Source organism: Oryzias latipes, chromosome 4, assembly GCF_002234675.1.
Source record: "Oryzias latipes chromosome 4, ASM223467v1".
In the NCBI taxonomy this organism is placed as follows: Eukaryota; Metazoa; Chordata; class Actinopteri; order Beloniformes; family Adrianichthyidae; genus Oryzias; species Oryzias latipes.
The window spans coordinates 10,806,652-11,960,084 of NC_019862.2; the positions used below are offsets into that span (position 1 = coordinate 10,806,652).

The 1,153,433-nt window shown below is 37.9% G+C and overlaps 21 protein-coding genes, 4 long non-coding RNA genes and 4 other non-coding genes across 58 annotated transcripts; 19 read left to right on the plus strand and 10 right to left on the minus strand.

Annotated features, from left to right (window-relative positions):
• The first annotated feature begins 74,849 nt into the window (after positions 1-74,849).
• LOC101174175 (receptor-type tyrosine-protein phosphatase S) lies at positions 74,850-320,778 on the plus strand. Of its 12 annotated transcripts, XM_023954188.1 has the most exons (37): positions 74,850-75,156; positions 125,869-125,968; positions 179,799-180,020; positions 196,093-196,238; positions 199,161-199,302; positions 219,794-219,982; positions 235,431-235,541; positions 237,950-237,961; positions 244,845-245,114; positions 245,249-245,830; positions 247,023-247,159; positions 247,270-247,414; positions 255,631-255,951; positions 258,495-258,688; positions 259,472-259,498; positions 261,489-261,606; positions 266,906-267,499; positions 268,499-268,590; positions 268,676-268,917; positions 269,459-269,546; positions 270,628-270,837; positions 271,145-271,305; positions 273,938-273,949; positions 274,260-274,375; positions 282,454-282,501; positions 286,163-286,260; positions 289,360-289,483; positions 292,115-292,290; positions 294,572-294,691; positions 297,930-298,084; positions 298,808-299,093; positions 303,801-303,979; positions 304,105-304,231; positions 304,318-304,443; positions 310,823-310,977; positions 315,593-315,728; positions 316,860-320,778. In XM_023954188.1, the coding sequence occupies exons 3-37, from the start codon at positions 179,924-179,926 to the stop codon at positions 316,926-316,928; spliced, it is 5,805 nt and encodes a 1,934-aa protein (XP_023809956.1). In that variant the 5' UTR covers positions 74,850-75,156; positions 125,869-125,968; positions 179,799-179,923; the 3' UTR covers positions 316,929-320,778. The 12 variants fall into 12 exon arrangements, with proteins under 12 accessions (XP_023809956.1, XP_023809961.1, XP_023809958.1 ...); XM_023954193.1 differs by lacking the exon at positions 282,454-282,501; XM_023954190.1 differs by lacking the exon at positions 273,938-273,949.
• A 13,178-nt stretch (positions 320,779-333,956) lies between these two features.
• On the plus strand, positions 333,957-347,734 carry tbxa2r (thromboxane A2 receptor). Its single transcript, XM_020702326.2, has 3 exons — positions 333,957-334,367; positions 338,805-339,670; positions 346,529-347,734. Exons 2-3 carry the CDS (start codon positions 338,885-338,887, stop codon positions 346,799-346,801), a joined length of 1,059 nt encoding a protein of 352 aa, XP_020557985.1. The 5' UTR covers positions 333,957-334,367; positions 338,805-338,884; the 3' UTR covers positions 346,802-347,734.
• A 3,808-nt stretch (positions 347,735-351,542) lies between these two features.
• Positions 351,543-362,318, minus strand: gipc3 (GIPC PDZ domain containing family member 3). The gene is made up of 6 exons (XM_004067946.4): positions 361,966-362,318; positions 359,294-359,479; positions 358,483-358,663; positions 355,637-355,746; positions 354,421-354,502; positions 351,543-351,971 (listed from the first exon to the last, which is right to left on the minus strand). The coding sequence occupies exons 1-6, from the start codon at positions 362,257-362,259 to the stop codon at positions 351,820-351,822; spliced, it is 1,005 nt and encodes a 334-aa protein (XP_004067994.3). The 5' UTR covers positions 362,260-362,318; the 3' UTR covers positions 351,543-351,819.
• Positions 362,319-365,965: 3,647 nt separating this feature from the next.
• On the plus strand, positions 365,966-381,431 carry LOC101174904 (GRAM domain-containing protein 2B). The gene is made up of 13 exons (XM_011473956.3): positions 365,966-366,221; positions 375,797-375,973; positions 376,570-376,633; positions 376,722-376,794; positions 376,883-376,986; positions 377,082-377,180; positions 377,378-377,449; positions 377,720-377,788; positions 377,867-377,954; positions 378,108-378,197; positions 378,401-378,500; positions 378,578-378,685; positions 379,366-381,431. The coding sequence occupies exons 1-13, from the start codon at positions 366,130-366,132 to the stop codon at positions 379,382-379,384; spliced, it is 1,155 nt and encodes a 384-aa protein (XP_011472258.1). The 5' UTR covers positions 365,966-366,129; the 3' UTR covers positions 379,385-381,431.
• Positions 381,432-382,031: 600 nt separating this feature from the next.
• LOC101157526 (lens fiber membrane intrinsic protein-like) lies at positions 382,032-384,125 on the minus strand. Its single transcript, XM_004067877.4, has 5 exons — positions 383,985-384,125; positions 383,166-383,378; positions 382,885-383,025; positions 382,529-382,663; positions 382,032-382,194 (listed from the first exon to the last, which is right to left on the minus strand). Exons 2-5 carry the CDS (start codon positions 383,341-383,343, stop codon positions 382,124-382,126), a joined length of 525 nt encoding a protein of 174 aa, XP_004067925.1. The 5' UTR covers positions 383,344-383,378; positions 383,985-384,125; the 3' UTR covers positions 382,032-382,123.
• Positions 384,126-384,463: 338 nt separating this feature from the next.
• On the minus strand, positions 384,464-398,476 carry LOC101175145 (WD repeat-containing protein 47). Of its 3 annotated transcripts, XM_020702327.2 has the most exons (18): positions 398,394-398,462; positions 398,261-398,313; positions 396,777-396,908; positions 396,515-396,685; positions 396,332-396,415; positions 395,134-395,218; positions 394,651-394,959; positions 394,088-394,527; positions 393,384-393,480; positions 391,418-391,590; positions 391,078-391,335; positions 390,256-390,310; positions 389,955-390,112; positions 389,609-389,778; positions 388,844-389,014; positions 388,499-388,630; positions 387,968-388,186; positions 384,464-387,237 (listed from the first exon to the last, which is right to left on the minus strand). In XM_020702327.2, the coding sequence occupies exons 4-18, from the start codon at positions 396,670-396,672 to the stop codon at positions 387,095-387,097; spliced, it is 2,652 nt and encodes an 883-aa protein (XP_020557986.1). In that variant the 5' UTR covers positions 396,673-396,685; positions 396,777-396,908; positions 398,261-398,313; positions 398,394-398,462; the 3' UTR covers positions 384,464-387,094. The 3 variants fall into 3 exon arrangements, with proteins under 3 accessions (XP_020557986.1, XP_020557987.1, XP_023809969.1); XM_020702328.2 differs by lacking the exon at positions 398,261-398,313 and having other exon boundaries at positions 398,394-398,476; XM_023954201.1 differs by having other exon boundaries at positions 391,418-391,587; positions 398,261-398,454.
• Positions 398,477-399,468: 992 nt separating this feature from the next.
• Positions 399,469-438,874, minus strand: camsap2 (calmodulin regulated spectrin associated protein family member 2). 2 transcript variants are annotated; one of them, XM_011473958.3, is made up of 18 exons: positions 438,241-438,874; positions 435,001-435,260; positions 421,361-421,522; positions 420,432-420,512; positions 417,829-417,861; positions 416,609-416,750; positions 415,923-416,062; positions 409,348-409,438; positions 409,139-409,229; positions 409,024-409,055; positions 408,862-408,931; positions 406,579-408,703; positions 405,784-405,920; positions 405,250-405,473; positions 404,766-404,838; positions 403,109-403,224; positions 402,718-402,836; positions 399,469-402,638 (listed from the first exon to the last, which is right to left on the minus strand). In XM_011473958.3, exons 1-18 carry the CDS (start codon positions 438,377-438,379, stop codon positions 402,333-402,335), a joined length of 4,341 nt encoding a protein of 1,446 aa, XP_011472260.1. In that variant the 5' UTR covers positions 438,380-438,874; the 3' UTR covers positions 399,469-402,332. The 2 variants fall into 2 exon arrangements, with proteins under 2 accessions (XP_011472260.1, XP_011472261.1); XM_011473959.3 differs by lacking the exon at positions 417,829-417,861.
• A 416-nt stretch (positions 438,875-439,290) lies between these two features.
• Positions 439,291-444,912, plus strand: ddx59 (DEAD-box helicase 59). The gene is made up of 8 exons (XM_004067949.4): positions 439,291-439,578; positions 439,807-440,630; positions 441,216-441,398; positions 441,488-441,577; positions 441,749-442,000; positions 442,602-442,754; positions 443,353-443,481; positions 444,388-444,912. The coding sequence occupies exons 2-8, from the start codon at positions 439,821-439,823 to the stop codon at positions 444,646-444,648; spliced, it is 1,878 nt and encodes a 625-aa protein (XP_004067997.1). The 5' UTR covers positions 439,291-439,578; positions 439,807-439,820; the 3' UTR covers positions 444,649-444,912.
• A 78-nt stretch (positions 444,913-444,990) lies between these two features.
• kif14 (kinesin family member 14) lies at positions 444,991-460,595 on the plus strand. Its single transcript, XM_023954200.1, has 29 exons — positions 444,991-446,313; positions 446,419-446,673; positions 446,769-446,856; positions 447,027-447,125; positions 447,489-447,541; positions 447,649-447,679; positions 447,758-447,865; positions 447,946-448,062; positions 448,574-448,692; positions 448,923-449,095; positions 449,874-450,021; positions 450,176-450,239; positions 450,439-450,623; positions 451,476-451,578; positions 451,686-451,843; positions 451,990-452,137; positions 452,355-452,501; positions 452,693-452,825; positions 453,166-453,259; positions 453,486-453,624; positions 454,236-454,342; positions 454,729-454,829; positions 455,050-455,283; positions 455,387-455,574; positions 456,081-456,233; positions 457,807-457,929; positions 458,042-458,116; positions 458,894-459,038; positions 459,237-460,595. Exons 1-29 carry the CDS (start codon positions 445,310-445,312, stop codon positions 459,602-459,604), a joined length of 4,860 nt encoding a protein of 1,619 aa, XP_023809968.1. The 5' UTR covers positions 444,991-445,309; the 3' UTR covers positions 459,605-460,595.
• An 82-nt stretch (positions 460,596-460,677) lies between these two features.
• LOC101155181 (adhesion G-protein coupled receptor D1-like) lies at positions 460,678-549,827 on the plus strand. Of its 2 annotated transcripts, XM_023954202.1 has the most exons (23): positions 460,678-461,392; positions 461,788-461,812; positions 461,984-462,187; positions 467,004-467,192; positions 467,380-467,444; positions 468,892-469,182; positions 469,458-469,569; positions 469,719-469,865; positions 470,194-470,299; positions 470,628-470,736; positions 471,147-471,202; positions 471,316-471,436; positions 471,959-472,062; positions 473,510-473,612; positions 474,860-475,013; positions 475,283-475,416; positions 475,706-475,821; positions 477,395-477,515; positions 501,651-501,692; positions 506,474-506,527; positions 509,885-510,029; positions 526,663-526,745; positions 546,953-549,827. In XM_023954202.1, exons 1-22 carry the CDS (start codon positions 461,357-461,359, stop codon positions 526,722-526,724), a joined length of 2,496 nt encoding a protein of 831 aa, XP_023809970.1. In that variant the 5' UTR covers positions 460,678-461,356; the 3' UTR covers positions 526,725-526,745; positions 546,953-549,827. The 2 variants fall into 2 exon arrangements, with proteins under 2 accessions (XP_023809970.1, XP_023809971.1); XM_023954203.1 differs by lacking the exons at positions 501,651-501,692; positions 506,474-506,527.
• Positions 549,828-554,893: 5,066 nt separating this feature from the next.
• Positions 554,894-621,457, minus strand: nr5a2 (nuclear receptor subfamily 5 group A member 2; the record flags this gene model as incomplete). The annotated part of the gene is given in 7 exon segments (NM_001104828.1): positions 554,894-555,657; positions 579,160-579,307; positions 584,340-584,459; positions 607,435-608,138; positions 615,272-615,413; positions 617,843-617,961; positions 620,844-621,457. Coding segments are annotated over 7 exon segments (1,563 nt in total). The 3' UTR covers positions 554,894-555,409.
• A 91,899-nt stretch (positions 621,458-713,356) lies between these two features.
• Positions 713,357-715,718, plus strand: LOC111947360. Its single transcript, XR_002873177.1, has 4 exons — positions 713,357-713,664; positions 714,772-714,846; positions 715,161-715,214; positions 715,292-715,718. It is a non-coding gene; the product is annotated as an uncharacterized LOC111947360 (long non-coding RNA).
• Positions 715,719-746,021: 30,303 nt separating this feature from the next.
• Positions 746,022-769,483, plus strand: LOC101157765. The gene is made up of 3 exons (XR_177348.4): positions 746,022-746,351; positions 757,432-757,528; positions 767,503-769,483. It is a non-coding gene; the product is annotated as an uncharacterized LOC101157765 (long non-coding RNA).
• A 3,129-nt stretch (positions 769,484-772,612) lies between these two features.
• mir181b-1 (microRNA 181b-1) lies at positions 772,613-772,707 on the plus strand. Its single transcript, NR_107087.1, has one exon. It is a non-coding gene; the product is annotated as a microRNA 181b-1 (primary transcript).
• A 3,320-nt stretch (positions 772,708-776,027) lies between these two features.
• ankle1 (ankyrin repeat and LEM domain containing 1) lies at positions 776,028-790,056 on the minus strand. Of its 2 annotated transcripts, XM_004067952.4 has the most exons (9): positions 789,670-790,056; positions 788,806-788,958; positions 788,575-788,680; positions 783,990-784,113; positions 779,516-781,837; positions 779,148-779,319; positions 778,863-779,025; positions 778,643-778,775; positions 776,028-777,298 (listed from the first exon to the last, which is right to left on the minus strand). In XM_004067952.4, exons 1-9 carry the CDS (start codon positions 789,750-789,752, stop codon positions 777,132-777,134), a joined length of 3,423 nt encoding a protein of 1,140 aa, XP_004068000.2. In that variant the 5' UTR covers positions 789,753-790,056; the 3' UTR covers positions 776,028-777,131. The 2 variants fall into 2 exon arrangements, with proteins under 2 accessions (XP_004068000.2, XP_020557991.1); XM_020702332.1 differs by lacking the exons at positions 788,575-788,680; positions 788,806-788,958; positions 789,670-790,056 and adding an exon at positions 786,631-786,714.
• Positions 790,057-792,022: 1,966 nt separating this feature from the next.
• Positions 792,023-799,877, minus strand: LOC101155674 (intestinal-type alkaline phosphatase 1). The gene is made up of 11 exons (XM_011473961.3): positions 799,760-799,877; positions 799,555-799,671; positions 798,770-798,885; positions 796,574-796,748; positions 796,238-796,410; positions 795,276-795,401; positions 795,117-795,186; positions 794,438-794,572; positions 793,440-793,631; positions 793,208-793,324; positions 792,023-792,976 (listed from the first exon to the last, which is right to left on the minus strand). The coding sequence occupies exons 1-11, from the start codon at positions 799,830-799,832 to the stop codon at positions 792,720-792,722; spliced, it is 1,551 nt and encodes a 516-aa protein (XP_011472263.1). The 5' UTR covers positions 799,833-799,877; the 3' UTR covers positions 792,023-792,719.
• Positions 799,878-800,858: 981 nt separating this feature from the next.
• Positions 800,859-817,440, minus strand: LOC101155917 (alkaline phosphatase). 5 transcript variants are annotated; one of them, XM_023954207.1, is made up of 13 exons: positions 817,356-817,440; positions 811,786-811,849; positions 811,418-811,534; positions 810,783-810,911; positions 808,398-808,513; positions 807,019-807,193; positions 806,451-806,623; positions 805,138-805,272; positions 804,984-805,059; positions 804,125-804,259; positions 803,850-804,041; positions 803,520-803,636; positions 800,859-802,063 (listed from the first exon to the last, which is right to left on the minus strand). In XM_023954207.1, exons 3-13 carry the CDS (start codon positions 811,509-811,511, stop codon positions 801,789-801,791), a joined length of 1,617 nt encoding a protein of 538 aa, XP_023809975.1. In that variant the 5' UTR covers positions 811,512-811,534; positions 811,786-811,849; positions 817,356-817,440; the 3' UTR covers positions 800,859-801,788. The 5 variants fall into 5 exon arrangements, with proteins under 5 accessions (XP_023809975.1, XP_023809973.1, XP_023809974.1 ...); XM_023954205.1 differs by having other exon boundaries at positions 817,374-817,422; XM_023954206.1 differs by having other exon boundaries at positions 811,786-811,854; positions 817,374-817,421.
• A 259-nt stretch (positions 817,441-817,699) lies between these two features.
• Positions 817,700-828,002, plus strand: srek1ip1 (SREK1 interacting protein 1). Of its 3 annotated transcripts, none has more exons than XM_020702337.2 (6): positions 817,700-817,760; positions 818,331-818,405; positions 825,634-825,681; positions 826,193-826,351; positions 826,516-826,588; positions 827,279-828,002. In XM_020702337.2, exons 1-6 carry the CDS (start codon positions 817,706-817,708, stop codon positions 827,511-827,513), a joined length of 645 nt encoding a protein of 214 aa, XP_020557996.1. In that variant the 5' UTR covers positions 817,700-817,705; the 3' UTR covers positions 827,514-828,002. The 3 variants fall into 3 exon arrangements, with proteins under 3 accessions (XP_020557996.1, XP_020557998.1, XP_004067926.1); XM_020702339.2 differs by having other exon boundaries at positions 817,753-817,788; XM_004067878.4 differs by lacking the exons at positions 817,700-817,760; positions 818,331-818,405 and adding an exon at positions 825,119-825,289.
• A 77,762-nt stretch (positions 828,003-905,764) lies between these two features.
• nppc (natriuretic peptide C) lies at positions 905,765-908,543 on the plus strand. Its single transcript, NM_001104684.2, has 3 exons — positions 905,765-905,966; positions 906,814-907,107; positions 908,034-908,543. The coding sequence occupies exons 1-2, from the start codon at positions 905,874-905,876 to the stop codon at positions 907,084-907,086; spliced, it is 366 nt and encodes a 121-aa protein (NP_001098154.1). The 5' UTR covers positions 905,765-905,873; the 3' UTR covers positions 907,087-907,107; positions 908,034-908,543.
• Positions 908,544-913,042: 4,499 nt separating this feature from the next.
• Positions 913,043-919,992, plus strand: ncl (nucleolin). The gene is made up of 16 exons (XM_011473963.1): positions 913,043-913,223; positions 914,230-914,328; positions 914,409-914,511; positions 914,809-914,916; positions 915,242-915,625; positions 915,798-915,941; positions 916,118-916,201; positions 916,381-916,504; positions 916,950-917,086; positions 917,175-917,301; positions 917,437-917,573; positions 917,742-917,871; positions 918,283-918,425; positions 918,615-918,741; positions 918,890-919,161; positions 919,244-919,992. The coding sequence occupies exons 1-16, from the start codon at positions 913,206-913,208 to the stop codon at positions 919,303-919,305; spliced, it is 2,199 nt and encodes a 732-aa protein (XP_011472265.1). The 5' UTR covers positions 913,043-913,205; the 3' UTR covers positions 919,306-919,992.
• LOC111947411 lies at positions 915,016-915,153 on the plus strand. The gene has a single exon (XR_002873239.1). It is a non-coding gene; the product is annotated as a small nucleolar RNA SNORA57 (small nucleolar RNA).
• LOC111947410 lies at positions 916,246-916,302 on the plus strand. The gene has a single exon (XR_002873238.1). It is a non-coding gene; the product is annotated as a small nucleolar RNA SNORD82 (small nucleolar RNA).
• LOC111947419 lies at positions 917,914-918,048 on the plus strand. Its single transcript, XR_002873246.1, has one exon. It is a non-coding gene; the product is annotated as a small nucleolar RNA SNORA75 (small nucleolar RNA).
• Positions 919,993-929,618: 9,626 nt separating the features above from the next.
• Positions 929,619-933,036, minus strand: b3gnt7 (UDP-GlcNAc:betaGal beta-1,3-N-acetylglucosaminyltransferase 7). The gene is made up of 2 exons (XM_004067954.4): positions 932,864-933,036; positions 929,619-932,092 (listed from the first exon to the last, which is right to left on the minus strand). The coding sequence occupies exon 2, from the start codon at positions 932,089-932,091 to the stop codon at positions 930,832-930,834; it is 1,260 nt and encodes a 419-aa protein (XP_004068002.1). The 5' UTR covers position 932,092; positions 932,864-933,036; the 3' UTR covers positions 929,619-930,831.
• An 8,705-nt stretch (positions 933,037-941,741) lies between these two features.
• Positions 941,742-971,802, minus strand: armc9 (armadillo repeat containing 9). Of its 5 annotated transcripts, none has more exons than XM_011473967.2 (26): positions 971,633-971,802; positions 970,922-971,081; positions 970,657-970,782; positions 969,254-969,424; positions 968,767-968,922; positions 968,560-968,652; positions 966,099-966,123; positions 964,804-964,961; positions 964,530-964,616; positions 963,346-963,381; positions 961,106-961,140; positions 960,908-961,019; positions 960,594-960,686; positions 959,070-959,160; positions 958,526-958,649; positions 958,117-958,256; positions 957,187-957,263; positions 956,841-956,915; positions 956,637-956,727; positions 956,472-956,524; positions 954,800-954,898; positions 954,407-954,522; positions 954,061-954,215; positions 952,991-953,093; positions 949,665-949,849; positions 941,742-942,722 (listed from the first exon to the last, which is right to left on the minus strand). In XM_011473967.2, the coding sequence occupies exons 2-25, from the start codon at positions 970,994-970,996 to the stop codon at positions 949,666-949,668; spliced, it is 2,475 nt and encodes an 824-aa protein (XP_011472269.1). In that variant the 5' UTR covers positions 970,997-971,081; positions 971,633-971,802; the 3' UTR covers positions 941,742-942,722; position 949,665. The 5 variants fall into 5 exon arrangements, with proteins under 5 accessions (XP_011472269.1, XP_020558000.1, XP_020557999.1 ...); XM_020702341.1 differs by having other exon boundaries at positions 970,922-971,009; positions 971,633-971,789; XM_020702340.2 differs by having other exon boundaries at positions 970,922-971,059; positions 971,633-971,775.
• Positions 971,803-971,861: 59 nt separating this feature from the next.
• On the plus strand, positions 971,862-974,925 carry polr2h (RNA polymerase II subunit H). Of its 2 annotated transcripts, none has more exons than XM_020702344.2 (6): positions 971,862-972,012; positions 973,055-973,148; positions 973,527-973,610; positions 973,880-973,973; positions 974,076-974,159; positions 974,313-974,925. In XM_020702344.2, exons 2-6 carry the CDS (start codon positions 973,076-973,078, stop codon positions 974,428-974,430), a joined length of 453 nt encoding a protein of 150 aa, XP_020558003.1. In that variant the 5' UTR covers positions 971,862-972,012; positions 973,055-973,075; the 3' UTR covers positions 974,431-974,925. The 2 variants fall into 2 exon arrangements, with proteins under 2 accessions (XP_020558003.1, XP_004067933.1); XM_004067885.4 differs by lacking the exon at positions 971,862-972,012 and adding an exon at positions 972,160-972,350.
• Positions 974,926-976,102: 1,177 nt separating this feature from the next.
• On the plus strand, positions 976,103-988,016 carry LOC101156398 (major facilitator superfamily domain-containing protein 8). 3 transcript variants are annotated; one of them, XM_020702343.2, is made up of 12 exons: positions 976,103-976,570; positions 980,625-980,810; positions 980,947-981,009; positions 981,801-981,920; positions 982,058-982,137; positions 982,215-982,554; positions 982,776-982,849; positions 983,941-984,154; positions 984,613-984,735; positions 984,839-984,969; positions 986,396-986,505; positions 987,377-988,016. In XM_020702343.2, exons 1-11 carry the CDS (start codon positions 976,495-976,497, stop codon positions 986,471-986,473), a joined length of 1,485 nt encoding a protein of 494 aa, XP_020558002.1. In that variant the 5' UTR covers positions 976,103-976,494; the 3' UTR covers positions 986,474-986,505; positions 987,377-988,016. The 3 variants fall into 3 exon arrangements, with proteins under 3 accessions (XP_020558002.1, XP_004068003.1, XP_011472273.1); XM_004067955.4 differs by having other exon boundaries at positions 987,382-988,016; XM_011473971.3 differs by having other exon boundaries at positions 987,416-988,016.
• A 93,426-nt stretch (positions 988,017-1,081,442) lies between these two features.
• Positions 1,081,443-1,083,704, plus strand: LOC105353915. The gene is made up of 4 exons (XR_908624.3): positions 1,081,443-1,081,585; positions 1,081,658-1,081,732; positions 1,082,967-1,083,022; positions 1,083,082-1,083,704. It is a non-coding gene; the product is annotated as an uncharacterized LOC105353915 (long non-coding RNA).
• Positions 1,083,705-1,140,837: 57,133 nt separating this feature from the next.
• LOC110014935 lies at positions 1,140,838-1,150,011 on the plus strand. Its single transcript, XR_002873178.1, has 4 exons — positions 1,140,838-1,142,258; positions 1,147,879-1,147,960; positions 1,148,098-1,148,263; positions 1,148,554-1,150,011. It is a non-coding gene; the product is annotated as an uncharacterized LOC110014935 (long non-coding RNA).
• The last annotated feature ends 3,422 nt before the right edge of the window (positions 1,150,012-1,153,433 follow it).

A 1,153,433-nucleotide genomic window follows, 5' to 3' on the forward strand; every position in this document is an offset into this window, starting at 1 on the left:
CTGATCTTAAAGATGCTGGCACATTATTAAAAAAAAACAAAAAAAAAACAAAGGAATTTTTGAGTTACTATCTGAAGTCGTGTCTTTGCAGTAAAAGTGATCAGCAGGTCCTCAAAGTTGGACATAGTTCTGTAATCAAGTTATTGCAGATAGGACTGAATACAATTACCTATTCCGAAAGGAAAATCATTATTGATTTATTTTTTTTATCTTAAACTAAAACTAACAATTCATTAGTTTCTTCCCCTGTGAAGCGTCTTCTCCTCATTTTTATTAATCCAATGTAGATTAAAATCCATAGCACCCCAAACATTTTAGTCCAATGTGCCTGAAAGTAATCTTTAGACAATATTTTACACACAAGTCATTAACTCTATTCAGTGGTAAGAGAAAGGATTTGTAATTGTCATGGTGGCCTGTCAGACTCCTCCCCCTCCCAGCTCTCCTCCAGACTCACAGCTGTGTCCACTCATCTCATCCCCTCACCTGCTTCATAAGGAGACTCACCTCAAGCATTCTTTGCCGTCAACCAACAGGGTATAATGCTGGGACGCCAAGCCGACGCCCTTTCTCAGATGGCCTCCGCTCAGCAAGACCTTTTTCGACGCCTCGACGGTATGACACAGACACTATTAGAATTAACGGGTCAATTCTCTGGTCCCACAGTTCCTGCTCCCTCACCACCTTCCGGCAACATGGTCACTTCCGCTTCCACCTCCAACCCGGAAAACTATCGTCTCCAGCCTGAGCCTTTTCATGGTGAAGTAGAAAATTGTGGTGGTTTTTTACTCCAATGCCAGCTATTGTTTCAACAGGCTCCCCGATATTACCACACGGATCAAAGCAAAATAACCCTGGTTACGGAATAAAGTGCTGCAATGGGCCCAAGCCTTCCTAACGGCTAACCCAAAAACACACCTCCCGTTTGAACGCTTCATTGGTGAGTTCAGACTTGTTTTTGACCAACCCCGCAAACAGGAGGAGGCCACCAGACGCCTGTTAAATGTAAAACAGCGCAACCGGTCCGTCAGCGACCACGTAATAGACTTCCGCATCTTGGCTGTCGAAGCTGGCTGGACTGACCCCGCGCTACGAGGTATCTTCTATCAATCTCTAAATGAAGCTATAAAAGATCATTTGTGCACCCAACCCGAAGCCTTTTCTTTTGAGGATCTCGTCGCAGCTGCCTTACGCTCAGACACACGTATCAAGGAGCGCCAGCATGAACGGCCTCACACGGTGCGTAAAGCCATTCCAGCTGACTCTCCTCCGCCTTCGACGCCTGAATTTCCTCCACAGTTTGTTCCTCGCAAAACCCCTGAAGAACCGATGCAAATAGGACATTCACGCCTGTCTGCTGAGGAGAAGCTATCTCCGGCTGAACATAACTATGACGTGGGCAACCGCGAATTACTCGCCATCAAGCTGGCTCTGGAGGAGTGGCGTCATTGGCTGGAGGGGGCTACTCACCCGTTTATAGTCTGGACAGATCATAAGAATCTGGCCTATTTACGCACTGCAAAAAGACTAACTTCACGTCAAGCCCGGTGGTGTCTCTTTTTTGACCGTTTTCATTTCACTATCACTTACAGACCCGGAAGCCGCAATACTAAGCCTGATGCCCTCTCCAGGAAGTACAGCTCGGATGACGTTTCTCCTCCCTCCACCATCATCCCAGCTACATGCATCGTGGGCAACCTCACGTGGGATATCGAAACCCGTGTCAAAGAGGCCCAAGGTGAGGAAGCCTGTCCTACATCCTGTCCTGATGGCACTCTTTTTGTTCCTACATACCTCAGGTCTGACGTTATTGCCTGGGGTCACAGCTCCCTGATTGCCTGCCACAGGCAATCAGAAAAGATTTTTCTGGCCCCACATGGATAAGGATGTTCGTGACTTAATCGCAGCTTGCGCCGTCTGCGCTCGCTCTAAATCCACCAACACACCCCCCGCTGGTTTTCTCCATCCCTTGCCCACTCCTCACCGTCCCTGGTCTCATCTAGCGGTGGATTTCGTCACTGGGCTACCACCTTCACAAGGCCATACGGTAATCCTGACTGTCGTTGACAGATTCTCTAAAGCTGTGCATTTCATTCCCCTTCCTCAGCTCCCCTCCGCCACTGAGACCGCCAAGATTCTGGTGAACCAAGTCTTCCGTCACCACGGCATCCCCTCCGACATTGTCTCCGATCGGGGTCCCCAATTCATATCACAGGTATGGAGAGCGTTTTGTTCTGCGCTGGGTGCCAGTGTGAGCCTGTCCTCAGGTTATCACCCGCAGTCCAACGGTCAGGCCGAGCGTGCCAACCAAGAGCTTGAAGCCGGCCTCCGTTGTCTCGCCGCTCTGAACAAATCTGACTGGGCAGAGTACTTGATCTGGATCGAATACGCTCATAACACTCATCCCTCCTCTGCTACTGGCATCTCCCCTTTCGAAGCCTCTCTAGGCTACTCTCCTCCTCTATTCCCAGCCCAGGAGCTCGACCTTGCTGTCCCCTCAGTCCAGCATCATCTACAGCGCTGCCAGCGCGTCTGGACCCAAACCCGCGAGGCCCTCCTTCGCAATAAGGAGGCCAACTGTCGTTTCGCCAACAGACACAGGGTGGAGGGTCCCAAGTATCAAGTCGGGCAGAAGGTGTGGTTATCCTCCAAGAATGTTCCCATCCCATCCACGTCTCGGAAACTGGCTCCCCGCTTTATCGGTCCCTACATCATAGAAAGGATCATCAACCCCACCTGTGTTCGCCTCAAGTTGCCGGTGGCCCTAAAGGTACACCCATCATTTCACATCTCACAAATTAAACCTTTTTTGGACAGCCCTTTGTGCCCGCCTTCCGTCTCCCCTCCACCCAGCCGTATCATCGACGGCGCTCCTGCTTTCACGGTCTCCAAGGTTTTGGACGTTTGCCGCCGTGGCCGTGGCTTCCAGTATCTGGTGGACTGGGAAGGGTACGGGCCTGAGGAACGCACCTGGGTCTCCTGCTCTCTCATCTTCGACCCTTCCCTCATCACTGACTTTTACCGTGACCACCCGGATCGGCGTCCTGGACCGCCTGGAGGCGGTCGTTGAGGGGGGGGGTACTGTCATGGTGGCCTGTCAGACTCCTCCCCCTCCCAGCTCTGCTCCAGACTCACAGCTGTGTCCACTCATCTCATCCCCTCACCTTCTTCACAAGGAGACTCACCTCAAGCATTCTTCGCCAGTTCGTTAACACTGATGGTGCTTAACTCCGCTTTGAGCTACGTCTGGCCCCCATGCCTTGTTCCTCGCTCATCTTGTTTTGCTGTGCTTCAGGTCTTGTCTTCCACGAGTGACACCCGAGTCTTTCTACTACCCGAGCTGAAGCTGGACTCCTCTGCGCCTCCCAAGAACTCCAGCCACGCCACCGCCAAGAACTCCAGCCACGCCATCAAAAAGAACTCCAGCCACGTCAAAGCTAAGGTCCAGAGCTGCCTTCGTCTTACCTATCCTCCATCCTGCTGACGATCTGCTCCATCAAGTCCCACGACGCTCCATGCCTCCAGATCCGCTGGCTCCTACAAAATAAAACCACTTACTTACCCTTTCACTTACCTGCCTCCTCCTTCCGGGTTACAGCATCTGAGTTCGTCAGGTGATCAGAACATGACAGTAATGGTCCTATTGCCTTTAGCTCAAAATGATTCCCAACACCTTTCTTGTCCATAGCTTTAATTTTTTTCTCATTGAAGATTGTGCAGGACTTTTAAAATATGCTCCATAAGCCCAAAGTGTACAGAATAAGTCAAAAGGTCATTTGTAGCTGGGAGTAGCATGCAAAACTGCTATATGTTGTAGCTTAGTCATATGCTGTATGTAGAATCCAGAGTCAGTTGTGAGATTAATGCAAATTAGACTGAAGACTTTTCCACTGTTTTGATGGCTCCTTCAAGAAACTCCTCGCTTTTCTTTTAATTTATCATTTAAAAAAAACATCATGTGTCTACAGTGGGCAAAAACATGATAATGTAATATAACATTCTAGTCACTTAGTTTTTCCCAACATTTTTCTTTTTTATCCATTCTCTGCTGTGATATCGATGCAAATGTGGCTTCTTCGCTCTCCCACATGTCTGTCTCCGGCAATGAAACATCTACCCATTAGTATCCCAGACGTTTGACTCTGGAGGAGCTTTACTCTTTACATGCAGGCTCAGGAGCGTGATCATTTCCATTACAATCATTTGGGTGAAAATATGCGGCAGCCACAAACATGACATTAATTTTAATGTGGTGCTACAGCTCTGTTCATTTTCATTCCATGAAATATTCACAGGGAATCTCCCCTTGATTTAGGTTAACGGGGTTTAGCACAGCTGGAACATTATGAGTACGCCAACAGGGAAGATTCTACATCCTCAATACAAAGGAACAAAATGAAAACTCGGAAATTTCTTTAATTTCCTTTGTATTGCATTATTTTGCATAAAAATTAACATCATATGCAAGACATGCTTAAGAGTCTAAACTCTTTAGAACTAAAGTGATAAAAAGGAATAACTTGCCTCAGGATCTGAGAGTTTTTGCATCTCTGATTAAATGACTCCTGCATTTGCATCGTATTCAAACATGTAGTTGTAGAGTTAGATAAGCTGATTCTTCTTGTGCGTGTTGGTAAACATGTATAAATGCATGTTGATGAAAAGTGTTCTACAAATAAAGGAGTTTGATTGACCGGTTTATTGATTGATTAATTGAAAGTGATAACATCTGGGTATCCAGTTCCGCTTTAAACTGGTTCTCCTCATATCTGACTGGTAGATCTTTTTCTGTTGTATTTTCCAAGTTTAAATCCTCTTCTGCATCCCTCACTTCTGGTGTCCCACAAGGTTCAGTTTTGGGACCTTTATTGTTTATTTTATATCTGCTGCCTTTGCAGTTCTTTTAACTATATTTCTTATCATTTTTATACTGATGATATTCAGATTATGTCTTTTAAACCCCAGGATGTTTTTAAAATACAGATTTTACACAGATGTCTGGATTCAGTCAAGAGTTGGATGAATCATAATTTTCTCCAACTAAATGAAGCTAAAACTGAGGTCCTAGTCTGTGCTCCTGACAGTAGCCTCACCCAGATAGTCCAGTGGCTTGGTCCACTTGCTTCCTTTATCAAGCCCTCTGTCAGGAACCTCGGGTAACCCTCGACCCAGTTTTATCCCTTGACTCTTATGTCGGGTCACTTGTACGCTCCTGTTTTTATCATCTTAAAAAGATTGCAAAACTGAGTCCAATTGTGTCACGTTCTGAGATGCAGATGCTCATCCACGCTTTTATATCATCTCATCTTGATTATTGCGACTCCATCTTGACATGCCTGAGCAAAAAATCTTTGGAACGGCTCCAAGTTGTCCAAAACGCTGCTGCAAGGCTTTTGACTAAATCATCTAAGATTTCCCACATCACCCCGTTGTTAATCCGGCTGCACTGGCTCCCCATCCGCTACTGAGTGCATTTTAAAATCTTGGTTTTAACATACACAGCTCTTAATAACCAAGCACAGGTCTACTTAAAAGACCTTTTGCAGCCGTTCACTACCAGCAGGTCCCTGAAGTCATGTGACCAGGGTTTGCTGGTTGTTAAGAGAACCCGGTTAAAGACTAAAGGTGACGGAGCCTTTGCAGCAGTGGGTCCATCCCTCCGGAACTCCCTTCCTCTCAGCCTCACATCTGCAGACTCAGTGTTTTTATTTTAAAAAGTAGCTAAAAACCTATCTTTTTAAAATAGCTTTTTCTTAATTATTTTATATTCTGTGTTTTACCATGTTTTACTGTGAAGCACTTTGTGATTTTTATCTTTAAAGGTGCTATACAAATACATTTTTGTTTCACAATAACTTAAATTCCATTATTAGACAAAAACAATTTTAATAAATCTGATTAAATGGCTCCATTAATGCCTGATTTTTAAATGATAACATAAACTAATGTGATAAATGATAAAACTAAGCCACGCCTATGAAAACACGTCATTCTATTAATATCTCTCCACTCTACTGTGACAGCTGCCAATTCTAAAAATGCACAATTTGATATTTTGCATCTTTGTAGAAAGAGTTATTTTCCTTTTTTCGGATTACAAATCAAAAGGAATCCGTATTTTGGACAAACAAATTCTAATAAAAGAACTTTACCAGACATTTAATCTATCACAAACGGCACAGATATTTCTAATAGATAATTGAATGCTTTTTGAAGGGTCAATTTAAATAGAAAAGCAGTGATGTATTGAGAATTAATTGTCTTGCTTGTAAATTTAATACCCTTTTTAACTTTGAATGATTTATTTTATCTTGATACTTTATTTGGCCAAAATGTGCATCTCAAAGAAGTTGAAAGCATATTTTGTCATCTAATAGCATATTTATCCAAGTAATTTTTCATGTTTTTTGTAAAAATAAATAAGAAGAAATTGTTTTTTCCATCCAATTAGTATATGTATTTCATTTTTTTTTATTTTTTTTTTATTTTTATTTTTTTATTTCAGTTTTTAATAACATTAAGTACATAATAACTTATATATGCACACAAGCTCATGATATGCGTCATTTATTTTTCAAAAGATGAAGATTTACAATGACAAATGTGGATTTATTAAATCAGCAAGTCCAGATATTTGCATGCATTTGCTTAAGAGAAAATAATACTTTTAAGTTGGATGCTTCGGTTTAAAATCAGTCTAGAGCTGAGTGTCAGGTGAGAAATCAGAAAAAAAACAAATATTAAACTGCTTAATGAATAGTAATGTAGCTTTTTGGAGGTTTTTGTCTGCATGCAGAGAACTACTTGGGTTGACTTGGGAGCCCCTGCATCCAGTTGTAGAAGCTGCCACAGATTTGTGACAGCACAGGTCACAGGGGACACTCACTGTCAGATGGACGGAGGTTGACAATGGGTAAATTCTTGATGCTTTTCCTTTTTTTTAACAGCCTTGCCCTCTACAGTCACCCACGGGTAATAAGCATTGACTGATAATGTGCCAATAATGAAAAGAAATTGGTTCACTTAAAAGGGGACTTTTACACTCTGTAGCTTAATTCCTTTGATAGTCCTCCATATTTGCTACTTGGCAAAACTCACCTGAACTATGGTGCAGATAAAGTAAAGCCTTAGTCACATGCACCTGCCTGAGGGTTGTGCAGCGGGTTTTTGGGTTGTCCAGACCTGTAGAGAGTCGTAAATGCGTGCAGCTAAATCTTAAAGGGAGAGAAGGTGTGTCTTGTACTTTCCTTGTGGCTCGTGCATCCATGATGAATGCCTGTTAAAAACATATATATAAAAATTTTTTAGAATATTTGAAACTCAATTATTGGTGGGAAATTGGGGTTTGAAATTATTCTCATCCAGATCTCAGCCCCCTTGTGATTATTTCCAGGATAAAACAGATCAAGTCCTGGGTGGCTACTTAAAAGTGAGTAAACATAACTTCTTATCTACGGTATATAAAAGGCATCTCTCCACAACCTCAAACACTCCTAACTCCACTATGGTCAAGACCAAATAGCTGTCTAAGGACAAAATTGTTGACCTCAACCAGGCTGGGAAGACCTATCTGCAATAGGTAAGCAGCTGGGTGAGAAGAGATCAACTGTAAGAGCAATAATTAGGAAATGGAAGACAAACAAGACCACTGATAATCTACCTCCATTTGGGGCTCCCCCTTAAGAGCTAACCCTGTGGGGTCAAAATGATCACAAGAATGGTGAGCCAAAATCCCCAAACCACACGAGGGGACCTAGTGAATGATCTCCAGAGAGCTGGGACCAAAGTAACAAAGGCTACCAGGCTCGTAGCCTAATTCAGGCAGGAATTGTACTGATCTTGTTGGTCATAAACAACGTCCAAATCAGTCACACCAATGTCTTTGTTTGTTCTGAGCTGCTCTGAACTCGTTGCAACTATTAGGCCAGTTACCATTGTAATGTAAATAGTAAATTCGAGTGGCCGGGATAGGCTCCGGCAGCCCAGTGACCTCGGAAGGGACAAAACGGGTTTAGCAGATTGATGGATGAATGACAATAAATGATTCTGATTTTGATTCATCGTTATTTGAGGGGACTTTTGGTTTAGATACAGCTGCTCAGGTGGCTGCAGTTCAGTGATCCTGTGGTTGTTGTCAATTACATCAGTAGCCGCGGTTACATGTGCAAAATATCTTAATCGGATCAATGGTCTGATTAGAATTCAACCGTGCACATGGGCACAGAAAAACTTTTTCTGATTAGAACAAACGTTCACATGGTATCATGATTTCCTTAGCGTGGCGGACCCAAGTGCTGGAACCCAGAGAACGAGACTGGTAAGTGAGTGGTAAGAATGATTTTAATTTCTCCAAGGTTATCAGGTAGTTTGATGTGGATCCAAAGGAGACTGTGGCTCGTGGCGTCACTCGTGGCGAAGTTTTCCTGAAGCAGGAGAGTAACATTTAGTCAAGGACGAGTACAGGAACAGAGAGCTTGACAAAACCAGACTAGAGACCAGGCTCAGTCACCGTTAGGGGTAAAGATCTGGCGTTGAACTGATGGGTGAGGTCTCCTTAAGAAAAGCATGGTTGATGAGGTTGAGTGACAACAGCTGGAGATGGTTAGGAGAAGAGCAGCTGGAGGAGGGGGGGGAAACTGAACCGGGCACCATGACACATGGGTCACACTTTTGGTCGGAATAAATCATTTGGGCATGCGCAGTAGTGTTGAAAATACCGGAAGCGAATATGAGTCCCGATGTAAACAAGCCGAGCTGATACATACATATATTTAGCAGCTCCGTAATATAAGAGATTATCTAAACATGCTTTTATTGTTGTTATGGTTATCATGAGGCGCCTGTTCGCTCATTATTTGATTTTTAATCTTTGTGGTCAGTGCATTTTTGTGGCAGAACGCAGCCGGAAGAAGGGTTAGGTGAAGGCTAACATGCGCTAACAGCAACATTTAGCCTGAATGAACATAAAATCCATGAGGGAAATGCTGCAATCTGCATCTTGGCTGCACGTAAATATGTGGGAATAACATCCGCCTTTATTTTGTCGGGACACGACTGGAAACACAAATCCACATGATTGTTTGAACGGTTTCTAAGGACTGAGCGGCATTTCTGCTTTCAAAAGCTGTCACATAAAGCCGGTGTGGAGATGTGGTTCTCCTGAATTCGGCTGCTCGTTCACATAGAGCTGCGGGACGGATGGTAGACCGAAGCCTCCCACACGTGACAAAGCATCCTCCCCTCAAACACAAAACTTTAAGTCCGGTGCTCTGCTCAAAGACACGGTTCGCTCCGTCCATATTTGCTGCCTGCTGCCTCGCAGGGTCCGGACGTCAGGGGGCATGAAACGCTCCTACCTGGTGCCCTTCTCGCGAGGGGTGTCGGAAATGATAGGAAGGGAGAGGCAGGGAGCCAGCGGGGCGAGGGCGGAGCGCAGAGGCGCTCGCGCTTCGCACCGGGCTTCCGCGGAGCAGCCGGTTGGTCCTGTTTGAGCTCCAAGCCTTCTCTGGAGCGAAACATCCGTCTATGCATGACGTAAAACCAGAGCAGTAGTGACACACGATCGGAATGAACCGTTTACATGCACAACGATCGGATCAACAATTGGCATAAGCCACCTATCTCAATCGGAAAGAAATTTTGATCCAAACGAGTCTGATCGGGGCAGACTATTCCGAACAGCGTGTTTACATGACACATTTTTCTTCCAATCAGGCGTTCTTTCGTATTACTTTTGTCCATGTAAACACAGTGACTGACCAGATGAGGGGACCAGGCCGTCGACTTGGTTACAGAATGAGGCATGAGAGGTCCAGCCTGGAAGGACTGCTTGTTACTCGGGACTTGGTCTGTTAACAGGAGAAAAAAACTGGATACTAGATGTCTTTATCACGAGAAACCAGGCAAAAAGTAGAGCAAGGTAGTCTGCTTACGACCTTGGAAACTGGTTCAGCAAAATATCCTGGTGCGAAAGAAACCTTAGGTATGTAAATTATTTTGAATAATTTAAACACTAAAGGCCAATTGTATCCACTGTTGCTGCCCAGTAAAAGTATTTTCTCTGCAAACATCTGACTTCTTTACACTTGGACAATTTCAAATTTTGGCTTACAAGAATGAGAACAGGAGACGAGGCAATTATGCAAAGTATCTTTGGCAGAATGAGAATTGCATCTCCCTCAAGCCAGGGGAGACGGGTTATCTTATGGTTATGATAACATGCAATTTATCTTTCTACAGAGTCTCAGGACAAAATTGAGAGCTGCTCTGTTTAACAGAATGATAAGTCTTTTGCAATGCATGTTTGAGTGTGACACCTTGTGCTCACAAAAGTAGTAATCACAGAGACGCAGATCATCTCGAACAGAATTTTTATGAAGATAAACCTGTTTATCACTTCTCTTCAAATCCAGCATGGTTGTTCTATGAAAATAAAATCCTTTGTTTTTGTTATTTTATTCTGTTTTTTGCACAAATGAAGAAAAAAAGTTCCATTTAATTTCCGAGTGTCTGCACACCTAAAGCTGAGATTGTGGAAAGAAAAAAAAATCTCACCTTGACAAACTGTCAGCTCTTCAAGTTTTAGCCTAAATCAGTGTTTTCCTATAAATAAAGCTGTAAAGGTGAACGACTCTGCCCACCAGATGGACTGTAATGTCAGCTAAAGCTACCAACTCCCTGAACAATTCCTCAGCCCACAAGGGACAAACCTTCTCTGTCAGTGTTAGAAAATGTCCCATTCCTGCTAAAAACAGACTTCCTGATAATGTTGGCATCTGCGTCAGGACATTTGGAGGGGGGGATACTATTCTACAGAAATAGTCTGGGAAGTGGTCATATTCAGGGTGATGTGACGTGATGCATGTCGGCAGCTGATCATTTGGTAAGCGTCTGCTTCACCTTTGATAAACTTATTAGTTGTTTTTTTTAGTTGTTGTGGTGCCAAAGTCCTATGTCTGTCATTTTTGTGTGTAGATTTTAGATAAAAGAACTGGTTGAGTGAAGACCTCTTATAATTTCAGTTTCAAAAGGTACACATGATTAAAGTCCTACTTGGATCAACTTTTGATTTATTTTCAATCAAAATTTAAAAAATTGGTGTCGTTTTCTAGGACTTTGTTTCTGCAGAGTGGCAGTAATTCAGTAGAAATTTGTGTGCGTGTTCTTGGCGGGACTGTTGGCACAAAGCAACCCCGCCCCCTTTCCCTCTCCACTGTGGAGCGGAGCAGGGAGCTTGTGGCTCTCCCAGTGTATTTTCCATGTCACAAAAAAGCTATTTTTCCAACATTTTCTTTTTCGAAAACTCCTGATTCCCAATAAAAAATAAAACCTCAGAAATGTAATTTTACGCTTACGTTTCATCACATTTGTCTTCCATCATCAGAAAAATGCCACAAGAACATGCTAAAAACACAATTTTCATCGGAGTGGGTCTTTAAAGAAAAGAAAGTTTGTACTTACATTTCAGTAAGGTTCAACTAAAGAAAAAAAGAACAGCTTTTAGGTTATGAAAAAAAGGCTAAGCATCAGCCATCTTTTCTCTTTCTTTTTGAAATTCCGCTGCTTTTTCATTTCATAAATCCCACATGTCAAAGTGTCCTACCATGTAATTACTCAAAAGTGATCTTTGGCATCTGTGTCACAACACGCTGAGAAGATTTGGTGCCAGTGACCACCAGAGCGACCTTCATTGTGTAGTATTTATTTATAAAAAATGTCAAATTCTGTTCCAAATGAGGGTTAAAAAGACATAAGGAAAAGTCAAAAATGACTTTTTAATGTCGCGATCTTCTATTTACTGACTGTTAGACGCACCTGCTTGTTCTTTTGGCAAGTTAGGCAAGAGTTTAGTTTAGTTGTATTTGATGAGAAAAATAAGTTTGAGCCAGTCTGCTTATAACCTTAACGAATAGGTGCATTTTTCCAGCCACTAAAATCAAAGCCTACAATTCTACTTTTACAACGATTGTATTGTGTTTTGCTCAGAATCTCAATATTTTCTGTTTTTTTAACACATAATGCTTAAACAACCTTTATTTAGGCACAACAATAGATCATATTCCCTGTAAACCAAATAGTGAAGTGATTTTCAATTAAACGTCTCATTTAATACATTCATCTTCAAAATTAAATGCTTCAAAATCACAGGCTTTAGTGGTGATAACCATTTTGTTTGTTTTCAATCTGAAATGTGTTTTTGTATGACTTGGACATTCATTTGTTTCATTCATTTATTCATTCATTTGAATAGTAAGCTATTATCAGTGTCTCAATAAACTTAGTCACTGGATTTAATTTTAAAATTCATAGTTGTACAATGTAACTGTGTTTGCACTTAAACTCCACAAATGAATAAATCTATCATTTCAAATTTACGAAATTCTTTCTAACATTTCTTGCCTGTTTGTCATGATAATTCTCAACAGCATCCGTTAATGCCTGCTTTTCTACTGCACTTCTTGCTTCCCTCCCATCCTCTTTTTTTCTGTTCTTTCCTTTTAGTCATCCATCTGTGACTACCCACACCTCCCTCACACACTTGAAGTTTGTCCATTTGTTGCACTCTCAAAGCAAGACACACCACTTGCCAATTTTGTGTGTCTGCTTGCTTATGTCTGGTTCAGTCTGTGCTCACTCCCCTTCCAGTCTCTTTCCTAACACCTCTATAGCTTTTCTTAGGCATTTCCAAACCTCACTGTATTTAATAATACTTTTGGACACAATAAGGTGTTTCAAATATGATTTATTATGTATTTGTGTTTCAATTATTATTGGAGAATTGCAACATATACTTTTATTCATTTATTGAAGCTTCATTGGCTTTTATCTATTTTTTTTCTTTTCTACAGCTTCAAAGCAATCTATATTGGTTGTTTCTAGTTATGATTAATAAACAAAATTAAATCTAATATCAGATGACCCAAGATTAGAACCTCCAAACACACTGGAAAGGCTCAATTTTTGTCCTAACTTGTCCTGTCCAGTCTCTAAGCAGACGAAAAAACAGACGAAAACTCTTGTGTTGCACAGGTTTCTTTTTGGGGTTACGTCTTCTTTTGGAGACACAGGTGAAAACACTGTATTCTGCATGTATGTCTGCACTGGCGTCTGTAGAATAAAGGCACAAAGATGTAGAAGGAAAGGTGGAGACCTGGACCCCCCCACTGCCAATTAATTTTGAAAATCCATTTTTTGTATTCATTTTTCTTTTCTTTTAAATTCAGTAAAGTACCACTTTTGGGATGCAAGTTAGTTTTTTTTTACCCCAGCTCAACCTGAGACTTTTAGCCTCATTTTGGTTTTTGTCACTTGGATAATAAATCTTCCATATTGATTTTTTTTCTTGTTTTGCATAATTTTGTAAATTGTGTCAAGATTCAGAGACTGAATCTGTTGAGTTGAATCTGCAGACATTCTAAGCTGACTGGTCTGGACAGCCTCCTACTGAGCAACCATCACAGGAGACAGAGCTGGGATGAGGAGATGGACGGACACATTTCCACTGGGTGTTTAGAGCAGCTTTTGTCCAGTAAAAGGACAGAGAGGGAAGGTTAGTTAGGATAACTTAGAGTGAGAAGGACTGAAAGAGAAAAAGGTCAGCTTTGTTTAGGCAGGTGCAGCAGAGAAAATCTGAGGAGAATCAGGCTTCTGTTTGTATGAAGTGACAATCTGGAAAGGCCCTAAAATGTGCAAACACGTACCACACTTCAATCATTCCTCCATTCATACCTTTTTTCTTTCATAGCATATTACGTGTTATTGATCAACAAAAATGTAGGAAACAGAGAAACTGGTGTGTGGAAATTAAATATGAGCTGAGAAGAGAGAATTTAACAGAGATAGACAGAGAAAGGGAGGGATGAAGAACACAAGGGAGCCAGATGGATTGACAGATTGAGGCAACTTGCTTTTGCATGATTCACTGCCTTGTAAATCATAGTTTCCTCTCCCTTTCTTCTCCTGCATTTTTACCCCACTCTTAATCTATTTTTCTTCAGTTGGGGTCACAGGATTTGGGGATAAATCAGCCCACAAGTTCCAGTTAAGTCCAAGATACCCTACTCGTACACTTCTTTTTTTTCTGAAAGCAATTACAATCAGTGGAAAATGATGCTGCAATTTGGAGATATTGCTTTACTCTGCTGTGTCATTCCTGACTCAGATTTCTTATCATTTGTCTGATTTGGATCCACTTTTCTTTCATATTTTCTCAAGTTTTGTACTCAAAAGTACATTTAAAAATTGTTAACAGAGACTAACTTTAATGAAATTAAAACAAAAATGGCTTTGGTTATCGAGACCATTTAAGTAAACCAAACTGTATCAAAAAGAATTTGTAGTTTATTCATTCATTCATCTTCTTCCATTTTGTCCCTTTCGTGGTCGTCATATTCTGGCCACTTATGGGCGAAGGTAGGGGACACCCTGGACAGGTCGCCAGTCTGTTTGAAGTTTATGTTAGAATCAACTGTACAGTAAAAAACTTTGTTTTTTTTTTTACTTCTCTTTGGATTCCATCCAAGTGAATTGTTAGGCAGCCCCCCGTCTGGGTCTGTCTAACACCTGGATTTCATATAGATTACCTATCAAAAGCAATTACACATCATCCTACTATTCATTTAATGCGCTATCACCTAATACAGCTCTGACAAAATCAGATTTATAAAGATACATGTAATAAATTGAGGCAAATTTTTAAGCAACACCGATGTAGTGTACTATTATAAAAAAAAAGGCTGTGCACATCATTGTTTCAAATATTTAATAATAGGTCCTTAAATACAGCACATAGCACCTGCTAGAATGGGCTTTTATGAGTCCAAAATCTGTAGCTTTTATTATTTGAACTTGAATTTAACATAATATCCTGAAAAGGCAGAACAAAGCAGAACACTCAACTAATGACAAACATATGTATTCTATAAGTAAAAAGAAGACTTTCTGTGGGAAAGAACGGAGAACCACAATATATAAAACACAAAGGAATTTCATTTTCAATCTTTTTTTCTGCTTTGTTCCAAAGATTATTACAAAAAGAGATCTTAGTATTGCGACGGTCCATCTTAAAGTACACAGTACCTAAAAAAGATGTGAAGTTTGGACTATAAATAGCCCAACTTTGAGGGTCATGTACAGCAAATTAAAAATTATAATTCAACTTGGTTAATATAGCACTTTCCCTGCTGCAGAACACCTGAAAAATGCTTTACATAAATAAAAGAATAAATAAAAAAGGTGAGCTTTTGTTCTGACGTTGGGGACCACCAGCAGATGACCCTGATGACCCAGAGGGCTCTGAGAGGGTCATAAACTACCGTAAAGGCAGTTCTGTTAAAAAAGTATGGTCCAATTCCACTAAGCAATAGGTAAAGTGCTGCTCAGCCAAAACTCTCATAGAAACTTTAAAATGATTGTTTGTTTGTTGTTTGAGTCAAATATTTCCCAGAAGAGTCTTTGGTACATGAAGAATAATTGTCCGTGCCCTTCAGTGCAAATAACAGAAATGTTCATTTTATTCTGATTTTAAACCAAATATGTTGTAAATGCAAAGATTTTAGCATTCTCGTAACATTTGATGGATGCAATCAGAGTCGTATAGGTCTAACCCCAAAAGTGACACTCAAAAAGGCCCTGAATAAAAAAAAAACAATTAACAAATAGAGAACCCTGATTACTAAACTGTCTAGATTTGCAATACATTTACACGACTGTGATATCTTTACACACTTAACTGGCCTCATCTGGGGTGATGGGACTAAGCAGGGAGAAGTAATTGGTGAAAAAAACAACTTCACAACTGGATCCCCAATCTGCCAGCTTTTCCCTCATTTGGGATAGAGATAGAGACGGTACATGAAAAAAGACACAGGAAGAGCTGGAGAGGTTGGAGATGGGACATCTGGGGTCTATTTGAGATGGAGGAGGTTCCCAGCTGTCATTTTTTTCCAGCTGCTACTCTATGCTCTGGCGTGCCAAAAGCAGAACCATGGGACTGACTTTGGTGCATCTCAGGTCTGGAGCTGGACCTGCACATTTTGTGATAACTGTTGTCACTTTTTTTCTCCTTATAGTAGTTCGGGAATTTCACAGTTTACTAATCTGAGTAGCATGTGTGCCTGGATTAAGTTTAAAGACCCAACCATATCTTGTCTTGTCCAACTGTTGATTAGTTCTGAGAATATTAAAAAAAAAATACAAATTTGTAGTTAAATCACAGAGTGACTCCTTTGTAGGGCGAAGAAGTGAGCTCAGAATACATACCCTTAAAAATAAATGGAAAAAAGGCTTAATGGGATGGTTTGGGCAAATGAGTGGCACGTCAACATCAACTGAAAGATTGGGATAGTGGGAAAGCCATTACTTAGGTCACAGATGGAACCCCAGACCCACATGGAGCTGCACACTATGTCAGCTGCACTTCTCTGCAGAGCCCCCCGGGAACACATGGGCCTTTGGCAGACACAAGCTCCCTCTGATTTAAACTGCAATTAGTTTAATGGAGCAAAATCTGAATTTGCTCTTGACAAATGCAGCATAAGTTGAATGGAGAAGGGACTTCTGGTATTTTTCTGGGCATTAGTGTAACACAGTTTCTAGTGGGCTTTTTTTGTATCTGAATGTTTATAGCTTAGATTTCTTTCTGTTAAAGTATTTAAATTTATGTCATGCGGGTGAGTTTAACCCCTTCATGCCATATGTTGCTAGTTTGCAATGTACCAATGAATCCAGGACTCCACTTACCGCCAGATCACCTTGAATGTAAAAAACACAAAATCTTCTTATTTTTTGATATATAATTGGGAATACATGAATGCATGAAGGGGTTAAGACTTTGTCTGTGTTTGAGTGGTATAGGGGCTGTTTTTCTCAGCTTCAGATTGGAATTATGTCAATTTTGTAAATGGTCAGAGCTATGGTAGTTTAAAGAGCGTGTTGTCTTGTGTCGCCGGTGACAGCATAGGTGTTAAAGTCTTAAATTTCAAACTGTTTAACTAAGGTCAGCACTTCAGAGTCACATTGGTCACGATTAAAGATTTGAGTAAATTTGGCAAGTGGAACGCAGTCTGTATGGACGAAATAGATTGGCGGTGGTCTACAGTCAACCAAGAAGTAGAACACAATGTGCTAATCAAGATATCACAATAAAAACCTGCTAAACTCCATGGCCAGAAAAAGTGTACCGCTTTATAGCAAGGAATGACTGTAACTGCTATAACCTGAGAAATCTATTAACTCAATAGAAGAAAGATAATAGAATATGATCAAAAATCATGTGTAAAAATGTAATGTAAGAACTTTTGACACACAAAAGTCTAATTCATTATGCAAAGGAAAGTTAAGGTTTACCATGAGATATTATGTACATGTTGACATGTTTGTACATGAACATTTTTGGAGCCAACGGGTATGTTTATAACATTTTAGTGTGTGTGGGCAGGCCCCGCCCCTTCTTGATTTGTTTTACTTCTAAACCTGACCGTAATGACTATAAATATCCAGCAACTTATTGCTTTATGCTGCTTCATGGTTTTACCCCCCCCCCCCCCCTTCTATAATCACCCTCCCACCCCACCCCACCCCCTCTAACATCCCTCTCTCTTCTTCCCTCCTTTTTTTTCCATCCGGTCCAACAAAGAAAACTGTTACAAATAGAAGTAAGATGAATAAAGTTTACCTTAAATTACAAAAGGGGTTAATTCAAATATACACCAAATGTGTTAAAAAATTCATAACCCATATTGTAACAGTAAAATATGTCCAACACAAGAGGGTTTCAGGTCTCATCTGTCTGCTCAGCTGTTGGACAGGACAAGTTCGAAAAAAGAATAAAAAAAGGCCTACCATGAGTCAATATCTGTAAAGGTTTGGGCTTCTCTGAACATGCACATACATGACTTGATGAGCTTCATTTGCATTACAACTAAATGATTACATGTAAAAATGTGTGTCTTCACACAATCTTTCAAAATCTGATTGCTTTAAATGTAAATGTACGTTTTGCGTCACACATAAAGTGATATATAGTAGGACATGCTGTGAACTTTATTGTACAGTAGTACGAGCAGTCGTGATGGCAACCAACCTCACACAGGCCAGTTTCACGGTAACCAAAACCAAGGTTTGATTGGAAGCATGTGCATAGCTTGAACATAGAATTAAATGGAAATGGTGAGAAGAACTGGAAGCGTGAAACTATTGAAACAATCAACATAATTTCATGAATGAATGTAATCATCATTAAAGCCTGATATTCATGGGCCATACAAAACCATAAAAAGTTTGATAAAACATCACAGACAAACCCTTCAAGAAACTAAATGGATTGCATTTGATACTACGAGGTGTTTCTAAGCAGTTTTTTTAAACCATCTCGTATTGTTTTTCAAAAGTATAAAATAACTTTTATACTCTAACTTTATCATCTTTGTCTTCTGCATCTGTGTTGCTAGATTCATCAAACAATTTCATTTCTGTTAATGGACTCTTTTGAAGTGGCATGCCAAGAGTTTTTCATCATCATCTTGTCAGGAAGCAGCTGCCAGCTGCAGAGCAAACCAATTCTGCAATCTCCTGCTTTATGAAGGCCTGTAGACTCTACGTGTTTTGCATTGCTGTAGTTGTTGACGTCCTTTGACTAACTAAAACATGATTTATTTCATATAGCATTGCTGAATATATTTTACCAGGTTTCTTCTTTTTATAATTGTTTATTGGTGAAAACAAAAAAGTGATGTAGTAGCCCGAGACTTTTTGAAATTAATAAAATGCGGCATGTATTTCTGGTTATTTGCACCCACAGCATTCCCCCTGTATTTGCGGGGTTAAGGGACCAGAGACACCCGCAATTATGCAGAATTGACGAATACAAAGAACCACCCACCCCCGCGGCTGAAGAACGTCCGTCACCATTCCTTACTCATCAAAAACCCTTCTGAAACATTTCTGGTGCTTTGTAAAACATGTATTAAAGAATATTGAAATACTGCTCAACATAAAGAGTTCTTTTTTTTCAGAGCAACTGACTGTACTGTATCACAGCATACTTTATAAACTTTATAACTTTATAACACACATTAGGAGTGTCACTCTGTTGTTCTGTGCCTTAAAACCAGGAGTCCGTGCTTCCGTTCTCATCAGTTAAGTGCGAGAGGTCCTCCATCGGGTACGGCGTGTCAGTCCAGTAGCAGCGTGTTTTGAGCGGCGCTTCTATCAGAGGAGGCCGGTTTAATACATTAACCACTCATCCGGATAATAATAGTTCTCAGCGATTATCTTCCTCAGTGTATCAGGATATTTTCTGGCTACTTCGGAATCAGCAGATCCTGTTTCTCTGTGCAGGGGCAAAGACTTTGGTTATAGCGATTGAGGAACCGGTGAAACCAGCTGTTGCTCATGTTAAATGTTTTTAAGCAGCCAGCAAGGAAGTAAATAGGCCGGCATGCTCATCATCTTCGCTGCCCTCCTCAGAAAAAAGCACAAAAAAAGGTAGATCTAAAAAATGTTATGTATGATTTATATGACTTCTATGGTGTATAGAATATGTCCCAAACATGCTGACAGAATTCATAATGTTTAAAATTAAAGAAAAGGATTAAGTACAATTTTTAGTTTTGCTATGAAAATCTCTGAAACAGTGTTTTGTCTATTTTACAGATATATATATATATATATTTTTTTATCATATGAATGACTTTTATAAGTAACATAATCTGCATATATTTTATATAACTGATCTGCATTTGCCATGTTGCTTTCTAAAATAGTTATTTTTACATAATAATTTAGTAATTCATCTTTGTCATGTGCTTTATTGATACTTTATGATTCTTAATTCTGTCTGATAAAAGCTAGGAACCGGATATTGATAAATCCTGTAATAAAATGGTTATAGTATAACGGGGTGGGATTATATAAGTTCGCTTCCTTCCACTGCCTTTCAAGCAATATTTATTAATATGCCTAATTATCCTAAATTTGATTAGTTACTGTATGAATGTATAACTGATGATTGTATTGATTTTTTGTATTTCTATTTGATTGCTTGAAATAAACCATTTCAAATCAAATCAAAATCAAATTCAGTTGTTGAGCAGTCCTAAAATATTTTAGCATTGTCTTTTCATTCCTATTTCAGTTTTGCTGTATTGTGGTTTGACTATTGTTGTCATATCAACACAATACAATTCATCACTTAATTACGTTTTTCTTTTACATAACAATTGGGTTCACAGCAAGAACTAAATAGATACTAGTGGTCATAAGAAGGATGATTGTTTGAAGGCTTTAATTTTTAGTTTTGTTTCTTTCCTAATAGCACATAAGTGTAGCCTTACTTATCACAGCAAGACAAACCAGGGAAAAAAAATGTGAGCTGACAGCAGATGAGTTTAGATCTGGAGTTCATTGCAGTGGGAATACATTAAAATGAGGTCTTCACTGTTGATATAAATGTTATAGGGAAAAGATTGAAACCATATTTGTTGTAGATGATTAAATGTAGTTTGGTAATTAAACTATACAAAAATACATGTTTACTCCCCCGTAGATTTCTCATTCTCATGAGTTATTTATTCACATATATAGTCTGTAAAAGTTGATTTCTCAACTTATGAAAAAGCTTCATTAAAGATGCAGATACTTAGATTCCTTCATCATTGTGTAGTGGAGGCTTTGCTATAAGAAGATCACCAAATATACAAAGGCGGACTAACCATTAGGCAAAGGCAGACAGTCAGCTGGGCCCCTCCAACTTCCTATGGGCCCTGAGCTGAACACTTTATAAAACATGCTTAAAATAAATTTTATGTCATCATTATTATCATTATTTAACTCTGTCATGAAAAGACATGACTGAACTGGCATAAGATTGATCATGTAGTGTGTTCGGTACTCCCCCATCCGGCAGCAAAGGTAGAGGAGAAGTAGATGAGAGTAGAGGATAAAACCCCAGCGCTCCATACTTTCCCCAGCTTCAAACTTTTAGACTTTTAGATGACTTTTAGGTTGGAAAACTACAACTCTATCTGGCAACACTGGCAGAGATGAAATGATGTTTCAAAGCAATTTTTAAAAAATGTGGTCAAATGAAGCACAGTGATCTGAGGAGCTGTGAAAGGAGAAAGCAAGACATTTGTTGCTGGAAGACGGATAAAACAGGAAGAACAAGAACAGAATTTAAAAAAAAACGTTTCTATTGTCTTTAATAAAATCTGAGAAATGAAAGAAAAGACAAAAATTGTCATTTGTTACTACTAAGAAGGAGGGATTAATACATTAGTGCATTTAATAAACGTAAAGTTTTTTCCAAATAAAATAGTACAAAAAAAAATAAAATACATTTCTTTATCATTTAAATTTGATTTCAGTTTCTAAATTCTTATGAAAAGATTTGGATTCCTGACATAAATGTTGTCTAAAAGTGGACCAGTCAGGAAGGTTTTTGACGTTTTACACTACAGTTAACTATTAAAAAGCCAAACAAAAGAAGTCAGTACAACAACCGCTGAGGGCCCCATGTTGTTGTTGGCCTCTGGCCACCCCTGCCGATTGAATTACTGTATGTTTACCAAGACAACAGGTAGAAAATAAACAATATAAAGTATAACATATTGTATATTCCATTTAAAGTATGTGGAATTAAAAAACTAAACTTTTTTGTCAGCAGGCAGTTTTGGCATTTTTTGTTCCAGTTTTCTCCAACAATATTTTTCTTTTAAAATTGATTTGGATAAACCTTTGCTCTTTAATGACTGTAACCAGCAATCAGTAGCTGTGTTTCCATTGACAATGAAAATGCACAAATTGGATTTTTAACAAATAAAAAAAGAAAACGTGCATTCATCGGAAAAAAAGGTGTTTGTGCTTGAAGGAGGATTGTCACAAGAGTGACAAGAGTGGCCTGGTTTACAAAGGAGGCAGATGACTCTTAACTTCAGGTCCAGGGTTTTATTTGCTGGTCTCACACTTTGGCTGCACAGCTCACACATGCCCCCTTCACACTGAGCTCCTTCTCTTTTATGGGCTCCAGTTAATTGGCTGGCCACACCCAGGAAGGAAGCCACACTCAGACAAACATTTCAAATAATTACAACAAAAGATAGAAATGTCTTATAAATAATACAGTTAAAGTCCTGCAAATAAAGACATACATAAATAAACAACTGAAATCATTACAACAAAATGTATTAACAAAGAAATCCATATTCTTTCCACTTCCTTTGCCCAACTATTCAACAGGAAGTAAAGGCCTTGGCCTCCATTTTGTTCCTTGGGCAACAGGAAGAGAAGGTGAGAAACATTACAAAAATTAAAGAAGTCTTAAACATTTGGTGAATATGCATTATGTGTCTAAAGGTGATGAGTTATGACAGACCGGTGACAAGTAGATAAACTACTTTGTCACAAGGATGTTTTTGAGGCGTGTCGAAATTGACATATTTTGCAAAACTGCAAATTAAATGAGTCATGTGACCACAGGTCACCAGTTTTTAGATGGCAATGGCAGCGTGCTTCTTGGTAGGAACTGGCTGCATTGGGCCCTGCACAGCAGACACCACAAGAGGTCTAACAGCGTTACACAACTCATCAAAAGTTGATCGTGTCATGCAGAATTGTTTGAGCCACAGATCCTAAAAATCGATTAAAATCTGTCAAATTAAAATCAGTTAAACCACCATCCACGATTTAAAATTGCTTCATCCGTAGTCGCTCCTACTTGTAAGGGACGTCGTTGACAGAGGATGAGCACTAACAAAATCATTGTTCATATCTGTTGCCATCTTTTTGAAAGACTTATTGTGTGAGTTGGTTTGTGTTTATTCACATAATTATGATTAAATGGAAACAGTGTAATTGTGAAATCGTGTTTTTTCGACATTTCTAAAATTTCGATATCTTTTTGCGCATATGTGTGATGTAAACTCAGCTAATGACAACTCACTGCCTCTATCTATTGTAGAAACTCCCCTAAAAAATACAAACTGGCAGCTATTTATCCTCTGAAGATGTAATGCACAAACCGTTAGATAATTGGAATGGCTTTTACGACAGTGCCTGACGACCCAATTTATAATTAGTTATATTCTAATCACCAACTTTACTAAAGAGTCTGTCTTTAAATGTTAAGAGTCGGTCATCATTTTACCTGAATCTTCTTATAGTAATGCAACAAACAAACGATTACTACACACATCAACAACACCCCTGAGACTTATTCCAAAGGCTTAAAGAGCCACACTGATGAAAATTGTATTTTTGATGTTTTTACCATATTCTTGTGGCATTTTCCTAATGATGGAGGACCTACAGAAAGAAAATTCGGATTTCTGAGTATTTCTTTTTTTAAACTGCTGGGAATCAGACGCAGATAAAAAATACAGTTTGGAAAAAAATAAAAATAAAGAAATACTACTGCAGCCCTGCAGAAATGTTGTCCGAGAAAGTGACAACGTTTTTTTTTTTTTATTATTTTGGCCAAAAACATAATCATAATTAAAAGACCACTGCGACCGATTTTACAATAAATCAAAAAATGATCGGAGGGGGTCTTTAAAAAGCTGTTCAGGCTCATGAAACAATGTTTTTCCAAACACCCTGGAGAAGAAAAAATACAGTTGAGTCAAAAATGTTCAAATGATTTTAAAACAACTCACTAAAAGAGGAAAATGTTGTATCGTGTTAAACAAAACTTTGAGAAAATCAGTTAAGGAAATCAGCTCAGCTACATCTAATTAGTGCAAACAAAGATCCTGCTAGAGAAACAGAAGGTACTTTCAAAGATTTATTGTACAAAATTACTGTTCATTTATTAAACATTTAAAAACAATTAAAAAATATTTAATTTCATATATAAGATAATATTCTTCATAGATTAAAAACACTTAAATATGTTTTATATAAATATAGAATAAATTATCCACTATGGATAGACTTCTATTTGCTAGGGTCTCTTATCTGCAGTTTTTTCCATATGTTGCATTGTTTTATATATTCCACCAATGGACTGCCCTTATTTATCTGGTTCTTTTAATCTTCTAACTTTCTTTGATGTCTCTCTCCATGCTGCTCTACTGCTACTACCCTCCTTTTATCTGCTGTTCAAAAACACATTGCCTGCATCTCTAGAAGTCTTGTAGCAGTGGACCCATTTACGCCACTTCCTTCCTTTCAGGACTTCAGAAAGTGAAAAATATCCACTTTCTGTAAAATCTTAAGGTAAAGTCATATCTTATCTAGTGCAATTAAAATTACGGCATAGTTTTCAATAAGTTTAAGCTTTAAATAAAAAATTAAAAAAATACATGAAAAGAAATGCACTTCTTAATCAAGGTTAGTTGGTCTAACCTAAAACTTTATAACTTAAAAAAGGTAAGCACTTGCCTGGAAATGACAAACTTTCTGAAGAAGATTTCCATCTTAGCAGAGATTCTCATGAAATTGAGCAGAAAGGGTAACAAAAGAGGTCTACATATGATAGATTTTTGTGGTTTAAAATTACAACAAGTGGTTGTATCAAAATGAGCATGTAATACCTGGAGTACAGAGTGCTTTGGTCTAAAATAGATAACTATTCAATTATTCAGAATATATAGAACTCATAATTGTTGCAAGTATTTTGAAATGTTGGAAAAAATGTTCCCACTTCAGTTCAGTTTGAGTATTTGTTTTAGGAATGAAAAAAAAAAAAAAACGTGAGCGAATGAGACTGTTACTGGAAAGTACTTTGGGCTTTAATCAAGGTACAAAAGCATCATGTAAGTATACGACATATACCATTCGCCCATCCTTGTTTCAACTAATGACTGACAATAAACAGATTTCTTAAGCATTTTGTTTATCTCAAACACACATTGGTGGAGGCATAAGAACTACCAAAGTCTACAGGATGTCTGCAAACATCTTGAGCCACAAGGTTTTGAGCTTGAACCATTTCTTTTTTTCACATGTAGACATTCCCAAAAAAACAATTTAATCAAGTAAAATGCCATTTATTAATATTAAATAATTCACCCAAGTGGAATATTGTTATTTTGGGTGGCATTAGTTTTTATTTTGCATCTAAAATATATACTCAATGTCAATCTTTTGACTTTTAATTTGGTTTTTGCATATAAGACAGTCAATTTGTGTCTATGCTGTTCACACTAATGCATTTTTATACATGGAAGCCTAAACTGTGGATCCACCTGTGGTAATTGATCAGCACTTTTGCAACATCTGAGCCTGGGGTGACAAAGGTGGGACAAACCGTGCTGGGCATCTGTTTGTTCTTGTTGATCCTGAGGTTTGAACCAGTGACCCTGCAGTTGGAGACCTACCTCATCTGTTTAAAAAAACACTTTTATCATAGTAGAGGGCTCCACACAAGAATATCCTCTTTCAAAATAAAGTTAATTCATGAAGTTTTTCCAAAAAGAATAAATCCTACGTATGGGGTATCAAAAAAGTATCAGAGACACTGTTCATGCAGCTTAAAGGGACCTACAAATAGAGCCATTGACAAACCTGGGTTCAGAAGGTGAACACTGTGTGTTCTTGAGATTAAGCTTTCCTTTTAGACAAAGTCTTAGTGATTTTGTTCGGAATCTGCTTTAGTGTATGGATTACCTCGTCAAGAAGTTTTTGCTTTGTACTTGGTCTCTCTGTTTTTCTGTCTTTTCATACATCCTCGGCTCTGTGCTTCTGCATTTCTTGATGCCTCTTCGTTGTGTGTGTGTCTGTCCCAGACGTGCTGAAGCAGATGGCATCCTTCCATTGCCATTCTGCTGGAGGTTCTCCCTCCCCACTGTGGTCCACTGCCTCCTGCATACTCTAGGCGGAGGACAGAATCAGATTGGAGATTAAATGCAATCTGTTGGTTTCCTTAGCTAGTCCACATTTGGCATTGTGTGAATATGGTTGCAATAAATTAGAAGGAAGTTAAATTATGATGAACTGAAATGTACCATGATGGGATTATAACTGCATTTAATTGGTCTATATTGAATTGAATTTGTATTTAACTTGTTTGGTCTATCACTAGCTTCCTGTCCAGATTCTCTTAGATACAAGCGGGTGTAAATGAAATGGAATATATATCTTTAACACTTGCTGTGTTGTCTAAACCTTATTTCCATCACAGAGAGCTTGCAGCTAAATTTTCTTAGGAAAATTTGGGCTACGATTGGTGATCACTTGCTTATACATATGTCCAGGTCAACTTCTACATGTAACAAATCAGGACAATACAAACTATCAAATATTATGTACTCCATAGAAATTATGACAAAATATTTGAGACTTAAGCCTTGTTTCCACTGAGCCGCACGCTACAGTACAGTCGGGTCCGGTCTGGTTTAGAACGGTCCATGCAATTCAGGTGAGCGTTTCCACTCAAAGCTAGGGCAGGGCACATGGGAGGGTGAAGCTATCAACAACAACAATGGAGGTCAGCCAGGAGCCTCAATTTTTTTCTGCTTGGCTCTTGGTACTTCGTCTATACAAAGAATTTAATGTTGTTTGAGAGAATATTGTGGGCAGCAAATAGGAATACAGCCGGTATCTTGGAACTTATTTTTTGCTGTACTGACCTTCAGTCAACGGGTTTCAAGAGTAGCTCCGGCCTAACCGGTCCGTTCCATTCTTCTATGGATTTACAACCAATGGGGGCCCATAAATGGCATGATTCTGTCTGGCTTAAAGGGGCCATTTTGATTTGATTTGATTTTGATTTTAAATGGTTTATTTCAAGCAATCAAATAAGAATAGTACACAAAAACATTACAATCATTAGTTTTACATTCATACAATGACGAATCAATCTTGGGATAATTGGACATAAAATTAATTATTGCTTGAAAGGTAGTGGAAGGAACCGAATTTATATAATCCCACCCTTGTTCTACCATAACCATTTTATTACATGATTTATCATTATCCGGTTCATAACTTTATCAGACAGAATTAAGAATCCTTGGGTATCAATAAAGCACATGACAAAGATGAATTACTAAATTATTATGTAAAAAATAACTATTTTAGAAATGAAAATGGCAAATGAAGATCAGTTATCTAAAATATATGTAGATTATGTTAATTATAAAAATCATGTGTATGATTAAAAAAAATACTATATCAGTAAAATAAACATAACACTGTTTCAAAAATCTTCATAGCAAAAATTGATCAATTATCAAAAGTTAAAATATGTGCAAATTATGTTTCATTGGGAAAAATGAAAAAAGTGAAGTAATATCATTAAAAATTTATTAATTTAATCATCATCAATAAATGATTAAGCATTTTTTTTTTTAATTTTGTTATAATACGGTAATGTTGAGACATAAAATATCAAAGGGTCCTTATTCTGTTGAATGACCAAGGTTGGTATTTCTTCTTCTGTTGATTAACAGCCGTTCTGGTTTAACAGAGTTTACAGTTGTCTTCGCTGTTGTGTCTGCAGACATTAGATTAAGGTCCTTTTTCTTCTTCGGCTGTTATCAGCGGCGCTGAAAGTTGAGGTCAAGTTGTCTGCAGGTCAGAACTCTCTGCTGAAAATCAGGGTCACTTCAGACTTTGGAGAAAGCGATGAATCCAGGCGCCATATTTCGTGAAATTATATTTGGCTCTTTGATTTATTACTGCATGTTGGTTCAGACGTCCATGATCAAACACTCCTCAAAATCCATCATGGTGTTGACAACCAGAACCTTGGACCGGTCCGGTGGACCGAGTGGTTTGACGTAAATCCTGCACGTTTTAACCCAAGTGTTCTCAATCTGCTTACGCTTCCTGAGAAGCCTGGCATGTTTGCCGATTTCAGCATTCCTTCTGGTCAGATAGTCATTCAGATAAGCAGCAGATCCCTTCAGATTCTTCCTTTGATTCATCAGAGCTAGCTTGTGTTTTTGATTCACAAACCTGATGAGGATCGCTGGTTTATCTGTCTCCTTTCTCCTGGGGAGTGATTGGCAGGTCTCGATGGTATTTAGATCCAGGGAAATCCCTTAAGACAGGGGTCGGGAACCTATGGCTCGCGAGCCATATATGGCTCTTTTAATGATCACATGTGGCTCGCAGACAAATCTTTAATTATAGATTTTTTTTTTTTCATTAGACCAGTCCTTCTCGGGCGCGATGCGATGCCAGAGGCGCGCAGTAGTAGCAGTGCTTAGAGAGAGAAATCTGCGCCAGCGCTATCAGTTACTATTATCTATTATTTCACAGAGTTTGTACCAGCTGGAAACCTGTGAATTGACGTGCCTAAAACTGCGCGCTCCCGTCTCTGAGAAAGAGCGCGCAGATGCGGGGACGGGATGTTAGAGGAAGAAAGCAGAGGGTGGGGCTGAGGTGTTGTGGGGACCGGCAGCAGGTGAATCGCGCAGGGATTGTAAAAACGTAAAACCCGCTGCCCGTCACTCACTGCAGCGTGTGAGTGTGTGTTTGTCTCCCCGTCTACATGTGAGCAGTCTTTGTCACATCTACAGAACATTCAGACCTATGATCACGTTTAAAGTCTCAACGCCTGCATGAAGCAGAAACTCACCACGTATCAACCAGACTAGACCATCAGCAAAACTACCACGAGAAATACTCATCATTTATTAGCAACAGAATAACAATGTTATTAAAAAGAATCCACAGACTTATTGTACTTTAAAAATGTTGAAATTAAATCAAATGCACACATTCATTTGTATATTTAGTTTTAAACATATTGTCACGGACTGAGTTGGATGGCTGTTGGGCCGCGTTGAAAGTTCTGGAGTTCATTGAACGCGTCAAGCAGAGATCTGATTGGCTCTCAGTTCTGTCGCTCAGCCTGTTGTTAGGTAGTTTGGACCAATGGGGTTCAGCTATGGGCCGAATAAGGGAAATGGGAGGGCTGCAGCGGGAGCAGGGGAATATAAAGTTGGGAGAAGCGCTCTCGTGTCAGCGGGAGAGATTCAGGAGTTGCTGAATTAATTGAACGGCGTTTGTTGCGGTCTGCAGTAACCAGAATAAAGAACTTTAAAAGAGGTTAAGTCTCCGTGCCTCAGTGTGGGGAAGGGACACTACATTATTGTATGGCTCTTTCGAAATTACATTTCAAAATATGTGGCATTTATGGCTCTCTTGGCCAAAAAGGTTCCCGACCCCTGCCTTAAGACGTGAGAAATGATTCCACTTGGTGTTCCAGAGACACTCCATCGCTCCCCGTTTCAGAAGAACTGCTAGCAATGCTAGCGCTATTATCATTAGGAATACTAACTCCAGCTGCATTTAGCTTTGGCCGAGGTTTGATCGGTAATCCAGTGAGAATGTCATTATTCATCCTTGCTTGTTGTTCTACACGGTCCAATCTTTTCTCCAGAATGTCGACCAGGTTTACTCGTTGCTCGTTCTGAGCTCAGTGCATGCTAAACTCTTCCATTGACTCCATAACAGGAGTTAGCTAAGCGGTCACTTGCTCCATGAAAGGGTACAACATAGCTTGGATATTATCAAGAATCATTTTAAGGTCTTCGTAGTCATCTGTTGCTTGGTTTTTCTTAGGGGCCATGGTCAGCTTTCTTTTTTTGTGAAAATCTACTTTTAAGACACTTGAAGATAGTTGTAACTTGTTGCTTTATGCGGCTTCATGGTTTCACCCCCCCCCCCCCCCTCTCTATAATCACCCTCGTATCCCCCCCTCTTTAACATCCCTCTCTCTTCTTCCGTCCTTTCCTTTTCCGTCCGGTCCAACATAAAAGATTTTCAAATATGATTAAAATGAATAAAGTTTGGCCTCGATTACAAAACAAGTTTATTCAGACATACCTCTGGATTGTCAGAAGATTCATAACCCCCTGTTGTTAAAGTAAAATTTGTCCAACACAAGAGGCCTTCAGCTCTCATCTGTTGGACAGGAAAAGTTAAAAAAATAAATATATAAATAAACAAAGAAGATATTTGTATAGCTGCCGTAAGCCACACTGCCCGTGCCGTAACACGTAACTGGAAAAAATTATAATGGAAACGCTTAAAATACCAAGAGGAGGGGAGAATATTTTAGGCTTTATCAGTCAATATATAGTGATACAATGAAACTGTGTTTTTCTTGTGTATTTGTTATTAAATTTCGTTTAATGTCTATCATCCACATTTTCTACAGCATTCCTTCCGGATTTCCCTTTTTCTAATTTTCTTTACCCTTTAACACCAGGGGGGTATTCCAGAAAGCAGGTTATGCTAGCTCCCACGGTAAGTTTGAGGCTAAGGAAGTTGATAACCTCAGCTTTCGGTTCCAGAAATGGAGGTATGTTTCAGAGTATGTCAAGTTGCCATAGCAACTCATGCTCTGAACATAACCTGGTCTGGAGCAGGTTTAGTTGAAGGTTAGTTTCTTTTCAGAGAGATGAAGCAGCATGGTGTGTCCATTTGAAGATGATTTAGTGGATGAAGAAGCTCAGATAATACTTTTTCCACCGTGAGAGGGTGATAAGACCACATATGGATGTGTTATGATAGATGTTAAGTCAGCTTAAAACTTAAAACATGTAGTTTTCAGACAGTTATTTTACTTTCATTCAAATTAATTCAGTTAAGTAGGTGCACCGCAAGGGATTGTGGGATACCATTCCCTTTGCCTGTCAGGATGGATTTGGGTTTAAGTTTGGGTTTTAAGTTTTAAAACACGTTTGGTTTTTGACCAAATGTGTTTAGTTGTTTAGCTGTTTTACATTGTTTTTCCATGTCTTGCCGAGTTATTTTGTTCTACCATGCTTAAGTCTCTGCACCATGAGTGAGAGGGAGGGAGAGGATGATGAGTTTATATAGCACCCCTACTGCCAAAGCTTATAATGACAATGACAGAAAATTCCTAAATGAATTTATGCACGTCGTGCATATTGTTTCGTTATTTTTGTTTTTATGAAAATCAGTTTATCTGCCTGCTCAAACTTAGACATATGAGAGTTCAAGAATTATAATTAATTAAGATGGAAAAAATATTAATTGAATTGGAGCAATATGACATTTAGTTAGATAAATATGTAAATTTGAGTTGTATAAACAATTATTGAGTTTTATAAATGTAAGAATTTAAGTTGAATAAATTTACTCAATTACTTGTTACCAATAGAAGTATTTCATTTAAGTTGGCAAAATTGGATAAGTTATATATATATGTGTCACAAGGAAAATGGAAATAAGAGCAGAAACTCTTTCTTTTGCTGATGCAGCCGTGTTACTTTTTTGATGGACGTATAATCTTCATACGCCGTCATTAAAATCTCAGACTCTGTCTCACTGAAGAGTAGCACTTTCTTTTTTTTTCACCACGCGTTTCCATGGTGACTCCGGAAATAGGCGATCCATTGAGAATGTCTTTAAGTACTTGACGTGCATGTGCATTAACCCAGGTTTACCAAGTCGAGCGTAATTACGCTAACTCATATCCGGTCTTTTGGAACCGACATACCCAGAGTAAGCTAGTTCAGGCGGATTTCAGCCAGAGTTCCGGCTTAAAGTCAGTGTAGTTTAAATATGCTTCCTGGAATAACCCCCAGAGCTTTAGCTCCAGTGCTGGCATTACCTACATTTTTACACAATCAACGTAATTTCAGTGGATAAAGCGAAGAAAAGTAGCCCTGTGCTGCTATACAACACTTTACAGTAGTGAACCGCTCATGCAGTCAATGTAAATTAGCTGATTCTGCCGTGGAAAAAAGCATCTTTGCTCCATCATCCAAGTCAGTGATGTGTTGCATATGAGTGAAAAGCTGCAATGAAAATACAGATTTGATTAGGTAAACAGCCAAAGCTGGTGACTTATCTGGTGTTGCAGGGTTAATGAATAGTGTTTTATAATGTTTTCCAACTTTTTCAAGCAATGCAATTCTTAAAATGTACATATATTTATATATATTTCTAATTCTGGTCAGACATACTGTAAGTACTAATTACACATTTATCTGCTTTATGATATTAGTCCTAGGAGATATGAAGAAAAACATACATGGAACACCTTTAAACTGTGTGCACTCCACAAGGCCACAGCACACTCAATTTGCATCTTCATTTCTAAGCAAGCAGAATTTACTGGGCTAGTTTATAATTAAGTCTAGTGGTGCATGAACTTTCTACATCTGCAATCAGCACAAGTACAGCTATTTCTCCCTCTGCAGGCCACGGTTTTCTTTTGTTGAGTATGTCTCACATCAGAGCTGTTCTCAAATGTGAGAGATCTTGATGAAACCAGAATGTAATTATTGGCATGGCAGCTTTAGGACGGAAGAAGGATCTAACCGTGGTTCAGTGAACAACGCGCTGCAGTTTCAAATCGAGAACATTCGCCTCTTTTCAAGGGCAATTATTTCAACTCTGTCAGGCATCCCCCTCCTCTCCAAATGTCAACAGAGGAAAAAGAGCTATTGTAGAAGTTATAAAACACTCCTACATCTTATTAAGAAGTTTTTTGGCTATTCAGAGCCCAGCATCAACATATATGCAATCCAAAAACCACATGGGATGTTTCTTACATCATCCCTTTTATGTGTGTAAAACTGTCCTGTTCGAGGAAGAAACAAAAGTTCAAAGAATTATCCAGAGAGTTGAGCAACAAACCAGCAATACTGAAAACCACATAAGCTTTTTATCGTTTGTTTCTTCCTTTTTTTTTTTTAACAAGGTGAGGTTAGTCACTGTGTAGAAAAATGGACATAGGTATGCTGGATTGTGACATCCGTCGGGAGCTGGTCTCTTATAAGTTTAAGCAAGATTGTCAATACTTTAGAGCAATGGTTCCCAATCTCCGGTTCATGGAGAAAACTAACATGAATTTGTAACATGTATTTGTAATAATAATAAACTTTATTTGTATAGCACCTTTTCAAGTTAAAAATCACAAAGTGCTTCAGAATAAAACACAAAGTAAACACACAAAAGTAAAAACAGAATTGGAAAAAGGCAATGTTAAAAAGATATCATTTATCGGATTTTTAGAAGAAAACCCTGGGTCTATGGATGTGAGGTCTTCCAGAGGAGCCACTGCTCTGTCATCTTCAGTTTTTAGCCGGGCTCTCTTTAGAGCAAACAGCAAGCAGACCCTGGTCACATGATCTGTGAGTCTGTGAGTGTATGGCCGCACAAGGTCTTTTATATAGACTGGTGCTTGGTTGTTAAGTGTTCTCTATGTTAAAACCAGGGTTTTAAAATGCACCGGGAAATGGATAGGGAGCCAGTGCAGCTGGATTAGTAATGCAGTTATGTGTGAATACTTAGAAGTTTTGGCTAAAAGCCTTGCAGCAGTGTTCTGAAAAACCTGGAGCCGTTGGATAATTATTTTACTTAGACGTGTTAAGATGGAGTAGCAATAATCAAGGCGAGAAGAAATAAAAGCATGGATGAGCATCTCAATCTCAGAACACGACACAATTGGTCTCAGTTTGGCAATGTTTTTTAAATGATAAAAACAAGAACAAACGACCTAATGTGAGAATTGAGATAAAACTGCGTCTAGAGTAATCCCAAGGTACCTCACAGAGGGCTTAGTAAAAGAAGCAAACGGACCCAGCCCCTGGACTATCAGAGGGAGCAATTGTCAAGAGCACAGACGAGGACCTCAGTTTTAGACTCATTTAGTTGAAGGAACTTCTCATGAATCAAATTTCTGACCAAATTAAAGACACCTGCATAAAATCTGAATTTTAAAAACATCCTGAGGTTTAAAAGACATATACAGTTGAATATCATCAGCATAATAATGGTAAGAAATATCCTTAAAATAGCTTAAAATATGCTGCAAAGGCAGCAGATTTAAAATAAACAAAAGATGACCCAAAACAGACCCTTGTGGTACACCAGAAGTGAGGGATGCATAATCTTATTCTAAAAGAAGTTTTATTTGGGAAGAACACTGGATTCTCCCCACTACATTCAACTCATTCTTGAGAGATGTTGCTTGGTCACGTCGAATATACACCCACTACTTTTTTACAGCGGCTTCGCGGCATAAATCAAACAAATGAGCTTCCAGACATTTGGAACATTATCAATAAACATTCAGATCACCTGTTCAACTAAGTTTAGTCGGTCTGATCTGTTGCTGCGCAGCGTTCACCTGCTGCTCTGCATGCTTACCTCCACTTTAATCTCGTAAATTTACGAGTTTTTTCTCATAAATTTAGGACTTAAAATCTTGTAAATTTACGAGTTTTTTTCTCATAAATGTACAAGTTTTTATCTCCTAAATTTACGAGATAAAATCTCGTACATTTTTTTTCTCATAAATGTACAAGTTTTTATCTCCTAAATTTACGAGATAAAATCTCGTAAATTTAATTTTTCTTTTTTGGTGGCCCTAATTCTCCGTCGTACTATTTTGATGATGTCGAATTGCTAAAAATAATTCACAAAAAATGAGTGTTCTGATCTAACTGCACATGGTGAGAGATGGTTGGTTATTCCATTTAGGTTTGCAATAACTGTTTAAAAATCAGTCATCATATAAGCTCCATCTGTAAATCTGTCTCCCTTCTGATCATTTTGTATGCAAGGCAGTCCGGCTCAATAAATAGGCTATCTGTTCATCAGTAACAGATAATGCAAGGCTTGCCAGCATAGCTGAATTGGATTTCCTCTTGGCCACTTAACAGTCGCTCTGGTCAGAAAACAAAGAGAATAGATTTTTAACTTTTATCAAATTGCTCTTTTCTCTTCTGCTTTATGCACTTCTAACAGTGAAACAGAAGGAATTTAGCATTTCAAGCACACTCAAATTTGACAAAAGGTGGATGAGATCACTGTCCTGAGCTATAAGTTATTTTTTTCCTTCACATTCATTGTGTACAGAATGAAAGCATCTAAACAGAGGAGGAAATGTTAGAGAATGGCAGCTCCAGACAAATGCGACAAAAGTGCTGAGTAATGACTCGGTTGAATGTGTAAAACTACATTTTTCTTCAGACTTAAGGAGCATGGAAGCAGTTATTAAACCTAATGAAGGGAAATGTACTATTTATTTGGCTTGCCTCAGTTGCCATAAAAACCTCTCACAGAATAATAAAATAAGACCATGAAATCTGCATTAACTGATCTTTCGGTTCTTGTATTGAAAGATTTAGGCCACAAAACAAAACAATTCTCTGATGAGATGTTCAAGCCCAGTCATCAGCATATGTGTGAATCAAATGAACACCATTGAAATAAAAGATCCACTGTCCATAATGACTTCTGGTACTAGACTTTTCAAATCAGATGAGTCAAAAGCTCATTTGGCTCAGCAAAAATAAATAGATTTTTATAATAAAGTATGTTGAAAACCACATTCAATTCTGCAGGAAAGTCTACATGTCACTGTTGGCAACTATGTCTATTTATTACATAAGTGTCTTGTTGAAGAAAAAAAAACATTTTATGTACAATTTGTAAAATAACTATTACTTTTTAGTTCATCCCATATTGCACTTTTCCTGAAAATTTTATACATTTTTTATGTCTTTACTATCTTGTTTTCTGACAATTTTCAAGCTCAGACTGTCAGAATAACCTTTCCTCTTTTTTTGTTTCACTTTGTTTCCATAAATGTAGGTATTTATGTAGTTGAATTATTTTCAGAACTTGTTTTATTAGTTATTTTTTTTGTTTTTTCAAAAAGTCTAAAAAGCTTGCCCCATAGTTACACATACAGTACAAGCCAAAATCCAGAATTTCCAGATCCTAATTATTCCACCATGACTAACTTTTAATTAAACAAAATAAAACTAATAACATATAAACATGTATTTTTATGTTTTTATTAAGTTTTTTTAGAATTTCAATCAACACAGGACATTTTAATTTCACAATCTGGAAGTCTTTAGAGTAGCTGGGTCATGAGCTAAAAGCAATAGTAGTGAAAAATAAAGACTTAAATCATAAATTATTTAAAAAAAAAGAGGTTACACCGAAGTCGATTTTCTTTTCTCTATTATACTGGATGGCATTCTTGCCTTGACATATTGACTTTGAAGGACTGTTTTGCTTCATCTGTGTTGTTTTCAACTCTGACTGCTCTTATCAATCCTCTGTGAAAACAGTGGATGATGACAGGCTAATGTAAGCCCACTGCAAAACAAGAAGAGCTCACTAAAGAAGAGGTCCCTTTCATTTGTTAGCTTTTCTAGATTAGATTTGTTTCTTTGTCCCAGACTTTGTGACTTTAATGATTTTAACATTTTTAAACTTCTTCTGCTCAAGTGGTCGTTGAAGTTCTGTTTGTCTTTAAAAGCCTATTTCCTTTTATATGACACCATCTTACAGGAAAAAAATCTTGCAGATTTTTTGTGTTATTTTGTTAGCAAAGTTTTTTCATTGTGCCTGTTTGTCTTCCTTTCCTGGTCAGTTTTTCTTTAATTTCCACCCACTGCTTTGGCATATCTCTAAGATTTGAGTTTTTGGAAGTAGCGACTATTCCAGTGGGTGGCAAGAAAGACTGAGGGGCCTATTTAAAGAATGTGAAACAGTGTGAGCAGCAAAAGTCTTTCTTAAAGCAGTTTATCCAAACTGGATCTCAAGTACTGATATGATTTCAAAAGGAGCTACTTGTAAGACCCACATTCCACAGAACCCCACTAACAATCCCCCTGTACTCTTCAATCGCCATGAATCGATGAGGGAGGTTGGGGGCTGTCTTTTAATCTGCAGAAAACTTCTCCGAATCTCTGGAGACTGCCAACAGAGCAGGAAGTGGGTCAGGAACCTTGGGAGTTGAATGGGAGAGGGTTGAATTTGATCAGCAAGTATGAAAGCATCAACGGTGGAACAGGACACAACAACCTTATTAACCATCCCAGCATAATCAGATGGGTTCCTGTTGATCCTTCTTCACTGTTTATTGACTTATCCTGTCTGTGCAAAACAGACCACTGAACTTCACCTTGTTTTAATAACAGCCCAAACTTTTACGATTAAATGTTCAAAGTGATACAACTAATTAAAATAATCAGTCAAAAAATACACAAAAGTTTCTAGTCTTAAAGTCCCTCTCCAGTAAAACCGTTCCGTCCATTTTCCATATCACAAATAAGCTCTTTTTCAAACAGCTTTTTTTGTCTGTTCCTGATTCACAATGATATCAATAAAGAAATACTCAGAAATCCAATTTTAATCTTAATTTTCGTAATATATTCCCAATATACTTGTTTTACATGTGTAACCGGTCGCTTTCTGCGTTGTGCTGGCTAATTATTTGGCGTGACACAGTGTTAACCCCTGGAGAGAAGCCTCCCTTTATTTCTGGGAACAAACAAACAGAAAACAATACATTGTATGATCCTGCCCACTCCAGTTCGCATACAAACATAACAAAACAAAATTTAAGCTTTGACAGTGAATCCCCAAAATATCTCTCCTAAACCACCAATACCAAGAAGAAGAAGGAGGGAGGGGCTATGACTTGGAGTGTAATGCAGCAGTTTGTTAGACATCTCTCAAGTATGGTAACACTTCAACAGATTTTGTGCTATCATAAAATAAGATAAGAGTTATCCCGGTTACACATGTACAAATGGCAAAAAAAAATCCTAATCTTGATCCTAAAATATCCTCCATATTTTATGTTCTCCATCATCAGAAAAATGCCCTAAGAATATGTTTAAAACATCAAGAACGCATTTTTATCAGTGGATCCTTAACACACCACTATAAGGTATCGTGGTGGCATTATCTGATCAGCTGCTTTGCTGCAGAAAGTAGCCGTGGTTACATGGGCAAAATATCTTGATCGGATCAATGGTCGGATAAAAATTCAACCGTGCACATGAGCCCAGAGAAACTTTTTCCGATTAGAACAAATGTTTACATGGGTCACACTTTCGGTCGGAATAAATCATTTGCACATGAGCAGTAGTGTGGAAAATACCTTTAGCGTAAATGAGTCCCGTTGTACACAAACTGCTGCCGCATACATTTATGTAGCAGCTCGGTAATATACGAGACGATCTTCCAAACATGCTTTTATTAATGTAATGGATATTATGAAGCGCCTGTTCGCTTATCGTTTTATTTTTAATCTGTGTGGTCCATGCTTTTTTTGTGGAAGAATGGAGCTGGAAGAAACCAGGGTTAGGAGAGGCTAACAAGCGCTCACAACATTAGCCTTGTTTGATCATGGACACAAAATCCAGGACCATGAAACGCTGCAATCTGCATCTTGGCTGCACGTAAATGTGTGGGAATAACATCAGCCTTTATTTTGTCGGAGCACGCCTGGAAACACAATTCCACGTGATTGTTTGAATGGTTTCTAAGGACGACATTTCTGCTTTAAAAAGTTTGCACACCGCCCCAAAGCCGCTGTGTGTGCTGGCGGTCCGAGCTTTGACCAGACACACGGTTCCCTGTGTCCGGCAGCCGCTAACCCAGAGCGGCGGGTTGGCTCGCAGTCCGAATTCTCATACATAACAAAACAACGAAATGCACACGTAACAAAGCATCCTCCCCTCAAACACATATTAATAAATCCGGCTGCTCTGCTCAGAGAGGTTCACTCGGTCCACTGGCACCCGCCACATCTCCCTCGTGAGGGGTGTAAGAGAGGTGAGATGCGAAGAGCGGAGCGGTGCTTTGCACGGGGCGTCCGCAGAGCAGCTGGTCGGTCCCGTATGCGCTCCAAAGCTTTCTCTTAGCAAAACACCGTTTATGCATGACGTAAACCAGAGCAGTAGTGACACACGATCTGAATGAACCGTTTACATGCACAACGATCGGATCAACAATCTGTATAACCCACCTATCTCGATCAGAAAGAAATTTTGATCCTAACAAGTCTGATCGGGGCAGAGTATTCCGAACGGCGCGTTTACATGATGCATTTTTCTTCTGATCAGGCATTCTTTCCGATTACTTTTGCCCATGTAAACGCGGCTAGTGATTAGGGCAAGGAAGGTGAAGCAAAAAGGATGTGGAAGGGCCTTCTAAATGTGCTTTGACTCAATATTTACATGCAAAGAATAGCTGCTAAAGGCTTTGGGAGCGATAACGTAAAGCTACTGGAGTGGCTAAATCAAGACTTGAGTACACTTCTGTCCTTCCAAAAGTACAGCAGAGGCAAGAAATTTCAGCAAATACTTTTGCACTTTGTCACTTCCACGTACAATAAAGAATGCGTCAAATTTCCAAGAGATTTCTTGAGAAAACGCTTGACATAAGTTGAACAAATTATAAAGAATTCAAAAATATTGAGCAAGTTCTATTATTGAAGGAAGACATTTGAATCCCAGGTGCAAGTGCATGTAGCTAAAGCATTCAGCAGCAAATTCCTTTTTATCTTTATGACCGAAACACACATATTACGTGTTCATCAGGATTGTTTTCTGTAGCTATTTGTTAGTTTGTTTTATTTTTTTATGCAACTAATGTTTATATTTTGCAGTATAGTGTCTCAAAGCAATTTATCTCTATCATTTTATAAACATTAAATCTGTTTTTGGAGTTACTGTTGGTGACACATCAGACTACTTGCTCAACTAAAGCAAGCGTCATTTACAAAGAGAAAGAAAATCCAAGGCCATTTTAGAACAATAAATGTCAATGTAAAATATTGTCTTATTATAACAAACTATTTAACATTTAGATTAAAAAAATACTCTTATGTGTGAAACATGTCCTATTAAATAATATGAGACTTTAGTTGAGACATATGGGTTCAGTCTGTTATGGTTTGCTTTCTCACTGAAGAACAAATGACAGCAGAGAACAAGTTATAATAGTCCCCAAGGCCTGGTTGGATGGAACACTTTAATATAATATTAACACAAACAGATTATGTGTTGGGGTGGCAGTTGGCATGCAGGATGATATGAAAATTGGTTTAATATGGTTCCTGAAATATTACATTGTAAAATTTGAGGAAGTTCCAGGAACACATCAACTTCTATTTTTTTTTCCAAAGCTTGAAACTGTTGTGCGATTTCAATTGCAGCACACCTGAGACCCTGTGCAGCCTTCCATTCTTCTTTAATGCATATTGTCAGCTTTCTTAATGGAAACCAGATAAAGGCAATATCTCATTTGGTAATGACATTGTTCTTTTTCAGAGATCAGATTTTGCATAGCTCTAAGTTGTGTACTAAAAATATTTTAAATCAGAACTAAAACTTTTCACAAATAAGTGAAGGCATACACCTAAAACATGGAACGTAAATATGCAGAGATGTTTTATAGGTGCAAGATTTTGTAATTACATGTTTTCTTCATACATTCCAACATGCTTGGGGCAGCTGTTAATGCTACACGTGCTAGACTGCCATAAGTCTTTGTATGGTCAGATAGAAGTTCATTACTTCACAATTGTTTTATGCATCAAAGCAAATAAAATGAAACCGATTATAGTCATAGTTTAAATTCTCATTTGTCTGAATTAACACAAAAAGATATACATTTATAGTTAGCTATTTCAAAGGAAAACATTTGCACCTATGAGTCAACTAATGGAAAAGAAATGCATGTGAACGTACAGGCTGGGAACAGATTTTCTTTTTTTAATACTGGTAAAAATGATGTAAGTTTAGGCAAAAGTTACATGCTGTTAGTGCTTTTTTACGGAATTTGGTTTGCTTAAACGTTATCTTTTACATCACTTTAACACACTTAATTGTTTGATCTTACTTATCAGAATGAGATTTCTGCTCCCAAAATGTCTTTGTTGCAAAAAAGATTAAAATGAAAGTCTTTAAAAAAAAAACAACCTGTACATGGTCTTTCTTTGTTTATTTGTTGCTAGAAATAGCTCCATTCCAAAGGCAGGGTTGCTGGCAGAAGTCATTTTTTCTTGTTCAACTGCATTTGCTAAACAAAGCCTAAAAAAGAAGCACATCCATTTTTTTTAAAGGAACAAAATATAAGTATCTACCAAGAGTTGCCACGGGGATCTGCATTTTTTTTCCATCTCCCTGCTGTGACTGGAAGAGGAAAAGGAGGGTTTTCGGAGGGAAACAACAGCGCTGTCAGCTGCTAGTGCACTGGGCGCTGCGGGCCAAACAGAGGAGGAAGCAGCACTTAATAAAAGGATTGGATTAGAGAAGCTGATTATTCTTCAGAGTTGAGTGAATGGAAAGAAAAGATTGAATGAGCTGGAGTGAATTAGTGTGAATGTAAGCATCTATGTATCTCCAGGAGCCTCACTTTTCTTTTTTTTCTTTTTGAAAACTGCAAGCGTGGGAACATTTTTTTTTATATTTGCTTGCAATCCTAATTTCATAGGACAAAGACATATACTCTTTAATTTTTGGTGAGAAGGGGTTCATGTTTTACCTTTAAAATGTGCATTTTTACTAAAAATGGAACAAACAATAGTATGTTTCAATATACATGCCCTATGATTAATTTACCGATTCCAGGGCTGTGCTTGCATGTGTATGATGTGAGTGTGTGCTTGCGCTTGCGTGTGTAAATATGAACATGTGTATCTGTCAACTAAGAAAAACAGAGACTGAGCTTGTGGGAAAAAAAATAACCTTTTACCACCCTGTTTCTCATTCCATGTTGTACTTCAGGAGTCAAAACAGGTTATTTCATTTAGACACAGCAGCAGGAGAGAAGCTAACTGAACGGGGAGAATCTGAATGATCCCAAATATGGAGACGTGATTACCCGTGTTTTTGTAGAGCTCTTCAAAATAAATAAACCTGATCTCTCAATATCATCCGTGTTTTTCATGCTTTGTAAATTAGACAAACACAGACACCACTCCATGTAGAAATCAGGCCAAAAACATAATTGACTTTTTAAATTCTGCTTACTAATCATTCTCCTACTTGTACGCATACCTTTCTGATTTTAGTTCCAATTTGCACGATTCTGATCTTTCCTAAACCTGATAGTTTTCTTCCTACTGTGAACCCGCCGTGTTTTACTCTTGTCCCTGTAGATTTAAAACTTTTTTGTTTACTTTTACTCCTAAAAAGCTCAGCTTGGCACAGCGTACAGCGACATTTGCGATTGGTAGATAATTACTTTGTCACAGCAAATATTGGTAAATATGATGAACTGCAAATCTGTTAGTTCTAATTTTGCCACATTTGTAAGGAACATGCATGTACGGCAACGTCTTCCTATATTCTATGAACAAATCCTAAGAAATCCTGGTTCTAATAATAATTTTATAACATTATTTTTTAAAGTTTCATTTTATAGTAGGAGAGAGGGTGTGTGTACATCTGCGTGTGTGTGAGGGTGTTGGTGATGGTGGTGGGGTTTATAGCATGCCTGAGGCAAGATGCAATGTAAGCACAGCATGAATAATGAAATAATGACTGAAATATGAAAGGGCGATGCAGGCCACGCTCTCTCTTTTGGGGGTCGACAGGTGTTTGCTGGAGCAGAATCCATTTGAATGCTGTCGGAAGATAACTGCTGAGAAGGGAAAGTGCAATAATTACAAGCTGCTCATGCTGAAACAATAACGTAGCCATAGGCGGAAATCCCATGGGGTTAGAGGTTGTCATGTTGTAGTGTGTCAACAAGTGAAGATCAATTTTGCCAGTCTGAAAGCATAAGTCATAGTTGATAGGAAACAATTGTGTCATGACTTTTGCTCCCAACTAATGTCTAAGGGAGAAATTATTCATTTTTCAGTCAGATTTATTTTTAATTGGGAGAAAGGAGCTTTTTTTTAATTGCAACCAACCTTCATTTTTTGGGTTTTGAGGTCATGACTGAGAAAATGTTTCTTTATTACAGCACAGATACATGCATGGTGATTATATGTAGAACAAAAATGGCGTGAGCAGAATCATGGGAGTGTAAACGCAGCTCAGTGCTCCACTCCCCCTCCACTCTGCACTGTTTGTAATTGATGTTTTTGACAGTTAAACGACACAAATTTCCTCTGATTCTGATGTTATTTTCCTTGCAACTTGGGTCCGTTTTGTGATTGGTCAGTTTTAATTGCCAGAGAAAATGAAAACTTCTGAGTGAAGCTACTTCAGCAACACCACCATCTCCAGCTGCAACCTTTCCTCAGAAGGAGAACTCAAACATGCCAATAACACCCAAGAAGCCTGTTCAAGACTGTAAAAATAAGTTTCAACAGTGAAATGGAGCAAAGGCTTTGATGGTGTCTGCTGCAAAAAAGAACAGAGTGCATTCCCATGTGGAAAGTTGGTTCTAATTCCTCAGCCAACGTTACTAACCGTAATGAAGAGCCTCCTGCCAAACCGGCTCCTGTAGCGTCTGAATCACCTTCAGCCCGACCAACTAAAGCTGACGAACCACCTGCAGCTCTTCCCAAAGAGGATAATTCAACCAGACCAATAATAAACAATAGGACTAGTAAAGTTTGTCAAAAGACGGTCCAATCCTAAAATGAGCAAAGTATTCATCATTGAAGTTGATCCTGCCAAGAAAGAACAGAATGCAGCAACTTATGACGACAAAAAATATTGCTGAATACAGTAAAGAATCCAATGATCTGACTCATAGAAAAACTATTAAAACACCAGCTTTACCTAAGATTTACTAAGGCTTATTGAAAGTGAAAGTAATTAAGAAAAAAAACTCCAATGCTTAAAAAAGAAATACTCCTCTAATAAGTGAACATCTCAAACATCTGAGAAACTTCTCCAGCAGAAAAAAAAGATTATTTCCGATGCTCTGAAAGCTGACCTGAGCCCAGATGAGATAAGCTGTGGGAGAGCACGTGGAGGAAGCTGAAAGCTCCTTGAGTTAGCAGCGGCAATAAAACAATGACATTGGGTCTTGGTTGTCGCAATCCCGTAGCCAAGAGAAAGAACAACAAAAGAAACCCCTAAAGAAAAATAAAAAATAAAAAAAAAGAACGCCTTTAAAGAATTATGTGTAGGAGCTAGAAGTTCGACAATCTCTTGAAGAAAACCCAATAGCTGAAAGGAAAACATCATGAAAAATCAGACATCTCCGGCAAAGTCATAAAGATGGAAACATCTGTGAAAACATGGAGGAGTGTGTCAAATAAAAACAAGACATCTCTAGTCCAGCAAGAAAAAGACTCCACAATGTTTGCTTTGGTCCAAGGGATAAAAATCTGCTGGAAGAAGGAAAATAATGGTCCCATCAATGACCATCAACCGATTGTTTTTCCCTCCAGCTCCACCTATCAGAGGTCGTTACAGTGAATCACACCACGATCCTCACATGTAGTTCAGCCCTTCCTGATACAACCCTGTGCAATTACACAGACTTTGGACAAAAACCAACAGATATCATACACTGCAAAAACTGGCTCCTTAGAAATAAGGCAAAAATGCAATGGCTATTTTTTTTTTACAAGCAAAATGAAGTAAGAGAATGGGGTTTTACCAAGAATTCTTATTTTAAAAAATAAAGTCTATTCACTACGACTTCTTTCCTCAAACCAAGATTATCTTACTATTAAAAAACCTTCTGTATAAGATTATTTGAATAAGAAAATCAGAATTTTTAGTCTTGAAAAAAGTTACTTTTACTTTCTGAAGATTTTTTTTGCAGTGTAATAACAAAATACAGTACAATACTCTGCTTTAGCAGATACACAAAACCAGCTGGCAGAGGAAATACAGGAAATCTTTCAAAAAATGTCTCAACTAAACATGTCATATCATTTAAAAATGAAACCCAAAAGGACATATTCTGAAGAACCCTTCTTAGAAAAACTTGACCAACTCGATTAAAGCAAAAGAATGAGTTAAACAATAAAAAAAAATTAGAAATACACCTGCTTACTGACACTATTTCAAACCATGTGAAAATCAAGATGAGTCAGACCGCTGACAACCGCTGTCAGTGGAAAAAATAACTTCACTCAAAACTCCTTGTGCGTTTAACCATGATATATTTTACCTTCCCCCAAAACCTGAGACATTATCCCCCAGATATTCTTAGTGTGGGTAATCCGGTTTCTCACATCTTAAATTATCAGACTTATGAAAGTTATTCTGTTCCAGACTCACCTTTCCACAACCCCTCTCTGTCTCTTTCTTTCCTTTTCCATTTCCGATTTTTTTTTTTTTTATTGTATTCTAAAATAGAAAAATCTACTTCTTGAAAAACTCGTTCTTACAACTGACATTTTCTCTTTTTAACCCTAAATCCCCTCCGTCTCTGTAGTATTTTTAGGGGCTTTGGTCTCGTTAATGTGTAAAATCCTTTTTTTTTCTTTCATTTCATTTAAGAAACTTCAGACACATGCCCCACAAATAGAAACTTCTCCAGTTTTTATAATTCTATTTTGACTGTCATATAAAAATCAAGAAAGTATTGGTTCTCTCATGACTAACTTGTTAATACCTTCGTACTTTGGCGATTTTTTTCCAAAATCTCTCATCTTCTTACTTCTGACATACTTTAAACTAAAGTAAGATATTAAAGGTTTTCAATCAACTTCCACCTTCTTGAATGGATAACAAATCATTCAGATTTATCATCAGAATTTACGAAAAGACTCCATTTAATATCCTAAAATTCAATTTGCATGTGCAAATCTAAATGTCTCCAGGAAGTAATTTTTTACAGAAAAGATAATTGATTTATGTTGACAGTGATTCAATTAAATTTCTTGTAGTATTTTCTTGCCCATAAAGGTAGGATTAATTAAATTTTTCCTAGGAAGGCCCATAATTGTAAGTTAACTGTACGATGGACTTGTTCAACGACTGTTTCTTTGAATTGTCTTCATGTGATTTATTTTCTTGTTAATTTTTGGTTTCTTTGACAGACCCAATTTAATAAGAAATATTATACGTCAAAATAAATGTGCAAATTTCTCCAAGCAATTATTTCCTTTTCTTTAGTAACGTGTATGATTCTCAGAGCCAGACAGAAATTGTTTATGGGTGACAAATTAGAAAATAATTTGTAATGGTCCGCAAGCTTGACATTTGATTCATGTTTGGTTAAACTTTCATGAGCCAAAGTGCAAACAGCAGAAGACTATGCCTGTTCAGGATGAAGCATCTTTTAAAAAAATAATTACCTTTTATTTCATGCCAGCTATGATTGTACCCACTGTAAGAAGATCAGATAGAAAGTGTCACCGTAGTAAACCCAATGTCCACCAAGAAGACTTCCCATGATCTGCATCATGTAGGTCAATAGTTAAATTCTGCAAAAGGGTTTGCCACACTCACCATTTCAATTGACCTTTGTCCCTTCAGGACCCAATGGTCTATGCCAGGGGGGTCAAACTCATTTTCACTGAGGGCCACATCAGCATGGTGGTTGTCCTCGAAGGGCCAGATATAACTTATACATGTAACTAAAAGCAATGAAAAATAAATGTAACTACTCCTTAATGATAAATAACTCATTATTAATTTATTCTAACCTTTTAAAGTGACAATTACAGTTACATAGAAAGCATATGTTTGCTTGTTACTCTAGCATAAATCCTTTTGCATTTGATTCTGTCAGGTTAGGTTATATGGACAGTGTTTAAGTCCGAATACATAGACGCCCAATTCCATAATTCAAGTCCAATTCCCCCTAGAGATGAATAAATACACATCATTTTTTTATTTTTGTTTAAGAAATTAAAAACGTTTATGCTCTCGCGGGCCACATAAAATGACATGGAGGGCCACATTTGGCCCCCGGGCCTCGAGTTTGACACATGTGGTCTATGCAAATGCTCTTGGCATTTTCCTGATTTTTGCAAAACAACAAACACTTGATAAACCTTCCTGAGGAAGAATAACAAATTTAACTGGTATTATAAACAATTTTTTACATTATAAATTACTATCAAACAATCATTTTAAAAGCATGGAGCAACAAGAAATGCACTTTACTCCTATACTGTGTGATATTGTTATCCAAAATGTACCATTTAAACCAAGACCCTACTTAATTTAGCACCACCTGGAATGGAGAAAACAAAATGAAAATCTTTTATATAATTGGAAATAAAATTAGACGTGAAGGGGTTAAGGACTTACCAATTTGATCGTTGATTATATTTAAGTAAACTGTCTCGTTAAGTAATCTGTCTTGTATTTTGTAAGATTTTGTTGATTTTTTTATTTTATTAAAACAAAAGATGTAACACAATTATATTAAAATCTTCCAACTTTATAACATATTACTGGAACTGTATTCATGTTGGTGCATTCACATCTGATGCTGTTCACTTGATCTTTAAATCTCTAGTTCATCTTGATCCTACAGAAAGATGGGACTCTAAAATGTGCAAACAAATTAGGAAATGATGCACATAGACGGCTTTTTCTCTGCAAGTTAAGCCAGTCTAGTTAAATGATAAGTCAGTATTCTTAGTTTCTACTGAACATTTTAGTATCAATTTGGACATTAAGATGTTGATGAGCTTTTTATCTTGAGAGCTTCTTGCTTTTAGACAAATATAAGATCTTTAGCAAAGCTGTTTGTTGCTGTGCCCTGACTCACTCTGCCTCATTTCCCACCAATACTCACAAATTAGACATTTCTGTCCGAATTATGAAAAAAAACAACATTACAAACAATTTGATTTACTGTAAATATAGTCTAAAAACATGGATAATGTAGTAAAAGTCCACATTCATATAAATGTCTTTGTCCTGAGATGCATTAGGTAACCACAGCAACACTACACAGGACAAAAGGGTGACGGATGGATAGATGAATGTTGCTGCATAAACATCAGCTTTTCCATGCATTGCAATGAAAAACAAAAATAATGACTAGAAATATATCAATTGGTGTGATAGAATAGAATAGAAAAGAATAGAATAATTTAGACACATTTCCCAACTCATCCAAGTGGCTTCATCAGTATAATTTTCTTTAGAAATAATAGAAAAATATATTGAACTTTTTCTGATTTATTGAGATGTTCCTGTAGGATTTGCTCAAATTGCAAGAGGTATTTAATGTCCTGTTGCATCATTTATTTTTTCCACGGCATATTTTGTAATACATGGCCCATTAGAATTGGTCATGTTTATTAATATCGATTTAAAAAACTAATTCTCAATGCAGCTAATCTAAAATGTTTATTTTTCATTATATATATATATACATATATATATATATATATATATATATATATATATATATATTTACAACAGGATTTATCAATGTCACTTTCTAACATTTAGCTCTTTTGTCCATTTATTCCGCCCTTACGTAGCTTAAGAAGTGCAGCTTTTGGATAAATGACAAAGTTGAACATATATCCAGATAACATTCAGCACTTTTGTCCAAGGATATCCATCCATGCATTTGATAACCCATAATAGTGGTTTCTGTTTTCCTGGCACAAAAAATAAAATAAAAAAAATCTAAAGAGGAGAAAAAGGTCATGAATTTATATGAGTTTGAAAAGCAACAAAGCATGGGGGACTACGGCCAGTGCCAGGTTTACCAGTCTGGGGCCAACGTTCATCCAAAGCTAGTGATGTGTAAAATAGACTGCTCTGATAACCCAGCCACACTTACTGTCAGCCATTGTGTCTTCACGAGGCTCTGAAATCATAATCGAGGATAACATTGAATCATGGCTCAGAGACTCAAAGGAACCTCAGAGAAGGGGCTGCTTGTTTTGCATAATAATTTGTAGTGTAGCTATTTAAAGCACAATTTACAGCCATAATGAGCAAATACTTTATTGTTCTTGGCACTAAACCGTGTAAGATTGATATCTTCCTTGTTTTTATTTTCTTTATAAGAACATTGAGGCAATTTTTTGTAACAAAAGATTAAAACATGGAATTCAGTAGTTCCAAAAAGTAAAGAAATTGAAGATAAACAGCACGGCTGTGCACAAAAATTAAACTAGTAGATTTATCTTGAAAATTTTTAAATGTTGACTTGCAAATATGGGAAAAACTGGTGTAAATGAGGGATGACTAGTAGTAAAAATACTAAAAAATAATCTGGACATATACCAGATTTTATGTTTGGCATCTGGGATTCTTTGGATTTATCTAAATCTTTTTCATTTCCTTAATTAAAAAAGTTTGATGCCATATTCAAAACTGAGTTTAATATAAATGTCTATTACTTGATGCACCACTCCATGTCTCCAGTTTATCCAAAAAACAAAATTTTCCCCTAACATTTCTTGCTACTCAAGCAGAACAATGATACTCAGATACACACCGAGCATGTGTGGTGCATTCACGCTCTGAACGTGGGATTTTTGAACACGCTTTTTGTACTTGGAGCCCTAAAATGGACTTAAACTTGCATAGTGACGTGTGCGTGAGAGTTTTCACTTCAGGTGAATGCGGATGTGCTTGTGTTTCCATAGACTTTCCATTGGAAGTGGTCACTTGAATGCACTTTTACAGGCCCAGGGCATGTGTTGCAGGTTCAAGAACACGCTAGACATGGTTTCATTAAGACGGATTCACCAAGTGGTGTTCACACAGCAGACAACCAGTGAGCAGTAGAGAGGTTTTCTAAAATCTAAAAATTTTCTAAATTTTTTTGTTACGGAATGCAATTATTGGTTTTGAAAACAAAATAAATCAAGTTTGCATGTGTATAGTGGATTACCCTAGAGAATTAGACAAGAGCTCAAGAGCTGCTAAGCTGCCATGGAAGTTGAAAAGTCCATTTCTTCTTCGAAGTTGGACACTTTTTCACAAACTACATTTGGGTTAAACCATTAATTGCATTTCTAGCACCACATCTTTCAGATTAAATGTGATTTTCAAACCCTAACTCTCCCCAGAAAAGTATAATTTATTACTCCACTGCTGTCTATTTATGATCCGACATCATAAATCATCAAACTGTAGCAGCTGGATGCTTTTGGACATGCAGCATCACCAGTTGGTAGGTAATATTAACCTTAGCCTCATCTGTCTGATCCACTTTGCTTAAATACAATGCAATGATAATGCTGCTTAACCCAGAGTTTAGGATGAAAGGCTCCATTGCAGGCAGTAAGTATCTGGGAGAGCCGAGGCAAATCCTTCAACGTGTCAGATGTGTGTCAAAGAAAAAGATTGCATTTTTCACTTTTGAGGGTTTTCTGCTTGTATTTGTCCAAAATCTTGGTGCCACCTACTGTATCTAAAGTCAGCATGTTAGTGTGCTCCCAACAGATTTGTGTCAGTCCTACTTGTTAATTAATTAAAGGAAATGAGCATGATAAAGAAGCTAACCTTTTTTTTTTTCTCGGGAGAGCTGTCTTTAAATTTAATCAAAGTCCATGACACATATTCGACTCAACAGGCTCTCATATTTACATGGCAATATTTTTCGTTATAGAACCTTTATGTCTTATTCAGATTGTATTAATAAATTGTAAACAACTAGTGTTCTTCACACTAGTTAATCAGAGCAATTTTGACAACCAAACTTTTTTTGTTCCTTCATGAACTTAACCTCTTCCCATAGTTTTGCCTCTATCTAAATTTATCAAGCTTTGTCACACTGACAATTACCTTGTCACTTTTGCAGTCTTAAAAATAACTCGCTTTTATTTTTTTTTGCCTCACATTAACCCTTTAACATTGGACAGTCGCCCAGGACACTTAAATAGCACATGCTCTTTGACACACCGTAATTCCTCAATCTTGCACTCGATCAATGTCAAGCTGATTACGGTGTGGAAAATAGCAGCTTTTCGTATCAGCTTTGCATCGATACATAACACTTTACTAACGTAACATTGCACAACAGCGCAAAGCTGCCTTTATCTGCATAAGCACTTCACTTCTGTAAAGTGTTGCATAGGCACTAATCTGCTTGTCTCCACTTCAGAATCTGCTGGGATAACATAAATTGCAAAAACGGTTGAAGATTTACTGTAGTTTGTCACATTAATTTGTCCTAAACTTTTATTTTTCAGGATTCAAAGTCCTCTGCTCCTGATCTTTCCCAATTCCACCACAAACACGTGAACAACACAAAAATATTCTGATATTTGATCAAATTTTCTGTCCATGCTGATGCTAAGATGTTCCATCTTTGCAGACATTTATTTTCAACTCCCCCCTAACACACACACACAGTGACACACAGCAGCTGCTCATTATAAACTGTGACAAGGACTGAGAAACAGTTGTTGCTGCTGCTTTTATTTGAAGCACACATGGCTTTGTGTATTAAGACGAGTCTGTTGGATCAGAGATGGAGCAGGAGTTCACATCAGTGATTCTCCACTCATGTCAGAGATGTGGCCTTAAGGTTCAGAACAAGCTTCAGTGTGGAAGGTTTGATGGTGGTTTGCATGAAACTTGCTTATGTAAGATGAACAATGTTCTCATTTCGAGAGCATAAGGAAGTAAAATTGTAGTATTTTGTGAGTATTTTTGTAACTACAGTGAGTTATTCAGGGAGTTTCACGTCACACAAATGACAGCTGTGATTGGTTTTTCATCCAACCTTTTCTCCATTCGTCAAGTTAGCCAGGTTATCTTAGAGAGGGTATGACATCTACGGTAAAATTATTAAAATTACATTTTCATTGGTGCTTTTGAAAAAGATGGGTAGCTGAGCTTTAGCAAACATCTCCATGTCCAAAAATGAGCATGGAGGCATTAAATAGTTCTTTGTGTTTTCTAAAGAGTGGCCTAGTTTCAGATTTGATATGTGAATATAGGCGTAACTGTTTTTTTTCCACATCTCACTTTGAGCAGTGGCATAGACCACACGTGTTATAATTTATTTTTGTGTCATTTTTCACACTGTTGTCTGAATTCTAATAAAACCATGTTATGTCTTGAACCAGGTTCGTACTTTGAATGAGGTCATTGCTTTTAAAATAAAGCTAAATGAAAGACAAGAGGATCTTGTTTGTGCAAACAGATTTTCCCTTGAGAATCTGTTTATGAAAGGAAAAAAAAGTAAAGTAACAAGTAGTGAATTACTTTTTCATTTAGGTAATGAGTAAAGTAATTGAATTACAATTTTCAACCAGTAACTAAGTAAAGTAATAAATTACTTTTTAGAAGTAGTTTACCCAACACTGGTCATGAAACACAAGACATAAAAAATGTTATAGTAAAAAAATAGTTGACAAAACATTCATCCACTACAGATCCTTCTACTTGGCCTCAAACTACACAGAAGATAACTTGTTATAACTGGGCCTATGGTACAAAGCTTTGTGCCTCTGGTTACAATAAAGTTGCTTGTCACAATAAAGCTTTCTCAAGCCACGTTTTCATTCTGGGTGCCTAACCAGCCAACTGTCGCCTAGCAACCAAAATCTCTTTGCTATTGTGACATCTTGGTGTCATTTGCATTATTTATTTAGCCATCTTAATTTAATTTACATAAATCTTATTATATGTATTTCAGTCGGGTAAAACAGGGCGCTTAACTGGCTCAGGTTTCTCTGCTCGTCCCTCAGGCTTTTTCTGAGGACACATAAATGAAGCATAATGCCATGTTGCTGAGCAGTTTTTCTGTAATTTATACATTTTATAGGATATTAATCTGTGCTAAGCCACACATATTTTGATTCAAGTGTAGCATATTGAAAAAAGAATGAAATCAATTCATAAAAAGTTAAGTGGCAGAAGCAGTGTCGTATTTAGACTGAATATTACTGTGAAGAATCAGCTTTTCTCAGGTTTGCTCAGAATAATTTTTATGCCTAGTGAATATTCCAATTTCTTTAATACAGTAGATGAAATATTGTGCACACAGGTGTATATGGCCTTACAGTGTCTGTGTGCTGTTGTGCACTCATCAAATCTATACTTGTCTGAAAGACTCCCAAAACATTTGTTTTATTAAGGAAAGTTGATTAATGGTTACTGACACAAAGCCAAACATGCGGAAGCAGACAAAGTGAGACAGATGAGGCAGATAGAGGTAGTGGGTTAAGCTCAAGTCGAAAACATCCACTTCGACATTGCAGACAGTGCGTATAATGGGTCTCTAAAGACATGTTTTCACCATAGCCACTTCCCTAAAGGTGCTGCAGGAGTACAATTTGTTCAGAAGGAAATTACATTAACAAATGCAAAACACTTATTATTGATTTGAAACAACTCCCTCACAACAAGAAACTACAGTGTTTGGATCCCGTCGATCTGATAAGAACAAATTCTCCCTCACATTTTCCACTTCCCTGGATACTTTTTCACACTGAAAACTCTAACTTTGCTAATCTTACTAATACTTCTATTTTTGTTTTTAAAAGTTATTTGGGGATCAATGTTTATATATTCCAGCCTTGATAGGTCCAGATAAATAAAACTAAAAACAATTTGCCATTGGATCAAAGATCAAATCAGAATTGAACCGTGTACATGGGCCCAGAAAAACGTTATTTGATTATAACCAACGTTCACATATGCCACACTTTCGATCAGAATAAATCATCTTGACATGCGCAGAACTATCTAAAATACCGTAAACGGCCGTAGAAGAAGAAATAGCGAGTTCCATTGTAAACGAAAAAAAAGCTGCTACATAGAGCGAGATCATCTTCAAAATGTGCTTTTATTATTGTTATATTTATTATGAAGTGCCTGTTTGCTGATATTTTTATTTTTTTATGTTTCTATATTTCATATTTTAAAAATGTGTGGCCGGAACCAGGAGAAGGGTTAGGATTAAACTACCGGTAATAAGTGCCAACAACATTTATCCTTAGGTGTAGTCATGCACTTAAAATGTGTGCAGTCAATGCCACAATGTGCATGTTACCTGAATGTAAACATGTGGGAATAACATCAGCCTTTATTTTGTCTGGGCACAATTGAAAACACAAATTCATGTAATTGTTGGCGCGTTTTTTAGGACTGCGCGGCATTTCCGCCAGTTCACAAAGTGTCCCAAAGCCGTTCCTCTGCTTGGAGACACAGCTCTCCCGGGAGTCTCGGTTCTCCTGAGTCCAGTAGCTCACTCAAGCAGAGCAGCCGGACACGCTGCGGTCTGAAGCCTCATCCGGGGGGCGCATGCGCACCATAACAAAGCACCCCCCCACTGCCCACAAACACGAAGCAACGAGCCCGGCTGCTCTGCTCAGAGAAATAGTTCGCTCGCACAGAGCAGCTGCGCTCCAAAGCCTTCTTTAGCGCGCCACACCATCTATACATGACGTTGAACCAGAGCAGTAGTGACCCTTAACCCTTGTGCTAGCTTAGATGACCCCACCCTTACATAGACGTGTTATTCCTACCATGACAAAGGTGGATAAAGGTGGAAAGATTTCATGTAATCCATGGACACCAGTGAGGTTCACAAATCATTGAAGAAAAAAGGTTTAGCGCACTGTCTAGTGGGTCTAGATGACCCAACTCCCAATGTTAAAGTGCCTAGGATAGCACAGGGGTTACTCAGAATAAATAGTTTACATGCACCATGTCGAATCAGCAAGCGGCATAACCCACCTACCTTGATCAGAAGGAAATTTTGATCCGAATGAGTCTGATCCGGGCAGAGTATTCCAACGGTATGTTTACATGATACATTTTTATTCTGATCAGGCGTTTCCGTTCTGATTACTTTTGTCCATGTAACAGCAGCTAGTGACTGACTTATACTTTTTTGTAGAGGGGCTGCAGGCCAGATTATAATTAAACAAGGCAGTGGGTCCAACTTTGGACATGCAAGCCTTTCTGGAAAACTTGCTATAAGTTACTGTAAAACACAGTTTATTAATGTGTCAGTGCAATGTTGTGGAATTTAATAAAGTTTAAAGATTGTCATGTAAGACATTTGTTCAGGGCTGGTTTGTAACTGCCAGTTGATCCATGCGCAGTTTGACAATACTTTCATTCATTCATTCATTCATTCATTCATTCATTCATTCATTCATTCATTCATTCATTCATTCATTCATTCATTCGTTCATTCATTCATTCATCTTCTAAACCCCTTTTGTCCCTTTCAGGATCACGGGCCTGCCGGAGCCCATCCTGGCCACTGTTAGTTTGACAATACTAAATAACATATTAGTTGATAAAAATATATATTTGCTATGTCTTACTAAAACCATAAAGGGCTTCTAGATGCAAACAGTTGTGTTCGGGAAAAAATGCAAACACACTGTAGTTTCAGGAAGACTTTGACTTTGACCTTGTTGGCCAAATAAGCACAAGCAAAGCAAGCTATTACTAAAACATAATCAAAACATTCTCTTTCCTCTGGAAAGTCTTTAAATTATTCTACAGTCATATGTTTAACTAAGAAACACTGGTGTTTCACCACTTTTCTCTACTTTTTTATTAACTGTCTCCATTTGCCCTGTTTCACTGAGTAACCCTTGTGCTATCTAAGGCACTTTAACATTGGGAGTTGGGTCATCTAGACCCACTAGACAGTGCGTTGAACCTTTTTTCTTCATTGATTTGCGAATCTCACTTGTGTCCAAAGATTACATGAAATCTTTCCACCTTTATCCACCTTTGTCATGGTATGGATAACACGTCAATGTAAGGGTGGGGTCATCTAAGATAGCACAAGGGTTGAAATGCTATCTTTCCTGAAAAACCTCTGCACCAAGCAATTATTTATTATTTGTATTTGTCAGAACCAGATTGACGTTTATATCGATGGACTGCATTTTGATTGTTCATTCATCATTAAAAATGTTAATCATACAAAAGACAATGCACAATCTTACCTTAGCAAAAACATGACTCTCAAAGTTATTTGTAGATTTTTTTTTTCTAAACAGATTTATTTGGCTTCATTTTAATAAATAGTGGCACCTGTTTGGTATGTATTGGCACACATGACATTTGGGTGCATCTATGTTTTTCTTCTTCAGGTTAAAACCCTCTTGCATTAAGCTCAAGCAGTCAAAGGCCTTTTGCTGATCTCCTCATTAATGTAGGTATGAGTTTCTTCTACATTTCAGAAGCCCTTATCTCCCCACAGTCCGGCAGCTAATCGATTCTGCATCACTTCCACACCAACCTCAAATCCCACTGGGATACCTCACTGGGACACTCCAAGCCTCTTATGGTGGGATCAATGAGATTGACCGGAATGGTAGGAAGTTACAGCGGCTAGTGGTGCTGCAATACAACCAGAACCTGTGGGATTTAGATGTATGAGCATAACATGCAAGTGAGCAGTAAAGTGTTGGTCTCAGCCCTTTTTCAAATGTGAGTTTGAGTATTTGGTGCATTCCTACCAGCTATTAATATGTCTTAGATAACTACGTTAGATATCTAAGAAAAAATGATCCAACCTCTAGATAAAAGTTTATCGTAGGGGCAGTATTGTAGATTTTCTTTTTTTAACACCAAACATGATGTAAGGCCCTGCGATTGTCATCATTTCATAACTTTAACATAATATTAATGTTCAGTTTCTGTTTTCTTAACCTACCGTGAATAAATGAGGCTCTTCGCCAAGAGATCCCTTCGGCCTGTGGTGAAACATGCACCTTTGGAATTGTCAGTAATGACATAGCAGTTCAGGAACTTGCCTAAAGCCCTGTAATGCGACTTAATTTAGGCTTAAGACAAATTATTAAAAGCTGCATTTTCCAAAGAGCAAGAAAGCCATTTATCTAAACATGGTCAGTCATCAAACTTGTAGCCTTATTTTTCGTTAGAACGTTGTGTATAAACAGTTGGTCTTCTTCTTAAGCTGAAACCCTTCCCATCAGGATTCAGTTGGATTTCTGGCCTGGGCATAGTACAGAGACTGCTCGTGTAGCAAATTTTAGTGATGTTTTGTTGGCAACAGATGCAGGTGACGCCAATTGTTGTTTTCTAATTATTTGCCTACACTGGGAATACTACTCTTAAAGCATTATGTTTATTTTTCATCTATATGCCGATGACTGTCAAATGTATGTCTCCATACCTAAAAAATCTTACTACATGATTAAAACAATAACTGACTGTCTTGCTGACATATGATTTTGGATCTCTGCTAGCTTTCTTGGTTTTAATGAAAGCAAGACTGAGGTAATTGTGTTTTTCACTGATGGTCGAAAGGATGACAGTCTTGACCATCTCTCTCCTGCCCCACTAGAGCAGTTATAGCCACAAATTTTGGAGTGAGACTTGGTGCTGCTTTGAAACTGGACTCCCAAATAAAAAACATATCTAGGCCATGCTTTTTATTTGGCTGTGATGTTTGGCTAGTATCAAGTCTTTTCTATCTAAGTTAAATGGTGAAATTGTTACATAAGCTTTGGTGGGGTCCAGGCTTAATTATTGCAGCTACTTACATGCTGGGTTGCCTAAAACTGCAATGGCATGGCTGCAGCTGGTTCAAAATGTAGCGGCTAGAATTATACGTGGTGCTAAGAAGTTTGAGCAACCCCGATCCTGGTCTGGATGGTGGTGGAAGGTGCTCTAGAAATGAATGAATGAATGAATGAATGAATGAATACTGTGAGGATTGCACAATAAATGCTAGGAGTTGCTCTGCTAAGGGTCATTTCCCATCTGTGCTTTATTAAGGATATAATTTAGAATGCAGCTGGTATATTTCATTCACCAGAATTGTGTAAATTTACTTGTGAATTATTCAAGCCAGATGCGTACAAAAACCTTTTTTTATTAAGTTTAGGTTCACTGAAAATCCTTAAATAAATATTCTTGCCTTTATCTACCTTAATTCTTATAAACATTAAGGATGATTAATCTTAAGCATAATTATTGCCAAGTATTATTTAAAATAAAGTATCAAAAAGCCACAATGCTGAACTTTAGCTCATTCATAAAACAAGTACATAATTTTACTGATGTTAATAAAATATCCAGAGGCTTATTTTCAAGACTGCTAACTCTTTTCTATTCTTTCAGCATACTTTATGTCTGTGGTTTTAAGACCCTGAAAACTCTGTACTGCATGCCTCATACAATGTTGGCAAAAATCAGACCTCATCTGGAGCTTATTTTACCTCTAAGCTCATTCTTTCTCAGGTGATGTTGTGTAGTTTTGACAAGGTACTGTTTTTGTTGGAGGTGATGCACCTCACCAAGGTTAAGTCAGATCTTATCAAAGCCGTAGTGTGAAAAAGATACAATGTTGCAGGCAGTTTTAGCGCAGCAGTGAAGAGACTGGGCAAATACTGCATGATAATGGAGTGATGAGAGGTAGATGAACTCAGTGAAATTTGAATATTTTATGTAAACATGTGAGTGAAAATCCTATTAATTATGTATGATTTGATAAAACTTGCCAAATCATTTTTTAGCAGTGACTACTGCTTCTTCTGATAAAGATCCCAAACCAATATGCAAATAATGCATATTGGTTATATAAATGCATATTTAATGGTAATTAATTTTTTTTTTTTTCCTATTTAATAGTATTGTTTACGTGACACGTTTTGGTTCAAAATATTTTTTTTTATTTAAAGCAAGTTTATAATGTGCATGCAGTTTTATTACCTTAAGTGTTTCATTTTTGAGACTGTGACCCTCTTGGAAAACATAAGATGGCAGATTTTATTTCTTCTTTCCACATTTCTTTCCACAGAACTTCCACAGGTTTGGAAGGGTATTTTTTTTGCACAGCAATAATCTTGCCACATTGATTAAAATAGGGGAGGAATGGTTCTATTTTGTTGACTCTTGGATTCAGAACAAACCATCTGAAAACAACATGCTGTTACCATAGCTTATTCTTTGTACATATTGGGTAGAGGGGTCAACCTCTGACTTGCAGGTTCGGCTCCTGCTTTGCCAGTTGACATATTAAAGAGTCCTTAAACAAGACGTTGGACTCCGCATTTTTCATGGGGGTCTGGCTTGTCACTTTGCCACCATCGGTGCATAAGTATGTGTTTATGGGTGAATTGAATTGTAATAGAAAGGAGCTTTGGCCCAAAGAAGGTAGAACAGCGCTAAATGTGCGCCATTTATCATTATGTCGTAAAATGAAAGACTACATAACCCAGAATGAAGAGAAGGCCCCATTATTGGTCTCTATGCAACAGCCATATGGAAGTAGATCCTGTGAGTTGCTAGCAAACTGTAAGTAATGTTCAGAAGAATTCATAGCAGGTGATAAAAACAAGACTTGGGCTTCTAAGTGTTCTTTAGTGGCTGTGTTGGTATCAGAAAAAGAACAGATGGTGTTACCCAAAACAAACACCGACCAGCAATAAAGAAGAAGGCTAAAACAAGTTACTCAATCTAGAATATGATAAACATCTGCACCTCTTTCAAACAGATCTCAATCATCCCCTTTCTTTTGAACTGGGTCCTCACTTTTCAGTTGTCTGTCAATATTTGAAATTACATGCATGTTTGTAGCTTTCACTTCTTGTTCAATTTCTGCTTTGTGAAAAGTTTATCTGGATTCAGACCGTGGTGTGCATTCATTTTGCATTCTTTTTCGTTCATTCATTCATTATTTGGCTTTACTTAAAGACCCATTCCAATGAAAACCTTCTTCTTGCTGTATTTAACATGTTCTTGTGACATTTTTCTGATGATGGAGGACATTTATAAAAAGAAAATTGAGCGTAAAATTGCCTTTCTGAGTATTTCTTTATTCAAGTTGTTGTTAATCAGAAGCAAATAAAAAATGCAGTTTGGAAAAGCATTTAGTCACGAATCAAGGGCGAATTTACAATGGCAAAGTCAAAAGCAAATTTCTAATGAACTACTGCTGATATGCAGAAACTACGTCCTAGACACAGGTTGTTTTTTTGTGACTTAAAGCTGCATGATCATAAATAAAAGTCAACAGGGAACGCTTTTAAAATGGCTCAAAAAGTGATTGGAGTAGGACTTTAAGTATAGTGCACAGACCTACTTTAATAGGAACTTTACGTGACTCTTATGGTACAGAAAATAAACAAGTGTTTATGTTTGTTGGTAACCCTGTCTGATCATCTTTTAATATTTTTTGGGTGTCCTCTGTGATGACTACATACCACCTGACAGAAAGACCTAATATACTCAGTGTTGTTCTCTTTATCATCATCTCTGGTCCCTACTGGTCACAGCAGATGTTCATGTTTACTAAATGTGTTTCATTTTTTTTATTTAAAGGAGTATTGCTCTCCATTGTCACCCTTTGCTTTCCCAGTACAAGAATTATATCAATAACCTGGTTTGTATCAAAATCAAAACGTAAATTGTTGGAGTTACGTTACTTGCTTCAACAGTAAAGGAAAACAGGAAAAAGCTCTGGTGTAAAAGTGTTAAGCATTTGGCCTTCAGTGGTAGTTTAAATACAGGGACCATTTGGTACTTCGTGATTTGTGTCAAAATCAAAATAATGTAAATTGTTAGCGAATTATTTTGACTTTATTTATAATATAATTAAGAAAAAAATAGCCTTGTTGGAATGAGTTAGACTCGGATGATAAGAATCGCTTGAATTCATATTTCCTACCTCAGCTGTGGATTGGCGCGTTGCATATAGAGTTAAAAAATTAAATTGAATCATTCCCAGGGCAAAACAAAACCATTGTTTTCTGGTAGACAATGAAGTAAAGAATTTGTTTGGTATGGGTACACATCAAGAGAATAGGTGAACACACACCTGCCAAATAAGTACAATTCAAGGAAACAAACTCCATCAAGTCCTTAAATTTACATTGCTTTGGTTATGCTGGTCCTTGCCATATCCTTGTGTATTTTTTGTTCAATGGTTTCTTATTGTCAGTAGTTTGCTTAACTGTTCTTTATTTCTAGTTAGCAGTGTAGTTTGTCCCCTTTATTCATTTTGTGTTTATTTTGAGTTAATTTAATGTAATATTAAATTGCTCTTCATTTGGTTACCACAGTTTCTGTTCGTCCCACACTAAAGGTCAAACCAACACCTCCACTACACCCACCGTTATTAAAATTGGATAAAGTGCTAAATAAAGGAATGTTTTGCACTCACGCTTCACTCTATCTGGAAGGAAGTCAATGTGAAATAAATAGTAGTTGGATCTCACAGCACATACTGCATAGGGTATTGTGCAGTCTTTTCCTTGTTTATTCTAGTATGGAATCTATGGGGCATGTTCTTTTTCTTCTGAAATGCATTTCCCAGTAGCCCCTTCATTGTTGTGCTGTCAGAAAAAGCGAGGGAAAAAAAAGATCGTTGTTCCATCCTGCAGGAATAGTAGTAACCATGTCATCTTTATGGTCTTTGCTTAAGGCAGTATAAATCAAGTGTTATTTGGCATGGGTTGCCAAAGAGAAATTTGTCCAAGAGTTGTTACGAATAAGAAATAAAACACAAAACAGTAAAATAAAGTTTTTGTCACCAGGCTGTATGTACATTTATTTTTAGATTAAATATGAAATTCTTAATTTTACCATCAATGGAAAATTGGTTGGCTAACACTTTAACACTGGAGCTGTCGCAGGTGACACGGTTTTTGACATACCGTGAATCTTTGACCATAATTCAGCTGATTCTGACATGGAAAAAAACTAGCTTTTTATATCGGCTTTGCACTGCTATGCAACACTTTACAAATGTAAAGTGATGGAAATCTGCTTCTCTCTCATCAGAATTACCGGATTTACGCCGATAATGATGTTGGAGTTACATTAATTCCGTCAACAGTTACAGAGTTACGGTGGTCAAAATAATGTCAACACTGGAGCTGAAGTTCTGCTGTAAAAGGGTTAAACAACTTAAAAAGTGCAACATTTTTTAATTCTTCGCTTGTGTCAAAATCAGAATCACAATAAAGGGTTTTTATCTATTTTTCTGTTATTTAATGAGAAATCAGAATTCATTTGACTAACTATATTGCTTACTTAATGTATTCAAGGGGTGTCACTGTAAAGCCTTTGTCGTAACTGTCTTGATGAGTGGATATGGGCTGTCTGCAGGACAAAAATGGATGGGGCGTTCAGGTGGCCAGAACAAAATTTTAAGATCTCAGACAGCTCATAGTAAGAAAATGTTCATGGACATTTTCTTTTGTGTGGGCGACATGTTGTAGAGAATACTTAAACAACATTAATGCTATGTTCACATTGGTAAAACGTGGATTTCACACTGGACAAGCAGGGAGGGGATTCCAGTTCTTTTTCTACTGTTTACTAGAGCATGTCCGCCACCTACTGTTGGAAGCTTGGTTGGAAATGTCAAAGCGGTGCAAATCTGGTAAACTTTGTTCCAAGCTTATTTCTTCCATCCATCTTCTAAACCCGTTTGGTCTCTTCCAGGGTCACATGGCAGCCGGTGCTTGTCCCGGCCACTTGGACAGGTCGCCAGTCTGATGCAGGGGCACAATCACACCCCTATACACACCCACATTCACACCTAGGGACAATTTAGAGTTGCCAATTAACCTAGGATGCATGTTTTTGGACAATGGTAGGAAGCTGGAGTCCCCGGAGAAAACCCACGCATTCACGGGGAGAACATGCAAACTCCACACAGAAAAGTCCCCCATCGGTGATAATGCTCCAGGTCCCCCAGTGAGGCCCTACATTGGGGCCTTCTTGCTGTGGGCCAAGAACGCTAACCACTGTGCCACTTTGCGGCTTTTTTCTTTCACTAGAATTGCTCATTTTTCCTTCATGATCAATTTTCAAATGGTTGTCACCTCTGTGAATTGAAAAGGGACACTATCCAAACGTCACTACCAAACTGAGTCCCTGATTGGTCAAAGTCAGGCCTGGCTCAAATTTCAACGCATGTTTAATGGCTCCTCATTTTGAAACGTGGCATGAACACAAGAGTTTTGAACGCAAAAGCTCAAAGCATGCATTTACGCGCGTTTACATTTTTTTTATTAGAAGTGGTAGCGTAAACGCATGGAGGTGTGAACATAGCTTGAAGATAAGTATGAGTGAATTATGTGAAAAGCAGACATTTCGTACGATTTTTTTTTTTATTTGTGCACTTACACAAGTGCGGCTCCCTGCATGCCCATTTGTTTGCAGCCTGACTTTTAGAATTTAGGAAATTAGACAATTAGCTGAGGTTGTTTGTTGCGTGCAGTCAGTAAAGAGCCAACATGGGCACCATACTACTGACTAGAGTTTATAGTAAAGTTTTTATTCATAAAAGCATGTAGCCTACATTAACCTTACAAATACTTCATGACACACTTACCACACACACACAACAATCGTACGTTCAATTTTCATGACGTCACCTGAGCGTCTCTTGAGATGCGGCTGCTCCTCTCTATGACATGCCTCAGAACCAAACGACCCAAAAACCTGCAGCACCAATACAGGTCAACCCCTGTACAGTAGGGTGGGTGTGACTAAAGTTTTAGCTAACATTTACGATGTCCAAATAGGACTTGTGAAAAAGCAACTCTGAAATATGACAGCATCATTTAAATAACAACTGATTACAATGTCCCCACTAGTTGTCACCAACAAGGTAGCACATCTATTCTGAACATATAACAATATTTTTACCTCCCAAACTGCTGTGGTGACTAGCAGTTCACGTAACCATGCAGATATTTTTTTTTCTCTTCCTGTTCACACCCTCGCCCAACTATATGTCATGTTTGGTTCTGCTATAGTTATCACTGCAGAGAATGTGAGGGGGAGAAGGCGACAACTGAAATCGAGTGAAAAAAAAAAGGTAAGAAACAGAAAATGAGAAGACGAAACCACAGACAAGAATAAAGTCAGGAAGCATGGAGAGCTTATGAAGAGTGAAACAGTGAAACACACCAAAAAGGGAACAAAAATCCATCTGGTAGGAAGTTTATCAAGAATGAGAAAAAGTGTGAGAAATGAAAAGACGGAATGATGACAAGGGAAGAGCAGGAGAATAAGCTCTTTACCTGTCAGCGCATCAAAGCCTTGTCGTGTCATATACTCACTCGCTCCCACACATTCATCCTCTCAATGCCTCAGACTAATGAGCCAAGTGCCTCTCAGTGGCTCCTGCAATACGCCGCCACCGACACACAGCTATTATAGGTCTCCAGTACAAGGCGACAATTTATTGCACTGTACACACTGTTTCTATTTCCATTCACTGTTATCACGACGTGCAACCTTCCTTCTGTCATGCACGTTACTGCTCAGTAACTTTTTCATCAGCAAAGGAAAAATCTTTACTTTCCTGTCGGCGGAAGCTTTTTTTTTTTTAATGCAACTTTGACAAACTGAAGTTCACGCAGCAAACTAGGGCACAAAAGAATCTGCTTTTTAATTTTTTAATGTAAAAATTATTTAACCCACAATATTGAAATCCCCAAGCTTATGCACTTGACTTTGGCACAGACTTTATCACACCCCAGCTACAATGTTTGGTATCGGATGGGTTCAGAAGTAAAATTGAATCGGTTAGTTCAAAAGGGGCCCAAGTCCACAATTTTTCGAAATAAAGATATTATATGTTCTATGGTCTTCAAGGAAAAAGCTATCTGATTATGTGCAAAAAAGTCCCAAGTCCGTTGAAATGTATTGACTATGCTTAACATTAAAAATGCATTAATGCAAATTCCTGGACTTGGGCCTCTCTTGCATGGGTTTTGCTTTATCCCATAGATGGCAGCACTAGTTATCCAATACGGCAGCCCCCCTGTTTAATTCAAGAAGGGCCCAAGTCCAGAGCCTTTAGTTTGCTAGTCCTCTGAAATTATAAAAGTGAGGTGCTTCATTTTATAGCATTTGTAAGCTATGAACTGGTGCTAAATCTGGGTAAAGTATTAATCATTTGGTGTAGCCTCCCTTTAAGCTATGCAATTAAAATCATTTCCTGGAAAAACAAACCTCTTGGACTTGGGCCCCTTTTGAACTGACTGATTCAATTGTAATTTGTGGTCGCTTTATTCCTTTGGAAGTTTTAAACATAATGGGACTGTTCTCCTATTTATGAGTTTTGTAGTCAAATATCCAAGATACTGTCTGAATCTGGCAGTAAAAGTATTCCATGTGATCCTATTCTAAATGATGACTCTTAGCTAGGGCTCAACAAGTGACGGCACCAATTGCTGCTGGTAGGTCTTGACAGTCAAGACATTGTTTGCCCCATGATGACCAGTTAATGGATAACCATCCATTGACTGTTTATAGAAAGCTGGACTAAGCGACCCCTTGTGTTCCAGATAGTTAATCTACTTTAATTTCAGGTATAATATTTTTGCTGTAGCGCAGGTTATTCAAGTTATAAACTGATCAATCAAATGCCTCAATAAAAGCATCGAAAGTTCAAAGCGTTTGACAGAGCCCACTGTCAGTGAAGGAGGTGTGGCCTTCTAACATACTCACTACTGACTGGAGAGAGTGGTTGCCATGGAAATTTAGACAGACACAGACCAATCACAGCTCACTGAGGACGTCTAGTTCTTTTCATTTTCTATGGGTGATGTCTCACTCACTCAGTCCAGTTCTCTGCTGCCACCACATGATCTTAGCACGAGGAAATGGTTGGCGTATTTTCATGAAATTGTACTGTTGGAATTGTCCATTCCCCGTACAAACAGAGCTAGGTCTCTGACGTTGGATATGTGGTCAGGGGCAGTTGTCTAGCTTAAGATCAAAATTATGGGAAGGTAAACGAAGGGGCTTTTATCCCACCTAATCATTTCATTTATTTAGTTATTTTTGTTTGTTTGTTTATATATCTTTTTTTTTTCACAGTAAGTTTTTTAATAAGATTGTTTTATGTGTGTGTAACACATTGTTACTTACTTTTTTTTTGTATTTATTGTTGTTGAAGGGAGACCCCTGGGGGCTGCCGCATTAGGTGGATGGGGGGGGGGGGGGTTCTTGGGTTGCTTAAGTTATAATGTTTTAAACTGTCACTTAAATGGTTAAATAAAAAAATGTACCATAATACTAAAATTATGATACCATAATAAAAAAAAGAATTATTTAACCCATAATACAAACTTTACAAAATCTAACCAAACCTATCTCGTGGAAAGTGTCCATTTTATTGTATCTAATTACCCATACAGTTATTTTTCTGTATCAAAGTAAATTTGTAAATCTGCTGCTTTGTCTCACACACGTTTTATGAGAATTTTACTTCCTGTGTTTGTCCTCCTTCTTGCTCCGTACTCCGATGTAGACTTCTGGAGTGCTTGTTGTTATCTGTTGTCATCTAAAACTCCATTAATCCAATGATTTTACTCCTAATCCGAATTGACATACTCAAACTTTTGTATTGAATATACCTTTACATGCTTTTTTCATTCATTTTCCGTGGGTTACATCACATTAGCCTGCACCATTTACATTTACAAAAGGCTTTCTCCAATTTTATTTGGGTGAGTCTTCTCTTCGAAACTTGTGATTTTATCAGCCTGTGTTTACTGTAAACACTTCCTTAGATATGTCTTGGATTATCTGGAAATTGCAGCAATTCAGCTGTTTGTGCAGAAACTTGGTTTTGACCACAATGACTTTAGGTGCTATTATCTTATTTCTAAGAGTACTTTTATTCAAAGGATCTTCAAGGAGCTTGTTTCTTAGCAACTACAAAAGTTTAAAAACAACTAGAAAAGTTATTTTCAGCTTCAACTGTATGTTGGAACAGTTTCGCATGTTAATAGTCAATAGACATTTTTTTGGTAAAAAATGATTTTCACACTTTTTTTTCCATCTTTCAGGTTTCTCTAGTTTTATATGTAAACCCATGTGGATTGATGTATTTCATGCATTACTTAGCTGACTTGTTTGTAGAAGTGTGTGAGACATCACAGTGCATTCAAGGCCGTGACATCACAGTTATGTCTATCACAGCAGAGTAAAAGATTTAAAAAAACGGATTTATGGTGGATAATGTACAGGCATAGATGAAATGTAAGAATGATGATAGTAATCTGCGATCTTGGTAGGGGGAAAAAATGATAGGGCTGCATGGTGGTGTAATGGTTAGCACTGGCCTCACTTCAAAAAGTCATTGGTTCAAATCCCATCAGTGTGGAGTTTGCATGTTCTCCTAGTGAATGTGTGGGTTTTCTCCAGGAACTCTGGTTTCCTCCCACAGTCCAAAAACATGCTTCATAGGTTAATCAATGGTTCTAAATTGTTCTTAGGTGTGAATGTGAGTGTATGGTTAGTGAGCCTGCGGCGGACTGGCGACCTGTCCATGGTGGGCTTGCCTCTAGCCACCAGTAGCTGGGATAGGCTGCATCAGCCTCATGACCCCAAATGGTATTCAGCTGCTTCAGAAAATGGACGGATGAATGCAAGTTTTGACAAAATTGTAAATGAATAATTAAAGTTTAAACTACTGCTGTTAGTGAAAGCTTCCTCCCACAGTCCAAAAACATGTTTCATTGTTTCAGAAGTTGCTTGGCTACTCTAAAAGTGTCCCTAGGTGTGCATATGGGAATGTATGGGGGGGATGCTTGGGTGGCCCTGCGACAGACTTGTGGGTGTAGCCCACCTTCACCCAATGGTAGCTGGGACAGGCTCCAGCAACACCATAGAGCAGGTATAGAAAATGGATGGATTCAATTTTTACTACAGGTGTTTTAGCATTAGAGTAAAGGTTATTTCGAAGTAATTTTGTCTGTTAAAGAATTGATGTGTATTTCGTGAGGTTTCATGTTAAATGTGGGACCTTTAAATATTTCAAGGTACTAAGAATTACTTTAAAAATATAACTTGTGAGATTATTCTGTTCAAACACATTCTGAACTTTGAAGAAAAAATCTTACCAAGATGGTTAGAGAGCTCGCTTTTTTTTACCACACTTCTAAAATATTGAACTTCGCACATTTTTTTTACATAAAGTAAAAGGAAACTTTTTCCTCTAAGAATTACTGATTTTAATTCTAAAAAAACCGGACAAACCTTTTTTTCAACTTATATAAAGTAACTATAACTATAACTATATAGTAGTTATAGTATAACTATGTAACTATAACTATAAACACATTCAAATTTGGTAGGACAATTCATCAACACATAAAAAATGTCCAAATAATGACAGAAGTAGAACTTTATTTTAAGAATTTCATTTGAAAGGTCTTGACACAAAATTTTGTCCACAAATGAATTGACACAGCTGTGCTGATTATAATTGCAGACCAGATTTGATCATGACCAGGGAGCACGACCTGACTATGGACACGATCCAGGTACATGAAGCGATAGAACTGATGAGACCACGGAGTGATGCTGGAGAATACATACTGACAGGAGTAAGCATTGAAATAATAAGGGTCAAGTGTGCAGGCATGAAGAGCAGGAATGGATGAAACACCAACAATGTGCATTAGAAATGAATACACATACAGGGAGTCTTTTCTGCTGGATGTTTCAAAAGTAATCAAATCAAACTTAATTTGTAAAGTAGTTTTCTTACCGATGTCACACAAAGTGTTTAACATAGTAAAAACATTTTCCAATTTAAAAGCCAGAAGCAAAACAAAGAACTTCACAAATGATAAAAGACATACAATCCCCACAACCTCCTCCCACCACCACACACACACACTACATAATAAAGCATAAAATAATTAAGACGCAAAGTAGAAACAAATGTGTTTTAATGTTCTGAAGAAACTTACCCCTCAAAATTTGGTCTCATAGCAAAACAACATTTGGCACTTCTGTTTTTTTTCGAGTCTGACTGAATGTGAGTCTTTTCTAAACCAACTGTCAAGCTACGTTCACACCACAATCAACAACGTGCGTTAGAGTTCAAAACTCTTGCGTCCACGTCTCTATGCATCTTCATATGAGTGTTTTCAGACCAGTCATGGCCTCAGATTTGGAAATTATTTATGGATGCTGTCCCGTTTAATTCACGGAAGGGCCAACCGTTTGAGACGGACAAAATAAACGTAAAAATAAACATAATCAATTAAAGCTTTGGCACTTTCCAAGATTATTTTAAAAGTCTAAATGATCATTGTTATGCATCTTTGATTGTTTTTTAAATTGTATTCTAATTAAAAACTTTAACTGGCTTGCACCTGTAAAGTAAGTGCTGCCCATCGTAGATGTTTTTTTTTGTTTCAGCTCCTATTTTTGCATTATAATTTCTTAGTTATTTTAATCTTTTTTATAAACTCATCTTGCATTTTTAATTTTTAACAAAGCAACAATCATCAAAACTATAAAAAGAAATTGTTTTTTTTAAAAGATGCTGAAAAAATAAAGGTGGCATCATTAATTCAACTTATTTTTTACTTGTTTTACTAAAAAAAAACGTAATAAGCTAGACTACAAAGGGAAAAAAATCCAAAAATTGTGCTCAGCTAAAGGTAAGGTAACTTGTATGGCACTCACATGGCTGTGAGGTGTTACGTCGAGTGTGAAATGACAGTGACAACCTTCGTTTCTTTTCCTTCTAAATGTCACAGCATCAAAACTCATCAACCCTGCTACCATGTATGCTATTCCTTCTGCATTATATACAGTAGATCTTTAAATGAAGAGAGAAGATGCTGCCTGTGTGGGGCTTACTTTGATTGCCATGGTAACACAGAATCTCACCTTAAAAAGGTAATCTGCTTTCTTATTTTAGCACTGAATATAACAATGTCAATTTGTATCTATTAAATTATCCACACAAATTGTAAATGTGCTCTCCATAAATATTTCTCCCTTATTTTTTTTATTTTACTTTGCTTTTTATTTGGTTTGTCTTTGTAAATCTTTTGATGGTGACTCCTCCCCTAAAGTCCATTTTGAGATTGAACAGTTTATGTATCTTTGACTTTGCATTTGTTGTAGAAAAGTTGTTTTTATATTATGATGAGCTGTCACTGAAAGCATCATTTTAAAATGTCTGCAAAATATTTTAAGCCTAATGAAGAAAGCGCATGAACTTTTGAGAAAAAGTGGGGAATCTTAATTGCACTGCTGTAAGAAACACAGGAAATATATGAGTTATTATGTCTCCCGAAGCAACATTGGGCTTTTTTTTAACAGTTTTGAGTCAAAGCTTGTCATTTTTATTTAAATCTTTTTTTCTTACGCAGCAAAATAAAGATAATACCTGTTGCTATGAGATTGTACCTTTGGGCTCTTAGATCTACCAACACCTTCAGATTTGTCTCATATCACACCTGTAGGCAAGGGGACAGAGAGATGCTGGAGCAACAGCAGGAGCTTGTGGATGAGTGCACAGAGGAGAACTCACACTGACGATGATCTCCAAAAAACGGGGCCCACATCTTCACGCTTCATATAGGATGCTGTGAAATCATAGGGGATGTTTGCAATATCACATCAAATTTAGGGTCAACTTAAGCTTATTAGCATTTTTATTTCTGACCTTTGGTGGTTCTATGTCACATGGTATACAGTTTAAAAAGAATGTCCTTTTTTGTTCTTTGTTCCCTTTTTAAAATTTTGTTTTACTAATTTAGTGAGGATTATATATAGATATCTGTCCCAATCATAGTTTAAATCTTGAAAACAGTTCAAACAGACATTTTCTAATAAATCATGTTTAGTTCCCTAGTCTATAAATGAAAACAAACTACCTTCAACATTTTTATCTTGAGTTTCTTTTTTTCCTCAGACATTATATGGTCTCCAGTTGTATTTCTACATTTCTAAATTGACATTTTCAGTTGTTATATTTCATTGAAGTGAGACATGGCAGGGCAGGCACAACAACTTACAATTTATTAGCAAATGTTGTGTAACACGTTAACAAATGTCTTTTTATTTTCACCACAAGTATTACTTTACATCTGAACTTAAAAACAATTCTAAAATAACACAAAAATAATTTCATTTCAAATCTTGAGTTTACAAATTAAAATTTGTTATCATACAGTATGTAAATATAGATACAGGACAAAAATGTAATTTATATATTCTTTTAATTTCAATTCCGTGAAATGTGCTGGAAACATGCAGGCCCCTTTTTGGCACCAAAAACATTCCTCCTTTGGTGAATTATCCTCATCTCTAATCTGAGTCAAAGCCTGGTTCAGCGGATCATGTAGACTAAGTCACTCTCCTGAAATCGCCAATCAATGATCGGTCTTGTCTGACTTTTCTTCCAGTCAGTGGCTCTTGATTACCGGCGCTCAGTGCAAGGTGACAGAACACTGCCTCTCCTATAATTAAACCACTCATCCAGTCACTCTGATTGGCGTCCATTTCCCACATGCAGACAAACATATAAAGGAAGAAAAAGAGGAGTTGGGCAGAGGCAAGGTCAAAATGGGATGACAGTGAGTACAAAAGAAGGGCGGTGATTGGGGAAAGGGGAGTGGGTGATGAGAAAAAAGGGGGTCTAAAATAGGAGGAGCAGAGAGAGGTTGTGAGAAAATCGGAGACGGGGCGTCGTCGCTCCTAAGTGGACTGCTTCTTTTATCTTTATTAGGACAGAGGGAGCTGACATAAGGGCATGAAAGAGGCAGAAAGGCTTGGTGCACAAAGTCCAGGATGAGAGGCATTTCGTGAGCAAACAGACATCAGTCTAGCTTATTTTAAACATTTTTCTACAAAACAGCTCAGCTTATACATAGCTCAAATTGCCAGGTATTTTCAGTACAGTGGTGTATTTAGATATTTTGTTTGCCCACTTCAATTCTACAAAGACTCCTTGACTTAAGCTTCTCGTCTTCTTCGCTGCATCACAATAATTTGTGGACTGTTCAGTCCAAAACACACAGCAGAAAGGAATTCTGTCTTGCATCATGAAAATGAAGTGTGTTGCAGCTTCCTTCATCTGTTTAATAAGTTATTCTCTTTTTTTTCAGCCTCTCCATCAGAGTCACAGGGGAGCTGGAGCCTATTCCAGCTGCCATCACGCAGTAGGGGAAGGTCAACTTGGGCAGGTCGCCATTTCGGCTCAGAGCAAACCAGATGAGACAAACAAACATGGATATTTACAGACGCACTTCATCTGAAAATTACACTTAAAGACCCACTCTAATCACTAATAAAGCGTTCCCAGTGGTTTTAAAACTATGATTATGGCCTTTTTAGCCAACACACAAAACTTTTCTAGGACACAGTTTCTTCAGACCAGCAGGAATTCATTAGAAATTTGCTTTTTAAGTTGTGGGCCCAGAGCAACCCCGCCCCCCTTCCCATCCCTGATGCAGAGTGGAGCACAGCAGGGAACTTATGGCTCGCCCAGCGCATTTTCTATGACACAAACAAGATCTTTTTTTTTTTGTATTTTTTGTCTGCACCTCATTCACAACGATTTGGGGGGAAAAAACTCAGATTATGCAATTTTAGCATAATTTTGTTTATAAATGTCCTCCATCAGTAGAAAAATATCACAAGAATGTGTGAAAAACACCAAAAACACATTTTTCATTGAAGTGGGTCTTTAAAGCCAGGAAACAATAAAAATATGAAAACAAAATGACAAAACTTTACACAAAAAAGGGCTTCAAAAGAATCTTTGAAACATCAGTTCCTGTCAGTTATTTAATCTTTTATTGCTGAGGATCACCTTTATTTTTCTTAAAGCCATATTGCAAAGTAGCTATGTGTTAAGTGTAACAGTATTAAAAAGTGTCAAAGTGTTATCACGTTCACCCTAAAAACTAAGTTTCCACCTCCATTTCCTAAATAAATGCACTCATTTTATTTGTATGGCTGAAAATCTAGCAGTTTATTAAATGTTTTCCTTTGCGTTACAGATGTGTCTTCAATGGAGTAAAACACGAGGTGATATGTGTGAAAACGGAGCAGACCGAATCGCAGAGGCATGAATGTTCAAACACCTACAGTACATCAAGAACTTCAACATGCTGTTAACAAGTTCCCCCACAAAATCTCAGTGCCTCGGCTTACCCTGTGGATTTCTGGCTCAGAGCTCCTAGTGCCCCCTTTCTGACGCAAACACACATCATCAAAGGAATGTCCAATTATCTGAAGTAAAGGCAAAGACAGGCAAAGGACAATCAAATTACCAGTCCAAGGAACTGAGAGGCATTAGTTTGGCTTAAAGGTCACACACTGTCTTGTTGAACTCAGTGGGTACAGAGGGAGACTTCATCACTTCCAAGGTTAGGATTGTGATCCCTGCTGGGGCCATAAATGATAAAATTGTTGACTCTCTGTGCCGCTTTCCACTATAAAAGGTAGATGCACTTGTCTCTTTGTTCCATTGCCTTTTACTAATGATATAGTTGCAGGGGTTTTTTTGTCTTTAAAGCTCCTTATGAGTCTGTATAATACATTATTTGCTGTGACACACTGAGAAACTGGGTAAAATGAGAGTACCACATTTTCCGCACTATAAGGTGCATTTAAAGTCCACCTCCGAGCATCCTTTGATCTATTGTAAAAGCATTTTTAGTGTTCTTTTAACTATAATTATGCTATTTTCAGCCAAAATCAAAAAACTATGTTTGTTTTCTAGAACATAGTTCATGCAAAATGGCAGATGTTCATTAGAAATTTGTCTCTGAGGCCGGCCCGGTAGTAAGCCTCCCTCTATTTCCCATCCGCCCCACTAGCTTTCAGCCCCAACCTAACATTACCAGTGCAGAAAAATGGTGGGCAATATTGGAGCTATCCAGCTGTACAGTTCTGAGCCAGATGCCAGCTTGAGCGAGGAAAACAAAGATATCCATGGATCTATTCGTCTACTTTTTTTTACGTGTTGCAAACAAGGTGGGGAGTTACAGGTATTGTGAACACGCTGATAGTTCTAACATGGGTAACGTGCGGCGTGTTAAAAACAAGTTCTAGTTACTATGAACGTAGTTAAAAGCCAGTCAGACTGACTGACTGACACATTTCCCTCTAGCTCTTTTGTCTTGCTTTATTGATTTTATATTACCGTGCGCCTCATATATGACATAAGTTCAATAATAAACCATTCTTTCACAGCTGTTTTTATAATCCCGTGTGCCTTATAGTCCGAAAAATTTGGTAACTCTTAATGACTGACGGGCAACATTTCTTCTGAGAAATAAAGCCTGATTCATTCTTACATTTCCAGCACATTTGCCTGTTGAATAACAGTCATTTTAATCAAAACTCCTTAATATGCATGAACTATGCAAATATAGTTGATTTTACCTTTAAAAATTATTCTAGGCATAGTGGTTTTTAAACATTTCAGCATTAATATCATGCTTTCTTGGGGCACAAATGCTTAAATCCAAAAACATGCCCATCTGCCCCACTGTGCCCACAGAGAAATGAGTTTTAGACGTAACAGTAAAGAATGGACTATAAGTTCTGTGGTTTTACTCTGCATTCACATTCAGTTCTTGTCAAAACGCCCCCACCTCTACACAAAGTCACTCCATGCATTACTGGACAAGCAGGAATGGCCAGGCTTCAGTGGGCCACTGGGCCATACATTTAAGCTTGTCCCCGAGTAATCAGTGATGCACTGCCTGGGAGCTGAGGAAAGCAGTCCTGCCACTTTAAGCATTTGATTAAGTAAAAACCTGCAGTTGAAGCTGATTGATTAAACACCTCTGCAATATTGTTTCTCTTTTTTCCAAAGTGCGGCCCACATCTGAGTACGGATGTCGAAAAAAAAATAAAGAAAGAAAAAGAATGTGTTCAGTTTATTAGCTATAATATGCAACCAATCGATACTTTGTTTGATCTCTAATACCTAATTATTGGATTGTTTGTTTTTTAAAACAATTGATTGTTATTTCCTCATTTGTAATAGCTCCTCCTTTAACTCAGATATGAAGTAATGACGCTCCATCTTTAAAATGCACCTGCTGATCCGGGGAGGCGGTCCTAACGCAGCAACTTGGATGCAATTGGTACGTTTCTTCCAGCCTTGCCTCCCTTGTTATCCCGGGTAAACCAAGGCTGGACTACTCCCATTGTGTGGCAAGAAAATCTTTTCATAAATCACCAGGAAAAAAAAATTCCCTGGCGATTTATGATACATTTTGCTTATATTTTCCTTCCCATAAGATGCAACGCAGCAAAAAGATAAATAAATAAAATAAAATAAATAATAAACGGATCAGCCAAAACAAGGCACGTTCCCACCAAACTCTGTGAAACAGTTTGTAGTGTTCACCATACACAGCGCACCTGGCACATTTCAAACAGTATTTTGCGTCTTTTACTACAATGCAAGGGGGAACAAACTAAAAATAAAAATAAGTGATTGTTTAACGTAAAATAAAGGAGGGGAAGGAGAGAGAAAAAGCAGGAGAGGATGGAGACAGCCGTGAGTTAACGGGTGGCTAGAGAGGGAGGGCCGGACGCATGACATCATTCCCTCAGCTTCTCTGCGCGGACATAACTCTGGTTTCTCCAACTAGTGCGCACGGCGGCCGCTGCTGAGGGAGCGACTCCTCCTGCCGTAGCCAAGCGCGTCCCAGCAAGCTGCGCTCTTGGGGTGGATTTAAAAAAAAGAAAAAAAAACTGTAATTAACCCTGCAGAGGAACGTGCGCACCTCTCCCCCACTGGACCTGCCGCAGGGACGAGCGCGTTTACCGCAAAATCTGGAATTATTGCTTGCCTCGATCATGAAGATGTGAGGGGTTGTAAGCTGAAAGGGAAGACGCTGGAACTCAGGCTTACAAAAAGGTAAAAGAAACCACTTTTCAATCGCTTCCATCTCCTCCTTTGAATGCCACTTTCTTGTATTTTCTTCTCTGCGGTCTGTTTTGGATCACAGATGCTCTGGACACAGTTTAAAAGCTTAAACAAAGACAGGGATAACAGTTTCCACGCAGGGGCATCCTTTAAGAAAGCTGCTCCTCCGAGCTGCGGAGCGCAGTGGAGCCAAATCATCAGCGGGGGATCAGACCGCTGCTGCTGCTTCAATGAAAATACTAATTATAGATTTTTTTGTATTGATACTTTAATTTCTAATTTCCAATGGTCGCAGCTTTCCATTCACTTCGTTTACTACTGAGAGTTTGGTTTGGAAAGCAGCGATTCCGATGCAAAGATGCAGCACATTTGGATCAAGCCCAACCTCTGAAACCTTCCAAAATAGCTGAGGTTTGTGCAATGTCTTTGTCCGGGCTGCAAGTGTTCTCCATCAAGCCAGCAGCTCTCCACAAGGAGGTGCCTCTTTCACCAAGTCAGTGATGAGATGCTTTTCTCCAGATTCCGATCAGCATCCCTGTAGACTTGGGCGCTGCAAGCGTAGAAGACATTTTCGACAGCTCCTTCGATGTGAAAAGAGAGCGACTTCACATTCTGTTGCTTGATATTTGGACTTGGACACTAAGGGCGCCGTCGATCGACACCCAGAAGGGTTTATTGTAGCGCGGCGCGTTAACAGGCTGCGCGTGGAGAGCTCCTGGAGGTGCGCCACTTCAGCATCCCACCGCGGTGGAGGCTTTGAGGCAGTGAGAAGCACTTTTCTGCTCCGGTTCACGAAAAACTCTGCTTCATCCGGGCACATGCATTTCTTATCTTTTATTTTTCCCAAAAAATAAATAAATAAAAACGGTTTTAAGGCTTTAAAATGTGACTCAAAGTCTAAAAGTTTGCATATGTCCAACAATTCTTCTATTTTCCTTTTAAATCCACATCACTGGATGAATCAAAGATCTCTAAAATCCTCTGTAGTTCATCTATTAATTCATTTCTTACTAAAATAATAAAAAGCCTGCATTTTGCACCCAAATATTTCCTATCTTTCCTTATGATTTGCCTGGATTCCATTGACCGCACATAGCAGGTCTGCCAAGCTGGAGAAAGACAGAGGAGACACACAAATATCTGCCCGTATTGTTAAAAGAAAATAGCTTTATCCATTTTTCTCTGTACCGGTGGTAACTTAGTTATAGCTTTTTATGGCGCCTGGAAATGGCTTACAGGCTTGCACTGCTATGTAATGTAATCAAATTTATGATGTGGCTGTGTATTACAATTCCCTGTTATGCTCTGTCACATGAGAAATTTGGAGTGACTCCCTCCACCCTCGCTTTTTCCCTTCTCTGCCTCCTCCTCCTCCAACTAATATTGCACAACAGGAATCCCAGGAACATCATAGCCACACAGGTTTAACATCAACCAAAACGGAAAGAGTACACACCCCTCTCTTAAAATAGCCCGACTATCATTCATTAATTATATTTAGTCATTGGAAACGGCAGATTTACTCAGTCAAACTATCATTTGCTTCCTGCTTTCTCCATATTTTATGCACGTTTCTTAAAAGTTTAGCTTTCTAAAGCTTGACATTAAAATAAATGAAGCTGAACCGCTATGGTGGAATAAATAATGCTGTACTTGCGTTGATGTATGCAGCTTAACACATGGGGGGACGAGGAAATTGACATCCGCTCTCAGTTTGTCTTTGCAGTGTTAGTTCTTTGTGGAGCAGATCAGAACTGCAGGATTCAGGACTGCTTCTTTAACGTTTTAGTTTTAATTATAATCATGGATGCACATTCAGGGGCCGTTTATGACAATGTGGTGCCACGGTGATGACAAGGGATAATCGCTCAGTGTCTGCTGCCTCAAACAAACAGTTCTCATGGAAGGACAGCTGTTACTGGAATAATTCCTTCACAGTTAATGGGCTGAAGGTACTTTATGAAGCGTCTCTGCAGTCTGCATTTGTTCGTGCAGCCATCAAAAGCTCATCAGGACCACATAGCGTTCAGGTTCCAAGCAAGATCTAGTCAGTGACGAATGATCGTGTGAATTTATAGTGTCTTCTAAATAGCTAGGAATACAGATCTGTGTCCCCCCAACTCTTGGCTATTTGCATCTTTTATTGATGTGTGTTTTGGTCATTGACATGAGCAACTTAGTGTTTTCCTGTGTGCACTCCTAATATTGTCTTCAATAAGCCAGCCCTGCCTTTATGCATGAGACAGTTGATTGGATGGTAGCTCAAGCATCCCTTGTTTTAGTGTTGTATGAATTTTCTTCAATAATACCTGTCAAAAGCACACAAGAACCCAGCTGGGCTGCAAACACCTGCTCACACACAGACACACACACAAATACATCCCTTTATTACATTTACGAGATGAGCCATAAGTCACATTCTGCAGTCTCATTACAGGCCGCCAAGCCTAAGTGTTTAGGCCATGTCATTAATGCAGTCAAAATGGAAATGGATGCGGATGGTTGGCAGAGCTGTTTAAGGGGAACCCCAGCACAGAAACCAGAGAGGAAGAAGAAAATATTTAATCATAAGCACACTTTATGGAGAGTTTTGCCTATGTGCACTGCAGCAGTCTAATTACCAGGAGAGTGCTTGTTAGTTGTCACCTCCAGATAAACAGTAGGCTGTGATTCCCCCCCTCCTCATCCTTCTCTCTCATCTTTTCCTGCTGCCTTTGGCTGAATTTGAAATTCTAAGTAGCAAAATGCCCATTCCATCCCATCTTACACCAGCTTCTTCCTCACAAATAAAGTCATTTTAATACAACAAAGTAATATATATGTTGCAGCTGAGATAAACACAGGGAAAGGCCGCAGCACTCTATGTTGATCCAGATGAAATTTGCACTGTTTATGGGCCGCATTATTTTGTTTTACTAATCCTAAAGTCTGGTTGTGACACATGGGACAATAAAGCAAATCGTTGCTCAAATTACTTTCCAAATTTTCTGAAAGCAGTTTTTTTTTTCTTGTATCTTCTGAGCTGTGGGTTCTCATTTCAAATGGCTCTTATATAAGCTCTTTAGAATAAGTCTTGACTGTCAGAATGGGGGCAAAATGCACTATTCACTAGTTCTCCATGAGGATTTTGACCTGGATTGAGCCCACCCTGGAGCGTGACACATTAATGGCTTTGACAAGTAGATATTTCTGTGGTGTATGTCAGGAAGACAAGGATGGAGAAACTATGCCATCTTCAAATGATGCAAGACTTCTTCATTCTCAGGAAATCCAGAGACTTCATATGAAAGCCAAACATCTGGCCCCTGTTCTTCCCTTTGACCGTCTTAGCAAAACCAGTGGGCCAAAAATGGCATCCATCTTACAGTCCCTTATTTTCATCATGGAAGGTTTGATTGTGTTGATATTCTAGTAATCACAAAATACAAGTATGCTGGAGACAAAAGTGGAACCTTTTTGTGGTTTAATGTCACTGGTGTTCAGAACATAATAGCAATGAGTCCTAATTTAGGGTAAAGCAGTATGCATTCAAAGTCTCTTTACTCAAGGATAATTGCAGTGGGAGAGTGCATATCTGCACAACCTGATATTACGCCAACAAATGTTGTACTGTGGTCAAGTGTGGAGCCCAAATGAACAGACCAGCAGATGAAAAATTGGAACAATGATCTGTAATATACTCTGTTAAATCTGCATTTCAGTTAGCGTTTAGGTTTCATGACATCAAACAAGCATTAAAAGAAATAATGACAAGCATCACAACTGCATTTGGAAGTGGGAGAGGTGGATTTCTGAATACTAGTTTACTGAAAGATGTTTTAAAGTTTTTATATTGATAGATTCTCAATCAAACATCAAACATGCTTTTCAATACATTTACCCACCTGTAGATTAAGGGAGTTTAGGGTTTGGGGGACTTAGATGAACTGGACAGGGGATGGCAAAAAAAAAGAAGAAAAAAAAGAAAAGTTTATACAAAAAAGGCAAAAACTAAAAGAATAAAAAGCACCTAATCCTCAAACGTTTATATATTGCTCGCCTCTCACCACAAAACCACATTTTCTAGCCGTGTAACAAATTATTGACTTAATTGATGAAGTGATTCATATTCCTACAATCTAACCAGATCGATCTGTTTGAGGAAAAGGTTTATCAAATCGACCTACACCATTATGAAAATTGAATTAATGAAATAAATTCAAAATGAAATAGATTAATTATATCAATAATGGTAACGAACATTTGGATTGAGAGATTTATTTTACGTTGGACAACACATATAGGATGACAGCAAAAATGATCAGTCCATCATTCCAGTCCAATGTGTGGAAACACTTTGAAATTAACAAAGATACGTAACCATACAGTGTGGTAGAATGTTCTAAAAATGTTCCCCTTTGGATTAATTTGATGTGGAAAAACAACAGGGGACTGAAGTTTATAAAGCAAAAATGTGAATAAATTTACCATTAATTCTTGTATACTTGTTCGTTTTTACACATATTTAATTTACACTTGATTATCTTGCAAGAAATACAAGGAATCTGGAAAACTTCACCTGCACTGTTTATCGTTTATCTCTCAGTCTCACTGGTTGAAGTTTTGGCTAAAGATGTCCTGGATCGATTTTAGGTAATTGAATCAAATCGTTCCAAATTAACCAATATTGACTATAAATTCTATTGGCAACCACAAATTGTGATCTGATTTGAATCTTTGTTAGAATGAATTGGTACACCCTTAACATTTTCTAACTTTTTTCTTAGATTTGTGGTGTCGTTAATGCTTCTTTTTGCTACCTACTTTCTGTAAGGACTAGCTAATGTCACTTCCATTCTTTAGCTGGCTACTTAGTCTTCGTGTATTCAAACTGTTGCTAAAGCCCTCCAGGGTTTACTTGCAAGTGCTAACCTAGTCAGCAGGTTTGACATACTATTGTGGATTTTTAGAACTCAGTAAAGTCATTGAAGCGAGCATGCAGAAACAACAGATCATGTTGGGTTGAGGTTGAAGCCCAAGATTGAGAACTATTGCACTAAACCAGTACTGTTTAATATTTAAGATGTAGGATGTCACTTCTTAGCTGTATTACACCATATATTCATGCAAAAGTTACCAAATTCCAGTCATTGAGAGACAAGAATTAAAACAATTATTGGACAGTTCTTTCTCTTGACTAAAATATTAATCGCGCTCATCTAGATTTAACCCCCTAAATATTTAAAATGTAAAACATTTTTGTAAAGCTTGCTAGCATTCCAAAGGACGTAGGTTGTAAGGTTTGGAAACTTACAGAGACAAATGAATGTGGTATTAATATTATCAACAACTAAAATCCTGGAAAAGGATTTTCTAATTTCTTGAAAATGAAGTTTGATACTACAAGGCCTTCTTTGCATAAATCATAGTTGTGGTTAGGTTGTTTAATTTTAGGCAGGTTACATTATGTGCTCAGCATTTTTTTTTGAATTTTCGTTTACATTAACTTGTCAGGACCTAGTGTCAACATAATCGGACAGCACATTTTGGGTGATATTACAACAGTAGTTCATTTTGCATCCTGCGACTACATGTTTAGAGGGTTAGCTCACATATTAGCTTGAGTCTTAAGAGGTTAAGAGGATAAATAATCTTTTTTTCAATTTTGCATACATACAGCAGGTCAATTTGTTCATTTTTACCATATAAATTTACATAAGGGTTATGAGCAGGTTAAAGTCTGTCCTTCTATCTATTCTTTTGTAAGGGTCCATTTGCCCATTACAGCACCACACTGAGACAAACAACAATAAATGCTTCCGTTCTCTTCTGCAGGCAATTAAGAATCAATCAATCAACCTAGCATGCATATCAACTGTCTGAAGAAGTTGACCTACCCAGAGAAAACCCATTCCGGAAAAGAGAAAATGTACAAATTACTGAGACATTTAGTTATCCTTAAAGCCAAATCTTTATCTCTTGCCTTTTAAATAATGTACAGGTCTCAAACTGTAAACAAATTAAAAAATGAAGGAATAGTAATAAATGTAATAAACAAGTGGAAATAGACAGACAGAAATTATTTAACATTAGAACCTGACAGATCTAAACAGCTACCAAGCGGCCTGTGGGGTATTTCCAGACAGCAGGCAATTAGGAAACCTCAGACTGGATAAGACAGATGTAAATCTCCTCGGGGAGACAATTTTGCAAAGGGCTATTTGCCAATGCAGTTGCCATCAACTCCCAAAGGTTACAAGTCTTTAAGGTCATTGTAGTATATCGCTTCACCCACTCAATGCCCAGAACACTTCCAGTGGAGAACATCGGATGTTTCCCACCAAGCTGGTGGCCGAGGTGGAGGGGTTGATGAGCTCTGACAATAACAAGAAGAACAACACTGACTCACCTGTTGAGAACTGGCATACATGACAACCAAGTGATACATAATGAATGATTCATAACTGTGGTGTACCAGGCATGGCTCTCATGAGGTGTGTCGCCAGACTTGGTGGAGGTGGAATGTTGGGGTAAAGAGTAAGGGGTCTTAAAAAATAAATAAATAAATAAATAAATACATGACATCCAAGCAGAATTAAGTCACAAAAAGAGAAGTGCATCGGCTGTGGCCTTGTTCATTTCATCTGTAGGCCCTAATAAAAGCCTCACGGGCTGGCATTGATCCCTCCCAGAATAATCCATTTAGACTGTGCGTGCCTGGCCATGTGGGGCCTCTTCAATTATTTATGGAAGAATGCTGCTCAAGCTTCCGCTGGGATGCAACAACATGCACTATGAAACCTGTGAACTGCTGATTGCAAGAGAGCAGGGGAGACTCTACATTTGGAGAATGAGAAAGGACAGATGGCAGCAGAGGACTGGTTGGAGAGAAATATGAAAAAAGGGAAAAAAAAGAGATGGACGGAAAGGGTCCATTTAAACAAATACAAGGTGGGGAAAATGGAAGGTAATAAAAGAGCAGAAAAAGAGTAATGATGAAATAGTTGAGGTCAGGTGAATGAAAGGCTGTCAAGGACAATGGAGAAAGTTTGAATTTATGAAAAGTTGAAAGAAAAGTTATTGACTCTCACATAGAGAAAAAATAATAGATAAAAAAGAATTAAAATAGAAAGAACGAGAAGTGAGAGAAAAGGTGAGATTCTCTTGATAAGGGTGGCTGATGAGACCTTTTCAGAGCAAGTCATGAACATCTATTGATCATGGCAGAGTTATGGTTCCCATTGTGCCAAGTGGAGACGTGCCAGCGTGACTGCCTGCAGCCTTCAGCTGATCATTCCTTCTGCTTCACCTGCCTTTTGTGCTGCATTTAAAAAGAAATCCGAAATAAAGTGATGTTTTGTGCCACAAAAATTGAGAAAAATGCTCTGGTGTGGCATTTCTGTTATGCATGTGTGTCGTATTGACTTGAGGGGGAAGGCTTTTACAACCGTCAAAGTGCAGGATTTAGCCCAAAACATTTTTAATCACAGAACTAATACAAAGACGTACTCAACAATGCAAAGATATAAGCTAGAGTCACCAGTTAATCCCTAATGTTACGTAGGGGTTTCAAAAACCCCCTGATCATGAGTTTTTGAACAAGCTTTTATCAAATGATGTTCATACTGGACTGTGGGTACCTGATAACTAGCACATGTACTAACAGTTGGAAGAGGCTTGGTGCAGACCTCATGAATTTTGCTCCAGTCCTTTTATTTCACAGTTTTATTCCGCTATATGAACAACTTGGTTTCATGCAATTCCTTCTGGGCCCAAACTGCGATTAGGAATTTCTCCTCCATGATCAATTTTCAAACGGTTAGCACTTTCAATAATGAAAAAAAAAGTTGCTAACCATGCTTCACCACCAAATTCGAGTCCCTGATTGGTCAGAGTTCAACTGGTTTCACTTTCAACGCGCACTCAATAGTAGCATGTTTTGCATGTAGACTGACTTAAAAAATATGCATAGCTACATGTGACTGCAAGAGTCTAAAATGCGGACACCTAAAACATGCATATACAAGTCATTTACATAGACTTTTCCTTGAAAGTGGTCGCTTAAACCAGCCTTGCGCAAGGCTGGTGTGAACGTAGCATCAGGTGAATTCAATTGTATACAGTAGAAAGGAATCACAGTGTTCTCTCGCTAAACTACAGTTCAACTTTGCAAGTTTTCTTTTGTTTTTTTAGTGTAGTTTTGCATGCTTTTTTTTTCTTTTTTTAAGATCTGGAAAACAGTCAGGGTGGTAGATTTTAAGGATGAGGAACGAGCAGCCCTGAAAGTGTTACAATGTTACTGTCTGTCTGTGAAAAGTGTATAATGTGTGTAGTGAGGGTTTTTACAGCCTTAAAACATATATAATTCTACTTTGCAGATTTCACTAATAGCACCTAATTTTCAGAATGTAACTCCTGCGGTAAACAAGGAAACACTGACAATAGTCCAACCTAAAATGTCTTTATCCTTCTCAGCTCTAACCTGTTAGCTATAAAGATGTTTGCTACCGTGTCAGGATGTTGGCAGGGAATGCTCTCTGCCTTGTAGCCCTCCTGGACTGGAATCTACTCTGATCTTGGGAGCTGTGTTGATGTTTGAGAGGTCTGAAGAAATTCCCCTGGCTGCATTATATGTTGTGTGTAAAAATGTTTATTTTGTTGGCACCATCTTGAATCACAGTCCCTAGGAGTGCACAGACAGTTTGTAGGATAAGGTCTTCCCTTCCACTCGCTCATTTTACAATGTTTATGCAGGTTGTTTTATACTACAATGATCACAGTAACGGGGGGAAAAAATACTTTCTTGTGACTTTTTTGCATAGATATAAAAATTTTCAGACAGCCTGATCAGGTGGAATATCAAAATAGTGTAATATCAAAACTGAAACAATACTACACCCGCAGGTTTGTCACCAGTTAGCGGGATTTTATTTCACACACTTGTCGCGCTTTTAAGCTGCTACACGAATACATTGTTTGTTCTCCGGCTTTGATTATGGGATTCTAGTAATTGTTGTGTTTTCGCTTGATTAACAAACCGGTTTTCACCAGGGGCCAGCTCAATAACATTTAATGGCATGAAGACAGCGAAAATGTTCTAAGCCACACAATGTGTATCTGTGTTACCAAAAGGAAATGCAGGTGAGTGGGGGACTCCATTTATTTTTACACATTCAACAAAGACCTGTTTTAGTGCAGAAAAGAAAATGGGGATGTCAGGCCAATGAGCCCATACATGAGTGTGAAAGGTCCTTCTTCCTGGTGCATTCAGCTGCTTTGCATTTTGTCCATCCTCTTTGACACAGTGTAACCAAACCAAAGACAGATGCCGTAAAAACAAGCAAGCTCAAAGGATTTACTTGCTGAAGTACATATATATATATATATATATATATATATATATATATATATATATATATATATATATATGCCCCTCATAAGTAAAAGGATGAGGCCAGTGGACAAATTTCAGAACAGGATCAGGTTATAATTGCTGCTTAGGGGTTTGGGGGATTTGAGGAAATAGGTGTAGGGTGTAAGCACACTTGTGCATTAGTCAGATTATACAAATCTCCCTTCATACTTCTCAATACAAGCTTGACCCTCTGTTTCCCATATCTCCCCTTCAATTTCACAACGCTCAAGAGGAAATGCCACATGAAATGTAGATGTCCACATGCTACATGCAATACTTGTTTTTTGCAGAGTTTAGGGATTTTGCTGCAACAATTCAGTAGCTGTGTTTACATGGGCAAAGTAAACGGAAAGAACGCCTGATCAGAAGAAAAATGTGTCATGTAAACACGCCATTCAGAATAGTCTGCACCGATCAGACTCGTTCGGATCAAAATTTCTTTCCGATCGAGAGAGGTGGGTTATGCCGATTGTTTATCCGATCGTGTTGCATGTAAACGGTTCATTCTGATCGTGTGTCACTACTGCTCTGGTTTACGTCACACATAGACGGTGCGGTGCTCCAGGGAAAGCTTTGGAGCTCAAACAGGACCGACCGGCTGCTCTGCGGAGACCCGGTGCGAAGCGCCGCTCCGCTCTCTTACACCCCTCATGGGGAGGGTGCGGGGGAGGAGCGCTTTGTGCCCCGTGACGTCTGGACCCTGTGCGGTCCGGGCCGAGTGAACTGTGTCTCTGAGCAGAGCAGCCGGACTTATTAATTTGTGTTTGAGGGGAGGGGAGGATGCTTTGTTACGTGTGGATTTTGTTGTTTTATTGTGTGGGAGGCTTTGGACTGCGATCTGTCCCGCCGCTCTGGGTTAGCGGCTGCCGGACTCAGGAGAACCGTGTCTCCGAACAGAGCTCGGACTTCCAGCTCACACACACCGGCTTTGGGGCGGTGTGTGAGCTTTTCAAAGCAGAAATGCTGCTCAGTCCTTAGAAACTGTTCAAACAATCACGTGGATTTGTGTTTCCAGTCATGTCCCGACAAAATAAAGGCTGTTGTTATTCCCACATATTTATGTGCAGCCAAGATGCAGATTGCAGCGTTTCCTGCATGGATTTTGTGTTCATCAAACAAGGCTAATGTTGTTAGCCTGTTAGCCTTCTCTTAACCCTGGCTTCCTCCAGCTCCGTTCTTCCACAAACAAAACCACGGACAACACGGATTAAAATTAAAATGATGAGCGAACAGGCGGTTCATAATATTCATAACATTAATAAAAGCACGTTTGGAATATCGTCTTGTATATTATGGAGCTCCTGCATAAATGTATATGACAGCAAAGGTTTGTTCACTGTAGGACTCTTCCTTTTTTTCGGTATTTTCAACACTACTGCATATGTGCAAATGATTTATTCCGACCTAAAGTGTGACCATGTGAACGTTTGTTCTAATCGAAAAAAGGTTTTCTGTGCCCGTGCACACAGTCGGATTTCAATCCGACCATTGATCCGATCAAGATATTTTGCACATGTAAACGCGGCTAATGTCTATTACACTAATTACAAGAGGATCTAAAATCAGAGAATAGTGTCATACATTTGTTTAAGTCTAATGCTAAACACACACCGGGCATGTGAATGCCTGGTGTGTGTTTAGCATTAGACTTACAGACTTACATTATCAGACTTACACACCATACAGTGTTCACACTGTGGCTACCAGATACTAGCGTATGTACTCACAGTTAGAAGAGACTTGGAGCAAAATGTCAAAGCGGTGCAAATTTTACAAATCTTACTCCAAGCTTTTTCTGTCACAGCTCTATTCTGATGAGAAAGACTTGGTGTCCTACAAGTCCAGCCGGGCACAAACCGTAATTGTCGATGTCGCCTTCCTGACCTATTTCAGAGGTGGTACTTTGGTGTATTAAAAAGGATGCTACTCATACGTAACAACCAAATCTGAGTCCCTGATTGGTCAAAGGTCAAGTGGCTGAGGTTGCAACGAGCATTCAGTGGCCACGCATTTTGCATGCAGAGCCCAAAAATGAACTTAAGAATTTGCATGGCGACGCATGAACGTGAAATTTTTGAACACGTTTCCATAGACTTGAACGAGTGTTTCCAAGGCCGGTGTGAACGCAACATAAAACTCTTACATACTCTGTATAGGTGACCCTTTGGCCAGATGTTTAATTAACGTTAACAGCTCTATGGTTTGAGTGATGGCTGAAATTCATAGAAATTGAAGGCGTTGTCTTTCTACATAAAGAAACCCTTTTGATGGTGCCGGGTTTTTTTTTGTTTTTTGTTTTTTATCTGTGAAGGCAAAATGTTTGTGTATACTCCAGTCTTCCTTATAACGTGCAGTTTCTTTGTTATTGATTTTTGTCTCTGACTGAGAAGATAAAGAAATCCCTACAAAAGCCATAAAAATTCAATTCAATACATTTCAATGAGCAACTTGCTTTTTCTTTGCTTTCGAATGTATTTGATGTATGAATATTTTTTGAAAGCAGAGCTAGGTTTCTTGTAGGACAAAATAATTAGGTTTTTTATTTTTGTTGTTAATGTGGGGGAAAAAATCCACGTAATAAGAAGCAAGGAGACGTGAATTTCTGTATCCATGTGTCTACTTGACGTGTAATAAAGACTTCTGCCATTTTGTTTCCCAGAAGTTCACTTAAACAGGTTGCTGTTTGGGTTATCTATTGTCTGCCCTTTCTCAGCTTGCCTCTGTTGTTCAGCTTCCATCCTGAGAACCAATCCCAAACTTCTGCAAAAGAAGAGAAATAAGTTCTACTTAGGAGTTATTTATTTCTGCTGTCGCTTTGTTTGGTGAAGAGAAAGTGACAAATGCGAGTGGCTTGTTTATGAGGCCGGGCTAAGTGCTGGCAGGCTGCTTTTCTCTGAGGTAGTTGGCTCTCTGTTTAATTCATGTCCTTGAGAGGCACATCGCTTTGTGGCATAGAGTGTGGCAGGTGAGCTAATGAGAGGTGAACGTATCTGCTTCATATTCTCCATCTGCCTCCTGAACCCTTTTGCTTCTTTTCTCCTCTTTCTGTCCCCAAAACTTCAGCCTCTCCTGTCCTCAATCTCTCTTTTGACCTCTTTTACTCCCCCGCCAGTACTTTCCTTTACCCTGCCACACCTTCTTCCTTCCCACGGCAAGACCGGAAATCAGAAAGGTAAAAAGATGAACACAAAATCTCCTTGAAATTGCTCTTAGCTTGGCCGTCTTATCTGGAAGTGGGACGTGAAAATGGAGAACCATCCAAGCTGTCACTTCCTGCCAAATAAATCAGTCAGACCTTTGACTAAAGCGCGCTGCCGATTTTATAAAGCTGTCCCGTTCATCACGGTGATTCATCTTCCCTGAGAAGGAAGGTGTGTTTTCCTTCTGTGTTCACAGCGCACCGCCCCCGCACTCCCCGCTATGTCAGTTAGTTAGCGGCAGAGTCTGGGTCACTGCATCCAGTCTTCAGGAGAAAGAAAGCAGTTGAATGCATCACCAGTGGCTTTGGTACTCTGAAGCGTGACAAAGACAGCAGAATGACAGGGTGATTTGAAATGTTGACCTCTTTGCCTCCTCAGCTCAACTACACCCCATGTTTCTCCACTTCCTCCTGTATAGCTTACTAAGGTGCTGTTTTAATTGACATGACGGTGAGAAAAAGTCACCTGGTTATCTGCCTGTTCTTGTTTCATGTCATGGGTTAATTTTTTCCCTTCTGTTGCTTGTCCATCATAGCCGTGGAGGTTTTTCTGTTGTTGTTGTTCTTTTCCCCAAGGTTTTTTTTTCCTCCTCTGTTTTTTTCCGCCTGTCTCATTGAGTTCTAACTCCATCCTATCCCATTCCCAGCTGATGGCCCATGGAGCATCTCTTTTCGCTTTTCCTCCTTATCTACTGATTTACATCTCCCTGCTGTCTGCCCTCTCTCAGCTTGCCTCTGTTGTTCAGCTTCTATCCCGAGCATCAATCCCAAAGTTTTGCAGTTTGTTTCATAATTTTGAAGTGAAGATTGCATTATATCAGACCAAAATGATATACAAAAGTCTAAAAGGGTGTAATTTATTCCATAAAGGGCCAGATTTTTTAGAAAGACCTTTTAAAACAGTAATAACTGTTAACAAGTCATTGAATGTTTTTTCTTTTTTTTTTCTTGACTATCTGATGTTTCTTATTTTACTTTAGTTTAGTTTATTGTCTATTGTTAGTTTACTGTTTTTGAACAATCAAAACACAACAAAAAATACTTTGAGATGTAATTAAGTGCAGGAAGAAGCACAAAACCTAAAATACTTATTTAGGCCTACACACACACACACACATGCACACACACACACACACACACATATACATATATATATATATATATATATATATATATATATATATATATATATATATATATATATATACACAGGAAAATAAATCAGTGTTAAGTCACAAGTATTTTTGTATTAAATTTAGAAAATTTAATACGGGATACTTTGTCAGTATCAAATAAAGAAACAGTGAAAAAATTGTATTAGTTAATATTTGACCAATTAAGTGATGTAAGTGTTTTAATTTTTTCTTTGTATTTGCTTTTAACGTTATTATTTCCTCCCAACTGTGGACTTTTATTTGTATTATATATGTATTCTTTTTTTTAATTGATGCCATTCAAGGGTGTGGTGAGTACAGATAGCTGGTGTGTTTGTGTGTAAGTCTGTCCTTGTGCATGAGGGGGCTAAAGTCATTCTGCAAGCTAAATTGTTTGCTTGTTTAGTGTTTGTCTTTGTTTCCTATCTACTCTTGTAAAAAGCTGATACCAAGGACCCTCTTGAAAATGAGATGTTGCATCTCAAGGAACTTAACCTCCCGTTTGAATGTTTAAATGAATAAATAAATGAAAAAGCCCTATCAAAACTAAACAGCTATGCTGTATTTCTCTCTATGTATACCTACTCATTCATGACCTTGGTTCTAATTCCAGCTTTCAGCTGGTGATTATAATTATTTTATTTTGTACTGCTTTTTTTGCAGTTTTTCTAAATTAAAAACTACAGATACTGACCTTCATTACATCACTTTACCACTTAAAATCTTTATTATGCAACATCAACAAGTCTTTTCACAAAAAGACTTCCCCTTAAGGTCACAACCATGTTTTTCATCTTTTCTTTATTTATAGGACACATGAAAACACTTTTGACTACTTTATAAACACTACAGAAAAATGTTATGACAGATTATTATTGTGTAAAGCAGCTCCTGTATATTTGCATGTAAGTGCAAAAACCTGATGGCAACACTAATAGAATTTTAAAGGCATTATAATCCCTCAGCCATATCAGACATCTGAAAAGACAGAGATAAACCATCGGAGAGTCTTATCCTCCCGTCCTACAGCCCTGACACTGACTGACACTTCCGACTGTCCTTCCTGCCATCCGCCACTTGAGCCTGAAAATGAAAGTAATACATTTCCTCACAGATCTGGTAAGATAGCCACCTGAGACATGCCCCCACCACAACTCCATACTGTGAGTTTTCATTCCTCCAGTCTGTTCATAAGTAGGAAAATTTCATCTTTCCCCGGGAGAATATTAACATTATTTTGGTTTTTATTTGCTGCTTTTTTATTAGATGTATTAAACTCTTAATTTCTTCTGTAAGTAATTTTCACCGATACTCTGATGTGTAAATTAAAATTTATGTTTCTTTATTATGGCATAGTTGTGGTCTCCATTAATTTTCATATTAGAAAAAAATGTGAGACTGTCTCTCTGGAAATAATGTCTTGCTCCAAACAATTTAAAAAATATAGAATACAAGATGTTTTTTCCTTATTATAAGTCAAAAATCTGCCAGTGAAACTAAGAGTTTGTTTTGGTAAGATTCCTTAAAATAAGTTGTGATGTCCTGTTCTTTTAAAGGGCCTATACATCAGGCTTTTCTTAAACCTTTCAAAGGTAACTTTATCCATATGATAACATGTTAACTTTGGCACACTAGAGAAAGTTTTTTTTTTTTTAAATGTGAGTTACTTTTGCAAGCTCTTTTCCTACCCAAAAGTAAGACGACTTGATCTCTGAGGCGCCGGCATTTGCTCCGTGTGGGCGCCGCCCATTTCATGTCATCAACATAGAGTCGGCAACGGAAAAAAAACAACATCCGAACATTTACAAACATGGTTGTGCCTATTGGCAAAAGCGTTTTTGCCAATCACTGCTAGCTCTGTGGGGAAAGTGGAGGTGTGTGTTAGTCTGGGGGTGGAGCTGAGCTGGCAGCGTAGACTCTTCCTGGAAAGGACTGTTCCTCGATTTCATACATATGAATGTGAGAACCCACTCGGTTTCATGGATTGAGAGGGGTCCGACCTCAGAGTGCAGGTTTTTAGAGGACTACTGCATGAATGGATCAAAATACAACCTTGGGTTGTTGGTTTTTTGTGCGGAATGAATATTATGGCACACTTTAAAGATCAAAATTTGATTTTGCATGATATAGGTCCTTTAAGATGAAATGAAATCTCAAACATTCATACCGCCCTCAGCAACGTGGGTTCAAGCCGCCACTTTCAATGAAGGGTATATGTTTTGGGCGTCCTCGTTCAAACTCTTGTGTAGTTATGCAAGTTTTTACAACAGTTCTCAGGCTGTACGTACAAAACACATGGCCATTGAACACATTGCCAAGTCTAACGCATCAAATGCTCGTTGTGTACCTGGCTTAAAAATCTGCTTTAAACAGTCATATTTAAATTATGCATCCCAGTGTTTACATTTTGCTTTCTATACCTGCCAATCATTCCACTTTCCATCACTTTGCAAACAGCCTTACACTCCTTTAAGGCCCTTTATACAGCCTCCAGGTCAAATGCCATTCCTACTTAACATTGACAGTCACCTGTCATTTATTTTTCATGTCTCTGAGTGCTTCTCTTCTCTCTTATCTTTGTCTCTGCTTCCTCTCACCAAACGGTTCTGCCAGTCTGAGATGTGGCTTTAACCTCTGCTGCAGTTTTTTCCCAGCGCCCTTTGTTTTCATCTATTGTTCTTAAAGCGATTATGACCACCAGACAGACACATTAAATATTAAGTGGAGCTCGGGTTGCCGCTCTCACTTTTTTTCTTTTTTTTTTACTGAGGCGCATGCCTCAGACTTTGAAAGTGTCTGCTCTGCCTCCAGGCTCTGCACAGAAATTTCTGAGGAGCAGAGAAAGAAAAGCTGCTCTTTGACACAGGGTGAGCAAATATGTGTGTTTGTAGGACAGAGCTCATGCATATGCGTTTGTTGACTCTTTATGGCGCCGTACATAGAAGTGTGGCACCACAAGCGTTTTTGTCCGAGATTTTTTCCATGGGCTGCCCATTAGATTTCGCTGCAGTTCAATATTAGAACATTTATATGCGAGCCTATCCTCCTTTTCCACTGCAGGAGGAATTGGAATGATCAGTTGCTTGGAGGAACTATAAATAAGCCTCTCTGCCATTGATTTATTTCAAAAACACTAAGGAACATTAGGTTAACAAATCATTTCTCATCTGACTGCTTCATTTAAAAATTTCAATTTTCATCTCTGAGTTGAATTGAATTCAGCTTAAAGTTTTTATAATTTTTTAAGCCTTTCAAAATTTAGAGACTGTTAGCATTCAGTAATGAGGTTTACATGCCCTTGCTGTGAAGCAGAGGGTTGTTGTCTCAGCTGCCAACATTCAAAAACGAGTTGAACTCATTGGGCAGCCAGGGGTTCCGTTCGCTGCTCAAGCATGTTTTGACTGCTCTGAAATGAAATATGATTTGCCGCTTAGGGAACTTCAAATTGTCAGACTGCTACTGCCATTGTAAAGCGCAAATTAACTTAATAATGTGATGCTACAAGTTTTGTGTCTGATATTCTGGTCCTGTCAGTTTGTGTTTGAGCCACAATATAAATGAGAAACAGTTTTTCTGCAGGGTTATGCATTTTATGATTGTGTTCCCTTTGGTTTCCTGTCAACATTTTTCTTCACAGAGGGCATATAAGTACAAATTATAGTCTTTACTAGTTCAGCAATAGCAACAGAATATAAGTAAGACCTAAATATTAATTGTATATGTTACAGAAAAAAAATGGCATTTTTGTCTGATAATAAAGTCCTAAATCTATATTGAAATTACATAGGTCACAATATTTTTTAGATCAAGCTTTTCATGTCGGTAAAAATGGTAGAACTGCAGAAAGTATTTTCAAAGACCCTTTCTGATTAAAAGTGTGTTTTTGGTGTTTTTAACATGTTCTAGTCACTAGTAATTATTCTGCTATTGATTCATTTTATGCATAACAAAGTTTTGTGTGCATGTGAGTGTGTGTGGAGGGGTGGGAGAGTGGGCATTATATGAGTTTTTGTTATTTTTTATTCCTTTGTCTTGCTTTTGGTTTTTAAAATTCAAACTTTTCAAATTTTTTTGTTTTTTGTTTATATGTAGTACTTTGAGTTATTTCAGTTGGAAAAGTGCTGTACAAATACAGTTTTGATTTGATTTGATTTGTAAAGAAAATTAAGATCAAAATTGCCTTTCTGAATATTTATTCAAGACAGGCGCCGATGAAAAGTGGGGCAATTTCAGTGACTTTGAACGTGACATGATCTGCATGTCTCCAAAACTTTTATTCTACTGGGGTTTTTAACAAAACTCAACATTTAGCTTACAAAGAAAAAAGAGAGAAGATGAATAATTCTCAAGGTTAAAAAATGCAATTTTAACAAGGGACTCGTTTTTTTTTTACAAACATTGGCACTACTGTGTGGATTTTTCCTATCCATAACAGGACTGATGGGCCTGGATAAAAGCAGATTAGCTTACATAGTTTAAAAAATAAAAAAGGGTGACCAAAATAAAAACATCAATTGAAATAAATTTAATTTTTCAAAAATTACCAAAAAACAATTGAGGTATTTTTCATTTGATGGTCAAGTCATACCAAAGCTAAAGTTAAAACACCAAACAGTTCCCAAGTGTGGCTGCAGCCCCACCCGCCCCCCACCCCCCCAGGGGATGGGTCAAAAGTAGAGAACACATTTCCCACACCAAGGTGTTTGACAACTAGTACTCCTTTACTATTACTTTATCTGGGTTTTTTATGGTGCAGAGCTGTAGCCATTCAAAAACCCACCCGTTTGTTTCTTTTAGTTTTCATTTAGTGTTCAAATTTTTTTTTCTATAAGTTTTGGCTCTTTTTTTATTACATTCAGCAAAACTTGTACCCACTTTTTAATTTTGCATCTGTATAGGGAAATTTTATCATCTAGACCAGGCACGTCCAAAGTCCGTCCTGTGGGACAAATGTGCCCTGGAGGCCCCTGTCATAAAATCCCTAATATGTGACCCCCAGCACTTTCTAAAAACTGTTTGAAGGATTTATTGATTGTAAGTGGCTAAATTCTGTAATAAACCTTTGTAAACTATGGCAACACTCTCGCTGGACCCTTTTGTCAGTTAGAAAGTTTGCAGCAAGACAAGGAAAAATTAGAGACTTATTTATTTTATTTTATTTTATTTGTGAGAAATAAAGAATGTATCTGTGATTTGTAGGCTACTTTTGAAAAATAATAGATTTGGAAGTTTTTAATAAGCATTTAATAGTGAATTGAATGTAACATTTTATTTAAATCCAGATTTAATGGTCACAGAATTTCTTTTTTCCAGACAGACTTTTTTTCATTGGATTTCTGGTCTTAAATTCAGAAATTCACAGTAATTTGGGGTAAAATGTATTTAGACATATTTCTGTTCAATTTAAAGGAACAAAAAGTATTAAATAGAAATTTCATTAAGTAGGTCATTTGCATTTAAAGTTATTATCAGGGCTCAAAGAATGGAAATCTTACTCTCTGCAAAAAGTTTGAACACCACTGAAATGGACTTTTATTTCAAATTTAAGCATTGTATGCATGCTTTTACATAAAATATATATTGTAAGTCAGTTTTTGCTTCGTTATAGTGACTTTATTTTGAGATGTTCAATGTGACCAACCCTGAATGTTGAGGAAGTCTGTGGTTTTAACACTCATGAGTTGGTGTATGTTAAGACAAAAGTGAGGAGCTGTGATGTGCACTTTTGCCAGCTAACCCTCCTGTTCTTCCTTCCTTTCCAAGTCTCTGCCTAATAGCAGATAATGAAGAAGGCATCTTTGCAGAGATGACATGTGCACGTCCTCTACTGGACACACGCACACACCCCCCACACACACAGGCTTGGCTGGATGCCCTTCAGAATACTAAGGCTGACATTAATCTTTAAATGACTGTTGCCTCTTCCCCAAGACTTTCAATCCATTAGTGGCCACATCTAGAGATGGGTTGAGATTGCTGGAGAGACAGAGGCAAAGAGGATGCAGGCAACAACTGAGTGATTGTGTATGTACACATTGTGTGGATGGAGAGGGTGTGGAGGGAAGGATGATGTCAATGATAATGGAGGACGAGGACAGCAGGAGAATGAAAGATAGAACAGGGAAAGTTGAGGTAACACAAGCAACACATAGTTATCAGAAAAAAGAGCCTGTCATACATAAAAAAGTGTTAAAAAGTGCAACAAAGAGGACACATCTTCTTATAAAATCCTGTCTGTGTTTGTAACTGTACTTCTACGCAGATGAAATGCTCCAGTTCTCACATCTTTTCCTTTTTTCTTGCTCTCAAACTGAAAAAAAAGGATATAAAAGATTTGACTCCAGACTCAGAATGTTTAGGGACAAGCCTGGATTTAACCAGCCTGACTAAGGGCTGGAGTAGAATGTCAGGGAAGGGGGGTAAGTTTGGGTGTGCTGAGAGTTTGGGGTGTCATATCCCTTCAAGCCCCTAAATTACTTAGAAAACAATTTTATCATCATATCAGTTCATCTATCCATACATGTGTCTTCTCCTTTGCTCTTCCTGATTCTACCCTTTGCATTTGCCGGGCTTGGGACAGGCACAAGCAGGACACTGTTTTGTACCCTTTTGAGTCTGTCTGTTCGTCCATCCTTCCTATTTTGTAGTTTTCTTTTTTCTTTAGTTAATTCTGGATTTTTGTAGGCCATCACATTTTGGGGTGGGCAGTCATTGCATTTAGCCGGTCATTGCCCCCCTTTGTCCATTTCTAAATCTGGCCTTGTTTGGAAATCTTAACCCCTAGCTATATCAAAGTCACTGAATTACAGAAACAAGAAGGCAAGCATGAACTGTCATGCTCCTTTTGCGTCTTTTTATCACATCAAAGAATCTAAAAAAAAATCTCTCTTTTATCATGCTGTTTGTCACTTCCACCTCTCTCCACTTTAGTTCATATTTACTTCTTTCATATAATCAATCTGTATATGTCTGCTGTTTTTTCTTGTTTTATCAGGGTGTCCCTTTTCATTTGGCCCTTGTTTCCTTACATCCGTCCTCCCTCACGCCTTCTTTTTGCATCTCTCCTCCCTCTTGCCTCACAGCTTTTACACTCACTGTCCTAATATTCCATTCTGTTCCTACACCGTATTCCCTTTCTGCCCCCATCCCTCCCCTTCACTCCATACATTGAAGACTTCCTGCTTTCCCAGCTTCCTCCCTTTCTTCCTGCCCCTACCTCCCCCTTCTCTCCCCCACACATCCTGTCTTATCCCCTCATCTCCCTCCCTCTGCAGTAACAGTGAACTATAGTGACTCTGACATCATTACCCTTGTTGTGACAGGTTTCATTTGTACCCTGTGGACCTATACATCAGCCTGAGTGATAGTCCGGGGCCCGGGGCCAGCCATGCCCCGCCCACACCGGGACAGACTAACAGACAGACTGGTCCTAAATCCACTGGGTACTGCGGGATATTTTTTTTCATCACTCTTTCAGATGTGTCACCCCCAGTTCAAAACACCACCTTGCTTGAAAAAGCACCAAAGCTGAACAAAAAAAAAAAAAGGATAATTCAAGGGAGAAAAAAACTTGATTGGCATGTGATTCTTGGAAAGCGCTGTGCAGAAAACTAATGAGTCCTCAGCACTGAGAATGAAAACACAAAAGAAGTCATTAAATGTGGCATTTAGTCTTAAAGTCATACCTCTTAATGCTCAAAGAAACAATTCTGTCATGGAGGGCTTTGAAGGTTCTTTGAATAAATGACAAAGGACACTTTCTTTAACCACTTCTTGTAATTATAACATGAATCTTTATAGGCTTTTATATGGACATATATTGTTTTTAAAGACCCACTCCAACAAAAAATCATACTTTTGGTCTTTTAAACATGTTCTTGTGGAGATTTGATGATGATGGAGGTCATGTATAAGACATTTGAGCTTAAAATTGCATTTCTGAGTATTTATCTTTTTTAAGCCATGAATCAGGAGTGGACGTAAAAAAAATACTGTTTAAGAAAGCTTGTGACATAGCAACTACATTGGATGAGCCACAAGCCCTATTCTGATGCATCCACTTAGAGACGACTAGATCCATGTACAGTAAGTCCTTGTTTTCTTCATCTGAGCTGGCATCTGACTCAAAACTGCACTGCTGGAAAGCTCCAATACTGCTCACCATTTTTGTTGCACCGATAATGTTAGTTTCGGGTTGTGAGGGATTACAAGCCAGCGGGAGAGTCTGTAAACAGATAGCTATCTCTAATGTAGAGGAGAAAGGGGGCGGTGTTGCCCAGAGCCAACGGTCCTGCCCACAACTCAGAGGCAAAGTTTGAATGACTTACAGCTGCTCTACAGAAACATTTGGAGGGAAAATGGCAAAATTGTTATTAAAAGTCCATCGGGAGTGCTTTTATTATAGATCAAAACATGATCAGGGTCAGATTTTAAGCAATATGGCATAGGTATGAACAACTTTTAAAAATAAGGCCAAAAAAGCTTAAAAGTATGGTTACTTTTACACTTACTAGCTGAATTACTGAATACAACTTCTATTTCACTGAGATGTTTTATTTGTTTTAAGATAAAACTGTTTTAACTTTGCTTTGCAGGCTGCAATGACTTAACAGGATACAATCTATTTCTTTTTAAATATTAAAAAGAAAAAAATATGTCACGGTTTGATTTACTCTGACAGTTACATGAAATCTAAATTAAATTTCAACAAACTGTTAAAAAAAGAGTAATTGAACTGGCTGTGAGCTCTTCAAAACTACCAGACCTCTGTCACATCTATCTCAGTTCCCTTATAAATCCAGCCAATACATCAGCAGTACCTTCAGACCGCTCACAGCCTCATTGATCTGTGGTCATATTAATGTGCGGCTTATAAGCTCCCAGGAATCCTTTGTGGCCAGACAAAAATGAATCCACTTGAGTGTGGCTGCATTTAATGGCCGAACAATCCTACTCTTTTACAATAGATCCCCATTGCGTTCTCTAACGGAAAGTAAAAGAGCGTAAGGCTTTGGAGAGCAACCATTAGGGAAAAATCAAATGGGGACCTACTTTTGTCATTCATGTCCCTGTCAAACGCAAAATATGGGGATTTTAGAGGCAGATATTTAGTGATTCTGGATTCATTTTTTTTTGGATTGGTAAGTTTTTCTCAGTTATTAATTACTTTGTTGTGTAATATGTGGAAAACAGAATTATCATGGCTCAGGTTTTTCTATGTTAAATCGGGATTATTGTTCCAAAAAAGCCTTTTTTGATATGGAGCTTTTCCTATGTTCCTCTGAGCTCATTTACTGGGGCAATCACGTATGCACATCATCTGCTGATGAGGTTTGGTTAGTCATGGTGATGGATATTACAGTATGGTGAAACTGAAAGCTTTTGTGTGTTTGTGTGTGTGCTTGCTTGCTTGCTGCGCTGTGATGCTTGCCGTTGGCTCAGCAGGAGCATTTATAAATAAGGCCCGGCAGTATCGTTCTTTATTCAATACCCCTCTTTTCACCATGGAGGTTAGCCAAGAGCAGAGTTGAGCCGAGACATTTTTCATCTAGTATCCTCTGGAATATAACCCTCTGGTGTTGTGTGGTTGTGTGCTTTTTGTCTGCTTTTGTGTGAGCACTCGTGTAGAAAGGTGAGTGTGTACATGCATTCACATCTGGGTTTTAGCTTGTGTGAGTGCTGGAGAAAAGGACTGACCTCACGGAAGCCACATTAATCATCTGGGTTTTTCTCCCCCCTTTTTCTCATGTAGGGTGAGTTGAGGCCTGATAGATGGCTCGTCTTTTACCCTGGATTCTAAGAGAAGGCATTAACCTATCGACAAGTCACAGACCCTTCGGGGGAATCTGTGGCTCTCCCCATGCCCCATATATCTTGGGATACTCAGTGTCTCTTGTTTTTTTTATTTCACAAATGGTGGATGAGCTGCCCCCCTCATAAAACTCGACTTGGAGCAGCGTCTACACCTGAGTTCCAGAAGTTGACATTTGAGAGGGGGTCTGCAACTGCACATCCACGTGACTTTAGGAAGGACAAAGATAGAATGTAAGTGGGGGTGCTAAACATCAAAGGGCAGAAATTTCATTCAATTCAATTCAATTTTATTTGTATAGCCCAAAATCACAACAACAGTCGTCTCGATGGGCTTCGAAGTAAAACATGAACTCAAAAGGATCATGAATACAAAGAGTTCAACAGGAAAAAACTAAAATGAACTAACAAACTGACTAAACTAACTGGCATCCCTGCCCTTAGACCCCCCTTCGCGGTAAGGAAAAGAAAGAGGAGGCAGAAAGAAAAGAAAACAGTCCGTAGACTTTAAACAATCAGAGAGTAAGACAACATTTGCTAAGGAGGAAGGAAAACCAGGGAAACCAGTGATGAGAACAAAAACAAAAAAGTAAGGAAGAAACCTAAAAAGTAAAAAAAAAGAAAAGAAAAAAGAACCAATAACAGATGGTAAACTGGAATGGAAACTAAAGAAATGAAAACGAAACCCGAATAAGATGAGACATAAGTCCAAATATAAATACAAGAGACACATAAATGGTCTCCCACAAAATAAAACTGAAAAAACAAACTGAAAAAAATTACCGGTAACAGAATTTAGAAACACCATCAACAAATCCAATTATCAGATAATGATTGACCAATACCAAACGGCTTAAAAATGTTGATTTAAAAATAAAGGAACACGCAGAGGAAAAAGAAAAAAGAGTTTCAGTCAGACTTTTGATATATTATCTTGACAAAGTTGTCAGTTCATGTGAGGAAACACTAACCAATAATTTCTTTCTACAGACCACACATTCCTAATCATAAATGTATACAAGAACATAAAGCACATGGATGTAATGAGCATGTACATTTTAATGAAAGTCAGCCATGGAATTAAACAAAAAAAATTCTGATCTAAATTGTTTTGCCCCAAAGTCTATGTTCTCTGTCCATTTTAGCCAGTGCATTCAAGAGGACAAATGGATATCTACATTACAAAGTTTTTCTAATATTTTTACTCGCTTGAAGTTCATTTAATTGTCGTTAGAAGACAATCAAAACAAATCTGCACTTGAAGTACAACAAAATTCTTTGTTAAAAGGAGAGTAAGTAGTGGAGTACGTTGTGCAACTTGTTAAATCTGGTTAAGTCCCACAGCTTTATTCGACAGCCCAATCTAAATTGGAAACCATTTTTCTGATTCATTGTTCAAACTGATGGGGTTGGATAAAAACAAACAAATGCTTTTAAAATAATCACGACAAAATGACTAATTAAAAAAATAATCAATGCATTGTTTGTTGCAAAACTGCTCTTAGGAGCTTTTTCTTTTTTAGAGAGAGGGCTTTGGTAAACAAAATCAATTAAAAACTGAGAAAGAAATGTTTGCACAGCCTCCTCTTCCCTGATTCCGTTCGCCGTTAGGTCGTCTCCTTCCTCACTTCGAGTCTTTGTAACTCAGCATTGTCATTCATCTAACCTTGGTGCAGAACGGAAGCTTTCTTGGCACGTGCTTCTTGTTCTTGGCCCGCCAACACAAGGAAATAAAACTCAACTTTCACATGATGAGGCGCTTAGCAGATGTCTGAAAAAACGTCTCCAAGGTCACATATCTAAAATGTGTGTCACAACATACTCATTTTTTAAGGATCACACCTTTAAAACATTTAGTCAAAATAATATTACACATAATGATGTATTTCAGTTTAATACTTACTGTAGAATTGTGCCCTGTTTTCATTGTGAGGGCTAATCGATGGTGACAGGCGTTTATGTCAGGGGAAGACTGGCAGAAGTGATGCTGACAGTGGGTGTAGACGTGTCTTAAGAGCTTAAGGAGGGACCCGCTAAACTTCTAGGTACAAGAGAAGATTTCTACCCCTGGGATGTTTCAGCCTTGAACAAAATCGAGTCTGTCTACTGACAAGGTGGATGGACTGCTCCAAACAGAGTGGATGCAAGGTCAGAATGTGGAAAGCACACCAAGCAGTGGGGAGCTAACAAAGGGAATTGGTAACAATAAGAACAGATCAGTTGTTGACTTCTGCTGAAAATGAGTTGGGATCAAAGCGCTGCGATGCCTCAGGTGACAGAAACACACAACTAAATGATTGTCTTCAGTTCTAAATGCCTATGTTGTAAATATTCTATGTTTTTCGTATGAACGTTCAGCCTTGTCATCTCAAACTGTTTTTAAAATAAATGCAACAACTACGACTAAATTACCTGTGAAAAAGCTTATTTATTTGACCCAATCTAAATGTCATGATCTGATCCGGAAAGCAAAACATGATTTAACATAAGAACATGAGTTAAATTTTAAGTCAAGACAGCAAATTTGATTTGTCGTGTTGACCTAGGCTTTTATTGTATTGACTTAAAATATCGTGTTTAACCAAAGTACATGGTGTGTTATTCTGATATAAATTTATAAGTCATGTAAACTTCTTTTGGTTTCATTATTACTTAAATATTTTTTTTCAACTCATTTAAAAACTTAAATTGTGTTAAGCAAGGGGTTTAATCAAATTAAGTTGCAAATATTATTCAAAAGAACTAAAAGAATAAAAAAAAATACCTAAATTAGAACTACAATAGTTGGTCACCAAGATTCCTCCATCCTTTCTTCCATTTTCTTTCTGCTGCTTCCCTTTCAGGGCTGCCTGACCACTTAACCACTGTTGGGTGAAGGCAGGGCACGTTTGTAGCAGGGCCACACAATCCCACGCACCAACCTTTGGACAATTTAGAGTGATCAATTAACTTATGTTTTTGGAGTGTGGGAGGAAACCCAGGTGGAATTAACATGAACTCCACACAGAAAGGTCCTGGATGGGGTTTGAACCAAAGCATTGTAACTGAGATTCAAGCACTGACCACTGTTCCACCATGCACCCCAGTGGCGTGCGGTGAGGTTGATGGCTGGTGAGGCACTGATTCCTCTGGAGTCAAATTTACAATGAAAGAACTAAATATTTCACCATTCATCCAACGACAGCAAACAGCTTATAAAATACACACATATTTGTCCTACAGAGAATATTTCTTTTATGGACGGAGAGAACACTCTTTTTGTGTAGAAATTATTCATATCTACCGTAAACAAATTTGACCCTCAGTAACTATTTCTGGTATTTTTCCAACTATAAATTCTGGTGCTTTTATCAGTGTTAATGATTTTACTTACATTTTTTGCCACTTACTCCCATGTTATTATAAAAAAACAAACATTGACAAACATGTTTGGCCTTTCTTTTTGAGTCTGTGCGCCAATCCTTCTCCACAAAAATCTCCGATCTGTTGGAAAGTCTTCCTTATTTTTCTTTATTTTATATGAGTTTCTCCCTCTCAATGGAGAAAGACGTCGTCAGTCTGTTTCTACGACACCAGCGTAGCTACAAAGCAGCTGTTAGCTCATGTCTGCCCCCTGCTGGTGAGGCTTGCCTCACCTAAAGTCTTTTCTGCAGGCATTCAGCAGTGTTTTCAGCACACGTCTCTATTAACATTGAGCCCTGCCGTCAGACATGAGCCACAGCGCTCTAGAGCCTCATCCGGTGTTTCCGCTCTGTCTGTGATTGCGTGACACTCAAATTCGGCAATTTTAACCTCAGAAACTGTGGAAAATGTGTTGAGTTGACTGAAAATGCATTTTTAACACTGATCAGTGGAAAATAATATTTACTTAATTTACCTTTTTCTATTTTATCACGATTAGTGAGGCTGTGCCTCACTTGCCTCACCTGACCGCATGTCACTGATGCAGCCCATGGAGTCTGAACTTCATAAGGCTTCTTCTTCTTCTGAGCAAAAAGCAAACATTTTCACACTTAACGTCATTTAAATGTTGCAAATTGGAAGTGCCAAAAGAATATTGTACTTTTAATGTTTAATCAACTTAATGGAAAAATCTCATAATAGGAAGTTTTGGTTAGTTGAGACGTGTTTGATTTAAAAATTTTAATTTACACGAACAATTTGGCCAGGAGCTTGTTCAGTTGAATTACAATAATACATTAGAACAACAAAAAAGTCTAAAAGCAATTTACAGTATGGGAAATCAGGGATGGGATATTTATTTTACTCTTATTGTTACCATCACGGCTATACATTTCAATATTATTACAGATAAATATATTTAACTATAGCAGATTCATATCATGAATGCATCACAACATTTTAAACCACTGCAGAATACAGCATTAGTTTGAGCAGCATGCTCACTATAACATTTCAGTTAAGTTAGCAAGATATTCACAGATTTAAACTTCCGGGCTCAAAATCTCTTTTAACAAATGTTTAAAATTCACAGCAAGTTCCTCTATTGGTTTGTCTTAACCCTTGTGCTATCTTAGATGACCTCACCCTTACATTGACGTGTTCTCCCTACCATGACAAAGGTGGATAAAGGTGGAAAGATTTCATGTAATCCATGGACACAAGTGAAGATCACAAATCATTGAAGAAAAAGGTTCAGTGCACTGTCTAGTGGGTCTAGATGACCCAACTCCCAATGGTAAAATGCCTAGGATAGCACAAGGGTTAACTCAAACAACAACTTACATTAAAAAGAAAAACTTTTTGTTTTTTATTTTGATTGAGAAGGCAGTGAGACAGCTGAAAAATGAATGTTGATTTAAAAAAAAAAAGAGGGGACAACATGGATCTGTTTATTAAATTTGTTCATTTCTTTATGTGTTACAAATGTATCAAATCTGGACCTTTTATCAGCAGATTCTCAAAATCAAATGACTCAGCATCAGATTGGGTCCCAAAAAAACCAGATCGGGACATCCCTACTAAGATATCCCTGACTATTTTAGAGATGAACATTTCCTTGACATTTGGAACATTTGCAGGTCGTCTATAATTCAAAAAACATAACTATGATGGGGCAATTTTAATCCTGAAATCATCTACTTTTTCAGCCACACTTACATTTCATGTGAACCCTTAGCTCACCACATCTCACTTTCAGTTTTTTGAATGCATCTTTCATGACGTCAACTTTAATGCACCTTTCCATAAACTACTTCTTCGCCGCTTTCTCAAACTTTGGAGAGAAGAGAGCAGCATTGTTTGCTCTGCAGACATTTGGCATTTTGCTTGAGCAGTGTTAACCTGTGCCTGATTACCGCTGGTCTTAAATCAATCACAGCAGGGACTCTTGTTGTTCTGCTTTTGCTCAGACCATTTTTTCCACCCTTATTTTTTCTGATCATTCTGAAAGACGTGTCTGCGGTTTGCATTTTTTATTCGTGGTTTCACCAGAAGTCCCTCACAACACTGCACAATCAATCATTTCTTTGCTTGGTGGGGGTACAGACTTGCTGTTACCTGCTGTTTGGCAGGTGTACAGAACAGCATTAGGCAGCTGTTGGCACTTTTGTTGCATCCTTGTTTTCTTCTCCTATAATGGCTTCAACCTGAAGGTGCAAACCAAAAATGTGCAGCTTCCTTGTCATTTTTTTTTACCATCTATTATTTCTTCCTTTATGCATTAACAATTGTCTCTGAAACTTGAGATTCGATGACATTTTCATAGCAGCTTCCAAATATTTGTCAGCAAATGTTTGTTTTCTTTCATGTGGTGCTTTCACTTCTCAGAGTATCACTCAGATAGGAGGATGAATACTCCACAAGGCAATTTTAGAGCCATTTCAGCACTTGTGGTTCGAGTGCTTTACTGTGAATTGTTGGAGTGTTTGGCAAGCTTCTTGGCCTGGTTAAACACCTCACTCCTTCGTTGATCTCATGGTTTGTTCTGCTTTGGCATAGCAACTCAGTTGAAACGTGGCTGCCAAATACAAGGGGGGGGTCAGAAGTAGGGGTTAACAGCTGCTGTGATTAAACCTCAGTTGCTCACATCCATTTTTTTGTGAGAAACAAAGCTTCTCCTATCAGGTATGAGGAGGTAAATATGCAAAATGCTTAACAGCCTCTTGTGCAGGCATTTCCACTGTGACTCAGAATGCAAATTGGTCGGGCTCTCAAACACAACTGAATCAGCTGAATGAGAGTAGAGGGAGGACACACAAGTGCACAAAAGAGCAGACCTACACACAGCTGGCTGGCTCACTCTCAAGGTCAAAGAGTATTGGCATACGGTAAGATAAAAGCAGACCTTCACTTCAAGCCATGCACTCGTCTAAGACATCAATGTATTCAGAATCACATGAAGTGCAAAAACAGAGTTGTATGTAAGTTATGCATTTATTAATTCAACTCTTTTGTTTTATAAGAGCCCATCTTCTGTTCCTGATATTGCGACAAATTGCAGGGGAGGGCTTGAAAGCTGCTCTGCTGATTAACTCTTCTTGGATGGCTTCTTATCTGTTGGCATTTGATGTACGACATCTTTGTAAAGGCTACGGTCGAATGCAATCACGGGCCCTTTCATCGCCGGGGCCCCCTCTCACATCGCCTGCTAGTTCACGAGACAGGCCATCCTTCAGAAAATATTGACTCTTGGACAGTGAGTGTGTGTGTGTGTATGAGGAAGCCTGCTTTGGAAAGTAATTGCAAATGGCTGTGTGTATCTGCGAGTGTTGGGCCACTGTGTCTCCGTGTACTAATGGAGAAATAGGACAGAGCCACAGAGAGGGCAAGGGGTCACTTGCCTTGTAAAAAGGATAACAGAAATTCTATTTTCCACAGTACATTGCTACCAAATACACCAGCTCTGCCATCTGAGTGTTCTCCCTTACTGCTGATAGCCGGCTCTTTGAGATAAGTGAGGAACTCCTGCTTTTGCAGGTTAGAGGATCGCCTGCTGCATATTCATATCTTTATCAGTAAAATTCTTTCAGTTACTTAATTTCATATTTAAAAAAAAACTCTGATAAAGGCCTAGACTTCAAACAAGATGTTATAGGTGTATTTTATTTTCTATTCTATGTTTTTGTTTAAGGCAACCTTGGTGATATGACATCTTATTTTTACCCATCTGCTCTACATTTTCTCTACTCCAGTGTCAACAAAATAAGAATAACCAGTTGTTTGTGGATTTTTTTCTTCATCTGTGTGTAAATATCTGTTTATGTGGTTTCAACTTGTTTAAAAGCAATTATAAGTGGGGTCCTCTAGTTTAGCAAGCAAAGCACTCCCTGTGGCACAGTTACTTGCCAAAAGACAGTCTAATAATGGAGAATATAACAAAAAAAATGTTGGTCTCTTCCAACAAAATCAAAAATGTTGCTTTTAAAGAAGCTAAATGGGAGATAAATCTAACTTAAATACGTTTAGGAGCATTTCTAATTCTATTTAAGAAGCATCATATAAAACCCCAGACAGGTGAATAATAGCAAAGGAGATTTCATGGTGTGTAGTGTAAGGGGACATGCAAAAGGCTTGATGTGACAGAAACTAAGAACAGAGGAAGATGAAGATACATGATCTAAAGTGACCCCAAAAGAGGGAAAACCAAAAGAAAACTTGTGACCTTGGTTGCACTGTTAAGTCATTAAAGCACCTCAAAAGCTTCATCTGATCCAAAACACCATTGAGTTTCACAGCCACTGGGGCTGTTTTATGATTCATACCCAAGCTTTTCAAAGCCAAATGGCAATATGGGACTAAGAAGTGGACATTATTTGAAATTAAGAAGGTAATTTGCAATGTTTTAAGGACAATGATGGAATGAGATATAACGTGAGTGAGTAGCTGAAATCAGTGGAGGCGATTTGGTTGATACACCAAACAAATCGTGCATTATGTGGTACAAAATTTGCTATAGGTGTGCCTTAGGATCCCCTCTTTGAGAAAATCATGTTTGGCATGAGAAAAACTAAAAATGTCTGCCATTTTTAAAGATGGAAGCCAAACAATTGATTGTCACAAACATATTTGATTTCTTTTTTCTCCAGTCTCAACAATAGTGGCTGTTAATGCACAAAATATCCTATTTTAACTTGAGGAGTACCCACAGAATACTAAATATAATACAAATATTAAAAATATTTTGAAATGTTGTATTTCTCATGGCAAATAAGCTTTTCTGAAACGGGGTCCATCAGCTCCAATCATGCTAAATTTGTTGCTTGAACTACAAAATTCCTAATACTTTAGGAACCGGTTGCACTAATTACTATTATGTGGGGAAAAGGGTTTTGTTGAATGAACTTTGAAAGTAAAACTTTTGATGTATCAAAAAAAAGACATTTATTACCATGGCATCAAGATCCTAAGCGACGCAGTTCCACCCATCCGTGCAGCCATTGTTCCATCTTTTAGTCCTGCTTCATTATGGGCAGGGGCACAGAGGTTGCTGGAGCCTATCCCAGCTGCTTCGGAGCTAAGGCAGAGTTCAACAGTCTGTCACAGAGCGACAGACAGACAGACAACCGTCCACACAGAGAAACCCAGTTAGGATTCAAATCAAGGCCTTCTTCCTGTAAGGAGACAGTCCTAACCGCGACACCATCGTGCAGGCCCCCCCCCCCCCCCCCCCCCAGTACAATTCCTTAGTTCAGAAAGGATATTCATGTCGCAATGAGATTCTAGAGCAGGATTGTGGAGATGGTTGCCGGTTCTAGTGCGTGCTCTCAGACAGCCGCTCCGAGTTTATCTTCCCAACACAGTCACTAGCTAAAGCAGATTAATTCCCGCCTGTACTATGAACTTTCTGCTTGAATGGCTGTAATTATCGTTTCAATCTTGTCGCAAAGACACAACCCCTTTTGATGTCTTTGTTTAATCAAACATGAGAATGCTCTCACTCGCCCACAGAGTAAAAAAAATACATACTTGTCAGTCATTTTCACACATGGAGCCTACGAGTACACGGCCCAATTAGTTTCTTTTTTGTGCTTTTCATAGAAAACGAAATATGCAAAATTGTAACAAAAAAAGCAAAATGTTGATATGTTTCCCATAGTTTTTCATTTTTTATCCTATTTTCCATCCTATCAACTTATAAGGTATCCAATTTTTAACCCTAAGGCACATCCATGGTACCATTTTTTTAAAGAGCATGTAACGGATGATCAGGATGCAAGGCAAAGGCCAGGGCTCTTCAGAGCTTGACACTTTTGACCCAACACGTTTGGTTTGGCACAATTCAAAAAATATAAGTCGCCATAACAGCCTTTTATCTTTTGAAGCTGCTTAAATGCTCCCAGTGGGAAACTCTTCACAGCTTGAAAACATCTACCGGTAATCTATTCTATGATATACAGATTATATCCCACTGAGATGTGTTCAGTTAAATAAGCCGTCTGCCTTTCAGGAAACATTACTTTTTTTCCTTTGGGGTGTTTTCATTTTATTTTATTATTGCAAAAAATAACTGCTAAAAGTATAAAGTTAAAACTTCTCTAAAATGTCCATATTTTAAAAATCTTCGCTTCTAAAATGAGGATGATGATTATGTCATTCATCTTTCTCCAATAGAAGGTACAAAGAGAGCTGGACAGAAGAGCAAGGTCACACCGCAGGTGACTAAAGGAAAAGAGACATGCATTAGTTCTCCGCACAACGGAATAGAGGATCACACAGTGACTTTCCTTCACTCACATGACACAAACATGTCATGAGGGGGAAAAATATCAAGGTCTTGCCCTTTTTAACCATGTTCTTCTGCTCTGGGGTAACAGCCCGTAGGGCTGGTAGTAATGGAGTAATCCTCTTATCTGTTGCTGCCTTCCTCACCCTCGCAGATCATTTTTCTTGCACTCTAGTGTATCATTCCATTCTAAGCTGCACTGCTGACTTTCTTTTTTTTTTCAATAGACTATTGGACACAGTTTAGCTTAACACGTCTTAAAATTGAAAAATTCTGTTGGAAAAATTATTCTTTTTTTAGAAGAAACTGTTACAGTTGTCCTTTAGTTCGAAATAAGTTTTGAGTATGTCAATAAAAGGACATATTATCCCCACATTTTTTAGATGAATTACTTCATAAACATTAATCACATTAGATCAAAACAAACCCCTTTCTCCTACATGGATGCAGAGCCCCAGAAAAGCGACACGCTTTGGCATACTGCTGGCTCCTTGCTGACATGTTGGACGTGTTGTGCAGAAGGTGCCCTGCAGAGTGACAGGTGAAAAAGACTAATCTTGCTTTCCCTCTCAGGGGGGCAGAAGAATGGGATGTGAAGAGATGAATTCTAATCACACTTCTAAATACCACCATGGGGCATGAGCCACACTTAACATTAACATGCTCCTTTCTAAAGCTGTCATCCTTTTCAGTTGCCAGTGTGCAACCACTGAAAGGTCATATCAGAATGAAGAATATGTGGGTGGGGGAGGGGCTCTGATGAATTTCTAGTGAGGGGCAGGTAAGGTTAATTACATTTTATGGTAAAGTTAAATATTAGCGATCCCTTGCTTTCCTAATTTTCTTATTTTACTAATTTAGTAAACAATGTACGAGAATTATACAACTGGTGGTTGATTGTTTACTAACGCTATTTGTTCTATAGTGGCCTACAGCACTCCGGGACTGCAAGGACCAAATTGTTTTACAATTTTTGTTTCTCACAATACATTTAAGCAAAAATGTCACCCCAACCAAAAACTCACCCCAATTTACACAATCATAGTACCCTGTGAAAATGAATTTTGGGCATGGTTAATGACCCTACCCACAAAAAAAATGATGACATTGCAGCAGAAGAAACCGGCATCCAGCATAAAAATATCTGCCAAACCACATATGTGAATCAGTGGAAGCTGATTCACCCTGGCGAACCCCTGAAGGAATATCCTGAAAGTTGAACGACAATCACCAGGTCAAGTCTACCACCACAAACAAACTTTCCTTGTCTTTGGACCTCGGGAAGAGGCTGCCATCTCTTTAAGTCACCTGAAATACCTTCTACAGTGTGGTTGGCTTGCAAACATTCTATTGCTCTTATATTTCTTTTTTGCCAGAATTCTGTGAGAATTCCCTGGCTCAAGCTGAAAGATAAGATGATACATACGATATGAACATACATATTAATAATGCGGGCATGGTTAACATAAACCTCAGTTGCCAAGGAAATCCAAAAATTGACATTTGCTGATTCTTCTAAGAGCTACACAGACCACAGTTAGGCAACCCAAAAATAAAATGGTTGCTATGGGGAAAAAAAAACACGACCAAAAAGCAGCCATTTTGAAAAATGTGGATTTTTTTTAATCAATTTGTCTCATGCAGCTCTGACCAGGGTGGCTGGCTGAAGAGGAGAGTGATAAGTGGTGTAGCAGCTGCTCAACGAGTGAGGGTGGGTCAAGGTGGGACAGCAAGGGCAGGTAGCGCCTGCTGACCACACAAAGCCGGTTGCGGCTTTAATTTTTATTTTACTTGTTAGATTGACGTAGAAGGCACTTTACTAGGAGTTTTTTGCTAAATGTTTCTCCTTGGGAAGGTGTGAAATATTTAGCCAGATGACTGTGAATAAATTATGTTTTCTCACATTTGAAACATGTGTTTATGGTAATTCACTGTGATGATGGTTTTAAGGGAAAGAAGCGTAGTAGCACAAGTTTTCATTTACTTCGTGTGCATGTGTGAAAAACATCACCCAGCGGACTTGCTCCTTAGTGAATAGTAAAGGCTTTGCCAGATGCTGCACAATTTTATTCAGAAAAACACACAAACAAATTTAAACAGTCAGTAGTGCTGTGTTATTCCAATGTCCAGAACTATTTTTTAGCTTTTGTGTCATAAAAAAACTTTTGTTTATGATATTTTAATGACTAAACTCTAATTAATTAAACTCTAGTTGATGTGCTTCGAAGGGCCAAAACACAATAAAGTCTCATTCACAAATGCAAAAACACACATTCACACACACACATTCACACACTGTTGGTAGCTCCGCTGTGGAACACTGGTGCCAACCTATAACCACTAGAGGCAATGTGGAGTTCTGTGTCTTGACCAAGTATAATTCGACGCATTGGGGGTGCAGGGCAGGAAGCTAACCTGCAATCCTCCAATCAGCGGTCGGCCGTTTTACCTCAGCACCATGGCTGAGGTAAAACACATTCAGCTTTACCTTAGCTGAATGTGCTGAGGTCCTAGAGATTGAGGACCAGGTCACGGTCATTTGTCAGTAACTGGCAGTGTTGGACCCAAACTGTATTAAACTCAAAGGTTTAATGAAAACATTTAAACCTGAAAAAATCTACAGAACAAAAAAAGGTGAAACCAAAAACATGACTTGACAGTAAAAAACTGAAAACCAGACACTTAATCCTTCAATACTGGAACAGTTGGCGGCGACAGGCACTCAATCTTTGAAGGACCGTAAGTATTCAACCATTTACGCAAAAAAAATGGCACCAATTTAAAGAGCATCAACAATAGCGCTACAGCTCTGGTGTTAAAGGGTTAATGTCCTGCTTTATTTGGTGTTTTAATTTGTTTTTGTGATGTTTTTCTCTGGATGGAAAACATGAATTAATTGCATACTCATAATTGCATTTTTGAGTATGTCTTTATTCAAATCGAAAAATCAGGAGCAGACGAAAAAATGCAGTTTACAAAAGAGGCACATTTCTAATGAATTCCTGTCGCTATGCAGAAATTATGCCCTAGAAAATGATACAGGATTGTTGATTTTGGCTAAAACTGCATTATCGTAATTAAAATACCACTGGAAACACTTTTATAAAAAATCAAAAGATGATTGGAGTCTTGACATGCACTGAGAGCAATTACCGTAACTGAAATGAAGGCAGCTGTGGAAGATTATCAACCTGAATCAGGTGTGTTTGACAGGGGTTAGGGGGGCTGAAAACAGAACATGACAAAAACCAAAAAGTATTATTGAAAAATCCAAACCCAAGGGCACAAACCTCACAGCATTGCTGCAATCAGTACATCTGAATAAGAGTTTGTATGGTCTCCTCTGGGGATACTAGTTAAAAATGTAACACAATTCTAGATAAAGCTGGAATCTTTCTTTGCCAAATCGGAGTAAATGTGTTGTTTGCTGAATTTTGAAGAAAACACCCATACAAGGATAATGAAGGAAACGGTCAAGCGAAAGATAAATAAATGTGGTCTGTATTCTAAAGCTTTACTAATAAATAAATAATAAATAACTGGTGCTCACCAGTTAGTTGCATTTTTACTTTACTTTTTTTACTTCAATTGTTTTTTTTTCCCTTCAATGTCGCTTTAGGGGCTCCGTAGAAACCACAACAACTCCATTAAAAGAAACATAACAAACAGGTGTGAAAGACAGATATTGGAGAAAAAAAACAGAAATAAAAAAAAAAGAACCATAAACCTAACCTTTTAACTTAAATATTAGCAAGGTGGATGATATTAAACTAGGAAAAACTTGTTATTAAAAAGAAATTGCACTAACATCCCAGGAAGTCACCAATCAGACTGCAGGAACAAAAAATATATAAATTAGCCAGCACCAGCATCAGTGGGTTTGTCAAATTTTTACATGATAGAAAATAAATTTAGAAAAAAAACAACACAATATTACATGACTCAAGATTATGCTCACATGAAAAGATCAGGGCAGCAAAATACAAGATTTTGGTTGTAATAACCTTTAGACAGAGGAACTGATAATGCTCTATAAAATGATTACATATTAGCATGACACATACCAGCTTCTTTTGCCGCCATGCAATCTGAAAATTGTGCATTTGACTGTGTTGTTCACTGCATAACAGAGTATTCTGAAGGTGTAATCTGATTACTTGTTTAAGTTTTGGGTTCTGCGAGTAGTAGTTTTTTTTATGTTTCAAATTAAAATTGGATTTTTGCATTACTTGCTTGATTTTAGAGCAACACACAAGGAGTAATGTGTTTCTATAATGTAACTGCACATTTTCTGGCTTCATTACAATATTTTTCGTAGCTTCATCCTGAATGTGCTTGTTTTTAGAAAATCTTGTTATGCACACTTTTTTTATATGCAACTTTTAGCCAATTATGGTGAGAAATATATTTCAGAATAAACCAGTTTCTGCAAGAAGTGTGTTTTCTGTAAAGAAAGGCAAGGGAACCTTTGATGTTTTACTTAACCGTCAAGAAGCAGGCTTAAAAAAATGTTCCAGGATCAATAAACCCCAGGGGAAAAGGAGAAAATCAAAAATGCTGCTCTTTATTAACTTTTTTTTTCTGGTTATTTTCCATGCCCTCCACTCTGTCAGTTTTCAGTGTCCTGAGCTGAGATTTTAACCGTACCAGTTCCTGCTTTTATAGTATAAGATCTCTGTTCCTATGGGAGAACAGAGATGGAGATTAAAATATTGTTTCGCACCTCTTGTTCAGTCAAACACTTCTCTGTTTTTGGATTACCTGGCTAAATATTATTTAGTGGTGGATGTTCTATTGGTTTTCACATTGATTTGGAGAGATGCATTTTTGCATTTTAGACCAGGAACTTATGCCAAGTATCAAAGCTGCCGACTGTAATCAATGACATGACTACTAGACATCAGATAAACAAAGCCTTTCTCAGTCACACTTTGAACTTTTTATGCTTTAATTTATTGATTGATTTATATTTTATATTGCCACGAGGTAGTCTCTGTCTTTTATTTGCTCGAGAGATTAGCCGCTATATAATTTAAGCAAGACAGATAAGTACACTGTGCATGTTTTCTTTATTTGATGCAGGCTGACGGCCATACTTTTCTACTCTGCTTGTCAGATTTCCATGTGCTGCTCACAACCATGTGCTCTGGGCTTAGAGGAAGAACAAAAAAAAAAGCTGGAGCACCTGGGCCTTATGGTATTCAGGGGGTCAGAAAAACACAGCAAAGCAAGAGCTAATTTAAACGAGTTTTGAGGGCAATCGGCTCATCGTCTTTAAATCCCTGCAGAGGGGAAGGATTTCACTTCAGTTATTGTGGCTTCTTACTCTAAACCATAATTCACAAGTAAGTATTGTCTTTATAGGGTTACACAGATTAAATAGAGTTTTTCAATGTTTTCAAATGAAAATTTTGATTTGCATTAATTAAACATTGGTATATTTACACTAAAACTTTGGAATTGTTGGTTTCTGAAGCAATTTATAGTTGGTACTTGGTAATAAGGCTGAAATAGGCACAAAAAAAAAAGCTTTATATATAGCTGTAAGGTCTTGTTGAAAGGATTTAAGGATATGCATAGGTAAGAATCAGAGGATCCAAACATGCAGGGCTTTTGGTTCCCGCTCTAAGGTGTTTTGGAGAACATTAAGTTCCTCTACACAGAGAGGTTGTGGGAACACCATCTCCCTGCTCTCAATCCTAATTCTGCTGCCGGGCACAGTCGGATAAAGAGGCCACCGGCACTGCCTCCAGTGTTTCAAGTCTGATTAATCTTCTGATTAGGTTAATCCAGTAATGCTTGGTAGGGGAAGCCGTCCCCCTCTGGAAGAGTCTGTTGTTAAAAAGAAAAAAGTTTTTTTCTTCCCCTTCAAGCTTTCATTGAACTTTGCTATGATTTTTAGCCTAAAGTGAAAGATGTTACTCCTTATCCTATAACAGCTGATATGGCCCACAGCCTTGAAAAGCTGGTGATTTTAAAATGTTTTAAATGGGTTCCCAGGGGTCTTTTAATTAAGATTATGCAGTAGCTAAAAAACAAAACAAAAAACCTTTGTCGTTGTCTGGGACATAGTTTCTGCAGAGCGGTAGGAGTTTTTGGGGAACTGTTGGTGCAAAGTGAGCCAGCCTTCATTTGCCATCAGCCCCTCATACCCCCCACATAACATTACAGTTGTTACAGAAATGGTGAGCAATATTGGAGCTTTCCAGTCGTACAGTTTGGAAGCCGATGGCAGATCAGTTGTCCTCAAGTGGATGCATCATAATTATTACAGAAAACTAACTTAACTTTTATTACATCTTTTAGAAAAAACAGCTGCAACTTCCAACTTTTTCTGCCACAATTATCACAAAAATGCATGTGAGACTGCGGAGGGATTGTACATCAATACAGACCGTAGAGTTTCTACTTTTGAAATTTTTTTGATGCTTGTGTGCCGCGGGATTTTTGTCAAGGATAAAGTGTGCCTTGGCTCAAAAAAGGTTGAAAAACACTGCTTTAAGAGACAGTAGGTATATGGGTTTGTGATGAACTGGTGGGGACCTGTCCAGGATGTGACCTTCCACCTAAACAGCCCATATTTCCTTTTATTTTTCTTCATCCACTGCTGTTTATGATCAAAAAAATGAAGAGGGTTTTGTTTGCTTCTTTGCTGAATTATCTCCTGCTTTGATTTTTGTTTGATTTACGTTGGTGGAGCCTCAACAAAGCAAACTCCTTATTAAGGCCAAGTTCGACTGAGGCGGTGGGGATTGTGTAAAGAGACAAAAGTTAATGAAAGTCCAGCAGAACATTTTATTACATGCCACTGGAAGACACAATGTGAGCCATTTCCTGATTTATCACCGGAGTTGGCGGAATGAATAGAAGATGTTAATGAAGGTCAAATGACGAAACACTCATTCTGAGTTCATAGTAAGGTCGAGTCTATTAAATACCCCTCACACTTACAGACACACATATGCACACCCACACAATCATTTATTTAGCCCTTTGTTGCTTAATGATTTACTTCACATAGTCTCTTCTTTTCGTTAGGGTAATGTTTGTGTAGATTTTCTGCTTAATTAGCCTTTTTGGTCACTCTTAAACCCTCGTAAATAGGTTGTCTGTGCACATATGCAAAGCTCCCGGGCATTCCTCTGGTGTAATAAATTAAAAGGTGTATTCATTTTTAATAATCAGGCATTAGAGTTTGCTGGTAATCCTGTTTCTCTTGGCATGCTGCTTTTGTTTTCATGAAGACAAAAGGATTTGTTTAGTTTATTAATTGGGGATCTAAATAACTGTGAAATTTTTTTCTTTTTTTATTGTTACTGCATGTGATTTCATGCTCTTTTATTATGTTTTGTCAGAGGCCTTCAATATTAGAATGTTTCTTTTTTTTATGGAGTAAACATTCTCGTTGCTATGGAGTTTGATGCCAGTTTTTTTAAAAGCAGTTTTCAGTGAAGGAAGACTTTCAAGAAGGATCCCAAGCATCTCATAAGTGTCTGAAGATCTGCTGGTTCTTGGTTCAGGAGAGGACACATGGAGTGAGTCACTCAGCGCTGAGACACTTTGAAAAACACATAGCTGCAGGTGGAAACAGGACTTACATCCAGCTTGTGACCTCACAGTGATATGATACGGTGTCTGACATCAGGCCATCCTGCTTCCCCTCTTGGATGCGGCGCCCAGGGCAACAAGCTCCTCTTCTAAGTAGCACTGTGACACAGCTCTGGTTGAATATCACCACTTGTAACCGCACTGCTTCGAGTTACACTGGGCACCAACCTAAATGGGCTTAAATTTTTAATTTGTGCTAGAGAACAGAGATCACATCTTGGGAGGATAGCATATCTGTAATTTATTTAAGAACCCCACAGAGGGAGAGTTATTTTGGAGACCAAGAGCTGCAAGAGAAGCATCTTGGTGGCTTTTTCTTTTGCCGTTTTGAAGGGCTTGTAGGTAGACTCGGCCAGGAAGTGACCTTCTCTCTGAAGTAGAGGAGCACTTGGAAGAAGCAATCTATTTGTGTTTTAGTCTCTGGGAAAGACCTGAGAGCGTGGAAAAAAATCTTCCATCCCAATGAACAATCAAGGAGTTTTAATAATTCATTTGAAGTTTTGCTAAAAATCCTTTTATGTTTTACTGTGGTAAAGTGATTCGCCAGCTCTGTAGCTGTACAGTTTGCCTCTTGATTTACTCTTGCGTTTAGAGACACAGATCTCTGAGGAGAGCAGTACCTTCTACTCGCCAAGCAGATGATGTAGGATAAAAGCTTTGTCGCTTAAAAAACCTGGCCTGATGAAGGCTGACGAGTGTGGCAGGTGTTTAGTTCAATCAAGCAGTGCTGACAAACACGCATGCAACAATCTGCAGTCATTTATTTAAAAAATGCTATTAAAGCTGCTACTTATCCACTGTATGTGTATGCATGTGAAAGTGGGGTAAAGGGGTGGGGGCCATGAAAGCTGGTGGTGGCACGCTATCATGGAGTTCATCCTTAATGAGAGTGGATTAGCAGGGATGATCCAGGCTTTGCAAAACCCCTGGTTCACGGCTGTTGTGCGGAGTTCCTATATGTGTGTGTGAGTGTGTGTGCCACATGTGTGATCAGAAATGACATCATACCTCATTTCAAACTCAATTTAAAATTATTTCCCAGATTTATCTGCATCGGTAGACATAAAAAAAGAAAAGAAGAAAAAAACAGCCCCCATGACCATCTGCACATGCGTGTACCTATGTCTCCCTTTTTCAACATTGGGTCCTTCCTTCCTTACAAAGTGAAAGTTAGGAGCTGATTAATATTTCTCTGCAGCCATTTTCTCTGTTATGTGGGATATTTTGCCTGGAACTGAATATTGTTTGTTAATCTCTCTTTTTTATTATTATCATTTTCAGTATTGCATAAACAAAAAGCTAGTAGGGAACTTTAAAAGTAATTATTTCATATTTGGTTTGGTAAAGATTTTTTTTTCCCCCTTTAGGCACGAATTATTGGAGTGAGTTCCTGATCCGACTACAAACCGTTGAGAAAGGTTCAGGTGAACTTGTGACTGTAGAGCTACAACGGTAGTTGAAGTTTGTATGCTGGAAATTCAATGTGCAAGGGCATGTGAATGAGTAGAACTCCAATTGAAACTAGTGATGAGCTTCCCTGGAACTTTGTGTTTGAACTATGAGGCGGCTCAAAGGCCACTAGGGAAGTGCGTGCAGGGGGCTTTTTTTCCCCCTCTGGTTAAAAAAAAACCAAAAAAGTCAGAAAAGACAACCCTCTGCAAGTTCAATCTGAACAAGCCAACGCAAAAATGACATCTTAAAATAAATCTGAGCTGCTCACAAGCACAGAAATTAGTATTCTTGTCTGTCAGGGATTTTTTCTTTTACATGGAAGCTTTGGTTTCTGTAAATGTAACGATGTGCTACTTAATTTGCCTTCAAGGTCAAATTATCAAGCACAGACGACAGACATCTCTTAGTTAAATACAGTCATCTTCTTCCAACTGGTGGCTTATCAAAAGGTTTTGCAGCAATTGCATGAAGACATTACTGCGATATGTCAGCTATCAGAATGATATATGGGCCGTTATCGCAAAACAGCTAACTCGTTGTTTTTGTAAGCCTCAGACCTCACTTGTCGCAAACACACAAGCTGTGCACACCCTGCTGTGTCCGAGATTAAAATCAGACACTCGCGCAATAATTTGAGTAGCAGCAATAAACATGTGGCCAGGGAAATGATTTATGATAATTAATCCACTTCGTCCACTCTCACCCTCCACCAATTCACCAGACACACATAATACACTCTCATCACTTCCCTTCTCCCCCACCATTCAGGCTTGGGAACACATCTGTGACCACCTCGGCGCCTTTCCAACCCAATATCACCAGTGTTCCTTTCGAAGGACATTGGAGGATTTAGTTTGTCTGTCTGTCTGTCTGTCTGTCTGTCTGTCTGTCTGTCTCTCATCTCTCTCTTAAAGCCAGAGCCTTTCACAACCCAACAGATGCACTGCTTTATCATGTCCATCATTTCAGGAACTGATAATATTCAACTCTACCATAACATTATTTATGGAGACATTAATATTAATATTGACCCATACTCTGTCAGGCGAGCTTATTAACTGAGCACTGAAGTGATGAGCTGCGTTAGGATGACAACTGGCCTAAATGAAAATCAGTCTTTGAGTGTGTATGACAAATAGAAAGTAACCCACTAAACTAATCCCAGACTTATATAACATTAAAACCAACCAGAAGTTGAAAAAGGAATTTTTAATTTAAATATAACCATTAAAAAATAATAATAAACCTTGTTAAAGAGGAGATTCAAAAGATACAGAATTTTAATGCTCCTTTTCCTTTCAAAATTCGAGCTCTTATGATTATTTGTTTCATTTTTTCATTTAAAAAATGAACACAGTTACTCTTTTTCTGCACACTATTTTACTTCCGGTTTGAAGCTGGTTGGAAAACCAAAGTACCTGTGAGTGCGCTAGTTCACCAGGTCAAATCTGGGTGGCTTTTTTAACAGGCAAGTCAGGTTGTCTGTGTAAAATGACCAAACTTACTAATTGTTGTTATGACCAGAGGGGTTAATGCAATAAGACATGTAAATTATCATATATATATATATATATATATATATATATATATTTTTTTTTTTTTTTTTTTTTTTTTTTAATTATTATTAATCTCTTCCTTTTAGTTTTGACAGAAAGGGGGAAGCTATAGAATGGTTTATTGAGCATGTTCCAATAACTGCCAAGGTTGGTTGTCCTTGTTCATTTATTGATTTATCTTTTGAAAGACAAGACAAGGTATGCTGGAGTCATTTCCAGCCAAGGTAGTAACAACCAAGGAGCTTAGAAACTGACTTCAAATCAAAAAGCAAAATGGTCATGTCACCCCATACTTGGTCTAATTTTCATACTGTGTGCAGTCAATGGTATTGCCGGTTGATGATGGTACAAAATCTGGTCTTGCATTGCCATGCTAAACATTTCATGTAGGCCTCCTGGATACTCCCTGGTCTGCTGGGTAAACAACCAATGAGCTAACCTTGAATGTTTGGTTCTGCAATGCAGAACTGTGTCTGAAATATATAGAGACCCTTAAAAGCTGCTACAACTGAATCCCTTTGACTTGTATCTGTAAAAGACACTTTTTCATTCATGTTGGTGACTGGAGATAAGACTTGTTCAAAATATGTCAATGATTTTACAAAACAATTTCTAAAAACTGGAGATTGTGAGCATATTGTCTCCCCAGGGTCAGACAAAAAATATTATTAAATGAAAAGGTTATGTTGAAAACATCACTTTTTTCCTATTCTTTGTTATTATTTCAGATAGAGCCACACACCACACATATTTAAACCATATTTTTCTGTGACAGCATTTGTGAAACACTCATCCGTGATGGAATGACCTTCAAAACTTGCTTACTTTAAATCTTTGAGGTTTGTGCACACTTCTGCTTCAGCCAAACTTCAATCACAAATTTCCTTATTTTTGATTACTCTCCTATACTGAACCAAATTTGAGCTTTTACAAGGTCATTTTTTACATGCTAGGGTTATTGCACATTATGGGGGAAATTACAGCCAATGGGAACAAGGTTGTTTTTCCTTGACATGGGTCTTTTCTTCAAACTACGTTATCCTCAGGAGAAAAGCTTAGCGTGAGTCATGTATAAAGTATGGATGCTTTACAGAAAAAGTTAGAAGAGAAAAAATGTACTTTTTACCACGAAAACGCATCTGACAAGTGACACATTCTTTGGCAATGACAACTGTTTGATGGCTTGGCAATGAAAATGTATGGAGGCATGATGAGAGTGAGTTCAGGGAAATGCAAATGATGACGGTTTGGGCTCTCAGCGAACTGTAAGTGTGTGGGAAATGAAACCTGTGAAAGTAAAAAATATGTCCCTAACTCTGGTTTACAAATAGCTTTGCTGAGGTGTTTATTCATGCCTCCACATAACTGATAAGATTCTGTTTTCAGCCTTTAAGAAACTGAAATCCTGTCTGTCCTCATATCATACAGCATATGCTGTTTGCCCAACGCATCCTCTTTGCTTATACATTTTGTTTTAAAGTTTAAAGTTTTAAAGTTTACCCTTTTTTACTATTCTTTTTCACTTTTGCTCATACTATTTTGGAGATTAAAAAAAAGTGATTTCTCTCAGCAACTGGTGTTTTTCTCTCTGAGGCAGTGACCATACACAAGAACAAACAAAAAAAAATCAAATTAGATGTAGCAACTGCTGTCTCTGCAGTCGAATATTATGTGTCTCTATGTTGGCTGGAGTAGATAAAAATGCCTTTCAGTTATTATTATTACCAAAAAATGTGACATTCTTTAGAGGTTAGGAAGAAGTCCAGCTTGTGCCTGTCGCTTTTAAAAGGTTTTCAATAGTAACAGAGCAACAGTAATATCTGGAGGGTCCATTTTCCTGCTCTTGTCACTTTGTCAATACACACAACCAATGGACACGCAGAGAAAATGCATTTGGAAAGCTCACTTTAGCAAGACACAGCTACATATTGTAACCACAAAAAAATTCCCCTTCCATGGCACTTAGAGAAGATGTCATGTCGGTGAAACATTCTGGACACCATTTTTTCACCGTAGGTACAGTAATATCCTATCAAAACACTGGAAGCTATATAAAGAAACTGATTAAGCAAACTGCAATATGCACAAACACACCCTATAGCCTCATTTGTAAAATGTTCCATGGGGCATGAGCGGAGCTAGGGGGGCAGCTGCCCTACCACCAAAAAGATTTGACCCCCCCCCCCCATTTTTGAGTCAATGTTAGTGTCATTATTGATAAAAACTGAGAAATAATCAAGACAAGCTTCGTTAACCAACTCCTTGTTGGAAATGAATATTGAGATTTGTATTAAAAAAAAACATTTTACAGAATATTTGGACATTTAAAAAAATTTTGTTCCTGTTGTTGTGAAGGTTCAGTATGTGGATTTATTTGATCTCTTGTGGTTGAATTCCATAGAACTCCATGTCTTTCAACAATTTCTACTTTTTTAATTTTTTGCTACTGTTTTACACAAGTAATCGCACCTCAGCTAAAAGAACTGCGGTTTTAATATTAATACCAATCATAAAATAGTTTGTAATGCGTATTGACCTTTTCATTTGTAATGGCCTTTCACTCTGGTCTCATTTGCCACCATTCTAAAATCTTCCACCCCCTTCCTGCCCTCCACATAAATTGTTCTTGCTCTGAAAGTGTATAGAGGTAAGAAAATCAAGATGGCTTGTTTTTGTATGTGCCTTTAGTGCTACACTGCAAAAGCAGCCACCCTAGAAGTAAGTCATGAATTCTTTAAAACTAAAAAAATATTTAGATAAGCAAAAGAAATCTGCCAGTCAGATAAGAAAAATAGGTTAACCAAGAATTCTTATTTAAAACAAAGTTTTGTCATGAAGACGTGTTTTTTTAAACTGAGATTGTTTTGCTATTGAGAAACTTTCCTGATGTTTCTTGCGAAACAAAATACAACCATTTTACTTGAAACAAGGGTCTTTCTACTTTCTTAAGAACCAGTTTTGGCAGTGTACTTTGCTCTGTCTTGCTCTAACATGAGAAGTAATCTCTCAGAAAAGGTAAGGCTGTAAGATTTGTTATCACGTCAGATCACCAGAAGTACAATTCAGGATCCAATTTGAAACCGTCTCCTCTAAATAACACATCTTTAGAAGATAATACCCTTCTCTTTAGAGTAAATCAAGTTGAAAAAGGGATTTTAAATTTGGAGTCAGATTCTTCTGGCATATAATTTATTTCCTTCTTCATTTATCTTGACACCTTTCTTTTCCTGCATTTCATTTTCTTATCATATTTCTCAGCTTGACATTTCCTCTAAAGCCCACTCCCTCCTCCTACAGCCTCATTGTTTCTTCTCCCCCACAAAGTATCCCTTCATCTTCGCTTTTTCTCTGTGTTGATCTCCTTCCTCCTGTCTTCTCATCTGTCCCCCTGTGTTCGTCAGTCACTTCTTCACTGTTTTCTTGCATTTTCCGGTTAAGCTTTTTTCCACTCTTGCTCCCTTTCTCTGTCCTTTTGACTTACCTGTTCTTCTTCATCACTGCCTGCCTTACTAAAAATAAATTACCACTCCTTCTACCTCGCATTTATGCATGTATATTTTCTTCCATTTAACACATCCCACCCCACAGATGATCGCAGTTTAACAATTCTTTTCCCTTACCTCCCTCCCTGCCTCCTCCATGCTTTGCTTTCACCACCATACTCCTTATTCTGTGGTGAAAAATGATTCTCAATCTGGAGAATGCTATTGAGTGAGGATGTAGGTGGAGGGCAGTAAAGCAAAGACAAGGAAACACTAAATGCAACCATGGTAACGTTTTTTTTATTTTTATTTTAAGGAGAAAAGACCTTTTCTTTTACTGTTATTCAGAGTTTTGTCCTTTATTACCTTCTTGTGTGTTTTTGTCCTCAAGTTTTCTCCAAACATCATAGCTGCTGAATGAAGCCAATGTAAAAACCTATCTGGAAAAGCAACTACATAGGCCGGTTTTGAATCATGCATGTTTTTTATTTCCCAGTTTGCATGCACCATGAGGCTCAGCCATCTGCCCCAGCACGGTGACTAAACTCAATGCCAACATGTTGCAGGGTCATGAGAAAACAAACCAGAGCTGCTTTCCACATGAGCGGACAAAGAATAACTTGAGCCATATTTAGTAGTCTAGGAAAAAGAGAAATACCTGGCTGAATTTGGCTTAATATGCTTTCACCTTCATGTTGTTGTGAGGATGCTGAGGTGGATTTCCACAATGTGAGTTTCGGATTTTGTTTAGCTCTTGTTATTTGGCTAACCCCGCATTCCGGCTTACTGATGGCGGATTGCCCAGCTAAGGGAGTGTCTTATGCGATGGAGGAAGCGGCAGTGCAACAGCATGTGTGCAGTGAATAAACGCTGTACATTTAACAAATTCCCCATGCTCGTCTTGGCAGCAGGCGTGTGGGAGTATTGTCCTCAATCTCTCCCTGATATGTACGTATGCTTACTCGAGTAAAAAGTTATACCAGCATCCTGTTTTTATTTTTTAAATTGTCATGTAATAAAAACTTTAATAGCCCCTGCGTGGACTCTAAGGTGTTTATAAAATTGACACAAATACCAAGTACAAACTGCCTCCTGCTCTGCACTATAGCAAAAGACTGCACTGGAGCCAGCTGACACTGATTAGCCTTTGGGAACCTGTCTGACCCAAGTTACCTCACAGGTAAAATAGATTATTTAGACGTCAAAATAATAATGTCTATGGAGGTGCATACACTTCATGAGCCAGCAAGTTGAATAGAAAACAAGAATTGAGGAAAGAGTGACGTAAGGCAAAAACGTTTCTATTTCCCTGCAACATTTGTGTTTTGTGAAGAGTAAGAATTGAACAGTTTCAGAATAAAAGTAATTTTGACAATAATTTCCAAAAAGTTAACATTTTTATTACTGGACAACATTGCAGCAGCTTATGGTTAAGTTCATTTAACATACATTTACTTAGCAAATGCCATGTCTTGATGCTGCAACAATTGGCACATATGTAAAAGTCAATTAAATCTGAATCACCAACTAATTTACAATATGGTTATACATTTGCAGTCATCAGTGGGTTTAATTATAGAGAATACTTTTGGGGGTTTGGAGTGTTGGTCACAAAGTCAGACATGTGATGACATGCTTTAAGAAAAAAACACTTTGATTTATCTCTGTTTCTGATATTTTATTTACCAAATCATGAATTATACAATAAACAGCGGCTTAGCCTTTAATATTCATGGCAGATTTCATACCATGTGAGAGGAACTGTACTTTGACTTAGTATGAGTTATGTTTTCTCAATGGCATTCCATGCATTGCAATTCTGCATAGGTATGCAGAACTTATATAAGCACTCTATTGGAGGCAGACCTCTGCCTATTTCCTTCAGTTTATTTATATAGCGTCATTTCATAAAAAACATGAACCTAATGCACTATGCTGAAAAAGCAAACTGAAACTAATGAAGTTCAATAGAATTAAAATATCTGTTTTATTTTATTTGACTTTATTAGAAATGTAAACATGACTTTATACTCTTTCCCATCTGCCTTTGTGGAGGGTGAAAGGATAAAAACACAAAGACGGACATTAAAAGTAACATAAAGACAGAGTTAAAAGCAGAAAAGGATCTTAATTATCACATCAGTGACATGTGCGCTATGCAGCAGTCCTCTTGCTCTCTTGTTTGTGAATCTTGATTTCCTTCCAGCCCACTCTCCTTCCAGCCCTCTTGATTTCCTTCCAGCCCACTTTGATTTAAACAGACTGTGCCATGATTGCTTTGTTAGGATCATCCTCATTATAATTAGTGTGGAAATGGCCATTAAAACCATGTTGCCAACAAACAAGTGTTTATATGTGAGCTGTAAAAATAGATATCTAAATGAAGCCTGATGTGTTTCAGATGACATATGAACGAAGATAAAAGACATGCAGATGCCCAATAAATCACTTGATTTCGAGATGACCTTTTTTCACCTTTTTTCTTACTACTACACAAGAAAACATATTTTTAGACGTCTGCTAGTGAAAATATTATGGTGTAGCCTAAAATATAACGTTGCTTATGTATCCTTTAAATAAAGAGATGAATGCTTTCAGGCAGTGGGCATCCTTAAGTTTGTACTTTGCTAGTTTGACCCCAAACATTCACAATTAGGACGTTTCCCTCCCCGGGCAAAACCCTGAGCTCCTGAGGTCGACAGTAAGCACCTCAGATGCTGTGCAAAGATCGATTTCCAGGGCAGTGGAGAGAATGGAAGATGGCAGAGATGAGAAGTTGCAAGGAATTATAGAAAGCTTTTTTGTGAAGCTGTGCCCCAGAAACACATGAAGATGTTTGATTGATGAAGTTATGTTGTCTTGACAACATGTATTTTCTGTATTGATCTCTCAGACTTCATGTCAACAAACAGACAATGTTGAGGACTCTTGTAGATGCATTGTTGTATGACGAAAACACACAAATCACACAGCCTGTGGGGGAATAAAACATACGCACACATGAATTCGGATTGAGCTCATTAGAGATGTGAAGGAAAAAATGATCAAAAACAGAGAAAGAGAAGAAGCAAACGAGGGCTGGGTCGGAATGGATTTCCCATAGATTTATATTTCAGAGCTCTCAGGCAATTGGCAGCCAAGCATCCTCCTCACCCGAGAATCGCCGTCTTGCGACCACAAAGGGCAAAGAGGGGAGAGAGAAAGGGAAAGAAAGGGGGAGAAATTCTTCACAGAATTTGTCAAATACCACCACCTACCAAATGAGAAGGGAGTTCATTTTAAAGTCCCTTTCATTAATCTTTCTCTTTCAATTTCCCGTTTTTTTCTCCTCTCCTCTCTGCCATTTCTCTGTCTACTTTAAAGGTGCGAGTGAGTGAGCAGCAAGAAGAAGACGAAGACGACGAAGAAGCCACTGGAGCAGCTGAAGATATGAGGCTTAAGAGGTTTTGAAAACAACTCCGTGGTAAGCGGGCCGTAACAATTCCTTTCTTAATGTATTTTTGAAGAGTCTTTTTTCTTTCCTAAAGTACTCCATAAAACAGATATCCTATTTCTGGTTGCCATTTTCTATTTTCCTAATTCTCTGGTCCTTCTAAATGTATTTTCTTCACTCTGCCGTGATGCCTCAACATTTTCTATATTTCTAATATACCGAGTCTCTTTCATTTCCTTACTGGAAACAGAGGAAATGTGATTATTTTCATTTTCAGGTCAAACAAGTACAGTTGACACTTTCCTAAAGCCCCATGCATATATACACAATGCTACAATGGAAATAATTGCTGTTTATGCGAGTGTGTCCAGGCCATTATCAGATACAGACACGATTTATCATCAACCCAAATTGCACTGTCTTCTCTGGAATAACTATATTGTGGAAAAATATTAGTCTGGGCTTACATAAATCTTTGAAATCCTTGTTGTCACTTCTGCCTCTTAATGATGACCAAAGCATTACAACGACTACACCTTTATTTGCTTTCACACATTTTGGGATTTCCTGTGCTGAGACCATCCATCCACACTGACAGGCTGAGAGGGAAAACTATCAAGCTGTCACAGCAGACGGGCACCGAGGAGCTGTTCCTGCAATGCTTTCACTCAACAAACGGCATAGGGGATTTTCAGATCTGGGAGCCATCGCGTGTCACCTGAGACATGGAATGTTCCCACTTATCTAGATTTTTTAACGCTTGCCAAAATTCCCTGTTTTATACTTGGCATACATCACGTAGAGGACAATTAGTTTGAAAAAGGTTATTGCTCAAAACAGGCATGTTTTTTCCTTAAAAAGTACGGTAGCCTTTCATTAATAATTTATCTATAATCTATCTAATTCTAAGTTTAAGATTTAGTCAATTACAAAAAATATGAATAAAGACTTTCAGATACATAATTTAAAAATACCTCCAGTATCTTAAAAGTAAGATCTGCTGTGTTTAGCATTTCTTAAAGTGAAGAGTAAATAAGGTGAATTTAGACTTTATAAGCGTTTTTGGCTATTTCTTTTAACAATTTCTGCTCTATATTATAAAAATATTTTTGCAAATATTTAGTTGCCCTCAACACAAACACACAATGACAGTAAATACAGAACTTTTAAAAAAAATGTTAATTATAGTTTTTTACACCATGTGAGTTTTTTAGTTCATCTTCAAGAATTAAATGTGGATTCTCTGCAATATTTTTTAAAATTGCAGCAATCTTTCCGTTTCCTGCACCTGAACTTATGTATGTTTTCCCAAGCTGACTAATAATCAAGAAATCTCTGCTATGCAGCAAAACTATTATGTATAAGAATATTTAAAAGTCTATGTCCGCTATCAGGAAAGGGCTTACTTCTTGCTCAAATGGTAGAGATTGAGCAAAGGATGTCTCAGTTCATGGAAGAGTTTTTATGGTTGAAATTCATCTTTGGTTGGCCTAATTAAAGTCAGTCTGTTGCATGTTTCAGGCAGTCATTAGCGCTTAGTTTCCAATAAAGCTGCAGGTCTCACACCAGTCGTAAGTGTGTAAGTTCATATGCAAATGACTAGATGAATAAATAGAGGAAAAATACAAGGTTTGGTGCCTGATCCTTCCCCTGTGCTTTATTAATGTAAAATTAGATTTTATAAGATAAGAAGCGATAAGAATTGACTCAATATATTTATCATTATTTTAAACTTAACCCCATGCTGGATTTTTAATATTCCTGGATTATTAAATGTTATCAGTACATCTTCATTTTTAGGAATGTTAATATTATTCATTAAGAAGTAATGACACAGGGTCAAATTTCCTTTCTCTATATTTTTCTTAACAGCTTTTCTTGAATTCTGACATTGAACAGAGCCCAATACTTGACTCAAATAAATACACCTTGCCCCATATTCTCATTTCTGTTCATTTCTTGACTATTAATACTGATGCCAGAGCAGCAGACATGCACAAATTTAAAGTGAATAAGAGCAAATGAGTCCCAGTGTAACTGCAATCACAGATACCCTGTCGGCATGTCCATGTAGTTCTGTAATTCTTAATATCCAAGGACAGATTGTCGCATCAGCAGCTGGATCTGGCATGTTCAGGGACAGCTGCAGCGAAACCATAGTGACCTGTTCTGTTAAACTGCAGACATGGTGTAAATGCAAGACAGAAGCCCTCCAATATAGACTTGGCAGGGTGAAACAAGCTGAACAAAGTCAGCAGAGACACTTTTAGTGTCTTACTATTTAACAAAAGTTCAGGATTACAAGGGAATATTTCAAAATTCAATCTAAAAACTTGTCAGTTAAGGAGTGACCCTTGTGCTATCCTAGGCACTTTACTATTAGGAGTTGGGTCATCTAGACCCACTAGACAGTGCGCTGAACCTTTTTTCTTCACTGATTTGTGAACCTCACTGGTGTCCATGGATTACATGAAATCTTTCCACCTTTATCCACCTTTGTCATGGTAGGGAGAACAGGACAATGTAAGGGTGGGGTCATCTAAGATAGCACAAGGGGTATAGGAAGAAGCATGTTTGATCAAAAGGAAAATCTCAGGGTTGTGCCATTTTTGTTCAGTTTTTTTGGTTAATGTAATGTTCTGTCTTGCTATGGAAATTGCTCATCATCCACAGTTATCCGCTTTTAGTTAATGATCATCCTGAGTATATTTAAGAATTTAACATTAAGTCCATCATTTAGTCTTTCCTTTTTTTCCCTATGTTTCGCTGTTTTGTCAAGTTTTTTAAACATTTAACACCAGAGGTTTAGCTCCAGTGTTACTAACTCTCCAACCGTTTGTGCAATTAATGTAATTCCAGCGGATTCTGAAGCAGGCAAAAGCTGCTTTGTATAATTATGCAACAGTTTCCGTTAGTAATGTGTTGCATATTGGTGCAAAGCTGATATAAAAAGCTGCTTTTTATTCTTGTAATATTGTTTCAGCTCTCAGACACACTTGTTTGTAGCTTAACTTAAAACCTTTATATAAATGTTTGCTCTTGTTTTATATTAAATGATTGAAACACAGAGTGAAGTCTGCAGAAAGTAATACTGTATTTAAAAAAAAGTGTGGTGTCTTCATTTCTGTGTACCATTTTTAGTCACTGTGAGCAAAATCATAAAGTTTACATTTGGAGCATATGAGTTTCAGACTGTACATCTCACAGATCTGTCACAATCAGTTAAAATGCACAATTGTTTTTTCACTGCTGTTGTGAAAGCTCATCTTTGTTGAGCTGCTTCAGGACCGTTTATATACAAATCCACTATTAAGCCCGCACAGACACAGTCACCAGTGTGCTGCCAAAAGGTCAGCAGTGTTAGATTACCAGCAGGTGCAATTTGCAACTTCTATTGTGCCTCAAAATAAGCCATCCATCTCAGGAGAAAATAACCTTCTAATTGGGCAAAATGTCATTAGCATTTGTTTGACACTTGCTTGTTATAAAATACTTCAAATCTGATTGAGCTAAAGATGACCTGAAGGGGGTGCTAATGAGGCTCCTAAAAACGGCACAGTCACCAGTGGGCATTGGCTCTATATTGTGAGGGGAAGGACATTTTATTACCGGTATTTGAAGCGTTTTCGTTGGTATATATTATGTTGGTCTGAAAAATACTTTCTCTCAGCATACCGAACTTGGGGAAAGACATTTTTGCACAAAACGGACAGCATTAACTTCTTAAACAGCTCCTTGACCGTTAGTACTCTAATTAAACAAAGCTCTGCTAATCTTTATGGCTAGCACCAAGTGGGACTGTGTTCTTTCAGAGCCCTGTTTTCTATAGCATGGCACCAGTTGTCTGACTAGTGGGATACTGTGTTCTGCAAGCAGCCACCATCCTCACCACAGTGATACATGTTCTACACATTTACTACAGTAAAGCTACTATACAAGAGAGAAGACAAAAAAAACAAAAACTAAAATAGCATTATTCAATTATATATGCTCCATGTATCTGTAATAGCATTAAAGATGTAAATTGACCTTATGTTGTGAGGCAATGAATTTGATTATTGCAACATGAGTAATTTTATGGTAATTGTGAATGCAGGAGCTTTCTGCTTCTACCGCTCTGCCACAAAGAGACACTGCATGGTGCATGTAAGTTGCACTTTTATGTATCTTGCTTTGATTTATTTATTTATTTTCTTTTGCACCTTACAGTCATTTAGTTTATTTGTGTAATGTCATTTTGACATAGCTGCCAAAAATATGCGATTATCGCACTGCAAAACAAAACAAAAATTCTATTCAGTTACATGCATTCAATTCCAATACATTTTAGGAGACGTTGGTGAATTACACAACCTGGTACAGAGTTTATTAGATCTATTAAAGCAGTCATCTCTGTGTTGCCTCTAGCCATAGTCCCTAATCCAGAGAAGTCCGAGTGAATGGTACTGTGGCTTGGGCTTGCCAGACTTACTTAGGTTCTGGTTGAGAGCACAGTGCTGTGTGGGCGAATCTATTCTATCCCGGGCTGGGCACAGCATAAACATTGCCCAGGGAACACAGGCAGGCATGCAGGCAGTCAAGCGGACAAGAGTAAAACTATAGGGATGGTTGTCTTTAATTTCCTTTCTACTGACTCCCCTCAAATGTCTTTGACTTGAGAGTAAAGGAGGGAAAATGAGAAGAGACCATGGAAATTACCTGTAGTATCTTTTTTTCTCTCTCACTGAAGTTTGTACTATTATCCACCTTCTTTCTCACACAACCTCAGATACACACTTGCACGCTTTCATGGTGAATCAGTAAATTTAGTTGACAACCACTTGCTCTCCTACTGTCTTTAAGTGATCTGCATTTTCTCCCTTTCTGTGGCGCTCTAACCTCCTGACCCTGTGTGTAAACAGAGTACCACTGCTCTCCTACCCCCCCCCCCAGCTTTCACTACCAAATAAGGAAGACTGAACTTCTGAAGCCACGCTAGTGAGTTCAGTCAGCCAGCCCACTGAGGAGGCCATTAGTGAGCCAGCAACCCAGTGAAGGAGCTGGTAGAAAAACCACCTCTGGCATCACTCATCACTCCTTTCCTCCGTGACTTTACGCTCTTCTTCACAACATAGAAATGCATGTGTATTGCTTTCACAAGCACTCAAAGAGAGGGACTTGCACATGCTACAGCATACACGGTAACCTGAATGCATTAAAGCCACTCAAATACAGTAAGCTGTACACAATAACATGCACTGAATCGAGTTGGAAGACTGAAAGTGAAATGGTCGACATAGAATACGTAAAAAATCCATCAGCATACTTAGAGAACTAAATCAATTTAAAATTACACAAAAACAAACATAAAATACAAAAAAATAATGTAAACTAATGATGTACAATTTCTTAAAAATACCTTTTTTAACAACACAGTAACAACAGGTGCACAGGGACCTGTAGGTATGTATATGCAAGATAAACATGTGACCAGCTTAGCAAATTGTCATGGTAAGTTTTATAAATTTGATAAATCTTAGGGTGTATTCAGACTGGACCCATTTGGTTCGCTTAACCCTTGTGCTATCTTAGATGACCCCACCCTTACATTGACCTGTTCTCCCTACCATGACAAAGGTGGATAAAGGTGGAAAGATTTCATGTAATCCATGGACACCAGTGAAGATCACAAATCATTGAAGAAAATTGGGTTCAGCGCACTGTCTAGTGGGTCTACTTGACCCAACTCCCAATGTTAAAGTGCCTAGGATAGCACAAGGGTTACAGCATTTCATTCAAAATCTATTTAAGGGGTTGCACATTGGTGCTTTCTTACCTTAAGCTACGTTCACACTGCCCTCAGCAATGCTTGTTCAAGTGCTGACTTTCAACGAAAAGTCTATGTAATTACAAGTTTTAGGATTCGCGTTCAAAACTCTTGCATTCATGCCACAACAGTTTTTGGGCTGTACATACAAAACACGTGGCAAGTGAACGGGCGTTGACATTCTTGAATGTGCCTCACATGGCTGGTGTGAACCCAGTATAGTGAGAAGGCCAAAACATGCTTCATAGGTTAATTGGTGACTAAATTGTCCTTTGTGTAGTTGTGTCTCTGTGTGGTCCTGGGACAAACTGTCCAGGGTGCACTACACCTTCACCCTACAGTAGGGATAGGCTACGGCATTCCTGTAACCTTGCACAGGAACAAGGAAAAAAAAATTCCTTACCATGTGTTGATTTTATTCATCATCTAAAGTGCTCAAAATGATTTATTACAACATGGCTTTTACGTGAATCAGATACATTCCATATATCTGCAGCATTCCATTTCCTCTCGTTCTTCTACCATTGTCTCAACCAAAGTTGGGTTTGTCTGAGCATTAATTTAAGTTTAAAAGTAACCAAATCATAATCTGTCCCAAGCTTTTTGTAGATCCAAATTATAGAGTTAGAAAAGCCTAGTAGTGGGTAGTCTTGCCTTTACTAAAGCTTGCTGTGTGCATACACGGTGTGCTGGGAACTCACACACAACCACACACCCTATCCTGCTTTCCACTATAGTTTATCTATCATGGAGAAAGAAAATACGTTCCTTTCAGAGCAGTCACTTATCAGCAAACCCGTTGCTGATGCTGTGATGCCAGCAAATCCCTTTTAAAGTAGGGAGCATTTACCATTGAGACCCTGTCCAAGTCTTCCCTCAAACAGTGTCTTGTGAACTCTAAAACAACAGGTCCTACTTCTTACTTAAAAGGCAAATGTCTGAGTGGGTGAAACTGTGTCACAGTGACTGCGCTTGTGACAAGGGTGGCTCTCGGGGGGTTGACTGGTGCGTGCATATTGCTATTAATTGTGTTTTCAGTGGGGTGATGAAATGTCTTCCATTTGAGCACAAGCTGGCAGTAAGTGGGCTGTCGCCTCCAGGGACAGGGTGAGCGATGGCCCGCTGCTATCAGAGGTGATTGTGCCTCAACCCCTTAGGGTGACAAAAATGAACAAAAAGGAGCAGGGCGAGAGACAATGCAGAGTTCTTTTGTGGACTTAAAAGCAAATTAGGTGCACTGAGACCTGTAGGTATGTATATGCAAGATAAACATGTGACCAGCTTAGCAAATTGTCATGGTTAGTTTTATAAAATCAGCTTTTGATTTGTCAATTCTCACCCGGTGCGCTGACCTTTTTGATAAATCTTAGGGTGTATTCAGACTGGACACATTTGGTTCGCTTAACCCTTGTGCTATCTTAGAAGACCCCACCCTTACATTGACATGTTCTCCCTACCATGACAAAGGTGGATAAAGGTGGAAAGATTTCATGTAATCCATGGACACCAGTGAAGATCACAAATTATAGAAGAAAAAAGGTTCAGTGCACTGTCTAGTGGGTCTAGATGACCCAACTCCCAATGTTAAAGTGCCTAGGCTAGCACAAGGGTTAAAGTGAACCAGAGTTCATTACCCCAGATAATCTGGAACAAATTTTCAGTCTGAACACACCCAAGCGGACCGTGTTTTGGGACCAGGAACTACTCTCTGACCCATCTTTTGAGGTGTTCTTGGTTCATTTCCAATCGGACTGAGCTTCTGTTCGCTCTGAGATTCCTCAGTCTAAATACAATCCGTCCTCAGGGCGGAGTAACGGAACCAAACAGTGGTAAACACAGTCAGAATGTAAGAACAGATGAGCCGTGGACAAATGTAAGCATCGATTGTCTTTTTATCAAAGATTAAAAAAGGGTCCAACTCTTTACTTTATAGAATGTTTTAACACATGTGTCTCGTTACCCACCACACAACTGACAGACGCTACTGTGACATCATCCTAAAAGCCACCTTGTAGTTTAACAGAATTCTGTTAAAACAATGCCATAACACCAGACACAGTAACTCATTGAAATGTGATCTTATGAATGCAGGCTCATTAAAACAACTTTTAACATGATACAAATTGCTTTTTATTGTTTTCCCGACAATCTGTATATCATAAACACTTATAAACATACCTTTTTAGACGTCTTCTCCTCATTAACCACCTTCCAGTATGCCTCTTACCAAAAAAGTAAAAAGTGTTGTACCTGACGTTGATACAGGCATTTAAAATTGGTCAGCAAAATGACCAACCCCGACTAGGACTGCAAAGCGCAGGACTTCCATGCTTTGCCCCGCCCTCGTAATTACTAACCAATGAGTGAAGGGATTCTTAGTCACGTGGTTTTGTTTACTAGCTTTGGCTTAAATCAGGAAAGGCCGCTTGAGGGCAGTCTGAATACAGACCAAACACAAGGTTCAGGAGATTATCTGGACCAAATTAAGCGGACTTGGTCCGGACCAAACAGTTTCCCAGTCTGCATACACCCTTGGTGACTTGTAAAAAAAAAAGAAGTGAAGCACATTTCATGACAGCATTTCTTTAAACCTGTTGTACATTAGTGTTTCAAAAAACACACAGTACTCCTTAGCCGTGGTTAGCGTTCTTCATCCTTGAATGGGTGCTTATTGTTTGATAGCAAAAAACTTGGTAAGAATTTCCTCAACTTGAAAGCACAGCAGCTCATACAGAGAATCTGGTGGTTTCACCAAGGTTCACTGCTTGTGTAGAGCATCTTCAAGGATTCCAAGCAATTAAAAGCTTTCCCTGGACTACTTACCACATCTTCTGGTCACTGCATTTACACATCGGATATGAACACTTGGAAGAAAAACAAAATGTGGACAGGGCGAGTAAAGGAGAAGAGCGTCTGGAGTCGGGAGTCTCATTATTCTGTTATGGATTGCACATGTCAGGCAGTAAGTGCTCTTTTTATCCCTCTGAAGAACAAGTCTCGGCCACCGAGCGCATTTCCTTACCCGAGTGAAATTTACCATACTAAGGCTCTTGTCACCAAGGGAATGGTGGTGAGAGCTGCGGGGTTGCTGCTGAGATTTACCACCTTGATTAAATAAGGGACTATAATGTGAATAAAAGGCCAATAGAGAAATCTACGCAACATAAACACGTGTTTTTCTTTCTTTCTTTTCTTTTTTTTTTTGCACCGGTAAATTGATTTGAGTCCAACCAGCCTCCCACACAGACAGACTTTTTACATCTCTTTATGGCGTGCCACACATCACACAAAACAAAAAGCAGAAAGGGGGCAGTGGAGGATTGCTTGTGGCTCAGGGTGGCTGTCTGTAAAAATTCAACAGGATGATTCATTCATTTTAAATGAGCTTGATCCCATCTGTTAAAACTTGCAGAATTTGAAAAGTCATAAAAAACACATTTCTTCTTTTCAAGATGGGTATAATTGCTCTTCTTTTGGTGCCTTGAAATGGAAGTACCCTCAACAGATTGCTTAATTCTCTTTTATTTCCTCAACATCAAGCACCTTCAATGTCTGGAGGAGATCCTTATACTCAGGCATGACTGGCATTTTAGTGCTCAGAGAGTTGTAACTGAGCAAGAGTAACATGTTATGTTTTCTTTTCAAGGCCAGAGAGTTCACTTTGGACCGATGATGCATTTTTAACAAACCGTTCTCAACAAAACAAGAAGTGACCTCAGCGGGCAGTAGTTACATTTTGCTGCTGGCTAGTCCAGGAACTGACTGTGGATCTATTGACTGATGTGACTCCAGTGCATTCCCAGCCTTCTTGCCTTACACAGTGGCCAGAAACGACCACCAATGAATTTAAACTCTGCCAGCCAATCAGAAGAGCAGTTTTAGCCAAACTCTGAATTGATTGGATAGTATTCCTTAATCTAGTTTTACTTGCAAAAGATACACAGAACACTAAGACTTTTAAAAAAATTTCTTGTAACATTTTTGTTACTTGAATATAAATATATCTTTTAATATTTTAATTTACTCTAAAAGTAAATTATAAGATTTTCCAAATATTAAAGCTGCTTTTTCAAAACAAGCCGCTTTTTAGATTAAAAAAAGGAAGCTAAAAAAAGAGCCAAAAAATATATAAACGTATAAACAAGCACGCCACTAAATCAGTATAAGCAGCATAAATGAAAGTGCATAAAAACCTTTTAGACTGTTAAGACCATATCAAAAGAATAAAATATAGTGAAATAAAATCTATTCCGTGTACAGATAAAAAATACATGCACTTAAACTGATAATTTTAAATATGTATTCAAAAGTGCTTTTCTTACATATAACAGGGCAGACTTTTTATGTAAAGTGTTTTAAAAAGTTAGTGAAACCTCCAAATAAATAGATAAAAGCTTGAAGTTGTATTTCTGTGTAATTCTTTATTCAAAAAGTTATGAATCAGGGGCAGACAAAAAAATGTAGATGGAAAAAGCTTGTTAGTGTGACAAGTTACTACGGCATGTCACAAGCTTCCTGATCTGCTCCATTCTGATGTGTCCGCTAACTCTAGACAGTCAGATCCTTGTACGTCTGAGTGGGCATCTGACTTAAAACTGTACGGTCAGATAGCTTCAATATTTACACTGGTAATATTAGGGGGTGTGTGTAAGGGGCTGTAAGCGAACGGGAGAGCGTGTAAACAGATGGGTGAAGGGAAGTGGGGACGGGCTTACTCTGCGGCAATAGCCCCGCCCACAACTCAGTGGCAAATTTCAAATGAACTACTTGCCAGTCGGCAGAAATGTCCTAGAAAACAAAACAAGTTCTTTTGGGGGGGGGGGGGGGGGGGGGGGCAAAACCGGATAATTATAATTAAAAGACCATTAAAAAAGATCATAAGATTATTGCAGTGGGACTTTAATATTTCAAAAAAAAACATAAATTATATAAAAGTAAAAGCACCATTCGCTTGAATGAGTTGAAGGCTTTGATGTTAAAATTGTTGAAGATATTTTGAAGTGCACAAAAGCATGAGGAAGTGGACACAAATATGAAGGAATGGAAAAGTGCCTCCAGCAAGAAAGCACAAGAAATGCTCTTGCTATCATGCTTTTTGCATTCACTATTAGCCAGTTCACAGGTTTGCAGAACGTCAACCCCCACGCGGGTCTTCGGCTCACACTCTCCTTCGTGCCTTGCTCTCCTCTGTCTACTGTCACTCCACTCCACGTTTTATTTTATTTTTTTATGGAATATGTGCGACAGACACTCGCTTCGTGCCCCATTGTGTTTTGACTTTCGACTTTATTTTGCTTGAACGCACCGAAGTGGTGGGATTTACGACAGAAGAGAAGTCATGAGAAGCAGTTTATGAGGCGGCATTGAACGCAGCACCGGGCTCCGTGTTTTTTTTCTTTCTTCCTCCTCTCCCCCATGTTTTAGATTTAGAGGGGAGGGAGAAGGGGGTATTTGACTCCTGCCTCCCCACCCCCAGCTTGTATGAGGTGGATTTAGAAAGAAAAGATTCCCAACCTGAAACGCGGAGATGAGGATAAACGGAGAGAAAAAGTGACCACGTCGCTGCAGATGCTATTTCCTTTTCTCTTTCTCCGTGGAGATGTCGCTGAAAAGCGTCTGTTATCGATGAGGAGAGGAACACAAACCAAGTGGAGAGTAACCGGAGGATTTGAAAGTCGCTACCACCAGGTTACTCCCCGCTGCTGAGGAAAGTGGAATATACCATTTTACTTTTCCTCTTCAGTTTTTCATTTTAAAGAATTTTTTTTTAGACGGAGATGCAACGCAACGGTTTGTTTTATATTCTCTCTTTGTGTGGGAATTGACGCTTCAAAAGCAAGCGGATTTTTTTTTTTGCACTGCCCCCCAGAAACCTGTAGCCCCATATATTTTTCCCCTCTTTGGATGAAAGTAAGTTACCGCAACTTTTCTCCCTCTTAGTGCTTAGCAGCGCTTTCAGTCGCTGTTTAAAGGTGGAAAAAGTTCAGAGAAAGTGGAAAGAGTTCCTGAAATTCAGCCGCGCTGCACTTTTGTTTGCAGCATCAGTCAACTGGGGATTCCCCCCCCCCCCCTCTTCACTGTGTTGGATGGGCCTCCAAGAGTCGTGCTTATCATATTTTTTCTTTTAATTTTCCTTTACCTTTTTATGCATTTGCTACATGAAAGCCAAAACTGCAGCGGAGGATTCATTTCTTTGCATTGATGTTGCTCTTTATAGATTCATTCTGCATATTTAGGAGCTCCAAAAAGACATGAACACTTTTGATCATTGCTAAAATAAATCAAGTATTTGGTATGCATTAAATATTTTTCAAACTTGAGTCAAATGATCAGCAAATAGTATTTTGTGCTTCATTTTGTATTCAGAATATGTTGGGGGACATTTTATGGCTTTATTGCTTTGTGTTGTTTTCTCAGTGTGCAACAGATGGCTCAACAAACAACTCTTTTTAGCGTTCCCCTTGGTTTTTTTTTAGGGTAATGATCTACCTTGAGGTGAAGCTTTTTAAAACCTTGTGTAGGATAAATCAGACACTGCTCTGGGCTATGACTTTGCCTTTATTCTTTCTGAAGTCATTGGGATTTCAGCAGATCTTGATTTGAGCTGAAAACATCAGCAGTTTCTGTTCTTAAATTATCTTATATTATCCAGTAGAATCACAGATATTTAGATGTGTTGGGTGTTAGTTGTGGTATCAAACATTTATTTGTTTAAAAAAATAAAAGTAAATTTTGTCATTTTGTAAAGCTGAGCTCAGAAAGAGGAATAAGAGTGATTTCAGACTGAAATCCTTGGTTCACACCAGAGTTAGAACTTTTGCCCTAAAAGAAAGAAGTATATTCTGGTCTACCTTTAAACTATGGTTGTGGTTTGCTTGCAAGTGAACCCTGATGTGATTTACCTACAGAGTGAATGAAAATCAAATTTAAGAGCAGATACAAACTAAAAGAATGTTGGGGACATATATAAAGATTATTTTGAATTAGCAGGGAAAAAGGATGTCTTAGAGGTGAGGAACTCCAAAAACTGATGTAAAACTTGAAGTAAAGTCTAAGATAGGCACTAGACAAGTTTAGTCTAACTAGCCAGTTTTCTTTACTAGGGTTGTTTTTCTGTAGTTGTCAGAGCTAATTTCAGGCAATGCTGACGCTAACTTGGATTTTTCCAGGTGCTGACTCCAGTAGAATGGTAGCAAGGTTTTCCACCACATTTGTATTATTTTGCTCTCTCTTGGAGAACTGAAGGTTTGAATTGAAGTAAACCAATGAAAGCTAACATATCTTACTCTTTGTGTTTTATTAACCCTTTAACATTGTAATTTTAGCTCAGTGTTGATGTTTTTTTTTTACTATAGTAGCTCCACAACCGTTTATGCAGGTAACATAATTCCAGTAGATTCTAAAGCCTAGAAAAGCTGTTTTGCACTAATATGCAACACTTTACGTTAGTGAGTTATAGGCCTGGACAATAAATCGCAAATGTATCCTTTTTGCAATATCAAGTTGCGCAATATGCGTATCGCAAAAGACGGCGAAAATTGCAATAAATGCAAACCTTAAATGTGCTAAAACAATCTTATGGCAGCTTGAAGTAGTTAACGAATCAAATAAATCCATTTATGCACTTGACTAATCGGATGGACCCCTTCACATAGTTGACCAACTGGATGGACCCCTTTTGTGTTAGATTTTCGCCTCCTGTGTAGACAAGGGTCATTTGGAGTATAATTTAGGTTATATTGACTCGTATTTAAATTAAACTGTTACAGTGAAATGGAAATAATGTTTTTGGATGTTTTACTATTTGTTCATGGATCCCAAGTTATATCGTCATCACAAGATTGACCACTAATATTGCAAATCGCGAGTTTTCCTCATATCGGGCAGCCCTAGTGAAGAATCTGATGGAATTATATCAATGGTGTAAACGGTCCAAAAGTTACAGTAGTTTGAAGAGCGTTTATTACTTTGTGTCACCAGCAACATCTCCAATATCAAAGGATTAAATAGTAACTGTGCGTTCACCTAGTAGTAGACCTTGATTCTCAGCTGAACAAAAGTTCACTTGTGTGGTTCTCAAGGTTAAGGTAAGCTTTTACACCTCCCTTAGTTATTAGAAAGGTATACAAGGACACAAAGTCTTGTTTGACCAGTGCATTGTGAAAGCACCCCAATCATGTATTTTCTTTTTCTTTTTCATCAGCATGCTGACTACCTCAGATACACAGCAGTTTTTCCATCTAAAAAAAATTGTTTTACATTCTATGACTCCAGCTCATCTGTCTTGTTTTCCAGCATTCAATCAGCCTGCTACCTTACATAAATAAAGTCATTTGTCTTGCGATGAGAGTCACATGTTGATTGTCAGTAGCAAGGAGGAGTCTTGTCCTTCAGAGTAATTGGACAACACCTAAACCGCAAGGCTCTGTTCAAATGTGCTCTGGATTCTTAACGCGGTTTTAATTGAACAATTTATCACCACTGATCACTGTCAAATAACTAGCAGAGAAAGACAAAACCCAATGGAAATGTAGGGGATAATCTGGTAGACAGTCAGCAAGGCATGACCAGCCTGTCTTACCGCATCATACAGAGGGTTGTCATTATATTTAAAGTTATTTATTTATATTGTTTGCATAAACCTCAGAATTTCTGAGTAGCAATCTTGATAGTGTAGTGTTCATGTAAGTGCATGTCGCTGCGGAAGTGGGAAGGGCGTAAGTGGGATCATTACACTACCATTAGAAAACTAAAGTGTGTTGGACTAAACTTTTGATTCCTCCCTGGAGCTTCCTTCCCTTCACTTGGAGGAAAAACTGAATGAATGGTGTCTCGGATAGGATTTGGGTTTTTTTTCCCTCTGAAAGTATGAAGGTTGAAGAAGTGTCCTCCTCTGGGCTTTGAAATTAATTTCCTTTGCAATTATTACTGCCGTAGCTTTTTTTTTCCTTTTTCATTTCCCCTAACTCAAAAGTAGGGTGAATGCTCTCAGTGTTTTTTGACAGTGCCGAAGAGGAGAAATTGCATAAAAAAAGCTGCATTTTACAGAATGACTGCAAAGTTTTCTGTTTTAGTACACATTTCCCTTTATGTCTTAGACCTTTGGAAAAGTCTCTTGTATTGTTTTGTGTAGCTTCAAGCCCCTTTGGTTTTTCCACATCAACTGACATTTTGAAATTCAATGGGTTGAAGTAAAAACACTTTCATTATTCTGGTTTTTCAAAAAAAAAAAACTAAAGCTGACAGGCAGCAAAATATTTTCCACATATCGTCAACAGATTTGCCTTTTGCAAATGTTTTATATAGAATTAGAGCATAAAGCAAACACAGGATTATTATTCCTTTCCATTAGATAATGTATCTCAGCGAATATATGTTTTACCTGGATTTATTCACAGTGTTTTTGGTTCTTTATTTTATTTAAATTACTCTTATGGTCAAAAACAAAGGTTCTTTGAAAGCCCTAACAATATGAAATCAGTCAAAACGCATTTTTCTTTTGTTCAAGGCTGTTACATCAATTTTTTTGATATTTTGTCCTCTGTTTACTTAACTCCATGCCAAATTAGCGGCATTTTGGAGGCATCAAGTGCTTTGCAATTAGTCACATTGTGCGTGACGCAACAGCGGTTAATAAGAGCTGAGGTGAAGTGAAGTGAAGTGACTTTGGAAAGGGAAAGAGAATTCTCCGCTATGCAGAAGCACTGTTGCACTGGCTGTTAATTGTGTTTGTTCATTTTAATTTGCTCTTAATATCTAGTCCATGCTAGTTGTATTGTGAAATCTGAAGGTGTTTTGGTTATCTCACTTCATTGATTTTAGGTTTGATTAGTTTTCTGACCGTAAAAAATGTTAAGTTTTATTTTATTAATTATAATCATTACTTTTTTGCATTGCAACTCTAGCAGAATGTGTTGACTCATATTTAATGAGGAAAAATTTACAGTTTAAGCCTAATGCTATGTTCAAATTGGGCATGCGTCCCATGCTCAAGAACGTAGGTTCTTGAACGCACTTTTAGCAAATAGTGTTCACACTGAACTGTCAGTACCTGATACTAGTGCAAATCCACCACCTACCGTTGGTATCGCTTGTTGCGATATACGTAAGTGGTGCAAATCTATCTGTAGGCTTTTTTCTTTCAAAGTTCTCTTCCAATATGTAGGATTTGGTGTCATATGATTCCGGCTTGGCACAATTGTTAATGTCTCTTCCATGATTTATTTTTAAACAGTTGGCACGTATGTCAAGTAAAAAGGACACTACCGATACATCACTACCCAATCTGAGTCCCTGATTGGTCAAAGTTAAACTAGTTTAACTTTCAACGTGCATTTGATGTCCGCACGTTTCATCATCATAAACTTAAAAGGTTGTGTAGCGATGCATGAACGTGAGAGTCTGGAATGCGGAAGCCTGAAAGCACATATTCGTGCATTTACATAGACTTTTCACTGGTAATGGTTGCTTGACCGCTTGACGTTGCTGAGCCAGACGTGAATGGAGCTTTAGAAAGTTTTTGTTGTAGTAGCTGATTTCACCACTAAGAGCATTTGGTTAAAGTGAGTTATGTGTTGCGAGCATTTTAGATCAATCTTTGTATTTTAAATAATATTTTGTTTGATTGGTATGGCTGGCTGAGCTCACACACTGCATAACGAAACAAGGCAACATTTTACGGAGCAAGAGATTGAAGGTTAATCAAAGACACTTTTACTGCAGAGTTCCAATCTCCATCAAGCAGGATTGCTCATTGCTCCATGACTATTGATCCCCTGGTAGATGACTAAAGGTGGCTGCATAAAAGTGTGGCCTCTTGAGAGGAATGCAGTGGAGTTTGAGGAACGAGAACTCAGTAATTTACAGTGATACAAATGTCACCCCATACCAAGCAACTTATTCACAACTTAGAAGTGGGCTACTCTATTTGAAGATATTTAATTCAGATACATTGTCCACATTGTCATCTGGGACACTTTTTTCCCCCTGAATTTCTGAATTGATATTTTAGTACATTACATTTCTCACAATATTTAAGCTTTTGGGGCTTAACCTATTAAAATTTATATTTCTAACCAAAACCCGTGTAAGTGGTCATTCATTGCACACTAAAGCCATATATTTGTATTTATTTTGCACTGTCAGTACTTTTAGCTTCTATTGTTTTTTTTCCCCCAGAAAAGAATTGGCTTCACAAAAAAAGAAATACTGCATCTGTGACATTATTGTGAAATTTCCGTAGAATACTATTTACTACTGAATACTACCCTACTGAAGAACTACATAGCCCTCCCCATGCTGAAAGGGGAGCATGAGACTTTCTGCTGGCAAACGCTGCTCTCTTAGACATCCTCTGGGGTTATCTTTGCTTTAAGATGGGTAACTTGGTGAGCAAGAGAAATGGGCATGGACGATTTGCTGTATAAAATGTGTATTTACACACCGACTATCCAGAAATCTGAAAGGTCAGCGGTAAAAATGAGAAAGCAGTGAAAAAGAGTAGAGAAGACAGAGGTTGTAAGGCAGGGTCAGACAAGGTGAGGCTTTGATAAAGTGGGTGAACTCAGAGGTACTGATCCATCACAGGGCTTGTTAAAAGTTTACTTTCCACCTCGCTTAGCTGTCGGTCAGTTTAGTTGTTTGACTGTTTTTTTTTTCCTTTCATGTCTCAATTAAAGTCACTGAATCTGGCTTTTTCTGAGTAATTAGGAGAAAGTTTCTTAGTTTGCTGTCTCTCCTAAACAACTCTTGTGCTGGAGTTGCAAAATCCTTTTTACATATCTGCCATGAAGATATTTTGACAAAATCAAGAGTAATGTTTAATTCCAGGGCTAGATTTTTTATGAATTAAGTGTATACCCTGAACTGGGATCTATGCTGTGTTGAGACTAAGATTCTTGTTTGCTGCTTTATCTTTTCACCATGTAAAGAAAAAAAAAAGGAAAATTACAGTAGAGAATAATGTCTTGGATGAAGAATGGAAAAAGGGGAGAAAATATTATTTTATTGCATTTTGTCTTAAACTCTTTGTGCAAACCAATGCTGCTAATTTAAATACACTGCATACTTAGAAGAAGAAAGAAAAGCTACCACATATGAAGTATTTTTTTTTTTTTTGTTCCTGGCTTCAGTTCACTCAAATGCCTCTATGGCCTTAATCATGTCCTCTCTGGGATTGTGGAGTTAATGTGAACTGGTGTTTCATGGTGAGAAGTAATTAACAGCCAGTCTGGGACTGGCATTAAATGGGTGTGTCTGGTCCTGTCTGCCTGCGTCTCCTCCAGGCGTCTCCTGATGCTTGCTGTAGGGCAGTGCTTATGTTGAGTGTGATTGCCAGCTGGCTTCCCTCACATTGATGCCCAGTGGTTCTCTTTAAAGTGCGTCCTTCTTCTCTTTGCAAACTAAATTTGGCATGAAGGGCTGCCCTGTGCGTTGGCAGTTTGACCCCTAAGAGGTTTAAACTGCACTAAATGCACCAACAAGGTTGTAGGTGGGGGGTGTAGGCAGGCCTGAGGAGGACTCTCTTGTGTCTGAGAAGTTGAAATGGGTACAGTATGATTGACTTACTTTTAAATCTAGCTTTTTTTGTATAAGGACTATATAATTAAACAAAACCTTATTAACATTCAAGCTGCTAATCCAACTGAATGAATTGAACATTAATTAGGTAGATAGAAGAGGGTTTTAAAAGTGCTTGGGTGTTTGCATGCACTTCTGAATTTGAGCCTGTCAGTGCTTTATGATGTAAATGTCTGAGCACTTTGCTAATACTAGGGCTGAGACAGTAGTACAGAAGTAATAGCGGTAACTTGTCTTTTCTTGTCAAGAGCAGAAGTGTCTTGTTTTGGTTGATGAAGAAAAGGCTGTTTTCTTTGTGTTTCTTGCATAGTTTTTTAGTATGGCTGTCATGGGTTGGGGGAACTGCTTTTTTGAGTTATAGGTGCTCTTTGAGCAAATTTAGTTCAGTCTATCCAGTTTTCACTTCAGATTCTAATAGTGTTTCATTAAATCCATCCGGTCAGTACAAATGCCATGCAAAGGTTCAAATATTAGGTGTTAAAAAATATTAATTCTTGCACTTTGTTTACTCCATGTGTACTCCATGATATTCCTTTGTTAGACGGAATGCCTTGGACACTGAATGCCCTATCGGCTTTTTAAAAACAATGTAGCTGTAATAGAAGAGTGTGTTTTTTTTTTCTATTGGAATTATTTAATGTCTGATCAAAATAGGGTTCCTATCCCTACATAAAATTCAGAAAGCCAAGAAAACATGATTTACAAGTTCAAACCTTCCATGCATTTTTTCCCAAATAGAATTCCAGGAGTTGAACAGGACAGTTCTCGGAAATGAAGACCAGAACATCCATGAGAAAGCTGGGCTAAAGCGGGCACAGTTCAGACTCGTTAGAGCCTTCCTGGTGCTTTTTGTAAACAGATGATTTGATTTGTGTCTCTATCTCTAAATGGGCCATGTCTTCCTGAGTTGTGAGTGTTGGACCATTTCTTTTTTGTCTTTCAGGAGACTTTTTGTGTCAATAATATGTTGTTAAACCATAACAAAACCCTTTTTTCTGCTTTATCTGCATCATTATCAATATTGGCTAGTCCAGGCGTCTGGCTAAAAGGCAAACACTTAAAAAGTAATAAGATTACATGTTTTGCTTCAACCCTGAAAAGGACAGTTTGACCTTAACTTTTATACATTGTGATCAACTAACAAGGCTCTTCCATTCTTCTGACTTCTTATGACTGCAAAAAAATGTATTTTTTTTGTGTTACTTTGCTTTTTTTTCATAATGTCAAATTCTCTATAACCTGAGTGACATAATTGACAGTTTCTGAGACCAACATCATAGGGCTCTAACGATGCCGAGAGGTTAAAGATGGGCCATTTAAAAAAAGTACAGGAAAGTATTTAAGAAATGTGTTCTTTTCTTAGATCTGAATCACTAAATCAAAAGATACTAATAGAAGTTCGCTTTTTTTTCTCCTCTTGATATAGCAGGTAGGTTTCATTTAGTAATGACGACTTTTTGTGGATTAGGGAGCATTACTTTTACCCTACTTTGAATACTCCAGTCCTTAACCTTGTATAACAGTTAATACAACTCTAATAAAGTTATGCCTTTTGTTGCTTCTCGTTGATTATGTGAGAGTTTGTCAACACAAATTCAGGGATATGAACATATATCCTTCAACCCAGAGATGAGGTGCTTTACCATTGGAACAAGTTCACAGTGAGTATTTTTTCTTCCAGGAGTTGCTTAGGTAATTCATTGGTCATTGGGACCGTAATCTATTGTTTATTGTCCACCTATAGATAGCCTAGGGGTGAGATGTCTGGGCACTATTTATGTATGACCACTGCCACCCATCTGTGTCACTTCCCCCACCAGCAATCGTTCCCTTTGTCCCCCTCTCCATAATGCACAAGCTTACCCAAATTTTAAAGACATCTGGCGTAAGGGTGGCCCATCTGAGAAGTGAGGGTAAAAGGAGGGAGGAGTTAAACTTGGCTGCCCTAAGGGGTGTGTGAGATTTGGGGGGGGGGGGCAAAGCCACGCCTGTGTAAACTGTGTAAGGGGTGGGGGGTTGTCAGGGAGAAGTAGGCAGATTAATGATAGATAAAAGTGAATGGGTGGAAAAATGGGTCTCTGAAAAAAAAAGGTTTTTGGGAATAGGGAGGGTATCACTGAATTGTTATGGTAAAATCAGAATATGTGCAAATGTGGTCAGGAAGGAAGAAAATGCAAATTAAAAAAACTTGGAAAGATCAAGGCAGTAGAAGGAGAAGAAAAAGGGAGGTTTGTTCTGTTACATCACTCAGTGCTAGTTGGGGTTAAAAAGGAGTACTTACCTGCCTTACAGGCTGATTGTTCATCTCTATTCATCAGGGAGTACATGTCCTGGTTTATGAGAAATACAGCAGAAATACTATTTGGGCCACTTAGTCATTGGAAATGGGAGGCCGTGCATCTTTAAGGGTCTAAGGAGTACTTTAGGTTGTGTGTTCATGTTTTATATTTTATTGACTATACAGAAACCACCTTTAGTTGGAAGGTGGCTGTTTTTGTAGTAAACCTTTTCATTTTAGTTCAGTAGGTTGGTTCAATCACTTTTTTTTAAATTGTTATTAATGATTCTCATTCTGTAGTCATTACAAACTCAGCAACCTGGGTGCCCATTCACACAGCATGCTACCTTATCTTTCAGTTAAAGGAAACAAACCCAAGTCTAAATGCACAAATTACAGTTCATCTACTGTGTAGAAATGGCAAGGGTAGAGAAAACTGCTTTGAGTTTCCTCTCTTTTTTCACTGTGAAGCACAAGCTTGTCTGCCAACCAGGGAAAAAAAGGTTTGTCAAGCGCATCGCAGTGTAGGGAGTAAAACCACCCGGCCCCTGGGAAGATAGAAGGTGACATTTGTATGTAAATGGAGATGAACACTCTTCACTGTATTCTTGCTGTCACAAAACCAGTGGACAACTTGGCTTTGCCTGTCTTTTATTTTTTAGGAGGCAGACAGTGGCAACTCCCAGTTATTTAGCATCTTTACAGAAGACGGATAAATGGGCAGGTTCAAAGAAAAGTTATTGTAAGCAACTGCCTCCCCAAAGAAGGAAGAAAAACAGTTTCAGCTTTGAGTCACAGAAAATAAGCAAATTTGCTTTAGTTTGTATTTATGTCTTCATAACTGTGACAAAAATTCTGTTTGTGTGCTTCATTTAATAACCCAAAATTAATACTAATGTTTTTTCTTAATATATAAAGCCTCAGAACCCGAGCATTTGCAGTAACTAGCACTCCAGGTAACTCCTTAATTCTTAGTAAAGAGTGTTTGAGGTTGGGGTGCAATGATAAGACAGCAATCAGTCACAGTTGAGGAGATAAACACCATCAGAGGGTTGGGGGGTAGTTGCCCTGTCCCTCCCCTGCTGTTGTCATGGTTTTGTTTATGGATAAAATCCCACTTGGCAGAGCAGGGGTTTGGGAGATTAGATATTCTCCATCTGGTTTTGTACCATTGGAAAGATGTGCTTGGACGCAAAAATGACCTTATATTCAGAGTGGCTGGTTGTGGCTGTTGTTGCTTCCAGATAAAGCAGGACAAAGCTGCTGACTGCATCGTAAAGGGCTTCTTATTTGCTTTGTTTAGATTCGAGGAAGTTGACACGTAATCTGGTTTATGAGCAAATCTCACCAAACACAGAGCATTAACCATTTCATTTTTCAACATAGTGGGTGATTCTCTTTGTCTGTAAAGAGATTAAGAAAATGTGTTGTGACACTACCCATAAATCAGCGTTATTGGGAATTTTCCTTCTTTTTTTTTCTTTTCTAAAATTGCAAACTATCTCTTATCAGAGTAAAATGATTCAATTTGGTATTAAATAGGACTCATATCAACATATAAGTGCTATGGCAAAAGTGAATATCAAGCAAGGATATTTCAATTTCTTTGTGTTTAACTTGTTTCCAACAAGTAAGAACTAATAAACAAAGCACTTGAAAGAGTTAGAGAGGTGTGAAATATTTCTAATAGAACTTAAGAATAGCATTGGTGAACTAAAAAGAAACTCGTCAGACAGCATCTGGTACTAAAGTTGCAAAATGTTTGAATGTTTTGACCTGGTAGAGCCAGTGGCTTCATCAAAAAGGGCCATATGATCTTTGCCCAGATTAAAAAGTAATAACCTTTGGTATATTACCTCAAAATTTTAGGGTTTAGGCCGGATAGATCTGCTCCCCAACTGCTGTGATTAATTTTTTAAAGCTCAAGGGATGGGTGTAAGCTATTATAAATCCCACCCTGATGCCCACCCTTCAAAGCAGCTCCTGTGACATCTGCTATTGGACCCCAATCTGTAATCCCAGCGGAGTGGAGGTAGGGTTAAAGACATCAAAGGAAAGACAAAAGCAGGTTTGGCATTGGAATAGGTGCTGATGTTCACAGCCTCACTATGTTTGCCCTTGGGTTAGTGTAGTGGAAAACGAGGGGGACGGAAACAATGAAAGCAGAAATGACAGTGAGACTAGGACTCAGTGCACAGGAGGGGGGAGGAATAGAGGGAACAATTGCATCTGCAGGCGGGAGGGAAATGGAGACAGTAGCTCAGAAACAGGATATAGATGAGAAGCAGAGGGTTTCCCATTTTCATGGAGATAAGGGAGCACTGATGAACTTAAATCAATATCAGCACCCTGTAGGAAAATACTATTAGGGTACAAATGGAGCAGTTGAGGTTTTAGTGTTTTCACTTTTTTTTTTTTTAGCTAAACTATAGTCCAACTTTATTTTTGGCACACAGAGGTGACCCCAAATGCTATGATGGCCGTTACCCCTTTGTCCCAGTTGCTTCAGCAGAGACATGTGCCAGGGTTAAGGGGAGACTTGCCAGCAGATTTCCTCCTTTGCCAACATTCTGATTTTTCTGCTATTCTGACTTTATTTTCCGCGAGGTGTGTGTGTGTGTGTGTGTATTTATAAATCATAAGAAGTGGCACAAATACAGATACAGATAAACATGCTGCTTGGATGTGTCATGAAAACAGGAGAAAAAAGCTTTCAGCAAGACATTGATTTTTTAAGTTGTGCATTTATTATTATTATTTTTATTTTCACAAAATAGCTGTGTTTGAATGTATAATAGATTTTTTTGTGCTCAGGTTGTTGATTCTTAGAGTTTACATGAAGTCAGGAACCCGGTGCGTTATCTGTGTTTTTATTATTTGTATTTTTTTGGGGTCTTGTTTTACCACACTAACAGACAAAGGGCTGCCTGTGGCATCTACACCATGTGGAGGTAATGGTCAAACTCTTAGTCTGTGGGCTTGCCAGTAAATAATGAAGTGGGCCCCTCTATTGTAAATCAGAGCGGGATCTTGTGTGTCTGTCACCTCTGGGGGTATCGCTCGGAAGAAATGTGTTCTGAGGGCCAGCCGGGCTTTTGTGTGACCAGATGATCAGAAATCAGAGAAAGACAGAGTAGAACATGATGAATGGTGGCCTTTTCTCTGGCTTGTGTCATATGTGGTTTGAATATTAAAAGGGAATTGAGGAGATAAGATATGAGCGAATGTGTTATATTTATGTTCAGTCAAAGGCCATTTGTTATTTTTTATCTTTCTAGTATATTGTTGTTGTTTTTTTTTAATGAAAGTAGGAATACCCTGTCAGGCAGCAGGCTTTTGTCTGATTCAGGTGTATTTAATGGACATGGGATTTGAATTACATCAGTTTAATTTGACATTTAGAATAATCACAATAATGTATGTAATGGAGGAAGAAGAAAACACCAGAGACTAGTTTATTTTTTTCAGCGTCTGATGTGCACGTCGACAAATTTAGTTGGCCCCTTTTTCTACCCACTTTTATTCCTCCATAGTTAAAGTAAGCACTTTTCTGTGCTTATTATGGCCCAACATACTTTGTTTATATGGATACTAAAAAAAGGCCTGGAGGGTTTAAAGAACTAATATAAGTCTTTGAAGCTCTTACTATTCACACCCCAAATATGTCGTTTATTTCACACTAAAACTATTCTTGAATCCATTTTTTTTCTTTATGTGGAGTTTAAATCATGGTAAATGGTTTTCAGGAGAGAAAAGGTCAGAAGTGCCTGAAATCCAAGGTGACTTTATATATGTGGGCCTGTGGGCTTTACACAGTTGTGGGACATATGCACAATCAAAGAGGCCTGCAGGTGCTTGGAGGTGGTCTAAAGCCTTCACTTCCATCGATTGCTGAAGCAGCAATGTCGTACAGAGGCGTGGATTAAAAAAGGGGGTTGCTTCAAATGCAAACAACTGTAATGATCTACTAATCTATATCTATTTAGCATTAGAATTTATTGGACAAAAATGTTTAAATGAACAGGCTTTACCATGAATAGAATAACACAATTATCAACTCACACAATCAATAAAAGTTATTGTTGCAATTTTTTTTTCTTTTTTTATATTTTTTAACATTTTCATGACAGTTTATTGGCTCTTGTGATGTCAAAAAAGTGTTAAAGTACGGCTTCAATTGCTTGGAAATGCTTTTACACACAAGACTGTTTTGAGACACAACACAGTTTGCTTCATGTCCTCATAGCTTAAGTGGAAAGTGGAACTGAAGGCTTCGCCTTTACTAACAAGCTGGAATCCAGACACATTTTAAGCCTGATTAGTTGGTTTGACCTCTGTGTTTTCTGGTAAGAAAATGGGAATTTAGTGTTTAGGTTGAATTGTGACGATTGGATATTAGAATAAAATGATCTATATAATGATTACTTTGAAACTTAAAGTACCACTCCAATCATCTTTAATCTAATTTAAAAGTGTTCCCAGTAGGGTTTTTATTGCGATTATGCTTTTTTTTTAGACAAACTAAAAAATAAAAAAACTGTTGCTTTCAAGGACATAGTTTCTGCACAGCTGCTTTTTCTAATGGCGTTTTTTCGTCTGCTCCTGATTCACATTGATTTATACACAGAAATACTCAGAAATGCATTTTTAAGCTTAATTTATATTATATATGTCCTCCTTTATCAGAAAATTGCTACAAGTACATCTTAAAAACAAATTTTCATCGGAGTGGATTTTTAATATGTGCTAATGATTTAGACGTCACAGCTGTTAAATGTCTTGCACTCCAATAGGAATGGGATTTTTGTTGACTGATACCACGTTTGTGCAAGAAGGTTCTCGTGGTTTTAACCACATTTAAACACCTTCAATAATTTCTGCCAACAACTCTGCTTAATACTTTTCTTCAACAGCTGAATTTAACACTTAAGTACAAGCTTGATGACAGATGAGGGTGTCTCCTCCATTTAGCACATTGGGGATTGCATGTGTGTTTGAGCATGCTCATGCATGTTAAGCATAATCAGCTGTCTGCACGTGTCTGTATGAGTTTGCATACATCACGTAATTTGCACCAGCAACCATCTGTGCATGTCAGGTTATGTGTTGGTTAGATTTCATGTATACGATTCTGTAAGAAACCCTCCTTTGCAAGTATTACATTAAAAATGGATTTATTTTGTTATTTTTAAACCTCCATTTATTTGTAATTGTTATAAAGTCAACCACATTTTATATCAAAGGCTCTTTATCTTGTGATTCTCCTTCCAGCGCTCATGCTGCCACCTGTGTCACACACGACTGCACCCTCCCATTTGTGTTATTCAGCAGGTGACTTTGGCCTTTAATCCTCCTTGACTTTCATTTATCTGCCGACCAAACACCTCTGTAATTGACTCACAAATAGCAAACTGGAGCACACTTTGCTCTTCAAAGGCCAGACAAGTCACTTCTTAATTTATCCATTTATTTGGTCAACTTTTAGCTCCGCTGATTGACTCTAGATTGTTTCATGTTTTCGAGAGTTTACATTTTCGCCTGTTAACATCTCCACCTCTTCTCCTGTGACGAATCTCACATCGGGCTTTGGCTTTGAAAAGCAGTGTTTAGTCAGACATTGAGATCTCTCGTGATCTGAGTTGGTGCAGATCATCGTTAGCTGAAGCGATTGCACGCACTTGACCTGTTAGTGCCAGCAGCGTGGGCAGACAACACTGGGTGTTCAGACAAGAGGGGAAAAACAAAAAGGAAGAGAAAAGAAGCCTGTTTGTGTGTTTTTTTATGACCATGTTCTTTGTAAGAATTTCTTTTTTCCTAATAATCATTTTTTACTGCCTTTTCTAGGAAGAAGGAAGTAGGAGCTAGATGAGGGCAGCTTGGTTGCAAGGATTCCTCTGAGACCATTGCTGCCAACCCTGTCAAGTAGAAGACTGGGGCAGGGGGGAACAGAAGGCGTCAAAACAAGAGTTGTGGAAACGTGAGCAGGAGGGGCAAATTAGATAGTAGAAGACAGAGGGGAGACAAGGAGGAACTAATAATAGTTTTTCTGTGATTTGACATAAAGCAAAGTTTATCCTATTTTTGTGGTTTCACTTAATATCTTAATGAAGCTTTTATACAATAGCTTGTCACTGTCAACTGGAATAGAATCAGAAACACCATCCATCTTCACGTTTTTATACTTGCTTTTCCCAATTTTTTGGGTCATAGAGATGCGGGCACCAATGCAAAAACTGTTGGACAAAGGTGGGATGCACCCTGGACTGTTCACCTGTCCATCAGAAGGCCACACTGGGACAACCACACACACTCACATTCACACCCCAGGGACAACCTACTGTCACCAATTAACCTATAAAGAGGGACTATGAGGGATTATGGACTGGGAGGAATTGCAGTTCAGTTGAATTTTGTTTAAACTCTGCTCACAAGTAAACATGCCAACCCAATGCTTTACAGTTCACCCTGTTTCTGAAACGCTGTTATGCGGGATTATAGCGTTGACACAAGGTGCCAACACTTCTTTCATCTTACAGCAGCAACGACGTGTCACCTTACACTTCAAAAGAAATCAGATGGCACCTCTCAGATGTTAACTCTGGTTTCGACATTCCTCCCAGCAAATATCTGCTGTATTTTCAATCAGCATGACGTGCTGCAACCACGCTTTCACATCCTCTCTGACCTCTCTTTAAATTAGACTGAAGTTGGGAGGAGAAGCCTTATGGGTAAAGTAGTTTTAGCATTATTGGTGTTTGTTTAATTCAAAGTTTAACTTTTGTGTATCTACATTGTTAACTTTTGCATGCAGACCAGCTTAAAACTCACTTTAGGCTACAGGTTTGTCAATTAGGAGCCACAGACTCCGATAGCTCAGTTGGGTAGAGTTCAGGATTGGCACATAGGAAATCAGGGTTCCCAGGGGGTGTAGTGAGCGTCATCCAGTGTGGGCCTTTGGGAAGACACATCGTACTACAGCCCAGGTAGCCACATGGGGGCCCAATTCTGGGTCTCCCTGTGCCAGTCCCCGGCCCGCATAAAATACCTTAGCTGAGGACGATGGTGGTACAGTTTCTATCTCTTCACCCATTTAGAGATCCTAAACTTGTATTTTTGAAGTACACGCACTGTAAAGCATCTTTTTTGTGCAGCTTTATTACAGCTACAGTCACATAGCTTGTGGTATCCTCCAGAGGCTATTGTATTGTCTTGGCAGAGTGGAAAGATCCTGTCTTGACTTTTTGCGCCTATGTTTGATTTGGAGGGTATGAAATTCTTATGAGCTCCCTACCTTTGCATCTTTCACTTTCACTCAGCGTCTCACAGTTGCAAAGAAAAGCAGTCGGCAAATAAAAAAACATCCCTGGACCTTGATGGTTTAAGACAGACTGGCTTTGTTTCTTTTGCTCAAGGGCATACAACAGTAGTGGTGAAATGGCCCATCAGTCACTCATGCAAACCTGCTCAATATCAGACTGAAGGGTAAGGGCTTAGCAAAGCTAAAGGTGACGACTGTGGTGCTCAAGATGAAATTCTACCAAGGACACTTGTCTTCTGCTTATGGGAGCATATCCAACTAAATGGAGACAAGACTGTAATTTTCAAAGTTCAAAAGTGGGGCAAAAAAAGGGCAGAAGTACTACCACTTTAAAAGACTGGGAAAATATGATGCCACATGTAAGTAAGGGAAGTAAACATTGTAAAGACAACTTCTTCATACTTTTACTGAAGTTGTTGTGGAAACTTTTAGTAAAAGTTATTTTTATTTGCTTATCAAAGTTCTCTACAGACTTGGCTTGTAACGGCAGATTCCATGGAGCTTTCAGTTATAGCCTGGTGAAATCATAAGATTCAGTTTAACGTGTTGACCCCTGAATAAGAGGAGGCAGCTGAAAGGTTACAGCATCGAACTTTCCAGGAAGAACACTTAAAAAATCTACAGTTTCCTCTTCCTTCTTCTTCTTAACAGCCATTTCTGAGATGATTGTGAGTATATTTTATATATAGAAAAGTAATATGTCTACAAAGTAATAAATGTAATTATAAAAATCCTGAGGCCCCCAAAAACAAACAAAAAAGGAGGTACATGAATTAGTCCATGTAATTTAAACCAGGCACTTCTACAAAGATATTCTTGGACCAGCAAAGCTGAACGAGTCAGAAAAACAAAACACTTTCAGTGTACAAAGGCCTTTGTTGACTTCACTGCCTGCTTTTATTCCAATAAAATTCCCAAAATATAAAATAGAAACGCCACTTCTGGATTAATTAGTTTGCAGCTTGTGGTTAGTTATTCTAAGCCGCATTTCTAAAGTTTGAATTTAGCTCCAATCCTCCGGTGGTGAAACGTCTGTGGCCTGCTGCTGCATGAACAAAATACATTCAGCATAATTGCACCTTATGCACAGGCCTCTCTTCAAGGCACGGTATTGATTTTTTTCCTCTCCCTCTCTGTCTCTTTTCTGCTCCACTCTGTTTTTCTTCTCCTCCGCTTTATTTTCCCTCTTGCATTCCTTAGCCAAAGTGCTTGATCGCTTACTCTCGCTCCTCTCCTTCAGTCTCTGCCTGGCCTGGGTGGCGCTCAAGTGGAAAAATAGTAATAAGAGTGAAATTCAATTACAGCAACTAAACTGATGCTCATCCTATGGACTTGGTAAGTCTGGTTGTCAACCAGCTGGTCTCTTAGTGATATGCAGAAGTTTCTATTGCTGACATTGTTCAGGCAAAAACAAGATAGAGGTTTGGAAAAGAAGCATTACAATTTTGATTTATTACGTTCATTTGTAACAGGGCACAACAGTGGTTTTTCAATGTGGGAGGGACTCAACAGAAGGCATCCTGGTGGAAATTGGAGATTGAGAGCAGTAAAGCTGTCTGAAGTTCACATATTATGCAGTACTCTGCACATTTAAAAAGTTCACTAATATTTGTGAAACTCCACAGCATGTAATTGTTGCATAGTATTTTTCTGTAGGTCATATTTGGCATTTAGGGAATAAATTGATGCACAACGTTTTAGAGTTCTGGTAAGCCACGAAACTCTAGAAGTATAACATCAAACCAGATGCTTAAACTCTACGGATTTTGTGAAAGAAGTGGGCACAAACGCTAATACCTGCACATAAGTGTTGTCAGGTTTCCAAAACAATGCATACATGTGTTTCTAGTTTAACAAGCTCACATATTTAAAGCCTAATTTCCACCTCCTTTGTTTTTTCTGGGTGGTTAAAGACCTTTTTGCCTGGATATTTGAATGTAAAAACAGAGGCTCCATGGAGGCTCCTGCATATGTACGCATATGCATATGGCCAATTATCCCCAACCTATTACAGCAAATTATGTCCCTGCTGTCTGTATATAATGTGCCTTTTATCCATGGTACAGATCTGCTGAATGGATGCTCCAGCTCACATTTGACCTATGCTTTTCGTATCGCAGTCATGTGTTGTGACTAGGTTGTACTTCAAAAAGATCTGTTGTCTGTTTTTGTAATGGCATCTCTAGACAAGTGTGTGTCTGTAGATATATATGAATATATATATATATAATCGTTTGAACGTTTTACATTCTAAAAATAACGCGGAATAGGTAAAAACTGCAAAGTAGGAAAAGTAGATGTTTTAACAGTGTAAATAATGCCCTCACACACACACTTTATACACTTTTCACAGACAGACATTAACATGTTCACATTTGTCTAACTTGTTTAAAGACCCAGTCCAATGAAAATATCTTTTTTGGTGTTTTTAACATTTTTGTGGCATTTTTTTTGTAATGGAGGACATTTATAAAAAATTTAAAAAAAAAACTAAATTACCTTTCTGAGAATTTTTTTATTCAAATCATTGTAAATCAGGAGCAGACTTAAAAACTGGGCTATAATAAGCAGATGACAAGCTCCCTGCTCCACTCCATTCTGATGCATCCACTTGCAGACAACTAGATCCACATACATCTTTGTTTTCCGAGCTGGTATCTGGCTTAACCCTTGTGCTATCCTAGGCACTTTAACATTGGGAGTGGGGTCATCTAGACTCACTAGACAGTGCGCTGAACCTTTTTTCTTCAATGATTTGTGATCTTCACTGGTGTCCATGGATTACATGAAATCTTTCCACCTTGATCCACCTTTGTCATGGTAGGGAGAACACGTCAATGTAAGAGTGGGGTCATCTGAGATAGCACAAGGGTTAAAACATTTTGGTTGCACCGGTAATGTTAGGTTGGGATTGTGAGGGACTGTAAGGTTGCGGTAGAGTGTGAGAAACAGAAGGATGTCCACAGTCCCGTCCACCACTCTGAGTAAAAATTCAAATGAACCCATGCTGCTCTGCTGAGACTATGTCTAAGAAAACTACAGTTTTTTTTAATTTAGACTAAAAACGGCATAATCACAATAAAAAGACCACTCGGAATGCTTCTGAAATACATCAAAAGATGACCGGACTTTGAACTCTACCAAAGGGCTAACCGTCATAGAAAAATAAGTCCAGTAATATATAAACAAACTAATGATCTGCTCATGAATCATGATGTGTGTAAATTTGCAAAGCTGAACACATTCTATTGCTAATTAATTGATGGGCAAAAAAAGCATGCAAAATTGGACTGAAAAGATCTGCGAAACGGCGAGAGCACTAAAGGTAAACCGTCAGATGGCTTTGCTGATTTTTATAGCACAGATGACACATCTAAATCTTAGCACACTACAATTGTACAATTTTGGACATTGCCTTGATTTTTAAAAAATAGTCACCTGTTAACCCCATGTTAAGCTTATTACACAACGAAATGCCTGCAATTTACATGTATCAACATGCAGTACTGCTGGAATAATGGTGTACACAACACCTGATTTATAGACAAAGACAGACACACTCTAAGACCTACAGGACCCTTATGTAAATTTTCACGTTTACACACACATCAGCATGACATATGTACATTAATGGCAGTTGTGTGAGAGGCAAAAGGAGGCAGTCAGAAAGTCAATGAGGCCCCTCCAGTCCATAGGAATGCATAATGTGGGTTGGGCAAACACAGATGGGTCTTGGATTGCAGAGAGTGAACTCTTAGGCTGAGTCCTTCATCAACTTCTTTTCAATCCCCAACTGAACAGTGTTACTTAGTCCAATTTAGAAGCATACAATATACAGCAGGGGTGGTGCCTGCTATTTTAATGTCCACTGACATTAAAGATGAAGGAATGTCTAAAAATAATGTTTTTGAGAAAATATTTTTGAAATCTCTGTGGTGCATTTTAGGTAATTGATCTTGGTGAATCCATTAACTGATTTTGATCAAATAAATTTAATGCATTTTATGTACGTTTTTTTCAGCATCTTCCTTGACTTTTAAGCTACATTCACACCGACATGTGACACATGTTTTTAGATTTTAAACGTGTTTAGCCACACTGTTTACTGTGTGTAGACACACTGGACGAGCAGGAAGGGGATTCTTATTTTTGTTCTTTTTTTTACTGTTCAGCGCATATCTGCCACAGTTAGTAGAGGCTTGGTGTGAAATTTGAAAGCAGTGCAAAAATTACTAATCTTGCTCCAGGTTTTTTCTTTCACAGCTCTATTCTGATATGTAAAAGACTTGGTGTCATGTAATTCCAGCTGAGCACAACTGCAATTATTAATTTTTCCTCCGTGATTCATTTTCAAACAGTTGGGACTTCTTTGAATGAAAGGGATGTCACTACCAAATCCGAGTCCCTGTTTGGCCAAAGCTTGACCTGGTTTAACTATCAATGCTTGGTCAATGTTTGTCCAATGGTTTTGTCTTACAAATGTGCTTAGCTATGCATGGGTTTTTTATGCTGGAGCCCAAAACTTGCATTTATGTGCGTCTACATAGACTTTTCATTGAAAGTGGTCGCTTGAATCCATGTTGCTGAAGGCGTAGTAAACATAGCTTTACATTGAAGATGTTTTACCATGAAAAGACACACTCATTTTTCACTGTTCTTGTATTTCCTACTATTTCATGATGATGGCAACAGTAAAAATGATTGTCTTTTTTTTTTTTTTTTTTTTTTTAACTTGTTCTGTCCAACAGCTGAGCAAACAGATTAGAGCTGAAGGCTTTTTGTGTTGGACAGGTTTTACTATCACAAAAAGAGGTTATATAGCTTCAAGAAACTAGAGTGTAGATTTGTATAAACCCCTTTTTGTCGTATTATTTTTTATTTATTTGTTACATTTAGTGTGTGTGGGGAGGGAGAGGGGAAGAATGTGAGGGGAGGGTGGAAGAGAGTAAAAGGAAGAAAGGTGAAAAGGTGGGGGATACAAGCACTGATTTGACTAAGTTATTAATTTAAGCTGTAACAATTATACCAGATCTGCTGGAAAGACGAATGTTACATCAAAGGTGAAAATCTGACACTAAGATGAGCGAGAAAAAAATCTGTCCATCAATACACTGTAGGTAAGGAGGAGGGATGAAGCAGACAGGGAGTGTGGCAGTGTGCACGTGCACGTGGGGGTGGAGATACATGCATGCTGCCGACGTGAACCGTGTGTTCATAAAGGGAGCCAGAACCTACCCAGCCAGACCAGCCAGACCAGGAAAGGGGAGGAGAGCCCCCCAGGCCAGAAGCCCCCCCCAGCATCCGGACCCAGGCAGCCCGGGAGGGGAGGAGGAGGGGACCGCCCACCCCACCAGCCAGGCACAGAGAGGGCCCCCCTACAGGGGCCCCCCCAATGCCCAGAGGCACAAGCGAACCCAGTGTCCGGCCCCCAGGCCACAAGACAGGAGCGCTTAGCCGTACCAGGCGGCAGCCATGGGGGCCACCGGACGCCGGACACCGAGACAAAGGCCAGGGACGAAGCCAGGGCCCCCGGAACCCAAGAGCCGGCCACCACCCGACCGGCGCCCCGGATGATTGTCATTGTGACATGAGGTTCTGGGTTATATCTAAGGGCTGTGAATAACATGACTAACAGCTTTGGCTGCACAATGTGTCCACCGTTCTATGCAGAGTCCATGCAGTCATCTAATGGTTAACTTGCAGCTAAGGCTTTAGTATTTCTGTGTCCTGTTTTTATTCTTGGGGATCCACAACTCAGCGACAGTCAAGCTAGTGAAGAGACGTGTGTTTTGAGTATTTTGAATTTTGACGAGGCTCAGATGTGTGCAGAAAAGTGGGGGTTGGGAAAAATTGATTTTCGGCTGAGCAAAAACAGATGCATTGAAGTCAGCGAGCAGGCACACTCATCTACACAAAGACACGTGCATGCCAGTACATCACACTCAAAGGCACACACACTTACCTAGACTACTTATACTCTCCTGCATTCAGGAGGAAGGTTAATTGAAGGTTATAACTGCAGAACTGGAGACGAGTCTTTCAGCGCTAACACATGCGTGTGAGCGGTATGCAACTTCTTTGCTTGCCCTGACCTCCCCACTACCAATTTTCCCCCTGAACCCCTCCACCGCCCGTCTCTCAGTCCACATCCAGAGCCCAGTCAGAATGTGCAGCCATGCACATACATACAATCTCATTAATTCAACCCATCGGCTATACTGCAGTGCTAGCTCTCTGGTGCTCCTCTTCTTCCTTATGCAAACACCTTCATAAAAGGTTAATATAATCTGCCACTGCTGAGGTTAACTAGTCCACACAGCCTAAAAAACCCATGCACCCACACATTAGCATAATTAATATTTTTCCTAGTAATTTTATATTTCATGTCATGGAGCATATGTTTATTTCTCAAGAAGATGCTTGAGGTAACAGTACATTTTTGTTAATGTTGTATAATGTTTCGTTTTAAGGGAGCTCTTGGATGTAATCAAGGTTCAAAAGGCCCAAATTGTTATTGGCGTTGACCTCCGACTTCGTGCGGTACTTCATTTTTATGAAGAAAGACTCTGACTCCACGCTGACACGTGTGGGAATCGTGCTGGCATAGGTTTGAAAACATGCAAGTCATTTCTTTCAGCTTTGCTTTACTGCAGTTAAATGTTGGGGAGTTGTTGTCAGGCATTATTCAATTTGTGAAACACAGCACACACCCCATGACATTTAGAATAATGCCTTTTTACTAAGTGTTAAGGATTGGATTTATGTGATTAGGGGGCCCCGATGACTGTGTGTTGGAGATAGTTGGTATTTGTGTCCCTAATAGCAGCAGTTTTCATGTATCTTTGTCACCGAGCGTGCTCATGTTTGCATGAGTGACGCGTGCTCCGTAATGCTTTGTGTCTGTGGATTAGGACTCAGTGCATGTCCTTCCGCGGCACCCTCTTGGATCCTTTCTCCCAAACACACTCATTAAAATGTCATCCTAAGCGGGACCATCTATTCTATTTGCGGAATGCAGGAGACTGGGAGGGAGTGAGGCAGCAGCCGTATTGAGTTTCGCAAAAACAGAAATGGCTACAGGGGTTCAAGACATAATTTCCTTTCAGTGTTTGTGTGCATCCTGTTCACTGACTTTGTATTTTAAACTAAACTTTGTTTAGGAAATTTGAAAAGATTGGACACCAAGAAGCGTAACATTTAGATAAGTTAAAATAAACTGTTCTTAACTGTCAAATGTTTTTGAAATTTATTGTTATTTATATGGACTTAATGTAGGTTTAGTTTCCTTGTTGTCAAAAGTTCAAGTTAGTAAGAGACCACACATATGGTACTAATTTAGGTAATCCGTAAGCTGTTCTGATGTGTAGCCTCATGCTGATTTCACGAAACAGCCAGAGCTGCTAATAGGCAGCTCAGTTTTTTTCCTCGTGACAGTTAACTGATGGAGAAGGCGACATTAAACAAGTTGAGAAAAGTCTCCCATGCTCAGCAAAGTAATTTCCACTCCAAACCATCTGCTTATTGCATTTGCCACTCTCCATCACAGTAGAGGAAAGGACATCCATAGCAATTATTGCCATATATTACTATGAAATCAAAGGAAGCAAAAACTAGGAGCAGACAATTCATTATCTATGAAAAGTAATTGTTTCAGTTTTAATTGAAATTTTAACATAGTGACTTTCTGGTGGAAATGTGTCCGTATAATATGTCCCTTTTTACATTTTTGTTATTTTAATTTTAATGGTAAGTTTTATCTCTTAAAATATAACTAGCATGGCTTCTAAGATTGAGAAAGTGCATTTTTTTTCACCCTTGAAGGACAGAGTACACAATTTGATTAAAAAAATCTCTTTCCAGCAAATGCTTTAAATTTCCTACAGAAATGAAAGACTTTAAAATCATTTTTGAATAAATTTCAAGTACCGTAAATTATAGTCAGCTTCTAATTTCAGTATTTCTCATTATTTAACAGTTACAAATTTAAACCAAAAGTCTTATAAAGTTATCCTTGTTACATGTTGTGAATACTAAGTATAAAAAGATAAATAGCAAACTATTTTTGGAAGGAAAATAAAAGCTTACATTTGGAAAAATAAAAAAATTCTAACTAAAACTCATATGTAGTTCTTGGATAAATGCCATGTAGACTATGACGATTATTTCATGATATTGTTGATAATAATGACTACATACAGCAAACAAGTGAAATAAATGTTTTAGTAGGAGTCTGTTTGGTATTGCAAATTATTATACAGTAAAATTCTTAAGGGTTTGTAAGCCATCTGGGATTATTTTGCGTTTTTGTTGAAGGATTTGGAACATGAGAGGTTTTCCAATTGAACAGAGTTTCTAATAATCTCAGAAAGTTCTGTCCTGTAAGTTCAGCCACAGTGAATAAAGTGTTTGACCCATGAAGGACCAAAAATGGAGGGAAAAAGTGTTATTTTTGGAGTGGTCAATACAAGGTTCAGTACTAGACTGAAAAAAACACAGATAAGCCTTTAAAACAAAACTACTTAAGGGACAAGTTGTCCAAATATTCAGGAAAAAAATGGAAAAGCACAAGGTCAAGGACAAAGTAGTTACTCTTTATGAGTACATGTAAACATATGAATAAACATACGTCCAAGGAAAGAAAGTACAAAATGTAGTTTTATTCTTTTTTTTACCTTATTTATAAATATCCTCATGTTAGCTTTAGATAAAAGGGCTTTAAAAAATATCACCAAAATATAAGTTGTAGAAATCTACATTTACAAATTTAGGTACAATGTTGCTATTTAATAGACAATAAACCCTTTACAATAATTTTATTTTGACTTGTCTAGATTAAAAGACCTGTAGGTGTAGAGATAACGTGCTCAAAAGGACATTATAGATTGATTATTGAACATCAACTAAATATTTTCTTGTAAAGATCTTAGAAAGCTTCTATTACAAACCCGCAACAGATCAGAAATCCTGTAGTTTATAATATTTTTCACAATCTCAGCTCATGTTGTGTAAATATTCATGTTACTTTTTAAAGTTCACCTGAAACCCCTTAAATTCTCATTGAAAACAGATGACCAGTTTCGTCAATGAAGAAACTGGGTACTGGAAGGCATCTGCACATGATGCATGCATGGCCTTGTACTTGTTTTTGAAGGTATTCCTTTATTGCATAAGCATTGATTTGTTTGTTCATATTGCTGTTCATGTTTTTTTTTAAAAAGGTCTTTTGTTCTGTGGTTTGTACCAGTGTTTTCCTTTTACCAGCGAGGTATAGAGGAGAGTTTAAACTTCAGACAAGGCTGGGTTGTGGTGTGTCCATGCTGACCTCGCCGCTGTGTGAAGAACAGTACCCATAGTGGTGTTATTTCTTCCTGTTCCTTTTCTCATGGATGAGCGAAAGCATTGCAGACAGGGGGGTGGAGTGAAAGAGAGCTTTATATGAAGGAGTGAAAGTCGAACAGACAGGGGGTGGACTGGGAGAGGAGTAAAACAAACAAGAAAAACAGCAGGCAGATAAGTGACTGAAAGAGGAAGGATGAAGGTGCGATGGAGCTGTCTGGAAAGCAGCATGTGAAAACAAATGAAAAAGAGTATGCGATGTAGGAAATTAGATCAACAAAATCATCAGTTAATGGACCTTTCTTCGTCTTACCTTTACATTTCCATAGTAAATAACCTAAATCCAGTCATTTTTCGCCCTGTTTTTCCTATTAGGTGTTGATGAGTTGTAACCTCCTCCACATCAGATGACTAGTGTAAACCAAATGCAGGTATGAAAAAAAAAAAGTCTCTTAGGTAGATCTGTTCTTGTAAACAGATCTCAGAAAAAGACAACTATAGGGACAAAAAAGACTTAAAAAAAACCCCAAACATTAGTTGTTTATTTTTGACTTATTTAAATTTCAAAAATAGACATCTGTAATTGATTAAATGCGTGTATTTGCAGTATAATAAGCTTATGAATAGTAGTGACAGGGGAAGTTGAGTGTGTTGTGACGGAAGCCCAATGACCCCTGTATTATCTCCTGAAGATAATGAGGGACGAAAGTAAAGCTGGTTCCCATTTCCATGGCGTAGTGAGATGGCAGCCAACTGCATCACACTCACCCACACACACAACTCTGATTTTGCCTTCTCGCAAACACACATGAACACAGGCACTAACACTTAGGTGGAAAATGCTCTACATCGCTGTTGTTGCTGAGTGTTCATTCATCAGTTGACCTGGCTAAGAGCTTTCAGCTAATGCCCAGGTGACAGAGACAGCCTCAGGGGGGCTTGTTAGTGACAAACCCATCCTCTCCATACACAAATTTCACAACTACACTGATGTGTGAATGAAGATGACTGTTATTAAAATGTAAAATATAACCTTTTAGATAATATAGAACAGTAATAAAAAGGTCATTACCAGGATAAAAACAAGCTTCGCACTTTAACAGTTAATACATTTATATTTAACGGCATTGAGTAGAGGTTCTTCTCCAAAGCTACTTACAAATAAGGAACATAACAAGTACAACTGGAGTCAATAATGGACACATGTTCTGTAAAGATGTCTTGGCATCAATACAACTAGAAAACGAACTACAGGCCCTTATTGCCTACATGTAAGTATGAACCAAGTTTCTGTTCTGATCAACTGTTGTAAGTCATCCGCAACGATCTCAGAGAAGCCATTATTTGCTTCACATCGGTCTGGAAAAGGTGTAGAGGTCATTCACAAGAAGCTACAGTCCATAAATCTCCATTGTGCCTTCTTTGAAAAGCACAAAGACTAACATTAATCTTCATAGAGTGGATGTTTTTGGTAATTTACTCTACAGGCAGTGCATGTAAAAGCACACATTAACTGTAAAAACATAGAGAACATTTACTCAGATTTAAGATGTCTTTGCTGGTACTTTGACAGTTTAAGTTCAAGATGTCACAATTATAAAAATGTCCAAATTCTGTTTGTTTTTTGGAAGTGTTTTAAAGCAATGATGCATTTTAAAACATCTGGGAAAGCGTTCCCTGAGCTTGCAGCTGCAGGACTTGGGTACCTTGTAGCTATTAGATGATCATCTGAGTTCTACAGTGTGCCAAAGTTGTCTGAAGCCATCGGTCCAGAACTACACTTTGACTAAACCTGGCTCATGGATATATGGGTATTGATTTTTAGTACAGTAGCCAATCCAAAACACAGCGACTAAAAATAAAAAGATCAATAGGTTGTGCCGACCTAGTTAAAGTCTTGGCCTTAGTTAGGTTCAAATTCTGTGATACCTCAGTTGGGATGTACAGAACTGCAAGCCTTCCTCTTTTTTTTTTTCTTTCTAAATTACATCAATTTCTTCTATTAGTTTTTAGTTTTAGTTTATTTTTCCACAATATGTCGCAAATAACAGATCACCTCACAATACAATGTCGTTAGCAGGAAACTTCAGTTAGTTATAAAAGTGCAATGGAATCCAGATGAACTGGCATGCTAAGGCGCTCTGCTTGTGTACACTGTGATACAACACTAACCCATATAGGCGGAGTCACTGGAGGACACAGAGGAAGGACTGTTAACCAGATGGAGCAGGCAGGGTCTTTCTGAGCGAGCTTGAAGGCCGCTGCCCAGTTTAAGTTCCACTAAAATGATAAAATACAAACATATAGAGAAACCATCAGATTTTGCTCATTTAAATACTAAATAAACACGGTAGTCAAAAACGGTCAAACTGAGTAAGCAGGCATTGCAAACACTGCACATCCAATTTGATCAAGTTAGCTGATTGTGTAAAAATGACCTGTTGGCCTATTTTTTGTCAGACCTAAAATATGTAAAGATTCAATTACTTAAGCCAATTGTCGGATCACATCGTTTTTTTTCTTTCCTTTCTGCATTCTTTCCATCTGTACAGTAAATTTTAGCTCTCTAGTTCGCGTATTGCTTTAGCTGTGGCTTTGGATTCCAGCCGGCATGCGTTTTAAGGCCAAGAGGTTTTACAAAAAAGGAACTGTTTTTTTCTCTTCTCAATCCAATAAAGCAAGGCCACAGAAAGTGAGCCAGAAGAGAGCAAACGGATAAGTCGTACATTTCTCCTATAAGAACCTGAAACAAAGAGAAACATAAAAAGCAAGGGGGATAAAGGGCCTCCAAGTTGAATAAATGCCAGTACTTAGCGAGGTTCCAAGAAGATGAGCAGCTTGGTGGCACAACAGCCAAGCTTGCATGTCATATTTTTAAATTTGATTTTTTTTTCCTCAAGATCCTTGGTGTCCCCCAATTACAGCTCTGCACCCCGATGTTTTGATTTCGTTTTTTTTTTTTATTTATTTTTTTTATCTGATATGCTCTTAGAGGCGTGCTGTCACTTTGGTGCAAAGCTTCCATCTTGCACAGCAGAAATCTGAGAGGGTGCATGCATTTATTGCCTCTTTTGTCAACCCTGTGTGAGCTGATTTCACAGAGTTCCTGAGCTAGTTGAGGGAACACAGGGTGTGTTGAATAAGTGTAAGCACATTTATCTCCTAGTAAATACTTCACAGTTTTGCTTTGAAAGACTGAGATGACCCAGAAAGAGCAGTGCTCTATCAGTTAAGGTTCTTATTTGTGCTAAAGAGTGAAGCAGTCAAATTAGTCTTGAGATAGAGTTTAAGACAAAGCTGCGTGCGGATATTGTTACGTAGTTAAGGTCCTTCTCAAATCCCATTCAGTTAGTTGTGTGACAAGGATCCGTTTATGTTCAGCTGCTGCCATTCGAATCAGCATAAATGAAGAGTTCCTCGTTTACTCCTGAGACAGGATATTAAGGGGAAGCAGCAAGTTGTTACTCAAATCACTGCCAAAGTGCTCCTGAGCTAAATGCTGAGTACCCAACAGCTGCATGAAACACTAAGTCTGCAGTCTGAGCTCAGCCAAAGCTGTCCTGGCTCAGCCTCTCCCACACTCTTTTCTGTGTACTGTGCATTGTTCTGCAGGCCACTGGGCTGGCTCTGGTACCACAGCCTTGTCTCTGCTTGTTAAAATGCACCCGTCAGTCTCCAACCAAGCCCTATCATAAACTACACTTCCCACAACTGTAGCAAGGCTCATCCTCAGTTAATTGGACACAAGTACCCTGATTTTCTCTGGAGTTTCTGTCAGTGTTGTTGTGCTTAAAGGTGGAGAGGTTCATCTCTTTTCCCACATGTCTTATCTCTCTATATTGTAATTCTGCCTGTAAACAAGCACCCCCCTTGCCTCTACTCTCCCTTCTTCCCCAATTTAAATCACTTGATGATTGCATGTACTCTTAGGTTTGCACAAACACATTTCAATGGTTCCTTAGTTCTATGAAAACATTGTTGTTTTTTTAAGGCCAGCAAGATTGGCTCAGTTTTTTTACATTTTATTTTTTGCGCCAAAATCTCTAGGGCTGTTTCCAACCACATTTTCTTACTTCCCTCTACTTATTGGTACTTACAATGCTTTTAGACTGTTTCTCACATTTGTACACAATTTCACACACCCATTAGGAAACCCTCAACCGAACCTATTAAAGGCAACTAAGGGTTTGACACTTAAACATGTGACAGGTATAGCCCAAAATGGAACCACAAACCCTTCAGCTACGAATCAACGGCCCCACCTCCTAACCACAGCCACCCAGCTAAGACAAACAGTGGTTAAAGCTAGACAGAATTAAAACTACATTTACTTCATTTCAGTTCACCCTCTACATTTCATGCAAAAGCAATTGACAAACATATTTGCCTAAAGCAAGCTAATACCTTTTACTGAGTGACAACTTGATTCTTTTTTTTTTTTCCTTAAAGAGATCTAGCATCTCTGTGGCTTTGGTCTTATTGAAAATTGTGTCCTTCTGTTTTCTAGCTTCTTAAATGAAACCCCGGTGTAGAGCACACACAGAGCACAAAGCCCAGTTTTGATCGGGTTAAGGATGCACATGCTGTTTTCGGATGGCTTAGTCTGATTTCTTTTACAGTCTTAGTTTATATATATATATTTTTTTTTAACTTCCACTGAAGAGACATGCTTGAAGGATCGAATCTTTCCCTTCACTCCATTAACTCCAAAAAACACGGTACACAGTACAACAATGCCAAGCACAAGCAAGTGAAGAAGCAAAATAGTGAGAGAAAATAAAACAGAAAGATTTTCTTTATGCATTAGTTGAAGAGGTAAAAGCTCCAGGCCCACCTTAACACCACTTAAAATGAGGGTGGGTACTTCAGGCAGAAAAACAAACAAACACAACAGCCTTCCACCTCCCATGGCTACAGTGGTGCTGTTTTTAATACTGAAGAATACATTTACTTTTTTCTCCTTACAAGCATTTGTCAAATTCATAGATACAAATATAAAGAAGGTGTACAAACTTGAGCAGTGCAGGGTTAAATTGGGCCAGGATAGATGGTTAGCTTTGGTGTCCTGCTAGGATGGAATGTGTGGTGCAAAAAAGAAAAAGGGAGATTTAAAGAGCTTTACCAGCTGTCGGACCCCTCACCTTTGACCTCATCACACCACCCACCCTGCTCAACACCCATCATTCCCTGGGCCCATGTGAAATTCATTCTCATGTCAACGGGACACAAAGCGATGATGTACAGGGGCCTTGACAAGGACGATTGAGGTGACAAGGTCATGAGTTGGAGTGAAAGGGTCAAAGGGTGGATAGGTTCTCAAGGGATTCAAATATGACTTTTTAGACACTTAACAACAAGTTGTAAACATTTAAATTGAGGCACCAAAATGTAAAAACACACCTGTAAGTAAGAAGTCCATAGATAGATAGATAGAATTTATTCCATAGTCATGGTCCAATCAGTAAAAAGAAGTACACAGACATAGACATCCATAGAATCTGTTTCTAGGTACTTAACTGTCACTGCATCACTTTTGGCTTTAGCCCACATGCAGGCCTATAATCCAAAACAACCTTCTGTCTGCCTCACAAACAAACTCTTTTCTTTCAGCGGGTAAGACTTAAAACACTAGCTCACTGTTTGAAATGCTTGCTGGGAAGGAATACATTAATATGAATCATGCACCATTTTAACCTTTCGCTGAATCGCCCCTTTCTACTCGTACATCATCTACCAGCTACTGATTAAATGTAGATCACATGAGGTGACATGAGTGTTTTGCCAAAGGACCCTGGACCTTAGCACAATGGCCTGCCTGATGGGTATCTGTCAAAACTCAAATGTTTTTTTTTCTATAGACAAGAGAAAAGTAAATAAAACCGTCTTGCTCTGTTCTTGTTTTCGATATCAGTGTTTTTTTTGTTTTTTCCCCCTCTTAATAAGGTTTTATTAGATATGGCAGCATGAAAAATTAAATTTAAATTCCCAATCTTTTACTTACTTTTATGTATAGTTGTCTTTTTTTTTTCTTTTGAAGCTTGGTTGTATGCAACCCAAAATAAACCAGCAATTGACCTTTGGTTGGGTCAAACGTTTTGCAGCTGTCCAGTTTTTTTGTTTGTTTATTTGTTTGTTTTTTCCCCCCAATTTTTAATTATTTTTTTTTGGAAAAGACTGCAAAACCAACCCAGTGGTGTTCTGCTGGATAAGTAGATATTTGTGAGTGTGATGGATGGATCAGCTGGAAGTCAGTGTTGGCCCATCTCTCGCCACCTGTCCCTTGACCTTCCCAATGCTGTAGAAATGACTGGGTCACAGACCCGCGAAAACTTCCAGTCCTACCTGCCTTAGTCTTTTGTTATGCTCCACACTAACTGCTTTTGATCAATTTTTTGGAAGACTTTCCTTTGAGGAAAATGAGATCACAGTGATGTCCAAGGATGACACAGGCAAACTAATTTAAACTGGACAGACTTGTAATGTACGAATAATTAATAACCAGTGTGGCTCCTGATCTGCTTTAATCTCGCTGGCTTAATGACATCTTTGCAAAGATAAGAGAATTTTCATTTTAAACTCTTCTCTCTTGTAAATTAAAAGAATATGACTCATGGGAGCTGAATCAGAATACACCTTTCCTAATTTCAGTCAAGGAAAAAAGTTTTTTTTTTTAGTCTGGCTACTGAAGAGGCCTTACTTTAATACTATTAGCCTTTTGATAGGATATGGGCAAGTTTCAGAAGTAAATTACAAGGATTAACTAAATTTCTATTTTTTTTTCTAAGGAGAGGTATAAAAAAGATGTCAGCTCTTGCTGAAAAGGCCCTGTATTTTACATCAACAGAGCCAATAGAACATCTCTATTCTTTTGTGTGTTTTTATGCGTTCATTATTCAATCTACTGTGTCCCTTTGGACGAACATGTTAGTTTCTACATTTTGTGTTTTGAGCCACTTTGTTTGACAAGATAAAGGAAAGTTAAGAGTCCAAACAGCAAATGTGCTTTACTGAAAGTTCCCTGCCAAAGAAGATGAGAATATAACTTAGAATTTAAAATAGGAAAAAGAGCTCAAACAACTTAACCTACGTCAGTAGTAACCTACAAGTAGAAAAAATGTAAATGGCTTTTAGAAGACAAATTGATTAAAAGACAATTGTTGCAAACCTTCAAAAATCTGGAAAATGGGTAGTAATATAAAAAAAAATCCCATTTGAACCAATTGGGATGCATTTTTGAAATCAGTAGCATAGTTTTTGTGGGCATCCTACAGGTGCCCTATGGGGAATTGCATATCATGTGAGCACCCTGTGCGTGTACTTTTATATATAGTTACCAAAGACTAGAGTGTAGCAAACGGACACTGCATGACAGAATCACCCATACATCATAAGTGTTTGCAGCTTACATTACACTTACGAAGACTTACCACACGCACAACAATCACACGTTCTATTTTCTATTATGTCTCTTGAGATGGCCGTACAAGCCTCAAAGAATTGCAACACACACCTGCACTTCCTGTAACCCTTGTGCTATCGTAGGTACTTTAAGATTGGGAGTTGGGTCATCTAGACCCACTAGACAATGCGCTGAACCTTTTTTCTTCAATGATTTGTGATCTTCACTGGTGTCCATGGATTACATGAAATCTTTCCACCTTTATCCACCTTTGTCATGGTAGGAATAACACGTCAAAGTAAGGGTGGGGTCATCTAAGATAGCACAAGGGTTAAGATACCGCCGCACGTCTCTATGACCCTCTACATGCCCAGATAACTCAAGAACCTTGCAGCACCCGTATGGGTTAACCCCCATATGGGTGCATAATTCTAAGGCTTAACAAATTGTTTCACTTTTGGTGGCAAGACAAGCAAGATCGAAGTGCTTCAAAAGCTGATACATAATAAATAGTTTATTGCGTGTTTTTTTTTTCTAGTTCTATATTTTAAAATCTGTAAAGTCTTTTTAAGAACAAGTAGGCCAGCTGTATCTTTGATATGTAGGCGTAGAATTTCCTATATTTTATGTCTATTTATTTAAGTAAATTAAACTTCTCAAACCGTGCAACAAATGTTTCATGGTGATGCCTGCAAGTTGCACAGGAGCTTTGGAGACATTTTCTGAACACCCTGGTCTGCCAGTCTTTGCCTCCTACTTAATCACTTAGCATAATTTCATTCCCCCCATCCACATCCCATTTCTAGAATGAATATGAAGCATGCTTCCCCAGCTGTCCCTGTCGCCCTTCAAAAACTTCTCTTCCCCTCCTGTGGCAATTTTTAAAGGGCATTCAAGCCGCTGGCCAGACTGTGCAATGCTTGTCTGACTCTTTCGGCAGCTGGCCAAAAGCTGATGTCACCTTTGCACGCCCCCCTTCTTCCCCCAGCTCTCTAAACCAGCCGTCTCTTAAATTGCTGCTGCTCTACTCCTAAAACTGCGTCACACCTCCTCTTGCCTCCTTTTTTTTTCTTTTCCCAATTTTGACCCACATAGTGTCCTCAGATTAGATGCACTCTTTAGAGACTGTGTCATATTTAGTGGTGGCCTTTCTTTTCAGATTCTTTCTGTCCAAGGTGATGGCTATCACAGACAAGACCACCTGTAACCTTTGGCTTTTATCATCTCTGGCAGCCAGGGCAACAGAGCAAAGGCTAAATGACAACAACTGTGTTCATGTGCATATCAATTCTGATGCCAAATATCAGATAGCCCATCACCTCACTCTGGCAAACAAAGTGCCTGTGCTGTGAAGTCGCTTCATAAGTGGTCAGCCTTCTACCCAAGTCTCCTAACTGCCAATCTCTGCTGCTTAGCCCCATTTGTTGCTGTTGTGCACTCAACCTCAGCAGAGGTGGATTTCAGTTCAAAGCCTCACAGCATTGGGTGTTTATTGGAAAGACGGTGCTACCTCATAATGTCCAAAGTAAACCCATTTCCAGCTGATCAAGTCAGGGACTAATCCTCTGGGAAATCTGTTTGTGGCAATTTGGCTCCAAATGTATTATAACTCACTAGGTTGTTTTTTTTTAAACTAGAAAGACACTTTGGTTTAAAATACAACAAAAGCTACCTAAGTACCAATCGGACCAGCTCACTAGTGTAATGGTACATTATCTGCCCTGTCTGCCCTGAGATTGTGGATTTGAATCCACAATCGGGTCATGGCGTCTCTAAAAGTGCATCCCAATGCCTCCTTGTTTGACTCTCAGCTTCATGGTTTGGAATTAGGGATTAGGCCAGCAAAAAGTCCTGAGTGTGAGTGTGGGTGTCAGTGCAGCTCAGCATTTCTCCAGGGGTTGGGTTAAATGTAGGGAAAAACCTGTTCACACTGAGGTGTCTAATTACTAACGTTAAATGTTACATAGAAATATTTGCAAAATAGCATAAAATAAGGGTACTCTTAGACTGCCTTTTTTAGGCAGTTCTTGAGGTTGTTTTTTTTTTGGTTGGTCAGCTTTATTGGTAGTTGTAGAAACTCATCTAGATTCTAGGGTGGACTAAACAAGCAAACCATGGTTTGCCTAATAACAATGGGGCTTGATTCACATACATCCAGTTGCAATTTTGGCACGGTGTAAATACAAACTTAAAGTAAATACAAAAAGATTGAGTGACATAGATGCTATTAATTTTAAATAAGAAAAGAAATCCCAAGTCCATGTCAAATAAAGTGCACTTTATGAGAAAACAGGAATATGTTTTGAGAATTAATGTTGTGTATTGATGAGATAATAGTCAGAGAATTAGCAGGTTTCTTTCTACCTGGTCAGAGCTCATTTTTGTAAAGCCACCCCCAAAGGAGCAGCTGCTCAAACTGCATGACATTTCCACTTAACAGCGAAACCAAACCAAATGAAGGTGTGAAATTTGTCATTATTCACCACCAGCTCCAACTGAAGAGCCACCGAAATAAGGGTGTTTTTTCATCTAGATACAAAATGTGAGTGCTCACACGAGTGTGGATAAAACGGCCAAAGAACCATAGCAGTAGCAAAGTTTGAAATTCTGGCTTCCTTTGTAAACTCTATAAGAGAAGGTCTGTTAGTGCAAGGAAGGCAGCAGATGTCTGATATAAGGTGTTTCGGAGGCGTCAAGCACCATTCTTTATTTGGTTAGAAGGGGGCTGTAAACATTTGAGGGCAAAGGCTCCTGGGAAAACCACTCCATGGAGAGAGGTTGCCAAGGCAGGGCATTCTGCAATCTCCTAATGAGGTCACAGCAGTGCAGTTACCTACAATGCTAAATAGCATTTTTCGAAAAAGGAAAACTAACTGGAGGCTATATTTTTATCAGTAATTAGCGTTAAACGTCAGAAAATATAACTTAAACATTTGTTTGCAAGTACAGTTCACCATAAAGTAACTACTTTCTATTTCTAGGTATTTATTTAATGAACATAATCCCCTTTTATTTAAGTGTAGCCTCATCATTGTCACTACCTTTTCCCCCATTATGGGCTCAGCAATGTTTACCAGTGTTGTTTTAAGTACTTCATCTAAATATGTAAATTCAGTCTTGCAGTCTTTACATTGTCTATCCCTCATTTTAGATTTTCATCCCAACATTTATGCAATGATATGTGTCCTTTCTTTCACAATCCTTAGATATTTTTGCAGTGAATGGCTAGGCGTATAAGAGGGAAGCAAGGATATAAGGACACACAGGGACATTTACATAAAAGCTCTGCAATTCCATGTAAATTCATGTAATTCTCCGTCAAACATCTGCAACGCAAGCATAGTTTAGGATAAGAAAGTTCGAAAGGGGAAGGGGAGGATAGAGTGGCGGAAAAAGGAGAGGAAAGGAAGGGGAAGGCACAAAAGAGGAAAGATCTGCAAGACAATGACTTTAGAGATCGAGAGGGAATCTGAGACAAACCTTTTCTTCCACAAATATACAGTTATTTAACATAGCCTCTTCAAGAGTGTGTGCATTATTGTTTGGATTTAAGAAGCATATTTTAAGTTGCTTCTTAAGTGTATTAAAAGTTGAACACTCTTTTAGGGTGAGGGGTACACTGTTCCAGATGGTACAGCCCTTGACAAAGAGAACAGATTGTTTAAAATTGGTACATCACACAGTCACCCCTGGCTACAGACATAGTGAGTGCACAAGCTCCAGATTCCGACTTGATATATTCCCTTAATGGAGCACATCTGATAAAAAAGGGCATTGATTCATTCATTTAATTGTGCAATAAACAGAAATGTTTTCTAAGCACACGAAAAGGTTTTAGGGAATGCCTACATATGGAAAAATGGGAATGCCAAATTCTTCACTATACTAAATGTATGCAAATCCAAACAGTAAAAAATATAAATACTATATGCACTTGAGCTTTTTCAAAATATGATCTGCTTTGGTTGAAAGGTTTAATCTTAACTTTAGAAACTCGATGCATCCTATATATGCACTGAAGTTTAAGTACCTGCTTTTTTGTTGCTTGTTCTTGGGGAGGTCTTAACGATGAAAGGCAGTAAACTAGCTGAGCCATGACTCAGGGATGACACATTAAAGTTTCATCTGTGGTGAAAGACCGCAAAAAAAAAAAAGAGAGCAGCTGAATGCTAAGCACGAATAAAAGAAACCACCGTTTAGAGAGGCCAGAATTAGTTCAAATGTAAGCAGTACCTTTTCATCTGTTTGTGACTCAACTAACTTCTGTCTGACTAATTTTGGTTTTCTGAGAATTCAACACAAATTTTGCCTCTGTGCGTAAACAGGAAAGCAGGTTCTGCATAATTTTTCTGTGTGTTGTCGATTCCGATGTAGATGTCGGGAGAGCTGAGTGGAATAGGAACAACACAAAAGTGGCAAGGTATTGGCAAAGGCACTTTAGGGAGCCATATAAAAGCAACTAACAATAAATTAGCCTCTTTTATTCGTGTCTTATGGACAAGAACATAGTAACTTTGCTAATAAGCTGATATAAGGGAAGGAAATGATTGCGTCTATAACAGCTATAAACATTTTATCACCTGACTGAACTAGAAGTAGATTTTTTTCCCCTCTTATGTCTTTATTCTCCACAGTTATTTTTGAGGAATAGATTTTTGGATTAAAATTCCAAAAATACAGCTATTAAAAAAAAAAAAAAAATTGGATAATTCTCAATTGTTAAAAGTTATTCATGAAAGTCCCACTCTGATCATCTTTTGAGTTATTTTAAAAGCATTCTCAGTGGTCTTTTAGTTATGATTGTTTTTAGCCAAAATAAAAAAAACTTGTGACCTTTTTGTTGACATAGTTTCTGCAGAGCGACAGTAGTTTCTAAGTTGTGGGCGGGCCCGTTGGCGCAGACCTTTCCCCTCCTTGTTGTTGAGAGCATTCTGTTTACACACTCTTCCACTTCCCTTCAGCCCCTCACACTCCCAATTAATATCACAGAAGCAACAAAAATGGCGAGTAATATTGGAGTTGCACAGTTTGAGCCAGATGTCAGGTCCGACGAGGAACAAAGACGTACATGGATCTATTTGTCTGCAAGCGGATGCATCAGAATGGAGTGGAGCAGAGGGCTTTGGGCCTGTCCAGCGTCCTTTTATCCAGTAAATTATGCTCTTTTTCAAACAATATTTTTTCATCCTCTCCTGATTTGGATAAAGACATACTTAAAAATGCAATTTAGAGCCTAATTTTCTTAATATATGTCTTCCATCATCAGATAAATGTAACAGGAATATGTTACAAAAAAAAAAAAACAATAAAATTGGATCTTACCTAAAGCAGTATATTATTCAGTTGGAAAATACATTTATTTGATCATCAAGCTAAGTAAATATATTTACTTTTTGATGGTGTGTGAAAGGTTCTCACTTTTCATCCTATCAAACGATAATGTGTGAATCCCCCGAGTCTTTTTTTATTTAAAAGCGACAACAAAAATTTCGTTTTAACTGTGTTTGGATGGCATATCACGTTTGTTTGTTTTTTTCTCAAGTATGTGTTTCACATTGTGTCATTCTACTCTTATTTGCTCTAAAATGTTCACTTCCCCCTTCCTAAATTTACATAGCCAACTGAGTGTCGCTTGGAAGGCTTTGAAGTTTTATATCTGCTGCTCCTGTTCTCATTTCATGCTTATGCTGCAAATTCCCATCTCGCCTTCCCTTTTGTGCCTATCCCTATCTCCGTAATCAAGTGCATTAATATCAATATTGCATGGGGAACTGAGCAGAATTTAAGGCTTGACCATGTCAAAACGAGGGTCCTTGATCGCAAGTGACTGCCACCACTCAGTGGAAACTGTTCTGCTATTTTGGCTGTAATTACTGAAGCCTGGCACCAGTTTAATATCGGGAGTGATTCACAGGGGATGGAAGTTCTAGATTCAAAATATATTCATTGCCCGTGACTGGGAATAGCCCAGAGTTCAGTGAACTGACTGTCAGTTTAAGACTTTTGATTTCAACCCAAAAGAAAAATGTCAAAAGAAAAAGTTCCGTGATTTAGATTTTGTGGGCTTTTTCCTGGGAGAAGCCTACTCAGCACTCGCAGGATAGAAAACTGGAGCTACAGTTAACGACTTTGTGTCAAAATTACATCAAGATTTTATTTTTCTCACACTATGTCTTTTGTAACTTTTTCTTGTCATTTAGCGAGTTGGCATAAAAAAGCTTGAAAGTTTGAACCTTCTTCGCTCTTCCAATCTCTTTGAGCAGGTTATTGCAGAACTCCATGTAGCATTGAAATCTGTAAAACTTGATCATTAGCAGTTTCCCCCTTGATCAAAGCCTGTAATGTGGAAGCAGCTGAGGGTTTAGCAATCGATTGGCCCCTCAGCTAACATTGCCAGAATACTAAGCACTCATTTAGCATTTAGCGCTCATCCTGTGATTTTGACAGTGGAAAGCGTTTAATGCTTTCCAGCAGGTACTCCCACGGAGGCGTCATTTCTGGCGAAACACGCTGCCTTTTCCCATGTCACACTTATCTTTAAATCAAAGCAGTCTACTACTTTAAATGCATGGTTAAGACATCTGCTGCATGTAAATAAATATTCCCAACCCAACATTTTTTTTTGGTATCTACAATTTAGAACGCCACCTACTTTTTAGGATAGTATAAAACATTATTTTCTCTCAGAATGTATTATTAGGTCTAAGATACCTGTGTTATATGTTTGTTTTTGATTCATATTTAAAGATCCACTCCAATGGAAATTGTATTTTTTAAGTTTTTAACATGTTCTTGTAGCAATTTTCTCATCGTGGAGGACATATATAAAGAAAATTAAGATTAAAAATGTGTTTCTAGAGTAATTCTTTATCCAGATTGTGATCAATCAGGAGCAGACCTTGGAGTTGTTACGTAGAAACTTCAGCCGGCAGGCCTGACACTCCCTGATCCGCTCCATTTCAAAACATCCACTTGTAGATCCATGTGTGTCTTTGTTTTCATCATCTGAGCTGGAATCTGGCTCAAAACTGTGCGGTTGGATAGCTCTGACATTGCTTACCATTTATTGTTCCACCGCTAAAATGTTAGTTTGGAGTTGTGAGGGACTGTAAGCTGGCGGAAGAGCACGCAACCAAAAAGGTGATGAACGCCAGCTTACTCTGCACCAACCGTCCTGCCCATAACTTAAGGATCATAACTGATGAACTACTGCAGCGCATAGAAAAATGACAAGTTTTTTGATTTTGGCTAAAAACGTCATAATCATCATTAAAAGACCACTGAGAACAATTTTACAATAAATAAAAGTATAGTTTGAGTGGGACTTTAAGAAATTAAGGGGGTGTCTGACATTATAGCCTAGAAGCGAGGTTAAACTATCGCCTGAACATGCCCTAAGGTTATATATAGTGATGCTTTTTAACAGCAAAGCCATTGTAACGCTGCTGCCGTGTAGTTTATATAGCAACCAGAGGTGAGGATAGTTGTGCCCAAAGGGGAGAGCCATAAATCATAACCCTGGCATATTGTGAGCAAAGATATAGTAATTCCCTGCAGGGATGCAAGATTCCCCTTACCTACACCAGTGCTTACATTCAGAAGGGCTGCAGCATCATTCTTAAGTCCCCTCCATGATTTGCTGCTCCCTTCTTCTCGCTATAAATGTTTCAGTGTTTGCCTCAGTCCTTTCCAGCGACATCACCTGCTCTACAGGCTAGGGGGGAAAAAAAGCAACAAACAACAGAGGCCCACACATGTTGAACGTGTGTGTATAATACCGCGCTGAAAGATGAGCAGAGCTTCTGAATAACACCCACTCTTTGTTGGCATTGTGTTGCATGAAAAGATCCATTGTTGATCTCTCCCTTTGTGGTTTTTGTAAGTGCGCCCGTGCCGCGTGTTCTTGAATTTCGCAGTTTAAATTGCATATGTGTGCTTGAGGGTGAATGGAGTTTCTGTCATGTCTTACTTTTGGCTGAACGTGTTTGCAGTCTTATTTTCCGTGTGCCTGCTGCTGTGTTTTTGTGCCAGCTGAAAAGCACAGAACTGTTGTGAGCGATCGAGGGCGAGGCCCTGTTTTTTTTTTTTTTATCCCAGCTGTCTGAGGTGTGTGGTTGCACACTCTGTTGTTTTATGTGTCTGAAAAGGTCAAAAAAGCAAAAACAGCCAGTTGCACAATAAAATTATTCACTTTTTTTTTCTTTTTTTCCCATTGTAGCTGATCCGTGTACCCTTTATGTTGGTAAAGATTTTTGGATGGTACATCTTCCACTGCTAAATGTTCTAGACAGTTTGAAAGGGTCTCCTGTTATGAAAATGTTCAAACGGCGTGGACAGAGCTGTGGTTACATCAAAGCAGAGGAATATTGCAGTGTCTGCACAGTTTGCACTGCTGTACGCTGTTAACCACCCATTGTGCAGGTAATTAATCTCCCTTTTACAGAATCGCCCTCAATGCTTATGTAGTCTCAGCTGAGTGGTAGCATCCCTGGAGCTCAGAGGAGTTGGTTGTCTTTCAGAAGGACAGCAAAGCAGGGCAGATCCTGTCTAACCCTCTGTTCTGTGAGGCAGTTCCTATGGGAACCAATGGACTTGCGTTGTCATGTTTGGAGTTCATTCGTTGAGAATGACTGTCTGCATTAGTCTGTCCTCCATAGCTCTACATGTGTTTCTGAAGCTCACCTGCTCCCATGTCTCGCCGATGTAATTAACAAAGTGTGTTAATGAGTCTCTGTAAAGCCCCTTAAGTGTTTTCAATGTCTTTTTTGCCGTTGCGGCTATCCCAGTTTGAGAGAGGTCTGTTGTGTTGTCTGCCAAGCCTCTCTGGGGTAAATTGTGGGATTTATGGGAATCTGATTTAAACACAGAGAAAATCCCCGAATTACCATCAGGTGCCTGTGTAATTAAGAGTCAATGAGATAAGCAAATATTGACAAGATTGGGCAATTTAGATGCAAAAAATAAGGACAACCCTTTTAGAGAGCGGTGTCTAAAAAGGTCTTTTGTGTGAGGCAGTTTCCCCAACACCCTCTGACCTTATGTCGATAAAATAATAGACGGTGTAGGAAATTTTAGCTGTGGTCATAAATGTTTGAAAAATGTTTCCAAAGCTCTCTAACGAATCCTGCTTTCATTTTCTTCCAGAGTGCCAAGCTGTCCTTTGCGAAGACCCGGCGCTCTTCTGTGCAGTCGGGGCCTCGGCTCCCCGGCCAGGTCGTCTATCAGTCCCAGCCCGCCCTGCCCTGCTCCCCCACCCTGCTTTAGCGAAGATGGCTGCTAGTGGTGCAACACGACTTTCCCAGCGACTCCTGCTTCCTGTGACCACTCTGCTGCTATCACTGCTGCTGTCCTGCTCTCATGCCTTATGTAAGTACTGCCATCATCTCTGCTCACCACAGTTCCGTCATGTAGCTTACTTTGTTATTCTTTTAGGATGATTCAAAAACAAATAAAGTAAATTTTTTGATTTGTCCATGTCAGCTTTTATCCAAATAAGTTTAACCCTTTAACACGGGAGCTTTAGCTACAGTGTTAGGATTCTTTCCACTATTGTAACTCTTCACCAGTTGAGGACATGAACTTAATTCAAGTGGATCCTGAAGCAGACAAAAGCAGCCTCGTGCCCATATGAAGCCCTTTCCAGTACTGAAGTTCTTACCTAAATCAGCTGACTTTTGTCACAGAGAAGATGTTCCGTTACTAGCACAAAGTGGGGCATATCAACGCAAAGCCGATAGAAAAAGTAGCTTTCTCCGCGTCCAAATCACCTGATTAATGTTGATCACTTAACCCTCCTATTATCCTCTGGGTCAATTTGACCCCAATTCACTGTTTGTCATTCAAAAAATAATAATTGACTTTTTTTGTTTTTGGTTCATATTTCATGACTTTTCTTAATTTGATGTGGACAACTGATTAAGGATAAAATTACCATGATGACATTTCTTTTCAATGTGCTGAACACATATTGTATGAATTGGTGTTCCTCTGGGGTCAATTTGACCCCAGGCTGCTTTAGCTGTGTAAAACTTGTCTGTCTGTGTGTGTGACCTACATCCCCACACCTGCAGGTGCAGACTTGATACTTATGAGTTGATACATAACAGCAGGGTGGGGGAAACAACTATCCCCACTAAAACTTTGATACTTTTTGTGGTGTGGGGATGCGGGAAATAAGCTGACTTGTGAACTCCTGCTAAAATGAGGAAGCCAAAGTAGGCTTGTGAGTTGATCAGATCCAAGTCTTTCCAACTACACATGTCTCCAATCTAAAATTATCATATCAAGTACAATAAATGTAAATTTGTAAATAAATCTGTTTATGGGAGGAAAGGGGGGGTCAACAACATCCGTCAATAGGCTTCATTATGTGAGAGTCTTGAATGAGCACCCCAAATTAGAAACGATTTGGATGAAAGATTTTCAAGATGCACTAACTGAACGTTTGACCTGATGGTGGCACTACAGCAAAGGTCATATCATCACCAGAACCAATAGGGTTCAAACTCTTGTGGTCACTAATGTTGTCAGTAAATTTGAGAAGATTTGTATGAAAACTTTTCAAGATAAAGTAATTCTAATTTAAAGGTTTGGCCTGATGGTGGCACTAGAAAACACGTCAACTCGCTGATAGGTTTCATTACCAAGGGGTTATTTATGTATTCAAGAAATAATCAATGAGCCTGACACAAAAACTTGGTTAACGTTTTTATGTAAATCATTTTCTGGAGGCAAATATCCCTGGGGTCAAATTGACCCCAAGGGTAAAATGTGTTGGTAATATCTGAGGATAATCCAAGGGTTAAACGGTCGAAGAGTTACAGGATGTCAAAGAGCGTGTGCTGTTTTGGACATCTCTGGTGTTAACGGTTAAAGCAAACAATTTGAAAAGTATTTTCTAAATGGTCCTGCAATAGACTGGTTACTGTCCCCACCTTCACCCAGCAGGGACTGGGATAAGCTCCAGCAGCTCTGTGATCCCCAAAGGGACTGAGCAGTTTAGAAGATGGATGGATGGGTTGATGTCCTGCTTTGGCTTTGTTTGCACTGTTGTTCAGTGATGTTTGGGTGTAGGAAAGCCTTAATGTCTCACAAAAATAGAGCAAGACTGCTGAGAGAGTGGTGATTATCCACCCCTTTTACCATGTTTGTTTGTACATCTGTGTCAGTCTGTGGATCTGTATGTATGCTGTTTGCCATAAATCAAATTGGTTTGCATTGTTGGTCTGTGTTTAGGTGTTATTTGCAATCTCTGTTCTTATTGTCAGTCTTGTATGCTTTGTCTTTTCCTTCATCTCATTTTTGATGTCCGGCATGTGCTAGCGTCTCGTGACAAGGACCCCTTGATTGTTCTCATGTTCACTGGGTGAAGTGTACCTTTGATTGCCTGGGGGATTGAGTTTCTGGTAACATAATTGAAGAGTTTTTCAGCTCAGCTGGCAAAAGAATATCTGAAATTACACACAAACAGATGTCTTTGTTCTTCAGCTTTTCGCCTTTTGTCTCCCACGGACTCCAAAGCTGCAGTCATGTAAAGTCAGAGGAAAAAAACCTGGATCCGCATCCACACACCCTAGTGCACCACCAGTGGCAAGTGGCCACATAAGTGTTTCAGTTTGTTTCATTTAAAAGAAAAAAGAAAACTGAAAGAAAAAATACAAGTGTTCCTCAACAAAAAACCAAATTGTTTACCATAATATCACAAAAAAGGCTATCAGTTCATCATTTGTGGATAAAAGCAGGTATACACATAAGGACCCAGCCCTATTTTTTCATTGTTTTGTTTCCTATACTATAATTTGGATTTTATCACCAAAATGGTTTAAATTCCATCTATTTTTGCTGTTCTTTTATGATTATTCATTTTACCAAGATGCAATTGTCCGTAAAAGTGTTTATTTTTTGTCTGTTTGTTTGCTTTATTACAAATAAAAATGTCACACTGTTTGGTTGTGATTTTGCCCCCAAATTTGGAATTAAATATATAGTTAGAAAAATCCCCCATTAATAACATTTTCCCTGGATTAAAAAAAAAGGTGGCTTTAGGGCCAGAGTGAATCCTTTACTTCTATTTGATTGTTAGTCAGATTGTTGTAAATAGAAGTACGTGACTTGTCACCTAGTGGTTCCGCTGTAAGCTGACCTCACTCCAGGTCTTTACATTTCTAAACCAGCCTCAAACAGGATGGGAAAAGCCAGTTTTTGTTGGTGTAGATTGGGGCAAAAAATGCTGTAAGCTGCTAAATTGACAGTCCATTGATGGGATTCTGATTGTTCACTTTTTGGTCCTATGGCAATCACCTTAGTCTAACTGTGCATGTCCCTTCTGCAGTAATGGTCGCTCACTCTTTTATGTTCCTGCCTTTCCTTTTGTCCTTCCTGCCTTTAGAAATACACATATTGCTCTCTTTCTTCAGTCTCTTTTGGAGGCCACAGCAGTGCCTCACCATTATGTTTGAAATTATATGCACGCATTGCAAAGGTTACTTTTTTTTTTTTTTTTGGCATTTCCTTGCTCACCCTTCCATGCACAACCCCCACATGCACAGCCACACACAGCAATGCCCACTCCCACTTGGTAGACTGAATGGATGCCACAGTTTTGCAGGGAAGCTCATGCGAAAGCATGATGTCATCCTTTCCTCCCTCTATCTCTCTCTGCCTTTCATTCCTTTTATTTACACTCATAAATCACACTGAGAAGGGGACATTTTTAATCGAAAGAGAAAGAAATATGGCTCCATAAATCCTGCCTCCCCAACTATATTACTTTGCTTGTAAGCAAGTATGTTTTTGTCTGCATGTTTGCATATATTTGTATTCAGGCACACACATGTGTGTGTGTGTGAGTGTGTACAAACACTGAAAGATACTTATGTGAATTGTCACCTGAGATTTGTCATGGGCGGCTGTGGCATATTGATCGAGTTGCAGACTTGTTACATTTGTGAAGGCTGTGCTATAAAACCAGACAACAGTTTCTTGCATTCATTTTACGAGGAGTGCCAAACTTAATTTGTGTACATGTGATATGCAGACATATTGTTTGGCTTTTTTTTTCAAGAGTACCCCCACATTTTGAAGGTAATATAGGAAGTGGAAAGTCTAATGCAAACACAGCAGGCACAATTTTTCCCTTTATTGATTGAACGTATTCAAGAAATGCACAAAATGTTCAAAAGCAAAAAACCTTTAAAAGACACACTCCAATGAAAATTGTGTTTTTGGTCTCTTAAACATGTTCTTGTATCATTTTTCTCATGATGGAGGACATATATAAAAGAAATTAAAATTAAAAGTGCGTTTCTGAGCTTCTTTATTCAAATCATAATAAAAAAAATGTGGATGTACATAGAAGCTACAATTTGCAAGCCACAAGTCTCCTGCTCCGCTCCATTTTGATGCATCACTTGTAGAAAAATACACTCATGTACTTCTTTGTTTTCCTCATTTGAGCTGGCATGTGGTTTAAAACTGTACGGCTGGATTGCTCCAATATTGCTCGTCATTTTTGTTGCACTGGTATTGTCAGGCTAGGGTTGTAAGGGCCTGTAAACTAGCAGGAGCGAGTGTAAACAAAGGAATTATGGGAAACGAGCAACTCCTTGGTGCCATTAATCACACCCATAACTCAAAGATGAATTTCTGATGATTTTAAAGTTCTACTCCAATAATCTTGTGATTTATTTCAATAGAGTTTCTAGTGGTCTTTTAATTTTTAGCTAAAATTGTTTTAGCCAAAAATAAAGAATATGTCTCGTTCTATGGGTCATACTTTCTGCAGGTGTTTATTAAAACTTTGCCTCTTACTTGTGGGCAGGACTGTCCCATCATCCATCTGTTTACACTCTCTCCCGCTGGCTTACAGCCCCTCACACCCCCAACATAACATTACTGGTGGAACGAAAATGGCAAGAAATATTGGATCTATCCAGCCGTACAGTTTTGAACCAGTAGCCAGCTCAGACGAGAAAAACAAAGACGTACATGGATCTAGTCGTCTCCAAGTGGATGCATCGGAATGGAGCACAGCAGGGAGCTTGTGGCCCGCAGGTTTTTGCTCCTGTGTCACAGCTACAAGCTTTTTCAAACTGCATTTTTTTGTCTGCTCCTGATTCACAATTATTTGAAGAAAGAATAATTCAGAATTTCCATATTAAGATGATTTTTCTTCATACATGTCCTTCATGATGAGAAAAACGCTACAAATATTTTCATTGGAGTGGATATTTAAATAAATTCAAGACTTCTTCTATCAATTCTATTTTATATTTCTAACCAATTTGTTTTTGGAGAAGAAACAAACATTGCCTTCTTTCATTTTTCTATCAATCTGTTGGAAAAATCTTTTTCTTGCTCCTTATTTGCTTCTCTAAAATTTATTTTTTTCTTATTTTTTCTCTCTCTACTTTCGCAACATCTTTTAGATTTAGTTTACAAGATTTATTGCATCATAAAGGAGTTCTTAATTTATGCATTTAACAAGTCTTTAAAAATTTTGACATTTCACCTTTACTTCTTTTCTTCTCTTCTCCTCTTTTCCTCCTACTTTCTTTTGGCCTTTTAGCATTCCCATAAGCAGCAGTCTTGGCAAAGAACTCGTAACAATAATTGGCCAGAACTCGCAGCAGTGGGGTGAGGGTGTTCAATTATTTATTTTCCTTTGAATCTGCCAATTTGAAAACAAAAAAAATGAAGTCTCATAGAGGAGCCGATTCGCGCTCTTACATGTCGGCTCTTTGTTTTTCTTTGTCCTTCATTTCTGCCTCCCTCATTGCTTATCTTTTCCTGCGAAACAGTTTTTGAGCCAACCCTGTCAAGCGAATTCTGTCAAATTCGGCTGCATATGCGCCCCGCTGCTCCATGCTGGGGCCTGTGTTTTACTTCATGCTTGTCTTTCCTCACAGAGGAGAAAAACACAAGTAAATTTTTAATTTGGTTACAGGCATGGCTCTCCAAGTCAAGTTGCTTGTTTGTGCTCACTCTGAATTTTACCCTAATGTTAGAGGCGAGCGATTGAATTTCAAGTAAATAAAAGAGAATTCTTCAGTCACACCAGAAATGTTCTTGGTTCCACAGCATGCGAGTTAGAAAAGGTCCACTCGCACGCCTTTGCCAATGAGTTTTAATGAAATAATAGACGTTTCAGGTTGTCTCTGTTATTTGCTATGGTACCACTTAAAAAAAACGGATACTGACAAATCTAATCGATTACACTAGAATTGGATGTTGGAGAAAACAACATACAGTATACTTTTTCACAAAGACGAGCCAACCAGGCAATATTTTTATGCCATCGAACAATAGTCACGTATTGTATTTAAAGCCTCAGTTTTTTTGTTTTTTGTTTTTAAGCATAATAGGTAAGAAAAAAAAAACCTTCAAGCTTGCTGCCCCAGTTTTGCTTCAAATGTACATATACAATGTTTAGAAATTCTTTCTTGCATTTGGATGCATAAAGGCAATTTAGCTTGTAGATAATGAAATTGAGATTTGTTAATGGCAGCCAACCTCTGAATACCAAAAAAATCACCAAAAAATCACCACCACAATCTAAATACTTTTTAAGCCTTTGTCCCATTCCCCCATACGGGTGGTTGATCGCACATGCCTTGCAGTTCCCTTGAGGCTACCTCAAGTGATATAATGAAACGGTGAAGTGTGTAATTGTCTTTGTTGAGGTAACCGTATCAAAAAAGTATCTGTAAGCCCAATAGGAGTTACATGCACGTGTGACATACAGGTGATGCGGTTATGTGGTGCCTTTACTCCTCATTCTACTCTAAGGCGCGAGTGCTGGCTCCTTACTGACCGAATGCGCATGGACAGATGTGCATGTGATACGCAAAATGCAAGGATGCCCACTCAAACTTCACTGTCATTTTCTGATTTCACTATTTCTAATGCAACGTTCAAACGTGGCATGCGTCACGCGTTCTGGGAAATGCGTATTCTTCAGTGACGTGCAGTCAGGAGAGGCAGGTGAGGCACAGCCTCACCTGTCATTATGGGAAGAAAAGAGAAAAAATAAATTCAATTATTATATTTAATCAGTAAGTTGTGCTTTGCGGTCATTTTCCATTTAAATGTACCATTTTGGGGTGTTTTTTCTTTTCAAAATCGCTGAATTTCCGCATTTGCCGTTCAGATACTAAGTGACGTGCGATGAGGCATCAGCCCGCTGAGCCTCACCTTGGATTGCGCAATACCTATGCAGTCAGACGGTACTGCTGTCTCTCTGTATGTCGGTTCAATCACTTGTACTATATGAGCTGAGTTTAAATAATTTAGCAGATGTATATGATGCACAGTGCTTGTTTTTATAAATAACTGTATGTGAGGGACGTGTTTCTTGTGCTGAGCGCTAAACGACGGCGAAAAAGCCGCTGGGTGAGGCCAGACATTCTCGTGCCTCATGTTGCAGTTCTCGTGCCTCATGTTAGGGGGCGCCGGTGAGCCCTGAGATTATGACGCTAAAAAATACTAGAAGAAGTGATAGCAAGCGGCAAGTCATTTTCTTCAGAAGGAGCGGCGTATGGACTTTATTTACAACTAAAGGTAAGACGATAATAACGTTTGTGCTTTTTTCTATGCTGCAGTTTGTATATGAAAAAAAAAACATGTTGAAATTATATTTTAAACAAAACGTTAACTGTTGTCAATCAAATGGTGAATAAGCTACTCAGTTATTTATACTCATGGTTCATATGTTTGTAAATCTGACTGATGACGTCAGTGCCTCACCAGCCATTAACCTCACCGCACGTCACTGGTGTTCTTGAATGCTTTTAGCACATGGTGTTCATATTGGACTTTCGCTACCCAACATTAGCATATGTACCTACAGCTGGAAGAGGCTTGGTGCGAATTGTCAAAGTGTTGCAAATCCAATATATGAATGAAAGACTTGGTGTCATGGAATTCAAGATGGGCACAAACCGTAATTAATCATTCCTCATAAGTTTTCAAACGGTTGGCACTTCTGTAAATTAAAAAGTACGCTGACCATATGTCACTGCCAAGTCCGAGTTCCTGAGTGGTCAAAGTTCAACGGGTTTAACTTTCAATGGTGGGGCGTTTTGTACCTAGAGCCCAAAAACAGACTTAAAAACTTGTGTAAGAACATGTAAACACTAGTGTTTTAAACAAGGCATATATGCGCGTTTATATAGGCTTTTCGTTGGAAGGCAAGATTTGGGGGGCTTGGAAAGAATGAAAATACATACGGTGTGTCTGCATCACCCATACTTCACTATCACTAATCCGAGAATGTAGTATAAAAGTTCACTGCGACCTGTCGCTTGCAGCATGCTCATATAAAATAATGAACATAAACATTTTTGCTCAGTGGGCTCACTAAATAGATTACAACCTTGCTATTTCGTACGGGCCACTAACCTCATACAGATTTGCCCGTTTTGCGTCAGAAACATCCCATTTATAACCCATATCCACCTGTAAGAGCAGTTGTGACCAAGACTTTAGCTTGAAATTCATCAGTGTTTTGATCATAAGACCCTCCCCCTAACAAAGAACATGTAATGATTCTTTATTGGTTAAGTATTTCATCCAAACCTTTTTGCTCCAGCTTCCTTCCTGTTTTAAATGTTCTTCTTTATTGTTTAGTTTTCATTGCAGCCTTTCAACACTGGCTTGCACTCTCCCTTGATTTGTTTTGATCAGAGCGATCACAACTTGAGGAATTCGACGTGTCCTCTTCATTTAATGAGCCAACAAGCAGCAGTTGCCCAAGTGGCTCTTTTAAAAGACAAAATTGCTCTCATTTTACCTCCCTGCGCGCCCCATGGCCATTTTGATATCAGACAAACACTTGAACTTAATTTCCGTCCTCTGTCAGAGGAATCAGGCCTGTTTATTTCCTGTGGGTAGAAGAATGCTTGTTGTCGTTAGCCTTCAACGGTGGTTTCAGTGGGACCAATTTGTGTATATTACTAGCATACCACGCTTTTTAGAAAAGCAGCTTTGCCGTGACAGAAGTGTGTCTGAGCAAAGTTTTTCACCTCAAGGTACCAGCATAACACAACGTAATGCTAAATTCCAGCCTCCTGTTGCAAGTCCCTGCTGAACTGCTTAGCCTGGTCTTCACATTTGTTTGAAGTGGAGCCAGCATAGTTGGCACATTGCATCAGAAAACGCCATTTCCTTGTTTGTTTCTTTTTTCTCTCTGTGTGTTTTACTTTAGTAGCAACATGTGAAAATCTAGTTTAAAAGAGCTGTTTTTGTAAAGACAATGTATTAAAATCACATCAAGCTGTTTTCAAAGAAAATGATTCAATGAAGTCTTTTTAAAACTAATGATTTTGAAAAGTTTCCATATTTTTTAATAATTACAAATTTTGTCTTGCAACATACTCCTGAAACATATTAATAATAAAAAAACCTTATGATTAAACAGGTAAATTATCCTTTAACGACAGAATTTGTGTGGACAGTTTGGATGACAAAACTTGAACCTTAACGGAACCAAGAGGAGATTCCAATTAGTATTTTTCCTAATATTTAATTGGAAGAGCAACATTTTCATTAAGTCACAGGGAACGCGAGGCTTTCATAAGAATGGTAACTGACCCAAATGTGCCCCGTGCAATAAGTCTGCCGCTGATTTTAGACTACATTTAATATTCATTTCATTTTAGCTGAAATTGCTTCAAAGTTATGGTAAGAAACACCAACTTTAATTGTTTTTTAATGAAGTGTTCTTACTAGTTTTTAAAAGATAACACTATTTGGACTAAAAAAAAAACTCCTCTTAGTCATTTGTAAATCAGATGCCAATCAAATCTTTACATTTGAAGCAGTCTGTGTTTTGGTGGAACCAAGTCATTCATTGGGTTCTTGGAAACTCTCAACACGGACTCAACTTCTTGTCTCTCTTTTTCCCGTCTGTCCGTCTCGCCCGTTTTCTTCGCTTTTGCGTTGGCCCACTGGTCTTTGTTAAAAGTTATTCTGCGTGAAAACCTCAAGACAAGACAAAGCAAGACAGGCTTAGAGAAAAGGCTTGGTTTCCATGGTGATGGTGCTTGGCCAGGCAGCCTGTGAGAATTGGTGCTGATTGATGGGGCTTGGTTGTTTAAGCCAAGTCTGTGTGTGTGGCCTGCATGTTTGTGTGTAACCTGCCATACTGGTCTGGGTCCCCCCCCCCCCCCCCCCCACACACACACACACACACTTTGTTTGGGTTCCTCCATATGTAAACCTGGCAATTTATGTGTTTGTTAACCTGTATATCGGCGTGTTTTCATAAGGTTTTCGAAAAATTCCAATTAGCAGAAAATGTTAACCTTTTTTTGATTGATGACAATTGGAAATTGTAACAATTATGTAATAAGGAAAAAGTTTAAAAATAGGAATAACAATATAAAATCTTATTATTAAACACATTCATTACAAATATGGGAGTAAAATCATTTGGATTATTACTTACCTGCCATTAGTCGCACCAAGAATGGACCTCCTGCAGAAAAAATGGATTATTGGATGGATTATTATGGATTATTATTAAAGGATTATGACAGTTTATCATTAATAATCTTAACATTACATTGCAGATCCCTAAAGTCTAACCAAATCATGTGCCTAATTAGGTTCATTTTTCATGTCACATTTTGGACATGATGAAAAGCATAAAATATACTATAAGGATGCTACACATTTTGCCTTCAAAGAACTTAAATCATAAATCAATCCCAATTAGGATACTTAAAAAAAGAGAGAGAGAGAGAAACAGTGACAAAAATGCTATCTCCCCAAATTAAAAAAACAATTGCTTATGTGAGCTTAAGTGATGGGCTCAAGATTTTTGTTGTTGCTGATTCTGTTCATCTCTACATAAATTACTGTTTGTCATTCTTCTGTTGTATAGCTTATTAAAAATAGCAAGTTTAATCTAAGTTTAGCTTCACTTAAGAGATTTTGTTTTTTTTAAATTGGTAGCACACAGCGGTTCATAATGGTCTCATGGATCTCCTATACCAAGTATCTAGTGATAAGATGGAGAAGAAGTTATATTTTCAAGGCATTACTTTAAAAAAAAAAACGGATAAACAGATAACTCCAATGACAACCTGCAGCCGTATTCTTGCTTCTTATGCATTATGAATGATGAGAGCAAATGCTTTTTAGTTGTCGAACCTCTAATCATAGATGTTTTTTTGTCAGATGTTATTGGTGGATGTGCTGTGAAAGATACCTATTCATGGTTAGATGGATAAGTGCACTTTACCAATTCTCCTCTTTTCTCTGCAAATCACTGAATGGCTGTGCATCAATTTGTTCCCCACTTTGCTAATACAGAGGGTGATGGCTCCTATTTATGACTTGAGAAGCTTTTCTCCATCAATTACGGTATTAGTCATAAAGCCTGTCCCCTCCCTCATCTTACGGCACGGCCCCCCCATCATCAAACGACAACGGTAAAGCACTGTAAATGGAGCTGTCTCATTTTCACATGCCCGCCTCCCACTCTCCAGCACTTTATAATCAATGCGCTGCTGTATTCTGTGTTATCACGACCAGCAGAGGTAGGGCCCGGTGGCAGGAGGTGGCTGCATCAGCTAAACATGTGTCTGTGTGCACAGTGGGATTTTTGTTTCCTCCCTCCATCTCTCCGCTATCTGCCTCTGTTTGCATGGATCCCTTCCATTCCTGAGGCCCGAGTAAAGATATGACGGACGTTTTAGCAGAGGACATTTCCCCCTGCCAGGCAGATAAAAACTGGACTCGTGTGCTTATCTGGGCAGCGTTGTACCTGTCTGAGAGAAGCTTAGGGAATACACTGAGACTTTGGAAGGGACGGATGCCTACTGCTGGAAGAATGTCCTTTCAATGTCGTGTCTGCTATCGTAACCATTCGCTGAATATTTTGGTATAAGAAACCCCACTGGGAGTGGAGGCGCATACATTCTTCTAGAAAAGGAGCCACAAGTGGGGAATGAGAGCTTGGATTGTTTGGTCCTTTGGGAAACGCAGGCATACTCCAACCCAGTATGAAATACCTGGGCGGTTTGCTTAGGAATGTGGGACATTTGGCTAGTTTGACTTCTGGAGAGAAGGACCACGTGTGTCAAACATCAACATTTTAAAGGCTCTTTCATACAAGAAAAGATTTTATTCTCACAAACCTAATCCAGTGGTTTTGGTATCTAATCAATATCTAAATGTGGTTCAGGTGAAGCAGGACAAAGACTTAGTTCCTCCATTCCTTCAACTCTTAAATCCAATGCCAAAAAAAGATTTGGAACATTCCAAACTCAAATAGCTTTTCCTCTGTTCAGCTCGGTGACTACTTTTGTTATGTTCAGATGTCAGAGAAAATTTAAAAGAGCTATCTATCTTGCCAGCAGTGATCCAGAAGCTTACAGGAAAAAAGGTTAATTATGTTCATTAGAGGTCATAGACTTGACTCTGCCTTAGTAATGACTTTACAATAGACATCTATGAACCAGCGGCTGGTTAAAAGTGGTGCATTAAATCATCTTAAAAAACATATATTTGTATCATAAAAAAAAACAGTTTAAATCTCAAATCATATACAGATGGGCTGGATGTTGTTGTTTGTTTTCCATTTTCAATCAAAGAAATTCAAATATTTCACAGAACCCAATGAATTGATGCAGACTTGCAGTAAATTTGCACTGGCAGTTCACTTGGAGTGTAAAAACCAGACATCTGCACCCAACGTTAGCTGATTGGAAGCTAATTAATGCGGATGCTTGTAAAGAACATCAAACAGCCTCCAAAGGACTTTAAAAAAAAAAGGAAAAATTGACATTAGTGTTGCAGAGGAGCAGTAGAGCTTTAACTCAAGACAGCTTTGATATTTTCATAATCTATTTGTGCGGCTTTACGATGCAGAGATGTTTATGAAATCATTTTTGTTGGCAGTAGGTAAAGTGAGGACACCTGCAGCTGAATGTGTCAGAAGTTTCATTATTCTGTGATGTCATCACATCACAAACATGTTTTTTAGTAAATGGGTATTCCATTTTTTTTTAACCTTTAAAACTGGAGATGTTGCAGGCGACAACCTTATAACACACGCTCTTTGACATTCCATAACTCTTCAACTATGCAATCTGCATAAATCGGCTGATTCTGACGCAAAGGAGAGTTGCTTTTCTTATCGGCTTTGCATTGATATGCAACACGCTACCAACATAAAGTGCAAAGTCGCTTTTCTCCATGACAGAATTAGCTGATTTGCATTGATTGTTTAAACACTTCACTACTGTTAAGTGTTGCTTATCAGTGCAATCAGATTTTCTCTGCTTCAGAATCGGCTGGAATGACGTTAATTGGTTAAAGAGTTGTGCCTCGGTGACAAGTACCCGTATGAGGGTTGATCCGTACGGAGGCTGCGGGTTGTCCAAGCCCATGGAGGGTCATAGACAGGTGCTGCATCCTAAAAGGAGTGCAGGTGTGCCTTGCAGTTTCCTTCAGGCTCCTGTAGCCACCTTAAAGGATGTCATGAAAATGATCATCATGGATGTGGTCATTTAAGTTACACACTCTTATGACAAACTAATTATGCTCTCAGACGATGCCCTAATGCCACACTGTATTTGTAAGGTGTGAGCACTGGCTCTGAACTGCAGCGCGGAAATTCTGCACGCATGGAGTGGATCATGCTCTGATTGTGAAATTTCTAACAGTCTTAAACAGCACCAATGGGCCCCTTGTGCTGGGTGTGTTGGCTGGCTGCTGAGCTGGTGACACTGACAGATATTCAGTCACAGTTTAGTTCAGCATTTTGTTATTCCAGCTGTGCAGGGTTGGTTTTATTTATTTTTTTTCTCTTGACCTTCTATCGTCTCCACGGTCCTCCTTTATTCTCTTTATCGTGCTGGGGCATCAGTCTTGATTCTTTTTACTTTCTTGTCATATTAATTATTTTGTGTTTTCCCTATTTAAACCTTGCTTTAGTAATTTTGATAGGCAGCACATAGTATTCAAAAAGGTGCTTAAAGAAAGCTGGATAGACACCCAGACACCCGCATGTGTTGTACATCTGTCCTCTGCAAAGCACAAGAGAGGAGGAGAAGGCAATTGGGTGGAAATGTCAAATGGTCCATGGGAAAACTAATCAAAGAATGTCGGCCTTCAGTGGTAGCACTGCCACAGACCCGCTCTGTGTAAAACCATCTTCTGTCTTAACAGTGAGCACATTGTAAAGGAAGGTCAAATGCAGAGGAGCCTTATTGTGTATAGCTGTGTAGTTCTGGAATGGAAACTTTAAAGTGTAAAAATGCCAGAAGGGATCTCTGGATGCTGCACACAATGGAAGCCGGTTCACAGGTAAAGGTAGAGAAATATCATTCCATAACCTTTACAGTATTCTGCTGGATTTGTGAAACACTCAGCAGAGGCAACCATTTCACTTATACTACTAGCAAGTTATTTTTTGTATTTTATTTTGTTGATTTCTTCCTTTTTTTGTCTCAATCAAAAACTGAAACTTTTCATTTATGTATTTTTAATTGGATTAAACAAACTTTTTAGCGTGCCAGCTATTGGTAAATATTAAAGTAACAACCAGTTTGATGTAATGGTAAACATTTGAGAAAACAATTACTAATACTACTACAAGTAATTAATTAAACAAAGGTACTTTTTAAGCATTTTAATTTTGTTTTATACAGTAATTTGTATAAAATCCCAATGAGCACTGATAAGTAATGCAGACTGAACACCAGGCCAAAAACACTGTTTCCATCCTGCCGTGGAGCCTGAATTCACGAAGGCTGGAACAAACGGAAACCAAAAAAAAAGGGTTTAAAATAATGGATTATTAGTTCCAACAATCACTGAGGTTTCATCCGGACGCTGAGAGGGAGTGACATCTGTGTGGCGGGGCAGTGACTTCTTGACATGAAGTTTTCTCAAGTGAAAAAAAGGACATGGATTTTAATTGATTCCAGCTTGTAGAGCAAGTGGCAGTGATGGATGGGTTATGCAAACAGTGCTGAGTGACTGATCTAAGCCTTTTACTCCTGTTGGATGAAATGGAGAGGATTTTTTTTTCCAATGAAGAAGAAATTGTGAGGATCGTCTGTCACATTTTTGCCAGAATAGAAAACAGGACATTAAACAATTTTCAAACTGCTGTAGCTTTATTGATAAAACATGAGTAGACGTTCATTTTCCTATTAGCAATCTTTTCATGCCTCTTGACTCAAAATAATATAAAAAAAAGTGCTGAAGAGCATCTTTGGCACAAAAATATTTACCGGTACTTCTTTGAAGTCATCATTTCATCTATCAGCCTTGCATTAAAGATCTACTCCAAATAGAATGACAGTTCTAGTATAGATTTTTTTCTATTCATTAAAGACCCACTCAGACGAAAATAGTGTTTTTGTTTTTTTTTAACTTGTTTCTGTGGAGGGGAAACACAAATAACATTCAACAGTAAGAGCATCTGCATATCTGAAGGTCAAATAAGTGGGAACGCCTTCCTTTTAATCATATAACCGTGACACAAAGAACTCATTTGTTTACAGATATTTAGCCTTAAAAATACCTAAATATGTGATGTTTCCTTAGGTTGTGGAACTGAGAGAAGCATTAAAACATTTTTAAAGCCACCACTAAGTTTTTGTTATATTTACAAAGAAAAAAAATGGTTTCCAGCCGTGGGTTGAACTTCATACAAAATGTCTCTGCTTACTTTAGGCAAAACATTCTCCTTTTTTCTTTCTTTTGCCTTCTCCTCTTCCTGCCTCTTTTTTTTCTTGCTCTGTCTCTCTTTAAGTTATAACGATTGCAGGAACTCTCCTTCATATGTGTTTAGCAGCGCCTGGAGACCGGTGTTGGCCCATGGTCCCTTAATTATTAATTTGACGTTATGCGCTGGCCGTTTGATCATCCTCATATATCTGTATGATTCAGATTTAACGAGTTCCCCAGGAGACTCTGTTTTTTTTAAAATCTTTTCCTTCTCTTTCCATCCGGCTTGTTGTCTTAAATTGACTGCTAGGCCGGCATGGGCAAAACTTTTGATCAGCTGTTGAACCAAAAGGTCGTTTGAGTGCATCTATCTGCTTGGTTAAAAACTCTATTGTTCTTCATCGGTTTTTCGTTTTCATTCCGCTTCTCAAATTCGTAGCTTCTGCGCTGGTTTCCTTGGTCATAGTCTATTTTTTTCCTTTAGAGATATATATTTAAGCTTCTAATCATCTTCACCTTAGTCCAGCATTAACATATAGATTCACTCCACTGCAGAGCTCTGGAAGTTGGGGAGTATGGACTGCTGTGAAGTGCAAAATGAGAATGAGATTAGGACTGGTATCTTTCTCCATGCACATGCATACAATAAATGCAATTAAAGGAACTCTGTTAGCAGCCGCAACGCAACATTTGGGTTTTGACATGAACTAATAAGTTTGCATTTCTCCCCTCCTCTGTTGTTTTTGCCTCTCAGCAAAACCGGTGTTCACGAAGGTTCCCGTCGACCAGACCGGCGTGTCGGGGGGCGTCGTCTCGTTTGTCTGCCACGCAACAGGCGATCCCAAACCGAAAGTTAGTTGGAGCAAGAAGGGGAAGAAGGTGAATTCGCAGCGAATAGAGGTGAGTTGACAAAGGTTGGAGATGATGTATTCATTAAAATGAATTCCCATCAGGAAAAAGTTTCCTGTGTTCTCCGAAATACTTGCAAAATAAACTGTTGGACTATACCCATGTTAAGCTACGGTAAGTTAAACCACGAGCTGTCATCTTTAGCCTAAATAGTCGAATGATGTTATGCAGCGGAACTTTGTACAAAAAAAAACAGTTAAAGTAAAGTAAGTCTAATTTAGCGTTCGTATTGTTTCAAAAACTCCTTTAAAATCAATATATTAAGCGGTACGGAATGGAATTGTGAGCTTGATTACACGTCCTCATGCGTGTCCTCATGATCAGACACATGAAAGAGACTGACAAAAGAAATCATCTCGTCTTTACCCACTTCTTTAAATAATCCAGACTGATCGCCCACATTAAAAGTCTTCAATCAGGAGAAGTGTGAAGTCTGTAGTACTGAGCAAATATGAAACATGAATATAAAATACCTGTTATGTTCAAGTCATTATGGACAGAGTTGAACACTTCCAGCATTGTTGTTCATTCAGATTTTCTAAAAGAGTTACACAAATAATGTAGTTTGAATAAGGATAGCATTGTTTTTTTAGTGTACAAATTGAAAACTTCAAAATTTGCTTTACAGCTACATTAACAAATACCCAAAAAGCAAGATTAATGTTGTGATGAATGTGAAGTAACTATTGATTTAATATAATTTCTTCCTGCAAAAAATTGGAATCCATTGACAACTCTATTAAAAATATGTAGTTTGGCCTCTTAACCCTAAAAAAAATCATCAAATTGTGTTTATTGTTTAGTAAAACAAGCTTAAGTAACAAATATTTCTAAAGGTTTTTATTTAATTAAACAAAAATGTTCGTATCTTCTACAAAACAAAATAATCGTTTTCATATTTTTTATCTGCTGCCGATACAGAATGATTTCAAATGTATTTTTTTATAACTTTATTTGCACAAGGATTTAAAAAAGAAACTCACAGAAATACAACTTTAAGCTTAATTTTTGTAATATCTGTCCTCAATCATGAGAAAAATTCTACAAGAACATGTAAAAACACGAAAAACATAGTTTTCATCGGAGTGGGACTTGAATTATCATCAGTAAGATGCCGTAAAAAAAGAAAAGTAATTAAGCTAATTTCTTATATAGTTTGTTTGACATCCATCTGTACTGAAAATGTCTAAAATATTACAAAAAATGTGTCTTACAACAACCACAGATGGATGTTTTTGGGAGAAACCTTGTAATGGAAGAAATCAGCTTCTAGAGTCACACCGCACTCTTTTCACACCTTTGCTGTGTCTTGGGAAGACGCACCTTTCATCCTGCTTTCTGTCTATTTTGAAAGTTCAGTGAGTTTAGCTATAACCTGTGTGTCTGCAAATGCAACTGATGCTGTTATGCCATTTCCATGTACCTCTGTAAAACAGGTAATCCCCCTACCTTGGTTACAGAAACCAGGTTAACAGGATTGTAATCCAGTTACTTCACGAACTGGAAAGTAATGCCAGATCTGTTTTAACTCACAATGTTAACAAATTGGGATTGAAAACAGGCACAATCTTGTCGCCTTCGACTCTCTCATCCCTGTAACCGTGTCCTTTTTTTGCACTTGAAGTGATTTTAGCCGTAGTTCATTTTTCCCCACATGCAGCCCTGTCTGCGCAAATGTTTCTGTGTCTTATTCATGATGTTTGTTGTTCACTTCTCGGCAGGCTTCCCAGATGGCATCTCTAAAAGCCTTGATTGATGCTCAGTGTCTCTTAATTAAAAAGTTGCTTCAGTCGACGATGACGGCAGTGACGGCTCACACAGACACACACGCGCACGTGCGCTCAAACAGCAGAGGTGCAATAGAACGGAAACCGCGGGGGAGGGTGCGTCGACGTTTAAGAAAAAAAAAAAAAAATGACTCCAACCTTAACAGGAGGAGATCAGCATCCCCACTGAGGACAAAATGAAAAGACAAGTTCTATTTGTGCGTTCCTCTCTCATGCATGCTAAGTGGGGGAACAAAGCCAAGAGCGTGAAGGAACCCACTTGAACGGACTCCTCTCTTCTTCTGTTTGCCTGACATAGAAAAAAAAAAGTGTAAAGGGATTTTGAACCGCTTCTTTTCAGTGTTTTTTTAATCTTTTCTACCCTCTAGACAGCTGCTTTGATATTGATCATGATGCCATGCTCTGTGGTGTTTTTAGCCTAATTAACAACTCAGCCCTGAGATTTGCAGCAGTGGAACAGCAGGTCCGCTTGCGTCTCAAAGTCACGCCTTGCCTCGGAGATGGCGGCTGCAGGCGCCTCAGCGAGACCTTACAGGCTTCCCCAGGGAGGAGCCTATCCCAGAGTCTTCGATTTTCTGCGAGACTGACAGGCTGACCATCTTCTCTGACACATCCATCCAAATTTAGAGCAAAAGTAATAGGCCTGGGAAATGACTTAGTCTATTAAAAGCACGCGCTAGCTCAGAATTGCCATCATTTAAATTTGACTCTTTTATCTATGGCTGCAGCATATTTCTGCAGGATTTGTGGTTTGATGGTTTGATTTTCAGAGGGATCAAACAGTTCTGTTGGAATGCTGTGGTGGTTGGAGATGCCCAAGCTGTCAGTCACCCACGCAAATAAACTCACCGTTTTCCCTGATTCCAAAATGAGGGGTGTTTTTGTTTGTCCCAAGTATCATTTTTATCATATCTATGCATAGTAATCTGATCACATCTTTACACTGTTTTTTCTTAAAAACAAAGGGCTTTGCAGAGAATAAACAGCATTATTACAGATAGACGCACAAAACACGCACTGTGTGCTGAAATCAATCCTCCTTTTTTTAATGTTAAAAAAGTTACAGGACTGTGTCCAGCCAGAGATGTAAGAAAAATAACTTTTTTAACCTCTTTTTACTCCACAGACTATAGAGTTTGACGAGGGCGCCGGCGCCGTTCTCAGAATCCAACCCCTGCGGGCGCCACGTGACGAGAACATCTATGAATGTGTAGCAGAAAATAGCGAGGGAGAGATTTCCGTCAATGCCAGACTGGCCATCATTCGAGGTAAATGCTGCTTTCTGGTCACAGTTTGCTAAGAAACAAGCTTTTTTTTTTAAGTTGCACCTTCTAATAAAAGCTAAAATTATATTTAGTAAAAGTAATTTCAAAAACTAAATGAAATGTCCTTTTTTTTTCATTTGTGTGCCTCTTCTCTCCAAGCTTCTCAAAAAACAGATAAGATTATGATTAACATATAGAAGCATTTGGATATTTTAATTAGTCATTTTTCAGGTCATGACAGTAATTTGTTCAAAGGCTGGTAGATTGAGTTTTTTCTTCTCAAAAGGCTTTTATTGTTTTTTCCTCCTTTTATTCCACCAAACATCCTCGTCTGAATGGGTCAAGGCTTTTGCGCTGCCAGTTACAGACTGTGAACCGATGCTTGTGCATTGACTACACAGTAAGTTCAAAGCACTAATCAGCTGGCATTCATGGGATGGCTTCTATAGTATTAACAGGCTTTAGTGAACATGAATGAAGCCGACTGATTGGCCGTTCGCTGACAGTCCGGCGGCGGCGGCGGCAGCAGCTCGCACACGGAGACGGCCACCCAGCCGCACAGAAACAACAAATTGTTTTTCAGCTGCCTAAATTCATTCCAACGGGGAATAATCATGCAAAATGGTGTTAGAAGAGAACCAACCCTTTCACGTCTTTCACTCTGGATTCCCCTGCCTTGTTTATGTGGGCAAATTCAGTCTTTTCTCCTCTTTTCTGCTCTCCGGCTTCCGTCTGCCTTGTGTCCAGGCTGAACAAAGCTATGTTATTGCTGGCTGTCACACAACGCGCCAGCTAGGTCTCCGTGACTGTCAGACTGTCATCCACAGGGCTGAGCAACATTTCATGTGGTGAGAGCGCTGGACTGGAGATGGGAGGCCCAGCCCAACAATCTGCCTTAGCTATTGTTAGAAGCAACGTCAGGTTTCTGGTAGGGATGCGAGGCCGCAGGTGTCCAGTTCATATTCCATCATGAGCTCAGTTTAACGAGACAGAGGTGAAGATTAATTACAAACTTTTTTGAAAATCTCTAATGGAAAATGGAACTTGGATGTTTCCGTGACGCCATGAGAAACTTGCTTTAGATTTGTTTTTGTTTTGTGTCTTTCATTTTTGGCGTGCTACAAAAGTGACTGATGTAATCTGGTGCAACAAAATGAAACATCTGAGATCTCCAAGCGTGGCTTGATAAAAGAGCTGTGCAGATCTGTCAAGTATGTGCAGGTTTTGTGGTCAACAAGGCGCCGAATGATCACAATCCTGATCGTGATCACACAGGTATTATTTTAAAGTGAAAGGTTTCAAAAACAGGAAGTCGTGTTTGCTACAAGGGGAAATATTATACATGTTTATTAATGCTGTACAGTCAAAGTACCTGAGGTGTTGATATTTTACACAATGCTAAAAAAATAAAGTCTGAATTCAAATACTTTTATGTTTTAAACATTTTAAAAACTCATGGTGCACTGACATTAGAGTTCTTTCAATTCTAGTGTTTATGTGACAAATAAAAAGTATCTACTGAAAAAAGAATCGCACAGCTGCACTTGTAAAACACATTATGAATGATTTTTTATTTTATTTTTAAACCATGTTAAGGAATTATATTGTTTTATATATATATACAGTACAGATTTATTAAACATTCATTTATTTGAATGAGAAGGTGTGTCCAAACTTTTGGTCTGTACTTTCTATAAAATTTTATTTTTTAAGCCTTATTCTTCAAGTTGGTCTTTTTGCTTTACAGTGGTTTAAAGATGACATGTTTATTCCCTAACATTTGTTTAAACAGATTCCAAAACACAACAATGCAATTGTTATTAGAAGATCTGAACAATCTTCTTAAGAAATGGAAAATTCTAGTTTGAAAAGGCTTTTTAGAAATGACAAGGACAAAGAAACGACTGCTGTGCAAGCTCAGGCATGTTCAGCACCTTCACAAAGACCACAGGCTGCATCGAAACAGTCTGGATGAACAGAAGAAAGTAGTGCATGAAGAAGAAAAGGTGAAGAACAAAGGATGAATTCAGTGAAGGAAGAGGAGGAAGGGAAACCAACCAGATAAACAAACTGGAAATAGAATCAGGAAAAGTTGGTTAAAGTTGAAGGAAGACAACAGGAAGTGATGTGCATGACTGGTTTTGTAGAACAGGTGAGCAGGACAGGAGCTGAACTCGGGTTCTTGGAGCATGGCAAAGGATTATAGGATATAGGACAAGGCACAAGGGAGGCATTTTTAGTAAATAGAGGGGATGTGGTGTGGGATTTAGAGAGGCAGAAAATGGGTCGCCATGATGGGTGACTTGGCTTGAGACCCATGGCATGCGAGGAAACGCAGCTGCCCCCACTCTGGCTCGCACATATTCCTATTAACAAATGCAAACTAATTCAATAACGTTGGTTTAAACAAACATATTTGGCTCAGTCATCAAAGATGAAATGTTCAAAGCCTTCAACTTCAACATCTTCCGCTCTCAAAAAAGAAAACTATTAAGACCAAACTGTAGCTAACAATATGCATGTAAAGGCAACATAAATGTTGGTATTTATCATGAGCTGTGTCTGTTCAGACAGTGCAAAGCTATTGGTCAGTGCACCACATGCATAGCATATTTTAAACAGCAATATGACATTATATGGCCAGAGCTTGTGTACTTTGGCAGCAAGCAGGCTCTGTCGGAGGATTCAAATTAAATCAAATCACCGCACACGCTGTCGGAGGTTTGCACCCAAAAGCAAAAATAGGAAATCCACATTCCACATAACGCAAACTAGTACATGCTGCTCCACCAGCTACAGAAATATGTTCATATGGCAGAACCTAAACATTCCACATCATGCAAAAACATTTATTCAAGCAAAAATGCATGCAGTCCAACCATAAGCCACATCCCAGCAATTACTTATTTATATACATACTTGGATTTCTTTTTTTTTTCCTTCTCTTTTCTTCCTTTTGACTTTATATGTGTGTGTGTGTGTGTGTGTGCATGTGCTTATAGCAATGGCAGGCTACGTTTAGCACTGACTCTGACACCTCCTTGGCTTTTGCTTCAGTGCTGCAGCAGAATACCTAAGATGAGGGCCATCTGGTTTCACTAAGACTTTCACCTAGTCCTTTGGGAGTCCTTGGAAGGGACCGACAAGTGCGACAACAGCTCATTGCTGTTGTGCTTTTTTCCTGTCAATATCATTTCTTTTTACCTTTAGTGCTTTTTACTTATCTTTTGTGTTTTACTCGGCAAGAAAACAAGGTCAAGTTGCCTCTACGGTTCTCAAGCTCATGCTCTTGGGAGTAGTTCATAAGTAGGTATCCTCCTTTTGAGTCGTTGTTCTTCATCCTGTCTTGATCTTAAACCCTGGGATTATTTGCATCTGGATTTTTCCCATAGATGGACTGCATTTAGTCTAACATCTAATGTAATTTTTTTTTGTAAAAAAAAAAAAGCTTTGAAACTCTTGAATTTGCCCTCAAAGAGAGGACAGATAGAGCAGCTCTTTAGGCAGAAACAATCTAGTTTAAACAGAGCCACAATACCCAAAGCCAATAAACTGTCTTTTTCATGTACCCCTTCTTATTTTTCTTCATCTACACTTGCTCTTTGCCAAAAGGTCCATCCATATATGTGTAACCAATCAAAACCACCCCCTTTTCTCTCTTTCATTCATCTTCTGTTCCCCAATGTCAAATTCTCCAGCTGTACCCTAATTTTATGCCAAGTTGCATGTCTGGGTTTTATCAGCATACACATGTTTGTGTATGCATGTACACCTACACATGTGTGTTTAGATAGCTATAGATTTACATGGATTTGTTTTAGTGTTTTAATTTCCAATCCATTTAAACAGCAGGGCATAATAGAAAGTGATGTTATCCATAACAGGTCTTCGAGATTTGGAAAACATAAAGTGTTTTAAAAAGAGAATAAAACCCAAACAGTATTAAAAAAATTGTTTTATATGCTGTGGGGCATAAAAGCTTGTTAACATCACACAGATACAACACCAGTCCACTTGAAGCTACATTGCTTGAAATATGATCCAAAAAAGAAAAAGAAAAAGCCTGTTCAACTTCTAGCCCTGTTTTTAATCATTTTGTTGTTTTTTTAATTCGTGCTATTTTTTTCTCTCAGTTTCCACTGTGCGTAAAACAATTTATTTGGTTTACTTCTGCTGTTTGTTTGGCGGGGAAGTCCCAGTGCATTCACACTGTTGTTGAACCACAACAAAGTTCACTTGCAAGAGATCCAAGGAAAACTTCGGTTTTCAGGCTGACCAGGCTTATCCTATTGGCTTTCCATCATAGGACTATCACATCGGCCACACTCAAAGGACCATCTGATGTACTCTATCTAATAGAGTCCAAACATTCATTCATTCATTTATTTGCTCATCTTCTCAGCCCGTTCTGTCCCTTTGTGTGTCATCACAATCAATCAATGTTTAAATTCAGGGTGTGACTCAAATGCAGTCTGTGTTACTCTTAACACCATTTTTCCACTTTGCTGTATCTGAGCAAACTCCGTTTAAATACAGAAGAGCTGAATAAGCAGCACTAATCATTCATGCACAAGGGACACAGACCATTACTTACATATGAGGGAGCCATACATGCCTCTGTTTGATCAGGATGTCTGCAGTCTGGCCTCTTTCATGATGGAACAAGGTTTTCTGAATGATCCAATTGAATTTTTTGAACCACACTGTGAAACTATGCAGATTCAAGTGCAGCCATTGAGACGCTTTTATGTCGAGGAGGGGGGGAGTGGGCATAAAACAAGTTTTCTTCTTCTCCAATTGTTAATGGTTTGTGTTATGAGGAGTTTTACTGCTGTTTACTTAATAAAGCCCTCTTTTTTTATGATCAGTCCAATTTGATTTAAGAACGATAAAAGCTCTTGATCCTCCAGCCTATGCCGGAACAGCAGGGAGCAAACAGTCAGAGAAGATGATAAAAAAAAAGGGGGGAAAAATAGACGTTTTTGTCTTGTCTTTTTTCAAAATTTTCCTTGCACATGTTGAACAAGCATCATGAGCACAGATGTATGTTATTGCAGTCTTTTGTTTTCTTTTTCTTTTTTCTTTACTCTTGCTTAATCCTACCTTTTCATGTCTTTGCAAATAAAGTTAAAGAACAAAAGACCCTTTTATAAAATTAAATGTCTGTACTAATTTTTCTTTAACAATTTATCAGTGGTTAGTTTCTTTTCTTTCGAATCATTAGAGTGCAAATACTGTGCCGTATTGATGATGACAGGTGGAAATCCTGTTTTATTTGCTTTTTGTTTAGAGTGGGTCCCGGGCTCAGATTGGATAAAAAAATTAATAAAACCCACGCTGAAACACAATCAGATCTGTGCTTGAAAGAGTGCAAAGGGGAGGGAAGGGGCTTTTTTTTATTGCTGCTGGTTCGTTGATGACGCCATGTGCCAGAGTGTTGTCGGTGTGGAGTCTTTACGTCTGATTTGAGTGTGTGTAGGAGAAAGAGGGAGCCAGTAGTGGCCAAACCGTAATGAGACAGTGAAGAATACGCTTGGCAGTATCAGCAACAGATCCGTCTGCTCCTGTACCTGTCTGCATGCTTCCAAAATGCCCTTTGCCCTCTTTCACTTATCTCCTGCACCTACAGTATAGCAGCCGGTGATTAAAAAAAAAAGAGATGGCAGGAAATGGAAAATGGAGCCACAAAGGCTTAGTGAAAAAACACTAACATGTTCGGATTTAAGGACCCACTCTGATCATCTTCTGATCTATTGTAAAAGTGTTCCCAGTGGTATTTTAATTATGATTATGCTGTTTAGGCAAAATTGAAAAACCTGTTGTTTTCTAGGACATAGTTTCTGTAGAGCAGCAGTGATTCATTAGAAACTCGTCTCTGAGTTGTGGGTGGGACCATTGTCCTGGAGCAACCCCACCTTCCTTCCCCTCCCCGTTGCTGAGAGCTCTCTGTTTACATGCTCTCCTGCTAGCTTACACCCCCTCACAACCCCAACCTAACATAACCTGTGCATAAAAAAAGACGAGCAATATTAGAGCTACCCAACTCTATAGTTTTGAGGAAGATACCAGCTCAGACAAGGAAAGCAAAAACATCCATGGATCTATTTGTCTACAATTGGATGGATCAGAATAGAAAAGAGTAGGAAGCTTTTGCTCCTGAGCTGCAAAAATTTGAATAAAGAAATACCCAGGTATGCAATTTTGATCTTAATTTTATTTAATATATATGTCCTCCATCATTTTAAAAATGCTAAAAAAACATATTGAAAACTCAAAGAACACAATTGTCATTGGACAATTGTTTGGGAAGGTTTGGGAAAATCTCTCAAACGTTTTGAAAACCACATACTGTTTTTGACGCATCTGATTGGTCAGTTTATAATTTGAATAACTTGCGATAAAGAAAACAATATCATGAAAAAAAATAAGGTTAGCAAGAACATTTTAAAAAGATTTAGCAGAGCAATAATGGTTATTTTGACAAATATGACCGAGTAATTTCTCAATAGGAGTCTATGGGATTTTGGCTTATGGGAACCAGCATTTCCTGTTTGGAAGGCAAGGGGTGAGGGGTCACTCAGTCCAGTTCTCATATACAGTTGATGGGGAAAGCTCTAATTTTACATCCAAACATTATTCAAATTTCTTTTCTTTATGTACATTATGTACAGACTTTGTTAAATATTTAGTATTCTTTGTTTTCTTTTTGTCTTTTCTGGATGTTGTTGTTTTTAAAAAAAAAAAGAACAACAGGAGGATGGCTTTTTTGTGGTTTTTAAATTTTTTTATCATTGACTGAGCTTACCGTAAGTGGAGCCGCTTCCTGCTGAGCTCTGGCTCTTCTGCTGTTATTGGTGTGCCGCAAAGGGCAGGTACAGAACAAACAACAAATCGATAGGTGGATGCCAGCCACATTGATGGCCCTCTTGCCCCAAATCTTTTATTGGAAGCTCAATAAGTTTGGTGTGGTTTTCCCTGAAAATATCATCTTCTGCTGTCCTTCAGTGACTACATGCGCTCTTTCTACACGTGGCAGTTGTCTTCCTACACACCTTTCACCTTTTTTCCTCCCATGCACAACTTCAGACTATCATCCTTGCATTTCTGTGCTTGCACAACGTTAATCAACATTCTAGCTTTCATTTTTTTTCTCCTTTATAAAGTTTTCTCTTGAGGAAATTCACTTAAATGAGAGTTTATGGGCACTAAATCCTTTGATCCCCTGAACCTGCAATGCTGTAATCAGGTCTGATTGGTGGATGAAGAGTCGAGACGTAAGATAAGTGCCAGGGAGGAAGATAGAGGAGGAAGGGGAGGAAATGAAGGTGCTGGTGATGGAGTAGGATAAGTGGAAGGAGCTCGCTGGTAGTCCGAAGGGGGGGGGAGCTTCTGAACTTTGGCCATCAATTTCACGTGATCCCTGCTCCAGCAGAGCAACCTTGCCATCTGGCCACAGTCAATAGTAGACATTGATGGAAAGGAAAAAATAGTCGGACAAGTGGTGAAGCGAAGGGGGGTGAGGAATCCAGCTCACGAGTTTATTGGTCATCATTTTCATGATAATGTGTTTTCTTGCAACAATTCAGCTTAATGTCTTTCAAATGTTATGAGCATTAAACAGGAATAAAATATCCTATGTGTACCAAAGAATGTATAATTACTATTGTTCTTCAAAAAGTAAATACCCAAATGTTTGGGAGTATAAATCGGAGCAGCAAAAAAATGCATTATAAAGAAGAAAGAATCACACATAAGTTGCACTTCATAGAGGAAACTACAATGCTTATGAACAAATCCACCAAGTCTGGCGTAATACTATGTTCACACCAAACTTCATTTACGCTTCAAATTACTGTCCGGTGTCACTTTTTAGATGCACAACAAATTTGCATCTACTGTCTCTTTCTATGTGCGTCAAAATTCTTTATATGTAATTTACAATGCATGTAAGTCACAGATATTATTGAGAGATCAGATTTATTTACTTTTGAAGAGTTCTGCAAAAGCGACTGTAATCACGTCTCCATGTCTGGGTTCATGAAATCAGGCAGAGTTGTTTTTTACGGCAATCTTTACCTTCTACTGCAGCAGTCAGCGTCGTGATGATGGCACTTTCAGCAGTACTTCCAAGTCTCTTTGACCCAGTTTGATAACTTGCTGTTCTGCATTAGTCCGATGAAGGTAAAAATAATAACACGACTAATCATGTCTCAATGCAAATAAGACAAACATCATCAAGTTCAAGAGGAGAGCGATCAGATGCCGTGGTTATTCTTCTGCATTGCTGTCAGTAGTAAATACTCCTACACACACCTACAGTGCCTTCTAGTGGTTGTTAGTGGGAAACAAGCACCAAAGGACAACTGGTTGTTAGTGGGAAAATAACAAATAGATGAGCCAATATTAGTTTTTTATAAGTCAATTCTCAGTAAAAGTCGCACCCTAGTCAAGAATTTGAAAAAAAACAAAAAACAACTCAGGCTTATATTCCCCAAAAATACAATAGCTAGTTAGCATATTAATATATAACACTGGGAAATGTTAATAGAAAATCTTCAGAAAATTTTTCACTTTCAAGGTGAGTAAAGATAAGAAAAAAAGTATTTTAGGATTCATCAGCATTTTTATCTTTTAAGCCGTATATTTCCCAGAATTTAGCAATTTAAATGAACGGGATAGGGTCATTTTTCTCCTTCTCATCAAATGAGAGCTGTGAGAGAGATGCAGGTTCTGCAGAAAGTGAAGGAGTGATGACTTTTGGAGTGGCCCAGCTCATGCATAAAGAAGAGCGAGGGGATGTGGCCTGGACCACCAGCTTCATGCATATACATCAGCCAAAAACCCAGGTGACTGAATGGATGCAACACAGGTTGCAGTGCTGGTCTGCCAGGTTGTGTCTTAAAGGTTCCACACTTTCACTCCCCGAATAAAGGTTGGACGGAAAAGTTCACAGCACGGTTAAGAGGATTTTTCTTTTGAGAAGAAAATTCACCCTCCAGGATTTGGTTGTTGATGACAAAGGTTTCCAAGGGCTCAAATCTTTAGTAATGACAAGTAGGCAAAACGATGTTTTACCAAGACGTTTTTTCATAGATCAGGTTTTTTTAAATGGCAAATAAATGTAAAAATAACCTGAGAGCGACCTTTTTCAGGAAACCCTCCTTTTCCCAAAATGTAGGGAATCAGCAAAGTCAGGATTCAATTAATTTTTTTTGTAACTGAATTAAAAACAAAATGAGAAACATAATTGTCTCAAAGTTTTGTACATAAAGTAAATTTTACTTTTAGATTTTATGAATGATAAGAGTCTTTAGATGACTGCTAAATTTTTTACCTGCCAAGGACAAAGTAAATGTAGAGCATATCTATAACAGCATTTACAGGCTTCCCACCCAGGTCTTTTGACATTTTTCATAGTCATCCTGCACCCTTCTGCCTCCATATTCTAACAACAACCTCCTGATCTTGTCATATAGGCGAGTTATTTATCCCACTCTCCAACTGTTCTCGCTGTGCTGAAGTCTCATATCCTCTCTGACCCTCCTTGTCACATCCTCTTGTTTTTTTTTCCAGCTCTCCAAGTGACATTAGGCAATTATGAGGCACACTCATCTGACTGGTCCCCTCTCATTTCACGTCCTTGCATATTCATAATTGTTGTTCTTCCACAGAAAGGTGCCTCCAAACATGTCATTAGTGCTTCGTTTTGCACTAATGGCCTACTAAGACAGGCCCAGCTCCCAGCTCCACCCGTCACAAGACTCCCATCTGGGGATCTGCATGCACACGTATTGTTGCATTTTGTTTTGAAGACTTTGGGGTCGGTTTGGGATTGATCAGTTGTATTGGCAGCATTGCTCAATGTTAGACCTCAACCAGTTTTTCTGGCCTTGGGCTGCTGCAGTTGGTTTGACGTACCTTTGCTTGACATCCTTGGGCTGATTCTTTGTTGCTCCCAAGTTTAGTCCAAACATGGGGCTTTTAGAAATTTGACTGTTTATTGGAATAATTTTGCTTTTAGGCAAATAGCTACGGAATTCTTAAAGATCTGCATGTTTAAAACAGTCAACTCTGATAATTATTGATCAAATCCTAATATCGACTTTTAAATGCTAATTTACATTTTCAATAATATAAATTATTTTTTTTAAAATTTAGAATCAAGTGGTTTGGAGCCATGATCATAACTGCACTTATGGGTGCTTAAGGGCTGTCTGAGAGTGAAAAACATTTAAATCTGTGTGGGGCAAGCAGGTAGCCGGCACAAGCTATCAAGGTCGTAGACTGCTCAGGCATGCAGCGGGCGACAGGTCGTAGCAAACACTTATGCAACATGTGGGTAAGTGTGAAGTAAGTGAGCTTCTTCTCATCTGAATTTTTCATTATTTCAACCCCTCTTTGAGCTCCATATGTGCAGCCTGACTGTTTGAAATTAGGAAATTAGACAATCAGAGTGTAGCTTGTGTGGGCATCCTATGGGCGTCCTACAGGCACGTGCTCACCCCGTGGTCAGTAAGGGGCCAGTACTCGCACCCTACTACTGACTAGAGTGGGACCTAAGAACACCATTCGACAGCATCCCCCGTACGTCAAAGGTGCATGTAACTTACATTAGCCTTACAAATACTTCACATTACACTTACCCCACAATCGTATGTTCCATTTTCATGATGTCCCTTGAGGTGGCCGTGTGGGCCTCAAGAGAACTGTAAAGCTGCATTCACAACGCCCTTGGCAATAAGCGTTCAAGCAGCCACTTTCAATGAGAAGTCTGTAAACACGTTTCATGCTTTGGCTTTCAAAACTCTTGGGATCACACATAGCTATGCAAGTTTTTACGATCATTTTCAGGCTCTACGTATTAAACGCACAGCAATTGAACACGTGTTGCACGTTAAAATAGGTCAAAGTGTGACCAGTCGGGGACTCCGATTTGGTAATTATGTATGCATGGCGTCCATTTTAATCCACTGAACTGCCAACCATTTGAAAATTGATCATGAAGGAGAAATTCATAATTGCAGTTTGAGCCTGGTTGGAAAAAAACCTGGAGCAAGTTTCGCAAGATTTTTCACCGCTTTGACATTTCACACCAAGCCTCTTCCAACTGTAGGTGGTGGACATGCGCTAGTAACCAGTAGCAAAAGAACAATGAGAAGAATCCCCTTCCTGATTGTGCAGCGTATATGCCCATCCTGGAGCCAACGTTTAGGGCATTCTTGAACGAGCATCAGATGCCCAGTGGGTTAGTAGCTTCAGACACACCTCTCTCTTCTCTACGACCCTCCACAGACCTGCAACCCAAAAACCCATTGCACCCACAGGGGTCAACCCCTCATATGGGTTCATGTGACTGAGTTGCCCCTTTTTCCCTATATTGTTGGAAACTTTCTCTCCAAATTTTGCTTCCATGATTTTCCACTACCTTAAAATTAAGTGGAATCTTCAGTCTATCAAGGTTAATGCAGCGAACACTGCCACCCACTTTGTAGTCGACTAAAGAAGGGTTCTTAAAGGTGCCCACTTCACTTATTCTCATAGTTCCACCCTCTCACATATGCAAGCACACTCAGAGCCACCCACCACCAAATGAGACCTGACTCCTTGACGTCTCTCTACGGAGAGGTACTTCCTTTAATGGCCTTGGACTCATCTCCTATCTCCCCTGGAATTCACCTGTCTAACCCCACACACCTCAGGAGTTTGACAAGATGGAGAGAGAATGTTTGTTTACTTGAAGGTGCTTGAGTTCGATAAACTGCCTCTCCCTAAGACAGGTAAACAGAATGTTCTTCCCCCATTTTGTTTGTTTGTTTTTCCTCACTTCCTCCCTTTCTTTTGATAGGGGTGAGGCTTGCTGGAGCTGTTCTTGACAATTACACTGTTCTCTTATCTTTGCCCATGCCTATCCATGTAGCCCGGGATGTCAGGGAAACTGCTCGTCTTGCAAGTTTTTGCCTTTTAAAGGCTGGATGCCATTTTTCAGACATTTAGGGCTAAAGGTGGGAAGGAGACAGATTACTGAGATATACCTGGTTTGACGTGTCAAAAACCCTTAAAGTCAGCTAAAAACATCTGCTCTAAATATAAATACAAAGGTTACCACTTTGTACTCTGGGTGGAAAATAAGACACCCAGCACTCCACAGACATTCACATATTGGAATGCATTTAGATGTATAGGGATGGACATGAGAGAAATGAATATGTTTCAAGTTTATAACAGAATGGGTCCGTGAATGAGTGTAAAATTTTCAGGATGATTATCAAGATTATATTCTAAAGAATTTTGTTAATTAAGGTAAATGACATGAGTGGGAAATAAAAGATGAAGTGTTTGCCTTTGTTTTCTCTTTGCCTTTTTGAATTTATAGAATTAATCTCTGCTTTTATTTCTTAACAATCCCCTTTTTTTTGATAACTAATGAAAAATGACAGTGTTGTCATTTTTATGACCTTACAAGAACTGGTATCCTGATTGGAAGTACTGTGGAACCCCATATTTGCCATCACCGACTTGGTCTACATCCCATGTGTCTCATCCTTTCATATTTTTGAATCCCATCTCTATCCATACCTTTTAATTGTGGGGAAGACCCACCAGAGAAAAAGAAAAGCTGCGTTTGCCTATGGGTTCTTGATGTGGTCGGAAAAACACACCGATTTTGCCCTTCTTTGCCCTTCAGTTAATAACGGCTTGAGCTGAGTTCATATTTACTCAGCCCCCCCCCCCCGTCATTTGGTTTCTCTCTTTGTTTCTCTTGAGTTTTGTGTTTTTTTTATTTTATTTGGATGTAAATTTTGCCCACGATTGCACAAGCTTCCTAATACAGAGAATCTGGGAATAGAAGCTGTTGAGCTTCGGCCGTTTTATGAGCAATTCTGCTGAAATGGCTGTCCTGTGAGGCTGTGAGGTGGGGGGTATCTTTGTTGGAGACAGTGATTAGATTTCTCCTGTGTTGCTGCTTTATCTGTGTTTGGTCCTTTTCTCAATGTGTGTGTTTATCCATACGCTATGTATACAAACTACTGAAACCACCTTTTTGACATAGAAAAAACTGTAACATTTCGCTCAGATGTACCTTTGAAAACATGTTCTTGATATTTATTTACTGTCAATCTTGCATAGTTGATGAGAAATGAATCTCTTGTTTTTGTGTCTTTCACGGTTTCGTGATCCATTATCCAGTCGCATGAACAAAGCCAACGACCCATAAACTGCCTCTAGTTTGCAGGATTTTTTATTTATTACAAATTTCATTGATAATTAACGCGCCACCTAATCAGGCACATGTGCGTTATAGTAAACAGTCCATCATAAACAGTGCTGTAGCTCGACGCCTTTATGGAGCCGTCTCCCTGTTAATGGGCACTCCTGCTTGTGTCTGGACTGCTGGTTTGATGAGAAATCTGACGGTGGTGGAGGTGCAAAGCAAATGAAACGGTTTAGAACAGAAGCAGCTGGGCCTGCCTGCAACTTAAGGGCCTATTCTTTTCAGACTCCTTTAATGAATGTAAGACACTGTGAACTATTGTTCCACTTTCACAATGTTTATTGTACCATGTCTTTAACTTCTAGCGAAGCATATCTGTGCCTCTTTTCGTGGCTGTCGTTCCTCGTTTTCTTAGCTTTTCTCTCCCTGCGGTCTTTTCTGGTGCAGCAGTCTGCTGTAAGCCTGGTGTGCCCGCTAATCAGTTAACCTGATTAAGCTGATGATGAAATGAAGTCATTGCACTCAGTGAAAATAATAATTTGAGTATTAGGTGTTAGGTGCTTTTGCAGCAGGTTGAGTCTGTTTGGATTAAAGTCTTTTCCACTGTGGGACGGAGGCGACAGTTTGGATCTACTTTAGACTTTTTTTTCACTTAGAAATTAAAGAAAAAGTGAGGAAAAGGTTGCTTTTCAAAATCTTCTGCAATTTTGTGAATTTTTTTAAATCCAGAGTTAAGACTTGTTCAAACGAGATGAAGCCATTTTAGATGGACCATTGATTGGCTATTTTTCTACTTTCCTAAAATAATTTGTACACTTTTGCAAGAGTCCATTTTAACACTTTCAATCCTTCTTAAATCGTGATAATTGTAAGCTCATTTCCAAATTTTCTTGATTTAAAAGACAATGAAAAGTGAAAGGGCTTTAGACTGTTAATTGAATTTTTGCCACTTTATTATATGTTTGTAAAGCATGTAGACCAGGGGTCGGCACCCTTTACCACTCAAAGAGTCAATTGAATCGGTTAGTTCAAAAGGGGCCCAAGTCCACAATTTTTCAAAATAGAGATATATGTTCTATGGTCTTCAAGGGAAAAGCTATCTGATTATGTGCAAAAAAGTTCCAAGTCCGTTGTAATGTATTGACTATGCTTGACATTTAAAATGCATTAATGCAAATTCCTGGACTTGGACCTCTCTTGCATGGGTTTTGCTTTATCCCATAGATGGCAGCACTAGTTATCCAATATGGCAGCGACCCTGTTTAATTCAAGAAGGGCCCAAGTCCAGAGACTTTAGTTTGCTAGTCCTCTGAAATTAAAAAACTGAGGTGCTTCATTTTATAGCATTTGTAAGCTATGAACTGGTGCTAAATGTGGGTAAAGTATTAATCATTTGGTGTAGCCTCCCTTTGAGCTATGCAATTAAAATCATTTAATGGAAAAACAAACCTCTTGGACTTGGGCCCCTTTTGAACTAACTGATTCAATTGGATCAGTTTCCCACAGAAATGAAAGAAGAGGGAGCCGCAACACTAGGGGTGGTAGAAAAAATGTTTTTGCCGATAAATCATGATAGTTCGTTTTGAGAGACTTGTAATGATTCAAAATGCTGTCAGGATATGTTTTTAATTATTTAATTATTTATTTATTTATTTTTTTGAGTGTGATGTTGTTTCCATTGATCTTTTGTCCATTTTCCACAACCTTGAACAGACTTTCACGTCTGTCAAACACAAAGTTAAGATGAGTGAGATAAAGGAAACAAATTCACTTTGATGTAGACTCCTTTCTATTTTTTTATCTTTATATCCAGTAAACTCAATAAAGTATATAAATTTTATGGATGCCAACTATTTTTTATGAGGAAGCAGCTGTTAGTTTGTTGCGGGTCTGAAATCATAAGCATTTACCCCCATGTGCCCCCCCCCCCATCCAGCGTGTTTTACACAGACAGCGCAACATACAGTCATCATTGCAGCAAATTGTCAGGATAGTAGGGGTGCCCTAATGCAAATGTAATTAATTTTTATGCGGAAATGGGTGGTTTTAGTCTGGGAAAACTGCTGGCAAAAAATAAAAAATTGGCTCTTTTTTTGGGGGCGCTACGAGAATGCCACTGACTGTCTTTTTAGAAGATCTTTCCACCCCATAACAGACTCTGGTCGGCGTTCACAGCTGCAGACACGCCTCCTCTCCGCGTTCATGCTGCTCCCTTTTTTCTGTCCGCTTGTACCACCCAACGGTGTTTAAGGCACCACGATAATCTTAGCACATGATAGTTATTTTGCAAAACCTTAGAGAGCCGCAGCACAGGAATAAAGGGGCCGCGGGTTGCCAACCCCTGGTGAAAACAAATACAAAACTCTTGGTTGTATACATTAGAATTTCAATGTAGCCTTAATTTATCACTGTATGATGTGTTTAAACCAGTTTGACTGAAGAGTCTAAAACTAAGTCACTTTGAGTAAAATAAAGCGAGTTTAAGTCGTCCCCAAAGCACAGCTGCTTTCAAAAGGGAAAGGTTTGGCGTTATTGAAAGCAGAAATCAACGACAGGTGTGTGTCAATAGATTAACAAAAACTCTAACCTGGGCTTGATTACAGGCTACACACCTGTCACTCGTAATGATATTAAATGGCAAAGGGACATGAAAGACTGCTCCACATACAGTAAATGCCGTCAAAAAGCAGGTCATGTATAGGAGGTATGAAGCTTTCTCTTGGTGTTCGGGTTAGTAGTTTTGTAGAGCATAGGTTATGGCCATTGACTGTAAAAGACTGTATAAGATAACTGGACTTGGTAATCCCTCCAAAATCCTATAGACTTCTATTGAGAAATAAACTCAGCCATTATATTTGTTAGAATAACCACTCTTGCTTTACTGCTTGTTTTTAATATTTTGTTGCTAATCTTAATTTTTTTTCCATGAAATTTTTTTTCTTTATTGCAAGTTGTTCAAGTTATGAACTGACCAATCACGTCAAGTGTTTGAAAAGTTTATTGACAGTTTCTCCTGAGCCTGCTTTCAGTGGAAGGGGTGAGGTTGCTATAGATACGTTGGCTCAGAGCAACTCGGACCAATCGCTGTTTACTCACTATGTCTGGCTCCAGCATTGCAGCGTCCATATTACGTAAAAAATGGCAACAGAAATGACTTTGTTTGGTTGGAGGTGGAAGTAAGCCATTTTCTATGGGTGACGTCACACTCACTAGGTCTAGTTCTCTCCTACAGTCAATGGTTATGGGTCATTCCCTCTCCAGTCTTATTGCTTTCCATAATTACGAAATCATTTTTTATTTGATCAGGATTTAAAAAGCTCTTGGAGGAAGACTGGGATGATGAAGATGCCATAAAACTCACCAAAGTGAGTGAATTTGTTCCCAATGAAGCAGACAACAACATTGCTATTGACCAACAGTTCATACAAATGTATCCAATTGAGCTTATGAAGATTTATCATCAAATAAAATAAAAAAAAAAAGTGATTTCTGTGCAGTTAGGGGCGGCCCCTTTAGGGAGTACCAAGATACGATCAGTCCATGTCATTGGTTGCCTTCTCCCTTTCACAGTCAAGCTGGCTAACCCTAAAGTAACACTCTCTCTTGATGAGTGATCCTTTTATTTTTGCATGAGCGCCTTTACGGAAAGAGCCTGGGAGCTTCAGGGCGAAAGATGCTATCAGACTCTGTTCCCAGGGAAGCGAGCAGCAAGCGTACATGCCATTTATTCAGGAAAGGTTCCGGGTCAGAACAGGCTGTAATGATAGCATAATCTGTCCATAAATTCACTGTTCTCCCTCCTTTCCTGCCTTTAGTTTGTTTTATTGGTCCTCTTTTTTTTGCGTTCTTGTTTCTTTAAGCAAATTTCCTTCCGAACGTGTTTAATTACTGTACAGTTATCTCAAATTAGTGTATTTTCCTTCTGCCTTGTAGACTTTAGTCTGTTGTTTTTCCACCATAAAGGGGGTGTAATGGGAGAAACAGATAAACCTGGTGACATCAAATGTTTCATAGGAAGACAGTGCAGCTTAGACCTCCCCTTTGCAGATAAGCTGTCAGAAGTACCTGAACATCCGCAAAAGTTCTGAACTTTAGATGGAATCGTAAACATATATCATTGATAAGAACAGAGGGAGGTTATGAAAACATATTTCATAGCTCTCTGCATTAAAGTGCAGGCCATGACTTCTGTGAGCCTGAGTGCAAAAGGGATAAAGGCGATATGCCGGCATAATCATTAATTCTTGATGAAGAGAATATTGGTCAAACCCTGATACAGATATGATTTTCCTTTGGATGCTGTAGCTGAAATAGATATTTATTGTGCTTTTTGTGGTGTGATGGCAACACCATATATATATCCTCAATCCATTTATTGTGCTTTGTTCTTGCTTTTGTTGTTCTAAAGGGAGATTTGCAAATAAAGCTAAGAAACTGCCCCTGTTTTCTTTGATGTAAAGCTTGTGACATCCAAAGAGATCCCTATAAAAGTCTGCTCAGTGCCCATGAGGTCACCGGCTTGCCAAGTCAGCTCTGCTTTGCCACTGGCCAGCTTCTCGGTCAGTCAATCCACTCCCATTTGTGATGTGGCCTCAGGCTCTGGATGTTTATTACATCTCTGGGTACTTCCCCCTCAGCTCTTGTCATCTGAGAATGAATCACTACTCTGGCTCCAGTTGGTGTAGAGGTCAGGCAATTTGACCCGAGAGACTAATTGCCCAAGGACAGCAGGGAGGATAATACTGTCCAGATAATGCATGGCACTGTAATCTCTTAAAAGTGAAAAACGGTTCAGTCGTGCAAGATTGTTAGAAGCTATGAACAGAAGTAAACAAGTATTATTGGAGCCTAAACATTTTTTATTTATAAAGGGCATAATAAAAAATAATAACGCTGTCAACCCACGAAATTTCAACATCAACAGTCACCTCATGAATCATCGCAAATTCATTTCACATTTGAATCTACTTATTTATTTAACTGTAAAAACCTACTTTCCAGTTTTTCATTGTTAAAGTATGACAAAACCGTAGAAAGCCGGGTTTCTTAAATAAATATAATTTTACTCAGTGGAGTTCAGGATCTGAATATAAAACACACTAAACGCATAAAATGGTAAATTGTGGCTAAAATAAAAAGTACAGCACTCACCTGGGAGGAAAAAAAGTAGTTCCATCTTTGAATAAAAATGTGTCAAGCATGCTCAGTGTCATCTTTCAGTAGGGTTGGGCGATGTCCCCTAATTTGGCCGTTGACGATGTTTGCTGTCAACCATCGTGATGGACGATGACATCGTCGGGGGGGGGGGGTTCTTATATAACTGCTATTCGTTATTTTGCTTTTTTCATTTTATTTCCCAACTAATGGTTAATCCGCGATGATCCAGTATAAACTGAGGGAAGTGACTTTAACAGAAAAAGTAACAAGCAAAATAGAAAAGAAGTGGTCCGCTCCCGCACTTAACTAGCGAAGTGGACCGGCGGAGGGCGGATTTACAGCTTTATGTTTGATGGGAAGGGGGGGGGGGGGGGTACATGAGCGGTGTGTGTGGGAGATTTAAGACTGCGATCCGTCCCGCAGCTCTAGGGGTACGAGCTATCAAACTCAGAACCGGGTCTAAACGTGTGTCTGAGCACAGTTCGGATCGTCAGCACACACAGCGGACACAAAGCAGAAATGTCGCTCAGTCCTTAGAAAACATTCAATCAATCACCTGGATTTGTGTTTCCAGTCGTGTCCCGGCTAAATAAAGGCTGATGTTATTCACAGGATGCAGCACCATCCAAAGCTAATGTTGTTAGCCCGTGTTAGCTAATCCTGGCTACGTTCAGAAAAAGCACTGACCACACGGATTAAAATTCAAATGATGAGCGAACAGGTGTTTCATAATAACCGTAACATTATTAAAAGCACGTTTAGAAGATCATCTCGTATTTTACCGAGCTGACATGTCAATGTATATAGCTGCTCGCCGCTGTTATCGTTTTGTATTGAATTGTTACCTTCAATAAAGTTTGGAAAAAAAGCCGCTCAGCGGAAGTTGTATCCTCTTCCGGTTTTCAAACTGCGCATGTGCGAATACTGCGCGTGTGCGAATGATTTATTCCGACCGAAATTGTGACCTTAGTGAACGTTTTTATATTCTGAAAACATTTTTCTGGGCCCATCTACACGGTTGGATACTAATCCGACCATTGATCCCATCAAGATATTTTGTACATGTAACCGCGGCTTATGATGTCGACGCGCAACGTGGCGGGGGCGTGGCATCACGATGGTGGTCTCTCCATCGGGATGTCAGTCACCCATCACGATGGACGATGATCGTCCATCGGCACAACCCTATCTTTCAGTATTGAATCATATGATGAAACTTAAACATTGCAGTGAGATCCCTTGGCTTATTTGTGTTAGTGAGGGCTTTCGTACTCTTTGAGATTCTTAAACGAAAATGTTTATTGCTTCTACAGCTTATTGTTCAGAACTCGTCATCAAGTCATTTCCAGTTTTTCAATTGACATCTTTCTCAGTAAGCAACTAAAATAAGGCTGCGCACAAATTATAGGTGGTCAGCACTGTCTCCTCACAGCGAGACGGTTCAAATCCCACCTTTCTGTGTGGAGCGTGCGTGTTGTTCTTGTATACGTGGATTTTCTGTGGGCACTTCGGCATTCTCTCACAGACCAAGCACACGCTTTACAAGCTGATCGGTGACGGTAAATTGCCCCTTAAGTGTGAGAGTGTGGCCCTGTGATGGACTGGCAAACCCGTCCAGGCTGTACCTTACCTTCGCTCTAACTTAGCTGGGAAAGGCTCCAGCATCTGCAAGCGGCTGTAGAAATACACAAGTGATCTAAAATAAGAAGGAACTTACTGATAAAATACCTGCTCCTTTTTTTTTTACAAACAGCTAAATTACTCACACAGATTAAATAAAATGCTACAAGAACATTTAGTCGATATATTCTCTTACAACGTATTGATCACTGTGCACGTTTTTCTGTGTTAACTAAATTGCTGGCACCATTTTTCATATATTTTTTATTTATACAACAAACATCCAGGCGGGGTCCATGTCTTCCCAGTTGCTGAAAAAAGCTGAACACTGTTTAGATTTTAACGAATTAATGCAGCGTGCTTATAATTTATTTAACCCAAGAATGTGTTAGAGAATTTTGATGCCCAATTTACAACTTTGATTTTTTTTTTTGTTATTAAAAGAAGATGTCAAGTAAAGTCGGATGGTTAACCGTTTTTTTTCTTTCCCTTTTCTCCCCACAGAGGACCTGCTCCCGCCAGGCTTCCCAAACATCGACATGGGACCTCAACTTAAGGTGGTGGAGCGCACCCGCACAGCCACCATGCTGTGTGCTGCCAGTGGCAACCCCGACCCAGAAATCACCTGGTACAAAGACTTCCTCCCCATAGACCCTAGTGCAAGTAATGGTCGAATTAAACAGCTGCGCTCAGGTAAGGAAAACTTTTTTTTTCTCTCTCGATCTAACCTAAGCATATCATCCTAATCATAAAATATCAGTAAGAATGGTCCATAAGGCTTCTGTTGCTCTTCAGATGCCACCTTTTCTTTCTTTGTTAAGGAATTTCTTAAACAGCTGGCCTTCCTTTTTTTTTTTATAAACTCCATCTTACAGATGCTGGAATTGACGAAATGAAGTTTTATCCAAAAGAAAGACACAACAAGTCATTCGAGTGTCGAAAAATGTAGCTTAGATATCTATTGGCCCATGCTTATTATTAAAGATTATCTTTAAAATACTTTGCAGCTGTTTAAAAACAAAACAAAAAACGGTCAAACATAACCTAGAAAGGGTTTGGTGAAGTTTGCAGATGCAGGTGAACAGATGTGTGTCATAGCAGCCAACGGGTTTTAGATCCACAGTGTGCTGAAAAACTCTAAAGTGGATATGTTGTCTTGCCACCATTGATTAAAGCCCACTGAGAGACCCAGTAAAGCAAAGTCTAATTATATTGCTAATTAAGTGCAAGCCCTGGAGTGGCTCTGGGCAATAAGGATGGATATTTTAGGTCGATGATTTGTCACCATTGAAAAATCCAATGACTCCCATTTGATTTGTTCCTGCAAATGTAAATCAGGGTAGACACCACTAAATAAAGAGTCTGTTGCCATTGAGTTTCTGCCCTAGTTGTGGCCCTCAAGAGCTGCAGAGTCCAAAGAATCAATTTGTCATTTCAATTATTCCCATCTTAGGGGGTATGTGACACAGTTTACACCTTTGTAATGCGCTTAAAATTTTAAATTTATTATAAATGTGCTGGCGCCTTCAGTTTTTTGTAAACTGTTACTTCGTAAAACATCCTTGCAGATGTGTTTGATACATCTGCAGGGCTACAGTGCAGGTAAAGGAACTTTGCTAAAGGCCCACAACAACAAGATCTAAGAAAGACTCCCATTAATGTTTTTTTGTTTTGTTTATCCACCTGAGCAAATGAACTTCAAGGAATAGAGGAAGAAAAACAGGGAGTAGGTCAGGACAGACCTAATGAAAAGACAGCATCATGTTGTTTATATTGCCTTATGGCTCTAGAGGCTCTCAATACAGTGTTCCCTCGCTATATTGCGGTCAACCTTTCGTTAGCTTGCTGTTTCGTAGATTTGTTTTTATTGCAGTTCTGCATGCCGTTTTTCTCTCTCTCTCTCTTCAGTGCACCGTGTTCTGTTCCCTGATTGGCTGTTAACTCTGTCAATCAATCTCCTCCCTGCTATGTCTGGTGCAGTGTTGCCAGATTGGGTGGTTTTGTTTAGGGAAAATTACTTTGTCCTAGGTGAACTTAAAATTGGGCGGGTTTGGGGTCAGTTTAGCGTTTTTTTTGTTAGATAAACTTTTTGTGTGTGGAGTCTGGTATTTTTTTAATCACTTTTAGGCTGTAAAAACGTGACTCTATCTGGCAATGCTGGTCTGCTGTACAGAATGCGCTCAGCTTGCCAGCTTGCTGATCTTCAGTTGGGAACAGATCTTTGTCTTCATTCTATAATACTGGACTTATTTTTCTATAACAGTTGGAACCTTGAGAGAGAAAATTGAGAAATTGTTAATAGCTGTGTGCGAAAAGAGTCTAAAGGGTGTAGTGAGGGATTAGCCTTAAAACATCGGTAATTCCACTTCCTGGATTTCACCTATCGTGGGATATTTATGGAACTTATTCACCACGATGAACTAGGGAACACTGTACTGGAAACTCTGGAAAAACAGGCAAAAAACGTGTTAGATCCTAATGATGCAGTTTTACCTTCACAACAAAAACCGTTAATGTAACTGATCTACGTAATGTCAATGGAGGCAAATGGGTGAGTGTTACAGTTAAACTGCAACTATTTGTCCAACATTTGTCTGTGACTCATTCATTGTGTGAAAAGTTGTATTTGAAAGCCTGATCGAAGCTTCCTGTCTGTCTCTGGTCTGTCTCATGTGTTAATCTGTATTGTAACACTTTCAACTGTCTTTGTGTGTCCTGTTTGACTGTCAGACTCTTTTGTCTCTGAAATAAGTTCTTAATAATTTCTGAAATATATATATTTCTTCAAAATGTTTGAAACTCCGATGAGCCTCATTGCACATCTGGGAGTTTTTAAACAGGTTTAAATTGATTTTTCACCCTTAAATTGCAATAAGAACCAGTTAATAACACAGATTAAAAATAGAGCTAAATTTATTAATAATTTGGATTAAATGGATTGAAAATTAGAAAAATGAGAAAAAATATGATATTTGTAAAACCGAAAATTGAAAATAAAAATCAAATTTAAATTTTGACTAGCTCCTTCAACCCTTTTCTAAACTCAACTATGTTGTTCTTCCCTTCTTTTTACTTTACGTTTCTTGCTTTTTGGTTTTCAGATCCTTTTGGTAAGTGTCACTCAAAAACGATCAAGCCAACCCTCTCCCCCTGAAGCAAATGGCTTTTTTAAACCACTTTTCAAAATGCATGAATCCCGTCCCTTCTCTTATCCTAAACCTTTTCCTTCCTTCTCTTCCCAGTTATCTCCCTTTTTTGCCCTCAATCTCATTAATCATCTCCTATTTTCACCCACTCTTGCACAAAGTAAAAAAGGCACGTAGCGTTTTTTTCTGCTATGTTTTTGGGTTTGAAAAACTTTTAGCAGTTTTAGCCACAAAATAAAAAAGCACCTTCCGATGGAGTCAGAGTTCAGAGTGGGTTTTTTTTTGTGTGGTTTCTAAGCGAGAGGAGCCTGAATTTTCTGCTATAGTATAGTTTTTCTTTAGAGTTTTATAGTTTTGCAGAATTTTTTTTCTTTTCGCTCAAATGTATTCAAATGTTAAAAAAAGTTTAGCCCCAGTTCTCCCAATAAAAGCTTTGCTGAGATATTTTTGGACTCCCTATAAAATTGAACTCACAGCAGCTCAGAGAACTTTTTGATGCTTTTCAGGAGACAGGCTGAGCAAATTCACTTTACAGCTGCACCCTTCAGACCTACAGTCAGGTTGGGTCATCTATCTGCTTTTTTACAGATGCTGTTTTGTTCCAGCTGTGGCCTTAAGTTCAGAGTTTTCAAACAGTAAAAAAGTATATTTAAAGTGTGTTTTAATATTGTTTGTCCTAGGTAAAGCCATTTTGTGGGCTCAGGTTACAATATCATGAAACGTGCAAAAAAAAGGAGGGTAGTGTGGAAAGTTTAAAATCCAGCTTCGCAGATCGTCATCTTTTAAATATTTTTTTTAGTAATCAGATTGCTTTTTACAAGCCTCTGCTGTTTGCTGTTAGCAGGCACACACTAAAAGCCTCAGCAGGCAACCCTCAATCTGCAAGTATCCTGATTGAAAAGTAACTGAGAAAATGAGAAATAAACTGGCAAAGATGTTTTCAAGGAACTTCCTACTTTCCAGCTCATGTAAATGCATGAGCCTCCTCCTCATGGCCTTCCTTTTCTGATGCTGTGAGACAATCGTGATTCTGTCTTTCCTCTTCTAAATAAAAAAGAAAAAGCCTCTCACTCAAAGCTTTCAGCGCGATGACTTTTGTTTGGGAGACAGCTGCAGAGCAGGCAGACTCGTTCCTTATGTTCATGAGCGCGCTGTGCTGGTGGCGCAGTGATATTTGCATTCAGGTCCCCCGAGGACCTCCTTTAGAGGTATGTAGGGAGCCTGACATTTCTCCCAGAGTTCCCGTGCCTGCAGACCCCAGGCCCTCGCTGCCCTTGTCAGCCAGAACAGATTAAGCACAGACCACAGTGACAGTGAGAGGATGAGAAAAAAAAGTAGATTAATAAATACAAGACTCTAAATGTTATGATCTGGCACTACGTGGCTCCCTTTCATGCATAGATTTGCACACATGCTCACAGCGAGTTGATAATCTGCATAAACACATATTTGCTTGCGCTGTTGCTGCTCTGGAGGAAGAAGTTGGGACTTCTGCAGATGCGCTAACAATAGGCAGGTTCCCAACCCCCTCCACTCCTAAACCTGCTGCGACATCACAAGGATCCTAGGGGGGGCTGTCGCTAAGAGAAGGTCAGATAGAAGCCCTCCTGAGGGTGGTCAGACTTTTGACACTCGGCCAATCACGCAACCCAAATGTGCCCCAGATGCAGATGCGCAATATCTCTGGCCAGATTGCCTCTAGCTAGGCTATAGCCTTAAGTGATACATTTTAATATATTCAGTGTTGTTTAAGAAAGCAGATGAATGTTTTGCAGAAAAAGCAATTCCACATTTGATGATTTGAGGAGAACAGCAATATGTTAAGATGTATTAAGGTCATTGTTACCCTAATCTTATCAACCAGTGGATGACCAAAGCTTAGAAAGGGAGCTTATGGCCACAAGGTTACATGTCCCTAATACAGGTGGATTTGGCATGATAAATAAATACCAGCCCTCCCCTGCAGACTTGGCATGTCTGGCGACACTTGGCTAAGTTCAATTCTTATCATTCCACAACCCCTTATTATAAAAAAAAAAAAAAAAAAAAAAAAAATCATTATTAAAAATAAATTGCAAAGTTTGAGATACAATCACTGCAATATTTTTTTCCTACATATAAAACTGCTTTAATTTCTTTTTACTACTTTTCTTTTGAATTTTTACAATGAACTTTTTGCCCCCCCCTTCAGTGCCTCCTTCTTTTTCTGTGTCATCATCTCCCTTTTGTCGTTTCTTTTGTCTGTGACAGCCCTCCCCTGTACAAACCCACTTTATTAACCCTAACCTGATGCTAACCTAAAATTAACTTTGACCTTAACCTTTAACTGATAACCTCTTAACCCCCAACTAAACTCATCTCCCCTAAAGCAAAGTAAACCAGCTTCCTGCAGCCTCTAATTAAACTCTAACTCCCTAACAGTAACTTTTCCCAAAGCTTCCTTCCTTCCTGTGTCTTGTGATTAACCTATGATTATGTGGATTATCATTGGAAAAATTATTAAAATGCCACCCGGGTTTTGCCTGGTTTTTCAATTACTGAAAACTTTCACTGAAGCAAGCCAACTGTTCTAATCTATACATAAATTATTATAACATGTTTTTTTGTTGCAAATATCTCAATTATTTAAGTTGTTTTACCATTTTGATGTTTTTTTTAAATAATTGATAAATGATGATTTTAATTTTGTTCCACAATAAAATAAAATAATAAATAACACATATTAAATAGTATTGTTAGCTTTGGCCTCATAATCCGAATTTTGCATAAACTACATTCTAAAGTGTTGCCTAATTCAGTATTTAAAAGAAAAAGAATGAATTGCAAACCAGGCAGAACTTCACACCTAGTGACTGGATCTTGTTTGCTGGTACCACAAAATTCCACTTTTCTTTACATCTGGTCTTACAGGTTTCATCCCCTCCACCTAACTGCACAGAATGGAGCAATTGCTTCCACAAATATGCCGCAAGTGGGATTTAAAAGTGATTTAAAATGTTGTGTTCTCAACCAAATGGTTGTATAAAGCCATGCCCGTTCAGGGGCCCGATCTTCTCTCCTGTGAGCGGATGCAGAGGTGCCCTTAAACATCCGCCTACCGCTGACTCTTGTCTGTTCCGCTCCTCATTAGGTCTGTCAGTGACAATCGCAGTCAATGAGTGCGTTTGAACTGGCCCCGTCAGTTCAGCAATGTTCTCCGACGGCAGAACAGCTGTTTTTACTCTAAACAATTACTCATCTCCCAGGCTGCATTATGTCAGTAATAGTGCGTTTATATCACATGTCTATGAAGTGTCATTGTTGGGAGTAGTTAAGCCTCCTGAATCGCAGTGGATGTTACAAATCCTGCGACTCCACAGTTACACAACAATGTAACCCAAGATCCCTGACAGGGAAATAGTATCTGGATATAAATACTTCATTCGTGGAAAATGGTTTATTTATAAAAGGGCCGGACCTGTAGTGTTAAGCTCAATGAGCAGTATGTAGCCTTGACTCTGCACTGTGCCTGGAGGCAAAGGGACACAAATAGGGCACCTCTCCTGGGTTGGAGCTGACCCTCTGGCACTCCCAAAGGATGAGCAAGGGCACATGTCTGCCCTGAGTCACTGCTAGATTCAGAAAGGGAGAGACTAGGAATCAGGCGAGGAATGAAAAGCTGTGGGGGGGTACACAACTTAGAAAACTGGAAGAAAAAAACAAGATATAAAGGGGTTGCCCAAAAACACAAAAGGGAGGATCTGAAAACGGGAAAACACTTTAATGTGAATTTTAAGAGGGGGATGCTTAGCTGGCGCCCCTGCCCAAACCCAGGGCTCAGCTTCAAGGGATGCATGTTAGGCTGTAACAGTTCAGACTCCGTTTAAAAAAGCCCAATAGCCTAGAGGTGGAAAAATTCAATATTTTATAGTCCCTAATGGGACATTTGGCTTGCACTGAGGCATGTAACACAATACAGACTCACAATAAACAATGAATAGAGAAACATACATCCCATAGAGAAAGGAAACAATGGAGAGTGTGAAGGGATTCAGCAACTGGGAAGAACACTGGAACCTTAAGGTTGAGAAATCAACGGTAAATAGGTCTATGACTTTAAGAAAAAATACAACTTTCAATTTGTTCAACTTTTATTGCAACAAGACAACCTTAAGCTCTATTGTTTAGAAGAGTCAGAAAGCAGTTCGGGTGGTATTTTAATTATGATTATGCCATTTTATCTAAAAGAAATAAAAAAGGTAAATTTCTAGGACATAGTTTCTGCCGAGCGGCAGGAGTTCATTTGAAATTCACCTTTGAGTTGTGGGCGGAATTGTTGGCACGGAGTAAGCCTGCCCCCATTTCCTATCATCCATTGATTTACATGCTCTCCCGCTAGCTTACAGCCCCTCAAAACTCCAACCTAACATTACCGGTGTAACAAAAATGACGAGCGATATCGGCGCCATTCACCCATTCGTGTTTTAGCCAAATGTCAGCACAGACGATGAAAACAAAGACATGCAGGGAGCAACTTTAAGCTTTTCTCTACAGCATTTTGCCGTCTACTTCTGATTTACAGTGTTTTATAATTTAAATATACTCAGAAACACAATTTTTAATTTTCTTATATCTTCCATCATGGAAAAAATGGTACAAGACACTGTTAAAAACAGCAAAGACAGGTTAATACTTATCTGAATAAGCGGTAAGGTGTATTGGTGTCTTTGACTGTTTTACCGTTGTAGTCAAGATCCATTGGTCGTTCATGTAACTGCATGTTTCTATGTCAGTTTTGAAAACAATAACCATCATCTTCATTCTTATAGCCCCTGAAATGGTTATGAGGATCAAATGCAAAGACCTCAGCATTTCCCTTTTCCATCAAAGGATGCCAAAAGAGAAAGGGGTGAAAACATACAACCTAAATTGAAAATACCATCTTAAAAAAGAAATCCAATACATTTGTGATACCAGCAACAAGGAAAGTGACTTGTTTTGTTTTTCAATGAAAGAGTCCCTCTGTCTTTTATCTCTACAAGAGATATCCAAACAGTTTATTTTGATTAAGCTTTTTAAAGCCAAATTCCTCTTTTAACGACTACTAACACTAACCCATAGCTAAACTGATGATGTGTCTTCGTTTTTGTGTCTCCTCCAGTGAATTCTCCGATTCGAGGTAAGATTTAAGCATCACTGTAACCAACGGGCCAAAAAAACAACCTTTAAACTGACATAATAACATCTAATTCCACTCGATTGACTAACTCTGGGGGGAAAAAAAGGGCTTTTGTTCAGTTTCAGTGTCTCATCTGTGTTTTGTCTTCTCTGTACTTGTTTTGTGAGATTTATCCCATGTGTTTCACACTCTCATGTCGTCGTTGATGTCCTGTTCTTCCAAGAATGAGTGTGTTTCTGTGTTGTGTCATCCATTGTCTCGTCTGTATTATCAGGAAACTTGTGAGGGATTCAAATTTTGTCTAGCGTGTTTTCATACAAGACTGGAAGGAGGAGATTAAATGAGGGAGGGATGTTGAACGCTGTTCTTAAGGTAGCTAGCTTCTTTGATGCCTTGACATTCAAGGTTATGGACACAGGCATGGGGCTCAAGAGCAAGAAAATTACACTGCAAACGATGGTGGCTTTAAGTGTCGATAAGACCAGGCTATCTGCTCTTGCTTTTTCCTTCTTTGCTTTGATCTTCGCGATCACCAGCAGTGCACCAGCCCCTTCATGTATGTTAATTCACCTCCCTCATAGCTGGAGTTTGTTTGTCAGGAAGAAAACCTGCATAAATTAGGTTTGATTTTATTCCCTTAACTCCGGCGTACAGCAGCTTTTAACTGCAAACTTAGTGAGGACTGTTGGCGCACAGGTTCCAAATCTAAATCGTCAACCCCTTTACCACTCAGGTGGTAATTGTAGAATCTAGAAGAAAGGGTCAAAGTACAGTAGGGTCAGTTGATTTTCCATTTGACAATAAGACATAAGAAAATGTACAAACAAGGCTTTGCCGCGTACTCAATGAGAAAAAGAGACATAAAAAATGGCAAACATGTTTAACAGAGAAAAAAAATACAGAAGAGGAAGTCGGACTTTTCACAGCATTAGTTCAGAGAGGAAATCTTTGATTCAGAGAACAACCACAAATATTGCATTTCATTTTCGATGTTGATTTTAATCTCTGAAAAGAGAATTGGTGTTGTACACTAAAATGCCCAAATTCCCCCTTATACCGTTCTTTCCATCTTTGTGAGCTGCTGGAGTTAATTTACAGCACAACACACAGCTTTGTATTTCTGCCTTATGTGAATACAGCCACATGATTGGCACAACATTGGGTTTATTGATTCCCTTAAAAAAATCGCCACAGTCCTTTTTTTGTTTTTTATTTAAATTTCAAATCTTGCCTCATCTGTAAAGTGGCAACACGTTCAAATCCGACTTTTTATATAAACCCTCTCCCAACTTTTGCATTTGTCAAAACGATACTACTTCAACCAATTACATCAAAAATATAATGTGTAATGTGACTTTAGGAAATGTTACCAATAAAATGCCAGATTGACAATAAATGCCAGATCAACAATGCTATGGAGGCAATATGTGGAAGGAGAGTATCTTGTCTTTTTGTCAATGGAAAGTTAATTGGCCACTACATTACTTCCATGGACCTAAAGGTATCAAAGATGCATTCCTGTAAATTACACAGATGCACTGTTCCACCAATTCTACCTCTCTATCCATGTTTTCACTCTTCATGACAGTTTTGCTTTCCAGCTTGTTTTTATCCATCAGATCTGAAACTTGATTTCCAGGTGATCCAGTTCATTTGATTAAAAACTTTTCTTCCACAGACTGAGCAGGTAAGTGAGTCCTCATTTGACAGGATCAGCAACTGATGGAAATAATGCAGATTTTTTTTTTCTTGTTGAAGCCAATCTAGTAGCATGAGGTTCAGCTCCTCCATCTTTAACCATTTTTGGTCATTTTCCCCCTTTCTACACACTGCTAAGCCCTTTCCTTTTGTTCCTTTAGGAGAGTCTCATAACTCATTCCGTGGGGAACACTAAGCAAGTGTTATTTATGAACTTTGCATTTGCATAAATAGATAAGCACTGTTACACACCCCAAAAAAATAAATTAAAGATATTGCTTCTCCTTTACCACGTTATCATTTGCTCAGTAACAGTTATTAGGGATGTAAGGAGAAAAGAGACTGTGTAGGAGTCGGCAAGGCACACACTAGTACTTAAAGCTGTCTAATACATTCTATATGCAAGTGATTCTTTCATTTCAAGTGATTCGGTAAGAGCTGATTCCCAAACTGTTAAAGTGGCGTTCATTTCACTTCCATATAAAGCCATGGAGGTGCCAGTCTTGAGATAAGCGACAGGTGAAAAGGTAGCGTGACTCCCTGCCGGCGTCATTACTGATATCAACGCAGCGTTACAAGCCACCAGATGGGCTCTGACAACCAGGGCATCACACGTGGAGCGCCATGCTGGTGTGATCACACTATAATGACCTTGAGGTGGAAACAGCTTTGCCTAACTGACAGCTAGGATGCAGACAGAGGAGAGGGATGGAGGCAGGATGGAACGCTCAGGCTTCATTAGTATTAAGGGCATGAGCTGGCCTAAGCAGATCATGATGTATGGAAGAAAAGGCAAGGCGTCTTAGGTTTGTTTTTGGAGCAGAATGGACATAAAATGAATGCACAAATATATAAAAAAAGGGGTTTTCCCACTAAAATTACTTTTAAACAATATTAGAAATCAATCAAAATCTCACTTTCTACCTGGGCTTAGTTGAATACAAGTATTTTCTTTTTAATCATAAAACCTAGTGATTTCTTTTTCCTTTAATTTAATTATTTTTATTTTTGTAACATATAATTCCTCGGGCAGAATTGAAGAAAAATCTTGGTACTATTAAAAAATTAATAAATTATCAAGTCCCGGAATTGATTCCCCTTTAAAGTAATTTTTGTAATTTTTTAAAGGAAAAATACTGTTTTCAGTTTGGTTCTATTACAGGAAAAACTGATTTTACTACTTAAAATGGAAATGTGTTGTAACTTTTCGATTTTAATTGACCAGCAGATCATCTTTATTTTAATTTTAGAAATTTAGAAACCTGATGTTTTACGTACAAATGTCAAGATAAAAAGAAGTGATCATCTTGTAAGTCTAAATTTCGAAACTTCCAAAATGTCCTAAGATTTCTTCTTCACTTAAGTGGGTTTAATCCATGTACACGACAAGGTTATTATTTGTGTGACCATTGATACACTAAGATGCTAATTTGGATTTGTAATTGGACTGCAGAGCATTAGTGAACAGAGCTAGGATGAGCTGAAATGACAGGAGAGGAAAAATGAGGGACTAATGAGAGCTATGAACTGCAAAAGAGAGATAAAATGATGAAAAGAGCAGTGTGCCACCAGCATGCCTGAGTGGGATGCACAGGGAACAAGAGGGAGGGAAAGAAAGAGCAAGACTTGGCCAGCCACTTTGTTGATCGCCTAAACAAATCTATCAAGGCCCACTGGAGCACACTAATTGAATTACACAAATGGGTCTGGGGGGGTAGGGGTATGCACATGGTGAAGCTCCTACGAAGTCGCAACTGGGGTGGGCAGACCACAGCTTCAAGCACTTTCTGAAATTAATCATCCATGCCGGCCCCTCCTTGCTTTTCCTACAGCCCCTTTTACATCCTTCTGTGTTTTTTGTGTCGTTCTCTCCTTCAACTTATTCTTGTCTTTCTCAAATGGTTAACTTTAAACTTCTCTGCTAATCTGCTGTCAGTGAAACAGACATCCAAGCAGAAGTTGCAGAAGCAATCCTTTGAAGATGGGCACACAGTATGAAGAGCAGAAGACACACCTTTCTAAAATGAATGTTTCTGTAGGGCTAAACAAACCTGGTTTCTTTTGGGTTTCACACGTGTCAGTGGTGTAGGTGTGTATTTGCTGAACTTTGCCCAGACAGACCTCTTCATCACACCTTGGCACTGCAGCGCTCATCAGATCAGTGTGCGGCTCTGTTCGCCTCGGCAGCTGTCAAGGCTGCAAAGAGTGTTCTGGGCCCACTACCTATTATAGCCTTCCTTATCGAGTGGTTGAAGCCAGTGAACATGCTGCATATGACAGCCTGGAATGGGTAGTTTTGGGGCTGGGTAGTTATTTGGTCTGAGGTGGAGAAGAATTGATCTTCATGAAAGAAGATGTCACTGCAAAGGATTTTTGATGTTTGAATTGCAGCAAGTGCATTTTTTGACTACGGTTAATGACAATATTTTTTCTACCAAAAAAAGACTTCATATGAATCATAAACGTTACCCTTTAACCTCAGAGCTGTCGCCAGCAACAGAAAAATAACACACAGTCATAGAACTCTGTTAACACAATTACCGCAATTCCTACAAATCCTGACGCTGCACTGTTCTGCAACACTTTACGCTAGCAGCTTCGTCTAACGATGCATAGCTGCTTTTCTCAGCTTCAGAATCTGTTGGAGTTGGGTTAAATGTACAAATGGTTGAGGAGTTTTGGTAATTCAAAGAAGGGTCAAAGGGGAAGTTATTTTTTAACCCTTTGAAACCAATGCCGGTGACACCTAGATTACACACGCACTTTAACATACCGTACAAAGATCAACGTTATTGTAACTAACTCTGAATCTGCACTGATATGCAGCACATTATTAATGTAAAATGTTGCATAACTGTGTGACAACTGATTAGGGAAACACTACACTACTGTGAAGTGTTTGCAACCAATTGCAAATAGTTGAAGAGTTACAGTAGTCGCAAGAACGTCAACACTGGAGCTTAGGCTCGTTTTTTTACGATGATGAATTACTGCAGGTAAATCTAATTTCAAAAACAGGTTTGGTTTTTGATTAATTTAAAACATTCAGGGTGTGCTGACATCACATCCAAGTCATAATTGTTATTCAGCACGCCGCATCTGCAGGACCAAGCTGTGATAATAACTATTTTCATGTTTGCCACTGAACTGAAGCAAGCCAAACTTGTCTTTGTAGTTATTTCCAAAGTTGTTTGTTATAATAGTATGACATGCCATTAGGCCCCATGTAGGAATCGCTTAATAAGCACAATATGGCCTTTTTTTTTACTCTGAAAATGATTGTTTGTCACCAGGCGTGTCTTTATCAGTAAACACGCAGGGTGTGATCAGGCTGGGTGCATCCTTTTTCTAGTCTTTATGAAAGATAGTTTTCAACATTAATTATATTCTTTGTGTTTCATTTTTTTCCCCGATAAAAGGAATGAAAAAAAAAAAAAAGCCACAGGCCACGTGCGCTCCGGTGAGCTGCGAGCTGGCAGGAGAAACGGCGAGCAATTATGCAAAACGCAGGGTGCATAAACTTAAGAAAAAAGGGGCGAACAAAAGGGAAATAGTCTAGAAGAAACACATGGGAGGAGATTATTTTGTGTTCAGTATTGAATTCTGATGCTGTTTGCAGAGATACCGGACATCAGGGTAGACGCGGCTGATTCTGCGCCACAGAAGTTTTATGCGATTAAACAAAAAAAATATTTATAGTCTAAACGTGGCCTCCTGGTCATTTGAATCCATTTGACTTTTGTTGACTTTCTACTCCTGCTAATAACTACACTAGTAAGATATGATAATTATGTTTGTTTAAAAAAAATAAAAAGGTACCGTAAAAAAACTTTTGTTAAAATGATAAAGCTGAAAGAAAATGGAAGGCAGCCAACATTTAAAAACGGTGGCCCTGAATTCCAAATCAGACCAACAAACGCAAAACCCTAGTTCAGATCACAGCGACAATTTAAAAAAAAAAGGTAGGTAATATGGGGCATCACTGATAAGAAAATGACATTTTTTCAAATGCGTCTTTATTGTCAACATACTATTATGATTGGTATAGATTATATCCAGTATCGACTCAAGCCAAATAACCTTTGGTTAAAATGATGGACAAATGTCCTCATCCAATCGGCAATGTCCCATAATACTTACCTTTTCCAATTGCTTCCTGCGTTTCATTTTTTTGAATTGTGTTTTGATTTCTAAAATGTAATGTTTTTATTTTTTTAAGGGGTTTTGTTCTTTTTTAATTGTCATTGTGATTGAGTGATTTGTCAGTGTGATTTGGACTTCAGGGCCACCATATTTGCACTGTCCAATTTTATTCCCCTGTATTCTACTTTTTCTCCTTTAATTCAAACATTTTTTTACCTCCTTGCTGTGTTCTCAAAGTTGGAGGACGTGTTCCTCACAGCTCCGCTTTGAAATCTTTGTGATGGCACGAAAAAGGTTAAAAAAATGATAAGTCTACCAATGGTGAAGTCCCTGCTGCAGATGTGGAAGAAAAGTTCCTTCTGGTTCCTCAAAGGTTCCTGATCTTCTTACATGAGGAGATACTCGATATGTTTTCAATGTTCTTTGCTGACCGTCAAACAACATTGGTTCAATACAGTTTCTGGATTAATATTCAGACTGTTGAGTGTCAGATAATCTCTATCTGGCAGACTCGAAACAAACAGAATTCTGAGGAGAGAGCCAGGCTAACAAGCCGCTGGCAGATCTTTCTGGAAGTGTCCACCTGGAGTTGAACTTCACACAGTCCGCACTTTGTGGTCTCAGTCTCTGAGCACATTCCAGCCCACCTGCCACCACGCTGGCATTTGCTGTTCCAAGCACACATCAAAAAGATCCAAATCAGATGGCTGCATAAAGCCAGAGTGAAAACTGCAGCACCTGCACTCTGCTGGTAGACGTTTTCATTTGGTTCATGAGCTGTGTGCCAGGAAAAGAGCTGTCTGAGCCACGATGATGATGTGCGCTGCATAGGGAAATAACAAAAATGAAATAAGGAAAGTGTACTCTCCATTCTTTTAGCTTGTGTTTTTTTGTGTTAGAAGGTTAAATATATTTATTTAACCCATACACTGAAAAAAAAAACTTTCTGTTCTGCAATAGACACCCTGGAAGCTAGACTAATCTTTATAATTAACTAAGATCGATTTTCTCATTTGCGGCAGACCTGGAACATGCGATTTAACCAATGTTCCAGAATTGTAGCCTTGTACAACACTGTGTTCCCTCAACTTGTGGATGTGATGGAGACGGTTATAGTTTATTACAAAGCACTCAGGTCAGCTGCCGGCATATTGATGCTCCCTGTCCAAACGTTAACGAGCGATGGTGCTGTGTTTGTCGGTGTCGCCTGGGCTGCAATCTGTCTGCTGAGCCAGCCAGAGGCTCTAATGATATCATCAGGAAGTGCCGTCAACAGCACTCTTAACGAGGAATGATCCGACGCTCGGTGCTTCACCTCCCTCTTCTGTCCCCTTCCCTGCAGCTCCTGCTGCCGCTGAGCGTTCCGGCGAGACGATGCAATCTAAAAAAAAAAAGAAGAGGAAATAAAAAGCATTGGAAAAAACTGACACTTTTTAAAGTCATGAAATAATAGTGATGGAATGTATTTCCAATAATCTGTTTTGACTTTATGTTTTAAATGTAGACTGAAGGTCATCTGACAAAACTACAAGCCAGATTTACTTCTTTTTTAGATGAGAGTTTAATGGTTATGTGGTGTGTTCCAATCCATACCTACCATGAACATATGTCAGATTAACTTTGTGTATGTGTTTTCAGGTATAATCATCGATGTTATCATCTCATTTAGAAATAACGGGTACATTTTCCTCCACAGCAACCCTCCCGCCCAACAGGACTCGGTGACTAGTTGGAGGATTTTCAAATTTCCTATGACTTTCCATCACATTTGATCAAACTATCATCAATGCTTTGTTGCTACGTCTTTGTAGAATTCCTGATGTTTCTTATATTCGTTCTCATTATATAAAAGAAAAACACGCACACACCAGTAGGAAAACACATCTTCTCAAATCACAGTCAGATCATTTATACTTTCCTCCCTGTTTCCCTTGTTTTCCTTCTCTGCCACCGTTCTTACCTCTCTTCTGTCTGTCCATGTGCTCTCCTTCCCCAGGTGCCTTGCAGATCGAAAACAGCGAGGAGACAGACCAGGGGAAGTACGAGTGCGTGGCGTCTAATGTGGAAGGCGTGCGCTACTCGTCCCCTGCTAACCTATATGTGCGAGGTAGGGAGCATCCTGGTCCAAAAAAAAAGTCCAAAGTAAATAGATAGAAGTTTTATATATGTATGTATATATATATATATATACATACCTGTTCTATATATATATGCATACATACAGTATATGTATATATACATATATATTAGAACAGGTTTACATATATATATATTTTTATATATATATATACATATATGTATATAAACCTGTTCTACTTAAACTGTCTCTTTGTAGTATAATTCAACTTAAAAATAAGTGTTTTTGTTTACATTTTTTAACCCAAAATAATTTTCAACTAAATAGATCTAATGGCATTCATAGTCTTGCCTGCCCATAAATGTAATTTCTTATGCACTGAAACATCCAAATGTAAAACTATAATTGACCAACTAATGTTCTTCTCTGTTATGATGTTATGCTCCATTTTGTCTTTCAATGCCCGCCCCAACTCACTTGGAAGGAAATGTGTAGCACAACAAGCTGTATGTCTTTATCGGCTGTAAGAAACCTCGTACCTGTAAATGTGTGCTCGGTCAAATGTTTTTTTTTTCTCCCACTACGGAGTTTCAAAGCCAAAGAAGTATGGCACGGTTTTGCCTTTTTTTCTGTAATCCATTCACTTTGCAGGTAAAGGAGCACTACGGTAAGTCTTGATTTTGATTGAGTGGCTAGGTACTCATGCCTACCAATCAAAATCACACCCTTATTAGCTTTCTCCAGATTCTGGGGAGGAAAGCCAATAGAAATGGACTGTTAACACAGTCATCTTATTTGTATTTTACATATAAAAAACCACCAACAACAACAAAAAAAATAATAACAAATTGCTGTTGCATTGATTATAAGTAGTACACTTCCACTACCTCGTCCTGATGCTGCTCTGGAGCATAAATCCTCAGCCTTTCCCGGTTTCGGCTCGGGTGTTTTATCTCTAAAGGCCTCTGCAGTCAGTAGTAATTTTGGCTGGCGTGTTCCAGCAAAGTGGAGATATAAAAAACATCAGTCACAGGCGCAGAAGACTTTCATAGGAAACAAACAATGAAGACAAAAGCCCACGCTCCACCACTAATGCTAAATGACAATGAATCCCTGTTGAGGGAGCTTTATTAAATTGAAACAGATGCATTTTCAACATGTATTATTTATATTGTGCATATTAAATAAAGATGCCTTGGTATCTACTCAGTTTGTTCCCTCTGCTGTGTACCAAATAACTTTGTTCCCAATAAATAATGCACTATTCTGACATCATAAAATAGGTCAGGGAGGTGCTTTTACATATTATTGCTATTATCCTACTCTGCAAAATAGAAACAGATAAAACAAGCTGATATGTGGAGATGCATGTTCAGATTAGTGTTTTTTCATAGCAGCATCCATCCTGGAGACTTATACCCTCTCCACGGTGATTCAGTGACAAAGTCAAGTAGCTATCCACCTCATTTATGAGCCGAATGTAAGAAGTTAAAAGGTTCATGAGAAATTATGGTCAAGCCCTCTACAGTAATCATTAGAAAGCATTGGTGGAAGCGCTCTATTGACAGCACCGGGACCTCTAGCAGTTCTACTGATCAGAACACACAGCCGTACTCCGGTATCGTTTTCAACAATTCATGCAATTTTCCATGAACACACTGGCTCCATCAGCACGCTTTCAAAAGAGTACACCGGTGTCACAATTATTCAAGTAACTTCACGCTATCTGACACACTTGTTATGCTGTGATGGTGTCAACCTTTGTCTGTTTCAGTTTACTTTTGTCAATCGATTTTGATACTCAGTGTTGACTATGTTTTTGTTTACAAAGCTAAATGCACTTGAGATTAGCAGCTGTAGTGGATGTCCATTGTAAAAGTCCAAGAAATATTGGTACTATTGAAACATCTGTGTTGCTGTTTGGCTTTAAACAAATTTGACCTTTAAGAGTTTTGAACTGCAGCTGCTAATTGAATCCCAAACTGTGTCTTTCTTTTCAAACTTTCATTAGTTTTACTTTATTTTTTTCTCTTTATTTGGTTTCTTTCTCCAACAAAAGCAAATACGGCCACCACAGGAGCCTCTGCTTGTGGCCACAAGGAGCTTGTGAACCTTTGAATTATGAGTATGGTACGCATGATTTGACTCCAGTGGCGCCGCAGTACTTTTTCTCAACAGGCGACAGTGTGCCCACTGGAGTAAATCTGATTGTTTTGGTTCAAAGTTTACTTAAGGGGGAGGGCAGGCAAGTGTTCTTTTCAAGAAGGGTGTCACTGATAGGAGGGGCAAGGGAAAGGGAGAAAAAACACAAAACCAAAGGGAAATGTAGCTGCAGCTAAACACCTTGAGGTGGCTTTTTTTACTCTCTCTGTGTTTCCCCTATTTTTCTCTTCTCCTCATGTCATTGTGTTCTGCATCAACCCCTTTACATCCCTCAGAGCTTCGAGAAGGTTGGTGTGTTTTTTCTTTTTTTACTTTTTTTACCCACATTTGAAAGAAAAAAAATCAACGTGTTTGAAAATTTTTTAGCTGTTATTTGCCTAAATCTGGGAAAAGAAAAAAAAATTGATTATTATCCAAATTGCTGACTAAAAAGACTTATTTTATCTACTACCAAGGAAGAAATGATGAAAGCAAACCCGATTAGTTCGGGTGTTGTTACTTTTATGTTTGCATTGTGGGGCCTTTTCTCGTTTTGCATCCTTTTGTATTGCTTCTGCACCTAAAGGCTTTTTTTGCACGTGTTGTCATGGAAACCCGGCACATGAAAATAACAGGACCTGTTGCATGAAGGGAGAATGTAACTGCGCTTGCATGCCTTTGCAAAAATCCCTTTGGCCGCAGTGGTGTTTTCCTTTTTTGCATTCGGAGTGTCTCCTCGGTTGTTTCCTTCTCTGTCTTTGTTTTTTCAAAACCTGTTTTCCCCGAAACACCTTTTTGTTGGCTTATTTTTAATTTTTTTTATTTTATGGTTTGTGTGTGTGTTTGTGTGTGTCTTTATTACAGCGTATGTTTGTTTTCGTTTTGTTCCAGTTTCCGGTCCTGCCCTTTTTTCTGTATCCCGTGCAACACTTGTTCATGAGATTTGTGTTTCGTTTCCTTGAAACTGATACGGCTCTGCTTCTTGAATCAAACACCGAATGAAATCATACCTGTGCACACAGCCAGTGTTCCTGTCATCTCGTTCGTAACGATCCATTACGGAAAAAAAGAAAAAAATGAGACTTGATTGGACCTGATTGGCTTCCATGGTGATTTTAGGCAGCTATTAAGGGATGCCATTTACAGTGTCGTGCAGATCAATAACAATATAATGACTTTAACTTCCCATTTGCTGCTGCTTAGTGAGTGCTCAAAAACATTTTTTTTTTGCAAGCATCAGATGGATGTGATTTTTGGTTTTGTTTAATGACTTTCTGTGTTTCAATGGAGTCATTTTGCTCAAATTGTAATCAGCCATTCTAACTACAGCTTTCCCTCAAGAGTACACACACAAACACTTAGAAGGAAATGGTAGCAAAGTTAAGAAATCACACACACAAAAAAAAAAAACCTTGCTTCCTTTAGTTCTCAAGCAGTTAGAGAAATGGGCTAATCTCATCTAATGTGGCAGTTGGGCTAAAACATTTTGGAACAATTGTGAATGGTGCTAAAAAAAATTAAAAAGTAGGTAGATAATATGGTTTAATCCTGCTGTCAGCTTTTTATTAGATTTCCAACATATGCATTCAAATATCACAAAACGTACTATTATCTAGACTAGTAGATACAAAAGTGTTTAACTGGACCGCTGTCTAGACGATAGAACCATATAATCTTTTTGAGAGTCAGACTTAAAAAAGCCACTGCTTCTACCGAACACTATTTGGCAATTTTTGTTGCAATTATTTATCCATCGAGGCGCATATTGATTTTTCTCAGCTGGATATCACTGTGCTTGTTTTGCTTGTCAAGATTTAATATTGGTTACTGTTTGTCGCAAAATAAAAGCAAGGTCACCGCTTTGTGAAAATATTCAACATCAGTACTTTGTTTTAGCACTGACCTACATGACAGGTATTGGTATTGTTCTTGCCCTATTGTTTGTCCGTAAAGCAACACATTAGGAGGTTTTCTTTTAAGCAACAAAGGGGGGGTGGGGGGTGGGGGGGGTGAAAGAAAAATCAGTAATTTCACCTGCAGAGTTAGTCGATACTGGGAAAACAGTAAATGATGCTGCCTTTCAGACCAAAATAATCGTGTTGAAATTTTTCTAAGTTCTGAAAATAACAATGATGCAGAAAGACTGTGCTGTTATGGATGCATGTGCATGCTCCTACCCTCCTACAATGGGATCTGCTCGTGTTTTGAATATGCTGGCATGCTCTGCTCTGCATTTGTGTGTGATGTTGGGAAAGAAAGCTAGATTACACCTTACGTTCTCACAGGCCAAAGCAAATCCCTGCCATCTCTATTAGATGTTTGTCCTGAGGAGTCCAGATGACGATAGCCATCCTTCAGAAATTCAGCACAATCAGATGTAGACATATATTTTCTCAAAACTAAAAACTTATTTTTGGTATCATTTTTTTCAAATACAGACATCCAGAAAGAAAAAAACAAATGATTTTTTAAAGCTTTTTGTTAGTAGACACACCTGCTATGATTCCTGTCAGTTTCTTTTGGGTAATAATTTCCATTTTGATGTGCCACCCATAGTGACTGTTTAGCATTGGCGCAGCTATGGTATGTTAATACAGGCTGACCCCTGCGGCTTAAATGTAAATGCCACAGGGCTCACTCAGCAAGTGTGACTAAAGGATATCCATACTGCGCCTTTGTCCTTAAGCTGCAACAGGGTGTAATCTCAGTTTCAAGGTGACACTAAAGGCTGCACATTATTTTGGCCTCCCCCTTTTTGTTGAGGCGGGGCTTCAAAATCTGCCTCTCTGAAATGGCCGATAATGTCCACCTTCTGACCTCTGTTTTTTGGCACAAATCCTTCCCCCTGTTAGAGTTAGTGCAGTACTCTGGCATTCTCTCTCGACTGCCTCTCACCTCGTCCAGTATACGCCTTCTTGTCTTTCTCTCCACATTGGGGCTTGAAACAAGATTACCTGTTACACTAAATAAGAAGTCCTTTTTTTTCTCCTTTTCTTTGTTTTGTTCCACCCTGACTTCCAAATGGGCCGGTTGGGCTCCTGGTCTCTGTGAATGAGGAGCCCGTCCATGCAATTGGGATTCTGTGCTGTCTTTGTTTCACTGTTGGTGCATTCGAAATGTATGCTAGAACAAAACGTCTTTGTTAAACTAACCGCCTGACAGTTGATCATTCATTCAGGCCTGTGTGCAGTTCAAGTGTGGTGACTCATTTGCATGTGACATTTACATCGAGACGCACAGTTAGTGGTGTTTCCCAGAGTGTCCCTGCACTGCAAGATTTGGCATTTTCTCATTACAGTCTAGCGTCCTAAGTTATCAATTTATTTCCAGATCTAACACTGCAATGGACGACCAAAGGCATTTCCCATCAGGCCCTCGGTGTCTTTAAAGAGAGCGCCTATTTTGGTCTATGATATAAATACATAAAAATGTGGATAAGTAATTAAAAACAAAGAAGCAAGTAGGTGTTGTCCCGCTGAGTTGTGGTAGAAAGTCAATCAACGTTAGTTGCTTCACAGAGAGCGACAGTGTAGTTACTGGAGGTTAACAGAGGTGTCTTCCTTTGGGGAAACCTCATTCACTCAACCACCATAGCTCCCGGTCCATTGGCTGACCCGAGCCCCAGGAGAGAAGAACGCCCAGCCACGATTGGATGTTTCCCCTTTCAAACCACCCCGTTTGTTCTCCAAATTCTTCTGAATGGAATCAAAATGTAACAAATTGCCGCAGAAAAAAAACATCTAATAGTATTGATGCTTACCCTTTTGTGAACACAGCTGCACTCTGGTACTGTCTGTGCTGTTTGGACGTAGTTCTTTTTTGTGAATTTGTTGTTTTTTTTTAATTATTTTATCCTTTATTTTTTGTGTGTGTGTATATATACCTCTGGAGAAATGCTATTCAGGAATGGTTGGCATGCTCGGACGGGCTTGGGTGACTTTATTTATTTATTTTTTTGGTTTGTACGAGTACTCTGGTGTCTGCCCAAATGGATGGGGGCTCACCTGTATATGTCACTCATGCCATAGCCACACCCATGCATGACTTTGTAAGGAATGGGCTGCCCTTTTACCTTTGTTGTTCAGTTAGATTTTTTTTTGTATTACAATACAGATTTTTTTGTGTGCCCTAAACCATATAATTAAATTTTTTGATTTAATTTTTAATTCTAATTTTTCCTAAATCCAAGCATATTTCATCCAGAGGAACCCCATTTGTTAAAAACTTCTTCTAAATGAGGCTTTTTTTTTTCTTCAATTTTTCACAGTTTTTTTAGGAACAGTATTTTTCAGATTGCATTTTCTTGGCCCTTTTGTTTTAGAGTGCGTGAATGTGTTTATCTTTATTTTTTTTTCTTTTTCTACTACAAAGAAGCTTTCCTTTAAATGTCAGCCATGAACTTTTTGCCCTCAAGGTCAGGTCAAGTCTTGCCCAGGGTAGCAGAGTAATTGACAATACCAGGGAATCTCAGAGAGGATGCACACAGAGTAGAACGGAAGTCGACAGATCTTAAGCTCAATGTTGTCAGAAAACGACTTGATTTGAGTGTCAAGTCGACCTGTAACTGAACTTTTAGTTAAAAGTGTATTAATCATTTTATATGCTAAAAACGATCTCTATAGTTGACTTTTACCGTTTGGAAGTTGCACAAACAGTCAGGTTATTTTTATGTAGGTATGCACCAGTGCACAACAGGTGTGTATTTGCAGTTATTAGGTCATATTTTAGGACATGGCAGCTCAAACGTTAAATATATATATAACTATTTATATATATATTTAAATTTATATATATAAATAGTAAGTCTAAAGCCTTCAGAATGTGTGTAGTTGATTTCTGTGCCTTAGTTTGGTGGACAAACCTTTATGTGCCAAGCAACGATCATATGAATCCCATTTGGATTGACACGGTGTCTTTTGGAATGCTACCTATCCTAGAGGAAGCTATTCTGTCTCCCCCTCAGTATCTCCTCCATAGTCCCAACCTACTTCTTTCCCTAAATACATGCAACATCCACCCCTCCCAAAACTTCAAGGAACGTTTGCACGGCGGTGCAGTGCTTGAGGTGGGGAGGAGGGGATGTAATCCTGATTTCTTGTTTTTAAGCCCCAGTGTGTGAGACATCCAAACCCACTTTGAGCCACAATATTTTTCTTGTTTGCCTTTGTTTTCTTTTAATTTACAACCACAGTTTACTTATTCTATCCTCCACTTATATCCTGTTCCTCCTAACCCCACTTTTCCAAAACCCGAAAATCTTCCTTTGTCTTTTTCACACAGTCTGTCTGCGCGTCCATCTGTATCCCTGTGTCTTATTGCTTGAAATTGTTCCACCTGGTGTTTTGTCCTCTAGCCCTATTTGTTATGCCCTTTTTTATATGAAATCATCTCTTCCATTTAGTTTTTTCATTTATTTATTATTTTGTTATCTTTTGCATCTTATATATCTTTTTTTGGCTTGTTTTTACCTTTGCATCCCAATAAGGATTTTGACTTCATATCCCTCAACAGTATTTTTGTTTGCTCCACCGCTGGGTGGCTCATTAACAAAAGAGACGTATCACATTATTTCCAAATACACCAAGAGATAATGCTTTCTGTTGCATCACAGGATGATGGAATTAGAAAAGTGCATGATCACATTTGAACAATTGAGTCATTGTAAATCTTTGGTCCATCTCGCATGTCAAGTGCTTGTTGGGATGCCTCATGTAGAGATCTTTCAGCTGACATAACACAAACATATTCACAATCATACAAAGGATACACATAATCATTTCACATAGTTTCTCTTTATCTCATATTCAATACCTTTTCACTTTAAGTTCCATGACATTAGAAACTCCCACCCCTCCCACCTACCTTTTTTAGTCTGCCGTTATTCACGTTCTTACCCTTTCCTGTCATCTGTCTTTCTTACTGTGATCCAGCGATCCAGTTCTGTTTCTTTACTCCTATGTGATACTTAGTGTTCTAGCTACAACTGCTATATATCTTTTCTTTATTATTTTGTTTTCTGTGTATCTCTAGACATACCTTGTTCCTCAATACTTATTTTATGTTACTGGGACTGCGATGTGACAATGTGCCACCATCACATTTTGTCACATTTGCTGAAGAAAAGCAAAGTTTACACGGCACCGAAACGGGTTACCATCCCTTTACCCTCCTCCAACCTTTCCCTGCTTTATTCTTCCTCTGCCATATTTTGCAAATCTTTTTCTCTTTCTTTCTTCCTTACCTACCTTTGTTTCTTTCTATCTATATTTTTTTAAAGATATTATATCCTCTATCTTGTACTTCTACTCTCCTCTCCAATCGTCTTTTGTCTGGGCATGCTAGCGACCCTTCAGTTATATTCCTCTATGCATTTTATCTCAAGTTTATATCTGATTTTGTTATTATTTACCTCTTAATTTATCTCGACCTACTTATGCATGCTGTCTGTGAAACTGATAGCTGCATCTATTAATGGAACCGTGTCAGATCTTAATAAGGCTTTGTCCAGTGGATCTACCCCAAACCACAAAAATCTGATTAAAGTTTCTCATCTTTTACATCACTAGGAAGCATAGAGAGGTGTTCCCATGCAAATCTGTGCTAGACTGGGGTTAGAGACCTGACAGAGAGGGTCAGAAGTTCAGTAACCCTACACTTCCTGTTCTGTGGGAGAAGCCCTGAAAAGGCCTACTTCCTGTTCGGCATGAGTGCCTGAGAGGACTGGAAGTTCCGGGTTGCGCTTAATGTTTGGGTCATGTGACTGTAATGTCACATAGCCTTTAGCGTGCACCTTCATTCTTTTTTGATCAGGTTATCTTGCAGTTTTCAGAAGTCCAAAGATGAGAAACTCATAATAGATTTTTGTGTCTTTAATTGTGCTGTGATGGGTCAAATATTGGTCAATGGAACCTTGTTGCTATGAATCGTTGCTTAATTGTTAATCTATATTGTTGTTGAAGCAGTTCTCTTAGTTTAGTTCTTACTCATTATTTGTATATTTTTTATGTTTTCAAAAGTCTAGTTTTCTTTTGTTTTTCAGTTCACATTTACCATGTTGAACCTTTCGTGTTAAGTGTTTCCTTCAATAGGGTCCACTCTGATTGGTCTCTGTTGTTACCTGTCTTTTTCTCTTCTTTTTGACTCCCTTGCCCTCTTTTGTCATCTTCTTTCCTGCTTCATGCCTTCTCACAGTCCGGCGGGTGCCTCCTCGCTTCTCCATTCCACCAACGAGTCAAGAAATAATGCCAGGCGGCAGTGTGAACATAACCTGCGTGGCAGTGGGGTCGCCCATGCCCTACGTCAAGTGGATGCTGAACTCTGAGGACTTGACCCCGGAGGATGAGATGCCGGTGGGCAGGAACGTTCTTGAGCTGAGCAGTGTTCGTGAATCAGCCAACTACACCTGCGTCGCCATGAGCAGCCTTGGCATCATTGAGTCTGTTGCGCAGATCACTGTCAAATGTAAGTGACAATTGTCATCATGCAAGGAAGGCTTTTAAATTTTTTTTTTTTCATTTAACTTTTTTTTAAAAGAACTTTCCAAACTTCACACATTTTCCTACTTTATTCATTTTCTCTCTTTGCCCCTGTAACAGCTCTCCCAAAGCCTCCGGGTACTCCTGTGGTCACTGAAACCACTGCTACCAGTGTAACCATTACCTGGGACTCAGGAAACCCAGACCCAGTGTCATATTACATTATTCAGTACAAGGCCAAATCCCCAGACAGCAAGTACGAAACTGTTGATGACATCACCACCACCCGTTATAGCATTGGCGGACTTTACCCAAACACAGAGTACGAAATCCGTGTTTCTGCCATCAATACGATTGGCCAAGGTCCTCCCAGTGAGCCAGTTGAGACACGAACTGGTGAGCAAGCCCCTGCCAGCCCCCCAAGGAATGTTAATGGCCAGATTCTTCCCCAAAACACGATGATGGTGACATGGGAAGAACCAGAGGAGCCAAATGGGCAGATCAAGGGCTACAGAGTTTACTACACTATGGACGCCTCTCAGCCCATGAGCAACTGGCATATCCATAATGTCCAAGACAGCGTCATCACCACCATCCGGAGCCTCACTCCTCTTGAGACGTACACTATTAAGGTGCTGGCATTCACTTCTGTTGGTGATGGACCTTTCTCTCCACCGATTAAAGTCAAAGTAGTGCAAGGAGGTGAGGGTCTATTTGCAGTGTTCTGTACTCTAGATGTTGTTTGTTTTGTAACTTTGGCATGAAATATACTCCTTGTGTAGATAACAGACTTTTTTTTTCTAGCCTTACTCAAGTTTTTGATGTCCCAATTAGTATTAAATAATAGGGCCACCATGAAAGAAAAAATCATATAGGAGAAAAAAGTCCTAGGAGTGTGTGAAAAAAAGTCAAACATTTGTGATAATAAAGTCATGAAATTCTGAGAAAAAAAAGTCAACATTTTTTGAGTTTAAAACTGTAATATTATGAGAAAAAAGTTGTAATTTTACAAGGAAAAAGTCTTTTTTTTTTTAAGCAATGTTGGATGTATAAGCCTCCATCCACATTATGTGCTATCTAGATCCATCAATGCACCTATTTATAGTGATGCCACAAGGCTTTAGTTTATCATAGGAGTCTCTAAGCCATAATACATCTGGACCTCTGCAACTATACTGCCAATGGCATAAATGGTGCGCCCATCAAAAAATCCACTCCGTGTTGGTTTAGAATCTTCTGAAGAAGTCCAGTTTCCTGTAATTTTGGTTTGAATGTTGACTTAGTATTTCCTTATTTGTGAAATAGACGGTAAAGTAACTGCTTATAATGCCCTCTACATCTCATACTGATTCACAATTTTTTTTTCTTGTTTATATTTTTCTTGGTAGACTGCCTTTTGCCTTAAAAATTTATGACTTCCATCTTGTAAATATGGACCTTTAGTCTTAATCCTACTAGTTTATTCTCATAATATTTTGACTTTTTTCTAATAATTTTGCAACTAAGTCTTGTAAATGTGTTCATTTATTGATATTTATGGTTGCCCTAATACTCCTTCATACTTAATAGTTCAACAAATGTCAGAAAAAAATCTTGGATATTTCAAATTATAATTGGACAGATTTCAGAAATATAAGCAGTGAGAAGAGGTACAAGGGCATATCTCTGTGGGTAGAAAAATGAGTTTTCATTTTTCCGTCTTTTGGATTCTTGTATTTTTTTAAACCGTTATGTATTTATTGTTTTTCAAAATTTGAACAATTAGAACACAAAACGTCTGAACGATTTGAGCATAAAGGCCAGTTGTAGCAAAAAGATGGATTCTTTGTATTTGTATACGTGGTCCTCATAAAGCTTCAAACTGACTGAACATGTCCTGTAATATGTTCCTTAGTTCCAGGGCAGCCCTCCAAATTTCAGGTTGGTGCTGTATCTGACACCAGCATTGAACTCATCTGGGAACCCGCCCACGACAAAGAAGCTATCAGAAGATATGAACTTCGCTACAGGGAAAGTAACCACGGCAACCAGGTAGGAATTCTGGTCTAGCTTTGATTTCTTGTCACGGCAACTGTTCACAATGATCCATTGTCACTTCTGTTATCACGGCTGTATTAGTGACTTTTTTCTCCAATTAACAGATGAAGAAAACATTTGATCCCACAAAGTCATATGTTGTGGAAAGTCTCCGTCCCAATACAGAATACTACTTCTCCCTGGCAGCCATCTCTGACAAAGGAATTGGAGCCTTCACAAATGAAATTTTACAGAAGACGCTGCAAGCCAGTATGTAGCCTTTTATTCAATCTCTTACCTTTTTTCTTTTTGCTTCATTTCGGTGTGATGGCAAAAAAACTTACTCTTCAATCATTTATAAAATGTATTGTACTTGTTTTTGAGCGCTTCATGAAACTGACTTGTAATGAGTTTATGCGTTTTTTTCTCCTTCCTTCTGAGTAATGCTTGCAAATGTTTGTATATCTTCTCTATAGTTACTTCTGAAATACTATTACCTTTTTTTCCTCAAAAATAAGATTACAAAAGTCACTTTTACATGTTGTCTCAATGAATTCTTTGCTTACTTGAGGTTTTTTATTTATGTATGTATCTAAATTGTTGACTGTGGCATTTTAAATGCTGTTTTCAGCGTTTTACAAGGTGGCATTTACTTTAGAAGTGTCATTTGAGGGCTGCATTGAAAAGTACTTTCACCTGAAAGTTGTGCAATTCCTGTTTTTTAATGATCTGGCTGTGCTGCAGCAGTTTTTTTTTTTAGCTCTATCACACAAAAAAGGATGACATAGGATGACAGTTCAGCCAGTTCTGCTTTTTAGTTTTACTTTAAGATAAAAAAAAAAACAAAAGCATTTAAAATCCAAAAGTTTCAAAAGATTGTTTTTTCTTTTTCAACTGAAAATGCACTTGCTGTGTGACATTAAAAAAGTAAAAGTTTGAATTAAAGAATGCCTAGCCTTTGGCAAATCTCTTTTAGCTGGAAGAATTTTTTGCAGAACTAGACTGCAGAAGCCGCCAATGCAGTAATTAGAATGATGAAATGCAGTTTTCTTGAAGGACATGTCACATAGCTCCTATTTTGCACAAATTGCACGGATGAAAACTTTACATATGAATATAGATGTGGAAAATGTGAGAAAAGTTGTGGTCTTTACGTGAAATTTTCATAGATGTATTACGAATAGATGTAAAACTACGGAAAAAGTACAAATTAACCACGCAAAGAACACGTGTAGCAACGCAAAAGACAAATCTGGCCCACAATTGACTCAAATTCCCATGGATAAAACACTGAAAAAGACGAATGAGTTCACAATAATGTAATTTTTACATTACATGTGCGCCATATACACAATATTAAAAGTTGTACATTGGTGGTACATGCATGAAAAGTCCATTATATATATGTGGAACGGTCATGGAAAGCCCAAATGTGCGCATACATCTTTTTTTTTGTTTCTACTTTTATTTAACCAGGATAAAAAAACTAATTGAGAATAAAAATCTCTTTTGCAAGAGCGTCCTGGCCAAGACTCAGCAGCACAGCAATAACACACATTTTTTATTTATACTCGCACCCAATCAACATAAAAAAGGCAGTCTTAAATAAAGCATTTGCAGTTTGACAACTTTGTCTCACGTTCATTTAAAAGTTATTTCAAAGAGTCCAAAGAATCCAACTACTTCAATGTGAACTCTTTCTGCATCTAGCAAAAATCACGCGCAATTGCCTAAGATTTGCATAATAATTGTGTATTAACTACTTAAAATAGACACAAGCTGCTTGATTTTCAACCCAAAAATTTTGAACAGCTAAAAACCGAATTCACGTAAAGACCTGTCAGCCTAAACCCTCAACAGACATCTTCGCACATCCACGAATGATGACCGCGAGAAGCACTCTTGAGTTACGCATATCACGCATAGATCAAGAACGACCAAACTTTCATACGTGGAAAATGGGCAAAATCTAGTGACTGTGTGACACGGCCTTAAAGACATTGCACTGAAATAAAACTAGTGAAGTCTTGGCAGTATATGATGCTAATAGAATAAGAACACAAAGAAAAATACACAATTTGTATTATTTCAAGACCCCAGAAAATCTAATCGGGCTTAAACAATTTAATTTACTGTGGTTGACCCAAGCATTGATAAAATGACAGGACATGTTCATTTTTATGGCTGTGTTTATTTAGCTCACAATGACTAACAATGATGTTTTACAATGATATGCAACATATTAATGGTAAAGATGGTTACACTGTGGATTTAAAAGAGGAATGGGAATTAGGATGGTTCATAAACCAGAAAAATCAAGAGAAATGTTTTGTATAATTAGGCGTTTCTGTAACTAATATGGAGTATTTTTGGTGGTAAACCTAAGAGTAATGAAGTAGAGCCATTGCAGTGGAGGCAAACTTCTTTAACACGTTTTCTGTTTCTACCAGTGCAACTGTTGGCTATTCCCCTGCATGCTGGCATGGGGGATTCGGGAAATCCACTTCACAGTTCTTTTTGTTACGGTTAAGATACAAGGCTACACTGACTGCGCAGACTTGAAAAGGACAGTGTCACAACATGCATCTCTCACCTCCACCTATTTGGGTGTTCTTGACTAGTCGCTGCTAAACAGTTGATTGACCTTTGATCATTCTAAGCATGAAATATACTTTGTGTTTATTCATTGCCATTTGTGTCTTGGCGTCTCTCGAGTGTTTGTGCACATTGTCACCTGCCAATGTGTGTCGGTGGTCTCCTTGCCTCTGTTTTTGCATTTGCTTTTACCTCTAGACCAACAGCAGACTACACTGGAAACACTCTTCCTACTCCTTCTCTCACATCACCCTTTTCAGCTCTTCTTTCTCTTCTGGTTGTTCCCTGTGAACTGGAACAAAAACTCCCCACTGAATGGCTTGACATCACCTTTCTCACTTTAAGCCTCTTCTTTTTTTTTGCCTCTTTTGGTATTATTATTAATTTTTGGGGGGATGGATTTATTTTCAAGACATTTGAGGTTTTATTTTGCCCTGGAAGTGTATTGGTTTGGCATTTTGGGACATGCAAATTTCGTCTTTCTTTTGGGTTTCTGCATGAATCCAAGTCATAAGCAAAAAGAAAATGTACAATACAACTGCCATAGCAGCACATGTGTACAAGAACTGTCTTGTAAACTGACATTATGTTGGTATATTTTGCTTTATGACAAGAATTTTTTTTTCAGTTTCTACATTTAGAAGCCATAAGTACGCCCGTTCTCTCAGACATATTAAACTTGGAGTATTTACAACTAATTTAGTGAACATTTAATTCATAAGCTCCTTTTAAATGAAAGACAAAGGCAGACAAAGCAAACTCATTTGAAACCAAAACTTAACTTGATCTGTGGGATGCTTTGAGGTAAGTGATTCTGTGGTTTAGGAACTTAGTCTGGCAGTCCTTTGCTTCACAGATAAAAAGATATTTATACATTTTTAATTCGGTTACTCCTTTAATTATTCAGTAAATAACAAATAACTTTACAGAGTTTAGAGTGATTCAGCGGAAACAGTCCTTACATGGTATCTTCAGTGTAATATTTTGTTAAACGATTAAGACAATTGGCTCCATTTGAATGATCTGGACTGAATTAGTTTATATTGATTTGGTATCTTTGGAATAACTTAGATTGTGTCAATACTAATTAATAATTGTTGGGTTTCTTTCTGCTTAGTAGTTCTGTACCTCAAACCTGGCTCTTTATTGACTAACAGCATTGAAAACTTGCATATTGTAAGAGCTGTGCAAAAACGCAGGGAAATAATTCTGACACAGATGACACCAGTATGAAAATATTTTCCAAAAAAAAAATGTTAAATTGAAGAAAGGTTTGATATTTGTAAATGTAAATCGATAATTACACTTTCATTCCATTCAAGTCAAGAGGACTGCATTGAGAGCTTTTTTTTGCGCGCTGTAAACACCAACGTTTCCTACTGTTTTCTGGTGCAGTGTGACTGTCAGACTAAAGACTTGGACCACAAAGTGAGATCAGACAAGGTTACGTGATTTTGAAAACTGTTTTGTTGACCATTTTCTATGCTGAACACTGTTGAGAGGTTGTTACAGCTTGTACTCAGTCCGAGTAGCATTGCCAGGGGCTTCTGATGGGTACCACTGTCTTTGAAAATCACTCCCATGCTCCAGTCTGAATGAGACCAAACCAATTATTTGTATAAATAAGAGCACAGAAGGCCCGTTGTCTTGTCCGGTATTACGGCAAGTTTAACACAGGTGACAGTGGCACCCATTTAAAGGCAAAGCCTTGTGGGCTATGCTACCACTGTCAGACCAGGCTGAGACCACTTTTGTTCAACCATTCTGAGTACACAACCTGAGAGAGGAGAGGGCCCCCCAGTTGTTAGCCCATTGCAAAGCACAGTGGCTGGGAGTGGGTGTTTGGGGACTGTTGGACCACAGAGTGGCAGATAAGAATCCCATTTCATAGCGTCAGAATTAATTTCATGCTCTGCAATGAGCTATGTGCCAAGGCCTTGGATTTTCAGGCTTTGTTACAAATTTAGATTATACCTAAAACCTGCCAGTTACCAGTCTATTGCTCTCACTGAAATTAAAGTGGCAGATTCTAAATCCTCTGTGCAAAACACAAACATCTCTCTACATCTTCCTTACTTACTGTAATTGCTGTAGGTTTTCAGAGATATTGGAATGTTTTTTTTTTGAGCCACAACATGACCATTTGCCATTTTAGGGATTAATTCCTCAGAGACCCACAGAAAAGGGAAATCGTGTCATCTGAGGTCTCTGATTTAAAAAAATAAAAAGGAGAAGAAAAAAATCAAATAGCATTCATTGTGCTAAAGAAATTGTCCCTTGTTTAAACTCTGGAGTTAGATGTACCGTGAAAATATTTTTTTTTATGTCAGAAAACTGTATACATTTACTATAAAAATAGGATAATGTGACATTTTATGTGGGAATATTGATTTAATCCTTTAATACCATAGCTGTTGCTGGTGACAGGTAATCACTCGTGCTTTTTGACCTACCGTAACTCTTTGACCATTTATGCAATTAATGTAATGTCAACAGATTCAAAGGCATAGAAAAGCAGCATTGTATCGATATGCAGCGCTCTAGAAGTGGCATCAGAATCAGTTGGGTTACCTTAATTGTGTACTCCACTACTGTAAAGTGTTGCATGTCAGCGCTAAGCTGCTTTTCTCCAATTCAGAATAGGTTGAAATGTTGTTAATTTTGTCAACAATTACAAATGTATGGTTATTCACAGAACTGGAGCTAAAGCTTCGGTTTAAATAAAGTAACAATTATTAAGTAATAGGTATTTATACATATCAATTTATTGGTATAGAAGAGCCAAGATAAAGTGATCATATTTATTGTCATTTTTCAGGTCCTCAAAAATAACTTTTTCTCTTTTTCTGTTTGGCCAGCTCACACCTAGTTATAGCTTTTGAGCTATCTTCTCACATTTGTTTACTAATACCTTTTTTGTCAAATTTATGTTTCAAAATTACCCAGGTGTGGAAACAACAAAATGAATCCCAAATTATCACTCCTCTACTGCCGTGCCTTGAATGTAGTTCCTGGCCAAACATGTTCACTTGCAGTCATGGTTTATTCACAGTAAGATCTGCAAACCTGAGCATTTCCGACACGCTCCGTTTACAAAGAAAAAGCCAGCCATTACATTTCTACAATATAGTGCACTCAAAAAGTTAGTCCAGAAGTGGCTTCATTCAATGATAAGCATTTTATATGTATATTTGATCAAAGAAAAACTGCAGTGGCATCACAAGACCTAAAAGTTGAGATGTGAGAATGAATGTCGACATGACCAATTATTTGTCACATAGCGTTTATTGGAGCTTTTCAGAGAAGGTTTAAAAAGAATGCCAAGTGAAGCTCTTTTGTGATAGTGTAGTTCTCATATCCGTAATCCTTCCTGTGTCCTTCATGGGATACACAGTTTATTGAGGCTATGGCCCAGTTTGTCTTAAACCTTTATCAGGATCAGGCCCGGAGATCCCTGTGCTCTGTGATAGCCTGGGCCTTGTCACATTCATAGCCTTTTTTTCTGCGCCACAAAGATTGAGAACTGAGCAATCATTCTTGACTTGGAGAGTTTGCAAATACTATATGGGTAAAGGAAAAAAGCTGAAAAGCTCAAAATCCAGTAAGACCTTAAGTAAATAAGCCCATTGGACACAGAGAAGGGTTTGGAACTTTGGCTGAGTTTCTGTCTTATTTCTGAGAGCTGAAAACTTTCCTGGGTTTCAGGGATTCTCCAAACTCCTTTTTTTTTTTTTTTTGCTTTCATTTTTAAAGCCGTTCTTGCCAAAGTGACGTTACAGTCAGAATGTTGTCATTAAACTTTAACAAATTCTGTTATACAAGCGTTCCATCTTGTTTCCACTAGTTTTTTCTGCCCTGGCAATTTTAAAATTACATTAGATCTGACAAAATTACAAGTAAAATGGAGCAATGAAATGGGATTTATTTGTATAAATTATAAACAAGGAAGCATGTTTGTGTGCTCGGAGAAGTTCACAAGCACTGATTATCTGAAAAGTGCGCATTCTCTGGATGTCTCCCCCTCTCACAGTCTTGTGGACTCAACAGTACAGAACTAAACAGTCCTGGTTGAAGCACTGAGCCAACCCTCTCCCTCCCGGTAACATCAAAGTGAGTCCAAAATGAGCTCTCAGTTGATAAAAATTAGAGGTGTTTATAGAAAAACAGACAAAAACGATACAATGTGCTTTTCTGGAAGGGAAAGTGTTGCAACTCACTGAATACAGAGTAAGCACACTCTGTAGTCGGGTGCTGGGAGTAAGAAAGTCTTTGAAATGTTGTATTTTTGGGAGTCAGGTACGTATGATGAAGACGATACTTGTGATTTTTATTTTGTTTGTCATTTTCTACATTTATATGCAACTCAAGTTGTGTTTTTACACCATTCCTGTTGTAGCTCTTTCTTTTGAGTCTTTAAGAAATTACTTTCTTTAAGCTCATAATTTATTTCTGCAGCTTTGCTTTTTTGTTTGTTCTTTTTTCCCAGAATGAGAACACATTTCTCTTTACCATTGTTTTCCTGAGTTCTCTCCTTAATTTTCTGTGTGGAGTGTCTTTCTTTTTTCCAGATGACATGCAGTTGTTTTTTTATTCAGTGTTTTCTTGCTAAACGGAAGGCAGTGTAATAATGAACTGGATTTGCTACTGTGAAATAAAGCCATCACGTGGGGAAAAGAAGGAAATTCCATTCGGAAGGAAGCTCTTTCATACATTTGTATTGTGTCAAAGTGCAGGATCACTTGCTGCACAACGTACTCTCTTTAAAGTCCCACTCTGATCAGCTATTCTTCCAGTGGTCTTTTAATTATGATTATGAAGTTTTTAGCCCAAATCAGGACATCGTTTCTGCAGAACGACAGGACTTTATTAGAAATTTGCCTCTGAGTTGTGGGAGGGGGGCTATTGGCGTGGAGTAAGCCCATCGTCTTTTCCCATCATCCCTTTATTCAAACTCTCTCCTGCTAGGTTATAGCCTCTTATACACACAACCTAATATTACCAGTGCAAGTGAGTGCTTTCGAATGGAGTGGAGCTGGGCTTGTGGCACCTACGTCACTGCTACAGACTTTTTCCAACGCCCTTTTCCTTGATTAACGATTTGAATAAAGAAATAATCAGAAATGTAGTTTTAATCCTAATTTTCTTTATACATGTCCTCCATCATGAGCAAAATACTACATAAACATGTTAAAAACACCATTTTCATTGGAGTGGGTCTTTAAAGGCACATACAACAAGGGTCAGTGGTAACTTTGAAATATGTTGTGTTTTGTAATTGTGTCTAAAATCTTAACTTTGATCTAAAAAAAATGCATTTAAGTAATGATTGAATCAAACTCTAATCAAATGTTGTTTGCTAGTTTTAGAGGCATGACATTTGATTCTTAATGGCTCTGTTTACAGCCAAGACGCTTAGTGTTAGTGCTAATTGCTGAGGCCCTGTGTTGGAAAATTACCGCTTGAGACATGTTTACCTGGTAATTAGTTCTGAGTTGACAGAAACTAAACAGCTAGCCAAGAGCCTCAGTGGCAGTGATGCAGAAAATGGCTTTGAAGCCTTTTACAGCTAAAAGATCTGACGACACAAAGCATTCATTCATCCCGTCCCAACATAGCTCACATGAGTGGCCATCCTGATTCATAATTACATGTGCTTGTCCTGTTGTCCATTTATGCCTTTTAAGTTGACATTTACACTATTGTTTATTTTTTGACATTTTTTGGTTGAAATTTTTTTATTTGAATTGTGCTGATTGAGTTTGGAGTTTTCCTTTTTTTTCATTTTCTTTATCTCTCCCATCTTTTTTTACTTTTTTGTTGTTCACCCCTCCAACCCCCTTTCCCCTTCGCCCCGTACCCTCTCCTTCTCCACCCGCTTTCCACCTCACCAGAGCCCTCAGCTCCCCCTCAAGAAATTGAGTGCAGCAGCACCAGCTCCACCAGTCTGTTGGTAAGTTGGCGCCCCCCACCTCTGAAGAGTCAGAATGGTGACCTGACGGGGTATAAGGTGCTCTACCAAGTGGTGAGCCCGTCAGAAGGGGCCGGTGGTGACCCACAGCCCACAGAGGAGCCGATGATACCTCCCACAGAGGAGCAGGTGTTGCTGCAGCGGCTGGGAAAGTGGACTCAGTACCACATTACTGTGTCCGCCGCCACTGTGGTCGGATTGGGTCCAGAGAGCGAGCCTATCATCTGCAGGACAGATGAAGATGGTACGTCTAATTATGTTCTCCGTTAGTTAAAACTATTTGTACATTTTAAACAACTCATTCTTTTTAATAATTGCATCTATAATATAAATTGTGTTAAGTTTTTGAAGTAATTAAGAAATACTGATTAGCAAATAAGTCATGTTTGTCAACATATAGACAGTTTAAACTTGTGCTTAATGGTTTCAAATTCAAACACAATTTTATTCTATAATTGTGACCATTATATAAGGCTATATAAATCTCATAAAAATGATAAGAAACACAGTCAGTCTGGCATGTATTTTTTCCTATTAAACTATATCTTTATAGCAACAAAAAACAAGTGGAATAAGTGCTTTAGAGTGTAAAATTAAAAACCACAAAAAAGCCAAATAGGTCATCACATCTGTGACATCAACAAAGTATTGAAAATGGCGCAGATAAAATCACTGTTTTAAAAGCTCAGTAAATTGAAGCAGAGATTATGAACAATAATTAAAGTATATGATATTTAAAAAAAGTATTTAACAAAAAAAGACATTTCAATAAGTTACGTCATCTGCAAGCTTTATAAGTCCTACACACCAGGATTATTTAGTAGTAAATGGTGAATACTTATCAAGAAGAGATTTCCTACCTTTCTTGAAGGCCCAAAGCGGTTTACAATCACAGTCAGATTCACACGTTCACACACACACTCACACACTGATGACGGCTCACCTGCCGAACAATGACACCAATATATAACCACCAGGAGCAATGTGGGGGTTCAGTGTCTTGCTCAAAGACACTTCGATACAAGTGGCAGGCAAGACGGGAACCAAACATGCAATCTTCCGGTCAGAGGTCGACCGCTGTACCTCTGCACCACGGCCACCCACATGATCTGATGATGTCAGACCATTGACTGTATAAGAGATCTGGACTGAGTTACCGCTCCCCTCTTGCTTTCCACACTAGTGTAGACTTCTACCGAGAAATAAACCACTATTACTCCATCATTATAGTTGTCAGAATAACCATTCTTGTTCTGCCATCTTTTTTTTTGAAGATGTTCTTGCTAATTCTAATTTTTTTCACATTTCTTCTGTAGTAAAAGTTGTTCAAGTTATAATCTCACAAATGAGCTTTCAGTGGTAGGGGTGTGGACTTCCAACAAGCTCCCTCCTGACCGACAGGAATGGTTGCCATAGAAATGTTGACTGAAACAGACTCGGACCAATCACTGCTTACTCTCATTGTCTGGTTCCAACATTACAGTAAAAAAAAAATTAGCAACTGATTTGACATCATTTTGGAACCAGAACCAAGTTGTCTTCTGTGGGTGACGTCACACTGACTCAGTCCAGTTCTCATATAGAGTCGATATGTCAGACATATAGATTCACATATTATAGAATGACTGGGACCTGAGTCATCCTTCAACTATAGAAAATGCACTTCCAAGCCCTTTGTGTTGTATTACCATGTACTGGATTCTGTGTGCTCAGAAAGTACAGCTGTAGTTATCTGGAGCATGTGGATCAGGCCAGCTAAACAATTCAGAGAACCATGGCTTATTTTATTTTTTTAAAACCTCATCATACTCAAAATGTAAAACAGTATAACCAGTTAACTGTCTGAAAATAAATACCAACTACTGTCAAAATAAATACGTTTTTGAGTCAGTTTACTTCTACTCACTTGAAACGCGAATGTGGTACAACCACTGTGCTCCTGAGTGGAAAAACAAAGTGCTTAGTGGGGAATCAAAGTCCTTTAAAATTTCGTTCTTTTGTCAGAAAGCAACAATTCAAGTTTATACTGCTGAGTGGGATAAGTGAATTTGGATGGCAAACTGAGAAGTTAAAATGTGAGCATGTCTAAGCACACAAGTCACTGATTTATGACTGACAAAAGCTTTTTTTCCTTTTTACTACAGCATTTTAAGCTGTTTTATGGCAGTTTCGGGCACCAAAGTCAGATTCTTATTGTACTTGTTTGGTAGAACCTCAGAGGATTTCAAAACAAATATTCTAGTTTCATTTCAAATGTGACAAACAGAATCACCATTTGCTAACCAAAAGGTAAAAAGAAATATAAGCTGATGGGCCAGATAGATTTTAGGATTTGAATTTTTGGGTAAAAAAGGTCAAAAAGCATTTTGTATTTCCCAACAAGAAACAGTCCATGGCAGATTGAACAGCTTGAAAGGAAGGGCCACCTTAAAGGTGGTTATGACTGTGAAACAGTGTTTCCCAGAGTCAATAAAAAGGTTGACATGTTCTACATTCTTGTCATTGTGCTTTCTAAGGGGTTGTTGGAGTCAATAAGTCCTCAGCTTTAATTTAGAAAAAAACAAAAAAAAATTATGTTAAAATAAAGTAAAATCACATGAATTAAAAGATAAATACATATTGTGGTTTGTTATTAAGCACAATTGATTAAATATTAATACAGAAAAAATTTAATGGATTTGATAAATAAATGTTATATTTTCTTAATATTATTTATTATCCATTAATAATAATAATTCATAGTAATAAAATGAATAATTTTTGTTTTCTTCTTTTGTCCTGCGTTAGTTCCTGGGGCTCCACCAAGGCGAGTAGAGGTGGATGTCCTCAACTCCACAGCAATTAAGGTTATGTGGCGCTCTCTAACGCCCGGCAAGCAGAACGGTCAGATCCGCGGTTACCAGGTTCACTATGTTCGTGTAGAAAATGGCGAATCCCGGGGCCTGCCTCTCATCAAGGATGTCATGCTAGCTGATGCTCAGGTATGACAAATTTAAACGTTTCCTCCTTTGTTTTTTTTTATTTCCCAAACAGAAATTTCCCTGAAAACATGGCTTGCACACAAACTGTAATTATTATTCACATTGTTGTGGCTGTGCAGACATAATGTGAGAATAGAAAGCAGTGTAACTGCTTCTGCCACTCTCTTTCATTTCAAATTGCTGTAATTTTGGTGCTATCTTCACCTCAGTCTATAAAAACAAATTTCAGTCAAAGCTTTGCACTTCCCTTCTTCTCCTTGTAGCATTGGGTTTTTTTCTTTTTCTAGCAGTCATCCAGGTGGAAATCATACTGAAGACGTAATAGGTTCAACAACACCTGGTATAAAGCCCAATTTTGTATATATTAAAAGGAGAAGATTTAAACTCTTGAGAAAATGTGCATTTGGCACCATCAGTTTAAAATCTCTAATATGACAAAATAAGTGAGACATAGGAAGGTTTGTGCCAAGCAGTCAACAGACTCCTGGGAGACAAGGATGTTTCTGTTGTATCTTAGAAAGCAGTCTCATCATCAAACCCTGAAAACCTGCATCCAAACAACTCAAGACTCATTTAAGTTGCCTTTCTAAGCTTGAAGCAGCTTTTCTCCCCCTTACCTCTCTAAAACTAGTGACCTATTTCTGCTACCCACCTTCCGCTTTCAAGCCTCTAATGCCCTTGTCTGTCACGGTTCCATTTCTTCTATTTTCTTTTTTCTCAAAAAAAAACAAAACAACTCTTTTTCTTTCTCTCCTGCACCCTTATATTTGGCGGGGGGGTTAGTGGGAAACGGACGATACAGCTGAATATGTGAGTATGATGTTTCACCTGAGTGCTGTGTCCCTGAAACAGTGACTGTTGCATCAACCGAGTTGGTTTTCCAATTTGCTCAACCCCTCAGTCTTTCTCCATAGTTCTTCTTTTTTTTTATTTCTAAAGAAAAGTAGCTCAGACGCCTCTTTCAGATGTCTGGCCAGTCAAACTCTATAGAATGTGTCTGCCATGAGGGAATAGGAACAAACGTGGGTTGCTGGTTGGGTTGTATAAAAGGCTGGCTGATGCAATAATCACTAGCCACTGTGGCTTGAATGCTAATGCTACTGTTGCTCCCCGATCTGTAACGGCTACCCGAACAATCCCAGCATGCGCGAAAATTTGTTTACAATAATGAAAACGTTTATTTTAATGTGGACAAAAAAATGAAAGAAAAAAGACGTTTTAAATGGATCAAATCTACCCGATCCGTGCCGCACAGGTGCAAATGTTTTCCTCTTCTTCTGTTTCGTTAGATGACAGTTTACTCCCCAGTGTTCGATGTTACCGCTGCATACCAACATTTTATTTACTTAACTAACACAGACACGTTATTAACGGTTGTTTTGGCTGCAAAAGTTGGTGCAGTAGCCTGGGGACATCTTTTAAAATATCCTCAGTTCTCCTCGTTTCCCGTTGCCAACATGTAAAAAACAAAAAACGATTGAACAGAGAGAATGGCTCCAAGCCGTGTGGTTTTCATGATATCACACTTTGAGATTTTCATTGTCTGCAATGACAACGATATATTGTTATGCAGTCTTGCATTTTAAGCGACATTCTTTTGTTTTACAGAGCTGTAATTCAGTTGGTGGAAGCTCTCTGTTGTTTACGAAAGCATAAATTTGTGTGAACACACATCTAACCATTGCTTAACTGGTTTAGACAATCCTAAAAGTGCCAAGACTGTCAGGAAATGCTACTGGACTTGTTGCCAATTTTTTTTTTTTTATTCATAATTTACACGTTTTACAACCTTGAAACAACAAATAGTCAAAAACATGCATGAATTATTGGAGCAAATCTAAATCAAATTGCTTAAATGTTGCTACAAAGAGACAGTGATATAATATTTGCGTACGCGGTGATCAATTGGTTAGCAGTAACAGATCGGGAAGCAACAGCTATTTCTATCTGTGTCTAGTGCTTGTGATGTGGTTTTTGTGTGTTTGTATGTTAGTTTGTTTTGTTTTTTTGTGATTATTTTTTTTTTGTGATTTTTATTTTATTTTATTCAATTTTTTTTGGGGGGGGGGGTTAGGTGTTGGCATAGTGGCTTAGTGTTATAATGCAGCCAAAGTTGTACATCAAGTCTATAGTATAGCTTTTGTTGACCCTCCCCAAATTCTCTACACATCTCATTGAATTACGTTTTTTTTTTCCAAAAATAAGCCTTTATTGGCAGCCCAGGCTTTAGGCTTATGTCTGCATGAGCTACATGAATGCATGTCAAGTACAAGACAGTACTTATGGCTCATTTACCTTTATTGACTTCCTCCATCCCCCTGCCAACCACCCTGTTAAAAACCTCATTCCGCATTCTTGCAGACCTGCTTCTCTGAAAGATTCATTAGAATTGATCGGAAACCTCTCCTTAAAAACGGACTCGAGGAAACTTAATGGCTTGAGTAACAACTGCCAGCAAAAGGCCAGGATGTATTCAGTATGCATTCATCAAAGTTAAGTTGTTGATTGGGATATTGCTTAAGGAATAAGAGGACGGCTGCTTCCCATTTGAATACATAATGTCCCTCCTCCACTTTGGCAGCTCTAAGGATTTGCGTAATGGAACAGGTCCAGCATTACACAACGGGGGAAGCATTGTATTTAATGCATGCCTTGTGAAAATTAATAAAGAGGACCAAGGGACACCCGGATTAACATTCAGCACAAGCCAGTTTGAACTGCACGAAGTGGGATCAAATCATGAAAAATTCAACAGGCATTCTGACATTTTCCTGTTCCCCATCTTGCATGTCACCCACAGGAAATGGTCATTGGAGGACTTAAGCCAGACACAACGTACTCCATCACAGTAGCAGCATACACCACCAAAGGGGATGGAGCGCGGAGCAAACCCAAACTGGTGGTGACCAAAGGGGCAGGTCAGTACAGGGACAAGTATGTTGATTTAACCATGTAAAGGTTTATTCAAAGGATTCATGTTGATTCATGTTGTTTGTCGCTTGTAGCCCAAAAATCTCACTCCAAGTCTCACTTGGACATTGAAGGAATTCAGCTAATTTGAATTTTTTGCAAGAACATTGATTTAAATCTACTATACATTAGCTTTAAGGCTGGAACTGGATGATAATAATATGAAATGCACAACTACAAGAATTTATTGATGGTTAATTAGAGCTTTGCTTCAATGACAGTGAGTCAACGGTCTAGTCAGCTGCTGTATTTTCTGTGAGACACATCTAAAACTTAAGTGGATGCTGGCTTATGTCAGCGCTCCTTTTATCATTTTAGTCCTGTTCAGAAAACTATTCACAGATTTATAGAGATCAAGAGCTTCATTTACATCACGTTACTTTTTTTCGACAGATAATGATGACACGAAAGCTCGTGTTGAGTCTTTTGGATTCAGCTGCAGGAATGAAACAGTTGAATCTCCTCTCTACAAAGTCACGTCATCTTCGTTGTTCTTCATTTTGCTGTGCAACTACTTGAAAGCACCGTTTGACATTGGCATACGTGCTTACTTAGTTGCTGTGATCATGATCTAAACGGTGCCACTGCCGTTCTAAATGTCTGAGCTTTGTTCGGGAATTTGATGGCAAAGAAGAGACTGACCTTTTCACGAGAGCGTTTATGCCAGTTGGCTTTGAACAGTCAGAGAACTGCAAATACAAACCCTGGTATCCATCCCTCTTGCACTTCTTTCAATACAGCTCTACAATGTTTACTTGTGTCACTTAAAACACACAATTTAATTTTGATTCTTAGATCAGAAACACAAATTCCCACCTCCTGACAGGTGTGCTTATTATGTAACCCTTTAAGTTATTCATGTTTGTTTTCCTGTAGGACTCTGAATAATATCCCATGTACTGCTTTCCGTCATCTCTCACACAGAAAGCCTTTTCTCTTCTGTGATTACTATTGAAGTGTAAGAAAATGCTTTATGCCAGAGGCCAAGATAAATAAAGTCTTGTGGTTCACTTTTTTTTCCTTCTAACAAAAGGGGGATTTGGGCCAAGAAAATACCAATGTTCCCACTTAATGTGAAGTAGCATGGAAAATGTGAAAATCATTAAGTTACGAACAAATTTCTTTGCAAGTTCTTGTGAGAAAATGTTTAAACTTTTAAAGCTTTTTGTTATGAAAATTTCTTTCCCTTTTTTTAATATATTTACATTTCTACATAAAGAAACGCATCCAGGACAGATCAGATAGTCATACTACATGTCTTAATTTAGCATATTTTGGAAAATAATGATTAAATAAATGACAACATTTTAATGAAATTTAAATGCTAAATTCTAATGATGTGATGTAAAAATGCATTTACAACAATGTCAAAGGAAGAAATTTTAATTAACACAGCATCCTCTTTAATCTATTATTTATAGACACACTTTAAAAAAGCACAAAAGTGTTTTATTGCCCTTTTTATGGCCTTTATACACCACCACCACCACTGGTAAAACGTTTTGGGATACTCTAAAGTTTCATTATTATTGAAAAGTATTGAGAAAGTATTCAAAAAGATTTTTTTATGTACCAAACCAAAATGTACCTTAAACTTCAGATACAAAAAGGAGACACGTTTTACATTTACACAGCTAAACATAGTCGGGACATTTTCTTTACAACAGATGTTAAATTTCTTAGAAAATACCTACAGTTTCCTGTAGAACTACCTATGTGGTCTTGTAGATTTGTTTACTTTTTTCCTCTTTTTAGTTCATCTCAAACCAGTTTAATGACATTCAACTCTTGAGATTGTTCCAGCCATTCCATATTTTGACGTTTTCCATCCTGTTCTTTTATCCTCATGTAGTTCTGGCACAGCATGGATTTATCTTTTGGATAATTATCTTACATGATGAACCCCCAACTAAGTAGCTGCATACCAGAGGGATTTGGTGGCATTGCATAATGCCGTGGTAGCCATGTTGGTTCAGGGTACTCTTTTACACTATAGAAGACACTAGCCAAAGATTCAACTGAACAACCCCATATCATTACACTTCTTCCTCTATGTTTGACAGTTGATATCACACACTTAAGGGTCATCCTTTTGCTTATTCAACTGGGTACAAAGATTTTATATGATGAACCAAAGATTTTACATTTTGATTCATCAGCCCTTAACGCTTTCTTCCAGTTTTTAGTTGTTTGATGGTGGTGGGTCCTGTTCCAGGCTAGCCTTTTTTTTTTTTTTTTTGTGCCATCTTCATTTCTTTCTGCAATTTTTCCTATCAAGTCTGCAGCTTGAAGTCTTCTTCTGTTGACAGAAAAAGCTGAAGGTATTTTACAAGGACTACAGTTAGGATGTGCTTCAGTCTGTTGGCCTATGAGCCACCTACCAAGCATAAATAAAGTTTCAGAAACCTGTTATTTTATTCAGTTATGACTTTGTGTCTGCCAGACCTCTTCCTGTCAAGGTTTCACCCAGTTTCAAAGCACCTTTTGATGGTAAAGGGAACTGTACTCACTGACACCTTGACTTTCAGCACTAGTATATAAGTTCAACTGAAACACATAAGGGTTTGGTACCACAGTGCATTCCAGCGCTGCAAAATTGTTTTTGGTAACCCTAACTACTTAAAACAGTTATTTGCTGGCAGGTTGCAATTTATTTTGTACCATTTCAAGCTATTCATTAGACTTCCTCACTATATTTCTAGCTAGGAGGCTCTATAAAAAAGTTTTCAGTAATAAAGAAGGTGGACTGTTACTAGATTTATCTTTCATTCTCACACATTTTTTTCTTGTCTTTTATCTGTTTTTTAAGTCCCTATTGGCTAGCTGTAACCACAGTTAAATGTTTGAGTGATCTTTCTTTGGTTAAATTTGGCACACAAAGTTTCAGCATCTAGTTTTCCTTGTTTTTAATTTTGCACATACAGATAGGGCTTTTGTTTTTAATTTTGCACATACAGATAGGGCTTTTTTTAATCTATTGGATATATTTTATGAGTGTACATCAGTGGAAGTTACAAGAAAAAAATAAATAAATAAATGAAATCACCTTGGTCTCCGGCAGGCAAGTCTATGTCAACAGCAAGCTCTTAATACTATAGCCTGATGGGAAACGTGCCGAGAGTCAGTCAAAGACGGATTGAACTGGGGTCGACCCTGAAATAGACATATTGGGTGGGTTTACAAAAGAACAGCAGGGTTGGAAAAATGGAAGAAGAATCAAGGTGACCAGAAAATCTTTTTTTTTTTTTTTTTTTGATCATGTGAACGCACAAAGTCCCACACATATAGATCAGGCTACTCATATCCCCGTTTGGTCTCTCCTTGTGGCTGATTGCCCCCTGTCCTTTTGTCACCTTCATCATCCCTCATCCACTTGTTGTTCATCCACTCACCATGCCCTGGCTCTCCTATAATCATCCTGTGGATTCACTGGTTTTCCACTTCTACCTTTTTCCTGCTCATTTTAAAAGTGAAGCACAGAGGTGGGAATACACTCACGGAATGACTCGGTCACATTCACAGATTTTTATTTCCGTGATTAACAGTGGGAGATGATGGCAGAGTGAGCTTTTAAACCACACTGAGATGAAATCTATGAGCCAAAAGTCCTGGGAGGATTCTTCCATTCCTTTCAATACACTTAGTGAAAAAAGTGAGCAGACAAACCACCATCTCCCCTCATCTTCAGACCATTAGCAAACAGAAATTAAAAACGAAGGGATGAGGATGTGGTTGGTGGAGTGTATACTGTGGTGTGTGTGGGTTTTGCTGCATGCACACATTCACTGACACCATGACACTCTTCCATAGAGGCAGAGTCTTATTGCCTGAGACGAATGTTGGCCTCTTCAAATTACTTTAAGTCCATGCCGGGCAACAAGCCAAATTGCTCTGTGTACATCTGGAACGGCAATATAGAGGATGAAGATGGCTGCACACTCGGGTCTAGATGTGCACAAACTGCTGTTGCACATGTAAATACTGTGCACAATAGTCCCCCAAAGCTGTTGTTTCTCACATAGGATGCACACAGGCGGTCAGAGGAAGGCCGTTTTTATTTTTTTCCCCATTTTCATTTGTTTGATTCCATTCATGCTTTAAATTTGAATAAAGACAGTTTTCTGTAAACCCTGTCTTTGCAACTATCAGAGTGACACATTTAGATTATCAATAAATTAAATTCACAAAGCTAAAAGAAATAAACCTTTTATGACTTTTGCTATGCTGCTCATCCATTAACAGATCCCGAAGTTCAATCAAGAGCCCCAAATGACTAAAAACTTTTAATGGCTTTTATTTTTCCATTTCCATTTGCATAGAACAAATAATGATGATGTTACATAATGGCAAGTGTAAGAACTATTCAAAATAATGGAGTAGTGAGATTCGGGGTGCAAACATAAACACAAAGAAGACCGTCCTTAAATGCTATTGAGAGAAATAGAAAATTTTCCGCAGCCACATTCAGACACCGCCATGTATTTGTTCTGCTGCTATGGTTATTTCCGAGGAAAGAGATGCGTCAGACAGGGAGTTAAAAAATATAATCTGTTTATGATGATATGATGCTCAAAAGTAAATCAGCGACACACATCTCTCTGAAAGCTTCTGACAGTCAATTGAGAATTGAGAGCTTCTCTTTGCTGATATCTCTGTGATGAGACCTCAAAAGGCGGGTTCAGATGAAACGTGTGTCATCTTTAAGAGTGGCAAAATGGGGCCACTCTGAAGAATGGAGACTGGGCCCTACGGGTAGATCATCCATTTTGCAACAAGACCTGCCTGCAACTGAAAGATGCACTGTTTTTCCTAAACTTTAAGTGATGCTCAGTGGAGCCGAGGGACTTTGGATGGATCTAGAATGTGTTGAAATGATAACAGAATCAATTGGATCATCCATATCTCCATGCAAAAGCATCATCTCTTTGCTAGCTTATGGATTTATTAAAATCAAGCACCACATACCTTTGTTAAAATTTCATGCATGCCAGTGATGACCATGATTAAATAATCTCAAAGAATAAACTGCAGGTTTGTAGCTTGACCCATTTTGAGCCAAAGTGCCTTTTTAAAAATGCAACTACAAAACCTTCATGTTGCAAAGGAATGATGGGTTAGGAAAGATCAAAGTTATTTTGATGAAATGTATACGTCCTTTTAATGGTTATATCATTGATTTAAAAGCATTCTGCATTCTTATACATGGAAATAAATAAAAATGTTGTTTTTTTGTTTGTTTCTGTACAGTGCCTGGTCCTCCTTATCTCTCGGTGGCTCAGAACTCAAAGACATCTGCTGTTGTTCACTGGGACCCTCCAGACCTGACCAATGGCATGGATCTGCAGGGTTACAGGCTCCAGTTTGGCCGAAAGGACATCACCCCTTTGGCCACACTGGAATTTGCTCCGCAAGAACGTCGGTACTCTGTGGACAACATTCATCGGGGAGCCACGTACCTCTTCAAGATGGCAGCCAAGAGCAGAGGAGGCTTCGGGGAAGAAGCCGTGGCAGAACTTAGCGTACCTGAGAATACGCCGGGTGGATACCCTCAAATTAAAGAAGGCTCTAATGTAACATGCTGCTCTGTGCTGCTGTCCTGGTCTCCACCGGTGTTGGCAGAGAGGAATGGAGTCATTACGGAATACACTTTGGTCTATAAGGAAGCCGGCACTGGAGAAATACCACGAGAACTGCGCTTGCATCCAAGCCTGTCCAGCTATGTGCTGAACAGCCTCAAACCAAACTCTGCCTATGAGGTGAAAATGCGAGCGCACACCAGTGTAGGTCCAGGGCCCTACAGCCCACCTATCCAGTATCGGACGGTGGCCATTCACCCAGCAGGTAGGGCTTGCCTGTTTCTTTCCAATCCCAGTGGCAGGGGGTTGGAAGTAGGCTAAGAACAATCTGCAACAACACAAAAATGAAAACCGCCCCTTCCACTCTTCCAAACACCTCCACCTCCTTTTAAAAGAATGAAGATTGATGTTTAACCTGTTTGCTGTTGGACACTCACTTCACTAACCTAAAACAGGTAAAACTGTAAGTCAGTAAGTTATAGTCAGTCAATTTTGGAGGTCAGCCTAGAATTTTAAGGTAAGTGCAGTTAAGTCACTCCTGTCAGTCCTTGCAGCGCTTTTTGAAGCGCAGTCGTGCAGCTAATGCAATCCCACAGCCCCAGTTTTCAAACAAGGTAGGAGCTTAGTCACTCCAAGAGTATAGCCATTCTGGTAAAGCAGAAGTCTGATTTTTGATTTGATTTGATTTATTTATTTATTTGTTTTTGTTTATTTTGAGACATTATTCCTGTCCCCTCCAGAGGCTTCCTTTCCGTCCCGTCCCCCCCCCATCCTGCTACAGGACAGCTTGTGGCATGGTATCCCACAGATGCACTGCAGAGAACATTTGGCATGCTTTGTTCTGGGTCTGTCTTGTTGCCTGTGTGGCTGCACGTTGGCAGTGCCAAGTCAAACTTTGCACCAGTGTAAAAACAGTTGGCGGTCATTGGAAATACGTGGCTCAGTTGCTAATCATCGAGTGGTCTAAGTGAGTGGTGAAATGGTTTGGCACTGTCTACAATGGCTAGCCAAAGGGCACACCCTTGTGCTCAATGGGTTTTTCGTCCATGAGTCTTGCGTGCTATGTGTTTTAACCAATAGCATTGCCTGTCTCACAGCTAATCACAATTCATTAATGTGCTCACTCTTCAAACTAGGGGGAACGTTGCAAGACAAGAGGAATTAACTTTTTAAACCAAAGGTTCTTCCTTTTTGTTTTCCTTGATCTGGTTTTGCTAATAAAATGCGCTCTTTTTTTTTGTTTTTTTGTTTGTCTTCTTAACAGATGTTCCTAAAAACTTCACTGTGAAGTGGGCCACCAAGACCACAGTAGTGCTTGGGTGGAAGTTTTCTGAAAGGTCGCCGTATAAATGTGTGGTGAGTTAAGTGTTTCAGAAAAACAATCTCTTGAGAAGTTGAGCTGTATTTTGAATTTTAAGACTGACAAACTTCTAAATTCCAGATCGAGTATGCCCACCAGAAGAAAGATGTGGACGCCCGGGAGTTGAAGGCCTTCATTAAAGGGCTAAGGCATAACACCACTTATGAGTTTAAAGTGACTTGCCAAGAAAGCACCAATAGTGGGCCACAGCATCGTGTGACAGCCAGAACCGCTCCGCTTCTTCAAATCAAGAAGCCCACGGTTTCTGAGAGAGAGAATGTGCTCATGATGTCCTTCTCACCAGTAAACACAAAGGATGTCAAGTGAGTATTGAGACACAGTGTTCTCTTATTTATCGCGGGGGATACATTATGTAAATAACTCGTGATACGTGAAATCCAGGAAGTAGAATTACAGATGTTTTAAGGCAGGAACGCCCCTTAGTACACACTTTATACACGTAAATATTTTCCCACTTTACTGTCTTGTTTAAACTCTCAAAGATGAAATGTTTGAAGAAAAAAACTCTCCAGTGTTATAGAATGACCAGGATTAATATTTGTGTAACTCTGGCAAGCTGCATGGGAGAGATTGATTGACAATAGCAACAGCCAATCAGGACGCAGATCACAGTGCATTGTTTAAGGAAAAAAAAGCTTACAAAGTTGCGCAAAACAGAAAGACTGCAAAAGATGATCTGTAATATAACGAGGGAACCCTTTATTTGGCCTCTGCTGTTCTGTTTAAATTATATTGAAGTGTCAGAAGAAGTAGTTGTTTTGGTTAAAAGTATTTTATTTTGTGTTGCTGAGCTTCAAATCAAGCTTCTTTTTTTTGTCTAACTCCTTTGGCGCTTCATTTCAGGAACTTCTATGTGGTTGTGGTGCCAATTAGGACAAATTCAGGAACCGTTAAAAACCTGATAAACCCTGATGAGATGGACATGGAAGAGGTGAGAGCAAAATCTAGGTACACTTGTGGACATAGGGTGATCAAAATGAATACAACTCATAGATGGAGTAACAGGAAGAATTTTCAGGGAGGGATTCTGTTTGTGTTTCCCAGCTGTATTGTGAACAGCCTGTACTAGAATGTGCACATGCAGCTCAGACATCACAGCTAATGCAAATGTATCCCCAAAAGCATGCAGAAGAGAGCATTACAGTCCATATCCACTCTTCCCATAGCTTGGGGTCTGCAGCCTTGAGCTGCAGATCAGCACGGCAACCACCCCCCCCCCCCCCCTGTTAAATTTGGGATTACACACATCCTCTCTACTTAGCGGTTGCCTCTGTCTGTAGTTGGAACTAAGTGTGCGGGCTTGGATGTGTGTGTGTGTTTTGTGTTCTTTTTTTCCCATATTAGGCAGCTTTTTAAAGCCAGTTTTTTTCCCTTTGATCTCAAACAGTGCACCGAAAGGCTTCAAGCTCTTTTCACCTCCCTTAGACCCTCAAGTAAACATGTTCAACAATAACTTATAACACTTAATCCTACCACATAGCACTTTGGGGAAAGGGCTGCTGACTGTGACAGTACAACTTGTGCATTTTTACATGAAAGCAAGAGCTTCTTTTATCATGCAAAAAAGAAAAAAAAAAAGAGTAGACTAGAAATCTTAGACTGTTTATGCGGTCAACGTAAAGCAGCCGGTTGTATCGCAGACAAAACAAAGTCCCTTTTCTCTGCAACAAAACCAGCTAAATGATATAATGTAAACACTTTACCTCTGTAAAGTAGTAAAAGGCTTCTCTTTTCAGCTTCAGAATCCGCTGGAATTACCTTAATTGCATAAGCGGTTGACAAGTTACAGTTGTTAAAGGAATGTCAACACTGCAGCTAAAGCGCCGCTGTTAAAGGGTTTATTTTTGCCATTTTGTTTGATTTACAAATGCTAAACATATTTCTTTGAATCATGGGAAAATTTGTTAGATTTTCTAGATCTGTTTGTACAGTTTAAAAAAAGATACATATTGGATTGAATATACAAAACTGGATGCATTGGGAAACCAATTAAACCTCTGCATGTTGAGCAGCTTTTGCGGGTGGTCCCGAAGCACCGCTCACGCCGGCAGCTGGCTCAGCTAGACCAGAGGGATGCCTACATCACAGCGTGCTTCAAACAGCTGCCCCTCAGCTTCATAGTGGGATCTGACAATCGCCACAACAGCTGTGAGAACAAGCCCCTCGAACCTGGTCAGCAGCATGTCTTCTTCCTGCTGGCTGAACTCAATGCCACCGCAGGGGTGAGTTTTGGATCCAATCAGTCTCCCCTTGCAATCAGTAAATTTCACCATTTTTTTTTTTCCAGTTTTGATGTATTCTGCTTCAACTTTAGTCATACAAATATTTTTTTAACAAAATTGTGAACACCTAATTTTGAGTAATAATTGTGAGTTCAAAAGGTCCTAGTACAACTACTGGTTGGTATTTTTGGTTGAAAATGTCAAAGTGACTTTCATAGGACTGCCGGCGTGTTGGTTTTCCAAGCAGAACATGTAGATGTTACCAAATGTGCAATGATTGTAAACGTGTTATTTTTTCTTCTTCTAGAAAATGTTTGCAACAAGCCCCTACACTGACACGGTGATGAGCCCCGAGCTGGTGGTGGATCTGCCAGCAGAGCATGATGAAACCCAGCTATGGGTGGTGGGCCCCGTTTTGGCTGTGGTCTTTATTATCTGCATTGTCAGTGCCATCCTCCTTTATAAGAAGTGAGTTTTTGCTGTGTGCAATGTTTTAGGCAACATTCAGACTCCAGAATGTAAATGTGAGACTGTTCAGCCTCAAATGATAGAAGGCAGCTGTCAGGCTTCACTAAAACTCATATAAACTGGAATTTATATGAGTTCATTCTGCATTCCAAAAAAAAAAAGAAACTGTTTTATAGAATATGTTTCCCGTCATTTAGTGGGAAAACATCTTTTTCCCATCGTGTTTGATGATGAACAGTCATAAACTGGAACATCATTGCATGTCAGGATGCATGTCAGAACAGGGGCAAATCTTTTTATTAATTCCAGCATGGAATTCTTAAGGACCCAAGTACTTTTTTGCATGGAAGTATGACAAAGTTGGAATGTAGAGGAGAGTTCATCACGGTAGTGAGCTGGTTGGAAAAAGAAGAGATGAGATTCTGTGGGATGATTTGCAATAATAGCTTATTGAAGCATAGTGTCTAAGAGTATTTCAGTGTTGCCGAATACCATTCCTGAATCATTGGAATTGAACATTTCTCTATAGTTGGTAAATTTGTTTTAACTCTTTAACACCAGAGATACTGTCAGGGACACCTAAATAACACGCTTTTTGAACTACCATAAATCTTTGATCGTTTATGGAATTAATGTAATTCCAATGGATTCTGAATCAGAATCCATTGCGTTCATTGGTTAAACAGTCAAAGGGTTACAATAGTCCAAAGAATGTCAAGACAGGAGCTTGAAGAGTTAAGAAACCTAAAAAAAGAAGATTCTAAGGTTTTTATGCACCTCAGATGATGGAAAAAAAGTTATTTGGTCCTTAACAAGTCCTGAAATTTAGTAAATGTGCACTCTAAATTTATATTTACACTGCCCTCTGCAACGATCGTTCAAGCAACCACTTCCAATGAAAAGTCTATATAAATCCCCTTAAATGTTTTTTTTTAACTTTCATGTTAAAAACTCTCGTGTTCATGCTTCGCTACACAAGTTTCTACGATCCTTTTTGGGCTGAACATACAAAATGCATTTCAATTGAATGTACGTTGACAGTTAAACCAAGTTAACTTTTGACTAATCAGGAACCCGGATTTGGAAGTGACGTGTAAGTGTCCCTTTTAATTCACAAAAGTGAAGATTGAGCATGGAGGAGAAATTAATAACTGCAGTTTTTGCCCAGCTGTAATTATAATAATCCATTTTATTTTTTATTATAAAGCGCCTGGGTGGGTTTGAGTCTGTATTTAAAGATAGGTAACGAGTAAATGATACGGAGGTCCAGGGGGAGAGAGTTCCACAGTTGGGGTGCCAAGTGGGTGAAGGTTCTGCTCCCTATGGTGACCAGTTGGATGGGGGGGTACAGAGAGCTTCAGAGAAGAAGACTGGAGAGAGCACGAGGGAGTGTAGATATGGAAAAGATCATATAAAGAAGGTGGGGCCAGGTTATGGAGAGCTTTGAAGGTGAGAAGAATACGTTTAAATTATATTCTGAATTATGACACAATGTTAGTTATGAATCGAAAAAAGAATAAAAAGATGCCCCTCCCTGGTTGTTTAGCATGAGCCCCATGGGCTAAATGTGCATCCAAGAATGCACGTTTGGTGCATTCTTGGATGGGCGTCACATGCATGGTGTGAATGTAGCATAACTGTTATTTAAAGACTTTTACTCATTTTCTTCCACATCCTTTCTTTCAACAGTTAAGTTTCAATGAATTTCTTTTAAAATCAGCTCTCAGAGTCGACTCTGTGCGGTTGTGATCTGGATTTTGAAATAGTCCATGAGCAATCTCTGTGTTTCAACAGCACAACAAATTAAAATCATTGCACCTTGGGAATGTTGACCAACCCAATAATTTTTTTCAGAGGAAACCATACCAAGAATCAGTCAAGACAATTTGATATCTGTCATTTTGTGTCTGTCTGTTCTGTGAGGTTGTATTAACCTGATTGAATACCTGATAAGGACCAGATCTTTTTTTCATGTGCTCATGCAGAGATTCTTTAAAGAGAACTATTTGTGTTTATACACTACAGTTAGGTTAGTCAGGAAAAAAAGCAATGCATTTTCTTGAATCTTATTAACTCAGTCCTCAATCACCAGAAAGGGAATTCCCTGCAATATTATAACTTGCCAAAAATTGCACAAGTCCAGTGCTCTATTTTCAGATTATCCCTTGTTCTGTGACCTTACCTAACTGTCGTTTTAGCGTTTGGGGAGTGTAACATCTCTCCTTGGATCTGTCTCTTTTTTTCTCTCTTCTTTTTCTGTCCATCTTACATTTCCACCCCTCCCCATCCCGATGAATATTATGTCCCGGGTCTGTTTGTGGCCCTGATGTTCCCTGTCCTGCCCGTGTCTGAAAACTTGTGCGTCCACACTTAGATGTACATACACACGCTCATGTGTCGACGCCCTTAACTGCGCATTTCATTGAGAACTTACTCATTCTGACCCAGTGTTGTACATACTGATGAGCCTTTTCTGGCTTTTTGCAAGCCCAGCAGTGACCCCTGTAAATTTTAAACTGCTCTCTATTGATTTGTACTTCTTCTTGCCTCCCCTTCTCCCTTTCTCCTTGTGTGTTGTGTTTTTATCATCTTTATATATTTATTTGACTCCTGTTGCTTTCTCTGGAAACAGCAAACCAGACAGGTAAGGCACAGTGCTACTTAGACTCAGTGTCATTTACACGAGAGGACAAATTAGCCTGTCTCAAAAAAGATGAGGTTTTTTAAAGGGTGATTTAGTAAATAGGATTGTTTTGTTTTTTTTGTACTTTCTTTACAAACTCTACTTTGTTGCGTCTTTTTTAATATGCAGTATTACCAGTTTCTCACATCACAGATTAGAGAGTGTTTTTCTGTTTTGGTTTCTGTACATTCATTGCTCACCAATCAAATTCTGTCGTTTTTGTTGTGCGTCTCCCCCACTTTCCGCCTCTTTTGTTCGTGTTACCGTCCAGCCACAAAAGAAAAGAGTCGGAGCCTCGCACCAAATGCCTGCTCAACAATGCAGACATTACACCCCATCACCCTACAGACCCTGTGGAGGTGAGACGCATCAACTTCCAAACTCCAGGTAAGTCACACGCTCAAAAATGCGTTTTTCAATCTGTAATTGTGTTTAAGACAAGAATTTGCAAAAATCTCATGTGGTGTTTAATACATTATTATGTTATACAATAGCAAATTTAAAGTTGTAATTTAATGCCCTAAATTACAAAGCTATAGAAGACAAAAATAAAAACTCTCCCTCTTGATACTAGATTTTTCATTGTTATATAAAGCTAGAAAATGCAAATTAGACAGGATATTCATGTAGGGGAGTATAAAAGAGCCATAAGCTGACACACAAAGTCAAAAAGCAGCCACATTCACATTATTTTGCTGGATGTTTTTTTTGTTGCCTGCAGGCTATACTTAATTCATTTCCATATCTCTATGTATCAATTCACTATCGACAAATAACTGTATGCTTGAAACTAAGTCTTGTGTTGGCCTGAAAACCGAGTATGCTTGTTCTCCAGGGTTTACAGACATCCATGTTTCTCTTTTCTATCTCTCTGATGTTTGTCCAAACTTTATCTGATGTTAGCGACGCAACATGTTACATCATGTCCGCGTTCTGCGGGGCCTCCATGGCTCCAGCTCATCTAAGATCTTGCAGAAGCATTTCTCGCTCAGACTGTCTGTGCTCACAGGCCTTGTGCAGTTTGGCTTCAGTAGCTACACTTTGTTTTGTTTCATCAAAAAGCACATATCAGACAATTCAAGTTTTGTTTTCTTTGTTTTGTTTTTTATTCCACATTTTCATGACCAGCTACAAACCATGAATTATAAATATGTAAATATCTCACATTTTAGCATTTGGCCTAGTTGTGGAAAACAGGAATCATTTTTAAGTTTTGTTCACTTCACTACAAGAGATGCATCCAAATCTTGAGAAACTTGTCATTTTTGTTCAGATTTGTTTCCCCTCCATTGAGGCAAACTTATAGAAAAGGAGAATAAGCTCCAGAGGTGGCAAAAAACATTCTGTTCATTTTTTTTTTACTCTTACCCTGCTGTAGCCTAGCCTAGATTTCTTTCAGCTATCCATCTGTCATACACGGTCAGTCTCTGCACCATCAAAAGACTGCGTTTTCAAAATAGAGCATTTCTGTTCAGCTTCTCTGGGAGTCAAGCTGCGATCTGTCTCGAGTTTGCGTCTTTGGGAAAAACAGACTTCTTTATGTGAAAGAAGAGATGCTGTGTTGAAAGGAGGATGCTTAAACTCACGTAGACAAAGGATGTTGATCTTCTTTTAACCATTCTGTTCCCCTTTACTTTTGAGAAGAGGTATCAATGATTCTGAAGGATCTCTCTCATCTTTGAATAGTAAAAATCTTTATGATGATCCTTTAAGTCCTTTATTTTAATACTCATCAGTATACTTGGAAAAGAATACTTAAAATATGAACACTATTTTTAAACTCTGTCATTGTTGCACAGAACTGGGTGCTGTTGTTAACTTCACACCCCAAGAATTTAATTAGAACAGACATTTTAGCCCAATTTACTGGGCCGGTGAGCATTTCTGAATATCCCCATCAGCTAATAGCGAGCCATTGTTCAAATGAGCATACTCCCAGTTCAGTTATCCAAGCCCTTTTCAATCCAGCAGAGCATATGCTGCTTCGGCTATGTGAGCTCGGTGACCCGTGGTGCTGAGAAACAGGAATTACACTTTAAATGGGGTACCAATGAGCAGAGTGTGTGTATTTACACTGTGAGCACATGTGTGAATGTTTGTGCTTTAAAGCCTGTAAGTGCTGTGACAGCCTCACAATGATAGTCTGAAACTCCTTGAGGCAGAGTGTCTGGTTTTGTCATTGTCTCCTTTGAAGCCATGAGTTTAATTGGCATAGGAGTCCAAAGTAATAAAGCAATGCAGCTCAATGGATCTCCATAGTTTATCTCCAACCAAGCTATTTTTTTCCCCTCACTTTTTGTCAGTTTTATTTTAACCTTCCATCGGATCCACAGTCTATAAAATGGCAAACCATAGCAATTAGCAATCATCCCATAAATGCAAACCAGCAGCCAGTAAATACACTTTTTTTTAAAAGGACAATTCCAGCAATTAGCATCACCCTGCAACAGAAATTATAAGTAAGGAAAAGTGGAAGGAATTTGATTTTCGAATAAGAATGTGCAGTTGAGTGCAAACTTTTGACTTTTATTTATAAAATTAAAATAACCCTATGTATTTCAACACAAGCAGTGGACAAGGGGCATTGTGGGAGTTTATATTTTTAGTGATTTTGAGCATCGAGCATCAGCGTATTTAAGCTTGTTGTTTTGGTCATCTTTTAGTGTTGTGTTAGTTAAATTTTATTATCGCCATTGACTGTATATAAGAGCCGGACCGAGTCAGAGTGACGTCACCCGTAGAAATGAATTGCTTCTAGCTACAACGAAATTAAGTGAATGCATTAGACTTTTTTTGCAATACAGATTCCCCTATATTGGAACCAGAAATTGTCAGTAAGCTTTGATTTGTCCGAGACGGCTCAAGTCAGCATTTCAATGGTAATCACTCTTGCCAGTCAGGAGTGAGCTTGTTGGAAGTCCACACCCCTATCACTTGATAGCGGACTCTGGAGAATCTTTCAGATATTTTGAACGTTCGATGTGAGACCACATTCCAACAGGATCTTCCTGTTTGGATCGCGAGGGGGGGAGGGGTCATTCCATCCAGTTTTTACACAGTAAAATGGCGTGTGCTTGTATGGCGCTTGTCTACCTTCCTCGAAGGCCCAAAGGGCTTTACAGTGACAGTGACTGTATGACACAATGACTGGAGAGAAGGATCCAGTCACAGAGGCAAGGGGGGGTTAGGTGTCTTGCACAAAGACGCTTCAAAAACATGGGCGGGCAAAGAGGGAATCGAACCAGCAATATTCCTATCAGAGGTTGACTGCCGTGCCACTGCACCGCGGCCGCCTCCGATAAAATCAGACTCAGTCGGCCACAGCTAGAATGAGGACATTGCATACAGAAATAAGGTGATGGTGCTGCAACATGATGTCATGATGGTTATCATGGAGGATTTGCTTACCAAGGAATAATAGGAATCTGCTGCACCATAATTCTGAGCGTCAAGGTGCTGAAGTTCGAGGTGCAAAATGCACATTTGCCACACAGAATTATAATTTAATGTTTATCCAAGGAAAGGAAGAATAGTTTTTGGAACAAAGGCTTGAACTTTTTTCAGTTAATCCGGCTTGACAGTAAACTTGACGCATGTTGGTTTTACATGAAATTGCAGTCAATTCTAATACGTAAATGAGTGACTTGTTCTCTAGTGCATAGCTGGTGATTATTATTATCTGCTGTTACTGCGGAGAAAATACTTCATTTATTTGCATTTGGAAGTAGTTCATGTAACTTGTATAAATCTTCCTGATGCTCTTTTCCTTTACAACAACAAAACTGAGCTTTTTTCCCCCACTGTATAACCTTTAACTTTGTCTGAATGACTGTTCATTAACTAGCAAAATGACTTGCTTGGCTATGACAGAACTGTCTATACTTCCTTTTGACACTAAATGCAACAAAGGAGCCATTCAAGTTTTAAACATCTTTATTTCTTTATAGTCGGGTAACAATTTCTGCAAAAATACCTGTAGTTCAAATTGCATAAACAGTTTTCTGGTTGGTCCAAACTTTGTAGCCTGTTTAGACCCAGTCGACTGCAGTCGTTGGAAGCAAACAGTAGAAATGATTACTTTAGACATTAAGACTTTACATATACATTAACTAATATATTGTCGATGCATTCATAACACTAAACAATTGCCCAGGAAAGTTTTAATTAGTGCTTTCTTATGCATTAAGTAAAGTTGAATAATAAACATAATTGAATTGCTATTTGATGCCTAAATGCATTAAATAATACACTTGCTAATGCAAAATAATCCATCAGAGTGTCTGTTAACACATTATTTGTGAGTTAAATAATGCTTAATCATACATTAACATTAATAAATGATACAGTAATGTGAAGTGTTAGCAGTTGCCCCTCTACCTTTCAGTTATGCCTCTGCCTCAGTGAGACTTACTTACTTTTGTTAATAATTATTAATAAAGAGCTTTTGATCTTTTATTTGCTGTTCAGACGGAGTTTCTAATTATCTAATATTTTTTTTACTTTTACTGCAAGGTTTTTGTACGTGACTGACAGAGTTGGCATTTTGATTACCCGTGTTGGAGCTGTTTGTTTGACAGCTACTATGACCTCTATGTGCAAAAACAACTTAAAGCTCCAGTTAATCAAACATGCAGAGGGATCACTGTGTGGCGGGCCTGGGTACTGCAGCATATTTCCTGACAGCATGTCTTCAGTTCATATTTGATATATTAATCTATCAGTAATGTTTAATTTAATTTGAAAAACAGCATTAATGCAGTTGTGAAACTTTGTCTACCAACACATGATCTCGTGTCTACAAAAGTGGAAAAGAATGTCTCATGTTGACTGAAAAAGTCCCACCAGCCAGTTGCTGGCACCAACAATCAGCTTACATGTTTCCTCTGATTACAGCAACAACTACAACAAGCGTGCCCTCCTCCTCACGGTTCTGTGGAATCGCACACACCACTCACTTACACATAAACAGCATCAGACAAGCCTGTTCCTCCCCCCCTGCTGTGATGAATGACGTTTGCAAACAGCGGATCACAACACCACCCGCTAGGCTTAATTAGTCATTGTCACAAATCAATTAGATGGAGGGGGATGTTCAGTGTCTTCATCACTTTTGCTCTCGATTGATGCTCCTGGTCCGATATGTTTCCACCAAGACGCTGTGAAAGGTAAACTCAGATGGAGCTTACAGCTGTTTATCTTGTTAAATGACTAGAGAAAAATGTCCAGATGTATCACAGAAACTGAAGCTTTTTTTGGCTTGCGTTGGGTTTACAAAATCAATTCCTCAAATTATACTGACCTTGATTTAGGCGATGCAGTATTGAGCCATCAAATCCATAAATCTAATGTCTTTTAAAACAACTCTTTGTATTTTTTCATGGAAAACACAGTTTCTTTGTTAGTTTTCAGTGTGAGAAATAAAAGAATCGACTTTTCTTCAGTTTAACTCTTTAGAACTGAACAATACAGATTTTAAAATTGGAATTTTTTCTATATTTAATTTAAATCAAATTGAACGCAAACAACAACTTGCTTCTATCAGCTGCCTGTCCAGTTATTGTCATCCTTTTTCATTGGTCGGGGAGAACAGAGTCCTCAGCAGTGTTGTGCATGTTACTTTAAAAAAAGCTAGTCTGCAAATCCACTGTCTCTGCTACTTCCTGTTGTTGCGATCTAGCGTGGAGAAAGCATCAGCACCGCCCACTTGACTCTGTAACCAATCATTAGGTTAAGGCAGGGGTGGGCAAACTACGGCCCGCGGGCTGGATCCGGCCCGCCTCCACGTTTGGCCTGGCTCACTGAACAATATCAGTGATTTTTTTTTTTTTTAATCTGGCCACACGATCAATATGTGGCATTTTATTCCTTCTGCAGTCTGTGTCCAGATCTGAAACCCTCTAAAAATCTAGTCTTCTCTTTCTACGTCGCAGTTCATCTTTCCCGGTTTAGCTCATTCTTAGAGTGATTATGCTGCTTTTTTAAAACAGTGCACCATGTTCTGTGTCCCGATTGGCTAGAGACCTTGTCTGCACCTAATTTCTATGAAGATTTGAGAATTTAAACAAGAGAAAAGGGTGAAAATGTTTATGTCTGTCTGAGAAAAGTGTAAAACTCCTCACTGTAGGCAGTGAGGAGTTTTACTGCCATAAAACGTCGGTAATCATTCTTCGTGGATTTCACCGATCACGGGTTATTTTTAGAACGTAACTCTTGCAATAAACGAGGGAACTCTGTACTGGTGAAAAGGTAATGCAGATATCAGCTTAGCTGCAGCAGAAGACAGAGAAATTTGCTTTTTCATTATTACTGGATAAGAAACAGACGTGCAGGACACAACACAGCTGCTCAAACTGTGAGAGGTGTGAGAAGCTGCAGCCCTCAAAGTTTTTATTAGGATTATGACCGGAGAGGATCAATTATTTATTGTTTTTTAGTGGGTTTTTTTAATGTATCAGTATATTTTTTTTATCTTTGAAAATCATAGTGTTATGTGATCATTGTTTTATTTCATAAATAATGTTGTTTATTTTATTAAAAGGTTCATGAATGAATTAAACTTTATTCATACAGCACTTTACAACTCCTTGAAGGTACCAAAGGGCTTCACAAAAAAAATAGATCTAAAATGGGAACAAAAGTTTTAAACTAAAAACTCTACAATATTCTGTTTTAGAACAGAAATGTTTTCATCTACATTCCATGTATATCATTCTCACTCCACGAATCTGCTCGTGGTCCGGCCCTTCTGTCGAATTTTAGAACCCAATGTGGCCCGCAAGTTAAAATAATTGCCCACCCCTGGGTTATGGAGTCACCAATCATGACTCTTTAACCTAATGATTAGGTTAAGGAGCCATGATTGGTGACCTCATGAGTCACCATGAGGTAACGTCGTACAGAAGACACTTGTGGAGCGCTGAAAGCTGATCAGTAATCTGTGAAGTAACACACCAAGACTTATGCTAAGTAACCATACCAGTGTAGTGGCAGGGATGAAAGCTAGGGTACTCCGTTACCTAACCCATTTGTCGTTAGTGGCACAATGCCGTAATACTTAGACGGCATTACTCCCAACACTGGTCGTCAGCGTCGGCTGGCTGTGGCCTCAGAGATCCTCTTTTAAAAGATAAGATTTGAACCTATCATCACAGCCGGCAGAGCTCTGGCTCCCATCATTTCTGGCTGCACAGCTGTCAGCTAGGAATGTGGACACTTTTCAACACATTTCACTGAGTCCCTCGATGCCAAGCCACAGACAAAGAAACCTTTCAGTGTTAGTTTTCACCAGCATACATAAGCTGTTTTCCCCTTATCTGTCCTGACTGGACCTTTCTGAATGAATGCCTTGGAGGTAGCAAATCAATTTTCTTATCCCTCATCTCTTTAACTGTTGATATGCGGCTTGGCAGAAGTGGGTCCTCCGTTAGTGCAGCAGAGGCTGACACCCATTATACTAACCAGTGTGCTCCATGCGCTGGTTTCAGCTGGAGGAATTACATTTTATTTCTGAGAACAGTTAAAAAGTTCTTCAAATTCCCTACCTGTAAAAATCTGTTTACACTGAAAGTTCCCGTTGGAGTTTAAACATTCCATCGCACTTTCCTTTAATGATCCACTCCAATCATCTTTTGCTTTATTTTGAAAAGTTCCCAGTGGTCTTTTAATTACGATTATGCTGTTTTGAGCCAAAATCAAATAACTTGCATTGTTTTCTAGAACATAGTTTCTGCAGATCAGCAGTTGTTCTATAGAAAATCGACTCCAAGTTGTGGGCGGGTGGGATTGTTGGTGTGGAGTAAGGCCACCTCCATTTCCTTAAGTTGTGGGCGGGTGGGATTGTTGGTGTGGAGTAAGGCCACCTCCATTTCCTTAAGTTGTGGGCGGGTGGGACTGTTGGTGTGGAGTAAGGCCACATCCATTTCCTATCATCCCTTTGTTTACACTCTCTCCTGTTGGCTTACAGTCCCTTACAAACCCAACATAATATTCCCGGCGCAACATCATGACGAACAGGATCTGAGCTATCCAGCCAGACAGTTTTGAGCCAGATGTCAGCTCGGATGAGGCAAACAAAGACGTACAGTACAGACCTTCTCATTCATTTGAATGAGGTTCGTCCAAACTTTTGGTCTATACTGTACTTGGATCTGTTTGTCTTCAAGTGGATGCATCAGAATGGAGTGAAGCAGGGAGCTTGTGGTCCACCCAGCGTATTTTCTACATCACAAATAAGCTCTTTTTAAAACAACATTTTTTCATCTGTTCTCGCTTCACAACAATCTGAACAAAGAAATACAATTTTAAGCCTAATTTTATATATTAATGTACTCTATCACAAGAAAAATACTACAAGAACATGTTTAAAACACCATTTTACACACTTAGTGCTTTTAGTTCAAATGGTTGTTTTTGCTGCATTCCAGTATTTTAAAGCTCTTTTCTTCTATTTGTACTGTTCCTTCCAGATTCTGGTCTAAGCAGTCCTCAGAGTGAAGCTGAATTTCAATATGAAAGTTAGTCTTTGTCTTTTTAGAATTCATCCACTGGTGGTGAAACATAATGTTTATTTGTTTTAACTCACCTCAATTCACAATGCATAACTTGCACTTGTTTCATTAGATAAAAACAAAAGCAGTCACTAATTATCTCTGCTTCTTAAAGACACTCAGCTTTTTATTATTTTTATTTCTTTATTTTCAATGCCAGCCACAGTATTCAGCTGTGCTGTTTCGCCACGCATTAATCCGCCCCGCACAAATAACCTTTCCGATCACTTCTGATGAAGCTTTGAAGATGTTTTACAAGAACACAGTCTGTGTTTTTCCTGCTGCGATGCTTCAATCCGTGTTGTTCCTCACATCCTTGTTGTTGTGCCCCCCCCCCTCCTTTTTTCCTCCTCTTCCTTCACCACCAATGCTCCATTTCCATCGCGAGCCAACGGGGTCTTTTATGTGCTCAGAGATAACGAGCAGAATTAATTAAAGCGCTGCCAAACAATGCCATGACATTTGATCAGCCCTTCTTTCTGCAAAAGAATCATCCAAGAGAAAAGCTGAATTTCTACCCCCTCTCTTTTTTCTGTTTCTTTTTTTTTTTCTTCCTTTAACCAAAGACAAACCCCCCATTTAATATGGAAATATGCAACATTTTAAACCAGCCTAGCTTATCATAAAGAATCACTGTTTTTCAAGCACATCAAGTACAGCTTGGGAGTCTGGAAAAGTGTAATTAAAACTTAGTTGTTTTTTTTTTGTTTTGTTTTTTTAGAGTGTTCACTGATCATCGCGCTGTTGATTGCAATAAAAAAAATAGTCTGTGTCTGTGAGAGGAGGGGTACTTTGTGTGGGAGAGGTTAGTATGGAGGAGATGGGTGAGGGCTTTGGATTTTTTAAAGAATAACAATGATTTGTCCTTGTGTGACTTTGCTCACGTCACTGAGAAGCCTCGTTTGGAAACCCGATGTGTGCCTTCAGCTTCAAAATAAGAAATGAAAGAGAAAAAAACAGCGAGTTTGGAAAAGCAACTCAGTATTTCATGCAGATATAGGAAGTCATTTTAGGCTAATTAAGTAAAAAACATTTTTTTACGGTTTGAATCCTATAAAAATTTCCACAAGTATTATCCCAGACTACTCTGATGATGCAGTGCATCATGCATTTTTTTTTCTTTAGCTGCAAAGATAAACACTTTAATCCAGAGGGTGTGTCTAATCACGGCGGGCATTTATACTTGCAGACGGAAATGTGGGCTGAACAAAAATACTGAAATAAACTGATAGAATCTGCAAAACTTGCCATTACACATAGTGAACCACTGAGCAAAATACACAACTGGACCCACACTAACTCAACAAAAACAGGCTTTGATGTGGCAAAAACATCCTTCTTGTGGTTTCTCGTGGAAAAAGGAGAACCCCTACTTTTAATACTTTTTCCTGAAATTTTTGGGATTGGAAAATGAGAACTAAACTTTAGGTTTTTTTTCAGAAAAAAAGTGTTCGACTTAAACAGGATTTTACACATGAGAAGCACTGGAATAAAGCTGCTGGATGTTTTATTAATATGCAAAAAAAGCAAAACAAGGTTGTGTTGTGTATGATTGTTGTTAGGTCAAGTGTTAATGTGGTGTGTCCGTTCATGGACTGTCATCTCCACTCGTCTCCCATGCGCTGTGTAATCTTCATGTAATTGAAAAGCACATCGTTCTCTGAGTGTGAAGTAAATTGCCATGACTAATGAAGACCATCAGGACAGAGACTTGGGCTCCTCTTAAGTGCAACCAAAGTAATCAAAGCCAGAGTGACTCCTGTGACATTGGAGGGATCTTAAGTTATGTCATTAAAAAAAGAAAGCATACCACGTGTGATTTGGTAGATACGTACAACGGTTGTGGCTGTTTTTTTGTGCAGGGGAGTCTCAGGTTTTCTGACTTTTGACATCAACAGTGGACAGGCAAAATGGCCGCTTACTAAAAATATAAAAGTGTTAAGTATTGCCAGGGACAGAACTACAATCCATGGCTGTTCAATATTCCATTACATGGCCTCAGCATTATGCTCCTAAATGGATTAGTGACTGGAGTGCAGAGCACTACTGATAATATTATGGCAGGGGGCTGCACTGTGCTCAGAGGATAGTGGAGCAAGCTCAAAAGAAGAAATGGAATTCACATTTTTCCCCACTCGAGTGAGAGGCTTTTTTCCCCCCAGAGAATTGTTTGGGATAAATAACTTGGTGGAAGGATTTGGGAGAAATGCGAATTGGAAATGTTGAGGAGGTATCTTTGTGATGCTGAAAGGTGAGGGATGTTTATCTTGTTGCTCACTGGTTGGAAGTGAACCCACATGTGGAAGAAAGGCTTCCCTGCTCGCTTTGCACCTGCTGCTGGAATGGAGCTGCTTTCTGTCACCGGCACCACTCACTTTCCTGACCCCACCCCCCCCCCCCCCCCCCCCCCCAATCTCCCATCACACATCACTTCCCACATGCTCCCAGGTCAGCGCTCCGTTTGAAAACACCTGACAAAACCAGACCATAAGAACAAAACTCAGAGTTGATCATTCATCCAAAAAGATGGCCTGCATTGGTCATTTTATATAGGTTTAAACGAAAAGCCAAGAAAAGAAAAGAGTCTTTAACTGAAACTTATTATGGAACTGCTTAAATAGATCACATTAGATTTCACAAGATCAAATAAAGTGGCAGTCATGAATTCAACTCTAAATAATTATTGTTAATAACAAGTGTAAATGTTTTTCCCAAATGTAGAAACTGAATTTTTAACAAATTCTATTGCACTAGATTTCTCAAAAACAATTCAAGTGGCAACAAAAAGTATTTTTTAGTTTGTAAGTCAACTTTGAAAAATTATTTTTAATCAAAAGTCTATTTTTTGCACAAATTTGTAAGAAAAAGAATGTATTTTTACAAGTTTAGTGATATTTTCTTGCAATTATTTAAAAATTATTTCTGTTTGAAAAAACAAAACAAATTTAATAGAATTTAACTTTTGAATGAAGACAAAAAGTATTCTCATCAAATATTTTTTAGTAATTGAGAGATCCAGCAAAAACTCAGCTTTATTAATAAATGTGCTAAACTACTGAATCTAATGATTCTTCTAAATGTCTTTGCCATGCTCAGTAACAGTTCGTGTAACATTCACGTACCGTCAACATGTTTGTACAAATATATACGTAAAAATTAATTTTAACAAGTTTATTATTTCAAATTTTACCTTTAGTGACCCTCTAAAATAAAGAAAAAATAATGGTTTAATCAACGAAATTGAGAGAATTCAGTTTTTGAAGAAATATTCTGCTATAATTTATACATTTACCAAGCTGCATGTCTAAATGTGCTAAAAACATACATTGAGACAAACTTTGTCAAGTTTTCTGACCGTCATCGGTTTAAACCATTGATTTCTCCAGTTTTTAAGCTCTGACCTGGTTTTATCGAGTACCTGTAACTTCACCAGCCGGTACTTGTTTACCTGTGTATGATAATCAAATGCACGGCAGCTTCCAGCCACTACTGACCAACTGTCCTTGTCGTGTTTGCAAGAAACCCGCTCCAACTGTGTGCAATCTCCAAATCCTCTACACCACTTTTCAAATGACCCGTCTTTCTAATCCTATGCTGTTGTTTTTCCTCACTTTTTTCTGGCGGGCAGGTATGCTGAATCATCCTCCTATCCCTATCTCAGAGCTGGCTGAGCACACAGAACTTCTCAAAGCAAACGACAACCTCAAGCTATCCCAGGAATATGAGGTGAGTAGGTTCCCATGTTCTGCAAGATTGTTTTTCAATTAAAAAATAAATTTCTTTCTGTTTTACTCTTGCTCGTTGGCTGTTTTGCATCAGGTGTTACTTAGGAATCCACTTTGCTTATGTTTTGATATATATTAAAAGCGTTCACAGTAGTCTTTTAATTATGATTAGGCTATATTTAGCCGAAATTAAAACAACAATGTCATTTTTTGAACATAGTTTCTGCAGAGCGGCAGTACTTCTTTGGAAATTTACCTGAGTTGTGGGCGGGACCATTGGTATGGAGTAACCCCCCCCCCCCCTCCCCCTCCCCTCTGAGAGCTCGAAGCAGGAAGCTTGTGGCTTGCCCAGCGTATTTTCTGCCACAAACACAATCTTTTCAAACATCATCTTTTTCTTCATCTGATACTGATTGCCAACAATTTGAGTAGTTTATCTAATAGATAATAATTGGTTTATCTAATAGATAAACTACTGAGCTTAGTTTTCTTAACATATGTACACAATCATCAAAACACTGCCACAAGAACACCAAAAAAACCACAAAAACACAATTTTCGTCAGAGTGGGTCTTAAAGAAGTTATAAAAAAAGGTCTAATCTTGTAAAATTTCTTGAAGTTGGTTATTCCGAACATTTCAAATAAACTTCCCTTCTATTTAGCGTACAGTTCTGATAAAACCCAGTTGACAACACAAAAGTTAAAACCCTTTTGTGTCACCAAGAAATAAAACGTCAGCTTGCAGCTAAGGGGAGACTACATGATTTATAAAGAAAAGAAAGCGCAGGATCTAACTGTTTAGCTGTTTGAAAAACATTAATAAAATTGCAGGGCCCAACTAGAAATTCTTTACACACTGCAACAAACTCACAGCAAAGATTTTCCCTCCTCTACAATAGAGATTTAGCGTTTTTTTTTTTCTTTTTCTACGCAGAGCTCCACACTGCTAGGCATGCTTTATGGGCGTGACAGCCTCTGTGTGTGTGTAGTGGGGGTAACAGAGCTGTCTGAGCTTTGAGAGCACGGCGGTTATAAATGGCACCAGAGTTGATTAGAAATCAGGAGCGCTGAATCAGCTCTCGTTTGCATACAAGCAATATCCCCTGCTCGCTATCCCTAAATCACAGAGGCTGTCGTTGTGCTGCACGCCAGCCGTAGGTAGGAAGTGGGTACACCAGCATAGATTGCCGTCATCATGCCTGCTGGTAGATGTTGGCGGATAATGACTTCTCATAGCAATTCAGTATTTCTTGGGTATCTATTATTCATAAATCCACATCCAGGCTGTATACCAAATGGGCAAGCTTGTTCCATCCGAAGCAAAAGCGGGAGACAAGAGATGTGATGCCAAGGTTGAGGCTACAACTTCTAATTGCTGGCTTTGAGCGGAAGCTTAAGCCACTCACTCATCTCTCTTATTTTCCCTTCTCTCTCTCGAGTTCTCTCGGCGTCTTTCTGCCCCCTCACACCTTCCAGCCCTCCGGAAGAATAAATGACCAAATTAAATAGAGAAGTGTACTTTTAATTTTGTTATTTTCTTGATGAATGGCTGCTCGACCTCACGTCCAAGCTCGCCAAGTGTGGCTCTACGGCGTTTTTTTGCTGATTGGTTTTTAGCCAGGCAGGACATGAGAGAGCGGTGAGAAATGGAGTGCAGAGAGAGAAACAGCTAATGATGAGAAATCAGTAAGGAGAGCGAGCAAGGCATCACAGCAGGGGAAAGGGAGATGGGGGGGAGGGGGGTAATTCGATGCCTAAACAGGAGCGAAATACAACAGACTTTTACCTTTTGATACTTGGCATTTAGATTCTGTGCTATCACTGTCTGCTGTACCAGTCCGGTCCCACTGACAATGCCAGAGATATTTTAGAATTTAAAAACCTACTTCAGAGGAAATCGTGATTTTGGTGTTTTTAATATGTTTCTGTGGCATTTTTTCTAATGATAGAGGATATATACAAAGAAAATTACACTCAAAATTGCATTTCTGGTTATTTCTATGTTCAAATCTTTGTGAATCAGGAGCAGATGAAAAAATGTTGCTTAAAAGAAGATTCTATTTAACACTTAGAAAATATTCTGGACGTTTCACCATAAACTCCCTGCCCCGCTCCATTCCAAGTCACACAGTTGCAAATAGCTCCAATATTGCTCGCCTTTTTTGTTACACCGCTAGTGTTAGGTTGGGGGCTGGGAGTGGCTGTAAGCTTGCAGAAGAGTGTGTAAGCAGACAGCTCTTAGCAACGGAGAGGGGAAGGGGGCAGAGTTGCTCGGGCGCCAAGAGTCCCACCCACAACTCAGAGGCAGATTTCTAAAGAACGACTGCCGCTCTGCAGAAACTATGTCCTGAAAAGCGACTTTGATTTTCGCTAACAACTGCATAATTAAAACTAAAAGACCACTGGGAACGTTTTTACAACAGATCAGAAGATGCCTTAGCAATTTAGGAAACGTACATCAGACAGGATATGAAAAAAAAAAGAAAAGAACCATGAAGAGATCAGGATAAGGAAAATGGAGACGGAGGAAAGAGAAAATACAGGGAAGGAAGGCGGATGGAGAAGGTAGGGCTTAAAACAGAGGGAAAATCTCATTACTGATGATTACATGCAGATTGCATGTTAGATTAGGTTTCAGGCCAGAGTTAAGTCTCCAGTCTAAACTCCAAATCTAATTGAAGCCTCAATCCTCACACCAACTGAGTGCCAGATGCTGGACAAACCAATTGTAATGAAATGCTTAATGATCCTGAGAGAGGCCCAGGACTCATTTTGAATTCTTGCACGTTGAAGATGATGAATTCTGCATATTCTGAAACGCGGAGGCACATTTAAAGACCCTGCATCAAAAGAGGAGCGCTGCTTTCTTTAATCATATTGATAATCAATATTAAACAGTTAAAAACCAAAGCTGTGTTTCGGGCACTCAACACGCAGCTTTCTTAGCATGGTATATGCTTGTTCTAAAAGTGCACTAACCTTCTCAATCTCTGTCTGTTGTTGATGTTAGGCATATATTGTTATAGCCCAGCTCCTTTCACTGCTTCTCTGATTGCCTCTTTGTGTGTGCATGTCGTGCCTGCCTCTGCCTCCCATCAGTCTATTGATCCAGGCCAGCAGTTCACCTGGGAGCACTCCAACCTGGAGGTGAACAAGCCCAAAAATCGTTACGCCAACGTCATCGCCTATGACCACTCCCGCGTCATCCTGGCTCCTATTGAGGGTAAGACTCGCCCACACACTCCCCCGCCTTCACCACCTCCGATAAGATCTCATGTCACTCCAGATAACCTGGCAAACCCCCAGTGAAAGTCAGCTGAAACGAAGCTGGCTTTAGATTTCAGTGAACAAAACTAAATACAGTTAGTTACAGTCAGTCACAATCACAAGCCAAGCGATGCTCAAAGGCACATCAGCGCTTACGGAAAAGAGTCAAACCGTCATCTAATTGCAGGTTTGCAAATGTGAGAAACAGAAGACGAGATAGTTCTGGTTCATATCCCAGCTGGGACCTTTCTGTGTGGCGTTTGCATGTTCTGCTAGTTTTCTCCGGGAACTTTGGTTTTTGTCCCACAGTTAATTTGTGTCTTTAAATGGCTTTTAGGTGTGCATGTGAGTGTGTGTTCATGTGTGGCCCTGCGACAGACTGGCGACCTGTTCAGGGTGTACTCTTCACCCAACAGTTGGTTTGAGCAGCACCGTTAAGACGGACCTGGCTACAGGCAAGATGGTCCTTACCGGACCTAATAACAGACCCTAATCCAAACCCAAAAGTGTTAAGAATTTTAGTAAAACCTAAAATGGGATAAAACATATCTCTTAGTCCTGGACGTTGATTTCTGTAGCTCCATTGTCCCCAAATGAGATTCAGCAGGTTCTGAAGGAAATATTTTGTGTGTTTGAATGTTGAAGTTCTTGCATCACAGCAACAAGGCAGTTTATGCAACTCAATTATTTTGAAACAAGGACTTTTTTCGGCTCATCACTCCGTCCAACACTCATGTAACACATTTAAAGGGACCCAAGTCTTTAACCAGTGTTTGCAGTATCCGTTTGTCTCATCAGATTGGATCTTCACTCTTGTCCTCCCTCTAACTGCCAATAGACACTGAGTACTTTGAATCTCCGAGCCAGAAAACCTCTTCCTCTGCCTCTGAAATCTTAAGGGACGCTGTCAGACGTACTCAGCCTTTGCTGGTGACATTGTCCTGTCTTTGAATCACCCCAAGAGCTCTCGACTCTTCATAGTCGTGCCAAACGCTGCACTCCAACTGTATAAGCTAACTGCACAGTTTTGATTTTGACACTGCTGGAGTCGGGCCGTTTTAACACTTCGACAACATACATTAGAAAATTATCCTAGGGAAACAAACGCCTCGTCCATAAATACATAAATTAATCAAGTCTCAAATTTCTATTTTACACTGCAGTGATTTTGCTATTAGTTGCGGCAGTGGAAGAATCCATGCGGGCCACCATTCCCTGTTCATTTAGCTGTGACTAAAGCCAAAGCAAAAACGAGGCATCACTTTTAATAATGTTTTTTTTTCTCTCTTTTTGTCTTTTCTTTCTTAAGGCTCTCCTCTTTTCTTGTTCTAACCCACCAGCCTTTGTTGCACTCCTTTCCTATCTGACGGTTGTTTTCACCATGGCTTTCCCCTTAAGTGGGTCTATTTGACTGTTTGACGCTCGAGTGAAAATCAGTCACTCAAAGTGATACTCTAAAACCAGTGTGCTGTGGCCTAATCGATGTTATACCAGCATCATACCAGTGGTGTGGCATGTGTGATGTATTCATGGGATTTGCTTACAGTCCTTCTCTGATAAAAATTATGTTTTTTGAGTATTTGACATGTACGTGTCACATTTTTCTCGTGAAAGAGAACAAATGTTATAAGAAATCATTTCATTTTTGCATTTCAGAGTATTTCTCCTTTTAAGTGTCTGTCAATCCAACTGTCACAAAGACAGTCGGTTTGGAATTAATAAGCTGTTGTGATGTCACAACGGCCCAGGAGCGCATGCACATTGCACAAGCTTCCTGATCTGACCCGTCCCGTGTGCACAAGCTCAGGTGCAAAGGAAGAGAAGATCGCACATTGCTGCGTGGCCCGCACATATTTTAAATGCATCCAAGGGTGGATTTTTTGTACTATTTCACAAAGTTTAAGGCCAAAAAGCGCGCAATTAATTTTTTTTTAAACTTAATTTAATGATTTTTTTGAACCAGTTTATTGTGAAACACAAAGGTAGCTGAATTGGTGAATGTGCCTTGCACACCTTTACAGGGATTACAAAGTCACATTTCTTTGTACACACTAAAGCTGAGCAAGGGTTCCCAATCGACCGACTGTTGCTGGAATCAATGGAGCGATGGTTCATTAACTTCTTACATAATTTATTTCCATACAGGCTTTATACCCTCGTAGTATATTAAATTCAATCTGCTGCATCTTGTCTTCAAGATGACCATTTATTTAAAAATATCGTTGAAGTTATTGTTAACCCTGTAAATCAAAATAAATATAAAACAAATAAAAATATATAAAAATAAACATTTTTTAATCTATTTGATGGAATTTACATATAAGATAGAGAAAAATCATATATTTAATGAGATGTAGATAGTATCAGTAATGATGCTTCTCTTCTCTCGATTGTTTGTTTAGTCTTTACTTTTTCTTGTGTGTTTTTTTAACTGACACTTAAATACTAAAGCTTCAAATCAAAAGGTGCTAATAAGGCGTGAAGTGAAAACCCTCAGATAAATTAAACATGAGGAGGATTTTAAAAAAAAAAGAGATGTTAGTATAAGAAAACTTTATTCCTAAATCCTGTGTCTCTCTGCTTGTAGGAATCACAGGCAGTGACTACATCAACGCCAATTACATCGATGGCTACAGGAAGCAAAACGCCTACATTGCCACCCAAGGTCCATTACCTGAGACCTTTGGGGACTTTTGGCGGATGGTGTGGGAACAGAGAGCTGCCACTGTTGTCATGATGACCAAGCTGGAGGAAAAGTCACGGGTAAGTCCACTCTATCTGCTTTTTGAGGCAGCTGCTCTGTTTTTAGTCAGGCTTCTTTGTAAACCCCCTGTGACCTCAGCAGCTCCTCTAAAAAATATGTTGTTGTTTTTGAATAAACCACAAAATAAAATCACTGTTTCACAAGACCAGAGACATCAAACAGCTGCTGACAGTGGCGCAGATTTACATTGATTTGCCGGCGTTACTGTTGAACTCAGCTGGTGTGTAATCAGACTTTACTTTCTTGAGGTTGATTGCTTGCAGAGGGCTGCAGAAACATGAGGGAAATCACAAGGGAGCTTGATAAAGCAGAGTTAACTCAAAGACAGTCAGCCTGTGCACATCTGATGAGTTGGTCTCCGTCGGGATTACCTTCTCAAAACTTGACCCTGTTTTCTCTCCTTATTTGCAGTGGAAATTACGCGTAATTGCATGTTTTCCACAGCGAGGGTTGCATAGCAAGTTGTTGCTCCTCGACTGCACAATGCAGACAACTAAATTTACATTTCAAGCAACAGCGTGTTCCTGCAGATTTACAGTATCTGTGACTGGAACCTCCCACTACCATCTGGCAAAGGCAGAGGAGAGAGGAGAAATAGTGCACAGATAGACTTAGAGTCAGGTGTTCTTTACATATTTTATTGTGGAATTTTAAATCTTAAAGACCCACTCTGATGAAAATGCTGTTTTTGTGTTTTTAACATGTTCTTGTGGCATTGTTTTCTCATGATGGAGGACACATGAAGAAAATTGTTTTTCTGATTTTTTTCTTCATTCAAATCGTTGTTAATCAGAAGCATTAAAAATATGCCATTGGAACAGCTTGTAAGGGGGACTTATAAGTTACTACTGCAAGCCACAGGCTCCCTGCTCCACTCCATTCTGATGCATCCACATGTAAAAAAAATAGACCCATGTACTTCTTTCTTTTCTTGTCTGATCAGCATTTGGCTCAACACTGTACAGCCGGATAGATCCAATGTTTCTCACCATTTTTGTTGCAGTTGTAATGTGAGGTAGGGGTTGTGAGGGGCTGTAAGCTAGCAGTACAGAGAGCAAACAGATGGATGATAGGAAGAGAAGCGGGCTTACTCCGCACCACTCGTCGGGCAAATTTCTAACTACTGCCGCTCTGCAGAAACATTCCCAGAAAACGACACAGGTTTTAGGATTTTGGCTAAAAATTGCATTGTTGTAATTCAAAGACCACTGGGAACAATTTTAAAAGGGTTAGATCAAAACGCGATTTGAATGGGACAATAAAATTCAATTTACTGGTAGTGCAAAGAACCAGCTACCATGTTATCTATCTGCCTACGTCTTTAGGCTTTGCCTAAAAGTCTGAGCTCATGAAATAATTAAGAGTTGACAGATATCCAAGGACTGTTCTTTGTACCTGTGATAACAAATCACTCCAAAATCCGATAAATCATTTTCCAACGCTAAAGAAGCTGATGCTTTTCTTGCAATGGCCTCTGAATGTTCTGTGATGGTAACAGTACTCTACCAAACCAAAAGTCAAGAAGTCAACTGCGGCATTTTATCCTGTCAACTCAAACTTCTGTCAGCACCAGGCTCACTCACCCCAGGTTCTATTGTTTACCTATCTCTCGTCCTGCCATGCCCATTCCCCACCTGTCAAACGCGCTCAGGATTAGTGGGCAACAGAACTTGAGTGTCAGCTCAAGCAGGAAATGGAAGAGGGAGCAAGGCAAGCAGCACGTCTCCCTCACGCGCTGTCACGTCTCGTTAGAAGTCGGCCGGTGTACCACACCCCAAAAGTGACAGACTCCTTATTAGGTGGCATTGAGGAGCGCAAGTGTTATCAGAGATATTCCACTCAGACCCCAGAGGAAAGTCTGCTGAGGAATAAGACGAAATCGGTTTAACTTCTTCTAAAACTGAGCTTTTACCAAGCAGAGAATGTCAGGACCTGAAATAAAACCAGCTGATTGTGATTTTCCGTTTATTTGTTTTGATGCTGCATCTTAGATAAACAATCTTTTATAGGAAAACGTCTTAGTTTATGACGGTAAGCTGGAAAAGTGCACCGGCTGTGACAGCCACATCTGTTCCCCATGTGCGTTCGGGTTTCCTGGAATTGCATTATGAAGGCGCAACCAATGAAGTTTTGGTTACTTGGCCCGTCGTTTCAATCAGCATAAGCGCTCCACTGCTCCACTGTCTGAACGCTGGTGATCCTGTGATTGTATGTGACATATTGCAGCTAACACCTCTGTTTCTTCATCTGCCTGTCTTTCTCACACTTGTGCTGTCCCAGATTAAGTGTGACCAATACTGGCCCAGTCGAGGCACAGAGACCTACGGCATGACCCAAGTGACCCTGCTGGACACCATAGAGCTGGCCACTTTCTGTGTCCGCACTTTCTCTTTGCACAAGGTAAGACTTTTCTTTTTTGACCAGTCACACAAAGGTGCAGACAAATACTCTGAGTAAAGCCTTAGTCACAACTTCACAACTATGGCTGGATACTGTGGGTAAAAATTGGACATACAGGTGGGCTTCCCGAAATATCAAGATTGTCGACCACTTGATGAGCCTGTAGAGTAAAAATGTTTATGCACGCTGCATGTGACATACAGTAAGTGCGTGCTCCTTGCCTGACTGTTAGAAATGAGGAAAATAGACAATAGTTTATGTGTGCATTCCTACAGGAATCATAGACATTTACGTATCTTGTGCACGCCCTGTGGGTACCTATTCAGCCTGGCACCGTAATGACTCAGTACTCGCACCTTACTAACGACTATTGTGAAGGCAATGCGATTGCATCACCTGCACGTTTATAAGTGCATGCAATTTACATTTTGCGTATTGGATACTTAAGCATATTTTTACCATGTGCACAACAATTGTACGTTCCATTTTCATGATGGCTTTCAAGATGACTGTAACGAGCATCAGGGGAATTGCAAGACACACCTGCGCTCCCTTTAAAGCTATTTTCACACCACCCTTGACAACGCGCGTTCAAGCAGCCACTTGCAATGAACTTTGACCTATTAAGGTCACAGATCTGGTAATGAAGAATGGCTGACATGCCCTTTAATTCATTGGACTGCCAACCGTTTGAAAATTGATCAGGGCTTGAAGCTTGTGCCCGGATTGAAGATGACACTAAGTCATTCATACATTGGAATGGAGTTGTGGGGAAAAAAAAGGCCTGGAGCAAGATGTTCGAGATTTTTACCGCTTCTACATTTCACACCAAGCCTATTCCAACTACATGTGCTAGTAAACAGTAGCAAAAGGGAAAAAAATAAGAAACCCCTTCCTGCTTGTCCAGTGTGAACACAATTGGCTTAACGTGCGTCCATTCTTGAACGGGCATCACATGTTCTGTGTGGACCCAGACAACCAAAAAAACCCTCAGCACCCTTACGGATCAACTTTTGCATGTGACTAAGGTTTTACAGAACTACAAAATGTATTATGAAGACCGTCTGAATAAAAAAATAAAAAAGGTGGAAAAAATGCTGAGCAAAAATTTCATAGGCACTTAAATCAAAGGTTATCCACTAGAATAGCACAGTGTCCTTTTGTCCCTGTAATCTTTGACTTGCTCAGCTCTGTGTCTCCTCAATAGATCATCTGTTTATGCGGGTCTGTCAAATTGGAGCACTTAGGTAAAGCTAGCAGAAGAGAAACTCAATATACATAATTGGGAGATTGCTTTCATGCGTCCTTGTGTGCACAGATACCCTCACACTCATCCCTCTCAAACACTGAAACACATTGTGTGTCCACATGCAGACATGTTGAAGCATGCTTGCTTGTACATAGCTGAAATATAAGGCCACACACAGATATCACAGAGCAGAGTTCCACTCTGTACTCTCACAGAGGAAGAGCAAACAGCAGAGGGAAGGAAAACAAAAACCTTAGTGTATGCAGAATGCAAGTGAGCCCAGTCCTGCATGCAGCTCATGACGAGAAGGCTGTCAGAAGCAGAGCACCTGCTGCCGGGATTACATATTTCCTAGAATTTTATTTAACACCAGGTTGAAAACAGAGCTGACTTTTATTTTTGTACCAGCAGAAAGCTGATGACATCTGCAGGCGTGGTGCTTCAGAGATGGCTGGTTGATGTTTAGGTCCATTTGCATTCCTCTGCTTTGTGACACAGTTCCTTCTCTATGTTTCCTCCCCTCCTTGCTCATAATAGAAAGTCACTGTGGAGGTTTCACTTCGAACTGTTTCCTCTTTGCTGGATATTTATGATAATAAAAGGTTGGTGGGGCTGCATTAGATTATAGACAGTCAAAAGCGCCGTGCGTCTACAAAGCGGCGGCTGGAGCATGCAGCTGTATCAATGCATGTTTGTCACACGTAAAAGGATACTTTATATAAAGGAAAGTTCATTTTATAGGAAAAAAACAGCAGCCAGGAGTGGGTCTTATTCATGCAGTGTCTCCACTGCACAACTTTGAAAGGTCCAAAGAAGAAAGCCAAACATCTGAACTAGGTCAGCTTGTTTTTAATTACCACACTCATTTTATTCATTTATTCAGCAATGGAAAATTTCCCTGGCAGGAAAGCGGTCGCACAGCAAACACTCCCTCCTTTATGCAAGTGGAGAGCAGGATCTGAAAAAGGTTGTTTTTTTTTTCTTTCTTATCCTTCGGCTGCAGAAAAAGCACACTTTTGAAGGACTATACCTTGTATTTTCTGTGCTCCAGGTGGTGGTCCTGCTGACCTAAGGATGGTTGTCTGTCAAATGTGTTGTCTGTCTGCTTGTGGTTATTATTCATTCTGATTCTGATCGATATTTCAACAACAAATCTTTTGTAAATGGAGCACAGTGGATGTTCAAAACAAATCAGATCAAAACTGTTATATGACATAAAAACATTTTTAAAACAATCTATTAGATGAAGAATAGTAGTAAATTCATGTTTTGGGCATATAGCTCAAACTATTATTATTATTTAGGTAACAATGTGACATAAATCAGCTAAATATTAATTAATAGAAACTAAAGATGAGTCACATTTATTGACTTTATACGACAAGTGGACCAAGTGAGTGTGACGTCATTCATTAAAATTGGTTCACTTCCGGCTCTAACCAAGAATAAGTTAATGTAGATTTTTCCAATTTTTCGCAATACGGACATCCCCACCTTGGAACCAGAAGTCTTTAGTAAGCTGTGATTAGTCGGAGTGATCATTTCCATGGCAACCACTCTCGCCAATCAGGCTTGAGCTTGTTGAAAGTCCACACCCAACAAGAGGAGAATCTGTCAATCAAAGGTTTTGAATGTTCAATGTGAGACCACCTACTTTTATTGAGGCATCTGATTGGTCAGTTTATAACTTGAATCAGTTCCACTAAAGTAAAAATATCATGAAAAAAATTAGGATTAGCAAGAACATTAAAAAAAGGTATCAATATACTCAGACAAATATAATACATATTATATAATATAACAGTTTATTTCTCAATAGAAGTCTATGGGATTTTGGCTTCTTGAAGCCGCTGGGTACTTCCTGTTTGGAACGTGAAGGGGGGTCACTCAGTTCAATTCTTATGTCCAATCAACAGATAAATTACAATATAGTAAAAGCAACATGTTGTCTTCAGTAAAACCATCGTAACAACTGCATTTTTCATCCAGAACGGATCCAGTGAGAAGCGGGAGGTTCGTCAGTTCCAATTCACAGCGTGGCCTGACCACGGCGTGCCAGAGTACCCCACGCCTTTCCTGGCTTTTCTGCGCCGGGTGAAGACCTGCAACCCTCCTGACGCCGGACCCATCATCGCACACTGCAGGTCTGTGCTAGCTTCGGCTTTTTTACGTTAAATCCAATTTTAATAAAGAAATCAAAAAGAAGTTAATGCTTAAAGGGGCAGGCTTCTCCATTTGCTGGTGTCAAATCAAAAATCTTTTGTCAAAACTCAGCGGTTTACCTGGATCCTTTTCTCATTTCAGTTCCTATTATTTATTTACACACAAGAACACTGAACGGCAGACCCATCCTTCTGTACATCCAGTAATACATTACATGAAAACCTTAACAAAAAAACATCTTTTCTCCTTTTCATATTTGTCGTATCAGTTTTTCTCTATGTGGCATCCTTTTTCATGTTGTCATTCTCTCCACCCCTCTTCCTTTTTTCCCCCCGCATGCTGTCAAATGGCTCACAGTAATCCCTCCCATCTTTCCAGCTTCTCCCCTTTCACTCTTTAGCTCTTCCTCCTTATGCAGGCTGAATTTCCCAAATGGCTTATTCATATTGAAACCTTACTTTTTGTCAAGAAAAAGGGGCTTTAGGGAGTCCAAAACGCATCTGGTAACAACTCAATTGTTCATTTCCTTTCATTTTGTCAGTTCTTTTTTTGTTGCATCATTTAGAAACTAAATAGGTGAAAGTTTGCCCAACTACAGAAAACTTTAAGCAAAGCTTTTTAATGTAAAGGCGATAATTTCCAGCAAGGTTTATTAGAATAAGGTAGAAGTGGGCTTCTCATTGTTTCTTTCCCGCTTGTTGTAGTGCGGGAGTTGGCCGGACCGGCTGCTTTATAGTCATCGACGCCATGCTTGAGCGGATCAAACATGAGAAGACGGTGGATATTTATGGCCACGTGACCCTGATGCGCTCACAGAGGAACTACATGGTGCAGACAGAGGATCAGTACAGCTTCATTCACGATGCTCTGCTGGAAGCCGTGGCCTGTGGGAACACTGAGGTGGCCGCCCGCAGTCTCTACTCCTACATCCAGAAGCTGGCCCAAGTGGAGAGCGGAGAGCATGTCACTGGCATGGAGCTGGAGTTCAAGGTAAAAAAAACACACGCAGCAAATAAAGAGGGGCCATTTTATCTCTGAGTAGGAGCCCCATCTTTTAGTCCATGCTGGGCCCTAACAGGGTTTTTCAGTCCATAGCTTCAGTCTTTTATGCTTGTATCACCTTTAAAGTCTGTTCCAGAAGATTCTTTGCTGCAAATCCAATTTAATTGCAGCTTAATTATCACTTTCAGTCATAGGAAGCTGATTTGTGATCAGCTATCTCAGTACAGTGTTATTTAAAGCCAACTCAAGTGCCTATTAACCAGCTGTTTAATTATGTCAAGGAACTGTGAACATTAAAAAGGAGACTAGAGAGAACATGACAGTGAGAGGTAACTGTCGCACATTCGGATGGGGGTGTAATGGGAGTCGCAGTGAAAATGTGGAATTCAGCGGAGCTTTTTGCTCTGCCTCCTACAAATTTAATTTGGAGTCAAGTGAGGAAAGGTTTAAGGTCTCATGTGGCTGATGCAGACATAATGGTGGGACCAAATGAACAGTGCAAGCCTAAAAACTTCAGCTTTTAATGCAGACACTGCTCTCTCCGCCGTGCAACACTTCTCAATCCCAGGTAAGCAGAGTATAAATCAAAACCTCACTCATTTTCCCTGCAGCTCGTTGTCAGTTTATAAAAGCCATTCAGAAAATAGGATTGAATGTGGACTAGAAAAAAAATCTTATTTACTTTCTGGAGCTTAAATCACTTGATCACACTGTGCTTTTTGTTAACTAGAAAATGGAAATCTTGACGCCTTTTTACTGTTAAGCCCCAATACTTTTTTTTAGGAAAATCATATGCTTTGACTAAGAACATTGGTTTGAATCCCAAAGGCATGATACCAATGATTTTCACCTGTTACCAACAAAGGGTTAAATTTGGGTTATTGAGGAAACACATGTATGTTTCCATTAAGAAAATAATACCAAAGCAGGCGTAATTTTTCTAAAATATCTTTTAAAGATCAAAGACCAACAATATTTGCGTTGTTGGTGTTTTTAATATGTTCATGTTGCATTTTTCTAATGATAAGACATTAGAACATGAGAACATAAGATAAGACATAAAGAAAGTTGAGCTAAAAATTGCATTGTATTTCTAGATTCAAATTGTTGTGAATCAGGAGCAGGCGAAAAAATGTTGTTTGAAAAAGAGCGTATTTGTTACCAAAAAAAAATGGGCGGGCCACAAGCTTCCTGTTCTGCTCCAAACTGATGCTGATGCATATGAATCGGTCACTTTAAATAGGGCCCAAGTCCAAGAGGTTTGTTTTTCCAGGAAATTATTTTAATTGCATAGCTTAAAGGGAGGCTACACCAAATGATTAATACTTTACCCACATTTAGCACCAGTTCATAGCTTACAAATGCTATAAAATGAAGCACCTCCCTTTTGTAATTTCAGAGGACCAGCAAACTAAAGGCTCTGGACTTGGGCCCTTCTTGAATTAAACAGGGGCGCTGACATATTGGATAACTAGTGCTGCCATCTATGGGATAAAGCAAAACCCATGCAAGAGAGGTCCAAGTCCAGGAATTTGCATTAATGCATGTTAAATGTCAAGCATAGTCAAACTGCCTATTTATAATTCAAAGAACACTGGGAACACCTTTACAATAGATCAAAAGAGGATTGGAGTGTGTTGTTAAAGATCTCAATGAGCTTGCCTGCTCACCTCAGTGTTACAGTCACTATCTGCTGACCTTGAGCTTTGTTTACCCTCACTCTCAAATCATCTGTTATCTTCCCATCGCCATTCATCAACCCCACCCTCCTGCCAAGAGACAATAATAGTGCTGGTGTGTTATAACTTTTTTTCCCCTCTAAATAGTTGGCACACACCAGTGATGGAATCTATAGCTGCTTTTACTTGGGATAATGCTGAGCTGGGCCTCCAACTGGGATTAATAACGTCCACCCTACAGTTCGGACAGAGTTTGTGTGTCGAGATGCTGGAGAGTTTAGTAATTAATACTTTATTATGACAAATGAAGGTGGATAGAAGGGCAAGTGGAGTTTTTGACTAATGTTTAAAAGAATAGCTTCTTCTCAGGTACAGAAAAAACAAAAATCAGCGCTGTAAGGATTCGTGGGAGGCACAGGAGGTTTTAGGTTAGATGCAGAGCAGCTGAAAATTGAGTCATAACCTGGGAAATTCAAAGGAGGATGATTTCAGAAGAATGTATGGTAAAGCTGTCAGGCAATTATCTTTGTGGATGCTCTATAAGCTCCAAGAACAACCGCGTTCATGGAATGTTTTTATACACTCTCTGTTTCAAGGATTCAGCAAAATGTACAACATGAATAATGAGTGAAAAAAGTAGGGAGAATACTGCAGCGTTATTAGGATTTGTTTCTGTCTGAAAAAGTAAAGAAATCAGTTGGAATTTTTTTTATTTATGTATCCAAAACAGAACATTTTAATTGGTTCCAAATTGAAAAAAAGGACAAAGGCCCCCTAATTTTTTTCAACTAAGGCCAATTCTAAGCCTAATTAGTATAGAGTAACTCACAAAAGATGCAGAGTGAATGTTTTTAAAGCATCTGGTACATGGGGGCAAGAAAATAATTCTGTGTGACACGAACTTGAGTTGGAGTTCCTGTCCTACTAGAGTTGGCATTTGCAGCCCTCTCTGCCCCTTCCATTGTCTTCTTGCTGGGAGTGCAAAACCTTCAGTTCCAGTTTTGTGAGCTGCTTTAAAAAATTACCTTAAATATTATTTCTACATGCAAAATTATTCATCTTTATGGTGTTTAATAAACTTTCTTTTTGGGTCATAGAAAAACAGATCGCTGAACTGATCTAACTAAGAAATATGTTTGCATTCCTCTGTCTTCTTTCTAAAGATGAAGTTATGCTCGCTTCTAGCAGAAATTAATTGTTTTGTATTTCTTCCTGTCTACATTTGGACTTTGCCATTGTTGAGAATTGGTTTGTTCTTTTCAAGGTCAAACAGTACAAAAGCGCAGTGTTTGTCCACAGACTACTAAATCTTTCTCATGGTTTCTCTGTGATCCTATGAACAGTTTATTTCAAAATACTAGTTTTTCTATAAAAAAACAGATTTCAGTGTTTTTCTAGAAAAAAAAAATGTTTCTGTATTTTTAAAAATCTTTAGTGTTTTTTCTCTTGGAGGTCATCAGGCATTTGAATGTTGAAAGAACCCACGGCTTCTCTTTGTGTGGATTTTATTTAAGCTCTCAATAAGTTCATTTGAAAAGCTGGAAATTTTTCTTTCAAGGTTTTTTGGCTGTGCTTTTTCTTATTGCTTTTCTAAACATATGCAACAGGTAAAGTTAGTTTGTTCATATTCATCTTACAATTTAAATAATCTACATAAAACATTTACTCTGCTATTATGGCTCTTTGGCTAAAGAAAAATGAAATATTTTTATTAAATATATTTTTTTAATGGTCTTACTTAGTTTGCACTGATTCAATCACAACTATGTCTAAACCTGTATTATCTTATGCTGCACAACATTGTCCATTTTTTTGCTAAAATATATATATTTTTACACATTTTATTTACTTTTTCTGTTTAATCATGAACCAATAAAGTCTTGTTTATATACAGGTTAACAGCAACAGTAGGTAAACATAAAAATAATGACAGCCCCGAGCAGTTAGAACAGCTTTGTGAGAACAGCTCCAGAGTAGTGACACTTACCCTAAAAACACAAACTCTGATGCCATTAAAGGAGAAACTTTTGTCTTTCCAGGCCATTTGATTGACAGAGGACTGAATGGGTGGCTGCTGGATTTTTGTTCCTTTGATGTAGCTGGGAATGTTAACAGTGGGCTGTTGTCTGTGTGACAAAGCTCTGACAGAGGTCTCCTTCATTTTACTGTTTTACAGGCAAACAGACGCCGATAGTCTTTATTGAGCCATAGAAACCTTAAAAACCCAATCTGATCATCTTTAAAATCATTCTCAGTGGTCTTTTTTTATTAATTATCCATTTTTGGCACAAAAAAATAATAAAAAAATGTTTTTGTTTTCCAGGATATCGTTTCTGCAGAGCAGCAGAAATTAGCTTCTGATGATTAATGCGCATGAGTGTGTTGGTTATTTGGACATATTTATGTCTAAACACAAATTGCTAGAAAAAAGGTGGTAGTGACAATTTTTCCTCACTTAGTGTGTCATATTTTTCCCTTAAGTTGCAACTTGAAAACAAATAAATTCATGTTATTTATTTCATAATGGAATATTATGTATGTTCTTCATAACATACTTTAACACGTTAAGGTTTTATCATCTGACACGTTAATAATTGTTGAGATGCAGCACATTTTCTTTAACTGAAACATTTTATGAAAAAATAGAACTGGCAAGGGTGACTACAATTTATAAAAATGGCGACTGAATGTAGACCTGGTCTCATAAGTACCCCAATTTTAAGAGCTATTGGAAAAAAGATTTATGAAACAGCTTGAAGATTTTGGAGGAAAAGATAATAAACCAACAGCAACATGAATTTTGGTCTTGACAGTGTTGGATTTTTACAGAAAAATATTGCAAAAGCTGTTGAAAATGCTATCCATGTTTTTTATTTAAAGTAAACTATAGGTTGCAACAAATCACAAATTTCTCTTTCAGAAATGTGAACATTTTGGTGTACGTGCTTTAGCAAAAAAAAAAAAATGGTTGAAAAGGTGTTTACGGTTTTTTTCTTTACTCTTTTTTTTCCTTCAGCGTTTAGCCAACTCTAAGGCCCACACCTCACGCTTTATCAGTGCCAACCTGCCCTGCAACAAGTTTAAGAATCGGCTGGTCAACATTATGCCCTATGAGACCACCCGTGTATGCCTACAGCCAATCAGAGGCCTGGAAGGATCTGATTACATCAACGCCAGCTTTATTGATGGATACAGGTAGGAGAGCTGGCACGGCAGACATTGTAGATTTTGTTTCTTTTGAGTCTTTTGTGGGAATTTTTGCTCCTTGAATGAAACATCTGAAGCACAAATAGTCTAAATGGGGTTTTCTGTGCAAACAGACAGCAGAGGGCCTACATCTCCACACAGGGCCCTTTAGCAGAGACTACAGAAGACTTCTGGAGAATGCTCTGGGAAAACAACTCAACTATCGTAGTAATGTTGACCAAACTTAGAGAAATGGGTCGGGTAGGTCTCTTAAAACTCTTTTGCAATTTCTTCTTTAAACTTGTGACATCTTTTGAACCCAAATTGGATCTTTATTGTTCTTGCAGGAAAAGTGCCACCAGTACTGGCCGGCAGAGCGCTCGGCCAGGTATCAGTATTTCGTGGTGGACCCCATGGCAGAATATAATATGCCTCAGTACATTCTTCGCGAGTTCAAGGTCACAGATGCCAGGGTAAGAACCGGCGCTTTTAAAACGTTTCAAGATCTTAAAGTAAATGTAGTTCTTTGACTTTGACCTTTTATTTCTTTTGTGCAGATTGAGCTAACTCAACAAAATGAGACCGTGCTTGACAAAAAAAACAGCCATGCTCTTAGTGCCTACTTTAGACTTTTAGCAACTGTGTAATTTTATGCTTTATGCACCAATTGTGCGATTTCCATCTGCTGACTTTTCTGGAGATGTGCCACGTCAAATTCATTGAAAATGAAGAACACACGCTGACTGCTGAAGATTTCAGAGTGGCCTTTTCTTGTGGCCAGTCTAAGGCACACCTGTGCAATAATCATGCTGTTTAATCAGCATCTTGGCACACCTGCGAGGTGGGATGGATTTTCTTGGCAAAGGAGAAGTGCTCACTATCACAGATTTAGACAGATTTGTGAACAATATTTTTAGAGAACTGGTTATTTTGTGTATGTGGAAAATGTTTCACATCTTTGAGTTCATACTATAAAAAATGGGAGCAATAACAAAAGTGTTACGTTTATATTTTTGGTCAGGGTATAAAACTTTAGGTGGAAACAGAAGGTTTTTTTTGTTGACATTTTTCCCTCACTTTTACGTTCACAAACATACAGGTCTAGGGCTGGAGGGTACGTAACATAAAACACACAATGGATGACTTTTAAGGTTTTGATTGAATAAAAAGAGGAGGGGAGGTAGGGACCAAGGTTGGGCAAAAGGAATGAAATAAATAGAACAAAACACGGCCTAGCTATCATAGCTCTAAAACAGAAACAAGAAAACAAGTCTCACTGACTCACTCACTATATTGCAGTTCACCTTTTTTAGTGTCGCTAGTTCACCGATTTTATTTTTTCCCCCCACCGTGCATGTCTCTTGTACAGAGCGCGTGCAGCTTTCCTCCGGTTTAAAAAGATAAAACATTCATGCACACGTGGCAGCTGTAGCACCTGTGCGCATGTTGTCCTGAGGGCGGGCCACGGCTTCTTTCAGAGGATACTTACGACACACAGGATGAAGTGCTTTACTCGAGCAAACAGCCGACAAGAGCTTATCATCGCACTTATGGAAACAAAGCAGAGATGGAGAACATGATATGCTGGCTCAGATTGTGCACACGATTGTGCGTGTTTTGTGTTTATTTTCCAGGTCTTTCTCCTGTTTCTGTTTGCATGTAAAAAGGGTTTTTAGATTTCGTTCGATCACACGTGCTGTAAATCAGATGCATGCTGGTGTTTTAGAAACAGGAATGCATGTCTGCATGTGCAGTTGCATGCTCTTACACAGTAATAGCATAGACTCCACTCAGTAATAGCTCAGACTCCACGCCTCAGCACACAAATCCAGGGAGCCAGTCACGTATTTAATCACACAATTTGACACGGCGCGTGGGCCCCCAGGTTGTGTGTTAAATTTTCCCTTTCTTTACTTTTTTTTCCTTCTCTTTTTCTTCGGCTTGCCTGCTTTTATTGTGTTGTTGTCTTTGCCCCCTCTTTCATTTTTAATCCCCCTGCTGAGGCTAAATGCTGTTAGAGAAAAAAATAAAAATAAAATAAGGCAGCGTGGAAGGAAAACGTGTTTCCTGAATAAAAATGGGTAAAAAAAAAAAAAAAAGACTTGAGAAATAAATACTGGCGAAACGTGAAGTGCTCCTTATTAAAATCAGTGTATTTGTCAGGGACAATAATGTAAAAAGGGAAGATGTTGGTGGCAGCAGAGCAGAAACATGTTTGTAGCAGGACAACAGGCATGCAGATTCAATCCAGATTATGTATACAGCCTGCCGGCGGTGGAGGGGGATGGTTAGCTCAAGGCAAGAAATCATAATGACTAAAAAATGTAGAACAGGTAGTTTTTTACATGTCAACACTTTTGCGTTTGCATTCCTGATAATGTTGCCAGCACTGTGGTTTGGTTCCCCACAGTAAATTGGTTCACAGTTTAAATCTCACCTTCTCTGTTTGGAGTTTGTGTTCTCCCACTAATCACCTGGTTCTTTGTCCAGTTGAGGACCGATGAAAATTGTGTTTTGTTTTTTAACATGTTTTTGTAGCAATTTTTTTCCTGATAGAGGACATATGTAAAATAATTTCTGTTTAAAATTACATTTCTGAGTATTTCTTTATTCAAATCAATGTGAATCAGCAGCAGATAAAATATAGTTGTTGGAAAAAAACTTGTAGCTACAATCAGCAGGCCAGAAGCTCCCTGCTCCCCTCCATTCTGATGTATCTACTTGCATACAAATAGATCCATGTACGTCTTCCTTTTCCTCATCTGTGCTGGCATCTGGCTCCAAACTGTTCCTGGTTGTGTTAGGTTGGGGTTTTAAGGGGCTTTAGGGATGATGCGACACGGGGGGTATACTTTGGCTATGTCTGAATTCCTTCACTATTCAATTCAATTCAATTTTATTTGTATAGCCCAAAATCACAACAACAGTCGTCTCGATGGGCTTCGAAGTAAAACATGAACTCAAAAGGATCACGAATACAAAGAGTTCAATAGGAAAATACTAAAATGAACTAACAAACTGACTAAGCTATACTGGCATCCCTGCCCTTAGACCCCCCTTCGCGGTAAGGAAAAACTCCCAAAAAAAACGGATTCCGGAAAAAAACGAAGAAACCTCAGGGGTGCCCACATGAAGGAGGGATCCTCCCCCAGGACGGACAGGCGATTTACCAGAAATCTTAGAAAAAAATGAACTTATCTAAATCTACAACTACATATATAAAAGTCCAGCAGACGAGCTTCATCCAGCCGTGGTTGTGGGGACAGTCAAAGGCGCGAGTCGAGCCGGAGACAGGAACCACAGCCAGGTGTAGGAGCAGGAGCAGAGGCGAGGTACTCGGTCAGGTACAGAGCAGAGACGAGCCAGAGGCAGGATCCACAGTCAGGTGTAGGAGCGGGAGCAAAGGCGAGGTAAACGGTCAGGTACAGAGCAGAGACGAGCCAGAGATGAGCCAGAGGCAGGAACCACAGCCAGGTGTAGGAGCAGGAGCACTACTACTCACTACAGTGCATTATATAGTCTGTTCGTCATTTAGTAGGGCTGTCTGAATCTACAATTCCAACATCGAGTGCCCGAGAAATCTTTCGGAAGTCTCAGCAAAAACTCAGTGTGCTTTGATGCGCATTACATTGGGGAATATAGACCACAATAAATTGGGTTTGTACCCTTTTTGACAAAAGAATGTATTTTTGATTTTTTTAAAATAAACTATCAACCTTTTTTATCATTAGAAACAAAGTGGATTCATTAATAGTCATCATAAAATGCTCATATTGATTTGATTTTCAATTCATAAAATCTGTGACATTATATTTCCTGTTTAAGATTCTTGTTTAGAACAGAAAATATTAGAATTTAAAAATATTTCCTGTTTAAAATTAAAAAAACGTATTGAGCATTGTGTCCGAATTGCTTTTAAAATCCAGAGCACTAGACAGTCCCGCACTATATGGTTTTTTAGGAGTTAGAGATTAGGGAGGGAATTCAGACATAGCCTATGTGTCTACTGTCCCACCCACAACTCAGTGGCAAATTTCTAATGAACTCCTGCTGCTCTACAGAAACTATGTCCCTGAAACAACACAGGTTTTTTGGGATTTTGGATTAAAAAAATGGCATAATCGTAATTATAAGACCGCTGGAAACGTTTTTAAAATATATCAAAAGATAATTGGAGTGGGACTTATGTATGTATGTATATATATATATATATATATATATATATATACATATATATACAAGCCAGCTCAATGGCAAAAATAAGACCCGGGCAATAAACAGCTACGCACTGCCAGTCATCAGATACCCTGCAGGAATAATAAGATGGCCAAAGGAAGAGATACAGACCACAGATGTTAAAACACGAAAGCTCCTCACCATGCATGGAGGGTTCCATCCCAAATCCAGCACACTGAGACTGTATGCTAGCCGCAAGGAAGGAGGCCGAGGACTAGTGAGTGTAGAAGCCACTATCCAGGATGAAACATCCAAGATCCATGAATACATCAAGCTCAAGGCCCCAAATGACAGTGTGCTCAGTGAATGTCTCAGGCAATGGAGAGCAGAGGACACAGTGCTGGAGGACAGATCCTCATGGGAGGACAAATCCCTGCATGGGATGTACCACCGGACCATAACTGAAGTGGCTGATATCAAGAAGTCCTACCAATGGCTAGAAAGGGCTGGCCTACAGGACAGTACTGAAGCGCTCATCCTGGCAGCTCAGGAACAAGCCCTGAGCACCAGAGCGATAGAGGCTCAGATCTACCACACCAGACAAGACCCAAGGTGTAGGCTGTGCAAAGAGGCCCCTGAAACAATCCAGCACATAACTGCAGGATGTAAGATGCTGGAAGGTAAAGCATACATGGAGCGCCACAATCAAGTGGCTGGAATAATATACAGGAACATGTGTGCAGAATATGAACTGGAAACCCCAAGGTCAAAATGGGAAACACCTCCGAAGGTGGTAGAGAATGAGAGGGCAAAGATCCTGTGGGACTTCCAGATCCAGACTGATGGGATGGTAATGGGGAACCAACCAGACATTGTAGTGGTGGATAAAGAACAGAAGAAAGCCGTTGTGGTGGATGTGGCAGTACCAAGCGATGGAAACATCAGGAAGAAGGAACATGAGAAACTGGAGAAATACCAGGGACTCAGAGAAGAACTGGAGAAAGCCTGGAAAGTGAAGGTGACAGTGGTGCCTGTGGTAATTGGAGCACTCGGGGCAGTAACCCCCAAGCTGGAGGAGTGGCTACAACAGATACCTGGAAAGACCTCAGACCTCTCAGTCCAGAAAAGCGCAGTGCTAGGAACAGCTAAGATACTGCGCAGGACCCTCAAGCTCCCAGGTCTCTGGTAGAGGACCTGAGCTTGGAGGAGAAACCACCCGCGGAGGGTGAGAGGGGCGTTTGTTATATATATATATATATATATATATATATATATATATATATATATATATATATATATATATATATATATATATATATATATATATATATATATATATATATATATATATATATATATATATATATATGCATATATATATATATATATATATATGCATATATATATATATATATATATATATATATATATATATATATATATATATATATATATATATATATATATATATATATGCATATATATATATATATATATATATATATATATGCATATATGCATATATATATATATATATGCATATATATGCATACTTATTTTTGATTTTTGTCCTTTATGAGATGAAATGTCTGAGAATCTCTTAAATGTATGAAAAAATGTTTTTTCCTAACAGTACACTCAAATTGTCACTGCGTCAGCTCATCCCAATTTAGAGTCATCCATTTTTCAGCAGCTTGGAAAAAAAAAAAAAAAATTCAAATGAATATTCAGCTTATTGTGCCGCTGCATTGTGATCAGATGGATGGAGTGAGTGTGTGGAAGAATGACGCACCGCTCCTGAACTGAGGTCTGCTGTGTGGAGAGGGGAGAAAACAACTGGAGAAATGAACACCTGGTTGTCTTAATTACTGCAGACATCAAGCGGAGAGGCTCTGTGTGCAAAAACTGCTTGTCTCTGCTGGCTTTCTTGACAAATTCGTTCTCCCTGTGACAACTTGAAACGTACTTTCTTTTCAAGGACACAGGTATCGACTGTGCAGCCTCAGACTGAATAATGAGCTCTCTCAAAATAAAGCAGTTTACTCCTCTTGCCTCAGCGTGATTTCACCATCAACGTTAGGAAATTCATTTAGGCTTGCAAGAGAAACTACTTCCACTGTCTCAACATTAGAATAAGATTATATTACCCAGTGCGAAGTATTGAAATAACGGTTCCTGCTAGTGTTTATTGTCCCGTCCTGCGCCCTGACTCCTTAATTCTTGTTTCTCGCCCCCTCCGCTCTGCTCATCCATCAGGTAGCTTTATTGATCCTATCACAGGATTATCCTATTCAACATGGCGTCTGGGAGAAGACGCTTGTCATGCCAGATACACTATTGATTGGCTTTAACCAAGGCCTTCTTGTGACTCGCACACACGCCTAACACATTATTAGAGAAGCTGGAAACAATTTGTTTTTAGGTAGGAGAGCAGCGGACAATCAGTCTGCGATATGAGATGAGTATATCCCTGTTTGTTCAAATTTACTCCGAAAAAAAAAAAAATTGTATTTTGCAAAGGTGCGCCGTGTAGTTTCTATCAATAATGCCTCAGTTCTGTATTTTCTAGTGGTTTAGTTTCAGTCACATCAATAATTCTTCAAAAGCTTCTCTTTGATCTCCGCCTTTTTTCTGTTTCCATACATTGTTTATAAGCTCTGTCTTGTGTGTTTGTAGGACGGTCAGTCCAGGACAGTAAGGCAGTTCCAGTTTACCGACTGGCCAGAGCAAGGTGTGCCCAAATCTGGGGAGGGATTCATCGACTTCATCGGCCAGGTGCATAAAACCAAGGAGCAGTTTGGCCAGGACGGACCAATCTCTGTCCACTGCAGGTATGTTGGTTTCCCATCCTTTATTTTTTGGCAGGGAGGGGGATAAATGTAAGATGCTGAACATGTACTTGACGGGGGAGGAGCTACCTTCGCTACATTTGGATGTCTCATGTACAGTCAATGGACAGTAGACGGAGATGATGTTGATAGATCAGATTGGAGAGAGCCTCTGTAGAGCTCTGAAGAGCTCTACAGAGGCATTGGGAATTACATCTCCATGTCTGGGTTCGTGAGATCATTAAGAGACCCTTCCAGTATGGTGAGGTTCAACATCTACTGCAGGAGCTTTGATGACTTAGTCTGAGGAGGAAAAAAGTAAGAATACAATTAGAGAATATTTTTATTATTGTCTTGATACAAATAAGCAGAAAACTTCCATCTTGGTTTTTTGACTCTACTCACTGATTGCATCATCAACATGTCATGGGCCAAAGCTAAGTTCCTGATTGGTTGATGCGACACAAATTCATTGCCAAAGTTCCGGTATTTGAACTCTCAACGCGCTGCAATATCCAAAACGCACTGCTGCCAAACCACTGTAATGCGCCTGATGAACAAAACCCACCGCAGGACCTCAGGTTGTGTCTGTACATTGACGTAACCCTTGTGCTATCCGGGGCACTTTAGCATTGGGAGTGGGGTCCTCTGGACCGCACAAGGCAGCGTGCTCAGCGTAGCCTTACAAACACAGCAGGGGGAACTGGGGGCTGCAACTGATAAACACTTTCCATCTTAAGACATATAGGGCTGTAAGTGGAGGGATGAGATAAAAATCGCTTTTTAAGATAGTTATTGTTTTGCTGTGCAGCTTCTCCTCGGGTGCAGCTCTAACCACATCATCAGATATGATTCCTCCTCTCTCCGCTGCCTCTGCAGAACATTACCTCTGCATCTCCACAGGCCCTTCTCTTCCATAATTGATAAGGCTGAGAACTGGCTTGGCATTTGCAAAGAGGAGACCTATGAAATGTAACAGCCATTCTTTTGGTTTTTATGGCTGCTTCGTGATGCATTTTTATCACCTCAGATAGAGCTTCCACAGTAATGTAGATCGTTAACTTGACGTGCTGGACGAAGATAGAAACTGATATTTTGTAGTCGCTTCCACAAAGTCCTCTGATTATTCATAGCGATAGACTTTGAGGGGGATCCATTCAGAGTACGTGTGTAGCACTTTACTAAACTTTCTACTTTCTTCTGTTTTTTGTTTTAAAGACAAATAGGTCTAGAGAATCCGTAAAACAAAACAAAGAAACCAGATCACCAGTAGAACACAGATGGATTGCAAAATGGGAATTTGCAGCATAAATGACATTTAGAAGTTTACTGGCTTATCTTTATTGCCTCTGGATTGGTTGTTGCTTTGCCGTTAGCGTTTTGACTACAGAAATTAAGGGATTGGGTTATCGTCTTTCCTTCAGACTGGTGTTTCCTCTGCATAAAAGAGGCACCGAGTTTATTTGATTTCAAAGGTGATTCTTAGTTACCTTCAGCTTATTTAATTCAGAAAAGGTCTATCATTTTGCAAAAGAGAAGTTTGGACCCTTTAGTATTTTTGTTTATCTACCCCTGCCCTTGCTGCTTCTCATTGGTGGAACACGCCTGGGGTCAGGGTGATTAACAGCAGTCGGGGCAAGAATATCTGAAAAACAAGCGTCTCACCAGCCCCGTAACCCTTGTGCTGTCCTAGGCACTTTGCCATTGGGAGTTGTGTCATCTAGACCCACTAGACGGTGCGCTGAACCTTTTTTCTTCTATGATTTGTGATCTTCACTGGTGTCCATGGATTACATGAAATCTTTCCACCTTTATCCACCTTTGTAATGGTAGGAAGAACACGTCAATGTAAGGGTGGGGTCATCTAAGATAGCACAAGGGTTAAAGACTTTGGATGTGTTAGAATTCCTTCACCACTGCCTAGAAGTATCTAGTGCCCGGGATTTGAATGTAATTCAGACACATGCTCACTACTTTTTCTTCTTTTTTTTCAACGCCAAAAATGATGTCACCCAAGTAAAAAACAAGTAAATATGATCATTTTATGAAAACTATTTATGAATCTACTCTGTTCTGATAACAAAAACGTGTAAGATTTATTAATAATAATTAAAGTACATACATTTTTTAAACAACAAATTGTTCAAGCGCAATGCATAGTGGTCCATATTCACTTAGCATCTACTCGCAACAATGACACACTCGTTTTTCACGGAGATTTCTGGGAAATTTCAATGGCACTTGTTTTTGTTTTGTTTTTTTGGCGATTTGGATACCCCTAAAAAATGGCGAAAGCCCTATTTAGTGCACTAAGAAGTGAATGTTGTGGTAAGTCAGACCCAACCAGATCCAGATCTGATCCGCCTGATGATAACAAAGATAACGAAGATTTGATTAGCCAGATCAGGTTGCTGGTTATTCCATCTTTGCTTAAATTCTTTAGTGTTTCTGCAGAAAATGCTGTAAACAAGTGTGACATTGTAATACAAATGCAGTAATTTAAGAATAGATAACAATGACAAAGTCATAGCTGACAAGGTGCAATATTAGGCATTTTAGATGAAGAATTCCTGACTTTAAACTTTAAAGATCCAGTCTGATTAAAAATGGTGTTTTGGGTGTTTTTAACATAATCTTGTGGTATTTTACTGAGGTTGGAGGACATAAATTAGGTCATAGAAACCCCCCCATGGCAATGGCCTGCCCCTAAGTCAGAGGCAAATTTATAATAAACTCCTGACACTTTTTTTTGTGCGCATAAAAACGGCATAATCCTAATTAAAAGACCACTGGGAAAACTTTAAAAATAGATTAAAAGATATTTGGAGTGGGACTTTAAGAAATGCCTTTCTTTTATTTTCTTATTAGGATCATCATAAAACACTTTAATCAAGGACACGCTCCCTTCCATTTAACACTGACTCCTAATTTCTGCAGGATTTCCACTTCTGAAAAAATAAAAAAATAAACTTTTCCTTTATACTGCAGTTCTCACAAGGTCAAGTTCCCGGCAAATTTCCCTGACTACCACACAAAAATATTTCACCTCTGGAGCGAGAAGTCACATTTGCATCATATTTCTTTGGCGAAGACACCATGACATCATCAAGCTAAACATTAGTCCCCTCATGTTAAAAAGCAAAATGATGTCACCAGCCTCAAATGGCCCTGCAGGAGTTGTAATATGTGTCACGGAGGCTCCAATAAGACTGAATTATTCCACCCTTCGATGAAGCTTTTATTGGAAGGGGGGAAGGGCAGTATTACAGAAAAATGCTCAGTTATTGCAGGAGTGGACTAATGGATAAAAAGGCCCCTGGCCTGCTGACGACGGCAGAAGTCACGTGACTGCTCCACTTTTAGCCCGATTCTCTGCACCTCCTTTTTTAAATTAGTTTGGTTCTCGGAGAGGCGGCAGAATTTCTGTCAAGTGTAGCAGCTGATCAGTTTACAGGCATGTCAAAGGCAGACGTCATTTCAGAGGTACTTTTCTCTTGAACACTGATATTGATTAGGTGCCATATCTGCTGGACCAGCAGCCCCCCCACTGCTCCTGCTCTTTCTCCATCAATCCTTCTTAGGACTTTATCATCAGCGAGAGGAGAGCTTATGTCTGCCTTCTTTCTTATGCTTTTCATTTTTCTGACTTCCCCGTCTGTCATCTGCCTGGTCCCTAATCCTATCGCTCCCTTTCCCTCCCCACCCGTCCTTCCATCCATTCTTGTGGACTTCCTTTCTCCTCCCCCCTTTTACTCTGCCTCTATATCTAATAGACCCACACGCTTTTTTTGTCATTAATTGCCCGATTACATCCCATGAATAGGGACGCCAAATCCTCTCAGACGGCAGTGGCTCGGAGAGCTTTGAGATTTGAATCTAGCTGGGGGGGGGGGGGTAAAAGAAAGACGAAAAGCTTTGAGTGAGTTTAAGAGCCCATGTGACACACCACTCCCAAAAATTCAGCTCCGGTGGTCTGAGAGATGGTGCAGCACAAAGCAGGATGGGAATGGGGTCGCATTCTACACGATGGACGCTTGTGTTTCTTGTCCATCAAAATTCCACTACCTACCTTTCTTTATTTGCACTCCCCCCCCCCCCCCCCCCCCCCCATCAACAGAACGTCAGAAACATCCCTCCCTCTTCACACGCAGCACTGCAAACTGGAAGAGGCCCAAATAAATCTGTTGTCATGTCAATTAATGTTCCAATGGTGAAGTGGAAGTCGTTCCACTGCAAAGCAGCTTAGAGAGGCAGCTCTCAGGATCTGAGCTAAGACGGACCCAACTGTATATCTGGAGAGCAGCAGCCTCTCACATGGGAGGGAGGAGCTTAATCAGGCTAAGTGTTGTTTGTGTGGAAGTGTCATTTGAATTGTGTGTCCTTGAAGACTGGAATGTGGGCACACATTCCAAGGTTCCTGCATGCAAATCCCCCCCTAAACATTCCTGTTAAGGTGGAGCAGATTTTTGATTCTTTTGCTCCTCCCAGGTGATCATTGCTGCTGCTGTGCAAAGCGGCTGCTGACACAGCTCATTACCGGGCGTTCGGTGATTGCTAACGTGTATATGTGTCTTAATATGGGACTTTGTTGTTCCATTTTGCATTTGTGCTTGTTTAGTGCTGGAGTGGGAAGGACCGGAGTCTTCATCACCCTCAGCATCGTTCTGGAAAGAATGCGTTATGAAGGCGTGGTTGACATCTTCCAGACGGTGAAGATGCTCCGAACACAGAGGCCAGCTATGGTCCAAACTGAGGTTGGAAATCACTCCCACTTGTGCATATTTGTGTTTAAAACAAGTTTTTAACTTACACTTTTCTGGATTTATTTTTATTAAGGCAAAAGCATTTATGCTATTACTGGGAATGTCCAGATCAGGGTTTTTTTGGCCCTGATCATATTCCAATTCATTTGATTTTGAGGATCTGCCGAGTCCCAATCCGATAATTTTCTAACAAATTAAAACACTGAATAAACATATCTAGGTTGTCTCCCACTTTTATGTCCTTAACCTTCCTTTATCATCAAATTCTTTAAAGTAACTTGAACCATTAAGTATAAATAGTGCAACTATTAGATAGTAAAAATAGATGATGAGTCATGTGAAAAGTCTGGTAGCTGTAGCTTTACTATCTTCAAAACTATTTTTAACCCCATGTGATTCATATTTTCATTAAAAGTTCTTAAAAATTATCGATGGATTTTTTTTAAAATCATTGTTGTAGCATCAATATGATTATGAGTATTTATGACTATTGGAACCATATTTTAATTTTGGGTGTTTTTAAGAGAAAATAGTTTTTGTCTCTTTGTGATCACTTTTTCCGAGAAACTGAAATTTGTAGACGGTCCCTTGGCAGCCATTTTACCTCCATCTTTCTGTCGGCAGCACAAAGAGAGCAGTTTTCAGGACTAAGAAATAAAAAAACTGAACTTTTTTCTTTTGAAATGCCTTTTTTAGTTGCTGTTTGAGATAAAAAAATGCAAGAGACACTTTCTGTCACTTAAAAATGTTTATTAAGAGTTATTGAGCACAGAAGTCAAAATCTGTGAATATTTGACTAATTTTATGTAACTGTTTTTGTGCGCCTCCTGCTCAAACTGGTGTGTTCTGCTGTGCTTTACAGCGATAAAATGTCGTGATCTGTTCATGACATACAAACTTCTAGCAGAGTATTTATCTGTTATAATATGCTTGAACTATTTAGCGCTGAATATAATAATGAGAATTTAAAAAATTATCTGATCCCTGATCACCCTACAAGATCCGATTCCGATCTAGTCTGAAACGTCATGATCGAGCCCGACTGACGATCACGTGATCGGATTGAGACATCCCTTCTTATTTGAATTCCTTTTTCTAATTAATGTTTTTCTTCCCCCACAGGATGAGTACCAATTCTGCTACCATGCAGCTCTGGAGTACTTAGGAAGTTTTGATCACTATGCAACATAAAAAGCCATCTCTTCCCTCCCAGAATCTGTTTGACCCCCTCCAAACACACGAGTTACCTGAGCCATAAAAAGTTTCAAATTTGAAAATGGCGGCAGTAGAAGATAGACAATTATTTCCCATCAGAATTACACACCAAACAGGAGATTTTCTTTAAAAAATCAAGAAATGCCAATTGAGACGCAGGAAATAGACGACAAATGCCCATCAGCTCAAGAAACCATTTTCACCAGGGGAGGAATCGGAGGCTCAATCTGTGGGACGGGGGAATCGATCAATGACGGCTTACCTTACCTCAAGTGTTTCAATGTGGAGGACAATGTAAACATTCGTGGACAATTCTCAAAAACGTCTTTGTGGTACAACAACACCTACACACAGGTAATGACAGAGAACGACAGAAAAAAACATGAAGGGGAAGCAGATGGATGTAGCTGAGACTGGGACACTTTTAGGTGCAAAAAGGGGTTTTGAGTATTTTTATCGGCAGTTTTTTTTTTTTTTTTTTTTTTTTGTGAGTGTTGTGCACAGAAATGGCTGAACTGCTGCCTCTGTAACTCTAATGGCTTTCCCCAACAATCTGGCTATTCAAACAGGAGTCTGAACCAACGCTGAAAGAGCTGCAGTTTCACACCGTCCTTCTAAAACGACACTAAAGTCACGCGGACGTCACTGACTGCTGAGCGCTATGAGCTTTTAGAGGAGGCACCCTCGGTTCTCATCAAGAAAGCAACAACGCATATCGTAAAATCTGTTCGATTTATGAATTGTGAAACTGTATGAAAATTGTACCATAATCCAGGTAGCCACAGTGATGTTGAGAAAGCACCACAGTGCATTTACAGCGAAAAGGTTTCTCTGACGAATCACTTCCAAGTCACCGGATAATCCGTGAAAAAGCTCGCCTGTGCACAAACCCTCGGCTTGGATGTCCGAGGTGAGCGAAAACCACGATTCTTTACAATCACTCCTGTCTTTGGAGCCATGGAACCACGCGGCTACGCCCTAAACATCCACCATCAGTCTGGTTGGTGCACAAGGCTTTAGAACAAACGGAACCACCAAACAGTGACGGACGCAGGTTTTTAAAGCTTTCCTTTTGTACAGTGACCAACGCTCATTATCAAACTTTTTTGTTCAAAAAACAAATATTTTTTTCTGTCAAAACCAAATGTGCTGCTTTTTTCCCATGTATGCTGAACATGTGACTCTTGCATCCGAGGAAAATGATGAATAGAGGACGCCAGCCCTGCTAACTCTGCGCCCAGGCAGGCATGACTGAATGCGTCCACACGATCTCACCATCCACCACTAGTTTCCTCCAAAACCATCCATATTATTTAAAAGACACTCAAGACTGCTGCAATTACTGAGCTGTACATTCATATGGTTGAAGAATTGGCCCTAAAATCCAGTGTATGAGTAAAAAAGAAAACTGGTGGTTAAGCAAAATTGATGCTTTGGTGTTTGCCCTGCATTCTCCGGAGGATATTTCAGTGGGTGACACAGCCAAATCCAGCAGCCATGTCCAATCTCAATGCCATGATGTGTTAAAAAAATAACAGAAAAACCTCCAGTGCAAGTAACCTGCATATCCAGAGAGAAACGGCGAGGATAAACACTTAAGACAACGGCAGGTTAAAGCACTAATGTATTTGTACCTGACATTAAGGAGGACAAAAGAGAAAAGCTTTTTGAATCTCCAGGTTTTCTTTTTGGAGGACAGAGCTTTGGTAAAAACAACGGATTCTGTTTCCGGTGGGTGTGCACAAAAAACCAGAGCGATGGATGGACTCGTGTAATTCTTTTTTTTTTTTTTTTTTTTTTTTATTTCCAAAAAAGCCTTACTATTGTTGTAACATTACGAAAATATTAATGTTGTACTGCAATTAATTTTACATTACATAACTGAATTTTTTTTGTTTTCATTTTAGTTTAGTTTTTTAACAGAGATGTTGTATCACTTTTTTTTAAATTAGCAAGTAAAGAGAAAATGCTTATCTGTTCATATTATGTTCAAAGACATTCTATTTTTTCACTGTAGAAAAGTTAAGTATAGCATCCTTGTGTTTGTGCGCATATATATATTTACATATATACATATATGTTTATATATGTGTATATATTGGCGCACATTAACACATGCATATATATATATATATATATTTAAATGCAGAATATGAAGATATATCCAAACAGTATGAATTTAGTAATTTTCCTCATTTTTTTCCACACTTGACAATTCTTGCATTAGAGTCTGATGGATTTTTCCTTTTTTTATGTTTAAACATTTTCAACATAAGTTAAAGGCTTTATGTGTCTCCTAAAGAAAAATGAAGGGGGGGAGTGTCTTTATCACTTCGCCCGACACTCGTTTCCACTTTTCCGACCCTTACCCTCCTCCTGAGAAGCTGTGCCGATGACGAAATGCCATTTATAAGTCTTTCTGTTCTTACCATTTACTTGATTATTATTCCTCCTGGGATGACCGACAAAAATCAAAACTGACCATTTGATTTTTTTCAGACCGACTTGTGACTTGTACTGTTCCTTCTGTGAATATGTACAGACTAATGACCTCTAATGACAACCTTTCAAAATCGTTTTTCTTTTTTACTCTTATTTTCAGCCCGTTAGTTCTTATCAAACAACCATTATGACCTAGAGTATACCTGTAAATAAGCAGATTATATGTATTTGTATCATTTGACCCTTGAGATCTCACATTTTAAGTGGGGATATAAATGCACACATCAGGGTTGTGCTCAGATCCATTTAGATGCCATTTATGAAGCCTGTCTTCTCGAACCATGTTTCTATAGCCCTCTCCCCTTAGATTTTAATTACCTCTCACTTATTTCTGCCTTTAATTTACATTTTTAGCAGTAAAACTGGGAAAGGAGCCAGCTGCTGCTCTCACACCCACAGCCTCAGCGAAGGCTCAGAATTCAGCAAAAGTGATCTTCTGGGAGGTTTGTTCTCTCTTCCAACAGCCATTTGACTCATAATTCATTCTTAGCTTTGGCAGATGTTACTAAAGGATTTCAGATTCGGATTTTGTTCTATTAATTGGACTTTAAAGATTCCCGGTAACCTAAGTATTTTGGCACCCAAAGGCATTTTTCATGTTTTTATGATCAATATTCCCAAAAGTCCAGCTGCACAAAAAATGCCAAGGTGTGAACTCATCAATGTACTAGGAGCTGAAATGCAACTTGACTGAAGGCCAGAAATGTTTCTGCTTCAATGTGACATCCTGCTTTATTGTCTCCATCGTTCTTTTTTAAGCCTTGTATAAAATCATACTAGTTCTTGGTTTTTTTTTTTTTTTTTTACGTTTCGTTATGAGATCCAGAAAGATCATACACAATTCAAGAAAGGCCAAGACAACCCCGACTTGCTCTGAATTTCAGATCTGCAGTTCGTCATTTCCGAACAATTCGAATCTTTACACTAAAACAGGTTTTGGATGCAAAAAGACTGGTATCGGGGCCCATGCTCAGACCCAAACAGTGGACGCCGTTCAAAGCTTGTGCAGTGTGTGTGACTCCTTTGAGTTTGTGTAAAGTTGCTCAAATCTTTTGAAAAACAGCCACCAAATTTACAGGCTACATCTTTGAATATTGGGTCAGGGGACTGACACAAAAAACAATGACTTAATAACGGTCAAATGAACAATATAAATCAGAAAAAAAGGGGAGGGGAAAGTGAACCTAAACTCAGTTTTACCTTTGTGTGAAGGCCTAGTGCTCACTTTCAAACTGTTACTTCTAACGGAAACAATAAATGGTTTAAAGCCACTGTGTATGTAGATATGTTGACTTTGTATTAAAGAAACGTTGTCTGGAATCTATTCTGTATGTGGGTTTTCTTTTTGGATACTAGTGAATCCTAACAGCAGTGAACTAGTGAACTTCAAGCAGGATGGTTTAGCACCCTATAGCCTTGAATAATTCAGCCCAGATCCTTTCTTGCATGAAACCATGTTACTGACCTGTTGCAAAAGGATTCCGACTTGCCTTGTGGAAGCATTTTTGCAGGTTTTAAAGTTGAAAGACAAACAGGGAACAGCCTGTACCAGTTGCCGGTTCTTAGAAGAAAAAATAATAATAATACCAGCCAAGGTTTTTACAATTAGAAATGTTTTAAAAAAAATGTATCTTGAATTATGTGCATCACAATGTCAACCTCCTTCAACTCTTTGTATTAAAGGAAAGGTCTTTTACTTTTTTTTTTTGCCAAATATCTCCTAAAAATTAAGTAAATATATAAATCTCAAATTGCTGACAAGTAAATGGTTTTTTTCTGTTGCTATCAAAGTGTCCAAACTTTAGTGGAAATGGATTTCTTGGTCCCCATCTGTTAATCATGAGTTCTCTAGCTACATAACTTTAATTGCATCAGCACTTTACTTTGTACCTCACTCAACAGATTGGAATTGCATTTGAAAAGGGAGAAATCTGTGCCACAGGACAAGTGATGAAGCAAACAGATGGTGCATCCTTTTGTTGATGGAGGGCTTGATTAGCTTCCGCCTATATTTATCCACCAGCCTCTTTACAAACACATCCCGGTGTGTCCTTAAGCCTGTCTTCAGGCTGTAGAAATCCCACCCATACAGGCTTATATTGGTGTGAAGGTAAGCCTCTACCCCAACCCCACTGTTGGCATTTGGTCTCACAACTGTTTTTAAGATGGATATCTGTTAACGTTAACTTGAAATTTTTGGGTTTTGTTGCCAAACGTCTGCCTTCGATAATTGTCTTTTATTGCTTTGGAAGCAACCTGCAGTTTAAGCCTGAAGCCGTGTCAGAAAAGTAGCATATTTGTGGTGCAAGGTGGGCAAAAAAGTGTTAAGGTGACAAATGCTAAAACAAAATTTAAATCCATTATTTTTATTTATATTAATATGCTTCCAAATATGATTGATTACATTAAAAAATCTTTTATTTAGACTCAGTTCTTGGTGTGCAGAAACTCTGCTTCCCATTTAACCTGTATGTTTGACTTTTTCCATTATTATGTGATTCAATCATTGTTACTGTTTTAGTTTTAATTCTTTTTAATAGTAAACCTATTATTATTGTTTCTATGATTTAACCCTGAGTGTCCACCATCCTGAATATGTGTTCCTACTCCCTCGACTGGATGCTGCACCACCCCATGGCTCAGCCTATGACAAGTGTCTGCTAAGTTGCGAACATTTTATCGGGAACATAAGCACAAAGACACCCTATTTCAAGAAAGATGTCGCTAATTCTTTGCTCAGAGAGATCTTTCAGACCGTTCGGTTCTAATGTAGAAGCAAGCCAACAGACCGAGTGTGAGGGGAGGCGAGGAAGGGAATTAGGTCGGCGATTATGCAGTGATTCAGACAGCAGCTCATTAGGACCCAGCTAAGCAAGCAATCAACGAATCAATGTGACAGTGGACCCAAAAGCCACAGAAATTTGTAATAAATGGCAAAGCGATAAATTGGATTATCCACAGCCCCGTGGCCAAGCTCTTTCTGTTGCAAATGACAAATCAATCCAATCATGCCACAAAAAAACTCACCAAGAACAAGAAAAAAGGGACCTTGTGTTGTACCAGCTAGGGAGGTTATCCATCTCTTGTAAGGACTGGAGTTTCCTAGAGGTCATTTATGTATGGTATTCAGGGTTCTAAAATATTCATGGCACACCATTAGATGTTTATGACTGTCATTTATAAGAGGAGATTTACTGACATTTGAACTGCAGCCAGAGCCGTAGAGGTGTCAAGGGGCCCGCTGATACCCCGGGAAGGGAGCAGCTCTGCTGTGATCAGATGCAGCTGCAAATGCCAATAATTAAATTTAGATCCAACCTGAATATCTTTTTTCCACCACTTCTAGTATATTTAAAGCACTAGTGACAAATCTGCTCCAACAATTACTTTGACACCAAATAAGTGATGGAGAAGAGCTAACAGAGGAGGTTGAGAGGATTGACAGTTAATAAGCTGTTATAAAATGTTCTAACCTGCCTGGTAAAATTCTCCTTACAAGGTGTCAAATTCTGTCTCCGTTACATATGAGAAAACTTTTGAAGAGCTTTGCTGCCATCTGCAGGAAATGATGAGGTACTTCAGCCGATTTGAACAATGTATTACATTTTTCCTTCCTCAAATCAGCTCCAAATGAGACGGTGAATCTGTTAGGATGAGTCCCACCAACACCATGGTGGGGAGTCCTCCTTTGAGGAGATCCTCACGCCACTGACTGTGGAAAATAAAAGGTGGCCACGTCGTTAACATTTAAAGCATCCTGCACTGTGTTTTGTGTTCAAACACCTGTCAGGTGGAAGCGGTGATATTTCAGAACGGAGCTGTGCTGTGACCTAACTCGTGCTCATGGCCGGTTATTTCCTATAATCTGTCTTCTGTTCTGCGTGTGCAGCGAGGGCTCTACCTCTGAGTGATTGCTGCTATTAAATACCAGCAGCTCCTGTTGGAGAGGGAACACAGCCTGCACTCATTCTCCCTGCTTTACCATCTTTCTCTGCCTCTTCCTTCTCTCATCCACCATTTCTTTCTGCTTTATCCTCGTCGGCCCCTGCTGTTTCCCCCTTTTCTACATTTGATGCCTTGAGGTCCGTTTCCTTTTCTCTTTACCTTTTAATTTTTAAACCTTTATACTGTTTGTATCATATTTTATATACACATTTCTGAGACCCCTAATTAGGATGATCCAAACCTTCCTTAAAAAACCCACTGTATATAATTTGGTTCATGTTTTCTGCCTTGTAGTTTATCACTTTTTCACTAGGTGCAGGAGATGTGCTCATTTCAAATTATGAAATTTCTAAAATACTTTCAGTGGGAAAGGATTTGCAAATTTTCAGAACTTTATGGTAAGACTAACTCATTTATGGTTATTTGTGTTTCACTTTAATACTTGTATTGAAACAATGCAAAATGTATTTATTATTCATTCTTTATAATACAGTTATACCATGTTAAAATGTGTTTTTGATTTGAGACAGTGAGTAAAATAGTTGATTTTATCTCAAAATCCCATGTCAATATTTTTGCAATTAAACTAACATGGTTGTGAGCAAAAACTTCCTAAATCACCCAATGTGTCCTGATTGATACAATCTATATCAAATAATGATATTGCTCATTGTTATTGTGGATTTCATCATAGGGTTTAAAGGTTTCTTCATTCTATTACTCACCTATGGTCATGAGCTCTGGGTCATGATTCAAAGAATGAGGTCATCCATTGGCTGGGCGCTCCTGTAACCCTTGTGCTATCCTAGGCACTTTAACATTGGGAGTTGGGTCATCTAGACCCCACAAGACATTGCGCTTAACCTTTTTTCTTCAATAATTTGTGATCTTCACTGGTGTCCATGGATTACATGAAATCTTTCCACCTTTATCCACCTTTGTCATGGTAGGGAGAACACGCCAATGTAATGGTGGGGTCATAGAAAAGAAAGAAAGAGCTCGGAGTAAAGCTGCTGCTCCTCCACATCGAGAGGAGTCAGTTGAGGTGGCTCGGGCATCTGGTCTGGATGCCTCCTGGAGAGGCCCCAGGGAGCTGTTCCGGGCATGTCCCATTGGGCGGAGGCCCCGTGGGAGACTACATCTCTTGGCTGGCCTGGGAACGCCTCAGGTCCCCCCAGAGGAGCTGGAAGAAATGGCCGGGGAGAACAAAGTCTGGGCATCTTTGCTTAGGCTGCTGCCGTTGCAACCCAGTCCCGGGTGAGCGGAAGAAGATGGATGGATGGTTTAAATACATCTTATTACCAAAAACATTGAATTTTCTATCAACTCTCTGATGAAGTGAACTTTACAGGGTTAATATTTCTCATTATCTCACTTTTTTTGCCATGTTTGTGACTTGGCTAAAACAAATTTTTCTTTTGTTCAGTGTTTTAGATACACCTTCACTTAGGACAGAGGTGGGCACTGAGGGGCCGCAGTCCTGCATGTTTTCCAGCATACCCTGCTCTACCATGTTCTGATTGGCTGGACACACCTGAACCAGGTAATCAGCCATGAGTAGGGCAAGACTATCTGGAAATCATGCAGACACACCGGCCCTCGAGGCCTGGAATTGCCCACCCCTGACTTAGGACTTTGTCCTAAATTTGAACTGTATCATCTTTTTTTGTTGTTGTTGTCTGACAGGTTAGTAGCTGTTGCACCCAAGACAACATATCCCCACTTTTGTATCCTTCTCAGATTACTCTTACAAGAGGCATTTGATCCAGTTTGAAGTTTATTCGGTTTGAAGTAAGTCTGGCTCAGTGCCGCAAAGGACAGCACATTCCTCTTGTTGAAGTTTTTTTCTCACTACGTATGCCTATACAAGGACAAAGAATGTCACTAGCAGGAATTACTGTTATATAACTGTTACACTACAGTCCATTATACTACAGTCTACCAGCTTTCAGTTTATGGCAAGTGGCCTGCAGCAGAAAAGCTTCTCAAATGTGGCTCCAGTTTGAGAGAAATCCTTTTCTTTTTCTTTTTCTAAAAAGTCGTCAGGACCTTGGTCTCAAATGTCATGTGAAACACTAATTTCATCACCAGTACAGTATGGATAATGTTTCTGTAATGGGAAACAGAGCGTAAGGATGATGGTAGTTAATAAAACCCTTCAATATTATCTGTTCTGCTGCACTCTAAAGTGAGCTTTACAGTAATGATTAAGGATATACGAAACCATCTGCATGGGAACCAGTGCAGCCTCCTCGTACACATGTCCATTTGAGCACAATCATTTCACACTCCAGCAGAGTGAGAAGCTGAGAAATTGAGTTTCGGATGAAAAATGACAATAATGTGTTATAATTTCAGTTCGGCCAACACGGACGGAGTCTTAATGGAGTTGTCATCACCGGCAGTCTAATATTTGTGCGACACAAACTCACTCATCCCCTGCCTGAACAAGCAAACATGAGCTCCAACAAAATAAAAGCTGCAAACTGTTTACATATCTTTATAGATGTAGAGCAACTAGATGCTGTTTTACACTTCTTTAACTTGATTCTGGAAATTTTGAGGAGTTTGTGTAAACATGCTGTTTGTTATCCTACATGTTGTGCATTAAATATTTAATACTTCCAGAAGTGATTTTATCCTTTGAAAAGAAAACTTAACTGCTAACTGCTAACTTAGTGCTAAAAACAGATTATACAACGCAAATGCAAATACCCAAATTACATCAATGCACGATCAAGGCCAATTTTTAAAGGAACAAAAATAAAAAATAAATTGAAATAATTAAAAACATATGAATAAAGTTTTCGAAGTAACACATTTTTAAAAAATGACCAGGTTTTGTAAATGTATGTAAGGCATTTGTGATGATGAAAAGCAGCAGAGACATGAAGGGGATTAACAATAATACGCCAGCAATACTCAAACACAGTCATAACAGCTTCTGCAAACACACATTTATGGAAAGAGGGGTCTATAAGGCTACGCTAGCGTACAGAGGCAGCATATGTTGAGCTATGTGACCTATGGAATGTGACCTTAAAGATAAAGTGTAGCCAGATGTTTCCCTTAACGTTAATGTTTTAGCTATTTTCATCCAGAATCCATTCATTTTACAAAAACAATGCATTTCTGCATGCATCAAATAAAGGAAGTCTGGTTTTTAATTTGAGCTCAGCTAAAAGTGAAAATTTAAGCTATTATTTTCCATAGAAAGATACACTGACAAAAATATATAAATAAGTTCTAATATTGTTTAATATATATATCAATGAAGTAGTGTTTCTATCAATTTACCTGAAGAATTCAAATTAATTCAAGCATGACATTGTTTTTATATTCAGCATTGCACGTTCTGCCTTTTGCTTATTTGAGGCTTTATAGTTTTAAAGTCGTATATATATATATATATATATATATATATATATATATATATATATATATATATATATATATATATATATATATATATATATATACACAGTATAGACCAAAAGTTCGGACACCTTCTTATTCAAAGAGTTTTCTTGATTTCTTCTTGACTATGAAAATTGTAGAAGGCATCAAAACTATGAATTAACACATATGGAATTACATACATAACAAAAAAGTGTGAAACAACTAAAAATATGTCATATTGTAGGTTTTTCAAAGTAGCCACCTTTTGCTTTGATTACTGCTTTGCACACCTCCTGGCATTCTCTTGATGAGCTACCAGAGGTAGTCACCTGAAATGGTCTTCCAACAGTCTTGAAGGAGTTCCCAGAGATGCTTAGTACTTGTTGGCCCTTTTACTTTACCCTGCGGTCCAGCTCACCCCAAACCATCCCGATTGGGTTCAGGTCAGGTGACTGTGGAGGCCAGGTCATCTAGCGCAGCACCCCATCATTCTAGCAGTCTATTCGTAGGACTACCAGCTGTGTGTCCGCCTGACTTCTGCACAACACAACTGATGGTCCCAACCTCATTTATAAGGCATGAAATCCCACTTATTAAACCTGATAGGGCACACCTGTGAAGTGAAAAATATGTCAGGTGACTACCTCTTGAAGCTCATCAGAAGAATGCCATGAGAATGCAGAGCAGGGGGGGGGGGGGGCACATTCCACTGCTTTCAAGAGCCAGTCCCAAGTTTGGATAAATGAAGAGAGTTGTGTCAGAAAGGGCATCTGAAAAAAAAACAAATCACAAAAAGAAAATTTTTACTGGATCGGTCGTTGCTCTATATGACCTACAAGTAGCTGCTGACAATTGGACTACTGTTGGTTTGTGGGTGAAGGGAGAAAAAAGGAAAATGAGTCTAGGACTTGGAGTAGGAACTTTAAATGAAGGTACTTTAACAGCAAAAGCTAAGAGAGTTAGCCAACTTGATGAAGAGAAGAAAGGTGGAAATCCGGTGTGTGTTTGTGAAACCAGATGGAAAGAAAGGGAGCAAAGCATTTGGATTTGGAGCTGATCCAAACTGCTTCATCATAGTGTGGATGAGAAGAAGAATGGAGGAGCAGTGATCGTGAAAGAGTTTGCTATAAATATTGTGGAGGTAAATGGAGTCTCAGAAAGGGGGATGAGTCTGAAACTAAAAGTTACAAGTGTGATGGAAAATGTTTTTAGTAGTGATAGTAATGATGTGAACTGGAGGAGAAGTAGAAATTCAGGAGGATGATGGGCAAGGTGATCCAGGGTATCCCCCCAGGGGGGTGATTGGGGCAGATTTTATGTGGGCCAGTAAAACAGAAGGGAAGAGAAAGTTCTGGATGTGTTTGGTGCTCAGGACAGGAACACATCAGGACAGATGCTGGTGGGCTTGGGAAAAAGGATGAAAACACAGTAGCAGTTATTAACAAATTTTTTTTCAGAAAAGAAAGGAGCAAAAGTAACATAGAAAGAGTAGAGGGAGGAGCACCCAAGTTGAAAACCCCTTGTGCAGACATAATCTAAAAAGATATGAACTGCCCTTATGCCCTGTCTCCAACATCCCTCCCTTCTGTCCTCTTCTTTTTTTCCATCTGGTCCAACGAAAAAAGGATAAAAATGTAGTTAATATAAAAAAAAAGTTTCGCCTAAATTACATAATGGGGTTAACACAAACACATATCTAGTGTGTTAGAAGATCCAGAACCCCCTTGTTGTAACAGTAAAATATGTCTAACACAAGAGGCCTTCAGTTCCTATCTGTCTGCTCACCTGTTGGACAGGACATGTTTAAAAAAATAAATTAAATAAAAAGATATCAACTGGAAAGTTGAAGCTGGGGAGAGTGTAGCCAGCATAGGTTGGTGGTGTGTAGGATTACTCTGGTGGAAGATGAAGAGGACAAGGGCAGGACCAAGTGGTGGAAGCTGAAAAAGAATCAGTGCTGCGAGGCTTTTGGGGACTTATTGAAACAGGCTCAAGGGGAGGTTCTTTGGAGAGTGTGAGAAAGAGGCCAAAAGATGCAACCAGGCTGGAACAGGTGGAGAAAGGTGTCAGATTAAATGTGTGAGAAAAGAGTGTCAGCAAGAATGAAAGGAAAGGTGTTGAAGACTGTTGAGAGCGCCCATGTTGTTTATCTAAAAAAGTGCCTCTAAGAAAGAAACAGAGCTGGAGGAAGCAGAGATGAAAATGATGAGTGAATGAGATGGATGGTTTTGGAGATGAAGCCAGATAGAAAAAGTTTTGAATTGTGAGATAGATGGAATTCATTCTGGATTCATAGTTCGAACAATTAACGAGAACACGTAACAAAGGAAATAGAAAATATTTCAGTAAACTTAGCCAGTATTCATGCCCGTGGCACATGTCTGCTCAAAGGTTGTACAGGAATGGCACAACTGTTTTCTTCTGTGTGGTAAATGCTTTAATTGGGCTATAAAGTCCGCAAGAGTTCCCTTAGTCATTTATGTTGATTTTTTTAAAGACTAGAAAATGCATTTGATAAAAAAAATAATTAAGGTGGTTGAAAGTATGGTGCTAAAACATTTTCATTTGTCTCCCTAAGCTTTTTGTTAACAAAAGTGACCAATGATACTGAAAAAAAGCAGGTGTTTATCCTGCTGCTGCTCTAGGAGGATAAACACCTGACTGCAAAATTATAACCACAAATATTGTCTTTTCTTTGCTTATGAAATCGTCAAATCTCCTAGTATATAGGAGTATTCTACAAGTATGTAGAACTCTTGTAAGAGTATTATTTGACTTCTTTTGGCACAGTTTTTTTTATTTCACTTTTATTATAATTTTCTAAATATTCTTCAAGAATAATGCTAAACTACATGTTAACACACTAAAACTTATTAGAAATATGTGAGATTTTCTGTATTTGTGTTAACTTCCAATCTGCGAAGCTAATGTTACTAAAGTTTCTTAGACTTACTTATTTAATTTGAGATAAATATTGTAAAATGCTAAAATATTTATCTCCTATGCATATTTTATGCCAACAAATGCAATTTTGTGTACAGATGGTAAATTCAATTAAATTATTTACAGATGCATAAACAGAGACAAAAAAGAATTATTGTTGCACTTTTGTTGTCTATTTGTTATTCACATTGAAAAGACATTTGATAAAAACTACTAGTTAAGCATTAGTTGAAATTATAAAAAATTAGAAGAAATACAAAAAAGGACAAAACAAACCTGAGTAAGTGTGAAGTAATGATAAGAGCATCAATATAACTTATAATTTAAATACAATTCTGAAATGACTGGAATACTATCATGTAAGTAATTCATAAAGCTAATAGGAGTTTCAGACCAGTCTGAAGTCAAACAATACATCCAATATGAAGCCTGCAATAGCAAAACGGGAAAAGGAGGATTGTGAGGAATGAGGTCACGAGAGATCAGATTGAGATCAGACAAAACTTAATTCAAGGTAACTTTGATGAGCTTTTCTTTTTTCATTTTTCGTTCAGGTGAAATCTGACGACGCTGAAACTTTTCTGGGGCTTTAATAGATAAGTAAAATGGACACAATGTCTGTATTTATAGGCTTCACACAGGCTATGGAACATTGCAGTTAGGGTAAATGTGGGTACAGACAGGTTAGGCAGGACAATAAGTCAAAGGAAGGCGTACCCAAATTTTTGCAAAAACCCCAAAATACCAATGCTGTTTCTTAAAAGTCCACCAAAGGCAGGGTGCAAAGTGCAGCGATTTCTGCTGGTATTCCCAAGTTAGAAAAAAAATTTTTATTCCATAACTATACGTATAAAATTGATGTTTATTGCTCCATTTTCTATTTACTACATTTGTGAGGACGTTATTTACAGTAAATATAAGAATACACAAATTAAGCTGCTAGTAAAAAAGAATTTAGGACAGAAAGAAGCCAGATGAAAATGGGTCACAGTGGGGATCTCTAAATGTAAAAACATAATTTAATAGAAAATGTGTTTCTTGTAAAGCTCAAGACCCAGGAGTTGTCTTTAAACTGACCTATGTGTGTTTATTTATTTATATAGGAACGCCTTTAGCCTTTAAAAGCAGGTTGCAGCCTGACAACATTATAATCAAATTACATAAAAACAATCCAGTACACTGGTTAGGAAATCCAAAAGTAACTTTGCTAGTAGACTTTTCAGTTTTCATTCATGAAAAGATGTCTAATACACAGATTTTTAAAAGAAAACAATTATTTACATCCATTTACTTGTATCCATTGATTGTTCTTTTACTTCCACAAATCAACTGTAATAGTTTAAGCTAATTAAAATTCTCTCTGCATGGATATCTCTTCCTGTCCTTGCAACATTAGGAAGTGGTTAAACTATTATCCAATCAAATGCATCTCCATTCAGAACATCCAACGCTTTTGATGTTGAGCACAGACGGAAATGCCTAAAGATTAAGGATAAAGTAATGGGCCTCCTCTTTGCGCATGCCTTCATCCTCTAAAGCACTTTATTGTTTTCAGTGTCCCTTCGTGTAAATTTAGTGTGTTGCTAAAACTTTACATCCTCAGGGAGGTTCCATGTGTTTAGTACAGCTTGGTGCTGCACTTTGAAAACATGAAGACCACAAAGTATCCCTGTAACCCTTGTGCTATCCTAGGCACTTTAACGTTGGGAGTTGGGTCATCTAGACCCACTAGACAGTGCCCTGAACCTTTTTTCTTCAATGATTTGTGATCTTCACTGGTGTCCATGGATTACATGAAATCTTTCCACCTTTATCCTCCTTTGTCATGGTAGGGAGAACACGTCAATGTAAGGGTGGGGTCATCTAATATAGCACAAGGGTTAAATGAATAAGGAAAAGGTTTGCAAGTTATCTTAGAAACACAGTTCTTTCCATGCAAAAAACACATTCAAGTTCTAGCCAAACTAGTGTCTCTGCACTGAGTTTAAAATAGTATCCAGTAAACGAGATCCATGTGTATAACAGTGGGATGAAAAACTGTCTGGTCTTTGTCAACAAGCTTCATCTTATCCTGCAGTGAATCTTTTTTTTTCCTAAAAGGGCAAAGAATTGCCTAAGCCTAATGAAGTGTGACCAGTCAGACACACACTGTTTCATTCCTTATCGCCCCGTCTTTCATCTAACACACAAGAAGGATGCAGGAATGTCAAGGAAATTCTTTAGTGCAACAAAGGTAGTGCATGCACGTTAGACAAACTTTTAGCACCAATAATAATTCATATATAAATAAATAAGTGGACATCTGGAAAAGAAATGCAGAGAAATAATGTAAAAATATTAAGTTAAACACAGTCTTGTTATATTGTTTTTCCTCTGTATTTATTAGGTCCCGAATACAAGCGGCTGAAATGAGCTTCCTCCGCAGGGTGGCTGGGCTCCCTTAGAGATAGGGTGAGAAGCTCGGCCACCCGCGGAGAGCTCGGAGTAGAACCGCTTCTCCTCCACATCGAAAGGAGCCAGTTGAGGTAGCTCGGGCATCTAGTTCGGATGCCTCCTGGACGCCTCCCTGGAGAGGTGTTCCGGGCATGTCCCACTGGGCGGAGGCCCCGGGGAAGACCCAGGACACGCTGGAGAGACTACGTCTCTCGGCTGGCCTGGGAACGCCTCGGGGTCCCCCCAGAGGAGCTGGAGGAAGTGGCTGGGGTGAGGGAAGTCTGGGCATCTCTGCTCAGTCTGCTGCCCCCGCGACCCGGTCCCGGATAAGCGGAGGAAGATGGATGGATGGATGGATTTATTGGGCATAGATACAGAGGAAAAACAAGCTGTAAACAGCCTTTAGGCTTAATCCATTGCTTTAACATGAGTATCACATATTTGTTGTGAGTGTTAAGTCCATGAAAGCTCTTTGGCTTTTCCCTACACATACAATACTGCCTAGTTACTCCATGACATTTAATGGAACATTGTTTGTTTTTACAAAAACTGGTGATTTAGTTTTGGATTTGCAACACCGATCAATAAAAATCCAAACTAAAAGAAAATTACGAAACTCCATTAAATATTAAGTACGACAGTATGAGTACAAACTCATAAATATTTAATACCTTAATTAACCCCAGTTTAACATGGTGCAGTAATGCATTTAGCTGCATGACTCTGCAGGATGACTATGATCTATAACCTTGTGAGAAGTAATGCATTTGTTTAAAGCATTATGGTCAGAAGTAAATGGCAACAAAAACTGGATTAAAAGAATGATTAGACTAGAGGAATTTGGCAGATGATAGTAGACAGCCTCAGTTAAAAAAAGCAAAGTAGTTCAGGCTGACTTTTATAGTTGTTTTCCACCCCCTTATTCTTATTTCTGACTACAGTTCTGTGTAGACTCAGATGAGACTCAGATGAGACTCAAGTTGGATCATTTCTGTGTCACTACATGCTTTATATCCATGTCCAAATATAAAAAGTTGATGTTACAAACTCTTAAATACATGGGAAATAATGATCAGCTGCATGAAGCTGTTTATTTGTGTTGCACAAAGGGTGCTTTTTCTTTTAAACCAGATTTTGCTGTTGAATTTTAGCCCCCGATAAACACTGTCATAGCCCTGCACAGAACATGTCTGTCTGCGATTCTAGTTGCCTGGCAACTGTGCCGTCTCAACAAGACCTCCAGATGTCACTGCATCCAGCTGTTTCTCATCAATTGGTTTTAACACCATTGCTTGTTATTTTTACACTTTTCTTTGTTTACAAAAACCACAACTTTTTACACAATGTCTCCTCAGGGCTAATAAGGCCAAGCTAATAAATCACCTCTAAGGTTTTACCCTCTGTTTCACGTATGAGGGTATTGTCCTCCTTATGTAGTACTGGAGCTTTATTTTGTCATTCCTAAAACAAATATATCTTGAGTTTGTCCATTCAGATCTTATAGAAAAAGATAAACTGCATTCTTGCGGAGATCAAAGTCTGCATAGCTTTTGTTGTTGTCTCTTTTTTGGACTTACTGGATGTGATTAACACAGACCACATATGCAGAACACATGTGGTTGCTTATTGCTGACATAAACTTTGCTAAAACTGTTTCTACATAAAACTAAAGAAGAAAAAATGTTCCAATAGTCACCATATTTCAAACATCTGTTTTTGCCATCCTCTCTACGTCATGCAACTTTATTGTTCTCTGGAAACTTTATTTAGTATTTTACTGAATCATTGGGTTTATCAAGAGTACTTTGCACAACACCTTTTTCCCTTGTTTATTTTCCAGTCAGTGATACGATGAAGTGACTTCTTGGAGTCCTTCCTCCTTGCATTCTGGGAGGTGGGGGAGTTCAAGCAAAAGGAAGTCTGGCCGGAGAGAGTGATGAGTATCTGAGCTGGCGTGGCGGAGAGAGCAACGCAGAGAGATGAGGGGAAACAGTTCGGGAAAACTGCAGAAAGGCTGTTGCTGTGTCAGGCTTTAGCTTTAGATGATACTTTTCAAATGTGACACCTCCACCACCTCATCCTGTGGTGATTGTGTTTTTGAGATCATTCATCCAAAAACGGGACTTGTTTGGATGGAATAATTAGAACATCCTAAATGGCAATCATCCTGGTTATGAAAGCACTTCAGGACTGGTAAGAATTCTTATTTATACTTAAAATTATCCATAAAAATATACAAATATATATTCAAATTTTCTAATCATAGATTGTAAAAGCTGTGATATTTTCTCATATTGTTTGGTGATAAATGTTATACTGTATAAGGGGCTGTTTGTTTATTTCTTGTCATTAGTTTTTTTTTTTTTTTGTGTTGTTTTTCTTTGCTTTGGTTTCATTTTGTGTTCATCTCCTATCCCTCTTATTAGAAACATGAAGCAAAAATGAAAAGTAGAGGATTGGTTGGCTGTAATGTAATGCTCTTCAACCTTTACAGTAAACCTAGACACGATCCCTTCTTTGCTTTTATAATAAAAAGCAGGATTCCACTGCGATTAACTTGTGCCTGTTGGGAAATTTGGAAACTTTAGTTCTCATTATTAATTCGAACTTCTTGATCGACCGCATATCATCTGTCTGTGGTTTCTCATTAGTTTTTAACCCTTGTGCTATCCTACCCCTCCCTTACATTGACATGTTCTCCCTACCATGACAAAGGTGGATAAAGGTGGAAAGATTTCATGTAATCCATGGACACCAGTGAAGATCACAAATCATTGAAGAAAAAAGGTTCAGAGCACTGTCTAGTGGGTCTACATGACCCAACTCCCACTGTTAAAGTGCCTAGGATAGCACAAGGGTTAATGGGAAACCGTTCTGTTGTTTTACCAAAATGCAATGACGGATATTGATTAGATGCTTGAGCGAGTCATTGAGTAGGTATACCAACAGCCACTTATAGGTAATTGCATGTAGAAAGCACTTTGTCTTTTATCATTGCTTCCTGTGGGACCTGATAAAAATGCTGCAAGTGAAGGGAACCCATCTCTCCCTCAATTCATAGATCTTAAACACTTAAAATCTTTGTGAATCAGAAAAACATGGGGAAAAAAAGTACCATTTGAAAAAGACCGTATTTGTGCAAAATAAAATCAAATATGAATTTTTAGACATGTCTATTTTTTTAAAACCTTTGTTTTGTGTGGATATTTAACATTTCTTTGGTCAAAAATAAAGGAGAAAATTTAGGAATGTTCTGTTCAAATATATGAGAAAGCGGCAGGTGAGGCACCTGCACTCCGTGCCTCCCCTGCACCCAGCCTGTGACTGCAGGTGCCGCATGCGCTTTGCTGTTTTGGTCCTTCTATCGTCATAAAAGACGCTTTATTTTTAATTACTTCATTTGCTTATTTCTCGCTAACTGATTATATTGGTGCCAATTTGTAACCCATTAAGTGTTTTTTATCCGCCAAAAATACACGAGATGAGGCGCACACCTGCTACAAAGTAGAGATCCAAGAGAATGTGACACCATGGCAAAAGAATATTAGAATTAGTGATAACAATCAAGTGCAGCTGTCCAGTTTTTCTTTAATAATTGATACATAATTAATACAAACATATTTTCGTGCACACTAATTTGCGTGAATTTTTTTTATCACACAGAATAAAAAGGTATAACTTTAAGGTGGTGTCGACTGATTCAAACACAGAGTTTGCTTATCGCCTGCAGATATAAATCCGGGGTTCCTGTTCTTTTTCTTGTGGCATCAGTGCTTTCTGCAGCTGCTTCCAATTGCAGTTGGGATTTGGTCTGAAGCGAGAGTAAAGATGAGTCAGGAAAAATTTCAAGATAAAAAAATTAAGGATTTTCTTTTTTTTAAAACTCCTGTGGTTAATTGTGGATTGTTGCAAGCCATCCGATTCGGCGGTGACAGTGACATTATTTAGGGAGTATTGCCCAGGCTTGCCTACAGTCAGCCATGGGTGAAGATCATTCAACTATATTCACACACTTTCTCACATTTACAGTATGCTTTCATTTCGATGTCCTTTGCACCCTAAAACTGCTGTTTTTCTTGTTGCATTCTCAGTGTCACCACTTCTTTTGAGTCACATTTTACGGCTTTGTAATTAAACGTAAGGGTTTTGCATTTTAAGAAATGTTACCAAATCCCTTAGGCCAAAAAGAAAAAGTTGATTATAGTTGCATTAATAAACATTTACTATTTGAGGACTTGCATGTCTTTTAGAGACCAAAAAAACATTTATTTACTTATTTGTAATGTTGCAACTTGAGTTTTTGATATCCCTCAGAAAAAAACAAGAACTGACCTTAAATAATGATGTAGACTGTTCAACAAAAAAAGGTCAAACAGAGGATAAACTGATTTCTTGGCTGGAAACCTTAGGTATTTGTTTATAATCCCTCCTTTTTGGTTGTGAATCAAGACAGAAAGGGAATGCATCCCATGACAAAACATATATCAATGCATAGCTGCTGCCACAGCTTCATTAAATTGGCTTAGATGGATATGCAGTTGCCATAGTGCAAAATAACATGAACTGCTAAAAAATGCAATTTAAACAGCTTGTATTTTTTTGCATATACAACAAATGAGATCACTCCAAGAGTCCTCAATGGTGCTCCTGTTATTTGTGATAAGTGAAAAAACACTGCTTTCCGCCTTTTGTTAAACTGTCTGTGCAGGCCTTGTCCCTTAGTCTTGGCTTAAGTAGGAGAGGTAAACAATAAGCAATGGAAGAGTGCTTTGACGTGAGACAAATGCTTCTCTTCTGCTGTTTATGCACGACACAAATTCACTGAGCTAAAAAATGAAGAGGCTAACAAGACCGGAGGCGTTTATCCCTTTTGAGAGCACTCATTTGATGGGATAACATAGTTTTTGTGTTAACTTGTTTCTGTGTCATGAGATAAATTTCCAAAGCAGTTTTTCATCTGCTGTCATGTATTCATTCACTTCCTGTTCAACATTCATTCGTCTTGGAGAAACAAAACAGCAAAGACGAAATAACAGGAAAAACTCAGGTAACTTATACTCTTGTTTAGCTCTTTATTTGATATTTTCTCGTTTGTAAAAGTTAAAGTAATCCAAAGCTTTCATTAGACTGAGGGATTTATAACTGTAATTTAGAAGCGTAACCACATGTTTCTTAAAGATATGTCAACAGATTAATATTTCGTTTTTCAAAGGTAGTTGCTTTATTTGTAGTAGCATTCAGGAAACAGGGCAGTCTGGGGCACTCGGGAGCACTTTAAAAAAAAGCATGGGACTTGGATCATTTCCTGTTGATGACTGTCATCACGGTTGTCAGAACTGCGTTTCCTGTCAGGAAATGCCTGTGTTACATCTCATTTATGTGCTGCACGATTGTTTATAAGTGTTATATATAGTCTTGGTACAATATATTTTAACCCTTGTGCTATCCTAGGCACTTTAACATAGGGGAGTTGGGTCATCTCGACCCTCTAGACAGTGACCTGAACCATTTTTCTTCAATGATTTGTGATCTTCACTGGTGTCCATGGATTACATGAAATCTTTCCACCTTTATCCACCTTTGTCATGGTAGGGAGAACACGTCAATGCAAGGGTGGGGTCATCTAAGATAGCACAAGGGTTAATCTGCATCTTGGTCTAAAAATGTAATGCTGGAAATTATTTCCCTGTAATTGTTTGAATGCTATTTTAGTAACAGTTTTAGAAAAGACTTTAGTACTCCAAGTGAGGTTAACTTTCTATCATCTAGGCTATTTGGTATCTCCATTTAGTGAAAATTTTATTGTTGCCATGCAATAATTTTCCAGTGAAAAATGTTACCAAGACGTGTATGTGATTAAATATTGCTTTAGTAAACAAAAATGTTCCTTTCAGTAAGTAATTCTTTAAAGTTCCACTCCATTTTCTTATTTATTGTGAAAGCATTTCCAAAAGTCTTTTAATTTTTAGTTATTTTTTTATTATTTAATTATTACAATGCCGTAATTAACCGAAATCAAAGACTTGTGTTGTTTTCTAGGACAGTTTCTGCAGAGTGGCAGGAGTTTGTTAGAAATTGACCTGATTGTGGGTGGGACCATTGGTTTGATGTAAGCCTGGCCACATATCCCATCATCCCTTTGTTTTTCTGCCTTCCCGCTAGCTTACAGACTTTCACAACCCCAACCTGACAATTCTGGTTCTAGCCGTGCAGTTTGGAGCCAGATGCTAGCTCTAGGACAACGCAGACGTGTCTTTTTAGTTGTCTACAAGTGAATCCATCAGAATGGAGAAGAGCAGGAAGCTTGTGACCCATCAATTTTAACACCTACGTCACTGCTACAAGCTCCTTCCAATGATATTTTTTGTCTGCTCCTGATTCACAACAGTTTGAACAAAGACATACTCAGAAATGCAATTTTAAGCTTGATTTTCTTAGTATATGTCCTCCGTCATCAGTAAAATGCCACAAGAATATGTGAAAAACACCAAAAACACAATTTATATTGGAGTGGGTCTTTGAGATACAAAGGGTCGTTCTGTTATTCTTGTCAGTGTGTGCGAAGAAGTGATGTAGTTGTTTTTTGGTCCTGCAGGTGAACTTTACTGTTTTTTTTGTCTTTGCTGTTAGATGCACAAAGAAGACTTCCTGAACTTGTCATCACCCTCTTGTGTCTGAGAGACCCTGAAACTCCAAACCGTCTGAGCATCATGAATTACTCAAACAGCAGCGTTCCACTCTGCTACTCCAACACCAGCTCACCGTACATCCACGATCCAAATATCGGAGGAGTCCACTTCTCAGCCATTTTCAGCGCTTTGGGCCTCACCTCTAATCTAATCGCCGTCATTGTTCTCATCAAATCCTGCCAGAGGACCCAAAGCCGTTCACGCTCATTTTTCCTCATCTTCCTTGGTGGTCTTGTCGTTACAGACTTCATGGGTCTTCTAGTAACAGGCTCCGTTGTGATCTCCTTCTATGTGAACCATATTGACTGGCGTCAATCAGACCTGGGCTGCCACTTCTGTAACTTTATGGGTATTTCAATGGTTTTTTATGGACTGTGCCCTCTGCTTCTTGGAGCCACCATGGCTGTGGAGAGATTCATTGGAATCAACCTTCCATTTGCACGGTCCACCAAAACTGCCAAAGGACGGACGGTTTCCATGGTGCTGATGGTGTGGTTTTTTGCAGGCTGCATTTCTCTGCTGCCTCTGACGGGCTTCGGAAGCTATCACATTCAGACGCCCGGCTCCTGGTGCTTTCTTAACATCAGTTCAAAGACAAATGATTGGGCCTTCTCCCTACTCTTCTCTGTAGTTGGACTGACAAGCATTGCTCTGTCCTTTTTACTGAACACAGTAAGTGTGGTGACCCTGCTCAAAGTTTGCTGCGGACCGGACAGAACTCAGAGACGCCGAGACCATGAAGTGGAAATGATGCTTCAACTTATCTTGATTTTGGTCATTGCTACTGTCTGCTGGTGCCCCCTCCTGGTGAGTTCTTGTTTTGTTTTGTCTTAATGAGAGTAATACAGTATTTGTGACAAATGTTTTATTCTGATTTTCTTTCAAACTTAGTGAAGGTATTTACATGGCTCAGTCAGACCGCTAAGGATATGAATAACTTTTAGATTCACCAAATAGATTCAGCTAATGCCCCACCCCAAAGCTGAAGAATCTTTCTGATTGATTACTTTAAAATTATTGACGCACTGACCGTCTTAAACGATTTTTGTATTAGAAGTGGAAGCCACCGTTTTGTCACTGCACAAAAACACTGACAGAAGGAACAAAATTTGTAAACACAGAAAAGCTTTTTTTGTAAATTTCAGTAAATGATTTGTGAATTCTGCAAGTCTGTTTGCATAAAAGGAGTCTGCAAACCGTAGAACATTAGTATTGTAAAATATAGTAAAAACTCTCACAGCCTTTTCAGAGAAGAATGAAACACCTTCCCTTACTCAGCAAATCATCCACATCAATCTAGTATTATCTTCAGTATCCTCCTAACTCACACCAACTTATTTTTTTCTTTTTTTTAGGGATTTTTACCTGGTAAATATAAACTCTGCATCGTTTTACCAACATAATTACTGTCCTTTCTCATAATGTGTCCAAACTGTCTTCCCAGCATTTATTCTCCAAAACATCTAGCATGATCTATTCCTCTGATGGATTCATTCATGATCCTATCCATCCTGGTCACTCCCAAAAAGAACTTTGACATTTGTCTGTCCCCTGTCTCTTTTTTCCATCATTAGCTGCATTTCCACTGACTATGCAAATGCGCAAATTGGATTTGCGATAGTAAATTTGCCCATTAGAAACATGAAAATTTTGAAAAACCTTGCATTTATGAAAAAAAAAAAAGTTTTGCGCTTGGAGGAGGTGGTTTTTGAGTCCTATCTAAAATTGAAATATTTTACACAACTGCAATGGAAACACGTCACACAGCTCATCAAAAAGTTGAGTGTGTCATGCAGAATTAAAGGACCTCATCTCCTCCATAAAACCACCAACCATGATTTTCCAAAATCGCTTCACCCATAGCCGTTCTTATATAGAGGATGATGAACACTAGTCCTGTGGCAGAAATTTGAATTTATCTGCTGTAAATCAATGTACTGTTCATATCCATTGCACGTTTTTAAATGACCTATTGTGTGAGTTAATTTGTTTTTATTCGCTAATTATTATTTACGCACAGAAACTCTTTCTTGCAGCGGCTGACCTTCATTCCTCTCCATTCCAGAGTAAATTTCTACCGCTCAGATGTTCTTAAATCTGCTTTACTACAGATTAAGATGTAATTTGCAAACATCAAAGTCCACAGAGTTTGATGTTTAACATCATCTGTCAGTCTGTCCATCACCACATAAACAAGAAGGAGCTTAAAACTGATCCTTGGTGCAGTCCCACCTCCACCTTGAACTTTTAGAGAACTTTTTCTTTTTACTTTTCGATCCATGATGTTACATTTAATTTCCATGTACAACACCCGCTCTGCAAAACTGATTCTGTTAACAGTCCCTAAATCAAACTCGTCATAGAGTTCTTTATCTTTTCAGTCTGCAGCACCCAGAGACTATCTCTTAGATATTTTCTAACAGAAGTTTCATTCATAGTGCCTTACACTCCTTCATACATTATTTCTATAAGTTCTTTCCAACCTTTCTGACATACAAACCTTCCAACGTGTAGCAATACTGTTGAAAACCTGTCATCTTAATTGTCTCCTTAACTTCCCCTGAAAACCAGTGAGAGGCACCAATGTCTGTGAGTCAGTTCTGACCAACATTCACTTCAGTGATCACTGCAGGGAGGAACTGAGTCCCCGGCCTGTAAAACATCCATCCACCTATTCTTGTTTTAACACTGTAGTTTAGTCAGTGGCATGCCATTAAATATTAACTTCTGAGCATACATTAAAGCACATTTTAAGACGCATCATTTTCAGAAGTTGTACATTTTGTTTCACTGAGTTAAAGGTCATAAAAAAGGAAATAGGCAATGCCTCTGTCTTTTTGCATGAGCCATCTTACATTATACAGCGAACTTCTTTTCCCTTCTTTTCTTCATTTTTAGTGGCTTTATAACGTGAATACAGAAATATGGCTAGGGAGCTGCAGAAATGGCTGGACACTTTTATTTCTAAGAGTTTTTACAAAGAATCCTAATGATCATTTTAAAGAAAAATGTGGCTGTAACCTATACTTTTATGATTTTAACTATTTATGATTTTAATTATTTTAATAATTTTGTGTTATAGCTGTTTCATTCTTATTGTTTCTGTCTGTGTCTCCTGTAACTCCTTTTATTTTTCTTTCTCAAAAGGTCTTGCCTTTTGCCAGGCCACAGTTGAATAAAATATTGTTTTTTCTTAATTTGACTGGCCTGGATAAATAAATAAAGGTTAAATGATAAAAAAAAAAATTAAAAATTAAGAAGCAGTTAAAGATAAAGATGTTTCATAGTTTTGTCTGTCCTCTCTGAGTATTAAAATCTCTTAGATATCTTCTAACAGAATTTGAGAGCATTGCTTTTACTTTGACCTACCTCGGATGTTTCTAATCATCCGTGGTCTTGAATTGTTCAAGTCCCAATAAGGCATCAGAGACCTAAGCTCCCTTTTCCCCACATTCCTCTTTTAAGCTTCACTTCTCATTAGTGTTGCTGCTTTTCAGTTAATCTGAGTGTTCTGGTCTCACCCTACATCGCACAAATCTTTTTACGAAAAAACCCACTTTAATCCTTGAGCAAAAGTGAAACAACGCCTTTAAAGGAAATTCCCACCATTACCACTGTTATTCTTTAAACACAATGAAGCCATGTCCCTTCACAGATAGAAATCCAATACCAGTTAGCCTAATTGCTGAAATAATGCTTTAAGATAAGCCTTCCAATTACTTTAAACTTTTCATATAAAATAAAATATCAGTCATATTGTTGAACTTTACAGTTTCACCAGCGGAAAAATAAGAGGGAAAAGTGCATTTACTGTGTACAAAATAGTTTAGTAACTTTCTTAGCAAGCATCTCAACAGATTCTGTTACTCTTAAAAAATGGTATTCATTTCTGTGTTGACAAAATTTGTCTCTGTCCCCCAAAATGGCACCTTTCAGTGGTAAAAATAAGCATTACAGCACAATTCCCTGTTTCAATTTGAGCCACAAAAAAAACGAGGGGAAGATTTTTTGATGTCACAACTATCCAAATATGATGTTGTGCAAATTACTTCTAAACTTTATTACACTACGGACTACTTTTTTTTTTTAAAGTGATATCTTTAAGTATTGTCTCAGAATTGTAATTTGTTACACAAGTTTTTTTGTACTGTTTGGTCACTTTTTTTTTAAAGCTGCAGAAGTAGAAAATAGTCTAAAGTTAGTAAGGTTAAAGGAGAACTAGTGACCTTTGTGCTTAAAAAGGACTGAACAAAAATACTTCCTCATGCTTGCTTAATAAAAATAAGTATAAACTACTACATCTAACCTAACACATGACAACTCACCGTATTAGAAACAAAAAAACTAAACAAAGTCTTTGGGTTTTATGAAATTAAATAGAAAACTTTGTTCAGTCATTTAGTGTATGTCCAAAGTTACAAGCAGATAAAGGACTATTTTTTTCATAGACTAATGACTCAAGCGGTTCAAAAACACAATTTCACAAAGTTTTTTCTGGTTTCTAGTTTAAATATATTTTACACTTGATATCAGACAAAACCAACTTACTAGTAACTTTTCAGTATCATATAACAACTCGTTTTAAGACAATAAATCTTGAATATCTTGTTGAGTCATTTGGTCTTGGATACATCTTATTTTAAGTATTGTCTTTTTTACTTATAATTTATTAATAATTCTGATAATCGTATCTCAAAATCTATACTATATTTACATTACTTGTGCTAATACTTGTATAATTACACATATTTTAACTGGTCTTAAGGGAACAAGTATAAGCATGTATGTATAAAAATGTATCTACTTTAAATATATATATAAACAAATTCTCAATGCAAGCAATTTCAACATTCATTTTTGTCATTAAAGAGCAGGATTTCACTAAATAGTTTTTAAAAATCTTACCAAGAAAAATGAAACCACATTGGCAGATTTATTTTACCTATAGCAAGGAAAAACATCTCACATTCTAAATCTTTTTTAACTTACTTTGAGAGAGACATTTTTCCAGTGAGGTCCTGCTGCTTAACATTTTAGGCAGTCGATCTGTTCTAATCAATGAGTTACAGGACAAAAGTTTCATTCATAGTGCCTTACACTCCTTCACACATTATTTTTATGAGTTCTTTCCAACCTTTCCTACATACAAACCTTCCAACGTGTAGCAATACTGTAAAAAAACTTTCATCTTAATTATCTCCTTAACTTTCCCTGAAAACCAGTGAGAGGCACCAACGTCTGTGAGTCAGTTCTGACCAACATTCACTTCAGTGATCACTGCAGGGAGGAACTGAGTCCCCGGCCTGTAAAACATCCATCCACCTATTCTTGTTTTAACACTGTAGTTTAGTCAGTGGCATGCCATTAAATATTAACTTCTGAGCATACATTAAAGCACATTTTAAGACGCATCGTTTTCTGAAGTTGTACATTTTTTTTCACTTAGTTAAAGGTAATATAAAAGGAAATAGGCAATGCCTCTGTCTTTTTGCATGAGCCATCTTAAATTATACGGCTAACTTCTTTTCCCTTCTTTTCTTCATTTTTAGTGGCTTTATAATGTGAATACAGAAATATGGATCGGGAGCTACAGAAATCCTTGCCTCCTTAAACACAAGAAGATACTTGCCATAACATCCATAGCTCAATTACAGTAACTTCTGGTTTAAGTTATATTTTTCAGCTTTTTTTAAATGCATGTCCATTATTATTGTGAGTGTAACTTTAAGAAAAAAAAGGAATTTCATTTTAACTTTTTTGGCATGTGAAAAAAATTACAATTTAGTTTTTCAAAATGTTTTGCCTCTTGAGTGCAAAATGCTTCACATATAATTTTTTTTTTGTCCAGGGCACTTGATAGGCCCACACTAGATCATCTTTTAAGGGTTAGGAAGTAGTGAGCTAATTCGGACACAACCTTTGGCATAATCAAAATACATTCTGACATCAGTGTAGTACATAAAAGTTTAATCAGTGTCTTTTGAACACTGACACTTTAAGCCAATTTTCAGATTCAGCCTTAAGTAGGTCAGTGACCCTCAGTGTTCTGGCTTTTTTAAAGTGCCCTTATTCTTAATCCTTTTATTGTAAAAAAATATATACATATATCTGGAAGTAAGATTACTTGATCTCTGACACACCGGCTTTTGCTCCGTGTGGGTGTCGCCCATTTCATGACATCAAAGAGTCGATCACAAAAACAAACAACATCCGAACATTTGCAAAGATGGATGTGCATACGCTCATATAAAATGTGTTAGCCTGGGGATGGTGCTGAAAGCGCAGACCCCTCCTTGTTGGGGCTGTTCTCACTTGTCTACGTCAGCGGAACAGATCAAAATACTGCTTTGGGGTTTCTTTTTGTGAGGAATGAACATTATAATACACTCAAAAGCTCAAAATTTTGATTTAGCATGGCATGGGCCCTTTAAGCTGTATTCACAAAAGCAACAACCAATGGAAAAGGGTTAAAATTCTTCTGGGTAATCCAAAGATGACTGGGAGTCCATTGACTTTACGGCTACATTTGTAAAATTAGCAAAGAAAAATGTTTGAGTGTTTTAACTTAAAATATATTACAACTATCAAGCAGTAAAGCTGTTGACAGACCCAATGGTGCGTGTTAACATCTTCTGAATTTTACCTCATTCAGATTATGGACATTATTTAAAAGGTAATGTACATGTGAAGACATTTGTGTTAGGTCAATATAAACCTTGTTATAGAATCTAAATAAGGTCATGAGTCAAATCTGTTTTGTGCGTGTCTAAGTGTCATGGTTTACAAATCTTTTATCCTCAGGATGCAGAAAGAGACCATAAATACTTTTAAGTCTCATTCCCTTGTGACAGCTGTGTCACTCAGGTCATAGGTAGGATACCAAGTTTTATGAAGCTAGGATTGACCTACATTGTCAGATGATTTACCTTTATTGCATATTTGCATGACGGAGCCAACAGGAAGTGCTTCAGTTTTCTTTTCTAGTCTTCGTCTTAACATCATTAACAGGAAAGACACTGTCGGAATAATTGGTGCAACACTTAAATAATTTTAAAAAATCACAAACCTTGAAAAAAATATTTTATAACAAAATTGGATGTTTTACTTTTATAAAGTTTGTTTTTGAAAAAAAAGTTGCACCAAAACAAATGTTCAGATTAACTGTTGTATAAATACAAGTTTACTGAGTACAACAGAGGAACCACCAGTGTTCTTCCTGAGGAAATCACCCTAAACTATAACAAACATTTTTTAGTAATCTTAACATAGAAATCCACCAGTTTTTTCACACAAATGGGTTTTGTACACATTTGTCTGACTGAAAAACAATTGTCAGTGAGCTTGTATTTCTAAAAGACTTTTGCCTGAAGTGATCTCATAAAAGGCTAAAATAGTAAAGGATTTCATAAAAATAGTGGTACAATCTGATGCATAATCATGTTGTTGCAACTTTGTTCAAGGATATTCAACATGTGACTTTGTTTTTGCTAACTAATTTTTTCCTTTTTTGTGATTCTTCTTTCTCTTCCTAACTCCTTTGTTTTGTTCCTTCTTTTTAATCTCTTCACTTTTCCCTCTCTTGTTTTTTTAATTTTTTTTTATCTTTTTGGCTCTTTTTCTCTCTTTTTTTTCGACATCGTCTTTTCTCAATCCCTCTAACATCAGATCTTCATTGCTCAAAGTGCCCTGTCCAGGAAACCTCCTGAGGCCAGGTACCTTCTCCTCTGGATCCGCTTTGCCACCTGCAACCAGATCCTTGACCCGTGGGTTTACATCCTTTTCCGAAGGTCGGTTCTACAGAGATTACGCCCTCGCGTGGACTGGTCCAGAAACTCTATGATGAACTTATACCCATCTTTCCAAGGAACTATTCGCAGGTTCACTCAGCCTTCAGTCCAAAGCAACCTGGTCCCAGACGGAATGGTGGAGTCAAACTAGATACCCACAACTAGCAGAGCTCAAGTGATTAGTTGGATTTAGGGCAGATTCTGTATAAGTGTCTGAGTCAGGGTAATCCAAACCAATGTCATGAGACAACTGAATTTGGGGATATTTTTAATATTTAATTGTATTTACCTTTCAGTATTTAAAACAAAATATTATCAGAATAGGTTAGATTGCATCAAAGAAAAACATTTTAATCCGACAACTAGACAATCTCAGCCGTTTTTAAGAAAAACATCTAGCTTTTTTTTATATAATTGTTTATAACATGAAGTAAAATACTTCTCAATCACTGTTTTCTGAATTTCATTATAGGAAACTGGATGGCCATCACTAACATGGCAGTGAAAAAAATGGACAAATGCACTGAAAGCACGGTTTGCTGTTTCATCAAACTGCATGTTGATTTTTGTTTGTTTCATCTTTAGTTCTTTTGGGGCTTTTGCTAATTTTAGAAATAGGAATTTCTATGACAATATAATATTTTTTCTTTATTTTTAATCATAATTTTTTGTTGTTAAATTTAGGTAATTTTCATGTTCTAATAGTCAAAGAGGAATTTTGTCAAAAGATTTTTTTTCTTGCTGCTAAGGATTTATTGGTTTTTAAATTTCAAGGGTGGCCTTAATTTAAGGGTGGTGTTAAAAAAAAGAAACACAGAATTATTTTTTTTAGAAATAATGTAAAATGTTTTAAAGTTTTTTATTGTTGGTGTAAGATGAAGATCTTCTTTTTATAAAGTGACTTTTATGCTTCCTTTGTCTTTATGAGCAAACCTGGTCTTCTTCCTTACCTGACATGCCTCCCTAAACCATCCATAACTGTGGCCTTGTGTTTATGGTCTGTCTTTAGTAAACCTTACACCAAGTCAATTGAGTAACATCAATAAAAAGCATCTTGTTTTAGCCTGATGCAATGGTTGATTCATCATCATAGCTTGTTGCATTCTTTTAACCTTTTATTGCTCAAGACAGTCTCCTTGTTTTCTCATTTATTTCCAGGATTTGTGACTGCAGAAAGGGTTAGCTTGTTAGAGGCTTGTTAGAGGTTAAGACGCATCCGATTTAGTTTGTCTTGACAGCTGTCATTTACGAAATGGGTAAAAACCACTGAGATATGACTAAATAATAATTGTATCCTTTGAATAGAAAATATTCAAGATGACGACACAAATCAAAAACCAGCTTTTAACAGTTAAATAAATGACTGCTAAAACAAAAAAAAAAACAGTTTAATACTTAGATGTTCTGCTTACCTGGGGCTCTGGGGCCTCATTTATAAAACTTTGCGTAGGATTTGCGTCAGAAGTGGCGTACGGATGAAACATAGGACGTGCGTACGCACAGAAATATTCGGAGTTATAAAACCGTGCGCACGCACATCCTACGCATCTTTCCCTTTATAAATCACAACCGATTCTAAATGCAGCGCAGCTTTTGCGGCTACATGACACGCCCATAGTTGCCCATAAATAGTCCGTGAAACGCCCACAAATTAATATTCATGGCTTGCTAAATCATGGCAAACACAGAGGGGAAATCAAAAAAACGTAACTTCACTCAATGTGAAGTAGAAGTTATCGTTGGCGAGGTGGAAAAGAGGACAAAAGTGTTGTTTGGAGGGCACAGTGTGAGCATCACTAATGCCAAAAAGGCACGTGAGCGGCAAACGGTGGCAGACGCCGTAAATGCTGTAGCCTCACAACCTCGGACCGTGGTTAAATAAAAAAGAAATGAAAGAAATGATCGGACATCAAAGTCGAGGCAAAAAAACGTCTAGCGCTGCATCGGCAGAGTGTGTCCGCCACGTGGGGGGGTGGGGGTGGGGGGACCGGAGCTGACCCCTCTTGATGGGAAACTAACCGCTATTATTGGGGAATCCCTATTAAGTCCCCCTTATCGGCGTCCTCCTCCGCCTCAGTCACCTGACTGAGACGGAGGGGACGCCGACGCGCCAGGGTCAGGGTGACACAGGTAAGAGAAATAATTAAAATGAATCCAGTCAAGTCACATGTATGCAGGCTACACAATTACAGATTATTAATATAGAACAATTTTATTTTAGTTGCTGGGTGTTCCAGCGGGGCCAGTGGTTACGATGCTGCAGCTGAGCAGCCGTCTGGCCCCAGCGTCTCCACGGCACGCGGCTCTCAACCCTCAAGCAGTGGACGCGTCCTCACCGATGCAGTCCTTGAAATGCAGAGGGAAGTCAGTAGTTCAATCAGAGAGGTGGCCAAGGAGTTGGGCGAAATCAAGATCGCCCTGACTGAAATAAACTGCACGATGAGGGAATTCTTAAATAAATAATATTTTCCACACCTCTTTTTCTTTACAAGCGACGCATCACTTCCAAACGCTGGCGCACAGCAGCAGCAAATGGCTCAAATGCGTGGGGATGGGGTTCAGGGTCGGGGCCAACACAGCAATCAGCGCCAGGGGGTAGAGGCACGTTTTTAAGCTGTGCCACATTGTGTAGCACAGCACATCCCAGCACGATGTGGCACACACTGTCACTTTCACGTGTTTCTTCCATCTGCCGACGGTGTCGCCGTTTCTCATTTCACCCGTTTTGTGCGTACGTCTGGGTCAGAGCTTGCGTGAAGGACCGCACATTTTCCCGTCAAGTTTGCTTTTTATAAATCTCAACTATTGCGTAGAGAGTGGCGTACGCCTTCTTTTGTGCGTACGCAACGTTTATAAATGAGGCCCCTGGTCAAGCTGAAGGTCTTGGCTTCACAAAACCAAGAGGTTCATAGAATAGCAGAGGTTAAATTTGAATGTTCCTTGAGCCAGACGTTTTTGCCATTCAAGCAGTGCTGATAAACTCTGTTAAGATTAGAACAAAACTAAAGACAAAGAAGCAACCATAGCAGAGTTTGACTGTCTTTGGAAACTAACTGGACTGCAATTGGTGTGCAGGTAGTCCTTCATGACATATCCTGAAGACAGTAGTCAAACGTTTTCACCAGGTTCACAAAACATGTTGGGATCAAATGTGCAAACTTCGCTTGAAGGTCCCACCAAAAGGAGGAAGCTGATCCAGTGTTTCATTGCCAGACTGGAACCCAAACCGTTCCTCCCACTTCTGAAAATTGACAATTAACTGGATTCTCTTCTCCAGTATTCCAGCACAGACCTGGCTTCAGTGTCAAAGGTGTCAGCCAAGGCATTCTTACAATTCCTCTAGCCCTAAAAAAACAACTCAGGACAGACGTCATCCAATTTTCCTGCCTGATGTGTTGTAATAGCGTTCAGTGATTTGCAAATGTGAAATTAAGAAATATGAAACCTGGTTAAAAAAAAAACTTTAAAATCCAACATTTTCACTTGCCTTGTTTTCAAATTTTACACTTCAGACAAAAAGACAATTATATTTACATCGTTTTTCATTGATTAATTCTTTTCAACAATTTGATGTGAATTACATGTTTCATCTCTTGACTTGGGTTTCAAGCAACATGCATTTTTATGTTTTTGAGCTTTTAATGTGTAATAATGATGCTTCAAATTTACTGATCATTAGATGGAACAGTGGAGCTTCAATAAACTGAAACAGATAAAGGTTTTTGCATTAAACTAGTTTAATTTTGCCCTGCTCTGGAAAATGGTTACCATGGAATGAAAATTGTGTGGTTTAATTGGTTTTGTTTTTTTTGTTTATAAAATTACATCTAAACACTTTGATTTTGTTTCAGAACCACACTTTTAAAAGATGTTATGTTATTTGAAAACAGAAGGAAATGTCTATGTTGATCTTATTTTTGCCATTTTTTCTTAAATTTGCATTTCGTTACTTTAAGATCAAATACCTTTTTTGATACCTTTTTGCTGTTGTATACATATTTTTGTTTACTTCTAATTTTTATTCTAAATCTAAATCATTAACTGCTTATAGATCATAGGTAAAACGTTTTCCTCTGTAACCCTTGTGCTATCCTAGGCACTTTACCATTGGGAGTTGGGTCATCTAGACCCACTAGACAGTGCTCTGAACCTTTTTTCTTCAATGATTTGTGAACCTCACTGGTGTCCATGGATTACATGAAATCTTTCCAACTTTATCCACCTTTGTCATGGTAGGAATAACACGTCTATGTAAGGGTGGGGTCATCTAAGATAGCACAAGGGTTAAATGAAGGCTGTTCTGATTTCCTTGAACAGCTATTCTCCATTTCCCTTTATAGGACAGACTTGATATTTCTTTTAGAAAAACGGAAGGTGCATCACAAACCACTCTGTCAGTGAATCAACCACTATGTTATTTACAGTAAATCATTTCCGTCCTGTTTTCCAAGTTAGAGGAAGGGTGTTTACTGGTGCTAATCTAACTTCCTGCATTTTGCCCAGATATGCATGGCTGCATGTTTTCAACTTTCCTAGTGTCATATTTCATGTGTAAGAAGAGGCGGGCTTATTTGTAAACTATGATCTTTAATCAAACATGAAAAAAAACGATATGCTGTTGTGCATCAGAAAATGCTGAACTGAACATTTCATCATTTGTCACTAGTGAGTAGTATGTGAAACCACACGATAATAAAAATGAAGGTGAAACTGCTCCGCAGTTTTCAGTTGTTGCTTTTTTTTACATTCAGATTAACCCTTGTGCTATCCTAGGCACTTTACCATTGGGAGTTGGGTCATTTAGACCCACTAGACAGTGCTCTGAACCTTTTTTCTTCAATGATTTGTGATCTTCACTGGTATCCATGGATTACATGAAATCTTTCCACCTTTATCCACCTTTGTCATGGTAGGAAGAACACGTCAATGTAAGGGTGGGGTCATAGGATAGCACAAGGGTTAAAAGAATCCTAAGTTTGACTGACCAAAGGTAAGCTGCTTGAATGGTTTTGCTCCCTATTTCTATCATAAACAGTCCAGAGGTTAAAAGTTAAACCAAGGACTAAGAACAAAACAATAAAATCATTCTTAATGTTTCCTTTTTTTTTTCCTTTTTTTTTTACAGATGAATGTAACACAGACGAAAGCTTTTAGTTTATGGGTTAATGTCTAAAGCTTGCCATTTTTGACATCTCTGATAGCACCCCAAACATCAAACATGAACACATCCGGGAAAGCAAAATCCCCCAGAACTGAATCCAACGCTTCAGCAAAGTCGTCCGGACTCTTCTTGTCCTTGCCTGCTTCCACAATGGTGGTTGCTGCAAAGAGAAAAGAACATGTGGAAACATTTTTGTCATCTTTTAATAATATTTAGTGGAACATAGTCAAATATAGTACAGAATATGTTCTCAAATTTGCAAATTAAATGAGATTTTAAAAAAGCTGTGCAAGAATGCACTATAGAGCATTTTTTAATTACTGCAAATCAGGAAAGAAGAAGTTCTACCTTTTTTTTAAATCAATTAAAAAAGTGAAACTTTTCTTTACTAAAAATAAGCGTTATGTCTTAATTAAAATATATCAAGCTGCTATTTTTTTTATCATTTGGATGATTACAATTTAAAAGTAATTGACAAACACAATCCCTGTCCGTTAAATTTGAATTTTGTAAGTTTCAGTCAATTTGAAAAGAAAAAGTTATGTTTTAAATAGAAATATTAAATAGATTGAAATCTTTCAAACCTTATTTCTTGTAATTTTTATGTTTATTTCTCACATTTGTGCTAAAAACATCCTTTTTTGATTGGTTGGATACGATATTCTGGTTTTCTGAAACACATTTTAGGTATCTTTTATTCATATGAGTAAAATAAAATATTACAATCTAAATGTCATAATTATATATTAAATATGAACTTCACTTTTTGATTTGACTCACAAATAACATTCGAATTTTTAATGAAATCATAATTTTTTGAGAAGGTTCAAGCATCCCACTACTTTGTAAAATAATTCAATCTCAGTAGGATTTTTGAATGTATGTATGTATGTAACATTAATTGAAAAGAAAGATGAATGCAACTGCTATCTGTTAAACTTGCACCAAAAATAAATAAATTGGATCGCAGTGATCAGTTTTTTATTATTAAGAAGTCCACTGCATGGCTTGAAGAATATATGATGTGATATCAAAATATTTCAAAATGCTCTAATTTCTGCAGTAATATTAAATACATTTAGTCCCCAGGATTCCAGTCAAAATGTGCTTGCTAAACTAGATGCTCAGTATCTTGAAAAAAATATGGTTCAGCTTGGAGTTCAGGCATTTGTCATTAGCATAGCCTATTTTAGTCTGTCGTCTTTCTTTAAATGAAACCAGAATGTTGTCCTGCTTCAACAGAGCAAAAAAAGTATTAGTTAAACAGCTATATCAGATATCTTGCAAATAATTTCACGGACGGTGAATGAACCAAATGTCATTCAGAAATGTTTAGAAGGCTGTGAAGGGACAAACGCAAAGTCACTGTATAGTAAAAACCTTCTGGCATTCATTTTTCCTCTTGGGAAGATAACTATACCAAAACTCTTTTAAACTATTTTGCCCCAAAAGGATAAAAATCTTTAAAAATGTAACCCGTTTTGTTAGTATTTACACGTTGTGTTTTTTCTGCCTTAAACTTATTATAATAGAACTTCTTCTCCAGTTTGTGTATAAAAAAACACAAATGGTTGTGAGTTTATAAGCTAAATACAAAATATACTCATGCAGGGTTCAGAAGTAAAACTATTTACTTAAAGATCCACTTCGATCATTTTTGATCTATTGTAAAAGCATTCCTAGTGGTCTTTCAACTTTGATTGTGCTGTTTTTAGCCAAAATTTTAAAAAAAATCTGTGTTCAGGTCGCAGTTTCTAGAGTGGCAGGAGTTCATTAAAAATTTGCCTCTGAACAACCCCGCCCCCCTTCCCTTCTTCAATGCCGAGAGCTCTAAGCACAGAGCTTGTGGCCCACCCAGCGTATTTTTACCTGGTCCTGATTCACAGCAATTGAATCGGTCAGTTTAAAAGGGGCCCAAGTCCAAAAGGTTTGTTTTTCCAGGAAATTATTTTAATTGCATAGCTTAAAGGGAGGCTACACCAAATGGTTAAAACTTTACCCACAGTTAGCACCAGTTCATAGCTTACGAATGCTATTATATGAAGCACCTCACTTTAATTGTTTCAGAGGACCAGCAAACTAAAGTCTCTGGACTTGGGCCCTTCTTGAATTAAACAGGGGCGCTGACATATTGGATAACTAGTGCTGCCATCTATGCGATAAAGCAAATCCCATGCAAGAGAGGCCCAAGTCCAGGAATTTGCATTAATGCATGTTAAATGTCAAGCATAGTCAATACATTACAACAGACTTGGGACTTTTTCGCACATAATCAGATAGCTTTTCCCTTGAAGACCATAGAACATAAAATATCTCTATTTTGAAAAATTGTGGACTTGGGCCCCTTTTGAACTAACCGATTCAATTTGAATGAAGAAATACTTAAAACTGTAAATCTGAGCTTAATTTTCAAATATATGTCTTCCATCATCAGAAAAAAGCCACAAGAACATGTTAAAAACACCAAAAACACAGTTTTCATTGGCATAGGCCCCACGGGATTTGTTATTCTCACTTAAAATCTTTGCTTTTACTCTGTGCATTTGTGCCAGGTGACGGTAAGAGGCAAAGTCTGTTCTCTGATGAAAAAATTCTGCGGGTGGGCTTACCTAGCTCCACGTCTCTGATACCCATGTAGCTTTCCAGCAGGTCATCCACTTTTTTGGTGGCTTGCTCTTCAAACTCGTTCTGCTGCCAGAACAAAGACAGAAACACTGAGGTGGTTGTATACATAAGAGGACGGCAATCCTAGCCTTTGCCTTTGCTAATATGCGTGAAGTCCAATAATGATACAAGCTGTGTCATGTTGTTTCATACCAATACACAGCATGAATCTGTGATTACAAAGAGATACTGAAGATCTGTTAGCTGTGAAGCTGCATTTAAGTTTTATGGAGCAAAATTTTGGAACAGTCTTCATGATGATATTAGAAAAGCATCTGCTCTGTCAACATTCAGCTTCCCTCTAAAAACTATACTCTTTTTTAGCTCCATGTATGGGAACATTTTATACGTTTCTATTGTTGTTATTTCCCCTCATTTATTTGATTCTTAGCTATTCTTTGTGAATTTGCAGTTTCCATCTATCCATCTTCAGAACCCACTTTATCCCTTTATCTCTCTGTATCCTGTGGGGTTGCTGGAGCCTATCTCAGCTACCGCTGGGCAAAAGTCAGGTATACCCTGAACTGGTTGACAGTCTGCTGCAGAGCCACACACACCATAGCAATTTAGATTTATCAATTGAACCTATGAGGCAGATTTGTGGACTGTGGGAAGAAGCTGGAGAAAACCCACACATGCATGGGGAGAACATGCATGGGATTTAAACCAGGATCTTCTTTCTGTGAGGAAAAAGTGCTACCCACTACACCACAGTGCAGCGCAACATTTTAGTTTAGGCTGGAATTATAATGTGTTAATCCTAGTTTTAATGCATCCCTTTTTTGTAAAGCTCTTTGAATTACCTTGTGCTGATCTGTGCTACAATAATCCCACCATGGCTTGTGTGTATTACAGTAACTGAGTTCCATCTTTAAACACAACTGTTTTCGACTTCAATTTTGTGAAGTAATGCTGTGCACGATTTACATAAAATAAAATAAACATAAACTGCTTCCAGTAAATAATTTAGACTCAGATTTAGGTTAGATCTCTAAACTATGTGACTTCGGTCAGAAAAAGGGCCAACAGATCAAAATCAAGTAAACTGATACAATGCAAGGTCTAAAAAAACTGAAACTTGCTTCCTTGGGAAGGAAACATTCCAGTAAGCTTTGAGCAACAGGGTACGTGAGAGTATCAAATCACTCCTGAGAATCTCACCACTTCTTGAACTGTGGCAGCTCCCTTTGAGCGAAGTCGCAGCGTCTCCCTCCCGTTCGCCATCTTGCCTTCATTGGATTTTGGCGCCTTGGTCCTCATTCCAATCATATCTAAACACAAATCCAGGGCAGCTGTCAACAATTCACTTTGTGCTGTGATGGCACATTGTTTATAGTGGATCACCGTTATCCACCCTCAAGTCTAATCTCCTTTTGTTAAGTCTTTTTGCGTGTTTTCAACCATACTTTCCGGTTGAAAACTATTAACATTTCTTTCTATCATTTCCAATGGAGACCTGCTGCTAACATTCCCCTAAATTCCCCCTCTCTGCACGTCACATTCTAGAAAGAGAGCAAAGCAGAGACCATATGTCGCATTCTCCTTTCAGGGTGTATAGTTTTGTTTCATAGGTTAGTAAACCAGAAACCGCAAAAGAAAAAGCATTTTTGGCACCTGAGCTCAAAAAGGGTGAACATTACTAAGTTGTTTCAAATTGTAAAGTAATTTCCTCTATATTTATTGCTCCATTATCTGTTGCTGCTCGTTTTTAATGCAAGTATGAGTAATGTCTGCTTTAAAAAGAGGGAAACAAGAATTTAAATGTTTTAGAATTTGAGGAAAATTTCAGAAGGGTCAAAGGAATCCAACATCAAAACAGCTTTAGGAGGGAATTGGTCATTTATTGTTGAATTGTTATTTAGCTGTTTATTTACTTTTACAGGTAAGCATTCTATTTTTGGTGAAAAGAAAAGTTTGTTTTGATTATTTTCTAAACTTAATGTTTGGAAACAAACTAACTTCTTTCTGATTTGGAATCTGAAATTACTGTCAGATATTCAGTGGTAGGTAAGACACTGCAAAGTTTCTCAAAGGAATATTTTGTGATTTTTTTTTTTGCAAAAAGAAGGGCCAGGGTACTACGGTGGCCTGGAAGGGTCACAACAACTTTAGATTTCGCAACACAACACAAAATAAAACAATTTGTCACAACACAAAAAAAAGTAATTCACAACACGAAACAATTAACTTAAACCACGAAAAAATAATTCACAACACAAAACAATAGCTCACAGCACAACATAAAAACTCACATCACAACACAACACAATAGCTCACAACACAACACGATAACTCACAACACAACACGATAACTCACAACACTTTAACTCACAACACAACTCAGAACACCATAATACACAAAACAATAACTCACAACACAACACTGCAACTCAAAACGGAAGTATACCTGCAACGGAAGTTGATCTGCTTTTATTCTGAATTTTCCACTGTTGTGGTAGTATCAAGGAAAAAGTGCTGACGAGTCTTCATTACCAGCTCATATAAATGTAGACGTTGATTCATTTTTAACCCTTGTGCTATCTTAGATGACCCCACCCTTACATTGACGTGTTCTCCCTACCATGACAAAGGTGGATAAAGGTGGAAAGATTTCATGTAATCCATGGACACCAGTGAAGATCACAAATCATTGAAGAAAAGGGTTCAGAGCACTGTCTAGTGGGTCTAGATGACCCAACTCCCAATGTTAAAGTGCCTAGGATAGCACAAGGGTTACGAGATTATTGATTTTTACAGAATGGTCTTTTCTCTGAACTTGCACTTTGTTGACGGCCCCTTGGCAGCCGACTTGCTGCCATTTCCTGCACTTACAGCTCGAAAAGAACATTTTTCACTAAAAGGCAGAAAAACAATCTTTTTTCTTTTGAAATGCATTTGTAGTTCACTCTTTGTGTTTCTACAAAATGATTGAGATACTTGCTATCACATTTGAACGTTTATCAGAAGTTATTAAGGCCGCATGTCAGAATCTGTGAATATTTTTCAAACTTTACCAAACGGATATTTTTCTTATTTTCATAGCGCCAATAATGAAAAAAAGTCCCCTAATTTTATTGCTGTTCGTAGTTTCCCCTCTCTGATTATTGTCGGACAGTGAGCCTTCAAAAAGGGTCACAGAGACACAGAATTGTAGTGTGTTATTTTTTGTTGTGTTGCGAAATCTAAAGTGTTGTGACCCTTCTGGGCCACCGTACCAGAGGGAGGTCAAATACCAGGACACAGACAGAAAACCAAAAAGCATGTTTCCAGTGAGCATCCAATACGTGACTTTAAAAATACAGAATGTTTATTTTAGAATTAAACAAAAAGAACCTCATGAAAGTTTGCATTAAAACAAAAACAACACAAATCATCGACAAGACCAAGCATAAACTATTAAATCCTCAACAAAAATGTTTGGACAGAACAATAGGATCATTTGGATTAAATATTAACATGTTTTTTGAAACCGACAACAATGTGTTTGTCTTTGTCTGCATCTCTAAGCCCTTTACCGTCTTGTTCTCACCTCGGACTAAACAAGGCGTCCTATTGGAGAAGTGTCATCTGAAGAATAGTGTCCACAGAGTGTTAAAGGTTTGACGGTTTATAGTAATAACTTTTCTGTAAGTGTTTTGACTCACTTTTAGGGCTGCCTGGTTGAAAGATAAGACTTTGGACGTGGAGGGAAATGGAAATTCTAGTCAAAGAGGCTTTGTGTGTGCTGGTTGAGGATGTATTATCTATTTCAGAAGTAGGCAAATGTGTACTTCCTGTTATTTCATCACTACTTAGCAGTGTTTTGATATCCTTGTTCCAGACTGAATCCCCAAATGTTTTCGTTTTGTCATTCAGAGTGATGTAAATGGTTGCAAGTAGAGCAATTTCAGTAGTTCTAGTTGTATCTCAGAGTGCAAAAGCTGATAGGAATTGACCGCTCAGATAAACAGATGGATGCATCAAGGACATTTTCCACTGATAAGAGCAGAGTTTTCTGTTCTGCTCACCAAAAGCCTTTTTGGGTTCAACAAGGCGGAGGGTGAAGGGTATGCTTCTCGGTTGCTCTTTTAACATCTTAGCCACCTCATAGTGTCGACAGCCTACAATGCTTTGGTCATTGATGGCTTCAATGTGATCACCAACACATACTGTCTTCAGCTGGTCTATGGTGCTGCCTTCCTTTATCCTCTGGGGGACAAAAAGGGAAAGTTAGTTTCAAGACTATGGTACAAGCCAAGAAAATTTGAAGATACTTGGAATTTTCTTTCATAGTTTATCTTTCACCGAATTTTCTTTTGTAAACCATCCTTCCATTTTGTTTTCTAAAATGGACCCTTTGGGGGTCACGGGGATGCTGGAGCCTATGCCAGCCACTGATGGGCAAAGACGGGATACACTGGAATGGTTAGCCAGTCTGTCACAGGGCCCTGAATTACTACATTAACTTAAAAAATAAACTGTGTGTAAATTATCATAGTTATTTAAAATGTGTCCCAGTCGAAGTCATCCAAGCTTCCTGTTACTGTAATCAATCATTTATGAGCCTGTCTGCACAAAAGCTTTTAAATCTTTAAACAGCTTGCTTTCATCTCAAAGATTAGTCTGACTCTCTAGAGATTGGAGTTATTTTACTCTTGACTATTTTTGGAGCTCTGCAACAGACTGGCAAACTTGTACGAGGTGTACCCCGCACTCGCCCAACAGTAGCTCGGATAGGCTCCAGCAATCCTGTGATCCCCAAAGGGACTAAGCAGGTTCAGAGAATGGATACATGGAATTTTGTGATCCTTTTTATGTTCTGCATCATCTCTCCTTCACCTTAATGAAAGCATATCCAGCTCCATTGTCTGTGATGGTAAGACCCAGTGCGTCTTCTGTCTTTGTCACCTCCACTTCTTTTGTCTCCCCCCTGACATGGGCAAAGATGAAGTCCTCCAGTCCGATCTGTCCCCCCAGTAGCTTCTGCATGTCCACTTTATGGGAGTTTAGGGTACAGAAAAGGATCTGGACAGAACAGAATTGGTCCTGATTTCTACTGAAATCCACAAAATGTGTGATTTTTGACTGAAATGACTACATCAGAAAAACAATTTAAACATTTTTAAAGTATATAAAATTTTCAAAAAGACATTCTGTCAAAATCCCTCTAATTACTAAAAATAGTACTGTATTTTTTAATATTTTAGCAGCAGAATTAAATCTGCGAATGTTCACGACGAAAAGACGAATACATTACACATAATATAAAAAATATATTCACATCCTTAATGTTTCTTTTAAATGTTTCTCTTAATGTTTTATGAAAAGCACTTTGAATTATCTTTCTACGCGAAATGGCTGTTCAAATTGTCTTACTTTGCCTAAAAGGTAATGATTTTTTATATAACACTGCAACATCAATTTATTTATCATAAAACCCGGAAGCAGGATTTTACAACCCATGCAGTATAGACATTGAACAGTAGAGGGCGGTAGAGTTTGATGCTAAGAATTCAAGTGGCCCTTCTATATAAAATGAGCTCATTTAATTTTGGTGTGTATTCTAAAAGTTTTAGCCCAAAATAAATATAAAATACAACAAAACAATACTCATGATCAAACTATAATTGATTAATAATTTAAACTATATTAATATATATTTTTTTGAAATTAACTTCTTTACACTTTTTAGGTCAGTGCTTTTTCTCACATAAACAATGTTTTTATTTTATGTTGTGCAATCCAAAGAAAATAAACAGACCTGTCTATAAGAAACCTGTTATGCTGCAGTCAGTATAAAGTTCAAGTCTTGTGTGATAATAAGGTAATCAAAGATAACATATGTGACCTGTTATCGTGAAGCATTTCCTTTATAGTAAGGTTTTTGGCAAGTACAGCAGCAACAGTCTGCAGTTCAAGGTCTTCGTCATTTGATTTAACAGTAAATCGATACCTTTGCCATTGTTCAGCCTGTAGAGGTCAAGCAAACAGCTGCACTCCTCACTATCACCTCTTAACTGCTTGATAGTTCCAACTATTGGACATTAGTCTGCAAAAAGTTCAAGGCCAGGCAGTTTTACTGAATTATAGACTAACTCAGCCAACTATCTGAATCCATTTTAGTGAAAACCTATCAAATTATTGAATGTTTTGTTTGAAATCAGTTTCACTAGTTTCTCTTTTTTTTTCTTTCTGAGCTGTACGATCTTTTTCAACACTGTGAAAAACCCAAACTATGTCAGGCAGGAAAGCACAGCTTTTGTTCATGTTTCCTCATGTTGGGATGCAAATCTCCACTAGTTGCAATCCTGATGTTCTGTGATCATTCCTGTTTGTTGCAACAGGTGCTTTTCCTAGATAGAATGTCAAACATTTCAACTTTAACATCAGAAGAAGAAGAACATCAGACCAGCAGCTTCCAGTAAGAAAAACAAGACAGCCTAGTGACGCAGAGAATTTGCTGATTTACCGTGCAAAATATTAACAAGTGCTGTAACATCCTGTGTGGTTGCATAGGACTCAAGTTTATTTATTTTACATCTTGTGTAACTAAGTAACTCCAGTATAAAAAAATGTGTTGGGCATTTGCTAGACAAAATCAAAAATCCTTGTTTCCTTTGAGAAAAATCTCACTTTGTCTGTTTGTCCTGCCCGTGCAAAAACAGCAGAAAAACAAAAGGTTTCAGGATGGCCTCCAGTGCTGATAAGAACTTGATTAGTCCAGAGGTGCACAGATCAATCTATTGTACCCAAACATAATAAAGATGGCCTAATTCCCAAATTTTCTTTTGCAACTACTGCCAGCAATTCTGCACATATCCACCTATAAATGCCTTCAAAAATATTAAAAACTGCTCCAAACTTTACACAGAATTCTTTTTGATATTTTACCATACAACAGAGTCCTTGAAGGTTTGGTTCAAAGATCTAGTCTCAAGGACTCAGGATTTATAAGCTGCTGTAGTAAGATTGAACACAAGGCTGGTTGATATCTTCAAATCAAGCTACAATAAAGAAGAAAAAAAGGATGATAATATCGATTTGTGTTGACTTCTGATGCAGAATGATGCAGATGAAGTGGAAATGTTGGAAATATTTCAGGCATCATAATAGGTTAAATTACATTAGAATTTTTTTTTATTTCACAATTATTAACATTTAAAAACAATACGATTTTAATCAATGTCTTTAGTTATCTGTATTATCTTTATAGATTTTATTTGTAGGATTTGATTTAGTGTCTAATGTATGTTTACTAAAAATAAAATATTATCTCATTGATTATTTCTACTATTGACTTTTGTTTCATGAGTGCAAAGTCTGACCGGCTGCAGGAAGAACAAATGATTTAAAAGAGTGCATCATGGAAAAACAAGGCCTCGTTTGGAACATTTTCACGTGTCTAATTTTGGCAACTTCTGGACCAACAAAATTGACCTTCAGCCATATGTAAATTCTTACACATTTTCCATCAAATTGAAAACCTGTCTGTAGTCATGTGTCATTTATACCTCTGAGGGGGAGATGTTAAACACCTCTGCGATCTTGGCATACAGCTCTTTGACATTGGTAAATCCGTGGATGCGGCCTGTTGGGCTCCCATGAGCCAGCTGGGTGTGGAAGATAAGCCTGGGTCTCAGGTATTCTGCTGGTCCTGGTGGTGGTGGTGGTGAAGGAGGAGGAGGAAGAGGAGGCGCTGTAGGTTCCATACACCCCTGATTTTGGTGGTGGACATTCTGCTCCTTGGTGGTCTCTGCCCCTGTTTCCTTAGAGTCCTTGGGGCTCACAGCCTCCCCGTTCTGCATTGACTCCTGTTCAGGTTAGGTCCACCACTGGAAGCCTTGCTGGTGCACTTCTTTGACAAAAAACAGGAATAGTGTCCTTTCCCAAACCTACCAGACCATACACTGAGTTAACCAACTGCCTGGAGCTTTGGGGTGAAAAACAGATAAATTAATAATGAGTGTAGCTTGGTAATATCAGCTGCCAGGTAGAAACCCAACACCATTCAAGTCAGCGTTTGCATGTGTTAAACCTGAACCTTTAGCAACTCATGCAGAGAGAACACAAATAAAACACAGAGCCTGTATTCTTGTCTGGTCAGAAACTTTGCCCAATGTCAACAAGTAACAACACATTCCATATACAAAATCTCTCTATTTACAGTCAGGCTGTTTATTTAAATATAGAGCACATGAGCGAAATGACACTGGTCGTCCGCAGACAGCGTCCCAGTGTTGGTCGTAATACGATACCCTTGGGTAGACAGCAAACAGCCTCTACTGCCGGGACTCATTGAATGAAAGAGGTTTTTGCGACGGTAACACTGACCGTTTTAACCGTGCTCAAAGAAATGCATGATGACAGTTAAAACCGATGAACAGATGTCGTTCGATGACATCAATTTAAGTTTTTCTTATCCTAAAGAGTTTTACAAAGGGTTTTTCTAATAATCTTTTTATTTTTACAAAAATAAAAATCCTAATTTTTACAAAATTAGGATTGCGATCTTATTAATCAATTATTGACCTTTGGAGGAAAGAAATCATTAACAGTCATACTTTATGTTTTTTAAACATGTAGAGTAGTTGCAGTGTTAGATAAGCAAATTTATCTCTAAGAGTTCTGGTGCATCGCCTGTCCGTTCTAGGAGAGCATCCCTCCGTCATGTGGACACCCCTGAAATTTCTTCTTTTTTTCCGGAAACTGTTTTTTTTTTTAAAGGAGTTTTTCCTTTCAGAGAAGGAGGGTCTAAGGGCCAGTTTAGCTTAGTCTGTTTAGTTCAGTTTAGCAATTACCTATTGTATTTTATAACTGATTTCAGGTTCTTATACATTTAACGGTATGAAACCTATTGAGACAACAATTTTTGTCATATTGGGCTGTGTAAATAAAATTGAATTGAATTTAAATTGAATTAAAAAAAAGCTTAATTATTCCACTGATGGAAACCCATGAAAATAATGAGAAAAAAAAGAAAAACTTAGAAGCAGAAAACTTTTTAAACGTGTCAAAACACCAGAAATCGAGGAAATGTACATGCATGAAGCTCTGGAATGCCACGACAGAGGTTTTGCATTCCAAATGACCCTGTCATCAGAATCATTTGACTTTCACAGTGTTTCTTTCTCTTGGGGTAAAAAAAAAACTTGTGAAAGTGAGAAAAAATTTTCATGGCAGTTTTCATTCATTTTAGATGTGAAAATTCAGCTCTAAAAATTGACCATGCATTCTTAACTCCTCACAGTACCGACAACATGCCAAGAGCACCTCACACCAAACCCAAACCCACCTTTTGTTCAAAAAAAAAAAGAAGTGGTGAGTTTGGACTCACTCTATAGAATTCCAGATGCTATTAATTTATTTTTTACTTTTTGTTAACAACTCTAAATAAAAGCTACAATGTACAAAATTAGCAGTATGCACTCTAAAGTTTATGGGGTAAAATAATGTATCAACTGGAGATATTGAGTCTGTGTTGCCCTCTTTTGTCCTCCTTTCTAAGCATCATTGTGCACCTGTGATGTGCGTGACTCCAAGTGTCCACAGAACTTGATAAAAGGTTTTTTTTAAAAGCCTCAACAACTAAAAAAGAGAGTAATGCAGATGGGTAACCATAACACCCAAAGATGTATTTGGCTGAAGCACAGCTGTTATCAGACTTTCTGAATTGACCTTCACTTATCAGTTGCAAGCCGTTGTACCGCTTTTGCTCACTCATAAACATCAAAGAGAGGTAATTAACTGGTTTGTCTGCAAGTCTAAAGACCATAGTGTTGTAGATTGGCACATAAACACCTTTCAAAGGATGATTCCAACTGTGCAAGAATAAGGAGAAAGAATACAGAGGCAGCAAGTAAATGAAAGTGAGCCAAAGAATTTCTTGTGTTTGCACAAGGATGTCTTAAATAGTTTTCTCTTGCAACTTTCAGCTCATTGACTCTAAGGAGTTGAAATATTTGGCTCTCTTTTCTCTATTGTTGTCCTTTATAAATATTGACTAGATCTTTGGCCTTACTCTGTCAATATTAGCAGAGTGTGTGGTCTTGCATATAACTTAACCTTTGCATAAGTGTATTACTGCTGTGTTGGAAGTAATATTTACATGACAAGCAGTTTTACGTTTTTAATGCTGTTTTTCATGTTAAAACTTCACATTGCAAAACAGATCCTCACAATGGATAAGTTGAAATTTTCCCAAATGTATGACTAATTGACTCATATTAACTTAATAGGTGACCTGCTGTCCTTCGCTTTTGAGTGGTGACTCTTTTTTGGCCACACAATAATTCATCATCCACTGGAAGGAGTCAGCACAGAGGCGTCTGTCATTGCTCATGCTTGGGACAGAAGGCAAGAATGGATGGTGGCTTGTGCAGGCTGCATTGTGGGAGGATTGTGCGTGTGCCTTGTTGTGTGGGAACACACTGCCTTCTCTGTTCCTGGAGGCATGGCAGTGCCTGAACCACACAGAGAGGAAATATAATATAAGGAAATATAAGGCTTTTTATGCATGTACATGCTGGCTTCTCTAAATAGAGAACTTTTAAATATTAGTTAAGTCCAACTGTGACAAATTGGTAAAGTAAAATGAGATGTTTGGCCAGCTAAGCCTAAAAAAATTGAAATTGACCTCAAATTCTGTTGTATTTTTGTCACTTTTTACAGCAGTTCTTTATGTCTATCAGGCAGAACTAAAGAAAGCACTAAATGTTAGCTCTTGGTAACTTGAGAGCAAAGAAAATTTTATAATTTTTTTTAGATCAGAACATTGAATTGTTGGCAGTTTTTGCTTCCCATATTTTGTATAATCTGACTAAAGGAAGATAAGTTTTGGCTTTTTACTAAATAAAGTATTCAGTGTTTCTTTGGATAACTCATCAACGCAATACCTACTTTAATTATTTTCAGTCTCATTTCAATATGAAACGAAGACCACATGCTTCACAAGTTTCCTGTTATTGTTCATTTAAAAAACTGAAAGCACTTTCAAAATCTCATCTGTAACCATAAAATGTGATAAAAATGTGAATCTAAAACTCTATTATCTTTTCCTATTATTATTAGCAATGGTTTTAGTCATAAAAGGGCTGCTTGTACAGCTTTTGGCTGGTCAATTAGGACTTATTTTTTGTCCCAATACAAATAAATTTAGCCCCCTTTCCAGTAGAGGAAATGCAGCATGCAAAACATCAAAGAATAAGGCCACACCCAGGTTTTTTAGGCATAATAACAATATTTGTTCAATACAAAATGAAATTCATTGTGATATGGCACAATATAAATAATTGCATAACTGATGGGTGAGTTCCTCTTCACACACGAGACGCTATTTATAAGTAAAAACAAACGTTTTGAAGGAAACACTGTTAGGCCTTCAAAAATAGGTCTCAAGCTGTGGCAGACAGTGGGACAGCCCTAACACCATATATGGTAGTGGGCGGTCTCATGAAACCAACCACTATCTTCTGATTGGATAACCAACCTGACATGACCATTTTTCCTTTCGCCTGTTGTCGATTCTGATTGGATGGCCAACTTGGTCCGATTTAGGATCATTATCCTTATCAGCCGAGGATGAAGTGAGATGGGGACGCAAAGAGGCTGATGGTAAAGAATACCGTTGTAGTTTGGCGTGGAGAGTCGTTTCTGCACGAACCGGCAGGCTGAGAAGAATGCTTGAAAACAAAAGGGAGAGGTTGAAAACCTTCCTGCGCAAGATCGACGAAAAGGCCATCGTCAGAATAAAGCACTTCATGAGGGAGAGGTGAGTTGTTCGTATGCTTAGCCGAACCGCTATCTATCTGCCGGGCGAACATCATCATCAACCCAGAATATAATGTGCTAACGGTTTCTGCTTCTAGTCGGACAACATACTTGCTATCTTTATAGTGTCAGCTTGTCTTTATTACAGTTAAATATAATTCAGGGAAATGTGTTTTTATATGGGCTTATGGGTGAAGAAATACGGAAGGAAGTGCATCCTTGAGTCAATGGCGTTTGCTAGCATGCTAGCAGTTAGCTTTTGATGTCATTTAAATGGTGTGTGCTTTTTTGTCTGTTTTTTTGTTTTGTTTTTTTAGACCAATGTATCCACTTAAACTAAGCAATTTTCAAAACTATCTCCATGCATATAAAATACACATATATGCTCGATATTTACTAAATTTTTTTAAAACAAATATCTTAATTTAATAAATATCTATACATGTAATTAAAACCAGTGTGGACTAGACGTGTTTGTCGACGTCCTCCTGTGTTAAGCCTTACTATTGATCGAGCTGACAGTGATGGCGGATGAAGTGTAACCAATCTAAAAATTGGGATTTGTAATTGTACTGGTAATCTCTGATTTATTATCAGAGAGAATAATGTTGATTTAGAGATGTTGTTGTGGGCATTTTAATATTACACTTTAAAGCCCCAACTATAAATGTATTATTATTATTATTATTAATGTCCTTATGTCATCCACATCTGTCTGTTATTAATCTTGCCTGCCTACAAAGTGAATTATCCTGTCCAAACGTAGCTTTGCAGGCTTTCAGAAGCGTGTGTAAGCAACTTTCAGGCCTTTAACCACTAAATCATAAAACAGAATCCACACTTTTAGTGTCTAGTTATATAGCATCCATTGGAAAACGTACACAGCAGTCGGTGTCCTCTATTTTTAGGAATCAGAAGTTGCCCACAGGTAGAACATGGTGTTGTAAGCACATCAAGAATCTCCCTGATTGTATGCCCCTTCCAGTTAGCTTTACCTCTGATGTTTTCCTCTCCTTAGATAGCCATTTGGTGGAGCGTAAGAGCTCTGCCACTAATAAGTCAACTACTGATTATCATTAAATACAAGGCCTTCACTTACTGTGGAAGTAGCAAGCCTTTAACTTTTAAATGCGTCATCTAGTAGTCATTATCTTATGAAGTTTACTAATTAAAATACTAAAGTTAGAAGCAGTATGACCAACATTGCAGCCATCTTGCAATGAAACAGCGGTGCATTGTAGCAAGTGCAAACCAGCTCTGAATGCTGAGTATTTGCTTATGAACTTTTTTGCATGTTTTTTCCCCCCTAGAGGTTTGTATAACATGCACATAGAAAAACTCCCTGGTAAAGAGAAGGTAAAGTCAAGGAGGATCTCAGAATGTTGGGTGTGGCAGCTGGGCAGGCGTCCTGTTGGCTCCCAGAAGATGCTCTTAAGAAGGAGCATAATGCCTTCTTTGGACCATAATTTAATGTTGTCCAGAGAAAAAGAAGAGTTTGAGATTTAAGACTGCAGAATGTTTATCTTTTAATAAAGTGTTGCGAGTCAACCGGCTGTTTATGGTTGAAGCTGTGCTCCCTCTGCCAGACGCACACGCTAATGATCGTTCCAGTGCCAACAAAAAGGTTATGCTCCTTTTGACAGTTTCATTTTTTTACTCTCTAGTTCCTCTGACATTTATTTCTACAGTCTAGTTTTATTTGATATCATTTGATTTTCTACAGTTGGGATTAGAAATGACTCACTCTGATCATGAGGCTGGACAAATTGACCAGTAGAATTTGAACAACTTTTGAAAAACTGCTCTGCAATAAATGTTGTGTTTCATAACTGGATTGTTTTGTTGGTGTAATGTATTTGTCTTTCTTGTTTAATTATTATTGTTTAGTTTACATTAAGTCCCGTGATATCAAAGTTTTAGGTTAGGGGTGATATCCTCTATCTTTTAAAGTGATAACTGAAATAGGTCATATGAGAACTGTGAGTCTTATTTTTATAATTGTAATGTTTTTTTTTGCAAAAGGTTTGTATAAAATGCAATCTGTTGCTGTGGTCTTCCTAATCCTTTATTAGTTTTAGATAAACTGTTAAATGAGTTATCAGCGCATCAATTTACTGCCAACTTATCTCTTTAAACTCGAGTGCTTTATAGAAGCTTTTTTGTTCTTCTACTTGAATATAGACACAACTTTTTAAATTTTAAATTGCTTTATGATTTCCTTGCAAACTGGATTTTTTTATGAGGGTGCAAAATCTGTTTCTAGAGCAAATCATTGGACCTTTCTTCTCCTGTGCGTATGCCAGGCCTTGGGGTAGGGTGGCCTTGAAGAAAGACCTCCTCTGTCTTAATGCTAGGTTTATAGAAAAGGTCAAGGGAGATGCTGCACTTGCAAGGCCACATGACTTCCCACTGTTAAACACACACTTCCTTACACACGCTTATAAAAAAATCTCTGTTCTGCTTGAAGTTTCTGGCAGATAAAGTTCACTCGGGAATTCTTTTTGTTCTTAATCTTCGGAAAAGGATTATTTTTCTAATGATATTACTGATCTTTATGGCATAGTCAAAAATAAAAAGAAAAGCGCACACAGATAGATACTGGCTTGAACTTCTTTCTTTGCTGCTGTGCTCCACAGGCTGTTATTTTCTCTGATTGCTGGCTCCATTCCCTGCCCATAATGATTACTCTGTATAAACTCAGACATGTTTACTGTAGATGAACATGCAATTCTTTTTTTAAACTAAGACTATCCAAAACCTTTTGGTTTATAATTTGTTGTTTTTTTTTTTCATTCTGGATAGTTTTTTTTTTTAAAAGCTTTAATGCACATAAAGTTAGATGTGTTTGGTGTTAAAGTTCCTGATTAATTAAAAAAAACTTCAGTAATATTTGTATTTTGACAGTATTGAAAGTATTTTGAAAGACCAGCTGCTCCTCTTTCAAATAAATATATCTTAAGGGGATAAACAAGCCAGCGGGTCATGTGACGAGCACGGCTTGTTTGTCCTGTAGATGGTGCTCACATCCAGATCTTAAAGACCGACAGTCTAGGAACGTTAATAGTCATCTGAACATGAATGTGTGAACATGTGAACCTGGGACTCACGTTGTCAAAGCAGATGATCCAGATATAGAAGAGTGTTTTGCATAGAAGCACTTTTAGCTTAAATGTTCCAGCACTGCAGACCAGCTGACTGTTTGACGTCTGTATTGGGACTCTTGGGATCATCTGGGGAAGAAAAGTAAAAGCATTTGGGTTTTTATACCCTAAAGGACTTTCTTTCTGCTGACTGAGATGGTTTTTGGTAGATAAACTAGCCCCAGGTTCTTAAAAGTGCTGAAAAGTTTTATTTTTAAAAACGGTATTTTTAAATGATTCAATAGATCTTTGTTCATGCTGTATTAGTTACACAAATAAAAGAAGTGATCTTTCACCTCCCTATAATCATTGCATAACATAATTAGTAATAGTAATAGTGTAATGGACACTTAGGTGTAGTTGTGTTGAATAAAGTCAGTCTATGATGTCACAGTTACTCTGTTATAAGCTGTTGGCATTCAAGGAATGTTTGAACTTTTCCTGGCTAAAGGGCATCATATTGCTGGGGCATGTCCTTAATCTATAATTGGTTTTATCTCCATTTTTAGCATGGAATGTTGGTTTGAAGTTTATATTGCTTGAGGACTGATTTGAGGGGAGAAATTGGGTTTCTGTTCACATGTTAATGTCAATGACAGCCATCATTTTATGTGGCTAAGTGGTTCTATGAGGCTTTAGGCACATGAGTAGTCTTTCATATTCTAATCTAGGTCAGATTGGTTTCTAAAAAACTTGTGATGTTCATCATTTGTTTCCATCATGCGACTGTAAGACAAGAGGAGTAATTGATAACTGAAAAAAGTCACATGTCATGTTTGGACTATCTCTGGTCTGTGTGTGGTGATGTCATGGGTATGAAAATAAACTGCTAATGGCGATATGGCTCAGTTCAGTGCATTTATAAGTTTGCACTTCATTGACCTGATGCTTTTTTTCCATTGCTTTACATTTTTATGGAAGTCAAACAACCGGCCTTGCTTTCTAAAGTCACATTTCTCTTCTCCACAAAGGGCTAAGCCGGTCTTTGTCATGTTTATTGTCTCGGCTGCTTTTCTATCCATCTCCTTGTTGTCATTGAGAATGGGGCTTTGAATAAAGTGGTCAGGTTTTCTAGTTTAGAATCTAGAATAGAACTCTGTTCCCCACTGGTAACTGTTTCCATGTCAACAAACCTTAAGGCTAGACCAGAAAGGATTGGGGCTGGAAAAGGATTTTGGGCTTCAAATCAATTCAGTTCTTGTGCTTGTCAATTTTTATCTGGCCCTTTTCCTGTGGTGACATGATCTTTATGCTACTTTTTATGCTGTGGCAGCTGCAGTAAAAAAGACCTTTAGTCCCATCTGAGCTGGCGTTTGGGGCGAGGTGTGAGAGGTGCTTTTCATTTGCTACCTCATTCTTGTTGAAGAACCTTTTGAAGGAACGTGGAAAAGAGATTTTTAGTTATGGAGAAGAGTAAGGAGTTGATGAATCCACAAAGTGATGATGAGGATTTTTCTTGTTCTCTGGATCCAAAGAGGTAGGCTGAACTCATTAGCTGAGGTATTCATTTCACCCAGAACTTCTCAAATTACGTAAGTCAAAGCAAAGCTATCAAGACCAACAAGTGAAAATTGATCAAACAGGAATGCTAAATCCAAAATAAAAAAAAAGACATAAAAGAAGTACTCTCCCTAAGGCAAAATATTCTATTTTTTGTCTTATGTGTACCAATGTTTACTTTGGATTAGAAACATTTTCCCACAAACTTTTGACATTATTATTAACTCTAATAAACCAAAGATCCGGACAGATTGTATCTTCATGCATTGGGGTGACTTTAAAGCTCCTTCACTTTATATATTTTAGCCAAAAGTTTTTACCGGAACAAATCCAGATAAAGAAGTAATATCAAAGTGTTTGTTATTAAATGTGACAGAACATGACATTTAGTGAGGATCTTGTTTATCTTTTAGACACGACACAACTTGTGCTTGTGATAAATTCAATCCTTCATCTGTTATAATCGAGTAGTTCTGACTTGTTTTGAATTGTCTGATGGGAAAAGAATAAGACCGTACTTTTTTTTTTATACGTATAAAACCTTTTCATGATTTTTTTTTTTTTACGACACACACCTTGTTGGGAAAGTAGGTTAGAGTTCAAACACACCTTCACTCTTTCTTTTTTCCTTCTGATGAGAGCAAACGGGTCATTTCGAAACCGATCTGGTTTCCATTTTACCCATGGGCCTGTTTTTCTCTGATCCATGTAAAGAATATACCGGTAAATGTCTTCTTTGTGCTGAAAAACAGCACCTGCCAAAATCTTTTTGTCCCCTTTTTAATTTTTAGAAGTTTTTCATTTCAAATCTTTATTTTACAGCCTAAAAAGCGGGAAGCTTTTCCTACACACACAACACTTCCAGAGAAACCGGTTTTAAAGCGATCTGCCTCAAATTGATTAGGAACGATTGTTTCAGTATTAGTCAAAGAGTCACCTTTTCAGACATTGTGAAAGCTTGAATGGGACAGTTAGTTTCAAGATTCCTAAACAGACGTTTAAAAAATCTATTTAGAACACCCAAGAATGCAAATTATTTTGTCTTTTAATTATGGAAATATTAAAAGACAAATATAGACGAGGTCATTTGAGAGAGGTTAATGACTGCAAAGTGGTAGTAGGAGAGAGTGTAGCCAGACAGCACCGCATGGTGGTGTGTAAAATGACTCTGGAGGTCAGGAAGAAGAAGAGAGGGAAAACAGAAAAGAAGACCAAGTGGTGGAAGCTACAGAATGAAGAAACTTGTGAGGAATTTAGGCAGATGTTGAGACAGGTCCTGGGTGGTCAGGATGAGCTTCCAGATGACTGGGAAACTACAGCAGAGATTATCAGGGAAACAGGTAGGAAGGTGCTAGGTGTGTCATCTGGAAAGAGGAAAGACGGTAAAGAGACTTGGTGGTGGAATGAGGAAGTACAGGAATGCGTCCAGAGGAAGAGGTTGGCTAAAAAGAAGTGGGATGTAGAAAGGACTGAGGAATGTAGACAGGAGTACAAGGAAGCGCAGCGTAGAGTGAAGAGAGAGGTGGCAAAGGCCAAACAGAAAGCTTACGATGAGCTATATGACAGGCTAGACACAAAGGAAGGAGAGAAGGACTTGTACAGGCTAGCCAGACAGAGAGACAGAAATGGGAAGGACGTGCTACAGATAAGGGTGATTAAGGACAGAGATGGAAAGGTGCTAACAACCCAGGAGAGTGTACAGAAAAGATGGAAGGAGTATTTTGAGGAGCTGATGAACGTGGAAAATGACAGGGAAAGAAGGGAGGAAGATGTGGTTGTTGTGGAGCAGGAAGTAGCAGAGATTGGAAAGGATGAGGTTAGGAAGGCTCTGAAAAGGATGAAGAGCGGAAAGGCCGTTGGTCCTGATGACGTACCTGTGGAGGTATGGAAGTGCTTAGGAGAGACAGCAGTGGAATTTCTAACGAGGTTGTTCAATAGGATTTTAGAGAGTGAGAAGATGCCTGAGGAATGGAGGAGAAGCGTTCTGGTTCCGATCTTTAAGAACAAGGGTGACACGCAGAACTGCAGCAACTATAGAGGAATAAAGTTGATGAGCCACACAATGAAGCTGTGGGAAAGAGTAGTGGAAGCCAGGCTTAGGAAGAAGGTGGAGATTTGTGAGCAGCAGTATGGTTTCATGCCCCGTAAGAGCACCACTGATGCCATTTTTGCTTTGAGAATGTTGATGGAAAAGTACAGAGAAGGTCAGAAGGAGCTGCATTGTGTGTTCGTAGATTTAGAGAAGGCATATGACAGGGTGCCGAGGGAGGAGCTGTGGTACTGTATGAGGTCGTCTGGAGTGGCAGAGAAGTATGTCAGAGTAGTTCAGGACATGTATGAGAGAAGTATGACGGTGGTGAGATGTGCTGTAGGTCAGACAGAGGAGTTCAAGGTGGAGGTGGGACTACACCAAGGATCAGCTTTGAGTCCTTTTTTGTTTGCTATGCTGATGGACAGGCTGACAGACGAGGTAAGACAGGAATCTCCCTGGACAATGATGTTTGCGGATGACATTGTAATTTGCAGTGAGAGTAGAGAGCAGGTGGAGGAACAGCTAGAGAGGTGGAGGTTTGCTCTGGAAAGAAGAGGCATGAAGGTCAGTCGTAGTAAGACAGAATACATGTGTCTGAACGAGAGGGATCAAGGTAGAAGCGTTAGGTTACCGGGGGTTGAGGTGAAGAAGGTGCAGGAGTTTAAGTACTTGGGGTCAACAGTTCAGTGTGATGGGGAGTGTGGAAAAGAGGTGAAGAGGCGAGTGCAGGCAGGTTGGAGCGGTTGGAGGAAAGTGTCAGGAGTGTTGTGTGACAGAAGAGTGTCAGCAAGACTCAAAGGAAAGGTGTACAAGACAGTGGTGAGACCAGCTCTGCTCTATGGGTTAGAGACGGTAGCAGTGAGACAGAGACAAGAGGCTGAGATGGAGGTAGCGGAGATGACGATGTTGAGGTTCTCCTTAGGAGTGACCAGGTTAGACAGGATAAGGAACGAGTACATCAGAGGGACGGCTCATGTTGCCTGTGTTAGCGACAAAGTCAGAGAAGCCAGACTGAGATGGTTTGGACATGTTCAGAGGAGGGATAGTGGATATATTGGTAGAAGGATGTTGGAGATGGAGCTGCCTGGCAGGAGGGCAAGAGGACGGCCAAAGAGGAGATATATGGATGTCTTAACAGAGGACATGAAGTTGGCTAATGTTAGGGTAGAAGATGTCCATGATAGAGTGAGGTGGAAAAGGATGATTCGCTGTGGCGACCCCTGATGGGAAAAGCCGAAAGAGAAAGAAGAAGAATTATGGAAATATTTGAATTGTTTATAAAGCTTAGCGTTATTTATGCTGAATCCCAGCTCGAAAATGTATTTTTGTCTTGTCATGTCAAATCTCCCTTGTTTGCTTATAGAGTTTGGATTTGAATGTTGCTGGAGCAAGAACCAACAAAGTTATATCAAATTTTTAGGAGTTTAGGTCCTGATGTTTGCTGTTTTTTGCTCATGGCTTCCACTTTTTGAACTACTTAAATTGAGCAAAGCAGCAGCTACTTTCCGAGGAAGGGCTTGAATCACCTTTTCTCTGTCTATTTCATCATTTTCTTGCAAAAAGCGGTTATAACTCAACCAGTAAGACGTTAGTCAAAACAACCTCAGGCACAACAGTTTGCTGCATGACTTTTTCAGAGGTTCTCTTTCTCTTTAGCCAAGTTGTGTCATTTTTCTCTGCAGTAAATATAGTTAAGATAGTTTTGTTTTTTGTCAGAGGACAGGATCTGTTTTTTTCTGAACAGGTCGGCTCTCATGTGCTCTTTGTGTGTTTGTGTAAGGGAGGCTGGTCCTTCCATGCTTATTTGGTCATGGGGGAGGGACAGAGCTCCACGTCAGCAGCTACGGAGTGTCACACCACTCACTCCTAACAAAGTGGCTTCCTCTAAACTCTACATTTACGGTAGTCTGAAAAACAGCCGTTGCTTTCTTTCTCAGGATGTGGGACGATGCGGGACACGCTTATATCTCCATAACCGACCTGGGACCACTCATTAAGTAGAAAAATATGGTTTTATTTTTGTGAATTTTCTTTGGAATCTTTTTTTTCTTTTTTTTTTTAACTCAAGGCAGCTCAGTTTATAGTCAGCAGCTGGTTAGAGCTCTCTTTTTCAGTATATTTAAAATTAGGAAATGCCTACTGTCAGTAGGTATATAAATTTCCGCACATCAAAGCGAGTTAAAATTAGCAGGTAAGAACTTTTTGTTTTTCGTGTTTCAGCACTTGGGTGTCTGGGTTCAACTTAAAGGATAATTCCTCTTAGATTTCTTGTAATCTTCATAGATTGTGTTTCATAAATCAGTGGATTTGTTTGATTGTTTTCTTGACGGACTTGGTGTTCTCTCAGTATTTTTAAAAACTTTTTTGCTCCTTTGGTGTATTTGAAGTCGAGTTTAACTGGAATTATCTGAGCTTTTTACAGATTGTTGTCATTTTTGTGCTGTCCGTCAAGCAGCCCTCACAGATGTGTGTTTGTTAAGTGATGTCCTTGATGCAACATGTATCTATACAGATTTTTATTTGGTAAAATGCCATTTCCAGCACATTGTAAAGATAAGAGCATAGTATGTCCAATACATCTCTTTGTCATTTTCTGCTTTGATCTGAGTAGAAAGCGGTCTGTTTATTACGTTTCTCTTGCAAATGATTCAAGACCAAAGCTGTGTGAAACTTAACATTTATTAAGTTGCAAAGAACAGTTGGAAAACAGTAACAGCAAATGAAAATATCTGGTTGTTAAATTATTATCATTTATTTAAGTTTTATACAGATTTAATAAGAAATGTCTGTCGAAAACGGATAACAATTTTCATTTCTTCAGGTGGAACCTCAAGTTCTGCTTTTCTTAAAAGTCTGAAATATGATAAAACATGTTTTTTTAAATTCCATCTCTCCTTTCTCCAGTAATTATCCAGTGGAGAGCAGTGGTGGAGGGCTGCCGGCCAAAGCAAAAATAAGCAAGAGCAGCCAGAGCAATGCCAGCATCAAGAAGGTGGAGGCGAGGAAAGCCTTAAGTCTGGAGGCGGCTCAGCTGGAGATCCAGCAGCAGCACAAAGCCCTCACCAGACAAGTAGCAGTCAGGTAATTTCAAAATACGAGCGCGTTGCCGCCATGAAACACTCACCAAGTCTGCAAGTTTCATTTACACCACGAGAAACCTTCAGAGTTGAACGCTGAAGACTTGCAGCCATTCATAACATCCGTCACAAGACCCCATCTGACTCCCAGTCATTATTCAGTTGGGACGCACATGACTTCACAGCCAATGAAAGCTGACCGAATTCTCACATGATGGTCGTTTGCTCAAAAATAAGGTGACGTTTTATGCTATAAAGAAAATGCAGAACTATGTCACAAACATGGATTTCTGCTGATAAATACTCCTTGTTGCTGGAGAAATCCCCAAAAAATTTTTTTAAACTGATTAATAGAAAACAAACATGCTGAGGCCAAGCTTTAAAAGCAGGTTTTTATTTGTGCCAAGTTGAATTTAAACCGTTATAATAAAAAAAAACCTAAGTTGTTAGCTGAGTTCAGGAAAGATAGTTTGACATTTATTTGATCTGTACATCTTTAACTGGACAGTTTGTTTATATTTTATCCTAACGGCAAAACCTGATTGCACTTTTGTTTTTGTTTCAAACCACGGTAACGGTCATGCTTTTACGTTTCTGCAGGTCCCAAACATTTGATGTTGACAGCAAAAGCTTTGAAAAACCGGAGCTGCCTGGCACAAAAAGCGTAAGCCCAGCCCCACTTTAACTGCAATTCCTGACTAAATAGTAATCTAATCTATATCATTTAAAAGAAATCTTGTTGTTTTTTTCAGAGTTTCACCAAGCACAACAAGACATTCCACAAGTTGTTTCCTGACATTCCCGACAGCGAAGACTTGATTCACGGTAGGAAAATGGAAATAAGCTAGAAGTAGACTGAACAAAAATAAGTTTCTTTTTTAGGCTGAAAGTTCATTCTTTTTTTTCCTCCCAGCATACATCTGTGCGCTGCAGAGGGAAGTGCCGTACCACGGTCGGCTGTACATCACCGACACCCACGCCTGCTTCTATTCCTCTGTTCTGCTCAAGGAAACAAAGGTAGCCAGGAGCCTAGTCCTGTCCTGCTTCTGATTTCAGTTTGCCCGAAGTGGGATCTGAGTCTTGTTGTTGTGTTGGGGCTGTGGTTTCTGCAGGTGGTGGTTCCAGTTTCCTCCATCCACATAGTGAAGAAGCAGAACACGGCTTTGCTGGTCCCCAACGCCCTGTCCATTCGCACCACTGAAGGGCTCAAGGTCAGTCTGTCAGACGTCGATTAAACATTCATTAAGGCTGCTCCAGTTAGTATTGAGCTCCATGTAAAATCACTCGTCTTTTTTTTCAAAAAATCCTGAGCGTTGCTATAGTTGAAATAAAATCTGACAGTCTCTTTGTAATCTAGGAATGCCTGCAAACAAACCACTAATATTCCTGATTCCCTCTCATTGTCCAGTATCTCTTTGTGTCGCTGCGGAACAGAGAGTCGTGTTACCAACTGCTTTGCTCCGTCTGTCCTCAGGTAGAGGTGAGTGACTTGGATCAAACGCTAGCAGGCCACTCAAAAGCTAGACACACTTCACTAAGCCAACAAGTGATAGAAATGTAAAACATGGCTTCAAAGCACACAAACCCAACCGCACAGCACTAGCATTGCTGGCTGGCAGTTTTTTCTTTTCTTTTCAAATATGATAGCCCACAGCATATGTATGTGACATTTTCAGTCTGTCAGATCTTCTTTGGGTTTATATCATGTCCTATAATGAATGTTTTTTATTTTTCTTTATTTTAATGACAGGACGCCAGCACAAACAGCAGCCCGCTCTTCTCCTCAGGCGAAAACAGCTTTGAAAAGAGCAAACTTGAAGTAAGACATCTTGGTTAAAAGTCCAAGAAAATAACTGGAGTTGTAGCATATTTATCCTCTTTGCCTTTATGTCTACAGAACTCCAGCCTGTCCAGTTTGGATGACAGCTTCGACCAGATAGATAGCTCAGAAAGTCAGTCTGTACAGGAGCAGCCTCTGCAGAGAAGTAAGAATTTCAGGCAGCCATTTTCATTTGACCCCCAAAAAAAACCCCCTGAAGTGTGGGAAAAATGACTCTATATATACATATATATGAATGTCTGGACATTAATTATGAAAAGATGACTTTTTTTTTTCTTCTTCTGCTTTCTCTTTGTAGAAGCTTCACCTCACAGCAGTAGCTCAACTTTCAGCAGCCTGCACAAGCAGCAAAATGATAGCTTATCCTCAGAGGAGTCCTCCGACTCAGGTAATTCCCCCATTGGTAAACATTTATTATGATATCTCCTGTTTATATGGATTGTCTTAGTATAAATGCGTCGTCTGACGTCCTCGTTAACTCGATTGTATTTCTAGCTGTGGTAAAGTAAATCTCCAAGTGCCAGAGAAATGAGCAGCAAAGTAATGGTGGAACCTGATCCATGACATCCGAGTTTCCCGTTTGTCTTTCAGGTGGATCTTTTGTGTGGAATGCGTTTGAAAAAGCAAAGTCTCTGCTGGTTCAGAGAGAGGCCAGCACCCTCAACACCCTCCTCTTTATCTACTTGATTTTGTGAGCGACCCTCTTTTATCTCGGCGGTTTTATTCTCTTTTCTGGGATGGAAGTTAACAGAAGTGTGTGTCCTGCAGGGTTGTGCTGCTGCTGTTGTCTTCAGGCTACATCGGTCTGCGTATTTTTGCTCTGGAGGAACAGCTCACGTCGCTCGGTGCGCTGCCGGAGTTCACCTTACACAGCAGGTAGCGTTTGTTTCTGCTGTTTCAGCAATTTTTATCAAGAATGATACATTTAGTCGGATGCAGAACAACCTGTTTGTTCCAAAAGTCCTTCTAAGTCATCTGATAAAATTTGCTCTACTGCGTTAGTTTTATTTGAATCAGGATAAAATGCAAAACTGTCCTGAGTTGTTTCTTTTTTTTTTTTTTTTTGGTCTTCTTAGCAAAAGCAAACCTTCATTTTAGGCAGAGGAATATTCACAGCATCTCAAACCACAGCTCTTGACTTTTTTAGAACAAACTCGGTCGCTTGTTTGAGAAATGCACTTGAAGACAGGAAGTGTAGAGCACGGTGGTTTTCTTTGCTCCTTGCAAAACAGTTTCACCATATGAAACAGCAGACTCTTTGAATTTGTTCACTATTTGATCTTTAAATTGAACTATAGAATTTGAGAACTGTTTTATTTTTTTGACACTCAAACAACATGCGAAGATGAAACAAGATCAGAGGGTTTTCAAAAACCCTTCTTTTCCAGTTGGGCTTATGATGATGATCTTCTTTTTTTTAATTCATTTTTCTAAACTCCTAACCACTTTCAAGAAAATGGAAAATTCATGTCACGGGTGCCGCCTTCTTGTCAAGTAACTGAATATCTTGGAGTGTGGTTTGTGCCGCTCCTCACTGCTGTCCTCTGTCTCGACAGGTATCACAAAGACACGTAACACTGGATGACTGAAGGAGAGATTGGTTGACTCATGACTGGAAGATAAGTTGGGCTCCTTCTGACGGAACCTGGAGGGCTAACTGCAGTGGTTTTCCAACTCCTCTCTCTATGACCTGTGCTGTTATGTGGAAGAACTTGTGCAATTTTAGAGATGACTTGAAGGGCTATGCTTCCTCTTGGTTCAGAGAACAGATTGACACGCCACGGCTGGCGTCCACGCAGCCAAGCCAAATGTATTCTGGGCGCTGCCTGGTTGCAGCGCGTCCGTTGAACCAAAGCCAAGGGGCTCAGACTCTGCAAGCTGCCACACAAGCCAAGTTGATGGGCACTTTGCACAAACCTCTTTTTGCCCCTCTTCTTCCTGAGCATGCATATAAACAGGGCTATATCGAGCCAGCATCGGCGGCTGTAGCGCCTTTTGCTGCACCTCAACACTGGAGACGTAGTGCTAAGCGTAGCCAAAGATGCACACGGCGCATGTCTTTTGCATGAGTGCACAGAGATAACATTTCTGTCTGTACGTAACACCCCATCTCTGAGCTGCACACTCAGTCCTGTCCCAATCTCGGTTTTTTCTCTCAGATTTGCGTCCTTCACATCGGTCTTATCTCTCTAATCAGATGTGAGTTGAAATGATGACGAAGGGATTCTTCCACGCAGATCAGCCCACAGAGGGCTCGCTGCTTTTTCCAAAGGTCTTCTCCTTTCTCTCTTTCTCCAATCAGTGATCACTGCAGTATTACTTTCTTTGTCTTTGGCATGATTTAAACCTGTTTAATGATCCGAGGTTATACTCCATCCAGGCGTCACTGGATAAATGCATCATCAATGCACAAATACTTAGTACAACAGATCTTGACAAAGTGGTCTTAGAGGCATTTGAATTATTCTATTGTGTCTCAAAAGTGTAGAAATGTCCTCTTTACACACGGTTTAGCAGAATGATTCCCAAGATCCTGTTGGACTGGCCGAATGAGAACTAAACGACATTTTTAGAACCTCAAGTTGTTTTTAAGTAGCATCTATTAAATATTTCAAATGCATGTGTCTGCAGAAACGACACACTTGACTGATACTGTAAATGTGTTCTCGCTATTGTCACGTTTGAGGGGCTGGGAGCTTAAAAAAAAAAACCCCGTGCTGCGAGGTCCAAGTTTTTAAAAGCAAAAGAAATGGTCCGAAAGCGAGTTTCAATATGCAACAAACTGTTATGCATGGAAAAACATGTCATTTATTTTTGTGTGTTTGTGTTGATAAGTGGAGCTTGATGTTTGCTGGGGCTGAAATCAGAAGAAAATGTAAAAAAAGACAGTGGAATGAAAAGAACGGCTCAAAGAGAGAGCAAGCGCACTTTAAATGATGTGTTGGGTCCAAACCCCCCCCCACACCTGGTTTGGATGGGGAAGAAATGGCAAAAGTTGGCATTCTGTGAGATTTGACGGTGCTAAGATCTTTGTTTTCACTCCGGGGTGGCGTCCACATCATCCTGTATCCAGCTTGTCTAATCAAAGTCAAGTTTTATTGATTTCACATTCAGAACATCTTTTGTTTTTTCAAAATGTTTTTTTTTTTTTTTTTTCAATATGCGTGTTCGGATGAGTCAAGTCTTCCCTGACTTGAATGCACCTTTACCAACTTTCTCCGAATGCTCGCGTTTCCTTACTTCCTGGTTTTGATAACTATGAAAACTGATTTGAACCACATATCTGATCCAACCTGGTGGCAGAAGCTCCTTTGGATGGGGGCGTGTTGACGACTTTGGCCTCCATTCATCCCTAGAAAGTCTTCTGCAATGTTGACACTCCTCCCTCCCACCAGGGGGCAGCGCACACACCTACTGTCCTCGTGACTGGATGAGGGCTGCATTTAGGTGGTTTTGCACTATTCAGAGTGTAAATAATTTTGTACCGGTCGTTAATGTCCTTAATTCTATTATGGTCCTAAATATATCAAAATATATTTATTTGCATTCTATGTAATCCAAAGCAGTCTCTGTGAGATGACTTTACTCTTGTACAAAATTAAACATGTTTTGAGATAAATAATTTCCTGCTGTCTTTTGTTATTGCTCTTATGAACTTGATGTTGCAAAGAAATAAATCTTATGTAGATTTGGCAGCTTTCAAAAAATATTGTCATTTTTTGTTTGATTAGGAAAAACGGTTACAGAAACTGAAGGTATGCGCCTACATTTCTTTTTGCATTTTTAAAATTTATTATTTTTTATTTTATCTAAAGGTTCTGGAAAAACTGGCAATTTACAGGTTTGCTATATTTTATAAATAAGTGACTTGAAAACAAAGGTTCTTAAAAAGTAAAATTATAGTCATGGTACAACAGCACCATCTAGTGTCCAAATTTCAGGAGCGCAAGTAATGGTTATTTTCTTTTCACTTTATTTTTTGTCTTTTCAAAAAAAGCATACATAGTAATATATTTGGGATGGAAATGGTTGCACCGCCTTGAGCTCTATTCACTGTCTTACAAGCTAACCGGGTTTAACTTTTTTCCTAACAGCTTTTACTTTTTTATTTTTATTTTCTTAACTAAAATTTGAATATAATTAAAATTAAAATTGTATCTGGTTTCAAAAAAGAGCTTGAAGGTTTTTTAGTTGAGTTCCAAAATGACAGACAGCATCAGAGTTGCAGTGATCTCTATTTATTTCACACCAGGTGGTCAAAATCTATGTTACCTGCTGCAAAAGTACACAAGCTGCTCTGATAGTTAATCCTGTTCAGCTCTCAGGAACATTTGAAGGAGCTGGTTCTGCAGTATTCTGCCGGTAGGCACAGAGCTGGAACACACCTGAAACAGGGAAGAGACACAGAGTTCAGTTATATTTATTAATAATTAAATACACAATGAATTCTTTTTTTTAAACAGATAAATGTCTCTTAATACTTTTATAACCATAGAATATTTAATCAGCATTTCAGTTGAAGCCTCAGGGATACTAAACTCTATTTTCTTTTAAGTTTTGGACAGGATGTCATTTTTGTGCTTCAATACTGCAATATTCTACAAAAAAGCAAAGTTTGACATTTCATAAATAAAAGCAGAGTTGTTAAAACTTTAGCTGCCACCACATGTTTCAGTGTTGGCTAAACTTCTAAGCCGACTATGAATAGAAAATAAAAACCTGCAGCAAAAGCCAAGATGATGGCAACCCAGCCGATGATGAAGGACCAGGAAAAGCGCCAATCCAAGAAGCGCTTTCCAAAGAACGTGACAGTCACTCCGGTGTAAATTGCCAAAGCCAGAAGAGCAAGAAAGGCTAGAAAATGTAGAAAATAAAATACGAATTTACTTAAATGCATATGAATAATTAAATTTGTTTTAAAGAGTTGTAAAAAAACCCAACATTGCTTAAGAATTGGCAACAAAAAAGTTAACCCTTTAGATTGCAAAATTCAGTTCAACCACATTAAAGGCAAATACCCAGTAAACAGCCTCACTCATTCAATCAAAGCTGCCTTTAATTGTGTCTTTCTGTACCTGACAGGACCAGAGCGATGCCGCCTGTGCGCACTCTCCTGTTTTTTGTCCCGTTGGTGAAGGCGCTGAGGCCCAGGACCACACCAGCAAAACAGCACAGCACTGCCAGGAGCATGAAGGCCCGTGTGGCATCCCAGAAGGCTAAAAGGTCAGAACCCCCATCGTGTGGATAACACGAGGGTACAGATGAAAACAAGTTAGCAACATGAAAAAAAAAAAAAGAGCTCTGAGTACAAAGGGGTCACGCAAACCAAAGCAACTGTCCCTCCTGCAGCGCTTACCCACGGTGATGGTGTGTGCGTGGCATTTGTTGTTGATGCAGAACCTCCATAGCCCCTGGTTGGCTGAGCTGCCAGAGTATCGATACTGCATCCAGAAGTCTGTTGCTGTCGAAACAATGAGGAGGACCAGGGCAGCTACGCCACACAGGGTGCCTCCTCCTGCTAAAGTGTACAGCATGGCGGAGAAACCCAGGAAAGCACAGTTCTCCTGACCTGTGCAGAGCAAAGACAAAATATTTTTTATTAAGACTTTTTATGTTAACACTTTACAAAGTTCGTTGGCGTTTTGGGCCACCTAACTACAAAAACTAATATGACATATAACAGCATATGGGGAGGTGGCTTTGCGGGAGTAGTTGAATTTTCATTTTTGAAACTTCAACTACTCCTGCAAAGCCATCATGAGAACCCAGCTGCAGCCCGGAAACTCTGATGGGACAATAGGCTTGCCTATGAGGCAGCTCAGCACCATTGTTGGCCACTAATTCCCATCCATGCACCACAAACTAAACTCCCAAACCGAGCAAGTGAACTGTCAGCACTGTGGTTCTCTGTCATCCAGCCAGAAAACCCACGATTTCAGTTTTTTTACTCACTCAAAGCTATTTCATGTTTTCACAAACAGTTGAGCCTCAAAAGCAGATGCAAATTCAAATAACAGATGTCTAATAATAAAATATATTTTTTTCAAATGTTTTAGGGCCCAATTTTAATTTAACTAGTCTTTGTTTTTTGTCAATAAAAATGAATCAAATCCAAAAAGCGTCCTGTTTTCTGCATTATAATTGTCGCTCCACAAAAAAAGCTGCTCTTTAATACCTTAAAGAAAGTTGCGTCTTCCAGTAAATGCAGTATTCCTGCTTGCTCTTGTTTGGCTGCTCTCTATCCAGGGTGACTGGCTTAAACCGTGTGTCTATCCTTTTTAAGCCCTGCACCTCTGCCTGACATTGTCCACTGCACAATGAAGGGAATGATAGAGCGCTGCATGTGAGTTATTGTAAATCCCCCTCCTTTTGCCCTCAATTACCTCCATCCCTCCATCCCCCTGCTGCCTCCACTCTCTTGCACTTGCTCTTTCCACTTGTTTTGTGTGACCTTTTTTAATGTGGATCTTTGCTTTTTATTGTTTCTCAAATATTGTTGCTCGGTTTTAAAAACGTAGAGCAGAGCCAACAGTGAAAGTGTGCTGGATGGACGCTTGTCCTAATGAGGCTCCACGTAGCAAAAAGTGACCTCTGCACCCACAAGAATACACACTTATGTATAAATTTGAAAAAAAGAAAAAACCCAAAACTGTCTGTTTTTTAACATCTTTATTCAGATGTTTCTTCATTTCCCATTGAAAATATCCTTTTAGTCAAAACAAGTACATTTTTAAGCTATTCTCTTTATTACATTTATCATTTTTCACTCCATTTGCAATATCACTTGTGCATAAACATCATTAATAGTTCTACAAGTGGACACAAACAGTGAATATCTTTATGGGAGCCACATACAATTAAATGCATATTCTATATTAAAGTAGATCCATTCCTTTTTCACAAATGTGTCACTCTCAAACTGGGTTTCTCTGCAGGTGTTCAGTCCTTCAGTCGTGTTCTGCATTCAACTCTTTACTGTTTTGTTGGTAAAGCTGCTGTTTTTGCATGTTAAAAAACAGAAATGTGCACATGCAACATTCTCCCACATTTATAGTCTAACATTTATCTATTTCTTTCAAAAATCTAGAGAAAACTGGGGTCAAAGTGAAATAAGTTCAATTTTTCTCTTGCTCAGATTAAGTTAGAATCAGGGAGTAAAAACGTTTCTACTTTCTCCACCCTAAAACCTAAAAACAGTTGAGTAAAAAAAGTACATAATCAGGTAAAAAAGAATAAAATAAATAATCTACACATCAGATCATGATTGAAATGAAATGATCCATAACTTAAAGATTATTTTGCACATCAAACCTTGCATGGATCAGTTGAAAATGAGCTACTGATGGTGTTGTACAGAGATTATGGAGATTTTTTACGCATTTGCGTGTTGTTTCTAGCTGTGTTGCAATTTTCATGGCACCAACAGTTAATTTTAATTAAAAAAAAACACAATAAATAAAACATTAAACAAAAAGGCACACATTTGTGACTTCTGTCATTTATTTACATTTTATTTGTTGTTAACGAATAAATGCACCTACTTCCTCTTAGGTGCAACAACAGGGGCTGTACAATTGGATAAATTGCCATTTGGTTTTTTATTTGTGTATTTTTACAATATTTTGACTTGGATCCTGAGCTTTCCTTTTACTTTTAGATTAGACTTGATTATGTAAACCAGTTCATTTTATCTCGATAAACTCAGTTAATATATTCATTCCAAAGCAAACGTGTTGTGGAAAACAGGCTTCTGGACTGTTGCCTAAGTTTCTTTCTAAACCGGCCTGGAATGATCCCCTGTTTTGCAGGTCTGTACTGACCTCTGCATGACATTTGAGTTGCTCTTTTCCTGCTCATTTGATGATTGAATCCAAGTCTACACAAGCCACAGCGTGTTCAACAGTTTGGTTGAAAACAGTAACAGAAATCCTTTTTACTGTGAAAGGACTCTTTCAGATCAAAAGTAAAAGCAGCTTTAAGGAAATTTGAATTGTTCTGATGAGCACTCTAGTCAATATTTATAAATCTAAAATATAGATGCAGAGAATTCCTGCATATCTGTCTGTGGCTGTTCAAAACCCGTCAACTCTAGAAATCTTATCTTCATTTATCAAAGATGACAGAAAATGTTTATTTTAAATATTATTGAAAGCAAAGTGTCATTTTCTGTTACATCTGTTATCTTTGGCAACAATCTTGTCATTAAATATTATACTTTTTCCAAATATCACAGACAAAACCTTTTTTAAACATCTAAACACTAGAAAATTTGCACTTTTAAAAAAAAACGTTTCATCAGTTTATGTTTAATACGCTACAGACAGCTTTAGCATCAGTGTTGCATCTGTTTCCCTACTAAAAATCTGAAATTTTGTCTGAGTCGCATGCTTTTTTTTCCTTCTGTTTTCAATTTAATGTAAAGAAAAGTTCTTAAAAGCAGCTTGTTCACTCAAATTAATGTCTTTGCTCATTATAAAGACTGTTTACAAAATGTACAGATGATAAGCAATATGAGAAAATATTCAAATAAAATGTTCTTTGACTGTCAGATATCCAAAAATCTCTGTGATTGTTATAAAAAAGGCACATTATGATATGCATAACCAAAAGTGTCGTAACTACACAGAACTCAGGCTTCTAGTATAAGTGCTGCAGCGGTGCCTCTATGAGTATGTCAGGTGAAATGCTAAAACAGTTTTACATTGGCACCTAAACAAACCTTCCTTTTTTTTCATATGGCTCTCCAAAATAAGGAAATAAATTATTTTGAGACATGTGCTTGAGCAAAATTAATTATGCTTACAAATGTAGGCATTGTTTAACATTTATAATTTATTATAACACGTTTGCTGTAAAATCTTTAAGCTAAAAAAATTAAAAAATATGTAAATAACCAAAAATGCAGATTAAGTTTAGATATTTCACTTTAATCTGGGTGGAAATACCACTACCCCTCCAACCTTTTTTTTGGGCATTTCCAAAGTTGCTATTTTATATTAGAGACATTTTTGGAAGTAAAAAATATTCACTTATATCTCTAAATTCTTATAATTATTTTCTTGTATAATTAAGTTCAGCCATTTTAAGTGAATGTTCTTGAATGTCGTTTTAGTTTAAAAAAAATCTCACACTCCACCTTTAATGTCACACATTTTCACACAAACGTTTTGACTTACAATGAGCCAGATTTTCCTCCTGGAATCACATCTACTCAAACATGGCAGCAGCTGGGGTTTTCATGCTCAAATGTGCTCTGTTGCTCCACTGCTGCCTCTATCTGGACTCTCAGTGACGTGGAGCCCAGAGAACCACAGTCCGATCAGCAGACGAGGAGAGGAAGGTCTGGTTGTGTGGGTGCCACCTGCACTGGATCACCTTATCCGAATGCTCGCCGGCCACCGTCTGAGGAAGGGGCTTTGTCAGGTCGCCTGAGGAAAAAAGAAGGAAAACCGGGTTTTTATTACACGTCAGGTAAGTGAGAAATGAATTTGCTCAAAGTCAAAACTTCTTCAAATAAAGGGGCTAAAATCTGAATTTATTTAAATACAGAAAAATTCTGGAGAATGAAGAATTTGTGTTTTTAAAGTGACATAATAAGAGAGTTTGAAGCGGGGCTGGTCCTCGAGAACTAACACCCTGACTGTTTTCCAGTGTTTACTTTCATCTTGCTACTCAACAGCTCACCCAAGTGTCCCCGTGTTCTGACTGACTGAGCACACCAGATCAGCAGCAGGAAGTGCAGGAAGAGTTGGAAAACAGGCAGTTTAGTAGATCTGGAGGACCAGGGATGAGCAGTTCTGCTCTAGTGAAACCTTATATCTGAACCTACTACAAGATCAGGTTAAATCAGCTCAAAATAAAATTAGCTTCTACAAAGTTGAAGCTATTTTTAGCTCAGGCCTGCAGTGGAAGTGAGGCCAAAGTAGCCAATGTCTTTTTAGACAGACTTGTATGACAACAAAATGCCGAAATACATAAAGAAATTCAGAGAAAAGTAGTAATTTATCCAACAGAAATGAATGTAAACAACCAATTTAAAGTAAAATACAAAAAAAACTACAAGTGATTTATTAAATAATGGTCTTTCATTAAACTCAGATTTGCACAAGCTGCCTTGAAGGCTTCTCTTTTTTTCGGCGCCCATAAAACCTGAGTCACCTTGAAGGTCACTGATGATGATTTTGTTGTCGTAGGAGCCGGTGAGGAGGTGATGAGCTCCCGGTGAGAAGCGCACCGAGCGGACGTCACCGCTGTGGGGGCGGCATGTCTGGACTATGCGGCCTCCTCTGATGTCGTAGAGCATGCAGGTGCTGTCCTCCTGACCGGTGGCCAGCAGACGCCCGCTGGGGTCCACAGCCACTGAAGCCACAGCACTTCCTGTGTCGGACAGAAGGGGGGCGCAGTTTAGAACCACCTGCATCCACGCTGCACTGTCATGATCCAACTGAACCAGAGAAATGTGAATGATTTACATGAATGCATATAATACTGACAATTTTAATGCTCATAAATGATCTTTTTATGTTTAGGCTAGATAAGCACTTTTAGACAACAAACTCATTTATAGTCCCACCCATAAGATTTACACCCAATGGTAGGTTTTTATGCAGACAATGAGAGTTTTTATGATGGAAAAAGCTGAGGATCCTCATCTTTTTAACCCGATGTCCGAGGGAAGAATTCCTTCACCTGACCCGTGCAGAGTTGTACCAACCACCCGAACACAGCTGGGCACTCGAAGATCCCAGAACCGGACAGTTTTGTCCTGTGATCCAGACGCAATCATCCAGCCACCCCATGTGTACAGACTGAGAATGTGACCTGATCAAAAGAAAAAGACAAATCATGAGGGTGCACATATACTTTTGTTTCACTTGGTGGCGCAAAAACTCCATTTTTCTTTTGTTCCTAATCCTGAAACCATTCGAAAATATATCTATGAAATGCTTTCGTGAAACACCTCTTATACCAGGTGTTTGCTGAGTTAGTGCAATTAGCATCCTTGGACAAGTTTTTTTTTTTTTTTTTGGACACCTGTATGTCCACTGAGAGCATGAAGGCCCTGTCCTCTCAGGCAGTCAGTGGTGTAGATGTTACAGTCTCCAGCTCCGGCGCTGATCAAAATAGATCCTCCACTCTCCGGCCCCTCCATGAAGGCCAGGTCCCTAATGGTGCCGTCGTGCATGCTGAACTCCAGATCAGGACCTGAATTAGAAGTGTAGGATCAGGTTGCAACACCAAATGCCACAAAACTCTGCACTTCCTGCTTCTACTTTTCTTTTACTTCTTGGGCACCCGTTGAATTTTGTTTTTACAAAATGACATGTTTTGACCTCATACCTTTCAGCATTGCATTAGATATTGATATCAGCTCAGTGGCCTTGTGGTAGAGTGTCTGCCTTGAGGCTGGATGGTTGTGAGCTCAATTCCAGGCTGAGTAATGCCAAAGACTTTCAAAAGTGAAACACAATGCCTCCTTCTTTGACACTCTGTATATTTGAGTTTGATTGGGGGGGATCCTGAGCCTGGCTGTGTCTGCAGCTCACTGTTCCCAGAGGGGATGGATCAAATGTGAAGAACAAATGTCAGCTAATAGGACTTCTAATCATAAAACATTGCTAATGTGTTTTGTAGTCACGGTTATAGGACTTCCCATAGATATTACGGAAAGTGTTCCTTTTTCTTGGATTTTGGCAATAACAAAAAAATAAAAAATATTTTTGTGTCCCAGAGACAAACACTAACATTTTTTTTTTTTTTTTTTTTTTAGAAAATATATAATATTTAATTGAAACGTACCTGTTGCATTGCAGCTGTCTGCATTGAAAGGCAAGACTTTAACAAATTTATCATTGGATCCAGTGGCCAAAAGTTGTCCACAGTGGCTCCAAGTCACACAGTAAATCGAGCCTTTGTGATGTTTGTTGCGTCTGAAGCGCACCGCTGGCTGCTTTACAGCACCAGAACCACTAGAAGAAATTAAAGATAATTTTAGCTTTATTGTGATAAAACGTTAACACAAAATAAGATAAATGTTAATTCCTTTTGACTTTTGCCTGCATGTGGAGCTTGATTGTTAACCACATCCAAATATATACATTTCTTTCTTTTCTTGCATGATGGGTTTGTGGGTATCTGTGCTTACCTGGTGGTCAGTGTCTCAGGATAGGCACAAACTCTTAGAGTTTTTGAGTTGGAGCCCACAGCGTACAGGGCACCAGAGGGATGGAAGGCCACTGCTCGCACCGCCTGTGTGTCCTCCAGCTGGCTCACCTTCACAAAGTGAGTTTTGGATTTCCCCAGCTATTCAAAATCACAAAATCAGTGATTATTTTCACACAAAAGGGTGTTTGTCAGATTCATCGCTTAGAGCTGATTATGGGATAAACATAAAAGTACAAGTTTTAACTGCACTCTGATTTAGACCTGTTGACAGTCTGCTTTACCTCATGAGAGTTTCGTGTTGTAGAGCAGTCCTCTGGAAGTGAAGGATCAGACGCTCTGATAAAAACGATGTTCAGATTGATTGATTCATTAGAGAATTTCAAATGGACTAAACATTCTTACTTCAGCAAAATGCGTTTGGATTTGTCTATTTCATCCCAGTTTCATCACACTGTAAAGTCCCACTCCAATCCTCTTCTGATCTGTTGTAAAAGCGTTCCCAGTCATCTTTTAATTTTAATTTTTTTCTCATTTTCTAGGACAAAGTTTCTGCAGAGCAGCAGAAGTTTATTGCAAATATTCCCCTGATTTGTGGGCAGGAGGACCACTGGCATGGAGAAAGCCGACGACATTTCCCATCATCCCTTTGTTTACATGCTCTTCTGCTGGCTTACAGTCCCTCACACCCCCAACCTAACATTACAGGTGAAACAAAAGCACAGAGCAATTCTGGAGCTATCCAGTGTTGAGCCAGATTCTAGACGTACATGAATCTATTTGTCTGCAAGTGGATGTACCGGAATGGAGTGGAGCAAGGACCTCATGGCTGCCGATCATTTCACCTATGTGACTGCTACTAGCTTTTTCCAATAGCATTTTCCTTCTGCTCCTGATTCAAAACAATTTGAATAAATAAATATTCACAGATAGAGTTTTAATCTTAATTTTCTATAAAATCATGAGAAAAATGGGGTTAAGAACAGAATTTTCATTGGAGTGGGCCTTTAAAATCTCACAAGAAAATCTACATATTAACCCTTTTAATGACTTATTTGTCAGAGTTGTAGCCAAATTTTTTATAAAACACTTGCCAGGGGAATTACCTCTGACTGGTGGAGACTGAGGACTCATTGGGTGAAGCCGAGGTCTGCTTCTCAGAGCCTAAAAAGGCAGTGCTGCCAATTCCAAGTGTCTTCTCCTTTGGAGGTCCTTTATCATGGCTGTGGTGGGAATTAGCAATCCCAGGGATGAAAGTGTTGTTGTTCCCATTCGATCCATTTAACTCATGGCCCAGATGCATCATTACTTCATCTCCTCTGTGATCAATGCCCACATTCATTTCCTCCAATCTCTGAATGGATCTGCACAAATGACAAGATCTTTTGTTGTTACTTTTTTTTTTCCTGGCTGGGATGGTGAACGAGTGCCGCTGGACCTCCTTGCCTGCTGAGGAACGCCTCAGTGAGGTTGTGCTGGGCTCCGTCCCGCTGCCTCACCCCTCCCTCCAGCAGCATCTGCTGGTAAAGCTGTCTCTGCTGCTGCGTCTGTTCCAGATGCTGCTGCACACGAAGACGCTGCCTGTAGTACTCCTGGATGTGTTCTTCAGAGTCATGCTGCTGGAAACACACACAAAAGCATTGCATTGACCAAATTAAAAGTTGCTAAGACCTCAGTGGACTCTGCAATGTACCGTGGAAGTCCCAGGGCCATGGCCTCCATCATCCACCCTATAAAAAAGTTTTTAAGGGCCTCATCACATCAAACCTAACAAAGTTTTTATGTTTTGAGCCTGTCATTACTTTAGACACAACAATCTGACCCTCAAAGCACTTCCCTTCCATCAGTGGGAGCTGGCTTGCATAAAAATGAAGGATTATGTGACAGCACATCAAAGTGATCATGGAGGTCAGTGGGGTGTGACTTTGGATACGTCTAATGATGAAGTACTAAAACTGGTGGGGGGAGATTTTATATCTTTGACTAAACTGAAAATCTCCTTTTGCCTTTGACCAAGGTTTTAGTTGCACGCATCCAGGACTCTAAATTCAATTTTTTGGTCACTAGTTGGAGTGGCTGGTAAAACCCAAAGTCTACCAGCCAAATTAGATTAATACTAGCCAAATGTTTCTCTGGAAAAGTATTTAAGTTGAGTATTTGAGAGCAAAATGTTATTCCCTTTATTTCTAAGTTGATGATTTTTCTCTCGCAAAAACAAAATAATAATTGAAAGTGTTGTCTTATGACAGGTTTTATAACATTTCAGAAATGACTTCTGATCTCCGAATCTTTTTATGAACACGTACCTTTTTTTATTAAAGCAGAGACTTTTCATCAAAGCTCTAATGTTTGATTCTAGTCATGTTCAATTACTAACAACATTTTTTAAGAAATTAACTTTGTTTAAACCTCTAATTTTTCATTTATTTTTATTTTTATGAACAACAGAAGAGTAAAGATTAAAACTAATGATACACAATAAAATACTTAAAGTTTCTTAATGTTGTGCATAGACAAAACATGTATAGCCTCCCGAGAATCACAGAAAAATGTGTCTTATAATTTCTGTTTTAGTGTGATTTTGAAAAAATACTTTTTTTATTTTCATTTTAAGGATGTCCATTGTTGAGGACAACAGGAAAATATCTCTGTGAAAATAGATGACCCAACACCCAATGTTAAAGTGCCTAGGATAGCACAAGGGTTACAAGGGAGCGCAGGTGTGTTTTTTCCTTGAGGGTCGTGTGGCCACCTTTAGGAAGTCATGAAAATAGAACATGCAATTGTGATAAGTTTATCTGGACATATATGTCAGGATAAACTACACGCACTCAAGACATCCAGGGCACGCTGCCGTACACTGTCCCTTACGCAGCACTGTAGTCGTTAGTAGATTGTGTGCACTGGCTCCTTACTGACCATGTGAAAAATGCTACACACATATGGCAAGCAAAAAGGGTCATAACTTGCTAGGAAAGGCAGCATAAAGAACAGCGCATCGGCCATGAAAAATGCAGCTTTATATGCAAGTTATAAAAGTAGCATGAAATTTGAGAAGCGGTGTCTTATCAAGCCCCGTTTTGTTGTGTCACAAATGTGCTTCAAAAGCGCTGTTATGTTGGAATAAAAAGGCTAAGGATGTGAGTATGTTATTATATTTAAACTTTTCTTTTGAACTTAAGTATTTTTGTTTACAGTTATTTTTTAAATTTATACTTATGTAATTATTAGATAACTGCTGTTTACTTTAACTTTTAAAGTAATGCTGATTTTACTTGAGTGTAATTTTTAGCTATATGCAGTACAAAAGTGAAATCTGTGATTTGAGTTTAATATTTCTCCAAAAGCTAAACAGCTTATTATAAACAGAACAGATGTTCGTTTACACAGAGCAGTCAAGAGTTAATATTACCTCTTGTGTTTCTGTGTTACAGGCTGGCATCCCATCTTTTCCTTGATTCAGGGGGGTCCTGGGGATGCTGGATCTATCCAGCCCCTGTGGATACTGCCTGTGGAGTGAAAACATCAGATAAGTATTTAACAGGCTGTGCTGCTCAGGGCAGAGCTAACCATATTACTGATTATGTACATACAGCCTTAAAGTAACATTTAAACACTGAAGAAAAGCAATAACCTCAGGCTGCACATATTAAAATGGCAGCAAAATAAGAACATTCTGCAAAGAGAACTGATTATCAACACTTAAATATACATTTGTTGCAAATATTCTAAAAAAAAATGTTTTAACAGGAATTTATATTTTCCACAAACAAATCTTGATGATTGTTGTTAGATGAGGAAAATAAACTTTGGGACAAAATCAAATAGATTTTTATTACAATAATGTCTTCACCTGACATCATGGTTTGGTCTTGTTTTGTGAGAAACAGAGAGCTTTCTATATGAAATAAAATCGTAAAATCAAATTGAAAATTGACTTTAGGATTTCTTTTGTATCCACTGAAGCTCCTTATTGGCTAAACACACCTGATCCAGGCCATCAGCGACAGATAAAACAGGATTTCTGGAAAACACCATGTTGTATTCACATCCATTTGCCTGTCTCACTGAGTACTGACGACATCTCTAAACCCTGCTCCATTTCTAGACTCCTACCTCTCAGGTGAATCGTCCTGCTGATGAACATTGTTCTCCACCAGGCTCCGGCTGAGGGAGGACTTAATGCTGGCCTCCACGCCCCTCTTGTCTTGTGCTGCAAGACCATGCGATAGGCCATCCAGGGCAGGGTTAAGAGATCTGGACATGTAGGTGTCCGCCGAATGAGGCCGCTGACGAAAAGGTGAGGTAAGGCAGGGGGAGAGACGATTGATTAACGGAGTGAGCAGATCAGCGTGTCCAGTTTTGCTGGGCTTAACCAGACGGTCCACGTGGATGCTGAGCATCTTCTGCTCGAAAGCACAATTGAACGCTCCTGAAGAGAGGTTCTGCAGCCAAGAGAGCAAGGACAAATCCAGCTCGTCACAGCAGTTCCCACACACCAAATCCACCCCGAGCAGCACCTCACCCTCTGTGATCTCCTCACCCGTCGCTTTACTCTAGTAAAAATGTGCAGAAAAAGAGATTCTGTAAAACCTTTCATATTTTAAGACACGTTTCGTCAAACTTTCTGCAATACTTTCATTAGCAACAACTGAATGGGTCCTGGAGCATCATTTCACCTGACAGAACTCTACACAGCACTCATAAAGGAGACCTTTGATGAGCAGCTGGAAGAGGCGGTTTCCGCTTGCCCTGAAACCTGCTTCGCTCAGCTTCCTGTCGGCAGGGATAAACTCTCCAACCATAGAGCAGACCTCCTCAAAGCAATGGACACGAGCCGTGCTCGGGTTCCAGTCTTTGAACTCTGCATGGTGGGTCAGGCGTGGCAGGGTGAGGAGGAGACACAGCTTGCTGTAGTCTTCTTTGGTCGGGCAGAATTCCTCCAGGCTGTGGAGGCACCTTACTGCTTGTTGCATGGTGAGCTCCAGCTGTAGAAGACAGGAAACTCTGAAAACCACTGAGGGGGATTCAGTGTTTACATTAGAAAAATAGCACTTCTTTCACATTGCTTCAAAAAGTCCTATAGGAGTTTTTAGCAAGTCTTTTTTTTTTTTTTAAAGTAATTCTAAAATGAACTTAACATTCATCAGCTGGATACATACATTTTGCGGGTCTTCGACTGCTGTCATGGCATTATTCACACACAGAGCTTCAAGGAACTTCTGCTTCAGAACAATGTACCGAAACCTAGAAATACAAAGTTTAGTTTAACTGGTTGTATTTTCTACAATAAACAGATAAACCTTTACCAAGTTGAAAAATGCTAAGTTAGAGAACACTGGAAGTTTAAAATAGAACATCATCACATTAGTCTTTTTCATATGATTTTTTTATTGATTTTTTTTTTATCAAAAAAAATTATAAAAACCTTGTGTACCGCCCTTTAACTGTTTTTGAATGAGGTGAATAAAGTTTGAGTTAGTTTACTTTACTTTTTTTTAACTTTAAACTACGTTTTTACTTTACAGTTACTTTTTCTTGATGGGGTCAAAGAGCCACATGTGGCTCCGGAGCTCAAGATGCAGACCTCTGCTCTAGACTTGTACTTGTTACCCCGGTAAAATTAGGTCTGTAAGCAGTCGATAGATGAAACATAATAAACTAACATGTTTTGGTAAGGTGTATAGGTGGGTACGGGGGCTCTGAAGTGCAAATCACATTAACACATCAACGCAAAAACATCACAACGACAAAAAAAATTAAAAAAAACAGCATTACATTTTAGAAATGAAAACAAAACTTTAGAAATCAAAAAACAGTTCCAAAAAAAAATGAAAGAAAGTTAAACGGAAACATTTCGGACAACAAAAGCAACTTCCAGAAATTAAAATGAAATGTAATAAGAATGAAATGAAATAAGAAACCAGAAAAGGTAGGTACATTGGAACATCACTGATTGGATGATGACGTTTGTACCTTTTCAACTCAAAGTTATTTAGCATGACAATGTCTTCCAACAGACAATATTTCTTTTATGCTTCTGATCACAACCACAGCAAAAGTTTGGTGATTGCTCAATCACCTCTGTACCTAGCAAAACATCCTTCTGTTTTCCCTCTTTTTCAAAAATCAAACATCATCATCCAATCATTGATGTCCCATCCCACCTTTTCCGGTTTCTTATTTAGCTAATTTTTTTAACATTTCACTTTGATTTCTGGAAATTATTATTTCTGGAAGGGTTTTGTTGATGTGATTTGCACCTCAGGGCCACCGTAGATGGGCTCTTCTCACATTGAACATGAATAAATGCCTATGATCTTTTCCTGACTGTTACTTATTTCCACCATCATCTCCCACCTTTTCTTGTCAAACTTCTCCATTCCCTCTAAAGGCTGGATGAACTGCATCACCTCTTCCCACTGCCCATCCAGAATGAGCTGCCTGGTTTTTAAAAAAAAAAAAAAAAAAAAGACGCTTGAAGACCAATGAAAAGCTATCAACTACAACCTGTCAACACTTACGCTGTACATCCTGTCATACCTGAGAAACAGCATGTCATCAGAATAAAGCCCGTTGATGACCCCGCTCTCCTTTTCCAGGGCCAGCATGCTGATGTGCAGCTTTCTGGAGTTGAGGAAGTCGAGAATCAGCTTGATCACCTCCGCCTCCTTGATGTTAATGGCTTCTTCTGCAGTCATGGTTGGGAATTGGCTGTGAAACAATACAATGATTAGAAAGTGCATTGAAAAATGCTTCTATAATTGTAAATTTAAAAAATAATTAACTACTATAGAGCACTTACTGCAGGCTGAGCTGAAAGAACTGGAATCAATAAACTGAAATGCTTCTAGAGGAGATTTGGCCGACAGGTATCCTCAGGTTTGATGTTACTGTTCAACCCAGAATATCTGTGCTTCAAAAAGATTTACATGATCTGTTGAGAAGAAAAGGATGAAAAATAAGAAAACATTCAGAGCTTGTGATGCCAATTCATTTCTAAAAAAATTGCATGTGGCTAACGTAATGTTTTGAAACAATTTTTGAATCTGTTAAATATAATATTTATTAAACCATCAAAAACAAAATGTCAGTTGTTTTATTGTTTATTTGTTTTTCAGTTTAAGTCATTTTTCTTAACTGAACAGCCCAAATAAGCAGGCCTAATGCTTTACCAGCAGAGTTATTAAATTCTAGCTGTTGGCACAAAAAGTTCCAAAACCTGTTATTGCTACTAAGTGTTGTCAACAGTGACTTTTTACTTTCAAAATAAAATAGCTTGAAAGGTATTTTTTCTCTCTGATTAATCATGCCAAATGAATCAAAAGGTGTAAAGACAAAACTTCTTGCCGATGCAACTAACATATTTCTGCTGCTCGTCTCTCAATCAATCTCTTTTTTTGTAGAGCATCTTTACTCAGCATGCTGTAGAACATGTGGTGCTTGACGTAAAACACATATAAATAAAGTTTAAAAATAATATTTGAGATAGAAGGGTAAAAATGTACAAATGAAAAACCATCCAATAAAATACTTAAAAATCAGCAAGTCAATTAATGTAAAGGATAAGTTAAAAACATTTGTCCTTAATTTACATTTAAACATCTCCACAGATGCAGAAACTCTCAGATGTTCAGGTAAATTCTTCCACAGATGAGGACCACAGCACTATATATGCGTTCTAGTGCTAAAATTATTTATGCAACAAGGAAATTCTCTTTTAAAAAAACATAAATGTTATTGTTTAGATTAAACTTCAAGTTAAGCATCATTTTTGCAAAAATGCATGAATTGACTCTTTGTAAAAGTTGGGGGTGTTTACATGAAATACTTTGTTTATTATATCATATGAGAGTTTACAGATGGATAATCTCTGTTATTCAAGTCTTTAGTGTATTTCAAACAACTATAAATGACGGATTAGTGTGCTTTTTTGAAATGATACGAATGTGCAAAGCCTGCAACAACATAAATTATTAGGGGCAATATAGAAAGCGGTGCAGCCTCTGGTGTCGGTGGCACCACCCATGGTCCCCCACCCCCCAGTGCGTGCAGTCATAACAACATCCCGGTGTGGAAGCTCAAGCTGGTCTGCAGCCTCAGCGCTTCATCTGCGCCCTGACGCACCTTTAATTCACCATGACAGCACGTATTCCCCCCATCCACCTCCATCCATCTCCATCCAACCATCATCCATCCCCAAAGCATCTCACTGCATAGACGCGGAGAGACACCGATCCGCAACAGAACCCGAACAGAACCGCAGGCGGATGCTGCGGAGCGCCTCACCTGTGTGTGCGCCGACACGCCCGTCGCTGCGGGCTCTGAACGCAACACCGTCACTAAGAGAAGAAGAGGAGGAGGACTGGAGCGAATGAAGCGAATGAAGGTTTCCCCTCGTTATAGTGAATGCTCCCCTCACCTTAGTTCTTGGACACAGCTTGCGGTTGCCATCTGTGGTTGCCATGCGGACGTAACCCACCAATCAGCGGCCGATGACGCCCAGCGGTCTGTGGGTCAACCGGAACGAACACTTGGGGTAAAAATGCTTCATGGATACATAAAAAAAAAATAATCAAAATTTGTATAATTTTACAAGTACATTTACAAAACAATTCAGAAAAAAGGGGAAGGGGTAAAGGCTGCCACAGGCTTTTTCCAAGGGCATTTTTTCGTCTACTCCTGATTCACAATGATTTAATTAAAGAAATACTTAAAAATATTTTTTAAACTTTATTTTCTCTACATATCTCCTCCACGATCAGAAAAACGCCACACTCTAAAAATAATATTTAGGATATATTTGTAAAGATAAACGTTTTTACATTAATCTGACTTAATTATTTGCTTTGGTGATGATAAATAATTTTGTTTTATTCAATCAACTTAAAAATAACACGTAGTTATCAGACATAGTTGTTTTACTTCATTCAATAACTAAATTAAGTAAGTATGGCTTTTTTTAAATATAATTCTTTTACTGAGCCGTCAACGCGTCATGACGTCATCACGTAAGGACGTACTTGGAAAGAGCGCGCTGCGTATTAGCGACTGCAGACGCCCACTGTTATCAAGAGTTTCTATTAAGGACATTAGCATCAACTGTGAGCTATAATCATAATAGTTTTGATAAAAACGTGTTTGATAAAACATTAATTCCTTTGAATTTGTTTATTTTGAAATATAAAATATGTGATTGGGCACGCTGTCAGATTCAGCAGCGCAAGGAATTGTGGGATACCATTCCCATTGCCTGCCTGGATGGATTGGGGTTTAAGTGTGAGTTTTTGTCTATGTGTTTTGTTGTCTGGCTGCTTTTCGTTGTTTTGCCTAATTAATTTATCCTGTTACATGTAGAAGGATCCCAGCCAGGACTTAAGCCAAAGGATTCTCACTGTGAGGTAAGGGTGCTAATCACTACATCACCCAGCAGCCCCCTGATCTTCTTAAAAAAAAATCTCCATTAGGATGAGGTTTAAAAATAAACAGCTTTAAAAGTTGAGACCATGCTTGATTTTAATAAATGCAAGAACTAACAAAAGAAAAGAACATACAATGGAGAGTACATGTTCAAAACAGGAGTCATAAAGTAGCTCACATGAATGTTCTTTACATGATCCTTTGCATTGACCTTAAACAGCCAAAAGACGACCAACAAACCTCCCTTGTCCTAAATAACTTTTCCAAAACCTTTTGATGGTCACAAACTCCCCCCACCTCTAACGTATTACTGAAAACATCATGCAATGAGACTGCACACTTTGAAAATTGCATGTCGTGATAATTTGCTCCAACGACAATAAAACCTGAAGACCAGCATCTACCCGTATGCAGGCACAGGGATCAACACGCCCTTTTCTGCCTTACATCATGACTTTGATCATTTATAGAAAAACATATGAAGAAAATCACTGCACATTTGTTTTTGTCTTTCCATTTTACAAATGAAAGTAAAGTTCTATGTTTGATATTTATGCCTTACTTGATGCCTTATGATACAATCAAGTGCCATGATAACAGAGAGGATGCAGATATGAAGCAGGTTTCAAACGTGACACGTCGAAAGAACCGGGCAGCTCTAATCATGATTAACTCTCCACCTGTTTATACAAAGAAAGGAAGTCAACGCATGACTGTCTGAAACTTTTGGAAGTGGCTTTTAGGTTATATATTAGAAGCCTGAATTTAAATCTGTTTGAGTAAATGTGCAAATAAAGGTAACAAAAATACTAAGTTACACGTTCTCTAGGTCACTATTCTTTGGATTGAAGATATACGCCGCACATCGGAGCATGATTTTATGATTGTACATTGTCTTGCATTATATTGAAGTGATCAGTGGGATTTTTTTTCAAAGTATAAAAAAGAAGTTAACATTTGTTTTATTAGCGTATAAACAAACTTGGGTTCATCTTTGATTTTAGCAGAGCTCAAAGTTCCCAACAAAACACCTTTACCGTTTTTCAAATGCTCTCATTATATATTTTTTTTGCCTAAAAAAGACTTAATTTTAACATCCACAACTTCCAAAAGATTCAGAAAAATCCTTTTTTTTTTAAAGCAAACAACAAACCTGTTTGTATTACAGTATTACATTTTTAGACTCTCAGACTCACAGGTCTTGAAGCAGTGATCAGTAGGAACGTCCTGCGGTCTTCAAACAGAAACCACTTTCTAAAGAAGGGTCTTAAAAAGCTGAAATCACTTGACTGTTAAGCAGAACACACATGTACTGTGTGACTAACACTAGCTGTATGCAATTCTTGTTATTTTATTTTTTTGGCCCTTTAGATTTTTAACATTCCTCAATAAAAGTTACTGTACCACAAATAATCAAGAACAGTTTTTGTTGATCAGAGCCTTAAAGCCATTCCTCTTGTGCTCATTGAATACCTTAACATGTGCAAATGTGCAACCTTATCTATAGGTTTGCCCTCATTGATGCTTAAATGTAATATTCCATAAAATTTCTGGTCTTATATTTGGTCTTTTTCCCTAAAACAGTATTAAAACTACAGCCAATAATACCGGTACTTTTTATACTTCTGAAAAATCTTCGCCACAATAGACTAAAAAGAGTTAATTACAGCTTACGTATATGCAAAAAATATAAAATTGTTTAAAGTTGAAAAATAGTTCAACATTAAGGTAATCGAAATCAGGGACAGTTGGTTGTTGTATATTTGACACATTTTTGTTATACATGAGAAATAAGAAAATAATTAAAAAAACAATGTTGATTTGCAAATTTGTAGTATTCCTGCAGTACAATTTGAATGCAGTACTATCTAAGTCAAACTGAGTATTTTTGGTTTGCATGTTTTATCCTGTTACTTATTATAATGGTGCTTTAAAAATAATGAGAGATAATCAGTAAATAAACTTAAATCAAATGGAATCTAATGAATTTGCTTGCTACTGAACAGATTTATTAAAAAATGATTTTATTATTTTTAGATAGTTTTTGTTGTGTACTTGAACTACAAAAAAAAGAAAGAGAAATGAACTGGGATGCACCACTAATGTGCAGCTATTTAGCCTAAAAGCAGCCGCCATCAGTGTGTGAATAGGTAAATGGGACCTTGATGTATAGAGCTTTGGGTCTTCGAGGAAGGTAGAAAAGCGCAATACGAGTATACGCCATTTCCAGTTTTAAAGTGACCCCGCTATTATTTAATGAATGCACAAAAAAAGCTTCACTGCAAGAAGTAATTGCTCAATGTGGAGGGCAACACATTGGTACAGGGAGGCAGACTATGAGCACGGGGCAGGAACTTTGAGGAACAACACTTTTAAGACCCCATTTTTAAAAAAAATGTTCTTGATTAAATATGGTGATGTATTCCCATAGACATAAAGACAAAAAAAAACATCATTTCAAATACACAAAAGTGTGTGCTTTACAATCACTGCATGGCCCTTAAACACTAAACAAAATATCCATCAACAAGAAAACACAAATTCAAAATATTTGTGTACTGAATAAAGTATCCCTGCATTCATATGGTCTATCTTGCTTTTTGGCACAATAAACAAGAAGAAAATCAAGAGAATAAAACCATAATATCTTCAATTACTGCTTTTTATGACAATCTCTAAAAGCTTCAATGATCACATAATTCTATCATCCTTCAATAAATAGTGTCATACATTCCAAATGCTCATGATTTCCTTAAAAGTCTTGTGATTCGGAGATTACAGGCGGAGAATCAGGATATGAAGAAAAAAAAAACTAGCACAGAAAAGACACATTTTCGCACATCTAGCTTGCAGGTGTCTGAATCTTTATGGATATGTACAATGAGGTGCAAATTGAAAAAGATTTTTGAGGAGATGGTCATGGTTGTTGGATCAAGGTCGACTAGGAGGGTGCAGGCACTACTTTTTTCGGGGTGACTGGTCTCTTGGTTTGCCACAGGTGGTTGTGGATGGTCACGGCATCCACACTGGCTGACATGGTCTTGGCTGGTATTTGACTGAACTGCTTCTTGTCTGAGTTGTACTTGTAGAGCCCGTCTATCATCTTGCGCGTGATGCCCTTGGGCCCGATGCCCGTCAGTTTGGTCATCTCTTCTGTTTCGGGGCAGTACGTGTAGAGAGCACGGAACTGGCAACCTGCATCTCGGAACAAAACCAAGAAGTTGTTGGCCTCGGATTTGTCCATTTCCTGTTAGCAAAAAAAAAAAAGATTAGACCCTAAAGTGACTTATAATTTGATAATTTTGAAGGACTTCCTTCATACTTACCTCAAGGATCTTGTTCTTTTGCCCTTCATTGACCTTGCCTGCGAGGCAGCAGTGAGCCAGAGCATTCTGGATAATGTGCTTGTTAGATTTGGCACTCGGCTCCTTGTACAACTTTGGTCCTGAAAAAAAGCAGAATACAGAACATCGTAATAAAACTGCTGCCGTAGCAACCACAGAAAAGGACCCGCCTCTCTATTTTTACTCTTCTGATAAATCATGTATGAAGATTTAAGTGTAATCCAATTTTTTTGCCAAAGGAATGTGAGCCACCATGTCCCACAGTTTTCAATGTGGTCACATGTGCCAAAACAAATAATTGCAAGGTAGAATGGCAAAATGCAAAATGTATCTGAAACTCAGCGACTGAAAGCTTAAGAAAGGCTGCACCCACCCGTATATTCCGTATTGGATGTAACAGATGAGGTGGTAGAGGCATTTTCCCAGTCTCTTTCTCCATTCCTGCTGCTGGAGCGACTTTGGGACAGGAAGTCGTCTGCAGATTCAGGCCTGAAGCACAAACACACTTTATGCTCACATGTTCTGTGTTTGAGTCGATCTAAGTTTAGCAAAGCACACCGCAGAAAGGGCAGAGGTGCTAGTTAGTCAAGGCAGAGAATTTATTTCACATTGAAATAATAATGAATGAAATGCTTTGAAGCAAAGCTGGGTGAGTTTTGGGTTGAAAAAACATTTTATCCCATGCAGTACATCTCTATTTTCCTTTCTATACAGAAAAATGTATTTTTTTATGAATAATTTAAACTCACTCAAGTTACTAAACTTAAATGTGCATTAAAACTTAAAAAAAGGTCAGTAAGTGCAACTAAAGCCAAAAGAAGCTTCAAAGTTCAGTGAATAAGAGGATGGAAATAGGATTTTCTGGATGTTAACTTGAGGAGTTCAATGGTTTCATCTAAAATTTTTATCAAGTGAGGATTAAAAAAGATAAAAAAAAAAAAAAATTGAGTTGAAATTCATGTGTAAAAGTTATTTGACTGTTTTTGGCCAAACTTCAGGGACAATCTCATTACAGAGCGTTTCACAGCCCACATGCTTAAACTCTTTCAACTTAACAGCTACACTTGCTAAAGACACGTCTAAAATACGGCCCTGAAACAAATCCTTAAAGAAGCTTGTTTTTTTTCTTTGCTGCGGGTTTATAAAGAGTTTTGAAAATGCTGTCTGGAAAATGCTCTCTAATGAGATCTATCAGCAAGTTTACAGGGAAAAACGTGATTACCAAACGAAACGAGTGTTTGTGGTTGCAAAGTGCAGAAAGCAAAGCTTCAGATCAGTTCATTGAAAGCTGTTATGAGGCTGTTGGAATAGGTAAAGAGGATGTGTTGCCCATGCCTGGAGTGTTAACTCAACCCCTAAAAGTGCAGTGCAGGATCTGGATCAGGAGAGCGTGAAGTGCCACCAAACTAACCTCATCCTTCTCAGTTTAGGAGAGCTCAAAAAGTAGAAGAGACTGCTAGAGGCTAAACTAGAGCTTCTGATGTTAAACAGGTGAAGAAAGCAATAAAAATGGAAAATACATTAGAATTGAGTCATCCTGGCAAAGCAAAGCTTCTTAGCAGTTTTTATGATGCAAAGAATTATTATTGTTTTTTACGGCTTATTGGTATAAGAGCTGCTGAACGTTCTTTATATTACATGTGCATTATTAACTACACAAACAAGGTTCCACGATCTGTTACACTAAAAAAATCCTTAATCATTTTAAACACAAAAGCCCAATCTGAATTCTTCCCCTAACCCTACGGCTTGACCCTACTCGAGGGTTAGTTCTTAAAAAAATATATATATTTTGCTCAACTCCACCCCTCCGAATACTCCTACAATTAAAGGAGTAGGGAGACGCCGTAGGGGTAGAGGAAGAATTAGGATTCGGCCAGTGTCTCATTTTCATAGTTAAAAATAAAACACATTGTAAATAAAATACACAAACTTTCAAAAAAACACGCAAACGTTATCAAAGTGGTACAGATGAAAATATCAGATAATAAATGAGGCGGAATGTCAGAAATATCTGAAAGGTTTCCCACCTTGATGCTCTCTTGTCGGACTGAGCACTATCGCTGTCGCCCAGAGTGAGGGACGCTAGAGACAAACTGGAGACTGAACAGAGAATTTGTTATGACTTCAAACACTGGACAGTAAAATGTATCCTGGATAATTATTTAACTGCAACCCCCCTGACCAAAAAAAAAAAACCTTAGGAAACTTGATTTTTGCACTCGTTTTTCCAAAGCAAAATGGTGGGAATATACGTCAGACATCCAGATAGTTGCTATATGAAGCGGTTTTTATTCTAAATTCAAAAGGTTGATTAACATTTTTAATTTTAAGTTAAATGGCTGATATTACCGCTGTCATTTCATAATGGCACTAATGTTTTTTTATTTATTTTTTTAGTTTAGCTGAACAGTTTTATTTGAACATTAATGAAGTTCTTAGGAGGCAGAGCAGAGCAGCAGGACACAATTATGCTTGATAGAATGAATTTCTAGGAGTCGTCTCCATGGTTACCTGTGGCTGCTCGCCTAGGCGTTTTAGGGGAATCAATGCTGTCACGATGCATGGACTTGGGTCGGCTTCGCCTCTGCTTGGTTCCACCACCTGCTCGAGGTTTGATGATGGAGTCCATGTCCTCCATCAGCTTCAGCTGCTTCCGCCGAAGGTATTCCTGCTTGATGAACTCCTTCCTGGCTTTGTCTTCCTCCTTTCTGACACGCTCCTCTTCTGCTTTCAGTCTGATCAAGTTAAGGGATGGAGAGAGTGCGTAAAAACAAACTTATGCCCAGTCACTTCGTGTTTTCTGGGAAGTTGTTGCAATAAGAGAAAACTCAAACAATTTTAGAATTTCCTTTTTCCATTATCTAGAAGTGGAAGGATTTATCATTTTTATTTTATTTAGGGTGATTGAACATATATGTAGGTTATGGTTTATAAATCTGACATATATTGGGTTTTTCGGAAAGTAAGTCAACAACTTTCAGAATATTTAAAATTCAAAATCTTTAAAGCTTCTTCTAAAAAGAAATGATAGACAAATGTTCATACCGAGCTTCCTCCTTTTTCTGCTCCAACTCTGCCTCCAGCTGCATCTTCCTCTGCTGGTTCTCTTTTTCTCTTCTCATCCTTTTCTCCAGCAGTGCAGCTCTTTTCTGTGCCATGTTCTCCTCTGCCTTTCCATCCTCCTAAGGAAAAAAATACATCAATTTGAGGGAATATTGAGTGCATAGAGACTTTTATAAAACCATTTTTTGTATCAATATTTCTGTAACACTTTAAGAGCGTACATTTTTTGCATGTAATATCATATTTGTGGAAGTAAAACTATTTAAGAGACATTAAAAGACTGAGCAAGATATTTTTCTTTAGTTTTTATGAAATGTCCTTCTAAAAAAATTACCTTTTTTACAGTAGACTACTAAAATATCTCACCTTCTTTAATATTTACAAAAGTAATTTATGTAAATAATTTATAAAACATTTTTTAGCAGAGGTCAGACTTTTTGGTAGAAAAAAACTTAAACCAGAATTCGATTAAAATGAATCATTTAAACGGAGGTTCCTCTTTCTCTACAGGCTAGCTTATTCTATGGATTTTTGATTCATGTGTAAATTCATTTTCTCAGCCATCAGCTTCAACCCTCGTTTCACCAGCTGTGTCTGAATAATTCACAGAAGCCCCAGTTTTCTGACCTACATTAAAGCCTAGACAGCGGCTGACAACAATCTCAAACAACAACTTAAGGACTCCATGCTTTCTGACTCACTAAATATCTCTGTAAAAAAAATAAAAAAAACTTTTAGTGAAGCCACTTTTATTTTGAGTATCTCATCTTGAGTTACCTTGAAGAAGAAACCATGACACATCTTCTGCTCTTCATCTACACTCTCGAAACTGTCTTGCTCCGCCTCCAAAGCATCCTCCATTGTCAGAACCTCTGGGAGCTCCGTGACCGCGAGTGCGACTTCAATTAAACCGCTTTTGGCTGGGCTAGAAGGTTGTGGCTGAGAAGGGATCTCTGTGGGTGTCACCGTAAAGGTCTCTACCACTGGGAGGGCCAGAACCTCTGGGAACTCCACAGTAGGTTTGGGTTCTAGAAATGAGTTCTGAACTCTGTCATTTAGGCCATCTTTTTTAATGTCAGGGATGCTGGATAGGTTGGGATTCTCTCCCTCCTGGGTTTGCTCATCTCCATCCACCTCAGTTTGTTCTCCTTTTCTCTGCATGTTGGGGGAACTAGGTGGGGAACTGGCAGCAAAAACATGTGGCATTTCCTTCTCTGGAGACAAGCCTGAGTCTGTCTCTTTGCTATGATCCTCATGAGGGGCGACTGTCTCTGGACTGGCAGCTGCCGGCTTCTCTCCCATGTAAATGAATGCGCTTACTAATGGCTGGCAGGGAGAAAATCTGCGCAGCCTTGGGATGCTATCGACAGATTGTGGGGCTGTTAGAACTCGGTTGTAAGGGGTCAACTTGAGCTCACTTGGTCGAGCGGCACGAGGATTACGTGAGTGGAACGACGCAGATTTGCGCTTGATGTTAGTTGGAGAGCAATGAGTGGAACGAGGTGAGTCGGCAGGAGAAGAGGGTCCGGAGGACCTGATGACGGCTCGAGTGTGTTTCTGTGGTGAGGGGTTGGCATATGAAGGAGGGATGACCCACGCTTGTTGATGCTGCTGCTCTCTCATGGCCATGATGACTTCCTGTTGGTGTGCTAGCCGCTGCATTTCAGCCTGGAGGAAGGCTAAAGAATGATTGAGCTTCTCAATTGATCGTGTGTACTCGGAGAGATCCACTTCAGTTACATGAGAATGGCTTTGTTCTTCACCTGCACCTGGTGATTTCTGCCAACAAGAGGCTTTGCTGTTTTGTTCAGCTCCATCAGGGCTGTCTGCCATGTTCCTTCCAAATTTAAAGGTGGGACTTGTGCTCGCTGACTTTCCTTCTCCCTCAGTTTTTACTCCTTCAGCCCCATCACCTTTCCTCTTCACTACATTCAGGAACGCAGAGTGACCCATTTTTTGCCTATGTCTTGTAAAAGCAGCTTCTACTTTCTTCTTCTGCGCTTCAATGGCTTTCCGTTTCTCCTCCAGCCTCATCCTCAGATGTACCATCTCTGTAGCCATGACTTGAGCTGGATCGTTGGGGGGAAGCTGGACTGGTGTAGGGGATGGGTGTGTAGCAGCGGGCGTTGCTGCTTGTTGATGGATAGGGCTGTGCTCAGGGGTTGGAGCCCAGGAGACAGATAATGGAAGGCCAAACTCGGAGCCTTCTGGTGTAGTTTTCATGGAGCTGCTGCTGCCTCTGCCTGAATCCTGGGCTGACGGACTGAGCTTCCTCATCTTCTGCTCAGCAAAGCTGGTCAACTTTACTGCTGAGGGAGATTTGCTCTGACTGCTTGGACTGGGGCTTGGTGTCTCCACATCTAGCTCCATGTTCACAGAGCAATCTTTCAGAGAGGAATCTTCATCCAGCATGTCCTCTGTTCTAATATGGATGCCAGTGTCCACCTCTGTGGTTTCTGTAGGGCTCAAAGGGTCTTTGGAGTCCAATTCTGATACTGGGTCCAAGCCACCAACAGCGGCTCCCTGGCTCTGACTGTGCAGAAAAAATCCATTACTGACACCTTCTACAGGTGGCCTACTGGGGCTGTGGATGATCTGGAGGGCTTCTTCCACAGAAGGAGCTTTTTCCAATTCTCTACCATGTCTGTTGGGGTATTCTCGCCTGATAGGCTGTATGCCTGCTAGGCTGTCTGGGCAGCCCTCCTCATCAATGCCAACACTCTGACCATTAACTGGCTGAAAGGACAGGTTGCGCTTCATTCCTCGGGGCATATGGTGAACTTTAAAACTCGAACCATCATCAGTGCTGATGGACCGGACCATGCCACGTGAGGAAAGAGGAGCGGAAGCAGAGTCCTCTCTGTCAAAAGGGATGTCAAAAGACACGCCATACGGCCCAGACCTTCACAGACAAGACATTTTTATTAAAAATGTTTTGCTATTGTTAAAAACTACTGCAAAAAGTTGATCAAAAACATAATTTAACAGTAACAGAATTTGCTTAAACACTAACTATAATTATTTAAGGGCTGTATATTGCATCTAAACAGCATGACTTGCCTTTTCTCCTTGGGCCAGGTGCCAAGATTACCATCGACAAAAGACATTGAGGTTGACCTCTTAATTTCTCCTGTATGAGACAGCCAAACAAAGCAAAAAGACAAGATCTTTACTCTTGTATTTTGACCTGAAACTACAATTTAATTACAGAGAGAAGAATACCTGAGTTTCCCGTTTGTGGTCTGAGGGGTAAGCTGAAAAATACAAAATGACACGTGTATCAGTTTGGTGTTATACACATGCAAAATAATATATTCGACTACTGAACTGACTGTACCTGGGTCTTTCAGGACTTGGAGGCCTCTCCATAAAACTTCTTTTAGTTGCTTTAGAAACCGCTGGCAAATTTTTGATCAAAGATGAGGGCTCTGAAGTGACACAACACAAATAAATAAATAAAGTAAGCTTTAACTTACAACGTATAGTCTTCTGCATCATCATACATTAAATATTAATGGGTTTGTTTGATAAGAATTTAACATTTGCCTTCAATGTCCATGATTCTTGGCTTCACAAAAGATGGCGTGACGACCTCAAACCACCAAAAAAGCTCGGCCAGGAACACAAGGTAGTTGCTCTGGAAAGAACAAAAGAGTTGAATTTTTTTAACTAAATTGTTATGTTTCCCAGGTCAACATGGGCTTCAGACGCATACAGGTTTTGAAAAACCTTTAGAAAAGGTTTTTCAAAAGGTGTATTGACTCTTTACCGCTAGCAGGTGTCACTGTTGACATTTCCCATCATAGTTAAATGTACAGAGAAAACACTCCTTCTCTTTTGCCTACTCAGCTTGTGATGGTATTGAGGCTAAAAAAACCCACTATCAAAACCAGAACAATTGTAAACAAGCACATATGAGTAATAAAAAAAGCCATAATTTGTTTTCATGTGAAGTCTGTTTTCAGGATATAGAACCAAAACAAGAGTAAAAGCAAAACATGTTAACAAATGCCAAATATGCCATTTTTGAACCAATTGAGCCTGCTGGAGGATTTTGTGTGTGTGTGTGTGCGTGTGTGTGTGGGGGGGTAGCAAGAGTCCCGACACAGCGACTCCTGCTGCTTCATCATCGCGGTGATCAAAAATCCCACACCGTCACAGCTCTAGTTTATATCTTGTGGGACACAAAAAAATGCGACTTCTCCAGTACCGGTAGCAGAACTGTTGAGGTCAGCTCTTAACGATACTGCGGTCTTGATGAATGTTGCCCGGGGCTCGGTACCCATCCTTATGCCTGTGTGTGTTTATTTGGGTCTCACCGCTGATTTTATATTGTTTAAACATTGTGAAGCACTTTGCAAAGTGCTATATAAATAAAAATGTACTTACTTCCGTACTAAGAACAGCAGAATTACAAAGAATTGACAAAAGATGCAAATACTTTTTTGTTGTACTTCTGAACATAATCTTTTGCTTACATGGATAAACTCACTATGACACACTATCACCCAATATAAACAGAAATCTCATTTATATAACACAGGACAGCTCTTCTAATATTGAATCTGCAGGCTAACCGCCAAACTGAAATACACATTCCTTTTGACACCACTGGGTTCAAGTGTTGAAACCTAAATCAGCTCAACATTCACACTTTAAAAAAAATGGTACAAACAATAATTCTAAATATCCAAAATTTTTTATGTAGCTCTTAATTTAGTAAAACTAGACAGCAATTTATAAAATCCTCAGGATAACTATGCAAATGATGTTTTATCTAGAAACACCAAATAAATAATTTAGTTTAAACAAATGCATTCCTTCTTATTGCATTTAAAATTCAAAGTATGATAGGATTTTTTTTTTTGGTGATGGGCAGCTGTTTTCCTCTCAACACAGCTTTAGAGAAAAATGAATGCAGCAAAGCAGGAATGACCTTGAGGAAACACACCCTCTACCTGCCCTCCATTTACAGCGCCACACAAAGCCAGTGGTGCATGATCTGCAACAGGGACACTTGATTTGCATCATCGGCAACATTTCTGCACCACCTAGCACTCATGCGCATAACATTCACCCTTTAACTCTTCAAACTGGAACACGAGAAGTATCACTGGGAGGCAATTAGCACCAGTATCACCGCTGTTTTCACGGCAACGGTTTATTTTTTTGGAGGCCCTTTTTTTGCCGACATGCTAGTGTATACAGCTGCCTTTCTTTTTGTGAGGGTGTGCAAAGAAAAGAACAGATCGTTATCGAGGAGTTAAAGTAAAGAGCAAGTCAAATATTTACTTTACACACACTTTTTACTTTTACGGTGAAAACATCCTATCTCTTTACAAATTTAAGTCTCAAGCAACCAAAAATCAACCTTCTAGTTACCTTTAGATGAGCTCAGGATGTGAAGAAATCCTCAATATTTGAAGAAAGCAATAAGGCCATGGAGGTCAAAATTTATACTTACAGCACAGTCTACTTGTTTACTGTTATTGTTTTTTCACCCATGAGAAAGCATCACATTTCTGCCAGAGCTGCATCCTTAAGGAATCCAGGTCTGCAGCATTTTCAGGTTTGCCTGTTTCTGATGTCAAATGAGGGACTTGTAATGGCTAGAGGAGTCTGACTGGTGATTAGAAGAACAGGGCTCAGATTTGAAGCAGCAGTCGGGGATAATCCCGTCTGCAGAAGCCCCCATGCTGCACGTGCATCCAGCCAAATGCGTTGCTTTAATTAAAAAAAAAAAAGAAAAGCATCACACAGGTCATTCATAAGGACCCTAATCCTATCTGGAAGAAAAAAAGGCTAGACCACACACTGAGCATTCAAAGGGCATTAGGGTCAACGATTACTGGGCCAGAAGGTTGATTAAAGGATCTACAGCAAATTTAGCAGCCAGCAAGAGAGCTCCACCTCAATCTGCAAAGACCACTCAATCAGCCTGACCATGTTGGAGCATCTATGCATGATATTTGTAGAGTTTGAACAGACAATATGGTAAACATTTTTTTTCTCCCTCTTAAATTGACAGATGATGTGCTGTAAATTAACTAGATGGAAAGGCATTACATAGGTAGACGTTAACCTGATTTACAAGCGTATGTCCATTAGGACAGAAAGGCTTTAAGTACCAAATGTGTTATGTGGGGGAGGGGTTCCAAAAGGTTAATGTTTTGTCTCTTAATTAACACAACGTGGAGTGAGCCACATTTCACCAAATAGGCAAAATGCTCCCTTTTTTGACTATTTCTATTCACATATGGAATAATATTCTATTTAATTGAGAAGCAAAAATCCCGACTCAATATGAGGCCTTGAAGTCTCATTTACCTGCATTTCAAGTCTTTTAAAAACCTAAAACATAGACAGAAACTTTAACTCTTGATCCAAGTGCCACCAACAAAAGTTACACACGAAAAAGCTTGTGTGTCTTGTTTCCTTTTTGTCCTGTTCTTACCAATTGCATTTAGTTGTGGAAAAACAGGCAACTCTTCAATAATTTCAATTAGGACTGGGTGAAAAAAAATCAATTGAATTGATCTTCACATCTAAAATGTAAAATCCATTCATCAGATCTATTAATCCATTCTTATCTTAGAGCAATCTTCACAATTATTTGCAGGCAAACAAAAAGCTTTTCTGTTATTTTTTAGGATGTTAGAAATACATATTTTAGTAGTTAAAATTAAACCATTGCTTATTTTAAATGATTAACTCTGTGAACACTTGTTTTATAAAAAAACAAATAAAAATGATAGAGAATAAAAGTTTAATTGAATTGTTTAATTTTAAAGTGGGATTGAATCCTGCTTTTCTGAATCAAATTATTTTAGATTACAGTGATGCTCAGCCCTAATCTGAATGCTTATCAGCTGTTAGTTCCCTGTTAATGAAGCTGTTTATTCATTTTTTTTAATTATAACAGGTTCCATGCATGAAATTACTTTGATTTGTGTGGATCAATATCTGTCTTTTATGTTAGAAATGTCTGTCAGTTTTGTTTTGGTCCAAGCCCAATCACACCTGACAGAAGAACTAGCCCAGAAACTGCTTGGACTAAATACATTCAAGATGTGAATTTTAGTGGTTTCACACGGTTTTAAGTCCAACCTGCCTCTTCATCTCCAACTCCTCCCCTGCTCTGTATAATGGGGCCTCCATTAGAGTGACGAGCCTGAGCACTGCAGGTCTGCCCGCCATGAATCTGGGTCAAGGTGACTGAATCCAACGGGTTCAGTATGCAGTTTAGGCTGCACCACTTCTCTCAGGCAATAACTCTGCCCTGCTGGGACAGTTTTATCCCTTCAGACACTGGCGTCAGCAGAATACTGCTGCTGGCAGCTTCACACAACTTTATTTGCTTTTCGGCATTTAGTGCGCGTGTGGGCTCTGGAGAGCACGGAGCCTGACGTCGAATAAGCTGGGCAAGAGAAAATCCGTCAAAAAAGAGGTCATATTTCATGAAAAAATGTTTGCCGTAGATCATCAATTGGTGGTGCTGATGTTGGCTCATGTTTTTCTAAAACCTTTTTAGGAGAATTCTGGGTTGAACAACATTTATTCTTTGCAACATCTGTAACAACAACTACACTGAATGCTGAATGAAGCAGGAAGTTGAATGCTTTAGACTTGTTTGGATCATTTAGCACGAGTTTTATCCTTCCTCTGACTTCTATTATCCCTGTGCTGTCACTGTTACGCACATGAAGACATGTTGAGATGACATTTAAGGTAAAGTCAGGCTCATCCATCCAGACCAAACTGCAGCACTCAGCTAAAACAAGTGATGGACAGGATGAAGCAGGGAAGGACACCAAACCAGACAAAGAAAAGTATTTGCATTGTGTTTGTCCTTTTTAACCCTTGTGCTATCCTAGGCACTTTAACATTGGGAGTTGGGTCATCTAGATCAGTGTTTTTCAACCTTTTTTGAGCCACGGCACACTTTAACCTTGACAAAATCCCGCGGCACACCAGCATCCCCAAAAAAAAAAAAGCAGAAACTCAGTCTGTATTGATCTACAGCCCCCCCCCATCCGGCAATCTGACGTGCATTTTTGTGATAATTGTGGCAGAAAAAGCAGGAAGTTGCAGATGTTTTTTCTAAAAGATGTGATAAAAGTTAAGTTACATACAAACTGTATGTTCGTTGTGTTTTCAAGACGTGTAACAATGACAACTCATTGTACGCTGAGGCGCTGTCCCTTTCAAGCCAATGCATCATGGGAGATGTAGTGCGACAACTGGGAAAAAAGGGCAGAAAGACTAGCGTCTCTGAGCTTCATGGTTATGCTTACTTGTTCCACGGTCTGATACCGGATTCTGTGGAAAGCTTCACCGCTAAAGACGAGCTTTAGCTGGTGTTTTTGTTGGAACTGAGAGAGTTATAAGCTAAATTGGAACAAGGAAGTGAAGACTTCAAACACTTCTGATTGGTCAGACTGATGACATGTGATTAAGCCTTCAAGAATGATTGGTGGAGTCGTGGAGACAGTAAAAGCTGCGGGACTTTTCAGAAAACAGTTATTGCTGCAGCTAAATCGCGTTACCATCATTCTTATCAAAATGTCTTTAATAGAATCAAATAAACACAAAGAAAAAGTATTTTATGATCTTTTATATTCCTAACTACTCAGTGTTTTATCAGGAACTGTTTGGATGAACAAAGAGCTGATTTCCTGGAGATGTTAATTGTTTTGAGATCAGTGAATGAGGGCAATTTTCCACGGCACACTTGACCATCTCCCACGGCACACTAGTGTGCCGCGGCACACTGGTTGAAAAACTCTGATCTAGACGCACTAGACAGTGTGCTAAAGCTTTTTTCTTCAATGATTTGTGATCTTCACTGGTGTCCATGGATTACATGAAATCTTTCCACCTTTATCCACCTTTGTCATGGTAGGAAGAACACGTCAATGTAAAGGTGGGGTCATCTAAGATAGCACAAGGGTTAATGCTTTGAAAACGTTGAGGTATTTGAGGCACAGGTGGAAGTAGGGCGCTTTGAAGACGTTCCTGAGGAGGAAAGACTTTGTGAGGTCTGTGACCTGCATTGGTGGAGGATGAATTTCATTTTTTGTTTAATTGTTCTTTGTATGAAAAACACAGACTTTTTTTGTATGAGGTAATAGAAAAGTCCTGATTTGGTTCTATAAAGATAAAATTTTATGTTGGCTTTTTGAAAATGAAATTTTCTTGTTTGCCAATTTTTGTGGCAAAGGCATGGGAATGGACACTTTGTTTTCTGTTAGACTGTGATTGTGTGGGTTACTGTATTTCTGTGATGGCCATTTTTCTGTATTTCGTCTTCCAGTGTCATATAAGCCCATGCAGGCTGGGCACATTAGTGCATGACACTTAAATAAAATCAAACTCAAACTATTTGCTCATTCATTGTGTGACTCTAACAGCCATCATGCGGTTTTGATGAAAAACCTTTTAGAAGTAATGGAAACGCATCCACAGAGTTATTTACTGTGGTTGAGTAATGTCCAAGAAATGCTTTTCATCTTCTTTTTGAGGGCTATATTTTGATGTGAGCAAGAATATCTGAACATTTGAAAAAGCGGGTTTCCAGACAAAGGCGAGAAAATTAAAATGCTCAAGTGACCAAGATATGTTTTCATTGCCAAAGAATAAAAATCTGGGACAGAGTCAGCTTAATGCAGCAAACAGGAGTCTTTCAAGGACAAAGCAGCAAGAACCACAAAAGAAGGTAGAGACAAACTGGCCAAGAAAAGTATGTAAAAAACAAATAGGGAAAACAGATTTAAGGAAAAATAAAAGACATGATAAAACAGACATGATGACATTAAATGAAGAAATAACTACGCTTTTGGTTACTAGGGACAATTTGAATTGTTGGGAACTCTCCCAAAAGTTTAAGACAAAAATAAAAATGGTTTTCATCAGGAATGTACAATTCAAGAACACATTTAAACAAATCCCACTTTAAGTCAGATCAAGTATTCTCTAAACACTAAAAAAAGAGTTTTACATAACTGTTAGTCTCCAATATTTCAAACTAAATATTTAGGAAGCACAATTAATCCATGATCAATGTATTCGGGTTTTAAGATTCTTGGCGTTTTTTTTAATAATGGAACCAGGTAATAGTGTACCTTGATAGTGGAGGAGGCGTAGAGCATGTCCTCCAAGCTGAAGTGGCAGCAGCTGTTCAGGTTGTCTTTGCAGAAGTCTTGTATGAGCTGAAGATTGTACAGTCGATCAGCCAGAGACATGTTCTCCTTCAGGCAGATGTCTGAAGGAACGGACACAGAGCTATTAGGTGTTGGGACGATCCAATGGAATAAAAGGTCCAACACTCATTTAAGCTTTCAGTTTGATAATGACTTCTTCAGAACAAACTCTGTTTTCTTTTTGAAAACCTGATTTAAAGTGCAAAAGTCTTAGAAATTCTGAGATTATAAAATGATCAGTCCAAGGTGGTGCTTTAGGTCAACCAATGTCAAAGTTGACTGTAAAAACTTGTGTTCTAATGACTTTTTTAAGTTAAGTACATACAGTGTGTTTGTGTGTTATTGGGATACTATAATGCAATCAATCGGAAGATTTTTCCGAATGAACCTCCAGAAGTAGAAGGCCTTGTAACTGCTTCCTTGAAAAAAACAAAAAAAACTGAAAACAGGAAAGGCATTTATAATTTAAACTTCAATATAAATGTGAGTTTTAGTTATTTAGGTGGCAGCCATTTCCCAGGTCTGATGACATAACTTGTCCTAAAGTCACCTGATGCTCTCTCAGCTTCCCGTCGACCAACACAACTGTCTGATATTTGTTTCCTCACCTTGTAGTGGTAGGACTTGAGGGCAGTAAAAGTGGATCAGAGCAGCCAGAGCTGAACCATCTGTGGTGTCTTTCAATAGGTTGTCCACTGGTGGAATCCATAGAGAATTCTGGGTAGAGGCCTGCTCTTTCCTATAGCGAGCCTATTGGAATAAAATAAAATAAAAAACTTTTTATGATGGTGCATTATCTTTCCAACATCTGCAGTATCTGCTCTTTTATGATTAAAAAAGGGGAAAACTGAGAGCATATTTTGGTTTCATTAAGGTTTAGTCATCTGTGAAAGTAATAAGTGATCTGGAACCTGGTTACTTTGAAGAGCAACATAAAAAAAACATTGAAGTTGGTTAAAGATGCATTTTATGGTATCTTTTTCTGTGTGCTGTATTTTTATTCTAATAAACTGTTCTAACTATAACAAAAAGACAAAACAGTTATTTTCTTAACATTGTCAGACAAAAATGCTCAGTTAGGGTGGGCTAAAACCATTTGAATCAGCTTCTCTCAGACATTTAATATCTGAAATGTTTTTTCTTTCTTGGTCATTTTCCTGGGAATGCTTTGCGATTTCCCAGTTCCATATAACCACATGGGAAACCCACATTAGCGAACATAAGAAATCGTTTTTGATGATAAAGTTTCATGCAGTATTTATACCAGATGTCTTTGCTACAGGACTGACAAAAAAGAGCCATAATACCATAAAAAAAAAATCAAGATAATTAAATGTATTGATCATTAATCTAATTATTTTCAGAGTTCTGGGTTTAAATGTATGTCTTGAGACATTCAAAGAAATAATTACAAGAGAATTGAATTAGAAATGTTCTTTCTTTTATTTACTAGCATGATCTTGATAATTCTACTCAATTTCTTTAAATATGAAACAATTTCCATGTATATTCTTTATCAGCTTAAGCCAGCAGGCCTGTTTATCAGTTAAGGAGTTTGGTACTGAACACAGCTTTCTGCTCACCAACTGTTCATGCACATCTGTGATGACGTAGATGGAAAATCAAATGATCCATGTCAATGATTTGCTGTACATAAAAAAAAGCACATGGATAGAAAAGATGGTGTTAACTCGATCGAAACAGAAATAAAAACCTGTGATGTCACAGCTTTGGGATGCACATGTGATAATGAGAGGAAATAGAGGAAAGAAAGTGATGAGACGGTCACTATGGGCACACAAATACAAGGATTGATTAGTTCACTTACAGGCACAAGCTTCATGTACCACTTAGTTGGAGACTGCAGAACAGCGAAGGAAGAAGAGAACAAAGGAATACCTGTTAGTGAGATTAGTTAGTGATGCGATTAGTATTACAATGAAAGACACAACTACTGTGATCCCAAAGGGAACAATTGAATTCGGTGCGAATGAAAATCCCACTCATCTGCAATAACCTTAGTATTGTGTTTTTATGTAAAATAGAGATTTTAGTGGAAATGAGAAGTCCTGACTGCACTTTAACACAATGAAGATGCATGTGGGCAGACTGAATTACAGCTGCAGTGACACTTTATACAGTTTCAAAAGCTCTGATATCGTGTAGTAAAAAACAAGAAGTGCCCTTAAAATACATCCTGAATGTCCTGAAAAATATTTGAGCTGTCTATAAAAAAAAAAGTACACTCATAGAAAACACATTTCTCTTTAGAAAATTTTTTGATACTATGATTACATAAATCTCTTTAGTCCACAAAAAAATATAATAACAAAATTAATTCTGCCAAATACATTTTCCGCTCTGATAACCTAGAGAATATTTAGAAAAGTTTTGGTCTATTTTTTACTTATGTGTAGTCCTCAAGTTAATTGTAATGAACCGAGCATCCATCAGAACACTATTTTCCTTGGAGTTTTTTCAAATCAGAACGTAGCAAAGTTTTATGGTTCTTCAAATGGTTGTTCTGAATTGTTCTAGAAAAACTGAAAAGTTCTGTAAGGTTTCTAATAAACTGAATAACCTTTAAATCAGAGCACATTCTGTAAGTAACCAAATAATAACTTCTGGTACAAGTAATATCTTTTGGTTCAATAAAAAGTCACATACAAGTTACTCCTACCCATTTATTTTGAGATGACTATTTCAACATTTTAAGAAATATGAATATCTACACGAATACCACAGGTTTATTGGCAAAATGATACAGTATACTACTAATGACAACAGCAGCTTTGCTTTTTAATTTAAATATAACATGAAGAAGTGAAGACTGAATATATTTGAACTGATGATTCAGAATAAACAAGTTTACAATTTAAAAAGCAATCAAGCCCCTGAAAGGGACATGGGTAAAACTCAACTTTTATCTCTTCACAGCAGAGAAAACACCAAAGTGTTTACATTTACACAAACCCCTGATAACAAACGTTAGTCAACTTGTGACTTTATTTTTTTATCTTATCATTCAAAATTCACCTTTCACAACTTATCCTCTCAATCCTGAACCTGCCTTGCTGTGTTTATCTTTTTTTTCCCCCTGCAAATACCACCCATAACTCTGATTAAACCTACACAGTTGTCCTTAGATGGCTAAAACCACCTGTTTAATGTATTGCAAAAACGACACCTTTTTAAAAGAATCAAATCAGATCTGCAACTAGAAGCAGACACTAGTTTTATCGGTAAATGTTTGTCTGCAGCAGCCATGAATTTCACTGCAGTTTACACGGGAACACGGTGTGCCTTCAGCAAGATTTGCAGTTGTGATGGCAACATAAAACAATAAGTCTTGTGTAGATGATGATCTGTGCGGAAGTTCCAACGACATGGCATTAAGGTTCCTGCCCAGGGCCAAGCAAGTGCATATCTTAATACTAAATAAAGAGCAGATGAGGCTCCATGTGTCTTTCAATAGGTGTCGTTCAAATGCAAACACAACCAACCTTTCTGTACTGGGAAAGATTTTCTTCTTTAATCCATATAAAATAAAGAAATCACTTAATTTGGCAAATGTAGAAATGCTGCCAACTCAGTCAAACACTCTAATACCAAGTACAAAAATAATCTCTAAAATCTTTTTAATTTAACTGTTTTGATCTTGAACAAACCTTTGATAATCTGCACAGCAAATACCAATAAGATATTATGCTAATTATATATCAAGGATTAATGTAGCTCATGTACTAACAACCTGAATGTTTATGAATGCTTAAACCCAGAGGTGAGCAAATAAACCCCTTTTTCAGAGATTTATAGGACTTTAAGCATAATGTAATATTTTGTCACTTATTTTCATTTTGCTGTTATTCAGTGGATCAGAGATAGACGATAAAGGCCCAACAGAATGCAGACAGAGATTACTCGGGGTAGACCACATAAATAATGAACAGACAGGCCCACACAGACAGGGATGTCTTACAGCGCTGAAAATACTGCTGATTCCAGATTCTGTTATATAACCGGTTCAGACACCAAACAAGGGTCACCCTGGATTAAATCATACTCGACGGAATAACACAGATCTTGTGGTGAAGAAAGTGGGCAGATGAAGTGAGTAAATATTTCATGGTAAATGACTAATTGCCCAATTTTTAAGAGTTACTAAATACTCGCTGAAATAAATCCAAAACACAGATGGGTGAGTCCGATTTTCTTCTGACAGAAGTTAAAGCTGATAAGGTTCTGTCAGGGGATCAAGTCACACATATGACAATGACAGTTCTGAGATAAATACATATTTAAAAGGCAATTATAATAGGAAAATCCTTTATAATATTACTTGTCTTACTTGAAACTGTCCCTCAGGCATCTAAACATGGCAGTATCAGGAGAGCTACGGGTGAGGGAGGAGAGGAAAAGGAAAACACTCACCCGAGGACTCCCAGCTGGCTCCGAACTCTGCGTCTCCTTTTTCTGCTCATGGGCAACAACTTCCTTCAGACATTCATTCACCTAAAAGAGTGGGGCAAACAAAAGTTAAAAGGGCCAAATGGTCTCCATGCTAAATTAACCATTTTAAATAATTAGTCTGTTATTTGTACTTTTACTCCAAAAGCTTTAATCCAAAAGTGTAATATTTATAGGAGCTTTTGCATTTTTTAATTCACCATCCTTATTAACTTGTCCTTTTACTTTTTTTAATAACCATGAAAAATAAAGTAAATGTGCTTAAAGCTTACCAAGCAATATATTTTATGTTGGCTGTATTAAAATAAAACATACTTGCTCCCAATAAACTGGATTGAGCTTTGTTGGCTAAAATCCGCTGTGAATTTTGGTCATTTCTGGAAATGCATTCCAACAAAGGAGCATATGCGTGGCCAGGAGCTCAACACGACCACCCTTCCTGTCAGCCATCGCCTGCTCTGTGAGGGCGTGTGAGGCTCCGAGCTGGAAGCAGCCCAGCGTTTGAACAAGGAGAATGAAAACAGATCGGTTTCTGTAGTACTGTATGGGGGAGCCACAGCCATCTGTGCATACATTACATGTGAACAGCTCCTTCCATGCATTCAAGGAAAGAAAAACACAATCTGTAACATAGCTGGATATAACAAAGAACAGTCTGAATACCAGATATTGACTTCATTAGAACATAAAGCACTTTTGTTTTTACATTACTCTAACATTTTATCTTAATCTAACTGATGAAAAATGCATGCCAAGCCAATGATCAAACATTTTACAAAGACTCTGGAAGAATTTAAATTAAATATAAAGTTAATGTAACTATAAAATAGTATGGTGTTCAAACTACAGCTTTTACAGCTGTGTAACTTGGCATGCATATAACCAGTACAGACCGTGTTAATCCAGGAAGTCACTGCGTCCTCCGTGTCATACGGCGAATCCACCTCAGGGTTGTATGATGAATACTGACGAATGCAGGCCGTCACCTTCTCCACACTCGCCGTCTCCACCGTGTATGCCATCATAAGAGTGTCGATCATTGCCAAGTGGGCACTCTTTACACAAAAAAAGAAGAAAACAGACAAAGGGAAAATTAGATGATAGAAAATTGTAAGCTTTAAGGCAGATAAATTGAATATATTAATATTGCTTCAATGTCAGTGAGGTCTGCTAGTAGAATAAAATCTGGTTTTGTTTGCAAACAACTGAAAGGTATGCAAAAAGAACAATAAGTAAGCAAAAAGAATAAAAACACAATTTTTTAAATACAAAAGACTCTTGGGTTTGTCTGACACACCACTGTGGTTTACTCATTTATTAACTTACACATGCCATCTTTTCCAATCTACATTTGTCCTTTTTTCATGGTAATATCTCTGGCAAACACATGAATGTACCCTTTATTACAGAATTACTAAAAATGGATCACTGATTGTGAATTCTTTCAGATGGAAATGTTGCCTTCATAAAAGGCCATCCATTGTGGGAGGCTGCACATCTTATGCCTGAATCAAAAGTGTGAAATACACCATCAAAAATAACTTTAATCATTCTAAGTGTAAGAGTGGTAAATGTCAGAGCATCTGGGGCTCTAAAATCAATTTCCTATCTTAATCAGAATTAGTGTAATGTTTAATTTTCACTTTCTCTAATTTGTCGGGCTGGCAGGAAAAACCAATCCCATTTAATAACACAGTGCCATGTTGTTTCCTGCTGCACTTCGTTGAGTTTGTGCAAACACTGTAAAAACAAACCACAGCCTCGCATCGTGTTATCCGTTTACAAAAAAATGGTTGGAGCTGGACAATTATTTTTCAAGGAAAATATAACCGCCCCCCACCCTCAGCACATATTTATAAAAAAGGCAAGAGATTGTTGCAACCCTCAAATTACTCTCACTCTTCTCATCATTCTGCAAAGTAATTTGAGAATACTGCTTTATATTTTCTGGGGTTTAAGAGGAAATAAGTACACACACCCCTCCCCCTTCAATATATACATTCCAACATAAACACACACACATGCACACACACACCCTCTCAAACACACATACACGCACACACATTTTGCAAGGAAGGTGGGACCTAGGACCATCTGCCCCCTACCCCTTCCCTGGGGGGGGGGGGTGCGGGCCCCTTGGCGACGGCGGCCGTGTCCCCTGGGTGCCGGCTTCCTGGGCCCAGCGGTGCTCTCTCCGCAAGGTGGGAGGGTTCACATTACACTTGAGCCGGGGGTGTTCGTGTCCCTGGGGGTGGGTCCTGGTCCTTGCCCCTGAGCGCTGGGCCCCGCCAAATTTCCAATTGTGGTCGAGCCTGGTCGGGCCATATTTACAACACCCCTTGTGGGCCCCCTTTTTCCCCGGGGTTCCCCCCTCCTGGGCGGGGGCTGCGGGTCCCTGCCTTGCTCCTCCCTGGACCAACCGTGGGCCGGGTGGGTGGCTGCCTGGAGTGCGGAGCGGGTCTCCCTTGAGGGGTCCTGGCTCGTACCTGGGGTTGGGGCGGGGGGATGCCCGGAACTCCTGGGTGGTGATGGGGTGCTCGTCTGGGGCTGTGGGCGTCCTTCTCCGGTGGGGCCCTGCGTTGGGCTCTCCCGGCGTGGCGGGGGGGGGGCTGCTCTCCTGGTTGGGCTGGGGCGGCACTCTCTTTCCCTCCGCGCCTCCCTGCTCTCTGGCTCTGGGGGCCTTGCGGCGGTCCTGCTGGCCCTGGCCTGGGTGGCGGTCTTGGTCGCCCCGGGGGGCGGTTGTTCCCTGCCTGTTCCCGTGTGGCGTTGGGGGGATTCCGGCTGCCGCTGCTGCTGCGGCGGGGGTCTTGGGGTGGGGATGGCTCCCTCCTTCTTCTCACGTTCCACCATCCATTTTAGAAGAACATAAAAACTCACCTGAGCACAGGTGTTAGCTCACCTTTGCACTAACAGTTTGCATGATTGAATGACTGAAATATTTCACACTAGTTGGTTTTAAGGCATAAGTATGCGTGTGAACACTATCTGTTTTGTGTGCATGTCGACATGTGGACATTTTTGCAGCTAACAGGTGTGTTGATAACATTCGAGTGTGTGTGTGGACAGGCCCCGCCCTTTTTGTACTACATTTGAACCTTACCGTAATGATAAACAACCAGTAAACTTGTTGCTTTATGCTGCTTCATGGTCTTATCCCCCCTCCCCTCCCATTATCACCCTCCTACCCCCCTCTCTCTCTAACATCCCTCCCTTTTTCTTCCCTTCTTTCCTTTTCCGTCCGGTCCAACACCCAAAATTTTTCAAACATGGTTGAAATAAATAAAGTTTGGCCTCAATTACAAAAGGGGTTTATTCAGACATACCTCTGGTTTGTCTGAAGATTAATAACCCCTATTGTTAAAGTAAAATATGTCCAACACAAGAGGCCCTCAGCTCTCATCTGCCTGCCTAGCTGTTGGACAGGACAAGTTATAAAAAATAAAAATAAAAAATAAATAAATAAATAAATTAAAAAAATAAGAGGAAATAAGAGGAAGTTTTAATCGTCTTTACCAAATTTAAATTCTCTTTTCATGTTGACTGACAACACACTATTTACAGAGCACAGGTAGTTATTCCAAGACCAGAGGCTTAATATGTAGGGATCATTAAGATTATGCACAATGTTTGGCAACAAGTCCCAAATTGTGAAATAATTAAACAATCCACTGCTGTTTGGAAAATATATGTTTGCCACAAAAACAGAAATAAAAAAAGAAATCAAAGTTAAGTACAATGGTTTTGGTGACCAAAAAAACAAATACTTAATGGTATTTATTAGTATAGCGCTTTTCTACCTTCCTCGAAGGCCCAAAGTGTTTTACAGTTACAGTCCCATTCAGCCATGCACACAAACATTCACACTAATGCCGAACACTGGCGCTACCTATAACCAGCAGGAGCAATGTGGGGTTCAGCGTCTTGCCCAAGGATGCTTCGACACATGGGCAGCCACGGCGGGAACTGAGCCTTCCAATCAGAGGCTGACTGCCCTTCTGCACCACGACCGCCCTAAACAGGCACAACTGTCTGATTTAATGAGTCTAACTCTGGAAATAAACTGATAAAGGGACTTTCAAGCATGATGTGCACGACACAAAACAACGATCATTATTTGATTCCCTTTAAAATGTTCAACAGTGAGTGACATTCACATTTAGGATCAGCTGACCATGAGTACAAACCTACCTGACATACACAAGAGGCTTTAGTGAGGGCTAGGATGTTTAAATGACAAACAAGGACTTTGATAATAAGAAAGAAAAAGCCCTAATGGCCAGAACAAGTAACAGCCTCTCTTACTAAAACAGATTTGCCTAACATTTGGAAAAATGATTCATATCTCTTATTTCACATGATTTCAATGTTTCCAAAATTGCAGCAACTGGCGACAACATTTTTTTAAAAACTTTATTCAATAGCATTTGATAAACGAGGTTTATGTGTAATGTACAGTCATAAGTACAGTCATAATAGTAACCAATAGACAAAGTTTAAGCCCGTTCCTCCAAGCTGATTGCGTCCCTAAACATTGTGAAGACTTCTAAAGCTCTAAGAAGATTGTTCTTCAAGGTCATTATCGTGTTTTCATTGTACTGGTGCATCATGACTTTCTGGGGGAAAAGTCATTGATGCTGAAAATGTAGCTAAGACTGAGCATATTGTATATAAAAGTGCATGGTAAGGAAACAGACATGTTAATACATCTTTAATAAACTTTATTTTGGAAAAAATGGTCAACTCTTCCAAGCTCTTGTCTATAAATTTATTTAAAGATTTTGACTGTATGACATAGTAGTTTTTTTAGTATGAGATATGATTTACATAAACATTTTTACCATGACAATCTGGGAAGTCTTATAGGTCGGCAATAAACATAACCAATCAAATCAACCTTTATTTATACCACACTTTTCCAACGCATGTCACTCATGTCAAACTAATGATCTGCAAATGCCTTAAAAACAAACCAATAGAGAAAAGGAAAAGACAGATGGAAGCAGGAGGTCATTCTGTTTCTCCCACATTGAGTCCCCTGCAGTTTGCCTGACACAGGTACACACAGGTGGTGTAATTTTAGATCAGAGGGTCATGTAATATTTAAATGCTGCCTGCTCTTACCGTTAAGAATCTTAAAGTTCAGGCCTAATGCTGCAGCAGATGACAAGCTGAAGGCATCTGGCTTCAGGTAAACTCACGCCAACTCAGCTGGACATGAAAATTCACTTAGCTGTCTTCCTCTCTTGACCTTTGAAGGTTCCAAAAGTTTTTAATTGTTCCTATGGATACAGTAAACTTTCATAAATGACAATAATAGATCAGCTATATTATCTATAAAAAGCTGTAAACACTAAAAAACATCGTGTCCTTGAAGAAGTACAGAGTTTCTTCGAGGGTTGGTGGAAAAGATCCTAACCACAAAGAGCTTTTGGAATCAAGTTTTGAGGTTTCCTTAATTAATCAGTAGACTTTAGGATACAGGCGGGGAATGTTTACTACTTCAAACCCTTTTCTTTTTTTAAATCTGGTAGGAGACCTTGCAGTTGGCATTTTGGGAATCGAAAATGTAGTTGTGTTAAATCCAGCGTGGAACTGGCTCCTGATTTCTTATATTTAGCATAGCAGGGCAAAGTCTGGTACAGTTTTCCAACTGTATTGCTTAATAAATTCTGTTGTTGCTTTTAAAAATAAGCATTTTATTTTTTTAACAATCTTACAGAATTTTAACTTTCTTATTCTCATCTAATCTTGCATAACAAGTAAGGAGGCTTATGTTAAGCACTTTTCTTTTTAATCAAACAAACAAAAAACGAACAGTTGGGAGGAAACATATAAAGTTGGAAAGTAGAATACAATTTTGTAAAGAATTGAAAAAAATCTATACAGTGGTTAACTTGTTTTGAGCTGTTGACGCTTGAGATGTCAAAAATTAGATCCGTTTTATCATGCTTTGCTGACCAAAAGTGTAGAATGAACTATTTAGGTAAAACAAAAAATGACATCAGAAATATTGACTGACATCAGTAAAACTAGATTAGAGATGCTGAAATGAATATGTGCTATGAGTCTTGGACAGTTTTCTTGTTTTTGTCAGATTGTGTAACTTGGTTGGAGCTTGTGTTTAGTCACAAAGTATGTAGTTAGAGCAGAGATAAGGCAGGATCGGATGTGCATTTTTGCACTTGAATTCATTACTGTTGCATTATGGGTCTGTAATCCACTGCAGACTAAAAAAAACATTAGTCACAAATCTCTGCTTTGAATTGTAAAGAATATTTGAAAGAGTTTAATCAGACTAATGTGACTATACTAATACCACTCATTCTGAATAAAGGAGCTAACATTGCTTATTCAAAGTGGAACATCTCAGTTCCTATCTGAAAATTAAATTAAACCAAAAGGATGTTTGCCAAACAACCAAAATGATCATTATATTGTCCTTTATAGTAAACTACAAAACAGAAAAGTGATTGCCCTTTGATTAATTAGATTGGAAGCATTTTCCTTTTCTACAGAGGCTGTAGCCATATGCAGCTTCTTCTGAAAACAAAATTTTACCTTTTCATGGGGACAAATTGGCTTTCAATAAACTAAAATAGTGCTGTTTTATGGATTGCAAGTAAAAAGAATTCACACAAATTTAAATAAAAGAACAGTATGCAGAGAAAAATTGCTTTACTTGACAGATGAAATCCTCTTTAAAGTCCCACCCCAATCATCTTTGGATCTCCAATTATTCCCAGTGGTCTAATAATTATGATAACGTAGTTTTCAGCCTAAATCACATGTGTCAAACTCAAGGCCCGCGGGCCAAATGTGGCCGGCCATGTCAATTTATGTGGCCCATAAAAGTTTTTATTTTCTTGGAATAAAGAAATAAAAATTTGTGTGTATTTATTAATATCTAGGGGGAATCAGACTTGAAATATCGGATTGTGCAACTATGCATTAGTGCTAAAAAGTTAGAGTAAACAAATAATCAGTTATTTAACATTAAGGAGTAGTTATATTTATCTTTCATTACATTTAGTCACATATATAAGTTATATCTGGCCCTTTGAGGACATCAGCTATGCTGATGTGGCCCTCTGTGAAAATTAGTTTGACACCCCTGGCCTAAATGAAAATAAAAAAAACATAGTTTCTGTAGAGCGGAAGGAGTTCATTGGAAATTCACCACAATTGTGGGTGGGACCCTTGATGGGGAGAAAGCCCACACCCCTTCCCACCCTCCATCTGTTTGCACTCTCTCCCGCTAACTTACAGCCTCTCACACCCCCAACCTAACATTAGCGAGCAACGTTGGAGCTATCCAGCCGTACAGTTTTGAGCCAGATGCCAGCTCAGACGACGAAAACGAAGACGTCCATAGATCTAGTCGAATTCAAGCATTAGAATGGATTGCAGCGGGGAGCTTTTGGCTTGCCGTAGTAGATTCTACGTTACACTTACAAGCGTTTTCCAGCTACACTTTTGCATCTGCCCCTGATTCAATTTGAGTAAAGAAATACTCAGAGATGCCATTTTACGAAAAAATTCTATACATGTATTCCATCATGAGAAAAATGCCACAAGAACATGTTAAAAACACCAAAAAGTCTGATTTTAGATAAGAAACAACTTCCACCTACCAATGAAAATGTATTCAGAATACTAATAACTGCTGGTAAAAAGCAGTTACTAGACACTGGCTCCTCCCCACTGATCCCAGCTTGGACAATTGGATAGACATTGTAAATGAAATCTGCCAGATGGAAAGACTAACCTATTCACTTCGGATGCAGTTGCCCAAATTTTTGAAGATATGGTCACAATGGATATTCTGTTGATCACTTGCAACAAATGGAAGTAATGAACATGTCTGACTTGTAATTATAATGAAAATAAATGAATCCCTGAACCCCCCACCCCCACCCTTTTTTTTAACTTCCCTTCCTCTATAATAATGCATCCGCTGTTCCCCGTTTTGTGTCTTGTTAGATACTTAGTTATGTTTTCGGAAAAAGAAAAGAAATGTTGAGAATGGTAATATAAGTCATGGCTCCAAAATTGGCCCTAAATGAATTTAATTGAATTGTTTTGCTTATCATCTAAGTGAAAACATTTAGGAAAAGAAAAAGGCCTATGTCATGTAAAATACATTTTTTGAGCTTTTAAGTGTATTTTGGTCCGTACACGCATTTCTGAGTATTCCTCTAAAATCCTGTGCTCTAAGTACCAGCCCCTCCCAACCTACAAAAACGAGTGGGTTCTCATACTATGAAGTCACATAGTGGGGAACAGCCCCTTCCAGGAAGAGTCTGCGCTGCCAGCACCGCCCCCAGTCTAACACACACACTTTCTCCACGGAGCTAGTAGTGATCGGCAAAACCCTTTCATTTTATTTGCACAATAAGCACACCCATCATTGCAAAAGTTCGGATGTTTTTGGTTTTCGTGGGTGAAACGCAAACACGCTGTTGAGGTTGCTCTAGGTTGACGCCATGAAATTGGCGACACCCACACGGAGTGAAAGGCGGAGCCTCAGAGATCGAGTCATCCTACTTCCTGGTAGGAAAAGGGCTGAAAAAATAACAAATATTTAATAAAACACTGTTCTTTAGAGGGCCAAAGGTAACATATTATCATATATATGGATATAGTTTACTCTGAAAGGCTTAAGAAAGCCTGATATAGGCCCTTTAAATCTTAATATCGACTAAAACACACTCAAGTGCAAAGTATAACAGACAGATGCTATCAGGCTATAAGATGACCATACACAAGGTTCCTCCACATTTTTATAATGCAAGTGGGTTAGAGTTGTCTTTGCACTGCAAACTGGCTGCAACTTTGCTGTGGCTGACTGGACTCTTGCTGCCTCAGCACGTCTGAGCTCATATTGTTGCTGAAGGGTTTTTCTTTCTGTTTAACACTCATGACAGCTCTGTGGATAATTGTTTATGCCGTAAACAGGCTGCATGCATCCAACCTTTTTTGTATTCTCTCCATCATAGCCTGAAGATGCTCACACTTGATGCAAACGAGAACATGAAGAAAATGCAGTGCACACACCACATATGCAGGCACCACCCACTCCTTTAACGCACATATCATTGGAGTGCAACCATGGAAACCAAGTGCCTGCCCATTGGGGGTTACGAGCAGCATAAGAGAGGAAGGATAAGGGAGAAGTGTATTCTATGGTAGTTGTGAATTGGTATGAAGTATTGCACATTGTTACTATAAACCATAGCACTGGGATTGAGAAGTTGCATTCTATGTGTTGGTGTTTCATCTAATTCTATCATCAGATCCAAAAATGCACATTTTGACGGTTTTAACAAAAATGTAGCTAATTAAAAAACAGGAGCTTTATTGCTTTTTAAAGAATTTGAGTCTAATACGGTCTTTCAAAGTTAAAGACAAATTGGATTTTTTTTTTCTGGAAGCTAAATAAGAGCTTTTGGACTGGAGATATGGACATTTGATATCTGCTTAATTTTTGCTGCAGATTTCAGTGTTTATTGAAAGCTGCAGCAGTTAATCAGATCTACAGTTTTTCTAAAATAACCTAGCATACTCCACCATTGCTTTGACCAAACACAAACTAAACTTGAACCATATTCAAGTAACGAATCAAGTACTTTTACTTCAGTACCACCTTCTTAAATCGAGAAACACAATACTGTGTTGGGTTTTTAAATGCATCATAGCACAAAAACAGAAACAGCTAAAACCAGTGTGTTGACAAAAATCAGAACCGCTTTTACTAATTCCTGCCCTTCAAGCAGCGCTTGCTTGGTGTGATTAGTAATGTTGGAGTCATTATTTCAGACTTCCCACCCACATCCTCCTATCGCCTTTATTCGTTGGGAGCCTTTCAGGTGGATAAGAGAACCTGTGATATGGAACATGTGTGTGGGCGGAAGAGCTGGCGGTAACTGCGATGTGGATTCTGCATCTTCACGTGCAGGAAACAGTCACATGGCAGCAGACAGAGGGATGAGAGGGCAGAAGATGACAACAAAAGAGAGATGGGGGGGTGCATGAAAGAAGGACTGCAGGGCAACTAAAACTGGCAACCCAGTGAAAATGTCAGCATATGCATTTCCGAGTTATGCCAGACATACACCGATCTGACACTTCTGCTGACTGATCCACTAGTGGAGTCTTGAACAACATCTCCATTTGCTTATTCCGAAAATTTAAACATACTTACATAAAGTTGTGCATGAAAAAGGATTCAATGCTGCTAAAAGTTCTCACTGCTGGTAGGTTAGAGCTTTGTTTCTTTACTAAAGTTTAAAATCCTCCTTTTAGTGTCAAGATAGCCTTCTTACTTTAAAATAGAAATCCATTTTGGCTTGTTTTTGTGCTTTGTGTAATAAGATATGGTAGGGGTGGAACAATGCATTTTAACAACAATTCGATTTATATCATGATTTGTGGTTGCTCATATGTTTCGTAGTTGATATTGATTTATTTTGAACGATCTCATTCGCTGACCTAAAATCCATCCAGAACATCTTCAAATATTTAACCAGTGTGACTCAAAGATAAATACTTGTGTACTGAACAGTGCAGGTGAAGTTTTCCAGATTCCTTCTATTTCTTACAAGATAATCAAGGGTAAATTCAATATGTGTAATAAACAAACAAGTAAATAAGAATTAATGGCAAATCCATTCACATTTTAGTTTCCTAAAGTCCAGCCCACTGTTGTTTTCCCACATCAAAATAATCCAAACAGAACATTACAGTTTTTCTCAGTCGCTTTAGTACAATTTTCAGATCAGAATTGAAGTTTGCAAATACGTGTGTGCGTTTCTCAAAACAATTTGTGCAAACAGCAAAACACTATGGATTTCTTGCAAAAGCCTGTAACTTGCTCAAAATCTTTAGTTCATCTCTCAAAACTAAGTCTTTGTCATTGAACATGTCAGTGTCATCAGAATGTCAAGTCCTTGTGTCATTGTCTACCAACAAGACAGTCAAATGACTTAGTCATGTTGTCAATATAACTGTGTACTTTAGAGGGAGGTTCTGATGTGAACTATGGCTAAAGTTTGGATGACAATTATTGTACAATGTAAGTTACACCTTTTTTGTTTGATTGCAAGAGACTAGACAAGATTCACATTTACACTTTTATTGTTCATATTGTAATTTGTTGACAGACCATGTCATACCAACACAGAAAAAACCCACTGCAAACAGTAACACAAAGGGAAAAAAAGATAGGACAATATTCTGTACAACAGCACAGGAAGTGCATTAGGAATTGGTGTGGTCTTCCTATACCTCTTGTCGTTCCTGTATGTTAGGCCACAAATTCTCATCCACATCACAGCGAATATCCTCTCTTGCAATGCAGCGAAATATGGTTGTCACATTATGACAACTTGGTCAACCATTTTGCAGTTAATGACTTATACAATGAACTAATGACTAGGTGTTTTGAGGAGTAAGACTATTGCACAGTGAACTACATAATACATTTTGATCAACATGATATAAACAATTGATAATGTAGCAAAGAGCAGAGAATTGTACATAATCATTTGAATGGATGTACCAAAGCAATTGCAACTATTTCAAAGAAGTGAGAAACTGCTTATATGATGAGCACAAGTGACATCATGATGTGAAGATTGAACAAATAGTTTTGGGAATTTCATTCTGATCTGAGAATTGTACTAAAGCAACTGAGAAAAACTGTATTAGAACATTCTACCACACTGTATGGCAGTGCTTCTCAATTATTTTTTTGCAAGGCCCCCCCTAGGAAAAAGAAAATGTTTTGCGCCCCCCCAACCCCCCACATACACACTCACGCAGTGACAATATATTAGGTTAGTATCTATCTATTGTGTAAGTATACCTAAAATTGTATCTTTTAACATTAACAAAAGAAAAAAGCAATATAGATCCACTTTTAATAAATATTACGGTAACTTTATTTAGCCACACAGAAACCCTGTTATAGTCTAAAACAGAAAAGAAGCTTAAAGTGCTTGAAATAAAAAATCTGTCATTCCTTATTTAAACTAGAAACCTTTTGACCAACTGAACCATTTGATGCTGAGAAAAATAATTCAATCAATTAATAATAATAAATGTAAACTGAAACATTAACACAGCAGCACCAATATATTTAACCTTTTTAGTCTGAAGAAATAGGTAAAAAACATTGTGCTGATTTTTTTTCTAAATGATCTATTTATGATCTCATAAAGCAGCTGTTTTCCTGCATTACCTGCTGTCTTTATGTCAAATACTGACACCAACTAAACGAAAAGAAGGCAAAGAATACATTTATGGAAAATAAAGACAAGTAATCAAAATGTCTACAATAGTTCATTAAGAATGACATTATTAGCATGAGATGAGGAATCTAAAGGCACGCCATGATCCTGGTGTTGCGTAATGGAGGCAGCGCTCCGCGTCCGCGTTCCACCTGGCAACCTGAGCCCACTACCCCTCCCCTTTCGTTCTCACACACGCCAGCCGCGTGTGTCAGGAGACGGGAGCAACTGCAGGGACGGCAGTTCATATTTTCAGGCTGTTACAAACTCTGTCATAGAACAGATAATACGAAACCAATAGTGGCGCAGATTTTTTTCCAAGCACTGAGCTTGCCGCCATCGCCCCCCGTTAAATTTGTGGCCCGGCCTATTGCCCGTATTACCTGTGCCTAAAACCGCTACTACTGCGCGCCCCCCTGACATCGCATCGGGGGCGCGCCCCACTATTTGAGAAGCACTGCTGTATGGTCACGTCTTTGCTAAATTCAAAGTGTTTCCACACATTGGACTGGACCGATGGCTGTCATCACACGTGTGTTTTTCTGCTGTGATGCACTTGGTTGTTTTAACGTTACAGTAGAATAAACCTATCATGCATCAATCCTAATGTTATTTTCCAATATCAATATAATAAATTCAGTATAGGACAATTCTATTAACAACTTGCCTCGAACAGATCAATCTGGTTGGATTGTCGGAATATAAATCGAATTGTTGATAAAATTGTTACACGCCTAAGAAAAACTCTGAAAATGTAGAAAGTCATTCATATTATAGGAGATTTAGTAAGGTCTGCCATCATTGTGCTCATGTGTGAATAATCTAGTTTCACCTTGTTGGCAAAACTGCCATTAAAGTATAAAAAAAAAGGCCTTGCTTTTGCCAAGCTCCAAAAAAAAAGATGTGCTGTGAAACATTTTAAGCCAAATTCATCAAAACGTAATTGCCTTAAATATCATGAATCCACACCTAACGGTCATTTTACAATAAAGGAAACCTGTTTTTTTCATTTTTTTATCACATTGATCAGTTTGCTGCATGTGTTTATGCCAGTTTACCAAGACCTACCACATCTTCCAACAGAGCTTTGAAAGGGAATTATTAGTTGCAACAGATCAGGCCTTTCAAAATAGCAACTCAATATAACAACAGCAGGTCTCACTTTTGCAGCAAATACCTTTAAGTATTTTTATGTGAATAACTCTTTGCAGATATTTCATTAAATAGGGATGACTTCACAGTTTTAAGCGCATTCTCAGCTGCTGTGCAAAGGTGTCACCCTATGAGTTCCTAACAGTTTTATCTTCTCTTCCACTAAAAAAAGTCTGTCCCATACAGAAAAGCATACAATCACTCTTCTAAAACGTACAAATGTTGGAGAAGAATGTTAATCCTTTTTCTTTTTGCTCTTAGTCACAAATTAAAAGAATAATAAAAAATTGAATCCTACAGACGGTCACAGCAGGCAAAGAAGTGAAGCCATACAGAAACACAAACCTCTTGACAAATGAGGTTTTTAAATGCGAAACCCACAAAAGTTAAATAACGTCTGACTTTACATAGAAGACAGATTAAAACCAGCATGGATGTACAAACAGACTGCAGGCCTACTGGGTGTTAATGGCTTCTCAATTGCTATTCACTGAAGCACTAACGCCTCCTATTGGGTTTTTGCCCCAAAATAATGAGTAGACTAACAGTAATCCATTAGGCCGTTTACCAAGAGACAGACTGAGACGCCAAACAAAAAAATCTTGGAAGTGTAGATGTGCGCTTTACATTTTACTCTTATGCAGAACACAAAAACGCAACACGCTAAGTGACTGTCAGAGTGCAAAGCTGGGAGTTGAAATCACTTCTAAAAAAGTTGTAAAAAATGTAAAATATATTATTGGCTTACTTTTTTTCATAATTTATACATGTAAAATAATTACAGCTCAATAAAAGCATTGTCACAATAATAAAGCCTTCATTTTCTGTAAGAATGTTTATGTAAATATGCAACTTCTAGTTTCTGAATCTTTGCACCTTAACCTGTGCAATTACAGATTAAAAAACATTACATGCAAACATAGCAGGAGGAAAGTGTTTGTGTGAAAGCATGACTCAGTGCTGAAAGAAAAAATAAAACAGAATCACAATCTATGTGACAAAGACGTGTCAGAAGACTCTGCAGCAGGGATTGTCATTTAAAGCACGGAGCCTTAAAATGCCTTAAAACTAGGACCATACAAAAGGTTTCTCACCATTTGCAGAGGCCTCTTCCGTAGGTCCCTCTCAGTGACCAGTCTGTCCTGGTCGGTGACATAGAGACCCCGCTGGGCCAGCGCTTGGATGACGGCGTCGTGACCCAGCAGCGGCTTGGCAGCATCATTCCTCAGGATGAGGCTGCCCGCCCTGCAGTAGAGATCTGCAGAGAGCAGGAGGCTGGCCACCGGAGGTTTCAGATGCTCCTGTTCATACTGGTCAGTGTAGAAAGGGTTCTTCAAGTCTGTGGGGATGCTGTCTAGAAAAAAGAAGAAGACATAGACCTGGTGTTGAGCATAACTTGGCAACTATAGACAACGATTTGGAATAAAAAGAGTAAGTTACATTTAAATTCAATAAAAATATGATATAATATAATCTGCTATTTTTTTCTTCTTTTTTTAGATTTTTGCATTCGGCATAATTGGACTACATTAGACGGAGCCAGCTGTCGCTGATAATGCTCATAATTTAAAATAACCACTTTTCATTCGTACCATTTGAAAGCATTCTAAAATGAACGTGTGTGTGACTAGACCTCACCGTTGCTATAGCAACTGCAGGAGGTACAGAACCCGATCAATTCATCTAGTTTCTATCGCTGCAGCTTCCAGCACCCTGGGAGCATCCTTCTCACAGCCTGCCTCATCAAAGGGGGTCTTCGTGTGAGCGTGTGCGTTCATCAACTCAGGGAAGCCCACTGCACCGGGACGCTCTGCGATTGATTTTAGCCCACTATGTTTTATTGCTTTTGGACCGCGTTTGTCGTTCTAGTGTTTGCTAAACATAATGAAACTGTACTCTATTTAGAGTTTTCCTTTCCAAACTGGGCTATAGATCCTGTGTCAAGAGTGGAAATATCTGCACACACTTAAGGATCCACAGAAAGTCGGATAAATAGATCGGAACTTGAATCACTGAACGGCGTGTTTACACAGGAAGATATAAGGAATTGAGTGATGCAGGTTGAGATTTTATCAATGGTGCTTGCTGCCCATCATCCGACACACAATGTCACAGGAAGTGCCAACATTTTATAAAATTGATCATGGAGGAGAAATGAATAATTGCATTTTGTGCCTGGCTGGAATTCTATGACACCAAGTCTTTAATTTATCAGAATCAAGCTGTGAAAAAAAAAGCCTGGAGCAAACTTTGAGAGGTTTGCACTGTTTTGACATTTCATACCAAGCCTCTCCTCACTGTAGTTGGCGGACATGTGCTAGTAAATAATAGAAACAGAAGAAGAAGAAGTCCCTCCCTGCTCGTGAACACTATGGGCTACACACACGCTCTTGAATGCACGTCAAGTGCCTGGTGTGTGCGTAGCTTCTAACTGACTAGAAACAGTATGGATATATTAAGATTTACTCCGTCAGTGTAGAAGACAACTACACATAGCATCATCAGCATGTTTCTTCTGTAAATTATACAAACACAACACAGCAAGAAGAAAAAAAGTCTCATTCTGACCATCTTTGATCTATTGTAAAAGCCTTCCCAGAGTTTTTTTTTTTTTGTTTATTATATCGTTTTTAGCCAAAATTTGAAAAAAAACGGTGCTGCTTATTATGGCATAGTTTCTGCCATGCGGCAGCAGTTCATTAGAAATTCAACTGGATTTTGGGCAGGACTGTTGACCTGGAGTAAGATCCCCCCTCCCTCCCGTCCCATCATCCATTACACTCTCTCCACCTTACTCACAGCTCCTTACAACCCAGAAGGTAACATTTCCGGTGCAACAAAAACGGCGAGCAATATTGGAGCCAACCAGCCGTACAGTTTTGAGTTGGCATCAGATGAATAGGTCGAAACTCTAATCCTTGAACTGTGTGTTTACACATCAGGAAGAGACATAAGGAATTTAGTGACGCAGGCTAAGATTTGATCAATACCACTGCCTATCCGCTGATACACAATGTCAATCACAGGCCTAAACTGACCAGTAACAGTATGGACAGCTTGACCAGTATGTTTCCTCTGTAATTACAGTGTAAGTGTACATAAACCCAACGCACACACACATACACACACACAGACAGCATTTAACATGGAGGTGAAACAAATATGTTTTCCCACATACTGTAAAGAAATTGTAGTCAGGTTTTTCATCTTTAAATATCAATATTCTTTCCTTAAGCTTGATTATCTGTGCAAATATATTTCACATTCACCAACAGCCAGCAGATGATATCTGCAGTTGACTTACCAAGTGGGTTTTGAAGGGAATTCCACATGATTACTTTTCCCTTTTTGTTACACTTTATTAAACAAGCCTGCTTCAAGTCAAAATAATTACCATCTGAGCTTGTTTTCTGAACATTAAACGTGTTCTGCATTAACATCTTCCGTCAGGAGGACATCTGCTGTGCAACTAGCTTTTTCCATGGATTTGGATTCGTATTCTGGATACGTGTCTGCACTATTGTAATGGGAGAAGATGGATTTGGAGTATTGAGAGCAGCGTAGGCTGGGATCTGCAGAGGGGCCTGTCCTCTCCCTCCCTCCCTCCCTCCCACTCCCAATGGGAAGACAGTATTTTTGGAATCAGCCCATTTCATTCAGTCCTAATTGAAAATACAACACAGAAGAGCAAAGGATGTCTTGTTTGCCATTATATTATAATCAGAAGGGATGGACAAACAAACTAAACTGGGTGGGTTGTTTCAGACCAGATGCACTCGACTCTGTGCAAATCATTGCAATTTCTAAAATAAATGTACCTTGAGGGGAGGGCTAAGTGGTTTTGTTATTTGCCTTTTAGCTGTAGCCTGGACAGACCAAACATAAACTATTATTAAAGGTCTTGTCATCCATTGCACATCTGTCAAAAAGGCTTTAGGTTTATTTTTTCCATCTCATTCTGTAATTGAATTGACTATCATTTTTAAAGGATTTTTGTATTAATCTGCCTTTGGGGGAATACAATTTAAATATTTTTTTTAATGTACCGTGTTTCTTTTCATATGAAAACATACTATATAGCAATTTTCTTTAGATAGATTTCGTTTCAAAAACCATATTTTGTTTGTGCAGCAGTGCTCCTTCCACAAAGCTCTATTTTTGATTTAGCATCATTTTGTTCAGACCACAGTGATATAAAAGCATACAGAATCATTAAGACAAAACCTACATGCATGTTAACCTTATGCTGCAACAGTTTGTCTAAAAAGTAGAGCAAGCCCTGTGTATAAATGGATCAAATTGTCAAATATTGACATGCTTTCATCTGACCTTACCTGTCCCATAGGCTTTAGCCACAAGCCATGTCAGGCTGGAGCAGATTTTGGCTCTGGAGAAGTCATAGTACTCAAAAGATTGAATGGATGGTGCATTGAATATCTTCTTCACACCCTTGTCTTCCTGAACTTCGCCCATAATTCTCAGTTAAACCCTACAAGGCGGCACGAGACGCAAGCATCCCACTGTTGTAGGTCTCCGTCCGTGGAAGACAAAGGTTGGAAACTGGAGAGAGGAGAAACCTTCCCGGTGGTTTTTCACCTGAGCTTTCAGTCATAAAATGTTGTCCTGGACGCCGGTGTGTTTTTATTATTATTATTTTTATTCGATACAAAGGACCACTAGACCTGGTGTTTTTCATCCATTCTTCTACCAGTTGAAACGGTAACCGTCCGTCAGACTTGGCCAGGTTTTAAAGAAAAAAACTGATTTTCGACTGGACTAACTCTAGAAATCCGTCCACTTTTTGATACTTTGACCGCGGATGGCTTGTTTCCTAAACACCTATTTCACCCCTTCCCAAAATAACCGATACCGTTTACCATTCCCTCCCCTCGTTTCTCCCAGAGATGCAGTTGTCTTGCTGCCGCACTGGATCTCCAGCCCTGCACCTTTGTTGCCGAGTGAGCATGCGTCAAGGTGCATTCGAGTCTTGTCGGACGTTTTGCTACTTCTTTGTATTTAGCATTTCTTCAAACTAGGTTTGCAAAAAAGGCGAGAAGGTTATTGCCACTATGAACGAAACAACTAACTTTAAACAAAAAACTTAATGAAACATCTTTGTTCAACCGCTTCATTTTCATCTATCTGCCTACATTTTAAATGTGTAAAACTTTCTTTCTTTGCTGGGAGGTGCCTTCTTATATTAGGCCGTTGTAACTTGAAATACGGTAACAGATTAAATCAACGGGAAACGCGAACCACTGTTTAGCACTATGTCGTTTGTTATGATAGTATTATATCATTTTTTGGGAACATCAACTTATTAAATATTATGGTATTGCTATGTTTTTGACTAACGTTACGAGCCCAATTATGGACATTTGAATGTGACAAAATTAATTCGGCATGATTACAATTAGCGAACGGACACATACCGGAAAAGTGCAGCTATTTGTTGCTTAAATCCCACAGGCAGCCCCAGATTCTTACCGTTCGTATTGTATGTAAACTGTACAAAGCATTTATAATGACGATTAAACCATAGACAATAAGGATTACACAGATAAAAACGGGGTGCTTGATTGCAAACTACATTTCCCATCATGCAACGCGACTGTTAGGTCATAAGTATGTGCCCAGGTTTGTTTTGTGGTGTTGGAAAGTGACGAGAGGCGGTATGTTATGTTTTTTGTAGATAACTAGCTAAGATATTTACCACTAATAGACACAATTAAAAGAAAAACAAAAATTTAAAACAAATGTGACCTTATGTACGATGTTGTAAATGTTATGGATGAATGGAGAGGATTTGTGAAAGTTACAGTACTGAATATCTTCACGTTAGGATTCCAACTTTCCGTCAAGCCAAGTCTGACCATTGTTTTCTTGTTTGTTTATTTTAGATTTGTTTAAAAAAATGTTCATGCCAAGAGCTCTGAAGGTGAAAAGACCTGCCCAGGGACCTGACCCAGGTTTGAGTAAAAAAAACAAGGTCTGTCCAGAGTCCAGTAACTCAAGTAAGTCAGAGGCACATGTGCAACAAGAGGAAGAAAAGAAAACACCCGTTGAAACAGTAAAAGAGGTAGAGGAGCCTGCACATTTGGTAGAAAGACACAAGTCCTCATCAGATGAAGAGGAGGAACCAGTGAAATCCTTCAAAAAGAGCCAGCGATGGCCTGAGCCAGGAGAACCGGTCTGTGTGATGTGTGGTCGCTATGGAGAGTACATATGTGATGCCACTGATAATGACGTTTGCAGTCTTGAGTGCAAAGCCAAACATCTAACGAAGATGGGATTTGGGACCGGGGCGGAAGCATTTACTGGAAAAGACATTAACCTGGATGGAAAGTCTGATCAGCTTAATCCAAAGGGGTTGAAAACTTTGAAAACTGGAGGTGATGCTGGAAAAGAAGAAGTCTTCTATTCCTACAAGGAAGATCGGTTTATATCAGATCTGACAGATGAGCAGGTCCAACGAATAAAACAGGAGCTTGGCATTGATACCCAGGGGGACGATGTCAGGAAACCTATACTTGAATTTGAACATTGTGCTTTTCCTTTGACGCTAAGTAATAACCTGAAAAAGGCTGGTTATGAGGCACCCACGCCGATCCAGATGCAGATGGTGCCAATTGGTCTCACAGGCAGGGATGTGATTGCCAGCGCGGACACTGGATCTGGAAAAACTGTAGCCTTCTTACTGCCTGTAATAGTAAGGGCCATGGAGGTAATGTATATTGATTCAGATTCTTTATTTTGTAATTTGTGCATAGCATCAGGGTTACAACAACAAACCAAAATATGTTGCTTTAAGACATCACAGTAATAGAAGGAGCACATAGAAGGTGAAAACTGGACAGTAAGGCGAATACGATTTAAGTAAAAAGAAGAAAAGATACAAGATATTTGGTGAAAAATGAGATTGTCATGTGTAAGGTAAAAAGAAAAGCAGAACTTATTGCATCTCTGTATTATGTCCTCTATCAAATTTCCGACAGCAATACAATTATGAACAGAAGAGTTCCATTTTTTTAAATAACTAAAATAAACCCCACAAAATGTGGGTTAGAAAAACATTCTTAATGGCTTTATTATATTTGAGACTAGTTTGAGTTTAAACTCTAGTATAAAAAAGTGATACTTTCTCCATCAATGGAAACGTTGCTAAAATGACAGTGGCTCGTTTTGTTATTGTCAGAAAAGTAATACAATTGTTTTCTAGAACTAAATTAGATAACGTGTCAAAAAACGTCTTTACATGGAATCTTGCTAAAATGAAAATGTATTTATTTATTTTCCTTTGGATTTTCAGAAACCAGCTGACGGTGTGTGCAGCCCTGTAGCTCTGATCCTGACCCCCACCAGAGAGCTGGCCATTCAAATCGAAAGGCAGGCCAAGGAGCTTGTGATAGGACTCCCCAACATGAGAACGGCGCTGCTTGTGGGTGGCATGCCCCTCCCCCCACAGCTCCACCGCCTCAAGAGCAGCATCAAAGTACAGCCATCATTTTTGCTTCATTACCCGCTAACAGAGGGTAGCTTCATTTGAATTTGTAATCTTTTTTTTAAATGGATTTCCTTTAGATTGTCATAGCTACACCTGGAAGACTGATTGACATCCTGAAGCAGAAAGTGCTGCAACTTGACAAAGTGAAGGTTGTGGTTGTTGATGAGGTATGGCCTTTTTAAAGGAATGTTGCAGATCTGAGACTTGAAAGGCTTTCAGCGTTAAATGTTATGATTGGAATATAATGGAAATATGTCTTCTAATATCACAAAACTTTTCTTCATACTAAAGCAGTGAATGCGCATGTAGAAAACCTTCTGTTTTGCGGTGCTGTGTAGGTCGACAGCATGTTAAAGATGGGCTTCCAGCACCAGGTCCTTGAGGTTCTGGAGCCAGTCCCTGAGGACCATCAGACTCTGCTGACATCAGCCACCATCCCAACAGGGACGGAGGAGCTAGCTGCTCGCCTGGTCCGAGACCCGGTACGCATCGCTATTGGCGAGAAGAACCAGCCATGTGCCAACATTAAGCAGATCCTGCTTTGGGTGGAAGAACCTTCCAAGAAGAAGAAGCTGTTTGAGATTCTCAATGTAAGTTATACATTTAAATAGGACTTGTCAAGTTTTGGAGAGGTTATTTAACATTTTCCTTACTTTATGCTGTCTTCTGTATCTACTAAGCACATTTTTTTAAAGTGAAAAAGAAAGATTTCAGCATTGGTGTGCACACGTGGCAGCTTTTTTATTTTTTATTTTTTTAATCTATGGTTTGGAAATAGGAATTCCTGAAGTATATTGATTGGTGACCTCGCACACTAATTTTAGACATGTTTTAGGGCCCATCTAGGGGAAGTCTGGGGCTTTAAACTTACTTTAATAACTTCAATAATGACCAGAAAAGTTTCTTAAAGGGCAAACAATGAAAATTGGTTTTAAAATAAATGTGTTCAAAAAGCTGTGACTTTTTTAGGATGTTGTTACAGATATGTTTTTCACATATTACACAGTATTGCTGTTATTAGTCATTAGAAAGTCTAAGGTCACTTCTTAAAAAGGTAGACGCAACAGTATTTGTGGAAAAAACAGAAACATGAAAACAGTAAAAATTAAGAACCTGCATTGTTGCTGTTTGAAGCTGTTTTAATCTGTGTTATTAAAGAGATTAGTATTTCACGTTTTCTGGACTTTCCAGGATAGCAAACTGTACCAGCCCCCTGTAGTGGTGTTTGTTGAATGTAAAGCGGGAGCAGATCTGCTATGTGAGGCGGTCTCCAAGGTGACAGGTCTCACCACCGTGGCGATCCACTCAGACAAGAAGCAGTGGGAACGCAACCGCATTCTCAAGGTAAGTTGGAGCAGCGGTTGACAGGACACGCTGTCATGGTGAATCAATGTCCAGATTTCAATGTTGCTTCTTTATTCATGATTGCTAGAAAACAAAAAAAAATGTTATTGTTATGTCTTGAAATGAAGCTGTTAAAGATGTCCGAAGCAAAAGGGAAGAGTTTGTGGAGCACGTCACTGTTGTAACCAATGACTGGGAAGATGTTTTAATGCAGTTCAATTTTTTAAAACATGCTTTAGAAATGTTCATGAACAGGGTTTGCACAAAACACAAAACAAACACTAAAAAAACAACACAAAGATATATTTAAAACATTGTCTGCATTTATGTTAAAGAAGCAGCGAGGAAGTAAATGTTTATTCATTTAGACATTAAAAAATAGATCTGAAGTAAATTAGCTTTCCAAAATAACTGTAGCAGTAAATTGAGTAATAAATCTGCTGAATTTGAACATTTTTTATCTTCATTATAACATTTTAAAACAATGACATAGTTTGAAGGAATATCTTGAAAATGCTTTCTTAATAAATTACATCCCAGGCAAGAGTTTTATCAAAACATCCTTTGTCCCTGATGAAGACTTTCTCTGTTTCCTCAGGGTCTTCTGGATGGGGAATATGAAGTTGTGATCAGTACAGGTGTTTTAGGCAGAGGGCTGGACCTCGTCAATGTCAGACTGGTTGTGAACTTTGACATGCCCAACACGATGGATGAGTACGTCCACCAGGTTAGTAAAACCGCACAAAACATTGCTTATTTCAATAGCAACTTTGCAATATTTACAATACTCAATAACCCAAGACAAATGACTTATACCATGGTCAGGGTGAATACTCGATTCTGATTGGCTGCAGGGTGTCCCCTAGAAAGTGATAATGGAGACCTAAAGAAGAAGTTCCAGTCAAATGGCTTGAATCTGCTATATTTTTACGTGGTTTATGCCCATCTTTTTGTCTTGCTTGCCTTATTGCTTTGATGTATACAGACTGAATATGCGTTTATAAATAATTTTATTATTAATTAATGAAAGAAAATGTTTGTTTGTTGATACACGTTTAATGATCAGAGTTAATGGTGGATATTTCCTGCCATAAAAGTGATCTAGGAACCAACTTGTGAACTTTGTTTGTTCAAAACTAAATTTTGCTTCATCATCTGGGCAAAAACAAGTAATAAGAGGTGAACTTTCCTTCTGAAGTTATGCTTTGTCACACTTAACGTTGGCGTTTATCATAAAAACCATTTACCTTCGCTGGTTAGTCCTCATACGTACCATGACAACGCGTCAGACCACAAATCGAATAGTCAGCTTCTTGGAAAAAACGTACTAATAATGATAAAAATCAGCTAATAATTTATTTAAAATTCTTTCTTTCGGAAGTGACCATGGTATAAGCAGAATAATTTCCAATAAGGTGTCCATTATCAAAAACATAGGCCTTCATGGAAGCAACTGGTTTACACCTCCACGTCAGATAATGGACACCTGATTGATCACATATCCTCATCCTTTACACATATAATGGTACTTGGGTTTGGAATTTGGTTACTTAGTTAATTTCTATTGTACTTTTTTCTATGTATGTGTTATCTTTTAGCTGATTTTGCCACATCTCTATTTTCTTTCATCCAGGTTGGTCGAGCAGGGAGGCTTGGACACAGGGGAACAGCTATCACCTTTCTCAACAACAACAACAAAAGGCTGTTCTTGGGAGTGGTGAACCGAGTCAAACCCACTGGATCCATTTTGCCTCCTCAGCTTTTAAACTCACCTTACCTCCATGAGCAGCAAAGGAGGGAAAGACAAAAATCCACACTGGGACCTGAGGATACCCTGGTCACCAAGAACAACCTCCTTGACATCATAAAGAAACACCATCGTAGCAAGAAATAGTTGATTCAAGTCAATCCTGCATTTAGGTTGTTTATTTATTATTTACATTTCAGTTGTTTTTTGTTGTTTTTGAAATAATAAAATGATTCAATGTCAAAAATCATTTGGGGTAAAAAAAAAAAAAGAAATAGGACACTGTTTTTCAACAAGTCTTAGGTCATGTTTTGTTATACATTTAAATGTTTTATTATGTTAACTATACAGTTCCATAGTTAAATCCATCTCTCTCTCTCTCTTTCTATATATAAACATAAAAAACAACGATTTGTCAGTGTTGAATCCTGAAAAAAGATGTTATTTGTGCTGCCATCTAGCGTTCGTTTTTATGCTGCAATTGTTAAACGTAACCAATGGGCGTGATGACGTTCCAGAATTCAACCAATCAACGACGAAGGATGTAACCCATTTGAAATTGAAGCGGGCAAAGGCGGAAGCAAGCGAGGTTGGAACAATAGTAAACAAAAGCGGTCGTTTTAGCTAACGTTGTATTCGGGATATATTATACCCACTTTTTAAAAAAAACTTAAGTCCAGATACGTTTTGGAGTAACTTTTTTAGGGAGATTTAGATGGAAACTTTCGTGTATACAGGAAAACAGAATGACCGTTAGCAAGCTAAATAAGGTGAGCGTTTGATTATTTTTATTTTGTTCCTGAGCACAATGTCGTTGTTTAGCGTACAGACGAGGAAGCACACGGCTTATTATGACCACCTGCTGTCGGCGTCAACACCCAGGACTAGTTTGGGAAGAGAGAGGCAGGGTCAGGGTGAGCAACAGGCAACAGACCTGTCTCTAAGCGAGAACTCCAGCTCAGAATCGGTGTGCGCAGACAGGAGGAAGTCGTCTGAAAAGAACCGTCAGGCGACCAGATACTATGTAACCCATGCGCTGTCAAAAAGTGGTAGCAGCCAGCTGACCCCCAACCGAGGGAGACTGACTTTGCAGAGGAGGTCAAGGAGAAAAAGCAGGGCTGAGACGGCAGAGAAAACCATGCTAGAAAGCAGCAAGAACAGCAGCACTCCAGCTCCGGAGAAGAGGCTAACTCTGCAACGCAGGACCAGAACGCCCTCGATGGATAAAACCAGGGTCAGCGTCCGGCAGCCAACACCTAAAGCTCTCAGCGACTCAAACGGGAGGACTCCTGTTCTATTCAGGTCTACCAGCTTGAAAGAAACTGATTCTAAGAGCAACAAGTTGGCAGAAACGTCCAGTCTGAGCTCTGTGCGGAGTAAGACCTCTTTTACCTCTACTGCATCTGAAGACCAGTCTCAGATCTTTAAAACTCCCAACAGAAAGACTCCATTTTCAAAAATTGCTGCCAAAAGAGACGTGTTTGAAAGGCTAGCGTGTAAAGAAGTTCCAAAGGTTGTGGCTGTCAAATCTGCAAGCTTGGAAATGCCCAAACCGAGAGCACAACAACAAGCAGAGTTCACCAAGCCAGATCCTCGGGTCTGCAAGATCTCAGGAGGTCATCTGAAAAGCTGCTCTGTGGCTCAGGAGAAAAAGACCTCCATCTCAGAAAGAAAAGGGGATGTGAGGAGAACATCCACCGCTGCCACCGAGCAGTTAACGCATCCCAGTGAGGCTGTCAGACAGCAGGAATCCTTCAAGATGGAAAACAGTGCTGTCACTGTGGCCGTGCGGATCCGCCCCTTCAGTCCCAGGTTTGTGATGCAATCTTTACCCTCAAAACCATACATTCAAGGGTTGCATGCTATACGTTAAACATTTAAGTTGCAATGTCTAACCGTTTCTGCTCTGGTTTGTAGGGAGAAGGCCGAGAAGGCATTGCAGGTCATCTTCACAAGTGGCCAGGATACTCTTGTCCAGCATCCTCACTCCAAACAGAGCTTTTCTTTCACATACGACTTCTCTTTCTGCTCAGTGGACGACAGCAATCCTGCGTTTGCCAGCCAACAGACGGTGTATGAAACTCTGGCTAAACCTCTGCTCCTCAGGGCCTTTGAAGGATTTAACACCTGCCTTTTTGCCTACGGTCAGACTGGTTCTGGCAAATCATATACGTACGTTTTGCCCCACTCGCACTGTAAAATCGCCCTGTTTTTTCTTCCAGCCCGCAATGCCAAACTTTGTGTTTTTTTTTGTTTTTTTTTTACAGCATGATGGGCTTTGAGGGGGAGGCCGGAGTTACACCTCGATTTTGTCAAGACCTTTTTTCTAAATTGGCGTCCTTGGAAAATGTAGAGGTAATTATGTCATATTATGCAAAGTCATTGGAAACATCTCTGTCTTGAGTTTTGTTTAGGTTTGCATCGTTTTCCTAGAAAACACTTGAACCAGAAAGACTTTGACTTCTCCTGATTGGTTCACTTCCTACATGCAGAGTTTTCACTTTTTTTGTTTGTTATTCTTGAAGGTGAAATATCATGTAGAGATGAGTTACTTTGAAGTATATAATGAAAAAATCCATGACCTGTTGGTGACCAGGGATGAACCGACTCAGAGGAGGATGCCTGTGAGTAGTGCGACTGAAATACTAAAAATGCAACTCTGCTTTTCTTCCATCTACACATTATTTCAAAGAATGATTGCATGTTTTCTGTTAACATATAATTTAGCATTTAGTAGAACTGACAAAAAACTGTTGACGTTTCTTATGCCCTTTCTTTTCTGATAAATGAATTTAGCCTGTTATTTATTTATTTGTTTTTCCATTTAACGTTTATTTACCCAGAAAATGTCCTATTGAGGTTAAGAAACCCTTTTTTTAAGGGAGTCCTGGCTAGGAGGAAACAATAAATCACATTTACAATAAAAATCTAAACTTAGACAAGAAAAAAAAAACTAAAAATGAATCTTTCTTTATTGGACTTCATAGCTCCGGGTGAGGGAGCATCCAGTTCACGGCCCTTATGTTGCTGATCTCTCCGCGTAAGAAAATCATTTTTCTGTTCCTGCAAAATCACTTTTTACAGTCAAAAGAGACTAATAGAAGCACTACGTTTGTGGAATTGCTCATTTGAATATTTCCTCCTCAGGAATGTGGTGAGCTCTTTTGGTGACATCAAGGTAGGCTGTGACTAGTTTTTGCTATTAAGTTCAAGTTGTCATTGAGACTAATTTACAATCTGCTGGAATCTTTTTTAGGGCTGGTTGGAGTTGGGTAACAAGCAAAGAGCTACAGCAGCTACAGGCATGAATGACAAGAGCTCTAGATCTCACTCTGTCTTCACATTGGTTATGACCCAGACCAAGGTGTGATCCCGTTGCTTTTCATCCATTGACATTTGCTCTAGATTTTTATTTTTTAAGCCATGTTTCTTCGTGTGTTTCAGACTGAGAGTGTGGAGGGAGAGGAGCACGACCACAGCATCACCAGCAGGATCAACTTGGTTGATCTGGCGGGCAGCGAGCGTTGTAACTCGGCTCAGACTAGTGGAGACAGACTGCGGGTATGTTGCTGAGAGCTCTCTGTTTACACACCCAGTAGCTCACAGCCCCTCACACCCCCAACCTAACATTAGCGGTTCTACTAAAATGGCGAGCTATTGGAGCGATCCAGCTGAATAGTTTTGAGCCGGATTCCAGCTAAGACTTGAAAAGCAAAGACGAACATGGATCTGTTTTTCTCCAAGTGGATGCATCAGAATGGAGCGGAGCAGAGAACCTTTGGCTCACACACCGCAACTTCTACATCACAAATATGATCTTTTTCAATGATTTGGATTAAGAAATGCTCAGAAATGCAATTTTGAGCTGAATCTTCTTTTTATATTTATATATATCCTCGTAAAAAAATGCCAAAAGAACAGGTTAAAAACAACAAAAACAAATTTTTCCTCGGAGTGGGTCTTGAAGTTTGTTTTGCAGAATGAATTTCTGGGTACGAAGAACATTGTAAAGATAATTTATAAGAATTTCAGCAACGCAAAGGTGCTTTAAAATCGGTTTTCTGTCTTTTAGGAAGGAGCTAGCATCAACAAATCGCTGTTGACACTGGGAAAGGTCATCTCGGCTTTATCTGAGCAGATGCTGACCAGGAAAAAGGTCTTCATACCATACAGAGAGTCTGTCCTTACATGGTAAGATAAAGTAGACCTTACATAAACATTCTGGAGATCCCCCACTAATGTTTTTTAATAGCTTTAGGGCTAAACAAAACAACTTAATGCAATGAATATTTAGTTTTTTGTTTCTCCTCCCAAAAAAGTAGTTTAATAGATATTAAATATATCTTGAAGAAACAGATTAATGGCAACATCCAAAGACATTTTTTCATGAAAATATTAGATTCCAATGTTTCCTTCTTTAGGCTGTTAAAAGAAAGCCTCGGTGGAAACTCGAAGACAGCGATGATTGCTACGCTGAGCCCAGCTGGCAGTAATGTAGAGGAGAGTCTGAGTACGCTGCGATACGCCAAGCAAGCTCGCACCATCATCAACGTAGCCAAAGTCAATGAGGACACCAGTGCCAAACTCATCAGAGGTAGGACTGCATCATTCAAAACTTTCCTATTCACATTATGGAAAAAAACAACCGTTTTATAAAGAAAACCAAGCGTTCTGTGAATATGTTTAGTTAAAATGTGTTTTGACAAAAGCTTAGTCATTCTGGGGCTTTTTTATTTTTTTTTATAATTATCTATCTTAATTCTAACAAAATTCAAAACATTACAGTTTTTTTGTTGGCTACCAGAAGTTTGGCTTTAAGGATTTTATTTATTTATTTATTTATTTATTTTAAATATTATTCTTATTTTATGTTTTGGTCCATTCAGCTTTCAATTTGCGGATTTAGCATGAAGAAAATTTATTCCTTTGATGGTGCTCATTTTCTTTTATTCATTATACGTAATCGCATCTTTATAGCTGTTAATGTATGAACAGATTTATTCCAGTCTAAATGTAAAGGTATTACAGTGTTTAATTTAGGAATGTGCTGCTGTTTAACATTTTAGCACTAGGGGGAGCTCTTGTCCTGGATTTCTTTTAGCTTTCAGTAAAGATTCAGCTTTTAAACCAGGACACTTTAAATTTAGTTTATTATACTAACAAGAAATTGGTGCTTTTTACTGACAAAAAAACAAATATTTCAGTTAAAAACCATTTGAGGGGACCTCTTTTCAAAATGTCTGTAGATTTTATAATTTTCTGTTGGTTTTGCATAAACCTACTCCTATCATGTTTTGGGCTGAATGAGTTTGAACAAAATGTTTTTTATTTTGTTTGTTTTTTTTTTTGTGTTTTTTTTTTGTACTTTTCAGAGCTGAAGGCTGAGGTGGAGAAACTCCGAGCAGCCCAGACGAGCTCCAAAGGAGTTGAACCTGAAAGGGCCAGACTGTTCCAGCAGGAGATAGCCACGCTGAAGAACAAACTCTGTCAGCAAGAGAGAGAAATGGCAGAGGCCAATCGGTCTGATTCTCTTCCTCAAATTTTATAATTATTTGATTTAAAAAAAAAAAAGTTTATAAGAATTTAAATTTGGTTGATTATGTTTAAATTCTTAGCTGATCACAACAACATTTTGCATATAAGTTATTTTGGTTGCAATTTACCTTTTTTGCAGGGCATGGAGAAAGAAATTTGAGGAGGCGGAAACTCGAAAAAGGGAAGAAACAAAAGAGTTGCAGGTATTTCTTTATGGCCTTTTATCTAATTTCTATAGATTGTTTTATAAAAAATTGTTTGTTAAAAGTAACTACCGTACTGCAATGAGGAAAACATTGACATGCTTTGTTTAACATGCTTAAATTAAACAGCATGAGGAAGAATAGTTTCTGCTAAAGGAGCTGTGATTACAGTAGAATCATGTTGAATGTGTCCAATCAGAAAGCAGGCGTGACTTTCAAAGTGGACAACCGTCTTCCCAACCTGGTGAACCTGAATGAGGATCCTCAGCTGTCCGAAATGCTTCTGTACATGATTAAAGAGGGACAAACCACAGTGGGCAAACTCAGACCGGACTCCAGCCATGATATTCAGCTCACTGGAACCCTCATCGCTGACCAACACTGGTAATAATCTCATACAATTCATATAATATTTTATATTTTTCATATTTTGTAATATTGTGGCAAGTTGTTAACTAAGAAATTATGATGCAGTATTGGGTCCACCATAAAAGAAGAAAAATCTTAAAGTATGAAAATAAAGTCATAGAATTGAGAGAAAAGTAAACATTTCATGAGAATGAATTCCTGCAATTAGGAAAAAAGACTTATAAGGATAAAGTTGTTCATTTATGCTTAAAAAAGTTGTAATTTTACAAAAAAAAATCAGTCTTTTTCAAAAATAAAACATTACATTTAGATTTTAAAAGGTCTCAACAAAGATAGATAAACATTACCAATTTAATTTAGGCAATTCAGAGAAACCGGATGGACATCGCACTGCTCAAAAATCTTGCTGAATCTCCTTAACTTTTCTTTTTGGAAATGTACAACTTTATTTTCATAAATTTGTAACTTCATTTTTGAAAAAGCATAAAGTTTCCCTTGTGAAATTATGAATTTTTAGATAATAAATTTACAAATTGTTCTCAGAAAATGTTGACTTTTTCCCCTCATAATTTTACAACTTTATTTTTGTATGATTTGAACTTTTTCTCGTAATTTTATGACTTTATATTCCTGCAATTGTGCATTAATTTTTATGGTGTCCCTATTTCTCCATTGTAAGAAAACATTTAAATATCCATTACTAAATTGTTAAAAAATATGAACATTTCTTTTAGTTACAGAAAGTTTTAACCAATGTAACTGACATTTTGGCTTCAAGTTTAAACTTATTTTTTCAGTGTAAAGCAGAAATGTACTATAGATCTCTGATTACACTATTGATATTTTTCTAATGATTTTTTTTCCCAGTATTATATCCAACATACACAACACTGTCAGCATCACTCCCATGAAGAATGCAAAGACCTTTGTTAATGGGAATCTCATAACGGAATCAACTGTACTACACCATGTGAGTTGAAAGAACTGCGTTCTCCTTTGTAGTTCAAACTCATCAGCATGAGTTAAAGCATTGTGAGACGATTATTCATCCTTCATCTTTGATGCTCTTTCCATCAGGGTGACAGGGTCATTCTGGGTGGGGACCATTACTTCCGCTTTAACCATCCAGCAGAAGTGCAGTCTGGCAAGCGGGTATCATGTTGGACCGATGCAGGGGATGGTCATAAAGATTTTGAATTTGCCAAAAATGAGCTCCTAGCTGCCCAAAGGGCAAAGTAAGTCCTAGATATATTTGAAATGATTATTATTGGTTATACTACTTCAAAATTGCTACATTTTAATGTTTTCTGTTCACAACTACTGGTAGACATCCACATTTTAAAGTAGTTTGCTGTGAAGTATTTTGTTTTGTTTGTTTTAGGCTTGAGGCTGAAATCGAAGAAGCTCATTTAAAAGCAAAGGAGGAGATGATTCAAGGGATCCAAATGGCAAAAGAGGTAGCTCAGAAAGAGCTGTTTAACCAGAAAGCTCTTTATGAGGAGAGGATTCAGGCCCTGGAGAAAGAGCTGGTAAACTTGGCTAATACCCCTGCCTACTACTTCTGTTTATTCAAAGAAACCAATTGATATCTGTCACATAATGTATTTCTTAATTTGCAGTTGCTAGTTGTTTATTTGCATTTACAATGGGTAAAAAGGAAAACTAATAGTGTATTTTTATTAAAAAATCTGTTTGAAGACCAGGACTTAGTTTAGAAAGTCTAAAATATTTTTTTCATTCCTGTAGAATGAAGAAATTGAGAGAAAGCAGCAGGAACAGTTGGATCAGAAGAGAGTGGCCAATGAGATGGCAAAGCTGAAGATGGCCAAGCTGGAGCTGGAGCATGAGGTGGACACACAGAAGAAACGGCTTCGTCTTCATATGGAAGCCCAGGTCAGCATGCCCAAACGTGCCTTTTTTTTCCATTTTGGAAGCGTTCTGATGTTTTGTTTTGTTTTTTTATCCCTTTATTGTTTTTGTCTCAAATAAGTTTAAGAAAGGCTTGACATGTTAGAGCTTACATGTAAGACAAATACTAAGTCCTGAGGAGGATTTTTTTTTTTAACTGTTTACATTCACTGTAGGCTATGGAAGAACAAAGAGTATGTCAAGCTAAGATAGTTGAAGCCCTGGAGGCGGAGAAGAAAAAGATCAGCAAAGAGCTGGAAGAAATGCAGAACAGAAGAGCTCAAAGAGAAAACCGACCTCCCCGAAATGGTGATCATTTTCTTTCAATTTTTTTCTTTTTTCAAAACTGGTTGTTAGCTTTTCTTATCCGCTTTTAAGCATCTTTAAGTGTTTATACTTTATTTTGTCTCCTTATGAGACCCAGGCTAACAGGTGTTACCACAAAGCTCATTAATAGCAAACAAGTCTGATTCACAGTTTGTTTCTCATCTGAGTCACAGAGTTTGACTAATTTACTGTCCTTTTAAATGGATGTACTTTATTTGGGTGATGAATACTTAAAATATAATATGAAGGTCTACAAAAGCAAATGGTATTTGTGACAAATGTTGGGTGGAAAGATTGTTAATGGTTCCTTTCTGTGCTGCAGCCCCCCCACCATGGGATTCTATGAAGCTGTCCTTGATGATCGAAGAAGCCAATAAAATTAGTGCTAAACTGAAGAAACACACTGTCTTCAGCAGGTAGGAAAGATGAGATTTGATGCATTTCATATCTGGTCTTTTACTACACATGTTGGTTGGCAACAAAATAATGAACTAAAATATGATACTAAAAATTTCCTGCATTTTTTGGCTTCTCTCATAACTAATCTCTAACATGCTCCATAACATATCAGCCACTTGTTGCAAACCAATACTTGGTGAGCTTTGAAATCAGGCGTAAATCTTTTTTTTGGGTTTGTTTTAGGCATGAAAGCTCTGCCAATGAGAGCACGCAGCAAGGCAGTCTCCATGTTCGGGTTCAAAACACAAAACTGGGAATCTCCACTTTCTGGAGCCTAGACAAGTTCCAGAATAACATGGCTGCCATGAGGGAACTCGAACAGGTCTGACTAATCACATCTCACCTTTCAGAAATGTTGCTCACACAATCTGACCACTCTGAAAATGTTAACTAAAGTTAATGAGGTGAAACACAATAAAATTGTTCCTTTTTTTGGGTTGTATGTATTGGTTTGTCTTTAGAATTTATCTATATTAAAAATATGATCTATAGAACAGTTGCTGGATGTCATGTTTATTATTTTAACTTAAAATATTTTTATATTGTAAAATAGACAATTTTAAATATTTTCTGTATAAATGCAAACATTTCTACCCCTCAGAGCCACAGGATGCATACAGTGCATCAGTTTTCAGCATTGTAATAACATTAACTTCATTATTTAATTTGACCTGATTTCTAGAGAATTCCTGATTTCTATTGACCTGAACCTGTAAAGCTTTTTACTTCTCCTATTGCAGATTCAGAACCGTCCTTTAGCTCATCGTTGCTACTTATTTCCCAGATATTAGAATTAGTTTACTGTCTGCTATGTGTGGTTTGATGCCTGATGGTGGGAAGCTGTTTCTCTTTAACGTCCAGTTCTCATTAACCCAAGTAAATGAAACATGGCATGATGGGAGTTTTTTGTTGTTGTTTTTTTGCTTCTTGCAGGGGGATTCCACCTCTAAAGATGACAATGTGTTTTACGACCCGAACGATGAGTGGGAGCAGGATATATCCACCTCCTCTGCCTCAACATCCTCCTTTTCTCGCCGAAGGTAATTTTTTTCTCTCTTAATTTCAGCCTCTCCTTTAGCAGAGTTCAATGTTTACATGCATTTTCTGTGGGGAACCAAAACTCTGAAACGAAAAGTTTTTTTTCTTCCAGTTTTTGTGTCCTAAACTTGCTGCTGTAGAACTTTTTATATCTTTCTTTCTTTCTTCTGTTGTCCAGAAGATTGAGGTAAATCCTAATTTGTCATTTTACGGTCCATAGTTATGATTATCTGACATGACTTATTAAGAAAAAAGGAAATTATGCTAAATCTGATGACTGTAATTACAGTTTTGTGTAGTTTTTTAGTAAAATAAATGACCACATGTCTAAATGAAATGTTGTGCTACTAAGTTAATAAAAGAACAAACGTGTTTGGCTGGACTTCAGGAGCAGGAGTCTACTGAAGAGCAAAAGAATCTCAGGACGTCTCTATGAAATTCGAGTCCATCCAATTCAGAGCCTCCACACCAGTTCCTGTCAAACAGCAGGTATGCCACTCACCCAAATGAAAGGAAGTATCTACACTGTGAACAAGCATTAAGGGCAAATCTCATTTTTTCACTAATTGTCTTTATAAATGTTATCGAGGATCTAAGTATTTGTGTTATTACTGTTGAATAAACATCACTGATCTTGGCTTTTTTTATGCCTTATGCTCTAGTATGTTTCATAAGGCTGCTTTGTGCATTTTTACCTTCCTGAAATCAGGGCTGATGGGCATCTCGACACCTCCGACCGTCCAACAGTCCGGCAACAGAGACACTGCCATTCCAGGCATCTGCAAGGAGCTGATTGGCCAGTCAGTGTCCCGTTTGCGCAACAGTAGTGGGACAGAAGAGAGCCTGGCAGATAGACTGATCTCAGATTTGAGTCTGATTTACAAGACAGTCCAGACCATATCTGATCTATACAACGGCCTGGATGACGACAGTCAGGACAATGGTAAGTTTCAAAAACAAAAAAGAACAGCCTATTTTTTGACAGTGTGGTTTGATGTTATAGTTATTATTGCTGTTTTGTTTTTGTTGTTTTATTTTTTTTGCAGTGTTCGTTTGTAACTTGGCAGCTCAGACTGAGCTGTGCAAGGCAACCATCGCCATGGAAAGTGCCGTTTTTGTTACAATGCAATGGCTGGCCGGTGTTAAACCCTTCTCTGGCCCGCTCTACATTGCTGCCGAAGAGCTTAAAAGCCAAGTTAAAAAAATTGCGGGATTTTTCCAAATGCTTATTCAGGTAACCAAAAAAAAAAAAAAAAACAGAATACAAGATCTGTAATGTGAGATGTCTCCTTGATTCTGAATCCATGTAAAAGTCAAAAAGAGTGAGAAATCTAAAATGCGGAAATGGTTTCCAATTTAGAGTAGTTTAAAAATGGGGCAGCTTATCAAAATGCATAGCTTTGATTGACAGGTCTTAGCTCTAAGCTGTTTTAGGTCTATCTGCAGAAATGGCAAAGCGCGGGGAATTCTCAACCTTGAGCCCCACACAGAACATGAATATATGGAAAAAAAAATCTAAATTCCTTATATCTCTTAGCATCTAAACAGACAATTTTCTTCCTTCTCAATCTCGAATTTTAATATTTTCCAGCATTTTAATTTATTTACTGACCTGTCAGAGTTTGTCAACTGCTCCTTTGGCTTGTTTACATTGATTCGCTATCAAATCAAGCACAATTTTCCACGTTTTTTTATTCCAACTCAACACGCTTCAATCTCCCACCTCCTCTTTCTGGGCAGGGTTGTGAATCTGAGATCACGTCAATGGTGGTGGAGGCCCAGAGAAAGAGCAGCAAATGCATGGATGCTGCCTTGCTGGCATTAGGCCAGTTTGCAGTAGTGACAGGAATGCCGATGAGCATCACGAGGCTGGACGCTCGAGCCACAGACAAGGTAATTCCACCAACAACCCAGCAGCAGCAGCAGCTTCTATCTCTGTTTACCCCAGTGCTTCTCAAATAGTGGGGCACGCCACCGATGCGATGCCAGGAGGGCGCGCAGTAGTAGCGGTTTTAGGCAAAGGTAATAAGGGCAATACCCCGGGCCACAAATTTAACGTGGAGGCGGTGGCGGCAGCGGCTCAGTGCCACTATTGGTTTTGTATTATCTGTTCTATGACAGAGTTTGTAACAGCCTGAAACTGTGAACTGCCGTCCCTGCACCTGCTCCCGTCTCCTGACACACGCGGCTGGCGTGTGTGAGAACGAAAGGGGAGGGGTAGTGGGCTCAGGTTGCAAAGGTGGAACGCGTTTCTTACACTAAGCCTCCAGTAGGGATGGGTATCGTTAAGGTTTTAACGGTACTACTACTCTTATTGATGCTGCTTATCGATCTAGTATTTTAAGGATACTCTTATCAATACTTTTTGAGGGCGAAAAATAAATAAATAAATAACAAATTAAGAACATAGTGTTTTTTTTCTTCATTATGCAACATTGTTTTTTTAACAAAACATTTTACTTTACGTTTTTCCAACTTGAAAAGTAAAATACATGAAAAAATAAGTTATTTAAAGAAAAATAAACAGCAATGTTTTGACATATTGTTGTCATGATGTAAATATAAAACAAATTAAATAAATGTTAGAGTTCATAAGATCATCCCAGAGAGAGTCTCTGCTTCAACTCCCGCAGTGAAAGCTGCGTCTTAATCTGACGCCCGTGTTTTCATCTCTTTGACAGAGTTTGAAGCCAAAGCCCCTCCCCCGCCTCTCCAACTGCTTTTCCTCTCTACCTGTTCACATCCTCTGCAGCTGAGAGTTGTGTTCCCCGCGCTCCTCAGTGTGTTCTACACGGAGAGTGCAAAATACGGTCATCATAGCAGCAGCTTGACACGATAGTCGGGGTGCTCCAGCGCAGATTTAATTAATTTTACGCGCGCGCCGCGTGCTGTCTGAACAACAACCCCGTCCCCCCCCTTTCACACAAATAGCCAGACGACTTCTCCTTTTCAGCGACAATTGTGAAATTAATATCATTAATTAACAGAAAATTGACTGACTTGGTGGGTTAATTATGGCAGATAATGTTTATATCTCACACAAAAAATTGCGACTTCTCCAGTACATTTAGCAGAACCGTTGAGGTCAGATCATAACGATACTGCGGTCTTGAAGAATGTTGATCCGGAATGTTGCTCGGTACCCATCCCTAGCCTCTGTTGAAATGTTAAGACTTAAATTGAATAAATTTAGCCATCATAAAATACAGATGTGACTTAATATGATATATTAAGTTTTATTTTCACTAGTGAATAAAAATAAATTCTCACAAAATTAAGAATGACAAAATCTTTGCCTTCTTTTGGAACGTGTCAAGTTTCTGGGGTTGTTTTTGATTTAAGTTGCACAATGATTTCTCTGTTGTGCTGACAAAAATGGTCATTTTGTTTAGAACTTCTGTAACGGGTCATGTTGAAAGTGTCAATCAAATAAAAAAAATTCTGCTTGATTTTGTATTTTTTTCAGGAATCTGTGGTAACTTGTCTGCTTAAGGGAAGCAGGAATGGCATCCAGTCTCTGTTGGAGGAGGGTTTGACAATCACCAAGGAAATGTTAAGAGAGGCTCAGCTGGTTTATCCCAAAAACCTGGTAAAAAATAAATACTTCTATTGTACAATTAATAATAAAACATTTGCAAATGATATCAATAATTTTTCTCTCATGTTGCTGACATTTGCAACAATCTTCTCTTTTTGTTTAGGTCCTGCAGACTCTAAAATCCAAAACTCTAGATTTAGCTTGTGCCCTGCAGAACTACTTACATTGTCATATTAAGGTAAGTCTCAAAAGTCCAAAACAAACATAATTAATTAATAAAAACTAAATTTAGATTAGTATCCTTTTGACCTTTTTTTCCATCTTGTAAGATTTAATGTGTGACAGGCCTCCTTACAGATTCCTTAATGTTTTTACTTATCTGGCTGCCTTGTCTGTAGCACTGCCTTATAATGTTAAGTAATAGTTAAATGAATGGTTAAACATTTTATTTTACCAAACAAAACAGTTTGTGTGGAAAAAACATCCGGTCAGTTACAAGAGAACTCGTTCACTCGTTGAATGAACAAGAACAAAGATTCAGGATTTGGACCAAAGCCAACTTGTTTTTGGCAAAGTTGGAAAATGTTTTAGTCCTGACACAGCATTAATTGTAGCTGATTATATATACTGTCAATAATGCCACTTTGCCTGATTTGCTCCTTGAAAGCTAAATGCAGAACAAGTGTGTCTCCTATGCTGTCGTCTCTAGATGAATGAGTAAACTCAAGTAACATTCACGTCTTGCTTGCTGTTATCTTCTACCGATCCTCTTAATTTACCCAACATGGTCTTTAGTGGGAAATGGCTCTTGTTACACAAACTATGCTTATATCTAAGAGCTGCACAGCGGTTTAATCATCAAATGTTGATGAATTTGATTCTTTAGTAATTTTTTTGCCCCACTCCAAACTATCTATTCTGTTTGACTATTGGTATCCTCCCATGTATTTTTGTACAATGCTAAAACATTCTATTATATTTCCCTCAATATATTCTTTATTCTTTTTTTCAACAGGAGAGAGGTTCCGATCAAGAGGATGTGAGGGAAGAGGAGTCCTCTGCTGCTCATTTGCAGAAGCTTTGCACCACATCAGCTAAACTCTTCCAGCTCAACCAGGCTATCCAAAAGCTGCATTCCCATCTATCAGCGGTCCTACAAGGTCATTTATTTTAATGTGCACTTTGCACCAATTATTTTCGAAAGTCAACACAAAAAAAAAACATGCCTAAAATTTAAAGCTTCTCCAGCTACAGTTTAGTAATAAGTTACTATTTGTGAATATTTGAGTTATGCTTGACTTCTGAAGCCCCATTCTTTGCTCTGGAGTGTATTCATAATTCTTCCATTTCATATCCAGGTACAGACAAAGATTCTGACCCCAACATCTTCAGAGAGCTCATCCCTTCTGTTACAGCTGTTGATGAGCTGGTCACTGGCTTGTCCGAGGAGGAAGACTCGCCCAGAACCCACAAACCTCCTTGTCCCAACATCACAATATCAGCACGAGATGAGCTCCGCTCTGCCTTACACTCCTTGTCTTCTGCTCCTTTGAGTCTCCTTGGAGCAGGAGAGAGCAGAAGTTCAGTAGATTCTAAAAGGAGTACAGGTAATGTTACCAAAGAAAAAGCGGATACTCGCTCTACTGTTAAAAAGCAAATTGTTAGTAAGGTTGTGTACACTCTTGCTCAGGATGTGTCCTGTAGTGGAAGCCCACACTGGGTGTGATTCTGTATTTGAGTTGTTTTAATACATTTTATTTTTAGAGATCTTATATACTCGGATAAGAACAATTGCTAGACTTTGGGAATAATCTTGTATCACATGCATTAAGTAATTGAAATGCACCTCCATGGAGCACTCGTAAATGTATTTAGTTACACTGCTAACTTTGTAAGCTGTTTGGTAAAAACACATCAATATTTATAATCAGTTAAAATATATATTTAGCAAAAGAGCATAAGCCAGACCCCCACTTACCAGTTTGACTAATTACAGTAATTTGTGGTTATGGAAATTGTACAATGAGTTGATTCAGACCATCACTGCTGTTTTCTTTATTTATTTTAAAGCATTTTTTCATTTATTTCTGTTAGTTTCCACAAATCTTTCAAAATGAGGTAGCACAAGTGCTTTATTTTGTTCAAATAGTTTAGAGTTCCATTTTGCAGCGGTACATGGTTTAGATTTTCCCTCAGATATTTGGTTCTTTTGCTCATCTAAAAAAATTCTTATGAGAAAATGCTGGGTCGCTGTAGAAACTTGCAATGTGTAGATGCCATTTTTAATCTTATTTATGTAACGAAAATGAAGCAGTTTTTGTGCCCCATTGGTGGACTTTTCTTCTCTTGATGCTTTTTTTAATGTCAATAAATACAATAAAATATTGTCAAAAATACAACTCTTTTGATGTAACTCAGTCTGGAAATGTTGCATAAAGGAAATGCTGTCCTTTTATTTGACAAAGCTGTCAGGTGTGTAAGGGTCAAATACCTTAGACAGTGATTCGTGGCATTTGTGTAAAAATGTTCTAAATCTTTGACATTAGGAAATCTTAATTCCTTCAAGTTAGGAAAATACAGGTATGCTGTAATTTCTGCGATAGGGAGGTTGCAACTTGTAAAGGTATAAACATTAATGTTCTCTTTTTTTGGTACATATTTGTAAGGGCTGTGCATTATTTGATCTACTATTGTAAATCATTAAATCAAGTTTTTCCTCAAACTGGGTGAGAAAACTCTTTCTGTATTTTTTTTCTTTTATTTCCAAGTATTAAAAGTAAGGCATGACAGTAGGTTTTAATTTATCAACCTTGCAAAAAAAACCACCTAATTTGAAAAGCCTCCAATTGTTATTTGTTAGATGGACAGCAGACTTCTTAAATGGTAATATCTGGGATTCCAGATGCTCAAAACAAGAGATTAACGCCAACTTTTTTTTGGTTTTTGTTGATGGAGATTGAATGTTTTATGGGTAAACTTGTACTCTTCTAGTTATTCCACAAAAACATGTCCCTACAAAGCCTAAAAAGGGAACTAATCAGAGTGTAGAGAGATTCATTGCCAAAAAAGCAGTGTTGCTCTAAGGAAATATTTCATAGTTTGACCATTTTCCCCTGGAAACTTCTTACAGATGTTTTACTTTTTTTGTTTTGTGAAGTGACCACAGTAATGCCCTATCCTGAGAGCCTCCTTTGCACCTTTCAGTCATTAACAGGGGCTGGGGCTACAGCCAGGGGTGTACTCTTTCTCAGTGTCGAAGAAAACATACTTGGGTGAGCTTTTCATTTGCAAAAAAGAAGAGAGAAAAAAAAAGGAAAAAAGCCCAAGGGAGATGACCTCACGTTTCTCACACACCAGCCCACTCCACAGAGGAGACACAGAGAACACAAGACTTGCAAGTCAGTCTGAGGTTTCCTTTGTTTGAACTATCCGCAAAGCAAATTCTTACTTTAAAAACGATATTTTTTATTCCGTCAAGATGGGACGGCTGTCATTCCTCGCTTTTTTTATGCATGTAAGTGTATTGTGGAAACGTTTTGTCTTTAATATGCTTGTTTGTTGATTCTTGAATGTGTAGATTTGAACAGACTGATTATTTACGTCTTGGTTTACTTTAATAGAATCATTTCGGGGCAACAATGAGGTAAAATGAAGTTTGCAACGTCATGGTTTTTACTGTTCACTTTAGGAATGTCAACAAAAATGATGGTCACTGTGAGCATTTAAATGTTTGATAACCATGTTGAGTTTGTATATTTTAGAAATGTTATGATTCACTTCTTTCTAATTAAATTTATGTCCTAAAAGATGGAAAAAACTTGTTTTGAAGGACTTAAAATAGTTTTTTTAGAAGACTTTCTTTATTATTAAGATCGTTTTGAGTTAAAATGGTCCGTGCTTATGTTTCAGATTTGTTTTCACAACATAGCAGCAGGTAAGTCTTGTTCCTGTTTCTGTAGAGAAAAGTACATCCATACAGCTGTAAAAAAAACAACAACCTCATTTTCAGTCATACATGGATGGACCATCTTTAAATATTTGGGGAAACCATATTTTGTAACCCCCCCCCCCCTTTTATGGATTGTTTTTTATTCTTTTTTAATAGGAAATGGGCAAACCAGAACACTGATGTATGAGACTCATTATGCGTATGTAACGGATCACATGCAGTGGGAAGAAGCAAGGAGAGAGTGTGAGAAGCGCTCTGGTTCCTTAGTCTCCAACCCAACAGAGAACCAAGAGCTTGCTAGAGTTTTAAAATGTTTAAACATCTCTCAGGAGGTTTGGATTGCCAGCAAACACTTAACAGGTATGTTTTTTTTTACATGAAAATGTTATTTTATAATGTCTTTTATTGTAAAGGCTTTTTTTTTTTTTTTTTTTACCTAGATTTGCTCTCTTAACTTAATTGTAATAAAATAAATAATGATGAGGATGAAAAAAATGTTCAATACATCAGCAAATGTAATTTTTAAGAAAAACAAGATTGCAAAGTGGAATTTTGCCATCATTTTTTACATAATGTCTCCAAACGCTCCCCTTGCTGATTTTTGTGGTGAAACTTAAGGTTCCCCCAAGACCCTGGCTCTGGATTTTTGCGGACGCTCAAACAGCAAACATGCTCGGCTCCTTCACAAGTTTCCTCCCATGGGCTCAGTCACTGTATGCACCCAACTTCATTTTGATTCAGAAACCTTTGGACTTTCCACAGTCTTCTCTTATTCCATTCAATCCTGCGCTAATGAATTCCAGCTCCGAGCGCAAGTGATACGGGGCAAGTCTGTGCATTTGGCCTTGTTGGTCCACGGTACTCAAGGGGCCCTACAAAAAAGCCTTTGACCATGATGACTCCTGGCACCCTGTGTGTGTTTCTTGGAGTTAAAACGGGGGACACTGGGCAATATATGCCCACGATTATGTTGTTGGACAAGGTGATGGCCTTAACAGTACTGACAGCATCGGTCCTGATGGACTTTTCATTATTGGGCAGGAGCAGGAGACATTTGGAGGCTCCTTTAAGTCTGAGTCATTCTCAGGGAGCGTTACGGAGCTGCACATTTGGGATCGGGTACTCGACAGCAGTGAAATATTCACTATGGAAAAGAAGTGCTCACCCGTTTCCTCTGGGCTGGTGTTCAAGTGGAGCAAAGCTGCCATGGAAATAGAGAACTCACTCACAAAGCTGGTGACAGAAAGACCATGTCAAGGTACATTAATAAAGATGCAGCTGGGGAACACTGAAAGAGGCTGATGGTAGAAACTCTAGCCTGTTTACATGGTCTGGTCTAACATTTACACTACTCGTCTATAAAGTTTTAGAACAGTACATTCAGAGATTACGTTAAAATTTCTTGTTTAAAAATATACACATTGATTTTTAAACTGAGGCGTATTTTTGTCCAGATTCCATGTTATTCCTTTCTTTTATGAACAGGATTACCAAAGCATTCCAGTCATCTGCGCTTAGTTCGGCCCTTCTGACAAATTTTAGAACCCTTTGCAGGGTTTGCCCTTTCCTGTGGTTGCCGTATGGAGTGGGCTCCCCCTCTTTCGGTTTTATTTGCACCTTAGACATGTAGGGCCCTTGGTAGGGGGGGTGCTTGGACATCACTGCCAGCAAGCAGCGGATGTCCTCCTAGCACCCTACCCGCCAATTTTAACCGCACCTTAGACATTTAGGGCCCCTTGGTGGGGAGGGTGAGGGGACGTCACTGTGAGTAATCAGGAGACGTCCCCTTAGTGCCCTACCCGCCAATTTTAACCGCACCCCCCTTAGTACACACACCCCTCCCCCCTCAATATATACATCCCAACATAAACACACACACATGCACACACACACTCTCTCAAACACACATACACGCACACACATTTTGCAAGGAAGGTGGGACCTAGGACCATCTGTCCCCTGCCTCTTCCCTGGTGGGGGGTACGGGCCCCTTTGCAACGGCGGCTGTGTCCCCGGGGTGCCGGCTTCCTGGGCCCGGCGGTGCTCTCTCCGCGCGGTGGGGGGGTTCACATTACATCTGAGCCGGGGGTGTTCGTGTCCCTGGGGGGTGGGTTCTGGTCCTTGCTCCTGAGTGCTGGGCCCCGCCAAATTTCCAACTGTGGCCGAGCCTGGTCGGGCCATATTTACAACACCCCTTGTGGGCCCTCTTTTTTCCCCGGGGTTCCCCCCTTCTGGGCGGGGGCGGCGGGCCCCTGCCTTGCTCCTCCCTGGACCAACCGTGGGCCGGGCGGATGGCTGCCTGGAGTGCGGAGTGGGTCTCCCTTGGGGGGTCCTGGCTCGTACCTGGGGTTGGGGCGGGGGGATGCCCGGAACTCCTGGGTGGTGGTGGGGTGCTCGTCTGGGGCTGTGGGCGTCCTTCTCCGGTGGGGCCCTGCGTTGGGTTCTCCCGGCGCGGCGGGGGGGCTGCTCTCCTGGTTGGGCTGGGGCGGCGCTCTCTTTCCCTCAGTGCCTCCCTGCTCTCTGGCTCTGGGGGCCTTGCGGCGGCCCTGCTGGCCCTGGCCTGGGTGGCGGGCTTGGTCGCCCGGGCGGCGGTTGTTCCCTGCCGGTTCCCGTGTGGCGTTGGGGGGATTCCGGCTGCCGCTGCTGGTGCGGTGGGGGTCTTGGGGTGGGGATGGCTGGGCACTCTCCCTCCTTCTTTCCACGTTCCACCATCCATTTTAGAAGAACATAAACACTCACCTGAGCACAGGTGTTAGCTCAACAGACTGAAGGACTGAAATATTTCACACTAGTTGGTTTTAAGGCATAAGTATGCGTGTGAACACTATCTGTTTTGTGTACATGTCGACAGGGGGACATTTTTGCAACTAACAGGTGTGTTTATAACATTTGAGTGTGTGTGTGGACAGGCTCCGCCCTTTTTTTTTGTTTTTTTTTACATTTGAACCTTACCATAATGATTAACAACCAGTAAACTTGTTGCTGTATGCTGCTTCATGGTCTTATCCCCCTTCCCCTCCTATTATCACCCCCTACCCCCCCTCTCTCTAACGTCCCTCTCTCTTCTTCCCCTCTTTCCTTTTCCGTCCGGTCCAACACCAAAGATTTTCAGACATGTTTGAAATTAATAAAGTTTGGCCTCAATTACAAAAGGGGTTTATTCAGACATACCTTTGGTTTGTCTGAAGATTAATAACCCCTCTTGTTAAAGTAAAATATGTCCAACCCAAGAGGCCCTCAGCTCTCATCTGTCTGCCTAGCTGTTGGACAGGACAAGTTGAAAAAAAAAAAAAAGAAAAAAAAAAAGAACCCTTTGCAGCCCACGGGTCAAAAACGTATGCCCACCTCTGCTCTAAACTTTAGATGAATGAAAGTCGACACTTTTTACAGATGTGACCGGAGTGCACTGTCGTGACATTGTACAATTTAAACCAAGTCTCCTGCAGGAGCTCCCATAAATGTCATGAGCTTGTTCAAACCTTCTGTTCAATTCATCCCAAACTGTTCTGGCCCCTCCATGTTTCCTAGTCTTCCATCTTGTTCTTTTTCTTTGGGTAGTTCTCGCATAGCTTGGATTTTTGTTTTGGGTTTTTTTCTTTTTTCGGATGAACCCTTCATTGACTAGGTGTGCATCTATATGGTGTTGTAAGTTGGTTCAGGGTGGCGTAGATCAGGCAAAACAAACCCGTCATCCCACATCCTCTTCTACGCTTAACAGTCAATGCCTCACACTGCAGAGCCATCCATTGAAGACCGTACCATGTTGGTTCTTCAGTCCTTAACACTTTCTTCCAGTTTTCTGTTGTCCAGTGTTGGTTCCTGTCTGAGGAACTTAGAGGTTTTCTGATATCTTACAATGTGGTTAAAACTGAGACTGGCTAACAGTTTAGCTGTGCTTTGCCCTGCATGTTAAAAAAACCTCTCAGAAACGCGTCTCTAATTCAGTTCTGACTTTGGGTCTGCCTTTTGCTTCTAAAGAACCACATTCTGCTTTTTTTCCTGCAAGAAAAAGCCACATTTTTCAGTGTTGCTGTTTTTGTGTGCTTCTTTTGAAACAATAGCAGGACAATATTTTTCAGCTGAAGCTCATAAGGGCGTGGCACCACAGTGTGTTCTAGCACTGCTTTTACGGACAGACCTTCAGCTTGTAGTTTGTGGGTAATCAGGAAAAATGAACACATCTGTGTAAAGCTGAATTACAGAATAAAAAGTTGGATTGATCATGTTTTTGGTCTCTTCAAAAGGCCTTTTTGCTCAATTTGGATGTTGTTTTTTTTTGTTTTTTTTCAGATTTTGATCCCCTTCTTTTTTCTATAAGAAAAACTTCTGGCAGCTCACAACTTATTTTTGACAGTTTAGACTTGATCATCCTAAACTTAAAAAAAAACAAAACCTAAGTACTTTCTAAAACTCTGATCGTTAGTGTAGTTGTTTACACAACATTAAATAGGAGGTATTTTTCAGAAAACACTATTTTGACTACATTTTTCAGTAATGGTTTAAAATGAGCTGGTGACTTAAACCCCTCCCATCTGGCGTTCTTGGCAGGCCAAGTAAAATGTTCTTTGTCTCTTTTGCCTCCTGATTCCAGTGAACACTGAGAATGTTGACCTAGTTGAAATTGGAAAACGGTGTAGCTCTTGATGATGCTTGTAAATGCTTTGTGACTCACATCACACTGAAACCCACCCTTCTAAACAGACTTCTCCCCCATGACATGGTCCCCAGTGAGCATTGCATGTCCAGAAGACTCCCTCCTTTTCTCCTACAGAGGGATATTTTGGAAAAAATAGTGCATTTTCTGTCTTTCGGCAGGTTTAACTTGGAATTCTAAACGAAACTTTTTTACAGATTAGATGAAGTATAACTATGTAATGATCCCAGCTGCTAAATCGCAGGGCAGTTTCCTTTAGTGTTTGCACTGAAAGACATTGGGGCTGGGCGGTCAGATATGATGCATTTTGTCCTCCCACATGCCTTCATTTGACATATCTGAAACCCTGCCCGAACACAGCCACAACAGTCTTTTTTTAAATGCATTCATAAGTTATCTTGGCATCAACTTCATGTTTTTGGGAAGCCCCAAAAAAGCCAGTGAAGCTCATTACGTTTTTTTTCTGTCTTTAAAACTTGATTAATGAAAATGCTAAATAGATTTTACAATTTCTCTTTCAAGAAAACTCCTCACTGTTTTTAAACACGGTAGTGGATTCACTTGGAAACGAAAGTTCGTTGGAGAACCAAACTTTGTCCTTCTTCCACATCCCATCTCATGAAGTCTGTGGCATCTTTGACCCTGTGAATGAGACCGTCACCTTTGCAGACTGCAGCGTGCGTAGGGGAGCTGTCTGCCAGCTTAAAAATGGTAATTTGATTTCTTTTAACAGAGTTTTGATGAAAAGTGGTGATATGTTGGTGTTTTAAGATGATGGCATAGTTGTGGTATCTAGGCATGACCTCTGTGTAATTGTTATTTATTGACGTAGATACTTTAAAGTTATTGGTACATCTCAAATAATTCTTATAAGATGTGGCCCTGTTGGTCTCTGCAGATACATTGGATATTTCAAAACCACCATTCATCAACAGATTTAACAAGGATCCTCAGATCAAACTGGTGAGTCTTACAGTTGAATAGATCTTGAACCGTAGAACAGTATTTAAAAATAATTACTTATATGTACGCTGACTTAACCATTTTATGGGACCAGTTTTTAAGACATCACAAAAACATTTTCTCAACAGGATGAAGACTGCAGCCTTGCCTAAACCCTGTTATGAATAAAAGCACCAAAGCAATTTTTAAGATTAATTCATATTCATTGTGTCAAACATAATTAAGAACCTCATAGTAAAAACAGGGAGAAAAAAGCTGTTTCGACTCTAAGGTTTTGAATATTTTCAAGGGAAGGGAAGTAAAAGATGCATTTTGAGTAAGAATATAAAATCTAAGATGTGGTCAATTCTTAAAATTAGGTAAATCTAAGAAGAACATATCAGATGAAATATTACACAGTGATATTAATTTGTAACAGCTAAGCCAAACAGAGCAGAAAAATGTTTAAGGACTAACAGTTCTTGGAGGAGTTTGTGAAATAACATCATTAGCAACAAATTCCTTTTCTTGAGCCTTGTTGAGGTCTTTTCTAGCTCTAGAGTAATCATGTTCTCTGTTTAGAAATTCTTTTGTAGTTTTAATGTTGTGCTAAAAAAATTACATATTTCTTATGATTATAATGTAGAACGGCTTTGGTTGATGAACATATAGAATTATCCTAGTATTCAGTGTTTTATATTATATTCTATATAATATAAAAATATTTAAAAAAAAATGTAAAATTATATTTTATTTTATATGTCATTCTTTATGTATTACATTATTTTATATTACTCCTCAACAGTGAAATATTATATTTCAGTGATTTTCAAACATTGCCACAGTTGCTTATGTTTACTTAATGAAACATTTCCTTTTCAATCCACGAAGAGCCAGACACGTATGTGTACATTTAGGGCAGTGCCACCATTCAAAGAGGTGAAAAAAAGGTTGATATAGCAATTACATCATTGAAATACCTTGATTTAAGTGTTGAAACTACTTTCCCTCAATCTATTCTGTAGTTTGGTAAGTTGTGGGGTATGTGCTCATACATTGATTCTTTAACAAACAAATCACATTCATTTAGAATCTGGGATTTTATTTACCAATTATATCTCTTTTAAAGACCTGCCCTCGGAGTTGTGGGTCAGCAGACACTGCACTGGATTTGAAATCAGCAAGTTGCTGGTGCCAGACCAGCTTTGCTGTGGTTTGTTTCGAAAAGGGCATCATTCATGGCAGCCAAAATATAAACAAAAACCTAGTTTAAAGCCTGGAGAAAAAAGACGTTTTTTTTTTTTTTAAACAAAAATATATAAGAAAGTAATATGTAAAGTATATGCTCGATTTGTTTTTCTCAATCTTTTGCCCTGCCAGTTAGTAAATGTTAGTTTGTTAGTTTGAAGTGGAAACTGTTCAAACCAATCATATTTCTTCAATGGTCTTGATTTATACTTTTTCTCAGGTGATGGAAGGGACACATTTAAATTCTTACTGCAACAGCGATTTGACATCACTCCAGTTGAAGACCCAGACTGTCCTAGATTCAATGGAGGACAGTAGCCCCCATCTCCTGACCCCCAGTGATGTCCTAACCCTCTCCCAGATGATCGATGCATTAACTTCCAGCTCACATTTAGCTGAAATTGAAGCGGCAGAAGCCTTGGTGTCCATTACTACCAACTACGTGAATGCTGCAAGTTGGATGCTGGAGCCCCATATGGCAGCACAGTGGATAGGCCCAACAGCAGATGGGGTGAGAGTCCAGTAATTTTTTTTAACTTCCTCTACTATATTAAAATAAAATCAGATTTTATCTGATTTGTTTTTCCCTAAAGTTTTCAACGTACACGACAGTTAAATTAATCTGTGCATTTATCAGTTCATAAACATTCTACCACCTCTGCACGTGCCTGTTGTATATATCTTCCCCTTTTTATGAGATGACCTGAATCTTTTATGACCCTCCTATGCTGGCTCCAGCTGTCCTTTCACCTCCATTAATCATGATTGTCTGGACTTAATGTGCAGGTCAACGTTGGACCGTTTACCATTGTCAAGAGCATTGATAGTCTCACTAAAGCTCTAGCAGACACACTGTCTGCACACCAAAGAGATTTCACCCTCTCTACCAAGAACATAGGTGGTATCCCTTTAAATGTCACACGTTTACTTGAATGTACCTAGGCTTCTGACTTCCTTTTTCCTGAGTTTCTTTGTTGTATCGCTTTTGTTGATTCTATATCGTATTATATAATTTTATAATATTGTTTTGCTATTGCTTTTTTTCAGAAGTGTACATAAAATGGCAGAAATTGTCACAGATGAGCTCTGATCAAGTTTTCAAGCCATCTTCTGTCGGCTCTCACCATCCTAAGAGCGGCCGCCGTGATGAGTTGCTGATCCCGGATAGTGAATTTAAAAGGATACACTCACTAGGTGGGAAGCAGACGCACACACTTCCCGCCTTTCCAGACCACCTCTTTGATTCAATGCTAAAATCTTTCAAAGAAATGTTATGAAGCTGCATTCCATACAGCTGGAAGATGACAAGTTTGACTAAAATAATTCTTTTCATACTCTGTTTTCACTCCCTTTGCGAGATCTACCTGCCAAAGAAAGAACTATTAAGGATTTGCTGCTTGTCTTACAACACATTTTGTGTTTTGCTGCAAAACCACTTGTGATGATGCAATATAAAGTTTTATCAAGCAACAAAAATGTTTTAAACGTGTTTTTTTGTCTCCTTTATTCTACCATATATCAGGAAGTGAGGAGGTGATGTTTATTCATACACACTACAGCCATTTTTCGGAGGTTTTTAAAAGAGTGGAGGAGCCTGAACTGCATCAACAGGAAAAAATAGAAAAAAGGTTGACTTTTGATTTTTTTTTCTCAAACAAAAAAATCTTATTTCAATGCAGATGTTTCAGTTTTACCTTAATCTATAAGATTTCTCAGCTGTAACAATTTCTCAGAAAGCAATTATTAGCAGATCATGAATATAGACTTTTTTCTTACATTTTGGTAAATGTTTCCTTCTAGGTAAATAATAATGAAAATAAATAAGTCTATCACAATTCTAATTTACAATTTTGGTTCTAAAAGTTGTCCTTCAGTGACAGATATCTGATATGTGACTTTTGTTTAGACAATGTTGCAAAAATAAGTTGAAACCAATGTCATTTTCTTGTTTTCCAGTGTTTTTCCAGGTCATCTAAGCTCTTCAGTGATATCAGCCGCCGTCCGTGACTCTTTAAAGGCTCAAACCATCCCTGTGATTGTGCAGTACACCCTTTCTACACGTGTGGTACAGTTCATTGTTCAGTACTAAGATGTTAACTTTTCTCTGTAAAATCTCATTTGTAGCTTAATTTCTAGCCAAAGCCAAATGCAAATGTTTGGTTTAAATTAAACTTTCTTTAACATAAGATTAGTAACAAACACAAAAAAATGGTAAACTGACATTATGACTTCTTTTACATAAATCTTATTAACTACCTTGTTTAAGACAATTCTATCAAAGTTTAGGTTACTGAAAGTTTACTAAAAATTCATTATTGAATTCTACAAATTCCTAATGAATTCATAGAAATCCACACATTTCCATGAATAAGTCTTCATGAAAAATACTTGAAGCCAAGCTTCTAAGGTCATAAGGTCATCAAAATTTGCCAGTTTAATTTCGAAGACAAATGAACTCAAATCCTTTTTTTCTAGGTGGAGAATTCCCAAGGATTCACCCCTGAATGTGCCTTTTGGAATTTCAGCCTGATGTAAGTTTATCCAACAGCAAACTATTAATGAAAAACCTAAATAAACTTGAACATTTAAGTCCAGATTAACAAAATGTTACAGTTTTGCTTTTTATGGGTTCTATGCTTTGCAGGCATGGTGGAGGCTGGTCCAGTCAGGGCTGTTCCGTGGTATTTAGTGGCTCCAACGTTGTTTCCTGTCTGTGCAACCACACCACCAACTTTGCTGTATTGATGAAATACATGGACACTGAGGTAAAGTGAAGCTCATAAATTCAGAAAAGCAATTCACTAACATCTCTTCTTATGTTCCCAGTGAGATCATAAAAATATGCTCCTGACTATCAGAGAAAAACATATCTGCCAGTCAAAATGGTTCTAAATCCACCAAAAACTACAATTCCCAGAGCCTTGTGCCTTCAAATTTGGTATCACTGAAAAGCCCCAAAGGTCCTCTGTGAATACCAAATGGGGTTATTTCGCTAGTTTTCAGTGCTCGGGAGATATTCAAGTTTTGAAATGTCCTCCACGGAAGACACATTTGCATTATTGATAGTTAGGAGGAAATTGTTTCTGTTTAAAATCAATGCACAAAATGTGAAAGAATAGTCAGTCCACACTTTTTATGTAAGTAGATGGAATTGCATTACATAGAAACGAAGGCCAATTTATTCACCTTTTTAAAAAAAATATAAACATTTTTTGTTTCACTGTTTAACAGTTACACTAAAGTAAACTTTCTCCAACCCAACATGTTTTTTTTTTCTTCTACTCCAGTGGAATCCTGAAGAAGAGCTTGTTTTGAGCAAGCTCACGTTCATCGGCTGTGGTGCATCTTTGTGCGCGTTGGTGGTGACCTTGATGCTGTTCACTGTGCTGGAGTGAGTGGCTGAATCCCCCCCCCCCCCCCCCCTGTTTACTCTGTAATCCACACAAGATGCCCGTTGTGTGTTTGAGGCAAAAGGTACAGCTTAACTAGTAATTTCATGAAACCCCCTTTAAAAAAAAAAAAAAAAGAACCTGCTCTCAGTACTTACAGCGTCATTTAATATTTTTATGAGAACATTCTGGCTTTTTCTGAATTTTGTGAACACAAGAAAGGAGTTGGTTGATACAACTTCTAATCAGCTATGCACGGACATCTAACAAATGCCATTATTTGATCAAGCACTTCTTTTTTATTTCAATCATTCATCTTCTGAACCCGATTTGTCCTTTTCGGAGTCACGGTGCTGCTGGAGCCTATCCCAGCCACTTGTGAGCGAAAGTAGGGGACATCCTGGACTGGCTGCCATTCTGTCGCAGTCATTTTTTTATTTTATTTTCTTAGAAGAGGGCTTTAGTTTGGTGTAGCTTTTCGTACTTCAATTAAGTAGCAGGAGATTTTTTTTTTTTTTACTATGATCCAGTAAAATCTTTTACTAAAAAAACATAGATAAAAAAACAAACAACAGCAGCATTCTCCACGCAGTTTATGAAAGATATAAGCCCTAGTTATATCATATTTTCTTCTTACTTTAATTACAGTTTTGTTGTAAAAGGGATTGTCTGTCAGAATTCCTAAAGAAAATATCACGTCAAAGGTCCCGCCCACCACTATGCAGAAACTGTCCTAGACAATGACACAGGCTTTTCTATTGTGGCTAAAAATGGCACAATCGTCATTAAAAGAGCATGGGAACGCTTTAAAATACATCAAAAGATGATTGAATTGAATTCAATTTTGTTTATACAGCCCAACATCACAACAACAGTTACCTCAATGGGCTTAGATTGGAGTGTGTCCTTTAAGTTCGAGCCATGAGTCCATTCGACATTACAGACATATCAGAAGTGCACTGAGCTACAGACTTTTCTTCATCCCATTACACTGTAACACTTTGTAGTTACTTTTGTACTTTCTTCTGTATTAATCATTGGTAAAACAAATCACCTAAAATATTCATATTTTTATGTTTTGTTCTGTGGTATCATGGCTAGATAATGTTTTGCTATTTTTTTGCTTGTTGAGCTTTTGTTTGAGTTATGACAACTCATTTAAAACAGTTTTCAGTGATATGGGATAATAAACAAATTGTGTTAAGAAATGTTTTATTTGACAGACTAAACTGATCGTTGTGGACTAATAGAATGGTTAATAAAACGCTTTTTATCAGAAGGACAGAACTGAACCTGAGCTGGCGCACCAAAGTTCAGGACTTTTTTTTTTCTCATTGTTACCATATTAATGTCCTCGTCTTTAGACTGAAAATTTCTCATTTTGATTTCACTTTTTTCTTGTGGTGTCCTTTTTAATCGTCTTTTATTTGTTCCTTCTTGTATTAACAGCATTCCCAAGTCAGATAGGACGTCCATCCATAAGAACCTGTTTGTGGCTCTGATCTGCGCGCAGGTGATTCTGCTCTGCAGTGGCTCAGCCATACACAGCAAGGTACTAAATGTTCACACAACAGTACTATATTTTTAATTTTATGATCTTTTAGGGGGAAAAAAAACAACCTAATTTACTCCATGAATGAAAAAAAAGCGGCCATTTACAAGTTCTACATAAATAACTACCAACAGTACAGGGCGGCTGTGGTTCAGTGGTGATCAGAAGATTGCAGGTTCGATTTATGCCTTGCCCACACATCTGTTCCAGTGTCCTTGGGCAAGACACTGAACCTCTGGTGGAGCAAAGTCAGCAGAGCCACCATCAGTTCGCGTGTGTGAATGGGTTAATGGGACTGTGACAGTAAAGTGCCTTGGGTCTTCGAGGAAGATAGAAAAGCGCTATACAAGTATACGCCATTTTACCATTCACCATTATAACCTAGTATACTACAAAATATTAAAAAGAAAAAATGCTAGCATCATGGAAAATGTTTCATAACAATACATGTAGCGCTTACTTTCCTTTCCCTAAATAGACTTTTCATGCTCTGAATTACATATATAGCTTAAAAACACATCCCAATTCCACTTCAGAACCTAACAGAAGACGTTTTTTTGATAGACCCGGTTACATTATGCAGATGTGTGGAGATTGTGTATCTGTTACTATATGATCCATGCCGTTTGTCACTCTACACTGTAAGGCTTTTTCTTTGTCTGGGTGAGGTGCAGTGAGTAAAGCTCACTGTACATAACAAATAAATGCCCCTTTATTTAAATCACTGTATAAGCTCTTTCTCATAGTTCTGGGTCAGAACTCAAGTGTGGGACATGTGCGAAGCCTTAAGTCAGTTCAATTCCCATTTTTTTTATTTGGTTTATCAGTATGGATTAAAAAAAAAGTAGTTTTGTCAAATAATCTTTTTTTTTTAATTGTATTCTCCTTTTATTTGACTAATAATAGACCTATACTGATGATTATTCCATTTCCCTCATGGGATGAATAAAGTATCTGTCCTATTCTAATTTATTATTGACACATAAACATGGTGAATAAGTGTCTGATCACGGTTTAGGATTGTATTTTTCAGGTGTATTTATGCTTATTTTAAGACACGTAAAATGTCTTTCATTGACATTTAAAGTTTTCTCTTTCACAAATATGTTTTCAATTAATTTATTATTTTTATAATTATAAAAATGAATCCTATTAGTATAAAAGGCTATGTGAATGTGAACACACATAATTCTGTTGGTTTTCCTTGAGAATCCACATTTTAACCTGCGTCTATTTCTGTTCTGCAGGTGGCTTGCACTCTGGTAGCAGCACTTCTTCATCTCTTCTTCCTGGCAGCTTTTAGTTGGATGCTGGTGGAGGGTCTTCTGCTCTGGAGCAAGGTGGTAGCGGTGAACCTAAATGAGGACCGTCACATGAAGTACTACTATCTTATTGGCTGGGGTATGATCGCAAGATGACGTCAAATCTGTGTGTTTTGCAAAAAGAGCCAGTGTTTTGTGAAGGAGTTGTGTTGTGCTAAGTCCCCAAGACAAGTGTTTGAGTTAGACTGTTCCTCTATTTAAAGTGAGTAAAATTTCAACGTCTTGTTTTAAAGCTAGTCTTTAATGTAAAAGGACTATTCATAAATATGTGTCCCAAATCTCAGGTTTCTTCTATTCATTCTCTTGTGATTTTTTATTTTATTTTATTTTTTGTTCGTCATTAACCAGGTCTGCCGGTTCTGATAGTCACAATTACTCTAGCATCGGCCTCAGGAAAATATGCTGCAGATGACTACTGTTGGCTCAGCGTTCAGAATGGCATTATCTGGGGCTTTGCAGGGCCTGTCATCTTCATCATCATGGTCAGCAAAGTGATTTATAATTATTTCATGAAGACGTATTCAATGTTTAAAATAGCCTCAAATTGCTATAGTATGTAGTTTGGGAAATGATGTTAAGTAGTTGGTATTTCATAAGGTGATTTTGTTTTTCTTTTCTTTTTTTTTTTTTAGAGAGAATTTCTTACGAATTGGTAACTGATGTTCTCCTGTACTGTTTGTAGTGTTTTTCCACCGGTCAGTCTTCTTCTTTACTTTCCCACATCTTTTAACATGAAACACTTTTCCTATCTGTGTCTTCCTGTTTTCCCAGGTGAATATCTTTGTTCTGACCAGAGTGGTAATCATCACCGTCTCTACTGCAAGAAGAAGGTCCATCATGCTGGCCATGGGTGCCAGTCCTGTGAAGCAAGCGTATGAGCAAATCAGGTAGCGGCCACTAGAAGGCAGCATTTGTCCTTTTTTTAAAAAGTGCGTTCACACGCTTCCACACATTGTTGTCACTATTTGTTCCTAAATTGTAGCTTGGTTGATAAGAAACCACAGGAATACATGGTAAAGTGGTTTGGGACAGATGTTTGATTTTATATATATTTGTGAATTTGTCATATGTCGTACACTTTAAAGAAACCTTAAAAAATACAAATACTTTTAGCAAAATTGCTTAGTAGTTGCATATTTATTTTTTTGTTAACAAAAAAACCCCAATTTGAATAATATTGTTCCTATTGCTTTGATTGTGATGGCAACATCTCAGTAAGAGAACAGGCTTCATTTGAAATGACGACTCTCCATCATTTACCACTAAATGTTTTTGAAAAATGCTACGTTTTGAGGACAGTTTCTCATCAAACTGTCTCATGAACAATTTTTTTTTTAAAGTCTGACCCCTTTTTGTCATTTAATTTGAAACTGAAAATATTAAATTAAGTGAAACACTTGGATTTTATAATTTTGTAGCTCAATAAACATTAACGATGATTATTTTCTGTCCTTTTTGGTCCGTGAAGTTGCTGTTTCAAAAGGTTGATGTAACAGATGTGCTTTATTGTTTTTATGCTACTTTGCTTTTTTTGTTACTATTTCAATGCCTAAAAAAATACATTTAATTTAAAAGGCCATTGATTGTCGTCTCTACTATCTCGTTTTATCTAAAGTTTCAGTATTTTAAGCAGAAATAAATTGCATTTGGCCCCTTAGAGATCTTCTTTCTGATTGTATCAGCGACATTATTTGTAATAGATTTATTTATTTCTTTTCGTGGTTTTGCTTCTTCTGCACGCAGTAGATGCTCTATGAGGGTTTTAAAGCAGGCCTTGAACCGCATGGAGAACTGAAGTGGCAGCCGTTTTAAACACTCAAAAACTCAAACACATTCCTCTGCTGCATAAACTAGAACTAGCACGACATGTTACATGCACAGGCTCAGACAGGTGTTGTGGTTACTTGTGTGAAAATCAAATTTCTCTCAAAACAATTAAACTGGACGAAACATGGGAAGCTTTGTGCCTTCCTGTCCACCTAATTTTATATTTGAAGCAAAAACTCTGCTAAAGGATCATAAGTTAGTTTGAAAAGAACGGAGAATTTGTACTTAGGGTTATAAGAGAAATACAAAAATGTTTTAAGCCTGTTAATTTAGATTTGAAAAACTCATAAGATCCAGAGGAAAAATCTTTCAATCATGGCTTTCCTTAGGATATAAAATATTTGACCTGGATTAGTCTGACTCGGCAGTGCAGGCATTCGTGGTCTTTCACTGCCAAAAAACACTTGCACCTTAAATGAAACATTCCTAATTCAATCCATGTTGATTTAAACTCAGAATTAAATCCAATTGGGAGTCAGACCTGAATACATTTGGGAAATCAGTGGCTTTGCATGTTTCAAAACAAGCCGGCGAGTTTTTGAGCTGTTGATCTGATTGATAGAATGAATGTGTTATGTTTTTTTTTTATTTTTATTTTAATTTTTTTTTTCCATTTTATGTGTTGGAGTGCAGAGGTGCAGTGAAGGCAGTTTTGGTGCTGCTTCCTATCCTGGGTCTGACCTGGCTGTGTGGCGTGTTGGTACCTCTCTCTATCGTCATGGCCTATATCTTCATCCTCCTCAATTCCCTTCAGGTACAAACACACACCAACAGTCACATGCAGTCCAAATGCACTTTTTTTTTTTACAGAAGAATTCAACAAAACAACAGAAATGGATGTCCTAAGCAGGTGTACTTTGATATTCAACAACGCGGTTTCACTTTACCCTACTTCATCAAGCTCATTGATCTATGAGGTTAATATCTTTTAAAGACATTCATTCAATTTATTTATTTTTGGTTTGTGTTGGGTGTTTAAATCCCAAAATACATGAATCCTTAAAATAAACAGATAATTGTGAAGGCAGTGTTTTATAAGGAAATGTAGAACCTTTAAAAGCTGGAAGAAATAAGATGCTGGGAAATGTATCTACCCTTTTTTTTTAACATAAAAGCATCTCTAAGCTGACAAGATAAACAGCAGTTAATAGCATTATCTTAGTATTGTAATTGATTTATATTTACAAAGTTTTGCCACTCAGCCATCTGTTTAAATTTTTTGGGGAGGAATAAACATTAAATCTGTAATAAACTTTAAATAAAGGTAACCCTTAAATATATTTTTTGTCTGTCAATGAGAAATAAAAAGGTTTTTCATTATACTTCTACAAGTCTACCCTTCACGTGCTACAAAGAAAAAAAATAAACTGTGAAGGTTTTTCACATGTCTGTGACAAGGCTGATGCAGAAATGGATAAGTTTAGCTAATAAAGTGCTTCATTTAAATAAAAACAAAATAGTTTTTTTTCTTGTTTTGTGTGCACTTCTTGCAACAATTTTTGGTACACAAAAACTGATTTTTTTCATCCTATTTTCAAAGAAGTTCCTCTTAAAATGACCTGTATCTGCAGTGCATTTTACTTTCCGCTCCTGGAAAGGGTTTGGTCGACATCATGTAGTTTTCTCACTGCAGCAAGCAGCCTCATGTTGCTCCCCCTTTCCCAGCATCTGTAGATCTGTTTCTGCGGAGTTGAATTCATCTAATCATCTCTATCTTTAATTGAGCTGTATATTTAACTGGAAAATCAATGGAGGTCTTTGCTGCACTTTGATTATGAAGTCAAACCCCTCTGTTGCCTTTAATAGTTTCTGTTTTTTTCTTCATATCTAATTATATATTTTTTCACACCAGCAGTAATTAACATGAGGGGTTTACTGGGTTGTTGGTGTATACCAGCATTGATTCACTTGTTAATATGTACTATTGATTTTTGCTTTGTTTCATTTACTTTTTTGTTTGCTTTAGGCCTGCACAACAAATCGCTAATTTATCATTATCGAGATATCATGCTGTGCAACACGGATATCACAAAAGACAGCGAAAATTGCAATAAATGGTTACCTTAAATGTGCTAAAACAATCTTATGGCAGCTTGAAGTATTTAACGAATCAAACAAATCCATTTATGCATTTAACCAATCAGATGGACGCAAATCGGATGGAGCTCTTTTATGTTAGATGTTAGCCTCCTACGTAGACGAGGGTCATTTGGAGTACAATTTAGGAGATGTTGACTCTTATTTAAATAAAACTATTGTAATGAAATGGAAATTATGTTTTTGGTTGTTTTGCTATTAGTTCATGTATCGCAAGTTATATCATCATCAGAATATTGATCACTGATATCGCATATTGCAAGTTTTCCTCATTTATTTGTTCAGTATGTTGTTTGTCAGGTCTTTCCAGTACCTGCTACACAGTTGCATTAATGTAGTTTTTCTTCTTTTGCCTCCTTAAAATGAGCTTTCCTTATGAAACCGTAACACAGGATCCTAAAACAGCTATAATCAACCCTAAACCTAAATACAGCATACAGATGTGTAAATTATTAATATGGATACATATGATTTAAATATTGATTTAGCAGAGGATCCCTCATTCATTTAGTTGGTTGGGTTTTAAAGTGAGTTGAAAGGCTTCCTTAACCTTGTAATAAAAGTTTTTGGTACTCATATTTCTATAGGTAGGTGAGACTTGGACCTAACAGTTTGCTCAAATGGAAAAAAAGCAAATTAAGCTGAAGGTTAAATTCTCAATAAATCTCTAGACAATTGTTGAACAGTGGCAGAGTTAGACTGCCTTTAACTGTAGTTGCAACATCCAAAGTTTTTGTCCAAAATGCTGGAAACTTCATAAAGATGTGATCAGCTGCTAACCAATTCTTTAAAAATAACCCAACCTCTTTAAAGGTTATTTTATAAATGTATTTCATAACTTAAAAAATTAGACAGGTGTTCCATTCTGTTAATGTTTACATTTTGATTGTTTTTCTTTTATCATCTTATTGAAAGGCAACAAAAGAGGTTTCAGGTTTTAGTTATCAAAACTATACAGTATTTTCTACAGACATTCATAGAATCACTGTGCAAATGCACAAATTGTTCTGCTCATGCTCTGATTTGCCCATTATTATCGCTAAAAACAAGACATTTTTGACACACTAATAACTGGGTGTAATTTTTTTTACTTTCTTCTTGTAGCTGAATCATAAAGCTGATATCCTGCAGCCTCCACTTCATTTACATTTTTTTGTTTCTAACCAAATGAACTCAATACTTGGCTTGCACAGAAGAGTGATAGTTGCCGTTACAAGAAGTGAAACCAAACCACAGAAACGCAGCATCTTCTAAACACTGAATTGGTTTGGATTGTTATATGTTGATATAGTACTGTAACTCTAAGCTTTCCTGGCTGTAGGGATTGTTTAGCTTTTGAAGTTGGGTTTTGTGAAGTGCACATGACAAGTTATTTACTCAGCAATAGTGGAGACAGTGCTCCGTATGCTCTTTGAAAAATTGTTGAGGGATTGGCATGGAGTAAATTGAATAAGAAAAAGAAAATTTGACACCCCGATAAACATTTCAATGCAGGGAAATGCTCGTCTCTATACTTTCATACCAAGACAGTTTTGGAATATCATTTAGGTGCATTATTAGAATCCTCTTTTAATGAAGCCTATTTTATAATAATCACCTATAGGGCCAGTTTTTGCAGTTTAAACTTTGAAAGCTGTTTAAAATGTTAAAGGTTTGCTTTTCTGTATAGTTCCTATTTGTTGTAGCTGTTTTTTTTCTTGACATGTTCACACCTTTTCTGAGATTTCCCACTTGGAGCATGTTGTTTGACACACGCACAAGACAAGCCTAACTAAAGAAAAGAAAACAAACAAAAACAACTAAAGCAGTACAGACTACAAACAACCAATCAGAACTTAACTCACTTTCCATCATATTTCTATTTGTGTTACAATAGGTCATCATTCTCATTTAGTTTTGTTGTTGTCTGTGATTAAAAGAGGAGATAAAAGAGCGTAACCACACTCGTAAAGATACTATATGCAGTAGGAATGATAGATGTAAAAAATAGGTGGACAAGATATAAAATATGTAAATCAATAAGTTAATAAGAAGTTTTTAGGATCTGTTTTTTCCCACTTTGAGATGTTGTATTTTCAGTGGGGCTCACTAAAGTAACAAAGCTTAAGCGGCAACCTTTTACTGTGGAATCAATAAAACAGATAATGTTGACAAGCCTTTTTCATAGCCCTCCCGACGCCCTCCTCTTCTACCGCTTGTATCCTGACAACTATGAAGTATCTTTGATGCTGCTGCTGTTACTCTCAAAGCCTCATCAGACATTTATGGGGAAATATGCAGCAAACTTGGCACAAAAGTGCCTTTGCCACTTTGACCTTCAGAGATTTTAAACTTTTTTAGAGGTGGTGAATAATGCTCTATTTGCTGCCAAAAACCATACTTGTGTCAATATTATTCTGCTTTATTTTAAAATTGTTTTTTTTTAAGTTAAAGTCTATTGACTATTTTAAAAGTGTTCTCAGTTGTCTTTTAATTATGATTATGAAGTTTTTAGGCAAAATCAAAAAACCTGTATAATCATCTATGACAGTTTCTGTAGAGCGGCAGTGGTTCATTAGAAATTTGCTTCTGAGTTGTAAGCAAGGCCTGTTGGGGTGGATTAAGCCTTCCTCCATTTCCCATCATCCCTTTGTTTACATGCTCTCCCGCTAGCTTACAGCCCCTCACAACTCCAACCTAGCATTACTAGGGCAACAAAAATGGCTAGCAATATTGGAGCTATCCAGCTGCACAGTGCTGAGCCACATGCTAGCTCAGATGAGGAATACAAAGATGTACATGGATCTATTTGACTGCAAGCGGATGCATCAGAATAGAGCGGAGTAGGAAACCTGTACTCCGCCGACTGAAGCACCTACGTCATTGGTACAAGCTTTTTCCAACGGTATCTTTTAATCTGCTCCTTATTCACAACAATTTGAATAAAGGAATATTTAGAAATACAATGTTAAGCTTAATTTATTGTATGTATGTCCTCCCTCCCTTGATTAAAACAACAAAACCATGATTTTCCTTGGAGTGGGTCTTTAAAGGAGTAATTTAAATGTTTGTTTTTCTTTTTTTTATCCTATAAAGTAAAAAAAAAATGAAATGGACTGAATAAACATATTAGCACTGTTCATAAACTCTGAATCAACTTTGTGTTGAATCAAACTTTATGCTCTGAGCCAGGAATGAAAATCTTTACCATAAATACAGACATGCCTCATCTGCTTCCATATAAGCTCGAGATAAATAGCATGGAGAAGGAAGTAAAGTGTGCAGGTGAGGGAGATGGAAAAAAGCGAATGATCGCTCTTTGGGCTGGACTATAAATTCCTCCACCCTCTGTCATCCAATCTCTTGGCAATGTCATTCAAACCCCCACACTATCTATTACCTGAGGATAATAGGCTTCTGGCCATGCAGTGTCCATCTTATTATTAGCCCATAACTTTAAGCAATCAATAACTATGAGGTGCACAGACAAGTTGGGGACGAAGAGAAAGGAGGAGAGGGACAAAGCAAAAGAGAGGTGAAGGAAGTTGGAAAGAAAATGTTAGGGTAATGACCGTCCTCTGCCAGTCGTTTATAGCACATAAACCCCCGTTAGTTGTTTCAGTGAGTTTGCAGCCAAAGTGATTCTCAGGAATGTGCCCATTTTTTTCTTCAGTTTAGTCATTTTGCTTCCTGTGGAGGGCAGCCCTGTGCCTTGTCCACAAAAGGCTAACATGTAAAGACAAAGCACTGATTGAATTTTTGTTTCATTCACATCTTGTTAAGAATTATTATTTTTGTATTGCTCTGTGACCTCAGCAACATAGTTCTTCAATATTATTATTTTTTGTAATCTCCCAGATCATTATAAATTTTTTACAAAGTAAAAAGAAAGCTTAACACTGGAACAAAATTACAGAAACAAAATACAGCATTGATCCCTGAAGAGCACAGATATTCAATTAATTATCTATGCTTAGAAACCAAATTTTGCATTGCAAAATGGAATGAAAAAAAAAAGATGTCAAGAAAGAAAAAAAGTCGTAACAAATTTTTAATTCAGAGAAAGCAATGTATTATTAGAATAAACAAATGTCATTAAAACAAAATATTAAGAACTGTACAGTTGAGTTTTAAACATTTAAATACTTATCTATTCATACTGCATTGAGCTGAAGGGTGACTGCAGATGAAAAGTAGTTTGTAGATTAGTCTGCTGAAAACAGATTTTTAGAAAATAAACAACAAAAATCTGAATACTTTAGGTGTAAATTAAAAAAAAATCCTATATGTATGAAATGAAAAATGAGACATTCACTGAATGCAATTAACACCAATTTAAAGAGAAAATCAAAATTAACAGAAAATGCATTAGAAACAAAAGAATAAATTAAAACAGTTAAGTAATATAGTTTAAATGATTCTAAGTGTTTTATGTGAAGATTATTTAAATTGAAATTAATGCACCTTCCGCCAACAAACACACAAACACACACCTCAACTGTCCACATCGGACTGTATCCAAGATATAGATATGATTAATAGAATCTTGCTCTGCCTATTGATTTTTGCCATATGGGAGATTTGTTGTGTGAGTAAGCAACACTTTTACTGCTTCTAAAGTGATTGTCCGACAAGAGTTTTTTTTCCCTCCTTCCTTCCCTTCCACAGAGCTTTGCTGTATTGCTACACTCAGTGTTTTCAGCTCCAGTGTTGCTTAATGTGCAAAGTCTTTATTGTCACTTCTGGTGTCTCTATAGCAGTTGTACCACAATAGTCTTTATTCTGATATGTGTTAACGGTGTTCTACTTCTGCTTACTATTACTGAGCTTTGGAGTTCAGCATATTTTATTTAATGAGTGTCATTGTTGGATTTTTTTTAGGGAAAAATTATATAAATAAATAAAAGACTATTTCTTCAGTTTTGGACAAAACTAACAAAATTAACCACTAAAGGTTTTTGAAGACATGAAAAAAAAAAAAAAATTATACAACTAAATGATGACATTTCTACGTCTTGAAATTTGAAGAGTAAATATAGAAAAACATAGTTTTGTTTGTAAAAGAAAAAAAATTGGAAAAAAGTGAAAGTCTTTTTTTTCCACATTTGACAAAAGTCTTGCACTTACTCTGAGGAAAAATAAACAATTATTTCTTTCTTATAAAGCATAACTAGATAAAATGCAAAAAGATATAAAAAAACCCACATTAAATCAAATTAAAAAAAGACATGGGTTTCTATTTTGAACTAATGAGATAGGATTTTTCGTCAGATAATTCAAATAGTATTTATTTAGATGGAAATCTGTATCTACCAGTAACTGTAGTGTGAACACTCATGCTGCACACAAAAGCATACACACGCACACATGGCAAAGCTCTCACTGGTCAGATCATAGAGGGAAATGTTTTTCATCTTGGCGTGTTTGAGCAAACAGGAACCATATTCCCTTGACGATATCCTTATTCATTTTCAGCTGTAGCTCAGATCACACGCAAACTGAAACAGCAGACATCTCTCTAAGTGGGGTGGAAGTTTCTGGTTGTAGCAGAACCATGGGCAGGTTTGGTAATTATGGTTATGTAAAGCGTATACTTTAGCTACTTGGTGACAATCAAATACTTGCCATAATGTTTTGAGCTGTTTTAAATAAATTCATATGAAAAAAAGAAAGGCATTTCCCTGAGTCTGAGAATCAGAATATAAAGAAAATGAAACCATAACATCAGCATTTTCCAAAAAATATTTCAGTTTTGCAAAGATAACTGAAATAATTCACTCATACATGAAAAACAGCCCAATTAAAGGAAACGTTTCTGAATATTAACTTTACCAGTTTGTCTTCTGTTTTTTGCAATAATGATGAAGCATTTTTGATGCGTTTAGCTTATTCCTAAGTTCTTACTTGCTTAATGTTCAGTTGTGGTACATGTGTCATGAATGAGTTTGGATATTTACCAGGACATCTTGTTATTTCTCTCCATGCATGACATCAATTCCATAAAGTAAGTTTTTGATAAAGTTATCTGTTGGACAGAAGACCTCACTTGTAGCGTGAACTTGAGGATTGTTACTGAGGTCTTGTGAATTTTCGACCTCATGAGTTCTGATCCAGAGTGATCTTGAGCACACATGTAAGACCATGCCGCTCTCCCTGTAGACTGATGGACTTCAGGTTGTTGCCAAGTGATTTGTGTTGGGCACCAGTGTCACATTCTCTTGCTTTCTTTGGCATTAAGCCATTGCTAGAAAACCTAATTTCCTCTCCATTATGTTAATAAAAAACACGCCATACTTCATTAGTTGTTAGTTAACAGTACAAACATGCACATTTTTAGAACATATATAAAATATTTCAAAACATACAAAAAACTGGTCAGATCATTTGGATTTATTTATATAACCATGTTTTAATGTGTTGAGAATTAGGTGGTGGGGGTTTAAAAAAACAAACATATTCTATAATTGTTTGCACTCCCACTGACTGAGAAAAAATAACTTTCCCTTTGAAAAAAGTCCACTGTTTGAGTTGCATCCTCAATTAGCAAGCACAGAATAAAATATTATTCTAACAAATACCAAGGTCAGCAATGACTCCCAACGTTTTTCTCTGAAATGGCACTTGTAATGAGGACGTAGCATCTTCAAGTAGTTTATTTATAGTTTGTTTTGTCTTAACATGTACTTGTTCTCCTTGTAATTTTTTATATTATATTTTCTTCTATAAATAAAACATTAAGATACAGCTGTGTTGAACATTGCATGCTTCTGTAAAGGCTGTCTCATGCTCAGAGGCGAAACGCTGAATGCTAGCATCACTGTTGTGCACATGCATTCCTTGTAAATGTATGCATTGAAGTACCCTTGAACTTCAATGAAAATGAGTCTGAAAAAGAGCTTGTAAAAGAAACCAACCTTTCTTTTCTTAAAGTGTAAATATTAGGTCTACAAGAGGAAGCACATGCCAGAATCACAGGTTAAGGAACTAAGGAAGTTCAAATAAAGAGGGACTGTTTTTGGTTGAGAATGAATCGCTGTTGGGAGATCACTTTTATAAAATTGGTCTGGGAAAATAAAGCCATGGGGAAAAAAGGGCTTTCTGTGAAAAGAGGCAAGAGAATTCCTGTCATTTCTTTTGCTGCCACCCCAAAGACCCTTCCTTGTGTTGAACCTTCTTGCCTTTATTTGTCTTAGAATTACCTGTCAGCTCAATTTCGCAATAGACTATCATTAGAAAGCAAACTGACCTGACCAACGACACTTAAGAGTAGGTGTGTTTTCCATTATTTGTATACTCACGGCACATCTAAGTGTGTATGTTCATCAAAGTTTTGTCGCCAATTACAACACAGAGGTGTGTGTTTTGTGTGTGTTCATGTCAGCAGGCGTGTTATCACATCAACTGCCTCCTAATTTATGACTTCATTCTTCTACATCCCCTCCTTCTCCAACTACGCCAGTACCAGGACTGACAACTGCAATTAGCCATGTTGAAACAATGACCATTCTATTTATAAATTCGCCCCCTTTGGTTTTTGTATTCGCTGAGAGCCCTTGGCATGCGTTCACACACACACACACACCAACCTTAAAACTCAAACCACTGTATCAATAACAGTTGGGGGTGACAAGGTTAGGGATGGTCCTGGTTTTTCTTACCTTGCCTTGCTGCAGCAGATCTGTAGATTTGCTCAGCTTTGATGTGGGTTATTAGTGAGAACTGGGTCAGGAAAGGGCAAGAGGGCAAAAAGCTGTTGTGCCTCTTTAGTGCCTTGGTGGTAAAGAATTCAGGGACGTCACTGAGTGTTTAATAAACTGTCAAATATTAGCTCAAATTTACATGTCAGGGATATCTCCACAAACTTTAAAATGTATCAACTATGGTAACAAAAAGTTGGCAATCTTGATAAGGTACCCAGTTTTTGAGTGTTTATTAAAATCAGTTCATTCAACAAAATGCTTGTTCTTTAGTTTAGGTCCTGTAAAATATGGATTCATTTATTACCTTCCCGGTGAGTCCTTAAGAGACTATTTTAGCTTATTGTAAATCCCATGTACGATTATGTTTGATTTATGGGCTGTGTGTCGAGGTTTGTAGGAAGCACCACAGCTATCTTTGTGTTTTACTACCATTACAGTACAGCGTTGTGTGAAAGTAAACAAAGCGGTAGCTATGGGGGTCAGAGAACAACAGCCCTGGCAGGAGGACACTGATTGGGATGTTGACCGTCTCCTCTAGCCTCTTGCCCTTCCTGTTGTAGCCCTTGTCTGGCCCTCTAGAGATACCGCAGATCATTTCCTATGCATGTCGACACACACTTTTCCCTCTGAGTGCAGGCTGATTCCTATTAATACTTATCTTGTGGGGCTTGAGGGGGTGTTTGTGTTGGAATGGAACCTCGGAGAAGGTGGCTGAAGTATTTACACACACCCTACCTGAAAGCCTGGTCTGACAGTTTGCGCCAGGCCTGGACTTCTTTTTACACTGAGCAGATGTGGTCTTTCCTTTGTTTTTCTAAGTAATTATCCTTCATTAAGTGAAAGCATGTGCCAATCAAACAGTTTGGAGAGCAAGAACAGAGCTTTGGCCAGGGCAGAGGGAGACGAAGGGAAAGGCTGGGAGACCTGCAGTCTGATCTCCACTTTTTTAAAAGCAGAGTGTCATTTCATAGTCACTACTAAATTAAAGGTGGGTATTTACAGTGTTGGAAAACGTACAGCACTGGTATTAAGTTTAATGTTTCTTATTGTGATTTTCAAATTTAATGAAAAATGTAATAGAATCAAATAAAAATGCAAATAGTAACCTTAGAATTATGTTGTTTTCCTTTTAAAGCATAATTACAAAGTTTATTAAATTTGATTTTTAAATTAAAAAAACGTACAAATAAATACTTAATGGTTTTATAAAAAAGCTTGTTGTAAAACAAAACCCAATTTTAATAATGCTTTGCATTATTTTGCTTTTCTGGGGAGCCTGAGTCTGAAAAGATAAACTAGAAGAAGTTTTGATTCTAATCTGAGTATCTTTACAGATTTGATGAGGTGAACATGTCTAAGAGGCCACCCATCAGCCTGCATTCTTTAAATCCCATATAATAACATTAAGTGCAAATGAACTATTTTATTAAATTCTATTGCAATGGGATACAGTATGTTTTGCTGCTTCACAAAAAAGCAAAATACCGTACATCTAAATCTATATTTCCCCAAAATGACTGTGCATTTCGTGTTTAAAGACCAGAAATAAAATGAAGAAAAAGAAAAAAAACTTTTGTAGACCTTAAGTCTGGGTTCACATGAAATGATACATATTGTTCACTATTAAATGCTCACTGTGTAATTCCAAATTACAACGGTTTATGGCCAAATTTAGCCAATCACAACAAAGAAATCAATCAGACAGTTTTTGGAAAGTGCTGGGGACTGCATATTATTGATTTTTATGATGGGAATTTGTGGGCTGGTGGAAATTTAAATGTGAGTCGCATTCGGCCCATGGGCCAGACTTTGGACATGCCAGTTCTAGATCAACCCTAAAAATCCCAGTTGGTCTGAAGGACAGAATACTGCAATGATATAACCTGTATGACCAAACATTTTCAGACAATGATTTCCTTTAAATTTTTATTTTCTATTGATCCTGATTACTTTGCACTCCTGGTGAGATTATCAGTGTTGGTTTCCTGCTTTTCTGACAGCATCATCTTGCAGTCTACAAACCTAGTTTCACATGAATTCCTTGGTTGAGAAGAATATGTAACTAAACAAAATTAGTCAGTAACTGTAAGAAGATTTTGTCAGTGTACTATTTTGCTATGAGCCATTCACAGCCTTTACTCAGATATTTCTTCATCCCCTGATGTTTTAAATGATAGTTTTTCATATATAGTTTAGTATCTGAGAAAAGAAAAAAATCCCATTAAAGTTTTAAGATTTCTCTGTCAAATTCTTCAGGGAAAACTGGTAGAGGTTGAGCTAAAAAAAAGTTAAAATCCTGCATTTTTATGAAGTATTAGAAGTATGTTGAAGAAAAAGGGAGATACAAGTAAAAAAACGAAGATATATAAGGTCTTCATGTCAATGAACTACCATTCGTTCTCACTTTAAAGTCCTGCGAACCGTAGTGATGTGTGATTGCATGAGACAGTTACCGAGTCTGCCTGTTTATCATGATGGATACACCTTGCCACCAAGTGGTGCTGCAGCACACACACACTCACACACACTCACACACACCCACACACACACACCTACACTCACACACACACGCACACACACCCACTTACAGTCAGACACAGAGATGCGATTATGCGGTTATGCAGGGAAACACAGGCCATGCTTTCTCATTTTTGTCGTTTTCACATGCTCATACAGAATTGGTTTCTTTTCTCTGACTAATTGTAAAATGTATTTTTAAAAACAGTTAGCCTTTTTACAACAGCTTTGATCTATTAGCTTTTATAGTAACTGTTTTGAAAATGAAAATACCTTTTTATATATTCTGATTTAGTGGCTATAACTATGGCAAAATTGTCTTTTTTACTTTTTTATCGTCTTTTTTAAAAAGTCCATCTTGTTTTTTTCCCCGTCATTTGTATTTGTTTTCTCTTATTTCTTTAAATAAATTTAGACACAGCTTTATCAAAAAACTTGGGCTAGAAAACAAATGTTTCGATATCTTTTTTAAAACTTACTTGTACCGTTTTTCAGGTTCTGTTTTCTATAATTCTCATTTATTATGCGTAGATGAAAAATACAGTCTGCAACAGCTTTTAAATATGCTGAACAAAAGCAAAGTAGTCATTTTCTTGCAGGTGAAAAGCATATAATTATCATAATTACCTTTGTTATTTTTTTAATACAAAATAATCAGCGTATGATTTCATAGAATATATTTTACTGTTTTTGTTTTGCCACTAAAATGTTCGGGTTCTGAAAAAAAAACACCTAATCATATAGCAGAATTTCCTTTTGTGAGGCAGATTTAAAAATTTTAATAAAAAAAAATGTTGTAAGAGGATACTGTTTAAAGTCTTAACCTTAAGCTGAGACAAAAAAAATGCAATGGTCATGATTGTTTTTATTCCTCCTTACTTAAATCAATTAAACAATAATAGAACTATATATTTAACTATGTAAATATTTCATGGATGACGCATTTCTTTATTATAATTTTAGTCCCATGAATACATCAATTCCATCACTTTAACTAAAGATAAGCACTATTGTGTTTTTTTTTTTATTTTATTTTCTATTTTTGTATCAGTTTAGGCAGCATCATTTTTCTTTCAGCAGTATTAAATTAACAACATATTGCTTTGAGCACATTGCATGAATATGTGGTGCAAATTCCCTTTTCCCCAATAATTTTTGTGTTTGAAAAAGTCAGGGAAACAGAGATATGCATCCCACAGCTGCTTTTTTTTCAGGATTTATTACCTTTTTGCATATTTGACTGTTTTTTAGAGAGGAGTTATACTATTAGAAAGCACAGGGAAGACTGAAATTGGAATCATATTCAATATGACAACCGAGTGGCCCACAAAAGCCAGTCGCATACCATAATATTTTTAATCAAATAGTTCTGTGGTGTAGCGGCATGCTTTCCTTCACTAGTTCAAAGAGTCCGACGATGACCCATGTGTTAAAAGTTTGTAACGGTTTTACTAGATGTTTTTCTTGGCGGCAATGACACACAACCCCGCTTGTCTTGTATAAAAGCTGTTTTTTTTTTTTTACAGTACACCCTCTCTTCTTCTTGCGTTCTACACCACTTTTTAGTTACACTGCCACATGTGTGATAAAGTTTATATTTATAGTTTTAAACTTTGCTCTCACAACAAGGTGATTGTGAAAATGCCTTAGAATAAAGTAAAAAAATGTTTTAGTATATAATTAGAGGTGCAACACATTTATTATTATTTCTGGTTTGTTTAAACTTGAGGGCAAGTATTATTATTTAGCAGCTCATCAGTTTTATTTTTCCATCTGATATGAAATCAATACGACACACTGATATAATAGGTGAGCAGCGATAAATGTGTTGTCATTTGTCATACACTGGTAATAAAGATATGTCACAGTTGATTGTAGCCCATTTTCCACCCTCTCTGCTTGTCTTTCCTCTTTTACACAGTCTCTTTTACCCTATTTGTCTGTCTGCCTGTCGTGAACCACTCTTTTCTTCCTTTTGCTGCAGTAGCAATAGAAAAGAAAACGATTCGAACATGATCAGCCTTCCCAAACTCGATTAGGACTGTAGTAAGGGACTGTGAGGATCTAAGTGCCAAAATAAGATTAATTAATTGATGTGGGACTTTGTGGTCTGTGCAGAGGAAATACTTAATTTTTGCCTTTGATCAATGTACACACATCTAAATATTTTTTTCTTTCTTTCTTTGCTTGGTTCTGATCTTTCATGAAAACAAAACAAAGACTAATGCCTAATTAATACATTTATTTATGGTTATTTAGAAAAACTTGTTCTTTCTTGGCTGAAAAAAAATTTGAGGGTTAATAAAAAAAGCACCATTATATTTCAAAAATATAGACAACACTTGCACATTTGTGTACATGTCCTGTAGTATCTTTTCTGGCTTGCGTGTCACCTTTGCGCAGTTTCAGGTTGCTTTCGCAGTGATTTTGTGAGTGAGTGAGTGTGTGTGTGTGTGTGTGTGTGTGTCTGGTCTGTCTCTCTGCAGTGTACATGTTTGTGTGTTGGCTATACCACCCCAGTTTGTTGCTGCTGGGCTGTGTGTACCCAAGTTGCACCGATAGTAGCGAGCAACATCTGTTTCGGGCTTGTTGTTCCTCTTGGCTGCTTTTCAATTGGAATTCTTCAAGCAGGGCCAAAAGCTGTCACCTCTGCCAGGCTCTGTTAGCGATCACCGCCGGCCCCTATATTAAGTAGGTGGTTCAGGGCTAAGCTAATAACTCTCCCTCCTCTCCTGAGCCATCACACACCAGTACTGGTGTTGCTCCTGGCCTTAGTGTGTGCCTGTATGTGTATCCTCTCAGTTTTCTTGTGTAGCTATATACCCCAATGAGGCCCGGCTGGCTTGGGGGTCCCCGACTCATTTTGACAACCCAAGTGACTGAGAGCGCGTATGAGAGAGAAACCGAATCCTGCTGTCTCATCTAGAAGAAAAACGGATCTGCTTTTCTTAATAATTTGTGATGGGATAAAAAGAGGAAGACAACTTTGACCACAGTTGCTTTCTCACACAAGATCTGGATCCATTAGAATACAATTGCAAGCAGATATAAACAGCTTAACACAGGAAAAACTTCTGGACACAGATGAACTGAAGCTAATAGCCTCTTTTTAGTTGTGGCCTCAACCTGTGTGGTATTCATCAAAGATGACACTTACTGTAATATGTCATTACAGTGTGATTTCTAGCTATGCTGTAAATAATGTCTACGACCTCCGATGATTTTGGCAAAACAAAACTTAGAAATTCAATTATTAAAAGACTAATTATTAAGTTTATGGCAAACTATAACTAAAAAACATCTTGGTTCCAGCAAGATTACTCCAAAGATCGATTAAAAAAAAGAAGTAACTTTTGGAAAATTTGAATGCAACTTGTTACTCAATGCAGTAGTGGCTCTGTTAAACAAAGAAAAATTGAGCAAAGTAGTTTGTGGCCAAACGTTTGAATAACCTTTACTGTGTGGGCATCCTTTAAAGAAGTTGATTGAGTTGCAACAGCAGAGAGCTTGTCTGTGTTGCACGTGTTCTGAAGTTCACGTCATGGCAGCAGCAAAGAAAAGACCAAACGGCAGAGAAATCATAGCTTCCGGGTGGAAAAAAAAAATCTCTTTGTAGAATAAAATCAATAATGAATGTTTAAAGTAAATTTGAATTGAAATGTAATCAATATGAGGTTCAGAATGAGCACTGGCCTTTTGTCACAACCTACTGCAATTTAGCATCTTTTTTATATGTTATGAATTTATGAGTAAATATATCAAATTTTGGTTACGTATGGATGGTGAGGCAATGAATTAAGAAACACTGCCTAGTATGTCGTCTTTGTAAACTTCACTGGATAACGGAAATTAATTCCAGTCCTGCTTCATACCAATAGGTGGCTAACTGTGTGCACTGATAATAAATACATCAATCACTCACATAAATAGACATCTCAAGTTTGTAGATGTTGATGGTCTCCAGATTTTCAAACCTGCTGGAATGCACCAAGTTCTTCTATGTTTGGTTATTTTACTTTTTCACTCGGAACATCTTACAGCCTTTCATCCTCCCCAGCTAGAACTAGACTGGTTGTTGATATTGGGAGGTGTTTACCTCTTCAAACCAACAGAGTGGCAGGCTGCCCTCGCACTCGCACGTCTATCTGCCCTTGTGTTATCCTGCCAGCTGGAGCAGTAACACAGGGCTGGATTTGAACTGAGAACCTGCAACGGATCAACTCTCCGTTTCACAGCTTTGACAGACACTTTGATTTGACAGGCCGTGAGCAGTTAAAGTGAAAGTTATGTATACATTTTAATTAAACTGTTTATGTGTGGAGGGGTCAGAGACATTAGCAAGTCCCAGTGCACAAGTGTGAATTTCTCTCTTTCCCCCCAACCCCAGCATCGCAGCATTTTAACCTCTTCTGTCTCTCATTTCCTTAATAACTGCCAGATGTGAGAACAGAATGTTGTCCTTTATAGTTTTCCAAGTGGGGATGCAGATCACTTATTTGTGAAAATTGTCTGTGTGTGTGTTTGAATTTAGGTTGGATATTTGACATCTTGTTTGTGATTCTGCGTGACACCAAAGCGTGAAGAATTTTCAAAAGATGTGGAGGCTGTGAGCCCAGTGGATAAATGAAAAAACTCTTTATCTGAGAAATACATGAAAAAGAAATATGTAAATATTGATCATTCTTCACACAGTTACAATAATACTTGAAAACTGTCAAATCCTTAAAATACGGTTACAGGTGTTTAGACTAACACTGAAATCTATCCGAGGCGAGAACTTTTTTATTCATGTCACATATTTTTATTCTACCAATAATTGTATTTTCAGTAGTCATATCATATGCATTTAATTTACAAAATGTCCCTTTACATTATTTTTTAAATATGACACCACTCTCAAGCTATGTATACACCAGGCATGTGATGTGCTTTTAGCAAAGGGTGTTCACCCTTTAATGTTATTACTCAATTCTTGCACGTGTTTGCCACCAACGAGGGGGGGGCTTTGTATGAAATGTCAAATTGGTGCAAATGTTGCTTCAGGCTTTTCCTTTCACAGCTCTATTCCAAGATATTAAAGACTTGGTGTCATAAAACTCGGTTGGGCAGAAATCGCAATTATTAAGCTCCCCACCATGTTCAATTTTGAAACAGGTTTCCCTTCTGAAAGTTACTTGTAAAAGGGATGTCATGTGTCCCTCCCAAATCTGAGTCCCTAATTGGTCAAAGTTCCTGGTTTGACTTTCAATGTCTGAAAACAGTCATAGAAACTTGCGTAGTGATGCGTGAATGCACATTTTGAACACAGAAGCCAGACACCCGCATTCATGTGCGTTTACATAGACTTTTTATTGAAAGGGGTTTCTTGAAGGTGAGTTGCCAGGGGCGATGTGGACCTAGCTTCAGACTAAGACAGACTTTCTACTTAAAATATATTGTTTTGGATAATTTATTTCCAACATCTAAATGACAAAAGTGAAGATAAAAGAAAAATTTATGACATTAAGGCTTAGACAACAGAAAAACTAAATATAATAATTATTATTATTTTTAAAGGGTCTATATACCATGCAAAATCAATTTGTGTTTGATCAATTTTCAAGTGCAGTATAGTATAAATGAAAATAAACCCCAAAGCTGTATTTTGATCTGTTCATGCATTTCTGAGTTCTCCTCTAAAAACCTGCGCTCTTAGTACCGGCCCCTCCCTATGAAGTCCTATACTTTTCATAATTAAATAAATAAATATTTAATTAAATAAATAAATATGACCTCATGCAAATACACAATCAACCAATACATCTCTCATAAATATATAAAAAAGATCACGAAATTGTGAAAAACCTGCAGACTGATTTTAAATTACCGGTAGCCATTGTATCATATAATATATTTCATTTTGCTTTAAAAACATGTTCATTATTTTTAAATAGCATTTTTAAATATTCATTTTAATCATGTGGAATATTATTATAATTCTACGTCTTTTTTCAGAACCTTGGATTTCAAAGTCAATATTTTCCAAAGTAGCTTTGTTTTTATTTCATGTTGCTGTTTTTCACAATGGCGTATTTATTTCATGAAGAGCTTTTTCAGCAGACTGAGTCTGTCTGTCAATCAAACTGACCAAGGCGGAGACACTTTTGTGATTGGCTACTCCTTTACTCATACATGAGTAGCAGCACCCTGACTACATCGATCGAAGATGCTTCACCAAACGTGATGGCGCAATTCACACTCCTCAACACTAGGGGGATTATGCACCTCAACACATCCACAGTGTTACCATAAATTGGGCAGTTTTGGTTCTAAATTTGCGGATAAAAGTGGCTTTGGGCAAGTGTGCATAATTCGGGTGATTTTGCGGTCAGTTCGGCAATTTCCATCTTCTCATGAACATATAGTAGTGGTCTAAGTTAGGCTGGGTGGTTGTTGGAGTTCCACTAAGCTTCTAAGAACTGGAGTTCCATGGACGCACCATGCCGTGTGTGGGAGGAGCTACCAGCTAATGTTTTTAGCCTGATAGCCACATGGAGTGAGAGGTTTATTTATTTTGAATAGTTCCACATGATAACAATGTTTCCATGTTTGAGTTCATGAGATCATCCCAGAGAGTCTCTGCTTCAGGTCCTGCAGTCAAACTACGTCTTAAATTACGTGTAAATCAGAGCGCCCGGAGCAAGAGTGAGTGTGTGAGCGCAAGTTAAGGGTCTGTTGCTCAGTTAGCCGGAAAAGTAATAATAAAAAAAGGTTTCCTCCAAGTATAGAGACTGGTTCTTTTTCCCCGAACGGGGAAGTGAACCCCAAATCAAACCCCGGATCTCCGCTGCGTTTTCCGACCACGGTCAGAAACGTCATCTCAGGAAAGGCTCAACATTTACATCAGAGGACCTGGTTATAATCATTATCTCAATGAAAATAGAGAAATATCATAAGGTTCAGGAGGCCCGAGCAGACTTGTTCCGCTTTGCGCAGTTGCCTGGTCTGACTCTGTTGGTCCGCCAGCTCACCTCCTGCGAGACAACACAGTGTAAAGCACGATGTGAGCTCTGAGTGAATGGCATAAGAATGAGGAGTGTTTCAACGGGGGACTTCGAGACGTGGACGACCGGAGCTCTTCTGTGGTTTGGTCCACACAAACCTTCAAACTACAAAAACAGAGTCGTCCTTGTTTGCATCTTCTGCAGCAGACAGAGAGTTTGTCTCTATTTGATCTTCAAAGCCGCGCGGATATCGCTGAAATATGTCCTCTCTCTGACTGGCACACCGTATAGCGGGTTATCGAGGAATATGAGTTGATTTCCATGAATGAGCCAATGAGCGTTTAGATCCCGCCCACTTTCACTGATTGACAGATAGACTCATTCTCCTGAAAAAGCTCTTCATGAAATAAATAAGCCATTTTGAAAAACAGCAACATGAAATAAAAACAAAGCTACTTTGGAAAATATTGATTTTGAAATACTGAGCTTCTGAAAAAAGACAGAATTAGAATAATATATGACATGATTAAAAATGAATGTTTTAAAATGCTGTTTTAAAATATTGAACAGGTTTTTAAAGCAAATAGAAATATTTTGAATAATATAATGGCTAATTTAAAATCTGTGTGCAGGTTTTTCACAATTTCATGATTTTATTTATATATTTATGAGAGATTTATTGGTTGATTGTGTATTTGCATGAGGTTATATTTAATTATTTAATTAATTTTTTTAAAATTTAATTATGAACAGTATAGGACTCCATACCTCCCAACCCACGAAAGCGAGTGGGTTCTCACAATGTGACGTAGACAAGTGAAAACAGCCTTCCAGGAAGAGTCTGCGCTGCCAGCACCGCCCCCAGGCTAACACAGACACCCACTTTCTCCGCAGAGCTAGAGGTGTTTGGCAAAAATACGCTTTCCTTTTATATGCACAAAATGCACATCCATCTTTGCAAAAGGTTGGATGTTGTTTGTTTTGGTGAGCGAGACCCACACCCACTGCCGAGGCCGACTATAGGTTGATGTCATGAAATGGGCGGTACCTAACACGACCAAAAGCAGGTTCATTGAGTCATCCTACTTCCCGGTTGGAAAAAAAAAGTTCAGGAAAATAATTAATATTTAATAAAACATTTGTTCTTTTGTGTGGCAAAGAATAGTAAATATTATGCTTAAGAATAGCATAAGCCCTTTCACAAAGCAGCTTTGGTGGAAAGTGAGTGGGCATAAGCCGAGTTTATTTGAAACCACCCCTTATGCTTTTCATGCATTCCTCATCTACATCACCATAACTCTCACTATAAACACCGTAGCAATGAAATAATAAGAATAATATCACCCTCCCCATACTCCAACATACAGTACCAATTACATGCATCCATCCCCACTGTACAATGAACAAACCATTTTTTACTTGACTTTGTCATTTTAAATTAAACCAAAACAGACTAATGATAGTGTTGATCATTTGATAACCTAAAACATATTTAATGTGAGTTTTCAAATTTGAATAAAAAAGTTAGAGCTCTGTTTTGCCCCCACTCCCCCCCCCCAAAAAGACTGATTGTAGACAAAAGTAACTCTATCTTTTTCTTTTTACCTCATGTTAACATTTTCCCCAATTCTCTTGTAAATAGGAGCACAACGTTGACAGAGGCAATATATTCCAGACAGAAAGAAAAAAGCTGCCCCGTCAGTCCTTCTCTCCTTGCCAAGACACTGCCCTTCCTCCTTAATCATAGTTTTCATATCTGTACTTCGAAAATTTGTTTCTCAAGGACACTGTCATAAACTTGCTGTTTTGAGATTTTTACACGCCGGGTTCTCTGCTCCGCACTTCCACACAATGGAAGAGGTTGATGGAGGTTGGAAATGGGGGTGCTAAAAGGTGAGGGAGGACAGAATTACAGTGTAAAAGAGAATCTTTTTTTTTCTTTTCTTTTTTGCGGGAAATTTATTTTCTATTTGACAGCCATGGTGGCAAATACAAAAAAAAAAAAAAAAATCGTTTTTTTGTATAGTTAATAAAGGAATTTTTTCATTATGGAGAACATATACAGAGAAAAATGTGCTCAAAATTGCATTTCTGAGTAATTATTCAAATCGTTGTGAATCAGGTAAAAGCTTGTATGTGCGACGTATGACCTGCAATGGGAAGCTTCCTGCTCCGCTCTATTCCGATGTATCCACTTGCAGACTAATAGATCCATGTACTGTATGTCTTTGTTCCTCGTCTGATCTGGCATCTGGCTCAAAACTGTACAGCTGGATAGCTCCAATAATGCTCACGATTTTTGTTGCACTATTAACTTTAGGTTGGGGTTGTGAGGGGATGTAGGCTCGAGGGAGAGAGTGTAAACAAAGAGATGATGGGTAATGGGAGCCTCACTCCATGCAGACAGTAATGCTCACCACTCAGGCAAATTTCTAATAAATTACTGGCGCTATGTTTTAAACTTATTGTTTAAACTATGTTTTAGAAAACAACTCAGGTTTTTGATTTTGGCTGAAAATGACAATCGTTAAAAGACCACTGAGAACGCTTTTAAAATAGATCACACTTTAAAAACCGTCTTATGATTTCTTTTGAAAAATCTTGCTATCCACAATGAATGAGTAAAACATCACATGACCCATACTAAGACAAATACACAATATGCAGCTTGAAAAAAGTTTTATTTGAAAAAAGCACCACATACAAAAACATTGTTTCCAAAAAGCACAACAAAAGCTACACGATTATGTTTTTTTCTTTCACACGGTTCATTTGAAAATTGTTCGTCATATGGTCTGTAATAAATGTAACAAATTCTTCGACACAGAATACAAGGAAATGATCATTAAAATAAAAATGTTCCACCCGACAAATCATTTATAATGCTATTAGGGATTTTTTGAAAATGGGAATTTCCATATCTGTTCCAAAGCAAACAATCATACCAATCTGGTAGATAAAAGATAAAGCCAGCAAAGAGAAAATGTCCCATCGTTGTCCTCCACCATGCTCTCCTTTAGGAAGTCACTATTTGGTGCTTTGAATTCTGGGAGAAACTTTATTGAGAGTCATTTTTAAAATCTACACCGAACAGTTGCTTGAATTCATGTCTCAGGTTTAATATTATTTTTGAGGAGTCACTCCCATTTAATTCAATGACTGTTGAGTTGACACTAAATTTTCAACACACAACACCAACAGTGAAATTTGAACACTTTTTAATATGCTTTGTAGGATTTTAACCTCAACACCTAACATTTCCCAGACCGGGTTTAGATTGCTTCAAAGTTATTCAGTCTACAACTTTAATTTGCTCCTTCTGCTTTTCCTGATGAATCTTCAACTATAGACTTTCTTTTTTTATATATATTGCAAGATGGAGCAACCCTCTGGGGTGACTATGTTTTGGTCAAACACTACATTCATTAGCTTTAACTTTTTAAACATGCAATTGTTCTCTAATTAGTAGGATGCAAATAATTTCCGTTTGATGTACAATATAGTAATACTTTGAAAGCAACTGTGTTCATTTTTGCATAATTTTGTTGCTTCTTCCTCTCAGTTCAAAAGAAGCGAGTCTGAGTTTTGAAAAGCCTGTTTGAAATAAAATTATGCGCCCCATTTTCTCTCTGTTGTTAGTGATAACATTAATGAATTAACATTTTAAACAATCCGTCTTTATTGTTTTGCTGCTGCTTATTTTTATCTCAATTAGGCTTTAATAGATCATTTTTCCTAACACACAGATCGTATTCTCCCCACTTTGTTCCCTACACAACAACAGATTAATTACATACGTGAGCAATGATCAAAAACAAGATAGTCAAATTGCAACAGTAAGTTGAGAATTGAAATGTTGATGCAATGCATCAGAGTATGTAGATTACAAATTAATCATCCACTGACTGTTTTTCTCTAGCTTTTGTTTGTTTACATATGTGAGTCTATATTTTAAAAAGACTGAGTGTAACATTGCAGCATTTTTAGAATTATTACCACATTAACTGGCTTTTGAAATTTAACAGTACATAACATGTATTGTTCTGTCTATAAAGGTCATATTTTATCCAGCTTTTGTAGAAGCCAAAATGAGAACAAAGTATGTAGATCTGAAATGTATCATGACAAGGTTTTGCAGAATTGATGTTTGCGTCTGTGTTTTTGTCCAGAGAAGGTTTGAACAAAAGAAAAAGAAATAAGCAATATTTATTTTTTGTCCTGAATTCTTTCACAATCTAAAATCAGTGTCAGTTTTCTTTTTTTGCTTTACCATTTATTGTTACTTAATACAAGTCAGTGGTCAATGGAAGGTTTGGTTTAAAGAGGATCGATGTCCTGAGACGTCACCTGACAAAGCTGTAAACGGACATTTCAATCCTTTTGGGACAACAACAGCTGGTTTAAAGTGAATAGACAGTTGCTGGGGCTAGAGGTCATCATCGTTAGACACTGTCGCCTTGTCACTCTGGTTGAGCCCCCAAATCACGTTGTCAATGGTGATGCATTGAGACTTCCCTCTGGCAAAAATTGGTTGCTCCAAACTCAGGTTGATTGATGCATTGACCAGTTTGTGTCTGCCTGTTGTCAGGATGTGTCCTTACATCCATTTAAAGATGGAGCAGGACTGGCAAAGAAAAGGAAGTGATGCTCTTTAAAAAGTTTTTCTGTGTGTGTGTGTTAGCTCAACCTACATTGGTATGCAGTTTTCTATCAAAACATCTGCTGTGTCTATCAGCCTTGAAATTTATAGGATTTTAACAGCCTTTTCATTTCTCTGGATCCATCTGTAGTAGTACAGTTCAATCAGGGTTTTGAGAATGTTGTTCCCACTGTTTCCACTGAGGTCACAGTATTACATTAGGGCCTGAAGGTGAATGCACAGCTTGTACATTCAGCTGATGCCACAATGGATTTGAATGAAAAATACCTTTTTTTTTTCTCTGACCAAAAGTGCAGCCTTTGTGGATCCAAGGGCATGGCGTTCTTGTGCCCTGGGTACTAGCCATGAGTTTTGTGAACATGAAATATCTTCTTTTATGTGTCATTCTTTTTCATCATGTCCCCTCTGTCTCTCTCTTTCTCTGCATTCCTTCAATAGTTTTCCTTGACAGTTTTGTCTGGGATAGATTAGTTTATTTGTATGCTTCCAAAAAGTGCCTTTCTTTGCTCATTTATGGCTGATTGTTTAGAGTTTGCGTGATGAGTATTTGCGTCAGTATCTGTGTTTACTTGTTAATGCTTAGACATGCACTTGCATATGTGGTTTTACTGTGAGCACAATTAAAAACTTGATATTATCCCTTTTCAATAAAGCCATGTGCAACCTTGGATTTGCCCCTTCAATTATGTATTGAGACCTAGAATGAGGGACACAAACACTGCCGACATAGCAAACAAAGTTGAGTCTTACAGAGTCCACGGTTCAGCCTGGTTGTTTTGGTTCTAGTTTGTGCTCTAAAGATTGGGTACAAGTTAGCTTACTCCGTTTATTGACTTTTTTATGATATCACACTTATGTATTTATATTTTTTATACAATAAGATGAGAGAGAAAACAACAGTAACAACTTAGTCCTCTGTCCCTCTCTACCTTCCTCTCTTTGTCTGTTTGCAGGGTCTGTTCATCTTTCTGATATATGGGGTGTACAACACAGAGGTAAGTCTGCATTGTGTCTCAAGGCTGTCGGAGTGAATGAGAGAAATGACAAGTTTCTGATGGGCTCCTTGCTTAAATGCTGGGTGGGTGGGGTGTGACAGAGTGTATATGCCCCATGAACGTGTCTGAGGATGAGTAGAACGATAGGAGGGGACATCGTTTCCACGCAAGCGTCCCACTGCCCTTCATGCTTGGACTAACTTATATGCATCCGAGTCCGACCATTTAACACTGACACGCTGCGGTTCTCAGCCACTCATTCCTCACCCACATTGGATAATATTTCACTGCCTCTTTAAGTTTTTAAACTCACGGCCCTCAATTTAGCATTCTGACAAAGGTGCTGGCCGGGGCTTTGCAGAGCTGTGGGCTGTATTCACTGCAGGATGGGAAAAAAAGCTAAAATAATATGCAACAAACAATGTGCACTGAGGGAGTGAGAAGATATCATATCCAGATGATGTGTTATTACCATTTATATGCGCCTTAGCTGTATGGGGGTGGAAAAGTGTAGAGACAGAGGGATGCCATTTAATGGATGATACTCAAGTCATGAAAATCATTCATGATCAAACAGGAGTCTTATTCTATGTAAATGAGAATAACTCAAAATGTGAATAGGTGAGACTTTAACTAAGCACTTCTTCTTTACATGTAAATCCATTTTCCTTTCCACATGTCCTTTATGGCAAACTTGAAAAAGAAATTAAACCCTGCTTTGTTGCATTGTTAAATTCTTCAAAATGGAATTTTATCACAGGACTATGATTTCATAGTATTGGATTATGGAAAAAACTAAGTCAATTTCCCTGTAATTGCAATTTAGTACAAGTAAATCTGACACCCCATCTGTGGCTTTATGAGGAAAGATTTTCTTTGGAATACACCAGATTACCAATTTCACTCCTTTTTATTGCTTGTCTAATTTTGTTTTACCATCATAAACCTCCTCCTGACTATTTAAAAGTATGTCCCTTACAATTTTTGTATTTCTTATCCTTTTTATTTGCCTTTTTTCTCTTTCACGTCTCCAAAGGCTTTTCTCCAAAGCCTGAAAAGCTGTCCCTGAGTCAGAAGCAGCGCTCTGACAATGCAGAGCTGGGGAAGGCTGACCTTTCACACTGTAAAATAAATCAACACTTCATTCTTGCTTAAGTGGCTTTTTTAGTGCTTGGGAATTAATTTTCTTACACTCAAGCCGTCCTTGACCCTGAGGGTTTCATACTTTGAGTTCATGTTTCAATTTTCAAAAGGGCTGCACTTTTGTGTAGGGACTTTGATAAAAATAAATATCTGCATTATTCACATCTACCCATCTTTTTCTCTATCTGAACCTTCATCACCTTTGCAAGGGACTCCTTTTGTTCTTTTTGGTTTTGCTTTTCTGTTACGATGCTTTATTTTTTCTTCTTTTTAATCTCCCATCAAGCGTGAACTAGTGGCTTCTGGGTTAAAGCTTTCAAAAAAGGTTCGACAAAAATGAATTTTCATAAAAGGACTGAAAATCCTATTAGCTTTTTGCTTGTATTTAAAGTGACATTAAGAAAAATGTCAGACAGTGAGATTCATTTTCTTCCCAATGACTAAACGTTGTTTTTGTTTTGTTTTCTTTATGGCGTCTATTCATTCATTTTCTTCTTCAAAAATGTCTATAAAACAAAAGCGATGTTCCACAGGGTTAATATCTCCAATTGCATATGTGTTCAAGTTTTAATTTACATGTAGGTGCTTAAAATAGAGCAAATGAAACATTTTAATACATTTATTTTTTATTTCAAAGCCTGAAAATTAAACTTTAGTCAAGTGAGTGATCCACACTAATCCACTGAGCCTACTGTACAGCAAGCTTGTGGCAGAAAAAGTTCAGTTCCTTTATTTTAAAGTATTTTGATTGTGTCTTAGGAAGACAGAAACACATGATTTATGTTTGTCATAACTTTACTTTCAGTTATCCCATTAGCGCAAATAGGTCTTTAACCATAAAGTAGAAAATGTACTTTGACATGCACAAAGAAGCTGGTAAATTAACCAGTCTCTGAAAGTCAGAAGCTTTTCAATTTATTAGGGTGATTTTAAGACTGAAATAATTATGAAGTCAAAGTAAAGATACTGCGGGTTTCCATCTATTACATTCAAAATACAGTGTTTAATTGCTAATTACTAGGCAGCTTTTTCAACTAATTTGTTGCAATTAGCTTTTCCTTGGTGGTCACCTTGTAATCCTCCACTTTGATGACCTTTTATTGCATCAATTCCAAGGATGTCGGCAGGTGTTGTCAGGTGTGCTGCTTTCATATGGTAATGGCTTTGCACAACATTAACACAGTTAACCGTGTTTCAAATCATGTTGAAACCTTGAATACACGTAAAATCCCTTAAACACATAACAAGCATCCAAAACAATGCCTTTCCCCTCATTGTCAAATGATTAATTAAGTTGTGTCATGTAAATGCCTCAGCTTATTGGCTGCTTTTAAAAGCAGTGAATCCGATGTGTTGTTTTCCCTTTTTCAACAATGCTCTGTGATTTTATTTCACTGTACAAGGTTGGAGGGCTTTCTTAGGTTGTTGTCATAAATAAAAGTTTTCAGAGACACTGCACAAGCACTGTTGATTTTGAACCAACAAAATGCTCTGACTGATTATGTTTCCCCCTGTACACGTCTCTGTTTATAACATGTCTCTTTGAGTGCATGTGTGCGCACATTCTGTTGTGCGCTACACACAACGTTGTGTCATAATTTATGACACAATGCGACTTAATGAAGCCATAAGCTATAATGCATATTCACTAACACAGTGGGCCGGGCGGGGAAGGGCTGCAGTGATGAGTGCCCAGGCGTTACAAATTTACAGTTAGTGCTGACAATTTGCATAAGCAAATAAACTGACACAGACATGCAGAGCTCATACAGGTAAATGCCAGGAGCTTTATGAGGTAGATACAAGTCCAACACCCAGGGAATGTAATCCAGCTACTTTTTTTTTTGTTATCTTCTCCTAAAAAAAAGAACACATATTTTTTACTTACAGCTTTAAATGTTTACATTATAAATACTATTTATAAATGCTGTGCTAATATGCATATTCAGTAATATGGAAATATACGGTTTTTAACCCCTTCTTGCCTGACCATATTTCCAATTAGTTCAAACATATAATCTTTTTTTGGAGTGGAGTCCTAAATGAAATGGTATTTTGCTAATTGGCAACATATAAAGTGAATGGGGTGATTTTGCATTGAAAATTAATTCATATTGAATAAAAATATTCAGTATTTTTACGAAAATGTTCAATATTTAAAATTACTATTGAATCACGATATTAACCAAATAAGGCATTCTAACTTTAACTTCTAACATTCTAACTTATACTTATAATTTAACACACAAACAGAGCACTTCTGTGAAATAGCTTTAACAGTCAAATAAAAATAGTGCAACTGTCAACTAGAAAAAATAGTTGATTATTAAATTAGTCATGTGAGACAGTTTGGTAACTGTAATTTTAGTATCTTTAGAACGATTGCACCTTTTTGATTATATGTAAATCTCCATTAAAAGTTCCTTAAACGTAAGTACTTTCTATTAAAATTCTTGTTGTAGCATGAATGTTATAATAGGAAGATTATATCAATTGAACAATAAATTAGTTTGGGTTGTTTTCGAGAGGTTATGGGTTAATTTTTTTATTTAAATCACTTTTTCCCAGAACTTGCACTTTGTAGACGGTACCTTGGCAGCCGTCTCACATGCCGTCTCTGTCGGCAGCACTGAAAGAGCCATTATCATTAGTAAGAAAGAAAAAATCCAATCTTATTCTGAAAGGCCTTTGTGGGTCGCTGTTTGAGTTAAGACAAAATGCAACACACACTTACTATCTGTTTGAAACATTTAGTAAAATAGTTACTAAGCCCCGTGGTCTGAATCTGTGAATATCTCACTAACTTGACCAAACTGTTTTTGTTTGCCTCCTGCTCAAACTAGTGTTGTATTCTGCTGTTCTTTACAGGAATAAAATGTTGTGATTTGTTGATGATATGCAGACTTCTGGTAGAGTATTAATCTGTTAAAATAATCTTGGCATGTATCGCTGATCATAATAGGAATAAAAAAAAATCAGATTCCTGATCGGCATACAACATCCAATTCTGAACAAGTCTAAAATAATGGTATCTGGCCCAATTTCTGATCACTTGGTTGGATCGGGACAATCCCTAGTAGATGTAGAGAGAAAACTTTATCATTTTAAAAACTCCATGCTACCTTTTTGCTTTTGGCTGCATTAGAATTGTTCGCCATATTTGACTTTCACAAACTAAATAAAATAAAATAAAAATCATTGCAAACGCACCCTTTGCTGACGTGGTTGATGTTGCTCTGTATCTCTGCGACATCTTGTATGTCTTAAATAAAGGTGTGTGGTACACAGTTTCATCTCAAGTGTAAAAATGTAATCTGTTCTGCTAGGGCAGTCCCTTCTTCTTCAATAGCCCCATTTGTTGGTCCCAGCGCTTTATGTTGACAGATGATAGCTTGAAGTCATCTCCGTAGTTTGCCGGTTCTGTGTGTCACTCTCAAGTTCCATTAGCTATCTACTTAAACATCCCGACACACATGCATTGTTCTCACCCCAGTGTGTGTTTTCATGCTAACCATCCAATAATGCAATGTCACTTCCATGTTGTTGTCTCTCTTTTGTGATCTTGCTTTGTTTTATATGGAATTTTATCGAATCTTGTTTTACTTACAATTTTTTCCCCGTCTTTCTTTGGTCTCCAGGTTCGAAGCACGGTCAACAGGATGAAGGAGAGAAGAAAAGCGCTTAATTTTTCTGTATGGAGTTTTTCACATGTTTTTGGATGTGTGTGCACAAGAGGAAAAAATCCTCTGCTATAACCAATTCATTTTCCCTCACAGATATTACTTCCCATGAGAGAGAGAGAAAAAAAATCCCTGCTACTGCAGTCAGTACCAATGAAAGCTGGCCACAAAGCAGCACTGAAGAAGCCCCTGACTAGTCAACAGTCCATGTTAGATGCCCTTATACATCAAACATAGACCCTCCATAATAGCCCACCCCACACACCACCCTCTCCCCTTTTTTTCACTCTCCCCAATGCAGTACCTTCATACAAGCAATGTCAAGCTGTGGTGTGGGTTACAAGTTTCTAATCCAGGACAAACTGTCCCCTGACATTAAAGTGTCAGAACAGTATTTATGTTTTGTTGGATGCTGCTGTTTGGGTGAAGCTCTGGGATGCTGCAAATGCGTGTGTATTTGTGTGTGTGCGCGTGTGCTCATGTGAACTATAAGATTGTAGTCCGTTTAAAAGTACTTAAAAGAACATGACGCACACGCTCATACAATTATAAAACTTGAGGAACACCTTGACAAACATCCACTCATCACTCCGCAGTCTGGATGGTCTAGCAGCAGCACCCTCAATCACATGCACACGCACAAAATGATTCAAGTCAGGTTGTTGTGTCACGCTTAATGGCCAGCAATACTTTGTCCTGGTCCTCCTACTGAACCCTGACCCCTTCATATATACTTTAAACCCCCCTCAACAAGCCATTTCTAAGAGGAAGATTGATTTTTAAAATTCAGCATGGCACCACTACTTCCCTTTGACCCTCCCCGCCCAGGGATGGACAATATGAGGATGGGAGGAAATAAATAAATAGATTAGATAATGTGAATGTGTGTGTGTGTGTGTGTCTGTGTTGGCGGGGGCTGCACGACACCAGGTGCAAACTGATATATTAGGTGTTCATGTTATCAGTGAGGGACTCCATTTAGTACCCTTTTTACTGCTTCCTCTCTCCTCTCGTGGTGGCAATTTTCCAGTCTGACCGCGTTCTGCTACCAGAATGCTTTTTTTTTTTTTTTTAGCCATCACCACCGTCTGACGGTTTTTAGCTAATGCTTTTTGTGCCATAAATCCCTCTTGAAATACTGGATCTACCAGTTCTTTGGTTAGATAGGAGACATTTGGCTATAGATGACCGCACATGCCCCTATATCCTCTTGTTGTAAAACATAGGATTGGATATTGTGTGTTTCCAGGTGAGGGGTAAAGAGGCTCTTGCGATGTTACTGCATATAGGTTCATCTGAAGACCAATTGCACATGTCAGAGATAAAGGCCTTTTTCCTATTTTATGTGGTAAAAAATGTACTGGAATTATTGCCTTTAACTGGTTATTTAAATAAAAAAAAATGTTCTTCTCTTTTATTATTATTTTTTTTACTAACCTAAATAAGTAAGACTAAGCTGAAAAATAGTCCACTTGTGACATATATAAATTTCGCACAGAAGTATCACTCATCAGTAAAATTTAGGACACAAGTAAATGTAAGTATCACTTCAGATATAAAACCAAGAAATGTCTTTTTAAGCATCTGAAATAGTTTCCACCAAACCTGATCACACGTTCTACCTTTTTTAATTCACATCACCACAGACCTCTTTAAACCTCTTCCTCGCTTTGCTTCTCTGCATAAGTGAGAATCTCATGTTCTTATGGTTGTATATCACATACACACTTATGCATGTGTTGCCACCTTTAGCAGCATGGCTGGCCCCATTCGATACCACACACCTTTTGACCCACCCTGACCTCCTCCTTGTACCCACACAGCCAGATTGCTTTGTAAAATAAAGCTGTCAGTTGCAGCACCCAAATAAAATACACCCCCTCTTCTCAGTACTTCATGCCCCTGACACGACTGAAATATAGATATAAATTGGAAGCGGATTAGTTTTTTTGATCTTAATTCAAGTTTTGACAAGATATAGGAAGCTACACGAAGGAGCCGTTTGAAAGCTATCGGCTCACAAGAGCAAGGAAAAAAAGGGCTCAAATTTGATTTTCAAGCGACAGCCAGGAGTTGATGTTTTAGTGTTTATTTGTGAAAAATTGGTTGCTTGTTGTTTGGCATTATCGACAAAACAAAAAAAAGCACCATTTATTTTTGTTGATGGGGCTGCCAACTGCAAGGAGTTATCGCTACATGTAGCTTGACGTGTATTTATCACTTTCCAATTGGCTCCTGTGCGCTAAAGCCAGAAATACAAACACGCAGAGCTATAATAACAGGCTGTGAATGTTAGCCAAATAAAGTGTAGATTCTTGATAGAAACAAAACTGAAACTCTGGATTCGCTTTAATTTGTTGAACAGTCTAGCAAACAAAGGCCTTTTTGACATCTAGTTCTGCTTGGATGGTGACTGTGCTGTTTGAAACACCGGGCCTTTTTATATATATGTATATATATATAATATTTTAATTTCTTTTGCTTTTGATTAAAGCGCAAACACGTTCCTTTCTAACTAAAATGCATCTTGTGTCCATTAATATCTTCCTGCTGCAGCAGATTTACTTGAAGTCAAACGTTTCATTTTCTATGACATAACACGATCAATGACTTTGGAGCACTGTCCTCCTGTTTTTTCCTTTTACTGTTGAATATAAACAGAAGAACGTTGGTGTAGAAAAAATATATCTACATTTTAATGTAATTATATACATTAGTACGCTATTCTGTGCAGCAAAAGATAAGAATATGGGCTTTAAGCTTCTTCTAACAATAACAAATAATAAACCACTTTGACAGAAAATTAAACCTTTTACTATCATTTTGATCAGTTATCAGAACTTTTATAAATATAAAAACAAAGCAACTCAGCAGTGGTGTGAGGCTTCTTCAAAGCCAAAGAGCCACAATGGAGGAATGAAAGAGCTGCATGTAGCTCCAAGCCTTGCAGACCCCTGCGTTGGGCGTAAAGGTGATATTCAGTCTGGTTTTGGCAAGCATTTTATAACAACAAAAACCCGTGTATTTTTGCCTTTAACCCTTGTGCTATCTTAGATGACCCCACCCTTACATTGATGTGTTCTTCCTACCATGAAAAAGGTGGATAAAGGTAGAAAGATTTCATGTAATCCATGGACACCAGTGAAGATCACAAATCATTGAAAAAAAAAAAGGTTCAGAGCTCTGTCTAGTGGGTCTAGATGACCCAACTCCCAATGGTAAAGTGCCTAGGATAGCACAAGGGTTACGCGTAAATATATACTTAATTGAGGTCTTAATCTTTTTTTTCTCTAACCTGATTTAAAATGATCATTTTGGTAATCTGTTTAAACTTCTAAGCCAAACCATTCTCTTTTTTTTCTCTTGTAGAACTGTGCCAGCTCTCGCCCTTCCAGCTCAGTGACCAACTCTCGTCCCGTCAGTTTTCCTCTTGGAACTACTCCAAGCCAGGAAGAGGAGACCTGCCCATGCAGCAGCACACCAAGCTTGGTAATAGAGGAAAATAAGACCAAAGGTAAGCAGTCAGTCCACATGGTGTCCATCCATTTATTTAATCAGACAATTTTCCAATCAGTATGTTAATTCTGTTAGGACAATTTTGCTAGATAACGTTAATTAGGTTAACAATCATGACTTTTCTGCAGTGATTTCTGGAAAAAGATATGGAATCAATCAGAAAACTTTTAGACCATGCCTAAAAGTTTACTTAAATGATGCTTGAACTTGATTCTTACTTTCACTCTATTTTGTTGCTAAACAATGGCTTGCAGATTTTCCAGGACTTTACAAAAGAACATTTCTGAATAAAGACTTGGGCAGTTAATGGCAAGACAACAAACAAACAAAAATCCAAAAGGTTTAGGCATTTGCCTGTTAAAATCAGTGTATCTGGTTATGTTGCCAAAATATTAGTAAGTGAAAGCCAACATCCTGTTCTTTTTCCAACACATTAGCAATGAGTCTTGGTGACTGCACCCCTAAATTCATTATTAACCCTTTAACACCGGAGCTGTTATTGTAACTCCTCGAATATTCACGCCATCAACATGGCTGATTCTGATGGGGAGAATAACTTCATATCAGCTTTTCACTGATATGCAATGCATTACTAGCATAAAGTGTTGAATAATGGAGAAAAAACGCTTTTCTCTGCAACAGAACTTATTTCATATCAGTCCTTAAAACAAGTTTTTTCCATCTTTTAGGAGTTCGGTGATTTGTAGACTTGCATCAGAATCTACTGGAATTACATTGACCCGTACATTTACACGTACATTACATTTACACCGTTGAAGAGTTATGGTAATATAAAGAGTTGCTAGATAGAAACTTAATTGAATTAAGATTTCTACTACTTAGAAGCACTTATTATAGGTGATTTATATGTTTTTTAGAAACTTGAATGTCAGCTTGTTGTGACTGTAGATGTTAAATTGAAACTGTATTTCACACCTGTATGGAATGGTCCTGAAACAAAATTCCTGAATGTACATCAAGAAAAGCACATTGTGTCTATGAGTGCAAATTTTAGTGGCAAGCATTCAAACCTGAACTTCTAAAAAAAAAAAAAAGTTTGAAAGCATTTCAAATTAACTGGTAAAAGATTTGGAAACGCAGAAAAGATCTGCTATCCACTTTTTTTTTGTGAGTGGGGGGGGGGGGGGGGGGGACTCCGACAAAGAGGGACTGGTACCCTGGAATCAAATATAAGTTGCATCAGTTTTGGATCATTTTTTTCTGGCCTCATATTATCTGGAGAAATGTTGGAAAGTCTTTCAACAGACTATTCCCATAGCTGAAGCAGGAGGTTGACCAGAGGTTTGAATCAGGAGGTCTAACAGATTAAATGAGATTGTCTTTGTAGCCATGTTTCTCATGAAAAGGTTAACATTTTATGTGCTGGAAGGTCCATTTTGTTTAAATGAGAACAACAGTATCAGTCCCATGATGTATGAAGATTCATTTGTTTATCCTAAAGCTGTGCTTTAGAGTTGACTGAAGCTTAAAATATTTAATGTTTAAGGGAAATATGGATCCTATGGAGATGACGGGACACACTTAACCTTTATGTAGTTGCTTTTCGATTATTAAGGTTTAGCTTACTCATTTTGTAGCTTTGGTTGTTTTATTTTATAAATGCTGTTAGACTAGTGTGTTGCAGGTTAAATTAAATGGGAAAGTTTTGATTCTATCAACATAAAAGTATGTTGGCCATCTGTAACCCCACTGGTAGTTCTGCAAACCATCACAATAAGGTATTCCTAAACAGAGAGTAGCGATTGGCCTGTTGATTAAAATCAGACGTGAGAAATCTGCAGTTAAACTTAAACACTAACCAGATGCGCCAGCTTGGGTGCCGCCTCCTGACCCATGCTGCACTTAAAGGAGCTGATCCTTGGTTCACTGTGGAAAAGACTGGTGGGACCAGCTTCAAAATGGAGAAAGTGAGCAGGAGAGGTTGAGTTTTGGGTTCATGCTGTCATTCAAAACCAGACACTTGTATATTCCTGTTGATGCTGGATGTATAGTATTAGTGTAAAAGGTTGTCATCATAGAGAGAAACAAAGAAGAAGCCAAAGATTGAAAACACTGGAAGTTTGTTGCCCGCCTAGTGTATTTTTTAGGTAACAAATACAACCTTTTTCAAACGCCATTTTTTGGTCTGCTCCTGATTCACATTGATTTCAAGTTAAGCTAAATTTTCTTTATGTACAGTATGTCCTTCATCTTCAGAAATATGCCACAAGAACATGTCAAAAACACAAAAGACCCGATTTTCATCGGAGTGGGTCTTTAGTGACATTAAGGTGATACCTGATTGAAGTTTACTTCATTCTGTGTTAATTTGGGGAACAAATGTAAATATGCATATAATTATGTCCAGAAAAACAGATTTCATAACCGTATCTTTATTTCTGAGAAACTCCCTCCTTTTTCTTGTGGAAGAATACTTGTTGCCCCCATCTTGGACACAAAACCTACCCGTCATTGTTAGGATGACACTGAAAGTCTAAGGTCATCACATCGGATATACAGGACATTTAAGGTTTAGGCCAAGAAAAGCAGATTTGACCGATGTGGGTCACTGGCAGTCCTTGCCGTCCCTGTAGTAGTGGTGGTATTCACCTGGCAGCTTTTCTTCAGTAGGAGTTGAGGGTTCCGCTGTGCAAACAGGGTGGAGGACTCTTTCAGATATTTTAGGTTGCTACTCTGGTGCAGCCTTCTGCTTTCCCTGTGCATCCTGTGGTGAGCCCAGGAGTATTTCTGCCATTTTGGATTGTGTGGTTCTTTTCCCCATGTTACCCCTTTTCTATTCTCCCCCTTTGTTGTGGAGCCCCAAACATGACTCATTTTAATGCATCCCACTAGAAAGGGAAAAAAAACTACATTTGTAAGATCACTTCTACAGTCTAGGAAACCTGAGAGGTTTAGAGGGTTGTTGTGGTGGTGGCTAGCTGGGGTTTTCTGCTTTCTGTACAGGAGTGTGGTTGTGTTCACTTTCTTCCCTCCTGCCTCTGCCTCCTCCAACACTGATCCTCACATCCAGATTTAGCACAACACACCTGTCCTTACCACTTTGATGAAGCATGAATGGTGTTTTGACTTCACTGTTCTACAGTTGGGGATTTAGAAAACAGCCAAATATTTCACTTCACTTGCAGACTTGAGTTGGTGGAGTGATCGGGCTGAAACAACTTCATGACTCTCTCCAAGAAGATTGGAGTTTTGGTTGTGATGTCTTTTTTTTTAATTCACCGAAGTGAAAACTTCGGTGAATTAAAATGTTTCTCATGAAAAGTATAACATTTTATGTGCTGGAAGGTTTGAAAACTGATCCAATAGAGAAACCATTAATTGTGTTTTTGCTCAGCTGGAATTAAATAACACCAAGTCTTTTATTTTATTGGAATAGAGCTGTGAAAGAAAAGGTCCGGAACAAGATTCATGATATTTTCACCTCTTTGACTTTTTGCACCAAGCCTCCTCCAACTGTGAGTGCATGCGAGAGTATCGTATAGCGACAGTCCAGTGTGAACACCGTATGCTAAAAGCACTTTCAAGAATGCCCCTTTTGGCTCATTCTCGAACGTGCATCACATGGTGTGTACATAACTTTACAGTTAGAAGGCAAACTGTGACTAAATGTAATGTAAATGCTTCTAAGGGGTTCTGAACCAGAATCAACTCAGATATTGAATAGAGAAATGCTAATATCATGTTACATCTAAATGAGGAATCTGCGTGTACTGTGTGTTACTGCCCCTTGCTGCTGCTCCGAGCACTTTGCAGACTGATTTGCCACTTTTCCGTTCCAAATGATTTGCGTGATCCATAATATTATTGCTGTCTCTTTCGCTGCCTCTGCTCACGGTTTGTAAATTAGTCTCTGTGGCACATTTAGATGCTGAGCCGCTCTGCTCCTAAAGTCATTCAACTGAGCAAAAATGATGTTCCTGAAGGAGCACACACACAGAAATAATCAGTTGTAAAATGAGATTATTTAGTCCATTTGCCGTTTCTCGGTCTGCCAGCGACAGCGCCACAGCATGCAAATACAGATCTCAATCTTTGATTATCAGATGGAAGTCTTCTGTGGTGGCAAAGTGCTCACATAGTATCTCTGCATTAAGTGTTATGAAAATTGTGACACATTTAGTGAGCAAGTCCTGTCAGTTCACTACTACTCAACACAACCATAGACTGGAATTCATTAACAAAACCAGCGGATTTTGTCTACCTGTTAATTAAACAAAAGGAGATCAGGAATGTTTGATTTTTATGTCAAACTTTTATTTTATATATATATATATATATATATATATATATATATATATATATATATATATATATATATATATATATATATAGCTGGTTTACTAATTTTTTTCCATCTATATTTTCCACAGACACTGGTCATGCTGAGAAAATTCTCAAAAAAAGTTCAACACTTTTTTTTAGCATGAATACAAGAGAAGGACAAGTGCTTAAAGAGGAGTAGGTGGTGAGGAGGGAGAGTGGATGAATTTAAAGGGTTATGTGAGCTTTTGTGTATGCGGATGAGTGTTGCATTTTTGATGAGAATGGCCCTACACAAAACCTGGGTTGAAGGTTGCAATCTCTTGTAAATAGCAACAATACACTGGATCACCTCATGTCATTTCTTACTTCATTATGGCCTCTTATTCAGCGAGCAAAGACGGCCAAGCGGTTTTCTGTTTTTCCAAGTGGTTTATTTTGAGTCCCTAAGGTCACAGAGGTTTCTGTCTTTCTTTCTTTTCAAACATGTTTGTCGAGATAGGTGTTGCTTTATTAGTAGATAGATGATGTTTAAAAAAAACCTCCAAATTTAGTTTTGAATTAATTTAGAAAAGTTTAAATTTGGGTGCAAAAGTAGGCTAACTTGGTAAGTTATTTTCAATTTGTATTATTATTATTATTATTATTTTTTTTTTTTACCTTTTTCCAGATGATTGGAAGCAAACATTATGGACATTTATGGTTTTCACTATAGCGATCTTCCCCAGGCACCCATAGCATTGGTGTCATTTTTTGTTTGAGAACCCCACCTTGCAGAAACCATGCGCCTGCATGTTGCAGAAATCTGACACTCTTCCTCTCTTTCACGCATGTGTTGCACAGCTCTAACAAGCCTTGTAGATAGAAAACATGGCAGTGGATTGTAGCAAACATCTTCTGGAGATCACACACAGATCTTCAGTGACATCATAGGGTTGACCTCTTCTTAATTTCCTTCACCCACACACTATTACTTGTCATGCATGTTTACCTCAGTTCATTGACATGCAACAGGATTTTCGGCTCTAAAAGTGCCAAAAAAAAAAAAAAAAGTCAAATGTGTTTGCAACCTGCCCAGATCTGGTTCTGGTTACAACTTAATTTATTTACTGCTTTTCCTTAATCAGTTTCATAGGTTTTGGCTTCTGCCATCCATTATTCAAAGTAACCAGACATCTATTTTACTACTTTACCAGTAGATCAGTAGAGAAATTTGTTTTCAGTTTTTCTTTTTTTTGCAGCCCTAACATACAAATTAAATAATGTCAACTCAAGTAATAAGTAAGTGCAAGCAGTGAGCTATCGGAAAAAAACAAACCAATTTCAAAAACAGTACAGTAACCTTTCTGCAAATGTTTAAATGTGTCCTATGAGGGACAGAGTTTTAAAGCTGCTCCTTTATGCAAATGTTGGCAAGATTTTTGATTAAAAGGAACCTTAGTCTGCAGAGGAAATACTATATAAACATTTTTTTATCGTGAATTTATTTTTCTACAGTTGCATGAAATGAAAAAAGTCTTTAAGATTAAAAGTGAAAGAAGTTCACTTCAATAAGTGTTACAACTTACTGATGCTTTCTGCATCAAAGACTCAGTTATTTTAGCTTTTCAATTTTACTAAATATAACGATCAAAAAGTTCAAATATATTGTTGATATATTGAATAAATCATTTCCAGATCACTTTTTGACTCTATAAAAAGAGAAGGTAAAAAGAGTTTAATCTGCCGGGAGGTGACATCACATTGATAATTAGCAGAATCATAGTTGTTTGAGGTAAGGTGCAGATGTGTCTGACTAAGAGGTATTTGGTATCTGAAGGGCAGCTTGTGTTTAGTGTCTCCCTGATGCAAAGTGATGTGTACTAATTCTACATCTGCTCTAACTAAACAGAACTCAAGAGTTCAGCCAAGTCTCAAAAATGAGTTCCTCACAGCTTATCTTGGCCTGCCCCTTCCCAGAGCATGAATTAAGCAGCATTTTTCCAGCATCCTTTTTGCATGTTGGAGCAATGGATCTAACTAGATTGTCTTTGGGGTTTGTGTTTGTGTAGAGGGAGATTTGGCTTGGCTCCTCTGAAGATGTGTGGCCCTGAAATCTGCTCTTGTCAATTGGGCTGGAGCTTTGAAGACTTGATTGCTGCCTTTCAGTGTAAATATCTAAACAGAGAGTGGTTAAAATGTGCTATCACTTTTCCACATATTTACGTCTTTCCCTAATCTTTAAGTTTAGTTTCCTTCACTCTTACACTCACATTTGATTTGTTTATTTCTCTAAACTGCATCTATTTCAATTTATTTAAATGATATTTCTATTTATAAGGTTAAATCTGTAAATCAATAGAGTGAAAAGAGGATTTTTTTTTACCAGTCATACTGTATGTAGTATAAATGTTCATTGATACATATCTCAAAACAATTCTTCCATCATATAAAACACTTGAGCAGTTAAACTGTGTTCAGACACATTTTATTTATCATCAACAATAAAAATAAAAAAAATCCAAAGATGAAAAATTGAGCCTATTTGGTTGTTCTTAAATGTCTTTAAATGCAACTGTTTATGCATATTTGTCCAACCGCTACGAAGCGTGCCACGATTTACAAATTTGTTTTCCACAGCTGTTCTGCATAACAACACCACAATATCACGCGCAAGTGAAACTCTTCTGAGGAGAATCTATTCATAATCCAAAGAAACAACAAGGCAAATGCAATGCTGTTGTCAGATATAACAAATTGAGGAGGAAAAGAGTTGAATTTGTATCTGCTTACAGAGGTTGACTACATTATACATACTGCAGGTGCCACTGAGTGCGAGGTAATAGGATGTAAGATGGATGGCCAAGCCACATAGACTCCCATCCCTCTGGGTTATTCATCTGTTTATCTTCTTATTTATTTATTCTTTCATCCAGAGAGACCCTCACAAACTCACGATTTTCCTAGGGTGCATAATAGTTTTTTTAAAAAAAACTGTCTGAATGTTTACCAGAGTGGAAATGGAACTGAGCTTTTTTGAAGTCTGGAAGTCATTTGTTAGAAATATGTCATGCTTGCAAATATTTGGTATTGTTTGTGGCCCCACAGTTTGTGTGGTTGCTGTTAGATCAGAGATTAAAGGTTAAATATTTAAACCACAAATGGCAAAACTTGCATGTAATCTGTATTTGAGTCTCAGCATCATATTTTCTGATGTGATATCCTTTGCATATATAAATATAAAAATTAATAAAAATAGATTAAAAGTGTACAAAGAAATGCGTAATTTCATAGAAGAAAATAAATTAAAATGTTGTGGGATAAAAGAAGCAACGGGGCCTCTTCACTGTGTTTTAAAAGCCAAGTTAAAATGTGGGTTTTAAGAGAGGACTTGATGTAGACTGCCTGACATGAATTGGGAAATCGGACTAGACCATTTATGAGCTGCTGCAGCAAAAGCATGATCCCCTCTAAGTTTGAGTTTTGTTTTCAGTACTTTTAAAAGCAGTTGATGCGCATATTAACACGTCTACAAAGACTTTTCATTGGAAGCGGTCGCTCACATGCACGTTTTCGAGCCCGGTGTGAAGCATAAACCTTTTTGAACATGTGCTGCTCCGATATATAAAAATCAGTCTGAATTGATTCAAGTAACAATAGGTATGTAAAAACTAGTTGTAGTAAAAACTAAATGTATATTTAAAGGAAATGTTATTGATACAGTTAAGAAGCACTGCAGCTACACATCTCCAGGGATTTCTGTGACATGAGTCAGCAGCCACCACATGTAATTGTCAGCTAACTGCCTTTCATGTTTAACCCTGTCACCGCTCCTCTATTAAGTGTGTCATTCAAAGACCTGGCTGTGCCCTGGGGCAGGTCACCTCCCCTGGGCCAGACTGTCTCACAGTTCCACACGTCCTTCCAGGTCCTCACAGACATCACATTTTTCTGCAAAGGAGGACTTTGTCCCCTGCAGAGAATATGCGTGTTACATGTATGTTGAAAATACATCCGCCTTGAGAACAAATATTGATCTTTTTCAAATCCTGTATTGCATACGTTGTCCACTTCCACATAAGGCCGACATGCATAAATGTTCTGTAAGTGCTGTAAGTTAGTACTAAAGAATTGTGTGTGCTTCCATCATGCAACGGCAAATATATAACCTACAAACCAATATCAGCAACCCCCCCCCCCCCCATCCTAGTCCCCCCAAACATTTTTCCATCATCCTCATCTCAACAGCCCATGGCAACGACATATCCAGCTTACTACAAAGCAAAGTGGGGAAAAGGGAGAGAGGAAGGCAGCAGGGGTTGGGAGGAGGGTTAGGCTGTAGATCAGGCCAGGGAGGAAGGCGGCGCGACCAGGAGGTGACAGGGGAATAACATCCCTTTCTCCTCAATCGACAGGGACCATAACTCCTGCCTCTCCAGGGACAGATTGAGAAAGGCAATAGCCCTAGGGGCTGTGAAGCACGGACGCTTAGGAGAATTGAAAGTTAAAAGAAAAACGCAGTTTGCCAAGCCACTAGCACTGATTGAGCCAGAGGCACTGTTCAGAGCTCCTGAAATTTGTTCTTATTTTCTGTAATTTAGAGAGGCGATAGAGAGGCCCAAGTGGAATACTGTCCATGGTGATTATCAAAGAGTAAATCTCCATGGGTTGATGTTGAATATTGGTCCACAGAGTTTTCTGCAGGTACTGATCCTGCTGAATGTAAATAAAGCTCCATCTTTTTTTAAGGTTATTTTATCTGTTTCCCTTTTTAGCAGTTATTTTTCTTTCTGTGGTTGGAAAACCTAATGGCCAACTTTGACTCACACAATATTGTACCTGGCTAGTATAGGCTTTCAGCAATGCACCATGTTATAAAACATCTATTTTAGTGTCTGCTCACATGTTGATTGTGCATTAACGTAAGTCAACATTCAATTAAGGTAATGAGATTAGAGATGAGTTGGAAACTTCTGCAGCAAAATGAGTAGGAAATGTGTTGTTGGATCAGAAGAAGAATATCTATTTTGTATTTAGGTTTAAATGAGCTCAATTTCAGCGCAGTTAGTTTGAATAAAATTTAGTTCAGAAACTTTATTTTATCACTTATAACTCAGTTTAAGCGGTTTTTAAGCTTTATGCACAGTTGTAAATAAACAAATTAAAGAATAAGAACAACACGTTTTAGGAGTATAATTATTCATGCTTCTGATCAATTTTAAATGTTATTTTGATTTAACCAGCAATTTTCTTCATAAAAATAGAACAGACTCAAAAAATATATAAGCTTTTTATATTGTCTTTATGGAGCTTTAAAGATTACATTAAAGGTTATATGTATGTATATGGGCCATTGTTAGATGACTGATATTGTTATAAACATGATATTTATTAGAAAGTAGGCTATACGTTTAAAATAACAAAAATAAAAAAAGGGTCATCACTTCCTAATCTGTGGATAAAAAACCCTAGAAGTACAAAAGTAACAACAAAAAATAAAGTTTATTTTGAGTGCAAGAACTTTTCAATTGCTAGAGACCATATGACCTTGCATGAAGGTCTTGCTCACAAGTCATAAATAACATCTTTCTGACAATAGAGAAGAGTTCATGATTTTGACTCGCATTGTTTGACATGTGTTTCCCAAACTGAGTTTAAAACGTTCACAGTAAGGACTGTTTAGTTTAGATGAAGCATGAATCTGCTGAACTAGAAAAAAAAAGTAATTGGATTTAAGCAGTGTTCACAGATTTATTTTGCCGGAGTTTTAATGGCTGTAGCCTTTTAAGCCCCATCCTATTGATGCAAATATGCACCAAACCCCTTCTGCTCAAAACTTATCATAATTTAGCATCTTTGTGAGAGCAAAGACATAAGTGAATTTTTATCCCCCACAGCCGACAATAAATTCTGGCATCAAGGGGTTAAGAACTGACCTTTCGGTATTGAAGTCAAATATTTGTATGAATTTATAATTTTCACCATTTCACCATCATAGAACGTTTGAGTCTTCTTTTCCTATTAATATGAAACAATGCTTACCTGATTACTGGTGGAACATCATCTTTATTGGGCTTTTCTTTGTTCACTTCTTGCTTGTTATTTTCTTTTAAAAGCTATTTACTTGATGTCTACATCCAATATGGTGCTAATAAAATGTTTTCATTGCAACATTTGCGATGAAAAAAATAATAATTTCTCCTCTTTTTCCCATTAACCTAGGAACACAGGCACATTTCTGTAAACATAAGGGACATACCACAGACCAGGTGGACCATAGAACCCATTTCTGATGTTCTTTGTGTTACACTGATGTCACCATGGGTTACTGTGGGTTAACTGTATTGTTATATCCCTGTCTCAGTTGAGAAAGTATTTCAGTCATTACTGATCATATACCTTTAAAGTCGGAAAGCAGCATTAGCCATAAAACATTTACAGCATAATCAATTTTACAGTTGCCTAGTGAGTAGTTCTTAATGCTCTATTTTTTAGTAGTAACTCTCAGTCTTTGTAGTTCACAGAATAATGTAGCAATAGACAGACAGAGAAACAATAACTTGTAATGTATAGTTTGAAAAGTTTTATCATTTACTTTAAATAGCTTGCCATGATAAATCAATTGAAGTTAGCAAAGCTGGGCTCATAAAAGATAGAAGGTTTAAAATGGTAATGATGTTCAAGACAGGGAACCTGACAAGTAGAACTATTTACTTTAACCAATTTTGTTTGGTTGAGATGGAATTCATCAACTGCAAGTGAAATTATCAAATATATGGACAAAAAAAGAAAAAGAAAAGCCTGACATCATTTAAAATTTAAAGAAAGATATCAAAATAATCTTGTTTGGGTTATTTTAAAACTTGCAAACAAAAAATATTTAGTAAACAGTTTCATTTTCTTTGGCTAAAACAATTAAAGACTTTTAGTATTTAATTCTTTATTATTATTACGCCATTTATTTTTCAATTGGAAGTCATCATTTCTATTCAAGTGCAGTTTTGTTGAGTTTGCACTTGATTGTTTTTTTTCTTAGGCATTTTACCTTCCTATTATTTTTTTAATACAGAGCTATGGCTGAGTTAAGAAGAAAACAATTGAAGTTGTATTACAGGCTAATCTGGTATTTTCTTCTGACTTACTATCCTTTAGTTTAGACTCTTCTTTGTCACTTTCACTGTGTTTTCACCTCAGCAACTACAGTGCAAGAAAAGGTGAAATTTAAATTTGTTTGCATCAAGATTTATGGATTGGATATAAAAAAAGAATACCAGGATCATTAAACCCAACACCACTGCCATCAGCCTGATGAAAACCTCCACACACACAAATTCTATAATGCCTGGTATGTGAACCTGTGTAAATAAGAGATGTGATAAGGTAGATTGATTTCTAATATAATAGGTAGAGGTGTCTACTGACATCCATACAGCAGTGCCCTCTGTGTCCCTGGCATCATTTTTTTTAACTTTAAATTTGTGTGTTAAGCCCAACAAACGCAATGCACTGCAAATTGTTTGCATATGTTTTTGTTATTTTCCATAAAGTGACAAATCCAGTGTTAAAGCTAAATATGCAGTGACTTTGAGTCAACAGTGAGTGCAGCTCTCCATGTATGCTCATCTGTGTGTATCACAAATGCACACACATATAGGAGAGAAGAAAAAAAAACCCCAGCACCCTTTGAAATGCATGCCAGAGCAGGTTAGCCCTCCTCTATACCAGCACCTGCTCCGCTGAAGGTGAAAGAAGTGCTCACTTGAGCTCATTGAAAAGTAGATGTGACAGTAAATTTTTCAGGCCCTTGTGAGATGGGAGATCTTGTTATAGCAGTCAGGATGGGGGTCAGGGCAGCGGCTGCTTGATGATTGAGGAAAAGAGAAGTAAATTCATTCTGCTTCGGGCACTTTGTCAAGTGCCAGTAGCTTACCGTTGAGAGCCACTCACCCATCACTGTGTTACGGCCCCAGAGGTCACATCCACCACCATAAATCTGCCTCGCCTCCTCGCTTGCTAAAACTATTGCCTCACCCCGACTGAACACGAACAGGGAGAGATGCTCCTGCTACTGCTTCTGCTGCTCATAGTTACTCAAAAAAAAAAAAAACAGGATGGTGAGAAACATATGTATTTTGTCTTTTTGTGATATAGAAGATGGTGGAAGCAGTAACGTATCTGCATATACAAAGGACTTATGAATTTGGGTGAAAGGCTTTGATTTGATAAGTTAATTTCTAGAATCACAATTTAGTTTTAGGAACTATACTTGTTGTTCTCAATTTCAAGAGTTAAGTATGTTAAAATTACGGAGTCCCTAAAGGGACATTGAAGAAGATAAAAAAATTCAAGTAAAAACGTTTTTTTTTCTACTTCAATGTCCCTTTAGGGGCTCTGTCTGAAAGAAAATCCATTTTTGAATTTAAGTTGTGTTTGCTTATTTTGGCCTGAAAACCTGGCCAAAAAAGCTTTTTACATTTTTGACCAGTTGTTTTGTTAGGAAAAAGAAGCAAAAGGGTCATGGACTCTTTACAAAGTCAGCACTATTTGAAAAAAAAAAGAGTCATCTTTAAAATCACACTTACTGTGGATAGTCTTTCTTAGTTTCACTTAAGTAATTCTATAAAAATACCAACATTTAGCATATCTTTGTTAAATTTTACACTTGAGTGTCTCTAGGAGCTCCTCTTATAAAGTTTTCTTATGGGCAATTTTAATATAAAATTTCTTTCTGTATACCACAAAATATCTACATATATTAGAACTTTAAATATTTAAGCATTTAGTTTATAAAAAATGGCATTAGTATTCAGCTATATACATCTTTATATATATACAAGTCGTATTTTTGTGGGGGAAAAAACAAGATATAAAGTAATAATACAAAATTATATAAATATTTTCGAAACAATTACTTAGCAGTAATGCTATAAATGCACTTTTCCTTTTAACTATTCTTTACACATTAAAACAAACTTTCAAAGTTTTTTTTTTTTTGGTTTCAGACTTATATTTTGTTCATATAAAAATTGAAAAATGCAATAAAACCTGGAAGATACCATGCATCTGAATGAATCCTGATTCATATGACTTAAACATTTATTGATATTTTGTCATATGCTAACATTTTTCCATTAAAACATTTTTAAACGACTATAGTCAATAGTAGGTAAAATGATCCAGGTCCAGTGTGGATTTCTGTCCTATATGTGTTTTTAATTTTTTAGATTGTACAGATCCTGAATGATCATTCTTTTCTTTGGTTTGTTACCATACACCATTACACAAGTACATGACTGTGTGCATTTAGCTGTCCATGTGCATGAATGTGAGTCAACGAGTTGTGTATTTGTGTGCTTTTTAACCCTGACTGGCAGCCTGCTTTCAATACAAGCTCTTATTAGGTGGTGATTACCCAGCCTGGCTCTGGCTTTCTTCAACTATTGAGTGGAAGTTGGAGGAGTCAGGGGCTCAGTGGGAAAAAAGGACTGAAAACATCCCAAACCCACCTTTTCCCCTCTACCTTTCACCTGCACTTTTGCCTTTAAACCTTTCCAGAGGACACTTTTTCTACTGACTCATGTTTTCTTACACAAATTCAGTAAAATAAAAAATAAAGAAGGATAAATCCACACAGAACATAGTCTCTGTTTAGTCCTGATTTCTTTTTTGGTGCTGTGGTAGTTATTGATCAAGTTTTCCTGATTGCAAATTGAAACTATTTACCAATTCTTGGATTCATTTATTTTCAGTGTGAATTTGTTAAACCCTCTTAAAACTACTTAAATTTCACATTCTGAAAGTTCAACTCAAATTCATGCAACTGGTTTCTAGATTTTACAATAAAATAATTGTCATAATTTAATTCCTAATTACTTGGTCAGTGCCAGAGTGCAGCTGGGTCTTGCAGCTCCCTTGAGGCTCGTATAGCCACCTTAATGACTTATGACTGTTGTGCATGTGGTAAGTGAAATATTCACAAGGCTCATATAAGTGGTGTTAAGAAAAAAGAAAATCCACTCTTACCCTTACATGTTTATCAATGTTCACTTTGACCCGTCACTCGCAGCATGCCCGTAGCATAGGTGTGCATGAGCGTTTTCGCTATACAGATTTACCGAGCGGTCTACAACTTTAATGTTTTCCTTCGAGCCACCTGTGCGCCACGTACAGGTTTGCCCATTTTTCAGCCGCAGACGGCCCATATCCACCCGTAAGAGCAGCTGTGACTTAGTCTGCCGTTATGGTCCTCACCTCGGGACCAGCCTGCTGGAGAGCCTCAGGGCCGCAGAGACCATAGAAGTTTTTTAGAAGAGGCTGAAGACTCACCTTTTTCAATTTTGCTTTTAGTTGATCTTATCTGCTTATGTATTCTATTAATTTTTAATATATTACATATTTTTATATTAATATATCTTTTTAATTTTTTTAATGCATTTCATCTTATTCTCAATTTGTAATACTATGTATGTTTTTGTTTTTAAATGTAAAGCACTTTGAGTTGCGCAATACATGAGAAGCGCTTTACATTACATGATTACAGTAACTGCAGAAACTGTCAGAATTACAGTAATTCAAAGTGTGTGTGTTAGTATGGTGTCGCTGGCAAAATCTCTGGTCTTAAAGGGTTAACAACCACAGCCTGCATGGTCATTTTAGAATTTGTGCCAAAGTTTAGCATCCAGTTTCGGGTTTTCAGTTCAGTTCATCCTTTTGTTCATCATTGAACAGGTGTCCCTCCTTTAAAAAGACGTCACTGAGTGTGTAAATAAGATGAGACGAGGTGGTGATCTGTGAAATGATTCTGAAATTCAAATATGACCAGTTTTTTTCTATGTGAATGTTAACCCACTTTATAAGCCAAAAGGTAAAAGTTTTGCCTCTTGCCCCATCTCCCATGCTCTTGCTCTCTCTGTCCCCTTCATATGCCCCCTTATACCAGCTCTGACACATCAGAATGATGAGCTCCTTTTGTATGCTGACCTTTCTCCTTCGGACGAGTCACACATCCTCCTGACCCCCCTCCATGTAGATGAGACAGAGACGGATGAAGACATTTTTTATGTGTGTGTGTGTGGTGTGTTCATGTTAGGTTGGAGCGTCAACCTTTGACACGGTAAAATTAGTTTTGTTGTTGGCAGAAAGTGTCCATCCTTTTATCAAGACCAGAAATCCTTCTGGAGGAATAGTCTGGAAACAGGCGGTCACATGACCTAAACAAGAAGAGAGATGGACAGGATGATAGGTAGATAGGCAGCTATAGAGCTAGAATAGCGCGTAAAAGAGAATATAGCCATGTATTTACAGAAAAGCGTACAAACTCCAAGACAAAGTTTCATGTTAGTTAAGATATCATTTTATATTCCTTTTTTAAAAACTTGCCCTATTTTAGTTAAACTAACTCTTCTGAGAATAATATTCTGGTTTAATTGTCATTTAACGATCATTTCTTATTGGAGGAGTCAACTTTTGTGGGTTTTTTAATTGTAATTTCCCTTTAAAGTTCCAAATAACTAATTTCACATAGAGATGGAAGTAGGGCTGTTTGATGGCCACTCCTATGCAAATTTAAAAGGCGACTTGAAAGTTTCCATTTGGATGACCAGTTAATGTTCTCACTTCAAAATGTGTCTAAAATCTAGAAAATATGAGTAGATTAGAATTTGTATTTCAAAAACAATTGAAATCAATTAGAAAACTCTAAAGTAATGTAAAAACTTTTTGGACATAAACATGATAAAAATGTACAATTTTTTCTACAGTGATTAATGAAGTATTTTGAGTTTTTGGTTCTAGGAGGTGACACTGACACCTTTTTAGAATTTCTATATAGATTTTCAAATCTGTCTTATCACTCAGGTTTGTGAATCTGGCTCAAAGATTTATTTATGATATCAATGAATATTTAAACAAGCAACTTCCTCAAAATTTTGCTTTGAAATAGTTAACATTTTTAATCTTTTACAGTTAATCAAGCATCTGATAGATCAACAAAGAAAAAGAAAGTAGTAATATTTTTTATTCTCTCAATGGAAACACATAAAGAATTGTGGCAGTCCCTGCTTTAAGATTTTTAAATTACATGTGTTTTTTTTCTAATGTTTTCTTCCCGATACAAATGTTTTGATTTAAATGCGACTATCATAACATAACATTGGAGTCTACAGTAATTATAGATACACTGCCTCATTAGACGTTTGTTTTTTTCTAATAAACTAAAAATTATGCGGGACTTCAGTTTTGGTTATAACCTTTTCTTGTAATCTTATTCTGTGCATTACATGGCTTCTCTTAATTTCTTTTGACATGTGTATGCATTTCTATGTTTGTCACTTGCTGGGGAAAAAAAGTAAATATATATTTTTTATTTTTAGGTGAGCCAACCATTCAGTGTGTTCCAGAGAGGCCAGAGGCGTCGTGGTGCCAAACACCTTAAGACACACATGTGAACAGAAAGGTAAGCCAAGGAGCATATATAAGTGCGCTTGAAGTTCACATGATATAAAAGTTCTGATAGTAAAGTGAGAACTTTGACTTTAGAAGAAAAGTTTAAAAAAATGTACAAAATAAATCTCATGAACAAAGTTAACTAAAATAATCCTTTAAAACACATTTTAGGTTTTGTTTTATTTTTTAAAGTCCTAAATAAAAAATGTGGTCAACAAAGTATAGAAAGTGAAACGCTCCAAAGCCAACCTGTCAAAACAAAAAAAAAAGCTCTTTGGGTTTCAAAACCTAGTTTTAAACCCAATTTGTGTCTTATTAGTGCTTATATTATCTTTAACTTATATGTAAAATATAAATTATCAAAATCCTCTATTGTGACCTTTTCATAAAATCATCCCTAAACTGCATTCATTTTTTTCAGTATTTTTGCACGTAACATCTGAACTGTTCACACTTGATAGACCACGAAAGAAAAAATGACAATACTGTTAATGTTCTAGGAGGAAACAATTCATGCTTTATTGTTTGCTGCATGGAAAGCAAGAGTTTCTGTAAGTTTCTTATTTTTCTCCATTTTTAAGCAAATTATAAACAGTAGAAATCAGCTGTTTTTACATGTTCAACTCCATCCCAACCTCTGACTCTCTGCACCTGTACATCCCCTGCTGGCTGTGATCAGAGTCACTGTACCCACAATCCATTTTGCACAACACAGCTTTTATTGAATTAAAATACACTCATCCTGTGAAAATTATTGTAAATCAAAAAATGTTTTATAGTTCTCAAAATGGGAAATCTGAAAATTTTAGTTTCAGACAAATGCTTCAATAAACACGTTCTTTCTTTGGTGAAAACTGAATACTGTGGTGGCTAGAATCAACTAATAATAAATGAATATTTTGCCTAGATTCACTTACTGGGATGTTATTCAGGTTGTTCAAGAGCAGTCACATCTCAGAACTGAATTCCTTGAGCCTTTTTCAGTACTTTCAGTGACTCAGATCTGCTTTTGTGCAAATGTCCAAATATAACAAAATTTTAATTAGATATTTCAGCTAGTTGGTTATCTTCTTTCAGATGTAAATGTTTGTGATCTGAATTAATGAGGATATGTTTGTCCAAAACTTTAACAATTAGCAAATTTACGACATGGCTGTAAAACTAGTATTTGGCAAAATTGCCAAGTACACACATTAATATAAATGCTTGACAGAATATATCTATGCTTTTTCTTATACAAATAAGCAGCAGAATCTGCTCGGCCTTTTTTTAACCCAACCTTTTTCCTCCATGTTCCTAAATCTGCAGATGAGTCTTTTATTCTCTTGAAATTTAAGATTGGTGGGATCGCACCCATACTAAGCTACAAAGCGACCCTTCTATGTCTGTTCTCGGCCTGGAATGCAACACTTTTTCTTCTCAACAACAGTAATGTATTTCTGCAGATGACATGAAGCTTAAGGTGTTCAGGTTAAGAAACACTGGAAATAAATTTCCCTGTAATGTTTCTGTGTGGTTGTTGACTTTTTACAGCGTTTTAATCTCAAAAGCTGTGGTCTGTCCGTCAACAAGTCAGTGTTCCATGCGGTTATGATGGAATGAATCTGTGTTTCAGGCTAAAATCTGCAACACTTTGGAGAATGCTCACAGTTGCTTGCTTTATACAGATGAAAGTGCATTGTTGCAAACTATTAGATATGAGCTTTTACAGTTTAATATTGAAGTAGTAGAGGAGCAGGCTTAATCTTGCCTACCTGTGTGTGAAAGTCATCTTCATGCTGCGGTTTCTGGAAGCTGTGATGTTTTAGACAAGATTTCTTCATATCACAAAAAAAATAAATCAAAAACAATATGTTTTTCCTCCTCTTTTTAACCTTTTTCCTAAAATATGAAGTATAATTAAAAAATTTTAAGTACCAGTTGTGATTTTTCTTTTTTCATTGTAATCATTTTTATTGCAAATTTGTCATAAATTCAGTTTAATCCCAGCTACTATTCTTTGTTTTTGCCCCCTGCTTTGCTCTTTGTCTTCCTCAGCCTTGGGAAACTGCTACTGCACAGGACCTTCCTACTGTCTTGCTTCCAACTGATCGAAGCTGACTCCGTTTCCACCCTTCTTTGTTATTCTTCACAGCTGTTGGGTGGTCCGTGTCGTTCTCTCCGTCTCCCTCCTTCTCTGCTCTTTCGTTCTATCACTTATTGTTAAGTTTGCTGTGGCTGTTTCACTTTAAGTGTTCCGAGACCCAGGCACCATCTGAAATCCAATACCTGAGTGTACACAATTAGGTTCACACCAAAGGTTGTTGGGTGGAAGAGTGGTCTCATTCAGCTCAATGTGCAAGTCAGAATTAGGTTTGACTTGTTTCTGTGGAGCTGATAAGATGGTCAAGGTTACTAAATGGTGGGAACTTAGTGTAAAACTCTCTCTCCTCTGGTTTTTGGACACAGAAGTGATCTGCAGTAGTGAGTACTTAAGATTTATGTCTAGAGGGCTCACTGTGATCAAAACTGGGACTTTTTTTGTTTCTTCTTTTTTACTTTTTTCTATAAGTTGTCCATAACATTTAAAAATGGAAAACTATGCACTAAATGGGGGATAAAATTGAAAAAAAAAACACAATTTTATCCAGAGAGAAAGTTGTTGTCAACTTAAAACAATGTTTCATGAGTTTTACTTTTTTTTTTTTAAATCCTTATTTTATTTATTCTTGGTTGTAGCTTTAATTAGTGACAGTAACACAACAGCAAAGTAGACCCATTCTTAGACAGATGGCTGTTTCTTAATGTTGACCTCACAATTAACAAAGTCAGCTGAGCCGCTTACAGAGTATATCATTTTGCTAAAATTCACTTCAACACTGTATGGCAGAATTTAAATACAATTTGTCATCAAGTATCTTTTTAAGTTGGTTTAGCATTTCTTACCTTTATCACCTCAAATAAGGGATCTTACAATTGGGTTGCAATAAGTTTAGGTGAAATAAACCGTGCATAAGAAAAAGAAGAAGAAGAAATGTATTTATTTAGCCCTTTTCGCAAGTAAAAACCACAGAGTGCTTTACAAGGCATGGTTAAAAGGCAACACACATTTAATAAAATAATTAATTAAACATTATAGATAGAATACAATAAAGGTAAAAACAAGTAATCAACAAGCAAAAATTAGCTAAAAGCCCATCTGAATAAAAATGTCTTAAGAAGCTTTTTAATAGAACCAACAGATTCAACATATGGAGGGTTAACTGCAGGGCAGTCCAGAGTCTAGGAATGCCACATTTTAATCTAAAATATGACCATAATAAGGCAAATATTGCATTTGAGTAAAAAACAACATAGTTTTTTTTTTTTTTTTTTACTAAACTACATCAAAACCTACAAAATCCATGAATATTTCTGGACCATTTGAATAAAAAGCATATTAAGAAAAATCACGATTTCCCAAGTTGAAGACCTCCCATTCATCCTGTTGAATGTTTCAGTGTTGGACATAATAACACCACTCCCCTTTGAGTACCATTCACACGCGATTGGGAGTCCCATGACAGGCCAGCTGGAGTCTTCAGTTAACCCTTCGACACACATGAAAACGCAAATCTGGAAGTAGAACTGCCATTGGTCCATCAGGATGTCAGTCTCTCAATGGGAAGGTTTTTGACTTGGCGTGTGTGTGGGTGTGAGTGCATGTGCGCTGAAGTTTCCTGTTTTGGTCAGTGTTTTGGTCCTTCCTGACCGGAGGACTGTTGTACCTATTAGCTTTACAATAAGAAACCACAAAGTAATCTAAGAAAGGGCAATATTTCTTCAGTACTACTGCTCTACTATTAAAAAAAAGACTTACATTTATATAAAGGATTCTAACATTCTACTGAGTAAGAACTAAATCTGCAGTTCTTTTTTCTTTTATTGTTTGTGTAATGCCTGTGCATATTGTCACCATTTTGACAGACAACCTTAAGCTTTACACTATTACCACTTAATTGGGAATTATAGAGATTTAATATTATGTCATTTTAAACATAAATAAAACAAAACAATTATATTTCACACCAGCTTCCAACATAGCAATGTCCTGCCAAAAGTTGTTGTTTGGTAGGTTTCTGAAAAACTAAGTATAACATTTTTGTAGGTCTCAAAATTAAAATAGCTTTTTAAGGTTTTGTGTGTCTTTGCTTGGGACCAAATAGACTCAAAGGCAGAATGACAGCAGCTGGAATCATGTATCAAATTAACTAATAACAACCCATACAAGCAAATAGAGATAAGATTTTTTTTTACCATAACACATGCGATGAACAACGTTACCACTCTTACCTTTAGAAAGGAAGTTACCTACAAAAAGACTTCTTGAGATGTGTTTCTGTGTGTGTGGGTGTGCATGCGTGTGTGTGTGTAGATGAGCTCCAGTCAAGTGGCATTAATCTGATGCAACCTGCGGTGATTGATCAATTAGCACAGCTTAAAGCTGGGGCTTAGTGTGATCAATAACACTGATCACTAGCTAATGGTTCTTTCATTAAGACTTGCTGCTATGCATGGGAAGACTCCATTAGCATAGGGAGTAAATGTATGGTAAAAAAACAGAGTAAACACCCTTCTATCCACTAAGTTCAAACAGAGAACTGAAAATTTCATAATCATAACTCAAACATTTGTAGAGTCATGATCAGATGTGTTTTAATGTGAATCTTAGTTAAAAAGTATATTTATTATTTTATTTTAGATAAATAAACACCAAGTATTTGGGCATTTGTATTACCGTCATACCTTGCTATTATTGAAAGCCTGGAATGAAATATTGTAAAAAAGTTCAACGTTGGAGGATGGCTGTGTCAGAGTATGCTTAGGTAATAATTCCAAACTCCTGAAATGATACCTTGAACCTTAAATTCATTGTTGAATCCGGTCAGTAAGTCCCACAATCCTGTGAAAGACTGCAGACTACACAGATGTTCAGAAGACAACTGACACCTTTCACAAGAAGAGGACAAGACCTAGAACATATTTGCTATAGAAGCTGGTTGTTCACAGAGTGCTGTTTTTAAGCATATTAGTGGCAGTTTTAATAGAATGAAACATTGTGTTTGCAGGAATAACTTTAATCCTTAAAATGTTTTGTACCAAAGTTTGTTAACAAATAAATCTGATCCTTATTTACAAAGTGTGGACTGTTGCTGGAGTCAGAACTGCTAGAGCTACCACACATGTAGGGAAGGGAAGTGAGTCTTCCAAGGGAAGACTTTACCTGCCCCATTCTTTCTGTCAGGCCACCATCTAACCAGATATATTGCTTCACTAATAGGGCAAAGAGATTTACTGTTGTTTAAAAGACCAATGCTTTTTCTGACTTATAAAAAACAAGTATCCGTTTTTGAACAAAGTGTCGAGTGTATTTGCATTTTAATTTCTAACAACCAGAAAATGTCCAGTTGTTATTTTTGTCTCTGCCAAGTGTCCATCTCCAATCACACTGACACCAAAACATTTGGTGTGTTTTATTTAAGTACATTAGGAGTTGGTCATATTCATACCAAAGAGCTATACTCTAAAACAGGGGTCGGGAACCTTTTTTGCCGAGAGAGCCATAAACGCCACATATTTTTAAATGTAATTTCGAAAGAGCCATACATTTATGTAGTGTCCCTTTCCCACACTGAGGCACGGAGACTCAACCTCTTTTAAGGTTCTTTATTCTGGTTAGTGCAGACCGCAACAAGCGCCGAACAATTAATTCAGCAACTCCTGAATCTCTCCCGCCGAGACGAGAGCGCTTCTCCCAACTTTATATTCCCCTGCTCCCGCTCCGGCCCTCCCATTTCCCTTATTCGGCCCATAGCTGAACCCCATTGGTCATAACTACCTAACAACAGGCTGAGCGACAGAACTGAGAGCCAATCAGATCTCTGCTTGATGCGTTCATTGAACTCCAGAACTTTTAACGCGGCCCAACAGCCAAGTTAAACTCAGTCCGCGACAATATGTTTAAAACTAAATATACAAGTGAATGTGTGCATTTGATGTAATTTCAACATTTTTAAAGTACAATAAGTCTGTGGATTATTTTGAATAACGTTGTTATGCTGTTGCTGATAAATAATGAGTATTTCTCGTGGCAGTTTTGCTGATGGTCTAGTCTGGTTGATACGTGGTGAGTTTCTGCTTCATGCAGGCGTTGAGACTTTAAACGTGATCGTAGGTCTGAATGTTTTGTAGATGTGAGAAAGACTGCTCACATGCAGACGTGGAGTTAAACACACACTCACACGCTGCAGTGAGTGACAGGCAGTGGGTTTTACGTTTTTACAATCCCTGCGCGATTCACCTGCTGCCGGTCCCCACAACCCCACCCTCTGCTTTCTTCCTCACACATCCCGTCCCCGCAACTGCGCGCTCTTTCTCAGAGACGGGAGCGCACAGTTTTAGGCACGGCAATTCACAGGTTTCCGGCTGGTACAAACTCTGTGAAATAATAGATGATAGTAAACTGATAGCGCTGGCGCTGATTTCTCTCTCCAAGCACCGCTACTACTCCGCGCCTCTGGCATTGCATCGCGCCCGAGAAGGACTGGTCTAATGAAAAAAAAAAAAGTACAATTAAAGATTTGTCTGCGAGCCACATGTGACCATCAAAGCCATGAGCCATGGGTTCCCGACCCCTGCGCTAAAATATAAACTATAAATATAAAGTTACTTGACAAGCCATTATTGTGTGTAAAAAATACACATTTTTAAAATCCATTTACCTTTAATCTCATTCGTTAACACCCATTATGTCAGACAGACCAAGTCAACATGTCTAATCCACAGCCCTATTTAACCCATGGGATCATCATGGACTAAAATATAAAAACACTGGTCAGCTCCCACTGACAATCTCACCCTTCTCATCCTTTCCTCAGCGCCATAGGGGCCAAAAGCCATTGTTTAACACAAACAATTCTTATTGAATTAAATACTGGTAGCCCGCTTTTTTAAAAGAGTCTGATGCATACTGCTGTCATGGGTCCAATCGTTAATGTGCCATCACTGAAGCTTACATCCGTTACAGACAGAGGCAGCACTGTGCCTATTTCCGCCATCTGTAGGTGAATGTGTTCACATGTGTCCCACTGTGTGATAGCCTCTAAGGTTTAAAGTACTAAATGAAAAAAAGGAAAAAAAAAATGTTTTCATATCTGTGTGATGCACACAGATATGACACATCATATGGAAGTTTTGGTCACTGTGGGGAAGCCTGTTGATAACTGGGAAAATCTACATATCTAGACATTAAACTCTAATTTAGAATTTGTTTCTAATTTATACAATTTCTCTTTCGCAGTTTAAAATGTTTTCATGTTAGTCTGTAAGTGTATGGTCAGGTTGGTTTAATCGTTAACTGCGGATGAATAAAACTGCATTCAGCAAATAACATTAAGTGCTAATAGCTAATGTCTGACCTTTGACTTTACTCTTAAGTTTCATAAAATGTTTTTCGTGAGTTATTTGACCATTTTGAAAATTGGACACTAGGTTAAGTCTCATTAGCCACAGTTACATGCAAAAAATATCTTGATCAGATCAAAGATCGGATTAGAATTCAACCGTGTACATGGACTCAGAAAAACGTTTCTGATTATAACAAATGCTTACATGCGCCGCACTTTCGGTCGGAATGACTCATTTGCACATGCGCAGTACTCTCTAAAATACCGGAAGAGGAAATGAGTCCCGCTGTAAACAAGCCAAGCTGCCACGTACATATGTGGCAGCTCGTTAATATACGAAATGATCTTCTAAATGTGCTTTATTGTTATGGTTATTATGAAGCGCCTGTTCGCTCTTCGTTTTAATTTTTAATCCTTGTGGTCAAGGCTTTTTTTTTGTGGCGGAACGAAGCCGGAAGAAGCCAGGGCTAGGAGAAGGCTAACACGCGCTAACAACATTAGCCTTTGATGAACATAAAATCCATGTGGGGAATGCCGCTGTGGGTACCAAATGTTCTCGGGTTGCCGGATGTTCTCGGGGTCCTTCAGGGTCCTTCGACCAATGATGACATCACAATATTTGATTGGCTGTAAGTTGCCACGACCAATGAGTTAATGTCGCTAAGTTTTTTTAAAAACTTTATTGACAATTGCGGTATCATACATTAACAATGACATTAACGTTAACAACGAACAATAACGATGTAATCAATATTGCCTCGAAGATCAGTCACCATTGCCAAATATAACATATTGACATAGAAAATAAACAAAAGAGGGGGAAAAAGAAACAATGAACATAACACACAAATAAATAAAAACATAAGTAAAATAAAATAAAGGAACATAGAAAAATCTAAGTAGTCTAATAATAGTTAAGTTAGGGGTACTCGTGAAGTTTGTATTTCTGAACAAAACTAAGCAATTTCAAGCCATTCTTCTTTTTCATATAATGAAGCGATTGAAAGCAAAAACAGAGCTCTTTATTAAATGTTATAAAAGTGGTTTGGTCTTCAAAACTTGACCTCACTAAGATGGCGGTGCTCTCCTCCCATGAAGAACCACGTGATGTCTCCTCTAGTGATATAACTCATTTGAAGGACCCCGAAGGACCCCGAGAACATCCGGCAACCCGAGAACATCCGGTACCCACACAGCAATTGCAATTGCGGCATCTTGGCTCCACGTATATATGTGGGAATAACATCAGCCTTTATTTTGTCGGGACACGACTGGAAACACAAATCCACATGATTGTTTGGTGTTTCTAAGGACTGAGCGGCATTTCTGCTTTGAAAAGCTCACACACTACCCCAAAGACGGTGTGTGAGCTGGCAGTACGAGCTCTGCTCGGAAACACAGTTCTACCGGGAGACGCGGTTCTCCTGAGTCTGGCAGCTCACCCAGAGACAAAGCAGCACCCTCCCACAAAAAAACACAAAGCTATAAGGCCGGCTGATGTGCTCACAGACACGATTCACTCGCGTGGAACAGCCAGTCCGTCCTGTTTTTCCAAAGCTTTCTCTGGAGCACCGCACCATCTATGCGTGACTTAAAACCAGAGCAGTGGTGACACATGATCAGAATAAACTGTTTACATGCACCACGGTCGGATCAACTATCGGCATAACCCATTTATCTCAACCACACAGCACACTGGGACCCACCACCAGACACAGCAGTCCACCACCTCAGCCTCCACCTCCTGAAACAAGAATAAAATTGACAATATCAATAAAAGACACACAATTAAAAACAAAGATTAAAAAAGATGATTAGTGTTCAGGGGTGCTGGTAAGCCGCCCAACCACCGCCGATCAGGTGGTGGGAGCCGTCCACAGTCCGGTGAGACGCCACAGCAACGAGGTCTCCGTGAGCTGGGCGTTCGCTCCAACCGGTTCCGTCGTGGTGGGGGTGGGACCCGGACAGAAATCACAGTAAAAAACAATAAAAGCAAAGCAGCAGCTTAAACCCCTATTTGCGGGGAGAGAAGGGCGTGCAGCCTAAAACACGTTCCCGAAGAAAAAGAAAAATAGTTTGCAGGAGCCTTAATTTGTATGTGCAGGTGGAAGCCAGTTAAACATACCGGTCACTGAGAGGTGGGCGGATCTAGGTGAACAGAGTCACGTCACGCTTGCAGATCATTGCCGCTACGTTGCAGATGCGCCAAAGTGAGTCTGGCCGATTTCTTGTGTGCATGGAGTTGTGAACGAGTCTGCTTGTCAGCTCCCACTCCCTATTCAGTTCAGAGAACTCAAAATCCGGCTTACCTTCCTGCCAACCCCCGTTGTACTTCCCGATGCCTTGGATGTATGGCACAGCACAAGTTTATGTCCGAACAAAGAGGAGGAGAGCTTTCAAAGCACCGCCACCAAATTAACACAAGTGTGTTACTGCTGCCTCACAATTAGTGGGCGTGTCCTACCTGCCACAGTAACATGAGTGAAACTATAAATTTGCCCCTTTACAGGTTATAGCAGCATAAATCTTAATGGATTGTGCTTCATTGGGTGGACAGTGTTCCGTCGTTTATAGCAGGGTTTCTGTCTAAAGATAGCCCGTGATTGGTCAAAACTGTGTAGGAAGTAGGAAACAATTTTAACGCTGTAAAACCCCTCACTACACACTTTATACACTTTTCTCTGTCAGACATGAATATTTTCACACTTTTTTCTATTGTTTAAACTCCCAAAGTTCAAGCCTTGGTTAAAACGGACCACAGTTTGTTTCCCATGTTAGTCCAGACCAGGTGTGGTCTACAGGTCTGAACGGATTCATCCAAACCCTGCTTTGGACTGGACAAACAGAATCATTTATTATCATTCTGCAGTGCACAATGAAATTTTTTCCAGCAACTCTCTACCAACAATTTAAAAAGGAAGAATTAAATAAAATAAGGATAAGGAGCTATATAAAGGCCCGTACACACCTTGACGAATATTCGCCAGGCGTTATTCGCCAGCGTTTTTCGCCACGTTTTTTGTGTTCACACCCAGGCGATTTTCGCTGACGATGAGCCGAGCGAACATGCAATTTCATTCCCTGACATTAGATGGCGCTTAATGTAAACAGAAATACTCCTGTACACAAGGTGGCGCTGCGCAACTTTACGCTTCTTAAAGTCGCTTTTCACTCAGAAGAAGAGAGCAAGTATTTACGCACTTGTCAGAATAATACAAAGAAAACATGAATATTTCAAGCACCAGTAGCTCCAACTGGTGCTTGGTTCGGGGATATTTTAGAATGTCCGTCATTATTTCTTCGCGGCAGTGTAGACGCTACTTGACGTCTATCTTCTTCGCTGGTATGTGTGCTCAGCAAGGCAGTTTTGTGTTTGAGCACCCCCAAGTTGTGTTTTACTGTAACTTCAGAAGCTCCAGACACGTGTGCAAAAGCGGCGCGTCGGAAAAAAAAAAACAACCCGAGGGGTTTTTTTTTTTTTGACGCTCTGACGCGTGGCGTTTTTTCGCGTCGGTGTGCACACTCTCATTGGTGCCCTTTGTTTAGTCACGAGGCGTTAAACGTCGACGAAAATCGCCGGCGAAATTCGTCCCGGTGTGAACGGGCCTTAGGACATAAATACTGTACAGTATAGTGGGGTGAATGTTGCACATATGAGTGGGTATTCCACATATGGAATGAATATTGCACATACAGCATGAATATTGCGTACATAGTTTTTCAATACAGTCAGAGCATTGTCAGCTGTGTGCTGACAGGAGTTAGTGGGTTATGTCAAGTCTGGGGGGAGGGGGGGGGGGGTTGTTGACCCAGTTGTGTGGTGGGGAGTGTGTGTGTTCGTGTGGGTTCTGATGCTCCTGTATCTCTTCCCAGAGGGAAGAGGTACAAACAGGTTATGTCCTGGGTGGGTGGGGTCTGAAGCTATACGAGCAGCCCTCCGTCGGACCCGGCTGTCGTACACTGAGTCGAGTTGTGGGAGAGGTCAAGATTCGTCTAAAGTGGTGTTCTCTATCTGCTTTCAAACAGACCTTACGTTTGTGTAAAAATGACCTGGTCCTAGAGCTAACAAGTTACTGTAGCCAAACAATAAGAAGATAAACAGGTGTGGAAGTCCTTCTGAAAGCTAAAAACTGTGAAAAAACCTGAAGCAACAAGGACATTCAATGCTTCCTTAATATTTGGACAGATTCACGCATAAGAGGTGCTAAAAAAAGGCATAAATTCTGTGCTGCTTTCATGTTTAACAGAAAAGATGAGGAGCAAAGTTTTGAGCTTCTGTTAAAAGACTAACACAGGTAAAAGTGGAAGATGCATTAAGGTGAAAGCTCTCATTTGAATATGTGCTACTACCACCAAGATCTGCACCCGCCGCAGCTCCACCCGAGCTCGCGCCCCAGGCTTCTGTGTGCACCAAACAAATACCACCAGTTTGTCAGACTTTATTAAATACTGGGATCGAGGTCGTCTGTCCAGTGGATGTAAAAACCAACACTATATGAGGAGTTTCATCACATCACATTGTTACACTGCAAAATATCAGGCAGGAAATTGACTTAGAAACAGCTGCTCTTAAATTTTTTTTAAAATCCTTTCTGAATATTTTTTTTAATAGCAGGACAATAATTATTTCAAAGTTTACCAAGTTTGCAAGATCTCCATGTATGTTTTAATAAAGTTGCATTACCCCACTGTTGTGATGTGTTGGCCAAGTGGTGCAGCGACGATTGGACATTTGCTTCTCCCCACACATATTTGTCAGCTTCCAACAAGTACAATGACGGAATCAAGCAAGGTTTAAAAAAGTCCACAGTAGATTTGGACCAAAGAATTGGGCATACAGACTTTCCTGGCGTGCATACTCTCTTTAGCTTTTTGAGCTATTTTTATTATCTACTGTCTCTCACTTTTAACTTTAAAAAAACAAACAACGGATACATAACATGAATAAAATACAAACAAACTATGCTAAATTTGCACAAGTTTTAGGAAAAAGTGTAATTGTATAAAGTACAGATGAACATTATATTAATAACCATTGTCTTCAAAAACATGATAATTTCTTCCTCTAAATGCTGACATCCCTGTGTTGTTTAGTTCATTTTAGCAAAATATTAATGTTTTCAATTGTTTTGGTTGCTGTTGCTTGAGTAATTTTGTTTGTAGTACTTGGATGTGATGGAGTTTCTCTTGGCAAATACTGTAATTCCTAAAAGGGAAAACAGACAGGTGTGAATGGCCAAGTTTCAACATGCATACAATGGCTTTAAAAAAAAAAAGATGCTCTTAAGTAAAGTACTACCAACATGTTGGGTGCTCATGCTGTTTTGTCGTGTGTTTCAGAGGAAAGGAAGGGAGGTGGATAGTAGAGATACTGGAGGGGAAGAGGAAAAGATCATCCTGGTGTTGCCACAGCTGAGGTTAAGCCCTTTGGCTCCCCCAGGTCCATACATAAAACACACAAATCAAATTGCTTAAATCCCTGCACAGACCAATCTAAAAAGTAAAAATTAAAACAGAAACTTTTAAGCAGCTACGTTTTTTTTTTAAAGTTTTAGTTTAAAGTGCTGGACACAGAGGTTTGCAGGCTTTAATCAAAGTTTTTGCTGGGGCCATGTAACTCCAAGAGGACATTTTCCTGAACCGTGGGTGGAGGTGGGTGGGATGGATGGACGGATGACACCATATCCACCCCCACTAGGGAGAGGAAGTTCCTATCAGAACACAACAGGAAAGAGACAGCGCAAAAACAAGTGCATGTCTTTTTGGACATTAAATCACTTCCTGTAGGGCTCTGGACTGCTTCCCTCTAAATCCTCAGCCTCCAACTTTCAGTAAAGTTGAAGTACACAGCAGAATCTTGAATCCCATGTTTTTGCATTAAATGATGAGCTATACTTTAGAGGTATTGCACTAAATAGTGAAATATCTAATCACTAAAAACTAATAAATGATTGATGGCCTAACATGACCAAAAGCCCTTTTGGTTTTTGATGATACAAACCATTTTGTTTAAATGTAGTTTTCTTATATTTAGTGGTGTATGAAAGTCCATGCAGCCAACAAATGTTATTTATTGCTGTGATTTGCTGATGTGATGAGCATCAAAGGGCATGGGAGCCAAATAAATCCCTGTTCCTCCAACAATCATATGCCTTGAGTCTGAACCTGTTGGCCTGATGTTTAACCAAGAACAAAAACAACCATTAAAATATGTTCTCTGCGAGCGCAGGAAAAGACCATTTATTAGTGACAGTGATCTCTAATTCTTATTAAAACAGAAGCATTTACTCTTGTTCCATCGTTTTATGATATTGCTTGGATCTCAGCTAATATTTAGTGTAAATCTTTGGCACATATTGAAAGTGCTGCTCTCACCCTGTTCTTATTGCAGGGCACAGCTGGAAAAAATATGACTTCCTTCCTGAAGGTAATTTCCTGTTTATGCCTCAAAGCAGGTCGGCCGAAGCGGTTTAGTTTTCTTTACCTCATCCACTGTCATCTGTGTATGATGGTGGTTGTCCCAGGGCCTGTTATTATTATTTTCTGACTAACCTCTTGCCAGGACACAGCATTTACTTTGACAATCTGTTTTTGAAAGGCGTGTCTGCTTCTGAAATGTGAGAGTTTGAATCGGTACACTTTAAAGCAAAAATGGTTGCAATAGCCATTTCAGTTTTCTATTATTATTTTCCTCTTTTAATCCATCTTTACTCTTTTAGGCTACGATGGAAAACTGCTAAATAGCTTCCATTTACCAAAAAGGCAGTAGCCACTATGTAAACATTCTTGTGACATTGTTTGCGTTTTCTTTCCTCCACAAATCTAGAGAGACTGTGCCGCGGAATGCCAAAAGTGGCTCGGTTGCACACTTGGGTCTCCCTGAAGTAACCATTTGTCTTATTTTCTGCTGATTTGCCTAAAACAGGCAGCTGCTGTCAATGTTTAATTTAAGAGCTCATGTTCCCCTCTGTATGATATGTTGTGGTTGGGAGCATGGATGGGTCTGACGGGCGGGCGGGGGGGTCCGATTGGTGGGTTGTTGAAAACAGGGGGAGTTAGTGGAGGCCCCCAAGTCTCCGGGCGCAGTCATTAAGATGGCTCTTCGGTTTGGAGATGAGACAGCGTGCTCTGCACTCCGGGCTCATTGAAGATGCTCCCCTGCCTTCGTGGTGCATCCATTATTTATACGTTTCTACAAATTCCAACTGACGTTTTTATCAGTTATGAATGTCAGCTTCTCGATTTCTTCCCTCCACACCGACAGGTAAAATTGTTTGTCAAAAAAACAGTTGGGTGGACAGTAAAAACAATTTTACAATTAGATGCATTTACTTTGTCAACTGGGTTGACTTTTTTTGTCTTTTTTTTTTATACAGGAGCTCATTTGCCTTTTCCTCTCTTTTGAAGCACATCAAATCGGCTGCTCTAGGCCTATCCAAAAATGTGTTCATAAACCTGACACTCCAGATGTGTGTGGGAGAAGCTATACTGTCAAGAGACTTTGGCACATTGGCTAATTGGAAGCCTTGACTGTATATCTTAATACAATGCATGGATAATGTTGAGAGATTAAGTCAACTTATTTTTAAGAGCCCTACAAAAGCATCGGTAAGTACGTCTCCATGACTGGGTTCATGGGATCATGTGGAGCTTTTTTTTTTTTTTTTTGACAGTATGGTTCAGCATGTACAGCAGGAGCAGCTTCTGCATGATGGCTGCTTTTAGCGGTACTTCCGCCCCAGTTTGATGACTTGCTGTCCCGCATTAGTCAGAGAAGAAAAAACATAAAAACAAGAATAATAATGTTGAAAGAATTGACAAAACCTTGAGGTGAAACGTCTTCTAACTTTAAAAAACTAAGTCCAGATGACAGCCCCCAAAGCTACTACTATGTTGATGCAAATAAGAAAACATCATTAAGTTCAGGAGGAAAATGATCAGATTTTTCTCCATGTTTGTTTGTTTGTTTGTTGTTGTATATTGGATCAGACTGAGCGGTGCTTCTTCTGCGTTGCTGTCAAAAGCAAATAATGATACACATCGACAGTGCCCTCTAACAGTTGTTAGTGGTGAAATAACAAACGTATGAGCCTATGTATGCTTTAAATTGCATATAAGTCGCACCTCAGTCCAAATATTTGCAAAAAAAACAAAACAAAACAATTTATACTGCAAAACAGCTTATAATCACCTATCGTTATCAATGTTTAAATCTGTAGACCAATGATGAACACACACACCAAAGCACAGGTATTATTTAACCCATGATTGTGTGTCAAGTAATGATTAGTGGAGTCTATGAGGAGGACTTAATCCCTCTGTTGTCGACCCACATGATTTGGTACAAATAATGCCAAGCAAGTATCGATCAAACTGCTGCCCTGTGCTTTGGTGTTTACAGCCCCGGGGTTCACACACCCCCCCTTCACCTTACATCACTCACCTCACATTAGATGGTGGGCTTGATCTCCACTGTTAGGCCCTGCTACACTCCCAGAGCAAACACTTGTCAATATGAACTCCAGGTTGACAAGTTAACATGAGTCCTGCAGTCCAAATGCTGTCAATCTTGCAAAGGCAGTCAACTGTAATTATTGTTATGCATTTGACAATTCCTGTATATAAATTAAAGACTTCTGCTCAGAGCTTTAGGAGTAATCATGTTTTTCTAGCCTATGCTACTTCCTCAATGATAGTATTTTATCATGTTAAGACATTGGGCTTTCTGCAAATATCTTAACTTTTTTAGCTTTCATGAATTCTTGGTGTTGTTTTCTTTTACATTTGTGCATATAAAATCACAATCTTTCTTTTTCTTTTAAAGCTTAGCTCAAGGGCACCTGTATAGAGTATCTAATTCAGCTTCTTTGCTTTGTCTCTCCACTTGGACACTTTTTTTTATAGACTGTAAGTTGTAATTATATCCATGAATGGCTAAATGCGCTGCCATTACACTTTCATATGGTGGCCCTGAAGGGCAAAATTACACCAGCAAATCACTTGAGGCATAAACATAAAAAATGTCAAGGACAATTAAAAAAGCAACACAAATAGCAATAAAAAAATTACATTTTAGAAATTACAACAAAATTCCAGAAGCCAAAACACAATTTCAAAAACCTCAAACGATAATAAAAAAAAAATGAAACAGTTCTGAAAAAAAAGTGATTTCCAGAAATCAAAATAAGATTTTAACGAAAATAAAACGCAATAGAAAACCAGAAAAGGTAGGTACTGCGGAACATCACTGATTGGATGATGACGTTGGATTTTTCATGGCTGAATTTTTTCAAATACGTATTCAATGGCCACGTACTTACAAACGTTTGCTAATTAGTACGAAGCATATCCAGTATCGCCTCAAGCCAAACAATTTAGTCAAAATTATAGAAAAACACCTTGAATTCCCATAGTATACCTAGCTCTTGCAGTTTCGTATTGTTTCATTGTTCAGCATTTCATTTTGATTTCTAGAAATTACTTATGTTTTCCCAAATGTTTTGTTTTTATTTTGTTTTATTTCATTTGGAATTCCATTTTGGTTTCTGGAATTTTGTTTTCATTTCCAAAATGCTTTCTTAATTGTCGTTGTGGTCTTGGATAGGTTTTTACATGAAGTGATGTGTTGCTGTGCTTATAATGTTACAAGAAATACAAATGCCTTTTTGACTGAATATCCTTTTTGTTTATCAATTAATTAATTAAACGGTTGAGTGTCATTCTATATCTTATGTTTGTCCCACATACTTGTTAGATAAAATAAGTTATAAATGAACAGTGGAAACTGAAGGACGTTTTTAACCTCCAGTTTTTGTGGTTGACCTTTATTATCTTTACAGTTTATTTAAATGATTATAGCTCGCCATCCCTCCACCACGAGTGTTAGCTGCTAAAAAAAATTAAAATAAAATACTATTTCGAACAATACTACCCCTCCAAATGCCCCTACAATTGGAGGGGTAGGGGAAGAATTGGGTTTCGGCCTAAATCTTTGACATCCTTCCAGACTTTGTTGAGAAATGAACATCATTTTTTAGATTGATCAACTGCTCAAACCTTTGCTCTTATAGTGCCACGGGAAGTGCCAGCATCATTGCATCACAATTACTCTTAAATTAGGGTATTGAAAAGTTTTGTCGAGCTTGTGGTGAGTTTGTTGCAATTTGTAGGAATACTTCATGCAGCTGAAGTTGTGAAAAGTTGAGTGTGAAAGATTAGTTTACTATTAGTTTTTTAGGTGCACAGCTTTCATTCTTTTGTGCTAATTATTATTTTCAGACCTGTGAGTCTCACTTAAAAAAAAACACATTGAAAAGTTGCTGCTTTATTTGGCAGCTTCTGCTGTGTGAGTGTTGAGGAATTTACAGAAACATTCTGTCTTGAGAGGGACGAGGCAGACTAAATAATCCTTTTCTCATCCGAGATGGTCTTCGAGCAGCTGTTTGCATCGTACAGCCTGCCACAAATGATCCACGGTCTCCGAAACCAAATATGAAAAAAAAACAATAACAACGAAAAGACCACAGAAAAGATTTTCGTGCCTGGTTCTGACCTCTTAAGCGGTGAGGATTCAGATCTTAGACACAAATCTGCTGATTTATATGTAGAAACAACTGGACAAGTGTCATCTAAGCTAAATAGCTACGTTCTCACTTAATAAGTTATGGTTTCATATTTCTGTAAAACTTTAATTTAAAAACATAAAAAAGGAATAAGTGAATTTCAAAGAATTATTTTTAGTTTCCTTAAAGTTATTTCATCTACATATTTGTTTATGTTGTTGTATAATATGATTGTGTTTTAAAGTGTCTGTTATAATTTTTGATGTCTAACTTTTTTATTTGTAAGTTTCCATGACTAAGAGTGCTTAAGACGCTTAAAAAATGTTGGAATATTTTTTTTAATTCTTATGCAAGGGTGTTATGCTAACCAGACTCTATTCAACTGAAATTTATCCATACAAATATTTTTTGTAAGTTATTAAAATCAGCCTGTAAAAAAAGATTTCTCTTACTAAACTTTTAAGAGTGAAGGAACAACATTTTGGTAATTGAACAGAACTCTTCTACAACCTGTACAAATAAACTTTCATGAAAACTTTGAAAATTTAGTATATATAGTGAAACCCTACAATAACCTTACATTCAAATATTTTTTTATTTGTGGTCAAAACAAAAGATCGGTTGGGTTAATTTAGAAACATACGTATTTCCTATTAATCATCAGGTTATCTTTGTGTTAGACCCTTACAATGTCTCCTAAAATGTATCACAGTGAAAAAGGCAGAGTTAAAATGTGAACAGAATGCAAACTGAGCCTATGTGAAATTTAAAATTGTCCATAAAAGAGAAACTATCTGGCATGCAGTTGCCGTTGGCAAAATGTTTACTGCTTCTCATAAGAATGCTCTCTTTTTTTGGAAAGTGTGTCAGAAAAAAAGGAAAATATTCTATATAAGAACTCTTGTGGCCCATTCTGACTCAAAAATTCAAAATATGTTTAGTAATTTTATTCTAGTCCAGACAAAATTGTCAAAATTACAGGGAATTAAGAACATAAAGACGTAAATCAAAAAGGCACAAACCAGAATAAAACCATGGAATTCTCCTGCCTTAAAAAAAATGTCTCCCCTTTTTATGTTTTTATGAAGACCCAGATTTTGGAAAAACATACCTCCATGTCACTTCTTTTATTGCTACATTATAGCACCTTGTTTGATGAAGGTTGTTTGGAATGATGGAAGTAGCTGGCCTTGCTTCTGTAGCTGTGGGGGACAAATGTGAAAGGTATCTTTGGGTGATCATGAGAACAACTTATGGACACAAGAGTGAGGAGGACAGCTGACTGTGTTCTGTGACTAACGTGCATGCTCTCACACATGCACATGCACACTGTTGGTTTAAAAGAAAGATACACTCTTTGAAAACTAAAAAACAACAGTATTTATTAGCACTTGAAAAGACATCTTTAAACATTTTTCTTTTGTCTAAAGTTGTGGTTTGTTTAAATAGAACTGCCATCCATTTTCTGAACCCGCTTTATCCCTTTAGAGGTCATGGGGTATTGAGTGAAGGCGGGATACGCCCTGGATAGGTCGCAAGTCTGTTGCAAGGTTAAATTGAACTTTGTAATTCTTTTCTTAGGGATTTTTTTGGGTAACATTTTCAAGCAAGCATACAAATGTGTTACTCATATAGTTTTTTTAATATTGTTTTAGCTCTTAGATTTCTGGTTAAAAAAGTTTAGATATTTGCAGATTTGGTGTTTTAATTGTTAAAATTAGTTGATTCCTTCTCCTTCCATCTATACGGAGCCCTTAAAGGGCCATTGATAGAAAAAAAAATGGAGGAAAAAAAATTTTTTTTGAAGTAAAAAGGAGAAAAAAAACACCCTACTTAGCTAAATTCACAAAGCTCCTCTTTGATCTTCTTTTAGGGCTATTTCCTTCAACATAATCACTGTCAACACATCCAAACCATCTCAATCTGCTTCCCTGGATCTATCTCATAAACATGCAATATTAACTATTCCTCTGAGATTTTTGAAAGCATTTGTCATTCACAATATCTTCTTGTCTATGGGTTGATATGGTCCAAAATGATTCAAAATGGACTTCAAACCCTAATCAGGTTCAAGGACCCAGTCCAAGTTTTTTTTTCTTTCGTGTAAACAAAAAAACAATAGTTTTTAAAATGTATTAACTTGTTTTGTCATTCTGATTTATGTTGACTAAATAGTATTATAATTAAATATATCTGAGTTGTCTAATTTCTGTCTTTTTTTTTCTTTGAAGGCGTCTTCTCCATGACCCAGAGAAATCAACTGTGATAGCACATTTAGTGGATGGAAATCTTTCAATGCACCTCAAGGAGGAAGGAGACGTTATGAAGAGGCTGTGAACACATTTATACATCTATTGATGTTATAGCATGCGCAATGTCTAAAGTTAGCATCTCTTTATTGAAACAAAAAAAACTATGATTAGTTTTTTTTTAAGTTTTTAAGTCTTAAACTGGAGTCCTAGAAGGCTGACGTCGTGCTGGTTCTTCTAAATATCCACACCCTACCAGCTGCTAATCACATGGACCAGGTGTCAAAAGAAGCGGCATGGGTCTGGTCAGTTAGCAGAGAAGCAGGAGAAGGCCTTCCAGGGCTGAAGTTCGACACCTTGACTCAACACTGGTCTTAAAACATCTCTTGTATAATTTGTCTTTGTAGTGCAGCACATTTGGCGTCAGTGCAAAACAAAGTCACTCATGTAAAGGTGTTATTTTAAATTCTTCTCTTCTGTGAAATAAAGATACTTTTTGCCATCCATGTTTTATCTTACCTTTTTACCAAAAAGTAATTGCCTGATTTTGTATTCTACAAAAAAAATTAGGCCATAGTAGAAGTGTGAATATTTATTTCAACCGATATTTTTCAGCTGATGAACAGAGTTGTGATATTCCGATTTTAATGCTGTTGCAGAGACCACAGCTCATTTTCTTTTCCATGCCATAGAGGACTCTTTTTGTTGATGTTGAGGGAAAGGTCAAGATTCCACATGCACTCATTCAGAGCTGTTCACCTTCGCCACTTGGCTGAGGTCTGGCAAGATTAATTCTTTGTGTCTTGCCATCTCTGTATGCGCCAGGTTCATCTCTCTCACAATAGAGCCAAGCAAACAGAAGTGTGTGTATGTGCGTGTTTTAAAAGACATTGGTGCAACCGTTTTAACAGGGCGACTCTGTTTGAATTAGATGTTCTAACCCCCCGCTTTCTAAATGGATTTCTAAAGTGGCTGTAGTTTGGAGGCTTTCAATCGGATGCAACCTTGAGTCCTTTTTTATGTGAGCTCTGTAGGATTTAAGTGCCCGTATAACATGAGCACGACTGAATGCATGCTCCTCATTTTTTGAAATTGAAAAATCTCCAAAGGCTCTCCCCTTTGTGCCGGCAATTAATGGAATGCTGGCAGCGAGGTTCAGGTGCTTAAAAGTTGTATTTTTTTCTCTCTCTATCTCTTTTTAATGACTAATAAAGGATAATCATTGTAGAAAAAAAAACACTGTAATGCTGTAGGCTTCCTCTTTATGCACAATGATGTATAATGCATGCTTTGAAATGAAACGGCAGCGGCCTTCAAACCATTCCATTTCCAAACCTTAGTGTATTTGTTTTGCATGCCACAGTGAGGCTTTTGCATAATAATTGTGAGTGTTCCCATTAACAATGCTTGCTTATTAATTTGATCTTTACATTTTTAAAGTTTGTCCATCAGGCCGCCAAACAATGGGTCCCCCAGTCGCTGGTTGGTGTAAGTGATTAGAGAGTGGGCTAATTGCCTCTCTGAAGATTCGTGCTGCTTTTCTTTTTTTGGCCTCTTTGTTTTTCACCTGTGAGCCTTCACCAGTCTTAACTTTCAAAGAGATGAATAATAAACTGTTTTTTACACCAATAAACATATTAATATAAGAGGGTTTTATTTTTTGACTGATTACATTTTGTTTTAAAATAAGTCAAATTTAAGATCCAAAATGTATGTTTAGCTCCGAAGGGTTTCCAATCATTTCCTTTTGTGGACATTTTTTAGCCAGAAGTTTGACAACATAAAGGTTATGTTATGTTTACTTTTATTTTTAATTTTTTGCCATTCATTTTCTAGGATTTTAAGCAAATTGGCGACTAGTCATTTTTCCTTCCTATCAGGGGAAAATGTACCCCTCCCTTGTAATTGGGTGTGCTTTTTAAAGTGTGTGATCTTAATAAAATGTATGATTTATTTCTTTTTACTCTTGTTTGAGCACAAAAATCAAAACTAGTCATTCAGCATCAACCACACTGGTTAAATTAAATTCAATTAATGTTTTTAGCTTCAAATTGAAAAATGACCATCCGAAAAACCATCTTCAATGAAAATTTTGCTATGATCCCTTATAATAAGTCAAATATAAAGCTATCCTCACACCGCCTTTGGCAGCATGCATTCATGTGACTGCTTCCAATGAAAAGTCGGTGTAAAGGGCAGCCATCTGATAAGCATTACTTGTTTCTGCCTAATCTTTTTTGTGGTTGATTAGACTGTATTGTGTGTAAATAATTTAAACGGCAAACAAAACCAATAATTGAAAGTATGAATGTGTCTGATCGCGCGTTTGGGGCTTGCATGTTCAGGACTTTTGTGTTCACATGTTGCTTTGCAAGTTTTTACAACTTTTTTCGTGTTACAATTGACACTTTGACCAAGCAGGGACTTTGATTTAGTGGTGATGCAAAGATGGCATCCCTTTCAATTAATGAAAGTACCCACTGTTTGAAAATTAATCATGGAGGAAATATTAAAATTAATATTTGCGGTTTCTGCTTGACCGGAATTATATGACACCAAGTCTCCAGCAGATTTTCCCACTGTACTAGAACATCCACATCCACTGTTTTTCAATTTTGTTCCGTTTTTTTTTTTTTTTTTTTTTTTTTAACCTCAGTCTCTTTTCTTTTGACTGTGCTTGACAATGTAGGAAAACATACAAGCACATCTTGGTAAACACGAGTGATGTGGTTCCAGAGTTTAAAAGCTTCCCATAACACTGGCAGACACAACTTGGGGCTGTTTGTGTGACCGAAAGGAAAACTTGTTTAGAAACTGACAGCGCTGCGTGTGAGGGAGCCAAAAAAAAAAAAAAAAACTGTTATATTTGTGTGTATGTGTGTGTTCATGTTGCTTTTGGCAAGTTATTTATCTGCCTGTGTGTTTTTCTTTCTTGCTCTCTGTGTGGTTATCTTTTGAGTTGGTTGGTTTGGAGCTGATGTCCACCTTCGGGGATGTGCAGAGCATGCATTTCTGAGTATTTTCACCTGAGGCTGCTCTTGTTAGAGTGTGTGGATAAATGTATATACATTATTTATACAAATTCAGAGCGAGTGAAAGCAGGTTTAACACATTTACAGACAGGAGGCCAGGCACTGCAAGCAAAGCTTGAAGTGAGGATTGCAACGCTGTGCACCGGGAATCGAGCTGGCCTCTTGCCCGTCTGTGACTGGCATCCTTAATGCTGCACGTGAACACACCTAACATTAGTTTCAGTTTCTGCAATTAAAAATCCCTCATAGACAGACTTAGATGGCTGTAGTTATCTACACAGTTAGCCAATGCTTCTTAAATCCAACATGAAATATTTAAAAAAAAACTAACAATTCATAAATATTGGCTCTGCATTTGTTAAATTTTCTGTTGGAAAGGTGTTGTTGGAAAAAAAACTAAATGAAAATTACTTTTGGGTGGTTCCAATTTAATCAAAAAAGATAAAAGTTTGATATAATACCCATCTATTCTTGGTGTAGGACTGTCAATTAAAGAGCTTTCCTTAAGTAGAAAAATCACAAAGCAACTTTTTAAAGTGATAAAAATGTAGTCTAATTAGAGTAAGACATGCCAGCTGAGATATAAAGTTAAAATCTTCAAATAAAATAAAAAAATAATGATTTGGGTTAAAGATTTTTAAATGTTATACTGAATCCAGTTTTTATTCCAATTGTTTCAATGTTTTGAGAATTATATCTTTTATTTGATGTGAAAACAGAATTAACCCTTGTGCTATCCTAGGCACTTTAACATTGGGAGTTGGGTCATCTAGACCCACTAGACAGTGCGCTGAACCTTTTTTCTTCAATGATTTGTGAACCTCACTGGTGTCCATGGATTACATGAAATCTTTCCACCTTTATCCCCCTTTGTCATGGTAGGGAGAACACGTCAATGTAAGAGTGGGGTCATCTAAGACAGCACAAGGGTTACAAAGTAGAATAATTTAACTGATTTGCTTTATACTGTGGAATCATCTTATTTTATCTTTTGAACTCGTGGTTTATAATTGTTTTTTTTTTTTGTTATCATTTAAATCTGCTATTCTCAAGACGCTATACCCTTCTTTGACTGTCCATAGGTTCATTCAGTAAATAACAGCTCTCTTTTGCTTCTGTCATTATTTTATAAGATGGATGTATCAAGTTAAGGTGAAAAACTAATGCCTTTATTTACATTTTACTTTGTTTTTATTCTCTTGACTGTTTTATAATAATTTTGGCTTTTGTTCTCATTTGGTTTTCTTGTTCTAGATGGTCGCATAAACTGGATTGGCTGTTGCTATTGAGGCCTGATCCCTAGAAAATATCTACTATTGGTAAATTTGATAATTTAACTTAAATAATTTAAGATATTTTCAGGAATACATTTTCTCTTTTTTTCAGCTTTTTAACATGAGTCAGAATACCGTGAGAAATTCCTAAAACCGGAGGACAGCAATCTGTTCCTTTTTTTTCCCTTTTTATCCTGACAAATTTTAATAGAGTAATATAAAAGCTGTTCATATTATTTGCACACTAAAAACATGATAGATGGTTTTAGTTTGAAAAGGAGGCCAAAATCTGATGTAACAAGCACTTTAAAAGGAAAATCTCAAGTAGAAAATCTCTCCGAAAGATTTTGGTTAACACGTGTGAGCAAATGAGAGGGGAAATAAAGTTTTAAAGTATTCTGCTTAAAACAAAATATGTACAAGTATTTATTTACCTTGATCGTGCTGCACTAAATTAGCGTTTTGTGAAAAAAAACAACACATTTTTGACTACATTCACACTGCAGGCTAAAACGACCCAGTTCCGAATTTTTTTTATCCCCCCTATCTGTATCTGATCTTTTCTTGACAGTCCAAACGACACAGATCCGATCTTTTCAAATGTGACCCAGGTCACTTGGGTATGTGGTCCTGAATCCAACACGTATCCGATCTTTTGAAATGCGACTTCCGTCTGAATGGCCAGACCACATGTATCCAACCTGTACGTCATTGAGACGCTACAAACGTCATCATTCTGCGTTGAAGTAGGCGGGAACGAGAACATAAACATAAACTGCTGAGACCAGTCAGTGAAAGAGAAGTGAGGTGTCACCGATTGGATTAATATTTGGGGTGACAGCTCTATTCAGGCCAAACTCAAGGGCTCTTATCGCAACCGGGCGGTTTTTGAAAACATTTCCAGCAAAATGGCTGAGCGTGGTGTTGAACCTTTCCCACGATTACTTTTTTTCCTTTCCGTCAGAAGCGCGGGGGACCTAAGGCAGATCCTCCTTCAGGGTTCACTTCCCCATTCGGACCCTTAGATTCTCCAGAGCGGGTTAATAAAGAGTTAATAGCAGTTCTGCTGGGGGGAGCCTTCTTTTATTATCGTTCTCCTTCCTCCGTAACACACAACATGAATGCGCGCACCCACTGCCCCTCTTACTGCCCCTCAGAGAGGAAAGAGCGCATGCAGCGCAGTAGGGAATACTGCGCTGCACACGCTCTCTCATCTCTCTTACACACAAATGCGTGGCCCCAGCACAGTCACATCCCCATTCCACAAAGTGGGTACAGACAATCCTGGTCGAATGCCTTCTTAAAATGAGAAGATTGTAATTGTGCTGGCTCCTTTGTGAAAATGAATTTAATCATGCAAAAAGAGCTCCGCTGTTGACAACACTGTTGTTGACATCCATTGTTAACGTTAGCTACTTCTGCAAACAACAAGTGAAGTTGTTCACTGTTGAGTACTATTCTGCGCATGCGGGTAACTTCTGGGTTATTTCACATTCACAAAAGAGATCAAAAGTTTGCATTTAATTGGAAATGTGAATGGCCTTGCAAAAAAATCTGAATTGAGCAGTAAGCCCTGCAGTGTGAACGTAGCCTTTGATCACAATCACCAAACACACTTCCATTTAGTCAATTATCTCTTAAAAAAAGATCAATTGGGGTTAAGTATTGCTGTGGCAATGTTGAAACAAGTAAAAACTCAAACAAGAAAAAGCCAAAGTTCTGTACTTGCAATGTGAAAGAGTGTTCTTTAGTTTCTGGCAGGTGCAGAACTTGCACAAGGAAGTTCCAGTGACATGCAATGATGTAAAGGCTAAGATGTAATGTAACAACGTGTGATTTAACCCTTGTGCTATCTTAGATGACCCCACCCTTGCATTGACGTGTTTTCCCTACCATGACAAAGGTGGATAAAGGTGGAAAGATTTCATGTAATCCATGGACACCAGTGAAGATCACAAATCATTGAAGAAAAAAGGTTCAGAGCACTGTCCAGTGGGTCTAGATGACCTAACTCCCAATGGTAAAGTAACTAGGATAGCACAAGGGATAATGAAATCTGTACATTAAACATGCAACTTAAAAGGATTTAACCCATTAGTGACATACTGTCTCAGTTTTCTGGGGTTGGTGGGATTGGGGAAATTTAAAAAAACAACAGCTTTACATTTTAGTACTGCAGACTGCAATCTTATATATATTAGAATTAAAGCTTGTCAAATTTAGATGTACATGTGACAGCAGGAAGATGGGGTATTTGGTTTAAAGTCCAGAAGAGCAAATATACAAGTTGCAGTGGGGTGGATCACTTAATGTGGCACTAACATCTTTTACACTAATTCTTGTAAATGCAACAAACAGTATTTTGATGTGCAGATTCGAATGACTTTTTAGAAGAAGAAAAAAAAGAAGAGTTTTTCCAAGTTTTATTTTAAAAACCGTCACTTTTGCTCCAGTCCTGCATCTCAGAAGCACTCATGGAAACAAAACAAAGAGCATGCTACAGTAAACAAATTTATTCTGGCATAGACACTTCATGTCATGTAACACAAAGAAGTAGACCTAGCAATGCAATAAATTATCTTCATCATTAAGCGCAACCATTGACATACTGTACATTGAAAAAAGTCTTAAAAATTGTAAATAAAAAAGAAAAAGAGGCAAAACAAATGCTGGGTGACACAGAATCCTAACACAGTAATGCTCAAAAACCAAATGTTTAAATGCCAGCTGACACAGTAATTAATATTCAAAGTGAGATTCCTTTTTTGATTTTAGTGTCTCACGACATAAATTATGTACTGTTAAAAAAAAAAAACAAGGAGAGAAAAAATAAAAAATACACACAACCCCAAGAAAAGTAACAAAAACAGAGGGATTTTTTTTCTTCATGTCTTTGATTTCGTATTTTTTAAGAAATCATTGCTTTGCAATTAATGCTTCATCACAGTTCTCTCCCAAATGACCGTATGAATGTAAACACCTGTAGAATTACAATTTTTTTATTTTTATTTTTTACAACATTAATACTTAATATATATTATATTTGTACATATTTTCATTCACATCTGCACTGCTAGCTAGCATGGCAATGAAATAAGGCAAGACTCACATAACTGTGACATCACAATTTTTTTCCTCTTATAACACTGATTATTAAGGTATTAATTATTTCCTTCCACTGTTCTGCAGCAGGCTTTGGTCTTCTCAGAGAAAGGCGGCATCCGTCCTTCTCTGTCCTCACTCTCAGTTTTGTTCCAGTTGTGATAAGATAATAAAAAGCAAAGATGATTTTTGCAGAGATATAAATACATTTTCTTATCCAGAGGGGAATAAAATGCATCTAACACTGGTCTTTCTGAGGTACGTGGTTCAAGACGATACTGGGGGGAGGGGGGGCGGGGGCTGGAATAACAAACTGTAACAATGAGGTGATCGTGGTAAGCAAATGTCTTCATTCACAAAACATGTCCTCTTCATACAAGCCTGTTAAGCATTTTGATCTTTTAACTGTCCTTTTTTTTTTTAGACCTTTTTTTAAACTGTGGGTCCTCATGTCAGATGGGTTGGAGATGTCACAGCAGACATCCTGTAGTTTGAAAAGCCGACACAGAGATGGTTAAGAGTTTCTTGCCTGTTTGCCTGCAGGTCCGTTTTAATTTACAGTACCGACAACAGCCGACTTTCAGTTTCAGTGGGACACGACACACATGAAGACGGCCCACCTGTAGTTACAAAGGTGTCTCGAGGATGGGCAGTGTTATTTGGCTTCCCTTATCAGCACAGAAAATCCCTTTACAGTTGAAGCAAGGCGATCTTTTAGTCTGGATTGTGCAGATTGTTTTATGTGTCAATGCAGTTTGCTTCAAAATTCCCTTTTTCTGAGGCTGGGTAAGAAGCAACTATTCTTGTTGACAGTTATGATGAGTTTCTAGATAATAGCAGTCTCCAAATCTGCACCTCAAGTTGTTTCATCATCAAAATGAGGAATTCTGGACACTCCAAAGTCAGGGTTTTCTCATAGTCATGTGTGAGTTGAAGTTTTGGTTCGGTGAAAGAGTTGTGTTGGATAAATGGGTGGGAAATACTCTCCGAACGTCCTTGAAGCTGAAGTGAAATTTGAGGGCTTTTCCCGTTTAAGCTCTTTTAGCGTGCAACATTTCAATCAGCAAGTTGTTGCAGGGCACATCGCCGTTCAGATGTTTGTAGTAAAGGTATTCTTCAGCCTGCAGGCTGATGGCTCTGATCTCTGGTAGCCGCAGGAGCAGCTGGCCAAACTTGTCCGTTTGCTGCGGGTAGTTGCACATGACGTAGTCCAGCAGTGCAGCGTTCACTTGCTCCTGGACGCTTTCTACCAAGTGAAAGTTCTCCAGGTTCTTTACATCTAAATGAAAGAAAAAAAGGTTAGTAGTTGTCCTTTGAAGTCCTTTACATCTTTCGATCTATTGTAAAAATGTTCCAAGTGGTCTTTTAATTATGATCATGTCTTTTTTTTCCTGTTCTCTAGGACATAGTTTCTGCAGAGCAGCAGTAGTTCATCAGAAATACGCCTCTGAGCTGTAGGCGGGACGGTAGGTGCAGAGTAAGCCTGCCCTCATTTCCCATAATCCCTTTGTTCACACTCTCTACTGCAAGCTTAAAGCCCCTACACATTTTTTGTCTGCTTCTAATTCACCACAATTTGAATAAGGAAAAACTCAAAGCACAATTTTTATCTGAAATGTTTTTCATTTATGTCCTCCAACATGAGAAAAATGCTGCAAGTACATGTTAAAAACACCAAAAACACAACTTTTACTGGAGGAAATTGATCTCGTTCTCATGCGTACATGTTAAAAAAGAAAATGTTGTCAGTGTAGCTCTCAGAAAGCAAAAAAGAAGGATCAATGTTTCAAACAAAGCACTCTTTTAGTCTTATTATCGAGACAAAAAACAATTCAGGTTCTAGGGCTAAATCACCTACAGTTTTATTGTTAATTTTTCTGTCATAGAAAGGTAGAATAATTGGTGTTCGTATCTATCAGGGGACAAAGGCAATACACGTTGACTTCCTTGGATCTGGCTAATTTTTACTTAACTCAAAACATATTGCATGGTGAGATAAAGAAGAGTCTCTTGAGACAACAAGGTACAGGGAATTGAGTAGAGACAAGGAGCTTTTTTTTCTCCTGAGAGCCCAATTCCCAAGGCCTCAGTAAAATATATGGGGCACAATTGTAGTTGTAGGACCAACCACTCTTTACCTCATACTTAGATTGTTCTTTTTGTCTTTTATAGCCAAAACATTTATTAAAAATAAAAAAAATTAGCTTTTAAGAACATCAAATATGGTACAAACTTTGAACTAACTCTTTTTTATTATTATTAATCCCCTATTCACCAGAATGTTGCGCTTCTTTCCAGCACCCCACCTTTCTGCACAGCTATAAGCACTTTTCCTTGACAATAACAAGCTCGCTGGGGGTTTCAGGAGATTAGTGCAAGACAAGACAAAAATTTGCTAAATGGATAATGGCGAACCAGAGCACTTTGTGTACATGTCATGATTATCAAGAGCAGGGCTGTGGAATATTTAATTGGGTAGCAGCTCTGGGCATGGATGTGTGTGTGAGTGAGATCTTCTATTAATCTGTTGTTTGACCCCGGGTCGAGTCTGCTCACCGAGGGGTTTTTCTGTGGGACGCCGTCTCTGTGTATACTCGACACTGACACACCTAAATGTCTCAACTTTCACGCATCATTTCGGCACACACAGGCGCCCATTTATAGACATACATTTACTGTTTCATTATTTTCATACAGTACCACCTTCCCACACATGCATGCGGCCTATCCACCCACCAAGAGCAATAAGAGGAGGGGGGGGGGGATAAATCAGCAGCTAATGAGGTCTAGAGAATGAGAAGGTCCTTCAAGGCACTTCCATCTATGATGCACTCTACCATACTGTTACAATCTGCATGTGCCTGTCTGTCTGACCCTGTGTTGCTTTTTCTGTGTGAGCCCTGACCTCTGCATGACATGTTGAGAGGCTAAATAAGGGCAAGTCGAGGGCAACTTTGGGGGGAGGGCTGTGGCCTGTGACAAAGGAAGCTCCAAACAAAAAATGACACAGGCTTTTTCCTTTTGCCACTCAGCTGTCCGACCCCGCAATCACACGTCTGAACCGCCTCTCACACAGCCAATCCCTTAGAGAAGCGGTTGCATGTCTTACATAAGCTAACCCAGCGCGGTGTGCTTCCAGCGTTCCACCACAGACATCCTACTCAGGTCAACATGGGGGGTACAGAGGATTGTTACCTTTTTCTTCATGTAAAAAAAATACTAAGGAAAAAATTCTAGGTTTCTAGAAAATTTACAAAAATATTAAAATAAGTTTGTTTGTTTTTTAAACTAACAATTAGAGGGAAAATAATTTCCTTTAGAGTACAAATAGTCCCTAAAAATCTCCCAAATTCAAGGTTTTGAAAGTTCTTGAAGTAGGAAATTTGTAAAACTTGTATGTTTTTGAAAATGAAGGTAAGATGGAATCATTCTAAAAGGCTTTTCAAAACAAGAGTTTTGGCCAAGGCTGAATATAGGCATGGTCCTAACTAAATGGTGTGACTGCCCCCCCCCCCAACTCCTAATAAAAAACAAAAAAAACATGATGACCTCCAAAAGTCCACAATTAACTAAAGAAATAAAGATGACAAAAAAAAAACACAAAACAAGAACAGGCAAACAAATACATAAATAAATAAATAAATAAAAGGCAAAAAAATATAAAGATGAACGAACAGACAGACATATAAGGAAAAAAAGATCAATGCGGCCTCAACAGGGCATGAGCCAGTGTCCTCTTATGCCTGTCCCAAGCCCAGTAAAAAGCAGAGGGTAGCGTCAAGAAGAGCATTCAACATAAAACTCATAAGACATACCAAATAGATCAAGAGGGGAAGATATATGAATAGATGAACTGATATGAAGATATCATGGTTTTCTAAGCATTTTAGGGGCTTGGAGGGGAAAAATTATGGGAAACGTTATCTTGATATCCTAACAAACTAAGATTTTGTCTCAATTGATTATTCTAGAAGTGTGAATGTTAAAATATTTTTCTGCAAAATATTTGTCAGATTTTTTTATGTTTAAAAAGTTCAGTAACATATTTAAAGCTTAAAGATTGATTCAGATTAGAACCTTCATTTAGGCCGTATTTGTCAGAATTTAAAATTAAATTTAAAATCCAACAAATGTACATGAAAAGAAAAATCTTCAGTTATTAAAGAGAAATTAGATCTATTCAGAGATGCTGAAGCCTCTATTGTGTCTAATTTATCACATCAGCAGAAACATGGCGAGGTGAGCCTCGGTCAATGCCAAATCCTCTAAAAATGTTGTCACGGTTTCTCAGAAACATTTTTGTTTGCCTCTGCTTTATAATTGTGTGGAGCTGAGCTCCAGTTACATGGATAGTGGGGGGAGAGAGTACCCCCCAGTCAGACATACAGACATTTTAATGGCTAGAGCTCCCCACCCCCCTAAAAAAAAGAAGCTTCAATAACAATCGCTTAATGTCATCCCCCATGTCATACGAAATAGCAAAGTGCCCAAATTGAGTGTGCTGACTCAGTTTAAGGATTAATCAAAGGCAGGCATGAAGGGATGAAGAGACAAATGACAGAAAAGGGTAAAGCAGAAACAAACAAATAAAAATAACTGATCAATAATTCCTAGACAGTGTCAGGAGTGAGTATTAAATGTGTTAAGCACTTTCTCCTCTGCCTTCAGTGCCCTCCTTTCCCCCCTCCTCCTTCTCCTTATCTCATCTTTCAGTCACTCTGGGACTAATTATCAACTTTTTTTTCTCCACATAAAACAGCCACAGTTGCCGCGTCCGAATACTCTCATGGAAACCCTGAGGTACTGCAGAATACATTGTTTTATTTGACGGCCAATCAGGCTCAAACCAGCGACCTAATGTGAAAGCACACACACACACACACACAGACACACAGTCTTATGCCGAATCCCTGAAATCTCTGCTGTTCTTTTTTAATTAGACTGGATCTGCTGTGTATGTGCATCTCTGCATGCGCGTTTACACTCAACCCTTACAATCAACCTGCTCCAGGGACGCTACCACGCAGCATTCAGACATGCCACAAATCCATTCAGGCAAATACTGGATGCTCTATTGTACTCTACATTCAGAGATGCTTCACAAAGTGAACAATGAAATGTGATTTTTTTTTTAACTCATTAACTGATCTCAGACTTCACTATCTTTCGTAAATTCAAAAATTTAATGAAAAGAAGAAAACCTTGCTGTAATTTTTTATGAATAATTCCAGATCAAATTTAAAAAAAACAATCCCCAAAATTCAAAAACCTGTTTTCAAATGAATTTTAAAAGCAGTTTAAAATTAGGTAAGGCTTAACAAAACAAAATGGAACAATCATTCTCAAGATTTATTTTTAAAACCTTTTCATTAAATGATCATCTGCTCCCAGTTCTCCTCTCTAGAAAGAGGAAAACAACCAGTTCATGCCAGAACAACTCCACCGTCTTTTCCGTTACTCTTTAACCGGCCCAATCGATAACCCTCTCAGTCATGTGCTGCCAGTGCACACTCTTTCAAAGTTCCCAAACGTGTTTTCCTGCTGGGTCCAGAAACAACACATACAACTCCTGAGTCATAAACTGTTACTGAGTAAGCTGCTGTCAGTAAACTCGGCCAATTAAACGTGAGTGGAAGATAAACTTGTTACTTCCTGCGTGGGTGTGGTATTAGGTGCTCGACTCTTCCAATAGGAGAGTTTAATGGGCATTTATATGACCCTGTTAAAGCTGGAGCAACTTTTACTACAGCAGCGGTGCTTCAAAGGCCGAAGGATTGAACCTGTGTCCAGGCTGAGTTCTCTTTGGCCCCATTTACACTGCATGGTTCAAGTGACCCAATTCCAATTTTTTCCTCTCATGTGGCACAGATCGGATATGACTGGTGAACGTGTAAGCAGGAAAAAAACGGATGGATTCCAATTTTCTCAGATCAGATTCTGGCCTCATTCATACGTGGAAGTCAATCGGATACGAATCGGAAACATGCGTTTGCGTGTGCCATGTAAGCAGACAAATCGGATATTCCCCAGTAAATGCGAGTCGTACGTCAGCGATGTCAACTCAGGAAACCACCAACTGAGATCACATGACATTATAGGTGCTTTTCTGAGCTGATTTTGCTGTTTGAGGACAGCTGGACCCCATGTTACCTTTCAGTCTCAGGCTTCAGATCGTAGTCGGAAACCGCTGTTATTTCCGGTCCGGTCCTGGTTGGGACGCAAACGATAACTAATCAAGCGGGACACCGTTGCTCTGGAACAGGCTAGAAGCCGTTTATTTCTTTGCTTGGATCAAACTGTTAGTACAGCACAACATCTGCAAACACTTCCTCATTCAAAACTCAGAGAGAGCACATACGGCAGAGCAGCCCTTCTTTTTCCTCTACCGCGCATCCCTTCTCGTGCGCCTGCCTCATCCAGGAGCGCCCAAGCAACGCCTCCTAAAAAGCAGCTCCAGCAGATTTCGCCATTCTAAACGTTTGCTGTATCTTCTAAATGTGCTTTTATTACTGTCATGATTATTATTAAGGGCCTGCTGGCTCATATGTTTTTAAATCCGTGTGGTCAGTGCTTTTTTCTTGTCTGCAGGAACGCAAATATGCATTATCAATTGGCTAATACATGCTAAAAACATTGGCCATGGGGAACTTAAAACTCCGTGCGGGTAATGCCGCAATGAGCATCTTGGATGTAAACATGTTGGAATTACATCAGCCTTTATTTTGTCTGGACACCACTGATAACACATATTCATACGATGATTTAGAGTTTCTCAGAGCTGCGCTGCTGCACTTCCGCCTTCGGTGATCCGAAGACAAAGCTAGTCCCGGGGAAAGTTTCGAGGAACCGCGGTACGTCCGAAGGAGAAAGGCGGAAATGCTGCTACATAGTCCTGAGAAGCTGTGTACAATCATCAGGAGTGCACAAACGTCACAAAGCCCTCTCCTCTGCTGCTAACACAAGGCTACAAGCCTGGGCGCACTGCTCCTAGCATGTCACGGTCAGAATGTCTACGTTTGGTAGTTTCAGCATTGTATAGTCTAAATGTAAAAATTGGATATGGGTCACTTTTAAAAGATGATGAAAGCGGGTCGTCAAAAAAATCGGATATAGTTAGAAAATCGGATTTGGGCATCATGACCTGCAGTGTAAATGCAGCCTTTATTGAGCCTCATTATTCTTATCTCCAATATGTGGAGGGACAGGGAGAACTCAATGAACTCATTCAACGAGTGTTCCAAAAAAACTGAGAAAAAGAAGAAAAGAAAGGAGGGCAGTGGGCCCAGCCAAAGTAAACATCGGCCACGGGGCAAGGAGCAATGTCCATGTGAGTATTGGTGCCACCTAAACCAGGGTTATCAGAGTTTCTGTATTTTCCACTGCAACAATACGTAAGCAAGGCTTTCAGTTTGAACAAAGCAGTAGTTCTTCTCCCCGTAACCTCACAGCATCATAAAGTCACGAGGAACGTTACAGCTACACTCACACCATCAATACTTTACAGACAACATTTCACATGGAAGTGTGGAGGGTTTTTTTCCCCACTGAAGTGGGCTTTTCTTCCCTATTAGTGTTCCAGTCCTTATCACTTCGTGCTCTCCAGAAAAGGTTTTTTTCTGCTCCCTGGAGCTTTCAGCTTCACTGTTTTTTCCTACAAGTCCCGCATGGGGAATTCCTATTTTCTGATACAATGCCTTTCCTTTAAAGGTGGGTACAAGAAAACAAAAAAGGTTGTTAAACTCAAGTTTCTGAGATTTATTAAGGGATTTATGAGACTGGATATATCAAAGCCTAACAGGATATCTGTCAAAGATTATGTGTGAGCATCCCTGAGTTCAAACGGTTTCTATTTTCACATACAGTTTAATTGTTTCTTTTTCACCTCTAAAAGCTTGCTGCTCATAGATTGATCTGATTATTTTTTTTTCTTATCCTTTGGTTGGAAGTAGGGGTGTGACAATTAATCCATGAATAGATTTCTATTCCAGATTGATCTGTCTGGGCCAAGTTGTTAATTGAATTGAACTATCTTATTAAAAAATCATTTCAAAATAACATAAATCCATAATCGATATTGGAAAATACCATTTGGATTTAGGGCCTTGTAGGTCTATTTTAGTAAAACATAAAAACAACCAAGTACCATCCCAGATAACAACACACGTGATGGCAGCAAAAAATGATAAAGCCATCATTACTGTCCAAAAAGTGGATTCTGAAATTTGCAAAGACGTGTTACCATACAGCTTTGTAGACTGCTCTAATAATGTTCAGTTTATGTTATTGTGATGTGGAAAAACAGCAGTGGGTTGAACTTTAAGAAACTAAAATGTGAATGGATTTTCCATTCATTCTTGTTTTCTTATTCTTGTTTTCTTGTTTGTTCACACATTCAATTTACACTTGATTATCTTGCAAAAATACAGGGACTCTGGAAAACTTCACCTGCACTGTTCAGTACCCCATTTATCTCTGAGTCACAGTGGTTGAATTTTTGGCTAAAGATGTTCTGGATCAATTTTAGGTCAGTGAATCGGTTTGTTGAAAATGAACCAATATTGACTATAAATTGGATCAGCAGCCATAAATTATGATGTGAATTAAACCATTAAAACAAATCGTTACACCCCTATTTGGAAGTTAAAAATTTCACATTCTAGCTGGTTGTCCAAAATGGCCACAATGCACTGCTACATCCCTGCAGTGCATAAATTGGGCTCCAGTTGAGTTTGATAAAACATAAAGCAAAATGTTAGAACTTAGCTTTTGACAACGGCACCTGTCAGGTGTTTTTTAGTAAAAAAGCATAATGGGTTAGAGGTTGGGTTAAAGTGGTACTGGGTAGCAAGACAAGTCCTGAAGTTTCAAAGACAGACTGTCTTTTAAGCAAGAACAAGGTTGCATACAGTAACCATGCCCTCAAGCTAACACAGCGCTCTATGTCCAGAGGCCAAATCTCTGTACTGCCAGTGGTTAGTCGCACATTTCTCTCAGTGCTTGAAAACAAAGCGTGGTTAGGGACAGATAAGTGCCAAAATATCAGAATAAAAGCATCAAGGCTCAATTTGCTGGTCCAGTCCATCACTCCCCGTCTTCTGTCTCTCGGGGGGACAAATTCCAAGCGTATATGGAAGAAAATTATGCAGGTAGTCCAACTGGGGATATATTAAGTCAGATTAAAACCTTTACTGACAACATGGCTATTGTTGTTAAGCTAAACAGGTAGCGGCTGGTTGAGTTCTGTCGCCCAAGGATGGGTCGATGTGCTCAGTAGGGAGATAGGGGGAGGTCGAAATGCATTCAGAAGGGAAGAAATGCGCCTTAGGTCCTATAAAATAAACAACAGAAAAGGTGCTTGGAGGAAGAAGGATCCAAGCCTCTCTCATTGCCTATGCTGGCTGGGAGGAACTCGGGAATTATGTTGAGGTGAAGGGAAAGCAAATGTACTCCCTGAATTGGTGGATCCGGTTTGTGGTTGCTTTTGTGAAGGTTTGAATGAATGGGTACAGCCAAAGAGGTTAATAAGAATGGGAATAAATATTAAAGGGTTTCAGATTTGAGATATACATTAGATAATACACAGGTTAATTTTTACAAAACGTTCAATGCAAGTTCGTACTTATATTGTAGAAGTTCTTTTAGGTGTATAATCAGAAACAAGTTTCTTAAATTACTTTTGTTCAGCTTATTTAGTTAGTTAGAATAATTCAATAGGTAAAAAAAATAAAACCTTTACGTAAAAAGTGAAAATAATCCACGCTTGCATTTCTGACACACTGCAGATTAACCGGAGTTTAAAAATGTAATGCTGGGAAAAAAATCTTATTGTCTCAGCATTATGAAAATCCATTTGCCAAAGGGATGTTGAGAGACTTGAATCAGCAATGAACCCAGTGCTTAGCCCTCTGCGTCCCTTTGGTCCTCCCCACCTCCACCTCTTTTGCCCCCTGCGTCAGCCCCCGCGGAGGTGGAACTGAAAGTCTTTCAATGAGCGCATGCACAGGCCTCTGCTCTCCAACCCCCTTAATAGAGCCCTGATTAGTCCCTAATTCCACCCTCCCAAAAACAGCTCCCAGTCATGCATGCAGCTAATGATGCTAACTCTTGACTGACATGTTCAGCTGCTTTGGAGACAAAAAAAAAACATAATCTGAAGAAATGGAGCATCAAAATGGAAGAATCAGTCAGTTCTGATAGAATTAGATATCAATAGTTCAACCTGTGAGTTTACGCCTCAGTCCTCCACCTTTATATTGTGTAAAACACTTGTACCTGTCAGTAGCATTTCAAGCCGGGGCCTGTAATGTGTGTGTGCTGTTGCTGTCTCTGTCCATTTCAAAGCATGCACAGGATCTTCATTTGCATTCAGCGCACTTTTGCACCCGTCGGCTAATTGCACGCAGGGTTTGTTTAGTGGTGGTGGTGCTGGGGGAATGAGGAGTGGAGGGGATATGTCAACCTTTCTTGTTTATGATAAAGTGACAGAAAATCATTGGGGGGGTCAAGTACGCCCCTACAACCCTCCACTGCCCCAAAAACTCCTGCAGCAGCGCAGAAGGTGCACAGTATGGGAAGCCTCCACTTTAATGAGACCATTAAAGGCCCCATGTCCCTGTCAATAGATTTCTCTCATTCTTTTTTGACAAATTTGAATTAATAATTCAGTGTCAAGTGCCGGGGGATGTATATTTTTAGCACGAAAGACAGTTAATCCATAGCGTAACCCACCCCCCTGTATCTCACACCTTTTCTTGCTCCTTTTTTACACACACTCACCTTCTTCTCATCCCCTGTTTGTTTTGTGCTTCATTCTCATTTGATGATGAAATCCAGTAGGCAGAGTGCTGACTAAAGAAAGAGTCAGCCAAATGCAGTTCACACCTTCTTTCCATTGCTCTCTACTCCAAAGTGTGTCCTTCCTGGTGCGGTTTTTGACTTTTCTGTCTAAGGTGCAAATTAAATTTTAATTTATTACTAGGTATTGAATGGTCAAAGGGCCTCCTCTTCTTTTCATGCTGCCTTAAGTATGTATGAACTAGATCGTTTTGTTTGTCTCCTTTTCATAAATTGACACATTAAAGTTAAGAATTTTACAACCCACTTAGTTCATCATTTGTAAATCATTGATCGTAAAAGCGTTCACAGTTGTCTTTTAATTATCACTAATATTATTTATTATTAAGTTTTTGATATCTCTATTTTTTGCTTGTCTTAGGACAAAACATGTGTTGTTCATTACGATTGGCACAATTTGTCAGGGCAAAAGGAAATTTCCATAAAGATCAGAATGTGGAAAATCCTAAAAGTCTTAAAAAATCTCTTCCTTGAGGTTTTGTGGGATAATGCTTTTTCCAGGAAATGTTCTCCTTTAAACCACAGAACTAATATGAATATAGGGGGAAAATCAACACTTGTGTGGTTGGTGTCAGGCTCATTCAGTTTGCTTCCACAGAGCTGGTTAAATTTTTGTGAGCGACTTACTGTTAACAGACTGACTAACTTTTGGTTCAGTTTTCAGCTTTGTTTTTATGTCTGTATTACAAGCTTGTACTGTACAGCTTCATAAGCTTACAGTGTGTTTTCAGGGGCAGCTCTGGAGATCAGTGCCAGGTGGCACCAAAGCACAGTAATTTATTCTGATGGCATTTTCAACAGGCCAAATACTGACAAACAAAGGTCCAAATATGTATATTACATCTATATATCTGAATTTTGCTCATTTCTATAAGACAACGATTAAAAATGAAGATGCGATGCCCTTAGCTTCATACAACAAGTACCAGAATTAGCTCTTAATGGCTTTGTCAGAGTTTGTGCAGTAAACTTAAGCTTTGTTGCTTAAAATATCCTTCCAGACAAGAATGAAGAAACAAAAAAGGTGTGTGTGTGTGGAAAGGGAAGAGAAAGAGCTGCACAAGGGACAGCAACTGTTGGGTCATCTGTGCTTCCAAACATTCAGTCACTGTCTCTGGTTACACACAAGCAGGATGCGTGCAGTCGTTACTGTAAAGCTCGCCTGTTTTCTGCATTGCCAGAAGTTACTTGCAGCCGTACTGTGCAAAGAGACACGCAAACTCACACACATTTACATGAAACATGCACACACACGAAGCTCAAAGAGCAAAGGGTGTATAGTCTTATAGCGGCCACCTGACCACCAGATAGCTTACCACAGTTTAGGCACATACCTCTGCACTATACATAATCACACAGGGACACAATGGCTGACAATCCACATGCCAGGGAGTGCTGTCATGCCAGTGAGCTCCATTCTGTAATATCAGACTGCTACAAAAATTTGGATGGTTATTATTAGCCTAAGTCCACTCAGCAACTTTTCCAACAATGAGTTAGACTCAAAGGCGAAGTCAATTCAACAAAAGCCTTGAAATATAGGACATTTAATAACCATTTATGGGTTTTTTATACTTTTTCTGTGCACTATTGTGTCATCTCCGATCATCCCTTTGCCATTATATGCTACATCACAGGAGACAGACAAGATAAAGATTTGGTTGGGAAGACGAGCGCGAAGATTATTTTAGTTTCGCTAAAACGCAGGCTGTAGGAGTTAAGAACTTTTAGAACTCTTACAGATTTACAGAACTGTTGTGTGAACTTCATATTGAATCTGATTGTTGGATTTGTAAAATTTGACCTGAAATCTGTTGAAAAGGTGTATAACTAAGCTTTGGACACTTAAGTAAGGGGAAATTTGAGACTTTTTTTTATGCTGTGATTTTCTATGTGATAGTCAAAAACACAGCTTTGACAGTGATACCTTATCTGATGAAAATAGCATCAGATAAGGGCAGCTACATTCCCTGACATTAAATATTTTTGTCCTATGTTTATTTATTTTTCTTATTTATTTTGTTCTTCATTTTTGAGGATTAATAGATGCAGCTGTTTTTTTAGATCAGAAGATTGAAATGTCCAACACTTGATCACTGAATTAAATGTTTTCACATCTTGGCATTCCCAGTGTGAAGTGAGAGTTTAGGTTGTTCACTAGAAAATAAAAACACGGTACAGGCACTAGAATTTTGATACCATATATTCCATTTTTACAAAATAATCTTTTTTTTTTTAAATAAATGTTCCAGATTTTTTAAAAAATACTCTTAAATGTATTTATTTTTTTGAAACTTAATAGTTTAAGACTTTAAAATGACATTAGCAAAAGGTAGTCTATTTAAGTGTACTATAGGTACACTCTGTTCTTTACAAAAAGTGAGGCATTATACTTGATTTTACTTTTTATCTATATATTGTAAACCTAAAATTTAGTCTAAAGTAGTATTAGTTTGTGTACTTTATACACAACATACATGGTCTATATAGTATGCTAGCTATAATATGTACTATAGCATATAATTTAGAATTTATATAAATAAGAAAAAAACTTTACACTTCATGTTTTTGCTAAGGACATGGAAGAAGTAAAAAAAAAAAATTTGCAAACCAGATAATGTTAAATATGAATTTAAAATTAATGTATTGGAACATATATACATAGTAGATGTCAAATTAAGAGTAAATTTTCTGTTGTACTTAAACCTTTGCGCAATATTCTCGCTGCATTTGTTTTTCTTTTCTAATACAAACCTGATCTACACAGGGCCCCAACAGTCCAGGCCTGTCCTGCCAACCACAAAACCGACATCCCTCTGTCTTTAATTGGAATGGACTAGCAGCCCTGCAAGCACAGCGCTGGGACTTGAGCTACAGCCACTGAGAACACATTAGCATTAGCATTGCAGCCAACCAATACATAATGATAACCTCAAGCTCCGTCCGTTGGGACCCTCTCTAGTTCATACACGCACACAGAATCACATCAGTGCTCGCTTGTCTTTCCCTAAACACACAGTCACGTAAACAAGCGAGAAATGCTGCCCCAGCGGTGGGCAGCCGGGCGATCACAAAACGGGGAGAAAAACCAGTTGCTGCCGTTCAGCTGAAAGGTGTGCGTAATGAACGTGAGCTCAACTGATTGGGACTGAAGGTACAGAACTGGGGGCTGTTTGTCCCATAAGGGCTGCCTTACTACTGCTCAGCAGTCCCTCATAAATGTTTAAGAAGCCCGAAGAACTCAGATGCTCCCGCACCTGAGTTTAAATTCTATGATACAACACACACATCCGGGTTGATCCCTGTGATGGATGGATGGTTGGTGATGGTGACGGAGAGGATCGATAACTACAGCCCTCTCACCCTTCTAAAAAAAAAAAAAAAGAACAACCTGGGGTGATATGGAAAATTGCAAGAAAATTTACTTTTTTTAGGCTTGCAACATTTCCCAAATAAAGTAAGATTTGGGACTTGCAACTGAAAAAAAAAGGAATTTGCCACAAATATAATATTTAAAAGGGGAACCTGTATAAAGTAAAAAAATAATAACTTCCTATATTTAAAAAAAGTAAAAATTCTTTTTTTAAAATAAATACTTTAGGAAAGGTGCACATTCTTTTCAGTTAATAGTTTCCGTTTTTTTGGGTGCAAAGGTGTTACGTTTTTCTTCTTTTTTATTTCTTATTCATTTTCTTAAAAAAATGTAGAGCACAAAGAAAATAAATAAAAAACGTATATGTCATAAGCATAGGGTAGTGTAGGACTAGTTCCTCATCTGGCCCTGAAACTCCCATATACTGCACCCATAATTGATGTTAATACAGAAACTCTTGCAAACACCTGACGGACCACACGGGCCATCCGGACCTCCCTTCAACTGCCAAGCACGAGTTGGTGGGAGGTGCTGTGTGTTATGCAGCCTGTAATAAAAGTTGAGCATTGATTTTCTGTAGTATCTTGTAACTGTTAATGTTGAGGCATCAATAGCCAAAGCAAAGCACTGTTGCCTTAATAGGAGGCCAAGAAAGTCTAGATCGTGAACAGAGGCTGACTCTAAATCACAGAACCTATCTTTGCCGATCGATAGGACAGTAACTGCAAGTGTCCCTCTACTTTCCTAATGTTTTATAATAAACTGACAGCCTGTAATAAGGCAGAGGGAGAGCGAGATGAGAAAAAAGGAAGGAGGACAGAGGTAGAGGGTAACAGATTATTTGAAGTCTTTTTGCCTTAAAACACCCCTTGTGGGATTTTATAGATGGTGGAAGAAAGGGGCAGGGGTAGGGGCTTTGAAAATAAATTGTGATTTTGTTAAGTTTAGGTGAAGTAGAGTAGAGGTTAAGCTTAGTGTATGTGTGAGGTAAAGTACATCAAACTTGCTGCCATGATGCTGCACTCATCATTTGTAAAGCCTTAATCACATGCACCCGAACAGGGGGTTGATCCCTACCTTGGTATTCCTGGTATACCTTGGTATTCTGTGCAGGTCATCTACGTGCCCTATCCAATATAGCCCATTTTTGGCCCACAGACAGTAAGTCAAAACAGACACTAGACACAAACTTTATCAGACATTAACCCTTGTGCTATCTCAGATGACCACACCCTTGCATTAAAGTCTTCTACCTACCATGACAAAGGTGGATAAAGGTGGAAAGATTTCATGTAATCATGGACACCAGTGAAGATCACAAATCATTGAAGAAAAAAGGTTCAGCGCACTGTCTAGTGGGTCTAGATGACCCAACTCCCAATGGTAAAGTGCCTAGGATAGCACAAGGGTTAAAAAACGTAATTGACCACTACAGAAATCCTCAACAGATTACTTATAGTGAAGTGTGCTGAGTGCATAGCAATAATCAGATTTAATGCAACACAGTTATTTGCAGTTTTAATAAAATAATTGTTTTTCATGTTAGACCAGAGGAAATCAAAGGATGTCAAACTCCAGCAAGGGCACTTAGGAATGCAGTTTGACGCGTATAGAGGTCGCATTAATTCCAACTTCTTATGTGGTACTGTTTCATATGGCAACATTTAAATATTTTTCCTTACAAAACAATTAAGAAATAATAAGAAAAATGTTTAAAACATCTTGCTATTTTAAAAAATTGACATTATTTGTAGATGTGAAAGTTCATCCAACTTGGAAACTCTAAGAAGCTTATATGTTTGCAATACTTTGAAAGCCCAGTATTTATTTACAAATAAACTGTTTCTTTTAACTCAAATATTATCAGTTTTTAAATTGGATTGAATAGAATAAGTTGACACACACCAACTGTCAGACTTTCCTTATAAAACATAGAAACACTCATGTGAAAACATAAAGTTAATTTAGGGTTTAGTTGTTAACATAATATTTGTGTACACCAATGACTGATTTTGCTGAAATTGCTTAAAATTATATCAATGTTATTTTCTAACAAACATATGGATTGTTTAGTATATAGGAGTGTCACCAAAAGGGGTTTATGAGAGGTGAGAGGCAGGGATCCACAACATTTTGCCACAACCACAATTCATTGCAGCCCACTGACAACACTCTGCAGCACTGCGAGGTATTAGTGGAGACCTGGAGCTTTTATTGCATGATAAAGTCTGAAAGCCTTTGCAGCAGCCTTGTTACATGGAATTCCCTACAAAGTGGGAGCTTCCATCAAGCCTTATGGAAGATTTTTTTGTCTAAATTTGACAGAAAATAGGATGCGTTACATCAATTACTTCTCTCAGCATTACCACCTGCTTCAAATGGAATGAAAGAAAAGCAAGAAAGTTGAAACACTGAAACAAGATTAACCGGACCTGGCCGCATAGGAGTCTCATTAGCTTTTGTTTTCAGCGCTTGTTTCTTGCATCAGAATGATGTCTGAAGTAAACATGTGAAGGCAAAAAAGATTTGTTTGAAAGGTAGCAGGGAGTCCAGTAGTTTTCAATAAGCATGTGTTTAAACAACACTTCCCCCTCCTTCAACACAGGGTGATGAGAAAGCACTAGATGCAGCCTTTTGAAGAACTGATTACACTTGCTGAACCTTGTACTTTTTATTGTATCTAGTCGCTTGCAGCATTGTCCATTATAACTGGGACTGTCATATGTATATCTTTGGAGAGTATTTTTTACAATATCTAGAGCATGAAGATTGACAGACAGCCTTTTACATTGTTTTTCCAAGTCTCACATCCTCTCATTAGTCATATTTAGTGGCATCGTTGCTGCTGAAACGATAACATAAAATACGAAGAAAAGAAACCTTTTATAAACGTTACTGTAAGATTCAGAATTTGCTTTTAGAGAAATGCAATGGTGTAAAAAAACTAATTTACCATGCCGTACAACAGATCAATTCTCTTTATAGCCCTTTAACCCTTGTGCTATCCTAGGCACTTTACCATTGGGAGTTGGGTCATCTAGACCCACTAAACAATGCGCTGAACCTTTTTTCTTTAATAAATTGTGATCTTCACTGGTGTCCATGGATTACATGAAATCTTTCCACCTTTATCCACCTTTGTTATGGTAGGGAGAACACATCAATGTAAGGGTGGGGTCATCTAAGATAGCACAAGGGTTAATGTCTGATAATGTTTTATTATTTTGAAATCCTCCTTTAGGAAAGAATATGAATCTAGATAACATTTTTAAGTCTCTAAATGCCTTCTTTTTATAGAATTGTTGGAATTTTTTTTCTAAGTTTTATCTTTAGAGTCTTAGCAAATGTAATTTTGCCATAAATGAATAAAGGAAATACTACCCTCAGAGAAGGTAAATGCTCAGTGCTCACTAACATGTATGACTAAGTATTTTTTATTTTTGGTCACATCTTGAAGTCTTTACTTAAAGAGATGTGTTCAGGGTTCATTTCTGTTTCAGCCACAGTTTTCCAAAAGTATGCATTTTTTATAGTAGTTATTACATTTTTGATGGAGTAAAGATTCAGATTTACATTATTGTCACTGGCAGGAGCAGAAAAAAAACAAAACTCTTAAATATACAGTATGAAATATTGAAATATAATTTACACAATACTTGTTTTATTAGTTTTTCCTAATAAAACCCTTAAAAAACATGAGGAAAAAATGTTTTATTCCTAATTGTTTTATTTGTATATTTGCTTTATCAAAGAAACCTATGATTTCTGTCACGTTTGGATTTGTTGCTTGTGAGTTCGCAATCTTTGCGTGAAGGAAATGTCACATGACACACTGGGTTAAAGGTTTCCTGTGAGTTAGAGGTTAATGGAGGATGCTCCTCTTTCTGAGTATTGATCTATCAAATGCACTATGATGCTGCAGTCTATTGTCTTGTATTAAAATGGAAGAAAAATACAAATTTTCAACAAGAATATTAAGTTGCAAGGTGTCACAAAATAATCGAATGCAAGTTATATGCTCCATTATTTCAGGCCTGCATAGGTTTGCACGAGCGTAAATACTGAACTGATGCTACATCTTCATGTTAATCAGTCCCCGGCTGAATTGTAAATGATTTAGTTCTTTTTGGGAAATGAATATTTGCCAGACGTATTGGTGGAGTGTAAGGGGGGCAACAGCCAGGGATCAGAGCATTGATTGTAGTCTGCCGAACCTCTTGTTTAATTAGAGTGAAGTTGCCTGGGAATTACTCTTATTCTTTTCTGTTTTTTTCTTTATCTGTTATTGTGCACAAAAAAATAAGATGAGGAAAAAATGAAGCAAAAGCAAATGTGTGTTTTTATCAAGGTTAATCATATTTGTTATGTTTATGTTGTTGTCAGCAGATTGGTGTCTGACCTTGCTGTGCCAAAACAAAGGATTTTTTCTTCTTTCTTAGCACTTCTTTCAGGATAGGACATGCTAATCATGCTAATGAGAAATGTGTCACAGTCTGAGGCCGGAGGTGTGGAGGGTAGATTTAAAAACGAAAAGAGGGTTCGACTTTATGGAAGGATGGAAAAAGGTGTCTAAAAAAACACCCAATCATCTTTTGATCTGTTTTAAAAGAGTTCCCAGTGATTATTTAAATCATGATTATGCATTGTTTTCTGGGATATATTTTCTGCAGAGCGGCAGGAATTCATTCGAGATTTGCCTCTGAGTTGCAGGTGGGACCGTTGAAACAGATAAACCCTGCTCCCCTTTCCCTTCCCATTGTCGAATGGAGCAGGGAACTTGTGTCCTGCCTAGCATATTTTCTATGTCACAACTAAACTCTTTTTTGAAATAAATTCAGTTCAATCCGATTCAAACTGTATTTATAAGGCAATTTTTCTTCACAGCAACACAAAGTGCTTTACAAGTTGGAAAACAAGTGAAAATAAAATGACAAAACACACAGAATGCCCTTGACCTTCCGACCTCCCGCATCCAACAAAAAGAAACATAAAATTACATGAATAAACTCAAAATGTAAATAGAAATAGATGTGGAATGTGGAAACCTGGCTTAATGATAATTTGATGTTTTCAAGCAGAATTTTTTTGGTCCTAAATCAAGATTTTACTAAAGACATACTCAGAAATGCTTAGTTTTCTTTATATATGTCCTCCATGATCAGAAAAATTGCCACAAGAACATGTTAAAAACACACACAAAAGAATATTTTCATCTGAAATGTTGCATCACACATTTAAACTTCTTAAAATAAATTACATTTATTATTAATATGTACTACCTCTGAACATATGCTTAATTTGACTCATTAGAACTTCAACATAAGTTTCTATTGCATCTCGTTTATTCCCTAATAAACTGGTGAGAGTCCACGTTTAGATAAAGTGTTATTGAGGGTTTCAATGGTTAGAAAAGAGTAGAGAGGAAGCTGGGGTAGCAGGGCAGGAAGAGATGAATGGAGCCTAAAATGCATGAGAACCAATGGAGATGCATGTGGAGGTGAAGCTGTGATAGATCGTGGCGTTCAAAGATGGATGCGAAGAAATAAGAGGAGGGAGGAAAGGCAGAACAATAAGACAAAGACTATGTGAAGAGCTGAATGGATGAAGAGTGATGGATTGCAGGATTGAAGGGATTAATGGGAGTGTCTCTCTCTAGTCTAGCCTCACACGCACTAATCACTTAACGGGCAGCCAATGGTGATGGCAAAGCAATGTCCTAATTGCAGTATTTAAGTACTGACAACACCACTCACTGTAACTGCACAAGAGCTGAATGACTTTGATGAAGTTTTATAGATATGCTTTCAAAATCTTTACAGTAAGCCACTTTTTAATGAAAAAAGAACCATAAAGCTCTCAAAACAGTAAATGAATTGAGAAAAATATACACACCGAAAGAGATTTCACTTGCTTTGGTCCTGCAAAAGAACGTTATTTAAGATAATGCCCACAATCCTGCCCTCTCCGCTGGGACCATTTACGACCTCTGGCAGGTACTCTGGCTCTCCTCTTAGCTGACAAGGCCTGGCAGTGCCTGTCTAACCCAATTACGTCTGATGGCGTCTGACTCACTAAGCTGGGTTAACTGAATGCTGTTTGAACACTCTCTGACCTCTGTTACCACATCTGTTTTATGGAAAGTATCTGTCATGCATCAGCCGTGGGTTATTTTTTTGGAAAATGTCATTATATTCTTCCATAAAGTTCCAATTTTAGGCAGCACAAAACTATGTTTAACTTTAAAAATATGCAGTCATCTTCTGTTTTTTTTAAGAAAATTGCACATCTCTTACCATTTTACACTGTAGTGAGTTACAGTGGGGGAATACAGGAGTCAGTTATTCTTAAAGTCGAAGAAAAGAAGATTTAATTTCCCTTTTCTCCACTTGAATTTAAACAGTTGACCTATTCTTCACCCATGCAATGTTTTATTGCCAACTCAGTGCAACTTATCAGTCTTTATGTTAGGCGTTTATGTCTTTTAAAGGAAATCAAAGTCCCATTAACAGTGTCCTGACAATGAATGACTTGTAGTAATCCTTTTCTGAACTCTGACCTAGGCTAACCTCAAACTCTTAATTGTTGGTTTTTCACTGCTCGAGACATCCAGTGCTGTAATTTCTCTGAGTACCATAAACACTTAAAAGATCAATGATCACATAGAGATCATTTACTCTGAGATCGAGGTTAAAAGCCTTCAACAGAGAGTGACAGGTGCAGGGAGAGACAAACAGATGGAATAGAGCTATACACAAAATAAGGGATGTCGAACTCTGAAAACAAACATGCACAGATCATGACAAGTGCCTCCACTCAGCTGAGCTAACATCTACATCCCTGTCTTTATTGACAGCTGGCTTAACTAAAAGCTCCTCCAGCAGAGGGAAGAGACTGAATCTTTTCACAGAAAGAGAGTGGGGGATTGTGGAGTCAGAGAGAAGTATTGAAATCATCAAGATGCAGACAAAATCTAAAGAAATAAATGAGATGGTCACAGCAGCAGAAAAAATGTAGAAAACATCCTAGTTTATCTATCACCCACAAAAGCCAACGTTGCAGCTTTTTTTGTTCTTAAATTACTTCGGCATCTCTTCTTTATTACTATGCACTCTAGCTTTTATTAGCTAGGAGTGAAAAATATCAATCATGCAACATCACTGAACATCTTACATTGACACTACACTGAACAGAATAAAGGCCAATGACCCTCACTCTACCAAAAAACAAAAATCACTCGAGGAAACTGCTGCTTATTCAGACCTCTGCGGACTGGGTACTCACAAGTACCAACAAAGGAGAATACATCTGTCCAGTTCTGAGGTCTTTATACGGGCTTCCTGTCTCCCAGAGGAAAGAATGTTTAGAAATCTTTGAATGGTTTAGCACCAAAATACATGATTGTCTTCCTGACCCAGTATGGACCAACAAGACCTCTCCAGTCATCTGGATCTGGTCTTTTGTAAGTTCCTAGAGTCAAAACCCAACAAGCTGCATTCAGCGTCTGTGCTCCACATATCTTGAACAGACTTCTAGAAAGCCTTAGATCAGTTGAAACATGCAGATTCTTTAAATCCAGGTAAAAGACCCACCTGTTCTGAGATGCATTTCATTTGTTTTTACTTGAAAGCTTACATCCACATTGTTACTTTAAGCTTACTTTAAATTCATTTCTTGAAGCCTTCTTTAAATTTGTATTTTAACAGTCACTCCTTTGATATTCCTGTTTAAAGTTTTAATTAATGTTTTATGTAAAACACTTTGAATTGTCTTACATGAAATGTGCTATATATATATATATATATATATATATATATATATATATATATATAAAAAGACACTTGCCTTAGGTTTACCAATGTTTAATTTTCTTTTGAGAGCGGGTTGGTTTAGTAGGAAAGGCTAAGATGGTCTCCACTAAAAACTGTCAGCAAAGACAGTTCAACATTACAAACATGAAGTATTTTAATCCAGTTTTCCAAAATAATTGATTGGCCTTTGGATAAAGTTCAAGACATAGGGTTTTTGGGTCTAAAAGACATTTGCTGAACATCAACCCTCAACTCACAGTTATCCTTTTTAACCACAAAACTAGAAAACTTGACCTTTTTCTCTTTTACCGAATCCATCCACATCAGATTTATGCACACGCTTAGCCATTCAGCAAGCTCTCAACTGAATTTCAAATGTATCTTTCAGATACAAGATACTAGCTCGGCCAAAAAAAAAAGAAAGTTTGATTATTGACCGTAACTCAAAGTTAGGACACATCTAGATTTCATCAGTTTGCCTATGATTAACCATAACTAGCTTTAAAATTTGTCTTCTGTTTAAGATCACGATTACCACAATGAAGTTAGAAACAGCAGGTGCCTGATGATTGAATAAACTGATTGTAATGCTTGATTTACTGCTACTCTTAATCTCTTTACAGTGCAGCATACACATGCATGCTCTCCCTCTGCTGTGGACATTATGCACCTTGTCTCTCTGGAGGGAAAAGACGGGCCTTTCAGCCTTCTTAAAGCTGATCCCATGCACATCTCTGATCAGATGTATAAGATATCACTTCACTTTGCTTCTCTGAAATCCCTCTCCTCCCCAAAACTACACCAGCAGTTCCCTCCCCCAGCACTGACGCCCTCCGCCAGCTCTATGGCAGCTGTGTCGGTTTTCTTTTGCGGGGGGCTCGACCAGCGTCAGAGAACAGGCACTGCCGGGGGCGATACACATCCCTCAGGTGGGCCTTTCATTATGGATGATGCTTCTACCAAATTATTTAGACAGTAAACCCAAGAAACATCCCGGCACCAAAAAATAAATAAATATATAAACTTGACAAAACAAATTCATGCATGCACATACACACATCTTTATGATAAACCTACTTAGTCAGGACCTCTTAGCAAATTCCCACTAATGCAAACCTTATTCTTAGGGATCTTAATCATACGTATCTCCTACTCATCTTATTTTTTTTGTCCAGAGGAGGCAAAAAAGTGAATGACTGATTTTTATGAAATACATAATTTTTCCTGCTGCTTCAAGTGCCATGGAAGTGCCAGGCTAAATGGGGCAACCTGGACATCACTGGTTAAAGTCGAGTGATTTTTTTAAGCTTTGAATCAGGTTAAACACACAAAATGAAAATAGATAAACATTAGAAAAACATAGCATTTTTACATAGCTAGATTTGTGACTAAAAGACTAATTTAAATTGAAGTTTTTTGTAGGTTTTTTTAAGAGGTGTTTGTTGCAGAATTTATTGGGTGTTAGCCTCTAATCTTTCTGACCTTAACTGAGATATCAAAAAAGAAGATTAGGTCACATTTCACATTTTCTCTCATGTTGCCCTTTAATCTTGTATTAATCTCTGCTTTGACTCGTAAACCTGTTCCCCTCTTCGTCTCAACCCCCATTCAACCTGCAAAACTCAAATCACCCTAGGCAGGTGAGTCCTGCCGATTCTCAATTCCCATTTGTTTTCGTTTTACTTCCTCCTTTCTTCACCTTCTTTCAAACCCTTTACCCTCCGACTTCCTTCATTTCTCTCCAAAGCTTTAAAGCTCAGTCTACATTTAAAACAAACAAACAAACAACAATAATCCCCTCTGACCCTTACACCTTCCCCAAAGAAGGAAAAAAAAATCATTTTAAATCCCACTTGCTGTCGATATAGCTCACCTCTCCCCGAATGTTTCCATCTATCAGTTAACGCCTTCATTGATCCTCTATCATTTTTACCCACACACTTCAATTTTTATTCATCGCTCCCTCCTATGATCAATCCTCAAACAAATGCTTATCCTGATTTGGTTAAAAACAAAAATTGTTAACATTGCTTAAGAGAATAGGCCAAATTCAAAAAATGCAAGATGTCAATAGTAGCATCTAGAGTTCATATTGACCTCCACCGTCAAACACACAAAACCAAAGGTAGAAGCTGCATCAAATGATCAGGTTCAGTGATTTGATATTGTGCTGGAGAGATTTTTTCTTAAGAGACAGCTAATATTTAAAGACCAAATACCTGCCATTGGTTGGAAAAAATTAAAAGATTGAAAGATTGAACTACTATCAATTATTTTTTCTACAGCTTTGTTATGTGGGACAGTGCTATTACTGTAAGTTTAAACTTACAGAAGCTTGTAGGTATATATATATATATATATATATATATGTGCATTTAAAGTTTATTACTATTTTAATACTGTTTTTTTCTTTTTCTGGAATATGCTAACAATCAAAAGTTTAAAAACGCCCAATTTTTAAATACTGTGGTTGAAATTCTCATGCTATAACAAGAAAACATAGCGGAAAAATTTGGGAATTAATTTGAAAACAACTTTTTCACACATCACAATAGTCATTTTTGGAGGTTGACAGATGAACCCACTTGAAGCATCTTTTTTCTATTATGTATGTAAATCAAATAATCAACGATTAATATTATCATGTAACACCTTAAATTTTATTTAATATTTATATTTTAGAAGATGAAATTTTACTTTTTATTTTTGCCTAGAACTCCAGCCTTCCACATGCCATGATACTCACCCAAGCTGAAGAGGACCAGAAACTTGAGGCATACAAACTCCCGTTGGTCCAGCTGCAGGGAGCGGAGCTTTGCTACTAACTCTTGTGCGTGGCTCAACAGATTGTTGAGGGTGGCTCCTGCCTGTGAAGCTATAACCCCAAAATCCACCTTAAAAAAACACAAGGAAAGGAATATTAGTACCTGAGCAACCTCAGTGTGTCTAGATTAATTTAAGACACAACAATACAATTTACCACATCAATTAACAAATTAACAAACATTCTCAAGACAGAAGTTAAGGGGGGATTTTAAAGACTTGGTTCGTACACTTCTTTGCCTCTCAGTTGTTCTCTTCAGGGGTCGCCATAGCTAAACATACGCCTTCATTTAACCCTCTAGTTTTTAACTTCTTAACTCACATTCCCATGTCCCACTTCACTGTACATTTATGAACCTCCTCTTTGGTTTTCCTCGAGGGATCTTTCTAATTGCAACCTCACCGTCCTTTTGTAAGGATAATGATCCTCCTCACATAATGTAGTGTCCCTGCATTTATCCTCAAAAGGTCTAACATGAGCTGTTCATTCCTGATCCATAAATCCTCATCACTCACAGAGAGAACTTCAACATCTTCACTTTTGTCTCCTGACTCTTTCTCAGAGCTGCTGTCTCAAAGCCAAAAAACATGGCTACTCTCACCATGCTCTTGTATACTTTTCTTTTCCTTTCTGCTGACATCTTTTTTGTTACACCACATCTTCCACCACCCATTCCAACTTGCTTGCATACACCTCTTCATATCTTCCTCACATTCTCTGTTGTTCTGGACTGTTGACTTCAAGTAAAGTCCTCCAGCTTCTTCACCTCTGTCCCCTGTTTCAATAACTCCTCATTCATCTTTCTGCAGAATATCTCCTCCTCTAGGTCATATGCTACCTGTGGGATATAACCACTTACAACAGTGAGCACTGTCAACTTCCAGCTTCAGACTCATCATGCTTTGATAGGGATCTAAAGCTCCCTTCATCTACAGAACATTTTAAAAAACTCAGAACTTCTACTATATTTCCCTTTCCATCAACACTACGGTAAAACAGCTTGAGCCTGTTTCAAATCTTCATGCCTTGATTCATTTCAATCTGGTTTCACAGGATATCCACTTTTCTATGATCTTTTATGTTGACCAAATCTCAAGATCTCCCTGTCAAAGTCCCAACATTAGAAGTTCTTACTTTCTCCTCTCCTTCTCTGACCAACAGTAATCCAATTATCACTGGCACCCTGTAGTTCAACAGCACCAGTGACGGTCATTGTGATTCCAAGCCATGACCATAAGAACCTTATGGAAGTTCTGTTTGGAATTTGCATACTTGATTGCCTCCTTTCTGACACAACCCTCCATATTTTCCGGACTTGGGACCTGCACATGAAAACACAGAATTGTGCCCCCTTGTGGTTACATTCAAACCTGGCACTTGAATCCAACGCATGATTTTAAAAACCCATAACCTTATGGACACACTATCCAACAAAATCCGTCTTTCAAAGATCTAACTGCCTTAAACCATACATTAACAAATGCTGTTTTTTGAGGTGCACTTGAAATCTGCAGCCGCTGCACATTTGACTGGGAGGTAAGTCCTTAGCTGCCACTCAAGAGTAAGCAGGTCCATATAAAAATTTTATATTTATTGACGATTCATTACCATAATTGACTGGGCAAGGGTTTCCAGGGGAAAGTAGATGTTGGCGTGCGCAATTTCTAAAGCTCAGAGAGGAAGAGAGTCCCTGTGAGCTCACATTTGCAATTAAAACTAGCCCCAGGGTTTTTTTTTTTTTTATTGTGTAAATGGGATGATTGCAACTCTCTTTTTCATTCCATCTTTTTCAAGTTACTGAAAAATAAAGATTTTAAACACACATTTTTTTTTCCTTTTGCCTATTGACACATTCCCTTTTACCATGCTATCCTTTGTCCAAACTCCTTTGTTCCTCCCCCTTTCCTTCTTATAACCAAAGAGATGGCAAGAGTTATGGCATTGCCTTCCCCCTTTTCAAGGTGTCAATCAATTTACATAAAATCAACTGTGCATGAAATAAGTTCATTGAAGGATTGGACTGTTGATGGTGATGCCTTGGGTTATTACCTCCTCGCCTTAAGTAAAAAGCAAAGGGGAAAAAAAGGCTATAATATCACTACAGCAGACATAGCACTAACTCTAACTCTGATGTGTATCAATCAATCAATCAATATGACTTTATTGTCCCACCCGGAGAGACATGGAGGCCAATTATATGAATAAACCTTCAAAATTTTCACCTGCCATGAATATGATCAACGATTACAGTTGGTCGTTAAAACAAAGTGAGTTTAGTTTGATGTTTGGAGGGCTCTTGAAGAGAATATGCTTTTAATTTAAAGACACAGAAGTGAATTCTTTAAAAAAGGAACATCAGTTTTTTTTTTGTTCCTCTCCTTCATTTGAAATTCATGTAGAGCAGAGCAGATAGTTATACTATTCTAGAACAGGATTTCTAATGAAACTGACAGCCAAGCTGCAAGGCCTTGCTCAATTATTCAAAAGATTGGTGTAATCTTTGTCATTTGATGTTTGCCCACATTTGTACAAGTTATACAGTTTGTTTGATCCCATAAGAGGATGAAAAACAAGCATTCATGGCCATTTCTGTCTGATGTTTGTGACATGACATAATGCAGCAGGAGAGAGACGTAAAAAAATAGGAATTAACAAGCAAGGAAGAAGCAATGTAAGGCCAAAAACAGATCAAAGCAAAAGTCAAATGACAAGCTGTAACTGCTCATTTGATGTCTGAAAGGGTTCTTTACAAATGTCTGCATGCTGCATGACATGACTAACAAAAAGACAGTTTTTATCAAAGCCAAAGAGAACCTACATCAGTTCAAATTTTCCTTGAGAATGAAACCTAAGTCTCAAAGACACACTTTTCTCAAGTGAAACCACATTTTATTTATTCCCAACATTTTTTTAAAGTACTTTCCAAAGATTACATATTGTTTCAGGGAAACAATATTTAATCACTTGACTTATATCTTCTCTCCAAGTTGACTTTGTGTTACAAAATATTATGTATCGTTTGCTTGTGGTGCAAAACCAAATCCAGCCCAAAATTCGTGCACCAATTACGCCATTTTAACATGATATGTGCGCTGTACACACAATATAAAAGCTATACATACGTAAAAAGTCAGTTTGACATATGTGAAACAGTACTGGAAAGCCACAAATTTGCAAATGCATCAAGCAAAACTCACGCACAATTGCGTAAGATATAAATAATAATTGCGTATGAACTATATGTAAAATACCCAGAAGCCGCTTAATTTTCATCCGACCCAAACATTTTGAACAGCTAAAAAAACGAATTTATATAAGGACCTGTCAGCCCAAACCCTCGATGGACATCTGTGCACATTGACGAATAATGAATGCAAAGAAACACTTATGAATTACGTCTATCATGCATGTATCACGATAGACTGAAATTTCATATGTGGAAAATGTGCAAAATGTCCGTAGTGGTTGTGTGACATAGCCTTAAGCATGGGTATGCTCAGTCTTTCCGAATATGACCATAGAAAATTATAATTTTTTGTTGATGATAGATGCTGTTTTTGTCCAGTTTTAATATAGACAGTGCTTAGGTTTATTCTAAAACACAAGACACACCGGACTATAATCAATTTTCTCCTGTGTTGTTTTTATTTAAGAAGATTGATGGTTGGATTGAGATGGTCTGCGAACCACGTCCAACCCTCAGGCCATATTTTGCCTGAGTGTGTTGTGGAGCTTCTCACAGATAGCAAATTACAGACTAACATGGCCAGGGTGCAGTGTGCGTTTATCTAAAGCTTCTTGGTGTGTATTTGTGTGTGTGTGTGTGCGTGTGTTTGTGCAACATTTGCTTTGGGTGATGCCTCCTCTGTGGTCTAAATATCACTAGTATTATCGCTGTGCTGTCACCCCTGGCCAGGCAGAGAATAATAGGAGATAATGAACTGTTCAGAGCCTCACACGCACACACTCACAAACAGACACACACTCCTCAACACCAGCTGTTCATTAACCAAAGTATGCAAACGAAACTGCTGACCTCCACCTCCCCTGACTATAAGCCCCCTCCCTCCTCTTGTTTCCCCTCTTTTTCAAGCTGTCTCATCCGCTTCAACTCATCATTCCTTCTTTATGCCTCCTCAACTCCTCTCTTTTCTATATTTTAATTTTCTACATTGTACCATTTTCTTCTTATGTCTTTTTTTAATTTATTTTTATCTTTTTCCTTTTCTCTACATCACTCAACATCCTCGTTTTTTTCTCCTAATATTTTTTCTCTCTTAAATCCTATCTCAAATAATTCAGCACTTAAAGTACAACTTATAGACACATTCTTACTCTTAGAAGTACGGCTGCCTGCTTATCATAGGTAACAACTCTCCACCTATTTGGTAAACCTGCCTGACCTTGTTTTCTTTCAGAATTACGGAATGAAAAAAGACTCCCCTGCACTCACAGGACATGCACTTCACTTCCTCCAATATTTATGCATGCATCTTTTATTGCAAAACATTTTGTTAAAATGCAGTGTTATGGAGAGAAAGACAATCTATAATTTATGACTTTTCATCTAGCTACCAGCCATGTGATGGGTCAGTCTCATAGTCAGAATGCGGTGTTTCAAACTGTTGTGTCCACTTGTCTGACTTGCTTATAAATGTTTGCCCTTTTGATAATATGAATGCTTAGAAATCAACTCTTCTGTGTTTTGGCTTTGTGTGCTTGAAACCAAACAAATGAGCAGCCAGCATCCTGAAACATTGACGAATTTTGTCAGGGCCTCAGGCGTTGGCTCCCATAAACTTTCTCAAAGACACCAGTCTAACACAAAGGCACAGATTAAGCACATTTATTATCCTTTTGCCTACTTGCAATGCTACACCAAATCTGTTGGACTGTTTTATTTATTTGCTGCTACGTGTACAAAGAAAGGCAGATTCAACTTGTAAATTTACACAATAAGTACAATATATTCTTTATAAAGTATGTATCGTGCTTGGTAGTGACAACAGTTAAACTCAGAAGTAAAAAATAAAAAATAGAGTGATTGGTGGGATTTAAAAGTAAAAAAAAGACATTTCCCTGGTGGGCTATCACTGACTCACCTGCTGGCCTGTCACTAACAGTATGGAGCCCTCCTTTGCATGCACCACCTGCCGGAAAACATGGTCGAGGATGAGGAGCTCACTCCAACAGTTCTGCAGCAGCTTCATCTGGTCGTCCACCTGGTTGGAGTGGCATAGAAAGACAAAAAAAAAAAAAAAAAAGGGAAACTCATCAGCTCATCTGTTTGCTTTTCTTCTTCAATACAGCTGTTACAACACTTTGTTGGTGTGGCTGAATGCAGTATCCAAACCTGTCATCGCTGCAGTTTGTATAACTGTCAGTGCCCTTTTTTATTAGCAGTGTGAGAGAAGCTTTGAAGATAATGCGGAAATATGTGACAGAATAACCTGTGAAGGTTTGAAGAGTTTACTTACAAGTGTTCAACTAATATTAACATTTTTTGCCTTCATCGCGAGCTTTGGAAAATCCCTGAAAATGATGGATAAATGATTCGGCATTCAACTAAAACAGGATTGTGTATCTTGGAAATAAAGGCTTACATCAGGAAAAATATATTTTTTGGCCTAAAAACTGCTCAAAACTTAAAGCGCAGACAGTATGTCAGCCTTAGCAGCTTGTAAATATCACAGGCAGCTGTGTACAGGGCAAACTTGCTCACAGGTCAATCGCCATTGATTGGGTGCATGTTTTTTTTAAAATCTTTCACAAAGCTCTAAAGTCCCCAGCACTAACTCACAAGCATTCTCATGTGAACCTTTCCACACACCCAGTTAAGCACTTTCGCTATGTGTTTGATTTAACAATGTTTCCAAGTCTGTTTGCCCATTGCCAGGAGTTTCTGAGTGATTCCACAGATGATAATGATTAAGTAGAGGTTTTTTTTTTCTCCCCCAGAATGCCAGCCGCAGCCTCCCAGGGATCTGTCAGATGAACTTGGGAAGCTGACACAGGTGAAACGGTGAAATTGAAAAACAAAACAACCTCCTCTATTGTAACAGCTCATCTCTTCCCATGCCCATCTGTGTTAATCATTATCCAGAATAGTCAGACAGTCAAAAAGGGCCGAATTGAAAAGAGAGGAATGAGGAAAACTGCATGTGCGTCTATCCCCCTTTGACCCCCCCAGTGGTGGACAAACATTGTGCTCTTTGTAGCGTAATTGGGACCAATGTGGGCACGTTGGTGTGTGAATGACTTCAGGCCTGTGGGAACTGACAGTGTTGATCGTCGCCAATGTCAACCACTTTCAAGGTAAAGAATGTGGATCGATGGTACAATTTTGTGACAGAGGCAGGTGCAGCTTAAAGACACCTGAAAGGAATGTTTTTTTTTTGTGCTGTCTGGAGATTGTTCAAGAACTCATTTGTTGAATTCAGATGACCTTAGGTACTCCTGTAATGTCAACAACTGTAACTATTCTGAAAATGTCAAGCAATTTATCACCTACTCTAGCATTTCTTTGAGGTTGGCAAGGTCTCAAATCAAGTTAGATGTTTTGACTACTGACTAAGGGTTGAATTCGAACCATATCTATTGACTCTCCAGGCAGACATAATAGCAGACAACACTGTGATGGAAGATGTGAACAACTTTAGAAGTTATAAAGAGTTTTGGGTACAGTTTTAAAATGTATGAGAACAGATCTTGTAGAGGCTGCTGTAATAATACCCACTTTTTTTTTAACACATTTTTTTTTTTGCTAAGGGTGGCAGTGATTACGTCTTCATTAAGTCCTATTTTCCTTTTTAGTACACCTAAAAAGGCTGTTTTTTAGTGAAAGGTGATATCAAATAAATATTAGATTTTTTCTAGTTTTCCTGAAAAGTGAAGCACAATCGAAAAAACGTATTGTACAGGAAATTTGTTCACACCAAAAAAATAAATATATATATATTTATCGTCATAATAATAAAGCATAAATAAAAAGGTAAAGTGTAGTGTTTCAAGCAATTTATTGCAAAATACACTATGACAAATTTCATTTTTTATTAGTTAAAAAAGAAAGAAAAAGAAAGCAGAACAAAGTTCCTTTTCTGACAGCATCATATTCTTTTTGTCACTCCCCTCCCTATACATCTATTTTGTGTGTCTCAAACACAAAAGTAGAGAAAAATTCAAATGCCTTCATTAAAGCCATAAGACACCACGGATAGCCGTCAAAGAAGGGTGATTTCTATCCTCTGCCCTGATCCACTTCTCTTTGCGCCTTCATCTTAGGATGCTGGAAACGTGTGTGTGAGAGTACATGTAAAGCAAAGGCTCTTCAAAGTACCACTGCTTGTCACTGGTGCTGGCAAGTGTCGGGGTCCTCATCAAAGGCCTGTCCTGACTCTGCCCGCCTGGAAGCTCCTCTCTGACAAGAGGCCCGGGCCATCAAAGGGGGGCAGCTCAGAGGGGATGACGACGGATGATAGCAAACCAGATGAGGGCACGGGACACCCGCTTGGAGGACGGGGACCGGTGACAGACAGACAGGAGTAAGGGCGGACTAGGGGTTTGGGTTCAGCTCACTGACCTTTTAAGCACCAGTGACACGAGCCGTTTCCCTGACAAGCTCTTCCTTTGCTCTGTCAAACAAGCAGAAGCGGAGGCGCCTGATCTTACAAGATGTGCTGCCTGCTCGCGCAGATAGTATAGAGTCTCTGACGTGGAATTGATGACTGCTTTGTCTTGTGGTTTCATAAAAGCAAAAAGGCTGATTATCATCTCTGTGTGAAGAAACAGAGACTGACTCCTCTGTGATATGGTATGGCAAAAATGTACTAAGAAAATAATGAGATAATGAGAATTAATGAGAAAAGCTACAGTACCAATAAAACTTTGCAATCTGTGCAGATATTTAATACTTAGTTAAGGAAAATTTAGAAAAGATACATTTTTGTGTCAAACTGTTTCAGAAGATGTTGACACATGAAGAAAAATAAGAGCAGCAATTATAATCCAAAAATGCAAAGTGCAAAAGTAATGCACTAGGATATAAGTAAAGTCATTGCCATACGAAATGTGACGTTTGTTAAAAACCAATGTTTTTTTCTAATTGGGTATCAATGAGCAATGTACTTCAGTTTTCAACCATCATTCACTGGTGCAACTGTCTACCTGGCCATGACCTAGCTTAAACAGAGTGGCTGTTCTACCAGATCAGCTATGGAATAAAGCATAAATAAAATACATAATTTCCAGGACAATAACTGAAACTTTTGTTGTTGTTGCAGGAGACCTGTCCTTGAATGAAGCAAACCCGTTACACGGATTTAGATACTTTGATGCAAGACTCTCCAGAAAATGCTTCAAATGAGTTTCAAAATCCACATTTAAGCTTACTTTTCAAGGTATGATCTATTTATTATTTAAATATCATAGCTCATCTTTAGATTTCTGGAAGAAAAAAGCACAGAGAAATTCTAAGGAGGAACTACTACTTCAAGCAGACAGCAATGAAAAATACATATGCTCCAAGAAACCAATTTACCACCTTTATGATCGTTCAGGCGAGTGGGATCAATGCCCGGATCAATCGCTTAGCCCATAGCTTTTGTTCAAAACCACCGGCTGAGATTAATGGAATTTCCCAGAGAGAGAGAGGTAGAAAACCAAGGAGATGTGTGTTGAGAGGGAATGGAAGTGCCAGGCATGGAATGAGAGAATGAGAAAAGACTTGAGGTATACTGAGAAAATAAAACATGGAGATTAAGAGCATGTGTTCCCTTCTTATTCAAGAAAACGTAAATTAATTAGAAATAGAACATTCTAATGCAGGCTAACAAATGTAATGTTTATTCATAGACCCCTGCTAAGAGTACAGCAATTATCATATGTGGAGTCAATGTACTAGACCCCCACCCCCACCCCCTTCCTACCTCCCCCTTCTTAGGCCGGATTTTGGTCTAGAGCCACAAGCATTGTTAAGCTTCGTGGGCTTTAACGAGAGTACACAGCTGGATCTGATTTTAATAAGTAGCTCCATTTTTGATGTAGCCTAATGAACAGATTAATGGAATCTCCTTCTGTGGATTCTTAATGAATGAAGAAAAACATATTTTTATTTATTTTTCCTATTTGCAGGAAGGAGAACACACACACAAACACAGACTGGGAATTTATCTGATGACTCAAACACAAACAAACGCTTCTATCTTTCCTCGGTCTTTGCTGGAAGAGCATCAATGCCGTCTCCGGGTACTACAGGTGAGATTTGAAGCTCACATCAATGCGTGCACGTCTCCACCAGCCAACCTTTGGTGCAGTCCCTGTCTTGGCATCTGTTCGCCTTGAGCCAAACAGGCTCTGTATTCACCTGGGAACGGGCTTTAATTTACCTAGAACAGCGCCTGTTGTGTTTTAAGTGTTGCAAACACTTAATTATGCTGTGCTTGTCAGTGCACTGTGGCTCGTTCCAGCTTAGTTCATTAATTTAATCGAGGACTCAGTGTGGGGTATCATCACCCACAATAACATTCTGATCATTTTTAGTCATTTGAATAAATTAGCTAGAAAGGCATCACATGTCCTCGAGTGGTCAGGGCACCTAACTGTGAAAACTCATGCAACCCAGCTGATAAAATCCTGCTGTAGGCGTCTTTTTTTTGTCCAGTTCGTCCATCCTTTGGATGAATATCAAACAATTTTGGAGTCTGGTTTTATTTTGAGATCAGCAGATTTCTTTGTAAAATGATCAAAGGCAGCTTCTAGTTTTTAATGAAATGTGTCCCCATAAATTAATTATTTGAGTAAAACAATAAAAACAAACAAAATAGAATTAAATTAATGAATAATTTCAAACATTCTTAGAATTCTGCTAGTTTTAGGCGTAGAGTGGATGTTTCTAAACGCTCCTAATGTTGCAGAAGCTAGGAAAAACTGAAAACAGTATTTTCCCTCCTTATTGGAACAAAATCAGCTCTCACTTATCGTGGCACATACTCCATTTGCACCTCAGTCCTGTGGCTTGGTGATAAGAATGCTGGGAAAAGGAACAGGTGACAGGTGGCATTGCTGCAGTGAGAGGGGGCTGCATGTTAAGGGGAGGAATGATAATACTGACGATGATGTACGAAGCAAGCAGTTTATCAGACCACAGAAGTAAACGGAGGATAAAGCAACAAGAGTCTGCTGTTTACCACTGATCCACCTGTTGTTTGTCTTTCCGAAACTATAATTTCTGTCAATTCAACGAACATTTTCAATTGTTTTCCAAAGGAAGAACAAAATAATGTAAGTTTAAAATGCAGTAAACAGGAGGAGGGTGGAGGTTGTTGACCTGACAGTTAACCACATTTTTTTTAATTGGATGAGCACCTATATTGTGACATTCAGCTCACTTTACTTCTTTTTATATTCATTTAGTAGCTAAATTAAACAAATATGTATTTAAAAACTGTTTAATGTGGATTATGGGAACTGCATGCCACCAGCAGCTGTTTGTTGGTGGGGTGCAAAACTGATCCAGCAGATCAGGTAAAGAAGAATGATTATATGATTATCTTCAACTGAGCCCACAAATGATGGTTTCATTTATACTGTCATTACGGCTCCAGTGGCAATTGAGATTCCACATATGTAGCCTCAGAAATCTTCAAGCATGACACAACAGGTCCAGGATCCGCAAAAAATTATCTACAATTCTTTTGTTTAACATTTTTCTTTAGCAAAATGTTCATTTTAGTTTTTTAAAGTTTAACCAGGGTGCTTTGGTTGTTATAGAAAGCCTTTTGGTGGGATTTAAATAAATGATTTAAACTGAAAGAGAAACCTTTCAGCATTTTTGTTATATTTGGAACATTTAGAAAATGAAAAAAGTTAAAAATTACCAGTTTTTTTAAAGGTCTTCTGTCACAGATTCACTCAGTATAAAAATCAAAGCATTAACTTTTCTTTTAGCAAACCCTGCAGACCTAAAATGGCATCATCCAAGTGGTGAGAAAACCAAAAGTCAAAAACAACCAGACATCCAGCAGTGAAAACACATCAAGCAAATCTAACTATGGCCAACAGTTTGCAAAGACAAAATAACACAAGCTTCTGCTTAGAAATACTACATGTTTTACAATACAAAACATAGACATGTGTCTCTCAAATGCTATAAATCTGATCTGAACCTTTTGCTTAAACCTGTTTACATTTTATATTTCAGGGAACACAACAATATTGCAGTTTTTTCCTTGCTCAAAATTTTGAGAGAGAAAAAAAATCAAGGTTGTTTCTTGTCAGATTTGATAGTTCAAATGTTTTTCCTTTATTCTCTGTCGGTTTTTTGCAGGCAAATCAATGAATTTCTTTTGTAAATTAAACACAATGAAAAACGTTTTTTTAGTATTGTGTTCTTGGATTACATGACACTAACAGATTGCATATGCTGAGTTAAACATTAAAATGTTTGAAACAAAGATTTTTATCCTCTGAAGTTGTGTTTACTCTGAGAAAACAGCTCACTACAACCTTTTCTGCTCCTGAAAAGTCACAGACTTTTTCACAGGCAGAACATGCCTGCAGGAGTTTGTGTGTGTGTGTGTGTGTGTTTGGCTGCCGACTGCATTTACTCAGTGTGTGCTGGCCTGAGAGCACAAATGCGAGCGAATGAATGCTGTTTTGTATGAGTGCGTGCCACAAGGAATTCTCTGTGTCTGAGTGTGTTTTCCATGAGTGTGTGCACGCCCATGTCTGATCAATATTGCTGAGGCATGAGATTGATCGGTTCCCACGGTGACCACATTAACAGACTCTAGAGGCTGACCTTTCACCCTGAGGAGACTGCATTTGATTGGGCATACTCTTCCTCTCTTCACATCACCTCATCAATCTACTCAGCCCAACATTTTTTACTTTTGTCGCAGACATGCTGTAGTGAAGGTAAACAAAAACACAGGCGGTAATTGGGCATGCCCTCTGTCCTTCCTTGCCCATGGTCGTTTGTTCTTTTAGCCCCAGCATCATGTTTTTGCCCTGAGCTGAAACAAGTTGTTAGTCTAATAAGGCTATCTGGTTTTGGTTAGGCCTCACCTCAAAGCACAAAGAAAACACCAATTGGAAATGGCATGACTGCACACTGAAAAAAACAAGTTTGCTTTGTAAATATTTAGATAATAAATGAATAATATAACAAAGATGCTCTTAGAATAAACTTTATATGGCGTCTCCGAGAGGTAAAAACTGTCATGAATTACCCTGGCTAAAGTTAAGTTGTTTGGTCTGTATGAGCACACATCTCACAGACAAAAACATCTATGAGAATGTAAGAGAAGCGTGCCACTACATTCACGAGGAAGTAAAAACAAAGTATCTCTGTGGGTCTGTGTGTTGCAGCGGGAAAAACATCTTGTTTTCTCAAGGACACCGATGATAGCAACAAGCACTACTCTCAGTTTCAGACCAGTGCAGGGATTTCAGGTTGACTCAAGCATGCCCAAACTTTCCTGTTCTGTTTTTACTCAATGCATATTAAAAAAAAAAAAAAAAAAAAAAAAAAATCAATACGACAGGAGAATGGCTTGGTGAAAGGCCAGGCTTGAATTTAAATCTGATTTTTTTTTATCTTCACATGGATTCAGAAGTTAATGCTATGAGTCTGAATGACAAATTAAAAGAAAAAATTCTACTCACTGCTGTAGAAAATGTTTTCTGGTGCATTTCTGTGATATATTTGAAGACGTTATCTCCGTCAAAGAGTAAAGGTTGAATACTAGTCAATACAGAGTTGTTTTGAGCAATCAGCTTCATCCTTTAATGAAACATTTATATTCCCTAGAAGCTGATCTCTTCAGTATATCAGTGCCCTCTTAAAGAAATTTGTGTTAAAAGAATTGCTTTTTAAGTACGGGATAAATACAAATATATGCAATGGTCATTTAACAAAAAATAACAGGTTATGTTTGACTTTTTAGCTCTGATGTTACAGAAACGGTCATCTTAAAAAATAAAGAAAGAAGCTATTTTAAAGACCCACTCCAATGAATATGTCTACCTGTGTTTTTTAAAATGTTCTTGTGGCCTTTTCCTCATGATGGAGGACATATATTAAGAAAATTAAGCTTAAAACTGCCTTTTTGAGTATTTCTTTAACTAAACTGTTATGAATCAGGAGCAGATGAAAAAAGCAATGTGTTGGAAAAAGCTTGTAGTTGTGACGTAGAAGCTACAACAGCAAGTTCCCTGCTTCATTCTGATCGATGGATAGGTTTGTAGATGACAAGATCTATGCATATCTTCATTTTCTGCGTCCAAGCTGGCATTTGGCTCAAAACTGTACAGCTTGGATAGCTCTGATATTGCTTGCCATTTTTTTTTTTGCACTGGTAATGTTAGGATGCGGGTGTAAGGGGCTGTAAGCTAGCAGAAGAGAATATAAACAAAGGGATGATGGGGAGTAGAGGTGGGCTTACTCTGCACCAACAGTCCCGCCCACAACTCAGAAGCAAATTTCTAATGAACTATCGCCGCTCTGCAGAAACTGTTTTAGAAAACTATACAGTTTTTTTTTTTCATTTTGGCTAAAAACGGGATAATCATCATTAAAAGACCACTGGGAATGCTTTAAAAAGTTCAAAAGATGATCGTATTGGGACTTCAAAGATTGCTGATCCATAATTTTAAAGTAAATTTGCAAAACCTAATCAAAGTGAACATTCACAGAATGGATAGGTTAAATTTTCATTTTGTAGCAGTTTATGATAAACAGTGTATTCTGTGGTGATATCTTGAAAAATACACACAAAAGTAGGTTATGAGAAAGTCATTTATTCGAAAAATAATTTCTTTAGAAAGTTAATCCATGGTTGTATATGGCTTAGAGTCAATACGATTTGTTTTGACACTATGTTTTCAGGATAGGTAGAAAAACCCCACCACACACACACATATGGGCACAAAAAGAAAAAAAAAAACACACAAACAAAATCTTAGGGCTTAGAGCTAAGAAGCTATCAACTAATTATCAAAAAGACAGAGAGGCGCTAATCAATTATTCACATGAACATTAGGCCGCTAATACACTCGCAGCCCAGGGAATGGCTTCTCCCAAAAGTAATCTTTCCTCTTTCACTCAAAGACGCAACAGACACACTTAAATGCAATAATGTCAAGACCTTAATACTTACACAAACACACACTTACAAATCTTTGGTAATAACATCCATACGTACACACACCTTACTCCTGCTGCTCCGGACTCCAACCTACAGACCTTTCTCTTTTATCAAACGCAGACAGAGAAAATGCCTGTTGTCCAAATGTTAAGTGAGTGCTACGGCTTTAGTCTACGAGGCTCCTGACTGGGGTTCTGATCATGAAAAATCCTATTGATCCATCAGCACTCCTTTACTGATTCCTCCGAGCACACAAAACAACATCACCTAGAGGTTCATCTATCAGGCAATCCGCAGGAGTTTAAACTTGGCTTTTGGATTTTTTTGCTTTGCAGTTTTTGAGCTACAATTTCTGACTTGGTGGTTTTAAGGTAGGGTGTGAAAAGTATAGATTTTTAAATGAATTGTAATATAGAGAAACATTAAATTGCATGCCGGGATCTGCAACCCTTGTGCTATCCTAGGCACTTTAACATTGGGAGTGGGGTCATCTAGACCCACAAGACAGTGCGCTGAACCTTTATTTTTTCAATGATTTGTGATCTTCACTGATGTCCATGGATTACATGAAGTCTTTCCACCTTTATGTCAATGTAAGGGTGGGGTCATCTAAGATAGCACAAGGGTTAAGATACTACAACAATTAGACCTGTTCAGGGTGCAGCCCAACACTAGCTGGGACAGGCTCCAGCAACCCCATAACCCAAAATAGAATTTAGTGTGACTCAGGAGGTGGATGGATCTATTACAACAACAAACATGAGTAAGAATTACTTTATATTTACATGGGGATTTTTGTTTTAACGAGTTTCAATCAAACCGCATGAATTTATGGACTGATTTTTTTTCTTTTTTGGAGTAGACTATAAGAACTGGTCAAAATTGCTGTCTATCTGTCTATCTGTTAAATTAAAAAGCATAGAAGAAACACAAGTGACAAACAAGACTGGAGGCTACAGCTTAGGGTTTAACATTTTGAATTATTCAGTGTAGATCCTTATCAGCTCCTTTTTTACGTCATACCCTGCCACCCAAACACGTATGTACTAGGGATACCACAATTCTCAGTTTAACACCGAACCGTATGCTGGACCATTGAATCGAATCATGGGGAAAGTGAATCGCTATATCCCTACAACAAACCACTGTTTACATTGACAGTATCAAACACACATGAGACAAACTTATGATTTATTGTTTTATTAAAAGTTACTTAGTATAAGCCAACCAAAAGGTTTTTTCACGTTGTTCCTGGCTTATTAGCAAATAAAAAAAGAGATTTTTCCTCAATTTTAAAGTTTTTTTTGTTGTTTTGCAATAGATCATAAATCCAACCAAAACAAAACAGACCAAAAAATTGAAGTTTGAACCAAATCATGGGGAAAGTGAATTGTTGCATCCCTGCTATGTACCCATAGACACAGATGTGCATTAAACCTTGACGCAAACCAGAAGACTGAAACTGCTTTAAAATGCAGAGACTGGCGCTGTGGTGTTTTCTGTCTGAGAGATGGGGAGACACAAATTCCCATTAGCATGTGACGCTCTTGGCTTGTTGTTCACTGTTATTGCCTTAAGGAGGGGGAGGCATAGAGGGGCTTGGGTGGTGATTTTTACAACAAACAGCAGTAAATCGATACCCAAATGTGGCCCAGATCAGAGATAACAGTTTTTGATGCGCACATTAAATATCTGTATTATATAATTGAGCACTTCCGTGTGATACATAAAGCACCCAACTGCGAGGCGGATCTAACTCACAGTGCTGCAGAACAGATGGATGCTTCTCCCTGAAGGGTATCTCCAGGCCTACTCTGACATGAGCTGCCATGAATGCATCTGGATTAAGGGAGGGATGCCTCTCCGTGGTACGTTGCTGCAGGCTTGGTAATGCTGCTGCACCTGATGGGAACTGCAGTGCAACATGTGGTGTTGTAAAGCTCTGGTCTGTGAACAAATGAAACTGTGGTTTGCCACCTGAAATCCTTGTCTATCTTGGTTTTCGTTCAGGATTGCTGGTTCATTTCTAGGATTTTAATGTGCCTGTCGACACCTTTTTCAACAAGTCTCATTTTGAAATTTTTGGTTTATTGCCCTTTAGTGTTTCGGCTTTCTTGAAAGTCCCACTTTATCCCCCTCTGAGAGGGTGCAATCCTAAAAGAATACAGGCCTGTCACAGCTAGTACCATGCCTTCATTCCACATGTATGGAATCGTTTACGTGTGGCTCCTGCCAGCATTGCAGTTATAGCATTTGTGGAGGAATTAAAAAATAGACTGACAGGCTTCGGGGGGAAGAAAAGAGAATGGTGTGCGAGTAGTAAAAGCTCCCAGTCGGGTGTAAAAGAAAGTTGAAAAAAAAAAGAGAGGAAAATTAAAACCAGCAAAAAAAAGACGCACAATAAGCAGAAATAGAGAACAGGTGTCTTTATCCCACTTTGTCCAAAGAGCCAAAGCCATTTTCTCAGCAGGGTTTCTGTTTGGCGTGCTGCCCCAATGAAATTTCTCGCCCGTCGTCACAATACAACCACGATGTCTAATGTTACCCGTATGTACTGAATACATCAGTCATCAGTGTGGTAGTTCAATCAGCCGCCTTACCAGTTGAATATAAATACCCCTCCACCCTTAAAGTGTAAAACTATCCGACTCTGCTCCACTACTGTCTTATCTATTGTCTCCTGGAACCCCTGACCCCACCCCATCACCTCAAAAAGCTTCCCCACTCCCTGACCAGAATAGACAAGCCGTAAATAAGCATCAGAAATAGACATCGGGAGACAACTGTTGACAGCCCGCTGACAAAAGCAGCAAACACTGCCGCAATCTCCATACAGGCTGAATTACATGCACATAATTAAGACCACACAATATGGGAACTTAAGAAACATGGGGCCACTGGTTGTGCTTGCCATATTTTCCTAAGAACAAAAAGCACATCAATGTTTTCTATGTGTGCATATATATATATATATATATATATATATATATATATATATATATATATATATATACCGTAATTTCCGGACTATAAGCCGCTACTTTTTTCCTGCGCTTACAGCCGTGCGGCTTATTCAGTGACGCGGCTAATTTATGGATTTATTTGGCGGCCGCCGTGTACGTATTTTCGGACACGGTGAATAGTTTGAATTCTCTAACACCAAACACAAGCCATTTGTTTTTTCAACACACCTCTAAGCAGCCAAACAGCATGGAGCTCACTTCAGGTCTTAGACACTTCAGTCATGGTTCCACAAAACGAAACACGCATGCCCGGCCGCATCCCAGAATCCTTTGGTGCCATTAGACCCAACGTGCACGTGATCGCCACTACAATATGATGCAGCTTTCAAGTTAAAAGCAATTAAAAGCAGCGTGAAAAAATCCACCATCACCAACGGGTTTGGAAAAGCCGGTCAGCTGCGTGACGGAGAGAACAGCGCATGTGGGAATAACATCAGCCTTTATTTTGTCGGGACACGACTGGAAACACAAATCGACGTGATCGTTTAACGGTTATTAAGGACTGAGCGGAGTTTTGCATTGAAACGCTCACAGCCTCCGTGTGAGCTGGAGACTGCGTGTCGTGTGAGCTGCGGGGCCGATGGCAGTCTGAAGGCTCCCCGTGTAACAACGCATCCGCCCCTCATACACAAACCGTACAGTATTAAGTCCGATTGCTCTGCACAGAAACGATTTGCTCCGTCCACCGGCGCAATGGGGACGAAGTGCTCCTTCTTGAAGCCGCCCTGGCCAGAGCTGTCGGAGTAGATAGGAAAGGGAGACAAGGAGCGCGCGGGAGCGCAGAGGCGTCCGCGGACCAACAGTGTTTGTTGTGGAAGGAAACTTCTGACCCACGCGCCGCGAGGAGGCGCTATCGCGCTGAGGCGCGCCCTTTTCAGTCGTCCCTGCTTTATTTTACTAGCGTGTTTTTTAACCAGCCCTGTTACTCCCATAACGCTGCCGCGACACAAGCGGAAGGAGAGCTGTTCCCGTTCACCCCTCCATGCACTGCTGCTACTTGCTCATTCTTAAACACGTACAACAGTGTGGCGAACCGGGCGTTGGCCCCGCCTTTAGCCCCTAAGACTCATGGGAAATGGGGGATCGCGGATGTAAATTTCCTCATCATAACTGAGGGATGTAATGTTGATTATATGGTTACTGTTTGTAATTTTATGTATGATACCTAGATTGTCAATAAGTAAAAAATAAAAATAAAATAAAAACCATAACTGAGGAACTTGTGAACAGAATAGAGGTGCATACTGTTTGGCAGATGCAGATATACTCACATAAACGAGCCTGAGGCAAAACTGACTCCACCCACTGTGTGCTAATAAATCACACTTGTTCTGTGAGTCAGGATGTGATCCGTCAGGATAACAATGTTGCCAAATCCATGCGGCTTTTACTCCGACGCGGCTTGTGTATGAATAAAATTAGTTAAACACGTGAAAATAGGTGGGTGCGGCTAGTAATCGGGTGCGCTTTGTAGTCCGGAATTTACGGTATATATAACCTTTTAGCCATCTGCTTCTTTCATTTAAATTACTGCAGACGAAAAAAAATCTATCTTATAGACAAGAAAGGAGACAATGACAAAATGGAGAATAACTTTACTGACATGTTTGCATAGTTTGTATGATTGACTTAGAGTTGAAGGTCAAAGATCAGCTTAAGGCTGCTGCAGCTTCACCTCAGACCTTCTGACCTTGTGGAGAAGCCAGAAATAATTTATCAGCAAAATACCTGTGCTTCTATGTTTAAGTTTGCTGCTTGACTGACAAATTGTTACCCTCAGGTCCTCAGGATTTTAGCAGATGCATTTATTTTTAATAGTTACTTGTTTTTTGTTTTTGTTTTTTACGTTAAAGTCCAAAGTAGAAATATTCAGAATAAAGATTAAATGTGGGCTTTCCATGATTATAAAACCCCACTGGAGGACCTGTATAGAGTGTGAAAGTTTTTACTTTGATAAAATCTTTCCAGTGTTAAGTTTTATTTATTTTTTCATTGTTAGCAGCTTCACTAACGTAATCAAGTTGCCATATTCACTTTGTTTACCCAATTTTGTTGTCTTATATTTGTTATATTTTCCCAATTCTTTTGCTTTCAAACCGCCTGTCTGTCTCCTGCCACTAATTTTACTGTCTGTTCCCAACTTGGGGAAGAGCAGCCATGTTACTTTGGGGGCCACAGAGGCTAACAGCACATCCTAGTCACCTGCATCACCGTCTTAACAAGCGGCATGACCTGCCAATAAAAAAGGCTTTTACCCTGATGATCTTCAAACAAGACTTAAACTCAACCTGCATTTTCTGCTGCAGAATGCCCAAAGTGCTTGGGAAATGCGAATCAGGCTGTGTTAAGTTGCTTGAAAATATGAAAAAATAAATAAAAAATTGAAAGGTGGTGGAGGTGATCTTTGCTTTCTTTTTGCAAAATAAATTGAACACAGAGGGCAATAAAGCACAGACAGAGAGGGTTTAACATGTTGGTGCAGGAACTTGGTTCAGTGTTGTCCCTGAGTTAAGATGTCCATGTGAACATGTTTGTCCATCTGTCTGTGTTCACACATATGCAAAGCTGCAGTTTGAAACTGTGGAGAAAAAAATGCAGTAAATATTCCTTAAGAGAGCACGGAGCACAAGCTAAAGGAAATGATGTTGAGGACAGTTGAGTCTATCATTGCTCAGAGCTCTGTAAACCTGTACTTCATGACAGCCTTTCATCCCTCATCAAAGCGTCAAGTAGATGAACAGACTCTGTGTATGTCCAAACCTTCCAGTCCCTCCCAATTGTCTCCTTAAAGCTGGATTTCCTCTGGGACGAGCGACCTTAAATCTTTTCTTTTAACAAGTTTCCTGTTCTTCCTTCCGGCCTCCTGCGATCCCGTGAGGTTTTACCTACTGTTACAGTTTTTAGAAGGGCTTCATTTCTCAGAGATCATCGAAGGATGAAAAAGTTTCTATTAAATCGGTCAGACACAAATGTACAGATTATGAAACCCATTTTCCGTAAAGCTTTGCACAATGTGCTTGTGATATATGATCATCGTATTAACTAACAGCAGGAAAGCACTTTCAGTGCCCTTCTGAGGAAACCTCAAGGAATTATTTCATGGAAACAGACCTGTAGCATCTCAGGTAAGTTTATTTGCTTATTTATATTTGACTTAGGTTTTGCCACAAGCTAAATCCAAAAATGTTCAGTTTCCTTGCAGGGGTACTGGTAAGAAAGGGGAAAAAAAATCAGGAGGGGCATTTTACAGTATTTCTGAATAAGAGAGAACAATGTTCTCCGCAATGGTCAATAATTCATAAATGAAAAGAGGCCTTTGTGAATCTCCACCACCCTTTCCCTCCCCATAAGTATCCCCTCAACTCCTGCTCTGACCCACTGCTACTGATCAAACAGATATTGTTACCTCTGAAATAGCAACTTAAAAAAACACACAGCCAGCCATGAGACCTGCCTACAGCAGGGGAGACTCACACAAGGGAGGAGAAGGTAAAAATAAGAAAGGACTATAGAAATACCCCCCCCCCCCAACCCGAAAAGATAAATGGATTTAAACACAAGAAACAGAATTTTGGTTGCGTTTTGATGAGGAGACAATGTTCAGTGTGTATTTTTGCATGTGTGTAAGGTGTTGTGGGGTGGAGCAGGTGGTGGGGGTGTGATCTATCACTGGACAAATGCTGGGCTGTGGGGGGTGGGGTGGGTTTGGAAGTGTGGTGTGAGGATAGTTTGTGGTAGCGGCTGGGGTGAGGTGGGGGGGGGGGGGTGTCAGGCAGAATGGTGCTGGTCTTCAAATGAAATAATATATCTTTGAAAGCCTACGCCCCGCGCCAGGCCCTGGGCCCATATATCAAGCCCAAGAGCGTCTGGTGGATCCGCTCCAGTCCCATTAACCTTCCACCTGTTCCCCCCTTGTACCCCCTACCTCGCCAACCTAGCGGTCCTTTTTTTCACCCTCCCCTGTTGTCCTTCACTATGCCTCCTTTCCTCCTCCCCCTACCCTTGGTTGTTGCAATCCCTTACTCATCCTTTCCTTTAAACTCCTCTTTCCTTATTTCACTCTTTCTATTCTTCTCTGTCTCTCAATTTTTCTCTTATTCTGTGTAGTGTCTGTTTTTTTCCTTTTTCTTCTTTAAAACACCCTGTTTTTGATCGCTAACTTCATCTGTATTTTTCCAGTTCTTTTTTCCCTTAGTTAATTTTTTTTCTCCCCTGATCTTTCAACTTCTGTCCATCTTTTTCTTCATCTTTCTTCAACTCACTGAAACTTTTCAATTTTAAAACTCAACCCATCTTTTACTTGATTTCCACTTCTTTCTTCTAATCCAGGGCTGCGGCTCATGATAACCTAACTAGCAGAATAATTCAAATGCAGTCAACCGGGAACACACACACACATCTTTGCCAACAGTTTGTCTGCCAACCTCACCTCGCTTACAGTTAGTCAGATCTGGGGTGTCAGAAGGAGCAGGGAGGGGGCACTGACCTCTGTAACAAGACTGACATTGATATCTGTGGTTTAAACCCGCTTAAGGCCGGGAAATATTGCCGGCGATAACAAAACAACAGTCGCTGTTTGACCTCGACTGTTGACGTGTTCAACATGAATCAGCTGATTCTGACATGGAGAAAAGCTGCTTTACATCGATATGAAACACATAAAAATGTTGCATAATGGCGCAAAGAATATAGACAGATAGACAGACAGACAGACAGACAGACAGACAGACAGACAGACAGACAGACAGACAGACAGACAGACAGACAGACAGACAGACAGACAGACAGACAGACAGACAGACAGACAGACAGACAGACAGACAGACAGACAGACAGACAGACAGACAGACAGACAGACAGATAGATAGATAGATATAATGACGTTAATTGTGTTACCGGTTTAAGAGTTACTGTAGTCAAAAGAATGTAAACACTAGAGCTAAAACTCTGGCGTTAAAGGGTTAAGAGTATGATGAGGTTGCTGTAGATCCTACATCACACCTAAACCGTCTTATTAATTACCACTTAGTTACCGAGTGTAAATAAAAAAAAATAAAAAACTGGCATCAAGAAACAAAGAGGTGCAATCAGCGGTCAACAAAAAGCAAGGACAGTGCCCTCACCCAGTCCAAAGAGACTTCTGGACACAAAATAAGCCTTTGTCTCTTCAATATTTAACACTTGTTTTTCATGATAAACAAAAAACAAATGTCTAAGTGTAAGGATAAATATGGTTTGTTTTTGTTTGTAAATATTGTTCAAAAGATCTAAATGCAGACATTTAGATGTTTAGCAACATTTAAAATGTGTCTAAAAAAACGAGAAAAACTTAAATTCAACTGTGACTAAACCAAAAGTTGAAAAAAAAAAAACGTTGGAATCTGACAGGAAACAGCTAAAAAAAACATGGATAACTGAAAAAAGGGGGCTGTGACAGTTGAACGCTAAAGCCTGGTGTGACTGAACGACACAAAAGTCATTAGAACATAATTAAACTCAACACAAAACATGACAATCAAACACAAACCAAGAAAAATAAAACACACCTATCAGTGCAGCGTTAAAGCCTTTGTTTTTTCATAGATTCAAGGAAACAACAGCAGTTTAGTTCCTGTATTAATGATCATTAGACATTTAAAAGTGGTTGTTTTTATGCATTCAATCCAAATAAAACTTGAATGTCAACATATGTCAGCATCTCCATTCACATACTGTATAAACAAGTGAGAGCAAATGAAGGATGAGCTGCTACAACGGTCCATCTTCACTCATCTTTGTCTTTCTTCATTCTTTTCTTTTTCTCTCTCCCCACTTTGCTCACTCTCCTCTCATCTCCGCTCTTTGATTCACCTCTGTTCTCTTCGCCTTTCCTTTCTTTCCCCCCAACCATCTGTTTATCCAATATGGCTGTCCCATCTCAGCTGGGAGCTTTCCCAGGGAGCCAAACTTCTAATACAGTTCCTCTTCAACATAATGACCCTCCGTTCTGTTTTTACCATTCTGCTACTTGCAGAGCAAAGCAAAAGGAGAAAAAAAACCTGAAGAACAAAAAAAAACCCAGTCTGAATCTCCCCCAATAAACTGTCCCTGGATGGCTAAACTGAGAAGTGAGGCTACATTTCAAAATGTCTTAGGCACTTTACTCTCAGCTTCGACTTTATCAGGTGGATGGGCTAAATATAGATATAAAGTTACACACCATTCAATGTTTGAAAAGTTTCAACTTTTTGACAAATAAATGAATTGTGTTTGAACCTGGAAATGACATCGAGACTTTCTCCAAGAATGACAGCAAATGCTTTAATCTTGCTATGTGATTTTTTTTTTTGCAACCATTGTCTTCACTTCTCTCGCCAACACTTTGGAAACCAGGTTTCCCCCTTGGAAGTTGGCAGACACACAATCCTCTGAGTTTACCATCTTTTTTTTGCAGAAATGCACGAGCAGCTTAAAGCTGTCATCTGAGATTTCATTGTTAATCAAACCTAAATGGATTTGAAAGATTTTATTTGTTAACAGTTTGGTGAAAACATGTTATTCCTGGCTGCCTTTTTTCTGTTAATAGCTGTTTTCTTTGTAAGTCAGACTTCATGGAACACAATGAACACTCAATGCTTAGAAAAATCGTGAAAAAAACATTTGTGAAGTAGGAAAAGAATCAAAAAATTTTAAATAGCATCGATGTGAACTTCAGCATTTTTAACACATCCGACAACTTGAAAGTCTTTATCGATTTAATGCTTGACTTATGGACAAAATGCCTTTGTTGCCCCAACATTACACTGTCTTTTTATAAAGGACCCACTCCAAATCAAAATTAAAAAATCTGTTGTTTTCTAGGACATAGTTTCTGAAGAGCAGCAGTAGTCTATCAGAAATCAGTCTTGCTGATTGGAGTGGGTCTTTAAAGACCCACTTTATTCACAATTGTGTTTTTGGTGTTTTTAACATGTCTTGTAGCATTTTTATTATGATCGCAGACATAAAATAACTTAAGATTACAACTGCGTTTCTGAGTGTTTCTCTATTCAAATTGGGATGGATCAGGAGCAAATAAAAACCTGCCATTTGAAAAAGCTGTCAGTTGTGACGGAGCAATGGAAATCAGCGGGCCAGAGCCTCACTGCTCTTGCTTTTAGTTTTAAAATTGGAAAAGGTTTTATGTAAAGTCACATTGGTTAGAGAAATGCTATGCAAATAAAATTTGATTTGATTTGCTTTAATTGCACTGGTAATGTTAGGTTGGGGTAGTGAGGGCTGTAAGCTAGCAAGAGAGACTGTAAATAAAGGGATGATGGGACATCAACAGAGGGTTACTTCCACGCCAACAACTCAGAGGCAAATGTCTGATGAACTTCTGGTGCTCTGAAGAAACTATGTCTTAAAATACGACATAGGTTTTAGATTTTGCCTGCATGATCATAATTCGAAGACCACTGGGAACAATTTTACAGTAGATAAAAATATAGTTGGAGTGGAACTTTAAAGGCTGTAGAGAGGAAAGAGGGTGTAGTTGCTTTGGTGAAAAGGGAGTACAGTAAGGAAGGTAAGACATAAACATATGAATCATCAATAGTCCCCGATTGCACTGCTAAATTCTCCCTTCCATTGTGTTTGTGGTGGGAGTCAGACTGGCCATCCCTGTGCCGAAACAATGGGGGACAGAGTAGCCTGGAGCCGGCCTTTAAAATGAGTCACTAGTACACACGCATACGCACACAAACATCGTAAAATCATGCAGATCCAAACAGGAACATTGGGAGAATTGTTGTTCAGCCAGTCCTCATCTCTTTACTATTTTATACTACAAACGGCAAAGCCAATATACAATACAAAATCTGTTATTTGTTACAAATGTACCTTCTTGTTTCAATTGTGTAATGTTTTCTTTTTTACTGCCCTTTCCTTTGCAATATATAAAATTTGTATTATCATCAACTTTCAGTTACAGAAAATATTTTTTGACCCGTGCAATAAAAGGAATAAAAGATAAAAATCAACAACTAAGGGTTCAAATGCATTACAATTTGTCATGATGTCATGTGCATGCTGCGCTACAAAACCAAAGCGTTCTCCAGCCACATGTTATTTTAACTCACACGATTTCTGTTGTGACACGTCTGCACAAGTGTGCCGAAGTTTTCCCATGAGAGCGGAACAACAGCCCATCTCTCTCTTTCTGCTTTCGTCTGCTTCTGCTTTCAGTGGGGAAAATATCTTCCTTTTTCAGAATGGAATCTGAAGCAGTTGGCCTTTTAATGTCTATTTCCTTTTTTTTATTCTTAAATTTTGAAGATTATCCAAATAAGCTGGATCCATCTTTAATTTATCAATTTAATTTACTAAAAACACAACATTTCAGGAAAATGTCAAAAAAAAAACTGACTAAAACAATACAAAATAAACATATAAGCATATGTATCTACTTTTACTCTATTTAGTTGCACAGACTAGAGTAAAAACAGCCCAGCATTTGTTTTTGGACATGCTTAGTATTAACAAAGTGAGCAGGAGGACAAACGGTACACTAAAATGTGACAAAGACATGATTTCTCCCTTTCAAAAACGCTTAAAAATATGGGGACCATTAAAGAAATGAGACTCTTTGGTCTCAAAATTTAATATATTTAAGAATCACGAACTGAACCTAAAAAAAGTGGGCTAAATATGTTTCAAAATAAAATCATTTCCAGTTCTATAAAACACAGTAATGACCCAGAAACCCAAACCTTTTAATCAGAACAAAACCAGCCATCTGCAGAATGTACTTTTTTTTTTTATTATGACATAAAGAACAGCCATCAAACTTCAAACTGTGCTGAACGCTCCTGCATTTTTTCTCGAGGAAATTATGGAAGGTAGTTATGTGAGATTGAGCCAAATCTCAGGGTTTAATCCAAAAAAGCTAACCAGTTTATTGAACTTTTAAAAAAAGCTATAAAATCATTAATTTGCAAATAAAAAAAGACACATAAGGCTTAAAGATTTGTTTAAATGATTGCAAGACACAGGACAAAAACCAGAGTTCAAACACACATAACCACACGGTCAAACATGCACCTGTCTACAGCTCACTTGAAATTGCCAAAACAACGCCTGCCAAAACTTTCCATCATCACATCTATGATTTAAAAAGCAGCAGTACGCCCAACCTGCCAGGGCATTACTGTCGACGTGTTGAAACCAATCAAAACTGAGGTATAAAAAGCTAACCCTGAATTCTAAAGTTCGAGTTGCAAGATATAAGCGTCCCTCATGTTATGCCTTATTCCCAAAAGCAAAGAAAGAAACTGTTTTTTTTTTTTGGACATACTTTCTGCAGAGCAGCAGGATTTCATTCGAAAATTGGCACGGAGTGAGCTGTCCCTGACTTCTAATCATCCCTTGCCCTACCAGTGCAACAAAAATGGCGAGCAATATCTGAGCTATCCAGCCGTACAGTTTTGAGCCAGAAGCGAGCTCAGAGGAGGAATACGAAGACGTTCATGGATCTATTTGTCTGCATTTGGATGCATCGGCATGGAGCAGAGCAGGGAGCTTGTGGCATGCTGACTCTAGCACCTACGCCACTGCCAGAGGCTTTTTCCAACATCTTTTTGTCTGCTCCTGATTCACAACGATTTGAATAAATTATTACTCAGAAATCAAATTTTATGCTTAATTTTCTCTCTGTATATAGATTACGAGAAAAATGCCACAAGAAGAAACACCAAAAATTCAATTTTCATTTTCTCCCTCCAAGTCTAAATTTTGCTCAGCAGTCCTCAGAATGGCTCCTGATGTAAAACTAGTGAGAACAGAGATCTGACAAGTGTGTGGGAAAATCTGCCAGAGACACAGCTAGCGCACTATTTATCCAAACCCCTTGTGCTTTAGATGACGCTTTAAAAACAGAGAAACTGGGGTGAGCTTAATTATCTCCCTCACAAGTGAAACACAGTCCTCGCTTTCAGAAAAAGAAACATGGGCTTTGTAATACAGCCCGCTTGCCTCTGCACTAAGCCCAGTTCATTGTGAAGCTTTTGTGACAGGCACTTGGTTCAATTACTATTAATATGGATAGTCATTAGACAAACATAATGACAGCTCATTCAGCAGCAAATCAGGGTGTGACCAACACTAGTAGCTGAGATAATTAAATTAGGAGACAGGAGCGAGGACTGGAGAGCTTTCAATGGAGCAGAAATTATCACTCAAAGTTAATGGGCAAGCCACACACAATTATTAGCTCTGGACACACCTTCAATGAGCCTTTGTGCATATGCGTACGTACATACATACTCATTAATGTCAGTAGGCGATACAATGTGTGCAAAATGTCATCAAGTGTTTTTCAAGTACCTTCATCTCTGTTGAAATGGGCAACGTTTTTTTAGTACGTATATTAGCATTTATTTTTCTCCTCTTTGAAAATAAAATTGTATTAAAAGTGTGGGGTAATAAATATGCAGTTGAGCCTTTTGGTGAAACAAGGTGTAAAACAAGCCGAAAAAAGAATTCAGACAAGGGAAAGGAAACAGGTGAGCACTCACTAATCAAATGTTTTTTGTGGCGCTCTAAACATTAACCTCCATTTAGAGGAAATGAAGCTTCATGTTCACAAAACACACAAGAAAGTCTCCCTTGAGCTCTGCTGGGATGAATAGGAGGGTGAACCCTGGTATTTTACTTGTGGGGCACAATTTTAATTTTATTTATGTTTTGTTTGGCATTAGGACAAATAGGAGGAACACAGACACTCAAACGGTCTAATACTAGTGAAGATGTCAACAAATGATGTTTTTGTACATTTTGAAGTGCTGAAATTGGAGTGAGATTTAGAACTGATGCAAAATAAGAAGTGGTTGATTGAAAGAGGCGCTAAGGTAGTGGTTTGAAATTTAATCAAGGTGCTGTTCTAATCAATGGCATTGCAGCTAAAACTACTCCCTGACAGAGGATGTATCTCTAACAGCACAACAGTAAATAATAAAGACGATTTCAATCTACAGAAAAAAATTAATAAAAAGTGACTGAAACAGACAACTTACCTTGAGTTCACGGAAGAATATGCTGCTGCGCGCCCATTCTACAATGGAGAAGAGTGTTTGATCGGCCATCTTGCACATCAGGCCAAACGTGTTGAGCTTCTCGTGTTTGCCTCGGCTGGCCTGCTCCTGCTGTAGATACGCCAGGATCTTTGCCTGGACCTGCGGCTCGTCCGGCTCGCACTTTAGCAGCTCTACAATCAGATGTGGAAAGCTGGGTGGAGAACCTGACTGGTAGGCGTCAACATAAGCATAGCCCATGATGGACTCTGGGGAGCTGGTGTACGGGTCTGGATACTCTGACTTGATGGTGCGCGTGCTCTGAAAGTGTCCGTAGGCCGCCTGATAACCTTGCAGGCTGCCAGCGTGCGGCGGCATTGCCATGCTGACCGGTGAAGTGACAAACGGGCTACGGTCGTAGTCTGTTGGGGGAAGGGCGGTGGCATGATGGTGATGGTGGTGGTGACTGCTGTGGTGGCCGGAATGGTGGGTCAGTGGGAGGCCCTTGGAGGCTGCAGAGTGGATGTTCTGAATGGCCGAGGAGATGGTGAGGTCAGTGGGCACGGCCTGCATCACCTGGCTCATGGCCTCGATCTTTAGGCCGTTTGCTCGGATCAGCGCCTTCTTCTGCTGCTTGAGGGCACGGTCACGTTTGTACATGGGGCCAAACTTGTTGCGACCGCCACGCATGCGATCTGCCCGCACAGCTGACAAGGGGACAAATGAGAAAGCAGAAAAGAAATATTATTTTTAAATATATTCAACTAGTTACAAAAGCATCACTTATATATTTTAATTTTGTCCGGGCTCTACACTTTTGGATTTCTTCAAATCTGCATAGTTGAGAGATTTTTGTCTCATTAAGGGCTAGGATTTAGAACGAAGGAATATTATTAATAAAATGAGTTGTAATCATTTTGCTCCAAACTCTTGAAGGTAGAAAAACTTGATTTAAGGCTAAAAATAACTCAAACTGCACTGTAATTTTTGGTTACATTTTAACAATGATACTTTAAAGTTCAAGAAATGTTGAAACAATTTATTTTGGGAACAAAACTTAGATGAACGTTAGAAGAGTAAGTGCCAGTTTTAAATTTTATGAGAATTAATAAGGATGGGCCAACTTGTCCTAAGATTGTATTCTCGTCATGTTTAGATTTAGTTTTAAAATCAGTTATTTTAATTAATTACACTAATTTTTGTCGCTATAGTCAAAATGAACTACAATTAGACAAAGAAAAACTCAAAAAACACAAACCATTTGCTTAGAACTGGCAAAAAATACTTATTATGGGGCTGGATAAATATAATTTTGAGTCAATCTGTCAAACTGTTAGCTTTTTTAGCTTATTTTTCCCTTTTTAAATACTTGATTTTTATATCTTATGAGATTTCTTGCTCAGTAAAAGTGACATGGTGCATGGACAGAGGATTTTACTACCTCCTAGTGATTTTCTTCTTTTTTTTAACTAGTGATTTTCTTCTTAAGATTAGTGATCTTGTTCCTATTTTAGGGATAACTCTTTTTGCAGGGAATGTGTGCGTGGTGTATTGGAAGTGAAACCTATGGATATGTAACTTGTGTATAGGGTAAAGGTTTTCCCGTAACGATTCCACTTGACATTTATCGCTGACTCTTAAGCCCACACACAACAACCGATAGCAGTGTTACTCATTGACCATAGACCCGAACCCTCTGATTTGCTGCAGTAGACGCTCCCTGCACAGCCAGCAAACTGCACTTAGAAGTTACTCGCTGATAAAAACTCAAAAGATGTGTATTTCTCCTTTTCAAATCACACGTTCTATCTGATCATACGCTTTGCTTCAGGCTTTTATGATGTCATTGTCAATTAGTGCAAACTAAATTTTTTTGCAACAACTAAAGATTGACAATAATCCAATTGGGGTTCTTTTCTCTGCTTTAACAAACATGCTCATGATGACCCCCCGCCGCCCCCCCTCAGAGCAATATCCTGTGGTGAAGATCACAAAGAGTGTGTGGTGTGGGTATTTCTAATGAACGAGCCGGGCACACAGTGGACTGCAATAAGGGCCATGTGTGATCTACCCGACTGCTGCCATGGGGAAGCTGTCTCTCAGTTGGGGGCAGCTGGTTTTAATTATTCATACTTAATTACCTCTTACTCTGACGAGGCTCACAGAGCCCAGCATGCAAAAAGCGAACGGACGTCTGGGACTTCATGCAGTAGGAAAATAAAAAAAATACACTAATACCGATAGTCTAGAAAATCAGAGAAAGATAATACAGCGAATTTGATAAGGCCTTACATCGTCTGAAGCAACACTTTCACAAAACTAAATATGCTAATTTATGCACATACATTTGACCTGTTCAAGCACGCTGAACAGTCAGACAGCAGCAAGTCATTTTGACTCCACTCCAAACAGTGATGTCTTGACGGATGAATGAAAGAACAGAGGAGAAAAACTGGAGGGGGGTGTTGGGCGGGAGAAGGTGTGGTGATGAATATAAGTTCGGAGGCAACGACACGTATTCACCCACACAAAGACATATATGCGCAAGGTTACCCACACCCACGGATGCATGCCATGCTGCCTTGGGAGGGATTTTAATGACCTTCGTCACAAAAATGTGCCTGTCACTGATCTGAACAAGTACAGCCGAGAGGGCAGATTGCACACGCTGTCTTGCACATACGTGCCTGTGTGCAAGCACACACACATCTTCGCCCTGGCTGTCTCTCACACAAATAAAAACACAAAAATGCTAAATTGGAAAAAAGATCACACACCTACTTCAGAGAGATGGGAGCGTGCCAGACGCTCCGCCACCTTGAGGAGCCCCCACAGTTTAAACGGAGCGCAACTCAAACTCACACAACTATTTCCCCATATGTTTCAAAATGTCCAAATAGTGACTACGATTTCAGGCTCAGAAACCTTCATCCCAAAACTGACCATAAATTGCAAAATAAATCAAAAATACTTTAAAAAAACAAGACTAAAAAAGTGAATCAGGAGCTCTTTCTCACATATTTATTATTTATTATTGTAGAAAAAACTTTAACTATTAATGATTCTCTATAACAGAGTTATTAATGAGCTAAGAAACTAAAAGTTGACCCTTCTGGGAAAACAAAATTAAGCCCAGACTGCCTTTTTTGCCTGATTCAGACCCAGAGACCAACAGCACATCATGAATTCTAGAACTGAAGGGTTTAGGTCTCTCACACACATATGTGTTTTAATTAAACAAGGTGATTTGCATTCATCTAACCAAGATTAATAAGAAGGGGGGGGGGTTCCTTTGTCTGTGTAATGGGTGACGGGAACCTCAACTTATGATAAAACAGTCCATGTAATCGTATGATCTTGCATGGTTGAAAAAAACAAAAATGCCTTGTTTTGAAAGGTTTTAAAACTTTGTGCAAAAAAATGTGATTTATAGTGTTGATACAGTATTTGTATTTTGGTAGCTGGGCATTTTAATTGGCTAAAAATTGGGAAATTCACGTACAGACATTCCTTCTTTTTTTACCGGAACAATGTTATGCAAAGGTGGATACATTTATGCTAGGAGAAGTAAAAACTAGAACAAAGAGAGGCAAAAACAAATATGAAAGTGGACAACTAGCTAAAAACATTAAAATAATAGTGAAAAAAATGAAATGATAAAAACATGGTTTTCTTTTATAAATAAAAAGTTAAAATAAAAATACTTGAAAATAATCTGTGTTGTAGTTTCGTCAGTTCTGGGACTAAAGCAAGACTGAGTGGCTGGGACTATTTAAAATTATGTTTGAGACAAAACTTCACATGAATGAACAACCTAAAAAAAACAAAGCTTGATTCAACCATCCATTTGCTCTTCCTCCAAAATGTTCAGAACCTTCTGTTCAGATCAAACGTGTACAATCCCAAATATGCCCACGTTGCATTTATTTTCTTTCTATGGCACACAGCTTTCCTACGCACACCTGTGCATATTCACAAACACACCTGAACACACATACAGCCTTCTGTGCTTATATCCTCTGATTTATGATCGTTTAATATACAGGAATATTAAACGTGCGCATGTGAAGATCCCTGTCGCCTGCCGGCATATTAATGGGTCCCACAGGGTCTTGCTGACACCCTGTTTGTCATGTCAGGGCCCTGGCCCCTGCTCCGGATGCGCCCTATCCACTGCTCACACATGAATACCTATGATACCTATGCATATGTAATGGGACAGGTCCGTGGTTTCCACTGTGGGTACTGGGAGGCTGATGGAAGACAAATCAGAGCAAGAAAGATGGAGACAGGGAGGAAATAAAAAGCGGAAAGAGAGGGGGAGTGCTGCTGAGGGGAATGAACAAGCCTCAGCTGCCGGTGCTAATTTCAGTTAAACGACTCTTCAGAGGTTCTGCATGTGTAGTAATCAATCAATACAACATTTGATGGGGGATTAACTACATGCATGAGAATGCATAAAAAAGGAACACTTGCTGAAGAAGGATAACAGCGTGTTTAAAAGCAAGCAACTAAACAACTAAAAAATGATGCCTGATTTTAGAGGGGGAAGAATGGATCATGTTACTTTTTTTTATAAGATAAAACAAAACTACATCCTGTTTCAATTTAAAAAAGACTCAATCTGCATTTTTGACCCCCTTTATTTTGTCTTTTTGTATTTTTCTGTAACGATAATGTGTAACTCCTACTTCCTCTGACGATACTCCGCAGAATTGAAATGTGTTCAAACTGCCAGCATTGCTAATAACGGTGTTCTGCTCTACCTTCTACATGATGCACAAGCAGAGGAAATATTAGGCAGCTTAGTGAAGCATGTGATGTAAGACAACTATTAGAGAGAGCAAAAAAGAAAACTATGCCAGTGGGAGCTGTTCAGATATGGCACGCTTCACCAGCTCCAGTGAATGACGTTCTAATGGATCAGACCGTGTTCTCTCAATGAAACAATGCCGACAAAGATGCTGCACAGCATACTGAGGAGAGAGCGCTGTGGCCGCATGGGAGTTTAACCGGCACAGTAAAATATGGCTGAAGTATAGCCAAGAATAGGTTTGACTATTTAAGAATACAAAAACAAACACTTTTTTTTAATGTTAGCAAAAAACATCAAATAAACCATTTAAAAGGATTCTAAATTTGGTGATAGGAGTACAGCAAGCAAATTATAAAAGGCATCTTGTAAATTAAACTTTTTCAGGCTGCTTCCCATAATGTCTAAAGCTGCAGTTTTGAACCTTTTTAGGTCCAAAGCAGATTTGTATCAAGGTTACAACATTTTTCTTTTGTTATCAGGCAGAGATAAAAAAAAAACTGATTTACAGCGGGAGATATAGGTCAGAGTTATGTGTTTATGTGCCACTGCTCAGCCTCATGGGACACGATCAACCTGTGAATAATGAGGCCAAATCATAGTAGTAAAAAAAATATATATATCTATCAGTTCAACACATCTTGAGATTTTTGCACACTGAATTACCTAGAGTAGACGATGTTTCTTTAGTTCTATATAGGTCAACTTGATAGCTAATCAAGATAATTAGGACCCATTATCGCCTAAACAGAAAAAAAGTCATACTCATGTCTTTACAGCTAACTCTTTAGCGAGTGAGCTCAAAGGTGAAACATTTGGCTTACTGCTCGACAGTCAACAAACAGAACACTGACGCACACTTTAACATAAAAAGAGAACAAGAAAACAGGGTAATGAAATTTTGATTTTTCTTTGTGTATTTTTTTATTAAATATGTTGCTATGTCTGCAAGCTTCTGTGTGACATAAAGAGGTTATTCTTGCAGACAAAATAGGATAAAAAATAGCCTTTTTTCTAACAAAAATCATGGCTTTTTTCCTGTAGCTTGTCACTCCCTGAACACTTTTTTTCCCAGCACATCTGTGTGTTTACCAGGAAGACCTGTGTTTGTGTGCATGTGTGTGTTTGTATGTCATGTGAGTTTTCGTGTGGGTTGAGGGGTGTCAGCTCTTCTGTGTGGGAGGTCTTTACTGGATGTGGCAGGAGTCGGCCACTGGAGCTTCTGGCACCTGACAGAGCGCTGCAGGGCCCGTCTTGCCCTCGAGCGGAAAGTTACCGCCGGCAAAACAAATCAAACACTACCCCCCTCCCTCCTCTTCCTCCCAATAGGTATTAGCTTAGAAATGACAGGCCGGGACATTGTGGCCAGCGGCCATTCACAATTAACAGCAATTAATTAAAAGATGCATGGCAGGCAAAGGAAGAAATCTCCAAAAGGGTTGATGGTATTCTAGTTTTTTTTTCTTTTGTACTCTGAAATTCTTTTCTTCTTTTGTGAATTATATGTGGTGTTTTAAGAAAATTCAACAATTCATCAATTCAACATTGGATAAAAATTAGAGGGCAAAGGTGTAAGTTTTAACCTGTAACTTTTCCTTTTAAAGCTTCGATTTTAGCACAGTTAAAAGATGACCTTCAGAATTCTCTGTTCATGCCATGATGAGTAATTACAGAATGAAACGTGTCAACTAACGTGAAAAAAATAGGTTAATTCTGAGCATGATCTCTGAGCAGTAAATGGAGGTTTCTCTCCCTCCTTTCCAGTCAGTCCTGAATAACCAAATTTAAAAAAAGATTCTGAGCTATGCTTAACAAAGAGGTCTTGAAATAGCCTGCCAAAAGCATCATCATTACCGTTTTTGCCATCCGCCAAATCTAATATTTTATCTTTTGCTTTGGAAATTTAAGTGCACAGCTGCTACCTGGTGCCCCCCCCCCCACCCCCCCACCCCCCCACTCCCTTTGACCCTTTTCTAAATACCAAAAAAGCTGTTTCTGGCTATCATCACAGTGGTCGAAAGTAAAGGCTTCATTTCACAAGGTTCTTTATATCTATTTTCGAGGGTGGATAGTTTACTGAGGCGATCGCTTTTGAATTTCTAAATAAATGAAACTTTATTCTGTAGCAATCATTGTGTCAAAGCAGGCGATAACCATTTTGAATCGCTGGATAAGTCCAATACGGAGGAAGCAATTCACCTGCAAATTGATAATTAAGAAAAGTCAGTTTTAAGTTTCCCAGAAGGAAAAAGGGAAAGTTGGATCTGAACAAGTCGGCTCAGTTTCACATCAGTAAAAAAGAAAAAGGATTTTGGTGACGGCTTATTGCACAAATGCATAGAAGATCAAAATCCTACGACAGTGAATATTGTTTAAATATTTCAGAGTTGCACAATACGATTAATGATAAACCATTTATTTGATCTTTTTAACCTATTTGATTTAAGCAGCATTACTGCTCAAAGTACTTTTTCTTTTAATGAATGTTTAAAGTCTGTCAAGAGAAAGGTTTTATGAAAACTTAGCATGTTTTATTGAAATGTTTTTAATCATACTTACTTTACATATTTAAAAAAAATACAGCATATATTAAAAACACGTTTATGGAACTTTTACTTTGGGAGCGTTTCACATGTTTTAAATACTTAACAGTTTTACTTATTAGCACTTCTACAGTAAATATACTTTGTTGTACCACAAATCCTACTGAGATTAACTTTGACTCTGCGCTGTTAACCATCTGCTCTGTTTGAAAATTTTAAAAACAAATCACTAAAATCAAAATGGCCAGTCGGTTGTAACAGCTGCTTGTTTGGATACAGCTTTGAATGTGACAGCATGAGTCCTATTCATCCACTCTGAACAAATCCCAAACTTTCCACCACTGTTCATTATCCATGAGCACTGCTGTGCCCTCAATGCTCAGATTTGCTGTATCATGAGACTGTAATCGCATGCTTAAGATGAGTGAAAATACACAATTCTCATGTTTACAAAGAAGGTTTTAAAGAAAAAAAAGTCCCGTACCTTCTAGTTTCATGCCGACTGTGAGGCACTTTTGAAAGCGACAGTACGGGCAGCGCTTTCTCTGGGTCTTGTCAATCTGGCAGCTCTGGTTCTCTATACAAGTGTAACGCTTGTTGTTCTGGACGGTGCGCTTGAAGAAGCCCTGCAGAGAGAACCAATTAAGACGTCAACACTCTTGACCCCTGCAATACGATGGTAATTGGCCCATTCACGCTCCCAGACAGAGGGAGAGGGGCCCGCACACGCACACAAAATTCTAACAAACCAGATTTCTACTGATGTGATGCTGCACACATATACAAACAAATATCAACATTTTCAAAAGTGTGTTGCAAAACGTTATGTGTAAATCCACAAATGTTACCTCAGGAATTTATTTTGAAATTTTCATTTATACAGTATTCAAGTGCCCTTTTTCTCGGCCAACATGTGCATGAAATCTTATTTAATTCTTGGCTTCTCTCTGCTCACAGAGAGACTCCAGGAATTACAGGGCAAGCACCTTTTCAGCCCTTCACTTAATTATTGAAAAACAAGAACACGAGTTCAAAAAAAATCCAATAAATTAAATCTATAATTCACAGTTCCGGGATTACAGAAGTTCATACCCACAACATGGAATTTATTACCAGCAGCAGCTGAGAAAATCAAATGAAAGGAAGATGGTATTAACGTATTCTACACCTATAACCAAGGAGGAGAATCTTTAAACCCTCTCTTTAAAATAAAATAAAAAATGGGTCTGTGTCAATATCTGACCAAACAGATTCAATTTACCATCAGCATCGCCTGATTTTACCAAAAAAAAAAAAGTACAAGCAATTTTTACGTGTGGAATATTGACTTGTTAGAGCCAAGAAACCACATCATGCTGTGTTCTGAATCAAAATTGATTCACATTTGCTTTGAGGATATCAGGGGCAGCATCCGATTTGGAGTTCAAATCAAGAAATGTTACAATCTGATGCTCATTAAGAAGGATTTGGTTCATAGAACTTTTTTAATTCTTTTTAGAAACTAGAATCATAAATGTAAAAAAAAAAAGTTTAAAATCTAAAAGCTGTAAGATTAAACAAATACACAAAATGCAATCATTAGTGATGTTATCTTATCACTTTTTTCATCTTTATTAGCGTTGCATGTTTTATTTTAAAAGGACTGTTTGATTAGAACCTTTATGTATTTCTGTGATTATGCACAAACTAAAAATATGAGGGATTCTGATTGTAAAAGTCTGGTGAAGACTGAGATCATGTGTGAGTTTACGAAGCAAACCAGAAATGCGACTCAACTTATTAAAAACAGTTTTTTTTAACCATAAACTTTTTAAAAAATGCAAGTAAAAAAGATAGAATAAAAGACTGACTAAAATATTACTCCTGGTGTTTTTAGACTTTGCCTAGGAGAAGTTTTTTTCACACTGGAGATGCATCTCACTGCCTGCTGACAGAGTGCATTTAATGTTGAAATGAACCTGTAATGTGCCAACGGACTGATTTATCAGTCCAGCCCCGATGATCATACAAACTGCTACATTTTAGATATAATCAATGACAAGCTTCAGGTGATTATCAATATCATTAATGTTTCAACAAGGATATACAACGTTTCATAAAACACCCCTTCGCTGCACCGTGTGTGCTTGTGCGTGCACAATGCCTGAGCGCTTCAGTCTGGATTCGTGTGGATTGGCTCACCCTACCTGAGCCTGTACTGAGGGTGAGAAGCAGCAGAGATGCCACTGACGTCTCCCTTCAAGCGAAAGCTCAGCGTTTCAAGGTCAAAATACAGGATAAAATCCATAACATCTGCTTTGAATAATGACCACATAGGCAAGAAATGTGTGCTGCAGCATCAACATTTTGAGCTGTAATTTAGATGAAAAACAACAACAACAAACTATACAGTTAACATGCATGTATATTAGCTTAATTTTGCACTGACAGCTTGAACAGTAAAAAAGACTAGATATTGATGAGTAAAAAAAAAAAACCTGCCTGGTGCTGAGAAGAGGAGCAGACGGGCAAATAAGTTGTTGACAGAGCTCAAATTAAATTGTTGCCTCATCAACAGCCCCTCTATGGAAACAATTTTGCCTCCAGACAATCCCGATTGGCTCCTAATGAACTTGTGATGAGAGTTTTCGACAGCTTGTTCAAACACAAACATCCCTTTTGTGTACCTTGCCTCGAGGCAAAGTACACACTTTTTGTACAGTTTGCTGCTGCAAAAGTGGACGGAAAAAATCTACGATACAATCTTTTCCACTTTTCACACTCTATTCTGACACTAAAAGGAAAACTTTATTGGATCATCTGTCACAACATTGTTTGCTCTTTTGGCCTCTAGATGTTGAGACATTTGCTTTGGTGCACTTTGCGGAAAAAAAAGAAAGGTTTTTAACACCTCGTGGAGAAATTTTCAGCAAAAAAAAAGGTAAAACAGAAATACTATTGCCAACTATTTTTAAAACTTGAGTCAAAGTAGGAGGAAAGAAATTTTGAGTCTTTTTTTTTAGTGCAGAAATTCAAACTATATAGACACGTTTAATGTAAGAAGAGGGTCACCAACCTTGCAGCTTTCGCAGGTCAGGAGTCCGTAGTGATACCCTGAAACCTTGTCTCCGCACACGGGACACATCTCGTCCAGGTCTTCGTCATAGGAGTAGTCCATCATTTTTAATTGGGGGGCTGCAGAGGACACAGAGGAGTCTCTTTCAGTGCGCAGCACTCTCTTCCCCCCAAAGCGCACGCTCCTCCATCAGGGTGAACCACCGGGAGGGGAAGACCCCGCGTCGCGACTGAGTGAAGTATTTTAAAGTTGCGCCCACTTTTGAGGCTTTAATCCAAGGAGGGGTGGAGGGGTGAGGGGGCCACGATGAATGCACGACTTTTATGTGAGTTGAAAGGACGCGACCGTTATTCTGCCCTCCCTTTTGTTGGCTGCAGACCGGAGCAGGAAATATATAAATAAATAAAAGAAAATAATAATAAAATAATAATAATAAAACGGCTCATGAAAGTCAGTCTCATAAATATGCATGTGTCTAAGTCGAGAAATCGCTGAGGGGAAATGGGGAGATATTAGACTTGAGGATTGGATGAGAAAATGTTACCGCCCACAGACAAATGAAGACACAGAGAAGCCCTTATCTCTGCAGGCGTGCGAAAACATCCAAAACCAACACATTTTATCCTCTCGAAGAATCTGCCGTAACGCCAGAGGACAATGCATTTAAATTCTTTTACGTTTAAAAGTGTTGCAGAAATATTGTGGAATAATTTTATTCAGAGCTAAAGTCGGTTGTGCAGGTTTAAAGTGTTCTACGCTGAAAAAAAGTTCGTTTTATTGACATTGACAAGAAAATAACGACAAAGAGGAAATTTGGCATTTTTATTTTACAAATGAAACTAGTCAAAAGCTCCTAAACCTCACAATTTATTATATTTTTAATGTTTATTTTTGGGGAGTCAAATAATACAAATAATCCTTTTTTTTTTAAATAAACGGAGCATTTGCAGTGTTAGTTTTGCGCCGATGCTTGAATGCATGTAGGAGGTAGGGCAAAGAAAAACATCCAAACTGACATTTACAGCTGTTGCAAAAGCATTTAGAGAACTACTAACAAAAACAAAAAAACAGTATGTGGTTGAAAAAAACGATATATTTGGTCAGACTGTGTCCACGGCCTTTACGCATGCAATGCTCAAGAAATCATTTTATCTGCTCTCCAAAACTCTTTAATTGGACAGCATTTCGAGTGTGTGTTAATGCGCATTGCTCTGCTGGGATCCGCGTTTATTATTCTCACTGAAGCAACAAGTTCTGCTGAGTTTTCCCCTCCTTTTTTTATCCAGAAACTCGGTTGTCGACGTTTAACCTATTTGGTTTTAAGCGCGCAAACGAAAAAAGGGACACTTTAATTTGGTCAAAAACTCCACTTTTGGACACATTTAGATCAAGAAAATATGTTTGCCCATGGCAGATCTGATGTGAGTGAACGTATATGATTAGTAGCCCACATGTTATGAAGCTGGCCTTGACGCCACAAATATAAAGAAAGTCTTTCCATGTAGCATTAGGAGCCTTAAGTAAATATATAATTTTAAAGTAGTTTAATCTGAGCGATTACCTCACAGCCGATCACATCAATAGCTCCATTTAAATAAATCCTTACAGATTATTAGTACATTTAGGCTACTAAGTGGCAGTTTTCATGTTAAATCACTCGCAAAGTGAATTTAGATGTGCATCTAATGCAGCTTTCGTTCCTTTAGTGCTGCAGATTTCAACTATAGATGTAATCAGATTACACTGTGGTGGAAGATGCAGAGCAACGTCGGTCAAGACCGTCCACACTCTGCAGGCCCCTATCCAGGTTCGTTTAAAAAAATAATGTTTATATATAAAAAATAACTTTTTTCCTTATTATTTTATCTTATTTTTGTTTTTGTTTCACATCTATAATGGAGAACGAACCTGAACAAACAAGGCTTGATCTTGCCTAGTCCTTAAATGAGCGCGCGCTATCAGGCTCTCATAAAGCAAAAAAGCGGGCTAATTGATTGCCCGCTTTTATTGCTGTGGAATGACATGCGGGGGAACTGGGGGGTTAAGCGAGTTTATCTTGGCGTAAGTGTCAGAATGTCTTTAAATGTTCGCCGCTACATGTGTAGTCTAATTTGCGCGGGGGGGGGGGGGGGGGGGGGGATCAAGAAAAAAAAAGACTGTATGCCCTGGAGACTTTAAATAATTATGCCCTATCTGTGAAATACGCATGCTAATTTGGTCACATTTGCATTAAAATCAAAGACATTTGAAACCACATAATTTTACAAAGGATTTTTTTATTGGTTTTTTATTTTCTTCTTTGTACGTTTTTGATATCGAATATTTTAACTGAATATTGAAAACGCCAGTTCACCGAATTTCTAAAATAATAAATAGATGTTACAAAAAGATTTTTATTTTATAAGCTTATAGTTATTTTTATGGTAAAAAAATAAATAAAGAAACCTCTAAAAACTGAAATTCACTGACCAAAAAGAAAGGATAGTTTTCGCCGAATGCGTATAAAGTGATGAATAAAACAACATAACAAAATTTAGGAATGAATACAACTTCAAAATTCTGTGCATCCCCAGAATTGTTATTGTCTGTTCAATGTTTCTGGTAAAAATCCTGTTTTGATTGTGCGCGTTTTATATTCCAGGAAGATAAGGGAAGCAAAATGTGAAGTTATCAGAATATTGCTCTCTTTTTCTGTGCCGCGCACACCGCATGAATGACAGCTGAGCGTAATAACCTTTGATCATGCGCCAAGCTGGATATTAACACGTGCTGTTAAAGCCATTAAAGAAGTATCACAGAGACTTCAGCTGAGACTGAGTGTTTCAGTTTAAAAAAAAAAAAAAACCTCTGAAGGACTCCGCGAACACCTTCACCTCAGCGCATTAACTCACTCCGACAGAAGAGTTAACCAAACTTTCCGCGTCTCCAACTTTTTACTTCGTGCGTGGGAACTCACAGACCCGCACGTCTAATAAAGATTCAGACGAACGGTAGAGCCTACCTTGCATGTTCCTTGGCATGTGCCTCTGTTCCCCATACGATCGAGAGAGTCCCAAGGATTCAGTGTCGACTTTGGGCAGCATGTCAGCAGAGCCGGCCTGAGCTGGAGGTTGCGCACCGCTCGGCGGGACACCTGGGTGGGAGGTGGCACAAACACACCTCCGAGTGCCCCAAATGTTTTTTCTTGACTTTCTCTTTGAATTTTCTGCAGCTCTGTCTCCAGACTGTCGAACTCTGAGATTTGAGCTAAACTTTAACTTTCTTTACAACACCGGACGACATCGCCGATGCGTCTCCTGCTCTTGGCTGAACTTCAGTGACATGACTGCGCGTACGAGATAACTGAACGCTGTTGGCGAACGATCTTGTTTATTTTCTAAAAGTTGAGTTGGACGACCTCTAAATATTAAAGCTGCGCACAGTCCGGGTTGGACGCGACACTTAGTCCCCTTGATCTTTTCGTAACGACAGAGCTTCACCAATTACCGTGACATGGTCAGAGTACTTTCAGCCTTTAGCGTACAAGCAAGCGCCGCCGGGCCGCCCTCCCTCCTGCGTAAAGTTGGATTGTGTGCGCGGTCGGACCGTCTGGAGATGTGGAGACCTGTCCTTCTCCTCGCGGCTTTGTTTATTCCGCTCTCTCCAATCCGAAGCGCATGCGGTTGTCTGACATCATTTTCCTTCGCTCCAATCAGACACGGAGACCGAGACACATCGCCTCAAACCCTCCAGTTTCGTCCCTCGGCAATATCAGCTGGTAAATCCCGCTAATGATGGACTTTAAAAGCGGAGGGAGAACAAGGAAATGAAGAGAGGTGATGCAAGTGTGCGAGAGAGCAGCCTCCTCGTGAGTGCACGGAGTGCAAAGGGAGAGCGCGGAGGTAGGTGGACTGGAACCAGGGGGAGCAGGAGGGCGCACTGGTACATGATGGACGCACACGACCATCTATCCACGAATTCCACAATTCTTTGACTTTACTCAACTTTTTTTTCTTCAACTTTCTATTATCTAGTTTAATTTTTAAAACAGCACTGTATACCCGCACCCACCGTAGACACCTGGCTGCTGATCAATGTAATCTGATCAATCAACTTAATCATGATGCCAAGTTACTTCCTCAAATTGTGTCTGCTACTGTTTTGGAGAAAATATGAGCGGATTCGGCCTCGGGCTTCACACGGCTTTTATACCCCCCCCACACACACACACACACACACACACATTAACATGCAATAAATTATACTTTTGCCTCTGACAGTAATTGGCTGAGCAAGGCTCAGTTAGTGTTGTGACATCAGATTTGAGCTACTTTGTTTAAAAAAAAAAGAATACACAAAGACATGAGAATTCATTATCCTGCCTCCTCCTGCGTCCCCATGGTATAGCAGAGGAGGAGACAGAGAAAAGTAAGCAAATATACCTGAAAGGTCCCCCACCTCACAGAAATAAAAGCACAAAAACTCACACAAAAAAAAGACAAAAAAAATGATTCTCTATTACTTTTTGCACAAAAGCAAAGGTAAATAAATGTACTAATTTATTTGTTTGACTTTATTCCTTTTAACTTAATAGGAAGTTAATGAAATAAATAAGTATCATGATGATTCTTTATTAATAAAATGGGTGGGCTTCCAAATCTTTAGTCAAGACACAAGGAATTTTGAAAAAAAACATGACTTAAAACAAGCACAGCCATGTTGTACTATAAGGATGTTTGTTTATTAAATATTAAAACTGATTTATTGCTTTCTGAATAAGCAATGAAACCAATGCTTTTTGTCTCTTGCCATTTTTCTTTAAATCTGTTTTTGTTTCTTTTGCAAATACTCATCTCAACAACACTTGGTCAAGCTTCCCTACTTAAGATGACACTCATAACTTTACCACATGTGATTTACTACAGCCTAAAATAAAAATACATTCCTATTTCAAAGTAAAACTCCTCAAAAAGAAGGCAAAATGTTCCACCTCTGCACACAATGACATGCACAACTTCTAGCTTGTAATTCCATACATTTTATATAAGAGTGATGATAAAGATATCCCTTGATGAACAAGTAGCCTAATAAACTGTGTTGCTAACTCAGTCCACTTTTTTGAGATCTCAGTCAGTCTCTCTGCTGCTGCTCAGATTGGCTGAAGCTGAAATGTTTGCAAGCGGTGATGGGTGGAGTCAGAGTATTACATAGTAGCTGGCAAGGAGGAGCAGAAAGGTGGTTGGGTGAGGGGTGCAGGTTAGGTTACAGAATGACATAGAAGCTGATAAGATCTTCTCTGGCCAGATAGTTTTAGTGAAATGATTAACCTGAATTTAGAGAATAAAAAAGAGATGTGTTAAAGGTAAAACTTAAAAAATGTACAAGTCAGGGCCAAACGTTTTGTCTACATAAACAGAGATAGAAGGATTATATGCGCCGGTGAAGGATTTTACTACATTCTATACAGTTTAAAAGTCTGAGGTGGTAAGAGTTCAAATAATACACAAAGGTTTGTCAGCTCCACTGTTTAAACTTTGGACCAATCATCAGTCATGTTACACTTTCACGTTTGAATGTATCTGATTGGGACACATGCAAACACACACAAAAACACACACACACGCACGCACATGCACACACACACACACAGGTACTATATACGTTATGGCTATAAAAAGTGACCCTTTCACATGTGCTGAGATTACGACACTAAAGCGTTGCAGAGATTGTTTCTTTATAAGTAATAAATGTTTGCTTGGATGGTGTATCTTCAGTTATTTTGGACAACAACCATCACTTCTCATAACTCACCTAAATGCTATGTTCTGCTTTTTTAACCTAAAAGTGCATCAATGTTATGTTTTTAATGAGGTGTTTCAAAGAACATGTCTGTATATAGTAGCGTCTTGCTACTTAAATCCTATGAATTCAGCAAGGCATGGCTATTTTTTATATGATGAGCTTTGCATTTCTTTGCATTTGTTTTCATTTGTTGTTGGTTGAATTTATGACCACATGTGTGTTTTCTTAGCATTCAAATACTGACAGTATAGTGTAGAATCAACTTTCTTGATCAAACTTATTTTTAGAAAATAAATAATGCCCTGGAAGCGCAAAGCCACTTTGATGAATGCAAAATAAAATAAATAAATAAAAGAAGTTATGGTTGTGTCATGTTGTGATACCACATATTTTAGAAAAAGTTGTTCACATTTACACAAAAAAAACATAAAATATTAGGTCTTAAAATACCCACACCAATGAAAATCATGTTTTTGGTGATTGGTGACATGAAGGTACTACAGCCGGCTGGCCACAAGCTCCCTTCTGATGCAGCGCATGTAGACTAGATCCATGCACGTCTTAATTTTCCTTGTCCGAACTGGCTTCTGTACAGCAGGGATAGCTGCAGTATTTCTCACCAATGTTAGGTTGGGGTTGTGTGGGGCTGTAGCAGCAGCAGACCGTATTAACAAAGGAATGATGGGAAATGAGGACATGCTTACTCCAACAGTCTCGCCCACAACACAGAGTTGAATTTTTTAATAAATTACTGTCGCTCTTCAGAAACTATGTCCCAGAAAATGACACAGGTTTTTTGATTTTGGCTAAAACAACATAATCTTAATTAAAAAACCACTGAGAACGCCTCAAATAGATCAAAAGATGATTGGAGTAAAAGTCCAAATCTATCTTGCACTTCTTGTACTGGAGCCTCAAAAAATCGAAAACGTACCAGTTTATTATTCTTTTTCTTACATTACAACCTTATATTACCTTCTATTTTGACAAAATCAGAAGCGATTCAAAGTGGTAATGGACTGATGTAGAGGAATCTTTAAGAAATTCAATCGGAGAATATTTCCTGTGAGGTTCCAACATCTAAAGTGTTTTTGTAGTCATTGAGATAGAGACAGTGCATTCATTTTTTTGGGTCTGTCTTAACTATCCGCATGAGGAAAACATCTAACTTTAAAGTGCCATAAAACAGTGTATCTGATCAGTGCTAACACCACGAGGCTGTAAATGGTAAACGGGATCTTTCTTGCTGACACTGTGGCAAGATATTATACATGTGTAAAGCTTTTTATAGAGTCAATTTTCTAAAACGATCCTTACCCGTACCTTGTATTAGTAAGAGAGCAGATTCAGCTGTTCACATCCCAAGATCTCCGTCGTTTTCTTCCACTCCATAACACCAAGTCCCTTTTTTTAACAGCCTGACAATAATAAACAAATCTGCTTTAAGTTTATATGTCTGTTTGTGGCGTCTTCACCTACATTATTTTAGATTAAAATGATGTCACTCCAATAGGAATATTTTAATCATTTTTGTCATTATTTAAAACCCAACAAAAAGACATTCAGTTGACAAACAGTGAGCAAATTTCCAGAAAAGACCAAAGAAAATGTGAAACAAGACAAAGGAGGAAACTAAAAGCACAATCTTTTTTTCTCAGGTGAACTGTCAGGTCAATTTTGACAGCTAATTTTTGTGAAGGATTGCAAATGTTTCAGAGTTCATGGGCCATGGGAAAAAGAAATCCACATTATACCTGAGAAAGGGGAATACCAGAAAATCCTAGCAAAATGACAAATTCCAAATACAAAAATGAAAACTTTTGATTTGAGTGTTTTTATGAGAATTTTGACCAAGTTGATTACAGTCCCCTTCACATGCCTAACTCGTTACAGAGCCTGTGGCTTTAAATGCTGAAGGGGCCGTAACACTCAAGGATTCAGATCAAACTACAACATCTATGTGTTTGATGCACTTGTGAAGTCCCCACATAGGTTAGATTGAGTTTTTTGAGTTATCATTGAATTTAAAAAAGATCTAGAAAATGTATTTTTCTTTTGGTGGCAGTGCCATCGTTGCTCATGCAGAATGTTAATGCAACAGTGCAATTCCAAAGGCATCTTGTTTATAAAAAAACAAATTTTTTTTTTCTTTTTTGAGTCTTTTTAGATTTCCAACTTTTATTGATTTTGGATAATGTGATTAATCTGACCAATTTTTCAATCTTAGTCATAACCTTTTGTTTTCCCAAAGGTTCAATTTAAATAGTCATGTTTAAAAAATATAAACAATTTATTATAATATATGGGGCATGAGTCTTCAATTTAAAACTAAAGTTAGTTGGGACTAAACAAAATTCAAGATAAAAATCAAAGAAAAACAGCACCAAAGTTCCACCTCCTCCTTATAGGGTTTTTTGTGCTCGTAAGGTCAATCTGCTCTTACCTACAAGTCTCCTGATCTCTGGTTGTAGACGGTGGATTATTGGAAGAAGCAGAGTCTGTCAACATTAAATGTTGACATTTGAGTCTCGGAGATAAACTTCACAGAGATCACAAAAGAAAAGCTCCCTTGACAAGAAGAAGGAGGATGTTTTTGTGTATCTGTCTGTGCATATTTGTGTAAAGACTTTTTATTGTTTGTTCATGATGACTTTAATAGGAGAGTGCTGATACAGAGATGTTAGGTTATCTCTGTGCCAAACAGCTTCAAAAGAAAGTAAAAATGCACTTATTGATCACTGAATGATCACCGAAGCCTAATACATTTTTTTTCAGCATGGAAGCTCTAAGAATATGATTTTAACTCATTTCCTCTTAACATTTACAGATAAATGCTGAGCAGAAAACTAAAGGAACTGTATGAAATGCTTTGGAGTCTAGTTATGGTTTAATTCAGTTAAGTTAGCATTATTCAACCGTCCTCATCTCTGTACGTCTTCAGAGCAAGAGAGTCAAGAGTTAACTAATGAGAATTGAAGAAGGTGAGACGTCCCGTCATCACAAAGAAAGTAACGACTGGTTATACAGTGCATGGCCATACCACAGCTCGCTACGCATGGCATACGTTGTGTATATTTAATAACAAAAAGTGGTTGTTGTCCAATAATAATTGGTGATTGCAATTTGGATTAATTATTTTATTTAAAAAAAAGTTTAGTATTAAAAAAAAGCATTTTTAAAGCCAAAATCAAAATATTTATAAGGTCATTAAACATCTGCACATATCCAAAGACTCACTGAAGTGCATTCATGCAGACGTAACTTTTCCATAAATGCAATCATGTTTAGTTTTGTGGTTTATTGGAGTAAACAGCAGGTTAAAAATCTCTCTTTTGTGTAAGTGATCATAAACAACATATGTATGAATTATGTGTTGTGGAACACATCTATATCAAAGAAGGAGTGTGAAACACCAAATTTAACACCTCCAGGGCTAACTTCCCACCACACCAGCGCTGCAGTGTGTTCTTCTTTTGTGGAATTTAAAATAGAATTTGATATATTAACTAAAAAACACAACCTATTATCTTTTTTTTGTAATCAAAACCACATAAACAGAATGAGAATCAAGGACATACCATAAAAACAAATGTTTCTTTAAAAGTATTTAGCACCCCAAAACTGTAATCGTCAGAGCACACCACATATCTTACACAAGAGAAAACCCAACTTAGTCAGAAAGACTTCTAAAAAGACAAACAACAAATACATTTTTTTGATATGTTGACAAGAGAATCAAATTTTTTTACGAAAAAAAAGTTTCATTAAACAATGACTTTTAATGTGATTTAAAAAAATAATCTATAATGACATATGCAAAAATAAATATATATCCAATACACTAAAAAGCAGTATAGCTCTTTAAAAAACTTGCAGACTAAACATGTTTCTCCATACCAATGATGCATAAATCCTTTTAAGTCTCTTCCAACGTTTACCTTAGTTGTTTTTGGAAAACGAGAAAGGCAGGAGTACGGATGATATTTGGAGAATCTTTTGAACCCCAAATATAAAAAAGTAACTAAACATAATCACTAGACCTATAAAATCATACCACACCAACAAATCAGACAGTTTAACTAAAAAAACATACTGTTCTAACAAGCAGAAATGCAACATGGTTTAGGCATGGTTTGTTTAAACTACCTGAAAAAGGGGTAAACAAAGTTTACCAAATGATAATCCAACACTAAAGAAACCAAATCAAGATCATTCTGTCCCCTCATGCATCAGATTGGCACATGCCATGATCATTCAAGCTAGCTTCAGCATTTAAGTCAGCTGCACCCTTGGCCACAACTTTTGCTTCCTGCAGAAGAGCACATGTAGATAAACAAAAGAAACAGTCCACAAAATATAACCATGTCTACAACTAACATTACGTAATTACATACACAAAAAATATAATAACAAACACAAATGTTTTAAAGTATTGTTTTTAATTATAATAAAAAAAATAATAAAGCACATGATTCATTATAGTACCACGAGATAGTATTTAATCACAGTTGCAAATTCAGTTTTAAGTGGTTGTTTAAAGTCCATTTTTTTGTTTTGATTTGATTTGATTTATTAAACAGGAAAATATTAAAAAACAATCTGGCCTGACACCATTAAATGTAAAATGAGTGCTCTTTTGAATAGGCTTAATGGTGCTATCAATATGATGACTGTTGTAATTCATTCTAAGCTTTAGTGAAGACATAAAAGAAAGATCTTTGTCCATTGGACTGAATGAAGGAGTACTAAAACCTTTGGATGCCATCAGAGATTTACACTGAACTGAGGTAGGGAACCACTGTAACTATTACTGACTCTGTAATGACACTGGTTTGTGTAAGATTAGAAGCCAAAAAATTAATTGAGGATGAAGATATTAAATATGGTTTGACAGAAGGTTTGAGGGAGATGAGAATTTACGCTTACACATTACAGAGCACTCCAGTATAAACATCTTCCCCAGAGACTGTCCAAGAATACATGCTGTGGTTGGTGTGAGTCATTCGGCCTGACCACATCTCTGCCCCCTCAAGATAATAATTAATCTTGCAGCATTTTGAATCTTTTCCAAGCTCTTTTTTTGGGTGAACAGAGGTATAATTGTTTTATCTACTATAGCTCTGACCCTTAGCTTCTTATCTTCTGTCTTTTTGTCTTACTATTCCTATGTACATCCCGTAGAATCATTTGTACAATAACAGGTCTGAACCTGAGATGCCAAAGTATAAAACGTGCACATAAAACATTTTTCAAAATACAAATACCAGATCTAATGGCTTATTTCAGGTTATGACCTTGAGTAAAATGGAATGCATGCTGAGACCTAAGAGCTGCCGTCTAACTCTGAAGACCATATGTTTTCCTCAGCCTGTATAGCGGTGCTTAAAATATACCATTATTTAAAACTCTAAAATATGTGGATTTGCACATGATCTCATGACGTCACGTGTAAAAAAAACATTTCAATCATCAATTTAATCTTTTTTCCGTGTTTTTCACTGTCCTGTTTCTCTTCTGGTGTCTAAACACACGTTTTCGTAAGCACACACATAAAAAGGACGAAACAACTGCTACATCCATTAAAAGGTCATGTAACAGTCATTGTTCATTGCTTCCTATAGGCTTATATTTTCAGCAGACAGCAGTGGGAACAATAGCACTCAGTAACAGTGTCAAATGTTGAGTTTATGAAAGAAAACAAAACATAGATTGAGATCTTAGTGTGATTTTTATATGAGTGCTTAGAGTTCTTGTTAGACAGTCTTTGTTTGTGTTTTTAAAACACTGTATCAAGTGATTTTACTTTCCTATTGGTTTACAGTAGATAGCTTTACCATCAGGTAAAATTCTCACATGGGTGTTTTTAAAAGTCTGGGATTGCCAACAAAAGGATTTCATGCTTATGTACATTGGACTCAGTATCACACCACAAATGTTTGGCAAAACGGAGAAAAATCTCATGGCATCTCCAGGGGCTAAAAGGGATTCATTTAGAGGATGCAACTGATTAATTTAATGATGGTAAGTCCAAACAAAAGGGAAATGGTAAAGATTTGACGGTTTGTTTGATTTTACATCCATGGGATGCTTTTCCAAATAAATTCAAAGTCTAAAATCTATTTAAATAGGGGGAAATTGGCAGCTGAGAATATAGCATTCCCCAATCCAAAAGATATTGCTGTACAGCCAGCTGTGGTTGCTTAGAAATGAACCAACTTTCACCAGTTCTCTGGAGCCTTAAATTTAAAGGTTTGCAAAAAATTGTTTTGCTTGTATTACATATTTCTTCCCTTGAATGGAAAAGTAAATATAAAATGAAATACAAAAATCAAAATGTTGGCTTCACTTGAAATGAAAGCATTCTAATGGATAAATGGATAAAATGAGCAGATCCACCAACTTAAAGTCAGCAATCACCATATTCATGTGCAGCTCACTGCATGGCCAGAAGTCATTCCAAAATACGAACCCCTGTTGTGGGGAGGGATTAAATATTTATTGATTTTCTCTTGTTGATGTCTAAAACTGTGAGCACTACTTATCAGTTTTTAAAAAAAATCTACATGTAAAAAAAACAGTATTACATTTTAGTGTTGCTTCACCCTTGTGCTATCCTATGACCCCACCCTTACATTGACCTGTTCTCCTTACCATGACAAAGGTGGATAAAGGTGAAGAGGATTTCATGTAATCCATGGATACCAGTGAAGATCACAAATCATTGAAGAAAAAAGGTTCAGCGCACTGTCTAGTGGGTCTAGATGACCCAACTCCCAATGTTAAAGTGCCTGGGATAGCACAAGGGTTAAGAGTAAAACCATGAGGTGTTTACAGGTGTGAAAAATGATAGACTTGGTTAAAAAATGTTGTACTCCTACTTGTAATTGTTGCAGTGATAAAAAAAGGTGATTTATTCATACATTTATACCAGGTAGCAGTGAAAGCAGTTTATTTTTCCCTGACTGAACCGTGGCTGCAATGCAGGTGTGGCATGTTCCTGGCCGCGGGCCACAGATGACTCCACCTACCACATTTCTGATCTGCTGACTTCATTTTCTTATGATTGTATTCTTTTACACCCACTTTATTTGAGATACTAATTTTGAACAAAAGCATAACCACAAAAAGCCCTGAAAAAAACAAACAAAACAGATTTAGTTTAATTATAATCAATTGTAAAAAAAAGTAAAGATTTGTCAGAAAACTGTGAGAGCCACCAGACCAGGTGTCTGCAACCTTAAAGGCGAAAAGAGGCATTTCGTCCAGTTTCGTACTTACCAAAACCCAACAAGAGCCGCAAACTCCCACTTAACCGTTTGGAAAAAACATTTTTTTTTATGTTTTTTTGAACATTAAGCCATTCTTTTTTATAAACTCTAGCCTATAAATATTTACAATAATTGAAATATGGCATTGAATGTATTATCTATATTTAACAAATTTAACTTTTGGCAGCAGAATAAACAAGTTGCTTTTGAAATGAAATACACCAATGTGTCAAATAAGATCCTCCTGCCTCAGCAGATTTAAGGATAGAGAGAGAAAGGATGCTCATAAATATCAGTGTCACTATTTGGAATATGTTAAGTTTAGAAAATAAGCAGAAATCTCATCATATATTAAGCCACTTTGCTCATAGTTCATAAAACAAATTAATGTTCAGAAGGACAAGGTAAAAATGAATTTGCTTGTTGCAGTTTCCTACTTTATGACATTCTGCATATTCAGAAAAACACATTTTTTTTAATTGTTTTATGACTCAAACAAGGATGAGGTGCTCCAATGAAATAGCAGAACTGGACCCCTGGGTCATCAGAATTTTAAAACCTCGGTGTAGAGGTTTAGATTTGTAAACAGGAGTTATTATGAAACATGGCTTTGCTACAAATGTGCTGTAAAAAGTGGTAAGTATTTGTTGTGTGTTTGTAACACAATGTAGGGGTTCTTTTGCAGAGCGCAAAACTAACTAAGTAATGCAAACGATTCCAGGATCAACTAATTTACAGCCTCAACTTTTTCAATAAACCCACCATAAATGCATTTTATAGCAGCTGTGAAGCTCAGCGGTATAAGTGTTGATGTGTTAGAGCAAACTTGATTTATTTCAATTTGTGCACAGACATGATTTTAATTTGACTTAAGAAGATACGTTTGCATCTCCTGGTTGTGTGTCACTCATGAGCATGTGCTTCTTTACAACTAACCTATACAAAGGCACCTGATTATAAAATCTCTTTTTGCACTGCTGTTTGCACGACTGATTCCTGGGTCGTCTCTGATTTTATTCTTTTTTTTTAACTTGGCAGACACACTCATGATGACCCCGGGGTCAATGTGCGGTGGGCTGTAACCGTCTGGTTAGTGAAAAAGAGAAAAGTGTGTAAAAGAGGATAAAGTGCTCTTTCTATCACAGCCTTAAGCACACATGCTCCCAAATGGTTCGTCAAGCAGAGTCTGTGGTCGTGAAGCGGTCACTTGTGACAGACATATTGTATCCTCTTGGATTGACCCTCAGCCTTTAAAACACACACATGCAGAGACACACACAGCAAAAACTCTTTTATCAGTAAAATATATACACTACAGCCAATTGGCAATGCTTAGATTTTGTAAAAATTCTCAGCCTCAAATTATACAGCAGCCTTTTTCACATTTTCCAAATACTTAATTTTGAGTGACTGTGTCAGATGTTTCAAAGCTAATTCAAATCTAAAGCTAATGTCTCTCACCACAGATATAAATATATTACTTTTTATTTTGCAAATTCGGATGTGGATGTCCAGTTATCTATTTGAAAGATCCCCAACCATATCTTTCTTGTGTTGAGAAGAATAATGCCCTAAATTCTCTAGTTGGAAAGGATAATGGCTCTTATCAATGTCTCACTGTTGTTCAATTAGTGCAGCTCCAGTGCTGTGTCACTCGAAGAATGGCAAATAAAGCCCAATAAAAGCCCTGAGATCCATAAAGTCAGGCAGGTGAATATACTCAGGGAGCTGTTTTATGGTTCTAAAAGAGGATGTTCATTGTTGTCTCATGATAAAGCCCACTGTGTATCCACTTATTTAACTCCGGTTTAATTTTTGGGGACATGTTTCAGTGTGTTTGTCTGCTTTCTCCTAAGTGACAAGCTAAGAATAAAGGGTAATGTGTAGGTCTCTTAAAGCTTATGGCAGGTTGTGAGTGTCTCTGTGTCGGTATTTGAACTGAGACCTAATGGAGAGTAAATACAGAGATCCTAACCATTAACTTGACATAATATTTGGTCATGGGGACACTAGGAAACATTATCTGTGGCCAGTTCCTGTGTTTGACTTAAGGAATTCATTCCTGGTAATTTATGTTCTTTTGTTCTTTTCCTTAAATGTTATGGCTTAACAAAAAGAGATATGCAAAAAGGTCAGTGGAACAGGGCAACCATACCTTCATGTTTCTAAACGTTATTTAGACCCTTTTTTGACTTTTTTCCTCTTTTATTTAATTGAACCTCATACATATTTTTTCCCTCTGCCAGATTAAAAATAGTTGAAAAGGAAATATGTCCCAGCTATGCTATTTTACAAAACATTTTGGTTAAACAAGTTTATGATACAACCTGGCCAGTTTCCGATGTACATGAGAAAACAAAAACAAGAAAAAACAAGGATTTAAAAAAATGTCTTTGTTATGTTCCATCTCCTGTTTGATACATGCAGTGAAAAAAAAAATCATCCAGGTAAGTACTGGAGTTTTCTAAACCTTCATGCCCTTTTTTTAAGGTTTAAGAAGTATAATTTATTCAAGAGGACTGTATTGGTGTCCAATTTTTCTTTATTTTATCTAAAAAAACAACTTTCCCTCTATGCAAATGGCTGATACAACACTGTCCATAGAGGCATAGAGTGTTTTCCCTTTGGAGAACTGTGTATACCTCTGGTAAAAGTGCATCACATACAGGTAGAGAAGTGCACTGTGAAAATCCCAGCTCTTCTCTGAATGTATCAGGAATGCTTTTTTTATGTGATCACAGCTAAGGGCTCATAAAGTTCATCAAAGAAATCACCCAGTTCATTTCTGATGTCTTGTTTACAGTTTTCATCTTAAATTGTAAGTGCCTCCCTGAAAATTGATGAACCTTTACTCAACAATTAATGGTATTAATATTTTTATTTTTTTGGAAAAGCACAGTTTTAGACTTTTGTAAAGTGGCCCTGAAGTGCAAATTCAATTAGCAAATCACTCAACACAAAAATATATTACAGATTGGCAATGTCAATTAAAAAAGCAAAACAAATAATTCAAAACATTACGTTTAAGAAATTAAAACAAAATTCCAGAAACCAAAACACAATTCCAACAAACATTGAAAGAAATGAAAATGAAACGTTTCAGAAACAAAAGTAATTTCCAAAAAGGAAAAAAAAAAGAAACACAATAAGAAACTGGAAAAGATAGGTACTATGGACATTGCTGATTGGATGACGACATCTGTCCAGTAGTTCACCTGAACGCTATTTCATGACGTGATACTTGATGTGTATGGACATTAACATCCAATCAGTGATGTCCCATTGCATTTTTCAGTTTCGTATTGTCTTTAATTTTTTAACATTTCATTTTGCTTTCTGGAAATTAGTTTTGTTTCCCGAAAGTTTTCATTCTTATTAAGTTTCATGTTTTTTGGAATTGTGCAATGTTGTTCATTTAGTATTTGTTTTGCTTTTTATTTATCGTTTTGATCTATAACCTGTTTTTTTTTTATTTGTTGATATAGTTGTACTTCAGGGTCATCGTACATTTGTCATACCAATCCCAAGTTAAACAAAAGACACAACACGTTTTTAACTTTGTGTTGAATCAATTAAATATTCATCATTTAAATCACATTGTGTGTCCCTATTTCTGTGCCTCCTAGTATAGTAGCACTTCTGCTGCCTGTTTAGGAATGTCACCAATCTTTTTTTCTTATCAACCGTTCAAAGTTTCAAACAAACTCAAATATGTTTCAGAGACTCAGAATCTCATGCACACCTCCAGTAGTTTGTGTCAAAAAGGTCCCACCACGTGGAGAACGACTTTCTGTCTTGAAGGCACAGCTGCAATGACGAAAGGGCGTCAGTTTGGTCGGACATCCTGTAGTGTTGAGTGTTTACAGCTTGTACCTTATAGCCATACTTCGTTTTTCATCTGTCCCTTTCATCAAAAGTTCAAAAGTTGTTGTTAATGCAGAAGAGGGAAGATTGTGAAAGGGCATAGATTGATCACCAAAGACAGACTGAATAGCATGATTTCATCTGGATCTGACAGATGTCTGCATCAGTGGTCCCCAACCTTTTTTAGGCCACGGACCGGTTTAATGTCTGACAAAGTTTTCATGGACAGGTCTGAACAGGGCCATAGCTTCCGGTTTAAAAAAAAAAAAAAAAGAAGAGTTTTCAAATTGTTTTTAATCTGAAAATGATGATGCAAATTCAAGAGTTTGAAGAAGACATCTTTGTTTTTGAGGAAACAAAGTTTCTGATTTGTGAAAGTTGTTTCTGATTTCTGATTGTAAAACTGGTAATTTCCATGTATTATAATAAAAGTGAATCCACTGTGTCTGCATCTTTATTATCAGTGCTTGCAAAACATTCAAAAATCCGTCGCCGCATATCAGGCAGAGCAGCTTCTGGTACGTGGGAACAACTGTCTTAATAAATCCATATTTTGAGGAAGACTCCTGATTTTGTCTGTAAATAGCAGGTTTATGTTTCTTTGAAGTTGAAAGCTCTTCTTCGGTTTCCTCACTGGCTGTTTTCTCCCAGAAAAAAACCCAAACAAACCCAAATACGTTTTATGGTTGGGTTTTAATTGGCTTTGAAACGTTGAGCTACTAACTTTACCGTCTGAACAGCTGCTGAAAGACATGTAACGTGTCAAGTCAGACGGATGTGGGGAACAGAATCTGTTAGTTTTCAAAAAATAAAACCTTCTTCGGTATCGGAAAATAAACAAAATGAAACTTATCAAAGTTTATGAATGCCATGGAAATGTATGCATATTTTTTCCTGTCTGCAGCCTGGTACAAAGTGGCACGGGAGTTGGGAACCACCGGTCTGCATCCACACTCTTTAATGAATTGTTTATAAAGGCGACAAATCGTCATCCTCTGCTTCAAGCCTGCAAATAATCACAAAGAAAGATTATGAATAGTGAAATTTTGTTGTCGTTATGGGTTGTTATTAAAATGCTTGGTTCATTCAGTGTGTTCTGCAGGGGAAGAGGACTTTTGCTCTTTTTTGCTCTAGTTGTGGAGCATGAAATGTCCAGTTCAAAAAGACTTCTTTCTGTGACTTCTGACCTTGCAGCTGTGAATGCTAAATACAAAGAAATTGTCTTAAGGAACATGAAGCAACCTTTAAGGACTAAGAAGCTCAAACTACACAGATTTAGGAAGTATCCTCTGTTTACATGTACAGAGGGCTACAAATATCTGTTTGTATGGTTATGAGGAAGAACCTGCAGGCCTTTAGCATCAACATATGGCCTGGACCTCGATCAATTATAGTGATGCTGGAAAAGAAAGAGAGCTTGAGACAATACAGGTGATGTTATCAGCAACTTTAGCCTGAGCTTTGTCATTCAAAAATCAAACATAGGTGATAAATAAACTGGTTGATCAAAAAAGAAGAAAACCTCCAAACACCATGTAGATTCTAAGAAACAGGAATACTGTATATTTCAAGTTGAAGTAAAAAGGAAAATAATTTTCTTTTGAAAAATCCAATGTCCCTTTGTGGACTTTCGAGCAGGTATAAATAATGACTCTTATCTCCCTGGCAGTCGGTCTTTGCGTGTTGCCTGGGAGTTGAAGCGTTTTACTTCATGCTGATGCTGATAAATCTGTCACCTGATGGAATCCGTCTCATCTGAAGAAAGCAAATAGTGGCTTCTGTGAGGAGAGAAGAACAAAAAAAAAAGCTGGAAGGAAGCGGAGGAAAAAAGGAGCAAAAAGGAGGAGAGAAAAGTGACCTGTCAGCCCAGCTCATAAATCATATGGACAAAATGGTCGCCTTCATTTTTTTCTGCTGACCAGACGAAACATCTTGTAGTAAGCAAGTTTAAAGGTGATGTTTAACTATTTCATACAATTAGCTTTTGCAGATTAACCCTAAGTTTTTTTTTAATTCTGAATAATTCAATATTTTTCCGGGTTGGGACCAAAAAAAAAAATGACCCTAAGCTCTTTGTGTTGTGTTATATAGAAAAGTGCCATATTAATAAAGTTTGATTTGACAACACTTTAAAGAAAAAAAAAACAAGATTTGTATTAAAGACAGACAACCTTATTTAATAGCATGAAAGAGAAAATCTAGCTCAACAGTGGAGGAGCTCAAAGATTTATATAGAGTGGGGGCAGAAGACTTTGGAAAGGTGGCAAATAAATAAAGGTTATTTAATTTAATGTCATTTTTATTGTTAATTTTGCAATGCTTAAAGAAGCTTGTATTGATGATTTCTTAATTTGGGGGGCAAGTGAGGGGCAAAGATTTTTGCTGGGATAGCCAGTGCACCCCCCCCCCCCCCAGCTCCCCTGTCATTGTTCCAAATGAAAGAGCTTTGGAGGACGCAAAAGTTATAACTCTAGAATGACCTTCTTGTTTTTTTTGAGAAATTCTGATTAATGACTAATACTGTATAAGACAAAGAAAATTGGGTGGTATGAAACAATCTGATGCACAAAAGGAGGATGGAATCTGTTTAGAATTTCAGAAAGTTACAACATGATTGCTGTCAATATAGCATTAATTTATTTAGATCAGCCCATCAAGCAGTTATTTCATAAAAATGTATTTGTGATAAACATTGTATTTGCAACTGCTGTAAAATTTCATAAAGATGGTTACTAATTATGTCAGTGATATTCAGTCAGTAGACCATTCTTTACTCTAAGGCAAAACCTCCAAAACAGATTTAAAAACAATATTCCATTCATCTTCGCAGTCATGTACAGTGTGGGGTGAATGATGGACTTTCGTGATGGCCTGTCAATAAGCAGCATGGGTAGGAAATAAAGAGACCCCTGCTTTTGCCAATTGGCAGCAACATAAAGAGATGTGGGGTGGTGGTGAGAATGGGGTGAGCAGATAGATCATAGTAACAGCCAATAATAAATGGATCATGCTTCTATGTTTTTAAAGCCAATGGCAGCAGTATTGAATGGGAAACCTTGTGTAGGAGAGAAAATAGAGGTTTATTGATCAGAGACAGCAAGTGGGGTGGAGTGGCTGAGCTGTTGGAGGTTTGAGGCTTGTCATCTTCCAGGAAAATGATGTTCCAGCTGAGTACTCTATTTCATATACAACAGGGCCCCCGTGCCTCCAAATCCCTCGTCCTCACATCTGCACTCCCAGGACTCAAACATACATAAACGCTGGACTGTGGCTATGTTGAGAGTGCTAGTCTTCATTTTAGATGTTTGTGTTAAATTTGAGGTCGAGGATATTTTTAAGTCCTTCTTTGTTGTTTTTCTGCGGTCATTTGGATTGCTCCAGTGTAAGGCTGTATGTATGGGAGGGTGTCCATAATGTCTGCGTTAAATGAATTGTCATTAGCATGCACAAAGAAGCAAAGGATAATTGTCATTTTCCAGCATCTCCTTTCCTACATAGTTTCAATAATTTTGCATGTGAGACTGTTTATTATTCCAGAAGAAAGTCCGCTCATCCATGTGATTTTAATTTGTGAACACGTTAGGTGCCAGTCTCAGTCCATCAAACATTACCAGGCTCATGGTGTGGTGATAGTGTGATTTCTTATTTATTTTCTCAGTTTCCCCAACCCAGCTGGAATTCCGAAAAGGATTACATTCGTTTGTCTCTTCTTCTTTTCCGGGAATTATTTTTCATTTCTTTTCTCCTTCTTGCACACTCCAGAAATCCCAGTCACATGCAGATTGGGTTGCTGACCAATTTAAACTGCAAGGTTTTCAACAGTTAAATGGCGGCTATAGCAGCAGTGCTGTGGTCACTGCAGTACTTTCTTTGCGGCCACACAATTAGGGATTTAGGTGTGGCGATAGGAAGAATGTGGAAATTGTATCCTGGCAGCATACACCCTAACTCCCCACTTCTTTTTAACTTCACCACTTTTACTCCTACATGTCTTTTGTGACTTTTCTCCTGCCTTCCTTTCCTTTTCCCCCTCTCCATTAGCCTGTCTTACCCCCTTAATCTCATTTCTTGTGTTTTTTTTAATGTGTACTTTGAACCATCAGTTTTCTTTGCAGCGTCCCCATTTCTCATACTCTTTTTGCTCTTGCACTATCATTCTGTCTTTGCTCAACACTAAGCCCACAACTCTGTTAATGTATGTCACTTGGAGGTTTTTTATTTTTGTTCTTCTATTTTTTCTGGTTTCTTTACCAAACTTGATGCAAGACAGGAATATTGATGTTGTGGAAGCCTCAAGACTGAAAAGAAAGTGAAGCAAAGGGGATTAAACCTTGAGGTTGTTACAAACAGGAAATACTCAATGCAATAAAAGAAACGGCATCTGTTTAAGTTAACTTATTTTAACTAATAAATTTCAAGAAACTGTTCCATCCATCCATCTTGCATACCCATTTTATCTCTTTCTGGGGTTGTTGGAGCCTATCTCAACCACAACTTCTGCAATTTTACAGAATCTTCATTTACAAACACTTGATGTTGGATTTTCTTTCATGTATGCAATTTTAGGGTTCTGATGGAGGAGCTGATGCTGCTTTGAGAAGTAAGCATCTGGGTTTAACAAGAGTAAAATAATTCAGGAAAAACTGCCTTCAGTGGGAGGGAGGACCAGAACTGGGGCTTTAGTCTTCTCTTAGAGGAGGTGAAAACCCCTGGTCTGGCCAAATTCTATCAACCCTTGTGCTATCCTAGCACTTTAACATTGGGAGTTGGGTCATTTAGACCCACTAGACAGTGCTCTGAACCTTTTTTCTTCAATGATTTGTGATCTTCACTGGTGTCCATGGATTACATGAAATCTTTCCACCTTTGACATGTTAGGGAGAACATGTCAGTGTAAGGGTGGGGTCATAGGATAGCACAAGGGTTAAATGCAGACTGTAACTGCTTCCCTTTTTTTAAATTGAGCATCAAATTTGGCTTGATTTAGGATCTGGCATTGTAGTTGCCAAGTTTGTTCAAACATGAACTTTTCTCCAAATGTTTGATATTTTTACTCTGTTAAAGGAGCAAAAGTAGTTCTGCATTGAAATCCCTCTGTCTGTCTTCACATATTGTTTCCCAAATCTCCTACTCTTTAACATGCCATCTGTAAACTGGGAGAGACAGCAATGGGAACCTATCCATCAAATGGGGTCTCACTGGGCGCTTCCTCTTCCATGATTTGTGTGTCTGTGTTGTGTTTTTTTTTACAAAGTTACACACTGTTTAAAAACACACACCTCAGTCATTATCTAGCAAAAAAAAGTACAATAACTATAGAGCTTGAGCAGAGATTTCGACTGGCCTTTGCCTTTTGGCTCTGAAATACTTTTAAGAAAAACTTTGTGAAGAAATAATCAAGCAATTAACCAAATAATAATCTTCTCTTTTGTGACTTAGCTGAAGAATTTGAATGATTTTAATGTTGCTGTTCACCTTTTGGCATACCCCTTCAGGGATTCCTCAGCTTTCAGTGATTTTGAACAGGTGTTTTGGCAGAGATTTTTATCCCAGATGCCCTTCCCGACACAACCCTGTAATTCATCCAGGCTGGGGACCGGCACAAGGAGATCCAGACTTGGGCCGCTTGTGGCTCGGAAGCAGTGGCTCTACTATACTTTGAATTTAATATGATTTAAAACAAATTAAAATGGTCTGTTGAAATATTTAGTGTAATATGAATAACTGTAAGGTTTTAAATAATGAAACAGAATTAAATGATTATTTACTATGAATTTATCAGTGGAAAGGCTGGAGTTTTGAAGGTCCCTGATTCACCAATACCATTTTTGTTTATTTCAGAAAAGGGAAAGATTGTTGTTAAAGTGCCTAGGATGGCACCAGGGTTAAGGAGTTGGCTAATTTTGTTATTCTAAGAACAGCAGCTCATTCTTTTATGGCACCCTCTGCTCGTTTAATGTTCATCTGTTAGAATGAGACATGAGTTGGCAATTTCTGACATCAGATGAATACTTGTTTGTTCAATATAAGCTCAAAAACACTAAAAAGTATTTAAAGTAGACATTATATGTTGCCTAATAACATCCGATCAAAGTCAAAACAACTTATTTATTGGCCCAACATTCCAAAAAAGTGCCCACCTGCTTGATGACCCATCATTTTCTAGACTGTCAACAACTTTAGATGTGTGTTCTATAAAACTTCTTCACCAACACCAATTAAATCAATTATAATTCCTGGATTGGTGCCTGAAAAATCATATGGGTTGAAAGGCAGGTTGGGGCTTTGGGACAGGGAAAATTGGCCAGTGAACAGATAGAGCCATCCTTCAGGCTAAGTGGAACGTTCTGACGCAAGCTGAGATAGACCCTGAGGTGTAATAGGCATTTTTGCCTTGACTTCCTCTGGCCTGACCAACAGTTTAAGACGAAAGGAAGACTTGGGTCAAACAGTGGAGCAATAATTTGGATCGAAAATAAAGTAGCTGCCATTAAAAAAAAAATTGCAAAATGATTTTATGCCACGATTGTGAAATGTGCTCCATTTTAAAGCCATGTTGTTGTTGTTTTGTAGAAAGTGGGAAAATCCCATCCCTAGTGCTGTTTATTTGTATTTGCAGGGTTCATCTACTGTTATAAACGTCAAGGATGCTTTTTGACCATAATTTCTGTTCTGTTGTCTTTTTTGTTTGTGCTACTTGTAATATCAATAGATTTACCAGTACTAAAAAGTCTGATCTGTTGAATGCCGAAGGCAAAATGAACAGAGCGTGATTAACAACTTTTTTGTTTAATCTTGTGCGGAATCTGTCCATAATCTGCTTTCTTGGCCTGATATCATTGAGGAGTCTTTCAAATAGTGTTCTAAGAAGTTCTAGCTTTTTTAAAGTCACGATATTTATATTGCACATTTACTGCCCCATATATGTGTTTTATACATTGGATACATTTTGCACATTATATATCAGTTTTTCTACACTCAAACTCTGATACACTCGCACAAACATGCAAAGTTCAAGAATCTATTTGTAAACTCTTCACTGAGCTTCAATGAAACCCATCTCTCCTTACACATGTCCCTGTGAAAGGTGTCAGGAAACAAAAAACAATTCACATTTTTTAGGAACTCAGAACAGACAGACAATGAGTGAGAAAAGAGCACAAGACATCATGGGCTCCAAGGGATTTCCTGTTATGGCATCCATACATGGAAAATGCCCTGTTTTCTGCTGCCTTAACACTGTGTTCCTACTGTCTTTTCAAACTTAAAATATATCATAAATGTATTTATTTTCTTCACTGCTTTGAATATTTATGCAAAAAAGGCAAATTTATACTTTACTAGGTAACTGTCTCAACAAAAGAAGAGATTAATCCCCCCCCCCCCGTGTTCAAAATTTGGAATAAAAGGAAAAAGCTAACTCTGAACAAAGTTTACAAAATAGTACCAAGGGATTTAACAAGAAGTACTTTGACTAATTTTAAAACGAAAGTTATTAATTTTTCCCCCCAATAATTTTATATACATTTTTTTAAATCAGACACGGAGACATTTGATGATCATAGACAATCTAGTGGGAAGTACGCACTTTTTACTGTTTTATAATCCATGATACTATTAAGTTAAATAATTGCTATTTTCCAGTGGCCAAAAACCACATGTTTACACAAAATACTTTATCATTTTACAACTCTGCTGATTTATTGGGTATAACAAATCTCTTTTTGTAAATAAATCAGTGAAAAACCACACAACTGCATTTCTTCATGTGATGACACAAACTGAAACATCCATCCATCCAGTTTCTTAACCCACTATATCCCTTTTAAAGGTCACGGGGTTGCCGAAGTCTGTCCCGGTTACTGTTGGGCCTCAATGGGGAAAAACTGAAACATAATTTTCCAAAATCTTCTGTATGTCAAAAGGGCTAATTTGCAAAACAGTACGACTTATTGTTTTTGAATCCTAAACATTTATCATTCCTTTTTTTTGTACCTCTATTGTCCTTTTTTCAGCATTTTGTGAATTTACATGACCTAATTTATGAATGGATCACTGTGGACTACTATGGATTTCATAAAGACATTCAAAACTAGTATTATCTCTATTAGATTTTTTCATCCTCTGGAACGTCTTACTTTCAGAGAGGAGGCAAACATTAAAAACATTCACAAAAACTGTGAAGTGGAAAGATGAAAAACCGAAGAACAAGAGTAAGTGAAAAAGACGGAGAGAGAAAATAAAACGGGAGGGAGCGTGAGGTTGAGGCCTGCGGTGGATTGTGGGCTGGGACTGCTGCTGTCTCAGCAAAGCGAGCCGACGGGTCTAGCCTGAGGTGATATGTTTTCCTCAGGAAATATCTGTGGAGGCAAGTGGGTCTAGCATTGGGAGCCCTGCTGGCTGAGTGCAGTCAGGGAGGTGGGGGGTTGGGGTAGAACCGGGATGAGAGCTCAGAGCAGCCCCAGGAAAGGACTCCTTTCTTTAGGTAAAGATGTCAGTGAGACAAGCTCAAACGCACATCTTAAACTCAGTATAACTTTGTTCATTCCAAGTTTAAAAGCTTGGATTACAGAGCATTTTGAATAATTTTCTTGCCGTGTTACTGTCACAGATTTATCTAATTATAGTTTTGGCATGGCTTGAATTTTCTTTGGATGTATTTGCATGAATTTGCAAAAAAAAGTTTATTTTTACGGAAGAGAAGAGATGAGAGTAAAAAGAAATCCTGACATTCATTTATTTTTTGTATATACAAAAACAAGTCTTAAGGTGTCCACATAACTGAACATGTCAGTTCAGTCACACATCATTATTTGTTGTAGCTGGCTGATTCACATTAAAAAAAAAAAATCCTAGAAAACTGTCCTAAAGACATGACAGCTGTAATGTCAGTCTAAATGAAACACTTGCTGGTCCATAAGACATGTAATTTACATTTTTTCATGCAAAATAAGTATTAACAGAAAATCAAAATAACTAGCAGAACATCTTAGGAAGAATCCAGTTCAAAGTAAATACAGATTTATTTTCATTTAAAATAAAGTGAAACACATGTCTTCAGGCTAAATAAATAGATACAGTCGAATCAAATGTGACTAAATGTCTGGATTACATGGACAAGAACAATGTACTTTGTTTCCAACATTTTTTTTAAAATTCGTTCATATGGCCTTGTATGGTGAAGAAATTGGTTAAAAAACCAACAGATATTTTTTTCTTTTCATGTTTCACAGAGAATCTATAACCAACTCTTTGTGTGCTTGTTACATAACGTTTTACATTATGTTGTGCAAGTTTGATGCATACTTATTTTTGGGCAATAGTGCAAGTTAAGTAAAAAATAACTGTATGTGCACATGTAAGCCTTTTGGATTATACATCCTCTATTATTTTTCCATGTGCAACATGCAGCTCATATCCAGGATCCTCATCTGTTGATAAGAAAAGGAGAAATGAATAAATGAATCAACTTATATTCCTACAATCCAACCAGATAAAACTGACTGACACTAATTCTTAATCAAACCAAATTGAATCGACCTATACCATTATAAAATTGTAACTGAAATGAAATAAATTGATTGTAATCAAACATACCTTTTAAAATGAGACACAGTTTGTTTATTTTACTATAATGTAAAAACGACCAAGTGCGTCACAGAAGACATATGCAGTGTGGTAGAATGTTCTAATGATGTTCCGTTTGTATTATTTTTGTGTGGAAAAATATAGTGGGCTGAATTTAATGTAAAAAAACTGCATGGATGTAACGATTCATTTTAACAACGATTCAATTCATATCATAATATGTGGTTGCTGATACCATTGATAGTTGATATTGGTTCACTTTGAATGATCACTGACCTAAAATCGATCTAGGACATCTTTAGCCAAAACGTCAACCAGTATGACTCAGAGATAAATATCTGGGCACTGAACAGTGCAGGTGAAGTTTTGCAGATTCCTTGTGTTTATTGCAAAACAATCAAGTGTACATTAAATATGTGTACATGCAAGCAAAAAGGTAAACAAGAATTAATGGAAAATCCATTCCCATTTTAGTGTCATAGTGCAGTACATATTGATGGAAACAATTGAGTTTTGGCTCTGATAGAGTCCCTTCCAAACAAGTACTTCCTCTTTTGTGGAATCAACTCCTTGTTTCATTTCAGGAGCGAGAAAATTTCCAGGGTAAAGGTGTTACCACAACCTTGTAAATTCGCAGATAAGAGGAGAACTTTTATCCCTGTTTTGGCAAGGTTGTTGCTGAAGATATACTGTACACACATCTCCTACTTTCCCTACGTGCCTCCAACCTGAAATTCTCAAATATAACAAAAACCTTAGCCAAAACACTGTTTTTTAAAAAGCTGTTGTTAAACATTTTTACACACATTTCTACGTATGTAGAGCATTTCTTAGTTTATTATTACTCATGAATATATGTAATTTTCTCAATGACTAACTTACATGCGTCTTGTCTTCAAACAGATGTTCTATTGATCTGAGTCCCTTGGTGATGGAGTGACTTACTTTTTTCTTTTTATAATAACCTGCATGCTCTTGTTTATGCAGTTTTTCCCCCCCATTATTTTTAGATTTTACTTGTCTATTTCATGGCTGCATAAGTCAGATAGATTATGAAACGCATGTGCGCTGAAACTAAATCACCACATACCAGTCAGAAAGCCTTCAGGTACAACGTAAAAGAGAAGGTGACAATGCTATGTAAAAAAAATGAGTGGAAAATCTCTGAGCGTTCATCGTGTGGCCTAAAGTATTATTGAAAGTAAAATATTTTGATAAATATGCATGGACTGCAGGCCAAATTTCATTTGTGTGTTTTTGTGTGTATCCCATTCTTTCTGACTATCACAGGAAGAGATAGAAAAGTCCAGGTCCAGTCTTGATTGATGTGTTGGAGTGTACAGAGGAAGCAACAAGTGTGTGTGTGTTTTCATGTGTGAGTATGTCAATGTGTAGAGTGTGAAGGGAAGGGAGGTGGTGGTGGTAGTGGTGGAGGGAGCTATTTTGGAACAGTTCAGACGGAATTGGGGCCAAACCCAAAGAGGATGCAGATATGCTGTCACCTCATAGACTCTTACAAAAGTTTAAAAATATGAAAACCCTGTTAAGATTGTGAAGCTACATTGGGGTTTGGTCTTGTTGACTCGCACTCATCATTATCCTCATGAGAGCAATGTAAAAAATTATGCTCTTTTGAAATCCCCACCAAATTCACATATGATGTATTACTGCTGTAGACACACACACACACACACACACACACGTATCTGCCTGAAATCTATTTCCTCTAAACCCAAACACTTACAAATAGGCTTCTGCATTTGTTCAACTGAGGAAACACCATTTAAAAAATAGAAGCAGACATAAAAGACTAAATGGGCAACAACAATTAAAACCATTTGCCTTACTAAAATAAACTGTTACATTTCTTTTAGCATATTTCTCTCTGTAGGTGGTTGGTTGATGTTCTTTTTATATTCACGTTCACTGAAGGGACCATAAATCTCCTAGGGAAATGTCACAGTGGTAGAAGTTTTTCCTCTAAAAATAATGTGCTACCCTTGTTAGGGGTGAAAAGACTTCACGTGTGGTCTCGTCTTAAGGAAAAGAGTTAATATCACAGCTGGAAAGCGGCAAACTTTATGGTCAGGGCTCAAAAAGAAGTAGAAGATGAAAACAAAACATCTAATTTCTCACCTAATGTGGACAGAAAAAGAGAGTTCTCCTAATTTTTCCTTTGAGTGGTTGGCAGTTAGAAGCTGAGTATTTTATTTGAAAAGAAACACAGAAAGTTTCATTTAGATTTCATACCTCAGTCAAGAAACATGTTTGCTTGCAGTCAAACCTTCCTTTTTTTGCCATTTGAGAATAACCCCCTCCAACATCACTTCATATTCAATCCAGCATCATAAGTGGTGGTCAAACCACAATGTTTTCTCAGGGTGGTTGGTTACACTGTTCTCCACCCGCGGTTGCTAGACCATGTCAGGGGAAGAAGCTTGGTCAACATGTTTCCCCTTTTGTGTAAAAAAAAGGTATTCACAATCCTTCCTTCAGCAATACCACCCAAGTGTTGGGTAGTCTCCTTTGCCATGTGGACAGAGACAAAAAAAGAAGGTTTTAAATGAATCTCGTGACATCACATGATTTAGATCTCTTCAAGTACAGACTGCTAATTCATGTTGGGTGCTCTGAAATGTAATTGACCACAAACAGTGGTGGTCCATGATCTGGGATGCATTAGTAATTCAGACACAGGCCGAAGGCTTTCTCCTAGGCATAAAAGTACATGTTGGGAAGAAGTTTTCTGAAACAATATACTGCTGATGCTGTTATGGTATCAGATTGTTTTTTATGACGATCTAAATGACTGATGCAAACTCTTATTTTCCAGAATGTGCAAACTGAAAGCATTTTCATGCCTTGCATGGCCCAGTCGTAAGACCTAGTCTACTCTGGTCTGTTCACCAAGCACCAAGAAGAGACATACCAACAGTACGATTGTGGTGGGGATTGTGGATGGCATACTGTGCTTTGTAAATGGTGTACTTATATGCTGTTTTTTAACCTTGCTTCAATGTAAAAATAAACCACTTTGCAGTCACATATTGTGGTGTTTTGTGGAGATCAGTGTGCCATTTTAAGTACTGAGTTTTGTGTTTTTTAGAGATCAGTGTTGTATATTATGTATAGTGGTGTTTTGTGTTTTTATAGAGATCAGATCAATATGAAAAATTGAGTAGTGTGGTGTTTTTCCAGCTAGCAGACAAATGCTGACAACTTTTGGCCAAATTGCATTTGTCATTTGCCTGGGCCAGACAAAGTAAAGGTCAACCTCAAATGGCTCAAACTTGTGATGAAATACATATGGATCAGTTACCTAAAAGCTAATCTGGATCAGTTTTGGCAGATGTGGAAAAACTTCCTTACGATTAGACCAGTGTTTTTCAACCGATGTGCCGCAGCACACTAGTGTTTCGTGTGAGATGGTCAGGTGTGCCGTGGGAAATTACAAATTTTCACTAATCTAAAAACATTTATCGTCACCATAATATCAGCTCTACGTTCATCAAAATAGGCTCAGGTTTCACACTGAGTAGTTTGCTGACAGCTTTGTGGGTAACGCTTTGTAATAAGAGTCCTTAATAAACTATAAGACATTAACAAGCACTAGTAATGTTTTAGTAAACTGCTCATAAGTACATTAATTGGCATTTGTAAATGTCTTACAACTGACTTACAATTTTAAATAAGCTGTTTATAAATACATTAAAATAGTCCTTAATAAACTACTTATAAGACTTTAACAAGCAGGCGTAATGTGGTATAAAGCTGCTTATAAAGATATTTATTAGCATTTGTTAATCCTCATCACAAGCTATTTTTAAATTGCTTGTATAGGATTAATACATATATTAACAGTGTTTCTTATTAACAGTTTGAGTATTTTGCAGCCCCCCCCAATCTAAAGCATGACCAAAGAGGGGGTGATCTTTACAAGCCATTTATAAATTGCTTACAGAACTTAACCAGTTAAAATGTTTAATCAAAATAGATTTAGATTAAACGTTGATACACTATTAGTTTTTGATACAATTCCCCTGAAACAGTTATCCATCTCTTCTGGTATTGTCCTAAAGTCAAAGTGTTTTGGCAGAAGATGTGTGATTTCATTAATAAAAAAAAAATATTCTTGTTTTTTTTATTCTGGAAAGATGTCTTGTAAGATGTCTAATATCAAAAATAATACAAAAGGACTCTGGTTTACTTTTAAATCTCTTGCTTATTTTGGCCAAATTTATTATTCATAAATGTCAATTATCTGGTCGAAAACCCTGTTTCATTGCATTCTTTTCTGAGTTAAATCAGTATATTAATAGTATTTGTAATTCTGAGGAGCAATAACCAATCAAAACCTTGTCTGTATGTGATAGATTCAACATTTTCTCATAGAGTTTAGCCCCCTGTTTCTATTTCTATTTCTATTTTTTTTTTTTTTATACATATGTGTATTTGATATTTGCAATTATGTTCTTATTGTATACCTGAAAGTGAATCCTGGTAAAATAGCATAATGTGCAATAAAGTTTATAAAATAGAAATATATAAATTGCTTGTATGGGATTAATAAATATATTAACAGTTCCCGTGTCAAGCTGGACTTACATTTTTTAAATCCAGCTGATATGACCAGTGGCGGTTCTACCCTGAATTACTCCCCGGGCGAGACCCTCCTCTGGCGCCCCCCCCCAATAGAGTCCCTTTGTCCATTTATTGTAACTGAAAATACAGTTAGGAAATATTTAATCAAACACAAATAATATGAAATAAATATTATAAAATACAAATCACACTAATAATACACTAGAATAAATGTAACTGCAGCACTAAGAACAGAAAACACTAAAACCTAACCTTTGTGGCCTTCCTGATGCAAGCTTGTCAATAACATCATCATATGAAATCTGCTCCCCCCCTGAATGATTGATACTAACAACAGCAGGTTAGTGAGTTGCTCCTGAGACATTGGTGATCTCAGGTATGACTTGATCAACTGGAGTTTTGAAAAGCTAACAGCAGCAGCAGCAGCAGCAGCAGCAGCAGCAGCAGCAGCAGCAGCAGCAGCAGCAGCAGCAGCAGCAGCAGCAGCAGCAGCAGCAGCAGCAGCAGCATGCTACCATCACAGCTTATTTAACATTATGATAATATACAACAATAAAACACAACAAAAACTTTGTGTTACAGCAGAGCAGACAGACACACGAATCATAACTAATGTTACAAGTTAAGGCAGAGCAAACATTTAAGAATAAATATCTTAAAAATGACGTTATTTGTAATATTTGGGCCTACTTCAGTTTTGATCATGATAGACCAAACAAGAGATTTTTCCTCTGCAACGTTGTTGTTGTTGGAGGGCAGGTAGCATTCGAATTTAGAAAACGTGCATCTAGCTATGCGATAATACCCTTTTCTTTGTCTCTTTTCTCCTCTTCTTCTCTTTTCTTTCTAAATTGGGCACCAGCTTTGACCTTTTTTCTCCATATTTCAGATGTTTCTGCATTTAGCATAAATGTCCTGACATAGGTATCAAGTCTGTCGACTAAACCAACTGTCATCTAAGTGAAGAATTTTTTCTGTTTTTCCATTTTTTATTTGGGCATTTGACACAAAAATAACCAAAAAAGCATGATTTTTTATACCTATTTTATACCCCCCCGTTCGTCAAACATTTCCAGCAGGAGCGCGTGCAGCTGCACCCAGGGGCGCCAATTCGCTACATGGCGGCGCAATTTTTATTTTTATTTTTTCATCAAGCCCTGAGCCGCGGCCCGCGACCGTTGCCCCCCTGGAAGAAGATCCAGCCAGGTTTGCGCATGCGTTTTGCGCTCCGTGCTCACCTCTCAGCCAGCACCCTTCACCCCGCGCCCCCTCCCTTCTCCTTCTTCACCCCGCGCCCCCTCCCTTCTCCTTCTCACACACATTTGCGTCTACTTCTCAAAGACAGGAGGGAGTGCAGCTGCGGGGCGGGGGCCCCGCCAGGTTTCAGGCTGTTACAAACTCTGTGATATAAGTAAACCAATAGTGGTGCATAAAGTATTTTACAAGAGCTGAGCCGCTGGCGCCGCCCCTCCGTCATTTTTCCGCCCCGGGCGATCGCCCGTATGGCCCGTGCCTAAAACCGCTACTGGATATGACTCAACCTCTAGACTACACCACCTGGATGAACGAGAACCTTCTTTGACAGTTTGAGTGTTTTGCAGCCTCCTAAACTGTGGGCTATGTTTTGCCACAAAGAACCACAAAGTACAGAATATGAACAATGAATGACCTTAATAACACTAACCAAAGCCACAAAAATATAACAACTCTTCAACACATCACAACAACAATGTAAAAGAAGAGACACATGTACTGTCCTTTACAGATTGTGCCTTAGTGCCTTATAACATTTCTGTTACGCCCCCTTCTGTGTCTAGGGGCACCGAGGCGGCATAACATAAAAAAAGTAAAGTTTTAGCTAATAAGTTAACTGTAACAAAAAAAAAAAAACAAATACGGCCACAGCCGTAACAATTTCGAACTAAACACATTTGAATAAACTTCAAAATGTTTGCACTCAGAATCTGCCCTTTCCAAGGGGCAGTAACTGTCCACAAGCAATTTATAAATGCCTTGTAAAGATCACCCCCTATTTAGTCATGCTTTAGATTGGGGGGGCTGATAAAACACTCAATAAACTGTTAATAAGAACACTGTTCATATATTTATCAATCACATACAAGCAATTTATAATAGCTTGTGAATAGGATTAACAAATGCTAATAAATGTCTATCTTGGCAGCTTAATACCACATTACTCATGCTTGTTAATGTCTTGTCAGAAGTTTATTAAGGAATATTTTAATAAATTTGATGTGCGAATCGCGTTCAATGAAAAATGATTTTAATGAAGCGCCTGGAAGGAGGAAAGAGAAGGAAAGAGGGGAGACAATACACGGCAGACGTCTGTGCAGAACTGGGGCTAGTGATCCATGCGGATCTCCCGTGAACCCCTAGTAGCTTCCTGCGGGATCCGGTGTCAGGCTTGGTAAAAAGTGAATACAATACTGAAGAGATCCGAGTCTGTCCAGCATCAGCACCACAGCTTTTTAATACAACTCTCATGATGCATTGGATTAACGTGACAGCATCTCAAACTGCACTGCTGTTAACTGTCATGAAGCACAACAAACGCAAACAACAACAGCTCTAACAGTGTGCAAAGCTTCTTAATGAACTTAGTTCTTCTTCAATGTTTGTGTTGGAGAACAAAGGAATAAAAAGTCAAAGATTCCAGGGTATGGCCCAGGTCATCGTACCCCGTGTGCTATCCTAGGCACTTGAGTTTGGTCATCTAGACCGACTAGACAGTGCTCTGAACCTTTTTTCTTCAATGATTTGTGAACCTCACTGGTGTCCATGGATTACATGAAATCTTTCCACCTTTATCCACCTTTGTCATGGTAGGGAGAACACATCTATGTAAGGGTGGGGTCATAGGATAGCACAAGGGTTAATAAAAGAAAAAACTGCTTTCTAATAATGTCTGGATAAAAGGACAAATTAAATTTCTGACTTCAAGCTCTTGTAATAACAAAATAAAAGAATCAGCATTAAGGTGAAGTTTCCAACGGACACATTTAAAATAAAATGAAACTATTTAATTAGCCAAAAAAAAAAACATTTATGTCAAAGTTACATTTTTGATTTAGACAAATGAAAACTTGCAGTTGTAGCTACTTTTTGTGTAGCTACAACGGCACTTATAATCATGACTGTTCTGTTGGTTCTTTCGTCTAAAATTGATCACACATGCTGTGACTATATATTTGTTCAAAAGTTATAGTTGCATTTTCACAAACACAAAAAAAAAATAAACAAAAAAAAACAACATCACTGTTTACAAAGAATGTCATTGGTTTTTATGATAAGTAAACTGGAGGGGAAAAAGAACCTACCTAAATAAATTGTCAACTGATTTAGTCAAAAACATTATTTTTGAAAACTATCATAACTTTCATACATTTTTTTGTGGTTCAATTATTACAAAAAATGGATGGGAGATTGTGGAGAAATTGTAGATCAATACAGACTACAGAGTTTCCCTTTTTTCCATTTTTGTTTGATGATGTACTGCAGGATCTTTGTCAAGGAAAAAGTGTGCTTTGGCTCAAGAGAGGTTAAACAACACTGGATTAGACACAAGAGTGGCTTGCTGGGTAAAATTGCGCTATAGTAACGGATCCCTAGATAAGGTTAAGTCATTGTTTTTCTCTTCCTTGTGTTTTGTAATCGTTTAATTCCTATCATGCAAAAAGAAAAAATGTGCTTACTGCAATCTTACAGTAGAAGAGGAATTAAGCATATGTATGAAAGAAAATTCCCAATGAGTAAAGTCTTCTAAGCCTTTGTATATGTGATACATACCTGCTGTCGATTCATATACTGGTTGCAATTTGACTGATGTTTTACAGCGTTAGGAGTCTTAATGGTTTAAAAGGCACTTTTTAAACTAACTAAAAAAATTTGTTTATCCTAACTCCATTAACCCCTAATTCCACAAAAAAAAGACTTATTTTCAATTTATTACCAGGAATGATAGTGACCTCTACATCACAGCTTTGGAGATGGTGGTAGTTTCCTCTTATTTTGATGAACAAAGTCAATTAATTCATAAATACTTCAGCACATTTACTGTAAGGCAAAGGGAAGATGGCTATTGATCCATCCCACTAAGATTGCAGCCCTCCCCTTCCTCCCAGCAGAGTGCTTTAATGAAGCAAGGGCTTTTCTTAACCAAAAAGATCTAGTCAGAAAACAAAGAATAATGATTTTCAAGGTGTTGGAGGTCTGTGTTTTATATTTGATGGATATTGATGATGATCTTTCTGCAATAACAAAGCACTAATATGGAATATATTAAAAATAACAGCAGACCGACACATTTGAAGTGCTTCGCCCCTTCGGCTCTATTGGTGGGAAATTCCTGTAAACAAAATAAGAAACGATAGAGTGTTTTCTAAGACAGGGAGGGACGGATATCCTTAGATCATCTTTTCCTGATCTTGGAGAAAAGTTGGCAAAACAAACAAAAAAAACAATGTTTTAAAACTATTGAATTGGTTATACCGATGGTGCCTCAAAGGACTAAAGCATCGCAAATTATAAGTGTTTGGCAGAACTGATCTCTTTCTAATTAGTAAAGGAGAAATCCCGAAAAGCCTCTCCACTGAAAACAGCTTTCTCTTCAAGACAGTTCATGCGTGGGTTAGTTCTCTTTCTCGATACTATGAATTACTGGCAGCACATCCGCCAGGAACTATTGCAATAGAATTAAATATGAATGCACGTTAAAGCCAATTTGTGCTGTTTGATGCCTCATGCAGATAAATGGAAGAGTGAGACACTTCTAAGGCCGACTAATGTGGGAAATATTGAGCTAAGTAATTGCACCAGTTTCATCGATAGGTTCAGGAAAGTAGATCATTACAGTGATATGTGATTAACACAGAAATCACAGGGTAATGTGTAAAAGCATGCAGGGAAATGGAATTAAACAATTATGCTGAATTATTTACTTAACACCATTTATTGTTCATTAAAAAATGATGAGAGAATCCTGTCTATGACTGGAACAAGGTACAATATATGATGACTTAATGGAAATCTTGAACATAAACTTAATATGTCAAGCCTTATGTTATTCTAATGAACAGAGCCAGATACATTTTTATTTTTATTTTTGGTTTTGGTTTTAAGAAGCAGCATAAAAATGTGACGGTGTGGAAATGTTACATTGGTGTGGTAGTAATTCTTTCATATAAAAAAGATATCTCACTACGAATGTCAATAAAATAGATAACTATTAATAAAAAATAAATAAAAGGCAGTTTTATTTGTCATTATTATTTTTTTTAATGGATTGAATGTGGTACAGTCGTCATTCATCTATCACAGGAGTTACCTTCCAAAACAGAACCTGTGATAGACAAAATATGTAATATGTAAAATATGTAGTAGTATTATAGATGTTTTGAGGCTGCAAAACTTAATCTACTCTTTTTTTAGGCAGACATGAACATTTTCACACTTCTGTCTCTTGTTTCAACTCTTAAAGTTTAAACTTTCATCAAAAAATAAGTCCAATATTATTGAACGAATCAAAGATTTGATCCAGATCAACGATTGATGTACACTAGATTTGGCAAGCGGAACCCATTATGTACAGGAGACATGGACTGGAGATTGACTGACAACAGCCAATCAAGATGCAGAAGACAATGTGCTGCTAAAAAAAAGAAAAAGAGAAAAAAAGCATGCATTGTTGCACTAAAAAATTTTAGCCAAACTTTAAGACTGCAGAATCAGACTGCAATATTTGGCATTCTTTACCTAAAAATCGTTGCTGCATGTTTCCTGTCAAGGATGACATGCATATTTATCCCATAACGAGAAATGTGTAATGGACCAGAAAGCATTTCAGCAGCAACAACGATAGAGGTTCTTATACAACCAGACAATTTGAATTTTGTAATTTTGTACCTAGAAATAAAAGTACCTAACATGTGCTTACAGTGAAAACAATGTAAATTTAATTAATTTAAAAATAATAATAATAACACATATGATTTATTTATATATTATTTATTTCAGTCTAAATTTAATTTGTCATAAAATACACTGAATTTTATTGCTTACCGATTTCTACAATCATTCTACAGTGGTCTAATTCTTTTTTAATCCAACAAAAGGGACAATTTCTGTTATTAACTTAACCTATCATTGTGTATTTTATTGTTTCATTCTTTTGAACAATGACTTGCTTAGGCAATGCTTCATTGAAAAGACTGCTTGAAAAGAAAACAAAAAAATTATTTCACCCCTTTGTTTATCATTTGATCTTCTTTTAAATGGGAAGTTACAGTTTTCATAAGTAGTCTGTAAAATATATGTTGATGATACATAGTATTATAAATGTGTGTGTATGTGTGTACAGACAAGCGAACCATTTGTTCCCTTCAGGGTCCCTTGAGCAATCAGTCCGTCAACAGAGGTGGAGCTCAGCTAATTTCCCACCCCTCCTCTCTTCCCTCTCTCGTTCCCAAGACAGATGCTTTGGGTAATAAGGCTAATCAATATACTCCCTCACAGTCCTCCCTGCCCACCCAGCGCCAGGAACATTATCAGCTGTTTGTCATTGGGACAGCCACTTGTTCTTATCAGGCATCACAACCTTTATCAAGTGCCTGTCATGTATGCAAAAACACAAACGGGTAAGGCTAGGAGGCTGAGTATTTATGCAGATGATTTATGCAGTCATTTGTAAAGACAAAACGTGCACACATTCATGCATTCTTGTGTACAGGAAAACCAAATATTGGAGACAGCACGTTTTTAAGCTAGCAGTGAAAAGCTGATCACACTGAAGAGTTCCCCACAACAAAATTAGACATACAGTTGTGCACTATGTCATCCCATGTCCACAAACCCACACATTCAAGGGAATGATGAATAGACACACTTGTGCTTTGTGACAGGTTACACAAGCACATTGGTGTCATGATCTACACAGAGAAATTAATCAACAGTGACAACAGCGCTGAACGTTCCTCTGTCCCAGCTCGCAGCTCAATGCACTGTAATTTGTTGTGTATGATTACCCCAGAGTGGAAGTAGGTAAATAGCAGCCCCCTTTCTTAATTAATTAGGCTTTGTGCCCCCTGGGAAGCATCTCAAGGGTGCTGAGAGGAAGAACCTGTCTTATGCTGTTATTATTTTTACATAAGAAGAGTTCATTCAAGTTTTGTTCTTTAGCAAGTTTCTCAAAGATACAATTGTTTCCTCATTTTTCATTAAATTATATATAAATTGTATATATATATATATGACCCAAAATAGATTTGTGAATCAAATCGTGGGCAAAGGGAATGGTTGCATCCCGATAGGTTAACTGTACTCTAGTCATAGAAGTGTGAGCACTGCCGTGTAGAAAAATGTCTGTTTTTTTTATTTATATAAATTCCCAGAGGGTGGGGATTGACAGGAGAGGTAGTCCCTTCCCTGGATAAAAAGAGAGACAACAGTGGGGTGGCAGGGCTTTTCATGAGTCTGTTGTTTACCTCCAATAACGATCAAGGGACCCCAAATGACACCAGGGCCTTTGAAACATTACTAATTAATCAGTGGCTACCCTCTGAGTGGTTTTGCGGGGTCAACTGTCAGAAAGGAGGTCATGTGAGTTAGAACATTTTTCTACTTGCATAGATGCTTTTTTTGCTTTACTTTCACCTTTGCTTCAATCGGGTGCAGAGACAGTTTTCTGTAAACATGCATTAGAAATGCATGATTTCACTAAAGGAGGATCCAAAGCTGAGCCTTAACTCAAAAAACTTAATTGAGAGTTGATGACCTTTTTTGTGATCTCTCATTGGCAATTTATTTGAAGTCTGACCATTATCTGTTATGGCTAAATCATAACACTTAGCAATAACATATATTTAATTATTTTTGGTAAGTACATGAGAATATGTGTGGATTACGTGAAAAAAAATGACAATAAAGGTTATTTTTATTAAAACACATGGTGCTGTTTGCTGTTTGGACACAATACCTTTCAACAGGCTTTGGTTCCAAGGCCTGTGTGCCATTGTTCTTTGACTGTTCCTCTTTAGTTTCAGACCCCATTGGAAAGCAGGTGAAGCAAAAACAACTACACTTCCATCACTTTCTTCACATTTAACAATAACAGTCTGTCCAAATCTTTCATTGGTAAACACAGCCCTTACGCACAGGGCCCAGACTGAACGCTGCTCCGGAAACAAGTACATCGTCGGAAACAAAGTAGGGAAATAAAAGACAGAGGCCAAAGCATATTGGAAATAGGAAAACATTTCTGTTCTCCCTTTGAAAAAGGTCCGGCGATGAAAATGTGTAATATAAATAAAGCTGGGGATGCTTTGAAAGCCAAAGCCTTCCTTCCTGGCCCAGTCCTTTGTGGGGAGAAACGCCTACTTCTAGCCCCTCGCTCTTAAATTCCCAAAGACCACTCTGTCATCAGGGTCCCAACTGCTGCCTTCAAACATGCAATGGTCAGACTCACTTTCCAGTCTTGTCTTCTCTATCTTAGTCACATTTTGTTTTTCTTTAGTCCTTACCCCTACCCTTGAACTTGTCTTCTAATTTTCTGTATTAAATGCTGATCAAACAAGTTCCGATTATTTAACCGGTGATGTGGGTATGGTGTGAGTGTCTTTCTCCTGATGCTTTTTAATTCCTGTGATATTGGAACCTGTCTGGCGGATGCAAGGAAAGACATAATGACAGATGACCGGCTGATTGGCAACAGCTATGTAACATAAAAGCGCAGACTACACTGTAGGAAGGTTTTGGAACTGACTTCATATCCTTAGTTTTAGCCCACACTTGTATCATTAAACTGGGGTTACTTTAATACAGCTTTGATTTTTGCAGCAGGAAACTGTTTATTCTGTGTATATTCTCCATCAGTACGGATATTTCTGTACCACAAATAATCACGTTTTTTTTTTTTACATCAATCTGGTAATACTTCTTAATAAAAAAACAAAAGCTGTAAATTATATTTCTATTAAGGTTGCATTTAAACAATTGTGGCAAAGCAAAAAAGAAAAAAAAAGAGGACAAAAACAAGGACACCATTACAAATTTTCTTTTCATTTATGTGAATCTCAAGTTTTTCCTGTTTTTTGGGGACCATGTTTTATATTTTTTTACATTTTATGTTTTAGTCCCACTGAGAAATAGACCTTATAAATCCTGGATTGCTTGCATGAAAAACCTAGATAAAGGTAAGTTTTAAAGACCCACTTTAATGAAAATCTTACTTCTTGTTTTTGTTAACATGTTTTTGGGGCATTTTTCTCATGATGGAGGACATATTTAACCCTTGTGCTATCTTAGATGACCCCACCCTTACATGAACGTGTTCTCCCTACCATGACAAAGGTGGATAAAGGTGGAAAGATTTCATGTAATGCATGGACACCAGTGAGGTTCACAAATCACTGAAGAAAAAAGGTTCAGCGCACTGTCTAGTGGGTCTAAATGACCCAACTCCCAATGTTAAAGTGCCTAGGATAGCACAAGGGTTACAAACAATTAAACGTAACATTTCTGAGTATTTATTTTCCACATTGGAGTTGGTATCTGGCTAAAACTGTGTGGCTGACTGGATATCTTTGATATTGCTTGCCATTTTTGTGGCACCAGTAATGTTATGATGGCGGGCTAGCAGGAAAGCTTATAGAAAGATCACTGATGTGCGGTGAGGTTGATGGCTGGTGAGGCACTGACTCCTCTGGAATCAGATTTACAATGAATGAAACAACTAAATATTTCACCATTCATCCAACGACAGCTAACAGCTTATAAAATACACACAAGAATATATTTTTCCTACATAGAATATTTCTTTTATAGACGGATAGAACACTTCCACTTATGTATACATTATTTATATGTACTGTAAAAACATTAGTATGCAAATGTGTTCCTTTTACTGTTGACCCTGGTATTTTTCCAACTTTAAATTCTGGTGCTTTAATCAGTGTTATCAAATGTCTGAAAATGATCATAAAACTAAAATAAATGATTTTACTTACATTTTTTGCCACTTACTCCCATGTTATTTTTCAAAAAACAAACATTGAAAAAACATGTTTGGCCTTACTTTTTGAGTCTGTGCGCCGATCATTCTCCACAAAAATCTCTGATCTGTTGGAAAGTCTTCCGTATTTATCTTTATTTTATAGGAGTTTCTCCCTCTCCATGAAGAAAGACAGGGTTAAGGCCCGTACACACCGGGACGAATTTCGCCCGCGATATTCGCCGACGTTTAACGCCTCGTGACTAAACAAAGGGCACCAATGTGAGTGTGCACACCGACGCGAAAAAACGCCACGCGTCACTTTTTAAAAAACGCCTCGGGTTCGTTTTTTTGGATTGACGCGCAGCGTCGAAAACTATACGACCAATGAGAATGGCGCTTTTGCACACGTGTCTGGAGCTTTTGAAGTTACAGTAAAACACAACTTGGGGGCGCTCAAACACAAAACTGCCTTTCTGAGCACATATACCAGCGAAGAAGATAGAGTGCGTAAATACTTGCTCTCTTCTTCTGAGTGAAAAGCGACTTTAAGAAGAGTAAAGTTGCGCAGCGCCACCTTGTGTACAGGAGTATTTCTGTTTTACATTAACCGCCATCTTATGTCAGGGAATGAAATTGCATGTTCGCTCGGCTCATCGTCAGCGAAAATCGCCTGGGTGTGAACACAAAAAACGTGGCGAAAAACGCTGGCGAATAACACCTGGCGAATATTCGTCCCGGTGTGTACGGGCCTTTAGTCTGTTTCTACATCACCAGTGTAGCCACAAAGCAGCTGTTAGCTCACGTCTGCCCCCTGCTGGTAAGGCTTGCCTCACCTAAAGCCTTGTCTACGGGCCTAGAGCAGTGTTTTCAGCTCACGTCTCTGTTAACATTGAGCCCTGCAGTCAGACATGAGGCACAGCGCTCTAGAGCCTCACCCGGAGTTTCCGCTCTGTCTGGGTTCGCGCAACACTCAATTTTGGCGATTTTGACCTCAGAAACTGTGGAAAATGTGTTGAGTTGACTGAAAATGTATATTTAACACAGATCAGTGTAAAACAATATTTACTTAATTTTCCTTTTTCAATTTTATCAGGATTATGACAGGTGAGGCTGCGCCTCACTTGCCTCACCTGACCCCACGTCACTGATTCAGATGGATGATGGAATATGGGGGTGGGCTTTCTCCACGCCAACAGTTCCATCCACAATTCAGAAGCGAATCTCTAATAATCTCCTGCCGCTCTGCAGAAACTTTGTCCTAGAAAAGGTGTTTTTTTTTCTGTTTTGGCTAAAAATAAAAAAATCATGATTAACGATTACTGGGAACCCTTTTACAATAAATTAAAAGATGATTGGAGTAGAGCTTTTAGGATATTTGTAGTGTTTCATATTTATATTTTTTTACACTTCGGTTTCCTATACTCTCTAAGGTATGTTTTCTTTTTTTATTATATTTTTACTTGTCTTTCTATCGTTTTGTTTTCATGACATTCACTGCTAACCTAATTGCCTTTGAAAAATAGATCTGGATCTTTATGGGTAACTGTTTAGTTAAATAAAAATAAATCTAAAAATATTTAAATGACTTTTCTGGACTTGTTTTAAAGCACTATATCTGTTCAACTGTGCATAATAGATATAACAATAATCTCTTGACTGTTCTAATCTAAATTACTTCAATCATGCTAATGTATAACTTACCAAATCTTCACTACAGTAAGCAGTAGTGCATCAACACATGCAATGTACAACCAACGTGCAGATGTAATGCTTTTTATGTATGGATAACAAAACTGGAGACGTAACTTTTTTCTATCACCTGTGAAACTACTGGATCGTATATCAAAATCAGCCTTTGAGACTAACTGGGAAAAAGCTCTGACCCTTAGTGGCAGGGTCTTTAATGACATCCGCCATCTTGGCCAAGGCACGGTAACAGTTTCCACCAAAGAGAAGCATTTTTGATCTATCTGCTGAGTTGCATGAGCTCATGGGTCAGGGTGAGATATGTGAGGGTCAGTCCACTGGTCAGAGATGAACAGAGGGTAATTGTAAGCGACTTGGGTGCTAAAATCTTTTTACTTTTTGTTTTATTTTTCCCCAAATCCATTTTTCTTTTTTTTGTATGTATTTTCCAGCTCAAAGGTGGTCTGGAAACACAAATTTTTCTTTTCAAACCACTTTCTTGGACATTGTAGCATGAGTTATATGTATATTTATTTCTTTCAACCGGGCATTTAAGACATCAGGTTAAAATAATAATCGGCATATGGCATAACAGGCTGCTGACACAACCTCATCAATTTATTTCCTTATTATAGCTTTTTTTATTCATCTGGCTATAAAATACTTCATGTCAAAACAATTATCGACGTTAAAATTTGTATTAATGTTGTTAATGCTTTTATTATTCATTTTTAACAATGTTTCTGGTCAACCAAAAGAAAAAATATATTTCTTCACAGTTTCCTTCAAGAAAAAAAAAAACAGTTTGCAAAATATTATCAACTGTCAGAAATAAATGTTTAAGGAAACATAGTAATCAAATGAAGAGAGAAAAAAAACCTTCGTGAGAAACAGACGTAAATAATAGAGCAGGAAGTTGGAGATCAAAGCTGTAGAGTCAGGCCCCCATTTGTTTTCAAGTTCACCCGGGGCCCGCAATAAAACACGCAAGAGTTCCACTTCAGAGCGGGGGTGTGTGTGTGTGTGTGTGTGAGGAAGTGCTGAAAGCGGTTACGTCTCATCCTGAGGATCCCGTGCCACTATCCCCCATTAGGGAAAGGCGTTAGGTACAGCTCTGTTTACCAGGAAAAGGGACAGATCTCACAAAAACATTTACATCAGAGAGTTCTCACAAAGATCAGGCGCTCACGAAATAACCACTGCATAGTTACATTAAAATACACTTTTACTTGTCATTGATGTCACTATAATGGTCTGTTATAAGTCATTCAAAACAAAAAAAAAAAAAAAAAAACTCTTATTCGCAATAAGAATCCACACGCCCCAAAGTGGTAGTGATGTTGTCAATGTGGTTCTAAGAACTGCTAGAGTACAGCCATGACTACAAACCACAATAGAACACATAGAAAATTGTTTGGCTTTGTTTTGTTCCTTTTTGTGACTTCCTTTGTTACAGCTTGGCATTCAGCTCCTCTCATTAAAATGGGACTCCTCCAATAAGGAAGTAAGGGGGGGAGCTTGCTGGACCTTTGTGTGGAGGTTTTCATTTAAACTTATTCTAAGCAACTTTGAACATTCATTAATCACTTTGAAATAAAAGCAGTTGTTGTAATATTAAATTCCAAACAACAACTCAGCAGCCAGATCATAGAATGAAACAGCTATAACTATGTAGCCATCATTTTTCACTGTTTTTACCATCTCTCTTTGTCTGGTTTTTTGCTTAGATTATTTCAATTTAAATCTGACGTGGTTTTTTTAAGTTTAACCTAAACACATAATTGAGACAGATGTTTCAATTGTTAAACAAACTCAATGTGAGGAAGATAATGCTACAGACACATGACATAGTCAGGAGCCCCCCGGATTGGTCAAACTCCACTGAGTGCCTCAAGACAACCTTGATTGTTATTTTAAATGCACTAATTTAATTACAAATATATATTTTTAGTATTTACTTTTCTTTGCCAACATCTATTTTGTAACGATGTGTTAATCCATGTGTCAGATTTCGTCTTGCACAAAAAGGGAGTAGAAATGTGCTCAAAAAAGACTAAATTCTTCTGTCCAGACGACACAGTCACAGTCAGCTTTTTTTCTGCACTGCATCTTTTATGCAGAGACAATCTATCTGGCTTTAGAGATTCAAAAGCTTTTGCAGTAAATGAGAAAATCAAAATAAAGTGGTTTGACAATAAGTGAAACATTGGAACGTTGAGAAACCAGAAAAAGTAGACTTAGTTGTAAAAATACAGTTTGGGAACAGCTGAGCTCCTCAGGAAGCTGATTCCATACGTGTGGAGAGTGGTAGCTAAAATCAGCTTCAACCTCTTTGGATTCTTGGGGTTCTACTAGTTGACTGCTCCCTGCAGATCTCAGAGCTCTGTTGGGTTGTTACACTACTGGTAACAGTGGAAGTACTTCAGAGAAGGTCAGTGGTCACTTCCAATTCAGCAAAACTCTGGAAGGGTTCTGTTTAACTGGGACTCTTTGTGAATATATGTTTACAAGTGTCACTTGCTGCCAAAAAGCCTCAATGCTCTCCCTGGGCACTTCCTACATGTTCCCCTGAGTTCAGTTGAGAGGAACTAATAGCTGCTCAAGCACAATGTCCGGATAGACCCTGCTATGTAAGTTATTTATTTGGCTATTAGCATTTCTTCAATGATACGTTGTAAATATGAATCGTAGCCAGATGAATATTTGGTTTCCAAGTAATCACATCACTCCCAATCCAGAACGATTCAGGCATAGCAGTGACAAAAACATAAATTCAACTTTGGAGAAAGTTTTAGCGCTGGAGAATGACTCCACCTCACTTGTCTTTCCAGTCCATTTGTATTGATCTTAGTCTCTTAGTTATTTCCAATAAAGGTGGGTTCACAAGTTCATTATTACAAGAATGGGGGTGTAATTGGTTTTCAGACATATAAGAGGCTATTTGCACTAATATATCTGTTTGGGAGAGGTTAAAGGTGACTTTGAGTGGCACTGTGTTTGTCAACTTTGCTCGGTTGTCCTGTGGCTTAAGAGCATTCAAGTCAGTCAATAAACACATAAAAAAGACTTACTGTAAACCCAAGAGTTTACTGATGTGTTGAAGAAGACAGAGCTTTTATGTTCTGTACATACAAACTCTTTAAAAAGGATAGGAATGTCATGAAAAATTCCATTCATTTCCATAATTCCATTCAATAGATTTAATTTTCGTGGAAGATAGATTCAGAGCCTACAGTTAAAAAGACCCACTCTTATAAAAATTGTTCTTTTTTCCATTATGTAAAACATATATAAAGCAATTTAAGAATTAAACTGCATTTCTGAGTATTTCTTTATTCAAATCATTATTAATCAGAAGCAGATGAAACAAATGCCATTTAAAAAAAGCTTAGCTGTTACGCAGAAGCTACACTTGGCAGGCCACAAGCTCCTTGCTCCGCTCCGTTCTGATGCATCCCCATGTAGACGGCCAGACCAAAGTAAGTCTTCATTTTGCTCTTTGCTCACCATTTTTGTTGCACTAGTAATGTTAGGTTGGGGTTGTTCAATTGATGTTAATTAATTATTTGTGTATGTTTAAACAAATTAGGGTTCCATGCAAAACTCTTGAATTTTTATTTTCAATTTGACTTTCATTCAACCAGGAAGTTTATTTTTCTTGATTTCTGATTTTAGCTACTACTCTCCACACCCTTGGAAACTGCTTCCTGATAAGCTCAGCTGTTCCCAAACTGCTCATTAAACCCATGAAAACAGGATTTCAGGAATTTAGAATACTACAGATATTTGCTTATCAGTTTTTGTAAAAATGATAAAGACAGAGATTATGATCAATTCAAATCAATACATCAATGGTATGGGCAAGGGTCAATCCTGCTTGAAGTTGACATTTGCATACCCAGATTTCTTTACAAAGTAAAATAGATTCCAAAAGAATTTAGGCTTTAGACAAAATACCAGTTTGTCATTTTGTTGGTGCTGTTTTAAAGGCTCAGCAAGAAGATTGTCTCAAAAATTGCGAAATTCTTACACATTATGGCTTTTTTCTGTTCTGACTTAAAAACATAATATTAATAAAAAGAAGAACCATATTGAAGACTCACCTCAACCTTGTGCAAAAACTGCAAAAGTAAATTTCAAGACCACCAAAACAGCATAAGCCTCGGATGTGTAGAAATGCATTACAGTGTGGGGTGTTGCATGTTGCATCTGTGTTCAAGTCCTTTGTGTTTCTGTAGAGTCCAAGGACTTTAAAAGAAGCCTTTTGCATTAGTTCCAAAGTTTTTACAGTTTTTGTGGTTGAATTTTTCTGTGTCCTTTCATAGCATTCCATGGGCTGCATGTTAAACCCAATAGCTCCATGATTTCTTTTCCTTTGCATGATTATCTGAACTTTTTTTTTTCTTTTTTGTTTAAATTGCAGGGATGTTTTAAACACATTTGTTTAAATTATATAAATATAATTTAATACAACTTGTAATCTAATGTCTTTTAGAATAAAAACATTTCAACTGTTGCCTGTTGAACAAAAATACATCTTAAAACAACAAGTAATTATTTGATGCTTCACATTCTATGTTCACGTAAAATCTTTCTTACAATTAGAGACCAAATCTATCCAATCTCATAAAAAATGATCACCCAACATAAAGTGTCATGACTACAATGCTTTTTCACATTTAGTTTGATTGCTAATTGGTTTTCTTTTTTGTGGAAATTTGCTGTGATATGTCTGTTCATGAGTCAGACCAAGTGAAGTGGGAGTCATGCAGGAGATCCAGATGGTTGTCGCTACTTCCTCTGATGAAAAGTTTGGTGGCACCTGTAACTGCGAGCAGCTGGGAAAATTAGAAGGGGGGATGCTAGAAAGACGTGTAGCTGCTGGCCACATATGTACGGTCATATGAGCCTTTTCATCACTTTGGCCATTGAATCAAAATTCAGTAAAATGATTTAAAATCTATTAATTACCTAAGCAGTATGCAAAAACTAATGTGCCATTTAAGTACACTTTTTTATTATTTTAACTTGAATATATATCAGTATAACCTTTTCTTTTTATGTAGGTTTACACATTTATGTAATCCTGTTGCATTTAGGTGTGTGTATGTATGTGTGGTGTGGATTTACAGCCCACTGCTTCAGGGCAGCTGCACAGTGGTGCAGGGCAAAGTGGGGCCTGGTCAAGGCTGCTTCCTCCTCCTACAACTCTAAAGGATACAGCCTGCTGACAGATACCTGCTCTGAGCTGACAGAACACTTCCTCCTCCAAATTATGGACACATTTAGCTGACACACTGTATCCACAGTGAATTCACAAATGCACAGATGGCGGCTGTGACTGTGCTGGGGCTCTGATGTTTCCCGGGCAGCTTGAATTCTGTGGAAAGGAAAACATGAAACATTTTATTTACATCAGGAAAGTCCCATTGAGATCCACTGATCTCTTTTTAAAGACGCAAAAAATGTTCACACACCTTAGACATTTCCTACAAAAAAAAAAGAAGAGCACATTAAATGTTAAAAATAGCTATAGTTTAATGATTCATTTCATAATGGCGTCAAACTGAGGCCTAGTCATGAAATTTGGGATTCGAATTGTCTTTTGGATGGATTTCCAGTCAGGAAGGACTGGTAAGTACGGAAAAGCCATCTTTCCTTTTTCTGTCCGGACACTCAGGGACTGTCAGTGAGTAGATGTCCTGGGAACAGAAGCTCCATCAGATCTCAGCTGAAGAGCCAAACTCAAATATGGGGGGAGCAGTCTGATGAGGCCCTTGTATACAAGTTTGTGACAGAGTATGATCCTACAAACTGCTAAGGCAGGCCAACAAACTTGTTAACACAACTCTGTATGTGTAAATATTTTTTTGAACCCATTTCTTCTATCACATATTTATATGCCATATATTCTGGAGTTTAATTTGCCATTTTTTGCATAATTTGGCCAGAGGGTGCAACTTAAATTCCAGTGTGACTTATATATGAATATTTTCTCTTTATTATGCCTTCATAATAATGCATTGCAACTTATATTCAACTTATAGGGCAGAAAATATGACGTATTCAAACCTTAGTTTCTTAATGAGAGTAGGACAGAAAGGGGTTGAACTGACTGTCTTAAGAGAAATAATTACAAGTAGAAAATAAATTGTTCGGTTATAAACTGTATGAATAAGATAAATTTAGTAAGTTTAAATATTTTGTTTTATTTTAGCTACGTGAACATTTTAAGTTTTAGAAAGTTTATTTAAACAGTCTGTTTTCTATTAAAAACCTGTCTACTGGCATTTAAAAAAAACAAGTCTTATTTTTATATTTAAAAAAATCTGTTTAAACATTTATTTCTTTAAAAAACTGATTTTGGGAGTTTGTACAATTGTAAACAGCACTAGGGCATCATTTTATTTTCTCCAGTAAATGTAACTTGTCTCTAAAGTAGTATGAAAGCAAATAATCACAAAATTGACATTTTTTGTGTTATTATCTGACAGATTGATACCTATACAGATTGATACCTATACAATACTCTTTAAAAAAACTGGAAGCTTTGCTATCAATGATTTAATGCTTTTGCAAAGATTTGTAGCCCAAACTCAGAAACGGGCTAAATCAAATTCTAAGAGTCTTCTGAGAACAGTCAAACCTCCACAGTTCCATGTATTACAAAGTCCCTGATTCTTCGTTTTATGATAAACACAGCAGCAAGTGTTCTTTACTGTCACTTTTCATTTATTTTTAGATTGTGCCCTCCCCCTACGAGATCTCCAACATAACAGTTATTGGTTGTTTGGAGTCCATCTCTTGGTAATCCAATCTTTGCACTGTACATTACCATGTCAGCCTGATTGATGTCTGTTAGAGAGCTTTGGTGGATACTACATTATTATAGTACCTTCTTCATTTATTTTTTTGTGCTGGCTCAGGTTTGCAGATCTTCCAGTGAAACTTTGTTGATCTGGTCTCCAAATAGGTCCAGATGGAGGGAAGCTGTAGCAGTAAACTCGCTACACTAGAAGAAACTGGTTAATTTAACAAGAAACTGGTTAATTTAACAAGAAACTGGTTGATTTAACTCTTTGGAGGAATCTGAAATAATTGGGCACTGAAACGTAACAGTAAGGCTGTAAGGTTTTCATTCAAACCATATTCTGATCTTGTAAGGAATTGTAAGGAATTCCCAGTGGTCTTTTAATTATGATTTTGCAGTTTTTAGCCCAAATCAAAAAACCTGTGTCACTTTCTAGGAGAGAGGTGGGCACTGAGGGACGCATTCCTGCATGTTTTCCAACAAACCCTGCTCTGGCATGTTCTGATTGGCTGGACACACCTGAACCAGGTAATCAGCCATGAGTAGGGCAAGACTATCTGGTAATCATGCAGACACACCGGCCCTCGAGGCCTGGAATTGCCCACCCCTGTTAGGACATAGTTTCAGCAGGGTGGCAGTAATTCACTAGAAACTCATCTCTGGATTGTGGGTGGGACTGTTGGTAGAGAGTAAGCCTGCACTCATTGCCCATCATCCTCGTGTTTACACCCTCACCCCCCTCACAACCCCAACCTAACATTAACGGTGTAACAATAATGGTGAGTAATATCAGAGCTATGCAGAGTGAGATATCAGCTCGGATGAGGAAAACAAAGACGTATATGGATCTGTTTGTCTACAAGTGGATGCATCAGAATGGAGTATAGCAGGGAATTTGTGGCCTTCTGATTCTAGATAGTAGGTAACAGCTACAAGCTTTTTCCAAAGGCATGTTTTTTCTGCTCCTGATTCACCATAATTTGAACAAAGAAATAGTCAGAAACGCAGGTTTAAACTTAATTTTCCTTATATATGTCCTCCATCAAGAGAAATTTGACACAAGAACTTGTAAAATCACCAAAAAAGCTTATTTCATTGGAGTGGGTCTTTAACTTCTTCATTTTGTATTTTGGTCTTCAAAAAGGAAGGAATCAGATCAGTCAAGATGGTGTCTGGTTCCTGCATGTGAATGTGAATATCTCAAGTTCTGCTTCATTTGATAATTGATAGAGCAAATTAATTACCTTGATCAAAGGTCAAGATATTTGGTATTCTGTGGTTATACCGTAGGACTTGAACTGGTCACGTCAAATGTTTATATGATGAAAACCAAACGTAGTCATGGGACTTTGACCAATTAAGAACATTAAGAATGTTTCATTCTAATCGCCGGTGATATCAGTTGCAGACATCCGCATTTAGCTTGATGAATATTCATTAAACCTCCTCTCTGAGCCTGTTGAGCGCATATTAATATCAGAAATGTGTGTCCGGAGTCCAGAGACGTGATCACATTTCCCTCTAGCATCAATCCTAATATGTAGATGAATGTTCTTTTAAACCTAATAGCAGCCTCTGAGGTATATTTGATATTTCATTCATGTAAAGATGTGCCGAAAAAAAAGGAATAAATATGAAATAGCTAAAACAAACAAAAATTACCCCTTATACCCATGTGTGAACTCTCCTGAGGTTGTGCATAATTACGCTGTGGAGCACCTTACTTCTACATCTTTCACTACCTGCCAGCACACTAAACAAACATTGTCGATTGGAGACGCACGCCGCTGTTTCTTTTTACCTCTCGTCACAAAACTCTCTCTGGTCTTTTTCCTCTCTTGCACACATACACATTAATTAAATCACACAACAGTACACAGGCAAGGGCATCAGCAAAGAGTGTGCGGCTCTGTGGCTAACCACATTTGCCACTAGGGAGAAATCTTCAGCTCCTTTCTGACCCAGGCTGCCGATGTGTTAATTGCCCTCCTGAGTTGGCAGAATTTTCAGGGTAAGAGGTGCTATCCTTGATGGATCAGCACTGTTGCCACCAGTGACTGATTCTTTTAAGTTGGATGTGTACCATGCATATCCTATATCTCATTAAAAGAGTCTGCAGGATGGGAAGTAGGGGGTGTTGAAGGGCACATCAGAGAAGATAGACATTTGTTTGTAGATGCTTGCATGGGCTGCATTCTTATCCAACTGTCCAACAAGCAACCACATGACAACAAAAAAGGAAGAGTATCCGCCAGTAATGGCTCAGTTAGCGCTAAACAGTTGAAGACTGATAGAGATCGGACGAACCTGTAACCTTCACAACCCTCTACCCTATTTTTACCATCAGCAAATAGAAAAGTCGTTGTTTGTGAATTAGTTGTAATGGGGCTTTTTGTTGCACATCATGTGCCCTTGAAGGATCTTGTAATTACAGCTCACAATACAAACTGAACTCCATGTTTTCTTGTTCCTTGCCCTTAAGCCTCTGTGCTTCATTGCTGCTTGACCCAAGGTTTGTCATGTCTCAAGTACTGAAGCAGGTTGACTAAATGGAAACCTGTTTGAAAAACCCACAAGTCATTGGTTGTTATTGAAATCATGGAGGCCCAGTTTCACGCATAAATGATAATAGTAGGTCTCGGAACATAATTCCTTCTCAAGAATGATCCAACGAAGGTGGGAGGATCTTACAGCTGGTGGTTAAGTGCAGTCATGTTAATACTCGATTGTTTGAAAAAGGCTTGCAGTTCCCTAGAATTGATCTATGTCTGTTTAAAACTTATAATTAATCAGCAGTTGCATTGGCGATCATAGATAAAAACCTTGTCACGTAATGTCAAATCTTTAAAAAACATTCTTAACAAATAAAATAAAAAATACCATGCAGGTTTAAAGCTCTTGAAAACAAAGTTCATAACTGATTGATGTAACTGATATTCTTTTTTTACTATGTTTTACTATTTTTAAGTTACTGCTTAGATCTCTTATCATTTCTTTTTTTCCTGACAGAATTCAAGGACAAGGTTTTTTTTCTTTTTTCTTTTTTTTAAAGTACAGACATGTTAAAGAAAACCATCAAATATGTTCATTTTAAGTTGGGGACAGTTATTTGATCTTGCTGAGATATTTTTTTTCTCAAGATCTGTAGTGTATCTGAAAAGTATTTTACCAACATTACTGTGGTTTCCTTAAAATAACTGCCACAATTTTAAGTGTGTCACGTGTGTTAATACTATCTTATTGTAAGAATGACTTATTTTTAGGTCGTTCCAAAAAAGCAAAGAATGAGAGACCAACATTTGAGGGCCTTTGGCAGAAAAAAAACCCAAGAAATATACAACTTGTGTAAACATAAAAGCCCTATTCATAGAAATACATACATATTTATATACAGAAATTTGTCAGTAGAATTAATTTAAAAGGCATTAAAAGTCTAAACCACACATGTTAGAAAACTGTCATTTTTACCTCGGTTACACAGTTGTACATTTTAAAAGACGTCCATGCTTTTTTTTTGTTGAGGGTTGTAATAAACTTTAGGTAAAACACATTTGATAAGTTGTAAAAAAAAAAAATTCTCAAGATATATCAAACACTAGCTGGTTATTAATTCTGGTTAGCTGACAAGCTATAACATGTATTTACTCTTTAGATTTCCAAAAAAGAGAATACAGAGAAACGCAGCAATGAAGAACAGAAACTAGTTAGCGCTCTTGCCTCACAGCAAGAAGGCCCCCGGTTCAAGTCCCGGCTGGGGGACATGAAAAACACAACATCAATGGGGACCTTTCTGTGTGGAGTTTGCATGTTCTCCCCGTGCATGCGTGGGTTTTCTCCGGGATCTCCGGCTTCCTCCCACTATCCAAAAACATGCTTCATAGGTAAATTGGCAACTCTAAATTGACAATAGGCGTGAATGGATGTGTGATTGAACATTTTGGGACACGAAAAGATGAGCCTACCTCTGAATGTTCACATTCATCCACAAATCATTCATTTTGGCCTTGAGAATTTCTTCTCTGATATTATTGATTCAGGAGAGAAAGGAATTCATTGGTGCAACCGAGAGCAGAAAAACATGGAAACTGGCAGCACAACATCTGTAAAATGTCCAAAAACAATAATGAAGAGCAATTAAAAAGATGTGTTTATCCAAAAAGTGACTGTCTTTGTTATTGTGTTTACTATTGTTTTACATGCAAAGCACAGTATCAGCTGTTCTTTAAGAAAGGCTGGTGAATATTTGTCCTGTTAAAAAAAAGACTATTGCTCTATAAAATGTTCTGTTGTTAGGTAGCAAAACAGAAAATAAATAAATAAAAAGTAAAAGAGAAAACTAAGCATGACGTGCACACAGACTCACAGAATCAGGGAAAACTGGCTGAACGTATATGTGGCCGCTGCTCGTCTTGACAGGCACCTCTGGTTCCAGGCCCTGTTTCTCTGCGGTGGTAAAACACCTGCTCTCCACATGCAAAAATGACCAACACTGCCAAGCTTTTGCACTGATGAAAAAAAAAGAAGATTTTTTTTTGCTTTTGTTTAATAAATGCTGCTCTGATTTTTATATTTCACAGAACAGTATGGAGAAAGAAAATTTACAACCATAAAGAGATTGATTCACCAATTTGGGCTTCACGGTGGAGTCTTGGTTTGCACAGTCGCCTTATGGTTTGATTTTGTTTGTGTGTGTCTGTGTGGGACCGATGGGCGACTTGTCCCCATGGTGCCCTGGCTTCACCTAATGTACCAGGGATAAGCTCCAGCAACCTCATGTCCCTACACAGGAACAAGAAGATAGATCAATGGATTCACCACCAACAAACTGCTTTTAAATTTTATTTTGTAACAAAGGTCATTCAAACGGGTTTTTTGTTTTTAAGAAAAATTTAAAAGAATACTTAATAATTCTTCCTGTTTGCATTTTTTTTCTCCCAAAAAAAACTGGAAAATTAAGTGTTATTCTTTCAAGACAGCCATTGTGATTATTTGTAATCTCAACTTCCCGCTGCAGGAAAAACAACAAGAAATATATATTTTAAAGTTTTTCTTAACTTGCTTAATGTTTTAATATTTCCATAAAATACCTCTTACAGACAAATTTAAATAAAATGCAATCATTTAAAAAATAGCTAAATCAAAAATATACTCATGTTTTTCCCCTAAGAAACATTTTAACACCATCTGTTACCATGTTAATTGGTGTTACGTTTGACACGGATCCACATAAAAAAAATACTAAAAGGTTGGTATTTGTATCTGTATATTCTCTAGGAATTGGCAAACTGTTGAAAATAACATATGGACAAAAAAAGTCAAAATTTAAAAAGTTAAACATGCATTTTAATTTACTAAGTTAGACTTAGTAAGACATTAGAACACATTTTAGGATTATAAAAATAAAAACAAAAACGGTTTGACTTTTTGATACTATAAACATTACAAGGCACAAATTGAAGATGGTTTGCTTGCTTCTTTAAAATTTAGACAACACTGCCATCTATTGGTACATGCAGACTGTGGCTTTTTACATACATTTCTAAGAAAATATATTTTTTCAAACGTAACGTCCAACAAGCATATAAGAGTTGTTTAATCTGCTTGATTTAACTCACTGGTATTTTAATTGGTGTTAATTTTGTCTTACATTGCTTTTCTTTGCTGTTTTTTTTTTCAATTTTGAAAACAGCTTTAAAAAAATGTTTTTCTATGTGTAAATAATAGATCATGGTAAGTATAAAAAGTATATTTGAATTTCAAGTTTTATTCTTTTTGCAAAAATGCCCAATCTTAAAAGCAAAACATATATTTCAAAGGGAAGAATTGTCAGACATAGATGGGTCAAACTTTGAAAGTCTAAAACTAATATAAAAGCAATTTGAACAGAGAAGATCTTTTATATAAAATAAATCATCTTGAAAAGGTCACTGCCAACATTCTGCATCATACTGCAGAACATTAACAGCAGTGACGTTCACTTCAATTTCAAAGAATACACCGAAAAACGGAAAAAAAAGATAAACACAAAACATTATCCAAGGAGTTTGTGAGTTTCTACTATAATAATGAGGTTATGTTAATGTTAACTGAATGAATGCATAAATGTTCTTTACGATTTCATGGTATGAAGCCCGTTAAGATGACTATTGTTGTAATATTAGGCTATATTAATAAAATTGAATTGAAATAGAAAAAGTGACATTAGCAGACTGACTCAGCACAAGAAAACCAAGGACAACTGAAAGGTCATCACAAAAAGCTCCTGTCATTAAAATTAGTGTATGTGGGAAAGGCTGGCTGTGCCTGTCAGTAAAGAAAAAAAAAAATCTAGCTTGGTCTCCCACTGATGTGAAACATTGTGTGAGACAAACTCACGCGAAGATGCGGCAAACCACTAAATCTTCACAATCTAGCGATAAGCTCCTGCTTTATTAACTGAAAGGAGCGTTCCGATTTGTTTTATCAATATTTAATTCACATCCCAATTGCTGGTTGCACAGTTCGATTCATAGTCAATAATGGTCCATTTTGAATGATCCGATTTGATCTAATTCACTGGCACAAAATCCAACCTACAGCTTAAACTGCAACCAGTGTGACTCAGAGATAAATATTTGGGTACTAAACAGTGCAGGTTAAGTTTTCACATTCCTTGTATTTCTTGCAAGATAATCAAGTGCAAATTAGATATGTGTACAAAGAACCAGGTAAACAAGAATTAATGTCCAATCCATTCACAGTTTAGTTTCCTTAAATCCACTTTTGTTTTTCCATGTGAAAATAATCCAAACATAACATTAATAGAACATTATACAATCTACCACACTGTTTGGTGACATGTCTTTGCTAAATTCAAAGTGTTTCCACACACTGGACTGGAAGGATGCCTTGATTATTTTATTTTTTGCTGCCATCCTGTGTGTTGTCCGTCGTGATGCACTTGGTCGTTTTTATATTAGTAAAAAAAAAAAACTACTGTGTCTCAATCCAAATGCTACTTTCCAACCTTGATTGTTGATGTAACTTATTTTGAAACAATGTTTTATTTAGGTCGATTCCATTGAATTGGGCCTGGACTTGCTCCGGGGGGGGGGGGGGGGGCTTTCTGGCTCCTCTCTCTCTGTGTGGGGTGGGTGGTGTGGGGCCTGGGGTGTCGGCGCCTCGGGGGATGGGACCCCTGGGCAGGGGTGACCTGGAGGGACAGTCTACAAGCTGTCCCCAATTTACACCCATTCTCATTTAATCTCATATTAGGGTGAGGGGGTTGGGCCTGCGATGCACCTTGGGGGGGGGGCTACTTGGCAGTTGTTCCCCTGCCATGGTTGCTGTATGGAATGGCACCCCCCTCTCTCGGTTTAATTTGCACCTTAGACATGTAGCTTGGACATCATTGCCAGCAAGCAGCAGATGTCCTCCTAGCGCCCTACCCGCCAATTTTAACTGCACCTCAGACACTTAGGGACCCTTGGTGGGGAGGGTGATGGGACATCACTGTAAGAAATCAGGAGATGTCCCCTCAGTGCCCTACCCGCCAATTTTAACTGCACCCCTTTAGTACACACACCCTTCAATCCTCAAACTATACATTCCAACATAAACATACACACATGCACACAAACACCCTCTCAAACACACACACGCATTTCGCAAGGAAGGTGGGACCTTGGACCATCTGTCCCCTACCCCATCCCTAGGCGGGGGTACTGGGCCCTTGGCAATGGCGGCCGTGTCCCCTGGGTGCTGGCCTCCTGGCCCCGGCAGCCCTCTCTTCACGCAAGGAGAGGGATCCCTGAGCTTTTTGGCAAGGCCAGAAGCCGGGGGATCACATCACACCTGAGCCGGGGGTGTCCGTGTCCCTGTGGTGTGGGTTCTGGTCCTTGCCCCTGAGCGCTGGGCCTCGCCAAATTTCCAACTGTGGCCGAGCCTCGTCGGGCCATGTTTCATCTCCCCTGGTGGGTCCCCTTTTCTCCTGGGTGCCCTCCTCCTGGGCGGGGATGGCTGGCCCCTGCCTTGCTCCTTCCTGGACCAACCGTGGGCCGGTTCGCTGGCTGCCTGGAGCACGGAGTGGGTCTCCCTTGGGGGGTCCTGGCTCGTACCTGGGGTTGGGGCGGGGGGATGCCCAGAACTCCTGGGTGGTGATTAGGCGCTCGTCTGGGGCTGTGGGCACCCTACTCGGGTGGGGCCCTGCGTTGGGCTCTCCCGGCGCGGCGGGGGGGCTGCTCATCTGGTTAAGCTGGGGCTGTGCTCTCTGTCCCCCCATGCCTCCCTGCTCTCTGGCTCTGGGGGCCCTGTGACGGTCCTGGTGGCCCTGGCCTGGTTGGCGGGCGTGGCCACCCCTGCCTGCTGCCGTGTGGCGTTGGGGGGTTCTGACTGCCACGGCTGCTGCGGCCGGGGTCTTGGTGTGGGGATGGCTGGGCACTCTCCCTCCTTCTTTTCACATTCCATCATCCATTTTAGAAGAACATAAACACTCACCTGAGCACAGGTTGTTAGCTCACCTTTGCACTAATATTTAGCTTGATTGAATTAAATATTTCACACTGGTTGGTTTGAAGTCATAGTTATGCGTGTGAACAATATTTGTATTGTGTACATGTTGACAGACGGACATTTTTGCAGTTAACAGGTGTGTTTATAACATTTGAGTGTGTGGACAGGCCCCGCCCCTTTGAGATTTGTATTACATCTGAACCTTACCGTAATGATAAACATCCAGTAACTTGTGGCTTTATGCTGCTTCATGGTTTTACTAACCCCCCCCCCCCCCCCCTTTATAATCACCCTCCTATCCCCCCCTCTCTAGCATCCCTCTCTCTTCTTCCCTTCTTTCCTTTTCCGTCCGGTCCAACACAAAAGATTTTCCATTACGATTAAAATGAATAAAGTTTGGCCTCGATTACAAAAGGGGTTTATTCAGACATACCTCTGGTTTGTCAGAAGATTCATAACCCCTCTTGTTAAAGTAAACACAAGAGGTCTTCAGCTCCCATCTGTTTGCCCAGCTGTTGGACAGGACAAGTTAAAAAAAAAAAAAAAAAAATTCATCAGGTGGTTCAATGTAACAGGTGAATTCGTTTACCAAACATGTGCTGAGCTTCTAGCTAAATATGACTCCATTTGTTAGAATAATCATAAATTCAATTGTTATTTAACAATTAAAAGGAAAAGCAAAAATGGCATAGAGATTTGTTATTGCTGGTTTTTGGTATAAATACTGACAGCAGCACAAAAAGAATCAATCATGCTCCATTGTAACCTGTAGTGATAGAGCATTCATTGCATTCAGTATCAGCATCAGTATGTCTGTGGCAATGTCTCTGTTTGAAAACTCACTCTCCCCCACTGTGCTCCTTCTCACTTACTGGTCTGAAGTCATCGCTCTTTCCTCTAAAGAGTCTGGTCTTCTGAGTCCATAAGGACGTATCAGAGGGCAAGATGGCAGGGTGAGTGAGTGGAAGAGCAGGTGTAATAAAAGAGATGGTGGAGGGTCAAATCAGTTTGTGGCTGAAGAGGACTATTACTATAATTCTAGTCCTGTCACACTGAAGGAGAGAAAAGGTGAAGTGGTGTGGAGTGTCCTGACTCCCATCTGTCTTTCTCCCCCCAATGCCAATACATTTTCATTTAAATTTCAATGCCAGATGAATAATAAATATTTAGACTGAATCCATTTATGTAAAACAATGGGATTGTATCATATTGTAACAAAGTTAGTTGTATATTTTATGTATTGATTCATGTATCAAGATGCATATATAATGATCACACAACCTTACTGGGAACCTGACAGCCTGGTTTGAGGTGGAACGACTCAAAACCCTCTTGTGACCCCAAGTAGTACTATAATTGATCATGGGTATAAGGAAGTCCATCACAAGATATATCAAGTACAATTCTCACAAACTACACTAATCTTATAAAATATGATTTTCTTTTATCCATTTATCTAAAACACTAATAAAAAAAGACAGAAAATATTTATTTTAGCTTTAAACAAATCCCGAAACTATATCTTCTTGATTTTCAGAAGTTTTTTTTTAATTTTTTTTTTTATTATTTAGTCAACGAGGAGCCTGAGAATGAAAAAAAAGTATATCAGATCTCTAACAAGATAACTAAAATTATTTTTTGTGATTATGGCTTTATTTCTGCATTCATAAATAATCCCCAAAAGTAAAATGTATTTGTTATTTTGTTACTAAAAATGTAACACTAACTGATTGCAACTTTTTTCCCCCAAAAAATGGTATGTTTCAAGAGGACTGCTGAGATGTAGACTGCAATGAAACTAACTCTCACTAGAGGGCAGCATCTTTCTTTTTATCATTTATTGATTGGCCAAAAAAAAAAAACACGCACACACAAAACAAAACAGTCTTGAATAGATTTCTTGCAAAGCTTTTATCTTGTCAATTTAAAAAAGGTACCTTTCTTTGTACAATAAAAATAATAATAAATAAAAGCGGAAAAAAGGATCATGTCAATATTATTTTTTTTTGTCTAGAATGACTCTTTTTAGTAGGGTTTTAGCGGCACCTTACACACCATAGCAAAGTGTATTCCTAACGTTAAACATACCATAACTCATGGCAATTTATTCTCCAGGAATGGGAATTATGGGAAAAATCCTGCTGCTGATGAGCACTTCCTGACAAAAACTGGAAATTAGGGGTGCCCCTATTTAAGGAACAATGAAAAAAATCAGAAAATCTATAAAGTATTTGTCATCTTTGTTCTTTTTCTTTTAGTGTATTTTTTCAAGAGATTTAACTTAAAATTTGTATTATTTTGAAGACCTAGATCTCCAACGTGGCAGTTCTTTTGTCATGTTTTCATAATGAGAATTATCGTGGTTTTATGCTTGTTTTCCAGCTGAAAAATGCAGAGCGAGTATGCAGCAGTTAAACTGCTGAAAAAAGAGAAGAAGAAAAAAAGAATTTAACCACAGACACTCAACACACCCATAGTTTTACTTTTTTTGTTTGGATTCGTCACAAAGGAAAAAACAACAATACAAAGGCTGCGTCAGATCATTTTCCACCGCTCATCTCTGGTGACCTCATTTTGAACACTACATATCTGAATGCATGGTAGTATTAATGAGTAGAAATTCTTTGTTCTTCCACAAGGGGGAAGTGCTTGGTCTTGGTTTGACTTTTTTTTCTTTGGTATTGGGCTTGTCAGATGAGTAAATAAAAAAGAGATGTATCTGCAGATGAGGGCTCGGAATTGAACCGTTGTAAATTAGGGATCTGTCCTGGTGGGTCCTCGAAGCCGGGTTTTGTTGGGCGCGTTAGGGCTGTGGGTAAACCAACACATTCCCAGCCCCAAAATAAGCCTTCTATGTCTCCAGCTTTGAAATGGGATCTTAAAAACAAGAGCTTGGCCCAGGCACACTCTTTAATTAGAGAGGCCCACAGATGTCTCCCCCCTCCGCCCCTGACACATGCAGACATGCACAACCGTACACATACACGAATACTGTACACACGGAAAGCACACACACCCTAGATTATAGCAACACATGAAAGATCAAAGAAAAAACACAACATAATAGTTTGTGTGTTTACTACAGACCTTAAAAAAGATAAATAGGGAGAAAAACAGACAAGTAGCAAGTGTTCTTTTGTTTTATGGCTAACTGATGCATCTTGTGCTCTGAATGCCATGAATGGTACCTCTCTCAGGCCTTATTGGCACACCCATTGGTTTCTGCGTTGTGTGAATGAGCTTGCTGTCATTTTCTATCTATGCGCTTTTTCAGTAATGGGTCACATGATCAGCAAGCGAGCCATAGCCAGCCTTTATCATGCTAATCTTTTTCACTTTTGCTGCACAAAGAGCGTACATTGCTCATACAAAGGATGGCTTCACACAGGCAAACTCTCAGTTACTGTCCTCCTCGTAGAAACACTTGCATGCTCTTTGACACATGTGCCATTTTTATGGAGACAAATACAGAGATTTATTGTCCGATTCAGAGACTGATGCATTAGGATACACACTAACGTGCACACAAACCCCAGCATGCATGCATACGTCCAGTAAAACTAAATAAACAAATAAAAAACTTCACAGTTTAATGTGAGCAAGCGGGTCTTGCAGGGCTTCCTGTCTCCACAAACATTGAAAACATGGTGCAAGCAGAACCTTTTTTTTATTAAATTCCGAGGTAAAAACAGCTTCCTTTTTTTTTTTAAATATAGATTTCAAAAATGCAGAAAATTTAAATTGTTTGTCTTTTTAGGGAGATCCTGCCCCTTTGCTCATTTGTGTTCTTTCTTTCAAAACAGAGTTCATTTCATCATTTATGTTCTTCCTGTTCCGGTCTCTTTTGCATCCTATACTGTCTGTATATTTACTCCAATTTCTTGGCTGCTAATGTCGTGCACGCTTTGAACGCTTTCAAGAGTGCACCAAATCAAAATCATTGGGAATTGTATCATGCATCGTGCATTTTGTGAAGATTTTGTGCCTTGATTATATTTTAGCCACCATTTAAAAAAATATAATTTCTTAAAGGAATATTTTCAATGCATTCAAAAAACCTGCATGTGAATTGATTTTAAAAAAAAGACACTTAAAATCATGTGGGAGGACAATTTACTGAAGTGTATACTCACTTCTTTCAATTATTTTATTTGTTTAAATGACAGCTAGTTCAATTTTTTATGTGCAATCTCTGCAGTCAACCAGATTACGGAGCTCGACCTGACAGTCGACCTAGCTCTAAGCTATTGTGTCAAATAACATAAACACACAGATGCATGCATAGACTACATGTGCAGATTCCCCTCCCCCATGGAGTAAATCGACACACGAAGCATATAATTCTCCATGTACAGGCCATTTAAGGGTGCATTATGGTCCATTTTAAAATCTCATTAGCAGGGCAGCTGCACTTTGCACCCCATGCTGGTGATTGGGGCTCTCTTTTTGTTTCGCTCTTTGTACTTGGAGCCCTTGAAGACCCCTTGTCACACACCCGCCACCTTCAAATTCTCAATCCCCAAAACAAAACAATGGAAGACTCCGTGGCAAACATCGAGGGCCATCGAGGGTTGTGCACAGAAACTGGTGAACACACAAAAGGGGACATATTTCTTTGCATTTCAGAGAAAACTCAAATGCGGGATATTGAAATGAATGAACCCTCACATAGAACTTGAACACGAACCTTCATCCATTGAGCAGATAAATTCAAATCAAAGGTATATATGCTTGTGATAATTTAATCCAAAAACATGATTATAATGCATCAATTTATTAAAGTTTAGGGACATTTAACTGTATATTCTAAGATGAACAATTGCTTCTTTTTAGTAAATTATTATTTAAGTGCATATTTGTGCTTAACATGCTACATTTCTATTAAGTAAATAGAGATAGAAAGAGCAACAATGACAATAATAATATTGATATTATTTATTCTTCACACTTAAATCAGTCAGTAGTGCATTTTCTAACATTTGTATTTATTATTTCATAAATCCTTTTTTGCTTAACATCACATTTCTGGTGTTTAAAATCTCTGCTTATTTATTTTGGACACCCTACCACCTGTTTTCAGCTCGTTCAAGTAATGTGTGAAAGCAATGATTTCACACCATGTCTGTGTGCTTCCAACTAGTTCCTTTCTGGTGTATTTTAGTGGAACAATACATTTGGAAAAGAGAACTCCATCTTCCCTCAAGCTGGCTTTTGCATGATGGGAGTTTTGAAAGAGTGCTAAGAGTAAATGTGCTACATGGTTGTTAAACACCTCTTGGCATATTTATGTCTCTCTGTACAATGCAAAATGAAAGGTGAAGCAGAGAGGAAGTTTTAGGGAGAAAAATGACAAATAAAAAATATTTTGATCTCACAGCCTGTACTTTAAGAGAAGGTCCTTCTAGGCAAAATGAAGAGGTGATATGAATGACGCTAATGCACATAGAGCTGTCATGTTTTTTTTTCCTCTGTGCACTTTATCCAGTTTGTTTTAAGAACCCCTGATCCAGCAGTTCTCCATTTCCCAAAAGAATTTAAAAATACAGGTTTTATCTTCTCAGGTGGCAGAAAAAAGATACTGTAAGTACTTCTTTATGAGTAAGTATTTTTTCTAAATGCTGTAATTTTGCTGTCACTGGAAGACTGCTCGGCTCAAAAAAGGCAGAGCAGTATATTTATTTTCCAATAAAATGTAGACATATCAGATAACATACATCAATTTTGCGATGAAAAACAATGTGCAAGCTTTATTTTTATTTTTTTTAATTAATTTTTTATTTTTTTTAAATAAAAATAAAAGTCAGCTGTGCCAACAATATTTTTAACCTTGCTAATTGGTTAGCATTGTTAAATTTAGCTTTTTAAAACAACAAACACGCACCTAACCAAAATATTATTTCAAGAATTAAGTTACATTGTGGCATTTACGGGAAATTAAACACATAAAAAAAGACCACTGTGCTTTATGCAATTTAATTTTTACACACACTAGTAAACCCCTTGGGATGTGCAAGGCCTCTTCTTAGTAATTTGTAGCATGTCTTTGATGGTGAATATAAAACCAAAAGGAACAAGGAGAACATCAGATATCGGCACGGCTGCATTCCCTCCCCAGCAGATCCAGCAAGATGGACTGATAGATGTGATGCTGACGGAGAGAGTGTGCTCCACACAGGATATTAGAATGGACATTTCCTTCTTCCCTGTGCCACAGGCAAGGGCTCCTTCCATTTGTCTTCTACACTGAAAGACACAGAAGAAAGATAAAGACATGAGTGGAGCTGACAGGCTGCAGGAGAACAGATCTCCTTTTCTGTTTGCGTCGTGATATTGTTTGTGATTTGATCCTGGGACCATGATTGTGATGAAGACCCTCTTTAGGATTTTAAAAGTAATAATTTAATTCATTTTTGGAAGTCCGATGAATATACAGTAGGTCTAATGCAAATTTTTGTCTGAGCTGGCACATAGCAAATAGTGACGAATAGTAATTTTCTGTCTTTATTTAAGTCCTTGGTTAATCATGGCAGTCTGCTCAGATAAGGAGCATTTTCGTCCAACAGGGTCAAGGGAGACACAATGGGATGCAGGCATATGAGATAATGACAATGCTCATTTAATGCCCAGCTGTCCAACAGTTTAAAAAACCTTCAACACCTATGGAGGTTTTTTTTATTCCATTTATGTGGACTAGTTTTAGTTCACTGTTATTTTTTTTAAAATGTTTGATTTTAAAAGTATTGTTTATTGTTAATGGATCAGTTTTGAAATAATCTGAATTATGTTATTTTTTTATTTACAGTTGAATGCAATTTTGAACTGCCACAGACATGTGAGTCAAGTCTAGAAATTAACTACTTAAACATGTAGTTAATTTATTGCAACTAAAACATGAAGTAAAATAAGTCATTCACATGTCTTGGTTGTCTAAAACAATTGAAGTTTTCCTGACAGCTTGCACCAGAGGAGGCCCAAGTTTGCTTAAAAAATAGCAGGGTTTGCTCTTAAAAAGATTGATGCGCTTCATAGGTCAAGATGAAAAACAGATCATCATAGTTTCAAAAATATGTTAAGGAGAAATGTGGAAATGTGCAAGGAGACTGCACAGAAACCAACACTGCATATGACCTTCGCATGACCATCAGCTCCACCTCATTTGGTACGAACTGTATTCAGATGTGTGCGTAAGGGCATGCCAGAGCATGTGAACCAGCGTAATGCTTTCCTGTGAAAAGACATTCCATATGTGGGAGCATGGAAGCATGTGTGCGTGCATGCATACTCCTTTACACATGACCTACAACACCTATGGTACCAAGCTCTGATCTTGCCCTAGCTGGACTTTGAACCAAAAGATCCTTCAAAATATACTTTGGACATGTGGACATGATCAGCACCTACATGTACTTTAGGAGGGTCTCCTGAAGATAGAGACTTAAACTCTCTTTACTTTCTGGTGGCCGTTTTCTGACTTGACCTCATTAGCATGTAAAAGTGAATAAATATGCAGTTGATGTGCTCGAGCATGTGAACTGACACATAAGTTACATAGTAAACAAGCAGCCAGGCGTGGATAAAACATGTGAACCGTAATGGGATGGGCAGCATGCTGCCACATATGTCTCTTTAACCCAATTCATTTAAGCCTTAAGCAAAGTATCTCAGTGCTTCCAGAGCTGAGGTTGAACCAGATGTATATTTTTTTTATGATTTGATCAAAACTTCTTCTGTGGAGGAGAAGGGGGGTATCAGCTGTTACATTTTATGGCACTCTGCATAATATTGGAGGGGAAATAGTTTGAGTTTGCACAGAATGGTGCTTCCAAAGTGATATTATACATTGACAAGGATTAACGAAAATGGTCTTAAAACTTTAATGACACATGAAACTCATCTCTTCTCTTTTTTTGTTGTTGTTGTTTTTTTATCCGTAATCCTTAAATATATGTAGCTGATAAACCAAGATCTTGTCTCTGTCACAGTTTGCGCACAAAATTTGATCACTATTGAAGAGAGACAGCACTTTGAAGCGGCGTTACAGGTTTTTACTCGAGTATGTCGACACACACATATGATTAGGGATCCTTGTAATGACTTACTCTGATATAAATTGTGTTTTTGGTGTTTTTAACATGTTTTTTTGTGGCATTTTTCTGGTTATGGAGGACATAGCTCAAAATTGCATTTCTGTGAATTTTTTTATTCAAGTTTTTGTTAATCACGAGCAGACAAAAAAAAAGCTGTTTTTAAAAGCTTGTAACTGTGACTTATAAATTACTATGAGCCACAAGCTCCCTGCTCCGCTCCATTGTGATGCATCCACTAACAGCCAATATTGCTCACCACTTTTTTCGCACATCTAATGTTAGGTTGGTGTTGTGAGGGGCTGTGAGCTAGCAGGAGAGAATTCAAACAGTTGGATGATGGGGCGATTTTACTCCACGCCAACAGTTCCCCCCACAACTCAGAGGTGAATTTCAAATGAATTATTTTCGGCTCTGCAGAAATTATGTTCTAGAAAAAGACAGATAGTTTTATTTTTTATGATCATAATTATGCAGAGCAAAAGATGATTGGAGAGGGACATTAACACGTTAAATGGATTTCAGTAATAGTTCAAATTTAAAGAAGATCAAGTAAAAATTCATCATGAGATTTTTGTTTTTACTGTGTTGTTTGTAACCATTGTTTGTGGTAAAAGTTCTTCTAAGAGAGTGAAAAGTGTAAAGGACGGAGTCTAAAAAAAAGAATTTTAAAAATTGTTCTATAAAGGGGTATTATCCCTTGGATAACCATGGCCTCAGATATAGCGATGCTAAATCTTCACCCAGCAGCTTCACATTGTTAAAATAACAGATGTGAAAAAAAATAGGGAAAGTTTATTGCAAAAAAAATTGCTTTATCGCATTGAAGGCAGTGGAGGTCTTGCAACATATTCAATTCAAGATCAGGTAAAATGGAGCCAACTGCACAGGCCAACACTTACTTTTAAGGGCAGTCCTGAGGCCTTCTATCAAGCTAACATCCATATCTTTGTTGCAGTTAGCAGTCAACCTGAAGGAAACCTCTGCCTGTGCACATGGAGCAGCAAATTCCATGTGGAAAAGCCCCAGCCAGAACTCAAACAAAACCTTTATTGCTGTGAGACTATGGTGCTAATCACCACACCACTGCCCAGCCCTTATTTTGATTTAATGGCTCCCTTTTTCCTGACTTTAAATACACATCCCCTCTACCCATTTTTATTCTAGAACAGCCCTGAAATTAAAACAAATTTAAAGCCTCCATGAGGAATACCTCCACCAACCAGCATTTTTTGTGGTTGGTACAGTATGGTTAGGATTTTCTATATATAGTTTCTGAATGATTACATAGAAGAAACTAAGGGGACAAAGATCTATTTTCTATTTCTGCCTCTGCAGACTGTCCAGACCAGCTTTCCATCAAAAAATGTGCTATAAGTATTTCCACAGAGGTTGAGAAGATAAATTCATTGGGGAAGGATCAATCTGTGGTCTACATTGGCATTTTAGCTCAACCCTTTAAAAAAATAATAACAATTAAAAGAAAAGAGAAAAAAAATAAAGAAACAGAGGTAGGGTTGTGAATGAAAGTCTGGAGGAAAACGCCTGTTAAGCGTTTTGTTTGGAAACGGTGTCAGAGGAAGTATTAGAAAGTGGGGTGTGGGGCACAAATATGGCGAGGCAGGGTTTCTATGAATGGATTATCACACATTGCAGGCCTGGGACTAACCTAATACTCACTGCGGGGTCCAACACAAACACAGCTGTGAAATATCCTGACTGATGGCACAAGTAATAAATCTATACGGCTGCAATAGGCAACCGCTGAGTTGCTCCACCTTCAAAACTTTCACTGCTTTTCTTTCTCCGTGGTTTTGCTAGAGATACAGTAGCAGCGCTTACAGCTGCAAGCAGAATGCAGTGATTGCTTAAGATCTAAGATGGCAGCAAAACCAAGATGTCCCATACACACGATAACATATGATGTATTGACATTGTTTGATCTCATCCATGTATACAGTCCTCATAACCTATACCATTCATATAAATAAATACTTTGCTGGCTGGACTTTGGTCAAAAATTAACAAATAATAATGTATTATTATGTAGGAGTCAGGAACCCTCTTTGTGCATTTGTAAACAGCCAATTTGGGTTTAGAACATAGACATGTTTACATAATGTTTGATGTCACCTATTGGATTCCAATAGGCTTGAAATAAAAAAAAACAATAATTAGGCTTGAAATGGTGACAAAGTAAACTTTGAATCTTGTTGGGCCCACCCATGGGCCCACTCCACAAGAAAGAAACAAAACCGAATCAAAATAAAAGTATACAATTTTAAACAAGTAAATAAAAATTATAAAAACTGGTTTAAAACTTCACCACTTCACATTAAAAGGTGTTTTTGACACCAGGATTTACATTTATGTGTGTGCTCATTTTGACATTTGATTATAATAGTCGATGCAAAATGGTTTTACTTTAACATCTATTTACACAGTCAGAGCTTTTTATTTATTTTATTTTTTTTTTACTGGAAACAGGTAAAAAAAAAGCTGTTATTGACTGAACAATTTCTGGAGGATAATTTTTTTTTCTCTGTATATTCCAAAAAACAGTAATAAGAGAAATTTTAATGAACTATCGCTTGATCAATCAAATATAACTATACACATATGAGTTTATTTACAAGTTGGGCAAACACCCTGACAACAAACAATAAAAAAATTATAGACAGACTGCAATAAAATTTGTGTTTGAAGGTGATTTTAACATGTTTTTGTGGCATTCTTTCCATGATGGAGGACATACAAGAAAATTAAGATTAAATTTGCATTTCTGAGTACTTCTTTATTCAAACTTGTAAATAAGGAGCAGATGCAAAAATGCAGTTTGAAAAAAGCTTGTAGTGTAAAGCACAAGTTACTATGGCAAGCTAAAAACTTCCCGCTCCAATCCATGTTCATTTTTATTTTCCATGTCTTAACTGGTGTCTGGCTCAGAACTGTACGGCTAGAAGGCTCCAATATTGTTAACCATTTTTGTTGCAGTGTCAATGTTAAATAAGGGTTGTGAGGGGCTGTATGCTAGTAGGAAAGCCCTTAGACAGATGGATGATGGGAAGGGGGCAGGCTTACTCCACATCAATAGTCCCGCCCCCCACTCAGAGGCAAATTTCTAATTAACTATTGCCGAAAACGACATCAATTGTTTTTTTTGCCTAATAACAGCATACGTATACATAAAAGACCACTGGGAACGCTTTTAAAAAAGATCAGAAGTTGATTGGAGTTAAATTTAACATAATAAGTACAAAAAAATGTTGTGTAGCCTTTTCTTTTTACTGTGCACAATCTTTTTATAAAACCCACTTTTAAAGAACCCATCTTTAATCTACTTCAAGGTTTTAGTAAGTACATGAACACAAACCAAAGTTATTTGCAATATTTTATTTTCACCAACTTGAAATAGATAAAGGCTTTGTACCACTATAATTCAAATTGGTAAACAGCTTGTCATGACATTCCATCTCAGCATTGGTTATTTATTCATTTTGATATAAAACTAACAGGAAGAAAAAAAGCAGCATTATATATTGTGAAATGCAGACACTATATGTTTGGATAAAGAAGTTTCTTCCACTGTGAATAAATGAATTTTTGACACCTTTAGACCAAACTTTCTATAAGTTAGTAAAAACATATTAACTGGCAGTAAATCCTGTGCAGCTAAATTTAATTATTTCAAAATATATAAAATTGTACAACTAAATAAAAATCTGTTTATCTCAATTTGTGTCTCTTTATTTTTATTTTTTTAATATTGTCCACTTTTAGGGGTATTAATGACTGAGAACCAGAAAGGTTGCAAATGTTATGATCTTACATTTAGCTGTTTTCTTTTGCCATCCTGACATTTCTTTGCACCAGATTGCGGAGATTTCCTGGGGGCATTTTAGCACAGGTGTAGGCATATCAACTTTTTTCCTTTTTGACTTTCAAGATCCTCCTGCCAAGAGTTGTCGAGTGTTCTTGCACTGAGTGAAGTGAAGAAGGCTTTGTTTCCCTTTCATACATTTTTTGCCCGGAGCATCTACCTAACACATTAGCCTTGTCCGTAGGTTAAACAGATATAGTGTTTGACATGTCAAGGAGAGATTTGTCTTGATTGCACTCGGAGAAAAAAGTTAAATGTGTCGATTTAATCCACCACTGAACAAAATTCTCTTTAGACTGCACATTTTTTCCCAAACATTTTGAGCATGTATACATGTATATGAACACAGGTAAAAGAAAGAAACCGTTTAACTTTTTGTACCTAGTAAAAAGATTCATCAACTGAATATGAAGTGGCAGGTGAGCTCTGTTGTTAAAAAAGGTTTGGTGTGATGGGTGGCCATTTATTTGACCTATTATAAAGTTTTTGATGAGAACTTCCTCGAAAGTAGATTTCTGTCATTCTAGTTTTAGACAAAATCATGTCATCTTTGATTGAGTCCCATCCAGCAGCAATATTGGAAGCCTTAAACACCCTTTAGCATTAGAACGTATAAACTGGCATATAAATGGAGCACTATTTGGCTGCTGCTTTTCATCCTCCTAACAGCAAACAAGGCAGAACAGGCCCTGACATCCTCTTATGAATGGAGACGAAAGCACATAGGTCAGCTGCACTTAGTATCCAAGGTTTGCTTGAGTTAAGGTCAATCCTGTCTAAAGAGTTCATGGCTGGGAGTTGGTATTTCTTTTTTTTTTAACCATTTCTGTTTTTCTTTTTTAAGCTTTTTTTGCACAAATTTACATGTTCATGTATTCAAAATCATATACTGTAATGAAAAAGGCATGTTTTAATTAATGTAATAGAGGAAACAAGCAAAATGTGCAAAGACAGTATGAAAACGTGCTATGAATGTGCAAAGACATTCATAGCACATTCATTGCCGAAAATTCATTTCCAATTTATTCTAGGTGTGTGCAAATTTTGGTGGGTTTTCGGGTATGTGGCGGGGGTCCAATTTTCGCTCAAAGGCGCAGATAGAAAGTGGAATAATAATGAAACGAAGCAGAAACAACATAGAAGTTAGTTAGGATTTCCTATGTATTTCAACTGAGCTTTTTTATTACTATATACTGGTCATGTCTTTTGGGGCTTATACCCTTCCTTTGAGGGATTTTGAGCCGTTTTCGTGTTTTTGTCGTCCTTTTTGCTATTACAATTTGGACGTTTTTGCGGTAATTTTGTGTGGGTGTGTGTGTATTTTTGCTGCATTACACATTTGGCATGTCGTTTTGTGCTTTGGGCGACTTTTGACCTGGTTTTTGGCGTTTTGACGTATTGAACCTTTTTGAGTGTTCGACCCTCGTTGCAGTTACAATATGGTCTTTGCAGTCTGTGACTGCTGCGGGCCTTAATAAAATCAAGGTAGACATGGTGAAGAAGTGATGATCTAAGGCAATTAGTAAGACCAGGTGAAGCAACTCGACGAGCATGGAGATCTAAGCCTGGAGAGCAGCGTCATCTAGCCCGGCGTGGCTAACCACCAAACTTTGGCGAGCGTCGGTCTCCTACACAGCAAGCAGCGACGTCCAAGCCTGGAGGGGCACCGTCATCTAGCCCTGCACAGCTAACCGCCAAACCCAGGTCGTCATCCTGCAGCAGTAAACAGCACCAGCGGCAGCGGACCACAGGAATAGTTTAGAATGCCACCCAAAAACAGCAAGCAAAGTAGCACAATGACAGAAGAAGAACTAGAGTACATTTTAAAAAAAAACGCTAAACTTAACAAACATCTCAAAAAAACAGTAACTACTTGTGGACTTAGTTGAAAAATAAAAAAAAAATGCAGAAATAATAGAGTTAAAAAACAAAATGCAGAAAAAGATACGAAGATTGCACAACTCAAATGTCGTGTGTCGGATCTCGAACATAAATTATGTCATTATTGGTGGTCTTGAAATCAAACCAACTTCCTATGCTGGGGCAATTAATCAGGCAAATAATTGTGAGGAAACAGAGCAAGAATCAGATGAGCAACAAGTCTTGGCGTTCCTAAAGGCATTGCTGTCAAGAAGCAATGACACGAAGCTAACCATCCCTTCCCAAAGAAAATAAAAAATAACTCCTCTGTAATAATAATGCAGTTTTCAAATAGAAAGTATGAAAATGCTCTCCTAAAGCAAGGAAGAAAACTAAAAGGAACAAGTGTCTACATGAATGAACATCTAAACAAAAAAAATTCTGACATCGCACGGAAAGCACGATTTCTCAAAAAATAAATAAAATAAAACAAAATCAACGTTAGCAGCAAAGTTTTCATTAAATTAAACGGCCCACCTGAACAAAAGTCATCACAGTCACCTGGATAAATTTCAATAGAAAAAACAAAAGTGTGGTCTGCCTTGCACACATCTTTAACATGAGAAAAAAAAAAAAAACACAACCATGGATGTAGTCATCGACCCAGATATCAATTTCTTTAACTTTGTGAAGAACCACTGTAGTTATTATACAGAGGAAGAATACAACAGAAATACAGATCCTTATCAAGAACTCTCAATCATACATTTTAACAGCAAAAGTTTCTACACGAATCAGCAAGCTATTGAAGAATACTTGCACCAATTCAACAAACTTTTCAAAATAATTGCAATATCAGAAACTCGGTTAAAGGCAGAAAAGAGCTTACACTTCCAGCTTAAGGACTATGATTTTCACTTTGAAAACAGGAAAAATGAGCAAGGCGGAGGGGGTGATTCTTTACATTCACAACAGTCTTAAACGCAAAGTTGTGGAGACAATGTCTGGCTGTATTGACGATGTCATGGAATATGTATAGAGGTCAGTATGGAGAAAGAAAAGTGACATAATTGTCAGTTGCGTGTATCGAGCCCCTGCATCAAACATTAAAACTTCCACAAGTGCTATTAAAAACATGTTTGCTAATATCTCCAAAAAGGTAATATTTCATTGTGGCGATTTTAATATAGATTTGTTGAACCCAAACAAACACACCATGACAGAAGATTTTACTCACACAATTTACAGTTTAAACTTATATCCATTAATCAACAAAACAGAGCATAATAACAACAAATAGTGCGACCTTGATAGATAATGCATACACGAACTGCCTAGAAAACAGAATAAAAAGTGGATTACTGATGACTGACATCAGTGACCACCTTCCAGTATTTGCAAACTATGAAAATAAAAAAAATAAGGTAAATAGTTTACACAAGAAAACTAACAGAGGAATCCATGTATGCATTTAAATCAGAACTATAAGCAAGTTAACTATATGTTAACTCAGCTTTTGAAAAATGTATGCAGGGGTTTACATTAATATACGAAAAAACTGCCCACTTACAAAATCCTGTCATAGAAAACAATTCAAATCCTTGGATGACAAATGGACTGAGAAACGCATGCAAAAAAAAAAGAACAGTTTATCCAAACAATTTTTTAAAAATAGAACTGTTGAAGTGGGACAGCAATCCAAAAAAATTAACCAGTATCATGTGAACAGGCAAAAAAGACTATTATACCAAACTCTTAGAAAAAAAAAAAATCAGACACTAAAAGAATTTGGAAAGTATTGAACAGTAGTAATTTAAGTGTTTTAAGGAAAAAAAAATTGTAAATGGAAATATGCACAACAAAAGGTGTTATAAAAAGATAGTGGATAATACAAGACTTTTCTCTACTCAACATTTTGTTTATTTTCATTTTGTGTTTGAAATAAATTAGATGAAGGAATAAAAAAGTAAAAAAAAAAAAAAAAAAAAATCGATAACATTAAAAATAAGTCAGCTAATCTTACTAGCGCTAAACATGAAAGTAGCTGATTTGAATTCCCTTAATGCAAAATTTCAAAGCACACTCTTTTGACTCAGTTGCCTGTAACACTCGGCATTTTGTAAATTACAGAGTTGACCTTTTTTGACACTTTTTTTAAAAATCGCATATTCATAATCAAAAGACCACTGGAAACGTTTATACAAAAGATCCACAAATGATCAATACTTTGTTCATTCAAAAACTAGCTAGGTCCAAGTCTGATACTTGTGACTGAAAGAAAAAAAGAACACTGTGAAGAACTGTTACAGTTTGTATTTTTCTTTTATGAATGCAACATAATCATTTGAAGTTGATCAAACGCTACCCTATAACAAGTAGACCCACTCCAATAATGTGTTGGAAAAACTAAATGGGACAGAGAACAGAGTACAGATCCCAGCATTCCCCCTGGAAACAATTCTGCTGTTGTCTGGCCACATTGTGATTTTGGTTCGTCTTCAATTGAACCTCGGGGGCCACTATTATAGTTTCCGGTGGAGTGATTTTAAGCACTGTGTGTCTGGTTGGATTTAAAATATATTTTCACAAGTTTACCAACTATTTTAAAATTAGAAGAAAATCAAAATCATTTTGATTGAGAGTTAAGCTAAAAAGGATTTCCAATTGTTCATCTTTTAGAATAATAGTTATCATTTTTTTTTCAATTTGATTGGACCTTTGACTGTTTTTCTTGTGATTATCATTCAGTTTCAATAAAACAGTACTGAAGTTTTGTTGTGCTTAAATAAATCAAATCAAATTTTTGCATCTATTTTGAAAAATGACTAAGGCTGTTTCAGATTTTCAGATCAAACTGGTTTGTGTAGATTGCCGAACCATGGCTGAACACCCTAATGGACCCTGCACAGAGCTTCTGAGCAGTAGAGTGAAAACAGTCGTTTCCGGATTGCTTTGGTATTCAATTGTTGGCGATCCCACACTAAGTGACTACAGCGGTGGTGCCAACAATGGGTGCTGCTGGACCTCAAATTGACTGTTCAGCTGTTCAAATTTAGATTGTTAAAAAAACAAAGAATTAACGTTTGTGTCATAAAATAAAATGCAAGCCTTTTCTTTTCTTTTTTTACTATTAAGGATGGAGTTAACTTATCAGAACAATGTTGGGAGTTTTTATTTTTTTTTGACTAAATTACAAATGTAGAGGAGAATTCAATGTTAAATTGTGGGTTTTTACAAGAAATCTGGCTGATTGGAAAAATGTCTAAATAAAAGATGGAAATACTCTGTGATAACAGGAACAAATGGAATAAAGAAGGAACCTTGATTTAAAGACACATTCAACACGAATACATTAACTTTCCTGTAGAAGGAAAGGTGGAGGAGATAAGTGTTCATTAACTTAAGTTAATTCTTCTACAAACAATATTTTGGTGTGCGTTTGGGGGACAGTCACATTACAGTGCTGCTCCAAAAAACTAGGATAGGATTAGGAACACGGATTGAACCGGCACACCACTGGAAATATGTTTGCCTTTCTAACACAGCACCAACTCCTACCCCCCTTCAACAGGCTAATGTTATTTATGATGTTGAAATTAATCTCACTTAGCACGACAGGTTCTCCAAGATGGGCCCTCCTTCTGAGTCGGGAGCTGAGCAAGGGATGAGGAAGAGACTGAGGCATGGTGAGCGCACAGCCACTAAGGACTTATTCAAATCCCCCCTCGTAGATTAGCAATCATAGCTTGACAAGTCGCCCAGCAAGTTATTATTTATATAATTTTAAAAAATTGAAGTCATTCCCCACTAACATGTCAGAGACAGGGGGTAATCCATTTGGAATTTATATGTGATGAGACAGGAGACAAACTCGCCAACATGTCAAAGACTACAGAGGATGTAGGAAGTAAAGTATGGAAATTAGGTCTTAGAGGAACTGTCTTCTCAATTGCTACCATGGAATAGTTGGTCTTTGGTAGATGAAGGATTTCAATGCACAGGCCTCCAAGAACAATGTTTAATTTTACTAATCAAAATCTTGCACTCTGTCTTGAGATTATGCTCCTAAAAAATGTGTTTAAAAGTGAACATGAAGTTTCAAGGTGCATGTGTAATGTTACATTTACGTAGCTAGAAAGATTCCTAAAAAACCCATATAAAATATGCAAGAAAAGGATCTAAACTCAGGACAGACAAAACTCAGTGTGTGGCGATTTGTCTCTTGACAAAAACTTAATCTAATGAAATAATCTCTCTACTAAAACAAAATGAATCTGACTAGGACTGTCTAAAGGAATAAACACAGCTTCCTTGTTGCAGCTTCCTCACTGAGACAGTCTTTTAATGGATAAACAAAGCGTGCAAGTGACTGCCAGTTACCATTGGAGCCTCCTCTCTGCAGATACTGCTGTCTTAGAATAAGTACAGTTTAGTATCTTATACATAAAAAAAAGAATCAGATCAGCAATCAAAGTGAAATGCTTTACATTAAAGAATTTTTGGTAACTGACTGTACAATCATGGTTAAGGCTTCATAAATGGATGTAAAATAAGATTTTTGGGTTCAAACCCAGGCCGACATACAAAAGACTTTAAAAAATGGGACCCAATGCCTCCCTGCTTAACACTCAACAATAAGGGGTTGAATTGGGGGGTTAAATCCACCAAAATGGTTCCCGAGCGGGGTTGTGTCTGTAGCTCACCGCTCCCCCAGGGAAGGGGTCAAATGCGGAGAACAAATTTCACACACCTAGGTGTGTGACCGATTTAGGGACTCAATTTATGTCTATACCTATCTATCTATCTATCTATCTATTTATCTATCTATCTATCTATCTATCTATCTATCTATCTATCTATCTATCTATCTATCTATCTATCTATCTATCTATCTATCTATCTATCTATCTATCTATCTATCTATCTATCTATCTATCTATCTATCTATCTATCTATCTATCTATCTATCTATCTATCTATCTATCTATCTATCTATCTATCTATCTATCTATCTATCTATCTATCTATCTATCTATCTATCTATCTATCTATCTATCTATCTAACTATCTATCTATCTATCTATCTATCTATCTATCTATCTATCTATCTATCTATCTATCTATCTATCTATCTATCTATCTATCTATCTATCTATCTATCTATCTATCTATCTATCTATTCATATATACATATATACATATATATATACATATGTGTTTTTAGTCCTTAATACTTGTTTTTTTTCCGATTTGGATTGCTTTTTTCACGAACGTGACAAGGCGCCACACCACCGCTTAGGTCAAGGTTCGGCGATATAAAGAGATATATATATATTGTAGCGTCCCACCGACGCAATAATGAAGCGGAGGCGACTGTTTCTAACCGTGAGGCTTTTTAATGACTTAGGAACAGTTACTGTCGGCCGTAACCACGCCAAATACAGTACAACGATAATCAGAACTTTCCATCAACGCGTCCATCCTCTCCCCCCTCATGCACCCACGACCCCTCTTTTATTGTCTGCTCCTCCGCCCATTCTCCCGCTCATCCAATCCCACTGGAGCAACGATGTAACACAGAACACATTAACAGAGCCCCAACAACGTTAGTCGCTACACTGCCTCCCCCCTACAAAGTCCCACGTCCCGTGGGGTCACACACAAAGTCACGGAGGTGGGGGGGAGGCTGTCTCAGTCTCCTGGGCCTCCGTGGAGCCGGCACGGATGGCGCCATGTGATGTCCCGAGACCACCTGCTGCTGTGGGGGTGCATGTGGGGAATTGGCGGGGGGACCAGCCCTAGCATGGGTGGGGGTAGCTGAGGGGGGCAACGACCTCCCAAAGTACTGCTGTGGCCGTGCATCACCCCTGTACGGAGCCAGTCTGTCCCTGTGGAGGGTCACACGCCTTCCTCCAGGTGGGACCCTTTTTCCTTTTCGGGTTATACACCCACACCAGGTCTCCTGCCTTGAAGTCTTTGCCTTTGGCCCTCAGGTCGTAGTTCCTCTTCTGCCTTATGCCGGCTTTCTCCAGTTGATTGCGGGCAAAGGCATGAGCCGTGTCCATTCTGTCCTGCAGCTTCCTGGCATATTCAGGTCCAGGCGGAGCTCCCAGGGCATCGGGGGGTTTCCCAAAAGACATTTCTGCTGGCGTGCGTAGCTCTCGTCCCAACATGAGCAAAGCAGGTGTGCATAAGGTGGAGTCCTGCACTGCAGACCTGTATGCCATCAAAACGAGTGGAAGATGCTCGTCCCAGTCACTCTGGGGTGCTGAGGTGAGGATGGCTAGTTGCTTCACCAGGGTCCTGTTAAAACGTTCAACCAAGCCATCACTTTGGGGGTGTAAGGGGGTGGTCCGTGTCTTCCGCATGCCCAAACGCTCACACATGGCAGACTCAAAGTTCCTCCCTTGGTCACTGTGAATGACCTCAGCAGCGCCAAACTTAGAAAACATGCCCTCCACCAGGGCATCTGCAACAGTCACTGCTTCCTGGTCTGGGATGGCATATGCTTCCGGCCATTTTGTAAAGTAGTCCATGGCAACCAGAACAAATCGGTTACCTCTGTTTGTGCGTGGAAACGGGCCCATGATGTCCACTGCTACTCTCTCCATTGGTGCCCCTGCTGCCAGCTGCTGGAGCTCAGCGCGGGACCGATCAGGGGGGCCTTTATGCGCTGTACAGATGTCACAGCGGCGGCAGAAGTCTTCCACATCCCTCCTAAGCTGGCCCCAGTAGAACCCCTGGCGGATGCGACGGAGGGTCTTTGACACGCCAAAGTGTCCAGACCTTGCAGCTCCATGGCAACCTTGGAGGACTGAGTTTCTCAGCGTACGAGGGACCACCACCTGCCACCGTTCTTCTCCGGTAGCCGGCTCTTTCCAGGCCCTCTGAAGTACTCCATCCTTCAGTCTCAAAGCATCAAACTTTTCGAAGAGTCCTTTGGAGCCGGGGGAGCACCCTGCCACCTCCCCCCACTCAGGTTTGCGGCCGGCCTCCACCCACTGCAGCACTGGTTGCAGGTCAACATCCTGCTCCTGATGCGCTCTCCATTTAGTGGAGTCCACACCCTGCACCAGTCTGCAAACTGGCCAGCTGCTTTCACTGGTGTGGCTCTGCTCCTCTCTGCTGATTACTGCTTCCCGAGCCTCCCTTTTCTCACAGTACTGGCAGCCTGCCAGGGCACAGGGGCGTCGAGACATGGCGTCAGCATTAGCATGGCGGGAGCCCGGTCTATGCTCCACTGTGAAGGAGAATGAAGCCAGCTCCTCCAGCCAGCGAGCGATTTGACCTTCTGGCTCCTTGAAGGTCATCAGCCACTGCAGAGCAGAGTGGTCTGTCCGGACTGTGAAGGGGAGGCCGCACAGATAGTATCTGAAATGGCCTATGGCTTTGACAACAGCCAGGAGCTCCCTGCGAGTCACACAGTAGCGCCGCTCCGCTTTACTGAGGGTCTTGCTGAAGTAAGCCACCACCCTCTCTCCTGCTGACCCCATCTGGCTCAGCACGGCCCCCATTCCCACATCACTGGCGTCCGTATCCAGAATGAAGGGTAATTTGGGATCTGGGGGGGTCAGGATAGGAGAGTTTGTCAGAGCCTTCTTCAAAGAGCTGAAAGCCTGCTCACACTCCTGCGTCCAAACAAAGTCACAGTCCTTCCTCTGCAGGTGAAACAGAGGGGCAGCAATGCAGGAAAACCCGCGAACAAACCGCCTATAATAGGAGGCTAACCCCAGGAAGCTCTTCAAGTCTCTTAGAGTGGTGGGCGTTGGCCAGTCTCTCACAGCTTGCACTTTCTCCTCCAAAGTGCTGATGCCCTCGCCCTCAATCCTGTGACCCAAAAACTCCAGGTCTCTTCTCATGAAGCAGCACTTGTCAGGGTGCAGCTTCAGACCTGCTGCAGCAATCCTCTGCAGGACTTTCCTCAGCGATTCCAGCTCAGCCTTGAAAGACCCCCCGTGTACCAGAATGTCATCCAAGTAGACCAAACATTCCTGACGGGGAATGGAGGCCAGCACCTTCTCCATCAGGCGCTCAAACGTGGCAGGAGCGTTGCACAGGCCAAAACTGAGCACGCGGAACTGCCACAACCCTCTCCCGGTGCAGAAAGCAGTCTTTGGTCTGGCTTCGGGGCTGAGCGGCACCTGCCAATATCCACTGCGCAGGTCCAATGAGGAGAACCAAGATGAGCCAGACACCAAGTCCAGAGACTCATCTATGCGGGGCAGCGGGTACGAGTCCTTCTTGGTCACCCCATTCAGCGGGCTGTAGTCCACGCAGAACCGCATTTTCGGACCCTTCTTTTTCTTGACCATTACAACCCCTGAAGCCCAGGGGCTGTCTGACGGCTCGATGATGCCGCCACGCAGCATTTCCTCAATCGCACTGTCAGCAGCCACTTGGTGGGCAAGGGGGAGGCGGCGGGGGCGTGTTTTAATGGGGCGGGCATCTCCAGTATCGATCTCATGATGAACTAGGTGCGTCAGCCCCACCTCATCCTCAGAAAGTGCAAAAATGTCTCTATACTCTAACAGCACCTTCCACAGTTCATCCTTCTGTCCCGGCTGCAACCCATCACAGCTGCGCCTCCAGATCTCCTTCACAGCTGTCACTCTGTCAGCCTCAACTGCTGCGTTCCGCTGATCTGAGGGCAGTGGCTGCGTCTCGATCTTAGGTTGAAGAGTGGTGGGCAGCGGAATAGAGTAGGGCGGGGACAGGTCCTGTTGCATCTCTACCGCCCTTGATGTCTCTCGGGGTAAGCACTGGGCCCGAATGGGTCGGACCATGGGTACCTTAGGCCCCCCAGGGAACTCCAGGGTATTCCCCCCTAGGTCCAACACACATCGGGCTGCTCTCAAAAAGTCCAAGCCCAATATGCACTGATCCTGCACAGCTGCAACCCACACCTTACAATCCACCGTCATGCCACCCACTCGAATGTTCGCTGTCCCCCGGCCAAGCATGGGAGTCAAGTCCCCGGTCACAGTTCGTAGCTTGACAGCTGTGGGTTCCAGTAGCATCTCAGCTGGGACCATGTCAGGCCTGAGCAGGGTGGCAGTGGACCCTGTGTCCACAAGTGCTACACAGGACACCCCCTTCATGGTTATGGGAACGTGGCAAAAGTCCCCAACATGGGTCCAGCCCACAACTCTGGTCCACTCCGCACTGTCGTCTGCTTCTGGGGGGAGTTGAGCCTCCCTCCCCCGGCTGTCAAGGTGGGCTCCATTTGCTAGCAGATCATCAGGGTGGGACATGCGAAAACGGGCCTGTGACGTCCCTCCTACACAGACCCCGGGCCGTTTCCCTGAGGATTCATACGCTTGGGGCACCGCACACTGATGTGTCCAGCCTGGCCACACACCCAACAGACAGGGGCGTCGCGGCGGAAGCGGCTACCCTTTTTCGGGGGCTGCACGGCCACGGTTCGGATCAGTTCTGTAAGCCCTTGGACCCATCCTGGTTCCTCTGGGTCGGGGGCTGCTTTTTCCACAACCCTCACAACAGGGTTGCAGCCAATGGCACCATTTTCAGCAGCAGCTCCAACCAGTTCTCTTTCCAGCGCCGTCTCCAAAGCTTCTCGAAGGGTGCAGGGGTGGGCCAGCTGCGTCTGTACTCCCAGGTCCCTCGGAGACAGGGCTCGGATGAACTGATCCCTCGCCAGCTCAGCTTGGACCGCAGCGGGCATGTGGGGATAGGCTCTTCTTGTAAGAGCTTCAATGTCAGAGGCCAAAACCCGCAGTGGCTCATCCGTTCGCCTCTGTCTGTTTGCTAGCTCTGAGCGCAAAATAGCAGGCTGGCCAAACTGTCCAAAACGCTGCTGCAGAGCTCCAACCAAAGCCTGGAAGTTGCCCCGTTCTTCTGGACTAAGCAGCAACAGACAATGGGAGGCCTCGTCTGTGAGGCACAGAGCCAGCTGGAGAGCTTTAGTGTCTTCCGACCATCCGGCGGCCCGAGCTAACAGTTCGAATTGTGCATAGAAAGCCTCCCAGTCAGCCTTACCGGAGTATTTAGGCGTTTTCATTGGTAGGTGGTTGCACAGGGCGCCGCCATGTTTATTTACATCCGGTATGTTGTTGTCACTTCCGGCGGCGGTGTTCGCGCCGGCGCCAACGTGAGCCGCGCGCGCGCCGAATCCAGCGTCCGCGGCCATCATCCTGGCCGCTTGTTTCAGCCGAAGCATGTGGTCATACTCGCGGGAAAAATCCGTCTCTCGTCCCGGAGAAGTCGCATAATCACCATACTCCATCTCCTCCTTGATTTTTGGGCGAGCGCCGGTCCTGTCCCGCTGAACGGCCATGTCGCGCGCCGCGCTAGCTTGACTGAGTTAGCCGAAAACGCCGTTCTTTCACTTCTGACACCAGTGTAGCGTCCCACCGACGCAATAATGAAGCGGAGGCGACTGTTTCTAACCGTGAGGCTTTTTAATGACTTAGGAACAGTTACTGTCGGCCGTAACCACGCCAAATACAGTACAACGAAAATCAGAACTTTCCATCAACGCGTCCATCCTCTCCCCCCTCATGCACCCACGACCCCTCTTTTATTGTCTGCTCCTCCGCCCATCCTCCCGCTCATCCAATCACACTGGAGCAACGATGTAACACAGAACACATTAACAGAGCCCCAACAACGTTAGTCGCTACAATATGCTGATCGTCCCAATGGGTTAAATAAAGCATCAGTTCAGAAAGAAAGTTCACCTCTTACCAGTTGTTTTTGTCCAGATGATGAAGCTAAAGGTTGTTTCAAAGAAGCCAGCGCAGTGATATAGAACATTTATGCTATGTGACCGGGACTACTTTTTTAGGCGTGGTATATCACTGTGGTATATCACCTTTTAATCCACACCCATCAGCCAATCAGAATCGAGTATTCACCCAGACCATGGTATAAATGTACATATACACATTTTCAAAATAAGTGATATCCAGTCCTGTTCATCCAGTTTACCCAGCCTATGTGGGATGTTATTTATGTCTAAAAAGCCTAAAATATCTCAGCCATTTTAACTTTCTATATTGAGCATTCATTGACCTCTAAAAAGTCAATGACCTGTTGAGTGATTTTCTTTTTATGTTATTAAAGTGATATTTTGTTTGTCACAGTGTTTCCTTACCACATTTTGGGTCACCTATGAGGGACTCACTGTTTTGTGGATCGTTTTAGTGCAATTTTGCATGCTATTTTTTTTTTTTTTTAACAGCGCTCTGTGTTCTGCATCTTGATTGGCTGGACACCTTGTCAAAAAAATGTAAATATTGTGTAGTAAGGGGTAGCTTCGAAAAAGCCTTCATTCTACTTCGCAGATTTACACATCACGGCTTATTTTTTCGTCCCCCATAATAAACAAGGTAACACATTAGATTACTGTAAATGCTTTCTACAAAGAAAGTCATAAAAAATTTATAGATAAGAAAGTCATAAAAAAGATGTATATGGGTCTTTTACACCCTGATGTGCAAATCACATCAATAAATCAATCAATCAATAAAGATCAAGATTAAAATCCAAAAAGCAAAACCAATAAAACAGTTTTACATTTTAAAAAGAAAACTAAATTCCAGAAATTAAAATCATATAAAAATGAATACAATTTGGTTTCTGGAATGTTGTATTGTTTTTTAAAATGTAATACTGATTTCTTAAATATTTGCTTTATTTTTATAATTGTCGTTGTCTTTAAAAGGTTTTTGGGTCAAGTGATTTGTTGATGTGATTTGCACTTTAGGGCCACTGTAGTATTTAGAGCTGAAATAAATAACAGCTGAGCACTTTAGCTTAATTCAAATGTTTGGTAAACGTGTACATTTAAATGTAGTAATCAGTCAGTCTCAAAATCCCACAGTTTGACAAAAGAGTGATCTTTTCCTGCTTCAACATTAGCAAACTTGAAACAACACAATATTCGCATTGCAGTCTTGATATGTTTAGTCCTCAAAGTTCAAGTCCCACATCAAGGACTTCTAAATTTATTGTTTGAACTTGGTGCATCCCTTGAGGCAGTAGAGAGCTGATTCCTGACATGAAATGTCGCCTTGGTTCTTGGGTTAGGCTGGAAGGTGACCATTTGGGGGTCGACTTCCACAATCCAACCCTCAATGCTGACTGCCAACCAGGAAGCAAAGGCATCTCATTTATGACCTGACCATGGATTTGAACCTAAGCAAGATCTCCCCATCTCAAGAAACTCTAGCACCAGACCACTGAGCTGGTTCTGCTTGTATCTGAGGTTGGTTTTTTGAAGAAAAAATTAAAACTTGATGACTCTGAAAGCTCATTAAAAATCATGGCTAACTTTCGCAATTTAAAAAAATTCTGCTGACCTGGGACAGAGTGGCAGGAATGTTGAAAGTTTAAAAGGGGATGCTGGGTAGACACGCATGAAGAGTTGGGTAAAAAAGTTCAGTTTTAGAAGCAACTCAGACTAACTCACAGCAGTTCACAGTGCTATTCTTCCTTAGAAAATAATGTGGGTAAATGTTTTGTCACATGCCGTTGGTGTGTTTTGACCTTTTGAAATAGTAGAGAATGACTTTCTCACTTGAGGCCTACTTCAGAACAGCATGAAAAATAGAGCATTACATCAGTACCATACACAAGTGTCTGTAAAGAGTTTAATGGGGCTTTTAGAGATCTCTTTTATTTGCATACTAAAAAGCAAACATAAGTTTGTGTTTCTATTATGCTCCTACTGAGGCTAATGGGTCAAGCAGAGATTTTATTTTTACGTCTTGATATTTTTGTTTCAGGTTTATTTACTATAAAGTTATTAATTCTACTCAATTGTCATTACTTAAAATATAACAGGATTATTAAGAAACTGGCTCTGTTTTGCCCAACCAGTCAAATTTTGTCAAAAATTTCATCACTATTTTACAATTTGATTTTAATAAAACACAGTCTGAAGAGGTGCATCTCTGTGTACAGATGTTAATTTGTTATTATGCACTTTTAATACTTACTGTCTTTCTATTTTAGATGAAGTCTGTCCCATCAAAACTAGACTGGCCCCTGTCACAAAGGTTTCCCCTTGATAAATGACAGCATTCGTCGTCTGAAAGGATTTTGCAGAAAAATCGAACGTGTATGGAAAAGAACTCATTTACATGTTCATCTACTTCATCTTAAGGATCTTTTAGTTTCTTTTAACAGTGCTGTTAGAGATGCGAGGGCTGCTTACTTCACTAATCTCATTTCTAAAAGCAGAGGTAATCCTAAAGTGCTATTCAACACCATTAGTGCTATTGTGATGCTTAGTCCACCTGGCATCCCCATTTATTCAAATGATGAAAAGTTTTATTGAAAAAGTCAGATCTGTGAGAAGCTCTCTGTGTCACACAGCTGGTCTTGGTTTTGTTCCTAGTCCACCTCGGCCTGTGATTTTAGACACCTTTTCACCTGTTCCTCTCCCTGAGCTAGTTAGATTAGTTGGCTCAATAAAGTAATCCTCTTGCTCTCTCGACGTGCTGCCAACACCTTTGATCAAAGATGTCTTCCAGTCCCTTGGTCCCTGTCCTGTCAATAATTAACTTGTCCTTGCTGTCTGGTCAAGTCCCTGAGCACTTTAAGAAAGCTTTCGTCCTTCCTCTCACTAAAAAACCCGGTCTGATTCCTCCCTCTTGAGCATTTTTGGACCTATTTCTAATCTCCAATTCATGTCTAAAACTTTAGAAAAAGTTGATGCTAACCAATTTACCACGGCTCGACAGTCACAACATTTTTGACCAGTTTCAGTCAGGTTTCCGCAGAACTCACTCCACTGAAACAGCCCTACTCAAAGTCACTAATGACATCCTGATGCAGAGTGATGCAGGAAAATACTCTGTGCTACTGTTACTGGACTTCACTGCAGCCTTTGACACCGTTGACCATTATGTACTCCTGGACAGGCTAAAAAATTGGGTTGGGGTATCTGGTTCCGCTTTAAACTGGTTCTCCTCATATCTGACTGATAGATCCTTTTCTGTTGTTTTTTTCTTGTTACCTTTATTGTTCATTTTATATATATTGCCTTTGCAGTACATTTTAAGGTTTTTTAACAATGTTTCTTATCATTTTTATGCCGATGATATTCAGCTTCATGTGTCTTTTAAACCGCAAGGTATTTTTAAAATACAGATTTTACCCAGGTTCCTGGATTGAGTCAAGAGTTGGATGAATGATAATTTTCTCCAACTAAATGAAGCTAAAACTGAGGTCCTAGTCTGTGCTCCTGACAGTTGCCTCACCCAGATCGTCCAGTGGCTTAGTCCTCTTGCTTCCTTTATCAAGCCCTCTGTCAGGAACCTCGGGTAACCCTCGTCCCAGTTTTATCCCTTGACTCTCATGTTGGGTCACTCGTACGCTCTTGTTTTTATCATCTTAAAAACTTTGTAAAACTGAGTCCAATTGTGTCACGTTCTGAGTTGGAGATCCTCATCCACGCTTTTATATAATCTCGTCTTGATTACTGCAACTCCATCTTCACATGCCTGAGCAAAAAATCTTTAGAACGGCTCCAAGTTGTCCAAAACGCTGCTGCAAGGCTTTTGACTAAATCATCTAAGATTTCACACATCACCCCGTTGTTAATCCGGCTGCACTGGCTCCCCATCCGCTACCGAGTGCATTTTAAAATCCTGGTTTTAACATACACAGCTCTTAATAACCAAGCACCGGTCTATGTATCCCTTGTGCTATCCTAGGCACTTTAACATTGGGAGTTGAGTCATCTAGACCCACTAGACAGTGTGTTCAACCTTTTTTCTTCAATGATTTGTGATCCTCACTGGTGTCCATGGATTACATGAAATCTTTCCACCTTTATCCACCTTTGTCATGGTAGGGAGAACACGTCAATGGAAGGGTGGGGTCATCTAAGATAGCCCAAGGGTTAAAAAACCTTTTACAGCCGTACACTACCAGCATCTCCCTGAGGTCATGTGATCAGGGTCTGCCGGTTGTTAAGAGAACCCGGTGAAAGACTAAAGGTGACAGAGCCTTTGCAGCAGTGGCTCCATCCCTCTGGAACTCCCTTCCTCTCAGCCTCAGATCTGCAGATTCAGTGTTTTCTTTTAAAAAGCAGCTAAAAATGTATTTTTAAAATGGCTTTTTCTTATTTCTCACTGTATTCTGTGTTCAACTGTGTTTTACTCTGTTTTATTGTGTTTTACCATGTTTTACTGTGAAGTACTTTGTGATTTTTATCCTGAAAGGTGCTATACAAATAAAGTTATTTTTATTATTATTATTATTATTATTATTATTATTATTATTATTATTATATATTACCAATTTCAATGATCGGTGGGGAAGGATCGAACGAATCAAACCAAAACCAAGTATGTTTAATCTTTGCCTGTTTTTGATTGGCTTTCTGTGAAGGTGTGGCCTGCCATCACAAGTTGAAGGCGTTCACTTAGCTTTCAGCCTGAAAGAGAAAAATTGTTTTAAAATATGAAAACATTTACCTCCATATTGAATGCATCAATGTTGTGGTTTCTATAAAAAGCCTGCATGTGGCTTCAGCAACAATGACCATAATGTGGCTGTTGGTACTCCAAAAAAAAGTCATTACACTTACGTGTCTCAAAAAGGACTCTGACTCCTCACCTAAAATCACGATGCTGATAGGAGCAAAATGTGGGACCTTATTTTAAATTCACCATCCAAACCATCATTGAGCAGGTGTAATAAACCAGTTTTTGGGTCCATTTCACATCTGTATCATTACATTTGTGGAGCCGGACAAGACGCTCATGTCTGCTTTCCACTCGTTAGCTCTGCATGTTGACTTCCTTAGCTCACAACAAGTGGATCCTTTGCAGCAGTGGATATGGACTTTAAACACTGGCCTACTAGCTTTACCACCCTGCCTGTTTTTTCAGCTCTGCCTGCTTTACTGTTTTAAAATATATTTTTTCAATTTTTCTCTTTTATAGGTCGCTTGATTTTTGTCTTGGTGGCTTTATAATTCCAAAATTTACAGTCTTTAACAGTTCTAAACAACATTAAATTTAAAAAATCCCTTTTTATAATTTTATAATTCTTAAATAGATGTTCTCGCAGTACAAAAGTTGTCTTAAAAACAAACAAAAAATTAGTACATCTACATTTTTTCCCCAATTCAAAATATTAATAAATACATCTTTGCAGCTCATCTCACTTTTGAATTGTCTCCAAAATATGGCCCAAATTTGCCCATTAGGTTTTAATAGCCTTCCACTAGATGCAAACCAAGCCATAAAAATTACAAATTGAAGAAGTTTTTAGCCTCTTGGACTAACAGCCAAGGTACTTTGGTCTTCATTCAACCCTTAAACACCATCTTGTATTTTTAGTGCCCAGGTGAAGTAGTTGATAACCCAATTTCCCTACATTCACCACCTATAGGTACTGTATGTGATCAGGTTTGCGTTTTTTTTGTGCATCAGTCTTTTTTCAGTTCATCTCCTAACCTTCCAAGTTTAAATGAGAAACATTCGGTTTGGCAAAACTCAAGGTCAACTGATAAAAAATACAATTAAAAGCATAATAACAGCCAATAGCAAACAGGAAAAACATCCTGTTGATGATTTAGTCTGTTTCTGGGAGCTACATACTTTGTCCAATGCCACATTAAACATGCAAAAATAAATAATGAATATTATTTTTCTGAGTTGGTTTATCTTGTAGATGATTGTCGATTTTATTAGCTCCTTTCTCTGATTTAAGATGTTATTATATTGCCTGTAATGTGTTGTAGATGTGCTAGAACTCAAACTATTTCCTATTAGGTGTTACTTTTTTTTTATGCACACTCATTTTCTGCCTATTTCCATTATCGGCCCTTCTATCTGTTCAATCTTCCATCTATTGTTTGCCCTTTTGTTCTAATATTTCTTGCAATTTTTCACCATGCTCCATCCATGCTGCTTTCTATTTGATGGCACGTGCATTTCCATTTTCTGGTTGGTTCTTTGCCAAATCCCCCACTCTTCTGTTCTTGTTCACTCCGTGCATCCTCTTCACATTTAGCATGTGTGCCAGGATCTGAGGGTGTTCAACAGCGTACAGCCCAGTGGCCTAAAAGTGAATACTTACGTAATTGCCAACTGTCTCTAATCATTAGGGGCAGCCCTTAAAAAAGATATGATTCGCCGACAGCTGCGTCCCCTCGCCTTTGCCAGCCTTTCAGATCGCATTTGCTTTAAAGTGCTCCGCCATATTATATTTAACCCCAGAACACAATGTGCACTGTAGACAACAGTGGCAAATCACAAGGAATGCAATTTTTATGCAGAGGTCCGGTGACCCGAGTTTCTATACATGAAACAATTTGCTGCACAGGAGCATCAGCTCTAACTGTAACAGGATCTACTAATGTGACCCAATGGTACGATAATATGTTGCACTTGATAACAATATCAGTCAACAGTTTTGAAATACAGAATCAGGTTAAAAAATGCACATACATTTAAGAAAAAGTTGGAGTTTTAGGATCTTCAAATGAAATGCAGACTTTCAAACCTTCTCATGTTACTGCATTAGGATTCAACAAGGCTTTTATTTTCCTGTCAATAACTCACTTTTCAACATGAGTCAAAAAAAATTATTCAGAAGACTTTTATTTATTTGTATTAACTACCTACGATTCCTTGCCAGGTCCTGCTGACAAGCAGAGGTACAATTTATTTTCTTACTTTCACAGCAGAGACCTACCACAGTATGGTTAGTGACAGCTGGGTCAGGTCCCCACATATCAAGGGCACAGCTGCCCTGCAGACGTGTGCTCACACACACACACTCCCAGGCAAGCCGGAAGGGCAAAGCAGGGCATATGACAAGCCATGAAGCAGAAGCATTTAACCACTTTGTGACATGAACTGTCTGTATGCAGAAAATTTTCAGTGTTAGGTGTTAAGTACATATTGTCATGTTGATCCCCATGTCTATGGAAAAGATGCTCACAGCAGATGACAACACAAAAGTCTAAGCAATGACACTTTCAACTTACATCCATGAAGACCCACTCCACTGAAAATTATGCTTTTGGTGCTCTTGTGGCAATCTTCTCATGATGGAAGACATGTTTGAAGAAAATTAGGCTAAGTTGAAAATTGCATTACTGAGTATTTCTTTATTCATATCCTTGTGAATCAGGAGCAGATGAAAAAATATTGCTGGCAAAAGCCTGTAGCTGTGATGCAGAAGCTGCTATAGCAGACCACAAGCTCTCTACTTCATTCTGATGCATCCACTTGCAGGCGATTAGATCTATCAATGTAAGTCTTCATTTTCCTCGTCTGAGCTGGCATCTGACTCAATACTGAAAAGCTCTGATATTGCTCGCCATTTTTGTTGTACTGGTAATGGTAGGTTGTGATTTTGAGGGGCCGTAAGCTATCAGGAGAGCACATTAACAGATGGATGATGGGAAGCGGGCGGGTTTACGATGCACCAACATTCCTGCTCACAAATTAGAGGCAAATTTGAAGTGAGCTGCTGATGATAACATTTAAACTTCCTATGTGGTGAAGAAAACAGTGCAATTTCTTTAGAGTTGATTTTATTGCAATCTTAAATAGTAGCATAATTGTAACATATTACTAGTCTATTCATGCAGTAGCTGCTTCTTCTTAATGGTATGTTTACTTTTCTCTCTAAAGTCCTAAATTATCTGATTGGATCTCAGAAATAAAGCAAACAAACCCAAAGAAAAAGAAAACATGGGTAACTATTCTATTGTGTCATCTATTCAAGTGAGGCCATAAAGTCCTGTAACAGATGCTCTCAGGATCATGAAACAACCATGAAGGATAATCAAATCAAATGCAAATGCAGTTTGGGTATTTTTTCTCTCCAAAACTGATGCCCTTGGGGATCTTTACGTTTGTAAGGCGAGGGCCTGCACACAATTCGGGGTCACGCTTCATAGGCCTTTGAAAACACACTGAATGGGAGACTCTTTCTTAGGGACGACATTGTTGTTTTAGCCCAAGACAAAAGAACGTGTGAGCAAGGAGCCCTCTCATCTCAATGCATCCTCGAATATTCTCAAACACAAATATGAGAACGCTTAAGCGATGACTGTCACGCCACAAACCAGCAATTTCATTTGTCGTTCTCATTTTTCACTCTTCTTTGAAGCTTTTTAAGTCTTTGGACTCTGTGTTTGCAACTTATTGTTTTGCAACTGCATGCACTTAAGAGTTAGCAGAAGGGGACCAAACTTTATCAAAATGTCACAACAGCTGCATTAAGCCAAACCAGGACCAACCAGGAAGAAAACATAGATGAAAATCAGATGGTTATGTTAGTTCTCGTATTATTGAAAGTGGCTGCCCCTTATTATTTTTTCTTTTAATTGATGCTTCTTTTTTTTTTTTTTTTTCAAATACAGATAGGGAACTTTGTCTCCTTTGGTTCACCTTTACTCACTCAAAAATAAAAGTTATCATATTTTAGGTTTAGGAGCAGGTCTTTTTGTTTAATCTATGCTTGTATTGCATCTATTCATTCATTCATTCATTCATTCATTCATTCACCTTCTTCCGTTTATTCCCTTTCGGGGTCACGGGGCTGCTTAGTCAGGGTTCACCCTGGACAAGTCGCCAGTCTGTTGCAGGGTAGAGTGTCCACAATCACACACCCACGCACTCTCACATTCACACCTAGGGACAATTTAGATTAACCAATTAACCTATGAAGCATGTTTTTGGACGGTGGGAGGAAGCCGGAGTCCCCGGAGAAAACCCACGGATGCACGGGAAGAACATGCAAACTCAAGACAGAAAGGTCTTGTATCTAAGCATTTAAAACGTAATTGTTTTGTCTGGTTTTAGTATATTGCAATTAATCATAATTATTCCAAATTTATGTTTTTTTCAGTTTTTTTTATTCCTTCCACCTAGATTATGGTTTGATATGCTAGGCCCCTCCCACAACCCTGGTTACTGCCCACCTGATTTAGTACAAGAGGAAGAAGTATTTATATGTAAAAATACAGACATTTTTAAATGTTTGAAAGTGAAAAAATAAATACAGAAAATTTTTTTTAAGCAAATTATATATATATATATATATATATATATATATATATATATATATATGTCAAAGCAGAAATAAATTATGTAATGAATGTGGTATTACATACATATATTTTTAAAAATTAGTTTATTTCAAATTGTGCAAATGTAAAAGAAAATGTTTTTATTTTATTTTTTTATTTTATGACCATGTCATTTTTTTGTCCTCCATTATAAAAACAAAGCCTTTGTCTTCCTTCAGGACCTTCCTTAATCATCCATGTTTTTTGGTCAGTGGCAGACAGAAGCATGCAGCACCTATAAGCTGCTTGCACTTGTACATTGTTGTTCCTATTGTTTGCAAGGAGCCTGTGCATCATATGAGAAAAAAAAGAGACAGAAATGTAAATTTAGCTGAAATGGTAGCACAGCTATTGTTTATTTCTGTCAGTGATGATTTTGTGAGATAATGCTACAGTTTTAAAATTACAGTTTTATCTGAGCAAACCAACAGCCTAGAAATGCAGCGAAATCCTCGCCTTACGATGGCCTTAATGAGCCACTGATTCACGTCATTGTCAGAAAACAAAAATTAGAACAGAAACGTGAATGAGAGCCGGTTTTACTTAGGATTTTGCCTAATAAACATGCAAAAACTTTGATGCACCAAACTACAATGACGCTAGTAAATTTAAAAGCAAAAAATTAATACAAACTAAAAATGATTATTCAAGTTTTATTTTTTTGTCCTCTTTGTCTATTTTTTTTGTCTAATGCATTGCATTAGAAACAATATACACTTTTTGATACAATGCTTTTTCTTAATATTCAATTTGTTTTGTGTTAACAAAAATGCAAGAAGCTGTTAAGATCCACTCCGATAAAAATTGTGTTTTTGGTGTTTTTAATATGTTCTTGTTGCATTATTCTGATGATGCAGGACATACTGTAGATAACAAAAGTAATCTTAAAAGGGCATTTCTGAGTATTTCTTTCTTAAAATCAGGAGCAGAAAAACAATGCAGTTGGAAAAAGCTTGTAAGTACTGTAGGACCTGCAATGGCAGGCCACAAGCTCCATGCTCTGCTCCATTCAGATGTACTCACTTGCAGACAAAACAGAACAATATAAGTCTTCATTTACCTCTTCCGAGCTAACATGTTACTTTAAAACAGTACGACTGGGTAGCTCTGATATTACTCGCCATTTTTGTTACACGACTACTGTTGGCTGTGAGCGATTGTGAGGTAGTGGAAAAGATTGTAAACAAAGGGATGATGGGAAATGGAGCAAGGCTTACTACACACCAACGGTCCCTCCCACTTCTCAGCCAAATTTCTAATAAACTACCGCTGCTTTGCAGAAACTATGTTTAAAAAAATGACTTTGGGGGGGGGGGGGGGGTGTAAAAACATCATAATCATAACATGATTATGAAAAATAAAGTTTAAATTGTCCACAACTTTTGCAAAACTATGAGACATGGAGGATGCATGGTCTCTCTGTGTACTATGCTTATGATTTCAGTTAAATATTGTACAAGGGACTGAATGATTTCAGCACTGTGCTACAGAGGATTTTCAATTCACTGATCCTTTGCTTGCAAGTTAAAGCGTTTGTGTGGCACTCAATTGATTTAGTCTCTATTAACTGGAGGGGCTTGCTGGGTTATGACAAATCAGTGAAACATACATTTAATTTGGTTGTTTCTGTTGTCACTTAATGTTGTTTTTTACTGCTGAAATAAACAAATACAGTTCCTTAAATGAGCAAACTGGAGTGTCTAAGGAAAAGGTAGAGTATAAAAAATAATTGGTTGCTTTTTTTAAAGTCTTTTCTTTGCTAAAACATGGATCTGTGTGTGTAACCTCACAATGGTGTTTGGTCTGTTCACTTTTCTGATTACCATCTGAAGAGCCCTGCCTGTCAGAGCTAAAAAAAAAAGTAACAACAACAGAGGACATTTAAAGCCATTTTTTATCATCAGCTTTGACGTGCACTCATCCTGACTAACTGTTAAGGAGATTTTCTGGGCTGTAGACATGAAAATGTCTCTCTGGCTCCAATGACTGGCTCTACAATTTGAGGGGACTGGAAATAATGAACTGCCTGCTATTCGCGTACACAAATGCATCTCTAATGAGCAGTGTCCTAGTTGTTCGATTCATTAAGGAGTTATTCTGACACTTTCATCTTTTGCGTATGCATCGGAGTAACACTATACACCCTGTCATGCACACAAGTTGTTCATGCTCGATGTGTGAAAGGGAATATGGCAAGTGTGGAGTCTGAAAAAGATGTATGCAAATGTATCCCTTTTTTTTTCTTATTCAATTGAAAGGTTGGATATTCTGCTACTACTTACTTGAAGTAGTTTGCTGGAATCACAACCCTGCTTATAGGCACACAGTACTAGACAACAAAGGATTAAAAATTCATGCAAACACCCTAAGGGCAACTTGTTCTCGTCTACAGGGGATGGAAGTGTGGGGCTACATCCAAATAGATGCCTGGATTTATTCTTGTGGGTCTTGCTAACTTTAAGTTGCTGTACAGTTACATTAAGTTAAACAGCTTATGAATTACACAGATTCTTTTTTCAAGTGTAATCGGAGCAATTTTTTTTTCAAATCTGGTTTTATAAAATAAATTCTGCTCTCAAATATGTCAAATGCAGACAGCTTGTTATTTCTGAGATTGAGACTGTTGGCTTGATATAGAGGTTCAAATGTAAACAGTCAAACATCTGGCAAGACCAGGCATAGCAGACCAAAGATATAAATAGGTTTAATATACTTTCTGAGCAACAAATTCTCAATTATAGTAATCAAAACTGTAGTTTTGTGGTAAATTTAAATAAACTCAACAATCTTTATTTTACTAACAAAGAGTAAATACACGTCATTGCTGGTTCTATGAGCTGCTGTACATTGTGACATAGTTTATCTTGACAGGGAGCTAGAACATTATATATATGGGGGGGGGGGGGGGGGGGGTAGAATACTTTGGAAGGGTGGCAAAAAAGTAGAGTGGAAGGTCATTACAAATGAAAGGATCAAAAATACATATATTTAACAGTTTTACTGTTTTCATTTCATTTAAAATTTTGTTTTTATTATTTTTGGAATGCTCAAAGAAGCTCGAATTGTTGATTTCTTAATCTTTGTCATATTGTGGTAATATTAACTAAAGAATTGGTGGGCAAGTGTGGGGCAGAGCTTTCTGCTGCGGGGGCAGCTGCCTCCTATTACCCCCCTGTAGCTCTGCCCCTGGTCTTAACATTCATGTACCATCATCCCATCCTAAAGCACTGCGTTTTAATTCTAAGATTATTCAGTCTTCATTTAAAATAGGTGATTGGTACAAATGATGGTGACCTTTAGGGATAGCAAAAGTCCAACAAATGGCATTTAGAACATGTAGTTGAGGTAGATTTTTGAACAAATGCGATGACTACGGCCTGACACAGATGTCCGCAAGACCTAACACTGATTAAAAATGAGCTGACACGCATTAAACAGAGCTCACGCTGGAAATGGGAAATGCATTACAAATGTACAGTTCAGAGCACAAAATAACATTAGCACCCCAAATGGTCTGAGGACAGCACACTGAAAAAACGGGAAAAGTGGGGTTGTTCAATTTACAAATAGTAAACATGTTTGTTTAATATGAACAAATTATGTTTACCTTCGAAACATAATATAATCTTGAAAATCACACATAATTTCTTGCTGAGTTACTTTTATATATTTAAATCATGTTGACAAAACATGAAATAGTTATGCTTGATCCTTTGCCCCTTAATTTTGGATAAGTAAACCCCATCGGTGAAGAAGAATTCCAGGAGGGGAAACTTTGCAGTCAGCCATTTTAGAGAAGCTACAAGCACCTGCTCTGGCTGGAGGAACTTAAAAAAGGTAAGTTAATTTACTCTAACAAATTAATTTAAGAAAGTGGAAGGCGTAAATGTATCATTAGTGTTATTTTTTTCCACGGGGAAGAGCTTTGTAATCCACTTTTGTCGTAGTTATCAAAGTTAAGGCTCTGCGCGCCACTTTTGTCCCTGCCGGCCGCAGCCCTCGGACGGCAGGTAGGGGGAGGTGTGTGTGCGCGGTAAATTGTACTTTCACGTCGCAGGCAGATTCAGCTGTAAACGCGGTGATTTCAAATGATGTACGGGGAAGAGTGGTGAGTAGTTATGCCGTAGGAATTCGCTTTTGACAAAGGGGCAGTGGGCGCTTGTGGGCACGGCTTTTTTTTTCCACAGGCAGAAACTCTGCCAGGGGAATTTTCATCGTCACTAAGTGGATTTCTTTTTGCTAAATTCTGCGTTGTGGAGACCGAAATTGAAGGAAAATGTGAGAAGCTATCATTACTATTGTCATTATTTAGTTTTTCCATACCGTTCCACCATGAGCTAGTTTAAGGACGGCATTATTTGACCAGCAAACAGCACCGCACTTCTGTCTCAGTCAGCTGTCAATCATTCTCCGTGCGCGTCTCGTGCACAGAATGCGTTTGGTGTGTCCAGTTTACATAAATCTTTGGTTTCAATCAGAGCTTTGTTTTCATTCTATGATGCTGAACATATTTTTTATTTTAGCTTTGAGAGTTTAATTGAGTGAAAATATTCATGTCCTTTTGGAACAAGTGTATAATGTGTAGTAAAAAGTTGACTGCCTTATAATAATGTCTGTAATCCTACTTCACATATTCCTCCCATTTGTGATAAATTAATATGGGAATCCTTTATGGGTGGGGGGGGATTATCCACTCCCGATCTGCTAGTTTAGTTTTGCAGTTTCCATTTCAAAATTCGCGGGTTCTCATAAGCCTGGTTTGAATCCTGTGGGGGGAGGAGGTGTCTAATGTTCTTTCTGGTCTAATTTCTTCAGAATATTTTTGCAGCTATTTATTTCAAACCAATGCATGTTTAGTTATTAAAATGATACAACAAAGCTGTGGAAGTCTCACTCTCTATATATATTTGAAATGTAACTAATAAACCTCTGTCCTGATTACAGAGCTCATCACACAACACTTCCAACTGCTCCTCCCTGATCATGCTGGGGTCCATGCTCCAGTCTTCACTGAGTCAGGTGGGTCACCATGCATTTACTATATATTATTGGAATTATTGTCTCCTGGATTGTCATCGAATCGGGAGGTAACCAAGATTGCCAGCCCTACTCTTTACACGCACCTTTTATGTAGAGAGATACATAATAAACCTAATAAATAATGAAATTGATGGTTGATCAGTTATCCCACTACCTCTGTTAACATGACACTAAGGATATAATGATTTTGTTAACACAGTAACTATAACATTTATTGATGAGCCAAGAGTAAGAATTGTATTTTTCCAAAGTTTTCATGTGAATTTAAAATTTTTTGACTCTTTGTATTTCAGACTGCTGAACTTCTCGCCAATATAAGCAAGTTCAGGGGTTTATTCAAAGTATAGGTGAGTTGTGTAATCTAGACGCTTTAACTAAACTTCAAATGTGAACTGTGCACACAAATATCTTCTGTGTTCTTCAGAATGAAGACCATGCAGCACTCCAGGAGGCAATCGAGGACACCACGGTGGGAATTTCCCTCCTAATGGAAACTGGCAGTGGTGAGGAAGAGGACATTCTCGTGGTCCACATCTCCCAGGCTGTGGTGGTCGACCCACCAAGTGTCTGAGTGGCAGATGCCAAGGCTTTTTTGGCCTTATTTACAGCACAAATCTGATTACCATCCTCATCTCAGAAACACCTTGTCATGGGGCCCGTGGCTTTGCTCCTGCTATGATCTCCTGGAGGCCCTTCCCTTCTTGAGCTCTCCCGCTGGTCACAGGTGTTGTGAATTATGTTGATTGGTTTGTCTATTTATGCAGTGTCTGATCTTGTTTCTGTGTCGGAGCGTCTTCGTTCTACGCTGTGGTGTTATGGTTCTCTGGCATTAAAGCCCCTTCGAGTGAACTATTGGATTTGGGTCGTTCGCCCCTTCGAGTGAACTATTGGATTTGGGTCGTTCTTCCTGCTCTTGGGTTCTCTCCCTTGGACATTCCGTCACACACCTTTGAGGTAATCCAAAAAAAAACTGTATTAGAGTTGTAAGGCAAAGTGGTGTCTAAGGTTTCAGGCTTAAAGATCCGACTCTTTGAATAAAATGACCTTTAAATAGTTTAACTTTTTCCTAAGAAGGGATTCCAGCTGTTTGCTTTGGCTCTGTTATCTTCTGTTTAATAAAAATGGCAAGCCCAATTTATTGTGATTTGTCATTTTATGCTACACTGTAAACATATTTTTCAAGTTTAGATAATAAAAAAGTTAAATCTGAAATTTGTTTTCAGTGTCATATGTTCATTGGATTTTCATAATGCACAAGAAAGTATTTGCTTTAAATAATAATCTGCAATTTTATTTTTCAATTTAAATTTTATTAAAATAATTTATAAATTAAATGAACTATGTAGGTAATTTCAAACAAATAATAGTGTTTTAAATGTTTGAAAAAATTATGGTAAATGACATAATAAAATCTTGTTTGTTTATGTAAAATTATTAGGTGCAGAAACAAAGAAGCATTCATTACAGTAGAACATGATTTTATTATGAGCAATAATTATATTGGTTCAACATGATTTTTTTGCGCGCAACCGCTGTCCATGATTTTTTTATGTCAATCCAACAGGTCTTTTTTTTCAGTGCACCAAGCCCCAGATGCTTTGTTGTTAGTGTTGAGGATGGAGTAAGTTCCATCAGTCACCTGGTGTGAGGTGACGGCTGCTTTTGCTCGTCTGACTGCCCTCGATTCACCGTGTACTGCATTAACAGCAGGGATCCCCCTCCCAATGCTTTTCATAGACTAGACACACTTCATTATGTCTCCCCTTTCAGGCTCACACACTGCTAAGTTATGTGACAAAAAAAACTGGCCACTGGAAATTAGCAGCACTGTTTTCCTGTGTTTCTTTAAACTGTTTTCGGTCTAAAATTATAGACTTCATTAAGCACACAAACCTTATTTATGGGTGTGAACAGATATCTATGTAGTGGACAAAATTCAAATAAAACACACATTTTCAAATTTTGAAAATTGCCATGATAATTATCTCCCATTATTGATCTCATACCTGGGCTGCACGGTGGCGAAGTGATTCGTGATCTCTTATCAAGAAGGCCCTGGTTCAAATCCCAACTGGGTTTTCTTCCCACACTCCAAAACAAGCTTTATAGGTATATTGGTTAGTCTGAAGTGTGCATCTGTGAGTGTGATTGATTTTGTGACACCCTGACAACCTGTCCAGTGTGTACCCTACCTTCTCCCAACAGTAGCCAGGACAGGTCCAGCATCCCCTTGACTCCAAAAGGGATATAGCGAGTTAAGTAAATGGATAGATGGCTAGATCTTACAAACCAGCTTGCTGTTTATTGTTGGCATGGAAAGTATAGCTAACTGTATTGTTCATTTGTTTTTAGTGTAAGGATGAATCCTCATATTCGGACTGAAAGCTTAATTTTCTGTGTAATAATGTAATGAGCGTGCTTATGTCGAGATGTGCAACGCTGTTGATGCTTTCTATAAATATTTTTTTGCCCAAGCAATTGGTTCCTGTTCCTTCATAAGTCCACTACCCCATAAACCCTTTTTCAAATCTCTTCCAGATGTGGTGCAGAATTACATGCAACATAAAGATGATAACGGTATAATTCTAACAACAGGGAAACAGCCCATTTTCAATTAACAGATAATTTGAAAAAGTTTTTCAGTTCAAATACAAATGATTTGACATCTATCGAACAAAAAGTTTATATTTAAAAAGTAAAGTAAGAATCATAAGTGTGCTGTTTTATAAACTACAAGCAGTGTGGGAGTACAAAAATATCATGAGTGAATGTTTTAGTTTCATGTATATGTATATTTTTCACTTCATTTAAAAGAAATGACAAAAAACCTACCTTACCAAACTCTGTAATTGCTCTGTACAGCAGTTCCTTGATAGCTAGTTAATGCAATAATCATTCATGCTCATGACCATTCGAGCCTTAACATAAATATGAACTGAAAAAGCGTGTAAGCATGCATATGGACATTTGGACTTGAAAAACATTCAATCTGAAACCATGTTTGCCTTCCCTGATGTGTCTTCCTGTAGGCCACATCGCAATGATGACCCAATTTCAATGACATAAAGAGAGGGGGTATCTATGTTTGCTGACAGCTGTCACCCCTAAACATCACCCACAGTTTGTCTCTTTATTTTTTCCAAGAAATTCTACTTTATGGCTTTGAAAGTCAAGTCTAACTGCCACTTTTTGCCTAAATATTTGAACTTGTGAGAAACTAACCTAAGAAACATAAAGTGCATCTTTATTCCCTTGTGTAAGATACCAATCATAGAATGTAACTATTATCTAACTTTGAAGCCATTGGGAAACCTATTTAAGTACATTTGCAGCTTTACAAAGAAAGAAATCTTGATTATAGAGGACAAGAAAGTGAGGCACATTCAAACCTATCGTTATTAAATGAAAAATTCCTGCCTGCCTTTGACATGCTGTCCATGAACAACATGTTTTAAGTGATGAATACGGACAACTAAAATAAATAAAATTGGTTTAAAATCCATCCATCCATCCCTGTATCCCTTTTGGGGTCGCGGAGCTCCCGAAGCCAAACGCGGCAACTGTTGGGAGCAGGCGGAATACACCCTGGACAGGTTTGGTTTAAAGTTAAAACGATAAAGGAAAATAAATAATTTAAAGAATTAACATTAAAGGAAAGAAACACAAAGCAACTACAGGCAGAAATTATGGAAGTCCTGTGCTTTTAGTTCATTCAAACTTTATATTTTGCTCACAAATTTTGAACTTCTGTATCAAGGTCAAGCTCAACACTTTTTACTCGCTTCTTTGCTCTGGTGGAGGCATGCTGCAAGGTGGTTACTGGCAGGAAGACAGCTATGAAGGTATGCTGGTAAGTGTTTATGACATATAGATTGTCTGCAAAACAATGAAAGGCAATTTGTTTCACATTAAAAGTTGTTGCTGGGTCTCATTGTTGTGGTGTTCTGGTTTTATTTTAAGAGAATTCTGTTAAGGAATTACAAGGTAGCTTTTAGGATGATGTCACAGCAGCACCTGTTGGGCGCATGCTGCGTAACAAGACACAGAAAAATGTTTTCAGTGGTATTAAAATAAAAGTTGTAATAAAAAAACAGTTGGACCCTTTTTTCTGTTTGATAACATGACAATCATTGCTTTATATTCCTACTCTGTTTATGTCGGTTATAAAGACCGTTTTGGAACAGTTGTTCCGCTCCTGCAACAGATTGTATTCAGACTGAGGAATCTCAGAGCGAACCGAGGCTCAGTCCGATTGGAAACGAACCGAGACTACCTCTATAGGTGAGAGAGCGGTTCCTTGTCCCGGACTAGGGTTCGCCTGGATGTATTCAGACTGAAAATTTGTTCCGGATTATCGGGGGAAGCGAACTCAGGTTCACTCTAAGCGGACCAAATGTGTCCAGTCTGAATACACCTAAACTGATAATATTGCTAATGAAGATTTTAAAAGAAGCTTTATTGTCCAAAGTCATGACTTAAAGCCATTATACTTAGTTCTGAAAGAATGATTCATCCCCTAATTCCTCTTCTGACAAACTCATTTCTCTAATCTAAATTTCTCACAAGTTTATTATAACAAAAATTAAATATATCTTGCATGTTAGTGAACTGATTCATTCATTTAACTAATTGTATTTTCAATTGTCACACTTTTTGATTTTTCTTTTTAATTCAAGAATCTCGAACTCTCAAGCTAAAACAAACATAAAAGTACAGGAATACATACACATTTCTGCTGAGCTTGCCACTGTGTTCCGTCATCAAGAAGAAAAAAATAATTCCATAATGTTTTTCAAAAATCAATCAAAGATAAATGACAAACTGTGAGCAGCTGTGCCAAGGAAGCTGAAGCTACACAGGCTTATGCATGAGCAAGCATGTAGGCCAAACACCATGGATGCTCCACACACCCTGAGGTTACAGGGGCAGAAACAAAAAAAAATTAGCAATCCACAAAGATATTTTTACATAACAAATGGATGCAATACTACATTTCAAACCTTATACACATCGTTTTGCTTCTATTAAAAAAAAAGTGGGTTTGTGGATACAAATTTTGGGAAATTTAAAGAACTGTTGTTGTTTTTTTTTGTCCCCCCCCCCACAGTAATGAACAACCAATAACATTAGGAAATATTTACTTTGAACAGCTGGGCTGCAGTTGTACAACAAGAAGCAGGGTTTTGCTTGACTTTATGATTCTATGGTTGTTTTCTTGTATTGTTTTTATATTTGTTGTTGTAAAAAATGAAATCTTTTCTGGAATTAAATGTAATAAAAAATATTTGGTTACAGCGTTCTTAGGGAATGCGACTTATTAAGTCCTCTGACGGAAATGGGCAAGCTAATCTTTATTCCATGTTATAAATCCTTGGTGAGATTAGAATTAGTGTGAAATTTGAATATGAATTCAGGATATTCAGGCTAATTATAACTGCTCATACAGCAGCCGCATTTGCACCGAGTAATATGGACCTAAAAAAAAAAAAAGTCAGATATGATGGGAGGAGAAACGCGAGGAGGATGAAAAGATGAAGTTGGAGAGGGGCATTGAGGGAGGAGTCAAAAGATCAATCCCTTCTTTGGGATTATATTTACTTAGATAACATCTTTCACCTCACCCACCAAACCCCGTGAAGATCTTCTGTCTTTAATAATAAAAGGAAGCACATCGATTTGGAAAGTTTTGCTGAATGGTTTTCTAACACACCAAAAACACGAAGATACCTATATTCCCTATCATGATAATGCTGCTGGCCAAGTTTACACCTAGTTCTCCTGCTACGGTCTTTAAATGCGATTAGCGCTTATCTGGAGAAAAGACCAAACTGCCTTCATCATCGGTTCATCTTTATCATCTCCATATTCATGCATCTCAAATCCCCTCCGGAGGAGAACTGGAGGGATTCAAGCACCTGAAAACACTAAGCCTTTAGCAAAGGGGGAAGTGTTGCAGATCCCTGTATTGAGGTCAGACTATAGTGTGAATTATTTGACGAGTTTCTTCAAACACACACTCTCCATTGCAGTCATATTTCACAAAGGAAGGCATAATAGCCCAAATGGAAAACATATTTGAACATTATTAAAATGCCAGGAGGTCATAAGTATTTGGTTAACAAAAACAAAACAGTGCAGGTACTCCACAGTAATTGATTTTTGCTGACTATAAAAGCTGCATTTGAAAAAAGATGATGCTTTAAGCAAAGCGTGATTAATTAAAATATAGTAACAATTGAAATTTTAACTTAAACTAAAAACAGCGCTTAGATAAAAACAAAAAAGATTATTTATCAAAAAGACATGGATTTACCAGTTAAGTGAAAAAGAGTTGAGAGGGCAAATTACCTGAGATCAATTTTTGTATGTTTTAGTTGCTTAGCAGATACAACTAGTTGACTTATTTTTCTTTTTGAAAATCAACAAACTTTTAATTTTAATCATATTAACATGTCATGAATAAGAAGTTTTATTCTTTTCCGTTAAATGTCAGGCCTCAAGAGGTCATTTGTTATTTATGTACTGGTCACCGTTTATCTCTATAGTAAACACCATGTTTGAAACAGAATGGCAAGATTTGTGGACAGGGTGACTTACCCAGAAGTAAAACTGCTAGTTCAAAAATCCTAAGGGCTGCAAGGTTCTAGAGGTCAAAGAAGTCCATCTAGAGTTTCTCAAGGATCTGGATAACAAAGGACATTTTAGTTGGTCTGTCTCTGCAGCCTTATTTACAATGACAATGTCTTGATTAGCAAAGGGGGAGATGGAAAAGAATATAATCAACGTGGTTGATCCCACAAAGGGGAAATTACCTAAGATCAGAAGATGTATTCAATCTAAAGAAACACTGCATCCATTATCTTCCCTTTAGTTTTACTGGATCAAAAAAGAAAATAACTTATCAACAGTCAAATCTCACAACAGGAACCATTAGGAACATTGCAGGTTTGGTCAGTGGGACATCTCACCAGCTCTTTACTCTTTTCATTTCATTTTTTGTAGACTTAGAAAAGGCAATCGACTTTGATCTTCGAGATCTCCCTCATTCTTCCAGGGCAACGTGGTATTAGGAAATTGGGATACAAACGTCTTCAAAACTATAATGTGTGTATGTCACAAAATAGGTCATTGAATAAGATAAGATGTGTAACATCATAGCAAAATAGTCAGTAGAAAAAAATCTGTTTTGCTAAATAAACCTGTAACACGGATTTTTCTTAAAATATGGGGAAAAAAAAGATTAAATTCATGGGGACAAAACCTGTGATTAATGTACAGCTATTATTCACAAGTGCAAAGGTTAATAGTCACATAGTAAACCTGAGCAATTTTTTACAAGGTTTTACAACAGTTTTTATGCTAAATTACTTCTATTTATGCCAGTTTGTTCATTTTTGTCCTATTTGAAATTTTTAGCATAAGACTAATAAAACGACAGACGGTTTTACTAATGTTATTATATCCATCTAAATGCTGCTAATTTAAGTCCATCATTGTACACATTTTTAATGGGAGGGATAACAGGTTAATGTAAGGGTTGGGTCAACAGGACCCCACAAGATGGCACAAGTCCTGCCAAACTGCTGACTCTTTTCATGGCATATGTATGGTTCAGTCTTTAAGAATGAAAAGTGTCGACCAATCAAAAGTCAGGAGAGATGGGAAGACCACCATCACTGAGTGATCTGGCATGCAAGGTAGTGCTGTTTAAACCAAACTTTAGCTCTTATTTATTTATTTTTGTTATGGACTAAGTAGATCTGCAACGTTTCTCATGCTATAATGAGCTTTTTCTTATCAGAAAGCATTCTAGCTGCAGTTTAATGATACCAAACTCTCAAGTGGAACTACTTTGAACTTGATTAACAATTTTTTTCTAACTGAAATATCAATTTCCACCAGAAAACATCAAAAATAAAAGAACATAATTGATTTTTTTATTTTATTTAATCATTATCAGCTGTTTTGTTACAACTGGCCCAGCTGTACCCTGCTGGGCCCCATCACCAAACTTCTTTGTGTATGACAATGCATATTTCAGATTTAAAGCTGATTTTCTTCTCGTCATGCTGGAATGTTATAGGATGGTTAGGGAATGGTTTCAAAAGTTATCCTGGATTATTAAAATGAGCTCCACCCCTGCCAAAGGGGGCTCTGGTGTTTAGGTGGTTCTCTGGTACATCTTGCCTTACCTTTATTCAAAGTTCCTATGACATGGCCACAGCCCCTTTAACCTACTGTAACGACTGTTTCCCATAGTCGACCACATAAGCCTTCCTTCAAAACCATGGCCTCAACGGTTTCTTACCGCTTCCACCTTCCTCTTTACTTTGTGCATGTGAGAGCTGCATGCAGCGCACAGCTGTTGAAAAAGCATCTGAAACTGTGATAGTATCATCTCACAGGAAAGAGTAAAAGAGCTGCAGACAGTAGTTTGTGCTACTAAATTTGGTGGAAAGGGGAGAATGGGGTTGGGTGCTATATGTAATCTATCTCTGTGGATAAAACAGATGTTAAGCAAGCATGGGAACTCATCTAATTTCTTCACTGTGGCTGCTTTGTGGAGGGCAGGATAGCAATATGCCCTTATCCAAAGTTTATTATCACTACTAATTAGCTTGAATGGAAACACAGTATGTGTAACCAAATATTCACACAAGGGATTTAGCCAGCTAAAGGCAAAGACATTTCCACACAAATAAACATCCACTCGCAAAATTGCTGAACTATAATCTTTTTGTGACTTTTTAAAAACTTGTTTTTGTCTTTTTTGCTTTTGTTTGTTGGTGTGTCCCTAAAATAGTGTGATATGTTAATATTTTGTTGATTAAAATTAACTTAATATATATTAAGACATCCTTCAAACCACAAAGGTAACACACAAATGAATTTTTGGACAAAACATTGAAAAATAGAAATATTACTGGATATAGACATGAATGAACATGTCATCTTATTAGTGTATTCAGCTGCTTGCCTCTCACAGAAAAGCTACTATAAAAGACATCCTTCAACAATACTGTATATACGAAATGTACGAAATTGCAACAGGACAGAACCACAAATAGAAATTATCTTGGCGATTGACATACACAGTTACAGTGGTACATTTAATGAGGGACCTGGCTACAGACAAAATGCCGCCTGACATTTTTGGCTGGAAGCAGAAATCATAAGATTTACCCCATCCATAACCCTAACCTGAAATGTATCAGAAAAGTAGAAAAAAACGTTTACTTCAAATGAATAAACCGTATCTGTTAGGATTTCCAGTTAAAATAAAGGTATTTTTGAGCGATGTGGGGGGACTACCAGTTCCGGTCAAGGACTTCCGGTTCTGGACATTGATGTCTGCAGCCACATCCTTATGTATTTGACTGAACAACACAGTTAAGAGTCTTTTCAACATTCTAATGAAAACCCTAATTCAGGCTCTATCTTTTTTAACCAATAGGGATTTTTTTCTCCAAAAATTCGATCATTTTTAGATCAGATGGTCAGTCTCTGACTCAGAATGCAGATCATTTCACTTTGCACCGATGCCTTGGTGATGATGAATCCTGTGGAGTGTTTCCAATACGGCTCAATTAGGTTGTCCAGTTGGACTTAGACAGGCTTGCAGGTTGACCATTAGAAAAGGAGCTGTAGTAGGGTGTTCTCAATGGTTATAACATAACCCTTAAATTTAATATTTAGATCCCATCATATTTAAGCCATATTCCTTGACTGTAAAGTGGTAAGGGTTTCAACGCCTAATGCAAGAACTGAGAAAGAATGTCCCCACATATGCTTTTTATAATTACACTGCTAATTATAATTCCATGGTATCCCAGGCTGATATGTATAGAGTTATGAGTCTGTTGGCATATTTATAAAAGTAACGTTTTTTTTATTTAGTATTCCATGAAAGGATCTTTTTGGACCAAAAACAAAGAACTGTTTAAAGTTCAAATGTGTAAAAAAATAATTGTAAAATGAAGCAATAAACCAATCTTTAAAAAAAAAAAAGTTTCACAATAAAAAAATCACATACACAAGTACAATGGAGTTTTGGGTTGTAAATTTACCTTTTTTTTTCTTTTTTTGGTGGCCCTAATACTCTGTCGTACACAACTGCAAAAGTAAGAAAGAAAAAAAACTTACAAAGCACAAAACAATAGTAAAAAATTAAATATTTGATAAAATGTTTTGTTGTGTTGTGTGTTCTTTAAAGCACATGTTTTAAAAGGCTTTAAAACATTTTCCTATCCCTTTTTCTGCAGCAGAATTAGAGCAAACCCTTCCCTTTTAAATGTTGGGTAAGGACCAAGGGGTAGAATACGGATTAAATAAATGTATAGAACCCCTTCCCCACAACCTCTTGTCTTGGATGAAAGTAACAGGAGCAAGCAGCACATCAAAGCCTTTCAGTTTGCTGGGGCTTTTGCCCCTGCTGCACAACAATTAGGAGATTATTCATAGAGGCTACATCAAAACCACTATAGGACTAATTTAGAAATGAAAAAAAAGCAGGGAGGATTCTTTTCTTCATACCTATGACAAATGTATGGAGAAAAGGCAGAGAAAGAAGAAAAGAGGAAAAGCAAAACTTAATTTTATTAGTCAGCTTTAGACTTTCCATGTAAAACATTCAACCTTAACCAGTTTATTTGACAACAAGCTTTTCATCCAAATTATGCTTTGCATCAGTTAATGTGCTAATATGGAAACAATAACTGTATGACTCCCCAAAAAAGCGAATAAATCAACACAGAATCTTTTTTAAAACAATTTGTTTTTTTGACTATATGATTCATAATCGAAATTGGTTCATTTTGAACTGTCACGGTGAGGTGGCTCGAGAGCCGGTTGGACCCAGATGCAGAGGCAGGGGGCAAGGATCAGGGCTAGTGGGTTTTAATGCACAAAAAGAACAAACAAAAAGCGCTGCAGAGCAGGATGACAAAAACCAAACGAAAACTCACTGTGGCGTGGCGAGGGACAAGGAACGAGGAACAGGGCATGACATGGCATGAACACCAGAACAGGAATAACTAATGGACCAACACAGGAGGAAGGCAGAGACAAGACTTAAATACAGACAGGGCAGACAAGACACAGGTGGACACGATCAGGGCTGATGGGGACCAAAGGAAGTAAAACTCAAGAAAACAGACAAGACAGGAGACTTTCAAAATAAAACAGGAAACAGAAACAAGACAGAACAAGGACCAAAAACAAGACAAGTTCAAATCATGACAGTACCCCCCCCTCAAGGAACCGCTCCGAGGTTCCAAAAGTCACATGAGGGGGGGGCCCCGGAGGATAAACCTCGACGGGCACAAGAGTCCAGAGGACGGCCGGGGGTCCGCGCCGTCCGGCGAGGCAGGTCCGGAGGACGGCCGGGGGTCCGCGCCGTCCGGCGAGGCAGGTCCGGAGGACGGCCGGGGGTCCGCGCCGTCCGGCGAGGCAGGTCCGGAGGACGGCCGGGGGGCCGAGCGGTCCGGCGAGGCAGGTCCGGCATGAGAGGCTTGGAGGCGCCGTCAGGCTTGGAGGCGTCGTCAGGCTTGGAGGCGCCGTCAGGCTTGGAGGCGCCGTCAGGCTTGGAGGCGCCGTCAGGCTTGGAGGCGCCGTCAGGCTTGGAGGCGCCGTCAGGCTTGGAGGCGCCGTCAGGCTTGGAGGCGCCGTCAGGCTTGGAGGCGCCGTCAGGCTTGGAGGCGCCGTCAGGCTTGGAGGCGCCGTCAGGCTTGGAGGCGCCGTCAGGCTTGGAGGCGCCGTCAGGCTTGGAGGCGCCGTCAGGCTTGGAGGCGCCGTCAGGCTTGGAGGCGTCGTCAGGCTTGGAGGCGTCGTCAGGCTTGGAGTCAGGCATGGAGTCAGGCATGGAGTCAGGCATGGAGTCAGGCATGGAGTCAGGCATGGAGTCAGGCATGGAGTCAGGCATGGAGTCAGGCATGGAGTCAGGCATGGAGTCAGGCATGGAGTCAGGCATGGAGTCAGGCATGGAGTCAGGCATGGAGTCAGGCATGGAGTCAGGCATGGAGTCAGGCATGGAGTCAGGCATGGAGTCAGGCATGGAGTCAGGCATGGAGTCAGGCATGGAGTCAGGCATGGAGTCAGGCATGGAGTCTGGCGGGTCAGGCATGGAGTCAGGCATGGAGTCTGGCGGGTCGGGCCAGCAGTCAGGCTCTGGCGGGTCGGGCCAGCAGTCAGGCTCTGGCGGGTCGGGCCAGCAGTCAGGCTCTGGCGGGTCGGGCCAGCAGTCAGGCTCTGGCGGGTCGGGCCAGCAGTCAGGCTCTGGCGGGTCGGGCCAGCAGTCAGGCTCTGGCGGGTCGGGCCAGCAGTCAGGCTCTGGCGGGTCGGGCCAGCAGTCAGGCTCTGGCGGGTCGGGCCAGCAGTCAGGCTCTGGCGGGTCGGGCCAGCAGTCAGGCTCTGGCGGGTCGGGCCAGCAGTCAGGCTCTGGCGGGTCGGGCCAGCAGTCAGGCTCTGGCGGGTCAGGCGTGGAGCCGAGCTCAGGCGGGTCAGGCGTGGAGCCGAGCTCAGGCGGGTCAGGCGTGGAGCCGAGCTCAGGCGGGTCAGGCGTGGAGCCGAGCTCAGGCGGGTCAGGCGTGGAGCCGAGCTCAGGCGGGTCAGGCGTGGGGCCGAGCTCAGGCGGGTCAGGCGTGGGGCCGAGCTCAGGCGGGTCAGGCGTGGGGCCGAGCTCAGGCGGGTCAGGCGTGGGGCCGAGCTCAGGCAGGTCAGGCGTGAGGCCGAGCTCAGGCGGGTCAGGCGTGGCAGTGGAACCGGGGAACCGTCGGGGCGCAGGCGGCACCCCCCTGGGAGCCGGGACGGGTCGGGGCACAGGCGGCACCCCCCTGGGAGCAGGAACGGGTCGGGGCGCAGGCGGCACCCCCCTGGGAGCAGGAACGGGTCGGGGCGCAGGCGGCACCCCCCTGGGAGCAGGAACGGGTCGGGGCGCAGGCGGCACCCCCCTGGGAGCAGGAACGGGTCGGGGTGCGTCCGGGACCACCACTGAACGTGGTTGTGGTGCATCCGGGACCACCACCGGAACATGACGGGGATGGGGTGCATCTGGCACCACCACTGGAAAGCGATGTGGTGCGTGCCGGACCACCTCTGGAACAGGAAGGGGACGGCGGGGACGACGGCGACGACCCCCCCTCAGGGCAAGACGGCTCCCTGTGAAGTCCAGGTGGCTCCCACTCCAGGCATACGAGGCAAACTGGGCCTGGTCAAAAACCCAGTAAGACCTCGTGCGCTCGGCTTCCTGGCAGTAAGCCTCTAGGAGCTGCATGTCCCGCTCTGCTGGGTCCAAAAAATACGGTTGGTCCATTCTTTCACGGTGAGGTGGCTTGAGAGCCGGTTGGACCCAGATGCAGAGGCAGGGGGCAAGGATCAGGGCTAGTGGGTTTTAATGCACAAAAAGAACAAACAAAAAGCGCTGCAGAGCAGGATGACAAAAACCAAACGAAAACTCACTGTGGCGTGGCGAGGGACAAGGAACGAGGAACAGGGCATGACATGGCATGAACACCAGAACAGGAATAACTAATGGACCAACACAGGAGGAAGGCAGAGACAAGACTTAAATACAGACAGGGCAGACAAGACACAGGTGGACACGATCAGGGCTGATGGGGACCAAAGGAAGTAAAACTCAAGAAAACAGACAAGACAGGAGACTTTCAAAATAAAACAGGAAACAGAAACAAGACAGAACAAGGACCAAAAACAAGACAAGTTCAAATCATGACATGAACGATCTAATTCGATCCGGTTCACTGAACTAAAACTGGTCCAGGACATCTATTGCCAAAAATTCCACCACTGTGACTCTGTTAGAAGTCAGAACTTTGTCTCCCCCTCTGATCACCCAGCTGGAACCGTCTCCAGAGTTCTAAATACACTTCATCTCCCAGCAACCCCAGCATACAGTTTCTGGATGCCACACCCCTGAATTTCATTTGCAATCACTCACAGTATACTTAAGCACTGCACTGAGCCTCACTCAGTACGAGGTATTATTTGTGCCTCTCTGCCTGAGCGTCATACCTGATCTTCTGATTTCCTGACCCTGTTTTGTCTTTGACTCCGTTGGCCTGCCGTATGCCCCGACTCTTGTCTGGATCCTGACTATTCTCGTTTTTTCTCTGATGCTCCCATTCTCATTATTGACCCTGCCTGCCTCACCCTGATTTAGCTTTGGGGACTTTTAGCCAAGCTAATAAACCTGCTGCAACTGGAACTAGCCGTCTGCCTGTTTTGTGACAGACTTAGAGATAAATACCTGGGTACTGAACAGTGCAGGTGCAGTTTTTTACATTCTATGTATTTATTGCAAGATAATCAAGTGTAAATTAAATAGGTGTACAAGCAAACTAAAAATAGTGAGAAATCCATTCACATTGTAGTTTCATAAAGTTCAGCCCACTGTTGTTTCAAAATAATACATGCGGAACATTATTTGAACATTCTACCGCACTGTATTGTGACATGTTATTGTTAAATTCAAAGTGTTGCCACACATTGGACTGGAATGATGGCATCATTTTTTGCTGCCATCACATGTGTTTTGTCTGCTGGGATGGCACTTGGTCAGTGTTACGTTTTAGTCAAATAAACCTACCATGACGCAATCCATATGTTGTTTTTAACATAGTTTCAATTTCAATTTCTTTTTTCATTTGAAATGATTTTATATAGTATAGGTTGATTCTATAAACAACTTGCCTCAAACAGATCTATCTGGTTGGATCGTAGGAATATGAATCGATTCATCAACGAAGTCAATTAATCGTTACACCCCTATTTAAATGTTTGGCATAAAACACAATCAAATAGACCAAAGTGTTAGGAAAATTGTGACCCATAGATGATAAAAGAATCATGGAGTCAACAGCAAAGCATTGTCCTGCATCAGCTATGTGACACTTTACTGCAGCAGGGACAAATATTCTGAAAGCAAAAATACTGGCCAAGCTTTTTTTTCCCGTCAACATGTTTTATGTCCCTCATCCTCAGCATGAGCTCTCAGACTTGAAGCTACTCTAATCTCATATAATATAAATCGATGTTTGATCAGTGCACTTATGTAGTATTAAAAGTTGTCAAAGTCCTGTCCAATCAGCTTATGAGGATCACTGTCATGGTTCTCTGCTAAGCTACTCACATCTGGTTCTGTAAAGAGCCAAATGCAGTAACCTATAGACATCACAGAGGTGTAGCTCTTTTAAAATGAAATGATTTTAAATCCTGCAGAAAATTCTTGAAATGTTCAAAGTTATCAAATGAAAGAGCCTATCAACCTTTCAAATTGTTCAATGATATCCACTTTAGCAGCTTCTCACAGCACTTAATTGCTGCTTTGAGTTGTGGTAAAGCATAAAAACTTTCTTTCTTTCTGTCTTTTAGCAAGATTTTGCAAATATTCCCAAAGCAATAGATGTGTATCTTTTACAGTTTTAGCATCCCAATCAGCTAATCTTATGTGCTGTAAGTTCACTTTGTTCACACCCGGCGTTTTTTATCCCTGTCCCTTTTGCTGAATCCCCCCTTTCCTCTCCTCCCTTGTTTCACTCCTTTCATCACTCCACATCCGCAGGGGAGATGTAAAGCTTTTGGAGTAAATCAAGGCTCTCTCCTTCATAAACGCCTGTGCAATTAACTCAGCTCTTTCTCTCTGTGATTTACGGCAACCATGCTTGTGACTGGAGTCAGCCAGGCCCCTTTGGGTTTCTAGTGAGGAGACTTGTTGGCTAACTTCCCTCTCACCCTCTTTCAAATGTGCACACATTTTCAAATTCAAAAAAAAGAAAATTATGCACGCACACACACACAGACTTGAACATCTGTTTCTGTGAAAGAAAAATGATGTGTGCTAAGGAATGAAAGTAAAAAGCTGTGCTCAAAACAATTTGGCTTAATGGCAGAAAATGGATGATAAGGACCTCCACTGCAAATTAATACCATTATGCTACTTACAAAGGTGTGCACGTAAAACAAGAGTAGCTCCATTCCAAACAAATAATAATTAATCATTTGACATCAAGTAACAGTAATGTATCCACTGGGGATGAACTAAATATTAATGCTTTAAATGACAAAAAGGAAGATTTGTGTACTTTTTTAAGCAATTGTTCTGGTAAAAAATTTTACTGAAAAATGACACAATCTCAAATCTTAAGATCTTCTTTTAATCTTTAAGACATGTCTTGCATCACTTTTCCTCTAAGTTATTTAAATATAAGTTTAACTTTGATACATTTTTTGTAACTTGAGAAATAAGTTGTAAAATGCTAGTAAAGTTTACTGCAAAAGCTAAGACAAAATTGCAGCACTACTATACGAAAAACAATTGTTCTTCTGAAAGCAGCAGTCACCAATTAGAAAGGTTTTTTTGTAATCAATTGATTGGTCATCAAAACAGAGATTCCCTCTATAAAATCGCTTTCACTGGTTTGTTATTCTGAACTAATAAGGTTTGCAAAGCCAGTTAGAAAAGACATCAGCGTTGATCTTACAGAAGCAGATTTTTTTTCTGCCCATCTGTATGAAACGGGTAGATTATTAGCAAAAAAAAATCATTATATTACGAAAAATGTATCACCAAAATAAAAAAAGTAACATTTATAATAATAACCAATGCAGCTAAGAGACAACATCATAGCAGAAAGATGCTAGTGCTCAGACACATGACATTAAAGAAAGGCTTCCCCTTTTTAGCTAAATTTTATTATGGATTTGACAGAAGCACTAAAGCATTCTTGTTTGTGCGATTTGCATCTTCAATCTTGAAAAAAACAGGATGGGATAGCTTGGGCTATATTGTTTTTGAGCTGTAACAAAATAATAAAGAATATATTGGTAAAAACTGACATTAAACAGAAGACTTATCTTAGTTATGCGGAGCTTACATTTTTAATACATTTAAAAATGTCCTTTTTCTGTTACATACACAATGTCACAGCCGAACTGACATGGTTTTTATTTGCAACCCCAATACTTGGATTTTGAGGATTTCATCTACAGTAAAACATTAGCTGTGGAGGTTAAAAAAAAAACAAAAAAACTACATTTGAAACGGTGCTGTGGGCTGTGGGATTAAAGGGAGCTTGCAGAAATGATGTGCTTACTTTAAAAAAAGACATTTCACTTCAGTCAGAGCAGCACTGTGTGTTCTGCTGAAGTGTCCTTGAGCAAAACATTAACACCTTACCTCACATTAAGTCACTTCTAAATACTGCAGCAGGCCTATATCGATTACAAATTAAGAGGCTGCCTCTTGTAGGCATGTTAAAAGGGCCAGACTAGAATAAATTATATTCTGATGCTATTTTTAAGATCAATAGGTAGACAGGCACTTTGGATTCTCATGGCACCAGCACATCACAACACAATTTTTTTTATGCTTTACTGTGAAATTCTCCACATTATTTTAAATAATCTTGGAAATCTGATAATTGCATGACTAAAACAGAATTATGGGCATAAAATTCCTGTTTTTGATGATTCTGTAGAGTTCAGTAGTTTCACCGACAGGAAGGGAATCAGGCGATGACAGCCCTTTTGATTAGTATTCAGGTTTTTGAAGATCTCAATTTATTCAAGTACTGTTTTTAGACAAGCCTCTAAATTTAGCATGGAAACATCCATGATTTTAATAATTTATTCCCAAGCTAGCCAGTAAAGAATTAAGCTCACGTCCTTCAAGGCCTTTTGTAGTCGAAATGTGATCACATATCTCCCAGTTTGTGACTCCCTGAATGTCTCCAAATCTATTTATGTCTCTGACTTTTTACGTATATGCATTTCAAATGTAATGGTTCGGGCCCCTCCCAAAACCTACCCACATTTCCGTGCCTGCTGCGCTCCTGACACATTCTCTTTTACACACATACACAGCAACAGACACACACACACCCCTGAAAAACACAAGGCCCTGCCCTTTTCTGCTCGCTGCCTCACACACACTGAATCCATTCTTTCTTTGCCACAGAATGAGAGGGGTGAAGCCTCTATGTAAGTGTGTGTGTGCCACACTCTATGGTGTACTCTGGGAAGCTATATTTATGTGTGCATTTTGTAAACGCCACGGATTAAAGGCCACAGTTGTGTATATCATGTTTTTTTGGGGTGATTACACTTAGTTTCTGCAGATGGCTCCCAGGCATATGGGAGCTAATCTGTGCAATAGCGGTTAAACAGAAGCAGATACGGCGTGTCAGGATGTGTGCAGAAGTGTTCAGGCAGCTGGATTTTACCACCACTTCTGTCCCCTGTCCAGTCTGACTCCCCATTCCAGCACAATGCCTCCATTCTTAACTCTGCCATCCTATGTCACTGCTGAATTGTCCAGTAAAACATGGCCTGTCCTATTATATAACAGGGAAGTTACAGTAATAGTCAGACTCAGACGTTCTCATAAATATGAAAAGCTTTCTTTTAAAAGTGCTCCAAAGTCAGTCATCTGCAATAAGCTGTGTAATAACATTGTTTCATGCAAACTGATGTAATAGTTCTATATTAATAAGGTCATGAAAATGTTAACAGAAATTTAGCAAAAATTACAGATCATGTAATTTTTATATTTTTAAATATTTATTTCACTTGAGGATGGTATTGGTGTTTTAATTATTGGTTAAAAATGGTTTATTCTATATAAACATTTACATTTTATGTAACTAAAATCTATTTGTTTGTGAACATCTTCATAATGACATGTCTAAATGTGGATTAAAAATCATCGACAGGGTTATCTTATTGTCTTATTCACGTCCTGTGTCTTGGTTATTGTAGTTTTTCCTGGTTTTGTAGTTTTTTTCTTCTCTTTAAATAGTCACAAAAAGGCTAAAGTGCAAATTGGATTTAGAACAATAAAGGGAATTTATAAATGAAGAATACATTTAGTTTTGTGTGTCTTGTGCATTAAACTGATTTGTTTGATTCCCAAACAAACTGAACCAAATGGTCCAAAGTACTTGCATGAGTTTTCCAGATTAATGTGATAACCTTGACTTCAGTGTAACTTTGATAGTTGAGTGTTCTAACTACTGAAGTAGGTTATTCACAAAGCAAAAAAATAAAAACCCCACCATGTTGTGGCTTGACATGCTTAAACCATATACCCAACAGCTACCATGGCTTTGTACTTCTTGCTCCACTTGGGCACTAAATCACAGAGACAGAAACATAACGGCAGCTTACCTTGGTGTCAGCTCTGGGCTTTTTCCCTCCCTACATCTTCACTTTGTAGCCCCTGCCAAATGCTGTCACCCCAAATCTCCTACTAACCTGCCTCCTTATGGCAGCAAAGCAACTGCAGTAGCATGGTGGAGCAGCATGACGCCATCTGCTTCAGCAGGACACACGCTGGAGAGGAAGGATGGGCACTCTTTCACTCTATCCCCTCAACCTTCTTTATTCAAATCCTTCGCCATGTGTGTTGCTGCGAGCCCCCCCCCCCCCCCCCCCAACCCCCGTCTTCACCACCAGAAGAAAAAAGAACCTCCTGATAATTCTTAGAGTAGAGTCCCCCTGCGCTTGGATTTATGAACTCCTGTTGTAGCCATAGCAACTACAGGCAACTTGTATTTCAGGAGGGGGACAGGGTGGGGTGAAAAGGGCTTTGGGTGAGGAGGGTGGTAGTGAAATCACAATGTGTGCGTGGGATGGTAGTCCATCCAAGTGATGGTGTTTGGGGCTATCTTGTGGGGAAAGAACCACCATTGTTGTATTGGTATTCAGGGTGTCAGCAAACCAAAGTAATTGCTGGATGTTTATAAAGGAGATGGCGATTGTATGGGGGGCGCATCTCTCTAAATGCTTCCAGTAAATAGCTAATGGGGATACTACTGCTTGTGGATTTTTTTTTGTGACCAATGGTAATTAAAAGGGCAAATTTAATTTATCTGGGAGCTAAGACTGTATTTTAAGTATTAACTTGGTTTTTTTTCTGGGTGCTGAGAACATTTAAATTATGTTTCTTTTCACTCTGTATGACTTGCCACATGTATATCCAGCAAACATACTGACTTGAATCTGACTGTGCCACAGCGGATCACTCCAGGATGTATATATTTGCCTCCAGCTTCTTATCTCACACTCACAGTGTTCACTATAAAGCACAAACCTAACCACTATAGAGACATGCTCACTGTGGGGAGGAAAAAAATACCAAGAGAGAAAAAATTAGAAAGATTCAAGAAAGAGGAAAAGACAGGGAGAGAGGAGGACAGAAAAAAAGTGACACCTCAGACTCCACTTCACAGTTAGTGAAGGAAGAAAGTGAGCAAGCCGCTAAGCCTTTACTCCTTGCAACTGCCTGCAAGGTGGAGATACTGCCGTTCACATTTGGACAGATGTAGTTCCCTTAACATTGTGTGTGTGCTCATAGTGTTAGCAAAGTTTAGGGTTTTAACTCCAATTGAGATCAACATATCCCTTAAAAATGAATGTCATTTGATTTTGTTTCCGCATCTTTTCCTTAAAGGTTCACTGTGATGAAAATGGATTTTTCTTTTTTTTTTACATATTCTTGTGGCATTTTTTTTTTAGGGGCCCCAAGCCATGATCTCACTGTGCCCGTCCCAAGCCCGGATATAAATAAAGGGTTGTGTCAGCAAGGGCATCGGACGTAAAAGCTTTGACAAGTCAAATATGAGAATCAGACTGGGAAGCTGATCTGCTGTGGCGACCCCTAAAGGGAAAACTGAAAGGAAAAAAAAAAAGAATACTAGTGGGATTTTTTCATTGATGGATGACATACTGATATTAAGGTGAAATTTTCATTTCTGAGTATTTCTTTGTTCAAATCAATGTAAACCAGGAGCAGATGAAAAAAATTCATTTGATAAAGACCCTTTTTTTGACATAGAAAATCTGCAATGGAGAGTGGGAGATCGGGTGGCGTTGCTCTGCGTCAACGGTCCCGCTCATAATGCACAGGCAAATTTCTTATGAACTACTGCCGCTAAGCAGAAACTATGCCCTTGAAAATTATTTTTTAAAAGTTTGGCTAAAAACAGCATAATCCTAATTAAAATCCCATCTGATCATCTTTTGATCTATTTTAAAAGCATTTCCAGTTATTTTTAACCTAAATCACAAAACCTGTCTACTCCTGATTCAAACACTAAAATAATAAGAATTGCAATTTTAAGATTAATTTTCTTCACATAAATCCCCTCCATCGTTTAAATTGGATTCTGTAAGGTTAGGTTATATGGACAGTGTGTAACCCTTCTGCTATCTTGGATGACCCCACCCTTGCATTGACGTGTTCTCCCTACCATGACAAAGGTGGATAAAGGTCGAAAGATTTCATGTAATCCATGGACACCAGTGGAGATCACAAATCATTGAAGAAAAAAAGTTCAGCGCACTGTCTAGTGGGTCTAGATGACCCAAGTCCCAACGTTAAAGTGCCTAGGATAGCACAAGGGTTAAGTTCTAATGTATAGTTGCCCAATCCTATATTTCCAGTCCAATTCCCCCTAGATATGAATAAACACACACCAATTTTCATTTTAAGAAATTAAAAAACTTTTATGCTCTCGCGGGCCACATAACATGACATTTGGCCCGCGGGCCTTGAGTTTGACACATGTGCCTTAGACCAATTTAAACAATTTGTCATGTTTGCAATCTAAAATATGCAATGGATTAAAAAAAATACTTGGAAAAGGTCAACAAACATACTCTAAAAGAGCATGGTGTGTCTTCCACTGAGCATGGTGGTTCAATAATAGTGTAGTAAACTGTGGCATGATCTTAATTCCTTCCAAACGTCAGTTGCAGTTGCTGATAGCAAATATTCAGTATTGTATTGGGTAGGTAATGTGGTTTATACACAGCAGTTTTTGTAAAAGCATGCTCAAAATAAAAACAGCTGCAGTCAGCACATAAACCTATACAAAATGGATAACTTGTAGGAAGTCAGAGTGACTTGTCAAAACCTTCGTGTTATGTCTTATGCACTTTCATGTTGCATTATATTTAATTATAGATCATACCGGGGCAGCCCTTAACAGGGTCTGCTTGCCTCACAGGTACAAACAGCTAAATAATTCAGTCACCAGACTGTAGGATAGGATGTGGTGTTAGTGCAGCAGTAGAATACGCTGACGGTTGGACTAAGTGAAGATTCTTTAAGGTAATCTTCAGATTTCTTTGCGGTAGGTAAAAATGCTCTTTGACTGTAAAAAAAATACAAAGCAGAAATAAAACATTTAAACAACTTATCGTAGTGGTGCCTCAATAGCAGGAGGACAGTCATCTTTGCATCTACTCTACTCAGGCACATGAGGCTGCAGATACGACATTTCCTAGAAATAGAACTGAGATTTTTTCACAATTCTCCGAAACAAACAAAGAAATGTTCGATTTTGAGCTCAAATACTGTGTTATGCTCACGTGTTTCATCAAAAAGAAACCACCGTTTTTCTTCTTTTGCCAAAGTATACAAACAGTAGTCAATTCTGAAGCAACGCTATGGTTTTGTAATGTTACAAAGCAAGCACACACTGGGGGAAAACTGTTTTCAGACTTATGTCAGAATGGAAAAGGCTCTAGTACTAACAGTTTAGTGTTTCCAGCTGCTGTCTCTGCTGACTATGCTGAGAGGAAGCTTTGGAAGCTCAGCAGGAGTTAAGAGTGGGTGGAGTGTGTTGTGTTCCTTAGTGGTTCCTACTGAAACAATGAAAAGGAAAGTTTGAATGTTTATTCTATTATATTCTCATGCATGGTAAATCGCTAGAGATAAATGTCACTACTTCTGTGATATAACTATACTAACTGCACATTTTTTTGGACTCTCATCTTTCATGTAATGTCTAAAAAATATAAAACTCTCATATGTCTAGCTGACACAACATAAGAGAAATAACTGTAACCAAAATGTTGTGTACTGATTTTATTTTTGTATGTCTAAATTAGAAGGTCTAATACTGCTAAGGGTTTAGAAATGCGCCTAAAAAATGTGAAAAGGAAAAAAAAAGGAGAAGAATGACAGATTGAGAAGAAACAGCACGAAAAATAGTGGATGCAATGAACAGGAAGCATCCGGAATAAATTCCCAGAGATGGCCACGCATGGCTGAGCTGAACTGGCCTGAATCTGGGAGGTGGAGGCTGGGGGGGTGAGAGGCTCTGCATGTCCAGCTGGACAGAAAAAGAGCGGGAGAGGCCCCTCGAGCGTTGACAGGTGTAGCCTTCCACTCCAGCTGAGGCCACACAGCTGACCTGGATCTCTGGATATTTCTCTTTATGTCTATATGTCTTCCTCGTTCACTTTGTCCAAACACAAACATGCTAGAACTAAAGGGGGACTCAACAGCGACAAACTATGGAAATCTTAAGCCAAATTCTTCTTTTAGCATGGCAACTTTCTTCTCATAGAGAAGGACATTTAAAAAAAATGGCTTTTGAAAAACAATTGGAATTGGCCAAACCCTTGTAGAGCTTATACATCATATTTAATGCTACGTTTACAAAAGGCTCTGAAACATACATTCAAGCGACCATTTCCATTGAAAAGTCAATGTATATGCACCTATACGCCTGTTTTCGGGCTTCTGCGCTCAAAACGCATAGCTACAAAAGTTTTTACGTCCGTTTTTGGGTTCTACGTACAGAAATGCATTAAACGCGCGTTAAAAGAAATCCATTTAAGTTTTGACCACTACAGATTTGGTAGTGACATACGGGTAGCGTCTTTTTTAATTCACGGAAGTGCCAACCGTTTGACCATTGAGGAGAAAATAATAATCGCGATTTGTTCCCAGCTAAAAATATGTAACACCATGCCTTAAATATAATGGAATAGAGCCATGCAAAAAAAAAAAAAATCCTGGAGCAAGATTTGTGAGATTGTGCTCAGACATTTTGCACCGTGTCATCTAGATGCGCTAGTATAAAGTTACAACAGTCCAGTGTGAACATCTTATGCTCGATGTGTTTTTAGCACTTGTAAAATATCATTACATAAAACTGTTTCATTCATTTGTGAACATACTGGTTTTAATAAACACGTGATGAAAATGCGATTAAACAGTTTGACACTCAAAGTCTAGCACAAGGTTCAGTAACGGGGTTAGGCAATTTGATTTGATCACATGCAACTTTCAAGAAGATTCTCTTAGACAATATAGACTTTTTTTACATTTTATATTACTAAGAGCCTCATAAGAAAAACCACCTCAGATCTAGAATGCTGTCTTTGATTGCTATCTCCCAACAGACAGATTAATCACTTGCTTTTTTTGATGAAGTTGTAATGGTCTTCTAGGTCAAAAGGAGTTCCCCCAGGAACCTTTCTGGGACTTTTTATATTATAGTATTTAATTTTACAGGATTCCTGGAAGCAGAAATGTGTTATCTTTTTGTTTTTAATTGTCTTTAGCAAACAGCCTCAGACTGTTGGAAAAGAGGTTTTTAATCTCAATGGGACTTTCCTGGATAAGTAGAGGTTTAGCCTATTATGTTGTTTAAGTTTAACTCATAGTCAAAACAATACTTGCATAACAATTGCATTTCTAAACCTTTAATGACTACTCATATATTTACTTGCCAAAATATCTCTTGCTATGCATGCAAACTCTATCTGCTTGCTTACTTAAATCTTAACTAGTCACCAATAGTTCCGTTGCTTGTATTTAGCTTTTTAACTATTGTAGTTTCCCATTTGAAGTTATGGTGTCAGGTGACACTTGTAGAAATGTAATAAATTCTTCTGATCTGTGGAGATCTTTTTCCACATAGCTTCTCCTTTCAACTTGTAAGGACTTCATTCATCAGATAAATGTAATTCATCATTTATTAACAAAGAACTATTGTGATGTGGTATAGATGCTCAAGAAGACTTTGTCATCCACTCAGGGTTAAAGAAAAAGACCACAAAACACCATAGAATATATTTTACTACATACACATGCAATTTATTAAAAGAAAATCAGGATAAAACTTGTAAAACAAATACTCTAACCCCCTAGCTCTCTAAAAACCACCAGTTATCTTTAATTTATGTGTATGCTGAAATTGTATTTAATGCAATGTTTATGAGACATGAAATAAAACATACAGAGAACAACATGAATAATTAAAAGTCAATAATATAATTCAAAACATGATTGAAAAGCTTATGTCCAAATTTTTTCTTATCCATCGTAGATTTTTTAGAATAATGTAAAGTCGTCTACTTTTAGCACCAAACACAAAATTTAGTTCTTATTCTAATATATGTTTTGACTTTGCAAAGAGACTTTTTTTAAACCACTCCAATTGTAAGCTTTTGCTCTTAACGGAAAGGGATGAAACCTTTTTATTTTTTATTTTTTTGCAATATAGAGAGGTCTCAGACATCCTCACTTCATCTGCCTGATGAAACAGAATGCAAAATGCAGAGAAGTTGCTGCCAATCCCCACAGCAAAGCCTGCAATGCTGCTACAAAATTAATTATAAAATTCATTTTCCAGAATTCAGTGAAATTTTAAATAGGTGGAATGACATAAAAGCTCGGTTTCTGCACCATCCTAATAAATCTGTTTCACTGTATTGTATATATTTTGATATATTTTAAAGAAGTGTTCATTAAGAATCATGTATTTTATCTACCTGTTTCATCTAATTGTCAACACCCAGACATTTCTGTCATGTAGTGATCCTCTGATAATCAACATGAACTCACTTCGCCTCCACCCTCTTTACGTGATGCGACTCCTTACATGACCACTAAATGAGTATTTCAATACAAAAGCTTAAACTAACAAGGTCAGTGCTGCTGAACAAAGAGGAACCATATTTATCAAAGAACTTAAATAAATTGAGTTTAAATCAACAATGGATCAAAGTGAGAGTGCTAAAAACCTTTTGATTTTCAGATAGAAGTATGTTCAGTAATTAAGGTTAAGAAGAAAAAAAAGTCAACTTTATACATTATGTTATAATGGGCTCCATTAGGGCATCTGTATTGCTTCAAGTAACTGTCAGATCCATTTAATACAACGTGTTGAGCCATGCTTATTGTAAGCATTGTCATTCCGTACATAAAAGAGATTTCACACTTGTGTGTCGACGTAGTCATTGTCCCTGAGAGACGCAGAGCAGTTGACAAGCAAGATGAATCCATGTTTTTGGCCCTTTAGTGAAATGTTTTGGAAAAATATCATCCAGAAAAGTGGCACGAGTCTATAATATGCATTTCTCAGCTGTTGTCTTGACACACTTTTAATGCAGAGATCAAATCAAAAGGATGTGTTTAAGATCACCTGTTTTCTGTTTTTTTCTTTTAAGCTTTAACACTGATCCTGCATATTGTTACCACACCAATTGGTTCGTGCCATTATGCCCCTCCATGTCCTAATAAAAAGTGGAACAACTGGAGTCTCATTCTGTCACTGTCATGTGTCCTATGCGATTGGCTGTAAAGATGTGATGACAACAATGACAGCTGGACTGACAGCAGCTTGTTCTTGTTAGCTTCAAACTTTTTCTTAGCCATGCATACTTCAAGGGTTGTGAGTTATCTGCAGCAGTTAGCAAAAGTTTAAAAAAAAGAGGGATTTTTTAAGGTAAATGTCAGTTCTTCATCTAAAGCTGAAGCAACTAAACATCAAATTATTTGTATATTTGATGTTAAAGATTTATTATATCTTTGTTTTATGTTACATTGCTTTGGAAGAGGCACATTTCTTTGACTGGCACGTAGATGGACTTTTTGGTGGACTCTTACTTGAGTATGTTGAGGCCAATCACCCGGTTTTCAGGATGTTGTTAAGTTGGGCGTAGTAAACTCCAGTCAGGGCTCCTGACCCACTTTAAACTTCATTTGTGCCATTCAGAATACTATGAGTTTCTTTAGAGAACAATGATTTCAGTGTCTATACACCTATAGACATGGAAACATCATAAAGGCGTTATAGGACAATTCTTTCCTTTACACACTTCAGTACAGCAGCACAAAATGGGCATTCAATGGGTAACGTTTTCATTTAAACATTTAAAAATACAATAAATTGAAACATAATAAAAAGTATTTCTGTTATTTTTGTTTTAAAACGCTAAAAATAATAAACGAGTTTCTCAAAAAAGGGCTTGAAAACTGTGACTGTGCTCTGGTACTGAAGGTGCCTTGTTGAAGATGTTAAAGATACAACAGAGCTGTGTTAACGCATGTACAAAATAAAAAGATTTTTAATATTTCATTCAAATTGTACAGAGGGCTGATATAGAAAGACTGTTGCAAGAAAAATATGGCGTGTAATAATCGTGTCTGTCAACACTAACCTCGGATTGCAATTGTGCAGCCTAGGAGGGTTAGAAAATGAATGGAAACATTATAATGCAGTGTCAAAGTGGATTAGCTGTTCTAAAAAACAATTGTATGTTTAATCTAGATGTCGGAGAATATTTCTGCATTTACTGACATTTTTTTCAAATTAGCTCATTTCGTTTTTGTGGCTTTGTCAGGTTTGTTTTTGTGCAGATTCCTAAGAGAAAAACGTTTCCTCAAGAGAAAACAAATCTGTTAACACTTCTATAAATATTTGGCAGCAAACCATGCTTGCGAATTCTTCAGAGGGAAGCATTTTTGTCCTAACTGTAATATTTGACAATTTGGATAAACTCACGTAAGTGTGTGCATTAGTGCATACTCTTACCCCACGCTCCCTCCTGCCCACACACATCCCCACAACCCCTTCCTGTCGGTATACACCCATTCATCCAGCCTCACACGCTCATACACTCATGCGGATATTATCAGTGGTCTTCAGCTGAGGCTCCAGGCCTGTCCGGTCCCCACAGTGTTGCAGAAACCAGGGGAGGAAGAGCTTATCTTGGCCCCAGGCACCTCCCTCAGCCCCGTGCCTTGGCTTTGGGAGCTAAGAAGCAGATGCCATGCAGGCCTCAAGTGCAACTTGTTTCTGTGGCCAAAGCGTATAACGTTTAAAGCTTAAGGGACCGGCTTTTGAACCAGAGAGTGCAATTTTGCGTGTGTGTTGGTGCACAAACCTGTGTTCTTGTGCAAACCACACAGCAGATGGAGGTAAAGGCTTTTAGTAAAACCAACTCCCAGTGGCCCACCTGTACCCGATTGGTGAATTCAGCACACACACATAAGCACGTACACACACTCTGCGGGAATTCACACAAACTAAGAACATCTATACCCTCAGAGTATTAATAAATTGACCTGAATGACAAACATACATGATGTCAGTTCTGGATTTATTTATTTATTTATTTTTGTTATAGAAATTTGAATGCACAGGAAATATAATGTAATGATATGCTAACTTAGATTATCTTCTTTCAGAGACACATGCCACTTAAACTGATACTGTTTTTAGGATGTTATTTACCATAAATAAATACATTTCCCCAAAAGAAGCTACTGAGACTCAACCACTTCTTCGCATTTACAACCACAACCTCACAGTAATACCACATTGTCGTCATCCACAATCAACGGCTTCCTAGGAACCGATGAGCATGGCAGGACAGCGAATATGAGAACAGGTGTTTTGAAATTGCGCAGCATGCAAAGCCATCAGTGGGTTTTTAAAGTTTAACGGCTTCTGAAAGCTTCTTTCGTCACAGAGAATGATGCTACCAGTTCACAAAACATTGGTCTAAATATAGGGCTTGAGCATGCAGCAGATTAGCTTTGCGCTGAGATGGGGTCTATAAGACACAGCTTTCTATGTGACTGGCAGGGCTTTGAACTCTACAGCTAAAACTCCACTGTGGGTTTATCTGCACATGTCTTTCTATATTAGCCTATTCCATACACATTTATTTTCTTTCTAAAGAATGAGTATGCTATACTGCACCTGCAATTGTTTCAGACACACAGAAAAATGCAGGACAATAAAAAATGTACAAATTAGGGCTTGTTTTAGGTGGGAGCCTCTTACTCTTTAAGGAAGGGTGACAAGTTTTGTTTTTCTCAACTCTCAGCTATGCATCATACAACCTAGTATCCCCTAAGAGGACTTTCTAGAATCCTGTTTTAGCAAAGAATACTATAATTGTAGGATTTTATTTGCCTTTGAAGTGTAATTACACATAACCTACCGCTCTTGCACTCACATCAGCAAAATAAGTTTGCTGAGATACCATGAGTGCAGCGTGTGACCCATTTTGCCGTAGCAGGGTTTTGCTTTCATAACAACTGTGAATGCATGAATGTATGAATACATAAACTTAATACACCGCGATGATGCTATGTGACAAGCTTTTAAATCTTGAAAAGGAAGTGCTAGGCTGGTTCCTGGTAAAAATGCTACTGTCACCCGTCCAGTCATAATACCGCTAGACATGACTCCCCTGAGGCAACAGACATAACAGTAGTGAAAGCAGTTACTACAGGGCAAGAAAAGAAAAGCTTAGTTTATGGTCAAAAGTAAAAAAAAAACGTTCAAAAATCTAGCACATGTGGCATGTTGTGTGATTTATTACTTATTTTTTAAGTGTGGCAGCAAGCCTGGAAACCCTTAGACCTGCTTCTTTAGCAGTTAATAATCAGTGTTTCACGGTGCTGGAGGAGCAAAGCGCAGATAATGTTTTGTGTAGAGATAACGCCTTGCCTTATTCCTGCCGCCTCCCGTTAACATGGGAGACAAATGGAACGGGTGCATCGCCTTGGAGCCTTCCAAACGAGGGTGTCTGCCATGGAGTGAAGTGAAGGCGGAGGTGGAGGAAGAGGGGAAAAAAAAAAGGAGGGGAGGCAAGTGCCACAAAAATCAGGGAGCGGTTGCTCGACCCTCGCGGCACATTACGGCAGCAGTCAAGTGAATGTGAAAACAAGGGAAAGCTTTGCGGAATATCAATTTAATGCTGCAGCCTGAGCAGGGGAACATGCGTGCTCCAGATTACATGCGCTCTATTTCCCACCCATACAGAACCTTGAGTTCCTCCATCTCCACACTCCAGAGAGACAGAGAGAGGATGCTCTTTTATGTGTCGTTACCCTCTGTGAAGTCCAACTGTGCAGAGAATCAATATGGAAGTGAAGAACAAAGTACAACACCATAACTAAGAGGCAAATATCATGCTACTTTAATAGTATTAATTTAAAAGAGAATATAATTTAGACCCATGTTCTGGTTGTTACCTGCATATCTTTAGGCCTTCCTTTCAATCAGCTCCATGTCTCTTTAATAATGTAGTAGCATGGAAACATTCCAGATGAAAAAAAATATCAAGATTGGATTGGATCATTTAAACCTATAGGGATAAAGCTTCTGGAATAACTGCATTGATTCATATTCATATTTAAGAGACTAAACATAAATGTGTCACTTAAACTTAAAATTGAAAAACAAATGAAATTTCATGTGAGTTAATGGTAGTTGTATTAATTAAATTGTCTTAGGCAAACCAAATAATAGATTTTATTTTATAGAAATTTATGGCATTTTGGGGGCAAATAAATTAGTATCTTTAGCTTTTAGCCAAGAAAATAAACTTTTACTTCTGAAATTATTTAGCCGGCATGATAAAACTGTTTTCAAAACCAAATAATTCTAATTTACAGTTTGAAATGTTAATTTGACATCACGACAATCCAGTATGGTAGTCATGATCTGCACATGTTTTTGTTTTTGTGGTATAAGATAAAAGTACTAATGTGTGTGTGTGTGTGTGTGTGTGTGTGTGTGTGTGTGTGTGTGCGTGTGTGTGTGTGTGTGTGTGTGTGTGTGTGTGTGTGTGTGTGTGGAGCTCCCAGGAACATCTTTACATCATCAGTTGAGTTACCAGGCCAAAATAGTGAATCCAACCAAAATAAAAAATAAAAACGTAAAAAATAAAACAAAGAAAAAGACATAATTTGGGATTAACAATTATAACAATACAGATTCCATCGGTTTTCATTCATTTATACTCATTAAAGTCATATTTTATTTAGTAGATCTTTTATAAGTTTTCATCAGGATTCAAGTTTTCCCCTCTTGAAATCTATCTATGAATAGGAGCCAGAGTTTGAGCTTGCAGGCTACCATGCCGTTCACTTCTACCAAAGCCAAAGGAATCAAATACCATATCGCAGGAACAATTTGTCATTTATGACCCCCTCCTTTCTCTCTTGAAAATTACGAAGAGTGAGCCACACTCACATTCTTGCACACAGCCAAGTGAGGAGGCGCCTCCGCATCCGTCCTGGGCCAATGGCGCACAGAGTAGCCTTATCATACTTCTACCCTGCTGGCCAATGGCGCACCTCTCCCCGGCTCACATGACGCCTTTCTGTGCGCTCCCTGTCCTCTCAGCGCGCAATCCCGGCGAGTGCAGGCATCACTGAAGACCTGACATCGACGGAATCGGACGTCCACTGTCCTCACCACGGGCGACGAGGTGATATCTTTACGCGAAGCGCACCTCCCTACGATGAAGCAGAGCTCTGTCGATGGGGATGACCCGCGCCTTGCTTCAGGAAGACACTTTTTTGTCCCTGTCCGAGCGGAAAGACGCAGCGGCGAACCAGTAACGCCCAGAACTTATTGAAATGAATTGTGAGTGGGTTATGTTTTTCCACCTTTTAATTGATTTATTAATCACTAAAAGTGTTTAAACAATCAGTTTGCTTTATAATCTGCTAGTTCAAATGGGATTTGTCAAATAGAGAATTGTGCGCTCTACTTCTGCAACCTTTGCGTTTTATCCTTTTGTTGTCATACAAAATGCAATTTCAACATATATGATCTCTTTATAGAATTGAACACATGTAACGTCAGCTTATGATTGAATGATAAGAGTGCATTTAGTGCTGATCTTGCCCGGATTCTTTGTGCGCCTCTGTAGGTTTTCTCATTGTGCGCGTGTGGCTGTCTGTGCGCAGCGCCATAGCATGAAATATAGATAAAAGCACACGGTAAACCCGTTGACCCCAGTCAGGCAGCCAGGCATGCAGGCTGTGCAACCGGTCCACACGGCTCAATGAGGACAATTAAGGGGGGGGGGGGCAACAGAAGGAAAAATAAATGGAGTACTTGAAGCTGACTAAAACAAGGCTGCACTTCACTTCAATCCGCCAGGAAGGATAAGGGTGGATCTTTAAATTGTGTCACTTAAAAGGCAAGATGTAAGCAAAAAGTACTAAAATACACAAAACAAAATCTTTCAAAAACCATTTTCCCAGACATAAATTCTTGTCAAATTTATTGAATTTCCTCTATGAGGTCATGTCACTCACTGAACCCTTTTATTGATTGGAAATTAGGGGGTGCTGGGGGTCAGGCAGTAGGATGTGTGTGTGTTGGGGGGGGGCTGCAAAATTTATGTACACTTGGAAGTCAGAGCAAAAATAGATTTGCACAGATTTTTATTCCGTGCCTCCTGCACAATCAGAGGGAAAGAGCGGGGGACCAGAGCCATTTGATGTTTTGAAAGGCTTCAGATGGCTTTAATTAGGACCTATAAAATCTGTCTGCCCTGTTCTCTGAGGCAGCGGTCTGGAGGAGCGAGAAAGGAGGGGAACTGGGGGGGGGGGGGGGGGGGGGGGGGGGGCAAACCAACACAGAAAGTCACTCCACCAAAGAATTGTCTAATCAAATTTTTATAAGCCTCCTCTTTTCTTCTCATCACTCCCTCCCTTGCCTTCCACCCTCCCTTCCTTGATGCTAGTGGTATGTAGTCAGCGCTCCTGTTCCCTCTTTGTCTGACTGCTGTGTTATCTACATTTACCCCACCTCCACCCCATTCTCCCGCCACCATGAACCTAACAATCGCCTGTGGTTCCAGACACCTGAGGGCTAGACAAAATGAATGGTACAAGTTGAAGTCTGTCTGGAGTGAAGTTGGTTGATTGGCTTGGCCAGTTCCTGCTTCTGTTGCTTTCCTTTGCTCCCCATCCCCAATCAAGACATACTGTGTTGTTTGTTAGTTTGTGTCTTTGCATACGTGACACCAGCCAGTGTGCAGACAGTCTATGGATGTTGGATAGAGTGTGGGTGACTCACAAAGCTGCAACACACACACACACACCCTGGAGGAAACATCAAAGACTTCTTCAGTGTTCTATTTTGCGTGCATCTCACTGTGTGTGCGCGCTGCTGAGTCTTAAAGGCTATGCTGTAAAGGCGAGCATCGACGAGAACAAAGTTCTTCTGCTGTGCTGCGACACGGCTTTTTTACACACACTGTGCTATATGTGTATATAGTTATAAACCTCGCAAAAAAAACTATGATCCATCATGTTGTTGTTTTTTTGTTTGTTTATAAGCCTTTTCTTATTGGTTGATATGAATCATTGGTCTTAACTCATTGAAAAGGATTACGGTCCTTGAAACTTTAACGTCTCATTCTTAATGAACAGAACTGAAATGCTTTTAGATTCAGAAGAAAGTCTAAAATGTTAAAAAAAATCCACTTTAAAGCTTCATTTTGTTAGTTGAGGCTTTGTTTGAGATGCACTTGGGCTTCGATGGTGGTTGTCTTTAGGTCAGTGATGAAGCTGGTGTGATGTATGATGTTCGGTTACCAAAAATTCAAGAAGTTGTTGAAATTTTTATGCAATAATTGCTTTTCTCTGACAAATCTGTCTGTTGCTGTATTTTCCATAGTCTTTGTTTTTTGTGATGTGTCTTGGTTAGGGATTACATCATTTTGTGTCTGTACGGTTAGCTTGGTACCAAGCTAATCTCCCTCGCAAAAAAAAAACAAAAACAAACGGCTGGTTGGATCCTTTGTTTGACACCGTTTTCTATTCCAAGTGGAACAAGAGGTTATTTTTTGTACATGACCAGTTTTTTTTTTTTTTTCTGTGTCCATCGTCGATAAACTTGTTTGTTGGAGGATTATCCCTCAACAGCTGGAAGGGTTGTCTCTCTGCATCAACAACAATGTAATCTTCTCAAACGGGATGTTTTGAAGAAGAAGTGCTGGTAGAATCTGCTCAGTACTGAAATTGACATCCTTCCTCGTCTTTGTGTGCGTTTTTTTTTTTTTTTTTTTGACTGAGTGTCACGGCATCAAGGAGATTTGAGGCTGTGTCTTCTTCTGCCATCCTTTGAAGAGGGAAGTAATAAAAAGCTCAATGGGAGCAACAAGCCGTTCCTCCCTCTTGCACTTTGAGTCTCTCTACCTGGAGATGAATAGGAGGCCCCTCCATTACATAGGGGGAAAGGAGAACATTTTATTGAAGGCTGAGGATGTGGGGGATGATCTATAAACACTTGGTGTGAATTAGTCTAATTTTTTAGAAAAAAATACAATACATTGAAGGTACATGTTTTGCCCTATATAAAGAGATATTGCTTCTGTGTAAACAACCAAAAGAAGAAAGAGTATCAATTAACTTGAATTTTGCTTTGGAGTGAAAATAACAAATTCTGTAGCTTCAATTATACTTTAAGAATATAGCAGTCTTCATATTTTGGCAGTTAAACATTTGTTGGACATTCGTAAACCTGCAAAAATAGTTTTTTTTAACTTGCATTAGGAAATTAAGCTATCATTCGGAATTGAAATTCTCAATCTATTCACTTACCAGGGTAGCTTTTCCTGGGAAAAGTCCCCGCTGAGAAGAGGTTAATTGTTTTTTTTCTTCATCTCCATCCGAGGAGAGAAAATAGTTGAACAGGAGGGATAATTGAGTTGCTGATAGTTGAGTAGGTTATGGATTACTGTGGTTTTCTGAAGTAGAATAGAAAAGGAGGTGATCGCGGTAGGAAGGAGTGAAGGGAAAGGAAGGAAGGGGCGTGAGAGGCCCATGTTGCGCGATTCAGCCGCAGGGGTTGTCTGGCCTCCTTAAGAAGAGGGAGAACTCCAACACTGTTTGGCCCATGAGGTGACCCTTGGCCTCTTGCTTGCCCCTCCCTGCTCCAGGTGCAAGCCCTCACTGCTGGCAGCTTACACACAGATTCTCTCTACAAGCCAATTTTTCACACAAGGCATGCACTGGGGGGAAGCACCATATGAAAACTCAACCCTAACATTCACAGTTTAACCCCCCCCCCCGCGTCTTCCCTTTTTGCCTTTCTATTGTCTGGTGTTCAATGTCTAACAATGTTTTTTTTTTTTTTTTATAAAAGTTAGAGTGCTGTGATGGGTGTGGGAATGCCACATCCAGTTAGGATAAATGTTTAATACTACCTCAGCAAATCACCTTTACTAAAGGTTTCTTCATGTAATTAATGAGTGTTAATAAAATTCAAGAAAACCTAAATTAAGTGAGCCCTTTTGCATGGCCCCTTGTTCAAACCTCCATGAGGTTAATGAAGCAATTTACATACTCTCTGCAGCCTTCTAAGTAGACTGATGACGTTTGCGTTACCGTCTCTGCACCAGCGCACCCTTCTGTTAAAAACAGAGGAATGTGTCTGTTCCTCAGAGGTCAATGAGCACATTTCAATGTTAAGCCTCAGCTCCAAAAACATAAAAATCATTGGTAATGGGATTTGCTGATTAATTTGCTTTTATTTACGCGCCTACATTTTATTTACCTTTTGCAAAAGGATAGAAGTAAGCCGTTATTTTTCACCAAAAGGAATAAGTCATAAGTGCAGATGAAACCCCAGACCCATGGAGCCCTAGGGAGTGACAAACATAACAAAAGTAAAGCAACAGCCCCCCTCAAAAAAAAAAATAAATAAAATATAAAATATATATATATATATATATTTTATTTATTTTATATATATATATATATACACACACACATATATCACTGTGTCACCGGAAAAAATGATTGAGATTGGAAGGAAGAATAAAGAGGATTAGTATCTGTCCATCCCTGTGCCATCCCCATCTGGGAGATCACATTACAAATAGTGTTCTGGAAGTAGAGGAACAAAATGAGGTATTTCGGCAATCAATACAGTAATGTGCAAGAAGATGGATATTATTAAAAAAAAAGAAAAAAAGAAATCAAAGGCCCTGGCTGGCACAACCATCATCTTGCGTTGCCTGCTGGAATCAGATAAGGAGTCGGTGCCTTCCAGTAAAGGATGTTCGGCCCCGGGGCAGTTCAGCCTGACGGATATCCTTTTGACTGGCAGACCAATTCTATCTGGAAACGGACAAAATCAAAACATTTAGGCAAGTATCTCCAGTTTTGGCTCACGGAGACATAAAAAGGGGCAAATTATGGTTTGGTGGTCTGAATTAAACAAGGTTCTGAGCAGTTTGGAGAAAAGGTCCTTTTGCAACCCCTCTGCTGTCCTGTAAGCAAGATGCTTTTCACCACATACATCACGAATATGATTTCAACAAAACCAAATCACTTCAGCATTATGCTTACAGTGTGTCAGAACTAGTGCGAGTGCTTGTCTCAGATTAGTTCTTTGTACTGTGAGGAAAGAGGGAAGGCGGAGTGGAGGAGTGTTGCGGGGGGGTTGCAAGATGGGGGAACAATACAGACACAATCCCAGTTGAAAGAAATGATTTGCACAATTTTCTGAAAGAAGTATTTGTCCGGTTGGATGGTTCTATCAAAGCCCAACAGACATGGCGGTGCATGATTTAAATGACGTGGTGAGCTACAAAGCCGACGAGATGTCGGGTGCGAGTCATTTCTCAGCTGAACGCTCTCCAGGTAAACGCAGATAATGTGCTCTCGAGTTTCTCCTTCTTAAAGAAGTCTCATTTTTACAGATGGCTCTGACACGAGCTCCGCCGGAGCTTCTGTTCTCGGAGCTTAGCTTGTACAACAGTCACTCGAGAAGATAAAAAGACATCATGGCCACACTTCATGTCTGTGATTTCATCCCAGTAAAAAGTATTGCTGGAAAGTTCAGTCTTTTTTTTTGATACCCTTTAATTTTAATCTTCTCACTCATTTTCTAAGACCTTTAAGATGCTTACTACTAATCCCTTGAATATGAGTGATAAACTCAAACAAGAAAGGTAAGTGAGCAGTGGATATAATGAAGTGACGACTGTGATTTTTAAAGCTTTGCATTGAATCATTTGCGCCTATTGTTACCTTCAATTTTAAAAACCCCGCAGTTTTCCTGGGGACACTTCTTTCCAAGCCATTTGTACTTGAAAACTTCCTGAGGATGAACTGCAGATTTTTGAGTTTTATCGTCAATGAGGGACCATTGGGCATAATGAAGTTCTGTTTCCCAGCGTGAGTTTGGGAGGCTCATGATTACAAATGCTTCTCTCATTGTCTCCCATCATCTCGGCCCTAATTGAAGACAATATAATGAGACAATGGGGTCTCGCTCATCATTCTGCATCAGTGGCATTCTCTTTGGAACGTGCCAATCTGTTATAAGTTGGGCAGAATTGGTGGGCGGGATGCATCTGTATATTTGAACACGCTCAAGCTTGTTTAATTTGGACCAAGAAGATGGACAATTAACCTCCAGCTCCCAAGGGGGCTGTTCATTTTGGTCAGCTTCCCCACTTCATGGCTGCCTGCCCTTGTAAACACTCCTAGACGTGTCTGGGATATGCTTCATGGGGGTGGGGCAGGGTTTGTTGGCGGGAAGGTCTGCCACTGGAGGAGCTGTCTTGGATGATTAGGACGGCAGAATGAAGAGGGTCCCTCTGTGCCTGGCCCCTTTCACCTGACTAATATGCTCTGAATAACTCTGCCTCCACCCTGCGCTTGTTGTGGGTTTTGGCGGGAGTTTAGTATGAGGGGGAGGGAATGGGGACTAGGTATTGCTGTGGTGAAAGTGTTTGTCATCTGCCCCCTGGAGGCCTACATTGGCCCCTTTGTCTGTCTGCCAGGGCGATAAACTTAAATCACACACGCTGCACTTATGCAATCCTAACATCTTAAGTTTTAAAGAGAGGATTAGCAACTAAAATCCAAAATCTAAGTTTAAATTAATAGAAATCACCTTTTTCTTGTATAGTTTTACATAAATTAAAGCTTGTTTTATGGTATTTGTGCAGAGGGTAATTTTTTGGGGTTGCAACCAAGTGATCTAAAATGCGTCTATAGTTTCAAAAAGTCCATCTTTGTATGAAAATTAAAGAAAGAAAAAAGAAAAGATTCATTCAACACTGCACAAAGACCAACAAAGACACTACTGAGTCCCAGCCAGATATCACAAGTTAGACGGAAAACACAAAAAAGTCTTGCAGTACTCTGAGGAGGCAAAGTCTAGCTGTGACTGATAACATTTCTGCAGGTTTTAAGTTCTGAGGGATAAATGGCCTCTACGGCTTTTCAGTTTAAGTCATTTCACAATTTGGAAAACCCAACGCATTCCTCATTCCCATTAGGAAAATAAACTTGAAAACAGCCTTCTAATATCCCCAATTTGATTATGTTTGAAATGTAAGTGTTAATGACTCTTAGGAATTATAAAATTGATTTTCCCCATGATTGTGGTAGATGTGTTCAAAGCTACAGTAATGGCCTTACATTACCTAAATGTGCCTTAAACCACATTTTGAATTTGCTTTCACAGAGAAAGGCATTCTAATATCCAGCATCAAGTGTCATTTAAGGTTTTTTTTGTGATTGATTAACATGCATCGGTGCATTAGATTAAAAAGGTAAAGGCATGAAGTTTATTAATTGTTTCTTCCATATGAAAACATATTCAGTCCGAGAATAAGCGATTTAAAAAAAATAAGGCTACACCTTCTTTTGACATTGATTAGTTCTTTTTCGTGGTTTCAATCATTTCTTTTCAGAAATTTTACCTGGATGGGTATTGAGGAGTCTTCTTGAAAGACAGAACAGAAAGTATAAAGAGAAATATATGCATAATATCTAAACATGATCACTCATACCTGCTTTAGAAAGTTTTTGACCAATGTTGAGGTACCTTAAAGTGCAGAATCTATCAAAGCCACTATATGTGTGCTGCAAAAACAAACCCATCATCCTTAATTGCAACGTTTTCTCAAAATAAACCAAGCATTAACATTTTGCCCAAAATATTAGATTAAAAACATTTTTTTTAGTCTTTTATGATCAGTGTGATCAAATGAAGAAATACATTTTTTCATTCATTTTTTAGATTTTTTTCCCCTCCATGCCAGATGTATGTTTTTCTGGCAACACATCACTGACCATCTATTAAACTGGAATTTTGAAACAGCAGTTAAGAAACATTGAGTACAGAATACTTCTGACCCTTTGTCATATTATAATAGTGTCACATTCATGTATTTCAGTCTCATCCTATTACTATAAAACATAATGTAAAATTTTATTGCCAATGTAAAGACAGTACAGCAACAATTTAATCAGATAAAGAAATAATACAGAAACTCTTTGATGTCATACTTAAAGACCCACTCCAATCATCTTTTGATCTATTGTAAAAGTGTTCCCAGTGGTATTTTAAATATGATAATGTCAATAAAAACAAAAAGTAGTTTTCTAGGATATAGTTTCTGCAGCGCTGCAGGAGTTTATTAGAAATTTGCCTCTGAGTTGTGGGCAGAACTGTTAGCGTAAGGCCTCCTCCATTTGCTATCATCCATCTGTTTACATGCTCTCCCGCTAGCTTACAGCCCCTCCCAACCTCAAACATAATATTTGCGATGCAGCAAAAATGGGGGGCGATATTGGAGCTATCCTGCCGTGTAGTTTTGAGCTAGATGCCAGCTTAGACTAGAGAAAAACCTTTTTGGGTATATTTGATTGCAAATGGATACATAGGAATGGAGCAGTGCAGGGAACTTCATGTGGCCTGCCAATTGTAGCACCTATGTCAATGTCCAAACCATTTCAGCTGCTTTTTTCTTTATCTGCTCTTGATTTGATTTAAGTAGAGAAATACCCAGAATCTTTAATTATGTCCTCCATCATGAGAAAAATGCTAAAAGAACATGTTAAAAACACCAAAAACATGATTTTTAATTGGTGTGGGTCTTTAAATATATACATAGATATCAAATATGTCAAAGTTAAAGAAATGCAGTAAATTACTTTCTTTTATTGTGGAATTATTTTGGATGTTCCTAAATGTATATAAGAAGCACATTCTCTGCTGATTGTGTAAGCTGCATTTAGTGGCTTTACACCAATATTCATTATAACAGCTTGACATTTGGGTTAGAGAGGTGAAATGTGACATATTTTTGTGGATTTTGTCTGCCTTGTTTTTTATGCAGTTGAAAAAACATCTTCTGGATTTTTCTCTATAACCTTTGTGTCAGTTTCTTTTTAATTTTTTTATGGCTAACATTTTTTTTGGAAAGCAGACAAAATGTCATAGAAGTTTGTGTGTTTAGGAACGAGCTCTTATATGTTTTGTCCATAACTCTTGGATTTATGGACAAGATGGTGCTAGTCTGAACGACTAACCATTTTGAAGAAGAAGGGAAGTCATCAAAGAAGCTTCAATTTTTAGTATGATTTCTGAAGCTCACTGATATATTGAAATTTCTAAATAACACAAAACTCCTCATAAGACAAGAACACTTCAAAATGATGCACATAAGTTCTCCAACAAGGACAACAAACTCTCAGTTCCTTGGATCTAATATTTTTTAAGGGTTTGAATTAATATACACTAGATAAACTGAGATCCTGAAATAAAAGATGCCAACTTCAGGGCAGAATCACTGTGTGGACAGGAAGCCCTCAAGGTTTAGAGCATGTTTGCCATATTTTACCCAGGGGCATTCAACAGTCTGTACATGCAGAAACAGATACACACAGTTGGAAGCCCAAGCTACTGTTTTCCCTCATATCGCAGCAGGAGTCTGTCTTCATCTGTTCTATTGATTAATGAAGTAGGCGCAGCGGGTGTCACATGGAGGCAGGCGTCCTGAAGGAAGGCCGTGGGTTTGCGCAGGCGGCACAGACGAGCCACGCAAAAACTCATGCATCCTCTGGAGCTGTATCTGTCATGTACTCCCTGTCTGTCACAGCAGACACTGTGGAAAATGGCAGCTACGACACAGAATTCCATTTCTGAGAGAGGTGGCTCACATGTGGTTACAACACCAAAACACACCACGCCCTCTTCTCTCAAGCACTATATGCATCTTAGACTGTGAGTGCACTTAAGCTGGAAAGACTTTTTTTTCTTCTTTTCAATAAATCTGTTTGTAGATTAGTTGGGGTTAATGATCCAATTGCCCCGAAGCGGCAGGAGAGTCCCTGTGCGCGCACATGTGTGTTTTGACTATTAGATCCTCCTCTTCTCTCCTGTCTCCCTTACTTCCCATTGAGACATTCCTCAGGCACCATTAGAAGAGCAGTATTTATGCTATAAAGAACCTGTGTTTGCAGAGCCATGACTGGGACCACGGCTAAAACTGTCTTGACTAACCTCAGAGGCCAATCCCGGTATTTTCTTTGCCTATATGAGAAGTCATGAGCTGGGGACCCAAGAGCTGTTTTTAGAACTTTTCCATTTAAATGTCATGCATTTTTGACAAATAAAAAACAAAGCTATGTATTAGGAAACGCATATATGTAAATATATGTTTTTTTAAATTTGGTGGTCAGTTTTATGTTGACATTGGAGTTTAAAATTAGCTTCCCGTCTAAACCAGAAGTGGTCCCCTGCAAATGAAATTCAGCAGTGCTGAGTCTAGCGAAGTCGGCGGGTTCACTGAGGGTGTGGTCAGCTGAAACCCACCGTCTTTCCCCACAAACTCTTTTAGAAGACAGCCTCTCATGCAAGGCTGGATAGACAGAACAGTGTGTTAAATAGAAAGAGAGGGGAGGGGGGGGTGCATTTTTTTAAATGACCTCCCTCCACCTACATTTTTCCTTCTTCGTTCCTTCTCTTCCTCTCCTCTGGTGTTCCTGTTGAGGCATGTCTTCGTACCCGCCAACCAGCATCACTTAGAGCAGGGATAAGGGGGAATGGGGGAGGTGGGGAGAACAGACAAAGAAGCACTGTCGCTGCCTTGTTCGAGGGTCCACACCCGACTGGAGGGGAGCTCTTCGGAGGGGCGCAGATGAAGAAAGAGTGACTGTGGAGGTTTATCACTGAGAAAAAGAGATTAGAATGAATGGGAGGGTAGCAGAGTTGGCTGTTCTGTTTACAGTAATAAAGAGAACAAGCAGTGCCAGTCATTTTCTTTTTTTCACCCGTGCAGCTGGCACACTCGCAGTAATGCCACAGTTTGAGGGGAGTGTGCGTGAGTGACAGGGGAGGGATGAGGTTGGTGCATTGTTTTCTGGCCTTTGTGCCAATATTTGCTTAACCCCTCATGCTTTATCTGTGCAGCTGTTTGCTACAAATGAGATGGCGAAAAGAATGTTTGTGTGCTCAATGGTGGCTGTCACAGCTGTTAGCAATTTCATCAGAACACTGTAAGACACCCGCTCCATGCAGACTCACAAAACACACCATGTCAATTGTTTCAAAGGCGTACAGCCATGATAAAATTATCCAAATGGTGCATGTCAACTCAGAATATATCAACAAAAGAAAGGGGTGGGAAAAAAAGACATATTACCAAAGCCAACACAGTGTGCAAGTTTTTTTTTTTACAGCCACCTTATTAGTTTTCATCCTGTGAGCTATTTTTTCCAGCAAGTAACAGAAGTTTTAGTTAATAAGCATTTTTGTTTAAGCCATGAACTAAATTAATTTTTGAATAATATCCTAAAACAGCAGTCTTTTTTAAAGATGTTTTTTTAAAGCTTTTTATTCAACAAATAGAATACTAAGTGTGTTTCTTTCTCTTCTTCTCTTCGCTTTTCTATGTTAGGTCTTAAAAAGATGCTGGCACAAGGATAGTGCTTTCTGCGTGTTGGCCCTCACCAAAAAGAAGAAGGAAGCAGTTGCAGAGAAGAGATTAAAGAGATGTAAGAAAGCTCGGTTTTCTTCCTGTCTCACCCTCCATCTTTGTTGCTCCTCCACCTGGTTCTCTGGGTCAGTTATGCACCTGGAGCGGGTTTGATGTTTGCATGTGTGCATGCTTTTTGTTAGGTCTGAGACTAAGCATGCTTGTTTTGTGTCTTTTGGAGCAACAGTCGGCAGGTGAAGAGCCTATCATCCTGTCTGAGTCATCCACTGCAGCCCCACTTCACTAGTGTTTGCATCTTCTGTTTTTTCACATTCATTTCTCAGAGTTGATGAAGTGTCCGCCAGAAGTTTTTGTAACGATGTTTTCATTGTTGTTGTGTCGGATTAACCGTTTGAGTTTTACAAAAAACTAAACGAAGAATCCTGAATTTTAAAGATGGTCTGCATAATCACCCATTTATTTGAAATTCAGAAAGAGCATGACTCAAAGCTCCTATATTCACATAATTAACTTTTTTCTTTTTAGAAGACTTATGAAATATCTAAAACATAATTTATTGTACAAACTGAAGAAAAGAATAAAGATCACTGGAGAAGCAACAGATATTAAATATATCTTTATTTTTTTTAACAAATAGAAAAGAGGTGTTGGGAGAATCACACAACCAAGTACTATCAGAACGATTTTTGTAGAAAACTTTTATTTATCGATAATCCTTTTACAGAATCTTCCTAGAAAGTCACTTAAAAAAATCTGTAAAAAAAGTGTCTTATGGCAAGTGACTGTGAATATTATATAACGTGTAGAGAATCCCATCCTAAAAGTTACAACACCTACTTAATTAAAGCTCAATCTGAGGAATGTTTCTCTACCCAAATACCCTGTTTTCCATGTAGTTTTTGAGCGGAGCTGAAGTTAAGCAGGTCTTCACAAACTGTAGGCGAGCTGTGAAGGTGGAGGCGGAGACTACTTAGCATATTCATAGAACCACACATTCTAAATGAGGCAACGGTGTTGAAGTACATATAAGCTCTTTTAAATCAAGAGCGGATTACTTTCACAGGAAAGAAAAATATAGATAAGGAGTTTTGAAGAGCTGAAATAAGCTTTTAGTGCTTCAACAAATGCTGGTATATGAACTTTAAATCCACACCGCATAGAACATTTTTTAAAATGCAAAATCTTTCATTTTCATGTTATCTCTATTCATGGATGTGTATTTGAAAATATGCACTTTTAAAAAAAATTAACATTTCTTTGTTTAATATAACATGAATCCCGTATGGCACTGTCAAACTCATCCAGTGCTTGCACAAATCATTTATAAAATATATATAGAATCCAGTGAAAAGTAGGAAAGAAAAATAAATATTTTAGAGATCTGGTGAAGGAAGAAAAAGAAAATACATTTTTACCTTGATAAACAGCATAGCCTCAAGGCACAATACAGAAAAGAAGCCCGGTGAGGAGCCACCTTATTGTTTTAACCAAGTTTTAGCGGTTCCCATAGTGAGCAGTTTCTCAGAGACTAATCTTCCTCTCTCAGTGTGAGGCTGCAGCAGTACTGGATCATCGACTTTCATGCAGCCATTAACAGAGCGTTTGCATCTGCGTCTGGTAAACCGCTATACACAGACAGATGGACGGTTAAAGAGGAAAGGCAGAGGAAGAAGAAAGAAAAATGTTGTTTCCTTCAGTTCTTCTCTGCCTCCCTTTTGTTGAAAACACTCTTCCACTTCAACCTTCAACCCAGAGGTTATTATAGCAACGATGTGATTTTTCTTCAAAGCTTTTATTGGCTTCCTTCCAGGCTGCTTTCATTCAGACATAATTCCATCCGTCATTCCTTATGTTCTTCTTTTAATACACTAAAAATACAGGATATTACTCTTTGACTGAAATTGTTATTTTTTTAAAAACAAATTACTTTCAATAAAGTCATTTTGTTCATTTGACTGTTTAAAATTGTGTGTGTGGGGGGGGGCTTTAGTAGGATTTTTGCTTCAAGTTGATATTAATTTATTTCTTTTTTCTGGGTAAGTTTGCTTTCTTAAGAGCCCGAGCCTGTCTTCTAGCTCTTAATTTTTTAGTATGCCTTCGCAAACCAACTGGTCCTTTGTGTTCCCACTCTTTTAAGCCATCAGTTCCATAATCTTTCCCAATTGTCCCTTTTTTCCTCTTTATATTTATAATTACTTTTACAAATGGGTGTTCTATTTTCTTCTGTTAGACATTGAACAAAAAAACTCCAACTTTGTACCCAAAATACAAGAATAATGCATTTAGAGAAATGACCTACTGGCCAAATTGCTCTTTAAAAGCAAACAAAACAATCAAAAATAGTCAGTTCTGTACTTGTTTGAAGTAGAAATGTCTTCTTTCATCATCCCTTAGATGCATGTATTATGTATTTGTCATGTGGGATTTGTGCAGGCAAATGTTGCTCTACACAACCCCATTGTTTAAGGGACTTGTCAAAAGCTGCATGAGTCGAAGGAAGACAGAAAGACAAGAGGTGAAGAATGTTGTGAAAAAATATCCCAACATGGTCCTACTGCTTCCTCTTCCCCCCTTTTTTCCTCTCAAGGGCATCTTCCCATTGAACGAGAGCTTTTAGAAGCCACCAAGTTTGTCAAGGGTCCTGCTCACAGCATGCCAGTTGGGCCATGCCATGCTGACAGCCAACAGGGGGCTGATTGCTTGCTGTACCTGGCTCCACTCATTAACTCTTTCACTGTCAGTATTCAGACTAACACAATAGATGGCTGCTGTTACTTGAAGGATCCAGGGCCGGTGCTGTTATAGACTTCTGCATGTTCCAGGGAACGGCACCAAAGTGACCAAAAGAGCCTTACTTTGGGGCCACGTGGATTCTGGCACGGCCCAGCTGATATGCTGTGAGTAAGCCCCAAACTGGACTCGACTCGAGAGGCAGGCCTTTGGTGTCCATTTGTACAAATGAAGCCAAGGCTCAAGCCACAGCTTGCCACTAGGTTTCATTTTTCAAATGCACGCATACAGGAAAATGACAAGCAGATGAGTCACTCTGTCTTGTCATATTGATTTACTGCCGCACTGGGGGACAGAGCGAGTAATTGTTAGTTTCATGCTCTCGCAAAATAGCCAGTGCACGATGCACAATAGTCTGGAATTATGAGGATGAATACCCTCTTAGCTGGGGAGTGACCATGAAAACCTACAGGACAAGTGGTGAAAGAACTGTCTGCATAAAGGACTGAGTGAAACAACAGAGTGCTTTTCTGTCAAAGACACATTCACAAGGTGGAGGCTCAGAAGGAGCTGTTGTGTATAAAGCCACCACGATTTGAGATAAAGATGAAAAGACTGATGATGTGGAGTGGGGGGCCAGACAAGAACTCAGAGTGGAAGTTAACGACAAAGAGAAACAGATGCCATTTGTAGCGTTATCTTCAAAAAATCAGAAAAATAATTGTCCTTTGATTGCTCTTCCCCTTTAGATCAAAGTGTTGAAATAAAAAAAATAAAAAAAACACTAAAATTATCGTCAATGATTACTTTAGAGTTGCCTTGCGAGAAAACAAGGATTAATGGAGAGTGACAGAATGGCATTAGAGGAAAAACAGAAACACACGGAGAAGGAATATAACCCACAAAGGTGCTATTCAAGTCCAATACAAATCCTAAATCAGGCTGTAAAAAGCATAAATGGGAAAAAGATTTTTATAGACTCAGCAGGAGAAGCCTGCAAATGACTGTGCTTCCACAAGCAAGGCTATGTTAACTGAGAAAAGTGACGTTTCAGAATGAAAAACATTTTCATTTCATTAACTTCTTGATTCAAACTTCATTTTCAAACCCACGTGGAAACAAGAGTGAACAGAATTTTTTGAGAACTGCGAATATTCTCTCACTTTTACATGAGAAATATAATATAGTTTATTTATGGCACAGACCCAGATGTAATGGAGTTATAGAGAAAGTGGGTTTTCTGATTTCATAGACAAAACTAGTGTTAGCTGATGGAAATAAAAATAGGTTAGATAGTGGTTATTACAAATTTATTGACTTACAGTAATGTAGCTTGGATGTCATTTAGGGAATTTTATTTCAGCTACCCCTTTGTTCATTTTCCCTTTGATACCTAAATTCTAGTAATTTTACCTTTAGTTCAACACTTACGAGTCTAACTTATACCTGATTTGTTGATGAGTCGTCAGGGCCAAACTGCCACAGTGCAGGAACCGTCTAACACTTGGCTTTCTTGTGCCGGGCTTCACCGTTGGGTAAACGGATGAAAGAGCAGTCAAAGGCAGTCTCCTAGGCTTTTCATAATGCGTCCCGAGAGGAGACAAAGGCCTGCATTCACTGCTGTGTGTCGATAAGACCTATCATTAGTCTGCCATTGGAGGTATTACTGACACACACAAACACTTGCACGGATGTACACAGCATGCTGTCGGGTACTCATTCTAGCACCCATTTTTTTTTTCCACACGGCACGCATAAATATTCCCGTGCGTGCCAGAGGGGAAAGAGGCAGCCAGGCTTGACTTGAATCGTATAAAAGCAGAGGAGTGGACCCCCTGCTGCTTTCCCATCACAGCAGAAATCCCTCTGCCTCACACAGCAGTGGCATCCATACTCAACTATATGTTGTGTTCATGTATTTATGCTCCTTTCAGTATAGCTGCAACTTTTGGCAGCGTTTACGCACTTATAGATAAGAAATGCCAGTTCCTATGTAAATGATGCATCTATAAACAGAAAAAAAACGCTCTCACATTTATTTATTTATTTATTTATTAGGGTAATATCTTGCAAGAATCTGTAGATTAGACATTTTTTCAGTCATTTACCACATCCAAAGCTTTGGGTTGGATTAAAATCTATGCAACTGATTTGCAGAATATTAACCAACTAATAAGACTAAGAAAATAATTTAATTTATGTCAATAAATTAGAAATACTTTTTTTGTGTAAGCCAATTTTTGTCCTCCACTTTGCCATTATTTTGTACAATTTTTTTAAATAACAAATTGTGGGTAAACCATTTCTCTCTTTCCATTGAAAGCATCAGTACATGTCTAACAGTTTGTAATGTAAAGCTTCTGTCCGCAGTAAAGCAGATTGATGAATTCCAACCAAATGGTTAAAAGGGCCCGTAAAAACCGGCAGTCATCTTGATGATGGAACTCCTTGTTTACAGTAATAATACCAATGTCCTTGAATAAATGAACTATTGACTTATTGATGAGAAAATGGGACACGTGTTAGATTTATTTAGGAAGATAGGAGTGAAATTAGGTGCAGAGGAGGAGCTGTTCTTTATGGGAGTTTGTGTGTCTGTCAGTTCAGAGGGAGGGGAGGTGGGAAGGTGGCACTGCTGTCTTGGCTCTAAGTAGATGATGGACCGTAGCTCGTATTCCCATTCTCTCTCATTAGGTCGTCCCCACGAGAATATATGAGGTTACTTACCTTCCTTTGCTCCCTGCCGAATGCCGAGCATCGGATCAGGGTCATTAGCCTTGCTACTTGGAACAAATGGCTTTCGATAGCATCTCAGCTAAACTACAACTGAAGCAGATTAACTCCTTCATCCTTGAAGGAAAGTATTGATAACAATTGGAAGGACAAAGTTTATTTTTAGTTATTTTTGTTATGCATTTCAGAGAATCTTTTTTTAGCTCCAGAAATTGACAGTGTTTTCTTTCTTGGGTCTTGGAATTCGGCTGCTCTACAGCGAAACATCACAGCTGATTGCTTGAGAAACAAAAAACACAGATGGAGAAATGGGCAGCAGATCAAAGCACAAGGAGGATTTGTCTGGCAGATAAGTCACTGGGGTCCCGCCTGAGCAGAGCTTCTCATTGTGCTTCTGTATGTGCTTTCATGTTTATATGTGCACGCTACGCGAAAACTCCAAACAATGTAAATTTGAGGTCATGCAAGAGAACTCCATCTTCTCAAGATCCTCTTTTGTTGAGCAGTTTCTTCCACGTGGCCCCCCATTCAGTTATGCAGTGGTGTAACATAGCAAAGTAAAAAATACTTTAATACAGTATCTGTACTTTTAGTTGTTTTTTTTGCCATCTTTAATATTTACTTGGGTATTTTCGGGATTCCCTTTGCAGTAAAAGTGCAAAATATACTGTATCAAAGAATAAAACTAAAAAAAAAATGTGGGAAAATGTTTTTTTTCACTGCATTAAAAATTCTTCATAATTCCTCAAAAGCCTTGTACGTGTGCCTAAACACCTAAAAACCTCGGTATTACATTTGTATCATTTATTTTTCTCTAATTCGTATTTAAAATTAAGTTACCTGAAGCTTGTGTCTATCTTAACTTTGTTGGGTGATATTTATTAGGGAGTCATACAACACAGTTTATCTTAATTAACATCAAAATAAAGCAACAATAGACATTTTGGGTTTGAATCAAGAGATTGAGAAGAGATCTCTCAACTTGTCTTTCATTGTTGCACATGTGATCAGGTTTAAAAGCATTCTAAACGCAATAATATCACCCTAACCTCTACTTTTTCCATACTTTAGTTAGTGCAAACAAAACTATTTTTTATACTTAAATCTGTTTTATTTCGGATACATAAAGACTTTTGGTCAACTAGAATTTTAATGGACAAATTTAACATTTATTGGTAAATTTCTTGCAGAGTCAATACAAAGTTCCTTTTTACAACACTGCAGATGTCTTTCCCTCTATTTACAAAGTGTGTATCATTTTGCAATCATTAATATTAAAACTTTATTAGCTCATAACATTTTGAAAATCATTTACTGTATTGTTGAAACTTGCTAAATTATTGTCTGGTTCTGCTGGAGTCTTTACAAGTTTCCTTATGGAAGATGAGATAATGACTGTAACAAATCAAATTGCTTTTGTCAACTCAGAGAAAATACAGTTTTAAGAAAAAGTGTGACACTTAATATGTTTGTTTTCATCTAAGGTTAGCATGTTCACCAAAATGATTTTTCCATAAGTCATCGGGGTGAGGTTTGTGGCCCATCGACTCAGGGTGGTGGCGGTGAAGGGGGGGGGGGGGTCAGAGGTCTGTTTTGAGCAGAAAGACACTCCCAGAGGATGGATATAATTAAGAGTAGCTGTTTTTGGTGGAGGGTTTTTGGGTAAATGTTCTGGGTGGTCTAGCTCTACATATTACAAACAGGCGAAATATTTCCAATAAAAAATAGACAACGCACAGAGATTGACATATATGGTGAAAGGAAGGAAAGTAGGTGGTCCCTTTGTTTACCGCTATGCTACCTACGTTGGTTGTTTGGTTGGGGCGCAGCAGAATTGATCAAAGTAGCTGGTAAATATATCCGACATTCACAAATGCACACCTAAATGGGACTGCTGTGCTTTAGATGTTTAATTTTAGCCTCTCCTATAAGCCTGTATTTAGGCTAACAGTGGAAGCTATATGATACAAAAGGGGTTCATGTTACCATAAAAGCCATAAAGATTTATTTTATTATTGTTTTTGAAATATGTTGGGGTTTTTTTTGGGTGATTTTAATTGTTATTTTTTTTATTTATTTTTATTTATTTTTTGAATGAGCAAAAGATTTCATTTCTTAGGTAAAACGAGAGTAAAAATATTATTAACATCTATCTGACAGTCTTATATCATGTCAAACCTCTTAATTTAAGTTTACTGCATTTTCTATTTACCCGCTATCATATTTTTGGAAAATCCATAACATTTGTTAGTTATTTATTGGGAGTTTATGGACTTACAACCTTGTCAATTTTCTATTCTATATTGGACAAATCTGGAAACTAGCTGCAGTTCATTTGAAGCTGCCATCAATTTGGAGAGAAGGAATAACAACTGCACTGCCAGTCAAACCCACAACAAGGGCTTTTTGAGCACTCCTGATTAATAGTTTCTTCTTGTTAACACAAACACACATCAAAACTTCACATACCTGTTAATTTACAGCCTTTTTATCATCTCAGTTCAGTTATTTAGCCTGATGGGAAAACATAGACGCAAACTGTTGCATTTTTAACACATCAGTTCCTCCGCTCGCTCTCTGTCGGGGCTTTAAGATGGACTTACCTTCCCTGCATTTTGCAAGTCTGCTTAGTGAAGCGTGAAGGAAGTGAGAATGCAGGAAAAGGGAGTAATGGAAGAAAATAAAACTTGTTAGGGAATGGTTACAAAAATCAGCAAATTAATAAATAAAACCTAGTAATTACCATGCACACAAAAAAAGCATAAGTAGTTCATCCTGACAAATAGTAAATCATATATTGTGGCAGATGTCAGTGTATAATAATTCAGAAGAGAAAAACTGCAAAGAAGCAGTTAGTAGACATGAAAGGTTTAATTTTTTCATGCACAGTGAGCAGGTTTCACAGCGCTGCCCTGTTTCATAGTATTTAACATCAAAGTGAGGTATGAACAATTGAGGCAATTTTTCTTACAGCCAAGGTCAGTCATTGTTCTTTCTCTGTAAATGCGGATCTAGACTGAGAGGAACGCAGGAAAACCATATTTAACTGTCCCGTTACAGCATTTTTATCCTTTGCCTAAGACTTAAGATGGATTTTTGTCTTGTAGGGGTCTTTTGGCAAGTTTTTGTATCATTCTGCAATGATACTCTTGTTTTTGGGATAAACTTAAAGTCCTTCAGTGTAGCGCATTTGCACATCTACAGATCTTCATTTACTTACATCCAGCTGCATACGTTTTTTTTGCCAAAGGGTAAAACAATCTTACAGCATAGATGATGGAAGTAAAAAAAAAAGGACTCAGAGGGACTACTTAAAGAATGAACAGTAGGTTGCAGAAAGATCTCATTAATGTGGCTAAAGAGGCTTAAAAAAAAAGAAGCAATAATGAAGATAACTTCCACCGGATCTTTGATGTGCTTATTCACCCCAAATTACCAGCTGCTTTCAGGATGCACACGATGACTCATTACCCGACACAATGGGAGGCCAAATGAATCAAAGAAAATTTCTGGGGATACAAGAAATAACATAAAAGTACGGAGACGAGTCAACAGAAAAACGGACAGATAATTATTATAATCCTTGTTTTTTTCCACAAAAATTACATGAAGTTGACAGATATGTACTATAGCTTCATGAAAAAAGAGTGCTAAATTATTATTATTTTGACAAATCAAGATACAAGGTGTGATACTGCAGAAAATGTGTATATATTAGTCAAAAATAATGTACACATGCATAATTTTGTAGAAGGAGTCCAGCATGCGTTAAATTCTGCTGCTTTGCTTTTTCTTCTCACCCCCTTCATCTGGTCAGCCTATGATTTTATACTCTGAAATTTTCTTTTTGATATTTCATTCTGTCTCGCATCCCTCTCAACCTCATCGTGCTCCGGGAATATTAGAGCCATCTCTACAGCATAGAATGCATTACGATTACACATAATACACAAATTTGGAATTATGTTAAAAAAAAAAAAACGCCTTTATTACAAACACGTTACACGGGTAGCTGCGTTTTTTTAATTGACCCGGATCTGATTTTTGCACTCAGCAAATAGACTTTGATTTTATATTTTTACAAAAGTGGTGGTTTTCTGTGCTAAAAGCACCTTTGTTTCTTTCCCTAATAAATCACTTTAATGTACACACGTGCTGGCTCCACATCCGTGTTTCTCAAGACCACCCAGGGTGTTGATAGTCTTTTGGTTCAGAGTGGGCTGCTTGTTCGTATAAAATCACGTGAGTTCTCTGGAGGGGCTAGCTTATTAAAGCAAATATTCTTCCGACATCCGTCACTGCACCTCAATAATTCGAGGCCCTCTCACCTCCACGAACATACAGTCGGAAATGGAGCCACACGTGAACCCCTAAGTGTTATTGTGGAAAACAGAGGAATACAACAATATGATTCAGTTGTCTGTGTGTCTGTGTCCGTGTTTGCGTATGTGTATATCAGCTGTACTCTTGGGTCAGTGAGTGTGTGTTGCATTTCAATGACAATGTTTTACCATACGACACCTGAATTTCATCCTAAGCTTTCTTCTCCCCTGTTTGTTTTCTGCCCAGGTCCAGACATGAAGGAGGCACGCAAGCGTACACACACGCTCAGCGAAATGGCACCTTGAGGCTGTCTGCGGTCTACCACCACCCCACCCCATTCACACACACACACACCTACACACACACACAACTGTTACAGTAAAGGAAGAGACCACCGAGTCAGAAAGATAATAATAACGGAAACGCTTGAAAACAAACCCATTATCCACCCTTGTTTTCTTCATTGAATTCAATGTTTTAATCAAATGAGCATGTGATTCATTAGGACAAGTTGGATTGTCTGTTCTACACTTTAAGTAGTTTTTTTTAATAAAAAAAAAAACTAATTTATACAAATTCTTGATCTATTTGAGCCTTTATGTTCATGCTCCATTTTTTTCTGTCACTCAAAATCTGTCTTGACAGGTTTAACAGCTCCACATCTGTTTCAACCCTCCACAACCAATTCATGTGACCCACCCAGAGTCCCTCCCAGGCTTCCCAGCTTCCTGCAAAGTATACCTCTAAAAGAAAAATGACTGGGGAAAAAAACTCTTGCGTGCTAAATTTATGGTGCAGCATTGCGGGAAAACCCTCCCTCGCTGTCTTAGTATTCACTTTCGTCCTACTCCTTCTCTACTTTGACTGAGTTTGAGAAAACTTCTTTCAAACGAAAATAAAATGCTTTTCATACTAGTTTGCATCCCCAATGTTGTACTCTAAATTTAGAGCAAGGGCTGCAAGATACAAAATTAGCTTTTCTTTTCAATAATGTTTGCTTAAAATTCCTTGGCTTTAACTGGTACACATCATTTCTAACAGAAATTTCTAAAGAAAATTCCTCATCAGTATAAAAACACTGATTCGTTTCAAAGAACATTTCCTTTATAACTTCTAAAAATACCTTACTTAGAATGGGTGTAAAATAACACGCAGGATGAGCTGAGATGGAATAAAGAAAAGCTTGGTTTCTACAGCTTAAACTGTGTCATAAAATCAGCGCAGCATGTTTAAATGCAGCTTAAATAGGAAAAGTGCATCATTTACTCCCAGCTTTAGGTTAACTGACGGCCCCACCCTCACAGCGGCCGTGTCACTAACCAGCACTAATGATACACTCCATCATTCCAGCTCCCTCTGCACAGGGGCTAGCTTGGTTAACCGTCGGCCGAGGGTGTGTGTGTGTGGGTGTGTGTGTGTGTGGATACATGCTTCGGCTATCAAAGCACTTTAGAATCAGAGAGCGAAGAACTCACACTGCTAATGGATGTGTCTATTGATGTTCCTATTTAGCAGCTCACTGTAAACGATAGGGCAATGATTGTGTTGAAGATGGAAGGAGGAGGAGGAGGACTGGGGGAAGAAGAGCGGTTTGGCTGGGTGATGATAATGACAAGGAAGGTTATTATTTGGCGCCCTATGGAGTCTCCTAACTGTGTGTGTGTGTGTGTTGCGAAACAGAAAGAGAGGCAAGCCCACTCTTCCGTTCATGTCTGTCCGTCCTCCTGCAGCCTGTTGTCTGTAACTCCCTTCTTGCTGCGTCTCTGCCTGCTTGCTCCTTTTATCAAATGACTACTGCTGCTCTTCATTCACTTGTGACTGCAATTTTTTAGGCCTATCTCAGATTTCAACATCTTCTTTAATTGAATAAAAAAAAAGCAAATATGGTTTTTAACAGCATGCTAAAGGCAGTAGGTTAAATACAACTTAGCTCCTTGTTTTTAAAACCAAAAAATACAACTTGTACTTGAAATAATAATTGGCCAACAAGTACATACTTCTTGTTCTGTTTTTGTCTTTAGTCCGGCTTTGTGTATGTGTCATGTCAGTTCCAGTAATTGTGTGTGTAACGAATACGAAAACAGTCAGCCTGTCAGCAGGTTTGGCAGGAGAGCACCTCCAGCTGGACTTAGACCCCAGCTCAGGTGTGTCTGTGTGTGTTCTGTGAGCGTGGCATGTCTGTTCACATCTGTCAGTGCAGGGACAACCTCAGGAAGAAGCAACCAAATAATGAAAACAAACATAGCTCCTTGCCAGACCCACAAACAGCACATCCAAACGCACACGTTTAGGTTTAGTTTAGTTATAAATCTAATCTTCACCTTTAAAAAGGGTTTGAGCCCATACCAATTATTATTTTACCAGTTCATATTTCTGTCTCCAATTGTCATTTTCAGAGATTTTTTTTCTTCTCATTTGTAGAAATATGTTCGCTGGAAAACTGCAGTAATTTCCAAAATGTCCTTGCAGTAAAAATCAATCTCCCGGTGTGTGAGTTTGTGTATGTCTATAATTGTAGGGCAGCAGATAAAAAGACGCAATTCCAGCTGTGAGGAGACAGAAAGAGTCGGCATACACACAATGTCTGTCTCTCAGACACACACACACACACACGCAGAGCTGGGGGCGCGTGAGCAGGTGAGCATTAAGTCAGGGAGCTAAACGGATCACTTCGCGGTATGATATCAGCAGACAGGCAGACTGGTGAGGCCGGTCTTTACCTGCAGGTAGAGAGCAACAACTTACAGCACCGTTGCCAAGAATTTCCTCCCTCAACTGGGGCTAAGTTCCAACCCCCAACACCACTTTTGAATTATGTTGCACAGTATTTTTTAAAGATTTTAAATATACTCCAATTATTTTTGGTTTTTGGCTTCTTGAAATTTTTTATCTTTATTTTGCTAATGCAGAAAAAAGTCTAAACTTGTTTCCAGAATAGCTGCAATTAAAAAGAACACATTTTTTGTTTTGTCTTTATTATCAATTTCATTTCTTTAAGGCAAATTAAGAAAGACAATTGGATTCTTAAATTTATTTTTGTTTCTGTTAATTTTAAACAAAAATATCATCCATTTCATTTAAAAAATAACAAAAATGTTGTTTTTTTTCGTAGATTAAAACATTAAATGGGAAAATGTTCTTTTTGGGAATCATTTTGTTTTTGTCGTCACTTTTGCCATGCTCCACAGTACGACAAAAGAACGGCATTCGTCCTCACGCAAACTTCTTTTTTTCGGCCTGCAATTTTGTCACCGCACCTTTTAAATCTTTTTGAAGCTGTCCCTCCTTCCCAATCTGCTCGGCACATGTGGCCTTTATCTGCGGCGTCCTCTATGACTAGCATAGTAATTCCATCCTGCCAAATGGCCTCTGAAGCTTCTGTTGCTGCTTCACAGAATAAACCGGGACGACTTTGTGTTTTTGAAGTAATATGGTTTCATTGGCTTTCAAGATCCCGATCGAGATCAACATTAGCCTGCTTTTTTTTTTTTTTCAAAAGCTCTTTATATTTAGCCTGCTTCTCAACTCTCACCACCCCATCCACTTATCTAAAATGATTCAGTGGTTAAATGTCAGAGCTGTCCATGCCATTAAGGCCAGCATGTTTGAAGGAAGGACACCCTCCCCTCCTCCTTCCTCTGTCTCTTCTTATTTCTCTCACTTTTCCCCTAGCTTCCACATCTTCTACCACCCCCATCCTTACTCAGCCGGGTTGGTTTGAGGGCTGATGTGCAGACCTTGTCATTCAGATTAAGGCCACATTGTCAGCTCAGGGCTCTTCTCTCTTTAGCTGCGTGTCCCGGATCTTTCTTCCCACTGTCACCACAGTCCTGCGGCTAGAGGAGACCTTATAAAGCTACGTTCCTTCTCATCCACTTCTGTCAATTCCAACACTGTCACTCAAATCACTGTCCAGGAGAGTGAAGGAACCCAAGTTAGCGGTGTCCCTCTCAGCAAGGACTGTGCTTTTTGGCCCAAGCTTAGGCAGCGTGTCATCAACTAACACATTGGTTTTTGGTCTTTGGCTTTTAACTTTCTTGGACTAGCTAGTTATTTTATGTCAAAAGCTTTTGTCTGTGTCAAAGGCAGGAGGAGGTGACTTATCCACCACATCATTTTAGTCACTCCTTATCTTTCTCTGGAAAAGTGGCCTGTCACGGTATTTGTCATTCCACCACATTGTGACTCACTGCCACATCTAATTACACAAGCTGTGGGGAAGCTTTTGATTCTTGTGCTTCTCAGTAACTGATCTTTTCTTGTTTTCTGTCTCAGGATGAGCTATGATTAAGCTCTGATAGAGTTTCTTTCCTGGTATTTGTACAAGCGGAAAGACACAATGAAGCAAGCACTGTGTGAGTCGGCACTCTCATGCACAGTGATTTCAGCATCGTTTACCTAACATGAAGCCATTGAGCCATGCCTCTCTAGAGGCCAAGCAGCTGTGCTTCAGTGCAGCACACAGCAAACGATTGCGGCCTCACCCCGGTGCTGTGAGAGTGACTGCACCAAGCCCTACTTTGAGTCAGGAGTTTCAGTATGACTCCTTGTTGCTAACTGCTACTGGCAGCAAAATACAACATGTTTCCGTGCACTCAGACCTGAGGTGATAACAACTGTGTGCAATGGAATTTAGATTAAACACTGTATACCCTTCTAGGATTTAAAGAGGTTCTTTTTAGCAGGGGAGCAAACCGCTGCATAGAGAAATCACTTGGTAAGGAAACAAACTGTTACAATTATTTTTTTATTCATAAATAATGCGTAAAATATGCTCTTATAAAGAACTGCATACATTTTGAAATGTTTGATCTATAATTTCCTCATCTAATGTTTAAAAAACTTCAAATACTTTCTGTGTTTTTTTATGTTTTAACAGCATTCTGATATTTTTTAGCAAAAAACAATATTCTAAATTAACATTAAAAGTTATGAGTGATGCTCTAATTTTTTAAAACTTGAATAGTCATAGTCAGAGAAACCTTTTAAGTGTCTTTCAAGGGTATTAAAAAGAGTGAATATGAGGGGTTAGAAGGTTTTCTGCCTGTTAAGAAGACATCCTTCCTCTTCATCTTCAAGTAGACTGTCATCCTTGGTCACCATCAGCTCTGTTCTTGCCCCGGTGAACATTCAACGCTGTCGGTGAGTTTGAGCTAAATTGAAGAAAACCATCGACCGTTGACTGTACCCTGTGGCCAGTCCTTGTCATCCGGTGTCCCAAAGAATAAAAGGAAAAAAGATTTCAACCTAGGAAACTTGTGCAGAGGAAGGATCGTGACCCCTTGAGAGATGGAGAAACTAAAAAAGAAAAGACTTCATTTTGTACAAATTTGCAACATTCTCCAGGCTTTTTTATAGCAAAGGTCACAATCAACATTCATTGCTGTCGGTGGGTTTAACTATGTGGAAGAGCTCACTGAACGATGAATGCAACTGTGTCCCAGATTTCTTCCAACCATCAAAGGAAATTCTGCTGCAGTGTGTTGATGGAGACATCATTTTATCTGCCTGATTTGCCTCAACCTCAACAACAGCGACATGGTTGGTATAAACTCACATTTTTTAACTTCAACATAATAAAAAAGAACAGTTCTTTCTTTAAAAAAAAGTGTCAAACTTTTTTTTCAATATATACATTCTGTGTGTCTTCTTTGTAGTGTTTTTCTGGAAAACTATTAAAAACCATAATGTATATACTCTACTGTTTGTTTTTTGACTTATTACCACACTAAATGTGTTCTTTTTAATGCATTTGACTTAATAAAAAATAAAAGCAAGGCCTCCTTTGTGTTTGCTTGATGCACATCTAAAACTGGTGAGAGGCACGACCATTAAAGCCTTTTTGTAGCATCAGAAATGTCACTAATCAAAGCAGAACACGAATGTGACGTACACATATTTTTTATGGGAAAATTATTTATTTGTTCTCATAGCAACATCTTAAGTTTCATTCTGTACTTTCTATTAAAAAGATCCACCACCAAAACTTCAGAAAATACATTTTTTTTAGCCGTAAGAGGTGGTATTTTGATTATTCTGCAGTGTCAGGAAAACTGTAATCAGTCTAAATATGCTTAACACACATTTTCAGGCCTGAAATTTCACCAATCTATTTGAATCCAATGTCTAGAGTTACTCTGACAATAAAGTCCACTGCTTGATCACTAGATATGAAAAACAGCTCAAGGGCTTTACTAAAGTCAAGACTTGTGTGCCCATACCAGCCACAGGGATCCTTTTAAGGTTTTAAATTCTCCTTTTACTGATGTGTGGCGCCCCACAGTGATCCAAGCTGAAATGAAACCACTTAAAAGAAGCAATGTGAAACTGAATGAGTCACATTAACAGTAAAGACATCACTTTCAAAATTGGTGGTGCAAAAAAACAAGAAGAAAAAAAACGTAGGAATCTTCTGTCAAGTCTATGATTTTCCCTTACAAATGAGGTTCACCTTGACTTTTCAAATATGTCAGTATATTTAGATTTTTTTCTTTAAGAGGATGCATACCAGTTTACAATAAATGCTTCTAACATTGACACAAATCAATTTTTAAACGCATCAAAGTACAGAAACTTCAGATATTACAGTATGACAAGGATTTCTTGTAACCCTTGTGCTATCTTATATAACCCCACCCTTGCATTGACGTGTTCTCCCTACCACGACAAAGGTGGATAAAGGTGGAAAGATTTCATGTAATCCATGGACACCAGTAAAGATCACAAATCATTGAAGAAAAAAGTTTCCGCGCAGTCTAGTGGGTTTAGATGACCAAACTCCCAATGTTAAAGTGCCTAGGATAGCACAAGGGATGAGAATCAAAATGATGGCTCTCTTCATCCACTAAAGGGACTCGTGAGCACAATATGAAGGATTTTAGTCCCTCCTTTTTTTCTGTGTGGTAAAAGTAATGGTAATTAAAGGCTAAACCGTCTTTTAAACTTCTCAAAATGTCACTATTTTGCACATTTTAGATCAAAAAAGGGGAAAAATGGCAGATTGTCAGACGACAATGGCTTTATTATAAAACATGTTATTTACAGTGTCTGCACATTTTTTTATTTAAACAGTGAATACGACCAAACATAAAGGAAAATTACTATCATATAACTCGTATAACAACAAAAAACCACTGCTAGGTCTCCTTTAACAGAGACTTGGTTTCAAAATGACTTACAAATGGATAAGACAATAACAAGCAGGTAGGGTCAGAGTCTACTTTGTTTAAGTCAAGCACGGTTAGGACAAGAAAGAAAAAAAACTCTAAACACAAGAAATATAAAGACATAGTTTTTGTTAAAGAGGTTGGTCTTTTAAAAATAACACGTAAAAATGTGTGATCTCTACCTTTTGCTTCGTTTGACAGACAGACAGAGGTTGGTCTCTTTTTTTTTTTAATTATGGGAATGATGCAAGGCATGGCAAGTTAGAAAGCTTATTCCACCTTTGTGGATCACAAAGTTGAGGAGTTTAAGTTGTTATCTTTTGCCGTGCAGTGCAGGGACCACCATTTGTCAATAGAGCACAGTGGGAAGGGTGGTGGACCTGGATGAAAGATTTCAGGTAGGAACGGGAATGTGGAGAAGAACGCTCTGTAAAGAGGCAGAGCTTTGAATTCTGATGCAAGCAGCCACAGGAAACTAGTGCAGGGATCTAAACAGAGGTGAGAGCGGTCCCCTTAAGCTGAAATAATAAAAAGACGCAGCATTTTGGAATACCTGAAGTTTGATCCTGTAGGTTACTAGCCCCTGTTGGAGGAGCAACATTTAAGTGAAGATAAGGCAAGGAGCTGGGCTCCTCCGTTGCAAGGTAATGAGTGATCAGCAACTGATGTGCAACGATAACTCTCAGATTTCTTGCAATGTCAGAGAAAAAAATCTTAAATTGATGGTCAAGGAAGGGTTTTCAGGGACTTCTGTCTTTGAGGCAGTACGTTAAGAATGCTTTTCTTTCATCCAAGACAAGTTGTTTGTGAGATGTTATCTTATCAGCATACAGATTTTAGGCCAAAAGATGTAGATGGACTGTTATATAGCTCTAAGGGGAAGTAGGGGCGAGTTCAGGATTGAAGGGGCTAAGAAATTCAAGGTCGGGATGTTGCGGTTTGTTGAGATCGATAACTTCTCCAAGTTGGACATTGGGGCTGTAATCTTCAGGGAAGTAGGACAGCAGCATGTCAAGGTCATTACAGGAGGTACCCAGATGGCCCAATAGTCGGTAACTACAATCACACCGACTGGAAAAGATGCAGTGACTTTGATAGTGAGGTATTCAAAGGTTCTAAGGGTTGTTGAAGGATGCAGCAGAGAAACCTCCAGCTGGCTGCGATAAGTCCGGCCCTGACAGTACTGAGGGAAACAACAAAGCTGGGGGGGAGGGCAGAAGGGGTGGTTTCTGATTGTGTAGCTGATTGTGTAGATGGGGTGAAGTCAGGCTTGTCAAGAGTTAATTAGAAGATCAGGGTTTGCAGGTCGTGGTGCAGCGGTAGGGCGGTCAACCTCTCATCAGAATATTGCAGGTTCGATTCCCGCCTCGCACGCCCATGTGTCGAAGTGTCCTTTGGCAAGACACTGAACCCCACCTTGCCTCTGCTGTTCAGCAGCGGAGCCGCCACCAGTGTGTGATTGTGTGTGAATGGGTGAATGGGTTTATGACCGTAAAGCGCTTTGGGCTTTCGAGGAAGGAAGAAAGCGCTATACAAGTATACACAATTTACCATTTTACTGAGATTTGGAGTAAATTAGAAAAAGAAGAAAAGATGGAAGTCATATAACAGTCCTGTGATTTATCACCTTTAATGCTGAAACTGGAAAAACATTTTCAGAAATAAAAAAAATCAATTTACAGTTGCAAGTATTGTAATAGATGTAAAAATACTAGACAGCTTAACAATTACAAACCCTGAAGTGACAACAACTGCAAATATATTTAAATACATTAAATGATAAGTGATCTAAATTACTCAATTCAATATAAAAAAAGGGTGCTAAAAGTTCATCAGACAAGCGAAGTGCTTTAAACTCTAAATCATATAGAAAATGATAATAACCAATCTAGGACCAAGAAGAAAATTCTTTCTTCAAATGATGCATCTATTTGTTTTATGTAATTTCAATACAAACAAAAACCAGTTCTAAAGATGATCCAGCAAGATTAAACCAACAATAAAGGGAAATCTGTTAAGGCTATCAAGCTTGCAACAAATACATTTATTCTTTTTAAAAACATTATGGTAGTTTGATGGAAGGCATGTGTCTTTTTCTTCTGCCTTGTTTTCAACAAAGAGAGAGGGATATAAATGATTTTGTCTATGTGCAAAATTACTCAAAAGAAACCTATTAAACTAACTTAAAGGTTCAATTCTGGAGTGATCATTTTAATCCCCTTTGGGGATTTAGCTTGGTTGCTACAGAGAAGACTTGCAAATGATACACCCACAAAAAGAAAACAATAATCAACACAAGGAAAATTCTAACGCTTTTAAAACTAAAAAAAGGTCTAAACTTAAACAAATCAGAAATGTCAAATCACATTCTGTTTTTAAGACGAATCTGTTTAAAAAAATGAAAAAAATCCCAAGATCAATAATTTTCTGGTCAAGATAAATCTGTTGCATCTATTTAAAAAAAATATTTGTAAAAACATTTACAACTTTAAAACCCTAATTTAAACATTTTACATTTCTACTGAGAGAAAGATCTTTAAGATTCCAGTGAAAAGTTTAAAATTCCTGATGTTATAAACAACAAATGCCATTGGAGCAAGACTTCCTTCAACTCTATTGTCAGTCAGTTTTTCTTTTTCTTTTTTGTTTAGTCTGAATGTGCCTGCTCTCCTCTCTGCAGCTGCTCACACATCCCTCCAGTGGTGGTTTTCACTGCCTGATATCAGCAGGTCTCAGCTGTCTTTCACCCTCAGCCAGAAAGATCTGCATGGCGCGATATAACAGGTGGACGCCGAGTTCCCGTTTCCTTCTCATCTGCCAGTTAGATACAACACCATAGAAGTCCCCACGTTTCTGGTTGGTGAGCATTTTTAAACCTGTTTCAAAGTGAAAGTAGCGGTTACTAAAATCTCACAAGAACAAGCCTGACAGAGTTAATAGGTTTTTTAGGACATTTTACAGGAGGTGGTCAAAGTGAGTGTTAATAAGTGGATAACATGTCTAATTGAAGTTCATTACACAATCCCCCCCCCCAAAAAAAATCTAAGTTTTTTGTAGAAACACAAATTTTACAGAAAACAGATTTAATAAAGTGCACACTGGGAAGGAAAATCTTAAGGATAAAACATGACTTAAAGCTTTTGACTGTTTAAATCAGTAAAAAGAAAACAAGATATTAAGTTGTTAAACAGTGGTGCAAAAAATAATCTTTCGGTCACAAACTCCATTAAGTTATTCCATTAAAAATCTGATGGGTCGGTTTGGTTGTTCACAGTTAGACTTCACCTGTCAGAGAGAATTTTTTTTTTAAAGAATCCCAGATCACTTATGATTTTTAAATATTTTGTAAACAGCATGTTGAGGCGGTCTCTCTTTGAACAATAAAAACACTGTAAAATTACACTACCTAAAAAAAAAAAGTAAAAAAGAGGGCATTAGTCATGTTGCATATCTAGGAGATTTAAAGAATCCTAAAAAAGGTGACATCAAATAATAATCTAACAGTCAAAACAGAATTCAAATGAGTAAGACTCTGTGCCTTTGAAGAAGGCTGAAAAGCGCCATAACAGCAAAAAGGAACACAGTTGACCTTTCGATGCATCTTGTTTTGCAGATTTTTTTTGGTGCAATTTTGCATGCTTTTTTTCCCCAGCATATTGTGTTCTGGGTCCTGATTGGCTGTAGACTACAGTCAATCAATTAATCTCCCTGGTGCCGGGCCTGCATTCTGTTTGCCAAATCTACATAAATCTTTGATCGTGAGCAGATCTTTGATTTCATGCTGTAATACTGCAATTATTTTTCTGCAACGGTTTGAACTTTGAGAGTTTAAACAAAGAGAGAAAAGTGTCAAACTGTTCATGTCTGCCTGAGAATCATGTATAGCGAGTGTAGTGAGGAGTTTACAGTCTTAAAACATCTATAATAATAGCAAATAAAGAGGACAACTCCGGAGATTTCCTCTATAGCGGGTTACTTTTAGAAGGTAACTCCTGCAATAATAAGGGAAGTAACACTCAATACCATCTACAAACATCAAGAACATTTGCTCAATTTTATTTTAGTAACATTTTTTTTCTGGTTTTATTTGCTTTTAACAAATGCTGCTTTATTAGTTGCAGACATAATTTACTTTTAGACTAATAGTTTGGAAAAATATGCCAGAAAACTCAGTGTTTTATATTCCAGTTAGTGAAAACTTGGAAAAACTATTCCCTCACCAATGGCCTCCACCATGCAGGCTTCTCTTGTGTAAGCTTCCACTGGAATGACGTTCTGGAAACAATGGAGGGAGACGACTCCCTGGCCAGCATTCCACACCTGGAGGATTTGCTGAACTTTGGGGCAGAGAGTCTGTCAAATGGAACAAAAGGTAGAGATCACACATTTTTACATGTTATTTTCAAACACAGAAAGAGCTCTAAAATGAGGCTGTTTTACCTTGCAAGTCTTCTCTCCTTTATAGTACTCTAAAGCCTCATAAAGGTGGCTGTACGGACGCGAGCGCTTTCCTTTGCCCACATAAAATATAGCATGGATAAAAGTCTGGAAGCACTCCTGAGGAGTCATGGTGTGACTACGGAAGGGGAGGTTTTTGGTAACTCTGAGGAAGAAAAAAAGGTTTTACATTTGGTAATCAATCATCTGTGCTTGGCTAAAAGTCACAAAATGATCCAGTTATTGTAGCTGTACTTTATTATTTTAATATATTGAAAGGCAAAGAACCTTGGATCAAGGAGGAGGTAGTTGAAGCTCGACTTAATAAGCCCCTCCCTCCACTTCCTGTTCTGATCAGGTTGATCAAACTGCTGCCACAGAGCCTGTTCATCCGCTTGGCAATCAGGAAACTTGAAGGTCTGCAGCACTCCGCGCAGTTCAGGACTGAAGCCTGAGTTCCCTAAAACAAATAAAAACATAAAATAACGGATGTCATTAACAATATGACATCCGTGCTAACCTACTAAAACTACAGAGAAACTGTAACAGCAAGCAGTTTTTTGTTATAAATCAAAATTCAAGTCCAAGCCCGGCCTGTCATGATGAGACATCTGTCTTATAATTGATGCAAAGCTTGATTTGGTAGCCAGCATTACCTGTTTGTGGCTCTGACAGCTTCTGGAGATGCTGTGACTGGGAGTTCGATTCTTGCAACAGGCGACACAACCTGTGCATGTAGGTGGGCCTGGTCCGACTGCTGATTGGACCGGGACTCTCCCCCATCTCCACAAGCCTCAGTCGCAGCTCCTTGTCAGTCATTCCTTTGATTTCTGGTAACAAACTGTCCTTCAAGTCACCATTCTCCTTCTTCTGTACTTTTGTCTTTGGTTCCACATTCTCCTTTTCTTTGCTGGCCTTTGTTTCAGAGTGTAAGGATCTCCAGTCGTACAGAATGGTGTCCTCACTGTTGGTGGTGCTCATGCTGGAGCTGACTGATGTGTCTGCTGTGGGTGGGATGTGCGTCTCGATCAATTTGTGACCCTCCTCTGTGTCCGTGTAAAGGTATTCCACCGGTTCGTCCAGGTCCTGAATGAGTGGGCGCCCGCCTGGGGTGTAGGATAAATCAGCCAAGCGCTCTGGCCTGTGGCTGTTTGAAAGTCTGCTCATGCTGTACCTCGGTGTGCATCCTGTACCCGGAGTACAAGGGAGATCAGAGTCGTCCCGGTATTTCCTTGGAGAAAAACAGCTGGAAGTGGATGAAGATGAAGCAGTGTCTGACTGAGAGCTGCTGTTCTCAGTAATCCAGCCGTCTTCATCTCTTACGCTGTCTACCTGCCCTCTACATGGGGCACCAATTAAATTTCCTTTTGTAGTTTCTTCATCAGCACTCGTCAGATCATCGGTTAGAAACTCCTTACCTTCAGAATGATCCAAATTCTGCCCTTGAATGGCAAGAATAATCTGAGCCAGATTTTTTTCATAGGCATCAAGTGAATTATCTGGATTATGTTCTACAAGGACTGTGTCATCCAGAGACTCAGGTTTGTCACTAGAGTCACCTCTCGGCAGAATGAGAGTATCAGCTTGGCTATTACTGACACTAGAAGCAGCAACGAGCGTGCTATATTGTGAGTCCAGGCTACCCATGGGTGAACTGTCGTGTTGACCTCTCCCTAAGCGAGACAATGCAGAGTAGGGTGTGTGTGGAGAGCTGTAAGGGAATTCGCTGTTCTGAGTCCTGGCTGTTTGGCGAGGAGTTCGTACGGGTGTCGGCAGAGAATCTTCAAACAGAGAAGAAGTGACCAGAGGGCTCTCCAGCTTGTTGCTCGTCCTCATTGAGCAGCGGCTTAACCTTGAGCGTGTCCTGCCTGTCACAAACGGACTGAGTGTAAAGGAAAATGAATCATTTCCCTCTAATGAAGCAGCTGCTTCTAAACTAGTGCATTCCACTGCCTTGGTGGTGTCTGCCTTGATGCGAGTGCCGAACACAGATCCATCCGGTGCATCACCGTTTAGTTCATGTTCTGCAGGAAGGGTCACCTTCTCGAGCATATCTTGTCGGGGCTCTACAGATTCAGGATTCAAATCCATCTCAAGTTGTGTTGTAACATGTGGAGGAGATTTTTTTTTCACCATTTCAGTTTCTTGTCTGGGATTTACAGAGGCGTCCAGAGCACTGGTGTAATGGTCACTCTCACAGCTACTATAATGACTGCTACTGGTTCCACTGCTGCTGCTACCAGCACCAGACTCTCCCTGCTGTGTTAATGCTTTCGCCTGAGGCGCGTGTATTCTTTGAACCTCCTGTTCATCCATGCTCACATCTAATACGTAAGGATTTATGACTGTTTTTTCCAAGTCCTCTTCTGTGCTCTCGCTGCTTTCCCTGCAGAAAACATAAACGTGATCTGGTGATGTAACGTCAATGCCTTGTTTTGGTAAAATGGTGGCCATGCGTTCCGAGTCTAAGAACTCTGAGTACTCCGATATGCTAAACGGTAACGTGCTGGAGGATTGTTTGTCTTCAGCAGAACTGTGTTCAGTAGGTTCAGGACTGAAAACAGGAAAATATTCATCAATATTCCTGAAGCTTACACTTTTCCGATTCGCCTGGCACAAGGGAACAGTTTCTCTGGTGGGAGAGTGTGTGCCATCCACTCCAGCATTGTGTTTGCTTCCTTCTGTTGAGGATTGGTCTTTCTCTGTACATAAAGTGTCCTCCTTGAAGACCGGCTTTGCAGCTGAAGGCGCTACAGCAGACATCCGAGTGCTTGAAAGAACGGAAGCGCCTGAGAAGCCATCAAAAGACAATTCTCTGCAACTCGGTCTGCCATTAGTGTTAGGGAAGTTGAAAAACGATGACAGTCTTGTGCTGCTCCATGGGGCATCGCCAAAGTCACACGTCACGGATGATTGGGAAGAGAAACTGTAGTCTGACTCAGGATAGCCGGATGTGTCCGTCTGATCCGAATACACAGCTAAAGAGGGGGAAAAAAGACTTTAGAATGAAGTTCTGTGGTGATAACATGTAGCATGCAAGCAAATTGGCAAATACTGCAACTCAGACAGCACAAAATCTGCACACTATCTCACTAACTGAAATAGCTCTTTACCAAACAGGGAAATTAATTGACAGTGTAAATAGGCACTCTTTTGATTCAAGATTCAATGAATATCTAAAATTGGTAAATTTGTGCTTTTTGACGACTAAGCAACTTTATGTTTTATATACTCAGGGCTCCAGACTGCGACCAAAATTTGAGAGTGTGCGACTGGATGTAAAATTGTAATGTAAAATGGATGTAAAAATTGTGCGACCAGTAAATTTACCTCCCCCACCCTCCGTATTTCTTATACATTAAACGTGGAAGGGGCAAGTCAATGATCAATGAAATAATCAATGAGACGCGAGCGCACACGCACGCAAACACACACAAAATCTCTCACACATACTCATGAGACGAGAGCACACACTCGCGTAAGTGGCTAAAATGCGAGGAGGGGGAGGGGCCTAGAGATAATCGCGCGCGCGTAAACATCTGCGGGAAGGAAATGGAGACAAATATCATCACAACCTGATATGTGCATCTGAGCTATGAATAAGCGAACCATTGATTCATTCTTCCGACCTGCGGCTGGTGTACCAGGGCCAGAGTCTACAGCAGGGGTCTCAAACTCACGGCCCGCGGGCTATTTGTGGCCCCCACCTTGAAATGAATGTTTCATTTTAATGCGTCCTGCCAGTTTGTATGAATGACACCTTTTCATTGTCGTGTGCGGAGCTGACAAACCAACAGATCACAGTGGAGTAAATGACTATTGGGGGCGTGAAAATGACCGGGCTTGAAAGCAGGAGACCTGACAGCCCCCTCCCCGGACCACATGAAGGAGTTCCTTACTTTCCTTTTTAGAACGTATCTATTCGCTCGTAATTTTCCGAATGCATGCAGTCCGTGCTGAACTTTTCTCTGGGCCGCACAGACCCGGAGGTTACGGGGGTTACGGTTAAGCGCGCGGCGTCGCATCCCCCCAACCAAACGGTTTATGCACGGCTGTCACAGCAGCACACCGCTCCCGCGGGAGTCGGGTCAGCTGAGGAGAATAAATGTCCCACACCTACATGCGTGACAGCTAACGGGGCATGAACTTTAAACACGTGCGAGCAACAACACGGTTTAGTCCGAGACACACTTAAAACACGTGGTGAAAATGCAACGATAGACGTGTTTGAGATGAACCAGCGGCTTCGCCTGGATCATTGGGGAGACCAGGCCGGGGGGGGTGTGATGGCGAATCTGCAGCGAAACTGAAGGAGAACAGGAAGTTGAAGTTCAATTCAGTTTTAATATTCCTCTCCCCCTCAGTATGATCTGTGTTATTATATATTTTATATTTATTTGAATGTTTTGTAATGGATGTAGCCTATTTTTAATCAATTGGTATTTTAAATTATTTCAATTTCTCACTTAACTACAAAAACCATCAGGACACATGTCCCATAATCCATTGTTTTGTAGTCATACGGCAGCTTTTTCAGTGCAGTACTAAATTTCCAGCTGCGTTAGGTAGGTTGGGGCCTTGCTGCTCCCGCCCCTTTCTCCTGATATTTTTGTGATGATTGACAGGTGATGTTGGAGCAGAAACAAAAATATATGTCACACACCAGGTGATCTGAACAGCGTTGCGTCCACCTGGGTGATCTCAAACACGCTTATTGTGCGTCTTGGCTGCACTTATTTGGTGTCACCAAGATAAATTTCCATCAGTTTTTGAGCCTCTCTCTGATCTCAGGTATCTGTATCGATTGTTCTGATATCCAGTGAACATCGCCCGTTCTTTTACAGTTTACCTTCTTCTGTCAGTTTACCTTGTTGTTGCATCTTCAAAAGTGCAGATTAAAATGTGACACTGAATTTGAAACAGCGCATTGTAATTTCTGCATCTATTATTAAAGTATTTATTCATAATACAGTTGAAATTAGTAGATTTGGTTAAAATGTTGATTTACGGTATGCGCCCCTAAATTTTCTGGTTGTGCCCCTAACATTTTCAGTTGGGGGCCACTGTGCTCCTAGTGAAAAAAGTTAGTCTGGAGCCCTGATACTAAAATAAGAATCTTATGTATTTTACAGTATTTGAATTGAGGGAAGTCCTCTTCCTCGGTGTCCATTGTGCTGGCCTGGTATTCCTGGAGAACTTGAGCACATCGTTGATTTTCTTGTTGCTCTGCAAGTTGTCCAGGTGTATTTCCATCCTTTATGAACAAACAAAGAATAATCATAAAGTAAATACAAGCAAAGACATGAATTAAAAAATGAATTAACCAAACAAATGTTAACCAATATAATGCAGAGTTAAAATAGATGTGCAAGAAGCCGCGTTCAAACCCCACAGCTAAAATAAGAGGAGTAAAGAAAAATAAAATGAGTTTTAAATTAGTTCTAAATTTGCGACTTTTAGCCAAAACACAAATGCTCTTTTGATAACTAATATTGGACAATATATTGGACTATATCCAGTCCAATATATTGTAGTGGCGGCCCCATGCATGATGGGTCTGCTGGCATCAGGGGATTGTGGGATGCTCCCTGTTTTCCCCTCTACGAGTGACGTACCAGTTGGTCGTTACAGTATGATTAGAAAAAAAGGTTCCTGCATTTTTGCAAAAACGTCTTCTTTGTAGTAGAGTCGACTGTTAAAATGATTGAGAAATATAGTTCAGCAGGACTTCCTACCATTGTGACTCACAGTGGCAGAAAATCCTGTTTAGAACTATCTAAACAGGACTTTCTGTTTAGAAGAAGACACATTCTCACACAGAAATTAAACATTTTGAAAAATTGTCTATTGAATTTACTATGAACAACAGGAGCAATCAAACCCAACTGTAAAAACAGAGTGTTAAGGCCCGTACACACCGGGACGAATATTCGCCAGGCGTTATTCGCCAGCGTTTTTCGCCACGTTTTTTGTGTTCACACCCAGGCGATTTTCGCTGACGATGAGCCGAGCGAACATGCAATTTCATTCCCTGACATTAGATGGCGCTTAATGTAAACAGAAATACTCCTGTACACAAGCTGGCGCTACGCAACTTTACGCTTCTTAAAGTCGCTTTTCACTCAGAAGAAGAGAGCAAGTATTTACGCACTTGTCAGAATAATACAAAGAAAACATGAATATTTCAAGCACCAGTAGCTCCAACTGGTACTTGGTTCGGGGATATTTTAGAATGTCCGTCATTATTTCTTCGCGGCAGTGTAGACGCTACTTGGCGTCTATCTTCTTCGCTGGTATCTGTGCTCAGCAAGGCAGTTTTGTGTTTGAGCGCCCCCAAGTTGTGTTTTACTGTAACTTCAGAAGCTCCAGACACGTGTGCAAAAGCGCCATTCTAATTGGTCGAATAGATTTCGACGCGAGGCGTCAAAAAAAAAAAACGAACCCGAGGCGTTTTTTTTTTTTGACGCTTTGACGCGTGGCGTTTTTTCGCGTCGGTGTGCACACTCTCATTGGTGCCCTTTGTTTAGTCACGAGGCGTTAAACGTCGGCGAAAATCGCCGGCGAAATTCGTCCCGGTGTGAACGGGCCTTTATTGTTTAACCCTTGTGCTATCCTAGGCACTTTAATGTTGGGAGTTGGGTCATCTAGACCCACTAGACAGTGCACTGAACCTTTTTTCTTCAATGATTTGTGATCTTCACTGGTGTCCATGGATTACATGAAATCTTTCCACCTTTATCCACCTTTGTCATGGCAGGAATAACACGTCAATGTAAGGGTGGGGTCATCTAAGATAGCACAAGGGTTAAGGATGTATTCAGACATGAATACATTTGGTCCGCTTAAGTGAACCAGAGTTTGTTTTCCCCGATAATCCGGAATAAATTTACACCTGTTACCTTTTAAGGTAACACATATTGACTCTCACTGTTTTCCTGACAATCTGACTAGCGTACCTCGACAGCTCCTCATCACTGCAGTAGCTAGCATTCTCTGAGTTAAAGCACACACGGCACGTCTTCTTGCCGGTAACCGCCTTGCAGAATGCCTCCGCAGAACCAAAGTAACAAGTAACAAGTTTTGTTCCCGACGTTCAAAACTGGTAATCGAAATATAAGGTTTTATTAAGGTAAATATCCCGATAAGGAGTGTAAAGCGCAGCACGTCCATCTTTCTCTTGTTGTTTTGACCAGCCCTTCATAATTCCTGGCCAATGACTGAAGAGATCTTGAGTAACGTGCTTTTGTTTACGATGCTTTGGTCCGTAACAGAATTGTCTGCTTGATGACAGTCTGAAAACAGACAAAACACAAGGCTCGGGACTCAATCCGGAACAAATTAAGCGGACTCAATCCGGAACAAAGGACTTTCCCAGTCTGAATACACCCAAACTCAGCAGACAAAATTGCATTTATTTCAAAACCAAAGGTAGAAAATTGTTACTTTTGTGTTTGTTTCTTTACTATAAGTATGTTTAGTTTAAGTAAACAGTTTTGTAAGAACAATTTTCATATCCAAGCAAAATTAGTTTTAATATAAAAAAATTACAAATAAATTAAACTTTAATAAAATAAGAAATCAAATAAATGTATCAACTGGTGATTTAAAATCCAACAGATTAATGTTGGATTTGTTGAGTTGAATGTTCAACCTGAGCCTCGACATGAGGAGGGTCCCTGTGCTGTGGAAAACCTCCTGCGTGGTCCCAGTACCAAAGACTGCACAGGCAAGGGAGCCCAACCATTACAGACCTGTGGCTTTAACGTCTCACCTAATGAAGACCCTAGAGAGACTGATCCTGAATCACCTCCAGCCCCTAGTGAGCCCAGTGCTTGACCCCCTGCAGTTTGCATATCAACCTGGCATCGGAGCGGATGACGCTGTCTTCTACTTGATGCACAGAACTCTGCTACACCTCGAGGAACCTGGAAGTACTGTCAGAATCATGTTCTTCGACTTCTCCAGCGCCTTCAACACAATTCAACCATCACTGCTGAGGGGAAAGCTGGAAGGTGCGGGGGTTGACAACCAGCTGACCTCATGGATTGTTGACTACCTCACCAACAGACCACAGTACGTGAGGCTCCAGGACTGTGTGTCTGCCCAGGTGGTCTGCAGCACGGGGGCACCACAAGGGACAGTGCTCTCTCCTTTTCTCTTCACCCTCTACACATCTGACTTCCACCATGACTCAAACAGCTGCCATGTCCAGAAGTTCTCCGATGACACAGCCATCGTTGAACGCGTGTCAGAGGGAAACGATCTGGAATACAAGAAGGTGATCAAGGACTTTGTGGACTGGTGTGAACTCAATCACCTTCACATCAATGCCACCAAAACGAAAGAGGTGGTGGTCGACTTCTGGAAAAAGGCTTCTCAGCCTCCCCCCGTAGTCATTCAGGGACTGGACATCGAGAGGGTGGATGTGTACAAATATCTGGGTGTTCACATCAACAATAAACTGGACTGGTCAGATAACACAAAGGTCCTGCACAAGAAGGGCCAGAGTCGCCTCCACCTCCTGACGAGACTGAGGTTCTTTGGTGTGTGCAGGCCACTACTCAAGACCTTCTATGAGACTGTCGTTGCATCAGCAACTTTCTATGCAGTGATCTGCTGGTGTGGAGGCATTAGTGAAAGGGACAAAAAGAAACTGGACAAGCTGGTCAAGAGAGCTAGCTCTGTCCTGGGCTGTCCCCTGGACCCAGTGGACTCTGTAGGTGAGAGGAGGATGCTGACCAAGCTGTCCAGCATCCGGAACAACCCCTCCCACCCCCTGTATGCGACGGTGAGGACTATGAGGAGCTCATTCAGCCAGAGACTGCTGCACCCACAGTGCAAAAAGAGCGTTACCGGAGGTCCTTCATCCCAACAGCAATCAGACTATACAATAACCCGGTCTAGGACTGATGAAAACCACTGCTGCTATTTATTGCCTTATTTAATCCGTTATTTATACTGTACTTTTACTTCCACCTTGTATTATTTTTATTCTTACTCATTGCTACTTTGTTTTTCGTACTTTCCAACTGCTATTTTTTCTTGTTTTTGGCTGCTGTGACAACCCAATTTCCCCCCGGGGATCAATAAAGTCCTATCTTATCTTATCTTAATGATAAAAGCAGGTTAAACATAGAATTGCGTAACGTTTATGATATTAGCGGTAAATAAAAAATTTGTTTATTTTATTATAAGTCCATTTTAAAATGGGCTTATAAGCCAACAGACATGGTTGTAATTATTTGGTTTCGACACTGCTTAACTGAAATTAAATCAGAAAATATTATAAGATTTTGATAAGAAAAAAAATAAAATGAAGTCACGTTAAAAAAAATCTACTAAGCATAATAATAGCACTTGTAGAACAGAATAATAAAAAAAAATCTTAGATATTTAAATGAATTTAGTTTGTCCACTAGCTGTTTAAAAAATTGAATATCTGACAGTACAGATATTCAAAATTACTCACGGATATGTTCATTGGGCAGTAAATTTACATTGTGTTTTGGTCACCATAGATGTGCCCAATACTTACAATCAAATTAAATCTAATTGCTATTTATTTTATTTAATTAATATTTTGTTATATTGTCTCTAAATTACGATAAATAATAGTGTAAAACCCGTGTCAGCATAAAAATCAAAATGCCCTGCTTTAATATCTACTGTGGAAACGATGCCATAACCTCATAAAAAGTTAAAACATAAGACTTACATTATCTTTAATATTTGGATTTCCTCCATTTATTAATAGTAGTTTGACATTTTGATAGCATCCCCACAGTGCAGCGATGTGTAGAGGAGTCAGGCCTTCAGATGATCTTAAAGACATAAAACAATGAACTGTGGTTGTTCTGATAAACTTATACATACAAATGCAGAATATGTATTGATTGTTAATGTAACAAACATTATTCACGACGTAAACAAAACTAATATCTCATACCTGACATTGGGGTCAGCTCCACGCTGCAGCAACATTTTTAAGCAACGCATGTTTTTCTCCGTCTCTTTACCTGCAGCCAGGTGTATTGCAGCCACCCCTTTGCTACACACCAGGTCAGGGCTGCCACCCTTTAAAAGAAGTAGCTGCACGGATCTGGCAAGGCACAAAAGTATGTCAATATACTTGGTAGTAAAGTACAAGCTATGAAATCATATACAGCACAAAAACATACATTAGTCTTTTTTTATTCATAGAAATGTAACAATTATTTAGATCACCTGGGGATTTCTATTTCAAACTGATAAGTGGAGAATACTTATCTTGTATGCATTTAGTGTAAATGTGGTGGGATTAAAAAACTGCAGGCTTCACCTGCTTTTTTTATTATTATGATTAAGGGTTTCCAAATTATGACCACAGAAAAAAAAGTATATTTCTCCTTATGGTTGTAGCCCAAAATAAACTATATTGCCTTCCTTTTATTCAAGTTCTGCAATACATAAACAAATATGCATTTGCATTTAAACACACACAAAAAAAACGATAAAAGTCAAGTGGATCTGTGGTTATTTTAGATTAAAATTGGAAGTGCTGTTTCCAATGGGTTTTGAGCAATGATCAAAACGCATCTGCACAACTAGCTTAAAGTTAAATCAATATATTTTTACATCGAAAAGTCTTGAAAAATTATCATTTTAAACAAACAATTGTGCATCTGTCATAGAAATTCAAATGACGAGGCAAAAGAGATTGAAAAAAATACAGTTTAGAGAAGTGACATTTTTTAAACAGAAGTGACACGTTACTACTAGCACAAGTTGGCTCCTGCAGAACATGTCTGAACAAAACAAAGTTATTCACTACCTGGGATCCTCGTTATTCACTGCATCACAAAGCTGGCAGGCCAATTTCTTCCTAAAACGATCCATTATCGATTTATTTTGCATATAAATTGACCTATAATAGCACAGACATTGCCTGAGTAATCTTTAACAGCGAGCGATCATCAACGAGAGGATGAACACAACACAATAGCGAACTGTTAGCGTTATGCCTGGAATAGAATTTTAAATACAGTTATACAAATACTTATTCGTAGAATATCCCTTCGCTATCGTAAAGAGTAAAAAAAGAATCAAATTTCTAGAAGAATGAATCAATAATAGCTATTAGAAACGTGAAATGTAAATGCGTGATTGTTATGGTTAAAATTCCCTCCAAAGTCAGTGACCGGAAGTCCCGCCCAAGCTAGCTTCTGATTGGACAACTTCTCACCAATCAGAGGAAACATTACTTTATAAACAATTTACTCACCAACAGAGGGGAAATAAAACAGTTCCCAGCTAAATTACATCAATTTGATTTCTAAAACAAATAATATTAGAGAAAAAACGAAACGTAAAGTGATAAGCAATTCTTTAATTTTAATCTTGACTCAATACATAATACTAAAAGCTTTGGCTTTACAGCTTTTGATCATTTCAATTTAACGGAGGAGTAGTGGTTCTTGCCTCAAAGGGACCTGGTTCAAAAGAAACAATTTTTTCTTGGTAAAGTTTCCATGTTTTCTTTCATGCATTCATCACACTGTCCAAAAACATCTTTAATAGGTTAATTTGCGATTTTAAATTGCCCAAGAAGTCTGAATGTTAGTGTGTGGTTGTCTTAACCAGTGTTGCCCTGCTTTGGACTGGAGCACTGTCCAGGGTGTGGCCCACCTTTGCCTGACAGTAGTTGAGCTAGCTCCAGCATCCCCGCAGATATATACGAAAATGGATAGTTGGATGTAAATGTGTGATAATTCTATTTCGCAAATATAAGACTGCGTCTAGATTTTAATCAAAATTTCAAAGATCAGAGTTTTACCTTAATTGGGTTCAAGCCTCCTTTGATTGATGATAACAGAGGGTATGAAAGAGGCTCATCAGAGGCAGCAGCAGACTCAGGTGCTATATGTAGTAGGGTTTGGCAGTGAGCAGTTTTTACATGGCTCCATGTCGACTGCAAAGGACATGACATGCACCAGTCCATCCTCCATGACTTATTGAATCAAAAAGAACAACAGCCTGTTGATCAGTGGTTATTGACGAAAAATGGGACAAAAAAGGATTTGTCATAATGTTCGATTTTTAGAAAAATATGTAAACTTGACAAGTACTTTCAGAACAGATGTGATGCAGATCTCAGATCATAACATTTCTTCGATGGGTAGCATTTATCGCTCCCACTTTGGCAATGTGCTGTGTATCACATAACACCATTAGATGGCGGCCTTACACCAATTTTTCTGTATAGGTTATTCATGTGCCCGAAAGTGAAAAAGGTGCATTCATGTAAGATCATTTTGCTTTGGCAGTCTAATAACCTTGCTTATTGCCATGTACATCAGTGGGAAAGTACTTGCCCATCTTCCGCCAGTTTATGAGATATTTAATTAGATTAAAGTGTCTCACCCAATAACTTTCTTTTTACCAAAACAAATTTTCTATTGTCATACCGTCTTCCAAAAGCAAAGACATTAGAGTGGTCAGCAATCACTATAGTCCCCAGAAAGTCCAGAAAACACAAATAAATATGTATATTAAAATAAGTGTATGAAATAAAGTTGTTTCAAGAGCTACAGCGTTTAGACATACATTATTTTTTCTGTGAGCTTTTTTTTTCGTCCTTAAGCAATATTGTATTAAGTCCTATATTCAGACTTTATTACAATAAAATGAGAAGGCTCATATGTGTCATGCAGGCTGTCACATTTGTGTGTGAAGCACAATGGATTCATTGTTCATTATCACAGTCAAGGGAAAATTAAAAGAAAAATATCTTCCAGAAACACAAAAGTTATAACTGACTGTCACTCATCAGCAAGAGATTGTCTTGCCTGGCTACTTTTTTTTGGTGACATTTGGAGAATTTGATCGAGGGATGCAAGACAATATAATGGCATGCAATTCCAGCTGTAGTTAGTACATTTATTTCATTTAAAACGTTTTTTTTTTTTGTTTTAGAGAGAGAGAGAGACTATAATCAAGGGGTCTTACTAATTCCAAATTTGAATTTTATTTGGGAAAAAAATCTTAAATCGGCGTCATATTTGCTTGCTTAAACTTCGTAAGTTTTGACTATTAATTAGATAAAGCTAATTTCACCTGTGTTGCATAAACTTACACTTTCCACCTGGCTCTGGTTTTGGAGAAAATATAAAAATTTCCAGGGTGCATTATTTTTATGAACAATTTTATTGGGTTTTGATTGGACTTTCTAAAAGAGTGTTTGCTGTTAGACAGCAGAGACAAGACAATTTCCATCTACAAAAACACTTTACCCATTTGGCTGAGATGACATGATGAGAAAGCAAACTTCGATTTTGTTTTTTTTATTTGTTTTCTATAGTTATATCCTCAAGTAAAACACACTAAGAGACAGAAAGGAAACTTCTAAATACTATTCAAACATTTTCAAAATAAATACAAATGTGGGGCACTGTCAGGTTGCAGATAGATGAGAAGGACAAATATTTCAGAAAATACATGGTTGCTATTAAAGCTGTTGTGTAAATAGGAATATACAGGCTGTTTTTATATTCAAAAGTGAAAATGTAAATTAAAAATGTGTCTGAGAATTTTTTAAAAGACCCTTTCTTTGATAGCTTACTCTCAAAAATGTATTAAAGATAATAGCATTATTCAAATCAAAACAAATAAAATAATAAGAACATTATTGGTAAACAAACAGATCTTTTAAAAATTAACAATATTTTATAATTTTGCTATCATCCAAAAATCAAGTTAATAAAAGTTGATAAAAAATATGTTACAATTTAGGTTTTACACGTGACTTTAAAATGAATAATTTATGTTTTAACCAGTATGCAAAATAGCAGATATTCCAAAATCAGGTCAAAACCTATTCTAATCTCAGACAGAGCAGAAGGAATGAAAGAGGCTCATCAGAAGCAGCAGCAGACTCAGGTGAAATGCTGCTGCATGGCTTCTGCAGTTTTCATAGGGCTCTAGGCAGGCTGCATAAGCCAGGACATGTGCAATGTAATTCTGCTCCTGGACCCCATGAATAAGGTGTGACATTGGACCTTTGGCAAAGATGGCCACGTCTTCTATACCGTGAGTCTCTGACTCAAGAGGAACGGCAGCCTGCTGACGGTAATCATTGGTTGCTGAAAAAAAAGGGGATAATGTTGGAAGAAAACCATTGATGCAAGGTGTACAAATTATTTATACTATGAATTACATGTACAGCTCAAACAGCAATGTTTTTTGTTAGTTTTTTATGAATCTTGTGCAGATTAATATCTTGTTTAAGTCTGTGTTATGTGCATTCCAGTAAACTAGTAGATGAAGTTCCCACATCAGCCTATCTCACTTAAAAACATCACTAGAGCACTTACAAGAGACAGTGTCATTCACATCCGGTCGACTTCCATTGGCAATCTGATATCCTGGCCCATTTCCATATACAGTAGTGGTGAAGTGTTTGCCATCATCTGCCAGTTCACGAGATACTCCTGTAAAGAAAGAAAAATATACGCAACTGTGTATCTGGCAAAAGTACAACAAGGATATATATCTTTTCTTTTATTCTTTTTATTTTATTTAACATTTTCCTTGAGTGTGTTTTACCTAGAACGGGGTTTCCTCTGGCAGAGTATCCTCCAAAAGCAAAGACATGAGAGTGGTCAGCAGTCACTATCGTGAGAGTGTCGAGTTCACTGGTGAGTTCAGCTGCTCGTCCGATGGCGCGGTCAAACTCTACTGCTTCATGTAGAGCTAGTTTAGCCTGTCCACCATGATGAGCATGATCAATTCTCCCCCTTAAAGTCCAAAAGAAGGCCACATCCACAGAGTAAATATCAAAGAGCATATACATTTTCCATTTTTAAACATTTTTTTTTAACTTCAGACTGTTATCGGTTCAACAAATTATGTTTTTGTTTATCAAATTTATTCCTTTCTTTGTTTAAAAAATGGCTTATTTTCAAAGTCTGTGTATTCGATACAGTGTGGTTTTGCAGGCTTTAGTAAAATAGGCAAGAAATAAGAAATATCTTCCTATTCAGAAACATTTTTTCATCCCACATCACTCCACCTCCACTGCTGTTGCTGCTATACATTTTTAGATATAAAACGTTTAAAAACAGCTGTGGAATCACTTATGCAACAACCGTCAAAGAGACTTTGTTTTTCATTCTATTCATATTTAACTGCAATTTACAGACATTTCTGGAAAAAAAGCAATCTAAGCTGCTTGATAGATTTGATAAACTGTAAATCTGCAAAAAATAAAAAAATGAGGAACTTTCCCTCTTAGTCAGAAAAAGAAACCTTTTGGGTGATAGGGCAAAATGTTTTTTTTTTAAACAAAATCAAAAAGATTGTTCATATGACATAAACTCTTGACAGATAAATCAGAAAATGCTCTCATTTTGAAGACTGACAAGTCTATGTTAAAGGTGTTTTAGAAAACGGGGGGGTTATTGTATTGTTTTATAAGTTAAAGAGGGTTATTCCTTACACAAAGTATTTCAACAGAGCTCAACAAAAGCCACAGATGAATCTTTGTAGCACTAGACAGTGCCAAAAGATAATGTCAACTGTTCAAAATTAAGACTTTTACTTATCTTCTACAAACAGAAAAAATCCCTCCGGCTTCTTGCTTAGAATCCTAATTGCCTTCTCTGTCATCTCTGTGAGTGAAGGGTCCATCGATGGGTCCCTTTCCAACTCATAACGGCAGTCTTTGGGTTCAAATAGTCCTGAATACAGAGAGAAGTTTCAATATTCTGACATCGCTTTGAAACTAAAAATGTTTCATTGATAAAAGGAAATAAATAAGCACCAGAAACTTTGGAAATGTACGATTAGCAAATTTATCTTGGGATTCTGTACTTCATCCAGTCAAAATAATAATGAAAGGAATATTTAATCAAAAAGTTTTAGTTTCCTTCACATTATAAATATTTGTTTGAGACATTAATATATTCTACTTCTGAAATATATGATTAAATGTCAAACTTCCTGACTACCAGGAAAAACAGTTTGTCCAGTCAATTTTTTTTCTTAAATCTTCTAAAAACTACATTTCCCAGAAGCCCATCGCTTCACATTTGGTATCACTGAAAACCACAAATGTTTTCTGTAGATAACAAAAGTGGTTCAGTCAGTAGTATGCAGTGGTTGGGAGATATTTAGGTTTAGGAATGTCCTCTACAAAAGAAAAATTTGCATTGCTGGTAGTCAGGAGTATAATTAAGTACACCATATAGATGAATATGTCTTGAAAATATAATTCCCCCTTACCCATGAGATTGTCTGTGGTTCTATGATTGACTGCATCAAACCCTTTTTTGTCCCAAACATATTTAGCCGTCTGTAAACCATAAAAAAGTGAACACAATTAAAACATTAAGAGATGAATTAACATTACTCTGGATGTCAAACTGCTAAAATAACATTTACATCTTTATTCTTCTTCCACTCCTCAACAAGATCTAGACCATCATTCCGGCTTCCTGTAAGAGTTGGATACTCTGGATCGGGCGTGTTTTTGGGAAACATGTACTGACGACCTCCACCAAGAATGACCTGTATGATAAATAATAATACAGAAAAGTTTCCATTAATATGCACAGTATCACCTCCATGATAATGCCATCATTCTTTCCCTTTGATTTACATTACATGAGTTCAACAAGTTTGTTTCAGTTCGGATTTTTTTGTTTCCTTTTTACATCACAGCATTTTCTGGTATTTATTTTGGATTTGTGATAAATTACGCATCTGTGGTTCATCTATAAGCTCTGTTCTTTTGGTTTGCCGTTTTATTGCACACATCTGCTTACTAAACTTCGCACATCTGGTTTGTTTCTTATGATTAACTCTCTCTGTCTTTTTTTAAAAATTGGTTTCACTCACTCACTATTCACATGCCTTCCATTTATTCTGTCAGTCCTGTTTAGGCATTTATTTTATTTACTCAAAATTGTTGGATTTTCAGTCAGTCTGCATTTAGGTCTCCTCTAACCAGCCTATCTGACAGATAAATCTGCCCACGTAAGCAGAAACGAAAAAGCAAAAGGAGCGATAAATCCATATCAAAACGCTCAGTCATTTGTGTCATAACTGTGTTCAGTCATTCACAGCTTTGTTTCAGGGACATCCATTGGCAAAAAAATGAGGCAATAAAATATTTTTTGTTGTCTTACAAACAGTAAGATATGGTAACACATTCACTTGTTTTTAATATTTTAACAAGTCTGCAAAATATCACTCATTAACATCTGTTGGAAAGCATCTCGAGCTACAGGTTTGAACAAATAATAAAATTTTACTTCAAATACAAGCTAGTTGGTGGTACCATCACTAATTTAATCCAAGACAAGACAGGGTTCATAAAAGAAAAGAAAGTTAGTAAATCTTACATTTATCTCTGTGTTGTTAATCAGTTGGTAGGCTATGTCTTTACAGCCATTTTGGAGAGCCTCCTCAGTGAGATCTGAGTCTGAATACCAGTCCCTGCTGGCAGAGTGAGCATAACTTGCCGCAGGGGATGCATGCTGAACTCTCGTGGTTGTGACGATTCCAACAGCTTTTCCTTAAAAACAAAACAGAACAAAAAAATTCCAAAATTAAAAGTGTGTAACACCACATGTAACTATGTAATACATTACAGTTTACTGTACCACGTTTGACAGTAATGTTTTACAACTAGATACCACTTGATTATTGATCAAATATGCTGGATATGGGGTTCAAACCTGCTCTCTTGGCCCGGTGCAAGATAGAAGAGACATTGTTCCCGAAGGAGGTAAGACAGTTATCCCTTGTGGTAGCAGCAGTGACACCCAAGGTGCCATAGTTGGCTTTTACACCACATAAGTAAGCTGTTGCTGTTCCAGCACTGTCCGGCATTTGCTCATCCACATTGTATGTCTGTGGAAAGCAAAACATACAACAACTAGAGCTTTAAATTCTAGGCATAAAAAGTCTGACTATATAATATTATCTGATTCTACAAAAAATGCCCATAAACATGTTATTTATCAACCAAATTTACACTCTTAACTTGGGAATTAGTGCATTTTTTTGTCTGAGTAATGCAAAAAGTCTATTTGATGTTATATTTAGAACTAACGCTGTGTTTTATTTTATTAACAGACAACAGCAGGCAGTCTATGGCTTTTTCACGGAACCAGATGTGCAATAATTATCTATATTTTCAGCAATCTTGAAATCTATCTTGTGGATAAAGGAAGTGGATGTTGGCATTCATTCTTAACTCTCATGCAGATCTGCTGTTTATATCTCTGCACATTATCAAAAAAAGATAGAATCCACTGAGAAAGGTAGAGGACTGCCAAAGCTTTGATTCAAAAGTTAGCGTGCGGGTTAATCTGCAAATGTAAAACAGCAATTTCTTTTCATGGCACTGCAGTCTGTAGCACATGCATCCAGTTGGGTTTATGGATCCTCTGACATACTGTATCATGCTTGCGCCTCATCAGATCTCAGTTTATCTCTTTTTATATTTTTACTCCCCTGCAAATGGAAAACATACTATTCAAAAATCTGCGTGAAATGAGGACATTTCATTAGCTTGCAGATGTGTTTTGAAACTATAAGGAATGCTGTTATTATTCATTTGTTTGATGACATTTTTACATCAAAACACATATTTTGCCCCGTCTTCACATATTACTGTCTGTAATCAGTCAGTACATCTTGTGTGTGTTTGGAGGGGGATTTTCTTTGTTTTTTAAAATGCCGTTCCTGTTGATGTGAAATTAGACATCGCTGCTTATATGATCATTCTGTATCTTGTTGAAAAATTATTTAACTATGGGGCTTGCGGTTTATCTCTGTTATGCATGTCTCCACACCTATTATCTCATTCTGATCACGTTTGATTAGGCTTAGTCATGTCTGATAGGGGCAACGCTCTTTGAACTACCTTTCCGTACAGTCATTTATTTATTTAAAGATATCTGACAGTTTTATGAGTTTTCTCACAATTTGTGCAATCTCAGTAGATTGTACGAATACACTCTTTGGTTTAAAATAAAAATAAAAAAAAGAGTACAAAAGTCAATTTGAGAAAGTAGTCATATGTAGTGATACGTTATCTTTATGTTACATATTGACCACATCAACCAACATGTGATGGACTGAAAGGGTATGTCAATCAAATATGAAATGTTCTCACTTAATCTACACATTGAAAACTCCATAGCTAAAATGTTGGGTTGTTTTTAACCCAACTCTGTGGATCAAAAGAGACTAATTTATTTCTGGGTTATTTTAACTCAGTAAAAAATGAAAACCTTGGGAGCGATGGAGGGTGCGTTCAAATGAAACCACTAGAATCCAAAAACTTTGTATTGCTTCAAAAAGTAACCCAAAATTATATCCCGACTTGAATAATTCAAGTATTGAGTTGAAGAAATAACCCAAGTGTTTTTAGAGTGTGAGATCAGACAAAATGATTAAAAATGCATTAGACTTAAGGACAAACAGCGAGTGTGTTGGTGAACCATACAGTTATTGAAAACAAGCTTTTATCTGGGTTCTTATTTTATTATAGCAATTATTTGTAGTATATAACCATTAATTGTTTAAACCACTTAGTTGTTATTTTTAATGTTTTGAGCTCTTAATGTGCACTGCCTTGTTTGGTTGTAGCCAATTATAGGATAGAATAGAATTCAATTTTCAAGTACACAGCAACAAAATGCAGTTTTTGAATCCATTCAGAGAGCTTTAGCAAAATAAATATGTATACAAATGTACATTATAGGATAAACAGTAATAGTAGGTAAGAAGTGTTTACAGTTGGAATAAATTAATTTATGGCACCATATAAACTTGAATTGAATTAAATAGAATCCTTTTGACCCTTTCATCATAAGGGTGGTTTCTTCATAGGAAGTCTCATTCTTAAAGAAGATTGGGCTGACCTTGGATAGTGCGACATAAGGAAAAGTATCCATGACCAAACTGCTCTCCTCTCCAGATTGTCTTGCCAGTTGGCCTTTAAGCATCCGCGCTGCCGTCACTGTTGCCATGCCCATACCTGAAAGCAAAAATCATCACCTCAGGGTGGTCCTATCAAGGACAGGCAATTCAGGTTGGGTCCATTCTGTTTTCTAATTCCTGGTTAAGACAAAATCTATAAAGTTTATTGAAAGTTTTTCTTTTTCCTTCAGCTTTCACTGGATTTGCTCTTCTGAGCAAAACACAAAAATGCCAACGAGTATGTAACCTTATTAATATTTTGACTCCCTGGAATTTTCAGAAAGATCTTTATTTATTTTTCTGGTCACTTAAGGCAGATCCTTTGGTGTGATAAACATGTCAGTTTTTGAGTGATACGTTGTTACTAGTTAATACTAAATAACACAAACTAGATGTTGCGGTTATCCAAACTTTGTGACTAATCAATACAAATGTTTTACTTAAACAGCAATATTGCAGAAGATGATTCTACATACAAAATAAGAGAGAGAAAAGTGAGTAGGACATATCCCTTTAAATAGTTGGCTTAAACCTTTTTGATTGACTAAATTGTTCCTTTTTTACACATTAAAAAAAGAATGACGTGATGGGGTTACTACAATAGTTAATACATGATCCGACCACTTTATTTATAGTGTAAGATATGCAAACAGTAAGTAAACGAGTATGTTTTGTTCAGGAAATTAAAAAGGGAGAAGAAACTGAATTCCTGGTCGGAAGGACTCACCATCTCCAAGGAAGAGGATGAGATTTTTGGCTCTTTCAAGGTTGCGTGGCACTTGAATGGCAGCATTAAGAGCTTCTTTAGCCTTGTTGTTCCAGTAGCTAGCCTCAAGTTCGTCCACTAAGAGCAAGAAAAAGATGCTCTGATGGTGCCATACAAAAGCAGAAAACAATATTTTAGTCTTTGCAGAGACACATACAGTACATACCTGAAATGCATAATGCCTTTTGCAATGAGAAAAAAATCAATAATCCAGTGATGAAGTGGTGTGTCTTGGCCATTGCAGTGACTGCATGTGAATCTACAAAACTGTGCTTGTTTGCTCTCTGAACTCTCTTTATAACTGCAACCACGGAGCAAAGGCCACATCAAGGAGCCTTGCTGTGTTTGAACGAAATCACAGGAGACACACCTTCTGTTAACTAAATACCCTTGACTGAAATTATTATTGATAGTTTCACAGCACGATGCATCTGATTATTTGGTCAAATAGCAACTTTGAACTCTTTTTGTTTCATATTTTCTGTAACTGTGTTTAAAATATTAAATTGGTGAGTCTGTTTTACAAACCCTTAAAGGCTTTTTTCTGTTTCCTTTCACAGATTTGGAAAAAAATCATTGGTATCCCTCTGTTAATGGAAGGAAAACTCACAAAGGGTCACTGAAACCCACAAAACAAAGTCCAAGAATAGTCACAATTTTGCTCCTAGGCATTCTTGGGTATTTTAAAATTTTTGCAAATCATGTTTAACATTTTTATGGAACACAATATGGAAAAGTTTTTTTTCTATAAAACGGCAATTACTGTTTAGGTTGTGGGGCTTGTCTTTTGTCACAAGCGGCCAAAGGTCAGAGTGAGAAGGAAAAGGCAAAGACTTACAAGTGGAAGGTGAAAGTTTTCTTTGCTTTAAGCCCCAAATTGGTAGAGAGGCTTCAGCAGACAAGGTAATCAGTTTCCAGAAAAATGAAGCATTGAAACCACTAAGATACTGTGGAATACCTTTAAAAAAAAACATTCGTTTTTTTAATAAAAGGGCTAAAGCTTTGGGAATGTTCCATTTTTATGTATAGGCTAAACACACAAAAATGACTTTTTGCAGTTGTTTAATGCTGCATTGTCTCGTCTGTGTTTTTTGTCTAAAACATATTTTCACTACGACACGATTACATAATACATTTATAAATCTTAATTACATTAAGGCAGACATCATGTGCATGGCTCATTTTACAATAGACAAAAGTTTAACCACTTACTTGAATAGTTTGTTCAGTAAAACAAAAGCTGGGATGAAAATGCACAGCTACCATTGACTTTTTTATAAACCTTTATTTAAAACAAAAACAGAGGTCAGAACTAACAGACATTTATTCATACTTTTGCTAAAAAATAAAAAAATATACTCATGATTCTGTTTAAAAATATACAATACAAATGGTTTACACATATTTTTGCAAGGCATTTGATTGAAAACGTTAGGAAGCAGTTATGTCAAAATAACCCTAAAAGATCAACTATGAGCTCATGAAAAACTTTGGTAAAGTTGCAACTTAGCATAGCAGCTCACAGTGCAGGTTTCTTTTTGCAGTCCAAAGTTGTTTTTTCCACTTGTGCAATAACAGCCGTGTTCTGATGTGTGTCCAGCTTGTGTCAAGAAGACAGCATAAGCCTCAGCCATTTGATTTTTTTCTTCCTGTTATTCTGGGCAAAATGTCAGATTAATGTGTACCAGGTAAATTGCCTCTGGGTAAATGTCTGACATCTCTGGGAGAACATTGATTGCTGAGCCTTTTATAGCTCAAGATGATCACAAAATCAACATTAAAAAAAACACAAAATAAACTAAAGCATTACAAGTTAGTGCAATTTAGTAAAAAATGTACACTTTTTTTTTTAAAAAAGGTACCTCTTGCATATTTGTTTGCACACAAACAACTTAATCTTTGCGTAATTGCAAATACCACTTATCAGTACTTGCTTTATTTACATGTGAGGTATAAACACATGCATGCTAAAGCTCGCATTTTACAGGCATGGTGGGATACATATATGTGGATACCAGGCAATAAGACATTTCTTGTCAGCAAATGCAATGCATGGTTCTCTCTGCATTCTGATTTTCCAGCCTGTGCACACACAGTCCACCTGTTCTCATCAGCACTAAGTGCATACATGCTCCTGTTTTGCTCCACACTTTTGAAGTGACTTGAATGTGGGTTTGCCTGTTTGCACATCAGGGTCATCTGAGCAGCAGGAGGAGACCAAACATGCTAAATAAGAGACCCAGATGCAATTTCCCGCATCCTGCTGATGAACGGTTGAGGGGGCGAGGAGGGCAGCTGGTATATGGCTCCAAACAGGCAGCATAGGCCATCACATGAGCAACATAGTTTTGCTCCTTAACTCCATGAAACAAGTGAGCCATTGGGCCTTTGGCATAGATGGCAACATCCTCCCCACCATGTGTCTCTGCTTCCAAAGGGACAGCTGCCTGCTGCTTGTACTCGTCATCTTCTACAGAGACATAGACAATATTCAGTGCTGCTGTTATTTTTTTTATATATATATATATATATATATATATATATATATATATATACACACACACACACACACACACACATATATACATATATATATTTTGGTGTAGCTGCTACAAGATTTTGTCACAATGCAACAGTTATACTCATGCAATTTTTTTTATAGCTATATGACCCATTAGAGACTGTTTTGCAAATCTTTTGTAATTTAAATAATTATATTTAATAGTGGTCTTTTTGAAACCCAAAAACATAATAAAAGATAACAACTTTGATGCATATTGCAAGTAAGACCAAAGCACCAAAGGTTGCATGTAAACTGAAGTAAGGTATGTAAAAAATAATTTAAGTTGAATAATTTTTAAAGTTGTCCCCCCCCCCCCATTCTCTGGTTAATTGAAACAGTTTTGATAATAATCAAACACTAGCAGAAATTTTCTGAAATCCTTTTCTTTATAATGGCGGATTTTGTGATGCTCCATGTAGAGCATACATTTTCAGACGAAATAAATGACTGCCCATTAATGGAAAATAAAAGCTGCAAAGGTTTTGGAGGCTGTTAAAAAGGGTAGATGTATTTTCTTTTTTCTAGATAAACAACTTTCTGTTATGCATGTGTGAATGGTGCAGAAGAAAAAGTTGGAACCATAAAGTCCAATGTTTCTTAGATGAAAGGAAAAGAAAAAGAAACAGAACTTTGACTGCCAACAAAAAGCACGTTTATTTTGGGTTTTCATCCATCTATTCACTTAACCTGCCATATCCCTTTCGAGGTCACTGGGTTGCTGGAGCCTGTCTATGCCAGTGTTGGGCAAAGGGGGGGGTTCACCCTGGACAGGCCGCCAGTCTGCCTTTCCTTCCCTTTTTGTAATTTTCAGTACACACCCACCCACCCACACCCACATACATATATATACATATACATATACATATACATATACATATACATATACATATACAACTTTGAAAAAAAAATCTATCTATATCTGAATATATGCATATACATATATATACATATATATATATATATATATATATATATATATATATATATACATATATATATACATATATATATACATATATATATACATATATATATATATATATATATATATATACATATATATATACATATATATATACATATATATATACATATATATATATATATATATATATATATATATATATATATATACATATATATATATATATATATATATATATATATATATATATATATATATATATATATATGTATGTATATATATGTATATGCATATATTCAGATATAGATAGATTTTTTTTTCAAAGTTGAATGCAAAATGTAATATTAAACTCTACTTGCAAAAGTGAATTGTGAACATGTCTGTCTTTTACAATTGTCACCATCACAACAAGTCTTTAAAATATCAGTTTGCACTCACCATAATCCACCATTGTGATGTTGTCTCTGCTTCCATTGGCATGCTCATATCCGGGGCCATTGGCATAAAGAATGCTAGTGAAAGGCATTTTGTCCATGGCGTCCTTTGGTGCCAAACCTATATGAGAGTGGCGAAAGATTGTGAGTTTTTCCAGACTTATGGTTCATTATGCTCATTTACACATGATCTACCAAATCAATGAAAAAGTATAACTCTGAGTTAGATGATAAGTTAACTTTGTTTCATAGTTATTCATAGTTTGCCATCTCCAAAATATTGTAATGTCATACATGTCATTGCAATTTTCATGTTTTATGCCTAGAGTCTTACCAAAGATGGGATTTCCTCGAGGTGTGCTGCCTCCAAAAGTGAAGACATGTGAGTGGTCAGCAGTCACTACTGTCAGTGTGTCAGACTCTCTGGTGAGCTGTCCAGCTCGCTCAATAGCTGCATCAAACATTACAGTCTCCCTGAGAGCCAGTTTTGCAGTGTTGTCATGGTGGCCATGATCGATTCTCCCTCGTGAGAAAGCAAGCACCAGAGAAATATCATTTAGATTTTGAATTTTTTGACTTCACATTGGGAAATTTAGATAAGATACTCATCTTCCACAAACAGAAAATAGCCTTTTGGATTCTTCCTGAGGATTTGAATGGCCTTTTCTGTCATTTCCACAATTGATGGATCACTTGAGCTATTTCGATAAACTTCAAATTTCATGTCCTTTGGCTCAAAAAGGCCTGCAAACACAGACAGAAAAGATCAAAAAATGCAAACACCACTGCCAATAAAAAGCCACACAGACTGCATTAAAACACAGTTAATGGGAACAAAAAGGCTAATGGATGGCTGAAAATGAGCACTAATGTCTTTTTTTTTATTGTATTTACTATTTCATCTGGGAGGGATGACTGCATCACTGTTGTAAATCTTTACTGTCTTGGACACAACCTTATCTCTATCACCTAAGTGGAATTTGATTATTTCACAGAACTGGGTTCAAAGGGCAACATGATAGTCAATTTCTAAAGACTGAAGAGAAAGTTCTCACCTTTTTTTTTTATATGTGGTGATGAAATAAGAGAGTACATTTAATTATGGTGTTTGTTTTTGGGGCTAAAATAATAATGAAAATCTGTGTGGCAAGAATATAACCTGGAGATTGTAGAATTAAATCTATAATTAGACGATACTAAAATATCCCAACGCATTCCTGCTTGCCACTTAGCATTAAGTATTGGGTTAGGGGGTTGAGTGGAGAGGGGATTAAATCACTCAATTTCTAAGCAGGGGAATGATTGCAGCTGACTGCTCCCTCAGGGAATGGCTAAATTGCACAGAACAAATTTTACACCTTGAACTATGTAAAAACTGGCACTTTAACTTCTTAACTTTTACATTTAAACTGCTTCCAAGCAGTTTTGCGTAAAGTATGTGGCTGTCCTTGTAAAGCTAAATACTCACCCATAAGACGATCTGTTGTTTTGACATTTATTTCATCGAATCCCTTCTTGTTCCAGACGTAGTGGGATTTTTTTTTCTAGAACAAAAATGAGGCATGATAATAAATGCTTAAAAAACAAAGAAAAAAACAGAAGAAAATACCGAATTGACCTACAGGTTTGGCCTTCAGCCAGATATTTATGAGGTTTCTTTTGTCTTTGCGGTCCCCTTTGCGGGACGATGAGGTAGGATATTCGGGATCTGGGGTTCCTTGAGGTGTCATGTACATCCTTCCTCCTCCCAAAATCACCTGTGAAAGAAAAGACAGATTGTCGATGCTTCACATTTAATTTGTGTCAGTCCAGCGTTAAAGATGTTCAGTAATTTGGTTGGGAAAATCAAATTAAGGGTTAAGGGACTGCTTTAAAGGGCCTATATCATGCAAAATCAACTTATTAGCTTTTAAGTTTATTACAATGTTCATTCCGCACACAAAACCAACCTCAAAGTTATATTTTGCTCCATTCACGCATCTGAGTTTTCTTCTAAAAAAACCTGCTGTCTGACCACCAGCCCCTACCAATCCACAAAAACAAGCGGGTTCTCACATTTTGACGTAGATAAGTGAGAAGAACCCCTTCCAGGAAGAGTCTGCACTGCCAGCACTGCCCCCAGGCTAACACACATACACCCACTTTCTCTGCTGAGCAAGTGGTGATCAGCAAAAACGTTTTCCTTTTATATGCACAATCTGCACATCTATCTTTGCAAAAGTTTGAGCGCAAAACGCAGACACGCTGCATAGTGCGGCTCTATGTTGACGTCATGAAATGTGCGGCACCCACAAGGAGCGAAAGATTGAGGTGTCTTACTTCTGTAGGAAAATGAATTTGCGAAAATAACTTATTTGATGGGAAAATTGTTCTTTAGTGTGCCAGACATTATCATATATATGGATATATATGGATATCCTATTCCTCCAATTCCTTCCTATCAATGAGTTAGCAACAACCTATAAAAAGAGGATTATTTACTTATATAGAACAAATAGATTAGTTTTCAAATTAAATCATTTAAAAAATACTGCTATACATTTGAAAAAGTATTTTTATTGAAAAAGTTACCCCACCATTTGGGTCATGGTATATTCACCTAAAACAAACAAACAAAAAATCAGGGCTAAATGTGCAAAGATAATACTACCATTTTGAAATTTGATCTGCTACCATGGCATTGTTATGTCAGCGCCCTTATTTGCCCTTTGGAAAGTGCTTTTATTGCATTCCAAAACAGAACGGTGAGTCAAACTCTTAAAAAAAAAAAAACCCTCAACTGCAGCCCTCCTTTTTGGCATAGAAAGAAAACAACAACGAAGACATGGAGCTGGATGATAAGCATCATACTAGCTTTGCCTTCACCAACAGAAACACCTTGCTGTTAACAATCCTAGATTTTTGTGGATAAATAGATAATCGTAATGGTTCATACATCAATGTCTACATTGGTGACCAGTTGTGTAGCAATGTCGACACAACCCTGCTGGATGGCACTGGAAGGAAGATCTGCATCGCTGTACCACTTGCGGCTGACAGAATGGGCGTAAGCAGCAGCTGGGGATGCGTGCTGGACACGTGTGGTTGTCACAATGCCCACTGATTTACCTGAAAAACACAAAGATGCTCAAATCAGATCCAGAATTGTCACAATTTATTTTGATGAGAAAGATGTAACCCAATATTCCTTCTGTATGCACTTGAGTGTAATGGTTTGATAAAGAAAAGATGTTTTAAAATTAAAGTGAAGAGAAGTGAAAAGTAAAAAATGAATAATACCAGTGTGCAGGTTTAAAGGGAACCCCAAACTGTATGTGATGTAAAACACAACCTCCCCATTAAAAGCTACTGTGTAAAAATGACCTCAAACACAAAAATAAAGACAGGTTTTTATGAAAGTATGTGCCGATAAAATATATGTAGAACATTGACCCTTGACTTGTGTCTCAGGTAGCTTATCAGATGATTACCAACCCTCCACTGCCAGAAACCACTGTGCATACCTTGTGCTTTTGCACGTCGCAGCACTGAGTGCACCTCGTTGCCAAAAGTGGTGTTGCACTCGTAGACCACAGCTTTTGCATTAAGTCCTAGGGTTTTGGCATTGGCCTTTACCCCACAGTGATAAGCTGTAGCCGTGCTGGCACTGTCTGCTACCTGCTTGTCTACACTGTAGGTCTGTGTACAGGAAGGGGAAAGAAACAAAAACAATGAAAATGCAAAAATGTAACTCAAATTAATTCAGTCTCACACTTTCACTTCTTTCTATTTTACTTTACTACACTAGGGAAAATCAGAGAAGGCTAAAACAAAGTCATGGGTTCAGAATGCTTTAATATAATTTTAGGCCATGGTTGACAAATTTAAATGTAAAAGGTAAACAAGACGGCTTTTGTCTGCATAAAAAAAGTTTATGTTTCTACCATCTATTAAGGTAGATGTGATCATTGACTTTCTTTCAGTAGGTAAGTGCCAGACAATCCAATTCTTGATTATGTCATGTCTTGCACTCCTACAATATGTAGAGATTGATCCTTTCCATTACAATTCCATGAAAATTTGACTTTTTGTTTCACTCTTTCAAAGAAACCTGGCTGAATATTTTTGGTGTTGAATGCAAAAATTAATAGTTTTTTAAATGCATTTGTGCATTCTATAAGCATTCTCATGGAACTTGTTCTTTTTCAAAGCTTCAAAGCTGCCTTGATTGTAGGTTGACAAAAGGCAACAAAAACACAAAGCAGCTACTTAACTTCTGAATCACATTTATAAAACAATAATTTAGGGATTAAGACTATGCTACATATGAGATTTTAAACAACTTCACATAGCAATTTGTGGATTTATGTGGAGGAGTTTTTTTTTTTTTTCAAACATGCAGAAGCATGTTGAGGGAAATCCCTGAAGAAACATTTTCACACATGCACTGCAACTCTACAGTTTCCTATCCAGGAAAGTAAATATTAAGCATTTTGACAAGAATTTCAGGAATTATTTTAAAGCTAATGTGATGTACGGAATTGACCGTTTCTATGAGAATTAGGGTGAAGTTAGGTTTTGAAAATGTTATCCTTATGCTTTGAATTTAACTGCTTGCACTGTCAATACTTCTTGCAGAGAACATGACCTTAAAATTAAGTTTACATGAGATCATTTCTTTGGGGTAAAATCTGTCAAACCATGAAATTAAAGTGCAGAAAATAAATTCCTCAAGCCTACTAGACCTTTCTACAGCTAGAACTTTTATAAAAAAAAAAACAACATTTAGTGTTCTAGTCTTGGGATAGGTATAAAGATTGGTGTTTTCGTTAAGTTTTCTAATCTTTTGAAACTTTGGATGAATGATAGATGGATGAATGGATGTTTTAGGTGGTGTTATCACCTTAGAAAGGGCAACATAGGGGAAGGTGTCCATGGCCAGCACTGTTTCCTCTCCAGACCAACCCTCCATCTGACCTCTTAGGATTCGAGCTGCTGATACTGTGGTCACACCCATTCCTGACCAAAAAAAAAAAAAGAAAAAGAAAAAGAAAAAGAAAAAGAAAAAGTTTGAGAACGTTATCCAGCAGTGAAGTGCCCAGGGTGTTCCCTCCCAACAGTGGCGGGGATTGCTCCAAGAATCCTGAGACCACAAATGATAAACAGAGGGAAATGGATGCTAGGTTGACATATCTCACAAGAACAGGCAGATGGCTGGATCCAAATGCAGCAGGTTTATTAGCACAGCTAAAAGTCCCCAAAGCTAAATCAGGGTCAGGTAAGGAGGAGTCAATAACAGGCATAAGATCATCCGAAGAGAGACAGGGTAGTCAGAGTCCAGGCTAGAATCCGAGCAGGCAGTCAGGGTCAGAAACGGGGTCAAGAGACAGAAGATCAGGTCCAAGTATAACACTTGGCAGAATGACACAAGCAATACTTCGCACTGAGTGAGGCTCGGTGCAGAGTTTGAGTATGCTGTGGTTGATAAGTGAATAAGAGTCAAGTTGATTAGAACTATAGAGATGGTTGCCGCTGGTGACCAGAGATGGAGACAGATCTCTGACTTCCCTACAACATGACCCTAACCCTAACCCTTATCTCTTCTGACCTGATAAATTATTGTTTTCATCTATCATTCAGATTGACAAATTACATCATTCCATGTGCAATTATTATCTATAAGAATATTAATTTGACAAAAATAGAGGCATGTTGCAAATTTTAATATTGAAAAAAAAGTAGCTATATGGTTAATTTTACTCCCTTTTTTTGTTTTATATTTTTCCACGAAACTTAAAACTGTTGGTTAGAAACCTTAGACAGACAAATTGCTTAGATATTGCCCAAAAATTATAAAATGGATTTAATTTGAAACAGAAATCTTCCAATCTAGATTATACTGAAAGCGATCCTTTAATCTTGCTGCCTTTGAAGAGCCCCCTATTACACGTATTAATTCTGTTTCTTACTTGCAACAAAAATACCTCACACGTAGTTTCCAAAAAATCAATTCCAGATGTAAACCACATCCTTCTGGTTTTAGCTGCCCCTTGAGACATTACAGTGATAGAAAGCCTGTTAAGCCTTTTGAGCTATTGAAGATTAGACTCCCATCTGTGCGCAGTGATACTTAAATACCCAAACAGTTTTCTTTTCTAAATAATTGCATAAAATATTTTTGTGAGGTTTGCAGGCAAAAACTTCAGCGCACTGTTTATTGTGCAAGTCGTTTTGTGGTCTTAACAATTAACATTGAATTGTAATAATAAGAGGAGTACTATCAAAGCAAAAGTGCAAAAACTTACCAATACTTGTTAAATACAATAATAAAACTTATCAGTGTCTTCTGGAATTTGCTCCTTGAGAAACATCAACACTTTCTGAACAAGGAAGTCAAGTCTCTTCCTACCTGGCTGTCATGAAAGTCAGATATCCTATAAGTCACATTGTAACAAAGAATGCATGAATCAAAGACACGCATAATTTTCTCTTTTTTGGTACTAATAAGGAGCACTGGCTCAACATTTCTACTGATGATTTAAATACAGAAATACTTTAAAATGTAATTTTAAGTGAAAATTAGAAATGCTAACTTTCCATATGTCTTTTGGACAAAAGTCAGAGCCACTGCTCTGCTTGCAACTTTATAGTCCCAGAATTTAACTATTAACTTCTTATCTATAAATCAGGCTTGTATAGATGACTGTGCTATAACCCTAAAAGAGTTGTGCAATCTTTCGGATTTTACCAGGTCCTTATAATAATTCTTGGAGCTCCCATGCATTAACCAAAGGTCAGGGCTATTATTCAATGCCGTATGTAGAGCAATTTTAGTAAGAAACTGGGATGGAGGTGTCGACATGCTTTACATGCAGCATTTAAACTTCAAACTTTATTGATTTGTACAGCGCCTTTCATTTCGGTTAAAAACACAAAGCACTTAACATAAAATCAGATAAAATAGTCATAAAATATGAAAATTATTTAAAACAGAAAATACAGGACAATCACACACAGATGGGACCCCTCCCTTACCAGACTTACATGATGAGGTAAAGATGTGTACCTTTTTTTTTTTTACTTTTTCAAAAAATGTATTTTAATATTCAGGTAAGGTATTGTAACTTAGTAAAACTATGTTTAATATTTGGATAAAACTGTTTGACATTATGAAAATAGCAAATACTTCTAAAATTATTTTTTAATTAATTAAATATTGACCCATAGTGATTCATCCCAATGAGAGAAACTTTGTCTTAATTTTTATCATCAAAATGCTTGCACCTACCATCTCCTAGAAACAGGATGAGGTTTTTAGCCCTGTGGTGTCGAGGATGGAGCTTCAGGGCAGCATTCAGGGCTGCCTTTGCTTGTGCATTCCAGTAGGCTGGCTCCTTCTCAATTTCATGCAGAGCCGCTTCACATACACAAAGAAAGAGAAGAAACCAGAAAGAGGTACATCTCAACAAATGTGTTTGCCATAAGTCAAACACATCAATGGAGGCTTTCAGACTCACTCTGCCATTTCTCCATACTGTGAATTGTATTATTTAGCCAAAATAGGAAAGAATAATACGCAGAAAAATGAAAAAAAAAAAAAACAGAAAAATTTGTTGCTTTCAATTCTGTCTATTATTGCTTGCAGTGAGGCTTACAGGGAAGTGGAAAAAATGGAAAACCTTTCCAGAAAAGCCTCAGAACAACGGAAATGCAAACAGTTTAAGCCACAGTTTACATGACCAAGTGGAGTCAGACAAAAATATACTGACACAAAGCTTAGTTCATCTGATGTCAATTCATTCACACCTGAGATGAAATTTTAGTCAGTGCAGCATACTGTATGTTCTCAAGCAAAACCATGTCTTCCATTTCTTCTTCTTAAAACAATAATGATATTCCAACTGTATGAAGCTTAACTCTCACCTCGAGTCTCCATAGTTGCCATGCTTGCAACCTTTAGGATGGGGCCCAGAAGGAAAATCTGAAGATTGAGGGCCCAAAAATGTGCCACCAGCATCTCTAATCTGCACCTTCTTGACCCTGGAAATGATGACACATGCAGCCTTCAGCCAGCAACCAGACCAAAAAGAAGAGGCTGCTGAGACCTGCAGCCCTGTCTTTATAAAGCCCTGCTGGGGTGTGTATTAAGAAAGGCCCCAGCCAGCTCATAGGCTAGAAGCCACAAAAGAGAGGAGAGAACTTGGGAGGAGGAAGAGCAAGGGGAAAGGCAGAGAAGGAAAGATTGAAACTGAGACCACACAGATGTGTGGCTTCCTAGCCCCTTTACTCACTTGGATTTCCAGAAAGACGCAAGTTGTTGAGCTGTTTAAAGAGTTGTTGGGTTTCCTGGCTCCCCTAAACTTTGCAGGATACATAGAGATGTAAATGTTGAACTGATGCATTACTGTTCTAAAGCAGGAAAAGATACATACCTACCCAATTTATGTTGGCATTCCTTATGAAAATTATTTTCCATTCCTTAACCCCCTAGCTTTTAAAGATTGGAAACATAGTCCAAGCTATTCTTTTTGTGTAGGCCTCGATGTACTCTGCTTTTAATGTTCGGAAAGTAGTCACATTTCCATTCACACAACCCCCTCCCCTCTTTGAATTTTGGTATTTAGACCCCAATATTTTTTTTCTCTCTGAATCCACTTGGCAAGCTTTTCTGTGGGATATTCTAGAGGGTCAGCCTTTTTTTTTTTCTTCTATGAAATAGTGGAGGCAGCCTGTATTATAAAAAAACAAAAACAAATCTCTTCTGAAGCTTAACAACTGATGTGGGGAATGAGGTGATCTGAACTGTCTTCCACACAACATGAAAGAATCAAAGTTCTGTTGAATGAGTTTTGCTTGGGGGCCTGGGAAGGTCCCGAAACACAAATGAGGAGGTCTCACCTAAAGTGGCCTACACTGCGCTTGAACCACAAGTGCAGGAAATGCAGGAAAACCTGTCCAGACATTTTTTGCTTTTTCTTTAGTTGTGGGTTTGCCCCTAAGAGAGAAAGTCTGGCTTAAGCTGTGAAAGTCAAACATGACAAATGTAAACACCTGGTGGCTTTTTATTTTACTCCCCCGCTTAGATCATCCATTCATTAGAAGATGCAGTGGCGCCTTTCCTTATTATATTGTAAGCATATGAGTAGAGCAGCTCTTGCTATTCAACACAATTGCAAACACCAGAAACCACAACATACATGTGTACTTTACGCACATTTAAGTTAATAGTTTAATTATCCAAAGCATATTTAGCTTGATTTTTGTTTCCCACAAAACTGATAATGTGTCTTTTCTCATTCTTTTCATAGATTACTACAATGGTGGCAATTTATTTTATTCCAAGTTACTTTTTCTCATTTTTTTCATTTAACTTCTGTTTAAAACACTTTATAAAATTCTTTATAAATGTTAATAGAAAGAACACTTTCCTCTTTTTATCACCTACCTTCTAGATTATATTGTTTCAGGATCTGAATGTTGACTGAGATCCACTTAGAGATTTTTATGCTTTGCTCTCCCCCCGGCTCGTCATAACACAGAGTTGCTTTAACCTATAGATTGTGTAAATTACAGTGGTTAGCTGCAGTGAAATGTTTAGGTTCAGGTTGTCAAAGCGTGGATAGACATATGGGTGGTGCTACACCACACAGCCAAACCTTCTAAGACCAAACTTGTACCTCAGCTTTAAAAAGATTCTTAGAATTATTTTTTTCTCAAGTCAAAAAATTAAAATAAACTGTGGATGAATTAAAGAAACTGTCAAGGAGGAAGAAAAGGTACGGTAGATAAAAAACATTCTGGCAGAATAAAAAAAACAAAACAGCACTGGTGAAACGTTTAAGCTATAAGGACAATCATTCTTCCAAACTATTTTTTGTCATGTACACTCACTCATTCACTGACTGCAGTGCAACAGACGAAGAATATATCTGGACCATTTTATGGAGGTAGAATGAAGGATATAACCCATATTTATGAAGAGCCCCTGGATTTCTGAATATGGGGACAGGAAGTCGTAAAAAATTTAATGTCGAATTGGAACTCAACAAGGGAACAATTAGAGGTGAGGTACCATGAGCTGCATGCTGAAGACAGCTCCTCACTGTAGTCAAGAAAAGATAGTTAAGCATCAAGCAGTTTGACAGTTTTTGTAAGTGGCTCTTCTATGTTACTTTTTAAAAAAAAAGTTTATTCAAATAAAAGGGAAAATTAAAGACACTGGATTTAAAGGAAGAAACCAGAATAAATTAACATCTGCGCTCACTTTGTTTTAAAGACCACTAAATTGGAAGGAATGGTTCTTCATAAAGTTTTTGTAAATCGGCTGTCTTTTAAAAAAATGCATGAACAAGTTAAGCTTACTTGGACAGTGAACTTGTATTCCTGCCAAGATTCCATATGTTGAGGAGGAAGTGCCTCGAGGGCTGATGTCCTGCTGGTTTTCCAGAAACCTGCCTTGTCTGCTGCTGATTACCTTGATCAGGTGTGTTTAGCCAATAAGGAGCTTCAATGGCAGGTTGGTTGCAAAACATGTAGGACACTGGCCCTCGAGGCCTGGATTTGGGGATCTCTGGTTTAAACCAATCAAAAAGGGAAACGCATTGCTTTTACTAAACTTTTATGCAAGCCAGAAGATCAGTTGCTTTTATAAAGAGTGACGCCAAGAATAAAGTACTCTGAAATTGTTGTAACAGTTTCTTATATGTCAAAGGAAGTTTAACTGCATGGACACCATCTCTCCATCCATCTATACATCCATCCAATTGTTAAACCGCTACATCCCTTTCGGGGTCACAGAGATGCCGGTGCTTGTCTCAGCTACTGTTGGGTGAACCCTGGAAAGATTACCAGTCTATCACAGCGCACACAATCACTCCCACACGTCTATGTCTACAACGTCTACATGGACGATTTTGAGTGATCAAGTAAGCAATGAAGCATTTTTTGGACAATGGGAGGAAGCTGGAGTGCCCTCGAGAAAACCCATGGATGCACGGGGAGAACATGCAAACTCCACAGTCTCATCCAGGATTTGAACCTGGTCTTTCTTGCTGTGAAGCCCGTATGGACACAACATTACAAAATAATAGATTTACAAGAAAGATGCTTTTTTCATGTATTCTGTAAATTTATTAGTCACTGAAGGAAAGTGTGAGAAAATAGGTGTACCTCAAATATGCTCATCCATTCAAGCACATCTTCAGGAACAGTTATGATAAATAGGATAAACACAAGAAATAATTCTTAATTTTATTTATAGGAAAATGGCTCAAGAGCCATTGACACAAGACTGAAATCTGATTTTCCTTTACGTTGTCGGTTCAAAAGTTGCAGATTGCCATGGTGGTGATGAGTAAGAGTCACCATCGTAGAAGTTCTGGGCTTCTTCATGTATTTTTAGTTTAACCACACTTTAATTTGCCAGGATCGGTTGCCATAAAGGTTCGTAGTTCATAGAATATTTGTGTTACTTTTCCAAACTTTTTTTTTGTTCCTAAATATGACCTTGCAAGCATGTAATCTCCTGTTCTTCGAACCATATCTATAATTTTTCCTCCAGAAAGTGCGTCAACTTTACAAGGGTTAAAAGTACATTTTGCTTGAAACAGTCCCTGTCATTGGCATGTTTGATAACACTACAGTTTGAATAAAATCACAGTGGTCAAGAGAACACACTAATTTGATGAAACACAAGCAACCTGACAATGCTCCACTAAATTAGACAACATGTGCGTTTGGTATATCTGTTGTCAGTAACATGTGACTAGATAATCAAAAATGGCTCCAGGGTTTCAGACTAGGGACCAAAACAATGATGGACATGACAGCATCTATATTTTCATGGGAAAAAAGGAATCTGTTTTTTTATTTTTTTTTATCAGACCTTCTAGAAATGAACACAATTTTGTTTTTCTTTTATTTATTACGCATTTTGATTTATTCTCAAATATTAATCATATTTTTTTGTGTCCCCACTTTTCAAATATAGCAACAAAGCTTTATTGGGAAGATTTATTTGGAACTGAACTGAAAGAAGTTCCTTTTCCAGCAAACCAAGCATGACCACAGTGTGTCTTCAAACAAACCCACACTTTCTTCCAATAAATGTATGTTAGACATAAATAAACATTTGTTTTGAGGTCATGGATTACAGCTTTCCTTGGTTTTGGTTTCATGATGCTAAACTCGCGTCATAAGTTATAATTTTATCCAGATCCAACAAATGTGATCTTTATAGAAACAACTGCAAGCAACCAACCTTACCAAGAATAAGTAGTTATCCATATCAATTTTCTTTTTCTTTTTTTTTACTAAGCTTTAAAGCCTCACATTGATAATTTATTGGAATTGCTGTACTACTTAATACAGACAGCAAACTACCTCAAACATTTACCTTTTACCACCCACCCTTATAAAATTAAACTGGTTTCTAGTTTACTGTTTTTTTTTCTGCTTGTATGCATGTATAGTTAATTTGCTCCATGTACTTAAGAAATGTTTTTAAGGGAAAAAAAGCGTAAATTATATGTCTTTTATAAAAATTAGGATCAATGCAGATTGCTTCAGAAAACAGTTTTGTGATTCCGATGTCTGACTTTGCTGGATTATTTATGATACATCACATGGTTTTCTCCACATAAACTTACTGCCTATTACTTAGGAAATTACACTTTTGGTCAAACATTTTATTTTATTTTTATTTATTTCAGTTTTTAGGTGGTAATTCTAATGAAAAGCTTGAAATTGAACAGAATTAAGTTGTAAAATGCCAGGGGTTTCAAATAATGGCTATTAAAAATTAAAACTGAAATGATCTCAGAATTACAACACATAAGAGGTTCAATTCCAGGAAACACAAAACAGATAAACCGATGAGAGTCGTCTATGTGCCACACAGGTTCTAAAAGCCTTAAAATTCCTTCCTCCACCTGAACAATTCTTGGTTCCTTAAACCCTTGTCTGCATCAATAATAGCAGCCCTGGAACACACTGTAGTAGTATATGTTCTCAGAAGCTTTACTTTAACAATATACTACTGTTGAAAGTGGTGGGTCATTTAAAAAATGGCAATAAAAATGAAACTGCCAATCAAAAGAGGCACTTCCATTTTAAAACTGGAAGTTATCTTTTTTTTTTTTTAAAGTGGAATTGCAAAGATAGTCAAGGTGTGTCAGTGAGGACAGTACAGGAAAGGTCTGACAGTCCAATAGTCACAACTGTGAAGTATCTGAGAGTCAACAAGTGCATGATAGGCAGCTCAGAGGACAACAGCTTCAATTCAATTCAATTAGATTACTGTAAACCTGTTTCACTTCAATTGTAATGAGAAAACTTCAAGCTGCAGATATAAGACAAGTTGAAGCAAGAAAACCATTAAAAAATTATTTAGGTTTGCCTGAGTTTGAAGCGCAGCCAGTCAGTAACACTAGAAGAAGGAGTTGTAGATCAATTTAAAATCTTTAGTCCATCTTCAAGAACCTTTGTATGACGTCAGTTAAGGGTAAAACTTTGGGTACTGGCTCCAGTCTCCATCTGTCCATTGAACAAGCTCATGCATTCACCTGTTTCCTGCTCCATATAATACTCTGCCAGTTTTCACTCTGCTCGTTCATAGATTCACCTGTGCATTGTATCCTTCAAGACAAATCACATTTTTGTCGCTGTGACGGAGCGAATCCGTCTGTCTGAGCAAGCACCATGAGCGCGCGCGCGCACAAACACACACAGGTTGGTGCGCGCGTACACGTCATAAACGAACTCTTCTGTTGTAAAACCATAATTTCTTACGAATTTCCCTTCATTTTTCTCAGTATAGACCTCGGGTGCACACTTGGTCATCACTAGTTTTCGGCATACGCACATTCAAAAGTTTACTCACGGCAGCTCAGCAGCGCCGTCTTAGCCACGCCCCCTTCAGTGACAGCCAAACCGGGGGATTTGTTTTTTTCTATTTATATAATGTTGTCAGTCCTTGAGACAGCTGTTTCTAATTTAACCTGTTTGTTTTTTGTTTTTGTTTTTACTATATAGTTTAGGGGAATTAATTGTGGTTGAAATGATTGTGAAATTAAATGAAGGTGAAATATATTGTTAAATGAAGTATGAAATAATTCTGAGAAATTAAGGTATTGCCTTAAATCAAATAATTGTTTCTTCTGATTAGAATGCCTAATTAGGTGGGAGTGGCAAAAAAAGGTATATAGGTACCTCATGCTCACAATGGCAGAGACCGATGCATGTGCACGTGCGCATGCACACAAGGCAGGTGAAGTGATCTGAAGTCAGAAAAATATGTATGGTTTTTTTGCCCTCATCCCTGCTTTATGTTTTTTTGTATGTCCCAAAGACTCTATTAAAAGGGGGGGGGGGGGGGGTAACCCTTTGAAATCTCACCTGGCTTGCCTACAAGTTTACGTTTTCCTGTTTTTTCTGGACTTCTTAAGAGAACCCCACGACAGTCCCTCTACCAGTTCTCTGGCTCTGGCACTGTTTACGTTAACCATACCTGGATTAGCTCATGGATCATGCTCTTAGATTTCTCTGTGGATTGGTTGCTCAGATGGATTTAATTAACTGGAATTAGATTGTGGAATACTGCACTTGAATATATGTTATGGGCTGTTTGCTTAACCCTCTCCAGCCTCACTTCTAGACTTCAACTCCTTTAGGATACATGAGTGTTGCGACTATTGGAGTTTACTTGATGCCTTATTTAACACTGTAATTCATCTTTGGCATAACTTTTGGTGTCCTCTGCCAGCAGCCATTGGTCTCACCAATGTCAGTCCAAGTTTTATGTGAACAAAATATCATAAAAAAATGTTTTTCCTTGCAGGTAACTTCTGGACCATCTCACCTTCCTCTCATTCCCAGATGCTGGGAGCTTCGACACATGCTCTGCTGCTGCCAGGTACCTGCTTCCACTTCATCTAATTGTTTAGTCACATACAGGGGTTGACACAAAAGGTTTTTGGGTTATCTGATCCAGTTGAGGGTTGTGGAGACGTGGAGCTGCATCCTAAATGGAGTGCAGGGTTGTCTTACATTTCCTTTAAGCTCATGCAGCCAACGTGATGAAAATGCAATGTTCCATTGTCATGTGTTTGGCAAGTGTATTGTGAAGTACAGTATTCCTCCCTTATTCGCGGGGGTTAGGGACGAGAGACCCTCGCAACAACGCTGAACGCGTGAATACGGAGAACCACCTTCCACCCCCGCAGCAGAAGAACGTCTATCAGCGATCCTAACTCATCAAAACCCTTGTGAAACATTTTTGATGCTTTGGATACATTTATTAAAGAACATTGGACTATTGCTCAACAGTTATTTTTTTTTCTTTAGAGCAATAGACTGTACTGAAGCCCACTTTATAACGCAAATTAGGAGTGTGTCACTGTTCCTTAAAACCAGGAGCCCATGCTTCATCCTTCATCAGTTAGGTCATCTTCTTCCAGAAGGTGAAGAAGTTTTCATTCATATTAGAAACTTCTTCACCTTTCATTCATATTAGACACCTGCTTCGGATGATAATTTGGCTTCTCTCAGCGTTTATCTTCCTCAGGGTTTCAGGATATTTTCCGTCCACTTCTGTGTCAGCTGATGCAATTTCTCCGTACAGGGGCACAAACCTTGGCTATAGCAATTCAGGAACCGGTGGAAATAGCTGTAAAATATTACTAAGCAGCCGTCTGGGAAGCCGACGGGCCAACGTGCTCTTCATCTCCGCTCCCTCGTGCCCCGCAGCAAATGCAAAAGTCTCAAGCGTCTTGAGCTAAGTATTTGTGATGAACTGCAGTAGTCATATGACTGAAAAAAGATCTGCGAATACACAAAATCGCGAATTGTAAAAAAGCGAACAAGTGGGGCAATGCTGTATTTGTAAGATAATGTCAGCTACAGGCACTTATGATGTCGTACGGGTCATGCTGTCATATGGTGTCCTAACACTACACTTCAGTCTTTAGTAAGATGCGTGCTCCAGCCTCTTACTGACTGCTTGCAAATGCCTCACACACAGGTGTGCAGGTGATATGTAAGTGCCCATTTAGGGCGCCCGTAGAGCACCCACAAAAACTCCACTCTGAATATCGCATTTTCTGATTTCCAAGAGCCTAGCTGTGTGGGTGGGTGCCCACCTTTCACTTGAACAGCAGTAACAAGCTCCCTGCACAGTTCGTAGGGTTAGGGAGGTTGAAAAACGGAAAAAAATCTATATGACACACCTGAATCTCACCTACTTCACCCTTATGTGTTGTATAAGTGTTTGCTACGACCTGACGCCTGCAGCATGCCCATAGAAAGAATGTGAATGAACAGTTTTTTTTCCCTTTCTTGTAATGCATGTTCTTAGCTGTTTTTCCACTCTTGAAATGCATGTCACAGTGCACTGTACTCTGAGTGCTTTCTTGCTGCATCAAAATTCACTTGCAATTGATTCAAGAGCTTTGTTGTCATGTGGACCTGAATACGCTTTTTTAAATTGAACCAGAGTTCAGGTGAGCTTTCCCACCTGACAAACAGATCTTAAAACAAAAACTCTGATCCTAAACTTTTTCATAATATTGTGTGAGTTCATCAATAAGACCGGATGCCTCCTGGACGCCTCCCTGGGGAGCCGTTCCGGGCATGTCCCACTGGGCGAAGGCCACGGGGAAGACCCAGGACATGCTGGAGAGACTACGTCTCTCTGCTGGCCTGGGAACGCCTCGGGGTCCCCCCAGAGGACCTGGAGGAAGTGGCCAGGGCGAGGGAAATTTGGGCATCTTTGCTTAGACTGCTGCCCCGGCAATAAGCCGGATAAGCGGTGGAAGATGGATGGATCAATAAAGTAAACAACCATAAAGCAACTGAAGAGACTATCTCTTTACAGCAGAAACATCCTTTGACAATAAAATTAGACTTGGACATGTAACATTTAGCTCATTAGCCATGACTGTGAGCAAGTCATTCCCCTGAGTTGGATTTTTTACAGGTTCATTCATTTTGTGCAAGATTTTTTTTTCATGCTACTTCTGTATCAAAGTCTGAGATGGAACGGTGCAGTGCAGCCATTGTCTCTGAATGGGCCAGCTCAGTTTATGAATGTATTTATGTGGGAACAACTTCACCCACAGCCTTACTGTGTAGGCACATAGGTAGTGGTGGTAGAGACAGGCTTGCGTTTGAAGTTGATGCCGTTTTATTATGGTACAGCGTATGTGTCAACTCCAGGATTTTTGTCTCTCTTTACCTGTGTGGATAAAACAAGCAACTTTGTAATGGTATTGCCTTAACATGACAGGAGTTATGTGTTTTTAAAAATAAACTGCATCTAAATTCAGGTTGAGTCTCCAGTAGCATGTTAATTGCACATAAGCCTTTGCTTTTATGCCAAAGAGTAAAGCTTGTTACAGGTGATATTTTATTCACTCGTTAAATTAATGACTTTTGGCTTTGTTTATTGCCTTAGCAACTTCTCAAATACAAAATTCTGACTCACCTGTGCAGCCACATCCAAAGTAAAGTACAGTCAGAATCATTTTTGTGCTTCCAATCCCTTCCAAGAATTAAAAATTCTCCCACATTCCTCTGTCAAACCTTTCTCCTCCTGGTGCTCTACCTTTTCATTTCTGGTTTTCTGACATGAGAATCTAAAAACTAAACGATTACAATCTGCCTCTTAAAACCTGTTCTGCAACAGTTATTGCCCAACTATCTCACCCCTACAGTATCGGGAAAAAGTCATTAATATCTCATGTTGGGCAAAATATCATTTTCATCCACTATAACTGTTTGTAGCCTTGACTCCATTTTGTTTAAGAGTGAAGCAGATTTGTGGAAACCTACTTTCAGTGTTTGCATCAGAAACATCTATCAAATCAGAAAGCTGGCCCATTTCCCTGTCCACACTGCCCTTTACGTTTCTCTTTACTATACAACAAATGCTCTCTGTCTTTTGAGGTGCACGGCTGACAGCAGCTCACAAAGGTTCATGCTTTGTAGTTGGCTGCAGGAAGTGACTGAACTGTTTTCAGAGGAGTTAAAGTGGGACATCAGGGCTAAATAAGAGGAAAGAAAACCAAGGCTTCTGGTAAAAAAATCCTCACACTCCTATTTTTATCACCAGTAACAGTTTGTTGTGTGCCTACCTTAAATTCCTGACCTCCAACTTAGCTAAACTCTTTACAGATCTCCTTTACATCAAAGAGCCCTCATATGAAAGACACACACACACACACACAAATCATTGTCAGGGAGCACCAACAAGAGAACTAGGAGAGAGCAAAAGTAAAAAAGAGTGGCATCAGTAAAAACAGGTCAATTTTATATCTCAAGAACTTGGAAAAGTCAGGAAGCAGCATAGAATAGGGCTAGCAGTAGGATCAGTGGGGTTTTGAGTGAAACTGGGTATTAAAATGATGAATTTGCTCATAAAATAGTCCAATTTTAGCCTCTTCCTTATGGCTTTTGTTTGCCCTCTTGAGCAAAGCTAAAAGGAATTCCGTTTTCCAACGTGGCCACCCAGGCATGATGCCTGTGCTGTGGCAGGAACATTGTGTCAGGTGGTGAAGTCAGGAGACTCCTGGCGCTTGAGGTCAGACAGAAGTTTATTTTCCAAGCAAAGCCCCTGTCCAAAAACATCCCGTGCAGTGTCCTCGATGTCCTCCAGGTGCTGAGCTGTACTGTACAAAGGGAACAGCGTTCAAATGGACAGCTTATCCCTTTCAGACAGTACAGGGCCTTTCTATTGTTACTGACAAAATGACAGTTGGGATTGTGCAAACAACCAGTAACAACCAGTAAGGCGTGTGGCTGACATTTCTTGAAACTCGTACTGGACCACCCAGGGACCTGTAGGAACTGGTTTCAATGAGGCTTTGAATAAACCACTAACTAGACCAGTGACCTTTAAACACAGCAGCTTTAACCTTTTGTTGGTGATCTGCAAATCTACAACTGTCACTATGTAAATGAGCTTTGATCATTTTGGGGATTTCATAACCAGAAGTGCCCCTCTGCTAGTAAATTATCTGAAGAAGATTCCGATAGATGAACAAAAACAATAACATTAAGATTTAGTAAGTTGTTTTCTCTTCCTTTTTATTTGAAAAAAATATTAGTGCCATATAGAGGAAGGAGTAACCCAGTTTAAAAAACTTGTACAACATTTTTATACTTTTTTTTACAGCCCCTCCTAGGCAGCAACTACAAATTGTGTTAGATTTGGGATCTGATGACACCTATACATGCAGAAGTAGTACTACAAGTCATTATGTTTCATTTTAATATCATGTTTTACATGTTTTTTAATTGTCAATTTGTGGTTAGACTTGTACAGGTGTCCAGCAATCTGAAGAAGACCTGCTTCATCTAATACTCTTACTGCCGGTGCAACAAAATAGGAAATGATTACCAGTTATCTAAGAAACACTGTAGATTACTTTAACTTCTGAGTATTTTATCATTTTAGTACACATGGCTTGTTTGTTTACTCTAATATTTTTGCTGTCATCATCTCAGTTCTCACAGTCAGCATGTGTGTAACATAATACTGGATGACACAACATTCTGTTTAAAGAAAGAAGTTTCTAGAAATCAACAGAGTACTTCATGCTCAGCCACAGTTTAGGTCTAGGTCTGCTGCGTGTGTCACAAAGATGTAAAAAATGAATCTAAAAGCTTGCTGCTAAACTGGAAACATATTTTGATCTGGTTTCTTGTAAAGTTGATTTCGCTGTCTTCTTATTTTAAACTTTTTTTTCATAAACTGACAATATTAGAAAGCTGTGATTCATCACAGCTGGTAATGAAATGATTTCTGAGGATCTTATGCATTTTGACATAATTCAATGAAATGTATTCAAATGAATTACCGTGCCTACTGTTTTATTTTGCCGCTTTCTTTCTATGTCTGTGTTTTTGCATGTCATTATATCATACGTCATAACATGTTAATCAAATATGATCCATGAACTAATTTGCATTCAGATAAGACACATTTCACATATACATTAAATGTATTTATTATTGTAAACCAGATAGATGTAAAAGTCAGCTCCTTACAACATAACAGGAGCCAAATAGCAACTTAAAAATAGCTTTGCTTTATATTTTTGACGTGGAAACCAAATACAGCCTGTTACACATTTTGTTCAGATTATATTTATAGCAAAATACGTTCAAAAAATTTGCTTTATTATCGCGTTACTATTTTTAATTTTTTTTTTTTTTTTTTTGAAGATTGATTCAATCAGACAAAACAATCTACTCAAGGTATTAAATTAGTCGGGCTTCTTGGAAGAGAAAGATTATAACTGCAAAATGTTATATAACACTTTGCCTGAAACAGGACTTTAGTTTCGGAAGAAAATTTTTGCAGTGTAACTTAACAAATGTTTATTGATTTGACATTTTTTTCTGAAATGTTCGTAAGGAATTTCCCTTCTAAGGTGGTAATTTTTTTTGAAATAATACAGAGCCTTTAACCTGTCACCTGAGGTTTTAAGTGAACATAGATAATACTATACACCTTTGACCTGTGAGTTTTGCATAATTAAATTTGAATGCTCAGCCCAAATGAATTAGTTGCAGGTTTGCATTGGTGTCTTTTAAAATGTAAAAAGGCGTTACCTAAAGAAGATATTCTGGACACCAACATTTTACTTGAGACATTGTTGTGAAGTGGAAATATTGTGCAGATTTGGGTAAAAAAATGCGTGTTGATAGTCTTGGAAAAAAAAGATCTAGAATCAATAAAATGTAATATAATTTAAAGACAAAGTAAACCAAATGTTGCTTGAACTTTAGTCAAAATGTAAGTAAAATAGGAGAAAGTTTTTTCAAAGATAAAGTAAATGTAAGATGTTCTTAAAGAGAGTACGGTAGTATTATTAGATGTAACTTCGTCATACTATTTTGATTTTTAATTTAGTTTGTTTTGACTATTGTGATTAAATTTGAATGCTTTATTTATTTATTTTTACAAATTTCTGTTCTAATATGAGCTAAGCAATGTGATAAGCACAAGATCAAAGCTTTGTTTAAGGTTTAAGTCTCCTCCGTCCTCTTCAGTCATGGGGCCTATCTGTTATAAGAACGATTCGATTGTGCAGCCCTAATAGTTTCAATGCAGAAAAATGTTGCACTTATTCTGGCAGTTCCTGAGCCATACAGTGTAATCAAAAGCTGGAAATGGTGTGCGTCAGTGATCTTGTACCGCAGCCACAGACAAATGACAGCATGTCTGGAGGCCTCACATCTGTCTACAATTTCCATCCGTGACTCTAACCCGGAATGTCTTCAATTAATCCCTGCAACTATACGTTTGCCATTTAAAGTGATCAGGAAGGTCTGAAATGATACAGAAATACTTTTTGGTTTTAAAAAAGTAAAGTGGTGAACTCAAATTAAGCATCAAGTTTTCAATTGTTTTAATGTGTATATATATTTTTTGTTTTAATTAAGCAGTATTCTGTTCCTGGTTGATGTATTTACTTTTAAATGTATAGGAAGCAAAGAATACAGATTCATCCCAGTTAGGTTTTTCCTGTTTATTGATGTTTGAAAGAGGAAAAGCTTGAAAAACATCATACAGAGGAATTTGTTCAAATACAACTTCCATCCACGTGGGGGCGACACCGAGCCGCTGGTCTGTGACTGAGGACACAAGAACAAGATAAGGTGGAACGCAGTAATTTCCAGAACAAATGTTTCCGGACGACGATATTTTCCTCCAGGACTGTTTTGGCTCGCGCTGAACTTATTTTTTAATTTTTTGTACTTTTTTCGTCGTGTGAAGATCAATGGCTGTGCCAGGTTTGACATTTTATGTTTGTTATTCAGGTTTGTTGGTGAAGAAATACATCAACGCCGGCTCTTTACTAGCTACAAATGTAAACTGCAATGTATCCATGAAAAATTCCAATTTACTGTATTTTTTTGTTTTGTTTATATATATACAAACAAAGACCAGGCGTACAGTTAAAAAGTGTTAAAACTATAAAGCTGTAATAGCTTAAGCGCCGAGTGTGCCACCATACCTACTTTTCTTTTTTTTAAATTTATAACTTTACTGGTCTCTAATAATAATCCTACTTCGATCTCAGTATATATTTAACATCATATTTTGTTGAAACATGCGTCTTTATGTTATATTCTAGGACCAAATAAGGACAATATCAGGGCTGGATGTAAAAAGTGTGGATACGGTTAGTATTTGTTTATTTTTCGCTATGGGTTTTAGATTTAGTGTTATCAGTTTATCTGTTATGCACATTTTAGTTTAGTTTAATTTAGTTTAGCTTAATAATTCAATATATACTTGTTTTGCACACAATGCAAAATTAGTGCCAAACATACATTGACATATCTATAGGTATATAACGTGGGTTGCTGCTGTTGCAGAATAATTTTAGTAATCTTCTTTTTTATATCAATAATTTTGTCTTAAAGTAATTGTGATTTCTGTTTGCTATGGCTGTTAAAGGGCTATAGTTGTTGTTGTTTTTTTGTTAGAGACAGTCAAACAGCTTTGACCTAATTATATATTTTTCAGAAAATGCAATGCTTTGTAATGTGTAGTTACAGCGGCAGATTAAAAAACATTTTGGGGCTTTTTTTAGATATTAGTATTAATTTAATTAATACTGTATAGTTTTAACATTTCAGCAATATAAATATCTTCATTTATGAACAAATCTCACTAATTCTGTTCCTCAGCGGGTCATTTAACATTCGAGTGTCGAAACTTTGTGCGAGTTGACCCCCAGAAAGACATAGTTCTGGACGTAAGCAGCACCAGCACAGAGGAGAGTGAAGACGACATCCCTGTTCCTCCCAGCAGAGAGAAGCTAGGAAGGAGGGGTCAGCATCAGAAAGGTCAGATCTGAATTCTCTTCTTTCTTTTTTGTGAAGTATGTAATTTTTTAGAGTTAAATACAAATTCCATAAGTTTCCTTGCATTCAATAAAAGCAGAATCATTGATCTGCTTTTGAGTGATTGAAAAATTGATCCAATGTGGTCTTTGATTCTTGTGCTTTAGCTTCCGATGATGATGATGAAAGAAAAAAGAGGCGTAAAAGGAAGAAGAGCAAGGACAGAAAGTCAAGAAAAAGGTGATTTTTATTTACTTTGTCTTTTAACATTTATCTAATGCAATAGAGAACTGAACTCCTCTTAATTTGTTTTCATTCTGTGGTTTTGCTTTACTGTTGTGTAAAATTGCTGGAAGTTAGATAATACAGTTTCTGCTCTATTTCAAAGCCGTTGTGTACTTTATTTTTCTTTTAATGGTACTTGTCTTATTGAAATGACTACAGGCATTTTTGCTTTAGTCGTGTCAGTTTCCACCTGCCTCTCAGTTGAGCAAAATATGGACGCAAAAGCAGCTGAATTACTGCCTCATGTTTAATGAATTCTATTGCGTGTCCTAAGTTACTGTTCTTGTATCTACACCTCCCAGTTCTGTGATCGTTATCACATGTGCATCAACGACCGTGTGCAAAATTCCGGTACCAGTACTCTTATTGTTGTTTAACAGAAACAATTTGGTTTGCACACCAGGTTTTTCTGTAAACAAACCTTTTAGTAAATCAAGCTGGAATGGTAGCACAGAGGTATTAACCCTGTTTCCACCATCTGCTCGATAAAATAAGTCTTTCCAAACTAATGAAAAGCTGATTTTTCACTATGATTACATTTTGTACGATTTTACTCCCTTTTGAAACATTGAAACAGAGGTAGGTTTAGTTGTGTTGATTTAAAGGGATAGTCCATCCATTTTTTTTTTGTCTCTCTCTCTCCAGATCTAGTTCATCTTCAACTGAAGAAGACGCCCACAAAAAGCGGAAGAAACGCAGCAGATCCCATTCGGCTTCAGACCAAGAAGAGAGGCGCAAGAAGAAGAAAGATGGTCACAAGAAGAAAAGCAAAAAGACCAAAAAGGAGCATGGAAAGCATCACAAGAAGAGATTAAAAAAGAGGAAACATGCTTCGTCATCTTCCTCCTCTAGCTCCTCTGACTCTTCAGAATCTGACTGAAATGAGCAATAACGCAGATTCTGCATACGTAGTGCATCTCTAGCAATTCATGGTCCTGTTCCATCAAAATCTCCATCAGGTTAGAGTTTAAAATGTCACAGAATAAATGAAAACATGTGCATCTAATAGTGACTTTTGGATTTGTCTTTACCAAACCTTTTGGGTAAAAATGTATTTTTTTTATTTTTAAATAAATCAACTAAGTGTAAGATTTTCTGTGAAGTTTGAAGTTGTCCTATCAGGTTGTCTACACATCACTTTTGTTAGATCAAGTGAGTTGTTTTATTTCATTTTATTGTGTTACACTGGCATATCAACAAAGAAAAGCTAGTGAGTTTTAATACAAATCATTTCCCTATCAAATCCTGTAATCTCTGAAAATCACCTGGACAATCACCGGCCCACATAGATCCTCACTTAACAGCTTATTCATTCTTTTTATTTTGTCTGGTATGTTTTATTGTAGTAAAATGTTCATCTGTTTCAGTACTTTGTTGTGATTTATTTGGACACTGCATTCTGCGCATCTCCTGGGAGTATCAAAACATCCTAATTCAAGCATTTCGTTAAGTTCAGTATCTTGCATTTTTCTGGAATCATTGACCTTTCTTACACAGCTGTTTTAACATTTTTCAGATCTTCTTAAAAAGCCTTTTGGAAAAAGAAAAAAACATATAAAAATATATAAAATAAATAAAAATAAAATGAATTCACTGAATTTTATATATATATATAATTCAGTGAATTCATTCTGGGGTTCCCAATGGTTACTTTTTAAAGTTCAAGCAACTTCAAAAACATTCAGGTATTTCAAAACAAAATGCAATCTATTACAGCTGGTGTTTGCATCATTTACAGAACAGCTAATGTTCTGATGCACCAACAGCAAGTCTATATATATATATATATATATATATATATATATATATATATATATATATATATATATATATATATAATTTTAAAAGAAAGTTGATTTTTTTATTCTCTGAGTGCTGCTTGGGTGGCAGCTCACCATAGATGCTCTGTTCTTGTAAATGCTGCTGAGCTGATGGCCTAGAGTTGCCCTTAGTGGGACGAATATCATCTAATCCTATCTAAAGATCAATTTACATGAAACAGAGTAGAATACACACAGATTATTCAGACTGTAATATTGTTTCCCAGGTAGAGGGCAGCAACACACTAAAAGACAGATGCTGCTTGTCTTAAGAAAAAAATAAGATGCTTCCAGTTAAGACTGCTGGTAATAAGTATGCATACTGCTACTGAACAGTCGAGTAAATTAAAAATAGAAAGAGGCTTATTTGAAAAAATATGCTTAATAGAAACACTTTTTTTCATTTTTGTGTCAAAATGTGGTCTTACTGTGGAGAAAAGACATGTTTAAGAATTGATAATTGAAAGATTAAATTGCAAAAAAAAGTGCACACTTAAACTGATAATACATCAAGGTAAGTTGAGAGAAAACCGAATGCATCTTAAAAATGAATAAAAGTCATTTTGCAAAGTGGATCCACCTAGTGGTCATAGGAGGAATTTTTAGAAGATCAAGTTTTTGAAATGTGTCTTTCTTGTTTACAATGACACAGATAAACAAACAGAAAAGTCAAAACTGTAAGTCTGTGTATGTTTGTTTTTTTTTGTAAACAATTCTGAAGTCACATTCTGCACATTTTTCACAGAACTATTCATATTCATACTAGAAAGTTCCATCAGAGAGCATGAATCTTCAACCTGATGGTGAACTCCCTCAGTAGTTCCTGCAGTTTTTTCATTTAGCAAGCAGATCTATTTAAGCACGACAAAAGGTCCTGTTAATAAGAAAAAAATTAATAAACTAAGATTTTTTTTATTTTGATGAAAGTAAACTTTTGCACAAGGAATTGGGTATAAGTGAGGCAGATAACTAGTCATCCTTCTGATAGTAGGGGATTGAGTAATTCTAGTTAAAATCCCATTTCCTCTCACAAAAGCTAACCATTTTCCAGAAAGACTATGCTCAAGATTATAGTGACCTATTAAACAGCTCTCACGCAGTGTTACACAATGGAACTTTACAAACAACATGGTTTTATAAAGGCTAATGTTCTTAAGGTTCTCGTTCTAAGGCGTTAAAAGTAAAAACAATTTTATAATCTAAACTTCTTAAATCCAGATGGCAGGAGGACAGCAGTGGTACAAAGAAGAAATGAAGTTGATGTAGGGCTGCCGTGTGCAGCCACTCTGATCAAACCATATGCTGTTTGTATAGGACAACAACTGAGCGTCCCTGTTTTATCAGCTCATTGACTTTTATTGAGCCTGTTGGGCTACTAGGGAAAAAAAGGGGAGCAAATGCGACTCCACTGAGCCATTTAAATGGAAATGAGATGTCAAAGTCATTTTTTAGAGTCCTGCAGCACCAGAATGATGATTCAGCCTGAACATTAGCATCTTAGAGGCATTTACCTTAAACTTACTAATGGCTGAGGAAAAAAAGCTTTAGTAGAGGTCAATGGTCTCTCGTCTTTTTAAGGTATAATTTAAAAAAAACGTCTTTTTTTGGGGGTTTATTATTTTTGGTACATACGTTTTAGAGTTTTTTACACTAGTTTCCCTTTCTCATAATCCTAAAATACAGCTGCTGGTTCTACCACAGAAATTGCATGATGCTTTTTTCTGTGTTTAAGGAGAACTGCATGACTCCTTCTGTTTTGCCAATGGGGAATTCAACCCAGCAACCTTTTGGTCATGGATTTCTCTTCACCTTTAGATCACCAGAACTACACAGCAGAACATAATATCCTTACAGGAAAAAAAAAGAAGAAAATCCCTTATGTAGCACTTTGAGAACGGCCCAAGCTGAGAGATGGCGCCAATTCTGCTTCTGTAACCACTGTTGAAATATTATTTCAGAGACAGGTCGTCCGAGCATCTTGGAGCACACTTAGCACTTAAAAAATGCTTTCGAACAAAAAGATATACATTTGCTACTAATTTAACTCCTTCATCTAAGATTTCTCTCTTCCTTTCTTGGCTCTGAAACTTGGTCAAATGTAGTAAATGACCTGTAGGATAAATAGACAGCAGGCTACACAACCCCGGCCATCAAGAACGGAGGCTGTAATAAATATCCCATAGTTTGGCAGGAAGCGCGTTCAACTTTCTCCCAAAACCTGGAGAGAAGGAAAACGATGGGGTGAGCGGGGTGAGTCTCTGTTCCCCGCTTTCTCTTTGGTCAAAACTTTTTTCTTCCTGAAGTCTGTTATTACCGACCTAGTTCTTAAGTTCCCATTCAGAGCAGAGCTTGTTCATATAAACCTTGTGGTTAAGAGGCATCGCTGGACAGACTGGGTGGCTTTCACTAGGGAATTAACACTGGATCACATTGGAACATGATCAATGGGAACTCTGCTGTTAACCTGTGTTGGTTCAGGTTGCAGAGTTGGTAACACTGAGGGAAGTTTCCTGCTTCAGGGATGCAGGCCAGCCAGAATCAAGTATTTTGACTGAAATTGTTTAGGCTTTGTTCAGTTCCTGATCTTGTATTTCTAGTTTAATTGCGTTTTTCACATTAATTTTTGTGGACCAGTTTGACCATAAGGCCCTGTTTTATTTTACATGAAACAGGATGGAAGCAGTCACATTCAATAACCTGTAAGGCAAGTTGTTAAAAATATAGAATAGGATCAATGATCATGCAAACGAAACACTGCAGATGTGGCAGAAAATGCCTCATCTTTGGCTTTGAGGGTCATTAGATACAACACCCAGCTCCAGATTCACAAATGCATTGTGCATTATTACTCCAAGTTTTGATGGTGATGAAATAAAGGTTAAAAAAAAAGGTCTAGGTGAAACAGAAAATGTTGTTTTCCATGATCACAAACCTACAAGTAATACGGTAGCAAAATAACAGTTTGGCTTTTGATTGGTTCAAAGGTATAACACAATCAGATCACATTGCCTCTTAAGACATTTTAGGTTTTCTTGCAATAGTGAAGACATTGAAACCCTATATGCCACTTGCAAAATATACACTTTTTGCAATAAACTTGTGGCAATTGATTCGATTCAAATTATATAGCCCAATATACCATTGCAGTTGTCTCAACGGGCTTCAATAATTGTGAAAAACATCAAATCAGTTCTAAAATACAATAGCTTGTTGCTAAACGAAATTAAACTTTGCATTCCTGCCTTTAGACTCTTCTTCTCGGAAAGAAAAAACTCCTTAAAAGAAATCTTCATCCAAATGGAGCTGGGGGACGGTTGGGAGCGCGAGACGAGTCCCCAGCCATCCTCCACTTCCATCTGATAGATATTTCTTCTTCTCTGACTTTTCAAAATTAATCTATACATTAATTATTTTTATTGTTTCATTTTTCTTTGTGTAAGAGCTCACTGAACAAGAATGTTTTGAAATTAAACATGTTGTTAATGAAAGTGTTTTCATCAGTCTTTTCTTCATCATTCATGAAAAATGTATTTTTAAATGTCTTTCATTATTAGGATAAATTGCATTTTGCATGTTTCTTTTTTAACTATGAAATACTTCATTTCCTCTTTAAAATAATTGCTGCAGAAGGTAGCAGGAATGGTGTTTCTGACACATCCACCAAAAAAGAAAATTACCACAGACCCAAAAACTTCAGCACCACAGATCCTCTCAGCTCCTTGAGCGACGATAGACATTTTACGTGTCCTTGACATCAGACACATGTGGCTTTTTCAAAGACCAATGACATGGTGTCATCTCCGTGTCGGGCACAGCTGCTCACTCTTACTCCAGTTTTACTGTTCTTTCCACTCCACATTTATTTGGAAAGTGTTTTGTGCCTTTGTTGAGTTCTGTGGGGGGTTTCTTTCCCATTGTTTGAAAGAGACATCAAACGAGTCTGAGGGGCGCATAATAGCTTAAACATGATTGATGCTTTCTTCTGACACATTGACATTAGTGATCATGAGGCTTGACAAACAGTTTAAGCACAGATGTATTGTTTCAAAGGTATTTTTGATGGGTTTTAGTGCCTGAGATTGAATTTTTTTGTGAGTAAGTTCACAAATAACTCATTTTTTGGAGCATAAAACTTTTTTTTGGATGAATGATTCAATGTGATGGTCTGAATTTTTTATTTTCTCGTCTGGTTGGTTATATGGAGAAGTTACAAGATTTAGATTGCGTTTAACAGTGTTTCTGGATTAACTGAGACATACTCATCATCCCTAGCTGGGAGAACGAAATAAATCACATGTCCGTCTCAATGACTCCGTCTGAGCTGGTACAATATTCGTAGTAATTTTAAATTCGGCTTTTGTCTTTTCAAAGAACACTACCCCAACACTTACAGTACAGGATAACCTTCTGATTACATGCATAATCCCTGATGATCTTGTTTGTCAAAACATCCCTCAGTCCACTCTAGGAGTCAAAATACTTTAACTTTTGCAGGCACATCTGTGCTAGCAATATCTATGAGTGACAAACCGTTTTACAGTCATTTTTTGCCGTAATTTCGAGACCAAATTCTTTCTTCTTAAGTGCTGTATCTGGCTCATAAACCCCCTTAAAGTCCCTAAGGCAAAAAAAGCAGACTCTGTAATTGTCTTAGTGGCAGGGTGTGCATAGGAAGGAGGTTTATTAAGCAGCTGGAGAGAAGAAAACCCTGTGTGGGTGTTGTTAGTGTCTGATTCAAAGGATTGTTTATTAATTTGGTCCTATGATGGGCTTAGCTTTTAATTCAAAACATGAATCAACTGCAATGTTACAGAAATTAATTGGCAAATCCCAGCGTAATTGTCATATTTTTCATTGCACAATCTGAGCACAAAGCTATTTTGAATTATTTTTTATAAAGAATCTCTTTGGAACATTGTTCTGCTTTTATTTTCACCCTCAGCAGGTTGTCTCTTTTTTTAAACAGTTGCTTGTGGTGGACGGATATCAGAGAAAACTGCACGACTCTTCTCCTCCGGTTAGCCTGCTTTCAAAACTCAAAGGTATTTAAACATAAAATATGTAAACACTAGGACATTTCTGTTTTTTAAATCAAACGAACTACAGCAACAGTGGTTCATAGCTGTAAATAAAAATGATGTTGTGCCGTGATCTATCCGCCTTGTTGTGGGTGGAACTGTTGGCATGGAGTAAGCCTCCCCCCATTTTCTGTCATCCATCTGTTTATACTCTCTCCCACTACCTTACTGCCCCTTGCAACCCCAGACATTACCTATGCAGCAAAAATGGCGAGCAATATCAGAGACATATAGTCTTAAGCCAGATGCCAGCTCGGACGAGGAAAACAAAGAAGTACATGGATCTATTTGTCTGCAAGTGGATGCATCACAATTGAGATGACCAGGGAGCTTGTGGCCCACTGACTGTTGTACCTACATCACTGCTACAGACTTTTTCCGACAGCATGTTTCCGTCTGCTACAAATTTGCAATAATTTAAATAAATAAAATACTCAGAAACACAATTTTAAGCTTTATATGTTTTATATGTGTCCTCCATCATGAGAAAAATGCCACAAGAACATACTAAAAACACTAAAATCCCAATTTTCATTGGATTGTGTTTTTAAGGAAGAGTCACTCCCCAGGTTTTTTTTTGCATATTGGCTTTCTGTTTACAAACCATGAATGAGTGGAGTGACCAACAGATGGGTGCAGCATCTGCAGTTATGTGGACTTTGTGTTGGTCTTTTGTGGACTTTCAGGTCAATTTCTTTTCCTTCCCTCATCTGTCAGATGTTTGGTGTGAGGAAATTTGATCAGATAACAATTACAAGTGACGAAAAGATGCTTCCAATGTAAAGTAGTATTGTTTTCTCAGAGAAGTGGTGCAAAGCTTGGGGATCCAGGAAGAAATTGAAGCTGCCACAGCATGCTACTGAGAAGAACTAGTTGCGATGGTTTGGACATGTGGCAAGAATGCCACCTGGATGCCTTCTTAATGAGGCATCACAGGCAACTCCAACTGGAAGCAGGCCCTGTGCCAGATGCCAAGCACACTGGAGAGATAAGATATCTCGGTTTACCTTAGTATCCTTGCAGGAGCTTTTGGCATCCTCGTATGGGCTGGTACCCCAACTAGTAAGCCATAAAAAGGGCAAAGGGTATCTCCAAACAACATAACATAAACAGGCGCAATATACAAAAAAAAAAAGAAAAAATATTATATATATATAGTGTTTTTGTCTTCTATTTAAAAGCACAGAATAATGCCCAATAGCTTTGGATGAGAACAACAATTAAAATCATATTTACATTTAATAGTTAAGGTAGAATTATTAGTATTTTTTAAAGTATTTTAATGTTCACCAAAAATTCTAATTTAGTATTATAAATCTTTTTAAACTAAAGTCAGATTGACAGGTCAGATAGGATTCAGTTTTTTTCTGCAAAAGGGAAGACTCAGTTGGAAGAAATAGACATTTTGAGACAGTAGATGAATGAATAAAAAGACATATTTTTTATATTATCTGTTGTATTAGCATTTCTGCTCTTTTTCAAATGTAAACTTTTATTGCAAAGTGCAGCAATTTAATTTCCTTTTCAATATTCAGAGGGCGAATTGTTGTTTTCATCTTTGTCTTCTTTTATTCTCGTGGATCTGAAAGCGCTCACACACAGACTCCATTCCATCCTGACGTTTGACCTTTATGCCACACTGGATGACAAATCCAATGCACCAATGACACATGAAGAAAATCGAATTTTGGGTTTGAGTTGATCCAAGAACAAAATATAACGTCAACTCATTTTCTTAGACGTCAGAGCTTTCTAAAGGGGTCACGGTAAATGAAAATAATTATAAGAAAGTCAGAAGTTTTCGTCCTTATTACGATCCTCCCAGAATTTACTTTAAACAATTTTAAATGGATGATGTCAATATTTTGACAACAGCAGCTGTTTGATCTGAAAGGGTCATTTTGCTAACTTATACTTTCAAGCAATTTGTATTCAGTAAGAGGAACTTGAGAGATGCCTTTTGCCTTTGAACTTTTTTCTAAAGAAATTGAAATTTTTTTTTAAAGTGGTTGGTTGAGGAGTCATTTTCCTTTGGCCAAAATGAACAAAACAAACACCTAAATTACTTGTTTTTGGCAGTGTTTCTTATTTAAATTCAGCTGGTGGTCGAAGAGATTTGCATCCAGTGATCGGTTTAAGAAAATAATGTACGCAATGGAACAAACTGTTTACAGACTGCTGCTCAATGATGAGGCAAAAAGATATCGAACTTAAAAAAAAAAAAGGATTTTCCCAACAGTAACTGTAGCATTAGCAGAAATTTAAGGCAAACTCTTTTATACTGTGGATTTTTGTCTGCCCTTTTTAAAACCGCTGACTCACTTGTATCGGAGGAAATTGCAACACTCAAAAATATGGAAGGAAACGAGATCACGTTAAAGTCAAACATGGACAGGAACCCTAAACAATGATTTCATTAGAGGGAGGAGGCGGTGCAATACTGCTCCGTGACATTGAGCAAATGTCAAGGTATGAATCAACTGAATTTAGCCTTTTTATGAAAGAAAACATAATAAGAATCATGATAAAGCAGCGTATCAAAGTTTTTGCTTTTGCTACACTTTGAATGAACTCTGGTGAGAGGAGTTCCCAGAACTGACATTTTCATCAGGCAGTAACAGTCGGGATAGGTTTTTTCACCTTTTTTAGATGAGGGAGAAAATAATTAATTTAATTTTATAATAATCTATTGCTGGCTTTGGTTCTCTTCAAGTGATGTGCAGAATTTTGTGAATGCTACTCTTAACATGTTTTCATTCTTACATAAACCCAAAGTGACAAACGTTCATTTTGTTTTAATAGTCAATGCATACACCAAAATGCATAAATATGAAAATAAAATTATCAAAATATCTTCATAAATTTACATTTGCATTTCTCCTTTACAATGGCATGGTTGCTGAGGAATAGCTCCACTTTGGCCATCAACCTTGAAACCAGATTTTTCCATGTCAGTGTTTACCTCATAAAAAGTACAAAACATGCAAGGGAATTTCAGCATAATTATCTTTTCAAATAATCTAATGAGCTGCAAAAGATTTCAATCCGGGTACAACAAATCTGATCTGCAATATAGATTACTCTTTATGTCAAGACATCAAATACCTACTGTATGTTACCCAGATAAGATGTTGAAACAAAACTATAATGTGGCTAAAATAGCACTACTTCAGTTGGATAAAAGTTTCTAGGATAGAATCCAAGGAAGGAGAAGGGGCCTCCCTTTTCCACCCTTTTATGGGTTCTTAAAAAATCTTTAATAGTTAAAAACTAAACACTTCTGCTCTCTAATTTGCTCTCCTTGCTGCTTGGTATTCATAAAAAAAAATAAATGAATGCAAAACTGGGATTCATGAATTGCCCTTTCTCGCAAAATGAATCTCAGTTTATCAGTTAGTCCTCTGAAAGTCAATCCTCTGATCAATAATGCTTAAGTGTTCCTTAACAATTTCCTGCGATAAATCATGATGTTTTGGAAAGTTTGTTTTACATCGTTTCAGTCAGAAAAGTATTGCTCTGTCTTTTCCATACAGTGGGTGTTTTGCCATGGCGTACACCTCCCAGCACTTATCTCATTAACCTGAGGCCTCTGTGTTCATGGAGTCCATATCTGTCCAGCTTTCCACTTTTACTGCCAAAGAACAAAGGCTTTTCCATTTCTGCCCTGGGAAAGTGAACAATTATAAACCTTAATGTTGCAAACGGTTGTGAGAACTAGTCCTTCAGTTCTATTTATATGCTTTTTTTATTTTTACATGTATACAGATATTAGATTTCCCAGTTTCCTCTGAATATTGGTATCATGGAAAGTCGATTCATTCAAGATTACGTTGTATTTTGTGTTCCAGTCTTTTAATCTCAGAATGAATCTCTTTTTTAACCCATAATTGAATGAATGCCGCTGAAAACATTGGATTTGTAACTTGCTGAATAGATTTATTCCAAGCCTCTGTTAAAACTCTATAGGCAGAGACATCACTTGCAACGTCACAATGACTACTCAGCCTGACATATATGGTTGAACACAATCCCGCTCATTAAGGCTTTTTTACTAATTATAATAGTGTAGTACCATAAATGTCACCCAGTGGTGATAAGTGAGTCCTACATGCTATCCAGCATTTGCCTGATTGCTCTTCAAAAAGCATAAATCGCACTCTAAAGGATCAAAGTTTAATAAGAAAAGGCAGGCCATTCCTCAATGGGCCAAACAGCACCCCACTGTTTAAGCTTGCAGATTTACCACAAGTCTCATTCAGATTTCAGCCTCCACAGTTCTCCAGTAAATCACAAGATGGCATTTCAGTCGGACACGGACTGACCCAACATGAAAAGAGGGGAAAAGAAATATATATATCAGTTAAAACTCTCAAAGTTGTTGCCTGCAAACATCAGGCTTAATGCAGCGAAGGGGAGAATGGAAAGTCAGTAGCATGAAGACATGTGCAAACCTGCATTGCATCTGCTCCTGAACCTTCCGAACTATGGGAAAGCCCTTCACACAGTCCAGAGGATTCCCTGCTAGCATTTACCAGCCCAGCACGCTGCTGCTTCGGGGCACTGGCTTTTAATGTGAGAAGCAATTGTGCTAGATTCACTCTCTTTTCTTTTTTTTTTTGTGCAAACTGGGTTGCATATTACTATTTTTGAACAAAAATAACTCAATAAACCTTTAGTGGGAAAGTTTTATACCTAAGCGGCTCTTGTGTGGTCTCTTCTCGGGATAAAGCCCTCATTTTCCACTCAAGCTCTGGAAACTCATACTGTATAGTAACTTCTGTAAAGTTCTACAGAAAAGCTTGATGCCAATGTTTTGGTGAGGGCCTGAAGCAGGACAAAGCTGACGCAACTGGCATGTTTATACTGTTAAATTGTAGACAGAATTGTGTTTCATTTCTTTTTTCAAAGAAAATGTTTACATGTTCATTTTAATTATTTACTTTACTGAATAGTTCCTTTTTTGTTGCTTAATTTCTAACTATTTACTATTTTTCTTACGTGCTGTATATAGTAAATGTGAAAAAAAAGGAATGATTAGCCTTTTTCATAAACTGTTTCAAGCTCACTCTAATTTTGACGAAAGACACAGTGATTAATCTAATAAACATGTGCTGCCAGGATTTACTGCAATGATAGTTTACTTTAGACTTTGAAATCTGTCAGGCATGTTTTTACCTGTGTAGTGTAACAGTAAATGAGACAAAGAGGTCTGGAAAAAATGCCACTGATGTCTGTTACCATGAGATAAATAGACCACTTAACATCAATTACATCTTGGCACTGTACATAAGTAAGAATTAAGCTTTGTGCAGATTTTTCCTCAAGGATTTATATGATAATACATTTGTCTATCACAAAATAAAACAGCAACTCACAGTGCTAAAGATACCTTTTGTGCAAAAAATGTACAAAATATGTTTATAAATTAAAAGCAATGATATACCGTTTAACTGACAATCAAACACAAGTAGTGCACTCTAAAGGCCCACTTCGGTGAAAGTTGTGTTTGTGGTATTTTAAACATGTTCATGACATTTTTCTCAAGATGGAGGACATTTACAAAGAAAATTAAGTTAAAAACTGCATTTTGAGTTTTTCCTTATTGAAATCATTTTTAATCTGGAGCAGACAAAAAATCCATTCTGATGGATCCGCTTGGAACAACTAGATCAATTAGAGTTTTGGTTTTCAATTCAATTCAATTCAATTTTATTTGTAAAGCCCAAATTCACAACAACAGTCATCTCAATGGGCTTTCGTATAGGTACTTGAAAAAGTTAAACATAAAATCAAAAGGATCATGAATACATAGAATTCAATAGGAAAATATTAAATTGAACTAACAAACTGACTAAGCCAAACTTGAACATCCCTGCCCTTAGACCCCCCTTCGCGGTAAGGAAAAACTCCTTTCCATCTCTGAGCTGGCATCTGGCTCAAAACTGTACAGCTGGATAGCTCCAACATTGCTCGCCATTTTTGTTGCACCACTAATGCTGGATTGGGGATGTGAGAGGCTGTAAGCTAGCGGGAAACAGTGTGAACAGATTGGTGATGGAAATTGGGGGTGGGGTTGCTCTCCGCCAATAGTCCCACCCTCAACTCAGAGACATATTTCTAATACTACTGCCGCTCTGCAGAAACTATATGGGCATAATCACAATTTAAAGACCACTGGGAACACTTTTAAAATAGATCAAAAGATGATTGAAGAGGGTCTTTGAAATATTATTGAGATTGTGTAATTTAGCTGGCACAAATACGGACCAGAAATGTATACCATAATTTGTTTTTATTATTATTTGGTGGTAGAGTGCTTGCAGTATCACGATTACAAAATACCTGGAGATGATAAGGTTAAATTAATTTTAGTAGAGTTGAGTTTTCACAAAATCTTCAATGTATGAAGTCCCTCACCTACCCACCCACCTACAGACAAGAGAAATCAGGAGAATAGGTACTTGTTCAGGGATGACTGATAGAATAATTAAAAAGGCAGACAACACAAAAAGACTTTCAAAAGGGAGGAGATCAAATCAAATCGTTTTCAACTTAAGCAAGAAATTATTTCGTGGGAACTCCAAACCATGAAAATTATGTTTATTATAGTTTAGCAGCAGCCTGAATATTGTTTCAATATTATGTCAAGAGCAAACCAGAGCTATTTGGTTAATACATGTGAGATGGAGTTGTGTTTACAGGGCGTAGCAGAAAAAGAATTTAGCAGACTGTAAACCTCAGTGAGACAACTGTTCTGCTGTTCACTGCTACCAACCTTTCTTCGACCTTCTGTAGACCCCAGAAGATATTGCTATCTACAGTCTTTTTGACCTATCAGTTGTTCAGTTTTAGGAGTCATTCACCTCTGTCTAACTGTTTTTTCTGCATCCTCCTCTCTCCCACCAACCACTTTCATGTCTTCTTTTGCTGCATACATGAATCTCCTGTTTAGTTTTTTCAAGGCATCTTTTCTAGGCATCTAGCATGTCCAATGTCAGAATCATTTTTACCAACATGGTAGGTTTATCTACAAAAAACCTGACAGGATTGTTTACTCTGATATTTCAATTCATTATCCTATCCAACCTCATCAGTTCCAAAGAGAACTCAACTCCTTTGTCTTACTTTTATCCCAGAGTCTTTCTCAGGAAAGACTGGACTGCTCTGCGCAATAATTATTTCATATTATTGCAACATTGGTTGCAGAAAAGTTGAATAGTTAAAGCTGTAGCAACCAGGATGGCCGAGTGGTTAAGGCGTTGGACTCAAGATCCAATGGGTGTTTGCTCACGTGGGTTGTTGTTGCCAGACCCATCACTGCTTAGAACTGCCTATGTATTGATAAAAAAAACAGTTCTTGTCTTACAACAATAAGTAGTGGACCTGCACATAAGACACAATGACTAATCAACATGGGTTGAAATGCTCTCATGACACAATAAAGGGACAATCATTTGGGATTCCTTCTTTTGCGTACTTCCTGTTTAATTTCATGGCTGCAAGCTCTGCAGATGGGGAGATTACGCTGTCCTGTATGAAGTCAAGTTGATTGTCCCTTTAGTTTACTCTGCATATCCTCACAATGTAAAGCGTATTATTATTTCTTTACAGTCTAGACAGTTTTATTCCATGTCCTCCCTTTCCATTTGATAGGTCATGTATTTCATGTTTGTCTGTCATTTATTTAGTGTTTGGACTAACGTGAAGCTGAACTAAAAAGACAGAATGAAGTAGAAAAAAACTGTGGTTTGTGTAAGATTAATGAAAGAACCATACATCCTTTGTTTTACGAATTTTTTTGATATGTTAAGTACTTCTTTCATCTTCCTTTTTTTTATTGTTCTTAATCTTCTTCTTCCTCTTTCGGCTTCTCCCATCAGGGGTCGCCACAGCGAACAAGTCGCATGGTAAACTTGGCAATGTTTTACGCCGGATGCCCTTCCTGATGCAACCTTCTCAAACCGGGCTTGGAACCGGCACAGAGGTAGAGAAGGGAACAGGGAGCAGCCCGGAGTCGAACCCTGGTTTCACGGACGGAAGGCGCCGCAAACCAGCACGAGCTAAACCGGCTCCCTTTTATTGTTCTTAATAAATATATGAAATATATTTAGAGCATGAAATATTTAGAGCATGTTTGCAATTCTGAATCATTAGTCAGGCATGATATTGGAAGTGTGACGGTTTGGGGTATTTCTACATTTTTATGAAGTAGACAATTTGAAATTGTGGACAGATGCATTAGTGCTGGAACACTATACACATATCAGCAAGACATTTTCTTTACCAGGAGTGGGATTTGAACCCACATGAGCATACGCTCATTGGATCATGAGTCCAACACCTTAACCAATCAGGCATCCAGGTTTTGAAATTTTGGAATATGTAACTTTTCAGCATCCAATATTGTAATGAAATAAAATTAAGAAACAAGTCTATAATTTTAGAAACTGTTGGACAAATCTATATGACCCACTTGAGCATACACTCATTGTGGCTGAAGTCCAACACCTTAACCACTCGGCCATCCTGATTAAAAGAATTGTAAAGTTCATCTTTTACGGAAACGTTTGGACACAGTGCTATGACAAAAGAACTTTCTTTGGGTTTCTATATTGGTATCTATCTGGGGTGAAATATTTAGAGCATGTTAGCAATATTCAATGATTAGTGAGGCATGATGGTGGGAGTGTGATGGTTTGGGGCATTTCTAAATGTTTAGGAAATTGACAATTTGACATTCTGGATAGATGCATTTTGGCTGCAACATTATGACCCATACTGTCGATGACACAACTGATCTTTGATGTAGCAGACCATTAATGAAGTTCTGAACCGCTCTTAGTCCGGCTCTTCTCCTAGGATCGGTCTACTATGGGAGACCCCACCAGGGGTATTAGCCCGTGACAGCTTAGTTCCTAGGAGAACTTGAGCCCTCCACCACGGAGGGGGATTTTTTTTATTTTGTTTTTTTTACATTTTTTTATTTTATTTTATTTCCTTTAATTTTTTTAGATCTTTTTCTAGATCTTTTTCATGTTAAAATTAGACTTCAAAGTTCTTCATTTGCAAAAAGGGAATGAACAGATTTTTTTTTAAAGACTCCTGGTTACTTAATTGGGGCTTTCAGATTTGTGTACATCTGGGTTTTTTTTCCGATTAATAAACTGTTTGTAAAACTTACCCTTATCTTAACAAGTAAATTAAAAAAAAGTAAAAAAAAACTTGAAGGTAAAAAACATAAAACACAATAAAAAATAAAGTGCTTTAGATTAAGCTAAACATGATCTATAAAACCTACATCTAAGCCTTGACCCTAACCCTAACATTTAAATAAAAACATATTAAAAACATGAAGGAAAGAAATATTAAATACAAGGCTAAATTGGAATAAAGTGCTGTACATTAGGTTAAACGTAACAAAAAAAAGACTTATATAAATACTACATCTAAGCCCTGACCCTAAAGAGTAAATAAAAACACAGTAAAAACTTGAATTTAGAAACATTAAACACATTAAAAAAAAAACTAAAAAAGTCTATTTAACAGACAAAATGGACCTGCAAACTCTGAAAGCCTATCCTGAGGATGAGTTGTTGCTCCAGCATTCACTTGAACTAAAGATGTCTCTTTTCAGAGGTTTCATTTTTTGGTCTGCCTTGCAGTTGCTGCATTTTCTTTGCTGTCTTTTTCTGTATTCATCTATTCCCATCCGAAGGAATATCATTGGCAGAATCAACCAAACATTGGTATGACTTCGATATTACTCTCTTTGGTATCCACAAAGGTTGGAGCACAATTCCTCTTTTAGACGTTTTGCTATCTGGAAGCTCTTTTCTTCCTTTGTGACTTTAAGTGGTGTGGATGGTCCAGTGGAAGGTGTGTCTGGGCGGGGCCGATTTGAAATCATGCCCCAAAAGGTTTGTGTTTTATCTACTTGAGGTACTCGGTCTTGAGCTAAACCTTTGTTATGACTCAAAGAGGTCTTGCTCTGTGTGGGAGGTCCATTCAAATCTACAAGAAGCTCGTCGAGGGAATCTACCAAAACGTCCTCATTTTCAACGTTTTGAGCTAAATCTTTGCAATGACTCAAATTCAAATCCAAATTAATAATTTGATTTATACAGCACCTTTCATGTAAAACAGACAGCTCAAGGTGCTTTCCATAAAGAACAAACAAGAATACAATAAAACCAATTCCCACAAATATTATAAAATAATTAAGCCCCTCATAATAAAATACACAAAAAAACAAAAAACAAAAAAAAAAACAAGCACAAATGAAAGGGAAATGACAGAGCTAAAGAAAAGAGAACCCAGAAGGCGCTGTCCGACCTCGTTGGTATCCTTAAGGAAGCTCTTGACCACTTCATGTTTTATACCTGTTGCCAGGATATCATTTGAATTTTGTTTAAGAGGCTCCATTTTTTTCGATGTGGACAGTACCTTCTGAGTTGAAATCATATCTCAAAAGTTTTGCCTTTTATCAACTTGAGGTACTCAAGGTCTTGAGCTAAACCTTTGTTATGACTCATAGAGGTCTTCTCGTTGGTATCCTTAAGGAAGCTCTCGTTATCACATCTATTTAAGTCATCGGATGTGTTGTTTGCTGGTTTGAGTTGATTTGAGTTTTCCTTAGAGGCTACATATGGGCTGCAGTCCTTGAAGCCAGAGTCTTCCTTTGCACCATTACATTTCGTGGTCAGCTTTGCAGTATCTGCAGTCTTTTTGGTGTCTTCATGTCGTGTGGGAGGTCCATCCAAATCTAAAAGAAGCTCGTTCATAGCATCTAATAAACTTGTAACATTTTCACCCTTTTGAGATAAATCATTGTTTTGCCTCACTGAGTTGTTTCCCTTGACACCCTTCTCCATAGTCATTTTGGTGTCTTTATGTGGTGTGGATGGTCCCTTTTGATGTGAAATGTTGGCTAAGACAGTTTTCCTTTTGTCGTCTTTAGGTGATAACTCTTGAGGAGAACCTTTGTTTTGCTTCCCAGAGTTCTCCTTGACACCCTTGTGGGAGCTCCTTGGTAAAACATCAGTTTTGATGCCTGCTTTTTGTTTAGCTGGGCTGATTTGATTTGAGTTGTCACTTGAACTCATCCCAGCTATCATGATCACCCGATGGTTCCTGTGAGTCTTCACTGTAAGTTTCCCAGCTTTCCTCTTGTTCTTCCTGCAAAGAGCTATCATATTTCTCTGTGTCTTGTATGTCGTCTGATTCAGTTTTTAAATCCGAGACATCATCTAAAGTGCCTGTGGACCTCTCATCTTCCTGTGAATCCTCACTATAGCTTTCCTCTTGCGATAGGTCCTGAATTTCTTGTTTCCCCTCTGATGAACCGTTGACTGACGTGCTTGTAAAGGATTCTTCCTGAGGTGAGTCGCCCCTGAGTATGGACCCTTTTGTGAGGAACCCTTGAAAAAAGCTTCACCTACAGAATGTCAAATTTCTTAAACATTTAGCAATGCCCAAATCATCACACCACCACCATCATGCCTGACTAATGAAACAATATTGCTAATATGCTCTAAATATTTCACCCCATATAGATACCAATACAGAAATTTGAAAAAAACAGTTTTTTGTGTGTTATTTTTGTTGGTCCAAACATTTTAAAAATTATCCAGGTGTTATTTCATTTCATTTTATTGCAATATTGGTTGCACAAAAGTTGAACATTCCAAGCTTTTCAAACCAGGATGGCCGAGTGGTTAAGGTGTTGGACTCAAGATCCAATGAGTGAATGCTCATGTGGGTTCAAATCCTACTCCTGGTAGAGATAACTATTTGACAATTCATGATTGTGTCCTATATTTAGGCTCAGACATTGTCATGTAAGACATTAAATGTTTTTTTTATCCAATATTTGGGCAGTTCTCAGCAACTAATTGTTGTCGTCCCACATTTTCCTTGTTTTGTTGCAGTCTTAATGCTTCCATCAAGAATGTCAAGTTGTTCATTTCTTAAACATTTAGCAATGACCTGAACCATCACACTACCACCATCATGCCTGACTAATGATACAATATTACTAACATGCTCTAAATATTTCACGTCATACAGAAATACAATACAAAAATCAATACAGAAATCCCAAAGAAAGTGTTTTGTGTGTCATTTTTGTTGGTCCAAACGTTTTAAAAATTATCCAGTTGTTTTTTTATTTTATTGTATTGCAATATTGGTTGCACAAAAGTCTAAAATTCAAAGCTTTCACAACCAGGATGGCTGAGTGGTTAAGGCATTGGACTCAAGATCCGTTGAGCGTATGCTCATGTGGGTTCAAATCCTACTGCTAGCACAGATAATGTCTTGTTTATATGTGCATAGTGTTGCAGCATTAATGCTTCTATCCAGAATGTCAAATTTTCCATGTTCTGAATGTTTAGAGCATTTTCTAAATGTTAGATATTATATTCATCTTTTCCGCAAGCAATAATGCAATAAAATACATTAAAAAGAAATCCGGGATAATTTTAGAAGTGCTCTAAACCAGGGGTCCCCAAACTGCGGCCCAGGGAATAGTTTCAACAGAGGCTCTGGAATGGCAAATTTTGGAAAACTGTCTTTACGAATTTTTATCTTTAACAACAGACCAATGCTAAATACGTGATAGTTGTTTACTTAACATCTGTAAATAACCTGTTCATACTTTAAAACTGTACCTCAGTTTACACTATACAAAAATAATCAAAGTTGTTTCTTGTTTAACATACTTTGCACCTTCTCAAAAATGTAAAATTGAAGCATTTTATGTTCGGTTCAACATAACCTATTTTTAAAGGTCTTTAAATTTCCAAAGCAATAAAACTATTTTAAAGGGTATTTATTTTGGAGAAGATTTTGTACGTCAGAGGTACGTTTAAGCTTTTTATTGTTACGGGTTTCTACACATTCCACAGCCGCCACTAACTTTAGTTGTTAGTCTAATTAAAGTGCTTCCGGAAGTCAGAAACATTTTAAGAAATATTTCTAAATTTAAATAACACAGCCTTTAAGTTAATGAAGTTTTTATTGGGTTTCACGCACCGTTGCAGATTTACAAATCATTTGCAGATAAAAAGTGGAAGAACTTTTCTGATGAAATTAGCCGCTACATGATTAAGCCACAGTGTTTCACATGCCTCAGAGTCACCACAAAGGAAAATGCCAAAACTTCAAGGTTGTAAAGCTGGGTTTGTGTGACCTCTGATATGAGCAGTCATAGAGATTCCCTGCACGCACTCCCTCACAAAAGAAAGTGAGGGAAAGAATCCTGGCTTCTTTTTCTTGAAGACTTCAGCGCTCTGGGTACGATTCAAGCCAACCAATAAAACAAATGCCAAAAAAAGAACAGAAAAAGGCGGAAAATGTGGGGAGTGGAGAAAAATAGCCTTTGACGTGTTGTTCTAGACTGAGAGAAAGTGGCATTGTTGTTATGTTTTTGTTTGCAACAGCAGGGGTAGGCTTCCAGTGAGAGTTTAGGCACGTCACAGGCCTCGCTTTACCTCCTCAAAGGGTAAAGAGAGGGCCAAAGCTACGACTGGGTCACTCTCTAGTCTTTGAAGTCAAATAATGCCACCTCATCGATCACTGATTCAAAGGCCCCTTTTCCTTCTTTCTCCATTTCTTTCTTTTCACCCTTAAAAAGGCTTCTTTTGGGGGATGCAAACAAACCTTAGTGAAGGCAACTTCACTTTCCCTCACAAAAAGTCCAAATGAGAACTCTAGAGCGGTTTGTACTAAATAATTGTGGTATATACATTGATTCTAAAGACATGTACAAGATAGAATCCAAAAATAAAGAACAGATGTCCATCACACTGGGATGAGTCAGCTAATACGAGTGATTAGTCTTTTTCCCAACCTTTATTTTTATTATATTTAAAATTGAATACAGAGTGTGAAGTTGATTAGATTCTAGTCTTTAAAAAACGTTCTTAATGTGAAGAGAACATAGTTACCCCTCTGGCCTGAGAAACACTGACTTATGTCACTTATTGCTGATGGGATACTCTGGGTGTGGGAACACTGCTCCAACAAAAGGGGTGTTTTTGTCAGAACCGTCTGTAGACAGACCCTAATGAATCATATGCTAATTTGGAGGTTACATAATTTATTTATGGTCAAAGTGCAACTCACACGAAATAATTTTAAAACATGGTATTAATCTTAATGAAAACAACAAACTGTGAAATACTTGTTTAAGACATTAGCAAAATTTTACTAAAGGGTTTGTGAGAAAAAAATCGCTGGATTTGCCATAAAGAAGTTAAAAAAATGTCATAGTAGGCCACAGTCTAAAACTTCCCATTTCTTGTTAAAGACCCACTTCATTGAAATGTGTGTTCCTGTGGAATTCTTTTGCATGAATGAGGACACGAATAAAGAAAATTAAGCTTCAAAATGCATTTCTGAGTATTTCTTCATTCAAATCATTGTTAATGAGGAGAAGACAAAAAAACTGAAAAAGCCTGTAGCAGTGACGTATATGCTACAGTTGGCGGGCCACCAGCTTCCTGATCAGCTTCCTTCCAATGCATTTATCTATAGACCCATGTACATCTGTTTATTTCCTTGGCCGAGCTGCCATCTGGCTCAAAACTGTTGGATAGCTCTGATATTGCTCACCACTTTTGTTGCACCGGTAATGTTAGGCTGGGATGTGAGAGGCTGTAAGCTCACAGTAGAGCGTGTAAACAGATGGAAGATGGGAAGTCTGGACAGGCTTACTCCGTGCCATTAGTCCCGCCCACAACTTAGAGGCGAATTTCTGAGAAACGACTTAACTAAGTCCTAGAAAACAACACAGATTTTTTAAAATTTTGCCTAAAAATTGCATAATCATAATCAAAAGACCACTGGGAACGCTTTCACAATAGATCAAGAGATGACTGAAGTGGGACTTTAAAAAAGGATGCAATCAAAATGTGTCAAAGAAAAGTAAATGAAGGCCTGGAAAATGAGAATGGTTAGCCAGATATGCAGACGAACTTCTTTTGTGATCATTATGTCAGAAAACTGTCCTCATTCTGTTGATGTCTTGAACTGGGCAGTTCACAGATAACTGCTTGAGTCATGTGTTGTTACTGGTCACTTGAATCCCTAATCGTTCCTGTTCGCCTTCCCTTCCTCTCCCTGCTTCCACCCTTCCCCTCGGTTTCTCCTTCCCTTGACGTGTTGCTCTCTCTCATTCTTTTTCCTACTTCAGTGTTACTTCACTTTTTGTGAGTGCTCCTCCACCCTTCTACATTTCCGTTGGTGTAAGTTGTGAGAAAGCTCAGCCAAGGACGTCCGATGTACTCTTGCTATCGCTGACCCCTTGCACCTCTTCCATGCTCTTCCTCCATTGCTGAAATGAACAGTTTCATCATCAATCACTGGTTGCTCTTTAAAAAATGTCATTGAAAATATTTAAAAACAGCATGCACCTTGTGAAGTTAGTTATTTTTTGAGGGTGATCTTACACTTTAAAGTCACTTTAAAACATGTCTATCAGTTTGACATTGGAGGCACCAGCGGCCAGATTTATTATACTTAAGCTGTTTTATGAAAGAAATCTAAATATTATTGATGCAACTGTATCCTGATGTGCAAGCCAGATTCCCACAGTTTTTTTTCTTTTCTCTCTCATTTGCATCTAAGAAAACACAATTATCACCAAAGTGAAACAAGCATTAGAAGGTGCTCTTTCGTCTAACTGAAACTTCTGTTTCTTTGTTAAAAATCCAAAAAATAGACTAAAATTGCTTCCAGTTTTTTTCTTCCAAAAATGGAAAAGAATAAAAAAAAATTTTTTAAATCTTAATAGAAATTCTAATCAGCCCTTGTGTCAGATTAAGGTGACTCCAATTATGTACAGAACCAGTGATGAAGAACCATCCTTACCAAGATTCATTAGGAACAGGTTCAGCTTACTGCCGGAAATGCAAACCAAACTCCTGCTCTGCTTGTACAGAGAATGGATGTCCCTTACTAGGAAGCTCTTGATCCCATATTCTCAGAACATCTTCCACAGAACACCACAAGTGATCAAAGATCAAATGCTTTATCTAAATCCACAAAAGACATTGCATTGGCTTGGATGGGAAAAGTCCCGCAAACCCGTAAGATTCATGTTCAGGTGTTTGGATTGTAGCTAAAAAACAACATAATCATAATTAAAAGACCTCTGGGATCAAGTTTACAATAGAACAAAAGATGATTGGAGTGAGCACCTTGGAAGCAAAGAACTGGAGGTCCTGAATAAACAGTAAAAAATGTACTTTTATTTATTTGTGCCCATGATTACATTCACGTGTCTGTCATTCATTTATTTGTCTTTGAAAAAACGGAAAATAAAAAAGCACACATCCTCTGGCTCTGTTGTGTGTTCAAGTCAGACTGCTCTACATAATTCAGACAATATTACAGGTTCCTGGAAAAGCTTGTTTGTAATGTGTAGAGCTGTTGCCTGCACTGATCTGTGACTGGCACAGCTGTTTGGAGTAATAAATTTGATAGTGTGATTGACCGAGAGTGGATTTCTTTTTTGTAGCACCATCTGATGTATTTTTCACAATAAACTAATTGTATTTCATCACTACAGAGCTAAAAGCATTTTCCCTGAAACAACTGTTTCATGACTGTTTTTGAAAATAATCCAAAAAGACTTTTTTTTGTTGTTTGTTTTCTTTTTTGCTGCCATAAATGGAGGCGCTCATGACCACAACCTAATTAGGAATTGGTGCTAAAATATGTCAACCTTGGCAACAAATGCATTATACAAATGGATGCCATAAATATATAATTATATTTTTAAAGTGCATTTTAACTTGAACTTTTACATAAAAGACCAAACTAAATGAAGCCCAAACCTTCAAGGATTAATGAGTATGAACTCCTAACAAGACAGCTATAGAAAGCATGGAACTTAAGTTATTATGAATATACTTATATGTTGTTGTTTATTGTACAATGCAAAAGTCGAGATTTAAAGTGCTTTCCTGAATGTCTATGTTTTGTAATGTTGCCAAGAATTTTGATTAAGTGTAGTTAAGACTCACTTATTTAACTACTCAGGACTATGTAGGTCATGGGGGCTACAACCTTTAATGCTAAAAGAGCCATTTAGACCAGTTTCTTACAGACCAAAACCCTGTGAGAACATATTTACATACGTTTTTGGGGGTATAAAGCCATGTATTCATAAGACTTTAGATTTTAAATATTTGCAACTGAATTATAAGTGTGCCTTTTTTACTTTTGACAGCAGCACACAACAAATTCCTTTCAAATAAAATACTGTACATGCTGTGTCAAAATAGATCTTCCTGCTGCAAGAAGACCAAGTATACCATGAGATTTTCTATGACTTTGGTCTTTCAACCTTTTTTCTTCTTTTTTATCATCAATTTAATAAAATTATTAATGTTATGCATAGAATATTAATGTGAAATAATATGACAACACAGGTGTAGAATTGTGTTTTTGTTTTTTTAATTTAAATGCAGTCATTTATTCTATTTTAAGATGAACTTTGTCTCTAAACAGCAACAACACACGATATTTTAGCAGAAGATCAGATTATAATAAACCCCTTTGACTGGAGATTAAACATTTTAATAAATTATCAGTATGTTAAAAATGTAGACATATATTACAAAACTGATTAACTAAAACAAATGAACCAAAACTACAAATCCATTATTCATTCAAATGGTTAGAATTTTTCTTTTCCCTCAATGGAGGGATAAAAGAAGAGAGAAACGTGGCTCCGCAGTTTAGGGTTGCACTCCTCTGATCTAGGCTGTCAAATTATTTCATAATACTGTTTAAGTAATAATCATGACTAGAAAGACTGCATAGCCTCACTGCACAGCCTGTGTCACAGAAATGTCAATCAGTCAATCCAACCTTTAGAGCACTTTTTGCGAATTAAAAAAAATTACAAACTGATAAAGATCAAAATCCTAAAATATTTTAAAACATGCCAGGTGTCCAGCGCCCACACAAACCTGATCCCAACACACGTTGGGCACAGGACTGCTAAGAAAAAGACCCCCTCACCCCCAGAGAGCAGTCTGCAGAAGAAAGCAGCTGCTGACACCAGTCCTATGAACAGGCCATAGCCAGAACCAGAACCAGCACCGGCCCTGCTAACAATCCCACAACCAGAGACTTACCAAATGCAAACGGCTCTGAATAAGGACACAGTGGAGACATCAAAATCTAGAAAATAAATAAAATATGAAAATAATATTATAAGGGAGGAAAGTTACAAGAATATAGTTATGTATTTTTTAAAGAGAGTCAAAAATAGACAGATATATCATAAATTAAAAAAAAGTATAAGTACAAAAAAAGTAAAACTGTAAGTTAAAATACAAGTCAAAAAGGTAGGTATAGAGTCTTCTTTTAAAATTATTTAAGTCTCTGTGGCTGTCAGGTTCTCCAGAATTCTTCTAGAGACGTGCGACATAACACTGGAAGGATCCTTCACATTGGCTTTTTGTAACCCTGATAACTGCCCAGGTTTTTTTGTTAAAAGCAATTTTGTTAAATACTGAAGAAATAGATGTAAAAAATGTTTTTTTTTAAATACTAAATGTCCTCAGCTAATGATATTGTCAGTTTTACATACATTTAGTTCTGACAGAAGGTAATCACATAAAGGAGGCTCACACACTTAACTTGTTCCAGTGTAAAGGGTCAAAGGCTGATAATTTGAAGGAAAACTGAAACACATTCAGTGAATGTGTTTGTGTGGCTCAAAATCTGCATCTCATTTGTTCACAGCTGGTAAAAGCTCCAGTCTCTGCAACCCTAAGTAGGACTCAGAGGGTCCAGAAGAGTTGTGAATTATTTGTGAAGTACTTTTGAATACTCGATATGTGCACACACACTCTTGTGTGTGGTCACTGGCCTCTGCTGTGATTCCCATCGTGCTTTTTGCTTTTGTGGGCTTTCACTTCTCTCAGCCATGATTTCATACAAACTGGCAGGAAATCAAACCACTTTGATACTGTCTGTAATTCTTGCTTTAATTCTACTGAGATTATTAAGGTATTTCAGTGCAGCTTTTGATAAGACCTGCATTATCCTGCATTTTTCTGGTTGCACTGGGAAAACTGAAAACAGCTTTGAAATGGATTGCTTAGGATTGATTAGGAAGTAGGAAATTATCCCACACAAGTCCCACACAAACACACAGCTTGTACAGTTATATTTAAGACATTATAGGAAAAAATATAGGGAACAACTTATGGTCAAATACTTATTTTTCATTTACAAAGATAACCAGTAACTAATCAAATCTGGGATGAAGGTACTTTAGGATCTTAAACCATGCTCGGGGCACAAAGATGTTTTAATCAACATGCAGCAGAAGCCATGATTAAGGTGCCAATGCCACAAATGCTAGAAATTACAGTTTCTTAAGGTAAACTTTTATTGCCCCCCCCCAAATAAAATACAATCCAGGTTGACATCTAAGGACACACCCTAGATTTCACTCAACACACCATAAAACTTAGAGTAGCAGCATATTAAGATGTGATTCATGTGAAACTACTAAAAGGTGCCAGGGAAAGTAGCTTGTTAAATGGAAGCTCCTCAGTATGGATGGTTTGCATTTCTCCTTAGCTAAAAATAGATCTTCTCTGTTGCTGGTCCGCTGGAAAAAAAAAAGAAAGAGTAAGAATTGCATGCAGAAACAATTAGTGAGGGTAATTAGAATCATTGTTCTTTCCTTTTGTGTAGATGGCGTGCAGCAGCACTGTTAATGAAATGTTGCAATGGTCTGATAATTGTGGACAGAATTACAGGAATGTTTTTTCTTTTTTTTTAATCCTTAGGTGAGGAGCAACAGGATGTGCAAAACCACCATCACTGTGTCTTAAATTTTCTGCGACAAATAAAAATACCAAAGCAATTTTTTCAGCTGGCTGCCTTCTCACAGAAAATGTCCTAAACAAAAGGAAACTATTGATCTACCAAAATATTTTGTCTCCAAATGTGTTCTTTTTTATACAAATGTTGAAAACCATAGAAAGCTGCAACATTTCTTCTCCTTTAAAAGTGAAGCCACATCGTTCACATCTTTCCACAAACAAGGCAGGAAAAAAAAGCTTATCAGCAGTAAAGTAATGATCCCAAACACACAATGACCCTTATCACACCTACACATACACACAAATCTTAGACGTCATTGATACCGCAGCCCACTTTTTTAAACAAGATTTCAGCTTCTGTTGTAAGAATCTGCTGTGACGCATTTTAGTGTTCACATCTTATGAAAATGGGGGCCTATTTTGTTTCGTCAGTTGAAGGAGAGAATCCTTTTATTCTACGTCTAAGACAGACTACATGTTTATTATTAAAAATGTGGCGTCATAAAAATGTATATGCATTTACATTTTTTTAGCATGTCAAAGTTGACAAAAATATATTTAAAGTTGGTGCCAGTGCACAAGTTTACAATGTCTCTTACTTACACCTCCCTCAGACCTGAGAGTTGCGCTCGCAGCCATTTACCTCAGCAATCTCACGGGAGGTTCTCTGGATGGCAGTGCCTTAGATTTATTCAAGTAACCGGACAATTATTCATTCTTGCTCATTCAAGATAGGCAGGCTTTTAAAGGTTAATTGCAGCTGCTAATTGCTCTTCCTCCCTTTTGCTATTTTTTTTCAACGACGTCATTCACTGGCCGCACCAAAATATCTCTTCAACCACTCTGGTGATGGCTTTTCCCTTCAGAAGGACACAGCTGTGTCCGTTGCAGTCTGATCATCTATAATGTCATTCATTCCCAGTTTATTGCTTAAATCACGCTTTTTTATTCACTTGTTTATTAGGAAAGCTTGGAAACTAAGAAAAAAATAAATAGAGTTAAAATGTTTAGTGCTTTTATTATTACAGTGATTAATATTTCACTGAACTTAATACACAATAGTAGATATATATGTTTCCTACTAATATTATTAAGACAAATGACATAACATTTTGATCACCATTTGGTATGATTTTACTTGCACAAAAATAAAGCAAAACACTTGACCTATCCATGCAGTATCAACAGTTTTCAAACCTTAAAGACATTTTAAAGGTATTCTTCACATTTAAATGTAGATTTGGGGTTGATTCTTTTTTATCAGTGTTACTAAACAATAACAATTATAAAAGGAGTAACTTGGACCCAATGACTGAGGTTTAAGCCATGGTTGGCTTAATTATTATTCATGATGCATCACTATATATAAAAAAAGTACTGTAGATTAAAAAGATAGATTTGTAGCTCGAATTTGAGTGGACTTGCTGCTTTAGACTAGACCCCTTCCACATCTACTCCACATCCTACCATTTAAAAAAAGGTGTAGTGAAGGAAGCAGATTAAGAAAAGGAAAAGCATTCAGATGTTGGGCTGTAACTTTGGCCTCACTGCGTCAACGGCTTTTCCTTTCTAGAGCCATGTCGTTATGAAAACAACAGCTATCTAACTTTTGACAGATAAAGGTGTTGCCCAGATTTGAGGGTTTGGGAACTGAGTTTGTGACTGGTTTCAGCGCTAGCATCAAAGCAATCCAGCAGCATGAAATAATTTAAACAGTTTTTTCTTTCATTCTTTTTTTGCTGAGTATTTCAAGATAGAATCACCTAAACTCCTAAAAATAAAAACATTTTCTTTGCAGTTAAAAAAAAAGTGCTTTTATACAGATACTTTATAGCAAGCCAGTATAATGCTCATAAACAGCAGTGAAGTGTAAAAGGCTTTTTAGCCTAAGAAAGAAGAATGATGTTATTCCTCATTACCATACCTGTCACATTTACCGCTTTCCCATTTGTGGATAGAATGCTGGCCCGTTGCCTTGAGCTCATGTTTGCTGTCTGTTTTTATACCATGTTCATCAATACTCCCAAAAACACTCTAAAAAACCTTTACACTTCACAAGCCATAGTAAAACATATGTTTAATATGCCTCACACATTTTTGGGCCATAAAAGATTAAAAAAAAAAAAAAAACTTAGACTGGTTTCTCATGTGCAGGAGAAACTCTGGTACACCATAGAAAGTAAGTCAAGTGCACGAGAAAGAGACTCATGTGAAGCACACCAGATTGCAGCAGAGGATATAGACCTTATTAACTTTCTAAAAACACGTAATACTTCTGACAATGTCATCAAGAACTGTCAAGTATAAGCCGCCATTCGCATGTCCATGGTCAAATCAGCTGTCACTGGATTTTAAGTGCGGAAATTTTAAGTGTGCAATATTTACAGTAGCAGGGCTGCAAAGGCTAGATAGTGTGGAAGTACAAGTAATAAGTTACTATTGATGCAAATGACAAGATAATACTTACTGTCTATGTTTGAAAATCTTAAATAATAAAGAAATTTCAAAAATGTGAATAACCTCTTTTTCAAATTTTGACTTTAAAAAAACATGCTTCTCAAATTGGTAGATTGCAACTCCTTCATAATACTACTTAGTACATCATAGAGTATTAACACCAATACATTTTACTACATAGTGTGTGAGTAATCAATTTTTGAAATATCATAATGGGTGTAACATTTACATAAGTTAGAAGAATTTGGCTGTAAAAAACCTTCCTCAGATTAGTAGATCATAATTCCTTTATAGTACTACTTGGTACATCACACAGTACTAACACACAAAGTATCAACTAATTTAACTGCGTAGTTTTTGAGTAATTCCACTTCTGCAAACTACCAATTAGTTTCTTGTGCTCAGCAGTTTGTTTCTCATGCGCACCATTTTATTTGTTGTGCTCGCTAGTTTGTTTTTCTACATTTGCTACGTCAAGTTTTATTTTTTTAACATTTATCTATTTATTTAGAAACAAGCTGGATTAGTTGCATTAGACTGCATTTTGCACAACAGAATGGTTCTGCAGCAAGACAGTGGCAGAATTCCAGCATTTGCAAATCACGATGCTTTGTTTTTCAGTTAACCTTACAATATTCTGGCACGTCATCATTTTAAAATCAGGTGTAGTTCATGGGACCACTCTGCATCATAGCCCTTGTGCAATAATATTTTGCCTATGATGTGAGCAGAAGCATATGCTGTCCCACACACACCTATCCAAAACAAGACAAAACAATGATTACCTTCACAGCTGCAGATGACACACAATCAAGACGTGGATTAGACGTGACAGTGGCGGTATTATTGTACAGGCGGCCTCCATGTTTTACCAGTGGACCCTCCCTTTAAAATCAACATGATCAAACACCAAAAAGGGTTCATGTGTGCCTGTTCCAAAACATTGTAACACTCTGACTTACCTCTACTTCATAGCCTTCAGAGCTAAGATTGGGCAGGTAACTCCATGGAAACACATGATTAGGTCTGCTTTCGGGGTTAGGGAAAGGTGATGCTGCAACTGAAACCCTGATGTGACCAAAAGTTAAGACCCATGAAGGTTTTTCCCAGAGACTGCACTGAGGGAACAGGATGGGAATGGCAGAAATGGCCTATTATTGCTATAAATCCCCAAAACACAGCATAGGAAATGATTGATGTGAATAAATCTGCCTAGAGGGGAAACGATGGTGGATCACATTACTGTTTCTGTGTTTGTGCATCTGGGGTTCATGGGTGGTGCGTAACAGATCTCAGTGTGCACACCTAAGGATTTGCATGAGTTGGCAAATAAATCTCTCACATCATCAGATCGTTTGACCTGCATACAGTGATCAGATAAAACTCTCTGAAGTTTGTGAAAAAAGTACTCTCTTGTTTTCATGTTGACAGCTGAAGGTTAGTTGTATAGATCAAATTTCACACACCTGGGTGCATGACAGCTAATGGGACCTTAACTTTAAGTCAGTCTGTCTTTGTAAAATGTAACTCATTAAGTAATTACCTTTTGTCAAGCAAAAATAAGATCCTTTGACTAGAAATCAAAAGCAAAATCCCAGACTGTTCACATCAAATACCCCCATCAAATGTAAATTATTCCATTCGACAGGGCAATGCATACTATGTTTATTACTATTATTGAGCTTGATGTCCCACTGGCATGAGCTTTAATTAAGGGTTTAGAAGCTGTGCTTGGCTTCTACAAAGGATCATTATTTCTAGTCCCCAAGGAATTGCTTATCTTTTATTTATCCGACTGCATCTGTCAATACAGAAAAAAACACAGTACTGGCAAACGTAAGAGCAGCAAAAAGTATTAGTTTAAAGCATGGATGTTACTGTCACTAAGGCCTTAAACAGTGATCTTAGGGTCATGTTACTTAATGCAAATGTCTGAACTTCATAAATCAAAGCTGCATGAAAGACCCAAATTGAAATCAAAACATATAGAGTGAGTTTGCAAGCAGAAATCACTTTGATAAAGGATAGTTTAAAAAAACATAAAAGTATAAGGGCAGTCTTGGAAAAAAATGAGTAGTTTAAAATAGCTGTTGCTATACGTGTTTCTGAGACATTTCTCAGACATCTACAGCGAATAAAAGAAAAAGATCACAACAGAAAACAAAAATAACAAAGCTATTTAGGAAATATTGGTTTTCTGGGCTTGTTAACTTTGGTTTAGTTTTTCTTTATATATAAATATATATAGGTCATCGGCAACTATCCATTGCTGAGGAGTTTTACTAAAAGATTGCTTGGATAACTTTTTAAGAAAAAAATATAAAGGTTTATGATGTCCAAAACTGTACTAGTGTTTTGTGGCTGGACCAGTTTATGCAAGAAACTCCAGTAATATCCCAGAATCAAAAGGCTGTTAAACTCAGATCAGCAGGTTATCCAAAGTTTAAAGGCCCATCCGATCATTGTTTTCTAGGACATAGTTTTTGCAGGGCGGTAATAGTTCATTAGAAATTCACCAGTGAGTTGTGGGTTAGATTGGTGCCGCGGAGTGAGGCTGCCCCTTCCCCGTTTACACGCTCCACCACTAGCTTGCAGCCCCCCCACCACCACCCCAACTTAACATTAGCGGTGCAACAAAAATGGCGAGCAATGTTGGAGCTACCCAGCAGTACAGTTTTAAGCCAGATGTCAACTCGGACGAGGAAAACAAAGACAAACATGGATCTATTTGTCTCCAAGTGAATGTATCAGAATGGAGCGTTGTTAAGAACATTTTGGCTTGCCATATTAGCGTCTAAGTCAAGTTTTTTACAACTGCTTTTTTTGTCTGCTTCTGATTCAGTGATTTGGATGAAGAAATACTAAAAAATGCAATTTTAAGCTCAATTTTATCTGTATATATGTCCTCCATCGTTAGGAAAAACGCCACAAGAACATGTTAAAACACCAAAAACACAATTTTCAGTGAAGTGGGCTTTTACGGGGTTTTTCATCACTGAAGCCACTTGTTAAAAAAGGTAAAACCTGTTTCAGAAACTGGAGGTAAAAGACCCAATTTGCAAGAGACCAGGCTTGATGACAGAAACTAAAACAGCTGCAGATAATCAACATAAACCTGGTATGATTAATAGGGGAAATAACTCAAAACATGACCAAAACCAAGAACACAACTGCAAAACAAATTAAAGAACAGAATCCTCACAATTTGTATATTATATCCTTGTTGACACTGTCTGTCCCAGATTTGTTTTTTGCAAAAAACCACAATCTCTGTAACCTCACAGAAGAAAATGACTTTTACTGCCTGATTGAAAAATGTATTTGGTAGAAAAATAAAAATCCTACATCAGACACTAGAATTGGAATATCACCTAAAAACAATAAACCCCACCCTTTCCTGTCCAGAAATTGTGTGTCAGCAAGATCATCTAAGACTTTAAAGTGTCTCAAGTGTCAGTGGAAGAGGAAATGGAAAAATTAAGAAATTGTTTCGAGGTTTCCTCTCTCGTCCTGTATTAGAGTACAGAGAACTCCAAAGCAGTTTCATGCCTCTGCCTTTTTTGGCTGTGGATGTTACTAACATCAATTTTGAACAAATTTGGTTATCTATTCCTTTCAGTAGTCACACTTGCTACACACTTTTTTTCAGCCATTCCATCAATGTCTTTAATGCTACTGTTTAGTTTATTCGTAAAGCACCAGTTCAAATAAAAATTGTCTGAAGGCGCAACACAAAAGGCAAGAAGCTAAATTCACTATGGTTGGTAAAACTAGATCACTCTGAATAATTCCATTATAGTCAAAATGTTTTAATCTTTTTCATCCATTTTGTTTTTCACCTGCATTTTTCTTTCAGTTCCATTTACAAAGGAAGTAACTGAAATGAAGCTAGAGTAATCAGCTGGTAAATGATGTGCAGGCAGATTTATTAACAAACTTCGTATGAAAGACCAGATATAAAGCACCTGGAGATGCTCTATAGAAAAACCTTTTGATACTTCTTGATGTTACATTGTGTATCTGTGGAGGAAAATGAAATTGTATTGGAGAATGAGTTGGGAGGTTTGTGAACTAGACAATACTACTACTAATACTACATTTTGTGTTTGTACATTCTCTCAGGATTAAAACTGAACTCCCCTAATGCGTGACTTGCGTTCGGTGTGAAACAAACACATTGTTTCCTTGGTTTGTGCATTCTATCATCAGCACCGGCTTGAACCTTTCTTTGACTCTGTTAGTGTTAGAACACTATTGTCAGAAGTCAGAGCTCTGTCCTCCCCTCTGGTCACCAACAGGAACCGTCTCCAGAGTCCTAAGTGATAGGGGTACATTATTATCATTTGCTTACACGCTATTAACACCATAATATGATTGTCTCAGTTCTGTCTTTCAGTAAGAAAACACTGACGTGAAAAGTGCTGACTATACAAGATATGATGTTCCTGATTGAATGACCCACTTTTATGTTATCAACCCCAGCCACCAATAAAACCAAACTGGATACACTGGGAAGGCAGAACTCCTCTGTGACAGCTTTGCGCTGTGACAGACGGCCTTCTCCTTCTGCAGTAGTAGTAAATCTCCTCTCCTGTGTGGTTCTTCTCTTTGTTAGGGAAAAGTCATAACCCTGACACCTAGCGCACAGTTTCTGGATGGCACACATCTGATTCTCATTTGCAATCACTCACAGTACACTTTGGAACCAGCCTATTCTTGTGACAAGTAAACACTTCATCCATCCTTTTTCAGAACCTGCTGAATACCTTTCAGGGTCACAGGGCTGCTGGGGCCAACTGTTGGTGGGGTACACCCTGAACAGGTCGCCAGTCTGTTGCAGGGTCTCACACACAACCGCATGTACACCTAAGGAAAATTTTAGAGTCACCAATTATTTATGTAGCATGTTTTTAGACATTTAGAGGAAGCATGAGTGCTCAGAGAAACCCCACACGCATGCACCAGTAGAACATGCTAATTTCACACAGAAAGGACCCAGCCTCTATTAGAAACAGGGCCTTCTTGCTGTGAGGCGAGAGCACTAGCCACTGCCCCACTGTGCAGTCCACAGTATACACTTCAATGCAAGTGTTTTATCTTGATCTCTCTCCCTCTCAGAAGGGTGGAAAAGGTTTGGAAAGTGAAGCAACATCTGTTGCCTGAGTCAAAGTAGGATTTGCTTCTTAAATAAACACAGTGGTTAGAAACTAGATCACATCAGGTAGCCAATGTATGAAATACAGCATCATGTGACATTTTAAAAAGTATCTATAATGTCAGTGGCCACTTTTTTCCCACGAACCACCATAAAGTCGGGTTTAAGTGCTACATGTGTAGTTTTGTCATTATTTCAGTACAACACACAGAAAGCTATTATATTTTGTTTTGACATGTCCATTTTTGTCCATTAGAAAAGTTCACAAAGTTTCTGTTTTGTACAGTACCAATACTTTCTGTCTTTTATGTGTCAAATCTACCACTCTGGATCTAGGCATAATAGAAAGAAGCAACAGTCTGTGCCTCTATTGAGATGTGAGCCATCCACGGCCAGGTTTCCTCTATTATGGAAGTAGGGAACAAGTTCAGCTTCTAGATCTTTGCCATCTCTTCTAAATCGGGTGCCTAGGGAATTTCATCTTACGGCCCATGTCGTGAGCAGCAGTGATTCTGTCCAAGGCACAGCACGAACCGATCCCAGAAAGACAGCAACAACAATATTTGGAACCTCAGAACGAGGTTCCTGTGGTGGAACGTAGCAGTCTGGATAGACAATTAATTGTTAAATTTTGCTTTTCTCTGTGGTAAGTTACATCATATGTAAACTACAGCTGCCTTGCCAACAATCTGGGTATTCTCAGGTTGGCATGAGTAGTCTCATCTGTCATAAAGAATGCTGGTGCCTAATGATCAGTATGCAACATGAAGGACCATCCCGATAGATAGATTTACTTGTCAATCAAAAGTAGAGAACATACCTTCAGCAGGAGGTGTCCTGGATGGAATAGGTCTGAGCGAGCACTACTCCTATGGGCCACATGGGCATCAGTAGTAGACTTGAGCAAGTGTTGTAGGGTGCATAGTGGCAAAGCAGGGCTTTCTAATATTAGGGTGTATTCAGACTGGACACATTTGTTTTGCTTAAAGTGAACCAAGATGCCCATCTGAACTTACAATTTTCTCATGCTCAGTTTAAGACTTTTCTTTCAAGCTATTAAACAACTTGCAGAGGTTGGGATTGGGGTCTTGCTGCGTGATACCTTATAAAATGTGATATACCCAAGTAAGGCTTAGACTTCTGGGAGACTAGCCAGGATGGTGGACATCTTGTTTGTTAAAATGCTGGTGGCGCTACGGCAATGCCAAATGAATCTCTGCAGAAACAAAAGGCAGTCATGAGGAATACATGCAGTGATGTCATGACTACCGTTCTTTGGATGCACGAAAATCTAGTGATTTGCACAAGCAACGTAAATCGTGGAAAAGGCAATATCAGGTTATGTGCATTAAAGTATGACAATCACAGACCGCAGATTTGTTCAGCTCCTTCAGGTCCTCACAAATGCAGAGCTTTCCTCCACCTCTCCTCTGAGTGACAATGATGGGAGAAACCTATTAAGAACCATCAATGCATTTGATAATGCCTGTCTTGCATGTCTACAAGCTCTTCTGTGTCAGCCAATCTTACAAGAAATGAAAGCCTCTTCGGCTTCTATTGCACTGGAAATGCATGTGGTTTCAGTTTATTGTTGTGCAAAAATCCTTGCGCACATTTAACTTCTTGTACCTGAACCTGTGGAGAATTTAGTGTGTTTGGCAGCTCTGTTCCCTTTTATTGTGAGGGTTGAAGGCAGAGTAGCAAGGGAGCCTCAGTGATTCTTTGCAGTCTTTACTTTCTTTGCCCCAAAATGTATATGATAGGCAGTACCTAGATTTTGGCAAAATAAAGCAACATCTGGCTGAACTACCATAAATAAGCATGCAGCTAAACATCTTTGAAGTCACCTTGGCATGTAGTCTTATCTACGTAACATATTTGTTTCCCCTTGAGCATGTGCGATGGGTGTCTGTAGGCCAAGAAAAATTCATAGCTTTTTTTCGCAGAAAAAATAAACAACTAAGATAGTATTCACAATAAGCTGAAGTCATCAGAATGTTCATCAGCTTTGACACACACAGTATAGAGTATTTTATGCAGTATCGTTTATTTAAATCTCAGTGAGTTCATCATGAACCTCTTTTTGACCAGACTGGACATTTTAGAAAAATGCCCCACTTTTCAATATTTGATTGCTTCAGATGCAGAACATGATGGCATATTAGCAAGGTGGTTGATGGATCCACAACGGTAATAGGAGCCATGTTTTCTAGTACGTTGAGCCACATGCGCCATTTTCATCTTTTGCCAGAATTTGAGAGTACCAGTATATGGCTCTCAGTGAAACAGCAGCAGATGCAATATTAAGAGAATTAGCGCTGTTACAAAGGGCCTTGGCATTACATACTCCGGCTTCACTTTGCAAAGCCAAAGAAATAGCATTAGATAGAGTTAACCCCAATTCCAGCAATGGCCTGTTGTGTTTGCTTAGTTTGGCAAAATGTTCAATTAGTTGTTCTTGAAAAATATATCTTCCATGAATCCAAACTCACCAGCAGGCAAAAACAAGTTACCTGACTCATTAGATTACAGTGTGCTCTGTGGAAGTTTGTGAATTTTCGGAGCAAAAAGCTTTTTCAGTTCGATCCACAGCATTAACCTAAGTAGTACATGTCCTTGGTAAAGTATAAAAACAGTCTTCCGGCATACTGTGTTCCCCCGCTATTTTGATGTTCACCTTTCGCGGTCTCACTGTTTTTTCCTGATTTATTTTCTGTGCTTTTTTCTACAGTACACTGAGTTCTGCATCCTGATTAGTTGCTGACTTTGTCAATCAAACTCCTCTGTGGTGTCTCGTTTACAGAATGCATGCAGGTTGCGAAGTTTACACAAATGTTCAATTACAAGAAGATCTTTGGTTTTATTCTATAATACTGGACTTATTCTTCCTACAAAGGTTTGCACTTTGAGAGTTTAAACAAGAGAGAAAAGTGTGAAAATGTCAACTTCTGTCAGATAAATGTGTATAAAGGGTATCGTGAGTGGTTTTACAGCCTTACAACATCAGTAATCGTACTTTGCTGATTTCACCTAATGCAGGTTATTTTTAAAAGGTAACTTCAAATGAGGTAACACTGTAATTTATAATTCTTTTTGGTGGAAAAATCCACCGAGAGAAATCGACCAAAATCCGCCTTATCAAAATGTGGTATTTTGCAGTAGACAATCCAAGATAGAGATTTGTAGCGCCCTCCCTTGGTGTGTATTCATATAACAGAACCTGTTCCCTCTCTCAGATGGATGGATGCTGTAACTGATGTGGTTGCTCTCAAATGCAAAATAGCGTTATCTCATGGCTGCTCTACTTTTCCTAACAGAGTTGGTCTGTGTTTACACTGTGCAGATGGCTAATATAACGCAGTTCTGCACTCTCAGCAAGCCTGGGCCAAGACTAACATTATGAAATAAGCCGTAAGAATTACTATGAAAATAGTGGGATAATTTAAAATAAACTCAGCTGATTTTACATTCACTGAAATATTAGCTCATTTGAGTCTCCTTCCATATTCTTTTCAACCACAATCTCTCATCCACTTTTCTTCACCTTTTTAAACCAAATGTAAACATCTGACCAAAAGCTGTATTTTTTTTTTTTTTTTTTTTTTTTTTTTAGCTGAATGACTGATCCAATCTTTTCTTTTTTGGAAAAGATCAAACACTGCTTTGACTTCATGGCCTTAATATGCACAGACAAATACTCAAGCATGCATTGGCTGTACTGTTGTAATAACATTTGAATAACTCCTACATTTTACATGAAAAATGTTAAGTTTACACTAAGTGCAGCAGTGAATGCAACAGCAGCTACCTCAACATGGCAAGCAGTGACAATCAGTTAATCCTTATTGGATTTTAACAAAGTACAATAAGTTACTTTTACACATGTCTAGAATTATTACACAACCAAGTAATTTGCTTAACTATCTTCAGCTTTGATTAGATTAACCGTGAAATCAGTTTTATAGGTTTTTGCAATGTTTTTTATCCATGTTTTTCCTAAACTTGAAATCCATTTTTATTAGCCTTTGTTGTTACAAAATTATACAGGATTTGATCATAAACATTTGAGTAGGCAGATGCAAGTATTTTCTTTAATTAAGACTCTGATTTTTAACAGGTTCTTGTGGGATATTTCTGATAATGGAGGAGGACATGAATTAAGTCAATTCAAGTCAAGTCAAGAAACTTTATTTGTCAAGATCTACAATGTTGACACATACATGGAAATTGAAATTGCGTTTTCTCTTCATCTTCGGTTAAACGGGGAGACACCTTCAAATTGCACAATAAACAAACTATAAATAGAAGAGGCCTAAATATAAATAGTATAAAAAATAAAAGTAAAAAAATTAAAATTAAGCTCAAAATTGCAATTGTGAGTTGCTGATTTTTTCTAATCGAAATCATTGTGAATCGGGAGCAGGAGAGATAATGCTGTTTAAAAAGAGCATATTTGTGACATAGAAAATATGCTGGGCAGGCCACAAGCTCCCTGGTCTGCACAGCAATGGGGAGGGGAAGGGGGGTGGGGTTGTCCTGCCCACAAACCCAAAAGCGTATTACTAAAGGGTATATAACATGGTATTCTAAAGCCTTTTATAGTTAACCATATCCATGTGTATGATCATATATTACCTTTGGCACACAAAAAACATTTTTTAATTGAATATTAGTTATTTTCCTGAGTTCTTTTCTAACTCAGAAATAAGTTGATTCAATCTCTGAGGCATGCACATACAAAAGGAAAGTGTTATAGCCGATGACCACTGGCTCTGCGGAGAAAGTGCGTGTTTGTTTTATCCTGGGGGCGGTGCTGGCAGCATAGACTCTTCCTGGAAGGGGCTGTTCTAAGTCAGCTTGTGAGAATTTGCTCGTGAGAACTCGTGAGAACCCGCTTGTTTTTGTTGGTTGTCCTCTTAAGTTCTTAAATAACTGAAAACAAAATAATGTTGCTATTTTTTCATTGACAATGTATTTTATGTCACAATGTTTGTCTAGTTTGCTTGCATTTGATCATTAGACTGCAACATTTTTTAAGTGAAACTACTTGAAGTTAAAAACTTTATCAAACAAATAATAGAACCATCTTTTTTTTAAAATATTTTGTTTAAGACTTTAACACTCACGAATTAGTGCTAAAAAAAATTCTGATTCTACTGTAAAATACCAGATTTTTTTTTCACTGTTTAGGACAGTTGTGGAATGTGCAGCATCAGCACGCATGGACATTCTAATCTAAATTTAAAGATTATTCAGCTTTGTCATCATATGCTGTTTATTGTTAATTCTGAAACAAAAAAAAGTTTCCAAAAGAAGGAATAATTTTGGTAGTGTGACTTAATTTAGTTTGAGCGTTTCATTCTTGCCCTTTTGGAAAAAGGTTAAGAAAATTACAAACCCAGACAATGGTTTAGATCAGGGGTCGGGAACCTTTTTGGCCGAGAGAGCCATAAACGCCACATATTTTTAAATGTAATTTCGAAAGAGCCATACAATAATGTAGTGTCCCTTTCCCACACTGAGGCACGGAGACTTAACCTCTTTTAAGGTTCTTTATTCTGGTTACTGTAAACCGCAACAAACGCCGAACAATTAATTCAGCAGCTCCTGAATCTCTCCCGCCGAGACGAGACGAGAGCGCTTCTCCCAACTTTATATCCCCCTGCTCCTGCTCCAGCCCTCCCATTTCCCTTATTCGGCCCATAGCTGAACCCCATTGGTCCAAACTACCTAACAACAGGCTGAGCGACAGAACTGAGGGCCAATCAGATCTCTGCTTGATCGATGCGTTCCATGAACTCCAGAACTTTTAACGTGGCCCGACAGTCGTCCAACTCAGTCCGCGACAATATGTTTAAAACTAAAATACAAGTGAATGTGTGCATTTGATGTAATTTCAACATTTTTAAAGTACAATAAGTCTGTGGATTATTTTTAATAACATTGTTATGCTGTTGCTAATAAATGATGAGTATTTCTCGTGGTAGTTCTGCTGATGGTCTAGTCTGGTTGATACGTGGTGAGTTTCAGCTTCATGCAGGCGTTGAGACTTTAAACGTGATTGTAGGTCTGAATGTTTTGTAGATGTGAGACAGACTGCTCACATGCCGACCTGCTGGAGTCAAACACACACTCACACGCTGCAGTGAGTGACAGGCAGCGGGTTTTACGTTTTTACAATCCCTGCGCGATTCACCTGCTGCCTGTCCCCACAACCCCTCACCCTCTGCTTTCTTCCTCACACATCCCGTCCCCGCATCTGCGCGCTCTTTCTCAGAGACGGGAGCGCGCAGTTTTAGGCACGGCAATTCACAGGTTTCCGGCTGGTACAAACTCTGTGAATTAATAGACAATTTTAAACTTATACTAGTGCTGGCGCAGATTTGTCTCTCTAAGCACCGCTACTACTGCGCGCCTCTGGCATCGCATCGCGCACGAGAAGGACTGGTCTAATGGAAAAAAAAAATTAGAATTAAAGATTTGTCTGCGAGCCACATGTGACCATCAAAAGAGCCATATATGGCTCGCGAGCCATAGGTTCCCGACCCCTGGTTTAGATGGAAGGGTATCACATAACTGATCCATCTGCTTTCCAAATAAAACTTTGTGTGTTTGCATGTTGCTCAGCTACACTACTGATTAGTCTTGCTGAATATAAAAAAAACTGAAATAATTTTGCTGATATGCAGACCCTTTTATTGTTGTGCAGACTCCCTTGCTAGTTGGAAAATGTGTATTAACTTCCATATTAAGGTTCTTTAAATAGATTTATGTGAATCTCAGATAGTTTTGCTGCTAGACACGTTTTGGTTTTTTGACAAATGAAAGTGGTCGGGCTGTAGGAAGTGGTGGTAGGAAGTGAATGATATTTCACTCAGGCTAACTATTTTTGTGTAGCAACCTCATTGTTACACTACCTCAAATACAGTTTTGGTTTTGTCTCTTTGCCAAGGAAACCATGTTGGAAAACTTTATTAGGTAAAACGACAGGGTCACTTCAGGGGAAAATGAGTGGGCAGGTTATTTGATTAGAAATCCATGTTTGTTGCTTGTGGTTTGGATATTATCTGTAATAATTATCTCTTCTCCTACAGTTCTTCTGTTTGCACCCATATATTATTCATATTCTCTCTGGATGATGTGCATGATACAGTTAATATTTTATATTTTTATTGTTTCTTCCAAAAGCATACCATACAACTACTACATGTGAGTTAAAAAAAGGTAGATGTCGTTCAGTCTTTGACTGCTGCCACAATAAAATCCTTTGTGATATATAGTACATTAGCCTTTACTTTATTTGACCTGTTCCACATGAAGCCTCTTACAAAATTTATATCTAAAGTCCCCATTTATACTTCAGTTTAGTATAGCAATTTTTATCAGTCAAAATTACAATTGTAAGGTAGCAACATAATAACCAACACAAAATTGTGACTTAAGAGGCAGCTATAGCAACTAGTGCAGAGATACAAATACATATGTCGAGTCACAATAGAGGGTGCATATGTGTTGACGAATTTATTTATAATATATATGAAAACCTTTTCTCTTTCACTACCATCCTATCATCATTTGTCTTTGACAGGTTAGTTATTCTCTGTTAATTTATATTGTTTTGCTCTGTTTTCCTTTTTTTCCCTTCATTGTTTCTCTGCCACAATCCAGCCTTTTTTTTTTTTTTTTTTTTACTCTCTGTGTCTCACTTAATAAATTCTGGTCTGTCATTGTCTGTAAAGGAATTACCAGCTGCAGGGTACAGACTCTGCTATGGTAACAGTCAGAATACAGCCCAATGTTAAAATCATTATTTTACCATGTTGATGGTTGTTTGAGTTCCGTTTAGGAGGCATTCCAGGTGTACTGCCACTCACTAAGAATAGCTGTCTAAGAATGTCTAAGAATAGCTGCGTAGCATTGTGAACTTTTATTTATCTGTATGTTATATGTACCATAAATACTTCTTATACTTATGAGAACTATTTGGTCAATACAGTTTAATACATCCCATGGAATTTATTATGACTCAGCCAATATTCTTTAGCTATCTTTTTTGCAATTTATTTAAGCATAAATATTACATCATAAACATTTCTGTGTCAAAAAAGGTTCATGCAATATTGTAATAATATAATCTGACTTTGTAGCTAATGATCCAATACTGGGCTGGCCTATCCTGGTTGATTACATCTTTCTCAATTTATGCTTACAATTTTAGTTTTACGGTTCCCTTTAAACCATGAAACCAGTTGTAGTTTTAGTTTTATTCGTGTTGAGTTTTTTTGTGATCTAATTTGATCTGAAATGATTTGAGATAAAATACGTTAATAATCAGAAAATATTTGTATTTGTTATTTACAAAACGCTAGTTCAACGTAATACACAAAAAAGTAAAATACAAATACATTGACATCAAGATCTTTAAATTACCATTGTTTAAGTCAGATTTCATTAAGAGGGGTTGTCCTAATTGTAGGATAGTAGAGATTTGCAGATTACATTAAAGGATCTGCAGTGTAATCCCACACTGAACTATAACCACCACAATGTTTGCCAGAAAAAAATCTGCCTAAATTTCGAAAGACTTGAACTGTGAAAGTCGTTTCAAGTCATTTACTTCATTATGTACATTTTCTGAAATACAAAATGTACATAATGGACTTCCATATAGACCCAAATTTGATTGTGATTGCATACTCAAAGTCAGTTGGGGTGTATCAGATAACTCCAATCTATGTGGTAATGTAAACAAACTCAATGACCCCAAACATAATTCAAAGCTGTGCGCTAAGAACTCGGGGGAAAAAAAAGCAATTAGATGGCTCAAGGATAATACTTAGGAATTTTAAATAAATGTCTGTTCTTTTTTAATTAATTAATTAATTAATTAATCTTTTATATGATTTTTTTTACAATTGAACATTGAATATAAACTTTTTATGAAATATCAAACTTTGAAATGAAAGTTTTGAGGGGAAAAAGTAAAGCTTCACCAAACACAAAAAGATAACAAACCTAAGAAAAACCTGTACTTCCTTGAGATCTTGATTAACATAGATTCATAACCAAACCCCAGAGGGTTTTCCAGTAAGGAGACAATCTTCCAGTTTATGGGTGAAAGGCAACAGTACTTCAAAACCTCATTAAGTCATTAGTTTGATGTGATGAGATATTTCTATCAGCATCCATTATAAAGCTTTAGTCAAACTTGATAGCTATGTTTATGTGACTGCATAAGTCACCAAAAAAGGTCTTTCTAGCTTTCTTTGTTTGGTGATCTTAAAGATTCAGATTTTGAGGTAAAAAGTAAAGCACACTAAATCTCGAAAGTGCTAAAAGTTTAGCAGCTACTTTACTATGACACCATCGCAGTACTGGATGATGTTTAGGGCAAAAGGTCGAGCTATTTGGTGTGTTTGTCTTTATCAAAGCCAATATCTGGTAGCATTTGCATTTACGCTCCTTTTTAAACACAATGAGACAACTAGAACAGTACTGGTCTGTATTGAGACCTCAATGCTCAACGTTGTGCCTCATTTATAAATGCTTACAGAAGTAGTCATATATATTAAACGGTTTTCATTATCTCAGTTTACAGAGAAAGGAGTAATTATTCTGTTAGAAGCTCAATTAGCAATGAAAAGAAGGTAAAACAAGAAGCCAATTAGACCCACGTTGTGGAAGCAGACGAAAAGCTTCACGTAATACCATGTGCAGCCTTCAAAGCTGCCAACTGCAGTTGTTTGGTAGTAGTAGTAGCTCAGCTGCTTCTTGTGACCTTTCCAACCTTGGGGCGACACATAAACTTATGCCACAATTGGAGGAAGGCATTACATCAGCCTTGCTCAAGGCCAAGGTAAGTGTGGTTGTTTACGCTGAGTCAGGCTGACATCATGCCGCCCTTTCATCTGCGTGGTAGCAACCGTAGAGTTGCCCTCTGTCCAGCTGACCCCCCACATCCTCTTCCACCTCAACGCTTTCTTCTTAGACTCGAAGGCCTCCATCTGTTAGCAATCGTCTGCCCTTCAAGCTCGTGACCACACCATTGTTTGCCAATTGGCCTCACCTGCCAGTAATCTTCGCTGCAAGGCTACAGTACAAGTTCTGAATCAGGTCCACCATTTGTTTCCCCTCTGATGCTTATCACCTGCTTCTTGTGAAATTCCCTGTTCCCAGGATATGTCAGGAGACACTGTGCCCCTGTGTTTTGGGGTGAGATCAAACAGCTTAATGATCTGGGCCTGACGGAGCTGAACCGACTTCAACTTGACCAAATGATCACACAGTGGGTGTGATAATTTTTGCCTCTAAGTGGCAGACACCAAAGAGATGTACAGTACATTCATCTTTATGTCTAAGTTAAAAATCAAGAGCTGTCACTTGCACACTTTCGCAGTTGATATTTCACCTTCAAGTATTGTAGTTCAAAAGTTATATTGAAAATTGAATTTTTTTGTTAATTTTGGTCTTCTTTGTAGGTGGGTTGTCATAAAATAATAAATCCTTCATGGTTTAAGAAACTTTACACACATACACACACACACACATATACATACATATATAAATATATATATATAGAGAGAGAGAGACACAGCTGAAATTACTTTGTAAATGCAAGAAAAAAATAGGCAAAGCAATTTTACATTTATAGCCCTACACAATTTCCCACAGTTTTTTCACACTGAGGATCTATTTTGAGAAGTCAAATTATAGCAGCGTGTTTGATAGTGTCAATTAATACTGCATGCAAAGAAACACTTCTCCTTTTACTCCGTAACCCACAGGTATTTGGGCTGGATTTCCCGCTTGGCTAAAGAAGTACCCACATTAAAAAAAAAAGGTTACATCATTAAAGAAACACAAAACAAAGTGCTCTTTAAAATCTTTGTTGTATTGTGTTTTTCCCCTTTAAAAAAAATCTTTAATTAAAGTTTTGTAAATTGTAAATAAATAATGTTTGCAACAGTGTTAATGTGAAAATCCTGCTTTCAATATAACCCTGAGAGAAATCATTAAAAATAACACAAATTCAGCATTGTACACAAGATCAACAATACTGACAAACAGCATCATTAAAATTAGGATGAGTAAGTTAAAGGTGTTTGTGGGATTCTCCTATTTTCCTGTGATCAGTTTTTCCTAAGATGTGTCATGTTTATCTTAAAAGTATTTTTTTAAATAATCCGTCATACTAATACTTGTAAATATTTACTTCACCCACGGACATTTTCAATATTTTTTTTTTCAAATATTTTTTTTTTCAATAATTTAAATTTTGGTTCGTGTAATTTACCTCAATGAATTAACAGAGCACAAAAGAGCAAGACCTCTGGCAGATATAAAGTTTTCCTCATTGGCAAAGTTCTTCTGACATTTTGAGCAGCCTGCCATGATATTAATCACTCACACTTTCCCACACACTGTAACCACTTTCAGTTCTTTTGATAATAATCAGCAATGTTATTCCAAGTGAGTAAATCCCCAAATAATGAGGTAAAGTGTATTCATAAAACTTTCTTAAGCATCTGGGAGTGGTTTTGTAGGATGAGGCATCATCAAGGGTTTTTTGGAATGACCCTTCCTCGTTAGTAAACACATTCTTTCCAATATTCAGAGCAAAAAAACAAAATGAAACCAGAGCTTCTGCAACACTGCAGCCTCACTGGGAAACACCACCGTAAACAGCTGCTATTGGAATTTTGAATGGAAATGCACCGTTACTGCTTGAAAACCTGCCCGGGACCCCCTATTTATTCATCTTTTTTCTTTTTTTTGTATAAGCACCAAGCAGTTCAGAGTGGCAAAAGCCACATAACTGTTTCTGTAGAGGAAATTAAGCTTGATCACGTTCAATTCTTTTGATAAATTAATTTTTACGAGACTTCAGGGGGTAATTTCGGGATTCGTGTATCTAAGGGTGTATTCAGACTGGGAAAACCATTTAGTCTAGACCCAGTCTGCTTAATTTGATCCGGATCGAGTCCTGAACCTTGTGTTAGGGGGAATTTCCTGTTCCGCACTAAAGCTTGTAAACAAAACCATGCAGCCAAAGACCTCTTCTCTTATTGGTCAGGAATTACGAGGGCGGGGCAAAGCAACTAGAGGCAGAAATTATGGAAGTCCTTTATTTTTCGCTCACCAATTTTGAATGTCTTCTCAACATCAGGCTCAACATTTTTTACTTACTTTGTCAGTGCAGTGGAGGCATGCTGGCGGGTGGTTAATGGCAAGAAGACAGCTATGGTACACTGATAAGTGTTTAGGACATATAGATTGTCGGGAAAATAGTGAGAAGCAATTTGTATCACGTTAAAAGTTGTTTTGATGAATCTGAATTCATCAGATCACATTTCAATGAGTTACTATGTCTCATCGTTGTGGTATTATGGCATTATTTTAAGAGAATGTGTAAGGAACTACATGGTAGGTTTTAGGATGATGTCACAGCAGCGCCTGTTGGGCGTATGCTGCGTAACGCGACACAGAAAAGCATGTAAGAAGCATTTTCAGCTGTGGTAAAATAAACCTCCTGACAAATAAACAGTTGGAACCTTTTCCGGTTTGATGAAATGACAATCAGTGCTGCATATTTGTCCGCGGCTTATTTGTTGCAACATTTCTACTATTTACGTCAGCAACGGTGGCCGTTTTGGTTCAGTTGCTACGCTGCGGGAACGGATTGTATTCAGACTAAGGAATCTTGGCGCAGACCAAAGCTCAGTCCGATTGGAAATGAACTGAGACCACCTTGAAAGATGAGTCAGAGAGCGGCTCCTGGTCCCAGACCAGGGTTCGCTTGGGTGTATTAAGACTAAAGGCCCGTACACACCGGGACGAATATTCGCCAGGCGTTATTCGCCAGGCGTTATTCGCCAGCGTTTTTCGCCACGTTTTTTGTGTTCACACCCAGGTGATTTTCGCTGACGATGAGTGGAGTGAACATGCAATTTCATTCCCTGACATTAGATGGCGCTTAATGTAAAACAGAAATACTCCTGTACACAAGGTGGCGCTGCGCAACTTTACGCTTCTTAAAGTCGCTTTTCACTCAGAAGAAGAGAGCAAGTATTTACACGCTTGTCAGAATCAAACAAAGAAAACATGAATATTTCAAGCACCAGTAGCTCCAACTGGTGCTTGGTTTGGGGATATTTTAGAATGTCCGTCATTATTGCTTCGCGGCAGTGTAGACGCTACTTGGCGTCTATCTTCTTCGCTGGTATGTGTGCTCAGCAAGGCAGTTTTGTGTTTGAGCGCCCCCAAGTTGTGTTTTACTGTAACTTCAGAAGCTCCAGACACGTGAGCAAAAGCGCCATTCTCATTGGTCGAGTAGATTTCGACGCGACGCGTCGGAAAAAAAAAACGAACCCGAGGCGGGGTTTTTTTTTGACGCTTTAACGCGTGGCGTTTTTTCGCGTCGGTGTGCACACTCTCGTTGGTGCCCTTTGTTTAGTCACGAGGCGTTAAACGTCGGCGAAAATCGCCGGCGAAATTCGTCCCGGTGTGAACAGGCCTTTAAAATGAGTTGTGGATTATCTGGGAAAACTAACTCTGGTTAACTTTAAAGTGATCCAAATGTGTCCAGTCTGAATAATAATAATAATAATGCATTTGTTTTAAAACCACCTTTAAAAACACTCAAGGACACTGTACAGATTCAAAAGTAAAACAAAATGAAAACACAATGTTAAAAACAATAAATAAGTTGAAATGATTAATAAAGTCAGATAGCAGAAGATGAAAAATTGTGATCTGGAAAAGCAAATTTAAACAGATAGGTTTTGAGTCTGAATTTAAAAATTCAAAAGGAGTCAATGTTACGGAGGTCTGGGGGGGAGAGAGTTCCAGAGTTGGTGAATATACAGGCCGGAGGGACGGAAAGCTGAAGGGAAGAAGAGAGAGAGAGGTATTATTATTATGGAGGAGATTAGAAAGATAAGAGGGAGCCAGGTTACGGAGGGCTTTGAAAGTGTAGAGAAGAAGTTTGAATTTATCCTGAAAGCTACTGGAAGCCAGTGCAACTGCTGGAGAACGGGAGTAATGTGTTGGAAGGAAGGAGTTCTGGTGATGATGTGAGCCGCTAAATTCTGGACCAAATTGAAGTTTATTTAAAGTTTTATTGGGGAGACCAGAGAGAAGTGCATTGCAATAGTCAAGGCGAGAAGAGACCAGACTATGAACTCAAATGGAAGCGGAGTGGATGGTTAGGGAGGGGGGGAGAAGAATAATGTTGCGTAAATGACAGTAGGCACACCGAGTAATGCTCTTGATGTGAGACTGAAAAAAAAAATGTACTGTCAAGGAAGACACCCAGACTCTTTACCTAAGGGGAAGGAAATACTGGAGAGGAATCAATGGAAAGTGTAAAACTGGAAACTTTGGAAAGGGTGGATTTGGAGTAATTTAGTTACACCTGGTTACATTCGGTTACATTCGAACACAACCTAAGTTTTCTTTTAGAAACTTTTGATGAGTTTCCCACCAAAAGAAATAAACCAATACATTTTAAATGCATAAGTAAGAAATTCCCCAAGTGCTCTTTTTGCAGCAAAGGAGGTTTTTACCAAGACAATTTATTAGTGGTTTGTGAAACATGATATGCTTGTATACTGAAGAACAAGAGCATGTAGTGTATTTTCAGACTCCAAATAACGTCCATAAAATTTATGATGCTTTTCAAAAAGGCAAATGCAGTTGGAAGTACACCCTGTTCTGTGTTTTTGCAGGTACCTAAGTCTTTATTGGGGGTTTTCTGCTTGCATGAGTCCTGTACATTTGACCAGTGTATACTTTTCTGATTAGCACAATACATAGACAATAATTTCAGTGATACAGCAGCTGTATCATTTTCCCAAAATGCAACAGATTTTCAAAGCAAAATCTGTTTTGTTTTGATGCTAGAGCTTCTCAATTAAAGACATCACGTGTCACATTGTCTAGCAGATAACAATCCTGCTGGATCTGACTTTTCTACTCTGTGGCTTATTGTGTTGACCAAATCTATGCAAGGAGATTAAGGTTAGATCAATTTATTAACATAATTTTCTCATGACTTCCTAGGTTTAGTTAGTTACACAAAAAAAAAAACATATGCAAAATGTTAATAAAACTAACTCAGGCAGGACGGAAGTATGAAGCATGAAATGTGGGTGCTATAACAAATAATTGACTTACACGAAATTACACCTGTTTAAACATCAACAAAAGCTGTGTTTTATTGCTAACTCTAATTGTGTTCTCTTCCAATTTAGCAGTTAGAGAAAGTCAGGTCATAGTAAAAATATGAAATGCAGCAAAACATTATTTTTTTTTATTTTTGGTACTTGTTGCAACGCCACTTAAAATAATGTCTTTTTTATCAGCATTTCATTATTTATAGCAGCTTCATTTATTTATTTTGTTTTTTATTTTATTTTTTTAGTTCGCAATTACTGTCATTCTCACAACAGTCAAGTTTTTCCATTTCTTTCCTTAAATTTCCGACACACTTTATGGTTGCTCTTAATGATCTGATTATTTGTCTTCCCATATCAAAACCAGGTTTCAACCCAAGAAATTCTTTCCTTTGGAAGTCAAAGACTGATTCCGTTGAGGTTCCGTGTAATCTCAAAAGGGTTATTAAAAAAGAAAGTGCTGGCATCAATTACGGAGCGCTACAGACTTTACACCATACGGAACGCGCTTTGATGAAGTAAAAGACCTGCAAGGAACTTGTAATATTTTTTTTGTTTTGTTTGAATACAGTTTTTCGGAATCAAAGCTAAAAAAGATGACGGCATCCTCTAAACGCTGGCAAAAAAATAATACAAGAAACAATGTTTAATACTTGAATACAAATTTACCCACACAGACAGCAGCAGGATATTTTAGTGTGCAACAGCCAGCTAATAAAGTAGCATTTCTGAAGTCTTCCATAAAAGAAACATCACTTAAAAGCATGATTCATTATTTCCTCAGTGCCACTGTGGTCTATTAAAGACAGACATTGAGACAAAGAGGTCTCCACAGCTGGCAGCCAGCAAACAGATAAAACCAGCATGGCAGCCAAGAGCCTGATGTCTGAAAGCAGCCCGTCACACAGCATTTCCTGTAGAACTGAGCTGAGAGATCAAACATTAGTCTGTAAATTTTGTTTATATTACATTATTTACTGCTGACAGTAAAAAGTAAAATAAATACCTACATTAATTCAACTTGTTCTTGCATGGGTGAATTCAGGATACAGTTGCTAGGCTCTACTCACTCATGTTATCACACATATTACTGTATAATTTGGTATTTTCTAGTAGACATGAGCAAAAAAAAAAAGTACAGGCATGTTGAGAAATTTGATTTCCATACCAGTTCAGAGCACAAGCAAATCAGAGCCGTTCTTTAGATTTAATTACTTTCCAAAGTGCAAACACAGAGTAAAGCATTTCAAGGAGAAAAACCCAACCCAATGTCAAATAAACAGTGCTGTACACTCAACAATAAATAAATAATATAAGGTAAAACACTGCACGAAAGCGAGCTGAAAGTAAAAAGTACAGTTCCCCTTTCTCTCAGAAAACCTCTTCCAGACGATGAGGAGCTAAGTAATGTCTTCAAAATCCAGAAAAATATGTTTAAAAAAAAAGGTTTTTGTTAAACCTGCACCAGTTGAGAAAATATGAAATGAGATTTTAAAAAATCCTTTCAATTCTTTTTTTATATTATTTACATTAGAAGGCTATTAGGAGGCGGATAACTGAAGGTAGAGATCAATATAGCTGCCAGTTAATATAAAGAGACGCCTTCTCAGAAATCTACTCGAAGGATTCTAAAACAGGTTTAGAAATGAGGGCTTTGCTGTTCACACAAATGTTATGACCACATTTACTGTCTATAGGTAAAAAAAAAAGGTTTTGCATGTAAAAAAAAAAAAAGAAGAAAAGTAGAGAATAAAATAATGGTTTTAGAAATTTACAAACATTATCATGTTCAAATCATAGGCAATAGACATGATTTAATGTCTTCTGTCACCATCCCAGCTCTGTCACCTTGGCAGTATTTTTTTATCCTACAGATGTCAATGTAACAAAAGGCATTTACAGCTAAATAGATTAGGTTTGCTATAAAGAAGCACCAAAATAGATCTAAAATCTGGAAGGGATTGGCTAGAAAATATAAAATAGGCACATTTTATGTGTGAAGAAATATAAATGATACAATTCTTGTATTATCGTTATATACATTTTTAAGACATTTTGCAATTTCTAGTAATTTCTCTGGTTAGTCTGCTTGTGTGAAAGCTGCTACTCAAGATGTTAATGTTTCTGTCTACTCGAATCATTTCTTTATGCCTCAGTTGTTTATGACCAGAATATTAAATAGTGATAAGAAAACATGGATGAAAAGGACAAAACAGTTGAAAGAGCCATCTACGGTTTTCTAGGATCAAATAATCAGAGATGACCATCATGGCGTTAAACACAGGCCCGAGTCAACTTGTTTTCCATGGTGGTTCCATGTTTTTGTTTTTTTAACAAAAAGGAGTGTATGACCTACTTGTTGTGTCTTTCTTGATTTCTATCTTTTCTGTTAGGATAAAAAAAACATACTTTATATTTATCCCAGACTACGTTTATAACAGTGTTCATTTTCATGCTTCAGAGATGCTGAAAAGAGTGAAAAAACCTTAAGATAACGCCACTCGTAAGCCCATCTGGACACTTTTAATGGATGATTATGAGTAATTAAAGCAGCTCTCCCTGAACACATTCCTCAGCTGCATCCTATTTCTCAAAACAGCTAGTTTATAACCACATTACCCACAATGCCACCCGTCTCCAGTGGTATAAAAAAACAAATATTTAAATTCATTGTATATACATTTTGAAATCATTCTGTTAAGTACAATTCCTAACACATTTCGAAGGCTAGTTTAATTTAAGATTAAACTGAGTAGGATTAAATAATTCATCATATAACAATTTAAAAATATTTCTTGATGCTTTTTTTGTAGTATTCCTTCTGCCAAAGCAGACAGTTTTCCAGAAATGTAATTTTAATCATGCAAGCTGAAACAAAAAGTTGAATTGGGTGACAATATAAAAAAAAAGACATTCACAAATCTGTCATATGATGCTTGAGTAAAAGTGGTCACTAATTCCAAAAAACACCAACTGTAAATTCAATTTAAGTACATCAGAAGCCTAATGACAAATTTTCTTCATCAAAAATCATATGGAACATGCCTGCCTGAGATCCCAGACATATTTTTGCTCTGTTGGGTTTCAGATGGCGCAGACAAGACCAAACAGTCTTCACCCATCACTGTCCTACTTGGTAACGCAACACATGATAAGACCATGTTAAACATTATGCCAACTTACGTTAACATCTAATGACAAAGGGGGTATGCTTTAAAATCATTCATTGTGTTATTTGTTTTATCGAGCAACCTCTTCTGAAATCAGGGCACATTTTACCATCAACACAAAAACCCGTGTTTATTCTCCTCCAGGGGAGCCTGAAGTTCCCAGCATGAAAATGACCCTACATGTCTCCAATACTTTGGTGTCTGAGGTCACATCCTTTAAGGAATTAAAGGCAGCCCTTCACCCCTCTGAGCCTAAATGACTTGATCTCATTTTGCCAAGGGCCAAGCTACCATCGTGATCCAGAAAAGGGCATTGTGTTTTGTACTAAGCAATCTTAGCTGTGTTTTGCGTGATAAATAAATTAAACATTTGTAATGCAAAGAAAAAGTATATGTAAATGAAAATGTGCACCAACTTTTAAAGCAACTTAAAAATAATACACTGAGTAACAGTAACATAAGACAAATGAAGAAAATTGAATTACTTGGTTGTGATCAACAGCCAGAAACACAAACTCTAAGGGCATACCTTTGTCAGTGTTCAGAAAATGTCAATCCAAGTGGTTATGACACACAAAAAGAACCCCAGGTGAGGCCATATACATGTACAGTTCTCTCATTTTTCTGTATCAACAGTTTTTCTTAGGTATTGGTCTGTAGATTGTTCTAAATTCCAAAGTTGCAGTTTCATTGGACTGACAGTAATACACACAAATTGGTCTGTAATTAGGTCCATCTCTAATTCTACAGTCAACCAACAGCTGTGTCTGGATCCAAAACTAGAGAGTGGCATTTCCCTTCGGAGACAATCGTTTTTCTCATCAGGTAATTGAAGCAATTAACCACATTGTATCCAATTACCTGCTGTCCTTTAGAGTAATAATATTACCCACAAACACCCTTTGGGGGAAATAGTTGGAGTCTTAAATGAGCTGCTTAAAAAAGCCTCCAGCTTCAGTGTTAAGGCCAGGAAAAGAACGTTCCAGCTGTTCTGTGAATGTTCTACTCATAGTTTTCACAGGTAAAGCTTTTTTATTCATTCCAAGATCAAATGTGAAAAAATATATATTATGAGGTCAAAATATTAAAATACATTTTTTGCTTTTAACCAGAAATAAAATGTTGCTCTTAATTAGGCCCTTGTTGGCAAATACTTGTGTATCACTTTTCACAGTTAATGCACACAATTAAACATGGTGGCAGAGCTGCCATCCAAGGCACCAACTGCACCCCCAGCAGTGTGGGGCTCAGTGTCTTGCCTAAAGACACTTTGATGCATAGACTGGCAGGGTGAGAACTGAACCTGTGACTTTCCAATGAAGGGTGGCCGCACTGCCTCAGCGCCACGACCAACTCTCTTGAAGAAGATTACGGAATGTATGACTGGTTACAAAAATATTTAACTTTTTTTTTTTTAAGTCCCACTTCAACTATATTTTTATCTATTGTAAAATTGTCTTTTAAGCATGATTAAGCCAAAGTCTAAAAAGCTTTTTTAAATCATATTTTCTGCAGAGCAGCAGGAGTTCATCAGAAATTCTCTTTGGAGTTGTAGGCGGAACTGTGGCTGTGGAAGTAACCCTCTCCTGATATCCCATCACACCTTTGTTTAAACTCTCTCCCACTAGCTTACAGCCTCAGAATCCCAAACTGACATTAGTGGTGCAAAAAAAATGACGAGCTATACAGTCTTACTTATTTAACCCAAATGCCAGCTCAGACGAGAAAAATCAAGAGTATCTAATTTTTTGCAAGAGGATGCATCAGAATGGAACGACACAGGGAGACTTTGACCCCCCAATTTCAGTTGTTGCGTCACAACTGAGAGCTTTTTCAAATGGCAGGTTTCCATTGCTCCTGATCCATGATAATTTGAATAACGAAAGACTCAGAAGTGCAGTTCTAATCTTAAATTCTTTTTATGTCTGTCCTCCATCATGAGAAAGTGCTACAAGAACATGTTAAAAACACCAAAAACTTGATTTTCATCTGAATGGGTCTTTAAAGGATAAAATGGACACACAAATCTTGAACTTTTTGCTATCTTTACTGTTAACTTGCCACGTCCTGTTTCTTGCTGCCTAAACTGTTGATCTACAGATCAAGCGTATAACATTTTTTATCTTGTACAAGCAAAGATTTACTTTCTGCATGAAGATGTGGTCTTGCATGATACCCTTTTACTAATATTCTGTGCTGTCTGAGCAAAGAAACTTTGGGGTTACAAAAAACAAAATCTTGGAATACTTAATTCCATCAAGAAATTTGTCAAACATAAGTTATTACTTCCACCTGGCACTCAATGTGGTTTAACAGATAAGAGCTGATAAAAACAACTGAGCTGGTGAGGCAGAGCCAGCATTGGTCTTGTTTTAAACTGTGTTCTTCGATGGTGGTCCCCTGTTAGAAGCTCTACGAAATCTATACATGCTGTTAAAAGAAAGCCCCCTGATAGTCTCTCCTCCATTGAACACCAATTGCCCAAAAAGTGCATAGTCAGTAGCAACACAACATAAAGTCAGTCTCTATACAGACCTGAAGAAGTCTCTCACACTTCCAAAGACATCAAAGTACAGTACAAGAAAAACAAAACTGGAATTGCTGCCAACTCTCCAACAGAATAGCTCTTCAGCCTTATCATTATTTGTGTGCAATTTTGCCAGCAATCATTCTTCAATCTAAAGGGGTTTGCAAGCTCAAAAGCAGGAGTTCTTGTTAGCATAATCTACTGAAAACATTTATCAGATGAGCCTTTTCTTTGAGATCTGTTTTTTTTTTCAGGCTTGTAATTTCAACTGAACTCTTGACACTTAAAAGTAGTGGCGCAGGCACTCTAAAAAATTGAAGAAATCAAGAAAACTACAATAAGTACTCTTCAGACTTCAAATAGAAGCAAAATACAAAGAAACACTTTTTTTTTTTTTTATATTTAGCTTTATAAAAAATTTACTGTGGGGGCTTCTAAAAATTTCAGGTAGAATTGGAAGTTCTGTTAGATAATGACATCCATCTTGTGCTTTGCAGATGATAGCAGGTGCTGGTAATCAATCAGTGATTGCTGGCACTCCAACCATGATCATAACTTACTTTGATATTTGAAAAGAAGGAAGATAGTTCAGTGCTATTAAAGTGAAGTCTGTTGTTCAGGTGTTTGTCTAATGGAACATGTATTAGCTGGTTTATATATGTCTAAGTCAAAGTAACAAATGTTTCTTAAATTAGAGCACCTTTCATTTTTTTAGCCATTTGTGTTTTTGACAGATACCAGACAAAAGTATAGAGTTAACAGGCAAATTGTGGAAAAAATTGAAAACTTAATGCTTTATGCAAGTTGAAGAGGGAGCATTCATAGAGGGAGCCGGTTTAGCTCGTGCTGGTTTGCGGCGCCTGCCGTCCGTGAAACCAGGGTTCGACTCCGGGCTGCTCCCTGTTCCCTTCTCTACCTCTGCCGGTTCCAAGCCCGGTTTGAGAAGGTTGCGTCAGGAAGGGCATCCGGCGTAAAAACATTGCCAAATCTACCATGCGACTCGTTCGCTGTGGCGACCCCTGATGGGAGAAGCCGAAAGTGGAAGAAGAAGAGGGAGCATTCATAAGGTTTAATTAAATTCCCCAAGCTTACTATTCTATTATATCACTTACTCTGATATGAGTGCCTGTGTGGATAAAGTGTTCTGATTATTTCCATTCATTCATTTCCTTAACCTGCAGTATTCCTTTCGATGTCACAAGACTGCCAAAGCTTAACCTGCCAAGGGCGGGGTGCACCCTGGACAGGTCACCAGCTTGTCGCAGGGCCACACAATCACAGTCACACCTAGGGACAATTTAGAGTAAGCAATCAATGTCTGAAGCATGTCTTTGGAGTGTGGCCCGAGAAAACCCACGCATGGACAGGGAGAACATGCAAACTCCACACACAAAGATTCCTGTTGGGATTCAAATCAAAGCCTTTGTGCAGTCTCCTGATAAATTCCTTTAGCAAAACGTAGTCAAGAAAATTGCATCTTGGAGGTAGTCCCAATGACAGAGCCAGTGCGAGTATTGAAGGTGTAAAGTTGATAAACTTGTTGGGTTTAAAATCTAAAAGCTCAGTCTTGTTAAGTAAGTTAACAGTCGGTCTATTGGTGCTTTATGCTTGCAGAAATGTCAGAGTGAGGCAAATGTTCTTGCTTGGGCTCTAGTATCATCTGGCAGGAATGACATTAAGGTGGGTTGAAAACATTTCATCTCCCTGTCTAATCATAGGAAGACAAAAATACCAAACGCTATAATAAATCCATCACTCTGATTCTATTATCTCATCTCACATAGAGATTCTATCAATGCATGAAAATATTTCCATATTCATTCATTTGTTATAAAAAAACCCTACAGATTCTTTTCTGACTCAGAATTCAATCAAATAACCATTTTGATTTTATTGACTAAATTAGAGCAGGTTATTGTCAAAAATAATAAGTAGTTTTTTTATGGTTTAGATGGATTTTAAAGCATATAAAAATCCTAATGTACCTAGTTATTACATATGTTCCCAACAAAATATGTTGTAGAGAAAGAGTTGTTACAAATTTACTTATTACTTTTTATGTTTTTGCATTATTTTTTTGATGGTTTAAGATGTAAACAGACAAAGCTAAGAGGTAGGGGGAAAAAACAGTTTCCTATTGATTTCAATCAAATATAATAAAACTTTATTGATCACCCAAAGGTAAAATTATCTGTTTCCAACAAATAGAATATATTTAAAAATGTGAATAATTCAACTATATATGTGAACAATATTTTTTTTTATTGTAATGATTTAGGAATTGTTTAAATGAAAGGTTAGATAGCACGACCAGAAAAGTTGGCAGAGCAGGACCAGGCAGCTATGATCCAGAATTAAGTGAGGTAGGTATTAAAGAAGAGGAAGAGTGGAAAGGCATACCTGTTGAGGTATGGAGGTGTTTAGTAGAAGTGGCAGTAAAGTTTTTTGAAGCACTTAGGGTCAACAGTCCAGTGCAATTGGAGAGTGGATAAAGGTTAAGCGGTGTCAGTAAAAATGAAAGGAAACACATGGAAGACTGTGGTGAGGGCAGCCATGTTGTTGTTCTGGAGTTAGGAGGGAGAGATAGAGGCAGCAGAGCTGAAGATGTTGAGGTTCTCTTTGGGAGTGAATAGGATGATCGGTCCGCTCCACCACAGTCCCGTTGATGATGAGCGGCTGCTGCAGGAGTGAGAGCCACGGGTCTCAGGTCATTCATTGTTGTGACGTGTTACCTTCAGGACCGGCACGATAACTGAGGACTTGAAGATTCGGGGCACCGTTTCCTGCTATAGCGAGAAGTTGAAGATGTCTGTGTATACCTCTGCTAGCTGCACCGCGCAGGCTTTCAGAACCCTTGGTGAAACGTGGACCAGTCCCGTTGCCTTGTGTGGGTTCACCTGTTTCATGGCCCTGAGGACCTGTGTGTGAGACACCTGCAGTGCAGCCTCTTCTGGGGCCCAGGTGGTCTTTTTGTTCTGGACAAATCTTGCGTAGAAGCTATTAAGGCTGTGTTGCGGGATGTTACTCTAGAACTCCGATCCGCTGGTTTTTGTCCTGTAGTTGGTGATCGATTTGATCCCCTGCCACAGGACTCTTGTGTTGGTTTCCCCGCGGCAGCTCTCAATTTTCTGGCTGTAGCTTCTTTTGGCAGCCTTGATGGACTTCTGGAGGTCATAGCGAGCATGTTTATACGCTGTGCTGTCTCCTGATTTGAAGGCTGCACGCTGTTTGTTGATTTTTATGCGTACATCTGTGTGGAACCCGGGTTTTTGGTTAGGGAAGATGCGGATGGTCCGAGTTGGAATGCAAATGGAGGTGATACAGTGATCATGTTGGTAAAAGGATGCTGAGGTTGGAGCTGCCAGGAAATAGACATGGATGAAGATCAAAAAAATGTTCATGGATATAGTGGAGGATATAAGGGTGTTTGATCAGAGTGTAGAGGACGCAGAGAATAGGAATAGATAAAGACCAATGATTCACTGCAGTGACCTCTAAAGGAAGCAGCTAAAAGACAATGAAGACAGTCACCAGAAACAATGCTTGGGTTTTTGGGTTTTTTTTAGTCATTGCATTTCACAGTATTATCTTTTGCTTTAGTAAAAAAAAAAATACACAAACCTGTTAACAAAAAAAAAGAGAAAGGAAAAACATAGACATATATATATTTTTTATACCTTTTATATAGAAAAAGATATTCATAAACACAAGGCATAAACCTACTGAGGAGGAAGCCATGTAAACAAAATGGTACATGATAGGAGGAGAAGGACTGTTAAGGGTGAAGGTAGGACCACTTTGTTTCTCACAACTCAACATTCTCAAGATTTATGATTTATAAGTACTAGGTGGAGTTTTCCTGAATTTTATATCCTCTAACGGGAAAGTCATGCTGATTTTCTGTTACTCAGACATTACTCAGGATGCAATCAAAGGCCTTTTAAGTGGAAGGTCAAAGCACACTTAAAAACTGCTCCAAAAATAGAAGACCTTGCCTTTAAGATTACCAGACAAAACCATAACTGTCTTTGTGTACCACTTCATTTTTAGAATAGTTATTTATATAAATCAAAATGAACCTTCTTTTAAGGAGCATCTGTCTGTTAAATCCACAAGAATGTTGCCTTGTTCTCCCTATGTATGTCATTTGTAACTTTTCCAACACTTTGTGTCTCCAATTGATAACATTTCTGCCAGTCTAAACCATTTTTTGGCGTGCAAAAAAGAGGATTTTCTATTATGTTACCATTTATTGGATGTTTCAACTTTTCATACCTTTAAACTTCAATCTAACTTTGATTATGGAAGTTGGCTGTCACAGTTATAAGTCTGTATACCTTCTTCCTTAAGCACAACCGACTTCTCTAACAAAACAATTTTCAATTTCAGTTTCAATTTTATTTGTATAGCCCAAAATCACAACAACAGTCGTCTCGATGGGCTTCGAAATAAAACATGAACTTAAAAGGATCACGAATACAAAGAGTTCAATAGGAAAATACTAAAATGAACTAACAAACTGACTAAGCTATACTGGCATCCCTGCCCTTAGACCCCCCTTCGCGGTAAGGAAAAACTCCCAAAAAAAACGGATTCCGGAAAAAACGAAGAAACCTCAGGGGTGCCCACATGAAGGAGAGATCCTCCCCCAGGACGGACAGGCGATTTACCAGAACTCTTAGAGAAGAATTAACTTATCTAAATCTACAACTACATATATAAAAGTCCAGCAGACGAGGTTCATCCAGCCGTGGTTGTGGGTACAGTCAAAGGCGCGAGTCGAGCCGGAGACAGGAACCACAGCCAGGTGCAGGAGCAGGAGCAGAGACGAGGTACTCGGTCAGGTACAGAGCAGAGACGAGCCAGAGGCAGGATCCACAGTCAGGTGTAGGAACAGGAGCAGAGACGAGGTACTCGGTCAGGTACAGAGCAGAGACGAGCCAGAGGCAGGATCCACAGTCAGGTGTAGGAACAGGAGCAGAGACGAGGTACTCGGTCAGGTACAGAGCAGAGACGAGCCAGAGATGAGCCAGAGGCAGGATCCACAGCCAGGTGTAGGAACAGGAGCAGAGACGAGGTACACGGCCAGGTACAGAGCAGAGACGAGCCAGAGGCAGGATCCACAGCCAGGTGTAGGAGCGGGAGCAAAGGCGAGGTACACAGTCAGGAACTGGAGCACGGATGAGCCAACTGGAGTCTGGAAGCACTCCCACTCCCCAGGAGGGGAGAGGAAAAGAGGGACAATACATGAATCGCATTGTACCAAACAGAGGCATGAAGAACTAAATGATAAATTATGATCAAGAATAGAGGAGAGGAAGCATAAAAGTAGAAAAGAAAAGAGGACAGAACCCCAGTGCACCATAGTTACCCCAGCTTCAACTTCTAGCAGCCTTTTAAAAGAAATAGTTATTAGGTTAATTTAAACAAATTAACATTAAGTTAAATAATCTCTAAATACTAACTAGTCTGACAATAAGCCTGTCCAAAGAGGAATGTTTTAAGTCTAACTTTGAATGTAGAAACTGAGTCGGCCTCTCTTACATGAGCTGGGAGCTTATTCCATAAGACAGGGGCTTGGTGTCTAAACGCTCTACCTCCAACCATACTTTTACTAATTCTAGGAACCACAAGCAGTCCTGCATTTTGCGAGCGAAGTGTTCTCATTGGATATTAAGGGACTATGAGGTCCTTAATATAGGACGGGGCCATTCCATGTAAGGCCTTATAGGTTAACAGGAGGATCTTGAAATTGATTCTGGAATCAACTGGGAGCCAATGGAGCGAAACTAACACAGGAGTGATGTGATCTCTTCTGCTAATTCCTGCTAACAATCTTGCTGCTGCGTTCTGAACAAGCTTCTTAAGGAACTCTTAGGACACGCTGCTAACAAGGAGTTACAGTAATCCAGCCTCGACGTAACAAATGCATGGATGAGTTTTTCAGCATCACTCTTAGAAAATATATTTCTGATCTTAGCAATATTCCGCAGGTGAAAAAAGGCAGTTCTCCACGCCTGAGATATGTGAGCCTTAAATGATAAATCCTGGTCAAATAAAACCCCAAGGTTTCTAACTGTGGAATTAGGGGCTATACGTATGCCATCCAGGGAGACTATCTGAGCAGACAGAGTATCTCTGAGGTTTGTAGGACCTAGTATAATGACCTCAGTTTTTTCTGGGTTCAAGAGGAGGTAATTAATTGTCATCCAGGTCTTGATGTCACTGATGCAGGCGTTCAGTTTCTCTATCTGGTCATTCTGGTCAGGCCCAATAAACCCTTTTGTTGAGTAAATTTGGTTGCATATTTTGCTGCAAACAGCAGCTGTCATCTCATCATACATCATGTATGTAGTATTACAGGAACATATTTCACTACTATTGCTCCGTCTAAAAAAGCTGCCTATGGATTTTAAATAACTTCTGTAGCCTGTTTATTGTACTTTCACATAAACTTTTTCATACTTTATTAATTACATGTATTTTTTGACAGGTGATGGTTTATCCTCAAAATGCTTTAGCATCTAACCATATATTTCCTTTTACTACTTCATCCCTGGTGTAGGTCACAGTTGGCCTAAGACAAGTACATATTTTATCCACCTCAAAAAAGTTATTAAAGCTGAATTCAGTTATTTTTTCATTATCTCCGGTAAGAAGTATAGCCTTTTTGTTATCCTCAAATAAATTAAAAGTTACTTGAAACCAAAAGCTGCAGAAAATAAGTGAGAATTAAAATGTCAGTTTCAGACCTCCTTTAAGTCAGATCAAGATATTAGAAGATATAGAGAAAATTTCCAAATTCTGCCTCAATGTTTTTCCTAACACTCATAGGCCAAAGAATTAGTGTCTTAAAATCCCAAACAAGTAAAATATTGATGGTTCTAGTTCAAAAGAATTTAAGGAAAATAAAAGAAAACTTTTTTATACAGGAGGCCTTCTGGAGTAAAAAAAAAAGAAAAAAGTCTGTTAATAGTTTATCAACTTGCTTTGTTTCGTGATTAAGGATGATGACAACAGTTCCAATGCCTCATTCTGTTCCAGATAACTACAAAGAAATGTGTTTGGGCAACTCCAAACTTAGATTTTCTTACACCTTCCATACCACCCACTGCACCGCAACATGTCTTGACCGCAAAATTATATTTGTATGGGTAGATGTTGAAGGGTTGAATGTGCGCATATAACTGGAAAAGAGCAGAGCTCTCTGAAGCACATTAACACAGAGACCACTGTGTTCTAGATCTCACGGAGGGCAGTTCAGCGGCTCACACAAAAAAAGAAAAACAGTTACATGGAAAACCACGTTGATGCAAAACAGAAACATCTACAACAAGGAAAGGTGAGAGTTGGGAGGGTGGGTGTCATCATTTGCACTGATGGACACATTTTAAGTGCATCTTCAAAATACCGAGAAAATAAATGTTATTCCTAATTCAGAATACAACAGCTTTTCTTGATGCTGCATCATTCTGCAAGGCAAAAAGGTCTGTTTGTTTTTACACTTTGACTCTTTAAAATAAACGGACTTACAGAAAGATGCAACCTGTTATCGTTTAATAATGAATCCAAGTCGTTAAAAAAAGAAGACTTTTATGTTGTTAGAGTCAGCTTCCTGAAAGTAAATGGTTTTTTTTGGGGGGGGCATTTTTCCAAGAGAGTTATAGCAAAAAAAGGTTTTTCATTAAAAAAATATATAATTCAAACTGAATAAATGTTCACCTCAATTAACCAATATTGAATATTACTTATATGCATTACATTTTTTTTAACTTGTGATCCAAAATCAAATCTGTTTAGATGTTTAAAACCTGTGCTTGTCGATTACAGTAAAAATGTTATTAAATTTTACCCCGTAACACTGCTTAACATAGTTCTTCTATTAAAGTTACAGATGAGATCAGGCACAAATATATGTATACTTGTATACCCCTTTTCTACTTTCCCCAAAGTACTTTAAAGTACTTTAAAAAGTACCTTGGGGTCGCATTCACCAACACATTGGAACCTCTGATACACTTTAAGCCACCAGAGGGATGGTTGGGTTTGGTATCTTATACTGGTCTTCAGAAAAGGCACATTTATTTTATTTTTGCAAACATCAAGCCATTAAATTTTATTTGCAGTTCACCACTATTGATTTCCTTTTTTTGCCATGTATTTTATTTTATTTTCCTATTTGCTGCCTTGCCTTTAAATGTCATGTGCCTGGAAAGAAAATGGTGTGATATAAGGGATGTTCTTTGCCTGAATCCTCTGGACGTAGTGCTTTCTTTACACTCTGGACGCTGCTATACAATCTTTAATGTTTTCTGAACTAAATCAAACACAAAAATACATAACCAAAGGCAAGTATTTTGATACCAATACTCTTTTAGGCACATGCTCTTGGTAGAAGCATTAGCATTTTAAGCATATGGTAACATTTAAGGCCATACCAGTCGAGGTAGCCTCTTGTGGCTAAACCTTGTTGTACTTACACCAGTATGACTGAAACTGTCATGCCATGTATGGTTAGTGCTGGAGCAGATGATTTGAACCTGACATAGTACCAGGATCAAAACCTTTTGGTTTGCTATGCAGTTATGTGCTGGGAAACGGTGCATGTTTTAATATCTGTCTGAGTAACAGTTTCCAAATATGTTGAGAGCATTTTGATGAGCTTTTTCCTGCTGTCCTAATTCCTGTTTAAAATTGTGGTTCACCAAGCAGGGTGGAACCTGAGTGTTTGATTTCTTTGCATCAGCCATTGAGTCAAGGAAAGCGGTGCTAACTGGCAGACTCGTCTGATTGTACAGTGGTTCAAAAATGTGATGATTGCAAGAGATACAGTATTACCTCTCTCCAGAAGTTACTTTATCCAAAACGAGGGTTTAATACCTCTATTTTTAAAGAGCTACTAGCTATTTCTAGCTATTTTAGATTTGCCTTTTGCAGGTTCACCTGTGGTGGAAAAAAAAGAGAAATTAACTTAAATTAAATTAAATGTTTGCATGTTGTCAATGTTATGCTAGCTGTGTAGAGTAGAGTCCACAATTCTCCAAAATACATGAATGTTTGGAACACCTTTTGGTTTTAGGTTTTTTAATACATTTCTTTTACTGTTTATCCTAATTATTTTAGGATTGTTATCCTTTATTTAGAGGAGCACCCAATCTCTTTGCAAACCTATTTTGGCTACATGTATCCAGGATCTTATCCTTTTGGACATGACCTTAAGTTCATGACCTTAGGTGAGGTTAGGGACATAGATTGATCAGTAGATCGATAGCTTTGGCTTTTGGCTCAGCTTTTTCTTTACAACTATACAGCAACTGCATTACTGCAGCCGCTTGTCAATTGCTTACTCCAACCCTCATACACCCAAGAACAAGACCCAAAGATACTTCAATCAGTAAAGAGCTTGAAAATGTGATTAAAAGTTTTAATAGTGAAACAGCAATGCATAAAGTCCATAGTCTTTGTCGGTTAGGCTCTGGGCCAGAGACATCTTATACGCTTGGAATGATCTCAGTTCATGTGAAGAGACCCCATAGGCGCTGATGGTGGTTAAGGCCAGACCACTCCGAGGCTAAGAGCCAGGAGGAAAATGGGGTAGAGGTGGGCTTTCTATTTAAATTCCTTCAAACCTTCACTTAAGCTCTTCAACTTGGTGCAGGGGCTGTCCACCTACCCGTAAAGGGAAAAACACCTTTTTTGATCAAGAACCACAACTCATTACATATTTCATTGCATTACATCTCATCGCAGCCACTTTATACTCACCTGTGAATAACTGTCACATTGCACATCCAAGGTCTTAGTTTGTTGAAGCCAATATAATAACATCAGCAGAAAGCGGCAATGAAATCCTGCGGTCTCAAAACTGAACTCCCTCTGGCCTTTGGCTATCCATGCAAATTTTCTGTAGAACCGGTGACAAAGGAAATCCCTGGTGGGGTCCAACATCTAAACCCCCACCTGGATGAAATGACAGTTCATTAAGGGGTCCAAGTTATATCAAAGAAGGAAATGCACAAGGCAACCCAGGTATGTTGACGTAATTCTAATGACTATAGTGGCTGAGGATTGACAGAAAATTACGTTGAAACAAGTTAAAAACAGACTAGAGGAAAGCGGCTGGAAAGTGGCAGGTGAAATACCACAAAACTGGCATCTAGATGGACGGAATCAGCATTCATTAGTGTAGGATGTAGGTGAGGCCCATGAGTACAGTCAGAGCACAGGAAGCCAGAAGGAGCAATTAAGCGTTTAGGCGTGAAAATCCTGGCAAAATCTGATGTTACACAAGAGTCGTGTGATTTCGATGTAAGAAGAGTCCAGATTGCCAATGAATTTATAAATACGATTCTGGTGGCTTAAAGTATGTTGACTTGTGAAGCAGATGGAAAAAAGAGAAGTAACTAGGGGACATATTTAAGAAAAACAATTTATGCCGCAATCATTGAAAGATTGGTTGTAGCATCATATGAGGAGCATTACGGTACTCTCTTTTGTGCCCCACCATCATTCATATTGCAGGTGAGTTAATGTCGCATAAGAATCTGTCTGTGCAAGTATCCAATTATGAGTGTTGTTGATTATATATTTTGTTTGATTTATGGTTAGAAAAAAATCTACTTCCAGTCTTTGTGCTTTGTGCATAATGTGACATGACAGTAATGTTTTTTTAACAGTTTATAATCTGTATCCTCACACATATTGCTCAGTGAAAATTCCTGTGACAGAAACAGTATTTTGATGGGGATTCTTTGAGAGTGATGGCAGCATACTCCTTGACCTCTCTGTGTGCGGTGGCATTAATTTATTTCCTGCGGTGATCATTGCTTCCCTAATGACACCCTTCAGGCTCCTATTTATGCATAGCAGTCAAGAAATACATTATCCAAACTAATGGGATTGCTTTTAATGAGAGCAACCCTTTTATTTCATCTCAGTCTGCACTAGTCAGGTGCCTTTTGGGGGTGTCTTTCTACTCAAGCCTTACTATTAGGTTTTAAAACCTTTGTTTAGTGCAAATTAACAACCCTACTCAAATGGTCAAACGGGCTATATGACTCTCAGGACAGTTTCTGTTTTCTTTCTTTTGTGTATCACATTTTTACACTCAATTGACCAAATTATTTGGACAAGATATCATAGAAATGTTCAGATGAAATAATAGAACTGTGGTGACTCAGAAGCGGAGAAATGAACGAAGCAGGTATTGCAAAACAACTCAATTCTTGTATATTATTACTTTATTTCAGTAAAACGTACTGTAATGTTATGTTCCCTCTTTGTTTAATGGATATAAAATGTCTGTGTTTTGATGACTTAATGGGCTAATAAAGAATTAGGTGCTAGGGTCACATTGTGGTTAAAATGTCCCTCATATTAAAGGACATGGGTTCAATTGCAGTAACAGCTGTCCATGCTGCAGGCCATTCATGAAAATGGAATGCGTCTCTGGATGTAAGTTGTTAACAGTTTTAAAGAAGTTTGAAATTTCGTGGAGCTTTTTTTTAAGTATAGAGTTCAAATAAAGAACTGTTTAGATTTACAGAGGAAACTAAACACTAAAAATTCTATCAAATCTGATAAGAACCATTGAGGACAACTGACTCAATTATTAAAAAAGCTGAACATTGTGAAGTGCACAAGAAGAACAAAACACAGACCTGTTTGAGTTTGAAGAAAGAAGAAAAATAGGGAGGCAATTGCAATGAGGTGATAGACACACCTTATCTAGTGTTTTCTACATAATGGTCTCCCTGTCTACAGTGTGCTTTACTTATTGGGGCCAAAATCCCAAAATTCTAAAAGAAAAACGTTTTCAATGTGGCATCAAAATCAACATTCTGTGGGTATAAAAAGCGGATTTTGCCAGTAAATCAGTCCATGTTCAACATTTAAACAGCCATGACCACATGACATTGCTTAACTGACAAGCAATGCCGTGTGGTCACACCACGCCTTCGGTTTGGTAGTAGGCAGTCAGATGTCACAGGTCAACTTGGAGAGTCTCAAAGTGTCATCAGCAGACTCGCATCAACTAAATCTGTTTGAGACAGACTCACGAGTGAGGCCCCACTAGTGACAGACCACAACAGTGACCAGTACCTAAGGACCCATGCACCCAGACATAATTTTGCAAATGCCACACAACTGCATTCCTGTTTATGAGATGTGTGGGGTAATAGGATACTGAGACAAACCATTTGAAACCAACTCTACTGCTTTGACTTGAATGCCAGACGACTGTTGCAAGTGAATCCATTAACACCAAGACACTGCCATGAATGTTTGCAGAGTGCACAAAACCATGTGACCTGGACAATGCAGCAATGGTCTACCGTCATGTTCGCTGATGAGTGTTGGGTCATCAAGCACAGAAATGATGGTCATCGGTGTTGCTGTATACGCTGATGGTTCCCAGGGCTCGCCTTGGTGGAGGCGGTGCAACTATCTGACCAGTCAGCGCAAAACTGATTTGGTTATTGTAGATGGCCAAGTCACTGCACTTTCTTACCTCAGAGACATCATAAAACCTATCATCATCCCCTAATTTCACCAGAACATCCCCAACTGGATGATTAAGGATTCATGGATGATAGTGCTCCACCACTTCAGCCAGCATTGTGACAGCTTGACTTCAGGAAGTGGGAGTGCTTCATAAGGTATGGCCAGCAATGTCGCCGGCCTGAACCCCATAGAGCACATCTGGGACATCTGTATTCCTCTTCACCCCCTTGCAATCTTCTCTCAAACAACATTAAATGTTTGTAAATGCAAAGTACCAAAAGCCAAGCGGGGAAAAAAACAGCGGCTAGATGACCTCCATTGCTGTTGTTTGTAGCTTGACCCCGCAAGCTTAGTGACGGTCCAACGTTGAGTGGAAACGCTCACCTGAATTGCCTGGACCATTCTAAACTTAACCAGGCCAGACGGAACTGACCGTACCGCTCAGTGGAAACGAGGCTTTATGACATAGTCCATTTTTGTTATTTGGGGCTATCTTTGTTTTACTTTTTTGGGATTATAAATATTAAACTAATGAAAATAGTGTATCTCTTCATTCATTGATATTATAGGGAACCTTTACATATTTCATTAAACTTTAAACCAAATAGGAAAGACTCATGTAAATAAAAATACTACTGTAGTGTATTTAAGAAAATCTAAGAGTAATACTCTCAATCAGGCATGTCATGGCATACACCATGACTTAACAGAATCAACATTTACAGGAATAAAATCTCGTACCATTATCACTTCTACAAGTTGGAATATGTGAAATTGACAGCTGTTAAGCAACGAAGTAATCAGTTCTGTGCTGATATTACACATCAAAAGCCAGTTAATTTATTTTTTTATAAATGTGAGATTGATATCTGCGTGTTGTCACTGTGCCAGCAAAATGCCACGTTATAATATCAAAGCCTAGGGTTATTGCTGAGAAGGAAGAAAGAAGTGGAAAAAAACTGAAAAGAATGAATTCTGGAAACATTTCAGAATTGGTTGTTGGAACCATTTATTAATTGAAATGTTAAGCAGACAATAGTTCAGTGTATTTGCCCACACACACAGGCCATATAAGAATTACAGGGAACCACACACAAGGTGCAGATAGTGATTGATGAAGCTCTTCTCTGCTGGTAATTGTTTCTGTATTTCATGTACAAACAACACTTCTACATAGTGATGCCACTTATTTATGTCACAACTGTATAAGCAAGATAAAGAATAAAGGAATAACTCTTAGCATAATATGCATTGGTGACCCTAAGTCATAGGTTGAATTTTCTTTCTTTCTGCACTCTCTTGCCCATGAATGTAGAAATAAGCATAAAAGGTCCTTATCAAATAAAAACAAAAAACATTTTTTTACACCTAATTAAAATTAGACATCTGACTTATATCCTCAAAAACTTTTCAATATGCTTGCTGCTTATTGGCCACTTTGTGAGGAGTGCTCGAAACTGGATAACAGCAGAAGGTAATTTAAAGACTCACTCCAAGTATCTTTTGATCTATTTTTAAAGTGTTCCCTTTTAATTATGTTTACTTCATTTTTACCCTAAATTTAAAAAAACTGTGTAGTTTTCGAGGACAGAGTTTCTGCAGAGCTGCAGGAGTTCATCAGATTTTGTTGTGGGTGTGACCATTGGCACGGCTTAATGCTGCATTCACACCGAGCGTGATTCAAATGGCAGAGGCATCCAGTTTCAATGTTAAGTCAATGTACCGAGGCGATCTGAGGTTTTTTCAGAATATTGAGTTACAGCAAGTCAAGTATTGCTGAAAAGTGGCTTTCATTCCGATGGTGCCCTTTAGTAGATATGAAGATGTTTTTACTAATGCTTTTGTAGAGTTCTTCAAAATAAATAATTGTGATCTCGCAACATTATCCATGTCGTCCATGTATTGTAAATAAGATATACACAGATACTGCTCTATGTAGCGATCAGGCTAAACATCATAGCTCCCTCTACACGGGTCTGGGGCATCAGATTTATGAACACATTTTTGGACAAGCGTCGAGCAGCAAATTCGCCGATCTTCCAAATAGAGGCAGCCGACGCATTGAGTTTGGTGTGAACACAGCTGCTTCCCGACATCCTTCTGTTTTCAATCCTAACTCCTAGTTTACAGCCCCTCACACTCCCAACTTAACATTACTGTTGGAACAAAAATGGCAAGCAATGTCAGAGCTATCCATCCGTACAGTTTTGAGCCAGATGCCAGCTCGGACGAGGAAAACAAAGGCGTACATGGATCCAGAACAAGATTTTTATTTGAGTGGGTCTTTAAGAAATAAGGCTCATGCAGGGTAGCTGTCTTCTATCCCCTTTAATTGAAGGTTCAGGTATTGTGTGCCAGGTGAAAAAAAAAGATCTTTATTGAGTTTACTCCTTTCTGAGAAGATAATTGCCAAAAGCCTTTGAATTTTTTTTCTCCCTAAGTCGGAGGCCAGTAGCTTTCTCTTGATGTATGGATCGCAGACATCTGCTGTGTCAAATAGACACATCGTCACGATAAATAAAACACTCTCACACAAAACCATACAACTCAAATTTAATTAAACTTGCTCAAACAGTTTAGCAATGCAGCTTCATACTTAATTGAATGCATGCATACGAAATGAGTTCTGATGCCAAATTAGTTCTAAACAGAGTTTGAGACCTTTAAACGGTTTTGCTTTCATTTACACAAACCCTTACCTGAACAGAGAAGACAGTATAACATTATATGCAAATCACAAATACACTGTAAATAGAAAAATGTGATTTTGTTACAGATTGTATTGCTTGTTGAAGATCGGTGTGGCTTTTGCGTAGGTCTGTCCATCTTGACGTCAGAGATATCCCACAAAATAGAATGCACATGGAGGTGAAGGTAATGAAACCCCACTGCCTGGCCATCTTGGTTAGTCATATTTGAGCTGAACCTCACATCATCACAGGATCAGATAAAAGGGCAGACATTACCCCCCCCCCCTCCTTGCACTGGCTCCCAATCAAGTGGCGCATTGATTTTAAAATTCTAGTTTTAACCTATAGAGCTTTAAATGGACAGACCCCAAAATACTTATCAGACTTGCTCTGTCCCTACGCTTCCAGCCGTGCCCTCCGATCCTCAGATCAAAATCTTTTAAAGATTTTTAAGACAAAGTATAAAACCAGAGATGAACGGTCATTCCAGGGAATAGCCCCCAGACTCTGGAATGCCCTCCCTCTGTCCCTTCGTGTGGCCTACACCGTCGATTCTTTTAAAAGTCAACTAAAGACAGTATTATTCAAAAATGCTTTTAGCTGACTGGTTTTATTGTACATTTATTCTATGTTTATTTTTCTTCAATTTAGTTTTGCTTTACATTATATCTAATTGATTGTTTTTCTGCTTTTACTGGATTGTATATTGTTTATTGTTCAGCGCTTTGTGATTTTATCTGTGAAAGGCGCTATATAAATAAAACTTACTTACTTACTTACATGTTACCTACTGAAAATGCTGTCAACTTTAAAGTTGTTCTTGTGTACACTGAAAAAGTAGAGGCAAAAAGGCCACAATTTACAGTAACCAAGATCAATTTACCACTTTGTAAAGCAATGTAGTTTTGGAAAATGTATAGAAAAAAAAATACATTTACTAAAATGAATTAATTGTATAAATCCCAAGTCTACATGCTTAACCCCTTGTTTGCGAGGATGGAATATGTCTATGGAAACATATTACTAGAAATATAAAAATGTAGGAGAAATCTCCAGTCAATAAGGTCAGGGCTCTTTGAGCTTCATTAGCAACTTTTAAGAATCTATAGGCAATATCAAAGATCCTTGATCCACATATGATATATCTGTAGGTTTGTCCCAGCTGCTACTATTTAAAGATTGGAATAGAACCTAATTAATGCCTTAGTCACGTGCACCCGTACAGTGGTTGACCCGTTCGGCTGATGCAGGTTTTTGAGCTAACTGGGCCCAAAGAGAGTTTTAGATAGGAGGGTTTGCATCTTAAGAGGAGTGCAGGTGAGTCTTGCACTTGACCTAGCAAAGATGAACTAAAAATTAGAGCCTTAAATATACTTTTGGATGTTTAAACAACAAAAAGCAACTGTGGATGATTGACAAATGAAACCAGGTGAGGCTGTGACTGACCTTTGACAAAATAAAACCTGAAATATAACAGGACTCAAAACAATGTAAAAAAAAAAAGCAAACAACACTGAAAGTGTGACTAGTTCTTGTTTAACATGTTTAGGATTTGATAACAGTCATGCAAGCAAAAGGACAACACAATAACAAAAGCCCCCCAAAGTTGATCATTTTACATGCATAGACACTAATTTGCTTTGTTGTGTCCACCCAACTGCCAATCAAAACACACTCACCAACTTGAGCTCTTCTGAAATAGAAACAGCTAACTTTTAAAAAGTCCACATTCCAGCCCAACGCACACGTACACTGGTGATGAAAAGAAAATAAACAGTTAACATAGAAATTAACTCAGAAAAAATGTTTGAGAAACAGTTGCACTTTTAAATGTAAATTGGGAATAATCCCTTCTGAAACCATTTGATCATTTAAGGATCTGCAACGTTTGTTCAAATTGGCTTCAAATTTGGAATGGAATACGAGGACTTTGATAGGCTTAAGAGTGAAAAGGATGAAAATATATATTTAAAAAGTTTATTTCTTTTTAGTAAACAATGAAAAAAATACAGGAATGTAAATATGTAAAATATAAAGGAAATTGAACATTTTATGGAGAATTTACAAAGTGTTTGTTAACAGAAATAACATATTTTTCACTTGAGGAAAATATGTTAAATATATGTTAAAATATTTGTTTATGTTTAGTCTAAACTTCTTGTGTTCCGTCTTTTGTTGAATTTTCCCCAAATCTCCATGTGGACAAACAGAATAGAAGTTATAAAACCCATTAATCATCGGTTGTTTTGGAGCTGCTTTTAATGTTGTTAAAGTTTCTTTCCATTTTTCAAATTCAATTTAATGTTTTTTTTTTAACTGGGAAAGCAACATTATGTACAAAAGAACATCATTTACCCAAGTTTATCAAAATCACAGTCAACATTACAATAACTATATTTTTCTTCTTTTACATCGGGGCTTGAAGAATTCCATTTTCCTCAGTAAAGTCCCAAGTTTATTGGTGATTTTTGGAACTTCATCTACAGCTGTAAAAAAAAAAAAAACAATAAACAGAGAGCCAGACATCATCTGTTGTGGTCCACAAAACAATGTATGCATAAGAATAGTTTTTGATGTAAGGGCGTCTTTTTCTTCCAGATTGGAATCTTGTTTTGACTAAGACACTATGACATGTGACCAAAGAATTACATCAGTTTGTGCAGCAACTTTGGTAATGAACTTGGAAATGTGTCACCAGTGTAAAGCAGTCGAGAACGTCATTCCAATAAAACTAATGTGTCATTTAATGAATTAAAATCTTAAAAGGCAATATTTATTACATAAAACATTTGCATAAAAGTCTTCTTTTGAGGTAAATTGCATGCACTTAACCTGGTCAGAATAGTTTTATAGAGGAATTTTAATAGAAAAGAAAATTTAGTGTATTTCTATGCAATGAGCAGTATTTTGTTTTTTTCTTGATTAAAATGCAAATGTGTATGAAATTTGAACAAGAACTGCTGGAACAAAAATCAGAGTGAATGTTGCTCCTCATTTGGAAAGAACAATTTGTATACAATGATAAGCCTACACACTCAACCCCGTATATTAAGAGTTGATGCAGGTCTCCTGTCATTTTTTTTTTCTGTTTCATTGGAGTGGTGCAAAATTGACCCTTTTAAAAACCGAACATATTGTGAAAAGAGTTTACCATACACTAATTTTAAGGTAGTGGTAGAAACACTGATAGAAGTTGCTGAAAATACAACTGGCAACATGCAGACAAATAACACTAGTACAGATTTAAAGCAATTTGAAATAAATATTTAAATAAATATCATGCACTCAGACTCAGGAGAAAACAAGTGCCTGACAATACATGTTAACATACTGGCAACTTTATTAGGTACACCAGTCCAACTGCTCTTTAAGTCAAATTTTTCATCAGCCAATCCCATGGCAGCAACTCCATGTATTTAGCCATGTAGATATGGTCAAGACGATCTGCTACAGTTCAAACCGAGCATCAGAAAGGAAAATAAAGGTGACTGAAGTGGCTTTGAACGGGACATGGTTGTAGGTGCCAAACAGGCTGTTTTGAGTTTTTCCAGAAACTGCTAATCTAAGCTGATAGAAAGGCAACAGTAACTCAAATAACCACTGGTTACAACTAAGGTCTGCAGAAGAACATCTCTGAACGCACATCATTTTGAACATCCAGGCAGATGGGCTACAGCAGCAAAAGACCACACTAAGTTCCACTCCTGCTAAGAACAGGAAACTGGAAATGCTACAGTTCACACAGACTCACCAAATTGGACAATAGAGGATTGAAAAAAAAATTGCCTGGTCTGATGAAATCTTGATTTCAGCAGCAACATTTGGATGGTTGGGTCATAATTGCATCAACAACATTAAAGCGTGGATCCATCCTGCCTTTTTTAAACGGTCCAGGCAGTTGGTGGGGGTGTAATGGTGTGGGAGATATTTTCTTTGCATACTTTGGGCCCCTTAGTACCAATTGAGCATCGTTGCTGAGTATTGTTGCTGACCAAAATAGAAGACTGGTACCTCATATGTAGGCTATAAAATGAATGTGAAACAATATGCAAGGGAATTTTTGTTTTTATTGATTTTCCTATTGTGTCTTTTGCTTCAAATCCCATTTTTGTCTAATTCTGATAAACTGTTCTATAGAATTCTATAGAATCTACAGAATTAGACAAAAATAACATATAGATATTTTATTTCTCGAGTTAAATAGTGAAATGATGTTTTCATGTTTTTCACCATAGTAAAGCAGAATTTCAGAGTTCATGCACACAACAGTTGGCTATCAATTCTTCACCAATGAAAAACAGCATGTCACTGCAGATGCAAAACACATTACAGAGCTTGTGTAAAAAGAATTCAAATTCCACATGCAATAAAACCATTATTTATAGGACCGTAACAGGCTTGTAGTTTGTCTAACACAAACCCCAGAGGAGGCATCAAGAGACTCAGTCTCTTGCTAAATCTACAGCAGCACATGTTCACGAAACTGGTTTGAATTGTTTTTGAAACAAAACAGAAAATTAAGTTGCTTGTTTTCAATCAGCCACAGGAAAAGAGAAAAACAGAAATGCTTAAATGAGGTGCCCGTGATGGTTTGTGTGATGTCATAGGGGAAAAGGATTGTTAAGTTGTTCAAAAAAAGAAAATTAGTGAGACTACAGCTATGGCATTAAGAAAGAATGTGTCACTCTCTTGTAAAAATTTAAAATAACAGATTTGACAATCAGAAAAGTGTCTTGCAAAATCCAGAGGGGTCTTGAGCTGAGGTTCAGTAGAGTTCAGGTGCTCAGTGTTGTTGTATAACAAAGTTGACTGTGGACCAACAAAATACACTCTGGTTCCCTCAAGACATTTTGGCTGCAGTTGCTGCAACTTATAGTTGTTGAAAGATTTAAACCTCAAAGTGGCTCAGGGGAAGAAGTCGGCTTGTCTGATCTTCATCTTAAGTGTCTTTGCAAATAAAACAGATGCGCATCATTTCTTGTAATAATATGGTGTGAAGCATGGCAAGAATGGGAGAACATAATCAAAAGTGGCCTTATGCTGGGAGTTTTGTTGTTGAAATGTAATTTAATTCAAACTTACCTTAATACTTCCCGAAGGGAAATAAAAAAGATTATATCCATTATTTTAACACAGTATTATCTTATGTATTACCTGAAGATGCCATATTTTACTTTAAAGAAATCCAGACAACACACACCAAGAGAAAAAGAACAAAGCTTTATCTATTTGTCAAAACTGTTTTCATGCTATTGATTTGTGTCAGAGAAGACAAATCAATTAACAAAATCACCGCAAGCTGAAAATGTATCAAGCTTGAATACTTTTCTTCTTTTAAGTTGTGTCTTTAATTTATTACAGAAACCCTAAAGATACCTGTGTACTGCTGGAAGATTATTGTTTTTGTTTTCACAATCATTCTAAAATTGTATTTGTTCAATTCAAAAAGCAAAGCATTTTTTGTATTGATGCATGTCTGGCTTTCTTCCAACAAACAGCTAGTTTTTTGGGTTTTTTTGTCACACAAAGATTTCCCAATAATCAAAACGTTTCTGGCTGTGAACTGCATCAAAATGCTGTCTAACAAGTCTCTATTTTTTCAGTCAAATTGAGATGAATAGAAGACGGACAGTTGATAAGAGAAAATAATACTATTGCTGTGTGGTACTCTAAATAGTAAAACACGTGAGGTTGTATTTTTACTTCAAGAACCACTCCAATGAAAATATTTTTTTGTGTGTTTTTAATATGTTCTTGTTGCATTATTCTCATGATGGAGGATAGATGTAAAGAAAATTTAGATTAAAACTGCATTTCTTAATATTTCTTTACTCAAATTGTTGTTAATAAGGAATAGACAAAAAAGTACTGTTGAAAAACTCTTGTAGCAGTGACGTAGGTGCAACAATCGGAGGCCCACAAGCTCCCTGCTCTGCTCCATTCTGATGTATACAATTGTAGCCAACTAGATGTATGTCTTTGTTTTCCTCATCTGAGCTGGTATCTGGCTTAAAGCTGTACAGCTGGATAGCACCAATATTGGTCACTATATTTATTGCACCGCTAATGTGAAGCTACTCGCGTTCAAGTAGCCATTTCTAATAAAAAGTCCATGTAAATGCCCGTAAACCCTGGTTTTGGACTACTGGATTCAAAACCCTTGCATCCACCCGTCACTGCAAGTTTTTAAGTTCGTTCTCAGGTTCTATGTAAACCAGACAATCACTAAACCTTGGCTAAAAGTTCAACCAGCTGAACTTTCAAATGATTGAACGTCAAAATTTTAAACTTTAACCAGTCAGGGACTTAGATTTGGTAGTGACATGTAGGTTGCATCCTTTTCAAAACACGGAAGTACCAACCGTTGTAAACACAATCAAAGGAAGAGAAATAAATAATTGAGGTTTATATATGACACCAGGTCTTTCGATTATGGGAACAGAACTATGAAAGAAAAAGCCCATAGCAAGATTCACAAGATTTGCACCGCTTTGACATTTCTCATCAAGCCTCTTGCAACTGTAGGTGGTGGATATGAGCTGGTAAAATGTACAAAGAAAAAAAAAAGATTAGGCCTTCCCTGCCGCTGCCTGGTTGTACAGTGTGAACACCATGGGCTGAATTTGCGTTCCTGAAACCACTTATAGGTCCTTCTTGAATGCGCAACACAAGCCCAGTGTAAAATAGGTGGACCCCGAATGGGTTTGCCCATACTGGCTTTAGTGGGCACTCAGTGAGCCGGCTCACTGCTCTAGTCAGCCTCCAGGTTGACTGCATAGAGAGCTCCACTGTTCACCGGGTGTAGCAAGCAAACAGGAAACCTTTCGGTAAACAATAGACATTTAACATTCTTGTGTTTGACCTTTTTACAAAGATAAATTTGAGTTTGTGTTTGCAGTATTAATCCCTTTCTGATTATATATTTATTTCTTTATTTATTTTCATCGAAGGTTTTCTTAAAATGAGCGGAGTCCTGGATTAAATGGTATGTTGTGAATTAGCGACATAGGAGGTGAAGGGGTTAATCTCAGTTCAAACATTTTTTTACTTATCAAAGCTTTTATGAACTGGGTGGGTGTTGGGTGGTAGCATGAACGTGGTAGTGAGGACCGTTGTCTCAAAGCAATGTGTCCTGTAATTTTTCCTAAAACCTTTCCTGTGTGTTTCTTGAATGGTGTAGTGTACATGAATTTCCTGCAGCCATTCAAAAATATGAATGAGAGTAATTTCAAAGCATGAATGGGTTGTGGGAGTGAGTGCAAAGAGGTGAGTCACCAAGCAGGATCAAGAGAGTGTACAAAATAAATACTAATAATGTATTACTTAGGAAATTAAGTGTCACTGCTAAGAGCTATTTAGAACATATTTAGATTACCATCAGTGAAATTATTAGTTGATAAATTGAACATTTGGCTTTGGATAAAAAGCATCAGAACTAATTGGTCTATGCATTAAAATATGGTTCATTTCGGTGTAAGACTTAGAGGAGAGCAGTGTATCTTGCATTGTGGTTTCTCCAAATGATCTAATTTCTGTCACCGACCAGACATCATTCTTGCCACAGGATTTAGCAAACTTCTGATATAAACTGAAAATTGCAACATATTTATTTTTTCCTAAAACAATAAATATGACAATATTATTGGATCACATGTATTATCCCCACTGTAGAGCATAATTTGGCATTGATCTGCTGAATAGGGAGTTCACAACATGGTACTGATTGAAGATATGACTACAAAAACTCTTTCTGGTACAGGAAATACTGCCACTGTGTGTTCCTAGGAAGAAGTTGCTGGTGTGTAACTGCAACCAATGGTACAATGACTGCTCCAGAATTCTTGCTGCTTTAATTGATTAGCCTTACATACTTCATATTGAATTTCCTCAACATGTTAGGTCAAGATTTGGTGTCCATCCAGAGATTAACTGGTTTGAGGGGTTAATGGTGATGCCAAGAGTTTGTGAGTTAAAATCCTCATAAGATCTGTGTTTCCTGACTGTGGACAAAAAAGTTTCCATTACAGAAATATTTACTAAATTGATTTGAAAGATTGTCATTTGTATTTGGTAAAAAATAAATAAATAAATAAATAAATAAACAAACAAGTCTAAAAGGGCCTTTATCCAAGTTGAATTAACTTGCTCACAAAATAGAAAAATAGTATTTTTTGCGTAAACACTTCGCCTAGATTTTAGGTAAACCAATCCACCCATTCAATTAATTTCACTGAGCGTCCGGCTGACATTTTGAAGGTTTATGCGCATGTGTTTATGCGCAATAGCCTGATTGAGCACTAAATTAAATTTTTCCCATTAAAATTATAATGATTTTTTTGTAACAGCACCGTCCGAGTGGCATAAATGTCATGTTAAGTGTAATGATCCCCCACGTAACTTGTTGAAAACAGATAACGGGTTCTTGTGCCAATTTTTTTCCGTTCCGACGAGGACGCAGCATTTTATCAGCTGCTGCGTCATAGTCACAAGTCCCAAAAGTTAGGTCTTTCCTTTTTAGACAGCTATTGGTCGATATCATTTCCTCTTAAACCTCCCATGACCGCAATTATTTAATGAATCCGTGCTCAGGGGCAGGTAAGGAAAAAAAAAGCCAAAGGGAGGGCCATTAGTAAGGTTGTCATGACATCATCATGGGCTGCCTATAAAGCTGGGAGAACGAATTCTCGGAGTCAGAAGAGAAGAAGCTTTGGAGTTAAGTGCGCCTTCAACCTTACACTGAACAAGCAACTGAGGCTGTTGTCCTTCTTTCTGAGCGCCAAGAGGAATCCCAGCAAAAGACGTCTTTTATCAAAATGAACTTGTCATATTTAGTTGCATGTGGACTTCTGGTCACCTTCCTTTCAGATAAGATGGATGCACAACCTTTAACTCCAGCGCAGCAGAAGGTAAGACAAGTCACTAGGATCCAGCTGACTAGAGAGGAAAATATATATTTCTCTTTGTAGATTTTTTTCTTGAAAGGGGGTATTCTGGCTCTGGCGCAAAAAAGATCAACAAAAACAAAACAATTTGACACATCACATTTTACTTTTATTTCATAATCTTATAGCAAGTAACACTTTAAAACATCTCTTCGGTGTAAGAAGAGCAAATATTGTATTATTGACTTTTGTCATTTTTGCATTTACGCGCAAAGGACAGATGGACTTATGATGAGACATGTAACAGTAAATGCTTTTTATATTCCTAATTTTAAAAAATCATCTTTTAAAGTTTTCTGATTCGTTCTAGAGTAGGAGAGCGGACAGGCACCTGTTCCGGCCGCAGTGCAAAATAACCGCTAAACTGTTCTTGGAGAAGTGAACTCAGAATTTAATTTACATTTTTAATTCTTTGATTTATTTTTTCTCGTTATTTCATGTTGCTCTATTTCACTAAAGACTCTAAAATCTTTCGGTGTTACTTTATAATTTCCCTTCTTTTTCCAAACGTAAGGTGCGCATCACTGTTGCGCCTCAGTCAACTTTGAACTGTATGATGTGTGTATTTTTGTTGTGTGTCTGATCTTGTTCGGGTTGTACTGGAATGTAATTTCGTATGTCAGTGTAAAAGCTGTACATTTGACAGTAAAAGCTTCTGATTCTCATTAAATGAGTTTGCCAAAAGTGACATGTAGACTGGCCATTTGCGCATATAAATTAGCAAGCGTTTCGTTGTTTCTTTTTTTTTTCTAATTTTCCTTTGCACTATGCATCAGCTTACACTGCTTATCTGGTTATGTTGACCTTCCAGTCTCTTAGAAGTTTGCTTGGTGAGGAGCTGGCAGAGTTTCTGGAGTCTGGAGAGAACGAAAACCGACTGGACGACGTGCGCTCCCGGATGCGGTTACTGCGAGATTTACGCGTGGATACCCGAGCCAGAGGGATGTGGGCTCGTCTCCTTAACGACCAACCTGCCTCCAGAAGACACAAATCGGGAAGCAAAAAAGGGGGCTCCACATCGCGGAGCGGCTGCTTCGGACACAAGATGGACCGGATAGGGACCATCAGTGGAATGGGCTGCTAGGGTTGGAGCAACGCTGTGAAGGTGAGTGTGATTTCCATTAACTATCTTCCGCGGAATAAAGCTGGATTTTAAAATGAGATGTAGTAAAATGGGGATGAGAATGAACTGAAGAAGGGGAAAATTGGTGAATGAATTAAAGTAAGGAAATTCTGAATTAGGTTTGTTTTTGCTAACAAGTTAAACTAATTCAAAGAAAAAATTCTGATTAAAAACGTATAAAACAGCAGCGTATCTTGTTTCTTTAAAGCATCTTTGCAGATTTTCTCAATCAATACAGATATTTGCTTAAAAAGGCTAAATGAAAGAAGGAAAAAAGGCAAGAACATGTCAATAAATCATATTATAAAGTTTTTTTCCCCACTCTTTTATCAAGTAAAGGTAAACAATAAACACATGTATTGCAATAATTGAAGTAAATATTGTGATTTTGATTAGTAACAAGTTCCGCTTTCAACCTATTGAATTTGTCTGATTTTGCTTTAGTTACTTTGGGTGTCCGCTTGACCACATAGTTGATGTAAATCTGAACCTAGTCACAAATTAAAGAGTAAAGCCATTCCCCCCATCCCAAAAACAATGATTCAGTGAGTATCTTTGTGGGAATTCCTCTTTTTCAAAAGTGTTTTGGCCACAGACAACAAGGGATTGTTGGTAAGTAAAAAGGAAATAGGTGACACACAATTAGTCCTCAGGGTTGGGGCCCCTTTGTGGTTGTGGTGAGGTGTGAAATCTTGTTAGAAGGGTGTACAGTTTTATGACTAACTGTTGCTCATCAGTTGAAGCAAATGTAAACGTCTGGTGTAAACTGAGGATCAGTCCAAGTGACATATTTTTCTTTATCTACCCCAAAAAATGAGCAGAAATAACATAAAAATAAAACAGATTTATGAATGTTTTAACTATGTTGTTTCTAAAACTCTTTCTTCTTCTGTTTCCTTTTTTTCTAGATCTCTGGACGATGGGTATGGAGAACAAAAATGGAGTTTGTTCTCACCTGAGGATAAAGGGGGAAAAGGTATATTTGGTACGAAAGCAAGCCTGACCAGCATAAACAAAGACTGGGATCAAACAAAGTCTTCATATCCGTTTATACATATATACCACAAATATGACATACACATGTATATATAGACATACATGTTTGCCGCCCAAAATGTTCAACAGATACGAACACAGAGAAGTCATACAACATTGTGAACAATGCTGTAACAACTACAAGGCTGTATATTATTGCTGCTGCTGTACATTCAAGTACTTCATCTCCCCCTGCATAAATGTATTTATGTTTAAATAATATTTATATGTTTATAAAAAATATATTTATAAATGTGTTTTAATTTATGTAACAATTGTAAAATTGATGCAAACTGCAGGCCAATTCTGTTTGTTACATTTTCTGTCTCAAATAGTTGTGAATGTTTCAGAAAATGATAAAACCATAAATTCACATGCACTCTTATGTCATCTCTTGGTCTGTCTGTTTCCCTCACAATGGCACATTTTGGACTATAAAAAGTTTTTTTTTATGGAATTAGTCTCAGCACATGTGATACTAAAAAGTAGTAGGATATCATTTTACCTTCTTCAACACAGCAATTTTTGGTGAATAAAAAGTAAACAAGCTTTTTAGGTTGTTAAAAAAAATAAGTGCCCGGGTCATTGTCTTTGATGAACTTTTAACAAATAGGATTTAGGTCAAAATTTGCAATAGAAGTTAATGTAAAATGTGTAGAATTGTGACCAATAATGACTTTGAACCCCTTCCGTGCTCGTCTTTTTATCACTTTTTGCAAAAACATCCCCAGACGTTAGCAGTTAGCTGTTCATCATTTGTGTTACACATCATGCACATGCAAGTTTTTATCCAACATGGCATAACACAACATTTTGGAGGATCCTGAACATCAAAAAAATACATTAAAAAACCATGACAGTAGCAGCTCATTTAACCTTCTAGTGCCATACAACAGATGCATACAGGAATTTGACAAAGAATGCAGCCACATGTAAAACAATGCTAGAACAGTGAAGATCAGGCTCTTACTTTAAAAGTTTTGTTACAGTAACATTTAGGATTTGGATCAAGATTAAGATTTTGATGCCATAATTTAAGAGATTTATTGATATTTATCAAGTTGATACTTATATTGAACTTTGCAAATATGAAGATGTGCGGTGCCTGTTCAACACAGTTTCCAGGGCTACAGAATGAAAGAAAAACATTCAAATCAATGTGCTAGCTGTTCGAAAAAAGGAAAATATATGACAAAAGCAAGTCTACAAAATGTCTTTTATGAGGAAACTGTGATAATAAATTAACCATTAGTCTTTAAGAAAGGTTGTTTCATAGACTTGAATGATGCTCTATTACAAAAGGTAATGGAAGAATCATGATCCTTTTTGATCATGGATACATTACAATGTGTCAGACCATCCTTTACTGCTTCCATGTATAAGAATTGTGTGGACCATTATATTCTACAGTCTGCAGAGAAAAACAAAACTAACAAAAGAAGCTTGTTAATGTCTTCTTCACAACAGATGATGTAACAAACAGCTTAAGTGTTGTGATTAAAAAGAATAATTTGTCTTAAAATACAATCTATCTTAACACATAGCATGTGCCCATAGTACAGAGTTATTAACATGTCAGATAAGGGTCCATAAAAACTTCACAATAAATGTGTTGCTTACTTTGCTCAAATTTGAAATAAGAACAGTTAAGAAAAGTGTCTCCAAAAATTAAATGCACCATAGTGTAGTCAGTATACAAAAGCTCCTGGTTAATTTTATGCTCCTTTTGGGTTTTGGGGATTTCCACAAGCCTGCATTATAGGTTTAAATTGTGGTTTCAAATTGGCCTTAGAGTGTATAGAGTGTAGAGTGTATGCAGCATTGTGAAGAAATTTTGACCGTAAAGCATTTCTGTGCTACAGCATTATGAGAAACACCAAATCTAAACCATATTTTAAGGATCCACACACAATTGATCAATTCCTTTAAAACAGAAATGTTTGTTTTTACTTTGACAAATCAAATATTTCAACGTGCAAAACCTAGATGCTTTAAAAATGAGTTTGATTCCATACTACTACAAAATATATTGTTCTTTACAAATATCAATATGTCAAATGGCTGTACCAGTTTCTCTTGACTGACCTGACAGATGTAAAGAAAATTCACAAATAATGGTTTCAACAAAAAATAAATAAATACAACTTTTTGTTGTTTTTTGATGCATTAAACATGACTATTCATTTTTTTAAACATATTGCAACATATGACATCTCAGTACTTTGAACACATTAGGAAAAAGATTCTCTTTCTACAAAACTAGACACAGTGTTAACACTGAAGCTCTGTGGTGAGATGCAGATGTAAAACGCAATGCTGCCTCTTTGTGGTGTTGAAGGTTAATTACTCAGAAGTGCTGCGTAAGTCCCCCTGGCTGTAAATAAATTACTCATCAAAAAAATCATAAGTACATAATTTGAATATTTTTTGGTGACTTAAAAACGCTTTCATCTGTCGCAAAGAAAGGTTTTTGTAACTCACAGGGAAAAAAAAAACACAGAGAAGCTTTTCTTTTATTCTAGAGCCATTTTTGCCTTCTCTTTCTTAGGTTTCTGTGCTGTGTTATGCTGAGAGTGAAAGTATTTTGTTTTATTTATGAGCTATTATGACTGTTGTTTGTCACCTCCCCTTCCCTAATATTTATACTTCCATTTCCCGTACATGCTTGTTACGTTCCTGACTTAGGAGATTTGAAAAGAAGAAGGCGTTACATAAAGAGGCTTGGGGTTCACACACAGTCGACTGGCTAATAACCAACATGGTTGAAACAAGAGCCACTGCCTTTGCAGGGCAATGACAGTTCTTTTATGTGGCTGTTGATCCGTTGCCGTTGGTGTGATTGGATGCCATCGTGAGCATTAGGTGTAGGAGGCAAGTCCATGACTCTTTTACCCCAGCAATCCAAACTTTCATAGACACACAGAAAGAGTGACAAACACACCCTTTGATGATGCAAAAATCCCCCAAAATCCCCCTCTTGAAGATGCAAATCAAAAACCATTTTTATTTCCTGGTTTTGATTTTTGCAAGCCAATAAACCAAACAAATGTGTGGGTACTCATGATAGCCAATAGAGCATAAGCTCAGGTAGAGTTACGGGAATCTGGACAGGGCATCATCTACCAAGTTTCCTGAGCCTTTACTATGTTAAAAAACAAGGTTGAGCCCAGCGCATGAGACACTGTTTGTGATTACGCATGTGCAAGAGAAACACAAGTGGGTTATGTTAAATGCAAACAACAACTGGATGAGAGCTTGACACCACCAGGACTGTAACATTTGACAGACATGTTTGTGATTTCAGCATTTTCCAATAGTGAATGCACTTTGCAAAGACTAAGAGGAAAAATGTCCTCAGGAGTAAGAATCAGAGGGTGAAAGTGATGACTTGAATTGAAAAAAAAGTAGAGTTAAAAAAAAGTAATATATACAGTCATTGCAGCCATTTTTAACAGGCAAATGAGAATATAATTTAAAGGAAGTAAAATAAACATGTATACTTGTTTATAAGTGGCAGTCCGATACCATAGTTGTCCCCCCGGACAAAAACAAACAAAAAACCCCATCAACATTGAAATTTCTTAAACATGACAATTATTCCAGTTTAGTCAAGATATCATTCCGTTTAGGGTCAGATTGCCCTAGAACACTTTCACTATAAAAGGTTCCACCATCACTTCTGCTGTGTCATTTTTACCCGATATGATACATCCAACAAAAAGTACTTGTCATAAAAAATAGATCAAAACATGAAAACACATGATAAATTAGAGTGGTTTTCTTTTATTTTCAACTATAGTATGAATAACAAAATGAAAAACAAAAACTTAAGAAGCTCCTAAAAACATGATCAAAAATTACTGAAAAATTAGGAACTTGAGAACCAAAAATTCCTAAAAAATGATCAAATTATATTAGAAACTTGGTCTCTGTACCACCCATTCCTGGGACATGTGAAATTTCTTTGGTGAAGGCAGAGACTCCTTGACCACACGAAATATTGAAATTCATGTAAACAGTTTTACTCGGGTGAAAATGTACCCAGCGATAGTGCTTTAGATAACAGCCAATATAAGTAATCATTACAGGATTTTCAATGTGGTGACTAGCACTTGTACATGTGCGTTAGCGCTGAAATGATTAAGTTAAGTGAAGGTTAAACTTTTAAAAAAAAATGTATATTTATGATTGCAAGAACTATTTTGAAACAAACAAACAAAACTTTAGGAAAAAGAGAAAAGCAAACGAAGAACTAAAACAGAAGGTTCCCATAGCAGTCAAGTGTTGAGAGAAGACAGGTGGCATAAACCATCTGGTACAATCCATCTGCGCACATGGGATACAAAAGACCTTTTATGTCGGCTTAGAATTTAGCTTCGTGCGTAAACACAGCTTAATATCTAATACTTGCCTCAACACACAATAACAGCACTTTGCAACTGCAATTTATTTTGCAAAATATCGTTTCCCCACTTAAAAACAAAGCCAGGTTTCTACATTGCATCATTTTATCACTCTTTTTATCATGGTGTGTGTATGTGTGTGTGTGTGTGGAGGGGTCGGCATTGTGCGGATTTTAAACCAAACAATTTTTTGTCTTGTCCCTTTTTTTAATTTGATTATAATTTTATGCATAGCACTTTGAGTGACCTGAGTTGTAAAAGTGCTATGTAAATAAGTTTGATTTAATTGGATATAGTTACCAGACATCTAAAATGAATTATAATATTAACAATAATTAAAGAGAGAATGTTTATTCTTTTACAACTGAAATTTGCACTTGTACAGCAATCCGTGACGTTTATTATTTTTTTGTCAGCGCGCGGGCACGATGCAAAATTACCAACCTTTGATTGGTTAAGCGCCGTCATGTGGGCGGAGCCTCGTTGGAGGGCAGACCTGACCAAACGCTGTTGCGGATCCTCTGTCTTTCTCGTTTAATGTCCCACTGAGTAGACAGGGCCACGTGCATACAAGCAGTTTTACAAGTTGCATTCAGAGATCCAGATTCTAGTGTTTCTTTGAAACACTCTTCAGAAGCAACCATGGTGAAGTTAGCTAAGGTAAGATTCTAAATTGCAAATTGTGCTGTTGTTCTGTGTTGACGCAAGTATTAGATATTAAGCTGTGTTTACGCACGAGGCCTAAATTCTAAAAGTTGATGCGTTTGCTAATAATAAAACTGCTATACGTGCCAAATGTCTAATCGTGATTTCAAAACTAGGTTCGAATTGTTATTTTTGTAAATAAATTAGCTATTTGGGGAGAAACGTGGGTTCCCTCGTTTTTAGACGTCGCTTTTCTGTCGACAGCACAGCAGCCATGTTGGTGCCTTGCTGTGGATCGCAGGCCGAGCTGGGCCTGCTAACGCTAGCCCTCTACTCAAGATGGCTTTCACGCTCGCCCTCGATTTCAACTTGAAGAAAATACTTCCCCGTCTATCGATTTTCGATGAAAATTGTATTTGAAGATCGTTTGTGTTAAGTCAATACAGTCAACGATGAGATTAAGTAAACTTAATATCGTATTAAAATATTAGTGTATATTTTGTGACGCCATTCCCAACTTAGCGTAAATGCATATGTTTAGTCTTGGTTGATGGCTCCAAATTTTACAACATAATTTTCTATTTTATGATATGGTAGTTGAGCAAAAATGTTTTAAATTCGCGTTAGTTAGCACTAAAGGTGTTTAAAAAAAAAAAAGCTAGCGTGCTGCTACTCTGCCGGCCTCCCCTCCCGTGGCCCACGTGGGTCGCACGAGCTCTTCTGACTGATGCATGAGGCCAACAACGAAAACCCAGAAGTATTTTCGATGTGCAGTGTAAACATTTAGTCTTGGTATGTGTGAATCAGCCGAAAAGGACTTTAATTTTTTTGGCGTTTTTGAATGCTACGATAAGGACTGTCAAACTATTTTTCCACCTCGTGTTAGTTAGCATGTGGACCATCGTGCGAGCGTGGTATCCGGGATGCCATCATTGTCACGTGTTCCTTACAGCCTTTACTTTAAAAATGTGTGTCGTGGCAATTTTTTATTATTAAACCCATTTTTAACTATATCTTCCAGCCTGCAAAGCAGCAAATTCAGAAGAAAAAGGCCCCTCCACCCCCTAAACAGGTAGAAGAAGAATCGAGTGATGAAGACGGCAGTGAGGAGGAAGAAGAGGTAAACCATTTTCCTCCTTTATTACAAATTTTGGAATAATTTTACCAACACCCACTTACCTTTTTCTCACTTTTTTTAAGAGTCCACCACCTAAAGTCACAAAGAAAGCCACCCCAGCTAAAGCCACACCAGCTGTAAAAAATGGAAGCCAGGCTAAAAAAGCAGAAAGTGACGAGGATTCAGGTAAACAAGTTCTGTATATTCTATTTTAGACATATGGGTTAATTTAGGTTAAGATTATTTTACAACTTCATCTTTTAGTGTTTTTCTTTTATTCAAAGTGATTCATTGGGTTGATTATTTGAAATAGCATATCTTTTATATGTATAAATCAGTAAGGTAGTTTAACATTCTATCAAGATTGTGGGTTAAAAACTTTAGAATTTGCCCTGTGTCGTTATGCGGCATCATGCACACATGTAGTTTGTAGGTGTTCAATTTGTGAAAAAGTTTTTCATAATGACTCAAAATCATTTACAGAGGAAGAGTCTTCTGAAGAAGAGGCTCCACCCCCAAAGAAGGCACCTGCAAAGGCAAAAGCCCCCGCCAAGGCTGCCCCTGTTAAAGCACAAGAGTCTGAGGAGGATGGTATGTAGAAGCTACTGTTTTTTAACTATGTATGACCACACCACTTTACGTTACTGGTAGGCTGTTTTTGAGGAATGTTTTAGAAAAGTTGTTGCATCTCCTCCATTTCTTGGCATACATGTGGTTGTTTAGTACTCATGTGTGTTATGTACGGAGGAAAATCAAAGGCAGCGCTATGTCTTCGGTGCCGGTGTGTATTTGAATCATCCGGTTCTATCCTCAAACGCTGTCACATTGGTTTGGTTGGAGGGGAATTTTCGTGTTTATGCTGGAGACGTTTTCCATTTTCGCTCAATAGTTTTGATTTCTTTTTTTAAATTCCAAGATGAGTCTGAAGAGGAGGCCCCACCCCCCAAAAAAGCCAGCAAGGCTGTTGCAAAGCCTGCTGCCAAGCCCCCAGTAAAGGCTAAGCCTGCAAAGGAGTCCTCAGAGGAAGAAGATGACGATGAGGACGACGACTCAGAAGAAGAAGCTCCACCTCCAAAGAAGGCTACTCCTGCAAAACCAGCCCCCAAAGCCAAGGCAGCAGCTAAAGCAGCCCCAGCTAAAGAGGAATCTGATGATGATGATGACGAGGAGGACGATTCAGAAGAAGAAGCTCCTCCCCCCAAAAAGGCTACTCCTGCAAAACCAGCCCCCAAAGCAAAGGCAGCAGCTAAAGCAGCCCCAGCTAAAGAGGAATCTGATGATGATGATGAAGATGATGATGGTAAGTCGGCAAAACAAGTGTCAATTAACTTCTTTAACAAATATGATCAAACAGGGACTTAATACTGATCATGTATGATGTCACCACTTAAAACATCTGACAGACATGAGCTGTGGAGCTCTCAGGGGTTTGTTCAGGATGGAAAACGCATCTGCCTTCTTTTACTTTTCAGACTCTGAAGAAGAGATGGACACCACTCCCGCAGCAGCTGCTACAAAGGGAAAGAAAGCTGGAATGGTGAAGGCCAAAGAAGAATCAGAGGAGGAAGATGATGAGGATGAGTCTGAAGAGGATGATGAAGAGGAAGAGGGGGAAGGTGAGTGTTGATAAATGTTGCATAGTTTTAAAGCATAAACTCACGGTTAAACTAATGCTAAGACAGCACATCATGAATATAAGTAACAAATATTTTTGGTCTCGATTTTGCATTGAAAAAAAATTAAACATTTCCTGCATACAACTTTGTACAAAGTCTTTTTTCTGTCTGAACAGAAGCCCCAGCTAAAGCTGCAAAGAGAAAGGCAGATGGAAAGAAAGAACCAGTTCCTGCTAAGAAAGCAAAGTCTGATGGAGAAGGCAAGTACAGACATGTTGGTTTATCATTCTGAAGTTTATTTCTCATGATGATCAACAAGGGACTTAATACTGATGTGTGATGTCACCTTGAATTATTCTGAATATGCTTGGCCTTATTCTGCATTTATTGCTTTCACCCACATTTGGATTGTAAAAACTGTTGTTTTGTGTTTTTCCAGGCTTCTGCTTGTTTGTTGGAAACCTCAACTCCAACAAAGACTTTGACGAAATCAAAGCCTCGCTCAGAAAATTCTTCTCCAAAAACAGTCTAGAGATTGTTGATGTCCGGTTAGGAGGTTCCAAGTAAGTTTAAAAAAAAAACACACACGTCTTGCCCGGACAAGAATGTGTGTTAAAACCTGAGATGTAGGGGTGTTTTCCCCACAGTCATTTGGGAACCTTTGTCCTTTTAAAGGTCTTCCTGGTCATTGCTTCCTTTCATGGCTCACTTGTTTTAACTCAAATAAATATATGGTTACCCCGGTTTCAATTGCATTGCACCACAAGTTTAAGCTTTTTAAGAGTGTTGTTCAAAATGTTTGTTGCTTGCTTCACAATGTGTGATATAGCGATCCTGCAATGATTCATTTTTAGGGGTTGGAGAAGAGCGACTGAATTCAAGACAACTCAAATGTTTTTGTGATCTTAAATAAAGAAATTCACGAGTTCAGCCAAAAACCTTTGATGTTCATTTAAGGTAGATTTAATTTGAGGTCTAATTTTCTAATTTTGCATCTTGCTTCAATAGGAAATTTGGCTACGTTGACTTTGCCTCAGAGGAAGACATGAACAAGGCAATGGAGCTTAATGGCAAGAAATTCATGGGTCAAGAACTAAAGCTGGACAAGGCCCGTCAGAAAGATAACTCACAGGAAGGAAAGAAAGGTAAACATGCACCTTTGCAAAGTTTGTCTGCTAAATGTTTGAAGTCTGTATTATCAGTGTTTTTCTAAAATTGATATTGGTTCTACAGAGAGAGATGCGCGGACCCTTTTTGTTAAAAATCTTCCGTTTTCTGCCACGGTTGATGACCTGAAGGAATTGTTTGAAGATGCGGTTGATGTCCGGTTACCTCAGGGACAAAACGGTTCAAATAGAGGGTAAGAAAAAACTCAATTACAGAAGTCACTTTTATAGTTTGAAATCTTTAAAATAACTTACCAGCCTTATGCCCAATTGTTTCTAGTTATATCTTACCTTGTCCTCATATCAGCTTTTCTGTTTCTTTAATGCAGCATTGCCTACATTGAATTCAAATCTGAAGCTGTCGCAGAGAAGATGATGGAGGAGGCCCAGGGAGCCGATGTGCAAGGGAGGTCCATCATTTTAGACTTTGTTGGAGATAAGAGCCAAAAAGGTGGCAGAATGTCAGGTACTGAGTCCTGTATTGATGATATGTAACTACCCAGAACTGTTAGTAAAATCCTTTAAATATATGTACTCAGTAACTGGTTCAAATGCTCAAACCTTAAAACCTGCTTAGGTGTGATGAAAGTTAATTGGGAATTGAACAATTTCTACCCTTTTTGTTGCCGTTTAGCATCAGGAGGAGTCAACAAAACGTTGGTTGTAAATAATCTGGCCTTCAGTGCCACAGAAGATGTTCTACAGTCTACGTTTGAAAAAGCAGCTTCCATAAGGATTCCTCAAAGGGACGGCAGACCTAAAGGGTAAGTGCTGGAGAAGACGGTTATTGTTTACAATTCTAGAGCACCTTCTCATGAGCTCCTCTCAATCGCATCCATGATTCTGTACGGATTCGCACGAGAAGCAGAGCCAGTGCACAGATCAAAACAGGCTCGCCCTACATGCTTATGGGTGTTGCCCATGTCTGCTGTGCAACAAATATTTTGATTTGATGAATATTTGATAAAATGATAATTTAAGAAAGCTGTTTAAACAGTTGTAATAAAATTGTACCTGTATAAATTATTGTTTTCAATAAAAAATCTTTCTAGTGTTCTCAGTATTTTCAGTAGCTAAATACCAATTGTAATAAATTTGAATGTCAATACTTCATCAATCAGAAGCAGCATTCTGTGTTGCCTGGTAATAATGTTAGTTTTTTTTTTTTGCTCTAGTTTTGCTTTTATAGAGTTTGAGAACGCAGAGGATGCCAAAGAAGCATTGGAAAACTTTAACAACACAGAGATCGAAGGCCGATCAATCCGTCTGGAGTACAGCCAGAGTGGCGGAGGGAGAGATGGAGGCAGAGGAAACTCGGGTAAGAGCTTAGTCTTTGGATGTAATCCGGAAAGATTTTACCTGATATGATGACAATCTTGATCTCTTGAAACTCTGTGAAGAATCAAAAGATAGTCAAGTCCTGATCTGGTCAATGTTAGATCTTTAAAGTGGGTCCATTTGTTTTGTTGATTATTTTAACAGATTTTGATTTTATCCTCTCCATCAGGTCCAACAAAAACCCTCTTTGTCAAGGGGCTCTCAGAGGACACCTCAGATCAGACGCTTAGGGATTCCTTTGAGGGAGCTGTTGGAGCCAGGATAGTTACAGACAGAGAGACGGGGTCCTCCAAAGGGTAAGTTGGGTAGATGCAATGATGGGCCTTGATTTCCAATAAAAACCTAAGAAGGAGCTGTTTGGCTCATGTGAAGTTCAGTTGGATCATCTTTATCTGTTGGATCTGAATAAAACTGTAAGCTCTAAGGTGTGTGTTTCTTCTCCAGCTTCGGCTTTGTGGATTTTGACAATGAAAATGACTGCAAAGCAGCCAAGGAGGCCATGGAGGATGGAGAGATCGATGGCAGCAAGGTGACGTTGGACTACGCCAAGCCCAAGGGTGAAGGCGGCTTCCGCGGAGGAAGAGGCGGCGGTGGCGGCTTTGGGGGCCGCGGTGGCGGCTTTGGGGGCCGCGGTGGCTTCAGGGGAGGCCGTGGAGGAGGCAGAGGAGGAGGAGGAAGGGGTTTCAGCCGTGGTGGTGGACGTGGTGGTTTTGGAGGTACGGAGAGAGAAAAAGACATCTGGATCACCCAAAATGTTTTGCTATCAGTTCATTAACCGTTTTTGTTCCTTCTATTTAGGTGGAAGAGGTGGTGGATTTGGAGCAAAACCTCAGGGGAAGAAAATCAAGTTTGATGATTAAAATCTGTGTTTTACATTTGAATGGACTCTGTTTCACCATCTTCTGAACTTTTGGACATTCCAGGAAGTGTCATTGATTATTTAACGGTAAATGGGCTTTTTTGTTTTTTGCCCGTTTGCATAGACCCCTCACACCTACTGTACCCTGTGCCAGAAGCATACTTTGGACCTTTTTGAGCTTTTCAGTGTAAAGTGTGAGGACTGAATGTCCCAGAAGAAAGCCTGCACTCGTTTCCTACCCAAACAGTCTTTTGCTGAAGGATTGAAGTGGATGGAGTCTGGCAGGAAGGGTTGTGAGAGAAAAAAAAAGGAAAGATGCTTGTCCAGTCAGATATATGGTGTAAATTTAAGCAGTTTGTATGATTTAATTTTACCTTTTTTTGTACAAAAAACAAATTAACTCATTTATCCATACATTTTTGTTTTTATTTTTGTCATGCTTTCTTTAGATGTTAAGTTTTACTGTTGTTTTCATAGTCCATGCTCAGAAGTTATTGGATGTTTGTTATGGTTGTTAAACGAGGCTGTGACTGAGTCATGGATAAAATCTAATCTATGTAACAAATGTTTGTAGAACATTGAGTATTTTTTTCCTCAAGATTTTCACGATAAAAATAAACCTCATAAGTTGTGATTTTTAAAGGTTTATTTTTATTTTACATTTCATTAAATCTAAGTAAAACTTGCAGTTTTGTTCATTTGAACTTAAGTTGCCTGGTTTGAAAAAAGCTTAAAATGTTAACAAAACCAAACATGTCCTGTTTTCAAACGTCTCACTAGGGGGCATACTTGTCATGTTTTAGGATTTGTGCTTTTGTGTAAGATTCAGCCCACAAATTTAGTGTGGAATAAGGTAATGGAATGTTACAGATTTAAAAGTAAGATTAAATCTTGTGCAAATTTAAATTGAACTCTGATAGAATTATTGCTTTTATAGGGCACATACAGCTAGCTTCTCAATCCACACAAATTCAAATTTGTTTTACGATAATATACTGGTAATAAATTGGTCTATTTTAACCAATCAATGCTAAATCAAGAAATATATGAACATGGATATGTCAAGCTGAAGATATGAACTGATAGGAAAATGAAAACATGTATATATAACAATACTTTTATGTATCGTAAATGCCATTAAAATTTAAAGCCAAAGGCTTATCTGCATTTGAAAATATACAGACACGGAATCCATCAAATATTAAGTCGTCAAATAGTTTGATTACTTGATAGGGAGTGGGAGTAATCACCTGTCAAATATTACCTTCAGGGACTTTGTGCTGGGAAACGACAATATCCTTATGGGAAATCTTTCACTTAAATCCTAAATAAATGATGACAAATCTAGGACATTTGTCTAAAATCACTCAATATGAAGAAAATAAAGAATTTCAGTAAACGTCCATGAGAAACAGTGAGGCACAGAATACTATCTGCATAAATGTTGAAACTGGTTCTGTCCAGAGTCCCACACTATTACTTTGAGCACTACTTAAGTCTACATCTATGGCTTTATCCAAGTTCCTTTACTACTCCCTATAGTGTGTTTGCCATTTTCTCACTAGATTGGGGAATATATACCACAATTCACTGAACAATTTTTGCGAAGGACATTTTTTAAATTATTTTTTAACAAACCGTTTTCATAAGTAGTTGTCATAAAACGCTCATTTCAATTAGATTTTCATTTCGTAAAATCAGTGATGTCATATTCGCCATTAAAAAAAACAAAAAAAAAGTAGTGAGCATGGTTTTTGGTAGTTAAGGATTAGGGTAGGAATTCAGGCACATCATACAATTCTAAAAACCAGTGACAGAATTTTCCCAGAAGCCAATGCAAAAACTAGTGTGCATTGATGCTCACTAGTTGCTCACAATAGTGAATACAGACCACAGTGCATTGAATTTTCTAATTTTTGTTTTTATATCATCCAAGTTTTTTATCACCACACACCGGATTCACAAATAGTCTCTGTAAAATGTTCACATTTATTAGGTTCTAACTTTAGCAAATGGGTGGCGTTTATAACCAAAAAGTTGTGAGTGTGTGTCTAAATTTCATTAAAATCCAGGGCACTGGATAGTCCAGCACTATATAGTCTTTTAGGAGATACAGAGTATTGAGGGAAATCGGACACAGCATTAGACTTCCCTCTGATCCCCTTTGAGCGACCCCTTCAGGGAAATTGGATTTCCAGAAGCCTAAATACAGAAAGCAGAAATTGCACATATATGCAAAAAGTACTTCATACATTATTTTCTTTCTCTTTGTTATTGGGAAGTTGTAAAGTTTGATGGCATGGGGAACAAAAAATGTTCTTTTGTCTGTCCTACACCTCGGGAGGAGCAATGTTTCACTGAGCAGAATCCTCTGTTTGGTGATGATGGTGAGCACGGGGTTACTGTCACGTCCAGAATGTCCAGCAGTTTGCCCTATATCATGTCCTTTCTGCCATAGTCAACAGAGAGTCCAGTTTCATGCTAACACCAGACCCAGCCTTCCTGACTGATTAACTTGTCCAACCTAGATGTGTCATTGAATGTGCAGGCGCCTCAGCACAACAAAGAGAACATTACAGAATGGTCAAACATCCTCAGCAGTTTGCTACAAATGTTAAATACTGCAGTCTTCACAGGAAGTACATCCTGCTCTGTGTCTTCCTGTACAGCTGGTTGGTGTTAAATATTCAGTCCAGTTTGTTATCCAGCTGAGGTATTTGTACTTTTCAGCAGCCTTCATCTCAGCTCTCTCTAGCAGGAGCGCACAAGGTCTTGGTCTAGATCTCCCAAAATCAATGACCATCTCTTTTATCTTGGAAGAGTTAAAATCTAGGTGGTTGGTGTTGTAACAAGCAGCAAAGTCTTCTACTCCTCTCTGTCACCCTTACTGTCACCCTTAATGCACCCAACAATTGTTGTGTTGACAGTATACAGTTCTGAGCTGTAGAAGTTAACGATGTACGGGGTGAAAAGAGCAGTAACCCTGAACCCCGTGGGGTTCCAGTGCTGCATACCAGTGTCCTTCCCTCTGATGCACTGTGGCCTGTCAGTGAGGCACCCAGTCCTCCTAGCAGGGGTCTGGAATGGTTCAGAAAGAGGATTTTCACTGTTCTAGGCCTCTCAGCCAGATGGGAGTGGACTCTGTGTATCTGGTAGAGAGTTGCATCCTCCACACATACGCACCTGGTTTGCAAACTGCAGGGGGTCATGGACATATTGCACCTGGAGGCAACCCAACTGCTTTTGGGCAGAAGGCGGGGGGTGGGAAGGGGTGGGGGCACACTCTTCATCACACTGCACCTTCTGTGACTGTGGTAGATCTCTGATTGTAATATCACTGGTTTAGTTCCTCCCATGCCCGACCATGTGTCGTAGTGTTTTTTTGGCAAGAAACTGAAACCCACATTGCTCCTGGTGGTGCCAGTGTTTGGGAGCGGAGCTGCCATCAGATTGTGAATGGGTGTCTGCATGGGTAAACAGGGCTGGGACTATAAAGCACTTTGGGCCTTCAAGGAAGGTAGTAACGTGCTATTTTGTTTACGTCATTTACCTTTTACCCTGAAGAGGTCGCCAGTCCGTTGCAGAGCCATAGGACCACAAACACACACTGACATGCACACCTAGGGGCAATTATAGAGTCATTAATTAACTATGAAACATGTTTTTAGACTTTGGGAGAAAGCTGGAGTGCCTGGAGAAAAACCCTAAAATGCTTATTTACAAAGTAAGGTCCCAGCTATGACAAAAACATCCATACTTAAAATGCTAAGTTTATTCAGTTTAACTGACATTAGCTGGTGACTGGGTTTCATCTGCTCAACAATGACCCTGAGCTTTGGCAGCTTTTTCATGTCAGTGACACCCCCACATGAGGGACAGTGGTAGGCTGTCATCCAGCACCAGCTTCTGAACAAAATCTTTGTTGCTGAAGGTGGCTGGGAGGAGGCTGTGATGATGGAACCACTGAATAACTCCATTTAGTTGTTTGCTAACTCAATGCTTGAACACTGTCAGACTTCCGGCTACATTTTCTGTGTGGCGTCTGCCGTCTAGGATGACCTGAGTGCTCTATGAAGCTCTGTCAAAATTGTCACTGTTTTGTTTATACGAGCATGTAGGTTTTCGTGAGTTATTTAGTCAAGCAAAACATTGATAAAAATGCAAACAGCCCTACTTAATATTTCTGCCAAGATATACTGTAGACTAATTAAAATTCACTTTTTTTTAACTTCTGCTAAGAAGTGCGGTTTAATTCAATGTTCAGAAACATGCAAGTGAATCTTTAATTCTCAAGGGAAAATTGCTCTAGGCAAATTAACTTGGATTGACATGTACTTATCAGATTAACGCAGTGACCTGTTAAAACATTTATTTTTGTGATATCCTTGTTTGTTTTTCCAACACTTGACACACTTCACAGTTGGTTAACTGGCATGCAACCTCACCCAACCTGCTCTACCAAAAGAATGATTTATTTAGTCGTGTAAAATTTATAACTAGGTGACTGACATGATTCATTTGCATTTTTTTTTATGATTCTGCTTCGAATTTCAGTAAAACTATTGTCACATGTGCCAAAATGCCACAGTGTGGTGGCATTTGTTATCGGGAGGCGGCAATTAAATTTTTACACGCTGCCCAGCGGCCGACGAGGTCTTAAGACCTGGCAGGCGGGTGGCAGGAAGGCAGCAGCGGGATAATTGACTAATAGGAGGGTCTCCAAGATCCCTAAAATCGTCTGATGATTGGCCGATTTCAGACTGCCACCATGCAGCCACCCCCTGCCCCCGTGCTGTCGCCTCACTGCCACTGTCCAATCGTCAGAAATCGTATGGTAGGAGTACGGGCAGTCAACAATGGCTGGGGTTCAAATAGTAAGACAGCATTGATGCTGCACAAAACTCATCATGACGTTGATAGCACCACAGTGACTCAGAGGTCTGCGTCTTGACGAATTGCGTTTGATTCTGAGAAGAACACGAAGAAGACAGAACATTGTGCTTTCTTGGGAGGCATGTTATCTAAGAATGTGTAAATTGACAAGATTATAATGCGCGCTCAAAATCTGAGTTGCAAAAGATCAGTGGTGCTATTCGGCACCACTGACCACCTCTGTTGGTTGGCTGTTGGCCGGTGCCACTTGATATGGACGGCCGCTGTCCAGAGACATCTAAACATCGTCCAGTCAGAGCTGCTGCCGGTCGGGGTCTGGCTGCCACCACCCTGTGGTTGGTTTCATATTGACGTCATCCTGACTGACTGCCGCCATCTTCATTCAACATAAGATTACCATTGATTACTGGTAATCTTTGATTAGATGAACGTTGCAATGGTAATCTAATGTTGGGTGTATTAGGTCAGAGAACTTGCCTCAGTTTCTCTGAATCTTTGGATGCTGTTATGCATTACAGTGTTTCAGTAGCCTCTGCCCATTTAGACTTCTGAGAGCCATCTATGACATGTTAGCCATGACATAATCTGTCATGGATAATTGTAATGCACACTTAAAATAAGTTGCAAAATGTTCTCTTTTTTTGTTACTTTTCAGTAATTTGTTGCACTTGTCCTAATTATCTTAAGACAAGTTTTGTGCTTCAAATTTAAATTGCAACACTGAGCATTTGAAACCAGCTGTGTGCTGATGTAATACATGTACTGCATTTCTGTTTAAGGTCATGAAGGTGGTGATGCTCTTGCAGGCCTTTGAAGAAAGTTGAGTCCTTCTGTTAAAGTCTACATCTCAGTCTAGTTCACTGATCATTAAAAACTTTCTCCAATTAGTGTCAGTAAATATGAAGATCCTGGTAGCGTATAGTGGAGAACGATGGCTGTGTTCTTCTTCAAAGCTGACAATCATCACCACAGTGACAAATGTTCTCGGGAAACTAACCAAAAAAAAATCAAAGATATTTGGCCGCAAAACATTTTCATCCTGTTTTTATACTCTGTAATGCAGCATGTTAATATTTTATTAATGGGATTCATTTCCTTTTTTATTTGCAGACTTCCAGAAGGACTGGTTCAGCTGAATCTGGATGGACATAAATAAAGACAAGGCAGTGTGGTATAGCATAAACAAATAATCCTTTTTAAAGAATCTGTCGTGTTTGTAAATGTTCCTCTTACTTGTTGGGTTTAAACCAAATATTTATTTGCTTTTCTGCACAGATTTCCAACTTCTTGTGAAATATAATAAAATTAAATGAAATTCCTAAGTTGCTAATTGTGCATTTTTAAATTATCAAAATGTGTTGAATCCTTTTAAGATAAATTTGCATGATCACTTCTCTGTGACTGAGATATTTGTTTCTTCATACTTCGTAAAAGCTGCCATACCTGCTTAATTCTCTTTATGAAATTTTTCCAGCTTAAACCACTCATTACTCACTGACAGGTGACTTCTGAATTGCCAGGGAATGAGGATATACATCTATGTAGAAACCTGTCTTCAATCAAGGAAGAAAAAGAAAAATTCTGTGTCTTGTGAAACTCCCTGAACTCTTGTGACTTCATTCAGCCTTCAACTGGGCACAGTTTTCCATCAATCCTGGTTTGTTATTGGACTTTGTTAAACAGCAATACCGACATTACTCTGAATAAATAAACAACAAATCAAAGATAAAGTCTTCTTAGGATGAACTTGATGACCCACACTGATGAATGACTCGGCCACACAACCTTGAACGTCATTTCACTCTGAGGTTTGACATCAGATTGTTTCACCATTGTTCAGAACAAAGGCAGAATTGAAATAGAAAAACCTAAAACCGTGCTTGTTTTTTTTTCCAACACTATTCTCATGAAAGCTAATATGAGGAGGTCAAGTTTTTCTTTGTTTCTTCTCCTTTTCTCTGTCTGATTGTAAAAAAGAAATGTACTTCTAACCCACTTTTTTAAGGAGGTCAACTTATGCTGCATATCATGTTTACATACTAGCAGTATCCACCTTTGCAGTTTTACTGTAAACGATGAAATGATCCAATTACTTGGTGGATAAAACTTAAACAGTATAAAATGTCACACCAAGTCAAAAATAAATGAACAGACACAAAGAAAGTAATGTTTAGTTTAAAAACCATCAGTAATGTATTCAGAAAAAATCAGATAATCTAGTCTTTACTGCCACACCCAGGATGTATAAAAAATATACTTTAATCTCTGTGTTTCTGGTATATCAAGCTTCCTTCCAAGAAGCAAATTCAACAGTTGGGAACTAAGTGGTTGAAATTCTTCCTTGCAGTCACATGACTGAAACACCTTGCAGTCATTGAATTGACAATGAACTCTTGTTAAAACCAGATATTGTTGAGGGAAATGTGAGGCCATATTAACCCTTGTGCTATCCTAGGCACTTTAACATTGGGAGTTGGGTCATCTAGACCCACTAGACAGTGCGATGAACCTTTTTTCTTCAATAGTTTGTGATCTTAACTGGTGTCCATGGATTACATGAAATCTTTCCACCTTTATCCACCTTTGTCATGGTAGGAAGAACACGTCAATGTAAGGGTGGGGTTTTACATGGCTTCTTTTCAAAACAAAAGACTCTGTATGACTTGTGCTGCACTTAAAATACTTGGATTTTGTTCAATAATTGACAGTTTAATTTATAACCCAGTGCGCTGTAACCCTTGTGCTATCCTAGGCACGTTAACATTGGGAGTTGGGTCATCTAGACCCAGTAGACCAGTGGTCACCAACCCTTTCGAGACTGAGGGCTATTTCATAGGCACTAAGTGGTATGAAGGGCGCCACAGGACCTGTTTACTTTACCCCCCCCCCCCTCGCACACACAAACACAATTTGAAGACGTCCTTTTGTGTGCCCTATTTTTATTTGCTCATTTTACACACAAAAACATGCATGAATTTTCTAGGCTCGTATTACATGGGGGTGAACTCAGTTGCAGAAGGGGGGGTCTAAATCCAAAACACACTTTAGGTTGCGGGCCGAATAAGATAAACATTTATTGAACACACTAAAGCTTAACTTTTAAAACTTTAACTTAACTTTAACTTTTTAAACATAAATGTGAAAATCATGTTTAGGTCTCATAAAACATCAAAAACTAAATTACAGAACTCATCACTGGGATTACGCCAAAATTATTTGGCATTTTCCTAATTTTGTGCAATACCAACGGTAAAAATTCTCCAAAATCCTCAAAATCACAAACAAATTGTCTATTGTTTATTCATGGTCTGAAAAAGTGCAGCTGTTTTCCAGCCTGCATTACCTGCTGTCTTTATTTATACGTTACTATCACCAAGTAAAAAAACGTAAAAATAAATGTATATGGAAAAAATACAGACAAGTATTAAAAATGTCCGCAATATTTACAAGTATGAATAAAATTCTTTGAAATTACAATCAGTGCATTAATCAGAAAGTCCAGATTTTTGTCAATTAATTGTTATCGAATTTTAATTGTATTCCAATTTAAAGGGTTAATGTTGATATTTTTCGATTTGAGCCAATTATGTAAAGAAGACCAAAACTCTTTTACATGAAAACATTCAAAGAAAAGATGTTCTACAGTTTCTACATCATTTCCACAAAAGATAAAAAGATCACTATCCCAGTTAAAGCGAGAATGTAAAAAATGATTGGAAGGGTAAATATCATTTAACGGGAATGCTCAATCTTCACTAATTCTTAAAGGTGAAACCTCAGATTAATGGATTACTCAACCGTCTCAACCTATTCTCTAAATCTTTACATCACATGAATCATAAGAATTTCCAGACATTGTGTAATTTATTTGATCTATTTAAACTTTTGTTATAGACCCTTATTTTTATTGATTATTTTTTTAGGTCATATTAATAATAATAATCCATTTTATTAAAAGCGCCTTTCAAGAAACCCAAGGACACTTTACAAAACAAAGGTTAAGGTTATATTTTTTTTCGTATTTGTTTTTTTGTCTACCTTTATCTCAGAGATATTGTTGTCATTGACAGACATGCCATGATTGATTGTTGAATATTTGCTTCAATTAAAAAAAATAAAAAAATTAAAATTGGCGCATTCCCTGCGGGCGCCACAAGGGATGTTCGGGGGCGCGTGTGCGCCCGCGGGCACAGGGTTGGTGACCCCTGCACTAGACAGTGCGCTGAACCTTGATGATTTGTGATCTTCACTGGTGTCCATGGATTACATGAAATCTTTCCACCTTTATCCACCTTTGTCATGGTAGGGAGAACACGTCAATGCAAGGGTGGGGTCATCTCAGATAGCACAAGGGTTAAGTACAAATTTTGGCTGTGCTTACTGACCTCAAACGGATTTTTGTGCTACACAGTGTTTAAAGGTCTGTCTAAACGTTTGACTTTGGTAAACTATGAAGCCGCACTGCTTGTTGGATAGTTGGAGCATTACCTGGCAGAGTGATCCAAACTGTGCATCAGCTTTTTTGGGAATGAATTGAGTAAAATTTGACTTGTTGGACTGTTTAGTCTTGCTATTTAGTCAGAAAAATACATAACTTTTTCAAATTAAAAACGTTTTATTTTTCTTTAACTAGAGAGCCACATGTGGCTCTGGAGCCATAGGTTGCAGACCCCTGACCTAGGTCATAATGTAAAGATACTAAGTCAAACATGTGTCTCAAAATCTCAGTATCTCAGAAATGTGACTAAGTCAAGTAGGTGAACTAAGCTAAACAAACAGGCAAAGTTCTAAATCAGAATTTCAAAAAAATGTCTGCATTTTCGAGTCATTTGAAAATCATGCAGGAAGCCAGTTGCTGGGTGACTTGGTTGATGGTGAGTCACTCAGACAGTAATATTGGAGCTAAAGGGGACAGGTAGATGACATTTGAGGATTCCAGCACATGCTCATATTGTCTGTTTTAATATACAAAGGCATGGCAATAAATATTTACAAAACAGAAGAGTATTAAAAGAATTTAAAATGTTTTTCTGTTGAAATGACCATGTGTAACTTGAAGGTTTATTGTGTTCTAAACACCCACACAAACAGAGATATTAAACAAAGCTGTATTGTACAATTTAGTTTGAACTTTTCTTAAATGAAATATATGAATGTCAATAATTTACTCTTTCAATTATTTTATATTTTAAGAAACTTTTACTTGGAAACGCTAGTTGTGTATAAAATACCTTAGATGACATTTCTCAGCTGTGCTTTTGATAGGTAGCGTATTTATTTATTCTATTTTATTTTGTTATATTTTTTTTTATTACCTTAACCAAATCTAGTTAGTTGCATGATAAAACTCTGGAAATATTTGGGTCATGGTGTTTTACAGAGATGTGGGATTCTGATAGGCTCCATATCAATAAAAGAAAACTATTTTGAACATTTTTATTCACAAATTACATCCTATGCAATTTTTACACACATTCACATAATTTAGACATCATCACATACTTCAATAAAGGTATAGATTATCATGTAGAACTTCAAAAACCTTTGTGTTCTTGTTGCATTAAATTAAATGTAAGAACCACGTGCATCCCTTTCAACTGGGGAAGCAATTTAAATGATAAAATAAGCTCGTACCAGCAAACATTTACTTCACAGTGTCTTGTATGCTTTGTGGCAAATTCATATCAAATACAGCACATTCAAATCCACAGACAGCTGGGTTGAAACATGATAAATATTCTGGTTATAGTTTGCAGTAGTTTCAAAGCAGGAGACACTCACATCCAATTGCCCCTTTTCCATACCGGGAGTACAAACGTATCTGAAATTCCAAAGGGGAATTCAACCATACGATACCACTGAGAGAAGCCAATGATAAGGGTATGTTTTAGTTAGACTTAAGTGAGGTAGAGAGTTGTGCCTTCATCTAAAGTGAAATCATTGTCACATACCTTATAGCTAAAGAGTACAGCACCTAGAGAAAAGAAAGTAGATTATTGATTTTAACCCCTGTTTTAGCCTTCAAGTTAACCTTACCTGATTCCTTCTTTGTGATATTTTTGCATGCATATAATAAAACAACTAAACATATAGTTATTTAACATGTTTCCTCCTAAAACAAAATTTAGTGTTGTTCCAGTAATGGGCTCAGTTTCAGAGTGACAGGTGACCATGATGCTAGTGTCAAATTCAACAAATCCCCTCAATATAAAAAACAAAAAACTCTTCTCACCACAAAGTATGGAACAAGGATGAAACAGAAGTATTTCATTTGTAATAAATGGAGGGGCCTTGCTGAATATTTTAACATCATAAGTTAAAGACATAAAAAAAAAAAAAAACAATGTCCTCTTTGGTTTGTCCAGTAGTCCCATTTGCTGTATCTGCATTTTAAAGCTGATCGTATGAGTTCTTCCAAATTAGAAAACAAAAACAAGAAAGTCCCAATTTACTCAAGGTTTGAGTAAATTCCTCCAGGACTGGCGTTGGTGTGCAGAATCAGCAAATTCCAAGATTCCCCTGGTCTCTCTCCACATAAAAGAGAGGGATTTGGGAAGTTTGCCACACCTGTACTGAAATTTTATTCACTTTTTTTGCATTCACTAAAGTGAATCTCAGTTTTCTTTTCTATCGGCTATAGAAGTTCAACTTTCTGTGAGCAGACCAGGTCACTGTTGACCAGATGCCACATGTGCATAAGCTCTGGTGGAAGCAGTTTGTGCACCACAATCATGTTTTTAAAGAAACAAGGCTCTCTGTTCAGCCTGCTCTTTCTATTCTTCACTAAGCCAAACGTCTTAAAGGCATTGTGTTTCGTCGGGGTCACGTGGAGCACCTCCAGACACATGCCCAGGAAGACATCATCAATTGGAAAAAGCTCCAGTGTATTTGCAGCCCTATCAAGTCTCCTGGCCAGAGGCCCATCCATGAGGAAACCCCCTCCGCCTGCATACGGAGGGTAGTAAGTTTCATTGTACAAAGCCTCTGGGATGTAATATTTGTTTTCCTTTTTGCGAATGGGCTTAGCTTTTACAAGAACGTCCCCTACGAACATGTTCTTTTCGTTTTTGATGCTTTCCAGATACTCAAAAATGTTCTCCACACTGACGAAGACGTCATCATCTCCCTTGAAGACATAACGCACGTTGGGGCAGTAGGTGTGGAACCACTTGAGAAAGTGAGTCTCTTTAAGTGTCAGATTGAAGAAACTATCTAAGAAGTCCCACTGGAGAATGTCCCCATAGATTTTGTCTTCATATTCCACTAGTTTCTGATGGTTTTCTCTTTCTGCTTCGTTGGAAGGTTTGCCAAGGAGGAAGAGAGTCTTTACCCTCTTACCATCTAACACTTGTTCTTTGCCCCAGGTTTTTCGAATGACCTCTCGACGGTCGTGCTGCGTTGCCACGGATTTTATGACAATGAGCAAAAATATCTCCCCTGAACACTTCTCTGGGTGGTTAAAGACCATGGGAAATAAGCGACAGTGGCGATAAAGCAGGAACTGCTGGAAGTTGCTCCCCAAGTCTCGGAACCACGACTGTTGTGAGAGGTTGAGGTTGGGACTACAGTTCAAGGTGGTCACGTCCCAAGAGGTAGGGCTGAGGCCCTCAGTGGCAGGAAGCTTTTCAGAGGGAGCTGTAACTATCAGCTCTGGCTGCTGCTTCTGCTCTGCGACGTCCCAGAAATCTTTTACACGGACCGAAAAGATATGTTCCTCTTTTAGGGCCGCATTTGGCTCCACTCCATCAGAAGCATGCATGCGAACCTGCCTCTCCAGCTCGAAGCGAGACTTCATATCGATGCTCCCTCTATGGACGACAGTCAGAGCCACAGCAGCCAAGAAGAACATGACAGTTGCTCTCTTGCAAAATCTCCAGCGTTCACGATTATTCATTCTAGGAAAAAAAAACAGAAGGAAACAGGATCAGACACATTTTCCTGGAGTTTATATTTAAATTAGCGTTTCAAAATACAGTTTTTGTTTTACATTCCCTTTTCAGAATTATTAGCTGGGTAAAAAATGCCTGTGGCTTTTAGGTAATAATCATATAAACACATTTTCATTACAAATATGTGTAAAAATGTTATGTCACAAAAGCAAACAAAAGGCAAATCAATGTTTACAACCTCAATTTGATTACAGAAAAGGTCTATTTAAAATCAGTATGACCAAATATCATGCTAAAGAATGCCTGAAATCTAACAGACGTTCTCACATTTTCATCATGGCAGGCTGGCCCCTATCACTCACAGAGACATTCCTGTGTACCCCCAACCCCCCCATCCACAACTGTGGCTAGTTCAGGGAAGAAGTTGGGAGAATATTTAAATAAAAAAAGGATGTAGAGTCCATCCAGCCAGCTTTACATTACCATGGAAAAAGGAAGACAAACTTATTTGCATGCAACATACAAAATGTAAATAAAATAAATAGGGGAAAAATCTTAAAACAAACCATGAACAAGTTCTAAATGTGGTTTTATGTCTCATTTTGAAGAAAAAAATACAGTAAAAAAAACGAAATCACTGCATCTTTATAGTTTAATAGTTTCAAACTGTCATCTATCAAGATGAATGAAGAGACTATCCTTCCTTATGAGTGTTGAACAAACTTGCTGGTACAGATAATAATAGGGAAAAAAAAGGAGGAAAGAAAGGAAACTTACTTTCTCCGTAATGCTTCACAAATACGAGAAACGGAACCAAAACGGTTTACTTTTCTTCGGTTGGTAAATAAAATATAAGATTTATCCTTTAATGAAGCAAGTGCTGCTGTCCTCTTGCTCCTGGAGGGAGGATGATCGCTCGGAATCTGCACCGGCGTGGTGCACGAGCTCCGCAGCTTTTAAAGGCTCCACACTACGCGTGCGCGTAACCTGCGTACCAGGATGTGGAGGAGAGATGGACGCAAGACTGCAAAATCCCTTTAAGACAAAGCAAACAGACGGTTTCTTTGGTTAATATCTTTAAAGGCTGAGCAAACGACATGTTCTTTCCATCCTCGTCTAAGATTATTTGAAGTTTATTTTTTCTCATGGTAACTTTAGTCCATCCAGTCTAAAGTTAGTAAAACCCTGAATAGGAAACACGTTCTTTTAAAGGCGGAAATCTTACATAAAACAGAAAATATCACTTAAGAAATAAGCCCTTTGAGGTCAGAAGGTTTTATTATTATTATTATTTTTGAGCAATACTTACAACACTGACTCTATATTTTCTAAAGATTTCCTTACTTGGTTTGTCTTAAACTCAAAATGGCTTAAATTACTCCTGTTAATAATATCAACACAGACATAATTCAATATGTAAGCACATAAACATTTAAAATTATTTTTTGTTGATAAAAAATAATTCTCTCCTTTTCCCTCAAAAATCTGAAGTTCAAGCTCTGACAGTGTATGTCAGAAAATACCTTTAGCAATGAAACCATTTTTTCCCTGATGAACGTGTTTGTTATATCTCACAGATTGTGCTGTTTGTCGACGAGAACAAGGTTCAAGGTTTTTTTAATCCTTTTTACAAGTAGAGAAACGAACCATCAAGACCAGCATCATACAACCAGCATGAGCCTTCTGATGTAATAAAAGCAAATGGAAATGGTCTAATCTAACTTGCTAAATATGTATTGATATTCAAATGATTTTGAAACAAATAGTACACTTTAAAACACATGTTGAGAACATTTTGGTACAGGAAATAAGCTGCAGTAAACCAAAGTTTAAATGTGTACAGAAAATCTCTATTTTAGCATAAGCATTAAACTGTGAAAGTGTCTCAAGAGTTCCAGGATTTACAGTACAGACCAAAAGTTTGGACATACCTTCCCATTCCTTTGAATGAGAAGGTGTGTCCAAACTTTTGGTCTGTACTGTCTTTTAAATCATTTGATTTAAGAAATTAAGAAAAAAACTTTTTTTAAAGTATTTTCTTTGCAATATTATTTGGTTATTGATTCATTATTGATTTTCTATAATCTAAAATACTGTTACTAAATATTTCTTTACTTTTTATGTAAAGAACCCAGAGATGGTTATTTGTTTTTACTAATTTCATAAAGACTGTTATTACATATTTTCTGATTCTGATTATTATTATTTTTTTGGTGAAGAACCCAGAGAGGAGTATTTGATATCAGATTGGGTTATTAATATTTTTGTTATGTGTGGCTTTCAGTTTACATTTTGGCACCCCTGCGACTGTCACACTTTCTCTGTTTCAAACTGACACCGGCCCCCGATCAGAGAATGGAAAGGTCAAGTGGCCCTTGCTGGAAAAAGTTTGGGGACCCCTGGCGTAGAGGGTTAACTCAAACATTAGCTCTGGTCTTAAGAGGTTATACACCTTAATGATTTTGACCTAAAAAAATGTAATCTTTATATGTTTTTCTCCTGAAATATATACAATTCCTGCTCTGACATTTTAAATGTAAGTCAGAAGTGACCTTTAACACTGAAGTCTAAATGTTTTCCGGATGAACAAGTTTATCTCACATGTTGGAACAGATTGTGTTGTTCGTCAGAGAGAACAAAATTTATCATCAAGACCAGCATCATATACAATCAACATCAGCCTCTGAGGTGATAAAAGCATAAACAAACAGTCCCATCTAACTTGAATATCTGTTAATATTGAAGTGATGCTAAAAAAAATTTAAGATTTAAAATTTAAAAGTTGAAAACATTATGATATGGCTACAATTAAAGTTTGAATTTGTGTGGAAATGTTATCATCTTTTAAATTTTATTGTCAAAATGTCTTTCGAGAGTTTTCATGTTAGAGAAAATATTTGCTTGCAAGATGATATCTAAATCTGAGTGGATTTGCATGTTGATATTTGCATGTACTTAAAGTCTCACTCCAATCATCTTCTGATCTTGTGTAAAAGTGTTCCCAGTCATCTTTCAATTATGATTTTGCCGTTTTTAGCCTAAATAATAAAAAAAAAAAAAACTGTTATTTTTTAGGACATAATTTCTGCAGAGCAGCAGTTATTCTGAATTCCCCTCCAAGCTGTTGTCGAGACAGCGTAAAGGCCCGTACACACCGGGATGAATATTCGCCAGCCGTTATTCGCCAGTGTGTTCACACCCAGGCGATTTTCGCTGACGATGAGCCGAGCGAACATGCAATTTCATTCCCTGACATTAGATAGCGCTTAATGTAAAACAGAAATACCCCTGTACACAAGGTGGGACTGCGCAACTTTACGCTTCTTAAAGTCGCTTTTCACTCAGAAGAAGAGAGCAAGTATTTACGCGCTTGTCAGAATCAAACAAAGAAAACATGAATATTTCCAGCACCAGTAGCTCTAGCTCCAGTTCCAGCGATGAAGAAATTATTGTTCTGTTGAATTATGAAAGACGTCGATTTTGGGTACATTCCATAGTTACGAGAAGAACATGGGGAGTTTTATCGACTGGTACAAGAGCTGAAAATGTATCATGAGCGTTTTCGGGGATATTTTTTTCGGGGATATTTTTTCCGTCGGTGAGTGCATCTTCTTCGTCTTATTTCTTCGCGGCAGTGTAGACGCTACTTGGCGTCTATCTTCTTCGCCGTGACGTATGTGTGCTCAGCAAGACAATGTTGTATTTGAGCGCCCCCAAGTTTTGTTTTACTGTAATTTCAGAAGCTCCAGACACGTGTGCAAAAGCGCCATTCTCATTGGTCGTATAGTTTTTGACGCGGCGTGTCAAACCAAAAAAACAACCCCGAGGCGTTTCTTAAAAAATGACGCTTTACGCGTGGCGTTTTCCGTGTCGGTATGCACACTCACATTGGTGCCCTTTGTTTAGTCACGAGGCGTTAAACGTCGGTGAATATCGGGCGCGAAATTCGTCCCGGTGTGTACGGGCCTTAAGCCTGCCCAAACGTCCCATCATCCCTTTGTTTACACATTCTCCTGCCAGCTTACAGTCCCTCACAACCCCAAGATAACATTACTGGTGCAACAAAATGCAGGCAATACCGGAGCTATCCAGCCGTGCATTTTTGAGCCAGAGGCCAACTCAGACGAGGTAAATGAAGATGTTAATGTGTCTATTTGTTAACAAGTGGATGCATCTAAATGGAGTGGAGCAGGGAGCTTGTTACCCCGCCGTCTTTAGCACCTACATCACTGCTACAGGCTTCTGATTCACAACAATTTGAACAAAGAAATACTTAAAAATGCAATTTGAAGATGAATTTTCTTTAGATGTGTCCTCCATTATGAAAAATATGTCTCATCAAACGTGTTGAAAATACCACAACATGATACTTATTGGAGTGGGTGTTTACCTGTGACATCACACAACACACCAGTTTTAAGTCTTTGTGTAGAGACTTGTTTAATTTTCCAAGTTGCTTGTAATGGAAACATACCCCTGAGATGATGAGCTGTCACAAAGTACAGGTTTCTTCAGCTTCCCAGCCATTCAAAGACTATGTGAGTTACCTGGCATCTCATGAATTCTTGTGTGACTGAATGATGCCACATCTAGACATCGCTCAAGTACACATTCTTTCAAAATGATTCACAAAGTACAGCAGAAAAAAGATTGAGACGTTTTTTTTTAAACAAGTTTATCTTGATGCTGGGAAAATAGTTTTTATTTAAGATTAAAAGAATAAACTTTTAGCTCTCTTCTCACTCCTCAAATTGTGTCTAAACTCTGAATAGCTTTGTTTCAATGAAAGAGCAACAAAATGTCTCCGTGGTTCAAAACAGGAATCTTTTGAACTGGACTCAGCCTGTGATTCAAAATCTCTCCTTCCTCTCCTTCTCCCTCTCCATTTCCTGGTTCTAGCCAGCCATCCTTCTCAGGCCCATATGCATCCTGTTGCTTGCTGATGGTGTTTTTTCCTTCACTTTTTCCCCCCTCTCCCCCTGGTTTGTTCTCTGCAATAACTGCAAAAAAGTTAGGTGGTGATGGACAAGTGAGTAATCCTTCCTTGCCTGATAAAACAAAGTCAGTTACGTCTGAAAGAGATGTCAGCTACCAACAAAAGCCACATTTTTTAACCCTTGTGCTATCTTAGATGATCCCACCCTTGCATTGACGTGTTCTTCCTACCATGACAGAGGTGGATAAAGGTGGAAAGATTTCATGTAATCCATGGACACCAGTGAGGTTCACAAATCATTGAAGAAAAAAGGTTCAGTGCACTGTCTGGTGGGTCTAGATGACCCAACTCCCAACGTTAAAGTGCCTAGGATAGCACAAGGGTTACACTCAGTGTTTTGACAGTACAACAATTATTGTTCCTTGTTCATCTAATTGTTTTCCAAATCAAAAAATCTGATAAAAAACAGCTAAAAAACAAAAACAAATGTTGCACACAGGCTTACGGGGCTCAGGGAACTGGATGGGTGGTACATGCTGGCGGGGCTCACTGGGGGCGTCTCTCTTTGGAGTTGTGTCGGCGCCCTCCATTCCATTTTTCTCGCATATTAGAAACCTTGATTCATTTAGGGCCTTGTGTGGATGGTCTGGTGGAGGGGGGGAATGGTGAAACATCTGTGCTCATCTTTCACTGGTCCGCCCCACAATTTTAACTTCCACTTTAGACACCACACACTGCATGTTAGCAGCACACACACAGCAAATACACACCACACACAGAGGGACGCCGGAGGGTGTGTGTGTGTGTGTGGGGGGTGGCGGGGGGGGGTGCTCTACTGCTTGGCAGCAGTGGGGCCCGTAACACTGGAGACCACCTATTTTACCTGCAGCACACACACAGTACACCCACACCACCATACATCGGTGGGGTTGGGGAGGGGCGGACTTGTCTTCACCCACCTGTTCCCCTCAGGGCGGGCTGGCTTGTGGGGATCCTGTAGGCTTGATTGGTGTTAGGGCGTGCGGCACTGGGGGGTTAATTGGCCGGAGGGGGTAACTGCGTGGCGACGGGGGGTGGGGGGGTAACCAGAAGATTTTGAGTGTGTATGTGTATGCATGGGTGGGACAGACCGTGGGGGCTGGCTCACCGAGATACCTTGGGGCTCTTCCTCACCCATCGCAGAGTGGGGAGGGCATTAGAGGGGGTATGGGAGGAGGGGTCGGAGATCATGGCAGGTGAGGAGGGCTGTAGAGGGTAGAGTAGTGTGTGTGATGTGTGTGTGGGAGGGGGGGTGGTGGAGCTGTTGTTGCGCGGTGATCTCTGGGTTGCTCGGGTCGGGTGCCGGGGCTGGGTTGTGGAGACGAGGCTCTGGCTGGGTGGTGGGTGGCTCATGGGTCCTCTGCGCCCTGGCTTCATCCTTGGCCCGCGTCTCAGTGTCCGGCACCCGGTGGCCCCCATGGCTGCCGGCCGGGGGTTCTCCTGGCCTGGGGGTCCCCCCCCCCCTCTCCTAGTCTGGCTGGTCGGGCTGGCGAGGATCATGTTCCCCTTACGAACACACGGTTCACTTCGGCAGCATGCATGCATCTCCACCCCCATGTGCACGTGCACACTACCAAACCGCCCCCTCTCTGCTTCATCCCTCCTCCGAACCCAAAGCATATTGATGGACAGATGTCTTCTGCTCATCTTCGTGCATGTAATATTTGCCGTCTCAGCAGATTTGGTATAATTGTTACACATCTCAAATAATAACTTATTCAAATCAGCGCTTGTATCCCCCACTTTCTCCACCTCTCTTCCGTTTATGCCCCCCCCGCCCCAACCTTTTTCCCCACTCCCTCCCCACAAACACTAGATGTAAAAAATAATAAAAAACAAAAACCGCTTCTCCTTCACATCGAAAGGAGCCAGTTGAGTTGGCTCGGGCATCTAGTCCGGATGCCTCCCGGACGCCTCCTTGGAGAGGTGTTCCGGGCATGTCCCTCTGGGCGGAGGCCCCGGGGAAGACCCAGGACACGCTGGAGAGACTACGTCTCTCGGCTGGCCTGGGAACCCCTCCGGGTCCCCCCAGAGGAGCTGGAGGAAGTGTTTTTCACATGTTCTTTAAGCTTTTTTTTCATGATGGATTACACACATAAAGAAAATTAAGCATAAAATTACAATTCTGACTATTTACTTATTCAAATTTTGTAAATTAGGAGCAGACACAAAAATGCAGTTGGGAAATGCTTGTAGGTGCGATGTAGAAGCTATTACGGCAAACCACAAGCTCCCACTCCAATCTGATTCATCTACTCTTAGATGACCAGATCCACGTCCGTCTTCATTTTCCCCTTTTGAGCTGGCGTCTGGCTCTACACTGTACGGCCGGATAGATCTGATATTGCTTTCCATTGGTGTTGTTGCACCGGTGATGTTAGGTTGGGGTGATGTGGGGCTGTGAGCTAGTGGGAGAGCATGTAAACAGATGGATGATGGGAAGGGGACAGCCTTACTCCGCTCCAACTATGTCGCCAAAAACTCAGAGGTGAATTTCTGATTAACTACTGCTGCTCTGCATAAACTATGTCCAAGAAAACCACAGTTTTTTTTTTTAATTTAGACTAAAAACAGCATATTTGTAATTAAGAGACCACTAGAAACAATTTTACAATAAATTCAACAGATGATCGGAGTGGGATTGTGAAGAATATTACTACAAACGTATACTGATGAAAAAGTTAATACGTTTAAGAAAGCTGTTATAAAGCAACAGTGCAAAAATAAATATAGCTCCCAGGTTACAGGACTAGGGGTCTGCAAGGTGCTTCAACCACTTCACTCTGCCTGTTCTGACAAATGACTTTGTAAAAGTGGTTAATCATTACTTCCTTGGTTACATTTAAGTCACATAAGAAATGAATTACACCCGTTGTCTAGAAATAGAAACGTAACCATGGAATCTTTGACCTTAGCTGGTAGAGTTACCTACCACAGACACCTAATCAACACTCCCCCTTTATTCTGGTTGTAGGTTAAAAAAAGGCTTATATAGCAAAAAGGCTTGGTAGTTCAAGGTGGGGCATTGATAAGATGTAAAACAGCGAAAAGGAAACTTTTGAGGAAATAAGTGATGCTCCAAGTGAGATTAGAAAACGTTTTGACAAGGGCTTACTTTTGAATTTAGAGACTGAAACTGAGAACTTTGAGAAGTCTTCAGGTTTGGGGGATTGCTGCCTAAAAAGACAAAGGAGGTCTGATGAGAGGGTGCGATAATTGCCCTTTGAACCAAAGGTAAACACTGGCCTCCTTTCTCAGTTAAAGGTTTTAGCAAAAATCCCATCTTTGCTAAACAATGTTTTTGAAGATAATTAAATACACATCTGTGTATATCTGTGTATTTAATTATGTGTTACATTTGTAAAGTCACACAAAATTATTCTTTTGTTTTGAGGGATAAGGACATTTTGGATGCATTTATGCACATCATTTCCAGCAGTTCTTGTTCTGAATGTGGGATGTATTTATTTTTTTAGCATGGTTTTAGCATGGCCATGACTGCCTCACTGTTTGAGCCAGAGGGTGCATCCAGCATGCTGTTGGTTTAGGTGTCATACCCCCCAGAAAAGAGTGAGTCATAGTTTCATAGTCGATGCTAGAATGGCCCTTGTTGGAGCTTTGAAATCAAAATGGCGCAAGCTCTGTCAAAGCTGCAGAACAAGCAAATGAGTTTCCTCTATCAGTAACACATTTCTGTGTTAGCACTGGGATGTCCTACTCTGTGATACAACGACAGAGCTTCCTCTAGACTGTTGTTGTATATTTTTGCAGGGACGTGTCTTGTTATAATTCATTTTTTTAACCTCAAATTTGTGTAACTACAACCTGACTTTGGTCTAGTGCACACGTTAAAAGTGCAAGTGGGTTTCCCTTCTAAAGGTTAGTGGCTGTTTTGTGGGCATTCCTGAGAAGGTCAAAAATATAAAAGCTGAACTCCAAAATGGCTTTGCATTTGAATGTGTTTGTGCAGAGGCCTCCTGGTCCTTTCAGATTATGCATTTTAAAAGGCAGGGTGTCCTTTTCTGTCTCCTTCAGTGCTCTTAACCAAAACAACCAAGCAGAGCCTGAAAGGGAAGACAAGTGTTTATGACAAAGTGCAGCTGTGAGCGCCGACTGTCCAAAAGGTCTGAACAAAAAGACGCAGGAGGTTTAGGAGACGGTGCAAAAGCTGTTTTTTTTCTTTTCTTTTTTGGCTGCCGTTGCCTTTGAATTAGACGTGTGCATGGCTGTCTAGTCATAAACACAGCTGAACCGGGTGCCGTTGGTGACGGTTAAAGGGCCTCAGCCATAGTCATCACTCGTACTAAAGATGAGTGTTGTTGTCGTTTTGGGCACCCATTGCAATAAAAGAATCACATTTCCCAAAGGCTGAAAATGAAAATGTAATTCAGTTACTAATGCATGTAAACTTTAAAGTTCAACTGCCCCCCGCCCCTTTTTCCTTTTGGTCTTTTGCACTTTTGTTTTGAGTAAAAGCAGCTGCTTCCTTTCTCTCGCTGTTACAGCTGGACAGTTCCAGCATGGCTCAAGCTCAGGGTTACACGGCCACCTGGCCACGTGCGTCAGCCTGTCATGTGTGGCCTGTTTCCTCACATTGTGCTGAGGCTTTAGTGTTAACTGCTGATATGAAATCTCACATGAGAGACGTTTAGAACCCTGAGCAAAACTATAGACACAACGTACAGCAAATATCACACATTTATTTAAAAGACACTCGAAACGCGTCATATATCAAAATGTTACATTTAAAAATGAACGACAATAAAAACACAGCACAACAAAAAATGCAAATCACCACATCAGGAAACTGTGCAACTGAACAGTACAAAAAGTTAAATTAACAATATCTCCTTCTTTTTCCTTTCGTGGTGAAACTATTTAAAATCTCTTATCTGACCAGAACATCTTTTTATCAACTACCTCTCATATAAGCTGTGTCAGGTAAATAAAGCATTATTTTAGAACTGGTATAATTGTTTATCATCACAAACAGACATTTCCCACATAAAACAATACAAATGAAAATATAACACTTTTTTTTGGAGGGTAATGATAGAAATGTGACTGGTTTTTGTCAAAATGTAAGTTAATCTAAACTGTACAATAAATAACGCCATATGTTTACATTAAACCATATTTACCTTTTAAACTCATACTGGCTGAGTTCAAATGTAGTTACAAAGAGAAGCAGATCTGTGCACATATTTTATGCAAGCTTAAGAAAACACGAAGAGCTTCATCAAGGCAAACTTCTCTTACATGGCAATAAATTATATAATTTTCCTTCAGTTTAGTTGTAACACAACTTTTATTCTGTTGGACATACATTTTGTAAAATGTAAGTGTTTCCTGTTCCACCTTATGGGAAAATGCAAATGCTTCGAGGTGCACAAGTCTGCCTGACTGGGGGAGGTGATTATTACCTGCCTTCCTATTATGTTACAAAGTAGACCGTGTTGAGGCCAAAGAGGGAAAAATGCAGACCCACAATCCTACACATTGTTCAACCCAGTCCTCGTCCTCCTCTTGCTGCCACTGCTGATCATTAACAATCTGCAGCCTTGACCCCGATCATAACCTGGGGGATGATGTTACAGGAAGCCCGGTGATCCTGGGGAGATAGTGCAACCCCATGGTGACAGCTCCCTCTTCATCTCCTGTCTGAAGATGGAGAGTGTAGAGGCAAAGAAATGGGCAGGGTTGTTAAAATTAACACATTTAATTCAATGACAGCAAACATTTGCCATCTAGATACTGTAAGTAAAGGTATTAGACATTTTTTAATCTAATTTTTACTTTTCTTTTGCCAACAGTTGACTTTTTCAACATAACAAAACACAACAGACTCCTTTCTAAGCTGGCCAATGATTTGTTTTTAGTAACACTGCTACCAAGAGAATGGAGAGTAGTGATAAGAAATCCTGCCTCACATCCTTTGCCTTCTCTGGTTGCTTGCCAACATAAGAGGAACCTGTCATCACGTTTCGAAAACCTGCCTGACCTGTATTGACTACAGTTCCTTTTTTTCCCCCATCCCAGCATCATGGAGATATGACGGGTCCTCTCCTTGTTTGCACAGGCTGTGTGGGTGGCCGTCTCACTCCCGTCTTAAAAGGTGGAGCATGTTTGTCAGCCAAAGCCCTTCTGTATATCAAAGGTGTTCCTGAAGCCAATCTTTTCTCGCTGTGTTGTCACATTGTAAACCTAATTAATAATAATAAAAGGTGCTTGTCATAACATAGAAAGCTGAGCTTTGATTTGAGTGACCTATGAGGCTTTATTAAATCAAAAAACGCTTAAAGAGAAGACAGAGGTCTATTATGTTAGATAACTGTAAGTGACAGAATGAAAAAATCCATAAAATCCTTTTGCATATTTTTTTACATAATGGTGTAGAAAATAAGCCTTAAGCTTAGACAAGCAAGAATTGTGTCCATCACAGACCTGTTACTACTTTTAAGACCCACTCCAATAAAAAAAGTGTTTTTTTGTTTTTAACTTGTAGCATGTTTCTTATGATGGATGACATATAAAGAAAATTAAGACTAAAACTGCATTTCTGATTACTTCTTTTTTCAATCGTCGACTTGTAGACAAATACATCCATGTACGTCTCCGTTTCCCTCTTCCAAGCTGGCATCTGGCTCAAAATTGCACAGCTGGATAGTTCTGATATTGTTCACCCTTTTTGTTGAACCGCTAATGTTGGCTTAGGGTTGTGAGCTAGCGTAATAGTGTAAACAAAGCAAGGATGGAAAATGAAGACATGCTTACTCTGCTCCAATAGTCTCGGCCACAACTCAGAGCCTTATTTCTAATGAAGTCCTGCTGCTCTGCAGAAACTATGTCCTAGAAAATGATAGGTTTTTTGTCTCTAAAAAACAGCATAGTCATAATTAAAAGACCGCTGGGAATGTTTTTAAAATAGATCAGAAGATGATTGGAGTAGGTTTTGAGAAGCCCTTCTATTCTTCACTTTTTTGTTATATCCATAGCTCCTGTTTGAACTGATTATCTCTAAAAAAGACACCTGTCCACACCCAATCAGAGTGTAACCTCTCCACCATGACCCAGACCAAAGAGCTAAGGAGACCAGGGACAGGATTGTTCTTTCAAACAAGACTGGGATAAACCAATCTACAATAAGCAAGCAGCCTGTTGAGAAGAGATCAACTGTTAGAGCAATTATTACAAAATGGAAGAAAAAACCAAGATCACTGACAATCTCCCTGCACCCATGGTTCCATGCAATATCTCATCTGGTAGAGCACAAATGATCTCGAAACAACGGGGAAACAGGAACTGGTCAATGACTTGGAGAGAGCTGGGATCAAAGTAACAAAAGTTACTATAGTAACATAGTATGTTGTCATGGATTCAAATTCTGCAGAGCTCCAAAGCCCCCCCTGCTTAAGACAGCCCATGTCCAGGCCCATCTTAAACTCTACAGAGACCATATGAATAATCCAGAGGAGGATTGGGAGAAGGTCATGTGGTCGTATGAGACCAAAATGAAACTCTTTGGAATAAACAACACCAGCTGTGTTTTGAGCTGCATCCAAAGAACACCATACCCACTGTGAAGCATGGAGGTGGAAACATCATGCTCTGGGGCTGCTTTCCTGCAAAGGGGTCAAGAATGCTAATCTGTATTAAGGAATGAATGGATGGGGCCATGTATTGTTATGATGAGCGTGGCTGGACCCAGAAGCAGGACAGAAACAGAAGGTGGCTGAATAAGTGATATTTATTGAGTCCCAGTGGTGGTGGAGGGTTCAGGCTTGGATGATTTGTGGCTTTGACAGGTGACGGAATTGAACCTTGCTTGGAGTGCAGAAGAGTGACAAACGGTGATCTAGGCTGGAGGCGTAGCTGGCGGTGATTCCGCATGAAGCAGACGGACTGACGTCGGCTGATGGGTGATGAGAAGATGGGTGGCAGGTGTGATGAGGATTCCCTGGTAGGTGTGGGGGAAGACCAGGATCCTAACATGTATGGACAAAAAAACCTCCTTCCACCAGTGAGAGAATTGAGGATGAAACATAGCTGCATCTTCCAGCATGACAATGATCCAAACCGCCTGCAACAAAAGGAGAGGCTACTTGAAAAGCATTTCAAGGTTCTAGAGTGGTCTAACAAGTCTCTGGTCCTCAATCCAATGGAAAATCTGTGGAGCAAGTTGCAAGTCTGTGCTGCCCAGCAACAGCTCCAAAACATCATAGCGCTTGAGAAGATCTGCATGGAAGAATGGGCCAAAATAGCATCTACTGGTGAAGACCTACAGGAAATAACTGACCTCTGTCATTGGCAAACAGGGTTACATTACAAAGTGATACGGTAAGCTCTTGTTACTGACCAAACTTTTTCTGCAACATTATGCAAATATATTGTTTAAAAATCAGAGTGTGATTTTCTGGATTCTTGGTTTATATTCTGTCTCTCACAGTGGAAGTGTATCTATGATGAACATTCCAGACCTCTCTCATCTAATACTTTTTTGCTCCACAGTACATGCCAGACACTGGGCAGACCTTACAATGACAGCAATCATGAAGTTTTAGCATGACCACTTACTGCTATAACAAGCTTTTGGAAAGTGCAGCAGGCCGGGAGCTGGAAGATATCACTTCTGAAATGCAGTTAAGATGCATGACAGCATGGCCTAATGCAATTATAAAGCTAAAAGCCTCAGATGTTCTCTGCACTGACAAGTTCATTCTTGAATGGAAGCTAATAAGCTGCTCTCAGAATTTGACCTGTCACAATGTCACATTTTTCAAGCATGACAGAGATTAATTGTTTTTGTGTAAAACATTGATGGGGTCTCAAGATTGGCAAAAAACAGACAAAAAAACCAAAACCAAAACATTTGTTTTACTTTTTCTTGCTGTCTTATGCTTCCAATTGTTTTCTTACTTTGGATCAGAAACAAACAGCAACAACTCTTATCTGATAAAACTTGATCTAAATCTAATTTGGACCATTTTTTTGATTAAACCGTCTCTGTTGGACTGAAACAAGGAGATCGGGACATGCCCTGTATTTATGGCAGCTGCGTAATTTTTGTAACATAATAATTTTTTTTCTCAAAGTAAAAGGTAACAAAGTGATTGCTTTACCCGTCGATTATTCAATCCCTTCACTTGTGATTTGGGAAAGTGGTATCCTCATATGATTGTACGAAGCGCAGCACACTCAAACCAGGATGTGGTGGTTTTGAGGTGCCCTTGAGTGATCATTAGCTACCACTGTGAACGTTTGGTAAAAGCACCAGACGGAAGAGCCGGAGCTTATCGCTAACAAAATGCAGTTAAGATGCATGAGAGCATGAACTGATGCTATCGTTGTGCTAAAAGCCCCATATATTTTCTCCAATGACTCAACGTTTTAGTGCATAATGTGGTTTCTTAAAAAACTGATCATATTGTTACATTTTTTATTAAAAAAAAATCCAAAATTTAGAAAAAAAATTCTTTTTGATTTTCTTTTTTAATGTCTCCCAATAGTTTTTATGAATTTTTGCTAGAAACGTTTCTCTTATGACCTTATATAATAAAAATTGATTTAAATAAACTGTTTATGTGTAGCTGATATTCAATATGTTTCACCTACATTTATGACCCGCCACCTGCTAAACCCCTACAGGTGTGTTGACACGGTTATCCAAAGCTTTTATAGCAGCATCTTTGTGTTTTTGTTTGTTATTGTTTGGAAAAGGATCCTAGAAAATGCAGAGTAACTGGAGAGGATGTGTCAACTTACAGTAAATGAGATATTTGTCACGTATGCTACATTTTAGAGGTATACAATTTACACAAAGAAAAGATCAGCTGTAATAATATGTGAGGCAAATGTGGGAACAACTTCATCAATATGTGGCTGAGATGGCAAACTGAATGCTTTTAGGCAGACTGAACACTCAACAGTACACATTACCTTGTACCTGCCTAACAAGAACAGGACATCATGTTCAAGAGTGTCTGGTAAATACATTTAAGTCTTCATACCATTTCATAAAAAGGGAAAATCTCATATAGCTACGGTTATGATCTCAAAGACTCATTGGCCACCTTAATTAAGGAGAGACAGCAAACGCTGTAAACAGCTCCGACCTACTTCCGGTGGCCACGACTCAAATCTCAAGACTTGAGTCGAGACTCACAGTTTTGAGCTGTGACCCGCCAGCCGGTATTAGCACCAGCACACCAAAGCTTCAGTAAAATATTATGCCACAAATTGAGCAATGGAGCGCCTTTTGACATGGTGAGTTCAATTTTTCCCATGATATTATCCTTTAATTCAATTCAATTTTATTTGCATAGCCCAAAATCACAACAACAGTCGTCTCGATGGGCTTCGAAGTGAAATATGAACTCAAAAGGATCATGAATACAAAGAGTTTAATAGGAAAATACTAAAATGCACTAACAAACTGACTAAGCTATACTGGCATCCCTGCCCTTAGACCCCCCTTCGCGGTAAGGAAAAACTCCCAAAAAAATGGAAAAAAAAAACGAAGAAACCTCAGGGGTGCCCACATGAAGGAGGGATCCTTTAGCTCTTATTAACCTGAGTTTTGTTGATAAAATGCACGGATATGTGTCACGAGTGGCTCTGAGCGCCGACTTCTGCTGCTATCATGGTGACATTTCTTATTCCATAGTTTATTACAACAGCATGACAGTAGAAAAGACATGACTATTGTGGAGGTTTTTTTTTGTCATAATTCAAAGTCTTCTTCCACTTTCGGCTTCTCCCATCAGGGGTCGCCACAGCAAACAAGTCGCATGGTAAATTTGGCAATGTTTTACGCCGGATGCCCTTCCTGACGCAACCTTCTCAAACCGGGCTTGGAACCGGCGTAGAGAAGGGAACAGGGAGCAGCCCGGAGTTGAACCCGGGTTTCACGGACGGAAGGCGCCGCAAACCAGCATGAGCTAATTCAAAGTAATACGCTTAATAATCTTAATTGACAATTCAATTAGCAATTTGATCATGCAATTAGAAAATACATTTTTCAATTGACAATTCAATATGCAGTTCAGACTTGGAATTTGAAAATACATTTTGCTATTTAGAATTTAATGTTCAAATATGCAATTGAATTTGACAATTTGAAAAATAAAATATTAAATAGAAAAAAAAATCTATTTTATTTTAAATTGTCATGAGTTTTTATGTAATAATTGAAATAACAATGCATTCAACAATTCAATATGCAATTTGACCATTTTGAAAATACATTTTGCAATTTACTGTACCATATTAAAAAACGATTTTTCAATACATGGTTTGCCTTTAAATCATTTTAAAGTGCCTTAGATCAAGCGTTCATCGATCACGTGTTGGGAGTTTAACCAGTTAAACTTCTTGACTCCTAAATTGCAAAAAAGCTGCACTTTAACAAATTAGATTTGGTAAAGACACGTGGATAGCATCCTTTTCAAAACGTGGTAGTGCTAATTGTTGTAAAAATGATCAAAAATAATAAATAATAATTGCTGTTTGTGCCAGAATGATATGACACCATGACTTACATTTATAGGAACAGAGCTGGGAAAGAAAAAGCTTGGAGAAAAACTTGCAGGGTTTGCACTGCTTTTACATTTGGCATAGAACCTTTTCGGATTTTACTGTAGGTGGCAGACAAGCGCTAGTAAACAGTGGTAAAAATAAAGAAGAAGACACCACTCCCTGCTTGTCCGATGTGTGAACACCACTGGCTGAATGTGCTTTCATGAAAGTGCGAATATCGTGTTCTTGAACAAACAACACATGCCTAGTGTGGATGTAGGTTAACGTGCATATACGGTTTACATAGACTTTTTGTTAGAAGTGGTTGCTTAAATGCACGTTTCCAAGCCCGGTGTGAACGTAGCATTAAATAAAGTGGTCTACTCTGCACCCTGCGATGGATTAGCAACCTCTTCTGGGTGTACCCCACCTTTGTCCTGCAGCAGCTGGGATAGGCTCCAGCAGTCCTGTGACCCCAAAGGGGAATAAGGGGCTTAAGAAGATAGATGGACGGATGGTCTACTCTGCACTGTTGTTGCATTTACTAAGGTGAAAGAACAGGCGAGCCTCCATTTTATAGATTCACAATCTATCTATAAGCAGGTATATACAAACTTGAGCTTTTTGACTCCAAGTACAAAAAAATTTGGATTTAAAGTGATTTATTTTGTACAACTACATGCTAGTTAAGATCACAATAATTTTGGTGGCTTAGGTAAACATGAGGCTGTTTGAGAGAGACTAAGCAGTTGCATATCTCTAGAATATCCAAAATTGACATCTTGACTCATTTCAAAACCTCTTGTACATGTATTTCAGGTGCTTTTTGAAACATACTAGCGGTTGTTGAGTGTACTTCAGGGAATTAAGTTATCATTTTTTTTCTTTAAATAATAAAGAAATATTTTTCTCAAAATATTGACAGATTTAAAAAATAGCTAATGCTAAAAAATGCTTTATTAAAACTAGATATTTCCTGAAAACACAAAATCTGGCTTCATGACAAAAGATCAAATACCGGTAGTTCAGTGAGAAACATGGTTTGTCACACCGGTTAGTATCAGTTTCTCACCCTAACTATCTGCTTACCTTAATTTCCCCCTCTACCTGCAAAACTGGCAGAGCTGGGTCTGTTGCTCTGCTGGGGTCCTGATTGTGAAAACTTGGGTTGCAGGGCCAGACGCCGATCATGCTGAGCACTGCTCGGGCTGATCAGGGTGTCAGGTGTACGTGGAATTTTGGGCTTGCTTGTGAATGCAGTCGTGTAACCACCACTGATGACAAATGGAACAAGAAAAAAGAAAGGAATGCAGATTAATTATACATGCCTCGAGACATTTGGAAGGTGATATAGTATACTTTGATTACAAACTCTTTCTTTTTTTGTTTCCTTTTGAAAAGTCTGTTAACAATGAATCATAGTTTCTCCCGTTCAGGAAGTAAATTGTATCGATTTTCTATTATTTCAATCTGGAACATTCCGCTGAATTGGTAAAAGACTGGATTAATGAAGATTCCACATATGAACAAAATCGTAATGACAAACCCCTTTTTATTTTAACAGTTAGACACAGATAAGAGAAACTCTACATCAAACAGTAACTTGGAAAACTTACTAATTAATTTTTGAGATAGCAACAGGTTTAGTCAGCTAAATTATTACTTGACTTGTGCAAGTTCTTCCGTTCGGCAATACTGCAGCTAATAATGGGTTAAATGAGCTACATTTATATGGAGTCTTCAGCACAAATCATGTTGCAACTCGGTGCAGAAAACCAGCTGCACTCATGGTTCCTCCCACTGCCAATAAACAGTATCTGTTTTAGACAATGGGCTTATTTCCTGGAGATAAAGCCCTGATGGTCATAGAATCTATATAGGGATTGAAGTATGATACTTTTCATACTAAGAGAAGCATGCATTTAAATTATCTATGCAAATGTTTTCATTTGAATTTATAGCTTCAGCCACGGCTCAGACCTTACTTGGATGGATTTCCATTAAACATGACATTTTTGATAGATAAGGACAAATTATTCGCTTCAAATCCTGCATTTGACTAAACCTTATGTCAATATTTTATTTATTTAATAAAAATAAAACAAAATGATGCAAACAAATATTTACTATATTAGTTGATTATTTAACATTCTTCTTTTTTTAAATTCAGCTGCAGATGTTTCAGACACAACCACAGTATAAAAAAGCCTTCTTTTTAAGCTCAGACTGCTTGTTTTGGAATCTGTTGTGCTATCAAAACAGAACCTAGCACTCCACACAAAGAATTAACCAAAGATTTGTAACATTTTGTAGCAAATGTTTAAGAAGCGGGGCTTCAGAGTAAAGTGCAGTCTGATCTGTCCTGCTTTGCCATTTTGAGATCAGTTGGAGATCAGCCTGACTCTTTAGTTTATCCAAAAATAATTAAAAAACAAAAAAACAAATGAGGTTCTCTGTTCACAGAACATGTTCCTTTCACATGTTATAGCTCTTGCTTCTGTTATCCAGATCAATATTAAGGTAGCTGTTCAGTAAAGTCCAGGTTGGACGTGTTTTACACTCCAGATGAAAACCAGGAGGCATAGCTCTGGCAGTTTTCTGGGACTCATTACAGGCAGGATTTGGTTCCTCCAGGATTTAAACGAGGGAAAAAGCATAGGAGGACAGATTGAATGAGTCTCTTTGTGGTCACTCCTTGTGTAAACTCATGTCGCAGTCTCACAGAAAAACTCAGCGCTGCTGAGTCACTTAGAGGAGTCCAACAACATTCTCGTGCTGGAAAAAGTTGAACCCAAAAATATAACTTGCCTAATTTTTAGACAACACTAATAAAAATGTTCAAAATTATATTTCAAATAACAATCTTTAATACTGAATCTTTTCAAATGCATTTTAAAACTACTAGCAGTTTGGGGTCTAATTTATTCATTTGTACATTAACTCTTCAATTAGAAATCGTATGAAGTTATCTTCTTTGCTTCAATATTATTTACCATTCATTAGAAACCTGTATAGCAATTTCATTGACTGTATTAGTCTTTCTTTCTGTTTTCTTCTAGCAAATAAACGTATCTAGCTGTAACAATTTTCCGTCATTGGTTTGTTTATATAGAGGCTTGCCTAGACTGAATAAACAAACCACTTCCAGACTATCTACGTAACAGCTATTATGGAGATCAAATCCTCCTACAGCTGACGCTCTCATAAAGCGTGTGCGCAACATGAAAAGTGCGTGAAAACACATCACTGCTGAATCATGTATTTATTAACACTATAAAATACTTTTTTCTTTAACAGTAATAATACCAAGCAGCCCTGATTGTGGGTTTTTTGGTTAAAAAAAATGTTGCTGAAAGAGAATTGAAACAATATTTAGCAAGTACGTTCTAATGTATCAGACATCTAAAGTGAATGAAGTACTTTCAGGAGTACAGAAGGGAGTGTTAACCTTTCAGCTGACCAAAAGACGATGCTCAACTAAGACTGTGGAGGCAGAGGACAGAGTACGGATGGCATCTTTCTTCCAATGCCACGTTGTGCTCTTACTTAAAGGTCCGGCTGGTGTTGACCCACGTACTGCTTACACCTGTTTGAGTTGAGGAAAAACTGTCACGAGAAGGTCGTTTGGTTAAAGGTAGCAGTTTTTAGTGGACACTTATTAGTCTACTTTCTTGCTGATGATGCTGACCTGTGCATTTGCAGCCTCTAAGAGCTCCCTCATCAAATTTTAAGCATGCTCTCATCTCCTTTTTGCAGACTAAGCATGTCTTTGCGTAAGCTAATTCTTTATAGAATTAGGGGAGCAGGACTGATTCCAGATTGCAGTTGGTTTGTCTGTGCCCCTGTACTCGGCTGTGGACCTCACCTCTGATTCGTCTCGCGCCCCCAACCGTTCACACTATTCAAACATGCAGTTGTGGAGTTAGATAAGCAAATGTTTCTCTCAGAGTTCTGGTACATCGCCTGTCCGTCATGGGTGAGGATCCCCCTTTTATGTGAACATCCCTGAGGTTTCTTTTTTTTCTTCTGGAATCTTATTTTTTAGGAGTTTTTCCTTACCGTGAAGGAGGGTCTAAGGCTAGGCAGGCCCAGTTTAGCTTAGTCTATTTAGTAGTAGTAGTTGACTATTTTGTGTTCTTATACAATTACTGGTCTGCTGTGATGACTATTGTTATAATATTGGGCTACATGTGTAAAACTGATGTGAATTGAAAAAATATTAATACTAGAAAAATAAACTAATAGGAAGTGCTGACATGGCAACTTCAGTTAATTAGATACATCTAAAGCTTATAGTTGTTGTCCTTTTAAAAGTGTTACTTTGCTCTGTCAGTTGATAAAAAAATGAAATTAAATACATTTGCATGAATATACCACATATAGGTTTGTGGGTGTGTCTGATGGTGCCACTTTACCTTCCGTGTCCATTGTGTTCTGCATGGGAATATTCTTTCACGACTCGGTGTTCATGACTCCCATCTCCCTCTGCAGCTTGGAAGAATTGGCCACTTTCTGAATCTGAGTAAAGGTGTGACAGAGTTTTAAAAGAAAAATATATCATCATTTTATTTTCAATATATCAACCCACTCTGATGAAAATTGTGTTTTTATTTTCTTCTTGTGCCATTTTTCTGATGAATGATGACATATTAAGAAACTTAAGGTCAATTTCTGCGTATTTCTTGATTTTAAATTTTGGAAATCACGAGCAGACGTAAAAATGTAATTTGAAAAAGAGCAGTTTTTGTGATGTAGAAAACGCGCTGGATGAGCCGCAAAGGGTAGGGGAAGGCTGGCGGGGTTACTTCACGCCAACAGTCCTGCCCACAATACAGAGTCGAATTTGTAATGAACTACTGCTCATCTGCAGAAACTATTTCCAAAAAAAACGAAATAGGTTTAATAATGCAAAAGACCACTGGGAATGCTTTTAAAATAGCTCAAAAGATGATTGGAGTGGGTCTATCTATAAACTGAAAGGATGACAAATGACAAAAAAATGCTGATTAATGTTAAACCAAATTTCAGTTAGGAGTGTAACCGGATGTTTTACAGAAAGACAAAAATTGACTTTTGATATTTTGTGTTTTCAAAAACGTTGCTATATTTTCCAAGTCCAAAAGTGGACCAAGCTCCATGTTAACGCTGAGTAACTTGAAAAGATACAGCACGGAGCAAAAAAAGAGACACCAGTTAAAAAAATTAATTAAAAAAATTAAGGCTCTTAGCAATACTTAAAGGTGCTTTTGACTCCGCCTCCCTTTCCTCCGATCCTCTGATGTCACGACAAGCTTTGCTATGACAACAGTAGTAACAGGTGATAATAACTGAAAGTTGATTGTGACCCCCTAGAAACGCCAAAATGCATAAACGATTTAAGTGTAAATGTCTGATGATCAGCTGAGACGAAGTTCAAACACTGTGAAATGGCTCTACCCAATGACACGCGCTAGATGAACTGAATTCGACTGTTAAAGCTTCCCACCAATGCTGTGACGTAAGGAGCTGTCAGTGCTTGGGCGACTGCCAGAGCGAGTTGGAGGCCGTGAATTGTATTGGGATAGAGGAAAGCTCCTCTCCACGCTCTTCTGGGGAACTTCCTGGATAAGTTCAGGTCCTTGATTGATGGCTCGAAAGTCACTAAGAATTTCCCAAAAACAAACAGGAGTGTTATTTACAGACTGAACTGCAACAGTTCCTTACTGTTTAACGAAGTAAGCATTTCTTCATAGCTGTTCCTTGCAGCTCTATGAAATATTCTCACCTTTAAAAAGTGTCATCATATGGTTGCACTCTTGTTTTTGTGATATACCTTTGTGTGTTTAACTTACCCTGTGGTTAGATCACGGTGAGAACTTGGTGTCACAGGGCGCTGAAGAGGCCCATCGCCATTAGACTGCGGTAAAGGCGTTGATCTCCTTTTTGCTTTTGCCATGTTAGTCATAATCTGCCACATACACAACAGTAGATAAGTAGAACAACCAGGAACTTTATTACCCAGCTAATTTGCAGTTGGTAGGGCACAAATTAGAATACGTAAACAAACAGGCTCATCGAAACCATGGTATTCTTGTGTTTTAGAAAGGGCAATCAATATTCTTTCTGTATCTGGACAATGAAATAACAACATTTATAATTAGACTAAACGAAAAATATGTGCCATATCCTGTCAAACATTTGGTTAAAAATGGAACCAAAAATAGGACCATGAGTTTTGGCCTTACTCCCAGGTACTCTGTGGTCAACAAACTCTCTCCAGACAGTTCTCCGTGCTCTGGTTGAAGGAGTTCCTCCCTGTAAAGATCTGTCTCCAGTAAATCTTCCTGTGAAAAAAAACAAATCAACAAGAGTTATACATGTATTGGTAAAAGAGTTTTTTTTAATTAATTAACATTTTCTGGTAATGATTTGCCACAAAATTGTTTAAAATCCTAATTCATGCTTCTGTACACTTCTCTCTTCTCTAAAAAAGCTATTTAAAGGCTTTGAGTTTTTATAGTTCCACAAAAGTGAAAACAGAAATCTTGCATAAACTGATTAAAGTGTTTTAAAATCTGAAATAAATGGTAAAAATGTCTCATAAAAATCGTGATATCTGAAAAAAATGAACGGTCATCCATAATCTGTCAAATTATGACATATGTATTTCTCAAAAGTTCCCCATCATTCTTTCCATTTTTTTTAATGACTCAAGAACTGAAGGAGCGCTAAAATAAAAACTAAAATTTTGCAGCAACTGGTTAAAGTATCGGAAATACCAGAAGTCAATGACAGAAATACTTTCAAAAAACCTTATGACCTAAAAATGAGCTGTACAGTTAAAAAATGCAGAGTTAGAACAAATGTATGAAAAAAGGAAAAAAAGGGGAATGTTGCTGAACAATAGGTAAGGTCAAACAGTAATACCGAAATGATATACTGTTTTATAGAAGTGATATAGGAAAAGGAGCAACATTTAAATTGATCTAACTACTAATCATGTGTAACTTGTTCAACCAAATGCCAAAGTACCACCAAAAAAACAACAACTTTTTTCCTAATATGTCATAAAACATTAAACATATCCATAACAAAAGTATAAACAAGTATCTAACAGACAAGTACACTTTGACATAGAAATGACTTTCATAGGTAAAGTAATTTTGATGAAGGATTGAAGAGGCTTAAGCATGCTAAAAAAAACACAGAAGTAGAATCAAGATCAACCTGCTGTTCCTTAGATCTTTTTGATTTAAAGTGACAGCAAAGACAGAATTTGCTTGGGGTGATTTGAATTCTTAACATTCAAATATGACATTGCCAGTTAACCCACCCACTTCTCAGACAGCTGGAGCCAAACCAGCATTCCAAACTAATACCATCTAATGGGAAATAGTTTTTTTTCCAAGATACCAGATCCAATTAAAAAATAAATAAATTAACAACTTGGTCATTTTTATTAATTTGATCATTTTTTTTTTATCAGGATGGAAAAAAAAGTATACCAGTAAAATGACTTGAATGAAGATAAAACCCAAAAGCTAAAGTTAAACAGGTGTCATCATGAAACCACAGGATGGGGTCAACTCTGTGAACTTTCATATAGTTCTTACAATTCTCATATACTACATAAAAGTGTACTCTTTTTTATATATATATATAAAGCAAATAATATACATAAAGAATTTTTTTCAACACAAACTTCTGGCAAACTTGTGGGACTTCCAGTATCTATGACAGGTTTCACACCTGTCTGCAGCTCATGTGTCAAGAATATTAAAAAAAAACAAAACAGGTTTCTCTGGTTTGGTTCTTTTGTTTCTTCTTGCATATTTGAGCCAAAGTTTTATTAAACTGTTGTTCTGCTTCTGTCCTATAGTCTAAATATTTTTATTTTACAGATACAAGATGCCTTACGTCTTTGTCATCCTCTTCATCTTCGTCGTCTGACTCCGGCCCCTCTTCCTCAGCTAGATAAAAATAAATAAAACTAAAGTAAAGCTTCAAACTGTTCACACGCTTCACTTACACCTCTTATGCTTCACAGTGAAGTATTTCTCTAAACTGGAGCCGTTTACCAACCTGAGTTCAGCTGTTTAATGATGAACTCTATTTGCCTGTTAAAGTCTTGGTTCTTCTCTTTGTTGTAGCAATGAAGAATCTCTTCAACGCTCTGCAGTTGAAAGGTAACATTAAAAAAAGATTGAAACATTTTGGCTGGACTTTAAAGGAGAGACATAAAATGGTGGAAGGCACATCATTTGAAGCTGTTTTTAGCTATCTCACCATCTCTTTGGCTTCCTGTCGCACAGAGGGAATAGATAAGATGCTGTACAGGGCTCCGTTTACATATGGTCGAATCTGAGGACGACAAAAGCAGTATCAACAAAATCGATCTCCATTGTAGGAGTTTTAGAACAACAAAAAAAAAGCAGGCATGGAGGAAATATAATATACAGCAAAAATGCAGTATACATAACATGGAAACCACAAACAAAAGCTGTTGACACCACCACTACCAGGCCTGGGTTTGTCAGCACTAGTAGGTGACACGTGTTATACATACATGTTCTGTTAGTATCGGTAATCTACACTACAGCTGTGTCTATGTGTGAGCATGTGAGCGGATCACCTCGTGGTTCTCATGTCCGAGGAGATCTGTCAGAACTTTTAGCACAAGTTTTGCGTTCTCTGCACACTTCTTTTTTCCTGCAGAAATAACACCATAAACACACACATTTGAACACATTTCATCTCTCACACCCTCTTTAAACCAACAATTAAAGAAACATTCTGGAGTTAAACAATGACCTTCATTTTCTAATATGTTGAGTCATACTTATAAAGTTTTGAAACATTTTCTTCCTAAGTGTTTTTTTAAAGTGTTTAAACCACTCCTTCTTCTTTAGATCTTCTAAACCGCACTAATATTTACTGGGCGGAGAGGCAAATAGAAAAGCTAATGTCTTGAACTGAATGAAAACCACAATCATGTTTTAATAATAAAATTAAAAAAAAGACATCACATTGAAAATAGTAAATTTGACAAGAAATAAACCAATCAAATAAAATGTGTCTTTATATTTTAGTTACCGGTAATATTAAACTAAACCTTAAAATTATTTTTATCACTTTAGGTTATTAGTCCATACTTTTCTCTAATAAGACATATTTTATGGTTTGTTGATAATTACATAATTGAATATTTATTTATGGATAACAGTGCTGAATTATAGTTCATAAAATGTAAAAAAATTCAAAATGTTTAAATACATAGCTTTTTAGATCCGGAGGAATTGATGTGCTGCATTGTTGAACATTAAAGATTCCCTGTTCTATTGATTAAAAAGAAAATGTTGGCTTTGTTTTGTCATTCATGCTGTGAATAATATACAGTGAACATTTATCTGTATGACGCTTTGTTTTTAATAATAATATTTCCATTAGTTACATTTTTGTTCATTCTTTAAAAAAATAAGAGTGGATACATCTGGGAATGGACTTAATTTTAAAAGTTAAGTTGTTTTGGAATGTTTGTGTTGAATATTTTTGACATGGTCACCTTTTGTTCGCAGACACAAGTTCATCAGCAGGGCTGCAGAGTAGACCAGGGTGTAGTCGCTGAGGCAGTCTGAGTCCTGCAGCTCATCTGTAAGCCAGCCAATCAGATCATCTGCTATCATGATTGTCTGCTGGCTTCGTCTAACAAAGGAAAAAAGGCATAAAAACACTGTAATACTCTATTTATTTCAATCCAAAGGAAAAATAAGCTATGATAGTTAGATTAAAATATATTGTAGATTTGAAAAATGCAAAATAAAGCTATTTATCAAATATAAGTAAACATTTTCAGGGTGCTAGAAAGGTTTCTTTTTTATGCTTTTATTACAGAAAGTCTTTATTTATGGCCATTGGTGGTTTTTCTGGTAGAAATATGTTGACTAATAATATTTAAATGATCTCAAATTTACCTGAGGCTAAGTTTTTGAAGGCACACCAGCACATTTTCCCAAGTTAGGGAATCTTTTTCCTCCTTCCTCAGGGTTTCCATCAGAATTTTCAGTAGAACGGGGATGTGGGAGAGGTAAATGCGCCCTAAACAAATAATCATCAAATTAGGCAATCATCAGGATGACATTCACAACTTTTGAATATAATCCTCGTTTCCTCTCAAAATGAAAATAAAATTATTTATTTTATGTTTTTTTTTAATAACGGAAGAAATCTGCCATAAAGTTTAAGCACAACGCTTGCAAATATGTATCTAAGAAGAATGACTTTAGCTGCACAGATAGAAATAGTGACTTAAGGTCTGGTCAGCAACACCCAAATACCACCACTTAAAACTTTTGTCCATCAGAATGAAAGAATCATTTTTTCTCTCTTTCCAATCTGCCCAAAGCGGTTGCAGCCATGCAGCTTTTAAGCTTCATTAATGACCTCCAACTTGTGCAAAAAGCTATTGAGGTTTTTAACTCTATGTTTTCACAATAATACATTAGACTAAAAACTTACCCTCTACAAGGGAAGCGAATGCGTTGATGAGTCGAGCCATGTACTGACGGACAATCTCGTTTGGTGATCTCAATAAAAGAAGTACAGTTTTCTGGGAGACAAAAAAGATGACAAAAAGTTGGTAACGATTTTGCTTACCATTACTTTACATGACATCACTTTAATAAAGGGTAAAATGTATATAAAAGACAATAAATAAGACAAAACTAGCAAAAACAAAGTTTTCATTTTAAAGAGCAGCCATTAAGGTTAAGTAATACATGCCAGTAGTAAAACTCTGATCAATTCTTTGTTTTCTGATGTGCTTTTGCTTAGCTTGTGCACTGTTTTGTTATTATAAGTTGCTTGTTTAGAATATTAGATGTATTTTTCTTTAAAAAATAACAGTAAAAAAGAAGTACCTTTGTTTTAAGGATATAATATTAGTCTGCTGCAGACTATTCCTACATCAAAGCTAAGGTGCATCACTAACAAACATCACACTTAAAAATTCTATTTTAATTCAGAATTCCAATGTTGGTTTCAATTTCTGCAACAATTTTTTTTACAAGCACTTTTAAAATTCCGGTACAATCCGCCCTAACAGCTACCCATAGCTGTACTTTACATCCATTTTTTTGCAGTGATGGAGTCAGGACTATGTACTCTCCTAAAAGACAAAGTGTCTATAAAAAGAGAATCCAAGTAAGAAAATAAAAGAGGGAGCACAAATATAGTTTAAGAGTGCAAAGCATCTTTTTACAAGGTATGAAGATGGGAATACAAATCTCAAATTGTGAAATTTGCTAAGGACAAATATATAATTATATTTATATATATCCAAATGTTTGGTGTTTTTAATCAAGTTTCAAATTTAAAAAGGGAAAGACTTCAGATTAATAAATGTCAGAGCAATAGTCTTGAAAGTTTTGTACGATGATGATAATTTTGCAAATGGACAAGCAAGGAAACTTTGTATGCCGCGTCTTCTTGTGGCATCTTTCTTTAGAAATGGTGCAGGAATGTTTAATAATTTAAGAAGCAGTTCTTGTGACACTGAAGAAGAACAAAGAAATGCTGTGAAGGGTTACATGCACATGCTAAAAGAAATACTTGATTGTGATGCGAACGATTTTGTGAATATAAAAGGCGAGTAAGGATCTAGTTTTAATGTAAACTTGATCCTTTACGACAATATTTATATCTACTTTTAATACATTTTTTTAAAAACAATTTTACCTTTTATAGCAACATTGGCCTAAAATGTATGTGTAAAGATATGGCGATGGTTAGAGATGACACATTTCCATTCAATAGTATTTGTATCAGGGAAGTTATACCTTCATGTAAGTTCTCTTAATGTTGTTAATCACAGAATTAAAGGGGAGTCTCTATACATAGACTTTTACAGCCAATGTATGTAAACAATAATGATTTGACATTTTCTAACTTTCTTTGTATAACGTCCTGCAGTCATTACTGTTGTGAATCAATGCTTATAAATAAAGGTTGCGTTATTGAAGTGCCCTAACCTGGCTGCCTCACCTGCTGCGTACTGTAGCGTCCCAGCAGGTCATTGCCGATGTAGGCCTGCAGCACCGTTTCTCTTTGCTCACCAGGCAGAGAGCGAGTCAGTCGCTGACGAACAAAATAACAAAACAACGTAACAATTACGGCTTCAAAAGAATGGAAACAGGTTTAAAAATAGCCTTTTACCACAAATGTTGAACAAAACTGAAACAAAAGTTTAGTTAACTTTATTCACCCACAAATGGTACAAATTTAGGTTGTACTTTGGTAGCTTTAATGGAATATTCTGTTGTACCATTGTAAAAAGAGACAGTATTAAACGTTATTACCCATCGCAGTGCTTGAAGCAAGAGGGTCTTCAGTCTGTCTGAACCTTCAATCAAGTCTTTCTTTAGCTTCTCGTAGTCTAAAGAAGGCAATATTGGCACTTCCTTTGGTCTCCTGGATATTTAAAATGTCAGCCATGTTTTAGTGGTACACAAAAACCAAAGTAATCAGATAGGAGAAACTTGAATTATAAAACTTACGGAGGTGCAATGGATGCCCGCAGCATAGAAGAGGCCTAAAACAAAAAACAGGTGAATTTAACATTTAGATTAGTTGGGAAGTCATCTGTACTATTACATAAAACATGACCCATGCAGATGTCTTTTTTACTTCTCCCATGGAGTATCCCTTTCAAATGTTAGTTTAGTCCACCAAAGACATTGAAGCTGTTATCATGCTTGGGTTACATGCTGAAGGCTATTCTGGATTATTGTTTTTTTCATGCAGAGAATGAATTGTGACAAATCCAAAGTTAGTATCTGAGCAGCCTTGAAAACTAAATACTGTGCCCCACTCTAGAATAGATTAAAACAAAAAAAGCATATCTTTAAGGTGGTTGTGGAAAATGAGTGAAATTGAAAAATATATATCTTGTATTGTTTTCTTTTTGTTTTTTTCAGTAAAAAGAAATGAACTCTTAAATTAGTTATGAGGCCTTAAAAGCTGAACTTTCAACCTGACAGGTCAGTATATTGGTTAGATAGTGCTCACATCACCAAAGACATCACTTGGTTTGCTCTTATTTCACTTCCGTGTTGTGTGAATGGTTGATACAAAGCAAAAAATCAATATGAAATGTTATATGATATGTTATCTTTTCTTGCTTTTGAAGTAAACAAGTTGAAATTGCCCTGTGGACCTGGCTGAGGAATGAGACTAGAGAAATCAAAACAGAAACAAATCTGAATTTGTACAAAGTAACATAGATTTGGTTTAAATATCTATAAACAATCTATACATATTTAAAAAAAAAGAAGCTCAATTGGACAATTTTTTTTATAACAACAGATTTACAACCTAAATCAGAAGGAAAATCAATTATTACTGTCGTCCCTTGGGTTCCTATTTAACCACTTTTAAATCCAGATATTCTGTCCATCTAACACTTCTATCCTTCACACTATACAGTGGAAACTAAGGAAACATGTTTTCCTTGGTTTATACAAAAAACCTTGTGTAATTTTAAAATTCTTTTTATTTTGTTCTGATGAGGCAAAGGAAAAATCTGAAAGTCCAAGCAGACCTGACACTTGTTTAAAAGACTGCAGGATTTTTGTTAAACCATTCGGTCCACCAGACCAGTCCAAGGTCTTGGTTGTCAACAACGTGAAGGACTTTGAGAAGTGTTTGATCACGGACATCTGAGCTAACAAATGCAATAATAAATAAAAGAGCCAAATATAATTTCAAGAAAATCATGGGCACTAACCTCAACCTACTCAGTTGCACTGATATCAGCTGCAGAAGGACAAGGAACTCAACAAACTATGTCTGCAGATATTACAGCAAACATCTTTATAAACTCTGTTAAATCCAGAATGACGGCTGTCAATCAGGCAGCAGAATGAATTCCAACCTTGGACAAGGGACGCAATATGAACCATTTTATTTCACAGCATTACCTTATAATTATTATAAAACAATTACTTCATTATTGAAGATGGTTAAGTGAAGTGACTGATCTCTAATTATATCACTTCACTTGGTTTCCCAAAAAGTGATTCATGAATTTTCAAATGAAAAATAATCTGCACATATTTTTGATACTTGAACTGCATATGTTATGATGAGTTCTGAAACAGTGTTATGTCAATTTTACGTAATTATTATGTACGTTATCTTTGTCATGTGATTTATTGATACGTAAGGATTCTTACTGACCTGTGTCTGTGTTGGTAAGGCTATGAACCTGATAATAATTCAAGTAAAGAAAATGGTAAGGTAGAACAGGGTGGGGATTCCACTCCCTTTTAAGCAATCTATGATTTGATGGCTAATTATCCAATGTTTGATACGTCTTTGTATGGATGTAAAACTCTGCTGATTGTATTTTTTTGTACATTACTCCTTCTTTGATTGCTTGTAATAATAAATCCTTTCCTAATCCAAATCCAAAGAACAAAAGAGGAAAGCAGAAAATATCAGGGAAGGGACCAACGAGGAGGAGGACTAAACGCTAGGATTTTGGGGAATAAGGGATAGTGGTGAGGTAAGCTCTACAGCAAGCTCCTGTTCATTTTCAGAGTTGAATAAGGACTAATGCAGACAACTGTCAGATAAAAGATTAGGTATAAATAATCAAGTTGGATTATTCAAAAAATGGGGGGGGGGGCAGGCAGACGGGAAATGTGAGGGGAAGAACACAAAACGAGGCATAAGCAAGACGACACTGGGTGACGTGAACAATGACAGGAAGAGAAGATGAAAGCATCCAACTTACATAGCCATCATCATATGGACTCATAGAGTAATATCCCTTTGTGGACAAAAGCACCACACACGCAAAAAAACAGACACATATATTTTTAGTTTAAAACACAAGAGCAACTGAAGTTAAAATGTCAGTTTTACAGTACTAACTTAGTGAGGACAGACTGGATTTAAGCTGTGGATACTTTTTATGGCATTGTAAAGTGTTTTATATTCTGTTTATTTTTTTTAAATGCCTACACACATAAAAGTTTGCTAAAAGAAAACAAACACAAAAAAAGACCCTAAATCTCAGCCAACTCCCTGAATCTTACCATACAAACCCCCCCAAAGAAACCCATAAATACTACCAAAGGTGAGATAAATCCAAATAGAAGAGCTTTTGCTGATTATATTATCTTGTGTTGCAACACTGAACAATAACACAGCCTTCCTTTTGTTTCCGTTATATCATACGACCTCAGTTTAGTCTGTAACTCTTGCTCTTACAGATAATATTGCATATCAGCTCAGTATGTGTGTGGGCGTTAAACAACACGCCAAATTAGCTTTCGTTCTAAATGAAAAAAGGTTTTCTTTTTAAAGTCAAGTCATGTCATGTAGTGAAGCGAAGTGCTCTACATATTTACCGGTAGTCAAATAAAGCTAATGAGTTCTTTGAACTATACGAATAAAATAACTGCAAGTATTTAGAAGGAAAAAAAACTAGTTTAGCAGCTGATTTGATGTGTTAAGGAAAATATAACTCTTCGTTAGACTTTTGCCATTGAGAGAATTACAGAAGAAACAAAAAAAGGTCAGTTATATATTTAAGAACTTCCTGAAAGTAAAATAAAAGGATGAAATAAAGAGGTAGCACCAAATTCTACACAAGCACTGGTCAAGATCAAGGATGGTATGAACTACTGCAGAAAAATACCAAGCAAGTTAACAGTGACATTTTTTTGAACAGTGAACAAAAAGGATTTTTCATTGTAAAGCTTGTCCTTGTTTCTTGCTTAATTTACTGGAAGACACCGGTATATCACTTCCAAAGGTGAGGTATCTATTTTATGATCACATCACTTTCCAGAAATTGTGCCACCCCAGATAAAGGATCTCAGCTCTTGTTCTGGGAACAAATACTACTACTATTACTATCTGGATATGCCAAGTTATGCATCGGGCTCGGAAAAACTCATATTGTGTACTCACTGTGCCAGGCCTTGTGAAATCACTACTCTGCCTCATCTGATTGTTGAAAAGGCGAGCATACACACTCTGGAGATACTCAGGCGAGATCTAAAAAAAAACAAAAAAACATCACATCAGCTTTAATAATCTGTCAAATGACAGCCATTTTTTTGTCATGTCCACATGGTATTATATTTTAAAGGTTTTTAATTTGCACAGTGCACACTAAACTCGCAAACATAAGTCTGTGAGTGCACCCACTACATGTGCGTACTGGGTTTCTGAGGCGGCTTACCATTTTCCCACTGATTGTGGCTTCCAAAGAATCAACCAGCTCGGCGGTGATTCCGATCAGATTGTGGTAGTCTGCCTGCATCTTGTTAAACTTCCTTAAGCAACTGGAAAGGCGACGGTCCGACTCAGCAAGCTGAAGCTGTAGCTGCTGTATAATGTCTGAAAAGTAACAAGAGCTCATAAAGACATGATTCAGGCAACTAAGGTCCATTTGTATTCTTCCAATTTATTACTTCTGGCAAATTTATTATATTTAACAACATTTTTCAGGAAATTCTTGCTTGGACTTTTACAACTTTACTTTATTTTACAAAACATATGTTTATGTTAATTGAAAATTTATATAAAGCAGTGTTTCGCTATTACTCTTATTTTGTTTAGAGATGTTATAACACCACTATAGTTCAGTTTATTTCTTTTGGTTGAGGTGCTAGCATTAACAGCAATCTTGAATTTCTCCTCGGTGTGATCACTAAAGTTCAATTCAATGCCAAGTATAAAGATTTTTTCAAACAATATTAAAAGTGTTTTAAAGGAATAAATATATTATTTAAAGTATTTCAACTGAATAATTATTCTGCAGGTACATTTATTTGATCATTGTGGAGATATTCATCTTTTTTTAAACTGTTTTGTATTAGCCAAATTAGTCTCTAGCACTTACATCCCAGGTTTTAGTAAATAATACGAGCCTTTTGGAATTCTTTACCTGTAATTAGTTATATTTTTAGTAATATATTACACTTATTTGATGATTAATTATTTACCCTTTAAATTGGCAGTTTCATTTTATTTAGTGTTGATTAGCATCATTCTGCTTTTTCATTAACTTTACTATTTCTTTAACATTTTCTTTCTCCACATTAGAAATATACTGTATATGAACTACTTTAATACGTAAATTATTACCTTTCCTCTTGAGACACAGAAGTATTGATAAAACTTTCATCCATGCCTAAGCTTTGGCAAACTGTTTATAAAAACTGCCCAAAGCATACATGTACGGTACATCTTAATCAGATGTATATTTAAGAGGTGTGGTCTTTGACCCTAAATCCTTTAGTGTCATAATCCAAAGAGCAATATTAAAGGGTGTTCAATGTAAATTAGTTAAAACATTTCTTGAGAAAGGAAATAAATACGGAATTGGGAGGGTTTGATAAGTTAACATAATTTAACATTTTAACAAAGTGGAATTCACTTATTTAAAACATCTTTTAACTTAATTTACAGAACAAATCAACCTATTTTAACAGTTGCATGTTATTCTGTACCATCATTCTGAAGGTTATTTACCTTTAGTAACTTTGCCGCCCTCTTTCTGGAGGATGTCTGTTAAGAATGCATACATTATTTGTTATTTTTCTAACATTAATGTTCTGTAGGATTTAGCTAGAGGCACATGTAAAGAAAGAAGGGAGTGAGAGAGACAGCCATATACAGGATCTTCATAAAGCTTCACAACGGACAATACAAACATGCGTGTTGAACATCCTGTTTGAAAATCTATTTATTTTAGAATCAAAATTATATGTCCTATTGTATGAAAAGACGCAAGTACTGATTCAATATTTACTTACTTTCATTAAGTATTATGCTTTAACCAACACCCTTGTGCAGCAAACACACCTGTCATCTAATATTTTCAGAAACACTTATGCAATGACTTGTGAGTTTACACACATGCACATCTTTCACTGCCTACATAGGGGATGGCTTTGTTTTCTGAAAAGGTTTTAGGCAAAGCCTGACTCATTTCATTTTTAGAATAATCCAAAATTTTAATAAGTATCAAAACAGTATAAGGGCTCATGGAGAGGAGTTAAAAAACCAGTAAAAAAAAAAAAATTAAAATAAAAAGTCTTACACCTCGTCAGTGGCTAAGGTAAGGTGTGTTGCTTGAACATTTCCACAGCTATGTCATTCCAACTTGTCATGAGGTATACATTATTTCTTAAGCCTTTTCTTTATTTGTGTCTCTGTTTGTGGTAAAAGCCACAATTTTTGTTTGGGCATTTTTCCACTTGAAACTAGGACTACTAACAACTGTTAACCCCTTCATGCCTGACTTTATTTCCAGTTATATCATAAAATATTCTTTTGTGTTTTTTTTAAGCTGATCTGGATTAAATGCTGCATCGTGGATTAGCACCATACTGTGAGAAGGGGTTAAAGATATTTTTATTACAACACCCATTTTCTCCTTTTATTAATAATTACAAAAAAATAACAAAGTCGCATTTTTTTTTACATTAAATTGCCAATAAACTGAAAATAGGTTTATGGTAAAATCGGTCTTCCCTGTGAATGAAATGTAGGCATTACATAGTAACTACCAGTAGTTGCTTCAAAGTAGACATAAAAACAACAAAATAAAATGAAAACTTTTATAGACATTGGTAAAGTTTTATGGAAAAAAGAATTCTTGATATCAGCCTATAAAACCTAAAAAAATATATCTTAAAAATAATATTTTGACTTTTATGCCTATTACTATTTGTTACATTTCAAAGCTATGGAAGCATTTGTGTAGCACAATTAAAAATAAAAGTCAAAACCAGAAATGCTTTTTCATTTTCAAAATGAAGCTGCATTTTTTGACTAAAAGTTAAAATGAATTGCAAAATTGCATTTTCGTTTTAATTATGACACAGAATAAGCGTTTTTTTTAAGTAGAAAATGAAAAAGCATTTTGAAGCATCGATTTTTCATTTTAATTTTCGAGTCATTTGATGCAGTTACATTTTGAAAATTAAAAAGCATTTCTATTAATCCATTTTAATTGTCAAATTAGACATTTCTAAATGAGTTTTGCTACACATTTACCAGAGAACTTTTTGAAAATAAAATGTCAAATACCATTTTCTTTATCATTTGAATTAAGTGACAGAATAAGCAGTGTTGACGTAGAAAAGGAAAAAGCATTTTGAAGGATTGCTTTTTCATTTTAATTTTGAGTGAAGAAATGCAGCTTCATTTTGAAAATGAAAAAGCATTTCTGGTTTTGACTTTTATTTTTAATTATGCTACACAATCGCTTCCATACAAAGCTTATAATAAATGAACAATGAATTATATAGTTAAAAAATATTTACTTTTACATTTTTTCCGCTAAACTTAGGAAGAGTACTGTAATTCAATTTTAAACTGGCACTTAACCCAAAATGAAAAAAAAAAAATCATTTTGTTTAGTTTGTTTGTTTGGTTTAAATGATTACATTTTACACCCAATAAATACACTAAATGTTTTGAAAAGTGAGGTGTCAAGAGACGTTTCATCAGTGAGTGGTGGACAGGGAACCTGCTTTCACTTTCTGGTGTTGGTTTAGCTTCTTCTTGTGGATTAAAGAGTACAATAGGTGTCTACTAAGAGGTTTTAAGCACACATGTTTTTTTTTTCTGTTTTCACAACTGCCCCTGTCCATGCTGTCAAAAGTATATATTCCTGGTTTCAGAACATTGGACCATGTCTGTCTGTGCTCACCACACTTACCAGACACTCACTAGTCTATGAGGTTTTGTGTGTGGGGAAAAAAAGATACGAGATGCAAATAAACTCTGAATAAGTGGGAGGAGTTTTTCCTTCTTTTGTTATTTATTCTTACTTTATAAAATTACAATTCTACAATAATAAATGTCTATGCCAAGAGATTATATACTGGTATAATATTCCTAATATGTAACAGGAAACAGGTGCTACACCTCTGTTTTGCCTGACAGTTTTCCCAGCAAAAGACCAGACCAATGAAAAGGATACATATAAAGTCATCAGCCTTGGAGTCTTGGAGGGTTTTAGTGTCATTGTCAGGAATTTGTCCAGTCTTCCCTTCAACTGCTGAATCCAGGTATCCTAAAGGTAGAAATACATTGTTTGACAATAATGTCAAACCCTGTTGAACTCTGTGGTACCCAGTAATAAACAATGAATGAAAGTTAAAGTCAAAGAAAGTTTCCTTTTGATCACCTTAAAGAGATCTTTGAAGGAAGGGTGAACAGCAGGGAAGGGAACAAAAGGCAAAGCATAGTAGGGCAAAAACTCTGCGTTTTGGCTCAACTCTGCTCCCCGAGTTTCAAGATATTGTTTGAAGTGGGAAATCCGCTCTTCAAATTCCGTACGGTCCTGGAGAGGAATGGAAGTTAGAAAAAAAATGAACCCAAATAAAAAATGGTGCCTTTAACCCTTGTGTTATCCTAGGCACTTATACTTTGGGAGTTGGGTCATCTAGACCCACTAGACAGTGCGCTGAACCTTTTTTCTTGAGAACACGTCAATGTGAGGGTGGGGTCATAGGATAGCACAAGGGTTCAACTCATAGCCATATAATTCCAGCTTTATTGAATAAAAAAAAGCAAAGCTTGTAGCACAACCTAGTGGACAGCATTAAAAACAACAAATCACAAGACTACTGTTTTCGTTTTTATGAGAACAAGGAACAATTAGATTCACGTACTTGTCTAACTGGATGGCTCCTCAGTGGGAAAATGGTGAAGTGGACATGAAGGTAGAACTCCAAGCCCTGGGTCTCAGCATCTAAATCTTTCACCTCAGAAGGAATATTCTCTTTCCACAGCTCAAAGAAAACTTTGTGGTCTCCATCGTCAAAAGAGCTAAGAAGGTCTTCCTTCAAGTCAGATTTAAAAAAACATAACAAACAAAAAAACTTGAAAAGAAAATCACTAACAAAAACATTCAACTGTTCTTATGAACATTTTATTAGTAAAATAATCTGCAATCTGGTCAAACATTTTTCTAATAGGCTAGACTAGAAGAAAAAAATGTAGAAATGCAATTTCTCCATATATGACTTGTATATGTGGAATCATTTTGTGTCTGCAAATATCTTGTTCGGGTTTGTTTGTTTATTTCAGGAATCCCCACAAGTCTTCTCCAGAGTAAAGATTATTCCTTCTGCGCTCTATTTTTTTAAATATACACTACTTACTGTTTTACACATAATTAGAACAATCACGATACTACACATATAGAAAACTTCAATCACTTTAACTAACATTCTAAAAGTATGCATGGTTTCAATGCTTTTTATACCTAGAATGGTCTGTAGCCTACACATATTATCTATAACTATCAGGGGGTTGACAATTCTTCTTTCTCTTTCGGCTTTTCGCATCAGGGGTAGCCACAGCGAACAAGTCGCATGGTAAACTTGGCAATGTTTTACGCCGGATGCCCTTCCTGATGCAACCTTCTCAAAGCAACCGGGCTTGGGACCGGCACAGAAGTAGAGAAGGGAACATCAACTTAATTGAATATTAGATTTACAATCCTAAGATTCAACCAAATCGATCTGTCTGAAGTAAGCCATTTATAGAAATAGGTCGACCTATACCGTTATAAAATCATTTCAAAATGAAACAAATCGATTATAATCAATATTGGAAAATACCGTTTCGATTGAGGTACGGTACGTTTATTTTACTATAATGTTAAAACTACCAAGTGCATCACAGCGGACAAAACACGTGATGGCAGCATAAAACTGATCAGTCCGTCATTACTTTGAATTTAGTAAAGACATGACCATACAGTGTGGCAGAATGTTCTGATAATGTTTAATTTGTATTTTTTTGTGGAAAAACAACAGTGGGTTGAACTTTATGAAACTAAAATGGGAATGGATTTGCCATTAACTCTTGTTTACCGGTACTTGTTTGTTTGCACACACATTTAATTTATACTTGATTATTTTGCAAGAGATACAAGGAATGTGGAAAACTTCACCTGCACTGATTAGAACCCAGGTATTTTTCTCTGAGTGGAATTGTTGTTAAAATGAATCCTTACACCCCTGATTACTATCAAGGACTAAGATATCTTATGAAACGTATAATTTACCTGAATGACACGAGTCTTTGAGTCTCTGAGAGCGTTTCCTCGAGGCTTGGAGACAAGTTTGCCTTTGCTTTTACATTCTTTGTCAAAAATTTGAACCGTTTCTTCAAATTCCCCAAACTTCAGGTACTAAAGAGAACAAACACAAAGTGTGTTAATTATACAATCACCATCGTGGAATACATTGAAATGTTAGATCAACTATCAGAATAAACAGATTATGGATTTTAATTGCAGTTTTTTTCTTCACATCCCTATCATGCTTTACCTCTTTAATCATCCCAAGGAGATCGGCTTCAGTTGCCAAGATGTCTCCCATCTTGGCTGTCTTAGTTGAACTCATCCGTGGACCACAGCTGTCAAAATACCGGCCGTCATTTGGGGCTCAGTTTGAAATTCCTTTGCACTTACAAAAAACAGGTAACAGTCTGAACAGACAGAATAGCACAGACAGGCAAAAAGAAAAAGAAAAAAATACTTCAATAATTTCACGTTTTAATGTAAAGATGACCAGTCTTGCTTATTCGAACAAGAGCAAATAATTACAACCTGTATTAACTTGTACGGTTTCAGTTTTCTTTCCGAATTATTATTTGTTTGTTCCAACCGAGGTTACTGTAGTTGTATTCAATTCAATTACATTGTATTTATAGCCCAATATTTACAGCAATAGTCATCTCAATGGGCTTCATTCCGGTAATTGTGTAATAAACATGAATCATAAAGAACATAAAGTCATAGAATTCAATAGCTGATTGCTAAACTAAACAGAAGAAACTAAGTGGACATCCCTGCCCTAAAACTAAGACCATCCTAATGTTACTACTATGATCAAAAAAAAATTATTTTCATCTTTGTATGCATTTTATAGCGGAAAACACGTTAACTATAACGGCAGAGATTTGAAGAGCTGCAAACTGCAGGAAGCTAGTCAATAATTGTTTCAGTCAGGTTTGTTCACATGATGAGCGTTCCTTACCTCGTTTGACCATCTTTTCTTGGTAAGAATCCGCATTAGAAGTTTCATTAAATATTTTATTTATGCTTAAAATGTATATTGGTAATTATTTTTTCGATATAATGACGCTTATGGTAAAAACAACAGCCTTAACATTAGCTAGCAACCGTCCACACAGAGGACGCTAAACGCACCTAGCAACAAGATGACGACAGACGGAAGTTAGTAAAAACTGTCGTAAAATTAGTTCAGTTGTTGGTTACTTAAATTATCAGTTAAATAATTGAGAGAAAACAAATACTTTTATAAAAATCTTTTTTTTATTTGCTACGTAAAATTTAGCCAAAATATTATTCGTTTTTTCCCCATCTTTGACCTATTGTGAGCCTTCAAATAAAACGGTAGGCAAATTTAATTGGTGTTATTTTAGTGATCATTTTTTCTACATTACACCATCGCAACGCATTTTTCCCTTTCTAAAAAATGTATAACATTCAGTAAAGCAAAACATGCGTCTTTCTTTTAAAAGAAAAAAAGAGACAAAAAAACGGAAGTTCTTGTTATGTCAAAGGTCGAACACGCTGGTTCTGCGCGGTACCGACTATTTCGCTTAATAATGAATGAAAATCTATCTAAATCAAATATCTGACGTCTAGGTTACATTATTATCGTTTTTACACGAATTCACCACATTCCAGGGCATACTATTTACACAAAAATACAAGAACAGCACTTGGGGGTAAGTATTATATTTTGTGTGGACAACATGATGCTACAGTTAGCGCGTAAGTGAACATTGTTAAAGTTGTCCAAAGTTGTGACAAGTTTTGTTCACCCACTTTGACACGGTGGGAGAGCTTTGTGATTTCCATTTGTTTTGACCTATTCCTTTTTCTTTTTAACTTGTTTTTAATTAATTATAGTCAAGATCGGGACCAGAACGCTTAGGAGTGACCAGGTTAGACAGGATAAGGAACGAGTACATCAGAGGGACGGCCCATGTTGCCTGTGTTAGCGACAAAGTCAGAGAAGCCAGAATGAGATGGTTTGGACATGTTCAGAGGAGGGATAGTGGATATATTGGTAGAACTAGAAGGATGTTGGAGATGGAGCTGCCTGGCAGGAGGCCAAGAGGACGGTCAAAGAGGAGATATATGGATGTCTTAACAGAGGACATGAAGTTGGCTAATGTTAGGGTAGAAGATGTTCATGATAGAGTGAGGTGGAAAAGGATGATTCGCTGTGGCGACCCCTGATGGGAAAAGCCGAAAGAGAAAGAAAGAAGAAAGAAGAGTCATAGGAATTTCACACTGAAACTGTGAAAAACACAATATAGCACTCACTGCTATAGTGTGTTTTTCTTGATTGACTTGGCTACGTAAAATGCTTTGCTGTGTGACTAACCTTCCCTTTTAATTTTGTTTTATGATGAATCTGTTTTAGGTTTAACAGAAAGGGATAAAGATGGCTGGGATTTTGTTTGAAGATATTTTTGATGTGAAAGACATTGATCCAGATGGCAAGAAATTTGACAGAGGTATGTGGACTGTCACTGTAAAAACACAAAAACGATCTTCACCAGTAGATAGTTTCAGTTGTAAAAGTCATAATTACAATTGTATATTGCATTTTTGTTCATATTGTGTTAAGTGTGACTAAAAAATTGTGTTGTCAGTAATTACAGCTTTTATTTTATTATTTTATTACAGCTAAACATTACAGTCATCACATTACTGAGTTGGGAAACCTTCAATCCTGCTTTTTAGTAGCTTTAAAACTAACACAATAACAAACATAATCATTATATGCATTTGCTTGAAAAAGATGGATATCTAAAAGCGCGTTAGTCAGTTTCATAATGTTTTCAGTTCTCTTTAATATAAACTAATACAGGTTATTATTACTTATACTGCAGTGTCTCGTCTGCATTGTGAAAGTGAATCTTTCAAGATGGACCTGATCTTGGATGTAAATACTCAGATTTATCCTGTTGATCTTGGTAAGAAATTAACAATGTCCTTTATTGTTTATGTCTTGTTTGATCTTAGACATTTGGCCTTTGTGGAGGAATTTTTAAATTGATTATTGGTAGTATTTAGTGAAACTGTCATTCTTCACTCTTGTAAGGTGTTGGTGCAGAATTGATAAGTTATTTTAACTCAGTTTTGACTCAATGTAAAACTATTGTATTAGAAGTGTAGCTTGATCTTAGGTGATTATGTACATTGCTATGATAAATCCAGATTTTTTTTTGCATGTTTCAAAAAGGGGACAAGTTCAGACTGGTGATTGCCAGTACATTATATGAAGATGGAACGCCAGATGATGGAGAGTACAATCCCCAGGATGATCGACCATCTAGGCAAGGCATTTAAAGAAGATAAATGAACATCCATGTCTTTCAATCTGTGGCAGATAATGTGTGATGCTTTTGATTCATCTTCCATTTTTAAATTGTTTCTAGGGCAGCTCAGTTTGACTATGTAATGTATGGAAAGGTCTACAAGATAGAAGGCGATGAGACCTCAACAGAAGCAGCCACGCGTCTGTAAGTTCTACACAAATGCATGTAGATCATTACAATCCTTTATTTAAGTTAAAAGTCAAGTGCTGTCAATTTAGTGATTAGTAAAAATTTAAATAAACTGTATGTATGTGTAAATGTTGATCAAGTCCTCTAATGATGTGCTTGTTCTTTCAGCTCAGCCTATGTGTCTTATGGAGGCCTTCTCATGAGGCTGCAGGGAGATGCCAACAATCTACACGGCTTTGAGGTAGACTCCAGAGTCTATCTCCTCATGAAGAAGCTGGCCTTTTAACCCCCCTCCTCTGTTTTCTACCGCCTTCATCCACCTTTGTAAAACTGGGATCTAGAAAAGTGGAACATATGAACATCTTAGAGACAAAACACCATGTTTTTGTAAACCTCTGTTGTATTTTTTATAGTTCCTCCAACAAACTACACTGAGGTCTGTGATTTCCACTTGGTGGTACACTGTAAATAAATATTTCTTTCTTTTATACAAAACAATTACAAGTGTTGATTAACTTCATTTTATAGCGATGAATACTCTTCAACAGTGTTGCAGAACGCAGCAAAATGAAACCTGGAGACAGAAAATTGAATTATAGGGAAATAAGCGGCTTTTGTGCGCCAAACAGGACACTTAAAGACTGTTATAACAAATGTCACAAGATGGGAATCACTCTGACTCACTGAATACTGGTATGTGCACACAAAGCTTTAAACACAAACAGAATGGATTCATGTTGTAAAATAAAGTTTTGCCCTTTGTGGTACTGACATGTATTTTAGCATAAAGTCTGGATTTGGGCTTTATGTAGTTATCCAGCTGATATGTGATCAGTTGCATCTCATGATATGTATGACTTGTCTAAAAATTTCAATGCTTTTGCTAGTAGAACAGTTTAAAATCTTCATCTCTTACTTCCATTTTAGTTTTGTCTGCCTTGTTTCAGCAATGACATTTTCAGCTGCATTCTGCTGCTTATGGTTCACTTCAGATTGCCTGAGCCAAAAATCTATTTTTTTTCTATTAGTACAGCTCATAAAAATTGACATGCCATCAGTGAAGACCTTAAATGCAAATAATGAGAAGTTTCCATTTTTCCAACCAGCCTGACCTTGAGTCAATTTCATGAAGGGTTTATTATATTTAATTGAAGACTATTTTATTGGATTAGTCATGCAGTAAGAACAACACGGGAATACATGCTCCATACAGACAAAACATAAATGACATTCCTTCATTTTGAAGTTTCTTTATTTTTCTAAAATAAATTATAATTCAAATGAGAATCTGGAAACCGGAGAGGATCCCACTTTTTGAAAAGTACCTTTTTACTCAGGCACTGAACAGAGGATGCAGTGGAATCTTGGATGATGAGGTTTATAGTTGTCACCAAACTTTGACTCATGTTTATTTTAATGTTTCATCCAGTTGAACAGTTGACTCCTGATGATCATGAAATGCTGTGAGGAGAGACAGCAGCTTCATTTTGCTAACCAACTCTTAGGGCAGCAGGAACACGATTGAGGTTTAAAAGGTTCTGATATTGCTTCTGCATTTTGATTTGGACTCAGATAAATGAGGAGTCATTGTAATACATTTTAACTTGATCTAATCTTTGCTTAAAAAAAATCCCTTTTGCTATTGAGGATTTGTTATTTTGTCTGGTTTTATAAATATCTGACAGAAAAATTGCTGTTACATATCCTTCATGGTAAAATCTGAAGTTTAGTTGACTTTTTTTTATCATGCAAGCTTAAATAAATGTGAAAACAGGGTAGTTCTATCATGATCCCTGACAGCATTTTGTTAGACTTTACTGCAGGTGGTTACATGACATCATAACAAATGGTTAGGCTCTAATCAACTTTTCCTTTTTTTTGTATCTGTTAAGGCATCTAATTAGTTTAAAAAAAATGTCGGTGACGAAATTGATCTAAATTGGGAACTGGCTCTGAAATCAGTGCAAAGCGCGCTCCCGAGACAAGACTACTCCTTTCCAGGAGTTCGTTCCTGCACAACACCGGAAAAGACGGTGGCCATGGAGGGGCATGTCGAATTGTTTTCTTACGAAAAAGCGTTGCTGGACTTTGATTGACCGTATGTGAAGGATCTTCGGGCTCCTCTTTGGTCTTAGAATCGCCCCAGGCATTGCTAAAATATCGTATTTAAATCGTGGAGGAAAATGCTGATGTATTTTGAGCTTTTCTCAGATGAATAGCCAGGTTTAGCATCTTCCCCAGCTTTAATTGGAAGCCTCGCTCTGTGGATTAGCTCAGCTGTTTGTCAAAGCATGAGGAGCGCGTTCAGAGAAATGATAGAGACGGGAGAATAGCAGACCACACCAGCAAGATGGATAATCGCCGTAAGAGGAAACTGACATTCGCTACTATTGGACTCATTTTTCTTCTTAGCGGTGTGGAATATGGTAAGACCCCTTTCTGTCTTTCTGACGCTCTTTATTATGGACAGACGGGTGATAAGGATTTAGTTATTAGTTATCGTAAACAGTGTTTTTCAACCTTTTTTGAGCCAAGGCGCACGTTATCCTGGACAAAAGTCCCGCGGTACTCCAGCATCCAAAAATTAAAAAAGGAGAAACTCTAGTCTGTATTGATTTATAGTCCACCCACAATCTCACGTGAATTTTTGTGATAATTGTGGTAGAAAAAGCTGGAAGTTGCAGCTGTTTTTGTTAGTTTTCAGTAATTGTAACTTAATTATTTGACATTTTACCCTGGTAGTTGTTTTTTTCCTCCTGTTTATTAACATACAATTTTATGTAACCTCACAAAAAACATTAGTCTTTCTAAATATTGATTTTTTTTTTTAAATGTTGGTAAAATAAATTTTTTATTTTTTTACAATATGATCACAAATGTGTTTGATAAATTTTACACAAAAAACTAACATGTTTATGTTTATTGTAGCTACACAAAAAGTGAAAATGTTGAAGTTTTATTAGTTTTTCTCTTGTCTTAATCAAAAATTAAGTCTTTAACAAAAATGTTTTATTTCTTTTTGGATTATTAAATACGTTTCAATTTATTTTAAATGTGTCTGTTGGCCACTTCACCTTAATCCTGTTTCTTAAATGTTGCTATTACTTCTACTTAGGTTTAACTTTTCATTTTTTCACAAGTGATTGAAGTCTGAAAGCGAATTTGTCTTTGAATCCAGACATTATTAGAAAAGTGTTTCAGTTAGAAAGATGACTTGGACCAAACTCTGGGATGTTTGGTTGTTAATAAACACAAAGCTTGAAGGAGAACTAAACTGTTTATCTCTGATTTCATCAAGAAGATTTAAAAACTGTTTGTGTTTTCGTTGTGGTTTCAAGATGTTTAACAGGGAAGACTCTTTGTACGCCAAGATGCTCTCACTTTAACGCTATGCACCATGGGAGATGTCGTGATGACAGACAGACTCGCTTCTCTGAGCTTCATTGTTTTGTCGACTTGTTCCACGGTCTGACATCAGATCCCACGGAAAGCTACACCGCTAAAGACAAGCTTTAGCTGTTTTTGTTGGAACTGAGAGACTTTATGAGCAGAATCGGGACAAGCATGTGAAGACTTTAACCACTTCTGATTGGTCGTATGATTGAGCCTCCAAGAATGATTGGTGGAGACAGTTAAAGGGGCAGGACTTTTCCGAAAACAGCTGAAGCTGTGGTTAAATCGCGTTACCTTCATTCTTATCAAAGTGTCTTTTATAGAATCAAATAAACACAAAGAAAAATGTATTTTATGATCTTTCATATTCCTAACCGCTTAGTGTTTTATCAGGCCTATTTGGATGAACACAGAGCTGATATCCTGGAGATGGAAAATGTTTTTAGATCAGTGAAAAATGGGCAATTTCTCATGGCACACCTGACCATCTCTCACGGCACACCGCAGCACACTGGTTGAAAAACACTTCTAAAACAGTCAATAGTTTGCTTATAATCATGTTTTATTATCCACAATGATACAGTTAGAATTGCAGTGATTATAAAGAGTCAAAACTGATGCATAGCCTAAAAAAATTGAAAACAAAAAAACTCCAGATATGCGTTTTTTTTTTTTTTTTTTGGCAAACGTTCACTCTCTTAGGTTTCTTCCTTTTTTGTTTATTTTTATTTTTTATATGCACCCTAATATAAAATCAGACACTGACAGTTGCAGTGAAAAAAAAATAATAAAAACAATAGAAACATCTTGGATCAAGCCAAACTTTATTCATAAAGCCCTTTTCAAACAACAGTGTTTTACAGAATTAAAATTAAAAAAATCTTTCAACCTCAACTAAAATACAAAACAAAAATCAAATACCTTTACATAATAATAATAATAATAATAAACAACCACAAATTAACCTCACAGAAAATACGTTTTCCCCCCACAGATTAGCACAGGTGGATTGGCAGTGAGGTTTTTTGCACAGAATGCCCTTCCTGACACAATCCTATGTTTTATCCGGGCTGGGGACCGGCACAGGGGGACCCAGACATGAGCCCTTTTGTACGCTTAACCAACTGGGTTATCCAGCTGCCCTGAAATGACCTATAGATAAAAATAGAAAAAGCTTTATGCTGAAGTGAGAAAATTATTTTCTTGGGATCTGTCCACACCAGCAAATCAAATCAAACTTTATATCTAAAGTCCGTTTACAACTCGTGCTACTCAAAGTGCTTCACATAAAAACATAATCAAATTTAAAAAAAAAAAGGGCAAAACAAATATTTTGTTTAAAACCTACGCAATGCCACACCGCCCCTTACACACAAACCATGGTAAGAAAAATGATAACCTCCCCCAGTCAAGATCACAAAGGACATCTCCCCAGGATCCCCTCTTATCAAAGCGAGCAGCCAGAGCTAGAAGATCCCACTGCAACAACCCTGTTCACTAGGACGGCCGAGTCACTGGTGTGGAGGATTCCTCTGAGGAAAACACTGGAGTTTAAACAAAATGAAAATAATATGCATAAAGGTAAAAACTAATGTCCAATGAAACCTTAAGGCATTATGAGCACGTATAATCAATGAAAATACATAAGGGTCTAATAAACAACAATCCTCCTGGATAAAACAAAACAAGACGAATACATCAAATGTAATTATCAAATTGTATTTCTGAAATTCTGCCTAAAGCCAGGATATTCTGATCAAAAGATCCTTCAAATGTGTGTGGTAGGCTGATTAAAAAAAAAAAAGATACGGTATTTCTTTTTTTGTGTATTTGTTTATCCACTTATTCATTTACTCTAATTTTTGTGATCACAAAGGAGTAATTACTTTTTAATTGGCTCTAATAAAACTACAAAATAGGGATCTGTCTTTTTCTGTTATTAAATTGGACTTTTTTCATTGTATCTTTGTCTCTTTCAGGCCAGAACAAATTAATTTGAATTGATTAAAAAAAATGTAAAGATGAATGGGTATAGCATTAATGTGGACACCCAGATAGAAGAATCAGGCCATTCAGAAAATTAAACCAGAAAATACTTTGGAGATTCTTTGACTCCTTGATTACTGTGGAAAGGAAACAAGTCACTTGCTGAAAGCTGTTTTTAAATGGTTCTACTTTAAAAAATATAACATTATCTCTTTTTAAATGATTATACATTCAAAAATGAATCATTTTCTTTATCACACAGTCCTTGTTGTGTCAAAACCCTTTGATAAAACCACATTTCAACCAAATACACCTTGGTTTGAGTGTTGAGGTGGAAAACAGGGCTTATCTCGACGAGTTTAAGAAGGCTATGTACTTTTAGGGTTCCTACCCCTCAAAAACACGTGGACTGTGATTTGAAAATCAGGACTTCAGCAAAAAAAACCAATAAAGTCTTGCTAAAATATGTTATTGCCCTACTTTTATAAACTGGTTAGTCTTTGCTTGGAGGTCAACTTATTAAATCTTGCTGAACAACTCTGTAGTATTTAGATCTTTCTATGTTTTAGTTATAAAAAGGTCTAACGTTTTTAAATCTGTGCATATTTTATTATTTATCCCTTTCAATGATATAAAGAAAACAAAAGGGCACAATTCTACATTTTCCAGTATGAAAAAGTAAGTTATATTCTTTTGCACATGGTTGGCTGTGTTGAAACAGTGGAATCTTCTTTTTCTAAATTGCAAAAGAAGTGGAGTTATCACTTCCTCTGCAATCTTGACAGCATGTGACATGGGACACTCCTATTGGCTCCGGGTTGGCTTTAGTTGGGGCAATTGTTTGTCTGTGTGCTGATAAAGCTTCAGTCATTGATGGGGAGAAAGAGCAGTTTCAGGAGCTCCCACTGGGAAAAAAAAAAAAGAATAAGCTGGTTAATAGTTTCATTCTCATTTCATATTGTGTTAAGTAAAAGTTCACATATTCATATTTAAAAACCAAAAAACACAATTGTGCATGTTCTTTAGTCCCTCCATGGGTAGTTAAGAACTAACATTTTCTCTGTTTCATTTGTCTCTTTTTTTTATTTTTTATTTCCTCAGCTGTGATATTACCCACCATATGGAGATATTTGCAGACTTTAAATGCGGAGCCTTATTTCCTGGGTTTAACACTGTCTGCATTCAGTCTGAGTGGCCTGCTTTCAGGACCGCTGTTTGGTCACTTGTCCGACAGAACCCAAACCACAAAGAAGATCATTTTGTTTGCCAACTTTTTCGAAATAATTGGTAAGTCTACAGTTTCTTCCATTCTTTCTCCTCACTTGGATTGTTTGCATTGTTAGACTTTGGCTCCCCGCGATTATGAAACCTTAAAGTTCCAATATGAGTTTTGAATAATATTTCTTATCCGTTTTATTTTTAGGTAATTTAATGTATTTTATGGGCTACTCCAAGTGGCTTTTACTGTCCAGTAGATTGGTAGCAGGTAAGTGACAAAAACTAACACTCTTTTGGGATGAATAGAATATACTTATCTCACAAAACAGCATGACCCATTTTTAAATTTACATAAATCAGCAATATTTATCTTCTGGGTATTTTTTTTTCCATTCATAGTTAATGTCTATATACTCATGAGAAAGGTAAAGTCAATTAATATAACTAAACTTCTCTTTTTTTTGTTGCCATCATTGCATTCAAGTCAATTACAGCCTGAAAGCTAAATGCCGTTCAGCCTCAGAAAATAAGTTTAAATACACACTCCAATGAAAGTAGGATTTTTGGGTGTTTTAATCATGTTCTTATAGCCTTTTTCTCATGATGGAGCACATATAGAAAGAAAATTATGCCTGAAAATACACATTTTGCAGATGCAAAAATCCCATATGAAAAAGCTTGTGAGTGTAAAGTAGAGGTTACTATGGCAAGCTACGAGCTCCCTGCTGCGCTTCTTGTAGACGACTCAATCCGTGTACGTCCATCTGGCTTAAAACTCGTGGCTGGATAGCTCCAATAGTGTACAACATTTTTGTTGAACCAGTAAAGTAAGGTTGGGGTTAGCTGTAAGCTAGTGGCAGAGCATGTAAACAGATGGATGATGGGAAGCGAGCACAACTCTGAGGTGAATTTCTGATCAACCACTGCTGCTATGCAGAAATGATGCCCTTGATTAACAACGCGCTTTTTGATATTGGCCAAAAAACGGCATAATCATAATTAAAAGACCAGATTTTTGTAACTTTGTTAGCTTAGTTAAGTGATGAAATCCATTTGTAGGAATCGGCACCGGAGCCGGCTCATCCATCTTTGGCTTTTTGACCCGAAGCACAGCGTCTGAGGACCGTGCCACCGTCTTTGCTGCTGTCATGGCATGTCGACAGGCTGGCCTTTTGATAGGTGAGAATGTCATTTTCTTCTCACAGTGTACACTGAATAAGTTTGTCTTTTTTTTAGGTAACACATTGGTAATCTAGGAGCAGAGATGCATGGTGTTCTAGTAAGATGATACATGTTGAACTCTGTGCTCCACACAGGTCCTGCATTTAACATCTTCCTCAGGCTGTGTAATTTCCATTTGGGCTCCTTTGTCGTTAATAAATATACTGCGCCGGGGGTAAGGATTGAAGCATGTCTGAGTTTAGAAGTAAAATGAATGTTTCCTGATTCAAACTCCCTCTGAATCCCGTGTAGCTGTTTATGTGCCTGCTGTGGATTCTCCTTCAACTGGTTGTGGTGTTTATGTACTGGGACCTTCCATATTTGGAGAGGAGGAAGACCAAAGATAGTGTAATACACAAGGAGGAAGAGAACACACACGCATCTGTGGAAGATGAGGAAGAAGGAGACGAAGAAGTAAAGCCGCTAATGACGTCCCAGGAGCTTGTGGGATCCTACGGCTCTGTGGTGGCACCAGACCCCTGCAGGAAACACTCCCGTGTTTCCTCTATTCATAATTCTCCAATTTCCTCCCCTGTAACGTCTCAATCCCATGAGCATGTTACATCCCTAAAGAGTTCCAGCTTATACAGAGGTAAATGGCTGACAACAGGTTGGAAATGTTAACTGAGGCAATATTTCAAAAGACGTAAAGCAAACAGATAAGATAACGAGTGTAAGCTTTAGAACTATTCTTGAACAGTTGCTAAAAAAGTATTTTCATTTCATCAGTGAGAAGAAAATTGTGTTTTTTGGTATTCCTTCCTTGGACTCTGCCGTTGATTTCTCTTTTTTTTCTTTCTACATTTCACACAGAGTTCCTGAGAGAGGAGGTGGTCGTGCTCCTGGCTGCCCAGTTCATCACCCTTTTCAACCAGACGGCTCTAGAGGTGTACAAACAAAAGAAAATGCACACGCAGAGGAGGCCTAAGTCACACCATTAAGCCTCAAAAACAATGTGTTTTGTACAATACATAGAATAAAACCATTCAGAATGACACAGACAAATTGCATTAGTCCATGTCTAATTTGTAAGTTCTGTAGCCTGGGTGGGACTGATAAGATGCACAGGTGAACCAAAACATGCATCTCAACGAGACAATTTATAGCTGTTTAGGTGAAAATTTTAGTTTTGAACAAATTCGTTTTATAAGCTAATATATTCTTTTTAATAATGAATTCAGACCTTTCTGATGGTGATCTTCATTTGGAGTTACCTCCTCATTACGTAGGTGTGTCAGATCAGAGATGAATCCACTGTTGGAATCCACCTATGGATGACCTTTTATCGTCATGGTTGCGTCCAAATTCCTTTACTGCTCTCTACATAGTGCGTTCGCCATTTTGTAGTGCTCTCCAAATCTACAATTCTAATATCGAGTGCCCTAGAAATTTCCCAGAAGTCTCTGTGAAAAACCTGTGTGCATCGATACTTACTAGATTGGCGAATGTAGACCACAATGCATTGCGTCTGAAAATGTTTTGCCAAAAAAATGTATTTGCAGGTATTTTTTTAATAAACCGTCAACATTTTTATCTTCAGAAGACAGTGGATTCATAAATGATCGTCGCAAAACACTCATCTCAATTAGATTTTCACTTCGTGAAATCGATGATCTCATATTTGCCGTTTGAAAATAAATAAATAAAAAACCAGTGAGGATGGTGTACGAATTGTTTTTAAAATCTAGGGCGCTACATTGTCCCGCATCATCTAGTTTTTTAGTAGTTGGGGAGTAGGGTGGGAATTTGGACACAGCTATGGTTAATAATTTGAACCAATTTTTCAAACAACTTAAAGGTTTTCCAACAGAAGCCATGCTTCACATCAGACAAAGCAAACCCTCATCAGTGCAGAACCGTTTTCAAAGAAATAAAATGCACACTTTTTGTATGTAGACATATTTAAGTGTTCGTTTAAGCATATTGAGATTTCCGGGCTTTGATGCAGTGGAGCTCATTTTGACTCGTCTCCCCACAGACCATGGTGACACCCCTGACCCAGAAGTATTTCAACTTTGGGGAGCTGGAGAACAGCGTGATGTATTGTCTCGGTGGCGTGGTGGTGATTGCTGGATTCCTGTTTGTGCGCTGGCTCAGCAAACATGTAGCGGAGCGGGTAGTTCTCGCCATCGGCTTGACCATTTGCAACATCTCCTGTATCTGGTGTCTCATATTCTTGGCTAAACCTTTAGGTAAGACGTGAATCCAAAGTGGGGCTGAGTTATTGCTGAAAAACAAACCAAAAGGATTTTATTACCATTTGACGAGATCTGATTACTTGTTAGTTCATCTGTCGAGTTTCCTTTTTTTTTCTTTTTTATAAAAAAATTGTTTATAATAGAACAAAGTTAGAACTTTCCAAAACAAAACTTTTTATTTTTTTTAACTCATGGATTTACTCAATAATATTGCATTGTAAAATGAAAAGTGATTCAGTTTTTCAACTTGTTTACCCAGTTCTTTTCCAAATATTTTACTCCTCAAAGTTTGAATCCTCTCATTTTACTTTTATCTTAAGCAGTGTGTGTTGTATTTAAAAAAAAAAAAATTGTAATAGGCAAACAAACAAAGACTGCGTCATCAAACTGAGCTAAGTTTCTGGATTTGTCATGCTTTTTTGATGTTCTTGTTTTTATTTTATATTTTTTAGGAGGCTTCTCATGGCAGTTGACCGAGTTCATCATCGGAGTGTTTCTGCAGGTTTTGGGTCTACCGTTTGTTGCTGTGGCTCAGGTGTCCCTCTTCTCCAAAATTACCTCTGAGAAAACTCAAGGTGGGAAACGGCGCCACCTTGTGGATTTGTTTGCTCAGTAGTGTAATTTAAGTGAAAACGTTTCTGTCATCTGACTGAAGTGAGTTTGTTGCCGATCCTGCAGGTTTCAGTCAGGGGGTCCGTCGCTCAGTGGGGGGTTTGGCCACCATCCTGGGCCCGCTGTGGGCTGGTGGGCTGACCGACAATATGTATGTAATGATGGGAGTGATGGTGGTACTACTGGTAATGTTGACAGTAAGTAAAAAACAAAAATAATTATTTTTAAATCATCACAGGCTTCAAATAAATATTTTTATCTTCTTGAATCCAGGTTCTTAAATGAGCTTGAGAAAATCAAAATGTTGTTCTCAAAATGTGGACAAAATTTAGTTTGAGTTATGCCAACATTTGTGACTGATCAATATCTTCAACCTTTGTCCAACATACATTCAGAAGCAAATGACAATTTATGAAAAATATAGTTTTAAAAAAAGACATAAAAAAATGAATATGGGGAATCCATGACCAATAAATTTACAAACAGAAAAGAGAAATGTCTCCCTCTAGTGGGGAAAAACCAAAACAAACTCCAGAACAGACTCCTTACTGCACGTGTCAATCTCAAGGTCTGGGGGCCAAATGTGGCCCGCAAGAGCACAAGTTTTTTAATATCTTAAAATAGCATTTTTCTTAGTTGGTTACATATTATTTATGTGTAGCTGCAGTTGTAATTGTTCAATGTTTGCAGGTCTTATGTGTGTACGCAGATAAATTGTTGTCATGAAATCATCAGATGGATGAAAGGCTGTGTGCAGCCTTTTTTTGTGAAATGATACACTATATTACACGTTCTTTCCAGCTCAGTTTTATGTTATTTTTCTGTTATTCACTTGGACAGTTTGATCCTAGGTTTTAATAAGAAGACAAACTTTAAAAGGATTTATTCTAGAGTAACAAGCAAACATATGTTTTCTATGCAACTGTAATTGTCACTTTAAAAAGTTATAGTAGACAAATAACGAGTTATTTAACATTAAGGAGTAGGTACATATATTTTTCATTACATTTAGTTACATGTACAAGTTATATCTGGCCCTTTGAGGACAACCACTATGCTGATGTGGCCCTCAGTGAAAATGAGTTTGACACCGCTGCCTTACTGGCTCCAATGGTCGAAATGGAAAAGGATAGGAAAGAAATTATACACCTGAAGACTTTAAATTGAAAAAGAAAATAATTCCTTTACAGTAAATAGGCGTTGAAATAAATTCCCTTTAAAATTTTAAAGTCAGTTTAGCCTATTGAGTCTGTTTTCCAGGAATGAAAAGAAACCACAGCGAGTTCATAATGGACACTGCAGATGAATGTTGCATGAAGATGACACATTGTCCTTGTACACATAAAATTTTCATAGTGAAATCACTTGTACCTATTAGCATCAATTATATAGCCTTGTATGCAACAGTGCACAAGTACAATGCAGATGAAAGACCAAGAGGCCTCATGGCCTTAATGCTGCAGCATACAACCAGCCTAAAACAAAGCATGTGCCAATTATTAGAACAAAAAAAGAAACAGGAAAAATCATCAAAAACATGTTCAAATCATCCTGTAATCTTTGTTTTTGAAATGTCTGATATTGCGTAAAGGTGAAGACTGTTGTTTTTTTTCCCCCCTTTAGATAATGCTGGCATTTTCATATAACCGGCTGGTGGAACCTGCGGAAGACCAAATAGACATTTCAGTAAATGGAGGTTAAATCTGCAGTTCTCTAAAAGAGAAATAACTAAGGTATTTTGCCATGGTTTCATTTGTTTTGATACCATTTTTTCCTTTACAAACAAGAGGGGGGAAGAATCAGAGCCTCAACTCAATTGTTATGTTACGGTGAATAATTGGTTAAAAGAATTCAACTTAACTTAGGTTCAACTTTTCAATGTAAATAAAAAAAAGAAAATTTTTGTTTAAAAGTCAAAAAGAGGGATCACATTGGAAAGCTTTAATCCGCCTTGTTGGACACTGACTTTTTGACAAGTGTTGGTATGACAAGTAAAAGAGATTCACGGTTTAAAAAAACTGTGGTACTTGATCAACCAAAATAGGAGAGGAAAGCGAGACGAGCAAAGTGAACACTATTGGAAGGCTTTAAAGTGTTTTCAGATACTATTTACAAATTAGAGATGCTACAGTAGGAGCTGTGGAGGTTGATTTAATGTGTGAAAATTAGAGTAATGTCTTAAATATTAAATATTATATTATAATGAACTTCTAATGTTTGCTCTGTTTTTAAATTCATTTGGTTGTTTTATTATTTATCTTAGTGTAAAAGCACTTTGTGATACCAAGTATAAAAAGTGTTATATAAAAAAAGATTAACTGATATTCAAAACTCAAAAGCAGAAAATTCTAGATTTGTTACAAAGAGTGCAGATTGCCTAACGGTAAGTTTTAAGCACCTCATTTATTTATTCATTTATTAATTAGTTCAAATCCAATTTTTAGTTCTAGCACATTTTATTTTAGACATACCTCTTTAAAAAGAACTTTTAAATACATTATTTTTATTTGATTTTGATAAACTATGCTTGGGTCTTTTGTTAGAACAATGCTTTGCTAATGTCAATCAGTGGACTAAGTTGATTTTCTCCTCTCTGTGTGGGAGTGCAGCAGGGTCTCCCTGATCTCCGTCTTCTGTCTACAGTGGAACAGTTGTTGGGGATGAAGCACACAGGAGAACGTGGCCCTCTGATCAAACAGCTGCTTGTGCATTTTAGAGGAATACCACCTTGCTGCATGTTTCCTATGGAAATAATAAAATCCTTCTAGGAATGCATGTAGGGAGAAAAAAAAATGCTTCCATCACAGTTAGACACGGCTTATGGTGCGCCGTCTGTACATTCTGTTCCAGGACACCAGCTTTAAAGACCAACAATGAACCAAAGGTTTTGTGAATTTCACTGACTGAAAGGTTCTTCTTTTTTGTTTTAATATTTAGAAGTGATTTATGCAATATATTTAACTTGGTATAATTATGGTCTGCATTAATTGTTATAATTTCAATAAAACAGAGTTTTATACTTTGTCAATGTCATTTTTGTTTGTCAAATTATTTTAATTATTTAAAATGATGGTGTTATTAGGTGCTAACATGAGCAAACATGGTGTATCTGAGGTTTTTCTGGAGTGTTTCAACAAACTGAAGTCTTAATAGAGAATTTTGATTTCATTTTGCATGTTTGCTTTCTTCATGTTTTATATTTTACTCATGCAAATAACAATTAAACTAATTTCACTTTCAGGAATTCAAGGAGTTTAAATGCTTTTTTTGAATGGTTACATATTCTAAACTATTTTATTTAAACAATGTTTAATATTTTGATTTGGTCCTATTTTGTGACTTGCTTAGAATAAGTCATTCCTGTAAGGATATTAGCCTGCAGTTTAAATTCTAAAATCCAATCATTTGAACTGGTACTAAAAAAAAAATAAATCACTTTCTTATGAAGTCAAATATGAAGATTAGTTTTGTACTAATGTACCACAGGTGAAATCTTTCCAAATTCATGGTCATTTGAGATGGCATTAGCTTTTTTTGATTTTATTTCAGAGATGCAATTCTTTTTATTAACATAGGAGTGCGCTCTTAGTCTTTGTCCTGGAGGATGGCATTTTCAGCATTGCTGGACTCTTTGTGTCTGTATTAATTCTTTGGCCAGTCAAGAGCTCTGAAACAGTAAATCCATTGAAAAAAAACTGTTTACTCTTGAAAAAGTTTGAAGCCAAGACAAAATAAAGATTAATTTGTTCCAGAAATTGAGAAAATTGCTCTTCGAGTTTTTTAATTGGACATTATAACAAACACAATAAAGATTGTAATTAAAGTTTATTTTTATCTCTTTTTTTTTTTTAATTTAGCTTATCATGTCTTGTTTATATTGTAACGCCTGTGCATTCATATAACAATTTGAATTATTTTATTTTTTCTATTAAAAAGGACCCCCCCCCCAAAAAAAATCAACTGCCTTAAGAATTATTGTAAAATCTGTAAAACTTCCATACGGAAACAGTACAAATGCATTACTTTAAACGTTAGTTTTACATTTTAATGTTTAATTTAAAATGTTAATCATTTAACAGATTTTTAGGGTAGTCAAAAGACAGTTTTATTAGGACTTTAGCTGTTTTATTTGGTATACATCAGTTAGGCATTTATCTGCATTTGCAATGTAATTTTATCATGACAAAACAGTTTTTTACATTTATGTTAAATTTAGTGTTAGTTTATAATACATGACTAAATATTAAATAAAGGTGAATGTATAACAATAGTATTTCATATTTATTTAATTTTGTATGACAAGACAATATTACAGTTAACATCTGGTCAGAGTTTAAAAATATTATTACTGCCTAAACATTACTATTCTCTTATTGACAGTTTTGAGAGTATAACCGGTTTTATGAGTTATTTTATGTATGAACAAAATTAAAACAAAGCATTACAGGGAAAAAAAAAATCTTTTTTTTCTTCCCAAAATAAAAAAAAGTACTGGTATCTGTGTTAAAACAAACAAAATAAATAATAATAATAAAATTATTGTAATAATATCAGACCCCCAAAATATTTTAACAAAATAATTTGATGAAAAAATGTAGAATTATTTTTTTTCTATGATTTTAAAATACAGAACAAAATCTGAATTACCATTTCTTCTAATTAGGGATTATATACAGTTTTTCCCTTATTTTGGCGTTATCTAAAATAAAATAAAATCAACCACCTATGCAGTTTATAGGTTTAAATACAAAAAATAATTAAATACTAAATAATTAAATAAAAATAAAAATATTTGTAATTTTTGTTTGTTTAAAATGTAGTTGTAAAATGTAAAATGTATGTTTTTATTTTGATTTTTCTGTGTTAGTTTCCGTTCTGTCAGGAGTTTGTCCTGGGCCCGTCTGGGGTCGCTGTGACCTCGCAACAGGCAGCTTGGATGGAGGTTGTAGATGAACCATTGCTCATTTATGATGACACATCGTCTGCTTGGTTGCGAGGAGGCGTGGCTTATACAGTGAACTTTAGATGAACCTGTTTTGATGTTGGGCGCTGCAAGCTCAGAGGTGTTACGACACAGTGCCAGTATCAGAGATATTTTGGGGTTTTTCCAGGTTTTTTTTCTGCTTTGTTTTTTTTTTTTTTTTTTTTTTTTAAACTAAACTGGGTCCCTTCACCCATCATCACATACACAGTTGGCCCAAAGCAGCACTCTGACCGAACAGTGACCCTGTGTGCCGGGGTCGAAAGTACAAAACGCGTCATATAGTTCTGGGTAAAGTTGGCAAATTTGCTCCTCCTCTTTCCGGTACAATCATAGACTTAAACTACCAGGTTCAGCTCTGATTATGGACGTGAACTTTTGGTGAACTTTTATTTTACCTCAAGAGAGAGCAGCGGAGGGCAGGTGGAGTTTAGTAGGTCTTCATATTTATTGTTGTCCATTTTTTTTTCATCCTTTGGCTTGAACATTGATTGACCCGCCTGACAAACTGGGCCGGGACAGACATGATGGGTTGTGACTGGGTTTTCTTGGGACACTGCAGCTATGGTGACACAAAAATTTTCTCTGCAGCTGTGTTGACAAAGCCTGAAATCTAAATGATGCCAGACACTTGTCCTCGAAAGTCCGCTTTCAGGCATAACTAGTTAGGAAACAACTTCATAGAACATTATTTTTGTAAAAGAAATGCACCAAATTAGGCTAAACAGGCATTTTTTTCTAATCAGATCTAAATTTTAGCACTTATTACTCATATTCAATTTTTTGGGTCCCTTTTACTCTTTTTAAGTCAAAAATAATATCCGACACTAAAAAAAAGCTTAATTAAGGCCATGAAAATGCAATGTTTTATATTAAAAAAACGTTTTTTTTTTAAATATTTTTATTTCATTCTTTTTCAAGTATTAAATCTCAAGGATATTTTTTTGCTACACAACTGCTAAAATTACCAACCACAAAAACACATCACTACGTAGGCAAGAATTGCCACTTTTAAGAGTCATCAGTCCCCGTTTGAAGGTTTTTTTTCATCCCTTCACATGCGTTTTAAATGATAGAACCGACTTTATAACTGGGTAAATGCTTCTTAAATGATTTCCAAAGTCTTGCAATTCTTACAGTGAGGCAATCCACTGTTGCTCTCATACCATAACTTTGAAGTCGCCAAGTTTATGAAATATTCACTTTGTGCATTGTGTGACAGATTTCTGATGCTTGCACAAACTCTGTTCCAGCAACAGCCAAATCAAAACGATGGCACTAACACAAACATGTGAAAGTCTCTTAGTGTCCCCCACAGGGATTGCACTTGAGTCCTGTCTTAATAATACATGTGTCACTTTGAAAGTGTGACATTTCCTGCGCTAGATGGTTATAGAAAAGGGAGAAGCAGAGAAGCAGAGTGCTTCCCCCGTTTTTGTTGTGGTGTCCCAGTGAAAAAAAGGATGCACTCTGACAGAAGGTCGGCCGAAGAAACGGTAAAATACAAGGTGATCTCATGCCTAAGTTATTCTTTGCCCCAGTTTCTCCTGTTTAAAAGGTCACGTTGAGAGTGTTGCTGCATGTGGTTGATGTAAAAAATTGAACTCTGTGAGGAAAATGAACTGTCAGCCATGCTGTGAATATTTCTTCATCATTGGTTTTATCTGGAAGGCACGGTTGTGCAATGCTTTTTTCTAACTGAATGAATAATTAAGTCTGCACAGCTAATGGCCCATGCAGGCACCTTTGGCTGGATTGTGCAAACCTGCAGCTGCCACAGAGACTTTAATTTCACCACGCATCAGTCTTCTTTAGTTGTAGATTCCAACGACTTCTTGCCCTTTGCTTTCATCTTAAAATGTGAAACGATTATTAAGGATTTGTTTTTATCTGCTGCTCATGATATTTGACATCTCTCACCTCCTAACTGTGAGGTCAAAGAGTATAGAGCCTTACCTAAAGGATTAAAATATTTCTGTGGAGTTTTAAACCACCCAGACAATGTATTAAGCTCATTATTTATGCATGTTTTATCATTTTTACTTTTAGTTTGTAAAACTAGTGACATCAGGAACAATGCTGCCTGCTTAAAGTATGAGAAAATGATACATTCTAATAATATCTTTTGCTTTGGGTTAATTTTAGGGGCATAATTCATGCATTAGTTCTGAGCCTATTATTTATTCAGTTTTTGCTCTAGTCATCTGTTCACTGCCTGTTGCAGTCTCATAAAGTCCCTTTCCAATGTAAAATCTAATATAAAAGTGGTCTTTTAATTATGATTGTTTAATTTTTAGCCAAAAAAAACAACAATCGTCATTTTCTAAAGCATAGTTTCTGCAGAGTGCCAAGAAAAATTTGCATCTGAGTTGTGGAAGGGACTGTTGGCAGGAAGTGAGCATTCACTCATTTCCCATCATCCCTTTGTTTACATGCTCTCCTGCTAGCATACAGCCCCTCATGTAATATTGGTCCCAGTTGTACAGTTTAAAGCCAAATGCCAGCTTTGATGAAGAGAATAAAAAAAAATCATACATGGATCTATTTGTCTGCAAGTGGCTGCATCGGATTGGAGCAGAGCAGTTCGCTGATTGTAGTTTTTACATAACTACAAGCTTTTTCAAGCAGCATTTTTTCATCTACTCCTGATTTATCACAGTTTAGATAAAGAAATACTCAGAAACCAAGTTTAACTCTTAATTCTTTCTTTCTGTATGTCCCCCATCATGAGAAAAATGATACAAGAACATGTCAAAAAACACCACAAATTTTCATTGGAGTGTGTCTTTAACGACTCTCCCAACTGCAGCTACCCCTCTCCAGGTGACACCAGAGCACCAATTGCCACACTCTTGTGTGCCCTTCCCTCTCAAAAGAGAGATTACCGTCCCATCTGTATCTCCCTCGCCAGGACACACTAAGCCGATGGGAGCACTGCTCAGCAAGGCCCCGCCGCAATTGTTAACCCTGATTAACTTGACGTGCTGTTCTGCTGCGGGAACAGTGTGAAAATCAAGTCAGTGCTGTGACCCAGTGCCCTGCCACTGAACCGAGGGGGAATTGGGCCACTTGGGGAGGGTAGATGAGAACTTCAAGCAGAGAAACCGGACTGAAACGGCAGTCACTGTGATTGTATATTGAGTAAAGTAACCTCAAGCCTTTTGTTAATATTGAAGTATGTGCTCTTTATTCATTGTTTACAAATTCAGCACAGAGACAAAGGAAATGAAAGCTTATAAAGGATGGCCTGTGTTCCTCATAGCATGCTTTTGAATGCTGTATGACAAGCATATGACTGTTCATCCGAACATGTGTGTAAAAATGCACATTTGTTGACCGGCCAAGTAATCTGCTGATTCTATGATAAATGCAAGTTTTAGGACAGATTCCTTGTTGAGTAAATTACAGCATTTCTTTATTTTCCTTAAAAAAAAGAATCAACTCATACACAAACATTTGTAGTTTAATTTGAAGTGTTTCATTTTTTTCAAGAAGAATGGCATTTATCTCTTTAAATTCTGCTCATTAGCTAAAAATACAAATGTGTTGTTACTTTACATCAACACTTATACTTGTATTCATTCACTGTCCAGAGATCTAAACGGAAAAAGCAGGAAAAAAAACTTTTTTAGAATTTTACTGTGCATGATGTTTGGTTTGTCCCGCTGCTTTTCATTGGAATGCAAAAACTTAAACCTATTTATGTCAGGCAAAAAAAACTTCAATCTGGCCTTTTTCCTTCAACCCACTAATGCAGCAGCTTTTATCATTAAGTTGGAGGAGCAAATTTGCCATTTATGTATTGACAAATCCCTTTAAATGAAATGACTGTTTAGTTTCTGTGACTCCTTTTCCTTGCAAATCAAATATTTTTACTCTTTTATGCAAGAAACAAAATATTTTAGCGTACTATCCAGATTTTGTGTTATAATTAACCTTCTAAGACTAAATGTTGGATGGGCTTCACCATTTTTACATGCTATCATTCTTGTTAGAACTTTCTGCAAAGGTTCAAATCCGGCTCCTGGACAGGCGGTTGTGATCATCAAAGAGGAGAGTAGTTGAAAGGAAAAACAGGGGGAAGATGTGCAGCTGAAGCCTGCAACAAAATTGGAAGTGTTCCACAAAGGGGAGGACGGCTGGAAATTGCTTTCATTACAAAGGAGTGACCCAGGATTAAGCACAGTAGCAGTTTGATTTGATTTTCTGGTGTTGTGCTGTTAAATCGCTCATTAAATCCAATTAGGGGGAGGTGGATGGAGACAGAAGCGGTGGGGGGTTGAGCGTGACACTTGCTGCTCGAGATGAATAGCTTGCCAACTCTAACAGGTGACAAACTCCAGCTCTGAACTCTTGCTCTACTAATAGAACTTGAGCCTCTCCCCCCCATGTTCTTTTTTGGCCGTCCATTCACAGCCTTCACCTGCGACCTCCCTGTTTTTTGTTCTGTTCCTGGGAGGTGTGAGGCCGCTGGAAGCGCATGTGACACTGCTGACATGTCAAACTGCAATCAATCGAATCTGCGCTGCACATCAAATCGCTGTTCGGCCAATTAATGTCGCATCAGGTTAATAAGTATCACAAAAATGTTGCTAATGGACAATGCTGAGATGCTTCCGTCAAGCCACAGCAGTGTCAAAGCAAATGCCTGGCAGCGTAACACCAGACCACCGTGACCACCAAGCAACCTTTCCATTAACTTGCATAAAAATAAACTTTTATAATCTTTGTGATGTCTGACTCTTTTACCTTGATAATACTTTAAATTTCTGTGGTTTTTAGTATGATTTCTGTAATACGGGTAAACATTCTGCAGCAGAAAGAAATAACAGATCAAAAAGAAGATGCCAAAATGGTGCAAAGAAATAAGTAAAATCTTGGTAATTTTACTTTCAATGATTTACAACATGAAACTTAACAGTAGTAGTTTTCAAGTTTGATTTTTTCATGTCATTGTTAATAATTGGTATCTATCACTTAATAATATTTGCCAAGAATATTAGCATCACCTTAGAGGGAAAAAAAACTGAAGAATATTTTTTATTTATATAATTGCTAAGGCATGAATAGGTTAAGCTTGTCACTTTCTGCTTGTGCTTTAGGAAATGGAGGATGATTCTCTAGTTGAAGTTGTGAGGGATAAAGATTGAAACAGAGGATAATTCTACTTTTGGCTTCACTGGTGATACAGTAATCCACAACCAAGAGTAATTCTCTGGTGAAACATTTCCTAAAACCTTTAAGCTCCAAAGTAAGTATGAGTTGTTCTTTTAGCGTGGCTGAGAACAACCAATCATGCAGTGATTGTTTTGATAAATGCTCCTTTTAATCTTCTGTTTCTCTGTTTTTAATGTGCAGGTAAATGTAGAGGTTTTTTGTGGCCACAAATAAAATGTTCAGACTATCAGGCATCCATAACATAAAATAAAAAATAGAAACTTTAGTTGATTAGCAGTCTTGTCCAGAGAATGTTCCAAAAAGCCATTTTTAATGGTTTTTCTATTTTAAACATTTGATTCTGAGTGGATTAAACATATATAAACTGCATAATCTGCATTTCCAGAAAGATATAGTTTTTGTTCGTTCTTTTCTGTAATCAGAGCTTTAATCTACTTAGTGTTTTGGTAGTAAAAAAAAACAAAAACAAAAAATAAAAATTGCAGAAAAACCTTTTTTCCTCTTTGAACTAGTGACTCATTCCCTTGTTTTAAAGCCTCATATAGTAAATAGGTTTCTATGCCATTTGGGCATAACATGAAGATATTCTCAGTGTAAAAAATCTTTTTTATTAAATCTTTTTAGAAATATAATCTATTTATTAAAAATTAATATACAAGAACAAAGAACTTGATCCTGTTAAAGTCCCAGAACATTTCTGTAGCCTGTGTGATGTGTTTACATCAACATGTAGCTTAAAATTTCAGAGGAAAAAAGCACTCAACCGTATAGAAGTACCTAAATCAAACAGGATCCCAATCAAGGCTATTGCCTGTGTAATGTGTGATGTAATCACTGGTTGGTTTAGTATTTTGGTTAAACAGAAAGAAAAAGCAAACCAGCAGATGGAAAGTAGTTAAGCAGATTGAAAGTAGTTAAGCAGATTGAAGAGGGTGACTTTTTTTGTCAGATGGATCAAAAAACTTAAATTATAAAGTGCCATCTGCTGCTCTGTGTCACAAATCTTACATCTGCAGTTACATTTCACAAAAAACAAACTAACAGAACTTCCAATAATCTAAATGTGGTTGTAAAATCTTTGTAATCTGGACTAAACAATTAACTTGTTTAGTCCAGATTTTCTTTAACAGGGCTGCTGCAAAAGCTTCTTTATGTCTGGGTTAAAGTCAGAATTATTGGACTTTCTAGCGCAGGAGATAAAGGGATTGTATGGTTTCATGACCGACACATTTTTATGTCCAGAGTAAAAAGTGATTCTAACTTCAAAACCTTATTCGAGAGAAAAGATTGGAGTTGTCAAAATGTTTTGATTCACTCTTGTCTTTAATAACAAAATGATCAAAACTAAACAAATGAATTCTTTTAGAGAGCTTATGAAACTATATTATAAGTTCTAAAGGGATTGTACCTGTAACACTTTCTGCAAGTTCATTAATGATACAAAACTGTGTTTATTTTATTAAACTATTTTGATAGTTTAACTTAGTTTTATGCATGAACATGGCTATACATAAAACACTGTGCAGGATTTCTCTTAGCACTTTGATAAAATCAAGGAATTTGTGATTTTTTTCATTTGTTTGGATTTATTTCCTAATTTGTTTTAAATAATGGCAACATTTAGTGGATTCTGACTTTTTCTTTTTTTTTGAAAAAATTAAACACAAAAATCAGAACCATGTCAACTCAAGACAAAATGCTTGGCCTTTGTTTGTGTTGTCTGTCTAAGATTAAGTTCAAGATTAATTTTTTGCTAGCCTGGTATTATGTTTGCCCTCCTTGTGAAGGAGTTGAAAGTCTGTGTCTCCCAGCGACGGCCCCAAAACCTCCCAGTTCTTAAAAAGATTTGCCCGGAAAAATTAGCAGCTGTAGTGTGTTTTTTTTAAATTAAATTTGTTTCAAACACATTAACAATTAGAATAAAATCCATACTATAGAAACTTATAGATAATATTAGTAATGATAACAACAAAAACAACAACAACGAACGATAATATTAGCAATGCAAAAGATGTTTGAAAAAGAGCAGACACGAGCTTAGAGTATTGAAGCCTGCCCTTTAAAAAAAGCTGTGATTTTACTGTCAAAATAATGACAAAAAGTCTCTGATTAACATAACGTAACCTAAACAATAATATATTACTTCTACTATAATTATAATTAACAATCAATATTTATCAATATCCAATTTTTATATATATTTATGTATGTGTAACTACCCATGTTTTTTAGGTTGTGCCGCTACAGTGTGTTGTGTTCAAACCTGATGAGGACTAAAACCTAAGAAAAAGTTCCTTCGTGTTTTAACAAAAATTTTGATCACAGAGTTTGAATTGATACATTACTAAAGAATGCTTCAATAACTAAAGAGCCTTTAATTTAGTGAAACTTTATTTCAAGCCAAAATGAAGCCTATTGAAAATAAATTAATGGAATATTTTATCATTTGAGCATTGGAATATAATCATGATTTAATTATCCTTAAACATTTTAAGATTTAAGGAATGCGTGTTAAGATGTATTTCTTAAACTATCTAAATGCTTCAACCTTCCATTTTTGGTGATTTACAACTGAAAAAAATGTTAGATAATTTGATTTTATTTCATTATCTTTTTATTATCTCTGAGCAGCATTTTGGCACCCACATGATACTACCTTTTTACAATCTGCTTGGTAACCTAAATCCACATCTATTCATCATATCCATAAAAGGAAAGAGCAAAGACAGCTTTTATTACGGTACTTTTTTTCAACCACAATGATTGAAAATAACGGTTTAGGCTTTTTCCAATGTTAATGTAAGACTATAATAGCTACATTAAGTACTCCTTTTTTTACAAGTCTTAGAGCTGGACATCTTAATCTCCCATGCGGTTCCTATCTGTCCAAATACAAAGGAAACCTCTTGTGCATGATGATCGATGTGCTGTTAACACACAGCCAGGTATTTAAAAAGCTCCAAATCAATTTTGAATACATTATGTTTGCAAAATTTGAATGTTTAATCAACAATCAATTTTGGTTGATATTTCCAACTGATATGGCTTATGACAATTTCTCAAATGGGAGTTTTAAGCATATTATAGGGTGCCTTAGGGAGTTTAGCAAATCTTTAAAGTTACTTCTCTTTTTTTAAATAGTTATGCAGCAGAAATCTTGAAAAATTTGTTTATTGAAATGTGATCATGCGTTTTTAGTCTTTATCTGTTAAAACCTTGAAACTATACATCATACACAGAAGCCCCAGAAGCTGATCAACAAGTATTAACGCACATTAGATAAACTTGATATGCACCTCAGTCCATGTTTGCTTTGCATTTATAAAAGGTGCCTTTATTTGCTTCCAGTTTAATGGACTGTGGTTAATCCCACATTATCTGCATTCCAATCTTGAGGTTCCTGTTATGTTAATCAGGGACTTGCAAAGCACCAACTCTTCCTTTTTGGCCTGGGTTTCATGTATCTCTTGTCCTAACTTTGGTTGGAACAATTTACTGGTTTTTTCTGTGCCTGTCGACAGATTATAGGAGTTTCATATTGTTAAAAGCCTTACATTGAAATGAATTTTTATGACCTCAAGATCTGCTTTGGTTATCTGTCCCCAAGGACGGAGCAAATTAATGCCGGCAGAGAGGCTTTTAGGCTCCTTTGTTACTACCCCTTTAGCTTGAGAAGCACAGTAGACCAATTTAAACTGAAACATCTGCTTTATTAGACAATTAAAAATATTTTGAGAAATGTGATATTTTTAATGGTATTTCTTTTATTGGGCATTTGGTCTTTACCTATATGTGCATGGTTTTCTTTGAGAAGTCATTAATTTTTTTTTTTACTTTCTTTAGCCGAAACTCAAATTATGACAACTTATGTTTAAAAAAAGTAATAGAAATAATAAAAAGATTAAGATTTTGCTGATAAAAATATATAAAATAATTTTAATGTGAATAAATCATTTTAATCAATCTTAGAAAAGTGTGGTCTGCATGTAAATATTACAAAAAAATTAGATCTTTTTTTCCCCACAGAAATGTCAACATTTTAAGTAGTTGCAAGAAAGAATCTTTACCTTACAAAAATACGTATATATGGAAGGGTCTTTATCCTCTAACTGCATGTAGAGATTTTTTATTAGTCTTTTTAATGGTTCTTTAAAGTTTTGGCTTAGAATTCACACTTTATGGGCAGAAACAAAGCAGGTTTTCAGCATTGCTAATCGTCTTGAAGCCTGTAAACATACTGAGCTGGAACTACACGCGCCACATACTAAATTGACTTTTCACCTAGTAATTTTCATGTTTGCCATTAAGCCGCCTCATACACAAGTCTGTCTGCCTTTGCGTCAAAAAAAAAAAGAAAAAGGTCAAAGTGGAGGCGGTAACTTATTCAGAAGGAACAAGATGTGGATAAAAGTGCCTTTTTGCTCTGAGCCTTAGTTTCATTCAGATATGCATCTGTGTCTGCCCACCAAGGAAGTGCTACAAGCCATTAGTGTCACAGTAATATTCACCAGAGTATCCACAACCCTTTTTTGACCTTTGCCATTCTCTGCTGTATTCACCCAGTGCTTGATCCTAAACCTTGTTGTCTTTGACTTTTACTGACCTAGAACAGCAAAGGAAAATAAAGTTTCCTGTGTGCACGTTTCTCTTTAACAATGAAATCAAAAAAGGCTGCCTCTTCTTTTTTTTATCATGAAAATGTGTTGTGATTGCTTAGGGAGACAGTAATGCTGAATAACTGGAAATACTGAAACAAAACCGGAGATCTTCCCTAACAAGGTGGCCTGAGAAGAAATGACAACTTTGACACTGATGCTTCACGTCACTGCTGTTCAGTCATGGAAGGAGGCCAGTTGTGGCTTGATGCAGCAGCGCAGGCAGCAAGCCAACACAGATACAAGAGGAACACAGGGGGGAGGCCTATTTAAAAACAATCCTATCTGTGAATCCACTGTAGGCTAAACAAAGGATTGGGTCTCATTAAGATATAAGTGTTCAAGAAGGCGGACCAGTTGTGATGTGGACATGTCGCCGGAGAGGCCGCTGAGAGGCAGTGGCCCATTTTTTTCGTCCTCCGTATGCCTCTAAATAGCTCCAGTCACCGTATGTCCTTGGAAGTATGATGCACGCTCTTCAGCATCCCCTTTCTATTCTCCTCCATCAAGTCCACGTTGCCTGCGGTTATCTCTGTTGGAGTTAGAAAACAATGACAAGCACCGACAAACAGGCCGGGCTGTTTTCCTAAAGCGCCATGGAGCAGAAGTAACAGTGGGCAGCTGGGCAGAGCAAACTACTCCCTCAAAACACTTCTTCATGCAAAGTCAAAAATACAGAGATATTTAGGTGTTATGGGTCAGGTAACGCATGTCAAAGATATACTGAGACTGCAGTGGGGCATCAACATTTGGTATTTTATTGATTTGTTTGTTTCATTAGAACTTGATAGCAGTTTTTTTTCTTTATCCAAACAGCAAAAAAGAACAGAAAGAATTACAGTTTTAAATCTGTTGCTTCTATACTGCAAGAACATATTCAAATAAACAATAAATAAACAAACAAGTAAATTGTTACAGATGAATAATACATTCATATATTTTTGGGGAAAATAGTATGAAAGATTGTTAAATAACTGACTAAAATGTTATCTTTAAAAGATTTTAATGTTATAAAGATAAATACAGAAAAACATTTTTGTAGTTGCTTAAAAAATCAGGTACAAGTAATACTAGAAAATGCATAAATTTGCTTTAAAACTATTAATAAATAATTACAGTGAGGTAAAAAAAAAAGTTAATTTTTATTTGGTTTTCCTGTAAACAGGCCTTTAAGTATAAATGCTTCAGAGCCATAAAAGAAAACTAGTTAACTTACCATTTATAGTAAGGAAGAGATATCTTTAGATGAAGAAAAATCAGAAAAAGCTTAAATTATCCATGACTCTCACTGCTTTCATATGAAACCTGCAAGCAATGGTGACACAATAAAAGGTTTGGGTGAGGTGAAGAGAAAATAAGTCATTTTTAATTCAAATTATTTATGAAAAACAGCCTGTTTTAACTCATGAAACCAAACAGATTTTTCTGATAAATAAGTTTTCAATTGTATTTGTCCACAATAAAAATAGCTGATATTAAACAAAATGGAAAACAACAACATCACACATTTCTTCTACAACCATTATTAGAACTCATTAAATAAAAAGTACAAAAGCTTTACAACTGGGAAGATATATGTTGACAATTTTGTGTAAAAAGAAAAAATGCCATTAAAATCTTTTTTTGTTCTTAGAATCCAGACATGTTGAGCTTAAACGAGATGGCCATCAAAGTTTTATTTTTATAATACATTCCCCAGTTTTCTTAAAAAAGTTGTGTTGATAAATATCAATATTTTACATAAAACAATTATAAACAATTGGGAGAGCTGATGGTTCTCAGTAATCAAACTAGGAAAACATGTTTTTTAATTGCTTTTGTATTTAGAAAACAAAATACTCTTTCAATTTAAAGAGATGAAGAACGTTTACTTTTTACTTTAGCTTAGCTTTCATCGATTCAAGTTATCGGCAGGGAGTCTGCAAGTGCTGTCAGTTGACGTAATCCCCAACAGTGTGCGGGATGCTTGGAGCAGCCAAATGCTCTGAAATCATTAAGAGTATCAGGCATGTCTAAGCATTATTATCTGAGAATAAAAAGAAGCTTAGCTGTTAATTCAGACCCTGTGAACTCTAAATGACTCCGAGTTCACCGAGAGGTTACTGGCTCAAAATTAGCTGAAAGATTTGAGGAGTTGACTAATGTTTTCAGCTTTTTGGCAAATGTCTCCACTAGGGGGCAGCATGCTACCAAGACTGCCCATGATGAACTGAACAGAGTAATGAATGAACAGAGAAATAAAAGAGTGAGAGAGACATGACCCGCTGATGAACTGCAAATCTGCTGGGAGCTCAGTGGGGCAGTGCTGACTGGTTAAATGCCAACCCTCCACCTGCGAGAGGAGAACAATGACAACTGTGCATCAGTGTGTGAGCCAGAGAGTCTGATTCAAAATGAGTGAATATCCTGCTTATCTGTTACACTCTTTGGTGAGTTTCAAGTGGGCTTTGTTGCGCTAGCACGTGGTGAACACCAAACTATTTGTTAAAATCCCACTCTGATCATCCTTTGATCCATTTTTAAAGCGTTGGCAGTGTTTTTTTTTTAATTGTGATTATGTAGATTATACGCAAAATAAAAAAATCTGTTGTCTTCTAGGGCATAGATTATGTAGAAAAAAAAAAGAAATTCACCTTTAAATTATGTAAGCCTGCCCCAACTTCCTGACATCCATCTGTTTACACGGTCTCTTACTCTGTTACAGCTCTCACAGCCTCAACATGACATCACCAGTGCAACAAAAATGGCAAGCAATATTGGAACTTTCCAGCTGTACAGTTGCCAGGTCAGATGAGGAAAATGAAGACGTACATGGATCTAGTGTAGGCATGTGGCTTCCCATAGTAGCTTCTACCTCACTGCCTCCGATTCACATGGTCTAAATAAAGAAATACTCAGAAATGAATGTTTAATCTTAATTTTCTTTATTTTGTCCTCCATCGTGAGAAAAATGCAACAATGAACATGTAAGAAAACACCAAAAACACAATGTTCATTGGTTGTTAAATGGTTTTTCCTGTTCTTGCACATGTATTTTTCATTGAGGTTCTATTATTCAGACCCTCTGCTGCCAAATCACTTATCTAAACAATTCTCTAGCCTTTCTTTATTTGCCACATTTCCCGGTTTTCCTTGCTCTCTGTTTATTGGGCTCTCTTGGTTTTTCCTCCTCTCCTTATTTTGTGTCCTAACAAAAGCCAGGACTGCAAGGCTCGTGATTAGGCCACCACTAATTAGTATCAGATTCATAGGTTTGGAAAAGCACCCTGCTGGCTGCAGCCAAAGTTTTGTTCACATCTGCACAGAGAGTGTGCTAAGCTGTTGGCCCATCATCAGTCTCCCCCTCACAGAGTTGTATGGTCCCACCTTCACACAAACAGAGCTCTGCGGCCAGACGAGCTCCAAGCGCACATGCAAGACAGCTTTAATGTGCAGGCCAAATGTTGATGAGAGTACCTCAGCATTGACATCTTTCATGCTTTGTTAGTACCTTGAGAGTGAAGAAGCAGGACAGCTGTGGAATTTGCTGTGGGAGGGACGGAAGCAACCAGAATGGAGATTCAAAAAAGCTATTGGTAACAGAAGAGAGACAGACATGGGAATTAAGGAAAAATAGCTTGATGTGTTTCTTGTATTTATGGCCTCAAGACAAAGAAAACATAAAGTCCTGGTTCACTTTTGTGTCTGTTTCCTTCTCTGGAGTCTGTCTGTGGACTGCATGATTTGCTGCATGTTTTGTGGACACTTTAGGTTTTATGTTGGAAGCAAATTTAAATTATCTTGTGTGAGCTGGTGCAGATGCCGTCAATGCATCTACAGAGATTCACCTGTAACAAAAAATGAGATAAGGTATATGTGGCACTTGCACGCTCACAGAAACACACCATTTGTGCCTCAGGGCTTCCCCGACCCAGTAAAAACAAGTACACAATAGGTTACCAATAGTTAAAGGTTGTTTTGTGGCCACGGATCTAGTGGAGCTATTGCATGCCTACCACGGCACACACATTTGCCAGCAGCAAGCGCTTGGAGCTCTGCTTTGCATATGAGACAGCCACAGGAGGTTTCAGGCCAATGGTCCAACAGCGGCCCTGCGTCAAATGCTTGGCAGCTTCAGCCCTCTCCTCCTATGATTAACCCCTTATTTAACCTGACAAGTTCACCGGAAAAACATGTTTGGTCACGACAAGGGCCTTAGGGTGTGATTGCAGGGGAGAGGGCTGGATATGAAGCTGTATGGTTCTACCTGAAAAGGTCTCTGTAGCACCATAATCCTCTTTTGTTCTAATGTGATGCAATTTCCTAAAGTATTTTTTAGATTGTGCCAATGAGATGAAATTCCAAAACACATTTTTGTTCCTACTTAAGCTTTAAAATTTAATGCGATGCTCTCTCTTTTCAAATTTCCACATTTTGGTGTACAATATAAAGTCCTGTCAGGGTAGGGTGGTTGTGCATTTTCACTCTCATCTGGTTTTATGATGTCCGAGTGCTTAACAAGTTTAAAGGCTTTCTAGAGAATTGTACTGCTGAGCAGCCTGAAAGAAGGCAACCTGGGTATGAAAAACTACAGGTAGGTTTTCCCTTCAAAAACCCAAGATACACAGGACTTGATTTTTTTGTCATTAGCTCCCCTTTAATGGTTAATTATCTAAGTAACTTTAAATGTGATTGCAAAGCAGCACTTCAGTCAGAGTACTTAGCTTACTTTAAAAATCAAAAGTAAACAGTCCTTTGTTAGTCATTCCTGTGCACATTTCATCCTGTCATTATGAAACAAAAAAGTTGAGAAGAGCAGAAAAAGACAATGTATGTCAAATTTTTTCAGTTACCATAAAAAGTATGTAAACAAATCATTTCCCCTGTTTTAAAAAACATATTGGCATATATTTCATTAGATCATATTAATCTAAAAAAGAAGGATGCATTCAGGATTTCTTTTGTACACATTTTCTGCTGAATAATTGTGAATTTATACAAAATTAATTTTGACTGAATATTTATATATATATATATATATATATATATATATTTTCGGTGGAGCAACAGGTCAGGGTGTATTTATATATATATTACAAAAGTGTTCAAAAAAGGGGTTAAAATAAAATCTAATTTATAAAGCAGTTGGTTGGATGAGGAAACCTGACATCCAACTATTTCAAAGTTTCTTTTTATATGCACCAACAGCAAAGGGACTGGAAGTAGCATAAGAAATGGTGCCCTGGGTAGCTCTGTATCCAAAAGCAATTATGGAGACATATTAGTTCTCATTAATGCTACTGTTGCAGCACCATGTTTACCAAGAACAGAAGTTTTGAAAGAAACAGGAGATTTGAAAGCTATGTTATGAGATATGTTTTCCAAAATAAACAGACAATGGACTGCAAAAGGATCCCATTTTCCGAATCATTTTGCAAATATCCAATTATCTCTTGTTATCATACTTTTGTTGTCATATACACAAGCACATTGTTCTTCCTTTGTTATGTCACACCTCTCACCCCCTGCTGACGCTCCCCTTCTAGCCTTTCACATAATACGGACCCCTTGTTGCTCTTCAGCATCACTGCTTCCTTTTCTCACCAGCACAATCCTTGTCACCCCCTGTTTTTCAGCAGAATCCTGCTACAGCTTTTTCTCTTCCTGCTTTGGTATGAGGAGGTGGAGGAGTGTACTCATCCAAAAATGTGGAGCAAGTAACTATAAATGCACACTTCTCTGACAGATCTTGGCCATCTGGGTGAAGAATTAGACCTGACTAAAAGTAAAAAGACTGTACTTTTTACTTGATTTAATATTGAACCACAAAATCGAATTTCTCTTAATAAAGTCCCACATGATCATATTTTGATTGCCTTTGAATTGTAGCCAAACTGTTGGGACAGAGTAAGCCCCCCCATTTCCTATCATCCCTCTGTTTACACAGTCTCCTGCTAGCTTACAGCTCCTTACAACCCCAACCTAACATTATCGGTGCAACAAAAATGGTGAGCAATATCAGAGCAAAATGTCTGTCCAGTTTGGAGCCAGATGTCAGCTTGCATGAGGAAAACAAAGACTTACATGGTTCTATTTGTCTGCAAGTGGTTGCATTAGAATGGAGAAGAGCTTGTGGCCTATTAATGTCACAGCTACACACAGCCGTTTTTTCATCTCTTCCTGATTCACAACGACTTGAATAATGAAATATTAAAAAATGCAACTTTAAGCTTAATTGTCTATGTTAATGTTCTCCATCACAAGAAACATGCCACATGAACATGCAAAACAAATTTTTTTATCAGAGTGGGGCTTTAAATAAAGCAACAGTATAACTGGACATCTAGTATCATTTTTAAATGTTTGTGTAAATAAAGTAATTGAGCACTTTTACTTATTACAATTCCATGTATCTTTGTCTTGTTCCCAATGAAAGTCCTTAAATCCAGAAACATTTTCAATCACAGAAATAATGCAGCATGTAACACAAAGAAAACCACACAATTTCCCCTTATTTGCGTCCTTTTTTTTCTTGTTTAATTCTCTCACTCATCCATGCAAGCAAACCAAATCAACTGGAGGGAGTAGACGCAAGCTGCTGTCACCGGGCTTCATGTCCCGAAATTCCTTGGAGAAAAAGTGTGGAGAAGCAAGTTTATTGCCGTCCCCTCACCCCCATTAGTTGTAATCCCCAGTAGAAACCAAAGCCTGGAAGAAAGGGCAGTCTGCTGCCTAAAGACGCTCCAAAAACAAAAAGAAAACCAACTTACTCTTTCGTAATCTCGGCTACAGAGGGAGGTCTACAGGAATCACAAGACGGGTGAGTGTATATGTGGTCAGCCTGACAGTTCCACTCATGGGTAACAGATGGTGCCTTATCATGGACGGGATCGACCGTGCAGCCTGCATTCCTAGACACGGCGGTAATGCCTCTTGTGATGTTCAGCTAACACCAACTTCACATAGAATTACACTCCAAACAGCAGTTGGACTGTGCTCGTTATTCATTATTCAGGGTTTCATCAGTGTTGAACTGATAGATTACCAATGGTGTGGATATTTATTAAGAAATTTGTAATCTAATCATTGAACAAGCTAATACATCTTCCTGTGCTTTGCTTTTAATTATCCTTTTCGACAGAACTATGCCAACATTCATTACAACCACCCTGACCTGTTGCTCCACCGAACGAGCGCTTCTCATATTAAAGCGCCTCCTTACCTGGCTACCTTATAAGCTGGCCTTTTAGTTGCCTCCCTCTCTTTTCACCTGTTTTGTAATGCCCTTTTATTCTTGAACACTTTATTAAACACTGTCAGTCAGGCAAAATACCAGGAATAGTTGGATAAAGGCCCATACAAGGATGAGGGGAGATCACATTAAGTTTCCTGAGTGATGGATATGTTGACTCCATAAATGCTGCTGTTGTGAATAGAGGGAAAAAGGTAAAAAGCTGGAAGACTGAAGGGCGGCTGGAGGAAGGCCAAGTGCATTATGGTGGGGGTGAGGAGTTCAGGCTGGAGTGCAGCAGGGAGGACGATATTGACTCTGGTTGCACACTGTGACGGCTAGTCAGCAAAGACGATGATTGACATCTGATATAACTTGACTCAGTGATTGACAAGTACAACAGGCATTTATACTGTCGGGGCAAAATATGATGGAGACGTCTTGAAATAAAGAGGGCACATCAACTGAAAACAAAACAAGACTTTTGGAGTAGTGTTCAGTGCTTGGACAGAAATTCACAAGGCTCTGAAGACAGTGAGAACGTACATAATTTAGAACAAAATTGATATTGCCTCTTTGTTGCTAGCTAAGAGAAGGATACATTTTCCACCTTATAAGATCAACAGAAAATGTAATTTTTTATTGAGCAAACTGAGGACTACTCTTTACTCCAGGCTGGGAAAAGCATTTGAACCTCTATGCATGTGAGACTACTTGGATTTCAACATTGCACTGAAGGAAGCTGGTTTAGAAATGTGCAGTTTCCTATAAAGCAGGTCCTGGTCACACAGCTTCTGCTCTTCTCATGAAAAAATAGCTCTTTGACTTGATCCCAACCTTCTCAGGAGTTTATATATGAGTGCTCCTTAATCCACAAAATGACAAAATGTCGTCAAAGGCCCTCACTGCTCTCCTCTGAGTAGGTGTTATGAAAATACCACACTAGCAGCTTGACATGTAACCTTGACAAAGCTGAAAATGAACCCAAGAAAAACACAAACCAGCTGATGTAAAAGTGAGTTTTCAAAGCTATCACAGTACCAGCAGTTTTCTCATCTCACCACAGGGTGACTGGAACAGAGACGCAAGGATCACCTGCATGGAGACAGGGTGGATTATGTAGAATTAGGGGGTTCCGTGCAACTCGGCACAAACTAGGGGACCTGTTGTCGTTGGCATTGGATTTGATCATCTGCCAAAACGCATTGAAACAGTCCAGTGACAGAGAGAACACAGATGCCTGTGGACACACATGAACAAACACTTGCAGGAGGTAAAAAAAAAGGAGATTGTTCCCAAGTGGATAGTTTAACATACATTTTTTTTACATGTTGCACACACAGAAACAGGGGGGCCCACAGGGGGGCCCACAGGCAAGCCCACGAGTGTGTCCTCTATCCAACAGTAGCAACTGTAACAATGACAAAGCTTAACACTGCAACAGTACCCGACTCGCAGATTGACACATGAGACCGTTGTTCGTACAGTGCGGCCATTCACAGCCTCAGAGCGTGATAACTCCCTTTTATCCTACATTAAACAGCAGCTGTAGACCGTTATAATTAACAGCAAGGCCTTTACAAGAAATGTCAATCTACATTCCAGCTTGCAGTGACCAGCTACAGCATTTGTGACGGAGCTAAATGAAGACAAAAATGAGATTGAAATAATTAAACAAGTGACTATAGCAATAATTACATTGTTTAACTGAGCCTTGTTCTTGTATTATAATTGCTACAATCCTGTATTTTCTTTTCGAATAACACTCTTGTTTTAATTTATATTTATTAATGAAGTTATTGGTGTGTTAATTTAATGCACAGCGCTCATTTGTGAGCGTTTCTTCATCAGTGCAGACTTTTTTTAAGGGACATATCTTTTTAACTTAGCATTTACACAATTAATTAACTTATTTATTTATTTAGCTTTTAAGTATTTTATGGCTTTTTATGCTTTATTTTTTGCACGTTTTTACCCTTTCTATATTTAACAAGTACAGTGGACAGCCATTCCATGCTCTGTTCGTCATTTCATTGTTGTTGTTTATATTGTGTTTTATGACTTTTTATTGTTTTAATCTTTATTTATATATGTTTTAATGTCTAGCACTTTGAGTTCTACAGCATGTTGGTAAAAACTGCTCTACAAATAAAGTCATTGATTGATTTTTATTTGCTCACAAATGAATAGTTTTATTATCAATTTTAAAATATTATTTACCGGTCGTCTAATTTTATCTACACAGGATGGAGTCGCAGGATTTTTTGAAAGCACAAACAGTATAATGACTTCTTAGCGGCTAGATTTTCTCTTTCTATGATGACATGCCGATTAAACTGGAGAAAGGCCTTCACACATTGCCTTTAGAAGCACAACATATAAAGTCGCAATATACACATACTTGACTGTACATAGAGACATTCATACCCCTCATGCCCTCTAACAGTTGTCAGTCACTGCCTTTGAGCTCAAAGCATGAAGCACTAGATTAAATCCTTCTGGAGACAGACTGACGGGTACAAAGATGTGTGCTGAGCGCACATGCACACACCACACACAAACAGTACTGAAGCATGTCCAGTTGTAACTCCTTATTTGTTGTTTTCTTTTTAAGGTCAGGGTAACTTTTTCACTTTTATCACATATCTGCACAAAAAAAATGATACTTTACTTATCAGCTGAGCTTCATATTGCCGTGCAGACAAGACTTCAGGGAAATGGGACAATTAAACTTTTAGTCAACTGTGAGTCATACCAGAGAGGAAATGAAGAGCCCACCAGCAAACGTTTTGTTGAGATTTTCCACTAAGAATAATAGACAACATTAAGTGTACTCATAAATATTTCACTGCCTTGGCCTCCGGGGATAATGCAATCAAATAGTTGACTTGATCTTTATCTGTTTAATATTACAAATCACAGATTAAAGGCTTTAATCTTACCATGCTTGACAGAACTTTTCGATACCCCAGTTTATGATACACAGATAGTTGCCACACCAATTTATGTGAATTTTTAAAAGCACAAACACTTTAAAAGCAATGAGGTACAATGATAATGTCATGGATTTATGAAAATGAACAGGCTACTTGTTGTGATTCGTTAACATTTTTTAAAGAGTCTTCCTATTATGTGCTGTTTGCCACAGACATCTAAGCAACCAACAGAATCAACCTTTGCCTCTTTTAGCTCAAGAAGGAAAGGTAAGCAAAGGCAAACAGATGGTGATGAGATGCTGAGGACTTTTGGCACAGATCTCAGAAGGTTTAGTGTGTTCTCTTGTTGTTCTTGAACACTGACATCAACTGTCTTCTTGGCTTAAATTCAAGTCGCTGCAGCAGCTGAAAAAATTCTGTTTGAAGAGAAACATGAGGTGTTTTTGACTTTTTTTTGAAGAGAAAGCCGGATGGGTTACAGTGCAAGTAACACCCAACTTAAGCTAATTTTTAATATGTCATGTGTAAAAGATTTTTTTGTATAGTAACGGTTCTCATCCTTTGTCTGAACTTGAAAGAGCTGAATGGGCACATACGGAATCTCATGAATTTTGCATGCCTGGTAAAATGATTGTTATTTCAATTCATTGAAAAATCGGAGGGCGATGCACAGTTGCTGTGGGAGCAAAGCGTGTTTTATTGACAGATGACATAATGTTATGGTTGCCCCCATCTCCTCTTTCAGATGAAAACTTTGCTGTTGATTGATGCCAGCAACATCTGAAATGTCCTCCATTTTCTCACCCAACACGCATTAACTGAAGTGTTCCCAGAAGGGGGAATTTGCTGTCGAAAATACTTAAGTACCAATATATTTATGCCACTCATGGCAGTAAATTTCTCCGGGGAAGGGAAAGTAGCACGAACATTTAAACTTGCACTTCCTTCTTTGCTGAATGTATTACCGCCATCGTGTTTCTGAAAAGGCCTCCAGACACTGCTGGATCCTTGATTTAGGCAAAAAGCAGCTCTAGTATAATTATGTCTTTGATGAACAGGCCATCTGAGTCCAAACTCAAGGGTATGGCATATATATCTGTCATCTGTCAGTTACTTTTCATCTGGCTGCAGTAATTACACAAGTGTAAATACATCTGGAAGACAGCTGTGTGATAGGTAATTGAGATTTGGGTGAGGTGTAAACCTTTGTGTCGAAGTTAAAATGGATAGAAATATTAAAGAAAAAGGTTTTGAAGCTTTGAAGGTGTAAGTAGCCTAAATAGTCTCTTTGAAGTAGATGAACTTCTTTGAGCCTTTTTTTTTAACATGTCAAGAGAAAAACAGCTTCTGTCTTATATTGTCAGACAAGAGGTTTTTCAATAAATATGAGAAGTGAAAGGCAAAGAAATGCTAATGAAGGAAATGTGGGAAATGTTTCAGTTCTGAGGAAAAAATGCTCACAAATATTTTTAGTTGACTGGAAGAACAAACCACTACAATCTTCCTTATGCTTTTATTTATGCTTCAGATAAAAAAAGAGAAACAAAGATGCTGTAAAGTTTGTATAAGGGGTGTAACGATTAATCGACCTAATTGATGAATGGATTTCTATTCTTTCCTACCATCCAACCAGATAGATCTGTCTTATAATCAGATCCAATTTAATTGTCCTATACCATTATAAAATTATTTCAAAAGGAAGAAATAGATTATATTCATTTTGAAAAATACCATTTGGTTTGACTCACAGTAGGCTTATTTTACTATGATATAGAAACAACCAAATGCCATCACAGCGGACAAACACTTTGAATATTGCAGTGTAACTATGCAGTGTGGAATAATGTTCTAATAATGTTTGTTTGTCTTATTTTCATGTGGAAAACAACAGTGGGCTGAACTTTAAGAAAGTAAAATGTGAATGGATTTGCCAATAATTCTTGTTTACTTGTTTGTTTGTAAACATATTTAATTCATGCTTGATTATCTTGCAAGAAATACAAGGAATCTATAAAACTTCACCTGCGCTGTCCATGTATTTATCTCTGAATTTTTGGCAAAGATGTCCTGGATCGTTTTTAGGTCAGTGAATTGGATCAAATCACATCGATTAAAATGAACCAATATCGAGAATAAATCATGAATCCACAAATACAAATTGTGATATAAATCAAATCATTAAAATTAATCTTTACACTACTAGTTTGTATAAAAAAAAAAAAAAAATCACGGCCAAATCCAAATTCTTCCCCTACCCATACAGCTTCTCCCTACCTCTGCATTTAATCCTCCAAACGGAGAGTTATAGAAAAATATTGTTTTCTAATTCAGACATCACTTCCACTTGATGAAGACATAAATAGTTGTAGTAGTCATCCTCATTAGAGAGTAGCAGCCAGCGCTCGGAAAATGCAACAACATTAGTTTTATAACTCAATTTAAGTCATTACTTCCATTAAAATGTAAACTTCTGTGCTTCAGAGCACACCCGTGTGAAGAAATGGGGTTTTCCTCCTCGCCACAGCGCAGTGCAGATTATCCTCATGGTGCAGGGCTCTGGTTTCCCATTCAAAAAATATTTCAGATATCCCTATCCCTCCAATTGCCCCTACAACTGGAAGGATAGAAGCCGGAGGGGATAGGGAAAGAATTTGGCCCATTATTAAAACCTTAAACATCTTAAAATTTTGACGTACTATAACAAGCAGTAATGCAAACAACATAAATCAGCTGATTCTGACTTGGAGAGAAGCAGCTTTTCATATGTGCAACACATTACAAACCTAAATTGTTGCATAAAGATGCAAAGTTGCTTTTCTCTATGACAGAATCAGCTAATTTACATTGATTGGGCAAGCACTCTGCTGCTAAAATGGGTTGCATAACGGCGCAAGGCTGCTTTTCTCCGCTTCAGAATCTACTAGAAATACATTAATTGTGTCAATAGATGGTAGTTGAAAGAGTGTAAACACAGGAGCGGTGTAAAAGGGTCAATCGGGTCAATGTCAAGTTGTTCTGATTGCTAACACACAAAGAACAGTTTAACACACATACATGCACAAATGTACAGTTGTTATTATATAATAAATGACTGCACTCTAGCTTTGTATAAACGATGTATACATTAGTACATTTTTATGTATTCACTGAAATATAGTAAGTTTTTGCTTTACTTTTTCTCCTTGTAAGTTCTTTTTAACTTTCCAAATTTTGCCCATCTCGTCAGAAACATCCTGCCAAACTGCTGTGATAGGAAAGCACAACTAGGTATATTTAAACATCACTGTCTGATACAAACAAACTCTAATATTAAGGCAAATGTTTTTTTTATTAAGAATTGATTTCTATTTATCCATGGAGAACCTACTTAATACATTTCAGGGATTTATCTGTTTTTAGATTTAATCTTGCTGCAGAAAACTCATGCAAGCTTTTAGTAAAAAATCTTAAAATACAACAACTTCCTAATCCTCTGGTGGGAGTAAATGTGACCCAAAAAATCTGTTATCCACCTTAAAGGAAAGGTCGAGTAGTAAAAAAGATGAAAAGAGTCAATTTAAGACAGAACCTCTTTCAAACACAAAGTAACAATTTATGGAGGGAATGAAAAGTGGGGTCAATAAAATAGTTTAGGGTGATCAAGAAAGCACAAGACTTTTAGTTTTAGTAGGGATAGTTAAACAACTTAAATCTTCCATCCCAAACATCCATTTTAGACTTTGGACCTAGATTTTATCTTTATGTGTTGGTGGTAGTAAAAGATTAAAGTTGTCCAGTGTAGGTTAGCTGTAGGTGGTCTGGCGTAACATGCCCCCCAGACTTTTACAAACACTCAAAGGAGACCTCACACTGGGAGTTTCGCTCATATTATTTATTAATCCACCTTAGTATAGATCATTGACAGAAACAAATGCACAAACAGTCTCTGTTCAGGTTTTAGTTTTGGAATTGTGGGAAAATTAGGTGAACAAAGTGACATCAGTGATATAAAAATACAAAATAATTTGTGCTTTTATCGCAGATGTATTATTTGGCAAAGCAGATCATGTTGACCCATGTCCATTTCTGTGGATGTTGTAAAAAAATGAAGATGGATGTATCGTGTCATTATTGTGTCTTGAATGACTGCATTTACTTTCTGCCTGTGGGAAAGTTTGAGACTCAAACTTCTGCACTTTTGATGTAGACTGACAGGTAAACACCGTACCCCCTGAGGCTTGGATCTTTATGGTGCAAATAGATCGGCCAACAGGGCAAGGCTGACGAAAATATTCAGCTGTTTTCCAGGGTGAACATAATGAAAAACACACTATCAGAATTGAAGGCCTCTTTGTGACAGGATAGCATTCGGAGTACATTTGAATCCTAAACTATTATTACTGTAAATATCTGAATAGGGCCATTTAAAATGCAGTTTTATTATGAATTCTATATGTCTTTTTTTCTGGATTTCCATGTTAGCACAAAGGAAATACCGGTTTAACAAAACTGGTTTCCACATATTTTTCACAGCATTTTATTTTCTCTGAGTTGCACATTTTAACTAACACAAAAAGGAAAAATATAGAAACTGCAAGGATTGTTCCCCTGTATTTTGTATTTTTTCTTCTGTTACTTTATCTTTTGTTCACATCATGTTCTGACTTCAGGTTTCGTGGTTTCCCCATGCAGTCACAGTCTCACCTGGTTTCATTTGATAATCATCAACAGCTGTTTCTCTTTTAGGTAATTAGTCCTCAGTCTATTTAAGTTCATGGTTTCCAGGTCATCTGTTGTTGCCCTTTTTGTTTCTGCTTGGTTTCATTGTTGTGTTCTGTTTAAGTTCAGTTGGTTTTGTCAACTTTATGTTTATTAGTTTTAGCATGGTCTCATGCATTTTGGGTCCCATGCTACCCCTGACTGTGGCAACGATTTAGTTTCAACTCTAAATGATTATTTTTTTAGTCTTGTGTTGCACAAATGGACAAAGAATGAAACAAATATTTTGACTAATAAACTAAATTATTTAAACTTCAGGTGTAAGAGTTTTCCTGGTGACTGAGACCCAAAATGTTCCTGAAACGCATTAATGGCACATGTCTAATCTAGCTGGGCTTTATGGTTCTGAATTTCTCCCAAGACAGCAGTTCACCAAACAAAACTGCTGTGGGTCCAAAGAGGATGGTTAAACTCTGACAGTAAATGAAATGCACCATGAATGAGTCCTGCGTCTCTGATTTATGCCACTGGGATGTTTTAAGAGAAGTTATGAGGTCCACAAGACTAATCAATGCGTCAATAGATTGTCTGTAGCATTTGAAAGTTTTGGCTTTTACTTTTTCTTTACTTAATGAATCTCAAAGGTACAAAAATGTTTTATTTATAAATTTGTCAAATGTATTTACTTCATGCTGAATAAAGTGCTAACTTGAAATATTGTGATTGTTCCAATTGATCAAAGATAACATTTTGACAAGGCAAACAGAGTTGATATAACACAGGGGTAATGGTCAAAGAACCAATGGAGCTATTTCCTTATCTACCACAGCCAAGCGAGAGCTGCATTGTTTAAACAAAATCTATATAGTATTTGTGGCTATTCAGCCAAAAAGCTTTTGAATATATTAACAATTATTGAAATATAGTAAGAAATAACCATAGTGATCGTGATTTTTTTTATAAATAGTAATTTTATCTTATTTTACTTTTGCTGAACAGTAAATTCCTTTCAAGAAATAGAAAATGCAGGAGAGTCGAGGAAAACACATGTGCTTTAACAATCAACTACTATGACTGCAGATTAAACTTTTTTACCAGAATTTTGGTCAGTTTTCTGATATGTTAAAAATCTAATTATAAATGACAACTTGACCAAAACAAAAGCAAAAACTACAAATGCTATTATTCGTGTAAATTGTTAGCATTGAAAGCCAAAGAGCCACAATGGAAGTATAAAAAAGTCTTCAGAGCGTCAGGGGGCAGACCCCTGATAAAGGATAAACATAATTGATCAAAAGCATTAAAAAAGCATCTTAAATAAAATGTGTATATAGTTTTTGTGCATATGCAATCTAATACATTACTTGTATTCTCAGAAGGTCTTAGTCACATGTTTCTGCTTTGCATTTATACTTTCTCCGCAATCTTACCTTGGATGTCCACCTGAATGTCAATTAATGACCATCTTTCTCTTCTTTATTGGGATTAACAAAAAAAGAAATGCAATCATGCTGACCCTAATCTGGTGTAGATTGTTTTTTCCACTTAATTCCTTTTACTGTGAACTCTTGTGTCTCGTTTTATTTAGTTTGCCAGGCATTTTAAAGGCTCCCAGGTCAAACCAATAGACCTCTTTGAGTGACAAAAAAAACCTAGTATACATGTGTTTAGAATATGGTGTTTATTCATTTTTCTACCAATACAGCTGCTGCTATCAAGAGAGATTTCAGACAAAGTGTCAGCCAGAGGTTTACAAGGTGATTGTAAAACCATCAATGTCAAGCACGATGACGGTAGTTTCAGCGTGAAGACAGGGAGGGGCTTTTGGGCTGGCTGAGTTAAGGATGCTGTTATTTTCAGGAAGAAAAAGATTGACAAGAAAAGAAATGGGGGTGTTGAAAGAACATGCTTAGCTTGACAGTTTTCGGATATAGCAAGGCAGCCACAACTGTTATGGCTTGTTGGCATTTGATTGGAGCACTGCAATATAAACATCAGTTGCTTTTTTTATTTTTTGGATTATTCAGAAAACATTTTTTATATATTTTATGGTGATGTCTTGAATTCATAGAAAACAGTTCCACACCATCTCTTGTCTCTTTGTCTTTTTTTCTTCTAACATTTATAATTCCAAAATGAGCATAGTAAAGTTTAGGCTAAAAATGTTATCACATTTATATGACAGTAAATAGAATAAAGATTATAAAATAAAAATGACGGCAACAACAACTTTTAAGAATTGTCTCATTTTTTGGTCTACTGCTCTTTTTTTATTTTTAAATCCAATATAGAACAGTTTCCTCTGTGTTTAAACCCAAAAATACTCCATAAACCAGGACTATATTACCATTATCTTTATTAATTCTAGAAACAGAACCAAATGATTTTTTTTATCTCGTCACGTGACATGCAGTTTACACTCAGACGAGTGAAACATTGAGAAAGTTATGAATAAATTCCCGTTTTTAGCAGTTGGATTTGCTGTTTCCAATCACTTCACTTTATGTTAAAATCAATACTTAAAACCATGGATGCCAGCTGCCCTAAGGAACAAATTATTGTTTGTAATTGATTAAACATGTTGACTGCAGTCATTAAAAACTCTTGAACACTATATCTTTGTTTGGGCTTTTATGGCCTTTAACAGACTCCAGCATCCTGCTGCTGTGTGCACAAAAAACTTTTGGATGGATGGCCCAAGAGTCAGCTTTGGAGAATAAATTCTATTAAATCATTCCCTCTCACTTATTAAGACTTCATTAAAAGAGGCCAAAATCTGGAGCAAAGTACATAGAGAGTAGGAAAAACAAACCACTCCACGCAGACTGGATCAGTACCCCTTTTTTTCTTTCGCTTTTGGTTGAAGTAGAAGAATAACAATCTGGTCTTTTACTGGCTGTAAGCTCCCACCCCACTGCTGGAAGCAAACAGAGATGAAAAGAAGGGAAGAGAGGGGTACATTGCTGTATTGAGGATTTAGAGAGTACTCTGGACGCACTGGGTGAAGCATGTGAAATAGAATGAGACAGGGGCGCAGAAAAAAGAAGAGGTTAGGGACAACCAGAGGCCTTAGCTGAGCCCAGTTGCACAGTTTTTGTGAAGTGTGCACATGTATGTCCTTAAAAAATAAATGGGTTTATATGGAGCAATCTTTTAAAGGGCATGTTTACAGATAAATCTCATGAGACAACCACTGGAACACACACCAGATCTCCTATCATCAGTTTTTAGCCGATCGCTGCCAGGAAAGTCTAAGCTGCAACCTGTCGCTTCATAGCAGTTCCCATTCCAGATCTGCCAGACTCCAAGAAGTATAAATTTTTAATGTTTCTGGACACGTGCATGTACTCAAAGCTGTTTTGTTGAAATTTTGGCCATGTTCGACAGGTTGTGTGCGTGCACGGATTGAGATTTACGGCTTTCACATACTTTTTCTCCGAGATCCAGTTCACACGTTTTCAGGAGGCGTTTAAGTGGGTGGCCATGCCAGAGCCTTGTCATCCTTTTCCACTCTCGGGATTGTTTGAGAAGGAAATGATCGGCTTCCATGTTTCTCGTTTTCGCTTGATCGTGATTTTAAAGGCAAATCTGCATTAAACTAAATCAAAAGTTTTTTCCTTTCATTTCCCCCCCAGAGTTTTCAGTTTCAATTTTTTTCAACTCTTTTCATTAGAACTGCTATGCAAACAAAAATGGATAATGTTAACTTTTGGTGACTAATCATGACATTTTTTATATAGCAAAGTTGGGGATATCAGTGACAACAGGGTAAATTACTGTACTTGAAACATATACAGAAAAAATATTTTGATATTCATTTTTTCCTAGGGGTATTGGTTAATTTTCTTTACTCACTTTACCATGTTCATTATAATAAGAACTGGACCTTTTTTAGTTTGTTTTTTGTGAGAGGGTGGTCACACTGGACTTTTTACTGAGTGTAAATGATTTTTACAAGCTGGTTGTTTCCTGATTGTTGAAAAATTGGCCATGTACAATACTTTATTGATGAGTTCTGAATCAATACAAAGAGCTTTCTAAAGGCTCATGTGTAAGGCATTGTTTTGAAAAGAACATTTTGGGAATATTTTGTAAGTGAATCAGTTGGCTTCATTATACTTGTGTCAAATAAAATCACACCGAGTTGGTTTATTTAAAGTTTCAAGTTTGGATTTTTACATTTGAAAAAGGTTTTACTGTGCCTGTAGTTAATTTTAGGTTTGGTGTGGGGACTGTTATGTTTCCAATTATTCTTAGCCAAAAACTATTGTTTTTTATTTTTATTTTTTTTAAAGTATTTCACGGAAAAACAATCTTTCAATCAAGATGGTTTGCAACAGTTTTCTTAAAAAGACGTGAAATGAATATGAAAATATTTACGGTGTGTTTTCTGTTGCATTCTTTTGAACTCAGTGGGGTAATGGCTCTTTTCCCGTTTGGACGCAAATCTTTAGATAATTTCTATTAAAGCAATCAGTCTTTCTCACTAGCTTACTCAAAAGTTTCAAAAGGATATGCTTTAAGATATTTGGGCTGTAATGATTTGTGAGCTCAGCACCAACGTGCAGGTGAAGGATTTTCCTCACCTTCAAACTCAACATAGAACTACAGAGTTCAACATAAATGGTGCAAAGCACAGACACATACTAATTGTTACATTAGAAGAGAATGCACAACAGTTTCAGTGAGATCTTAAAGAGTAAAGTTTACAGTTTTACACTTCAGTGTTATGCACATACCCACACTTCTAAATTGCTTCCTGTTTAATCCATCTCCTTGGTTGATCCCTCGGTCATTGCTTACATTGTGAGTGATGTGTTTACTGTTGGGGTTAGGGCCCAGAAGCACCACAGAAAACTGTTATTAATTCTACAGACTGCCCTATCTGTATCTGTCATCTATGTTTACTGTTTGTGTGTTATTGTGTGCACATTCAGAGGATTTTCATGTCCATCTTAGTTAGCTGAAATGTGTTGTTGGGTGTGAGGACTTTTGCTGCAGTCTTCCTAACGATCTATCATTTTCCCGTGCTGCCCAAAATGCACACTACTAGCCCCAATGCAGCATCTACCTCCAGCCAATTGTCCATCAGTGCTGTGCTTTTATAATATGTATTTTGTATACGACCTGAGATCATTTCAGTAATGGCTAGCTATTCCACATAGATCAGCACTGACAAGAGCAATCTGTCTATATGGCAGCAGCTCCTGCAGTGAGTTGCACCCCATTTACAGTCCATAGACACCCCAGCTTGAAGAAGCTGGCCGACCAGCAAAGCAAAATGTTTAAATTTACCACCATCAAAGATTTTCAATGACATCCTATATATTTTTTGAAAACATGTTACCTTTGATCAAAAATTATCCAAGTCCTACATTGAAATGCATGTTCTGTTATGGCATTTGGGATGACGAGTGTGGAAGTAATACCTGCAACTGAAAGAGTATCCTTTTCTTTTAGTTTTTTTTTTTTTAGTAAATAAAAAGCCCCTGTCTTCGCCCGCAAGTGGCCGGGAAAGGCGAGGCAGCCCGTGACCCTGAAAGGGAACAAACGGATTAGAAGATGAATGAAAAACAAAACAAAAAAGAACTTTAAAAAATGCTATTTTCTAAATGTCTCAATAGACTGCAGGTTGACTTTATTTGATATAAGTATTTGACATCCTGACTTCAGCAAATTTGGAGTTTTACCATACATATAGTACAAACATTGTTAAATTGATTGTTTTGTGCATTGGAAACAAATATTTAAATTGTATTTAAAAGCTCAAAGAATTATATCGGTATCCAGCCAAACCCATAAATGCTTGGTAAACCTACTGCCTGCTGAGATTTCTGGTCACATCTGGGATTAATATTTCCTTGTCATGTAAAGGTTCTTAATAAAATGGGACAAATGCTCCATATCTGAACATTTTTGACTGAATGAAATGTGTTTGGGGAAATCCTTGTTGAAAGGCTGTAATTTTCCTACTTCTCCATATACTAATTATATTTGCCTGTGTGAATGCTAAAGCAACAAAATTACAAGCTAACAAGCATACTTGATGTTTTTATGACATGGGCTGTACGAAACGTTTTGTGTTTTATCAACGATGACTCTTTAGTACTGAATTTTGTAATTTGTTTCCCTGACTTGTGTCTTTCTTTATGTGGTGATGTGAATATTTTCTGTGTGTAACGATGACGGGTCATTAAAGGTGTTTTTAAAACCAAACCCTCTCTCTCTATCCATCTATAACACATGATTGCCTTGGACTGTGGATGACAGAGGTCAGAGTTTTCTGTGTTACAGTGTGAAAATGCAACAAATTAAAACCAACAAAAGGCTCTGGTGTGACGGAGTATCGACCAAAACAACGCTGAATGCTAAACATGAATTCATCAACAAACTGACGTGGATGACACACAACTGATGGCAAACAAGTGTGACAAGGATCTGGCAAAGACTGAGTGATGGCCACAAAACAACACAACGCAGCTGTGGTAGATATAAACCAAAACCAGGTGTAAACCGCTGACTGGAAATAAATGTAAAACAGAACACAAGAGGCACAGCTCAGCAAACAGGACAGCGATCGAAGGTTGTACTCACACTGGCCACGATTTATCGCTCTCTGTTGGACCATGAATGCCCCTCCCCCCCGTCTCCCCCACTGTTCTTGCTCTGTCTTTGCACTCATTCATCCGGTCTAAGCATGGATGGCAAAATTGTATGCATCCCATCCCAGTACCTGGTAATTTGCACGTTTCTTGGTTTACTATAGAAGCAATGAATAGAAAGACAAACTGCAAATTTTAACATCAGCATGTGGCATTTAAAGGGAAAACAGTCTGTGTTATAAAGTTTTTGAGGGTTATGGTCTGTAGCTGCCAACACTGAGCTGTCTCTAGCAAAATAACATGCAAGAAAGGGAAGCAACACTTAGTTCCATGCACTTATGTAGGGGTTGACCCGTACAGGTGCTGCGAGTTTTTGGGTTGGGCCCATGAAGGTTTGTTTATCGATCTTAAAGGGGGCGCAGGTTTGCCTTGCAGTTGTGGATTGTGCAGCCACGTTAAAAGACTTCATAGAAACAGAACGTACAGTTGTCGTGCATATGGTAAGTATATCGTAAAGGATTTTTTTTTGAATAATGTAAGTTGCATGCACTTATGACGCATAGGTGATGCTGTTGTGCGGTGTCCTTATGCCACAATTTAGTAGTTAGCAAGATGTGTGTACTAGTTACTGACAGCACACAAATGCTGCAAGCACAGGGTATGGAAGTGATACGCAAGTGCCTGAAAGTTACCCACACAAACTGCACTGTATCTAATTTCCTATCTTCTAACACTCTGGCTGTAAACACAGTGCACTCACCTGGTGCACAAGGAGCGTACACCTTCTTCTTGAACAGGACTGATGGATCACTTGTGCACTGTGCAGATTCCTGGGGGGGGGGGGGGGGGGTTAAAAATGATAAAACTGTATGCCACAGTTATGTTTCACCTACCACACCCTTACTTACCCTAATGTGTTCTTTAAGTGTTCACTATGACCTGTCACCACCCGTGAACAAAAAATATGCATGAACATTTTCACTTGGCCCACAGACTACTCCACAGTCTTAAAATTTTGCGCAGGCCAATAATACACACAGGTCTGCCCATTTTTTTCTGCACAAACAGCCTGTATCCACCTGTAAGGGTACTTGTGACTAAGTTGCAAGCCTTTTGCTCTGATTGAAGCTCACCTGAAAATAAACAAACAACTTCTGCTCTGTTTTACATTCATGACATCTTCATGGGAAGTCAAATTTTGTGTACATCATTTTGTTCCAGTTTAACTTAAAAAAATTGAACAGAAGTTCTTTCAGGCTTGTTTTTTTGTGTATTTACCGGTTCTTACGTTTTGTCAACATCATTTAAAGTGTTAATATAAATCAGCACGTTTTGGAGTGACACACTTTTTTCCCCCATCTTTTCTCTGATAATAATCTTAACAAATATAAAACCTAACCGATCAAACAACACAGATGCAAGTCAAATATAGATATTTTCTAAACCAATACATATTTAATGAATAAAATAGGAAAAAAAAGAGCTTAACCGTTTAAAAATGTGAAAGCAGCTAGCTTGCTTTACTGGACAGTGTTCTATTTATTGCATTTCCTTCCATGTCCTTTTCTAGTACCGACAGCTTCCCTAATGGGTTTGTTCTTTCTTTGTGCCAGTTTAGTTTCTCTACATCCCTAAATATACATTTTTTCTTTCAAATATCCCTTAAAAAAATAATCGCTGCTGACTGTCTAACCATGACAGAGCTGAACGCTGGGGTTGGAAGAACTCGGTCTGTTTCCACTGTTTGTCAAAACAGTGGATGAATGTAAGACATTATCAACGAACCATGTAATCCTTCTCAAATGTGTCTCTCTCTCCTACATTTGAGAGTATTTGAGATTGTTTGATCTAAATGATGGGAGCAAATGATTCACAGAACATATATTTATTGGCAGAAACATCTTTTCTGCCTACAAATGTCACATTTCTTTTGCAGCAACTTAAGTTTTCTTAGCTAACTACACTGAACTGCTTCTGTCTGTGAAAGCCACATTCTCCTTTCTGTTGCCAGCTTTGACCCTTTTAAACATCTGAAAATCCTTAAACTATAACTCAATCTGCTGGACAGATGCACACACATATGCATGGACACATTTTGCCACGTGAATTCTCAAACTAGCAACGGCTTGCACATTTGGCGTGCGACACAAAACAAAGAGTCTGATACAAGCCAGCAGATAAAGAGATTGCTCGACAGAAATCTGTCTCTGCTGAGGAACCTCACAGGGGAGGACTGACAGAGCGATAGACAGCACATATGACGGCACGCATTTGTTTCCCAACCTTCCACAAGCTCTGTCACTGTCACCGCCAAGCTGAATTGAGTGATTCTAAAAAAACCCAAATGAACTGTCAGTAAACAGCCTTGATAAATAGAACTCTGGAAAAAGATCAGAGAGCTAAGCCTTAAGCTGTAAAGGAATGTTACCAAAAAGAATAACGGCCAAAACCCAGCAGAAGGATTACATATAAGGTTACAGTCGCTTTTGCAAATGGGTCAGACATGAATCAACTCTCACACACAATGAAAAGCCATGTGGCCCAACTATCATTCGAATCAAAAAGACAAATATTAACTTAATTTCCTGATTTAGACCATTGAAAAAAAAATCAAAATGCATTTAAATCATAAATATATTTTTTACAGTCAAAAACGTTGCTGTGATATTACATTTACAAGAGACATTTACAAGTTTAGTTTTGAATAAAATTTAATTTTTTGTTTTTAAATTAAATTTATTTATTTATTTATGTTGTATTGTCAACATGCAAACACTAAATAAAGTTTCTCTACAAATTTGAAAAAAAATTCTCTCGTTTACTTGGTAACATTCTAGTTAGACATGAGACTTTTTGTTGCTAAATTGTCAAATTAAACATAAAATAATATAAAACAAAACAAAACTGAATAAAAAAAATAAATTTTAACCCTTATTTAATCAGGTAAGCTATTTTGAACATTTTCTAATTTAAATAACAACCTGGGAACGGCCTCGGATGTATGTGGCTGGGATAAAAGTATGCAAAACGTCCCAAAATGAAGGGTCGAAAAAAAATCAGATTTATTAAAGAAAAGATCAGTGCTTTTGATCATTAAAACAGGCTTTCATACTAGTAGACACAGTAAGATGATTTTCCACTACCTCATTTAATTAAAGCGCTGCAAACCAAAAGGGTGGTTCTTATAGAGACAGAAAGGCTATTTTGTAATGTAAATGGATAAGACAAGTGCTGTTACACACAGACAAGCTTTCAACCCCTATTAATTTAATAAAACGCATAACATTTTGCTGTTAATGTAGCAGTCAGAAGACATTTATTTATGTTTACTCTTATAAGGATCCATCTGAAAATACAGAGTAAATATTCAATAGACAACTTCTATTCTACAACAGGATCAGTACACAACTTGCTACAGATATAATATGTTCACACACGTTTTTCCATCAATCCCATTCTGAAAGTTAAAAACAGATTTCAATAACTGCAATTGTTAAGCAACTACACAGTTTTGTCCACTGTCTGTTCCTTTTCATAACTGAAAAATAGAAAATACAGAAGGGCATATCGTTTTTTATACAATTTTTGAACTGAAGCTTTTGCTGAAATCTGGATGCATATTTATTTATTTTTACATAGTCTTCTTTTGAATGTTACATACTATTCCTTTTCACTTTACTTTTTGTGTAAAATTGAACTTAATTTAAAACTTACTTCACTATTTGTTATATATTTTTGAGCACTTCTGAAAATGTCCAAAAGTCCTTTTTATTTGAGGTATCTTTCATACTGTTAATTTATTCATTTTAATTTAATGTGATCTATAATTAATTAGCCACGGCACAGAATACACTACAAAACTATATTTGTGGCTGTTTTTTTTTTTAAATCTATTTCCTGACTAAAAACTTTCACAGATATTATAGATTTTACACCACGAGCTTCAAGTACTTATTTTGAATGAGAAATGGAAAAAGCTTTGAGAAATTACCACAACCTTAAGACGTAATCTAAATAAAACTTAAGATGTTGTTTGCATTAAGGTAAATTTTCACTATTGACCAGTTTTTTTTTGTTCCCCCACATGCTCCTAAGGCTTTTGTAATAACACTTCTTTGGTGTTAAAATAGCATTTTACTTTTGAATGAACCTACAATATGTCTTTTCATAGAAATGTTATGCTCTGTGGTTCAGGTTTCAGATTTAACCATACTTATTTATATCAAGATATTCATGTGTTGCTTTCTAAACAAATTTTCCATGAAATAATTTTAATTAGATAAAAGGAAAAAAAAAATCAGTTTGTAATTTTTTTTAGATGTCAAATTTATCAAATTATTTGGTACCCTTTAAACACTTATTTTTGGCTAAATTGACTTTTTGTCTTTATATTAATATTTCTTATAATTTATTTACCTTTATACCACCAGGGACACTAGTAAAATGCAAATTTCTTTTACTGTATTTATTTATTTCTGTTTTCTCTTTTTTTCCCCTTTTTTGTCAGATGACTCTTTGTGTTCTAAATAGGGACTGGTTTCACAAGGAAATATGCAATAATAAGTGCCTGTCATGGGAGGATTGACATCTATATACTTAGTTGATAAAAACATACTATTGTGATAAAAGAGAACCTGATGTTTCAGTTATCAGAGCCTTTCATCAAGCTGGAACTACAGGCAGTTTGAATCAGTTTTTGCTGAAATGGACTTACAAAACAATGCTAATAATAAGCACATTGATTTTTTTATATATTAAAAAAATTTTTTATGATGTTTTCTGTACTGCATTTGATTGTTCATCCAAAATCCACTTGTTCTGAGCTCTAAAATTATAGCCTTAAATAATGTTAATGGTAGTTTTTCTGCACAGTCCAGCATGTTGCTCTCTTTGTTGGAAAAATTGTAAAAGTTTGTTGTTGCTGTCGCCGAGGGCAAAGTTTACTTTTCTGGCATTACGGTACTTTTTCAAAACTATACAGGCTTGTTTTTCCCGTTTTCCCTAAGTGACAGATACACGTTCACACAGACTGGGGCATGGGGCTATCAAGGACTTCAATCTTGTTTCCCATATAGAAAAGACAAGAAAATACGATATTTTCCTTGCAATTATACTACTTATTTTAGAGAGACATTGTAGTTATTTACACCTCATGTATGGCTCTTCACATATGTTCTTCCGTGTTGTTTTTGTTTTTAGGACAAGTATATCTCCAGTTTGTTCCAAAATGTGACCCACAGTCAGAGCCAAACATACCAAACATTTCACACGTTTGAAAGACATGCAAGATTAAAAAAAATAATCCTGTCAACTATAATCTTGCATGTATATTGTATGTGAATAATTTTGACTCTTGCCATATTTTTTACTTAATTGATTTTTTTTCACCACTTTTAGTCAAGTAAAATTATAGTCCTACAATTTTTTCATGTCAAATAATGAAAAACATTTGAATGTGCTCTTGGAGTTCAATGTTACATTTCAGCACATAATCTGAACATCCTGATACACTGCATAAATTCTAAAATGTATTTTCCCTCACAAAGTGAATAATTTTTAATTAGCTGTCCTCAAATCTCACCCTCCATTAGAGGAAAGTCGTACCAGTTTGAGCCTAGCTGTGAATGAAGCTGCAGAAGAAGACTGGCACTTGTCTGAGCACTCCAAAAATCAGGGGGAAGACTCAAAAGACGGAGAACCACCCACACTTTGTCTCATGCCCCCTTGCTGTCCATCAAACGGCATCAAACTAGCAGTTTTCACTGGGGAAGAAACTGGCACTCGACAAGGGATCTCAAGAGGGGAGCACGTGAGATTTAACTGAGGCCGAAAGGGGTGCTTTTGTCTCAATAAACCCCTAATTACACTCGAGACTGAAGAGTTTCCGCTGCTGAAAGATCTCAGCGAGTTGATATAATGTTCCACAGGAAAGAAATGAATAAGCTCAAATGTAATGTAGAATGAAGCAACTATTGATGGCGCTTCAGATTAGACATGCTTGATTACTCTCATGAATGCCTTCATGGCAGGTCCTGCCCCACTCTGCACCGTACCATTTGGCCAGGCCACAGTGCACAGATTCCAGATAAACACTTCCACTTTATAACTGCCAAATCTTGGTGAGGAATGGTTCCCTGGCTTAGACATCCATCATATTACAGAGAAACTTTATGATGTTTCTTTTTTTGAAAACTGCCAACCTTGAAAAGAGTCAACAGGGGGAGCTGCAGCATTTCTGATTGGACGTTCAAGACAGAAAGAGGGTGAAAATAAAAAAAAAGGGCTGACCTCTGCAGTCCGTTTTCTGCATGTTTTTATTGGAATTATTTGCAAATAAAAAGGTAATATGTGATCAGTGCTTTGGCTCTTTTTCTAAATACAGTCTTTGCCACACATAAAGCCATTAGCCCTACAGAAATAGTGAGGCTTCTGTGTGTTTTACAGTGTTGTAATTAGTCTGAAAACCACTCAGGATAATTCACTTTTTATGAAAAAGTAAGGCTGTGGAGATGATTAGGGGCCAAAAATAAGCCTATTAAGATTTGGAAAATCATTCCACATCATTCAGTGGCCAACACTTGGTGGCTTCTTGCATGTAGGAGGGATAAATGGGCTGAAACTGGACTGCATAAAAGTAGGTTTGATTAAATTAAACGAATTGTAGCTCATTGACTTATTGCATCTTGATAACATTAATGGCAATGGACAGTTAAATTCTTAAAATCCCATCTTTTACATTATTAATGGAGCACATGGATCATCAAATCAATTAGTGATGATGAAGTTAACATTACAAAATGATGAGCATTGATCAATTACAGAGTTGACCACATAGATAATCAATTAGAAAAGGCAATATGTGATGACGGTCTGGAGGCTTTTGAGGAAAAAAATGATAGGAACTAAATCGGCTGCTGCAAGTTTAAAATAATGTAACTACATAGAACGAGCAACAGTAGTAAACATTTGTAAAAAAAAAAAGAGAAAAAAGTACAACATACTGGTTATTTGATCTCCATCTAGACTGATAATCTATGCATTTCCTTTGTTTTTTTTTTTATCATCTTTTATTTTCATTTATTAGTCCAGTGACAGTGACAGTGTCACAAGAGGGTTCTCTAATTTATTTAAATGTCATTGTTAATATTTTAGTATAATTACTATTTCTAAATATATTTGTAGAAAAGCAACCAATAAATGAGTGCATTGATATTTTTTACGTTTTGGTCAAGCAAAATAAAATAAATTAGAAAAAGACATAATAATTTTCTATTAAAATTGTATTCACTTAAAGGCTTCATGGTCAGTTTCAGATGACTATTATGCACGAGTATTAATGAAGAGCTAAAAACTAAAATCACATCTTTAAGCTACTACCAAGGAATCCACATATGACTTGTTCCCAAGTACTGACTAACCTACATCTGCCAGTATTGCAAGTTAAATGTAGCTCCTGAGCTCTGGGCAAGAGCACCTTTCTCACTTCCTGGCTGTGTGGGAAAGAAGGTGAGAGGTGCCATGAGGGAGGAGATAACAGAGTCCACAGAGTGAAGCAGAGCTGAAGGGCACATGACAGGGATTTGTTTGAAAGTAGAACATGTTATCGGAAGCCAAGTTCTTTTAAACCTACAGGGGAAATCTTAAGGAAAAAACTTCTGTTGCAAGAAAGATGTATGTGCTGAGGAAGATTTTTGTTGTGTTCACAATCAAATCCAACTATGTTTTAGATCAATGCTATTTTTCCTAATATAAGTGTGCGAGTTAACAATTTTTTTAATTTATTTCTGATTCTTTGGAAACACTTTAATTGTAAGCTCTGCAGCAATAACACTCATTGATGAAGTCTGACACAATAAATGCATATCATACATGTGGTTTGTTAAATGTTAATTTTTTGGAAACCATTTTTCATGCAGATTGTTTGATTTATTGAAAACGTCTTTAGAAGTTAGGTTCTTAGAGTTTTATAATTATACAATTTGAAAAACTGCAGAACAGAAACCTAATGTAAGTACTGAAATAAAATACATGAGTTTTAAAGGTAGCATTTGTAAAAAAAGGTTTTGTATTCATAGCAGACAGCATTCATGCTTGCTGGAGATACCGCTGACATTTCTTAGATTAGTTGCAGAATAGAGGACCTTGACCACCTTTTTTGATACTCCTGAGCTCCCGTTCGTGGCAAGAGGCCCAATTTTATCCATTAACATGAAAGTAGACTTGATAAGAAGCCCTAGCTTTGTAATCATGTAATTAAGGGATCAAATGAAACACCATTGTTGAAATTGGTGAAAATTAAAGAACAGTTTTCTTTCATCTTGACCACTAGTCAAGAGACACTAGTCTCTGTGAAGCTTTTAGATTAGAATACTTATTTATATAACTTGGGTACTGGGATTTACTCACTTGGATACTTTGAACAAAAACTACTTGTAAAAGCTCATTAGACGTTTTTGTTGAAGCATTATAAATATATAGATAGATAGATAGATAGATATCTATATCTATATCGATATAGATATAGATATAGATATAGATATAGATATAGATATAGATATAGATATCTATATAGATATAGATATATAGACAAATACCTGTTGCAGTACCAATAAACAAAAACTAAGCCGTTAAGCACTAGTTTGATCAAATAAGAAAAAAATAATAATAATAAGATTACGCTGTAACAGGCCCCGGAACGGTCAGAGAATTCATAAAAAAGTAGAAAAAAATTATTTAAATAGGAAAAAATAGTTGCCAATGGAGTAGAAAAATAATTAAGAATTCCTGATTTAAGACAAATAAGACACGTTTTTGTGAGATTATTTTGCTATTGAAAAAACTTTTTGATAAGTTAACTTTTCTTGTAAGACAGAAAACAAGACCTTTTTAATGTTTTTTTTTTTTTTTCTTTATTCAGATTCGTTTTTTGCTGTGTAGATTTTAAAGTTTGTTTTTCACTGGTTATTTAGGATTTCAGCTATAAATAAGACAAAGAGCCTTTATATTAAGAAATGCCACAGTACATTTTTAACAAAGTTTATTTCTCTATTACTTAAACTGCAGGTGAACTAGAGGACTAACTCACCAAATTCTTCAATTTATTCATCTATTCCATGGTGGTTTACAACAGCTATTTTTACAATGTTATTTTTTTTAAGGTTTCTAACATTTAAGTAACAAAAAAGCAAACATTTTGCAGTTCTAAATAGTACTGACAGTTATGTAAGACAAAAAATGTAAAAAAGTAAAAATGAGCTGCACAAGTGGCCAGATTTGTCTTTTTTATCTCACACACGTTTCTAACTCTAAACTAGGCTGAGGATGGCAGGGCTTCTCCTGATGGTTTCCATCACTACAAACCCTTTACTGCCTCAGCCTCCCTCTCCGTCTCACAAGTCTATTCCCTTGTGCCACAATCTCTCACCTCGCCACAAGACCCGAGTCATAAATCTTTCCCACCCCACACATCACGTCCCCTGCTGCACATTTACCTACCACTCATTGCTAGCAAAAGCCCTATTAACCCCTTGCTTGGCTGTACAGTGTTGTTGAATAATTGACGTGCTTCCAACCACGGCGAAATGGCACTTGAATTATAAATAAGATGGGGCTTTTTTTAAAGGTGGAAGGACCCTGTGAATAATAAATCAGGGGAATTTGTAGTAAGGCACCTGTTGCATAACAAAAATAAAGCTGTTACTTTTTCTTTTTTTCTTATTTTACAGGGGGATTTTTGTATTTAAAAATTTAAAAAAAAATTAAAAAGGTATTTGTTATATTTGTTTCTTATTTAATAAGAACATAAACACAAAAGTCCCTGAATTAATTTAGTAAGAATTTAATGTAATTCTGTTTAGACCATTTGATTTTAACCAGCCACACTTTGCGTGCTGCAGCTTCACCACAACTCGGTAAAATGTGGTGCAGCTGAAGCCATGCTGTTTGACTCAGCCCTTATTATTGTTCATTTGTTTATAATTCATTTTTCAACATCTTGAACCTGTTTGTTGTTTTTTAAATTACTAAGTGCACTCCGAGGGTTTTACCATTCAGAATGGTAAATCCCTGGTCTCCTCTTTATTCAGTTTCTCACCATTACTTTCCTTTTATTTTTCTGCAGAACTCTACTGAACTACTCTACTGTTGAGAGAAAAAAAAAAAAAAAAAGCTGTAGGCGTTTTTCAAGCCTACAGTTGGTCTTGGTCCAGTGCCAACCATTGTAGGTAACAAAGGAAGTCTGTCACTTCAAACCACTCACAGCAACGCTCACATCATTCACTTAAACATGATTCTGTGATAAATCAGTCCTGTTCTGAACCAGCTCAACCTATTTTTTTTTTCTTTCCTGTCTGTTTGTAAACTATCTTACTCGAATCTCTATCCCCCCCCCCCTTTTTTTTAAGAGTCTAAAAGTCTCTGTAGTTAGTGAACATGTAGTTATGAAGTTGTTAAATGTTAAGTAATGGGAAAAAATAGGACACCCTATGAAAGCCTGTATGTTTTCCCACATATTTGGATACTTCCCTCCCTACTATCTAACTACTAAAAAAATACATAGTGCTGGACTATCCAGTGCCCTGGATTTTAAAAGCAATTTGGACACCATGCTCACTACTTTTTTTTTTAATGGTGAATATGACCTCACTGATTTCATGGAGTGAAAATATAATTGATATAAGCATTTTACAACGACTATGAATCCACTGTGTTATGATGAAAACGTTGATGGATTGTTAAAAAAATACATTTAAATATTATTTAACCCTTGTGCTATCCTAGGCACTTTAACATTGGGAGTTGGGTCATCTAGACCCACTAGACAGTGCGCTGAACCTTTTTTCTTCAATGATTTGTGATCTTCACTGGCGTCCATGGATTACATGAAATCTTTCCACCTTTGTCCACCTTTGTCATGGTAGGGAGAACATGTCAATGTAAGGGTGGGGTCATCTATGATAACACAAGGGTTGAACGCAATGTATTGTGGTCTATGCTTGCCAATCTACACATTTAATATCAATTTGAACATTACGATCCAAATAATATAACTTTAAATTAAACATTTTTAAAGCCAATTTAAAACTTTCTATGAAATTTCAAAATAATTTAATTTCTGCGTACATTTAAGTTCAAACACTTCACACTTAAGACACATTTAAGGAACTGTTAGACGCCACAAAAACGTGTCTCAATGATGCATTTCAGCCAAAGGAGCAAACATGGCTAATACGAGGCAGGAGATCCAAACTTTGACCTCCATTAAAATGTAAATTATTGTTCAGGTCTTTTTTTCTATGACTAGAATAATAGTAATATTTTAGTTCAATTTGTATTTATTTTTTAGTATTTTTTCAAAATAAGATTGGACATTGATTTATGTGCATTTTCTTAAGACACAGCTGATTATAATTTCTTCACATGACTGTATATTTTGTAGCTGTCTACAATGCTAAAACATCGAAACTATAAGCTATACAAAGTAAACTGCAGACTAATAAAAAAAAACAATAAAACATATTTTAAGCTTTACAAGACTTGGTCTGAAGATTGCTTAAAACTTTCTGGGCTTGACATTGTGTACAGTTTTTCAGTATATTGACTGTCACCATTTTTCAAAATTCTTTGTCAGAAAGTACATCGACAATATAGCAGCATCAGATTGGCGCTCCAAGTTCTAAAACAACATAAACCAGACAGTAAATATTATTCTTGAAACAGAATAAAAACATTTATGCCTGACATGGTCGAGTGTGAATAGATAATGTGTCGAGTTGTAGTGAGAAGTGAAACCAGTGTTGTAAATGAAACAATAAAACATGAATATAAAATCAAGGTAACACTGCAGGAAAATGTCAGTAACCACTGGGGTCGAAATCAAGTGCTGCTGTTTGGAGAAGCTCCGGCGTCGCAGCTCCGGCGTTGCATCTCCTGTGGCGCAGCAGAGAACAAATCTCAGTCTGAGGTCACAGCCACCGCAGAGAGCACACTTTGCAGCACGGAAACAATCATTTCTCCACCAGAGGAGGGAGGCGAGTGCAAGAATGAAAATTAAATTAAGAGAAATGAATCAGGAGATTTGGGGATTGTTCACTTTATGTTTAAATGTCTGAATTAATTGTGAATCTTGTGATAGTGGTAGATTGCCAAAGTGAGTACAGTTTCGAAAAAAATAAAACCTATTACTTCCATCTTCTTCATCAAACCCCAGCATAATTCTAAAGTATAAAAACATTATTTATGATCAATAAAAATGTATTAAAAGTTTTTGTTTGTTGTTTTTTTACATTTCTCATTAAAAAAAAGTTTTTTCCTAGTTTGACCTAAAAAAGTATTTAAAGTATAGTTAACAGCTAATAAAGCTTGTAGTTGCAAGTTTGTTTTCTCTTTTTCCCAATCTTCTGCTGATGGATCTAAGTCAGGAAGCACTTAACCACCAATGTCAGACTCCCACAAGACGTCAACATCAGAAAAGATGACCTGGTTGAGCACCTTGTGACTTACCACTATCACTAGATCCAGTGGCAGGTCAGGCGTTACAGATGTCACAGGACATTTTAATGGAAAAAGATAAATAATTTACAAAAGAGACCTTCCTTTAGCTCTCTAGGTCCCCTCTGTGATCGTGCAATGATAGAACAAAACTGTGACAGAGTTCAAGAAAAAGTACATTTCACCAGCTTCTTTGACTTTAAGCAAAGCAAAAAGAAAAAAGCATTTTCTGTGATAAACATAGTTCCATTATATCTTAAGCCAATTTAGTTGATCACAATAGCTGCTTTTTTCACGTAATAATTTAAATTTTGACCACAGTTTGTTTTAAGCAGGCAGAACAGGCTGATCATCTGTGTGACCCGCATTGTTACAGCAAGGGCCTTGAACTATTTTGCAGTCTGTTAGGGATCTTCACACTTGTTCTCATTCATAATGAATGCTAAAGGAATGCAATATTAATAAGGCTCATCGCTGCGGGTGAAGAGTTTATTTAAGGTTGCAGATGAAGAGGACGGTGGAAGTGACACAAACTTTGTAGATGCAACGCTTGTGTAAACAGTTTGTACGGTTTTCTTCTTTTCCTTTTTACAAATAAAATACTCAATATATCATTTCTGATTTGTCATCATTTATTTCTATAATTTATTGTTTCCTCATGCAAATACTTAATCACTTAAACTATGAAATCTAGGAAATAAGTTTAGGAGTTTATGCAAAACATAGCTTTAGAAAAAACAAAAAAAAATTGTAATTTTTTTCTATGTTCTTTTTTTTCCATGTCTTAGCATCTGCCTAGCAGACCTGTTATGTTATGTTTTTAATTCTTGTTTAATTGTTTTTATGAATTTGAATGTATTATCATGGCGTTATTTATTGATTCTAAATTGTGTACAGCGCTTTGGGCTACCTGGAATGGTGGTGGAAGGTGTTCTATAAATGAATGATTGAAATGCTGTGGTTGTTGTAAAAAAAAACAAAAAAAAAACAAAACGTTTTGGCTTTTTTTTAAATTCCCTTTGTTTATTCATGTTGCATTTTACTCTTAAGTCAACAAGTTAAAATCCAGAACATAATATTTAATTTATCTTAAAAAGAGAGGGATTTCTAAACTTAGATCCCTTCTGAAAGCTTGGGACTAAGGTCAAGACAACTTTGAGAAAAATTTAGTAGAAATGCAATGGAAAAAAACTCAAATACACATTGTCTTGTAACTTTCTAAAAAGCAACAAAAGATTGTTTGACATTATTTATCCTAATTTTATATCCTCCAAAGACCATAAAAATTCCGGTAACGCTTCCTTTTACAGTACAGTACTTACAGTGTACTTAATTGGTATTTACATGGTACTTATAGTGTAACTACTGGGTACTTTCAGGGTACTTACATGGTACTTTTTATGGAATTTACTGGGTACTTACAGTGTGTTTACATGGTACTTTCTATGGGACTTTACTGGGTACTTACATGGTACTTTTTGTGTCTACTCTGTACTTACATGGTACTTTTTGTGTCTACTCTGTACTTACATGGTACTTACTGTGTATTTATATGGTACTATTTGGTTCATACCTATGTGGTACATACTGGGTATTTATAATATTCTTACTGGGTATTTACATGTTGTGCAAAGGTGTCTTTTATGGTACTTACCACATGTAAGAACAAGGTAAGTACAAATAAAGTACTTTGACCTTTAGGTCTGCACTCGCTGCATGTTTCATGGTGTTTACCATGAATTTACCACAGAACCTACCCCTTAAGTACACTGAAACTGTAACTGTAAAAGAAGTCAGCCCTATTTCCACTCAACTACATGGTACTTTCATTCCTAAATACTGGGTATGTTCACTTGAATATTACTTGGTAAATACCCCTTAAGTACAATGAAACTGTAACTGTAAAAGAAAGTCAGCCCTATTTCCACTCTATTACATGGTACTTTCAGTAGTAAATGCTGGGTATGTTCACTTGAATATTACTTGGTACATACCCCTTAAGTACAATGAAACTGTAACTGTAAAAGAAAGTCAGCCCTATTTCCACTCTATTACATGGTACTTTCAGTAGTAAATGCTGGGTATGTTCACTTGAATATTACTTGGTACATACCCCTTAAGTACAATGAAACTGTAACTGTAAAAGAAAGTCAGCCCTATTTCCACTCTATTACATGGTACTTTCAGTAGTAAATGCTGGGTATGTACACGTATTACCTTCCCGTACAGTGTACATACACACTTGGTCTTCTGACCTCACCAAATGAGACAATGCTAACCTGTTGGTAAGGGTAAAGTAACTACATTCTAAAAACATGTTCTGGCCTGATTACTTCTTGTAACATGAGGCAAGTTTAAAGAGAAACAAGACAGCAGTGAAAACAACAATCTTTAATATGATACATGTCTGCAGCATACAAAGTGTCATCACCATGAAATAGGTTTTAAGTACAAAACAGTGCAAAGGAGAATTCTAAAAAACACATTATTGGCCTGAGGGTCGTGCTTTTTGTCCATCAAAATTCTTTCAGCAGAGTTTGGTAACGGTGCAGGACTTCTTCAGGGTTTGTAACTGCAAGAAAATTCACAATATGAGCTCAAGTGAACATAAAAAGCAGAACGACTTTGATGAAGTACAAAATATATTTTACTTATTTAATCATTTCTGTAATGAGTTTGATAAATTTCTGTGAATTATTTTTCGCTTTGACTGTAATGCTTGAAATTAATCAATTATCCTCATTTATGAACATGACAATAAATTATTCACAACTTTATATTTTAGTTACATAAACAAGAACAACAAAAAAGAAATCAAAGAAAAAAAATCAAAATTGCCATAAAAAAATCTAATTTGTTTAGACAAAGAATGACAAAAGCAATGTTTTAATTGGCAATTGCTGTGTGTATTTCTTCTTTATAAATATTATTCGCACCTACAATTTGCATTAGCATGAAAAACATTGCAGTGTAAAAGAAAAGGAAAAAAGAAATAAATAGGCAATTTCAAATTCAACACAGTTATTCACAAAAATATGTTTTAATTTTCAAACAGTTACATTCACTGTGTTGGGTGGTATTGTTGTCTCTCTCATATTTGAAAATAAATAAATAAAAATAAAATAAAAACGGCGAAAGAAAAGAAAATGGGGAAAATGCAGTTAAACTCTTCATTAATGTAAATATGTCCACTTGGTGGATTTAACTTACTTTAGCTTACTCTCCTGTGGATTCGTCTGGAATGTCTTCTTCACCACAGCTGATCTAAAGCGGTAAAAAGACGGAAGTACGTCATCATTATTTTAAATAAACGCCTTTCTTTGATTTTCCCAGAAAGACGTGCGCTCAGTCAAACAAGCACAGAACAACAGACTTTATCATTTAGGCTACGTGCTTGTTTTACAGGTGCCCCTCTCCTGGTAAGTAACAACAATGTTTGTAGATTTTCATTACAAACTTTGAAAATGTATACATAAATAACTGAAATTATTGGAGTAAGGTAGACATGCTCTTACGTCACGTTTCAAACACAGAGATAGTGGCTTGAAATCACGAAGTTAGCTTCTTTATAAAGTTTGATCAGTTTAAATATTTGCATGTAATTTATCCAATATTTTAAAAAAACAAAAACACTGGTTTACCTGCCAGATGAAGAGAAATTCAAACTGTTGCGCGCGCCTCGAGGCTCTCCGGATTAATCTGCACGTTCACTTTGGGGGTAGTTGTGCTGCATTCAAGTGCGCTGGGAATTTTCAACGTTACTTGCCCCGACCTAGTTAACAAAAACACACACTCGGGGTGTTTTTAGTATTAAAAGTAAATATTTAGCCTTGTTGTTTTACATATTTTCCTGACATTATATAATATATATTAAAACAAGTTCATTTTTAGAACAATATTTAAAAAAAAGTTAAGTTTTGAATAATGTATTATCATGTTTTTAAATGAGGATAATTGATTAATTTCAAGCATTACAGTCAAAGCGATAAAAAAATCATAGAGATTTATCAAACTCATTACAGAAATGATTAAATAAGTAAAATATATTTTGTACTTCATCAAAGTCGTTCTGCTTTTTATGTTCACTTGAGCTCATATTGTGAATTTTCTTGCAGTTACAAACCCTGAAGAAGTCCTGCACCGTTACCAAACTCTGCTGAAAGAATTTTGATGGACAAAAAGCACGACCCTCAGGCCAATAATGTGTTTTTTAGAATTCTCCTTTGCACTGTTTTGTACTTAAAACCTATTTCATTGTGATGACACTTTGTATGCTGCAGACATGTATCATATTAAAGATTGTTGTTTTCACTGCTGTCTTGTTTCTCTTTAAACTTGCCTCATGTTACAAGAAGTAATCAGGCCAGAATATGTTTTTAGAATGTAGTTACTTTACCCTTACCAACAGGTTAGCATTGTCTCATTTGGTGAGGTCAGAAGACCAAGTGTGTATGTACACTGTACGGGAAGGTAATACGTGTACATACCCAGCATTTACTACTGAAAGTACCATGTAATAGAGTGGAAATAGGGCTGACTTTCTTTTACAGTTACAGTTTCATTGTACTTAAGGGGTAAGTACCAAGTAATATTCAAGTGAACATACCCAGCACTTACTACTGAAAGTACCATGTAATAGAGTGGAAATAGGGCTGACTTTCTTTTACAGTTACAGTTTCAGTGTACTTAAGGGGTAAGTACCAAGTAATATTCAAGTGAACATACCCGGTATTTAGTAATGAAAGTACCATGTAGCTGAGTGGAAATAGGGCTGACTTTCTTTTACAGTTACAGTTTCAGTGTACTTAAGGGGTAGTTTCTGTGGTAAATTCATGGTAAATACCATGAAACATGCAGCGAGTGCAGACCTAAAGGTCAAAGTACTTTATTTGTACTTACCTTGTTCTTACATGTGGTAAGTACCATAAAAGACACCTTTGCACAACATGTAAATACCCAGTAAGAATATTATAAATACCCAGTATGTACCACATAGGTATGAACCAAATAGTACCATATAAATACACAGTATGTACCATGTAAGTACAGAGTAGACACAAAAAGTACCATGTAAGTACCTAGTAAAGTCCCATAGAAAGTACCATGTAAACACACTGTAAGTACCCAGTAAATTCCATAAAAAGTACCATGTAAGTACCCTGAAAGTACCCAGTAGTTACACTATAAGTACCATGTAAATACCACTTAAGTACACTGTAAGTACTGTACTGTAAAAGGAAGCGTTACCAAAATTCCTTTAACGGTACTGTGCATTGCTTACCTTCCCACTTTCTGAGTAAGTTATATGTTTTGTGCACAACCCTCAGCACCCATCATATCAATTATTCTGGAAAGCATAAGAAGCGCACACGGGAAAGTTTTGCATGGTATTCTTTGGTCTCCCGCTTCTTGATTCTTGGCTTAAATCTTGATTTTGCTCAAATTAGGCACGTCTAAAGAGTGGACCAAGGGGAAATATTGGCTCTATAGAGCAGTCTGTCAACAGAACTTGAATTTCATACAGACATGACTATGGATTGTGTATGTGGATAAAAGAATGACATGATTACATGACCTAGAGTTAGATCAACACAGCATATGAATTACAATAAAGACATGTAAAACAGTTTAAAAAAAAAACAATGTGAACATTTCAACTAATTCTATGATTTGGTTAGTTGTTCAGTTATTTGAGCTAAAATATCAATTTTCTTCCAGTCTTCCAGTCTCTTGCATGAAGAATATATGTTTCCAAGTTATCTTTGCATTTGATTAGTTCCTTTCATTTATGCTAGTGCTCAACTTTCCTAGATCTCAACAAAGATTCATAAACCTTTTCTTTTTTGGACTTGCAATTTTTGTTGTTGTTGTCATTGTTTATTAAGCCCCAAACGTTTGGCATTGTACACATTAGACATTTGCCTTTAAATACCATACTGTAGTAAGGGAGGTGATCATTATTGACTTCCTGAGTATGGTGTTTTTAGGTCATTATTGTCCCACAACATTGGGTTTGTCATGCTGCGTTCACACTGGGGATGTGTCATGCATTCAAGAATGTGCTGAACATGGGTTCTTGAATTTTTAGCATATGTTTTTCTCACTGGAGTTTCGCAACCTGATACTAGCGAATGTACCTACACTGGAAAGAGGCTTGGTGTGAAATGTTGAAGCTGTGAAAATCTAGTGAATCTTGCAGGCTTTTTCTTTCACTGCTCTATTCTAATGTATGAAAGACCCTTATGTCATGTAAACCCAGATGGGCACAAACCGTAGTTTCTCCTGCATGATCAATTTGAAACGGTTGGCACTTCTGTGAATTAAAAAGACATCCAAGTCCCTGATTGGTCAAAGTTCAACTGTTTTAACTTTCAGCATGCACTCAATGGCCACCAGCGTGTTTTATACTAGAAGCCAAAAAACAGGCTCAAAAAACGCACATGAGAGTTTTGAATGTGGAATCCCGAAGCGTGCATATATACACATTTACATGGACTTTTAATTAAAAATCTGTCATTTTAACACGTACAGAGGCCGGTGTGGACGTAGCATAAAACATGTTAAATAGAATACACAAAACGACTGAAGCCTCATTCTCATTAAAGGCTTGTTTAAAAGTTATTCTGAAGGTGCTAATGCTCAGAAACAGATCAGTTTTAAAGTCTGTCTCTGTAGACTAAAGAACAGTTATTTAGGCATTGCAGTCATTAAGAAGCTTTTTAGAAGAGCAAGTAGCCTATGGTGAAACAAAAGCAATTTGATGTTTAGAAATGTATGTTGAGATTTAAAGCAAATATCAGTGGATTTCCTTGAGCTCCTTGAAAGTGAATCTTTGATCAGCCCTCTCTTTTTTTACGGCAAATCGATGAGAGTTGAAGAGTTCATTATCCGAGACAAATCCATACACGTCTGCGCCATGTCCTTAACCATTCTTCTCATCTCTTTCCTATGCCTTTTAATTGGCCTTCAGTCATCAGTCATCTTGCCTGGGCTTTTTCTTTTATTCACTATGTCATTGCTGTCTAATGACACAAAGGCTAAATTTACACCCAGCAGTCGTTCTATTTAATTACTGACTGTCCAAGCTCCTTTAGTTAAATCGATACCAACTGAACCAAGATGGAGAAAACTTCTAGGAAAAATCTCTTCAAGAAAAAAAATGTTTTAGAAGAAAGATTCATTTTATTGCAGAGACCTTGAAGATTTGCTTGTACAATGTCTCTGGCAAGTGCAGTTCTTTAAGATTCTACTTTTTTTTTAAAACCTGACCCAGCAAAAAAAAAAAAAAAAAAAGCTAGTGGGAAAAAAAAGAAAAAACTTAAAGCTTATATGCGCTTGTTACATAAATTCCACAAGTCACGTCAGTTCCAGAATTCCTTCATAACAATGCATTTGTTAGTGTCCATCTGTGTCTTATTATTTCATTACTTTTGGTCTTATAATTTACAGGTGGATCATTTAATTCTCTTTATGCAATCTCTTAACAGTCAGACTTGATTGTTTAAACTTTTTTGCTGTTTTTTGAAAGCCTGATTCAAGTGGCATCATAGCATTTCACGACAAATCCATTTTATTTCTCAGTTCTTTCGGAAACATACAGCAGGCAAACATCTTTTCAGTAAAACTAAATGTGTTGCAAGTATCGTTAGATCCATCCATCCATCCATCCATCCATCCATCCATCCATCCATCCATCCATCCATCCATCCATCCATCCATCCATCCATCCATCCATCCATCCATCCATCCATCCATCTTCATAACCTGCCGAATCCCTTTTGGTATCACAGGGCTGCTAGAGCCATTCCAGCAACTGTTGGGTGAAGGCATGGTTCATTAGATTCATAAATGAGGATATTGAACACGAAATAGTTCAACTTAAATCATTTGCATGCTCTTTCAATCCACGTGTGGGATTTCTCTCTCCCACGGTCCAAGAACAGGCTGCATAGGTTAATTGGTTACTCTAAATTGTCCCCAAGTGTGAATGGGTGTGTGATTGTGGTGTGATTGTGGCCATGTGACAGACTGGTGACCTGTCCAGGGTGTACCCTGTCTTCGCCCACCAGCGGACGGGTTAGGTTCCTGCAGTGCCGTGCCCAGACAAGGACAGAAACGAGTTTAGAAAATGAATGAGAGATGAATGAATGAAAAAACAAAGTTGTTTTTAAACCAAGCAAAAGCTTGAGTTTATGGTATTTGCTAACCTGTAACAGGAGGAAGTTGCACTTTCAACTGATGATAAAAAACTTAAAAGGTTATCTGAGTTAAGATTGGTAAAATAAACATTAGATGCATATTTGTCTTGGAAACCGAATTAATCTTATGTTTAAAGAAACATGTATTTTTTTTAAATCACATTTCTTTGTTTTAAAACAATGAGAAAGTTATCTTATGAGCTTATTTTATGTTTAAAGTATGATGCCATTACAGTATAATGCCATTGTTTTTACTGCAGAAATGATTCCTTCGGACAATGCATAATAAGGAATATAGAGAACATACAAAGGCTTTTAAGTCTGGCTTATTGAACTTTATTGACATAATTGGATAGCAATCCTTCCAAGGCATGTCGAAATAAAAAATGGAGCACTGCTGAAGGGTTTGAGAAAGTTGTTTGCCTTAACTTTTGAAGAGGAAAATCCCAGGAGATTTACCTTTAAACATCAAGCTCCTATGATCACTTTGAAGCAAATGTATTTTTCTGTTATTGGCATAAAAACCTAGAATGTTCTAAAATATGTCTTAAAAAGTTTTGTATTTTTTTTCAATATAAGAAAACAGTTTAGAACTAAAACTGTTCCTGAAAACTCTTAGCATATTTGGAAATCTCATGTACTTTGATGTCAGATTGATGACTACTGAAATTTGCAGTACACTGGCTGAGGGGAAGGCCATCTAAGATGCTTTTTTTAATTTAAAAAGGGGTAGCATTAAAAAAAAAAGTTTTTTTTTTGCTTCTGTATTCTAGGTAAGGGTTGTGAGAGGCTGTGAGCTAGCGGGGGAGAGAGAGTAAACAAATGGCTGATGGGAAAGGAGGGGAAGGCTTAATCTGCGTTACAACTTTAAGGTGAATTTTTATGAACTACTGCCGCTCTGCAGAAACTATGTCCTATGAATATTTTTTCTATAACATCCTAATCACAATCAAAAGACCACTTGGATAGATCAAACAATGATCTAAGTGGGTGTTAAAGACCAAAAATTGTCTGATATGTCAAGGTCAGCCCAATATCAGGAAGACTATTCCTACTGTGTCAAAAGTCATGATAATTTGTGATATTTCTTAAAAGAAATATAATATTGCACTGTAATATTCATTATGATTCATAATTCTTTTCATTATGTTTCTAAAGAAATTTCAGCAGCAAATGTTGACATTTTGACAGTTGAAGACTCTTATGAGACCCTTTTGTTAAACCCTAACTGATATTTCACTATGATTGGTGAAATTACAGTTCAGATCAATCACATTTCAAAAAAACCACATTAACTTTTCCAGTTTATATTATTAATGCTCTCACCCTTCAAGTAACATGCAGTAACAAGATGAGAAGTCGTAAATAGCAAGCAGTTCATGTTGATTCACACTGATGAATATTTCATCATAGATAAGTTGATCTGCAGAAGGTGCATCCATCTGTGCATACAAGCTTTCTACACCCGTCACACCTGAGGGTTTTTATCTCTGAAATTCTTTGAGACTAGCAGTCAGCAAAGTCATTCTGAAGCAGCTTAGTAACTTAGGACCAATGGGGGATGAGAGGTTTGGTGAAGATAGGAAGTGATGGTGGAACTGAGTGGTTGTGGCAGCATTAATGGTAAGTGAGAGGTAATTAGGGGCAATAGACTGGTATGCAGCTCTCCTTCTAATAAACAGAGCAGGAAAACTTGCCCCCCCCCCCATGCCTCATTTATCATCATCTGCTTAGCAGGCTGCTCAGAGTCAAGACAAACAGAACATTTCACATCCATCCTTCTCTTCCTGTCTGAGCCTCTGATCTCCTGTTTTTTTATTCTTTTAAATGTATCCAGGGTTCAGCACTTTTATTTCTTTCTTTTGTCTGATTTAATATTTCTTCTTGTGCCCAATCAATATTCCTTCGTTGCATCTTCATCTTTCTTCCCATCTTTTTTCACCACCTGACAAATTGTCTTTATGCTTTTTACATTTATTTTGCAACCTACTGTCAGGGCTCTTCCTTGTGTTTTGCTTTTATATCAGGTTAATGTCATTGTGAGACTGAATCATTTTATTGACACATCGGATTGGCTCGTTTGTAACTTAAATAACTTGCACTATAAAAAAATCTTTAACAAAATTGGATTAGCAAGATGTTAAGAAGAAGTACCAGAGCAAGAATGGTTATTCTGTCAAATATTTGTTTTATTTCTCAATAAAAGTCTATGGTATTTTGGCCCCTCTGAGCTAGCAGGTACTTCCTATTTAGAACAAAATGAGGGAGAGTTACTCACTTATGGAGCGATTTCAGTGTTCTAAGAACCAGAGTGTGTGGGTTTGTGAAACAGTTTGTGTGCATTGTCTAATTATGAGACTGAAATCGCTCCACTCAGTCCAGCTCTCAAACAGTTAGTGCCTAGAATACAGTAGTATTTTTCATGCAACAAAATAGTAAACATTTACATTTGTCTTTGCAATATCTACAACATAGAGTCGATTACGAGCGATCACAGAGAGCTCTTAGTACTGTGAAAAAGAAAAAAAAAAAACGTTATTAAAGTTAAGTGTAATTTCTGGAAAAAAATCTGCAGGTCTGTGTTTATAACAGACTGATGATCAGTTGATTTAATTTTTTTTTTCTTTTTTTCTTTAAAATAGAAGTATTTAGTATGTAAACTGGTTACCAACACAATGTGTAGTGACAGTGTAAACCTGAAGGACAAATATGTCAGACTGGGTAATCAAGCAGCTGCTGAAATGTGAGTGGCTTCAAAGTTTCAAATTCTATCATATATTTTATGCTCATTATTTGCAGAGTTCATTAGCAAAAGCAACCAACTCTTCACTGACAGCTTAATTTAATTAAAGTCCACACTTCTTTCTTGGTGTGTACAGTTTTATAAATCAATTTTCTTGTTTTCTTTTTTGTTGTTCAACAGTAAGCACTTGTGAACGGCAGAAAAAAAAACTGATCAAGAGTTGATATCAATAATTAGCATCGACACATAACAGGGAACAATGGAGTTTAACAATGATTTAAAAAAAATACAAGACCTGGACATAACTCAAGGCTGTGACATGTAATCTGGACTAATTGGAAGCAGAAAGTAATTTGTATCACTCCTGTCAGGTGGCACTTGTTAAAGGAGAGAAAATAAAATAAATTCAAGTACTTTAATTTATCATCAAAAGTTGTGTCTACTTTCAGCATCTCTTGGACATTTTGCAGTGGTTTTGTTCAGATTTTTGGTGAACCAGGAAGCTAAAATGTATGAGGGGGGACCAAAACAGCTTTTTACCCCAAAATGCCCTTTTCTCTTTTTTTTTCTGGATCTGGTTTGTTTTGATGCAATTGGTGACAGAATGTGTGATTTAGTTTATGTTTTAAAGATGTTTGTGTTCCTAATTTCCTATGACAAATTCTTTTTAGGGTTGCTTTCATGTGCAGATCAACAAATGATAATTCGGAGCTCTTCTGAAACATTCAGACTAATTTTAAGATAAGCAACATCCGTCAAGCAGGGATGGGTTGTCTCAAATTATGGAAAGGACTGTGGGGGTATGATCTAAAGGTAATTCTCATCATTATATGATAAAGGAAGATTAGCAGGGATGTAAAATAAAATGGAGAGAATTTTTAAAAGAAAGATGTTTATATGAGGGTCTACCAAAATAAAACTGTGTATTGTTTTCTTACTTTTCTGACTTTGGTGCTTTAGATCTTACTTTTTGATGTGAATGTGACTGACAACAGGAGCGTGTCAGTGCAGAAATGACTCCACATTGTTAGCACCCGGCCATAGATTTGTTTTGTTTTTTCATTTAAACTTATATGTCATGTAAACAGAGCAAAAAAGTGGTAATTAAATAAGTCAGATGGCTAAGTAGCTGGTAAGAGCCCTATAGGTTTACTAGCTAAGATGTTAACATTAGAGGGCTAAAAATACATTTTATAAGAAATGCTCAACAGAAACCTATCATTGAAACAGATAAAAGAAAAGAAAAGAAAAAGAAAAGAAAAACACCACTGTGAGATAAAAGTGAAAGCATAATCAAAAGAAGCAGAGTTCAGTGAATACTGAACATAAGCTGGGCCATTAGAAGACCAAAAAACAGGTAAACGTTAGCCTTCCTGGCACATAGCTTTTATTTCTCTCCTATTCTACCCTGAAATGATCGTCTCCATTCTTTCTTCCTCTTTAAATTTCATCTGGTTTGCACATCCATTCCACAGTGAACTGTCTGTTTTGTAAATTACACAGTAATACCAAATTGAAGTAACTGTAATAACTGTCTTTTCCAAATTTGTTTCTTACTTTGTTTAAAAAAAGAAACATCTGATTTTTAATTTTGATCCGCTTCGGACCTTTAAAAAATCTCAGTACGAAAAAGAAACAGAACGCCTCAATTTGAAAACCGTTGTTTGCTCCCAAGTTTGTTTTAGGCACAATGACAGGATTCATGCATTTATTTATACAATTTTCTTGTAATAATGTAAAAAAAGAGTTAAAAAATTCCTATGAATATTGCTTTAGATTTTTTTTATTCAACAAATGAGTGTGCTTCAGTGTTCATGCTCTTTAAGTGTAACTTTTAAACTAAATTTCTAACAAAAAGATGGCAAGGGAAAAATAGATGTGATTCTAGCAGATTGTATGTATAAAGGCACTCACTTAACTGGTGGTGAATAGTACAGACATTGTGAATCACTTGTAGAGCATTTGTGCAAGTATCTGAATCTCATGTTTGTCTCAGATTGGTCACACTTTTGTTTCATATTCTGCTGTCTTAGCCATTAAACAGGGGAATTTTGTGGTGCAGGAAATTCAATGCAAAGAAACAGACATCTTGGCAAGACAGGAGACTAGCTACAGCAGCAATTTGTGCTCACATGCCAGTATACTTTTGTAGCAGATTTTGGCAAATAATAAAGCTTGTCAGAAAAAAAAATGGATGCTTTTTCACTGTTTCTTAAATGTGCTGTGTGGATGTGCCTCACTGATCTGTGCTTGCAAACACAAATGGGATATTTTCACCAGATTCGCTCCAGTCTTGGTGCCGCTTTGAAGCTGTCTCTCAAGGCTTCCTCCCCGTTGCCCAATTAGGAGCTGCACTCAGCATCAATTAAAGCAGCAGCTAAAGGTGAAAGCTTATGACAGGTCACTGTGATAGCTGTCACCTTAAACATGCAGGAGTGGGATGAGGAGATAAAAATACACAGATACTTAACCTCCACTGCTCGTTGCTGACCTCCCACATAATAAAAATCAGCTTTTACAAAACCAAGATGCAGTAATAGTTTCAGAGTAATGAATGACCTCTGATTCATTTCAACCAAAACTAAACCACAATCCGCAATAGTAGGCCGGCAACTAAATGTAAATGCAGGAACACCAGTTCAAACATAAGAAATATGTAAATACAATGTGTTTGAGTCATCCAAAAATATTGCAGACTTATAAAATAAGAACTTATCACCTCTTGAATTTCTTACATTGCTTGCAGTGCCTAAGCCAGTTTCCCGGTCTTGGTTTTCATGGCTCCTAAACTGCATGTTTCAGCTATTTCCCTGATTTAGTTCATTAGCTGGTCAATGCATTCTAAAGCTAGTAATGACTCATTCATATAAGTCGAGTGTGCTGGAGCACATAAAACATGTAAGCCAGGGAACGGTTGGCTTAGGTATGCTATGACAATAATTCAAAGAACAGTTCATCTGCTGATCACAGCTGTTGAAAGTTTTCAGGAAAAAAGGATTATACAAGCCTAGGCTTTTTTTTTAACCCTTTAAAACTGCAAACGTTGTCTGTGACACCAAAATACTACACGCTCTTTGACCTTTCACGCGATCAGTGCTGATCAGCTGATTCTGACGAAGAGAAAAGCAGCTTTTCATTTCAGCTTTCCACCAATATGCAACACATTAATAATTAAGCAAAGCTGCTTATTTCTAGGACAGAATCAGATGATTAGTTAAGTAAGAACTTCTCTACGGTAAAATGTTAGATGTCAGCTGTTTTTTTCTACTTTAGAATCTGCTGGAATTACGTTAATTGTGTATAAATGGTTCAAGTGTTAAGGTAGTCGAAGGAAAGTCAACACTGGAGCTAATGCTCCAATGTTAAAGGGTTAAACACCTGTTTAACATTATAATGCTGCAATTTATTTTAATTTGATTCTAATACCTAATAAGACAATTAATAAAATTTGTAAAATCAAGGAGTGACGGCAAGGAGTCTCTAGTACGTGTTCTGTATTCTCAGTTTGACATTCCGTCTATCCTGCTCTCTGATTGGCGGATTCTCCTGGAGCATCTTTATTTTTGAATGCATTCCTTTGCGTTGTCCTAAAAGCCTTTTTACTCGTCTTAAGTTTTTTTTGTCTTAAAACAGAACTATCTCTCTGCAGTAGCAGCAGGGTAATCTTCTTCATGAGCTGGCAAGAATATTTAACACCATGTTCCCACCCACCTGATGTGTGAAAGTAGACATGGAAAAGAATTTGACAAGTTCTGCAAAGGGTAAATTCATCAGCACTGTTGCATGTCATATTCTATTTCTCTGAAAGGACCTCTCCTGTGCACACTCATCAGCTGCCCCGTCCCACTCTAATAGCTACTGTAAATTTACTCATATCAGATGGCAGGCGTTAATTTGGAAAATGACTGTCTTGATCTATATTTCATCAACTGGACTAAATATATTAATAGTAGATTTTCTTATTAGCTCTTGAAACTCATCAAATTCCCTGATGTGAAACTCACATTGAGACACATAAATAATCCACAGAAAGTACTCTTTGTGATAAATTTCACCAGACTCTTGTACAGACTCACAGTAGAGTAACTCTGCATGTCTAATTATTTTTACTGTGTTCAAGAACATTTGAAAATTCAGTGCCAATATTAGCTGTATTCTTCCCAACCCTGTTCCTGGAGATCCACCAGCTCATGTTTTTCAACTCTCCCTGCCCTGCTTGCTGTGGTTAAGCTGTGTGAAGAATATTTAGAAACTGCCTTAAACTTTTATTACACTAATGGTTTAAACTTAATTCACTGAGCATGTATTGTCATCTCAAAATTATATTACATTTGAAGACAGCACAGCCAAGCTATTGTTCTAACAGTTTCTTCCCATACTCCCTCTTTTCTGTGCATGTTTTCTGCTGAGCAGGCCTCAGACTTATCTTCACTTTAGCCTTGGAGGTTCTCTCCAGCAGTAACCTGTGGGCGTGTTTTTCACACGAGGTCCATTGGACGATCTTCTGAATATGCAAATGCAGGGTTTTTATACCAAAGCCCATCCCTGAACTCTTTGGTTCGGACTTTGAATGTACCATGTTCATGTCTGTCCCCTTCGTGTTTGTGCGAAGTAAAACCTCCACAAAAGCTAAGTAACTGTCTCTGAGTCCTTATTCATTATTTCTGTGTGTAAGAAACTGACGGGGTAACGAACCTAAAAATATTCCTATTTTACAGTCCTTTCTAGAAAATCCAGTTTCTTCACAAGCTGACTCAGATATTTCCTTATTCTGATTGACTGAACACACATGGACCTGAGCCCTGTATTAGATTGCAAACAACAAAACAAAACAAGAAAAAAGTCTTACATTAAGGGTGCATGTGATCACAGTCTTGGATTGAAAAGCAAATGTCAATTTAAATTTTACAGAAACTGGTTTGAAGGGCTTTCAAACTAGGACAGGGTTAGGTTTGATTGGGTAAAGAGTGCCAAAAGTGATATTTATTCTTTTGGTTTGGGTTTTCTCTACATATGATACTTTTTGCACAGGACTTGAAGGTCAAATTGACAAGAAATGTCCTGAATATACAACAATTGCTTCTTTGCATCAAACAACTATAGGGAAGAACGAAAAAAAAGAGAACGGAGATGAAAACAGGCAAGTCTCACTAGTCTTCTAATCATTGTACAATCTGTGTCTCCACCTTTTCCAACTTTTCATAATTTCCTATTCTTTGGATTTGCACTGTGAGCATTTTTTTTACCCACAATTTATTTGCTGCAGCTGAGGAATGCCCTCACACCTAAATATCATTTAAAGCCTTTATTGTCTCTCTAAACTTAGTCAGCAAAATCTGCAAATTCACAAAAAGAAGTATACCACAAAGAGCTAATGAAGCTCGAATGAATTTTAGAAAAATGTACTATTAGGTGCAGTGAAAAACTTTAAGATCTTGCATCCAAAAGTTATTTTAAGAGCTAAATCAGCCTATGGGTGACTGTCATTTTTCAATCTGGTAAATCTCAGTTTATCACAGCACCCCACTTGTTTTTTCTTTACTACTCTCCCTTCCAGCTGCTTTCACTTGGTCTTATCTGGAGTCACACCTCTTCGCCATCTAGAGCACTTATCTGTAATGTCAGTGATCGTCATGCATCCACAGCCTTGTCAAAGATAGAGCATAGTATTGCAAGGTTGTTTGGCTTACCAAATATTTCACACCTGGATGACTCCTGAGGGCAACCATCTCAGTGCTAAAGTGTTTGGTCTTCATCCTGGACAAGCCATTTGATCTTATCGCTGCATACATCTATCCTCGTTTGTTTGTGCAGCTGTATTCCAAACGTTATCTCTCTTTTCTGGCTAAAGGTGGCAAACTAGTTCTATAGATGTATGTCATTAAAAAGGTTTTAATAAAAAATTAAAGCATTTATGCTCCTTTAAATTAAAAAAAAAAGACTTTTGCAGACATTCTGTTGTCCATATAGAAACCTTAAAAGAACAGAAAAGCATACTGGCCCAAAAGCTTAACGTTTTTTCATTAATAAAAGGTTACACAAAATACTGCCTATTCACTGAAAAAAATATATTTTTCAAGTTATTGAATATAAAGTTGGAACAAGGAGAGAAGGCATAAAATGCGAAAGCAATATAATTAAGTGCTATCATGGAGAAAAAAAAGAGCAGCCCACCTTTCCTACCATAGCATCTTGGCTTTATCTGATGGACCCGCGAGCATATGTAACAGAGGTACATGAGGAGAATACTTGGTTCCTCACACCCATTTGGAGAGATAAGGATGTAGTGGCACTCGCTGAGCAACAAAGAATAGAGGAAAGGAAATTGGAAAAGAAGGGGAGGGGAAGAACCCCTTATATCATCAAAATATCCTGGATGGTCTTCTTAAAGATACTAAAGTTATAGCTCTGTGGTTTTCAGGAAATAAGGTAGGTAGGCTGGACCTCAAGAGGTATTAAATTTAAAAAAAAGAATTTATGTCCGTTTATCTTTTTTATATATTTTCTGGGCTTGACTAGATAAGGTAAATGTCTTTTTTAAACAGAAGAAAAAGTGGAGAAAAGGAAGCACTAATATTTTTTAAGAGTAATTGAGGATTAAAGATGTCTTTTTCAAGGACACCTTAATGTCTTTTGCAGGATGATGAGAATAAACGACTTATTCAGTACACAATCCCCCTGCAGTTGTAAATTGAAAATCTACTTTCTACACTAGTATCACATGCATTCCTTGTTGTGACACATTTTGGTCAAAAACTATCTGTAACACTTTCTTTTAAGTGTTTCAAAATTCATGGAAAAATTTTTACTTACCTTTATTTATTTACTTGTTTGTTTGTATTTTATGTCTAAATGTCCCCTAGCTTCATGCTGACAGCATCAAGTTATTTAGTGTAGAATTAACTTCGTGAAAAAGTTGATTAAATATTCAGCAGTATGATGATCTTTTTACACACTTAACAAAGTGTGTCCCTTTATCTTGTACACCAGGTAATTTCTGAGGGTTAATGTAACAGAGTGGATGCTGACATCAAACCATTCTGAAAGTGAAGTGCATATGACTGCACATATCTAAAGCTACATGCGTGGCTGACAAGTGATGCACATTCAAAAAGGTGCTAAACACGCATTCCTGAACGGGCGTTTAGCCCACAGCGTTCATACCAGACAAGCAGGGAGGGGCTTCTTCCATTTCTTTTGCTACTATCAACTAGCGCATGTCCGTCACCCACAGTTGGAAGAGGCTTGGTGTGAAATGTTGAAATGATGCAAATCTTGCAAAGATTGCTCTAGCCCCTTTCTTTCACAGCTCTATTCCAATATTTATAAGATTTGCTGGCAAAAAACTCCTGCCAGGCACAAACAACAATTCTTAATTTCTCATTCATGACCAATTTAGAAACGGTTGGCACTTCTTAGAATTACAAGGGACACTATCCATAGGTCACTACCAAATCTGACTCCTGGATTGGTCAAAGGTTAACCTGGTTGAACTATCAACGCTCGTTCAATGACCCACGAAAATGGTTGTAGAAATCTGAACGTGAGAATTTTGAATGGAGACGCCAGAAACACACATTTACACACATTAACCTAAACTTTTCATTGGACCCGGTCATTTATACCTTGGTTTCTGAGCCCTGTGTGAAAGTAGCTCAACAATTAATGTGTTGGATTGCACTGCAAAAACAGGCCCCTTATAAATAAGTCAAAACAAAAATAAGTCAGAGTTTAAAAAAAAGGTTAAAAATAAGTAACATCCATCTCTCTTTTTCCCTCCTCTTCTTTTTCGTCTGGTGCAACAAAAAACTATTACAAATATAATCAATATACAGATAAAGTTTAGCCTAAATTACAAATATACACCATGTGAATCAGAAGATTCATAACTCACTTTTGTAACAGTAAAGTATGTTAAAGACAAGAGGCTTTCAGCTCTTATCTGATCGCTCAGGTGTTGGACAGATAAGTTAAAAATGAAAAAAAAAGGCCAGGAGTGAAAGCAGATTTTTGTTTATGCCGGTACTATAAGAAGTTTTTATCAACATACATTTTTTAATGGCAATAAATACAGATTAAGGGTGTAATGATTAATCGATGAATTGACTTATCCGACCAAATTGATCTGTCTGATTCAAGTTGATAATTGAATGAAATCAAACTATTTCATGATAAAATTATTCCAAAATGAAATTAATTGATTGCGATCAATCTTGGAAAATACCATTTGGATTGAGGCACAGTAGGTTTATTTCACTGAAAGGCCAAAACAACCAAGTGCATCATAGTGGACAACACACATGTGATGTCAGCAAAAAAAATGATCAGCCATCATTGTAGTCCAATGTGTGGAAACACTTTGAATTTAGCAAAGACATGTGACCACAGGGTGGTAGAATGTTCTAATAATGTTTTGTTTGTCTTGTTTTGATACAACTTTATGAAACTAAAATGTGAATGGATGCACTATTAATTCTTGTTTACTAGTTTGTAAACATTTTCAAATTACACTGAATTATCTTGTAACAAATAGAAGCATTCTAGAAAACTTCTGAGTCCCACTGGTTCAAGTATTGGCCAAAGATGTCCTGGATCGATTTTATGTCAGTGAATCTGATGAACAAATATCGACAATGAATTGTATCAGCGACCACAAATTATTGTATGAATCAAATCCTTGTTAAAATGAATCGTTACAATACCAATATAGATACATTTATTAGAGAATGATTCTTGATTGTTTAGGTATTGTTTAGGGTAGCGACACAATTAGCGGACAACATGAGGGGAGAGAGGGACATAGATCACATTAAAAACCACCAAAAACCACAGAGATGCTAAAATGAAGTGATTAAGTGCTGCCTGGTTCACAGTTTTAGTGGCATCAGCCTGCAGCTGCTTTTGAATAAGTGTTAAAGCAGCAAAGAGCCGCCACACAGCTGATCTTCCAGCCAGGACGGCGTACCTCTGCCAGATCTTATACCGGTACGTAATACCACACCGACTTACTTTCAGCCCAATTATTTTGCTGTTGAAAACCATAAGATTATTTTTCTTGTAAGACTGAAAATAAACATATTTTTCTTGAAGCAGGGGTATTTTTACTTTCTTTGGTTTAATTTTTGCCGTGTGGATAGTTTCATCTAATGCAAAAAAACCTTCACTTAAAAAAAAAAAGAAAAGGCCAACCTCTTTTCCACCTATGTGGGCTTATAAACTTTTTTTTCCTTTCAGTCAGAGTAGCAAGTGACCGTAACATTGCCTGAACAGCAGTTGCTCTCAGACATTTTGACCCTACAGGATAGATTGCCACGATAGGGGTCTTTGAGATTAAGGCGAGCTGGCAGCAGGGCGACTGATGAAACAGGCAGTGGAGACGAGTGCTTTGCTCAGGGAAGCAACTTCTTGCTTAGACAAGCTTGATTTGACAGTAAACTAGCTAGTAGCTCTTGGATGGTTGTCAAAGTCTAACCGGAAAATTGTAATTTTTGCAAAAGTTTTATAAAAAGAAAACATAAAAGTTAATTCAAAATTAATTTTTTTTATTTTTCTTATGCTTTTATAAAAAGCTACATTAAAAGTTGAAAAGAAAAATCCTAGAATAATTGTGTTGTTACCAAAAAATTAACTCAATCAGGGCAAAGGCTATGACTTGTGGTGCAATGCCTTTTTAAAGATAATAAGAGTGAATAAGTTAGAATGAGGTTCCACACTTCTGGCAGGTGTCTGACTGAACAGAGTGTTTGAAACAGCCTCGCAACTGAAGGCAAAAATTCAAGAGTTTAGAAAGAAGAAAGGCGAGGACGTCCCACAGCTCTCATATATGCAAAATGGTTGGCAGATTTTGCATTTGCTTTTAATGTGACAGCTCTAATGACTGCACTAAACTCCACACTTGGAGGAAAGAGTCTTTTTGCACATGAAATGCACAGCTTGACGAAGACTTTGATGAGAAAGTTGCTGGTTTTCTTTTCCAAGTCAACAGGAGAGCAACCTTCTCACAAACATGCAGCAACGTGCCAAACCATCATCAGACTTGAGATCATCAAATCAAAGCTTCTCAGGAGCTTCATGAGATTTCAAAGCAATTTTAAGATTTATTTAAATAGTTGAAAGTGATTTTCTAAACTTATCTGGTGGATAAATCACTAGGTACAACTTGAACTCACTCCTTTCTGTCTTATTAAATGACTTCTAGTTAGGTAGGGGTAATGTTCAGTATTTAACTTTGATGGTACATATTAGTGAAGAATATGTACCACAATATGTAGCAGAATAAATTTTTTAAAGGTCCATCAGGACCTAACTTAAGTTTTTGATGTTTTGCCTTTAACTGGCACTTTGGCGGCAAACTTACCTTAATTTAGCATCAACTTGAAAGCAAAAACATTAGTGATTTTTGAATTTATAGCTGGATGCAAATCCATCCTTCAAAGGAGTTAAACTGTCACCATCATATGCACATTCGCTTGTTTTTTTTATTGACTTGGGTATTAATTATAATCTGAAAAAGCTGTTTAGGGCCCAGTTTTTATTCAGAATCATGTCTAAAATTTATAGAACATTCTAGGATGTATGACATCCTGTCAAGAAAAACAAACCCCGTTTTTGTGTCAAAATAAGAGCACAAAAAAATTTAATATGGGCACTATCTTGAAATGCATTTTCACCAATACCTTTTGCAAGTTTGTTTTGTTTTTCTAGTCTCTGAAGGTAATAGACCTGTCACTGCAGTAATAATGATGAATCTCCCCTTGTCTGTGCAAAACAGGATGGAAGATGAACAAAATATGGATGTACTGGGCAGCAATATATTCAAACTTGGTTTAAATGTGAGTGGAGCAAGATTATGGCCATATCATTAAGGTATAAATCATAAAAAAAAAAAAAAAATGGCCACAATTTACCATGAGATGTCAGCCTATTATTAGGACTGCACAGGCACCACATTGAGAAAGCTAAATTATAAATTGCAAAGAGATCACATTCCTCAGGCTCCACTTCCAACACAATTCTTAAAAGTCATAATAATTGGAATGTTCATATCGCACAAATCAACTTCTTCCGTGGTACGAAACTTAATTAAACCTATACCATTTCAATAACTCCTAGGTAATCTAGATGGTGCAATTATTCCTTGTTGTCAACAGTTTAGGTCATTTATGGTTTTATTTTAACCTGTGGAATTTTTCATCATTGATGGAAAAAAAACAAAAAACAATATGATTTTTACTGCTCTCATATTTCTTTAAAAAAAGCATTATTTCTTTGACTTCTACTATGAATTTAGTGCAGCACAAAACTGTAGATTCTTTAATTAGTGGAATATTGAATACAAGCTTTCTTTACATTGTTAATGGTAACCATAACCTTTAGTGCACTGTTCCGTATATAAAATAATTTTAGATATGATGAAATGTGCATCGGCTATAGGTTGACGCCAGTTTTCGGCAGCGGAGCCACCATCAGTGTGTGAATGGGTGTGCTTGGGTGAATGGGACTGTGACTGTAAAGTGCTTTGGGCCTTCTAAGAATTGTGTCCTATACAAGTACACACTTTGAGAACTTATTCTATCAGCTTTGCTGGGTTATAAAGTAGGTTGTTTCATAGTTTTTGTTTAGTTTCTATGCCCTATCCAAACGGCACTTGACTCGTTTCAAGGGAAGTTCTTTATTTTTTTCTCTTCCTCTTTTTTGTCTATTGACGTTCTCCCTTCTTTTAAAAAGAACTAGAAATTTTTAACCACAGTAAACACACTGACTTGTGTTTTTCTCTCTTTGTTGTTTTTTTTTTTTTTTTTGTCTCGATTATATTTGATTTGAATCACTTCAGTTCTTTTGCATTGTTTTGTGATCCAGACTTAATGTAGTCCCCTTATAAACAGAAAGCTGCCAGTGAACCATTTCAGTCTGTAAAAGCAATCTCATTCTGTTGGTCCTTTGAACTTTGCAATTTCTGCCCGCCTACTGCTTTCACCCAGATTCACACTTTGGACACTGAACTGCAGTTCAACTCCCTGAATTGGCTTTCTGGATGTCTGTAAGGGCGATGCTCAATATCCTTGGGGCTTGACCTTTCTGGAAGGCAGTGAACTGTCAAGTGTGGTTATGTTTTCGTGGTACTGCATCAGTATACAACACACTCCTGAGAGTGCTGATTGTGACCAAATCTGGCAGACACCACACAAGCTCGTGTCATTAGAGGTCTTGAGCCCTGACCTTTACAACCAAACCATCCCACTGAAGATGTCTGCTCTGAGAAACTATCAAAATGATTTTGACTTGTTAAAGTCCCAGGAGGGAGTGAGGCAGCAGCTTCCAAGAAGCAGTCACAGGCACCTTCAACCATTTCTGCACCATAGACCACTTTAGTGATCATTAACAGCACCTGGAGCACCTTTTCATTGCTTTACACAGGTCAGTGAATCAGTGAATGGGCACCTTTGGCTCTCTAAACAGTAACCAAAGAAATTAAGGCCACTGTGTAACCAAGAAAAAAGAAAAGAAAAAAAAGAGTCTCCGGAGTCTACAGGTAGCATTCTAGTGGTGCGTGAAGAAAGTTTTTGAAAGTATCAGTTGAGGCGGTCAGAGATCCACTCATTGCACCTGCTCCAAGCAAAATATTGGGTGGATTTTGCTTCATGTCAATGCAGAGTTAGGATGCCCAACACCTCATCATTCCTAGAGCGAGACAGGTGTGCTGGGGATTTCACTGAACTGTACAGTAAGCTCAGACAACGGCCAAGCTTGACCTGTTTTTTTGATTGATTCACCATGCTTTTGCTGGGTAATTGGGCTCCAGGGCTACACACAAAGGTACAAAAGGGAGAAACAGTGCAAATTATCCAAAGACTTAGACAGCCAAAGGAAAAAGGCATACACAATACACAGCCAAATTGTTCTGTTCTATTGGGATCTTCTTTGCTGACAGATCATGAGAAAATGGCAGGTGAAAAGCACCGGAAGGCAATTTATGCCTGTCTGTTGGTTCAAAGTTTTACAAGCACTCAATAGACTGTAAATAAGCTAATTGACTCAGTACCGTTGTGAGTTTTTAAAATAGTACATTGCATCCATATTTAGGCTGAGCATTTTGTCAAGGACAATCTTAATGTACCACAGACACTAAAATAAATATTGTATTAGTTGAGATACACACATCCACCACCTACACAGACCTAGGTGTAGCTATTAATCTGAAAATCCGAGGTCTTGCCATTCTAACCCCACAGTGGCCACTTCACATTAGGCATGCAGCCACAAAACCTTGAACATCACCATTTTGCCCCCTGACTCTCTCTCAGTTGTCTTCCAGCAAAACAGAGGCTTTCATTGCCATTCTGATCACGTGTCTAGTCCTCCCGATACCCCTCACAACCTTCTGTATTACATGCTTGAGAGATTGTGCATGAATGTATGCGTGATGGGAAGAGAAAATAGAATAAGCATGTTTACAGCTTATCTCTGGGCTCATTTACAAAGGAATTTCACTTCCAATCCTATCTCCACATTTTAGCATTTGCTGCCTGGTTACATGATCTTGCATAGCTACAGTGCCCACATTGCCGAAGGGGAACTTTTATTGCTTTATTACACATCAGGCAGTCTGGGCCCACTTCTGTGATTCCTGTAATAGCCTGCTTTTGGTTATTTCTCAACAGCTACTTCATTCATCTAAGCCACAAATGTCATAATGCCAAAAAAGGAAAAAGAGTGACTGTTAAAAGACAAAAAAATTAAAAGTTTCTAAATGGAGCTTCATGACTTTTTTTTTTATTAAAAGCCCCGCAAGGCTTTACAGATCAACAAAATTGGGTAATATGTCACTATCCAAGTGTCTTTTCTCATTGTGGATACACATATACAACAATAATAGCTAAATTCAGTCAATATTGCAAAGCATAAATCATTCATTGCAGCATAAATAAAGTGTGTCATTCAAAACCCCTGGTAAGTAAGATGTATAAAAAGTCCCATTTATTGCAATCCAGAGAGTATTCAACCAAGTAGATGTAGTCTTCCTTCCCAGCCCGAGGGGAAGACATGCAAGGGTAAGAAAGGCCGAGAGGGGAGACTCAAGGTTGCTTATAAATGCTGTTCAGGTTTTTGGTGGTTGCATGGAAGTGCCTCTCTAGGATGACATAGTGACTGGCCTATCTATTGGGAAAGAAAACCCAAATGTGGGTTGAGATGGTTGCCACGGTGCAGATGCAGGTGATGGATGGAGGTTGCTAGATGCAGTAATTGTGTTCAGGTAATTGACCCTCTGCTCCCCACCTCCCTTCTCACCCTCCTCCTGATGTGCTGGGCTTCTTATCGTCTATTTACCTCAGTGCCTGGAGAAAACATCAGCCAAGATGTGGCAGCTTAGAATAGTTTGAAGCTTTTAAAATGAACTGGTGATATTATGGTATTATGCTATAAAACAAGTGAAGCTTTGAAAATGACGAAGCTAAATCATCTGCTGAAGAAAAATGGTGTTTTGACAGAATAAATGATAAAAAAAATGTTAGCACAATATTCAAAATAAATCAAAATATTTATTAAACATCAGTAATTTCAAGAAAATAATCCAAAATGACAAGAAAAAAAATTTGCTGACACAGCAAAAATGCTCTGAATTGTGACGAGAGAAAACCAGTTGGAGGTCCTGCAGATTCTCTCTTTAGGTGATAAAGCCAATCCAGTCCTGAGTGCCACTGAAGCAATGATTGAAACAGAGCAGGATTGTCATGGCTTGATGTGGAGGAGGTGATGATGTACTCCCTTCTTCATGCATCACCAGGTTATTACGGCATTCATCACTGGTCCCAGACCATGTGCTAAAATCTGTCAGGTATATCTCAATCTACAAACTCTGATTAATGACAAGCTCCGCTGCAGGGTGACACGTTTTTAAACGGAGCCGAGGAATGTAAATCAGAACCTTTGAGAGTGTCGAACTGATGAGCTCAAGCTAAGAAGTGCAAGGTGAAGTGGCCTGTTTCCGTCTGCAAATACCTTTGTGGGCTTCCTGCTGGGTTTTGAAGCACTTTTGGAAAGTTGTAAGATGACCTTAGATTACAAGTGACTTTTTTTTACGTTGCCCTGTTTTAAACATTTGAGATGACATTTTGCATAAAGAAAAATCTGAAATGATTACTGCTTTTATCTTTATTAATTCTCTTCATTTTTGCAAGTTGTTTATATCTTGTTGTATTGTCAGGTTTAAAGCCTCTTGTCAACCATAACTCACTCTAGATCATGTTATTCTGTTTATGCCACTCATTGGCTTACTTCAAAGCCGCTTTAACAGTGTTCATTCACCTTTCTAGGACCAAGTAGTAAAACAAACCAATGTCACCCTGCAAACAAAGTCCATAAAGCAGCTTTGCTACCTTCCACTTCATGGGTCTGCTGGACATTGCATCTGATGAGATCACACTTTTCTCAGGAACCAGTAGTTCTTTTGACCTTGCTTATGTTTATTTATAGTAGTGATGGTAAGAGGTAACCCCTTTTTCGCAGTGTTGTGCAGTAATTTATTTGTGCACTTTATCAGGATCTTTGTCGTTATTTAACTAACCATATTTGTATTGTTTTCTAGGCATAGTCAATATTTAAAGAAGGGATTGAGCTGTTACAGTAGCATTTTGACGGGCAATTAGCTATGATTGCTATATTATTTAAATATAGACTGTGTTAAAACCCAGTTTTAACACAGTCTAGTCTAATTACCTAACTAATAAGAAAGTTAAAACCCTTGAAATAAAAAAAATGGTTCCATTCATCTTCAGAACCTGTTGATTCTCTTTTGGGGTTATGGGACAGCTGGGACCAACGTAACTGCTGTTGGGCAAAGGCAGGGTACCTCCTGAACAGGTTGCCAGTTCAGCAAGGTCACACACTCACACCTAAGGGCTAATAAGAGCCACCAGTCAAGCATGTTTTTGGACCATGGAAGGAAGGCTGGACAAAATCCACGCATGCATGAGGAGAAAATACGAATTGCATAGAAAGGCCACTGAGGATTCTTCTCACTGTGAGGTGAGAGCACCAACCACTGCGCCACCGTGCAGCCCATTTAAAAAATGTTTTTGCATCAAATTCATCAACTGAATCAATAAAAGCCTGACTAAAATGTAATAATTTTAAGATGAAATGTCCCAATGATCTAAACAGTCACACAGGTCAATCCTACTTCTTCTTTTTTGTTCAAGATCATCAACTGCTGTAGGTCTCAGACACAATTGAGTAACAACACGACATGTGACCTGACAGGTTGTTCTTTATTCTGTCGTTTTTCTCAACACTCGGTCCACTTCATAATCTTCAAATGAGGTCACATTAAAGAAGACACTGCAGATTTCCCAAGGCAAAATGAAAGTCAATGAAACCAAGTAAAAATGACAGCCTTCAAATTATTATGGAACAAATCTTTTTTCTTTTCTTAATACATACTTAACCCTTCAAATACTCCCTATGCCCTGGCAGAACAACTATATAAGATCTAAGGTGTATTAAAGAGGAATCACACTTTGGGTGCAGATCCTTTAATGATCATTTGGACTAACTAATAGTTGACAGTTTGTCCAGGCTGGCTGCCATATTAAAACTTCCCTCCATTTGACATTGCTGTGACTCCATTAGCCAAAGAGTTGGAAATAAATGATAGAGGTGCAGCACTTGGAAGTGTCAGCCCATTCACATTGACTGGCCTCCATCGATTCAGTCACAGATTAAAGGATGAAGCAGGGATGGACATCCTGGGTGCTTTTTGTCTAACCTTCCACACTTAGTCCTTTAAAAAGCTGACACATAGTAAGTCAGGAAGTCATTATTTCTTAACATTGCCTTAGAAAATGCGAAATGCCACACAAATGCACATGTGGACTTAAAATGAGGTCACAGATTTGCTCCAATGTGTAATACTGCTGCAGGACAATGAATCTTAACTTTGTAACGCTGTACTTCCATATCCTGCATGTTTTTTGAATTCAATGCTTCCTGGTGTAATACACCCGATTCAGCTCATCACCAAGCTGCACAGAGCACATTGATGACAAAGATTAAGAAATCATCAAAGCACATTTATTTAAGCATTAGAAAGGACACCTCAGCTAAAAGAGATGTTTTTTTAATGTTGATAAAAATAACAAAAATAAATACGCATTTTGATCCTTTTATTTTTAATGGCCTTCCACTTTGCTGTTCTGATTTGCCACCCTTCCAAATACTTCTGCACCCTCCACCACCATCACCACCACACAAAACGTTCTTTTCCACTGTCTGGAAACTACAGGGAGAGCTGAGAACCAGTATCAAGAAGCACAGATGGCCAAAACATAAGATGGTATGTTATGGTCAAAATATAAAGAATATGAATGAACGTTTTCTTCTTTTTGCGTAGGAAACAGATGAAACATCCCAATTCTAACAAAATTATATCACTGTATTTTGCTAGTCCACAGTATAAAAAAGGACAGGTATGAGAGACAGAGTAATAATCTTCTAATAGTTGTATGCTTAGAGCTAAGATGTGTGTTTTGATATTTATTTTAAGTTTGTGAGTATACATGCAGCTAAAATACTAGAACTTTTAAAAACTGTACTTCAGTCTGAAAATAAAGTAACAAAATTTAGAGGAAAAAAAAAAGCCTGTTGTTTTCTAGATGCACTTTATTCTTACACAGGATCACAGGGATGCTGCAGCCTATTTTGTCTGTTAGGCAAAGGCCTGGTTCACCCTGGACAGGTCGGGACAATTTAGAATCACAGATAAACCTATGAAGACTGTTTGTTTTTACTGGGTGTGTTTTCAGAGATACAATTTCATATGTGGCTTGATTAAAACTGAAATCAAATCTCTCTATTAAGCCATCAGTCCAAATCATTCCTCAGCTAGATAATTCACACCTGCCAAAACTTCCTGGGTGCAAGCCAACCACGGGTGAAAGCTCACACTTAGTTGTGTTGTTCAAGAAACTCTAATAAAATTAAGTTAAAGTAAGAATTCCATCTTGTCTTTTGTATAGAGGCTGCACACAAAAAAAATAAAACAGAAAAAGAAAATGCTGGATCACTTTCCTCTGTGTGCCTTGAGTTAAAAAGAAATGTTCCCAGATTTCTCAGCCTCTCATCTCTCTGTAACAGTCTCAAGTACTCCGTTTTAAACCACTATATGAAAAAGAAAAGTAGAAGAAAATGTTACAGTAGCTTGTTTATTTTTTAGGCCAAAACTTCAAGGCCCTTTTAATCTCCGAGGGCCGAGGAACAAAAAAGAAAAAAAGAAAAAAAAACTGTCATTTTTCTTCTACTTTTTTTTGTCTTTGTTTTTTGTTGATACAGTTTGCATTTGTCTCGTCTTGTCTTGATACCAACTGGAAAATCCTCAGATGACTTCCAAAGTCTGGTAATTATGGTGCAACATGTAACATACAAACAAAAAAACAGTGAATGTCTTTGACCTTTTCCTGCCAACAATAACTTGACAAGTGGGAGATTTTAGTTGCTCAACATAATTCAATTTGTTACAAAGATAATAAGAAACAATCAAAATAGTAAAAGACAGTAACCTTAATTATTTTTAAATAATACACGTTCATGTTAAAGCAGGGTTGCAATGAAGATTTTGACTTTTTGTTTTTAGATTTAAGTGTAAAAAACCTATGATTCATATAAAATGTCCTCAACTCTGAGTAATTGTGCAAATATCGGTTGTTAAAAAAATGGAATCTGAACAGCTCTGAAGTCTTGATCTGTTCTAGTCAGAGTTCAATTATTCTGGGGCAAATTGTTATTCTGGGTGCCTTTAAAAAAAGAGAAAAATTATGTGCCTAACTAAAAAAAACAAAATACATTATATACTTAGCAAATCCATCCAGATAAACAAATAATGACTTCAGGCTTTTAACTCTATCAGTATTGATTTGGAAGGTAAAGTAATACTTAGAAAAAAATAGACCTCTGTTAAGTGAGCTTTCTTCTTGAATTCCTTTAAAGCATTTGCCTCTGCCAGCTCAATTTGGTATTTTGCAGAAACTAGTCAAAATTAAAATATAGAAAAAATTCAAGATTGACTTTCTATAGACCATTCCAGTGAATAAGATACCTGTGCAGAATTTAGGCAACCCCATTAGCTATTTTAATTCTGAATTAATAGGTTTTTGAAAATTGCTGATTTAAGCAGAGAAAAAATGTCATGATTCTTCAACCCTAGTCAATATGTGAGTGAGAGAAGCATTTGAGGTTTAAATAAGAATGTCTTAAATGAAACCCTTTAGTCGTTTCTATTATTACACATTCAGGGTTGAGAGTGTGAAGACTAGAGGATCTGAACTGGGACATGCCCTGAAGCAGAGAAGTGATTGAAAAACAGCATGCCAGTTTGTGCGCTCAGATTTATATGGGTCAATGATTGACTTAACCCAGGAAAAGGAGGGGGTATTGGAATTCTTCTTTTTTATTCAGTATGTTGCTCTTTTGAAAGGAAATTTTGAAACGTAAGATTTATTTTTTTGTGAGTTTTTTTTTTAAGTGAACAAGTCAGACGGATTCCAATTCAACATTGGAAATCTTTATTATGATTCACTTTGTAATGTGAGATCAGATAAGCACTGACAAAATGTTCATGTCCCATACCATTACTCAGAAACACACCTCGATATGTTTGAACAATAGTTGTTAAGACATTTTATTGAAATTTAACCATATTCAGATCAAATATATACTTAACTTAAAGACGCTATATCATAATCCCTGAAATACTCTTTAATCTTTTCAGTAAATGAATACCTTCAAACAATCTCTAAAATCAATACAAGCATGGTCAGCTTAAAAGTCCAGGTTTAAAGTCACAGTCCAATCATCTTTAGATCTATTTTAAATGTGGTCCTTTAATTATGATGGTGCCATTTTTAGCCAAAAATCAAAAACAGTTTATGCAGAAGTTCATTAGAAATTCACATCTAAATTGTGGGCGGGACTGTTGGCACAGTGTAAGCCTCCCCTCATTTCCCATCATCTCTATGTTTACAGTCTCTCCCGCTAGCTTGAAGCCCCTCACAGCCCGAATCTAACATTACTGGTGCCACAAAAATGGTGAGCAATATTGGTGCTATCCAGCAGTGCAGTTTTGAACCAGATGACAGCTCTGATGGGAAAGAAAACTAGAAGAACGTGGATCTTATTTGTGTGCAAGTTGATGGATTGGAATGGAGCAGAGCAGGGAACCTGTTGGTCTGCCAACTGTGAATGGATTTTTCCAGATACTGAATTTTACTCTTAATGTTCTTTATATTTGTCCTCCATTGTTAGAAAAGTGCTACAAGAACATGCTAAAAACGCCAAAAACAGGATTTACAGTGAAGTGGCTCTTCAGAGGACACAGATGGTTACTATCTTTGTTGAAGACATCAAAAATTAAATAGAAAATACGTTCATTAACAGTTGTGACTAGCTTTTCTTTTGCAGTGTTACTTTTTTAATATCTTTTTTTTTACAGAATTTAATATGGTCACATGCACATTACCAGTTTCAAAGGTAACAGTCTAACTCTTTCTAGGTGCTAGTAGTCTTTCAAAAGCATTATAATTATGGCCCGCAGCACTCACAGAGTGCAAGGACCATATTGTAACTGGTACGAGGGTCGAACACTCAAAAAGGTCCAAAACGTCAAAAAAACGCGTCAAAACGCCAAAAAATGGGGTCAAAAGTCGCCCAAAGCACAAAACGACACGACAATTGTGTAACGCAACAAAAATACACACACACACGCACAACGCCAACGCAAAAACGACAAAATTGTAGTCGCAAAAATGACGACAAAAACACGAAAAAGCCCCAAAAAGCCCTCAAAAGACAGGTTTAAAGCCAAAAAGACATGCCCAGCCTATAGTAAAAGACAGGCCGCATTGAAATACATAGGAAATCCTAACCGCAAAAACTTCTATATTGTTTTTCGAATGTTTATTATTATTATTATTATTCCCGTTTCTAACGGATCCGTTGAGCTCAAATTTGACCCCCGCCACATACCCGAAAACTCACCAAAATTGGCACACACCTGGGATAAATTGAAAATGAATTTTCGGCAAAGAGAACGTCACCCCCCCGAAATCGATGACATCACAGCGAGCGTTCCCGTAAAAAAAATGAATGGGCCGAAATCTCTTTATGGGGCCAAAAAAAAATATTTCGAAATAGAGCTATGAAACCAAAACACGCGTGTTGGAAATATCCCAAAGAAGTTTTTAAATCATTATGGGATGGCCACACGACCTACGGCTTGGCGGCCATTTTGTGGCGAACTCAGAGAAATGGCGATTTTCGTGTTTTTTGACAATATGGGAAAACGACACTTTTATTTAAGCGATTTTCACGAAATTGCACACATATTCCAAGACCCTGATTCTACTATAACCAAAGAAGTTTCGTTGACCTTTGACCTTGGGAAGGGGCGGCCATCTTGAATTTTCTTAAAAAAGCACCTTTAGTAACGTATATAAACGAAAACTCGTCCTAGGGATTTTTAGCGATCTTTTTGAAACTTCTCGGGCATCAATGGCAAGCTACTGTGGACAAAATGTTGGAATTAGAAGTTGTAGAATTTGAAAGGCGTGCGCGTGGCGAATTCGCAACCGTCGCCATTTTAGCTAGCTCGCACATATTTTATCGGAATAGCCTGAAACTGAAATATGCGATACCCTGGCCCACACTGAACAAAACGATGTCACATACAACAAAATCGAGAAAGGAATGTGGCCGTGGTAAACAAAAAACGATCGCAAAAAAAAGTGCTGACTCGGCAAAAAAAACTTTTTTCGGATTTTATTTTTAAGAATCGGCTAACGAAACCCAGATAACTTTGTCGGGTATATCCAAAGAAAGTTTTGAAATCATTACGTGATGGCGACACGACCTACGGTTTGGCGGCCATTTTGTGCCAAAATCTGCCATTTTGAGTTTTTCGCGTTTTTACACAATATGGAAAAATGAACTTTTTTTCGAGCCATTTTCACGAAATTTGACGCGCATGTCCCTAGCGTTAGTCTACAATCACCTCTGGAGTTTCGTCGACCTTTGACCTCGGGAAAAGGCGGCCATCTTGAATTTTCTATAAAAAACACCTTTACCACTGGATTCAAACGTAAACTTGTCGTTGGAATTTTCATCGATTGTCTCGAAACCTTTTGGGCATCAATGGCAAGCTACTGTGGAAAAAATGTTGCAATTAGAAGTTGTAGATTTTGAACGGCATGCGTGTGGCAAGCCAGCAAAGTGGCGCAGTGTTATAACTCCCATGCATTTCAATACAATAGAGTGAAAATTGAATGCATGCATTCATACCTGAAACAGATTACATTGAAAAACACTGGATATGGACATATAAGGAATGTGGGCGTGGTTAGCATAAAACCACTGTTGCTAAGGACGACAAAAAGTTTACTTTTACCGATTTGTCCGAAACTGACGTCAATCTGTTCGTCCTCCCGAGGGGACCAAAACATAAAATGGTTGCTATGGAGATAAAATCAACAGAAAAGCCGCCATTTTGGAAAAAGTGGGTTTTTTAGCAACTTATGACATATAACTCTCACCAATGGAGGAATGTGTTTTTCTGAGTCAGTTGATGATGCTGATCGCTATGCTAGCACTTTTAGCTATGTTAGCATAACTAGCATAGTTAGCATATTTAGCATTTTAGGTAATGTTTTTCTGAGTCAGTTGATGATGCTGATCGCTATGCTAGCACTTTTAGCCACATTAGCATAGATAGCATAGTTAGCATAACTAGCATTTTAGGAAATGTGTTTTTCTGAGTCAGTTGATGATGCTGATCGCAATGTTAGTAATTTTAGCAATGTTAGGATAGCTAGCATAGTTAGCATAAATTAGCATTTTAGGTAATGTGTTTTTCTGAGTCAGTTGATGATGCTGATCGCTATGCTAGCACTTTTAGCTATGTTAGCATAACTAGCATAGTTAGCATAATTAGCATTTTAGGTAATGTGTTTTTCTGAGTCAGTTGATGATGCTGATTGTAATGCTAGCACTTTTAGCCACATTAGCATAGCTAGCATAGTTAGCATAACTAGCATTTTAGGAAATGTGTTTTTCTGAGTCAGTTGATGATGCTGATCGCAATGTTAGTAATTTTAGCAATGTTAGGATAGCTAGCATAGTTAGCATAAATTAGCATTTTAGGTAATGTGTTTTTCTGAGAGAGTTGATTATGCTAATCGCTATGCTAGGACTTTTAGTCACATTAGCATAGTTAGCATAGTTAGCATTATTAGCAAATCCAGCCTTGACTAGCTTTTAATTTGTGGGCGGTGAGGGCGGTGAGGGCCGCGGTGTTGCGTAGAATTGGGCGTGGAAGGCGGGATGCGTCTGCGGGCCATACAACGCCGCTTGCGGCTTTAATTAACTTTATTTTAGCTAAAAAAGAAGAGGCAATAGCTATTTTATTTTACTGAGTTGGCAAGACCACTTTAGTTTTTACTTCACTCAATCACCAATGTCTCCCAGTTAGCACAGCTTAAACACATAAAAAACGTATCTTTACAAATACATCACTACATATATATATATATATATATATATATATATATATATATATATATATATATATATATATATATATATATATATATTCTTTTCATACTTTCTGTTGAAAACAGCATAAACACCTTTACTGGTTTGGTACTCTTCTTTTATTTTTATCAGCATAATCTGAATCCTCTTTGCTCGTCAGGAGTAAAATCCAATGTCCACACAGCACAGGAAACACAACATTCAGCATAAGCATGTCAACCAGTTAGGGCACTGGCAGACTCTCTAAGCATGTCTTAGCTCTGCCCGATACAGCATCATCAGGACTGACACACTGGCTTCGTGTTACACTCCTACTAGCTGGTTTCAGGATCTGGTGAAACGCTTGCTCTTCCTCAGAGAACCAGAAGCAGATCTGACATAGTAAACATCCGCGATGGATGCAAAGCATGCATCAAGAGTTTTGGGCTGATTGTTTTTGGAAAGTTTGGCATGTGTCATGGCAGAAAGCCTGCCCCCCCAACTGATCAGTGATGATGATCTCCTGCAGCAGTAACCATGTTATTCATGCTCTGATTTTATTTGCCTGCTTTGCTGGGATGAGGTTAATACTATAATTGCCATTCTGTTCAACTTTAACGCCCTCTATCATTGAATTAAAATGGTGTTATTCAATCAATTTATCATACAACACATTATAACATGTAATAATGAGTCTGTGAGTCCTATACTCAGTAAATGACCTCCTGTTTGCTGAGATAAATGGCCAGGCAAAAATAAAGTTAATTATTATAGTGTTTTTGAAATGAAAATCTAGGCTAATGTAATTTACAAATTTGAGATATCCAAAGGTGAGAAATTATTAAAAAAAAAATAAAAAAAAAACTTACACAATTTCCACAAGAAATAAGAGTCACAGAAATGTGAAATTGTTTTGAAACTCACCATCCCTTGAATTTATGTAACAAATGGACCGTTTTCTTATAAAAATGAAGGAGGATTATTTAGTAAAAGAAGTCTAGAATTTTTTATAATAAAAATAATATTCTCAAAACAAAAGCGCCACTTCCTGAAGCATCTCTTTGCCTCTTTTCTGCACTGGCTACATCACTCTTTCCCATGGGGTTAGTTACACTGAAAAAAACATCAGAGGAGCAGGATCCTAGAGAAATCCACTCTGAGCTCTGATCCCAATTTCAAGTATCTGGTTTTCAACACCGAAACACATTTTACGAAAGCGGATAAAAATGATAAAAACAGTGAATTCATAATAAAGGTATTAAGGTACTTACACTGGCACAGTCATTGTTAATGCATTGGGAGAGTTTGGAAATCAAAGCTCTTTTGCTCTTCAACTGAAAACATGAACTTGACTTTTTTAACAGGTCTAAAATGTCTGAGTCTTGTGACAGGGTAGGAATTTAGTTCCGCTGAATGTGCTTGTTATAACAGGTGCTCAATAATGGAAGCGAATGCAGTGGAAATGGACTGACTCATTTTGAGTAGGTACATGAAACACAATAGGATTAGAGAGCAGATTAAACCTGGCTTTGTGTGTTGTCATTTAACCAGATTACCACAGCCGCAGTTCTATAGTGTGAAAATTGGACAGAAATTTGTTTTCAATTTACCAGCTATGTGAATTGTACTTGGGCATGCCTTGTTTTGTGAGCTCCACAAGAGAGGTGTGTGGTGGAGACATGCTCGGTGTTAGGCTCTCTGCAGCTTTATTGGATCAACCAGTTTCTCATAGATAAATGGGTAACAGTGCACTGAATCAGCTGCATTCATTTGAAAGCGTATTATCAGGGTCTGAGACTTGAGATGCTACAAAGGTGCAGACATGCAAGCAGACTCCAGCTGAGAGGAGCAAGGTTAAGTTTCATTGCATGCTGTTTTACATGGCTTCTGGGGTGGTGAGGTGCAACGCAAGACACGTTTACCGTGGACCGGGGGTGGAATTTTCTCTTTAGTAATAATAATAACAATAATAATAATGAACGTAAATCCACTGTGTAATCATGTGCAACTTTATTAGAGGTGTCCTCATAACGTCACACCAACAACAGAACATCACACGAGCAACATCGTTTCTACCGCGACACACTCTGGTTGCTATGGTAAGTGTGACGGATGTAACAGAGAGAATCCGGTCACTTTTCAAAATGAAACGCATTTTTCGAAAAAAAAAACAACAAAACACCATAAAATCTAAATTATTTTTTCTTTCTGTGTGTCCCAGTGCCAAAATTTCCCGCGGCCCGGTGGTTGAGGACCACTGCTCTACAACCATCAGCGTCCAGGCTCTTGGGTTCATCAATCTATAGTCCGAGCTTCTTCCACTAGGATAAAAACGTCATCTGCCCAGAGCCTAACCGCCCCAAAAAAAGACTATGGACTATTTCATGCGCTTTTTTATATCACAAATAAATCTTACTTTATTCACAGTCCTAAGATCTCTCCTAATTGAAATTAGATTCATCATGTCTAAATGAGGCTCACAAGATGGCTATAGAATGAATCTAAATACCAAACATTTCAAGACATACAAGTAAAACTGCAATTAATGTAATTAACAAAACTACCAAAATAAATAAATAAAAATACTCACGGCTAAATATTTGTTTTTTCTTCTCTGTGTGGGAAATGCTACAGCCTGTTAATGATGTTACGTGGTACAACCCACCCACTTCATGCTTGGCGTGATAAGTCTGCCCCAATATTACAGAAAACTATTGCCTGTGTCTGCCTTACCTGCTCTTATCTCTACTTTCATTCCTTGACTTTAATGTGCAGGAGTCATACTGAGAATTGAAAAAGCTCAGCATGCTGTCCATATCCATCCATTTGTTGTTATTATTTGAATTGCACTGGACTGCAGTGACTGGGAATTGGAAATGGGAGGGGGCGAAGATGATACCACCTCAGCCCCAGTATTTTAGGCACAGTTCTGCTTCAGTGAACCAGGCTGATTGGGATTCAGCAGGGCCTCTCCCCTTTTCTCCCCTCTGTTTTCTCCATGCCTCTCTTGTTCTGCTCAGTCTGAAACAGACATTCTGAACTGAAAACAAAGGGGGGGGGGGGGGGGGGGGTATAAAGCGAGAGAACATGCAGGAACAAGTAATCAGATGACTCACCTTGCTTTTGCTCCTTTTTACTGCTTCCTCAAATCCAGAAATTAACCTTCATTGTAGATGCTTACATTATTAACTTCTATAGTCTTTTAAAAAGATGCATCATATGGAGTCTTGCTTTTGACTAAATGAAGGTGAAATTTCAGGTGAATTATGCTATTTGGTGTTCTGAATTTTATATATGGTAAGATTATAAGTCGAAATTCAGCAAGAAAGAGCTTACAGTCTGAAAGTCCAACCAGCACAAAATGAGGATGAGACCAGGCCATTTGAAAAATTAGCTATTAAAATCCTTCTGATTACGACACAGTAACCATCTATGAAGTTATTGACAAAGAGAGGCAAGGTAGTCAACACAGGAGGGGTCTCACTCCCAGAAGGAACAATAGCAGACATTGAGGACAGTTACAAGTACCTTGGAATTCCGCAGGCAAATGGCAACCTGGAGCAGGCAACAAGGAAAGCTGCAACAGCTAAATACCCCCAATGAGTAAGGCAAGTCCTGAGAAGCCAGCTCAATGGCAAAAAAAGACACCTGGGCAATACACAGCTACGCATTGCCAGTCATCTGATACCCTGCAGGAATAATAAGATGGCCAAAGGAAGAGATACAGACCACGGATGTTAAGACACGAAAGCTCCTCACCATGCATGGAGGGTTCCATCCCAAATCCAGCACCCTGAGACTTTATGCTAGCCGCAAGGAAGGAGGCTGAGGACTAGTGAGCGTAGAAGCCACTATCCAGGATGAAACATCCAAGATGCATGAGTACATCAAGCTCAAGGCCCCAAATGACAGTGTGCTCAGTGAATGTCTCAGGCAATGGAGAGCAGAGGACACAGTGCTGGAGGACAGATCCTCATGGGAGGACAATCCCCTGCATGGGATGTACCACCGGACCATAACTGAAGTGGCTGATATCAAGAAGTCCTACCAATGGCTAGAAAGAGCTGGCCTACAGGACAGCACCGAAGCGCTCATCCTGGCAGCTCAGGAACAAGCCCTGAGCACCAGAGCGATAGAGGCTCAGATCTACCACACCAGACAAGACCCAAGGTGTAGGCTCAGGCTGTGCAAAGAGGCGCCTGAAACAATCCAGCACATAACTGCAGGATGTAAGATGCTGGCAGGTAAAGCATACATGGAGCGCCACAATCAAGTGGCTGGAATAATATACAGGAACATGTGTGCAGAATATGAACTGGAAACCCCAAGGTCAAAATGGGAAACACCTCCGAAGGTGGTAGAGAATGAGAGGGCAAAGATCCTGTGGGACTTCCAGATCCAGACTGATGGGATGGTAATGGCGAACAAACCAGACATAGTATTTAGATATATACATATATACATACACTGACCAAAAATATAAACGCAACACTTTTGTTATTGCTCCCATTTTTTATGGTATGAACTCTAAGATGTGAAACATTTTCCACATACACAAAATAACCAGTTCTCTGAAATATTGTTCACAAATCTGTGATAGTGAGCACTTCTCCTTTGCCAAGACAATCCATCCCACCTCGCAGGTGTGCCATAACAAGATGCTGATTAGACAGCATGATTGTTCCACAGGTGTGCTTTAGACTGGCCACAAGAAATATATACAGTTTTCTTTGTTTTCTTTTTAATTCTTCTATAAAGCTTTTACAATGTGAAAAATCCCACCAAGTGTAGGTAGGAATATCAACGTCACTACGGCAACTTTATCCAATACAACTTTAATTTATCTTTTTTTCCTTTTGTTTAAAAATAATCTGTGCCATTCAGTGTTTCATAATTCATCAGTCTCAAATCTAACTCTAAAATTTAAAAAATGAGAAACAGTAGATCATGCAAAACCTATTGCAGCTATAGCCTGTTGACCTCTTACAAACTGTATGTGTACATAATCTGCAATTTCTTTTCACATCTATAGAATCTGCTCAGTACTCCAGCAAAAACAAAACGAAAAACAAAACATTAAATATCTAGAAAAAGGTAAATGAGATTGTATGTCCCTAAACATAAAATAAAAATATTTTCTTACAAACAAACAAGTCACATCTACTATATGTCATCTTCCTGCCACAAACCTTGTTCAAAATGTTTGCTTTAGAAGCCTGACAGCTTTCCAATGTCACACTGAAACTTGATCGAAAACCAATTAAAATCAATCAATCAACTATTGCTGTTCACCTAACGTAACTGCAGCTATACTAAGTTAAAAGTGCTAAACTGAATAAAGAATTTCAAGAATTTAATTTAAAGAAACTTTGACAGATGTTAAAGGTCTTCCTTTTTTGTCTTGCTGCCTGTTTTAGGATATTTACATTGTGTCTCTGCGCTGAAACGTGTGCTGCTTTGGCAGCAGCAGCGCAGACAATGAAAATAAAGGAATTTCGAAATCATGATGTTGGTGAGTATGCTAATAGATGAGGATCAGACATGCAAGAGTGGAATGGGGCACTTAAGCATGACAAAAGAGAAAAGAAGGATAAATGATCATTTCAGGGAAAAAGAGGGGAGAACAAAGGTTTATTTGTTCCACAAAAGGATGTGAGAGGTGTCAGACAAAGGTCTGAGGCGTGGGAAGAAGATGAAGATGATGGTGGAGTGGTCATCAATCTGTGAGACGGTAGACACAGTAGAACCACTTGAGCATAACAGATAGAAATTCTTTTTGAATGTTGAATTATTTAATATAAACAGGGGAATGGCAGACTGAATTGAAAAGTCAAATGAACAGTGGGTTAAACTATATTTAACTTGGGCAAGTAGACAAAAAATGTACAATTGACCCTACAGGCAGAAATCTTCCTATTTTTTTTAATCAAATGGGGCTTCTGTTTAGAGTCATGCATGAGAAAGCTCATATCGTATATAAGTCCACTGCAAAAGAAAAAAGATATTTTGCTGATAAACTTTCATTGAATTCTGCATACAGACTGTTGGCTGGTTTTCATTTGCAGAATGACCTCATGTCACAACACTGCTCTGAATAAAAGTTAAACATGATTCAATGTAATGCTCTGAGATAAGCGCAGAAGTAATGCGTCTCTCCGAGTGCAGGCCTGTTTGTTTCATTATGTGAGCGCTGCAGAGATTGCGGGAGGCACAGGAAGAGATAGTATGTGTTTGGAATCCATTGCAAACTATTTTACTCGTGACCATAAAACAGCCCAGAACAGAAAAGCTGGCTGCGCTAGTCCATGTCAAATAAACAAAAGTAGAGTTGTGTCCTTTGTCCTCCACAGGGAGGGAACTATAAACATTATCAAACAGTTGGACTTGGTCTTCCCATCCAAGAAAACACAGAGATACGGCACAGCTGAAGGAGTTATTCATATTAGACAGGAGGTGTATATCTAAGGTCAACAAAGAAAGTAAATGTATAGAAATGACTTTTCAGCAGACGATACATAAATATTATTTTGAAACTGTAATCTCAAGAGTTTTATTTTTCCTAAATTATCTTAAATTGTTTAAAATAGCTTTTTAAAATAAATGATTCTGAAGTGTGAACCATTTATTTATTTTTGGTCAGTGATGTTAAAGATGAAATGCAGTAACTGAACCAAAAAAACTAATGCATTTACAAACTGAGATTTAACAAAGTCAGACTTGAAAATGCTTTGTGTCAGCCGGCTCACAGTTTCTCCCCAGATGATTAGTCGCTTGGCAGAATCTTCTTTTTACTTCAATTTCAAATTTTCAAGCCCAACTCTAGGTGCATTACTATTATCTCTAACTGCGAGACTCCATCGAGCTGTTTGGCACCTGTGGACATGCATGAAAATTGCTGCAAAATGCTAGTCTAAATGTAAATGGACCCAGATAATTTGGATATGTACACTGTCAGAAAAAAGGGTACGGTTGGGGTACATTTGTGAACACTTAGGGTACAAATGGTGAATTTGTACCCTAAGTGAGTCATAATTACACCTTAGGGTACTCATATGTACCATTTAAGGATAAAAAAGGTACAAATATGTTTCCAACCATCAGAGGGCCCATATTTGGACCCTTTATTCCACAAACAAAGGTACAATCACTTGTGTGACAAAAGTAATAATTCAAAGTGTATGAAACGTCACCCAAAATCATTTAATACGTTGTTGGTTATTTGGAAAAGATGCACAAAATAACCAAATATATTTAAGAGACCACACATCTTTTATGACTATTTCTGAACAGTACACAAGCACATTATATTTTATTGATTGTGCAGAGCATCAAGATAATAACTTTTAAACATGTATTAGTGTGAGCCTGTTTTTTTTTTACTTATATAAGAGCTGTTTTAAGTTTTGCCTTTAATTTAGAGCAAAAGCACAATGTAGACAAAATTATTTGATGTTTTTAACCTTATATGGTGTACTTTAACTTGGCCTAAGTTCAATTTAAATTTCTAGTCTTTGAGCTGTTAATTTAAGTTATTTTTTTTCTAATCATACATTCTCATAAAAAAGTAAATTTCTCTGTTACTACGTTACATTATGTGTACATGTAAGTATCTTTTAGCTTTTGTACCTACACAGGAAAAATGAGAGAGTACTTTTTTCGGAGTTACCATCAGTAATTTTTATTTAAGTAGGTGTAAAAACGTAGAGGAAATATGTTGGAGTAAACCAGCGAGACCACGCCCACTCTACTTTCTTAAGTTTCGTTTCTTCCGCCATTTTGTTATCCCGCAGCGGCCGGAGGAAAATAGAGGCTGTGACTGAGGTAAGTCTGCTAATTGCTCAAAAATAAGTTGGAAACTTGTTTTAAGCGGGTTCGGTTATTTTATCTGTAAGGAATAACTTTTGTGTAGTGGAATGCTGCTATTCCACCGTGTATGTGCCTGTGAGGAGATGGAAAACTACGAGCAGGAGTTAGTTTGCTAACGGTTAGCCTCAGCCGTTTGAAGTTCAGCTAAATGCAGCCATTAAATAAATGAAGCTGTTGTTTTTATTGGTGTTGTACCGCGTTCCGTTAAATACATTGAAATATATACATTTTATCACTAGATAATTCTGTCGCCGTTTTACCGATGTACGCTGGCGTTGATGCACCGGTTGTTGTTGCCTACCCCCCCCCCCCCCCCCTTTTTTTTTTTTCTTTCTGTCTTTCTTAGTAAGGAAGCCAGCTACTTTTGAAACGACCAGCTCCATAATTCCTACTGATATTTATCAGGTCCGTCGAATTCAATGCGTTTATCATTTTAATCTGTAATGTGTAGGAGTCCAATAACTTTTTTTTTTTTACACCGCAGTATGGCAGTCCTTCCCATTTATATGTCAGCCTGCCGTAGCTGCTGTGCGCGCGCAGCCACCATTTCTCGAATGCAAGACAGTGACAGAGACTGTTTAGGTTGTCATGATTGCTCATTGTTGGTCAAGCGAAGTTTACACTGTTGTTGATTTTGATCATTCTCCTGCAGATTATTTTTTTTAAATGGAGGTCCGTGATTCCAGATACTCGTCACGATTTCCCATACCAAAAACTCATCTATAAACCAGGAAAAAATATTTTTTTTAAATGAAATTCCAAGAAATAAATCTGTAGGTCCTTAGAAGCCAGTGCATTGTCGTCAGTGTTTTATTTTATTTTTTTTTTTAAAGTTCTGCAAATTCTGCAACATTGCTGTGGCAGCTAGTGTGAACTGTATATTTGCCATTACTATTTTAAAATGTATTAATTTATTTGGAACAGGGCTTAGATCTGAATAAATGCTTTGTTGGTACCTTTTGGTGTTTTAATGTTTTTTTTTTTTTTTTGTAATATATTTTTTTTTCCCACCAGGAAAGATGCAAGCTGTGCGTGAACATGTCGAACGCCAAAAAAAAAATCTTTTGAAGTTCAGCTGACCTTCATATCCTTTTGGGAATGCGGTGAGTGGAAACATCACAATTTCCAGCATTTTTCTTTACAGGAATCAGTCAACTTTGTGGATAAACTGTCAGCTGTGATGCAAACAGATTTTTTTAATTGCTTTTTAATTTAAAGATAATTTCTGTGCTGTATTCTAAACATAATTTTGCTGTGTTCACAGCTGCCAAAAAGTTCAACATCCCAACCTTGGACTTGAAAGTGTTTGATGACTCAAAGACAGAAGTTGATGAGCAGGTTTTTGATCTCCTGTTGAAAACCCAAACCTTGGTGTGTTGGAAATTTGTCTGGCCGAAGATACAAATCCAGAAGGTGAAGTTTTTCTTTTAAATTGTAATTTATGTATTCTGTTTTGAATGGTTTTGGGTAAATTCCCCTTTGATGCCTGAATTTATTTCCAAGGTAAATAATCTGTGTTTTTGCTTTCAAGTACATTAAGAACATTTTTGAGCTGAAGAGTTTTGATTATGTATTTGCATCAATAGGAGTCTGAGGGTTAATGATTTATTTGACAGGATAGTGTGGGGAACAAAACACGGGCAAATAAGTATGAGTTTTTTATCCTATTGCTGTCTTAGACAAGATAATAAATCTGCTAAACTGTTAAGTCGGTCAGTATTTAAAAATCTTTGTTTTTACTTTTTTTGTTTTTGCTATCATACTAATTTAAATATTACAGTAACTGAAAGCTTTAATACTTTGACAGATCAGCCGAGTTGTCCTGCAAACAGCTGTAATAGCAGTTCAAGTGGAGATACTGAAGTGGACTCAGATGACACCATAATATTACAACACAGTCCTACAACAAGACGAAGACTTGAAGACACCTCTCTTGCCAAAGTAAGTAAATAATCTTTTCACAAAGTCATTTCAAGCATTCAAAGTCAGGCTGTCTTTCCAATTCAGTTTAGTTGTCAAACAGTGCAGTATGGCAGATCATCCAAACTAGTTTAAAGTTTTCTAGGGAAACAGCAGATTGCACCAAGTGAGTCACAACACATTGGAATACTGTCCTCATCATACAAGCATATAATTCTTCTGTATTTCCTTAAACAAAGCTCTGCATAATTAACAAGATATTGACTATATCGGCGACAGTGGCTCAGGTGGTTGAGCGGGTCGTCCAATGACCGAAGGGTTGGCGGTCCGATCCCCGCTCCCACCAGCCAAAAAATGTTTTCAATATAATTGAAAACATTTCAATTTCAAAACATTTCAATATAATTGAAAACATTTCAATTTTTTCAATTATATTGAAAAAATGTTTTCAATATAATTGAAAACATTTTTTAATAATAATGATAATAATATAATTATTATTATACAAAGACAGACATTGATTATGCAGTTTTTGAGGGGGGAAAATGTTTTCTGGGACATGGTTTCTGCAGTTCAATTGGAATTCACCTTCAAGTTCTTGACAGGACTGTTTTGCAGAGTTAACCGGCCTTAACTTCCCCTCATGCCATTGTTTACGCTCCCGTTACCTTACAGTCCCTCACAACCCCCAAGCAACAGAATTGGCGTGCAATATTGGAGCTATCCAGCCTTATAGATGTGAGCCAGATGCCAACTCAGACGAGAAGAATGAAGACAAGCGGAGCAGGGAGCTTATGGCCTGCCAAATGTAGCTTGTACGTAACAACTACAAGCTTTCTCAAATTACATCTTTTCATCTGCTCCTGATTCATCCCAATTTGAGAAAGTAAATATTCAGAAACACAGTTTTATTCTTAAACTTATAACAATATGTCATCATAAAAATGCTACATTTTAAAAAATAACTTTCATTGGAGTGGGTACCCCATTTTTAACATGTCGCAGTATTTTTCTCATGATGGGCACGTTTAAAAGAACACGTTTAAAACTGCACATCTGAGTATTCACTCAAATTGGGATGAATCAGGAACAGACAAAATAAATGCAGTTTGAGGAAGGTCTCTATTGTGACGCACCACATGAAATGAGGTGGGTCCGAGTCCCTCTGCTCTGCTGTATTCTGATGCGTCCACTTGCGGACAAACAGATCCATTAACATCTTCATCATACTTGTCTGAGCTTGATCTAAACTATGGCCAGAAAGCTTCAATATTGGTCACCATTTTGCTTTCACCACTAATGTTAGTTTTAGGTTGGAAGGACTGTAAGCTAACGGGAGAGGGCGTAAACAAAGGGATGATCGGACATCAGCAGAGGGTAACTACTGTGTCAATAGCCCCGCCTACAACTCAGAAGTTAATTTCAGATCAACTCCAAACCACTCTACACAAACTGTCTTTAAACATCATCTCAAAGTGCTTTAACCCCAGTAATCAGTGCTTGCAGTTGTATTTTTTATTATTAATATGGACTTTTAAATTTGATCCAATAGGCGGTTGCTGTCATTGGTGAGGATGCATCATCCGTTGAAGGTCATGTGAATATCCTGCATATCCAGTACAGCAAGGTGCGAGAGGATATACCAAAGAATTACCCTTTCTTGAAGACAACCTCACGGGTCAGTGACATTTTAAATCAGTTCTCAGCTTAAAATACATTTTGAATGTTAATATAAGCTGAGACATCTGCTAAAATGATCATTAACAGCTTTAACTCAATTGTAAAAACATTGTAATTTTCTAAACCCATATATAAATATATAGTCATTCAAGCCAAATAATATTTATACAATGGGATCACTAAAGGGAAATGGCAATGAAAGAGGCAACAAAGAATATTAGAATGTTTTATGTCTTTTGTTTGTTTTAGTTAAAGTGAATGATTAATTTTCTAATTTTCTTCAATTTTCAGTTGTTTGATGATGTTGACCGAATGCATCCATCACCTGTCAGTTTAAGCCAGCGCTTCAAGGACGGCGTTTACCAGTATTGTGCCAAAGGTGCTTGAGCTTGTTCAAAGAAAAGCTCCATTAGCCAAAGTCTGCAAAGAAGCAAGAGAAGAGATGCTGGCAGAGGATCTACTAGGTATTGACATAAACGTAATCCTTGGTAATCTTTAGTGTGATTTATAGTTCTTCTTTTTAGAATTCGTATCAATATTATCTTATCACATTTATGCATTTTATTATTTAAATTATGCATTTAAACTTGGTTATAAGTTTACTTTTTTATTATCTATTTTTAGAATGCAGTAGAAAGATGTACTTAAAATGAGGTCTAGTGCTGCTTTTGTTTATGTCACAAGTTTTATTTCATGGTTTAAAAATGGTAACTGAAGTGCTATATGCTGTTTACAATTGATCAAATGTTAAGGTTATAGTTACAATGAATGCAATGTGAACTGAAGGAAAAATATAGATTTTTCATTATTGTAAAATTACTAATAATTGTAAATATATGCATCCTGTTGTGATACTGTACATACTGTGTAATGTCAGAATTGTAATTGTTTTGAATGTTTAATAAATGTGATAAACATTATACTGGTCTTTTAATGTGCTGTATTTGGTACAAATTTGCCATCAAAGGGTACAAAAGGCTTGTCACTGGGGCAGTACCCTTAAAAGAACAAATTTGTACCTTTTTTAAAGGTACATTATGGTACCATAGCACTATAAGGTACAATTTTGTCCACAGAGGTACATATTTGCCTTTGAAAGGTACATACTGGAAGGGTACAGATACGTACCAATATGAAAGGGTACAACATTTGTACCCTTGAGGGTACTGCCCCAGTGACAAGCCATTGTACCTCTAAAGGTACAAATTTTGCACATTTTTTCTGACAGTGTATGTGAGTGAAACTTTTCTCATTGGCTCCACATTTAGGGTATTCAGGGATGTTTCTGTTCAATTATATTTAAAGCCTGGATGTATTTGAAAAAAAGGTAATTAAACCAGGAAAAAGGAGGAGTTTTTTTTTCCTTTTTGTTTTCACGATAGCTCTTCTAATAACAGGAAAAACAATTCTCATGCTAAATCTGTTAAGCAGCTTTGAGAAATATCCCTGTCTCTGGGATAAAAGCACTATTTGAGAAGGCATCAGCCCATTTCCTGTTTTGCTTGACGCTTGTATCCCATCTGTGCAGCCCCAGATTAAAAAGAGGTGCATTAAAAAAAGCTTCCCATGGATCTTCTGTTTCTTTGGCAATACCTGTCTCTCCATCTGCTTCTAATTTGTCGAACCACAGCAGGACTATGAGCACTCTGATATCCATTTCTTTAAGTAAAAATCCACAAAACATATGATTTCACTAAACTGTTAATTTATTCAAAATGTATTACAAAATAGGGAGAAATTCTACTCAGAGAGATTAAATAGTTTCACTTTTTTTTTGGTTGAAATAAAAATATATAATTCTTAACCTTTTCCTCTTAATGAGAAGCTGTTTTGACCCGTCTATGCCAGCAATCAAAGCTCTACCAACCTTTCCCAGCCTGCAGAGGTTTATATTTATTCCTGCCCGTTGTCTTCTTTGTCACTCAAAACTCACACACCTCAAGCAACACGATCCCCCTGCGTGACATGCGTCATGCGCCAAGGATCCACTGCTGATAAGCAACCCCCACTCCCCACACACACAACCACCAAAAACTGATTTAAGATCTCTAAAGCAGAACTGTCCGCAGAGGACTATCTCCACAAAGCTGCTACGCCTGAGTAGGTAAGCTGTCTCATTGATCTGCCTTTCCTCATAGTCCAGACCGGGCATTCACTTTTGTTTGCTACGCCTTAGCGAGCCCCACTTTGGAAAACATCGCCCATGGGAGGAGAGGAAGGGATTTTCAAAAGCTGTCTCACACTTTCCAAGGTAAAAAACTTTTTCTGCAGATGGCAGGCTACGCCCATTCTGTTTTCCCTCTGAAAGAGTAATTTTTATGCAATTGAAGAAAAAAGGATTGTTTCATTAAAAAAAAATCTCTTGCAATCTCTGACAAATGAGGATACAGTTGGTAATTGTAGTTGTCAATGGGGTTGTGTGCAAATGCTCATTTAAAAATGCAAGTTTTCCTGCATCAAAATAAAGACTTAATGAGTGGTAAAGCATCACAGCATGAAAATTACTTTTTTGCAATAAACACTTTCTGTTTACAATTATGTTATTATATGTATACATTTCCACCTAAACAATGTATGCAGTGCTACAAATTTAGAAAGTGCTTGTGCAAGAATTGACACATAATCTTTCCCATTTATTTATTTATTTTAGCAAACTTTGACATATTGGCGTGCACAAAGATGAAAACATGGAATTAAATATACAAAATATTAAACTATATGATTTGAAAAATGCTTTCAAGTTGTGTACAACCTTGTACATGCATGTTTTTCAGCCTTTGTTACTTTATCCGCCAGTTATTTGTGGGTAACACTAGGGTTGTCTTTAGTAAGAGGCACATTAAATCTTTTTCTATGTCTTTCTTATTGTTTTCATTTTCCACAATTTTGCATTAAATACTGAAATTTCCTCTCACGGATTGATACAAAGACTGGACAGAATCCAGCAAAGTATTCATTTTAAACTTATGAGGAATCCCACAAAAACAGTGAAAAAAACCTGTTGTACAGCACGCACTGGGATTACTCTGTTTTATTTTATGAGACATATACAAGTACAAAAAACACATTTTTATTTTTATTTGTCCCACCTAGCAGCTGAGCAAAGCCTTTTTTTTTGGATGTTTTTACAATTGGAGTTCTGTTATATACTCAATGGGCAAACCAAATGTAAATTTGTATAAACCTCTATAAAATGTGAAAGTGGATGTGTTTTCAATGTCTAGGACGTCACACAGAGAGAAATATATATATATATATATATATATATATATATATATATATATATATATATATATATATATATATATATATATATATATATATATATATATATATATATATTTCTTTACTAAATATTTTTTGCACCTCATTACAGTCAACTGATGAAGCAAACACGTTTTTTGACATGTCCCATCCATATCTGCATGTGTGTTTCCTTTTCACAACTCTTCTTGATAACGTTCCCATTTTGTTTGTATTTCCAGATTTCCATCTTGCACGCCTTCCAGATGTCTTGGAAAGGCCGACAGCTTTCTCCACGGTCTGTGCTGAATTACTGTACCTTTTTGGAGCAGTGTATAATCCATTCTGTTGTTTCAGCATGCAACATTCCTGCTGGACCGTGTTCCCTGTCAATCAGCCAGGTCCAACAGCATGCTCAAGTCTGCAAGTATTTGAACAGAAGACTATTCTACATATTTAAAAATAGATACAAGCTTATGTTGGTTGATAGGTGTTGTCTGCAGTCCAGATCCTATCACAACATTGAAACTTTTATGTGGGATTATATAAAAAGGTCTGTATGGTTGGGGGAAAAAAATAAAGAATATATATGTATGTGTGCTTTTGTGCTCCTATTTTTTCAAGTATTGTAATTTGCCATTTGGGAATGATGTGATTTTTTTTCCTGTTTCCTTTTCTTTATTGTGTTTGCGTCATTATTTGTATAGATAACCAGATGTCTTCATCTTTAAAACACATGTCTTTATCATATTTCTCATTTTTACACTTAGTAATGCAAAGTAAAGCATAAAAATGTCTGTTATGCATTATTTAACAGTTAAATAATACTTAATGATGCATCAAATAACGTTAATAATGGAACCTAAATTGTAAAGTGTTACCCACATATCTATTTCAATAAATTCAGTAAGAATTGTGCTTTTTTATAGTTGTACATATTTTTTTCCTTTCCAACCAATAAATAAATTTAAATAAGACTGATAATCCTTTAATAAAGATTATTTTTAAGAACTGTCCCCTTGATTCCAAATACATTCAATTGGCTAAACCTTTCAGAAGTCACTGAAGGTTTCTGGAGTCAGAATTATGTCATCAAGCAGACAAAAAGTAGATTTTTTTAGCTGTCGTCAAAAGTACCTTTATTTTATTGTTCTTAAAATGCAATAAATATGTACAAAGTTTATTAAGCTTATACTACATGTAAAATTTGTTGCACATACGTAATCTTACAGGCCACTAAAACAAAGAGATCAATGGTTGCTGCTGAAAATTGGAGTATATTGACACTAACAGCTGGTGTGTTTATCAGATAAGAAATGCATGAAAGGATATTTGGAAAGATCATCAGCCTGAAAGCTTAGGATTTAGATTGTGATAAGATATATAACGAGCGTTTAAAGATAGCACCATTACTGCCCTCTCAAGTTCACTGTCAAGGAGGTTAAACACTAGGAATCCAGACAGTGAGTAAACATTTACACAGGATACTTTACCCCTTTGTATCAAATAAAGGCTAAAGTATAGGCCCCCTGACTGTCCGGCTCATCTTACATCTTTTCCAAAATCCTGTACTTCACATCAGTATACACTGTCTCCCCATCTTCATGGTTCTCATGGGAGCTGTAACTCTCTGGAATGTGGTTGTATTTTTTTTATCATAGTCACGGAATGAGACTTCTTCAGTGTACTACAAAAATATATATACAAGATGAAACTTCTATTGCTTAAAAAAAAAAAAGGAAAACATCTGCATACAGAAACCCATCCCTTCTGGATTTTAAACATTTATGTGCACATTCATTTTAGCAGGGAACAACTATGGTCACTGGGTATGCATTTACGTGTATGGTCAAAGCCTTGTGTCATTCAAGGGTCACACTATGTCAGCCAACATTATCAAGGCAACAAAACCTCTTTTCCAACTTCCTGTTTTGTTGAACAGCCTAATGCAAAAAGGCTTTTTACAAGCTTTTAACTGATTGACTGTATCAATAAGGCTCCAGGAAGCTCGTCCACAGAGGTGGTTTTATTTGTGAGGGCTGGCCCCTTTAGAAAGGACAGATATTTTGCTGTGGGGTTGAGGGTGTACTTTGCCATAGCTAGTCTTATGCTACTCTGCTTAAACACCTTAATTTGTATAATGCATGGGAAAACAAAGCCAAAACAATACAAGGCGGGTACTTCCTGTGGTGTTTCTTCAACAATCCACTTTCTAAATTGAAGGAAATAAGAGAACAGAAGATGGATCAATACATCGCTACCAACAGTGGCCCCAAAGCTGCTCTGCCACTTCTTTTAATAGCCTTTCCCCTAAGACCTTTCCACAGGCTGCCTACACCTGTTCTTCTGTGTCTCTCAATGTATCACTTTGGTGCAACATTGACATCTGTGCAATGAGGCAAAGGACGGCTAAGCTTTCATGGCTAATCATTCCTGCCTAAAGGCACAAAGATTGCAAAAAGGTTGATGTTTCATATGGCACATAGCAACTGGTCTCAAATGCTCTTGTATTGTTTTGCTGTTAATCCATTGTTGTCTTCATAAAGCTTTCCCATTTAAAATACAGGGAGTTATTAATTTATCTATTTCTTATTGCATTCATGGGATAAATATGAATGAGTGTGACCACTGAGGACGGCCTTGTTTGGAAGAAGTGCTGTGTAAAACCAGGAGATAGACTGTGGGCAGTCAAGTCACATGACGGGCTCCGGGCTACGGTCTGGTTTCAATCTCAGAAAAATAAATCACTCAGTTTAATACCTGTCCCATATAATTCAGCCACTACATCTGTGACTGGAATATAAACTCAGATGTGGGCTAAACCAGAGTATGTGCCGCATACCAAGAAAATGAAAGTGAAAATGAAGGCGAGGAGGATGGCCAGGAGCCTTGAAAAGACCAAATGCCGGGGCTGGCAGACACGAAGGCGGAAACCGTCTCCTTCCCAAGCCTCTATTTTTTCCGGCTCAAACTGTGAATAGAAGTAGAGGATTGGGTTACTCTGATTAGAAGATTACACAGGCTGACGCGCCAGAATAAAGGATGAGCAAGCCACGATGGATGTAACCCAAGCTTGGTACTAGTCTCCAGGTTAATTGGAAGGATTAGAGAGACAGGTGTTCGTGCCTTGTTGGCAGAACAAGTTACATATAAAAGACAATTATTGACGGATATTTTATGGTAGAAGAAAGTTGTTACATCAGACATGATTGTGTTTCTTGCCCGACATTTATGCCTTATATGTAGTTCTGCATGACTTGCTCTTGCTCCTACACACGTGTCGACTTGCCCTTACATGACATGATGGGTCTTTTCTTACATGCATGTTTTAATTCATGATGATTTGGGTGTGCTTGAGGTATTTCTCACTCCTCTGTCACAAAGACAAAGAAACATTTGAAACTAGTTGTTTGGGATGAAAGGATTAAGATAAGTCTTTAATTTACAGAAACTTTCAGGACTGCTGTGTACACAAGCCTTGCAGATTAGTCTTTCAAAGAACTGTTCAATTAGGAAGTAAAGATAAAGTTTCAATGAAGGGCCAAATATTTGGTGAAAGCAATGGAAACAAACAGGTTATCATGCATAAAGTCATTTTGCAATGACAGTTGACCAGGATCTCTTTTTTATTTATAAATTATTATATATAACAAAATAGATGTCCTTCTGTAGATACATGTGATATCCAGGATGTGAACTTTTCAAGGAAAATTCTTTACCCTGTTACTATGACTACAAGTGTAAGTCTTTTTTTTTCTTTTCTTCTTATAATCTTCACCTGAAACCAAACACCTGAACAAAGCCGGTATAACCGTGGCATGCATACAATAAGGCCATTTGGTCAAGCTGGACCAATACAATTCATCTGTGTCCAGGTCTGCCTTATGACAATGTCTGGCCATGTATCCTCCTTTACTCTCCTCTCTTATTACAGCCCCTCCCCATCCTGGTCTGTGGATCTGTGCAGCGCTACAGCTGAGGTTACATTTCAGTCTGATGGTAGGGATCAGAAATCAATGAGAAGAAAAGAGGAGTCTCTTTTAGAACTGGGAGCTTTGTTTGAATTTAAGCTTTCCTTCTTTCTCTCAGTTACATTGTGATGTCCCAGATGAACCTTTTAACCATTCATAGCAGGTAAATGGGATGACAGATTCATTTACTATGTCAGTCCATCATAACTAACAAACAAATCCTGACATCCTGCCTCCAGACTGAGACAGCAGAGTGAAGAAAAGAAACTTGCAATTAGGTTGAAAACATGCAGTTCTCATAGCAACCTTTTGTATAATTAACTCCTGTGATATTTTGATCGTTGTTGTCCTATTTTGTGTGTACATCTAGCGTCAATTCATTATTTTATTCAGAGCCTTTATTCATCGACGGTATAGCATACAAAAAGAAAAACTGTTTAGTTACATCTTGTTTGCATTTGGAAAAACGTGAGGACCTTGATGATTGTTTAACTGATGATCAATGGCCTTTTGTAGATACGCAACTATATTCAGCAGAAACAAAATAAATCATGTAAATCATAGATTCCTCATGTGAACCCCAACAAAAATCTCAGTCAAACAGCAAAACAACATAAACTTTTAGGCCAACACAGGATTTGGAATGCATTATAACCTGCCCTGCCAAAACTGTGTTTTACAATATAAAATCTGAACTGTACTTTATGAGGCAGCACAACCACTAACTCTATCAGAAACACACTGTTTGTACAATGGCTGAAATTATGATTTTTTTTCTTTATGCAATAGATTATTTAGTGGTATCAGTTTTAATGGAACTAAAACCAGAATAAAATATAAAGTATTTCCCGTTGTGTGACTTTAAATATTTTAAACACCCTTATGTGATTCGTCAATTCCCTGTTTCCTGATGATAGATAGACAGTTGGTATAAACCTCATAATGATCAGTGGAGAGGCTGTTTAATATGTGATTGGTATGCTGAGCAATGAGAGAGGATTACATTAGGAAAAATATAGGAAACTCAAGAATGGGGGCAGCTATAATGGTTATTATTAGACCTTTAAATCATTTTCCTCTCAAACTAATTCTGTGCTTCTGTCTTTCCTCCTTTTCTTTCCGTCCCACACTGTCTTTGAACCGAGTCAGCTTGTTCCTTGCAGACTTCTGGCCTTGCTGTAGATAAATCAAGCATTTTTTTTGTCATAATCCCAAAAACTCCCACAGTGGGGAGGGAACGCTGTCTTTACTCTCTCCAACCCGCCATTGTCTTATTAATTTTGCAGGGACACTGCTTGCATGGCCATTTTAGTGATGTAGTCTGTACTTGTGTTCAAATGTGTCAGACCAAAATGCTTGTGAACCAGCAGTTTTCAAAATGTATCAACCTCCCATAAACGTCTCTACTGCTGTACTGCCAATATTTTATGCAATTGGGGTTTAAGTTAAGACATACACGAAATAATTAGATCATTTGCTGTGTGAACTTATGGCATAAAAAGAGATCTATTATGATTCTGTGTAAATTGTTTTTATAAAAAATGCATCTGAAATTTCAATCAAACTCTGAAATCCAAAAAGACCATAGGTCATAAGTGTTGCAGCACACTGTTGGGTCAGACTGAAACAGCTCATGGTAAGGTTCTACAAGTGTCTCACTTTACTGCTTTAAAAGTGAATGTCTTGATATGAATGAATGATTTCCAAAGCTTGGATGCAGTGACGTGCAGGCAAGGGAGCCAAAACATAGCTTAAAATATACATAAATTAAATGAAACAAATATCTTCTTCTTCCACTTTCGGCTTCTCCCATCAGGGGTCGCCACAGCGAACAAGTCGCATGGTAAATTTGGCAATGTTTTATGCCGGATGCCCTTCCTGACGCAACCTTCTCAAACTGGGCTTGGAACCGGCAGAGGTAGAGAAGGGAACAGGGAGCAGCCCGGAGTCGAACCCTGGTTTCACGGACGGAAGGCGCCGCAAACCAGCATGAGCTAAACTGGCTCCCCAAATGAAACAAATATACTTCTTTCAAATAAAAATTAAAAATAAATATTAGGAATGTCTATTCTATTCAAACCTTTTTTTCTGTGTGGGTTTTTGAAGTTTCTTTACAAATTTCCTGTTCAAATAAATGAGAAAGCAGCAGGTGAGACACCAGTAGCCTGTGCCTTTCCAGTGCCCAGCCTGCACCTCTCACACTGACTGAGCTGCAGCTGACACATGCGCTTTACTGTTTCTGTCTTTCTTTCATCACAAAAGATGCTCTATTTTATTTTATTAGTGGTAGCAAGTCAAGTGAAGCTGTACAGTTATTCTTTAATATTTCTTAGCATTATTTTTCTAAGTGGAGGATTATGTGTCTAAATTTGTGCGTCGCTGGCAGTGATCTCCATTGAGACAAGGGGACTTTTAAGACTGAAGAAAGAAAAGGAAAACTTCTACAAACAGGGTATCCGTGTGTTTCTTCTGAAGGATGCATGGACTTCAATTGTAAGTAAAAGTAAGTCAGTTTTGGTGCTTTTTTTCAATGCTACATTTTGTAAACGGAAGAAAAATGTTGAAATTACATTTTAAACAGCACACTTTAACTGTGTTGTTAAACAGTTCATGCAAGAAAGCTTTGTGAGCACAGGTCAAACAAGATACAATGGCACATTTTATCATATGGAAAAACGCACACCAAATAGTTGCACACAACCTACAACTTTTTAATGATCTACTTTCTCATTTTAAAAAACAGCTGTAGCTTGCACTTGATTTTTATTTTAATGACCCACTCCAATGAAAAGTGTGTATATATATATATATATATATATATATATATATATATATATATGTATGTATGTGTATATATATATATATATATAACAAATAACGCCCCTCTCACCCTCCGCGGGTGGTTTCTCCTCCAAGCTCGGGTCCTCTACCAGAGGCCTGGGAGCTTGAGGGTCCTGCGCAGTATCTTAGCTGTTCCTAGCACTGCGCTTTTCTGGACTGAGAGGTCTGAGGTCTTTCCAGGTATCTGTTGTAGCCACTCCTCCAGCTTGGGGGTTACTGCCCCGAGTGCTCCGATTACCACAGGCACCACTGTCACCTTCACTTTCCAGGCTTTCTCAAGTTCTTCTCTGAGTCCCTGGTATTTCTCCAGTTTCTCATGTTCCTTCTTCCTGACGTTCCCATCGCTTGGTACTGCCACATCCACCACGACGGCTTTCCTCTGTTCTTTATCCACCACGACAATGTCTGGTTGGTTCGCCATTACCATCCCATCAGTCTGGATCTGGAAGTCCCACAGGATCTTTGCCCTCTCATTCTCTACCACCTTCGGAGGTGTTTCCCATTTTGACCTTGGGGTTTCCAGTTCATATTCTGCACACATGTTCCCGTATATTATTCCAGCCACTTGATTGTGGCGCTCCATGTAAGCTTTACCTGCCAGCATCTTACATCCTGCAGTTATATGCTGGATTGTTTCAAGCGACTCTTTGCACAGCCTACACCTTGGGTCTTGTCTGGTGTGGTAGATCTGAGCCTCTATTGCTCTGGTGCTCAGGGCTTGTCACCCTGGGCTGCCAGGATGAGCGCTTCGGTGCTGTCCTGTAGGCCAGCCCTTTCTAGCCATTGGTAGGACTTCTTGATATCAGCCACTTCAGTTATGGTCCGGTGGTACATCCCATGCAGGGGTTTGTCCTCCCATGAGGATCTGTCCTCCAGCACTGTATCCTCTGTTCTCCATTGCCTGATATATATATATATATATATATATATATATATATATATATATATATATATATATATATATATATATATTTGAATGAGGGAGCAGACAGAAAAACGTCCTTTGAAAAAGCTTGCAGTTGTTATTTAAAATAAACAATCGGCAGACTACTCTGCTCTGCTCTATTCTGATGAATTTACTTGTAGACAACTAGATCCATGTACGACTTTGTTTTCCTCGTCTGAGCTGGCGTCTTGCCCAAACTGTACTGCTGGATAGCTCTAATATTGCTCGATATTTTGTTTCACAGGTAAAGTTAGATTGGGGGTATGAGGGATAGTAAGCTAACGGGAGAGAATGTAAACAAAGGGATGATGGGAAATAAAAAGGCAGTTTTACAGTCAGTCACAGTATGTCCTTGAAAACGACCCTTGATTTTTTTGCCAAAAAAACGAAATAATCGTAAATAAAAGACCACTGGGGACGCTTTTACAATAGATCAAAACATGATTGGCAAATCCAAAGAAGTGTATTAAAATAAGTAACTTTGCCATGAGAGGGTTAAAATCTTGACTGGTATTTTCTAAAAGTTGTAGGGTATTTTGATTGACCTCTGATGTTTTGGTTGAGACATATAAAGCCCCCCCCCCCAGGTTTTTCGTTGCTGTCGAGTTAGTACTTATGCTCAAAACAGCTAAAAACATATTTTAAAAAATGAAATTAATTATACACAACTGGGCCGCTGACATTTACATTCATTATTTATCAGCAAGAATAATTTCCAGTTAAACTCCTAAAATAATGCATGATCAAAATTTCAGAAAGTAGAAATGCAAACTACATTTCTTTTTAATTATGATTTGCTTTTATTATTCACTTTAGAGCTAATACAGGTTAAAAAAGAACTATATAATATTGATATATAATTAAAAATCTTATCATTGAAGTAATGTCTCAACCAAATATTGTCTAAGGCTACGTTCACACTGCAGGGCTTAATGCTCAATTCCGATTTTTTGAAAAAATCCGAATTGTTTGCTAGACCGTTCACATTTCCAAGTAAATCCGAACTTTTGTGATCTACAGTGTGACCGTGAAACAACCCAGAGTTGACCCGCATGCGCAGAAGAGTACTCAACGTCGAATGACGTCACTCGTTGTTTGCGGAAGTAGCTTGCGTTAACATGGATGTCAACAACAGTGTTGTCAACAGCGGAGCTCTTTTTTCATTAATTTATTTTCACAAAGGAGCCAGCACAATAACAATCTTCCCATTTTTAAGAAGGCATTGGAGCCGGGATCGTCTGTAACCACTGTTGTGGAATGGGAATGTGTATGTATTGGGCCCACGCACGCGCGCGTTTGTGTAAGGGACAGGAAAAGAGCGCGTGCAGCGGGAGAGAATGGGAGGGGCGGCAGTGTGGGCGCACATTCATGTTGTGTGTTACGGAGGAAGGACAGCGGTAATAAAAGAAGGTTTCCCCCAGAATAAATGCTATGGACTCATTATTAACCCATTCCGGAGAATCCTGGAGAATCTAAGGGTCCGAACAGGGAGGAGGAGGAGGATCCGCCTTGGGTCCCCCGCGCTTCTGACCACGGTCGGGAAAGGGAGAAAGAAAAAAAAAGTACTCGCGAGAAAATGTTCAACACCACGCTCAACCATTTAGCTGTTAATTTTTTTCAAAAACCGCCCGGTTGCGATAAGAGCCCTGGAGTTTGGCCTGAATAGTGCTGTCACCCCAAATATTAATACAATCGGGGACATCGCTTCCCTTCCACTGACGGGTCTCTGCAGCATCGTCCGCCGTGGTTGCGGTTTACGTTCTCGTTCCCGCCTATTTCAACGCAGAATGATGATGTTTGTTGCGTATCGATGACGTACGATTCGGATTTAGGTGGCCTGTCCGGTCAGACGGCGGTCGCAATTGAAAAGATCGGATACGTTTCGGAATCAGGACGGCAAACCCAAGTGGCCTGGGTCGCATTTGAAAAGATCGGATCTGTGTCATTCAGACTGTCATGAAAAGATCAGAATTGGTTCGCATAGGGGCAAAAAAATCGGAATTGGGTCGTTTCAGCCTGCAGTGTGAACGTAGCCTAAGGTGTCTTCCTAATGCAAGAGGGTCTAATTTTTTTTTCTTTTCTTATTTTATTATCTTGTTATTGCAGCAGTAATTTCTAGGAGCAGTTAAACATTATTTTTTCTGTTAAAGAGAGACTCCATACTCTAGCTTTGATTTATTTGTTAAAATAATAATTTTTAGAAAATTTTCTTTGACTTACACTGAAGGTACTTGTTCAACAGCTCCAAAAACATCTTGACCTAAGGGGAAACTTAACAGCAAGAGCTAGGAAGCACATTTAAAAACTGCTGGAAATTCTATAAAGAAAGAATTTGATTAAGTGAGCTGTAATCGAGCCAGTCTGCCATAACCAGAGGGCCAGTTTTGGAAACCAATATTACGTGGAATGATACTGAATTTAACACACAGCGTATAGGTGCATGTGGATCCAGCTTTTTCTTTGAGTTCTTCCTCCAACTTTCAATTCAATATCATAAAATGACGAGAGATCTGAAAGCAATGCTCGGAAAAGTTTTATGCAATTATTCGCTTCAAAGCCTTCTCAAAAGTTTACTGAGGAAGATATCTGAAATAATGGGTTTTTGAGCCTAAATTTCGTTAAGAAATACCAGTCAATCATTAGAGACACAATTAGAGTAGTAAGGATTGGGTTAAAATGATTGCTTACTTAAACCATTAAAATTTTTACTTTTACCTCTCCCACTACTAACTCAGTTTAACATTTTATGTATAATGTAATCATTTTTCTTATGCTATGTTCTCACCGGGCTTGGAAATGGACATTCAAGCGACCACTTTAAATGAAAAGTCTATGTAAACGCGTGTAAATGCACGTTTTGGGCTTCCACATTTTAAAGTCTTTCCTTCACCCGTTGTTACGAAAGTTTTTAATTCGGCTTTTGTTCTCTTTATGGCCATTGAACGTGTGTTGCAAGATGAATCAGTTGAACTTTGACTGGTCAGAGACTTGGATTTGGTAGTGATGTATGGGAAGTGTCTTTTTTAAAACACAGAAGTGCCAAACGCTTGAAAATTGATCATGAATATTTGGGGTTTGTGCTCGATTGGATTTATATGACACCAAGTTTTTCATTTATTGGAATAGCGCTGTGAAAGGAAAAGGGAGGAAGATTCGTGAGACTGGCACTGCTTTGACATTTTGCACCAAGCCTCTTACTATTGTGAGTACATGCACTAGTATTACATAACAACCGTCCGGTGTGAAGACCATACGCTAAAAGCGGATTCAAGAATACCCATTTGAACGTGCTTCACGTGCCTGGTGTGTACGTAACTTTAGAGGAAACCCTGAAAAATGTGCTATTTGCTATTACACTGATTAGTTATCTTACTTTACTGCCACTTGCACTTTATTTTGTTCTTTGTGAAAATCAGCAAGTTCTAAGAATTATTTTTTTTTTTTTTCGCTCTTGTAAACTTGTGATAAAATGCAACTTCCTGAAAAGAGTTCATTAGGGTCAGTTGTTAAGGAGATCGAAGAAAGTCCACCGGGATCCAAGGAGCCGTAAATTGCTTTTTAGCTTCATCAACAAGCAGATGTACACTATCTCCATTCAGCCCCTGATGAAGACCCACTGGCCTGAGCAGGGGTAAAGGGTACCTTGAAAAGGAAACTGCCAGCTCACTGACACATCAGCTTTAGGCCTCTACTGTGTGGGAGTCTGGCCTCCACAAAGGAGTCTGTCTTGCTGGTGGTATAGCTTCTTGTCAAATGCGGACAGACACCAGCCAGGTAATCTCTTAATTACTTAAGAAGCAGACAGCTCTGTTAAGTTTGCTAATCAGCCAGTCTGGACTCATAGACAATGAGAGGCATTTGGAAAGATGGACAGATTTTTCACTCCTTTCTTTCTCCTTTGTGTATATCAATCTCATCAGCATGGCTACTCGGTGACAGGAAATCTATCCCTGGGTTCTCTTAATAAAGCCTTGAACTAATTTCAATGTCTCTCCTATACTTGTCGTTTTAGACTTAAGGCTCTGTTTTTTTATTAACCTCTGCATGCAGGGGGCTTCACTGTCTGACAGACCTTTAGAGTGTAAATTGATGAAGGTGCTCCCAAGTTTCGGGCAGGGAGGACTGTAGCTCAGACGCATCTGCCTCTCAATCAGCTGGCTGTTGGCTCAGTTCCCTGTGTTGACAACTGATGTGTTTTTGGGCAGAACATTTAATTTTGCCCCATCCATGGAAATGAAAAACTTTGTAAATAACTTTGTGCTTTGTGAACTTCTCTGACTTATGTGTTTAATTTTGAAGGATTGTTTATGCTGGTAACGACATGACAGTCTATACTCATCATTGAAACGTTTGCCAGAAAATACAGATTTTACAGACAAACTACACAAAATGTATATTTTCATATAATTATTGTGACAACATTGCAATTCTAAACCTCAAATCAAGACGTTGTACAACATCCACACTCTGCAAAACAGCCCCCTTATAGATTTGTCAAACATTCTTTGCAAATTTTCTTTGAATAAGCAAAAAAATCTTCCAATAGGGTAAGAAACTTGGTTTTATCAAATATTCCTTTTTTAAGAAAACATTCCATAAAGACACGTTTTCTCAAATAAAGATTATTTTGCTATTGAAAAACTTTTATCATAAGATTATTTTTCTTGGAAGACACAAAATTAGATTTATTTTTCTTAAGATTATTTTTTTGCGGTGCAAAAAAAGAAAGAAAAAAAGACTATCTTCGGGGAACAGCAGCAAGTCTGTATATGGGCGCTTGCATGCATGCACACTGAACATGGGTCCAAGCCTACCAAAGTGCTGATAATCTTCTTTAAACAGTGTCTATCAACTCCCAGATTACCTTAATTTAAGTATGAATATCTTCTTATGTTTATCAGCTGCTTATGTTTTGTTTGCCAACACTGCACAACTGCAACCGCCAAAGCTGATATAAATGGGGATCCAGCAACATTTACTAAAGAAGTTTTTTTCTTTTAAACTTTTTTTATGATCAAGTATATATTTGGTGTAACCATTTCTTCCATTTTGGGAGTTCAGAGCGGCACTATTTATGTATGTTTTATTTGTTTTGGACGTATTCTTCTGTAATATGTAGATATTTCTTCAAATGTGCCAACATATTGTCAATACTTATGCACACAGACTTTTTTCTTTAACCACTTTTATCATTTTTTAAAGGCTGACCATGTACGCTCAAAGTCAAAGATGTGGGATTTCTTTTCTTTATAGAGGAAATTAAATATGTCAAACGAACTGCTGGTTTTTAGCTTTGATCCTGTTTATGAATTAATTTGCCAGGGGAGAAGCTGGTCTCAACAGGGGGCGCTGTAAATGTTCCCCCTTATTGCATACCATGCCACTGAATCAAAGGGAATCATTCCAGCCATCGTACTTCCAATCACTGCTAATAACTGGGCTGTGACTCAATTAGGTGAATGATTTATGGCTTTCCAGAGAGCTGTGGAAGGATTCGATTACAAAAAAACACACAGCGACAAACCGCTGTTCACCTCATCTTTGCCAGCATGCAGGCAGGGTTGAAATGAAGCAGATCTTGATCAAATCGTACGACTTGAGTTTTTACCACAGTGCTTGGTTTTGCTTTGAAACTTGTCGTTAAAACGTATTCTTATGTAAAAATGAATGCTTTTGCCACCATAAAGCAAGGCTCAGTGGCTGCTGGCCTCAGTGAAATATATCCTGTAATTTACTGGAGAAAAATGCCCCAGGAAAAATGACCCAGAGGAGTCTGGTGTGTTTTCATCTAAGGAAAGATTTGGGATTAAACATTGTATGATAAAGCAAATGTCTCGCTGGGCCAGATATTCGTCTGAGCTTCTACCATTCCCTCCCCCTCATATAGCAAACAAAGTGACATTTGAAACAGAGCAGAGAAGGAGAGTTGGCAGATGAAGGGAAGTGCTGGGAATGAGAGATCAGGGAGGTAGCTATGTACTGTAGCCATCTGGCTCCAGAAGTATGAGAATTTTTTTTTTCCTTACAACAACAAAACTTTTTCGGCACATACAAATAATAAAAAGCAACTTTTAATGCGTTAGTTCCAAAGAAATATGAAAAAGAAAAAAATGGGAAAAAAAGGGAAAAGACACTTGACCATATCGCTACTCAAAGGCTTCATGAACTTAAAGAAAAAAACAAAAAACAAAAACCTGACTTAACTCAAATAATATTGAAATCACAACTAATATTTTTGCATTTATTCAATATAAACAAAGACTTTAGCACTTTGTTACTGTGGTGTCATTTGCATTACAGTTAAGTAAAAAACACCAAAGACATGGCTTAACGTACAACAGTTAACAATAAAAGAGCAAACTGAGGGAAAGCACATTTAATTAATGACAATAATGGTTTCCTTTTTTCAGTAAAAGTAAAGGACATAAAGAATTAGCATTTCTGTAAAAGATCTATGATGGAAAATGACTGGTTGACACCACGAGCCTAAGGTTAGAGTGCATGAGTGCTGTGGTAGGCATCCAGATATTCGACCAGCCTGTAAAACAAGAGGCACAAAGACAATTTCAGACGCTTAAATTCCTCTCACCTAAAAAAGTGAAACACGAACATGACAGAACTAATTTAAATTTTTCGTGCCCTGTGGAATCCTTTCTTTATCAGTTTTTCTTTCACAGCATTTGAATGACAGTCTTCTTTCAGCTTTTTTCACACTTGAGCTCCTTACTAATCCAACCTTTATTAAAAATGCTTCCACACCAGAAGTCTGAAAAACCTCACTCTAAGTATCGATTTATTTTGTGAAATTTTGTGCACAATGAATTAATGTCTTTTTTATTACACTTTTTATTCGGCTTGGGTCTCGGCTTGTTTTACTTTTTTTTTTTAATTATTATATCCTATTCATTCTCTTTACAAATACTGATTATAATATCAGAACATGTTTTTGTAAGAGAAAGAAAGGGAAAGAGTTTGTGCAATAAACACCGGTAACATTAATTTTATTCGAGGTCTGAGCGCTCAGAAAAGATGGTTGCTGTATATTTATGATTAACATTTTCTTCTTTGTTTTTCTGCTAAGTGCACTGATCTTTTTTCAAAGACTAGATTTGTTCAAAGATTCATTAAAACTGGCTTAGTCTGATTTTCTAGGAATTATTTTCAAATCCTATTCTTTTCACTGAAAATAAGTAATTTTGCTAAAAACGTGTAAAGACTTCACATTGTAGCTTGCTAACTGCAACAAAGAATAAAAATAGGTTCTGTACTGAAGACTGCTGTATGATCTCAATGCACGTTTCAGAGTTTCATGGTCCAGCTCAGTTTTCTATTTCTCATCTAAAAAGTGAGTATTATGAGGTTCCAGTATGACGCAGAACTAATCTAATCCACCTTTCCTATGATGAATCCCACACATTTTTTTTCAAACATCCTATCCTTATATGAGGCTTCATTTAAAAAATGATTAGTGTTACTTTTTAAAAATGCAATTAATGTCTGAACTTTAAGGCATTGTCTGCATCTGGGAAAAAAATGTGTTACATTTTTGAATTCTAGTACATTCTATTCTATTTGCCTTTTGGCTGCTCCTTTTGGGGGTCAGCACAGCGTATCATCCGCCTCCTTCTAATCCTATTCTCTGCATCCTGCTCATTCACACCAACCACCCTCATGTCCTTCTTCCCTAAATTCATGAAACTTCTCTTTGGTCTTCCTCATGACTTTCTTCCAACTTCAGCATCCTTTTACCAGCATACTGACCATACCTCCTCGGAATGAGTCCAAAGATACTAGCACTCATCAATCTCTAAACTTACTTACCCTAACTTTCCATCATTGATAAAAGAAAATAAAAAATATCTCTAAAGACAATGAACTTTCATTATTACCATGTTGTTTTATTAATGCTTAATTATCAAAAAGTATGTCACACGCTTTCTAACTTCTACAAAGAAATTGGGAATGAAGCTTTTTGTGAAAATGTTGAAAAGCTTTGACATTTTTTAAGAACTTTTTTTTTTCTTGAAAACTATTTGTTTGTTTGTTGGCAACCACATCCACAAAAATTCTCTCAAACGCACTCTTTATTCCACTTTACTGTTCAGTCAATTTTATTTCAAACTGACAGTGAGATATGTTGAAAATAATTCAATACATACATTGCTAAAACAGGTTGGATTATAAAATATTCTAAAAAACTGAAAACAAGGTGAAGAAAAACAAACAAACAAATATTATGGTAAATGTTTATTACCGTATGTTTCATTTTTTGAAAATGCATTTTAAAAGGTTAGCTGTGCTATGACGAGCAAATCTATGTATTTATCATGTATAATATTTTTTAATAACAGGATATGGGCCTTAGATTAGAGTAAGTTACAATTGGTGAGATCATTGTCTCATAAACACTGAATTACAAGCTTTACTAGGAAATCAAGCAAAAAGGAAATCAAACAAAACATATCTCAAATAAAAATAACTTCCCACCTTTTGCCCAGAGGAAGACCTCATGGATTGTTCAATACCTTTCCATCTTGAAAACACAGGCCTGTGCTTATCGTCCCTGTTTCACGTTACCCACTGTTTCCCCACTTCCCCTATTTGCTTAAGATGCACATGAATCTGGCCAAATGTATGATTTATGGCTAAGCCTGTATTGATGGAGAATCACATGGATAGTATGCATGTGTTATTTTTTATACAAAAATAAAAAGTTGAACTCCCCTTCCCTATTTTGCTCATTTTTTTCTCCTGGAACTGCCGTTTTGCTTCTTACACAGAAACATCTGGAATTTGCTATATTACCCCCCACCCCTTAAAAAGAAAATGAATAGTAAGAGTCTCAGAAAAGATGTATCAGATATTTAAAAAAAAAGAAAAACTTTCAAGATCACATCTTGTTAAAAATGTGATACTGAAAATTTTCAATTTAAAAGTCCTATTTCTTTATTTTAGGTTTTTCTTTTTACATTAAATATGTATATTTGAATGAGGTTCTGAGAATTTAATTCTCTTAAATTGGTACTTTCTGACACTGAAACCCTTCTTGAACTTCAGAAAAAATCCCTCCTTCCTGATAAGAGAAACAAAATTATAGTACAAAATTAATTAAGATCCACCGCAGTGATTACTAGATTAGTCTAGAATTAATTGAAAAAGCCGATGAAGACTATATCATGAAGATTAGGAGCACCAGAATCTGTTTAAGGGAAGCTCAAAAACAGGTGACTGGCTGTGAGCTGATCAAACTCACTCAAGTTCCTGTTCAGATTTTTTTTTCCAATTTTTTTGCAGAAGACAAAACCATCTTCAAAGAAATATTTGTTAAGTGACAATTTATTTTTCTTTTCAGTTGGCATCTTATCTTCCACACAGGTATACCAGCTTCTACCCCCGTACACCAAAAAAAGAAATAAGAGGACTTTTATTCTTTTAAGCTATTTCCGGCTGCTTTCCTAGAGATGCAGACATCTCAAATGCGATGCCTTCAGGGGTTAGAACAAGGAGGTAGGAACATGTAGCCTTGGGATTAGCAAGATGAAGTTCTCTTTTGTGCGAGCAGGTGCCCTGTCATCCCTCCCCCAAGATCTGCCACATGGGATTACTACCTTGTGAGTTTGTGAATGCAAAGGTTGTTGTCTGAGCGTTGCCTTCCATCTGCCTAGAAGGCTCAGTTAGTTGTCTCTTTAGCCTTCAGGCTCCTCACAGGGAGCAAAGCCGAGTCTGTGGGCTAGCATCTCGAGACAAACATAGATGGTGGGCTGACACCAAGGTATGGATTTGACCTGCTTTTTGTTTACCTCCAGATGTATTTTTGTGAGGAGGACAATAAACCTCTTCTATAGATCTACCTGCAAGAAAATCACCAACATGCAGCAGACTTTCTAACTTCACATTCCGTTCTTTACCTCATGAGAGCATGCAATCAAGCATGCTAGGTTTGCAAAAATAAACGATGATCGCGTGTACTGTATGTATTAGTGCTTGTAAGATGCGGGGTCCAAGAAGACACCACGAAGCTTCTGCCATCACTCACTCTCGGAGTGAAACTCTGACTTTGCTGAGCCCTTGCTGCGAGATAAGGTTCTGAATCCCTTTGGCTCTGCAGTTTGATCAATGTGCAGATTTACAGCCTCTGCTGCAGCACACTGATGAAGCGTAAGAGCGGTAAATTCTGCTCCCTTCATAGAAAATGCTCCCCCAACTCCCATAGATTGATGTAACACCCGTGAAATCATTACTTTCTAGTTTTGGTGGAATAACTACCAATTCTGATCTTAATCAGCTAAGACCGGCTCTCACTCAGTTTCTGTTCATATGACATTTTTTCCTCTGTTCCCACTTTCCTGTGTATGTAATACTTCACAGAAATTGCACCGTTTCTCCTTTAATGTCAGCGCTGATCTTTCAGGCACACAGCAGGACTCGTTTGGTCCTTCAAGAAGATTTCCTACAGAACAGAAATTTTACTGACACAGATATTAGATGCTCATCACGTCTGAAATAGCAGAGTTCTTTTACACATTTTTTTTTGCACATCTCTTCAAAGGTTTTGGCGATAACTTGGAATCTTTTTCTGCTTCCTTCATTAATTTAGCACATGATATTTCTTGTTATCAACTTTAGAGGAAATGTAATTCTGATGCAGCTCTCTGCTTTTTGAGCAACTTCAGATTTCTTTTTTTCTACCATGTATTACTGAGAGCAGACCTTGAGACAGACCCTGCAGTTACCTAAAATAAATGATATAAAAGAAAAAAATCAAATATTCGCTTTAAAATGCTACTGTCAGAATGATGCTTCCTGAGCGTTTCTTGTGTTTCATTCAGTTGCAGGTAAGGCTAAAAATGTCTCTCCCTTGGGCTGTTACTTGAGACACAGTCGAGTCTCCAGAGCCTTAAAAGCATGGAGGTGATGAAGCAAGTACAAAGCCTGGATCCCTTCTCAGGCACTGTGAATGACAGGGTGGGGTAAGGTACAGGAGTACAGGGTGAAAGGATAAAGGGGAGCTTAATGGCAACCTGCCTAACCTCCTGACCCTATTGGAAGGGAGGAACCAGGGCTACCTATAACTAAGACTCCATTCAGGAATGAAGAAACAGAGCTTGGATATCCGACATGTGGTTCGAATTCCTTAACTCTTTGCAAGGACTTGGTGAATGCCCTTGTCAGAGGTGTACAATGGAATACAAAACTATTGCCTATACGACTGCATTTTCTTTTACTTCGAACAATAATTCCAATATCAGTGCTAACTGTTTCATTTGAGCTATTCCCAAAATATTTTGAAGCATTGCAGATTCTTATGAGTTTCTGAACACAGATGAAAATATGAAGTATTCCTGACAAGTGGGAGGTCGGATCAGTAATCCAGGTAAGTCTGACATCAGAGGATAAAACACCCTGATCTGCTTTCCTCATTCTGTGCTTCAGGAAAACTCTACAGCACCGGCCAGATTTTTGATAGAGCAACCTTTGACACACAAGACAGAGACTCTCTCCATTCCATTTCATTTGTAGTATTATTTCTCCTTTTGCTAAAAAAAAAAATACTGTGAAATCTTAATAACTCTTCCTGATGTGTTCAAATCCGGTTTGACAAATTTCAAGCATAACAAACATTGCAAAAAGTATCCCATGCTTCATTGCATGAGTCCTGTGACAAAACAAATGATCTGAAGCTCCCATATGAAATGCTGTACATTCATCAAACTATAGGGGGAGCCATGACATCACAGTCCTGCAGTCTTGCCCCAGCTCAACTTCACCTCTGCAGATGCCTGTTTCATATTGTCTCTCCATGTTATGGTTGAGAGCCCTGGCCCAGTGAATATCATACATATAAACTACACTTTGATCAAGCATGGTGCATCCTGCCATGACATGCTATGACAGATGGGCTGCTTCACAATGTATGTAATGAGACTTGATTTAAGTCCTTTATCTTGCTAGATGGGCTTTAGTGGTTGATTAATAGATATCACTGTCAGTCAATCTGACTGCTGCTCTTATCCATTTGAGGTATGGGGCAGGCAGAGTTGAGCAGTACCTCATAGGTATGTTGACATTGGATTATGCAGAAATGCAGACCCTTTCCATTACATGGACAGGATCAGTTAAAAATCCCTTTGTTATTGTTTTAGATTTGGGTTTTATCAATGGTACCATCACATGATGGAAAAAAAGACTTTTGAAATTGGTTTTAAGACTCTGAAAAATATTAGTTCAGGAAAAAAAATGCAGTAGATTGGTCCGGATTTACTTTCACGGTTAGTTTCAGGCTTGGACTGCAAAGGTTCAACACAGTTTTTTAACCTAGCTGGTCCATGCAGTACTGGGTTTTTGTTTATAGATATTTGCCATTATTCTTGGAATATGTTGAAAGTTGTTGCCCTGTTTGAATCACAAAACAATAAATTCTCCAATTACCCCATAGGCACCATTGCTTTGGGATTTTTATGTTTGAACACTGTTACCCTATTTTCTGTTTTCCATTTGCCTATCTTCACTTGTGTAGATCACAAACCTTCAAAACTAAAGTGCTTATTAAATCATCTTAACACATTTTAATCCAGACCTTTTTTACTTGTTTCTGATTTTCCCTGTTTTTCAATCTCTTTGAATTGTGCTACATGTCACTGAATGTATGTTTTTAAAGCTTCCAGTCTTATACGGCCTTAAAGAGAAGCCTGTCAGACAAGTTTCTCCTAGTTTTCAGTGTCAACCAATCTTTCATTGGCTAGCTCATTCTTCAATGAAGGTCCCTCCTCTTTCTCCTCGTCTTCCTTGACTCTATGCTGCCAGAGGCACTCTTTTAGCAGTTGATTGCTGGAGGCTGCCTCCAAGATCTTCATTCTTTCATCCTGAATAGTGATGTTCAAGTTTACTAGTCCATGGCCTCTCTCTCTTTATGTCTAATGTGCAGTCCCAGTGTATTGGAAATAATAGAAAACCCATCAGATAATGTGAGTAGCACCCAGTGTTGACATTAGTTCTTTCCATCTCCTCCCCCTGCTGGATCATTGCAGCAGGGATGTGTCTGATTATAATGGGTTACATGAACTGAATGCTGAAACGTTGTTCCATCCAGTCAGGTAAATTTTCAGGATCTAAAGGTTTGCAGCCACTAATTAGTGGTTGACTTCTGCCTTGATAATTGTTTTTGTATTCCTTCAAGTCAATTTGAAGACAACCAGCAAATGGGGTGCAGGAAGGTGACGCCTGTGTCTTTTCTAAATTTGCTCAGGTGCAATGACCCTTTCACAGTCTGTGTGTTTAGCAAATGTGTTGGAAAAAACAAACTGTTGCCTGTATGCTGGATCTGTGTAAAAACCTGAGATGATGGAAGTCAACTGTGCATTAAAAATGATTGCTATAAATTGCTTAAACCTTACATCAGGGTTGTGGTCAAAAGCCGTCAGTTCTGCTTAAACATGTTGTTTCCATGCAGAAATGAAACACGTTACCTGCTTTTCTTTGGGTACTATGGAACTTGAAGGTCCCTAAACCAACAAACAAATAAAGAGGTGACAAACACCCTTGGTGACCACAGACGTTTGAATGATAAAACAAATTCAAATATGCATAATTTCCCCTGACCCTGTATGAGCTGCAGGGCACATGCTGGCCCCACGCACCAAATAAGCTGCATAGAAAGCAAGGTTTTCTGTGGCGTGTTTTGTGAAGATAAGTGCAGATTCTGCTCAGAACCATCAAATCTGAGGAAGAAAAAATGAATTTTAATGTCTGGTCCAACACTAAGTTTATATAAACCCTAAAGTGATGGGCTTCATGGTCTGGGTGACATGCGGCCAATGCTCAGCCTGTGGCAAGGCATTTAAATGCTTTGCTTTGATGACAGACTTTTCTTAATTGGGATCAGCTGTGGAAAGCAAACCCCTCATCATTTCCACATATGTTTTCTAAAAGAAAGGGAACACAATATACCCCTACCTCTGATGTGCAAAAAGTGTCTTTGCGATTGTTTTTTTTATGTTAAAAAATACTAATATTCTGAAAAATCTATCAGACTGATAGAACATGTGATAAACAAGACAGCAATGGCATACAACAGCATCAAAAAACCACCACAGTGGAATAAACACCCAGAAAGACTTCTTAGATTCATTTATTCTATCTTCTAAGAAGTCTTTCTCCCTTTTGGGGTCCCGAGCTGCCGGAGCCCATTCCGGCCACTCATGGGCGAAGGGAGGAGACAGTCTGTCGCAGTCAATTCATTCTAAATTCTACATTAAAGCTCTCAATGACGACAGTTTTCTTCTGAAAGAATTATTGGTGTGAAGAAAACAAAATGTTTCTCTGACTGAATCTGAAAAACAATGTTAAGTGAAGTAAACATGTTTGAGACTTAAACCTTTTTGAGGAAGAATGAATGATTTTTCAGAGGGTACAGGGGAATTTTGTTTAGGGAATAAATTTAGTTTTATACTAACATGACCTGAGTATAAATGTAGATAATAATAAGTACCTCATTCCATAAATTAATCTTTTCCTATTTGAATTTAAGCATGGAGATGCATGCAAAAATGCATGTAGATGTATTTGTTGTTAGCTTGTTGATCTTTAAACAATTTAACAAAGGTAGGAATTAACCACATAATAAACTCAAAAGTTTCCGTTCTTTATACATACATCTGTGAGAAGTAGGCTTTCATTGTTCACCCTAGAGGACATTTCTGAAGGAATGTTTTTTATTTATTTTATTTTGTTCTTTTAACAAGGTTTCTCTTGTCTTTCATTCTGCTGTAAGACACTTCAATGCCTTTTTGGAACAAATTTGGACCAACATACTTGAACATGTACATAGACAGATATGATGTATCTTTGTATAAATGAACTCTTTTTTTTATCCCAAAAAAGGGCTGTTTGTTTTGCCTTACTTAACAGATTAAAAATATTATCTTTTGAGTTAGAAAAATCTCGTGACTTCTACAGTTTGGATTGTATTTTTTTTCGCTTATTTATTAATGAATGGTTTTGTTGTACAAAAGTATTCTTCCAAACACAAAAGTATTTTTAAATAGACCATACTGACGTATTTTTGGGGTATATCTAACTGTTCACATCTATCAAATATCCGACTAAGTTTTTCCAAACTTAATGTTTTATGTTCTTATGAAAGCTCTCTTTCTATTTTTTATATGATAAAGACTTTAGAGCATTACATGGTCTAGTCAGAGAGAGTATGTGAACTGTCCTGTCGCAGAAGGTTTTGCTAAAATGTGATTCTAAATTATGGAGGCACATTTTACAGCGGGATAAAATTGTGTTGATATCTGATAACATGTGGGTTTTAAGTGCAGTGTGAAAGTGTTTGTTTGACATTCAGTGCCTCATCAAATGACTCTTTAGTGGCATAGATGTTTATCAAACTTGTTCCAACTGTTGGGGAACAGAATACTTTGGTCCATGAGGTATGTCAGCTGGGGCTTCAAGAGGGGCTTGTTTTTTTTTTTTTTCCTTTCAGAAAACCTCATACTATATACCAAGGACTTTGTGGGCACCAATGGCCTAAAATGCAACAAATCAAACGTATGGACAAATGAGAAGGATTTTACTAGTTGGCAAGTCAGGTAATAAAGAAAAGAAATATAATATGGAAAAATCAATAAATACCTTGTATTCGACTACAACCTGCAGGAGACAGTGTTCTTCCATTATGGTGTTTTGGATTAACTGGGATGGTTACAATTTGTGCAAGCCTTGATCTTGGAGATGCAGTCACAGAGTCACGTTTGCTACTCACTAAATAAATTAAAAAGCCGCAAGCAAGACAAAGGTCTAAGTAAAAACTAAAAATCAAAGATGCAAAAGGTAAAAGATTTTAACGTTAGGATTTAACGAACACTCTGCTGCCTGTTAGAATCAAATATAACAAATGTCCTCAAAACGCAAAAAAGAAGTAATTCCAAGTAATCAAATTTGTTCTGTCTACAGTATTCCCATTTAAGGTTTGTACATGATAAATTGAATGATGAAACTGGCAGACTGACACCACCATTCTGTTTCATACTGATTGGTTGAGAAGATAAAAACAGGTAATTGCATTTGTCTAATAAAATGATCTCCGAGGAGATTTCAGGAAATCACCTCTCTCTGGAGAAAATCTTGAGATCTCTTTACCTGAAACGATTAAAGACTTTCATATATTCCTTGGTTGTTCCCTTCCTACTCTCATTGATTGTTTTTTTTTCTTTTCTTCCCCATCTGTTTCTCTTTATCTTTTGTTGCTTAGGATCAGTGCTTGGCTTTGTTTCTTTTGTTTCTTTGCACCTTCCCCTACTGCTTCCTCCGTTGCTCCTTCTCTTGTGGCATTCAAACAATATTTGTTTTACTGCAATATTAATTATTAAGTACTGCCAAACCATGAACGGTGTGACACAGAAAACTTGAGTGACTTTGGAATGACATATAGGGAGACCAAAGTAAAGACGATGAAATGATTTTTTATATAGGATCTTACATAGATATAAGTTAAGATTGCACGAAATGGAATTCACACACAAAAGGCACCACAAACAGGAAAATAAAGATAGAATGATGGTTATTGTTTTTGTAAAATCTACAGAGAACCAGACCATTACTTTATGTCCTCTGTGGTCTCCATTTTGTCTCCCCAAGATTTTAAAGTTTACCTTATCCCACCAAAACACATGAGATCTCAATGGAAAGGCCAAGATGTCCAGTTTTAAGACCACCAGGACTTAGTAAAGAATGCTAAATGAGTCAAAGTATGCCATCCAAAAACAAATGTCTTCTACAAAGGGACATGAACTAATGGGTGGGTTCTCAGGAGGATGTTAGTGTGTTATGAGGACTGTAAATCCTCATAATTACGCATGTGTATTGATGTGTCTTTTCCACCTTACTTTGTCACATTCACAGAAAATAATTGAACAATGTCTCTCCCTTAGATTGTGATTTTTTTCACCAAAAAAGCTAAATCTTTGTGTAAAAATCCTCTAGCAATAGAAGCAGCACATTGGTCCCCTTCACTTTTGAAAGTGTGGTATGCTTTGATTTCAAATTCCAGTATTTGCGTGTCTAAGCTGTAGAAATCGACTGTGAGGGACAGCACCTTTGTGATTGGAAAAGAACTCTGGTTTCGCAGATCGCCTCATCCTCTTCCCCGCTCATTCCATCAACCCAGGTTTTTTTATTTTAATTTTTCACGCTTGCGTTTACATTTTTCTAGCTTCACTCTTACCCTCACATACCCTCATCCTCATTCTTCACTTGCTCCCGTCATTGTCAATCCCCTTGTCTTGGCCAATGCAAATCTAGAGCATTTAACAGCATGGGCTTTTACTTCTAAAAACCAAGTAACACACACGTTAATGTTTCAAGCTGCCATGACTGTGGCAGACACACAGTATATGCACAATGTTATCATCCCCTGTCAGACATGAAACCTCTCTTTTGTGGTTCATTAGAAAGCTGTTGAGCATGTCAAGCCACTGTAGAGTGGTTCTATCATGACTCTTATTTTGCAAGCTGGTCACACACGATTGCACACGAATACTAAACATGTTTTGCATTAAAATTCTTAAAATGTAACAAAAATGTCTTCCAGATTGATCTACAAGGATCAGCATGGGCAACTTGTCATTATTCTCTGTGACAGCGTTCTCAAAAGTTAAGAGCTGTCACAGGTAATTGATATAGAGTATGTATGCATTATACATGCATAAACATGGGATGTTGTGCACGTTTTGCCATAGTTCTGATGATCCTATCCTAAACATTCTTAACAAAAGATAAAAAAAAAAAAAAAAAGCTGCTTTGTAAAAAACTGTTTTGACATTTTTTTGTAAAATCTGATTAAACACCCTATGGTGCTTTGGTTGGAAATATAGAGAGAAAGCGTGTCATTCGTGTATACAACCAATTTCTGGCTGTGAGCCCAGTCACCATATCACGCAATCTTCCCTCCATCCTGAGAGACACAGTCTGTCTCACTTTCAAAAGGGTAACATTTCAGCTACACAGTTTAAATGTCTCAACATTTCCCTGCTTTTTAATGGATTCAAATGGCATTTAAAGATAAGTCAGAGTGACTGAGCATGTTCAAATGATACAACATCAGTAAACTCTCTAGAGTGCGTTTTAGCTAAGGTGGCTGGAGCAGAATGTTCTCTTGGCACAATACAAGGGAGTACAAGCCATTTCTTAAAAAAATAGTTTACTCAGAAATTTAGTGTAGTTTCTTTTCACTTTTTACTTTTACTTCAAGATTTTTTCCTTTGAAAACATCAGTTTTCAAATCCTAAGTCAAGTTTTCAAATCACTTCCTGTTTCCATTCTTTTAGACTGGTCTTTTAACCCCCTTCATGTCGTATAGTTCCAATTCCCAACATACTGTTTAATTCAGGACTTCACTTAACTTAGCATCACCTTGGAAAAAAAAGAAAGAATATTATTGGATATAACTTCAAGCATGAATGGGGTTAATAGTTAAATTTTGATTCAATGCAGTGCTATAATGGAAATATTGAAATATTTAACACATTTAATTGCACAACAAAAACATCTGTTATACCAGCTAAAATCGAGCAAGCATCATACATTTCATGACTTAAAGTATAATTATGTACAAAACACTACAACAATCTGTGCTGCAAGCTTATTTTCAGGTTTAATGGTAGCCCAATGCCTTTGTATGTGTGTGTGTGTTTTGGTAAAGATCCAAAGCAGCTCTAGAAAATTAAACTTTGGAAAAGCCCCACAGTCAACATTGGCTTAGCTAGTGCCATTGGCAAATTGGGTCGGATGTGCAAAAGTCACCTTGACAGTTTTCGCAGCAGGTTTGTCACTGCTAGACAGCAGTTGCATCCAAATAAATAGTGGGTGTTGAGAGAGTAAAAGGATGTCACACATGGGGCGGCAAAGAGATAGATTGAATCTGAGATTTATGTAAATATTTAACAGTATTTTTCCAATTGTTGCCAGTATCTGGGCATTGATACACCACTGTAGGTGTTTAGCATGTGCTTGCAAGGTTTGAATTACACTCTAGCCATTTAGTTATCTACCAATTCAACATGCTCCATTTTTTTGTGCAATAAGCTTCAGTGATTTACCTTTATAACAACAATGCACATTTCAGACTGACAGATTTAGTGACTCCTGTTAACAGGATTTTTTATTGTAATATGCACTTTATTCTTGCCTGTGAAAGCTCCATGTCACATTATGCAAAACTGAACAGGCATAACAAACTGTGACAGTGTGCTTGATGAATGGTCTTTAAAGCGTCATCTGAACTTCCATTGTTTATAATTTCCCCAAAGCAATTTCGGGGCATAAATCATAATCTGTGTGTGTGAGCTGTGTCAAAATCAAGGGGCATAAAACTGAGGGACGGTACATGTGTAATTCCTCACTATGCAAATGGTTGGTTGTGATGGACTTGCTGACAATGAAGCTGATGAAAAACATTCAATTTAAGAACAATGTTTTCTTCCACAATCAACTTATGTTACAGTCCACCACATAAACAAATGAAAAAGATAAACTATAAAAAATTTCCATTTCACAAAAAAATATGACATTTTTTGCAATAAAAGAGATCAATCATAGAAAAAATGTTGCCAAGACATAAAAAATTGCAGACTTTATTAAATGAACAATTTTTTATTTATATATATATATATATATATATATATATATATATATATATATATATATATATATATATATATATATATATATATATATATATATATATGATTTTTTTTTCTTAGCTTGTTTGGTAAAAATCACATTTTTAAGCTTTCAAATCCGTAGGATTTCAAATCTGTAGGATATAACACTCTAACACTGAGTCCTCAAGCAGTCCTGTTGGACTTCAGTTTGGCAGTGGAGAGCTATTGATTTCATTAAGAAGACGTGTGGAGCACATTACAGAATGATGACTGCTTCATGGGAGGTCAACAAGAAATCAATATGAAATTATATTACAGCTTCGACCAGCTTGGTAAGTCTAGATACCATGCTACCGCCAACACTGAACTGGAAAATGAGGGAAAGAGTTTTCCTGTGAGCATTTCATGAGGGAACAAAACATACTGAAGCTTATAGAAAAAGGAAAAAGACTGAGGATTAACTATGGACTTGTCTGTCAACGGCAAGCTAAAGTAGCCGAAGCGAACTTGCAGACCAAAAAGGCCAAGATTTAAAAAACTTTTTTGTTTCTATTTCTTTCTGTTTAATTTGGTCAGTGAAAAACCTAGAAAAAAATATTATTAAAATGAATCAAAGAAAAATGTCCAACTACTAATAAAATTGTCAAATATCTTGCATAAAAGAAGGTCTCATCCAAACCCCTGCAAAAAGACCCAACATCTCTCCTGAGCAAAAAGAAGGTAAATGTTTTGGTTGATCACAGATACCGTTTTTTGTCAAGAAAAAGGCCAGTCTTTTAAAAATGTAAAAACCCAATATTTGAGGAGATAAGAGATTTCTATAGATTCCCTTGCGCAACTGCACAGTGGGATGAGAAAGTTTGGGCACCCCTAATAATTTTCAAGATTTTTCTTCATAAATCATTGGTTGTTCGGATCATCAATTTCAGTTAAATATATCATAGCAGATGAACAGTGATATTTGAGAAGTGAAATGAAGTTTATTGGATTTAAAGAAACTGTGCGATAATTACTTAAACAAAAATAGGCAGGTGTGTAAATTTGAGCGCCCCAACAGAAACATGCAATCAAGATTTAGTAGATCTTCCTTTTGCAGAAATGACAGCCTCCAATCGCTTCCAATAGCTTCCAATAAGGGCCTGGTTTCTGGCCATACAGCCCCAAAGCATGATGGAAACACCACCAAATTTTACTGTGGGTAGTAAGTGTTTGTCTGGAATGCTGTGTTCTTTGTTCGCCAAGCATACCACCCCCTGTTATGTCCAAATGACTCCATTTTAGTTTCATCAGTCCGCAGCACCTTATTTCAAAATGAAGCTGGCTTATCCAAATCTGCTTTAGCATACCTCAAGCGACTCTGTTTGTGGCATGTGAAAGGCTTCTTCCGTATTACTCTTCCATACACCTTCTCCTTGTGCAAAGTGTGCTGAATGGTTGAACGATGCACAGAGACACCATCTTCAGCCTGATCACGTTGTAAGTCTTTGGTGCTGGTCTGTGGGCTGAGTTTGATTGTTCTCACCTTCCTTCGCCTCTGCCCATCTGAGATTTTTCTGGGCTGGCCACTCCGGGCCTATGCTTGAACTGTGCCTGTGTACATCTCTGACATGTTAGTGCCATATGAACCATCTCGTACTCTGAGGACCTCAGGGGCCGGTCTCCTGTTGATTCCCAGAGTCAGAACTAAACAAGGGGAATCAGCGTTTCAATATTCTGCAGCTAAAATCTGGAACAGCCTCCCTGAAGTCGTAAGACAGGCCTCTTCTGTGTTCATGTTCAAATCTAGACTTAAAACATTTCTGTTTAGCCGTGTATATGACTGAAAGGTCCTATCTGCACTTTTCTTTCCTTTCCTTCCTTTATTTTTAAATCAATTTTCAATTTTTTTTTTCTTTTCTTTTAAAGTAAATTTTGCGTTGATTATTTCTATGATGTATTGTGATTTTAATGCATTTTTCTGTTTTGTGAAGCACCTTGAATTACTTTGTGTACGAATTGTTCTATACAAATAAACTTGCCTTGCCTTGCCTTGCCTTGTCTTCCATTTTATCACCATATTCCTCACGGTGGAAATTGACATCTGATATCTCTTAGCAAGCTTTTGTATCTTTCACCTGAACTATGGTGTTGAACAATCTTTGTTTTCAGGTCATCTGACAGCTGTTTAGGTTCCCATGTTGACATTCTTCAGAGAAGATGCAAAGGAGAAAAACTTGCTCTTGGCCCCCTTGAATACATCTTCTCATGATTGGCTTCACATGTGTATGTAGGTCAAGGGTCAATGATCTTGTAAAACAAATGTTGTGTTCCAATAATTTTTGCTAAAGGTAGTCAAATCAATAAAACAACAGGGGGGCCCGCACCTGCCTATTTTGTGTTTAAGTAATTATTGCACATTTTCTTTAAATCCAATAAACTTCATTTCACTTCTCAAATATCACAGTTCATCTGCTAAATGATATATTTAACTGAAATTAATGATCCGAACAACCAATGATTTATGAAGAAAAATCTTGGAAATTGCCCCAACTTTCTCATACCATTGTAAATCAATGTCAAATTCTTTGGCTTTACAGGTCAAACACAGATGCCTCACGTACCAAAAAGAAAAGCATAGTAGCAATAGATAAAGCCCTCATACTTGCTTGCAGTCACGACGCTACATTGGATGTTTTGCCCAAAGCACATCTTTGCTTTGATGAGGTATAACCATTTAGCCACTTGCTAAGCATGCAAAGACCATCTTTTCTTACTGTCAAAACAACAAGTTATCATGGAACTACTAAATTTAATACATGCTGCAGAGATTTCCAATGTATTGAGCACTGTTGAAATTTTAGCAACCCAAACTATAAGGTGGGATTTTTTTGACCTGATAGTGCTTTGAGAAGTGAAATGGCTTTAAGTATGAAACAATCCAGCAGTAGGACACACCTACATATTTTAGGGATTAGTTTTGCCTTTGTTCAATGGCATGCACATGCAAATGATGATTTCAAAGAAGAGCCTTCCTTTAGTGCAGTATCACAAAAAAAGCACATCCACCTCTTGAACACAGCACAATATTACACCACAATTTCCGACTGTAAATACATACAAATCCTCTGCTTCTCTCACATCAATCATAGTACTTTGTCCTAATGTAGAATAACAGAAATGCTTAAACACATATTTTTTTGGGGAAAAATTATAGACATTTTCTAAATATTATATTCTGTGAGGTATAACTCACTTATGAATGCATGTTTACTAAGCTGAGGCAGCAGAAACTAAACTCAGGTTGTTGTTGTAAATGAGAAATTGTTCTCAGTCGGCCTATCTGGATAAATAAAGGTTTAACAATAACACAATGTCCTCTATCACCATCTTAGCAGTCTTATGCATCCTGCTGAAATGAATTGAAGTGGATGAAGGAGAAAAACACGGATGAAGAAAATAGATGATAAATTACTCAGTTTGTTGTTCTTACAGGTTAAAAAAACTGTAACATATAGGTCTATTTGAGTGTTAGATTTACACTTTATTGGAGTGAAGCCAAGTAGAAACTGTAGTAACAGAGATTCAGTGATTGTGGTATTTCATTGGTGGACAAGTCAACAACACAGGTGTTCTTTTTTACATCTGAGAGCCACTCAGATGAAAATAGTATTGTTGGCGTTTTTGACATGTTCTTATGGCATTTTTCTAATGATGGAGAACAAATACACTGGACCCTTTGCTGTGTTTGCAATGGGGGGGGGGGATTTACTACTGCTGCTTTATCTCAAATCAAACTTTATTTGTAAAACACTTTTCTTCCTGAAGCAGCACAAAGTGCTTACATAAAAATATTTTCCAATTAAAAACAAAAAGACGAAAAATAGAAATTGTAAAACACATGCCCCCCCCCACACACACACACACACAACACACAACACAATAAAGCCTACAATCAGACATTGATAAGATGTTAAATAGATATCTGGCTAGATACTTAAGTGGGGAACCAAGATTTTGGGGACCTGTGACCCCACCCCCTCACTCACAGAGGTCACTACCTCAGGATCCCCTAGATCAAAGCAAGGAACCACTGAGATCCCACCGCAGTGACCCTGTTCCCTGAGAAGCCAATCACTGATGTGAAGGATCACTCCGAGGAAAACACTGGAGTTAAAACAAAAACTGTTAAAGGAAAAATATACATAAAAGTAAAAAAACAGAAATACATAAATATTGGTAAACAGATATAAATCACTAAAAATGAATAAAAAGAAAATAAGTAAAAACAGAATTGAGAAAAATCATTTAAGTTCCTAAATTTCAGCTTAAAGCTTGATAAAAAAGGTAGGTCTTGAACCTTATTTTTTTTAAAAAGGTTTTGGACTCCCTAAAAGGCCTGTACCAAAGAACCTCAAGGTCTGTGAGGGCTCATACTCTAAAATCCCATCAGATAGATATGACAGCCCAAGACCATAGAAACATTAATAAATTGATAAAAGAACTACAAAATCAATCCTGAAGTGCACAGAAACTATGTCCTAGAAAACAACACAGGTTATTTATATATTTATTTATTGCAAAAATGGCATCATCCCCATTAAAAGGTACAATAGATCGAAAGATGATTGCAGTGGGACTTTAAGCCACATTTATTACATTGACAAAAACAAAGCTATTGTGTCTATGCTGATGTTGCAACTATAAAATAATTTAGTTTGTGAGAAAACATTTTTGTTCAAACCCCAAAATCCAGATTGGTTGTTAAATATTAATAAATAACTACAGTAGTGAGCAGTTACTTAAAGACTTGTAGCTGTGAAAGTGTCAATTTTAAAATTAACCTCAAATCCAAGTGGTTGAATGTAACCCATAACTACACTTTAAATCGCTCCCTGACCCTGTGGTTGTGGGAGCAAGCATCAGCCAAAACCCAATGGCAGAACATTTTATAACGATGTATGTTTACATTCGCATGTTTACATTCCACACTCTGAGTAGCTGTGGTAATTGATAGGGGCAAAGGAGGAAGCCAGGTGAAGTAATTATATTGCACCAAAATCTGTGCAGGGCAGAGGTCATTGTGGATGGATAGGCTGACAAAACACTGGACTCAGCACATAAGGCTGCTGTTCGTTTCCCGTTTCAGACGGATGGGTAAAGCTGTTTCTCTAAACCAGGGGTCGGGAACCTAGGGCTCGCGAGCCATATATGGCTCTTTTGATGGTCACATGTGGCTCGCAGACACATTTTTAATTTTTTCTTTTTCATTAGACCAGTCCTTCTCGGGCGCGATGCGATTCCAGAGGCGCGCAGTAGTAGCGGTGCTTGGAGAGAAAAATCTGCGCCAGCGCTATAAGTTTACAATTATCTATAATTTCACAGAGTTTGTACCAGCTGGAAACCTGTGAATTGACGTGCCTAAAACTGCGCGCTCCCGTCTCTGAGAAAGAGCGCGCAGTTGCGGGGACGGGATGTGTGAGGAAGAAAGCAGAGGGTGGGGTTGTGGGGACCGGCAGCAGGTGAATCGCGCAGGGATTGTAAAAACGTAAAACCCGCTTCCCGTCACTCACTGCAGCGTGTGAGAGTGTGTTTGTCTCCATGTCTGTCTCACATCTACAGAACATTCAAACTACGATCACGTTAAAGTCTCAACGCCTGCATGAAGCAGAAACTCACCACGTATCAACCAGACTAGACCATCAGCAAAACTACCACGAGAAATACTCATCATTTATTAGCAACAGCATAACAATGTTATTAAAAAGAATCCACAGACTTATTGTACTTTAAAAATGTTGAAATTACATCAAATGCACACATTCACTTGTACATTTAGTTTTAAACATATTGTCGCGGACTGAGTTGGGTGGCTGTTGGGCCGCGTTAAAAGTTCTGGAGTTCATTGAACGCGTCAAGCAGAGATCTGATTGGCTCTCAGTTCTGTCGCTCAGCCTGTTGTTAGGTAGTTTGGACCAATGGGGTTCAGCTATGGGCCGAATAAGGGAAATGGGAGGGCTGGAGCGGGAGGGGGGAATATAAAGTTGGGAGAAGCGCTCTCTCTCGTCTCTGCGGGAGAGATTCAGGAGTTGCTGAATTAATTGTACGGTGTTTGTTGTAGTCTACAGTAACCAGAATAAAGAACCCTAAAAGAGGTTAAGTCTCCGTGCCTCAGTGTGGGAAAGAGACACTACATTATTGTATGGCTCTTTCGAAATTACATTTAAAAATATGTGGCGTTTATGGCTCTCTTGGCCAAAAAGGTTCCCGACCCCTGCTCTAAACCGTGACCATACTCTCCATTAACCTTAACCATGTGTAAATTTTTCTAACCTTTCGACAAGGGTCTCTCAGTCTTAAACTAATTTTTATCGTCATTTTTTGGAAAATAAACAATCACTTCAACTTTCCAAAAAATTGTTTTTGGTGTGTCCACCCCCCCACCCGCAGGTCAAATCAGAAACAAGAAGGATTTTGAGCTTTTTTCTTTTCAGTAATCAATAACCTCTTGCACTGATCAGGAAAAGAAAAAAAAAAATCCCTTTTTTTCAATCCATACTCCTTTCTTTTATATCCTCTCGTAGCTTTTGAAATGTGAGTGCAGGGACATACCTGTGTTGGTGGGAAAACGCTGGGTACTTAAGCCATTTCACCAATAAAGCCACAAAGTCTCAGCAAGAGAGAGGGAAAAAAAGCTGAGTGACTGACAAGTTAATTGGTCAGATCTGTGGACCTCAGGGTCTGGTCCTGATGTGGAAGCCAGACGAATGGGATGGTATGCCAGTTAATCCGCCTTTGTCCTCCCCCCACAGTGGGAATGACTTTGGAGAGCAAGGACCTGTTTGAGGGAGTGGTAGTTCTTCAATGATTTGATTGTTCCAGGTCCAGTTCCTCCAAAGCGTATGTTGATTTTTGCGTGTAAACATCTTTCTGCACTCACTATGAGGTTGATCAACAAAAAGAAATCAAAGAAAACGAAGTCTTAAGTCTTAGATGTTTTTTTCCTCCTCTGATCTTCAGAGAAAAGTACATGAAATGGCAAACCGGTTCTTTTGTAGCTAAATTGCTCTTGTGTAAATTGTAAAGTTACAACATTTTGTACACCAACAGCTTTGTTTTCTAAAACAAAATAACCACATTTTAAGAATCAAAACTGAAATTACTGTCTGGTATTTCCACGAGAACAAAGGTAGATGTTCCTTTTTAATTGTTCATTATACAGTTTTAAAGAAAACAAAGAAATATACCATAATCAGTCAAACCATATGGTAGCGCTTTGTGATGCTATTTCTGCCGGAGATTTCTTTAGCTTTGTTTTGTTAGATGAAGTGTTTTTTCTCTGTAGGACTCGCATGCATGTTGACTAAAACAAAATACTCTTAAGCTATGTTCACATCAGTCATTCTTGAACACGTTTTCAGCATATGCCGTTCACACCGGACAAGCAGGGAGGGGCTTATTCTTCTTTTTCTTTTTTCAACCGTTTAGTAGTTGATAAAGCGCGCCCACCATCTACAGTTGGAAGATGCTTGGTGCAAAATGCCAAAGCGGTGCAAATCTCGCAAATCTTTCTCCAGGCTTTTTTTTTTTCTGCAGCTTTATTCTGTTAAAGATTGCAGTGGATTGTACAAAAGGCAATCATCAATTTTTCCTGGTAATATTTTAAATGGTTGGCACTTCCATGAATGAAAGGGATGTACTTCATTCGATACTACCAAAGCCGAGTCCTAGATTGGTTAAAGTTCAACCTGGTCTATCTTCGAACGGATGGCCATGTGCTTTATATGTATAGGGATCGAAAAAGGTTGTAGAAACCTGCGTAGTGACATGTGAACACAAGTGTTTTGAATGCAGAAGCACAAGTCTACATTGGACTTTTGAGTGAAAGTGGTCAATTTAACGTGTGTTCCCTAGGGCGATGCGAATGTGAATGCTTTAAATGAAATCTGTTGATCTTAAACAAATATACATATCATATTCAAACCATTATTTTCCAATGATTTGGACAAAAAATGGTCTAAAAGTAGATGTTTACTTATAGCTACACTTTTTATATTTCTCTTTACAGCATTTTGATGCAGTTTAAAGTTTCAATCTGAACTTCACAAAAAAATGAAAATTTTGAGCCTTTTTGTTCAATTTGCAGACTACAAAACATAATGTGGCCCAAGATTAGAATGCAATGTTATGCAATTAGAAATTAAAATTAAAAGCACAACAAACATGTTGTGGTATCAATCAAGTAGGACCTGATGCCATACATGCCATTTTTCATTCCATCCTGCATATAAGACATTTGATACTACAACCTTAAGAGAAGTAAAGAGAAGCAAGATTACCAAATCCTTACTGTAAACCAAAGTTGTAATGGACCAATTGATTTCAGCTTGATATACCCAAAGTTCACAGAGGCTGGGAAATTGACAAGAACATTTTCCAAAATCCTTCAGGGGTAGGAAAGATGTTTGAACCTGACCTTGGGTCATGATGGACAGACACGATTCTCTAAATCTGCCAGAAATAATTTAGTTACTTTACAATAAATGGTTACAGAGTAAATAATATAAAACATTGTATAATCTGATTACTCTCCTGTTGTAATCCTATTTTTCGACATAACGATTGTTGGTATGGAGTTACTTGGAGCATTGTTGTAGTTGTTAAGATCTGACTTTCTCTTGACCTTTCTTAAAAGTTTTTTCTACTTTGTACATGCTCTTCTACCTTTCTGGAAATTCCTTTGAACTGATGGATGATACCCAGTAGTTGATACTTTGACAAGGTTAAATCCCATGAAAAAATACATTCCAAAGGTTACTGTGTCTTCTAGCTGAGAATAATGAAGTTATAAACTTCTGTCAAACTGAAACATGGTACTTTTCTCAACTGAGTATTAGCTTTTGTAGAGAATAATAATACATACATACATTCATTTTTGCCTTCATGGAATTTAATTTAATCAGAATGCCCTGCTCCTCTTCAATAAATGAAAAAAAAATTAATTTCTCACTTGACTTGAAACAATATGCCAGGATTGGGTTAGTTAAGCATTATAGACAAGTAGGCAAGGATCTTCTGTAAGCCATATTTTTGTATTAAAGGAAAGAACATGGAACAGAAACTACTACTCTGTTAAAGAGGGACCGTTGCAGAAACCTGTGAACCATTAATCACAATTTAGCTACTTACTCCTATATTCTACACTTGGGTGCCTACCTTGCTGTAACCATCAGGTGCTCACCAATAAAAGTCAATGAAATACTCAAGAATATACTCTGACACTTGCTCCTTGCTATGGAGTTCATATTAAATTAAAAGGTGTGATATTTACCACTCTGAGACATTATGCCCATAGTTTCTCGCTGTATTCAGGAGCTAATTTGAGGAGATTTGTGGATTAATGATCAAGATAAACAGAAGTTATAGAGCTATGGCAAAAAAAAAATTCTAAAAAATAAAAAAGAGATTTGAATCATTCCTTTTTTAGATACACTTTTTGTCAGTGCAAAAATGGGTAAAGGTTAAAATATCACATTTGTGTTTCACTGAGAAGTCAGAACTACTGAAGGTTATTAAATTAGGAATACTCAGATGAGGTAGGCCTACCTTGAAATGAACAAAAAATATATGAAAGACAAACGTAAGTGAATAGATTTTAGCATTTTTTATGGATACATATTCTATCTTCCTAGTTATTTCAAAGATTTCACATTATGGTTAAATAAAAAGTTTAGGCAGTTATAAAAAATAATGTATATGTGTCAAAAATTCACTTGAAGCTGTGAGCCATATTCAGCTCACATGCTTGAAAAATGTTTGACAATGACCTGTCAATTTGTGTTTGGTTGAAGAACTGTCAGCCAAACAGGTGCAAGAGGAAATGTAAAGCAGAACTTACAGCAACTCATATTAAGCACATTAGGCAATACATTGTATTTAAACTTCTCTGAAATAAAGCTAAAACTAGTCGTCTTATCTATTAAAAACAGAAAACAAAGATCTTTTTAGTGTGCCCTGCACCCATCATCTTTCGGTTTTATGCCTTTCACCCATCATCCTTCGATAAGCCCAAAGAAAAAAAATATCTTAAACAGTTTGAGCCATGCATACAAATGTAAACACTGAATAATAATCTTAAACTGAATCGTCTTATGTTTGAAAACTGCCACTGTATCACATGATATCTCATTTATATTCACATCCCTGCCTGGATGCAAAATTCAAATGCGGTTGCACTGTAGGAGGGGGTACAGTAGGGGTGGGATATGTGTCTAAATCAAAGTGTTATGGCATTTCAAAGAGCAAGTGTTGAAAGCAAGCATGCACAGGCAGGAGTAATGGTTGCTCACAGAAATGGAACTACTGTAAATAAACAGGCTAGAAAGTTTGATGCTGATCAAGTAAATGCATATAAAAGATGAATGTAGCTACAAGGTCTCCAAAGGGAATCTAACGTAGAAAACTATCAAAGATTATTCCTTAAGCCCTGCTCAAAATGCTCCTTTAGGTCTGGAACATTATAACATTTTAGAAAAGTTGATAGATTTCTTTTAAAATCTCATCAGCTTTGCCTGCTTACTTTGTTTTTCTCCAATTATCCTGTTATTCTTGCTCCAACACACACACACACACACGTCCACACACACATGCACACTTAGATTCTGATGTGAAGCCAGTTCAGAGAAGCAGAATGCTTTGGATACATGCGGCTGAGCAGAGATGAAATGTGCTCTGTGGCCTTTGTTCAGTCATTGAGCAAAAAATAAACAAGTCTCACCGCATCCACTCACACTGGATTTCAAGGATAAATCTTAATTGAAAAGCTTGACACAGAAATTACTTTTTTTTGTGGAAAGCAAGAAAGAAAGATTTGAGCTTACATACTCTGTTCAAAGTTGTGACTTGGTTGCTTTGACTGATGGCATTCATTTGGCAGTAAATCTCAAAGCAGCATTGTAAAATAAATATAACATTTTGGCGTATTTGTAGTATCATTATCATTATTACAATTATTATTATTTGTATTATAATTGCTATAATTATTAGCTGCTGCTGAAATGCAAGGAAAACCAAAAATTTGAGGAAAAAAATGTAACCATTTTATTTTGATACCTACAATATTCTACCTACCAACTTATCACAGGACATACTCAGTAAAAAGGCAGCCGTGCCCTAATACACTCAATCTGATTCAAAAATAAAGAATCAAATTCGCTTCTGGACTCTTGTCCAAAAACATTTTCATAAACCTGACACCCCTGATGCAAATCTAGCGAGGGAGGAGCTACAGCTGACCTTTGTTTTACATGCTCATTTCTACAGTATGGAAGACATGCAAGATGTTGAGAGAGTGGCTTGACTCTATTTAGAGAAGTCTGCAAAGGCCCCAGAAAGCATATCACCTTGTCTGTGTCCATGAGATCGTTCATATTAACTCACAGTACGGTGGGAGTCACCATCTACCACAGGAGCTGCATCTGGGCAACAGCTGCTTTCAGTGGTACTTCTGTCTGTCTGTGGCCCATAGAACTTGCTGTTTGTCGGCAGAAGGGGAAAAAATAAAATAAAAGTAGGAGACCCTTTGATTTCGTGTCTCAAAACAAACATGAAAAGTTTGGGACTTTGGGGTAGGCATCCACTCACTAGTCACTTTATTGACAAAATTACTTGTGGCAAAGATGAGTTCTTAATTGCTTTACGCAAATTTTCAGCAAAGTTCAGATATCACTAATCCTGGTTGAATTCAATATTATAAAAAAATTTAAAAAATGCAAAGGCTTGGTCACACAAACAACCTCTGTCAGTGTTTATCTAAACTCTTCTTGTTGGGGAGGTGACAGTGTAAGTCCTGACCCTCATACCATTGTGCAGCCACTCAAACTATCCATTCACCATACTTTTTAAGTTTTAATTGTTGCGTTTTAAGGGTTTTGTATTAATTAGATCAGGACATTTCCTGTACAGACTAAACTTAGTCTGAGCAACGGGAGAAGCAACTGCATGATTTCTTGCTGTTGGTCGAGTGTTGACGTGACACAGAGCTGAGAGGGCTCAAGGGAAAAAGCAGCACTTTGCTATTTCCATCCACTTGATAAGATGACGATAAGTCTCTTCAACATTCCTCTACCATAGATCGTTTGGAGCCCTCTCGGACACAGTTTTCTTTCATGTAGAAGTGTTATTTAAGTGTTACCTACATTTAAAAAAGTGGTAGACACCTCCATATTGTAATTGCCAATTCTGAGCACCAAGCACCCTGTACACAATGTTCCCTGTTAACCTTTGAGACTAACAGTGTCTCAGGGATGGCTCCTAAAATGGATTAAACCGCAATCAGTGAGACAAAGAGCTCAACAGACTGCCAAGCTCCCTAAGGCTGGGGGCATGCAGAGTAGCACATCTTATCCAAAGCATTTTCAAGCTTAGATCTTTATCCCCCCCTAAACCATGTCATCGGCTACACACACAAAGTTACTTTCTCACATTGTTTTTTTGCTGTTAGAATTGCCTAAGCAAAATGTAGAGTTTTCTTTAAAAAAAAAAAAAAAAGTTTTATATGGGCCTACAGTATGTATCTCAAATTAGTGTTGTGGTTGAACACACTACACTCTTAATGTTGTTTATGATTTAGGTCAAATTGGAATATCACAGTTGAAATGCATTGCATGGGTGCAGGTGACATAGCATGTGGTGTTCGCTATCATAAAACTGAAGTGATGCAGTCTGTTGCGCAGTTTGTGCATTGCAGCCCATTGAAATGCATTTAAAAGATTAACTGCTGTTTGACATAAAAAAACCCGGCATAATTTCACACCAGAGTTTTCTGGATCCCTAAGAGAACAATTGGAAGCAGTTGTGTCTGATGCATCTTGGATCAGCTGCAGGGTCACCAGCTGGAAGCAACCCATCACAGATGTTTCATTTGTTTAATCCTGGTACATCTAAGGGTGGTGGAGCAGCAGTAGGGATGTCTCCCTATAGCTCCCATAGTCAGCTCAAGGGTCCCCCCTTTCCCCCCCACATTTTACTTGTTCTAATTCAAGAAACTCCTCTTTTCTGCTTCCCCAGGCACATTTCTGGCAGCACTGCTCTGCCTTGAGCATCTTTTGAGAAGAGCTAGATGGAAGCTCACATTGGACAGTCAACTTGGCCATAAAAACACTCTTGTTGAAAAAAAGGCATCACCAAGGTGAAGTAAGACTGTTAAGACCTCTTCAGGTAACCTGGTCTAGTACAAATCAGCTGTGAGGAGCCAATCACCTTTAGGCAACATCAGGAACCAAATCTTTGCAGTCATGGTCGTACCTGTTCCTTCCTTCCTTCAGTCAGTGCTGCCTTATGCAAGTTGTGTTGGTGTCTGGAAGCTTCTGGAATCTGGCAGCCTTCTTTGCAGCATACTGAAGCCGCAGGTTTCTGGGATTTGGCAAGCTGAAAAAGTAGTCCTGATCAAGAGGCTAAGCAGTCCTTGCATAATCTTCCACCATGTAAACCCAGGTAATCTTCCTGTTCACCACAGTGTCCCAGGTTGTCTATGGTGTTTCCAGAGATACACTTTGATCTAAAATTTTCCGTCCTCATTTCAACAGTCACAATTATTTTTCAGCAGTTGCTTTTAAAAAATTAAAGGAGCCAATGTTTGTGTTGTTCTAATTTTCACTGATCACCTTTTCACTTTCCTGCCACAAATGCCAAACATTCAAGTACTTTTATTTTTTAATTTTTATTTGGAAAGAAACTTTTATGACAATAAATCCTCTAGTCTTAAAATCTGGCTTCAAGTTTTCAGAAATATAACCTAATTTATTTACTGCCATCAAAACGGCTATGAACTACATACAAGTCTTTGACTGTATTGAAATTTATTGCTAGCGACGTACTCAATTATTTTCCACCGACTACATCCAAGGAGCAGTTTGTCCAGGTGGTTTCTAAGGAATGTTTTTTTCCAGAGAGCAGATTTACAGGTTTCTTCAGAGCATAAGGAAAATGTGGAAATGATGTCAGGCTTTTAGCTCTTTATTGCATTACCTAAGCACAGCACATGATAACAGCATAAACTATATGCACTAATGAATAAAGTGCATTTTTACATTGGATCTCCTTTATTGTCCCTCAATTGAGCTCAGCGATAAAATTATAGTTTTATGGATTTGTTTTTTTTTTTCTTTTGTTCACAGAATTGTTTGATACACTAAAAAAATGTTTTGTGTTTAGATCATCTTTAGCTTTCTAAGCCATGGTTGGTCTATATCTATACTTCAGGCTCCAACAAAGGATTGGGATGATATAGAAGAATCCTGAACGATTTGCCCCCCCCTAAAAAAAAAGAAAAAAGGAAATATTAGCCTGTATGTATTTTGCTATAATATAAATTTTACACATTTGGCTGTTAACAGTGCTCATTCGGTTCATCCTCACCATTGATTGCAGGCATTCCATGTAGATCAATTTAATCTTTGAAGCTCCAAGTCAGAACAAAGGGTGGAGTAAGTTTTATGTATTTTTTAATCATAATAATGTGAGCATTTTAACATAACATAACATTTTAAAGAAGAAAAAAATGAGATCATGGTAATCATTTCTGAAGTTGCTGCACAGGCATATAGTTGATCAAAGATTACACCTACACAAAAGAAAATGAAAAAAAAAAAAGTTTTGAGATAGCACCTAACCTTTTGTTGTTGAGAAATGAACTTTGAGACAATTTAACCTGTTTTCCTCCGCTTAAGCTGCACTGCTCCCTGTTCCTATAGAAACCAAAGTCACAGAGGGAACTGTTTTTTGGATATTGTCGCTCCAAATGAAGCACATAATCAATCAAAGTAGAGTAATAATGTCCAGGTCTGCAAACAATGTCTCACTGTGACTGAAGGTATAGCGTGCCTGCATATTTGGGTTTTCGAAGGCTGTGAGACTAAAGGTAACACAATCCCTAGAAAAGCAGAGAGCAAGTAGGAGGTTATGGAGGTCTAAACAGACAAAAGGACCAAGATGGAATTAAAAAGAGAATATGAAGGAAATGGTAGGTTGAGAGCACATGCCATCCAAAGACACTTCAGCAGCGGTATCAGCCAGTTGTCTCTGAAGAGGTGAGATACGAGTACTTTCCTGTCTTAGGGATAAGAGTGGATTAACATTCCTAGGATGCTACAGTATTTAAAGTTATTACAATAGAATTATTTGCAAATATTATAAAGTACACTTTGATGTATTGTGAATGCATAAAATACAGTGCAGTCTCATAGTAGCCACACAGATTGCAGCATCTCTAAATTAATATCTGCCAATCTGCTGAATACAAGGGGATGGCTTGTTTGAAACTGTTTCACCAAGTTAAAATGTTAAAGTGGATGAGCAATGTAAAAAAAAGAAAACCATTAACAATACAATAATTGACTTTTTAGTGTATCATAAAACAGAAAAAAGACAAAAGAAAAGAAAAAGAGGACATTCAATTCCAAATGGCTTCACATTTATTGTAAGGACTGTCATATTAACCCAAAAATAAACAAACGAACAAGTAACTCAGACTATAGTTACAAAAAATGACAAAATATGAAATCACAGAGTTATTTCCTATGTTACAAAAAAAAATAGTTTGCTTTAGGAATCTACCATTTAGATCAATTTACAATCTAGATCATACAATCTACATTGACAGTCAAGTCTAAACTAAGATTAAAGTTTTTCTTTTGCATTTCCAAACAGTCTTAAAAAAACTAAGCTTACAGATACAGGATGGTCTGTGCTGTCGGTTTGCCATTGAGAGTTTTATTGAACTGGCCTGTTCCTACACAACATAACCTCCTTTGGCTGTCAATCAACAACAGTGCTTTCTCCACACAGTTTGTGTGGGAACTGGGGGCGGGTGTAAAATTTATGACTTGATCATTTTAGGGATTGTAAACATCCATCATATAGGGTATTAGGTTTGTTTTCAAATTTTTTATTGTACAGTTCTTTTTTTTCCTAGACTTTTAGTTTAGACTTGTTGTGCAAAATATTTAGGAATTTTTCTTTTTCCAGATCTTCAAAATCACATAGGGCACGTGCTGTTTTATGAACTATGCATCCTTTTATAAACAGAACTTATGTTCAGCCAAAGAAGTTTTAAAAAAACTGCAGATTCACTATATTACCAACAGTATTCGCTCACCTGCCCTGACTCACAAATGAACTAAAGTCAGTCGGTCGTGGTGCAGCGGTAGGGCGGTCGACCCACGATCGTAAGGTTGCAGGTTCGATTCCCGCCTTGAATGCCCATGAGTCAAAGTGTCCTTGGGCAAGACACTGAACCCTACCTTGCCTGTGGTGGTAGGCGGGCACCTGTGTTTGGCAGCGGAGCGGCCACCAGTGTCTGAATGTGTGTGCGACTAGGTGAATGGGTCTGTGACTGTAAAGCTCTTTGTCCTTGTAGATAGAAAAGCGCTATACAAGTATACGCCATTTACCATTCCTAACCAATATGTCCGTCCACCTTTTGTGGCTATCACAGCTTCAACTCTTCTGGGAAGACTCCCCACAAGGTTGAGGAGTGTTCATAGGAATTTTTGACCATTATTTCAAAAGCGCACTGGTGGGGTCACACAGGTTGGTTAAGAAGGCCTCCTCTCGAATTCATCCAAAAGGTGTTCTATCAGGTTGAGGTCAGGACTCTGTGCAGGCCAGTCAAATTCATCCACACCAGAGTCTGTCATCCATGTCTTTATGTCTTTGTGCACTGGTAGCAGTCATGTTGGAAGAGGAAGGGTCTGCTCCAAACTGTTCCCACAAGGTTAGGAGCATGAAATTGTCTACAATGTTTTGGTATCCTAAAGCATTCAAAGTTCCTTTTACTGGAACTGAGGGTCCAAGCCCAAGTCCTAAAAAACAACAACCCCAGACCATCATTCCTCCACCAAATTTCCCACTCTGCACAATGCAGTCCAAAATGTATATTTATCCTGGCAACCTCTACACCCAGACTCGTCCATCAGATTGCCAGATGGAAAAATGTGATTCATCACTCTAGAGAACACGTTTCCACTGCTCTTAGAGTCCAGTTGTGGCGTGCTTTACACCACTGCATCCAACTCTCCAACACGGTGATGTGTGCCTTGGATGTAGCTGCTCAACCATGGAAACCCATTCCGTGAAGCTCTCTGCATACTGTTCTTGGTCAATCTAAAGGTCACATGAAGTCTGGAGCTCTGTAGCAATTGAATCGGTTAGTTCAAAAGGGTCCCAAGTCCACAATCTTTCAAAATAGAGACATTATTCTATGGTCTTCAAGGGAAAAGCTAGCTTATTATGTGCAAAAAAGTCCCAAGTCCGTTGTAATGTATTGACTTTGCTTGACATTTAAAATCCATTAATGCAAATTCCTGGACTTGGGCCTCTCTTGTATGGGTTTTGCTTTATCCCATATATGGCAGCACTAGTTATGCAATATGGCAGCGACCCTGTTTAATTCAAGAAGGGCCCAAATCCAGAGACTTTAGTTTGCTTGTCCTCTGAAATAATAAAAGGGAGGTGCTTCATTTTATAGCATTTGTAAGCTATGAATAGGGATGGGTATCGTTAAGGTTTTAACGGTACTACTAGTCTTATCGATACTGCTTATCGATCCGGTATTTTAACGGTACTCTTATCTATACTTTTTGAGGACGAATAATAAATAAATAAATAACAAATGAAGAACATAAAGTATTTTATTTCCTCATTATGCAACAAAACTGTTTTTTATTTAACAAAAAATTTTACTTTATACATGAGAATGTTCCAGACAGGATATTCATTTAATTGTTTAATCTAATTATTTTTATTCTTTATGAGCGTGATGTTTCCTTTGATCTTTTGTCCATTTTCCACAACCTTGAATAGACTTTTCTGTCTGTCAAACACCAGAGTTAAGATAAGTGAGATGATGGAAACAAATTCACTTTGATGCAGCCTCCTTTCTATTTATTTATTTTTGTTTAAATCCAGTAACCCCAATAAATTATGTTATTTTATGGATGACAACTATCATTAGTCATTAATTATTATTAAGTGTTAGGAAGCAGCTGATAGTGTGTCACGGGTCTGGAATCATAAGCGGTCAATCTAAGCCCCGCCTCTCTAGCTGTTTGTTTTGTGTAGAACACGCCGCTACAGCGTGTTCTACACAAACAGCGCAACATACGGTCAATGTAGCAGCAAGGTGACAGGATAGTAGGGGCTCCTTGACGCAAACTTAATTAATTTTACGCAGAAACAGGTGTTCTTAGTCTAGGGCGCTCACGTGTCCCCTACGAGACTGTGTGTGCGCTGCCTTGTCTTGTGTGTGTGCGCGAGCGGCGCGTGCTGTCTGAACAACAGCCCCGCCCCCTTGCACACAAATAGACAGACAGAGCTCTCCGCTTCAACGAGAATACCGAAATTAATATCATCTTTAATTAACGGAAAATTGACTGACTTGGTGAGTTAAATATGGCAGATAACGCTTGTTGGACTCAAAAAAGAAAACGAAAAAGTAACTTCTCCAGTACCGAAAGCAGAACCGTTCAGGTCAGATCTTAACGATACTGCGGTCTTGAAGAATGTGGCGCCGGGGCTGGTTCAATACCGGGGCACAGTACCCATCCCTAGCTATGAACTGGGGCTAAATCTGGGTAAAGTATTAATCATTTGGTGTAGCCTCCCTTTAAGCTATGCAATAAAAATCATTTCATGGAAAAACAAACGTCTTGGACTTGGGCCCCTTTTGAACTAACCAATTCAATTGTCTGTGCAGAAAGTCGGTTACCTCTCCTTATGCACTTCATTATCCCTCTCTATCAATTTACGTGGCCTACCACTTCATGGCAGAGTTGCTGTTGTTCCCTAACTCTTCCATTTTGTTATGATAGAGCTGAAAGTTGACTTTGGAATATTTAGGAGTGAGGACATTTCCCGACTGGATTTGTTGCACAGGTGGCATCCTTTTGACAGTTCCGAACTGGAATTCACTGAGCCCCTGAGAGCGGCCCATTCTTTCACAAATGTTTGTAGAAACAGTCTGGATGCCTAAGTGCTTGATTTTATACATCTGTGGCCTGGCCAAGTGATTAGGACACATGATTCTGATCATTTGGAAGGGCGAGTGAATACTTTTGGTAGTATAGTGTATGTTAAAAGTATTTCTCAGCATTTCTGATGATATGGATATGGTAAAAGGAGTATAGTTGTATAGCGCTTTTCTACCTTCTTTAAGGGCCAAATTGCTTTAGTCAGTGCCATTCACCCATTTACACACTGATGTTTATGATATGAAATTAAAACATAATAATAACAATAACAATAAAATACACGTTTATCACATCTGTATAATGTTAGCTGACTTTTATGTCCAAATTTAAGTTGCAAAGTTTCACCTCAATTCTGGATAAGATACATTCGAAGTCCAGCCCAAAGGCACAATGACAACGCCTTTTTAAAGAAAAAAAAAAGCAAATGAATGTCTCATTTATTTGATCCCTAAAAGGGACAATAATGCTTTAAGCTCAAGAAATATTGAGCTTAATATATAATATATATAGAATTTATAAATAATGAGTGAGTTTTCTGGTTCCCTGATACTTGATTGTCAAACCTAAAGAGTTTGACAACAATGTCTTATGGCAGCTTCCAATGAAGTTAGAACACGTCAGGTCTATTTGTCTTTTCTTTTATAACAACTTGTTCCAATTTATTCAGTTGGTTTTCTGAGTATAAATATTAGACTTGAACCCGTGGAGGCTGAGATTCTCAATATTACTAAAAAGAGGGAGTGCCAGTCACAAATATTTGGGCCCATGTAGGAACTGTATTTTTATAGTTGAAAGCTTGTCTCATTTGCCAACTTCTGTCTTTCACCAAGTGTTACCAGAAACAAAGAAAAGAACAAAAAAAGAAGAAAAGTAGACATTTACACTCTACTTTTTCTGGGTAGCCAAGTTCTTTACAGAAAACTGATCTTAAATTCTTGTAATATTTATGTAATTATGCTAATATAATGCATAACAGACATTATTTATTAGTACAGTTTTATTGTTCTAAGTTTTATTATCATCTTCTACAATACATCATGATGTATTTATGATATTCAGCAATTCTAGATGGATTCAATCAAATCCGATGCACAGGTCTGTTTCCTTGAAACAAGCAAAAAAAAAAGTTAGAAGTGAAAGTCTCTTTTGATTAAATGTTCTGCTCACTGCATTCCTAGAAGCATGACATTGACTGGGTTTTTGAACCAGCATCTGAACTCATCTGGGTGAACCCATCTGTAAAAGGAAATGACAGCAACACATGATTTTTCCCAATGTCATGCAATAGTGATTAAACAGAACTACAAACACAAGAGGTCAAAGTAAACTTTCTCTAAAGATTGGGTAACCTCAAGGATGAAAGCAGAGTAAGAGGCTCATAGATCTCTGATCGAACTGTTCCTGCAGTTCGATTCTTGATAAACATCACAGAAGCAATTGATAGTTCAGACACGCTTTTTGCAGCTTAGTTGGTTGACATGGTTCTGAATTTAGAATTCAGCAAACTTGGAATAAGAATAGACAACAATGAAACTCAAGTCAATCCAACATTTTTGGAGCAAATAATTTTGCCCATTGTTTTTGAGTCCCCCCCCTAAAAACTACACGCAACTCTGATTGATAAGTTTAAAAATGGTAGAGTGGATGTTCCTACTCATTATTTTTGTCAAACATGGCAAGCTTAGTCCCTTCGCTGGTGTGATCTCTCTTTGTGGATTTAGAGTGTCCTCTATGCATACAACTTTCATTTCCAAACAGTAAAATGCACATGTTTATGTAAATAAACCAAAATAACCAGACTTGGAAATTAAACCAATTTTGTATTTGCATGTGCTCAACCATTTCTGTGTGTGTGTGTGTGTGTGTGTTCCAGTGTGTCTGAGCTTCAGTGTGTGGGTGTGGAAGTGACACTGGCTGTCAGACAGTAAAGTGCTGTGAGGAGTCAAGGGGAGGTATGGCCCTGCTCTCAGACGCTGTGTTCTGTGACCTCGGACCATCATAAATCTCCAAGTTCCCTCATTCTAGTGTCAAATTGAGCGGTGCTCGCCGGCAATTAGAAATTTTGTGTTGCATGAGCAAATAATGTTGCACCCCCACACCACAGGAATAGGCCATCTATAGAGTTACAATAATTCAACAAGGGGGAATGCTGGCACAACAATAAAAAAATAAACAAAAAAATCTAAAGCTTAAAAAAAATTAATAATAATAATTTGAATGATACTTTCTTTTTATTGATTAATTTATATTTCCTGTTTGAATCATGTTTGCAAATTTTGTACATTTCATACTTTTTAGCAAAAAAAAATGGATTAAGCTCTTTTGTTTGGTTTTTCTGTTGCTTCCTTGGTTCTTGTCATGGTTTCTTTTCAGTACTTGTGATTTTTCTTCTGGCACAATTACATCAGGTGTAAGTTTCATAGTTTCAAGTTTCTAATTATCCACATCTGTTTTTTTTTGGGTAATTATCTTCAGTGTAGTAATGTGTCTGGTTTTTAGTTTTTGATTTTTTTCTGTTAGGTCGTCTGTTTTGTCATGTTTCTCCTTAATTTTGCATCCTTCTCCGTACTGATATGTTGTGCAGTTTTTCATCTAATTATCTGTTGTAGAGGTTCCCACCTTTTTTTGTTGTTTTTTTTTGTTATTTGTTTGTGCCACAGCTCATTTTCCTGTCAGACATACAGATTCATAGCAATAAATAACTAGAATCTTAAGAAATTGCAGCACATGCTCCAATCAATAATCCAGATGTGTAAAGATATAGCGTTTCTAATGACAGTTTTCAACTTGAAAATACTTGACAGGGTTAACTGGTTGAATAACTTCTCTGCAATTAAGCTTTTTAAATTGCATCTTCACATCAAAACTAATTGACAGATTTAAAATCAATGAAATGTGAGGATTGGATTAATATGGAATGAACAAACTTAAAGAGAGTGTCACTTTATTGAGTCTGACATCCCAAAGATCATGTTTCCTAAAGATTTTCTGCTTTAATAAAAACTCAGCTGATTCTGTTGTAAGCAGACTAACACTTGTAGCATGTGGTATTAATATTGTAACTTCAAATCCATATACCTGCTAACAGTAATCACTGTCACGGCCTCATGCATGCTTTATTTGGTCTAGGTTTTGATCAGAAGTGCTCTGCTCTGTGGCCTTATGAGACTTTGGCAGCAAAGAAACCAACTCCTTTGCATGCTTCTGCTGCATTTATTAGCCCATTTCATAAGGACCTGCATAGAGATTTACTGCTAAGTTCATCTTGAAAGCTTTTTTATTGTTGTAATTTTAACCCCAAAAGAATGTAGTTAGTACCAACGGAGGCATATATAACACACAGGAGCCTTGCCAAACTGTGGTTTTTAATACACATGCACTCAACGTTGGACAGCAGAGAAGGATCATTTAAGGCAAAAATACACACATATTCCCACACATCCCAGCCGCCCTTGAGGCAAAACACTACAGCTTCCTCAGGTCTGCAGGATTAAAATGCAGGATTACTAAATGTGTCGCTTTGTAGTTTGAGGATTAACTGTCTTTTTCCTTCCATTAACGGCACACACATCTCACACACACATGCATGGCATGTAATGCCAATTCAAGCTCAGTCAATTACACATAAACAAGCCAACACCAAAAACGGGGTCATTGCAAATATTTCTGTTGACTTCCAAAGAATCATTTCTCCCAAGCTTCAGAGAATTCATTACTATAGTGCTGCTGAACGCATTGCTCAGAGAAATGAACATGAGATCCAGTGAGTAATTGACTGAACCAAAACAAAAAAAGCGGATCCATCTTTTGGTTTCTACAAAATATGTCCAGTGTTGACAGTTTTCTTCTTGGGGCCTAACACCACGCACGTATCCGCCACACCAGGACTTCCAAGAGAGACATCCTTCTGTTGAAAGGGCTCACAGGTTTAGTTTGTTTGACAAAGGAGTTCATACTGTGGAATTTAAAGAGGTTCACTCTGTGGAATTTAAAGTCCCAGGGTATTGGAGTGGGGTGGAGCAGAGCAGCATAAATGGAGCGAGCCCTTCGAGGCGGCTGACTCTCCGAAGTGATCCCACCAAGTTTAATCCTTGACATCACAAGAGGAAAATCCCAGTGCTGCCAACACTGTCTCCTAGACAGCCTATGGATGTAGGGCAGCTCAACATTGTTTCCTGAATTGAAAATGGGCCATTGTATGGGGTGGATCAGAACAGACTATAGGTGTCACTGAAACTTGTAGTTTTGTTGAAACTGAAATATTTCCTGTTTTGGACCCCAAAAAATAGTGATAGATCGTTAGACTAAAATTTTCCTGAATAAACAACAAACGAAACTTTTGTTTATTTTGTAGAGACTTTTGAAGCCTACTCCAATCATATTTTGATCTTTTGCAATAATGTTCCCAGTGGTCTTTGAAAATATGAATGTGCTGTTTTAACAATAAAAAAAAACTGTAGTTTCTGCAGAGTGGCAGGACTCCTTCAGAAATTCGCGTCTGACTTGTGGCCGGGACTGTTGGCATGGGGTAACCCTGCTCTTGCTTCCCTACACCTTTCTGTTTCACACTCTCCCGCTAGCTTAGAGCCCCTCACAACCCCAACCTAACAATGCTGGTGCAACAAAAATGACAAGCAGTTTTGGTGCTATCCAGCTTTACAGTGTTGAGACAGATTCCTGCTCAGATGAGGAAAACAAAAACATATGTGGAGATAATTGTCTGCAAGTGGATGCATCAGAATGCTGCAGAGCAGGGAGCTTGTGGCCTGCCCACCTTCCTTGAACCTACAAGCTTTTTCCAACAGCATTTTTTCGTCTGCTCTTATTCACAACAATTTCAATAGAGAAATACTCAGAAATGATATGCATAATTTTCTTTATTACATATGTCATCCTTAATGAGAAAAATGTCACAAGAACATCTTAAAAACACCACAAACACCATTTTCATTGTGGATTTTTTGAGCAGGGTCTGAAATGTCTCTTTACAGATCTTGGTTTTGCTTCATTGCATTTTTTAGTTCTTGTAAACTGTATCGCTTCCTGTGCACCAGAATGGCCAGAGATCCCCGGGCAAAAGCTTTCTCCCAGTAAAAAACAATAACCTTTTATCTACAAATATTTCCCTATTTGCTCCTCGAGCGATTTGCCCTTAAACCAGCATTGCATGCAAGGCCAACCATCAAAGCAGCAAAGCAGTTAATAGGTAAACGTGGACAAACAGTGGCCTGTTTCACTGCTTCATGCCCACACAGGTGCATTCACTTATGCTCCAGGTGCACTGATCTCATCTGCCCCAGCCAGTGTAACGCAGCAAATCCAGATTATGCTTGGCCCTTTACATGTCAAAACATCTGTCAATGTTTGGCAATCCTGCAGACTTCTCCCTCACAAGAACTCCCCATCTGCCTAAAAATGAACTTGGTAAGAAAGGATTTGGTTGGAAATGTCCTTGTGTTTGTTAGATGCTTTCATCTAAATGTGGTTTACAATTCTAAACATGAAAGACTTAAAGTTATAAGAAATCTACCATTTTTTTTTTTATGGAACCCGAAGAAAATCAAACAAAGTGATGCATAATTTAATTGTTGACTGAATTTTCTTGTGTGTGCTGTAAAAAAAATGATACTTTGTTTGAAATTATTTTATTTTGTTTTTCAAGACAATCCTAATTGATTTCTCAAGTTTTCAAGTCACATATAGTGAAAACAAAACCTGTCATTTTATAACTGCACAGGTTTGTAGAATATCCCTCTACGCTCTTTTTTTTAAAAATTACTTTTGTTCTTTTTGCATTTAGGAAAACTTGTCAACCATTTCCATTTGCATAATGTTTGATTACTTTCATTTTCTCTATTGCTCTTTTTTTATATTGACAGGTTAGTTGTCAAAGAGTTATAGGGATCTGGTGGTTTCCTTTAGTTTACTTGTTTTTCTTTGCCAGAAGGATTTTTTTTCTTTTGCTCTGAGGTTTGCTGGATTTATAAAGGTTGGGTTTGAGTTGCCAAATTACTTGCTTTTTCATTACTTTTATTTTGAGTTTGGTTTCTACTTTTTCTTGGTCAAATACTCTTTTCTTTACCCTGTTGCTTCACCTTTCCAGTTTATGGAGTTGCTATTTATTTTCTTAGTTTCACATTGACTTCCTGCTTAGAATGCATGTGTCCTGCAATTCAGTACTACAACACAAGAAAACGTAAAGGATCTTTTGCATTTATGGTTCATGCTGCTCTTTGACTGTAGGATTATGGTACATGTTCTCACGAACAGATGACAGGATTCAGTCGTTAATCGCCACCATCCTACAGGGCTACAATGTGTCGAACTGAGATGCTAAAAGACAATTTATAATTCACCTTGAAATAAATGCAATGACAGAAGGCTAGTGCTGCACTTTAGTGATATTAGTGTCCATTGTCACATATGGCCTTATAGCTACTCCAAGAGGATATTGACCCAAGCAAGGCACGCCTCCCTGCCTTTATGAATCTTATCGGAATGTATGAAACTGTGGATTCCAGTGAGAGTGATATTTGAGCCAACTATCCTGAGTCATTTATCATCAATGTAGGAAGTGAGATACAGATATCCATTAAGAGAAGGTAGATTCACAGTTCTCTTGAGACCATTTATGTGAGCAAGAATGTCCAGAGGAGGTCATCTCTTTTGAAACAGCCTTGAACCTACCTTGATATGTCAAAGCTTGCATTTTAGATAATCTACTAAAGAATTTTGACAGAAACCAAATAGGCTCTCTTTATAAAAGATATCTGACATAAAGATTCAATGCTTTTAGCTTTAAATATAGAGGCAAACTTTACTAATGAATTGATTATTTGACACATTAAGAACATTTACTTAAATTTTAAATGAAAGTACTTTTCATTTTGAAAATATTGAAATATTGAGTGAAATAAAGAAAAAAGTTTGAAGCTGTAAGACCAAAATCTTAAAACAAAAGCTATATTCAGTGATCTTAGCTAATTACCTCAGTTAATGGTTTGAAATGGTATCCCCTTATAAACTGAGATATCCTAATCAGAATATGCACTTGGTTTATTTACATCTAGAAATAAATTACTTTTTTTAGACTGGCTGAAGTAAGCATCCGTGTTTGTAATGTAGAGATACAGTGGTCAATCACTGATCGGAAGGTTGTTGGTTCAGTTTCTGCCCACCCATGTGTCAAGGAATCCTTGGGCAAGACACTTACACTTGCATAGCTCCTGGTGGTTATAGGTTGGTGCCAGTGTTCGGCAGTGGAGCCACCATCAGTGTGTGTATGAGTGACTGTAAAGCACTTTAGGCCTTATTAGAATCTAGATAAGTATATGACATTTTCAAACCTGTTTTAACATGAATTTTTTTAATTCACACAAAACATTTTCCATTTATCTTCAAACAATTATAAATAGGAATGTACAATTTGACAAACCTGCTTTTGTTATGATCGATCAACACAGAGCTCCACGTATTGCTCGTAAACAAAAAAGACTGTCCTATCATAAAATCTTCCAAAGGGGAAAAAAAAACTCACTGATAATGATAATTTTTTGTCAGACAGGAGGTTGTTAGAGAATAACCTGATTAGAGACAGAGTTTTAAGCACAATGCTTTGGCACATCCAGGGTGATGTATACATTTGACTTTGATGTTAGCATCTTTTGGAATGCAAAGAGATGGATTTAGGTCACTATGAGTGAGTTAGGTGCTTAGGAAACCTGTGTGCTCTATTTCTGTCTTAATGTGTGGTGTTCATGAGGAAAAGTACTTTTGGATTCTAAAGGACTGCCTGTATAGCCTAAATCCATAGCTTCTGTTTATGCTTTAAGCTTTTGATAGAGTTCTAAAAATTCTCTTTGATTTTTCACCTCACCGTTTTCAGTCCACTGACCTTTTGGAAAAACTTGGCATCTGCATTTGCCAGCTTGCTTGTCTGTGTTTTTGACAGCTTGTTTATGAAAAAAAAGCTTCCTTGCCTCTGATTCTTTGTTGGCATGGTAAACAAGCAGAGGGAAACCTTCAATTCAATTTGCCATAGTTTATCTCCACTTGCCCCTGTGAAACAGGCACACAATAACACACAGGCACACACAAACCCTGTTATCCAGTTTCTGAAGTGTGCCAAAACTGGCTTCCATTAAAAAAAGTGAAAAAAAAAGTTTTTGTTTACTTGTTTTTGTCATTCTCAATTCACATTGGAAGTGTTAAAATCAAAAAATTTGAAACATAACTGAAAGAATAAAATAAAAAATAAATGCCAAAGATGGCTCTGCTTTCTTCAACAGTGAATACTGGGTGTTCTAGAAGGATGAAAGATTGAAGAAGGATCCATGCAATATTGTGATTTTTAGATGATTAATCGCATTTCAAGTAGGAAAATCAGCCTCTGGTGTTAATTACTGTACTACCAGTTACTGATTATTTTTGGTACTTAAAAGTTCTTCAAATTTGGTCTTTTATTGGTATTTTCTTTTCTTTTGATGTGTCCATCTGTTCGACGGGTAATTTAGTCCGTTTTTGTTCAAAGCAGACACCACTGCTGCCACTTGTCAGGTTTCTCCAAGTTGTCTTGACGGCATACTGAGCTGAAATAGAAGTTCCCCATCTTCTTTGAAGCTCTCAAAAGTTTTAATGAGGGATCATCGATTGTTTCATGCTCTGTTTGACCTCCTCACCCCAATGTAATCTTTACTGAAAAAGGCAAATATTTTTTTGATAACTTGTTTAAGATCACTATCATTTCTGTTCTGGTTACAAGAAGTCCCTGGCCCTTTAGGTTGTGGTGAATGTGTTTTTTTTTCGTTTCATTATTATTATTTTTTTCTCTACGATCTAAACATCTTAAAGACTTCTTTCCTTACAGAGAAGCAATGACAGTGGCATGAGTGCCTGTATGTGCCTAGAGCCCCTCTGACCATCACTAAGTTACGACGGAGTTTTTGGGCCACAAAAAAAAAAGTATAATTACGAGATTTTATCTTGTAAATTTAGGAGATAAAAACTCGTAAATTTAGGAGATAAAAACTCGTAAATTTAGGAGAAAAAATCTCCTAAATTTACGAGATTAAAGTGGAAGTGAGCATGCAGAGCAGCAGGTGAAAGCCGCGCAGCCGCAGAGCAGACCGACTAAACTTTGTTGAACAGGTGAGCTGAATGTTTATTGATAATGTTCCAAATGTCTGGAAGCTCATTTGTTTGATTTAGGATTCATTAATGTTTTATTTATTGATGGTTGGTTTGCAGGATCTCTGCAGCCCGATGAAGCCGTCGTCGGTGTCCCTGCAGCTGTCCGCTTGAATTCTTTCTTCCTCCACCAAAGACAAGACTCTACGTCTGTGTGACGCTACCATCACACAAAAGGAGGAGCACTTTTTTGGCATTTTCAACGTTCTAATGCTAATATAAAAGCCTATTTTCATTCCTCTTTATTGTTTTATGTAGAAACGGGTCGCTTCATCTGCAGGAGGGGGCGTATGTAACACTGTTTACTTCCGCATTGGTGTTCGGATGACAGCTTCATGACGTAATGAGACAAATGAACTTCAGGTTATGTGAATGAAAAGGAAAATAAAGGCTGCAATGGTCCACTACACCCAAACATGTCTCTGAGCTCCTTATTTTACAGATGAAACTCCGCTTTACTGACACTGAACCCCGGAAAGACGGCTCCACGTGCAATAATCTGATTTTGAGTCGCCAAAAGGTTCCGAATCTCTTTGTTTTAAACCTATAATCCGGAAATAAAGCTTCACAAAAGGCTCCACATAATTCATCTTCAAGCTAGGCTCAGATAAACGGACAACTTCGGTGTTTTCTCCTTAATCTACGACTTTTCTCGTAAATTTAGGAGATAAAAACTCGTAATTTTAGTTTTTTTGGTGGCCCTAAAACTCCGTCGTACTAAGTACCAAAGTGTCAATACAATTTTTTTTTTTGACAGTTGTTGTAGGTATTGACTTCAACAACTGAACAAAGGTAAGTTAGGAAAAAAAAAAAAACCTTCTATTGTAATATATTTATTTATGCAATAGGACTAGCACAGTTCTGTTTCCATATGAAATGTGAAAGAGCGGGCGGAATAGTAATGACCTATATTGCTTTTTATGAGAATTTACAACAAGAGACCGGCTCAGTGCTGATGCCTTTCTGTTTTCAACAGCCTAATGTACCTTTTACAGATTTCTTGTCACTTTTAGAAATACACTTTATGAGTTTTGAGCTCGTTTTAACCTAAGAAAATTGCACAAACTCGTACATGCAGGGTGGGAACTGAGCCTTTATCTTGCAGGAGGTTCTGACGGGTTTTACCTGAATAATACCTAGCAGGCAGGGTAAACAATGATGTGACCCTGGGTAGAATCCGGTTTAAACATGAGTTTGTGTATTTTTGGACATATGTAAAAAGAGGGATTTGGCTCCACTTTTTCCACACCTTAAATTTGATTGTTACGAAGAGTTTCATTACCGTTCTAAGCTTGTTATCCTTTGTGCATCCAGTTCTATTGCAGGTTAGGTGTCGCTATGTTAACAATGTAATTTGCACCATATGGTGAAACCACTTCACACATGCATATGATTGAGAAAACTAGTGTGGCTTGAATAAAAAAAAAAAAAAGTGAGCAGTATGACAGAGCTGTGAGAAGAGTGTGGCTTTTATGTTCGACTTACGAAAAATAAAAATACTTTACAGATAAACCAAATAAAAGCTTTCTAATTGAGGGGAAAATTATTTTGTGTAAACATGTTTGTGTGTAATAGAGGTACAAGGTAAAAGCATTGCATATTTACTGGTTGTCACCTTTTTGTTATTCATCTTCATCTTTAGTCTCTCCCACAAACCCTTCCACTTGCCTAAAATTCAGCAGCTGGGATGACTAAGGACCCCCCCCCCCCCCATCTATTTACAAACCCCACCTGTCTTTTACAAACTCTACAGGCTACCAAAATCCAGAATTGAATTAATTCTCCTTCCAGACCTTTATCGTATTTCCAGGATTCAGGGGTTGTCTTAAAAGTTTTATCTCACAGTTCCCTAAGTCCATGTCAGCAATACTGATTCATATTTGTGGAAAAAATCAAGAGTCTTTAAATCTAAACTATGAGGAATAAATTTATAATTTCTTTAATTTTAAATTTAAATCTTCAAGATAATATAAAAGAATCCTCAAATTCCCATATTTAAGAGACCATTCAAAATGTATACAGCTATTCTGTATTTATTCAAAAATAAAGATTTCTTTGGGTATTTTTTTGTATTGTATTAAACACTGCAACATCGATACAAATGGATTTTGTAAGTCTAAACTTAATAAAGTTTGAAAATTAACATGTTTATGCATTTTTGCTGGTGGCAGGAAAACAAACCGTAAAGTGGAGTGATCTGTTAACTACCTTCCTGTTTACTTTTTTGAAATGCAATTGTTTGTAACATTTTTTTTCGTACAAATGTCTGTTTTTTTTCCACTACTCTTCCCTTGAAATCCCCAAAGAGGTTCTTTAAAAAACGAAAAAAACAAAAGGAAACCGGTATCCAATCTTCTCCGTCAGATTTGTATGTTTTATTTTTTCCAAGCACAGTAATACTCGTACGGAAAATTACTTATATTTATGTGCATATTATAGCTGCAGACTAACGAGTGCATTCGCGTCTTGTTTGCACTGGAAGCATTGAAATGAAACGTGTAGCATTGATGTGAGGATACAGACTTTGATAACATTAATTCAAAGTTGTTTATTTAATGTCATGCCCTTTTCATCTAAACAGTAACAACCTATATATTCCACAACTCAGAGTTTAAATAATGACACATAAGTATGATATGATCAACCCTCTAGCTCTGAATGTAATTGTGTTTTTGATGCTTGTAGCCTTTTGAGCCTGATGACAGTAATTAAAAAGAAAGCAAGGACCTCATTAACTAAATTATCTTATTGCTGGGAAGCCACTGGGTTAAAAGCCTTCCCTGAATGAGCTGATATTCTTCATCATGATGTTCTGTAGTTTACTGGAACCACTGTAAGAATCCTCTGAATCCTTCTTTTTACATTGTATTTTTTTTGTTTTTAGTTATTGGCTCTAAATATTTACACAGTAAGCTGGTTCATTGTTAATTTAAGGTAATGTGTGTTTCATGCTTTTTGTCGATGTTATTTTTTCTTTCAAGTTTACTGATAAAAAGACACTTAAACTGGCCATAAATCTATCCCAGCCCCCCATGATCTGGATTCATTTTGATGATGGATGAGAGTAGAAAAGACTCGGGAGGGAAGTTGGAAGTTGAATCTGTCTATTATTTGGATCTCTGTGTCGTGGCTGGTTTCTGGCATGGTCAGTTGTTACTCCCGTCTACAGCAAGAGCCGAGCCAGAATCCTGGAATGGGGAGTAAGAGTGTTGACATGACAGCTTGATGCCATCTGGGCACTTGGATTGACAAAATGATGGAGATAACTCTCTGTGCAGTTCAGATGGACAGAAAAATGTCCCCAGCTCCTGCTGTGGTGGCGGCACCAAACCCCAGAATTGGAGATGCATGGGTCCAAGCTCAATTTTCAGAAAAATGTTTTTTTTTATTTTTTTGTTTTTATTTCTTTTTTGAAAGAGGATTCTAGTGATTGGATTCACATTCACAGAGTATACTGGCTTTTGGCCATAAACTCATTCTGGTATAAATTAGCTTTTGCTTCCTGCCATCCAGGTCCAGTAGAACCACCTGCCAAGTGTCAAATGCTGGGGGGGGAAAAGTAAATGTTGACTAAAAAAACTATATTCTTGATAAAGGCCTGAGATCATGATTGTGAGGGAAAATGAATGCTTGAATGTATCTGATTGATCTTATTATTTATTATATATTTCTATCAAGAGCTATGTATCTCCAAGGTAATGTTTCTACATTTGGAATGCATGCACTATTTTTTTTAAGTTGTTTAAAAGAAAACAATAAAAAAAAAACGTTTATTACTGTTAATTGCAGTGTCATTTTTTTCCAATATTTAAAGTTTTTACACTGGTAATTTAAAAAAAATTGAGGATACATGCAGAGAACATTCAAACACCACAGACAAAAGGCCCCTGCAGGAATTTGAACCGAGGATTTCTTGTTTTGAGTAAGTGCAAATGACTGCAACGCCATGCAGCACCATGAGGGGATATTAATCTGACAAATTCCCAGTGCCTAATTGGCTTTTTTTTCAAATGAAAGTATATAAAAATATTATTGAAGGTGCATCTATTCTTAAAAATCAAACAAAATATTTTTCTTTTTTTCCAAAAAATATGGATTAAAATAGGATGCTAACAGGCCTTATGACTCAACTTTGTCCCTTTCCCATCACCATTGTCAAGCACTTAGATTAACTTAATTGTTCACTGTGTTTGATGTGGAAAAAAAAGTACTTGTTGAGATCTAAACAAGAGTGTTTGCAACACTTTAAGATATTATTCAGATTATTAAACCAGTAAAGACTTTGATCTACAAATAAAATGTTTTCATACCAGTAATGTTATAGTGTAACTAAACAGTGAATACATCTGTAAATACTATTAAAAATATTGGTCTCATCCTGGTTGGTCTATTCATTGTTCAGTAACTTTCTAGGTTGTTTTGATAATTATGTTGACCGTTTATTTTTTTAAATAGTCTGAAGTCTAATAATTTTTTTATTAGGCAGTTTTTAAGACTACATGTAAAAGGATTTTTCACAAGTATCTAAGAGGCACTTTTTTTTTTAAGCTTGGAAAAGAAATTCTTGTCGTAATCCATTAAGATGGCTAGTTGTCTTAGTTTTTAATTACTTTTTTGATCAAATGCAGATGATTTTAAGCTATCCATAATGTAAAGAGAAATACGCATTTACTCTTAATGTTTGTCTGGTGCTTAAAAAGAGGAAAAATGCAGCACAGCATTTTAAACAAAGATGAGGTAATAAGAACATAAAGCCACAGCTTGGTTTTAGCTTTGAAAAATATTCCATTATTAGGTTTTTTCTACCTTCCTTTAAAAACGTGTCTAATCTTTTAGTCTTCACCCTAGGCCTAGATCATGGCCATTTTTATTATGAGAACAAAGCAGAGCACTTTATATTATGGCATAACCTAAGAAGCAAATCTATTGGCCTCAGGTGAAATAAAGGCATCTGGAATGTGTGCTATCAGATCAGGTAGTTCCCTTTCAGCCCCGCAAGGCAAAAAAATGAATAAATAAATAAAACTCTCCCAATCTAAATACAATCCCTTTACCCACTCAACAGACTTCTATTGAAAAGTCACAGATTAGATCTCTGTACATACTAGTTACAATTAGATGTGTGTTACTGATTAACCAGCAATAAGTGGAAAAGGTATCGGATGCTGGATCCTTGATGGACTGCTTACACCCCCCCCAGGCCAGTCAACATTTGCTATTAGAAGTAAGAATTCCTTTAGAAATGTTACTGAACTATCTTCATTTTATCTTCAGGCAAATAAGCAATATTGGTTATAATAGGGCATTATACATCACAATTCCAAACACATCACAGCAAAATTATGACATAAGTAAATAGTCAAATTATTGTTTTAGACGCTACGATGAAGTAAACAGAAAATTTTACTTTATTAAAAAAAATGTTTTACTTTGCACCCAAATTAAAGTAACACAGATGTTTTGGGCATCAGTGAGGTCCAATTGTTGTATTTTGAACAATGCATAAAAAAAGCCCATATAATTGTGTGAAATTTTCCAATGATGCAACATTAGTTAAAAAAATTGAAAAAATTAAAATTAGTTTAGAATTAAAATTGATGTTTAAAAATGTTTTAAAGTAAAAAAAAAAAAGGAAAAAAAAAGCTCTTGTGTCCTGGTACTTTTCAGGTATGACTATCAGCTTTTCCGCTGATTGACATGAATCAGCTCACAATGACAGATTAATTGGGATTTGCTCTTCTTTCCAAAAATACTCTGAGATTCTCTTGCTTGGGCATACTTTCAAATGATTCCCAAAACATAATGTGTTAAAAAGCTAACCAATTAAATATCTACCACAATAATGGCAAAAGAATGGCAATTACTATTTTGACTTGGACAGTATTTACGTCAATAACATCAATGAGAATAGACAACATTAACAAACATTGCTGTGGGAAAATATTTTAAAGCTTTTGCTCTCTCCAAAGACTTATGTTCTTCAAATTTTAAAGCTAGATCTGGATTGGTATTAGCAAAAGCATCAAGCTCAGTAAAAAGAGGTAGCATCCAGAAAATGAAGACCAAAAAATTTATGAATATGGTAGCGGACAAATTCGATAGTACATTAGCTTTTTTTTTTTTCTTCAACAGGCCCATGAGGGAAAAATATGCCCAAATGAAAGCCACAGAAAATACTACTTCTCCTATGACAACTGCTCAATAAATTAGAAAAACCAAACCAATTCAATTTGAATTTTATTTATATAGCCCAATATTATAGTTGTCAACGGGCTTCACACTGGTGATTATACAAAACATAAAAACAATAGATGATTGCTAAACTAATCAGATAATGCTAAACTGGGCATCCCTGCCTTTAGCCCCTCCATCTCAGTAAGATAAAAAAGAACAAACCTCAGGGATGAAGGAGGGATCCTCTCCCAGGACCGACAGGTGATCTACCAGAACTCTGAAAGAAGAATTGGTTTATCTAACTCTACAACTACATGTTTGACTAGTGTAGCAGGAAGGCTTCATCCAGATGGAACTGAGTGTGCGAGACAAGCCTATGAGTTAATGAACTCAAATATATAAATGTATGATTATCATTATTAACAGCAACACTGACTAAAACTGAAGTTATATTCCACTAATCACTATTTTTGCATTTCTTATTCAAATATACAGTGCAAAACAGTGGGGTATTGGTCAGTATGTCCTCATGCTGTTTCCTGGAAAGACTACAAACACTTTTGGTGAGGGTAACAGATTTCTGGCCCTACTGAGTGCCATAAACATAGAAACTTTGGGGGGGGGGGCACTGGGTGTGAGAACGCCTGGTGTGGAACACTTAAAATGAATCATATGGGCCAAAATCTGTAATCCAATGACCTGGCAAACATTCTTTTGTAAACAAAATTAATGGATGCAAATAAGATAAAGCATGATGACAATAGCATAAACTCAAAAAAAAAATATTTATTTCAATCATTACTTCTTATTTTACAAATTGAAATTAAGGGATTTTTTTAATGTAAGTTTATTTGCTAATAGAAGCATCTTTATTTCATTAGAGAACATCTAACGACAAGATCTGTTTGATAATAAAGAACTTACCATTTTGTCCTGCAAACTCTGTATCATTCCTTAGTCAAAACAGACACCTTTTTATTTTTTTTACAGGCCCAGCAATTTTTCAGTATTATAAATTCTTTTGAGATCAAATTCTCCTGGAACAGTCATAAATAAACTGCAGTATAGTACAATCTGCATCTGCTTTTTAAATCATAATGCGTAATACAGACAAGTACCCCATTTTAAAGTCTGTGTGACCAAGACTGTTTCTTGGTCATGATTGTAAAATGTAAAAAAACTTGAATGTAGCTCTGTAATTTAAAGGTTTTACAGTCTTCTTAGTGTTTTAATGAAGTTTGGGAGGTGGTCAAAAAAAATGAATGTGCTGAAGTTTTTTAATTAGTACAGCTCTTAAATAAAACAAAAAGAGGAGTTTGATTCTTGGTCCAAGTATGAAAGATGATTTTTTTTTCTGCACAACACAAAGAAATCCTCTAAACCTTGGATAAAAAGGAAAACTATGGTAATAAAAAGGTTTTAAATAAATCCACTAACATACATTTAAATAATGTCCAGACAGATTACCAACTGTACTTTCTCTGAAATATGAGATTTACAGAAAAAGAGTAATATATATTAGAGAAAATTCTCTGCTTCTTTTACAGAAAAAATAGGAAAAAATTGAGAAGAGAAACATTCTTTTGTTTTAACTTTCATGCAATGTCACAATTCAGTTGTAGTTTATTTATTTAATTTTAATCATTAAACCCCCAAGATATCCAATACCCTAAAGAATTTTTGCCATTTACTTTTGATTTTGTTTCCCCAAAAATTTATTGTTCAGAAAAATACATTTTATACAAACTAGAAACCCACTGATAAACTGACTTTCCAGACTAGATTAGGTTTTTCGTATCCGTTTTCTGTCTGCTCCTGTTTCATTTTTTTCAGTCATTGCCACTTTTTTTTTTTACTTGCGATACCGTAATTTTATTTTGACATAAAACTGGATAGCAGGTGTTGTCTTATCTTGACAAAAATCCCGGCAGATACAAAGACACAGTCTGGTCTACCTTCACACAGCTTTTCATCATCTCTTAATTGGCCCATCTGCAGTCGAAAAACACTGGATTCACTTGAACGACTTGGCTCTTTGAGTGGAGAAAGACTCATGGTGACCTCTGCAGTCTTCCAGTGACCCTTGTGTCTGGCAGAATTCTTTTTTTCAATTTTTTTTTTTTTTTCATTTTTCTCACCATAGTCTTTTTTTTTAGAGCCAAATGCTTTGTTTGAGTGTGTCAATGCCAAACTCACACAAAAGAATCTACAACACATTTTGTGTGCCTGTTTGCATTTGATGATTTTAGTTGTTGTTTTTTTTATTCTTTTGAGGGAGGGGTGCATGTTAAAGGCTAGACAAAAAAGAACTCAGAAATGTAATACATGTGAGACAAAATTGCTCCTTGCATTTATCTTTTTTTTGGAAATTGACCCAAATAAAAAATTAACTAACTTTCCAAGATAACCTTCTCAACAATGTTGTTTGATCAGGTAGATAAATAATTCTCATTTACATCCCTGGTAAAGTTTAAAATTATTCTCTAATAATGTAATATCCATAACTTTAGATTCAATTCACATTTCTATCACTTTTTAATGTATATCTTGTTACACAGTAGGACTCATTTAAAAGTTTCAACTGTGCTCAACCCATATGTAGTTGGAAATGAATCTTCTTAGTTTAAACTTTAAAGCATTAATGTGAGCTCCAACATCATTGATTTTTTTTAACATATTCTTATGTGATGTGGAGACTTTTTTTCTTAGAGGTTACTCTCAGATGAACTTCTTTGACTTATTTTTTTTTTTTACTTTCTTTTTATACTTTTATGAAGCCCTTTAGAAAGTGGCCTTGTAGGAAGAGCAAAGACCTAGGGGACATGCTCTGATATAAAAATCTTGCCATATTGTACCTTTTCAATGTACACTAATGAGACTACGTTGACTGTAGTTGGAACTGTTTCCACTGTTCCAACTGTTTTCACATATTCAATAGTCTGGGTTTTAAGGAGCGTACTAATTTATTTGTGTCAATACCAATGGTGGTTTTCTTGTGATGCATGGGGGTTAAATGTATAAATTGAGATGCAAGGAATGATTTCACTTCAGTTGATTGTCTTTGTCTTGCTCCTCTCTTCATTGCAGAATAAAGCTGAAACTGATCCCCATCCCATAAGTCTTAAAAACTGCCTCTATTGGGGAAAAAAAGAGCTATTGAGCTTTTAAAGCGGATTCTTGACCATTCAATTTTTAGACAGAGTTTAATGGAAAAATTAATCAATGTCATTGTGTCTGCATCTCCCTACTTTTTTTTTAATAGAGTATCAAGTTAAAATATAAAATACTATTACCTTAGTGAATGGTCAAATATTTCTGCAGTGTGGGATCATTTCAGTCATCCTTACAAATCATGTTTTTTTTTTTAGGTATGGGAATCTAGCAGGCCATAAAGATCAAGTGATAAATGACATGACATTTTTTGCCTTACGCATGACACAGAAGACTATGGTAAGGTATAGTGCAGTGAAAACGTTTTAAAGGCTTGATTGATTGCTTGTGCAAGGTTCAATCGCATCACTGCATGCTTTATCCTTGGTAAATGCCTTTAAAACCTGACTCTAGCATGAATTCGACAATGTCTACAGGCAAGGAAGCTGGGATAAAGATCAGAGGGGCCAGAGGGATCCACAAAGTGCCAGCATGACCAGAATTTGATACTGAATCTTGAGCTACTGCACAATAGAGGAAATATAGGGGGCTTAGGGACCTGACAGAGACATAATTCAATATAGCCGGAGGAAAAGATGGAAGGTAAAAATGCACACGTGAAGACACAAAGAACATCTGCACACCCCTTTAAGCAACCACTACTACTTAACAAGACTTAAAAGTATTCACAACTGGTTTGAAGGGTCAAGTTGAACACAGTAGGATTTAAATTGTTACAGTCAATAGAAAGCTTTCCTGCGGCAGAACACTGCTCTTCCTACAGTGACAATAATCCACATGTTAAAGGACATGACTGATTGTTTTTTATAGTCAGCTCTGAGGTTACTCCGGCAATAAAGGGAGTGATGAGCGAAGATCCTCTTTGTTTTCAGAGCTGTTGCTCCCACAGAGTATACCCACAACAGTTCCTCCCATTTCCGAAAACCAGATGGATCTGCAGTGGAGGAAAATCTGGAGCGCTGGTGATGAAGGAAAACTAAGTGGCTTTTCTGGCAGGTTTTATCAACAGTCTGTGTGGATAATAGCAAAATGCCCAAGAGATGAAATGTGCATTGCTTGCATGGAAAGGTGCCCGCTGATGCAAATGCATCAACTTATCACATTTTCTGAAAACTTTACCAAAGTTTAAAAGTTGTGAAGGTGATTGACTTTTCTAGGAAATAGAAAAAGGCATGATGGCATGATTGGACTTACTTTCCATCCATGCATTATCTCTGCCAGCCTTGTTTTCATTTAAAGTGTCGTAAGAGACCAACAAAGACTTCTGTGTGGTTCCCCTGATGAGAGGGATCAAAAAAAAGAATGGGGCACCGGTCAATCTTTCCCTAAATGGTACATTAAACTCTTTCAAAGTTTAGAGGCTCCTAAAGTACAGCCATGACTTTTCAGCTGTGCTCTAATTACATTCATGTCCTGGGGTCACAAAACAACCCGTCATCTTTTGTGCACTCACCACTGGGATATTGTCCCAGCCGCCTGTCACCTGTGATCTTGGCTGCCCCATTTGATCCCCTCCTATTGATACCCCTGTTTAGCAATGCCACGCTTCTTTCTGTTGAGGCATCTGACTTCTTTCACATGTCATCTGTGTTGGCTGAACTCTCCTCCTTTACCTTACTGGGTGGGTGTCAGCAAAGAATGTTGAATGAGTTGAGTGGTGATCAGCAGCCAACCTCATGTCTGGCCCCATCATCTCAGCGTGGGCATCTATGAAGGCAGCCGGTGTCTCTCATGGCCAGTAGGGTTTGGAAAATCTGGGCTTGGACATTTGCCCAGCCAAAGGCTTCCTGCCCCTGAAACATTTCAAGTTACCCCCTTTTTTAATCTAAAAGCCCATATGAGGTAGTAATGTAAATGCCGGAAACTTCCAAAGAATGAATTTGTGCAGTAAAGTTGACTAGAACGCAAATAAACTACACTTTAAGTTAGATTTTTTGTCACATGGTCAGGAAAAATACTTTCCATTATCATCCATTTGCTTTCAATGCAGTTTTTCCGCACCATTATTACTCAAAATACTAGCAAAGTCATAGTTCATGTCACAGAGAGTTATGCTTTTAATTAGAAACATCCCACAAAGTCAGTGGTAAATCCCAGTTTTATCTGACGATGTTGCTCTTAACAGAAAGCTCTTTCTACGATTCTTTTCATCTCAGAACTCTAGAATTCATGAAGCTGACAGAAATTTGACAATATAAGGAAGAAGCCATCACTGTTAGTGTTTGGTGAAAAGGTCCAAGAAAAAAAAAACTTGTTTCTTAACCTTTTAACAAATTAATAAAGATTAGATGGTTTGCACACATCATAGTAACCCAAAAGATTTCAATAAAGGAGAGAAATAAGAAAAATTTGAAAGAGTGAAGCTCAATAAAATGCTTCACATTTGTTTTTTTAAAATATGTTCAAATGTTGTCTTAAATCTATAAGTTAAATATTTGTACGAAAAGTGCATTTCAAGTATTTTAAAGACCCACCGTGCATCATGTTTTCTCTTCATAATTGGTTTAGATATCCTTTCAGTGCCACACAAAGTATTAAACACAACAGGAATCTGCTGTTGGCTCTCAACAATAGAAATTTAATACATGATAACCGCAGGATGTCTGTCTCTGTTTTGTGTTACATCCCTGTGGTTTCTTTTGACAGAGGACATCACATTTTGGATGTGAAATATGACTCCACTTGGAGGCTGCAATATTCTTTTGAAATGCATTTTAATAGTACCCTGCCACTGTCAGACAGCCTCTCTCTGGCTGAGTAAAAAGGGAAAATCTGATCAGTTTAGGAGGCTGGCCTAAGAGGAGACCAAGCCCATTGAATCGGACAAAGGAAATGTCTGATCAGCTGCTGTGGCAGTTGAATGCTGTAATGGGTAATTATTGAGGGCCTAACATTCTAATCTAAGCCTCAAAGTTCATTATTTTTTATGGGTGAAGAATAAAGAACACACTACACCACAGGCTCAACTGATACATAGACACAGCAGTATAACCTTTTTAAAGCTATTTATCTAAGAAAAAAAATAAGTGTGTTTGTGTGTAGTTACAGCATCTGTGCTTTCAAGAGCTTAGTGGAGCCTTAGTTAATTGGAAGAGAAGTCTGTTAATTAAGGCCCCTTTATGAAAATGCAATGCATATTAATAGAAAGAAGAAGCAATTTAAGTATGTGTAACTCTGAATTTCTTCCTAGCCACACTCCCATAGTAAATTGGTCCCGTTCATTATATTATTTTCCCTATTAGGAGTTTCCATGGGGGAATCTCAACACATTGTTGTGGGAAAACTGAAAATAGAGTGTTGCTTAATTAATCAGAGACCACTTAATTACTTGACTTAAAAGGCTTCCAACGAAACCTGGTAAACACAAGGGAAACATCAAAATCTACTTACTTGAAGCTCTCACACTGAAGGAATTGTATCTTAATCTCACCCATCATTAAAATGTCACCATGTATCAAAGACTTCGGTTGAATGTTTATGTGCATAAACAGACTAATAAACAACAAAGAAAATTTCAAACTTATTGTGAGGAACCATGTCAAGAAACTTACTAAGTAGAATTTATAGATAATTAAGATGTACTCATAAATTACTCATCATGCAGTCAAATCCTTCAATGTCCTGAAAAAAACGTAACCGAACGGTACACCCCCATATTCTGCTGCTTCAAAACCTGTTTGTCACATTCCTCTGTGCACCCCAAGGTGGGTAGGAAAGTTGAAAGGGTCACCTGAGAGAGGTGCTGAAAGAAGAACAGGAGGGTAGTGAATGGAGCACATTATCAGGACACATCATCAGGCTGAGATATGAGGCTCGTTCACAGCCAAACCAGCTGGCAGGATATTAGTACAAGTAAGTTTTCAACACTGATGCATCCCAGCACAAAGTTTAGTGGTCTTTTAGTTCTGTGAATCATTTGGTGAATTGTGTGTTGGCAACAATTACTACTGTAAGTATTGACAATTTGACAATTTCGTGCTAGAAAATATTGCCATTACCCAATGCAATTAGACATTTGAAAACAAGAAAAACAAAAATTTGCAATGTTTGTAAATGGCAGGCCAAATTTTACTTTTACTCATGTATTCACCCTGCTTACATCTCTGCAGTGCTAGGGGATACAATTGCTTTCAAGTAAGCAAGTCATTGAATTGTTTTCTGAAAAAAAAGACCTGCATTCAAGTCAAATAATTATTGAAAATACCGAGACCCAATTCAAACTTATTTATGCTATCTACAGTAGAGCACAAAAGTTTGGACACATCTTCCCATTACTTTGAATGGGAAGATGTGTCCAAACCTTTGGTCTGTACTGTATATGCTGTGAAAAAATGCAATACCACCAAAAATCCTTATCAACTTTTAAGCCTTTCTGTCACTGCGTGTATATTCAATGTGTTTCTGGTCTATCAGTGCTGCTGCTGTAAACCAGCAGCCAATGCAGGATCTGTGGGTGAAGGGTGCAGTAGGGGACTTGGAACACCTGCTCTGTAACTCGCTTGAGTTCGGTCTTGGCTCTGCTCCATGTTGGGGTCAGCTTGTCTGCTAATCTGCTAATATGGCGGATATAATTGCAATTGAATGGTCGCCTGCGTAGTGTGTCTGGAGGAATCAGTTTCTGTCTTCTATTGCAAATGTTGTGATACTCAATCAGAGTTAGTCACCGTCATTCTCAGTGTGTGTACCCAAGCTTGTGTATTTAGTTCATAAATTTTCATTACTCTGATATACAATTGCTTATGTCACATGAACATTTGCAGTCATAACAGTTACTACCTAATGCCAAAGGAGCTTTTTCCCGTTACAGTAAAGTAAATAAGTTGTTTGAGCTTCTTTGTTTTAATTTGTCTTCCAAATAAAATTTGATTTAATCATTGTAAAGTAATAAAAACTAATGCAAAGATTTATTTTCATTCTTTTTGTTAAGTGTAGTAAGTGGAAAATCAAGTCAAAAGTAAAAAGACGGTGCCGTTCATTAAACAAAATCACATTAGTATCTTTAAACGCAAATAAATATGTTATTAAATGTTAATTAATAAAGTTTAATAAAGAGTCTGAGATGACAACTTAATCTTAGCAAAGCAAAAGAATAGCTGTGTGGAAAAAATTAATTTATAATTAAGAAATTTATGATAAATCAGGACAACACAACGTCATAGAGTTCCATGGAGTTCCATCTACATACATTCACAATAAAGTGTGAGATGACATATAACAACACTAGAATGTTGAATATTCAGTTTCTTTGAGTTTTTGTTGAATCTCATCTTAAAGGATGTCTTTAGAGTCAACCTACTATAAATAGTACGTGCAAGACAATCATTTTTTCAAATCTAAACAGTTTATAATTGATGTTACCAGTTTTCATTCTCTTAGAACACTGCAGTTTTCCTTCATACCTTTCCATCAGCCCATCATTTAACTTTCTGGCTGTATTTCTCTCATGCACAAGGGAATGACAAATAAATGACTTGACCAAAGCCCTTAAGAAAAAAAACTACCATGTGAAGACTTTTAATGTTTCAATTTCTGAGGTTTTGAACATTATATGGTGTTAGATTTTGATTCCTGGTTGGCCGTTTGTGTTAACTCAAAATTGTTTGAATCTGAGAACCTTTTAGTCTGAAGAATATGCTGAAATATACTTTAACATGAAAAGCTAAATATCTTAGATATTTGTCTTTGTTGTTTTGTTTGCATGACAAACCGATACTTGAGTATACTAATATTTATGTAAATTCATACACGATAT

Bases quoted from the DNA above. Each gene is read 5' to 3' on its own strand.
- LOC101174175 (XM_023954188.1), top strand. From the start codon at position 179,924: ATGGCTGCTAGTGGTGCAACACGACTTTCCCAGCGACTCCTGCTTCCT. The intron at 245,115-245,248 runs GTAAGTGACAAT...CCCCTGTAACAG, and splicing joins TGCGCAGATCACTGTCAAAT to CTCTCCCAAAGCCTCCGGGT. The intron at 304,232-304,317 runs GTAGGTCTCTTA...TTGTTCTTGCAG, and splicing joins AACTTAGAGAAATGGGTCGG to GAAAAGTGCCACCAGTACTG.
- b3gnt7 (XM_004067954.4), bottom strand. From the start codon at position 932,091: ATGAATAATCGTGAACGCTGGAGATTTTGCAAGAGAGCAACTGTCATG.
- armc9 (XM_011473967.2), bottom strand. From the start codon at position 970,996: ATGAGTTCAACTAAGACAGCCAAGATGGGAGACATCTTGGCAACTGAA. The intron at 969,425-970,656 runs GTAAATTATACG...TCTGACTTGAAG, and splicing joins CAAAGACTCGTGTCATTCAG to GAAGACCTTCTTAGCTCTTT. The intron at 959,161-960,593 runs GTGAGGCAGCCA...TTTGTCTCCCAG, and splicing joins GACGCTACAGTACGCAGCAG to AAAACTGTACTTCTTTTATT.
- LOC101174904 (XM_011473956.3), top strand. From the start codon at position 366,130: ATGCTTGAAAACAAAAGGGAGAGGTTGAAAACCTTCCTGCGCAAGATC. The intron at 366,222-375,796 runs GTGAGTTGTTCG...TCCTTTCTCCAG, and splicing joins AAGCACTTCATGAGGGAGAG to TAATTATCCAGTGGAGAGCA. The intron at 377,955-378,107 runs GTAAGAATTTCA...TTCTCTTTGTAG, and splicing joins GGAGCAGCCTCTGCAGAGAA to AAGCTTCACCTCACAGCAGT.
- LOC101157526 (XM_004067877.4), bottom strand. From the start codon at position 383,343: ATGCTGTACACTTTAGCAGGAGGAGGCACCCTGTGTGGCGTAGCTGCC. The intron at 383,026-383,165 runs GTAAGCGCTGCA...CTGACCTTTTAG, and splicing joins CGCACACACCATCACCGTGG to CCTTCTGGGATGCCACACGG. The intron at 382,664-382,884 runs GTACAGAAAGAC...TACATTTTCTAG, and splicing joins CATCGCTCTGGTCCTGTCAG to CCTTTCTTGCTCTTCTGGCT.
- LOC101156398 (XM_020702343.2), top strand. From the start codon at position 976,495: ATGGATAATCGCCGTAAGAGGAAACTGACATTCGCTACTATTGGACTC. The intron at 980,811-980,946 runs GTAAGTCTACAG...TTTTATTTTTAG, and splicing joins CAACTTTTTCGAAATAATTG to GTAATTTAATGTATTTTATG. The intron at 982,138-982,214 runs GTAAGGATTGAA...AATCCCGTGTAG, and splicing joins ATAAATATACTGCGCCGGGG to CTGTTTATGTGCCTGCTGTG.
- ankle1 (XM_004067952.4), bottom strand. From the start codon at position 789,752: ATGCAAAATAAATCGATAATGGATCGTTTTAGGAAGAAATTGGCCTGC. The intron at 779,320-779,515 runs GTAATGCTGGCT...TATTTGTTTTAG, and splicing joins GCTGTCAGAGCCACAAACAG to GGAACTCAGGCTTCAGTCCT. The intron at 779,026-779,147 runs GTTCTTTGCCTT...TTTCTTCCTCAG, and splicing joins TACCTCCTCCTTGATCCAAG to AGTTACCAAAAACCTCCCCT.
- nppc (NM_001104684.2), top strand. From the start codon at position 905,874: ATGAACTTGTCATATTTAGTTGCATGTGGACTTCTGGTCACCTTCCTT. The intron at 905,967-906,813 runs GTAAGACAAGTC...TTGACCTTCCAG, and splicing joins TAACTCCAGCGCAGCAGAAG to TCTCTTAGAAGTTTGCTTGG.
- srek1ip1 (XM_020702337.2), top strand. From the start codon at position 817,706: ATGCTCACAATGGCAGAGACCGATGCATGTGCACGTGCGCATGCACAC. The intron at 825,682-826,192 runs GTTAGTATTTGT...TCTGTTCCTCAG, and splicing joins ATGTAAAAAGTGTGGATACG to CGGGTCATTTAACATTCGAG. The intron at 826,352-826,515 runs GTCAGATCTGAA...CTTGTGCTTTAG, and splicing joins GAGGGGTCAGCATCAGAAAG to CTTCCGATGATGATGATGAA.
- tbxa2r (XM_020702326.2), top strand. From the start codon at position 338,885: ATGAATTACTCAAACAGCAGCGTTCCACTCTGCTACTCCAACACCAGC. The intron at 339,671-346,528 runs GTGAGTTCTTGT...CTCTAACATCAG, and splicing joins TCTGCTGGTGCCCCCTCCTG to ATCTTCATTGCTCAAAGTGC.
- LOC101155181 (XM_023954202.1), top strand. From the start codon at position 461,357: ATGGGACGGCTGTCATTCCTCGCTTTTTTTATGCAT. The intron at 462,188-467,003 runs GTATGTTTTTTT...TTCTCTTTCAAG, and splicing joins TGCCAGCAAACACTTAACAG to AAAACTCCTCACTGTTTTTA. The intron at 471,203-471,315 runs GTAAGTTTATCC...TATGCTTTGCAG, and splicing joins TTTTGGAATTTCAGCCTGAT to GCATGGTGGAGGCTGGTCCA.
- LOC101155917 (XM_023954207.1), bottom strand. From the start codon at position 811,511: ATGCTGGTGGCACATTTTTGGGCCCTCAATCTTCAGATTTTCCTTCTG. The intron at 803,637-803,849 runs GTAAGACTCTAG...ACTCTCATATAG, and splicing joins TCGAGGAAATCCCATCTTTG to GTTTGGCACCAAAGGACGCC. The intron at 802,064-803,519 runs GTGAGTGCAAAC...ATGTCTCTGTAG, and splicing joins CATCACAATGGTGGATTATG to AAGATGACGAGTACAAGCAG.
- ddx59 (XM_004067949.4), top strand. From the start codon at position 439,821: ATGTTCATGCCAAGAGCTCTGAAGGTGAAAAGACCTGCCCAGGGACCT. The intron at 440,631-441,215 runs GTAATGTATATT...TTGGATTTTCAG, and splicing joins TAATAGTAAGGGCCATGGAG to AAACCAGCTGACGGTGTGTG. The intron at 442,755-443,352 runs GTAAGTTGGAGC...CTGTTTCCTCAG, and splicing joins AACGCAACCGCATTCTCAAG to GGTCTTCTGGATGGGGAATA.
- polr2h (XM_020702344.2), top strand. From the start codon at position 973,076: ATGGCTGGGATTTTGTTTGAAGATATTTTTGATGTGAAAGACATTGAT. The intron at 973,149-973,526 runs GTATGTGGACTG...CTTATACTGCAG, and splicing joins TGGCAAGAAATTTGACAGAG to TGTCTCGTCTGCATTGTGAA. The intron at 973,974-974,075 runs GCAAGGCATTTA...AATTGTTTCTAG, and splicing joins CAGGATGATCGACCATCTAG to GGCAGCTCAGTTTGACTATG.
- camsap2 (XM_011473958.3), bottom strand. From the start codon at position 438,379: ATGGGCGAAGTTCAGGAAGACAAGGGTGTGAAGAAGATATTCAATGCA. The intron at 405,474-405,783 runs GTATGAACATTT...TAACTTGATCAG, and splicing joins CAGAAAAAGGAGGAAGCTCG to ACTGAAAGCAGAAGAGGAGC. The intron at 404,839-405,249 runs GTAACCATGGAG...TTCTCTGTTCAG, and splicing joins GCCTAGGCGAGCAGCCACAG to TCTCCAGTTTGTCTCTAGCG.
- LOC101155674 (XM_011473961.3), bottom strand. From the start codon at position 799,832: ATGGCCAAGACACACCACTTCATCACTGGATTATTGATTTTTTTCTCA. The intron at 796,749-798,769 runs GTCAGCCCAATC...TGCTTTCCACAG, and splicing joins CTTATGTCGCACTATCCAAG to ACATACAATGTGGATGAGCA. The intron at 792,977-793,207 runs GTAAGTGCTCTA...CTTTTTTTTCAG, and splicing joins TGTGAATGACACTGTCTCTT to CAACCAATGATTACCGTCAG.
- ncl (XM_011473963.1), top strand. The intron at 914,917-915,241 runs GTATGTAGAAGC...TTAAATTCCAAG, and splicing joins ACAAGAGTCTGAGGAGGATG to ATGAGTCTGAAGAGGAGGCC. The intron at 917,087-917,174 runs GTAAACATGCAC...TTGGTTCTACAG, and splicing joins CTCACAGGAAGGAAAGAAAG to AGAGAGATGCGCGGACCCTT.
- LOC101175145 (XM_020702328.2), bottom strand. From the start codon at position 396,672: ATGACTGCAGAAGAAGCCATTAACATCAAGGAGGCGGAGGTGATCAAG. The intron at 394,960-395,133 runs GTATGTATCCAG...TGTCTTCTACAG, and splicing joins CAGTCGAAGACCCGCAAAAT to CTGGAGCTCACCATGCAACA. The intron at 388,187-388,498 runs GTGAAGGAATTC...TGTCCGACACAG, and splicing joins TACAACTCTGCACGGGTCAG to GAAGTGCTGTGGCTTCAGTG.
- gipc3 (XM_004067946.4), bottom strand. From the start codon at position 362,259: ATGCAGAACGGGGAGGCTGTGAGCCCCAAGGACTCTAAGGAAACAGGG. The intron at 358,664-359,293 runs GTGAAGGAGAGA...TTTGTCCCCCAG, and splicing joins CTGGATATGCTTTCATTAAG to AGGATAAAGGAAGGCAGCAC. The intron at 355,747-358,482 runs GTGAGCAGAACA...ATTTGTGTTTAG, and splicing joins TGAACCCAAAAAGGCTTTTG to ATATGATTGGAATGAGGACC.
- kif14 (XM_023954200.1), top strand. From the start codon at position 445,310: ATGTCGTTGTTTAGCGTACAGACGAGGAAGCACACGGCTTATTATGAC. The intron at 447,542-447,648 runs GTAAGAAAATCA...TTTCCTCCTCAG, and splicing joins TATGTTGCTGATCTCTCCGC to GAATGTGGTGAGCTCTTTTG. The intron at 459,039-459,236 runs GTCATTTATTTT...TTTCATATCCAG, and splicing joins TCTATCAGCGGTCCTACAAG to GTACAGACAAAGATTCTGAC.